At 38.1% G+C, this 1153433-nt stretch overlaps 1 protein-coding gene, 1 long non-coding RNA gene and 1 other non-coding gene across 3 annotated transcripts; 1 reads left to right on the plus strand and 2 right to left on the minus strand.

Annotated features, from left to right (window-relative positions):
• Positions 1-443442: 443442 nt before the first annotated feature.
• On the minus strand, positions 443443-930626 carry GPC5 (glypican 5). Its single transcript, XM_040991547.1, has 7 exons — positions 930456-930626; positions 890347-890508; positions 731192-731886; positions 703333-703466; positions 682609-682734; positions 601948-602068; positions 443443-443646 (listed from the first exon to the last, which is right to left on the minus strand). Exons 1-7 carry the CDS (start codon positions 930616-930618, stop codon positions 443443-443445), a joined length of 1605 nt encoding a protein of 534 aa, XP_040847481.1. The 5' UTR covers positions 930619-930626.
• On the plus strand, positions 918050-918156 carry LOC121163814. Its single transcript, XR_005884965.1, has one exon. It is a non-coding gene; the product is annotated as a U6 spliceosomal RNA (small nuclear RNA).
• Positions 930627-969616: 38990 nt separating the features above from the next.
• LOC121163620 lies at positions 969617-975299 on the minus strand. Its single transcript, XR_005884918.1, has 2 exons — positions 975197-975299; positions 969617-973518 (listed from the first exon to the last, which is right to left on the minus strand). It is a non-coding gene; the product is annotated as an uncharacterized LOC121163620 (long non-coding RNA).
• Positions 975300-1153433: the final 178134 nt, after the last annotated feature.

Here is a 1153433-nt window from a genome sequence, read left to right on the forward strand (position 1 = left end):
ACTTCTCTTAGCTACTTTGAAGTACCAAGTATCTAAATGACTCAGTAAAGTTCACAACATATCCACAGCCATTTTTGTCACAAGGTAATATTTAAATAAAAATTTATCAGGGCTTAATGATGGCAAGAGTCTGTGCTTCTAACAATGGATCAGCATTTTTTTAAGTCCAAAGATGCCTGAGAGAACTTGAAATTCCAGAGTGACTTTTTCATTTCTTCGTTTGATTTGTGAAAAGCACCATTATCTGTTGATCTATTAACTGAAGGAAGGCAAATAAATTTCAGCTTCCCTCCACACAGAGTGGCTAGAAAATTACAACGTGTTGGCATTTGCTGAACGTTTTCAAAGGCAGACCACACAAGAGTACGACATTTACTCTTGTCTTTAATATTGATGGAAAGATTACCGAAGGAATGTCACAGATGAACTGACCTTTTCGATAGCTACTGCTAGTAGACCATACATTAATACTGGGAAAAGGGAAAACTCCGGTGACGTCTGGGATTTTAACAATTAGCCTTACATCTTGGGCAACTTTTATAAGGCTACATTTAAAGTCCTAATGGCAGAATGACTCCACAAACTACAGTCAAATCACTATGTATTAGATTACCATTAACATCTCAAAAGGAGGGCTTACCCAGATATGCAGAGCAGAGCAGATATAGTAACTTAAGGAGATTGCTTTTTAAAGAGATTGCTTTTATGTTCTTAGAATTGTATCTACAGACTACATAAATTGTGTTAAAAATTTATTAAAACTAAGTATTTTAAAATTTTTATTAAATATTGTAAGGCAAATTCCTAATAATTCTTTGCTGGCATTAATAGCTTTCACTTTCCAAGTATCAAATCAGAATTAAAATTTGGCATCATGAAACTACTGTTCAATATCATCATCAGAATAATTACAAATAATATGCACAGAAATTAGTTTTCACACAATTAGCATAGATAATAATAATGTGTGCTCATCATAATGTGAAAGACATTCTGTGCCTTGTTTTGTAATTGATAAAGTGGACAAGGATGAGAGGGAAATTGAATGGAAAACAAGAGGGAAGAGGAAAGGATGGCAATCCAGTTAGCTGTCACCATTTTTCTCCTTACAATTTTGAATTGCATGAACCAGTTTCCTGCTCACTCATTACCTCTATACATTCCTTCCTTCCTGTCTTCCCTCTCATCCTTTCTCCCTTTTATCCTTTAACAAACCCTCATTGAATTGCTTCCTTGAGTCAGGTTATGTACATGCTGATGTATATGGAGCAGTTCACATTCCGATGGACATTGTTTTTTCAGATAAAGGTTTGGTATGCGTGAGGCAACAAGGTCATTGTAGATCATGACAAATTCTAGAAGAATAGGGATGTGGTAGTGAGAACAAGGACATAGCATTAGTGGTGTACCCTCAGGGGGTGGTATCTCTCAGTAGGTGAAATCAAAACTGAATCCGAAACAATGTGAGTGAGGAATTTCTAACAAAAGGGGAGTATCAGTTGGTAGGGAAAACAGGAGATGGCTTAATATAATTATCAGAAAAAAAATATTGAATGAAAATAGGCTTTTCTTCTTTAATTTTTCATAATTATATTTAGGATTCCAATAAAGCTGCTATTATAACTATAGGCTGGTTTATCTCTCCTTAGGGCACCCAAAATGCAAGGTGCCTCTCTGCTTCAGAGTCTCATAGAACTACAAGACACCACAGACATCGCAGTAAGCATGCCTAACATACTTGCTTACTTTTGAATATAAATTCTTTTTCTAGTGACAAATGGAACACTGTTTTAGGAATTAAATTGAAGCCACCATTAAACTATGGTTTTAGCTCATTGTCTTAATGAAGAATACAACACATAAATAGGCAAAGGGTTTACTCAGTGGTAACTCAGTACTGCAGAAGATCTTTATGAAATTAATTATTAAATGTACATGTTTTATTAAGTTCTTTTGAATATGTCATATTTCTGTTTTAAATACAATCTACACAATTTCTGTTCAGCTCTTGTATTTTCAAAGAACTTACGCTGTTGAATAGCGTATTATATATGGCTTTACACACCTTGTCCTATCAACCACAGTTAATATTTTGCAAATATTTGCATATGCCCATGGGGAATTTTTTTATTTCAACAAACATCGTAGCGAAGTTTTGATTAACGCAAGCATTAGCCTGTGTATTTTTCACATAGCTATTGGCATTAATGATAATTTTTAGTGTAATATCAAAACATTGCAACATGAAGAAAAATGCAATTTTAATATTAGCTTTAACAATGAATCACTGAACTACTCTGTTCATATCTTTTTTTTTGTATAAAAACTAGAAAGAGTAATTTGGCAGCAACAACCCTATACTATTTAGATTTATAAATTGTATGAGAAATATTAAAAGTTACATTCATCCAGAATAATGCCCATTATATTATTAAAAATAATAATCAAATAACTGAGTTACTTTACTGTCACAAAATTTGCAGGGTTTTAATGAATGAATTGGAGAGTATTTAAAAAAATATGTCAGATATTCAGAGAAACATTAACCTGTAAATTTGGCACAGTTTATTTTAAATTGATTCTAAAGAAAAAAAATAAAGGATTAGCACACAATTATTATTTCCAGTAGTTTTTTTTTTGAATTTTGGAAATGGAATGTATGCATAACAATATTGAAAATACATTATTCATTTTTCAAACAAAATAATCTCTATAACCATTGGAGAAACACACAAAATTTACAAATTCTATTATGTTTAGATAATCCCCTTATTAGCTTTCAGAATTATAACTAGCCAAAGAAAACTGAAATGAAGTTTTTTTTATGATTTTTTTATGCTATTGTCTAAGTTCCATAGCTGCAATGAGGGATACTTAATTCCAATTTTCATAACCATTCAGTTAAAGAATAACTTCCGGGCCTGATAGAACAGCCTAGTGGCGAAAGTCTTCGTCTTGCTCATTCTGGGATTCCATATGAGCTGCCAGTTCAAGTCCCAGCACCCTACTTCCTATGCAGCTCCTTGCTTGTGACCTGGGAAAGCATTCGTGGACAGCCGAAGCCTTGGGGACCTGCACCTGCCTGGGAGACCTGGAAAAAGTTCCTGACTTTGGATCAGCTCAGCTATGGCCATTGTGGTCACTTGGGGAGTGAATCAGTGGACCAAAGATCTTCCTTTCTGTCTCTTCTCCTCTCTGTATATCTGACTTTCCAATAAAAATAGATATATTTTTTTTTAAAGTAACTTCATCGAGCTGGTGTCCTGGTATACCAAGTGAATCCATCACGTGCGACACAGGAACTCATGGATCTGGTTTGTGTTGCAGCTGTTGTAATTTCTACTCAGTTCCCTGTTAGAAGCTTGGAAAAAGCAAAGGAAGATGGCCCAAATGTTTGTGTGACTGCTCCCCAGGTAAGAGACAAGGATAAGGAACACTTCACTGGCTTCTGCTGGCCCAATACGATCTGATGCAACATCTGGGAAGTGGACCGATGGTTGGAAAATGCCACTGCCATCTCTCCCCCTCGTACTAGCTCTGCTTTTCAAAATGAACCAGTAGGAGAATAATTTCTTTTAGTCAATAGAATTTTTAAGATACAGTTTTTGTGCAAAGTTTACATGTGCATTTGTTATTTTTAATGACTATACATTTTGTAAAGTCAACTTCCAGTTACCTTTATTACATACATTCTCATATTTACATAAGTTGCTTGAGTATGTAGTATGTAAAGAAGGATATACGAATTCATTTCTGCAGTATTTTCTGGTTACAATTATCGTGATGGGTTTCCATTGTTATGTAAATATAATTACAACTAAAAATCTCACAGTATTTTGTGTAAAGAGAGATACTGATGCCCTTGCTAAAATTTCTAATTTGGAGTCTAGAATAGAGTTTAGGTTCAGAATTATGTAATATTTAGAGTAAATATTTACCTTTAACTTAATAAGCATTATCATTGATGTTAAGCTTTAGGAAGTAGCTACAAGCAAATTCTCAGGAATAAACTAGAAACTATCCCCAGAGGAGAGCAAATTGAAAAGATATTGGTAACAGAATGTACCGGTGTTAAGTGAAAAATACGTTTAATGCAGTATAAGATAATCTAGCTATGCAATATGTAAGTTTCTCATCAGTGTTTTGATTGATAAGGACATGGAATGGAATATTTGATGAGTACCCAGAAATAATGTTTCCAAATTGTAAATATATCAAAGGAAACTACTGAAAAAAGGCAAAATAGTATTAGTCCACTTAGTGGACATGCTATTTTGTTAATTACACTACCTTTAGTAGAGAAAAAAAAATTGTATCTTGGGAACATAGAAGACTTCTTAATGACTTCACGTTTAATTGGAAATTTCTGATGTTAAAATATATTAAAATAACTATATTTTCTAACAGAATTAAGTTTAGTGACACTTGTGAGTAATCTAAGAATACTGAAATTAATAGCTCTAAATATAATAAATAAATTAGCTATCTGGTGAATGAATTTATTATTACACATTTAGCCTGTCTCAGTTGTTGAGCTCCGTTATCTACGGGCGAGCTCATAAATCTGGGCCAATTAACCTCGTGTGATGCCTTAGACCCAGGTTCACTCCACACTTCCCTGAGAAGCAGCCATCATTCACAGATCCAGGGATTTGGAAAAAGAAGTGGAATAGTATAACATAAATTGCTATTACTCCATGCAACTATGAATTTTTTTTTAAATTCCTGAAGTATCAGGCTTGTCCAGATAATCTCTACCATATCTCATCCAAGCTTTAAAACTTAATGTTTACACATATATTACATTGCACATATACCTATGTGCGTGCATTATGAGGAGTATGGAATATTACTGAGAGAAGAACATGACAGTCAGCAATTGCATCCAATGGGTGTGTACAGAGCCAAGGAAGTATTGGCAACTCATGTGCTTTGTAAGTGCCATACTGAGTTGGCAAAGACAGAAAAATCACCTCTACTTAACAGGAGTAAGGACCCACATCTAATATCAGGGCTCACCTGGAACAAAGACAAGGTTCAGAAGCAAAATCCAAATGGAAAAAACAAAAGTAAAAAATGCAAAGGAGACCAAAATAATTATTCTCACTGTTTTACTTCTTAATAAGCTGGAATTTAAAACTACTACTTAGGCAATGCTTTTGGAGTGACTTTTACAAGCATTAAGAGAAAAGGCTTATTTTACAAATAAGCATGTGGCAGTCCATAATATAGGTCAGTCATTTTTATTATATAGGTACTCTTAAAAAGACCATAATTGATTTTTAAACATTGCTATTCCAAAATCTTTTTATGTTAATTGGGATCAGATTATACAAAGCTCATATCAGCCTCAGTACTTAAAAAAATAGGACCCTTGTAAGATTTGGTTCCTGTCTAAAAATTCATATTTACAAGTTATGCTATGAGAAATAATGAACAATGAGCTAAGGAATTCTGTGACAGACACTAGTACATCATGAAAGAAATTGTGGAAAAATAGTCAATGAAATTGTCTATTACTAGAAAATAAGGCAGACCCATAAAATCTGGGTAACACATTCATGAAAATATTTTTGTGTTTACACAACATTCATGTTAAGATATGAACAAATATACACTCTTTTTTAGTTATAGGTTTTTTCTTTTTTTTGTTTTGTTGGAAAGTCAAACACACAGAGAGGAGGAGAGTCAGAGGAGGATCTTCCATCTAATGATTTACTCCCCAGGTGACCGCAGCAGCCAGAGCTGAGCCAATCCAAAGCCAGGAACCTTGAGCCTCGTTTGGGTCTCTCATGTGGGTGCAGATCCCAAGGCTTTGGGGCCATCCTCCACTGCTTTCCTAGGCTACAAGCAGGGAGCTGGACGGGAAGCTAGGCAACTGAGATTAGAATTGGAGCCCATATGGGATCCCAGACCATGCAAGATGAGGGCTTTAAACACTAGGCCACTGTGCCAGGCCCAAAATCCACAATTTAAAAATTTTCATTTAGACGTATAGAGGTTGCTCCATTCCCACAGAAGTAAGTTTAGCATCTTAATAAATTTGCCAATGGCACACTAGCAAAAACTTCTTTATTCTGCCAAACGAAATAAATGTGATATAGTAAATCCAAGTTAAATTCCTTAGTCAGTGATGGTACTAAGCAATGTGATAGGTGCCGTAGGTGTATGCTTAGAACATGGCAGAACATATATAACTCCGTAAAGTTCTAGAAGAGGGATCCTGCACTCTAGAGAAAGAAGGAAGGTGTGACACTAAGATGTGCTATGTGTGAAAGAAGCAGCAGCAAAGCTGGGACACCGTAAACACTCGTCAAATGTCGAGGGTGAGTAAAACTCTCCACTTTTCTGTAAGACACAGAGGGTGATTTTTAAAATGGATGAGTCCATGAGGGACCTAGTTAGTCTTCTGCAGTGAATATAGGTAAGTGTTTCAAGAGTGCAAGTTAAGGAATTTAAGATGGGGAGACTGGAAAAGTATCTCAGGGGTGAGATGGCAGTATAGGGTGCAGACAGGCTTAAGCTGATGGAGATTCATTAGCCAGGGTGAAGCACAGAGGGCGCTTTCCAGGAAGTGACAGAGGGCACGCTAATGTCTGAGGGGTATCTGGAGACCATTAGACATGGGGAAGCAGCAGAGGAAAAGGAGTTTTATTGTGGTGACCAGATAACCCAGCAGCAGTCGGCATGTGGTGATCTGAGCTCTACCAGCAGCCAGAGCTCCACCAGCAGGCAGCCAGGTGGGAAAGGGCGCTCAACGGGATCTCAGGAGATGAACACAGGCAAAGAACTGCCTATACTGCAGATTTGTTTGATTCTAGCAGAGAACCCAGCAGCAGCCTCCATGTGCCTGTGCAGGAAAGGGTTGATTTCACAACCCCGACCCCCCACCATTGACATATTGAGCACGATTTTGTGTTGTGGGCCAAAGGCCTGGAACTGGAGGGTGTCGCGCCCACGTTTCTTATCGTCCAGCGATAAGAGGCAGACGCGAGTGAAGTCTTCTGCAGTAGTCTTTATTGCGCGCACCAAGATGAGGAGGGAAAGGCCCCGACCCCGGCAGGCTGTCTGCTCTTATGTGCTGACTGGCCCCGCCTCCGCCGATGATAGGTCGGCGTCATGATTACGCAGGGTCCTGGGCGACTGGATTCGTCAGTCCCAGTGTTCATGCGCCGGCCACGCCTCAGCTCACTGAGCATGCGCTAGGCGTCTGCGCAGTACCATGAAAGCTACGTCACCAGGAACCAAGGTGTGGCTTTTCCGGCCGGCGCCATTTTGGGTACGGCATGTGGCCAGTACATACAGATGCGGCTGGCAACAGGAGGGACAGCGGCAAGCTGCAGGTGTCCATTATATTTGCCACAGGGAACATGCTTGAAGGCCATTTTTTTTTTTGACAAATGAATATTCCACCAAGCACACTAAAAATGACAAATTGCAAACTAAAGGTAGAATGACTCATCGGAATCTTAATTAAAGCTGAAGTCAATCAAAGTTTTTAATGCAGGAATATAGTATGATTCAATTCAGCCTTTGGAACCATACATTTAATGGATGTGAATGAAGTAGATAGGTTGGTAGGAAAACAAACCAGCTGAGAAGTCATCATATGTTTAGGCAAGAAGTCCCAAGCTTGGTTTTACTGAGACAGGAATGAGGGGAAAAAAAGGAGGGAATCCACACTGTGAAACCACAGTTGAAAATGGAGAAACATGCTTGATGGATGACTGGGCTTTATCTGAACAATGGATTTCATCCAGCATAACCTTACATAAGGAATTAAATCACTAGTAGCTCAATTGTCCCAGTATGGCATAGAAAAACAACAAATGAACATGAACCTCTGTATAAAATTTTTTATCATTGGCTTAAGACTGACTGATGTAAAGCAAAAATTAAGCTGCTGAGAGTTGTAACAAGGTGAATTTTCTCAGAATGCAAAAAACTATTTTTTGGTCAATGTTGATATGTACGCCTCTTTTTCTGTTTTTCTATTTCTTCTGTCGCTGAGGAAATTGTGCATTGTGTTTACTTATTCTCTTCCATGAAATGCCCTTATGTCCTGAAATGGATTCGTTTGCACTTCACAGTGAAGCTTATTAAAGAGCTCTGATTGGCATGTTTTACATTCTCTAATACAAAACACAGCAGCTGCAAAAGAAGACTGTCAGTGAATGATACTACTCAGTTCGTAGCCTTCAGATACCATGACTGCTTAGCAATCTGATCGGCAAGTTGTGTGGCATTTCACCACAAACACGTGGAGAGTGCAGGATGCACGTGGCCACGGTTTTATCCTGAAGAAAACTTTCCCAATGTCACCATAAAGAAAAGTTAATTTTGTCGACATTGGTAACATTTCTCTTAGCTGTTTTTGGTACATGTGAAAACTTCACACCAATCAAAAATCTTCTTAAAAAATAAACATTTTCCTCCAAAACAAATTAAACTGCAAGTTGATCAATCTAAAAAGTATTCTCCCATAAAAAGAAGAAAACTATGTGAGTGATGATACTAATATTCCAAATTTTTATTGTGTCTCTTTTTCCTAATTGCAAACCTGCAAACATGTTGGGCTAACACCTCGTCTGCGCTAAGTCAGGTTTGATTCAGCAGTGACTAAGTGTGTGACTGAAAGTGTACAGCTGGATGATGGAATTTAAAATATCATCAGTTTATGGTGATAGATCTGGGGGGTGAATAAGAAAAGTTTTGAGCCTAGAGACCAAAGAGTATATTATTCAGTTACAGCTTATTCACCCCTCAACCACATTAGGACCCTGAAAAGTGTCCCAACACTTCTTAAGGCAGAATGAGCAGGCATTTAAACCAGTTTGAAAACTCTGAGAAAGACCCTGGTTAGCACACACACACACACACACACACACACACACACACACACACACACACACGTGTTGCAAGTGTTCAACACATTGAAGATGTGGGTTGTTGCATAAAACCACAAGTTTGTACCCAGAAATTGAGAGCTGGGATGGCTGAAGAAGTGAGACCAGAGTGGATTCAGACAATGCTTTTCTTTAGGTGTGAGAAATATGGAATCTTTCTTCTTTGCACATTTAAAGGTAATTGGAGTAACTGCTACAGATCATTCAAGACTGAGGGATTGTGCTGCACAGAATAGAAGATGTCTTTGAGAACAATTATACAGTTTGGTTGCAACAAAACTAGTTAGTGGATCATTGTAATTTTCTCTTTAATAAAATAAACAAACATAATAAATACATGTTATTCTATGCATTATGCCTGCAAAGTAATGTCTTTTGATGAATTTTATCATTATGATCATGTACAGATAACCACGGAATCTACCTGAAAATCTTAGTGGAGGCAATCCTTTTTCCAAGTGCCCAATTATTTTCCAAAATTCAACATAGAAAGAGAAAACCCTAACTTCAGAACTAAGCTTCAGTCATTTTCAGCAAGCAGAAATTTACAGAAAGATTGGAATCAATCTGGGAAGAGTACAGGAATACACGTTCCTCAAATTCTCGCAGCTTCTTCAGCATTGCTCCCACCTGGCACTATGCAATCATTAGTTCACCAGGAACTGTAGTGAACGTAAGCAGTAAATTCTGTCATGAAAACATCTAAGCCAATAACAACCGTTACAAACACTGTTTATGTCTGGAGTAACAGATTGCCCTATAGCTGGGAATATATAACATATTCCTATTGTTTTTCTGTAATTAATATTAGAAAGGTACTGCTATGCAGGACCTTGGTTTTTAGCAATTTATTTAACAGAAGGCAGAAATTTCAATGGCTGGAAAGATGCAAATAATATCCGACTCTGAGCACACTAATTTTTCACCGGGACTTTTCACTAATCATTTACTTGTTTTGTTTTGGTACTAATCTGGGCAATGCTTCACTGATGGTGGGGGAAATAAAGTTCACAAAATGAAAGAAATTGATTTTGTCAAATACATATCCTTGAGTTGATCTAACATATCTTTGGCAGGGATGCATTAACCAGAAAAGCAATTTTTTAATTGTGTTCAAAAAAATGTGTTTAAACTCAACTAATGAAAAAAAAAATCAAACCATTTCATTATTATTAACTCTTTTAAGCATTAGGATTATGAAGGTAACACCAAAGACCTTATTTTTCCCCAAAGATTTATTTATTTTTATTGGAAAGGCAGATATACAGAGAGAAAGAGAAACAGAGAAAAATATCTTCCATCTGCTGGTTCACTCTTCAAGTGACCGCCATAGCTAGAACTGAGCTGATCTGAAACCAGGAGCAAGGAGCTTCTTTCAGGACTCCCATGCATATGCAGGGTCCCAAGGCTTTGGGCTGTATCCCACTGCTTTCCCAGAAGACAGCCGGTGATCTGGATGAGAAGCGAAACAATCGGTACACAACTGGTGCTCACATGCAATCCCAGGACATGCAAGGCAAGGACTGACACTGAGCCATCATTTTGGGTCCCGAAAACCCTAAATCAGGAATCGTGGGGAAAAATCCACAAATTTTTGTATAATAAAGTACAATGGGCCTATGAATAAAAGTAAAGCAGAGCAGATGACAAAGAAAATGATCATTGAAGGTCACACTGTGGAGTGTTAGGCCAAATCTCTGCTGTGGTGCCCATTTTTGCCCTGGCTACCTCACTTCTCATCCAGCTCCCTGCTTATCGCCTGGGAAACCAGTGGGAATGGCTCCACTCCTTGGGCCCCTCTACCCACATGGAAGACCTGAAAACAGTTGGCTTTTGGTTCCAGATCAACTTAACTCTGATCTTTGTGGCCATTTGGGAGTGATCTAGCAAATGAAAGACCTTTCTCTGTCTCTCTTTGCTGTTTGTAACTCTGACATTCTAATATATATAAATAAATGAATGAATAAATAAACAAATATAAATCTTAAAGGAAAAAATTATATTCAGAGGGCACCAAAATGGGGTAAATGATCAAGGAAGTACCCTAGCACAGGGTTACATTTGTGCATAACAAAGGGTGCCATTTTGAGCACCTGAACCAAAAACAAGGCTACTGTTGAAGAATTGTCTATATGTATATATAAAAAAATAGCTCAAAAGGTCGTATCATTAGTGGGGACTGGCCTAATTAAAGAGATACAGGGAGGTGAACTTGGTTGAAGCATGTGAGCACAATGGGAACTGGTAGAAGTTGAGCTGGGTTTTACTCTATTACCACGAATAAATCAAGATGATCTCAGAAATTTCTGAGTAGAAAATTATACCTTGGCTTTTACTATAAATAATCTATCAGTATTGTGGCAAATATTCTCTCAGCACAGGGAACAAGTTTAGGAAAGGAAAACCCAGGGTCATGGTGGCAATACAGGTTTGAAATGCTTATTATTTAGAATAGAGATTTGGTAGTGGAAATTTTACAGAAGTTGATGAATATAATCTTCATGTTTCAGTCCATAAAACATTCTGTTAGGTCCCTGCATTATGTAAGAGAAAGGGATGAGGGTTCATTGTTTTAGAAATAAGCATCTGGAAGGATGATCGCTATGTTCTAAGTTAACTAATTAGGATAGAAACTAATTTACTGCATAAGTGAAGTAAAATCAATTTTATTTGACTATCAGATATCAAAATGGAGACACCAGATATACAGTGATTCAGCAGAGTTTGGACTTCAGGAAAGAGGTTACAGCCAGAAGTATAAACTTAGGCACGGAAAGAAACAGCAGGTGCTACAGTATTGGGGTTGAAGAGATCCCCTAAGGAATGAACACAGGTGGAGGAGTAAGGAGACCTGAGTATACGTACTGGGACACTATTTTTATAGGCACCTTTGTGCAAAAAGAAAAACTGAATACAAAAGGAAAACGTTTTGTGGAGGAAAAAGCCAGATGCTATTTCTTGAGAGAACTGTAAAAATCACCACAAGGTCAAGCAGTGTGGATAGACACCTGTAACTTTGCCAAAAGGAAGTTCCAGAAAACTCCCACAAGGTACTTTCGCAGCAGGAGGGAGGAAGGTCAGACATTGATGCCAAGTAGCCTATAGGAGCTTTCAGCTTTGATGTGCCAGGAGATCATGGAGGTGTCGGTGACCGCGCATCCTACCAACGGGATCAGCAATCCGCTTCCTCTCTGTGAGTAGTGTCAAAGAAGCCCCAAGGACATGCAGTGTTTCTGCCACCACCCAGTGGTAATGAGAACACCTTTTATATGCTGGTGCCAGTGGAGGCCTAATGGGGCCTGAAACTCTCGACACCTCCAGAAATAATGAGGAGTGCCTATCTTTTGAGTGTCAACCGAGGCCACCTGGGAGAATCTGGACTTTTATTCACACCTTCCTAGCAGTCATGAAATGGTGATTTTCCTTAAACTAAAGGAACAATGTCTGTACAAGCCAGTTAAAACAGAAGGTTCACATACTATCTAGAGTCTCTTACGCATGATACTCAAAATGTCCAAGTTTCAACTAAAAAATACTCATTAAAACAAAACCCAGGAAAACGTCAGCTTTCATGGAAGCAAAGGCAATGAACAGAGGCCAATACAAGTATTTAAAAATGTTAGTATCTGTTGAAAGTTTTAGTGGAGCCACTGGACAAATGTAGAAAACAGAAAGTCTCTGCAAAGAAATAGATGATGTGAAAAAGTCAGCTTAGGTATGTTGATAGTCATGAGAGAGTTAATTTAAATGGAAATAATGTCACGGATGTGGATCCCCACAGTTATAAAACCAAGTGGTTTTTTGGGTGAATTCAAAGGGGAGAAACTTGGGAGTAAGAAAAGTAATTGCTCTGTAGGGATTCAGTCTGACTACAGCAGAAAGCAGATAACAGAAACACCAAAAGATACGTATTAATTTCGTCAAGAATCAATTATTGTGAATATTTGGTGAAGAGGAATCGGTACAAGGGATTCTAAACTGTGATTCTGCCTTCAAAGACATATGAATCTCCTTAACGCTGGTGGGTATTTGGGCCCGCAGTGCAGATGCTGACGGGGGGCCATGGTCCACATCCCACACCTGGGTTTGAGTCTCAGCTTGTTGTGGACTGTCTTCCTTGTAGTGCATCTGCTTGCGGTCAGCAGGTCACGGCTCAAGTGTTTGGTTCCCAGTTACCCTTCTGATTTAGATTGACTTTCAGTCCTCAGGCTCTGTTTGTCCCAACCCCAGCTGCTGCAGGGACTGAGCTATTCAGTGGAAGCTCTCTCCTCCCCTCAAATGAGTAAAGAAATACATGAATACAATCTACTTGATAAAATAGAACATATTCATGCATATGCAACAGACTATCAGTGAACCCAGTGTGTTTAACGTAAAGACCTGTTATATTTTCAAACAACACATTTTGTTATTTCACTTCCATAATATGTTGCACAAAAATCTGAACATGTTTGTGGCATCTACACACGATTAGATTATATAACTTGTATTGAGTTTATTATTTCTGGCATGACTATCAAGTAACACTGCCTTAAGTTCAGTGAACCAATTAGCAAAAATTAAAAAAAATAATAACAGGTGGACTGAAAAGGTAAACAATGCCTGTGACATCAGGGACAATAGATGGTATTGCAGAAATACCATGCACGAATGTTGGAGTATGCCTTCTATAACTAAAACTGCTGTGAGCATTGTATCATCTCAGAGTTATTTATAGTCCTGCCATAGTCCTGTGTCCGTAAAGTGATGCAATCTCCCAGGACTGTGCCAATGCTTGCCACGGTACAAAAAGTGGTACTTAGTACATAGTAGTTTGGGATTTATTCTTTATTCACCTCTTCATTTGTTTTATAAGTTTTGCTAGGATTAAGAACCATTTATTTGGTTCCATAGCATCAAGCAATCTTTAAGAAAGGTTTTATAAATATACTTTGCTAGTACCTTTCTGTATTATGCTGTATTGACACTAATTTAATTTGACATCTGTGATCTGTGGGATATTTTCACTCTGTAGAGTGGGCCCACAGATTCATGGCATGGGATAAATGTTGATTTAAATTCTTCAGTTGATGACCTGCCTAAAGCCAGCATAGGTTTGGGGTGCATATAACCAATGAATTGCAGCTGGGAATGGTGGACTGGGCAGATGTGCTAGATCATCGGTGCGATCAGGGCTTGGCAATGAGTGTGTGAATTACAAGCCACAGCAGGAAGCCAGAGGAAAGAGAGCTGGACGTGTTCCACTGGCAAGCTTTTGGCAGGATGTTGATAGTGCAGTAACAGAAATGAATAGGTGGTCATAGGGAACTGATGATGGGAAAATATTTTTTGTTCTATTTTGTTTTTTTTTAAACCAGATAAACCATCAGAATGGAATGACAAAACATCGTTTTTGAACTCAACTCAGGGAAAGAAAATGAGCAGAAGCATTCAATATTGAAAGAAATTAAACAAAAACCAAATGGGGGAAAAAAGACTTGAAAGGAGCACAGACTACATTTCAGGAAAAAAAAAAAACCCTGTATGAATGGAAATCCAAACAATACATAACAGCAAGCAGAGGAATGTGAATTAATGGCCCCTGAAAATGAGGCTCATAAGGCATAGGGGTAAGTAGACGAAAAGTATAAATTTGCTGAAAGTTAAGCAATTCATCATCACAGACTCAGGTAAGTTTCTGAGTATACAAGCTATCCATAATCACCAAACACACAAAACTTACAATTCTCTCTCAATTTGTATTTTAAGTTCTAATTCCACATATGAGGAAATAGCAGTTATGCTAGATAATAGCAAAACGGCACCCCGTTCTTTATATTAGGCTAATATATCTTACTAACATTCATTCATCTAATTTTGTGCTTTTAACATTATCCAGGGAGATAAATGACCTGTGGTTATTTACGTTCATATCAATTAAGAACAACCTAGTGTAGAATCAGTTTGAGCAAAAAGTCACATCCCAATGACTAATGATACATGATTCCATAAACTTTAAAAAGAAAAACAACTATAAACTGTAATAATTGAAGAAAGAATCATATTTCCCTGACAAGATAGGAAGTATTACATATATAATTCATCATTTTATATATTATGTGTAATTATAATAGGAAGTATTACCTATTGCAACCTGGGCAATTGGTCCAAGAAGTAAATATAAAAACTAAGTGGCACATACACTTCAGTTGAGTGCGTTGTATGAATTCAAGCATATTGTTCCTCTTCAAAAATTACAAAAAAATTAATAAAGAGAAATATCTTTATGTTAACGAAATTATTTTTAAAGTGGTAAACTTGTCTGCGTGGTCGTACAGTCGGTTCAGACTGCATAGATGTGAAATGTCACCTTTCTGTGGAGAGGATTATTGGCGATTGAAACACAAGTCGAAGTTTTGAAATCTTAGAATTTTTCTACAATATCCAATGCAGGTATCAAAAGGAAAAATTTAGGCATAGATTTACATCCACACAAGAAATGACATTTCAGTGCTGGCCTTCTATCACTGCGGGTTAAGCTGCCACTTGTAACACCTGCATCCCATACCAATGCTGGCTCAGGGCCTGGCTACCTCGCTTCTGACCCAGGTCTTGGACAACGTCCCAGGAAAGGCAGCAAGTGATGGTCCAAGGACGTGGGTTCGTGCTACTCACACAAGAGACTTGGATGGAGTTCCTGGCTCCTGAATTGATTCTGTTCCATCCTTCTCTGGTTGCAGCCATTTGGGAGTGAAGCATTACTGCACAGATTGGTTTCTTCTCTCTCCTTTCTTTCCCTCTCTTCCCTTCCCCTCCATTCTCCTCTCTTCTCCCATCCTCCTTCTCTTTCTCTCTCCCACTTCCCAATAAATATTTAAATAAACAATAGCTCTTTAGAAAACCAAGTGGAATTTTTCTTGATTTGTACTGTGAATAGAAAAGCAATGCATCCTTCTCCCTTCTGCCTTGTTCCACTGACCCCGCCTCGGCCCTAACCAGGACCACAATGATGTGGTGGCCACACTAGGTAGATTCCAAACCAGAGCTGGATGGGGGCGTAGTAATATATTTTTGACAAATTTTGAGGGACAATCTGGACTCCCCTCCTACTTAGTTAGGATAATATCACACAGAGCCACTATAGCGGTGCTGGGACTAGGGCAATGAGAAAAGGAAGCCAATGTGATAGTCAATTGAATAATCATATCCTTGTCAATGTACTAAAATATGTATGCAAAAATCAAACTGTCAATTGAATTAATTTCAAAAGTCAAACTCTGGCAAAAGCAAGACAACTAATTCAACCAACTGAGTCTTTCTACTTCAGAGGGAAACTGAATTAAAAAGATATTTATTTCTAGTCTTCGCACTGGGAAGAGTAAAAGTGATAGTGGATAATATAAAGAAACTGATAACATGAAAGTGGTTGAGACAAGAAATTTCTGCTTATATTTTTGACTTAATGATTTGCACACAGTTTGTGTCTAAAATTTATTTATATCTTAACAACATATACCTTAACAACTAGTAATGAATTCATAAAGAATATTGGTGATATATGATGTTTAAAGTTTATCTACAAAACATTAATATTTTGTTTTACTGTCAAAGAAATCATCTGAGGTATATTAGAACTCATTTTGCATTTCATATACCATTCAGGAAATTTGTTCTCAGTTGTCATGACATAATTCCACATTATATGGGTTTGAGTGGGTTGGTTTCATTGGGTATGCAATAGTTCAGGCCCTTTCACATAACTGGGGACTTCAAAAGCAGTTACTGTACTTTGGCATTGAAGCAGAGAGACATAAAAGTGTAAAAATGGAAAACAAAATCTAAGAGCTCCCCTACATTAGATCAAGCAAAATGATTAGTGGGACAATCCAGCCTGTCATACGATTTCTGTACTTTTTCAGCTAGGAACCATTTTTTAAAACATTTATTTATTTTTATTGTAAAGTCAGATACACAAAGAGGAGGAGAGACAGAGAGGAAGATCTGCTGTTTGATGATTTCACTCCCCAAGTGGCCGCAAGAACTGGAGGCCAGTCCATCCAAAGCCAGGAGCCTGGAGCCTCTTCCGGGTCTCCCATGCAGGTGCAGGGTTCCAGTGTCTTTGGCCGTCTTCAACTCCCTTCCCAGGCCACAAGCAGCAGCTGGATGGTAAGCCAGGCAGCTGAGATTAGAACCAGTGCCCATGAGGGATCCTGGCGTGTGCGAGGCGAGGACTGGAGTCACTAGGCTACCTAGCACCAGGCCCACTAGGAACCATTTTTACTGATGAACATATGTAATCAATCTGATGATAAAGAGCATTAACTTTGAGTTCTAGCTCAGCAAACAGTAACCTCCCCCCAAAAGCTATTAATTCCCCTCTTCATTATTATTATATGTTATGTTAATAAATTTTATTTTCTTACGATTCTATGGTGAGTTACTTTTGGAACGTGTAAAGTCTAAAACATCACTACTTGGCCATTTGGAGAAAAACTCTGAGCCCTGATGTAGCCTGGTTTTTGTAAGCTTTATGGATCAGAGTCAGGTGGGGCTGAGGGGGTGTTCAATAATGGATATTTTGATCCTGAATTTCTGAGTTCACATCCCTTGGCAGTGTCCTGGGCATCTTGATTTCACATCATCTGGTTCCCCAGAGAAGCTGGGGTGGCTGGTGCAACACAGCTAAACATAGAAATGCTCTTGCCCAGATCAGTCCGTGTATTGGATGAAAAAGAAGCCCAGCAAATCATGTCACCTACTCAGGGTCCCACCTGTAATTTGCCAGACCCATATTTGAAATACAGCTTTAAACAGCAGGTTTAGAGGTCTTTTCAGCTAAACGCCACTTCCATTGGCCTAATGAATGCCACACAAGCTTGCAATGAACTAAGAAAGCAAATCCAGACTGAAATCTAGTTGTCTGTAGGAAGATGTCTCAGGGGGCTGACCCTATCATTTTGCAGGCTTAATGATTTTTGAATGCTATTTTCAAGGATACGTTAAGCAGTCATTACACCTGCTCTTACACTCATCAGTCACTGGGCATCACGTGTCTGGCCCAGAGTCAATATGACCATGGGGAGCATACCTATGGAGTGAGGCTATTAATCTAATGAGGCTCTTTCACACTGACGTCAACAGAAATCACTGTCTTGTCTTCTGTGCCTCTTTCTTTGTCATCCACTAAACAAACCCTGTGAAGAAATCTGAAATAATAATAAAAAAAAATTGAAGAAAGAATCAAATAAAGAGCTTGGTAATTTTGTCAGGATCACAGTACTTTTTTTGCAATTACACTCCAAAACTTTCGTAGCCTTGGCTTTATACATTAAATTCAAATTTCCTGTTGGCACTTGCTCAGAAATAAACCGATGAAATTGCTTCCTCTTTTGTCATGATATAAATTTAATGTTGCATCTTTCCCATATAAAATAAACCATTCCTATGTGTTTTCTGAATGGTCGTGTCTTGCAGGTGGGTAGGGGGATCATTATACAATAAACATAATGAGTATAATGAACCTGAAAATTAATAAAATACAGGTGGTATAAGGTCATGTAACTTTCAAATGTTTCCAACACTCAAAGACAATGACCCTATCTGGAGAGCAACTTCGAATCATATTCTGCTCAGCTTACAATATCAGCTAGCTATGAACACATCTGCATTGCACATTGGAGTACATGGATTGATTCCTTATTAGAGTCTGAACATTAGCCTGTTGCCAACTTAGATGCTTGGAGATTTAATAATGGCACAAGTAATTGAGTTCCTGCTGCCCATGTGGAAGACTTAGATTGAATTCCCAGCTCCTGAGTCTGGCCAGGGCATTGCTGGGAGAAAAAAAAAAAAACAGTAGACCAACTCTTTGTATTTCTCTTTTTTTGCCTCTCAAAAAAAAATCTATGTTGCTCATTATAATTTTATCCACACATTTTTTCCCATAGATTATGTATCAGATAATGTTCTGTTTTTTTTTTAAATCTTTATAACTCCATTAGATAAGCGCAATTATTTTCAAGGATGGTAAAAATCAGAAAATGGGCTAATCTTACCATGAAATTGGGGTTCTCACTGGGAAGCAGTGCATGCTTGCTGTCAAGGGCCATTTGTCAATGTCTGAACATACTCCAGGCTGTCACAGCTGAGAGAAAGACAATACGGCTGCCCACTGGTGGGTAGAAGCCAGGGATATGGCAAAACTTGTTCAAATTGAGAGTATTCCCTAATCACAACATGGAGCCATTTGTTTCAAGATGTCAATGGTGCAGAGCATTTGCTTTCAGCAGCTACACCACACAATTGGACCAAGACACCACTGCTGCCTGAAACCTATTTGATGTGCAAATGGAGCTGCTCTTAAGCCAACTCCTCCCTTTCTGCTTTTAACGAGACAATTTTCTACATAATGCTTAGAAGTACATAGTGCAAATGTTCCTCTTCTCTTTAATTTTCACTTTTCACATACACACACAAATTATTTGAAAGTCAGAGTTGCCAAGAAAGAGGGCGTGGCAGGGGATCAAGAGATCTGATCTGCTGCTTGACTTTCCACATGGCCACAATGGCTGTGACTGGATCAGGCCACCCAGGAGAGCGAGGAGCTTCATCCAGCTTCCCCAAGGTGGGTGACAGGTACCCAGACACTTGGGTCATCCGCTGCTGCTTCTCTCAGGATATTATCAGAGAGATGGATGGGAAGGGCAGTGGCCGTGTCACAAGCCTGCACCCATACGGAAGACGGGGAACACAGGTGGGGGCTTTGAACAGTATGTCAAAATGCCAAAACCTCATGCTTGCTTTTTTGTTTTAGATTCCATAATGGAAGAAATTCAGAAGAAAATGAAATCTTATGAGATTGAAGGTTAGCTTATGTCTTCCTATTTGTTTCATTTTATAAAAAACAAACGAAAATTGAGGTTCTGGATCATCAAGGGTTTTATCCAAAGCTCTACTTACTTATACATGTTTTCACAGAAGTCTACACATTGACACGGTCATGACACTGTCCATTTTCCCAGCTTTGTCTTTGGAAACTTTTAATTCACAGTTGAAGGAAAATATCCATATTTTAGGTTGTACTTCTAGTAAAGGATGAATTATGTTATGGTTTAGTAAAAGGGTTGGTATGTATCAATATTTCATGAAGAGTACACTTTGTGCCTCATTATACCTAAAAGGAGTTGCATCCCACTACAAGCATGTCTATTTTAAGCAGCTGGTGAAACAAAAAATACTAGAGCAATGGAAAATATTTTCCGCATTCCCCTTTGTTTCTATAGAAATGCTTTTAGTGTAAGAGTGTTGTGAGCATAGCATTGATGAAGGTCAGAAAACACACATATTATACTTGCCTATAAACAAGACAGATGCTGAGTTAGATAGCAGCTTAAATTTCTCAGAGGGAGTATGCAACATGACACTCCACACAGACCTACAACCCTTGTATTTATTTGAAGTTTGTGCCTAATTCAGAATAAAAGGAATTTAGGACTTATCTCTGGGGTTACAGGTCAAATTCTGAGGACAAGATGTTAATAAGAGTGCAGACAATCATGTAAACAGCAGGAAGGGAGTGTGGAATCTGAATCGGGAGCTCAGAGAAGTGCAGGCAGAACAGAATTCATAGACAATCTCTCTTGGTGCATGGGGCAAGTCCAGAACTGAGTTTAACTTGTCTTCTTTTTTTCCATTCTTTATTGGACTTACTATCCTCTCAGCTTTTGTTTTCTCTGCCCTGCACATTTGTTTGTTTTCCAATTAGGCAACGCCCTTTTCTCCGAAGTTACAGTATTTCAAGGAGATTCAACCTAAGCAAGGCCAACCAAGAACAAAAAGGTTTAAAGGATTTCTAACCTGCTTTCCTTAAATGGTTGAGAAGGAACAGGCTACAGAAAATGCATTTTTCTGTAGAATACACAAGTTGAAGTGTGGGTTCCAGAATCTATCCCCAGCCGTGAATAGAAAGCATCCACATGCCACAATGCAAAAGCTGAGACTGTATTGCTAGCTTGAGCTAGGGTTCAAGTCTCATCCACACAGTGGAGTCTTGAAAATGACCCCTCCCATACATCTCATCCAATTTTATAAGGATCTGGTTATATAACTCTAAATTCCAAGAATAGATGACAACTTCTATGGACACAGGTCAGGTTTATGATTGGTCGATCTTTATTGCCTGTGACCACCTGTTAACCAGGGAACTTCCAGGTCACTTCTGATTCGTCAGCTCTATCTACAGTGGGTGAAAATCCACTTCAGGGAAGTGGTTGCACCAATTCTAGAAAACTGAAATTTAGGCCTAAGCTGTCTCACAACCTGCCATGGCTTTACCTTTGTTCTTTTTTTTTTTTTTAAGATTTTATTTTTATTGGAAAGGCAGATATACAGAGAGACAGAGAGGAAGATCTTCCATCCAATGATTCACTCCCCAAGTGAGCCCAACGGCCCATGCTATGCCGATCCAAAGCCAGGAGCCTCCTCCGGGTCTCCCAAGCAGGTGCAGGGTCCCTTCCCGGACCACAGGCAGGGAGCTGGATGGGAAGTGGGGCTGCCAGGATTAGACCCAGTGCCCATATGGGATCCCGGGCGTGCAAGGCGAGGACCTTAACCACTGCGCTATCGCGCCGGGCCCTACCTTTGTTCTTTATGCAGTCAGCTGAGCCAAAATTACAGAAGCCAAAATCAGCAGTTAGATTTTTAATTCTACTTAAAATGGATTAATGATATTCTAGCCCTACAGAAGTTTTAAATAATTTTCTCATAGTCTATAAGATGATTAACAGAAAAAAAAAAATTCTCCACTACAGTTTCTGGAATTTAGCAATAATATGCCTCCTTTTACTATTTCTCTCCTATAATGCAAGGGGAAAAAAACCACACACACACACACCTAAAATGTTCTAATGTTATTTAAAAACTGAACAGACTATTAGGGAGACACTGATTGAAATGCCCATTAAAATTAATCTGATTCATCCTACCTTTTGTGTCTGCAGGCAGAACTGGAAATTACAAAATCTGACTTCAATGCTTGTGGCAATTGTAAAGCCGCATAGCTCAGGGGACCGCACTTTGGCTGGGAGAGGTGGAGAGGCTCAGATGCTTCCATGATAAAACTGATAATGATTTAAGTGTGCAGAGAATATGGCTCTTCATCTTTTTTTTTACAACTTTTTTTTCACTACATGATCATTAAGAAAATACATCAAATTCTCTGAATAATCTTCCTTCTCTTTATTTAAACATACAAAGTAATAAGTCCATGAACGATGGGTGTCAGCAATTTCTGTATTGTTATACCTTCTTCTCACACACATCTTTCGTTGAACAAATTTATAGGAAGTATGTCAATGAAAAGATATTCTGGAAAAGCATATAAAACAGTTAAAAGAAGCACTTCAACATTCACATGTGTCATATGTATTTGAAAAGCATTAAAAATATTTCTCAGAATTAACTGACTTACGGCAATGGGATACTGCTTGATAGCTGTATCTAAGTTATATCTTCATTTAAAAAACTTGGAAGTCAAAGAGAATATGATCATTATACCTGAGTAATTGACAGATGTTGTAAAACATAAAGGAGCATATATTGTTTTCTTCCTGATTGATACACTTTTGGAGAAATCCACAAAGAAAATTTATCATATGCAATGACATTTAGGTTAAAACATTACCAAATTTCCATTTATATTAGCAATACATAGCACTGCTATAAGAAGTTTATGTTGTTATGATGTCAAATTATGCATTAATTAATTTCTAAAATATGCTTTAAAAAAATGAGCAATGCCCCCTCTGTACAGGCTTTATCTACTTAGTACAAAGAAGCTGTGCTCTTGAGTTTGGTTTCCTAATGACAGTTAGCAATCCTGAAAGCACTACCATATTCATGAGTGTGATAGCATGAGAAGGGCATGCTAAGGATCAAATAAAAAATATCCTTTTAACTGTGATTGGGGCCCGCATTATGCCTTAACAGGTTAAGCTACCACCAACAATGGCAGCATCCCACCTGGGCAATGTTTCCAATCCCAGTTGCTGCACTCATGATCCAGCTCTTTGCTAACGAGGAAAGCATTGAATGATGAGGCAAGAGCTTGAACTCGCACCGCCCACACAGCAGACTGAAGCACCTCCTGACTCCTGGGTTAGCCGTTGTCATTTGGGGAATGAACCTGCGAATGGGAGATCTCCCCCTCTTTATTTCTTTTCTCTTTGTAACTCTGAGTTTCAAATAAACGAATTAAGGAATGGATGAATTTTTAAAAAACAAAATTTCACTAATCCAAAGGCATTTCTTTATGATTCAAATTAAATATAATGTTTATGCATTTTAAGTGTTCTCAGGGCTCAAAAAAGTTACTCAAAATAAAAGCACAGACATAAATGTCTTCAGTTTTTCAGTTCAGAATAATAATTGGCTTGATGTTATTATTTAATGATAATGGTGTATATCGAATTAGACTAGATGTTACTTTCTGTAGTCCATGATTCAAATCCAAGGGGCAGATAACAAAACAATGTCTTCCATTAACCATTTCTAGGCCTATTTCACGTGGTCTTCTGAAGTTGTTCATTAAAGCATATCATATTGAATCTTATTTTTTAAAACAAGAACTCTTACTACGTATTCACATAATTCGTGGACTAGCTGATATGTTCATTTTTCCAGTTTTTCACTGAAACTGAAGTTGCAGCATAGGTGCATATGTTTTCATGGTTTTTTTTTTAAAGATTTATTTTATTTTTATTGGAAAGGCAGATATACAGAGAGGAGAGACAGAAAGGAAGATCTTCCGTCCAATGATTCACTCCCCATGTGACCACAATGGCCCATGCTATGCCGGTCCAAAGCCAGGAGCCTCTTCCGGGTCTCCCACGCGGGTGCAGGGTCCCAAAGCTTTGGGCTGTCCTCAACTGCTTTCCCAGGCCACAGGCAGGGAGCTGGATGGGAAGCAGGGCTGCCGGGATTAGAACCAGTGCCCATATGGGATCCCGGGCGTGCAAGGTGAGGACCTTATCCACTGCGCCACCGCGCCGGGCCCCATATATGTTCTTAATTGTGAGAAACAGTTTGTAGTCCAAGCAATTCTACATGCTATGTGTCCACACTGGCATGTTTTCGGTTGCTCGGCAAGCCTCTAAAAATAATTTATAGCTGAAATTCTTATAACCTTTTAAGTACTACACTGTGAAAAGCAATACAATATGTTGTAGCAGTAAATTCCCGATCAATAGCAACTCATTAAAGTCAGATGTTTCAGTTTAATCAGGGAGCATCTACATGTTTTCAGTGGTTAGTGGGAGGTCTTGTCCATCAATGTCCAGTTCAATTCGTAGGTTGCATCTGGCAAGTCACAATGGGCTTTGTAAAGAGACTTGTGTGCAAGCTAATGTGGAGGCCATTTGTCATCTTAGTATATGATCAATATAATCCATAACCAGTGTTCAGACTCAATTGCTGAAGGAGACTGGAGGCGGTCACAGCATGCTCTGGGGACCAGCTTGCTCTTTTCCCCAGATCTATCTCATGGTCTCACTTCAAAGGAAAAAAGGGACTTCTAATTTTTTTTCCAACATGAAAGTAAATAAAGCAAACCATTGGCTGAAGTAAACTGTTGTAAATTTTTTTTCATTGATTTCTTCGTTTTCTCATTATTGTTCTATTTCAAGGAGTCATCCAAGAGAATACAAACAGGGAGTGAATTAACACAAAATTTTCTGTTCTCTAAAACTATTTCCTCATTGATGGGAAGGGCATAGTAAAAGTTAGCTTGTGCTCACAGAGGGTGACTGTCAGTTACCCAAATGCCAGAGAATGTACAGGTTCATGGCTCATTTTTGTATACATGAAGATGATTCAAGAAGGCAAATCATAGCATTTATCTTTGTGATGATGTATCAATAAATGTAAAAGATAAATTCCTTTATTTTCATAAAATGCTACACTCATTAGTATATTCAGAGCCATGCCTGGTACATTCGTTACAGCCTTCCACAGTGACACATCAACAGCTTAGTGAGTTTAGACTTCCTTATGTTTAAAGCTGGATTTGAAGTTGTTGCTTCAATTGGGGCATTAAGGTTTTCTCATGCAAACAGATGGCAGATGGGGAAGCCTGTAGGAATCCGTTCGCCTTCAGAGCTACCTACAGAAGGTCTACTGACGATACATTCTGCTCATGATTATTTAATGGGAAAATCAGAACAAAATGCAACTAAAAATGAACCAAATGTAGGTGGTTCCAAGGAAAATATTACAGTTCTCTACATTATAAAAACCCAGTTTTTTGCTTTCATAATTTAAAAAACTTATTTGAAATTATAGTGAGGAAGGTACTTTGAAATTAGTGTTATAGAATAATTGGAGTATGAAAGTATTAAGAATTTATTAATTGTTAAGAATAATTAATAGTTCAAATGAAAATCGAGCTGTCCCTGTGAAGTGCCTTTCTTAAGCTGATGTGCTAATATGAGCACCAACTTTCAGCATAATCAAGTGAGATCTATGTGCTGAATATCCAAATATGAGAAAACAATTAGATGGTAGAATAGGGATCCATATTTTATTGAACAAGTGATCCATAAAATGAATATTCCAGAACATAGGACTCTCTAAATCTAAATACATTTCATTGGTTAAATGAGATGAGATATTAAAGACTTAAATGTGTTCATCATTAAGTTCTCATTTTAGAATAATTTGATTCATAAAAGATAAGAAAAATACCCTGTAAGGAAAAAAAAAAAAACCCTCAGAGAACATAGGCATCCTGTTTAAAAGTAAGCTTTATCTTTATCTTGATTTCGTAAAATTTAGTGATCAAGTCTGCACTTGCAAGTTTTAGCCTGAGAATTGTAAAAAGGCTTTCATTCTTTAGGAAAAGCAAGAGTTAACCACTGTATACTCATGATCAATGAAGGAAATCACAGTCGCAAGCTAGACTAGGCAAGGACATATAAATAAATGCTATTTTACCTTCATGACCAGAGGATTCAGCTTGTTGGGAAAGGAAATGCCATCTGGAGGAGCAAGCTGGCTGCAGGGAAAGTTTCAGTATCATGCCAAATCTCTCTATACCATCTGAGTCCAAATTACAAGAAAAAGCAACACACAATTATTTCAGACCTAAGCTTTACCAAGAGACCTTCTGCGTCAGTGATTCCAGAGGAATAGAATTTAAAAAAAAATAGTTTGGATTTGACTGAACATTTTCAAAGGCACCAGGTGTTCTGCAGCAATGCGGCCACTATGTCGATGCTGCTCAAGCATGAAGAGATGTTAAAACATGTGGCAGGAGGGGTTCCGGTTAAGAGCGTCTCAAGGAAGACTGGTGATTTAGAAGACTTCTAAACAGTAAAAATTCATCATGAAGACCTAAACTGTGTTTACACTAATAGTCATGTTTTCCTTTCTTGAGCTTTTCTCATATATATGCAACACCATTCTTTTCATCTTAAAAATTTCTTTGTATATTTACTTGAAAGTCAGAAAGACAGAAAGAATGGAAGAGACACACACAAAGAGATCTTCCATGTGCTGGTTCACTCCCAAATGGCCACAGTGGCCAGGTCTAGCACAGTTTGAAGTCAGGAACTAAGAGCTTCTTCAGGAACTTCTGTGTGAGTACAGGTACAGTCCTTGGGCCATTGTGTACCAATTGCCCAGGTACATTAGCAGGAAGCTGGGAGGAAAGTGGAAAAACAGGGATTTGAACAAGTGCTCCAATGGGAGGCCAGCATCACAGGCAGAAGCTTTGCCTCCTACCACCCAGTGCTAAGCCCAGACATCACACTTCAAGTGTGTGGTGTTGACCAGAGGAATGACAAGATAAATAGCTACATTTTGTTCATAACTAAAGCGTGCTGAGTGTCATTCAATAATAATATCCAGTGCATGACAATTGTGAATAATTATATACACATGTACATATACATGTATGTATATATGTGTATCATATCTAATGCAATACAAGAGTGAATGGACAATGCAAATCTTCTCTAACTTGCAATGAGTAATGAAGTCTAAACAAAATCATAAACATTACAAAAACTTCCTGTGGGATATGTCTATCCCTCAGTGAATCATATATTTCTATCAAATATATCTATATTTACCCCTAGCTCAGAGGTCATCAATGGTGAGAATTGCTCTTATTCTAGATGAACTTTCACTCCCATAACCCACTACTATGGTTCCACTGCCACCTTTTTAATTTTCTCCCTGATGTTACACCATTGCTTTCATTCTCTCAGTGTCTTCACATCTGATTTTGAATGTCACCTCATGAGTCCCAATGCTGTTTGCTGTTCTGTAGCCTTGACAACGCACTCTCAGATAGATCTTGGTCATTCTCACGCACTTGTATTCTTAGGGTTATACCCAATATCACATTTTTCTCTTCTCTCCTAGAATCAGTCTTATCTCCTTCTGTCTGAAATTGCTATTTATATTCCACAGTCCTCAGCCTTGGTCTCTTCCAGGTGTTATAAATTCTTCAAATACTTGCTTAGTGAGCACATACTCTGGGTAGTATTGGATGTCCAAATGTTAACCAGGAGAACTTATTCTTATAGCTGTTTCTGTTCTCTTTTCCATTCCTTTGCTAAATATCTGTATTCATGTGGCTTTACAAATTAGAGGACTGAGCTGTGTTTCCATCTGCTTCATTCTCACAACCAACACACATATTTTATTCATTGAGCATACCTTCCAAGCTCTGTCCACTTCCTTTAGCATCACTGATAGTAAACTGGAGTCAATTACCCTAATCTCCTCCCTGAACTCTGGTATTCTTTCATCACGCTTCTTAATCCTTCCTTTGATCTTCCCACCATTCTTCCACTGCCACCATTTATCTATCTGCTACACTCAAGGCCAAGGACAATTCTAAAATGCTAAGTAAATCATGTTTTCCCCTCTGTTTCAAACTTTTAATACAACATATCCATTAAGGGAACCTTGAGCTCTCACCCTGCTTCATCTCTTCCCAGCCTCACATATCTGTGCAAAATACTGGACATTCTTGTTGACATGCCACATTCTGAATGTGGGGTTTTTGTTTACATCTATGACTTGCAAAAAAAAAAAACCTTTTTTCATAATTTCTGTTCACATTCTCTTGCATTAACAGAAATTTTAAAAGAGGAGAGGCACTTGTATTCTGGTATAATCTTTCATTAAAAACTTACTGCTGAATCCTTACAGATAGTTCCAGGAAAAGAAAGAAAACCGGGCTCGTTGGAGTCCCCAGTGGACTATATGTATAGGTATGCTTAGCTTTTCAGCAATAAATCTCTGTATTATTTTTATTATTTTTCTAGCATCTCTGATTACTAGGCAGAAAGCACCTTAAGAGATAGAAATCAATTTAGCAAGATTACTAGCGTAAAATAATAATAAAAGGCTGGCATGAATTCTTAGTTAATACTAGAGTAATCTTAGAAAAGACTATTGTCATGGTATTATTAAACTGTATACCAAAATAATCAGTTTTTAAATTTTCACTTGAATAAACTCATTAGTTATAGTTTAACCAACATTTTTGCTAATTCTTCATTTACATGCTTTTTTGATCTTTTTCTCTGTATTTAAATGCTTATGGATTTTCACAGACAAATCACATTTTCATTAGTTCATAAGTCAGTCTGTTGGAATATTTTTATCTTCACTGCACTCAATCTATCTCCAACTGAACAATTAGAATAATCCATCACATCTTTCACAGAGAATTCCCTTCAGGTGTATCCGGAGTTTATAAGTTTAGCATTGGAGTTTTCCTTTAGATCCAAACATATTCTATCAGCTATCTTTAAACACCTGGTCTAGGTAGCCACGCTATCTTCTGATCAAGTGTCTGAGCTCTAAGTCACATTGTACCAGTAATATTTATATTTCCTTCTATTTCGTCATGGTACCATACTATTCAAGTTTTGCAGACTGCAAATCTTGTCACAATTAAGCATTATAATGTTCCCTAAGAGGATAAACTTACTCTCAGCAGCCAATACCTGAGCAGCAGCTCTTCTTTTTGTCTCTATCTTCCACATTTATTTGTTCCATTCCAATTGAGATACTTACTACTTCTTAGCTAGTTGGAAATACCCACTGGTTTGCCCCCTACACTGGCTCCCTGTTCTGAAATCTTCCTGCTGTAATAAAACACATACTTTAGATTAATGTCTCGAGAGTGAAAATTGGATTATGTCTTCAACTTCAACCAACCAGCAAAGAGTCCTTATAGTATTTTCTATGTGTGCATTTTAAATTTTAGCTTAGCGGTCTTTTTTTTCTTTTAAGCTTAAAGATTTTTCCTTTTTTTACTGAATTAATTGGGACAAAATATAGATAAGTAACTTTAACTTTACCTTTCCACACTTCACTGTAGAGTAGGGAAAGGAATACAAACACACACACACACAAATTGCTCACAAACATAAAAGCAATTGCTAGAAACATTACTAAAGCTATAAAATCTTTACAATAGATACAGCAAACATAGAAACAGAATACTTGTCTCTAAATTCAAAACAAAATATATTTTTAAGTACTTTTGCAAAAAAAAACAATCAAAAAGTGCAGAAGGCTGGCTGTTTTGGTCATCATTTCCCAATATGTTTTACTTACTTTTCATTTCCATCACCTCTATCTCTTTTTCAGACAAACTAGTCAAGATATCCAATGTTGTTTTAAACCTTGCTTGTTACTTTATTAGGTACTTGAAATACCTTCATGTGTACATATCCTCTCTGTCTCTCAGAAGCCTTCAAAAGTACACCTTTAATGTGAGGCCTTCTTGGTTCTTTGCCATGGAATACCACTACAGAGATCAATATACCCATATCTTACTCGTAATTTAGATCATTAACATGCAACCTGGTGTTTTATACTACAAATCATTGGAAAATTCTCATATTCATGGGCTCAACAAAGATGAAATTAGTACCTAAGAAATGTCAAGCACTGTCCCACAACTGCAGATAAGGTTAAGAACACAATTTGGGACCAAATATTTGCCGTGTGGAATGCACATTACAGGTGTTCAGTAAGTGAAGCAGACAAATGCAAATGAACAGGTTAATATTTAAACTTTATTTTGCTCATTGAATAAGTATTAGTTTGAAATTAAAAACAGCCCAGAATGAAAGAAATGCCAAAGTGCAGTGATCAGGCAGCCTCGTCACTAAGGTGACATTTGATCAAAAGATCTAAAGAAGCTGGGAGAATGAACCCTTTGAATACCTGAGGAAGAAGTCTCTCAGATAAATAATTTTAAAACCCTTAGACAGAACTCTAAGTTAATACAACCCACAGCTTCTAATATATATGTTTTTTTTCTTGTTTTGCTCATGTTCCTCATCATGGTTATAGGTCAATTATTGCATATCTTCACCTAATAAGCTCATTTCTAATTTTAGCTTAAATTGCTAAATCTGCTCTAACATTTTGTTAACTCCACCTGGGATCTCTATTTTTTATTTTATTATTTATTTTTATTGCAAAGTCAGACACACAGGGAGGAGGAGAGACAGAGAGGAAGATCTTCTGTTCGATGATTCACTTCCCAAGTGACCGCAAAGGCTGGTGTTGTGCCAACCCAAAGCCAGGAACTTCCTCCAGTTCTCCCATGCGGGTGCAGGGTCCCAAGGCCTTAGGCCATCCTTGACTGCTTTCCCAGGCCATTAGCAGGGATCTGGATGGGAAGTAGAGCTACCAGGATTACAACCGGCACCCATATGGGATCCTGTTTGCGTTCAAGGCAAGGACTTTAGTTGCTAGGCCACCGCACTGGGCCTGGCATCTCCAAATTTATCTTTGAATGTCATAGAATGAATAGTTGGGAGCTTATTGTAGACCTGAAAAACTGGGCTATTATACACGTGAATTTGCTAAAAATCTAAGGACATAAATTTAAATGTGTGTGTGTGTTTGTATTTAGAAGTCTATCATAATCTGGCACATTAGTATATCAAAAAAATAGGGAGCAAATTGATTCATTAAGAATAAGTGCCTTGGAAATTGACTGTAGCCAGAAAAATCTTGATTCATTCAATATAATCATGATAATTATGAAATGCCAAGGATCACAAAACAATTATGTGACTTTCAGGAGAGATCGGGTTATTGTGGATGAGTAAATTTGAAAAATTGTAGGTGAAAAGAAGAACCTCCCACCTGCACTTCTGAGTGCCTTTAGCTTATTATTTTTTTGCATGCAAATTCTCAAAAGGCAGGTAGGCTATGCATGATTTCCCAAACCTACTGCACATTGTAACCCCTTTCCAATGTGAAGCCCTCCAGTACCTCAGAGGTACAGTTTGAAAACTGGGTAATGTGACGCTTGGTCTGAAAAACAGATTAGCAAACAAAATCCAAAGAACAAACTCTCTTACATCCTAGATGCAACAATTGTTCTAAAAAATCAGAAGTCATTTTAAACAACTTAGTTTCATTCCACTATCATGACCCTTCTAATTTATTCATCTTAGCGTGACTATGGTATAATTATGTCCTAATAGAAATACCCCACACACATCTGTGTGCGCCTTTAATAGAGTTTTTGATTTTTGAAGTAAAGCATTTAAAGTCAGTGAAAAGATTAAAATTTGAATGTGTTCCAAAACATAAATATCTCATTATTTAAAATAACTAGAGTCAGAAAAAAGTCTGTTTTCATTATTTTAAATGGTCTTTATTATAAAAGATGTTCAGGATGACACATATATTTTTAAGAATATCTGTTCAGAAGTTTTACTTCTTTGGAAAAAGGTACAAACAATGTCGGAGATTGTTACGGGTGCGGCCAGTGACAGCCAGCGCCCATTGACCGTGGGCAAATGAAATTTGGCTGTGTTCTCTACCCTCTGTCCTGATGGTGGGTCCTAACAGCAATGGAATGTTAATTCCAACCTCAACCACGTCCCCCACATCCTAAATTAACCAGGATATTGGAAGTCCAATTGGTCCAGGTGTTTTTAGCTACAAGCCCAGTTCCTGTTCCTGCCCATCCCAACAAGCACTAATCAACTCCTTAGCCCACAACACTTAGGTATTCGCTCCTGCCCACCTGTGACTCACCTATCAACCTAGAGGGGATGGTATTGCATTGTTGTGTAACCACTCCCCTCATAAGCCCATTTAAAAGACTGTGAAGCAGGGGCTTGCTCTCTTTCTGGCCAGGTGCTTCTGTTACTCTGGCACCTCAACTCTTGGCTGACCCAGGACAGGTAATCCCCTGAGCATGGTTCCTGTGTACTGCTTAGATTGGACAATGGGTATAGTAATGTTGTTTCGGGGCTGTGTACTATCAGGAGTTCCAGGAGAGGTGAGGCCTAGCAGTAGTGGAATGTGGGCAGAGAAGCCAGGGAAAGGTGACTGTCTGCAGCTTTGTAAGTGTGCCCAGGTTATTCGTTGCATGTCTCTTAGGATAACTTATATTGTTGGGGAAGCTGGGACATAAGTCTTCAGCTTAATGGATGGACTTAAGCATAATGACCATTTGATCCTTTGGGGATTATGATTGGTTGGATTATGATCAAGTGAATTGCTGTATGGATTTGTGATTTGCTATTGTGCACTATTGTCACCAAGCTTGATTAATAAAGACTCCTTAATAAACCTTAGACATGTCTGGTGTGATCTCGCACACTGCAATAGAGATAGAAGATCCATATACCAGAGGATTCTAACAGTTCTCAGAATAATGGGAATAAAAGACAGGCAGAAATTATAAACTATATCTAAAAAGAAAACTTGCATCAAGTGATGGTCACATCCATTTTGCCTTTCTTGAAAAACTGAGGGTTTGAGGAATTTAATCATAGCAATGAAGAAATGCTTACAAATTAAGAGTGGGTTTCTTTAAAGAATTTTTCAAATTTATTATCGATAAGAAGTCAAAAGGTGAATTAGGAGAATAAAAATGCATAATGACATCTGGAAACTTTTCACAGACAAACTTCGTTTCATGAGAGGAAGAAACATTGTAGTTCAGAAGACACAGAGGTGACATTTTCCTGGGTGTTCCTCAGCCGCAGTTTTTGTAAGTTATTTATTTATTAGAAACGCAATGTGATGTCTTCTGTCTTCTGGTTCATCCCACCAATCCTGCAGCAGTCTGTTGTGGGCTAAGGAGATGATTAGCGCTCGTTGGGCTGGGCAGGAACAGGAACTGGACTTGCGCTAAAAACACCTAAATTGGACTCATCTGTATCCAATTTCCTGGCTAAATTAGGATGGGGTGGGAAAAGAGTGTATAAGGAGAGTGAAGGAGCAATAAAGAGAGATTTCACAGACTTCTACCATCACTCGTCTCCAGGCGGCTCTTCCTCCCCAGACCCTCTCCCTGTCCTCTCCCTGTCCACAACGCTGGTCCGAGCAACAGTCAAGTCTACGGCACATCAGGTTAAGATGCTGCTTATGTGGCAGGCATTCTGTATGAGAGCCTGGGCCTTGGTCCCATGCTTCTCCTTCTCTCAGAAGGCAGTGGATGACGACTTCAGTACATCAGCCCCTGCTGTCAATCTGAATGAATCAGATTCTATACCTGGGTCCTGGGTTCAGCCAGGCCCAATTTTGATTTTGCAAAAATAGGGATGTGAAGCAGCAGCGGGGGAAAATCTTTCTCATGTGCTTCCTCTCTTTCCTCAGTATTAATGTGTATCCGTGTCTATCTCTACTCCATCTTCCCGGTTTTCATATAAATAAGTATTTCAAAATAAAGAAAATGTCTGCTTACTGCCGGTATGTTTTTAGTAATTAGTTGGATAGATTAGATACTCCTCAATGAAGGTATGAAATAACAGCCTGCAACGCACCGGGATGGATACAACACAGTTGGCTTGGAATGGAGCAGGAGGTCCCGACTTGTTCTCTGGTCAGTGAATGCTTTATACAGCCTGCATTTGATTGGGTACAGCAAGCCTGGCTCAAATCCAGTGAGTTAATCAGGAGTGATCAACTGTTTAGAGAAAAATACAGCCTACATATTTTTAATTTAATTACTTAGTTAAATCAGACCATTCATCATTAGACATATATTTAGTGAGCATATATTATGTATCAGGCCATTTTTCCAGACTGCCCTGACAGTTCTGACCAAGAAAAGAGACTGTTCACACAAGAATTATTTTTTAGGTGTAGAGAAGGCAGGGCAAGTGCAAAAAAGAAATGCATGGATACATAAATTAACAAGAAAAACCATCGACTTGGAAAACTTCACTGGAAACTCTAAGGAAATGATCGGAAAGTGAGGATTTGGGCAGCAAATCAAGAGCTACGAGAAAGCCAGCTTTTAACAAAACAAAGAAGATGTTGTCCTTGTTGGAGCACCACGATCCCTATTGATGGATAAAACAATTCTTCTGTAAACACACACAATATGAAAAATTACTTAAGCAGAAAAGAAAGTGGAGGGGGAGGGATCAGGAGGAAATGCTTGAAGCAAAGAGAATACCAGGTCAAATAATTCTCAAATGCACCAATATTGCTAAGACTTCATAAAGATAGCTGACCGCAGAGATACAAGAAAGAGCTGAAGTAGGAGATAATTGGGGATGACAGCAAGAAGTTAGTTTAGTTTTTTATTTTGTTTTAATTGCAAGCTATATAGGTATGGGAGAGGTTTTCCATTCAGCTAAGGTAACTGTCCCTCTTAAAGAATCCATGTTGGTAGAAAAGTAAGATGATGAGCTGCACTTCCAGTTTATGAGCAATTATCACTTATAAGGAAAAAGATAACCGTAGAATTACTCAGAGAAGTGGAACAGAAATAAGCAAGTATGAGAATCAAAAATGTTACTTGTTTGTAGATCCAAAGACAATCTTGTCAGATGAGACGTGATAGTAATAACGGGCAAGAGAATACAGCAGTACATGATGCGTTTTTATTTTTGTCTGGTGAACTTGGTAAAGACCATGTCATTCCCTCAGATGGAAAATGCCTAATTAATAGACAGTTCTTGGGTTCTCATATGTTCCAACGTAAAGTTCTTTTGCTGAAAATACCATACTTCTATGTGCAGTAAAGATACTATAATTACACACACCATTTCCCTTTACAACAGAGCTAATGAAACTTCAGGGATATATACTAATACCAAGCACAAAGCTAGGTGATTAACTTAGACTTTTCATTTAATTCTAACAATAAGCCCACAGCAAAGGCAGTGCTTTAACACCTGTGGGCTAGACGAGAAATCAGATTACCAGAGAGCCCACAATTTGTTTGTCTTTATTTGAGAAATCATGGTCAGGAACTGGATTTTAGCAGACATGGATCCAGTTCCGGATGCAGGCTTGAGATGGTATTAGAAAAGTATGACGTGAGAAATGCTTTTCAATTGTCTTCCTGAAGTAACTCTTTGTATAGCAGTCTTTGTGCAGTCTCAAAGATGCATCTCACTTCTAAAGAACAGGAAATACATAATGTGGGATTTAAGGTAATTTGCCAAGGATACTCCATCAATAAGAAAAATCCATATTTAAACAAAGGACATCTATTGCTCTACTCGGTGTTTTAGGCTAAATGGCTGGCCAAGATATGCCTTCAAATTTTATGTGTGTGTATAAAATCATGGTATATATATATATATATATATATATATTCATTGTAATACATATGTCATGATATGTATAAAACAATACACACAATTTAATTAAAGAAATTGAGAAAACATATTAGGGAAAACCAGTGAACCAAACCAGCTATACTTTAAAATATCTTTTGGTGGCAAGTCTTTAGCATGGCTATTAAAACAAGCTTTCCTAGGCGTATTTGCAGGAAGCTGGATCCAAAGCAGTGTGAGTCATGACTTGGACTGTCATTCCTATAAGGGATGCCCGGCTTACAAGAGGCACCTGTCCTGAGCATACGTTTTCAAAGAGTTTGCCCTGGTCATTGCATTCTGTGAATACGGGTATGCACGTATTTTATAGAGAGCAGAGGATACAACAGTGAATGCTTTTAAGAAGGCTGGAGTTTTTACAAGACTCGAATTGTTGTCACTCCTATGGTGTGGAAGACTTTTGGAAAAAGTTGCCAAAACTTCAGCTGCTGCTTCATCATTTATTTATTTTATGCTGAAAAAGAATAAATAAGAAGAAACAAACACACAAATTTCCTAATGTGTGAGTGATGTCACATTTTGTAAACAACAGCATGGTGTTTATAATGACTGTCAGTGAGAACAGGGGGAGAATATCATTTTATATTACTCGAACGGATATGGATTTTTTGGAATATACCTCTACAAATAAATCAAGGGTGTTTCTTTATTTTGTCTAACTGATATTTAGTTACTTGTTTTATCTCAAAATTGTTTTCTCTTAACAAAACCAAACATTATTAACTGAATGTATACCTTTAAGATTTGATATAATGTTTAGTGTTATCACATAGGATATCTTCTAGTAGCCATGAGCTTATCCTTTAGATATATTATCCGGGCATATTTTAATAGTATCTGTATTATGTGATAAATTGCCAACAGATGACAACAAGAAAAATGATAAACATGTAACAGTGGATAAACCAGGAGTGATGAATTAGGAGCCAAAAGGTTTGAAAGCTTAACAATGTTCGAGGTAGGAAATACCTGGCAGATCTTGCCCAAATGTATGCTTGTAGAAGAACAACCTGACAATCAGAGAGGTCAAGCAATTTGTTTTTGGTGAAGTCGTACATGCTGACCACAGGCAATGGCATGAAGAAAAATCTGAGTAGAGATGTAGTGAGAGACACAAAGCGAAAAAAGTAATTTCTTCAGCAAAATTCCCCTGCTGCCTCAGCCACTCTTTAAACAGCATCTCACTTTCAGATTTTAGCAGCTAACATTTTTCCAAAATACTAAACATATTAATATATCAAATATTTCCAAAATATTAAATTATTTCTTGAGTGAATCTACCAACAATTAAAACATCAGTGAACAAGGGCATATTTTTATAGAGATGATGGCCTTAACTGAATGTCATGTAATTGCACTGATTTTACCATTAATAAAGCTTCAAATGCATCACTGATGATAGAAATAGATAAAGCCAAACATACTTTTCTGTTTAAAGAGAAACTGAGATTCAATCATCTCATTTTAGAAGCACAGAGAGGGATGAATTGTGTTGATAGAATTCAATCCTTAGCAAAATAGGTACTGTGATTCTAACAGTACAAGAAATCTTATGTTTGGAACTCTAAAGGCTGTCAGCTTTTGTCACATCCTCTTTTCATTATGTAAATAGTGCTTACGTTTAATGTTCATACAACTTGTTTTAATCAATTCAACTGAACAGGATGAAGGTTACAGCTCAGAGAATGTCTAACCCAAGCAATTTAACAACGACAACATTCACCAAGACATGGATGAATGATTTTGAGTAATGATCATAGTTTCCACTCCCTGCCTATTGGTACCGATGAATCAAAGATACAATATCTGAAAACAAAGTGGATACCCTTACCACAAAAGATTTCAATTTCCTACGAAACACATAGGATAATACAGTCAAATTCTAGTTTAACAAAGCAAGTACTTTGCATATTGGTTTCTAAAAGCAGCACAATAATAGGCTTAACTCAGTTCTTTGTATCTTTATCGTGATTTAAAGTGACTATATACATATATATATATAATTTTCCAAGCATTTTTAATTTCCTCAAATCATAAACTGCATTATGGCCTCTATACTTTCTAGTGTCCAAGTTGCATCAGTTAATTAAGGATGGAAAGCTTATCGATTGAAGCATCCTTTTGATGTTGTCCTGTCTTGGGAGCAAATCTTTTGAAAAAAAGAACACAACATAATTGAATGCTACAGAATCACAGAAAACTTAGTAAAATATGTTCCCAGAAAAGACTGCAGAAAGTTAGGATAAAATAAGAGTTAGAAAAATGAGTGTTTAAGGTAAGAAAGGAGTATGAACCAGATGGTAACTCAAGGAACTACTTAAGGAAGGAAGACAAATTCACAAAATTAAATAATTGAATTAGCAAAACAAGGAAGATCAAAATAGTAGCTGCATGAAATCTGGTTGGAATAAAATATTCTGTTCTAACTTGTGCATCAGGGTTTGAGAAGTTGTGGGGGACCAGTTAGTATACTCCATTCATCCTTTAGGGTGCAAATTATGTTCCAGGTGTTTTCTGGATTTGATATTGCTGTCTATCCCCATATTTCTTTTCTTAAAAGATGTATTTACTTTTATTGTAAAGTCAGATATACAGAGAGGAGAAGAGACACAGAGGAATATTTTCTGTTCACTGATTTACTCTCCAAGCAGCCACAATGGCTGCGGCTGAGCCACTCTGAAGCCAGGAGCTTGGAGCCTCTTCCGGGTCTCCCACATGGGTGCAGGGTCTCAAGACTTTGGGCTGTCCTCAACTGTTTTGATAGTTCTGAGATGCTGTTGGCTTTATTATTCTAGGTTTGAGAAATATTGCTAAGGTCTATTGACTGACTTGGTCTGCTTGAATGTAACCACATAGACATTTGCTGCAGTCAGGCCAGTAGAGTTGTTTAGCCTTTCTTGCTTTCCATTTTCTGATGAGGCACTCAGCATTTCTGCTAAGTTAGAGGGAATAATTGTCATCTCCTTCATGTGTATCTGGGTAGGCTCTCTATTGCATGGGCATCAGCAACTGAGAAGATCCAATCCTGATACATGTCTATAACCTGTTCCAGCTCTCACGTGTGCCAGTCAATGCTGTGACCTAAACATCACATTTTAAATTTTAAAAATTTAATGGAAATGCATGAAGCAATACAAAATTTGAAAATTCCTAGAAAACAAAATTTAGGAAATCTAGATGACCCTAAGTTTGATAACATGTTGGATCCAGCACAAAAGGTATGGTAAAAAAAATAAAAATATATATATATAGCATGATGCCTTAATTCATTTGCACTGTTATAAAAATACCATTGACTTGGAAATAAATAAACAAAAAACATTGCTTATGGTTCTAAAGATCAGATATTCCAAAATCAAAGAAACCAAATTCAGCGTTTGCTTTAAAAATGGTGTCTTAGCATGGTGAAAGAGGCATTGAGCAGCCTTCAGCTTGTTACCAAAGAACATGATTCCATTCAAGAACTAATAGCCTCCTCTAGGCTCAAATTTTAATACTGTTGCATTATTCATTGGATGAATTTGAGATGGCACAAATATTAACGGCATAGCAAGTATTTGCCGTTAAAAATTAAAATGTCTGCTTTGCGAAAGAAATTATAGAAAATAAAATCAAAGGGGGAGAGACTTGGAGAAAACTGTTGCAAATCACCTATCTGATAAAGGGCCCTGTAAAAAGGATTGTTAAAACCCAACCATCATCCAATTAATCACCTACCAAAAACCTGAGCAGATACCTTGGACGGAACAGATACACTGCATATAAACACATGAAAAAATTCTTACTTCACATGTCCTAACATTAGAGTAAATTAAAACCAGAGCGATCATTACAAATCATCAGGACGGCTAATTCCAAAAGACTCACAACATGAAACAGAATGTAAACAGAGTCTCTCGTTCATTGTACATGAAAACACAAAACGGTACGCCCCCTTTGGAAGACAATCGGGCAATCCCATGAACAGCCAAAGCTGTTACCATATGACCTAGCAATCCTGTTCATGTCATTTACACAAATGAGCTGTAAACTTGCATCTAAACAAAAGGTTCTTGTAGAACTTTTTTTATAATTGCCAAAAATCAGATGCACCTAAGCTGCCCTTTAATAAACGGAATAAACAAACTCTTACAATCACACAATGGAACATTAATCTGCAATAAATAAATGATCCTACCAGCCACTGAGGAGGAAGTTTTAATACATGATGCTAAGCAAAAGAAATCAGTCTGCAATTACCTGTACAAAAAAAAAAAAAAAAAGCTCACTAAAATGAGGCAAGTTATATTATTCTGGAAAAGGCTAAATAAACTACAGAGATAGTGAAAAGACCAGTGATTGGCGGAGGTCGGTTTGCAGAAGGGAGATGACCAGGCAGAGTACAGGCGTGTCTTACACTGGGAGACTACGCTACCCTCAGTGTGCATCCACATGGCTACACGCTTGGCAGCACAAGAGTATCCTCAAGCAAGCGATGAATGCTAGTTAATACCAGGTATTACCATTGGCTTGTCAACAGGAAAACTTCCACATTGTAGGATATTAGAAATGGGAAAAATTGAGTGAGTGACGAGAGGCACACAGGAATCCTCTGGCACATTTGTTTTATTTTCCTGTCACCCTAGAAACTTTTGGTTTACAAAAAAAAAGAACCATAGTAAGGGTAGCCTACAATTATTAAAATAATCTAACAACTTCTTTTCAGTATATGTCTTTATCTTCTCCCATAAAGCACCAAGAAAGCAGATAATAAATATTTATCAGCTTCATACGGGGAGACCGTAAGAAAATGAAAGCAGTTAGAATTAATTTATATTTCCATCCCCTCGCCTTTGGACATAATAATTGAAAAACATCTCTTGTATTTTTATTGAACAACACAGATTTCCATTAGGCTGCACATGAAATGAAAACGATTTTGAGTTTTAAGATTTTTTTTTTTAGCTACTAAACATTTTAAGAAAAGCAATTAATAAGATTATCTGCATGCACAACTCAGAAAACAGATAAAATTATTAAAGAATGAAATGTCCTTCCTTCAAAAACTTGTCTCCCATGCCTTACTTTGATACTAGACCATTTCAAACAATGCCTGAAACCGTATCAATCAACACGATGCAGGTAATTTCATTAGCTGATTGCTATGACATTAGGTGTCAGCAACACAAACTGAAAACCTTTGCTCCAGCTAAAGCATTGTTAATAAATGCGTAGTCTATAGCAATGCTAATAGAAAATACTATCAACTGCAAGTTTAATTTTAATTTCCTACTAGCTTAATTTTTAGAAACTTAAAAAGCAACCGATAAGTTAATTTTATAATATATTTACTTTAACACAGTATGCACAAAAAGCACTTTATCCAATAAAGATATACACTCCCATTTTCCCCTAGGAATTTGAAATACTTGCATTATACAGTCACAGCACATCTTAGTTTTCACCTCTTAGTGTGCGGTAAACCCACGGAAGTAGTTGCTACCCTGCTGAATAGCAGAAGCCTAGAAGTAGACTAGATTTGAAATATATATAGTGAAAGCACAGCACGACAGGACAGGTCCCTAGGACAGGTTCCTCTAGCAGGTGTTATCTAAGTAGAAGACACGGAAGACATCAAAGTGGGAGCATGCTCTACACCTGCCCGGGGGGAGGCCCAGGCCCAGAGAGCCGGTCATCCACAGCTCCTACGCACGGGGAGTACTGCTGTGCAGAAGACCAAGTGGAATGGACAGAAAGTTTCCACATAAGTCATAAGCTCAAAACTAGCTAAAACATTGAATCCCAGGTTTTTAATTACAGAAATAGTTTTCAATGGGAAGGTTAATTAACTGATTTTTTTTTTTTTTGTCCTAATATCACTCTTGGAAGTCTTATACATGGTCCGGTTTAAGTCACTTATTGTAGGTATTTAAGCCTATTCTTGGAAAATATGTAAACAGTGACTGAAGTTCTAAAGAACACTCAATGCAATATTTTAAAGTCCCATTATTTAACTTTCTAGAAAAGCCATTTCTAAGGGCATGGACAATGATAAGATTTTCTTTTGTAAAGCAGTATAGATTTTGAAATTTTTTTCTTCAAGATTTATTTATTTTTATTGGAACGTTAGATATACAGAGAGAAGGAGAGACAGAGAGGAAGATCTTCCATCTGCTGATTCACTCCCCAAGTGGCCACAACAGCCAGAACTGAGCCGATCCAAAGCCAGGAGCCTGGAGCCCCTCAGAGTCTCCCACGTGGGTGCAGGTTCCCAAGATCTTGGCCCGTCCTCGACTGCTCTTCCAGGCCACATGCAGGGAGCTGGATGGGAAGCGGGGCTATCAGGATTAGAACCGGCCCCCATATGGGATGTGTACTTTAGCCACTAGGTTACTGCGTCTGGCCCAAATTTTGAAAGTTTAAGTCCACTAACTCAGTGTACATTTTCTTTTTCTCTCTTTTTAAAAATCTGTAACCAGGAACCCAATCTTTTATTTTGTTTTAGCTATTAGAGAAATACAAACAAAAACCATATTAACGTTCTACCTGACACCAGTGAGATTAACCCACATTTGGAAATCTACTAACAACACTTTCTGGAATGGAAATGGAGAGAAAGGTAACTGTTGGTGGGACTGTAGGCTAGCGCAGCCACTATGGACGTCAATACGGAGAGTGCTAAGAGGGCTGACAATGATCTTGTTTATGACACAGTTATTCAATTCCAGATAATGTATCTAAAGGAAGTGAAATCCATGTATGAGAAAGTGACTGCAATCCTACATTTATAACAAAACAATCTATAGTAGCAAAGACGGGGGGAAAAAAAAGAGCAGATACCTGTTGAAAGAGAAGTCGATAAAGAAATTGTTGTACAATTTCTCCATGGAATACTACTCAGACGTTAAAAGAATGAAATCCTACCATTTGCAACAACTAGAGACCATTATACTGAGTGAAATAAGTCAATCCAAAAGGACAGATAACATTTGTTTTTTCTGATCTAAGGTGACTTTTATGCAAAATACAAACCCAGTAGATATATAGGTAAACATGAATAAACATATATTCTCATATATAAACGGTATAATGGAGATTAGCATACCAGGAATTGAAGATATATTGCAGAATGCATCTTTACTCCTAATAAAATGAGAACTTCCAATGAAACTGTTAAATATATCTTGACAATGTGAAAGCAGGCTTTCTACCACTGCCATTCTCTGCAATGCCATGATACACTTGAATAGTCACAGCAAATCTTAGTTGGACTTCTGACTGTTGTTGAATGACTATACTATCATAATAATGGGAGGAAATAGTGGAGGTGAAGAAGAAAGGAGGACGGGGGATCTCTATTCTCACAAAGTATATCATGGAGAAAATAACAGTAATAAGGAAATATCTAACAGAAATGAGTTGTACTTTCATTAATTCCATTCCTGTAAATGTGAATGATACATTGCCATAATCATTGAAAAAATTAAATCTTACTCAATTCCCTTTATTTTTTTTTTTTAAAGATTTATTTTTATTATTTTTTTTTTTTATTGGAAAGGCGGATATACAGAGAGGAGAGACAGAGAGGAAGATCTTCCGTCCGATGATTCACTCCCCAAGTGAGCGCAACGGGCCGATGCTATGCCGATCCGAAGCCAGGAGCCTCTTCCGGGTCTCCCACGCGGGTGCAGGGTCCCAAAGCTTTGGGCTGTCCTCGACTGCTTTCCCGGGCCACAAGCAGGGAGCTGGAAGGGAAGCGGGGCTGCCGGGATTAGAACCGGCGCCCATATGGGATCCCGGGCGGCAAGGCGAGGACCTTTAACCACTTGCGCCACCGCGCCGGGCCCTCAATTCCCTTTATTATGTGCACTGAAGTTCATTTAAATAATAGGAAAACTCCATGGAAATTCGGAAGAAATGAAAAAAGTAGGATCTAATCATTATAAAAATCATCACAGGGCTGCAAATTGTATTAATGAGGACATGCATATAACCATTTTCTAGAGCCTCCTAGGAGAGAGAAAAACAATCTTCAGAATGATTCAGAAACCTTTTTGGTTAAATATATGCCTACAACAAACAGAGCATCGAAAATAAGCTTCATGTCCTAGGAGTTGATGCACTAAAAGTTTATCTTAGGGCCCAGAAGGGTGGCCTAGCAGCTCAAATCCTCCCATGAACATGCCAGAATCCCATATGGGCACTGGTTCTAACCCTGGCAGCCCCACTTCCCATCCAGCTCCTCCTCTTTGTATATCTGACTTTGCAATAAAAAACAAATAAGAAAACCATTAAAAATTATCTTGACACTCTGTTTCTTTCTTAGAACACTCAAGCTGTACTTTCTTAAATTCCAGTGGCCCAAAATGTTAAATGATAGCAGTAAAAAGTCAACCGTCCTCAAACAAACAAAAATGAAACTGTAGAAAATCCAGAAATGCATATTCATTTCATATGAAATGTGGATATAGACAGAATAAGTTAGTTGGGAATGGGAACATGCCTTTAAAGAAGGTGGACATGTGGAGAATTTGTGCTGATTGACGGCCCAGTGGTGTGGTAATGGGAGGCAGAGGATGGGGCAGTGCAGTCCAAGGAGGCTTTGGGATAGGAAAGGCCATCTTTAATGAAGCCTTGAAAAGGAATGAAGAGTCAGCACAATCCATTAAGAGCATGTTTCTTTTCACAAGTTTGAGGGTAAGCAGCAGCATTCTGCACAGCAAATGAAGCTTGAAGCAGTGTCTGCTGAACTGGGAAGCCATGAAGAAGACAGTGGATAATGAAGAGATGAATTCCTAGGGATTTCTGTCAAGAGTGGATGGAGCCAGTTGTAACATTATTATGGAGGCTGTGAGGCAGAGTAGGAATTTAAAAGTAGACACCCACACAGAAACTGGTTGGAAAGGAGGCTGAATTCCTGGGAGGTCTAAGATGAGGCAAAGGACAAGCATTGTGAACAACTGCAACATCTGGACCGAGAAGAGAAATGGAGGAAGCAGAATTATGTTTACATTAAGTGAGCTGTCTCAGCACAGAGACCAACATCTGGCTTTGGTTACATTTATCTGAACATAGTGAAAATGTTTGAATTAACAAAAAAAGATTAGACTAAATTTCATAACAATGTTTACACAGCAGAATAAATGACAAAACAGATACATGGAAAACGTGTCTGTTTATGCACACATTTCAAAGAGCATGGATATACACCCCAAGCTACATTATCTTCACATGGTTGACATAAAACAGGGCTCCACATAAACCCCTATCGATGATCATTACAAATTATGCTAAGGCAAGGTGGTTTAAACATAGATATCCCATGTCTGTCTTTATTACACTGATGAAAAAAAAAGTCTGAATTATTTTCTACCAAAAATACGAGAGAATATGCTTAGGAAATATCAGTTTCAATTTTGTGTATTGCTAAAGACATTTTAGGTGACATGTTTATTCCTGAGATTTGTGATTGTCACAGAAAGGTTGATTCTTTTTATTTATAAATTAGAGTGCTAAACCTTTTGATGTGTTAGCATATTCAAAATAGAGCCGTTATTATCTTATGAGAAGCAACCTTGATTTTCATTTGCCACAGTGATCAAGTGCTTTCAATTCCAGAGATCACAATATGTGCTATATTGCCTGAACTTCAACTTCTATTCTAGTTATTACAGCAGGTGGGTAAACAGGCAGTTAGGGCAGACGACATACAAAGACACTTTTCAAAGTTTGTGGGGAAAAAAAAACAATTGAAAGGTAAGTTTATTTTGGTGCAGAAAAGTTAAATTCATATATGCTTTTTTTAAAAGTAGAGATTTGCAGAGATTTTCTTGAGGTTTTTGAGGAGCACTCATTGTACAGATATCAATACTTGTGCATACCATTTAAAGGTTATCTTTAATTCCATTTTCCATGAACTTTTGAGGTTTCTTTTTGTTGTATATTATGTGAACACATATCAATCAAGTTTATTAAAGTAGAAGCATAAATGTTTAAACTTTGAAGGTTTAATTTCATTATCACATTTTAGAATTTCCAGTCCTGAAAGAGACAAACAGGTTTAAAGGGTAACAAGAGACAAACAGAATCATTGTATTTCAATTACTTACACAGATAATCAATTAAGAAAAAGAAAAGCACAAATACTTTGGTCACAGCTGTGGCAATCAGGATACAGGACAAACAACAAGGCTCTTTGTTTTTGTTAATCTGTAATAATGCACAACAGGCTTGAGGAGACATAGTTGGATTAAATGCAATCTATACTAAATCTAAAATGGGAGAAATAATTCAAGCAAAACCATCATCTTTCTGTCTCTAACATTTAGCTCTCCTGTGAAGCAGCTGAAGTTTATGCTTCCAAAGAATGTGACTCTTAGTGGAGACCAGAAGATCTGGCCCAGGGCAAGAGGGACAATGGCCCATCAGTGATGTGGGTGAAGCCTGGTACTGCCCACTCATTCCTGGAAATTCCTGAAAAGCAGTACATGATGCATCATTACCAGTCAGTGGGCTTCACTTACTCAATATATCATTACTTATGAAATTATGAATTACACTTCCTTTGTTATAGTTCATTTTACTTAAACTCTAAATTTCTCTGGAATTTTTAGTTGCAAAATTCCGGTGAAGAGTTTTATTTTGATCTTTCTCCTTTTTACTTTTAAATAACAGTTATAACAAAATGTAAGAATTTGTACAGTATGGGAGTTATAGTTTCATTTCACTGTCATGCACACTGTACCCAGGATAATCAAGAGTAAACAAAAAGCTAAAATAGGTCTGATCTCACAGATATATAACCCAGATATATAACACAGATTTTATAAAGTCTCAGTAGATACATTGCAATCAGTTTTTAGATTTCCTTAAATACTCACAAATTGATACCAAATTTAAAATTGCCTAATTAAGATACTGATTGCTTTCAAACAAAAAATAATTCCTCCAGGATCATAAACTTTGTTTATCCCTGCTTAAATCTAAACATTAATTGTGTGCTTCTGTGCAGTCTATCATGCCAATGTGAAAAAAGGGAAAGGAATAAACAGATAATTTTCTTTACAAATCACTTGTACAGAGTTTATACGTCATTATACAAGATACGAGTAAGGTTATGGGAAGATGATAAGTCTAGGAATTAAGTAGGCATTTAAACAGCTGCCATAAATCCTTGGAAATCAAAAACATATTACAGAAAGCCGAAGGAGTATATACAGTTAAGAAGATATTAAAATGTTAGATATGTTAAGTAAGTATATATATATATACTTATATCTATAACACACTATATATGTATAGATGTAAGTATATACACACACATATATGAAGATATACAAACGTTAGATACCCTGGGATCATTTATTAAGTGAAATGACTTTACAAAAGTGCCCCCAAGGTTTGACTTGAAACCCACCCAGCAGTCATACATATGAAGCTATGTAAGCAACAATGGCAGATACTTAATCTGACTCATAATACAGCCCAGTGCCCATAGGTCACCAGTCACATACACATTGCTTCTTCCTCTTCCTCCTTCCCTTGCTCCCATCCTTAAAGCTATCATCTTAACAAATCTTTAAGTTGTACAATACACTATTATTAAGTCATTATTGTGCATAACATTTATCTACAATGTCTTCAGCTTGAAATATTTAAAATTATATGCATTAAATAATTCCATATTTTCACATTTACCCAGGCTTTGTCTTTCTTCTCCTAAGTTTGACCATCTTAGATAACACCTATTGGAAGAGTCATACAGTCTTTATTTTTCTATAATTGGTTTATTTCTTTAGTGTAATGTCCTCCAGTTTCACTTATGTTGTTGCAAATGGAAGGATTTCCCTCTTTTGTACAACTGAATAATATTTCATTGTATGCATAGATTTTCTTTATCCAGTCATTGTTAATGGAGATTTGATTTGGAAGGATAGATGATAGAAAGCAATAATGAGATTTTTCAAAATCTAAAAAAAAAAAAAAATGAGCATTGTAATATGCATGGGGAATGCAGTGGTCTAACACAATAATATTAAAAGGCCAATATCTCACTCATTTATTTTCTAAGAAATTTCTGCTAAAATTACGAAAGTGCAATATGTACAAATTATTAGAATATAAGAACATACTATATATGTATAGGTATAAGTATAGGTGTGTATGTGTGTATATATATATACATATATAATAGTATTTCCTATTTCATTGTTAATTTGAAAGACGGAAACACAGTGAGACAAAGGGGAAGTTGAGAGAAGGAGGAAGAGAAGGAAAGAACTTCTATCCACTGATTCAACTTTACACTCGCAGTTCCCAAATCCTTCTGAGTCTCCCACACAGTCTCAGGAACTCACATGCTTGTCACCTGTTACCTTACAGGGTGTGCAGTGGCTGGAAGCTGGAATTGGATGCAGTGCCAGGACTTGAACTCAGGCACCCTGATACTGTATGCTCGAGTCATTGCATTAACATTAAAGGAGTGGATGGAGAGATACATGAAGAAGTAATGAACGGGGGACAGAGAGAGAGAGAAAGAGAGTCTTCCAGGTATAAGTTCGCTACTCAAATGTCTAGAATGATGGGATGACTGGCTCCAAAGCCAGGTGCAAAATCTTACACATGTGTGGCAGGAGCCCAGCTCCTTCAGCCATCACCTGGTGCTTCCCAATGTCTGCACTGACACGAAGCTGGAATTAGGAGACAGAACCAGGCTAACTGCAGGCGAGTGCTCCCATGCAGTATGCATGTAAATTAAATGTATGTATCTTAATCACTAGAATAAAACCCTATTCTCACCATGCAATTTATTTTTGAGAAAAAAGAAATGATTCTTGAGAAGTTATAATCCTAACTTCTGATTGATCTAGCATAGGTATTTTGATTTTCTTTTACAAAATATTATTTGGTCAAGAAGCAGAGGGCCAACAATGAGAAAAGAGACAGAGCAGACTCTTGTCCACTGATTCTTTCTATGTACACAGGGGCAGGGACTGGGTCCAGAGCAGCAGCCCTGATGACGACATTTAAACATGTAATGGGAAAATAACTGAGCACAAATAATCCTATTTGGAGGTTTTAAAACTTTCTGAGCTCCATTACTGAAACACAAAGAAATTTTCTGAGAACGTCCGTCCTACTGGTTAAAATGTTAGCTACATAAAGGGGAATAGGTTACTCCACTGTGGTCTGCTGTGCTTTCATTATCATACTAGAAAACATGCTCACCATATTGTGGATTTGATTTCACTGTTGATGTACACTATTTTGATCCCCCAGGTTGACCTAAAAATTTTCAATTCTGAAGACAATATGCAGTAAAATCATGTGCCGACCCATCGCCTACCACCTTCATGATTAGTAGCATTCTGGTTAAGCAGAAAATAACAACACAAGCTTTGATTAGGGGCTATTTTCCATGACATTAGGTACACATGCTCTGCTATTTCATCCTATCTATAAAAAGTATGAATTATAAGTTTGACCTGGAGAGGGGTGAAATAGGTGAGAAGGTATATGGATTTTCGATGAATTCATAAAAGGAATATGTCTGCATGTGACAAAAATGATGCATGTCCATTGGAAAAATATGTCTGTAATGCTGAGACATTCAAAGCAAAAATCATAATCTTCAGCACCAAAAAAGAAGGGCCTATCTGTAGGGCTGTGATTAGCGTGCAGGCTTTCTATTAGAGAAAGAAAATCAAGAACTCATTTTGCCCGATTCTTTCAAACAAGTGTTATTTAGAGATCTAATACTCGCTGGGCTGGTCAATCAATATATCATTGAGTTTGGTCCTGTGAATGATCCTACTTAGTTCACACAAATATTACCATAATTGTAAAATTATTTCTAATCATGAGTGCCAGGATAAGATCTCTTACGTAACTACTTTACCATAAAGAAAGCTGATTTTCCTAGGCCCTGACAGTCACAGCAGTTAGTGGCAGGGCTGCACATCTGAATCCAGTTCTATTTCAAAACCTGTAGTTATTCCTATTATTTCACATATCTCATAAGTACTTCATTTTTGGCTCACCCCATTTATTTACTTCCAAAGTAAATTCAGAGAGTGGCAAGCAAGTGGCGCAGCAAGTTAAGCCAAAGCAGCACCAGCATCCCAGCTTAGAGTGCTAATCAATCCCCAGGAACTCTGCTTCTTGTTTCTTGTAAATGCGTCTGGAAAAGCTGTGGCTGCTGGCCCAAGTCCTCGGGTCCCTGCCACCCACATGCATGACTCACGTTCAGTCCTTAAAGGTGTAGACCCAGCTCAGGCTCGTGTGACTGTCTACGCAGCACAGCAGTAGAAAGACATACATCTGTGCGTCTCTGTCACCTTGTCACTCTGTCCTGTGAATAAATACATCCTGCACAGTTTTTCTGAGAGAAATATGAGTCTGAGTGGCAATGTTTGTAATTTTTACTGAAACACAACTTTCAAATCGGCAAGCGCTCTGAGCCTTGCATTTTACATGCAAAAGAGCTTCTCTAATTCCACAATTCCTCCCAGACTTTTTTTTTTTTTTGGTATAATTACACCATCATGCTGCAACATACTTCCATCAAAACAAAAAAGTAATTTTGTGGCTGTTACTACAAAAGGGCCTACCCATATCCTGTTTATCTTTTCCCTTCTCTCTTCTTCATAATGTAAAACTTCCCTTGGGATGAATCAAATCAGAAGAAAATAACAGCTTGGGAGCTTGTCTAAGGATTCCTAATTCAAAAGAGGAAACATGGATTTTTTTTTCTCATGTTTGAGAACACTTAAGTGGGATCCAAATTTTTCATTAAGATCTCTGCAAAAGTAGCTCCTATTCTGTGGTTACACGCTAAGTGCATTTTTCTCTCACCAAATCCTTTGGCTTTCCTGGGATTGCCAAGGAGTACATTACTAAAAAGCCGAGTATACACGACTTACAACAGTGGCAGCAGCTTGGTTTTCTTGGCATGATGTCTATATGAAAAAGCAATAGAAATTATCTTAAAGGTTCATGGCACTCTGTCACATGGAGGCAAAGTACTTTCCATTTAGACTACACATAGCATGCATTTTATCATTATCCTCTTTATGCCTTAATTGTTTGAAATCAGCTTACTTTTTTATTAATTTTGGGAAAAAGTCTTTTAAATGCTCTATGGATCAGAGCAGCATTATTCCAAACTAGAAGAAAAGTTGGGATAAACTGTTTTCTATCGTAGTATACAGGCAAAAAGATGGCTTGGAAAGAAAAAAAAAAAAAAAACTCAGGAAGACGCAAGATAACAGGGTTGTAGTTTAAGAGTTTCTCGTCACAGACCTTGCCAGGTATCCATCTGTATTGTCCAAGCGGCCCATTCTCAAACTTACCCTTGAACCAGATAGTTAACGACAGTTTCATAATGGGAATGACCCCTAAATAGGACATACGGGGTTTTTGCTTGCCTCATTAAACCTGGAAGAGGTGACTGTTATGGGCCTCTGCTGTTTTCTTCCATAAGGCAGTGACTTAATAGCATGTGCGAATAAGGCATTTGGTTAATCTATCACAGCTGAATGCTTTTCCCTAGATAACACTAAGCCCAAACTATATACACCCCTTTTATTACAAAAGACTGTGCTCCAACACATAACTAGAGTCAATTCTCTTCTAAACCGAGTAGTTCAAAGTGATATGCAGAAACATTGTTTTCTGAGAGCTTTAACGTAGGTTTCAGAAAATAAAATGAGATCCAGATTTCCTGAGGACGAAAGATCGTCCAGGTCATGACCTTTGGAATTTGAAATCAATAATTATTTCTGTGGGGTGTTTTTTGAAGGGGGAGGTCATCCAATAAGAGTAGTTATGCATTACCTATAGCATCGGCAGGTCTGGAAAAACATCTCACTTTCACCATTTTTGTTTGTTTCGCTTGTTTGACCTGTCCTTAGGAAACGCCCATTCCTCCAACCTGGAAACATGCAAATTCTATTTTTCTTATTGTACTGCATCCTGTTATAGAGTTTAAATTTTTCTTGTTTAACAGGTAGTGATCTACAAGCACTTGATTTTCTGGAAATTATACGGAGCATATAAAGTTAGTTTTTTTTTTCTTTGTCTCTCTGTACCAGGAAAAAAAAATGTTAACATGACACCTGTCTTTTATGCATTCAGTTTCTGTACAAGGAGATTTCAAAAATTTCATGAAATATTGAATAAATGACATGGTTGTCCTTCCTTTGCATGGATTTCAAAAAGTTTTGAAATATATTGAGAACGTTTCAAAAACATATGGAAATCTGTATTATGAAGAAAATGCATATATTTCAAAATTTCTTTGTAGCAAAATAAACTTCATTCTATTTTTCCAGAGTAATCAGTTTGGAAGTTTCATTGTTCAGTGTATAGGATTATTCTTACATATTTCTTTGCACATATTTATCAAAGGCTCCATTAGCAACAGTGATTTGGAAATAGGCTGTGCTTTGGCCAATTCCAATAGTTAGATATACAAACCCAGGCCCACACATTCCCTACAGTTTATGTTAACTCATCTGTGTGATCCTTGGAAAACATAGTTTTGATTTTCCTATAAGACAATTTAATTGTTTGGTGTAGTTTATCAATTTGAGAGACAGATTTACTCCCTTAATATACTCCACCAGTATTTGCAACAGGCAGAGGTTGGCCAGATCAGAGTCAACAGTTAGGAGCTGGGGAGTTAGAACCAGTTTCATTCAGTGGTGGCACAGACTCAACTGCTTGAGCCACTCTGGGGTGTGCATCACCAGGAACCTGGAATAGGGTGCAAAGCTGAGGCTGAACCCTTACACTGTCCCACATCTTAACTGAAGGGCCAAACTCTAGCCCCAAATTTTGCTAGTGAAAAAAAATGCCTCCCAGCACAAGTGCACAGTCCTGTGTGCACAGGAGCCACAATTCACGACACTACGTGTTTCCCAGTTCAGAAATCACCCCCATGTCATCTTTTCCTCCCTTCTGACTCTGACCACATTTATCAGGTAACACTAATAACTAACACATACTTATTTTCTGAAGATTTATTTATTCTGATTTGAAAGGCAGATTTACAGAGAGAGAAATACATACGACGATTATCCATTCACTGGTTCACTCCCCCAATAGCTGCAATGGCCAGAGTGATCTGAGGTCAGGAACTTCAAGTTTCTCACATCTCCAACACAGGCACAGGGACCCAAGATCTCGAGCCATCCATTGCTACTTTCCCAAGCCACATGCGGAGAACTGGATGTGAACTGGCGCAGCCAGAACACAAACTGGCATCCATATAGGATGCCAGCACTGCTGGGTAATGATCAGCCTGTTAAGCCAGTATGCCAGCAACCCTCTGACTACCACATAACTTTTTAACAAACCACAGCCATGCATTTAATTTCAAAAATATAAAGGCTGTAACATACAGGATGCAGAAATTTTCATTATTATGTTCTAAGTATTTAAGAATTAGAGAGATATAAAAATGTTGAGGTTAATTATAACATTATTGTACTTATGACTTATTTTAATATAAATTATTAATCAAAAATTGTACCCATAATGCAATGAAATATGTTCCCATAAAATATTTTAAAGACTTTGTAGTAAAGTCTAATATTGAATTTGTTTTTAGAACATTCCTGAAAGCTACAGTTATGCTGCTTGGGAATGCCTCCTTCAATCATGACATTCTTCTATTTTGTTGAACGCACTGGCTTCTGCCTGCATCTATGATACATAGGGAAGGGCAGGCCCAGGATGGCATCTCAGGGCACTGTGAAAAAGAATGTTTCCTTTACCCTTGGCTTAGGTTAAGTATGCAGCTCAGGTTAGGGGAGATAGTTGTCTGATTGCCTGCCCTATTTTTCTGTGCCAGAGCAGATAGAGTACGCTTTAAAAGCCCTCCAGAGCAACATTAAACCAGGACACCTGTGGAGCCTGTCAGCACAGGTTTTCAGACAGGTCACTGGCTGCAGGGTAACTTCATGGACAGCGTAGCAAGCAGTCTTCTGTATGGGCAACAAGGATCTTCATGTGGCTTGTGAAGAACTATAATATCTACCAGGAGATGAAAAGGGGAAGATACTCATCTTCCTATTATTTCTTACCTTATTATTAATCTATAGTTTTAGATATGAACTCATGTACTACTGTCATTACACTTTATAGGAAATATACTACAAATATGTTAATGGAAGATGTAGGCCTATTGGAGCTCTAATTTTCTGAAACTTACAGGCAGATACATGGCATTGATGTATAGTAAACTGTGTCTAAATTCTACCCTAAGACTTGCTCTGTATAATAAGAGAAATGAGTGATACAGACAAATTTGGGGGAATAACATCTTAATCTTTTGAATTGTTAGGAGTCTAGGGTAGTTAGAATAACTGAAATCCAGGTTTTTGTTGATTTGTTTGTTTTTGCTTACTAAATACTTACGTTTCTGAAAGCTTTCAAAACATTATGAATTTTAACAACGTAGGTTATCACAATCAATTGTGATAAACCTGTGGAGAAAGCCCTTGCCTATGATACTAGCATCCCACACAGGCAAAGCTTCCAATCCTAGCCACTCCCAGTCTGGCTCTCTGCTCATGGTCCAAGGGAAGCAGCAGCAGGTGACCCAAGGGCTTGGGTCCCTGCATCCACATGAGAAACCCTGCTGGAGCTTCTGCCTTGGCCTGGCCCAGCGCTTGTCATTGCCATCATCTGGGGAGTGAACCAACAGATGGAAAATTTCTGTTTCTCCCTCTATTTTTTTGTAACATTGCCTTTCAAATAAGCAAAATAAACAAAATTATTTTCCAGCTAGTAGACTACAGGACAAGATAAATGCTGAAGAAAATAACATTACAAGCAATTATTTACTGCCTTACTCTGGAATAACAGCTGGGAAATTGTAAGACTTGTTTGTTTAATAGCACAATTTTCTTTTTTTTAATGGAACAAAATGCCCTCATTTACTCTGTCATTTGTCAGAGTTAAAAGTAGCTCATTGAGAATCAATTCAGAAGCAGATTGTATGTGAAATTTTATTCCAGTTCACAATGAAATTATCACTTCGGGAGTTGTGTATACCATCTACATACTTTAAATGTATCCTAAGCAATTAAATAATACATTATTTAAATAAAGTAAATCACGTTCATACTTCATAAAAATAAAGAATACCCCTAAGTTAATTGTCACTAACAGTGTTTTCACAAGTTGAAAGAAAAAATGGAAACAATAATTTATAATAGCAAATTATTGCCCAGATGTTTTATTCTGGAATTTGCATTTAATAAAGGTGATAATTGGTGAATAAAATAGCCACCCGTTGAAGTGTGCCAGGACAACTCAAGTTCGCCTGAAGATTTTATAAGCCCTGCATTATACCTGAAACATATTTTTGATACATTTAGAAAAACACGATCATTTATTTACTTACGACCACTTTTACTATTTAAAATACCACACAAAGAAAGCTAAGAATTATATGCATGTTGTACATTCAGAAGAAGAAAACATACTCGACACAATCAATTGTGAAAGTGTGGTACCTGGAAATTCACATCACCAGGACCTCCTGTTGACCTGGAACAAGAGCCATGAATCCTTGGCTGTATCATAGGAAATGACACCTTCCACTGTCTACTAACACATGGCCAACAATGGGTATTTACAGGATTTGAACAACAGAAACCACAAACGAAATCATGTTTTGGAAGAGTAATTACAGACCTATCTAAAACGACACAGCTTGAAAACTTTTATAGTCCAATCCTTGAGAAAACAACCTTGAAATGTTCCAGAACTAGGCTTGACTCTATGCCCTTCTACTTTGTATATCACTGGGGAAAATCAAATTAACTCTCTAAATCCCAATACCACAACTTAGAAAGCAAAGATATGGTTATCCAGTTTGCCTTCTGCTGGGTTACTAGGAGGAATAAATATAATAATGGGAATATATTTATGGTATACAGGTTCTATTTGGCAGTACAGTCTTATCACTACAAGAAACTTGCTGACTGCTCTTGTTGTAGGGTTTCTGACCCCAATAGAGCAGCAACCTCAAGGTGGGGAAAGCACTTTTTAAAGGTTTACTTCAAAGGGGTTTTCCAAAGACAAAAGAAAATTCCTGGTTCCCCTGCTGTCTGGCTTTGAGGCAAAAGGCCAGACAGGTGTCAGACATGCTACTAACTTTTCAATGATAAGGAGACCAGCCTGAGGCCCTCCCACACAACTGCGGAAAATAATGGCTGATACTTCAGGTGCGGAATCGATACGCTAATATTGCCTTTGTCCCTCGGAAGAAATGTGCTCTGGTGAATCTAAGCATGGTGGGGAAAATGCTATGTTATCTTTGAGAAGAAAATGGCTCTGGGACCCTGAATGCTCTAACTGCCTGCCACCTATTCTAACTCCTCACACATTCCACCCCCCAGAAGAAGGGACTCTAACTGCTGTTAGGGGGAAATGAGACCATTAATATGGGTCTTTTTTCCACTTTTCCTCCTGCCACTATGGCAGAGGTCCAGGTTTTTTTTTTTTCAAATTTTCCTCCTGCCACTATGGCAGGGGGTAAGCGTCCTTTCTATCTCAAAGCCCCCTCCCATCACTAGGTCAGGAGTCTCCATTCTCAACTTTTCTAATAAACCTTACTTTAAAATGGAACTGCAAGACAAGAATTGAGGTTGCTGCCGTATTTGGGGTCAAAAACCCTACCACACTATTTGTATCAAAAAAAGATTTGTTTTCAGATCCTGCTCACAACATAAACTAGTCCAAGGCACTCATTGTTCTGAACCACACATTTTTTTTTCCATTTTCTTCTGTCTACTCAGAATTGCCTTGTGGAGATCAGTCAGATAACTAAGTACTCTATAAACTCTACAGTTAAAAACTAAAAGATGCTATTATCCAAATAGAAACTTATCAAAATTATTTTTGCAGGCACACCAGGAATCAACCATGTTGAGTTCATAATTCCTTATACCATATAATTTTCAGTTTACTAGGGAGATAGAAAAACAATTGAGATGAAAAGAGATTGAAGTGAGGGGAACAACAGTACCCTGTAAACTACGTGGGTGAAGATTTTCCCGATGTGGTGTAAATGTGAATATTGAAAACTAAAAGGAAGGTAGAAAGGTAAGCCAAAAAAAAAAAAAAAGGAAACTTAGGGGAATAAAGAAATGAAGAAATTAATCAAGCAGGAGAAATCCAAACAGAATATTCTATACTGTTGGTACATAAATCGAAACTCAGGAAATAGCAAATAATGAAGAAGTTAGTAACAGGAGCCCATATCTTATAAATCTGTTAGAGCTCATTATTTTGATCATTGTTATTCTCATGATTACTGTTATCAGTTCTAGTTTGGATGAGAAAAAGGCCTTAATTGACTTGATGCATTGATTGCATCCATGCAGAGACAAAGTCTTCAGTCTCTGTATCTCACAGCACCTACAATCCATCAACTACAACTGAGGGATACGAAGAAAACGCAACAAATGTGTGGGGCACTTTAGGATAGCAAGTAAGAATACTTGTTGGGAAAAGTCATGTTTTCTCAAATGAGAAAAAAAAATCATTGTTGGGTCACAGGCTTCAAGAAATAGATGAGTAAGTATTCTGAGTGCACACGCATGTGCGCGCACACACAGAGTCCTGCAGACTTCAGTGCAGGGGCTGACCTATCCAACATCCTTGTGTTGTGTCAGATGCTGTGCCTCAGTGTGGCATGTGTTCTCCATAAGCCTTCTTCCTCTGCCTCTGTGCTCCTGTGTGAACTCTAAGGTCAGCCTGGGTTCAGGATGTCTTTGTCTCCGCTGCCTTTTACAGTGGTTAACTCTTGGTATACTAACATTTTACAGTGGCTAATTCTTCGTATGCTATAATAGGACTCAAATGAAATTCTCCAGAGTTGAGAAAGTTATGAGACATAAAATCCCACAGCAACTGTAAACAGCCAGACAAGGGACCTTACGCATAACCATCTACCATTATTATTGATAATAAGTGAGGAGGTCACCATATTTTCTTGTTAGTGGTTAATTCTCTATATTACTTTCTGTCAAGAGACCAGAGACATACTGATTAAATTAGCTTGTAGAGTTACTCATTTGGAATTATTTTTCTTCCTGATGCTCCTTCCAGCTCACTATTGTTTGAATGTGCAGCTCAAGCTGGCAAAGAAAAAATAACAATGAACTCTGATTCATAAAGAGCCTCGTGGAATGAATCACTAAGAGATGTTCAAAACATGAGAGCTTTCCAGTCTCGCAATCTGATAAGTACTTCCAGTGTCACAGCTGAACCACACTGTGCACAGAGCCGCACAGAAAGACAAGCTGTCTTTTATTTTCTAGGAACTTGCCCTGCTAATAGGATTCAACTATTTTGAAAATAATGCTTGATTTTCTTTTACATTACAAGGTGTGTAAACACAAAGTCTGAGCACTCAACCGCTTAACAATTGGATCCATTGTGTTGCCTTATCAAGTGCTTTGTAGGCAAGCGATTGTTGCACCAGTTATGAAAAACTATCCACACTTAAAGTTGTCTACATTGGAGTAACTGTGTATATCACTTCATCTCCCCAAAGCCAATACTCGTCATCTATTAAATAGCATTTATACATATGTAAGAAAGTTTATATGAAGTCACATGGTAATAACAGTAGAAGATCTTTGCCCACTGTGATATTTTAACTACATCTAGGTTGCTGGTTTCATGGGACTGTGGGCAAAAATATTTTTAATTCTGAAAATCAAGGCTACAAAAAAAAAAAAAAAACAAAGAAAAACATCTAAGCCTAGGAGGAAGCTTCCCAGCCTCAGGTTCATGGGTCTCTGGCAATAACCCTGGTGGGGCTGGTGGTGTGGCATGGCTTCTCAAGCCTCTGCCTTTGATGACAGTATTCCATATAACAGTGCAAGATAGACTCCTGCGTCAGCCTCTGATGCAGCTCCCTGTTAATGAGCCTGTTGGACTGCAAGCTCATGGCATCAGCTTGTACCAGCCTGGCCATGTTGTCCACTTGGGGAATAGATCAGCATATGGAAGATCTCTCTCTATCATTATGCCTATCAAATAAACCTCCCTCTTTTTTAAATTTAAAAAATAGCCTTTTCATATTTTAATAGCATCCATTCTTCTGTTTAGACTAAATGTTTTACAAAATATGCTTACATGTCTAATACACAAAGTGGCATATAAAGTGAGTAAATAGCAAAGCTTTGAGGAACAAAAAGCAGGCAAAGAGCATATTTTAACACAATGACCCAGGATTCTCCTGTATTCGAAGACTGATGGGAAACAACATCATAGGCAGCTGAGAAATTGTTTCTTTCCATCCAGAAACTGAGCAGCCCAGAAATCTGCTTCCATGGGCAACTGCAGAAAGAAATCAGTCACAAATGAGAAATGTGCAAATAAGAATAAAACTGGGGAAACAGAGGCCATTGCTTAAATAGGATCAGCTACTCTGAAGAACAAGCAAAGCAATTCTGAATTGCCGGGTGAGCTATGAGGGCAAGAGATGTAAAAGCTGGTTCCACAGGAAATTGTTGAACAGCATACCAAAGTAGATGTATCATTTTATACTATAAGCAACAATCGTGATCCGTTGACTTTATCTCTTCCTCAGTATTTGGTTGCTTTCTCTTGTTTTAGTCATTCTGAAAGATACATAGCATTATTTTTTGTGTTTCAATCTGCATTTTCCTAATAGCTAATTCTACTAATCAGTTTTATTCTTACATTAGTCATCTATCTATCCTTTCAGTGGAATATCTCTTGAGTCATTTGCTCATATCTAATTGAACTGCATTTTTTTTCTCCTGTCAGTTGAGTTTCCCAGACACTTTTTTAAAATAGTGAAATTTGTTTTGTTTTGTTGCTGTTTCGTTATGTTTATGATTTTAACTTATAGTTTTTCCAGGAGAAAGGCATGCTGATTCATTGCCCAGATGTCCGTTATAGCCAGAGTTGAATAAGGTTAAAACCATGATCAGAAACTCATTTTGGGGGGTTCTCCTATGCAAGTGGGAGGGACAACATACCTGAGCTATCCCCTTTGGCTTCCCAGTGTGCATGTAAGCCATACTGGGACCAGGTGTCTTGAACCTATGCACTCTGACATGACATACCAAAAACTCAACCAATAGCTTACCTTTGAGATCAAACTCCTACTCCAAAGTTTGAGATATCTTTACCTAACCATAATACTTCTCCATATATCTGTGAGGTAGGATTTTACAAGGGGTGTTAGAACAATGTGTCACAGACTCAGTGGCTTGGACAACAAACTTATTTTCTCACAATTTCAAAGTTTAGATCAAGGCATCATCAGGAACTTGGTAGAGGTCCTTCTCTCTCTGTGTCTTCACAATATCCCCATTTAGCTTCTGATTCTGGTTTGCTACCACACATCCTGTGTGACAATAGGTTATGGCCCAATTATTTGAATTCCTACCACTCTTATGGGAGAACCAGATGGCATTCCCGGCTCATGGCTTCAGCCTGGCTCAAACCTGGTTGTCCTTAAGTATATCGAAAAAAGAACTAATAGGTGGAAGATTTCTCTTCAACTCAGGCTCTGTAGATCTTCCTTTCAAACAGGCACAAATGATTAAATACAACTTCAAAATATTCCTTTTATTAATAAAAAACATTGTTAGGATTTTAAAAATTGTATTCAGTTTTATAGCAATTCAGAGAGAATGTTTGTTATAGTCTTCTAACCCAAGTACACAGCAGATTCTTTAAATCTCCTGTGATTTTTGTCAGTACTGCTAGTTTTCAGCATACAAATCTGTACCTCTCTTGTTAGACTGAATATGAGATTAAATATTTCAAGTTTAAGTGGTTTTAATAGCATTCTATTTTTTTCTAAATACTAGTAGTATTTATTGCTTTTTGTGTATTTCTCTTGTAAACTTCTGGGTGTGTTTTGCTCTTTTTCTAAATTCTTGACTTGAATCTTCCTCCTTTGTAAGAGCACGTCTTATTTGTATTTGAAAGGCAAAGAGACATACATAAGAAAGATGACAGGCAAAGATACCTTACATTTCCTGGATTCCTTCACAGTTCACCTCAAATGCCAGGACTGGGCCAAATCCAAATCTTCCACTTTGGGGGTAAGAGCCCAATCACTGCACTTGCACCCCAATGCACTTGCTGCTTTTTGAGGTGTTCCCCAGCTGAAGTCTGGACTCAACTCACATTCTCTCAGTGGGATATGGGTGTCCCAAAAGGCATTGTAACTGCGGACCAAAATTCCTTTCCCTTCCTTTTCCAATAGGAAGATTTAATACCAAAAATTTCTCTCTCAAAGATGTCTGCTCAATTTTGTTAACTTTTGTTTATTTCAATGTAATTTTTGAGACTGTTTTAAAGACTTGTAACTCATGGTTAGACATATTTTTGAGTTTTAGATTTCCCTACTGTTCTATTTTGTTGTTGCTGTTGTTATGGATTCCCAACATAACATCACTGCAGTCAGAGAACATGCTTACATGATTTCAAATCTTCTACATTTATTTAGAGTTATGTAATGGCCCAAGGTTTGACTAGGTACAAATATATTCTGTGGATTCTTGGGAAGGATTTGTCTTCTGCTGTTTTGGCTTGGAGTGTCCTGTTGTGCTGATTAATGACTGTTCATTGAGAGAAAGCTTCTTCTACCAGTAGTCATGAAAGAGGTATGAAAGACTGCAAATATAATTATAGAAAAACTTACTGAAAATTGAAATGAAACAAAGGAAATAAAAAATAGGAAATAAAAATGACACTGTAGCATGGGATTGCATTTTTAGATGATAAAAAGTATCTAATATATTTGCAAACAATGATTGATTTTAGCATTCAGTCATGAAGGAGTACCTCATCAAGGCAACGATTCTGATGAAATTTCAAATGTATTCATGGTACCTCGAGTTTTATGGACTATTGCACATGTTGCAAAATGTTATGCATGTGATATGACATTATTAATGAGCCTGTTCTCACTTGCAAATTTTGTGATTTGACATTTTCTTTTTAATGTCAGAACACTGTGGTGTTGTTTAAAAGCCCATCTTATGTAGAATTCAAACACATTAAATAATCAAACATAAAATCATTCTTTAGAAACGACATTGTATGACTATGTACAAACCCAAATGATATTTTTTAGTACATCATGCAATTTTACCGAAAAACAATTAGTAAATTTTATGCTGCAGACTGACTTAGATTTTCAAAACAACAGAATAAAATAAATCTATGCAAATTGGGTCATTATTCAACCTTTATATTTTAAAATATGCATCATTATAAAAAAGACTTATAATTTTGTGTTTAATCTAAATAAATTAAAAGGAGCAATCTTTTGCTTTAATAGTTCACTGATTCTCAGAGCTTGTTTCTCTACTCACTCTTATCAGAATAAAGTGCACATTAAACACCAGACCCACCAAACTTTCTGAATCACTGCCTGAACTAAAAACTGGAAAATTCAAAGGAATAATAGTTTTAAAAGATTTATTTATTTCATTTGAAAGTGTTAGCGTGAGAGTGAGAAACAGAGCAAGAGAGAGATTTTCCTGCCACTGATCCACTCCCCAAAAGGTCATCATGGACAGAGAGGGACGCCAGTCCAAAGCTGGGAACCAGGAGCCTCTTCCGAGTCGCCCATGGAGGCAGCGGCTAAGGGCCAGAGCTATCACCCATTGCGCTCCCAGGCCATTTGCAGGGATCAAGGCTGGGAGGTGAGTAAACAGGACCAGAATTGGTGGCCACAAGTGATGTCAGTAGTTCTGGCAGATGATCAGCTTGCAACACAGCCTCAACCTCCAGAGCAGTTTTAAGTAAGCTCCCCAAGTGGTGTCTGTGCAAGCAAAAACCTGAGAACTTATCCGCAATTGATCAAATTACAATGCTGCTCACAGACTTCAATTTAAAACTGAAATGACAGAACAAAATTTAGAATTGTCTATATCATAATTTTTGTACAGTGTATTTGTCTTTAAAATTACACTCAAATATTGTTCTCCACCTATTTTGCAATTCTGATAACATTGCGTGATTTAATCTTTTTTCCTTTTGTCCTCATTTCATTAGATCATTATTCTTCTTCCACACATAAGTGTGACAAATCATCTGGGTATATTACCTAGGAAATTAGGAAATTCAATATTTATTTTCTGTCTTCTTTTGAATTAATGGCATCAATCTGTTAAATTGTCACTACTTCCTTTCAAATATGTGTAATAGTTTTATTCCTTTACAGAGTTAATTATTATAAATTGATAGCTGCTGTGTACTATAAAATTATGGTATAGTTGTTTATGATGCTGGACTATGGGGGACATCGTTATGATTCTGAAACCTCAGGTGAAAATGGAAGGTTGTTTTCCCCATGGTAATACCTATACCATTAGTTATGAGAGGAAGTCAGTACGAAACTGTGAGCTTTTTGGGGCCAACGCAGTTTCATCCTCTTTAAGCATATTCAGCCTTGAAAATTTCTGGCAATGAAGCATCTTAAGCTAAGGCATTTACTTAAAGAAATAGGAGGTAGGACTGAACTACCATTCCCAATTGTTGGCTGACCTAAGAGAGAAGGATATGATATGCTCACTACTGTTAGCCATGTAACACCTTGCAGTTGATGCATACCTTTTGAACCCATTCTCTTTATTGGCCATGATCCTAATATGGGCCACTAAATGTGGCAACAACTAATATAGTTCCAATTTTGTGCAGCTTCAAGGGACATCCATGCTTCAACTCCAAATAATTTTACCTCCTATCCATGTTTTCTTGCTGCCACGGATGGTCCAAGAATAAGACACCTGTGAAAGGGTAGCACTTTGCACTTATTAGCATGTAGAAGTATGAGTCTGCAGTTGCAGTTCATAAAAATTTAAGGTTGCTACTGCTATGTTAATGATGCATTGATATGACCCACTATCTTGACAGGGGGTTCCCCAGATTACTGAGTCTGCTAATAGGGACATGACTATCACTTCTGATAGCCCTGTAATCTTAGTATATTTTACTGTATGTTAAGGGTATTTATATATATTGAAGCTTCTAGCAATATACTCTTCCCCAGCCTTACCTGAGTTACCACAGTTTTTTTCCCATCTCACTACTGAACTTCCTCAGTTTCTAACTTTTCTTTGTAACACATTTAGCACTACTGACACATTAAAGCTGTCTGTCTCATAAACACTATCAAAGAAAGTCAAACAAGGACTTTTGACCTATGAATTGAAGTATGTCTTTTCCAATTTATGGTGTTACATCTGAAGCAGACTACAACATCACTTCTGTTGCTAAAGATTGCAATCATAAACTATATTTAAGCGCCTGAGTGCACTTGGCACTCCAGTTGAAGCACAAGAAGAACATATGGTTTGGAAGAAACCTATAAAGGGAATAAAATTTTTCTTGTCATTGAAACTTCTAACTTTAACTGTAAATACATGGCCAAGTGAAGAAATATGAACACTGATAAATGTGAGTATCATGGAAAATATTTTACCAACGTGACAAAGCTATGATTCTCAAGCAGTTTATTCTTAGTACATCTAATGGCTACTGAGGAGGAATTTTAATGCTCCTCATCTTTGAAATTAGCTAAAAAATAAAATAGGAATGTGAGGGTGGGTTCTCATGTTGAGTCCATATCTTTTAAATTTATTTATCTTGTTTTTAAAGATTTATTTATTAATTGGAAAGGCAGATATACAGAGAGGAGGAAAGACAGAGGGGAAGATCTTCCATCCGATGGCTCATTCCACAAGTGAGCGCAACGGCTGAAGCTAAGCCAATGCAAAGCCAGGAACCTGGAGAGTCTTCTGGGTCTCCCACATGGGTGCAAGATCCCATCAGTTTGGGCCATCCTCTACTGCTTTCCCAGGCCACAAGAAGGGAACTGGATGGGAAGTGGGGCTGGCGGGATTAGAACTAGTGCCCATATGGGATCCTGGAGTGTTCAAGATGAGGACTGCATATACAAGGCATTATATCTTATGACTTTCTATGAATTCCAAGCACATACGTTAATTATGTTTCTGGAGGATTATGTCCCAAGTTGAGAAGGATTGAAGATGTTTTCATGAATTCTGGCTGGTCCTTTTTGGGATAACAAAGTATGGCTTGTTAGCTTAATAGGTGCTCAGAAGAGCTTGCATTTTAAATACATGGTTTCTCTCACTACCCTTAGATGGAAGCACTGTGTTTCTCAATTAAATTGAGGAGCATGCAGTTTATGCACCACAGCAAAGCAAATACGTCCTATTCAGCTGACCTGTCATTTTACATTTGTAGTGTTGTCTGCCAAACTCATCAGAGGAAGTCAGGAATAAGCTGCTAGGGGGAAGAAGGGTCTTGCTGATCAGCAAACATAGGCTCATGGGTGTGAGTCTTCATCATGTTAAGGGCACAGCTGAAAAGCCAGGATACAGTTCCACCCAGGTAGGAACAGCTTTTATTTCCCATCTCTGAAACACTTCCATTTATGTTCTTGGCTTTTGGTCAATGCAATTTGTAAATATATGTAGCAGGATGGTAGGATGAAATGCAGTACGTTTTAGAGTATTGATGCAGTAGGATAGACTGGGTGGCTTAAACAGCAAAGACATGCTTTCCACACTTCTGGAGCCCAGCAATGTGAGATTCGGGAGCGTGACATGCTCGCTTGCTCCAGTTACGCCTTCATTACGTTATGCTCTTGGTTCGTCTGCATGGAGGAGTGGGGAGAGGGAGAAGGATAGATGGATCTCCCATCTTTTATGAAGGAGATTCATTTTTCTCAGGGGGACTTAATCTCATTACCTAACATAAATCTAATTACTGTGTAAAGGCTTCGCCTTAAAACAACACCATGTTAGGGGAAAGAGTTTAAATGTATGGATTCTGTGTGAGACGTAAGCATTTATTCCATAACAGGGAAACAAATTATCTCAAGTATGCAATTAAACTAAAACACTTCATAATAGGCCATATGTGTGTGTAACGTGTGTGCCCTCTGCAAATAGAGGGCATGTAGTGGCAGCTCCGTTTTCTCTAACAGGCTCAAGAAGTGGTGGTATGAGGATGAAGACTACATAATGGTCCTGTGATGTTTAGGACGATAAGCAGAGACTACCCTGTTTTGGCTTATAGAAATAAGTGATATAACTTTACACACAATTTAGTAAGAGTAAGGCAGTCACTGTATTTTTAGGGATAATACCAATTCTACCCCAACCCATGTTTGCAGACTAAGTATTATTAAGATCCTATGCATAAGAATCTCTAAAGACTAGCAGTATATATCTATGCACACATACAGCCAGTGTTAAATACATAAATGTGTTTGTATATAGAAAAATGTATATATAAAATATATACATACGAGCAGTGGACAGCACATTCAGGTGCACATGGAGGATATGGCAGTCTATTGGAACCAGCAGAGGATATCTGGCACCACAACAGAGGACAGAACAAATCAATCAACTACCCCGGCCATATGTTGGCAGTGAAAAACTGGGCAAATGGAGACTCTAAGACGGATTCTGCAGTGATTTCATCGTGCTTTGCATGGTGAGACTGGCTGCAATTCATAACGGTTGAACTATCAAAACCACTTAAGCAAGATCCTCGGAGCATGCCCCACATCGGGGACCTAGGATGGGTGAGAGGTTGGGTGGGACTTCTCCCTTTATTTCCCCACTTATCCCAGATACAGAAAAAAAGTGATTTGGAAATAATAGTCTTATCCATTTGCCTGTAGCCCTTGAACCTTTGCACCCTAATTAACCATGTAAATATTGTCAAAATAAAGAAAATATATGTAAATAACAATAAAAATATGCATATTTAAATCAGACGCACATGGACATACCCAGACATACAAGTGAGTGGGTATAGAAAAAGCTTTTGGATTAGGTTGACATTGGGGAGCAGTGAGTTAAGCTGCACTTCCAACCCAGCTCTCCGTTAATACATCTAGGAAAGCAGTGGAATAAAAGCCAAGTGCTAGAGCCTGTGTCATCCATGTGGGAGACTGGAAAGAGTTCCAGACTCCTGGCCTTGACCTGGTTCCATCCCAGTCATTGTAGGCATTTGCAGAGTCAAGAAGTGAAGGGAAGATTCTCTGTCTTTCAAAAACTCTGCCTTTCAAGTACACAAAATAAATCATTAAGAATATCAACAATGCTGAAGTAAAAGATTTGAAAGTAATAAAATCTCATTGTATGAGTATACCCAAGCAGCAAAAATGACTTCCTTTTTTTAAAAAAAATGATATATGTATTTTTATTGGGAGGACAGAGAGGAGGAGAGGAATATCTTCTGTCCAATGATTCGCTCCCCAAGTGGCTGCAATAGCCAGAGGTATGCTGTTACAAAAGCAGGAGCCAGGAGAGTTTTCCCAGTCTGCCATGTGATTGCAGGGTCCTAGGGCTTTGGGCTGTCATCTACTGTTTTCCCAGGTCACAAGCAGGAACCTGGATGGGAAGTGGAGCAGCTGGGACAAGAACCAGCGCCCATATGGGATCCTGGCATGTGCAAGTTGAGGACTTTAGCCACTAGGCTACTACGCTGAGTTCCCAAAATTGACGTCTTAAGATGAATAGTGAATGGGAAACATCTTCTGAATAAAGCATTTCTTTTTCTCCCTTTTTAAGCCAAATGGTAATTATTCATGATATTTCACACATGACTAGTTTTGCTTAAAAAAGCAGGCTGTATATAACCTGAGTAATTTTAAAGAACATGCATTCTTAAAATTATTGCCTCTGGTAATTTTTGCAATTATGAAAATAACTTTTTTAAATGTTGGGTAGAAGACTAGAAGCATATTCCCTTTTAATTGCTTTGATTGAAAATTCATAAAATGCAATTCTGCATTACTAGTCAACATATACTCATGGACAGTCTAAGATTGTCCTTCAACCTCAGTGCAAGCAATGGTATAAGCAACAATTCTTCATCCCATCTAACTTTAATATAATTATTGGCTTCTGTTACCTTGGAGATAAAAGGGTTATTTTTAGAACAAGCACTAAAAAGATACTTTGCAAAATGAATTTAGGCATCTTTTTCAGTGTTTACTCCAATAATTCAAATGTAATTGAAATGAAACCTACAAGATCAATGAGAGAAACTAATATATTGACTCATATGGCTCACCTTTATAGTCGTTTCCAGAGGCCTAATTTTTAATATTCAATATACAACTAAGAGAATTGTGAAAATATTATATCATCAAGAACTATGCTCCAAACATCAATTTTGTTTCTTTTATTCAATAGAGTCAAAGTGAAGTATAAACTAAGCATTTCAAAAGTATAAAAACCTATCACACTTTAAATGAATTCCAGGAGTGAATGCCTGGCACCTCAGTTAAGTCCGCAATTCTCTGTTGGGACACCCTCTGCTCACATAAGTGTATCACGTTCTAACCCCATCTGCTCTGTTTCAGATAGAGCTTTCTGTTCATACACACCCTGGTAGGCATCAGTGAGCTGTGCATGTGCTGAGCTCGTGAGTAATCACTGAGCTCAGTGCAATGAAATGGTCTCATAGGATACAATACTGAGTATGTATGGCAGCCTCCGGGTCAAAATAGGTCTGTGTGACCCTCAGACTTAACAGGTCTGGAAAGATTATCACCACCAACAACCTTGATATATGCTGCTGTCTCCCTAATCCTGGAACCTGCTCCAAACAGAAGTGGGATAAGGGTAGTAGAGACAACAGTGCAGCCTCAGCACAGTGTCACGGGAGGTGGAGAGTGGTGAGCCAGGAGCTGGGGCTATGGAGACCATGGTGGAAATCTAACATGAAAACCCAGACCTGGAACTGGCTAGAGGGAATGGCACAATTGGCTGCAAGCAAAGAGCTGTGTACCAACTGCAATAAGTAAAATTGAGCTGTAGACCTGTGGGTGACACAGCTCAGAAACCTGCCCCAAGGAGAAGATTCTGCTACCCAGAAGCACAATGATGGAGAGCAAAAGAAGAGGCAAAGGCAAAATGAATATTACTGAAGACTTCCCTGCAAAGGAGCAAAACCCTTTGCCAACCTCAGAATTCACTGAGCAAGACATCAAGAAAATGGGGGATACAGAATTCAAAACACTTGTTATAAAGTTTCTTATCAACAACAAGAAGCATGTAAAGCAGGCATTCAAGGAAGTTAAGGAATATGTTACTCTGGAAATGAATGAAATGGAAACTGATATATCAGAAATGAAGAACACAGTGTAAAAAATTGAAAGTACAAAGGAGAGTCTCTAAAATAGAGTGAAAGAGGCAGAAGAAAGAATCTCAAAATGGAAGAGATATTTTGTCACCAAGGAGAAGCAAACAAAGAGCTGGAAGCAGAGCTGGATCAGGCTAAAAAAGTATTCAAGAATTGAAAGTCACTATTAAGAGGCCAAATACAAGAGTTATGGGAGTCCCAGAAGGTGCAGAAAGAGAAGCTGAGTTTGCAAATGTATTTAATGAAATAATCAAGGAAAATTTCCCTAATCTGGAGAAAGAACTGGAAAACAACATGCAGGAGGGGCACAAAACTCCCAACAGGTTTGATCAAAAACAATCTTCACCACAACACATGATAATCAAGCTCTCTTCAATTGAACTTAAGGAAAAGATCCCTAACTATGCACGTGAAAAAAATCAATTGACCAATAAAGGAATGCCAATTAAACTACAGGAGACTTATCACAGCAAACTCTAACAGGCAAGAAGAGAAGGAAGCGACATATTCCAGAATCTAAAAGAAAAAAAATGGTTGGCCTAGGAAAACATATCCAGCAAAGCTTTCTTTTGTCTTTGAAAATGAAATAAAATTCTTGCACAGTAAAGAAAAGTTAAAAGAACTTGCCTCTTTCAAATCTGCCCTACAAAGGACACTTAAAGATATTTTCTTGACAGAGAAAATGAATAGTGAATAGCACCCACCAAAACTAAAGGTAAATGTGAAGAACATCCCACTAAAATAACAACAGAGGACTAAATCAATGAACAACCCATTGCTAAAATGACAGGACCAAATGACCACCCATACACATTAACCCTGAATGTAAATGGCTTAAGCTCATTGATCAAACGTCATAGATTAGTAGACAGGATTGAGAAACAAAACCCATCTTTTTTTTATTATTATTATTTTTTATTGGAAAGGCGGATATACAGAGAGGAGAGACAGAGAGGAAGATCTTCCGTCCAATGATTCACTCCCCAAGTGAGCGCAATGGCTGATGCTATGCCGATTCGAAGCCAGGAGTCTCTTCTGGTCTCCCACATGGGTGCAGAGTCCCAAGGCTTTGGGCTGTCCTCGACTGCTTTCCCGGGCCACAGGCAGGGAGCTGGATGGGAAGCAGGGCTGCCGGGATTAGAACCGGCGCCCATATGGGATCCCGGGCGTGCAAGGCGAGGACCTTAACCACTGTGCCACCGCGCCGGGCCCAAAACCCATCTATTTTTTGCCTACAGGAGACACATTCCACCAACAAACATCAGCGGAAACTATATCTCATGGATTTTTAATTTTTTTGTGGTTAATTTGATTTCTTCAAAACACTTTCTACTGATTAAATTCTTCAGTGACTCATATATCATACAGTAGCATCATTTTCTTCAAGAAGGTTGTAGATTTTCTTTTACATCTTCAGTAACACATTAGTCGTTTAATAGCATGTTATTTAACTTCATGGTGTTGTTAATTTCTTTTTTCTTCCTGTTTTTGATTTTGTATTGTAGCTTTTCATGTAAGGGGATGTATAGTAACTGTGAAACTGAGACTAAGATATCCAGATGTGAGTATTCAATGCAGTATGCATCTCTCCTTCCAGACTAAAGATGGACTCCCAATGAAACTGTTTACTATATGACAAGAGGAAAACAAACTCTGTCATTGTCCATGTCCGCAATAAGGGACATATGACTGTGTATGAAGAACTATACTTTAGTAATTATATAAGGTAACTTGGGGGTGGGCAATTGTGGAGGGGATAAGGGAAATTCCAGGGGCCTATGGAATTGTATTATAAAATGATAATGATAATAATAATGATAATAAATAAATAAATAAAAGATTTTTAAAAAGAAGAGAGTTTACCTACAGCTAAACTGGAAGGTACTTATAAGGACTTTAGATTGATGTCATATTTTGCCTCTTCAGTCTCCCCTCTGCCTTTTTATGTACAAACAGCTAAAAACAACGCATACAAATGAAAAGATGTGTGACGGCTACCATATCTCATTGAGGAGATGTACCATGATATAATGTGTCCAAGAATGGACAAGGTCTTTCATGTAAATAACAATATGAATATAGTACATTACTAGATTTAACTATACATAAAAGCAGAAAGAAGGAAGTGGACATATTATAGATAATTTATTTATAACACTCAACTATTGCAGTGACATCCCTATCTACTTTGCTACCTACATAACAAAGCCTCCAGCAGACACAATTTCATCAGTCCTAGAACCACTTTCCTTCTAGCAGTTTTCTGTACTGTTACAGTTTTCTGTACTGACAGTTTTTGAGGGAAAATAATCTTGTGTACCACGTCCAGGTAACTGTTGCTTTGGTCACAGAGAGACCTCTGAAGCTGGAAGCAGGATGGACTCCCAGGATTCTGTTTAACTCACATTCCCAAGGCCAGAAGGTCTGACAGTTCCTGGAGTTGCTATCTTTGTGGTTTCCTCTCCATTTTAGTATTCTCCATTTCTCCTACATTTGTTCTCATTTTTAGCCATTTTTCCTTGTCTGGCCAATTATTATGTTCTGTCTTATCCTGGGAGAAAGAAGAGGCATGAAGAAGAGCTTTATCTTGGATTTTCCTGCTCCTACACGCCTCCTTGGAATACCAATGACCATGTTTCCATTCAGTTTATGTTTAATTTATAATTGACTTTTCTGTTTAGCCTGAATGAATTGAAAACTTGTAAAAATATTCTAAACACTTCGATAGAGTATTATAGGTAAAATGCATGCAATCTGTCTCCAATAACAATCTGACATTTAAACGTAGTCTAGGTTCTTTTTTCATCATACACTAATTCAGTAATACTATTGGAATAAGGTAACTTTTAAAATAGAATTTGTCCTAGCAGACCTTTTCCTGTGTTGTGCTCATGATTTCATTATCTTCTAGAAGAGCACTTCTGTATATTTAATTTAGAAGCTTTACATTAGGAATGGTAAAAGAAATACTTTTATCTATTTTTCTTTTTAAAATAAGATTATAATATGTACTCCAGCACATATAGATCTTCGCAGAATAAAAGCAATTATGAATATTTTATCATAACTATGTCTGATAAAACAGCAAGCTTTGTATTACATGTACTGTAACAAATTAATCTACAAAGTCATAAGAACATACTGCTTTTAAATAGCACTTGGTAAAAGGAGAGAAAGGGAAAGAGTGTAATTTTGCTTGCAAAAGACTATGAATGTTCTACTGCCACTAAAGACATTGTAGAGAGGGATGAAGATTTTGCTGAATGTACATAAAGTATTACACAGAATATGAACTGGACTCTGGTTGAATCAAATATCTGTTTAAAACATTGTATAAGTACCTATAAAGGCATCCATGTTATTTTCTCATCCTTTTTTCAGCAATTGGTTCAGGAAAAATACAAATACACACTATGGAAGACCCTGAGAATGCAAAACTGCTACAACCCTGCACTCCCATTTCTCAAGGCCAACAGTAAAATAGACATATTTGCAACAAATCCCATCCTCTATTACATTGGATATCGATAACTGCTGAATTGGCTATGAGATCACATAATAATACATCATTTATTACAAGCAAGCCAGTGAATAGAACAGTGAATGACAGAGTTGCAAAAGAAGGAGAATTTTCCACACTGACATATAGAATTTCATGCAGGATAGCAGAAACGCTATGTTCAAAGTTAACGATTATATTGATGAAACGATTGTTCCAATATAAGGAAACTTACATGCAAAACACAATATAAAAATGTGTGTATAGGCAAATATGAATTATCTTAGATGAACCATAAAATGGAGACTAGCATACGAGAAAGTGAAGATACATTGCAGTATGAATTTCTACCACCCCCCCAAAAAAGAAGGAAATCCAATGAGATTGTTAAATATACCTTGACAAAGGACACTAGATCGTCTATTGTTGTTTGTACCTATAGTGCCATAATACATGAAATAGCAGAATGTTAGACTTGGGACTACTGTTGAAGGTCTGTACTATTATAATAACATGGGAGAAAGCGGGGTTGGGAGCGAAGGGACAATCCTGTGCCTATGGAACTATATAATGAATAAGATAACAAGAAAGCATATCCGTATCTCCATTAAAAAGGGTTAGATATCTGACAGAGAGATGTGAAAAAACGTGAAAAGATGGACAGATGTTCAATATTAAGTGGCTGTTGGCCATCTGCAGCCAGAGTTGAGATTTTTATCATGAGATAAACATAGCATTGAAATGTTTTCTGAACAGGGCTGAATGGTACTTGTATTTTAGAACCACTGTCCTATTGCTGAGGTGGGGCAAGATCCTTGTTGTGGCTGGAGGGAATGTGGGGGAGTGAGGAAGAAGGCAGGGTGGAAAAGCTTGGGACAGTGGGGTGGATTTCATGAAAGGTGGTAGTGGAAAAGTAATTGGATGGGAGCCTTAGTAGAAAAAAAAAACAGAAAAGAGATGCAGAAATGATATGAATGTATAATAAGCTGAATAACAATGATAATAGCTAACCACCTCTTGATGGTGCACGTAGTATAAGACACATGTTATTTTAAATCTGGCTATAATTAATTTTGTAATATTTATTTTGTTTTCATAAACTGATACTCAAAGGTAGTATTTTATTAGCAGTAACTTAGATTTTAAGTTGCAGGAAAAGCTAAAATTAGATGTCAATGGACACAGAGCTGATGCCCTTCCAAATGCCACGTATTGGCCCCTTAGCTGGATCAGAGCTACTAGCAAGCACAGAAACCACAAGAGCCCACAGTTTTCCTTCTTGGATGCTGTGACTTGTTTGGAAGAAGACAATAAATTAAATGACGATGCCAGAAGCATATCCAAGTGAAAATGATGAACCAAATGGGTTTGAAGATGTCTACTGCTGATACTATTTTGTAGATGCACCAAAGCTGAAATATACTTGCAATTCTATTATTCTGTGTCTTCTTATGCTTATGGACCTGATCAATACATAATTTTCTTTATCCCATTAGAATAAAGTTTATATCGCACATATCCACTAGTACTTCCTGAAGGGTAAAACTCTTCTGTACTAACTTCTCATTGGTCATGTTATTTATAAATACCACCCCCACAAATATGTATTAAGTAAACTTTGGGTGCACTGTGACAAGAACAGTGTGCTATATGGTTCACAGAATGAGTCTCAACTCTCTTAAATCATCTTCCTTCAATAGTTGCCTCTACATATTTTTCTGCTTATTATTCATAGGCCCATGTTATTTTGTTTAGTATTTTGAAAACTTGTTTGGCATGAGAATGACTAAAATTGAAAACGCACAAACACACACGTGCACACGTACATACAAAAACCATAAAATAATGGAGATTACACAAAGTTGATGGAAAAGCAGAAATATGAACCTGTTCATATTTCTGAGGTATCATTTCTGAGTTGATGCAGCAGGACAATTAGGTAGTGAAAATCTTCAAGACACAAAGCAGAAAACACATGAAGAATACACAGAGCATTATTTTTTCAGGCTAACTCTACGAGGATGATTTGTGGTGCTTCCTTCTAATTAATTATTTTCTGTTTAAGCTGAGGAAAATATGAAGCTATCTCAAATTTCTTTAGGGCTGTGTTATAATATTCCATTTTATGATCCCTGTAACAATGTGAATAGATGCTTTTGTTGATAGTGTTATATTCTATGCTTGCGGCTTGTTAGTGCTGCATTATAGTGTCTGCTTAGTTCAGCCAGGTGACCGGAGGTCACTAAAATCCTTTCCTCCTTAAAAAAAAATAGGCTGGGTTGGAGATGCTCTCATTCTTCATGGAGTAATTCATGTTAATGCATGTTGCACTGGCCCTGAGTTCCATTAATTAAATTAATCCAACTTCATAGCATGTGCTCATGAACCATGATGAAAAAAATTGGAAGGAAACACATAGACAAGAGCATATGGCTTTACAAGTGTTGGGCCCTTGAGAATTATTAAACGATGGTTTGACATAATTTAGAACTAATAAAATTCATCTGCTCTCTGAAAGTGCACATTTTCCTAGCACAGATATTTCATGGAAATTAGCTTATATCAGAAAGTGATGCCTGTCGGGCTTCATTGTTCGACAGTCTATAACAGCAGAATCACTAAGCCTTGAGCACATATTTCTGAGAAGTTAAGTGATATAATTTAGGCTCTATTCTGATAAATGGATATTTCTTCGAGAATTAAAAAGTAAAGGAATTTTTAACCTTATTTCTATCTTTCATTTGAGAACAATAAGTCAGTTAATCCATATTTCTTGCAAAATTTACCAAAAATATTTCTATGGCCAACGAAGTAATGTGTTTTGCATGATGTCTGAAACACAGTATGTAGTAACCCTGCTCGATTTCTAGGCTTTACATTCAAAGTCTACTCTGCCAGTTCCCAACCTGAAGCCCTTATGACAACAACTCCATTGAGTAACAGCTGGACTACTGAATCTACCAACAGTTCAGACACTAAGTTCCTTGTTCTAAAAGGATGAATAGCGCCTGGGGTAAGGTTCCAGCCATGAGTCCGCACTAATCTTCGCTCATCAAGACATACTATCCCCTTAAGCCAGGATACAGGCCTGATGCTGGGTCTACGCCCTGATTTGTTTCTTGGTCTGGGATAAAGGTTAAATGCAAAATTTGCTCGTCAATTAGATCTCCAAATCATTTTTTTCTGTTTTAGAACTCATTCATTAAGTGCTTGGCTCAAATGAAAAATGTACTGCTTTGCATAGATACTTGAATTTAGTCCAACTGACTTTCTGCATGATATGGTGCTGTGCTTAGCTCCTACAAATCAAAGTGTACGCTCCATTACAGTTATGTGGGTCTGCTTTCTCAATTTAGTGTGAGGATGACCAAAAATCAGATATGTTTGTCTACTGACCAGTTTACTTCAACTATGTTCAGTTTAACAGCGTTAAACATATAAAGTTTACACCGTGACTTTGAAAAGAACAGTACTGTTTCTATAAAGTCATGGCGCATTTAGAAGAAATAGGAAAAGAGGTTGAATTATATGAGAGGTAAGCAATATGTAAACACCGATTAAATGGTGAAATTTGAGTTTTTAGAATAAAATCATATAAATTTTTGCAATGCTCAAACTACTTTTATAACAAAGATGGCAATTATCACTGAGCCCTCCTGATGGGATTTAAATAAAGAAGAAGCTAGAAGAATGATAGTCATCATTAAAGGGTCTTGCCCTCACACCAAAATCTCAATCAATTTACATTCACATCTTTTTCCCCTCAGGTTTTTAGATTGTCAAACCGCTAGTCTCTATCACCTTTGAATAGAAGGCTTGCTGTTCCCTAAACTCATCATTAAGGTAAACTAGATGTTAAGTAAACTGTAAACTTCATAGAAGAATTTCTAATTTGAGACTGAACGATGGGTTTGTTGTACATACATTGCTTGTAGTTTAAAAAAGAAGGAAACAAATTCAACTTAAGAGCATCAAAACTCTGAATTTGAAGGAAAATAAACTTTTCTTTTTAAAAATTGCAATGATCTCTCTAACGTGGAGTGCCAAAGGCAATGTATTACTTTGGGTTGTAAACATGCCTTTCTTTTTAGGGCCAGCTTCTTTCTTCTATGTACACTGGAAGACTGTGTTCCAAAAAGTCCAGTGAAGGAAATAAAGAGAATAAGAACATCATGACATAAAGGTTTAGAAATTAACAATGTTCTTTGTTAATAGTGCCACATACACGAGCTATTGGACCTGTCATTTGTTTCCCAGCCAAATGCAAGGGGGAGGTTTTGGTCTTTGTTTTACTTCTACCACTGCCTTCATTTTTGCCACAGAAACCTTCATAATTTTACCTGCTTTTAAGTAAAACACTTTTCATGCAAATTCCTCCGAGGGCAACCAGATAACCTCCAACCATGTTTTGAAACACTAAAGATGACTCTGCCAAGTGCCCCAGGGAAAAATTCAAACTATTAAAAAGACATTTCTTTGACCCATAGTTCTAAAGTTGCTGACTGTATAGACTTATTGTAAGCATTACACAAAGCCAGTGAGAGGGATGTGTCAGCAGCTGAATGTGTGGCTCCAGGTTTGAATGTCGATTCTTTATTTTAGGGGTTACTGAGGCCAGTGTGAAAGCCGTTATCCATGAATAAAAAAGCTATATGGCCAATCTAGTGGATGATACACATTTAATAATCCAATCCAAATACCTGTCATATCCTTTGAGGGGGTCTCCACCCCCTCAAGTGGTCTCCACCCTCCAGATGTGAACATGAAAATATTTTAAATAAATGGTTATATTACCATACTTCAATATATCCATGCATACTTAGAAATTGAAAATAGAATGCTGATCTTATGAACAATTTTCTCATTCTCTTATTTACTTAATAACCAATGCTGACGAAAAGTGTTTGAAATGACTAGCTTTCTGCAGTTACTAAAAGGCCCATTTTGTAAGATTTTTCTGCTGCAAAATAATTTCATAAGATATTAGAAATATGTTTTTGAGTTTGTGTTTTAAAGGAAGATGTTATCTTCACATTGCTTTTATGTATTATTTTATCTACTGTCAAATGATAACCACCTCTGTAATACAAAGCATCCAAGCTGTCATTGTATTACAACAGGTATCTTCACTGGTTTAACAAAATTAAATTGTAGAAAAGCATTAAAATAAAGGGAAAAGGAATGATTCAGAGTAATTCCTTAAAACATTAGCTTGCAGAGCAATAGGAATGACTAATAATGGTTCATTCATTCCAAAAGCAACCTTGTTGAAAACTCGGCTAGCTCGCTGTACTCTTGAGAAAAAAAAAAAGTTTAATACATGACTTTCTTTTTTCTAAAAATAGTATTTCCATGTTTGAAAAACAGAGTTGTGGACAGTGGGAGCTAGAGATGCAGCTTCCACACAGAGGTTTACTTTGCAATGGCCAGCACCAGGCCACACCGCAGCAAGAACTGGAACTCCACCTGTGCTCTCACGTGGATGGCAGGGCCCAAGCACTTGGCTCACCTTCTGCTGCTTTCCCAGCTGCACCAGTAGGGATCCGGCTTGAAAGTGGAGCAACCAGAACTTGCAACAGCACTCTGATACACAAAAGCAGCATCACAAGCAGCACCCCGACCCTCTGTAATGCAATGCCAGCCTCAGCTCAGGATTTTCAGAGTTTGCTATAAATGACTTTCCTGGAGTCAGGTGACAGGGATCAACCAAATGAAATTTGGTCATAATGAGCTAAATTAGGACCAAATTAAGTTACCCTGGAAGTCAAAAACTGAAATTCCAGCCCTAAGAACTACTCTAACAATTTTGAGTCTCAAAGGTTATGCAAGGTAACTGCTGGAGTCTCCGGCACCAACAGGGGAGACACGGAGTTCCAGACTCCTGGATTCAGTCTGCTCCACTGCTGGATGCTGCACTGCAGGCAGTTGTACAATGAAGCAATGTGTGGAATATCCGTGTGTGTGTGTGTGTGTATGTTTCTGTCACTGTATCTTTCTTATGAATGAAAATACATAAACATTTAAAAATAAAAAGAATGGGGCCAGCACTGAGTCTTCACAGTTAAAGTCATCACGTATGTTGTCATCACCCAACACTAGCACTGGTTTGAGCCCCAAATTTCCAATTCTGATTCAGATCACTCTTAATTGGGGAAAACAATGGAAGATCCCCAAGTGGTAGGACTTCTAAGCGCATTGGGTATTCAGATGAATATCCTGGCTCCTGGCTCAAGCATTACCCTTGATGGTCATTGGAGAGCTGAGCAGTGTGTGTGTGTAAGTCTTCTGTGTTTTTGTGTGTAGCGTTGATTATAAAAATAAGTAAGCAAGTCTTAAGAACATAAACAGAACTATTCCTGACTATGTTCCCTCAGCTCAATGTGGTTTGTCTGATTTTTCTGTGTTATCTTCATTATTCCTAGAGTTAGTCAAATAGTCTGACAATTGCTTTACAATGGCAATTTCATCATAATTCATTTTCGGTGAATTTATTCTAGCCTCTTACTATTTTAGGACCATTTCAATTTTTTTTTAATTCAAATTTCTCCCATTTAGACTGTCTGCACACATGAGTTTATTATTCTTATATATTACTTTATAGGTTCCCATCACTTATCCCTACATTAAAACCAACCCTTTTAAATGCTGTCCCAAATAACTTGGACGAAAAAAAATTCCTACATTTTATGTCTCATTCGTACTAGGAAATGCTTGTTTCTATCCAAATGTTATCCTTCACAAAGTATCTCATTTGCAATAACCCTTTCCTTCTCTGAACAATTGACCATAATAGTCCCTCCTGCTCAAGAACTTCTGGAACCTTCTAACAGCTTGTAGCAAGTTGCCTATTTGAAATACAACTGAAATCTCAGTTTTTCTGATGGCTGTGTTGTGTGTTGACAGAGTGAAATGAAGCAGATAGACATGAGCAATTCTCCCCAGGCGAATTTCTTTGCAATGGCTTCTGAATTTCTCATTTTGCCTGGGCAAAAGTACTACTCAGGCAGAGATAGAGAGAAAAGGGTTGCATTATGACCGGAAAGAGAGTGCAAAGTGGTTACATATGAAGAACAAAAATAAGAAGTCAGGATGTTTAATACAAATCGCAAAAAATCAAAAGACTTGTAAATTTTGCTATTCTTCAAATTTCCTAGAAATGAAAAGTAAGGACATTTCTTTAGCTACAAATATTTAGTGTTTCACTTTTGCAATGGAAGGCATGAATGAGTAAGAACCCATGAGAGAAAGGTTTCATATACTGGCTCCATCACCTTCAATGGAATACATCAGGCAGGATGGGCGAGGCTGAACACAGGAGCTGGAATTCCATGCAGGTCCTTCGTCAGATGGAAAGGAGGGCAATTAATTGAGACATGCCCATTGCCTCTCAGGATCTGCATTAGTAGGAAGGTGGAATTTGGATCCAGAGCTTGGGGTCAAATCCATGAGTCCCGGTGTGAAAACGAGGCTTCTTAAGCACTAGGTCAATGGCTCACTCTCAGTTATACAAACATTTAGAAGAATTTTAATGATCCATTTTGAGCACTAATTCTGACCTAGGCACTGTCTTAGGTAATAAATGAGCAAGGAAAAAAAGCCTATGTTACAAGGCCTTCCACCTAAAGCTGCTCTTGTTTATTTCAAAGGGAGTTTTATTTTCATGGACAGGAAGGAATGCAGTGACTGGGGAAGATCTGAGGTTTCTGGCAAGTCTACTGAATAAATAATACCTGTACAACCCTTTTTTCTTTACTCCTTTACTGCTTTCATCTAGGATTTACAACACTCTAAAATAGTAGTCAAACCTCAGAACACCCTAGTACTATGCTGATGGGTGTTCCTTCTCTCTGAGATTTAGTAAGGGGCAAAGTGATGGATCAGGGGCTGCCTGGTAAGTTACCTGGAAAGAAATGCAGAACAGAGGATCAGCTCTTTTTCCATAACAGGTAACAATGATACTGCTTCAGCACTGCAAGATAGAATAGATGCCAGTGTGATCACAGAGCTGGAGTTTCACGTCGCCATGCACGACTTGAATAACAGCTTATTTTTGAAGGAATCCGGGGGTCATGGATGGAGGGTAAGGGCTGATGTCTTGGAGCATAGGCTCATATTTTCTTCCTGAATGTCAAAAGGCTTTAACAGACTTTCCTAGTTTGTCATTGCCAGCTGATCCCTGTATATTCCTAATCTCACACTTAGATAGGAGTGACCATTTTTGGGACATTGGTTCTAACTCAGAGATTAATGACGGAAACCATCTAAAGAGAAATGCAGAAGACATGTAGTAAGGTGCAAATGATTGAACAGCATTGAGATGGGACCAATACAGTTCTTTAAATAGTCAAAGCTCACTTTACTCAGGCATATGTCAGGCACTTCTTCCAGGAAGACCTCTTCTGTTAAGTCCCTAAAGAGAAACGCTATTCAGGACAACCAGTCATTCCTAGAACCACCCCGTGGACACGGGTCCTTGTGGACCTTCTAGGTCTGTACCTCCCACTGCTGATCACATCTCTGTCTCAGTTTCCTCTAAGCCTCATCACCTTGACATTGCTCCCAACTGAGCTCTAGTTTTACATGGTAGCAACTCTGGTATGCACCAATTCACATGCTATTCAGGTCCTTGTATATGTGCACAGTATTCATTAATATCTTATTTCTTGATAAAGTCTAAACTTGGTGAGTATAATCATTTGCAATGGACCTAATGGGATGCTAGAACTATGCAATGAACGACATCTGAATTTTTGGAGTTTAGCTGCAAAGTAGAGTGAAATTAAACTCAGAAACTGAATGCACAAAAAAAATATTAGAATAAGTGATGTGTAGGAAAAAAAGCAGTTTATACGACTGCAGATAACAAAACTTGTTACCTAGGATTTCAGAAACATTATCTGAGAGCAAGCGACTTTTACACTAAACTTCACAGATTTTGAACTCAAAGGTACACGGGGCAGAAGGTATAGTAGGAAGAATTCCCAGAGAAACACTAAATGAGAATTTGGAGTCAGTCACTATAGAAAACAGTTAGCAGATTTCTTGAAACACTAGAAATGGAACTACCACATGATGTAGCAATTCTACCACTGGCATATATCCCAAAAGTATAAAATAATTTTATCAAAGAGATAACCTGCTTTACCATGTGTATAATAGCCCAGTCACAATAGCTAAGATATGCAGTCAGGTAAGGTGTTTGATGAATGGAAGACTATTCAACCATAGAGAACTATAAAGTCCTATAATTAGTAGCAAAATGGATTAAACTGAAAGTTCTAAGTAAAATAAGACAGACTAGGAAACACAAATACTGGATGCTCTCTCTCATTTGTTTGGTTTAATTAATCCATTAAATTAAATTGAATCAATTCGAATTAAAAAGAATCTGAACACAAAATGTTAATTACTAAAGACTGGGAAGGGAGGAAGGGAAAAGAGGTATTGGAATAAAAACTCCATAGGAGATGATGAGTGAGGCTAACTGTGACATAGACATTAAATGGTATGAGTTAATTACAGAGAACATTTAGTGATTTTTTTCATAGATAGTGACAAATCTGCTAATATAAAATGCTAAGAATAAGAGAAGCTCAATGTAGGGTATGCAGAAATTCTCTGTAGTAATTCATAATTGTCATTTCGTAAGTTTAAAAGTATTTTACATATTATTTTAATGAAAAAAGATATGTTCTGAGTATGGAATGCAGACTAATACCACATGGGCAGATTAATCATGACGCAAGATGCTTCTGTCCTGTAGCCCAAGAGGATTCAATCCTGGATGGCCAAAGGAAATACTGAGGAAACAGGGATGCATTCACGTGGCATTTAGCACGAGGTGACAACAGGAATGTAGACCTGGAGGGAGCAGGGCGCTTAGCATGACCTGAACGTCATGGTTTCCAGACACGGAAGACATCTTTAGATAGTTTCTATAAAACGCTGTGTAAACGGCTAACAGGTACTCGGACTAATGTGCCAAGAGGAAGGAAAACACGAAGCACCATTTCTCCTGTCACATATCTTGGAAAGAGTTGGCTGAGCTTAGGAGGGCGAGGGGCATGGAAAGCCAGGAAAGTTGACAGGCATGATGTGTGGGTCACTGTTCAGCACGGACAGCGTCAGCGGGGTTCCCAGTGGTCATGCCAAAAACACAGAACTGGGAGGAATCACGAAATCAGTGCTTAAGGAAGGCACGATTTTGAGGAGCAGATTCATTTTGGCTTACAACAGAACAACCCACATAAAAGCATTCTTACGTGTACATATATACACATATGTATACAAATACACACACATATATACAAATATACACATATATTTATGTATACATGAGATATCTTTAGTGTAACTAAAGACGAGATATTAAACTGAGTTAAATATAGAAACATCTGGTATGTTTTTACATGTTCAAATTGTATTGCTGTAATTCTAAGAACTTTTATTATCATGTGTATCTGCATAGTTATATAAAATTGAAATCAAATATGCTACAAATGTTCTAATGATTAATAAATTGATTAACATTATAAGTAGTTATTGGTTTAGAACCCTTGATTTTTTTGTGTGCTTAATCTTATGAACACTTCAAGTAGCATTTGCTTAAAAACCTTTAATTGATTCCAAATTAATCTTAATAATTAAAAGCTTAAGTAATTGTTTCTGTGAGAAAAAATTTCAACAATCCAAACACGGATGGCTAAACTGCTAACAGATAGTATAGACTTACTCAAACACCGCTACTTTATACAAAATTGTGTTTTCCTCCATATAAAACATCAGAGAAATAAGCATTATTTTTAATCAAAAAATGATAAAACTGAAAGAAATTTTGTTGATAGCATGTTTACAATTCAATGTTTTCTATACATCTGATGTAAACGAAAATGAATAAATTTCCAATTCAAAAATTTTTAAGATTTACCTGTTAGAAAATGAGAGTTACAGGGAGAGAAAGAAAACTTTTATCTACTGGTTGAGTCCTCAGATGGTCACTACAGCCAGGACTGCATCAAGGCGGAAGCCAGGAGCCAGCAGCTTCATCTGGGTACCCAATGATCTGGCTGGGGTCCAAGCACTTGGGCCTTCTTGCACTGCCTTTCCCATGGCATTAGCAGGGTATTGGATCAGAAATAGAGCAGCCAAGATATGAACTGTTGTAGATAAGGAATGCTGGTATTGCATGTGGTGGTTTATAACTGGTAAACCACAATGCTGGCCCCAGCTACCAGATTTTTATCCTTAAGTACCTACTGATAACTCAATGCGTGTTATTTCCTCCATGTTTTGATTTGGTAATCTTGAATTCAGTAAATATTTATATAGTTTCCATTAATTAGTTTTAGTATATAATAAAATTCACTGACAAATTGAATGATGTATCCTGAACAAAAATAAAAAAAGTTCATCTTTAATATTTAGCAAGTCACCAAAGAGATCAATCTGTTATTTTGTAATAAATTATCATACTCTAGAAATAGATGAATAAACTCATTAAAGTTTATTATTTTACATCTTAAAATTTATTTAATATTACATAAAAGGACTTTAACATGAATCAAGTTGAAGCACACGATACTCATTTTCTCCATTCCTGATGTGGGGATGCTTGTTCATTATCAGCGGAATGATATGACTTTATGTATTTGGACATTCACAACTAATAGCAGCAAAGTAATCAGGTGATAGGACTTTAGCTAATACATGCTAATGTTTCCCTTCTGCCATGTCTAGGAGTAAAATCACCAAGTCAGTTTATATGTAAACCACCTTCTGAGTCAGAAAACTAACTACTACAAGTACACCCAAGGCTTTGGTACATACTGTCTAATCAAGATTCACAGTGCTAGTATAGTTTATTTTCCTCCAACTCAAACTAACTCTCCTCTTCAATTAGGGACATAAATTGAAATATAAGTGAGGTTAGACTTCCTTCTATATATCTATGTGTTATTAGTATTTTCTTGTGGTTAATCCATAAGTCTTTAGTAAGTAAAATATGTATTATGGTTGTGTCCTTACCACCTACTTTAAACCATGTATGAATAATATGTTGTCAGCATAGAGTATTTGGAAAGTGCATAAAATGCTAGCAGTTCAAATGGGGAGGGAAAGTGATGCTCCAAAATTGAGATAAAAACCACTGCATATAATTTTGGGGTGCAGATCCAAAACCTAAAAGTCTTCTATCTGCATTCTGAGAACTAATCATTTACCAACTACTGCCAACTCTTCCCTATGAGACCTCTGATGAGCCTTTTCGGTTTTTTTCCCGCATTAGCGACTGATGATTCCTAAAGAGTCCTCTAATCGCTTTTCTGAATTCCATCTCCCTGCAACTTTCAAAGCTCCCAGCTTACAGTTCTTCAGGATGCGGCTGGAAAAACAGATCCTACCCTAAAATGATGGCTCCGCCCTGCTGGGTGCTTCATTGTGCTTTCCCGATAATCTACTGCTGTGACAATCAAAACATCTTTCTGGTTTTCTCCCCTCTTAGTATCCTGCCAGAATCTTCCATCACCTGCATCACATACAATCTTTATTAAGAAATTATCTGTGTCAGTTGTCTTTCCTTAAAAATGTAATGTTCCCATACCACTGAATTTTCTGCCAAGCCATTTTTAAAATTAATTTTCTGTTTATTTCTGCCCAAAGATAGTCCTTCTTTGAAGTTCAGCTCAGACATCACCTTCAGGATGAAGACAATAGGATCTGACTTCTCTCACCTCAAGTATGCATCTTTTTTCTTCTCATTTCATCAGACTTTTGTAAATACTGCAGTTATGGAAGATATAATATCAAAATTCAGTTTCTGATTTGCATGTCTAGTTTGCTAGTTGGTGTGACTTCATTTGTGGTAGAGACCCTGCCTTTGGATTTGGATAAAATGTCTTAGTGAGGATCTTCCAGTGGAAGAACCTGACAGGAGTATTCCAGAGCAAGCAATTCAGTGAGGAATGCTCCGGCGGAGGCAGACAGATGAGCAACAAGTGAAGTAGGACCGGGAAGGGGAAGAAGCCAGCCCAAGTTGGGATTTCAGCATAAAACTCTGACAGTCTACACCAGTCTGATTCCAGAGGGAAATTGTGGAGTGTTATTAAGCCTTGGGGTAACCATAATTTAAGCAGTATGGGCTTTGTCTGAGCTCTCCAAGCCTTCCTTAAGCACAAGCTGAATGGCAGTGCTCCAAAGACAAACCTCGTGTAGGTACTCATTATATCTGAATGGCTGGTTGGCTTGATAACAAATTAGGGAACTTGGGGCTGCTTAAAAGACAACAGGGAGACATTGAAAACATTTGATGAAGAGAGCAGTACCTTCAAAGTGATAAATTAAGTAAATTAGTTTAGAAGCAGTGTGCAGAACAGGTTAATGAAAAGAAAATCTAAAAACAGGAATGTATTTAAGAGAAAATTGCCATGGTAATGGAGGTTCGTTTTAGCTTGGGAGCAGAGTAACGGAAGGTAGGATACAATTTGGAATCAGATCACAAATGAAGATTGAATCACACTTTATGACTAACTCCATATGTGGGACAAAGGAAAATAGATTTTTTTTAAAAAAATGAAGAATTTGTACACCAGCACAACATCACTCACTTACAGAAAGGGAAAATTAGGACACAATGGAGTTTGAGTTAGAGTGTGCTAGGATTGGGTTAAAATTAAAACTCAGCTACGAGGGCCTGGTGCTTAGCCTAGCGGCTAAAGTCCTCGCCTTGTATGTGCCAGGATCCCACGTGAGTCCCAGCTGCTCCACTTCCTATCCAGCTCCCTGCTAATGGCCTGAGAGAGCAAGAGAGGATGGCCTGGGACTTTGGGACCCTGCACAAGCTTTGGAGACCTGGAAGAAGATCCTGTCTCCTGGCTTTAGATTGGCTCAGTTCTGGCCTCTTGGGAAATGATCCAGCAGATGGAGGATCTTTCTCTCAGTCTGTCATTCTCTCTTTAAATCTAACTTGCCAATGAAAATAAATAAATCTTTTTAATAAAAAACCTCAGCTATGATAAAGGACAAATAAACAATGAGCATGTCTCTCGGAGAGGCACAGCTTGCTCTTGGTAACCATATGTCTCTGAAATAGACATATCAGGCTTAATACGGGAGAGGGCAAGATATGGGATGGAGAAACTTCAAAACAGAGACTACAAAAGAAAGGTATTAAATAATAAACAGCTATACAAATTACTGCATGTAGAAATAGGAAGGAAGGAAATGATGAAAAGGCAGAGCAAGAGGAAGTAGATGTGATATTCTGTAAGTGTCCAACAGTAATATTTGAAGATTGCTTAGCATTGCTCAATAGAAAACAAAAGAAATGAAGGTCCTAACAATGCCAAACAATCAATAAAGCCCTCACCTCGTATGTGATGCGGCATATAGGATAGTAGGCATAAATGATAGTAGGATTTTTTTTTACCAAATAATATCCTAATCTAGGGACCAATACCCAAAAAAACCAAAACAAATTTTTGTGATATTAATTAAAGTAGGTAGTTTCAGTTTTTTTAAGTGAGGAAAATCATCCATTAAGGAGCATATTTGATTTTTTGAAGTGTGATTTATATCAATATGCATAAATAAACACTTGAGCCATCATACACTCCCTTTCCTCGGGATACGTTTGCAGGACGCTAGATTGGAAGCGCAGAGTGTTGAAGACTTAAACTGTTTCTCTGATTCGGAATGATTTGCTGTACCAAAGTATCTACCCCATTTCCAGTGCTTTGAGGTCAACGCATCATACCTTGGAACCTGTACTTTGACTCTAGGTGCTGACTAAGTACGGCCCCTTCCTGTCCTCCAGCTTCTTGTTGATTTGAGCAGTACACAGAATGTTATTTTTCAGGATCCTTCCATGCTGGAGCAGAGATTGGCACAGGTTCAGCTAATGCCATGAGAGTTAGGTATTCTACAAGTGTCTGTCCTCACCCATGTACTTTCAGAAACATGGAAGGGCTTGAATCACATTGCTTGAAAGGGGTTCTATATATATTCTTAAACTTTCTTCAAATTCTTTTTCTAAGGTTCCCCACCTATTCCTGAAGGAACCTAACAATGCATGAAATTAGAAAGAAAATTAGTCAGCAGCCCATAAATATCCCCCTTGGTTTCCCTCCTCTCAGATATTCTTTCTATATTAATTCTCCCACTTGATGCTGCCTTTCATTGATAACGTTGGGTTGGTTCACAGATGGAATAAATGAAGCCTACTGAGAATTGACCTGGCAGTGACCAGATTTCCAACTTCATGATGGCTTGTTTGAAGTTACTGTGAATCATAACTTACAATACCTTTGGGAGCTCCTTTAAGGCTTAGGACCAACCACAGTGGTATCTGCTTGATAACACATCATTTCTTGACTCCCTACATTTTTTTCTCCCATATTTTTCCATGTCAATATTGATGTTACTCAGTATTATACGTTTGCAACATTGCATTCTTGGGCAAGGGTATGTCCCTGAAAGGTGCTGAGGGGTGACAATATGAACTTATTCATGACTTTTTGGACTCCCTCTGGGCATCACATTCAGAGAGGTCTGAAGCGTTGTGAGAGCAGAAACAAAGACCTTTCAGAGAGACAGGTTATGGACTCTAAATAGATGATGATATCATTAATCTAGGAGAAATGCTGAATTTTTCTTTGCAAATGTACAATGAGATTGCCTTACTGACCAAAAAAAAAAAAAAATCTTCATTTATTTATTTGAAAGAGCAACACCAGAGAGGGAGAAACAGAGAAAGGTCTTCCATTCACTCTATCACTCCCAAATGGCCACAGATGCCAGGACTGAGACTGGTGAAGCCAGGAGCCAGGAACTCCATTCACAGTTCCCACATGGGTTGCAGGGACGCAAGCACACGTAAGCCATGTTTTGCCTTCCTAGGTACATCGGCAGGAAGCTAGATCAGAAGCTGGGTAGGCTGCACTTGAAGCCAAATTCTGATCATGGATGCTAGAGTCACAAACAGGTTACTGTTGTGCCTCAGTGGGAGTTCCAAGATGGTTTCCACTACATAGTAATATTTATTCAATTTATTTAATATTTAACATTATATTAAAAGAGTCCAACACAGACACTGCTCTACTCCTCATTTTAGAAGGGAGATATTGAGATTGGTAGTAAGTAATGGGAAGTATGTCAATGTCCTAATGTGAAGCCCAAGTATGCCCAGAGCTCATGGCATACCTATTACATCACTTCTGCCAGGGACGCTGTCATACCTTAGACTTAGTGGGGAGGTGAAGACAGGAGACATGTGCTAGGAAACTGACAGTAAGAGCAATATACGGAGAAGTAGAAATAATGAGTGGAGACAACTCTTACATGAGTTTGGCAGCGAGGGAAAAAAAATATGGGATAATAGGCATGACATAGACGCTTTATTTTGTTTTCTTAGTTTCCTTGTTAGCCTTGGAGAAACTTCTTGCTGCATGCTTAGCAAGTGGAAGTGTTGCAACAAATATTTGATGTTAACTTAATATGGATCATTTCTCATGTTTGAAGAATTACTATTGATATAAGTAAATCTCATTGTTTATTCTTACTTCCTTAGTTTTTTCCCCTTAATATCATTTTTCTGTTCTAGGTTTGTCATCAAGGATAATCTATCACGCTTAGTTTTTATGTCTCCTTAAGTTCCACCTTGTTCTATCAGCTTTGTGGACCTTCACCATTTTCATGATCTTAATACTCCTGAGGGATGTTGCCTGGATACTGTGTAGAACATTATTAAATTGGGATTTTCCAGATAGTTCTCTTATTATTACACTGAGTTCATATGTTTGGGAGAAGACTACAGAGGAAAAATTCCATTTCCATATCATGACATGAAGGTGATGCTCTCAATGAGGCTAATCAATAATGATATTATTAAATTTGATAATGTGTCTGAAGAGTTTTTGAAGTTTTCAAAATGTATAGATTTTTTTTATTGTACTACTGTGATCTTTGAGGCCAAGATGCTAAGCACAGTACATAATTAAATAGGCAGTATGTTCCATGTCATCTAAGATAATCAACCCACAAATCATTTGTACTTCTTCTGCATGATGTATTTCTCTAATGTTTTCTATTTGCTTATTTATACAGGTGCTTATCAGATCACTATGGATACAGGGAGATTTAATTTGTTTTTTTTAATGTATTTTTTATTAGATTTTGACAATCTTTACATAGTTAATTAGGGTAAAAAGTTCAAGGGCTACAGGAAAGTGGGTAAGACTATTATTTTTTCCATATTGTTTCCTTCATGTTTAAACGGGAGTATTAAGAGAGAAAGCCCACCCTAATTAATCCTGTGATACTGGCAGTTGTTAGAGTTGGTGGTTTTTATCCCTTAGATATATCCTCCTTATTAAACATTCTGGAGTCTTTTTTGTGGATAAAAAAATATTATTTTCTGTAACTACAATATATTGCAAATACATCTTGTATTGGAGCCATTCCATGAATCAGGAAATTCTCTACAGAATTCCTCTCTGTTTTAAATTAGAGAATAATAATAAAAATATAAAACACATGGCTGAATTTTCCTTCTTTTATGTCTCTTCATCTAGAAAACAAGGAATTACATGTGTAGATACTAACCTGTGCACTTACCTATAATTTTTCAGGTATAACCACCCATTTTTACATTTAGGTAAACATTAATATATAGTGATGTCTTCAACTGTAATCCATTTCCAAATGATCATTCTTTTTGGTTATCTGGAACTTCCTGCTCTAGAAGCGAGAAACCTTGTTCCTATAATTTGTCACCCATTTACTTAGTTTCAGAATTCTTAGCTTGTATCCGTGTGTGAAAGCACTTCCTAAAACTATGAACTTAACCTACAGATGGCTGAGAACATCTGACTCCACTTTCAGTCATCTTGTACCCTGTTAAAGGCAGCTGATATTGGTTTATTTCTCATCTCTCTATTTTATTCCACGGGCATTTATACCTATACAACTATGTACTGATTGTGTATGCTGCCTTAAGCTTTGAAACTACATAGCAAATGCCCTCCAACTTTGTTCTTCTTCAGTATTGCTTTAGTTATTTCATATGTTTTACCTCTTCACATAAACTTTAGAATAATTAATTCATATATGCAAATATCATAGTGAGATTTTCATTGGGACTTGTAAAGTATGAATATGAAATGTTGAATCATTTATTTAGCTCTTTGAGTTTTTTCATTTGTGCTCTGAGGTTTTCCTTATACAGATCTTAAATAGAGTTGATTAAATTTATACCTAAGTATGTTACTTTTTTGATGCTGATGTTAAAGTTTTATCATGTTTTAATTAGGATGCCAAAATATATATTTATGACATATAGTTGGCTGTCCATATCAATTAATTGGTTCCTCATTCAGAACCCACCAATATTCATTTTTTTAAAGCAATAAAATATAAAACGATTTTTGTCGCATCCATATCTTTAGGTACTCTCAGCGATGTAGAGAAGATGTAAAGAACATATCAGTTTATGCATGTATGTTTCTGTACTTCTTTGTATCTAATTTCACTCATAACAAGAACCATCAGGTCAAGGAAATAGAACATGTCTGGCATTTTTCAATTATTCAAGGTACTGCCACCAACTCTAAATCATAGTCATACACTTGAAATAATATATTTTCAAGTTCAAATGAGGGGATTTTTGAAAAATAATAAATGTAATTATTCACTTATGAGCAGAACTAATTCAATTGTTTACTGATGAGGAGAGATGCCGCGGAAGGGAAGCACGGTTTAGAAATGTGAAGCCAGGTGGTGGCCTAGCCAGGAGGATAATCGGAATTTCTAGGTTACTATCATGTCTTTTTTCTTTTTATTTCATTTTATGACACAGTTTCATAGGCTCAGGGCTTCACCCAACCCCTCCCCATGCCCTCCTCCCATGGTGGATTCCTCCACATTGTTGCAGTGGTAGAGTTTATATCCAGTCATGTCATATCATTTTGATTATTTCTCTCTACTGATGAGCTTATTTCAAGTACATTTGTTTAATCCACAGAAATTGTACCTTGAACTAAGTCCCTTTAACATAAAAGTAAATTATACTGATCTTGGCTTTAATATGAGTGCTTTAGCATCGATAGTTTACTCAGAATAATTTTAAAGCCTATGCCAGCTTTAAAACGCACTTTTAATATACAACTGAAAATTATGAAGGACTTCATAAGAGATTTACAAATAGAGTTTTGCATTAAGTAAATGAAAGTCAATATGAATAATAAAAGCACCACTTAACATGATAGATAGATTCATTATGGGTAAGGATCAAATTATTGAAGAAAGCTTGTAGGGAAAGATTATAAATGCATGAATTTCATATAAAACAGCAGCCAAAGAAACACTAGTGGAAGAATTTAAATATACATGGACTTCGTATTTACACAAATCCTAAGGTTTTAAGCTATAGGCATGTTTGCTGGTAGCTATTTTCTTATCAATTTAAACATATATTATGTTCAGCATTGGCTTCGTGCACAAATGGGGCACCTTCTTTTGATATTAAAGTAACATCACAGCAGTATTCAGTGGAAAGGCCACTATATCTCATAGACTCAGAACACAGCTCATATTCTATGGCATAGCTGGTGATGATAAACACACGAGCGGACAGACATATGTAAGAATGTCAGAGGAAAGATACACCCATCAAGCAATCTAAGACATTAAGTCAAATGAATTATCAAAAAAAATGTGACACATAGCTAAATTATTTCTATCCATCTAGAAACACTCAATACAAGCTACCATGGTTTTTAACACAACGTTATGTTTTAAGCAATTGGTAAAAACAACCTCCAAATTTTATTCCCATGAATATAGTTAGGGCCACACACAAATTCTGTTTCTAATATAAGTGCCACTTCAATTCTCGGTTGTTCTACTTCTAACCTAGCTCCCTGGAAATGCAACAGAAAATTGCCCAGGAGTGTTCCTCTTTGCTTAAAAAACCCATTGAGGAATGAATATAAATTATTTAATGACTGCTGCAAATCCGGAAATGACAACAAAACTAAAGCTATTAGCTTAGTTTTTATCCCAAGAAAACTGAGTTGAAGGATTGAAAATATCAAAACAGAGCAAAGCACAGAACTAACTGCCAGTATTAAGTTAGAAACATTGATGTAATCATAGAGATGCACAGTAACTACTTGAATAATTGAATCAGCATTAGGAGCAAGTTTTTCCTTGGCTATTCCACCTAAAGCACACTTTATTCTTAGGATTAGAAGCCAGCAATTAGATTTTATATTTTTCCTAACATTTATGAATTCACTTGAAAGGCACAACTTTAGAGAGAGAGAGTGAATGAGAGTGCATGAGAGAGAGAAAAAGACCAAGAGTTACTTCGCATCACTTGGATCACCCCACATGTGCCAGCAACAGTTACAGCGTGGTCAGTCTGCATCCAGGAGCCAGGAACTCCAAGGCAGATTTCCAAAATGGATGGTTGGAAGCCTGGTGCTCAAGCCTCTACTTTTTGCCTCCCAAGGTTATTGGTAGGAAGGTAAATTGGAAACACCCAAAACCAAACCCTGAGATGCCTCTATGAGACACTGGTGTTTCAAGCAGTTTCTTGACTAGGACCCCACAATGCTTTCTAGCCAGGCTTGTTTACCAAGAGATTGTGTAAGAAGTGAAAACTGAAGAATGTGCATTTAACTCCAAAATGCAAGACTCACTAAAAACATTCACTGTGGCACCATTTAACAGACTGAATAATCTTCTGAAATTGCTTATTTTGTTTATATATTCTTATTTGTAAGTATAAGGGCTTGCATATATTTTATTTGTATGACATTTGTACGTTTCAATCAAATAAAAGAGAAAAATGTGCAGACATAAAGCACAGTTACTTAGAACAAGTCATGTTTGTATGTGACCAGAGAACTGCAATAAACTGTAGATGCACTATTCATACACCTGATTGTACACATACATGTAGTCACACACATCTGTATTTGTGTCTACCAGGATACATTCATTCAACATGTACCACGTTACAATAAACACCTTTATTTGTAATAGAACAAATAAAAATGATGAACCCATTCAGAATAAGACATAATCTTCATGTTTCTTTTCAACATATCAAAGCCTGGAAAAATGCCTTACCACTTTTAGATAATTCAATAAATTTCTATTGAAAGAATGAAAGAATATGCTACTTGATCATATCCTCTAATTAGCACAGAAAACATTTTAAAAATTAATTACAGCACAGTCAGAGTAATGTCAGAGCTTGCCTCCATTAATTTAATGTGAAGGCACCATCGAGTCTGTGTGTTAGAACTGTCTCCCCAAAGTATTACAGGAGTGCCTCATCTCTGTGATGAACTCAAAAGCAATTTTTATGTTAACTTCTGAACTTAGGCATTCTGTTTTGCAATGATGCTTTATAGTAGAGACCCCAGCATCCTGTGGATGGCTGGTACTCGCCTGTCATGAGGCCTCTTGGTACCCAGATCACAGAGGCGAATCACAGCCACAGTGTGATACCTGCAGCTGGGGAGCAGGGATTCTCTACTTTCTCAAATGAGAATCCTGCATTTTAATTCTGTTTCTGCTCAGGAAACTTAGCAACAACTCTGACTCAACATGTATACTATCTCCTCTCCTGGTGCTCTGAAAATGGTGATGTGAAAATCGACCCATTTTCACTGCATCAGTAGATGCATACATGTACTGCACACATTTCCACAACATTTGTTAGAAAGATGTCAGCAAATTGGAAAGATAAGGAACTTATTTTTTACAAATCCTGCACTGATTTTTGACACTAACTTGTGAAAGGCTGATGAAGGATTTCTTCAAAGTTCAACAAAAAAGAAAAGGATGTCTGTTCTCACTGTTTCTCTTCGAGATTATGCTGTGGTTTCAGTAAAAGCATTAGGGAAAGAAAAATATATAAAACATATAAAGTAGAAGAAAGAAAAGTATATTCAAGGTAGGTATCCATCCACTTAGAATATTCTCAAAACAAACCTGAAACCTTTAAGGTAACACAATGGCACACTACTAGTCAAATAGATGGGAAAAAAGAGTCTAAAATTAATTCTCGAAGTTAAAAAATGGAAATAAAAACTTCATAGTATCATTTATGTAAAAATACCACATTTATAACTTACCAAAATTCAAGAAACTATTAGGAATATATCTAACAGGTGGCCAGTGTTGTGGCATAGCTTGTTTGACTGCCGTTTGACATGCTGGCACCCATTTTTGAGGGCAGGTTCAAGCCATGGTTGCTGTGCTTCCAATCAACTTTCTGATAATTAACCTGAGAAAGGAGCAGCAAGTGATCTACAAACACAGCTTACAGCTAATCATGTGAAAGACGCAGATGGAGTTCATAGCTGCTGATCTGAACCACCCCAAAAGCTACCCAGACATGGCTATTGTTTCCATTTTAGAAGCAGACCACAGGATGAGACATCTGTCTCCTTTTCTCTCTCTTTGCCTTTCAAATGCATAAATGAACAAAACTCTTAACAAAATGCCTAACAAAATATATGTAAGATTTATGCACCAAAAATTAAAAATCATTGGCAAGAACAATCTATCTAGATGCAAATAGTGTAAGATATATATACAAATTGAAAGAACAAACTTGGCCAAATACTAATTTTCTCCAAAACAGAGCTGCAGAATCAATGCATTACTCATCAAAAGCTCAGTAGGTGTGTTATATAAGAATTCTAAAACTTATAAGAAAATGCAAAAGCCTGAAAACAATGAAAACATTTTTTTAAATAGCAAAAGTAGAAAAGTTGCATTATCTGATTTTTTAAGGTTGATTAAGGAGTCATTATTAACCAAGCTTGGTGGTAACAGGGCCCACTAGACGTAGCACATCACCAGCCCATATGGCAGTCCAATCAATCAGAACCCCACGAGAAAGTCATTCCCCTGAAGTCCATCCGTTAAAGTGAAGACCTAGGTCCCAGCAAAGGTGAGGCTTCGCAGTAATGCAATGTGGGCAGAGAAGCCAAGGAAAGGTATTTCCCTGCATTTCCTGCAGCTCTGGAAATGTATCCAGGTTATTCGCTGTATGTCTCTTAGGATAACTTGTGTTGTTGGGGAAGCAGCCCCCCTGAGGTTCCAGGTGATGATAGGTGAGTATCACAGGTGAGCAGGAGTGGCTTATCTTATAATCAAAGATGATGTAAAGACAAACATGTATCAACGGAATTAAGAACACAGACATCTGCACATACCCACAGTAGGGTCAGTGGATACTGTGCAGTGAATAATCCTCAGTGGTAAAGAAAGATCTCCTCAAAAGCCCCATGCTGCAATAATTGGACATATATGCTAAAGGAATGAGAAAAGGGCAGATAGAATGAAATAAAATTTTTCAGTGATATATATGTTGAGTCTATATAAAAAATTCTTATGAATCAATATTAAAAAGTCCAACCAATTTAGTAATAAAAAAGGTAAACCATTTGGACACTTCTCAGTGATTAATATGACACAAAAATGATGGCCAATGTCAATAATCATTATGAGGATGCAATTTAAGTCTTCATAAAACATAACCATTTACTTACTATACACTTAAAAGTAAAGATAACTAAACCATGTTCTGGAAAAGGTGAAAATCAACTAAAGTCTCATAAATGCCTGATAAGAATATGAATTATTTCAGCCACGTTGGCAAACAAGATTAGCCATCTGTTTTGTGAATTAACACATAAACTATAAGATTCTATTAATAAGTTTTCATTGGCAAAATTAAAATAAATGTCCATATCAAAATCTGTATACAAGTATCTGCAGTAGTTGTTACTGGAACAGCTCCTAACTGAAAACAATTACAATGTTTTTTGTGCCATTTCAACTCAAAAGAACACTACCTAGGCGCCCCCCCCCCGAACACCCCAACCAAATAAATGGAAACCTTAAACAGCAACAAGACAACACAAAAGTGGGAACATTGATATGCATAAAAAAAACACTGAATCTAAAAGTCATTATGCTAATAAAAAGAATAAAGACTTCAAAACAAAAGCAAAAGTGGCATTCATGGTCCCAGCAAGACCTGGGACCGATACAAGTGGATTGGCAAGAATTGGGCAATAGGAATTTCCAGAACATTGCGATTTTTTTTTAAGATCATGCTAATGGTAGTTTCAGTAGCAATTTACCAGTGCATGCTTCAGTTGCACACAGAAAACTAATGGATGCCAACTTGCTAAATTATGCAGCTAAAATACAGAATAACTATAAGATTTCAAACACAGATGTCGAGCACCTAGATGAGCCTAACAACTGCTTTCAAATGTAACAAATCCTCCTTTGGTCATATATCATCTCCTCCCCACATTTTGGAGAGTATTTGTAGACTGCCATGAACATTCCTTTTTTTTTTTTGTAAACTTTCGACCACATTCAAGTTTTATATTCATCAGTATTTTCAATGCATTCAATTAAAAATACTTTGTGCCACCTCATTTTACCATAGCCCCAGAAAAAAATGCTCTATTTTATGTTGTATAAATGTGTTCATTATGAGGGGGCTTTAAAAAGACTGAATGGTGAGAAGCTCCACCATCCTTAGCCATAGATTATCAGAAAAGCAAAGCAGAACTGTTTTCAGGGGAAGTTTTCAGATGAGGCGTGACAGCAGGGCAGTAAAGAAAGAATACAGGCACGCCATGATCTGTTGCACCACCAACTCCTACCGGCTGCATCTACACAGCCAGCTGCATGCTGGAAAACAACACGTTCCCAAGTAGGAACAAGTAGGAACACGTTCCCAAGTCAGAAGACACCGCTGCACTTCTACTAGGACGAACGTCAACAGCGGGAGAAGTTCATGGTGCTGCTGAGGCTTCAGCTCCAGTCTGGAGAACTGACTGGATATGAGCAACCATCTTGCATCAAAAAGGAAGCATCCACTCAATCCTGAGTAACTTAAAAAGATAGAAATCACAGCAGCTTTGTTCTCATAAAACAAAGGGATGAAATCAGAAAAAAAAGAAGAGCAATAGGACGTTTGCAAACACATGGAAATTAACATCCTGGTGTGGATGTAAGGAGAAAGGTACCCTCCTTCACTGCTGGTGGGAGTGCAGGCTAGGGAAGTCAGTATGGAGAGTGCGTAAAGAATTGCAAATAAACCTGTCATATGATCCAGCTATCCTGCTCCTAAGCATACATTCAAAGGAAATGAAATCTACATATAAGAAAGGCATCTGTAATCCTACATTTACAACAGTGCAATATACAATAGCAAAGACAAGGAAACAACCCGGATTCCATTCAAAAAGGAGTGGATAAAGAAACTGTGGTACATCTACTCCATAGAATACTTCTCAGCCATTAAAATGAATGAAATTCTACCCTTTGCAACCAAATGATCCCGACTAGAGACCATTATACTCAGTGCAATAAGTCAATCTCAGAAGGACAAATACCATAAGTTCTCTCTTGATATAAGGCAGCCTTCATGTAAATTTTAAAATCAATAGCTTTTACAGTACTGCTTTTGCTGCAACTCATGGGTTTTGATATTTTTGTTTTTATTTTCATTTCTTCAAAATAGTTGTTTTTCTCTTAATAAATTCTTCACTGACTACACAAAATTCCTGGGCATCTCCAGACAGAAGAGAATGCTATGTCAAGGTAACAGTCCATGCGGTGTGTTTGCCATGTTAAGGCATTCACATATTCACAGGACTTCATTCAGGATTTCACAGAACCTGTGACACAGTGGTCTTTAAAACCTGTTGAGACAGCCATCTGACTCCTTTCATATTTTCCAGTAAGCACAGAACAGGTGGGAAACTGCATAGCTGAAATGCAACCAAAGATGATTTGATACTTTTTGATGCTCTTGAGAATAGAGTCTATTCTTCAATGAATAACATTACGAGAGAGAAAATAAGATTATAATGTAATATAAAGCAATCTACTATTCATCACTGAATTTAATGGGTAAGTTATGACAAGATTATTTCTAATATCAGGATTCTGTGGATGGTATTACTCTCATAATTTTTGAGCTTTTTAACAAAATGTTTTACTGAACACATTTAGGCATATTATATAAAAAATAGAGTGAGTTTTAGTAGAAGATACTATATAGTGCATAGTCCATTTATACTCACATATAAAATTTACATGTTATGGGTAGATTGACACATCTATAATTACTAATACAAGAGTTTAAGAGATCTGTATTGGTATCTGTATCCAAGAAAATATTAGAAAGAAGTATCTCATTTAGGAAAGTGGAATTTCACAAATCTTTTGTATCAAGTAACCACTGAGAATTTTGTTTCTTCCCTGAATGATTTCCCTTCCAACTAGACTAAAAAGTAGTTTGCTTCATGCTCTTTGTTTTCGACATATACTACAAGTGATGATGGTAACTACAAAGAGACAAATATGGTACAAGTATTTTTTACAGAAATTTGAAGCTTCGCAGACAGCAGGTTCATAGGGGGACAACGTATTTGAGATGACAAAAAAGTAGAAGAGATTCTAGAGACCAGGGCAACATGGAGGACCACTGCAAGAAAGAACTGGGAGATGTGTGGCAGGTCCAGGGCTGTGAGAGGACAGCGAGGCACCGTGGATGGGTCACGTTGCTGACTCTGGAATGGTCACCACTTGCTGTCTCTTCCGTTGCCTCTGTTACTAGACCAACTGAGATTTCCCTTTGCTTCATTCATCAAATTTAAGAAAGAAGAAGTTTTGGATTCTCACTGGACTCGGCAGCACTTCATTTACCAAATTTGCAGAAAAACATGTCAACAATCAGTTATATATCATTTTCTGAAGCTTTTTGTCTCCTCTCTCCTGTAATGAAATCGACGAGCCATACATCAGGCCACTTGACGTTATCCCACTGAGGTTCTCCTCATTTGCCTCTTTTTCTTTCCCATTTCGGCGTGTCTCCATTTTGATGGGGTTATGTTCACCATCTTTTCGTTGCACTGACTAACCAACACATTTTTCATCTCAGGCGTTATGATATTTGATAACCTCCAGATGATCATTTACACCAGTGCTATATTACCAAAGTGTGCTCTTTCATGCTTTCTTCTACTTTCTCAAATCCGGATATTTATCATTTTTAATGTGATCATTTATTAATTTCTGATGAAATGTATCATTCTGGGTCTGCTTCCAGTACTTTTTCTTCATCATTTTAGTCTATATCCCCTGCCTCTCTACCTTTCTGATAGTTTTATTCGATGCCAGACATGCTGAGTCTTAACTTAGTCTGTCCTGAATATTTTTGCACCTTCCTAAATGTTCTTATGCTTTATTCTAGGATGTAGTCAAGTTACTTAAGAAAGAAAAAAAAATGCTTTTCAAGGCAACTTTTAAAGTTTATGTGGTGAGACTAGCACATCTGCTAACTGAAGTACAATTTTTTTTTCTACACTAATGACATACTAACCTTTGGAGTATAATAACTAGTTCAACTTTTTTTTCCTACTTCTTCTTGTGGGAACACAAATTATTCATGGTCCTATGTGAATGGCAGGGATTTTTCTAGCTTCTTCTCACTAGCAATTCTTCCTGCACTCTTGGGTAGCTTCCTCACATACATGTGTTGATCAGTATTCAGTGGATGATTCCAGAGAAATCCTGTGCAAATCTCTAATGGTCCATAAACACTTTTTTCTCAATTATTCTGCCACATAATGTTTTTGTTTCCTTACCATTTCTGAATTCTCAGTACTGTCATGGAGAGCTAAATATAATGATCAGCTAAATTTCATGATCAGATTTCTGTATTAGAAAAAGAAAATAAGTAGTAATCTGGAAAATGAATTAGAAAGGACAGAGCAATTAGGAGATGAGGAATCCCAGACTAAGAACTATGAGGACATTAGCCAGAATAGCGCAGTGTGGGTAGAGAGGAGATCGCGTATTCAAGAGTTATTTAGCAGGGAAAAGAAACAAGACTTGGTCTTGAATTCATAACAGATGTGAATGGGAAATAGAAACGCCTGAGCTTCCACCTGAGATGAATGGGTCAAAAATCAAAACCTAGAAGGGACAAGGCAAACAAGGTTGACAGGTTCACTTTTCTGAATACTAAGTTTCTGATGCATATGGTCCAGCCGTGGAAGTCTGCCTGATCAGTGGATGATCCAGGTCAATGAACTAGTCTCTCCCTCAGGGCAGAAAGCTCCTGCCATGGGCGAGGAGGAGGACTCAGACGCCGAGGCTGCAGCAGGTATTGAACCCGAGACATCCAGGCTTCACCTGTAACTTGGGTCTTCAGCAACGTCTTCATCAAGTATCACACCTAAAAATCCTGGACAGCAGTCTAGCTGGACCAGCCAAGAGGACAGGGAAAGAACCATTTCTATCTTTTTTTTTTAATACCCAGGAGATTTCCCGAGATTTGACACGCATTTGCTGCTATAAGCAGGCTAGCTCCGACTTTAGGCCAAACTGATTTTGTGCTTCTCCTCCACAGCAGATGAGAGCACGGAGGGACCTGCTCATGGCAGTTATATTTGCAGCAGTGTGAAGTGATCACTTACAACTTTGCAAGAGGGGCAGGGAAACCAACGCAGCAAGCATAGCTGGGCCTGGTGAACCAGGTCCTACGCATACCAAAAGCTGTGTGTTTATTGCTGTACCAAAACCAAAAGGAAAAAAAAATGTTTACATAAATGCCATTCTGTCATCAAGAATTTTCGTTATACCTGTTTATTTTATGAAACAGCTTTCTGATGCAAAACATTTGATATATTTTTTGACATGATCCCCTACTACTGCTTAATAGACTCCTTGAAACACACAAAAACATTTCTATTCAAAATGCAATTTGGGAATAGTGGTTAGTGGTTCCTAGATTCTAATAGGAAAGTCAAACAATAAGAAAGCACACGAGTTGCCCAAATAGACAGTGAAGCCTCTTGCGAAAAGAACAGTAGATGACGTTAGACTCAATCCGATATATTCTACAACCCGTCTCTAATTGTCTTGGTCATTGTGCACCAGGGCCATGAGGGGAGGAAGAAAAAAGCGATCATGGTCTTTTTTTTTTCAGGTTTACTAAGATCTGCATTTACTTTTCTGAATCTACATTTATTTTTCTGTATCTACATTTATTTTTCTGTATCAATTCTGGCCCTGGAATTCCAAAAAGTTCAAATGCAGGTAGAGAAGGCAGGTGCATGAATAGATGCTATATGTCCAGGGATGTTACGGCAGGAGGAAAGAACTCACCCTAACAAAGCGCGTGTCACTTTCAAATATCTACAGGCGGGTCTTCATTACCAGGTGCTCAGCCAGATATGCTGATCATTCTAACAGAAAGACAATGGACAGAGCAAGAGAAAGCTGTTTCCTTTCCTCTGGGTTAGGCTGGGTCAGTGTGAAGGAACCCTGGTTTCCAGGAATGAGCATGATTTTTTTTTTAAGATTTATTTGTTTTTATTATGAAGTCACATATACAGAGAGGAGGAGAGATAGAGAGGAAGATCTTCTGTCTGATGATTCACTCCCCAAGTGACCGCAACGGCCGGTGTTGCGCCTATCCAAAGCCAGGAGTCAGGAGCTTCTTCCAGGTCTCCCACGTGGGTGCAAGGCTTTGGGCCATCCTCGACTGCTTTCTCAGGCCACAGGCAGGGAGCTGGATGGGAAGTGGAGCTGCTGGGATCTGAACTGGGGCCCACATGGGATCCTGGCGTGTTCAAGGTGAGGACTTTAGCTGCTAGGCCATGAAGCCAGACCCCAAAGAAGCACAGTTTTAAGGAAGCTGAGCCATACCTCTACTTACTAACCTGCTTATTTCCTCTCCTTTCACATTCAAGCATGTCAAGCCTAGCCTTCATTGTTAGTGCAGGTGAGAAACAGAAAAGAATGTATTTTATCTGCGATATTATCTTTCCAATGTTTGGAATCTTAATCCATTGTCTGGAAGAAAATGCTTTTGTGGATCTATTTTAAGTTCTGATATACTATGTGATGCTTAATATGATGTTATATTTACATTTTCTTCAACTAATTTCGTAATAAGCTGAAAAACAAAAGTAGCTCTTAACTTTCTAGAAATGCAAATAAAGGTGAAGTAAGAAGTTACTGCATTAGTTACAGATACATTTTAAAGATTTCACTTAAAATAATGTACTTACTATGATATTTTAGAATAACAAGAGTTGTTCTAAAATTGTTCAAAGGTTGCTTCCCTTTGATAAATCAAAATATATAATATTTTAACATCATCCCAGCATTTTTGTTATTTAATTGTATAATCTTTGGATATAAAGTATTGTTTCATTATACATATTAAGAGGAATGTAAAAAGACCAAATTTCTGAGCATTTCATACATGGTATACATTGCACTTTATTTTTGTTTTATATTTAACAATCCATTATTTCCATTTTTACAAATAATCTTGGATCTGCAATGAGGACTGGTGATGCTAAGTGGCACATTCCTGATTTTAAAAAGAGAGTGAGGCCCGGCGGCGTGGCCTAGCGGCTAAAGTCCTTGCCTTGAACACGCCGGGATCCCATGGGGCGCCAGTTCTAATCCCAGCAGCTCCACTTCACATCCAGCTCCCTGCTTGTGGCCTGCGAAAGCAGTCAAGGACGGCCCAAAGCTTTGGGACCCTGTACCTGTGTGGGAGACCCGGAAGAAGTTCCTGGATCCTGGCTTTGGACCGGCATAGCATCGGCCATTGCGCTCACTTGGGGAGTGAATCATTGGACGGAAAATCTTCCTCTCTGTATATCTGACTTTCCAAAAAATAAATAGAGTGAGCAAGCTCCTTATTACTGCCACGTGGACTTTCTTCGTGAACAAAGAAACATTGAGTCCTGGCATCCCAGTGCAGGATGAACATACCAACTGGTCCAATATCCCTTTTTCACAGTTTGGCTAAGACACACGGTGACACCAAAGGCCAGCCTCTGTACTGCCACTAACTAAGCTATTGGCATTGTTCCTACTTCGATTATTAAAAATTCAGTTATTTTTTATCGTTTCGTTTAGTATAATCAGAAAGTATTTTTATAATTTTGAAAAGCTAGTATTAAATCAGAGTAATAGCAAAAGATTTTTCCCAAGAATAAATTTCAATGAAGTAGAAATATAAAACAGTGAGATATAATTATGTATTGATAAGAAGAGCTATGCAAGAATCACGGCTGGCTTAGGCTCTCTCTGAAAACATAGAGAATACCTGCAACCATGTTTTTTTTTAGTTTTTTGTTATTATGATACCAATCCCTTGTGCTCCGTTTTCTTCACTGGAATCATTGCACAGCTCTTATTTCAAGGTACTTTCAACTGAAATGTGCCACCTACGTATTCAGGATGAGTAGGACAATGCGTTCACACAATTGCTCATTAAAGGTTTAGTATGCTTGCAACACTCATCTCTGGAACTTCATTTTTAAATCATCAATCTTTGTACTTCTGTTCAGGCATGTATGTTATGTCTTGTACTTTACATATCTCAATCACTGCCTTTTTGGTCTTCTTCCTTAAGTGTCAAATAAAAGCGGATTCTCTACTGAGGTCATGCTGTTACAATAATCGCGGCTCTTGCTCTCATTTCTTTCCAACAGACCTGTTCCCCTGCTTCTCTTCGAGGACTCCTTGAGGACCTGTCTTCAAGTATTTGATGATAATCAGGATCATATTAATTACAAAAACTCACTTACCTTTATTTTCTATTGTCAATATTTATCAAAAAGGCACCTAGTGATTATGGGGGGGTCATAATCTGTGCATATTCTAGTGTTGCAGTTCCTTCATACATCATAGCAGTCATTCACCTGTGACGTAGAGATGATGCAGAGAGAACTGTTGTGTACAACTCTTTTTTTTTTAAAAGAATGGTTTGTTTTTATTGGAAAGGGAGATATATACAGACAGGAGGAGAGGCAGAGAAGATCTTCCATCTGATGTTTCACTCCCCAAGCAGCCACAACGGTTAGAGCTGAGCTAATCCAGGAGCCTGGAGCTTCTTCCAGGTCTCCCACGCAGGTGCAGGGTCCCAAGGCTTTGGGCCGTCCTTGACTGCTTTCCCAGGTCACAAGCAGGGATCCGAATGGGAAGTCAGGCCACCGGGATTAGAACCGGTGCCCATATAGAATCCCGGTGCGGCACGTTTAAGATAAGGACTTTTGCTGCTAGGTTACTGTGCCGGCTGTGTTGTGTACATCATCAAGGTGATCCTGAATTATTCAGAATACATTCTACATGTATGCCTTATTACATTCTGAGTGATCCCTCATGATTTTATGTGTTAAAATATTTCTGTATGTTCCTTAACCTACTATTTTAGAAAAACTACCTTCCTAGGCTGCCTTGTTACATGAATTAAAACATTGCCTTTTGGGGCCCGGCGCGGTGGCGCAAGTGGTTAAGTCCTCGCCTTGCACGCCCGGGATCCCATATGGGCGCCGGTTCTAATCCCAGCAGCCCTGCTTCCCTTCCAGCTCCCTGCCTGTGGCCTGGGAAAGCAGTCGAGGACGGCCCAAAGCTTTGGGAACCTGCACCCGCGTGGGAGACCTGGAAGATGCTCCTGGCTCTGGATCGGCATAGTATCGGCCCGCTGCGCTCACTTGGGGAGTGAATCATCAGACAGAAGATCTTCCTCTCTGTCTCTCCTCTCTGTATATCCACCTTTCCAATGAAAAAAATAATAAAAATAAATCTTTAAAAATAAATAAATAAATAAATAAATAAAACATTGCCTTTTGTTTTTCATGTACCAAGTGGATACTAAGTACACAAACTAGGGCCCAGGTCAATACCAAACAACAAAATTGAGGAAATAAGCTGTGTCTTCCAGGCAAATGGGAATTTTGACTTGAATAAAGAATTAGAGTATTGAATGTTTAGAAAGAACCAATTAGAACTCCAGCTTCCCTCGTAAATTGCCCTCCACTATGAAGTGGGCCAACAAAGGATCAGCAACACTGAGGACTCCCTGCCTTCAGTGCAAGCAGCTCTCCCCCGTCTCCCCAAGCATCAACAACGAAGACACTGCCTGTGGAGGGAAAGTCTTGGAGCCAGAACCCTCAAGGACGCTGACATCTGAAGCAAGCCACATGGGAGACAACCTGTTCTTCTATTCTCTCACAGCCCACTGTCTTTCCCCTCATCCACATGGATGCATTCCTTTCAATCTTGAGAAGGTATAAGGACTCAACTGCCTAAATCTACTTTAGCTCATACACAGAGGTTTTGGCTAATGTTGACTCCTGGAGGCAGACATGATGGTTTAAATAACCGGATCCCTGCTGCTCACGTAAGGTGCTTGACTTGAACCAGAGGATGCCCGTTTACCCCTTGGTCTTATCTCTTCATTGGCATTTGTGGAGTGAACCATCAGATGGGGGATCCTTCTGCTAATCTAGCTATAGTTCCACATATCTTTGTCCCTCTCCTAACATATGTGTGTGTGTGCACACATAAACACATTTATGTGAGTGTGCATTTTGTACATATATTGTGTATTAGTATGTATGCATACATATTTTAAACAGCCTCACATTCTTGGATGAGGATTTACTCATTGTGCCCAGTGTGTTTGCTGCTCATACAACGATGTCATGTTAGAAAGCATCAAAAAGAAGCATGCTGGCCACTAAAAATAGATTCCACTGACAAGAATTTATTGGATGAATCTATTACAGAAAGCCTAACCGCTTCAGACAACTTGCAGCAGGAGGGATGCTAAGAAAAAGTAGAAACAGAAAGAGAATAGAGAGAATTTTATGTTCATTTCAGTATAAAAAGTATTTTAAAGCCAAATTGTACTACATCACTCTTAATTACTACTTTGCAATCGTTCCTTGAATTGAGTGTAATTTGTTACAGCTGAAAACAAGAAACAAACCTCTTGTATAATTCAAAACCAACGAATGTATGTTATCATGGGCGGCTCATTGCAGTTTTATTGCTAATGCATATAGAAATTCCATATTTTATAAGTCAGTGTAAATAGGTTGTAGCATAGCAACAGCATGTATTAGCGCAAGGAAGGACTGCCGGCCTTAAATACAGGGCGAGAAAGAGGCTCTTTGCACATACGTGGTTTTTACCTGATCACTGATTACGCCAGGAGAACAGTGGCTAAGGGACAGAATGATGATGGAATGCTGCAGAAAGAGCAAGCAATAAACGAAGCCAAGCTGTAGTGTGGTTCCATAAACTACAGCTGCCATGCTGAGTGAATAATTATGCTATTGCAGAAATGATAAATAAGACCACACTATCTTCACTGCGAAAATGAAGTATTTCTTGCCCCTCAAATTGCTAAAGGTGAAATCTGTTTTCTGGGACCAATCTGTTAGAAGGGAAATAATCTGACAAGATAATTCTTCTCAAAGGTTACATATTTGCTTTTATGGTGTGAAAATATTTACTTTATAAATTTCACCTGCACTCTTAGGGTTTAGGGCGAAGGAAAAGAAAAGCCCAATTGAGAGTCAAAGGGATGATTTTTAATTGAAAGCTCTGAATAGTATCAATTAGTGTGATTCTTCATTCAAGAAGTTGTCAAAGCTACTAGCAAGCATTATTCACTCATTGATACTATTTGTTGGAATAATTCTTACATCTTGATCTCGCCACTGCTTTACTCCACCTAGATGCTCTGAGGCTCATTTAGAACCCCCTCAGTGCACATAGCTACTTTCTTATTGCCTTCTCCAGGGTTGTTCATGCAGCATGGAAGTATCTCACCATCAGCCCAAGTTCTCTGAAGTGAGATTCAGATTCCTCCCTGATTGTTCTCCTGGGAGCCCGAGGAACAACACGCTGCCTTCCATCCTGCCATTTTCAACGAAATCATGAGTTTCTCTTCACATGAGACTACAGTTTTGCATTTTTGCTCTTTAATTTCTTTTTAATTTTTCAGCCATTATTTCAGCATCTTCTAAGTATTACAGTCACAAGAAGGAACTAACAGCGCCATGTAATTTTTAAATTTTGAGCTAGAGATGTGTTTCAGCTGATTGTTTTTGCATGCTGGTGATTTCTGGAGCGTGCATTTTCCTTGAATGAGCCTTGAAGACATTAGCAGAGGTGGGAAGCTTGAGAAGCCTTGATTTCATTTCTATGATTGCAGGTTCCCGTTAGAGTGAGGACATGTAATCAAGACGGATGAGACTCTCCACTCCAAAGCCTAGGGCTTATGTGGTTCTCCAGCCCTGACCGTTTAGTGACAACTCCCATGAGTCTTGGGGACTGATAGGTCCCTTAGACCAACCTTTTAGCCAGGGTGTCCCAAGGCTACACTTAATCCCTTCTGTCATCTCAATCAAATTAGTGAGTATAGGCAACCATGGATAATTGTAAAGGACAGACTTACAAAGAAAGAAGAGATTAGGTTCAGTGGCTAAAATCCTTGTTTTGCATGCATCGGGATCCTGTGTGGTGCCAATTCCTGTACTGGCTGCTCCACTTCTCATCCAGTTCTCTGCTTGGAGCCTGGGAAAGGAGGCCAAAGCCTTGGCACCTTGCACCCACATGGGAGACCTGGAGGAAGCTCCTGACTACTCCCTTTGGATCACCTTGATTCTGGCCATGGGTTCTCTTGCAGAGTGAACCAGCAGACAGATCTTTCTCTCTGTCTCTCATTCTTTCTGTAAATCTGTCATTGCAATATAAATAAATACATCTTTAAAAAAAAAACAGATTCTTTTCTTAAAGCTGAGAACACCAAATGATTTCCACCACTTCCATGTAAGTTCTTGGTTCATGAAGTCAGGGGAATTTGGCAGAAAGTCTAATATTAAACTGTACAAAGTCAAATTTTTTTTCTTTTCCACTGAGTTCTGTGTTGATAGCTCACTGTTTGTTCTTTTGACATCTATAACCTATGCAAACTTCCCTCTTGAAGTTGGAATATTGAATTTATACTTCAGAATAAGATCTGTAACTTGTAGCTATAATCTTAAAGCACTTCTTAATCAATTTCCCATTCAGATGGCAATAATTAAAACAATTGCATAATGGAACTCTGTAGCATTTTTAAGTAGTCAAAAATAGCCATATTCCAAATCACACAAAATTCATTCTGGAAACAAAATGTTATCTGCAATTAAATATGGCTGCTACCACTATCAAATACTTTTGTGCCTTGAAACAGGCAAATTGCATTTTAGATAACAATTTACATATCTAAATTCTTAGTAGACAGCATTATATTAGCGAAGTCACACTGACACAAGGGCTCACAAATGGAAGCTTGGTAACAGAATAGTGAACATTCCTGGACACAACACTACAGCCAGAGAGATCCAACTGCGAGTGAACATAAAAGCAAGAGTTTCATGATGGGGGATATAAATTTTAAAATCATAAAATGTAGCTATGTCCATCGTGAAGACAATTGTCCATGTGTTCCTAACACTTAGGCATGTCTTATCAGCAGGGACTTGTTTTGGACTGTCTCGTTGAAGATGTTCGCGTGGTAAACAACCCTGGAAAACACAGCATATTTCTTCACAACGCAGGTGACATTGGCTGAGAGCCCTGAAGACCGTGGCGGTGTGCGCCTGTGGAACAATGATAGGTGTACATCGTTCTGTTATGAAGATGCGGGTTCTATAACTCAGGGTTTCTTTCATGCATTTCAATCCGGTATGTGTGCATGCTTGATTTGGTCTTTCTGTTGTTGACTCACATGAACTGGAACTTGGATAACAAGTGCGAAAAGGGCTGACGCTTGGGGTACTGCTACTGTTGTGAGAGAACTTTCTACTGCACCCTACATTCCATGGAGCTGAGCGATGAAAGGTGTGAAACTCCCAGAACCGGCACAGTTCTAGACATACATTGTACTGAAAGGTCTGTGAAATGTCATGGCAGAAATAAACTTTCAGAAAAGTTCCCAGGGGAAGGCTAGCCCAATTCCCAAAGTTCTTTCCCAATGGAACTAGTTATTTTTTTCCCCTCTTACTTCAGAGTAAGAGACGGGCCTCCTGATTTTACTTTCCACTGACACTCCTAGCACATAACTGGCTTTATAGAATATTGAGACATCACTCTTACTAACTCGCATTTAACATATTAAAAAATGTGAAATTACATCTTTCAGCATTATCCCATTACTCACTTCCAGGTTTGATAAGTGTGTAAGTTACGATGAAAATTGGAGTGCTACAGAATAATATGAACATGGTGGGATGCTTCAACTCATGTGACCCCTTTCATGGTGCCTGTAGGAAAGAGATAACATATACAAACTATTCATCATCTAATTTACTAAAGAAAAAAATTTTAAAAGTTGTGAAGAAAGTTGAAGGAGAGAGAAAACAGAGCATGAAGCCTATGGTGTAAGCAAAGGGAGGGTGCGCCACAACCAAGCTACAAAGAGGGAAAGGCATACCCTTATCCAGAACTTCTGTTGCACTTCCCGAGGGGCCTCCAGGGAGAGCTAGACGTCCCAGGCAAGACCTGGGCACCGGAGGCAGAAGAAACACCATGCCCCCTGTAACCCCTGCTTCTCAAAGTCCTTGTGACCACACGGGGGGCAAGTTACCCCGGTTACACAGCCCACGTGCTATGCGGGTATAAAAGCAAAGAGTGAGACTAACGGAGAGAAACTTTCTCAAGAAGAGTGAGTTCTATCAGATCTGTCATTGCAGTTCCTGAGGGACTTGTAGGGACTTGGACCTCCTAAAGTCTAAACATCAGATATCCACTCCATCTGGAGAACAAGCATCATTCTAATCCAGTTATATCGGTCAAAGGTAACAACAGGGACTCTTACAGCTCTTCTGGTCTTTGTTACAATGTCACAAGTTAACATAATTTATACAATTTAGCATTGAATACTGCCTTCCTTGGATTATAAACTGTAATACAATTAATATTCCACTAAATCAAGTTGAACATAAATTTGAAAAGCAAATATGTAATTCAGAGTGAATCTGCATAAGACTTTCTTTTATCTCATTACAACCTATATTTTTTTCCTAGGAACAGAAAGTTCTTACTTAAAAAAAAAAAGTTTTCTAATTATCAACCAACTAGTTTTGTACTTTAAATGACTGATTAACTATTTGTCTGTGACCTCTCTACCTTTAATGTTTCTCATTCATTTTTATCTTTAATAGTAATTATTTTAGCTTTCATATTAGAATGTTGTGTGTATAATTTACATTCACTTCTAAATTAAAAATATTTCTGAGGAAGAATCTCATCTCCACTGTCATTGTACTTGTCACAGTTTTTATAGATATGTGTTCCTTAAATTTAAAGGAAGCTGATTTGTTTGATTTTAAATAATTATGAGTATTTGACATCATTGCAGAGAAAGTGCGAATCTAAATATCATCGCTGAGTCATCTGAGAAAGCTTCTTATATAATAAATGTTTATGTTTTAAAATTTGATGAGCTATCTCAAATAATAAATTCATTTTAGCAAATACACGTGTGAAGTAATTCATAATAAAAGTGCAGTTTTCAGGAGCTATGAGGAAATTTAATATGACAGAAATATAAAATACTTCACTTTATAAATAAGCTGTACACTGATAATGATTATTAATTTGTTGAAAGTAAACCTAACATTTCTCAGCATAGTATGTACATATATAAATGATATGTATTCACTGCTATGGGAAAGAATTATTCATACTTTCTTGACAAGAAAATGTTTAAGTATTTTTTTTTAATTTTAAAGTGGTTTAGTTCTGAGAAAGTTAATGATCATTACTCTGTAATTATTTCTGCATTTCCTATCATAAAGTGACAATTGTAATTTAGCAAAAGATTTTTAATAGAGATGTGATTGAATTTATTTTTTAGTTCTGAACATACAGCTAGAGAAAAATGGTAAATTCAGTAAATTAATTTGTCTTGACACAGTATCTTAATACCATTAACAAATAGTGTGACTCATTTCATTAAGTTAAAAAATGGTTAATACTTTGGACAATGACATCCTCATTGCTGAATACTCACATAAATCTCACGTTTCTGTAAGATTTTTATTTTTAATAAAATTAAAATTTAATTAATTTTTAAAAATTTAATAAAATTAGTAATTATTACATGTTTGTGGTTATTTATTTAGTCAGGGTAATTTGTGTTATTAAACACTTATGAAAAACTAGTTTGGAGTTTTTCAATTTTTCAGAATCATCTTTCCTAATCTATTAGTTGAAATCCTCGAAGAGTTATAAAAACCTTAAGGGAAACATGAAGAAGAGTTAAAATCACCTATTTTAGTGATGGGTCTCAAGGCCCATGCGATCCTTCTTGACATCATTAGGGTCAGGAAGTTTGCTAGCTGCTTGGGAGTTTTCTGTGGTTTCTCAAGTCATGAAGAGTGACTCAAAGCAAGTGTTTGGAAGGCAGGTGTCAAACTGGCCTATATGTGTATTGTCTTTTTTCTGTTTCCTTTCAATAATCTAGCCTTTATTTCTGACTGGTTAGATTATCTAAACCATCACTGTGTTATAAAACTGGTTTAGCCTGAAACAGTACATCTGTAAAAAGTTAGAGTATTAATTGTGCATTTGCCTTAAGCTATTTATTCGAGTTGCGAAGTAAGAATCAAGACAAAGGAAAATAAGTATAGAGTGCCCTGCTCGTGGTCCTTTAGTCCACTGGTATGTGATCTGACTGGCAGGTGTTCAATAATCTTACATTGTCCATCCTGTGGGTACAGCAGAGTGATGTACAGGACTGATGCCTTACAGGTTGTTTGCAATGAAGTTATTGCAACAGATACAGAGATGGAGCTTCTTAAATTTAAGTGCATGTGACACCTCAATTTTGAGTGTAAATTTTATAAATCATAAAAATAAAATGGTAGTATTCACAATTATTATATAATTGTCAGCCATTACTGTTTAGAAAGATTCCCTGGAAAAAAAAAAGTAAGATTTTTGGAGTGTTATTAGTTTTAGTATAATTGTGAGAACCTATGGCTGATGCCCAGAAAGGGAAAAACAAAACAAACAAAAACAAACAAGCAACAACAAAAGAAGCAGAGATCTCCCTCAGATGGCTGTTTGGTGATTCTCATTGGAGACCTGAAAGAGGGAGGGGCTTCTCAGTGCGAGAAGGAAAGGGCAAGTGTGACAGCAGCTGCTGGAATGTGGCAGGTGGGCAGGGGCTCCTGGGGCCACAGGCACACACAGTGCAACACGAGTGTTGTGGAGAAAGGGTGGCTTAAAATTGGAAGAGTAAATTGAATTGCTTCAGCTGCTCTTTTCAGTGATGCCGCTGCCTTCAATGTGGATAGTGAATTCTAGAAGGCAGTATTTTATGTAAGAAGATAAGGCGTTTAAATGGCAAAGCAGGCCAGTTGTGGTTGAAGACCAAGAGAACAGATGAGTTTAAGATGAGCTTTGTAATTAAAATCAATTCAATTCAATGTACCTATAATGAAAGCTGGGAAATGGGGAGAAAAGAATGAAATCAATGGCTATTATTATTTTACTGAGTTGAGCAGCCAGGTGAAGAATGGTGCCAAATGTATTATTTTTATTGACTCAGGAAGTGAGGCTGAAACAGATTTTGGTCAATGTGTGATTTAAGGCATAATTGTCTGAAGTTTGATAAGAAGACAAATCAAGTCTCCATTGCTTACTTTAAAAATGTATTTATCAGAGATTGGGAGAAAAGGCAAAGGGCAGAAGGGAACAGACAGGGCTGCTCCCAGGCACTGCTTGACCCCCCGACTATGCACAGTGACTGAGACAAAGCCAGGAGCCAGGAGCCTCCCCTGCATCTCCCATGCGCGTCAATGCTAGATATCAAATCCAGGAACTCCATGTGAGATGACATCACTTTTTTGGTTTTTTTTATAGATCTGTTTATTTGTATCACAGTCAGATATACAGAAACGAGGAGAGACAGAGAGGAAGATCTTCGTCTGATGATTCACTCTCCAAGCGGCCACAGTGGCCTGAGCTGCGCAGATCCAAAGCCAGGAGCCAGGAGCCAGGAGCCTCCCCTGCGTCTCCCACGCGAGTGCACGATACCAAAGCTTTGGGCTGTCCTCCACTGCTTTCCCAGGCCACAAGCAGGGAGCTGGAGGGGGAGCGGGACCGCCCGGATTAGAACCCATATGGGATCCTGGCGTGTTCAAGGAGAGGACTTTAGCCACTAGGCTGGGCGGAGATGAGGTCATCTCAACATAACTTAGTCAAGACGCAAGATCTCTGGTCCAACAGACACTGGTTTCAGCACTTCCACCCCGCACCAGTGGGTACCAAAATCTATATATGCTTAGACTTCTTCCACAAACAGATGTAGTGCTTATATATAACCTATATGCATGGCCGGCATGCTATATACAACGCAGTATAGAGGCTACCTAATTAGTTATACTATATCGCTTAGGGAATCACAGAGAAAAAACAAATTCTCAATGTGTTCAGTACAGAGTAATTTTTAAATAAATGTTCTTTATTTGCTGTTGATTTATGCTGCACATATAGAATTCTTGGGTACAGAACACCGGCTATATTAAAATCTCCCCTATTTTCCTGTCTATATCTATGCTTTCTTTCTCTGCTCTCTATTCACAATTATTTCCACAAGAGTAGATTATTTCATAGTTGTATAACTGAAAGCTTACTGGTGCATTTTTAAAAGAATTATCTCCTGGACTTAATTTGACCAATTTATTAAACTTTATATCTTCTCTCCAGCTGATTTTGTTTTTGTTAATATTTGTAAAATACTTAATATTTCAAATATAGTTTTTTACTTGTATGCAGAAGAGCTTTCTTTAATCCATAAGTATGATGCTAAACAGATTTTCTAATTTTAATAACATTCCAAAAATTGAGCTTTTATTTTCCACTCAATATTTAATATAAAATTTGAAAATCAAATAATTGTAAGAATTTTATGAGTATTTCTTAATGCATTAGCTTCATAACATCATGTATTCTTTGTCACTTTTGAATTTATTGTCCAAATTACTTGTTATAGCATTTGAAATAAAATCATTGCTATTGTAATACATGAGTTATGTACAATAGGCAAAAATATATATTAATGATTTTATTTCTATTTTCCTTATCTTCCCTAATCTTTTGCCTATTTTATCTTTCATGACCATAGAGTTAGAAGTTTTATGTCTGAACCTTACTCCTTTAGTTCTTAATTTTACTGTAGTTACTGTATTATTCCTTTTGAAGCTCTGACATTTAGCACAAATATTTTAAGTGACATTCCTACAGTTCAGTTTTTTGTGTTTCTCCTAAAATATCCATCTTTATAGTTAGTCATTTAGTGATACAATGTCATAGTCCTCTCCATTAATATATCCAATATTTGCAACAATTGATAGATCTAGATTGTGATAATTGAATATGGTGTCCCCAACATCTAATAAAACAGGTCAATGATATCATTAAATACTTTCATTCTTATTTTTATTTAATACATTACCTTCAAATGTATGTTAGGGGCCCCTTCCATCACTGTCTAGTTTAAGCAGTCACACTGGCTTAGCACACTATGCCTGCACCTGTAACAACAGCACCCTCTAGGGGTGATGCTTGGAATACCAGGTGTTCCACTTGAGATCCAGGCTGCTGGTCTGGGAAAGCAGAGAGAACACCTCAAGTCCTTGGTACTTGTTCCCTCAATGAGACCTGGAGCAGCGCTTGGCTCCCGGCTTTGAATCAGCCCAGTTCTGGCCACTGCAGCCATAGGAGAAGTGAGCTAGCAGTGAGGGCTTCTCCTCCTCCCCAAACTCCCTCCAGCTTTTTGCCTCTTCTTATTGTAATTTTTTTCCAATGAAAATAATCTTTTAAAAAATTGCATGATCTTTAACATCCACCAAATACCTCCCACATGCCATCTCTACAATCGAGTGCTTTCCACACATAATTCATTCTCCAGATCAGTCTGAATAAACAAGCACATTTGCCTTCAAGCAATCATCTGATTACTGCAACTAGGCAAAGGATTCAAATGCTGAAAAATCACCTTTTCTGTATTCATATAGTAAACATTTGCTAAATAAAGCAATATGCTCTTAACTATGTACTGTGAAATACATGAGATTGGTTCACCTTAGGTAACTAATTTTTAGGAAAACACTAAGCGCAAACATATATGTTGATTTAAAATACCCTGTCGTGTGTGCATTTAAGCATTAGTTAACATGCTTTTTGAGCTTTTTAAGCTCTCGATTCAATATTAGGGCTAATTCAGGCCCTGAGAAGCAATGTTGACGGCTGAAGCAACGGAGTCCATGCAACTTTTATGGGAGACCCTGATTGATTTTCTAGAAGGGGTCTTCAGGCTGACCAATATTGGTTGCTGTGGGTAGTTGGAAAGTGAACCAGGAGCCAGTAAGGCTTGCTATCTTTTTCTCCCATCCTTTACCTCTTTCTTTTCTTTCTTCTATCATTCTTTCTTTTCTAATTTTTCTTTTCTTCTTTCCTTTCCTTTCCTCCATTCCTTCCCTCCCTCCCTCCCTTTCTCCATTCCTTCCTTTCTTCATTACTTCCTCCCCCGACCCTTCTGTTTGCTTCCTGCCCTGCCTCGCCTTTCTCTCTCTGCAATCTATCAAACCTATCTTTCAGAAGTTTCTTTGTTCAAATAAATTCTGAAAATGCTTTCTCATAGTCTTTAATATCCCTTACTTTAGAAATATAAACATTAGCATACTGAATAGTAATCCATTTTCTACAACATTTGGGAGAAAAAACTTTTGGAAAATTTGTTGTAGCATCCAAGATTGATAAATGTTACTGCAGAATATTTGTTTAAGCAGTTTCAAGGAGCGTTGATCATTTTTTTTCAAGTCAGTGAAAGAATGCTCTTGATTTCAAACTCCGACCTACAGGCCTGTCCCAAGGGCAGCAGCCTTCTGTGGTCACTGTCCAGTCCTGCTGCACCACGTGCTGTCACACACCACGTGCTGTCACACACCACGTGCTGTCACACTGGGGAAATACTGACAGTTTGCATCCTCCACCTTATACCTCAGGGAAGTTTTCTTTGTGTGGCTTCATTGATCAATACATTTGACTTCATGTCTATTTCCCTGGTACAGTTGGAAATAATAGCTCCCTATCATTCATGAAGTTGTCTTCATCTCTAAGCACTGCCTATCAACGTGAAGCAACTGCTTGGTAAACCGAGCAAGAGATTTGAAATCAGAGCAATTGACTCAAGCAACACTGAAACATGGAATATTTACAAAGTCAGCTCCTCTGTTTGTCTACACATGAAAAGGAGGTAATCGTGTGTATAAGACCATTTATTTAAGATTTATTTATTTCTTAGAAAGAATCATTTATTTATTTATTTATTTGGGGAAAGACCGAATTATAAAAAGCGTTAGTTGCTAATATTAACACTTTGTCATTCTGTGGAATTCAATCAATTTTGGAAAAATATTTCTAAGGAATTCTAGCTGAAAAATTAGAACTTATTTTGTGCCGACTGATTAGTTTTATAGAATAAAGACGTAAAAACTTCCAAAGGTGTTTGAAATTACTTTACCTCTCAGTACTTCCTTTGAACTTCTCTTACTGCTGTGGAAATGGAAGACTAGGAAGACCCAAAGACATACAGCAAGTGAGTGACAGACCTGGAAATCGAATCCAGAAGCCCTTCACCTGTCTTTAATCTCCTCTGTCCTATACCTATTCACAGGATAGAAAATAACTTCTCTAACTAAAAAAATAATAATAATCTATTTCATTAAGTGGCCTGAGATCCCAGCATTACAAAATCAAAGCCTTCATTGAATTCAATTCGTCTTTACTAAAATCCAATCGGCTTTGGAGAATACTTTAGTGATTAAGTGTTTAGACAAGATTGCATTCTGGTGGTACTAGATAGTCCAAAAAACAAGATAGGAGCATTGCAGCACAGCAAATAAGCCTCCATCGGCACTGCTGGCATCCCTTATGGGTGCTGGTTCAAATCTTCATCTTGATGCCCCTAGGAAAACAGCAGAAAATGGTTCCAGTGCTCAAGTCCAGCTGCCCACAGGGGAGACCTCAATCATGTGGCAGGTTCCTGCTGGCCTGGCCAAGCCTTTGCTGTTGCAGTCATTCAGGGAGTGAATCAGAGGATTGAAAATCTCTCTGTTTGTGTGTCCCTCTCTCTAATTCTTCTTTTCAAATAAACAATTTATTAAAAGGGACAGAGAACAAGAAAGCAAGAAAGTAGGGTAAACAATGCATTATATTGTCTGACTGAGAGGTGGTAGTGTTAAGATTCATTGCTTTTCTGAAATTTGTGAAAATCCTTGAATAAAATCAAACTTTGTCACTGAACAACCAGAATCCTCCCTAAGGTGATCTTTCTCTGGCCTCATTCTTTTTCTGTTCAATTAAATCTTGCATTTTTAGCGTACTTAAGTTCTAATTTGGTGTTTCCCAGATGTGAAATATTGTCTCACATTTCTGTGACATTTTCACATGCTATGAACAGAGTTTCTGAATAATTATTTTTTCTTATGATAATTTATAATAATTTTTGCTCAATAATGCTAGAAAGTTTTTTCTCATATCTGATCCTTTTCAGATAAAGTCAGCTCTCCTATTTTTTTCTCAACAAGATCTTTGCACTTAACTATTTTGCATCTCCAGTTCTTCTTGGTAAAATTGTAATAATGACAGAACCTACTGAGGGTGAGATGAGACATAGAGAACTGGAAAAGTTCCTGGTAAATAACTCTTGCAATCACTGTTTTTGTTACAGCACATATGAATTGCATGTCTGTTTCCCCCCCCCCCCACTACACTCTGAACAATTTGGGGGCAAGTGGCGTTGAGAGCCATTGTGTGTGGGGCTCAAGACACCATTAATCATAATTATCCGAAGTTGACTTTCCGGAGCAGCAGCTTAAGTCTCCACCTGCAATGGCAACATCCCCGTGCTAGAGCATTGGTTGGAGTCCCAGCTGCTCTGCTTCCAACCCAGCTCTCACTAATAATGTGCCAAGCAAGGCAGGAGACAGCCCAAGTCAATGGGCCCATTTCACCTATGTGGGAATCCAAATGGAGTTCCTGCATCCTGGCTTCAAGCTGACTCAGCTCCAGTCACTGTGGTCATTGTGGATGTAATGCGGGGCTGGAAAATCGATCTCTCTCTGCATCCTTCCTTCCTTCTGTCCTTTTCTCATTCCTCCCTCCCTCCCTCCTTATGATGCTGCTATGTAATTATTTTTATGTATATCCATGCCAATTCCCATGTCTCTCCAGCCTAGAGCATGAGATGATAATGTCATTTCACGGATTCTCAGAGTGAATTCTACTGGAAGAATGAATGCACGTTTTATGAAACAGTCAAGACATGGGAAACCAACACAGGTCATGGGTCAGATTTTGATGTAAGACTTGAAATAAAAAAAAGCACTAAGGATTATTTTCTCAGAAGTAACCATCTTGGTCAATATGCTTTATTGGCTTCACTGAATAAGCCGTTCTCTTATTTATGCAGAATAGAATAGGTAGAGAAGGTTGAATCATTTTCCATATGTATTCTAGGAAGTTAATAATAAATTATTCTAATGATAATTATTGAAACTCAATATTTATGGAAAGTTTACACAAATGTAGATAATAGCATAATTTCTGATTTGCTTTGAAATGGCAGTTTTCAATAAATATTGAAATTAGGTGATAATCATGAGCATTATGTATTATTTATCACATGCAGATTGCTATGAATAGGGACGCCCGTTTACACATTAACCTCCCTTCAAAGAACTTGGAGAAAAGAGCTCATTCCAAATGTGGTATTATTTTTCACACTTTTTCATTCTTCATTATTTATTATAAGATGCATGCATTCACTTGGGGTCATAAGGGAGTTCATTTTTACCAACTCATGTCTAAAATAACTCTGAGCTAAAAATATTCTCCTGCTTCGCAATGCAAATAAGCCAACTATTCTGTTTTCATAGCTGACTCTTGAAACTTTTGTAAAATTTAAAGCTCTAAGATGTGGGCTTTCCTAGTGACATCCTGTGGAATACACCTGCTGAAATATGTGCCAAGAAGCATCATGTCCCCCTGTCTGGAAACAGTTCAATTGCCTGACAGAAATATGAGTCTTTTATTTAACAGGGGTGGTTTGGGAGTGGGAGGGAAGACACAAAATGCCTTTAGCATTTTAATAACAATTGGAATTTCCACTTCAAAACTACAGAAATGTTCAGAATAAATCCTAAAATTAGAATATAGTCCTAAGTTACAATGTCATTTGCTTAGGCTGAGATTGGACTAATAACAAGGCCATTGGATTTGGAGGACTATAAGTGGATTCCAGGTTATGTTTTAAGAAGCTGTAGATTTCGGGGCCTGGCGCGATGGCACAGTGGTTAAGGTCCTCCCCTTGCCAGCCCGAGATCCTATATGGGCGCCAGTTCTAATCCCAGCAGCCTTGTTTCCCATCCAGCTCCCTGCCTGTAGCCCAGGAAAGCAGTCGAGGATGGCCCAAAGCTTTGGGACCCTGCACCCGCGTGGGAGACCCGGAAGAGGCTCCTGGCTTTGGATCGGCATAGTATCGGCCGTTGTGCTCACTTGGGGAGTGAATCATCGGATGGAAAATCTTCCTCTCTGTCTCTCCTCTCTGTATATCCGCCTTTCCAATAAAAATGAAATAAATCTTTAAAAAAAAAAAGAAGCTGTAGATTTCTCAAGGTAGCTTTTTTGACAAGAACATTTTTTACATGTAATTTATCTGATTGCAACTTAAATAGTTCCTTCTCTCAGCTATATATTTCCAAAGGTGTTGGTGGTAAATCAACTATAGTCTCAGCAGTTGTTTTAAAGTAACGAAGAACAAGATTGGTGATCCCTGGCTCTCCCCTAGTGACACAGCATCAGGGTCACAGCCTAACAGATCCTGGGTGAGCCAGTCATGGAGCCACAGCCTACACGTCTCCATGAACCAGGCACTCATGGGGTCCCAGCCTAGCTGTCCACATGTCACTCAGTATTGAGGTCACAATGGATGGTCCAGGGGCCATCCATCCTAGGTGGACGGGACACGGTAAAAGAAATTTTTCTCTCCTATCAGTTTCTGGCACAGCCCTTGCTATAGTGAATTCTATAAGTCAATTAATACGTATTAGCTATAACTATATTTTAAGATAGCTGGTTTTTGTGTGACAACTTAGTGCTTTACAAACTTAGTGCAAAATATGAATGAATTAAGTAGGTATCAAATCAGATTTTCAAACACCTCTTTTATACCTGCACTGCCCAGGAACAGCTGTGGTTATCTTGTAGACCACAGAGAGTATGATAGATGATCTCTCAGAGCAGAGAAATCTGCTTAGAAACAATATTTTAAGGCTAATATTTTCCCTGTGGAAAGGTAAAAGTGAAACATGTGTGAGCTTCTTGACGGTGACACTTTGCTGTAGGAGATGTGTAGCAGAAGCAGCATCTTCAGCCATCCCTTGCCTGTTTGACCTACCTGAAACAGGAAAGCATTTATAGATTGTCATCAAGCTTTCACTGGGGACACTGGGATTATATGATAAGATGAGCACTATGGCTTTCAGGAATGTTCAGAAGCAACGAATGCAGTCTCTAAGAGAAGCAAAGCCGAATGAAACGCCTCTCTGTTTCTCTGCAAAGGAGCTGTTCTTTAAGTGATCCAAAGTCTACAACCACGAAGAGCACTGAGTGTGTTTATTTGGCATTCATTCTAATTTGCTTCAAAGTTCAATACACAGAGTTTTGGACACTTCCTTCAACTGGACCCAAGGAATTAGTAAGGCTGTTTTTACAGTGAACTTCAGTGTTAGTGCAACGGAAGTTTTCACATACTTGAACTAAAGCAAATCCTGTTGTGTCTTGTATTAAAGACATCCATAAAATGCCCTTGAAGGTTGTATGCTTGTGCCTTAGAATGTTTTTTGTGAATGAGAGCTAGACAACAGAGCAGAAGCCTAAACCTTGTTATTGGCATCAGTTCAGGTCCATTACATTAACTGGTCTTGTCACAAAGCACTCTATTTTTTTGCTTACACATTGAATAGTAAATGAAGGCTAGATAAAGTTTTATCTAGTGAAGCAAAATATCAGGCCATTTCCTGTGTCTTGTTTTACTTTTGTTTTGAATCTTAGCACAAATGTGCAGACAGAAATTATTTTCCCAGTGGGAAAATAAAAGACTAGAAAGAAGTGAGGTAATAATTTGTATAAGGTAAGTACTTTCAGAATACAGATCTTCCATAACCATCCATGTCACTTGCTTTTTTTTCTCGTCTTCATTTTCCATCTCTGCCTGATAGACTTAGTAAACATGTACTCCGAGTTATAAATTTTGATTGCTTCCAGGGTTTTGCATATTTGTGATTTTTCTTTGGACTAACATTTCAGAAGGACTCACTAAATAAATAAAAGCAGTTTTACTACAAAAAAATAAGTGAATACTTAACGGTTGGGGTAGAGGAGCATGAGTACACTGAAGCTCCTCTCTGTTACTTACAAAAAGCAGGAACTCCTCAAGGTTGAAAAAGCAACAAGATTGGGAAGGATAGATCATATGTAACAATTTCAGAAGCAAATCTTAGAGGCAAGAGTTAAATCAGACATTTAGAATAGAAAAAAAATGACTCTTGTACAATAGGATAGGAATAAAGGAAAGACTAGGAATGGAAGAGGGTGGGCAGTGTGGACAAAGTTAATTCATGAAGGGCAGGATGAATCTTCACCAGGAAAAATGAAGGTTCACATTGTAATGTTACACTATGTCTTCACAGATGGGGTTTTAGGACCAAACTCAGGTCAAATTCAACACACACACACAGAGGAGACAACTTTCCTATTTATTGCTGAATTTGAATATTATTATTTGGAGAATCTTTTATACTGACTACTACCTCGTACTTTATATTTTAGCCCAATTGATTTTAACATTCATATTTTACTAGTTTGCATTTAATGTATAGCTTCCAAGTACACAGAGAGAATCTACCTGGGATTTTATACCTACGCTGACCAGAAGAATGTCTTTAGAATTTCATTCTATTATTTGACATTGTCTTTTGAGAATACAAGCCAATTCCGGGCAGAAGTATGAATGGAGGAGGAAGTAGTAAATTTCAAGCTGATTTAGAAAAACTACAAGATCAAGTGTATTGGCTAAGCATCACTCCGAATTACTGATATTGCACAAGCATTTGGCATAGTGACCAAGGTGCCACATGGCATAACAGAGAGTCTGGGTTTGAATCTTAGTTTTGCTTTCCATTGCTGCTTCCTGCTAATACACACAATAGCAGATAGCAGGTGGTTCTCAGGTTCCAAATACAAAGATGGAGTGCAAGGACGCTGGGTTCCACTTGGCCCAGTCATAGTTATTACAGACACAAGGGGTTTGAAAAAGAGTAAGAGAGATTCATCTGTGTCTGTGTATCTGTGACTGTCTCTACTTGTCAAATAAATCCCTTTAAGCCTTGTCATCTGCAAAGTGAGCAAGTGAGATTAGAGGATCAAAACTTAGTTAAAAGTCTAAACCGCAGGAGATATTCTAAAAGTCAACTCTACAAATGTAACACTGTCATGGAGCATGATTAAGAGTAATTGTTTAGTCAGCTTTATCTCTATACAACAGTGTTTGACTCCGTGTTTGCTGAATAGAGAATAAGATTTGATGGTAAATTTTAGGTGTCAACTGTCTAAATGAAGCAAACATGGAAAGCATTCTTTTGATTGTGTAAAGATTTTTGTAAAAGTAGCATGTGGGTGACTGAAACATAAAGGGAATACCTGCCACCCATGGGGGCCGGTCCCAACAATTGGTTGGGTGCCAGGAGACAATGAACAGAGAAGGCAAACTGGTGTTTCTAAGAGCTGGGTCCTACTTGCCCATCACCTTGTTTATCAGAACTTCTGCTTTGCTGGACTTACCCTCCTGGAGTAATGCCAGAGAGCCTCTCCCCGCCACTCAGGCTTCTGGTCTCCAGGGGAGAATCCTTCTGTTTGTGTCCCCAAGTCTAAGGCCCTCAGACTTGGATAGGGCCATGCTGCCAGCACCCCATGGTTTCCAGCCCATGGGCAACCTTCAACAGGACCCCTCAGGTGGCGCAACAATGGGAAGGAGAGGCAGCTCTAAGAAGTGCTCTGTCCTATCTGTTTTGCTTCTTTATAGGATCCTGATTAAAACATTGTATAACGTTATAAACCTTAGTTGAAAACAAAAAGTTGCTGACAGAGATCATTCACTTAATATCTTTAAATAAACTAGTGAGAAAGAACCACTTCAACAACCTTGTAACTGAAAAAGGAGAGGTGATTATTTACACTCTGGTCTGATGCTTGTAATAATCCTATTCATAATATATTGTGATTGCCACATTTGTGAATATCTATCTAGCTTCCCATGGTTTTCTAGAAAACTGTATTCTCTAGCTATGTAATTCATTTATAATTGGTACAAAGTAACAGAAGACAAAAAATAAGCAATGACAGAAAAAATATATCTGTATATTACTTGCCAATTTGCTTATATGCAAGTCTTACTGGTATTAGTTGTCTACAGGCCTTGCTCTAACTTGCTTTAAGAAGCCCAGCCAAGAATTACTTAACCCTCCACAGAAATATATCTGTGTTTAACTTCATTACTTGTTATTTAGCAATAGTTCAGATATCAGAAAATTATATTTTAACCTATAGATTTGTGTCTGGCATAAAAGATCATCTTATGAAACATTGACCAATTGCATATCAATTGTTTCTGGTAGTATGAACTTTTATTAACTGCACACTTTTTAATTAATGAATTTATTTCTTTGACAGAGAGGCAGGGAAGGGGGAGCAAAAGAAAAGGTGAGACAGAGACAGAAATTCCCAAATTCTGGGTTATTCCACAAATGCCTACAACCAGTAGGCTAGTGATTCTGTTCTAGTGTCCTAACGTGTGGCAGAAAGCCGCCCATATAATTGTTTATAAACTGCCACTCAGGATATATATCAATAGAAAGCTGAAACGTGGAGTGAGCTGGGATGGAACACCCCCCCACCCCGCTGTGGACTACAGCCCTCCTCCCAGCCTTCACTACTAAAATGTCAATATGGTTTCAGTCTTCAAATGCCCACAATGCCAGGTGCGACAGCCTCCTTGTTCCTCAATAGTGAGTTTAATATATTTGGAGTGTATTTTTTATAATAATATGGAATATCTTTTTTTCATATTTAACACTGATAATCATACTTACTGGGCATTTTTATGTGAACTATCCTAAAGAATACAAATTGAATTTCGCAACTCTGTAATATAGATATTATTACAATCATTTTCTCAGGTAAGAAACCCAAAAGTTTGAAAGGTGAATGAACCATTTTGTATCAGTGGTAATCTATCTTCTTCCTACTTGTTTAGGCAATAGAAAAACAATGGCCAGTTCACATGGAGGCTCTTTTCCTCCTGGTATTACAATCTACCTAGTCAAGAATAAGGAAAAGGTGACAGATCAATGACATATGAACTAAGTAAATGTAATACTTAGTGGAACTTGGATTTGTTTTCCAATATTATAATCACTCTACTGCATCAAATAAAAATGTAATAAAAAGCTAGGTTGCTACAATGATCAATTCTCTCATGCCCTCTTGACAGTTTAAACTACACACATGAGAAATTTTATAGAAGATTATTGCATTTTCCCCAATGTTTTAAATCAAACTACCTAATTATAAATGATACCTATGTATAGTTTTGGTGATTAAAATTTAAGGATAGCTGCACAAACAAGCTGAAGGTTTATATTAGTGGACATGAAATAGGAATCATGTCTCATGACCCATGTCTTCTAATAGAAAGTGAAATATCTGTTCCATAGACATACACACACACACACATATATATAATTACTAATTTTCTATTTTGTTTCCATTCCCATTTTAAACAAAAATCTTATTCTTAGATATGATCATCATGATTTCTCTAAAATAAGGTGGTGTAAATAAACCATTATACGTAGAATTCTAGATATAACGAATGGATAATGTGCGTGAACATGTTGCTCTATGCCAGAGAATAGTCACTACAAATAATATTAATCTTGCAGAAGAGTACATTGGAATAGCAAGTGTTTATGTTTTTCTTAAATGATAATAATATTTTTTAAAAAAGCACATTTTCTACTTTTACAAATTTTTTTCTGGTATGCTTTTGAACTGTCCCCATTCTGGTGACTCTTCCAGAAACCTGCATATGGACTTGAATACATATGGAAGTTTAAGAACATCAAATCTGTCTGTAAAATGTCAACATTTGCTAACTAGTGAGATTTAAACATATTTTCTTAATAATTGATAAACTTCAAAAATTAAACAACTTATTTTTAAAGTATAACCCATTTTGCATGAATCTTTTCCAAAAATATTACTTCGGATGGTGACTCAATAGCTTGTGACATGTTTAGAAAGAAATGAACATTGAATTGTGTTATTACATCTGCAAGTTCTACACAGTCAAGGTGATATTCCTGATAGTCCCATGGCAAAGAAAATCAAAATAAAGCAACAATCCTTACATAAAACAAAGGTCAAAAAAAGCAAATTGGGAAAACGCTACACTAAACCAATGGAAAAGTCAGTGTTAGTTATCTAGGATATGGCTACAGACCACACGAGTCAAAGAGAAGTTTCATGCCCCGTGAAAAATGCTGAAAGGAAGTTGGAGCCATGCGTCTTGCAGGAGAGAGCACCACATTCAATGTTAAATCTACACAACAGTATTGGTTTGAGTTGAGGAATACTCCCAGATGTAATGGCTGAAAGACAGAATTCCTTCTGTAAGAACTTTGTGAAAACTGCAATTAAAAACTGCAACAAATTTGAATGAAAAATCTGTCTTCTCCAATGGGCACATTTATTCTAATCTAAAATAATATTATATTGTCTTCACTTGATTTTCTAGTTCTTTCAATACAGATGAAAAATCTAATGTTCTATTTCTTTTTTCATGCTAGTTTAAAGAAATGCATGCAAATTTTTTTCTCCTTAGAGTTCTAACAACATATTTTTGTAAAACTAGTGAACACAACTGCTCATTTATTTTTCAGCTCTCCCTGATGCAAAAAATGTTTCAAAGGGATAAATTACTGACAAAATCCTAATTTAACTATTTGCAAAGTACTATTTCTTTGCCAAAACTGATTGAACTTCAAAGCCTCCTAAAACATCATACATAATTTATTTGGGGGAAGAAAACAATGAAATTCAGGACAAGGGCCAGAACAATAGGATTTTGAATAAGCTATAGGGACAAGCAAAGCATTTGCTTGGAGATGAATAAACTTTTTTTTCAGTCAAACCACTTTTTAAAAAATGTGTAAATCTGCTAACATTGAAGGATTACTGCTAACAAAAACACTTATCTTAAAATACAGGAGGGAACAAACAAATCTTTGTGTTAGCTTCCACATCTTTTCCTTTTTTAAACCATGTTTCATTGGTTCTTAATCATCTATTTTAACCACAACTTTTCAATTGAGTTTTGACCTACATTCCATTATAAGCTGATGAACAATTCTCTAACCATGGTTGCATAGTGTTCATGTGTGCTCGGTAATTAACTACTCCATATGGGAGATGTAACAGGACCAGAATTCTGGTCATCATTCAGTGACCACTGAAAGAACAAAAATAGTTTAGAGAAAAATTACATTCAAATTCCTTTATGGGAAGTCAGCAAAATTCAACAATACACTTATTGCTGCATGTTTTGTAAAAAAAAGATACTCTTGAATACTGAAAAGAAAAGAGAGCCAATTGTTTTGCCTGGAAAAATCTATATGTAAATATCAGGAAATAAGTACGTAATGGAAAAACTTATTAATGTCTATCTTCTCCATTGTAAACAAGTAAAAACACTGAAGTGAAATCTCTTGGGAAAGTGGATCTTTTAACACATTGTATGAGTGTTCATTAGAAACTATTTTCCTGATTACAATGAAACTTTATTTCCATTAATTCTTCACTGAGGTTTGCAAAATTTGCACAAGAACAAGAAAGTGAAGAGGAAATTAATCTCCAAAAGCATGCAGTTTCAGTATTCTTTGTTTAATCTACCTCACTTAAAGGTTCCCTTTATTTTTTACAGAGCAAATATAACCTTAAAAGTTCTAGGTGCTGTGCAAATGCAAGGTTTGCAAGTTCTGCTTACAAAATAGGTTTTTCATGAGAGTTCATAACCGCTACTTGATTTCATATAGATTTACATTATAATGCATCTACTGAATATTTTTAAAAATCTCCTGCAAAAACGTGCATGTTAAAATAAATGACTCTTTTCTACATAAACAAATTATCCCTACAAGTTCTAAATTGCATTTTAAGGGACTATAGAAATGCTTTCAACCTTTTATCTAAACAAGAATTTTCAAAAAGTTGACTTCAAAGTAAATTTCTATAAAGTATTCCAACTTTAACACTGATTTACCCTAAAAACATATTAACACAGTTTTATAATCTCTCAGTTGACATAGAGTTGTTTTCATTTACAGATAAAAAAGGAGTAGAGGCTGCAGGTGAACTATGAGATTCTAATCATATTTTTGAACATATGGATAGACTTCATATCACTGTGTTGATGGAAATGATATCTGTTCATGTAACTACATTTTCCCAGTTGAGTGTGTCAGAGGCGATACTTCTCAACTGTAGACCTAGAACTTAAGATAGTGGTTTAACACCTTTACTCTCCCTTCTTCCTGTTAGAGACACAGGTTGCATTCGCTTTGGCTATGCCAGTGATGATAATAACATATCAAAGCCCAGTGGGAAAAGAATGTCTTTTTATTGATTTATGCAGAAGATTTACCCATACACATGATTGTTCAAATATGTGTGTAACATGTACAGGAGGGAGAGAGAGAGAGAGAGAAAGAGAGAAATTCTGGTGTAGGTAAATAACTTAGTGTTGCATTTCCTTATTTAAGTGGCCTGGCTTTACCCTTGATGGCACAACCATGCAAGCACTATATCCAGCCCCAACACTATTGAGTACACAGCATATTATGCTGCTCCTCCTAAAACATAGTTTTGTTTCTCTCTTTGATACTTTACTGTAAAATCATCCAATTTTTCTCTATAGAACTAATTTTGAAATTATATAATCCTGGCTAATACATTTCAAGGAAAGTAATGCAAAGACGTATACCTAGACAAAGCAATCCAAAACCCTCATTGTACATGAAAGGAAAGGGGTCCTGGGGATGGGACAAGTAGAATGGTGTCAGGAGCACAGAACTTTTTAGCTCTAGAGTAAGGACGAACTGCAATTCTGGAAAGAGATACAGCAGTCAGGATTCGTTCAAACATAAAGGGGCCTACTTCATGGATGCTTTCTTCAAATACAGCCACGGGAAGTGAAAGCCTGAACCTCTCTGTACCAGCCTGTCTACATGGCATATGCAAATAGCAGGATTCATGCTAAGCAGCTGTCTTCCTTTAGGGGTCAGTATTCACACTGACTGCAGTTGGTTCAGATGAGCTCCGCTAGGAAACAGTATTTTGTACACACAGCAATAATTTGTGGAAGGAATTATGTGTGTCCTCTGTGTTTCCATTGGAAGGTAACTCCTGCAAACTTGTATTTGATTTCCTCCAGACTGTGCTACAATCTTTTTTGTTTACCCTTTACTGAAATTATTTTGTTTTCTCTTGTTTCAAACAACACAAAACAAAGCAAATGCAAAAACAACACTATGACGGTAATGGCTTCTGAATATTGTCCATTTTTCCAGTGAATTTTCAAGGCTGAGTGTGGTCCAACTTCAGTTTTCCTGAGAAATTGTTTTGAATTATTAGATTGGGTCACCAATCCCCTTTTACTCTTTGAATGAGTCGCTGGAACGCTTTGTTCCCAAAGTGCAGTCTGCTTTCCTCAGGGTCTCAAACTAGTGCCCATTATCTTGTCGGAATGCTGGGGTCTGCAAGCAGCTAGACAATGCTTTGGAACCCTTGGAAGCAAGCGATTACACTGCTGTCGGGGACGTAAGCTTCAAAATAAAAGAATCTGACTTATTATGACTGTAGAGGTCATAAAAAAATTGAACAGCTAGTTGATGAAACAATGCAAGTGGCAGGTTTCTGTTTATAATTCCTATGTATCTCCAACCAGCAGAGCTCTAAAGCGAGAAAAGACCCTAAAATTGGAGTGTGAGTCTAAACTTCCATCACCCTCATTGTTTGGTTAATGAATTGTACTTTTGAAGGCACAGATGCCATAAGAGTCTTCCTTAGTAGATCATTTATTTATGTCTGCACATTTACCTGTTTTAATAAATAATAAGTACAATAAATAAAGCAAAATAAATATAACCATTTTCCACATTTCATACTTTGCAGGATATACATACAAAAATATTACCACTCTTACTGGAATAAAACAGAAATGAAATATATACAGAAGTTATTTATGAAGCCAGACTGTGGTGTGACAGGTGAAGCTACCACCGCAATTGCAGCGTCCTATGTGAGTGTTAACTGCTTCCTTTCTAAGTCAACCCCCTGTCAGTGCACCTGGGCAAGCAGGGGAAGATGGTCCTAGTACTTCAGTCCCTGCCAGCCACATGGGAGACATAAGTGGACTTCCTAGCGCCTGGCTTCAGTCCAGCACAGCCATCACCATTGTAGCCGTTTGGTGGTTATGAACCAGTGGATGAACTCTGTGTGTGTGTGTGTGTGTGTGTGTGTGTGTGTGTGTCCCTCCTTCTCTGTGTAACATTGCCTTTCAAACAAAAACATGTAAATCTAATGATACAAAGTGATATGTGACATAGAACTTAATATAATAATTACTAATAGAAAAGCAATGTATTAAATAAAACTAAGTTATGGAAAATGTCATAGAAAAAAAAATTACTGATACCATCTTTTTAAACCTGACAGTTTTTTAGATTCTTGTCCTACACATTTATCTTCTGAAATTAGCTAAATCAACTTTGGTCTGTGTCATATTAACAATCCAGGACAGCAATGCATTATTTCCTTGCTCTCAGTGGTGTGTCCTTCTATTTGTTATCTACCAAAAGCCAGAGTGGCCTGTTTGAGAAGCTCCTGCGCCTTCCCACCGTCCAACCCACCATCATTGGTTCTACTTTACCAACAGATAACGTCAGACTCATGAGCATAGCTTCAGGATCAGCTCCTCATTCTTCACACCCTGTCAGTCTCGGCAGAATCACACTTCCTTCTATCCTGCTCTACATAGATGCTGTCAGATTCAGTGTGTCAAACACACATTAATTTTCTTTCAAATCAAGCATTTCAGACTCATTTATCTGCCATTTCCCCTTCCTTTTCCTACCCTCGATTGAATTTTTCCGCTGACTCTGATTTCCTCTAATTCCTGCTTTAGATTTTAGCAGACATCTCTTCTCCCAGAATCATTCTGCCCCCTCCCCAAACAGCTCTGACCCATATTGATCATATAATTGCACTTAGTACACAGCACCGTAATCCGCAGCCAGCAAGTCTATATTGTAAGGAATAAGGCTATAATGCATCTGTCATATTGAGCATTTAATCTGTGAGTCTAGCTCAGTGTTTAACATCTGTCAAGCAAATTATGGCAGAAGAAAGTTATTTATTACTTTATATAACTCAGTACAAGACCATCTTGGAGAACACAGCAGTAGCTGCATTTAGTACTACATAGAACTAAAGAGATATAGTGCCATAATTCTAAATTGGTCTACACTGGGTATTAAAAGTTGGCATAAAGTTATTCTTGGTGTTTAACAAAAGGCACAAAGCGGAGAAAAATTCTTAATATGATAATTTGTCTGATGTTAATTCACTTTGACATGCAACAGATATAATTAAAAATTTCTGCATGAGGTTTATCATAAACAATAAATTCATGTTAAACTTGTACTCATTTTTATCACTTCACAATTATCTATCCTAGAATAACAAGGGTTAAGTGGTAGGAAATCAGAAAAAAATTATATTTTATAAGTAAACCCCATGGAAAATAAGTTAGAAATATTGTATGAAAATGAAATCAACAAAAAAGAAGAATGGAATTTAAAGAAATTTTTGTGACATTCCAAGTGCATGAAAAATTGGTTGAGAGGAAATTAAAAATTAAAATGACAAAACACATCCTCTGATAGTCCCACCTCCCTAGCTGCAATTTGTATACTTATGCATTTTATATTCCATAGATTGGCTGTGAAATTTAATTAAAAGCAATTATAAACACAGTTCCTCGAGGCTACTGAGAATTGCACAGTTTGAGTCTCTTGAAGCATTTCAATCTCACAAAAAAAAAATGCCTCAGTAATGGTCATGTCATTAGAGTTTAGCTTACATACTGACTCCTTGTTTAGTTTAGACATCTCCTGCTAAGGGAAATTTAGATGGAATGACCTAGGCACATTGTCCTAGAGTTTAGTCAGTCTACCCAGGAGAATAAACTGAAAACGGACCCTACGATTCCAAATTTCATGTTGATGTCCATTCATTTCAGATGAAAGTCAAAGGGGAAGGCAGTATCACAGCTGTCTGTACAAGTGGAATAATTCTAAGAATGTAATGAGATGTAAAAAAAAAAACAAAAAAAAAAAACAAATAAATCCAATAAAAAGGCCAGAGTCCATAGTTAAAAGTATTGTGGACTATCTTACAAGTAATTTGGCGAAGTAAATCTACTTGCAGAAATGCCAATGAATGAAATGGAAGCAGAAAATGAAAACACAAGCTAGTTGGCTTCCAAACACTATCTGGAATATATATACGTGTATAGATTGTGTCTCGCTCTCCTGGACGTTATCCTAGATTTTCCGTGAAGAAGGCAGAAAGCCTGATTCTGATGCCTTCATCCCCCACCCAGACGCACATCTTGGAGATGGCATTGATTTCTTTTTGTTTATTTGATAAACTCAACACTTCAGTCAGGAGGAAGTCAGACTGAAATGCAGTTTTATGGTCTCTCCTAAGGAGCAGTCAGTCCCATTTCGTGTAGATGGCCTGTCTGGCTCCTCACTGTCTTCCGAGTCTGGAAATAAGTGCCCTGGTTAAAGCCCGTTGCTGCAAATGAACATTAGCAACAGTATTTCCTTGTCTCTGCCTCCACGCTGAAAGCATTTTCCCCTGCTATTATGTGCTGAGTTTCAGGAGATGAGGATGAATGTGATTTTGATATGCGTTTGGAAAAGGAGGTAAGAAAAATGTGCATACATATTTTCTGAAACTGTTAAAAACAATCTGAGTTGAGCCTTCTTGTTTTGTTTACCATTCTAAGAAACCCCTAACACAACAGATATTTTTAAAAGCAGTTCTGTAATCCAGAATATGACACCCTCACAACGAAGAGGAGGAACTAAAAGGCAACAGGCAAAGTATCCACATTTTCATGTTGTGACTATAGAGCTGATAGTGGACTTCAGAATTGCAAATCACGCCAAACAAGGTCTAGACTCTGTGTTGAGTAATCCTTAAATGATTGAATTTTAAGGCTGTCACTACACATGAATACAAAGGATTCTTAAGCATTTTTAATTACGCTATTCATCAGGCTTTATGTCAGAATTGCACATATTACATGCTACAACCAAACAACAAACAGTATGTTTATAATGATATATTTTAAGATATTTAAAATATTGCATATGCTTCGTATTTGTCTAATATTTGGTTGGGGTATACTGGTGTGGTATGGAATATTCACATACAGATTCACATTATATTGTGTTTCTGTCTAACTAGCATTTCAGTGCTTTCCAAAGTGCAATTTTTTGAGAAACTATTATGTATCAGAGTAGCAGACCAGCTACCTGACTTTCAGTACACAGAAAACCATCAAGTATAGGCACAGCCTAGGTTATTTAAACTCATTGAGTGAATATATTCTCAATTGAAAAAAAAACTGAAAGTTTAAAACATGTAAGGTAGGCAGGCATATCTATCTGAGTTAGTGAACAAGTGTGTATTCTTAGAGATGAGCACCGGATGAGTATGACGCAGCAGTTGCCACTCCTCAGGTTGCCTCATACAATATCTAAAGGTCTGGTTCAAGTCCAGGCTACCCAGTTTCTGATCTAGCTTACTACTCAAGCACATGAAACCAGCCACCTGCATGCAAGATGTGGCTGGAGTTCTATGCACGTGACTCTGGCTTAGGTCAGACATGGTTGCGATAGACATTCAGGGATGTGAGCTAGCACACAGCTCTCCTTCTTTCTCACGCTCTCCCTCCTTTTTTTTTTCTGTCTTTCAATTAAAAAGTGAAAGCAAAACTTTTAAAGAGAGATTAGTAGGAAATTTTGCATAGAAAGAATAGATATGAACAGTGACCGGTGAACTAGACACTGGAAAGAAGCAACAAAGAATACAGCTTTTGACATTGTCTCCTTTCATTTTTATGACAATTTTGAGGGATCTCAGAGGCCAGATTCCATTTGATATTGAGAGAGAAGGGGGCTCAACAAAGTTGTAGGATTTTATAAAAACGACCAGACATAATTCTGTGCATCAGAAATCACTATCTTCTGACTTAATTGTAGATCTCCTTAATATAGAACTACTTTCAATGAAGTCATTATTTATAATAACAAAAACACGAGCTAAATAACTATGCATCAGTTTTAAATAAAGTAATTGTATGAATAGGGACAGAACATTGGCTGATTTTATTGATGTCTGCACTGAACTAGCACCTAAGCGTTCAGGTTACTTGGTGTTTAGATTGCCATCTAAAACTCTTACAAAGAGGACATAAAACTTTCTGTAACTGAAACCGAAGGTGTCCCATGTTCATCTTCTTAAGAGGCTAATTAGTATGCAAAGTTAATCGCGATGATTAGAAAATGTGGGAAAGCAGCTGGATCTCTGCCTCCTTGAATCTAAGCAATGATTTGGAAAACTGAGACTTTTTAATTTATGATATTACACACCCAGATGCATGTGTTGGAATATTGGAACTTGGCACCTATCACATTGGACCATATGTTTCCACATCAGAAACACCTACTTGGATTCATTATGATAACGGTATTATTTTACTCACATCTAACTCACATCAAGGGACAGAAAATCAGATGTGCTGGACAGTTTCTCCAGAAATCAATGATTAATTACACATGTTTTTCCCTGTGATTGCCTTCTTGGATTTGAAATGATGTAATAGTACATGTAAGACACCAGTGGGGAGATTTCAAGTGATCTCTTCCGTTTCTCTTCTGTACACATGAGAGCGCCCTCGGAGTGAACTTAAAGAAGAGTTTCCGAATAGAGGGAACAGTCTGAGAGGTATTTCATTATTGGCTTCAGAGAAATTGGACGGTGTCAATGATAAAGACATTAACAAGCACATAGAAGAGGAAACCAGATATTATAATAGGATTATAACCCTCCACCCAGTAGGAGGCCCTGGTATAAATCTGGCAGGGACATTTGTGATGCTGAGGCAGAAAAGTAGGCAAGGAGGTAGGTTCTTAGGTCTTCTAACATTCTTTCAGGATTTTACTGCGCACCTGTACCTTCTCAACTTGGTTCTGGCATCTCCATGTCCATTGTCCAGAAAGTCACCTGGCTGCACATAGTTGGGGATTTGGTCTCCTTATTTTAACGTCCATTCACTCCTGTTTTCTGAAGAAATACATTCTGATTATCTGAGCTCTCTGGCATCTAGAAGTAAAGAGATTTATATTTTTCTGGCATTTTTGTCAGACGACAAAAAGCTGTTGATGTTGCTATTTTGCTATCACCTCATCATCTGTACGTTTGTCCTTGTAGTTTATGTCTTCGAAAGATTCATTATGTACATTTTAATGGTGTTTGGGGAGGACATGGAAATATATATGTTTACGTGTAAATTCTCCCCACACTCCTTAATCCTCTGAGTTAGCATGTCATTCCCACAAACTCACTGCAACAGCTTTGTCAAGGTGATGATGTGCACTTATTGGGGACTTTGATGGCTGACATTCTCTTCCTTGAGCTCCTCTTCCCTTGACCTTGTCATGTTTTGTCCATCTCCTTTACCCCAGCTGCCTTCCTAAGAAAATCAAGACACGTCGGGGGTCAATTCTAAGATCTTGTGTTTCCTATTCTATCCTTATTCTGTGACTGTCATCCAACCCACTATTGCCAATTACCATGCCTAGGCTGATGGTTCCCACCTTTCTTTTTCCAGCCCCAATCTTTTTCCTCAGCACCTGATGTTTTATCTAATTGCCTATCAATTTGAGCCATGAAGACATTAAAACAGGTTACCAAAAGATAAAATGGAAGATCTTTTTGTTTCTCTTCCTCCTTCCCTCCCCATCATTCAATAAAGATGAAAATTAAAACTTAAAGAATTTTTGAAAACTAAGCTAATTTAACATTTTTTTCCTATTAATCAGCATCTGGAGCTTATAAAAGAATTCCTAAGAGTTTTACAAGTTCTAGATGTCTATCACGCTGTTAACTTTCATCAAGAGCTACCACACGCAATGCTGCTGCCTTGGTCTGCATTGTAGTGACCCACACGCAATGCTGCTGCCTTGGTCTGCATTGTAGTGACCCACACGCAATGCTGCTGCCTTGGTCTGCATTGTAGTGACCCACACGCAATGCTGCTGCCTTGGTCTGCATTGTAGTGACCCACACGCAATGCTGCTGCCTTGGTCTACGTTGTAGTGACCCACTGGTTTGGTTTAGGGCAGACTGCAGAAAGCACAAAGCAGTGGCACACATCGAAAAGGGAACTGACATCATCATTGCCCAATAAAAATATCCACCATACAACAAGATAATTGCCATCTCATTGGGGAAAGTTATTTGAAAGAATGCATATAACATATAACTCAAAACACGTAATACGTTTAATGAATAAGCTCAATGAGGAATAGAAGAATGGGTTGATGGAGCAGATGACTCCATGCCTGCTAAGAGAGCAGCATACGCTCAGTGTTGAAGGCACAGCAGGAGTAAGGGCTGGAATCCCTAACCCTGAAGGCTCAAGAGTGACAGATCCTAGGTAGCTCATAAACACAAAGAAAAACCAAAGTGCATTCAGAGGGAACGTTTTGGAGGATTTGCACAATATCCTGCCTTCAGCTTTAAGGACAGACAGATTTGACAACCACAAGTCAGGGGATGGGAAACAGCCAGCAAAGGGAGTTACAACACCACATTGAAGATTTGGTTCTAAAAAGCTAATTTTGGAACAGGTAGTCTCCTGGGAGCAGTCTTGTAGAGTGGATTTAGATTCAGAATGCTTCTTTATCAAAAGACAGTTGTTAAACTGTCAGTGTGTGCCTTATGACTGTGTGGGAATATCTTCCATTGGTGCAGACCATGTCTGTACAGCCTTGTAATGCATACATGCACACTTTAATGGCTCTCTCACACACCCAGGGATGTGCACTTCAGGCCCCCAGAGCAGGGACAGAGCCCTTTCCCAAGCACTATGAATTGGATGAGCTATGAGCAATTATGTGATATCGGCTGGGGAGCAAATCTGCTAGCTGTGGGGACTTGACACATTGGAAGGGACTGAATCCTAAGCATGCGTCCTCCGCTATTGTTGTCTGGAAACAATATGACTCTTGTCTAGTGTGCATGTTATCTGTTCACAGTGACACTAAGTCACACACATGGATACCTTTCCTGGTGGAATTATCTAATTTTATCACACAACCTGCCCATCTGGAAGAGTGGGACAGGAATTTTCATTTTTAGCACATACAAAGTCTATAATATCGCTAGTAATAATTTTAATTGATTTCAGGAATACAATTATCATACTTACCATGCTTCACTCACACAGAATAATGAATAATTCAGTATTTCCCTGGTACATGGAATAGTAACTTCTAGCGCTGTAGACTGTCCACTAAACTAATTTTATACACATGAAAAAACTCTATTGGGTCACCACAAACTTAATTACCTTGTAGCATAGTAATTTGTTGTAAGAATGAAATTGGTTATAAGATTTGGCAAGCAACTTTTAGAAAAGTAACTATTTATTTGGCTTGGATAATAGCACAGATGCTGTAACAGCAAAATCCCATGAATTATTTTTCTACTCACTAACAATTTCATGATGGTTAAGAAAAAAATATTTTTCATGCTTTTAATATAGAAGGAACCAAGATCTGATATGTACAGGGGCAAAAGAGCCACAGGAAAGGGATCCAATTTTGTAGAATAGTGGACAAAAATAGCTTTTTGTGAATTAGAGAATATTGCTTCTGGCTTCTGGCTTCAGCGAGGAGTGAAAAAAAAAAAAAACAGAAGCAAATTGTAACATTATGTGTAAATGCGTGGTGCTTTCTTGCTGCACTTAACTAATGACTGGCAAGATTTCACCGAAATCTTTTAGTTTGAAAGGGCATAAGAAAGATATTTTCTTGGCCTCTTCCCAAATCTGGTGCAGATGACCAAGAAGAATCTTTATATGGCTACTTTATGGCTGATTTCACCTTCCCAGTCATATAGCATACTACATAGTTAGCTATCACCTATGTGTGTAAGCTAAGGAAAGCATTTGGTAATGATGTTGAATGGAGGCTTACTGAACTGTCTTGAGGAGCACATCATTTGAGACAGAAACTATGTACATTTCCCCCTTGAGTTATAACTGGGGGAAATCCCGCTGCTTTACATCACTTCAAACCCATCATTACTCCCAACTTCCCATTCCCAGCTTTGGAAGAAATAGAGGGAGTGAGAAGCAGGACTTGATTTTCATTGCACTTTTTTTAATTTTAAATTTTGAATTTTATAGTACAATTCTGTAGAGTCTGGGATTCCCCCCAACCCATTTCCTACCTACCCACCGACTGATTTTCCCAATATTATAATAGTATAGTCCTTCATAAGGAGTTATAATTCCACTGCACTTTGGATACAATGAAACCTTTACATGCAATAACAATACTTGTAAACATTTAATGCAACAACTGCTTTAGGGTTAATACCCTTCCTGTGGCTTAAGGGCTCACCTAAGTGGAATCCATACTCCAATTAGGGGTTAGAGGAGTGATGCTACAAATAGGAAGAGCTTTTTCACACCAGAAAGTTCTAGCCAGTCCTATGTTCCTGATCATAAAGCATACGGCGGCGGCACTGTGGAGGTGTGGGGACAGAGGACGGGCCACTTCCTGAATGCCCAGGAACTTGGGCATTTCAGGGGATCAGTGGCTGACCTGCTGGTGTGAAGACAGGATTGGCACAAGGAACCTTCAGAAAGCTCACGAAAAGTGCACATTATCACCTAAGGCTTTTTCTCACAAATATTTTTAAATGCACCTATATAATTTTTTCTTTCAACAATTTAAACATTAGAATAATTCTATTAAAACAATGTCTTATCTTTCATAGAAATTTTCTTAAGTATTCTCTCCCAAAAGCTCACTCAAAACATACATGAAGAATCACTGCTTTCTTTATTTGGTTGTTTCAATAAAATCCTGTTTATTGGACAATGTAAAGGTATAACGACATTTATCCTTAGTTTGGGGACCATCAGAAAAGTTCAATGTCCTGGTTATGATATTGACTTGTGGACCCTGAGGAGTCACTTAGCTTCATGAGCCCTCATTTCATATTAATAAATACATTAATGGCCATGCAACCTCTCCCAGATATTATAGGACGAAGTGAAATATAAAATGTCATTGCTAATTTCTTTTACAAGCAATTATAACTTTCTCCAGACATTAGTTTTCTCCATATGAAGGAGTGGAAAAGACACACAACCCCAAACTGCCCTTTTGCTCCACAAATGTCTTGGAACTGTGGGAACTCAATTCCATTTTCCCACATGGATGGCAGGGAACCAATTACCTGAGCCATCAGTCTGTTCCCCAGGGTGAAATCACCAGAAAGCTATCACCAGGTATGGTGTTGGAAGTTGGATGCAGACTCTCCAACACGGGATGAGTACAACTTAATGAGCTGGTTTGACAGACTAGGAATCATAGTCTCCATAATGGATAATTATCCCTCAATTTACTTACTTTAACCTTCACAAAAAGCTGGTTTTAATTTTTGCTTGGCCTGAAATTTTTTTTCAAAATGAGTCATTCCATCGAGAGGCTTTGTCATGCCTTAATGTTTAGCTTATCACTTTTCTTTAATTCAAATTTCCTTCATTTTCCCACAGCTTTTCCCCCCTTGAACATAGCTTCCTTAAACAAGCATTGCATGGAGCAGTTCCATTTCAACTTTAAAGCTATCCATAGTAGGCAATGAAAATGTCACATATTTCTTTCACTGTATAATAAAATCTGGCCCTTCACATATGGAAAAAGGTTTTGGATTTTGATGGCTGCTGTACTATTTGAGAATATTCAGTTCTTAAGAAAAATAGTCAGGATAGACAAAACCCATAAGACAGTCAAGTACAGATGGAAAGAATCTTAGTAGCTTACGGAAGAGCTAAACCTTACTAACTTACTTGCTCTACTTTTTCTTAGAGTTGGGGGTCATTCATTTTTCATCCATAATTTTCAGGTTGTGACTTCAAAAGGAGGTCCTTAAGGATGCTTCTGTGGCTTTAACGTGCAGCACCTTGCTCTTCCGCAGTTCTACAGCCCCTCATTTGTAAAACTTTGTGCATGTACAGAGTACTCACTGCAGCAGCAAGGTACGGAAATTCTTTCAATTTCAATTACCTTCACACTGAGAACTAAACTTTCGAACGTCTTAATGAAGAAAAACCCATGTGACCACCCCATCCATTCCTCGGTGATGCCTGCCTTCAAATGTTCGCTTCCCATTTACATATCTAATTCTTCACTGGCAAGAACAGATCACTGCACACATTTTGCTGGAGGAAAGAGCTAGAAGGAGATTTTCCTAAAGCACACGGATGTCTCAGAAGGTTTGAAGTTAAAAATTAATGTTATAAAGGAAAATGATTTTACACATACCCTGACTGAAATTAAAATGAATATCAGGCATTTCTGCAGGGATTTCATGAAACAATGCTGGAAGAAAAATTAAGAACCTAATATATCAACACACATACACACCTTTATGAGTGAAATGGAATGGGAACTAATCAGTGAGTAAACTGTCAAACCCATCAGTCTTAACTGGCTTTCATTTCACATGCTGCTGGTTCCATGCCGTTATACCTGGGGAATGTATCTTTGATGTGCCATGGAACCAAACTTAAATCTCCTTCCTTGTAATTAGATGTTTTCTCTTCAATCTATTTGAAATCTGGCTATGTGGGCAAAACTGAAGATCAACTGGAGTTAAATACTAAATGCTAGCTTAAAATGTTCAGTGCAGGCCCAATGTAGTTAGCTTCTAAAACAAAAAAGGAAAAAAGAAAAAAAGGAGATAAGCTAAATACAGAGCAGTTGTGAATGGTGCGGAGCCAGGGTTCCTCTGAGTGGCTCAGGGATTTTGGAGGACTTCTGAAAGACAGGAAGTTAATGGGATTCTATTTATATTAGCTTCCCAGGGCTGCCATAACAAATTACCACATAGTTGGTGACTTACAACAACTGAAATGTGTTCTCACAGTTCCGGAGGCCAGATGTCCACCATCAAGGTGTTGGCAGGTCCATGTTCCCGGCACAGGCTCCGGAGAGGAATGCTGCCTGGCCTCTGCAGTGTGTGGTGACTGAGGAATTCCTTGGCTGTGGCTGCACAACACCTTCACGGTGTGAGCATTGTTTTTTCTTGTGCATCTGTGCCTCGAATCGAACTTTCCTTTCTTCCTTTCCACTGGAATTATGGCGCCAAATTCAGGACTGGCACTTCTTAAGATACTTCATTAGTTTGGCAAAACTGCTTCAACGAAGGTCATCTTCAGTTACCAGAGGTTAAGACTAGGGCATATCTTTTTGGAGGCCACTGCACAACTAAATACTATCACAAGATTAAAACAAAATAAAGAAATCAATTGTCTAAAACTTGCCAAAGAGGAAATAGGAATAATAACAGAGCATTCTATTTTCATGGGTAAAGAACCTCCACAGGATGCAAGTTTGATGAGAGCAAGTGGGTAAGTCAGAACTTGGAAGTGAAACAGGAGTCAGGGAGATAATTAGAGGTGAGTTACTGAACAGCTGAATTCCTCTTTGCAAATCCCTTTTGCCCCACTCCAAGATCCAACACTGACAGCTGCATCATTCATTTCTGACCATCCTGCTAGAACCAGAGAATAATGTTCTCAGGGGGTAAGCTGTCCACTAGGAATGCACTAGTCCTTGGAGTGTTTACAATTCTGTCTCTTGAGGGATGTTTCACCTGCTATCCTTCTGCCCTCTTCAAAGTTGTGTTGACTTTCCTAACTGCCCAGCGAGTTCAGAGGCCATCTTTCTGTTCAGCAGAAAACAATGCCTCATGCTGGTGAAATCATTTAACACAAAAACAAAATCTCGTACAAGCTGGTCCCTATATTTGGATACAAATCAAGAACCAATGTTCATCAGACACATGTAAAAAAGACAGCACGATGGAAGAGAATGTGAACATTTTTTTTCTGATAATTCTTTTTTTTTAAGATTTTATTTATTTATTGGAAAGTCAAATATACAGAGAGGAGGAGAGGCAGAGAGGAAGATCTTCCGTCCGATGATTCACTCCCCAAGTGAGCACAACGGCCAATGCTATGCCGGTCCAAAGCCGGGAACCAGGAACTTCCTCCAGGTCTCCCACGTGGGTGCAGGGTCCCAAAGCTTTGGGCTGTCCTCGACTGCTTTCCCAGGCCACAAGCAGGGAGCTGGATGGAAAGTGGAGCTGCTGGGATTAGAACCAGTGCCCATGTGGAATCCCGGCGTGTTCAAGGCGAGGACTTTAGCCGCTAGGCCACGCCATTGGGCCCTTTTCTGATAATTCTTACTGATTATAACTCATAATACCTTCACTCATATAGTGATGACTTTGTTCCATACACTTAATAAAACTCTTAAGATTAAAATAAAATGAACTTGGGTCCAGCACAGTAGCATAGTGGCTAAAGTCCTCAGCCTTGAATGCAGTGGGATCCTATATGTGTACCAGTTCTAATCCCAGTGGCCTTGCTTCCCATCCAGCTTCCTGCTTGTGGCCTGGGAAAGCAGTTGAGGATGTCCCAAAGCTTTGCAACTCTGTACCCACGTGGGACACCTAGAGGAGGCTCCTGGCTCCTGGTTCGGATCAGTGCAGCTCCGGCCACTGTCACCACTTGGGGAGTGAATCAACGGATAAAAGAACTTCCTGTCTCTCCTCCTCTTTATATATCCGACTTTGCGATAAAAACAAAATAAATCTTTTATTAAAAAGATACAACAAACTGCAAAAATTCAATTTACTGTCCTCAGTAAGATTTTTGAGAAATTATTGCCCTGACTTTCCCTACCTGTGAATTCGGGTATCAAAGTATTAACTGAGTTAATAAAAGAAGTTTCAGGGAAAGCACCAACCTGAAACATGAAACAACAACAGCAACAAAAACCACTCATTTAGTATTCAGTTAAAAAAGCATTTCATTAGACAAAGATCCTGATATTCTCTGCATCACTCCTGATCAATTCAGGAGACAGGAATCACTGAATATTTTAAAACAGAAGTTCTGTAATGAAGCATTTTGCAACACAGAAGGAAAATGCTCAACAGTGGGCTAGTCCTGAACAGGCATACCAAAGGCGACAAGCCCACAGCTTGGTCCTAGACTTCAGTGGAGGCCAGAGAAGCTGTGGTGGCCGTGCACCGGGGCCAGCACAGATCTGCTTCAGTCTTGAGTAATACCCCCGGAGGCTGAAGGCAATGTAGGTGACGGGCAGTTTCGCAGAAGAGGTTGTAGAACTGGTGATGGTGATGGCAGTGTTTTGTATCTGCGTTAGCATGACTGTGGGAGTGGGGTGACCAGGCTCATTTGGGAGTGTGAGGTCACGCATTCTGGACCCTGGAAGAAGCTATTGTCCTCATACAGATGTAGCTGCCATGGTAATGCTGGCTGACCAGCAGAAGCCCTTTTCCCTGCTCTAATGTCACTCCAACGCCCTCTACCGAGAGATTTTAATATTGTGCTAACTGTCAGAAAAGGTTGAAGGATTTCTGTTCACCAACTCAGAGCATAGCTGATGGACGAATGTGGAGCTAAGGGACAGGAAATCAGCAAGAAAAATTAAGTTATAACAGATGAAAATGATTGTGTAATTGAAAGCCAGCTCCCTTTTTAGCTCTGGGTTATTACAACGTGCTAACCATGAAGTCTTTAGCACCATTCTCCTTTTTACTTTCCCTGACTGGATGAGTGATACAATAGCTTACACTTATCTTAGTGCCAAGGAATCTTAAACCCATGAGTTCCATCAGTATTCTCATCTAAGGAAACTATCACAAATACTTCATGGACCATAAATTTGCAATAGACTAATAACAATAGCCTTGACAGCCACTTTTTAGAGGCAGGGAAGGTGTGGATGAGCAAATGGCATGATCGTTTGGAGAAAACTGGACCTTGATGTGCTTACACGTAGTCTTTCTCAACTTCTACACCGAACAAGGGAACGAGTATTATTAAACTAAACCAGCCATGTCAAACCCAATTAATTATTTCTTATTTAAAACAGTGGAAAATACCTTGAGAGAATTTTTATGCTTTATCACATCCAAAAGTTCACCAAGTAAATTCTTGATACTTCCATCAGAACAATAGACTGTTAATCTTTCTTCATTTATTGCAAACAGTGAAATTATACAATCTCCATAGAATGGTTAAGTGTTTGTTGTTGTTATTGTTGGTTTGTTTATTTTTACTACCATTGCTGTTACTGTGTTGAAAGACCTTCTGCACTTTTGGTTAATCATGAAATACTAAATCATGACAATACACTGGCCTTAGTGGAGTTCTTGTGTCATGTGCTGAAATATTGTATTAAGGAAGAACAACCTGGGGAAAATGTTCATGTAAAAAAATTAGTTTCTTTCTAGGACTGTTCTTCTTAAAGGATTAAGGCAGCTTAATTCCTAGCACTAATCAGAATATTGAAGAATACCTAGAAACTATTCTTTTGTAAGTTACAGAAACCGCTTTTGATGTCTAAATGAACTGAATCACTGAAGGACAGAACTTGGCTCTCTGGCAACCTGTTCCTTTGGTGCTAATAGGCAGGCTCACCTTGCCAATGCCCTTATTCTCTAAGGCGGGAAATATTGATAGAATTCAGCTTACAATGAAGAGGGAAAGTGATGACCACGAGTTGATTTCATCATAACAAAGAAAACAATGCGGGGAAACTCTGAAAGCTTTTTTTTTTCTTTTTGTCATAACATTCTTAGTACTTGAACAAAGACATCATAATTCTATTGGACAAACTTGCCTGCGATACTTTATTCTAGATGAAAATCAAATCTAAACATGTGTTTTCAAACATCTTAATTAGAAAAAAAAAACACTTTTAACCTAGATGAAGTGGCTTACATGTTAAAATGATTGTGCTTCCATCAGATCATTGTTAGATACATATTGCAAGTTATACCAATAGGGATGCCATGAAACAAGGGCTGTTCTAAATTAGATTTTTAACGTATGGATTTAAAATGAAATACAATGCTTAGGTATTGAATTTAGATTTTAGAAATATATATTACTAAGAAGATCATTAAATATGCTGATAACCAAGAGACATATTATTATTACAAACCTGGCCCATTCCCTGGTTCCATTTGATCATCTATAGGTTATAGCGTTCTATTCAAAGCATTTAGCCAGAATTCATGAACCCTCAGTTAGCTCCAACACAAAATGTGCCTAATTGTTGGATCGCCAAACCTCAGGTAATTTGAGGACAGAACTGGAATTGTGTGTGTTACAACAATTTATGAATTGAGAGTCAAAAGTCTGATTGTTTTCCTCAAAATTCCTGCTTCAAGTGCTTATGTGCTCCCCCTCAGCTTTGCAAACAGATTGAGTGGTCCTCGCTCCATCATGGATGAAGCAGCTGAGCATCTGTTTTCCTGAGGAAGTCTTTAGGGCTGAGATGTCTCCCGAAACATGTTCAACATAAGATTTGACAGGGTAGTAAGGCAACTTTGAAAAAGCCTGGGACTTGGAATAGCCTATAGGAGGACCAACAAGTAGCCCCTTAGTCAGCCACTGTGTGGCCCCTGGGAATTTACTGACCGTTCTGAGCTCCAGTTGCCGTATCAGTAAACCAAGACAAAGTCTGAATTCCACACTTTTTATGTCTGTTGTAGGAATCAGCTCCGGCAATGTAGTTGAAATTGTTTTAAAACTATGTAAATATTTGCTATGAAAATACTATTAAGAGGCATAATTGAAACTGATACATTTCTATTCAGATACTCTCCTTCTGAGAATCCTTGGCATGTTCTGCTATGAATGCTTGCACATGGACCTCAGTATCCAGAGGTGGGACAGGCCAGAACCAGAATCCAGAGCTCCATCCCAGGTTCCCACAGGGTGACAGGGACGCGAGCACTTGAGCCATCACTTGCAGCTTTCCTAGATGCTTGAGCAGGAGCTTGAATCGGAAGGGGAGCAAAAAGGACAGGGATCAGACACCTTTATGTGGGATGTTGCTGTTGTCACCACCTCTTAATCCATTGCAAAACCATGTGGATCCCTAGGAAATCATCCTTAACAACTGATTCTGTGAACTGAAAATTAAAAAGTCATCTCAAATTACAATTGGCTTGATGAGAATAATTTTGAACTACTGCATTTCCGTTCATAATGATTAGTGCTATATTCTTTTCAATTTGGTAACTATTCCCAAATACTACCTGACTTTCCATAGAAGCTAAAGCAAATAGTTATAACTTGCAGTAACTCTTAAGGTTTGAAATCTATTTCAATTTTTTTTTTTTTAAAGATTTATTTTTATTATTTTTTCATTGGAAAGGCAGATATACAGAGAGGAGAGACAGAGAGGAAGATCCTCCGTCCGACGATTCACTCCCCAAGTGAGCGCAACGGGCCGATACTATGCCGATCCGAAGCCAGGAGCCTCCTCCGGGTCTCCCACGCGGGTGCAGGTTCCCAAAGCTTTGGGCCGTCCTCGACTGCTTTCCCAGGCCACAGGCAGGGAGCTGGAAGGGAAGCGGGGCTGCCGGGATTAGAACCGGCGCCCATATGGGATCCCGGGCGTGCAAGGCGAGGACCCCTAACCACTTGCGCCACCGCGCCGGGCCCAATCTATTTCAATTTTAACTTTTGGTTTCAATGGTATGGCTTAATCCGGTCTTGTTCTTCTTCTGTAATTTTTAAATATTACCTACATCGAGCTTGTATAAAATATTATCTTTCCTTAAACACATATGGTAGATATCATTCAAACAGATGGCTATACACAGTCACTGCGAATAGAGGATTGAGTGTCAGTAAAACTGTTACTAAAATGCAGTGAAATTTAATAGCTCAAATGAAGACAAGAATTAAATTGGAAATTGCAGGCTGAAATATTCCGCATTTGATCATGAAGAGATTATAGTAACGAAAGAACGCAGTGCATCAGCCAGTGTTTTAAAAGGAGTCAGGCTTCTGATAGTTCTGGGCTTCATCACCTCCTAATCAAAGGAAGCAACATAAATCCATTTTAAAACATTAATATGTTCATATACACACATAGACTTTTATATATGTAAGCTATTGAGGAAAACCCAACCCCTTGCAGATGGCTTTAACATTTTGTTTCCTGACATTGATAACTACGGTGCACTGGGCTTGCCAACGAGGATTAATTTGACTTTACTGGGGGAGAATTACTGCTGTCTTCATTCTCTCGCCCATGCATTCCAGCCATGTGTTCAGTGTTGCTGTCGACCTGCTTTGCTACGCTGAAGCTCCTGTATCTGAGACATTTCCACCCCCCCTCCGCCCCCAAATACAACATTCTAGGATAATGCAAAGTTTAGGATTGTTCATGAACTCCTATTTGTTTTTTTATTACATTGCATCATGAGACACAGTTTTACAGACACTGGGATTCCCCCCTCCCCTCCCCAAAACCTGCTTCCCCCCCCCATGGTGGATTCTTCCATCTTGTTGCATTACCACAGATCAAATTCAGTTGAGATCTTTTTTCCTTGCAAGCATCTACAAAGCATAGAGTCCAGCATCTTATTGTGCAGATAAGTTCAACAGTTTCATGGGGAGACAGTCGCTGGTCTGAAGGTACAGCCGAAAGAGTATCATCCCAATCAATTGAAAGCCCCGACATTACATCAGTAACAATTTATAACATAATGGAATTAGTTGACATGATATTGTGTAACCAGCATATGAACTCCTATTTGAATAGCTAGTTTATGTGTTAGCCACACAGCTGGTGAAATTAGATTGTGGAAACTGATCTAAGACACAAAGTTTCATTTGGTAGCATAAAAATTCTATGGAACACAGTGTTTCTAGAGAAATCACTAACAACAACTGCTGGCATGGGCGTGGGGAGAGAGGCACCCTGCTCCACTGTTGGAGAGAGTATAGTAGTATCAACATACAGAAAGTCAGTATGAAGAGTGCTAAGTCTATTGAAAACTGATCCACCAAATGACACAGCTCACCCTCTCCTGGGAACAGATCCAAAGGAAGTGAAATCTGCATGTAAGAAAATGACTTGTAATCCTGTATTTATAGCAACACAATCTAAACAGCAAAGACATGGAAATAACCCAGAAACCCTTTGAAAGAGGCATGGATAAAGAAACTATGCTACATTACTCAATGGAATACTACTCAGTCATTCAAAACAGGAAAAAAGAAGTTGTACCACTTTTTAACAAAGTGGCCCAGACTAGAGACCATTATGCTCAGTGAAAGAAGTAAATCCCAAAAGGACGAATAGAATAGGTTCCCTCTGATATGAGGCAACCTTTATGTTAAATACAAGATAAAAAGGCAAACATGTATATTATATTTTTTCATAGATGGACTGTATAAAGGGGTATGAGCATATTGGGAAGTGGAGTTACTTTTCATTATGCATCTTTACTCTTGAATAAAAGCAAGACTCCCAGTGAAACTGTTAAATGTATCTTGAAAATAGGATGCTGGGCATTCTATAGTTGTCTATAACTACAATCTCATGATACATTTACCTAGTAGAATGATGAACCTGTGACTGTTCCTGAAACTATACTATAATATGGGGGGAAATAGTAGCAGGGAAAAAGGGGTGGAAATAGAATTCCCTGCACTTATGGAAACATATCATGAGAAATAAAGAAAAAAAATCTCATTTTTAAGTAGTTTATCCCTGCTTTACAAATAAATTAATAACATGAAGGAAGATATTTTGAGAAAGCCAATGAAAAAATACACAGGCAAAATATAGAATATTTCTGACCTAAAAAGCATAGACACAATGGCCTTTCCAGCTCAACACAGTGCTTGCTGTTTGATGTTAGAAAAGTTATTTAACTTTTCAGTGTTTTGAATTCCTTAGTTATCAAACAATTAATAGTACTGTTTCCATAGAGCTAAATTATAATGACTAAACAAACTAATGGCTATAACACACTCAGGAAAAGTAGTACAGAGAACCATTAAGCTTTTGCTAATTAGATAACAGCATTGTGCACATAAATGAATGTTTTCATCATTGTTAGCACTATAATTTTAGTACAGCAAATGCAAAGCGGTTGATCAGATGAAAAATCATCATATTTAAGCATTGATGCACTGGGCTTCCCAGTGCTGCTGCCACCTGTGACACCTCATGTGAGATACCACTCATGTGTCTCAAGTAAGAGCCAGTTCAAGTCCCACCTGCTCCACTTCCCATCCAGGTCCCCGCTAATGTCCTGGCCACTGACATGGGAGAGAAGCCACCTGGACAGTGAATCAACAGATTTATTAACTCAGATATACTCTAACAAACCAAGCTAGAGCAATTTTGACTCTAAAATATTATTCAAAATTAAATACTAATACTACTCATTGGCATTCTGTTTTCAATTAGTTGGTCACAGAACACTATGCTATGCACAGTGTAATAAACTTAAATAAATGACTCACAGATTTCTAGTATTTTAAATGATTCCTAACAAATGGGTCAACAGTTCAGTCATTTTTCTAATTGTTATTTTAACAGTGACAAGCAAGCATTATTTGCATTGTTGATAAATATGTGAAATATTATAAATATTTCTGTTTCAGTTGCTAATTACTTGCCACTAATCATTATCATTCATTTAAAAGAGCAGAGATAAACCATGGAGCCATCGTATTTATTTCATTTTACTATCATAATAAGTTACAACAAATTCACTGGCTTAAACCATTGATATCTTTATTATATTATAGTTCTATGGGTTACAAGCTCATTATAGGCCACAATGGAACAAATGAAATCAAAAGTGCTGCCTTCCTTCTAGAAACTGTAAGGGACAATCCACTTCCTTGCCTCCTCAGTTTCCAGAGGATACCTCCAATTCCTTGTCAGCTACACATCAAAGAGTGCTTTATTTTCACACCACATCACTACTAGATCTTAAAAATAGATCACAATTAATCTTTAAAAATGTTGTCTACTGTGCAGGCGAGGATATACTTCAATGATAAAAGTAACAATAAAAACATGAATGACTTTTATAAAATACAATCCAAATAGACTAAATGCGACAAGTATATCCATCTCTATAATTGTCATAGTTATTGGTAACAGGCTATTTAGAGTTTGCAATTTCACTATTCTGACCGGAGATGGAGGTTGGGGAAAAATGAATCAACAAAACTGAAGGATTAATTCTTTGTAACCCAACGAACTAAAGGGAATTGGAATATTTATGGATTTGTATTTATTCCATTACTGCAAAGACAAAACCATAACACTAGAGCCTGATTATCATGAAAATCAAAGAAAAGTGGAAATGTGTTTGAGAATAGTTCCATTCATTTGCTAACGGCTAGACTGGCTTAAAATGCATTAGCACTTTACAAGGGCCCTGATCAATTCTTTTGAACCTTTCAGTTCTCTTGAATTCCATAAAACCCATGGGCTGTGACAGGATGAATTGGCCATACCAGCTTTATTCGCAATATTCTTTTATTCAATCTCTGCATGTATCTCTAACTCTTTCAGGTTAAAAAAAAGGAGGGGGGGAATTTTAGATACTGGAAGCAACATTCTCTTAAGTCAAGCTCTGTATGCCTCTAAATGTTTTAAGTTTTGCTGAGAAGACAACTGCTTCAGCTTTTTAAGTTGGTATTCACCGATTTCTGAGCATAAGATCCTTTTCCTGCTGAAATATAGTTAAATTCTACTAGAAAATCAGGTTTTCAATTGGGAATAGGACCTTCGCTTACCTGAGGCATGATGAGTACTTATGACTAATAATCTGTCTAGATTAAACCATAGTACATAATGTATTCATGTTGATCCCATTAGTTAACACAGCTATTTTCCAACTGGGTTGTTAAAATAATTTAATTACAGCATTAAAGTGACTCTGAACAGAAATAAAGTTGACTATAAAACTATAGAGAACATCTTGGATATTAAAGGTTGTAAAAATGTAATGTTTTATCAAACTAGAAGTGACACAACTACAGATAAAAGGATACAATCAGCAATTTTCTGTTTCATATGAATCTTTATAAAGTAAAAAAATGGAAATAAATGTTATGTTCATGTAACAAAAATGGAATAAAACTCCAATAATTAAACCTATTTTAAAAATAAAATCAGTCAACTTGGTCTAATAAGTGGCCTAGCTAATGAACACGCATTTCTGTATGTATGATTGAAATAGAATGTGAATGTGGTACGTCTTTATGACTCTGTGTTGCAAACAAGTTACCACATTTTCCCATTATTCAATAAGATTGTGGTTTTTGCGCGACAGGAAAACCAGAATGCTATAATCTTTCTTTTAACCACACTCTTAGGAGCACTGAAGAGTGAGTAAGAGTTCTCTTCAAATAGGTCACAGAAAAATAATTATTAAAGACCTCAAATATTTTCAGGTTAGAACAAATCATTTTAAAGCATTCATTTCTGCATCTGAAAGACTGACAGAAAGATGTAACAAAGAGAGATCGCATCCATCCATCTGCTGGTTCCTTCCTCAGCTGCTCACAACAGCCTGGGTTAAGCCACCCTGACACCACTGCTCTCCCATTGGCTCATCCTCTGCTGGCTGCTTACACATTCATTAGCAGAGAACTTCATTGACAGCAGAAAAACTAGGGTTACATTACCAGATCGAATGTCCTAAGTAGCAGCTCAACTACTATTCTACAACACCGTAATGCCCTCATCTAAACAAATTTACATTTAATCTCCATTCCCTACACATATTTTGAAGACTTCGTCTAAGTTTTTGACCGTATCATGCAAGGGGGAGAATTTACTTCTTGTTAGCTGAGTGCATGAAACCAGTCTGAGATCTTAACAAATTTCCTGGTTGATTATATCAGTTGAACAAACTTTCCTTTTGTCATTGCTAATATAATGATAGAATCTTCTGGGTTTGCAAGCAGTCCTTTTGACAGGTAGACGTCGCAATATAAACACACAGCAAAATTCTGATATTTCATAAATTACAGAATAATGACCCAAGTCCCTGAGGTGTTATCAATGTATTAAAGTAGAAATCTAGAGTCAGAAGAGGAGCTAGGACTTAAACACCAAAATTATGACACAAATGTCTCAGGTGACAATTTAACTACCGTGGCAAATGCCTGCTCCACATTTTAAAATGGGCAAAAATTGGTGTTTTCTCTTAATAACAATTAGTTTGACCTGAATACCTGGTAATAATATACAAAAAGTAAGGTATTTTTTATAACTCGCATATATTTAAATCACTCTAACTTTAATTAAGGAAATAATAAAATATATAGTAATTGAACATGAAAATATATGATGATAAAAACCACACAAAACTTTTCTTCTTGAATGTAAATTTGTAGATCCACAAGGGATGTGTTGAATTAATGGGTGAAAGTGTTTGGGATAGAGCTAGAGTGTAATAACACTAATTTAATCAATCCTGAAATTAAATAATATCAGAGGTAAAGCTATCCTTCTTTATTCATCTCATATTACTGCAATCAATAAAACTCAGCAACATATCAGTCATCATTGTCTTAATAAGTAACTTAATTCCATTTACCACTTCAGATTGAATCGTGTTTTTTTCCTAAAATGTGATTCAAAACATATCTCCCATATTTCTGTGCCCTTGATGATTTTTTAAAAAGATTTACTTATTTTTATTGAAAAGGCAGGTTTACAGAGAGAAGGACAGAGAAAAAGATCTTCCATCTGCTGGCTCACTCCTCAACAACTGCAATGACTGGAGCTGTGTCAATCCAAAGCCAGGAGCTTTTGTCTCCCATGCGGGTACAGGATCCCAAGGTTTTGGGCTTGACATAAGTAGGGAGCTGAATGAATGGGAAGTAGAGCAGCATGGACACAAAACAGTGTCCATTTGGGATCCCAGTGTTTGCAAGGGGAGAATTAGCCATCGTGGCTGACTGGTAAATTCATTTCTCTGCATTCATTATCACAAATTGTATGTCTTAAACCATTGGATTATAACAGTGTGATCTAGCATATATTTATGACTTTGTAACAAAGAGATAATACATTAATCAAGTCCTTTTCAACATAGAACACATTTCACAAAACATAAGCAGAAAATTACATTTAACTGAATGGATTTGGCTAACTCTTTTTTATTCAGTTATTATGTTTATTTCAAAAACCAATTCATAAAATGATTGAATATAAAGACAACACTATTGAAGCATTAGTTTAGGAAGCTCTTTCATAAACAAAGCCCCATTTATTAATATCCTATTCTATTTTACATGAGATACGTTAATGGTCAAATAATTTCAGAAAACTAAAAGCTATTACAGAAATCATAAAGCACAGAAAGAATCCAATCTCTTACGCTTTTTGCTGCTGCATGCTTGGCCGTATACCCTGTCCTAAGGAACTGAACACAAGTAAGGAAAAGTAACATTGAATGATTCCTACCAGTCCCTTGATTGGCACCTGCCAATCAGCAGTTTGGAACTGAAGAATCTGAAACTGAGAGATCTTTTACATTTTTTATGGCTGCTACATAGTATTTTTTTTAAAAGATTTATTTATTTTTATTATAAAGTCAGATATACAGAGGAGGAGAGACAGAGAGGAAGATCTTGTGTCCAATGATTCACTTCCCAAGTGAGCACAACGGCCGATGCTGTGCCGATCCAAAGCCAAGAACCAGGAACTTCCTCCAGGTCTCCCACTCGGGTGCAGGGTCCCAAAGCTTTGGGCTGTCCTCGACTGCTTTCCCAGGCCACAAGCAGGGAGCTGGATGGGAAGTGGAGCTGCCGGGATTAGAACCGGTGCCCAAATGGGATCCCGGAGTGTTCAAGGCGAGGACTTTAGCCACTAGGCCATGCCACTGGGCCCAGGCTGCTACATAGTATTCGTGAGTGTGTCATAATAACCTGGCTTGCACTTTGAGGTTTCCTTTCACAGTATGATTATGTCCCCCAATTAACTGCCCCATCTTCTGTTTTACACAAGAAGGCATTCCTGACATTGTTTGAAACTCATACATCCCGTAAATATTGGAGCTTTTACATGCAGTATGAACTGATTTTAGCAGGGATGAAACCAGCTGTTATGTTTGACCATTTTACCCACTACAATAAAAATGTACTACTTATCAGAAAATGCAGGTCTCAATCTTTAGTGATTGAAACATTATTTTACCAAACTGAGAAACAAAGCAGAAAGAAATAGTGCACTTGGGGTTCCCTTCATTCCAAGTCAGGAGGTTGAAGTTTCCTGACTATGAAAACACAAGCTGAGAATCTTAGAGTTGAAGATGTACTGAGCAATCACAAATAGATACTGACAACTGCCTGTAGGAAAGAAATGATCTGTGTGTGTATAGTCGGAGCGCCCATGCTTTCCCCTTCACTATTTAGACATGAAGTTAGAGAAGCTGCAGGGAGTATTTAAGGTGTAGAAATACCAAAGGGACCAAGGGGAGACCGAGCTCAAAGCAGAACATGAACACCTTGGCCCTTGCTAGCGTATGCTGAGGGGTGGCTGCAGGAATGGCAGCAGGGAGTCCAGGGGAGACAATGCAGGACCAGCAAGGCAAAACTCCTGGCAGAGTGGTGAGACTGGCAGATTCTGAGAGCCAGAGTGCTCATGAGGAGCGGAGAGGAAATGTTAGTAACTCTTGCTGGGTTGTGTGTATCTTATTTTCAATGTTCTTTGAAGTCACAAGTGAAGAATTCAAGTTATTTCTAAATTCCTACCGGAATCTAAAACTACTTTCTTCAACTTTGCATTACACGAAGGAAGAAACTATTAGCGGCTCTTTAATAGTTTACACTCACACGAAACAAACAGCTATCAGGAAAGATATGTGCTGGCCTAGAGGTTGGTCCCTGCGGTTACCATGGAACCCAGTCAGTTGTTCCTACATTCCAACACCTGCCCAAGTTTATCTCCTCTGAGGCTTGTGCTCAGCAAGAGTTGGGCTGATTAAAATGAAAGAAAAAAAGTGCCTCCCACCATGAGAAACCCAAACCTTCTCTTTTCTTCTCAAATTTGCTTTCATAATAAAAGACTTCTGGACAGCACTTCTAATACGAAGACGTACAGAGAGCCAGGAAATGTTTGGCACTAGCAATACTACTGCACTACATGACTTTTAAAGAAATCTAAAGATTTCCCTGCCTTTTACATGCTCACACACATGGAAAGCAATGCAGTTGACATCAGTACAGGGTATACTTTGTATCAGGATTGATTCTATCTGTATCACGCAGATTATCTTTCCCAGTGTCTACCATGTTTGCTGGAGACAGCTTGGATTCATCTCATTTTACTATGATTGAACTTAAGGTATTGAGCATTTAAGACATTTGCCCAAGTGTACATCTCTGCTAAATGGCAGACCTCGGATTCTGATGCCAGATACCATGTGTTCCATTGCTACCTATGTTGTCTCTATTGACTTAAAATAGCAAAATATCTAATTAAAATCCCTGCTTGATGTTCTTCATATTTACATCACCTCGGCAATTAATATAATAACCATATGTAAATAAGTGCTGTGCTGCTTGCTACAAAAAAGAAATTGCTATAGGCAGACCTATTACATAGTGAATACTGCACAATTACTTCTCTGGAGGAGAATTTCATTACAGTGTTGCCATAGACATCTAAGAAAAGGTCAGGTCTAAACAGCAACACTCTTTACACTATTGTGGCTCAAAGACAAAGGATTTAAATGCACCCATGGGACATGTTTTATTTTAAGATTCAGTCTGTGCTTGTGGAAACACACTTCGGTCCTGTGGACGTGAGTCAGTCCTCTAACTATTATGACATGGTTCCTGCATAGGATTTCTCTGCACTTTGTCTACTCCTCCTCTGTTGGTTCTTGTTGAGGAAAGATGACAGTGTCCTTTCCACCTGTCCACTCTATGAACACGCCTGACTTCTGTGCTGGACAGAGGTTTGCCAGCTCCTAGGAAGCATTCCAATTCTGTGTAACTGAGACAGAAGGAAGATTTTCTGTGCTTAACCGGGAGAGAATATTCCTGACCTTGGCTTTCTCACTTTCTGTCTGGCAAGCAGTCTCATCTGTGACTGACACTTTCCTAGTTAGGAGACAAAAATGAAGGGGGCAATTCAAATCTAGATTTCTTCCATTAGTGCATCTCCATCCCCGCTACTTGCACTGCCAGGCTGACAACGTCTCTCAAACCTGATCCATTCCCAGGACTCTCAGCTTGTTAAAAATGGCAGGACCTAAAAATGTGCCAGGGACAGAGGCCACTTTGATTTTTTAGTACTGGTATTAGCAAGAAGCATGACTCTTATTTTGGAATCTATGACCTCGAAGATATCTATAAATAAAATTCTGGAGGTGGGCTGATGACGTTCAAAGGCAACAAAATGCACTTTATTAGCATAAGTATTAGGTGATACTACTTGTTTCAATCTGGTAGGCCACAGGTAAATAACTATTTTTATTACTTGTGATTTTGCAACCAACAAGCTATCTCAAAATATATATACATGTGACTGCTTTATCTTCAAAGTGTATTGGATTTGCTAAAAGATTAGGGCTAATATGGAAAAACAAGCACATGGTATATATTATTTAATTATGTTTTGACAACAATATTTAGTATGAATGCTGTGTATTAGACTTGTTTTTATTTTAGGCATTTGAAGTCATTATGCTAAGGAGAAAATGAAGAGCTTGCAAATTTCTGGTATAAAGTAAGATACAGGGAGAACAGAACAGAAATAAATTTGAGAAAAGCCTTTTTTATGAATACTGGTGTTGATGCTCAACTTCTGGGTGCCTGCACACAGGGACCAAATGAAGAGATTCATGTTCTTGTATGATCTGATGGTCATTCAGAAGTATAAGAGGTGACAGATGGGAGGGTAGGGAGTCAAGTTCACAAGCCACACAGATAGGATACATGGAGCACCAAGTGGGGCACAGAGGAAGGACATTAGCATGCAGAGGAAGCAAAAGCAGGATATCTGTTTGAATTTTCTTAAGGGTTTCGAGACAGAGCACGGTAAACACCATAGGATTGGCTATGTGTCCAAGCACGTGTCCAAGGGTGATTCGGCCCTTGCTGCACACCAGTGTGGGCCCTTGCTGCACACCAGTGTGGGCCAGACAGAGGAGGAAGGCTCCAGACCAGGCAGCTTACACAATGAAGAAGGACTCCACCTAGGTCCTTGACCCTTCTTAGAATTGGGTCACTCAGGGCCCACATTGTGATGTAGCAGTTTTCGCTGCTGCCTTGAAATTCGGCATCCCCTATAGGCAGCATTTTATGTCACTGCTGCTCCACTTCTTCTCCAGTTCCCTGCTAATATGCCTGAGAAAGTAACAGAAGATAGCCTCAGTGAGCCGTCCCCTGCCACTCATATGAGAGATGCGTTAGAAGCTCCTGGCTCAGTGCTTTGCTGTGGCACAGCCTTGGTGGTTCTTGCTGTAAATGGAGCACAGCAGATTGGAGATATCTTTCTCCCTATCTCACTCTGTAATTCTTACAAATAAGAATACATGAATCTTAAAATATAACTGGATGCCTCAAGGATTTTTTTTGAAGGTCAAACTTCATTATGTAAAAGTAACTATAAATGTATGTGTCTATCAGTACACTTAAGGGAGCATCAGGGTAGCTATCCAGGGGATAACGGACTGCTGCTTATTTGCAAAATTTTGATCACCTCTTGTATCATCGCATTGTGTTCTTCTCCCACTAATTTTAAGGCATCTCTCCTTTTAACAAAGGATTCAAGTTGTCCCTTTGATCTTATCAGTGGCCAAGTGAAGTGTGCCCATGTGGTTGTGATGTGAAGTAAGCCAGGCACCAAATAGGGGCTTTGCTCTCTATGTGGCTCAGCTCAAGTTGAAAGAAGTGGCTCATGGTCTTTTGAAGGGAAGGTCCAGTGGACAGGTCCTCTGGTACTACAGAGTGTCGTTTGATGCTGGCTCCCCACTGATGCCTGAAAACACTCTCCAGACTTCATGTCAGAGAGGAACTCCATCACACTGACTTCACAGCGCAGGATCACAAGGAGCCCCGAGACACGGGAGAGTTCAACAAGAGACTGCATGTCACGACAACATATCAATATTTATTCAGGTATTTGCTTTATCTTTCTTTGTTTTATTACTTTTGAACCCTGGACTACATTCTAACAGTTAGCAATGAAATTCTTCATTACATAAATCTGACATGTACTATGAAGTACACAACAGAATCACATGTTAAACCTAAACAAACATATATACATATATATGCATATATATATGAATATGTATATTTCCTAGAATTCTAGATGATATTCTGATTGTATAGATATTGGTAGGTAATCAAAACATTGTGGCTTTTTAAAGCTGCAAAAATAATTCTTGTGGGGATCACTACCTGATTGTGTCCATGAATAATTAAGCCCTTATATTACTTTTTTTATGGTCATGACCATGTAAACTCATATGTATCTATGATTGTATCAGTCACTATTTAATGTAATTTTGTGCACTTTTGCATAATCTGTTTTTTTTGGCGGGGTAGGGGTATTTCACAAAATATCTAATTCCAAGATGGAACACCTAATTTGCCTGTTAATTTCTCATATTAAAAATGTACAAATTAAAAGATGAATAATAGCATCAATCATTGTAGTTTACCTTCTTAAACTACAGTCTATATGAAAGTATAGCTTCTCTGAAGTGCAAGGATTATCACCAGGTTTATGAAAGATCGGTCTGTTTGATCTACTGCAAATCCTAACACAGATATGTCAATAACAGATTTTCAACTATTTCCAATAGTTGATATTAATGTCACCTTGATTTTCATTTTATCTTTTTGTGGAAAATGAAAACAAATGTTCATACAATGTAGTATGCATCTCTACCTCCAGACAAAGATGGACTTACAATGAAACTGTTTATTATATCTTAACAATAGCATGCTGGACTCTCTGCCATTGTCCATGCCTGCAAAGATGGACATAGGACTGTGTATGAAGAACTATACTATAGTAATGTTATAGAGGTACTAGGTTGGGAGGGAGTTGGAGCGGGGATAAGGGAAATCCCAGGAGCCTATGAAACCATATCATAAAGAGATAATAATATTAATAAATTTTAAAAGATTAAAAAAAAGATGGGGGTGGAAAATGGGCCAAGAAAAGCGAGACACACGGTATGCAGGTGAACACTAGCTTCAGTGGTCGGAGCCACATGGTAGGGGTGGTTATTGGGCTTAGCAGCTGCGGATGACGCTGAATTCCCCACATCAAAGCTTCTGATTCCCAACTCCATCTCCTAAAACCAGCTACCCTCCACCAGAGTAATTCTTTCAAATAAACGAACCTTATCAAAGAAAAAAAATGCTTATTTAGTGTCTTGGATTCCCTCTTTTTGATCTGTTAAATCATAACTTTTTATATTTATCAATATCCTTTTAAATCTTAGTGTGGCATGTAATTTTATTTCTGATATATAATCTTCCTGTCCCTACCGATTCAGCATCAAGAAACATTGAAATTCCAGATGCTCTGCAGACTGCAGTTACAGACCACCAATCTTCTCACAGAAAGTGGGTCACTAACAATACTCTTTGATCGTTCCAGAATCTACGTAATTGCTAATTTAGGAGGATTTAGAGAAACCTTGACAAAGAAGTTCTTCAACTGTCCTGAGGTCTTTAATGCAGGCTAGTATTTTCAGAGATACGCACACCCATCTCTACGTCAGCAATAGTTACATATTTGTCTCTTTCGAAAGTAAATCACACTGGATAGAGACATTCAGAAATTGGTTTCAAAATGTTAAGGGATATAAAAATATCTTCTTTCTCACACAAGGTATTTTTATATTTTGTGATAAGACTATGGCATTCTAAGTGACTTATATCAGATTCATTCGGACATCTTATATAAGGTTTGTTCTCACCAGCAGGCCCAATAATGCTTCTCCCAAATTTTTACTGAAATATCTACCTATATTTAAAACAAATATAACATTCATTTACACCAAAAGGAGATGACAAAATCCAATATTTCAGAATCTGAAAAACTTTTTAGTCTCTGATTGATGGAGCTGGGCTGAGATGTGATTGCTACCTAACCATCCGTCTATGACAAAATAAAAAGTCAATGAGAGAGGAGGGCGCAGGAGCAGGATAGCAGGAATATTTCTCAGTTGATATTTTTTTTATAGATCGAAAAAATGTGCTAACAACAAAACATTCAGAGCAGTTATTCTTCTGACAAGTGTTGCAGAGATCAAAATATTCTCTCTTTTCCTTTCTTTCTCTTCTGTAACAAGTACTCCTCTCATTTTGGTTCACGAGGGGAAACACTGCGAACATTACCAGACTACAGAGACATAACTAAGTCCATGGAAGAAACAAGTTGCACAGGTAATATTTCCAATAACGGGATAGTAATTAAAATATTAACACAATTTCAAGTAAACGCAACCATCTAGAACAAAATGTAGTTGTTTATTTAATTGCTCTATGGATGGGCAATGACTTCCGAGAATGCAATCCAAGAAGGAAAGTACACAACATTAAAATAATAATTCTGGATTCTCTTTGCTCCCTAGTAGCTTTTGCTCGCCATCAGGACACTGTTCATCCTCATGTCTGCCTGACCTTGAGCTCTTTAAACTCCTTGCATGGTGCAAGTCCCTGAGGTCTCCGCATAGAGCCTGAAGCATATTGGGCATGAATAAATATGACATCAGTGGTACTTTCTGAAATCTCAAAGAAACCTTCAACAATCACAAAGCTAATCTTTGTAAGAAAACACCAATAGTCTAGCAGAATACCAAATTCCAGGCTATTCAATAACTGAATTAGTAATAAACTATTCCAAGTGCTTGATTTTACTTGAATTAAAAAATAAAATTAAAACTAGATAATGCAAATTGTGCCTATTACATTGACAGCTATACACACTTGTATAGGCTGACTGTAAATTAAGATTCATTACAAACTGCCCAACATATTTGCAAATTTCAAAAGTGCGAAATAAAGAATAAGTATCTGACGTTTATTAAGTGCTTACAGACGTCTTCTCAGATTATTATTTGCTTAGTTCATCTAGTATTTTGATGAGTGCTTCTAAATTTAATCATTAATTGCTTTTGCATAATAAATCTTACTTGATCATCTGTTTTATTATTTCAAGAACACTAATAAAACAGCACTATCTCGAATTTCATACAAACCTTCACTTGATAACACTTGGTGGAGAGTTGTCAGGAGACAGATGCACGATACGTGTATACTTTCTTAGCTGGATTTATTTTACTGTCATGATATGTGCACAGATGCATAAACATACTAGAAACCACTGAATTTTAAACTTCAAACATGTGAATCTTATGACAAACTATATCACTGTATATCACTATACAAAAGGAAAACAATACATGCATCCAATGAATGCATTTAACAGTTTCTTTTGGTTTTTTTTGTTTGTTTGTTTTTGTGCCTAACATCATATCTAATGTAGCTTCAAAAGTCTCATGAAATAAAATTAAAAGGTTATTTTGGGAGTCTGATATTGTAGCACAGTGGCTTAAGCTGCTACCCACAATAACTTCATCACATATGGGTAATGGATTGGTTCCTGTTGCAGCTGCTCCATTTCAATCCAGTTCCTTGCTTGTGTGCTTGGGAAAGCAGTAGAGGACAGCACAATTGTCTGTATCCCTGCACCCACATGGGAGACCCAGATAAAGCTCCTGACTTCAGACCATTCCAGAAACTCAGCAGATGTAATCTCTACCTCTCTCTCTCCTGCATCCCCATATGTGTGTGTGTGTGTGTGTGTGTGTGTGTGTGTGTGTATAGCCTTTCCAATAACAGTAAAAAGTTTACTGTGATACAAAGGAAATTTTAAATCCAAGCATATTAGACACTCTTCAAAATATTTATAGATAATACACATCATTTCAGACTTTAGGAAGATCGCTTGTATGCATGAATTCCAAAATTTTTTTGTACAAATAAACTTACTTCTTCATTTTTTCTGGAAAATCTGGGATACTGCTGTAAAGATCTGTATGTACACACATCTTGGCATATATGCAATGACTGAATATTCTCTCGCCCTCTTTCTCTCTACATACATACACAATCTTCCTGATGAAATTTTGAAATTTTTATAGAAACAGTTCTAGTTTTATATGCTATTTTTATGGCTCATAATTATTTATGCTTTTTCTCATTTCTACATTTCTGTCTTGCTTATGTATTTTTTAAAGGTTTATTATATTTTTATTGCAAAGTCAGATATACAGAGGAGAGACAGAGGAAGATGTTCAATCCTTTGATTCACTCCCCAAGTGCACTGGCTGGAGCTGAGCCAATCCGAAGTCAGGAGCCCGGAGCCTCTTCTGGATCCCCCATGCAGGTGCAGGTGCAGGGTTCAAGGGTTTGAGCCATCCTTGACTGCTTTCCCAGGCCACAAGCAGGGAGCTGGATGGGAAGTGGGGCTGCTGGGATTAGAACCAGTGCCCATATGGGATCCTGGTGCATGCAAGGCGAGAACTTAAGCTGTTGCGCTACCATGTCAGGTCCTTTCTGGCTTATATTTTAAAAATAACTTATTTACCTATTATTTCAAGTGAACTTATTTTTGAGGAGCTGACTTTCTAATTCACCAATTTTCTTCCTAATGTTTTAATCTTTTTAGTTGGTTTATTAGTGATTTTAAATTTTATGGTTAGATTTTCCGTGTTTTTGACTCTATCAGGAATCACCCTGCTCTCCTTTTATAACCCAAAGACGCATTATTTTTTAAAATTCCACTCTAATAAAAACACAGGGGCATAATTTGATGTAGTCATTATAACACCTACTAGGATGCCTTTATTTGATATTGGAGTGCCTGTGTCTTATTCCTAGACCCATCCCCAATTTCAGCTTCCTGCTAATATACATCATGGGGCAAAACACAGAGAGAATAGGCAAAGTGTCATGGAAATCCAGAATGCATTCATGATAAAGAACTTCATTTCCTTACTTCCTTTGGTTTCCTTGGTGCAGTGACTTCTCTATTTTGGACTCACATGTACAGTAGATTTCTCCTGATGATCTGTGTTTCCTTGTAGTGTGGGTCATTACGGGTACACAAAAGTCTTAAAATCCTTGACTTCTGTAATGAATAACATCCTAGCATCACTGGCAAATTTGAACCCTGATCACTAAAGAAATATATATGCCTTTCCATTTGCTAGTCAGGTAAAATAAAATCTATTTTTAAGAATTGTTGCTCTTTAAATATGACTCCAACTTCCCTTCAGCTTTGAGAAGTGAGAAAATGTAATTGCTCTAAGTCTTAGAAAACTTCTTTCTCCCCTTCTCTCCCTCGCTTTCTTCCTTCCACTCTGTCTTCCTGTTATCTTTCTGAAAGCACGTACATGTTTAAGTCCACACTTTATCTCCTCTACGAGGCTCAGAACGCGGCTGACAGCTTTCGTTTCAGTATGGACAGTCTGACGGGAAGATATGGGTGAGGATTATCTCTTCCTGTAATTTTCAAATTGACTTTGTTACTATTTTCAAGAGGCTCTTCTGAAATATAAATTGCACCAAATGCCCAAAGTTTTTTTTTTAAACATTATCATTAGACACACTTGGGTCTTCTTGTATATTATTTCAGTGTTTAGAGTTCCTAATATTTATTAGCTTAGTAAAAAACCCCCCCAAAATATCTAAGTACTTTAATATTTTAAGTGAAAATTTTCTAATGCCTTACAGGACTATTTTTAAAATGACAAACACTGAAGTGGCTAAAAGTCCTTAATCATTTACCCTTCCAGTCTTGAGACTCTTTTTCTCTCCCCTCACCTGGTCCACATTTTGATTAATCTTTTGTTTCCGTGGAGAGTTTCCCAATTCCCGTTTTTTATTTGTTCTTCTCACATTATTGTGGCGCCAGCAGTCCACTCACACCTCCTACCTCCTACTGTTCCTCAAGACCAAATGAGTCCAACAACGCAAGATCCCTTACGCTTCCTCCCGTGAAGCAATTTTCATGCTCTGCCATGTCGAATCTAAATCAAAGATAAAAACCGGCTGCTTCCTTCGCGTCCTTCCTCTTGGCCTTTATCTGAGTTTCTGTAACTCATCAGTTGAAGTTTTGGTCCTGTGGTAAATACTGTTGCAATCCTTCCATTGGTTCTTAGGAACTCAACGCTTCTTTTTATGCAGGATGATCTTTGTTTTTCTGTGGAGGCTTCCATTCAATATGATCACATTTTGAGTTTTGAAGAATTCAGAAAGCCTTTTGAGAATATAATTTAATTATTTCTTTGCTGTTTTGGCTTCCTGTGCTGAATTTATAGTGTCTTGAGTAATCATTATAGGAAAGCCCTAAGAGAACGTAATTTACCATAAACTGGCCAGCACCATATACTTCAATTCACTTTTTGTTTGTTTGTTTCAAAAGGCAAACTATTCTTTTTTGTTTTGTTTCAGTTTGTTTCAGAGTTGACAATCGGTGTTTGGTTTTTCTAAGAGTAGACATGATGGGAATGCCATCCGTACAGATGTTAGGATGGTAATCACTTGAATTTCTTTCGTTGCACTTATAGCAACAACCAGAAAATACCAAACTGGCATGTGTTTCTTTCCTGCCTCACTGATCCAAATATTACCAGGATAATGACTATGTTCTTTATGTTTCTGTTGCTGTTGCTGATAATTGAACATACATATTGAGATTTCTATTCCAATGCCAGCAATCAGTTGTTTTTATATAAACAGCAATGCAGGGCAGGTGTTGTGAGGCAGCTGATTGAGGCTCTGCTGAAACACCCACACTGTTCATCTGCTTCCTGGGCTGCCTGGCATTGCAGCTTCCAGCAGACACGGGGAGGGAGCAGAGGATGCCCTCAGGCTTGTGTCACCCCAGGTGGGAGGTGAGGACTGAGTTCCTGGCTTCTGGTTTTGGTCTGTCCCCTGGCCAGCTATTGCAAGTACTTGGAATGTGAACCAGTGGGCAGATTTATCACTGTCTGCTGTCTCTTTATATCTCTGTCTATGTCTTTTAAATAAATAAAATGAATGAAGATTTAAGAAATAAAGCTAGACACAAATGTACGAATAAATGTTAAATGTGTATTTGTTGAGTTTAACAACAGTTCTTGCAGGTCTTGGCATGATGACATGCTTATAATACGCTACTTAGCACAGTCTACTTTACTTTAATCCACTGGAAACTGATCCATAATAAGAGGCCCGAATTGACAAGTGTAACTTGGTACAACTAATTTATAGTATAGTTTTCATTCAACACATGACATAAACTTCACAGATACTACTGCTGTTTCAAAATAAATTAGCTGCCACCTGTAGTGCAGCCATCCCATACGGACATCAGTTTTAGTTGCTGATGCTCCTAATCAAATTCAAGTTCCTGAAAATGTACTTGGGAAATCAGTAGAAGATGGACCAAGTTCTTGGGGCCCTACACCCACATGGGACACCCGGAAGATGCCCCAGGCTCCCAGGTTTGACCTGGCGCAGTGGGCCACTGCAGCAATTTGGGGTATAAACTAGTAGCTGGAAGATCTCTTTGCCTCTCATTTTTCTCTATAACACTGTCTTCAGAATAAACACACACACACAGAGTAAAATAACAAAGGTACTTTCATAGATTATGTACTGAATAGTGTGCTACTGTGTTTTCCTTAAGTTGCATTTATTTTTATGTGAAAGGCAGATCTACTGAGAGAAGGAGAGATTTAGAGAAGGATCTTCCATTCACTGGTTCACTCCTCACATAGCCGCAATGGCTGGACCTGAGCCAATCTCAAGAAAGGAGCTTCTTCCAGATCTCCCACATGAGTGTAGGATCCCAACGACATAAGCTGTCCTCTGCTGCTTCCCCAGGCCATAAACAGATAACAGAATGGGAAGTGCAGCAGCTGGGACATAAGTCTGTGCTCATATGGGAAGCTGGCACATGTAGGTGGAGGAAGAGCCAGTTGAACCTTCACAGTAGCCCCAGAGCTAACATATTTCTTTGGGACTAAACAATTCAATCCCAGGATTTGCAGTTTACAAGATGCTTATGCCATTGCCTAAGACACACACATACCCGATGAGAACATCTGTGTGTACTGACGTTACTATTGTTGCACACCCTAAAATTAGCAGATAATGGATTTGGTATTTGGATACCTACCTGCTGCCCACTTGGGTAAAGAAATTGTGTCCCATGTTCTTGGCTCCAGTCTGGTCCAGCCCTTGTTGCAGCGCACAATCAATCAATCTCTCTGTCTCTGTCTCTCTCTTTATTTCCCCCTCTGTCTCTCTCTCTTCCTTTCTCTCACACACCTCCCCACCCACCAACACCATGTATGCCCCTGTCTTTCAAGTAAATTTTTAAAATAAGCCAAAATTCAGCCCTACGTAGTCATTTAATGAGTAGTGAAAAGTTATGTAACTGGATTAAAAAGGTATAATTCTCCATACCTAGAATGCATTAAAACATTACCAAAATTCTTATCTGTATTTTTGAAACAACAGTTCTATTATAACAATAAAATAATATATAAATGAACTTAAGGGAATTTAACTAATTGCAAGTTGCGATAAGAAGAATCACAACCTATAGATTTAAAATGTTTAAAACCAAAAAATGCTAATGAAAGATGAAAACACATTTATTGAAATTGACAGTTCTGGCTAAATGATTCCAAGAAACAAACACTACACTTGCATGATGGTTGCGATAGGTATTTTATGTTACAGAGCGAATCTATATCAAACCTTCAGATCCAAATCACTTAAAATTAGACTTAGAAACAGACAAATTGCTGATGAATTAGAACAGGCAAAGAAAGAGACACTAAACGCAGCAATTAAGATGGCCAGATCCCATGTCAGAGTACCTGGGATTAATTCCCAGCTCTGGTGCTTGCCCCCAGCTTCCTGCCAATTCAGACTCAGATTTCCAAATAAAAACATATGTTGACTGCTAAATATATGAGACTATTCCTAATAATTTGGAAACTTTAGCTTTAAAATCCTGATGTGGAGCATTTACACTAAATATTTATTTAGCTAAAAATTATGATGAGTTTGAAACAATATATTCCTTTGATTTGAACCATTTTTATATATTTTGCCTGCATATATTACTTTAGGTTGATCCCATCTAATTTTTATATTTAAGTTGAAGAAAAGTGTAGGTATAATGACAGATATGCTTTGTATTTTGAATTTTAGCTGAAAATTAATTCACTTTACTAACAAAGAGTTGTAAATAGAAAATCAACATGTTCCATTGTATACTCTTTCCACTTTTCTTGAGACACCTTAAGATGCCAAAGTGATATATGGATTATAAAGACAAGATTTCCAAGGTTGGTTGTGTGAGGCTATCCTATAAAGTAAAATTAATTTATCCTATTTGAAATAGATAAGTTCACAGGATTCTTTTAAGACCTTTTTTTCCCCCCAGCTCATTTTCTGTTTCAGCATTAGTGAATTACTATAGGGGAATTCCTCTTTCTGTAGCTCTCTCCGAGAGAAATACAGCTGAGAATCCACAGGTAAGAGTATCTCACTCACCAGCAACAATTCCAGTACTTGGTGAATCACAAAGAATAGGAGCGATGCCATTCATACATGAGCCTATAATGTACTTATTACAAATATCGTGCCCCTTTCACGGATTCCATTTTATGTTCATTGCTGTTTTAACCCAACTTTCTCTTAATTCTCTTTTTGTTAAGAAAGCATAACTTGGGGCTGGTGTGGTGGCTCAACAGATTAATCCTCTGCCTGCTAGCACCAGCATTCCATTTGGGCACTGGTTCTAGTCCCTGCTGCTCTACTTCTAATCCTGCTCCTTGATTGTGGCCTGGGAGAAAAACAGATGATGGCTCAGGTCTTTGGGATACAGCACCCACATAAAAGACCTAGAGGAAGCTCCTGACTCCTGGCTTTAGATGGGCTTATCTCTGGTTGTTGTGGCCATTTGGGGAGTGAGGCAGTACATGGAGGACCTCCTTCTCTCAATAAATCTGGCTCTGAAGTAAAAATAAATCTTAAAAAAAGAGGAAGAAATATACAGCTCACTTTCTAGGTGTTGTCATTTTCCTTTCAATCTAGCTGCCTTCTCAATAAAAGACACCAACACCGATGTGTTCTTACTGAGCGTGAATGCTCCTATCATCAGCACATAGCTGGCTGCAGGCATGAGAACAATCTGAGCTGTGAATTAGAAAACACATTTTGACCTTTTCCCTTTCCACTTACATGAAACAACGTATAGCAAAATGAGCCTAAAAGAGAGGCATTATTTAAACAGTAAGACACTAAATTTCAACACAAAAATAGAGTGGTGTCAGTTCACATATTTCATATAAACTTCCACATACAGTTAATTGAAACGACAAACTGCTTTTTTTTTGTTGAGTACTAACAGTAATAATTTTAACAAAATGTTGGGCCTGCATCAGTAACAACAAAAGGAAGGTCTAAATAGCCATGCATTATTCATCACATGAGCTGGGAAGGCGAACACCTGGATTGTAGAGGTATAAGAGCTGAGAAAAACAAAAAACTAACCAACAGTAGTAAACGCAATAACAATTAAATCCAAATGCTGTTGCAAGATAAAATTGTATCTAATCGTATCTTTGAGCAGCTCCACTTGACAAGACAATAAGCTTCTAAAAATATTTCTTTGAACTCTACTAAGCTTTCTAAGAGACAATCGCCTAATTGAGCGTGTTTACTTGCACATATATATATTTAAAGCGCCCTTGTACTCAGGCAAACACATTTCTAGAGTCCCTGGTGCTCCAGGATGAAGCTATCAAGGCAGTTAGTTCCTGCATTCAGCTGCTTTTTTTTCAAGCCCCTATTGATAGTTTTCTACCACCATTTTGGTAACTTTTTTAAAAATAAATTTATTTCATGATACATTTCTGAAGGCTATGACACTTCCCCTGCCCCTCCCCTAATACTGATTCCTCCCATTTTATTACAATAACATAGTCCTTGAGAAAACAATCATAAGAAGCCTGACATGATAGACTAATGGCTTAAGGCATGCCATGCAACAGCAGGATTCTATATGGGCACCAGTTTGTATCCCAGCTCCTCCATTTCCCAGGGAGTTCCATGCTTGTGGCCTGGGACAGCAGTTGTGTATGACCCAAAGCCATGGGACCCTGGGCTTGGGGAGTGAACAAGTCCATGGATGGTCTTTCTCTTTGTCTCTGCTTCTCTCTGTAAGTCTGATATTCCAATAAAAATAAATAGATAAATCTTAAAAAAAAAAATAAGTCACCATATGTCCACTCTTTTTTTTTTTCTCTTTTTATTGCAAAGTCAGATATGCAGAGAGGAGTAGAGACAGAGAGGAAAATCTTGCATCTGATGATTCACTCCCCAAGTGGCTGTAACAAACAGAGCTGAGCTGATCCGAAGCCAGGAACCAGGAACCTCCACCAGGTCTCCCACACAGGTTTTGGACTGTCCTGGACTGTTTTCCCAGGCCACAAGCAGGGAGCTGGATGGGAAAGGGGGCTGCTGGGACCAGAACCATGGACCATGCAGGATTCAGGCATGTTCAAGGCAAGGACTTTAGTTGCTAGGCCAACGTGCTGGGCCCCGTAAGTCCACTCTTTAGCACAATTCCTAAAAGAAGCAGGAAACGGAGAAGCAAGTGAAGGGAAGCTTCTCCCTATCCAGACTGGATGCAAGGACTGACTCAGTGTGACTAGGTTATTCACACATTTCTATTTGCTCAGAGCATGCTCACAACATGGAAAGCCCCTCTGCTTGGCATTTTGAAACTTAAATTTGGCAATCCAGGTTGTTTTTTAAAAATCAAACAATACAACTTAAAAACATTACAACAATGAGAGGTTTATAAGAAAAATAAGTCTTGCAGCTTAGCTACACAACTTAGCTACAATTTTATGTTCCAACAGATAAATTATAATTTGGGTAAACATTAGCCAAAATTTGAATATAGGTGAAAATCTGAGAAGAGCAAAATTTCTCTGTTTGCTTAAATGAAATACAGAAAAACTTGAAATTCTTTTTAAAGGCTTTTAAAAAATTTTTCTGATAATTGGTTAAAAAGAAAAAAAAAGAAGTAAACCATTAACTGATACTGTGGTGTTCATTGATTTTTTAAAATCCTTTTCCTGGTGGAAGTTTAAAGGAAGTTGTTTGAATTATTACATGGCAGGAATGTGTTAACATGGACCTTTTCAAGCTAACTTGATAATACAGTCATTCCACTTAATACAAAACGCAGACTCTAAAATGCTGTTGTATTTTTTTTTCCATACAATTAATAAGAATAAATTGCTGAACTGGGGCCATAAAATTGAATCTCAGATAAAAAAAATATTCTTTTAAATGCTTTAAAATGATTATATGCACATACACACACATATAATTTCCAAGAAAGCAATAAAATAATTTATAAAAAGCTATTACATTTCCATCATCTTAAATTTATATCTGACTAGTCTGTACTACCTGCCATGATGAAAGTAGTTTGGGAGTTATTATTCCCATACAGAACTTAGGATAAATAAAATGAAGTTCACACAATTATCCAGACGGTTAGTGGGCAAAGAAGGGCTGGCACACTTTCTAATGAAGTTAGCATTCTCTGGCATTTCCTACTTCCCCCCACACACTCTATCATAAAGTTTACCAATGATTTATTAAAGACGCCCCATTCGTGCCAGGAGTAGAGTGCAAAACCGACCATTATGACAGTCCACATTGCAAACATCCAAGTGAAGCAACCACTGACAACTCCAGAGTACAGGTTCTAAGAGTACTGACTTGGTCATCAGGCAGCCCTTGGCTTTGTAAGCTGCATCACCCTAGGGAAGCTGTATAACCTATCCATTCTTAGATTTACACTTAACAACAACATATTAAATGATCAAAGTATTCCCTTTAAAGATTTTGGTGAAAATGAAAATAAATTTTCAAAATGAATGAAGGGACAATATCAGATACATTGTAGACGTTCAATGTTTGTTCTTTTTTGTGACTATGTTTAAAATATTCCTTTATAAGTCAGAGCATCAGACTATAGCAAACATCAGAGTAAAGCAGAAGACAGGAGAGCGGGAGACATAAAAATCTCCCATTCAGTGGGTTACTCCCCAGATTCACAAAGCAAGTCCTGAGCCAACCAAAAACCACGAGTCCGAGTTCCACATTTGTCTTCCACGTGAAAGGCAAGGGTCCAAGCACTTGAACCTTATTTACTGCTTTTTCAGTCATTTTGGCAGGGAGCTGGATCAGTAGCAAAGTAGCTGATGCTGAAACTGGCACTCAGATGCAAGATTGAAAAATCAAATCTGGTGGCTTTATTCCATGATGCCAACCCCTTTGCTCCTGTGGAGTATTGCATGCACATGTAGCCATTTTATTATTTTTGCAAAAATAGAAACGTGTAAAATACAAGGTATATGATATACATTATTGTGAGCTAAGCCACTGCCTGTGATGCCAAAAGTTGAAATGTGTGAAGTTGTAGCCCTGGCTGCCCTGGCACCATCCCAGCTCCTTACTAACATGACAGTCCAAGTGCTTGGGCCACTGGTACTGACGTACAGGACCCATGAAAGGTCCTGGCCTCAGTCTGTCACGCTCTTACGGCCATCAGGGAGATGCAATCTGCCTTCCAAATACATAACTAAATCTCAACCAAAATACTAAGAAACGCCACTGTGGACACTTGGAAAGTGACCCAGTAGGAAGAGAAACATTCTCTCTGTTTCTCCTTCTTTCTGTAAATTTGATTTTCCGGGATAAATAATAAAATAAATCTTCAAAGACATAAAAGTAAACAAAAATTGCATCTTCTTATGAAATAGCAAGCATGAGCCCTGATATCTAATTTGCATAGCAGAACTGAACTCCATAAGGATTACTAGATAAAAACATAAAAAGTAAGAAAAAAATAGAAAGCAACCAAACAAAATATATTTTAGATCCTTAGGATTGTCATGGATGTTCTCCAAAATACTTCGTATAAACTGTGTTTGACAAATTAGAGTTCACTCAAATTGAGGATTTATGTTCCTTTTAAGACTCTATCATGGAAAGAAAAAAGCAAGTTCTAGAGAGAACAAAATATAGTAGCAATGTAACTCATGCAAAATTTTAAAGAAAAAGAAAATTTGAAAATGTTATAAAATATATGACAAACTTAGCACAAAAGTGCACATAAAATACCAAATGTATTATGTTTATATTCGTGAAATAGTTTTATATTAAACTATATCTTTTGCTCCATCTATTTATATTTCGTTGACTGTTTTCTCATAATAAATCTAGTGACATAGGGCCTAGAGTGGTAGCCTAGCGGCTAAAGTCCTCACCTTAAACACAATGATCCCATATGGGCGCCAGTTTGTGTCCCTGCTGCCCTGCTTCCCATCCACATCCCTGTTTGTGGCTTGGGTAAGCAGCCAAGGACAGCCCAAAGCCTTGAGACCCTGCACCTGCGTAGGAGACCCAGAAGAGGCTCCTGGCTCCTGACTTCGGATGGGCAGAGCTTGGCTGTTATGGCCACGTGGGGAGTGAATCTTGGATGTCTCTCCTTCTTCCTGTGTATCTGACTTTCCAATAAAACTAAATTTAAAAAACAAAAATCCAAAAACTAGTGACATAAATATCCAAGATCATCCTTCTAGCCCTACTTTGCCAAACACCATGGCAACTCACATATTTTCATTTCAAAATTGCAGGGGTGTCAGATACAATTTCAACACATATTTGTGGATCTGAAGAGTTTTTTCATATTTTCAATTAACCTTGGGCTAATAAACCATGTGTGTTTATCCTCACTGACGTGACGCAGCACGGAGGTGTCTGGGAGTGTTACTGACCCCGAGTCTTCCTTTCATAACAGCTCTCCTGGTCCACTGATGTCCCGAGGGGGCAGCTGGCTGTAGTGTTCTCTGCCCACTCACTTCCGGAACTCACCCACCTGCTAAGTCTGATCTCTGATCTTCAGTCTTCCCTTTATCTTATTAAGACACTTTCCATCCCAATATGTTGTGAGGATACTGAGAAAAGCTCCCTAAAATGTAAAATAATATGTATAGTTATTTGACCATATTTTCCCCAGCACCTAAAAGCACTTGCCTTGATAATTTTGTGAAGTGCGGATAGGTGTGATTTATTTATTTATTTATTTATTTATTATTTTTGGATAAAACTTTATCTTTTTACCAGGCCTCTGTCCTTCTTTTTCTAATACAAATTGTTTGAAAATGTTCTGGTCATTTAAGAAACAGCCTGATAAAAAATATTGCACTGAAGAACATTACAGCGCTGCAAATGGATCAATTTTTATAGTTTTTGTATTAAGTACCCCTCAAATAAAATTACAAATATTATTAGATAGTTATTTTCAAAAACTTGTACCAGATTATCGAACACTAATATTTCAAGTTATAACACCTTTAAATTCCTATACCAGGAGAAAACATCTGTTTTCAAAATAATCAAGGACATTTTCATTATTTCACACGTCAAGGATATTCAACTATTTTTTCCCTTTCTGACTCTATGACTAACTACTGTGTTTTGAGGATGAATTAAGGAACTTGGAAGAAGCTGAGAACAATGACTGTGCTTTTTACCCTTCCAGACACCAAAGGCTGGGGAAGAAGAAACAAGAAGAAGATAGCAACAAAATATCCTAAATAAGACAAGGGTTGGTATAAAGGCAAGCAACATTGTGTAGATGAGTCAAAAGAGGCTGTACAGGAGGAATCTAAGCTGAGCAAACAAGGTGGAGAGGAAGCAAAGGGACAGAGTGAGGAAATGGAGAAGAAGCCAGAAGCAAAGGAGAGATGAGAATGAGGAGAGGGAGGGAGCAACAAGAGAGCTGGTACACAGAGGGAGGGAAGGGAGCCAGGGAGGTGGACCAGACGGAGGAAAGGAAGGAACGCAGAGCATGAAAAGCAAGAAAATTAAGGAAGGACAAGGAGCAAAAAAGAATAGGCGAGGAGCAGAGAAGGGAGTGAAGGGAAGGGGGGGGAAGGAACATATGTAATGCAATGGTAAAGGTATGAAGTATGGATACTTAGCACTCATTTGGGAAATTCCAAGTTCTATAACCAGTTTTTCTAGTTTAATAGGAACAGCGCTACACTGAAAATCAAAATATAGCATGAAATATGTACCCTGTTTCTCCATAAAGATATCCTAACCTTATTTGCTTTCATTTCTTCTTTACTGATTTTGAGATGTCATAATTTTTCCAAAAATTATTTTTAAGAAATGTATGTAAAATTAGTATATTAGTTACCATAATACAGGTATAGAGGCAAAGGATGTTTCCCTCCCCCTCCACTTTTTCACTCTCTCTAGCTCCTACTATTTTTTTCCCAGGTTATTTGGATTTTCAGCTTTCTTTTCTAAACCTAAAATATTAAATATTTAGGCTAACAATTTTAGGATCCCATCCAGGCTTAAAATCTTATTCTTTCAAAAATTTCCCACCCCACCTAAAGAGTCACATTAATTTAAGAAAATGAAACAAGAAACATCCAAGACAATGAATCTGTTTAGATAAGAGACACTTGGAGTGTCTTCAGAATTGATCGGTTTTTACTTTAAAAGGCCTGCCTTGTACAACTAGTGCAAACTTTGTATGTCAAGGTTTGACTTCAGAGTTCAGAATGAGCTTCTCACTTGATACGTCAGCCTGAGACACAGAGATGGATAATATACTCAGAGGCTGCCATGATTCTGACATTCATTACCAAAGATGTCACTGTTTATGATGTCTGTGGGAGAGCAGTAATGTACTAGTACACCTAGGAGACTGGTTGTAAACTTATATGAGGCAATCAGGGAGATGATGATAAACACAATTTGAAAGAAGCTAGTGACATGAACATATTTCACCTAATACCTGGAATACAAGAATTGAGAGAAGCCGTGCATGTGTTTAGCCCTGGCAGCAGAATTTATACTCTGTGAGTTGATCAGATCACATAAAAATCAAGACTCCTTGAAGAAGTCAGCTGTCTCCTTTTACTGATCACTTGAGCTATATGGGACAGTTAGCGCTGCCTTTGAAATGGAAAGCATTTATTTAAGCCACTGATAAAAAGGTGGTTCATAGGAACCTTTCAGCCACAATTTCAATTATTTTCTGACATGATACATTTTCTTTGACAAATGCTTATGCCAACTACTCTACTGTAAACCCGCACTTGAAAAAAAAATGCCTTAAATTTTAAACTTAGAAATATGCATTCAGCTATTTGCATTTAAAAGATGGCTCACAAGTTGCTGAAACATTATAAATGAATACTTTTTTCTTCATACTGCTCTGGATATGGAATTTGAAATGTGGCAGCAGCTCTTGGGAAACACCTTAATTGAAAGAAAAAAACAAAACCCAGGGTGACCTAAATCTTTCATAGCTAACAACTGTAACACACCTTGTTACATATTTTCTGTGATAAATGTATACAAAGCAGAAGGTTGGGAAAATGCCTAGAGATCAGAACGCTGAGGCTTAATCAGACACACGGATGACGAGGCCCATACAACCAAAGTGCAGTCATTGAAATTTTATGTATTTGAAACTGTTTATGATGAATGTGTACAATAATATGTTCCTATAATCATATATATATATATATACATACATGCACACGGTACTCTTACAACTTTTTTCCCTTTAATTAACTTTATACTAAGTTCTAAGATTATCAACTAGTTTTCATAAACTATATTAATCATGACGCAATATTTTCAAACTGACCTTGTGGAAATAGTGGGTTAAGCCACTACTTGCAGTGTCAGCAGCTTACTGGAATATCAGCCCAGAGGTCAGAAAATAGTTGTTACTATTTGATAATACTTATTTGTTGTTAGGCTAATTGTTTTATTGCTTGCAAACTTAATATTTTAAAAGTAACATTATATGATAATAAATTAAATAACCGGGCCTGGCGTGGTGGCCTAGCAGCTAAAGTCCTCGCCTTGAACACGCCGGGATCCTGTATGAGTGCCGGTTCTAATCCCGGCAGCTCCACTTCCCATCCAGCTCCTTGCTTGTGGCCTGCGAAAGCAGTCGAGGACAGCCCAAAGCCTTGGGACCCTGCACCCACGTGGGAGACCGGGAAGAGGTTTCTGGCTCCTGGCTTTGGATCGGCACAGCACCAGTCAATGCAGTCATTTGCGGAGTGAATCATTGGACGGAAGATCTTCCTCTCTGTCTCTCCTCCACTCTGTATATCTGACTTTCCAATAAAATAAATAAACCTTAAAAAATAAATTAAATAGCCTGCCATGTATTTATCATTTTATGCGAGATAATGTTTGGGTTTATTTGTCTGCTGTGGACAAATGAACATCTTCAATTCATCTTAAGGTGAAAGCTATTTTATTTTTATGGATCCAATTTGTTTAAGACCCAATCCTAATTGCCCTACTGAATCCATGAAAATGATTGATTTGAAATCTCTTGCACTGAGAATTGTAAGCAATTGGGTACAAAGGCAAACTCTCAATTGCTAAAATACCTCAATCCATATTGCATATCTTTTCAATTAACAATCCAATAGTTTGAACTCTTGCTCACTTATGTAGTTTTCCAAAAAGCAGGATTCATTTGCCCTTAAATGTCCGACTTTAAACAGAACATGCAATTATAATTGGCAGAGAATAATTTGGATGACTTTTCCAATGTAAAAAGGATTAACAGTGTGCAGTAATAATTCAATATATTTCACTTTAACTAAAATGTATTTCATTAAATTTTTATGGTTCTTATTGTGAAAGTGGTATGAGTTCTAAGCTTCATGGCCAATAATAAGAGTCTGTTGCATTCAAAAAATTAACCTTGGCCTACGCTGTAAAATTTTACAAAATATTAGTACCCTATAAAGAATTGTTTTAAAGATATATTTAAAACATACTAAAAAATATTAAAGTATCAAAGTATGCCCGCATGACGAGCACTTAGTACCAAACTTACCTTATTAAATTTGAAATTCATGTTCAAGTCCAAAAAGTTTCTTCCCTTGTAATACATACTAAGTACTATTTTAAAAGATGGGTCAATTTAAATGTTTTCTGCCATTTTTATCAAAAAATAAAGATGCTTACATAAATCCTTTACATTTTTAGAGTCTCTGAAATAGTGAAATTCTTATAGTTCCTTTGTTAAAGAGAGACTCTAGAAAGAACTGCAGAGTTTAGCTAGACCTGAAAAGGAAACTATGTGGGGCCCGGTGGCATGGCCTAGTGGCTGAAGTCCTCGCCTTGAACGCCCGGGATCCCATATGGGCACCAGTTCTAATCCTGGCAGCTCCACTTCCCATCCAGCTCCCTGCTTGTGTCCTGCGAAAGCAGTCGAGGACGGCCCAAAGCTTTGGGTTCCTGCACCCGAGTGGGAGACCCGGAAGAGGTTCCTGGTTCCCGGCTTTGGATCGGCATAGCATCGGCCGTTGTGCTCACCTGGGGTGTGAATCATCGGACGGAAGACCTTCCTCTCTGTCTCTCTCTGTCTCTCCTTCTCTCTGTATATCTCACTTTCCAATAAATAAATAAATCTTTTTTTAAAAAAAGGAAACTATGTGATTGGAATTCTGGAATGACTGTCACAATAATGGATTTATTCTAGAGTTCCACAAAATAAAAGGACTCCACAAGCTAGGTCTATGTTTATTGCTATTGGGGATGACTTACAGTAGTCGAGAGAAACACAATGGTCAAAATTCTTACTTCCCAAGTTCATGAAAAGTTAGCCAAACACTAGTAACTACAGCTAAATTGAGAAATTATCAGTAGTAAGAACAAATCAGATATTTAATACAGCATTTCCACATCAGAACATACCGGCAGTTACTGAGAGAGAGGGAGAAACCAAGAGAGAGAGATCTGCCATTCGTTGGTTCATTTCCCAGATGGCTGCAATGACTGGTGCTGGCACCCGTGCCACCCCGTTTCCCATCCAGCTCCCTGCTTGTGGCCTGGAAAAGCAGCTAAGGACAGCCCCAAGCCTTGGGATCCTGCACCAGTGAGAAGATCTGGAAGAAGCTCCAGGCTCCTGGCTTCTGATCAGCTCAGCTCTGGTTGTTACAGCCACTTGGGGAGTGATTCATTTTATCAAAGATCTTCCTCTCTGTCTCTCCTCCTCTGTGTATATCTGACTTTCCAATAAAAATAAATAAATATCCAGTCCAGTGCAATAGCATAGTGGTTAAAGTTCCTGCCTTGCACGTGCTGGGATCCCATATGAGCCCTGGTTCTAATCCCAAAGCCTTGGGAGCCTGCACCTGTGTGGGAGACCTGGAAAAGCTCCTGCTTCGGATTGGCTTAGCTCCAGCCATTCCTCTCTGTCTCTCCTCCTCTGTATATCCGCCTTTCCGACAAAAAAAAAAATCTTAAAAACAATCAATCTTAAAGAGAGTGATGATACTGACATTGTACATATATAATCTAAACTATTCTTGCTCTTTCACAGTAAAATTTCATGAAAGAATGATGAATAATAGCCGTATCCACCCCCTTCTTGCTTCCCACTTTGCTCGAACTCCCAACACCTCAGATATTCCAGCCATTGCTGAAATGATTTTTCTCTTCCTAGGCTCAGCAAGCATCTCCCTTTTTCCAAACGCAAGGACCACTCCTTCAGCCCCAGGTCACTTGTCCTTTCAGCAGCAGCCAACAAGACTGACATTTCGTCTTGTTTAATTAATCTTAGCTCATCTACAACATCATTTTTCCTGTGTTGTGTGTGTGTGTGTTGTTTATTCCTGCTCTGGAATATTTATAAAATTTTTAGTTCTTGAGCTGTGTTCAAAACCATCCTTATATTCTCATATTCTCGTTTGCTATTTTCTATCAACTGAATTCCATATATTCTGCAGAAATTTAAGTTTACATTTTGGTTTTGAATTCATACATGAACTTATTAATTCCACTTAAAAAACAGAATCTCTCTTTCCCTCTTTTAATATAAAAAAACACATAATTTAAAAACCCATCAGAATTATACACGTAGCTGATTTTAATCAAAGTACATCTATTCTTCCTTTGAATTTGTTCTTTATTGTCACAGTCATTTCCAGTTTTTCATACTAAATGTTAAGACTTATATTTATTTATTTTTTCATTATATTTCTCTTTCAGCTCTTGCAGGTGACTTATGAGTTCTTCTTATCAATACTTCTGCATTCCTAAACTTACTGCAGTGGCATACAATCGCTTGTCTTATAAATCTCTAGTCTTCTAGTGGTTCGTACTGCTCCCTCTCTTTGCATGGCATCTCTGTCCACAAACATCCAAAGAAATCAGGTAACTGGACTCTTCTTTCTCATGTCTTCCCTATTGTACATGTATATGCTTATGTCTGCATGACACCTCAGTGGCAGCATGATGGACTCGTGAAAATTCATGATACACACATATTAAAAGACTGGAGGAGAGAACAATGGGGAGTCAAGGAAACTTGGGGAGGGGAAAGGCAGGCCCCAGTGCCTAATTGTGCCATAAAATAATATTTTAAAAAATGAGATAAATGCCCCAAGATTATATGGCATGTTAGCATTAGAAATTCAAAGCCTGACTTATTCTAATATTTATCAGCTAAATTACAATATCACATTGATAGTGCTAAAGTTATTTACTGTCCTAAGCTATCACTTAACATTTATATTCCTCATAAGATTTTGAGACTTAGTTTAAAAATTTATAAGTGGCACACAGAAAGCAAAATCAACAACAACACATTTTATCATCTTTCTTAGATCACTAGTCTCAAAATTCTGTAACAACTGAGCCTATACTACAAAGAGCATGCACTGATTTGTGTTTGACATCACATGTGTTCACACTTTATATGAAATCATAGAAGTTAATGAAGTATGATTCAATGTCTTCAATTAGTTGTTAACATGTAGTATGATTTACAGATACAATTCTAGGAACATAATTATAATTCCTTCCTCCTTCCCTCCCTCCCATTCCCCTTTCTCCCTTTCACACCATCAAAATTTTTTCTTTATTTCTTTTTATATATTTTAAATTGATGTTACAGTAAGAAGACTTAATACTTCACCAAATAAGGACTTTTAATAAGCAAAATTCAAAAAAGATCCTGCTTTAGTGAACAAAGAGCACAGCTATAAATAATTGAATAGAAGGATGACCATTTCAGTTATATAGAAACATTCTGAAGTAATGGAGGATAATTAAAATTACGAAATTCTTAGTCACTGGCTTGACAAATCTATAAATTCAAGTTTTACAAAAGATATATTTGAGTGACACTGGTACACACAACTTTTCTTTCTTTTTCTTTTTTTTTTCTTCTTCTCTTTCTTTCTTTTTAAATTTTAGCTCCCACATGTACTAGAGATCATGCAGTATTTTTCTTTCTGGGTCTGGGTCATTTCACTCAACACAATGCCCGCAAGTGGTGTTTATTTGCTCAAATTGGTAGAACTTCATTCTTTTTGGTAGTTTTATAATATTCCATTGTGTACACTTACCATTTTTTTGACCATTTATTTGTTGATGGTTATTGTAACTGAGGAAATATTGACTATTGTAAACAGTGCTGTTTCTAATATGAAATATTTTTGAGGGACAGAGAGAGCAAGTAGAGCTTCAATCCAGTTTTAACCAGCCTCAAAGTCACAAGCTAGGAATAAATGCAAGTCTCCTACATGGGTTGCAGAAACCCATAACTTATGGGTTCTTTGCCAGAAAGCATCCAGTGAATAGTTGAAAAGAATGGCTTTCACAAAATCTTAGAGTATCACCACAAATGATTGTTGAAAGACTTTTATATTTTGAAGAAAGCAGTTTTTTTTTATTTTTTTTTTTTAAAGATTTATTTTTATTATTTTTTATTGGAAAGGCGGATATACAGAGAGGAGAGACAGAGAGGAAGATCTTCCATCCGATGATTCACTCCCCAAGTGAGCCGCAACGGGCCGATACTATGCCGATCCGAAGCCAGGAGCCTCTTCCGGGTCTCCCACGCGGGTGCAGGGTCCCAAAGCTTTGGGCCGTCCTCATCTGCTTTCCTGGGCCACAGGCAGGGAGCTGGAAGGGAAGCGGGGCTGCCGGGATTAGAACCGGCGCCCATATGGGATCCCGGGCGTGCAAGGCGAGGACTTAACCACTTGCGCCACCGCGCCGGGCCCAGCAGTTTTTTTTTTTTTTTTAAATAATATTAACCGCCCCAATAACAACTGTGACACGGTTTGTATTTGTGGTTTCCACTCTTGTTGAGCTCATTTGCCAAACAATGATGTGGTAGATGAGATCCACTCCTAAACAGCCTTTCTAATTTTCATCAGTGATTTCATTTGCCTTGTTTTCTCATAAAATGACTTTTTTTTTTACCAAAGTTTTTTATTTAAAAATATATATAACTTTTCTGTCATGCTTCGTTTTTTTTTTTTTTTTAATTTTGGCTCCAGACCAAGAAAAAAAAAAGCTATGCATTTACTTCAGTGCATGAAAACAGAAGTTAGCAAACATCTTGAGATGTGCTAGTAACATCTGTTTGTTTACCAGCTTTACAAATCATCTAGCGCACTGAATAATTTGTCCTTAAACGTCTTCATTTAAAATTGTAGAAACAGCTCCTATTGCCTTCCAACAATATATGCTTTTAAATCACATGAGTTTAGCAAGTTACTCTAGTAGAGAATTATTCCGAAATGTTCATTTGTTGACTACAAACTTGCGTTTATATCATAGTATTAAGCCAACACAGAAACTTCAGCTATAAAATGTTTAAAACTGATTAAAGCAACAATAGTGGCAAGTGAATTTAATGTCAATGCTAATTTCTGGATCACAAAGCTATTGATTAGTGTTATGTGTATTATTCATCTTTTTGTAGAGTCCTGTATATTTCCCTGGGAAGTCAGTATAAATTGTTTTAGACTTGAAATTTCTGAGTCTTTGAAGCAAGAAGCAAAATTTTACCTGTGTTTGTTCTTGATAAACAAGATGGTGCTTGCAGGAGACATTTAGTAGTCTCTGAGCAATGCATGCAATTAAATACCAGGCAAGGCAAAAAAGCCTCATATAAGCCAATTATTAAGTCCTCATATGTGCAACAATATTCTGCCAGCTATGTCTTCAGACCCTGGTTGGTCTCCCCAAGAACCTGCTGAATTCAGCTGGGCAATAAGATACTGGACTTTATGCTTGGCACATGCTTGCAATGAAAGAAACAAGACTGGATTTGAACTGTAATACTGCAATAAGGTGGAGCAATCCACAATGGGCGGGGGAAGAGCAAGGGGAGGAGAATGGGGAACATCAGAGCCTATAAAACATTGTTATAAAATGAAATGCAATAAAAAGTCCTCGTATGGAGTTCAAGTTCTATAAAGTTGTGTAATGTAAGTTCTGACTGTGGCATCTTAGAAGAGTCTGAGGTCTCCTTCAGACTATATTACTTGTTTGATTTTTATGTTCACCAGAATGAATTTCAATTGTTGTAATTAATATTTCAAACTTGCATTTTTAATTTTAAGAATGTTTATTTTACCTTTTTATATTTAGAATCACTGAATTCTGATCTTCTGTTTTTGTAAGTAATGTATTAAAACATGACTCTCAATATTTAGCACAACAAAACCTTCATGTTCTTTATGTCAAAAAATGGTGTATGGCAAACACTATCTTACCTTTTTGTGGCTAACACAGTTTTCAAGTTTTGTTAATTATGTTTAGGATCTATACAATTTATTTATTTAAGAGTATGCATTGTGAAGTAATTGGCTAAACAACTTGGGAAGACCACATCCCATATTTTAGAGCTAGTTCAAATCTTGGCTATTCCACTTACGATCCAATTTCCTAATAATGCACATGGGTGGACATCAGTTACTGATTCAAGTGCTGAGGCCCTTGTCACCCACTCTGCAGACCTGGCTTCCAGGTTCCTGACTTTAGTTAGCAAGCCCAGGATGTTGTGGTCAATTGAGGCACGAACCAGCAGAGAGAAGATTGAACATTATCTATCTTAGTCTCCCTCCCTCTCTCTTCCTTTTTCTCTGCCCATCTCATTGTTACTCTGCCTTTAAAATTTAAAATAAGTAACTACACAAATTTCACTAATCTTTCTTTAAAGAAATCACTATCTGATTTGGATTCTCCTTTGGATTTACAAGAGCATGCAATTGTCCTGTTCTTGGAAAGAAAAAAAAATCTAGTCAAACCCAAGGCTATATTCAAAATTTAATATTTATTATTCAATTAATTTGAAAGGCAGAGAAGGAAATAAAGAGATAACAATTGGGGGAATATATCTTTCATCTGCCATCTCACACTCCAGATGCCTGGGGCAGCCCCACTGAAGCTAGGAGCTTATGACTTATTCCAAGTCTTCCACGGGGAAGCAGAGTAGCAGGTGCTTGAGTCAACACCTACTGCCTCCCATTATGCAATAACAGGAAACTGTGTTACAAGTGAAATGGAGCCTCAACCTCAGGTACTGCAAGCAAAGTGGTGATTTAACTGCAGCAACAAATGCTAGCACCCTAGGTTTTATTACCTGCATACGGCTTGAATATAGATAAACAAAATAGCCCTCCATGTGTTTACTTCAATCTCCAACTTCACGTTATATAAGAATCTAGCTTTCTCTGGTCTAAAATTTAAAAATCAAAGGTCTATGTAACTAGATGAGAGGAACCACATTCAGATCTATATTTTTAATATTTATACTGTCTTTCATTACTTCCTTCCTTGGACTCTCAAAAATTTTGGATGCATCTTGGCCTAATGCTAGTTTCTTGCACATAGGTTTTTGATCAGTTCTAAATTTTTGAGGGCAGGTATTATATTTTCACTTATTTATCCTCAGGTTTATGTATACTGTACATTTACTGCTGCCAGAAACAAAGACAGCACTCAAAATTGTTCAGATTTAGTGAGTGAAAATAAATTATCATTAGTTTCTAAAAAGATAGTGTCTCTCAATTCACTTCACTGATTTTTAACATCAGCACTATTTTCAGCTTACGGCATGCCCTTTTGTTCTCAATTATTCATCTTCCTTTAACCTTCGCTATTTCTATTTGCTGATTTTCCAACAAACACATTTATTTTTATTCTGCTATCTCTGTGGAGGCCGGCAGTCATGATGAGTGATGGAGTCACAGTAGTCATTGATAGTGGTTATAATATTTGATTACTTCTTTATGGCTTCATTTCTTAGGTTTTTGTCAGAGTTACGCTTTGTCACAATATTCCCCTAAGTCACGCTCCTACATCCTGGGCCACCCTGTCCTTCAAAGAGCACGTGACATACACCTCTTGGACAATGTACGGCACTGCATCTAAGGTGCAGTGTGTGTGTGAGCAGCGGGGGCCCACAGCCCTGAAAGGTACTTTTAGCTTTGTGATCCAGGACATGTTACCTGATTCCCCTGCCTCTACTCAGACATGAAATGGGGGACATTCTAATACCATGTGCACGGACTGAAGCTCAGATGAGGTGCAATGTACCTTCAGTGCCTTGGGACAAAGATGGAGCAGGTGATACGTCTTCCTATTGTGTTCTTTGTAACAAAATCTGACAAGATTGCTGCTCTGTGTTTGGACATGGAATCTGAAAGAGGAATCTGTAAGTCTGTCTGGACTCATTTTTTTAAGATTTATTTTATTTTTATTGGAAAGGCAGATCAGATTTATAGAGAATAGGCTTGCTTCTGGGCATTTTGGCTAAGATCAAGTGTAGAGAGAAAAGAAGAGACAGAGAAGCCAGGAGCTTTTTCTGGCTGTCCCACGTGGGGTCAGAGTTCCAAGGCTGTGGTCCATCCTCTACTACTTTCCCAGACCACAGGCAGGGAGCTGGATGGCAACTGGAGCAGGCAGGACATGAACTGACATGGATATTTAATCCCAGTGTTTAGAAATTAAGGATTTAGTCACTGCACCATCTTCCTGGCCCATGGGCTTTTTTTGTTTGTAATGTATGTATGTGTGTAACTGATAGTAAGTGAAGAGAAAAAGAGAGAGGAAGAGAGATAGAGAGGGCTGGGGGAGAGAATTTTTTTAAAGTTGGCTCAGTCCCCAAATGCCAACAGCTGCCAGAGTTTGGCCATGTTGAACTTATTCCAGGTGTTCCATGAGGCAAACAGGGAACCAAGTGTTTGTACCAAATGCGCTGTCTCCCAGACACAGCAAGCAGTGGGAATTGGGATGAGAGATAGTTCTCAGACCAAGGCACTCCCAGGTGATATGTGGGTATTCTCAACAGTAGCCTAACAACTGGGCCAAAGGCCAATCCCTCCAGACTCATTTCGTAAATATCCAATATTGTATGGAACAACACCCTAAGTGATTTTGCTGATGGTATGACTGTACTGTATTTCCTACTTCCCAGTGTCTTGTCTGGAAATCATACCCTGAAAACAACACTAACAATGCATTTGAGAGTACTGGATATTAGGTTATTGTGTGCTTATTTTGGAGTAATAGTTGACATGTGACAAATGATCACAATTCTTGAGAAAATAATATTGTTTCTAAAACTTACAAACTTTTTTCATTTCTTTAGCTAATTATAAAAGTAAATTACTACTATACCTAGCTAATCTATACTTGACAGGCATTTCTTTTAATAAAACCATTTACGGAAATGACTGGAATACTGAAAAAGAAATGTTGTATATGTACTAATTTATAAAACTTAAAAACTCTTAGTGATTTAGCCAGATAATTTAAAAATACATGAGAACAATTTAATTTTGTTCAACAAAAATGGCAGTGGTCCACAGAACTTAATTTATGATTCTTTCAATTTTAAATATTGTAAATTCATTTTTGACACAAGCATGACAACACACACAAAAGGACTGTATGTTCTTCCATGTTAATAGACCCTCGAGCACATTGCCATTGTTTCCTAAAAGGTTATTTGTAGCAGGCTTGAATATGAAAAGTGCCATACTGTTGCTGCCTTGCAGCACAGGAAAAGAATGCCTGCTGAGTCCCTTACTTCTTGCCGAACAGCAGGCACATTCAAGTGCAGAGGCTGTTTCTCCCCATTCCCTGAGTCTAAAATGGCCTTCTCCCCAGTGATATTTTCCAAATTTTCTAGCACCAAGGCACACCTGTGACTGCTGCTCAGCTGAGTGGCACATCTGTGTAGAGGACGGTTGTCTGAATGTTGTACTGCGGCTGTTAGCCAGGATAACTATTGCTGCTAGACCAGCCACATGCTGGCCTTGTTCAATTTAGGAAGAACACCAAAGCCCTGAATATCTTAATAAGAAAAATTAGGACTGTAACTCTTCATATTACTAATAATCAGAGCAAAATGAAGCTTGTAGAAAGAGGAGCTCTTGAGCCAACTGGCTCAACTCCACAGAAAACAGATTCTAGACATGCTAACTGAACATAAATTAATGCAGCAATGACTGGTATGAATTAAACAGAAGTGAGTTGAGGGCAGCACTTCCATGCCTAGATTACTCAAACAGAAATATCTTCACTTCTTCAAAGTCTGTGGTGCTCAGCAACTTAAAGACACTACCTTTAGTGAAGTTACTACTAGGATATAATTTGTTGTCTTAATTATAAGATATATTTCTTGACTTTTTTATCGATGAATTTTGAAGTATTTGTTGCTTTATCACACAATGGTGATCCCTATGGTTTTCTTTTCTCCATAGTAATAAATAATGTGTTCGCAGTCATATGGAGGTATTATCTTAGACACACATACACACACACCGAGTATGAAAGATGGAATATTCAAACCAATGTTTAAGTTACTGCCATGGCAGAATATGAGAAAAAAACTATGCTGACTGTAAGGTGAATGGGTTGCACTGGGCATGATCAATGATATCTCATTGATCCATGCTTTGCTATTGAAAACAGGGCAAACTTCCTATTCTGAAGGAAAGAAGGGCAGAACCATTTCTGTGCCTTTCTATTAGGAAGTTGTAGTTCAGACACTCCAGGTGCAAGCCAAGGGGAAATCAGCATACCAGGCTGTCACTACCGGATGCTGGGTCTTGGGACGGCATGAGTCCTTGCAGAATTGGATACTTCTTCAGTCCCCTGTTCAATTCGCTTTCACCATCGATCAAGAATATCCCAGCTACAGGTGAAATGCCCATAGGACATTTCTGCAGTATATGACAGATTCAGGAAAGGCCAAAAGACAAGGAGGTAGCCGATCATGTTTATTTTTTACTCCCTTAGTGAAGTTGTCAAAGAGTTAAGGGTCAGAGGGAGAAGAGTTATAGGAAGAAAAAAAAATGGTTTTTAAGATAATTTGACCTTTTATGGTTAAGGAGAAAAACAAGGAAAAATATACATTTTTGTAGTAATAGAATAGAACAATGAACAAATTATTTTCAGCAATATTATAAAAAATGTCTAATCAAAAATCACACATTTTGATCATGTAACATATATTGTGCAACAAATAAATCATTTAAAATTTTTATATTTCTTATAGAATGAAAGGTGGTTGACTTTTCTGCAATGGAGGTAAAAACCCACCAAGAAAGATCTTCAGATGAACCAATAGCACCAATAGCAATTGAAAATATGATTATTCACAAATATCTGTAAAGGAACACAAAAATGCAAAAGAAAATACACTTACCAGCGGAAAAGAGGACTCTATGATAAACACAATTGTTATTGTAGAGTACACAGCACAGATATTATCCCAGAATGCAGAGGGAGCTAAGAGTCAATGAAATTGATAAAGAGGGATGGGGCAGCAAGGATAGAAATTGATCCTAAAAAGAGCAGGTTAAGAAAACTACAACAATTAGAATATACAACGTATATTAAGAAGTCTCTATTGAGGAATGTAAAGTATCAAATACAACAAAGCAGGCAGAATTCCGCTTTGCCACATTGCTACCCACCTGCTTTAATAGTAATCCTTATGTTCTGGCTCACGGACATCGTAAGGGAGATCACAACAGTACTACTTGATGAGCACTTTTACGTATCTCCAAGTTCATTTGAAATGTACTGTAAACAAGGTCTACATTATCTTTAAGGATGTGGAGAAACATAAAAATGTAGCATAGTCTTTAAAAAAAAATGTAGGAAAATCCAGAAAGAGGGTGGGAATCTCCTTTACTAGAAACAACCTGGAAGCAAAGGCAGTGAATATAAGAAAATATTTTGCTGGAGCAGCATTGTAGCTGAGCAGCTTAAGCCATCACTCGGGCCTCCGCCATCCCACACTGGAGTGTCATTTTCAGTTACTATGGTTCTGCTTCTGATCTAGCTTCCCCGTTACTGCATCCTGGGAAGGTCTCACGGGATGAGTGAAGACCTGCCGCCCACCTGTGAGAGCAGCATGGCATTCCTGACTCCCAGTTTTAACCTGGCCCAACCTCAGTCATTGTGAGCATTCACAGAGTGAAGCAGCAAAAGAGATTTCTTAACATTCTTTCTTTTTCATGAGTAAGTTATTTAAACATTTTGTCATGAAATAATACTGCTATTTATCCCCCCAAATTGTTATTGATTCCTCATTTTAGAAATACTTAGATTAGATTAGAATTCCTCTTTTTCTTCCAAGACAACAGGCTTTCAAAATCACAGATATAGTTTGGAATACTAAAAATACCACATTCGCAATATGTTGGTAGAAAGAGAGGTCTTCAAAAATTTGATAGAAATTTATTTTAGAAATTATTTTGAAATTATTAATGAATTTCAAACATTTGTCACTGAAGCAAATTTATTTTAATTCTATATTCCATGTTTCTAAATGTCCTCACTACAATATTATCAATAAGTGATTGTTTCTATAAAGCTTATTCAATAAAGAGTATACATCTACTAAACATTTATTATACTTGTTAGCTGACTGGGAACCCGCATCTATTCCTAAAGCTCATCTTTCCTATCTCCTACTGTTCCCCTCTTCAATGGGGAAAAATAAATTCATTTTATTTACAACATATGTGGATGAATATACCTTAGTTTCTTTTTCTGTTTGCCTTTCAGTACTTGGCAAGTTGTAAGAATTTAGCAACTTTGAAGTCAGTTATTTTTCACTTCATTCGGTGCCCTATCATCATATCACTAAATTTCATTTCTGAAGGAAGAATTCCAAACATCATTTCAGTCTTGCCTCCTGTTATATGCTTATTCATTTTCTTAGAACATGGACAGAATGTCTAAACTCTGTGAGGCAGTAGGCTGTTATTGAACAAACAAGGAAATGAAAAGGAACAGGGGTCCTCAAGCCCAGGGGTTAGATCTAAGAAAAGGAGGTGATGTTACACAGCAGGTGATGTCAAAGAAAACACTTTGGTCATGCTTCCAGATTCACAGAAGACTAGAAGGTATAGAGACAATGGAATTCCCTTTAGAGCAGCAGGAAAACGTCTAAGAGTTAGAAAATAGTTGGTGAGGAAGGTTGTGGCATAGTGGGTAAAGTTGCTATCTGCATTTCCAGCATCCTGGGCATCAGTTAGAGACCCAGCTGCTCAACCTCTGATCCAGCTTCCTGCTGATGTGCCAATGAAAGCAAGAGAAGATGGCGTAAGTACTTGAATACCTGTGTGCAAGTGGGCAACCAGGATGAAGCTTATGGTTTTGTCTCTGTCTCTCTCTCTTCCTGCTTCCTTCCTTCACCCCCTTCTTCCTTCTGTCTTGAACTTTGCATGTCAAATAAATAGGTCTTGGTAAGAGAGGAAAGTTATAAAATTGTTGGGATATAAAATAGATGATTTCAACGAAATACTTGAATAAGGGACAACTGGAGATACAGCCTGCACCGTAGAATACTTTAAATTTTTGTAATTCTCTTTTTAAAAATACATTTATTTACTTGAAAAAATATATTTACTTATATTTATTTATATTTATTTACTTGCTGAGAGAGCAGACCAACAATTCACTCTCCAAATGGCTGCAGTGACTAGGGATGGCTGAGTCTGAAGCAGGGAGCCAGCAGCTTTTTCTAGGTTACCAACATGGGTCTTGGGGCCCAAGCCCTTGAATCATCCTTCCTTCTTTCCTAGGCCAAGAGCAGGAAGCAGGATTCAAAGTGAAGCAGATAGGACTCGAACCGGTGGCCTTATGGAATGCCTTTACCACAGGTGCAGAATTCGCTTGCTATACCACTGCACTAGCTCTGAACTCTTCTACATGTTAGCTTTCTTTTTCTTCATAGTGTTTGTCACTCTCATAAGTTACATTTCTGCTTATTGTCTGTGATTCCTTCTAGAATGCTATCACACAAAGACATGGTTTTCGCTGTCATGTTTGCTATTGTACTCCCAGTACTGGCAATAGAGACTTACATATGTAGTCCGTTTTTAATTAGGGAATAAGCAAAGAAAGAAATGGAGTGCCATTATCCTGTCAAAGCTTCCACATCCTGACTACAATTACTTTTCCAGCTTCAGTGCAGCCTAAGTAACAACTTCTTCACCATGTCCAAACACCTTCACTTTTTTTTTTCTTCAAAGTATGCTTAATCTTTGAGACCTAACTCAATATTTGGGTTTTAAATAGACTGACCTTTGATCAAGGCTTTTGTTAAAATTCTAATTATCTGCAAAGTTATAAAACTTGAAGTCACAATAAGTTCTGTATAACAAATAGTTTTCAGACTTTGGCACTACAAACATATTCCTTATTTAAAGGATGTCTTTATGTAACTTCCCAACCACCTGGCACATGTGTCCTTCTATGTTAAAAGCTGTGGCCACTTCATCATGTGACTATTGGATTACATCAAGTCTGTGAAACCCTTAGAACAGTATAGAGTGCATATCACAGTCTGATTTTCATTGTGCTGTTAGATATATGTGTGCTACTCCAAAGTCTTTTCTTGGTGTCCAATTTCAGGTCAAGAATGAAGATTTCAAAATCTTTTGGTCTGTGACCAGTGCTGTATAATAGGGAGTAATAGCCGCAGCTTTGGCATCCCATGTGGGTGTCCACTCAGTCCTCGGCTGTTCCACTTTTGGTCCAGCTCCCTCCTGCTGTATCTAGCAAAGCAGCAGAGCCCGGCCCAGGTGTTTGGACCCCTGTGCTCACATGGGAGACCCAGAGGAAGATTCTACTTCCTGGCTTTGGACTAGCCCAACTGTGGCCAGCCAGTGTTCTCTCTATGCTCATATAATATGCTGAATCTTTTTATTTTTTTTTAGCAATATGCTCATTTAGTATATATCACATGGTCTCATTTTAATTATGCAACCATTTAGTATAAATGTTTACAGCAGGGGCAAATGTTTGGCAAAGATATTAGGATGCTGCTTAAGATGCCTGCATCCTGGAATGGTGTGCCTAGTTTGTGCACAATTTCCTCTGCAAAGACAGCTGCCTGCTACAACAAAACTTGGATAGGGAGGAGATAATCACACAAAATCACGGGCCCTTGTCATCCAGGTGAGAGATCTGGATTGGGTTCGAGACTCCTATTGTTGACCTGGCCCAAAACTAGTTCTTTCAGGCATATGGAAATTGAATTAGTACACAAAATATGTCTATCTCTCTGTATCTTTCAAGTAAAATGTGTACATGTAAAACATTTTAAAAAATAATAAACTATTAGATAGATGGATTTCTCTCTCTTGATGGTTCACTGGGATGTGTTACATTTCATTTCTGTGAATCTGCAACACTTTTTCCGTTTAATTCTAAATAAAGGTACCTCAAAATCTTTTTCTTTCAAAATGATGCACCTTTTATAACACATTCAATTCTCAATGGCTTAACGTGTAAATAACTCTACTCTGCTTTTAGAAAGTCTGCTAACATCATAGCAGAAATGTTATATGCTGAGTGGGTGTGAGTTTATTCAGTGTTGTCTAAACTGGTTATGAAAACAATTGCACACTCTTATGTGGGAAGGGATTTCATCTATTCTGCCAGAATTTGTAAATAACACATTCTCAAATACTTCACATATCCAGAAGGAAAAAAAATGGTTTGTAGCTAATATTTTATAATAAAAGAACTGAAGCCAAGTTACGATATATTCATTCATGCATGGATTCATTGGCACATTTATCCATCAAACATTTGTTGGATTTCTGCAGCTACAAATTGATAAGAGAACATTTCCTTTTGGTGCTGTAAGTAGAGAAAATTAAAATAGAGTAGTTCAGTAATAAAATAGAGACAAACAATGTACTGTGAATACAAATGGTTGACAGTGTAGCTTGAAAGGATAGCCAGTTTATCTTGGGAGAAGCAGAGAATGGCTGGGACAGATTTATAAAAGAATGTAGTTTGCAAATAGACACTGCAAGGAAGGGCTGAGTAACCACCCAAGGACATAACCAGCATGAAAGAGCATGTGCAGAGCTTGAAGACACGTGTCCCATCAGTATCCTAACTGTGTGCTAAACACCTGCAACTGTTAATTTGTTTCTGAAATAATCAGAAATTATATCTGTGAAACCACTTAATGCATACTGTGACTTCTGGTTTCAAACCAATTCCATTTTCAAAGTCTTTCTTTTGCTAGTCAGATTATTTTGTGTGTATATCACTTAGTTTTGCGGCTGCAAATACAGCGGTCGTCTTGAAATTCAGTTTTCAATATGTAGTACACCTCAATTGCTGGAATTGACATTCAGTGGTGATTCCAGGAGTTTTTGTTTGTTTTTGGTTCTGTTTTCAAATTATGGGCTATCTCCCCTGGACTCCTCTCTGCCTTTGCTTTTCCCATGGTGCTTTGTTCTGAGGCTACTAGTTAGAGTTGGGAATTTATTCACCTTCCTCTAGTGTTTATTTTTGAAGTCACTGTAGCAAGGCAGGTGTTTGGAGCACAGTGAAACAGGGAAAACAAAGGGAGTCTGCATCTTCTAGATGCCAGACTACAAACCCAGAAAGGAAGGAGACCCCTCATTCAGAGGTTTAGGGGACAGTAAGACTTGATTTGGTTGCTATGGTACTAATAAACCATGTAATTGTTGCTCTCTGTTGCTCTCTATGGCCAAGCTCATATCCACCTCCACGTTTAGGCAGCCTTTAACTGGAGGACAGAGGGAAAAAATGAATCTAAACACAGCACATGTCAGGCAGTTCTTTGATTATGATCGTCTCTAATTATTTTGCCTTTATTTTCTTTTCAGAGCCCTCAGAGATGCACTCTTATAGCCCACTCCATCTTTCACCAAACAAGAACACCTAGATGTACGAATTTCGCCATACTATTTGGTAAAAATCAAGTTAAAGCTGAGGTGACTTTGCTAATAAAAGAATATATCGGTCTGCTGGAATCTCACTGGGCTGTCATGTTTCAAGCACATTCACGTAACCAGTATGCTTCCTTAGAAGTGAGCTAACCTTGGAACTGATATGGTGATGCAGCAAGCTAATCCTCCACCTGTCTCACCGACTTCCCATACAGGTGCCTGTTCTTGTATCCTGCTGCTCCACTTCCAACGCAGCTCTCCACACATGGCTGGGATGTCAGTGGAGCATGTTCCAAGCCCTAGACAGCCTCTGCATCCAGATGGGAGATGTGAAAGAAGTTCCTGGCATCCACCTTCAGATCAACCATTAAATGCTGATTTAAAAATTTACATACATTGCTAATGTTTAAAATCGCTCTCTTCTATTTCATTGCTCTTTTAAATTATTGGTTTTGATCTTAGAGTAGTCCATTATACTGATAGAAATGATGAATAATTTTAATATTTCAAACATGAATTACCAATAATTACATTTGATTTATGATATATATTTATATATAATTTGAAAAGGAACTTGCAGGATTGTGACTCGTACTATGGATGATAAATATTTTGCTAATAATCTATATATTCACAGAAGACATTAAGATGGGAAAACCAAACAAAACATGATAAATCATTGCAGCGATCCACAGAAAACGCCAGCAATTTCAAAGATCAGACACAGTCTTTGGAAAGGTCCAACTGAAGAAAAAGGTCTGACTACAAAAACAAAGCTAGCAGTATTTAGAATGAACAAAACCTAAGGAAATTGAGAAACTAAAGCTTTCACTAACACAGACACAAAGTATTAACCACAGGTATCACAGCTGGAAAGCTGCACACCTGGTCCGAGAGGGAAGGTCTGAACACCCACAGAAGTACACTTTTGAAATATTGTACATTATTACTTTCAGGTCATGTGCAAAAGAATTCGTAAGCATAAATGACTTCTGTGTTTACACTTGGGTTCCATCCCGAGACATCTCATTATGTATAGGCATATATTCTAAAATAGTAAAGAATAAAAAAAGAGTGAGAGAAACATAAAAGACACCCAGACTTAAGAATTTGAGGAGGAGGATTGAACACGTACCAGCAAAAAACAAAAGTAAGATAATTCATGCAGACCACAGCCTGATGCAACATGTGAACATGTCTGTGGTTATAAATCTTTAAGAAGACAATGCCATGTTGGTTAGAAACATAATCTAGGACATGCTTTCACTGGTTACTTTGTTGATCAGAAACATTTGATTTACCCTTATTTACAGCTTGACGGAAAATAAAGGAAGAAGGAGGAAAGGAAGGAAGGACTGAGAGAAAAGAAAAAAACAGAAAATACAAATCTATACTTGAAAATACAAAAGAAACAGTTGTTCAACGTATGGTAAAATTTCTACTGTCCACAAGAATCAATATCACCAAAGTGTTCATACTACAAAGCACTTTCTAGATTCAGTGTTTTTCAAATCAAAACAATGCAGGACATTCTTTTCAGATCTAGCAAAAGAAATCTGTTAAGTTAATCTGGAAATACGAAAGACGCTGGATGGAAAAATAAATATGAAACAACAAAAACAAAGCTGGAAGCATTACAATATTAAACTATGATGGCTGTCTTCCAAAGTTCAAAAATTAATAAATGCTGATAAGAACATAGGGGGAAACAGTGTGCCCTAGTGCACTGCGGGTGGGAATGTGCATTCATACGGAAGGTAGTCTAGGAATACCTCAGGGATCTGAAAAGAGATCTACCATATGATCCAGCCAGCCCCATCTTGGAAATGTATCCAAGAGAAAAGAAATCTGCATATAAAAAGCATAATCTTAACCTCCCCATATTTATTGAAGCTAAATTCACAAAAATGAAGATAGAAATTCAACCCAGACACCCTCAACTGATGGCTGGCTAAAGGAAGTATTTTATATATGCGTGTGTGTGTACTTACATACACACATATATACATATACACATACAAATATGTGTCTATAACAAGTGTATATATGTACAAGTGAATATCTACACAAAAATATACACTGTGCAATACAACTTGGCCATTAAAAGTGAAATCCTGTCTTTTGTAATAAAGTGAAAATGATTGGAAACCATTAAATAGAGTGAAGTAAGTTAGTCCACAAAATAAAAACATAATGTATTTTCTCTGATATGTGGTTGTTAGTGGAGACTATAGAAAAAAATTCTGGTAATGAAACAGGCTTCTAGTGGTTTGGTTATTGTTTTTAGACCTTGTTTATACTGCTAAGGAACTGTGGTCTTTCCATTTTTTTCTTGTGAGACATTCTGGTTAGGGCGCAGTTAACCTGTGATTACAGGGGACTGAAGTTATGTGTTTGTAAAAATTAATGATAAGAAGTGCCCGGCACGATAGCCTAGCATCCAAAGTCCTCGCCTTGCAAGCCTGGGATCCCATATGGGTGTATGGGCACCAGTTCTAATCCCAGCAGCCCTGCTTCCCATCCAGCTCCATGTTTGTGGCCTGGGAAAGCAGTCAAGGACAGCCCAAAGCCTTGGGACCCGGTAGCAGGTCTGTGCCTGGGAGAGCAGCAGCAGATGGCCCCAGTGCTGCAGTGTAGAGTCCCTGATTGCAGCTGCTGTAGTCATGTGGGGAGTAAAACAAGGGATGGGAGATCAATCACAATCTGTCTCCCTCTCTCTGTAAAACTGCCTATCAAATAAGTCAGGCTTTATCAAAAGAGAATTCAGCTATTGTTTACATATAAAATGCTCTTGTGGTTTTGAGACACCAGAGGCATGAATGCATTCCTTGCAGTTTAAAATATTTTACATTTATAATTTTTTATTAACACAGTGTCCTTGAGAAGCAGATTATGTGTATACATTATTCTGCTTTACAGGATGGGAAGTGGAGAGTGGCTGAAGGACAGGACATTTTGAGCAACAATTAATTTAAAAATAAATTAGTAGAGTAGGTATCCCTTGTGTGTAAGAAAATGCTAATTTTATAGAAAAATAATCTTAAGTAGACCCATCATCATTTTATATAAATGGGATATATACATTTCAAAAATAAAATATCATCCAAAGAGAAGAAAAGTTTCCAAGTAGGTTAATAACTTCATTGCATAAATAATTCTGAGTGTCATAGGAATGAATGTTGTTACTTTTCCTTTTAATACTGAAAAGAAATACATTTGAAGCACTTGAGAAGTAGAACATGGCAAAGTTGAAATTAATTCTTTCTGGGATAAAAGTCAATGTTCTGAAAATTCATATTCTATATTATTAAAATTTCATACTTGAATTGAGAATGTATTGCTGAAGATACAAGAGAAAAAATGTACAGTTATATGAACACTTACTGACTACATGGCATGTATCAGACAATGTCCTAGACACATATCATTCATATTATTATTTGAAGCAACAGTATGAATCATTATTTCGGCTTTGCACATGAGAATACCAAAACTAGTTTAGACTAGAATTATACTGCTCAAATGAGTTGAAGTCAAGATTCTGTTCTAGATAATTCTGAATGCAAAATATTTGAGTTCATGAACCATGCATCACATTATCTCAGTGGAGACAGTTATATGGACATGACTAGTCAATACCAAAGTAGTTTGATAGTAACACATCATACTCCATGATGTTCTATTATATTTAATATGCACAAATATATTTATTTTAGAAACAGAAAGGAAAACAATGCCCAAAATCTGACGGTTCATTTCACAAATTTCTAAAATGGCAAGGAATGCCTGGGTCAGGACAAAATCAGAAGCCAGGAGTTGAATCCAAATCTCCTATGTGGAAGTCAGGGACCTCGGGATACGAGCTTTCATCTTTGTGTCAAAGTGTGCACATTTGCACTACGCTGGAATCAGGAGTGCTCCGACCTCACACACACACCTCGACATGCCACCTGGACATCTCTTTTTTTTTTGTTACATTTGATTTTATGACACAGTTTCATAGGCTCTGGGATTCCCCCAACCCCTCCCCATATCCTCCCCCCATGGTGGATTCTTCCACCTTATTGCAGTATTACAGTTCAAATCCAGTCATAATTCTTTCATTGCAAGCATGTACAATGCATAGTCTCCAGCATCTTATTGTCCAGATAAATTCAACAGTTTTTTGGGGAGACCATCTCTGGTCTGAAGGTAGAGCTGGCAGAATATCGTCCTGATCCATTAAAAGCCACAACTAAACATCAACAAGGGTTTACAGCCTTATGGAGTTAACTGACATGGTATTGAGTGACTGATATGTTATATAATGCAAGTTCTTAACCACATCCTGTGATTACTTCATTGACATTTCAATTTTAGTATATACACAACTGGCTGCTATACACCTTAAAATGGCTATAGGGTATGATTCAGCTGTCTCGTGTCCATTTTCATTTTTGTATTTAGCACTTTGTAGTGTTGAAGCATAATTTTTACTGAGCTTGGTGGATTTTGGGATAGTCCAGGCTGGGATAGTTGGCTTGTAACTAGGTATTTGTCAACAGTTGAGGTGCAGAACAGTTTTAGGAGGGGTGTGCAGAGAAATCTTCAATAGCTTAGTGAGGATTAACTTATGTTTGTATCCTACCTAGTAAGGTATATGTGATTCCAGGCTAACTGTTTCCTGTCTGGTGCTGAGCTTTCCTTGTTGTTCTCTGTCTATCTAACTTTTTGGGGTAGATTGGGGGGTGGGGGAAGCGCCTCCGGAGCGACCCTGATGGTCACTGCAAGAAAGGGAGGGGATCTAAAGTTGGAATTAGGTAAGAACCAGAGAAAGTTCCTCTCCTGATTCCTGAAGGAAGTTTACTGTTCTGTTTCTACGGGCTGCTCAGTGTTCCTGGCTGTTGTTCTGTTGGCACTGGCACCTGCGAGGAAGGATTTGGGCTTCTTCCATCCCATATGGGAGATCCAAGTGGGAGTGGATGACCTCAGAGTTCTTGACCTCCAAAGGCACTTCAATTCCACGTGGTCTCCTTGGCAGTTGGGATATAGTCCTTGGTGCCTGTACTGACAGTCCTTGGCGAGGATCTGGGACTCTCCAGGGTTGGGATACAAGCCTACTCCTGAAATTGGACATCTCAAATAGGCATCTTAACCACTTCAAGATCTTTTTACGGAATATGCGAGTGTTCTTTTTTTTCCTTTTCTTTTAAAATCATATGCACCAAATAATGTATCAAACAATTTCCTCAATTATGATTGTCTCTATCAACACATGGTCATTTAAATATAAAGTTGAATCTGTCAATATTTATTGCAGAAAACAGTCTTAATTTTAACATTCAATAGGTGCATTCCAAACATATCTCATAGGAATGAGGATTTGAACAACATGTCTCCCATAGAAATTCTATTGAAAAGTAATGCTGCAAACCCATGGATTTAGTGCTTTTCAAGTACACCTGCTCACTTGGGGCACCAGAGGGTGGTCCACTCAGTGTGAATTCAGAAGCGATCAAGAGGCTGACTGTCATTTACTTATGAGAAGAAAATTCATTTGGTTGACTGAAGTTGGCCTTAGGGTGACACAGCTTTGTTGAGCTAGTATCAGAAAGGATGAATGGTACCCAGCCTGTTAATTAGAAGTCAGCAAGATCTTTGTGGAAATGAATAATGGGCTGCACAACAGAAGAGGGATTACCAGACACTATTCAAGGCAAATTTCCTTTATTTCAGAGAAGGTTAAAATCTTGTTCCAGATTCTTTATGCATGTGACTACTCAAGTATATTACCTGGGTTTCCTTAAGAATTTTATCCTTGTATTGTTTAAGTGCTTTAGTTGCATTTTTTTTTGCTTTAATGCATATGGAACCATTATTTTGACAAATAATTAGCCAGATACATCATAATTTAATGAATTATTTAAGGAAAAGTATTGCGCTACTTTACTAAATTGAAACACATACACACAGCATTGACATTACTGGAGATGTATCGTGCTTATTTATTTATTTGTTGTTTATTATTGTTGATTTATTTAATTTTATGATACAATTCCACAGGCTCTGGGATTTACCATCACCCCTCCCCAAATCCATTCACCCCCCCTCACCAATTTCCCTTGTACCATTATGATAGTGTAGTGGTTCATAAGCAGTCATAAGTCTATCACTCTGCTAGTTAAATGTATCCTGACATTGTGGACATGGACAATGGCAGAAAGACCAACATCCAATTGTCAAGATACACTTAACAGTTTCATTGCAAGTCCATCTTAGATTTGGAAATAGAAATGCATACCATATTGTATCTTCACATCTGGACATGGTAATCTCTTACACAGTTACTATACATCCCCATAGATGAAAAGCCACAAAACAAAATCAACAACAGGAAGAAAGTTTTAAAATTTACAATGCCATGAAGTAAAATAACATGCTACTGATTGACCAATGTGTCGCTGAAGAAGGGAAAAAGAAAAGGAAAAAGAAAGAAACTTCTTGGAGAAAATGATGGTATTGTATGACCTATGTGTCAAAGAAGAACTTAATAAGAGGAAAGAAACTTTGAAGAAAGAAAAATAAAAACAAAAATATCAAAACCCATGAATTGCAACAAAATGTATTGAAAGGGCTATTGATATTATATTTTGCATCAGGGTTGCCTTTTTAATAACATATGTTTGTGTGCAAAATACACAGTGTCTTTTCTCTTTACCTATGGTATAATTGTGCCTGAAGAAAGATCAAATGAAAGGCTTTTAGTCCAGATCACAGCATGTAAGTAACATCAAAGAAATGGGAGTCTGCCTTTTGAGAAAAGACTGAAATGATGTAGACTTACAGACTGCAAAGATAAAAATCTGTGAGGCAGAAGAAGAAGTGATTCTGCATTTACGAAGGATAAGAATATATTTTAACTGTATTGGGTTAAAAAGAACTTCCTTTCAACCGAGAGAATAAAATTGAGGAAAAACGAAAGGAAATATTACTTGCATAGTAGAATACTTCCACGAAGTTTAGATTTTTACATAGAATTGCTATGGGAATTTATGCTAGCCAGAAAAATAATTTTGGAAAACACTGTTTAATTTTAGGTTAACATTCAGAAGACATCAGAGCATTATACAATCTATTTTTTGAATCTCAGTCAAGGCAAAAGGTTGAATTGGATCCCAAAGGCTAAGTACACTAAGTATTTTATTCCATTGTCATGCTATACTGGAATTCTATTTTATAACCAGACTTTCTGATCAAAGGATTGTAAGAGCATGCAGTCTTTTTTCTGGTGAAAAAAATGTTTTTTTCCACTTCAAATTATAGGGACCAAATGAATTTGTACAACATAACAGGAAGTCATTGATGCAAATATGTTTGTAAACTATTCAAATACATGAGAATTACACATTTCTAAATACATACGAGGGGTAGAAATTCAGTCTACCAGTTAAGATGGCTGTGTCTCAAATTAGAGTAGCTAGATTCAATTCCCGGCCATGGCTTGTTTATCCACCTTCCTGGTAAGCAGGCACCAGTATACAGCCAGGATAGCTCCCATAGGTGGGCTCTTGTCACCCACTGAAGAGACATGCATTGTATTCCTGACTCTGAGCTTTAACCCAATTCCATCCAACACATTGCAGTCTTTTGGGCAGTGAACCAGGAGATAGGAGCTCTTTCACTAATCTCATTTTCTGGTTCTTGAATACATGAGTGAATGAATAACCAAATTCATATATTAGATTTACATGTAGATTTAATAGCTTATTTTAATACAAGAATACCAATATTTTCTTTTTTTAAATCAAACTATGTTTTTGTAGACTGGGTGACAGAAAATCACAATTTCTGCAGCAATGTATCATGCAAATTAGAATAGCATTTCACATGTCAAGAATACCTCTGAATCATTTTCAATGTAACATTTTAATTAATATGAATCAGTCAGTATCAGTTCAACACTGAAAGAATCATTACTTGGGAAAAAATTTCCTAAAGAAAACTTAATAAAAATTTCTGATTTGTTCTTAACAGAAACTTAGTTCCATGCACTAAGAAGCCCTTCTGATTCAACACCAGTTTCTGCCAGTATCATTGTTCTACATCATTTGGTACGTTTTCCAAGTGAAGTAGCACAGTGTTTATGCTGCAGTTTTACAGTGCTCTATTCATAACTGCAAAGATTTTCTATGTTTCCAATAGTTTGTTAGGATTTGACTATTTTCACTAGCAGTGGTTCAGTCCAACATAATCGCCAGTGATTTTTAACCCATTCTTTAATATCTTATCTGTAAGATAGCAATTACCCACCATTGCCTTAATTAATGAAACATAGTGGCAGATTTAGTCTTCACTACTTTGATCAGCTTATGTAATACATATGTGTTAGAGTACTGCAGGGTGTTCTATTAAAATGTGTAATAAGTACTGTGCTACAAATACACATACACACACACACACACACACACACACACACACACATAATGGAATACTACATGGCCATAAAAATGAATGAGGTATTGATTTTACAAGAAAATGGATGCAACTGCAAACCATTATGCCTAGTAAAAAATAAACCAGTATCCACAATACATGTATCATGTTTTCTCTATGTGGTAGTTAATATGCAGCGTACTACAAAATAGATGGTATATGAGTGAATTAACATTTTGAATTCCAGATTCTAATACATGATTCAGAAAATGTAAATCAGATCAATAGCCTGATTAAATTTAAAGGGTTTGATTTTGTGTGAGCTGAGTTTAATAGGAAATAAATTCTATGTGGACATTGATAGGAATGTCTGTGAAGCTGAACCTAATTTTGTTTGAGCCTGAAACTGCTCCCTGAAATTAACTTGTTAAAAGTTATTCCTGAAGTTTCATTTGTCATTAGCTTCATTTTTTTTTCAATCATATCGTTGCTATTGCTACGTATGTGAGTTTATTCAAACAGGCATGGGAGATTTTCTAGAGGGAAGTTTCAGAGTAGAATTAATTGTAGTTGATTTCAATTTCTAACTCTCTAACATTATCATGAATCAAGTGACATAATGCTGCAGGATTCCACCACCTATGAAAAAGCATTACTCTGCATTCTGAGCTTTTGCACTCTAAACATTGGATTTTATGTCATTATATTTCCTGTGTGGCTTTGAATGAGTTCTGCCCTACAGGACTATCAGCAAACAACAAAAATGATAGCACTGCACAAGGCATGGGACAACTAACCTTGCTCAGTATGTCTTCCCTTTGGACAAATAAACATGCAAGCAGTTAGGAAGCTGATGGATCAGCATGCATTGCATTGGAGGGATTTTTGCCTGAAGATGCACTTACATCAAATGTTCCTTTCCCCATCACTGCTCGGAATTTATGTAATTTAATTAACTTATGCTTCAGCGGCATTTTGGAAATGAAGTGGTTCTGAAGTAAGCATTGGAGAGCATCTAGTTAGCATTCCATCATGATAGAGTGATGCATAAATCTAAGCCTTTCAATAGAATTCTTCTTTGTTATAAATTGGGTTTAAAAGTTTGGGGATGTATACCAAATTTATCACACTTAAACAATTTAAATAAAGCTGCATTGGGGGAAAACAGGGTTTCCTATGACAGTTGATACTGAATTGAACTTATATACACATAAATATATCTGAGGATATTAAAAAATTACACACCATCATGCACATGAAGAGACCAAAGCTCATTGTCCAGACAAGTCCCTTAATATTACTCTCTAGAAACCAATCTTCAACAGTAAATTAGCTTTTAATTATTTTTGTTTAAAGTCCCTATGTCAAATTATCATTTTCTTTACAGCATAGTATAGATGATTTTTTTTTACAATTCTTGGCGTGGTAATTGGTTTGAGACATCATTATAAAAATTAAGCAAGTTTTGTAATAATTTAGAGAACCTGTCAGAACACAAAAGTATAAAACAACAGGTGTGACTCATTTTCCACCAAATTTCTTCACTCACTTTAAATGACTGATGCATTTATTTTAATAGAATTTTCATTAAAACTACTAAGCAAAGAAAAAAAGAAGATATGGATATAAAAACATTCATGTTTGAAGATGAGAGTCCATGTCTTACTCATCTCTAATGTACTCAAAGGTGGTGGAAGCGAAACGAAAAACTAACCAAATGACAGGAGATGTCACAATATCATTAGTACCATGTCCTAGAAAAGAAAAGGTTGCACTTTTAGATGTACAACAAACTCCTGCATTTTAACATACTCTATTCTGAGTGACTAGTTTATAATTATTTTATTTAGTCATCCTAATAAACCAATGAAGCAGCCAATAATTTTATTATCATTCCAATTGAAAAGATGAGTACAGTATGGCAAAGAGCATATGACTAGCAAACAGTGAATTCAAAATTCAAACCTGACATTTTGATTCTTCAATTCTGAATTGGCAACTGATACTCTTCCTAAACAATATACTAAATACAATGGAGGAAAGGAGAATATGACTGACAATGTCAATATGAACAAAAAATTAAAGAACACATTCAGTGTAAATGTACTCTTCAGATCACTTGGTCATTTGCACTGATTAAATAAATCTTCCTCTTGACTATGCTTTATGTCAGTTAGATGCTGTGGAATGAGTTATGTCCCCTCTGAAACCCTGATGTTGAATTACTTTTTTTTTTCTGGATCCTCCAAGAGGCAATTAAGGTAAAATGAAGTCAAGAGAGGAGAGTCCTCATGGTATGAGTAGTCACTTAGGAAGAAAGAGATGATAGGATGATAGGATGTAACAATGGGAAAAAAAGCCACCTGCACAACAACGAGGAAGGCATCACCAAAAGCCAGCTACGTGAACACCCTGACCATGCACTTCAAGGCTCCCAGGCTTTGAGAAATAACTTCCTGCAGCTTAAACACTCAGTCTATGATATATAATTACAATATCTTGAAGTAGGGCAATGGAAATGATACTGTTTCAAGGGTGCTGTATGGCATTGGAAAACAATCACAAATTATAAAATGATTTTGCAAAATGACAACGATGAAGTTACTAAGAGAGAAAAGGGAATTCATTGTGGGTGGCTTAGCTATCTCTCAGTCTGTTTTCTTTTTTCCAAAAAGAATTTACTTTATCTTATTGGAAGGTCAGATATACAGAGAGGAAGAGAGACAGAAAGGAGTATCTTCTGTCCAGTGATTCACTTCCTAAGCAGCCACAATGGTCGTAGTTGTGTCAATCCGAACCAGGAGCCTGGAGCCTCTACTGGGTCTTCCATGTGGGTACAGGGTCCCAAGGTTTGGGTCTTCCTCGTCTGCTTCCTAGGCCACAGGCAGGGAACTGGATGGGAAGTAGGGCCACTGGGATTAGAACTGGCACCCATATGGGATCCCTGCATGTGCAAAGCGAGGACCTTCACCGCTAGGCTATTGCGCAAAGCCATCTCTGCTTTTGGTGCCAGAACTTTGGACTTGATAACTCCTTAGAATGGCTACCACTATTTCCACTGGCAATTAACATGACATGTGTACCCTATGACGTAATTACATTTATCACAGATTCAGTTGTAATTTATTTCCATTTATTACAGTGATTCCACAAATAACAAAGTAGAATTAACATCAACTATGTGTCACTTATGTAAACAATGTCTGTATAAGCTTTGAGAACATGTTTGAAATTAAAGAGTGGCTTAGAAATTTGAACATAATAATGCAGAAAGTTTTATACTCTTTAATACACTGATGGTTTTTTTACGGAGAAACACAGTTCTGCAACATTACCAACTCTGGGCTAGCATTGGGGAGTGACAACTAAGCTGCTACCTACAACACCAACGTCCCATATGGGCTCCAAGTTCCTGTCCTGGCTGCTTCACTTTGGCTCAAGCTTCCTCCTAATAGATCTTAAGGAAGCAATAAAAAAAAATGTCCCCCAAGTCCTTGGACCGCTGCAGCTAGGTGAGAGACCTGGCAGAAGCTCCTGCCTCTGACTGGCCTGTCCCTGGCTGTTGTGGTCATTTGGGGAGGAAACTGGTGGCTATAAGATCCCTTCCTGTAATTCTGATCTTTAAATAAATCAATCTTTATACAAAATCACCATCTTACAAATAAATGTTTAGCCCTCTGCAAATGTACATGGGAGCAGCATGTCCATTCTTTAAGTATAACAAGGAAATTCAAACACACTGATGATTGGATCATTCAGAACTCCCAAGTGTATCTTACAGCCAGAATGATCCATACTGGCACATGTTAGTAAACATAAGTATATATATATATATATGTGTTTGTGTGTGTATATATATATATATATTAACTATATATGCATATTTAAGAAGCAGGGGAGGCAGAGAGAGAGGAAGGGAGAGTTACTCTGGCAATGGTTACAAGTTGAGGCTGTGCTCAGGGTCAAAGTCAAGAGCTAGGAGACTAAATCCAGGTCACCTACCTAGGTTACAGGTACAAGAGAATAAGCTTGAGTGACCTTATGTTGCCTTGAAAACCTTATTATGTCAGCAAAGTGCATGTTTTTTATGTTTTTCTCTCATAGTTTCCACAGTGCTTATTTTGGACTCAAACTAGTACTCAAAAATATTTATTGAATAGATCTCAAATGGTTATTAGATAATAGGTATGATTACATAAAATTTTAATTTTCTTTTTACCATTAAAACGTCTTTGTCTAAAAAATCCTTATTGCTGAAAACAAAGGAAAATGAAAAACTAAATAATGTAAAATTGTATGGAATTCATGTGCACAGGTTTACTGATTCATACTTCTATCAAATTACTAAAAACCATTTCCCATCTCATCCTTTTCATATCTGTTCATCTCAGATTGTCAATCTAGGCTCTATAAGTCTGACTTAAGTTCCTTGTCAACCTACATGAATTCACTGTTCATTAAAGGTGGATTGCTTCACTCACCACATTCCCATTATCTGCTCCTTTGAAATCCAAGTTCAAGGCAAAATGACTTAGAATGTCCAAGCACTCAAAGTCTCCTGCCCTTCTAAAGAGAAGCTTTTATCATTCCTATTATTGGTATTCACTCTTTCTTTCACACAGAAGTAGGACATTCTTCATAATGAGAGCTGTTATTTGCTCTTGTTTTATTGATTATCATTCAACAGTTATATTTTTAACTGCAACGCAAGAGCAGGTAAAAGTGGATCTAATTTCTTAAACAAAAGTTAGAAAAAAGGCACTAATCACCATCTAAAAAATAGCTAGAGAAATGAGTACACACCTACAAACAGAAAGTAAATTACAGGAAAAAAAGAAAGAAATATTTTTTGGGGGGGGAAGGAAAATTGCAAAACTGGAAAGGCAGAAGCTGTTAAGCAAATGTTTCATTCAATGAGAAATACTGGAAAAGAAATTAGCCCCTTACAAATGTTGATTTTACTTTAAATTTCAATAAGAAAATTTTGGATAGCCAGAAACAAAAGAAAACATAATAAATTTTAAAAGATTATTCTGACTGCCTTTTGTTAAATATAATGAGTGTGAAGCAATAGGAGAAATAGCTGGTTATTTAGAAAACCAAAAGAAACATTTTTGATTAAATTAAAATTGTGGTTATGGACATGAGTGTAGAACAAACTTGAGATATATTTTTGAAAACCAATAGTACTCGATGGGTCAGTATGTTGATGTTGAGGCAAACTGATTCTACACAACATCCAACATTCCACATGCAATGCACATCACATTCCATCGTTTGCTGCATACTTGGCATTGCAATATCAGCTACATGTTCAATATCCATTTCTCCTCCATACCCTTCTTCTCTTTCAATAGAATTTGGCCATTTTTCCTGCTAATTACTGAGGTCAGCAGATTCTATAAAGAGAAATATTATTTATCTCTGTTTCAGGAGCTGTGTTGAGGCTTTCTAATTTAATAATGCTAAGGCAGATTCTTTAGGCTAGTAATTGATGGAGGATGGGCATAGAGTCCAATTCTGAAGGTTTTTGCTTAAAGGATTTGCTGATGGATTTTCCCATTTGCTCATTTATATTAGTGTTACTTTTTGTTGTTACTGTTAACAAATTACCACACAGTTGGTGGCTTAAAGCATTCACATGGGAGTTGGCCTTAGGGTGCAATGGGCTAAGCCATCATCTGCAATGCTGGTATCCCATATTGGAAGCATTATTCAAGATCTGGTGCCTCCACTTTGATTCAGCTCATTGCTGGTGCATCTGGGATAGCAGTACAAGATGGTTCAAATACTTGGGTCCCTGCTACCCATGTGGGAGATCTGCATGGAGTTCCTGGCTGTTACTTTGTATTGGCTCACTCTCAGATTTGTAGTTGTTTGATCCAAAGCCAGGAGCCAGGAGCATCTTCCAGGTGTTCCAGGCAGTCACAGGGTTCTAAAATTTTGAACCATTTTCCACTGTTTTTCCAGGCCATGAGCTGGGAATTGGATCAGAAGTGAATCAGACAGGTCCAGAACCAGCGCCAGTATAGGATGATGGCATTTGTAGGTGGAGGATTAGCCAGTGGAGCTATTGTGCTGACCCCATTGTTAAGAATTTTTGCATCTGTATGTATTAGGGATACTGGCTTATAAATTTATTTATTTGCTGTACACGTTTCTCATTTTGAAATTAAAGTGATTCTCATTTCACGGAAAGAATTTAGAATTGTCACCTTTCCAATTGTTTTGAGTACTTTGAAAAGAATTGGAATTAGTTGACTTGAAAAGTTGTGGAATTCATCATGAAGCCATCCAGCTCTGTGACTTTCTTTGTTGCGTGTTTATTACTATCTCAGTCTCTTTGTGGTGCATTGGCATGGTCACTGCCAGCATTGGTTATAATCCACATGGAATGTTTCAAATCTTAGCTGGCCCACTTCTGATCTAGCTCCTTACTAAGTTACCTGGGAGAGAATCAGAAGGTGGCCCAAGACCTTGGGACTCTGCTTCTAACCTGTGACACCTGGAAGAAGCTGAACCAAGTTGAACATTACAACATATGTTTATCTTCCTTTCTTTAAAACTTCCCCAAAGAAATGATTAATTTTCACATTCTCTCCTTTTCCTCCCTGTCAACCTGTTTCACTGCTAAACTGGTGCAAGTTTACCCATTGCCCAATACAGCTATATTATGCCTTACTGATTTAAAACTACAACTGTGATATTATGCTTTTGTAAAGTTAGGCATGATTTCTTAGGGTATTACAATTTCTGTAGATAGCCATGCCTTAGCTGGCAGGCTCCCTTTAAAATCATCCCATCAAAGAGCTGCTGCTTACTGAGAGTTTGCTGAGATTCAGATCATTTACGCAAATTTATAAAGACTGCAGACTCGGAGATGATTTCCAAAAATACGTATTTAAGAGGCTAGTTTCTTCAATTGAACTGTCTGTATTGACAATACTATTAAGGATCAAAGAGACATTGTAGATTTTGACACAATGTTTGAATGCCCATTTTAATAATTTAAGAATGAATTTTCCATATAACTTTTTTTCTCCAATGAGTCTTCATGCAATGATGTTAATCATCAGGATAAGCAATTCAGAGTGAGATTACAGCTAAAAATTGATATGTTAAACAAATTCTCCAGGATCACAGGAAGGACTCAATTAAAGCAAATTACAGTTAAATGCAGGGCAGCAGAATGGGAAACAGAGAAATAATAATGGAAATTATATGTATCTAAAACAAAGTTCTAAAGCCAAAATATTTAAGAGTAGTACAAAATGGTCTGGCTCAGGAAAATAAAGCAAATGCCAGTAGTTTACTGCTACAATAATCACAAATACCACGTAGTCTGAATACTTAGCATGTTGCATTCCAGTTTACCAGGGAATACCAACTGCACAGATATAGGCTGTGTAGAGAATCACCAGCAGTGCTATTTGCCTCTATAAACATACGTAACCACGATAACTCTGCATGTTCTTTACTTCCCATAGCCCCTAGGGAGCCTCTGTTACAAGGTTTCACTGCATTAATAGGACAGATTTCTGGAACTTCCTAAAGTTTACCGGACATCCGCTGTATAATCACTTTCATGGTTGTTGCTAGATACACTTACAAGGCACAGATTTCAGCTCCAGTTATTTGTTTTTAAATAGGTGGAAATTTCTGGAAAGATACCTAAAAAGCTCTCATTTTACATTATCAGTTAAGAAAGGTATGATCGTCAAGCATAAAATAATTCCCTTCGTAAAGAACAGAGAAGCCAAAAAGCACAAATCTTTACTGAGTCCCCCTAGGATGTATGCCCTAGGTACTTCCAGAAAATTCCTTCACTCAATCTCCTCTGCCAAGTTTGGGACCTTACTTTGGACTTTAAGTCCCAAACTGTTCCCACAGCAAAAACTTCCACTTATTCTCAGATTGAATGTAGGATTCTAAACAATCTCAACTTAAAATGAGCAAGAGATTTGCATTGCAAACTCAAGAACCTTTTCCTGCTCCTTTCTCTCTTAGTCATAGCTTCCCAGATGCCCAAATGTTTTTATCTCTGAGCCTCAATGCTATTAGAAACAAACGTATTCTGTTGTCTTTCATGATTTCACATGATCTTTAGCACCAACTGTTGATTTTCCTAACGCCAAATGTAATCCTATGCTCCTATCCACCATATATTGGGAATATATCATATAGATATCATTTCCTATCTTAAAATGTAGTTGGGAAAAATACTACTGCCCATTTCTAGTACAAAGAAAGACATTGCACTCCTTTCCTTCACACCCAAGAAGAAAATTACTTTCATGATTTTGTGGCAAAGCTTCATCTGAGGACAGAATATCACTTTCCTGTAATCACTGCGTATTAGTCTTTTAACCTCAGCAGAATTTTTCCTGAATATATTTAAATAATTTCCCACACTCTTCTTGTCTGCCTCACTTTGTTAAAACAGATCAAGACCAAGTGTCTTCGGGTTGCCTACCCACGACAACAGGAAATCTTGACATGGGATTAGGTTACTCTGAAATATTTTCTGAAGTAACTCAATTTCACAGGATCAAAGTGCGCTTGTAGTTCATTTGAGAGCTACGGAGAATATGTATTTCTAATTTCCACTTGACAGGTTTTTTTTTTTTTATCACAGCTGAGAATTTTAATTCTTTGTCTGAAAAATTACATTAGACATATTTCCCTCAAAACCATTGGGTGTGAACTGCTGCCCATTAGAAGTAAATGCAACACTTTGAATACATATTGTTCAGCTCACAAGGGGTGGTCTTTCTTGACCAGTCATAATGTGAAGATTTAATACAACAATGATTAACATGACCCCCCGAACCAGGATCTAAAATAAATGAAAGGAGCTGCAGCAGTGCAATTATTTGAAGGTTTCATTTTAAAACCTTTCCACTTAGAAACCACACGTACAGTACAGATTACATAGCCCGGACTGGCTGCCAGACCCCAGGATGGATGGACCTATTACAATCTATCCAAACAGGAAGGCTAGGACACTCATTAAAACGTGGTCAATAAAAGTGGTGAAATGGGTTTTGTCCCAAGGATTGAGGAGTGAATAATTTGACAAAAGACAGAGAGGAATTGTTGAATAAAAAGACAAACAATTGCTATTAATTTAAAAACTGCACATATCCTACAATGGAAGAGTTTATGTTGTTATGTAGGACAATTACCATCCTCAATTAGCTGACATTTCACATAGCTTTGGGGCTGCCGCAAGACAATAAACTTCAGCAACAAATCTCAGCCCTGCCTTTTGTCAATGGTCTGGTACAGCTTCAAAGGCTGTACAAACCCAATACATTGTGAGCAATGAATTTCTTTGTCATAAAGAGCAAGAAGTGCAAAGAGTTCAAGGGAAGTTCAAGTGATACATACACTTAGGCAAAATATCTCGTGTTAGTATCTGTGTAGCCATGTTTTGCTGGCTGCTTTGGGAACACACATGCGACTTTAATTCAACAGAGCAGTAATTTTATTATATCATGGCATTATAAAATATTTAAGGAAATTAGAAATTAAAATATAATTATTTCTATCCTAGCGGTATATGTATATGATTTGTATTATCATTTTAATTTATACTCTAACCAATTATTCATTTCATTTTTAACATAGCATGATTGAAAAATTAAAATAAAATAAATGATTCCTCATAGCTTTTAAGAAATTAGTCATTTCTTAGCTGAAACAATATCTAATTTGTTAAGAGAACATGTAACAATTCTGATGAGAATCATTTGTTCTCACTCATTTGTCCAGCACACGAGATCACTGGCCTAGATACACAGATTTCATCCTAGTCCGCTCCTTGGTGCATGCTGATGTACTCACCCACTCTTCTGCTGAATACAAGACTTAGAGCACACCACTGAACCCGGGAGAAAACAGTCTTAGAGAATGTAAATAAAACATTGGAACCAATCCCTCCTGAAACACAATTCCATCTCTATCTTACTTCTGGTCATTCCCCAGCAGCAACATTTCTATACTCAAAGGCACAAAGCAATACTTGGAAATGCAAACCTCCCAAAACACTGTAACAGACTTATGCAGTCTAGAAAATGGAAAAACAAACAAACAAACAAAAAACCAAAGATGCTTTTGAGAACACAATACAGGGATGTAGATAAAAAAAATATTGCTCCATCCCATGTTGTAATATGTAGAAATTCAGTATTATCTATTTTTTATAGTTATCCTCACTTCGCTGGGTAAATGGTCTTGAATGTTTTAGATCAGTTTTTCCATTTACAAGCAAGCAGACTTGCCTAGGTATAAAAAGTCCATCATCTATTAGATACTGTTCAATTGAATCACTCTGCTCTCAAGGAGGCATAAAATGGCAGTATTATTTTGCATGCTTCTTCAGATTTTAATTTCATAATCTTCAGAGTCATAATTATATTGCCAATTAAATATGCCATGAACAAAATTGGAGAATTTTTCCCACAACACTGTGATATATGCCACAATTAACACCAACATGATGCTGTCTAAAACGCTATGCCTTGTAAAATGTAACTGACTCTAACATTGGGCTGGGTTATCCTGATTAAAATCATCTTATATTTTCATTTGTAAAACAACAATGATTTTCTTTGAAGACAAATAAACATGTTAAGCCTGTTGTATGCTGAATAGTATTAAACAACTGAATCTACTCTTATAGACTTTGAATAAGTTGTACCATTGCAAAACTAGTAAGAATTTTTTGAACCTTCTACAATAAAGTTTCAAATTATTCATTCAAAATGAAATTAAAAGACATTATAAGCTTTCCTTTTATGTTCCTGAGGTCCTCTCACACACAGAATACCTCCAGGAGATTCAGGGGACTTTGTACAAGAAGTAAGGGGTGCTAAATGGTTTCTTACACAATTCATACAACCTTCCTAGTTTGAAATCCCTAACCGACTGGTGTTCATCTAATCTGCTAGTAAGTGCCTGGAAAAAGAAATATGTCTATATCTATCTATATCTATATCTATATAAATAAATAAATATAGATCCAGATACAGATATTTGTGGAATGCTAAGAGAAGGCATGAGAATGGAAAGGTGAAGATGGTACCATTATATTCACTTAAGGATAAAAGGCTGAAATCAATAAAGAACAAGTGTTAATCCTAACTTGATATAGCTTGAAATATGGAACTAGAATTAAAAATTTAAATTTGATCTAAATATCTGAATGTTCTGCACATTATGTTTCCTTTCCATTTTTGAAAACACACCTGTGACTTCACTCCAGACACAACCTGAGAAGGTACTACCACATGGAATGTAAATAAGAAGGAAAAAAGACTGAACACATGTGCTATCCAAGTACCTTTGCACTGCTCTCTTTATACAAGTACAGAACCAGTTACTGCGATTACCATTGGTTTCGCCCCCCTCATCCACCATTAGAGTATTACTATGGAACAAGAAGATGCGAGCCTGAGCTTTTACACTGTGAGCTAAAATTAAGTTTTTATAATTAAGCATTTGTGAATTGGTTTAATTTTCCTGCAAAGCAACTCATTAGCACTTGTAACTCCTTGGAATCCCATAAATAACTCAGTTTCAAAAAAACCACTTGTTTGGTTTTGAATATAGAGTTCTGATATCAAAGGCTTTTAGTGTTTCATCTCCGGATGATGTCACTTTAAATAGGAAACCGAGAAAGGAATCACATGACCTCTATATGTTCCTATGGCACTTCCCTCTCTTTACTGGTAATACCTCCACATCCATCATACCAGGAATCTATTTCATCCATAGACTGGAGCAAAAACACCTCCACTAGTTCTCTGTAGTAAAAGCCCAAGTTTACTAGGATAGAAAAAATGTTATGAATCATTAATGAAAAATAAAAAAGTAGAAGTAATAAGGAAATATAGATACACAAATGGATGAGCTTTGTTTTAAAAGTACATACTTCTTGTCCACTCCCCAGGATTTATTTCTGGAGTTTATTTCTATGGCCTTTTCATATTCTGGCTGCATGAAATGTCCACTTTTATACTAAGGAAACTTGTCTACACTGAGGGCCGGGCTTCGATCCAGCTGCAGAGAGGTGGCTTTCTGTCACGTGATTGTTGGTTTCCACCTCCAACTCTACAGATCCTTTGCCAACCTGTCTGCTTCAATTTTTACCTCTCATGGAACAAACCATCCTCTTCTTCTACCAGATTAGAAAGTCTACAATAGCTGATGAAAATAAATGTTCTCTGTCAAACCGTAAAGGTGCAAAAAACCAATCTATGTCATCCGAAGTCCCTGCCATACAGAGAACCGTGGCATCTTCACACATGCTAATAAAATGTCCTCGCATTAGTGTAAAAAAAAATGATATCATATTAGCTTCCAGCAAGGTCATAATAAAATGGTTTTTATTTCTTTTTGAATGGGCTATAAGAATAAACGGAATGAGAAGGCTACTGGTCAGCCCTCTAGGGAGGCAGATGCTGCTTCCAGAGGTCAGCATGAGGCCAAGCACACTGATTTCCATTTAATGTTCTTTTTATTGTTCATACATTCTTTTTTCCAAGCTTTCACTTGTCTATTCTAGATGTTTTCGTGCTATATCCAATGATATTCAGACAAAAGAAATGAAAGGTTAGAAAAGTCTGTTGAAAGCATTATTTATACATAGTTCAGGAACATTATATAAGGCAACTTTGAATTCCATGCAATATTACATGTAATATAAATGGACTCACTACAGCAATAAAAATAATATGCATATGAATATATAATTGTTTTGCAATAGATCTCTTAATTGAGCAAATTTTATGTACATAGATAAATATATAGGTGGCTGGATAGTCATACAAAGAAACCTGTGTATGTGTGTGCATTCATACCTATTTCTTATAATTAAAAGTAGTCTTTAAAAAGTCACATAATCATAAATATTTTCTAATTCTATACCTTTCATAGTTCTCAATTATGTACTGGACTTTAACTGTGCATTTTCAGTCTTTATATCTGAAAGAGTGTATCCAAGAGCTGCCATCTTTAACATGAAATTTGCAAACAACTGAATTCAACACTTACATGATGTCCACTATTTACAACAGCATCACGTATAAATCACAATTGTACAGAAATGGCGTAAGTTCACATTTTGTACTTTAAGAAGGCAGCACTTACATAATATAGAACAGGCTGACAGAGTCCAAACAAAACAATTAGAACTTGACATTTATTAACTGAATCATAATGCTAACCTCTGAGAGGCCTTGATGCAACAATATAATCTTCCCTTACCTTCAGTTTCACATCAGTAGTGAATGAATTAATTAAGGTCCAAATTTTCTTTCAATTCTCACATAACATACTTCAATGATGTTATTAAACAAGACACAGAAATTTAGAAAAAAAGGAGACTATAGGATAATTTAGATATTTTAAATAATATTAGACTTCCTTGAAGTTACTCATTCACTTAGCATACAAATAGACAATTTCAAGATAGATCAATTTTTATTTTGTACTAAAAAGAGCCCATGTGTATCTTCCTAAAACAGACCATGGTAGGGGAGAAAAAGGTTCTTTGCACGAAAACCCACCCTCCATGAGGATCTGTGAACAAAGCCTGAATGTGGCATTCTGGATTCTGAGAGTTTGAGTGCACCATGCCTGGTAGAGCCGTGTAGGGTTTTGGGAGCAGCTATGAAGGAGAGGAACACGACTACAATGATGAATAAAATGTGATCGTTGCTAGCTATTTTTTCTCTATTCCTCCAATGTTCATTCAAGAAGAAATGGGTCACACTCACACAAGTGTGTGTGTGTGTGTGTGTGAGAGAGAGAGAGAGAGAAAAAGAAAGAAAGAGAGACAGAGAGACTGAGAAACAGAGAGAGGCTCATTAGTCTTATGTCTGTAACAAATAAAGGTGCATTGCAGGTAGCTAAGCACTCATATCTTACAAAAGCATTAAATATATCCTTACTTAAATAAACATGCTTTCAATTTTTTATGTATAATGGTACTTAATGTACTGTTTTTTTTTTTTTTTTCTCTCTCTGTCTCTCTCGTTGGTTTTTGCAGAAGCTGGAAACTCCAGGGCTCATGTCTATTTTCTTTGCTTCAGATCACACATCTTGATTAGCAGCCAGTGTGAATTAGTACAAATTGAATTCAAAAGGCAAATGCTGCTTCTCTCCAAATGTGATCTAGCTGTCCATCTTCCAGACACTGCTCAAGCGACATTGACTTTGCTTGTACCCTCACTTCCCTTTCTGTATCAGTTCATTTCAGAATCCCCCTTGTGTAGTTGTAACATGCTACGGTCATCATTTTTCCTATTGTAATAATCACTTAGTATGTTCAAGCTTGCATCACAGTGACTGCTGTTTGCTGAATCCTTGAATTCACAATAGAATCAAATATCTGATTAGCTAATCCTCCCCAGAGAGCTGAACTTCATACTATCTATATCCTTTCAAAAACACTTGTACCTAAATTGAAAACTCTGGCTTATGAACTTATTTTATTCTTATTATTATTGAATATCCAAATATATCCTATTGGACAACTCATTCAAATTATTGAACAGGTATGCATTTCATTTGGCACCTGCAGGTCTTAAGGCAATTAGACAGCCATTCAAGCTGCATAGACTTAACTCATTGAACAAAAAACATTGTTATGGGTAGGGAATAAAAAGTCCTGAATCTTCCTCAGTATTCTCAAAATTAAGCTGACTTCTAGGCAGTACTGAGAATCAGTATATGTTAGGATGTATAAAGATGTCTTGAGGTCAGAGTTGTGCAAATTCTACAGCCATGTTTTAGGCATTGAGCAAGTTTTTTTTTTAATCTGATATTACATTTCCTCATGAAATGAGGAACACAGAAGATCTTTTATCATGTACTGTTCAGTGCGTCTGTGTGACAGTTAATAACAGATTGCACGAAAATGAACATTGACTTCTATCAAATGTTCAACACATGCAAGGTTTACAACATTGTTTTCTCTACAATCTTCTATTAAAGAATATGTCTATGAAATGGCAAAGGAAATGTCCACCCAAAATTTATCCTAAGCAAAACGTGATAATGAAGTACAACAATCATTTATAATTCCAATTTCATTAGCCTGTAGTCATTCTATATCAGTTTCTGTTCACTATCCTCTCCTTATTTTTAATTTTCCTCAGATGACATTAATAATGTCTGAAAAACTTGGAAAAGGTGAAATCTTCAAGGTTCTATTAGTTCCCCAAGAATTCCTATTATGTTCAAACAACTTCTAAGAGTTTCTTCACAAGCCATTGAGAAAGGCTTTCTCTCATATTGGATCACAAAACATTATTGACAGGTGAAAACTGCAGTGTCTATCTTTCCCTACCACTGGGAAACAGAGGCCTTTGTCATTCAGCTTTTATGAGAAAGAACACCACAACAGTTTGAAGTCTTTTCAACATGGTGGGCACCAGACCTTTAATTAACACCTTATACTTACTACCCTCTTCTCCATTAAATCAAAATATGCACTGCTTCCATTTTAGAAGGATCAATATTCTATTTTCTGAACATAACAGGATTGCTTGATATTTACTCAATGATGTCTACGGCAGCTTGATTTTTTTTTTTTACTATTTTTACCTGATATTTATACACATCAGGAACCACACAATTGTCAGCTGCTAATATTCATGATGAGATTGACCAAGAGCATTATGCTCATCAATTTTTATTACTCTTATTATTGGGTACTGATTGAAAAGAGAAATCTGCTATGTTCTGGAGACAGACTTGCCTATTATTATTTCTGGAGAAAATAAAAATATCCTTATGACTTGATGATGAGATTTCCTGAAACTCAAAGTTAAATTTTTTAGACATGAGACTCATTCACCATGGAAGTTACACTAGTCTAGCTGGTCATCTATCTTTCAATTTCTTTTCAATGTTTTTAAATAGAGAAATGTATATAAATACACGCTTATTTATGGGTTAAAGGGTACAGTGCACTCTTATGACACAGGTGTCCATTGTGGGATGGTCAGATCAGGTTGACATATTGTTCACCTCACAGACCTACATTTTGTTTGTGGTGGGGACATTTAAATTCTCATTTTTAGAAATCTTGAAATATACGTTACTATTAGTCATAGTCAAAATACTATATGATAAAACATGAGAACTTACTCATTCTGAAAACTTGTATCCTTTAACTGATATCTCCCAAATTTCTATCCAACCCTCCACACCTATCCTTCACTAATTATCGTTCTTTTCTGCTTTGCACTTCTGTAAGTCCAAATTTTTAAAGTTCAGTAATAAGCAAGGTAATTTGATCTTGTTTTTCTGTGTCTGGAATATTTCATTTGGTATAATAAGGGAATAAAATGGTTTATAGTAGAACATAATTGAGAATTTTTGCATATATTTAATTCAATAAACAAAAAGCATCATTTGTCAGAAGAATCTAAAGTTCTGAATTTTCCTTGCTGTGAAAACCTGGACTTTTTTTAAAAAAAGATTTATGTATGTTTATTGGAAAGGTAGATTTGCAGACACAAGGAGAGAGAGATGTTGTTCATCTGCTGGTTTACCCCCCACATAACCACAAAGGCCAGAGCTGAGTCAATCCAAAACCATGAGCCAGGGGCTTCTTCAAGCTCTCTGGCAGAGTCCCAAGAACTTGGGTCATTCCTGCTGCCTTCCCAATCCACAAACACGGAGCGTGGATTGTAAGCGGAGCAGCTGGCATATAAATAGACACCCACATGGGATACCAGTGCTTACAGGTGGATGATTAGACAATTGTTTCACCGGGCTCACCCTGAACCCTGAAACTTTTGTGCTGCTCTGATATCAGTGTTGAAACAAAAATGAGGATGGCTAAAACAGATAAACCATGGAACTAGGGTGATTCAGGATATACTGAAACGTTTTGCCCATCAAACATAGTGGAAAATTCCATATATGGGATTCCAAGTTTTAAAACAAGTGTTGAATCTACTAAGAGCTTGTCTTTTTAAAAAGTATACAGAAATTCAAAGTCCATGGAAAATAGGACCAAAAATGAGTTTTAAGTTTTTAAGTTCAGTGTTGTGGCATAGCAAGTTAAGCTATTGTCTGTGACATCAGCATATCATTTCAAGTCCTGTCTTCTCTGCTTCTGATTCAACTGCCTCTTAGTGTATTTGAAAATGTAGCACAAGTGTTTTTTACCCTATACGCATGTGAGTAAGCAATGTGGAGTAGCAAGTTTAACTACTACCTCTAATGTCTGCATCCATTATGGAGTGCTACTGAGAATTCTGACGCCTCTTCTTCCACTCCAGCTCCTGCTAATGCTCCTGGGAAAGCAGCAGAAGATGGTCTACTCATGTGGGATACCAGGATGAACTTCCCTGCTTCTTGGCTTTGGCTTGGACCAGGACTGGTGAGTAAACTAGTCAATGAAAGATCTCATTCTCTGTGTCTCTGTCACTCTGTTCTAAATTTCAAATAAATAAATATTTTAAATAAAGCTTTTCTTGTTAGTAGTAAATAAAATTTGTAGAGTCATAGCCTAAAAACATTAAATGTAAACTTAGGCAAATGTAAATGAAGCTACAAAATATTTGGCGCACCGATGTTACACAAAAGAACTGCGAAGTATCCTGTAACCGAGGAGTACTTTGAAAATTGAAAATAAAGACACTTCCTTCAAGAAGACACCATCAAGCACGCAAATATAGTTTAAGAATCTAAAGGAATAAAATTCTAGTCAACCTGTTCTTACATCAGATGTTAAGAGTTGCCAAGGTAGAATAACATACCTATTAGAGATGGGAGAGGTGTGAGGATCCATGTGCAACTACTTCCCTTTGCTGTAAGGTGAATGAGATTGAAACAGGAAGAAACATCACCCAGGATTACACCAGGTACTGAAGGACAAGTCAGCTGTGTGGAAAGAGCAGACTGGTGGTCAGGGTCCCATGTGGGATATAGTATGGTTGGGTTTCCGTCCTGGCTACATTAACTATTACAATCTCCTTCTAATCTCCTGCGGACTGCAGGAGGCAGCCAATGAAGCATCAAGTGGTTGGGTCTCTGACACTGACATGGGAGAACTCTTACTCTGTCTCCATCATCTCCCTCAAGTCCCCAGTGTGTGTCTGCGTGTTTGCCTGCGCACATGCCTCTTAATTAATCAGGAACCAAAGGAAACTTAGACAGCTGATGAACTTCAAGCATGCCAACAGAATCTGCATTACATCACAGAAAGACCTAACATCTTCCACTGGAAATCCAAAGGGTTAAAATTAATTTGTTATATGAATTTGCATCAGTGGAGCTGGGTAGAGGGCACACATTTGCTGTCAGCCAAGGCAATCACTGATGGTATTGGGCAGGGTTCTTCAGAAAGCGTATGTGTGTATGTGTGTGCACAAACACACATATGTGTAAATTACTGTTGGCCTACACAATTGACAATCTTCACCTGATTCCTCAAATAGGACAAACAGACAGTATGCTGCACAGTGTGATCATGCTCACCACTTTTTGAAGGACACTTTGCACTTTTAAAATTAAAACAAAGACACAAAAATAGATTCTTTGGAAGGTTTTACTTAATTGAGTGACTTAAATATTTTTATGAATAAAAAACTAATAGGCTTATTTATCCAGGTGAGGACTTTTTTTGAACCCCAAGCTCACAGATCCAGCTGTCTACAACATCTCCATATGGATGTTCAATATATACTCTATAAAGCTAACATCTGTAAGAGTGAATTGCTGCGCTGCTCTTTGAGATCTGCTCTTGTGTAGTGTGTCCCACCCGAGTTAACCTCAACACCATACTTCAGTTATTTGATGGAAAGACCAGTCAGGTAGTCCCTGTTTGCATTTCTCACCCATCATCCACCACTAAATTCTCTTATCTTCCACACATACCTCAATCCAACTTTTCACTCCTCCACAATTATCACTTGACAAGCATCTCTCATTTGTTGGAAGACAGAACTTCCTCCTCAATTCTTCTGCTTCTGCCTTGAATCCTGTGGTCTATTCTCAAGAATACAAATCAAGAAATTGTACCTGTATCAGGGGCCCTGGCAATGAATAACAGCTTGAGCTATATCCTGCAACATCAGCAATCCATATTGGTGCTGGTGTCAGTCCCAAATACCTCAATTCCAATCCATCTTTCTGTCAATGAACCTGGAAGACAGTAGAAAACATCCCAAACCTTGGGTCCCTGCATCCACATGGAAAGTCTGGTTGAAGATCTTGCGTCTTTGTGCCTGGTTCTGAGAGATGGCTCAGCCTTGGTTACTGTGGCTATCTGGAGGGTAAACCAGCAGTTGGAAGATCTTTCCATGTATGTGTACATTTACATCACATCACAGGAGTTTTTTTTTTTTTCTTGAACTCCCTCAGTGGTTTCCCATGTCACTGATTAAATCAAATTTTCACCATCATTCTGAAGGACCTGACCTACCTGAATGGGTATAAGGAAACATGTTTTCTGATTGCCCCATGATCTTTCTCAATCCCAATCACACTGGCATCCCAGTTGCCGCTTCAAAATTCTGGGCCTCTGAGCTTTCTGTTTTACTATTTTATTTCGCCATCTTTTTTAATGTGTTTGGCCACAAATCTCTTCCTTAGCCATTCATTCTATATTCAGGTTTCTATAACAAATTGCCTAAAACTAGGTGGGTTAAACAACAAACATTCACTCCCTCAGGATCTGGAGAACAGGACATGCAAATTTAAGGGGCCAGTACACCGAGCATCTGGCATGGGTCTTTTTTCTGGCTTTCACATTGCCATCCAGGCATTGAGTGCTTCATGAGGGAAGACAGCAGAGGAGCTAATCTCATTCTTCAAGGTCACCATCCCAAATAAGACTCAAGGGCACCATTTGTAATAGCATCGATTTGGAGGTAAGTTTCAACAGATGAATGGGGCAGAGGGAGAAGGGGGCAAGACACTACCATTCATACCACCTGGCTGATTGACTGTTGTAGGGTTCTCTAAAGAAGCAGAGCAGTAAAACGTGTGTATGCGTGCACGTGTGTATGAGAAAGAGAGAGAGAGAGAGAGAGACAAAGAGACAGAGAGGAGGGGAGGGAGAAAGAGAAGGGAGTGGGGAAGAGTACAAGTTCATGTCCAAGAAGGAGAAATCCTTTCACGAGGGAGCAGCATCCTTGTCCCATTCTTCTGAAACCTGCAGCCTATCGCTGGTGCCCGATCAGATGGAGGACATGCTGTTTCCCCTGCTCAGTCTGCTGAAGTCCATGCTTCTCCTGAACTCACTCACAGGTACATGCTGCTGTAATAGTTTAGCACTTCCCCACACATTTCTTCATGCAGTGCAATACTAGCCATCCCACTAATCATTTTAAACTTCCTGCTTTCTCTAGTTTCTTTCTGTGTCAGCTTTCTTCCTTGTGTTTCATTGCTATGAACACAGTACAAGCATATTTTTGAAGGGCTTTGTTCTGAACTCTACAAAACCTTTCTATGACAAGCAGGAACTTGGGTCCATTTTATTCCTTTTTGGATCTCTGTTGTTCCAGCAGGGCTTGACTCACAGGAGAAGCTCTGCACATATTTTTTGAATCAAGCAACTTTTTTTTCCTACTCTCCAAACTGTTGTCATCATTTTGCAATTTTCAATCTACACTTTTGTCTTGGCATATTACCTATATTTTTAACTTACAGTTTTTACTTAGTTTCCCTCAAAACACACAAAAGATGTGCTTTTTTGCTTTCCTGGATGCTTTTAATTGATTTCCAGGAAAAAAAAAAGCATGATTTCCTTGGCTATATTCACAAAATTGTACTTATCTGTTGTTGACACAATATTTCTTACCTTGTATCATCTCTAAATTTTACTTATACTGCTGTCTCCCAGTTTTTCCAATTATAACAGTTTTCCTATAATACAACCTGCATCTCCTACTGGAAAAGCAGAGTATTGCTTTTTCACCATAGTATCTCAATTTTCCTGGTGGTTTTAACATTCTTCTACCTAGGATCCAGGATCGCAGAGCTTGATGTTCGCACTTCTGAATCACTTTACGTTTCTCTTTCATGCATGCACTAATGTTTTTCTCCTGTTCCAACGAAGACCGTCAGTCCCCTGACCTTCTCCGTTACTGTAAACGGCACCTCATCCACAAGCACTAAAACAACGTGACCTGGCTTTTTAGTAAATTCCAATGTCCTCTTCCTTACGGCAATAATTGCTCTATTTCTAGTGTGATTCTCATAATTGAACATACAGTTATTTTCTAGAAAAACTTTGTAAACTCCTTGAATATGATATGAGGATTTAGGATTTCGTCTATATTTAATACAGCATATAATCATGGAGGAAATTGATGGTTTTGAAAAGAGAGGAAGCAAAGAGGTGGCAGTGAGCCTAACTTTTACGCTCTATTCATTTTGTTTCACTGGCAGTAAACCTCTAACTTGCAGATAGCCTACTTCTTTTGCTTTAAAAAATATTTTTATTTCAGTGAAGAGAGAAAATTAGACAATGCGTTTAAGGCATTCATAATAAAAATATGAAACAAATTGTACTTTCTAAATGTCCAAAGTGCCATTATTGATATTTTATAAATGTAATTAAAACCTAAGAATTTTACTATAAGATATTATTATTATGACATGTTCAGATAAAGATCATATGAAAACCAAAACTGGTTGCTTATCTTGTTTGCAGAAATATATGTTCCTATACCTCCAGTAAATGCCTGAAACTGCAGATTATAAGGAGAGAGGATTTTATTCCTATGTTCCTATATGGGAATCTATTCCGCTATTCCTATGGATGAATAAATTTATAAATAAGATGAGTAAGTTTATTTCTATATTCCTATATTAGAATACATTCCTATATTCCTATAGATGAATAAGTTAAACCTTTAAACTTATTTTTTGAAGAAGAAGAGACAGAGAAAGAAGAGGAGAGGGGAGAGAAGAAAGATCTTCTATCTGTTGGTTCACTCCCCAAACAGTTGCAGTAGTTGAAGCTGCTTCAGACAGAAGCCACAAACCCAGGACTCAGTTCTGGTCTTCCCTGCAGGGAACAGGGATTCTGGCCATTAGATCATTCTCTGCTGTTTTCCTATGTGCATCAGCAGACAGGTGAAGAGGAAGCAGAGCAGCTGGGACTTGAACTGACACTCTGCAATGTGGGCTTAGGTGGCAGGTGAGTCCACTGTGCTATAATAGCAACTGCAAAGCTTCATTTATAAGTTATGCACAGGACAAGACTAATAATAACCACAAGGTAAAATAATTAGAATCTACTTCAATAAAAATTATGTGACTGTGGTTTTTCTCAAACTACCTTCTATATATTGTAATCACTGTTCTTATGGTAAGATGACATGATTCCTATCTCATGAGATAAAGCCTGGCATCAGTATTGTGATGTAGGATTAAGTTACTATTAATTTTCTTCTCATATCTCTGATAAATTGGGAGGATTATCAATGGGCTCAGATGATGTCAGTTGATTAGATAACTGAAATTATGGAAACGTAAAACAGATATGAAAGGGAATAAGTCCATTGTTAAACAAATAAGGGCTCTAGATTACTATTCAGCTGTCTCATGTCTATTTTAATTTTAGTATTTAGCAGTTCATAGCGTTGAAGCATGATTTTGCAGAACCTGGCTGTTTTTTGGATAGTCTAACTCTATAACTGTTACAAGACATATGTCAACAGTTTAGGTGAACGGATTTAATCATGTTAATATTATTTCTTTGAATTTACCATTTGAAGGTAAATGGGTACTCTTTCAGACTTCCGTAAGAAGACCAGTCTGCTTTTGTCCACCTCTGGGCAGCTGGGATTCTGCCTCGTCTCCAGGATCATGCTTATAAACCCTTGCTGCACCAATTGCTACAAATCCGGGAGGAAAAAATGTTTCAGGATCTTGATTTCAATTGTTTAAATTTACTATTGTAAACTCTGCCCATCTGCTACTGATCTCCATTTTTGGCACTCACAGAGCAGAAAGTGCTATAATTTACTCTTTCAGTCACAATTAACCAATAGGATGCCATTGACATTAGCTATTGATACAGCTGTTAATTGTTGGCTCCTTCATTTAAGAGTTGAACAAGAATATTTTGTCCTTGTAAACTGACACGAATGTCTACCATGATAGGCATTGCTTTCAGTGTTTTCTCTTTCCTTAAAAAACAAGTTGTAGCTTTAGACACTGCAGATGTTTAGGGGGTCACTGTTTCAATACTTTTGTGATACATCACTCACTTCAAAATTCTTGTACCCAAAATTCATGATAAATTTGATGCTTGTTCTTATTTTAACTGTAGCCAAAATTGTGTGGCTCATACAGGGCTCTTTATAAACTAAGCATTTGTCATCCTACTCCATGCCACCAAGTAGATCAAACATGTTAAGATAAGTGAATTTTAGCTTATTTTGGTGTCAACTATTGAAATCATACATGCTACTTTCATACAAGGCATTTTCCATGAACATGTCTAAAACTCTCCTCCTTCTCTGAAGTGCAATTTTAACGATTGTCCTTCATCTATACATTCTACAAGTAAGTTATTGTGCTATGTGGTAATGATGTTTCCGCTTCAAACGTATGCCATTTTTAAAAGTTAAAGTTAGAGCTCACTGCATGCTTTTAAATTACAGAGACGTGAAAAAGAAAAAGCAGAACTTTTTAAAAAATGATAAAACAAATGTGTGACACAAGTCATACATCAAATGCAGTCAAAGCTGAATATATTCCATAGGACTAACAGAGCATAAAGGTAGAAAATTATTAAATAAAGCAAGGAAATATTTGAGAAATAATATATGCATTCAGAAGAATATTTGAGAATGGTAAAATATTTGGCGCATCCAGCCCTTCTATTTCCTGCAACAGATTTCTCATTTGGCCACAGTGAACAATCGCCCAGCTGTCGGAGGAAAATTTGTCATATTTGGACCAACTTCCTCTGTGCCAAGAACAAGGTCAAAAGGAAAGCAAAGGAATGCTCTGTCACTTATTGGATTTGACAGTAAATTACTCTTTGAAGAACAGATGGACTTTGAGGGATTTAAATTCATAATCAAAGTGCAATCATGAGGAACAGTGATTTGGAATTTCTGTCAGCCCATCGCTGAAGGACATTTCTGGAACCATAGTTCCAGCATCCTGTTGGCTCCTTCTTTCACTGAGAGCTTGTCCACTATTACAGAAGAGTGTGTCTGTGCTATCAAAATTATGTGGGCAGTTATGTAGCAATTTGATACAGCATTTTTAATGTGTAGACTGAAAATTATATTTTCAATAAGAAACGTAGACTATGAAAAGCAAAGCTGTTCATTTTTAAGGATCCATTATCTTTTGGGTACATAAGTTTTATTATGTATTTTAGTAAATATATATATATATATGTGTATATATATATATATATTATATGTGTATATATATATACACATTTATATCTGAACACATTGAGTTACAAGCCTTTAAATGGTGATGTTAGGATAAAGAATAAGGTGAGGGCACAGAGAAAACAAATGTTTATGAGTTCTAAGCTACAATTAGAGAACAAAATAAGTTTTGGTGTTCCACTGTACAGGAGGGTCCTGATGTATTTTTACTGCACATTTCAGAAAAGCTAGAAGAAATCACTCAGAATGTTTTCACCACAAAGAAATAATCAATGTGTCAAAAGTACACCTGCCCCATTTACGTACAAGATGATGGAATGGCTGGCTCTGCGGGTATGCATCCTGGACAGCCACACAGGGCTGAACCCAGAAGGACCCACACTGAGATTAATTACTTATTCTCACATTCATAAACTTAGTATTTTTTGCTCAGTAGGTCCACATTCTCATTTTGCTTTGGTTTGTGACTTACACAGCCAATCACAATGTCGAATGTTAGTGTGGAAGAGGATGAATGATAGATATGGGAGTGCCTAAAGAAAGGAAAACTCAGTCAGTAATGGGATAATTCTGTACTACTGTCATTAGCTTCAAGAAACAAGAAGTTCACATTTGGGGAAGAAGATAATGAGGATAGTTGGATACATATTGATTCAGAACCGCATTCGTAGATGCAAGTGAGCTCATGCAGCTTCCTGAAAGCACGGGAAAGTCTAGAACAGGGACTTCTCTAGGCAGCATTCATTAGTGTTAAGATCCAAGTTGTAACAGAGGAAACGGCCTATACACAAGGCAGTAAACATTTGGGACAGTCAATTTTTAGCTCACATCAACACTTCAGTATCACGATACATAGATAATACTTGTATGTTTAGTACAAGTATGTGGTGATTGTGCCATTATGTATAAAGGGTTTTAAACACAAACTTACATAAGAGACAGACTGATACACAGTGAGTTCGACCTATGCATGGTTCACTCCCCAAATGCCAGTAAGGCAGGGTTTGAGCCAGTCTGAAGCCAGGAGTTTGGAATTTAATCCATGTTTTCCTTATGGTGACAGAGCCCCAATCAGTCAAGCCATCACTGTTACATCTCAAGGTGCACAATTAGTAGGATTCTGATATTGACAGAAGACAGGATGTGAACGCTGGCTTCTCAACCAGTCTTTTAACCACTAGAACAAATTCCCACCCAGGGAGAATCTTTTAAATGTATTATTTAGTATATAATATCATCCTTTTTTTTTCTATGTGAGAAGACTTTTTGACAGTAAGTATTGCATGAACTTAGCATTCTGTTTTAATATGAAGACCCAAAAGAAGTTCAGCATCCTTACATGATACAATCTTGGTAAGCTATATCATGCAGCAAATAGGAGCAGTTAGCTGACATACTGATGCTTTATGCATTATTTTTACCTGATAGCTCCTGAGAACTGGTGATAGCATACTCAAAATTTTAGCTTTGATTTTTGGTATCTGCTCTCCGTTAAACACATGTTAAAATACAGTTTCAACCAGAAAAAAGACAATTCGTTTTAAGCAATTTTCTCATAACCCCCAAATTTTGGCAATAATAGCCTTAGTTCATGTGTTTTCTTCCATGCTTATGATTATTCATGTGTTACTATTTCTATCACTTGCTTCATCAAAATCCACTTGCAGTATATTCTTATTCTCACAAAGTCAGTACTTTTCTGTGTCCCTGTGGATATTACTTAAATAGAGATAGTTACAAAACACATCTCCAGATGAGACATTTAAGTTTTAATGTAAATTTTGGGGTTGATACAGAAGAAACAACTCAAGTCTCCACAAAGAACAAGGAAATGTTGCAGGTGAACCTCGATCAGACTGTTTCCATTTTAGGAAAGCAATGTGTCAGTTAGTTGACTTGTAATGACTGTGGAACCCAGAAAAACCTTCCAGGCTTCAGGCTTTTCACATTCAAAACTAAGAAAGAGTAAGATTCTCCTCTCCCACCTGTCACTGAAGTAACAGCTATCTGTTGTTTTAAATTGTACCTGGCAAACAATCAATACCTGTTTGTAGAGGTGAAATGCATACAGCTGTGGGATCTATTTGCACATGCATATTTATCAAAATCACAATGCATTGATTATAAATGATGTAGGGCCCAGTGCGATAGCAGAGTCGTTAAAGTCCTCGCCTTGCATGTGCCTAGATCCCTGATGGGCGCTGGTTCTAATCCTAGCGGCCCCGCTTCCCATCCAGCTCTCTGCTTGTGGCCTAGGAAAGCAGTCGAGGAAGGCCCAAAGCCTTGGCACCCTGCACCCACGCGGGAAATCTGGAAGAGCTCCTGCGACCTGGCTTCGGATTGGCTTAGCTCCAGCTGTCACAGCAGCTTGGGGAGTGAACCATGGGACAGAAGACAGAAGATCTTCCTCTCTGTCTCTCCTCCTCTCTGTATATCCGCCTTTCCAATAAACATAAATAAATAAATTTAAAAAAATAATAGGTAGCCAACAACCATTTTTTTCCATTATAATGATAACGTAAGGGGGAAATACCTTGGAAAAAGGAATTAAAAGTTTTATTTCTTTGAAAAAAATGTTTTGAAACCTATGTGCACAAGGGAATTCCAGAATGTTCATGCAAGTGGTACAATAAGGGCCCGGCGTGATAGCGTAGTGGTAAAGTCCTCACCTTGAATGCACCAGGATCCCATTTGGGCACCAGTTCTAATCCTGGCAGCCCCACTTCCCATCCAGCTCCCCACTTGTGGCCAGGGAAAGCAGTCCAGGAAGACCCAAGGTCATCCTGCGTCCACGTGGGAGACTTGAAAGAACTCCTGGCTCTGGCTCTGGCTTCGGATTGGCTCAGTTCAAGCCTTTGCAGCCACTTGGGGAGTGAACCATCAGACAGAAGATCTTCCTCTCTGTCTCTCCTCCTTGGTATATCTGCCTCTCCAGTAAAAATAAATCTTAAAAAAAAATGTGGTGCAATGATTAGACCGGCAGTTTTGATGCTCCACTTCTAATTCCTCCTTCTAATGAAGTGTCTGGGACGCAGCGCACATGGCTGACATACACGGCTCACTGCAGCCCTCAAAGGGGACTCGGCTGGCCATTCCTGGCCCAGCACAGGGTTCTGAGACAATTTGGCGAAAGCAGCAGTGGATGGAAGTGATTTCTCTCTCTTCCTCCTCTATTTCTCTCCTTCTCTATGAGGCTCTATCATATAAATAAGAAGGGAAAAATAAATACTCCAAAAGTGTTGATAAAATGTGTTGTGAAAAAGAAGTCATGAATTTTTTTAATGTTAGCAGCAAAGCAAATTATCTTTTAACTCCGTCTCTGTATAAACTTTTGGATGTTCACTTACAAATTACCTTTATGAAGGATGCCCTTAAGTCCAGGAATGGACTAAAAACTACTTTTCTGAACTCATATAAATAATCTAGTATCATTCTATCTTAAGGATAAAAACAATTGACTTTGAACAAAACCAAAAGTCTAGAATTAAAAAGAGAAGTAGAGAAGTCTACCAATTACAGACAGGTCCTAAAACGATAGAGCCTCTTCTGTCACATTACAGCTTAGACATAATACCCAAACCACAGGCTTTATGACACCACCATGACATCATCTGAGAAGGACTGCATCATCTTCCTGTTGCTCTCGCCTGTACTGACAGAAAGCCAGTGAATAAACACTCCAAATTATCTTGTTCCTAGTCTGTTAAGTATCATTGTTGTTACAGAGTTGGAAAATGTTTTCATGTCTGAAATTCTCTAGTCACCAAATTCTCTTTGGTTTCACATTCTTTTTAAGGTTTGATGTGGAGATTTTCTGGTCTTCATTTTATTAACTATGATTAATATGTAATAATCATATACTTAAATTTTTTGTTAAAAGGTTCAAATACAGATCTTTGGGTCTTTGGTTTTGTAATTCAGTTGCGATTACCAAATAAAAATACTGAGTATTCATACAAATGTTTTGTAATATTTTTAATGGTATAGTCACAAAAATGTTAATTACTCTTTTATTTAGTAGATATGTATGAAGAATATTTAAAGTATAGCACTAATTCCAAAATTCTATCAATTAGGTAATTACAAATCCTGGCCATTATTCATGAAATAATATAAACTGATGACATTTTGTCCTATGCACTATTTCTTACATAATTCTTATAGTCATTAAATTCTAATGTTCTTTAGCTGATCTAGTCACTGCATTACAAAATGCTTACATAGACAAAACCATGGATTTCAATTTTGATTCTTGCAAATACACATAGCAAAATGACATGAATTCATATGTGGTAACTTGAAAACATTTGCAGAGAAAACTAATTCAAAGACAATTGTCACTTTGAAATAAAATAATGGAACTTTAGGCATAAATATTTTCATAATGTGTGCTTTCCACGGTAATTTTTGATTGCAAAAAAGCAGAAGATACAAGAGTCCTTTCTTTTGTCAATCAGCACAACAGGCCAATTACGATCCAGAAGCTTCCTTCAGCTGGATCCCCATATTGGGGTATGGGCATGATGATTAGCCATCCTTTACTGCTTTCCCAGGCTATAAGCAGGGACCTGGATTGGATCTGGAGCAGCTGTTACACAAGATGGTGCTGATGTGGGATGCTGATATCAGAAGCTTAGTCTACTATGCCGCAGTGCCAGCTCAAAACACACACTTTTAACAACCACTACTGTTGTTTTCATTTCCTGGTTTGATAGGCACATGGCATTTTCATTGTAGGAAGTTTTGAACATAACACTGTTGGGTTATTGATAACTTTGGGGGAAATTTTGTAGTGGAAAACCTGGGCTTCCCTTAAAATGACTATAAGAACAATTCAGAATGCTTCTTTTCTCCCTGAGTTAGTGGAACTATCATGGGTTACAGAGGTCAAGTAAGGTATGCAACACATTATCTGACTTTGCAATTCTTGGTTCATAGAAGCCATAGGATCCCCAGACATGCTTTGCAGTATTTGGTACCATTAGTTTAATTTTCATTTTTGCTGTTGTTGTTGCTATTGTGGCTGGGGTAGGTGTGGACAGGGAAGATAATTGTGCTGGCTCTGGCATTCACAAATGCCTTTGTTTCACAGCATTAAATAGCAGTCTGTCAATGTTTTATAGCCAGGATAAATGGAGTCTCAATATGGATGAAGTCTATATGTTAAATGATCAAATAAAAAAAAAAGCAAAGTCGAAAGTCGTTTCAAATGAGCAATTATTAGAGTGAAATAATGAAATAAGCAAAAATGATAGAACAGCATTTTTCCTTAAACTCACATCAACGATTATGCTGTAGAAAATGCTGTGCCCATCAAGATCATGCCATTATTATTAACTGAAAATTGCTTAATAGGTTTTAAATTATAGACAGTACTACAATCCATCATTTTTAAAACACTTTAAAAATTTACAGGGACTTGTGTTTGGCACAACATATTAAGCCAATACTTGCAACACCGTCTTATCAGGTACATTCTGGTTTGAGTCCCAGCTATTCTGCTTCCAATCCAGAACCGAGCTAATATACCTAAGAAAGCATTGGAAGTTTATTTGTATATGGGCTACTGGTATGACGGAGATCCTGGCTCGCGCCTTTGGCCTGGTCCAGTGCAAGCGTTGAGGCCAATTAAGAAATGAATTAATAGATAAAAGCATGTTTGCTCGCTCTCTCACTCTCTCCAACTCTACCTTTCAAATAAATAAATAAATCTTTTACTATAAAGAGAACGTATATCCAGTTTTTTCTTGATATTATTTTAGATGTCTTTTGTTCAGCACAAGTATCTGCTATGTATCATTTTTGTTAAATATTTTTTATTTATCTGAAAGGCAAAGTTAGAGAGGGAAGAAACAGAGATCTTCTATCTGCTGGTTTACTCTCCCAGTGTCTCAAGGCCAGGAGCCTTCTCCAGCTTTGAACAATGAGTGCAAGGGGCCCAGGACTCGCACCATCCTTTGCTGCTTTCCCAAGCCACGAGCAGGAAGCTATGTGAAAGTGGACATGAAACAGCACCCAAATAGGATGCAGGCACTGCAGGTAAATTAGCTTGTGTGTCACTGCACTGGCCCCGATTTAACTCATTTTTTAAAAAAACATTTACTCAATTACTTAAAGAAAACTACACCCCATTATTATAATTATTACTGTACATTTTTGTACAAGAGTATTTGAACAATATGCATTGAAAATTAAATTAAAATATAAAATCATTTTGTGTGATTTTTTTGAACTCTGCCTATTTTATGACATGCATTTCTATGAAAGTTTTGATGTTCATACGTGTGAATTTCAAACTTTCCTGCACCAAAAATAACATTCCTTTGATTCAATTTTCCAATGAATTTTTGAAATATGCTTACAAGCACTCAATTCTTTTTGGAAAATAATCATAAGGTAATCATTAATTTGCTATACCACAACTTATTCATGTCCTTCCATAAGCCTATCTCCCTATATATAATGAGTATGTGTCCATATGTTTGCACGCACACATAAGTATTATGTTTAAACAGAGATAAAGCCAAATTTGATAAAGGTAACATTGTAGTAAGATTAATCTGTGTTAACCTTTCCACATATATCAGCAGTTCTCATTCACCTTTCATACAGTTATCATTATAGTGAGAAAAATTTCCTAAACTTCTCAAACAATGCTTCCTTTGAACACAACAAAGAAGCTTCTATTTTATAAAATCACTTGCTTTAATTGTTGTTCACTAGAAAGCCATGATGAAAATAAGTTGTGATTTACTCAAAATGAAATTTGTCAACAAATAACAGATTGGTAGAAAAGAATAAATATGAAAAAAGTTGCTACAAAAATTGAAACTGAGTTCGTCTTGGATAAATCATAGATAACTGTAGGTAAGAATCCATCAGCTACCTTAGTTACACAGTTAGGCAGCTAGTGACGATACGTAACAGCACCGTAAATGTATGTTCACTTATCCAAGTTCTAGAAGGTTGTTTTTCTGTTGTTGAAGTCAAAGGCCATTTATTAAATTTCAAGGATCTTTATATTTCATGCTTTCAGATGTGAAGGTAATAATGCATGGAGCTACTTGCCCATGTCAGAAAAAATCAATTACTTTGAAAAGTATATGGTTTCACTGCTTTCAGGACAGTGACATTATAAATCATGTGAATCATTTGAGGTTTTCTGAATATTATATTTGGCTTTAATTATGTAGGGTCTCTTCACTTCTGGTTAGTCAAACTAATTTTTCACTGTATCTTCACCCCTACAGGTGTATCACTGTGGGAAAATTTTCTCTATTCTGCTTTAGTTTCTAGTGTTATGAGCTATAGCTTATTTATATTCATCTGTGCATATCTCATGTAAGTATAATAAGTTTATTTAAGGAAAACAGCTTAATGAAGTTCATGGGGAATGTATATGAGAAAAGCATGCACAGATAAGATTTTTATTCCTTTGCAGAAAACCAAATTTTAGTACTCTTTCTGAGTACAATTCTTTTTCTACTGTGTTTTAAAGAATCACATATATGGCTGGTATCACTAAGAAAAAATATGTTTGATGCATACCTGATAAAAGCAGTGATCCTACTGGATCCTTTAAAATTTTATCTGACTGACACAGCTGGAGTGAGTAAAGGATAAAAAGTGAGAGATTCCATCTTCTGGCTCATTCTCAAAAGTTGTGAGGCAACCAGAAATAGGGAGCTCAAGCCACAGGAACAGTTAACATGAAGTTACTTGAGTTTTCACTGGTGCCTCTTAGGATCCACATTAACAAGGAGCTTCAGACAGAAGGCAGAGGTGTGTACTCTGATTTGGGACCCAGTGTGTCTATTATTATGTTAATGCTCACCCTTTGGTGATTGAACACTAGGGATCCTCGGATGGGTTCATACCTGGCTCTAAATATAAAAATATGCCTTCAAGTGCTATTGGTAACGAGTCTCCAGATTCCACAACATTTAAGGGCTCTTCTGCTGATTCCCACAGGGCATTAGCAAATAGCTGGATCAGAACTAGAATTGTCAAGACTTGAACAGGCACCACTAGATACCGGTTTGCAGACAATGACGTTAATTGCTATGTAACAGTGCAGGCCCCTACACTACGTAAAAATAAAAATATAAATAAATGTTTTACACTTTTGATTTTTTGCTTGCCATGATCCCTGCCTCACCTGCAGGAGACCTGGGTTGCTTTCCGTGCTCCAGTCTTTGTCCTAATCCATCTCCATGGTAATGTGAAGGAATTAATCAGTATGCAGGAGTGCTGGGAGCAACAGACTTATGATCCTTAGACTTGCTGGCCTGCCTTACAGCCTGCTGCATTGCAAACCCTACCTTGGGCAAAAAGGGCCACAGCAAACAGGATATTGCGGCCAGAACATCCCATGCAAAACAAGCGGAGCGAGCTATTACCTCCGTCCTCATTCCTGCTCAGATGTTTATCCAAGATTACGTCTCTGTTTCAATGAAGTAATTGGTTCCTTCCCTGTGTCAGTGTAGATAATTAGTTCCAGGAAACTCCTCACCTTCCCCTCTTCCCCTAGAGAAGAAGGTATATATTATGAGGAGTAAAAATAAAGAGCATTGGTAATCTCATTCACAGAGTACACGTGTCTGTGTTTCTTGAGCTAGCAGCCCGGCATTCCCAGTCCACCCTTAGGGTCTGAGTGTTGTGTCCCGCACGTAGGGATGTGGGAGCACTCCAGATATTTCTTTCAAGTAAAATTAAAGCACATTAATATATATAAATAATTATATAAGTAATAATAGTTCTATATAAATATATATTTATATTATATAAATAACAATTACATAAGTAATAATAATTACTTATTATATTATTATATAGTATATATTACTTATATATAAGTCATTATTATTAAATAGATAATTTTAAAGTTTTTTTTTCTTCCAAAAATGAAGTTTAATCATGTTTTTGCCATGAAACGCTTTCCACAGAATTCCTAAAGTCCTCTTCATAGCACAAAAGTGAGACAACGCCATGGGAAGTGTCGGTCATTATCATATATTTTGGAGGGTCGTTTTGGAATTGTAGTACATAACTAATGCTTCACAGTCACCTTCAGATTCATCCTGATTCCATCATAGCTTTTAGCAACAATTCCTGCCTGCTATTTTTAATTTTCTTTATTTGGCTTGAGAATATTTCACTTCATTTGTTACACTCCTACCAACCAAATGTTCTATTTTGTGAATAAGAATCTTGCAGTTTCTTGCTTGTTATGAGTATAGTAAATAAAGTCACATAGCAGGTATGTGGCCCTTCTGCCCTCATTACCTGAGCACCTGTTCCCAGTTCGTCTCGTCTTCCTGCATCACCTGGTCCACCACCACTAACAGGAGTCCCACACTGCAACCTCTCAAGGCCGGAATGCCAACACCCTTGAGATAACTCAGTCAGATTCTAGTTAGCATCCGTCCTTTACAGAGAGACAATTCTTTCTCATACTGCCACAAGTACGAACTCTTACCATAATCTCTGAGCATTTGAAAACATTGTCTATGGTCTCCATTTGAAAACAACATTTCCTTGTCTTGCATAACAGCTCTTTCCCTAGCTCTTTTTATCTGGATATGAAGCTACTTCATTTTACAATCATTATGCATGTCTCTTTTTGGAGACATATTAAGTGCTAGTTGTCCTGATTAATATGTATCAGATCCATCCTCTCATCTTCCAGTGGTTATCGCCATTTCCTTAGGGGCCACGAATGGGGAATATCTTTCTGCAGGCTCTGGTTCAGACAAGGAGATGTTAGGAACTTAAGATCTCAGGACCCTTCCAAAAACCTTTAGCATCTCTCTCTCCTTCCAAGAGGCACCTCTCCCAAGAGGTACTTTCCCTTCCCTCTTCCACCTACATTTTTGTGGTCATTTTGCAGATGAAACTTTTCGTCTGCAATGGATTTCTGGCTATTTATTTCTCTCCACATACTCATGATTTATTTCTCTTTTCACACATTTGTAACTATCTCTGAAAGGCTTTGTTCCCGAATTTTTACAGCAGGTCAGTACTTTCTGAAATTCTCTAATGAATGCATTTTGATCTTCTAGTCTAGATCAGAAGCAACTTTTCTTTTAGACAAAATGTCATTTTGTAAGGTATTTTTATTTTTTTTGTCTTTACATATCTTTTGAGAAACATCCCATGGAAGTTGCCACTGTAATTTCTTTCAGTTGTCAGAATACATTTATTTTTACATGTTAAATACACTTGCTCCTTTTGTCTTAATAATTGCCTAGGTATTTATTCTAAAAACATCAAAACAAAAATATCAGGAGACAAAATTAATTTATACTAGCTTTTCTTTAAGTTTAGATGAGACAAACTACATCAGCTTAATGGAAATATTGAGAGCTAAAACATGTATCTGGTTGCTTACAATTAATATAACCTCTTTGAAAGATAATGTAAGAGGTCTCTCTCTGTGGATACCCAATTCAGTTCCTGAAAACTATCAACACATTGTGACAATGATTACTGCATTTAATACTTCCAGGAGGCAGTTTTATCATCCCTAAATGACAGACTGGCTTTCCAAAGATAATTCTCTAACTTTAAATTAATCTCAACTGTAAGTATAAATTAGCAGGAAAATGTTTTTCAACCTACACAAAACTACATTGAGATTAAAGAATCATTTTTCCCAATATCTTCTTATACGGAAACAAAATTCATGCTGGATGTAGGTGATATTGCCATTGCTTTCTCATTAATTCTCCAGGGAGAGCCATATTGTTTCAGCCTGCAGAGGTAAGTGGATAGGGCCACCAACGATGGCTATCGCCCTAGAGAATGGAAAGCCCCATTGCAAAGTGGCTTGGAAAATGATTTGCTTATAGCCTTCTCTAATCCGTCTGTTCCGAAAAAATATTCACTTAATAAGTATGGTAATTTATTTTATTTACCTGCACTGTATGTTTATACAGTTGAAATATGCTGCCCAATATAAATAAATGTATTAAAATTTTTCTCCATTAAAAGTAGAACCCTCAGAAGTGCTGCACTGAATGAGAATGAATATTCAATCTTTTAAAACAAAATTTAAAGCCTGTGTACCTGGTCACTAGTTAACAAAATGTTTAAAACACAAAAGAAAATCTTTAATAATATTATTTAATTAAATCTCAAAAGTGAGAGCCAAATGCTACCAATTAACATGAAATTCAATAATGCTTTATGGATTTGAAAATCTAATTTGGTTTACAGGAAAATCTTCATTGTATATTGAAAAAATTCTACCATTTAACACCACACATTTGGATATGAAAAACAATTTAGAATAAGTGTGTCTACATCGCTTTCTTGCATTTGTTGAACATGAAAGGAAATATGATCAAAATCAATAAGAGACCGTTAGTAAAGATCTCATCTGTTTAGTTGCATTGGGAAGCAAGACATGGTGTAACACTGATGTTCCGGTGAAATGGGAATAGAAATCAGAAGACCTGTGCTCTAATCTCATCTTTGCAGCTAAATTATTTTATCTCACTGTTACCTCAATTATTCCCCTTACTAGCACAGTAGTTTTCCTCCTGTGTAATGTAGGTAGGGTTTTTTAAAAACTCAGATGCTGAAGGAACGCTAATCTTTTCTGCTGTGGCAGAATTGAAATGCTACCACAGTCAAATCTGAGGATGCTCCTTTCCCACCATAAAGATGGTGAGCTCCTCACCATGTCCTCACATGGGGGGCGGGGGAGGAAAGAGAGAGAGAGAGAGAAATGCAGTTTGCACCAGCTCTCCAGTTTCTCTTCTTCATATACATGATTTCATCTAAATCACTGCCCAAAGATCCACATCCAAATCCCATAACACGGAGGGTTAGCATTTTATCATGTGAATTTGGAAGGCAGAAGAGAAGGTAAAACCGAGTCCCTGGTGTTGAGTGCGTGCTCTGTGTGTTCCAAGTATCCAATTCAATGCTATGTGGCTTATGGTAGAGTCGTGAAATGAAGTCCCAGACTCACAATAGCTTAAAATTAATTAAGAAAAGAAAATGCAGAAGATGTCTAAATTCTGATTTTTCTGGGTACCCCTTTCACAGTGTCAGTATCAAGACTACTACTTTAGGTGTAGCTGAGGTAACTTCTCTGATGATTTTCTTCTTGTACTACAAAGAAATGCTACTTAGTCTGCGAATTATTATTTTTCTATTTATATACTTTAAAACATCAAGCTGCAGATGGAAAATCTCTCTCATTCTCTCCCTATGTAACCCTGCCTTTCAAATGTGTGTGTGTGTTGGGGGGTGTACAAAACTGGAAAGTACCAAGTGGAAAAAAAAGTCTCAATCTTAGACTATTGGTAACTACAATTAAATTTGAATAGAAATGTATTTAATTTTCCACCATTTTTCTAAGCACATAATACAGGACACTGATTCTGTGAACTCGACTGAAAATATTCCTGGTTTTATAGGGTAATATATTATTTTCTAATTTTTAAAAAGATTTATTGATTTACTTGAAAATTAGATTGGCAAAGAGATATATTCCATCTGTCAAATCATCTCCCCCACAGCTAGGGCTAGGCCAGGAAGAGACAAGGACCAAAGAGTTTCACAGTCTCACACAGGTGGAAGGGACGGAGTACTTGAGCCATCTGCTGCTACTTGCTCTGGCTCCTTGGCCTTCAGCTGAATCAAATGTGAAGCAACAGGGACTTAAGCAGGTGCCCATATGCAGTGCTGTCATTGTATGCATCAGTTTAATCCACTGCATCACAGTATTAGCCATGTTATTTTTAAAGGATAAACATTGATTATTTTCATTGCATGTATGTTGTTTTAAAATATGTGTGCACTGTAGAATGGCTGGAACAAGCCAAAAAGTATTTGAAAGAGCATGGGAAATGTCATGGAAATTGTGTACCACGAATAAAACTATGCATGGCTTGCCCGTGGGACCTGGGGAAGATTTTATCTCCATTTCAATGTTGAAGGCTCATAGTTATGCTTTTCCCTTAAGGGGTGGGCAAAATATCATTCCTGCTCTAAAAGCTCCAAGATTTTGACTGTTGCTATGCTGTTCTTAAAAGTCTTTGGAGATGAAACTATGAGCCTCGACACACTGTCTCCAAAGTCCACTGATGAGGCCCAAGCCTGGCAGTGCAGAATCCCTGAGAGCTGGGGCGAGGTCTCCTTCACATGCCCCATACTGGGATGGTATAGAATAAGCCCCAGAAACACCCACACCAACTCACGAGGACCAAGGGAGTTCTTTTCCATGTCAAGTATTTTTAGCTACTAGCACTGCAAGACCTCAAAATCACACAAGTTTGCATGGTAGGAAAAGGAGATTGTCTCTGCTGCGTCCCACAGAACAGGGACATGGCTGTTGCTATTGAGAGCCTGACTAGAGTTAAAACCCAAGTCTTTGAGGTATAAAAATGCACACTGTGACCAACTCGCATCCACTTCAAGGATATACAAGTCAAACTGTTAATGAGTAAACAACAGAGACATTCATATACACTGCAATGATTCAATTTGAACAAATTATTCATAGCTTACAGTTCTGGCCTTACCTACATTCAAATCAAAGAAAGTGCCAACATGACATCTTACATTCTATCTAAACAATTTTTTTTTTTTTTTTTTTTACCAAAAACTACTCCAGATCTTCCATCCGTTCATTGACCCCACCCCCAGGGGCCACATAGATGGGAGTTGAGACAATCTGAAGCCAGAAGCCAGGAGCTTCTTCCAGGTCTTCCACATGGGTGCTGGGTTCCAAAGCTTTGGACCATCACCTACTCTTTTCTCAGGCCACAGGCAGAAAGTTGGAAGGAACATGTAGCAGCTTGGACATGAACCAACACCCATATGGGATCCTGGCACATTCAGGATTCAGCCACAAGGCTATCACACTGTGCTGCAGTGTCATTATTAATACAATCTCCATCAAATGCAATCTCCATCAAAATACTAATGCCATTCTTTACAAAATTAGACAAAAGGACTAATATTTTGTTTTACTGAATTAAAAAATAAGAAGCAATGATATTGAAGCAGTAATTAAAGTTTCCTAACAAGACCCAGATGGAGTCCTTGATTCCCAGTTTCACCCTATCCCACACAGGGCTGCTGCAGTGTTTAGGGAATGAACCCATGGATGGAAGGATTCTCACGTGAGCATGCATGGTCACTCTTCCTCTGTGTGTGTGGCCACTTCCCTGTCCCTTTGCCTTTCAAAAGTAAAAGGAAAAAACTAATCTTTTTAACTCTCCAGAGTACAAAACATGATGGCCTTGCAAATGAATTCTATGAAATATTTACAGAGAAACTAAATTATTGTGAAACCACAAAAGACCCAGAGCACCCAAAAGCAATCCTCAGCTAAAAAAAAAAAAGTAGACACATACATACGAATACATCAGAATACCTGATTGTGAAGCACAAAGCTATAGTAGCTAAAAAGAGCAGTTATTAAAATCTAACACATGCATCAATGGGATAAAGCACTCATAAGTGGGTACATCCACATCCACTCATTTTTGATAATGATATTCAGAATGAGCACTAAAAAAAGGATTTTTTTCATAAATTATCCTGCCACATATATAAAAAAATGAAATTAGATCTTTCCTTGTCACCATCAACAAAAACCAACTCAACATGGATAGCAGATCTAAATGAAAGAGCTGTTAAAATGAAATCAGTAGGACAAAAAAGGAAATACTTTAAGATGTTGATACAAGCATTTTTTAATAATGCACCAAAAGTTGCAGGCAACAAAAGAAAAATTGCTAGAGAAACGGGATTATATCAAATGCAGATGTTCCTACACAGCAATGGAAGAACATAATAGCTAGCAGAGTTATCTGAAACAATGCAAGAAAACATCTCTAAGCTATTCAATTGACAAAGCGTTAAAGGGAATACATTGAGAACTGAAAAACCCAAGGAACAACATTGAACCAACTCAGATAGAAATGGACAAAGGCTCCCGCTCAGGCAGTTTGCAAAGGAAGGAATGCAAATGGCATGCAGATATATGACAAAAATGTTCAATGCCCCTAGCCATCAGGGAACAGTCAATCAGGACTATGATGAGATATCAATTTACTCTGGTTGGGATGGCCATTCTCAAAAAAACAGAAAGTAATGAACATTGGTTAAGATGTGGAGAAAAGGTTGCTTTATAAGGCAATGATGGATATTACTTTCAAAACTAGAAATAGAATCACCATATAATTCAGCATTCCTATAGTGAGTAAATCAAAAACACCTTGAGTCATTGTATGAAACAGATCCTTATTCCCCAATACTTTTGCAGAGCCATTCACCTAACGTATCAATCGTTAGACTAACTGATAAAGAAAACAAAATGGAGTATTATTTATACCAAACATAATGAAATATTCCTTGCAGGGAAGTTGGTAAAAACGGATATCACCAAATTAAGTAAAGTAACTGAGACACAGAAATACTGCAAGTTTTTTGCACTCAAATGTGGAAGTTACAAAAAGAGACCAATCAACACAGAACGGTAAATACCGCAGCGTGCAGAAAGACAGTGGAATTGAAGAGAAATTAGGTAATGCATTCCAAATTACAGACTGAAGCAATGAGTTCTTACTATTGCACACAGGAAGCATACTGTTACACATACAGCACAGTCAGGAGGTTATTGTTCAAAATATGCTATTATATATCAATAGATATTAGAAAGAAATTTCAAGTCACCAACTATTTGGAAGTAACAATGAAGGGGAAGTAATGATTACCCTCTTTTGATCAGAACACATTGTAAACATGTACTGAAATATCAATAACACAAATAAGTGTGTGTAATTACTGTTAACAAAAAGCTTTATTGTAATGAAAGGAATCACACTCTAAGTTATAAATATTTAAATATTATGAGCATGTTTTAAAAGCATTAAATGTTTATAAATTATAAAAAAGCTATTCCTGAATTTTTAAGCATTACATTGAAATACACATTTTATGACACAATGTTCGTGAACTTTGAAAGTTTCCTCAAATACTTTAGCTTACGTTGGTGCGTTAAGTGCACTTAAACTCCACTCTCACAGTAATTATCAAAGGCACAATATATTATTAATATATTTACTTAAATCACCACATTTATAACAGAAATTTTCTTCTTTCCTATCGGTGCTATACTAATGGAACACAAATTTTGTATGTGTCCTTGAACATTCAGGATTACTAATAGTATACTGGCAAATAATTACTGATCTAATGTCTGAATTTTATTCTGATGATAGCAACTAAAAGTAAAAATATCCATAGCAGCAAATAGGAAACAAATTCAAAGTTAATGGCTTAAAAACAAGAGAGGCTGTCCGTTTCATTTCCTGAAGCACTGGTCTTATAAGTTGCATTTGCCTTTGGAAAGAATCATTTTAATTTCTAAAGCAATCTTTTGATGATTATAAAGCTTACATGTTATGAAAGTCTAATTTACAACGTGGAAAAAGTTTTGACTTCCTTGGACATCACCTCATATTTTTAAATGATTTTAAACATTATATTTAATATTTTATGTACAGCTAACATTTTCTGTATCTGAGCTGTCCTATTGCACGCAAATGATTTGCTACAGAATTATTTAACATAGCTGTTTTGAATCTATTTTTGCGGGAACACTGGGCCAGAATCACTAGGCCTGATGAAAGTGCATACAGAGTTAATCTAAAAGCCAACAGAATGGTTATTAATCCCGAAAATCCTGGGAGCACTCCAAGGTTGCTGACATCATTGTACGCTTCATCAAATAGCCTTTCTGCATATCTTCCACACACCCAATCAGGGTCCCTTGGTGCTCTGTACCTGCCCCAACAAGCCACTGCTCAGATGGCATGAAAGCTGGCTTCAATTCCCTGGCTCTGCATCCAGACAGGCTTTCTCTTCAGTGCAGCCATTCTGCCCAGCTAAAGTCAAGTCTCCTTCCTCTCCTCCTCTGCCTCCATTGCTTCTTTAAACTCTAAAATACTAAAACATAGAGACCTAACACTTCTACCTTACAGAAAAAGAATTTACTGTCTTAAAATATTTTTGATGACTGATAGTATTTTATATGAATAGTCTCTTAATTTTTATGCCATCGATAATATATACAGGAAGTACTTTGATTTATCATCACATCCATAAATATAAATGATCTTTTGTCTTTAATTTTCAAGCTCTGAATTTTAATCTGCATAGTTTTTACTCATAGATATAATATCTAGTATTCGAAGTATTCCATTCCGGGGTGTAGAATAAAGTACATATCAAGTCCTACATTTAGGGCTTTCTATACAAAATGGCAAATCCTTGCACAAGCTTTGTATAAAATGCCATATTAACCGAAGATAACTCTTTGCTATTATTGCCAAACACTTTGATTACATTTTATTAAAATTCAGTTTTGCTGACTCTATATGAAATAATGAAGCTACTCCTCTGAATGAGCCTTTGCAGAAAACAAGCCAGCCAGAGAAATTAATGTCAATGTAATAACCCTGGGAAATATGGATCAGTCAAACAAAAGCTGAAATCAGGAGAATCAAGATTTACAAGCAGAATATACAAACCAAGACAAGGTTGTGGAAAAGGGTGATGATGTGCCATTTACAGCAGCCAGAGTCAGAGAGTGAGAGAGAGAGAGCAAAAAAGAGACAAAATTTTCCATCTGCTAGTTCATTTCCCAAATGCTTACAATGGCCCAGGCTGAACACAGCCAAATTCAGGAGCCTGAGGCTGCTTCAAGATCTCCCACAGTGGCACAGGGCCCCCAAAGACTAGCACTTCCTTCCACTGCTTTCCCAGGTGAATTAGAATGAAATTAGATTGGAAGCGTAGAGCCTACTTTGCCAGCGGCAGCTTAACCTAGTAGTTCACAGTGCTGGCCCTTAAAAATGATGTTTTCAAATTAATGTAATGCAAGAATTTCCACTGTCAACGCAAAAAATACATATATATCTTTGCGTATGTACACATATATATCACCATGCATATATACATAAATACATGCATATACATACATATATACTATATTCACACATCACATTTGTATACACCATGCATACATATACATGTATATGCATATGTGTATAATACACCATGTGTATGTGGTATATTATGTGTGTGCTTATGTGCATATGTAAATGTCGTGATGTATCACCATGTAGTTCAATCATCCAGGACATTATCCAAGACATAGACCCAGGTGATTCTGTCTACATTATCCAGAATTTCATTCAGATGGTGACACGATGGTTACCACATGTAGAATCAATTGTATTTATTGACCATGGTAATAATAGGACCCTGTTACGTTCCTTTTGATTAATATTCAACAAAGTATTTTGTTGGTTATACTCAATGAACTATGAACGGGAAACAAAAATTCATCCAAGCAGTGTATAAACTAGTCAATAATTCCAAATTATTCTGTTTTGGAAGCTAACTTAAATTCTTCCACCCGTGTGTTGTTAGGATAATACAAATAGTTTCTAGCTACCTTTTGGCAAACACTTCCAGTTCTTTCCGTAATGTACCATAAATGCATTTGCTAGCAACCCAGGAGCTGAAGCAAACTGAATTTTTACATCTAACTGAGACCTTTGGATCGATTTTGTATACATTTCTAAAAGCAGTTGAGGTAGGCTTGTATTTCCAGGGTCATCTACTTCAAAGTTGAATTTTGCAAGCTGATTTGGCCCAATGGAATCATTAGGGAAAAAAAATCATCCTACTGAGTGCCTTCTGAGGCTTCCCCAGGCTAGACATACAACTTCGTGCCTTTTGGGGGAAGATGTGGTTTTCCTCTGATTATTATCAAAGGTAACTGAATAACCCAATAGATTTTTTTGATAGTGCAATCAAGCATCTTGTTGACTCTCTTAACTTCTCCGCCAATATGAACCCATTAAAAATTTTTATATCAAGGCTAATTTTGAAGAAATACTTTGCTCTTGATGAGAAATTGTACATTTATTTTACTGGGGGGGGGATCACATAGCAATTATATAATGTGTAATGAGAAAATTATTTTTAGGTTATTTACCAGTCGACTATAATGCATTGGGCATTTAACTTACAAAAAATGTTATTAAAACCTTTAAACGATATTCCATAAGGCAAATAATATATAACCAAGTCCATACTGAAAAATCTCCTTCCTAAGTTCTAGCTTAGAAACCAAGCTACCATGTTCCAATAAAGCAACACAGTGTCTGTTACTTCAGTTGAATAATCATTTTCTGCATATTCAGACTCCACGTTTGATATTCAGAACAGCAAGATGCTCTCATTGCAACAAGTAGTCAGGAACTGAGGGAGTCCAGGAGATGGTCAGAAAAGCAGATGGATCTTTCTAGTTACAAACTCATTACAGGGATTTGTGGCTCAATTTCCTGCTTGATTTAACTAGTTCTCTATTTTCTCCTTGTTTCACAGCACTCTTGTTGTTTAAATTCATCACAGTTAGGCAGAAAGATAAGTCAACCAAACTGTAACTTGTTCACAACTTCTCCGTGTGGCTTCTTGGTCTGTATGTGACATTTAGAGTTTCTGAATTTCTTATTTTTCATTCATGCAATTTTCATTTAAAATGTATTTGGAAGCAGAGACACTAAGAGGGATGGATGGGAGGAAGACCCAAGCCCATATGTGCTCTCCCCAAATAGCCTCAACATCTAAGTCTGGGCCAAGCTTTTCCCTGTTCTCCCACGTTGGTTACACTGGCTGCATTCCTTAAGCCACCTTTTCCTGTCTTCCTGAGCAAACTGGCAGGAAGGTATATGGGGAGCAGAATAGGGCTGAGGAAACAGGATGACATCCCTTGTTGGAATGAAACTGAATAAACTCCTGTGAGAATCGAGACTTCCATGATAGGTTTTCATCCCTGAAAGTCAAGCATTTCAAAGTCTGGAATACCAGGGGCCTTCAGTGCTGACTGCTGCAATATTAGCAACAGAAAAAGTAAAAGCAACCTAATTATCCATCAGGATTAATAAAATGAATGTGTGTATGCTGAATTGAAATATGGAAATTTGGGGCAACCATTAAAAATAATAACACAATGGTAACTGTGTAGCAACAATATTATCATGGGATGGGTACTCCGTCTGGCAGGTAAGATATTGGTAAAAATCCATATCAGAGTGACTTCATTAAAAATTTGGGGGAAGTTCCCTATTGCAAATTCCTAATAAGAACCATTAAAGAAAACAAATCATTGCATCCTTGCCATCTATATGGATGATCCGATTGAGCTTCTGGTCCCCTGGCTTCACGCTGGGACCTGGCATACACAGGTTGAGAAAGGAATGGGGACTGGCTCGCTCTGTCTCAGTTTCTCTACTGATACCACCTTTTCAATACTTTCTCTGTCCTCTCTGTTGCCTCCTCACCCCACTGTTCTTCAGAAAAACATTGAAATGATATTAGTAAATACAGTAATAACTAACAATGTTGAAATTTTAAAATTTGACTTGCTGTTTACCAATGCGAAAAACAATTTAAAAAGAAAAACCTTACCTGTGAGAATGATTTAGATTAATGAATAAAGCATAGAGTATTTTTTAAGATATTCTACTTTTTATGTAAAGCAATTTAAATATGGCAATTTGAGATTATGTAAAATATATTTGTGTTAGTATCACAGATGGTTAAACTAGAATTAAGAAAAATTCCTACTGAGGCCTCCATGGACATTCTAAAGCTGATTTCAAAAACATGTAAAGATTTGTTGTTCACGATTCCATGGATAACTGCAGGAATGAAACTCACAGATAATTTATTCTTTCAATGACTGGAAGAAAGTGAAGGGCATTAAGTCCTGGAATGCGATCTCTTGTTTTGAAGTATGGACAGATAATCCTTAGGAGTATGGGTTATGGGTTCTATCAAGACACTAATCTCTTTCTTGCTAACATATTGGTAAAAATAGAGTATTTGTCAGAGAACTGCTCTAATTTGTGCATAAGAAACGAAAAGTCCTTGGTACTACACTTGACATATAGAAACTAATCAACAAACAATGGACATTTTAGCAAATATTTAGAACTCATCTTTTATAAAGGAGAGGTTTTTCAAATTAAGTGGTCCTGAAAGGAAGCAGCAGAAAATATACTAAAAAGGCAGCTAGGAATGTGGGTTGGGTGAGTTTCACTAAGGGCGTAGTCAATAATGTAACTAAAAGTCCAGAAATTTGGAATATGTGTAAGCAGAAATTAATAGAAGATATCATACTGTGTTTCACACGCCGTTCATGTCGGATATACATTTATTCATCTTTGATTCCTAATGTCTGCCTCCCTTGTAAGAAATATAGTAAAATGTGATACCAGTTGAATTAATGAATGATTTTATAGATGTATGGATGCACACATGACAGGGGAAATGATCAAATGAATACTGATTGAAGTGTCAGCTACATAGATATTACGGTGAGACATCAAAGAATATGAGTAAAGAAAGGAAGAAGAATTAGGAACCTGTACATTTAAAGTGACATAATCAAAAAGGGAGAATGGTGAGAGATGTGAGCATGAGGGTGGGAAAAGACATTGTCATAATCCACAGAAGAAGAGATCTTACAAATTAAGTGTTTTTTGAATGTTTTCTTTTTTTAAGAACATGGGTGAATTTTGCCTCTGGTAACATAAATTATAAAAAGAATCTCTGTGTGCCCAAGACTTTGAATTATAGCATTTCCAGAATAAAGATTAACATTTCTAAAATATTGCCTTAATATTAAAAAGGTAAATTAATAGTCTTTCACATTTGATATTTTCTAAACATCTTTGCTCAAAGGCAATAAAATCTCTTATCTAAAAACAACCTATTCTAAGAGCTAATTATTAGAAATTGAAAAAACACAGAAATTGGAAAGGATAAATAATTAGGTTTTAGTATAACAATTTGATTACTTTTAAGATTCTAAACTTGTTATATTGTATTGCTTTCTGGAGAAGAAAATACCCCAGAGGAATCTCCATCTCACTGAAAGAACTTTAATTCATGCAAACCATGATCATTCTTAGATTATAATAGGAAATAGTCAAAGAACTGTCATAGGACCAGAACAATGAAAACATTTTAGTTTTCATGCTAAAATAGTTGTCTTATGCAAAAATTTTGTCAAAAGTTGTATTTACTTCACAACACTAGATATCAATTTGATAATATTAAGCACACTATACGTAGAAGTGCTGTCTTTAATATTCTCAATTAATGACAGATAAATGTTTATCCTTTTATTGTATCTCTTCTAATCCATTAAATGCATATTGTCTGAGAAGTCTTGCAGCAATCAGTAATAGATCCTCAGAACGTAGCATTATCTTTTCTCTGGCTATGCAATCAAACATTTAATTTCACTAGTAATGATCCTCCTTAGGCTATAAGGATGTGAAACGGGTGTTTTCAAAGTGAAGTTGCTAAGTAACATTAAGAAAATTGCTACAGAAGCAAAGCTAATGATCTCTATTTGTACCATTTAGCTAAGGCGTTTCAACGAACAGCAGCATCCGGCTGGATTTACTGGAACTCGCATTCCAATTTGGTGTTTGCTGGAGAGTCCCTCCTTCTCCAAAGGCCCATAACAGTTAGTCTTCTCATTCCTCCAATTGCTTAATAAAAATAACAAATTAATACACCACAGTATTATGAGATAGTTATTATTCCCACTTCACTATTAGCAAAATAATAAGCAAATGATGTGATTTGTTGGGAAAATGAGAAATTAAATAGAATTGAAACACTGTAATTTGTTGACATTAGCACAACAGCTTTCTTCTGCCTCAAATTATAAACATGTTTACTCTGCATATCTAATTTTCCAGGAATTTAGTATCCCATTTCAATCAGTGTTACAAATGACTATTTATATACCCACTAAGTTGATAACAGCAAATTTTACTCCTTAGGTGGTGACACTGGGAAACGGGGGTCATTGGGAAACAAGTAGTTCATGCACATGGAACCCTTGTGAACTGGACATTTACCATTTTCAAAAGAACCCTAGAGGGCCAAGTGGAGCAGCATGTTAAACTACCCCAGATGCTCAATTACCAAGCATCTTAGTATTTGGGTTCAACTGCTGCTTACTTGAACAAGGACCGAATCAGTAAAATGGCCTTCAGCAAAAACTGAAACTCCAAAGCCCAATCTTCATTATTTTATGAGAAATAAATGTCTGCTGTGTACAGTCTACCAAGTCTATAGTATTTGTTATAGAAAATATAGCATCCCTGGGTACAGGTATTAGACCCAATAGTTTAGATTCCACTCGAGGCCTCTTCATCCCACATTGGTATTGGAATACCTAAGTTTGAGTCCAAATTCTGCTTCTCATACCATCTTCCTATTAATATATATCCTGGGAGACACTGGCTCTGGGTTAACTTCTTTGGTCTGTGTTTCCAAGTGGGAAGCCTGGACTTTATTCTGGGCTTTGACTTAGCTGAAATCCAGCTTTGTTTTAGGCATTTGGGGTTTCGGAAGTGAAGCAGTGGATTAAAGGTACTGGTGTCTTTCTGTTTTTCTATTAAATTAATTAAATAAATTGTTTCTAAAAATACAAAGTCAAGGAAAAAAACAGAATCTTCCAAAGAGAGGGAGTGACCCTTGATAAATTAACTACATTTGCTTATGTGTCTTTATGTAGTTGTTATGTGAGAGATTTAAAACAAGTACGGGTAGGCATTTGGCGTAGTGGCTAACCAACATTTTAGGGCCAACATCCCATAGTGGAGTGTGTAAGATCCAGTCCTGACTTATGTGATGGTTCAAGTAGTTGGATTTCTAGCATCATTGTGGGAGAACCGGAGAACTTAACAAGGTCTTGGCTTCAGTCAGTACAGGCAAGGGTCTTATGGCTATTAGAGGAATCAAACAATGAACAGGTTATCTCAGTCTTTGTCTCTTTCAAGTAGATTGATACAGATTTTTAAATATTTTAATCCAGTGACTTTTTATAATAGGTCCAATAACTTACACATGGAGTATGAAACTTGAAGGTATTTGTATGAGATTGATAGCATTAAGTTCACTTTCTACTACAGGAACTGGAGTTCAATGATGCAACTTGATATTTAACATTGACAATTTCATTCCAGATGTGACCACAAAATTAGATTCAATCTGAAAATGGTATTCAGATTATTCCTTTTTTCCTACATTACAAAATATCTTTGCAATGTGATGCTGTTTAAGAGAGAACTATGTGTCAAGAAAAAAAAAGTCACAATTCCTGACTTCAAGACATACTGCAGAGCAGTGGTTATCAAAACAGTCTGGTACTGGTACAGAAACAGAGAAGAAGATCAATGGAACAGAATAGAAACACCAGAAGGGATCCCACACATACACACTCAACTAATCTTTGACAAGAAAAATGAAAACAATCCAGGCAAAAAGCCTGGTCCATTCAACAAATGCTGTTGAGGCAACTGGATAACAGCTTGCAGAATTATAAAGGAAGACTCACACCTGTCACATTATTCAAAAATCAGCTCTAAATAGATCAAGAACCTAAATCTACTCCCAGAAACCATCAAACTATTAAAGCAAAACATAGGAAACACACTCCAAGATATAGGAACAGGGACAAACTTCTTAGAAAAGACGCCAAAAGCAAAGACAATGAAAGCCAAAATAAACAAATGGACTACATCAAACTAAAAAGTTTCTCTACAGCAAAGGAAACAATTAACAAAGTGAAGAAGCAACCAACAGAATGGGAGAAAGTTTTTGCACACTATAGAAATGATAGCAGACTAATATTTAGGATTTACAAAGAGCTTCAGAAACCCAAGGGCAACAAAAAAATATAAATAAATAAATAAAACAACCCTGTAACAAAATGGTCAACAGCATGGGGTTGCATCCCATGTGTTTTGATGTTTCTTATTTAAGTTTTATTTATTCCAAACTTTATCAATATATGGTAGGTATCAGTGCCTCATCAATTTTGTAGCCAAATAATATTCCCTTGGACAATTATGTCATATTATTTAAATCATTCATCTGCTGAGAGAAATTTTGGTTGTTTCTGTTTGGAACTATTATACTAAGGTGGTTATGAACATCTGTATTCAAGGTTTTGTACAGCAAATAATTACACGTCTGTGGGCACATATCAAGAGGTAGAATTCTTGGGTGATGTGAACACTCAGTGTTGAACCTTTTGAGGAACTGTCTTACTGCTTTCCAGCAAGGCTGCGTCACTTTACTTTGCCACCAGGAGAGTATGGGGACTCCAGTCTTCCCACATTCTCTTAAACAAGTAAGTTGACCCTATCCTTACATGTTTTCTTGAAGCCTTTTTATTCTTCCTCTTCCTTCTTAGATGACGAAGTAGCTTGTCATTTAAACCAATATATTCTGTGATTGAAAAAAAGCATGGCAAATGATTTTGTGATAACACAGATGTAATTCTAAACTTTAATGGAAACTGGAATGACTTTTACTGAATTCCCTGTCAATTACCCTGTACTAAATAAGGCTAAGCCTTGTAACAATGCAGTTTTGCTGATGTCTTCTATCTTTAAATATTCCATTCCTGATTCTACTCTTATCAGTGTCACTACTCTCAAACTCCTTCTCTTCCTACAGTCTCATGTCTTGAAATATTTGTTTGTATTTCCTTTTCCCATACTTTGATCTGGAATTTATACTTAGGATACATAGTTACACTCTTCAGCCTTCCATAAAAGTATCTTCTACAAACTAACTAATAAGCCCATGTTCATAACCAAGAAAATTTTTTAAGTTGTCATCTTACATCAATTCTCATCGCACATAGTTCAAACTTCCTTATTGTCTCTATGTCCCACAATACCCAAGACAAACTCGTACTTGAATTCTGAACATTTTGGCCTTCCTGCAAAGCCCATTACAATGGCCTGGTTGATCAATTTTCATTTTTAGTTTTCAGTTTTTATGGCCAATGTTGGGGCCTTTTGAACATTGGTCTTAAATATAACTGAAGCTTTGATATCATGAATTAAATTTCTCAGACTCATCAAGCTCAATATTTCACCACTCAACCCATTAAAATCCCCACATAATTTAGGTTTTTGCTCAGTGTCTTCTAGGAGTCAGCATAACACTCAATTAGCAAGCCATAGACACTAGAAACATTCTTAAATATTTTTAGTTTCTATAGCCAATCTTATCAATGACAATACACATTCAATTCTATTTTGTAAAGATATCATATACCTATCTTCCTTTTGCTGACAATACCACTGATGTTTTGCTTTATACTGCACTCTAGGAATGCAATTCTAAAAATTATGCCTCTATTTAAAATATTTAATTGAAATTGTTGGTAAGGTAAAGACTGAATCATGTGCATGCTGTCAAAGGATAGAAGATGCTCCACCTTTGCCTAGGTCCTGAACGTCACGCTTTTTTCTGTCCCTGCTTCTCACAATCCTGATCCACACCTGATTTGTCCAATTCTTTGAACAGGTGCCCTCCTCTCCCGGTTTGAAATGTGTTTAAAAATGCTTTCCTTTGCCAAATTCCAGTCTCCTTTAGAGAGAAAACTAAAATTCTTGCTTTGGTCCAAATTCATGTGTTGAAACCTTATCCCTGATATGGCAGTTTTGATGTGTAATTATGCCAAGAGAGTGAACCATTATGAATGGGATAAATTCTCTTATAAAAGAGGCCAGAAAGAGGCCACTGGATAATTTGGCAATGAGTAGAAGCAACTAGAAAATGACATTTAGGAACCAGATAGTAGGCCCTGGTTACAAGTTCCCCACCTAAGTTAGTTTCTTAGAGCAACCTGAGAGGACGAGGAAATTTTACATTTCCTAACCTGAGCATTACATCCTCACAAACCTAATCCTGAGTGGATCAATCACTCTACTTGACTCTGACCGGATCAATTCCCCTTGCAGTTCTCCTTCATAGCATCTTAAACAATTTTAAATAGGTAATAAATATGTAGTAGGCACTTTACCATCTTCCTCTGCAATAAAAAGGAAGCTTGTAGAGGAGAGAGATCATGATGGTTTTTATTTGAGACTAGTCTGACCTGAAAGAAGGAGTCAAGAAATATTTTTGAGTCTGTAAGTGGCTCTCCCATTCACTTCACTTACAATTTGGGTTGCCTTATGAATACTATTTATAGAAGGGTGGAAATTAGAAACTGAGTTAGGAAGATGGCTCCAGAAATAAGTCGAAACCAAAAAATTTTAGCGGTTTACCCTTTCATTCTAAGACTATTCATACAAAAAGAAACACTTAGCGCTTCCTGAAAATGAAGACCCTTAAACAGTCCTCCTATTTAAACTGTCAAACAAAGCTCATCTCATTGCACTTTTTCTGTCTCTTTTTGGTAAAGCCGTATGATGTTTACTTTATTCCACAAGCATTGATGCCCAGCATGCTTGTCTGAGTTGTGTTCTTACCTGAGCCCACAGCTTACCATTTTCTCTCTGTCAACCAATTCTTCAGTCATTAGTAAAGAGATCAGTGCTATCATTTCTACCCTTAATCTTTCTTAGAGCCAATTTTACAGCCTCTTGAATGCTTTTTCATTCTTTCATCATTTTAAATTTTGGCTTACAAAAAACAGTAACAAATATCCTGATTAAGCAAGCCAAAAAAATCACAGATGAGGTTTGTGTTTTGTCAAGTACACACATGTTAATCTGATAACAATAGAGTTGGAATCATTAAGTAAAAATATGCTCATTTACAGCATCTGGCCAATAAAATAATCCTGATTTATTCATTTCATTCTGGACTCAGAGAATAAGCCATATTGCTTCAACTGAGATTGCTGATATTACTTTAACTTGTGCTGCTTGATTGCTAAGCAGTATGAAAGAGCTGTAAAGCCAATACTCCATATAATGTATGACATAATGAGAGCTCAGTGCTAAAAGGCAGCACCAGATTTACAGCCAAGTCACCACAATTTAATCCAGGCTTAACCAGACGTTAGGTATCTTTGATCTTGAACAGGTCGAGTTAAACATCTTTCAACTCAGTTGCCTTTGTCTACAAAATGGGAATAGAAATACATATTTTAGCAGATCGCTTTGAGATTTTAATTTGAATATTTAGCAAAGACTTTGGCACATAATAAGCATTCTATGCTTGTTGAATGAAAATAATGTTTTAAATTCTGCATTTATTTGAGAGAATTATATCTATTAATCCAGACACTTAGGAGACCTGACAAGCTCTCTTTAAGTTTCTTACTAGGTATCACTCCAATGCTTGAATTTCAGTTTGGCAAAGCATGTAGTAATAATAATAATAATAAATATATCAATGAACTAAGATCTCAATATCAATGATTCTATTTATATAAATATTTATAAAGCCTAAATTTTGTGAGTGATTAATATAGCCACAGTCATTTCATGTAAAGGTGGCAAACATTCTTTGTGTTAGGCCTCATGTCTCTGTCTGAACTACCTAACAATCCTGATACAATGTGGGTATATTGCAAAACATCTTTATTGCCACAGGAATTTTAATTTAATAGAATGCCTATTTGTCACAAATTGTATGGAAATTTTCAACTATTTAAAAATGTAGATAACAAAACAAACCAAAAACAATTTAAAAAAAACACAACCTTTTTTCTGCCACATCATGCAAGCACAGGTGGCAGGCCTCAATAACCCACAGGTGGTAGCAAGTCTCCCATTGGACACGCTCTAGCATTTGCTGAATGACAATGTTTATTTTCTACTGATCCTCAACCCTTAATAAAACTTAAGATTTGCATTCAAAGTGTTTTTTGGTTTTATTTAGTGATGTACTCTAGATGACTTGGACAATGACTAGCATAAGGCAGACGATACCATTTGTTACATGAATGAAAGGATGAATGAATGTTGGTCTTTCCACGTTAAAACTCTGCCTGAAAGGTATTTCTAGTACATCTTGACAAACTTTTAAGGTTTTTTTACATGCTTCCAAAAATTAAAAAAAAAAAAAAGAATGTTTCAAAAGGTAAAACATGACATCAAGGATTATTCTTCAAAAATATTTAATGGAGTTAAAAAGTAATTAAGCCAAAGATTAATAATCTCTGCATTTGGATTAAAAGTATCTGGCTTTCATATATGCAGAAAATAAGTTACATAGGTAAATATAACTGTACTTTGATGCCTAAAATTTACAATGCTTATATATGATCTATTCTATTCCTGCTATTGAGTTATATAGATTATATTATAATCAGGATATAGAGGGCAGTGCATTGGTTTAACTGGCTAATCATCCTCCACCTCAAAGAGCCAGCTTTTGTTTTTTTGGAATTAAAAAAAATTTTTTTTACAAGGCAGGAATGGGATGAGATGGTAGGGAGGAGAGAAGGAAAGGGGAGGAAGAGGTGGAGAGAGGCCGGAAGGAGAAGAACAAGAGCCAGCACTGATTTGTGTCCCAGCTTCTCCACTTCCCATCCAACTCTCTGCTTGTGACCTAGGAAGACAGTGAAGAACGGTCCAGTGTCCTAGGATCCTGCACCTGCATCAGACACTGGAAGACACTCCTGGCTTCATTTTGGATTGGTTCAGCCCTGATTGTTGTGGTCATTTGGGGGCTGTGAACCAGTAAATAGAACATTTTTCTTTGGGGGCCCAACACAAAACCATAGTGAATAAATTCTCTCCTTGCATGAACTGGGAACTGATATGGGCACCTGTTCGTGTTCCAGTGCTCCACTTCCTGTTCATCTCCCTGCTTGTGGCCTGAGAAAGTAGCACAGAATGACCAAAGAGCTTGGAATCCAAAACCAGGAGGGAGACCTGGAGGAAGCTCCTGGCTCCTGGCTTTGGATCAATTCACCTCTGACCATTGTGGACACTTGGGAAGTAAACCAGAAGATGTAAGATCTTTCTGTCTCTGTTGCTCTCTGCAAATCTGCCTTTGCAATAAAAATAAATAAATCTTAAAAAAAAACCAGGATGGACATTTGACATGGCAGTTAATAAGTCACTTAGGACTCCTGCATTTAATAGTAATCTGTATGTGTGTAAGCCCTGACTTTTCTCTGATTCCAGACTCCAAGTAATGTGTGTTCTGGGTGAGCACCACACTCGCATGAGAGACCCAGATTGAGAGAGTGAGTTATTGACATTTGTGGAGTAAAATAGCAGGTGGAAAATCTTTATCTGCCTGTTTTTGTTTCTTTCAGTAAACTTTTAAATAAATTATTTTATAATATAAATTAATTCATCGAGTAAAGTAAATGGATATCCAAACAAGACAGATAAATGAAAATGTCATCAATCACAAAGGGAAAACAAGGTCACCTTACAGAAACCAAATGAAAATCTAGAGATTATATGATAATCTTAGGACAATATCAGGTATCTTGTTGAATCTGTGTTTGCGCCACCTTAAAACAGGGTCCAGCTATTCATCATAAGTCATACTTCTCTTTCATGATGGAATGGAAAAGACTGGTTTTGTGCATTATTTACATGGTATAATTTCCCAGAAAATGATAGTAAATTTATTTATTAAAATTAATTTGTTTAATCTTTAAATTTTTACAATAAAGATTATCTGTAATCTAAAGCCACAAATTTATAGTTAAATGCTTGAGGAGACCAGTTTAATCTACTTTTAGAAATGGATATTTTACTTTGTATGTCAAGTGGACATACTTAATTTCATAGAAACTATAATATATTTTCTCAATCACAAATAATTTATTAAGTTTTAACTAATCAAAGATAGAATATATTCAGCTCTCAGAATTAAATTACATCATTATATACCATATACAAGAAAAAAATAGTATCTAAACTTGATATGAGTTATTTCAGTAGTATTATAAAAGTCATAATTTAGAATTGTAAGCATATGGTTATGCTGAATGCTTGAAAACAACAATATATATTTTTAAGCCAAGTAAATGAAAGTATTGTTATACTGCTCAAAACAGTGTTGGCAACAATTTGACTTTTATATCACAACAGTTCTGTCATTGTTTTTAATGTTTCTATTATCAAACCTAGATAGCTTAGAACATTTAGGACTTGGTTCCTTTTCTGATCTCTAAGAAATATTTAAAATTAATGCATTAAAAAAGAAAAATCAAGTTTATACAACAGTCCGAACATTTTTAAATCTAATATGTGTGTCCTTACCAAGAATAAGAATGCTCTCCTAAAAACTGATAAGTACCAATGTCATATCAACCAACACAGTAAATGATATCTGCATGGCAGGGCATTGATGACGTAAAGTAATATGTGCAAATGAATTACTGCTTGTTTCCTGTCCAACTATTATCTCCTCAGTGCCAGTACTTCCTCTCCTGGTATCACAGAGGGTCTTAAGACCCCAAGGTAAATAGGATAATCACACATTACAAAAGACCTTCACATTATTTTTCTCTGTCCTTAATTCATTTGTTTTTCTCTTGGGATGAATAACTACATTGTGAATTTTAAAAATATATGTATTAATAAAAGTGTTAGTTTTGAAAAAAATCATGAAGAGTCGTCACAATATATAGATCATATTGTTGCTTCGTTGTAGCTCATAGCATAATGGCAAGGTCAAGTGCGTTTTTACACTTTTTTGGAAATTTTAAAATGGTCTTATTCTGTAAGTTTCTTTTTTCTATTAATTATGGGTTTATCTGTTATATTGGCACCAATTCTAAATCTTTATGTTTGCTAAATATTATTTGCCTATTTTCCATTTCTATTTTATGGTTATATTCTGTTTACAAAGCCTATTTAATTTATTTATTTTTTTAAAAAGATTTGCTTATTTTAATTAGAAAGGCAGCTTTACAGAGAGGAGCAGAGACAGAAAGATCTTCCCTCCATGGGTTCAGCCTGCAAATGGCCACCACTGTTGGGGTTGAGCCAATCTGATGCCACGAGCCAGGAGGAGCTTCTTCTGGATCTCCCACACATGGTCCCACAGCTTTGAGCTATCCTCTGCTACTTTTCCAAGCCACTTGCAGGGAACTAGATGAGAAATAGAGCAGTCAGGACACAAACAGTTGCCTGTCTGAGATCCTGGTACTTATAAGGGGTAGATAAGCCATCGTCCCAGGCCTTATTTTATTTTTATTTAATGAACTATCAATATATGCAATTGGGAAGTTCTTTCATACCAACTATTACACAATTATTTCCAATTCTCTTTCCATATATATCATCTTTTAAATGTTTGATTTCAGTTGACATTTCATTTGGAATATATGGAATGTCTGCATTGTATAAATGTATTTGTTGTAAGAAAGTTGCTTCAAATTCATTAAGTAATACACTGACAGCGTTCAATGCATTATTCCCTGACTAAGCCTCCTGTGCGAAAATGCACACTCTATTATCACTTACATTTCAAATGGAAGCTGGTTGACAATCACATATACTATAATCTTATGTATTCTATTTATGTATATGCCATAGCATTTCATTACTGTTGGTTCATAAATATTTGGAAATGGAACAAGGGTAAAACATCATTGTCCTTTCATTTGTAAATGTTTTAGTCAATGCTTCATTATTTATTATCCATGTTATTTATGCAGCCATTATGATACATGTCATAAAAAGCATTAATGTGTTGATATCACACTGAACATATATGACACATACTTTCTGCATGGAACTTGGAAGATTCTGCAACATCTTCTCAGATACCAAATGCTGTTTCCAGAATGAGATATCCTCCTAGGATTGCACAAGTGTTGACTGGATACAGAAACAACATTCAAAATAAAATGCTAATATTTTAAACTTGTAACAAAAAGGATAATGGAGTCATGCACCCATGTTAATCTTATTTCTTCTACGTATTATATTGCCTCAATGTAACAAGCTGCAGAGGAAAACACATTATAATTTTTAAAAATTGATTGAGCATGAAACAGGAACAAAGGAAGCCTATAATTTAATTCAAATATTTGATGATATCATATATCCAAATATTCTATGGAAATCCCTAAACCACTTGGGTAGCAGAGATAAACTTGTGACGTTACCCACTGTCATAAATACTCCAAAAATTTTGTTGGCAATGTTTGCCTTTTTCTAAAGTGATTCCATACATCTCTTTCACAGCAGGCGTCCGAAGTGCGGGCATAGGTTTTCTTCACATCCATTTATTTTCATCTGTCAAGAATGTAATAGTCAGGGCCTGGAGCCATAGCCTAGTGGCTAATGTCCTCACCTTGCACGTGCCAGGATCCCATATGGGCACCAGTTCTAATCCTGGCAGCCCTGCTTCCCATCCAGCTCCTTGCTTGTGATGTGGGAAGGCAGTCAAGGACGGCCCAAAGCCATGGGACCCTGCACCGGTGTGGGAGACCCAGAAGAGGCTCCAAACTCCTGGCTCTGGGTTGGCTGAGCTGCAGCTTTTGTGGCTGTCTGGGAAGTGAATCAACAGACAGGAGATCTTCCTCTCTGTCTCTCCTCTTCTCTGTATATCTGACTTTCCAATTAAAAAAAAAAAAGAAAAAGAAATCTTAAAAAAAATAATGTAATAACTGTAGTTGAATCATGATTATCAGCAACTTCACTGATTATACCATGAAGGAACTCAAAGGAAATATGGCTGTCAACAAGAGTAATGCCATCTAGTCCCTAACATCTAAAACACAGGGACATCTCTCACCACGTTATAGCAAATCCAACCAGCCTTGAGGTGGACTTTTCATGCCAAGTTTCTGAATAGAATTTAAATGAGGTCATGTATAACAATACACTTAGTATATTTTTCAGATTTTATGATGGTGTTAAGTCCTCAAAAGGTTTTTCATATGGGAAGTAGTGTGAATGTTCAATACAATAATTAAATTCAACTAATTATGAGCATCCCCAAGTGCTTTGCTAAAATCAATGGCTATTACATTGAGCTCCTGTTTATAGACCAATCTTTCACTTTTAAAAACTAATTGATTGAATTTTTCCATAAACTCCTAGTGCTTTCTAATAAATTACCATCTTTATTTTGTTTATTCATTGATTTTGTTTAAATGTATTAAATAATAAAATCACAATAATCAAACAACAATTACCTACTAGTTTCATGCCTGTTTTGTTATCAGACATCTCCATTTTTTCTAATATCTTGAAAAGAACTATTTTTGAATAATCAACATTTCTCCAAATCAAAATAATGCTAACCTCCAATTTGTGTAGACATTGAAAAAATGAGAAACTGTTTTTGAAAAGCAAAATGAGAAAAAGGGTGACTATAAAGCACATTTGAAGAAGTATCATTAAAGGATTGTTTCAAGAAAATAACATGGCAACATAAACACAGACTGAGTATTAAATACATGAATGAAATCTATATTTGATATAATAGCCTCTTTAGATTAATAGAGCAGCACACACAGCAACTCAAGCATACAAATTCCTTAGAGAAAGAAGAACTGGGGATGAGCTAACGTAGCAAATATGATGCCTGCATCACATATCAGGATTCCTGGGTTCAACTCTGGTCTCAAGATCCAAATTCCAGCTTCCTGTTAATTCAGACACTGGGAGGAAAAAGCAATATCTGTAGCAGCTGGGTCCCTGTCAGTCATATGGGAGACATTCATTGCTTTTTCTGCTCCTGATTTTGATTCTGTTCGTTATTAGTCATTGTAATCACTTAAGGACTGAACCAGGAGAGAGAACATTTGTTTTTCTCTCTCTCGTTCTCTCTCCCTCTCTCTCTTCCTCCTTTTCTCTCTTCTTGCTTCTCTTATATAATTAATTAATTAAGCTTCAAAGATTATATTGCTGGCTTTTATTAGAAGCAAGTATGCTAGGCAAGATGGCAGTATAGGGTGCTAAAAGATTTAAACTTATAAAGAATCATTAGCCAGGGCAAAACAGAGAGGGCAGATTCCAAGAAATAGGAGAGGACAGGTCAACGACAGAGGGCTACTTGAAGACCTGTGTGTAAGCATTGGAGACAAGGGAGTGGTGTTGTAGTGACTAGATACCCCAGCAACAGTCAGCAAGCAGTAATTTGAGTTCCATTGGTGACCAGAGCTCCACCGGTAGCCAGGTGGGAAGGAGAATTCACTGGGAGCTCTGGAGGTGAACTCAGGCAAAGAACTGCCCATCCTGCTATTATGTTTGATCTGATCACAAGCAGAGACAGAGCATCAGAACTCAATCACGGAGTGTAGGAACAGGATGGATCTCATATCCCAGAACCCCACCATTGCCACATTGGGCATCATTTTGTGTTGTGAGACAAAGGCTGTGGCCTGGAAGGACAACATTGAGTTGCACATGCACTAAGCCAGGAGTAAACTCACTTTCAACTAAGTGCATTGCACTGGTTCCATGGGGAAAACAATACAAAAATTGTATCCTACAGATTCCACCAAAAATAGGTCTGAATGACTCCCAGACATAGTGGCCAGCAGAACCAGAACTGTACCAGTGCCATATCAGCTGCCATTTTGTATAATGTGGCAAAGGTTGTGGGATTGGAGGGACAACAGTGAACTATGCATACACTAAGCTGTGAGTGAACTCACTTCTGGCTCAGTAAATTGCATTGGTACCATAGGGAAAACAGAATTGACGTGGCATTCTACAGGTTTCACCCAAAATAGAACTACGTAGTCCCCAAATAGACATCAGAAACAGAACTCTACCAGTGGTATGTCAGGAACCATTTTGTATGGTATAACAAAGACTGTGGGATTGGAAGGACAACAGTGAGCTGCACATGTGCTAAGCTTTTTGGAAACTAATAAGTCAAAATATCCACATGTAAACTGAATATTATGCTACTAAATGAAAAATGGGTTACAGAAGAAATGAAAGAGGAAACTTAAAATTGCTTGAAAAAAACATCAGCAAAATATATCTAAATTTAAAGGACACAACCAAAGCAGTGTTAAGAAGAAAGTTCATATCAATCAATACTTATGTCAAGAAATTAGAAAAGCAATATGCAAATAAGCTAAACTTGAAGGAGGTGGAAAAACAATCGCAAAGCAATTGGAAGATTAACAGGAAAAATGACATAACCAAGATAAAGGAGAAAATAAACCAAATAGAGATCAAAAGAATAATGCATTGGGTCAATAAATCAGAGAGCTGATTCTTTGAGAAAATCAAAATAAATCCCTCTCTAGCCCAACAAATTAATAAAAAAGGAGGAAGAAGATATCAATCAATAGGATCTGGGACGGAAAAAAGAAATATAACAGATACCTTAGACATATATACAATTATTAGGAACTATTATAAGCTACTGTATGCCAACAAATCATAAGACCTACAAGAAATGGATATATTTTTGGACACATACAATCTATCAAAATTGAATCATGAGGCAATTAATAATCCAAATAGACTTAAAACAAGGACTGAGAGTGAATCAGTAATTAAATCTCTCCCAACCAAGAAAAGCCCCAGACGAGATTGCTTCATTGCTTAATTCTACCAAATGTTTTAAGAAGAAATTACCCCAATTCTCCACAAGTTATTTCGAACAACAGAAAGCAAGGAACTCTTTCTAAACTATTTCTATGAAGCCAATATCACCTTAATATTAAAGCCAGATAGACATACATCTGAAAATGAGAAGTACAGACTGATATCCATGATGAATGTAGACACAAAGACCCTCAACAATACCAGCCAGCATGGATCAAACAATACATCAGACAGATCATTCATCTGGACCAGACGGGATTCTTCCCTGGCATACAGGGATGACTTGACATTCACAAACCAATAAATATGATATACCACATCAACAAATTGAAAAATAAAAACCATATGATCATAAATAGATGCAGAGAAAACATTTGACAAAATCCAACACCTCTTAATGCTAAAAACCTTAAGCAAGATGGGCATAAAAGGAACATCTATAACACTATCAAAGCAATATACAAAAAACCAATGTGGAAAGCCTGCAAGCTTTTCCACTTAGATCTAGAACTGGACAAGGATGTCCACTTTCACCACTGCTATTCAACATGGTATTATAAGTTCTTTCCAGAGTTATTATGCAAGAAAAACAAATAAAAGGAATTCAAATTGGAAATGAGGAATTTAAAATATCCTTCTTTGCAGATGACACAATTCTCCACAGAGGAGAACCAAAAGGCTCAATCAAAAGACTATCGGAACACAGATAATTTGACAGGGTAGCGGGATGCAAAATTAATGAATACAAATTGATGGTGCTAGTGTACATAAATAACCCCACGGCTGAGAAAGAAATTGTAAGTAGAGTTCCCTTCAAAATAGTGGAAAAGAATATTAAATACTCGGAATTAATATAACCAAAGATGTGGAAGGCTTCTATGATTAAAACCAAAAAGTATTAAAAAAAAAAGAAATAGAAGAAGATGAAGAAAATTGCCATGTTCCTGGATTGACAGGATCAACGTCACCAAAATTTCCATATTATCAAAAGTAATGTACAGATAAAGACCATTCATAGAGCTAATCATTTCTTGAAAAGGAAAAAATGACACAAAGAAGTATATCAGCAACATTTTCATGGAAAGAAGTCTCCCATTCCTTTTTACAGTTAAAGGGTTTTTGAAATTGTATTATTCAAAGCAAATTAGTTTAACAGTATCATATTACACAGATTTTCCCAAATAAGACTTTGCTATTAGATTGTCTAATATTCATAACGTTATATAAATTGCTTTAAATTTGAAATGTGAGTGATTTCAATAATACGAAGTTGCTAAAAGTGGAATTGAAAACATTTTCAGAAGAGTCAACACTTCCTCTGTTATCCTTCTATTTTAGTTATTTTGCTTATGGATTCACACTGTATCATTTAGTAAAAACGAAAAATGAATAATCAACAAGACAGAAAAGTTTGCAATTTCTCCATTAGCATTTTGCCTTTGCAGCATATCTACATTTTGTTTTCAACTTAGTAAAAAGAAACAAATGTTTCAGAATTATAAATTAATGCTTGTAGAATATTTAACATACTCATAGACTTGAAGCTACTTTTATAATACTGACTACACCCTTGAGAAAAGTTTTCACTTGCTTTAAGCTAATTTATATAGCCATTAAATCCTTGAGCCTATACAATTAATGTTTAGGATGTTCAATATGGATTTTAAGGAATTTTTCCTTAAACTTTAAAAACTTAACATCATAGAAATGTGCCTGGAAAATTAAAAACTATCATGCAAGCACAATAATTCTAGGATGAAAAAGGAAAGTGGAGTTGTTCTACAATTGTCTATTATTGGAAAATGGTGAACTGTAATTTGCCATGAGAAATATTCTGAGACAATCATTAGTGAGCTCAGGGACATGACTAAATTATCCTAAAAAGGCAGCGCTGTGCTGCTGCAATGAGAAAAGAATCTCTAAAGATTTAAAATCTGGGTGGATGAGAAGTCTGGAGAGAGTTCCTATCTGCTCTATGATTTCTCTGTGTCACAGATGTGGAACCTGAAATAAGCACAGTCAGACTGAGTGGTCGAGCCTTTCAGTTGATTTGAAATTCTTGCAGTGTGGTCAGACTTCTGGTTGAATTTCAAGAATGGCTTCTTGGCTTCCTCTTTGACTAAAGAAGCCACAAACCTAGCGAAAAGGAAAGTACAAAACAACCATGCATATACAAAAATGCTATGCTTCAATATTCCTGAAAATTATACTGTCAGTCTCACAGCTGGAAAGGGACCAAGATCATACAAAAAGCAAAATTGTACACTGTGTCACCTTGTAATAAACTAGCAGGGCCCCAAAATAACACAAATTCATAGATGCTACACATGAAGTCTCCTTTGGGAAAATCTGTGTAATACAATAATGTTCAACTAACTTGCTTTGAATAATACAATTTCAAAAGCCCTTTAACTGTAAAAGAAAATGGGAGACTTCTTTCAATAAAAATGTTACTGATATACTTCTTTGTGTCATTTTTTTTTCTTTTTTAAGAAATGATTAGCTCTATGAATGGTCTTTATCTGTACATTAGTTTTGATCATGTATATAGGCTATACATGAAGACTACTTAGACAGAAACTACTCTTCAAGAGGAGTTTTGCACCCTGAGTATCTATTGGTTTTTAACTTTTAGTAAATTACTAAACTCATTTTTATGATATTTAGTGATTTTCTTTATTTCTCCCAACAGGTATTAAGGCAACAGAGTACAAACAGAAATAATCACTTGGATCTAATCCTTTTATGTTTTGGTTACGTGCCCATCTAGATAAGAAATTATGAACACAAATTCCACTCCCACTTAAATGATCAAGGAGCAGGCCAACTATCTGTGGAAGAACAATCAACCACTCTCAATAACGGCTATTCTGATGGGTTAAAGCGATTAACCATGGAAATCTTTTCCTTTTTGCAAATAGGGAACTTTCATAATATTCCAACTGCCAATCTAGGAATCTTGCCACAGGAAACCTAGCAAGACTGTATTTTAAGAAATTTATCTCCTGAAAAAGAAGAACATGCAACTCAACCATTGAAGAAAAGGCTCAATCCTCTTTTATGCATAACAATATCATACACTTCATTGATGGGCCCTCTTTTACGGTTTCTACCAAGTATAAAGGATATCTTGGCATCACCAGTAACATTTATAGTAATAATTATTGCAATGATAATTGCTATATAATTATATATAATAACATAACTATATGCAATCACATATTTTATAATAATTAAATATGTATTACAATAATTTATAAGGTATATTTTATAATAATTATATATTCTATTGTTATTTGATTATTTTATCTTTTAGTTCTTCATTCTTATAAGAATCTCACAGTGAAAAAATTAATGAAATCTTACAAATTTATTATGTATTATATGAAACCTATACTTCCGCATTGTTATCTCATAAACTTTACCTTTTCATTTCTAACTTTATTTTTCAAAAGTTAAACCTTTTCCAAGACACAACATAAAATCCAGGAAATAAATCTAGATGTACAAACATTTCTACTTTTAATTAATTATTCTCAAACCAGTGTTATCTACCAAGTTGAAAATTTGATGTGATTTTCAAATTTCTGGATAATAGTTCATCTTGGTTAAATTTATTTGAAGTAAGTAAATGAAGTATAAGCACGATGCTTTCCAATACAGTAGTACGCCGTCGCTGTGACCAGGGCTTCAGCATTTATTAACATACTTGCACATGAAAAAAATCACAGCCATGAGAAGTTAGGGGGCAAAGGAACATATTTTTTAAATGCTAGCCAAAACATAGAAAAAAAAATAATGGGCACTACGCAAGAAACTGTAAAACTATTAGAAGACAGCAGGCAGAAAACTGAACACTAGCTGAGGCAACATTTTTTTTTAATTTGATTCCTAAAGCAAATAAAACAGAAGTAGAAAACCAATACGATTTTATCAGATATAAGTAAAAGACATGTGCTTTTACATTTCTGTTCTTAGTGTTAACGCGTACTTCTAATGGAAGAGAACGGGTTTTAGAACATGGGTATATCTTGATATAATTTTGCAAAAGCAGGCCTGGATCTGCAGTATGAACAGATATTCACACTTGTCGATGCCTCCAGTTACTTAGAGTTCAGACACTCACTGATAATGCTAGCAAGACTGTTTCCTCAGCAATTCCATTCCATTCTCTTAAAAAATGGATTCTGTAGCAGGAGACAATTCATGAAGAGAAATGCTAAGCCATGACACATCCCACAGGCCAAGGCTGAGTGCAATTCCAATGATTCTTTGTCTAAACTAAACCAATATTTGACCACCAACTAAATTATGAAGGCCTACAGTCAGCCAGCCACAAATAATTTTCCAATGCCAACTAGGGGCAAGCTGCTGTGTTAGATGCTCTTGGAACAATAAACAAGTACGCAATGCAACCAATGTATAGAAATTAGTTTTCCATTTGAAGAGATAAGACATCGGCTTGAAAAGTCACATGGTAACAAAGGAGAAAACATACTTAAGTAAACGTGAGACACAAGTAAGTCTGAAGGAGCAATGGTATGCAAACTGTAGTTCCTAAGTGCTCCATGTTTCCGTGAATAGTCATTTGCTTCCGAGGAAGGTTTTTCCATATGTTAAAATATCTAGGAATTACACATGTTTTTTTGATATTCCCTGCAATCATAAGCATCTGGCTTGGTAATGGTCTCTATCTTTATGTTGACAACAGTCTCTGTGGTGAGGGGAATGTGTGTGTGTGTGTGTGTGTGTGTGTGTGTGTGTGTGTGTGTGTGTGTGTGTGTACACGCCTGCTCAGTGCATAGATGTTACAGAGTAGGCTGGTTGGTTGGAAGTGCTGGGCATATTTGCACGAAGATGCCATTGAGATGTAACTTGGTCAATGGTGAGGAATGAATAGTTCGGGAAAAATTATATCTAAATGTTGGTGGTCTTTCTACGAAGAGGGTCACAGAACATCATCTACATGAGCTTGGAGAGTATCTCAGAGATTGTTGACTAAATAGACTGATGGATTTGCTCTCTGAAATTACAAGCTGGATGTGGATGGATCAGACCGGAGATCTGATCTGATTTGGCAGCTAGAACGTAAAGTCTGTACATCTTTACGTGACCAGGGGCTTGCCTTTGCCAGCATGTCAGTTAGTTAAGCTGAGTTCAGCCCATCTTCTTTCTCTTCTTCCTGGCTCTCACTTCGTGATTTTTTTTCTGCCTGATTCTCTCTGCCAATGCAAGCTTTCACTAGACTCTAACGAGATAATCTGACCCTGAACTACAATTCTCAAACTCTAACTTGATGAAATAAATGCGTCTCTTTTCAGAAAGCTGCCAGGCAGTTACAGCAATGAAACCCTGACTATTCCAGATTTTTTAAATAAGGGCTTACACTGTTCTATTCATCACAGCTTAATACAGTAAAGAGTTTACATTCAATCTCATTAGAATATATGATTTAAACACACATTTACACATTTATTTATTTGACAAAAAGATATGGAGACTAAGAAAGACAGGAAGAAAATGGAAATGGAAAGAAAGAAATCTTCCATCTGCTGTTTCTCTCTGTAAAAGCTCTAGGGAGATGGAACCCACCCACAGTCAAAACCAGGATTCAGAAGCCCCATCTAGGTCTTCCATATGGGTGATAGGAAGCCAACAATATGAGCCATAACCACTACCTCTCAGGGTTTGCATTAGCAAAACTCAGATCAGGAGTCCTGGCAAAGTAATGGACATAAGTTACTCTGCTATGGAAGGCAGACATCTTAAACGCTACTTTAGCTGTTGGTCATGAAAGCACATCCTGTGATGATGGAAATTTTATTTATCTCTGCAGGATTAGCACCCAGTCCTTTGGAGCAACTGAGGGTGCTTCACAGAATTTGCAGAAGTCAGTGGCTCCCGAAGGTGATGACCTCAGAGCTCAGACAATAAAGACTGCTCTTTTGTTTAAAAGATTTGTTTATTTTTACTTCAAAATCAGATATACAGAGAGAAGGAGAGACAGAAAGAAATATCTTCCGTCCGATGATTCACTCCCCACTTGACCACAACAGCCCGTGTTGTGCTGATCAGAAGCCAGGAGATCTTCCAGGTCTCCCACACAGGCACAGGGTCCCAAGGCTTGGGCTGTCCTGGACTTATTTCCCAGGCCACAGGCGGGGGGCTGGATATGAAGTGGAGCTGCCGAGATTAGAACCAGCACTCATGTGGGATCTGGGCGCATTCAAGGCTAGGACTTTAGCTGCTAAGCCACTGTGCTGGCCCTAAAGACTGCTGTTAACATCTTTAAAAAAATTAACAGAGGAAAAATAAAGGCTTAATATAAATGTGGGATGATGACATCTCAGGATTATTACTCAAGTCACTGTGTACCTTTTGGGTGGTGGTCTTTCTACATGTTTTGTACATTTCTTTATTTGGTAGAAAATTATGCCTATTTTATAAAAAGAAGTTAAAATGCCATTGTAAAACTAGAGGGAAAATCAGTGGAAGAGGAAGCACCTTGGAGAAGGCACAGGCAACCCCAGAGCCTATAGAACCCTATCACAAAACAAAATAAAATACTTTTAAATATTTTTTAAAATGCTATTATAAAAGTGAAAAAAAGAAAAAGGAATTGGAGGAGGGAGTACTGGAGAAAAATTTCAGTATAAGAATCATATCTACTACACACAATCTATTCTCTTTATATCAATAAAAAAATATATTCCCCCCCAAAATGGAAACATAATTTGTGTTTCCTACTAAAATTTTTTGAAGTCCTTTACACATATCCAATACATAATCCATGAATATTTGTGAAAGAAACAAGGTATGGAACTACATCATGGATCATACTGAATTGAACAGCAAAGATCTACTCGAGAGATTTCTCAGTGCTGGTGTGGCATGGGCAGAACACAAGGAAAATCAGTCAAATAAAATCATGAAATGTTGGCTGAAAGAGATGAAGAATGGGAGATGCAAACAGCGGCCACTGAAAGGGCACAGGAGAGAAGCAGCGTCTAGGTTAGGATGGAAAGTTTAGAATGAAAAAGAGAACTAAATTTCAACAGTAATATCAGTTGGATTAAGCAAGGATATTGATAATATGGTTGCCTTTGAGTCTGTAGACCTGCAACTACTATAATTAGCAGAAAGGGGAAGAGCGATTTTGAGTAGAAAAAGAATAAATTTTAGCTTGGTTCTTACAGGTCTTAAGAAATATTTGATAGATTTAGATGTGAATGATTATCAGATAGTTGAAATTTACACACTAAAGATATTGAAGCAGAAAACAGCTATAATAATGAAGGAACACTACTCTAAATATTTAGGGAAAAGGAAGGAAGACATTGGGACAAGGCAATCTGAAACAATATTTGTTGAATATATATTTATTCAAAGATTCATTTGTAGTTTAGAGCACAGTAAATGAAATTATTTTAGAAAATAAATTATTGCTAGCTTATAACTCTTCATAATGCTTCATCAGGTCACCCATAAGAGTTCAAGGGACACCTGGGTATTTAAAAATATGATAAAGAACCGAAACTAATTACTGAGGTTCAACCTGCCTCACTCCCTCCTGCACTCATCTTTGTATTCTCCCGTCAACAAGAGGGAGATGGTAGTCACACATAGACAGAAAGGTGTATCTGTGTATTTTAATAGAGTGTGTTGTTTTATCAGGAGATACACATTATAGTGCCTAATACATACTTCTGAGTAATAGATTGATAACTTTCTACAATCTATTAGATACATGCCAGGATAAATATCGTATGTGAGAAATATTAGATGGGTTTATTACAATGAATGGCTTCAGTAGCAATGATGATCTGTCATTCCTGTAATAGGACAATTGGAACAATCAGAGCATCACTGACACTCTGATTCGCAATGTAGTCAAACACTATTTTCTGAGACTAGCAAAACAAGTCCACTTAGGAATTACTTGTAACAGCATAGCGACCAGGCTGGCACTGTGCTTCTGTGAGTAAAGCTGTGTCCTGTGACAAGGATGACCTAGAGGAACACTTCACAGCCCCAGTACTCCGTTTCCAATCCAGCACTGTGCTGGAATGCCTGGACAGCAGAAGATGATCCAAGTATTTGGGTCCCAGACACACATATGGGAGACCTGGCTAGTATTTGGGGCTCGTGACTCTGGCTGACAGGAGTCCCAGCCTGTGTGGCCAACAAAAGAGCAGACTAACAGATGAAATATCTTTTTCCTGATCAAACTTTTCCTTTTTCTCCATTATTCTGCCTTTCAAATGAATATTTTTGAAAAAAATGTCACATCCAGTAAGATAGGATACACCTGTTCTTTCTTTCCCCCGTATGGTTGATACTGAGTTCTCTCCTCTGAAATGAGGTAGGTTATGTATCTTGTGTCTTCCATGGAAGCCTTTTGCATAAAGAAATAAAATTTATCTTATTGAAATATATGTAACCCTTTCCTTGTTTGACATCATTGATGTTGGGATGGGGAGTAGAAGCTGTTACAGCCTGTGACTCCCCAAATCCACCCTTTCCCACCGTCATTATGGAGATTGCTGTGAGATACCTAAAACTTCCTGGAAAAGACCTTGCAGAAAGCAGTAATTGATATTCCTTGGATGCTGGGTTAGTGTCTAACATAACACATTTGCTGGTGGTTTCTTAAGTAAGAGAACCAGAAGAGAGTTAGCCAATTTTAGTAGAGAAACTCTTTACAAAAGGTCATAAAAATGTGGTATTAAGGATTAAGTTTAAAAATGAGGGTATACATTATTCATATAAAGAATAATAGTCCAGAAGATGAATATCAAAGCTTTCATAGCAAATAAATGGTTCTACAGAATAACACCTGACCTACAAAACACAGCATTTGGAATTTTCTGTTGTTCTTGAGGGGATCATAAGAATTCATACAAAGTTTAAAAATATTCACCACGTATGATGCCAGGCAAGGATGAAATATACAAAATTATGTTTAACACAAAAAACATAAATCATTGCAGATTTTAAGAAAATTACTGTGAGAGATTTTATTGTAGCTTTGTATTCAGAATAGTGTAATTTGTGTTCAAGGTTGGGTTATATCATAATAACCAATCATATATCATACCTGGGAAATATTCAAAACTAAATACATTGCTATGCAGCCCTCATACATGCAAAGCTATTATTTACAATTGCAAAAGCAACAACTGAACTAAGTGTTTGAGAATTAATGGTATTGATACAAAATGTTTTTTGGTTTTTATGTTTAAAAATATAGCAAAAATTGCCTTAATGAGATGATCTCTAGATGTGATGTGTGATAAATCTAAGCAATGCAAGAAGGCCAATAATTATACTCTCATAGAGTAAAAAGCTGTGAAACTATAACAAAGATATTAATCCTAATTGTGTGCTTTCACAATGTTTCCCTCACATCTTAAAACGAAAAAAATTTAAGTCCTACTCTTTTAGTAGGATTTATTGGTAATGTGCTACCTTAATAAAAATACTTAGACATCTTTCAGGTTTTTGCTAAAATGAACTTACTAACAACTGACATTCAAAATGAAAATTCCCTTGTTAAACACAAATTCTTGAAAATATAAAAATGCAGGCCCTGTGCAGTGGCCTAGTGGCTAAAGTCCTCACCCTGAACACGCTGGGATCCCATATGGTCTCTGGTTCTAATCCCGGCAGCTCCACTTCCCATCCTGCTCCCTGCTTGTGGCCTGGGAGGGCAGTCAAGGACAGCCCAAAGCCTTGGGACCCTGTACCCATGTGGGAGACCTGGAGGAAGTTCCTGGCTCCTGGCTTCAGATCGGCATAACACCGGCCATTGTGGTCACTTGGGGAGTGATTTATCGGATGGAAGATATTTCTCTTTTCTCTCCTCCTCTCTATATATCTGACTTTCCAATAAACATAAATATTTTTTTAAAAGAAAATATATATATGCAGGTTCTAGAAAGTTAGTTTTATTTCCTCTTGTTGGCCACACACATTCTCACACATACAATAAAGGTTTGCATAAGAAGTCACAGGACCAGAGAAACATACTGATAAACACAAAGAATCACAAACCCAGAAAGGTATCTAAGTCAACATCCTGACAAGGATCATGAACACAAGAGTCTGCAGGACTGCAGTGTAGAGGAGAAGGACTGCCAGGTGCAGGAACTCACCAGACCACCACCCTGTAGAGGGCAGGTGGTCCTTGGTCCCAGCTGATTCTATCGTGCAGCAAGGTAGACACAGAGGCCATCACCTCCCTGCTGGCTCATTGTTTATCTTTGCAGAGATTAGCTTGTTTATTTAAAAAACCAAGTGAACCAACAGTCTACAGACTAAACAAAATATGCCAAGCAGCAGCTTCTTATTTTTTTTTAAGGTTATTATTTACCACTTCCAGACCATACCACTCACTGTCTCATAAAACTCACTTTTTAACACAGATATCCAAGGTTTAATGCAAATCATCATCATTATATACTTTCCTGGCTCAGGACAAGTTATTCCATTAGATTTTTATTTATTTATTTATTTTGGTTTGTATTTAGGTAATTACTTTTCAGCTTTATTCCAGGGCATTTTTTTTTTTCACGGAAGCAAATTCCTTGAATGAAGAAAAAACTCCAACCAAGTTTATCCTGATGTCATTTTAATCTGACAAAATGATGGAGTGATTAAAAGAATTTCCAGATTATAGAATTTTACCAGCTTAGTTACCAATGTCTTATTAACTCGCTCTTTGTAATATACTATCTTAAATGCATTGTGTCCTTAAACTCAATAAGGGTAATATTTTACATTTGTATAAAAATTAAGTCATCATTATGATTACAGAAATATCATGGTTTCATTGTGCTTAAATACTGATGACCCTAGAGTCTGAATATTCAATTTGCATTCAAAGATTCCAAGCTCATTTGACCTTTGAGTTCCTTTGTAGGATTCTTTGTTCCCTTCTCTCTCTGCTAGTATTCAACCAGGTCGTCAAGGTTTAGAAACTTCCTCCCCAAGCTGTTATTTTGCTTTTGGTGCCTAGTTTCTATGTGTTGGGTTGCAGATTCTACTTTTATTGAACAATACTTACAGTAGAACAAGTGTATTTTGGAAGAGAGCTGAAATAGTCCTCATTTTTACCACAGTTAACATGTTTCGAAGAGACTCAACCTTAGTTCTGTGTGAAGAGCGTGTACCAACTGTCTCCCCAGAGTGCTAAATGAAGCATATGAAAGACATGAAGGAAGCAAGCCCTCGTGGAAATGAGATCTAAATTATCTTTTCAAAGTTATTTTAAGATAATTTAGATACAATTCCAGTGCCTGTGACCTTAGGTTAACCAGTCCAGCTTCTAAGACTCAGTGCCCTCAGCTACAAAAAAGGAAAAACATCCTTAGCTTCCAACTGTGTGTTTATATTATGTATATTGGGTATGCTTTAAATTCAGTCTATGTTTGCATCCAGCACAAACATGATGATCAGTTGCTGTCAAGCAAATACTGTTTTCCTCTGCTAATATTTGCCAGTCAGGTATGTTACATACATGAGAGAGCAAGAGTAGAAGCGTGCCTGGCTGCTTTCTCCCACCTAGAGTAAAACAGAGCTGCCACCTGTTGATATAAACCCCCTGACATAACACCAAAGTTAAGTACAGCCACACCATGGCCATGGCAGAGTAAGACAAAATCAATGCCACCTCATAATCCAGTTTGAACTGGACCAACTATAATCATTTCCGAAAATCGGGCCAAATACTTTTCTATCCTGAGAGGATTGCACCAACACCAACATGTTTCCAGTCCCTAATACTTGTAAATATGTACACATGAAAGACCAAAATAATTGGATTCTCATTTTTCACCAGTTCAACGCATTTACAAAACAAGCCACCTTAAATGCCTAAAGAAATTCTAGAAGAAGCTCTAAAACTACATGAAAGCCATATTTTAAATTATAGCTTACAAAGAAAATCGGGAACAGCATTTTGATGCAATGGGTTAACCCACTACATGAAATGCTACACATTATGAGTACTTGCTTAAGTCCTAGCTGCTCCTCTAAGGGAATGGAATGGAAGACGTTTTAAATGGTCCAAGAACTTGGAATAATGCCACCTACAAGGGAGACCTGGATGGAGTTCAAGGTTCCTTCTTTCAGTCCCTGCTGCTGTGGAATAAGAACTCCTAGTTCCTGGTTGGATCAGCCCAGTTCTGGCTGTAGTAGCCGTCTGGGGTGTGAACCAGTGGATGGAAGTTTTTCCCCTCCCCGTCTCTTCTCTCTACAAAAACAAATTAGTCTATTTTTAAAAAGCAAATGGAACAGCAAGAGTTCACTCCAGTATTTCATCAGCCACTCAGGATGCCCACATTCTGTTCTGGAGTGATTGGCTTAAAGCTTATGCTTCACTTATAACAGGTTCCTGATTATGCATAGCTGGAGTGACAGCTGACTATGACAAACATGCTGAGATCCCGGATATCCACGTGGGAGACCCAGATTGGGCTACTGGCTCCTGGCCCTCTCCTGGCAGAACCCAGGATTGAACAAGAGGATGAAAGCTGTCCAGTTCTCTTTCTCTTTCTGCATTTCAAGCAACATAAAGAAAATAAAAACAGATACTAATTTCCACTTAGTGAACAAAACACATTCCTTGACTGTTTATACAGTATAGAGATAAGCATTCATCGAATGTTCTTGAAAGAGCTAAGCATTGTGCTAGACACAGTATCTTAGTGAATCAAAGGATGGAAAATCTTCCTCTCTGTCTCTCCTCCTCTCTGTATGTCTGATTCTCCAATAAAAAATAATTTTAAAAAATGAAAAAAGAACAATTCAACTTTAGAACGTTTTGTAACTTCTGAGGATTCCCAAAGTGAGTTGGAAGTTCACGCATGACTTGTGGAACCCTTCCTTTGTCATAAAAGCCTCTTGGTTTGGTCTCCATCAAGCATCATTCAGAACATATTGGTCAAATACCTCACCTTAAGAGACCAGCAAAAGAGAGTTTATTAAGATCCCCATGCTTTTTTACGTATAGCTAACATGCTTGTTTTATGAAATGGTTTCAAGCAAAATTGTAAGAAATGTCACTCAAGCACAGCAAAAGGAGTTCATATTAGTTCAAATTGTTCATCATGAGCTTAAAAATGTTAGTATTCTACATCTTCTTATATCCTTCCTAGGCTTTAAGACAGACCATGGTTCCTCACATATGTTGAACTAATAATTTAGAAGAAACTGTCTAACTAGTTTTCAAAAGCTTTAAATTGACTGAGTATAATTTGATGGAGTCGGCAAAGATATTTACCCTGACAGATATTCTATGGCCCATTACGTTACGCTCGCTAGAAATAGGATTGCTGCACGGGGCATACCCCTTTTCACTGTAAGGCCAATCACTGTTCTGTCTACCAATGCTTAAGTGAATCATTTGATCCTGATTTTATAGACACCTTAGTTAAGTGGCTTATCTCTTTTTATATATAATTTCATATGTAATAATTTATAATACTATAGTTATAGATGTACATGATGTCATAAATAGTATTATGCTACATAAGGTAAGCAGTACATTGGGTATCTGACACCAAGCTCTAAGGTTACTGTTATTGGCATAGTATTTGAAACATAATAAAATATTTATATAAATGTTTTATTCAGAGGTAACTGGCCAGGAATAGGCTAGCACCAGGATGTTTCAGCACCCTGAAATTAAGACAAATTGTTTTACCCATACTGACAAGTGGAGAATGAAAGACCATATCTAGGGCGAGTTCCATATATTTCATATAGACAAACTCTGTCCTACTCATCCTGCAACACAAGTTATAGTAACTTCTGATCTTCATGTCATTACTTACATTATATTGCAAATCAGAGAAGATTAAAATTTCTCTAAGTTTGCCCTAAGCAAAGGTGATGGTGGGTGCGGGAAGTAAGGGGATGCTGGCATTCCTGACTACAGATCTAGTATTTCATTGGACGTGTTTTATGAACATCATCCAATCACTGACATAATTAGTGCATGACTTTTCCTTAATCTGTGTAAGCGTAGATAAGCTATGTGATATAAGCAAGCAAAGCAATCATCATGGGGATGATACTGCTACCTGGTGCCTGTCACTTTTACTATGCTAATGTTGATTTGTCTGCACTTTTACGCTGATTCTCATCACACATAAGACAGTCTTGCTTTACTCCCATCCGATATTCATGTTTACATACTGGCAATTGTATGCTTATAAGGCCTCTTTTTGGGATTTTTTTTTTAAGGAAGAAACTGCAACTCCTTACTAATTCTATACTTATGTTTCAGGAAAAAATAGAATAAAATGTAAGTTGATTTCATGAATGATGAAATTGCAAATAGATTTCTTTAATTTATACTGCATCTATACTAACGACAACATTGACATTTTTTTTTTATTAATTACATTGCATTATGTGACACAGTGCTATGGGCACTGGGATTCCCCTACCCCTCCCCAAACCCTCTCCCCATGGTGGATTTCTCCACCTTGCTGCATTACCACAGTTCAAATTCAGTTGAGGTTCTTTCATTGGAAGTATTTACCAAGCATGAAGTCCAGGATCTTATTATCCTAGTGAGTTCAACAAATTCTTGGTGAGACCATCTCTGCTCTGAAGGTAAAGCCAGCAAAGTATCATCCCAATCAATTAAAAGCCCCAACATAACATCAAATCTGACAACACTGACATTTAAAAGCAAGTTTTTGTTCAAGATAGCAAGAACAAATAAAACTTAGAATAAATAAGATTGAGAGTTATGACCTTTTGTTGTGGATCTCTGAATTTGAGAATCTTAAAGGAAAGATGGGACCGACTTTAACATGGACAAATGCCATATTTGCACAATCATCCATTTACTGAAACATGGCTGCCATATTTTCTGAGAGATATGGTAAACCCATCAGTGAGTCCTAGTTATTTACCAGTCTAATAGCAATGGAAATACACACACACAGTATCCAAGAAAGACAATCCTTATGCATATTTAATGAAAAATAGTTACTTCTTTAATCTTTCAAATATTATCTTTTAATTTTATACTGAAGAAATGCTAAAAGAAAATGCTTAAGCAACTAAATTGAAGTATAGTAAACTTGATAGTAAACATCTCACTACTACACATCAAATATTCACTCAGTATCCATTTTTTTGCCCCTCTGGAATAGTGTTTACATTCTGAAGGCTATTTCCTTTTTTAAATTTTTATTGAAAGCCAGTTTTACAGAGAGAAGGGGAGACAGAGAAAAAGATTTTCCATTCACTGGTCCATTCCACAAACTGGCCGCAACAGTGGGTTTGTTGATCAAAAGCCAAGAGCCAGGAGATTCTTCTGGGTCTCCCCCATGAGAGTGCAGGGTCCAAGGCTTTGGGCCATCCTCGACTGCTTTCCCAGGCCACAAGCATGGAGCTAGGACATGAACTTGTGCCCAAATGGGATGCTGGCACATGCAAGGTGAGGATTTAGCCACTAGTTCAACACCAGGCCCTGAAGGCCGGTTCTTAATGGCTGCTGGTTTGTTTCTATTTAAAAGTGAAAAAATTAAAATTTTAATACACTACTATTTGTGGTTAGGTTGTGGATTTTCAACTGATATGTATCTCTGATGTATTTATTTGCCAAATTTTGCTGAAACAATTAAAAACAAGAGAATGCGTGATGGCTAGCCGGACAATATTGACTGATCTGCTGATCCAAAGTACTGGCAGTGCTTTGCTTCAGTGTTTCCTCAAATAAACCAGAACTGCTCGCATAGAACCTCTGCCATGTCTGTCTCGGGTGCACCAGGAGGCTGTGTGGTGCACAGTCGGCTCACCCCCTCCGACAAAGGGGCAGACCCACATTCAGTGTCTTTTTTTTTGTAAGATGTTACATAAATCAATATACCTCTGTACTACAGTAAAATAAACATGAGGCAACTGTCTTTGGCTGGTATTTTCTCTTACACAAATGCAAAATCAAATAACATCATTTTGTCTTACAATGTCATACAATTACGTGTAAAAAAAACAGTATGTTAGGCATGACAGAAGTACTAAAAACCTTATTTCCTGCTAATATTAAAAGGCTATTGAGATATTAAGAATATGATTACATGCTCTACTTAGAAAAGTCATCATTTTGTAAGCACACACTCAAGTGTTTCTTAGCCATCAAGTGAATTTCAGTATTCTAATACACTATAGTAATTGCCACATAAGATATTGGTTTAAATATCTTTTACATTTTAAAAAGTAGTAAAACTATCACTTTAATAATTCCTCAGAGAAATCAAATGGCAGATAAAGTGGAAGTGAAAACAATGATGACTATATGTATTAAGATGGGATTTTCTTTTTATGGCCAATGAGTTGATACTCTTGCCTACTGTCTTGCAATTATGAAAGTATTCACTACATAATGTGAGTTATTATAATGCACTTCATAATATATATCTTCCATTAACTGATTTGGTCTAACAGGCACACTTTTCTTTTAACAGAACCTTGCTAACACTTTTGCTTGATATTAAACTTGACCCAGTGTCCATGTGACAACCTCAATTCCATAAAAGTCAAGAAATAGACTTATTTCAACCTATGTAAGAATATGTCCCACTTACTGTCATTAGTAATCCTTATGACACATAAACTAGGTAATCTAACAGATTAAGACAAGCTCTTCCTGGTGCTCATTTACTCACAAGCTTGGGATACTGGAAGTAGCCAGTGCTTGGCGACCCCAGACTTCAGCATTTTGTGACACTTTGCTATAAGGTGTAGGAAAACACAGCCCAGCACAACACACTTAAATCAGGGAACTTATCAATACTTTGACCAATTTCTTACTAGCTCTATGCACATTGGTAATACCATGTGTGCATTCAAATGACCTATTATTTTGACACAAATTGATTTATATGGGCTGTCATCTAAAGAAGTTAACCATGTCCTATAAACAACCAAAAACAATTTTTCCTGAAGTCATGGAGAGCAGCAGGGACCACAGAATCGGAGAGGTCCTCTGCAGAATACTATGCCTGCTAAGATATTATTTGGGGATGGAGAAAGTTGCAATTCTAAAGATTGAGACTTTTTTTAAAAAAAGATTTATTTATTTATTGAAAGTCAGATATACAGAGAGGAGGAGAGACAAAGAGGAAGATCTTCCATCCGATGATTCACTCCCCAAGTGAACGCAACGGCCGATTTTATGCTGCTCCGAAGCCAGGAGCCAGGAACAACTTCTGGGTCTCCCACACGGGTGCAGGGTCTCAAAGCTTTGGGCCGTCCTCGACTGCTTTCCCGGTCCACAGGCAGGGAGCTGGATGGGAAGTGGAACTGCTGGGATTAGAACTAGCACCCATATGGGATCCCGACGCGTTCAAGGCAAGGATTTTAGCTGCTAGGCCACTGCGCCAGGCCCTAAAGGTTGGGACTGTTGTAGAAAAGCTACCCATATCTCATTTGTTCACTGGAACTCTGCTTTTGTGGAGGCATTGCTAACCCTCGCCCTCTACCAAGCTGAGGTGAGGAAATGAAGGATATTTTAAAGTGAAGGTACAGGGTGATTTACCAGAAAAGCAGTCTATGTAGTAATTGTTTGAGATTGGAATGGTGAGTGACTTTTTGTGGGTAATGTGCACACCATTGATGAAAACTAGGAATGTAACATCTGTCAACCAAGAGAGATGCTAACCAGATGAAGACTTCCTGGACTCAGTAGCTGAGAGCCGAAGGAAAAGCAGAGAAATAAGAAAATATCAAGCCAGAGGGACTCTTTTCCATGAATCATGTGTGAACATCAGAGGGACAACATTTGAGCACAAAGGGGAATAGACTAAATACAAGGTCACAGTTAGGAAATATGCATAAGAAAAATGGGACATAAATGTAACGCGTTTCAGTTCCCAAGGTCTCGGTCTACCTAGCATGAGGGAAATGGGAGAGCAGGAGTAATGACATACAATGGACTATGAGTAAAATTCATTGAATTGAACCTAAGTATCAATCTACCTCCTATGATATCAACATATGGGAGAGGAAAGCTTCAGATGAATGTACTCAGTGACTCTATTAAATACTGGGATTTTTCAAATCCCTCACAATTCATAAACATAGGCAAGTTTGTCCAGTCACTTAAGATGTTTTAGGTTCAGTATCTTCACTTTAAGACAACTCAGCATTCTTACTTTATACATTTATTCTGTAACCACCTATAAACCACCTGTTTTATGACTAATGTCCCTCACACCAGAGGCTTCGGCTATACAAAAATAGACTAGCAATTTTAGGTATTATATGGTAATACAGAAAATAAAAAGTTCTGTAGAGTCCACTATCTCAATTTATAAAATACTGAAAAATTCAAAGCGAGGTGAGAGACACCCATTTGTTATATTTCTCATGCACTACATACATACCAGTGTTCCAAGTGAACAAAAATAATGAAGTTATGTCCGAAAAAATGTAATGAAGTACTGACAGCTTTGCTTTCAGATGTCACAGAAACTCTCTTTTACAAAGAGATATTATTATACCCAGGATTGTAGATATTAAAGTTACACCACAGGTCTAAGAAAAGTTACATATATTCTTAAATACAAGCCTTTTTAAAAATTATATGCTTGTGCTACATGAATACAGCATTAATCACAATCTCAAAAATAGCCAAGTGAATCCCATAACCAACTTATCATCTCAAGTTGAGTTTAACTTGGAAATAAACATTGATGAATGTTACTTTGCTTTGTTTCTCAATAATGAGTTAATAAGGAACAAAAAATAGAATAAAATAAAATTGAAGACATTCCAAACATCTTTTTGTGATAACATGATGCAAAGTAATGCTTTATTTAATGAACATTTTATTTTGTTTGTCTAGAATCTTCTTTGTACAATCATCTCATATCATTCTTAATATGATATGTTTGGTTGAATATTAATCCCCACACCATAGTTTCAGGAGCTTCTTCCAGTCTCCCACATGGGTACAGTGGCTCAAGTTTGAAGCCATTCTTTATTGCTTCCCAAGCTATATGCAGGGAGTTGGACGGGAAGTGGAAGAGCCAAACATGACATTGTTTCCAAATGGGATGGCAGCCCTGCAGGTGAGGCTCAATCTGTTCCACTCTGGTGTTGATCTCATGTATATGCACATACATATTATGATAGTGCAAGAATTTCCAGTAAAAATAAATAAATAAATAAATAAATAAATAAATGAATAAATCTTTTTTTTAAGTGAAAAAAACATTCCTCAGTGGGAATATAGACACTGGGTATAAATAATAGCTGAATGGAAAAGTAACCATTTTATCCACACAGCATAAATTGTAATCACGGATCATTAAATATATGAACATAACTTTATTAACCATTGATTTCAGAGAGGTACAAAACAAAGTTTACAAAGCTATGTCTACAAACACTGAAACCTGGTTGACATCTCACTGAGGGGCAGGATGTCTTCCGCCCAAGTTAAGAATATATAGGTTTAATTCGTGGAGTCAACACTTTTGGCTCTAGATTCCTGCTAATGGGTACCCTGCAAGGCATTCGATGACAGCTTAAGTACCTGGATCTCTATCGTACAAGGGGAAAATCTGAAAGCAACACAAAGGAGTACCTGATGCTAACTGGAGGCACTTAAAAAGATGTCATAGAGAAACAGACTCAGGAAGGAGTTTTAAAGGACAAAGAGAAGCTCTTAATAACTGTCTTACAGCTGTTACAGAATTCTTAATTCAGATTCATGTACTTTATTCAGATTTATTAGAGATCCTATTAACAATATCTATTTGGGGTCATAATTTTAAAAAGAACTTGATGCCTGATACGTTAATGCTTTTAGCAGTAAAATAAACTTATTTTAAACTGTATTTCTCTATGAACTTCCTTGGAATGTCCATTACCCAGTGGTCATCTTGAAATGTGTACTACACAGTGTAAAAATTAGACCAGAGGGAACAATTTACTGCACTTCATAATGCTTGTCAATCAGCCAGGTACCTATAAATAAACCACTTTTGACAGCACCTTTGCTGCGACCCTGTTAAAAAGGGGATACTACATTCACCCTTCCCACTGTGAGTTGAGAGTTCCATGTGAAAAAGGTATGATATGAAAGCTAAAACCACAGTAGATTATTATGTCAGACAAACCATTCAACCAGTGCTAAAAATCCTCTGAACTAATCAAAGAGGCCATCATAAATTCTCAAGTTAGACACAGATTCTGGCAAAGAATTGAAAGGAAGACTTTGTCCTTCACTCAAACTGGTCATCAGGACACAGAAGTTTATGTGTACCACGTGATTTCAAAGCGACTTTTCAACATAGAACACACAGACACACAAATTGTGTGCAACCTAATTGACATGAGTGCAAGAGCTTTATAAAGATGTAGGAGAGGATTTTTGATCCAAGTGTCTCCTGGGAAACTATTCTGGAAAAAAACTACAAAGGGGGGTCATGAAAAAGAATGGCTTTTTAATGTACTAACTAACAGGAAGTTGCAAATGGTTCTTATCATGGTTTCTGGGGAGTAACTACCACAAGAGACTCAGCCAAAGCCTCCACTTTACATTCAGACTACTGCAGACTCAGAAAAAGAACTTCACCAAGGGCTTTCAAACAGCAGCTTGCTACAAAAGTAGAAAAAACATCTACATTGGTGTGCAAGAACACTTGCTGACACACTAATGTCAACTTCTTTATTTTTTAAGTTTTATTTTCCATGATACAGTTTTACAAGCTCAGGGATTTCCCCTTACACTCTCCCTAACTCTTCTCCCCACCAATGTTTTCATAAAATTATTACGATAGTATAGCTTTTCAGAAACAGTCACGTAAAATCCGTAATTCTGCTATTCAAATGTGTCGTGACATTTTAGGTATAGACAATAGTAGAAAATAGAGTATCCTATTGTCAAAATATATTTAACAGGCGTTTTGGGAGTCCCTATTTTATTCGGGAGTACAGATGATACTGCACTGCATCTAATGTCAACTTCTTTGACAGTCTCCACTACGCACTGTTAGAGTTGTTTCAACAATGTGTAACTGTTCCTCGATTTATGCCTAAGATCTTCACTTCCTTTTGCATCACTTAAAAATTTACTAAAGTACAGGCTCTCTCAATGCGCTAATCCCATATGGGTGCTGCCATTCCATAAGGGTGATCTTTTTTGTCCCCGGTTGCCCTGATGCTGATCCAGCTCTTTGCCTGTGGCCTGGGAAAACAGTGAAGGATGGCCCAAAGCCTTGGGAACTAGCACCCGAGCGGGAGACTCAGAGGAAGATCCTGGCTTCTGGCTTCATATTAGCCCAGCTCTAATGCACCAGTTTGTTAGTGAAGTAGTGGATGCAAGATCTTCCTCTCTGTGTCTTTTCTCATCTCTGTAAATTTATCTTTCATATAGAAAAAAAGAGTACAGACTCAGTCCCATTCCAATTTGGCAGAAAATGCATTTTCCTGGGTGATTTATTTACACAGTAAATTGTGAGTAACACTAGTCTAAAGAATCCCACAGCGTAAAAGCTACCAGAATTATTGTAAGTTAATCAACATCCCATTTTATATTTTATCCAGGAGGAGGCTACTAAGAGTCAATTGTGCTTGCATCCTGCTAACTAGGAGTTCAGTGTCAACATATCAGTAATTCAAAATCAGTCATTATGAAGGTATGTACAGCACAGGAATCAGACAACATTAGCAGTCATGGCTCATGGTTCATGCCCTCATCTATACTGCTGAACAAACCAAAGGAAAATGAGCCATTTAGTCATTATTCACACACAAGGTGCTGTATATTCAATTAATCAGAAGTCTAAACTAATAGATGTACAATTTTATTTCTGAAGCTGTCTACCAGTATATAGTAACATGACTTTATCTCAAGTTCGAATCTACTTTGGTTTCTGTTACAGAATTTACCAAGTTTAATTTTGTGGTGATGGCAAGGGTTAACACACATTGAACGTAAGGATTTTAATTCATTTGTAGGGAAACTGCAACTGAAGGTCAAAACAGTATGCAACAATATTAACAGAATTAGTGGATAATTCCAAGGAAATATGAATGGCATTTTGGTAACTACATCTAGCAACATCACACCAATCATATTATTATGAATAATTTATCAGGTCTATGAGACTAACCATTCTTTCTTTACTGTGAATCAGATGAAGGGGTGTTATTGTGACCTTGGAAAGTTGTGGTGGGATATGTTCCTTTTAGAGACAGTAAAATGAAACTAGCAAGAGCTGATTATTTCTGTAGATTGAGATTTTCATTAGAATGGACTGATTCTCTGATGTGTGTCACTTCACCTCCATAACCTTCATGCCATGATTTTAAAAATCTTTTTCATGAGACACGACGGAATACTATTGGAATATGAATGTCTGTAAGGTTGTCAGAAAGAGATTTATAACCACAGAGCATGAATACAGCATCTACTGGAAAACAGGATACAAAGAGCAAGCTTCTAAAGAAGTTGTGACTCACAGACACAAGAGTTTGCCCTGGGTTTCTCAGGTGAGGAAAGAATCCATGCACAAATGAGGAGACAGAGACACTTGGAAACTTTCGCTACATTACATGGTCAGTAGCTAGCCTTTCTTTCTATGGAAAGAACAAGATATTAAACTTATGGAGAGGAATTTTTATCAATCAGATGGGAGGGTATGACATATAATATTAAAACACAGCAGCATAACTTTTCATACCACATTAATATAGCAAATCTATTATTTTCTTTTCTTATACTAAATTATTTTACCTTACCAATATTTGTGCTATCTACTATGGGAAAACTAGAATTTTCAGCATATGCACACACTGATCTAGCAGCCTGCACTGTCATCTACACTTGTGCAGCATAAAGAGTGATACTAAGAAATTACACCAAGCATGTTGACTTTGCCAGTGGAAACAACAGCAGCAATAACAGTAACAACACAAAAGCAGCTCTAGATTCAAAACTAATGTTTATTATCTACATTGTCAAAGCTGGTGGCTTAGAAACTATCCCCAAGCCTTATCAGAAGCCCCAGAGTTGCTCTACCACCTTCAGAAGAGAGTAACAAAAGGATCATCAACGTCACCTCGTTCAGAGACCTCTGTTTCATCATAACCAAAGCAAACTTCAGGCCTGATGTTTTCATAACTTGAGAGCATAGAATTTAGACAATACTTATTTTTTGGTTCTCTCTGTACGACTTGTCCTCACAGTAATTTGATCACCCACGCTAAACAAAGAAAGGAATCACATGAAGAGCAAGGCACAGAATTGGCATTCGAGACTCCCAAATATTTTCAAGACGTGCCAATGAGAGGAAAAATTCTGATTTATTGTAAGCTTTTTATGTGTCTCATAGATGCTAAACTGGTATCTCAAAAAATTAAAGGTGACTACTATATTAGTCTTTGGTTGGTGCTAGAATAATCAGAAAGTTAACATTTTTTAAAGATGTATTTATTTTTATTGCAAATTCAGATATACAGAGATGAGGAGAGAAGAGAGAAATATCTTCCATCTGATAATTCACTCCCTAAGTAACCACAATGGCCGGTGCTGCGCCAATCCAAAGTCAGGAGACAGGAACTTATTCCTGGTCTTCCACATGGGTACAGGGTCGCAAGGCTTAGGCCGTCCTCAACTGCTTTCCCAGGCCACAAGCAGGAAGCTGGATGGGAAGTGGAGCTGCCGGGATTAGAACTAGCGCCCATATGGGATCCTGGTGCATTCAAGGTGAGGACTTTAGCCGCTAGGCCATCACGTAGGGCCCAGAAAATTAACATCTTAAAATGAATTTGTTGGGCCTGGCATGATAGCCTAGTGCTTAATTCCTTGCTAGGCATGCACCAGGATCCTATAAGGTCTCTGGTTCATTTCCCGGCTGCTCCACTTCTTGCCCAGCTCTAAAAAACAAAAAAAAACAGACTATAAAATCATTTGTTATCACTTGGTTTCAGCAAACTAAAGGGCTAAAGAAAATATTCTGCTTAGAGTTTCACAAGTCTGAAGTTAAGGTGCTGACTGGGAGGTTTGTATTCTTTTCTAGAGACTTGGGGAAAAATTCATTTCTCACTCATCCAGTCAAGCTCACACTGATGGCAGGACTGAGGGAGCCATTTCTTTGCTGGGTAACACATAAGAGCCATTCTCCATTTCAGATAACACCTGGACCCTTCAGCTGATGCTATCTCCTCCATCAACAAACCAAGCAATGGTAGGCTGCCTTTCTTCTGCTTTGAGATCCCGCCACCATGCCCCATCTTCCACTGCATGTTTCTGATACTCCTATGTTTTATATGGAGTTACAGCACTACTTTCTTCTCCCTCTTTTACAAATCCTTATGATCACAATGGACCTCCAGGATGATAATTTTAATAGTCTTGGAGCTAAATTTGTAGCACAACTGTTTAGGGCACTGCTTGCAACACTGGCATATCAGGGTGCCAGTTAGAGTCCTAGTAATCCACTTTTAGTTAGTCTCCCTAATAATGTACCTGGGAAAATAGCTGAATATGGCCATGTACTTGAGACCCTGCCACCCACACTGGACACCGCGATGAAGTCCCAAAACCTTAACATGGCCAGGCCCAGCCTCAGCTGTTGCAGTCACTCAAAGAGTGAATTAGTAAAAGAAAGATTTCTCCTTCCCGTCCCTTCTGTCACTCTGCTGATCAAACAAACAAAAACAAATATTTTTAAGAGTCTTTCTTATACCAAATACCTTTCCCATGGAATTTTTCATATACAGGAGTAACTTGAGGGAATGCAGAAAAGGAGAACCAAAACTCTTATCTAACATTAATAGTCATAATTATTGACATATATATTATACATATGCATGTATGTGTATGTATCTGTATAAAAGGCAACTAAATAAAGCACATGCTAAATTGCTTTTGTGATGCAAATCAAGGCAAAAGTCAACCGACATAAATTTTGATGAGTGAATTTTTTGTGCTTATTATGACCGTCTCAAGAAAATTTTACAAACTAATCATATAAAACAGTCTGAAAAATTCTTTTGGGAAAATACTGGTTCAACATTCAATAGTTGCCTTCCAAAGAGTAAAAATCAGCTTTTACATAACACCACTTCATAATTAAGTGGAGAAATCTATAATATTGTCTCTTTTTTTTAAAGATTTATTTATTGTTTTTATTGGAAAGACAGATATACAGGGAGGAGGGACAGAGAGGAGGATCTTCCGCCGGATAATTCACTCCCCAAGTGAGCACAACGGCCCATGCTATGCCGCTCCAAAGCCAGGACCCAGGAACTTCTTCCGGGCATCCCACATGGGTGCAGGGTCCCAAAGCTTTGGACCGTCCTTGATTGCTTTCCAAGGCCACAAGCAGGGAGCTGGATGGGAAGTGGAACTGCTGCCAGGATTAGAACCAGCGCCCATATGGGATCCTGGCACATTCAAGGCGAGGACTTTAGCCGCTAGGCCACGCCACCAGGCCCAATCTATAATATTTTCAATCATGTTTGCAGTTACTGAGTTAATTTTAGTTTAAAAAAAGGTTTATTTATTTGAAAGAGAGAGAAAGAGAGAGAGAGGGAGGGAGGGAGAGAGAGGGAGAGAAAGATTCTTCTATAAACCAGTTCACAAAAATGGTGATCAAAGCCCTGGCTGAGGCAAGGTAAAGCCAGGGACTTTATCAAGGTTTGCTGTGCAGGTGCAGAAGTTCATGTAGTTGGCCATCTTGATCTACTTTCCAACATCATTCACAGAGAGCTGGATTATAAATGGAAAATCCAGGGTATGATGCTGCACCCATTTGGGGTGGCAATAGTTTATGTAACATCTCCACCTGGTATGCAGCAATGCTCTCCGCAAAGCACATTCTCCACCCTGTGTTTTCCATCACACAAAATGTTAGAAAATGATGATATGTCAGGGTTTTCCCCCCTGTTTCTTTTCATGTTCAGGTTTTTAAATCAAACCATTAATTCTTAGTTCTTTTGAAAACTAAGTTGGATGAGCTGTGCTTGGGCTTCCTTGGAAAGTCACTGTGAGACGTCAGATGTGGTCCACGTTACCTGCCAGCCTTCCTGGTCTATGTGACCCACAGCCTAGCTGCCAGCTCTGAGTGTTGTACCTGACCTACAATAGCACTGAAGAATCTAGAGACTCATGTTGGGTTGCAGGATCATCTGGTGATGCCGTCCTGCCCTCCCCCCTCTTAGTCTATTTAAGTTTTTGCTTGCCTTACAACAAATGGACATGTTCAAGCATGCCACCTCCAGAGCTTTGCTGCTGCTGAACACTGTCACCTCACCCCATCGTTGTTCACAGGGGCCTGCTGGTCAGGAAACCACCAAGAAAGTTGTCATAAAGGTTATGGAAAGAAAGTTGTAGTGACTTCCCCTAAACAAATGTCCACGGAGTATTTGACTGCAGGCTGTGTCTGCATATGTATTCAATAGTTTTATGTCCATTTTTTGATGAATTTGAATTTGATCACAGACACATGAGTGATGGATGCTGTACACAACGGCATTAGCATATCCACTATGTGTTGAACACACAGACAACATAAGTCTTTAGGCCTTGTTTATTATCTGTTGGTGCCACTGGCATGCATGAGGTTCATCAATGACCTAAACAGTTCTATGTGGTACATGACTAAATTCAAAATACAAGCAGAAGTGGTCGGCAAGAAATCTCAGAAAAATCATCAGGTTACATTTGAAATGTGGTTAAGTGACCCTGAAACAGCGTCTGGGGGAAGGATTTACTAAAGTAACAGGGCTAAATTCACTAAATGATTAAACTTAGCCCAGTACTAAATGTCTTAATAAAGGATCTGAGTATAAATACCTGAAGGACAGCATACATGCAAGCACTATACTATCAGCATTTATAAACAGTCACGATTTTACTTAACAGAATCACAGAACTAAGATGTGAATATATATCACAAGCCTTTTACTTTTTATTTATTTATTCATCTTTAGCATTTACTTTGCTTCTTTGGTGTAATCAGACTGTAAGAAAACTACCATAACGACCATACACAACATGTCAACAATAAGGAAATGTCATGGGCAGTATGCACTAACCTGTCCAGAGCTCTTTGATGGGGGGTACTGAGACGTGGTGTAATTACTTATCTTCATGCCTTTTAATTCAGATTTATTGAGAAAACAACTCAAGATTCACAAAAGAGCTTCCTGGAATAATTCATAGTTACCGTAAGTTTATTAATTTAGGCTTTGCTTCAACAGCATACCCTGTTTAGTATAAAATGCTGGATACTGAAAAAATATGGAAATAATGAATGCATTAAAAGAGTTCTAAAGATACAGTGATTTATATTTGGTGCTTTTAACTATTATTTCACTAACTTTAAATTTTATGACAGTGAAGCTTATATCTTGCTTATTATTATACCACACCATTTGTAGTCCAGTACTTTGTAAATAATAAGCATCCTACCAATATTTCATTGATATATTTGTATTGTGAATTTTAAAATTTCAAATTTGGCCTTACAAAATACCATCAGGAAAATTTACAGGTGTAAAAACATCACACTTGACTGCAACATTTTACTCTCCTTTCTAGAACACCAAAGATATGCCTGATTTTAAATCATGTTTATGAGCTTCAAGTTAATTAACCAGATTCTAATGTTTTTAAGCAACATAAAACCCGCACTGTTTTACAACAGTTTTAACACATATACACACACACAGAAATTAGTACAATTCCTAAAAAGATTTTGAAATGATTGCATACTATATCATTTAGCATTTGAATCTTCAGAGTTATACTTCTGAGGCAAGGAAAAAATATTCTGTTTATTGATGAGAAAAGATCTTGGATTGGGCATCTGGTACAGCAGTCAGAATTTTATCTGAGCTACATTTGGTCCTCACCAGAGTTCCTGAGTGTGGGTCCCAGTTGCACTGCCTCTTCCAGTTCTCTGCTAATGTGCATGCTGGAGCCGGAGGCAGTGACTCAGGCACTGGATTCATGCCATGAACAGGAAGAACACTGGTCAGCCCCTTTGGCTACCACTCCAAACGTGTGGGCCACTGGGCGGAAAAGCTAGCCAATTAAATGTTTCTATTTCACTCTCTTCCTCTGCTTCTCAAATAAACTAAATGAAATTTTATCTACAGATAAAAAAAAAGGTTGGATGACCTAAACATTTTACTATGGATCATTTGCATAAGCATAATTGAAGCACCAACACCTGGAGCAGGAAATCATTGGGACTCCCTTCATATCTACTGTCTCCATTCTCATTACAGAGAAAAATGTAACAGTTCTCCATACTATTTTCCATTTAATTACACTAAGCCCACATAAATATATGTATGTTTCAAAAAAAATTATCTTAATTAGGGAAGAAGGGAGGAAACAAGTGCTTAAATCTTTCAATTTTTCATGCCAAATTAATCGTTCAGCTGATGATATAAATCTATTTTTGGAGATTTTAGGGGCTAAAGTAAAATAATTTTCTAAAAAGAATGATGGCAATGTCACTAAATTTGTTAAACACTGAGTAAAGTATATTTATGAATCTCAGATTTGTACTACTACTACTAATAAAGATAAAATGTAATAAGTTTGATCAGGCTAATGGTAAAACAAAATGATTTAGCTGCTGATGATATAAATACATCTTAGAATTAATTCTTCCTGGAGGTGTTTTGCAGCACACACACAACGTAAAATCGTTTTATATAAATGATCTAATGGACCTCTAGAACATTACCACTTTCAATTTTTATTTTTTTTTTAATTTGAGAGGCAAAATGCGAGGGAGAGGAGGAAGAGCAGAGAGAAAGGAAAGGGAGGGTGAGAGGAAGGGGAGGGAGGAAGAGATTGCCTATCTGCTCATCCACTGTGCAAATGCCCGCAAGAGTGGGGGTGAGCCAGAAATCAGAAACTGAACTCAATCCAGGCATCAACTGTATACAAGAGGCATCTAATTACTGAAGAATCACCACTGCCTTCAAGGGTCCTACTAGCAGAAAGCTGGAATCCAAAGCCAGCATCAAGAATCAAAACCGGAGATGGGCACTGTGGTAAAGCTGGAAAAGCCACTGCCTGAAATGTTAGCATCCCCTTCGGGAAGAGTTTTGTGCTCTAGCTGCTCCACTTCCATCCAGCTCCCTGTCAAAGGACTGGGAAACGCATGAAGGAAAGCCCGAGTCCTTGGGCCCAGGCTACCTTCAAAGAAGACAGAAGAAGCTCTAGCATGCTAGGTTTGGCTTGGCCCAGCCCTATGATGAGTGATCAGGGGAGTGACCAGCAAAGAGAGGATATGTCTCTCCTTTCTAATAAACAAAGTGTCGATCAGGCATCTGGTGTGGGGCATGGATCTCCAAATCTTTAAGCTGAAGATCTGACCCCTAAAGGATGACTTTTAATGAAAATATGATTTTGATTAAAACAAACATGATTCATATCAGATGGATTTCGCTCATGAGAAGTAAATGACTTTTTAAGATTTCTTTGTTGGGAAGGAACAGTTAGAGAGACAGATAAAAGGTATGGGGACAGAGGTCTTCCATCCACTTGGTCCACTTTCCCAATGGTCACAGGATGGGCCAAGTGGAAGCCAAGATCAAGGATCCTCACCCATCTTGTGGGTGGCAGAAGTCCCACCATTTGACTCACCATCTGCTTGTTTTTTTCTAGGGCACATTAGTGGGGAACTGGATTTTAAGAGCGGCAGCCAGGATTCTGACTGGCATATCAATGGGGGGGGGGGCTGCTGTTACATTCACAAATTTAATCCATTGAGCCACAACAGCAACACCAACAGAAAATTTAATAGCACCAACTCTGCTTAGGTATTTATTTCAGTATGATTTTCCTTTTCTCTACTTGGGATTTGGTTTTTATATGTTTGTGTGCCTTACCATTGATGAATTTGACATACAGTAACAAATAAAATGGAGTATTAATATAACTGTCCTGTCTGCAATGAATGTGAAATGATGATTTGATGCACAGAAATTCAAGCTATGTTTTGAAGTAAAGTAAATCTACACAACAATAACATTTAAAATACACCAAGTAAACTGAAAATTAAATATTTCTGTAATATGTCACTGACAAAATCCTCTTCTTTTTGAAATACAACAGTGTATTCATGTCCTGATATGTAAAGTAGTCTTGAAGTGTTAATACCAATGCCTAAATAATAATGCCATCAGAGATTCAATCAAAAACAGAAATTTCCATTGACGCCTAAGTGACATTTTCTTCTTAGCAGTAGAACTGAGTAAACAGGGTAATGAAAGAAAAAAAATCCTGCATCGTTTTTCCTCTTACAAATATTTAATAGAACAGCAATATCTGTAAATGCTGGTGACCTTAACTTTGACTGGAAATGTCAGATAACCACCTCAAATTTGAGTGTATATATATAGACACTACATTACAAAACACACAAAACTGGCATACAAATTCTTGATGATGCATTAATCATAACTATAATTTTCCACACTTTTTCAAATAAAGGTTATACTGAAGCATCTATTCCTATAAGGCAGGGTTGTAAGCAAATTAACACTAAATTAATAAAAAAAAAAATTTAAGGCACAAAATTTATCAGCTCATGACTGAGAGATATAAACAAAGGAAACAGGATGGCCCAAAACAGGTGTACAAAGCCTCTTGTTGCAACACATAATATTATAGGAGTGTAGGTTGAGGGATCCACAGTAACTGAGTAGTGTATGGCCACGGTGACCAGCAGAAATGGGATATGACAAGAACTAAAACACAATCACATTCCTAGGTGTCTGACCAATGGCAATCTTCAGCGATGTGACAAAGATTCCATTGGACAAAAGAAGACAAACACTGCTTGCCCCTACTTTGTTGTACAATACACTCATGTGGTGAGCTACCTTCTTACCAAACCATGGTAGAAATAAGTTCCTTATGTGTTCTGGGCATTAATCTTTTGTCAGATGGCTCACAGATAATTTTTTCCCCAATCCATAAGATGTCTCTTTATGCAGGTTTTCCTTTTTTGTGTAAAAACATTCTGAGCTTTATATAATTCCATTTGTTCAGCTTTGTTTTTGATGCCTGTGACTTGGGGATCTTGTCTAAGAAGCCATCAACTACAGCGATGTCTTGAAGAGTTTCTCCAACAATTTCTTCTACGAAATGCATAGTCTCAGGTTTTACATCTAATCATGTGATACTTTTGAGTATATTTTTGTACTTGGTGAAAAGATGGATCTAATTTTATTTTTCTACATAAATCCATCTTGCTTTGCATGTGACAGTTGTAAAATAGCTTATCTTTGCGCCCAATATATGATCTGAGCACTTTGTCTACAATCAGTTGCCTCTATGTACATACAATATTTCCTGGGCTCTCTGCTTCGGTCCTATGATCTACATGACAGTTTTGGTGGCAATACCAAGTTAGCTAATTAATACAGCTTTTTAGTATGCTTTGAAGTCAAGTGTTGTAATATCCCCAGCTTTATTTTATTGACTCAGGATTATCTATGCTTGTCTGTATCTTTAGTGGTTCCATATGAATTTTAGGAGTTTTTCCTACTTCTGGACATATTGCCATTGTGTTATTGATATTTCAATAGGAGTTGCACTGAATTTTATAGACTGCTTTAGATAGTAAAGACATTTTAATAATGATTCTTCCAATCCATGAACAAGGAATGTCTTCCCATATTTTTGTGTTCTTCATGGCTTATTCTCACAATGCTTGATATTTCATTGTGGAGATATTAGCTTCTTTGTTTAAATTTATCCCTAAAGACTTGATATTTTGTGGTTACTATAAACAGTGTATCTTTCTTCAATTTTCTGACAGTTTGACACATACAGTCTTTATTTATCTGAGGCATGTTTCTTCTATACCTAATCTGTGGAGTTGTTTTTTTTTTTAATCCTGAAGAGTGTTGAATCTTATCAAACACTTTGCATCTTTGAGATGGATGGTATCATTCTTTATTTTGTTGGTGTTATTTATGACATTTATTGATATGCAAATGCTGAATTATCATTGCATTTCTGGGACAGAGTCCACTGGACTGTAATGTAGGATAACATTTTTCTTCTTAGGTTCTCACCAGGGCATTTAAAAAAATAGGTATGGTTTCCTGATGTTTTTTGCTGCTTTTAAGACTGCCAATTTTTGTTCTGGCACATAATTAAGTTACTTAAACTCAGTCTATAACTTGTTCATAAGTTCCATTCAGACAGATAGAAAATAGCTTCAGTATGGAACTAAATTATCTGATTGGAAGGTTACTAATGCTCAGATTATTTTGTGTGCTAATCGCGCATCTCAAGATTTCCACTGTGTTCAGGAACTTTTCCCAGTCTTGTATAAATTGCTCTGTTATGTTCCAATGCCTCCCTCTGCTTTGGGTAGTTATCTGTCATATGCAAATCAATACTGAGACAAAGGTTTGAGGAATCCTCAACTTGGAGTTCCGTGTCACTGTCTAATACCCTCCTCTCTGGGCTTTTGCTTTCTAAGACTGTGTGAATTCCAGTCTCTGCTTCCTCCACACAGTGAGACACAAACTCTGCTATAGTTCTTGCTCCAGTGCCGTGACCTGGAAACTCCAGACAACCAGGTTAGGCACAGGTCTGGGTCACCTTGTACACTTATCTATTTCTCCCACTTCCCATACTCTGACTTCCGCCCAAAGTAATCATTAAGCCATCATTGTTCAACAGTATGCACACAAACACATGCAATTTTCTATTTGCTTAAGACATAAGGGTAAACATGGTCTATCTTACTTCATCCTGGACAGAAGCATCAGCATCCCCCGAATTTAATAAAGAATCTGCATTGATGGCATTTTGGTATTAAGACGAAGGAAATACTCTTATACACCCAGAACACAGAATTTGTTTGTTTTTATATATAAACTTTGCAGAAATGTAAGAATTAAGCAATATGTTCTTAAATCTAAATAAAAAGTTTATTCTGAGTTTTCAGGAACTTTCAGAGCTTGCATTTGGGTTCTTCGTAATGAGAAAAAAATCAAAGAATCCATTTCTCTGTAGGGTAAATTACACACTTGAACTTTCAAAGGCAACAGAAGAATTGTTAGTGACAGTGCTCAAAAAAGAAAGATGTATTGCTCTTTTTTATTACTGAAACAGATGTCTGAAAATTGTCTCGATCTGTTTCTCTCTAATAGAACTATGTTCCCTTGCCCTAGTTTGACAAACATGTTTGCCTCTCTTGGTGGAAACTGAAAGCAGCTAATAATAGCTATGTTCTCCGTAGTCACATGCTATCAAGGTCACAGCATCTTCTAATCTCGAATCACAGATTTCCTTTCTAGCATTTCCACACATTTCTCTTGGCTTCTAACTAATGTAGACCGAGGCCCACTCTGCACTGTCTATGAACTGGCTATGGTTTGAAAGAAGCAATCCATGGAGACTAATAAAAAGAAAACAACACCCCAAAGGAATAATATGCAAACCCAAAAGGATATTTGAAACAGGCTAAAGGCATAAAATGTAAAGCTCACTTTGGGTCAGTGACAGGATGAGACTACTTAATTTTTCTCCATTGTTTTTCCTAAGATAAAAAGTTATACTAGTAGTAATTACTATGTTTTTATAATTATACCAATTACATGTTTGAAAATCTGTCTAGACAAGATTTTTCAAAATGTTCTTAGGCTCTTAGACAAAAAAAAATAAACTGATGTGTTGTAATGACATCACACAAGTTGATGCATGAAAAGCATCAGATGTTTACCATATTAATGAAGTCAGAAATGGAAATATCAAGCAGAACTTTGAAAAATACCACTTTCCCTGTGTCTTTAGATATAATTCTATCATCTGCTGAAATCGTTCTTGAGCCAATCTTTGTTTCTTGTTCATAAAAGATCAACTCTATTCCTTCCCTTCCTTTGAGGCAGAAACCCTTCCTATTCAGATTCTTTGCTGTGGCTTAGTCTCCAGATTTACCCCTGAACACCATCTTCCATTCCCCAATAGACACTGACAGGCCACAAAGCAGATATTTGGAAATAACTTCTGTTCACTCAATTTTATAATCTTTCTAACTTCAAATACCCATAAGCCTGACTCTCCATCGAAATCCAGACTGTCACTCAAGAAAGACAGTGGTAACTCAAGAAAGTTGCTGACTTTAGAATTTAACTGTTGTTTTTTCGTTCCAGAACAAGAACTCAAGACAGAGACTTGAATTATTGATAACAAATAATCCAGTTGTGATACAGTAATTAAAGGGACAGTATCTTAAATGTGTTCCTAAGGCTAACAAAAGGGTTTCTGTCTCCAATTCAGTGTTTCAAGTGTAGCACCAAGATTTTTAAGTGGGAATGGATTGTCTTATCATTCAGTGTATTTATTTTTCATTATTTGAATTAATAAACATTGTTGTTAAAAATTCAAAGTATTTTGCATGAAATAGAAACCCCCTGCTTTGCACCCAGCACAATAGCTTAGTGGCCAAAGTTCTCACCTTGCATGTACCAGTATCCCATATGGGCACCAGTTCTAATCCCAGCAGCCCTGCTTCCCATCCAGCTCCCTGCTTGAGGTCTGGGAACGCAGCCAAGGACGGCCCAAAGCCTTGGGACCCTGCACCCATGTGGGAGATCCAGAAGAGCTCCTGGCTCCTAGCTTCGGATTGGCTCATCCCCAGCCGTTGCAGCAACTTGGGGAGTAAACCATAGGATGAAAGATCTTCCTTTCTGTCTCTCCTCCTCTCGATATATCTGGCTTTCCAATCAAAATAAATAAATCTTAAAAAAAAAGAAAGAAAAAAGAAATCCTCAGCTTCCATGAAATAAACAGTGGGTTCCATGTCAATGATCACATTCCCATATAACATGAACCTCTTCATCTTCACTACTCCTTATTGGTACCCTAGTATTAAGGCTGAGTTAGAACTGTTGTTATTTAATGAGAAGACCACATCACTCACTTACCTAACTAGCCTATCGCACAGATATTAATGCTTAAGATCTTGGCAATAAACAATATTCAGTTGCTCTCTTCAATGCAGCGTTAATAACAATGAATCAGGATTTGTTCTGTTTTGTTTAATTTTTTTTAAATCATTCCACTTTCAGCATTCTCTTTCACAGAAAATGGCATTTCCTCTTTTCGTTTCTCTGACCCTCATAAAGTCACAATGGACCGAGTTTTTCACTCACACCAATATCCAGTCTATCAACTGCATGCATTGTTTCTCATCATTTGACTGTCTGAATAGTCAAAGTTTTATAGCAAATCTTATTTTGTGCAATGACTGCATATTTACTACCTTCTTCTAAACATTCTAGGTGCCCTTTCCTCACTCTAAACATACACATCAATTCACTGAGCTAAAAAGGCAATGATTTTGAGTTTTTGATTATAGTAACACCAATCAGTTTAAGATAAATCAATAACATTTCTTGATATTTTTCTTCCTGTCTACAAACATGCTTCAGTTGGCTTCTCTAAACTTTCCATTATTTTATCTGTACATTTTAATATATTTATTCTTATACACCTGATATTCTCTTAAATGATTTTAAGTATTTTTCTACTGCTACCTTTAAAGAGAACATAAATGAACTTTTCATATTAGCTACATTTTATATACACCCTTATCTACCACCTTGTGAAAACTTTATATTATGTAAAATATTCCCAGGTATCATATGTTTTGGATATGGAAGATATCGATATGGATTCTAGCACACAGCTTGTTCAGGGTCACAATGGTAGAAGTCACACTTTTCCCACCCATGTCATCATGTATGCCCTCCTGTCAGTCAAAAGAAATTTACCTAGCCTTACCAGGGACCAGAGAGGGAAAATGCCACGTAACCATTCCTTTTCAAGCCCTTTAAAACCCAAGCTGAGGAGCGGAACGGTCCCTTGCTCACTGGGGGATGACAGGCTCCCAGACGCACAGGACAGAAGGAAGCAGCCTGTCTCCCCTCATCTTTTCCCTTCCTGGCCCACTCTCCCCGATGACCTGTGTGCGTCTGGATTCCTCACGTTTGGAATTAACTTGATCACTGTCTTAGGCTGCATCAGTGCCTTCACACAGAAAATTCTTTTAAATAAGAGGCAAGAACCTATGATATAAAAATAGGCTCATTCCTAGACTACCACAACATCTTATGGCAAAAATCATCTTATTTCTAAAATTTATCATTCACTAATTATTGTATTTTATTACTAACGACCAAAGACACATGCATAAGTCATATAGCTCTCAGACGTTAACCTGAGACAGTTTCTTCATGGTTTCACTTGTGCGTTGCAAAAGAAGGGTCTTAGATTGTTCCTGACTCCACCCAGCGCATCGTTTTCCAGGCACCTGACTCCACAAAGAAGAAAAGTCCACCGAGTTTTGAAATGCCAGTGAAAAGATGGCTCAGCTTTGGCAGCCCACCCTTAAGCTGCAACAGGCCCAGCTGAGGAAGCACTGGCTTGTTGCCACGTATTCTCTCACTCCACAAGCCCAGAGATGGCCACCCTCTGCAAATGTATTTCTTGTTAATATTAAATCCAGTTCGAGTCTGAATTCTTACCCACTTGCCCCATTTCTTCTCTGTTCTGTGTCCTTTTTTCCAACAATTACTTCGTGAGGTAGGACATTCAAAACCTATTAAAAAGTAATTGTTACTATGCAATTTACTATCTTGTTCCTGATTTTAAATAGTTTACCGGTACTGTTTTCAAATTCAACCCTTTGTTATTTTTAAAATGGATTTTCAGTGTTTCTGCTGAGTCATTTTCTGGAGCTTGTGTTTGTACTTTATTGTATATGTTTTCATCTCTTGCTTGCTCTCAGAATTTTGTCTTTTCCTTCAGTTTTTGATAGGATCATCTGTATCTTACTGAATTCCTGCTTGGTTGCATTGGATTAGATACTTCTATACATCTTATAGGCAGATTTTGATATTTCTTGCAAAGTAAATTTTTTCAGGCATTATTGCTATAAAATAATTTATTATCCTTTTCTTTCTTGTCTACATGCAACTCCAAAAAAAAAAGTTTTGGTCTTTTGGACGGTCCCAGAATTCTGGCAGGCTCTCACAATGTATTTAATTCTTTTGACATTTTCTCTCTTGTGATGGACAATTAAAATTTTTTTGTTCCATCTCACTGGTTCTTTCTTTTATTTAACAAGTCTGCTTCATGGTTTTCTTTTTATCTTTTCACTTTAATCAGTATATTCTTCACTTCTGAGATTTATATTTAGAAACTAAGTTTTCATTTTTTTTTAAAGATTTATTTTTATTATTTTTTCATTGGAAAGGCGGATATACAGAGAGGAGTGACAGAGAGGAAGATCTTCCGTCCGATGATCCACTCCACAAGTGAGCGCAACGGGCCGATACTATGCCGATCCGAAGCCAGGAGCCTCTTCCGGTTCTCCCACGTGAGTGCAGGGTCCCAAAGCTTTGGGCCGTCCTTCTCAGGCCACAGGCAGGGAGCTGGAAGGGAAGCGGGGCTGCCGGGATTAGAACCGGCGCCCATATGGGATCCCGGGCATGCAAGGCGAGGACCTTTAACCACTTGCGCCACCGCGCCGGGCCCAAGTTTTCATTTTTTTGCCAACTTTTCTTGAGTAGTTTTTGTATTGTTTTCACAAATTCTTGTAATGTTTACCCTTCTTCCTGCCCCAGATCTCTGCAAGCTGTTCTAGCAGTTCTCAACATCACCACAGTGAGATAAGGATCCCATCAGGTGAACAGTTGAGTCATGGTGCTCACATGATGATGTTGAGCAGTGCTACAACCATTATAATTTGTGTTTAGGTCCCAGCACAATAGCTCAACCGTCTAATCCACCATTTGATAGCTCATGTTGGCTGCTCTACTTCCCATCCAGTTCCCTGCTTGTGGCCTTGGAGAGCAATATAACATAGTCCAAAGTCTTGGGATCCTGCACTCCTGTGGGAGACCCATAAAAAGCTCCTGGATCCTGTCTTCAGACTGGCTCAGCTCTGACACTGGGGCAACTTGAGGAATGAATGAGCAGATGGAAGATCTTTCTATCTCTCCTTCACTTCTCTCTTTAAAATCTGCCTTTGCCATAAAAATAAATACATCTTAAAAACAAAACAACAACAAAACCTGCGTTTAGTGGATAGCAGACTGCTCAGAGAAGGAGCTGGCACTGTGATATAGTAAACTAAGCCTCCCCGTGTGGTGTGAGCATCCCCTGTGGGTGCCAACTTGAGTCCCGGCTGCTTCCCTTCCAGTTAAGCACCCTGCTAATTCACCTGGGAAGGCAGTGAAACATGGCCCACGTCCTAGGGATCCTGAACCCACAGGGGAGAAACAGAAAAAGCTTCAGGCTTCTGGCTTCAAATCAGCCCTGCTGATTTGGTGAATGAACTAGTAGTTGGAACATTTGTATAATAAAAGAATGCATAGGAAAGAGATTAAGGGGCCCTTGTATATTTAGGGTGTCATACAATATGACTGGCCCTCTTTGCAAGGTTCCCATTAATTCTCTCTTGTTTGGACTTTTATTTTCCAAGAAGCTTAAATAAAATAAGGTTTTTACATAATGCAGACTAATGCATTCATGAAAATAGGTATTTACCACTTCACCTTCTAATAGGAGGACTATTAAAAAAAACACTCTTCCTTGATTAACAACTGCCTCTTCTTGAAGTTTGGATGAAGCTGGAAAAGGAAATACCATGAGAAGTACTCCTCAGCCATCTGTTATCTAGGTTCTCCCAAAGCATGGATTTCTATTTGTCCCAAAGCTACTGAGGTTAGAGTATAAAGTAGAAGTTAAACCCACTGTTTTCTTTTTATCCCCAAATAGATGCATCCCTTTGCACCATACCTCAGGATTAGGTAGCCTCCCCCTAGTTAAAAACAGAGTGCTACAATGAAACATACAGCTTTAAGAAAAAATAAAAAGTAGCATGGCATAAAGTGATTTCTGTTGCACTTCAGAAGGAAGAATAATAATTGTAGTTTAAGCACAAAAATATTAGCACAAACACAAACTAAAAGCATTGTACTCTTTCTCCCTATTATTGGAAAATTGAACTTCAGTTGGTCTTCCAAACCCAATGACTAATTAGCAATTTCCTGCTCTCCTGGGCTCCTGGGAGGAAGGCACAGACATATTGATCTAACTGATTGTGAAGTATCACTTTGCAGTAAGTGTCTAAGTGGTGTTGTAACACCCGGTACTTTCTAATAGCCAGAAAGCCAGACACTATCAAACCTATCATGTTATTAAAAAATAAGACAAAGCTGGGTCCCATGATACATGAGACAGAAAACAAATGGTTGTTATAAAATTCATATCCCATAAAGATACAGTTTCATGTATTATCTAATTAGATATTTGAAATATTAAATATACAAGTAGTGTGGTAGATTACAGATGGAGACAAGATACACTTTACTAAGTAACATTGTAGTAACTGAAAGCAAAGTAAACAAATTTTTGTACAAATGCTATAACTATAAACTACCTAAAGATAAATTTTGAATACCTGGTTGCAGCTAGACATGATGTTATTCTCTGTATTGGCCAAAAATTACAACATTATCTTAAAAACAATGTGAAGAAATGGAAATGTTTTCTACAGGAAATTGACTCCAAAACATTCATACTTTTTAAACATACATTACCATTGCCTTTGTCCATTTGGGCCAAAATGAAAACATAACTAGATGAGTATTTCATAAACAGCAGATATTGCCACCCACCATTCTGAAGGCTGACAAGTCCAGCATCAGGAAAAGGCAGATTTAATGTCTGTGTGTTTCTTAAAGACGGCTGCCACTTTCCATCACATGGTAGAAGAGGTGAGCACACGCTTCCTTGGGGCATCAATCATGGCCATGCAGGTAGAAGCCTAATGGCCTGGCAACTTCTGTGAAACTCAATCCTCCAAACACCACCAGATGGTAACTTGGTTTTCAACATCTGAGTCTTGGAGAAACATCGGAATATACAGATTTCACTATGATGGCCAACAACAGTGGTACGTAGAAACTGGTTAAAAACACACTGCAATTTTTCTAGGCCAAAACACTGTTCTGACAAATAATTAACAAAAACTTATGTTGAATTACATACAGATAGGAAGATTTACATATGTAATATAAAATAGAGTTTATAGTAAAAAAATAATAATAAAATGAGTCATTGATCGATAGAGAATACAAAGCAATGAAGCCAATAGAACAGGTCAAAGTTGAACAAGGGACTACAAAGATGTGAGATGAGCTTAACTTGCTTCTACCAATTGGAAGTGATGAGAGATTTTAGCATGTTTCACTGGCAAATTGGAGGAAACTGTTAGAGTTAGCATCGGGGAATTGGGAAGTTAAAATGTCACACTTAGGCCTAGCACTGTGGTTCAAAGGGTAAATGTATACCTTCACTCTGGGCATCCCAAGTTGGAATACGGGTTGAAGTTCTGGCTACTCCATTTCTGACCTGCAATAGCTTCCTGCTTCTGTGCCTCAGAAAGCAGTGGAAGATGTTCCAGTACTTGGGCCCTTGACATCCACGTGAGAGGACAGGTTGGAGTTCTCAGCTGTTGACTACAGCATGACCCAGGCCCAGCCAGTGTTGGCATTTGAGGGGCAAGCCATAGTGATGAGATCTCTTCTCCCTATTACTCCCTCTCTGTTTTCCTTCCAAATAACAAATATTTTCTGAAAAGTTTCAACATAATCATCAAAGGTTGCAATGGAAATTTTAGAACTCAAATAGGGAATTGTAATTTTGGCTTTCTACTTAACTGTTATGAATAATTTGTCTCAATCTTGCTATGATTTCAGAAACAAAATTTTGGGGCCCGGTGCGGTGGCGCAAGTGGTTAAGTCCTCGCCTTGCACGCCCGGGATCCCATATGGGCGCCGGTTCTAATCCCGGCAGCCCCGCTTCCCTTCCAGCTCCCTGCCTGTGGCCTGGGAAGGCAGTTGAGGACGGCCCAAAGCTTTGGGACCCTGCACCCGCGTGGGAGACCCGGAAGAGGCTCCTGGCTTCGGATCGGCATAGTATCGACCCGTTGCGGCTCACTTGGGGAGTGAATCATCGGATGGAAGATCTTCCTCTCTGTATCTCCTCTCTGTATATCCGCCTTTCCAATAAAAAATAATAAAAATAAATCTTTAAAAAAAAAAAAAAAAAAAAAAAAAAAAAAAAAAAGAAACAAAATTTTGTTACCCTTACATTTTATGTTTTATGTTGGTTGTTATTTTCATTAAAATTGTCAAAAACGCCTGATATACTTTTAATACCCTGTGTTATTCTGTAATGGGTTGGGAGAGCAGAGAAATCTTCCACCTTCATAGAGTGTATGAGGAAGATGTTAAGTATAACCTATCTAGGTTGTAACAGGTAACTTACAGACAGCAGACTCAAATCTGCATTAGACATTATCAAAAACAATAAAGACATACAGTGGGATCCAAGAATGACCATGACAGCGTCTCAACAACAGATCATATGCACAGAGCAGGAGGGGATCTCAGAGTAGAACAGGAGGACAGGAGGAGGCTTGCATTTCAACCCTGGAGCCTCCTGATCCTCACCTAAGACTATCAGTATGGGCACCAAAGATTATATCCCAACTGCCAAGGAGACCACTGGGAATTGGAGTGCCCTCATTAAGTCGAGAACTCTGAGGTCAGCTACTCCCTATTGGATCTCCCACACAGGATGGAAGAAGCCCAGATCCTTCCTCACAGGATCTAATGTCTTCAGAGCAACAGCCAGGAGTCCTGAGCGGTCATCAGAAAGAAAAACAGGACACTTCCTTCGGGACTCTGGAGAGGGGCTTTCTCTGGTCCTTACTTAGTTCCAACTTTGGATCCCCACCCTTTCTTGCAATGACCATCAGGGTCGCTCTGAAGCCCCTCAAAATTAGATCAGATAGACAGAGACCATTAAGGAAAGCTTAGAACAGACAGGAAAAAGACTCCCATATACCTTACTAGGTAGGACACAAAGATCAGTTACTCCTCACTAAGATATTGAAGATTTCTCTGCACACCCCTCCCAAAAATGTTCTGCTCCTCATTCATTAACATATGGTATTTTTGAGTTATAAGCCTGTTTGGACTTTCCTAAAACTCATGAAGTTCAGTAAAAATGCTGCTAGAATACTATAGGCTGCTAAATATAAAAATGAAAATAGACACGAGACAGCTGAATAGTATCCTATAACCATGTTAAGGTTTGTAGCAGCTGGAAATGTACAAACTAAAATTGAAATGCCAATGAAGTAATCACAGGATGTGGTTAATAACTTGCATTTTCTTACATATTGGTCACTCAATACCATGTCAATCAACTTAATGATTTTGTGAATTTCCACGTTTCTTCCTGTTGTCAAAGTTGTGTAGTGGCTTTTCATTGGTGGAGATGATACTCTGCCAGCTCTACTTTCAGACCACTCCCAATAAAACTGTTAAAGCTATCTGTACAACAAGATGTTGTACTCTCTGCATGGTCCTTGCCTGCAATGCAGGAATCATGACTGGATATGAACTGTACTATTATAACAATATGAAGGAATTCAATATGAGGGGAGGGCTTGGGGAGAGATAAGGGGAATCCCAGAACCTACAAAACTGTGTCAAAAATGAAACAATAAAAAAAAAGATGCAATGAAAGAGATAGGACTAATTAAAAACTGTCATTCTCTACGTTTTTGTAGCATTTCTTGATTATATGAAAACACTTATTACTCAATCAGCAATAAACCATTTCACCAATACAGATTTACTTGGGTAGAAATTTTATGCTAGGTATAACAATTGAAATTTTATTAAATGTTTTATTTTATTTGAGATGGCTACTGAGAGAGAGAAAGAGATCCTGATGTGCTAGTTCACCTGCTAGGAAACACAATGGCAAGGCTAGACCAGCCCAAAGCTTCCTTACCATTTCCCATGTGGATGGCAGCGGCCCACACACCTGAACCATCTGCTTTTCAGTCCAATATTAGAGCTGGACTGGAAGTAAAACTGCCAGAAAATGAACCAGTGCCACACGAGACAACAGAATGTCAGACAGTGGCTTCACTAGAAATGTCACATGCCAGCACCAATATTAATCTTTTTAAAATTTGTTGATTTTCATTTGACTGAAATGCAGAAAGAAAGAAGAACAGAGAGGGAGAGAGAAAGAAGGTCTTCCATCTCTTGGTTCACTCCCCAAACATGCACAATCTCCGGCAGAGGCAGGTGAACATCTGGCGTTGGGATCTCCACGGTCAGCCCACAAGGGGGCATGAGCTTAAATAACTGAGCCAGCTTCCTTCTCAGAGTTTGCATTAGCAGTTACACAAACTGGAAGTAAAAGTGAGACACCATCCCAAGTACCTGTACAGGGGCAGCCCAACTTGCTGTACCCCAATGCCTGCCTCAAGGTTTTAGTTTTATACAAATTTATATCAACTGAATCAGCACCTCAATTTTAGTTATGTAATCACACAACTTTTTCAGAAACTGAACAAAATATATTAGCTATAAGACAAATTATTTAAACATTTTGTACCATTACTGTAAAATGATTTATATAGACTCTTCAGTCACATAATTTAATCCATACTGTATCCTATAATATGATTAAAACACTTGTCTTTCTTTTATCTCTTATCAAAATTTTTAAAGCTGGTACTTACCAAAATTGATTCAGCAATGTGCCTTTTGAGATTAGGCTTAGTACAAATGGAAATATAGTCTAAATTTCATCCTCTCATATATGTTGCTAGTAAAAGTTTGTTCTGAAATACTAGAGCTCTTTGAAGACATTTTTATTTGGAGAAAATCTACAGCAAAATAATTGATATTTGAATTTGCTTATTTTTTAATTTCTCAAAGGATTTCTTTGTTGGAGAATACAAACATAATTCTTTTTAACCTAAATTTTCTTAAAACTCAAAAAAAATGAATTTTTATTTTCCAACAAAGGTTCTCAATATGTTTATAATTTTATAATATCAATTTTTAAAAGATTCATTTATTTTTATTGGAAAGTTAGATATACAGAGAAGAGAAGAAACAGAGAGAAAGATCTTCTTCTGCTAATTCACTCTTCAAGTGCCTGCAACAGCTGGAGATGAGCTGATCCAAAGCCAGGAGCCTGGAGCCTCTTCCAGGTCTTCCAGGCAGATGCAGGGTCCCAAGGATTTGGGCTGTCCTCGACTGCTTTCCCAGGCCACAAGCAGGAAGCTGGATGGGAAGCGGGTTGCCAGAGATTAGAAACCGGCACCCATATAGGATCCATAGGCAAGGCAAGAACTTTAGCCGCTAAGCTGACGTGCCAGGCCCCTTATAATACTAATTCTTAAAACTAAGATGGAATAGGTCAAGCAAATGCAATTTTGAAAAGCTCAAGCTCAAAAGAAATCCTTTGTTTTATAGTGTTTTTATGAAACAACAGTGTTTATTACATAGTTGAACAACTACTTTATAATCCAGTTTCCTATTGATAACACTATTATTTATTAGAAAATATAAGCAAATTATTTTCAACTGGGGCTTATCAGGTTAGGCCTACAACGGTGGCATGCAACTAAGGGCAACTATTTCTGTTCTGGATGTTCCACTTCTGATCCAGCTCCTTGTATTACACCTGAGAAAGCAGAAGATGGCCCAAGTGCTTGGAAACCCTGTATGGGAGTCTTGGTTTCTTTGACCAGCTATGACCCTGGTCCTGGTGGCCATTTGGTGAGTAAACAAGCAGAAAGATGGCCACCAGGACCAATGTTATATCAGGTCTTAAATGTGACCTTAACAAGCTAAAGCTGCATTTCATCGAAACACTAAATACTATGGCAGTACTAATTCTTTTCTACTTGTATCAGTTAACTGTATTTTCAAAATATTTTGGTAAAACATAAAACAATATCCCTTATGCCAAAAGTAAACTCTAGCTTAGGTACTCATCCTCTTAAGTTTTTGTTTATAACAACAAATATGATGAATACTTTTGACCTAATATAATGGAAATAAAACATCTTTTAGCATGTTTGCATGTTTGTTTAGCATAATTTCATTCAATTCCTTGTCAAGGCACAGTCATAAAATGAACTATTTAATAATTATATGCTGTTGATTACAAATGCACTTTAGATAAATTTCATTGTTAACTTGCATTTTAATGCTTTCTGAGATGTTCCCTATATACAATTGAAATTATTTTAATAACAGCACAAACATTTGTAGTAGTAGCTGTGGTATTTTCTTTTTTTGAGATTTTATGCATGAGAACAATGATTCTTCGTCATATGTCAAAGTGCACACAGCTACATAACTGGGTAGTTCTAACACCATTTAGATCATTCCTTATGGAAAGTGGGCAGAAATATAGCTCACTATTGCTAAATATTACTAAGAATAATTCTCTGAATATATTTCCCCATTGTGTTGAAATAAGATGGACCTATCATGCCCCAAATAATTCATGGTTCCTTAAGAATGTTGCTGATTACTCAAACACACAAGGGATTCCTATTTGAAATCTATGAAGCAAATATTTCTAAAGGAAAAACAATTCCCTAAACTGAAAACATTCAATGATCATAAATCATTTTGTCCTTTCTTTCTCACTGGCAGAACAAGCATACAGAATCACTGGAGAGATAGGATGTTAAAAAAAATCATGAATTATACACATACGCACACTCTAAATCCTCTTCTTTTAATAGAAAACCATTCGGAGATTGCCTAATTTCTGTCAAGAGAGGACTTAAAGACAGTTTCATTGGGAGTCCATCTTTGTTTTGGAAGTGGGGGATGCATATTGCATTGTATTTTCACACCTGAGAATGATAGTCTCAATTATGCCATCACTATACATTCCTTAAGTGAGAAGCCACGAAACAAAGTCAACAACAGGTTTATGTTAAAACAAACAAGCAAACAAAAAATTTGCACCACCATGAAGTGGAAAAACACACCAATTCATGAATGAAGACAAGGAAACAGAAAAGCCTCTTGGATAAAATGATGAGTGATTCATGATTCAGCAACGTATTCGACAAGAAAATAACTATTTGGAAGAAATGAAAAGAAAAACAAAAACATCAAAACACTTGGGATGCAATAAAAAGAGTGTGGAAAGGGTTATCGACCTTTCGGTTTGCATGGGATTGGCTTCTTTCACTCAACATGATGGTCCTCCAGTTGGGACCATCAAGATGAGAATGGCGTGATTTTAAAAGCATGTTTCTTCCTCTTTGCTGAAATTTAATCAGTTTAAAGATTTTTTTTTCTTAACAGTAGTTTATTGATATGATTTTTCAATATTTCCACCAATAAGTTTCCTATCAGTTGTTGCTGTCATGAATCATGCCTTTGACAACAAATGTGCATGCTCCACAATAACAAAGATCCTCAAGATTTCACCCAAACCCACTCCTTCACTGTCTTTTGGGAGTTCATAGTTTAGTGTCAGGTGTTTTTAGCTAACTTTTCTGAAAGCTGTAGAATGTTTTTTTTTTTCCCTATGAATGGTTAGCTGTTTCAATCCCAATTATTTTTTTAGAGATTAATTTTATTTTTATTGGAAAGCCTGATATACAGAGAGGAGGAGAGACAGGGAGATCTTCAGTCCGTTGATTCATTCCTCAAGTGGCCACAATGGCCAGAGCTGAGCCAATCAGAAGCCAGGAGCCAGGAGCTTTTTCCAGGTCTCCCACATGAGTGCAGGGTCCCAATGCTTTGTGCCATCCTTGACTGCTTTCCCAGGCCACAGGCAGGGAGCTGGATGGGAAGCAGGGTTCTGGGATTAGAACTGGAGCCCATACTAGATTCCACCACATGCAAGGCAAGGACTTTAGCAGATAGGCTACCGAGCCTGGCTCCAAACCCCAATTATTTAAAAATCTGTCTCTGCTCTATTGTCTTGACTGTATGCTTTTATTGAAATCATCTGACTGCCATAATGCAAATCTATGTTGAGGCTGTTTTGTCCTGCTCGTAAATTCATTTCTTCTTTCACTCATAATACACTTTCATGATTATTTTGCTTGACATTTTAAGTCTTAAAGTCTCATATTATCTGTCTCCAAGTATATTCATGAAACTGCTATCCTGCAACATTGTTCTATTCATTGATTATTTCTGGGTTTGTCAGTTCTTTCAGATATTCAACACAGAAGATCATGTTCTTTATGATCAGTCATTTCCTCTTTCCATTTATGTAATATGTATACAAATACATATATATATACACAAACATACATATGCTATACATAGTAATTTATTTTTTACTGTTTCATGAGCATTCTGGTAAAGAAAATATTTCATTTTTATGCTCTCATTTTCATTAATTCTAATTTTAATGGTAATGATAATAATAATTAGTATAAGTTAATATGTTGCTCTATCTTTTGCTGTTATTTTTCACAATAGTCTTGTTTTTTTTCTTTTTTAAGATATCTTTGTGGCCTGGAACAGTAGCCTAACAGCTAAGATTCTTGCTTTCAATGGGCTGAAATCCAATATGGGCACCAGTTCTAATCCCAGCAGCCCTGCTTCCCATCCAGCTCCCTGCCTGTGGCCTGGGAAAGCAGTCGAGGACGGCCCAAAGCCTTGGGACCCTGTACCCACGTGGGAGACTAGAAAGAATCTCCTAGCTCCTGGTTTGGATTGGCTCAGCTCCAGCCATTATGATCTGTTGTGGAGTGAATTATCAGATGGAAGATCTCCCTGTCTGTCTCTCCTCCTTTCTGTATATCTGACATTCCAATAAAATTAAATAAATCTAAAAATAAAACAGATACCTTTCCTGTTGCTCTAGCTTTACAATCAAGAATGTAAAGATTGAGGAAGGATATGAGTTAAGTGGCTCAGGCTACACAGTGAGAGAGCTGGGATGGGGTTCAGGTGCCTGTGAGTGTGAAGCCTATGTAAATTAGCATTATTGCCTGTCAGTCATTTACATGTCATTAACAAAAGCCACTTAACAGGTAAACAACATAGAAGACTGTACAGAAGTTGTAAACTGAAAGCCTTCTGTTTCCTTATTCTAATCTCAACTCGAAATACTGTATTTCTAAATGCTTAAGCAAATTTTAAACATACCCAGGTCACATAAACCATACAATTAAATACTATGTATTCAATTAGAATGTCTGAAATTGTTGATATAAATGTTGAGTTTCCAAACTACAAAGAATTACAAAGAATTTTAAATAAAGAAATTGTTGTATAATTTTTCAAGGTGGTGATCGAAAGGAATAGATTCTGTCACTGATAAACATCTATGGAAACATTTTAAAGATTCTTAGTGCTACGGTGAGAAATGTTTGCACACACACCTACATATAGCTAAAATATATTGCTGCTTTCATATTGTTGAAAGTATAATTACTTCTTACTTGCATAGCAATCAAAATTTGATTTCTTGTTACAACTTCTCTTACTTTTGTTATTTAACTAAAATCATAACAATAACCAAAAAAATAACCGGGAGAACCCTGGTTGGGAGAACAGTGCTTTTGAATGGTGAGCGACATTTGGTTCTGCTGATACAAAGTATGAAATTAAATAAAATGTCCATGCAGCTCAGCACTCAGACAAAAACCTAATATATTCATTTGGTGAATTATTTTATCAGGAGCTGAATATATATTTGCACCTTCACTAATGGCATGGGGAGAGAAGGCAGACAATTTGGAACCCAATCAGTGGCCCACACTGCTGCCATTGTGTTATTATCTCAACCCACTACCTCAGTCACAGCTGTTATGCTTTACAATTAACATTATTGTGAATACAAAACTGGGAATGTGATTTCTTTTTCAATTTAGTTCTCTCTTTCATGAAACTTCAAATTTCACTATGCATCCATTTCTTATGTTTACAAAAAAACATCCCAGACACAAAATGGGGATCCAGATGGGACGCAGCAGTTTAAAGTTGCAGACTATTTGTTGATGAGATAGAAACCGCAAACATTTTGTAATAATTAACATTTTAAAATATATTCCTCTTTTGCCTCGCTGAGCTTTGGTTATACCTGTGCACACTTGAAGATTAGACGAAAGAAGACTAGAGGAAGAATGGATTGCTGATGAAACAATTCATTCAGATCTCACTCAAGAGTGAGTTCAGACAAAACATAGGTAATTAAAGATTCAACACTGATATCTCTACCATTAGAGTGTTACAAAACACCTATTTAGACTTTTCTTATCAAATTGCCTGAGCTGAAGTTAAAATGATGGTGCTATTAAAACAATTATAATTCAAGTGACCTTACAATGCCAAAGAAAATGAACAGTGGTACCTTTTCATTTAGAATCAATCAAGTTAGAAAACAATTATGATTTACTGCTTTGACAGCAAAAAAGCAGCAGCTTTCCCACAGTGACATCTCTCATTTTCCTGGTAGATAATGAGAGCCTTGGCCCGTCCTGCCGCACACCTGAGGTGGACGAGCTACAAGCTGAGGTTCCTAGGAGACACGTCAGTGCCACTGCTTGAAAATTAAACAAGACAATTTAGAAATATAATCATTCTTTTATGACAGTGATTTACAAATGAGTTTTAATTAAATAAAAGCTACTCAGAGGGGATTTAATTAAACAATTCTCTAAGAGTTCTCGAATGTCCCAATCTACCTTTATCAAGCCAGGAACATGTTAAAGAATATTTTTGTATTATTTTTTAAGTTTTCAAATAATGAACCTATGCAAATTACCTTCCTAAAATTTACATACATTTGAGTAAGATTGTATTATACACGTAAACCCCTTGTGGGATGAATCAAAGAAACAGATGAAGGACCAGTCCCTTACATAGTTTTATGTCAGGTGTGTGCCAGGAGAGGGCATTGGTACTATCTCACTGTAAACTGAAGGTCAGGGAATTTGGAAGACTACATGAAGATGATCGCAAATCCCACCACTGGCTGCCTTCCTTAACCAAGAAGAGAGGTAATTGGGGAAAAATCTGCGGCAACTTGCAGTCTCCCTTGGGACCAGACCTTGAGACTTCCCTCGAGAGCAACTCATTGCTAAACACTGTCTTCTCTGGATGGTGGTTCCCATTACGCCTGGGCTGTTAAGTATACAATCAACCTTCCAGCAACTCCAGGCATCCCCCAGCTGGCTAATCAAGAAATATTGGCTGTGCCATGGAAGTGTGAGAAGGAAAAAGCTTTGATGCCATAACTTCATAATCTTATAACCTCTCCTTTTCATACAAAAAGAAAGAGAAAAAGTCACCTCCTTATCAAGAATAGTTACACAGCAGACAATATTTTGAGCTGAAGTGAAGCACCCTCATGCTGAAGTGGATGTCTCCACTCTGCTCCTTTTTTTGATGACTGCTTACCAAACGCATAGACTCTGGCTGCCTTGAGTGGTTCCTTGACCACTGTTCCTGGACTGCCATAGCCATGGATGGTTCCACTGCCTTTGCTCAGTCATTAAATGACCACCTTAACCAAATGGAAACAAACAAATGCAGCAAGAAAAATGACGGTTTTCCTCAGGTGGTATTTGAAACTAGTGACAAGAGGGTACTTGGAAAGCCAATTTCTGTATCTGTCCAGCAGAACTTTAGAGAAAGTATGATTACATCAACATAATTCCCTAAAATGTTCCATATTCTTAAGTTTCAAATGGGACCCTTTAGCACTCACCCTAGTCTGATGAGGGCTGGTCTGCAATGGGTGAATCAGTAGTGGCATGACAGCTGTGCACAGAGATTCAAGCAAAGGGTTTGGAGAGCAGCAGCAAGGAAGGAAACAAACACCACCATATCATTGCTATCTAAGAATGTAGTGCATCTTAAACATTGTCACAGAAGCAAAATAAATGATCAGTTTATAGGAAATTGAAGCAGGACCAGAGGCTTGAAAGAAGAGTTATCTAAATTAACTCCTTGAGTTGCGGAAATGTCATTGCAGTTCTTTATTGAGTAACCCTTTTTCATTTCACAAACAGAGAGAGAGTTCAACAAATTCAACCAGACAAGGAACCCTGGGAGGATGCTGCTCATGTCTACAGTAAGTTCAAGGAGCACTACATCTCTGACACCTTGTTATTTGTGTCATTTGGACCACCTACCCTGCCTCTTTTCTAAGAACAATCCCCACAATAGTTTCACTCTTGTTCCCCTGTGCCCATGTCCTTGATTATCACTTTTGTCAACACTTCAATTTACTTAGGAAGGAAATTTTGATTCCTTTTATTATTCTCTAAGAATCAAGCAAACTATAGAATAACTCTAGATTGTACATCTTCTTCTCTTGATTACTGCATTTTCTTTCCCCTTTTGGGCAATTTTGCATTGTGTTATAAACCTGTGATTCGCTGTCCCCAAGAGTCCTTGTTCAATTTGCCTCTCCAGAAAAGCCAGCAAGTACTTTTTCAGACGTTCAATTATTCCTTCCATCAATATAGATTAAAGATTTATTACAGTGTGTCATGTAAGCACATTTTCCCTTTGATATAAAATAGAAAAAAAAAATCCTACCCTCAAAGAGTACTTATTTTAAGATGGATGATTTTTTTTAAAGATTTATTTTATTTTTACTGGAAAGTCAGATATACAGAGAGGAAGAGAGACAGAGAGGAAGATCTGTCCACTGATTCACTCTCCAAGCAGCCACCATAACTGCGCTGATCTGAAGCCAAGAGCCTGGCGCCTCGTCTGGGTCTCCCTCAACTGTTGCACATTCCCAAGGCTTTGGCCCATCATCAACTGCTTTCTCAGGCCACAAGCAGGGAGCTGCATGGGAAGCAAGTCACTGGGATTAGAACCAGCACCCATATAGGATCCTGGCATGTGCAAGGTGAGGACTTTACTTATTAGGTTGCCGCACCAGGCCCACAAGGATGATTTATTAACCAGTGCAATAACTATAGGGCCGTAGTACCTGAAAGTATATAGGAACACCTGCTTTGTCCCAGAGGTCATACAGATAGGGACCAAGGGTAAATGAACAATGGTGGCTCTGCTGGGTTTTGAATTTGAGCTAAGATTCCACTCAGTGATGACAAAAGCACAACATCTGGAGGCAGGGGAATGCGCTAAGAGTGGTGCAGGAGAAAGGAGGATTGCTGGGTTTGGGAAGTGAGGACAACTTCTGGGGAGAAAGGAAGGATGGGGAATGATGCAACAAGTGTGGTTCAGACACAAAATAAGGGACTTCTCAGTGTCGTATGAAGGGGTTTTAATCTTGTCCTGTAGTAAAAGGAGGACCCACTTACAGCTTGCAAAGTCAGAGATGCCGTGGTTGTATCAGTGCATTCACAAAGGCAGACACTGATGGCGCTTGAAGATGACTGCAGGGGAGAATACTTTCCAGCTCTGCTTACTGGGGGCAGAACATGCCCTCTGTCCTGGTAGGTGCAGCACTTTTCCTGAACTGGTATTCCAGACCAATCCACGAGACATTTCTACTTTTTAAGGCTGAAAAATAACTATCAGGAAAATCTTACCTCTTAATGCGTCTATCAGAATATGCTAATTTTCTGAACCAGATGAAAGTAATTTCCTCTAGTGTGTAAAATGGTAGCACAAACATGGGGAACGCACAGCAGGAGACAGAAAAGAATTGAACCTGTGTTCGAGCAGAAACGGCTTTTGAAGAGACAAATTGGGCTTCCCTGATAACACAGCAGCAAGTTTGAATTAATCAAGAACACTGCAAATTAAACTTGGGCACTTCGTTTTGTGCTATCAGCTGGGAGCAAAAGATAATGATTTGAAGGTGGCAACGGAAAAAAAAATGTATATGTATATATATAGTGAAATGAGTCTTACTTTCTGAAGTAAAATGTCATTAATGGGATGATGCAAATCTCTATTTCTCCCTGCTAGATATCACCAAAGCAGGATAAACATGAATTCTGAGTATGTACTGAGCAAAGGAAACTTTGAAAGAGATGAATTCAAGCAGAGCCTAGGGAAGGTGAGAAAGGAGAAGGGAGTCCTCCCTGGTCACAGGGCTTGCTGAAGCCACTGTGCAACCTGGTGAGTTGAAATCTGTCCTCAAGCAAGAAAACTAGGGAGAAGATCACGAGAAGAAATGTCAGGACAGGTAAAAGTGAATATTCAGAACACTAACTCAGAAGAAAATTGAGCTTCTCTCTGCAGTAGTTGACATCGAAAATGGTTAATCTAAAAAGAATGGAGATCAAACACTGAAGCCATCTCTTAGTAAATAGCTTTTAGCAATATGCTGTCTCTCTTTTCCATTCAATTTTTAATTTGTATTCCTTAAATTACCTTAAGCAGTTACCTGTAAAAAATAGGAAAATGGGATAATAGATTTCACTTGACCCATAGTGAATAAATGTTAAACAAAATGATGCACAAACCTATCCCCACATCCAAAGAGAAGTTACCTATTAGAAACACTGAAATTCATGGTAACAAGCAGAAGGAGAACAGACACACCAAGACTAACGATGAATAAAATTCTATGGGAGCCATGGAAGACAAAAACAGAAAAGGCCTCAGCACAGACTATGGAAGAGAAGGTGAGATCTGTGAGGGGAAAGGTGAAACCCAGAGCCACAAACCATCACCAGAATGAAGGCATTGCTGACCAAGTCTCAAAAGATGACTGCACTTTTGGAAATAGGAAAAGGGAATTCCATGGTGTCATTTTGGGGCCATAGGAAGCATTCTCGTAGCACCAGCTATCTTGAGGAATTATCTAACTTATTATGTAGGTCGTTTTATTTTTGTTGTTGTTCTGTTTATTGTCAGCAAGTGTATTCACCAATCCTCTAACAACTGTGATTAGCATATAGAAAACCAACAGCAGTGTAAATGATTATGTACTGAGAAAAATGAAGATAATTTTTATTTAATAGTGACATAGCATTTCTGTCTAGGAGTAAAGCTGACACCAGATGTTACTACCCATTGCCTTAGAAGACATTAGTCAGGTTCATCTCTATTAGTGTATCCATTTCTCATTCTTTCAACTCATCAGCCTGTCAAGCACTCCTGCATTCTCTTTTGAAATGATCTTTGATTCTTACCGATTCCTTCAATCATTAACTAATGTGGTAAAGAAAAAAAAATCTTTGGCCTATGTTCAAGTTTTATTTCTTGGAGAGTCACATTTTTAACTTTTAAAGAATTATACTTGAGTACACACTTCTTCAAATCCTGACAGTGGATTATCACATGCATTTTTCAACATTGCATTTCATTATGAATATGCCTTGATTAAGTATCTGTGTGTAACTGCCTCCAGATGTTATCAGAATCTTTATAATCAATTCTCCATTTTAAAAATCCTAAACTATTGCTAAAAGAGAATTTTTGAGACTAAGAGAACTTGGCCATAACTCTGAACAGTACCTTGATTGATTGTGCAGAGGGTGTAAACATCAAAGTTCAATCAGCTTACACAGCTGATACTTGATTTGGCTGATGATAAGGCACTGTATCTTCACACGCACACACATGTGCACACACAAACGTGAGTCCTACATCACTACCTTTTGTTTCAATATAAAAAGTAGGGGAGGGGTGGAAGCATGATGGACTTAGGAAAATTCATAATGGACACACATTATGATTCTAGAGAGGAGAACAGAGGAGAGGGAGGGAATTTGGGAAGGGCAATAGTCTTATACCAAACCTGCAGCTCCGGTGGCTTCGTTCTAGAGCCCCCATACCCACCTGTCTCATAATCACTCTCCAGAAACAATGAATAGATCCATGGCCAAATGCAGCACCTTTTCATTGGTAAGGCACATATGCTTTCCCAGGTAGTTAATATTACATTTTTAAACTAACAAATATGAAGTTACGAATATTTTGCACTATGACTTCAAATACACAAACAAAACAACAACAAAAACCAACGAATAACATCACATAAAAATAAAAATCTTCTGTGCAGGGCCCAGTACGGTAACCTAGCAGCTAAATCTTCACCTTGCAATCACCGAGATCTCATATTGGCATCGGTTCATGTCCTCACTACACCACTGCCCATCCAGCTCCATGCTTGTGGCCTGGGAGAGCAGTTGAGGATGTCGCAAAGCTTTGGACGCTGCACCCACGTGGGAGATCTGGAGGATGCTCCTGAATCCTGTCTTTGAATTGACTCAGCTCCAGCTGTTGGGGCCACTTGGGGAGTGGACCAGCAGATGGAAGATCTTCCTCTCTGTCTCTCCTCTCTCTGTAAATCTGCCTTTCCAGTAAAAAATGATTAAGTCTTCAAAAAAATCTTCTGCACAGCAAAGAAAACAGTAAGAGAGATCCTAAAAATGGGTGAAAATATTTGCAAACTATAAATCTGATAAAACATTAATATCCAGACAATATAAACAACTCAAATAACTGAATAACAAATGTGAATGATAATTGTCTAAATAAGACATGCATACAGAACCATTATATGAAAAAAATGCTCAACAGCATTATCAAGTGAATGCAAATAAAATTGTAATGAGAAAACACTTCATTTCAATCAGAATGCCTCCCTTGAAAATGACAGAAATTAATAAATGTCAGTAAGAATGTGAAGAAAAGTAATTTATGTAAGCGCTACTTAAACAGAAATTAATACAGTCATCAAGGAAAATAGTACAGAAATCCTCCTAAAACTGGAAATTATGTAATGCAACCCTGGGTCCAGAAATCCTGCTACTCACATAAATTTAAAGAAAATAAAATCAATATTTCAAATTCATGAGTCATTACTGTAAATTTTGAAACAGCACTGCAGTTGGCGGAGCAGAGGACTGTAGTGGTGAGAGGTTGGAAGCAGCACTGGAGACTGTAGGGTGTCTTTTCAGAGAAGTAGGAGGCATTCCAGAAGCTCAACTTTTTTGAGGAATTGCCCAACGTCCTGATTATGCACACCTTTTTTGTCTTCCATGTTTATTGAAATACTACTCATAATCGTTTTATGTGGAATCAATTCAAATGTCAACCAATGAGCAATGAATAAGCACACACACACTCATACATGAAGCCATCAAGAAATGCCAAGAGAACTCGCCTGAGGCACTGCCTCATTCTAGTCAGAATGGTTACTATCCAGGGAAGGTGTTACGGCTTAGTGGGTAAATCTGCTTGCTCTAGTGGGTAACTGTATTTGAGAGGTATGTATATATTATGTATATATATGTTATGTATATTAATATAGTTATGTATATATTTTGCATATGAAATAAATATGGCAAAATGTTAAAAGTTGCCATTTTTATGATTTTATTTATCCAAAGAAGTAGTTTCAAGTTTCACATATGAAATATCAATATCACTATACTTTTCAGAATATAATGACAAATGTAAAAATGATGAACATAAAACAGGAAAAATAAGCAGTCAACAGATCCAGCGTTGGAGTGAGATAAGAGTAACTCTGGGATCTGTGTCACAGAGGAGCAAGTTGAGCTAATGAGGAGAAATGACAGAAAGTTAAAAGTTATGGTGGGTAGGCTAATTGCCGAAAGGAACCATTATCCAATATATACACACAAAACCATAATCATTATTTACAGATAACTATTCAGTCACTATATTGTAAAAACAATAACAGGTAAAGCATTCTACAAATTTTGTAAAAGGTATAATAGGTACCAGAGCTTTCGCACAGGGCGTTGGGGCTGCTGTTCACAGCATCAGCCACCCTAACTGAGGTACTGACTTCAGCACAGCTGCTTGGCTCACCATCCAGCTTCCTGTGCTTGTGGCTACACACAGTGGAAGATCTGCCAAGCAGCTGGTGCCTGTCACTCCCATGGGGAAGGAGAAGGTGGGTGGGGGTCCTGGCTTCAACCTGGCCCTGACAGGCATTTGGGAAGTGATTTAGTAGAGAGAAAAATATCTCTGCCTCTGCCTCTTTGTTTATTCCTTCCATGTCCCAAGATACCCCTGTGTCTCCCTCTTTAAATAAGGACATAGACATATGCCTTAAAAAAAGAGAAATATAAAGTACAATCCTTATCATGGAAATGTTTATTATAGACAAACAGTGCTATTCGTGGCTCTAAAATGTTTACTATATTTCCAAATGTCCAACTTATAAATTAAAATTACTTAAATCATTTCAAACAAAAATGCTTCTTTCACTTTACTCACTTAAAATTAAACAGAAATAATGCAAATCTGAAAAATCATTTTCTGTACAAATATACCGATTATACAACACTACTGGGGAATAAGAAAGATGGACAATAATTCTACTGTGTTTTACCAGCTTAGAGAAAATATTATTTTTCAGAGTGTAGCTTTTTCCCATAGACATGTAGATGATCTAGCCACATTGCATTCAATATGAGTCCTAATGGAATCTTAGAAAATCAGTAAACTACCAATAGAAAACATGCACACTTTCACTGGATTTCTCATCAATGTTCATTATGGTTAACTTATTATGAGTTATTTGTTGAAATTCTTAAATTTCTAGTACCAGATTATATACATTTAGTCTATAAAAACTGAAACTGTTACTGAAAGGATACAAAAATCTGAAGTCTCACAATCTCTTACTATACAAATATTCCAAATCATTGTTATATTTATATTATCTACTTAGTAGGATGAATTACCCTGGGGCTGGTGCTGTGCTTTAGCATGAAAAGCTGCCACCTACGGTGCTGGCATCTCATATGGGCACTGGTTGATGGCCCAGCTGCTTGGCTTCTCATAGTTCCTTCCTTGCTATCATTTCAGAGAAAGCTGCAGAGAATGATCCAGGTTGTTGGGCCCTATTCCCAAGTGTCATACGTTAAGACCCAGAAGAAGTTTCTGGCTTCTGGATCCTCTCTCTCTCTCTCTCTCTCTTTCTCTGTCTTTGTGTCTCCCCCTGTAGCTGCAACTTGCAAACACATAACTATTTTTTAATAAAAATTGGTGTGACACTTAAACAATGAATAAAAATCTGTTATTTTTCTATAAGTACCTTTAGTCATTATACAGAGTAGAAACACTTATTTAGCACATTAAATGGTTCTGATAATTTTGAAACATCAGTAATTCAATTTTTATCAAAATGGCTGGGAGAAAATTTTTACTTTAAAACATCTGTAAAGAAGAATAAGTTTCACAATAAACTACATACATTTAAATGTACAACTTGATACATAATAAGTCTTTGAAACTATAATTGTGATCAATAAAAAAAGGTATCCATTTTTTCCAAACAGTATTATTGAGTCTGTCTATAACCACAACACCTCTGTTCCATGCCCAATTCAGAGAAAACCACTGGTCTTCTTTCAGTCACTAGCCATGAATTTGTATGTCATATCTTTTATATAAACTGAATTTTATAGTATAAAGTTGGGGCTGATTTCTTTAGCTGAACATGATTATTAAATGAACACTTTTTAAAAATTATTTCATTATTTGTTTATTAATTTGAAAGAGAGAGAGAGAGAAGGAGAGACAGTGAGAGGGAAATCTGTTTGCTGGCTCACTTCCCAAATGGCTACAATGACCAAGTCTTGGCAATACCAAAGGAAGGCACCAAGAGTTTCTTTCAGGTTTCCCACAGGGGTGGCAGGGCTCAGAAAACGGACCATATTCTGCTGTTTTCCCAAGGACATTAGCAAGACAGCTGACCAGCGGTGAAACAAGTGGAACTCCTCTTGATGCTCGTATAGGTTGATGGCACTACAAGCTGCTTCCCCAAAGCAATCAACCACAGAGCTGAACTGCATCCAATCTCCTTGTATTAACTGTTCTCCAGTGCTGTGTTTTCAATTAGAATGTAACGGCACAGTAGCTTGCATAACAGTGCCATGTCGTGACAATCTACATGGAGGTCTATATTAACTTTTTTCCATCTGATTCAAGACATACTATTAAAGAAAAGGCCTTCTTTCACTTGATCTGATATACATATCCTTAACAATTTTTCTAGAACCAGTTAAAGTTGCAGAATTAATACCTTAGAACATGTATAAACATCTAGAAAAGATATATACTTACAAGTGTCTATCTGCACAGAAAAGAATGATTCAAAATATTCATGACAAGAGTAGCCGTTCAGCCTAGCAAAGAGCGTGCTCATTAGAACTGCCTTTCACATCAGAGTATTTAAACCTGACTCCTCTCTCCAACCTCTAACTTTGGCCAAGTCTTGTTTTCTCACAGTTTGCGACCTCCTTGCTCTGTGATCTGTCAACTGTCTCCTAACATCACATACCACGTTCCACACTTGGTGATAAACTGCACAGGCTACTGAGCTTTCCTGGACCTCACTTTTTCCAACTTACATTAGATTAAGCATTTATTATCTTCGTACTCCTAAGAGCAGAAGATACGTCATGCATTAGATATTTATTACAAGAATAAATTTATCTAATTATCATTCAGGTTACGAATTTAAATGGGAAAATGAAAATTAGATTATATACAAAGTGATTGTAACATATCATTATCAGTTATCACTGATATTCTGAATTGTCGATGTCATGGCAACTTTTTGAAATAAAGTAGACAAGCACTAAAAATAGATTTTATTAATCCTCTCTAAATGTTTGAAAGATGGGAAATACATGGAATGATAGCAGTAGCAGTATTTTGAAGTAGCAGTACAACAGAAAATGTGATAAACTTACTGGGCTATTTGCTGCATTATAACTTACAAAGGAATAGGAAAATATAAATCATATTGTATTCAAACATTTGACTCAATGGACCATACTTTGCTCTCATCTTTAACCTTGACCCTTTTCAATATGGGCATTTCAAAAGTTTGATAGTTAACTTATCAAAATGTAAATGCACTAGAATGTATCCTCCTCTGTTAAAAGGTGGGTTGGATAACTCACTCCAAAAATACTCTCTACAACGCAAAAAGGAATAATTCAGCAACAAGTTGGTATCCTCAAGCAAAGTAATTCATACTGAATTACAAATTTAATAATATATCGTGGATTTACTGTAAAGGGTCAAAGGTCAGTAGGTTCACATGTTTTTAGATTATGATTGATTTCTTAAAAATCCAGGTTTAAAACAATCTTTAACACTCATTCATAAACCATGTTGATTTCAAAATTTTTAAAACAACTTCATCTACTTCCAGGCACTTGAGAGCCTTTAAGTAATTTTCTGTCTTAAGGCTTTTCTAGTTGTTAATCAGATTTGGCATTTGTCTAATGTTTTGATGAGAAAGTTACAGCTTTGGTTAGAAAAAGAAATTTTAGACAAAAGTATATTTTCCCTTATCAAAGATCATTAAGAAATAGGGCATCCAGCAAAGGAGAAGCTGGAACTCATTAGTTTGCTTAATAAAACACTTACAAGGCACACCATGTACTAATAGTACATATTTATATAGCCTTTTAAACATACAAAGCAAAGCCAAAAACTACAAGCAAAAATGACATAAAATTAAATTATTGAATGGTAAAAGCTGGACAACTAGAACAAAAACCTGCATGTCATTATGCTGTGTTGTACAAATGTTTTTCTTTAGTAAAGTAGGCCTTTATAAAATTTATTTCATCCGATATCAATTTATTTCACAAAATGATTGATATTGTGGTTTAGATTTTAACTTTCCCTCAAGTGAGGTATTTCAAATGACGCATAATTTAATTTATTTGAGTGTTAAACACAAAAATGCAGGAAATTTAGTTATGCTATCTTAGTTTTGCATTTCTTCATACTCAGGAAGAAAATTTAGAGTTTCAGGAAGAGAAAGTCATACAAAGCGTATCGTTAATTTTTAAATCACAGCTTGCATTTTCTAGTCAACTTTATCAGAGAACTTACTTTGCTTAAAAATAGGCACCTTAAACACTTTGCAGTAGAACTCTTTGTCCATATGTGGCAACTGTTTTTAAACAAGACAATATGGAGGCTGAAGGAGATATGTAGACTATAAGGGTCAATAATTTTTACCATAAATACAAGACAAGGACAAAGAAAATGTCTCGCATACACTGTTTCATGCCTTAGTGAGTTTACTTTCATAGCTTGTTGACTTAAAATTGGAATGGGACTTGGTGTATGAAATTTTTAACTCTGAAAACTGATGAACATAATAATGGTGCTCTGAATATATATTATCTGTGATGTCTAATGTATGGAAATACTTAATATTAGAGTCAATATTAAAAGAGTTCATGATCGGGGATTTGGGGTATGTGATCTTCATTATAAGACATTTGTACCTTAATTTCTACTTTCCAATAAAATTTCTCCTTTTATTTTGTACACATTCTCATGGAATAATACTTTGCCCTTAAATTATTAAAAAGCTTGTTGTTCTGATTCGAAAGGTAGAGTATCTCATGCACTGTAAAATTTAACTCAGCATCAATCCTGAAAGATAATGAAATAACAATCAGATGTAGTAATTGGCAGATGTGAATCCTCGTTTCTTTGAAACACAATGGATTATTTCCTAGTCACCAGCAGTGTTCCTAAAAGTATCTTGATTCTTTATATTGGCTGCCTGAGTTTTCAGACCTTTTCAATCTCAGCCTCTATTCCAATAGTGACAGCTTTGCAAATAACACTACTTTTAAAAGCTATACATCTTGTCCTAATCTCTTAATTAAAAGGCGTATCATTCATTCAATCAATAAATTTAAAAATTCAATGAAAATGTCTTTTATATATACCGAATCAGTTGCTGGGAATATAGAATAACACAATACTGGTTGCAAAACAAAACAAAATTCACAAGAAATCACACTGACATTCCCCTTAAAAGAATGTAGGAATCTGTAGGCATTGCATAAAAATGCATGTAGTATCCTGTGTGAATTTATGCCACAGAAGTATAAATTAGTAAATATACAGGCCAAGGCCAACTTTGTAACAATAAATAACTGATAGGCAAATTGATTGATGCTTTGTCTAGGATCATGTATCATGCATTTAGTTGACTAAATATTGAATTCTTTAAATGAAAGGTATCCACTGGTGTTGTGACAACAGTTGCCAAGGTTTGGGAATATTATTGGAGAAAAATAGACATTTTTAAACATTACATAAACTTCCAAGTAATATTCCATAAAATCACAAGTACTTAAGGTATTCAAAATTCACCAATTCCTACATATAATTACCTGGCCTTTTGAAGTTACTTATGACTAAATGATAGAAATGTTAGAGAACGATTTTATTACATATTACTCCTCTACCGTCTGGAATAGCAAGCTGGAATTTGGGACGATTCATAATACAAACATAACATATGTTGGACAAACTTCAACTCGGACTTCGGGTGTGTGTGAGGGTGTGCACATGGAGATGCACAAAGCAAACCCACTGTTCAGCGTTTGCAGCATTACGGAACAAACGTATTGCAAGACAACGGATTCATAACCATACAATTAGAAACAAGTTAATATGAACAAAAAATAGACTTCAGCTGCTTTCTGTACGTAAAGGTATCCTGGGCATAAAACATGAACAAACAAATCTAACCTATTGCATGTGAAAAGCTTAATAGATAATAATAATTAATTTAATAACAAGATGTTCTAACTTCGGAAATATAATTTATTCCTAAGTTTCACCCACCAGGACTGAAATACATTGTACTGAAACACTTCTAAAATCTTACTCTGGCAAGCTTTTCAAATTACAGCAGTTATAAAAGCAAGGTTGAAATAAAATATTAGCTGATGTCTCTTTCAAATACACAAAGGCTAATCTAAGAACACTTACATGGAAGGCAAATCCTAGGAAGAGCTGATCTCCTTTTCTGTTTTTCCAGCATCCTGAAATTTCCCAAGAATTTCCTCTCTTTGAAGCACCTCCACTTGTCACTATGTTTGGCCCTTGACCCACCTCTTTACCTCTCACCTTTTACCATGACATTTGTGCCTAGGCAATTAACCCCTGTCCTTGCTGTTCACAGCCCCTGGATAACCTGTTCTGGTGTCTCAAGCATGCCAACCGTTGCTAGGATACTCTGATCTCAAAAATCCCGCCATTTGAGCTGCTTCCCCCACATGCCTTTGGAATCTGGGAAAGGCTCTGGCCTATTTAACAGTGTAAACTTAAAAGTCAATAGCCAGGGGAAAAAATAGAATTTACACATAGGTTATCTCCTGTAGTTTGCTTTTAATACTGAATAAACAGGGAAGATTATAACAAAAAGAATCAATTAACTACAGATAGGTAATAGTCTAACATAGTCAGCATTTGGAAATACGAATTATTTTTAGGAACGACTAAGAGAAAAACAACTTACATAGCATCTTAGGAATTTGAGAGGCAACTTCTATCAAAAGATAAAATAACTGAGCAAAGCAAATACGTTCAGCATCAAAACTTGATGAAGACCACTTGTTTATTTCATTGCAAACATTCATTTTAAATCTTCTGTTGATTTATGCAAAAATGTACACGTTTTTCTACAGTAAGTTACCTTTCATAGCTTTACCAAATGCAAGGCTATTTTAGAGAAACAAGTGTGTTTAGTTCCTTAAACACTTCAAATATTACGAGGTCCCTAAACTAGCACCTCAGTGCTTATTTAATTAAATTAATAAGCAGAACACAGCTTATCTTTACTTTTGTTATACTTTTTGGAATATGTTTAAAAGATTCTCTTCTAAAAATCTAATAGTTGATAGTTATCATTTCATGATTTAAAATGTTGCTTATCTGAAAGCCAAATAAAATACACAGTGCACAAAAATATTGTTCTGCTTACTGCTGGAAGAGAGAGGAAATATTTCATTTGTGATAACTAATATATAGGAGCTATACATGACTAAAACTGAAATCCTCAGATTTGACTACTTTTGCTTTCCTTGTATATATTCCCAAGGGACAGTAGTCTTTCTTCTTGCCACTTGCTTGTGATTATAAAGTAATTGAAGATATGTCAATGAGAGATTAAAAAAGAAATAAGAATGGAAAAAAGAATGAAAGTAGGTTTGAAAGTATTCATAAAACAGTATATATGAAATACATGAAATTTGGTCACTGTATAATTTCTAAAATAAAATCATAATATTAACTGCAATACTTCAATATTATTTTCCCTTCTAATTTTTCAGAAGAAAATCAATCAACAATTTTGTATGGTAATTACCCTACGGATGTTTAAAATTAGTCCCAACCATTAACTGAATGGGAAAAATATTTACCCGTACTCACTTTTAAGTTTATATTATCACTATTAATGTTTACATTCTCATTATTTTCAATTAAAATTTCTTCTGATCATTTCACACTCAGTGTCATAAACAAAGACAGAGAAGGGAAATAGGGCTAATAAGAATATTTTATCTATGAACAATTCTTGCCACCTGAAATATAATCAATTAATTGCAAAGCCAGCTAAAGTAGGGAAATACTTACATAATACACATCAACAACTCAGCAACTTTAAGTTTCACTTAACCATGTATGAGTTTTATTTACTATTGTAAAAGATGTATTCACCTTTTAAAAGATTTACTATTTTTATTGCAAAGTCCCATTTACAGAGAGAAGGAGAGACAGAAAGCTCTTCTACCTGCTGGTTTACTCCCCAAGTATCTGCTACGGTCAGTGTTGAGCTGATCCAAAGTCAGGAGCCAGGGGATTGTTCCAGGTCTCCCATGAGGATGCAGGGTCCCAAGGCTTTGGCCCATCCTCTGCTGCTTTTCCCAGTTCACAAGCAGGAAGCTGGAAGGGAGTGGGGGCACCAGGGATATAAACCAGTGCCGTTTGGAATCCCAGTGCATGGAAGGTGAGGACTCGAGCCACTAGGCTACTGCTCTAGACCCTATTTGCTAGTTTTTAAATGTAGGGTCAAGTCATTGTATTCAAGAATACATTTCCTGAATAACTAAGTTGCCTTGTATAAATCGCACTCATGGAAATTATCATTTTCTCCAACTTAACTTCTTAAAACATAGAGTAAAATTAACAATTTTGAAAAATACTCAGAAATGGATCCTTAGATGTTTCAAAATATCTTCCCAATTTTTATCCCAGCCTCATTTTATTCTTTATAATTAACCTGAATTGAATCGTTTCAGATCTTAATTTTTATAGAAAAAAATGGTTGTCTCCTTTTATCATTGATCTTCAAGTTTTGATATTTTTTCCAATTACACACCTGAACTGGGAAGTTAAGAGCTCAATACATAATTGGGGTTCTTCCCTTCCGGATGTCTGCTGACCGTCTGATGGCTGTTTGCCAAGCGGGAATGAGATTTTTAGAACTTCCAAAAGGCTAAAGGAGAAACTTGAGGAAGGTATTGATGCAAGTCCCCACACGCAGGAGTCTGATTCATCACATCCTCATCGCCTAAGCACTACTGTTCCATCAACCCTGTTGGTCTCACTAGCATTGCTGGATTTCAGTGAGCTGCTGTCCTGCTCCCAAATGATCCCAGATCCTCTGAGACAGACAAAAGAGCAAAGGCACAGAGACCCAGACAGAGTTCTCCTATTTGCTGATTCAATTCTCAAATGTCTACAAAAAAAAAAAAAAATGAAGGCTCCATGAGCACAAATCCATGTCTCCCAAAGGACTGGCAGGGACTCAGGTCATGGTCTAGTGCCCTGGGGGACATGTTAGTAAAACCCTACACTGGAAGCCACGGAGCAAAGACCAAACCAGGTGCTGTAATATACAACGTAGCTGTCCCAAGAAAAATATCTTAACGCTTACACCAAATATATACTTCTTCTCTCACTCCGGAATACTTTTCTGCAAGTAACTACAATCACCTAGCTACCTGCACATCCAAAAAAACTAAGGGAGCAACAGGTCTGAAGAAAAAGTGCAAATTATCACAATGCAACATATGAAACTGCTACAATTCTCCATTTGCGTCAAAAATAAAATCTATTAAACTCCAATTTCAGAATTGATTTGCGATATTTTATAGGACAAGCATTTTGAGATAGTTTCATCAAAATGGATGGAAGAATACGTAAGACTGGCCCTAAAGGGGATCAGGAGGTTAACACAAGTACATATAAACTTAGGTTATTATTTCTCTGGACATTGAGAAAATTTTCCCAATTTTATTCGCCTTTTTCTTTTATGTGAGAAAAGTAATTTGCCTCAACAATGGAGCTCAGGAGAGAGAATGTAGGACGCAAAGTCTTGCGATTCTAATCAAGGCATTTTTCTGGACAGAGATCAGACTATCATACAGTCCAGATAAACTCTGTCTACAGTAGGAATGGTCCTTGCTCCCGATTAGCATATATTGACAGGAATGGACAAGGCATTGGCGGTACTTTCCAACCAATAATTTGATGGCAGCATCCTCTCTCTTATCCCCCATGTCCTTTATGTCTCATTACTCAAGCCAAAAAGAAACGCTTTAAATGAAAGTTTCTGGCCAAGGCAAGGGAAAGTGAACTTTGGGTAAATTAGTCAAAGAATCTCAACTTCTGGGAACAGTGGCTTTTACAGTCATCATAGATACTAACTTGTTTTTTTTCTTTTGCTAATTTTTCTTTATTGTTTCAGATATGTTTGTCATAAATTACATGAAAATGTCCTAAGTACAGAAAGTACAAAAATTTAATTACATGAAATTTAGGAACTGGGTGGGTTTGTGGTCTAAAGGGAATCAGGGAGGAAACTTAAGAGAAATAAAAATTCTGCTATTCTTGTCAGATTCTATAAGTATTATTCTGTGCAAGTGGAGAAATGCATGATGATGTCCATGTATGGAAGTATTTGTGCTGAAATTCTTTTTCTTCTACCTATATTGGTCTTTCGGTTGTATCTTTGGAGAATTCCCATTTCAGGGACAAAGAGGTGACAGAGTTTTGTTAATTAGAAAACACACTCTTTATAAGAACGGGTCCACATAATTTATTAAATATTAATAAGACTTCTGTAGTTCTTAAATACAACTCATTTCCTCTAAAAATAGGTACTTTAAAATTATTCCTTAATATTAAAATCTACTATCCACGGGCACTGTAACAGCTAGCAAATTGCTGCACCCATGATTATATTTGAGAAATGCTTCAACCATTTCATTTTGGGAGTAACTTGTGACATTTTCATCAAATGCTAGAAAAACATCTAAAAATATAATTCAACAGACTAAAATCATTAATTCAAAATGTTAATTAAAATGGGTATAAATTGTGCTCATAAACATTTTCCTAAATTTGCATGAAGATTCTCTTTCCATGTTACTTTAAAATTCTATCAAAAAGCAAAATGTGTCATTATTTCTTAAGTAGATAACAAAAAGAATGGAGCTTATGGATATTAATTAACCACTAATGAATATTTTGTGTAAGATGTTGAGCAATTAAATTATGTAAATTTTACAAATTGCAAGCAAAACATTAAGCAGTACAAATAAATGTGAAAAGAAAATAAAAGCCTTTCTCATATTATTGTATATTGATTCCCATCAAGAACCTATCTGTAATTTTTTGGAAACTAGAAAGAGACAAGATACTGAAGAATTTCTAGAAAAAGGAGCAAGAGAAAGCCTTTGCAAGAGGACCACAGTCGTATGAATTACTGGTCCTACAGCACTTAACTTACTCCACATTCCCCATTCTCACTCACCTCCGCTACCTGGACTGTCTAAATTCCATGGCCCTCCATGTTCCTTAATCCCATGGCCACCCACAGGATTTTTACTTTCCTTCATGTATTGCACATGGATGTCAGCATTTACGGTAACATCCCATAGGATAACAGCCTGGAGAGCTCATCCAGAGGCAGGCTCTTCAAGACACAATTCATTTGCACTGAGACAAAAATCATATTTTTTCTTTCTCTCCCCCTTTTTCTATAGAATCTACTCTGATAAACACTGGTTGTCCTACTAATAGGTACACCAAGAGAACAGGGTCCAGACTCCTAACCCCATCACCAGGAAGTAAAGCAGTTCTTATATGCATTAGCTGTTTTACAACTATTTCGAATAATGACCTTTTTTCACTTTTTAAGCTATGCTTCTATTTATAATTTGGGAGTGCCTGGATTGGTGTATTTAAACATGTGTTATCTTTATTTACACAATTGTGGATTTACACTGTTTGTTTTTCAATAAAAATATAGAAGCATTTCCTTTCTACTAGTTGTTCAATTTCCTTTCCCCCCCCCCCCCCAGTATTTTAAATTTCAGCCTACTCTAACATTTGAAGCCTGAATATTAACTACTATCAACACAGGGAATAGCCAATGGATAAGTATATTGTCATTACTGGCAGCAAAGAAACATTTGCAAATTTGACTACAAAAATGTGTACAAGGGCCCGGCGCGGTGGTGCAAGTGGTTGAGGTCCTCGCTTTGCACGCCCGGGATCCCATATGGGCGCCGGTTCTAATCCCAGTAGCCCCGCTTCCCTTCCAGTTCCCTGCCTGTGGCCTGGGAAAGCAGTCGAGGACGGCCCAACGCTTTGGGAACCTGCACCCGCGTGGGAGACCCGGAGGAGGCTCCTGGCTTCGGATCGGCATAGTGTCGGCCCGTTGCGCTCACTTGGGGAGTGAATCATCAGACGGAGGATCTTCCTCTCTGTCTCTCCTCTCTGTATATCCGCCTTTCCAATAAAAATATAATAAAAATAAATCTTAAAAAAATGTGTACAAAATACAGATCAAATGACATTTGTAATGGTTTCATATCTATTAAGAATCCATACTTGGTCCATTTTAGGTCCATATTAGGAATGAACTTAAAATATTGGTGAAAAGCAATAGGATAAAAAATTGTCAGATTTTTAAAAAGAAAATGAGAAAAGATAAATAACCTTATACAGCAAGTAGGAAAATCTACTTTTGTCTCTGGCATGGCCTGCCTTCTGGTAAAGCACAGGTTTAGATCTGCTACTGGTTACCCTCAGGGGACGCTGCAAGAATGGTCAATGCAGCTTACATGAAATGAGACACAATGCATGCAACTATTAAAATCACATTTCTCCTTTCCAAAAAACAGAACTTTCATTCTAGAGAAAACTCTGCTTAACTACTGATGGCTATAAATAAATATCAAACTGAAAAAGATGGTAACAGATTCAGTTCAAAAGTTCAGCAACTTTAATCTCAAGTTCTTCATCTACTAGAGTATAATACACACATTAGGTTTATGGAGTATTAAAAATATTTTCACAACTGCCAAGTTATGGACTCCAACACAATGTTCATTTTTGGAAATTATGTTACTTTTGATAGCAGTGAGAAGCCTACCAAGCATCATCCTGAACAAAATAAAACACATTTAGAGAAATAAAAATTGCATTATTTTTTCTATATGTGGAACCGAAAAAATGAAATTCATGGAGCAAAAGAGTAGAATGGTGACAGAGCAGGTCTAAGTGTGGGAAAGAATAGAGCATTGTTGTTTAAAAGATACAAAGTTTGTCAGTATTAATAAACTTGTTCCAAAGACCCATCATATAATACAACTATTTAATAATTATATTTTATACACTTGATAATTTTTCAGCAAGTAAATCTCAAGTCTCACATGCGATGACATTATCCTACTTGATTTGATTACGGTAAACATTTCACAATATACATATTAAAGCATGTTATATTAGGACACTATAAAACATACAAATTTATTTGTCAACTACATTGCACTAAGAATAAAGCTGTGTTACTAAATTTCTTAAAGGCATGTTTGTGCTTCTTAGTTACTGCTCAACCAGTGAGTTATATGAATATACTAAATCAGATCAGCGGCATGAATGGACAGTAATGACAAATACACAGTGTTAAACAATTTTGTTTACGTACCAACACATTTGAATTGCTTCTCTCTTAAAACAGCATGAGTAAAAAATCCATATTTTTAATTAAGTGTACATATTGGGTCATTTATTATAGTCAGATTTCTCAAATAAGCCCTGTGAGGTCATATAATTATGTTATATTTCAGGATTGAATTAAACCTATACTTTCATATTCTTCATGAAAAAATATATATAAGCCCTCCCCTCAATCAATGCAATAAACTTTAGCTTCTACAATCAGAAAATTGTGCATTTTACCTTCAATTACCTTTCCCTACTATCTAAAGAAAATATACTAATACAATGAACTCAATAGGATTATATTCACTCCATTCAGCTATGGATGATACCTTGATTTTAACAGCCACAATTTTTTTTTAAGTTAGTGTTGTTTTTGTTTTTCATTTCATGAAAGTGCTCAATATTTGCATAATGATTCCTCTCAAAAGATGGAAGAATGAACGAGGAATAAATAAATCGCAGCCTTCCTGCGTAATGACTCTAGCTTTAAAGATGGATCACACATGGCCGTGCTTGAATGCATCCAATATATCAATATTTATTAAGCAGACAGAAAGTCAATTGAACCATAACTTGCTTTGTGCTAAGAAAGAAAAAGCACTGCAAAGAATATGGGAGGACTATTAAAAAGAAAGCTAAAAACCCTTTCCAAAGTCAATACCAGAAGCTTCTATTGAATGTATTTTTTTTTTGTCCCCAAAATTATGGAATTGAATAAGCAATTGACACAGGGAATTTAAAAAGATAACTAACAATGAAATGGCATGCTCTGTCAGAAAACTATATTGAGGTCCTAAAATATCCTATATATTCATTTGTAGAAATGTACTATGATATTCACAAATATTTTTAAGAATTATTTTGCTTACTTAGAAATAGAACCTTTCTGACAGAATGCATTTTTTGAGAACAGGGTCAATTGTCTCATATATTTGAAGGTTTTCAAAATAATGTTTTTAAAATGTGAACTAGTAGATGCTGAAGAACTGACACAGACTACTTGATATGTATCATTGCTATGTAACAAAAACACAAAAACTTCTAGGTACAGCTTGCCATCTTTCTTGACTAAAGTAGTGTTTGTCAAACATTTGATTACCTGTATGGCACAAACTGTTTTCCTGTATTAATTATAAAGCTATGACAATTTCTATTAGTTGGGCTTTATTAATTGCATGATACAGATGAGAAAATGAGGTTTGAAATGTTACCCGATTTTTCCCACAAAATAAAAATCCAGGCATTAAACAAAGGCATACAGCCCATGTTTCAAATATCATACTGCACTTGTTGAATTTCATACAATATTTGTTAGGGCACATAGTGATTATCTTGAAAGACGTCTACAAGACCACATTTCCGTGAAACTGTAATATTTGAGGTTAATTATTATCCATCACTCTCCATGTGATGGTACGAAACACAGTTCCACAAAAGGAAAGTGATGGGCAGACACTGTGTTGTAGCGAGTCAAGGGCATCCATCACTGGAGGCATGCAGAGCACAGATCAGAGTGTTTGGGATCAAGTTCTATCTTGATTCTGATCCAGCCTCCCGTTTATACATCCTGGCAGCAAAGGAAGATGGCCAAGACTTGGAGTCCTGCCACACACAGGATTCCATTGTGAAGTCTCTGGATCTTCTCTTTGACCTGTCTCAGTCCTGAATGTTTTAGGCATTTCGGGAGTAAACCAATGCAAAGGAGATCTTCCCTCTCTTTTTCTTTCACTTTCTCTTTCTCTCTCTTTTTTCTCCCTTTCTCTCTTTACTTCTAAGTGACTCTGCCTTTCAAATACATAAAATTCAAAACAGAAAAAGGAAAGTGAATGTTCCGTGGGATTAATCATACTTGACCCATCACGTAACAAGCATGATTTTTATTCATTGTCATTTTCCTGCATCATATATTGAAAGTGGAAAAAGAATTAGTGGAAAGATGAGTAAGATCCAACTAAATTTGGAGTTTACCTCATTAAAAATGTCAGTATTTGAGTTTTGAAATCGCACTATTATCGTTAAGTTGTTAGTAGTAGGAACAATAGGGTGAGGGCATCCAGATAATGTCTGTACTTACATGTAAAAACATGTTTGTAAGTCTGAAGTTATTCAACAGACAATTTAAATATAATTATACACATATTTTGTACACTTCTGACCATTAAAGATGAATACAAGAAAATCTAACACAATTTAAATATATAATAGCACATATCTCCAGATAGCGACTAAGGGGGCATATGACTAAAGCTTATGTTGCCTTCCTGACTTTCTAGGTATGTATTTTGGAGCTCCCAGTTTAGATTTTCTTGTTGATTTTTTTCTTTCTATGATCTCTGTATTTTTCTGCCTTCATGACAGCACCTGCCTGGCTCAGCTGAGAGTCAAGTAGGACTGAGGAGAGAGAAGCACCTTCAAATCTTTACGGTTTTTGCTTTACACAGGTTTGAGTCCAAAGAAAAGATTTCTTGGGTCAAAACAAAAATGCATAAATCTCAAAGAATAGGAAACATTAAGATGATGTAGATCTCTCTTCCCCCGCTTCTCTCTCTCTGTTTACATTTAATGCAATATTATGTATATGAAGTCTCAGAGAGTCACATATTGTTTTTAAAAGAATAAATTTTTTGGAACTAGTTCTAATTTACAGTATGTAGTCACATCAACCGAGGAAAAAAGAAAGGCAGGAGAAAATATCATTATTGCATAAGATTAAATACATTAAATATATGGAAGCTTCACTTCACATTAATTGATCATTTTTGAGAAAGGCCAATCTAATAGACCTCATAAATTCACCTTCTTATACAATGTAAAAATTTAAAATGAGACAAAATAGTTACTTCTCTGTCTCTTCTTTGATAAACCTCTCACTCTTGTTTTTTTTCGTCCTGAGGTCCTTGTGCCAAGCACCACTACTACCACCACAAAACTTATCTTAATGCAGCTCTGAACAGATACGAGAACCCTGAACCATTGAGCTTGAATGGACAGTTATTGTACTACAGTTCAAGTTGGTCACAGAGACAACAAACTCTCACTCTCTGCCTGACAATGTTGTATTCTTGGTGCAAACAGAAGCCCGCATCTTTCTGGAAGAGCGACTGCATTCGGTCTCTTTCAAAATGAAGCCTTCTCTTTACCAGATGCAAATTGGCCAGGGAGAATCCTTCAAATTATTTTTTCTCTTAATTTAGCAGTTTATCTTTTTTCTTGCCTGTGTGCCTCTAACTCTTTTCATCTTAAATATGTCAAAAGCTTGTCTTTTCTTTGCAGTTTTATTGTACAAATACTGACCTGAGACCTGAAGGAAAGGGAGTTAAAAATTCCATTTCTGAACTGCCACACAAGAAGGTGCCAGTTAATATGCCACATTTCATACTGCACTATATTGTTCAAAGTCTGAACCATGACTTCAGCTTCCTGCTCCTGCAGGCTCTGGGAGACAGCAATGATGTTTGGAATAACTGGCTCCCTGCCAGCCACACAGAAGAGCAGCATTGGTCTATCCCTGATTTTGAGTCAGCCCAACCCCAGCTGTCGATGGGTTTTTTGTTGTGAACAAGTAATCGGGATCTCTCTCTATCTCTCTCCCCCTTCTCTCTGACCGTAACTCAGTCATCATCATCATGCCATTCAACACAATAAAGACTTCGTTTTAAGAAGTACACTTGCTCCTCAATGGAGGGAACAGAGTGGTGATGACTGGCCCAGATCCACATAGAGGATGTAGCAGTCCATTCGAAGACTTCAGAAGACATCTGTTATCATAGCAGAAGAAGAATAGAACAGATTGGACAACTACTGCAGCCCAAATATGACAGCAGATATTATCTGGCTGAATGGAGACTCTAAATTAGACTATGTCAGTCAAAGGATATTAAAAATGTTCCCTCATCATTCGATGGGCAAAGTTGACATTTCAGAAGCGCCAAAACCACCTGGGCAGAACCCTCAGAGTGTATGCCATACAAGACCTTGGGTCGGTACTGGTGGTCATTCCCTATCCCTGGATTCTGGGATGGTTGGGAGGCTGGAGATGGCTTCTCTCCTAGTTTACTCCCTTTCTCTACATACAGGAAAAAGAAATGGAACACTTGGAACAATGATTACACCTATTTTTCCCTGACCCTCGATCCTTCCCACCCTAATCAACTATGTAAGCATTATCTAAAATTTTTTTTAAAAATATACAATTGCACTCATATCTGAGATGCTTTGGGGAGTATTCTCATCTCCTCGTTCTTGCAGCAACCAGCTCTACCCAGGACCCACAAACTTCACGCAGTTCTCCTATGTGGATGACAGGTCCAAAATCACTCAAGCCACCACCTGTTGCTTCCCAGAGCATGTCTTAACAGGAAGCTAGAATTGATTATGAAGGCCAGGATTTGAACTCAGACAGTACAATGTGGTCTGTGGACCTCTGATTTAAATTCTAATTCTAATATCCACTGTTGAACTTTCACTGGGAGAAAAAAAAATCAAAGATTTAAAAGTGTTGGTCTGTTCACACTTCATTTAATTCCTTACTACTCATTTACTTCTGCTTTATAGCATCTTGCAATCTACTTTCCAATTTAACTATCCAATTGAAACAATCTCTTTAAAAGTCACAGCTGGACTTCATGGTTAAGGCCAGCCTGTTTGATCTCAGTCCACAAACTTTCCCATCTCCCTGCTTCACTGGAAACAACTGCCAGTACCCTCCCTTCAGAACAACAGTACTTGGCCATTTCTGAGAACTTTGCGATCCTACTTGGTCCGGCTACCCCAATTCTTCACTAGATCTCATTACCAAGCCATTCTCTCTGATCAAAGCAGTACATTGCAGAGGAAGATGTTGTAGACTCAAAAACATGGAATATGAAACTTAGGGCCAAACTTGTTCATTTCTGAATAATGTGTCAAACCTATTCAACACGTCAGAGCCTTAAATACAGTAGATGTTCAATAACTAAAAATGAAGAAAGGGAAAACATCCTTAACAAAACTATGCACATAAATTTAAAATGAAAGAGAACTCGTAACATCTTTTTCAAGTATTCCTGGAATTTAAATTCACTTATGTTAAAAGTTTTGACACTCTAGTCTTGTAATTCATATTTTCATGATAATATATGAAGGAATGAGTGTTAAAATAACCAGTTGATCCAGTCAAAATAATGTGAAGATAGGTGCTGAGGGATACGTTTTTAAATAGACAGTAAAATATACAAATTTGTAAACAAATGTCTTACCATCATGTTAATTATTTGGTGATGATCCTGAAAGTCTGTATATTTCTACATAGCTTGTTTAAATTAAATGTGTTTGGACAAAAATAACCATTCTTTTGAAGCTAGCATTATGATTCCGATTGATGCTGTATTTAGCTGAATACAATGCCAATTTAGCTGAATACAATGCCAATACAATGCCAATGATTATTTTGGTAAATTTCTAAGTATGAACAATGACATGACAGGAGTAAGGAGCAGTAGTTACTCTGATTATGTTGATTAGTACATGTCTAAAACATGAGTGTAATTCTTATAGCATATATATTCTGAGATAATAATTATTGTTATATTCATTTTACGTCCTTTATCAGGGATTAATGGAAATCTCACCCATAAGAACTGGTATTCTGAGATCACAAACCATATCACACAACGAACTGTGTTTAACTTATTTCAATATAACATCACGGTGATAAGAAAATTAAAATCTAGGAAAAGACAGATTTTGTTAACTATACAAATAATACACATTTATAGTTTTTCTAAAACAGTATTTCAAATGATTATTAATAATCTTGGAAATTATAACCTAGAATATTGTGTTTTATACAGATTTCTGAAAGGGTTTTTAAAGTAATTACCACTAGCCAAACAAAACATTTGTGGGGGTTCATAATCTTCACAATAAACAATAACAGAAATTATCATAAAAATGAACACTTACCTTCTCAAAATGAGACCCCAAGATAAGAAAGTAAATGAGGTTAGGCTAACCTTTTGCATCAAATTCTAGTAGAGCACATAACCCGGAGCAGTGAATCCTGTGAGGTCTGGGATTAACTATGTACAACCACCATGAGAACCAAAATGTTCTCACCTAATTATATATGTATATATTTCAGTATATTTTAAATGTGTTATAAATGTTCACTGTCTAAAACTACCATAATAACCAAAATGGCACACAATGGTACAGAAGCTAACTTAGCCTGCTTAGAACTTTCTGGATTATCATTGTTCATTTGCTGTGAAGTTATTTGTTTATCTGCTTACTCTCCTTTTCTGTGTATGACTTATGCTAGAGAATATATTTTGATAACTATGGCGCTCCCCTTGACACATGCAAGGACAAAGTGAGAGACAGTTCTGTGTCCCTAGTCCCTCACTATGGCCACACTTTCCCATCCAACCCAACCATGTTGTGCTCTGATTGAGTTTACTCAAAGTTGCCATTACTGCACAGTCTCTGTCCAGAACTGATACATCAACCATGTCCATGTGGTGACCAGCAGGTAATTATAAAGAGATTAAAATAAAATTGCAATTTGGACACTCCTCCTCCTGGCATGGACCTGATGCCATGACACTTCAACTTCTTAGAAAGGCATGAAAACAGGAAATACCCAACTCTCCCTAGTCTTGGAAAACCTCACCCCAAACAACACTATGAAGACTGTGTTCCTCTGGTCCAATACACTCTACCATTTAGTGCACACTTTGCCTCTGTTCCTTCCTGACATACATCTATCTCATATCTACTTATATTTCTTGTGTTAATCATAGAAACCTGGACCTAGCCTCCCAGCACCGCCAGGGATTATCACAAAGTCTGCCACAATGGGGACGCTGAGGGTTGTTGAATGATACAGCACATTATCATGACGGGTGTCATGCCAGGATCGTGTGGTTCTTGCTGACTAGCTGCTCTTTGTTTATGTTTGGCAAATACTTCTTGTCAATGCTGACTCCTTGGGCTGGCCTTCAGTACCCTTGACCTAACTCTCAGCCCTAAGCAACTCAGACAGCCTGCCTCCCTCATACTCCTCACTGGCACTGGATCCATTTCTCTTGAACCTTTACTGTTACTTCTAACATCCTTCCAAGTGCTTATTTCTCTGCCTGGAAAAATTAAGTTGAGATAAGTGGAAAGTGATTTTGGATAACAGAATGAAGGCTTTGAAAATGGGGAAAATAGGTAGAAGAATGGATATAGATTAAACTTTCTCTTCACTTCTTTGATCCTACTCTAACAATAATAGGAGGGAAGGTCTCACTGCAAGGTAGAAAATTGGAAGAGATCAGATTAAAATCTTCAAGAGATAATATTTCTGAAAAATTGCTATAATACCTCAGAGCATCTAGATGTTTTATATTACAAAAGAGAAAGAGATATTATTCCAAGTGCTGTATATGGTATAAGGATGCAAGTGGGCCAACTTGCATTACATAAAAAGCTAAGATAATGGAATTGTTAATGTTCCCTCTACACCAAAAAAGTGATATGTTATTTATAATCATAATAAAATCAAATATATTCTCATGTACTAATTTAATGGTGTCTGAATAGAACAATAACTTATTGATTTAAAACTCACAAAGGAGATAAATACAACTACCAATTAAATACAATTCTTTTGATTCTTGTTTTAAATTTTCTTTTTACATTAAATAACTGTAGCCAAAATGAGATTTGCGTTTGGGTTATGTTGAAGAACACTATTTAATTTCACAATTTCTACTATAGAAAATATACAGAAATCATTTAATTCAGGTGCATAGAGTGACTTAGAAAGTTATATCAACAATTGTGGTACTTGATTCTATCCTTAGGGTATTACCGTGCCTATTTGTCTCAACAACATAATGTGGGTGAAGAGTATTCAGCGTAACAGAACTACAGTAATATAAGAAAAGTTAACCTTGTACTTGCAAAGATTTGAATGGAGGATTAGTGGTAAGAATAGTCTGTATTGTTCAGCAGCCCAAGATTCATACTTGGTCATATAATTGATCCTGCTCCACTCCTACACTATATGCATTGAATGAACTTAAACTACGCTTATGCCAATAAACTCTTAGAATCATATAACTACAATTTATATAATCCATTAGGGCTGTCACCATTTTTGATGCATGAGCCTTACAAACAATATAATGGAATAGATAGCTTATTCACTTCTAAATTAAGCATACAGAGCAGGCTTAATACGTTAAGTTACAGGTAGGACAAACTGCCTGTGCTAAAATCAGAAACCCAGTAAAGGAACATCTGTTTTTTCACACCAATCAAAGTTCTCTAACTTACAGACTCTTGTTATGCTGCCAAAATTTAAAATGTTCGGAGTGGGTGCTTGGTACAGTCGTTAACACACCCCGTGGATGCCATATCTCATATTGGAATGCATGCGCTACACTGGAGTCCTAGCCCCACATCCATCCTAGCTGTCTACAATTGTGCACCTTGGGAGACAGCCAGCAGAGGCTCAACTGCGTAGGTCCTGGCTTGGGTCCATATACAGGAAATCCAAACTGAGGTCCTTGCTCTTGACTTTGGGTTATCCTGGCCCAGAGGGCCAGGGCATTAGGCAGAGAAGCCATGGGTCTGAATCTCTTCAGGACTCACTCATTCTCCCTCCTCTCTCTGGCTCTCATTTCCTTGTTCTTTTGCTCTCATGCTCACTCTCAGTCATCCACTTTAAAACAAAAACAAAACAAAATAAAAGTAAAATGCTTTAAAACCTACCCAAATACACAAATAGTATACAAATTCAACTACAAAGAGAAGCCTTAGTATACATCCTGGCATTGATTATGTTCTAATTTCAAACTACAGGAATTACTGAATTTCCATCTCTAAACCTCAAGCCCCCCTCTTTGCCGAGGCCTAGAAATGTGATCATACAACTTAGAGAACCTGGATGTTGTTAGGTTTCAATAAAAATTTAATATCAATAAGAGCAGTTTCTATTTTCTTTGGTGTCAATATTTCCTCTAGATTAAGAATAAAAGGGATGGAGAGTTTATTTATAGAAGTATAAATTTATTCCACTACGTACTATATTATTTAGTGTTTTGTTCAAATGCAATTTGCTACTAGGTTACTCCACTATGTCAATAGAACAGTAAACTTGCTATCCTTATTGCTTTCAAAATTGCCTTGAAAACATTATTCGGTTGGAATCTAGCTATTTAATACTTCCAAGTAGGCCACCAGAATCTTCACAACAGAAACAAAATACATTTATTCCTACTTGAATTAGCAAATCTCATCTGCCAGTAACAAAAAATAACCACATTTTATATTCCAAAGTCTCTTCCGAGACAGGAGCTTTTGTTTTAGGCTAACCCCATATATTTAAAACTTAGAGTAGCTTAGACTGTAATGCTTAAAATGGCTATTCCAAATATGATAAAAATGTTGAATTTAATCATGTTTTATTTCCTGATCACAGTATCTGAAAATAAAAAAAAAAAAGTGACCCAGAAAGCCTTTAATTTGGGCTGGCACTTTCTACTTTTCACAGTTCTCTCCCCACTAACCATAGATTTTATGCTGCTAGGCCTCTTAAATTAACACCCGCTGCCTGGTCCCAAAAAGGATTTGAGTTGAATAATTAAGCTTGTGCTTGAGGTTAGTGTGGTCCCAGAAACCACAAGGTCAGAGTCACTGGAAGCAGAAAATGCTATTGGCAGCCTTGGCAGGTCTACTCCTTGTACCACCAAAGCCCCTCGGTGGTTCTGCTGAGCCACTGCTTTATTTATTATTATTATTATTATTATTATTATTATTATTATTATTATTATTACAATTTTGTATAGGCTGGGATTTCCTCCCCACACCCCAAACTCCCACACTCCCTCATTCTTCCTGTATTGCTACACTGCTTTAATACTCAGGACTGCGGTGAGAAAGAAAAGAGAGAATCTTAACTCCTACAGGAAGTTACAAAACAAAGCCACAGAGATTCTCTGCATGTGCTTCGGGGTACCACACTGTGCTATGATTGTGCATAGCGTCCAAAGTTCTCACACCGATCCACGGTGCTCCTCCCCTCAGCAGGCAGGAAGTGCGCTTCCAGAAAGCCTGTATCCAGGAGAGAAGGCGCTCCGGCTGAATGGGTTTCTAACGAAAATATCAGGGTGGCATTCCTTTGTGAAGACTTAACTATTTTCAGAAAGAGCTCTCTAAACAACCCTCTTGGTCATATCATAATTACATGGTCATGACATAGACCTGATTCCACAGTAGGCAGTCAGAGAGGGTCACTCCTTTTAAAGCCCCGTTTCCACAAGCCTCACTCTGACTAAATAACTTACATATAATAGAAATGAAATAATACTATCATATAATAACTCCCTATGCATGCAACATTTAAGTAAATGTTGATTAAGTAAATGCCAATAACCTGCCTGAAAGCCTCATGAAATTCAATCATGACTATATTTTAGTGCATTAAATGTCCCTGTGATTGAAAATACGAAGGATAAAACACGATGGTCACATCTCTTAAATAGCCACCCTTTCTCTATTTGTGCTGTGGAGACTTACGCTTGTAATTATGAATCTGAAAAACATAAAGCTATGCTACATTTACTAAATTCCATAGTTTTCAATCCCATATACACATATATAATTCTATGTAAGGTAAAGGAATGCATTTTAATTGATAATTCTTATATATTTTAGTATTTTTGTTTAAAAACAGTTCCTAATATTGGAAACTGACAAAAACAAACCTGGTTGTTAAGTAGTCATTATTCATAGTCATTCCTCTTTGCGAAGTCTAGCCCATGACCTAACTGCTTCATCCTTCTCTGAATAAATAGCAAAACATCAACAACTTTCTGCTAAATATATAAGATTCTGTCATCAGTAAGTTAACGCCTGGTTTATTATGTAGCAGTTTGCTTGGTTCTGAAGTATGTCTTTAAAGACACATACTCATAAATACCGTGGTTGCAAGGGTGGGACAGAAATTCTCTAAAGCATTGTAAGAGTTGTAGTGATACACTCAAACAACTCAAAATCTGCATACCATATGACCCAGCAATAGCACTCCTAGGAATATATCCAAAACACCTGTTTTACGACAAACCAACATGCATCCCTATGTTCATTGCAACACAATCAGTAATTGCAAAAACATGGAAGCAACCGAAATGCCCATCAGCAGAAGATTGGATAAGAAAGCTTTGGTTCATCTACTCCATGGAATACTACTCAGCTATTAAAAAAAACAAAATGCAGTTCTTTGTGGCTAAATGGGCCCAACTGGAAACTATAATGCTAAGGGAAATGAGTGAATCCCAAAAGATTAGATACCACATGTTTGCCTTGATTTAACCTGTAATTTTTGTATGGTTGTTTGTTATTTTTTGAACCTGTCATTGATACTGTCTCAACCCAGAGGTTTCGAAGAATGGAACTTGCATTATTTTTAACATATTGTTTACCCAATACTATGTCAATTAATTCCATAATGTTGTATATTGATATTGAGGCCTTGTTGGGGCTTTTAACTGACCGGATCTTTACTCTGTTAGACCTATCTTCAGACCATAGAAGGTCTCCCCAAGAGGCCACTGAACTTATCTGGACAATAAGACGCTGAACTTCATGCTAGGCATGTGTTTGCAAGCAATGAATCTCAACTGAACTTGAACTATGGTTATGCAACAAGGTGGAGGAATCCACCATGGGGGGAGGGGTATGGGAGGGGTGGGGGGAATCCCCAGCGCCTATAAAACTGTACTACATAATACAATGTAAGCAACAATAAAAAAAAAAAGAGTTGTAGTGATACATATTGCATTTTTTTCAAACTTTTAATTCCATTACAACTGCTCTTTACAATTCGCTAAGCTAATTTAACACACTGGAAAACATGTGAAGTTTCCTCTAGCTACAGATTTAATTAAGAGATTTCCAATTTCAAATTCACTGCTTACTTAGTATCTTAAAGATTTGCCAAATGTGCTTTTCATCAGTAAGTATGCACAACAAAGCGATTTCGCACCTTAATTATTCTTTGCATTCATGGAAAAGTGCTGTGAGCAAAGATAATGTAATTATATATATTTCCTCATTAAAAATTAAATTACAATAGAGGTATAGATTCTTCATCAAGAATCTAGTCCCTAAGTTTTATAGCAATAGGAAAATAATCATTTATCAATTACATAGAGACAGTTTCAGATAAATCAAGCAGCTCAATTTATCATCTTTAAGTGTGCAATGTTTTCAAGTGCATCATGATATTTAGCTTTAATTGCCACTTTTATTTAATGATTCTATGCCACATACTGTGTGTAGAGTAATTTTCATAGATAATGCATACCATGTGACCTTCATTCAGTTATTAAAAATTGTATCTTCAACCCATAATGCTTTTTAAACCTCAAATTTCTATTCTTTTGTACAATAAATAAGAGAAAAGAATGCCCAAGCAAACAGAATAAATGGAGCTGGGAGTAGATGGATAAGTAGATTCTACAATTAACACTATGATGTTTTAGCATCTACTGAAGCATTCTCTGAAGTCATTATATATATATATATATATATATTTGTCTATGTCACTTAATTAATGAAGATGGCAAAGCTGGATCACAGGTCATTCTGTGGATTGTTGTTATGATACTATGAAATCTTTAAATATATGATACAGGATTTGGATTTCCTCTCAGATATTTGAACCACTTGGCTTCAGCAATATTTTGTATTTTTATACACAATATCTTATGCTTTCCCACCTAAATTTTCCTACGTAGTTTTAATAGTATGGAGAAATATAACCAACTTTTATGTTTTGATTTATAGCTTACACATTTACTGTGTATATTTACTAGCTTCTATATCTTTATGGATTATTTAAGGTTATAAGGAGTCACATTGCTTTCAAACAGAGATAGTTTTACTTCTTTGCTAATTTGGTTACCTCATTTCTTTAACTAATTAATTTTTCTGAGCAGCACTTCAGTATAGTGTTAAACAGCAGTAGTGGAAATGTGGATTTTTGTCTTTTGTCTTATTCCTAAATGTAGCACCTTTTCTCTCTTCCTTCACTAAGTTCAGTGTTTTTATTAGTTTCACTATTTATGTAAATGACCATGCTACTTTTGATTTTTGTTCTCAAAATATATTGTGTTAATTTTCTATACTGAAATACCTATGTATGCCTGGAATAAATTTCATTCGCTCAAGACATATCATTCTTTTAGTATGTTGATTGATTGGTTCTCTAATTTTTATTGGACCTTTTCATACCTACCTTTATAAGGAATATTGGTCTATAATTTTTCTAGTTATATCTTTGTTCTTGCTATAAAATATGTTAAGAAGTGTTTGTTGGCCTATGGTGCACATCTATTCTCTGCAATTTAAAAATACTACTGAGCGGGCCCGGCGCGGTGGCGCAAGTGGTTAAGTCCTCGCCTTGCACGCCCGGGATCCCATATGGGCGCCGGTTCTAATCCCGGCAGCCCCACTTCCCTTCCAGCTCCCTGCCTGTGGCCTGGGAAAGCAGTTGAGGACGGCCCAAAGCTTTGGGACACTGCGCCCGCGTGGGAGACCCGGAAGAGGCTCCTGGCTTCGGATCGGCATAGTATCGGCCCGTTGCGGCTCACTTGGGGAGTGAATCATCGGACGGAAGATCTTCCCCTCTAACTCTCCTCTCTGTATATCCGCCTTTCCAATGAAAAAATAATAAAAATAAATCTTTTAAAAATACTACTGAGCAAAATAAAATTTCAAAAATTTCTGTTGTAAAAATGCAAGGCTAATGATGATGAAAACAACACCAGAGGAGCCTCTGAAATGGAGGAGCTCATGCAGCAGGAGGAGTTGTGCAGTTCTTCACTCTGCCCGGGGCCTGTGGGCCTCAATGATGCCCAGTGAGAGCACAGGCTCTGAAACGATTAGAATGATCAACAAGACGCACATCACAAGGATGCTTGGATTGTGTTTTATGAACCTGCACCCTATGTATACATTCCTGTGTTTGTCCCATAGTTCCTGTTCTTCAACATTCAATAGCCTATATACACTCCCACGTCTCCTGCCCTTAATGGAAACCCAGTTCAGAGCTTATCTGAACTAGTGTTCCCCAAATGACAATCCGTAAGACTAGAATATAAGGTTCTTTTAATGACACAGTTTCTGAATTGAATTGATCCATAACAATAATATTTGATAACAAAGATAATGAAGAAAGTTTAAAAAAATTAGCATTGAATCAACCATGCAGAATTGGAACTAACCCATATGTTAGGAGCAATACAATATTGCTTTACCATTTCCCATAAAGTTCAAAATACTGGCTAAAATCAATATTTACTCTTCATAGTTTCACAGTATTTAGGTTCAACCATTAATATACATCTAGCCTAAATGAATAAAATTATACATGTGTTCTGACTTGAAAATGTTTTCTTTGAACTTCACATGAAAATTTTATCATTCAATGCTTTTAGTTCCACTAAGGAATATACGTTACGACAATGGTAATAAACATAATTAACTGAGCTGTATCACCACATCTCAGCATATCTTCTCATAACATAAGTCATTAATTTTGATGAAACAATTCAGAGAAAAATGTTTTACTTGCAATGTTTTGAAGTTTTTCCGAGTTTGAAAACATAATAATGAAGATCAAAACATCAAAATGGACTACCTGTTGATTTTTCGAGAAGGTCAGGTTCATCTGATGGTCAATACAGTGCCCTAGCATTTGTGGCTGTGATTTTAAACATACATGATGTTCTTTTTGAGTCCTTCAAAGTAACAATAACAACATGGCCCCAGAGATGAATGTTTTAGCCAAAGTCTATATACATTAATTTTTAGGAAAAGTTTTCAGTGAACTGTGCTGTAGATGGTAGGAACAAAGCAAAACGCAAAATAAAACATTCTGAAAAAGCCAAATAATTAGGTACACTGTGGATCATAGATTATTGTGCCTTAATTTTTAAATGTGTTTAGACATCTGTGAAATTTAAACCCCAGAGCCAGTGATTTGTGTGGCAGTATGTTGCAAAAGGAACAAAGCTTTGACATGCAAATATTGCCTCTGTTTTATCAGCCCAGGTAACCTTGCAAACAACCTTCACACACACTAGAACTGACTGATGCCTCCCATATGGGTCCATTCCTCCTTTCCCCCTCCCAATCAAGTTGACAGCTATTCTCAGTTCATTTTCTAAACAGACTGATAAAAGCAATGCTAGACCTGTACCTGCTATTAACCTCCCTTGCACTATTATTACTCATATTTTTTCCTTTGAGATAAGCAGCTAAATGCAGGAGCTGATCTTCACATATGGTGGGAGATTATCCCTAAAAACAATTGCAAATGTCAGCCTATTATTGGGTCATTAATGGCAGGGCATGATATTTTAGATTTTGATGCTTTTAACCTTTGCAGACATCAATCCATACACCATACACTTTCCAGAAGAGTTTATTTATCCTTCGTAACAGTAGGTCCATGCCCCAGGAACACTGCCTTTAATAGTAGTAGCATACTTTTGACAAGGATCATTAAGTCTATTTATGCAACTGCTTCTTTAGTTTAGTTTTCCCTATCATTAAATATGTTATAATCGAAAGTTATGGATGAGAGAAATGTTCAATATCTTATAGGGAAATATGAGGGAGACAAAATAGTGTTTTTTCTTTAACGCTGAATTACTTACCAATTTGACTTATGCTTTAGATAAAGTTTACAGGGATATTCTATTTCATTTTTTTATTTAGAAAGTAATTTTTCCTGGTATGAAACTCAATGAATTCAATTTCACTGAATGAAGTAGTTCTAGTGTGTAATATTGAAGTCATAATTCAAGAGGCTAATGAAAATCTATGAAGAAATTCAACAGATTTTGCAAACAGCTGTGGCAATGCTCACATTGCCCTTAATACATGAGTTCTCTGTGCTACGGATATCAAAAACTTTGAAGGCATAAAGGACACACACACATTTTATTAATTTTTAAAGACATATTTGCTGGAAAGGCACAGTGAGAGAGAAAGAGCAACCTCACTTGCTGGTTAATTTTTCAAACAGTCCAAGGCCAAGGTTAGACCAGCTTTATTTCAAAATCTGAGAACTTCATCTGGGTACCCCACATAGGTAGAAGGGACCCAATTGGTACAGACTCAGGCAGGCAGCTAGTTCAGAATCAACAGTTGGGAAGCCACATTCCTCCCATCTAAGGAATCCTTTCTTTCCCATTTGAGAGTCACGTGACATCTATGACTGTGAGGGACCTGAGGGGAACAGTGTCATGTAAGCACTTCTCCCTCAGGACCTTTAAGAGCCTGTGCTGAGGCAGGACTCACGCTCTCTCACCCTATGGATGGACTCAGAGGACCAAAGGTAGCAGCCTCTCTGTGGCTCACCCTTTGCCTTCCTGGCCCTTGTGGGTCCCTATTCCTCATTCTGAATAAATCTTACAACTTGCTTAGGGCCCTGTTGGTGCCTGTGATTAAAACGCTTAAATAAGAGGCAAGAACCTAGGAAATAAATATTAGGCCCTAATCTAGAACATAACACAAGCACCCAGCTGTATGCAACTGCTATTTCAGGCCATTAGCTGGGGGCTAGACTGGAAGCAAGGCAAGCGGGAATGGAACTGACATGTGACATTGAAGCCAAAGTCAAAAACAGTTGTTCAACCGGCTGTACCACAATGCCAGCCCCCTTTTTAAATTATCTGAAGTAGAGTTTTGATGGTTTATTTTTATTTTAATAGTTTTGTTTATCATGCATTTTATCTTGTCATGTCTTATAAAGATATGTTGAAAATAAACAAGAAAGGGGAAAAAAATCCAAAGGAAATATGCAAATAAAGTGAGGTGAAGTTAACCTATTACACTATACAGAAAGAATGAAATGTGTTGCACATTTATAAAATTGTGCCATTGTTTCAGTACCAATACTGTTCTGGAACTGTAGAAAACATGGCTGCTGTGGGCATTACTAAGATGGTTTAAATATTCTCTGCTGTGTAATTGCTCCACTTGAATACAGATGGATGCTTCTAACCTACACAAGGGATGAGATGTTACTTCTATGATGATGTCAACGACTGAACCTTCTGTCTTGGTTCCAAGCTTTCCTGCTATCTCCTCAGTCAGAACACTCTTACAAAGCAGGTGTCTATTTTGAGGAATGGTTCACACGCAGTAACAGAGAGAAATTAACATATGTGCACAGTTTTGTGCGGTTGGAGGTAGGTCCTTCAATAAAATCCCAGCCCTAACAGATACCTGATGGCAACATCCAGGACACCCAGAAATGGAAATATCCAGCAAAGCTCAGCCTAGACTCTTACTTTGTAAGTGTCATAGGGAGGTTGAGTGATTTTATTCTGGAGGATGATATTAACATGTGAGAAGGTAAAACAAGGTAAGATCTGTTCCAAAGGGCTGTTAGCAGGAAAGTAATACTAAGAGATAAAGGAATAGTAAGAGATGAAGGTAAAAGTTAAGCTGAGATCAAGATCCAAGGATCCATGCTATGTGAGTTTATGATGGAATTTCATCCTACGCATGGTTTATAAAAGTTATAGGAAGCTATAAGCCTTCACAGATACATCACTTATAAGGAATACATGCTGCAAAAATCTTTATTTTGTTTTCAAAGTATAATTTACATTATTAATAACCTGAGCCTGGTGTGTGGCATAGCAGGTTCAGTCATCAGCTGCAACAACAGTATACCATATGGGCACTGGTTCTTCTCCTGGCTCTTCCACTTCCAATCATGCTCCCTGAAAATAGCTTAGGAAAAGCAGTGGAAGAAGGCTCCAGTGTTTAAACCCTGTCCCTGGGATATGAGAGACCTGGAAGACCTTGGCTCCTGGTTTTGGCTTAGTCTAACACCAACCCTTACATCCACCTGGGGATTGAACCAGCAGATTAAAAAAATATTTTGCCTCTAATTCTCTGAAATAAATAAAACTTTAAAGAATCGTTTACATTGCAGTTACATTTTTAAGTTGTTCTCTAAGTTGCGAAAGACTATTAAAATCAAAAGTACAGACTTTTAGGAGCACATTCAATATCCCAGAAACATGTAACAGAAGTTGCTAGCCTTTCCTCTGCACTATTCCTAGGCACTAGGCTAAACTCTTTATATGCCTTTTCCATGTAAAACCAATGACATACCTAGAAGGCATTATTTTTTTTTCCTGCTTTAATAAAAGAGAAAAGTGTTGTACAAAAGGTTATTTGCTTGAGGCCACATAACCATTAAATGCAGAGATTAGCTGTGGACTCAGGCTAACCAGGTCTGGAGTTACATCACAAAGGTCATTTTGATTAGTGCAAAGCCACTGTGCACTGATTAATTGAATAGATAGTTACTAGCCTACAATATCCAAGCATGGGCAGTGTAATGGGAATGCCGTGTTAAACAAGGTAAGTCTCAGAAGGTAGAAATCTTTGTCAATGCTATTCTAAATTGAAATTCAAACAAACATTGTGACTTAAAAGCAACATAAGCAATCAAAAAGGCTCTGTTTTCAAGTGTGCATCTGCCACCTGATCTAATGGCAAAGCCAACGACATCACCTGCCGTGAGAAAACCACAAGTTAATTAGTGTCTTTCCACAGCATTAGCTTAACTTCATTCACTCATCTTATGTTTTATATTGCTCTATTTTGACCAGTCTGACTTTCTTCTCAATCTGAGCCATTCCACAGCCACTGCAACACATGAAAGACTTCACATTGCTTTCTAAAGTACTCTTCGGGCTCCATAGCAAGCCATTGACACGTGTGTGTATTACCTTTGGGTTTCTCAGATTCGACTCCGCTTTTCTCTTCAATATATATTTTTGAAAGATTTACTTATTATTTTTATTAAAAAGGCAGATTTCCAAAAAGAGCTTCCATCTACCAATTCGCTTCATGAGAAAACCAGAGGTAGCACTTCCGTATGTTTTTTAAGCTCCACGGAGTTGGATCTCATTACCTTGCTCCCCAAGGAGGAGACTGTGCAACCTTAACATCTGCTCTCAACTTGGATCAGATCCCAGGCCTGGGCAAACCGCCTTCCCATGGCACAACAGAGCAGCACTCCCCAACATCATTCCTCCAAGGACGCCTCACATGTGCAAGCATGATACAGCTTCCACCACTCAGTCTTCTCTAAAGAGTCAGTAGAATGGTTACTGACTGGTAGCACAGAGTAATTGTTATTGCAGAAACATCTATTATATTTCAAAGTCAAAATATTGCTAGCTAAATATAAACAGTGATCAAAATATACTGCCAAATGCTTCATGGCTATTGGCTCACTCACTCATCAGTGGACAGTGGGTTGATTTTAGACTTAGTGATTTCAAGTGTGCTGCAGTTCCTCTTCTTTCCTTACTGTGTTCCTATCTGTCTTCTGTTTTTTCCATCTTTGAATTTTTGTATGTATATTTTGACTTAAAAAACAGGAAAGTCATTTTTTTTAAATATCTATTTTTATTGGAAATACGGATATAAAGAGAGGAGGAGAAACAGAGAGGAAGATATTCTGTCTGTTGATTCAGTCCCCAAGTGGCCACAATGGCCAGAGCTGAACTGATTCGAAGCCAGAAGCATCTTCCCGGGTCTCCCACGCAGGTGCAGGGTCACCAAGGCTTTGGGCCATTGTCAGCTGCTTTTCTAGGCTGCAAGCAGGAAGTCGGATGGGAAGTAGGGCCACCAGGAGTAGAACTAGCACCCATATGGGTTGCTAGAACTTGCAAGGAGAGGACATTAGCCACTATGCTACTGCACCTAGCCTAGGAAAGTTGTTTTAAGTTGGTGCCAGTGGTTGGTAGAACTGCTTCCTGAAACAATAGTACAATCCCTGGCTATTCCATTCTAGCTTCCTGCAAATGTGTCTGGAAAAGCAATGGAAGATATTCCAATTGCTTGAGCCTCTACAGCCATGTGCAAAACTTAGATGACATTCCTGGCTTTGGCCTGATCCAGTTCCAGCCATTTCAACTAGGAAGTGAACCGGAGAGTGAAAGATCTGTCCGTGTCATCCTCTTTGTAATTCTGACTTTAAAAGGAATGAAATTAAATCTTTAAAAACTCAAGTATCATTTTAAGTTAGAATGTCCTGGGGTAGAGAGTCGAACAGTGAAGATTGTTGCACTCTGTAACGGATAACAGTGTACCTATGACCTCTATAGAGCTGTGCATCCTGACCCCAGCTTACTGCTAACACAGACCCAGGAAAACAGTCCCAATGGCTGAAGTAATTGGTACAGCTCACCATCCACATATGAAGCTAGATTTAACTTGTGGGTCCCAGTTTCAGCCTGGCCCAGCAGCCTCGGCCTTTGAGGGAATTTGAAAAGCAAACCAGTGAATGGACACTGTCTCTGTTCGCTGTGTCTATAATAACTTAAAAATATATAATGTTCCTAATCTCAAATGTTAACCCTGAGAAACTTTAAAATTTACCAATTAGTCTGTGGCTTCTAGCACCTCCTCTCTGCTTCATTGACTGAGTGTAGCAAATAGAGAAGGCCATCAAAATTAGAGTAAACAGGTTCACCAAGATGTGGAGGCCCTAACATGAAACACTCAGCTGACTGTCTCCTCTGAGACCATTATATTTCAGAGTCAAATCACTGCTTGTTGAATATAGCAAACCATTATATATGGGAGACTGTTAGACCCCATGATGCTCGCTTGAGACTTTATTTGGGCATACTCTTTGCTATCATATTTGTTTAAAATTTATTTTCAGTCCTTATATTGCTACTAAAGAAACACCAGAGACAATATCTATGCTGCAGGCATTGACAAGCTCCTCATACGTACAGATTCAATCAGCCATAGAGGAAAAATACCAAAAATCATTATGTCCACACTCAACATCTACAGGTTTTTATTCTCTTATCTTTATTTCCTAAGCAAAACTGTACAAGAACTATTTGCATAGCATTTGCCTTACATTGGGAAAAACATGGGATATACAGATGATTTAAAGTTGATGGGAGAATTGCAAGCTATCTGCATTTCATACAAAGGAATTGAGCATCTAGAGATTGCTATTCTGTGAGGTTATGGGACCAATCATTGCTGGAAACCAAATGATGACTGTACAATGAAGAAGAAAGCATTACTTCAGTGTTACTTACCGAGTACTGTAGATTGTTTACTGAACTCCCTCTTCCCAGTTTCATTATCTTTAGATCCTCACCCTTTCTGGCTCTGCTCCTGCACTCAGCGTTCTTCAACGCTTCAGCTAGGATTTCTTTATCTCAGAGGAGCATTATTCCATCCTTAATACATTTGGTTTATTATGTAAGGATAACAAGTTAGAATATACTTTACGTAAAAAGTGTTATTTATACCTTGTTACCTGATATAGACATAGCATTGTACTTTTTGCCCATCAGTTTCTCTTTCTTAAAAAAATATTTTAGCAGCTAACTTTATTTATCAAGCTATATACTATGCTGACTTTGATTCACAGAAAGCATGTTCTGAGGGAGTTAACAAGTAAGGTACAAGTCATAAAACGATAGGGTTAGTAACAGATTGTCCATTTATCATGATCTCTGGGAAAATATTTTTGCTTGAAGTGACAAGCTGCTCTCTTTCCAAACTTAGTTTAAATGTGAAGCCAAACATGATTGTTCAGCATGCTTTATATCTCTCCAAAATGTCACCTTAGTCAAGGCACAGTAGCTGAATTGGCCAGGCATTGTTCTGCATGGAAAGTGACTCCGACATTATTCATGGACAAAGCACAGGTCACATATTTCCCTCACCACTTTGGGGCTTCAGGGAGTTGGGCCCTAAACTGTTTCTTTGGGGAACAAGAGTGTGCAGTGTAGCTTAAATGAGAGGTCAACTCTCAAACATCCAGGGTAGAGAGCATGTTTGTCTTTTGAAAGCAAAAATAAATATCTTAAAAGATGATACATTTCAGCAAGAAATAGTGATATACACATGCCACACAAGAGCCGATACTATTAAAAACACTTTCTCCTAATCAATTAGAGAGTATGCCTGTCACTACATAAGCATAATATAGGTCCAGAACTAATTTAGCTTTGCAAAAGCTGATGTTCTGAAAATAAACTCTATTATCAGAATTTCCATCTGAGGATTTTCTATTGAAAAAAAAATAACCCCACAAGAGTATGTATTTTCACATATTTACCTTATGAGTTATCACCTAAGGATGAGTAGTTGGCAAAACCTGCGTTTCCTAAATACATCATGGAATACGCATTATTCTTTATCAGCCATTAAAATACCTTTTATCCTGCATTATACATGTGTCCAACATACTTGTTGTCAATATAGTCAGCTGGTTTCAATTTTCTACTGTTGTTCCTATGTTTGTTTTGATTGTGACATGTGAATGAGGAGATGGAAAAGTGAACCCCAAACCCAGACACCCTCTTCTCTGAACTACAGTCCCCAAGTGGGTTTGTTACAGGATTGGGAAAATACAGATTGCACACAGCATTTGCAGGTATGAGTTCCATGTGTTATGTATAACACTTGTAGAATAATAATTGCATGCAGCTTGGATATAATAATTGATAGATTAAAAAAACTGGAAAAAAAACCAGTACTAAAACCATATATCTTTGCCTAGAGCTCTGCTAGAATGCAAGGAAGCAAGGAATGCAAACAAACAAAAATATACCAGTCCCTACCTTAGTTTTGATAAACTCCTGTGTTCTCAAAAATTAAAAGGCTCAGCAACTCTCTAGAGATTTTTTCAAAAAGATTTATTTATTGCTATTGGAAAGTCAGATATACAGAGAGGAGGAGCGGCAGAGAGGAAGATATTGCATCCACCGATTCATTGCATAGGTGGCTACAATGGCCGGAGCTAAGCCAACTCAAGTCAGAAGCCTGAAGCTTCTTCCAGGTCTCCCACATGGGTATAGGGTCCAAGACTTTGGGCAGTCCTCAACTGCCCTTCCAGGCCACAAGCAGACAGCTGGATGGGAAGCAGGGGTGCTGGGACACAAACTGACACCTAACCAGAGGATTTTAGCCGCTAGGCCACCACACCGAGCTCTACTCTCTAGGGATTGGGAACAAAGTAAACCTGAAGAATCTGTATTATCTACTGCATGTTAGTTTATACTCAGTTTGATACTGATCATTCAAGATGGCCATATAGACTATCACATACATAAAGTCTTGGTTGATCAAAACTAGTACTATTTCTCAGTTTGGCACATTTTGCTTTCTTGAGAAACATTTTCATATTATTTCACTTCACCTTTCTTTTCTCTTACATTCTTACCACACTGACATGGAAGTTATTAAGGATAAACTTTGCCATTTACAGTTTTTTTTTTCAAAAGGTTGTTATCAATTTTCATTGTATTTCAGTGAAAAGAGACAGAGAGACTGGTTGAGTAGTTGTCCATCCACTTCTCCATTCCTAAAATGTCCAACAGCAGCTAGAGCTGGACTACTTTGAAGCCAAGTACATGGAACTCAATGTAGGACTCCAGTGACAGAGGCAAAGAACCAAGACGTGAGTCATCTTTGCTGGATGCCATGCGGCACATCAACAGCAAACGTGGATGAGAAGCAGAGCAGGACTCACATCCAGGCACTCTGATGTGAGATGCAGCCTTCCAGAATAGAAAACAAACTACTGCACCAAATGCCTGCTCCTTATTCTCAGTTCCTCAGACTTTCATCTATTCCTTGTTATGGTCTTGAATATGCTTTTAGAAGAAGTAGCCGACATAGAACAGCAACAGTTTGATAGAACAACAGGATCTCATGTGCAAAATTGGATCATACTTCGGTGACAAAGTTTTGTGTCATTACTATGGTAAGCCTAGAACTGGGTAAGAGCAAATGAGCACTTTTAAGAATTTAAATCTAATAAAGATATATGTCTAATTGTAGAAAGAAACAATGTAAAAGCAGGTGTATAATATTATATTTTATAATTATAACTTGACATTTGAATATGGTTAAAAACTAGAAATTTGCAAGCAAATGAAGTTCAAATGTTGTCAGATATAGATTATTAGGCATATTTTAGTTAAGTAGAACACAGATTAAACTACTAAATGAGAGCATAAAACCTACTATACAACCAAAACAAGCATTCTCCAACTCAGGACAAATATAAAAAAACAAATTCCTAATAAATTAGACCTAAGCCATAAATAAAAATATTAAAATTTTTAAATATTTATTGGGTATGGATTCTTCAAAGCAATCAAATAATGTGGCTTCCACAAAAAAGAATAATTTATATTAAAGTAAGACTAACCATGACTAACATTTAATGATTAAATATAGAATGGGAAAAATGTATTTGAGGAGCATAAAAAGATGAAATAATGGTTAGTTAAGAGTGTATCTACTTAATCTTAACAAATAGAAAAAAATGAAAAAATTGCAATTAACATAAATATATAAGTAAACATTGATCACATGAACTAAAAAGTTGGACATCATTGATAAAAAAACTGTCTACTTAGAAATATTAGATCTTTTTCATTGCTGTCAGGGACTTGTGTTACAGTATTATCAACTACACATTTTATTTTATCCCAACTTCATGCTGATAGAAACTCAATTTAATGGCAAAAGAATATCTTGATAAATGGGGAGTAGGAGGGAATCCAAAGGTTGAGAAGGATTTTAGGGACAATAATCTTCCAAATTCTTAATTTAAGCTAGTTATACCCTAATGGCAGATAATTAATTCTAAATGTGATATAAATCAGAAGTTCAACATACTTTTGTTATAAACAGCAGCAAATGTTCTCTCTCATTATTAAAAAGCATGCAAAGCTTTTTTATATATGTCAGACACACACACAAATGTAGGTTTAGAACATAAATCCGTGATTGCAATGAAAGCTAACATGCAAATCAATGAAACACAAACATAACTTAGTTTTAAAAAGAAAGTAAACCAGATTTGTAGAATGCAGAAAAAAGTTTTTAATGGTACTCACAGTTGAAAGCAATTTATCCAATTATATTTCATAATAGGGGCAATCATTTATTATACAGTCAGGTAATACGTAATGCAAACAAGGTTATTGAAGTAGATCTTGAAAACCTTTTTGTTTTTGTAAGAAAATAAATTTGGCTCACAAGGATTACCCCTAACCTTTATTTCTTAAATTTAACAAAGATCATCCCAGTGAGCCAAAGCAAATATAGCTATTATTTAGTTTCTTTCTATGTGAATGACTTGACAGATCTTTAGTGTTGAAATGGAACTCGAGATTGCATCACTGTAGTAAGAGAAAATTATGACTGCAGAATTTATGAGTTGCTTTTAAACAACCAGGGCACTATGTTCCCATGAACATATTTAGAAAAAAAATATTTAAGCCATAAGAAAAGAGTTAACAAAAATGAATACAGATTTTATTGCTTCAATTATGCATCTGTTAAAATAGACAAGGCATCTACAGAATTATTGTAGCAAAGTATTTGCAATCCAATTCGATAATTAAAAACTCTAACAATTGCAATGTTATGTTGATTTTCCTAGATTTTTCCATGAAGGTTGATGTCTTGTCTGAAAGTGCTCTTTCAGCCAATATTTTTTAGTTATTGTGTCACAAGAACATGCATTTATTATCATCATAATGAACCGTTTTAGTTAGAATAGCCCTGGTTGGCCTATATCAAAAAGATGACAGGGCCATTCTCCATATATTGGATCCTTGATGATGGAAACAAATGCCATAATTTGATATTTACTCCATGAATACTAGAAGAAGTCAAGTAAATGTTGTATGCTTAAAGCTAATTGAATGGTTTCCCTCCGCGAGGCGGCCAGGGATGGCAGTATCCTGGCAGCTCGTGGGCTCTTAGGTTTGTGGGCTTGCAGGGGGCTGGAAGGATGGCACCAGGAGAGGCGTGTGGAAATCTGATGTCTCACGTCCAGGCAGCTGGAGAGAGTCTGGGGATTTTTCCCATGTGCTTGGTCCTAGGAGGGTTAGGGGAATGGAACGTGAGAGTCCTAGGTTACCATGCTGACCTGGCGTGCTGGTGGATTGGGCCTGGGGAAATTTCAATTGGCCTGGATCTTGGGAGTGTGCAGGGGTAGAGTCCCAGGTGGCCAAAAACGCTGGGAGTTTGGGACCCTGGGCAGGAGAACCCATATGCTCTGGGGCGCAGGGACTGTAGATTGATTAGGGAAAGGGGCAGAGCCATGTGTGGGAGAGAGTGTTTCAGGTGAGAAATGATTTCTGAGGGATTTCTATAAAAAGGCTACGGTATGTAAAAGTAAGTAAGGGGACTGAGACCAGGCAGTTTGAGGGGATAGGCTGGAGGACCTTTATGGTTTATTCCAATGCACCAGCCTAAGTGGGAGACCTGAGCTGGACTAGTTAGCATGGAACACCAATGACCATCACTCACTGGCTCACGCTAAAGTTAGGGCAGGGCCTGCTTGGCAGGGCTAGATCATTGTATCCACTAATTAGAGTTGGACAAGGTACCGATAATGTTAGGTTTAGCCATGTCACTAATCAGCAGGTGAGAGAACCAGGTCTGGGGGTAGATTCAGTGGGGGATATGTGGGGTCGCCCCTGCAGAACTGCTATTTCTGCTGGTCAGTTTAACAGCTGGGGGCAACGAATGACCAAGCTAGGCATGACAATGGAACCCTCCAACATCCATGGGTCCTGGGGTTGGGAATAGGATGGGAAGGTCCAGGGAACAGCACCTGAAGTTACACCCAAGAATACGGTGTGAGCAGGCCAGACTGCAACATCCACCAGCTCATTCAAAGGCCTGGACAGACGGGGAAGGCTATGGCACATAAGGGCCTAGTAACCTCTGTCACATGTGAGATCTAAGTCTGAGAATATGCCTGGTAGGGGAAGTTGAGAAACTCCCCTGGTGGGCAGCAGTTCCTGCTGGAGAACGTGCAGTGCAGGATTGGGTGTTGGTCAGGCTGAGCAAAGTAGCTCCATCCATTTTCAAGTGTGTGTGGTGGTGCAGCAGGAGGGCAGATTTGGCAGGACTGGGACTACCTTACCTCACTAGCATGTGCAGGAGCCAGGCTGGATTGCGAGTTATACCAATCCAGGCTGTCACATCTACCAGTTTGTGTGAGGTAGCGATAGAAGCAGATGGCTCAGGACCAGATTCTAGTACCCACCACAAAACAGCTCTGTCTGGGTGCGGACCAGGTGTGGCTGAACTGTGTAGCACCAAACAGTAAGAACTGGAACGGGTGTGGCTTAGCTAGGCAATGCCACTTTTCCTGCCAGGACAAGAGGTGGTCTAAATCAGCTTTGCCAAGAACCAACCAGTGTGCAGAAGATCTGCCACTGGGAGGAGACCTGATGGAGAAGCTTGGAAAGTCCCTCTGTCATGACAGAATTCCTGAAGGTGAATACAGAAACCAAAGCTAGAAGACCAGGTTACAGTATGCACCAGCACACATGTGGATCAGGTCTGAGGGTGGACCAGGTAGCGCAATTCCATAACACCCACTGGCAGATCCAAGACCCAGGATGGGGTACAGGACAGGCCAGGTGCAGCCAGACCACTAATGAGTTCATATTAGGGTGGGGACTGGGGGATGTTTGGGCTGGGCTAGGCTAGACTATAATACCCATTTACATGAGCTGGAACCGAGTACAGACTGAGCTGGGGCAGGCTACAGCACCCCTAGTAAATGCCAAGGTGAGGTAGGCCATGCCAGCCTGAGCCACAACATCCAACAGCACATGTGAGACCTGCGGTGAGGGCAAGCAAGCCTGGTAGGGAGGCTGCGAATTGCTCTCCTGTAGGGCTGATGATCCCACTGGTAAGTGTGAGAGCAGGAATCAGGAACAGACCAGGCCAGGAAAGGATACTTTGCCTGTTGGCCTTAATGTTTACTGGGTTAGAGGGAAGCCAGGCTGGGCTAACTGACTGCATCCACTAGGGCATGTATAAGCTACAGTGGGTGTTGGCTGATTGGGTTTGCTAAGCATTACCTGGCAAGTGTTGTGACTCAGGGCAAATTTTGTCAAGCCAGACTGTAGAACCACCTGGAATATATAAGATCAAGTGCTGGAAATAGTCTCAACAGGGAAACTGTGGGCACCACCTCGATAGGTAGCAACTCTGGTAAGCATGAGAAACAGGACTGGGGACTGCCTGGCTAGACAGGTGCTGGCATCTGTCAGCGTGAGTGTGGGCTGGATGGTGGGGTTGGTTGGGTTGAGCCAGGCTTCAACGCCCATCATGTGTACAAGAGCTGAAAGGGATGTGGGACAAATGGAACAGTCTGCTGCACACGCCAGCAAGCATAGGAACGAAGGCTGGAGATTGGCCTCGTGGGGGCAATGGGAATCCTTCCGATTAAGCTGCAGCTCCCACTGGTGTACGCAAGGGCCAAGTGTGTGGTGGGCAGGGTCCAACTGGGCTGCAGCACACATTGTTTTGCATGGGAGATGACGGTTCAGATGGAATCCGATAGAATCAACCCAGCAATTGCAACTACTAGTGTGTGTGTAGGGTGATGTGGGTGATGGACAGAGCAGGACCCTTTACTGGCAAGCACACATGAGTTGGTCTGGGATCACTTCAGATGAGGTTTCTTTGGGGATCCCCTACCTGAAACACTGGACTCAGAACTCCAATCATGGCAAGAATTGCAGCACCTGTGGTCTGACTGTGGAGTGCATGTGGCAGAGCTGGGCCTCCTCAGTGACTTAGACGGAGCAGTGAACAGAATGCCCAGATGCACTTGGAGGATACTGCAGTCCCTTGGAACTTGCAGAAGATATCCAGTACCAGTGCAAAGGAAGGAGGGCAATACAAATGACAACTAACCCAGCCAAGAATTGGCAGCAAATATCTGGATGAATGAAAATTTTAAAGTAGACTATTTCAGCCAATGGGCCTTGGAAGGATTTCCTTATCTTAAAAGTGACAAGACTGGCAGCATTACAGAACCATCCAAACCACCTAAGCATAACCCTTGGAGTACACTGCACACTATGAACCCTGAGTTGATACTGGGTGGCTGTTCTCCATCCCTGGGTACTGGAGTAGTTGGGAAACTGGGTGGGGCTTCTCCCCTCATTTTCCCACTTTCCCCAGATAAAGGAAGAAGAAAAAAAATGTGGAGACAATTTATGTGTACAAGAGCTAGCCCTTCGACCCTTTCACCCTAATCAACTATATAAATATCATAAATAATACACAAAAAAGAAATGAAGTAAATTAATATACAGATTTTTAAAAACTAATTTAATTTATCGAAACAAAAAGAAAGACAAACTTTTAATTGCTTTCAATTCTCCCAAAATTGATCCATGGTGTCAACCCAACACAAAATATAGCAAGCATTATTTCTGCCTGAATTAATGGGAGATGCCAATGATTTATCCATGACAAAAATCTTGAAAATAATATTAAAAGCAAAAATTTTAAAAAGCACAAAATGTTTATGTATATTACACAGAATTAACTGAAAAATTTAGGTTCTGATAGTTTCTCCACACGCAAACCATTTTCATGAGAGCTTAGCTGCATAGTTATTTTATGTCCCCCAAATTTAACAAACAGAGGTGTTTGAGATTTATTACTTTGCAGTTAAATTTTCCTACGGATTAAAACCAAGATTCAAAGCACATCAGACTTTCTGAGCTTTGGCAGAATACAAGTGAAATGCATCACAATACATGATGCACATACAGGACTGCCTCTGCCAGGCAGGCAATTGTAATCTTTTTTTTTTCTTTTTTGCATAACTCCTCCAAAGGTAGATATAAACCTCTCAGGTAACTTCCTGTATTCAAATGCTAGATTCCAAAAGATATCAATGAAGAGGTTTTTTTAAAAAAGAAGATTTATTTTTATTGTAAAAGCAGATTTGCAGAAAGAAGGTAAGACAGAGAAAGATCTTTTGTCTACTAGTTCACTCCCTAAGTGGCTGCGACTGCTGGGGCTAAGCCTATACAAAGTCAGGAGCCAGGAGCCTCTTCTGGATCTCCCGTTTGGGTGTAGTGTTCCAAGACTTTTACCCATCTTTTATTGCTTTCCCAAGCCATGAGTAGGTAGCTGGATGGGAAGTAGAGCAGCCGGGACATAAACAGGTGCCCATATAGGACACCAGCACATTCAAGATGAGGATTTAGCCACTGAGTGATCACACTACACCCTTAATTATGATTTTAAAATTTAGGGGTACATTTGTTATTTATATTAAGTCTAGTGGTCAATACTTACCATAAGTATACATAATGACATTAAAATCTAAAATACAAACTAAAATGAATTATATTCATGATCCCTTTTTAAGATGTGACTTTAGAACTAGCTTATTAAACTGGGACAGATTATATATAATATACTGTAGGATAATACAATATATGATATAATTAAATAACTAGATTGAAAAGGTAAAGCAGTGAGACTTTTGTTTATTTACCTGCATATATGCCCATTAGCAAAAGCATTGGCTGAATTTAAAAAAAAATGATTAAATAAGCACATACTTTAAGAAAATATTATAGTATCTGACATTATTGTTAGAACAATTGTTCTGATTGCAATTAAGGCTTAAAATGCCCCTTACACTCCCTTCCTCTTTACCTTATTTTTCTAAATGTTGCCTACAAAGAATGGCTGGTTCAGAGCCAGCTAAGTTAAACTTAATGTCCATAATTGCTAGGAAAATAGTACATGGCTTATAAAAATATAGTTCCAGATACATGGACTAAATGCTCTGTTCAGGCAAAATTGCTTCTAAAAACAAAATTATCAATTTTCCAGGACAGCTGACATAATGACTAGTTGGATTTTTGCATTTTGTACTTTTGGGGAGCAGAAGTGTGCTAAGAGAGCATATGGAAATGTTTCGAGGGTAATAAATAATAAAACATAAATAAGCCCAGAAGAGAAAATAGATAATAATTCAATAGAAATGAAGGACAAGTAGATATGGATTTATTGAATTTATGTGTAAATGTTGACACTATATTAAAGGATTATAAAAAGTGTAAAAGGTCATTGAGCGTCATCTATCTTCCGAGGAATTACCAGAGGAAAACACAGATAACAGATTGGTTTACTGCCAAAAAGGAGAGAAAAGTCATGTTTCTGGAACTAGTAGACAAAAAGCATGGGATAGAGAAAACTGAGAACTTCTTCCTACAGATTAGCTGGACATGTGTGTGTGTGTGTGTGTGTGTGAGTGTGTGTGTGTGTGGGTGCATGAGAGAGAAAACTAAGGTAATATACATACAATCAAAATACTCCTTTGCTCTCCACCCCAGCCTCACCAGAAGACACTGGACTTGGAGACAAAAATAAATTGGTAGTAAGGACATGGAAAATGGATAGCCTGGCAATCTCAGACAAATTAATTTAAAAGTACATACAGCTGTGTCCTTATATAAACAGAAAGTGCATTTTTATCAGGAGCAAGTTTGAGAAAAACAGATTTAGAAAAGTTAGTATGAAGAGGCCATATACCATAAACACATAATATGAAGAGATTTCATGGGCACAGTTCTACTGCCCTCCATCCTTCTTTTCCTCTATTCCCATTTTCCCCTTCATCTTTTCTCATTTATTTTCACAAAGACATAACTTTAGTACACTCCATAATCACAATTTTAATTCATCACTATCTATATAACTCAAGTAAAAAAGTAAGACCACTTTCCTACAGGAGCATAAGCAAGGCTAAAAATGGCAATCACATCATAATTCTGTTTCATTCCTAAACAGTTTTGCATTGCTTAACATGTAGTACCTGTACATATTTATGAGGCATCATGTGACATTTTGATTCATGTTTACACAAAGGTAATTAAATTACATATATGCATATGTTTATATGTGTACATACATATATAATATGTACATACAGACATTTGCATGTATGGTTGAACATGCATCCATTAACTCTAGGAACTTTCATTTTTTTGTCCTGAAACATTTCGAATCCATTCTTTAGGCTATTTTAAAGATGCAATGATTTTTTAATTACAAAACACATTCAATTATCAAGCAAAATAACATAAGCGTTACAACTAAAATCAATACATGGATTCTTTTTTATTTCTATAGAGAAAAATTAGTTGCTACTAATTGAATTTTGTTTCTGCTCCCTTTGACATTTTTAACAAATGACTTGGTTGGAAACCCGAGGAGAAAACATACTATTTCCAGATAATCAAAATGCAAATGGATTGACCTAGGTTAAACCTGACCACTATGGTGAGATTTTTGTCTACACTTTCACACAGACACAACGAATAATTTGCCCAATGTTGCACAATGAGCATTGGAAGAACCGAGTCCAAAACTCAGCTTGCTGCTTCTCACTCCTACACAGAAAATGGGAGAAGGAAAGCATATTATCCTTGGAATACAGAATGATTCTTCTGAAAAAGAAAACTGGATAAAATGATGTAACTTAGCATTATGTTGGAGAGGATGAGGAAACACAGCCTGCTGTCCAGGCAGATGTGGATTCCGAGAGCTTAGTGGGAACCGAGCAGTCAGGAACCACCTGCCTGGTGCTGCTGCCACCTGAGCCCACATCCCCACATCACTGAGTCTGCAAAGAACTAGTATTTCTACCTCTGGGTGTAAATACATAAGCATGATCTAAATCCGAACTTTTCCTTTAGAGTTTTAAACAAAAGTTTGATTCCTTCATCCATTTTATGTCTGTAACATTATTTCAGGTTTTAACATTTTTGAGCAAAGAAGAGACTTTGATCTCCTCCACAATAAGTTACAATGACTATTCTCTCTGTTTTAAAATTCAGACTAAGGTCTTTTACATCTTTATGATAGTTTATAAAATATCAAGTCCCCAGTGATAGCTCAAGAGTAAGGAAGAACGATAACAGAATAAGACAAGAATACCTTTATTCAGAGCTTAATACTCAGAGGGATAAACTAATGAAACCGATGATAAAAAATGATGATGGGGATTAATTCTCAATTACTTAACCCACACCTTATCATTTCCTCTAGATTTTCCAGGAAGCATAACTTGTATTATTCTGTTAATTTGTAATCATGTATTTTATGAAATGTGTGAATAAAACAATATGCATTATGAACATTTTTAGATGAAAGGGTAAGTAAATCCAATTCTTTTTCACTAGGCTCTATCTCTCTGAACCCATACCATGTTACTCTCTAAGCCATGTTTTATTGATATCTGACGACCATTCTGTTCAAATGAGCAAATTACATAAGCTCTGAATCCATGAGAGCTAAAATCCCTGGCACTGATGCTAACTAGAAAGAGCCTTTCAGTCTTGGTTGGCCTGCTGGTCCAAACTCCTTCACTCAGAGAGATACAGAATAACACATCCATTTTCTTTATTATATTACATCTTAACCCAACATTAATATCCATTGGATAAAATCAATTTCAAAACTTCCCCAAATATCACATTATTCAAATAGACTGTGTTGTCACAAAATGTACTGTCTATTAAAGCAATAACAGTAAAACACAAATGCCCCATGTTGACATTTTGCTGCAAAGCATCTCCACTAATAAGATTCTGGCTCTAGTTCTAGTTATAATGCGCTTGTGAAATACTAGAAACCAAATATAAATCAGATGTTATGAATCAGCTCCAAGGACCTGCAGAGAAAGAACTACCAGGAGGAAAAAGGCACTAAAATTTTGATTCTTTTCAATCCCTCAAACATAAACATTTTTCTTTTTTAAATGCAACATAATTTTTTTTCAACAAAACTAACAGAAAAAAGAAACGGATAATTATATTAAGAAAAAAACTTACTACAGAAAACTCTTAAACATGTAGGTTTGCTAGGTCCAATTGCATTTAACTGTGCTCCATAGCTGGGCAGAGCCATAGCTAATACGCTGGTATGGATGGTCCGCACGTTTTTTAAGTCTTTGTGGAATCTACCTTATTTGTCTTGAATTTGAAAAAAGACATAATTGAGTGTCTCTACCTAAACTTCATTTTCGTTCATCTTTCGGAGGCAGTCGTGCAAAGAGAACGCTCTTCAGTCTCATAAATCAAATAGTGAACCCACCCTGGATTATAGCACAACAAGCCCACCCCCCTCAGGAATCAAGTGTGTATGGATGCTTGTCATACCATGGCCTGCCAGTACTGGCAGTGCTCGCTCAAGTCCCCATCCAAGTAATCAACACACTTGTGGGCTATCCTGCCAGAGGAGAGCGGAGGGAAAACTACAGTGTCAAGAGCCAGCGAAGAAAAAAGTCATGCACTGATGTGTGCCCAAATCAACTCATGTCTCTTTCATTGCTGATTTTTTTACGTACTTTGATTTAGAATTTAGATTTTAAAAAAGGAAATACATTCTTACATATAGTAAGCCTCAATAGATCTGTTTTGTTTTGTTTTGTTTTCCTTAAGAATACCTACCTCACATTAATTACAACATAAAGAATATCACAGGGAGGGCCCGGCACGGCGGTCTAGTGGCTAAATTCCCTGACTTGAACTCACTGGGATCCCATAAGGGCGCTGGTTCTAACCTTGGTAGACCCACTTCCCATCCAGCTCTCTGCTTGTGGCCTGGGAAAGCAGTCATGGATGGCCCAAAGCTTTGGGACCCTGCACCCGCGTGGGAGACCTGGAAGAGCTCCAGGGTCCTGGCTTCGAATCAGCTCAGCTCCAGCCAGTGCAGTCACTTGGGCAGTGAATCATTGGATAGAAGATCGTCCTCTGTCTCTCCTCCTCTTTCCATATGTATCTGCCTTTCCAATAAAAATAAATAAATCTTATTAAAAAAAACAAAACAGCAACAACCAAAAGAATATCACATGGAAATAACCGTGCTATACTTTTGACATGTGATGATTTTTTAAAATTTACTCTATACAAGTGCAATGATCTACTTTTGGTTATTGTCTATATAGCCTTTGCAAATATTCTGTTGAAGTGGGGTCTTTTAAAATTTTTTCTTGTAGAACTTTAATTCAGTTAAGCATTAAACCTTTAACTATATTGTAAATTATTATCTTAAAAACTAAAAAAAAAGTGAAGAAAGTAGAAAATGGGAAGGAAAAGAAACAACAGATATAACATTTTATTCCATTTCAGCTGATATTTGATTGAATGCTACTTTCCATTTCTATGTAGATTTCAAAAATTTCCCATTTAGTTATTATCCTTCTCCTTTCTAATTTGAATTGGGAATGGGAGTGTACAAAGCAGGTGCTTAGCTATGATCCTTTGATCCTTGCCAACAAGCAAACATGCTTTCCATTTTATTTTAACACTTATTTTTACTTACTTCAAAGGTTGAGTGATAGAGAAGAGACTGAGAAAGAGAAATCTTCCACATACTAATTTATCTTCCCAACTGACCCCAAAGTCATAGGCTGTGCCAAATCAAGCCAGCACATGACTGACACAGGCATGAGTATTTGGGACATTATGGATTTTCTTCTCAGGATCAGTAGGAGAGCAGCCAATACTTGAACTAGTACTTTGACAGGCAATATAGCATGGCAGTTGGCAGCTCAACCCACTGTGCCAAAACTCTGAGCTGTAATTACTTTTAAAATTTATTTTAAAGTACTGGAATTATTTCTTATAAACCCACATAAGTGATTTAAAATTAGCAGTCATTTCCTTATTGTTCTATTAGTTCTCTAACTTAAGCTTTATTCATTCTTTTCCTCAAACTTCAAAATTAATTAAAACAATGCTTTCATTGAATGGTATTCAAGTTTATTTTTCTTGTTTCCAGAACTTGTCTCGGAAGAGAGTAAGAAAAACAGCTTCAAGGCGATGGATGACACCTTGTTCCTAGAAGTCTGCTATATCAGAGAAATTAGAGAATTCTGTCTCAAGACACTATGCAGTCACTCTTGCACATCTTTGAATAAGTGATCTTCCAAACCTTCCTTTTGAATATTACTTTTGCACTGGAAATTACTATCTATTAATATGGACCAACAAATATCCATGGATCCAGTTTTATGTTCATATGTGTAATCACACTAAATGAAACAAATTGTTAAATCTTTAAAAATGTGATAAGTTTTCTAAGGAATGCTAAGGAATCTTTTTCACCTTACTTTGAAACAACTAATTTTACAGTAATTCTAGAAAATGAAATTCTACAATGGGATAAAATTTTAGTGTCCTTTCATTATGCTAACCTTTATTAAAATTTAACAAAGGATATATATTTAAGCATTTTATTATCAAGCTTGGAATATGCCACGGATTATTACATTTTTAATATATAAGTAGTAGTTTTCCCAATGACCTGAACAACATTTTGCTCGCTCGTCTAATTAATAGTAATTAAATATTATCTGTGTTAACCAACTCTATAAAGCTGGTAGGAATCAGTTCTATATCCCTCTCATTTAGGTGAGTAATATATATTCTCAGGGAATTTTTTTACATTATGGTCATCCAGATAGTGTTTTTAATTATAATTATCCATTCATCACATCAATGACCAAATATTGTTAAAAATTAATATATAAAATTAATTTCTTCTTGCAATGTAGAAACATTGGGTGATTCAGATTTCTAAAGCATAATTGAATTGTCAATTGTCTATATAACAAAACATTTTATTATTTTAAATGATTTATCCTAAATCTTATATAAAACTATGCTCTAAAACTGGAGATGAAAAGATTGAACAGAATTCAAAATAACTTTTTTTTAAAAAAAGATAACCAGTGGTATTTTTTCATTTAATTTTATATATTGAATTTATGTCCATCATTTTAAAGATAAAACGTTTAATGAGTTAATTTAGAATAATGAACATACAATATGAATGCAGTACCCTAAAAGTAATTTTGATGCACAAATGTAATTACATTAGAGTTATTAGTTTTGGAAAACTTCTGATGTATAATCCTCAATAACTCATCTTACTTTAACTACTATAATAGCTGAACTTTGAGGTCCTAGGAGTTAATGTTTTTGGGAAGTAGAATTAAGCATGTTTTTCTCATTCAAATTAAATAAAAATGTCTTTACGTAGAGAGCATCTAAACTTGAGAGAACTGGCTGGTTTTCAATTGCTATGTTAATGAAATAAGTAATGAGATAAGAACAATGAGATGTTCTGCAGCTTTTCAAAGGGAAACAGGAAAAATAATCTTAGGAACTGGTGTTAGAGACAGAGACAAAGGACTGAAGCAAAGTTTACAAGATTGGTCCAATCCCCACCACTGACTCCCTCTGGTTGTCTGCAGACCTCTGACCTCTGGCTGGGAAGCTACAAATACGACAAAAGGGACGAGAAAACATCAAAGATCTCAAGCCAGGAGTCATGGCAGTAAAGAACACCTTGCAAAGCAGAGTCTGGAAATTGGCTGGGAGAGGCAGGGCGGTTACAGCATCACCTGGCTGGGAGAGGCAGGGCCGTTACAGCATCACCTGGCTGGGAGAGGCAGGGCCGTTACAGCATCACCTGGCTGGGAGAGGCAGGGCCGTTATAGCATCACCTGGTTGGGAGAGGCAGGGCTGTTACAGCACCACCTGGCTGGGAGAGGCAGGGCTGTTACAGCATCATCTGGCTTTCAGTTGATGAAAGGAATGCCATGGATATTTGAAAGAGTTAGGTAAACCACGTCACAATGTTTCCAGGAAATGACTTAAGCTGTCAAGAAACCTATGCCTATTAGTCCACTGAGATTTGGAAGAACCTCGGTGGAGGAGTTCTGGATGCAGCTGCTCTTGCACATTTGGGTCACTCTCCTCATCCAAGGAGGAGAAAAGTGACAGCTCTCTTGTAGTTAGACCTCAAAAGGTCTTCTAAAGAATCTGACATTAATCTGTACCATGGAGAAAGAAGATTGACTTACATGTTTGAAAATACAGAAGTACATTTGCTTTAATGCATATTAGAAAGAAATGGGTATAGCAAGAGATTTAATTTATTTTCTCAGAGATTGTTAGATCAAGTTGCAAGATTGTCTTCCGTCTATGAGATTCCAGTTCCACACATGAGAATCCAGCCTGCAGATTATACTGGAAATAGGCCACTTCAAGAAGGAATGAAACATGAACATTCAGAAGCAAGGGGCATATTTGTGATCCATGGGGACAAGACAATGATGGAACAAACCAGTCAAGATTCTTTTTTCCAAATCAAGAGAACACTAAGGGAAGATTCAAAACTGATAGCCTGATTAACAACTGCCTCAGAGAAAAATCCAATTCCATGCACCTGCCAGGTCCAGCCGTTTTAGAAAAAGAACCGTAAAACCTTACCTAACTTCATTCTCTCTCTCTCTCTGGTTTCAATCATAGCGACTATAAATGGTTATCAGGTTGAGAAATGACACTCAGTATTACAAAGCGTTTTCAGGATACATCAAACAATACACCACCACTGTGATTTTTGCAACCCCCACAGAGAAACTGAATCATGTGACAAATTTTAGAATTTATTTCTATACAGATTAGAAGATTCCTAAAAGAGCTGAATTAATCAAACTGAAATATGCATGTACTGGTACACTGTAAATCTGTTTGTAAAATAAATTTGCTTTAAAATAACTTCATACTTGAAATTTTGTCTTGAAATTTTCATACTTGAAACTTTGTCTTCTTGCCAAAATGTTACCACAAAAAGAAGCACAGTATCTAGATATTCCCTATCACTTTTTTGCTTTCTGCTAGTATTTCCTTTATGTCATAATTCCTCGGATATTTTCATTTAACAAGGTTTGATAAAAAATGATTACTCAGCAATGTAATCACAATACATTGGCACAATAATAGTCTAAAATATATCAATTTTTACTATACCTTTCAAACAAGATAATCTGAAGATTTGATTATTATTAAAAACAAAGTTCACTTTTTGAAACTCTATCACAAGCATCCCTGTGTTAGTGATTTCTACTACTTCCTTAAGCCCAGCTCCCAGCTCGCAGCTCGCAGCGCCTGGTTCCCAGCTCCCGGCTCCAGGCTCCAGGCTCCAGGCTCCAGGCTCCCGGCTCCCGGCTCCCGGCTCCCGGCTCCAGGCTCCAGGCTCCAGGCTCCAGGCTCCAGGCTCCCGGCTCCCGGCTCCCGGCTCCAGGCTCACAGCTGGCAGCCCGGGGAAAGCAACAGATGGTCAAGTACCAACACTGGATGACATCCATGGCACAGCTTGGCCTAGCCCTGGCCATTGCAACCATTTGGGAAGCAAAGCAGTAGATGGAATATTTGTTTTTCCTTCTCTCTGTATCAGATTTCCCAATTAAACACACACACACACACACACACACACACACACACACACACACACACACCAACTGGTTAATGTGTTAATAGCAAATTTCCTTACAGTTCAAAAATATATACTTGCCATCCATTAAAAAACAAAGCAAAATAAACAAAAAGAAATTGATGTACACTGTACAACTCTGGTAAACTTCAGCAATGAAAGTATATCCCAAAATAAATCTTTTTGTGAGTCACCTGTGATGGTTTTAAAATTATGTATGAGGGCCCAACATGATAGCCTAGTGCCTAAATCCTGGCCTTTCATCTGCCAGAGTCCAATATGAGCACTGGTTCCTATCCTAAATGCTACACTGCACATCCAGCTCCTTGCTTGTGTCCTGGGAAAGTAGTATAGAATGGCCCAAAGCCTTGGGACCCTGTGGCTGCCTGGGAGACCTGGAAGAATTTCCTGGCTCCTGTCATTGGATAGCCTCAGCCCCAGCCGCTTGGGGAGTGAATCAGGGGATGGAAGGTCTTTTTCTCCATATATCTGCCGTTCTAATAAAAACACAAAATTGAAATAAATGTTAATATATATGTATTTTTATGAGTTAAATGGCCATCGTTTATAGCTATTGTTTTTCACTCTTTGTTAAGCTATTTAGTGAATCATTACGTTTTCAACAATAAGTTAAAAACATTCTCTCAAAAATAAAAAATATGAATTACTTTTTTCTGCCTGTGGAATGAATACTTAATTACATCATAATATGAGGAATGACATCATCATCTTACAATCAGAAAGTTACGTTAAAAAACTAGGAACAATAAAAATAACTTCTCTAGCTTAAATCAATGCTGAAAACCATTATTATATTGGTACATTTGTAATAAAATATTGCTGCAATCATAAGAGAAGTTTCTTTCTGATGAGTTTACATATTATTTTGATAATAAATGCCTACAGCTTATCTGAATATCAATTAATCAGAAGCAAATAAAAATCAACAGGATCTTCAAAAAATCCATTTTTCTTATTCCATTTCTATTCCTTTTTTTTTTTAATAATGCAAGCCCTACTATCAGAGTCCAGCACATCACTAATGTTTTCTCAGACTGGCGTGCTATCTTAGTTTGATGTTGCTTAATGTTCCAAGATACTCAAGTTCCACCCTTCTAAGAGAATTTATCTCTTCAGATGAGGCATGCTATTAGAGGATATAATCAGATTGGAGTGGTTATTTTACCTTTTGACTGCATTAACTCAGTTTGAAATAATTACATTTGAGTGTTTGATGTTCATTCTGCTTCTAACTACATTTACTCATGCTCTGCATTATTGGATAAAACCATGCTATAGATGGGAACCAGCTTCCTCTGCATTGTACATTGATTTTAAATGAGTTAAGATACAACCCAGGGAGGCCATGCACGGTTGCTTCAGAAGTTACAATTAACAATATTTTACTACGAACCCCTTACAAAAGAGCTTCATTACAGTTTGGCTTTCCTCTGCCTCTCCCACATCTCTGACAACAGACATTATCACTCGGAGTATTGTGTGTGCTAGGTTCAGTGCTAGGATTTTATACATTTCTTCCCTCTAATTATTTTATAAAGGCGGATTTTAAAAATAATATTCAGAGAAGCTAGCTGCCCTGTGGTAATGTAGAGAGGTAATGGGTAAAATGGGATTCTAAGTTTCAAGTTTTTTCCATACTTTATACTGACAGCGATGACAGCCCTTGTGAAGCCCAGCATCTTCTCAGACACGTACAGAAGTGGGAAGTAAGTAAGCCAATAAGGCTGTGTAACCATTCCCACCAGGAGCCATGTTCACACTACCATGAGCTCACTGAATCATAGACTTCGAAAGAAATATATTCAACTGGATCTAATATAAAGTAGCTCCACCAAATCACTGTATATTCAAAACGAGAAGAATGTACTACTAATAAATCATAGCATTGAAAGAGAACTGTAAACAGGCATGGGGTGACTTCTGTCCAGGTACTCCATGTCAGGCTGACGTGAGATTTTCTCTTCTTGTAAAGTAGCAGTTAGCTTCCAGAGTGAACCATCTCCAGAGTGTGGAATTTGTATTTTATCAGATACCTCCCCCAAGCAATCAAAGAACAAGGAGCTTCATAGAAGACAAGGGAAAGACATTGAACAAGCATAGAGAACTTATCTAGAGAATTTTAAAAAATCTAAGTCTATTGACTTAGGAAATATTTTTATGAGTTATTTCTCTCAAATTTTGGTCTTTAGGATATAAATTCACATCCGCAAATGCACATATTGAATAAATACTTTGTGCATTCCATGAGTAATAATTGGGTATCTTTCATGCATGTGACATGCATTGATTCAGATGCTGGAGATATGCCTGAAGCCAAATCAGATGCAATTTTCTGTCACATTGGCTTATGTTCTGGCAAGAAGACACAGAAGTTAAGCAGTAAACATACTATATAAAAGGGGTTGATCTAATTTATATTATATTGGGTTCTGAAAATGTTTCCAAAAGCCCAAGTTATGATTTTAAAAGTTACAAATGAGAGCATACATTTGCCATATTATAATGCTTTTATTTCCCCCAGCATGTTTTTACAGAGAAATTCTTTTAGTGTTTTTCTCTCACCTACTTGAAAGGTAGAGAGACAGAGAACTGTAGAGACATCTTCAACCATCTGATTCATTTCCAAAATGCCCACAACAGTCAGACTTGGGTCAGAGTAAAATCAGGATCTCCACCCAAAAATTGTACCGGGGTGGCAGAGCACCCGGCACATTAGTAGGAGTTTGGGCAGGAAGCAGAGGAGTTTGGATTAAAACCAGGACTCCAAAATGGGATGTGGTTGGTGCAAATGGCAGCTTTACCTGCTGAGCCACAGCGACTGCCCCACTCTATCACATTTCCCAAGTTGTATCTAGAAGAATGTAAAAGAAATACCAATTCATAATTTCTTGAATCCTTCCTATATGTGGAAGCACTGTTCTAAGACTTAACAAAAAAATTTTTTTTCAATCAGGTAATTTCCTTCACTATAAGAGATTTAAATTCAAATCCAGGAGACAAACATGTCCAAATGAATACTGGAGGTGATTTCACGTTCTAATTTATATACAGTATAGAAATCATGACGAAGTGACTAGATGATGACTGGAGAGGTCAGGTAAGAGTGCCTAAACATGTGTCCTGGAAAATAATATGGCCCAGGGGATCCAGACATGTCAATTATTCGTTCACCATCTACTTTGAATTCCCAGAGGCTTGAACGTCACTTCCTTTATAACCAGCCTAGTCTTAAAAGGACTAGGAACAAAGCATTTCAGGCTAAAGAAACAAGAATACGCAGATGCCTTGAGAGATAAGAATTAGCTGGCTATAGGCCTAAAAAATAAACAGGGATTGTGTATTTCAAAAGAAGAAAAAAAAAGTGATTTTCACTATGAGACTGTTAGAAAGTTATGCAGGAATTGTTATCAATGATCTCGTAGGTATTATTGAAGAGTTTATTCTAATTCTAGAACAAAGAGGTCAGAGAATATTAACTGGAGAAATAATGCAATCTGATTCGTGCTTTTTCAAAAAAGATCATTTCAACTGCCATTGTAGTTTCCTGGCAGATCATGGTGGCCTAGGGTAGGGTATAGAAATGGAAATGAACTGAGTAGATACTGACTACACTTTAGGCAGAATAAGGAGAAGACACACTTAGACCCAACCCATGAGTCCCAGTATCAAAGATAACTTGACTGCTGTGTTAGTGGTTCACTGTCATGATGCACTCTCTCCCTAATTCATCACAATTGTAGCATTTTATCTGACATCTGTCTACCTTCACTAGAAAACACAGCTAGGTCACTGGGAACTTGTCCATCTTGCTTAGAGCTCTCTAGAAAAAAAAAAAAAAGCCTACCTGACATATCAGGTGCAGAAATAAGTGGATTGGTTATTAATTAATGAATACTGAACAGGTACCAACATTTTCTCTTCCCATCGTTCCCTAAACAGTGCAGTGTAATACCTACTTACGTTGGAGAATGAGACCCTAGAATATCCATAGATTTTGGTTCACTGGGTGGGATGTGGTACCAATCCCTTTGGAACACCGAGAAAGATGATCATACATTTAAATGCCTAAATATCCTAGTTTATCTTAAGACTTTGACTTATTGAATGTAAATGTTATGTAGGCTAATGTGTATTTATGCACAGATACATATAAATTAGTAATGATTAAATTATTATATATTCTTACATTAATTATTAATGGTTTCAGTAGCTCACATCTCATATATCATTGTGAAGGTTAAGTAGTTATAATAGTAGATAATAAATAAAGGATAAGAAGTCATTAATCTGTAAATCTTTGGAAACTGAGATAATTTAATTATCATGAAGGACAAGACTTAGAGGTACAGGTCGCTCCTCACCAGCCACATTGCCATTACTTGGTTAAAAAAAAAATCCACTTCCTCTGTATCCATACTGAGCAGTTCATCTTACAGCCTTATGGCCACATAACTTTTAACAATCTGAGTAAATGTAGAACTGGCTTCCTTTTGAAAGAGTGACTTCATAATCACCTCCTCTAAACTTCTACCATGCTTTTACAAGCCATGTGGCTGCAATACTACCTATAGGAGCCCCTATCTGTCTTTGATCATAAACTATCCATAAAGAATAAGTATAAAAATTGAAGGTCTAATAGACCATCATGAGATGCTGTAATGGCTCTGTGTGTGTGTGTGAGAGAGAGAGAGACTTTTTAGTTCTGTATGTCACAGAACATTTGCAGCCCTCTTGCAAGAGTTTTTTGAGGGGTCACCACTGTGGCATAGTGAGTAAAGTCACCCCCTGCAGTGCCAGAATCTTGTTTGGGCACCACTTTATGTCTGCTATACTTCCATTTCAGCTCCCTGCTATTACACCTTAGAAAACAGCCCAGGATGGCCCACGCGGTTGGGCCCCTATACCCACTGAACCAGAAGACGGTCCTCGCTCCTGGTCCTCGCTCCTCAGCACTAGCTATTGTAGGCATTTTGGGAGAGAACCAGCAGGTGGAAGCCTGTGTACTTGCTTGCTCTCACTCTCTCTTACTCTCTCTCTCTCCCTCTCTTCTTTTTAAATAATCAAATAAATCTTTTTAAAAGAATGAATTATATTGGGTTCTTTCGCATGCTAACCAACCTGATCTTAGTTGGTGAGTAATTTGTCAATACCTACTGCTTTAAAAAGTCATTCTTGAGATTTGTAAAAATGACTTTCTTCCTTAGGGCTGTGTGTTATGGCATAGTAGGTTAAGCCACCACCAGTGATGCTGGCATCCCCTGTGAGCACCAGTGTGAGTGCAGGCTGCTTCACTTTCAATCTGCCAGCTAGCTAGTGGGCTTGGACAAAGAGCAGATGACTCATATACCTGGGTCCCCACTCAGGTAGAAGATGGAGATCAATTTCCAGGATCCTGGCTTCAGGCCTAAGCCTGCTTGGTCTGGTTCTATGGGGAGTGAAACACTGAATGAAAGCTTGATCGCTGTCTCCCTATAACTGCATATAACTCTGCCTTTGAAAAAAGTTGCTGTTTAACCGAAAATAATGGAAATTTTATTATGAACAGCTATTAACCAAATTCAATGTCTTGAATATTGATGACAAAATACAATTCTGGACAAATCAGATATACTCAGTACCAGCTCTGCTCTGTTTATTTATTGTAAGATATATATAGATAAAAACTATGGCCAGTTTTTTTCTTTTTAGAAAGCAATTATGAATATTACTATGTCTTTATAAGTGGCAATTATTATATGGAATTTTCAAAGATATTTATAGGGTCCCAATTTTCATAATTATCATATAAATGTTTGTGGTCATTGACATGATTAAGATAATAGCATGCTTTGTTAAAAATAAATGACTATAAGATTTAACCTATTTCAGATTAAAAGCAAAAGGAAAAATACTTAGTTATTTCACACCATAAACTTATGAACTTGGCCTGCTTTAGGCTATAATCTTCCCAGTTGCTTTTGAGTTAACAGAAAACATGATCCAATGAATTCTGCAAGCGTATACTATCTAGATTCCTAATATCTATGGTAATAATACATTTATATATATGCCAATATTTTGTTCTCTGAGAATACCTAATATCTAAAAATTTAAGAGAGCAAACCAAAATCATGTCTATAGTCATGGAGCCACCTGATGTGACTTTCAATGCATAAAAAAGTCACTTACCTCTGCAGAAACGGACAAATATATCATAATATGATATAATTACCCAGTGTGAATACTGTGCAAGGTATTTACAGCAACAGATTTGAAGCAGATGGGAGAGGGGATTTAGATCTGTACTGGTATTAGAGAAAGATGGTGAATACCTCCTTTCTTACAGCATAAGAAGCAATCAATCATCAGGCAGAGAAACAAGAAGTGAGTCAGGAAGAATGCCTGAACATAGTCCTGGACAATCAGCAAGCCACCTGATACTTATGCTTCCCCAGCAGCATGCTTTAGCCTGACCCATTGACAGTACAGTCCTCGGCAGTTCCACTTTAATGCTCATTCGTTCAAATACCTCTCCTGGACAACCACCCTACTGCCTTCAGCACTCTGAAGTTATCAGTTTCACCCTTTACTTCTTCATTTCTGCACGTACCAGGGTTTTCTGGAGTTTTACATGGGATTGAAAAGTTAACTGATATTATGTGGCATTATGAAAACATTGAATATATGACACCGTAAATAGGAAGATAATATAGGACTGTGGAATATAATATCTAGAATTTATACTTTGAAGGCAGCATACGTTATAGATTTAAATTATTTTAACTTGGATTTCAAATCTGCCCATTTTGGGGAACATATTTTATTTTTATACATTCTGTATAAACATTTTTTTTCTAGGAAACAATAAGAATGACCTGCCATATGCCATCATAAAGACTGTCTGCCTTTATTATTATTAGTTTACATTATATCCTCACTTAGTTGGATCTGAGAAAGCCTAAAAATCCAATTACATCCGTCAGCCCAAACTAGCTTTCAGATGCATACTGTAATAGCTTTCACATATTCTAGTTATGGTTATATCTTATAAACAATGACAAATTATGGTTGTTTTATCAATCAAAAGTAACGACACTGAGGCAGAACAGTAGATTTATGGATCAGGCATGATGATTCTTGATAATCTTTTCCAGAGCATGATCTGCAATGAGGAGAAGTTGCACCAGAAGTCCTTAAATAGACAGTCTCCCTATAGACACAGAGAAAGATTAGATGCTTGCGAACTCTGTTCAATTTAAAACACATGGTGCAGAGAGAGCACTGTCCTCATAGGGACCTTAAAACACCACATTTAGGGACAGCTGTCAGCTGTGGCTATAATTAAAGTTTTTATTAGTGGGAGTTTTAGTCAATCCAATCCATTTATTGGAAGGTTAATACTAAAATGGACATATGGCTGATGCTCATAGTTTGAGTAAAACGTCACCTAAATCTATAACTATGAACCGAAACACAGAGAAATGTACATAAACAATCACCTGCTATGCACACAAGCAAATACAGGCAGGGAGACAGGCAGGCATGCTCACGTGTGTCACACACACACACACACATGCCCAAGTGTGTGGCACACACAGACACACACAGGCATGCCCACGTGTGCGCCACACACACACACACACACACACACACACACACACACAGAGTTTTAAATTGTTATCTTTACCCCTTTCATTATTTCTTTGGCTATGCACATCTCAGTGAATTCCTTCAAATTAAGTGTTTAGGAAGCTACACAACAATTTATAATCTGATTACCACTTGTCAGAACAAAATAGAGGATGTATCTATTTAAATGAAAGTACAAGTAGTTATTATCCATTGATCTTAGTTACTGCATATTTGTAAGTTAGTCATTGATCTCAGGTTTAAAGTATGCAATTACATAAAATATAATTTTGCTAACTAAACCATGTTTATCATGTATGACAGCTACCAGGAGATTCATTGTACCAAAACTAAGGAAGATAAATGGGCAGCATTTCTACTATGCAAATTTTCACTATACATGGGTTTCATTCCTATGGTTCTTAGACTGTAACTTGTTGAAGAATAAGATGTCAACAAAATCGAACTAATAACAGATTCCAGAATTTATACCTTTGCTTTCTGCTCATTTCCACATTCTGCTACTACCAGAAATATCTTAAAATATTGCATTTGTCATCTCATTGGCTTTTTGAAACTTAGCATGTCCCCAACTACATTCTCTCATCATATGCTCACTGATATTCCAAGGGGGAAAAAAAAAGAACACCAGGATTAACATGCATAAGAAAATTTTGTCGGCTTTGACATCTGCTTATATTGATCATGCAGAGCCACATTTAAAAAAAATGTAAGGGACAGCTTCTTGTATTTTGAGATAAAGAATGTAAACACACTGTTACACGCATGCATTTGTAACATTGGCTTAAGACAAGCATGCTCACCAAAACTTGATATCATTAAACATTAGGAACCAACTTATCGCTTTGCAATTGATGAAAGGCTGGAACTTGGAGTCTCCTAATGTTTGGGTAAATAAAACCACCTTCAGTGACACTGGTCTGTATCATCCATTCCCTAACTTCTCATCCTATGTTCCACCATTGCTTATGTCTTTGTAGCTCAGAACTCTAAATCTTTCTATACCTATTTAATGACATAGGGAATAGCTAAATTGCATTAAAATTTCCCATCAAACTATTGCTATTGTCTCGTGTAATCCTATCAGAATCTCACATAGATGTAGCATTAACCCAAGTTTAGGGATGAAAAAAGAGAGACAAATGTCTGGTACATGCTTTCTGGAAAGCAGCCCATAAAATTCTAGTGTCCTAAGTTTTTAACTTTGTGCTATATATTCCTACTGTCAAATTTTCTTTGACTTGTCTGAAGTGTCATCTGCCAGTTTTACCCTTTATTTGCTAGTACGCTGTACTACATTCCTGAATATCAGTGCTTGGCTATGCTGACTTTTATCTTCTGTCAACCTATCCCGGCATGCTATTTTACCCACTGACTGATCTCCTTCATATCAGAATCACATCCAGGGACATGCTTAGATTACCCGGAGGATCTGACTGACTGAGGTAACTTGCCTATTATACCTTAGGAGTATCACTTTAAAGAAGCGAAATCAGGCCTGGCGCAGTAGCCTAGTGGCTGATATCCTCGCCTTGAATATACCCGGGATTCCATATGGGCGCTGGTTCTAATCCCAGCAGCTCTACTTCCCATCCAGCTCCCTGCTTGTAGCCTGGGAAAGCAGCTGAGGACGGCCCTAAGCCTTGGGACTCTGCACCTGCATGAGAGACCTGAGGAAGCTCCTGGCTCCTGGCTTTGGATTGGTGCAGCTCCAGCTGTTGCAGTTACCTGGGGAGTGAATCATTGGATGCAAGATCTTCTTCTCTGTCTCTCCTCCTCTATGTATATCTGACTTCCAATAGAAATAACTCTTAAAAAAAAAGAAGCAAAATCAATCCAATAGGAAACCATCTTGGAGCTCGACTTCACTAAGAAACCATTAATGGCTGAAGTCTACTGGAATGCTGGAAAAAACACTGAGTTTTTTAAAGTACAGACATGGGGTGTAGTTCACTGCCTACGTGGACTGATACTTATATAGCATGTCATGTCTCTTTGGCTTATTTCCTAACACATAGCAAATGCCAAATAGTGAGTTGAAATTAGGCAAAACTGAACTGGAAATCAACAATTTCTGCCTTCTGATGTCTGAATGAAACATCGAAAGTTCACAGCTTAAAAACAAAGTACATATTTTGGATGAGCATCTACACAGTTTCTTTCACAAATCCTTAAAAGTAATTCTTATTAATAATTTTGAAGTTATCCTAGTATAGTTGCACAAACAGGAAACCATAAACTTGAACCTAATGGCTAAAGTCCTTGCCTCGGGCTCACCGGAATCCCATTTGTGGGCTCTGGTTCTAATTCCAGCAGCCCTGCTTCCCATCCAGTTCCCTGCCTGTGGCCTGGGAAAGCAGCTGCCCCACACAGGAGGCCTGGAAGAAGCTCCTGGCTCATGGCTGCGGATTGGCTCTGTTCCGACCATTGCAGTTCCTTGGGGAGTGAATTAGTGGATGGAAGTTCGTTGTTTTTTTTTTTTTAATGACTTTCTCGTTCTTCTCTTCATAATCTCTAAGTCATTTTCTGCCTTATTCTCACTATTACTTCAGTTTTCTGTGCTGGAATTGCCTAGGAATCCTGTCAATGCAGATATTGAGGACTGTTCAGTCCTTTGCTTTGTTATTTTATACAAGTCTCTCAAAAACTATCTTCAGCTTGCCCTTTAGTTTCTGTAACACAGCCCTCTTTGTTAATTCTAAACATACACTATATTAAGATGACTACATTCAACTCACTCAAAATGCACTAAAATATATCTTATTTTCACAACATACCAGTTTCCCCAAGTTTAAGTAAATGACTTCACCACCAAGAAGCTTAAAATGAAACTAAAAATCTGGAGCCAATAATGATTTCCTTTAGCTCAATATACGATCTATTCATTTCTCCCCATTTCTATTGACAAAATGCTAGACAAGCCAACCCTACTTTTCCCAAACATTGTTGCAGTTATTACTAATTTGCTCAGTTATTTTCACACTGGCTTTCCTTTAATCCACTTCTTGATACAGAAGGTTTCATATGGATTACTTGTGTGGTCATAGAAAGATTTATTTCTTTCAAAAGTAGATTCACAAATAAGTGTTTGGGAAATGGATCATATGACAAATATTAAGACTTAAAAAGTGTTTCAAACAGAAGGAAATAGAGTTAAATGAGCAGCTTTTCATCAGAACATACGGTCCTGCAGTGCCTGTAAGAACTAGCTTGTGACTTATAACAAAATGCAAGATTAGATTATTTGGAAGAGTGGGTCAGATTAAGTATCAAATAACTTTAAGCTGGTGGAGAGCATAATTTCTAGAATAATTTTTCTTAGCTGTAGTTTTAAGCTTTAAGTTTTCTCATAACTATAAATAGCATTTATTGAGAGAAAATCAACAGGAAAGAATTCTACACTGAGAGCAACTGAAAGAATACTATAGATTTTCAACTTAAATATTTCTATAAATCTTTATTAGAGGATAAAATGTATACGAATTATGTTCAACATAAAATTTGAATGCTTTATTCTCTTAGGAGCTGACAGTGTGTTACGGCAGGCCAAGCGGCTATCTCCAACACCATCCTGGATTTAAGTCCTCGTTGATATGCTTCCAGTCCAGTCCCCTCATCACAAGCCCAGGAGGTCTGTGTACAATGGCTCAAATGCCTTGACCCCTGTCACTCAGGGGGAGACTAGAAGAAGCTCTTGGATCCGAATTTCACTTGGGCCTAACTCAACAACCATTGCACCCATCTGGGAAGTGAATCAGGAAATTTCTTTCTGCATCTCTTCACCTTTGTCTCTTTCATTCTCCCTTTCGAGTGCATGAAATGAATCTTACAGTGTTTTATATTACTGGAAACTTATGAAGACATTAAGGGAGCTGGGCATTTGTAAATACAATAACTTTCTAATAAAATGTTTAGTGTGGAGACTACTCCATGCATCCTAAAGGTTCATGAGGTTTATGTATGCAACCTGGTGTTCTCTCATAGGCAGCAGGTAGTAACAAGTTTTCTAACATTTGACTATACTTCATATAAATCAGTAGCTTATTCAGGATTAAATTTTGATTTTGGTGACTTTTTCCATTATATGAATATGCTCCTTAAAAAAAGCAAAAGGAACAAATACATGTTGTAGGCAGTAAGAAAGAACAATTTAAAAACTGGAGAACCAAACAAGACAATACAAGCCCTTAAATGGGGAATCAAATTCTGATCATTTCCATTCAGAGACAGATGAGTATTAGAAAAGATCAGCAAAGTAAAGTTACTGACCCTGATGCCATGGTCATTTAAAATAACGAGATGTTATCTCCAGACAGCTAGATTTCATATTAGGTGATAGTGAAAGATTTGATGACATGAATAGATATCTGATTTGTCTACTCTTTTTCTTGGCTGTAAGAGTTTCCGCAGTTATAACATTCAAATTTAGAAAAGTATCAGTTGCCAAAATGAATTCCTTTAGAACTCTATACAGGAGCTAATAAAGTATCCTGGAAAAACTGTATACACAAATGTTTTTAAATCAGTTTATCTGGCAAAGGTTTCTTCTTAAGAATTTAAAAAATATGTCTACTTTATATGAAAACAAAAAACATTCAAGGGTATATACATTTTCCATTCAATGTGCAGACACCAAATAAGTAGATCTTTATTGTAAGAATGTAAAACAAAATATTGCAAAGTTTTCACTAAAATCACTGTGGTCAGAGGCAATGTCTGAGAAACAACATCTAATGCAATGATATTCAACATTTCAAATAAATGAAGTATGTCATGTTTACCCATAAAACACTGTAACAGCACATGCTCTTTGATTCTCTGAATTATCAATGCTACAGCTGCTCAAACTCAAAAGTCCATGTCTCTAATTGTCCTGCCCTGTACACATCGTCAAAGGTTTCAAGCAATGGATATTATATCTTAATTTTGTAGAAACTTTGATTTCCTTGAAGAGCTCCATGTTTGTCCATTCTTTCACCCTTCTTATTGATTCATATAAGATAGAAGTCCACAACTTTTATTACATACTTCTTAAGAGACACACACGCACACACACACATACTTTTTTTTGACCCAAAATGCTTTGTTTGGTTTGGTTTTGTTTCTTTTTGGGAGATGTTCTACATCAATTATCTAATCATTCCACAATAAGATCGAATGCTGGAAAATAATTTTTTTAAATAATGGTTTCTCACATTCGTATTATTTTGAATCGGTTCATATTTCTAAAAATATGCATGCCAAAGATGTAGATACAATTTAATGTTTTATATTGAATAAAATTATAAGTATTCCACCACTCTTCACACCCAATTAGTGTCTCCAAAGGATTTTTTCCAAGTCTTTAAAATTTTTCTTGAATTTCAAAATCTTCTAGTGTCTTTAGTTCATTTTTGAGTTTTTTTTTTAAATTGGAAAGTCAGATATACAGAGAGGAGCAGAGACAGAGAGGAAGACCTTCCGTCCGATGATTCACTCCCCAAGTGACTGCAACAGCCGATGCTGCACTGATCTGAAGCCAGGATGCTGGAACTTCTTCTGGGTCTCCTACATTCGAATATTTCATATTTTCTTATTCTGTTATGATACAGTTTCATAGGCTGTATCTCTCTCTCTCTTTCTCTATCTCTATGTCTCTTCCTCTCTGTATATCTGACTTTCTAATAAAAACAAACCTTTGAAAAAATAAAAGAGAATGTCTGGCACCATCTTGGGGTAAAGTTATCATCCAGTCACCCAGTCAACGATGACCAAGTAGGAGATGAATAAAAAGCAGTCCAGGGTCAGCAAGACCCAGAGAGGGTCTGACTCCTGGCTTTGGGTCAGCTCAGCTCTGGCCATTGTAGCAACTGGGGAGTGAACCAGCAGATGAAAGATCTTTCTGTCACTCCTTCTCTCTGTAAATCTGATCTGCATTTGCAATAAAAAAATAAATAGCTTAAAAAATTCTTGACTTCTATGCAGAAAAGAGAATTTAGAGGATCTGGACTCAGCAATAACATGAGTATTAGTAGTACAATAGCATAGTATGTTATGCAAAGCATCTTCTCTTTAATAATGCAGAAGTTTTCATGGAAGGCTTTGATTGCCTTTAAAAAATAGTTCCAAGCTATTATAACATTTCATTTATGCATTTGTTTTGTTTCAGCTATGAAAACATCTTTTTACAACATTGTTAAAAAGGTTTACATAAGAATTTTCAGACGTGTTATGTTTGTGTAGTGGTTGCTTATGTTTTTCAGCATGTCATCAATCATTTTGCTAAGACATTTTGACTTTGCTGGGTTGTTTTCTTTCATACTTTTGGAGTAAGAATTCAACTATAAGTTTCATGCCAAATGCTTTTTAGCAGGAACGCCAAGCTGAAATGAACATGCTTTTACAATTTTGTTTACAAAAGAAGTTTTTGTCATGTTTGCTCCTTCTTTTTCCACAAAGTGTGGACCTTTTTTGTACTGCATGCTTGCTATAATAAAGCTAGTTTTTGTTAAGTAAAAAACAACTGCTTTGCTACAAACTCATCCTTCCAATCCAATTTTTACTACCACCTAGAATCATAACTATATAGACTAAAATATCTAAGGCTTGTGTGTGAAAAAATACCAATGGTATTTCATTTTTTACATTAAATTGTGATAATTTGGAATTTAGGTATTCTATCTTTGTGACCAAATATGTGAAACTTCTGACCACAGAAGCTTTGTCTTCTACAAATTGTAAGTGAAGTAAAATATAAAAAATTATAAAAGCAAATTTATTTTCCAAAACTGCTAGTTAAAAGTTGTCTTACTGATAGGAAGCCCCTGGAGTGTTTTAAGAAGAAAGTTCCCCTATGGCTGCTAAGAGAAAAACTATAAGCGAAAGGTTGACCCTTAATATGACAAATAAAGTTTACTTCATTACCATAATAGAGTTGAAATCAAGTTGTTTAAAACTGTAAGATTATTATGGTGTACCAAACATGATGATTATTTTCAAGTATTGAATACCAGAGGGAAAAAAATCCTTTCAGGTTTGTTTAATGCAACTTTTCTAAGAACTGTGAAAGTCAGGTGTAAACTCTTGTTTGTGGTTTTAATCTTCATTTTAAAATCTACATTTGTGAGCCTGGTGCTAAAGTTTTTGCCTTGCAAGTGCGGGATCTCATATGGATGCTGGTTTGTGTCCTGGCCACCCCACTTCCCATCTAGCTTCCTGCTTGTGGCCTGGGAAAGCAATAGAGCACAGCCCAGAGCCTTAGAACCCTGCACCGGCTAGGGAGACCCAGAGAAAACTCATGACTCCTGGTTTCAGATCAGCTTAGCTCCGGCCTTTGAGGCTTCTTACAGAGTGAATCTTTAGACAGAAGATCTTTTCTTTCTGTCTCTCCTCCACTCTGTATATCTGACTTTCCAATAAAAATAAATAAATCTTTTTAAAAAACTGACACTTCCTTAGGTTCAGCAATAAGCTCTAATTGACATATATTTCCTGTAAATTATCTTTCAAGAATATGGAGAAAATGTGTTGAAAACAATTCAGAATTACAATCCTAAGAAATGTGCAAATATATATAAATATATATATATTTTTCAGTGAGCCCAAACAACTTAACTTTGTATATGAAATATGAGAATATGTTCTGCAGCCCAGGGTTTCCTACATACTGACATTTGGCACCGAATTATGGATTTTGCTGAATATGCTAATTTTCCCATAAATGCCCAATTATAGCATTTGAGTATTAGCTAGCAGTACTACTGGTATTTAAAATTTCACATGAATCAGGGAGTACCGAATATCTTCTCACACTATAAAATATCTTCTGAAGTAAGTAAACAGGGAGTAACTAGGGAAAAAATATTAAAAACAAACATACATGAAATAGTCCTGAAAAATCTGAAAGACATCATTAAAAAAAACCGTGAAAATCCTGGAAGACATTCTTCTGTGTGTGAGCCAGACTCACTCTCACATTCCCCTTCAATCTTCTAATCACTTTTGCATTAGCATTTTCTTCGAGCATCTGTTGTTTCTGCTTCACAGTGTTTTCTCTTAATTTACTGTAATTAAACATCTTCTCTAATTATTTCTATCAAGTTTCAGTTCATGAGCATCTCTGTATTTAATCAACATCAAACGCATGAAATAAATAGCACAGTCACTCAGCTGTTAAAAAGAAACATTTTAAGGCACCATTTATAATTAGTTTCTTTGCTATAGTTGCCTCCCATCTTCCCACCCGAAGCCAGGGAGCTTAGTGAAGAGGATGCTCACCTCTCAGCACCCTGTGGATCCCACAGCAAGATAACCAGTTTGCCACAACACAAGGGCAGTGCTGCTTCACCGCACAGATTAGCTTGGGGAAAACAAAAAGAAGTTCCTACTAGCTAAAGGTCAAGAATCGCACTCATTTGCACCCAACACTCAAATAGCCTGTAATTCATAGCATGCTGCTGCTTAACTGCTATTTAAACGGATGCGGGGCGCGACGGTAAAAAGCCGATTATGCTGTTCAGAATTATAATTTAAATGCTCATGTCACTTTCTTCGTGGAACTTAAGGAGCTGTACCTTATTAGCAGGAGTTGAAGTGTTCCTGAGCCTATCAAGAGATGGGGAGGAGTGCTGTGAGCTGGCTTCTAGCTGAGCTCATTTAAGACAGAAGAAAAGTTTCACTGAGCTTTATTGAAAGGAGCAGGGATAATACATGAATAATGTTTGTACACACCATACAAGAAAAATGAGAATAGATCTAATTCTGGATATCATGTATGTATATAACACGAGGCACTAAACTAGACAGACATTCCTATCAAATGTTTACTCCAAGAGGAAAAAATGGCAGACAGAGGATCATCTCCAATAGCCCTAACTCCACTATCTATGATTCTGCTACATCTCCATGAGGAAATCTACCAAAGCCCAACTGTCATCTCACAGCACTGCGATTTCTGCAAAAGGACAAACACTATTTCATTCATCTTCACAGTAATAACTCTTAAAGTCAATACTTGAAAGTATACCTAATATGATAAAAAATGATAAACGTTGCAAAGGAGAATCATGGCTACGACGACTTGCCAGAATTCTTGCGACAGCCAGCAGAATGAGGCATCAACACTTGAAAAATGATGAAGGACAACTAGAAATCACACAGCAAGAGGGTGGAGGAAGTACTTGGTAGAGTAGTCATGATACTACTTGGCATTCCCACATCCCATACTGGAGTTCTTGGGTTCAAATTCTGACTGCTTCTGATCCAGCTCCCTGCAAATGCAGATCTTGGCTGGAAACAGATGTCTGGGCTCTGCCACCCGAAGGAGAGCAGGACTGAGTCCTGTGCTGCTAGGTTAGACCTGGCCCAATCTGGCTCTTACATGCATTAGGAAAGTGAACAGGTCTCTTAGACGGCTTTAAAAGGATTTTTGAAAAAGGTTTAGTTATTTTTATTGCAAAGTCAGATACACATAGAGGAGCAGAGACAGAGGAAGATCTTCTGTCCAGTGATTCACTCCCCAAGTGACTGCAACAGCCAGTACTGCGCCGATCCAAAGCCAGGAGCCAGGAACTTCCTCCAGGTCTCCCATGCGGGTGCAGGGTCCAAAGGTTTAGGGCCGTCCTTGACTGCTTTCCCAGGCCACAAGCAGGGAGTTGGATGGTAAGCGGGGCTGCTGGGATTAGAACCAACACCCATATGGGATCCCGGACGCATTCAAGGCGAGGACATTAGCCACTAGGCCATGGCTCCAGGCTCTTAAAAGGAAATTTTATGAGAATGATCACTGGAATAGTGTTTGGGATGGGGTTTTGCAGGGGAATGGACAAACCAATTTACCAGGATTTTCACTGAAACCAGGTTTAAGAAAAAAGTGCTGAGGAGCCTCACTGAATTTTGCTTACTCAAAGAAAGAAAGATTGTGGAGTTGAAGTTGTGCTTTCTGCTGAATATACAGCTGACAGTATTTGAGGACGAGCTCATTTGAACCCATGACGGGGAACAGATGAGATGATGTAACCAATCAATCAGCCCCATTGGCATGAGGAGTGTGTGTTAAAGCACAGACCACAGGCTCTGGTTCAGACTGCTCCTCCAAATGCCAGGCGGATGACCTAGTACAGGGCAGATGACATCTCCAAACCTCACTCGTGTCTGTCAATAGCCGTGACAGTTCCCTTAGCCTGACAGAAAATAGTTGAAGTATATCCCAGCTATCATTTTCATAACGTGTTATTTGCAGTATCATGATGATACAATTTTTTCACATAGAAAATTCCTTTCAAATCCATTTCCTTTGTGCTTAACACTAGTGGTTAAGAAGCCCTAATTTGAATATTTGAAATCTAAAATGCATCAAAATAAGAAGCTTACTGAGAGTCAGCATACCGTTGCAACTAGAAAATTACACACCTGGCCTCCAGTGAGGGGCGCTGTCAACACTCAGGCACAGAAATACTATATAAAAGTCCCTAAGTACCTTCAGTCTATATAAAGTTTGTGTTTAAAGTTAGGTCTCATCCCCAAGATGTGCCATTATGTATGAGCAAATATTCCAAAGTTCAAAAAAAATATCCAAACACTGCTTGCTGGTCTACAACACTTTGCATAAAGAATCCTACACCTGTATTCAGGGTCTTAACAGAGCAAAGGAGCTCAGACCAATTACTAGATTTCCACAGACAGACTCTCTCACCAAAGACCCAACCAAGGATGGGCAACTTAAGTGCAGTGCTGTCCTGGCAGACCAGGGTACATAACAAAAAGTGCACCTTAAGAGACAAAAGACCTCAGGGGCAGTGCCACCATTCTCCATGAACAAAAGCTATCCACTGTCCCTGACTGCAGAACCACATGTGAGCCCTAGGATAGCAGCAGAAGAAAAAAGACTGAAGACTTTGGTCTGCTTCCCCAGACTGTCCCCATTTGGTTTGCCATGGGAGAGTGACACTTAAGTGAGTTACACACCCTTGTCATGCCTGATTCACAGTCCTTCTTGCATGTCAGATTGAGAACCCTGCAAATTTACAAAGTAGAAGCTATACAAACTATTTCACTTTCTCCTTGGTTCCTTTATAAAAAGCAAATGCTGATATATTAAGATAGCTTTAATTATTCCATTGAATTGTTGCAGCAATTATATCCTTGCAAATTAATTAAGAGTGTTGAAAACATTTTTTTTAATGGAAATAGACTTGCTGGGGCTGTATAGAGAACACTGATGGGAAAGACTCTTGCTGGAGATAAACACCAATATGATTCAAGGCACATAGTTCTCTCACAAGCCTTTTCTCTCTTAATCTGTGGCCTCCCACCTTCTGTTTGCACCTGGATGTAGTCGTCTCTGGCAAAATGATATTTTATTACTCAGCTAAGCCCACATTTTAGGGATTAAAAATAAAGCTTAAAATAATATGAGTCTCTTACTTGTCAGTTTCAGGCACCAGAAGTCAGAAGTAGGACTCAGGTATGACATGAGCTGGGGATACAGGTGTAGGCATATGGTGATGCTTCCAATAGTCCTGAGAACAGTAATTTCTTTGCATCTTTAAGCTTTTGAACACTTCACTTGCTCCCTGCTCTGTAAGTCCCTTTCCTCCAGTGTCATAGCCAGCAGGAACCAGTCCAGTCTTCCTCACATGGCTGCCTTTGGGTTGTATTTCTCTCCCTCTTTCCTTTAAAGAGCCCTTTGCTGTGCCCCTGGACCCATGTGGACAATCAAGGATCTCCCCCAGGACAACTGACTAGCAATTATTCTTTCCATCTGCAATGTTCCTTTTGAAGTATAAATTATTTCCCAGGTTGGAGGAATTCTGAGGAAATCATTTGTGGAGGGTTATCCTTCTGCCCACTTGGGGCAGCTATGAAAGAATGAAGGCACAGAAATAAGAATCTTCCATTTGGTTCTTTTCTGTAAAGCATTTTGATGTGCCATGATGAATAAGTTCTAAGGGACACTCTTTTCAGTATGATATGCAACAATAGCAGCAACATCTTGGTAAACCATACTTGACCCTGTAAAGAGTTAAGAGGGTCTTACAGATATAAACCCAGGTGAGTTATCAGGTCTCAAGGGTAGTGTTCCTAAGGTTGAAATAGGCATTTCAACAGAAAGAGATTCTTAAATGGGTGCTTCAGCGATGTTTCTAAAGATGACTGAATTAATTGACCTTGGTTTTCTATGGCAATATGCAAAGATATGGAGTCTCGTGTTCTTTTTGACATCAAAGTAATAAACTATCAAAACTGAAATAAGTAAAACAAAAATATGGAATAAGTTCTAAAACCAAAAGCAAGGTAGTAGAGAAATGATTTGTGCTTCAGTGGCCCCTCATTTTCACATCATATGAAGGTGCTGCCATGATACAAAGCAGCTGGCAAAATTCAATAGAGCTTTCAGCTGAAGTTACACTCCTCTAATCATAGATGATTTTTTTATCCTTGATCTTAGCAATACAGAACATACTCTAGACTTTTCTAAAGAAGAGGCTAAATAGCAGATGGCAATCAGAAATATCAGTGAAATGCTTTATACAATGGAAGTAAAATTTTTATGTCTGTCATTGAAAGCTCCAACGATGAATTAGAGAATTCTGTCTATGTTAGAATCTTAGGGTATCTTTTTTAAAATTTATAAATGACTTGCATCTTCTCATTTTAACTTCTGCTTCAAGTGACCTGGACCACTCAGGAGTGAAATTGTCCCATTCTCAAGACCATAAGAGAACTCTGTATAATTGCTATTGAGATAACCACACAACATTTTTGCTATGATTTTAGAATGTCATAGATTATTAACTTTTGCATGGGAGTTATAACACCCTCTTCTTTCTAAATGTTAGTTTACATAATGGCTCTGCTAGATTACAGTCATTTCAGAGGCAAAGGCATAAGTTTTGATTTTTTCAAAAAGAATTACTCACTAAATAATGATTGTTGTCAAGCAAGATAAGGCCTCGTTTTATGACAGATTCTCAGAGGTAAGTGTTCCATAGATGGCAGATATAAAACCTTTCTGTTACCAGACATTCCTTTTCCCCCGTATCCGAATTGTCCTTCCATTCACTGAAAATTATTGTCTGAAATAAAAATCTGTCTTCCAAAGTTTTCCATTAAAAAACTGATTTGTAAGCTCCAGGAAAATGGGGAGTTTGTCATATATATGTTTGATACAAAAGAAAACATATTGAAAATGTGCAATTTATATTTAGCAGTTGTAGGGAACATCAGTTAACTAAAAAACAAGTCTATTATTCAAGGTAACCACCAACATAACTATTTGATCGTATGTCAGAGAAACCTGAGCTTTGAGTTCAAAGAAAATATCTCCCTCTCCTGTGGAGTATTGCAGAAGAGAAAAGAATTGTGGATTTTATCAAATTCATGTCAGTATCATTCCTCTTTATGGTGGTTCAACTACCATTGGGAGAAAACTCACTAGCATTGTGTCCACCACTGATTCATTAGGTGCACTGCCAGGTGATTCTGGTGACTGTGTCTAGGTATGATAGAAAACAAAAATTATAGCAAAATATTTCACAATAAGGCAAGTGAATAGGTCACCCAATTAGATGGACACTGCCATAGCACAGTATACTGAGGCTCCCTTTGGTTCTAGGAAGTCTTGGGGTCAGAACAAGGGCCTAAGGGAAGCATTAAAGTGGTTGGTGGTCCCAGAGGCCATATTTTTCCCCTAAAGGACCAGCTCAGCCTCTATAGCCCTCTCCTCCAAATACCACCCTAATGGATATTAGGTTTCCATATATGATTTGGGAGATAAGAGACACATTCAGTCTATTTGTACTCACTGAGTTGTAGCAGTTGGGGTCATTTTATTATCACATAATTGCAATAAAAGCATTTTCCTTGGGTTATTCAGGACCTCATCCCTTAACCTTAGCTCTCAACCCATAATGTATGTCACATTAATGGGCAGTTTCTTGAATCGTGTATGGCTGGGGCTCCCTCCTCAAGTTCCTGGTACAACATGTCTTAATGGGAGCCAAACAACTTCACTTTGTTACATGTACTCGGGGGCTGTGGGGCTGTGGGGCTGTGGGACCACTCTTGGAAAGGCACTGCCTTAGTCATGATTAGCTTTTCAAAAAAAAATCACAGAGAACATGTGATCATGCTCTCATTTTTAAAAATAGCTCCTGAAACCCAGGCCAACGATGGTTCTCCCATATCTTTTGTCAGAAATTAGGTGAGCAGTATAGCCAAGTCATTTGTGATTTTTTTTGAAACTGTACATGGGGAAAGTGTCAGGAAAGTGGAGTATAATGATAAATTTTGGATAGGAACTGGCTGTCAAATAACTCTGTAATGAAACTGGCCGCTGGGAAATGTATACAATGTCCCTTGATTTTTTTCCTCACCTTTAAGACTTCCTCTGACCTAGAATTTAGTACCTAAACTGAGTGGGTGTTTGCTTAAGTGCTTTCTTACTTTTTGTGTCAAAAAATCAGCACTTTCCCAATATACTATATTTTATATTCATCAGCTTATTTATCCAAGGCCATGTTTATCCATGATACTCAACCCTACCTTGCTGTGTCCCACAGAAAGTAAAATCTGGTGCTAAAGACTGGCCATTTCCAATTTGGCTAATTGTGGGGTGATGAAGTCATTGCCTTTAAAACAAAATAAAACAAAATGAAAGCCTGTGTTACAGGTTAGAATACATTGTAATGTACAGAGAGGCTTGGTGAAGTACGACTTCTGTAACCTGTTGCCCTCTACTCAATGTGATGCCCACGTGGCAGCTACCTTCTGCTCATTTTCATTGCTGACTGGAGAAGCTACCTGTTATAGTCACAGGGAATAATTCAGATTTCTTTCTAATATGACTCAGAACATATGCTGTTGCCATACACTTGTGTTCCATTTAAGAATAAGGATTGTTATGCCCTAAGCATCCATCCCTCGGCATTCTCAAAGGGATGGTCTCAGGATTCCTACAGAGTTTCAAGTCCTTTATACAGAATGACATTAAAGTCCTATGTAACACTTTCATATGCTCTTAACTATATTATCTGTAGATTATTGATACCACCCAAAGCATTGTAAATGCCATGGTAATAGTTATTATGCTGCTATATTGCTCAAGGAAAAGTAACAAAATTTCTCCACATAACACAGAGGCAAAATTTTTCCAAATGTTGTGTTCAAGCTAATGAAACCTTTATATACAAAGAGACAGCTGTACAGTCACATTTTACACTTGACTAAATAGGTAAATAGCAATATAAATACCATTACAGAAGAATTGCATATTTGTGTTCCTAGAATGCAGTGATTTAGTATATTATAGTTCAACTATTAAGTAAGTAACTGCTTAATTCTTAGATTAAGCCTTTCATAGATTTAGGTACTGATTTATTCATAGACTCATATCAAAAACTACTGTTTTGTGAGATCAAACATATCTTCAGGATTTGGCGCAGTAACCTAGTGGCACAAGTCCTCACCTTGCACACCCCAGCATTCCATATGGGTGAGAGTTCATGTCCCAGCTGCCCTGATTTCTATCCAGTTCCCTGCTTGTGGCCTGGGAAGGCGGTAGAGGATGGCCCTGGGCCTTAGGACCCTGCTCCCATGTGGGAAAGCCAGAAGAAGCTCCTGGCTCCTGGTTTCCGATCAGTTCAGCTCCAGCCCATTGCAGACACTTGGCAAGAGCATCAGTGGATGGAAGATCTTCCTCTTTGACTCTCCTCCTCTCTGTATATACGACTTTCCAATAAAAATAAATTAATTTTTTTTAAAATCTTCAATCCTCAAGAGCTGTGGAATTCACAAATTTGAAGGCTGATGATATGCTTTTCTAACAGATTTTATGTCTTAAGTGTCAAAACCAATATATAATAACTCCAAACAATATGGCCTGTATATTCAAAAAATATATTGAGCACTTTTATGATTTATTTTTAGAAACAAGAGATGATCATTGAAAAAAATCTTACAAGGTAGAATCAATTCTTTTGAGGAATTATATGATGTATAAGATGAAAATGAAAGCACAAATGTGATTGGCAAATCATACAAAAAATCACCTAGAGCAATTTAAGAAATGTACATTCTGGATCTTAAAATGTTGTGAGAGAGGCAGTAAGAAATGAGAATGTACTATGAAAAAAGAAACAAAACTTGGCAATTTCCATGATGTACTATATTGCAAATCAAATCTTTATGGCACTGAAAAAAATTTAAGTTTATATTCATCACTACAATATTGATGGCATGTTAATCCCCTAACATATGGTAGATGAGGATTCAGACATCATTTTGTTCGTGTGAGATAATAAGTAGGTATTATTTTTACAGTTAATGCAGTATTCTCAAACACTTTATTTGTACAGATAAACACAGTCTTCTGTGTCAAAAGGTTGTTGGGAGGTATTAAATGGTATTAAGCAATCACAGATTCAGGGTCAAGGTTATTACCAATAATCATTAAACTTCCAGCAGATGTTAGTACCAATTCCTTATATTCTTTTGCAGCCAGCAAGCAACAGCTTTATTAAGACCATTCGATATAAAGGAATGAAGGTTGACATGTTTTACCTCTAAATATAGACCTCCCACATAATTTGGTGGATTGCCCTTCTATCTTATGAACTATTCCCCTTTATTATTATAAAATCTACTTTGATAATATAACCAAAATAGTTTTCTTAAGTTTATGCACATTCTTTTTCTGTCCTTTTTATATTTAATCCTATAGCAGTCATACATAAGTGTTCTAAAGTACAGTGCTAGATAATTTTGAAAGGTCCTTGTTTCAGAGGACATCTAAACTGAAGAATATAAAAATAAGAAATCTGAGATGTAAAACTTCATGTAGTTTGCCCCTGCATTTGTATCTTTATTTATTGACTTTAGAGCAGTGGCCCCAATTTCTGTGTATGGTCAGAGTGGCAATGCAAGAACCAGTCTAGTAGATGGGTGATCACGCCGGTTGTGACCCAGTGGAAATCATTCTGGCATTAAAACATGACATTCCTATGCCATTAGAGGAAGCTGTTCTCGTGTCTGAAGAAGGCTGGAAACCTGACACAGGGTCTTTTTGTGAACTAACTTGAGGTCACCACCTGAACCCTTTCCGGGGTAAACACTCAGTACCTGGATTAATACTGAGGCTGGGTTAATCTAGGTAGATTTTTCTTGCAACAAAACACAAAACTACCAATGCGAAGTATTTCGCCTGTCAACAAGAGAGAATCGACAGGTAGCCAATCAGCAGGTTCCCTAGGAAGGAAACTCAGCACATAGCAGGTAGATTGCACTGATGCCAATAACCCCTGGATGCTGCAATGGCTCCGGCAGGAATGGACAATCTTCTTTGGTCTGGTTTTTACGTACCTGGTAGTAGAAGGAAATGTTCAGAATGTTATAAAAGAACCAGAGTAGAAGATGCTGCCTCGATAGAGTCTGCAGATTCAGCATCCTTCACATGAAAAAAAGTGGAAGCCTATGATACCCTCACAACAACCAGAGAGGCCGGCAGGTAATGGCTTGATACAAACTTACAAGAGAAGGTTGAAATATTTCAATTCTAGATTTTTGTCAATTTTTTACATGTTTTCAAGACTGTGGGCTCACATTCATCATGAGGATAGCCCAAGGAAGTCCCCATTGCATAGACTAATTTACATGTCTGAGAGCAGGCAAAGTACCGATAGAAAATGATGCTGGCATAATTACAGTATCATCTCCATGACAGAAAAAGTGCAGAACATGCTATAACAGTATTTTTTTTCTTTTTACCCATTAAATTTTCTCATTTTTTCCTTGTCAGAATCAGTATTATTGGGACCAGGGCTCCAACAGTGGGTACAGGAAGCATGAATGATTCCTAAGGGAGAAACTGCAATTATATAGTTAAGTATCAATTATCAGAATTCCAAAGGTAAAAACAGAGTTATTTCTGTTCCATGTCATGTAGTAAATCTGAGGCAAATGAAACTGTATCTATTTCCTGATGCTCAACAAAGTCAACCAGCTATCTACCTTTTCCAACATTAATAAGAATCAGAAGAGGAGGAGGTACTTAATAAGCTTTAATCACTGCTTGTTATGTGGACTGACACAAAGGTGGGAAAATGGAAAGATGTTAACAACTGAATGTAAAATAACAAGTAATTGTAACATGAGAGAAATCGAGTATTACGTTAATACCTAAAGAAGGATTCAGAGCAAGAAAAGATACTCTCTTTTAGATCTATTACAGCAGATACCTGCAAGGGTTGGAGAATGGCCCTACTTTTGGAATGTTGCAAAATTGTTTGGATCCCAGAGCCCTGCCCTACACAGTAAGAGCTTTTTATCTTACACTAGGAGAAGTCTGGACTTCCAATACCTGTGAATGAAGCTCAGAAGGATGTGTCTTTTTAAGTAAAATGATGTAAATAATTAATGTTATTGAAGTCAGTTCATTTATAGTCTCTCCCATATTCTTACAACTGCTATTCATTTCTTCCAGAATTTTGATTTGTCTAATTTTTTCCCTGAACAAGCAGTTTTTTTACCATCTCAGTTTATGTTTGTGGAAACAGTTCATTATTGTTTGATGTTAAACAAATATTTTGTTTTGTTTTATTTTATTTTATTTTATTTTATTTTATTTTATTTTATTTTATTTTATTTTAGTCAGATATACACAGAGGAGGAGAGACAGAGAGGAAGATCTTCCATCCAGCGATCCATTCCCCAAGTGGCTGCAATGGCTGGAGCTACACTGATCTGAAGCCAGGAGCTAGGAGCCTCTTCAGGGTCTCCCATACAGATGCACGGTCTCCAGGCTCTGAGCCATCCTCAACTGTCTTCCCAGACCACAAACAAGTGTTTGGAAATTCTTGAACATTATCTTTTCAAATATTCCTTCTGACTTCTTTTTCACTCTTTGTCCAAGAATTCACTTACACGTAGATTAGCCCTCTTTTGTATTTATTTTTTACTCTGTGTAAAGAATGGATTTTAAAGAAATTTCTGAGTTTTGAAAATTTTATTTGAAAGGCACACTGACAACAACACAGACACAGATGCACATGGGTCTCCCCTTCCCTCAACAACTCCCCAAATCCCCCAGCAGCTCGTCCACATGGGTTGAGTTCACGGGCTTGAAGCTCAGTTCCAGCTCACTATGTGGGGGGCAGGACTCTGAGTATCTAAGCCTTACCGAAAAAATTTCTTTTTCTTTCTTTCTGTTTTTTTTTTTTTCTTTAAGACAGAGAGACACAGAAAGTCAGAGGTGTACGTCTCTGTGTTTGTGAGTTTTGGACAACTGTATAATTCCTATAACTTGATTTATCTTCATTAAATATTACTGAGATAAAAAGCATCTCACGTAAGAATCTATTTCTAAAATAAAAAATAATATGGAAAAAAACAATGAAAAAGAAAAAGATTTTGATGTGTAATTGTGTTTTCTGATAAAGTGTAAATAAAGCTTTAACTGTAGAATTTCCACTGCCAATCTACAAATTAGTGCAAATAGCCCATAAACCTGGATGACTTGAAACAGTTTTTCTAGAATCTGAGATATCAGAACTAAAGGATCAGTAGATTAGATAATAAAGGAAAGGCCAGGCTGGGCCTAGAAATGACTTTAGTTCTAAAGTAAGTGAAATATAAGGCAGATACAAAGGAGTCATTGAGAGAAAATTGAAAGGATCTGGGTTCCAAAGTGTCAGTCATCATACATGAGATCATCTCTTTGTAGTTACATTTCTTCGGATCTAAAGCTTAAATTGAATTCTTAAATCATTAGCCTTCTCTGTATTTATAATATTTCATGATCATTTTCACATGAATTAAAAAATGTGGAATACAGATTATCTTTTGATAGTTGGCACTTGAGACTAATTGTTTAAATTCTTTGTACTTCATATAATGCTATAATAGGAAACTTGACATTTACCTCTATATTTGTTTTTCCATAATGTTTCCATAATTTGGGATAATTAAGTTGTGCCACTGTTTGAATTATGCACAGTAAACAAATTTCACGTATTTCATGACACAAATTTAGAAGCATAGTGATGCCTCCTACCCAAGCCTCCTTCCTGCCCACATGCCCCAACCACCTCCTTCTTCCTTATTTCTTTTTCTCCCCTAATTTTTACAATGACATACTTTTATTATTTTATTACACAATCATGGGCTTTACACTCTATTAGGTAAATATATCAACACATAGCAAGTAGAAAACAACAACTTATTATTCCTCAGAAGAACGGAAAAAAAAAAAAGATTATAACTGTCCTCTGTTTTACTTACCTCGAACCAGGCAAATCATGATATTTACCTTTTGGGGACAGATTAATTTCACAAAGCACAATGCTTTGTGTCATTCTTTAAAAATGGACAAAGGATCACATGGCACCCTTGGCTTCATCCAGTTCTTCCATGTGGATGCCGAGGCCCAAGGCCGAGGGCAATCCTGCACTGTTTTCCCAGGTCACTAGCAGGGAGCTGGATTGGAGTGGATCTGCCAGCCTAGAACTAATGCCCATGTGAGATGCCTGCGCTACAGGAGGATACACTGCCTGTGTGCCACCGTGCCGGCCCCTCCATTATTCTTAAGAAAGAATTAATTCATTTTATTTTATTTTTTTTTAAAAAAAATGTATCTATTTTTAATGAAAAGGCAGATGTTCAGAGAGGAGCAGAGACAGAGGAAGATGTTCCATCCATTGATTCACTCCCCAAGCAGCCATAATGGCCAGAACTGAGCTGATCTGAAGCCAGGAGCTTGGAGCCTCTTCTGGGTTTCCCACGTGGGTACAGGGTCTTAAGGCTTTGGCCCGTCCTCCACTGCTTTCTCAGGCCACAGGCAGGGAGCTGGATGGGAAGTGGGGCCGCCGGGATTAGAACCAGCGCCCATATGGGATCCTGACAACTGCAAGGTGAGGATTTTAGCCACTAGGCCACCACGCTGGACCCTGAATGAATTCATTTTCATATTCTTCACACCAGTTAGAATCATGCAGTTTCACATTTGAAACTGAATTATGATATAATTAGAAATAGATATAATTGTTTATTAAATTCCCATGATACACATAATTGGTGACAGACCTAGGATTAAATTCAGGCTATTTGGTTACTTATGTGATAGTCCTGCTAATCTATATTACTGTCAAAGTGATCTCAATGAGTCAAAAATAAATTGCTTTTGTTATGTGATCAAAGCCACCACCAATTGCAAGATTGACTATTTTAATTTTATATATTGTAAAAAAAAAAAAAGAAGAAGAAAAAAAAATTGCTAAGTAAATGAGACAATCAGTGTTAGTTCTACACAATTTGGTCATTCAAGACTATTACATTCTGAAAGTCCTTCATTGCTTTCAAAATTCCAAGCAAATTCTACTAACTTTAGTTGTTAACATGCATCAGTTAGTAACCAAGCAAAGTACAGCTTCATCTAGTTATACAAATCTCCTTAGGTAAGTTTCCCCCAAGCACTTGGTTTTTGATCTGAGGAAATCGGTTTAAGTTCATTTTTAAAGCATAAATAGAATCATTAGCCATTACACTGAGTACACCACAAGTAGTCTAGAAGTTGCTGTATTAGATATTCAAACACACAAATTCAGTTCTGAAACAGAAACACGGACTCTCAAATACTGTCTTAGTTTCCTCAACTAAATAATATTGTTTTATTCTTTTTAGTAGTAGAGACAGTGAAGGGTCATATTCCATAGTTTTAATACTAATCAGGAATGCTGAAGTTTTCTCAATTGTCTTTTGTGTGTCAATGACATCACAATAGGCCCTGACAGCATTGCTGGACTTCTTCCCAAATAATAAACATTATTTTTAAAGAAATAAAACAGACTCCTTACATTTCTCATTAGATATGCCACTTATCACCATCTCAATGATCAGAAAATGCTTCGTTGTATCTTACAAGAATCTTAATGATTAAACCAACAGCCATCCTGACCCAGAAGTTAACCTGTATCAGATCAACATGTGATGTATACCACACACTTCCCTTCCAAGGCTACAAAGTAGATGTTTTCCTCATGACAAAATATTGAAGGAAAAATGCATCTTTCTAAGATTCTAACTTTCTTCACTACCAAAATCCTATGTTTAGTACACATCAAAATTTCATTTCATGATGGAAACAAGAGAAATACATAAGCTCATCAGATGATGGAAATATCTGAACTACCTAGGGGTCGTAGTATGGATGCCATGTGGAAAATGTCATGTGGAAACCATTTCCATCAAGAAGTGTTACTAATTTACTAATCAGGAGCATATCAATGACCTGTCAATGAGTTATCAACCTGTCAACAGAAGAAATTACTGGTTGACATCTCATAGTGATAGATTCATGTTTAGCTTCTGGGAATATAGTGGAATACAGTAGTAACAAGTGTTCTGGGCTACACTTCGTATTTCTTCTTCCCTTATCCTCTCTACGTCGTGTGTGTGTGTGTGTGTGTGTGTGAGAGAGAGAGAGAGAGAGAGAGAGACGGGAGAGGGAGATGAAGAAAGGGAAGGAGAGAGAAAGTGAAGCAGAGAGAGGGAGAAAGAGAGGAGGGAAAGAGAGAGACATTATAGGCAATAAGAGGAAGTTGAAAATAATTCAATATAGACCTATCTAAATATCTACATACCCATGCATCTTCTATCCAACTACCTAGAAGAAAACAGCTGTGTGAAGTTTTACTTTATCGTTTTGTGTCCTTGGGACCTCAGAAGGGGAACTTGCGAGTAAAAAGAAGGTGCTACTGATAGATGCATATGCAGAGACAGGTAGTGGGAGGGTTTCCATAGCTCTTGTCTAAAGATTGGCCATCAAGGCTGCTGTCTCCACCAGTCTTGGGTCCGGCTCACTTCCCTCATCTTCGTGCGAAAAGCCCTTCAGTTACACCATCCATTCTGTTCCCAACAGACACTTTTCAGTCCTGTCACATCTGTCTTGCAGGACCACTCACATAAACATTATTTTAGCTTAGGATCATGGACCTCATGATAGAATATTTCATGTTCTCTGAAAGTAGAGGGGGGAGTAGCCTGTGCTTACCCACTACTCTTTCAGCATGAGAACTCTCTGGTTCTGTCTTTGTGCCTGGTTTAACAGTAAGACGAACTGTTGTTGATTTGAAAGTTCCCCCAGTTACCCTGCATCTGACATGGAGAGGAGAGAAAAGGGCAGACTTGCAGCTTTTGATGTTGGCATGTTAGAAAGCAAAAAACAGAATAGCTTAGCAGCTAGAGAAATGTTGTCTTTGGATCATGAACAGAAGTGCCAAAGCAAAAGTTTTACAAACAAAAAGTGAAATTTCTCCACGACTTCATGACCAAAATCTTTAGTGAGGTCAGTTTTTAATAAAGCTGAGAATAATTTTGTCATAATGCTGCAATTATACTTAGGCCTGATTAAATATAGAACAACAAAAAACTAATCAACTTTTCCAAAGTATTCAACTGAAATTAATACATACTAATATATATATATGTGTGTGTGAGTGTGTGTATTTGTGTGTAAATAGTGGATTTGCACAGAGAAATTTGAACTATTTATTCATGTTTCTGTGTAATCAGAAAATATATGCCTTTAAAGTGAAACCTAATCTCTCTAAGAAAACTTTATAAAGTACCATATTTATGGGATAGGCATAGATGGCTGTAATGTTGACATTACTTTAAAATTTTCAAACAATTTAAAAATAGATACTTAGTACTTTATTAATCACATATCATGTAGCATTAATTTTATTTAGTTAAACACAACTTTCATTTTTTTTAAGCTTGAACATTCCGAAGATTGTAATTTAAAAGATGCTATTAATGAAATCAAGAGCAACTTTTCTTTTTTTACGGTCCCGTGTCTCCCCTGGCTCCCTTATCTCTCCCCGGGTCTCTCCCGGTTCTCAGAAGTTTTCCTGCATAAAGCACTGTACACAGGCTCAGCCCTATTTATCAAAACGTATAAAATCTCCCTACCTCCCCACCCCACAGTTCACATGTACAGAATCCTTCTGAGAGCTGGCCCACAGTAAAAACTTAATGCATAAATGTCTAATGAATTGATCAAATATGGATCAATGAAAAGCTAGGCTAAAGCTGATGATAAAAAACCTAAACAATGAAACACTAAAATTATTTTGTCAAATATATTAGCAATTTATTCTAAAGTTTGATTTATGGATCATTGCTTAGCCTCTGTTCATGGAATCCATTTTGCCCGAGTCTTCCAGTCTTTTCTTAGTTGCACATTATGATTCTCAACTAGCTGCTTATCCTTGTATTCTGTCTTCTGTATCATGCCATTGACACTGAAACAGTGTGAGTATAAATGGTGAGATCATATGGATATAAAAGCATTACATGTCAAACAAATTAGGATTCCTACCCTGGACTGAAGTACTTCTACAAACAAGACTAGAAAGGATTGAAAATTCAAAGCCAGGAGTTCCTTGCACACCTTCTGGTTGGTAGCAAGGCCCAAGTACGTGAGCCATTACCTGCTTCCTCCCAGGGTACACATGCGCAGGAAACTGGGCTGAAAGTGGATGCAGTTTGGTTATTTGGGGCCTCCCCATCCCATCTAAAATATCACAGGTTATTTTAAAGATTACAGTAAATAATGGCTATTAATCTCATGACTCCAAAGTGCTTTGATGGTGCCTGACTTAATTCTAACTTACTCTCATTTTGTAAATTTATAATAGCAGACAGTTTTTAGATTTTGTTTTGTATTGCGATTGTAGACATAACTCATAGGCACCAAAGAATAAAAAATACATTTTATGTTTGTGCCAAGATTATGGATAAGAAATATTTGATTTTACAAGAAAATGCAAAGCTCATTATCAAATTATATTATAATGATGATTTATCTTGAAGATCATTCAAACTTATTGATTTCATTTTCTATGCATTTTCAATTCTTACCGCTATTTTCAATTTGTGCCTTCCTAAATTATACTTAATGCAACACCAGGCTCCACATATCTTTAGCAGTGATCTTTGCGAATGCTTCTCTGATTCAAGGTTTAAAACTCTCAATGATTATTACCATAAAATAACCTTTTTTCTCTGATAATAGAATCTTTTTCAATTGATGTACTTTTAGCTATTCATTCAGCATCCTAAAATCACTTTCCATAACCCTCACTGAGATTACACTGAAATGACCCTAAAGGCCACATTGTTGGAAAAGGATCATCAGAAATGAGAAACTCCAGGAAGGCCAGTGGTAGGTCACAAAGAGTCTGCTCTACGTCTTCCACTAATCCCTTCCACAGTTAAGTTGCTTTTCTAGTCTATCCTCCGATGCATTTTTATATACCTGTAGGCTACAACAGGAGGAAACTGGTCTCAAAAATCAGAGGACATTTATCCAGTTAGGACCATTAGGAAATTCCTGAATGAGGATACTGTCTTTCAATGAGGAAAATATGTAGAAGAATGGCAGGTAATGGTGCCTGGAGTTTCTTTCTGGTGCTCACCCTAGGAAACAGCAGGTGATGGATCAAATACTTGGGTCACTCCCAGCCCTTCCCATGAGAGTCAGAGCTTCCTGGCTCCAGCCTGTCCAGATCCTGGCTTCTAAGGGCACTATGGCAGATCTCCCTCTCTCCCCTTCTCTTTCTTTGCATTTGAAATAACATGAGAATGTAAAACTAAACCATTTCAAACAACATTTTAAGGAAATGTTTAGGAAGTTTGAAGTTTTTGAGAAAAGATATTACATTTTATTGGGAAAACAGTATGACAGAAATAGCGAGCAAAAGAAAGAGTGAGAAAAAAAGTTTGGGAAGAAGCTTGCATTCACTGATTTATTCCTCAATTGCCTGCAAATTTGCAGCTGAGCCAGACTGAAGCCAGGTACCCAACAACTTCATTCCGGTCCTCCACATGGGTCTCAGAAGTTGAAATATTTGGGCCATCCTCCACTGTCTGTTTCTAGGCACATTAGAAGAAATTGCATCAAAAAGGAGAGAGCTGGGACGCAAAATGGCATTGTGATACGGGATGCCAGCATCACTAGTAGCAGCTTGAGCTGTGGCACCACAGCATGGTCCGTACTCCTTGAACTCCGAGTCATGATGTTTGTGTGTATTCAGGAGCTTTGAATGTGCTTGGAGAATTCAACACAAACTGGTTTTAACTATTCGTTTTCCTCATCTGCAATAACAGCCCAAAGCCCTGGGACCCTGCACCCACATGGGAGACAAGGAATAAGCTCCTAGCTCCTGGTTTTAGGTCAGTTCAGCTCCAGTTGCTGTGATCACTTGGGGAGTGACCCAGCAAGCGGAAGATCTTTCTATCCTATACAGAGAGATGTCTCTGCAAATCTGCCTTTCCAAAAAAGAAATATTTAAAAGAATCTGCACCATCTGAATTGTCATGAGAATAAATCATAAAGAAGTCATGGTCCTTAGTCGAACTCAGTCGTCCACAGATCCCCCTAGCTAGTTTGAGAATATGTACTGAAACTGAGCACACTGCCGTTGACGTATTTCCAGACTTAATTAACTCCTGATATTGAAGATTACCCAAGTTTTTAATTAAATTCAGCTAATGATATGCTCTATCTTTATTATAGAAAATATAAACTTTTTAATCTGAAGACCATCTTAACATCATAAATATTAAAATGTCTCACCTATTTCTCATAGCCTAAAACACTATTTATTAGGTAATACTTAATGCGCTACATTACAACTGCATAAAGTAATAGATACTCATTATCCAGAATGTATTATGGTGTGACCCCAGCAAAACACGACCATTCCTATTCCTGCCAAATGTCAATGGGAATAAAGAGGTGAAAAGAAAAAGGGAGAGACAGTGTGGTTATGTTCCTGGGATCACAAAAACAGAAGATGGCAACCAACTACTCCAGTGGGAATAAAAATATATATATATAGTTTATACTTAGAATGAAATGTAAACATTATAGCCCAAACAGTAGGAATTTAATCACAGAACTAACAGAACTGGAATAATTATCATCCTTCCTCATTTCTTTCCTTTTTGTTTTTTTGTTTGTTTGTTTGGTTGGGTGGTTGTTTTATGTTTTTGTTTTTGTTTTTTTTGTGTTTTTATTTTTGCTTGTCTAAGGAAGATATAGTAAATTTGTCTCTGCAATAGACTGGAAATCAAGCTCACTATGGCACTAAATATTGGAGATTTTAAAAGAATATTGTTTCTCTAACTTTAAGATGTATATAGTCTCATAAGAACAAATACTAAAATTATTATAATATATGGTTGCTTATTGCTATAGCTTGAAGGCACCCTCCAAAAGTCATACTGAAATTTAATTTCCACTGTGGTGGTACTAGGTTAGAGCCTAAAGAGATGATTAGGCCATAAGAGCTTTGGCCTCAGAATGGATTAATCTGTTATTGCAGGAGTAGAGCCTTGATAAAAAGCAATGTTTGTGCCCCACCTCATATTGCTCTCTAACAAGCTTGCTTGCCTCTGCCATGTTACGCTGCAGCAAGAAACCCCTTATCAGACTCAGCGTGATTTGCACTTGTCAGTCTCCAAATGGTGGGAAATAAACGTATCGTCTTCAAACATTACCCAGTCTGTGGTAGCAACAGAAGAGGAGCAGGCAGGCCTGTGCAATCTGAAGCTGTAGGGATGTCACGGGAGCACAGGGGATGGAGTGGCTAGTCCCTGCATCCAATAAAAGGCTCTGGAAAGAGAACACGACTATGGACAGCATTCCACACTGCAGGATCTGAAGGACTGAGGAACTTTCCCAGTGGAGGTAAGAGATGACAGCCCTTGGTCCTCTTCTCAAAGAGCGTCACTGGCACATCGGAATGCTAATAAAACGGATACGGCTGCTCGATCAATTTATTTACAAGGATAACAAAACTCTGGATTTAAATTGCAATCATTCCCAAATGGTACTTTCCTTTCATAATCCAAAAGAGCAAACAAGTCCTCTCATCTATTTTTAATATAAAAAATAATGTATAGCTCCATGTTTATCATAAGTTACAAGTAAAGGATAAAATGAATAGTATTTTAGATGTTGAGTCTTAGATTTCTATTGTTTAGTGACATAAATGTAAATATGCTACTTTGATTTCACCTGAATGATAAATCAGAATACCTCACTTTTCAACAGAAAAAGGAAATATTTTAACACACAAAAATATGTAGGTTAGAATTGACTTAATATTCTTTAGACTTCTACGTGAGAATAACATTCAATATTTTTAATAAATTATTAATACATTTAATAGTTTTAGTGTCAGAAAAATTTACTTCAAATTTTAAAAAGTAATAGAAAATATGTTTATTTGTCATGAAAATGTAGGTAGCAGCCATAATTATTATAAATGAAATCTCATATTTAAGTAATCTGAATCCCATGCAAGAATTCAGAAATAAAATTAACCTAAAATGAGAGCTTTTGTTAATTCCCTGTCCAACTGAAATTAATGAATACAGTTCTCTTCCATAGATATCTAATTATATCATTACCAAATATTTCAACTAATTAATACATTTCCTGCATATTTCCAATTAAAAATAAGCTAAACTAATTTCACTAATTTTTTTTTTAATTTTAAGGTAATTAGTAAAAAGGAACATGAGAAGGAACGAACATTTCTATATACAGTGAGGCTTACTAAAACATCTATGAAATGAACCTTGAAAAAGTTCCTTAAACAATGAGCTCCAAATACAGTTTTAATTGAAACATTTTATTTTTGCAGTGGTTAGATGTACACTGTAAACCTGAGCAGGAAATACAGAAAATTCCCACACACTCCTGCCTCACAGGCTCAACTTCCCCTTTCACCTTCCACACAATGGGTATAAGGTGTGTGTCCAGAAGGAGCCTCCACTGACAGTTACTAGCATCCCAAATACACAGGCTACCTAAGGGTAAAGTAACATTCTTTGAAATATATATATATATATATATATATATATATATATACACACACATTGAAAATGTATATTATATTATTTTAATTTAATTACTTGAGAGAGGGAAAAACAGAGCAAATTTTCACCTGTTTGTTTATTCCCCAAATGGATACCACCATCAAATTTGGTCAATTCCAAAACCCCACCCTAATTTTCTCACATTAGTGACAGGGACCCAAGTACTTGGGCCATTATCTGTTCTCATCTTCCTTTAGCAGAGAGCTAGATTGGAAGTGGAGCAGCCAGGACTGAAATGAGTACTCTGCAAGGAGATTCAGGCACTGCTTGCAGTGTCTTACCGTGCTGTGCCATAACGTGACCCCTGGTGAAGTAACACAGTTCTATACATTTAATGGGTTTTGAGAAATGTCTAATGCTATGTATAGCAAGTGTAGTGTCCTAAGTAGGATTTCACTATACTAAATATTCCCTGTGCTGCCCTATTCAGTCCTCCCAACCCACTAAAGCAAAGCAACTTAATACTGTTGCCATAATTTTGCCTTTCCCATGATATATAGTTGAAATGTATGGCAGTATGTGACCCATGTTTAATATATGAAACACTCAAAACATATGATCTTTTTATGCTCTTCTCCCATTTGCATGCCATAATGTTGAGGTGTCTGTTAATTATTGCTCCATATATTTTGCTACACTGTCATTAATTTTATACAAATGTATATGCTTCAACTAAGAATCCATTCATCTTTATGCGCTGTTCATTTTTACTCCTGGTAACTTTCTTTGCTCTGAAGTTTGCTGTGTCTGAAATTGATACAGATACCCTTTCTTCCGGTTGTTTGGTGTTAGTATGAGATATTTTCTCCATCTCTTTGCTTTTGATGTGCATGTGTTCTAGTATCTTAGATATTTTTCTTATGGACAACATATAAATGAGCCTTTTTTAACATAAATTCTGAGAAATTCTTTTAATGATTTATTGTGAGATTTGGTGGTTATGATTATTAGTAGCAGTTTGACAAAGCTCTGTCATATTTGCATTAATTCTCTGTTTTCTTGTTCTTTCTGTGCTCCTATATTGTCTTCTATATTTTAATGCTTATGTGGTTTCAATTGGACATCTTTATATGACCTATTTCTCTTCTAAGCACATCAATTATGCTTTGGGGCTTCTTAGGATTATCATTTTGGTATTTGAAGTAATGAGTGCTCTAGGATGTATAATATAGATTTATAACCATCCCAAGTCCATACTCTTATTTTTAATTTACTTCTTTCTTACGTATTTGAGAGGCTGAGAGACTGAGACAGAGACAGTAAGAGCCTTCACCTGCTGTTTCACTCTTAAATGCCTACAACAGCTGATGCAGGCTCGGACCAACACCAGCGGTCTGCAACTCAGCCTGGATCTCTCAAATGGCCAGCAGCCACTCAGACACTGGGATCATTACCTGCCTCTCCCCAGGTTTGTGTGATTAGGGAGATGGAATTCAAAGTGGAGCTGGAACTTGAACCAGGCATTGCCATATGGGATTCAGGTGGTCTCAACAAGGGACTTAATTCTATGTCAAATGTCTGGCCCCAGATTCACTTTCAAGTAGCATGATATCATATTATAGAAAGTAGAAGTACATTTTAAAAACCTGTTCCTGGGGTCCACTTGCTGCATACCAGATAAATCCGTTATTTGTGACTCTGGCATCCCATACGGGCAACAGGCTTGCGTCTCAGCTACTCCACTTCCACTCCAGCTGCCTGCTAATGGTCCAGCAAAAAGCGGTGGAAGATCATCCAAATGTTTGTGCCCCTGCCAGGAGGGATGTCTCTGACACTGCGAGGACCTGGACACGCTCCAGGAGGAGATACTAAGCGCATGACGAGGTGCCTTGAGCCTCTGGCAGCAAAGACTTCCACATCAGTGTGTTCTAACTCAGAACTGGACCCCTGTAGCCTTCTGCCCCAGCAACGCTAGGGTCTCTGTGTCTGCCTGTCTCTTAATTCCCTAAGGCAGTTTGTCCCGCAGCCTCGCTTCTCTCAAGGGTCTGAAACAGATGATCCGACATGAGCATCATGTTGCTTCTTTTTAGGATGGAGGAGTTACTTTAAAAGTTTCTTACACACTAGACTCAACACCAGAAGTCCTAATAATCAACACTCTTCTTTCCACATTATAATAGAAAAGGAACTAAGTGTATGTTGTGGCTTCTGCTTGAAAAGGAAAATTTGGAAAACATTTGGCCACTATTATTATGCAATGTTAAGTCAAATTAACAAAATGTGGACCAGCTGTTTTAAATAATGAATTCTATGCATTATATTTCCTTTTTTTAAAATCATCATTTATTGTCTGGTACTTACACAAAATGAATAAAGCTGGGCCTGGCGCAGTGGTCTAGCAGTCAGGATCCTATATGGGCGCCGGTTCTAATCCCAGCAGCCTCGCTTCCCATCCAGCTCCCTGCTTGTGGCCTGGGAAAGAGCAGTCCAGGACGGCCCAAAGCCTTGCGACCCTGCACCCACATGGAAAACCCGGAAGAAGCTCCAGGCTCCTAGCTTCTGATCGATGTGGCACCGGCCGTTGTGGTCACTTTGGGGAGTGAATCATCGGACGGAAAATCTTCCTTTCTGTTTCTCCTCCTCTCTGTATATCTGACTTTCCAGTAAAAATAAATAACTTTTTTAAATAAAGAAAACAAATAGAGCAACATAGCAAAAAATCACAAGTACAGAATGCATGCATATGTATCCTCCAGCGCTTTCCCACGCAGTGTCCTCACTTTTCAGGTATCACATTAAACCTGACGATTAATTGAAAGCCTGTGCAAACCTCTGCTCTTAGTGAAGTGATTTCTTCTACTGCGTTCCTTTGAATATAATCAATTTGAGGCCCTTTTTGCCTGTCAATAAGTCTCTTACAGTCTCCTTTCTTTCCTCTCGCCATCAGTAAATCACACACTTAGTGCCACATGACTCTAAGTTCTCTTGGAATGAAACACAAGAATCAGCTTTTTGATATTAAATATTGTAATTTTAAACATCTGTGTTCTCTCCAAGCAGAGACCCCAGTAGCAAGGACTGACAGACGTATCTATTTCCACAAGGCAGGTAAGGAGAAAAGAGAACAAGCATGCAAAAACATCAACTGTGATAGTGTCATGAAAAATTAAGCTTATGAAAAAAAAATTGCCCTATGTGATTGCTATGTGAAAATCAATAAAAGAAAAAACGTTAAAAGGAAGTTGGGCCAGCACCATGGCTGAGCTGGCTAATCCTCTCTCTTCGAGTGCTGAGATGCCAAATGGGCGCCAGCTGGTGTCCCAGCTACTCCACTTCCCTTCCAGTTCCCTGCTTCTGGCCTTGGAAATCAGTGGCGGATGGAACCTTGGGACCCTGCATCCATGTGGAAGACCAGTTAGAGGCTCCAGGCTCCTGGTATTAGATCGTCTCACCTCTGGCCATTGCAGCCATTTGGAGAGTGAGCCAGTGGATGGAAAATCTTTCTGTCTCTCCTCACTGTAAATCTACCTTTCCAATGAAAATAAACACATTTTTTTAAAGTTAAAAGGAAATTATATAATTTGTGATTAGAAGAAGAAAAAAAATCTTGAAGGGAGTAAAGGACAATTTATTTCACATTCAGTCATAATGTTCTTTACATGAGTAATTAAGTCTGAGGATATTGTACCGAACAATGATGATAGAAATTAATAGATTCTAAATGAAGCATTTTTCCTTTTATTCTCAACAGCTGTTCATTCATACTTAGTGTGCACATCTTTCCCAGAATGACAAAAGTAAAATTATTCTTTAGGAAATTAATCACATGTGTCTCATTATTTTAAATAAAATATTTAAAAACCCAGCTTCTTTTCAGGTAGAGAATAAGAGCAAGGCACCTGCCATCATCGGGGAGTGCAGTGCCACCTTCTGGTACAGATGGGTACTAATTTTTTCTTACCCAGACAACATGGGAATTCATTTGTAAGGTGTTCCTAAGCAAATACTTTATTCACTCTAGCAGATGGCATAAAGTGATGAAATATAACCTACTGATATACAATGTGCCATAACATTAAGCTGTATCTTTTATTTCATTGAGGAGTTAGCACTGAAGAAAACTCAACAACTGCAAATATTAAAATGATGAAGTTGAAAGAAAACTGTGCTCACTTAACAACTATATTTGATAGGAAAAAAGTACTTTGTTGTAAGAAAAAGACAAACGAATATCAACAGTCTCCACTTACAGAGCAGAACACCTGAGGGACATAGGAGTTGGCATTCACTGACTCTTGGAAACCCTACAAGGTTGAGTAATATTATGCAACAGAAATATAATGCAAACTACTAGAAAGAAATAACATTTTCTAGTATCCAAATTAAAAATAAAAATAAAACAAATTAAATCATACGTAAAGTTAACTATACAAATGTATTTCACTTAACCATAATGAATCAAAAATATTATTTCAGGGCCTGGCGGCGTGGCCTAGCAGATAGAGTCCTCACCTTGAACGCGCCAGGATCCCATATGGGCACCAATCCTGGCTGCTCCACTTCCCATCCAGCTCTCTGCTTGTAGCCTGGGAAAGCAATCGAGGATGGCTCAAAGCTTTGGCACCCTGCACCTGTATGGGAGACCCGGAAGAAGTTCCTGAATCCTGGCTTCGGATTAGCATAGCATTGGCCGTTGCGCTCACTTGGGGAGTGAATCATCGGATGGAAGATCTTCCTTTCTGTCTCTCCACCTCTCTGTATATCTGACTTTGCAATAAATAAATCTTTAAAAAGTAATAATATTATTTCAGAATACAATGAGAACTAATTTTACTTTCATGTATCCCATTTACACAATCAACATGTGTTTCAACTCTTGTATAATATCCCAAGTTAGCCTAGCCATACTGGAAGTTCACAATAGTTCCACACAGCCAATGGCTACAACCTTGAACAACACAGAACTGTATTACACAGGGGACCCTCATCCTGCCTGAAGGACAAACTGGGTTGTCCAGTAAATGCACTGTAAGAACACTAAGCAAAAATACATCTTTTTCCCAAATTAGATGTGAACCATGCAGAAGAAATGGTTGGGGATCTTCCTAACCCATGTGGAAGGCTTCAGGAGCTTTGCACCGCCCTTATGAAAGTTCAGCTCACAGGGGCTGCACATTTATACAGAGGGCAAAATTATCTCAGAGGCAGTTCTGTTGTCCAGAACTCATACCCAAGCAGCTGTCTCACTTTCCTGGGGCTCTGAGCTTTACTGAGAAGAGAACAGAAGATCCGGTCAAAGAGGCTAAGGCCAGAATGCCCAAACAGACCTTCAAATGATTTCCCAACGCCTGCATTCCTGATCAGGGTCAGGCCCATGGTGGAGATACTCCTTTCTCTGACAATTTGGCTTTGTCTCGTGGCCAGATATTTTTGATTAGCAGGTAAGGATAAAATTTCAACAGCAAAAAAATATTAGTTCTTTATTACATAAACGAGTCTAGAAAAGTACATTTGGAAAACAATATATACTAAGTTACTTTACAAGGGAGTAATAAAAAAGCACTGTTCTCTTCTTATGCTCTATCAGCTCCCTTCTATTAAACAAATTCTACTGATGGTAAAACTGCAGGAGAAAAAAAATGTATACATATCATTACAAACACAAATGTTAAAAGGTCCATTATTTTTAATTATCCAAAAGGTCAGAATTTCCTTACTAATATGAAACTCCCCAAACACAGATTTTTTTAAGTAAATAAATGAATAAATAAAACACACTTTGGCATTATTCTTTAGCTTAAAATTTTATGGTTACGGGCCCGGAGGCGTGGCTTAGCAGCTAAAGTCCTCGCCTTGAACATGCCTGGATCCTATATGAGCGCTTGTTCTAATCCCGGCAGCTCCACTTCCCATCCAGCTCCCTGCTTGTGGCCCAGGAAAGCAGTCCAGGACGGCCCAAAGCCCTGGGACCCTGCACCCGCATGGGAGACCCAGAAGAGTTTCCTGGTTCCTGGCTTCAGATTGGCACAGCACCAGCCGTTGCACTCACTTGGGGAGTGAATCATAGGATGGAAGATCTTCCTCTCTGTCTCTCCTCTCTGTTTATCTGACTTTGTAATAAAAATAAATAAATCTTTAAAAAAAATTTATGGTTACTTAAACTAACTCCTTGCTATATAAAGTCATCTCATTGGATGACTTTATATAGCAAGGAACTTCTGAGTAAAATGTAGGTGTTGATACTTAAAATTTACTCCAGTAAAAAGACACCATCTTGGGAAAATAATGTTTTGTACCCTTAGCAAGTTATAGAGCAATGATTCACGTGTTGAAAGCACTAATCATTGTGCACACCAAGACGAAAACTTATTTTTCGTCCGCTTCATTGAATTCATTCATTACCCAGAAATTCCCCAAACATAAAATGCCTTCTAGAATAAATTAAAAGTGTTTTGTGGTACCTGATATCAATTATTTAGTAACAAGAAAGCATGCACTGTTTTATTATGAATGTTTTTACAGGTCTATCTCAGTGGTATCAAATGATATCAAAAATCAAATTTCATTTTGTTTTCCTTATGTCCAAGACTGACATAAGAAAACTGCAAAGATGAGCTGCTGTTGTGTGAATATTGTTCAGCCTTAACTCATGCAGTAGTTAAAACCCCAGAATCGTTCATTCTTTGTGACAGGAGAAAAGAAGCTTAATTCAGTCATGGTCATCAGATGTGGGACCCTTGGAAGTGACTAAACTGCATTTGGTCATTAGGAGGGAGCCCTCATGAGTAATGCTGATGGCTGTATGTGAAGACAAGAAGAGACTTCATAGTTAAAACCAGTCGGGCTTCCTGTCTGGGGATGCGTGATGCCATGGGACACCATGGAACTTTGCTAGAGCCCAGCTCAGTAAGCTGATCCTCTCCCTTCAAATCCTGGGATCCCAAAAGAGTGCCAGTGGTGTCACAGCTGCTCCAGATCCCATGCAGCTCCTTACTTATGGCCCAGGGAGGCGGTACAGCATGGACCAAAACCTCTTGGGACCCTGCACCCAAATGGGAGACCCAAAAGAAGCTCCTGGCTTTGGATGGGCTCAGGTCCAGCCATTGCAGCCACTTGAGGAATGAACCAGCTGTTGAACATCTTTCTCTCTGTCTCTCCATCCCTCTGAAAATTGGCCTTTCCAATCAAAGTGGATACATCATAAAACAAACAAAAGAAAGTATCAGCCACAGACTTATATATTTGGATCTCTAAAGCAATCATTCAAAATAAATCAATCTCTCTCTCTCTCTCTCTGTCTCTCTGCCATCTCCACCCTCCCATCCATGTCTCTTGCTCTCTTTTATTGTCTTAAGTTTCGTCTTATGTTAGGTATTTTCCTTCAGTAACAAAAAACAAACACATACACTGACCATTGTGAACTGTTAGGAAAAAATGAAAGTTCACATTCAGATTCCCCATGGGCAAGTGGGGAAGAGCAGATTCTCCTTTAGGGGTGGGGATGGGAACTGAGAGGGAACTGAGGTTCTGAATAGTCATGAGCTAAAGACAATTCAGATATTGTTGTAGTTGCTGAAGGATTTCATTATTTTACACTCACCTTTTCCTTCATTATAAGGAATGGGCTGGTAAACAGCTAGACAGCAGTGATAAGACAAAATAACCTGTTGCCACAGGGTTTAAAGATAAGCACTTTCAGCATGTGGATTCCTTATTTTCTCTTTATTTCCACAAGTACACGAACATTAGCAGCAGGGAAATCGGACTTAAATTATTGTTGTAATATAAAATCTTCACTAACCGTATTTTTAAACTAAATATTATTCTATTAAAATATAACTGCAAAAGGTAACATATTTCTGTATTAAAACACAAGATTTAGGATAAGACAAAAAAGTCATTTTTAGCTTATAGGAAAGGAAGTTGGCCTTGATGCATAAAATACGCAAAGTGTGCAGCCTTCTGGACCAAACCTGTTGTTTATATGCACAAGCAGAGGCTCCTGAACTACCACACAGAAAAAAGCCAAGGGAGATTGGCTCTGGACACTGGAAAAGAAGCCTCTAATTTATTTGCAATACGATATACATTTGAGAATATTTGCAGCAGCCATTTAGTCCACCTCACTGGGAGAACTGTGGATGACTAAGAGCTTAGCTCAGGATTCAGACTCAGATCCATTTTTCACATGATCTATGGTAAATATGCAACCCAACTGACAGCACTCTGTTCACATTAAGGCCGATCTTTGTTTATCTAAGGTATAACATATTCACCTGTATGTTTGGCCAATCTTTCTTTATGTAAGGTACAACTAATTCGCCTACATGTTAGTTCTGTTTTTTTTAAAACATGCATTTTTTTTTTATTTGAAATGGAGAATTACTGGAAGGGAAGGGAAGGGAAGGGAAGGGAAGGGAAGGGAAGGGAAGGGAAGGGAAGGGAAGGGAAGGGAAGGGAAGGGAAGGGAAGGGAAGGGAAGGGAAGGGAAGAGAAGAGCTCGTTCACTGCCTACACATTAGTGAAGTCCTAAGTTGGGCTGGAGTCAGGCATAGCCATGACATAGCAGGTGCCTTACGGGGTGCCAGCACCAAAGGCTGAGACTTTACCTGTTATACCATGGTGCCATCCCCCACCTGCTCTCAATACGATTTCACCTTCTAACACTTCTTAGTAAAATTTGAACAATTTGCTGTGAAAAAGTAAATCTTGCCATGAACTAGATAAGCACAGTGGTCACATAAACCATCAGGATCAATGTTATTCCAAGCATGTTAAAATGACTCACACCAGGCTCTATCATGTCTGTGCTTTCCATATTCATGAGTCTATTGGTTATTGGAATAGTGGCATGATTCAGGTACCAGTGAACATTCCACAAAAATAGAATCAAACACTATATGTATTGATAGAAGAGCATGATAAAGGTTGGTAAAAGATCTGTGAAGATCAGGTGATGAGCTCAATTACAGTAACGATGCTATTCTGGGAAACGTGAGCGTAGATATACAAGGAGGGCCAGCAATCAGCCAGAATCCAACTGCTGAATTCTGACATGAGGACACAATCCGTGCATGAGCTCCAACTATCTAAGAAACCTGAGAATGCAAAGACATGAGGAAATCTGTCCATTTAAACATCAACATTTAGGTCTCTCAACAAAAACAAACAAAAACGGAGGATGAGCCAAGCTTATTTGAAAACAGGTCCAGTTCTACAGCGTTGCAAAGCACTGAGGCATTATGTTTTTCTGTTAATTTTTTAAGTGAAAATACTTAATTCATGAGGAAAATATTAAAATTTGTTTCTTCCCCACAGTTCATTTACTATTCTTGTTGCAAAACTACTAAATAAGTGTTCATTTAACCATGAAACTACCATGTTGCTCATATGCAAACAGAAAAAGATGTTAATGAGGACGTGCAAGTGGTCCACCAAAATATAATTTAAGGTATTATATAAAACTCTAAATGTGATAAAATGCTTTTTTAAAGAAGGGAAAAATCTAGGCTATTTCTAAACAAAACAAAAGGTTAAAATTCTCATACTAGAAACCCTGGATATTTAAAAGTACAAGGTAACACACAGCAATGTCAACTGCAGATTATAGCAAAGACCATATAGACAGATACATATGCCATATAATAGTAATAGTATATTAATATCTACTAATTATAGGTAAACATTAGTTCCTTTCACAAACTGTCACTGCTAAATTATTGTAGTATATGTCTTAAATTAGATATATATGTATCATATGATTCTATCTCTGTAGTATTTATAGACAGAAATTGAATGCAGTAATAGAGAAATTAAAATGGCAAATATCACTGATATTATTTTCACTCTCAATGGAATGTCATGAATGGCTTTTTTTACTTATACTTCCTTCTTTATTATTATTCTCATTTTATGACACAGTTCCATTGGCCCTGGGAGTTCCCCTATGTTATTACTATATTATCGTTCTTCATAAAGAGTCACATGTGGGCATGGACAATGACAGAAAGTGCAGTATCTTATTGTCAAGATATAGTTAATAATTCCACTGGGAGTCCATATTTAGCCTGGAAGTAGAGATGCATACTGTATTGCAGCCTCATATCTATATGATAATCTCCATTACACATTACTAAAAATCTCCATATATTAAAAACCACAATACAAAATCAACAATAGGAAGAGAAATAGAAATTTACAATACTATGAAGTTAAATAACAAGCTACCGGATTTGAAAGTCTCCATTACAGTTATTGTACATTCACTTAAATGAAAAACCAACAACACAGGATCAACAACAGGAAGGAAATAAGAAATTAAAAATGCAATGAAATTAAATAATCTGCTACTGAAAGATTAATGTGTTGCTGAAGAAATGGAAAAGAAAATCAAGAACCATCTTGAAGAAAATGATGCTACTGTATGATCTATGAGTCAGTGAAGAATTTAATAAGAAAGAAAATGTTTTGAATACATAAAACTAGAAGAAAATAAGATCCATGATATATAGTTCCTGCTGATCTTTGTTAGTGAGATACGTCTCCTGTAGGCAACAAATAGATGGGTTTTGTTTTTTTAATCTAGTCTATTAATCTATGACGTATGATTGATGAGTTTAAGCCACTTATATTCAGGGTTAATATAAATACGTGGTAATTTGGTCCCGTCGTTTTAGCAATTGATTGTTAATTTATTTAGTCTTCCATTGTTATTTTACTGGGATGCTCTTCATATTTGCCTTTGGTTTTGATGGGTGCTATTCCTCTTCTCTGTCAAGAGAACATCTTTAAGTATAATTTGGAACAGGCATATTGTTTTAACTTTTCTTTACTGGGGAAGAATTTTATTTCATTTTCAAAGACAAAAGAAAGCTTTGCTGGGTACGTTATCCTCAGCCAACATTTTTTTTTGCTTTTAGAATCTGAAATATGCCTTTCCATTCTCTTTTGACCTGTAGAGCTTCCTGTGAGAGGTCTCCTGTGAATTTAATTGGCATTCCTTTACATGTCAGTTGATTATTTTAAACATTCATGTTTAGGGATCTTTTCCTTATGTTTGAGAGCTTCATTATCGTACCGTGGTGAAGATCACTTTTGGTCAAGCCTGTTGGGAATTCTGTGCCCCTCCTGAATGCTGTCTCCCAATTCTTCCGCTAGATTAAGGAAAATTTCCCTTATTATTTCATTAAATATATCTGTAAACCCAGCTTCTGTTTCTGCACCTTCTGGGACTCCCATAACTCTTACATTTGGCCTTTTAATTGTGTCTTTAAATTCTTAAATACTGTTTTTGGCCTGGTCCAGCTCTGCTTCCAGCTTTTTGGTTGTTTGCTTCAAACTCTGAGATTATTTCTTCTGCATCATCCACTCTATTTTGGAGACTCTCCACTGCACTTTTAATTTACTCCACTGTATTCTTAATTTCTGACATATCAACTTTCATTTGATTTGTTTCCTGTGTGACATATTACTTAAATTTGTTGAATTCCAGCTTTATATGTCTCTCGTTGTTTATAAGAAGTTTCATAACAAGTATTTTGAATTCTGTATCCCCCATTTTCTTGCTGTATTTGTGAGGCAGACATAGACCTACTTTGACCTGTATATTTCCATAGTTGGTATGTTTTCCCGTGGGACCAGTGCAAGGCACTGAGCTCAGAGCTCAGTGAGTTCTTGCCAAGCTCAGTGCATGCACAGCTCACTGTTGTCCCTACAGTCTTAAAACCTTTGCCACACTGTACACAATGGCACCTGATATGCCACTATTAGAGTTCTTGATGTGTTGGCCATCAGCTCTGAGACTACCCAGAACCATCTTGGGCCAAACCTGTAGGATGGCACTTTGCGGCAGTTCACTGAGCCAGAAAAGTGTTCACTCCTAGCTCAGTGCATGCGTAGTTTTGTCCCATAGCCTTTGCCTGCCTATACAAAATGGCACCTGATTCAACTCTAGGGGGAAGACCAGGCTGTGACATCCACCCTGTTCCTGCACCGTGATTCTGGGACCTGCCACTCTGACTCTGCTCCTGGTCAAATCAAACAGACCAACAAGTTCTTTATCTGGGTTCACCTCCTGAGCTCCTTCCCACCTTGCTGGCAGAGTTTGTGCTGCTGGTGCAATTCAGATTGCCACTCCTTGAATGCCTCTGGTGTATTGGTCACTGCGACATCACACCACCCTGTCCGCTGCTTTCTTATGTCTGTCAGTTTCCAAGTGCCCCTCTCTGCTGTCCTTCTGTCCTCTCCTATTTCCTGGAATGTGTCCTCTCTGCTTTACACTGGCTAATGTTTCTCTTCATCAACTGTTGGCTCACAAGGAAAACAGGGCTGGAAACAGAACAGACCCAGCAATAGCAATAGCAATGACTAGCATGTGCAAAAGCTGACTGGCGTGACGGATGGTGCTGGACCCTGTACTAGCAAGCTCATGAAAGAATTAGGTCTGGGATCATCTCAGATGAAGTTTGGAGATCCCTGCAACTGAACTGCTGCTCTCAGAACCCCAACCATGAAGAGACTGTCAGCCAGTGGACTCTGAATAAGTTTCATTACAATCGGAACAATGAGACTGGCAGCAATCCAGAACTGTTGAACTATGAAAACTGCTTGAGCAGGACCCACGGAGCATGCCTCACATTGGGGATCTGGGATGCGTTGGAGGCTGGGTGGGGCGTTTCCCTTTGTTTCTCCCCTGACCTCAGAAATAGGGGGAAAATGATAATATTAGTGTAGAAATAATGGTATCACCCACTTTCACCCTGTAGCCCTTGACCCTTTGTACCCTAATCAACTAAGTAGGATTGTTTAAAAAAAAAAAGAGAGAAAAAAAGAAATGTGTCCTTACCCTATTCCAACATCTTGATTCTCTCGTGAATGATTTTTTTTAAGCAAGCAAGCAAACAAAAACACCTCAATTCCACAACTGCTTATGTGCTTTTTAGGATTTTTGTTTGACTATTGCCAGTTTGAGTCCCTAGACTGGAGTCAATGCAAAGCCATCTGTTCTGGCATGGCTGCTGCAATAGAACCAGGCTCACTGAAGCAGTTGTACTCAGGAGACACTTCTCTCTGTAGCCCCCCATGTGAATAAATCAAGTCTAAATTGTTTCACAAATATAATTAGGTGATGCGCATGGCAAAAATTATATGGTCCCTAAGAGTTTAATCATGTCAGTTCCAAATCTCCAAAAATATTCACTGCTGTCCTTAACACCTCTTTTCAAATGTTATTAGGTTTTTTGTTTGTTGGTTGGTTTGTTTTTTGCATTATATACTACTGGAGTATCTTTATTTGCAGGCGATGCTTAAGCAGGGAAAATAAGGGGAAACTGTGGTATTTTTGCTGACCATCATTGAAATTTCCTTAACATAAATAGCAATGTTTACAACACTTTGTGATTATCCTTTTTAATCTAGCAAGGTTTGCAATGGTAGATTGAATTTAGGCACATCTAAGGTTGTCATTAAAAAGCATAAAACGATGCCAGAGAGACAGAGCCAAGTAAATATCTTTTGTTGGTATAAAATGGAAGCCTCTTGGTCACAAGAAATTATGTGGATCAAAAATCACACATGTCTGGTCTAAATTATCCAAGGTAAGACAAGGGATTAATGGTGAAGAATGAAACAACGTGATAGTGATCACCTATTACTGTAAGCTATATTATAATAGCATAGAAGATAAAAACGTCTTAACAAGCCTGTGTCCTTTAACATGTACATAAATTTTGAAATTGCAAACACGTTAAGAATACAGGAAGCTACGATCAGCATCCTATGTCAGAGCACAGATTCTAGCCCTGGTTGATTCACTTCTGATGGTGTTTTCAGCTAAGGTGAATGGGAAAGGATGGGGGCTGGCCCAAGTACTTTTGTTCCTGATATCCACAGAGAACCTAAATTTCCAGGCCCCTGGCATTAGTGTGGGTCAGCCACAGCACTGCAGCCATTTTGGGACTGATTCAGCAATGCTGCGTCTCACCTCCTCCATGACTTTCTTTCTCTGTCTTCTAACAGACAAATGAACAAACCTTTAAAATGGTACCTGTAAACAAAATTAAATCTTTGGAAAATGAATTTTCCATAATGAATGATCAAATGAGATGGGAAGTGCTAACACACCACTGAAGATGCAGGTCACACAATTTAAGCCTTTTCATTATCTTAACAATGAGATGCAGCAGTGCAGCAGGGATGCAGAGAATCAATGAGAAGGAAGATGCTCAGGTTGCCAGAGAGAAGGCTGGCATAAAGATGGAGAAGACAGAAAATCCAGGTAGTTGATGGTTTCCAAGAGGGCCTGTTATTCAAAAAGTTGATCAAAAGGGCAAACAACACACTGGTAAGAAGTATGGGGGTCTCAAAAGATGTACTTCCCGACCTAGCCCAAGCACCTGGACAGGGCAGTGCCCGCCATGTCACTGTGGTTAGGAATTGATGAAAGAATTATCCATTATCCAGGTGCAGCAGCAGCACGAGCTCAGGAACACCCAGGTAGTTCCTTAGGTAAAGTTTAAGTTTGCTGGAAATCAGTAAAGCAGGTGCTGAAAAGCAAATGAATGAGAAAGTGAGGAGAGGGAGATTAAAAACAAAGCGTTGGTGAATCGAGACTGAGCAAGGTGAGAGCCAAGATGGAGACACATGGAAAGTGACAACTCGGAAGTCCAAAGCTCAATGAGCCTAAGTGCTCAGCAGCCATGGGGAAATCATGATGCAAAGCTTTGATGACTTGAGCCAAATATATTTGATTTTTCTTTTAAAAGAGACAGGTGGGCTTGCACTTCTTTTTCTGTTAATGCAGATGAACCTCCCTAAGGTAGAATGCTTGCTGCACAGTAGATAGTGCAAGTTCAAACTGTCCCTCAGGTCTGAACCTTGCGAGGCTAAACGTTGAAGTACACCATGTAAGTGTCTCGATGCAAGAGGCCTGATCATGGGTGACCGTGTTTATCCACAGAATACAGCACACATTCCAGTCCAGTCAATCTGCAGCTTCCACAGCACCTGGGTATGTGCCAATGCATAGCCCACACCAGACTCACTGAATCAGACATGCTGAGGTGTGGCTAATCATTGAATTTTTAAAAACCTACCAGATCATGCTGATGCATGTCAAAGTTAGAGTATCACTGTGTTAGGGCAATACCAACCAAAGCAATAAGTAAGTAGAAAACTTGATGAGTAAGTCCAAGAGAATCTCTAGACCTCAAAAGAAGGAATTATAGCCTCCAAGGATCTGCATTTGAGAGTATGTTATATGATGAGACAGTTTCAAAAACAACCATTAGCTTGCTAATGGGATCACGCATTTAGCCTCTAAAGAGATAAATGTGCCTGAATGCAAATAGATTTTTTTGCTTTTGCTTTGAGGAATGTCATGTTTGCAAGTGCAATAGTTATGTTGCACATTTGCTAATGTAAAAAAAAAAGTCTCTAATGAGAATTGCTCACAGTGTTACAGTTAATAAAGAATGGGACAGGGTACAGAGAAGTGTTTCTGAGTTTTAAAAAACTAAAAGAAAGTGTATTTTGCTAAACCATAAAGTTCCAAGCACACAAGCCCCATCTAGTGGTGCTTGCACATGAGTTAAAGGGTACCAGCCAGTGCCAGAGATGCTGAAAAACCTAAACAATGCAGCATGTAGATGTCTGAACAACAACATAAGGGCACCACAGTAATGTCACCTCAAGTTCCAGTACCTCATCATAACTAACTCCAACATTTTAGGATAATCTGAAATCAGAAAACAAAATGGTATTATTAAGTCCAATTATATGTCAGGCTATGAGTTCCAGGCTTTTATATCTTTACAGATAAATGGTATGGACAAATATAGATATAATGATTCACACCCATAAAATAAGTAGACAATAATTTACAATGCGACCATTCAGTCTGTAAAAAAAAAAAAGGAATAGTTCACTAATATTCCAACATTATGCATCTTTCCAGAACATGGCAGTGGAAAGGTGGGGGAGACGGGTTGGCTTGCCACTACGTACCGCAGACTTGTTCAGTCTTCTCCACATCTCGTTTAGTTCTTGTACAAGTAAATAGACATTGAAGCCTAGTTCAACCCAACCAACCCTACTATCTAGCCCACACACATACTGGAGGGTGCCTTTCTGTAAGGTCACCCCTGCCCCTGTCCTGGTTTTCATGCTCTCCAGTGGGAGTGGTAATCCAAGAGGGAGGTGCACATTCTTTCCCTACTAGGCCACTCTCTCTCCCTGATTATGCACTCTCCAGGTGGTTCTGGAGTTTAACTTGATAGATTTAGCCCCGACTGCCAGCCTCTTCCAGCTGGTGCTGTGGCAAAGCTCAACCAATCCTCATCGATTCTGATTTATGCTTGCACCAGTAGGAACAGCCATCCCAGCCTGGCTTTTCCCTGGTCCAGCTCATGAAGCCCACACGTGTCACAGCCCTGCCTAGTCTGGTCTGCCCCATTTCAAAAGGGATTTTTTTGCTTGGACTGGCCTTCGAAATCAGTTCCATCTATAACCAAGGATTAGAATCAATAAAATAAGCCTTAATGGGGATGCAGTTGGTATGTAATTAGAAACAAATTATGTTGCTTTGCCTACTGGCATCTTTCAAATATTACTACCGGGCATAGTCAAATTAATTTGCTTATGTTTTTCTTCTTAAAAAATGAAACATGAGGGCCCGGTGTGGTAGTCTAGCAGCTAAACTACTCACCTTGTACATGCCAGAATCTCATATGGGCAGCAGATCTAATCCTGGTACCCTACTTCCCATCCAGCTCCCTGGCAGCGGCTTGGGAAAGCAGTCAAGAACAGCCCAAAGTCTTAGAACCCTGTACCCACATGGGGCCGGAAGAGGCTCCAGGCTCCTGGCTTCAGATCAGCTCAACTCCGGCCATTGTGGCCACTTGGGCAAGTACAAGATGTTCCTCTCTGTCACTCCTCCTCTCTGTATATCCAATTTCCAATAAAAGTTAATCTTTAAAAAAACAAAACATGTATCTATCAGATTGGGTTTAAAGAGTAAGTATTAAAGGGGCAGGAATGAATCTGAATTGCTTCAATATAATTTAATAATTTTGTATTAAACTTAACATTGGAAAAGGCAGTTACATATACAATGTTGCCAACCTCAGCTATCAACAGAAATAAAATAACATCAAATGTTTTCAAAGAACATACAGGATAGCATGTCTTTTAAGTAATAAGAAGAGCCATCTTTTTATAAAAGGCTCTTTCTCAGAAAATATTTTCAAGGTGACATGTCAGTTAAATGAAAAGAACATTAGATGAACAAGGGAGACATAAAATTTATTATGACTATAAAGCACATGAAAAATTTCACATACACTCGGAGACAGCCTCCCTTCATTTTCACCACCTTATTTTACCCCTTAGTACTCTTTCAAATTGATTCTAGTTCCCAAATCTCTCACGCAAATTTAAAGTCTCACCCAAGAGTCAAAGCAAAAGGTTAGATTTTATTTGCTTTTTTCAATACCCTGAGCTATCCTAGGGTTTTACAAGTGCTTTTATTTTTTTTTAATTTTGAACTCTATCACTAATGATTTTATATGGGGCTGTGATTTCTATGCTCTTTTGGATCATGTTCTAGGGACTCACAGTGATAACTTGCTCCATCTTGGTCCCAGTACGCCAACCAGGAAATGGAGCTTTTCTGAATCCACACCCAACTTGAAAAATGCTCCAGAAGTCTCCTTCTTATCTACCTACCTGTTTATGCACATGAATACATATTCATCTATCCTTATACACCATTCTTCCAATCTTTCAGGAGTGTTTTCAAGTACTCTCACATGTCACAGAGCAAGCACTGCCACTCTAACTAAAAGCACCCAGAAGTGCAAACAAGTGAACCATTTATGGAAGGAGATTCTAGAAGTCCATATGGAAGGGGATTCTAGAAGTCCATATGATTCACATGACAGCAGAATGGTTTCCTGAAGGTTTTCTGTCTGGAGGCAAGTCTGTGACTGTAATAATTTGTCGGGCATTTAATTTAGTCTTTAACTTACCAAAGCTACAATCTAAAGGTATTTCTGTATGTCAGAGCCTTTGCTTTAAGGTTTATTGATTTGTATTTGGAAAGGCAGATTTACACAGATGAGAGAGAAATATACAGAGAGAGAGGTCGAAACCCTCCATCTGCTGGCTCACTCCCTCAAATAATTGCAGAAGCTGAAGTTGAGCCAGTCCCTTCCTCCACGTCTCCTTCCTGGATGCAGGCGCCCAAAGACTGGAGCCATCCTCTGCTCTTTTCCCTAGGCATAAGCAGGGAATTACACCAGGAGTCAAACAGCTGGGACACAAACTAATGCCCTTTGGTGGCACTGCAGGCAGAGGATGAACTTACAATTCCATCATATCGACATTGCAAGGTCACAACACAACTTTTGTTTTTGTGGTCTTCATCCTCAATTATTGTTACAGACACTAAAATAACTCACATAAAGGAGAAATATAAATTATTATTTATTTATTCATAGATCTGTTTTATTTTCTGGATATTTCCTCCAGTTTACTCCTTTTTTTCTTTTACTGTTTTATCAGAGGCTTTTATTTTCTGCATTCAATGACACTGTAGTTCATTTGAAATATATAAATAATATCTTGCAGTTGAGTACTTCTGGGAATTTCAAAATCAGTGAGCCACATTTATATTTTATGTTTGAGGATTTGCTTTTTTAAAATGTAGTATTCTTAAAAAAATAAGAACTTACGACATACACATAAATATTAGATATACATGTACGAAGTTCACCTAACTAAATTCATTTGTGAAGGAACAGGTAAGAAGTTATAATTGGATTAAAATGGAATTGCATTATTATACATATGCATAAGCAATCAGGGACATTCAAGCCTGTTAACCTGACAAAACAATGGTTAACCATCAGAGACCCTCCGCAGTCGCCAGTCATCCATCACCTGCATTTCTGAGGGTTTCCTACCATTGACAGAGTTGATTAATAGCTGAAACTCAACAAAAGATAGCAGCCCCACAAAATAGTGTGCTAAGCAGGAATGGAATGCACACTCCTTCTTCTCCATTTTGACATGGTTCACAAGTTTTGTGTGACAAGTCATAGCTAAATTCCAGAACCTGAATAAATTCACAAAATGGCTTCATGACAAAAAAAGCAATGTCTGCTGAAGTATTCCTAGAGTGTATTGTAGCTCTTGGTAGTACCAAGTAAACATTCTGAAATCAAATTCTACTTCCATTTCAAAAATATAGAACAGCAATAACTTTAAAGTAGTTCCATTTCCAGTCTATGTCTTATGACTTCAATCACTTTCATTGCTTTTTAGATTTATATACCAATTACAATTTATGTGTCATTTACAATTTGACCCTTTGTCTTCCCAACATTACAAAACTTACAGGGGCTAGCTTTGTGGCATGGCAGGTGAAGGTGCCCACCCTGCTGACACAATCATCCCTCATAGGCAGCAGTTTCTGTCCTGGAGCTTCCAGATCTGAACCAACTCTTTGCTAACGTCCTAAGAATTCAACAGAAAGCGGATCAGCATAGAGCTCATGGATCCTGGCTTCCATCTGGTCCACCCTTGGACACTGTGACCATTTGGGGAGTGAACCAGCAGACGGAAGATATCTCTTTCTCTTTCCCAGGCTCTGTAATCCTACACTCAAACTGACTAAATAGATATTTTAAAACTATACGTAAAATTTAAAAAGCCTCATAGAATTTCTTATTAGAAAAAACACTTCTCTCTACTTCAATACCCATGCACTATTGAACATTTAAGTAATAAAAATACTCTCATAGTCTACTGGATTACAATGAGTTGTTAACATACCTCCATGTGGCAACTACAATTAACTTTTCCATTTTCTGACAAAATAATCAATATTGTAATGTCTTAGAGATAATATGTTTTCATATAAAGCAAATCACATCCTTAGATATTGGAAACAAACTTTTTTAAAAACACCTTATAAACACTGGTTTTCATGTTAGTATTTCTGTTCCTAATTACAGAAGAACTTCTTCTATTTAGCCCAGCAGGTGTATGTGTTTTTATTCAGCTATGCACCACTCTGAACAAAATGAAAACTAGCAGGACATGGCCAAGACCATATGATAATCTTGCTTTTAGTCCCATAATTACCTACTATTCTTTGAGCCGTCTTACCTTCTAAACGGATTGTCATGATTAAACAACCATGACTTGCCCCCTGTAACAGCACGCAGAACTGACACATTTCCTATTTAAGTTGATCATAAGAGTTAGAGAACATCGGCGCAGACCTACACACAGCCCATCAAACACTCTTAAGTCACATCACAGTTCTTTCTAATGTTGTTTCTATGGTTCTTTCCCAGTCAGATTTTATAGTAAGCATGGATTTCAGCACAAGCAATAATATCCAACGCCTTTTCTAAATAACAACTGAAAAATATGTTCTTCAACACATAATAATTGAGAGAGAAAACAGACATGATAATCACCTCTTGATTGCATGGGATTGGCAAATGTGATGAAATAAACTTGCCCCACGTCCCTAAATCCTGGTAACAGAGCCACAATTAGAAGCCATGTTTATCTGCAAATTGTCCAGCGTACTTCCTCTATCCAGCACTTCACATTATTGTAATGTGACACAGATTGTACCCTCAAAACATTAGCAAGTAAATTCTTGCGGTATATGAAACACATAAGTAACATTATTTTTAAAAAATTTGCTCACATATCACAACTAACATCTAGCAGTGTACTTCCAAGTAGATTTTAAAATATGGCAACAAGCTTCTTATGCATGATCTGTTGCAACATTCCAGTGTTATTTTTCAGTGAAATACTGTTTCCTGATGTTGAATGTTGGCTCTGCAGGATTGTAACTTAGACCACAGTAACACAGGCCAAAATGTGTGTTTGTGTCCAAATAGTCACTAGCATTCAGAAATCTGTTAGGGCGAGATAAATTTATACATGCTTGTCGACCCCACACAGAACTATGCAAGAAAACCATATACAACTCAATGAATATTATCTAGTTTCTGGAACATCTAATAGCTTTTCATATTATTTAAAAGTTCAGCTTTTATATTTCACATTTGAATTTTATCAGCAAACTTTTCCTTTGAAATAATTATGGGGTTAAAAACAAAGAAATCATTAGTGGCTCATGTTTAATTTCAACCTCAAAGTTTGCATTATATTAGTACTTATACAAAATTCGTTCCAAAATTTTTGGTATAGGTTTTACAGGAGGAAAAGGTGATTCTATAGAATATTTTTATAAACTAAAATAAAGTTTACTAAACTTTGTTAAGCATTAGAATACAAAAATCTATCTGATCTGGGAACACCTCAAAGTTTCTTTGGGGATCCACTCAATCGAAACAGCAGACTCAGAACCTTAACCAAGAAAAGACGGAAGATAGAACAGGTCAATCAACCACCATTACTGTAAGCTATATGTTGGCAGGAAAACACTGGACAAAGGGAGACTCTATGAGGGGCATCGCCGTTGAATTGACACACACCTTCAAAACAATTGAGGAAGACCAAGCACAAAGCCAAACTGAGACCGACTTAGTGGTTCCAGGGCTGAGACCCCAGAGCACTGCCTACCCAAAAGACAACTATTTCCCCTTATTATCTGTACAATACTTTCAAGCATGGATGCCTTATTTCATCTAATTTTCCAGTTGATCATTTTCTTCTAGAATTGTAAAGAAAATGGCAAAACAGTTGTTCACCTTCAAAGTAGAGAGCATATTTTACAGAAAATTCTAATAATTGTATCCTATTGAAAGCTAGAAGGGATCTCTTATTGGTTTCCAGGTAAATAATTGTGGTTTGGTTCTAAATATATAATATTAACACCAGTTGTATCACATAGGGGTTCAGTCACAGAAACAAAACCACTTTAGAACTAATTCAACACAGGAATTGGTACACACACATTGAAACATAAGCATACTACAAAGAAGATATTGGCGAACATGAATATTAATAACTACATTGAGTAGCTTCCACTCCTAAATATGAAGGAACAAACAAGAAAGAAGAAATAAATGCTAGGGATATAAGGAGAAGCACACAGGATGGACAACAGGAATGCAGCCCTATCTGGATGATGTTCAGACCTTAGTGGGGCACCCCACTTCAGGTATCACATCAATAGCAGAGACGAAGTATGTTCAAACAGGTGTCTTAGAGGTACAACTGTCTGTTAATCTAAGAGATGAAAGTTTTTGGATGCAGAATGATCCCCTGCTCTGAATGTAATTCTCTGAAGAAATGAAAAATGGAAGGCAGATCTCTTTTTTTTTTCTTAATCCTTTGGGAGTCTACCATTAGTAGAAAAATAATCAACAGAATTGTTATTAACAGCCTCTGGACAATATAACATACAGACCTCATGCAGTTTTAATATTTTGTTAAGAGTTCAGGGAATGTGGTTTTAGGATCACAGATGAATTAAAGAAGGACAGACTTGGAACTGCAACAAACCAAGCAGATAATCGGCACAAAAAAAGTATAACTATCTTTGAAATTTAATGTATGTGTCTTAAGAAGAGCAAGAACATTGGGGTATTCTACTCATTTCCATGACACAACAAAATGGCTTTTTTTCTTCTTAACTTAGTGCTCACATGAATTTTATTAGCCCATACCTAATATTTAAAGATAATCAAAAGCTCATATTCATATATCACAAGATTAAATTACTAACAGAGTAGGTTAATTTGGTCAAAAGCATATTCATGTCTTTGGAAAAACTGAAATGGTTGTCTGAACTGTTTAGTAACTAAGTACTATTGGTCTGCAACTTTTCTTAAGATTTCCATAATGAATTGACCTCCATTCCCCAGAGGACCAATTCTCTGCTTAATAACATTATATACTGGCTTAGTATTATACACCTCAGCAAAGAAGCTCAACACATCCTAAAAATCATATTATAGCAGAAGCATACAGATGGGCAGTGTAGACGAAAAAGATGGCATGACAATATCAGAACAACTCAGGCAGGATTACTGAAAAACTAAACTAGTAAAGCAAAAGACAGAGAATACATACATTTTACAAGATTTGTTTATTTATTTATTCAAAAGAATAAATGACATGAAGAGAGAGGGAGAAGGGAGAGAGAAAGAGAAATAGAGAGGGCAAGCTGTCTTCCGCCCATTGGTTCACTCTCTAGATAGCTGCAATGGATGGAGCTGGGCCAGCGTGAAGCCAGGGGCCTAGAGCTTTCCCAGGTGCCCCTCGCAGATGACAGCAGTCCAAGCCTATAGGCCATCTCCTGCTGCTTTTCTCATTGCCATGGAGCTGGATCAACAGGAGGGGCACGGATTGGAACCAGATGAGATGCAGATATATCAGGCAGAAGCACTAGCCAGCAATACTAAGAGGCCAGTACAAGATAATATTTTTAACAGATATTTGCCAATAAAGGTGTTGGCTCTTATGTAAAGAATGAGGAAAAAGAACATCAGTGATAACTCCAGAGTTTTCCTACATTCAGAATTGGGGTGGAGAACAATATTGACTAAAAGGAAAAAGCAAATGCAAAACAAACTATTTGCAAGGGAAGCTGTTGCCTGAGATGCTAAAATACCATGTGGGTGCTGATTCAAGTCCTGCCTGCTCCACTCCCCATCCAGCTTCCTGCTCATGGTCTGGGAAAACAGTAGAGGACAGCCTGAAGCTTTGGGACCCTTCATCCAAGTGGGAGACCATAAGAAGCTGCTGGTCCCTGGCTTTGCATTTACTGAGTGCTGGCCGTTGCGACCACTTAGGGAGTGAAACACCATATGGAAGGTGTTTCTATCTGTCTCTCCTCCTCTCTGTAAATCTGACTTTCCAATAAAAATAAATAATTCTTAAAAATAAAGAAACAAAGACCCAGAAGCAGCTCCTGACTTTGGCCTAGTCTAGTACTGGTCACTGAAGTTGTAAGGAGTAAAATGGGCTAATAAGTAGTTACGGTCTCCAGCCCCTGGTGAAGTTACTTTTAAAAATACAAAATTTTGCTTCTCCCCTACATTTTTGCCCTTCCAAGGGCATGTACATAATGACAATAACCTCCATCTCTGTGTCATGACCAAAGCAAACAGATGGTGCCAGACATGGCTAAGACAAATTTGGCATTAACCAGCCCAGAATGCCTGCCAGCTATTAGCTGTTTTTCTTCCATAAATATAATTTTTGTCTAAGTATAATGCAACTTAGGCAGTTGCCTACAGCTTGGTAGGGGGTTAAATTTTTTTTAACCCACATATTAACTCATATTAAGATATTTGTTATAACTCACACACCAAAGTTGATAAAGTTTGAAAAATCTGGAAATTAATATCTGAAATGTCAGAAGAGCCAGTCATTTTAAGGACAATTTTTGCAAGCTGAAGTAACACAATCATAAACAATATTATAACATTGCTTATTTCTGCTCAATTTGGAAACAATAGATAATGCAGAGTATTTTATTTACAAATCAATTATAGCAATAAGTCAGATCCATTTCCTCAGAACAATGGTGATGGTTGATTATTAAAATAGTAATGCTTAACATTAGCCTCCACCTAAATGTGGGTAAGAGGGACCATCAGCTATTACAGTCAAGAACTGGAAAAGCAGCATCATCTATTATGGTGATACTCTGTTTCCTTCAAAAAATTAAAACAATCTGGAAGACTCAGGTAAGAGAGCAGTGGTGGTTATAGCAAAACTTTTGGGCATTCTTAAATCTGTACATGAAGCAAGAATAATTTGATAGCAAAACCAAATTCACACGGCAACCACTTAAAACAAAGCTCAGCGGGGAGTTTTTATCCCTCGAACCTAAAAACAGAAACGAGCTAGGCACACAAACTACATGCTACCAGCAAGTGCAAGAAAAAAACAGCAGGAAGCAACAAAGCAAGTGAAGGAATCAAGAATAACAGATTCCAACATAACCAACAGGCATTCCTGGGAGCAAAATCAATTCAGAAACAGCACAGAACTATGAAAAGTTTTGCCCACAATAACAGCAGATGAATGCAAAAGCCCTGATACAAAGGTTTCTAAAAGGACTAGAATCTTCGAAATACACTGAAGACTTATACCATCTGCCAAGTCTTCCTGTCCATTTGGAGCAGGGGTCCTCTCTCTAAAGAAACTCTTGGAAGCAGAATATAAATGAATAAGTTAAATAAATCAATAGTATGATGTAGATAATCCAGAATTAGGAAATAAAAAATAGGTATATGGAATGGAGAGAGACACAGAGCCAGGAAATTTCTGATCCACTCCACATTTTTTTCTAATACTCTATGAAACAAACAAACAAACAAAATAAAAAACTAAATAAATCTAGAATACTTACCTGAATTAATTTTTCCAAAAAAGAATTAAGCATCTAAAGTAATACAAAACTAAGCAACAGAAAAGCGTTGCAATCAAATTCTACAGGACTTTATCACAAGGAAAGTATGGTATTCTGCATGACTCTCTCAAAAGCAAAACAAAAATGTAAGCTACCATTCAAAATTGGCCAAGAGATGTAAGGTAAAAATACAAGACATCAAACAATGTAAAACAGAATGAAAAGAATTCAGAAAAGGAGCTACATATTTGAAAAAGTAAAAATCCCTTGAAAAATAATACAGTGGTGGTCCGTCCTTGTGGTAGCTGAGCTGACACCTGGAATTACTGCATCACAGACTGGTACACCTGAGTATGAAAGCAGAGCATAAAGACCCCAGTTGGAGTTGGCATCTCCTGCACTCAGGATATTGAGAGCACCTCCCACCAGGGTCTCTTACACTGCATTTCAAAATATCAGTCTAACCTGTTCCCCACTCTAGTCTCTGCATTTCCTTGTCCCCAGGGAGTAAGATCTTCCAAAGTGGAAATGTCAGAAAAACTTGTTCTGGCCCCACCCACTCCTGCATTTTCTTAGAATGTCTCCATCCCTAGGAACACTCCACAACCCCAAACTATAAAGTCTAGCCTGCTCAAGGACTGAGCCTCTGACACAGGGTCACTCCTTCTGCATCGAGGCAGAATGCCGGCCACCTTGTTTGAATCCATCTCTCATATGTTCAATGTGACTGTGAGCTGACTCCTCACTTCTTCTTTCTGTATCCACATCTCTTTCCCAGCATTGGTGCTCTGCTTTCTGCACCACTTGCTAACAATGAACCCCAGCTCTGCTACTGATTCCAGCTTCCAATTGGTGTGGATTCTGAGGCAGTGTTGCCAAGTAACATCCCAAACTGGTTGGAGGCACTGTTGTGGAACCCCCAAGTAGATGCAAAGAAAGCCAACAATGACATGGGGTGCTGGAAGAAAGTAGGTGTTTATTACAATGCCCAGTGGAAGCAGTGTGGTAGCTATTGTTTAATACCCTGGCTCCCAAAGTAGTCAGGGGTGAAGATTTTATAGACAGAAAATTGAAGCTGAGAGATGTGTATGTGCAAGGTTCCTGACAGGTCAGCGATGTTGTGATTCTTAGGGAAGTTAGAATGTTGTGGTAGGCCCTAGCCTGTGACGAGGGTTGGTAGTGGGGCTACTTGAATGCAGTTACAGGATGTCCTTCCAGACAACATTGGTCATTAAGATTCTTGCCTATTGAAGATGCAGATGACTTTTGAGGATCACTCTTTTAAGTCCATGAATTCCTTTTGATAAAGAACAGGCAATGGCACGTTGTGCTACGGGACACAAAGAAGCCTGGAGCTAGGGGAAAGGGCATGGGTCTGGGCCATGCCTTTATACTACAGGGTTCCATTTCAGTAGCAGAGAACGGCTGCAGTGGTAGCAACTGGATCCCTATTATGCATGTGGAAGACACAACTGACTTCTTGGTTTCTGGAAGCCTGGCTTAGCTCTGGCTGCTACAAGCACCTGGGCAATGAGCCAATACACTCTTTTTCTCTCCCTGTCCCTCCCTCTGAAGCTAATAACTGAAAATTAATAATAAACTCAAACTAAAAGAGTTATGAAAGTCAAGCGAAATACCAATAATATTTAAAGGGAAAGATAATTTATATTGTGATGTATAAATGTAAAAACAGTCAGGAGATGAATGTTAACAACCACAGAGAATTTGAGAAGCATGTAAAATCTATTCGAGGAAATACTGCAGGTAAGCAAGAAAAATCCAACAACCACTATGTGTTAGGAAAAATAAAGAAAAGGGAAAGGAACAAGTAATTTCAAGTTGTAAGTCAACAAAACCCACCTAGAATGAGATCTGAAATTAATATGCTGGAAAATTAATATATTGGAAAAAAATGTTCTGTGCAAGTGGGAAGACCTCAGAAATACCAACACAAAGACACTCCTCAAAGCCTTTGAGCAGTGAGGAAGGAAAAAGCATGACTTATAAAAAGACATTAGGGTACAATCATCCTTTTTGCTAGCAATACTATCTGCCTGAATAAAATGCAGAGCTTATTAAAGTAATGTTTGGGAAGAAAATGTGAGCCAAAACATTTTTTATCAATCGGGCATAATTAGATTTTAACTGAGAGGGGTGCGTACTGATTGTTATGAACAAATATGCCAAACACACTGCCTATGATGCATCTCAGGAATGTACCAGAGACGGGATCTCACACTGCAGTCATAACAACCAGTACTGAGTATTAAATATTTAATTCCTGGAAAATATAAGGGTTAAGTGGCATGAGTTGCAGATGACCTGATGATGTCTTCAATTCTGAATCTTGCTGATTTCCAGTCCATTTAATTTCAGTAATCATAATAGGTAGTGGGCATTTTACATCATTATTCTAATAATTAGGTATATATATTATATGCAATTAAATAAATGAGTCACGAGATCATCCAAGCCAACAAAAATGCTATGCCTGGTCCAGGAGCAAGGCTTCTGAGGTTCTTCTCTCGGGGCCACCAATTCACTTGTGTTTGCAGGTACCATGAGTACTGGCAAACATGATAGAATTTAAATCCTTAGAATACTAACACCTCGGGGAGAAGGGATACTTGTCAGGGGAAATCACACCTTCAAGAGGGACCACCAAGGGGGGTTGTCTTCCGCACAGGTTCCCACCCATCCAGGAAAGTATCCCAGAATGCCTCCATACCCAGAAGGCTTACTAAACCCTAAGTTTTCCTTGCTTTCTCCTTTCAAGAAGCACCTCGACTCCCAGCTCTCTCCCAGAACGTGCTTTTCTTTCCTTCTTTTCACGTTCACTTGGCCACTTTGCAAATAAAACTTCTATGACTGTGACCGATTGTCAGCTTTTTATACCTATGTTAAGCTAAGGAAAGAACCCTCAGGGACTTGCCAGTAACAAGTGATAATAAAATGTTTTATTACCTAAAGCTTTGGGAATTATGCCCAATGTCCACAAGAAGATCATCAAATAATGATTCCTGCAGCAAATCAAGGCTCATGCAAAAACACCTGATTTCAAATCAGTGGCAGATAATGTTTAGGTTGAGCATGACACATCCTGGTACATGAGACAGCAAAGAATCTGAGATTGAAAAGCCAAATGGAAGAGGTCCCGATGGCAAAACGTGACAGAGCTCTTATTTATATCTGGACAACAGAAACTGGCAAAATCGTTTTGAGAATCAGTTTAACATTACCAAGTAATATAATATTGGGGATCACATGCCCTCTGCTATGGCACTGCCAGACTATGCCAAGGACACTACAAAACGTTGTGCACTTGTGGTTCAAGAGGTACGTCCAAGATGGCTCACAACAGCACTGCTCTTAATTCCCAAAACTAATATCAACACCAATAATCACTCATCTCACGACAGATAACAAAGCAGATTACATATTCAGAAATTCAAATATTATATTTCTGTTAAAAATAAAGAATAGGGTCCAGTGCAATAGTGTAGTGTTTAAAGTCCTTGCCTTGAATGTGCCAGAATCCCATGTGGGCACCAGTTCTAATCCCGCCGGCCCCACTTCCCACCCCGCTCAGCACTGGCCATTGTGGCTGCTTGGGGAGTGAACCACTGGATGGAAGATCTTTCTCTCTGTCCTGCTCCTATCTGTATATCCACCTTCCCAACAAAAATAAGAAAATGTTTAAGAAACAAATAAAGAATAAATACTGACAAATCTAGCAGCATACTGAAATCCAAAACAACATATTACATAGCTAAAGGGGTATATCACATAATGACATTGAGTATAGGATTTGATTTATGTGAAGTTCAAAAACTGCCAAAACCAAGTAACCTGTTGTCTAGTGTGATGCAAATATTGGCAGCTGAAGCATGATTTTCACAAATTCTGTGATTGTGTAAAGCTTTCTGGGATTTGAGGTGTGCTCCACAAGAGAGAACAGGGATATCTCCATTTTGAATTATCTCAATTCTATCTTGGCTTCTATAGTCTTTATGTTCATATATTATCATTATAACACCACCTCATTTTCTCCAACACTTAGGTAAGACTGTCAATAAGAGATTCTATGACAAGCTTTTTAAACCTGTGTGACCCTACAGCTTTCTCCCTGCGGCTGTTTGCAGGTTAAATGGGCAGTCCTGCAATGCTGTATATGAAGTCATTTAGTTCTCAAAGAAGTGCTATTTGGACTGTTCTGTTGTTGTCCAGGTCACTGAAGAGTGACCCAGACTTAGTACAATTACTTGTGCAAAGTAGGTAGTAAGCTGCTTGTACACTTACATTAATAATACACATTTGCTGTACTAAACAGTTCATATTTACATGAATATAATGATTAGCATTGCTGCTAAAACTAATCGCACATCCAAACAAAAAGAAAAATATTAATATCGCCTTTTGTCCACCAAATTAAAACAGATTTCTCATTCTTATATTCAAAGGACTCTGCAACATTTTAAATGAGATTTTTAGCCTTCTAATAATTTTCAAGGGTTTTTAAATAATTCTGACTCTGTAAAGACATTCTACAAATTGAGCCTGATGCTACTTATTCCCAAGGCCCCATCCCCTCCCTACTTTGAAAGCAAATCCTAAATCCTCCCTTTCATATGTCACTTTCTCATAAATATTGCAGTCAAATGTTTGTTTTCTCAGATTGCCCTTTCTATCTGCTCCACAATGGAGTTTATGATTTCCCCATTTCGACAGTATCTTTCTTCTTTGTCTGACTGCACATAAAACTGTGATTTATCTCTGCTGGCATTTAAGGTGATAGAGTGGATTGTGCAAGATATTTCTTCACTGTTCATCACCAAGCAGAGGAGTTCACAGGTGAAACACTTCTGTTGTGATGTCACAGCTACTGTTTTACAGTGGAAATCTCTTTAAAGCAAATAGACCTGATTTTTTTTTCAGAAGCTGAAGAAAAATGGAAGCAGATTTTTAGTGTTAGGAAGTAAACCAACATTTCAAAAACTATCTCTCTGAGACTGATACCAAAATTCATACAGAACAAGCTACGATCACTTAGTTGCTATGATTTCTAGTGTTCTTGCTTATGGGAAACTTTATAATGCAAAAATCATCTAAGAAAATCATAGTAATGACCAAGACACACAGATTGATGGATAGTTGACAGAGGCTTGTAAAAGTTGCTTGAACAGAGACTTACTGAGGAGATATAATAAAGGATTGCAATAAACAACGGGGCACATTTCTTCCTCATAGTGAGGTGCTTCACCCATCAGCAGGAATATCAACCAGAAGCAGGAGGTGACCCAGCCCTGACAAATCATGAAGCAATCTGTATATATGAAACACTGAGAATCTTCCGAAGTGAGATCATATTCTCTATTATTTCCTTTAATTATTTATGCTTACACTCAATTTCTGCTCAGTGACTAATGTGAAAATAACTCCTTTCATATAGTTGTAAGTACAGAAGTCATTAAGGAGACAAGAATATACCTAACTTGTTTCTAACTGATGTACTTTATCAGTCCATCCTATCTGAGCGGAAATAGTGTAATTTCAATGACCCTCTTTTTTCTGAAACAGAACAGTATAGAACATGGCTTTCCCAATGCTTTTTCTGACAGCTAACTATCCTTCGTCAATTCATGAAAAAATTCAGCAGACTGCGTTTGCTGAAATTTTAATTTTACTTCCCCAATTGACTGCTTATTCACACTAATATTATGCGGTTAAAAAAGGCTTTACTTCCTGATTTTACATCCTCTGCTCAGCCATAGATTTAGTTAGACACTCGTGTGTACCTGACTGATCTCAGATGCAGCTAGAAGATTCTATTAAGCTTTATTAGTAAGCTTCCCCTTTTCATCTCAGTGATTTAACATCAGTCTAAGCAAATGTAATCAAAATCATCACTTAGGCATTCAAGTGCAGACTCTTATTTCAATTATACTATTTATACCCATGAATGCAGTATATAAATTTCCAAGAGAATAAAAAATGATTTTATATGATTCATTAGGTATCCATATTCTATTGCACATAATCTTGTTAACTACATATAAAACAGCTAGTATGTGACAATTATTTAGAAATCAAGACGGGGATGTATAACAAGAATAATATTCATAATAATGACCTGTCAATTAAAATACATTTATATTAGATACATATTTCAGTCCTATAGTATAATTTCCATCATTTTTATTGTAAAAATTGAATTACATAGTAATTTCAAAATATTACAGTTTTGCACACTGTGCATAATCAGGAAGCCTTTCTTTACAAATTTTTCTATGGGTTCACCATGCAAGGCTCTATCTGATCCTTCAATCACATACGTATAAAGTATAAATTAAAGTGAATAGTCATTCAAGACTCCCTTTATGTATCACAAAAGTTTTAATGTCACTATCCCTACAAAATAATTTTTAGTATAAGATAAAATGAACAAATAATAAACTATTTGGTTGTCAATACTTTTTTATCTTTGGAAAGACTTATTAATCATCTATTTTCAAAAACGCAAAGTAATCTGAATACCTTTATCCTATTTGGTGAAATTTTAATTTTAGAAAGAATACATACACTTATAATACACATTTATGAATTTAGAATTAATCTTAAGTGATATTCAAAACTTTAGCACAACAAATTCTTACTTGTAAGCCAGACTATCTAAAGTTATGTGAAATAATTTTTACAATTGGAATAAATATATCAGTGGCTCCACAAAGAAAAATAAAACACTATCTTCTGAACTCCCTTAACACTCATGGCTAGCTGAGAATCTGAAGTGAAGATAATTCATGGTGCAAATACGCAAGAAATGTCAAGAATCTTCATTCATTCTGCAGTCCTGCAATAAATAAATCAACATCCTTTATTTTTCAGTGGCTAACAAAGAGCCGTTTTCTTTGTGCTGTGCACACAGAATTCACCACTGTCTTTCGAGGTCATTCTCAGTACCACAAGGTGGATGTATGAAAGGCTGATAGAAGGTTCCCAAGTGGGAAGTTCAATGCGGACTATAAACCCAAGCTCATGCTATTTCAGACTAGGGAATACTCAACCAATCTTCTGAAAATGAGCAACCTGATACAGTCATGTGATATTCTATGCTCTCTAAATTAACCTTATTTAAATCAAGCTCTTTCTGTATAAACAAGTGTAATACCTAGGACGTCATCTCGGAAAATGCATTATCAACTAAAAGAATGGGAACTTTATTACTGTTACTATGACTCAGCAGGAAGCATGTGCAACAAGAAACAGTTGTGAACAAAGATGAATCCGTTTTGAGAATTAGGATGTGCACTCTTCAAACATTTGGAATTTGGACTCATGAGAAATCTTATTGGGAGGAAAAGAACACCCCAGAAGGTAAGAATAACACAAAGTCACACAGTGTTCTTGTAAAGGAAGACTGGAGGATGAGGAGACCATGTAAGCAGGCCAGGAAAGCAGAAGGCTGAAACCCAGGGTCTGTACGAACCTGTGACTGCTACGCTCTGCAAAGACTCACGCCAGCATTAGGAGGAAAGCATTAGTTGATTACACAACAGTCTTCTATGCCACTGAAGGGTTTCGCAAGGAAAATGTAATTATTTAAAACCTACGCGTTATGCTACACAATTTGTACAAACACAGTGAATTCAACCACAAAGATTCAGTCACAACAAATTCAACGACTTAGCATCACTGTAGTTTGAATGGATGTTCTGAATCCACTAATGATAAAATTCCTTTTGCCTTAAATTACTACTGTATCACACCTAATCAAAACAAATTTGTTCAAACTTATATATTCCTTAATTTATAAATGTGAAGTAATTGTAGCTCAAATCAAAACACCACATAAGAATTGTAGCCAGGGTTAGTAGAAATTCTCAGAATCACACACACACACACACACACACACACACACACACACACACACACACACTACTTTTGCTACAAACTTTCAGGTTTGCATTTCAGCGTCTGAAGTTAGTAAAATTTGGAGACACTAGAAACATAGCCAAATCGTTGAGGAGTTATTCATTTTAGGAATGTCATATTTTTCTGCAAGACTGAAATAAGATAACATATTTTCCACTAACACTTAAAATCTGCACCAGATACTGTGAAAGTATGGCAGGTGTCAGAAAAGGTAAGAGACAAAATGTAAATTCAAAACCATTCCAATCTTGCAATTGTAGGTTACAAGTGAAATATCTACAGCTGCTTAAGCGAGCCAAATTAAGTGCAATCAACTTGTAGAAAAATGCTCTATTTTAAATCTTAAAACTTAAACAGTAAAGTGTTTTCAGTTTCATAAAAATGAAAATTGCAAAATAGAGAGGCATTACTTCTATAAGAAATGCATAATTTAACATTTAATAATAGTCTACAGGTAAGATTACAAATAGAAAAAGTTTAAAAGCTAAAACAAAATTGTAAGTTGACTACATCTGGGATGAAAACAAAATGACATTTAAGAGGTACAGAAATATTTAAGTGGTATATTTTGCACACTGAAGTATGAGAGCCTCTTTTGCTACTAAAAATAACCATGGACAGGGATAGAGCCAGAAAAACAACTCATGTGATAATTATCAAGCAGAATCATTAAACTTATAGCCACAATGCTGGCATTATTCCTTGTAAGTATTTATAAGTATTACTATGCATAAGACTTCATTTTAATCTGACTCCCTGGGGGGAAAGAATAAACTTTTTTCTACTTTTGTTATATTTTATGATGAACGAGCATGAAGTGTAATGAAAAAAATATGCTATATTCCAAGTTCTTAACACAATACGCTTGAAAGCTTTCTTTAGAACACAGATTTTTTTTTTCAAACATTAAGACCACCAAAAACTCTGTCACAGCCTGGTTTACCAACATGTCAAACTCACCACAGACTTAATATGATAGCATTTCATAAAAATAGAAATATGACTGACTCTTTCTTCTTTCCATGCCCCTTTTTGTTTCATCATGCTATCAACAGAAGTTTCTTAACCACTTATTAAAAATTGAAAAGTAACAGCTATGCACTCTAGAAACATAGGGCAACTCACTTAGAGAAGATGTGGATGGTTTTTTTTTTTTAATGTTTGCCTGGAGTTGCTGAACCCATCTGTATCTTAATCTTCCCAATTTTGATGGATATTTACTCGTACCCTATCTGTCCATTTCCACAATAATTGAAACGGAAGTTTTGAAGTATAAAAATAATTCTTGACAACTTGACAAGTATAGCTTGGAGAAGACTGTAAGTAGTTGAATATCCTTCACTGTCTCTACTTCTTGTGAAACAAGTCAAAAAGAGTTTCCTGTTGAGCTTATGAGGAAATATTGGAAGAAAAAACCTATACAAAAATACCAATTTTACAGACACAGATATATAGATGGAGATTTCAGACTATGGTCTTTTATTGTAGTAGTTTTCATATCTTAGAATTGCGAAATTCAAGTATCAATGAAATTATAACACAAATGGATACTAGATCAGATGCAAATGAAAAACTAATTAATATAATCATAATAGATAAACACAACTTCTAAAATATACAAGGGTATGTAAAACTCATAGTAAAAATAGTATTCCAGTAAAAAAAAAAAAACATTTCTTTTTCATTTGAATTCTTTACTCTTCCCAAAGTGATAAAAATAATTCACACGATATGAATACTAATAATGAGTATACACATTCTTATCTCTACCATAACAGAACAAGGTATTTAGCTTGTTCTAGGAACCTTGTGATGCTTTGTTTAATTACTTCTCAAGTATATTAGCTCCCATCCACTTACCTTCTGTGTTAAATATTTTACTGCATTGTGAATGTAACCGTAAAACATTTAAATCTGAATTGTCTTTTTAATGTTGTACCACATTTTGCTTCCATTTTACTCCTCAAAACAATTGGCTTCAAAAGGCTATCTTGCAACAAACAGAAAATTTACACTTGAGACATTTGTAATGTTCTAAAATCACTACAATTAAACTGAAAAATGAACACATTTTCCCACCAATTGCATCTCTACCATGTCCAAAGCAGCCTGGTGTGATTTAGATGGCAGCTATCAAACCACCCTCCACATGGGCCCAATGGGTCTACCTTCACCTAGATGCAGCCACATGCACTGGGTACATGAGCCTTCACATTTCTTTCTCATCTGATCACTTTTTTTCCTGTGTATCTGAGCAAATGTAGGCAGCTAACAGTGAACCACAAAGGACGTACATCCTCCAATTTGTATGTGAAGACCAAGCAAAGGATTTGTAAGTGGTATTTTGTTCTTCGGAAGCTTTAGTTGTTGTAGTACTTAGCAGTCCTGCAGAAGCAGGAAATGCTTCAAATCCTTACATTCAAAGTAAATTGAATATTTTGCAAATTTTGAGATGATTAAATTTGTGTTAGACACAAGTTGTTTATCATCATAATTAACTTTATGCTAAGCAATTTCTTTGCAACTGAACGGTTATGAAAATGGAGTTCAAATTCTTACATAACACCATAATACAATACACATAATTTGATTACTTAGCATACTTACACTTCTAATTTCACATTATTTGTGTGTATATATGTTTAATATCCATTATGTGCACTAAGAAATGCCCAACATTAAAATCTGTATAATTCTAACAATGCTAGCCATTCCTTAGTTTTCACAGAAAACAATAATTTCCATTAAAAACCACTAGTTGAAAATAAAGACAAGAACAAGAATGCATTACTAAATAATCAAAAATGGATTTACTTACATGCTCAAGTCAACTTGCGTGCTTCTGAATTCAAGCCTTGTTTCTTACATTCATAATAACTATTATTCTTAATATTTCAAAATAAACTCTCAGGTAGAATTGGAATGATACACTCACAGTTTGTGATTTTTAAGGTCCTCTTGACTTCCCCGCTTCCTGATCCCGCACAGACATCCTCATCGTCACAGTCCCCACTCACTTGTTCAGGTGTGCCGCCTCCGCCGCTGCCAGGCTGCAGAAGCTCCCACTTGCTGGGCTTGGCTGATCTGCCCTGCAGCAACTAAACATGGAAATTAAAATTATGTATTGATCGTAAGTTCAAATAATCCAAGAACTCACTTCTGAAACATGCTCAGGAATTAAAATTATTATCTTGTGCACATTCACTGTTGTGGTTGATGTGCTTTATCATATCGACATCCAACAACAAGACCAACAGAAATTATGAATAATGGGGAAGTCTGAGATCAATAAAGAAGCAAGTCTGAGTGTTATCTTTGAGAAAATGTTCTGGACCATCCTTCTGGAAGCTAATGCCCATCAGGTCATCTTGATTATGGAGAGCTTGGCTGGAGAGTCCTCTGCTTCTGAATATCCAGCTCTCAAGCAGGGTAAATCAAAAGCAACACACCTGCTGTTTCATATGCTGGCTGATAATACTGTGCTGTTTTGTAACCCAACACTGCAAAATCCTCCAAATGAAGACTACTCTTCCAGCAAAAATCAGAAATTCTATCAAAAAGATTAACAGTTTTGGGCATTCACATTTATAACTTTAACTTTTTTTCAGCTCTAATTCATGCTCCATTGGACAGAACTGAACTTCCAACCACAGAGTTAGATGCAGCATTCATTTCTATAGATCACTTAAGAAGTATTAGCAACCATTGGTTTCTTTACTCTCAAATAGTGAATTTACTTCTAGGAGAAAAATAGAAGAAGCAATTTCCTGCATACTACAGAAGTATCTTTGGATAGTATCTTTGAATAATATTGGAAATGTCTCAACTTCCTTTCAACAAGATGATAGAATGAATAATAGACTGTTTCAATCAACACAAAGGCAGTAAGGACTCCATCTCTCTTCATGGAAAATTCAGAGAACACCTGTCGGGACCTGATCACCAAATGATACTGCCCTCTTAGAAATGAGATCTATTCCTGCTGTCCACTCAGCAGGCATCTAGGGTCTTACAGAGTTTTCTGAAAGGCCTGGAGTTATTAGTTCCTTAGCCATGCAAAAATTTTGTCAGCCCACAACAAATATACAACCCATGAGTATCATTCCATATTGAACATAAAGTAACGTGGCCTCATTTATACCCAAGACAAAAATATTTACCATAAAGTACCCTTTTATTCAGATACTGAACTCTGAAATCCATAAGCATTTAAAATTCAAACTAAAATTTAGCTCTCCCATTTGGATATTGTATTTCTTTAAAATATATTCATCCTTAACAAAAAGATATAATGGGCCCGGCGGCATGGTCTAGTGGCTAAAGTCCTCGCCTTGAACGCACCCCGCATCCACGTGGGAGACCTGGAAAGAAGTTCCTGGTACCCGGCTTCAGACTGGCATAGCACCGGCCGTTGTGCTCAGTTGGGGAATGAATCATCGGACGAAAATCTTCCTCTCTGTCTCTCCTCCTCTCTGTATATCTGACTTTGTAATAAAAATAAATAAATCTTTAAAAAAACAAAAAGAGATGTGAAACAATAATAATTTGCAATTTTTTGCTTGCCAGCATAAATTCAAAGGAAAATTTACCTCAAGGTCAACTGCAATTAGGAAATGCTATGCCTAACAATACTTCTCCATTGTGTTTACTATAGTGATATATTTGCCAATTTCTTCAAAAAGAGAAAAGTTATGGCAACGAGGAAACAAAGACAAATAACCAACCACACAGAAATTAAAATTTCAAAAGGAACCTAAAGTTATGCTAATCCATATAATTTATCAATTGCTATAATAAAATATACCATCTATCATTTATATAGCATAACTTTGAAGGCTTGAATTTAGAGACCTCCCACTAACAGATGTAAATCCTGATTCTGCAATGTACTTAATCTTGACAAAGTAATGATCATGCTAAGGTAATGAAAACTTAATTATATCATAGTCAATAGGAACATTGATACATTTATGCCATTGTGAGAAAAACATACGAAATATTTTCTTATGCTTTGTTTTAGTACATCCAATATTACATTTTATTATTATATACTTTATTACACATAGTTACAATACTGTTTAAATACCTATAAGTTGTTAATCATTTGACAAAGAATGTAACTGAACAACTTATTTCCAAGCATTACATGACGAGTACAAACAAAGCCAAGCTCTGATGATGCATTAATTCCTTTTCATTCTGTCATGCTTTTCCAATAACCTCCCATGTCAGCTTACTTCCCTTTATTCCCTAAGAATTCTCCCATTGTTTTACAGGAATCTTGGCCAGAAAATGGATATCTCATGACAACACCAACAATGCATAGATCACAATGACCCAACCCAATGAATTTAAACTTAAAAAATACAAACACAAAGATGATCCACGTGAAAACAAAACTTGCCATTTTAAAATAATTATTTTGGGTGAAAGTAATTAAACATATTATCAGAAAATTATCCATTTTTAAGTGACAAAAATAAAAGTAGACATTTAAAACAAAGCATTTTAATGGTTTTTTACACGTTTCTTCCCAGTCACATCAACGACACTCTAGAAAATATCTAATACTTATGAATTGAAATACAAAAGTAGATTTTAATTGATGATGAGTAGGATCATAAAATTGACATCATTATTTCCCAACTGTGAATGTGACTTCACTTCCATGCCCAGAATTCACTTTTCTGAAAGAATTGCGCCAATGTAACTAATGTCATTAATCAGCTGATTTTACCTTTACCAAAAAAGGGAGATAATCTGGGGGCAAGCCATGCAATAAAATGAATTGTAAAAAGCAGAAGGATTTGTCTGGCTATCACCATAAGTGAGGTTCAAGCAAGGGGAGTAGGGGCGACTGGTTGAGATCATGCTGTAGACCCAACAGGTAAAAGCTACAAGGCAATGAGGGAACGTGTGAAAGAGCCTGCAGCACAGGACTGGACTACCTACGGCCTCTAGAGCTCAGACCTTGACATTCCCACCTGCAAAGAACTGAGGCCTCCTCTCAGCCCAAAACTGAGCTGGATGAGGGCGGGGGCTTCCTCCTGAAAGCCTCTTACCTGAGTCAAGCTTGGCCAACATCTTGATTTCGGGCTTCTGTGACATTCACAGTGAGCACATGAAGATATCTGACTTGAGGAACTGCAAGCTAATAATTTGATTTTCAGAGATTCCACGGTTTTTGTGATGCAAGAAATGATAAACAATGCACTAAGTGACCCCCAACTGGACCACACTTACTTCCTGACAATCATCCTGGATTGTTTGGTCTTCTAACTTATTACTCAGACTACGCGGTTGGTATTTCCATTAGATACTACCTTGCTAAGAAGGTGGAATCTTTGGGAGCAGGCTATGGGTTTTACATTTTCTTCAGTCTCCCATTTCTCTGCTTTAAAAATCCTTTCTTTTCCCCAGTTCCAGAACAAGAGATCCACATGCTGCTTCCTATGAACTGATCCTAATACATCCATGATCTCATCCCATTCAGGAGTTCAGGTCTCCAATAATTCCTTCTCACAGAATCAAAATCTCCCCCTCCTTCACAGGAGGGAGATGTCTCACAGTGTTCATGTTATAAATTATCATCACATGTCCATAAATGCTCACTCTCATTCTCATAAAGGTCATATAAACTTAATTTGCAAATATATCTGATACATTTTTAATCAATAGAACAATAGGATCTTTGTTCAAATGTCATCTTCTTTTGAATTAAAATGACTTGATTTCTTCCTAGGCTACTCCTATTTTGCCCTGTCCTCAAAATAAACATAAAATAGCATAAATTCTCTTTAATTTTAGTGTCTTTTGTTAAATGTATCTTAAGAAATTATGCCCTTTCCCACATAAACGTTATGCTCTAGTGTTTATCTGCAGGTCTTTCAGATAATGTAAGTTCATGCAAGCGGTAAACACAGGTTCAGGTGAAATCTACAACTCTGTATCTTAGAACAGAACCATTCATCTCCACTCTTACATCAACACAACCATTTCCCTGGCTTCCTCAATGTAGGGGTTTGTTGTATCTCCTAACTCCCTCCATCTATTTTTTTCAAATAAAGATTTTCAACTTGGTATTTTTTTACCTTAATTATCTGTGACTCTAAACTCCTCCAAACCATGGCTTTTCCCACACATACTGAGAAGGAATACGAGTTCACATACATGGGTCACAGAAAGAGGGAACACATGCTTAGAAAATACACAGTGCGGTCCATTCTTGATCTCCTAAATTAAAGACTCAAGGGAAATTCTACAGGGAACAATCTTGTCTAGTTAGAATTCATCCTGCATTTTCAAATAAGCAAATTACCCCTTGGCCCTCACTCAGCACACATGGATGTAATCTTGAAAATGAGGTCTAAAAAAAAAAAATCAAAGGTCAAGGTCCCATATAATGCGCTATTTTGTTCCTCTAAAATCTTTATACCTAAACATGGTTCCACAGCATCTAATTCTGCCACTGAAAGCCAATATGGTCTTTGCACACTGGTTGTGAAACTTGACACTCCCACAGCTGCATTATGCCACTTTTATATGCGCCTTGCTTTCAATGTGGGATTTTTTTTCTGCTTACAATATACTCTTTCCTCTTCAGTTCATCTTTGATATCTAAGTTTTGAGTTCAAACTCAAACTCCTTTTTACTACTAAGCAAAAATACAATGAATATTTAGAATGATAATGAAAACAGTTTTATTACAACTGCCTGGAAAATAGTCAGAATAGAATAAATACACTCATACCACATACTAAACAAGTGTTCTCTCATTTTCACTATATAAGCAAGTATTTGTTACACCTATGCATAAAATAGAGAATATTTTACTCTGAAAATTTAGAATGCCAAATAAAAGTAATCTCATGTCTGCATCTATATTCTTTTCCCCCATTAATGGGAATAACACTATTGGAAAATGTTTGAAAATTATTCAGGTTTCTGTTCTGTAAGGTGCTAACACACAGCAAGTCCTCAGCAGTGAGCAGTTAACCTTATCGGTGTTTACTACAAACAGTAACAACAGTAGTATGTGATTCTTCTAGAATAGTCCTGTCTTTGAAGGAGGAAACCTTTTACAAGAGTAAAAATGACTATTACAGCCCCATCCTGCCTGAGGTATTGCATCTGAGCCTGCTCAAATGTAAAAATAATGGTGGTTTAAAATTTAAACCTGTTCCCTGTCATGCAAGATAGAAAGTCAATCAATACATACATATTTATAGAACAATTAGAACAGAGGGAAGGACATGATTTTGAGTTCCAGCCACACATTAATTGTGTGCCTTTAGGCAAATCACTTAAGCCTATTAAAACTCATCTTTCTCGACTGAATAATAATGCACAGGGAAGCACTTTCTACACGATAAAGTACCACGCACGTTGACAGTGTTCTGTGCATGACACCGCATTCATAAAATGGAAAAGCCAACAAAGTGAGGACAGAGTGGTGGGAATAATGCATGCTTTCAGAGTGCTCTTCTTTCTCAAGGCCATCGTTCGTGAAAGCAGCCAATGAGCTGAAGACAGTCCGTTTCAATGACTGATGCTTCCTGCTTCTGTTTAATTGGTTTAGGAAGCTCATTAGTGATGCTGACTTAGTGGATGAATTTGGTGGGTAGCATATCTGATGACTCTACGGCAAATGCGCTTGTTTCAGCTGGCGAATTAATCTCTCAACAGACTCCATTTGCTTCTTACCAACTGTCTGGCACCATCCCATGGTTGCAATGGCCTTTCACGCACTTGCAATAAAATGTGGCTGTAGATTGCTCACATACACATGTATGCAGTGAAAGAGAAACATTCATTATATTCAAAAAGCTCCAAACACAATGGTAGTTGACTGTGCTTTAAATATTAGACGTAACGTTACGCCTCCCCTTCCTTTAACAATTATTTACACAGACATGAGAAGTAAATATATGTTCAGAAAATACGGATTATAATATATGCTCTACTCATGTACTCAAATATAAACAGAGTAAAATCTGTACTTTTATGATTATACACTACTGGTGAGAATATGGAGGTGAGAATTAACATGTTGACAGCTTTTTTTAAACCAAAACAATGAATGTATAGAAAAGACTGCACATTCCTTCTTATCATTACTGAAACACTATAAAGGCACACTCAAAACTTAAAACTCTCATTATGAATCTGTTATGTGCAAATAGACTCACATATGTGAATTTAATTTTGCTATAAATGTAACTGGTATTTGTACTTTCATAGTTAGATTATAACCCACAAAGAAATGTATACGAAATAGGAAAAACGGAAGCACATAGCATTTTATAATTGGAAATCTGGTGCAGAATTCCACATGATCTACTTTTAAATTTATAACATATTTCACATGAGCCATAACTGTCTCTTTATATAGCATGATCTCATTATTTTGTTTGCAACTCAACTTTCTTTTCTTCCAGTCCTCCAGCATGCTCCCATGTACACCTCATCCCACTCCACTCAGCTTCCGTCCCTTCCATTAACCTTATTATGATCATCTGCACAATTTTTTATACCAAATTTTCTCCTCTATTTCTTTGAATTTAGAAAATATCTTATTCATAAATGCAAGCCTTCTCCTCTCTGGATATTTCAAAAGGACTAAACCTCTTCTATACTGTTGTATGTAAAAAGTCATGTTCATCATACAGTATGTCATGTTATGGTAAGTTGACCCGACACAGGAATCAGGTCTGTATGATTTTTTGGTCAGTGTTTGCTTTAAGAGTCAGCTTTCTGATCTCTCGACTTCTGTTAGTGCCAGTCATTTGAAAGGTCACTGCTCTGTTGGCATTTGGTTTATACAATGCAGTGTGGTAATTTATAAAAGTGCTGTGATTTTATAAATAGAATACCAAAGTAAGGTAAAATTTGCTAAATTCATTCTCTGTGCTCTAACAATGCATTCAAATGACCTGTTCTTTTTCCCATAAGAAAATTCCACATGTTTCTCTACCACCAGGCCAGATCCTTCCCTCCAACTGAAAACAAGACCAGCTTCGTCTTGTAAGCCTTTGGTTTCCCTTGAATCTGCACACCAATCCATACTCTACATCAGCCCTCTCAGTGCAGTAAAACAAAAAATACAGATATGGAAGCAGAGCATCAATGTCTAAGCAGAAGTAGAAAAATCATGTGACCAAATAAAGAAGTGTGTATGCCAAATTTCATTAGTTTCTCAAATCTTCTGAAACATCTTTATCACAAAAATGTCAGGATCTGAAAGAACTGGTAAAACAGAAACCTCTTGGAAGGCACACCAGAAACAACACCAGAATCTTCCATTAAAACATTCAGGCCAAGTTGGCAGAGAATGGACCGAATTTTAGAAGTAGAAAAAAACAGAGGCATTTTGTGAGTAGGCATGAGTAATGACTAACTCTGATGGGGAAAAGCAGAGAATGAAAACCAGGGATGATAATTCAATTAAGTATCTGTAAAATATTGAACATATTCAATGAAGTAGATTTGTAATGGGAATCTCTTCAAGGTCAAACATGTAATACAGGGCATGATATACAAATATAAAATACAGGGTAAGCTTAGTTGATACTATTTTCTCAAATAATCTAAATTTCTACATAATTATTACATAGCCACACACACAATGCAATCATTTACTCCTTGAAATATAGTTATGTGTGTTCTGAACTGGTTCACAAAGCTGCCCCTGCCTGTTGTGGATGATATGATCATTTTTTAAAAGATTAATTTTCTTTTTACTGGAAAGTCAGAGAGAAGAGGAGAAGAGGGGTAAACACAGAGGAAAAGATCTTCCAACTGTTGATTCACTCCTCAAGCAACCACAATGGCCGGAGCTGAGTCAATCCAAAGCCAGGAGCCAGAAGCCTCCTCCAAATCTCCCATGTGGGTGTAGAGCCTCTTCTGGGTCTCCCACGTGGATGCAGGGTGTCAAGGCTTTGGGCCTTTCTCAACTCTTTTTGCCAGGCCACAAGGGATTAGAACTGGTGCCCAGATGGAATCCCAGTGAACGCAAGGCAAAGACTTTAGCCACTAGGCTACTGTATCATGCTCCATATGGTCTTTTTTTTTTTTTTTAAGAAAATGTGTAGCCCTGTTGCATGTTGTCCCTTACTGTCATCCTGACATTCTAGAGCAATATCAGCTCATTTCTACAGTCTAGGATTGAACAAAGCTAAACCTATTGGTCTCAATGCAAACAAGTGAAGCTATTCTAAAACATGGATATGTCAATGGAAGAGGAATTCCAGAAATATGAATCATCTATCAGTCTCTTATTAACCATACTAAAATGTAAAGCAGAACCTCCAATATTGAGAGCTTTATTATTTTTACGTGCATGTTTTCTGATAACAATGTAGATATTGTTTGTTTTTATAGATCATAGTTTTCTCTCCTCAATATGCCAAAGTTTGCCTCACTTGGCTCATAATATGGAAAAAATCACTAAGATAAGCTTTTTACTTACCTGCACTGAATGAAATATCAAAAGTTTCTACATAAAATACTAGAGTTATCTTTTTTGTTTGTTTTTTGTTTGCTAATGGGGTTCTCCATGGCCTATTTTGAATTACACAATGAATTACAGGGACTCCTAGACTAGAATCCACCATATGTGTTGTGTGCTGGGCACAAATTTACCTCCAAGAGCCTGAAGACATTGAAAGACAGAAGTGAAATAATTAATTAATTAAATGATGGTAGGAGGGGAGGAAGGAATGAAGATTTTCATAAAGATGCCTAATAGCTACCTGTTACAATGTCATTAACTCCCCACCATTACCCATGTGCATTTTAGAGAGCTGTAAAACATTGTAATTTCACTTAAAACCTGGTTTTGGCAATTAATCCAGATCCTTTTCATTGGCCAGCTACATGTTCCTTCTCAAATCCTGCTTTAAGAACAAAAGATTTCCCTAAAATTTCCCAGTCTAAGAAAGGTATACTTCCAAAAGGAGCTCATTCTGATCCCGTTTAGCATGATATGGCTGTGTGTGCCAGATGGTAATAATCACAGCTTTACAAACATCATTCTGGTTTTCACCTTTACTAATCAATGGCCTTAATCTGTCTGTCTATATACATTATAACAGTGTGAGCAAAGGTACAACAAATTATGAAAATACTTTCCTAGATATATTCTGGAAGGACCCAGGTGATGATTCAGTGGCTAAATGCTTGCCTTCCATGAGCTGGGATCTCATATGGGTGCCAATTCCTGTCCTGTCCTGTCCTGTCCAGCGCCCCTTTCCATCCAACTCCTTGCTTGTGGTTCTGGGAAAGCCATAGAGGAGTGTCTAAAGTTTTGGAACCCTGAGCAGGCGTGGGAGACCCAGAAGTAGCCCCTGGCTCCTGGCTTCAGATTGGCTCTACTCTGCTTTTCGTGGCCACTTGGGGAGTGAAGCAGTGGATGGAAAATCTTTGTCTCTTTTTCTGTAAATCTGACTTTCCAATAAAAATAAATTAAACTAAAAAAAATTGTAAAAATAATGTGAAAAAAGTGGGTGACAATTAAGAGCTTAGTTATTTGGGGGATGCATATGACAAACATTTGACAGACATTTGGGTAAGATTCAAGGCCATGTTTACACATAAGCTATTTAAACAGTTTAAACAAACCATTTAATCTAAAAGTTTTATCTGGAAAAAAATGAGAAGATTGAAATTTTCCAAATCTGCCTTACAACTATAAACTTTTTAGTTCAAGTATGATTCAAGCTGTTCTAACATTTGGTGTAAAACAACTATTATAGGGCCCTGTTCAGTGGCATAGCGGCTAAAGTCCTCGCCTTGAATGCGCTGGAATCCCATATGGGCACCTGTTCTAATCCCAGCAGCTCCACTTCCCATCCAGCTCCCTGCTTGTGGCCTGGGAAAGCAGTTGAGGACAGCCCAAAGCCTTGGGACCTTGCACACACGTGGGAGAGCCAGAAGAACTCCTGGCTCCCGGCTTCAGATCGGTGCAGCACCAGCCATTGCGGTCACTTGGGGAGTCAGTCATTGGACGAAAATCTTCCTCTCTGTCTCTCCTCCTCTCTGTATATCTGACTTTGCAATAAAAATAACTAACTCTTTAAAAAAATAGTCATTATATCATCCAGGCTTACTGTGGACTGCTGTGATATTCATTATCATTCTTTTGCTTTTTCTGCTAGAGCTAACTTCAGGAGATATTTTCTAGTTAATAAATATTAGTTACTATTTGAATTGGTTTGTTCCAAAACAAATGCTGGAATCTTAACCTTCAGTATGTAAGAATGTGACATAATTTGAAAACCTGGTCTTTACAGAGAAAATCAAGTCAAAATGACAATTATTAGGGTGGGACTTAATTCCATGTAACTAACGTCCTTATGAAAAAAAAATAGAGAAGTTCATTCCTTCCAGATGCTATATAATCCACTGTATCAATGATACATTGTTTAATCCTGCTGTTGTGGCTAACTGTACTATTTTGAGTGTTTAGTTATAAAAAAAGTGTTGCTCTGAACCTCTTGTGGACTGCTTTTGGTGTGAATATTTAAAGGTAATGCTGGTGTAAGATGGGTCTTACCTACTCCTTCCACTTTTGGAAGAAATCACCAGACAGTCCACCTGTGCTTAGAATTTCGTGTGTGTGGGAAATGTGTTAACTGTACATACAGTCCACACTTTGTAAAACTTCTTGTGCCAATGTTCTCAGGCTGATACTCTAATGCACTTCTTCACTTCCTACAGCTTCACACTTCCAACTGGGGTATTTATTCCTTAGTCTGAAGATCTTTCCTTAGCATAATCTGCAATTCATCTCCTCAGCAAGCTTTCACTTAATAATTACTTTTTTTTCACTGCACATATTTATTATGGATGTTTTGATTGTCTATGAAATTTTAGATTAATTTCTGACTAAGCATCTAAAAAATACCGTACTGTCCTTAGTTTCTGTCAAGTACTTGCTTTGTCCTTTTCTTGTTTATTGTGTTTTTTAAGCTTATTTACAAATTTCCCAGGTCTTTTTGTGACACACTTTTATTCAGCTTTATCCAATTCCACCAGACGAATATAATTCTATAGATTAGGTTTGAACATTCTATGACTCTCTCGAAGGACTTCGAGTAGTACTGTCTCCATTTTTTTCTCCTGCTCTTCACCCTCAAGCCCCTGTGACTCGCGCACACATGAAGATCATCCTTGTGGACATCGAGTCAGACTGCAGAATGCAAATGGCATCCTTCCGCTTCCCCGTGTTCCACACTGTGGCTGTTTTCTGATCTCTGCCTCTCTTCTCATCCTCACCTGGGCTTATCAATGTGTTGTCCATGACGTCCCTATACAATTTCTCCTTTTCACAATGTCATTTTCTGAATTTCTATGCAATTTCAAGCAAGAAGGGACTTTCTAAACTGTTTTACCACTGTGAATTCCAGCACAGTGCTGACTCTGCTCACACCACTTGTAACATTTAGCCTTTTTTTTTTCAGTTACTTTCCCTTTTTTTCCCCCTTAATTACAGCTCAAAGAATACTTCTTGAATATAGAGAATTTTCTTTTCTATCTTATCTGGAATTGCAAGGGAAGGCTAATAACTCAGATTATTTTAAGAATGTTGAAGTGTCAAGACATTAGCATTTTCTCTATGCTTATGTGTGTTATCTGTTTACATGTACCTTTTGTATTTCATTATTTTCAAATAGATACTTATTACTTATTAAGCTTCAATGAGAAGAAACATAAATCTTGAAGATCTCCAATTATCACTATATGCTATTTATCATTGACAATAATGACTTGAGAGATCTTCAGTGAAGAAATATGATATTCCAAAAACTGCATACATATAAAAGATTTATTTAAGTTAAATCAAAGAAAGAATAGTAGGTGGCTCAAACTTTAATTTTAAGGATATCTTTTTTTACACATGTCTAAAAGGTAAATGTGTCCATTTAAATTGTTTTTATTCATAAGTATAAAGTTCTGTAAATTTAATCACGAAACTTTGTTGACCTTTCTACACTCAGTTTTTCCCTTGTTTATAATCTTACTGAACCATAAAAGTATAATTATTAGCCAATCAAACTGAACTCTGAAAGGTCAATACATCATATTATATAGTTGCTTTTCCAAAAGTTTGCAGCTCATTCAAACTCTGGCACATTTTTGTAATTTTAAACTTGTAAAATAAATCTTTGGTGACATAAATGAGCCCCTGGCTCCTGGTAAAAGCTTGCAACAAACATGAGAGGAAAGTCCAAAACACTAACTTTACTGTTTTATTTTCATATTTTAAAGTCAGTCATCTACATTCTAGGAAGTGTTCCTGTTCTTTAATGCCTTGAATTGTAACAACCTTGTAGATGGTGTACAGCCTGTCAATTTCAAATGAAGAACTCCCTTCATATGTACAAATTAGTGCATGTACTGGTCTTAGAGATATTTCTGGGTGCTAGTATTTCTATTATGGCTACTGTCCATTCCACTGACTTGGTATTTACAAATAAGTGATCATTAAAAGATAAGGCTCTTGTAAATTACATAATTTATAAATTCCAATTACATAATAAAATAATCCAATTACATAATAAAAACTTAGATTCATAAGTTATATTATTGAATCAAAAGATAAATATCAAAGCATAAATATTTCCTTCTGAATGATGAACTATCAGAACATATATACTAAGTTTCCATATTTTTCTAGTTTTCAGTGTGTAAATCCAAATACGAAAACAATATTTGTTTCAAAGCATTTCAGGTAGTTTTCCATGTAGCTAATGTTATTTCAATCATTCTGAATGAAAACAGATTTAGATGCTTTAAAGACAAATATAAGTAATAAAAATATATTTATCAAAAACAGAACAACAATGTACACAGCACTCCTCTGATAAGGGATTAGGCTGGACAGGAGGAAAGCCTGCCTGAACATTAGAGACATCAGGCAACTCAGCCAGTGGCGTCATTTCTATTCTGGATGAAGGTGAGGTCACAGTGAGAGAACTGCCTATACAGTTTCATTTACAGAGAAATTTTGAGAACTTGGGGAGGAAAAAAGTATAAGAAAATGAGTGTGTGATAGTGCTGGAATTCAACCATATGCAGCAAGCATGTTGGAAGGTGTTAGGATAAGTGTCTAATTAAGCGCCCCATGCGAGCAAGAGGAGGCAAAATTGGAACTCTCTTTCCACACTTCTCTGCAGTGAGAATGTGCTGGAAGTGATATCTCCCTGAAGCTGTGGGCTGCTGGGCCTCTCTGAGGTCAAAAGTCTGTGGCTGCTGAAAGCCGGAGGGATGGCAGCAGTGTGGTCCTGAACTCCCAGAAAATCTCACCAGGAACCCAAGCTAAATTGTCACCCTAAACCAAAGGTCACCTCACAATGCTGAAGCTTCCTGTTCCTCAAGTAAGACTTCCGTTCAGAAGTCCTGTGCAAAGGAGTAATTAGAGCTCTGTCTGCATTTATGAAACTATTTTAATAGTTATATTTCTTTCCATGAACCTATGCTCCTTATTGCTATTGCCAGAGCAGTATCAGTCTCCAGGCTTATGGTTGATTGCACACCACTAACAAAGAATGAAGTGCAGTGTATTCATTCTCTTGCCTTGATTTCATTGGTAAATGAGATGATAAAAAGCACATATCATTATTCCCTTTCATTTATATATTTTTTCTATTTTACATAATTTCATAAGCAAGTAGATGTTCTCTTTCCTTCAAATTTCAGCAATCTTTCCGGAATGCCCTACTTATTGCTTGGCCATAGTTTCACTGAAAAAACAGCCATAATTATCTGATGACTGTTAGAAAAGGAGATCAGGCCCAAGAACATGTGGTGATGCTCTGGAACTCTGAAGGTGGATAGAATAATCACCATCTTCTCCCTGGCTGCAAGGGAAAAGAGGCCCACAAGCTCCAAATACAGGGGATGTCAGGAGAGAAACAGCCTTTCCATATACAGTCCATTGAATGACACAAAAGGGAGAATGAGCAGAACTCAAGACGATCTAAGAGTTTCCTGTTGGAATAAAGTTCAGGGTCAACATTTCACTTGCTTTTCCCATCCCCACTCTTGGTTATTCTCTTTATACAAGCACAGGATTAAGCCACAGAAATACTCAGAGGTTCACACTTTATCCTAGAGAAGCGATGATTCAAGGCTGATGGACAGCTAGAGGAGAGCTTGAGCTTGTCTAATCAAAGATCGGAGGAGAGTAAGTGATGGAGAAGAGACATGGACAATGTGATTACACCCATTAGCTTGGGAGCAGCCTCTTAGAAAATCAAAATCATAATCAACCAAAATAAACAGAAAAACGGACACCTGTTAGAGTGGAACAGAGGTCACAACAGAGGTTTAGTCAATAGCATGGAAGACTGTTCTACTTATATTTTTATAAAGAAGAAATATTGGTTTTATATGGACTTACGAAGTTGAAGTAGAAAGAGGGTGTTTTATCCCTCATTCATAAGGATATTCTAAGAAGCTCAACACAAGAGCTAGTGAGGCTTTTCAGAAATGACATTGATGGGGTTAAAATGTTTCCCAGTGAGCAGGGAATTTATGCTTTACAGAAAGAGGAGTTAGAGAGAGCAAGATCTCCCACCCATGGGTGCACTCCCCAAGTGGCCACAATAAAAAGAGCTGAGTGAATCCAAAACCAGGAGCAAGAAACTTCTTCCAGGTCTCCCTCACGGGCACAAAGTCCCAAGGCTTTGTGTCATCCTTAACTGTTTTCCCAGACCACAAGCAGGGAGCTGGATGGGAAGTAAAGCAGCAGGGACATGACTGGGTGCTAACATGGTAACCTGGTACACACAAGGCAAGGATTCTGCCACTGAACCATCACACTAGGCCCTATGCTTAATCTTGCCACAACAATTTCTAGATAATTGGAAAACTTAAATATTAAAATTTCCATTATCCCCAGCTACAGGTAACTGTCTATGATGTCTTGTACCTAGACAAGAGTTACACTGTTGGGAGAAAAATATCCAATATCTGGCTGACATTTTGGGTCTGGTCAATGCTAAATTTGTTGTTAAATATACCAGTGTGCTTATTTAATTTCTTTCTTTCCTCTCTCTCCTTCCTTCTTTCTTTTTCTTTCTTTTCTTTTCTTTTTTTTTATGTGTGGTAGCCAGGCGGCATCATATTGGGACACACCATCCTGGAAGCCAAGGAGGGGGCTGCACACTGTTCGTAGGAGGGAATCTGGGACTATATTAGAGTGGGAGCAGCTGAGAGCACAGCCGATATAGGAGGAATGACTTCTGTGGTTTTCCATGGACCAGGCCACTGCACTTACGAGCAGGCAAGGGAGATAAAATAGAGCTTTTTAGAAGGTGGAAACCAGAGGGCATGTCTGGGTCAGGAAAAGCCAAATGTCCATGTGGGAGACCTGGGCTGGGTTAAATAGCATCACTGCCATTCCCCCGACATACACAGGGATGTGGGTGGGGAACATGCCTAGCTGGGCAAGTCAGCTGTAACTGCCCAAAAGACTCAGAGCAGGGGTGGACCACATTAGACTGGGCTGCAGCACCCACCAGAATGCAAGAGTAACAGATTTGGGAGGCAGATACTGTGGGAGACTTACGAGCTCACCTCTTCTGCACTGCAGAACCCACTGGTTTGCACAGAGTGTTGCAGGTGGTGATGGACTGAGCCAGGCTTGACCATGGAACTTACCAACACCCACAGGAACTGTACTGAGATGGGGCCGAGCTTGCCCAGGTTGCAGCACCTGCCAGCACAAAGGCCAACACTTTGGCCAGGACTCAGAGCAGACCAGGCCAAGCAGGGTCACAGCACCCACCAGCATACATGAGATCTGGGGGCTGGAACTCCCCTACTAGGCCATAGAACAAATGGGGAGCAAAACAGCAGGGTCTAGAGGCAGGGAAGGCAAGGAAAGGCTGCAGCACTCATCAATCTTTGTATGGCATGTGTCCTGGAACAGGCCAGAACAGGCCAGACCGATCAGCCATGGATAGGCACAAGAGCCAGATGGGATGTAAGATGGACCAGGCTAAGCCCCAGCACATACTGGCACACATAAAATAATGGGGCTGGTGCAGGCACACTGGGGGTTATAGGGTTGCCCCAACTAGGCTGAAGCACCCACTGGTATGTGTGAAGACCAGTCCCACGGCAGGCTGGGCTAGGCTAGGCTAGGCTGCAACACTCATCCATAGATGTGAGAGATGGGGCTGGAGGTAGAACTGATAGGGCAGCTGCATCCACTACTATGTGGGTTGACTGATCCAACTGATGTACTGAGCCTGAACCTGCACTGGCTGATGAACACAGAGTCAACTGAGTCTGAGGTCACCCCAGGTGAGATTTCCTCGGGCATTGTCCAACTATATTAATGGACTGAAACCCTGGCCACAGCAAAAATCATAATAAATGTGGTCTAGCCTTGGAGAACATGTGTTGGGACCATGCCTGCTCAGTTGCTAATCCCTGTGCAGTGGACAACAGGCCCAGATGCACATAAGGGACACGACAGCCAACTCATCCAGGCCAACAGAGGATGTGGAATGCCTCATCAGAGGATGGAAAGCAGAACAGGCTAAACTGCTTCCCCGGCCTAGTTTTGCAACTTGTTCCTGGGCCTGTGGATGCACCATGGCGGACATTTCCAGCTAAGAGACCTTGCAGAGTTTTTAACAATCCTATAGAAGCAAAGACAGAGATGTCTCAGAACTCTCAAAGTCACTCAGGAAACATCCTTGGAATACCGCTCCCCACATCAGGGTCTTTCTTGTTATACAGGCACTGATGGGAGCACAGTTCATCAGTTGTCCAAAGAATCATTTCCAGAATCCATTCTTAAAAGAAAATAAACAAAAAATCGTTTTGGCTTGCCCCAGTCCCAGTGTAGCCATGCAGATAGTGAATTGGCAGATGTAAGATCTCTCTCTCTTTCTCCTCTCTGTAATTCTCCTTTCCAAAAGCAAGCAAATCTTTTTCAAATAGAAATAAAGCTAGATATATTTAGAAATAAGAGCTTCACCACCAAATAGTATATTTCAGGATGTAAAGCTTGATCCACACTCACAATTCCATAAAAGTAACTAAGCAATAGATGAATAAAGATCAAACACCATATTAACACTTAAGCAGATGCATCAAAAGTACTTCAGAAACATCTGTTCTTTATTCAAAATTATCAGCAAACTAGGAATAGAAGGAACTTCATTATCAAAAACATCAAGTATGAAACAATAGCAGCCACCTACCAATAAGTTATTTCATTGTGAATATGGCTCTTGCTATATAGGATAAATAGGGACATTAGCTTTTTGCTAACTATATGTAAGTTAAGATATGAAAAGTCTTATCAAACCCAGTAATGCAGAAAAGCAATCAATGGCACTCAAACTTGGAAAACAAAAATACAAGTGCTTCCATTTGCATGCAACAAAATACTTCATATTAAATATACAGCATATAAAGTAAATATACATAAGGAGCTAAATTTCTATTTATTAAGAAAGAATATTTGAAAGTATTAACATCACTTACAATGCCACAAAAATGAAATGCTTGTTTATAAATTTACCAAAATATGTAAATATTTTAACATTTACAAAATACTTTTTAAAAATCAAGTTATCTTTCCTGAGGAAAAAAAATGATGCTCAATTGGAAAATTCAGTACTCTTGAGATTTCATTTTTTTTCCTCCATATACTCCAAGAACCAATTAAATACCAGTATATAAAAATTGCAGAAGCTTTTTTGCAAGTATCTACAAAATGATTTAAAAGGTGAAGGTAAGATAAGCAGCAGAGTTGAAGGAAACACACTTCTTGATAATAAGGTTATTCTACACTATCCTAATCAAAACCCTTGAATTGAACAAGGATAGACACAGAATCCAATGGAACAGAATGGAAAGCCCAGAAATAGAATCAGACAAAGATGGTTAACTCATTTTTAAAAGAGGGGCATTGGCAATTCGATGAATAAATATAGTCTTCTCAACAAATGGCAGTGGAAATATAAAACAGCCATATGCCAAGAAATGAATCTTACTTTATACTTTATATATCACACAAAACTCCCCTCAAAGAGAATTACAAACTTTTAGAAAGAAACACAGATTTAAAAAAAAAATAGTGGTCTTAGGTTGAAGCAAAGAATTCTTAGATGCAGAAGCAGAGAATACCTTATAAACATTACAATACAGTTTTAATCCAAATTTACAACTTGCGCTCTGTGAAAGATGTTTAGAGAATAAGCAGAAAGCCACGGTGTATGAAAAAATATTTCTTATCTCTATAGATTCTGGATATGAATACTCCATCAGTTGCACAGTTTGGAAATATCTGACCCCATTCCTTATTTGGCCTCTTTGCTGTGCTGATGGCTGGCTTTGTAGTTTCCTGTAATCTCATTTGTACATTTTCGCTTTCATTCGCTGTTTTGAAGGTGTCTTCCAAGAAGTTTTAGCCTACTCCTATGTCTTGTAGCATTTATCTCACATTTTCTTCTTGTAATTTGGTGGTATCAGGTCATAGATTAATAAAATAAAAAATAAAATAAGCATCTTAAAGATTATTTTTTATTAGAAAGTCAGATATACAGAAAGGAGGAGAGATAAAGAGGAAGATGTTCCATGTGATGATTCACTCCCCAAGCAACCACAGTGGATGAAGCTGAGCCAGTCCGAAGCCAGGAACCCCGAGCCTCTTTTGGCTCTCCCACACGGGTGTAGGGTCCCAAGGCTTTAGGCCATCCTCAACTGCTTTCCCTGGCCACAATCAGGGAGCTGGATGGGAAAGGGCCTGCTGAGATTAGAACCATTAGAACCAGTGCAGGTACGTTAAAGGCATGGACTTTGGCCACAAGGCTACGGCTGCAGGCCCAATACTTTATTTATTTTGAGTTATTTCTGTGTAAGATGTGAGTTAGGGGTCTTGTTCACACCATTGCACAGATATGTGTTGAGAAGACTGTCCTTTATTTAATGACTGATTTCAGGTCATTTGATAAAGATCAGTTGGCTAAGGATGTGAAGAGTGATTCCTGGATCTATTCAGTCCCATTGCTTTACTTGTCTATTTTTGTGCTAATACTATGCTGTTTTGATTATAACTACCCTGTTGTACAATGGTATTGTTATGATTCCAGCTTTGGTTTTGTTGTTTAAAACTGTTTCAGCTCTTGAGGTTTTCTTCTGTTCTCACATTAATTTAAGCATTTTTTTCTAGATCTGATAAGAATTTAATTGGTACTTTCATCAACACCACAATAAATGTATAAATTTCTTTCATATATTGGGTCTTCTGATTATATCAATTATTCCAATCCAAAAACTGAATGGAAGATTTTTTTCATTCTAGGTATTTTCTATTTTTTTCAGAGATGTTTTTTAATTCTCATTGTAGATACGTTTCAACTCCATTAATTTATTCAACGGTATTTAACTTTTTAGTAGCCACAGTGAATGAGACTGGTTTTATGTTTCCTCTCAGCCAAGTTATTTTCTATATACACAAAAGCTAACAATTTTATATCCTTCAACTCATGCTACCTACTAAAAAGGATAACTTGAACTTCTTTCCATTTTGTATCCCTTTGATTTATCTTTGTTGCCCAATGGACCTGGTTAAAACTTCCAGAAACATATAGAATACCAAAGGCGAAAGTGAAATCCTTATCTGGTTCTGGATCTTACAGTAAATTACTTCGATTATTTCCCATTCATTATGATGCTGGCTGTGATTATATCCTATGTTGACTCAATTGTGTTCAAGTATTTTGTTTCTACACCCAATTTGATAAAGTTTTTAAAAACAAACAAAAGAAAACAAAATGGTTTCTTCAAAACTACTGAGACAGTGTTATTGCTCTGATCCCTAAATTTGTTAATGTGACACATCACATTTCTTTCTTTTTTTTTTAAGGGTTCACTTCTGGGTCTCCCACGCAGATGCAGGGTCCCAAGGCTTTGGGCCTTCCTCCACTACTTTCCCAGGCCATAGGCAGGGAGTTGGATGGGAAGTGGATGGGAAGTGGAGCAACTGGGATTAGAACCAATGCCCAAATGGGAACAGGCATGTGCAAGGCAAGAACTTAAGCCACTAGGTTACCATTCAGGTCCCATCACATGGCCTATTAATGAAAAGCACTGATTTTCTTAAATTTATGGATCATGGTGTATCATAAGATACTGTCCCCAAAAATACACATGAGTAAATAAATATCATTTATTTTTGATATTTCCCAGCTCTGTTTTGGCAGAAATAACAACAAAAAGAGAAAGTTATGATCACTGTCATGAGTTCGTCAATTTTTGATCTTAATACCATTGTTTTCAAGAAAAAAATAGTACATATGTGTATGTTACGATGTCTACATTTGAAGTGAATGCAGCCAAAACAGTTTTTAGATAAACCAAAAGGAAACATCATGCTGGGACTCACTTTTACAGAGAAAACACTGAGTCTGCATTGAGTTCTGGAACATAACCTAAACAGAGCTGAACAGATGTTAGAACATTATCCCAGGGACCCACCTCCACTTCACTTTAATTTCTGGAACTGTCACTTAGCATAAAAACTTAAATAAAAATATTTTGATCATAAAAGTGAGAAGAGTTTGATGATGTGTCATCACAGTCTGCATTAGCAATTTCACAAGAAGAAAAATGCATCCAGTGGACAATGTAAATATATTAGTGGGTAATGACACTTCAGAGGTAAAGTTAACACAGACTGCAGCACAAGATTTAAGGGGAAGCTTCCAGAGAGTGAGTCGGGAACAATCCTTGCAACAAGAGTCACTGACAGCTTTGTCTTACGAAGAACCTCGAGGAGCACACAGACCTTGGGTTCAGACTGGAGCCAGAGCAGGGGGTTGGGACTTCCACAGATTTTCATGGGGAACAGCACACTTCTTCCACCCAATCCCACAGAGAAGTGCCCAGACCAGCAAGGAGATAGAACCATTTTAGGTGAGAAAAGGTTGCTGTAACCATAGTGTGCACCTGTGTCCCCAGTGTAAACACAACTACGTAGCTTTATCAGAGGGATGAATCCACAAAACACACTGACTCTGAGTCCAAGCTAGTCACTTGGCAAGGGAATATTTACCCACTCATGACTTTGAGGCAAACCCATCCCTCAACCCGACTACAAGTTGCAAGGCACAAAATGCCCAACTGGAATAGTCATAGGTCCATGGCATTGTGCCCATATCTGCTCCTACTGTGTATGGGGCAGGCCCACAATGCTGAACGGATGCCAGCCCTCTGTGACTGTAGGAGTCCTGTGCAAAAAGACTGGGAATTCTGTGACTGTTAAATAAGGCAAGGCATGTAGCTGGGTCTCTGGGCATCCAATGTATCTAGAGGCTAGGAGATCTCAAAGATCACCTAAGGTTGATCATTACAGGATTCTGTGCTCGTATGGTAGAACGCAAAGACTCTTTGTGTGACTCATATGCTGGCCAGGGTTGTAGCTATAGCCACTGGGGCCTAACAGCATCATTCAGTTTGACAGACAGGAGATGAGGCTGTAATTACATTAGCAAGCATGATCATATCCAACCCCAGCCAGCAAAGCAGGAGATCCGCCATGTACAACATGGATGCCAACACAGACTGTCACTTCACAATGGAGCACAATCACAGTACACTGGACCCCTAAGGATATCCACTGAAGGAGCGGTCATCCCAACAATTCAGTGACATAGCTCAAAACAACAGCAGAGGAGCAAACCAACATGTATTCCCCAAAGTGAGCAAAACAAATGCGATACAAGAAACAAAAACAAGGAATATATTATGAATTCCTAAAAGAAACATATTAGATAGGAAGAGGATTAAAACAGAATATTGGAATATTAGGATAGGAAGAGGAAGAGATGGATGAAATGCATAAAAATCAATGGCAAAACTTCACTAATTTGGAGAAAGACAGGGGCATACAAATATAGAAAGGACACAGAACTCCTAACACATATAATCAGAAAAGATCTTCACTACGACACATCAAAATCAAATTTTCAAAAATAAAACAGAAAGGTAAGACATGTGCATGACAGAATGCCAAGATTACCTACAGAGGATCCCCAATTAGCTGTAACAGCCAATTTCCCATCAGAAACCCTAGACCAGGAAAGCAGGGACAGATATTGTCTCTAAAATATAGAAACTGCCAACACAGAATACAGCAAAGTTCTTGTTTATAATGAAGGTGAAATAAAGACCTTGCAAAAGAAACAGAAATTGAAATTATTTACCACCATCTATCCAGCTTTACAAATGATGCTTACGAATATTAACACACAGAAACATAAATGAGGCTCACTGTAACAAAAGAACGTAAAGGTAAATAGTCTCCCGGTGAACAGAACAAACAACTCAAAGCAAACAGCAGGAATCCTTATGGAACAACGGCAGGAACAGCTTGGTACTTTAATAACTTGAATGTATACGGTATAAACTCTCCAAAGATACAGACTGTGATTGGATTAAGAAACAAGATCCCTTCTATTTGCAGTTTACATTTCACCAGCAAATGTACACAAAGACAGGAAGTGAAAAGCTGGAAAAAAATTTTATGCCAAGGAAAGGGAAAATAAGCAAGTCTAGTCTAGCTATCTTAATATCAGCCACACGGCTCTTAAGAAGGCGTTTAAAAAGGTGGAAGGAGGGACTACAGAATGATCCAGGATCAATTCAACAAAAGTTTCAACTACAGTAACTGTATTTCTTTTTAAGATTCATTTATTTTTATTGCCAAGTCAGGTATACAGAAAGGAGGAGAGACAGAGAGGAAGATCTTCTGTCCAATGATTCACTTGCCAAGAGGCCTCAACTGCTGGAGCTTTGCTGATCCAAAGCCAGGAGCCTGGAGCTTCATCCAGGTCTCCCACATAGGTACAGGAAAACAAGACTTTGGGCCTTCCTCAGCTGCTTTCCCAAGCCACAAGCAGGGAGCTGGATGGAAAGCAGGGCCATCAAGATTAGAACCGGCACCCACATGCGATCCCAGCACATACAAGGATAGGACTTTAGCCACGAGGCTATCATACTGGACCCAGTAACTATATTTTTACCAATGGCAGGGAGTCTGACTATTTCAAATGTTAATGGATTTAAAGGGAGACAAAACCTCCAAGACAATAACAGGGATTTTCAACAACCCATTTCATCAACAGACAAATCAACTGTAACTTGGGGGAATATTTAAAACTTTCTCCATGTACAAATTTTTCTTAATTATTTGTTGTGAGTGAAAATTCTAACTTTGAAGGTTTATACATAAATAATGCTAAAATCTATTTGCTGTGCAATAATATAAAAGTACATTTTCCTATGTGTAGATTAAATTCCATTTCCTTTTCTAAAAACTTACAATAATCTTTGATTTCCTAACACTTGAAAATATTTTATGAAAGTACATGTAAATATTTTGTTGTTTTTAAATTAGGCAGTTGCATTTTTTAAATGCTAAAATTATTCATAAATTTGAATTTAAGGCCTTAAATTTATAAAACCATTTGGAAACCAGTTCCTATCATCCACTAAAATTTTAAACACATGTGACACTTTTGCCCAATAATTTCCACATCAACACTTGCACTAGTGATACATCATATTTATCAGGATAATGAAGGCTCATGACCGTTCATAAAGTAACAGGGATTGATAGAGAAAAATGCACATGAAATAAATCAGAAGAGAAAAAGTAAAAGTTCTATGCTTCTTTTTCTATGAGAGTAAGGCACCAGCCCACACGCTGTCTGTTCATATCCTAGCTGCCCTACTTCCAATCCTCCTCCCTGAGAATGGCCTAAGAAAGCAGCAGAAGGCGGTCAGAGCGTTTAGACCTTGGCCACCCACATGGGAGCCCAGGCTACAGCTCCTTGCTTCTGGATTTACATCTGTCTCACCCAGTCTCAGTGACTCAGACTCTAAAATAAATAAAACAAAGCATTTTTTTTTAATAATGGCCAAATATCAAGCGATAGCATTAAAGTTAAATCAACACATTCATTTCTTTTCAACAGTTAATTTGCAATGCTCTATTATTTTGTTTAATAAACACTTTAATGCTAGAAATAAGCATGTTTCTTTATCCAAGTTATGTTTACCCTAGAGCATTTAAATAAATATCATTGATTACTTGCAAATTACACATTGCAGATACGGAGCTCAAAACTAAAGCTCTAAGGATATAATTCAATTAAAACGATCCATAATTGTGAATTCCTCTCACCAGTGCCTCTAAGAGAAGCTCTGTTTTTTTTTTCATATCAAAGTGAATTATTTTAATCATCATGACATGCATACAAAGAATCTATTAAAAGAGTCAGAACATCACAACCCCTTTCCAAGTAAACAGAAAACAAAACATCATTCAAATACCTCTCTATATCTTAAATCTTATGAGTTCTACAACAATATGAACATAAAACAATAGGTCAGGTCAAAGACAGAACTAATTCAGTGTTTTCTGACAGGCCATATTTTATAAGTGGTGAGGCTGTCACCTACAATGTCACTGCAAAGACTTGACAGGGTTCAAAATACGGTAAGAGACACATACTGCATATGACACCCACCACAATTTACCAGACCCTTTGGATTAAAATTCTCAGCAAAGACTGTCATGAGCAGATGCTCAGATATCTGATATCTCAAGATTCTGATATCTGGTAGAGAAAATATATGACATAGATTCTCAGAATTCCCTTGAAAATATGATTTTGGAAATGCATGTCAGGTGCCCTAAATGCTAGAATGCTAAAAAGAAAATTCTCAAAATCCACCTATTCATTAAATCAATTACTATACTGGGGAAATTGTCAACAATCAACATTTTTAAGATTTTGGAAATAAGTAAAAAATACTGCAACTAGAAGAGTGTTTTGTCAAGGAAACTTACGAATGATGGTAAAATTTGAGACATTTCTTGGTCTACTCTCAACCTCTTCATTCCAGTACTACGAAGTCTTCTAAACAAACTTTACTGAGGTTGGCATTTGGCACAATGTTTCAGAAGACATATAACATGCACATTTCCCATAGCAGAATGCCTGGTTCAAATTCCAACTCTTCCTCCAACACAGATTCCGAACAAGGCACACCTGGCAGCAGGTTATGGCTCTAGTAATCAGGGCCCTGCCATGACATGGGAAACCAGCCAGGGCTAAGGCAGGATCTGCAAAATGAAACCGCGAGTGGAATCTCTCCCCCTGTTTATAGGTCTTTTTGATTAACGAAAAGAAAATACATTTAAAAAATCAATAGTCTAGGGCCACCATTGTGGTATAGCATGAAAAGCCACTGGCTACAATGCAAGCATCCCTTATGGGCACCATTTTTGGTACCAGTCGCTCCACTTCTAATACTGCACCCTGCCAATATCCTAGGAAAAGTAATGGTAGATGCCCCAAGTGTGTGGGCCCCTGTATCTGCATGGGTGACCAGGTGCTCAGCCCTGGCCACTGCAGCCATCTGTGAAGTGAATCAGTAGATGCAATACCTCTCTAAACAAATCATTTTTCTGTTTAAGATTTCTGCTTAGATTTCTGTTTTAAACCTGTTTCTAAAAGAGTAGTTTTTCATGATGAAAATCAACAATTTAGCTCAATTCTCCAGAAGCACCATCCTCCACTTGTAGAGTTATATTGCACAGGAAGGTCACTATTAATCATGTTTATGTATGTCTGTGTATGTCTCTTTTTTAAAAAAAAACTAAAATACAGGATTTTGAATGCTTTGTCATTAGAAAATATTTAATTCTTGGGGAGATAAATAGATTAACCCTAGGGGAGGGGAGGAAAGAACAATGGACAAGACAAGTGAAGCAAAACCAAGAACTCCCCAAATGTGTGCACCTGAGTACCCTAACCGGTGGCTTACCCTTGATGTCAAAGGCCTGGTCCTGGAGATTTTTGTTTGTTTGTTAAGTAAACTTCATCCATGTCCTACATTTATGCTGTTTACATTGTTACAGAACGTCCACTTATTTGCATGGTGTCAATGACCAAATACAGATTCTTATGAATACCAAATTTGTAAATTGTGCCTTCTCAGTGTCCCATAGGTATAACAAAATCACTGGCTTCTGGCAGTATCCAGAGAGCTCATCCATAGCTCTGTTTAGTATTGGAATATTATCATGAATACTTTAAAGGTGTTAATTTAGGTTTATTTTTCCTGCTAAAATCATATACTATTAACTTCAACACATGCCAAGGGCAAAACCAAAGCTATCCAAGATTTGCTCCAACATGTGTTATTAAATCTTGAAAGCAAAACTATTAAACAACGGGTTGACTTTTCAGAACACATCACTTTATTCTCCAGGAGTAAGGGCATAATCTGAAGCTGTAATTATTGATTTTGAATATTCCTGCTACAAATGGCTTGAGGTAGTGCACATAAATAAATTTAATGTTATACACTATGTCATCCATGTTTAAGCATTTTCATTCTAATTGCAGAGAAATTCAAATTTAAATTCATTTCTTCCAGTTTGTTTGCATTCTAATTAAATGATAGCCAGAGAGAGCTCAGGAAACACTGAATATATGCTGGAAAACACATTGAGAATCCACTGTGGACATAGCCAGTCCATGGTAACCAACACAGTCTGATTATAAACTCAATAGGGTACATGTAAACAAGCTAGCTAATTATATCCCTAGGGAGTGCATCGCTAAGCCCTGTATTACTCACCTTTCATTGAGAAGTAAAAAAAAGTGTCATTTTAAAGTGAGCAATTTGTTGGTAACAGAGCATATTAATTGGTAAAAAAATTAATTCTCCAGCCCCCTACGCCCACATTTAGTACCTATCTTCCCATCTCTATTTATTAAAATGTGAGCAAATAAATAAAAATAAAAATTAATGTGTTAACATTTATATGAGCTTTCAGAATTCATTAACTGGTTACTCATATGTTCCTCATTTGATGTCTTAATATCTCCTTGTCCCTCCACAGAATAGATGCAGGTTAAATACTGTATGTGCTGTAAAGCATAACATTACTGTTAGTTTGATGTTCACAGAAATCTTAACTTGTGGGCTGAATACAAGAAATACGTTGTGGAACTTCTAACTAGGGATAGATACACATCTAGTGATTTGTTTATTGTACTAATGTATTTAAACATATAATCCAACAGGTCGACACGGTAAACATGACTCAGCCAAACGATCCTCTATTTATGTCTCTGATGCTGTTCATGTTACAGTATTAAAAATTCTCTAGGGACAACATGGCCATTGCTTATGCTTCTTGTTGTGGTGTTTTCGTTTTTGCTTGAGGATGAGCTTTAATAGCATGAAATCTGAATTTTAATCACAGTTTTAAGAGTCTGGGTCTTGATGGCTCTAGTCTTCCCAATGATTTTTTTTTCTAAAATGATGTATTTCTATTTTTAACATTTTACTATTTCAATAACATCTTAATTTATATTGTAGTCAACCACTTATTTGCTCTACTAAATGAATTTAATAACTTAAAAAGTAAAAAAAAATACTATTCCAGTAAGAAGATAAGCAAAAACTATACACAAGATGTTAAATTCACTCATAGAAGGTTAATTTTTAAAAAAAACAGATGCATTTATAATTTGAAAGGCAAGTTTTGGAGGAGTGGGGAAATGAGATAAATTTCTCATCAGCAGGTTCACTCCCCAAATGGCTACATCCACCAGGGTTGGGAAGACCAAAGCTAGGATCCAGGAGTTTTACCTTGCTGTGTCATATGCATATCAGAGCCCCACGTATTTGGGGGCATCTTCCACTCTTTCGCAAGTGGATAAAGATGAATCAAAAATGCAGCAGACAGAACTCAAATGAAATTCCAGCCTAACAGGTAGCAGCTTAACCTGCTGTGCACAATTCTTGTGCCCTACAGTAAATTGTAAAGCTGTTGTGAAAGCACTAAAATTATATAAGCATCTAATTCCTAACAATTTTTTTGACAAACATTTAAAGCAAAGTTTGAAAAACCACTGAATTTGCAGCAAAACTAATCTACTTAGGCATTTGTTTCTTGCCAGAGAATAAATGGGCAAAGGCATGAATAGACAGTGCTTAAAGAAAAAAGTACATGAATAAAGTTCAATAGCGCTAGCCATCAGGGAAATCAATGAGATATCATCTGACTCTTGTGAGAATGGCTATCCAAAATACAGAGAACAGCAAAATGCTGACAAGCATGTTGAGAAAGGAGAACTCTATTATACTGTTGGTGAGAGTGTAAATTAGTATACTGATTGTGGAAAACATATGAAAATTTCCTTTTGTTTCTTTGCTTTAGTTTTTAGTGATTTTTTTAAAGCAGATAACTAACTTTCATTTTACCTTAAATTCAAAGGCTTAGTGCTTCGGAAAACAGAGCTCATTAACCAAAAAAGCCACTGGCTACAGTTTAATAGGAACACAGGAATTAGTCATAAGCAGTGATCAAATGAAAATATGTCAACTTATCCACATGCAATAAACTCCAAGATAATGAAGGTCACACACAGTGAGTGAGGGCAGCTCTGGGGCTTAAACCCAGAATTCTCTCAGGTGTAGGACTCAGCTGATCACTTCTGCACACTACAAACATCCCTCCTTCTGGTGCTGGACTCTAGGCTCTCTGCTCAAGAAGAACAGTTTTCAGCCAGGACACCACCACACAGCTGGGAGGGAGGCAGTCTGGCCTTCTCTCCTTGCGTAGAGCTGTGGTTCCATTAGCTCCACCTCAGTAGGGGACCATCAAATACTCACAATCAAAGCCCTTAGTGATAGGGAGTTACGACCAGGCATAGCACCAATTTCTTCCTGTCACTTTCAGAAAAATGATACCACATTCTCCTGTACACATGGGGTTTATTTTTTTGCTTGTTTGTTTCAGTGAACTTCAAACATAAATGTCACATGAAATACCACTGTGTATTTTCAAAAATTTACATAAGCAAGGATTTGGAGATAGGAACAATCAATTCACAGAAAATTAAATGCAAGTGGACAATAATCATGAAAAATCCTTAAACTTGCTGAGTATTTTTTTTAAGATTTATTTTTTTATTGGAAAGGCAGAATTATGGATAGGAGTAACAGAAAGATCTCCCATCTGCTGGAAGGTAAGCTGATCCAAAACCAGGAGTGAGAAGCTTATTCTGGTTCTCCCACATGGGTACAGGGTCCCAAGGCTTTAGGTCTCCTTGCACTACTTTCCCAGGACGCAAGCAGGGATCTGGAAGGGAAGTGGAGTACCCGAGGTTCCCAGGATGCAAGCAGGGAGCGGGAAGGGAAGTGGAGTATTCCAACTGCCCACACCTCATGCTGTTCCTGTATATGAAAGTTGGTAAAAATATAAACCTTAAAATCTATTACAATAAATTCTCACAGTTCTTGTGAAGGGTTGGGTGCAATATTTAACTGGTTGTTTTGGGGGGAAGGGGCGGCTATATCTCATTTAAATTTAAAATGTTATCCTTTTATATTAGTTGATAATGATGAAAGTCTTCAGATGTCTGAATCAGAAAAGGAGTAGCATGAACGGAAGGATAAATGGGACAAATCTATCAGTTAGCTACCCTAGGACAAACCACCACCAACAACAACTATCGCACATTCCTGAATACTGATGGAAACGTTGAATCAGATTGAATCAGAACCACAAGCGGAAGATCCTATAGGCCCCACAGCAACATGGTTACAATCAAAGCAGCAAGCACTTCTCCTAAGGAATCCCTCCATTATCCACAGACTGTGTGGCTCCTCTCCAAAGCCAGTCTAGTCTCAGTAGAAAACATTTAGCCTCGCTGGCTCTTAGCAATAAGTCCAGTAGACACACTCCCAGATTCTATCCAGTCCTTCTGCAGGCACCTGTGGGAACTTGTTTTGCTTAAGGCTCCCCACATGGAAGAAACATTTCAACTTGAGTGTCTCTCCTGGGAATTTACTCTGGGAAAAATGCTTTATTTCTGTCAAATTATAGAAACAGAAGTACTCACTGGACTAAATATGATCTCATGATTCCATTTGTGGTTTGACTAATACATAATATTATTCAGTCAGACAACACTGCATTTTATTACATCATGCATCATATAGATTAATGAAATGTCATGAGTTTAGTTACATAAAATTTTTCTTGGTAAAATAAAGGAGATTCAATTTAAACAACTGTCACTTGTCCTGCGTTTGGCTTGTGAGCTGTGTAAAAAAGTTCTATTCTGGAATAATTTTATACTTAAAGGACTGCATAAAACATACACAACTACACACATGTACATAAATACTGCCTTCCCAGGCCCCTAGCAGGGAGCTGGATGAGAAGTGGAGCATCCTGGACATGAACAAGAGCCCATCGAGGATCACAGCACATACGACGTGAGGACTTTAGCCACTAAGCTACTGCGCCTTACTTAACTCTTTAATGTCCCAACTTTTCCAAAACTCTTTTAATTGCCAGATAGAATTGTGTTCCTTTGATGTGCTTTTTTCTTTTATTGCATATATCTTTAACAAGATGCTTAATTTTAAAATATGATTATGTATTTGTAGATTAGTAAATATTATTGCGTGGTGCACAGTAATGAATAATATTATTTATTTAAAATGATTTACATGCTCTCCCACCACTGCACTGAGACTGAGTTGACATGTACCATGAGCCTTTTCAATTCTTTGTATAACTGACTCTCCTTGAGTTCAGGCAGAATCTGTGAATTGTTCCTAGGTAAGACATGAATGTGAAGAGATGTTTCAGGTGCAATTAAGCATCCCATTCAGTTTATTTGAAGTTAGTTGAAGGGAGATCAACCTGGACAACCTGACTTAATCAAATGAAGCCTTTGGAGCAGGCAGGGGCTCTCCTTGGAGTGAGGCATGCTCATGCTGACCTTACAGGAAAGCAACGGGCCATACTAGACTGTACTGAAAACTACGTCGTAGGTAATTCTGGCAGCCTTTAACACTGGATGGAGACTCCAAATGACAATGAGAATTCAGGTCTCCCATTCATTTGGCTAGCAATGAGACAATTCAGAAGTGGATCCACCCATATCAGAACTCCAAACATCTTGATTGCTGCCATGAAGGGCCTAGGGTAGAGGATCTAGCTCCTTCATGTCAGAATTCGGAACTGTAGCCAATGTAAGTAAATTATGTTGCTTTAAAACACATGGTTTGTGGAAAATTTGTTATGCAGCAATAGAACTGATAAGTAAACCTAAGGGTGGGAATTTGATATAGCAAAGGACTGCATAGGGTGAAGACACTGCTTGGGGTGCCAGCGTCCAGTACTGAAGCTCCTAGGTTCAGGTCCTTGCTTTGTTTCTCACTCAGCTTCTTTGGAATGTGACTTAGAGCCTGCATGCCTTGGCTGAAATACTTGGGTTGTTTCCACCCTTGCAGGAGACCAAGACACAGGTCCTGGATCACAGCTTTGTCCTGCCCAGGCACAGCTTCCATGAGCATCTGAGCAGGTGACAGATCTTATTGTGTCTCTGTGTCTTCTAAATAAATGAAAGACACTTTAAAAAAATAAGGGAACTTTTTTTTTACTTTTTGAATATTATTGTTAGTGACAAATTAACCCAATGAAGGTAGAATGTTTTAAAATTATGACTGCAAATACTGTTGAGGAGAACAAAAGGGAGAAGAATGGGGGACGCAGTGGCAAAAGATTCACAGTCATTTTCTTGCACTGTATAAATGTAATGCATAAAAATCTGTGCTATTTATATCAATACCATTTTTAAACGTTAAAGAACTGTAGTTTCCGTAGATTTTATAAATAGTAAAATGAAAAAGACAATGTGGGAACCCAGTTAACAAACTGAACAACTGATCAGGTACAGAGACTGGGAAGGCAAATAAAAATGATGTCTAGCATCTTAAGGAACAGGTGAATAGCAATAAGACCCAGACACAGTTTAGGAGAAAATGGATGTGATCTGTTTAGGAAAATCTGAATAATACTTGTGGAAAGACTTCCAAATGGAAAATTCCAAGCTGGCCAAAAAAGTCTGGATATCTGGCAAGAATATCTGCAGATGGCTAGCCAAAGAAAATGTGGTACGTTTACACTAAGGGATACTAGTCAGTCCTAAAAAGAATGAGATCCTGTTTTATTGTAACGCAATGGACGCATCCAGAAACCATTATGCTTTGTGAAATAAACCACTTCTCCAAATACAAATATCATGTTTTCTGCCGTGCAGCGGTTAATATATAAAAAAAAGTAGAGGAACAAATTGAAATCTTGTGAATTGATGTGATTTTCAGCCATTGCTTTTACTTGCTGGATATTATGGCTGGTGATTCATTAAGGCTATCCCTATAGAGTGAGATGAAATTATGTCTTTGTGAAAGTGACACAAAAAAGAAAACAATTTTACCAATGAGATACACAAAATCTGTTGTTGTTATGGCAATAGAAGATTTTAAAATGTCAATTAAAAAAATAAAAACAAACTGAATAACTCATTTGTAATACTGACATCGCCACCTAGACACCTGTGACTTTCAGAAAATCCTATCATTTCTCAATAATATAATACAACATTCCACATCAGAAGCATGCCTATGCATATCATAGAGACTGGTCTGAGAGCTACTTCATACAGTGTGTTACACATCTTTGCGATTACCAATGATATCTGCTCCCTTACAACACAATAGATTCAAGGAAATTATTAGAGTGAAAAAATATGTAGACGTAACAAGAACGTTATGATGAGCTGGATGAGAACGGCGAATTGGAACACTGACATGACACGTTTATGTTAGTATGCCGACTTACGTTGATCCTTGGGAATTCCTACTGCGTGAATATATATATATACTTACATACTTTTGCCTCCATTTTAGTCCATTTCTTCTTCCCATTGCTAATGAGTAGCAGATTGTAACAATTCTATCCTCAACTAATAATACATGGATCTGATTCCCAACTCAGAGAAATCTCATTTTCAAGAAATATTTGAACCTGGTCTTTGATCATATTCAGAGTACTCTGCCTCAAAAGTCTTGCCTTTGCGTAAACAAGAAAAGCATCACAGAAAACTACATGTGCAAATGGGAATACAGAATAAAGAGAGCTAGTGGGAGGTTAGAAAACCAAACATTAAAAAAGAAATGGAAACATTCTTGCCTGTGATATATTCACATTCTTCAATATACAAGAATTCTAACAAAAATAGCAATATGTGAACGGAGGAATTTGGGTACAATATCAGAATTTGAAATTAAAGAATCTGGTTAAAACTTATTGGGATAAATTGAAATAAGTATGAAATCAATTTTTATAATATTAAAATATACATGCAACATGCATCCCTGCTTCCAGACAAAACATGGATTCCCAATGAAACTGTTGGGTAAGTGAACACAATGGGATGCTGGGCTGCCTGACTTTGTACCAGCAATGTTGGGGTACACTTAAATAAGAGACTGGTGGAATTGTAATTCCTTATGAAGGGTTATATCACTGTAGTAAAATGGGGAAAATCTGTCGGGGGTGGGAGTTTCAGGGGAAATCTCACTCTATACAAAATTACAACACATAATTCAAAAACTCAAAATAAAAACATGTATATTATAATATAATATATATATTCATATATACAGATAAAAGAAAATGCCATTGTAAAAGGTATATGGGAGTGCAAGCTATGTAGAGCTTATTTATAGCCTTTTTTTTTACTAACACATTTATATTTTATTTTTTAAATATTTATATTTTAAAGTATTAACTTACCAGAAGTTTTGAAAATACTGACACCTTAAAATAATAAACATAAGATGATTATTTGTAAATGATTCCTGGGTGTCAAAGAAATCTCAGGGTTTTTTTTTTAAGATTTATTTTATTTTTATTGGAAAGGCGGATATACAGAGAGGAGAGAGAGGAAGATCTTCCTTCCGATGATTCACTCCCCAAGTGAGCACAATGGCCGATGCTATGCCGATCCAAAGCCAGGAGCCTCTTCTGGGTCTCCCACGCAGGTGCAGGGTCCCAAAGCCTTGGGCCGTCCTCGACTGCTCTCCCGGGCCACAGGCAGGGAGCTGGATGGGAAGCGGGGCTGCTGGCATTAGAACCTGGCACCCATATGGGATCCCGGGCGTGCAAGGCGAGGACCTTAACCACTTGCGCCACCGCGCTGGGCCCAAAATCTCAGTTTTAAATTGGAACTTATTTAAAATATATGATTTTATAAATTTTGATCATTGAAGAATGCCTAATAGCAGCCAGCATTGTAGTGATTGCAATATTAATCAAAATTCAAATACCAGAAGTATAAATTCAAGACTGAGTTCAATAATATATGATTCAACCAATAGTTGAATCATTCCCTATTATTCATTATTCATTATTTTTTCTAAGCCATTGTTAGCCAATACCTGAAACTAAATTCAAACCATATATTGTTATTTTTAATGAAGATTTTAGTTCCTGGAAATTACCTTGAGCAACTTGGCAGTCTTGCTTTCTGGTCTTGAGAAAATGCCAATTCAACATCAAATGATACATGTTTTTACAAGATTTATTAATTTTCATTAGAAAGTCAAATATAGAGAGAGGAGGAGAGACAGAGAGGAAGACTATCCGTCTATTGCTTCACTCCCTGAGTGGCCACAATGGCAGGAGCTGAGCCAATCCAAAGCCAAGAGACAGGAGCTTCTTCTAGGTCTTCCACATGCATGCAGGACTCCAAGGCTTTGGACCGTCCTCTACTGCTTTCCCAGGCCACAGGTAGGGAGCTGGATGGGAAGCAGGGCCGCTGGAATTAGAACCAGCACCCATATAGGATCCTGGCATATGCAAGATGAGCACTTTAGCTGCTAGGCAACCACATCGGATCCTATGTGATTATTTTTAAAAATTACTTTTTGGAGCAGGCGCAATGGCTAAAATTCGTAATCCTCAATATTAGCACCGGTGCGTGTACTGGTCACTTCATTGCCCATCTAACTGCCTGTCTGTGTCCTGGGAAGCAATAGTGCATGACCAAATCCTTGGGACTCTGCATCCACGTGGGAAAGGCTCTGGCCTTTGCCTCTGTTTGGGGAGTGAACCAACAGGTGGATGATCCTCCTCGCCATCTCTGCTTCTCTCTGTATATCTATCTTATAAATAAAAATAGAATAAAAAATAAGGAATTACAAAAATTACACTTTAATTTTAACTGCTTCAATAAGATTCATAGAGAAAACTCTAAGAACATAATATTTCCTTCCCCCATCCTTATTTCCTCTTCCTCAACTCTCTTTTTTCTCATATTCTTTCTTTTTTCAAAGCTTTTAAGAGGATGTAGCTAAACATGCACAGCAGTGAAAAAATTTAATACTTCACCAAATAAAAGGTTTAACAACTAAAATACACATACACCTTAGTTTAGTGAAAATAACAGAGGCTATAAAAATAATGGAAAAATGACCATTTCACTGAAATACTGCAAGTTTTAAAATAATAAACAGATCATTAAAACGTTAGCACTATAACATATGTAACCATTGGTTTGACAAAGTAAACAACAAAGTTTTAGAAAATGATTTTTGCAGCAACACTGATTTATACGGATAATTCTTTGTTTTTCTTTTTGTTTATTTCTTTCAACTTTAGCATCAACATATACAGGAAAGCATGCAGTATTTGCCTTTCTGAATTTTTATTAACTTGACTCAATATCATGTAATGCAGTTGTGTCCATTCTGCTGAAACGGATACGGTTTTATTTTTTTTTAAGGCTGAATCATATTTCATTGTACATATATATCACATCATTTACTCCATTTCTCTGGTGATCTACACTTCGGTTGACACCCGAGGACAGATACTGTGAATTGTGCTGCTGTAATATGGCGGTGTAGATATCTCTTTGATACTTTTTATTCAATGTTTTGCGAGTAAATGCAATGATGGGCTTGGTTGATCACACGGCAAGTCTATTTCTAGTTTTCTTTAAAAAAAATAAATCTCCACAATATTTGGAACAATGGCGGCACTAATTTACATTCCCGCAAAGTTATGTATTTACCCATAAAGAGGATAATGAGATTTATAAACAAAATTCGTCAGCATGATTTTACATTAATAGTAAAGAAAATTCCTTACCAAATGTATCCGGAACACAAGTCATGATTTATTTGGTCGGAAGATTCAATCATTATGAAATGAAATACACAAAAATGAAAACTTAGGTGCCTAAGTGTTATGTGTAATATGCTCTGATTCACATTTGCTTTTAAAGAAAGAAATGTGGCAAACTGATAGCACTTAAAATACAAATAACAATAAATTTGGCAAATTGTCAAAGAAGATAAAAAACTAAAGTATACGAAACATAATTTTCTCTGGTTATGTATGTGTGTGTTTATATAAAATTGTATTAAGAAGTTTGAGAAAAAATACAGTTATTTTGGCAAAAAATTGAAATGCATGTACATGTTTTTCATGCTATTAATTTCATTATCTTTTAGAAGGTCCCTGCTTTGTACAAATTTGAATTTTTTTGCAGCAAAATATCATTATGTTTTAATTTCATTTTCTTAATCTTTCAAGCACATGATATACAAACAAATACATACTTCAAACACTCACACATTTAGGTCAATTTAATCAAAAATTTTATTATCTGTAATGCAAGCAAAAAAAAAAACAAATTAGTTGGCATTTTAAAGAAGATAATTAACGGATATTCCTCTGCATATATTGCGATTGAGAAGATTATAAATATTTTTGCATTGGACAGGGTGGGACTGGATTTATGAGTTACAAAGACTGGAAGCTGATTGCCTTCACAATGTTTATTCCACTAAAGGAGGTGGAATGTTTGACTGATGCGTGAGCCACAAACCTTTGAATTAATCACAGAAACTGACAAAACACAGCAGGATTCCCTACATAACACTGCAAATACTTTGTGTTATTCATGATATATTTATCATATTGGACTATCTGTTAGGACTCTTACTCTGCTGCTTCTCAACATCTAAAAAACTCTTCAGTACTTCAGGCCAGCAGGGACTGATACGTGACAAGATGTTTAACCCAAGCAGTTGTACAAGTCAGTGGAAGCAAAAATCTACAAACTTTACCACCCTTCACTACTACGAGCATGAATACTCTGATCAGCAAATGTTTTACATGTGCAGTTTGTAGTATTAAACTCTATACAAATACTTTATATTTTAATTTAAATGTATACTAGCTACCTGTTTCATCCACATTTTAGTATGATACAAAAATGCAGGGTTTTTTTTTATACAATACGTTTCTAAAATAATATTAAGGTCTGAAAATTAATATCTTACTGTGTATTTTATTACTTATTTCATTTTCCATAATAATGCTTATAGAAACAAATTACAAAAGTGACATTTCCATCACTTAACCTTCAATGAAAACTGTCTATTACTAAATGAAGAAAACACAGATTTGAACCAGTAATCGAGAAACATTTATAAATGCATTATTAGAAAAATAATAAAAAATAAATTATTATTATGGCAGTTTGGTTGACCTTTCAAACATTATCGTTATTTATTTGCAAGGTAGAGGGACAGGAAGAGATAGAACAGAGATAAGATAAATATCCTATATGTTCTGGTCACTCCTAAATTCAGCAGTAACTAGGACTGGTCCAGCCTAAAATGAGGAGCCTGGATCACAGCCCTGGTTTCCCAAAGGGGAGACAGAAACTCAGCCCCTTGGGCATTATCCAGCACCACCAACAGCGCATATGAAAAGGAAGATGAACTGGAAGCAGAACAGACATTCAGGTACACGCTCCACCTATCCCCAGCTCTGTGCCAAAAGCCTGCTCCTGAGAGATCCCTTTATCAATAGGAAGGACTTCATGGACAAACCCTGACATTCAGCCTGTGACACATCTAGCTCCCTAAAGTGTGGCTTTAAATGACAATAGATTCTATATTTCCAGATGAAATCTTCAATAAATAACTGCACTTATGGTAATATAACAATAACACAGTGAATTTTTGGAGAATACATTATTTCAAAATATTTCAGGATTCAGATGGGGAAGTCACAGACTAATTTGAGATTTTAGGAAATACATCTTTAATTGACACACAATAATACATATGGGGACCCAGTCAGCTTTTCCCTCCACATCAGATTTGCAATATGGGTAGTTATAGCATACTGTATATGTATCATCAACAGTTATTTTCTATGATATGAAACAATTCATTGAAAAAATAAACTGACAAATCAGCGCAAAACATTGAGGAAACATACCATGACATAAATTGCAGTTTCTAAGAAAAAGAAGTTGACAGCCTCTCCTACAATATGATTAAATTTACTTCCAAAATCTAGTAATTTTAAAACCTTATCCAATGATACTTAAAAAATTGCTTAATGTAATCCATGTATAGCACTTGTGAAATCAACTCCTAACTCTTTTTTTAAAATGCTATATATGTTTATGCTACTATAGAATCATAGCAGTATGCTATAAAGTATTCTTCATTTTATACCTCAAGTCCACACATCTGTATTTTTTCTCCTTCCTGAATCTCAAGAGTCATTTTTCAAGCCTAAAAACTATGATAAAAAATACACGGAGACTGTCATGCCAGTACTGTGGCATATTGGGTTAAATTGCCACCTGTCACACTGGCAGTCCATACATAATAACTTCTCCACTTATGATTAAGCTCCTGCTAATGGCATTAGAAAGCAACCAAAGATGGCTCAAGTTCTTGCCACACACAAGGAGGACCTGGAAGAAGCTCCTGATTTCCAAAGGCTCAACATTGGCCCACTGTGACCACCTGGGAAGCAAAGCAGCAGATAAAAGCTCGCTCGCTCTCTCTCTCTCTCTCTGTCTGTCTTTCAATCTTTTACCCTGGGTTTCAAATAAACAAATCTCTAAAAATACATAGGAAGACTAAAGATGAAAAGCAGAAAACAAAGGAAAATTACAAGGTGCAATTTGGCTGGGCAGCAAGTTGCCACTTGGGAGGCTAGCACCCCAAACAGAGTGTCTGGCTGTAGAGCCAGCATCCTCTTATTCAGATTCCCACTAAGACACATCTTGGGAAGCAGCAGGTGTTAGCTCAAGTGCTTGTGCCATCCCTGATATTCAGCTTTCCAGTTCCTTGCTAAGGCCTGGTCCAGCACTGGCTGCTCCCAGCATTTGAAGAGTCAGCACTGATGGAAGGCCACTTTCCCTTTTTCAATAAAATGAAACCACATAAAAATAATATTTTAAAAGTAAAGTTACAAAACCTCCAGTATTATGATACAACCAATGAAGTCCCAATGAAAGACAGTTTTCAATTCTGTCAATAATGTGAAATACCCACTTCAAAGTGAACCTACGTAGCATATTTATTGCTCAATTCCAGTCTTTACGTATGGGAAGACGGGGAGACAATGCGCTACTGCAGGCAACAGACACAGATACGCTACGTTGATCTTGCCCTAGCACAGCTTGTCATCCAGCCGCTCAGAGCTCTGCTCATGGCTACAGGCAGCATCAGAAATCAACTCGGCAGAGAGTCGCTCTGCCCAGACTTACAGCCTTCTCACACATGTATCACATGCAATGACAGACTGAAGTAAGAAAATGAGGCAGCTAAAAGGCATGTGCAGTGCTTTGAGAGGATTAAAGACCCAGCCATGTCATTCCAACATGGGACAAGTCATTTTATCTCCAGAGCTCCCTGTGAACTAGACTAAAGCTGGGATCCAGCACTTTCTTCCAGCCAGCTTCTCCTGCATTCCCTAGTCCTGATTCCTTCTCACTTCCCCTGGGAGTGGTCCAAGGTGTTCCCTAATTAATATGTTGGCAAAATAAACTCCATCTCAAAATCTGCTCAAGAACACAGGGAATACTGGATTGCAGGAAACATCAATACTCTGGAAGAATAATTGTAATAGAGTTGTTAGGAAACAAGCTACTGTGACTAGTGCTGGAAAAAGGGTTTAGGAAAGCAAAGCAATAACTCTCCAAAGTAGAATCTTAGAAAAGGGATAGCAAGTAGTAGTTGGAAGCCAGAAAATGCAAAGGCAATAGAGCACATTCAAGAGAGGAAAGACTCAATCACATCTCTAAGGTAAAAACATCGGAGGAATGGGAAAAGCTGAAGGCAAGGTATGAGATGCAATATTCAAGGGTGAAAAGATACTAGACAAAATAAAAGGTAAGGACAGGTCAGAACTTCAGGTGAAACACCTGTTACAATAACAAAAAGGCTCACTGATTCTCCACTTACAGGAAAGTGAATGGACTGGTGGTATAAAATATTGCTAATCATAAGCCCGGCGTGATAACCTAGGGACGAAATCCTCACCTTGTATGCACCAGGATCCCATATGGTGCTGGTTCCTATCCTGGCTGCCCCACTTCCCATCCAGTTCCCTGTCTGTGACCTAGGAAAGCAGTACAAGATGGCTCAAAGTCTTGGGTTGCTGCACCCAAAGAATCTGGCTCCTGGCCTCAAATCAGCTTAGCTCAGGCCTTTGCAACCACTTGGAGAATGAACCAGTGGACAGAGGATCTTTCTGTTTCTCCTTGTCTCTGTGAAATCTGCCTTCCCAATAAAAATAGATAACTAAATGTTTAAAAAAAATGCTAGTGATGCCTTGTGTTCTTACTTTTAAGAAAAATATCATTTTCTGAAAAATAATTGTATTTTGAGAATTATCAAAGTTATCACTTATTTGAATACTGTATTTATTACAGGGAATGCACTGCTGAAAATACCATACTCCATCTGAACCTCTCTGTTATATATTTTAGTTCACCCCTTTTGACCTCAACTTAAAAAAAACCAAGACATGATTCAATACTGAGAAATAAGCTGTGTCTGAACGCATAATTCTTGGGATGGCCTCGTGGCACCGCACATTTAAGATGTCAGCATGTTAAGATGCAAGTACTGGTTCAAGTTCCTACTGCCCCACTTCTAGAAGGTGACCCTCATCCTCGCACCACTGACATTCATGTGGGAGCCCCACGGGGTGTTCCTGATCTTTTTGGTTACTTGGGGAAAAAAACAGTGGATGTGACATCAGTCTATGTTTTTCCCCCTCTCTCTGTAATCTGCCTTTCAATTAAACAAAATAAACCTTTTTAAAAAAAAGGAAATCAGAATTTTAAATGGTCATATTTATGTGAGCCTCTTTTTAATGCTTTGTGGTATGTAACGACATGAATGGTGGATCATGGATTTAGCTTGGAAATAATATGTTTCTGATTGGATTCTGGAAATCTAAGTGGAAAAATGCTTATCAAAAACTAGGAAAATAACTGAGGTCAAGAAAGAATTAATAATTTTATAGAAAGTCTAAATAGATAAGCCACACACCTCTGCATAAGATAAGAAATTATATGAACATAGAAAAGTTTCAGGAAACTTGAGGAATAAGAAATAAAAGTCAGTCTAGAGGACCAATGGGATTTTAAAATACAATGTGAATATCACTGAAAGATGTCATGATTCCTGATAAGGCTATGAGGGTGGCTAATATAAAGCTATCTCAGAATGGAACTTGCTTTTGAACAGAAGGGAACCACTAAGGTATAAATACAGGGTATTGAATGCTGCTTTTCACAAATGCACTAATGTTATCCTTAGTGATAGCAGGAGAGGAGAATATAATAGCCAGAATGTACCTTCTGGAATGCAGATGTACTGTTGTGGAGGCAGACTGTTTTACGTGTGCAGGAATTTAGAGCCTCCTGCCATGAGGTGGTGGTGTGCAGATTTGAAATCAGCCATGCATTGTTAGGAAAATGTCAGCCACATCTGGCACAGAGGCACTAAACTCTAGATAATTCACACATACTCTTTCTTTGGGGAAGGTGACACAGTATGAATTCCTGGGAGACATTTTACCTTTTAAATCCAGATGTTGGAATGCAATAATCCACTTACTTTAAAGACTTAGTGGACATTAGCTATTTCTCTTACTTACTTACAGTATTTGTTCTTCCACTCATGGTCCATAAAGATTAAAGTGTTTCAAATATGTCAAGCCATGAAAATGCTTTTGTAAACTTACGTTCTCAAAATTGCACATAATACATAATATTATATTTTACTTGCTGCTATTCCCTATACATTTGTAAATATAATACTTACAAAAATATTTCTAAAGCTATAGTGACCTTATGCTACCCTGAATATCTATTAACTAAATATATATCAACATCATTTACAGCAAATGAAAATATAGTGACTTATTATCAATATAATTTACATATCTTCATCCTCCCAAAATTCATACTCTGAAACTTAGCAATTGCATTCGGGGTAGAGCCTTTGGTGGGTGAGGTTCTGCCAACACAAATCTGATTGATAAAAAGAGGCCTCAGAAGACACCAGTGATCCTTTTACAAGTGGAAATAGAGAAAAGGCATTCTTTGCAAAGGGGAGAAAAAGTTTCATTGTTTATTAAAGATGCAGTGTAAGGGACTTGTTATGTGACAGCCCAGACAGTAGAAGATGGTGACAGTAAGGCTGGGTCTTTTGAAACATCCCTGGACATGACCGTGTGACCTGACCTGTGCCATAACCTTGGTTCTTGGAACGTCCCAAAAGTGGAAGTAAAAGAGCCTATCCAAAAGGAAATGTCTCACGTTGGTATGTGGCTCATACTGATTGGACATTTTAGGCTGCATGATGTTTAAACTGATCGGGTATCCATGTTCTGTGGAGCTATAGTTGATAGAATAATTTGTATTTTACACTGATGTTCGCTCAGCTGATCAAATGACACCTATGATATATCAATGTTCTCTTAGTTGATTGGATGACTGGTACTTAAAAGCTCCTGAACATGGCTGATTAGGGCTGCTCTCCTCTTCCAAATGTATGGGACAGTCCACTGGCTGATGAATAAAGACATCTGAGCTTCTAAGAAACTGCCTCTGACTCATTTCTGGGATGGATTGGGTCAACTCACAACACTTACAGCAGTGTGACCAAAATAAGTCAGAAATGCTGCAATAATTTCATATAAAAATTCTGTATTTTATAAAAATTATTTCATCCCAAATGTATTAAGAATATTATGGTATACACTTCTGAGGCAATCCAAGCCTGCTGAAATCTCGGTCTCACCATCAAGCAAATGGTTGGCACCAGAACTGCCCACCCATTTCCTAACTGGTTAAGAGACCACCAATGGAGAACCTTTTACCTGTGCGTTCCCAACCAACAATGAGGGGTCAGGGAAGGCTTGAAAGCCCACGAACCTTCCTCAAACCTTTGGTGTCTCTCCCTATCTCCTTTCAACAGGCACCCACCTCCCAGCTTCCCCTAAGGAGGTGCTTCCCCTTCCTTCTCCCCATTCACCTGGTCACCCACAGAACTTTTCTGATAACTCACCCACCGAACATTTCTGATAATACTTCAAATCATTTATACTAGTTAATACTAACTATAATGGGAAGATAGGTACTATTTCTGTATTTTTTAAGATTTCATTTAATCAAGGACATTTTATAGTTCTCACTGGCAAAAAGGGGATTCACACTCTTGCAAGCTGACCCTCAGAGCTCTCCTTTTAGCTACCGGTTATACTGTGAACATAAGAAGTTCAGAAATTATCTATAAACATAGAGGTAATTAAGGCCACAGCCCAGACCTGACTCCCAGCCAAAACTGACCTTTCCACAAACTCTCCCGTATAAGCTAGAGCCAACTCAGTTAAAATATTTTGTCTTGAACCACAGTAGTAGAAAACACACTCCAACAGATATCCCTTATAAGATGAAACTGTCTTTGAAAAAGGAAAAGAAAGAAACGTTGAAACCTAGTTTTGAAATACCTCAAGGTGAAGACAAACCCCTATATTCAAGCATGGCCCAGACCAACGTCCTTGCTCCTGACCCCAGGTGGCCTTATCTGTCTCCCTTAGTACACAGTGTCCTTGCCTGCCTTTTACCAAAAGCAGTTCACTGATTCAAGGGAGTGATTTACACGAGTCATTTGCTTCTCCTATAGATAAGAAGCTTAACAGTCAGTACTGTCTGGAAGGAAATCCTGTAACTACAGTAAAGCAACCTCTCCCAGGATGAGCTAGAGCACACCAGGTTATCCTAAATTCCCAGAAGATACCGGCACCCCTGACCAATTAAGAACCTTGTATGGACACACCTCTCAGCCCCAACTGTCTATCTTTGGAAACCTTCACCCCTAATTAAGGGGGAGCTTGAAAACTAAGCAAGAGTTTCCCAATCCCTTGGTTTGCAGCAAATGCCTACTTTCCTTCAACATTCTAATATCAGTGATTGGCTTTCTGTGCCTTTTGGAGTAATCCCAAATGCAAGGTGGGGCTTCTATAAAATGCCTCCAACCAGTTTGGAGTATTATTTTACAGTTTTTAAAAACTTAAATAAAAGCAAGCATCTGAATACTTAGGACCTTTATCTGTTTTGCTCCTTTTATTCCTCTGGTTAACTTCCTAACTATCCTAAATAGCTACAATGTCCTTTCCCTCTGAGCCCCTCCTCCCTGAAACCCTTACCCCCAACCATTTCTAGAAGAAAGCTCCCCCACAGCTAACTCAATGGATATTTTGGGTCCCCTTTCTGATTTTCTTCTATTGTTGTGTTGATATGAGAACCTAAGTGAACTAACCAACCACTAGCCATATTTCTTCAGAGAGCAGTAATGGGAAAACACTGAGGGAGCAGAGTCAAGAATCCCTATTAGCAAGCAGACAAAGGGAGCTCCCTGAAACCACACACATTCATAATTTTTACCTCCCTAAGGGAAATTCTGTACAAAATAAATTGTATTACATGTATACAGAGCAGTACTTTAAATGTAACTCCAGCTAAATTATTATAAACATATCCAGGATCCGAACCTCAGGGAATAAACTTTATGAATCCATATTTATAAGCACTGTTCACTTATTTCTTATAGTTCTCACCACTGATTTTAGAATGCTACAAGATAAAAATTTTCTCCTTAATACTTTATTTCATGATACTACTGTAAGACCCATCCCTGTTAGCTTTCAGTAAGTTCATAGAAGCTAAATAATTGATGATACACAGTTTGGATTCTTACAAGTTTACCTTCAACTTATAATGATATTATATCCACACACTTAAAGTTACTAGTATCTAATATAAAGAAGAGATGTGGCAGGTATGGCTTCATTTTGTGACAGTTAGATATACTACTAAGTAGCCAGAGCACCACTGTTGGAATAACAGAAGGGAAGTCAAATGGTTTACAGGTTTGCTTCTGCTGGCTGGCTGATTGATCCTGAGCAGACTAGACAGGAACATATCCGTGACCCTCTGATGGGTTTTGTTCTTGCTCTCTTACTGAATGGTAGCCAATGAGCCTCTCATAGAAATTGCACTTAAAAAACACCATTTTCTTGGTTCTTTCCTGACTTGAAGCCTCCCTCCTGATACTACACAGGTTTATTTACTAACATTAATAAAACATATTTATTAACATCTTTAATAAATTTTGCTATGCACACTATAAAAATTTTTCTTTCATGTGAAAAAAGAATTAGGATTGCCTTTATTTTTGCTGCAGAATTTCCTAAAATAGTTCGTCTTTCTCATAGCAAACAATGGCTAATTATAAAATCTTTACAGGAAGAAATTAACTCATGATTATCAAACCAATAGTCAAGGACCAGCAATACCTCTTCCATGTTAATGTTAATATTTAATTAGTGACATTTGATATTATAATTATATTTATTGTATGAAAACTAGTTCTACATTTGTTAGGTTTTTTGCCACAAGCCCAAGACATCAGACACCAGTGAGTCATGCAGGAGCTATTTACGCCAGCACCTAAGGTAGCCACAGGGAAGGGAGAGAAAGCAAGAGCAGAAACAGAGAGTGAGAGAGAGAGCTAGATAGATAGACAGACAGATACAGAGGTGGGGGGACAGAGAGAGAGCAGAGAGAAGAGCATGCCTGTGTAAAACAAGTCGAATAGAACCTCCACCCTTGTTCCTGTTCAGATGATTAGTTCCTTCCCTGCTTCAATGAAGATAATTACTTCCAGGAAACCCCTCCCCTTCCCTCCTCCCCTAGAGAAGAAGGTATATATACGTGGAGTAAAATAAAGAGCAGGAGGCACTCTTTTCCACCAAATGCGTGTGTCCGTGTGTTTCTTGAGCCAGCAGCCTGGCATTCCCAGTCCACCCAGGTCAGGACAGCTGCACCCGTTCAAATTCATAGTGTAACACTGTCACTTCTCTCTTAACGTCTTTGTCTTCCCCGGCCATTGTGTGCACAGTGCAGCTTGCTCAACTTCGTGGTACTGAAGTCATCTTTACCTGCAGTAATCCGACTTCTGCTTCCACTGATCACACACCTTGTCAGTTTAATTCACTGGGTATGACATGAGGCTTTAAGAAACGCCATGACTTAAAAGTATAAACAATATATAGTACTTGATAAACATAGTAAAGTAATAAACACGGCTTCTACCAGGTTATTGGGAGAAGGAAAAAGAATGTTACAGGAATGTACCCAATACAACTGAACAGGACACTTAAAAATGGCCGAGATGATACTATTTATGCCTTATTTACTTTTGTACTATTAAAGTTGTTTTAATAAAAATAAAATAATTTTAAAAGCTTCCAAAGCCCTAACTTCAGAGGGATCTACATACTTACTCATCTGATTTCTGGATTTTACAAACAAATTATAAAAAATATACTAATTACAGCAAACTATACATGTTGCTTGGACTAGTTGCTTCCAACAGCACATAAATGACAGCTGTTTATCTGAATACATTTAGTCAGTAATTGTATATATATTTTAATATTGAAATCTCCTCTTCCTATATCACTTATCCTGGAAACATATATCATGCTTCCTTAAGCCTGGGATGTGCACACTTACTAGAATGAAACAATTATATTAAATATCTAGCTTGCATTCTTTTTTTCTTAAAGATTTATTTATTTTTATTGGAAAGTCAGATATGTATACAGAGAGGAGGAGAGATAGAGAGAAATATCTTCCATCATTGATTCACTCCCCAAGTGGCCAATGCTATGGCTGGTGCTGCGCTGATCTGAAGCCAGGAACCAGGAGCTCTTCTAAGTCTCCCACACGGGTGCAGGGTCCAAAGGTTGTAGGCCATCCTCAACTGCTTTCCCAGGCCACAAGCAGGGAGCTGGATGGAAAGTGGGGCTGCCAGGATTAGAACCGATGACCATATGGGATCCTGGCACATTGAAGGCAAGGATGTTAGCCATTAGGCCATGGCACTGGGCCCTCTAGCTTGCATTCTTAAGCAATCCTTGTAAATATGACTTTGTTTATTTACAATGCCTCTGTTCCATTAAGTTTCAATGATAGACTCTCAGGAATTTAAAGCATAATGCTACCTCACTTAAATAGATAATTTCCCACTCAAAAACATGTGCAACTTAGAGTGACAGGATGGGAATGGAGCAAACAGTTCCAAATATCTCAAGTAGCAGATAACTTGAGTGTAATCACACTATTTATGATGCTTTAATAGGATGCTTAAAATCGCAGGAAGATTTGGCTGTCACGATTTTCATAAGAGTAGATACAAATGCACCTCTTTTTTCTTCATAATTTGAATGGTTTATTTCATTTCACACATCCTTTACTTGCTGAGGGAACTTTAACATGGTAACACAGAAAGCTTACCTAGCTCTGTGCTTCTAAATGCCAACTCGCAAAAAGATATCTGGAAGCCTACAACATTCACCTTTCTAATATTTGCTTAAAGCCAACTGGAATTAATGTTCTCTTCCCTCTTCTTCTACCTCCAAAAACAAATCTGTATACAGAACCTGCCACAAAATATATTGAATAAAGCCAGCATTGAACCCTACTACTCAAGCAGGAATTACATGCAGTAGTAAAATAGGACAAAATACCTTGACAGCATTTTATGTATTTGCTATTAAGCCACCCTTTGACATTAGCAAAATTTTGCAGGAAAACCCAAATTGCTCACTTTGGATTAGGAGCAAACTATTGAATATCTACTAGGATCCATTTGCCTGCTATGGAAGCATTAGCCCCACAATTTATAGAACATTTCCTTCAAATCAGGTATGCTTAATTTAATTTTATGGATAGATAACATTTCTAAAAAATTATCAACCTGCTCACCAAACAACATTGAATTTTCTGCTCTGGCCTCTGGGTAGTTAATTAGAAAAACAGGTTCCTCCCCCATTCTGTAATACATAAATATCCTCTAACCAACTTATTCAGAGACAGCAGAAATAGGACTCACAAAAATAAGTCTCTTGTCATGTGACATGCATAGATCTCTGACTACCCAGTCACAGACAAGAAAAGGCCCCCTTCCACCTGTACAAATGCCTAACTCAACCAAACAGAATCCAAGAATGAGCTACCTGGGGTGACAATTCTGAGCAAAAACACCATTTTGAGTATGTCATGAGTAATGAGAACAGCAGTACTTGCCATTTTGAGTATGTCATGTGTAACGAGAACAGCAGTACTTGGTTGCATTCTGGGGTGCTGTGTATCAAGGAAGTGGCTCTCTACCTCCCTACCTCATAAAAACCCTTACCCTATTTCCATAACAAGTCCGTTGACGGAACCTGTTGCTACAACACTGTCATATGCTGTAGCTTAAACTCCCAACAAAAATTGTCTAGGCTGTATATTGGTCTTTTAGTAATATTTTATATTTTATATAATATGTCAGAAACCAATCTAATTAATTAAAAGTACAATACAGATAAAATAACAAGTCAATTAATCCAAGATAAAATTCAGCAAACATAAATGTAATCTGGTAAGTGACTTTTCAAAAAGCAACCCACTAATATAAGCTACTTTCAGAAAAATAAAACCAATTTTCAGTACTTTAAGCCAATGCATGTATTTGAGATACAAAATAAGGGGGAAAAATGAGATTTTAGCTAAACTAATTATGGTATTCTCTCTTGGTTTGTAATGTTCATTTATACAATAAAATTCATCTTTAGGAATTCAGGGACTCATTAACTTTGCTAAACAAGGAATTTAGTTTTTTAAAGCTAATTATTTCTTTACTATTTTTATATCCAAGTATATGCAGCATAATTCACAAAGGAGAGATATTCAGCAGTCCCTGGGCCCTGTCATCAGGGAGATGTCATTTAAGCATCTCTTGGAAACAAGAATCTGCATTCACTACCAATACTGAAGGAAACTTTTTGTGGCCTCATTTTTTTTTATAGCTTAGAGAATTCATGCAAAATGTTTTAATGCCAGAGTTCATTCTATAACATGTACATACATATTTCTTCTAAATAAAGCAAAAGCCAGCCAACAGTTTCAACAATATAATTGAAGTGAACTGAGCTAAACTGAACTTCAAGTGTTCTTATATTTTTTAATGTATTTATCGGGCCATATGCAAGTGCTGGTATCCCATATGGGCACCAGTTAATTTCCTGGTTACTGCACTTCCCATCCAATTTCTTGCCTAACATTTAAGGAAATATATATATAATAATATGTAAATATATAAATAATATATAAATAATCTTTATTAATATTTATATAAGTATATAAATATTTTTCTAAAATAAAAAATTATTAAAATAAAAATTTGAATGTTTATATTAAAATACATAAATAATATATGATAAAATATATAAATAATATAAACATATAATATATAATGTTTTATATAGACATATGATGTAAACATATAAATATATACAAACTTAATAATATATATATAACAAGTTATATCATGTATTGCATAAAATATATATTAAATTTACGTATTTTTTTGAAAGGCAGAAGAAGACACACACTGAGATCTTCCAAATGCCGAGTCAGTCCCCAATCACTGCTGGGACAGGCCAATGTCAGAAGCAGTGTATTGATTCCAAGCCACTGGGCCCTGAATTGCATGAAAGTTTGAAATTTCCTTTTTATGTGAACCTTGTTTTCCACACCAATTCTTAGTGTGGCAGGAAGACCAAGGCTACTAGGTCCTGTAGGAAGTCTTTCTTGACCTGCTTCCCTACACAGATGCCATTTTTTGCTATCTTCTTTCCCAAGCATACTTGTCTTAAGGAATTCTTAACACTTCATAATAAATCATCGTTTCTAACAACATTACTCCCTATTTTAAGCTGTTTTTATCTGACTCATAACAGTACTGAGAAAGTTTTAGAACGTGATCACAATAAAATCACAAACTATTAGAATTTGATACTTGACCATTTCATCACAAAAGATTAATACACAATTTGATAATGCCTACTGTTGATTACACTCCAAGTTTTATTTCACTATTTTTCTTCTTTTTTGTTGAAGATTTATTTATTTTAATTGAAAAAGCAGAGTTAATAGAGAGACAAGGAGGGACAAAGTGATCTTCCCATTTGGTTCATTCCCTAAATGGCTGAAATGTCTGAAATGGCCAGATATGAGCATCTCTGAAGCCAAGACCAAGTGGCTTCTTGCAATATCTCAAGTAGAAGCAGGTGCCCAAGAACTTGGGCCATTCCCTGCTCCGAAGTATAAGCAAGGAACTGGCTTGAAGGTGGAGTAGCTGGGATCCAAACCAATGCCCACACGGAATGCCAGTGCTACAGGCAGAGGCTTAGCTCATTACACCACTGTACCAGCCTTTTATTATAATATTTTAAAGAAAGAAATTTATCCACAAATTTAATACCAGAATGGATACTCAAATAATCCATAGATACACACCTCAAATAGCTAAAAAATGGTAGTAGTCCCACTGAAATGAAATCAGAACCTTATATAATAACCAACGTGGGTTATTAGTTATTCTACTAAAAAATAAAATGACAGAATTCCTTTACAGGCAAACTTTGTAGGAAAGAAGCTGGTTGGTTTACTGTCAGAAGCATTTGGAAAAACGAATATGTAAGTTATATATAATACATATATATTCATTCAAATAAATGAATGTGGCAGAAGCTGATGCAAATATATTCAGACATAATTTCTTAGCTGGCAAGTTAAACAAATTCTACAAAATATAAGATATATTTCTTACAAATGAAAATCTTCCACTGTCTTAAGTTAAATAGTTAAAAATTACAAGCATTATGAAATAACACAAGGGGTGGGAGCATAAACTCTCACCAAAAGGAATCAAAACAATACAAAAGTAAGAATTGTTCTTCACTAATGATCCTTGACGTTGTTATCTGATCATTATGAACAGGAAAACCTGGAAAGGCTGTATTAAACGAAAAACAAGACAAATCATAAAAATAGGGGCCTGAATGGTGCAATGAGGGTTGGTCCTCCACCTGTGGCCCCAGAATCTCATTTGAGTGCTGATTTGTGTCCTAGCTGCTCCATTTCCAGACCAGCTACCAGCCTGGGAGAGAGCAGAGAGGATGGGTCAAGTCCTTGGCTACCAACTCCCACATGAAAGACCCAGAAGAAACTCCTTGCTTCTGGGTTCACCTTGGCTCAGCCCTAGCAGTGGTGGCCATTTGGGAAGTGAAACAGCAGATGGAGGACCTCATTATATTTCTCCATCTCTCTGGAAAAAAAAAATGCCTTGCAAATAAAATTAAATATTTTTAAAGCATGCAAAAAACAAAGTATGTAGCTAATACTTAAAAGGCCTACGTGCCACATCCACATACCACATTCAATATTTGCTTCTAACTCATGATTCCAACTTTCTGTTAATTTGGTTCTGAAAGGTAATAGTGATGGCTTTAGCAACTGGTTTCCTGCCATCGAAGTAGAATTCATCTGGAGTTTGAACCAGCACATTGGAGTTCACTCATTTTTTCTCTCGTTTTCCTTCTCTCTCTACATCCCAAATAAATATTCAAATATTTTAAAAAGACACAAATAATGTGAAAATTGAGGTGTGGTCATATTGATATTTAATTCACATTCAAAAACAGGAAAACACATCAGTTAAGATACAGAGCGGTGAGTTATTGCTATTCTTAAAACGGAATGTCAGAGACGACAAAGCTCTTGCAGTCTAGAATTCTGTTTGTTTTCTGAAGAATATGTTTCCTTAAGAACATATTAAGCAATAAATGTATACAGGAAAATAAATAAAAAGGAACAGAAATGAGTTAATGCCCACAGCCTTACGTACCAATTCTTTCATTGTAGCAATGGGTGTTATGGATAACTGGAGAAAAATGTAATGCCAAAAATATGCTACTCTCAAAGCAAAAACATCCCATTGCACAGGAGAACAAGACTACTCCTTGATGATAGAGTTAATTTACAGCTGACCAGATTTATCACACCTAAATTGTGTTAATACAAAATTTCTAGATTATATTAAAAGCATGATCCTCCAAAGGACTGATTAATAATTTTTAAGGCTGTTTAATAAACTGACGTAGTTTCCATAAATTGAAATAGGACTGTGTTGCACTGCAGTTCCAATTTTTCCTTTTCTGTCAGTGCACTAGGTTGTTGCATATGTAAATGCACTATACCTCTTAGCATTCCTGATGTGCTCTGCAAATGAAAGTGTCTAAAATAAATTCTATAACTCAATTTCAGGCTTTGTTGTAAAGCACATACTAGTTAATAGCTTAGCACACCTGATTTGACTTGGCATTTTTAAAAATTGATTTATTGCACTCTGCAAAACCGATTAGCTCTAATCTTGCAAATGCAATGGGCTCCTCTTGCCATGATTATGATTATGCAGCCTATAGGTATGTTATGTCTTCTCTTTCTGTTTATTTAATTGTGATTTATCATCCATTTCCAAGAGAAATCATATCCCCAAAGCAACAGGCTCTCCCATCCTCTGTGAACCAGAGGGCTGAGCGTTGTCTGAACAGCAGCCTCCTAAGAAAGGGCGACTACAGAGAACACACTACTCTAAACCCAGCAATAATTCTAGGGAGAAAATTCCATGTCTTTTACATTTTGTAGGAGGAATGTCCAGTGTCGTAAAATATAAACACAATTAACCTAGACTTTGTGGAGGTATTTTTCCACTGCTAATGAGTAAGTGCAAAAACAGGCTAAACATGATGGACTTCTTAAATATTTAAAAAATACACTGAATAATTAAATAAGGTTGTTGACTCCTGTGGCTACATTGGGATACTGACATTTTTCTGGTTTCTTCAACAATTTCCATTCTCAAATTATAATTAGTTCTATAATACCAATAATGGAAAGTTGACAAGCACTGTGTATGATAAATTGTAATTTTATCTAATATGCAAAGACTTCTGCTCATTTCACATACAATTGCATAACACTATCATGTGCGTCAGGCATGTCTTAACCAGTAATGCAAACTGTTTATAAAAATGTATATTTGGTTTCTGTGTCAACACTAATAACAAATATATTTTAATAATTTCTATGGTTTTATTTTTATTGATGTCAACAAAAATCATTTTATGCTTAATGAGGTTCGGGAAGAATAGGAACAGTTTTTTTTTCCTTGAGTTTCATTAAATTATCAAATGACAAAAAGGCAAACAAAAAGACCAAGTTAAAGAAACTCATCATTTTTATACTGAATATATCAAAGAAATACAGATTTTAAAATTAATAAAATTGTCAGTATTTACATTTTCAATGAAATAATTCAACATAAAGGTATTTACTTTGGCTACAGCTCCATCTCAATCATGTTTAAATGTATATATTCACATTTACCTAAATTATATGAATTTGTTCTTGTTTTGCTGTCATACGCTTCTGTGTATAGTGCTTTGAAACTTTCTAAACAACAATGACAAAAATGTAAAACATAAATTAGCCCTTAACAAAAACACATAGAAATCCTTTGACTCAATCATCCCTCTATTCATGTAGGATGCATTTATACTATTAGAAAACTAATAAAATTTAGTATAAATGCAACACACTACTTTGTGTAAAATATTTAACATATAAATTTTACTTGAAAAATCTGACTTCACTTTTTTTGCTAAAATAGACTAACAGAGGACTATATTTTACAAATGCTGTAGATAAATACTAAGCTCAAAAGACACTCATATAAATATTAAATAATGAACATACACAATATTTTTAAAGGCAATTTTGGCTAAATAAATGTAGGTATACCCTTAAAAAGTAAACATATGTTATTACAAATATTATTTTACATACTAACACGGAAAGACGTCAATAATACACGATTGAGTGACTAGAAAAGGCTGTAGTAAACATATATGAGGTATATTCTCTTCCACATGAAATCACAGCAATATAGAAAGAGATCTACGTAAATGCCTTAACTGTATCAATATGGCTGCATTTGTGCAGGTAGATTGCATGAATACTAACTGAATTTTTTAGGCAAATTATTAATAGCATTAATGGTCTTTTGACTATCACACTGAGTCATTTGGTTACTATTTGTATATGCCTCATTTTTTAGATCATTTGAGGTTTTCTGGTTTGTGGCTTAAGAAAATATATAACATAAATTTGAACACATTCTCAAAAGTTACAGACAAAAAAAGGGAGTCTTTGTGATGAATCCTTAACTCTAGACAGAAATGCAGTTGATATCAAACACAAACATTAAAGGGCAAATGTTTAATTAGAAGGAAAGAAAGCAATTCCATTTCTAATAACAAAAATGAAATGAAGAAAGATAATAAGAAAAACATGTTAGAGTTCCAAAAATTGCCAAGATGCAGACAATGGTTTTCCAACTGGGACAATGTTGATATCTCTGTAGTTAGGAAGCACAGCCAAAATATGAAGGGTTTGGATGACAATTATGTCACGGTAGCTTCACCAGTTAACAAAGGCACCACTCTAGTGTGAGACACGGAGAGTGGCACAGCTTGTCAATGTGTGAAGATGGGCAATATAGGAACTCTCAGTACTGCCCACTCCATTTTGATTTGAAATTAAAACTACTCTAAAAGATAAAAACTTGCAATTAGAAAGCATCCTAAGATGCTGCTTGGTTACAGAGGAAGAGAATTACAGTTCTCCAACCTTGACTAAAATCTCTCCCTTACCTGCCCTTTCTTTCTCTTCCTTTTCCTCTCTTTCTCTCATCTACAAATTGTAAGGGGGCCTCAGGAAAGAGAAGAGGCAGGAATCATTATTTTTAATTCAAAAATTGCTTGACGTCTTGTGAAAATAAGTAGTCGATTGTGTTGCGCTATATATAATAATAGTTAAAATATTTTAAATTGTGATATTTCTAAGACTTTTGAGTTTAGAGAAAATCCAACAAATCATAAATACTCATGTCATAAAATCTCACAATATATAGTTCTTGCATTTTTGTCTGCATGCATTAATCTGGAGATAAAGTTTACATGATAAATTTTGCTAGCAATTTTTAAATTATAAATTATGAAACAAAATTTTGAGAGTGTAAGTCCCCAAATAATCAATTACCACATCCAATTAGTTCATAATCATGCATACACACATTTGGGACCAGAACTCATTTCAAATCTCAAAATACAAAAATGCTTAATTCAAAACTCCATCTGTGCCTCTGTCTCAGGAGTCAAGCAGATAGATTCCCAAACGTTTTTCAAGTTTTCATGAAAACAAGACACAAGTATAGAATCTATGTTAACATTACTTGTAATAGAGAGAGAGATCTATGCTACATCTGGTTTATATTTCTCTAATGAAAGTTTGTAATTGTTCTGCGTCAAAAGGGCTTAAATGTTCCCTAGAAATAGTGCTATTATCTAGAAAACAACAGAGGAATGGAAACCCCACATCATATGGTTCCTATTCATAAATTCAATATTGGCATTTTTTTGTCTATGCACTCTTGAGATGGAAAATTAACTTTATCTCCACATAAAGAATGATCATAAGAAAAAGTTAAATTTTCATTTGCCCAATATAATTAGAAATAAAAGCAAAGCGCACTTTTTAATCTTAGGAATTCTATGTAGCTCAATAAAATCTCCTAGAAGATAGTAAATTTCACTTATTGTAAATAACTGGAAAAGGAAGAATTACAGTATAATTTCATTAATAGCATTTTGAATAAAGAGAAAATATCCAGAAATTTATATTTCATTGATACAACCAAATGTATTTCTTGTGGCATCAAATGTGTACATATTACTTCTGCCATGTGGTTTACTGTACACTTCTGCTGAGTAGTTCCCTGAATTCAGAGTCTGTTTTCACTTTTCACTGAGAGGGTATTTCAGTTTCTGAAAAAATGCAATGAAAGCCTACATTTAATTTGGTGCATGATATTACAGGAAATCACGTTGTTTTCTCACAACATACATCTTCCATGTATTTTCTAAAGATCCCTCATAATTGATCTGAACCATGACGAGCTTTATTAATATTAAATGCAATCTAATGTACTCATTCATTAGCAGCAGGCAAGAGATCTAATAAAATAATATACATGAATTGTTTAGCATAATTGTTAACTCACAGTAAATGATTACTAAACAATTTCAATGACTATGACTAACATCAGAAGGAATGCTATTACAGTTAACAAAGAGGGAAAGGTTACAGCAGACCACAGTACCCTAGCTGTTGGTCAGGCTCTCAGGAAAGCAAGCATGTCACTTGGTAAAAAAAGTCAAAAGTCTATCATTGACCTAGCTTTCTGTGTGTGTATTCTTAACAAGTCAACTCCAAATTTATTCATTGCAGGGTTTATTAATATATGTAGGTACTTTCATATTTGTAGGATTTTCTGAAAAAAAAAAAACATGGACTTGTGTGAATAACTGACAATGAATCAGAGGCAGATTTATTAATATAAAAAATAAGAGTTTGGAGGAGGAATCAAATAAAAGGATTTTCTGCATGGAAATCAGTTTTCCATTGAAAGAGGACCTGAATGTAAATGAGAACATCTACTTTGCTTTAGCTGAGTAATTCCAGCTTGATCATTGAGAGCCCTGCATGTCTTTTACGTATCCACATCCAATGTAAGGACCCCAGATTGCAGAGTTTACTTGTGGAATGTGACAACAGAGTCCCTAAGAAAAGTAAAATATGCCTTTTTATTTGCAGAAGCAATTCCCCAGGAATTTCACTGGTTCTTCAGGCCTCCCAGCATCATGGCTAGTTTTGAGACGTCATGTGCCAAGGCAGCTTTTGACACTACACCTATCACCCACAAAGATGCTTGCTCTTGCGACAGTACCTTTCCACCCAGTATGTCATTATTTTGAGAACCTCAGCACAGGAGCGTGTTTTGCAACCACATTAATTGATACAGGATATATTTTATCGTTTTTTTTTTTTTTTTGCAAGAGACTTTTTTATTGGAAAGGCATATTTTACAGAAAGAAGGAGAGACAGACAGAGATCCTCCATCTGCTGATTCACTCCCAAAATGGCCACAACAGCCGGAGCTGAGCAGATCTACTGGGTCTCCCATACAGATGTAGGATTCCAAGGTTTTGGGTCGTCTGCTGCTGCTTTTCTAGACCCGGATCGGAAGAGGAGCAGATGCCAGTGTTTGGAGGTGGAGGATTAGTCAACTGAGCCCAGGTACCAGCCTTTATTTCACCTTTTTAAAAAGATGTCTTGGGCCCAGCGTGGTGGCGCAAGTGGTTAAAGGTCCTCGCCTTGCACGCCCGGGATCCCATATGGGTGCCAGTTTCTAATCTTGGCAGCCCCGCTTCCCAACCAGCTCCCTGCCTGTGGCCCGGGAAAGCAGTCGAGGACAGTCCAAAGCTTTGGGACCCTGCACCTGCGTGGGAGACCCAGAAGAGGCTCCTGGCTTCGGATCAGCATAGTATCGGCCGTTGCGCTCACTTGAGGAGTGAATCATCGGATGGAAGATCTTCCTCTCTGTCTCTCCTCTCTGTACATCCGCCTTTGCAATAAAAATAAAATAAATCTTTAAAAAACTTTGTATGAATTTCAAACTTTTCCTCACCAAAGTAAACAGCTTTAACATTCACAAAATATTTGAAGTCCCTACAAACATCATATCTGCCCCCTAAAACTCGTATCTATAGTTGCCAAATTGTTCAACATCACAGATCTACCTCTGCTATTTGCTCCAAGGTCAAACTCCAACTTTGTCATGACCAATTGGCTGCAACATAACAAGCGTGCTTATGTGAACTATATAATCACTTTGTATACTTGCAATATCTATGTGGCTAGGAAGACCGCGAGTTCATGGACACGGTCACCTCTGTTCCTCACGCATTCTGATGCTCCAAAGCTACTGTCCTCGTGCATTTATGCCTTCTCAATTCCACGCTTGGTTACAATCACTCCCGTCGGCTCTGTTAGCCCGTCATGCCTTCCTGCTTACTTGGCACACTCACTCATCTTGCTCAGTGTGGCTTTCCCTGCTAATAGCAACCACAGAAGCTAATGTGGCTGGAGTGACACTCCACCAGACGGTCCCATCCCACTTGAAACAGAATCTCACGGGCTCCTCAAACTGACTATTTCATACGTCCCTCTGTCCGAAACTATTTTTTTTATTTGTATTTTCCTCTTCTGGTGTTCTCATTATGTGTATATTGACATACTTTTCTCACAAATTTTTTTAACTTGGCTCCTAACTGTTTCATATTTTTTTTTCCTTGTCTTTACTCTTCAAACAGAACAAACTCTTAAGTTTTATTTTAAAGATTTTTTTTTTCAGGTGCAAAATTTTATTTTGGTTTGTTGCATTTTATAATTCCAGTATTGGTAATGAATTCTTTATAATTCTTTATAATGCCAGTTTGTAGTCCAAATTTCCTGGATGCCTGGGACTGAGCCATACTGAACTTCAGGAGCTTTGAAAGTAGCCAGATTTCCCACACAGGTGGCAGGAAACCAGCTAGAGGAGCCAGTACCTGAGGCACACCAGCGTGTTGCCTAGCAGGAGTTGAGAATCAAGCCATAGGTGCAGCTGTTTCCACAGGCGCCCGACGCAGGCTGCGGGGTGCACGGAGCAGCCTCGCTGCCAGCGCAAACCCTCACTCAGACATGACAGACACTGCCATCATCCGTTTCTTCACCACCTTCTGCATGACTCTTCTGGATTGTTAGGAATCGTTGAAAATACTCATGCTTTTTACCTTTGTTTGCTGAGCCCTTTAAGTGAGTATTTTCAATACAAGTTTCTACCACCTGCATTTTCTGCGGAGGATGAGCCTCGCTCCGTTTTATCATGTATTATATGTTCTTCAAACTGGATGTTAAAAGAATCTAAGGTAACAACTCTGGCCTCTCTCCCCCTCATTACAGGTTTTCTTCTATCGCCTCTTTGTTTGACCATATATTTACCTCATTGATGAACTAATTCTGTGCAGTTCCTCTTGCCTGAAGTATAAGATCCCTCGGGTATCCTTGTACTTAGATTATTTTTCACTTTTTCCTTTCAGCCAGGCTACAGGGGTCACCCCTGAACTATCTCAGCTCACTTCATGGTGAAAGTTTAGGCGAGAGACTCCAAAGCCCTACCTTCAGTCGAAGTCCAGTAGCTGGGAGCTTGCTCAAGGATTCCCTTTAAGGATGCCAAGTAGACTAACTACTGTACAGTGAAACATGTAATCCTGACATGTCTGTTCTAGGCAATTAAAAGGATTTACCACACAAGTCTAGAGGGGAAGCTGCTGTCCCTTAAACCAAAGCAGGTGCAGGAGTTCAGCTCAGTCTCCAAGGCAAGCTGGACTCCAGAACCCCTGAGCCGTCACGCTCCCAAGTAGATGTGCATTCCTAGCCCAGGTGCCTCTTCAGGATGTTTCCCCCATGTGCCTCTGTAAGGAGAGCAGAAAACCTGGAAGATGCTTTCTCTGCTCGGACACAGTCCTCAGTGCTCTTCCACTGCTACCGTCTCCTTCTCCAACTCCTTGGATTCTTCAAAATGCAGATGTTCACATGATGTGCCTTCTGCAGTGAGTTGATTCCATCCAACTCCGCTGTTAGATCTGACTGTGGTAAAGTGCAGCTCCATGGGGGCAAAATGAAACCCCAAAAGGGGTGGCATCTCCTATCTGTTCTCTTGAAACAGTATTGCAGGAAATGAGCAAGACTTAAGTACTTATTTTGTTTGGACTTAAAATCTTTACTTCTCTAGCACCTGTTGGCTCCCCTCACAACAATTTTTGAGTGGACACAATTCTAGGCATAGCAACTGCCAGGAATGATAGTGACTTTTCCTGGACAGTCAATATCCATGGAGTCATTACTGGGTCAGAGTAGCTTCCTGTTCCACCATTCTCTCCTGAGAAGTTGTCTTAAAGCCCTGCGTGCCAGGGAGAATACTTCCCTGTGTTAATTATCTGCGTGAGGCTACAAAATACTTCATTTCAGGCTGTCATGACTCATGACCTTCTGTGGACAACTGCTGCCCACATGCTTCCCAGACCCTAGGGATAACCATGATCCCTACAGCACTCTGCTGCCTTTATGTAATGCCACTTAGATGGCACCAAGATGCTCACACTCTTCGCTCTACAGTAACATCTTCAATGCTTCTGACAGAACATGTAAAAATAAAATATTGCCATGCTCTTTCCCAACACTTTAGTTGCATGGCAGAGCAGTGATGTGGGCTATGACTGAAAGGAAACTGATGAGTCGAATTCTGTCTTCACTAACAAATTTCTGTTTTGATGTCCTAATCCCAAAGACTATGACCATATTTATAATATCCTATACTTAGATGATGCCTTAAAAGGCACATGTGAAAGGAAAAATCATGTGCACGAGGTTTAAGCAACATATGGATGCTATCCCTACCAAAAAAATGGAAGTTTTGAGCATAAAGTATGTACATACAAAGGAAAGACCAGGTGAGGTGGCACAGAGATAACTGTTGCAAGCCAAGGAGAAAGGCGTAAGAAGTCAAGACCCCCTAGACTCCGACTGCTGACTTTTCAGCTCAGAACTGTGTGAAATAAATTTACATCACTTAAGCTGCCCTTTCTATAAGGTTGGCTGATAACAGCACCAGCAAGTTAACGGTCACTGACAATGGCCGCACTCACCTAAGTACAGCAGATTTTCTTGAATTATTGTTTACGACTGTGGACTGATTCATGCAGACTGGTTTTCTATAGTTACGATATAATTTTGAAGAGTTACACTATACACTGAGTAAAGTTAACTGTACATTTTTCTATAATTTCCAAAGTCCTTTTGCTTGAACTTCTCTATTCCATCACTTGTATTCTTGACTGACAGTCAAAGGACATATAAATACACTGCTGCTTTACCTATCTTATGAAGCCAGGCAACAAATAAAAACAAATATCACAACACAAGTTTCATGCCACTTCTTTTTTCATTTCCTTTCACTTTTTTTGTTAAAAAAAATACTGTTGCATTTGAGAAATTCAATAGACATTTCTCAAAAACAGAAACGCAAATGGCTTAGAGATGTATGGAAAAGATGCTCAGTATCACTAACCATCAGGAAAATGTAAATTCATATTTTAATGAGCTATCAACATACACTTCTCAGAATGGCTGAAATCCAAAACAATGGGTTGCAAATGCTGATGGGGATTGAGAAAAAGAGGGCTACCTACACTGCTGTTAGGAATGTAAATTTGTGAAACAATTACAAAAAAAGATGGAAATATTTAAAACAATATAAAACTAGAAATAGACTTGCCACATGATCAAGACTTGAACACAATGAATCAAAGAAATAACTGCATCACTATACGTATAGCGGCACAGTGAATAGTAATCTGGAATTTAATCAAGGTGCTTACCATCAAATGAATACATAATGAAATTCCGTGTGTATGTTTACCACAGAAATCTATCCTACTATTTAACAAATGAAACGTTACCATTCATAGCAAGATGGATACAAGTGGCAGACATTATACTGAATGAAATAAACCAGACCCCAAAAGACAAATATGACATGCTCTCACTGATTAAATGGGAGCTAAAATTTAAAGAACAAGAAGAGAGAAATGTCTATATGTATTAGGATTACTACAAACACAGTTTTGCAACCCTTTGCTTTATATCTCTACTGAACCAATGGGAAGAATATTACAGTACTACAGTTTTAATGCTACGTAATTACTTTAAAACTTACTGTATATGGGTGAAATGTTCATTTTTTCAATCAGTAATGTTTCACAGTTTTTGCCTGTATTCCTCTAAACAAGAGTCTTTTTGCTTATTACTTGTTAAACTTCTTATTTGGTGAAGTAGGAAGCCTTTTATTGTAACGTAAATTTAAAGTGTATCAGCTCAAAAACTAATTGAACAGGAAGAAAGGGAGTAGAACAGAATGTGGAAGGAGAGGGAGGAATGGGGAAAGGGGATACCACGAGGTTTTTAAGATTACATCTATAAATCACATTCAAGCTGTTAAAAACCAACCTGAAAAAATTCTGAATTTTCATTGAACTTGCAGCTTCTAATTCCTGTCTTGCCTGTGTCTCCTGAACCACACTCATACAGTTCACATCACAGCTCCTAAGCTGTTCTGATAAATCACCAATTATTTTTTATTGCTCTATTAAATAGGAAATGCAAAATATCTCCTTTTATAAAATACTAACAAGATTCCACAGAGCTCGGAACTCTTTCCTGTTACATGCTTTTTATCTGACTTCAAGGGAATTGGACTCACTTGTTTTTTGGTTACCTCGTTAGTTGCTTCTTCTCAGTTTCATGTACTTGCCTGTTTACTTTTCATCTACTTTTTAGTGTTGCTGCTTCCCAGTGCCCTAGGTTTGCACTTTAACTCATTCTTTCCGCAATTCACTCTTCATTGTATTGAACAGAACATGTGACAAAAACACATAAACGCCAATATAAATATTGGGATCACTACCGTCCATTCAGCACATTCAGGCACCATCACGTCTTGCCATCTGTATCCCTCGCATACAGTGTCACCTGACACTATCTTTCACCCCTTAACTATCAAGCAGCCATTTAAGTGGATTTCCCTGGTATCACCCTTGCCACTGCCCTCTTTACACTACAGCCAGCAGCCAGCACAATTACATTAAGACAAAGAGTGTATCTTTCTTCCAAAAGGCCTCAAAGCCTTCCAGTGGTTTCCTGTGTCACTAAGGATAAAAATAAATCTTTCAAATGTCCATAATGCCACACAGAATGCTTTTTATATCACAAATGCACCTTGGATTTTGACCTCTCTCTTCCTCACCTAATATGCTTCAGGCTTGTACTATTATTCTACTTTGTTCAACACTCAGGAGACTTCCCAGCCTCAATACTTGCTACAGGTGCTCCATATGCCTGGGCTATTCTATTGCTCCAACATGGTCAATCCATTCACTTGTTTCATTCTGACGAATCACCAGCTCTACAACTATTCTGTTCACCTCACTGATTATTGCACTTGCCAGAATTTCCATTTTTGACACTCTCAATAATGACTTTAACATTTTAAAATTCATGATACACATTACATACAACAAAGTTAAATATTTTATTTAGCGTATCGCCAGAGAATGTAAACTCCTAGAAAACAGATATCTTTTATTTAATAAGCTCTGACAAATTCTATTAAAGAAAAAAAACTCTTCCATTTACTCTATTAGTCCATTCTGGCATGTTTCTAATATCAGAATTACTGGGATCAATGACAGAAACAGGACATACTCTATAGCATCTTCCACATGCTATATTCAACTCAGAATCATTGTCATCATGCTGATAAGCACAAATTTTGACCAACGTAGTATTATATACTTTTTCACATTTCCTCAGAGCCTGGAAGCTGTTGGCAAGGATAACCAACTTCACTCTGTTTGTGTGACCATGAGACTGCTTGTACCCCAGGATATAGTCCTCTCTTCATCATTAGTTGCAACACAGAGCTGATAAATTTCAGCAATTTTTCATTTTCTTTGTGGCCACTATGTGTAAGCCTTAGGGGTAGGATCAGCTCCAACAAAATGTAGCCATAAAGATGATCAGGGAGCAAGAGCAGGTGTATCTTGGCTTGTTTTATTAACTGATGTATCCCCAAGCACCTAGGAAGTGTCTTCTTCCATGTAAGGACTCAAGAAATACAGGCTAAATAAAGGAAAATAGGGAAAAAATTCTATATTTTAAGACTGGGAAGCTGGATATAATTTAGGGCGACCCAGCTTCAGTTCTTATTTAGAAAACAAGTACACTGACCCTGATATATTACAAGTAAACATCCACAACACAATCTATTTTATAGTTTGAATCTTTGTGGCTATCTCACCATCTATAAGGAGAATAGAAGTGGATCATTTTCGTAACTTTAAATTACAAAGAATATTTTTATGGCATTGAATATATTTTTATGTCTAAAGAGTGGGGTTTCTAAACAAAAGTGAATGGTTTGCACCCAGCAAACCAGTGCAACTTCAAGTCTGGATGTCATGGAGAAGTGATCTGTGCCTCCCAGGATTACAACTTTCTATACTGGACAGCTCAGCAAATACTCTTGCAAATGTGTCATCAGGAATGATCAACTCAATTATTATTTTGACTTATGCATTTTAATTTACACAGTTCTACTTTTCAATCCTGATAAATCTATATATTTCACCAATAAGCAACTTGTCACCTGTGTAGCTTTAATCAAAGTCTCATCTACTTCAACCAGAAAACATCAAAGTGTTCAAACATCCTCTCAGCTCCACAAGCACATGATTTGGGGCAATGCACTCTTTGTACTTTTAGAAAAACTGTTGATTAGTGCTGTTTATAGCACAAGAGGAGTACAAATGTATACAGCTTAATGTATCACTGACTAGAATAATTTTATATTAAGTTTTATCTTGGCATGAATTTAATACTTAGGTAAATGTTAAAATAATTACATAGTTATTTGAAAATCATCGTGAAAACCTATTTTTTTCCTTACAAATGGAAAGACCTTAACAATTTCATGGAAAATGTGTTTATGAAAAACTGTATAATTTTCCTTTTCCTTCTATTTCCATGAACTGTAATAGTTAAGCAAAAATTTCCTGATAGAATCTCATTATGAAATATAGAAATATAGGGATAGAAATATAGAAAATACAACACAATTCAGTATTTCCTCAGGTTGGATACTTTGTATCACACCTACAAATTCACAAGAGAATCTACAGAAAAGTTTGCAGTGTCATTGTGTTAAAGTTTATGTTACCCAGAATCCACACTCTGGGAGGGTGTTAGTGTGCATCTGGTTTCTCAGGGCATATATGCTAGGAGGTCATCAATTGGAGAGGCAGGTGCAGAAGCAGAGAGAGATGCTGAGTTGGAATGCATTCCCAACAGAGGCTGCAATTATCCTGAGACAGCAGGTGATCCTGAAGTAGATATCTCCTATCAGAGTTATCCCAAGTTGTACTACTTTGTACATCAGTCATTCTTGGAGGACACATGGGGAAGCAATCTTTGGTAAGGCTAGTATCTTTACTGAGCCAGAGCAATTATACAGGGAGTGCCTGGTGCAGTTACTGTAACCTAGTCTACAGTGCCCTGTATTGCTAAGCATGCTGGTCAGTAAATAAAGGACCTTGCCACAAAGGGTGATAGGCTTCAGCATCCCAGATGATGTGTATTTGGCATATCCATCACTAGGCTATGTCAACCTGCTCAGGCTATTTTTCAACACAAAACAATGAGTGAATGACTTTAACAACAGCATCCCATTTCTCACAGGTTTAAAGTCTGCAATTACAGGCCCTGGGTGTCTGCCAGGTCAGTTTCTGATGAGGGCTCCCTACCTGGCTTTGAAATAGTAGCTTTCCTGATGTGTACATCTGTGATTCAAAGATCTCATTTTTCTTCCATTCCTAATTAGGGTATCAGAAATATGGGCTTAAGACCCCCACTCTCACTATCCTTAACTTTAATCTCTTCCTCACAGAACCTAGGTCCATCGCCAGTATGAACTTTAGTGTAGGATTCCAACAAGGATATATTTCATTCTGTATCCAGTGCCCTACTTCACAAGTCCATCTCATCATTTCTATGACTGACTAAATTTAATAGACTCAAGAATCTGAGACCAGAGAGCATGCAGAAGGAGTGGAGGAGGAGAAGCTGATCACCCTTTGGGACAGTAGTGTTTCCCTTGGAACTGAAATTCAGGCTCATGGACCAAGTACCTGACAAGAGAACAAGGACTGAACAGATGCTAGAAAGCCTAGCATAAACTAAAGACCGGTTCCCGTTCCTCAACTGCCTGATATTCATACTTTCCAAAAACTGATTTAGCTAAGGATGTGTGTTTTTCTTTTTAATTCTCTTCCCCTCCCCAATTCTTCCATTAAAATTTTCCTTTCCTCTCATCATTTCTCTGCAAAACTTCAGCAGGTGACACCCAGGGGAGTTAATCATTATGAAAAAAAAAAAAAGAATCAAGTATAACAGTTGCTGCAATCAGCAGAGCTAGTAACATGGACACGGAGAGGGTCTAGGGATGAAGCACCAACAGGAGACCAGTGATGGTAGAAGTCTCTGCAAAGTCTCTCTGGCTTTATTGCTCCTTCAGCTCTCCTTATATGACCCCCTCGCATCCCCCCCCACACACACACACACATCCTTATTTAGCAGGAAATTGGATACAGATGATTCCAATTAGTCTAGTTATTTTAGCCACAAGCCCAGATCCTGTTCCCGTCCATCCCAACAAGCACTAATCAATTCCTTAGCCCACAACAGTTCCCCCTTTTTTGGTTTAAAGCACACTTGAATGCGCCTGTCTTAGGTTGTGGACTCTCGGTTCATCAGCCTTACCCATCACTGTGAATCTCCATAGCATGAGGGAGCCCCTGTCTTAGGTTGGTCACTGCCCGGTCCATCTTGCCCATCACTGGCTGCCATTCAATGTGTTGCCTGCTGCAACTGCACAAACCGTATTTGGGGAGGCTGGTAACCCTGTTCCAAGGCTAGGAGAATCTTTAGCTCAGTAGCATTGAGCAGACAGCAGTTCCTGGGCTTCAGAAACATTTTGCACTTGCACAGGTGTTACATACATAAAGACAGGATGATGGGGAACAAGAGGCCCTGACCATATCCCACAGCATGTGCTACTCCTCTGCCAACAAACCAACCTACCTTTATAACATAAGCATGCCCACCCGCATGTGTTCATCTATACAGGTCTATTGTTCCATAGCTCAGGCAGTCAGTTCTGCAAGCTTGTTCATGGTCTCCATGATAGCTGTAGGCTGTCCTTGGGTCACTGCTGCTGCAGTGGTGACTGCCGACGCCAGGGCAATGCTGGCCACGATGGTCCCTATTATGCCAAAGTCTCTTCTATGCTGTACCAGGCCAACAGAGGCCTCTCCATTAGCCCTGACAGGCACAGGCAGGATTCCAGGCAGCTGCATGACAACAGCAGTATCACCATTACTATTCCAACATGCTGTTAGGGTGCAGCTGACCTTGGTGCAGTTCACTTCAGAGACGATTTCTGTATGTAAGAGAGAAACATGGGGATAACGCAGGCAGACATGGGCTTAAAATTCAAGGAGCTAAGGTTCATCCATGTGAGCGAGTCCTCAAATCCAGAGGAATGATTGAACCAATAATTTCCATAGGATTAACTGCCTTCTTTAACAAGGGAAAGGGGGGGCATGCAGTGCGTGCCCATAGCCAACAAAGCTGCCACTTAGAAAAGGTGGGAAATATCGGGACCTTGGTGCTCATACAATGGAAAAATGAAGGGTACTTAACAATATACTAATATACTTATATAATATATAAAGGTCTAATGAACTTACTAGTCCTGTCAATATTCCGACTCAAATGCCATCACCATGGCCAGTACCCGAGCTTTCACAAGACTTAGCAGCAGGAGCTTGCCGGACAAGCCTCTCAGGAATCCACCATGGGCCATTTTAGTTTTCTGGGAAAACTCAAATAGATCCTTGTCCCATATGAGGACGGGATCTGGGCCTTGCCACTGACCAATCAAGGGATCCTCCCACATCATTTAACCCCTCTGCTTCTGAAATGGATTCCAGTGACGATCTGCAACAGACTGTCCTTCAGCATCCAATATTAGAAAATTTAAGATACATAATACAAGGTTCAAATGATCTCGGGGAGTGCTATACTCCCCCTTTTTTGTTTTAATAAGGTAATCCTTAATAGTATGGTTGGTGCTTTCCACAATACCTTGTCCTTCAGGATTATAAGGAATGCCTGTAATTAATTGTGTATGGTGGGAGGAAGCAAAGTCACAAAACTTACTGTTGATACAGGGGCCATTATTGGTTTTAATAATTTTGTGAGTACCCAATATGGAAAAACATGTATTGCAATGGGCTAGAGCACGCCTGACTTGTTCCCCTGTCTGAGGAGTAGCTTGAATAAATCCAGAGCAAATATCGACAGCAACATGCACATACGTTTTTGTCCCAAACTCTGGGATGTGTGTCACGTCCATTTGGCAATAATCTTAATGTAATTCAGTCAACCTGATTAACAGTCCGCACAAATCAGGAGATAAATCTTTTGGCTTTCTTGAGGCCTCATAGGAACACCAAGGGAAGCCCTAGAATTTGAAACTTGAATTCTTGGCTGCCTTTTAAAAGATGGTTAAAAACACCTGAAACAAGATTGTTTTGTTGTTGCAGTTAGCATAACCCACTATAGATTAGACTCAGTCACTGACATGCCATCACTCAAATACCTTTAAAACAAATACAAAACCTTTACCAATTTAAAGCAGTGAGATAGTAGATAACCAGCTGAAAAGACCAGAATCACGTTAACATACAAAAATGCTTTGTATACAATGATTACCACATTAATTTAACTTATACATTAAAATAATTTAATAGTGCAGTAGAGTTTAATTCTATGCCAAGTTATTTGTAATAAAATTTCACATTTTTGAAAATATCACAAATGAAACCTTAAGAGTTACAAGAGACAAAAATTTTCTTGGTGCAGTTTCTCCAGACTTTGTCTAGCCAGGAGTTTCATCTCCTTATTTACCCTGGTTTTGGGTTCTTGTGACTCCCTGCCCCTTCTTATGGATAGTTTTTTTAGAAAGGGTTTCATCTCTGTTTGAGAGGATGGCAAAGCATTTTTACCAAGCGCCAGAGGTTAAGAAAAGTGGCTACAAGGAGAGCAAACCATGGGGATATGTCGCAGACAGTTTCAACGAACTTCTGTGAGGCCTTAATCTTAATGTTGGTGCCTTGTGACTAGAGCATATCTCTGATTCCCTTAATCACCAGCATTTTACCAAGTCCTTGCCCCATGATAAATTTTACTTATGCCCCTGCAAAGGTTTCAAACTTGCCTCCGAATTTCCAGGGTCCCTCAGATTGTCCCTCGTGCCCCAGGACGGGGAGAAGGTGTGGGGCTGAAATCACTTATGCTTCTGCAAAATTTTTAAATTCTAAACTTACCTTTGTAGGTCCAGGGGTCCCTCAGACTGTCCCTCTTGCCGTGCCCTACGTTAGGCACTATTTGCTGCAACCAGCAGAGCCAGTAAAGCAGACACGGAGAGGGTCTAGGGATGAAGCACTGACAGGCGACCAGTGATGGTAGAAGTCTCTGCGAAATCTCTCTGGCTTTATTGCTTCTTCACCTCTTCTTATATACTCTCCCCGACCCCACCACCACATCCTCATTAGCAGGAAATTGGATACAGATGATTCCAATTAGTCTAGGTGTTTTTAGCCACAAACCCAGTTCCTGCCCAGCCGAAGGAGCACTAATCAACTCCTTAACCCACAACAGTGTTGTGAACTCTTTATTTAGACTTAGAATTCAGAACACCTGGTTTTGAATACAAATTGGTGGGGCTGTGCTGTGACACAGCAAGCTAATCTTCCACCTGTCACACTGGGATCCCATAAGAGCGATGGTCCCTGTTCTAGCTGCTTGTTCAGGTCCTGCTCCTTGCTTAAGACCTGGGAAAGTATCAGAGGATGACCCAAAGCCTTGGGACCTTGCACTCACATGGGAAACCTGGAAGAAACCCCTGGCTCCTGGCTTCATATGGTGTTAGATCCAGCTGCAATAGCTGCTTAGGGGGTGAACCAGGAGATGAAGTGCCTTTCTCTCTGTCTCTCCTTCTGTCTGTAAAAAGTCTGTCTTCAAAATAAAATAAAACAAGAAAAAAAATCTGACCTTTCCTAAATTGTAGACACCCTAAACAAAATAATCTAAAGCATACACAAAATGAATAGATGACAGCTCTAACATTTCACTTATTTATGTCGTGTTTGCTATTTCTAATTCCTCACCAATTACTAAAACTTAAGATGTAAAATTCACTGTTATCTCCTTCCCACTGCCAGGCACACATCCTTTCAATCACATACTGAGTACTTGTTATCACCTGTCTGACCATGTAGCTGGTGAAGGCTCCCATTATCTCTCTCTTTTGAGATGCTCGCTCTAACATCTTCCTCCATCATCCCTGACATCAAGCTCTCCTGGAAGCAAAGTACCTAAAACATTCTACTGGCACTCTCATGGCTTTTAAATAATATTTTCTTAATATGTAAAGAACAGATTTAATGTATGTATGAATACAATGCTAAGAAGACAATCTATTCCCCTCCCCCAATGTAAAGTGACGTATTTTTAGGTCTTGTTTATACTGCTTGTGGATCTGTGTTCTTTCTACGCTTTACTTACTGAATATTATGGTTAGTGACAAATTAAGCATGTGCTTATACAGTGGATTAAAATTACGTCTTTCTAAAATTAAAGAAAAAAGTAACTAATATTTAAACACTTTATACTTCTCCATAATATGTAACAGAAAAGTTTTTTTAAACTGCATGTAATATATAAAAAATTTGGAATATATATCCCTAATACATGCATATATATATACCTAATACAAGAGATACCAACCAAATGGAAATTCAGATATTAAAAAATGAACAGAATTTCTAATATTTTCTACTTATATCCCAATCTAATATCCTAAGCACTGCTTCACACACACACACACACACACACACACACACACACACACACACACCACTGAGAGAGAGAAAGAGAGAATGATGTAAAGTTAATACTAATTCTCACAGACTCTTCTCAGAAGTCAATACATCACTGACACACCTGTTTCTAGCCACACCTTCCAGGCTGACATCTCTGTCTTCCAAGGTAAAGTTTAAGTTTCAATATAATCTCCAGGGTTCTCCACTTTCTGATATTCACTATGTTTTCAGTGATACTGAACTCATTACTGTTTTCTATTGAAACATTTTGTTGTTTTTAGTATGAATGCATTCATTTATGAAAGGAGTGGCATCTAACTTATTGTGTCTGCAGAGGCTGAGACACGGTAGGTTTCAAATCAACATTGTTGGATAAATGTCAAATATTTGTCTCATATTTCTCTTATTCTAATTATGCTGTTAAACAGCCTAATGATTAATTAAATTATTAATTAAGGGATTTCCTGTCATATGGCTTTTGACTGTGTGAATCCCATTATTTCATTAAAGTGATAATGGAAAGAAATGAATGTGTGCTTTAGAAATATATCCATATGACAATACTTTGGAACAACAAGATGGTAATTCTGAAACTAATAAAACTTCCAGCAATAAATATAGAAAGAAAAAGCAAATTTAGATCATGAATTCTTTGGATGAGTTACCACAACCTATTTTCTGATTATTTTTTATCTCGTCATATGGTAAACTTTATGCATTCTGGAGTCTCAAAGCATACAATTAGTCTGTTTTTATCACTAATACTGGGTAAACCCAATTGCTTAAGTATGAATGCCTTTACTTTGTCACACAAAAATGTAATAAGCCTAGTGGCTGCTTACAGACTTACTAAGAGATATAAATGGAAATATATTGGTGAATTATGTACAGTAGTCTAACATAAAATCATACCAAGTATTCACAATAGTGCTAGAAATGCTGTGTTCCGTATGTGTCAGCTATTATTACTCCTACAATTAAGGCAGATAAAAGGTTTAATTAAAAACAATTTCTCTCTTGAAAAATAAAATTCAAGATTGCAGACACCTGGGATGAAGGAAGTGCGGGTGCAGCTACTCAGCAGCAGTAAGTGAGGTTTTAAAGTCCCTAACAAGAGGGATTGATACCTTCCATTTAAATTTAACGCACAGTCATGGCTTACACAGTGGTCCTTCTACTAATCGCTTCATTGATTCTAGAAACATGTCATCATGGACTGAACACAGCTGATCTTCTGTATCCATGTGTCCACATGCAAGGATTCAAGTACGTTTCAAAACATTCAGGGAAAACACAAACTAAATTTACTGAACATGCACACACCTCTTAGTCATTATCTTCTAAAACACACTCTCTGGCAACTATTTGCAGAGTGTGTATATTGTTGTTTGTATAATAAGCAACTTGAAGATTATTTATTCTGTGTAAAGAGAATCTGCGGTCTGTGCAGACTGTGCCATTTCATATAAAAGAGCAGAGTATCTGCAGATTGGCTTACCTAAAGGATGCCCTGGAACCAATGGCCCAGGGACACCAAGGGACAACTGTACATATTCACTAAGGAATCTGTCACTTAGGAGTCAGACACTGTTCTGAGTTTTAGTAATTCAGGGAACATTGTATGTCATACGCCTTAAAGAGCGTTAATACTCTATGCTGAAGGTGTAAAACAAGCAAAAGTTAAACTGTCAGTAAAGGATACATTCCAATATATTCCATGAAGAAAATAAGGCGGTGTTAATAATGGAAGAAATAAGGGTTATGTTGAAACAGGTAATAATGTATTCAGGAAAACCTGCTTAGAGAAATGACGTTCAAGTGGGTATCTGAATTCAGTGAGACAGTAATTTTAGAGGGGAAAATAGCAATTACAAAGACCATGGGCTACAAGTAGAGCAGATATTTTCAAGAAAAGTAAGAAATTCAGCAAAATGGCAAATAAGTAAGCAAGAGTTGTTGTGGAGGCATATGGTCAGATTCATTCATCACGAAGGAATTCTACACAAGTTCCAGGAGTTAGGTAATAGTGTGACTATAAAAGCTCTTATGGATAGAGGTCATTTAGTTATATGTTAAGCATAATGGGAAATCATTGGAAGATTCAGAATGGAGAATTATATGGTCTGAATCACTTTTTTGGGGGAAATATATTTTAAATGGCATTTTGGGTGCCAGAGTTGTACAGCAGTAGATTCAGTGCTTATCTACCATGAGTGCCAGTCTGAATTTTTCCTGATCCACTTTCAAACAAATCCCTGCTGGTGCGCTTGGGAAATCAACAGACAATGGCTCAAGCTCCGTCGCAGTTAAGAGACGCTAGATAGAGTTCTTGGCTTTAGGCTTCAGGCTTGGCTGTTAAGGCCTTATGGAGCATGAACCCTGCAGAGGGAAGAGCTATCTCTGATTGTATACCTCTGTAACCACTTCTAAAAAAAAAAGCAACTAAATAATATATTTTAAATAAATTAAAAATACAAATATATTTGATTACTTCTCCAAAATTTTGTTCAAAAACATAAAAAAGGAAACAGGGAAGTACTTGGGGAACTAAGGTAGCACTCTTGGTGATCAATAACGAGAAACATTATCACGTGAGAGTCGGCGATAACCGTTATAGGCTGGATACACACAACCTTTGAGTGTGTGAATAATACACAGAGAAGAAGCTAACAGAACCTTGTCTAACACATCTTTTGGTCCAAGAAACAGTGTCACGGCTGATGCAGTATTCAGAGGTGTTTAAAGCTGGAGGAGGAACAAACACAGGGGAATGCAGAGTTACACTAAGGTGTGTTAAATTTCAGTTAGCACTTGACTTCCAAGCTGGATAGACTCTCAGCTGGAAGGTTGTTAAATATTACATGTGGAAGACAGAATGAATCTGAAAGCAAAATCTATTTCACAGGAAGACTAAATCTTACCTGAATTTTATACTCATGCCTTGATTCAAGCATCATGAATTCAATTTATATTTTAATAATGGGGGCTTGTAATGGACACAGAAGAAAAACCACCAAAACTCTTTAAGAATTGTTAATTTTATAACATTTGCTAAAACTTGCTCAAGAATATTGTTTTTATTTGACATAATGACTAGATATAAAAGTATTTTTTAAAAAAATCCCCATGTGATATATCCCATTAGGTATGGTCTTTATTCAGCTTTCCCATTTATTCTGTGTCAAATTTTACCAGGACTGTGAAGCAAAAACATAGCAATGCCATCAAACCATTAATACATCAAATCCATAGTAAGAAACTGTTTGATGTATGATCAGGCAGAGATGAGAAAATCCTGTTTGATCAAAACTTCCTGTTGATCAAGGCTAACAGAGAATAGGGTTATAATCTGATAGAAAGGCAGCCTCCCTGAACTGGCACATAGAGTTTACATATGGCTGAAGTGATACAACTATCAAGCTAAAAACGACCCCTGCACTCAGTTTGAATATGTATTATAATTTTTAATCAGCCACATTTTGGATTTAACCTACATTGCAACTGTCAATGGACAAATGGGCTTTGATAGAAAAGATGCCAAAAATCAACAAATTGATAACTTGAAAAATCATGGAATAGAATAAATATTGCAAGATTAAAACCTGAATGGAACTTCAGCTCCAATATCTATTAAGAATACAAAAGCGCACTAAATTAGGTAGCCTTGGATAAAATGATATTTATTCATAAAGGAGTATTTTTGATAAGGATATCTTTTCGTAAGGGTATAGAAGACTGATCTTTAAAAGGTTGAAATTTTTGCTAATCTTATTTTCTACTATAAATTGGAAAATTTAAAAAGTGGAAAATGAACATTTTTGGTTAAAAAGGAGATTACTTCATCTCCTGGATGAGATCACTCATTTAAAGTGTAAGATTAAATGGTTTTACTAGTGGTAAAATAATAATAATGCTAACACATTTAGCAAAATTAGTACAAATGGCAATTTAGGCTGGTAACCTAAGTAACAGGGACATTTGGGATAAGGTAGATAATACATAATCACAATACTGTGAGATTTGATTGTTGCTTATAATCCTTGTCTTTGCTCATAAAGAACAGTGGTTTTATAATTTATTTATTTGTTGAATTCTTTAGCGACTGAAATGTTAGGCTTCCAATTATAAAGGAAATTGAAAATATGTCATTGTTAAAATTCAAGGGAAATTAGGAGCAAGGAAGGAAGAGAGGAAGCAAAGAACAGAAGGAGGGTAGAGTAGAAAGTGTCACTAAGCAATCAAAATTATATACATAGGGCCCAGTGCAGTAGCCTAGTGGCCAAAGTCCTTGTCTTGTATGCACCAGGATCCCACATGGGTGCCGGTTTGTGTCCCGGTGGCCCCACTCCCTATCCAGCTCCCTGATTGTGACCTGGGAAATCAGTCAAGGATGGCCCAAACACTGGAGCCCTGTACCCATGTGGGAGACCCACAAGAGGCTCTGTGCTCCTGGCTTCAGATCAACTCAGCTGCAGCCATTGTGGCCCCTTGGAGAATGGATCATCAGATGGAAGATCTTCCTCTCTGTCTCTCCTCCTCTATATACATCTGACTTTCCAATAAAAATTAATAAGTATTTTTTAATTACAAATGAAATGCATCACATTTTTCCTTTAAAAACTTTAAAAACCACAGTATATGTACAAAAACTAAACAAAAACCAAACAGAATCGAGAAGATCAAGTATCAATCCTGACACTCTGTCAGGGAGGGACATGGACTTCAGAGTTCAATACAAACCCGCACCCTTGTGCAGAGGGAGCAGGTTCGCATCATCTGGGGACAGGTCCATGTCCAGTCACCCCTGAAAGATTTAATATGAAAGTTAATTTGATAAGAAAGCTTTGGTTCATCTACTCCATGGAATACTACTCAGCTGTTAAAAAAAACAAAATGCAGTTCTTTGTGGCTAAATGGGCACAACTGGAAACTATAATGCTAAGGGAAATGAGTGAATCCCAAAAGATTAGATACCACATGTTCGCCTTGATTTAACCTGTAATTTATTGTTTGGTTGTTTGTTATTTTTTGAACGTGTCATTGATGCTGTCTCAACCCAGATGTTTCGAAGAATGGAACTTGCATTATTTTTAACATATTGTTTACCCAATACTATGTCAATTAATTCCATAATGTTGTATATTGATACTGAGGCCTTGTTGGGGCTTTTAACCGACCGGATCTTTACTCTGTTAGACCTATCTTCAGACCATAGAAGGTCTCCCCAGGAGGCCACTGAACTTATCTGGACAATAAGACGCTGAACTTTATGCTAGGCATGTGTTTGCAAGCAATGAATCTCAACTGAACTTGAACTATGGTTATGCAGCAAGGTGGAGGAATCCACCATGGGGGGAGGGGTATGGGGAGGGGTGGGGGGAATCCCCAGCGCCTATAAAACTGTACTACACAATACAGTGTAAGCAACAATAAAAAAAAAAAAAAAAAAGAAAGTTAATTTGAGGTGTTTTCTTCCATTCAATTTATCAATTTTTGTTATTCTGGAAAATTTTAAGGTATTTTTTAATTTTTATTTATTTATTTTTATTAATTGCACTGCATTACGTGACACAGTGTTATGGGCACTGGGATTCCCCCCACCCCTCCCCGAACCCTCTCCCCATGGTGGATTTCTCCACTTTGCTGCGCTACCACAGTTCAAATTCAGTTGAGGTTTTAGCCATTGAGTAAGGATTTAGCCATTGAGCCATCACTCTGTGCCCATTAGCTGATCTTAAAAGTGGACTGGCTACCTACCTGTGAGCTTTGGTGTCATGTTGTGTGAAACTGTATGAATGGAAGAAGTAATAACTGGATTGTGTGCAGCTTTGAGGTACGATGTCAGTTTTCTAAAGTTTGTGACATTGATCTGCAAGTTGAAAGTCTGATTAGAAGTTCAATGCTTAGCAAAGACACTGGGATGGCAACAATGCCTAAGATTCCTCATGGTGCATAAAGCAAAAGGTTTTAACATTAAGCCTTGAGGAAGAAAATCATAAAACAGTCACATATATTTCAAGAGCATGCAAAGTCAGTCAGTCTGTGAACTAACAAGGCAGGCAATGATGATCATCACAAAAGACCAAAGAAGAAAATATTCCAGAAATGAGAAAGATCAAGAGCTGTTGAGATGACACAAAAAAGCAAATGGCTGAATGCAGTTACTAATGTTTGAGACTTTCAGAGCATCACAAATCACAGCTGGTAAGAACAGGTTGTGGAGAAAGTAACGAGAGAAAACGAAGAAAATCCTTCCCGAAAACATTTGCCGAAATTTGGGAAGCAATGAGATGTCCATAACTGAAATTAGGTGCTGTGAAAGGGGGAATTTTATGTTCAACTCAGATGGAATTCAAGGCTATCACAAATGGAAGAGAAAATGCAAAAGTAGAGAAGCCTCGGGGAGGAGGGATTTATATCAACTCATGTAACAGATGGAAGAAGGAAAAGATGGTGGAGAGCCCAACTATTGCAATAGGGATCTGCAAAGTTTTCAAACAAGGACTTTGTTCTCTCTTACTCAATGAGGAGAAGTTAACAAAGTTAGAAAAGGTTTTGTTTTAGTCCCTATCTTGCAAAGTATCTTTAATTAATGCACGCTCTTGCCTTCTGTTCGATATCCCTACTCTTATCTTCACATTTAACTAGCAAAATTATATTGCATCCTCGCCATATGACATTTAAATTGGATGGATTTCTAGTTTCAGAGAAAATTCTCAAGAGGTCTCATACATTTTCTGTTCTCAAGTATGGCCTATAATCTTTATGGCTCCAACCAATTTCCCTAGTACTTTTTGTTTCGGTCTCTTTGAATAAGCAAGGGAGTCACAGTTAATTTCCCGTAGAGTATATAAGGGTTTCTCAAATTGTCACATTTAATATTTAAAATGAGGCCGACTCGCATACCTCATCTGCTTTACTGCATCCCCGTGGAAATATCAAATTGATGTTTGAGATTGTATCAACTGGGCCCATCTAGGAAAACAGTAACTGCTCTAAATGTTTGAAGCCCAGGGAGTTGGTTAAACAGGCAAAAGAAAAGTAAAAAAAAAAAAAAAAATCTTAACCACGTACAGTGAGACAACCATCAACTTAAGAGCAAATTAAACTGCTCTGCTCAAAACTGGAGAAAGCAAAGAACGGGGTATGAGGATTCAGCAGCAAAAGCCATCCATCAAAAACGGAAATTGTGAAGCCTTCCCCAAAGAAGGATCTCTGCTTGTGATTAGCTGCTGCTGCACATAAAGCAGCTAGCAACGGCTGAGGAATAAAAGTCCAGTTGGATTGGAAAATGTGACTACCATTCACCGCCAACACCTAGAGCAAAGTGCAGAAAAGAATCGGACTTCACAAGCTGAATATCACTGTGCAACACTGCACTTACCACCAATTATGAAGACTACATGAACTCCTGTGGTTATGTTACTTGCCTAAGGCATGCCATTAGAGACTAGAGGCTCAAGCAGTGGTACCCTCCTCTTCTTTTCCCCTCCTCACGATTATTTACGTTAGTCACCACCCACTCTTGTCATATATGATCATTTCCAATGGTGGATGTGGCACTGACCAAGTACAACCTCCTCAGGGAACTAGAAAACAATATACAATCCCTATACATGAGTGAGTGTTAGAGTTGAGGTTTAGAAGTTTGATTATAAAGTAAAACCAAAAATGAAAGAGATTCTGGTGAAGTTATTACTAAATATATGTTGTAGAAATTCAATCATAAAGCAACACCTTCTTCCAACATTATACGTATAATGTTGACTTCTTGGTTTGTCAGTAGCTTGCTCATATCTTAAATGTCGAATAATCATGATCCAGCTCTTATTAGAGGGACCGCGCTTTTTATTGTAACAATTTGAAAAACAACTCATTTTGCATTATTTTCCCTTTCTCTTTCTCTTAGCATAACTATTCACATCCTGGTTATTAAAAAATAACAACAATTAAAGCATGTAGCAATAGTCAGGCTAAAATTCAAAAAAGAACACAATAAATAATACAGTGAAATTTTCCAAAATAAATATATTTTTAAATTTTACTACACAGGAAACCCACTGGATTGAACAATCAGAAATTACTTTGGGAGATAGGAACTTGAAGTTTAAAAGAATATTATTCAACTCAGTAGCAATTCAAGAACAATTTTGTCCTTCCCTACAGAAGTATAGCACCCAACACATGTGTAAATGATTTAACAGTTAGCTTTAAAGTCCAATTACCAGACCCCATATGCTATATGATATTTAAACAGCTGGACCTGCTCTATCTACATTAAACTATTCCTTTTTAACAGGTTTATGATTTATAGTAATGCTACCAATTTAATGAGTCATAAGAAGTTCATTTTTTTCTAATGAGATTATTCTCTCTCCAATGCAAGCACGTACAGGCAAAACTTTAAAAAAATATATTCATCATTTACATTTGCTTTGAAATGTACCTTAAAACAGAAAGTTGGTTAAATGACTCCCGTTATTAAGAAACTCACAACAGTGAGATTTTTATCCCAACATATTGACATTCTGACATGTATTACTTTTTATTAACATCTTTATTTTAAACTGATTTGGATCAGTAGTTCAATTCTACTTTCATTGGTTATTAGTTTTGCCCATTCTGATGAATACTTTATATATTACTGTTCATTTTAGGTGATAGGGGATAAAGAATATAGGTATTTTACGTAGTTCCTTTAACCTATCTCCCGTGTTGGACGTCTACTTCTTCCTTACTGCTTATCTCACAGAGAACCACACTACTTGTACTCACTCTTGGGTTGCTTAGCAAACAGGTGAGTTCAGTGCCATTATCATAAGAAATCGTGCAAATTCTTTTGGGAAGAACTTGGGCAACTGGGGTAGATCTAATAATAAACTATAAGTATTGAAATTAATTCATTTCATTGTTAACTAGCTACCATTATCCCTAGTTCAGCATTCCTGAGACATTTTGGGAGTGAAATATTACATAACATGACTAAATACTTGGGAATATTTTCAACTGAACGTCATACAGTATCTGACACTAATACCTTTATTTATAGAAGGACTAACAGACAGTTTACGTTCCATCTAAAAAAAAGGCATAATGGTAAGGAAAAATACCCCAAATTTCTTTACATTTATACCTCTGTAGTTCCTTTATTGCATTTTCCTCCAGAAATTGTGATCTTATTAGCATTGGAGATGGAATGCAAGATACGTCTCATTTTCACTTGAATCACTTGTGATTTCATCAAATACCTAGTCTGTAATTTAAATCACTTCTGCTCAAGTTATTTCACTACTGATTCTGACAGGCTATGACATCAATCCTTCAAGTACCTGTTGGAAATAATTTAAATTTTTTACAAAAGTTCTGTCAAAGTTACTACATAATTGAAATCAAAACAAATCACTTAACCCGGAGGCATGGGAACATTTCAGTGACACAGTTCTGAAATATGCTAATAAAGGAAACTTTTAATAGAGACACAGAGAAGGTTGTGCTTATTCTAATCCAAAAAAAGATAGTAAATTATAAATATAGCATTACTGAGTTGCTGCTTTCATCATTTATCACCACAAAATTCTTTCTACGTTGGACAATGCATTTTTTTGAGAAATTACATCCTGATAAAAGCATAGAATTCTTTCAGTTTCTCACTCTGATGTGAGAAGACCCTCCTCATATATAAGAGAATACCTGGATTTGCTAGGAAGATGGTTGGACCCAGAAAACACATGGGTGTCAAATTCTACATTACTCTCATCCTTTATACTAGCCATTACTTCCACCTGACTATTGCTCAGTTGCATATCTGATAATAAACAAACAGCTATACGCTCAAAAAGAGCAAACAACACTTATAATGATATATTCCAATTAGATATTAAGTTAAACTCAGAGCAGACAGTATTATGTAAAATAAAGTCTCCCTGTAAGTAAAGTGTGCAATACTATTGAAATTTCATTGCATGGCTCTACACCAGCTCAATACCATGTAATATTTTCTTACAAGATCAAGGAAGAGAAAAACTTTAAGAAGAAAGACAGGTGCAGGGGAAGAACAGTTTCAACTCTTAGTATCTGCCGTTTCTCCGGAAAATGAAAAATACAAGGGGTCTTTCAAAATGTGTATCATTTAAAAAACCTATGAAGAGATCAAAACAGTTTTTGCACCCAAGTAAGCATATGATTCAATTTCGCATGTGTTGAACTTTATAAAAGTACCATTGTGTCTTCTATTGCCTCACCCTCTAATCAGAAGTACTGTGGAAACACTGTTGATGATCTAAAATAGTCTAACCTGCCCAAGAACCAGAGTCATTGCAGCCGGGTTTTTTTTTTTTCTAATTATGATGACACAGATTTTCACTCAAGTAACTTAAGAATCAGTAAATTTACATTGACCTTGGTGCAGTATTGCTATCCAGGCTGCGTGTACAGATGTGTGTTCGTGCATATTCACACACAGTCTATCTGTATAGTCAGCTTGCAAACTGCAACAGGTAGGTTTTGCTTTGTTTAAAGGATGAATTAACTACATGCTAGCTGAAATATCAAGTCTCAAGTTACAATGTGCATTCACATATTATATTAAAAATGAAAGTGTCTCATATAGTGTACATAAAGTTGGCATGGGTGGACACCACTGATATAATATTGTGTGGTCCTGATTTCCATATCGTAAGTTAGATTGCATTACCTACAGCAAGCCAGCCCTTCCTTGACATTGCAAATGTGGAACTCTAGGGTAAAATTCAATCTTTTGATTCTAGGTTCAATTTTGAGGTGACTGAATCTCTTCCATTAGCTGGGCATGAATAAAGTGAAGGAAACACTGAAGAGCATTAGTTAATGCATCCCTCATTTTCAAATTTATAATTTATCTTCATATCCACACAAGTCCTAGAAAGGTCGGGTAATGAAGAGAGAGAGAGGACATTTTGCAAAAAGATACTTTTAGCAGCTTTCTCTTTTGTTCTTGGTGCCTGTGCGGTCGTGGGAATACTGTCAAAAATAAATTAGGAGTCTTAATTGAAATGTATTCTAAAAACCATACGTACCACAGGAAAAATAATAAATAAATAATAGAGTACAGCAGTTATATATTGGTCCCAAAGGTATTTATACTGAAAAAATGTGAGGACAATATTACAGAAGAGCCTCAAAATGAATTCATAACTATGTCTGCCACTGAATGTTTCAACACCAAAGAGATCTAATATTCACTCAAGATGTTATAAAAGCCCCAAGCATAAAATCCCTGTATTGGGTGAATAACTCCAAATTTATACAGAAATGCATACAACTGTTATTGGTTGAAAATATGATCAAGTCCATTTAGTGACTGCTCTGTATTTCACACCCTTGCATGCAAAGCTGTGCACTAATTTTTCTTATAAACTCTCTGAAGGGACAATATTATTTTCTCTTTATACATGGAAAAATATACATAGAATATTAAAAGTTCACTTAGGAAAATATTTATTTTCAGTTTGAGTTGGGGATTATTCTCATCGGTCAAGAAAGACTTTGATTTAAATCAACATTGGAACACCAGCCTGGATTCAAACAAGTATTCTCAATGACAGAGTGCACATTGAAAAAGGGATGTGACTATAAGAACATGACCATCTGTCGCCAGATGTTCAGGCACATGAAAATTTTTAGAAAATTAGACACCTGTCATATAATTGTTCATTTAAAAACCTTTCTGGCATACTATTGATTATCAAATACTGTGATAGAAACTGGGGGAATTTAAAGACAGAAATATAAGTACCTACATTTACTGTAACTAAAATTATGAATACACAGAAGAACATCTTATGGAAATTATATCTATATAATCTTCAAAAAGAACTAGAGTAAATATTAATAGATACAAAGAGATAATTCCTTTTGATTCATTAAATAATGAAAAAATATTGAAGCACTTACTATTATAATTATTTTTAATAGCTTTATTTATGCCAAGCATCTCAATTTACAACTTTCTGTGAGAACAAACTAACAAATTATTATCTTTCACACACAGAGATGCATTTCCTTTTTCTTTTTTTTAAAGATTTATTTATTTTTATTGCAAAGTCAGATACACAGAGAGGAGGAGAGACAGAGAGAAATATCATCCGTCCACTGATTCACTCCCCAAGTTTCCGCAGTGGCCAGTGAGCACTGATATGAAGCCAGGGGACAGCAGCTCTTCCAGGTCTCCCATGTGGGTGCAGGGTTCCAAGGCTTTGGGCCATCCTCGACTGCTTTCCCAGGCCAAAAGCAGAGAGCGGGATCGGAAGCAGGGCTGCTGGGATTAGAACCTGGCACATTCAAGGCAAGGATTCAACCTGCTAGGCCATGGCACTGGGCCTGCATTTGCTTTTTCAAATTTGTTTCATGTTAGGGATTTTTCCAGTTTGGGAAGTTTTGAGTTTCAATTTCTTTAGATGTAGAAATTAAAAGATGGACTAACCACTTTTTTTTTACTGTATGTGCTGCCTAAGAGAGCACTAACTCCTTTATTTGTGGGGCCACAGAGGTATCAACATTCTAGTAGTTATGCATTTTTAAATTAAATATCATCATGTACTTTCAATAGTAAGCATAAAAGTTTATTTTTCAGGGGTGAATAACATAGTTTTTATCTTTGAGGTACAACGAAAGCAAGCAAACAATGCTTTAAATGTCCCCTTCTCTTAAACTACATGCAGTTCATTCATACGTTGTTTTATTTTGAATATGCAAAGTCTATGCTCTAAACTCCATTTCATATAATTCCATGACCACTGTTACACCATACAAGATGTCAGAAATAAGTCAACACTGCTTATCATAGAACTCCATGATAAGATAATTCATGGAGAATTTGACTTAAATTTTAAAATGCCTGGAAACTACCAATCTGCATCTTTACTCCATCCCACTTCTTTAGATCTCTCCTATAAGTAGGAACATGCAGCATTTGTCTTTCTATGGCTGATTTAGTTTAGTTTATATTAACTTCATTCAATTTCCTCAAGTTTTATGCATTCTGTCACCCAACAAATTGTTCATATTTTTAGCATCGTACAGAGGAGGTCTGATAGCTGGGTATCTTTAGGATCTTGCTTTCAATCCTCCTGGATTAATACCAACATATAGAGTTGATGAATTACATGATGGTTTTACATGACTTGTAAACAAATGGCATTGAAAGATAGTTATTAGGGGCAAGCACTGTGGTATAGAAGGTTAAACTGCTTTCCTCAGCGCCAGCTTCTTTCACAGGGGCTGATTTGAGTCTGAGTTGCTCCCTCTCTGATACAGCTCCCTGTTAATATGCCTGGGGAAGTAGTGGAAGATGGACCAAGTACTTGGGTCCCTGCATGCATGGAAAAGAAGCTCCTGGTTCCTGGCTCCTAGCTCGGCCTGGCCCAGGTGGGGTCACTGCAAGCTGTGGAGATGGAAAGTGAACCAGTGGAGGAAAAATCTCTCTCAAATCTCTCTCTCTCACTCTTTTCCCTCCCTCTCTGTCTCACTTTGTAACTCTGCTTTTTTAAATACATAAATCATAAATAGAAGCTAGATACCAAATCTACCCTTATTATGTCATACACAAAGATCCACTGAAAATGGGCTAAAATCTTGAAAGCAAGACCTAGAACTATAAACCTCCAAAAAAGAAAACCCTTTTGGAAGAAAATCTAACACACAGAAGCCAACTTGACATTGTGAGTTGTAATGTTTTTCTCTGGTCTCTATCTCATAAATAAACAAAAATAGTAAACATGAAATACTTATGCATAATTCAGACATTCCGTTTCTAACAGGGAATATGCATGGGACAGCATAAAGGAACAACACACAAGAAAACTCCTACAGCATTTGACTGCACTGACTGTACATGTACATTTAAGGGAAAAAATGCAAATATCTTAACACCTTCCTTAAATGGAAACAAAAGTAAACATCTGCTGGTTTTAATATACAGACATTATTACATTTGATTGCCTAAACACTAATATTTGGCCAATATTTACAAAAATAATACAGAAAGCAATAGCATGATTTCACCAAAATAAATCATTTTAAGCCACATTCAACATCTAAGACTGCACTATTTTCCTTGGCTTTTGTATCAAGTTTTAAACTAGAAATCACTTTAACAAATTCAGTTTGCTATTGAAGATTCTTACATATTAATTGGTATATGCTGTTTAAAAATGTTATTTTTAATCCTGCAGGATTAGTTTTATTATAATTAATCATTAAAATGTCAATCAGATCATAAAGTACACTCTAAATATGTTGAAGAGACTGAAAATTCTGATTTCTAGTTATGTATATTTAATGAAATCTTTTGAGATCTCCAGGATCAGAACTTTTTTCTTAAACTCTCCAGAAATGCAGAATGACATAAACTGCCTCTCTTTTTAGCTCAAGAATTATCAGAATGATAAATTGCTTGAATTTGGTTATTCTGGTTTATATTTCTCTATTCAGATAAACATTAATTGATGCACCAATGTAGATTGTATGTTCAATAAAAACTATTTGTCCTCAGTTCAAGAATCAGAATTCTAAAATTCATTTATATGATCAGTTTTATTCCATTCTGGTGGGCAGAGTAATATTCTATTCCATAATTTTCCCCATTGCTTTAATATTCTTTTTCTTTCCCAAAGGCAGAGTGAAGGAGCAAGAGGAAGATAGCAAGCTGCCACTCAATAATTCATTCCCCAAGTGTCTGCAGTGGCCAGGAACTCCACGCATGTCCCACATGTGGGGCAGAGCCTAACTCACTTAAGTGTTCACTTGTTTCATCTAAGTAGTCACATCAGCAAGTACCTGGAGTCAAGAGTTAGTCCCAGATACCCAACTTGGGTACTCCCATGTGCACCAAAGGCATTTTAATCACTGGGTCTGCCCCTATTTTGTGTCATGCAACTCTGAAAAGTTCTATTGTTACCCACATAAATTCATTAAGTCAAACTGTTAGATGGAACTTCCTTTTGAAAATATTCCTATATAATCTATCCACAGGCATTGGAATCACCCTAGGAGCTGCGGAGTTTCCTGGGACGATGTCACCATTGCTGAAGAATTTAGTTGCAAACTGGGTTCAGCAAGAAGATTATTCAAAATACTCTACTGAAGGTTATAAACAAGCCTTGAAAAAAACGGTGATCTCAAAGTAATTTAACTGCTTGCTCAAAGGAAGCTTATTCCATTATTGTATTTGCTTTATTTGTTTACTTATTTGAAGGACACAGAGACAAGCAAAAAGAGATCTCCCACGTGCTGCTTCGTACTCTGAATGCAACAAGAACTGGGCCAAGCCAGGTGAAATCCGAAAGCCAGGAATCCCACAAACATCTCCAGTACAGGAGGCAGAGCATAACCGATTGCCCCCTGCACACGTGATAGAAATTCAGTCGCTAGGATATGAGCCCAGGGGCTTCAATTCAGTACATGAGGTCCCTAAAAGTGTTTTTGCCCAGTACACCCAATGCCTGTCCCAGGTCATTTCTAAAAATATCTTAAAAAATTTTTTCCACACTCAACAACATCAAAAACAATAACCAGTACAAATTATTAAAAATACATAATATATCAAGACTAGAAAAAGTTACTCTTTTAAAAAAGATATTTTTAGTTTAAAGTCAGAGTTTAGAAAGTGAGGGAGAGACAGAAAGAGAAACAGCAGACACACGGGACACTCCGTAGACACCATATATCGAGGCTAAGCTGGGCTGAACCTGGGATCAAGTGGATTTTCTGGTCTCTCATGTAGGTAACAGAACTTGGGCCATCTTCCACTGATCCCCTAGCCACATTTAGGGAGCTGGATTGAAGAGGAGCATCAGGGAGAGAACTGTTAAATGTGACTATTAATCTGTGTGTGTGTGTATGTCTACGTACATATACATATATATATACACACACATATATCAGAATAAGAAAGAAGAATGATACTGAAATACTGTTATATCATTAGAAGCCAAGATACCTGTTATAAAGGTAATGAAAATTATGGAAATAATTATATAAGATACAGAGTATATAAAATAGCTGCCAGCCTAAAGCTTCTGAAGGTAAGAGTAAAATCTATTAAATGAGTAATTCATGAGATGGAACTAAAAGCAAAACAGATTGGTCAACCTGAAAGCAGATGAGTAGAACCTTCCTAAACTGAAACTCAGAAGGGAACTAAAATACTTCAGGATAAAGACATGTACAAGTGATCAAAGGGAGAAAGAGAAACAGAGAAAAGTATTTGAAAAGTATCAAAATCGTTTTCAAACATGATGACAACTATAAAATTGAGTATTAAAGAAATCCACTGAACCACAACCACAGGTAAGGACTGTGTCATATTTCTCTCTTAGAAATAATTCAGGCTGAAAGAAAAAGGAATTTTGCTGTCAAACAGAATTTTATATAAAAAATGTTTAACCTGAAATCCAGTCAAAAATATGACTGTTCTCAAACTAAACCTGAGACAACTGATTAGCCAAAAATAAACATTAAATTAACTATCAGGAGATGTCTTCTTATTCAGCAGGAAAATAACGCTGGAAGCTTTGAACTTCACAAAGAGATGAAATGTCCAATCAATAGGTAAGTGTAAACATTTTTTTTTCTTTTAAGCATACCTCTTTAAAAGACAATTTATCCATAAAGCAAATTTAATACATTTTGGACTATAAGATTCATTATACAAGTAGAAAGAGATGATATGACAAATAATATAAAGGACATAAATGGAAAACAGAAATGCACAGTTATAGTTTTATTTGAGAAGAGTGACTTATAGGAAATGAAAGTGGAAAAGTTTAAACAGGCTTATTTAATCCAAAGTAACTGTTTTTATAGTTACACAGCAATACCATATGTGCTATCTGATATAAGGCAGCCTACTTGCAAAATACAAGATCAAAAGCCTTTTCAGCACTGTTTTTCCTGCATCTCATGCATTTTTGATATTTTTATTTTCACTCCTTCAAAACTGTCTTTTTTCTCTTATTAAATTCTTCACTGATCCATAGGTCATACAGTAACATAATTTTCTTCAAGAAGGTTCTTGATTTTCATTTCTTTAGCAACACATTAATTATTCAGTAGCATGTTATTTAACTTTGTGGCATTGTAAATTTCTATTTTTCCTCTTATTATTGATTTTGCTTTACAGCTATTCATTTAAGGGGAAGTATAATAGCTGTGTGATAGAGACTATCATATCCAGATGTGAAAATACAATGCAGTGTGCATCTCTACTTCCAAATTAAAGATGGAATTCCAATGAAACTGTTAAATATATCTTGACAATAGGATGCTAGACTCTGTGCCTTTGTCCCTGCCCACATCAGAATACACTTAAATAGCAGAATGATGGACTTAAGAATATTTATGAAGGACTATACTATTGTAATAATATAGGGGAAATGGCAGGGGGGGAGAGAATTAGCGAGGGCGAAAGAGAAATCCCAGAGCCTACGGAACTGTATCATAAAATAAAAATTTTTTAAGATTTTATTTATTTATTGGAAAGTCAGATATACAGAGAGAAGAGACAGAGAGGAAGATCTTCTGTCCGATGATTCACTCCCCAAGTGAGCACAATGGCTGATGCTATGCCGATCCGAAGCCAGGATCCAGGAACTTCTTCCGGGTCTCCCACATGGGTGCAGTGTGCCAAAGCTTTGGGCCGTCCTCGACTGCTTTCCCAGGCCACAAGCAGGGAGCTGGATGGGAAGTGGAGCTGCTGGGATTAGAACTGGCACCCATATGGGATCCCAGCGCGTTCAAGGCGAGGATTTTAGCTGCTAGGCCACGCAGCTGGACCCATAAAATAACTCTTTAAAAAGGGGGGAAAAAGTTACATAGAAAGAGCAAATCATGATAATAAAATGACAATTAGGAAAACAGCAAGTGAAGACAGAAACGAAAAAGAGTAACCGGTGTCTAGCACTGTGGCATGAAGAGTAAAGCTACACTTGAGGCATCACCATTCCATATAAGTGCCAGTTCAAGTCCCAACTGCTCCACTTCTATCCGGCTTCCTAATACAGGGCCTGAGAAAGCAGTGGAGGAAGACCCAAGTCCCTGGAATGCTACACCCTCGGGGGAGACCCTGAAGGAACACGTGGCCCCTGGCCCTGGACTGGTCTAGCTGAATGGTCATTTGGGGAGTGAAACAGTGGATGAAACATCTCTCTCTCACTTTTTCTCTCTTCGTGCAATTCTTTTTTTTTTTTTGATACAATTTAGTTGGTGGTGGGCTCTCCTCTCCCCCTCCCCCAAATCCCCTCCCCTTCCCTCTGTTCTTCCCTCTAGATTCAGAATGTGTGTCCATCGTGAATTTTTCCATGTCCATCATTCTTCCACTCGAGGACTACCAGTCACACAGGAGAGTAACTGCTTTTCAAATAAATAAACAGATGTTTTAAAAAATGAATTCAAATGGCAGTACAGTTTTAAAAATGGCTCTCAATGATTATATGAAATCTAAAAGAGTCACAGCTTTCAAAAGCAAAGATGGCCAGATTGCACTTTAAAATAATAAATCATAGAGTGCAAGAAGAAAACAATATGAAATTATGAAGACATGATAAATATATTATGTGCATTCATGACATTCATGAAACAGTGGTGACAAATTAATCATAAGAAAGTTGGATCAAGTGTACAACCGAGTCTGCATATCTGCAGGTTCTTCTCCCATGGAGTCAGTGACTAATAAAGCATTGCAGGTGTACTTGCACATCCATTGGCTTTGCCCCTCATCATTACGTTTATTTAAGCAGCAGCTACATGACCACAGTACAAAAAGTAACCTAGAAATGATTTAATGTATTTCGGAGGATATCCATAAGCTATATACAATATTGCATTACTTTATATTAAAGACATAAGTAGCCAGAATTTTTATATAAGTAAATGGAAATTCTACCATATCTTCATTTAGGCAGGTTATAATAACCCCTAAGGAGATTTTTTTTCTGCAATGAAATGGATACATGTTGCAGAATAAATGTTTTTTATTTAAAACTGGATGATAGCATAAACACAAATGTATTAGACCATATAAATGCCATAAGAGTGCTTAATAATAAAACTAATTTGCTAATACCTGGCCAACAAATATTTTAAAATACATTTTCTTAGATGTAATTGGAGCTGGTGTTGTTATATAGAGTGTTCAAATGTCACCTGCAATGGTGGCATCCCATGCAGGTACTGGTTCAAATAGTGGCTTTTGATCCAGCTCCTAGCTAATGTGCCTGGTAAGGTAGTGTAAGATGGCCCAATTGTCCAGGGCTCTGCAACTCATGTGGGAGACCTGGATGGAATTCCAAGCTCCAGGAATATAAGATCTCCCTTTCTCTCTCCCATCTTCTCTTCATTACTAAGCCTTTTAAATCAATAAGCTTATAAAAATATAACTTATGTAATCCAAAATGATGTCTATTACAATACTATTAAAATACATTCTTTAATGAAAATTTTGAAATTAGCAGATCATGACAAACCGGCCAGCTAAATCATTCTCCAAAATTTTCTCACTGCTGCGGTGTAAGTGCAATATGCACTTCACTTTAAATGTTGAAATAATAATAGTTCTCTGAAAAATCCAAGACATCTATGATAGGAAATATTGGAGTTTCAAGGACATTCTTTTCAGAATTAATTTAAAAGAAATAGGTGTCTATTATATGCTACATACAAGCATTGGTTTACTCAGAGATGCATCTGCCCTAAGAGAAACATGATAGCCTGGTAGGCAAAAGTCTTAGACACTTAGGAGCTAGATAAGGTTCAAACACTCTTTAAGACAAATGGAACTCTATACTTAACATATATACTTCCATTACTTCTAAATATTGAGCTATCATTTACCCACTTAGCATATATCAATATATCTTCTTTTTACTTCTGATGACCGCCTTAAATTATGCCATCATTGTGAGCACAGAGTAGAAATTCCCTGTTTGTACTGTGTGAGCATTTGTTAAGGTATAAACATTACAGGAGGAACAATTTGCTGAGCCCAGAGTTTTCCTTTTCAGGGTATAATTATACTAGTTATTTTTCCCAGTGACAAAATCAGAGAGGAAAATGCCTTTTCTTCCAGGGCTTATAAAGGTTCTCGTTATGGGCTGTTGAGGGTCCTCCACAGTTATGAAAATGTTTATCTGAGTTCTTCTAGCTTCTCTGAGAATACACTAGTGAATTCATCATTTGACAGTAACTTTCTCTCCTCCACATTAGTAACTCATTTAGAAGCTTTTAGAATTTTTTTTCTTCCCCAAGAGGCAGGTAAACTCAGGAAATATGCCAATAACATTAGTTCATTCATGTAACAAACACTGATGGATCAGTAATTATAGACTAACAATGTGTCAGGTAACAAAGACACAACATTCAACAATGTAAACACATGTTTTCTTTCCTAAAGTTTATATTATAGTAAGGAGATAAAATGAAAAATCACATATATGTTATACATACATATATGAGGCATATAGGATATTCTCTCAACATCTGAGGGAAATCTCATTTAAATAGCATAAATTTTCCATATAATCAACACATCCCCCTATGCACATTTGCATCATATCCAACTTACAATATTTACTATAATGTAAACACCATGTACATAGTTTGTTATTGCTTAGGAAATAATGACAAGAAAATGTATCTACTTGTTCATATGTGATAGATTTTTTGTCAGTATTTTCAATCTGCAGTTGGTTGACTGCATAAATATATGCAAATGCTTAACTACACAGGGAAAATAAAGGCAAACACTGTCTAAAGTGAGGTCACGTGAAACATCACTGATAAGGGGGCATTGGTGCAAAGACTTGAAGGAGTGAGAGACTAAGCAGAGGGAACCTTAAATCAAGAGAAATGTCAGGAAAAGAAACAGAATGGAGAAACCACTATAAATAGCATGGTGGGAGAAGGCTGGGCAAGTGTGTATTCTCTGAGCAGGAGTGAACAAAGAGGCCTCTCATGTTTTCACATAGTAGAGGACAAATTTAATTGAGACTGTTACTATTTTGTCACCTGAGGATCCCCTTGAAAACTCAAGTTTAATAGTTAGTCTCATGTTGCCAAGTTTGAAGATGTGGGACAGGTGGCACATCTAAGTGATTAGGTTATTACAGCCCTGATTAGGGCACCAATGGGCTAGCTGAGCAGTGAGCTTGTTATAAAGGTGAGTTTGTCTCAGTATAGTCTATGTAACCGTCTCGTTATGTGCTGTGCTGAGACTGCTCTGGATTCTGCAGAGTCCTTACCCGCCTGAACCACCTAATGAACCTGCTCCTTCACCTTGACCAGCCCAAACTCCAGTATGGAATAAGATGCACTTTGATGAGTGAGTCAGACTGTGATGCTTAGCCACAGCGAAACCAAACCAGCTGAAATAGTAGATAAGTGCTCGTACTTGTAGGACAAGCTATACCGTCATCACTATGTGAAAAAAAAAATCAAATATTTTAGCAAAATAAAGTCAAAATCGCTTTGATACTAATGGAATTCTAAGAAGCTTATGCTTTACAGGAAAGCTGAATCCAGCTATATTATCCTATCAATTTGTTCTTCAAAATCTTAGCATTTCTCATGACAAATATTCATAAATCTCCTACAAATGTATGGGAAAGCCTTTTATGTTTTTAATCCATTCCTGGCAGCAATGAGAAATTATAAGGGGCTTGGTTTGAATCTCACAAATCAGGGCGAGTGATTTTCATCTTCTCTCATTCTGTGGCTTACTCGTCTATATTTTGAACTTGTCACATTTCCCAAAAAGGGATTAAGACTATTCATGACTTGGGGATTCACTGTTCACTTTCAGTTGAAAAAAAAAAGCTGTATTGCTTTATTTTTATGCTTACTTAATGATGAAGGAAAGGAGGGGATTGGATGACTGTAAGAACAAACTACAGATTTGATGTACGTTATTTAAATCAAGAATTAACTACTTAAACTGAAAGCATCTTATGCTTCCTTCTCATGTGCAAATTAGCCTACTCAACTTGAAATTTGACAGCCTCTAATTTGCCAAATATAATGCAGGAATCCAAACCTCTGCATATAGATTTTAGCTGATTTATTTCAATGGAAACAAATGTCCTCACACACACACACACACACACACACACACACACACACACACACACACACACACACAGGACTTGGATGAAATTGCAAATTTCTGTTTCCCTCAGTGCCAACTAGGTGCTCATGCACAGCATCAGACTTACTTTTCTGCCACTTTTACATTGTGTTAAACACCTAGGTTCTACTGGTGCTCGGTTCCAGGAATCATAACTGCTTCCTTTTTGTCTGGGAATAACAAAGCAGACAACCAGGACTGCGGAGTAGCATCCTCCCACCCACCCTGCAGACTCCCAGTGTTCAAGCAAGAGAGTGCAGGAGGAGCAGCAGTTCTCAGCTCACATTAACTAAACAGGGAAAACATCTGATGCTGTTTTTGTAGAAACAAAAGAACAGGGGCCAACGGAAATGGTCTTAGCTTTGGTCCTTTTTAGGAACTTACGATTCTCTGCTCTTTTCCGTTCTCTTTTGTTTTCCTATCTTGTTTCTTCTTTACATTAAATGGAGCATCACCTATTTGAATTGCATTTTTTCTAATTTTTTACATTCATTTTCAGTTTTTTGTATTCCTTTTTAGATTTATCTCTATGTTTTAAGTTTTTGCAACAAGATGCTATGAGGAATAATTTTCCCTCCAAAACTTCCAACATAATGTTGGCTACATCTACTTTGTCCTACATTCCAAATGGCATCAAAATATGAAACGTCTGTGAAACTAAAAACTAGGAAGGCGGATATGATTCAGATAAAGTTGATGAATGCTATAAATAATACCTGATACATTTTTTTCATAATCTGACCATCAGTTCAACCACACAGATTCAAGATTATTTTGACCTCCTGTGAATGGTTAAGTCATATGTCCCTAAGATTCCTTTGGTACAGAAGTAGTTGTTATCAGAACTCAATAAATTACTTTCAACTATTTATTATTGCAACAGAAGAAAACTGGCTGTTTCAAAACACAATATTTTACAGAAACAGTTGTATTATAGGCAAAATGTGGCCAGCATCATGTTGCAGCAAGTTAAACTGTCTCCCTGTAATGCAGGCATTCAAGTCACTTCAGCTCCTTTCCTTCACATAAAGCTTTCTGTTGATGAGTCTTGGATGGTAGGCCAGGGAGAATGGCACAAGTAGTCACGCTCCTGCCACACCTGCAGGACCCAGAGAGCAGTTCCTGGCTGCTGGCTTCTGCCAAACCAGGACAGGCATCTATGTCCTCTGGAGGAAGGAACCAGTGAATGGAAGATTCTCTTTCTCTTTCTTTCCCTTTTTCACCTCTCACTCTCCCTGAATAGACCTCATTTTATGTTGCTCTGTCTTTCAAATAATTACACACAGATTAAAAAAAAATAACAAAATCCAGGGATTGACTTTGTGGCATCGTAGGATATGCCACCTGCAACACTGACATACGACATGGGCACCAGCCGGCTGCTCCACTTCTGATCTAAATCCATGCCAGTGTCCTTGGAAAAGCAGTAGAACATGGCTAGAGATACTCAGGCCCCAGCCAATGATAAAGCTCCGGGCTTACAGCCGTCTGGAGAATGAGACAGCAGATGGAAGATATTTCTCTTTCCTTCTCTATTTGTAACTCTGTATTTCAAAATAAGTCCTAAAACAATTAAGAAATAAAATCCAGAATAAATTATTTTACAATATTTTAAAATAAAAATTCATTTTCTCAATATTTTCATTTCAGATTACAACACTGCTGTTTTTCTCTAAAACTTTTGTATGATTTGTTGAAAATTCTGACTAATATAAATATATGTTCTTACTTTATATTATCTAGTCAAATCAAATATCTTATAAAAATGTAAAGAAGAATTTGAGGAAAATTAAAGGGTAATGATATTAAGGAAAACTGCTTAATCTGTAATAGAATTATGATATGAGAACTTCAATCTCCTAACAAATGTTTACCACTGACATTCAAGAACTCTTTTTACATGATAGATAAAAGCAAAGCCTCATAATGACCTTCCCAGTATTAAAAACAAAATCTCTTACAGTATATAAACAGTTTAGAAGTTTGTTTTTCCAAGATCAATTTATTTTCAAAGTAACTTACATGTGCATATTCAATGAACACTTTCACTGATACTCAGAGTTTAACCTTCACTGACTTTCTATAAAGTGACTGAACTATACATTGCCTTTAATTCTGCATTATAATTGGGTACAAGTCATATGTCAGAATCCAAGGAAGGCAAGCTTGTTAAGTGCAGTGTGTAGCCACTCTGTGCGGAGTTTGGTTCACGCGTACACACTTGACACACACTACTTGACATCGCGTGGCTCTGTTTATTCCTCACATCCAACTTTGCAGAGACCTGAACAGGTTATGGATAGCCAAGAGTTTTCAAAAATGTCATAGCTTAGGTAATGTGGATTACTCAAGTTCAATTTGACTGATTCATGAGGTATCCACCAAAGTCCTACTGCTTAGGAAGTTGGTTTGTTGCTAGTGTTTAAGGATGTGCCAATCTCCTGTGCAGCCCCCTGGATCCGGAAGGACTCTGGGCACCTTACAGGGCACTGAGGCAACAACACATTCCATTAGGGAAATGATAAAATACCTAATACATTTTATGCCCTGAGAAAAATAACACTAACAAAAACACAGAAAATTCTTACAACTTTTTGTAAATTGATTATAATATTAGAGAAAATATCTAATATACTTCAATAAGGCAGTTGGAATGAAAACCAGAAAAATGTACTTTTCAATAAAGATTTCTTTATTCTTAAAGACATGTGCATATATTGTGAACAATATTTGAATCTCTGATATAAGGCAAGCAGACATAACTTTTCATTCCTATTTTTCTCAATCCAAATATATACCTTACTTTTAAAACCTCATATAGGCATACCAATGGCTGTCTTCAACCTTTCAAAAAACACACCTTTCCTATAAGCACAAGCTGTTAAAAACTTTCCTTTAGGGAGCATAGGAAATAGACTGCACAGGGATAGGTAGGAACCTTGGTCAGAACTTTACAGAAGCAGATGGTTATTTTTACAGACTTCAATGTTTTTATTCACGGTCTACATTCTAGAAATATAAGGTCTGATTTCCTCTTCAAGAAAGTAAGCTCTTTAGAATTAAACCTGTTTCACAAAATGCACTGGTCAAATTTCAGGTTCATAAAAATAACTTACATCTACATACATAATTTTTCAATTCATGATAAATATTCACGAGTCTTGTTTTTTTATTTCAAAATAAATTCTTGAATTTCAGATTTGCAGATGTAAAAAGTGAAAATCAGATCGTTTTTCAAATGTTGTGAGAATATAATATATAAAAACGCCTTTATATACATCATTGGTTCTAGGATAATGACATCGCACTTATGAATAAACATATATACGGTATAAATAAAATGTTTTAAGTGAGCTGTTATAAACATGGTGAAATTGTTAATTTAGAGACAAGTGTTAAAATTAACTGGTAAAGAAACTGACATGAATTCTCAAAGGAAAACCATTAAAAATGGACTGTAGTATTTGTTAGTTTGCCATTTTGTGAATGTTTGAGTCTTGAACTGAAATGGAAAAACATTACACATCTCCCAGCAAAAATTATCATTGATCATAAAGGAAGCAGGGAATGGGGGAGATGGCCCCTGAATCTCGGGTTAACTCATGTGGCAGGGCACAGGCATACGGCACACCATGTCCCCAAAGGAACCCCTTATGGGAGTCTTGGCTAACTGAGACCCCAACATGGCCTGTTCACTGAGCATACAGCAAGATCAATGGGCTGCACCCCAGTTTCTCTTCTCTGCCTCTTTAGCAAACTGTTGTAGGACTTCCTTGGTAAACAAGTCTAGCAAGTCAAGTGTTACATTCATCCTGCCTTTCAGCAGGTAACGAGTTTGCCCCAACACACAGCTTGCTGTGCTTCCTGACCTTTAACTTCACTGGAGCATCCAGAGAAACAGACATATCTAGTAGCCAGTCACAGTATCACTGTTGGGAGGGAGGAGTGACAGGACCGCCCTTCTTCCTGCCCCCTTTTCCCACCCTATATGAGCTTGTGACATATTTCAAATAAATGCATATTTCCTCACCAGTTTTGTCTCCAATGGTTTTTCTTCAAAAGAATACTGTAACCTCACCCCTCAGTAGTATAAGGGCCTATCGGAGAGAAGACTCTTGACAGGGGAAGCTATAAGCAAGTCAACTAAAGAAAATATAATGAAGTGGGTTTTAAGGAAAATACACAAAATTTACATGAAATGATAGTATATTTCTATTCTTACATTTAAAAAAATGTTTTATTTATTTGAAAAGCAGTTGCTGTTAAATATCTTCCACCTACCTATTAATTCCCCAAATGCGCAAAACAATCAGAACTGTGCCAGGCCAAAATCAATCACAAGTTCCCTATGGGTCTCCCATGTGGGTGAATGGGGGCCATGAGTTTAAGTCATCTGCTGAATTCCCAGGCAGATCGTCAGGAAGCAGGATTGGATGGAGAAGCCAAGTCATGAACTGGAGCCCACAAGAGATGATTTAACTGCAACTAGTGGCTTACCATGCAGTGACACATCAACAACCCCTTTCTTGCCTCCTGTGGTATCAAGTTGATAATGTGCAACTAAATTAACTTTTCAATTGTCTTTCAATGGCATATTTTTATTTTCTCATGTTCTTAATTCAAATATGCTTAGAGGTAATAAAATAATAGGCATCATAAAATGCAATGGTAACTTCTTTAATTAAAATTGTAAACTATTTGCTGGCATTGAATAAATATTAACGACAACAAAAAAATTCTCAGGGACCTGGTGTGTAAGCCTAGCAGCTAAAGTCCTCTCCTTTAACGTGCCCAAATCCCACATGAGTGCCAATTCTAATCCTAGTACCCTGCTTCCCGTTCAGCTCCCTGCTTGTGGCCTGGGAATGCAGTCAAGAACAGTTCAAAATCTTGGGACTCTGCACCCACATGGGAGAGCCAGAAGAGTCTCCACGCTCCAGGGTTCAGACTGGCTCAGCTCTGGCCATTGCAGCAGATTGGGGAGTAAATCACAGGACAGAAGATCTTCCTCTCTGTCTCTTTTCCTCCCTGTATATGTGACTTTGAAATTAAAAAAAATAAATCTTTAAAAAGAAATGTTCTCTTGGTGCAACTGAAATTGGTGAGACTGTTTAAACAGGTTGGGTTTTTTTTTTGTTTTGTTTTGTTTTTTAATGAAACAGGTAAGTGGATCTCATTGCACAACTGTGAGTACAGTTCACCATAAGAGGCACACACTAAAAAGCTCAGGTTTAGAGGAAGGATGTAAATATTTTTAAATTTAAAAATTTCAGAAAAACACATTTGTTTAGAATCAAAACAACAAATAGGGCAAGGACACATTTAACAGATGGAGAAACATGATCCCAGGTGAAGCAAAGAGGACACATTTCACGGACAGACTAATGGCAAAGGGCACCTGAAAACTGAGGGACATGGGAAAGCAGCAGAGACAACAGGGTGGCATTGCAGTGACCAGAGAACCCAGCGCCATTCAGCGAGTAGCCATCCAACTCCACCTATGGCAAAAACTCCACCAACATCCAGGTGGGAAGGGGGATTTACAGGGAGCTCAGGAGGTTAACCGAAATAACTTCCGGTCCTGCTTGCTAGTTTGATTTGACAAGGAGCAGAGACAGAGCAGCAGATCCATAGTGTGTGGGCCAATAACAGCATGGATTTCACAGCCCAAACACTGAGTAGAGCCAAATATGATGCCATTTTGTATAAGGACACAAAGGCTAAGAAACAAGACTGTGCATGCACTAAGCTAGGAGCAAGCTCACTTCTGGCTGAATGAATGGCAATGCTGTGGCAACCTACAGGTTCCATCCAAAATAGGTCCAGGTAGCCCCTAAACCTATTAGCCAGCAGCTCCAGAAATCCACAAGTGGCACATCAGGCACCGTTTTGTACAGTGTGGCAAAGGCTTTAAAACTGGAGGGAAAACAGTGAGCTGAACTTACACTCAGCCAGAAACAAACATACAGAGCTCAGTGCATTGCACTTGTACCACATGAAAAATAATTTTGACTTTAGCATCTTATGGGAGCAAATAAGTCCGTGTGACCCTCAGATTCCAGCCAGGGGGTTCCAGCAAGATCAGCACCATCAACTACCTAGCTGTTTAGGACACCTGGTGTCTCCCTAATCCTGGGAACTATCAGGAGTAGGAGAAAGGTTGAACAGACAACGATGCAACAGGATAGGATCACAGGAAACAGAATGCTAAGCCAGGAGCTGGGCTATGGATACCACGGTAGAAGTCTAATGCAAGAGCCCAGGCCTGGGATTTGCTGGACGGAGTAGCATAAGTGACTGCAAATTGTAGACCTGTGGGTGACAGAGCTTAGAAACCTGAACCGAGAAGAAGCTGAAACTAGAAATACAATGACCAAGAGCAAAAGAGGAGACAAAGGCACAATGAATAGGAGCAAAAGCCTTTGCCAATCTCAGAGTTAACTGAGGAAGACACTGAAAAAATGGGGGATACAGAATTTAAAACACTTGCTATAAAGCTTTTTATCAACACTGAGAAGCACATGTAGGAATGTAAGCAATGTGTTACACAGGAAATAGCATAAGATACTACAACATAAGAAAATAAAACAAGATCAAGCTAAATTATTGCAAAAGAAGGTTGTAACAGAGCAAATTAAAAATTAAGTAGAAAGTCTCAAAAACAGAATAAAGGATGCAGAAGAAAGAATCGCAGAATTAGAAGAAAAAACTTAGGGAAGTCATCACTGACCCAATCATTACTATCGTCCAAGGACCCTTAAAATGGCCATGTCTGCTCTGTGCTCCTATTTGTGATGCTTAAAATGGTGGTGTGACTTTCCTCATGCAAAAAGTAGCACTAAAGTAATATGTTATCATTACAAACTGTATGCTTAGCAATTGTCAAAATATTATTGTTTCACAATTTTTCAACTTCAAAACTAATCCTCTGTAGATGTGAAATTACATAAAGGGCAGTCTAACTACATCATTATATTCAGAACTTTTAGAAGCAAGGTGCACTTAAAGCATATTGATCTCAAAATTCAGGTTAACCCTACCTTCCTTTATCTGTTGTTCATATAACATGAATTAACTAAATTTAATATATAATTTCCAAGACCCCTAAATCTGATAATCCACTACCAGCTAATGCTGGTAATTGCTCTGCTTAGAAAATACAGCCTTTGATTCAGTAAATGTAATAGAATATTTGAGATGAAAAAGACATAATGATTCATTCCAGATAGTAATACATTTAGAGGTTAATCAGTTGAGTTTAGCAACAAGTAAACCCAGAAGTCACACTCCAAAGCTGCATTGTGCACCACACAACTCAATATCTCTCATAAAAAAACTCCTTTGTATGACTCACTACTGAGTAAACTGTGTGATTTGCATAGAAAGTTAAATATAGAAATATAAAACATTGACACAGCACAGTGTAAACTAATTGATCAACTTTATAAATGAGAAATGTAACATGAATCAAATATGATAATTCCAACCAAAAGTGTATTTTTTTCAGTTATTTTTAAGACATTCGTCTAATGAAAATAATGTAAATATTATCTAATATTTTTAATGGTTACTACCTCTGGGTATTATGCTGAGCTTCTTGCAATAGTCTACATATTTAAATTTCACAATGATTCTGTGAACGAAGTCCTGGTATCTTCTGTTTTACTGACAAGAAAACAAAAACACCGCAACTTTAATCAACCAGAGTGAGTATCATGGTGTTTATAAGGCACAGGGACTCATCCACTTGAAAGGCAACAACCAAACCTCTTTTCCAAAATGTTTGGGCTAAAATTATCCTTTGATTTTAACACATTTTCAGACAACAGATTAATTTGAAATAAAAATTTATTAAAAATTACATATGCCATTCAAGGTATTAGTCTTCTAAAAAAAAAAAAGACCAGTTTTCAGGCCAAAACATAGCTAAATAATCAAATAAGCCATGAATATCTGCCCAAACATCAAGATGTAATGAAGCAAATTTAACAAGACAAGAGAGACTTAATATGAAAAAAGAGTGCTCAAACAAAGATCAGTGTTGACTGCAGACAAAACTCTGGAACAGATTGTCAAACAGATGACTTTTATGTAATTAAAAAGGTAACCAGTGAGCTGTAGTATGCTAAGCATGCAGGGCTGCAGCTCTGGTAATCTCTGTGAAACCTCACTCCGTCTCAGTGAAGCAAGACCATGCCTGAGCATGTTAGCAAAGCAAGGCTCCTAAATGATACACTTTGGGATACATGAGGCAATGTGGGCTTGCTGTCAGAGCAACAGCTGGATTTATGTGATTGATAAAGAATATCTGTACTTCAATTAGGAATCTGAACAACTGATAGTCCCTAAAACTGTATGATTTCTTTTCTGTTTTATTTCAGTATATAGGACACATTCAGTAAAGATTAACCGGATTTTGAATGACTATGAGAATATCTACAATGGCCTAACGCAGGCTCTTGTGATTCTCTGATTGTCATATTTATTTGCAGCTTAGCTGATGCACTAGCACCAACTTAGCAATATCCAATGGCACATGAAACGGGGTAGTTACAAAATGGATGTCATAATAAAGATTGGACTTTATTGTCCTAGGTCATTTGGTGAATGAATTTTTTTTCACTTCTTTGAATATAAATCCATTTCCAAGATCAGTTTTCTATTTAAAACACATTGACCTTTTCCTACCAGTGTGTTTTTTGCCTTTGAACCATAACCTATGGGCAATATCTTGGCAACAGAATCAAAGTGGCACATACAGTTGAGAAACACATTCTCAACTTGCAAGTATTTCCTTGGTTTCCTTGTACAAAAAGCACGCTGGCCATAAAATTGCTTCAGAGATTTATGTCATCACTTTTCCTTGTCCCCTTTCATTACATTGGCTTGCTTTTTCTCTATTTCTGACTGCTCTTTGACTTCAGGTTGTATCAGTCTCTCACTTCATATCTTATACTTACAGACAATCTGGCTGTTTTCTCATTTCTAGCTGAGAAGGAAGGTGACTGGATCTTTCAAACTGATGCTCTCAAGTATCATAGGACATATGAAATCATATACAAACTACTTTTACATATTGGTTTTTATTTAATCAGGTGTTTGCTGACACGGTACCACAGTGAGTTAATCCCCACCTGCAGCACCAGCATCTTCTATGGACATCAGTTTGAGGCCCTACTCCTCTTTTATCCAGCTCCCTGGTAAAGCAGCGGAGGATAGCCTCAAGGCTTTGTGCTAATGCACTCATGTGGGAAACCCAGAAGCAATACCTGGATCCTGGCCTCCAATTAGTCCAGCTCTGGCCACCGTGGCCATTTGGGTAGTGAATCAGTGGATGAAAACTCTCTCTGTGTCTCCTTCGCTTTGTAACTCTTTCAGTGAAAATCAATAAATCTTAAAAAAAAATTTAAATGATAGAAATATTCAATGTGGGAATTGGGATACAACCTAAAGCACCATTCACACACACACACACACACCTCACATAAAGCCACATAAGTGTACCTTGGAAATCACCAAAATAACAAGAAAGGAAATTTGATATTATGATAAGGAGGTATGAACTTCTCTATCAATTCATGTGATCCCATGAAAGGATTGTATTACATGCTCCCTTTGAATTCAAAATTCTTCAGCATGAGAAGGAAATCAGGAGAGCACAATTCAGATGGCCAGTTTGTGGTGGTGGAGAGAAACTGCGGTTTGAGGTTTTAATTACGGTGACACACAGCACATATGACACGTATAAGATGATACATAGCAGGGAGAGAATTAGGGGGAAGTTTGAAAGAAAGATTAGAGTCAAGCGAATGTTGAACAAGAAGGCTGAGGGGGAATTAGACACGGCAATCAAAGTACCCAGCAGAGTTATACACTCCAGAAAAAGTTCATAAATGTTTTTCTTCACAGACATGTAAGCCATATGTGCTTGTCTGAGAAAAGCGGGGAAAAAAATGCAAAGTTGTCCTATAGAAAAGTAAAAAGCCCCAAATAATGTAGGTATATTTCTAATGGCCTAAAGATTCATTTAAAAAATAACACTGGCAAATTAACTATAGTAATAAAAGGCTGAAAGTTTTCAGAGGTAAAAGTAATTAACATTAACTGGTCACGATCTCTTCTGCAGTTAAGGTTGCTTCATGACACAAGCTTTTAGACGGCAAATATGTAAACTTGGTTCTGTGTCACAGCTGCATCTTTATCCTTAATGCAAACATTATTTACTTCCTCAATAACTGCTAAGAATCCCATCTCCCTAGAATTACAGCCCATAGGCTTCTGCTTTGAAAATGTTACTGTAATTACCAAGAACATCAGTGAACACACACTGACATGCACATGAATCATTTGCACTGCACTTTATCAGCAAATAATTGCATTGTAAAAATTTTCAGTGGCTAAACTTCTTAAGCCATTTTTTGATATAGCAACCTTGATTTTTTAGTCAGCCTTTAAAGTTGTTTTCTAAAGTACAGCTTCATTAATGCAATGATAAACATGTCTTGATAACAGCATACTAGATCTTCTACCACTGTCTATACCTACAATGCCATGATACAGTCATCACTAGATAGCAATTGTTGGACTTGTGACCATTGCTGAAGGGCTATACTGCTATAATAATATGGGGGAAAAAGAGGTGGTGGAGGGGTATTGGGTACAAAAGAGAATCTCTGTGCCCTTGGAACCATATTATGAAAAATCTTAAGAATTAAAAAATCATAGCCTTCACCATCATACCACGTAGCAAAAACTATATGCAGGTGCTTTATGAATACAGTAACTACATGTATAAACCAACACTTAAGTTTTTATCAGAAAGTTAAAATTCTATTTCCTAGCCACACATCAATGTGTATAGATTGGTGAGGTCTCCAAATTTAAGACAGTGGGAGGTTACTAGCATGCATTTTAATGCAAACATAAAGGACACAAAAAGTAAAGTTCAGAAGCCAGTTCTAATCAAGAAGAATGCTATCTCAAAACCACCAAAAAGCATGGGGAAAAAGCATTTACATTTATTGCAAGAGGCAGATGGACACCAAATTATCTATCTTCTTCACACAAAATGGCAGATTATCAATTGTCCTTCTGTTTATTGTTACCTCTTCTTTGGGTATCTATTGTCACAACAATTTAATACATACTAAATTCTAATACAGTTAAAGTATAGTAAAACTTTAACAATTCTGCTAATTGCATGACAATGTGTCACTAATTATTACACACATTTATATTAATGGCTGTATAATGATAAAATGGTATTTTAAGTGATACTTATATGTTGTAACATATAAGTGATAATCATTAATAGTGCTCAGTTATTTAACCAAGGAACTCTGAATTAAAGCTCTAAGAGAGTAGATGACGTGTCTTTTATAAGCATCTTACCACTCAGAGTACTCAGGAGAGAAGAGGTACCCAAAGGTACACAATTTGCAAATACTCTTTGAATACAAGATTTTACACAAAAAAATGATAATAATACACCCATTAAAACCACATCTTAGTGCTTCAGCTATGCAATTTCAAGTCACCACGTTCAAGCAGGAGATTATGTACCGTAAAATTGGTATTGTCCTTCTGTGGAAGCATCAGCTCAAGTCCGCCTTCTGATTAGACCATTGCAGTATGAAATCAAAGCATCAATTTTCACTTTACTTCTAGAATAGACTCTAACCTGAACTGTGTCTTTCTCTTTTTTATATTACCCTGTTGATGCAAGGGACGGAATAATAGTTTTTATGACTCTCTTCCCAGATCATGGCAGATCTCAAAGGAGGTAATGCCCATGAGAATACTGCATGTCCTTTTAAGACAGGGAGGAAGCCATCATTTGAACATCACTGGAATATCGCACAGAGCAGATTCCAGGTGATAAAGCATAAACCTGGATAAAAGGTGTCTCTAAATTAAACTACAATATATTGATCCAACTTTTTTTTTCTTTTTCTGAATTACTAAACATATGTTTAAGCTTAATTAGGATTTCCAGTCAGCTGTAGTGCTATTCAACAACCTGCACTGACAGTCCACTTCTGATCGACTGCTGCCGATCTGACAGCCTGAGGAATCAGATAAACCCGGATCTTTGGAGTCCTGGGTCATCAGTAGATCCCAAATGTCTGAAAGCCTTTCTGAAAAACTAAAACGTGTCTTAGGGACAAGGACGCACGGCTAACAGGCTTCCTAATTTCCACCGGCAGAAATCTTGGGAAAAAGACACAATTCCAACCAAGAATAAAAACTGTCTACAAACTGTGAGTTTTCATTCCCAGTCTCCTTGACAATTCTGGATTTCACTTTTCAAGAGCATCTGCTTATCATACATATCAGGAAACCTGATGCCTTTCTACTGTTGAGTATGTTAGAAGAAAAATGACATTCTGTAATGGGTTGAAATGTAAAGACTGCTGCCTCTCTGACAAATGCTGCAAATACCAACACAGCCAAAGGATTTAAAATGAATACCTAGGAACTTTTTAGACTTGGTTTGTACTTTTACAGAGGAAAAAAAAAAAAAAAGGGAAAACGGACAAGTGATTCCAAATGGTTACTAAAACGAAGCAGTAAGTGTACTTGAAATTCAGTCAACAATAGTTGGTAAATTATATTCAATCTTCTATCATGTCATTTGTCCTAAACGTTAGTTACTCGTAGGTTATATATTTTTTTTAAAAAGCAAAGTAAGCTAAATACAAGTAAAAAAGACAATACATCTCCAAGCAGTACCTTGAAAAGGAGCCTGTTTGACACTGAAACCTTCCTTGCAGACACACAAATGTTGTTCAGTCTGCCTGAGTTTTCCAGCAACGGTGAAATTCATAAAGGTCACCCTGACACAGAATAAACAGCATTCTTCTCACAGTCCTTGCTGTTACAGTAGCAGTCAAGCAGCATATTCATTTTCATTTTAATTATGTTTGTAAATAGTAGGAGAGGCAGGTATAAGGCATGTTGCATCTCCCACTGAGCCCCTGAGGGTGTCTACAGATTGTAACAATCACCCTTGCAGGTTTCATTATTTTTCAGCAGAATTTTATGGACCAGGAGTAATACCTTATTAAAATTCAGTTAGTTACAAAAGTTGTTTAAGGAAACACATTCCTTTGCTATTATGTCTTCCCACCTGATTATCAGTTCATTTATGCCTTTCCAACTAACATTTATTCTTAAGATAGTATAATTTTTGTGTAACCTTGATTGCCACCTAATTTGCTTACTAACTGACAATTAATCCCTGATATATTGCCCCTGGCACCCAACCCCCATTGCTTAATGAAGCATTCAGATACAGTCACCTTGTGTCTACACATGAACCCACTGGCAAAGCAGACTTGAAATTTAGCTTGGGCTGAAAAATGCTACTGTATTATCAACAGCTTTTATTCATGCATACAGTTCAGTTCTGTGCTTTCATTCTAGGAAGGCATTGTCACAGATGATACTGAAAATATAAAATGAAAACATATTTGAAAACTGACATCAAGGAAAAAAAGATCTAATAAAAAAGTTTATAAACATATCTAAGTAACTATTTTGCCATCTACTAATTGGGAAAATAACACACAGAAGATATTGCCAAATTTCAAACAAGTTAGATGTCAACCACATGAGTGAGATAAAGCTTGGCGAAGGACAGAACAAGATTTGGAATGCTAAGTAAATATACGGTTAACCTCGTGACATATAGGGGCGTGAACTGGAAATAGCCAAAAGCAAAAGCAGAAAAAGCAGACTAATCCATTCTGCCTAAACAATCATACTTGAACGGCACTAAAATGGTTGTATGTTTGTAAAAAATGAACTTGAAAATGAGTAGGGTGTTTGTTTTCTTTAAGCATTTATTCTATTAAAAGCCAAAATGATAGAAAAAAACAGAGAGACTGTGTGTCTGTGTGTTCATCTTGCTACTTCACTCCTCAAATGGTCACCTGGAACTGCATCCAGGTCTCCCACATAGGTGTTAGGGACCTGAGAACTTGGGAGCATCTGTTGCTTTCCCACACACATTATCAGGGAGCAAGATCAAAAATAGAACAGACTGAATTAGACACAAGCATCCTAAAACAGCAGGCCAGCACCGTAATCTAAGGTCTATCCTGATACATCAAACAGCTGATCAAATCAGGCTCTATGCTAAGAATCAATTAACACCATACCTTTTAAAGCGTCTTGAACAATATAAAAATTCATCATTTCAACTGGGAAGTTCTCACGGAATCTTTTTATGCCTATGACTACACTGAAGATTGACACTGCACAGTTTTGCTTAAACCTTATTGAGTATGTCTCCTAGGAATGTGCAGGATACAGCCTTACTAAGTTATCTTTATAGAGTTATATTATGTGGGTTTTTTTAGTCATTGCAAGCTGTGCTTTTTCTGAAGGGTTTATAACATATGTGAATTAAAATATACGACAAAATAGCACAACAGGCTGGAGGGCTAGGAAAGAAAAGTTAAATAGCAGAAAGTTTCTTGGATTCTTTGAGAACTGAAAGTACTAGTTTAAAATAGACTATAATAAATCAATGCTGTGTGTTGAAAACAAAGCTTAATTACAAAAATAATAACAATGTGCCAGCCAGTTGTAAAAACCAAAATGAATTATTAAAATAACTAATTAAATAGAAGTCAAGAAATGAAAAATAAAGAATAAAAGAGCAAGAGGAACAAATAGAAAACAAATGGCAAGATGACAGATTTTAAACCCAGACAAAAGAGTACTTTCTAAATGGAAATGAGCTGGTGACTTAACAGAGATTTTGAGCCTGGAAAAAATATGCTGCATATTTTATACAGTCAAACATTGCATATATTATACAGTCAAACATTGTATATATTATACAGTCAAACATTGCATACAGTTAAATCGAGATACTAAATTGGCCTCTGACTGATGACAAAAGTGTGAATCTGATAAAAACATAAAACTATCCTAAGTGTTCTTATACTTTAGTCCACTTTTAGTTATTATCATGAAATAGCTGAAGCTGAGTACAACTTTTTAAGAGCAATTCGCTAAGCTCATGGTTAGCAAGGTTCAAAAGCTCTCATCTAATGATTCCCTTCCTGGTGGCAGAGTTAGGAGGCAGCTTAGGGCCTCACAGGGGAAGGCATGCGTGTGTCCACCTGCTAGACCATCAATATCCAACCATGGATGTCCCACATTGATGACATTACCTAACGTTAACCACTTGCCAGAGACTCCAACTCGAAGCATCACTGTCATGATAGAAAAGAGTTACAGAATGCAAACTGGTTCAATTTGATTTCATTTGTGAGATTAAAAACAGTGCAAATAAGAGCATAATACATATTGTTTAAAGTATACATCTGAACATTTACTAAGGTAGATTAAATTGTGCAACACACAGTCAATCTCAAACTTTTAGATATTCAAAATTTTGAGAATATGGTCTCTGTGCCCAGAATAATTAAGATTGAAACCAATACTGCAAAGACATATTGAAATGGTCAAATATCAAATAATTAAAAGGAATCATTAAAAAAATAGTTCAAAAACATTAAACTGGCCCTATATAAATAGGATATTCAAATAACCAAAATTCATGTCAGTTACCAAAACAATAGACACAAATACATATAACAAAAATGGCCAAAATTAAGATATCCGCCTTGAAAAAAAGCACAAAATAAATAAAAATCCAAAAAGTGTTACATAAGCAGATGTTCACGGGAATGTACAGTATGGCCAAGAGTATCATCTGAAGTTTAGGCTAAAAGTACCACCTCAAACCGAATCTAATTCCATTGGCTGTGATCTAACACAACCTGGATAAATATAGCACCTTATGAGTTGCTCATGTTCATAACATATCCTTTTATTACTGAACCACACTTAACTAGGAATAAGGAAATAGACACAACTCTTAAATAACCAACTCAGTCCCACATGCTTATAAATACATGTCTGTATCAAGTAATTAAAACACAGTGTATATCTGTATTTAGGTATGTATGCAAATAGCAGGTACAACCATGATATCTCCACCACAGCTTCAAAGCAATATTTAATTAACTCCTCAAAGATAAAGGGAATGTAAGCAAGGACTCCGAATGGACTTAATACATACTAATTTTTTTTTAATGTTAACTCAGGTAGAGGAAAAATAGATACATATGAACTGGGGTATTGGCTTTCACTTGGGACGTTATTTAGCACTATGTTATTTACTCACAGAGAACCGCAAATGGCTATGAATGACACTATTGAATCCCTGTGGAACTCATAGCTGATAATGAAGAGTAGAGGGCCTGGCTCATTCTCAAGCATGAAGGAGACTCATGTTTAGGTGGGAATACATTGATCTCAGGCTGCATTTACGAAAACAGGAATAATTTCTTCTTTCCCTATTAAAGATGTGAATGGCAGCCCACTGAGAATGCGTGATGCCTTAGGCAGAAGGTTATAATAGGAACTTAAGGCTGAATGTGCCACCAATATCGTGACCATAGCATCAACGTTTTTATCCATGAAAGGAGTAGGGTGTGTGGCAACAAGGGAAGGAGGGACGACAGTGTGGGAAGTATCATTGCATTCCCCAAATTGTACATATTGCAGATATAAAATTCATTCCTGTCATATCATTTTTAAATTTTTAAAATTACGATTAAATAACAAATAATGAAAAAGCGAGTTCTGACATACACAAACACTTAGGAAAATGCTACAGTATTACATCAGATTGAAGCTCTGGTAAAGCTGAGTTAATGAGCTTTCAAAGAATTACGGTGCAGACTAGAAGAGACAGCTCTGCATTTCCTGGAGCTTTAGTCCTCCTCTTTAGGAAGTTAGCAAAGGACTGGCTTAGTAAATCTAAGTTACTTCACGGAAGGAAATGAGCTGATTTCTGCCTTGAAAGCGTCAGTGTCTCCTTCGCACTACATAGTTGCTAGCTGTGAACTGCTATGTATTTCCTCCGTTAGATCTCTCCTGTGACATGTTGTCAATCCAACTGCATTAACTCAGGCAAATCTATTTACCAGATAATAAGAGTGGAGGGGATCGCTGCCCTTTACTTAAAAATTTATGTTAATCACTCATTTTATATTCATACGGTACAAGTGGTGGATGCATCCATAAACAAAGAGTACACTAATCCAGAAGCTAATGTATTCTTCAAGTTGCAAGAACAAATGACAATCTAAGAACCCTATGACCCTTATTTATCTGTATAATTATCAAGTGTATTATCTCAAAGCTACAAATGACTTCTTTTGTGTCTTCTCTGATCATCCTTGTTGGTTTTTACTATTAATAAAAATATTTAAATTAATTTATTTAATTATACATACACCCTCATATTACTTTGCATTCCATTAATATGAATAGTTCATCATTAATTAGCCATTAACATAACATCAAAAAACAACTTCAATAGTCATTTCCTATTTCAAAAAATATTGAAACTCCTCATGCATTTGAATATATTTGTAGGATCATTCTCTAAAGGCAAAAGTAATGTGAATTTTCTGTTGTTTGAGAGAATGTAAATTTTCCATTTTTACCAATAGAATTTCACTGATCTCCAAACAGATGACATGGTCAGTAATCCCTTAGGTCAATTTGCTATATAAACTCTGCCTCTAATCATGGTTTCTCCAATCCAGTATTCACAATGACTACAATGTGGTGCTTGTTTTTATAAAGATTTATTTATTTTTAATGTAAATGCAGATCAGATTTACAAAGAGAAGGAGATACAGAGATAGATCCATCCTCTGGTTCACTCTCCAGATGGCCTCAGCAGTGAAGCTGAGCCATCCTGAACCCAGGAGCCAGGAGCCTCTTCTGGGTCTCCCATGTGAGTGCAGGGTCCAGAGGCTTTCCAGCCCACAAGCAGGGATCGGGATGAGATGTAGAACAGCTGAGACAGGAATGGGTATCCTTAAGGAATCACTTGCAAGGTGAGGATTAGCCACTGAGCCATCGCACTGGGCCCGCCACTGTGATTATTTAACACACAGGTCCAACCAAGCATTTTCCCTTCTTGTTTCTTCAGTGAATGATGAGCTTTGGGATTAAGTATTCACTTGTTGCAAAGCCACAGAGGGTTATCAGTAAACAGCCTCAAGCCTCTGTTTTCAGCTTCACATCTTGCCCACTTGCTTTTACACTCGCTTCTTCTATTCTAGCTTGTCATCATTCTGTTTACAGTGATCTAACTCATAAGCTTTCCAATCCGCCATCATCTCCCTTTACATTTTCAGCACATGCAATATGGCTTTCTCATTGACATAAACCTTATCGAAATGGCAGAATAGGCCTGTCACATGCATGCATTTTTACTTCAAAACTATTTATAGCAAGCCTGCTATACTTTTAAATGAGTCCCTATTACTTCCTATTTCATGGTGTTGTATTCTAGAGATTATCTCTACTGCATGTTAGAAGTTTTGTTATTTTCTGGTCACAGCGCTGCTCTCTAGTAAACATGAGGTCCAGGTCACCTATTATATTCCTGTTTGCTTTTAGTTTTATCACTTATAATATGGAATCTGTTCCATTTACCTCACTGCTTCACTGTGACGGTTAAAATAAAAAATGCAGGTGCCTCCAGAAGGTGACAACGAAATGTGTGATATATGATTATCATGATTAACGTATAGGCACTAACCAGATATTTCTGGTCACATGGAGCAGTGTCTGGGCTCTACGGAACCAAGAGACGCTGACCATTGCTGTTGTCATCTTGCGATATTTACGTTTACAGGAATCAGTTTGTACATCATGGTCATTTGATAGAGTGATTTCAGAGGCTTTAGGTTCATATATACTGTAAACATGTATGAGATACAGAAATGCATGCATGACTGAATTTCCTGAAGAGTAAGAAATGTGAGAACTTTACAGATTTGGTGGGATGAGGGTGTTTATCACTCATTATCCAGAACCAGAACAACATTAATTTGTTCTTATCTGCAGAAATGAGTAATCATTGAAAGTGATTTAATTACGTGAGAGGTTAACATTTATCACTTTGAATAAGCCACACGCACAGAAGAATAACATAATTTCAAGATACTTGGTGTAGGTAAAGACACATTACCAGCAGGACATTCAGAAAGGAGGGGGAAAAAAACATTCTATAAGGCAAATATTTAATACAAGTTTAAAGAACAAAATGTTTCCCCAATGTGTTAGGCTTTTATTCTAAAGTCTGTTAAGCTACTGCTTCTACTACGAGATCTGTTCAGAACATGTGTGTGAATACACTCTTACTGGTGACGGCAGCGGCTTTTAAAAAACACTGCTAGTTGTATGTTACTGCTATTCGTCTGTGATTCCAACTTTCCTTTGAGTCAAACAGCAGCTAACTACTTACCATTTGTGCTTGAGTTATTACTTGGCATTTCATACCCAAATCAGAAGAGTTCATTTCTACCCTATCTCCTCCTGTAAGTAAAACGACCAAGCCATTCACACAATTGCTCAAGCAAAACATTTGCAATTCCAATTCACCTATTTCTTTCATTATCTGCAATCACTTGTCAACCTGTTCTGTCTATATGTTCTTCAAAATAGATCATACATCCTCCAACTCCTCTTCATCTCCACCCACTATCATATCTCACTTAGACATGTATATTAATGAATTGATCACCCTGATCTCCTATATTATTCATTTTCCACAAAACTGCTGTATGAATTTTTCCCCAGATAATGTTTTCCCTTCTCTTAAACCTCTGCAATGATGTCTTAATGCAAAATAAAACCATAATCCCATCGCCGCAGGCTTTGGTTGATCAGTATCCATCACCCAAGGCTCTGTCTCCTCACAAAGCAACTATGAAAGGAAGAATTTCTCCTTCATTAGCTTATCTATAATAACTTCCATAACTCTCTCACAGGTTGTCTTTATTCTTTATAGCATGGTGTTTACCACAACCACTAGGGATCTTATGTATGCATTCTGGTTGATTTATCACCATTCCCTCAATCCTGCACGATGAAAGTGGGGACTTTACCATTAACTCCTTACTATGAACTTAGGCTACCATATTCTTGCCACGGTGTTCTTCTAGTGTCACATCTGCCCTACCACCAAAATATTGTTAAGACCAATGTAAAAAATTTCTCATGTATGTTTTGCTCTGAGTCCAAGAATTTTACTGTTTGGGGTATTACTTTAATCCACGTAAGGTTAATTTTTATATCCTTACTCTATGAAGATGTAATTGTGGAGGTGCTTAGTAAATTAGGAACTATTAACAGGAGCTGGCATTGGGGGCACAGCAGGTCGAGCCACTGCTTCGGACTTTGGCATGCAATATTGGCACATCAGTTCAAGGCCCCACTAGTCTGCTTCCCATTCAGCTTTTTGAAAATGTACCTGGGGAAGACCGAACAAGTCCCAAATAATTGGACGCCTTGCCACCCACGTGAGGAGTCAGGATCCAGTTACTGTCTGTTGGTTTTGACCTCACAGCCCCAGAAGATACAAACATTTCTATCAAGAAGCAATGGATGTAAAATTTCTACAAACACTCACATTCATGCCTCCTCTCAGTCACTCTCTCTTTCAAATAACTACACCAATACTTTTTAAATACTATTAAATATGAACTAAAAATTTAAATTATGTCCTGAAGAAGAAAGTAGTAAGAGGAATGAAAAGGGAGGTACAAGCAGACGAGAGGAGAGAAGCAAAGGATGAAGAAAGGGTAAAGTAGAATAGGAAAAGAAACAGATGGAGGAAGTAGGGGAGAATGGGGATGGCAGGTGTACAGAAAGAGGGCAGTGAGTAAGGAAAGAACACGGTCATTACGACAACAGAAACTGGTTCAGCAACACACTAACATGTCGAAAGACCATGGGAAAACACATTGAAGAGGTAGTGTGATCATAACATTATATATCACGTACAGTTCAAATCAGTGAGCCAAAATTAATACACAGGTAATATAAAAAAAAAACTAGGGGGAAACACAAAGGTATTTATCTCACACCACATTGCTCAATACAATATGAAAAAAATCATTGTATTAAATGTACTATATGAAGCATGTGAAGTAGGAAAAATACATATGAAAATGAACATAATTCTACTTTGAGAATGAGAAAAAGTTCTCTAATTATGCAAAAAATCAAAACTAACCCAAACAATTTGCTATAAAGAATTAAACAGAAAAATGTCTAGAGGTAAAAATATTGCTAAAGTAAAAGCCAATCAAGGATTCATTTAAAGTAATTAGTAGAAAGTATAATAATTCCAACAAGTTCACAGTTAGATAAGAGGAAATTTATAAAAGGATACATTCAATAGAAATATAAAAATCTCTAAGAGAGAATTTTGCAAGTTTGTAACAAAAAAGGAATTCTCTAATATGGGTAAGAGAGTTGTAAATTAATGAACTTCAGATGAAACAATGTTCTAATAAATATGAAAAAACCTAAATTGAGTTCTTCATTCCAGAAATGTCCATTGGAAATTTTGTATGTAAAAACAGGCATAAAATTAATCATGACTTGCAAATGTGGCTTATAAACAGTTAAAATATGAACAAGTGACCATTAGCATCCAAAGGAGCTATGGGATTAATATATCTGAAACAAGTTACTAAGAAGTCACATCACACATATGTAACTGGAAAAGACATGAGTTACATAATATCAATCTAATAACTTTAAAAATAAGGACGAAATTGTGAAAATGACTGACTATAAAATTATAATCAAGCGTTAAAATTGTGACTCATTTAATATTTTTTTTTCACAATTTTATGTTAAAAATTTTAGAAGAATTTGACTACATTTTACTTGAATAGTAAATATGATATCTTTGAAGAAAAATCAAGGTAAAACTGAAAAAGCAAATGTGACTTTAACAAACAGGAAATGCTTTTCAAATCTTTAAACTTTCACAATACATGCGTTCATCTTGCACGCACAGACTACAATCTCTTCATCACTCAGTAGGAAAGAGCACACTGCTGCACATGCTTTATTCATTGGCTTTCTCCATTCTTAAAATATCAGTTTTTAAAAGACTCATTATATTTTCAGCTGCAAAATACTTGAACTAATAGCCAATGACTGAATACACTTCATCATTTGAGAAATATCTTCTTCAGATAACACAAATTTTGTTGCCGCAAATCAGAAAGACATTAGACACATGATGATATTTGATTAAGAATAGACTATCGGGCATGGCGTGTTGGCCTAGTGGCTAAAGTCCTCATCTTGAACGCGCCAGAATCCAATATGGGTGCCAGTTCTAATCCTGGCAGCCCTGCTTCCCATCCAGCTCCCTGCTTGTAGCCGGGGAATGCAGTCAAGGATGGCCCAAAGCTCTGGGATCCTGCACCTGCATTGGGAGACCCAGAGGAAGCTCCAGGCTACTGGCTTCGGATTGGCTCAGCCCCAGCCACTGCAGCTGATTACACAATGAAGATAAATACGTGTTACGATAACTATCTCTATATATGTTACAATAGCTATCTGTATATATACATATTAATTTGTATATATATATATGTATATATACACGTACATATATATACACATATATTTAATTTTCAGGATGGAAGATCCCACGAAGAAAACATATTTCCTCTTAATTTTGTTGAATTGAAACAAAATACTTCCATGCCTTCTGAAACATAAACAAAAGCATATCTTACGAAAAGTGACAATGAGTTTCTTTTCTGACCATTTAGTATTTCCATTCTGTGACTTCAGTTATACACTAGAAGTTCTTGGTCCTTTTCTTTGCTTTCTCTATATAGGGGGAAACATTAAAATAAGTTGTTCTTTATTAATATTTTAGTGAATTTTTTTTTACAATTTACTGATGTTAATGTGCTGAGCACAACCACTGCCTTTCACACTCACACATGACAAATGCACCTTTGTCTGATTATTTCTTCTTGCAAGTTCAGGAAGTTGCAATGAAAGTTTCTATTTTTTAGTAAGTACACCCAATTCTACCACGTGCCCATAAATAGTAAAAATAGCATTCCTCGCATATGGAAACCTACTTTACAAATTAAATGTATTTAATATTTAAGTCAAATATGCTAAGAGTTACAACTCTATGGATGTTTCCAGCTTAACTTTGCATTCTGGTAGATAATAATTACATCAGGGAAAAAAAAAACAGATCAATTTAACAAGGATGAAAATGCACACAATACCAGCAGATGAAGCAGGGACGTATCGAGTGCAACTCCATAATGACAAGGGGATAATGTTGACACGCTCAGCTGTTTAATATCATGCCTGACTGCTCCTATCTGGTCAATGATTTTCCTCTGTAAGATATGACAGGCCTAAATGAATGTGAACCCTTGTGAATTAAAACTTTCTCATTCACTTACTTTGACCAGAATCCCTCATTCTCTGAACAAATGTTCCTTCTTATTTTGGGAACCGTCTGAAGGTATATGCAATTACATGTAAAGATATGAGATCCTTACAAACATAGAGAGAGAAGAACACATGAATGAGGACATGAGATGGGAGTGAGATAAAACGAAATCACTACTTTGGGAACAAAATAAAGCAGATAAACGAGCAATTTAAAGGGTGCAACATTTTTTCCAGATGTGACTCGTTTTCAAACTGGCTTTACAATTCAAACATCTTTAGACACAGGATTCAGCAATTACTGAAGTTATTTTCCAGGGGCTATTCAAATAGCACTTCAAAATGCTTTTAAAAGTATCACTTTGTTGAATCCTCAGAAAATCTTTTCATGAGGAAGGTATTACATAACCTGCATTCTGTTTAATTTCATGTTTTGACTTATTCAGAAGTTTCATGATTTCATATTACCCATCAAATTACAGCCTACTGATACCCTTCTTCCTTGCCTTGTTTACTTACTGCTGTTCTTATTTTACTACTGATATTACTTTAGTCTTCCCCAACTTAGAATTAGTGATTTTAATTTAAGTTTTATCCATAATGTTGTTTGCTCCAGTGCTTGAAAATTACTAATATTTGTTTTAGTTTTTATTCAAATAAATGATAAAAGGTCTCTGACTTCTGCCGGTGTTACTGTGTGCAACTTATTGCCTAACTGCTACAAGCTAATTCACTTTGCCAACAGCCCAGTAACAGACTTTCAGAATGTCTGCTATTTCCTGTAACCAATAACTCCCCTCAAAATATGTACCAATGTTCATTCCTGTTGTAATAAACATTTCAACAAATGCTCTATCATACATTGCCACAAATCTATTTAAAAATTTCCTTAAGTAATGTAGACCCAAGACCATGAGAGTGGGATCCAAGCATGTGCATTTTACAACCTAATTACCTTCTATCATGCTGGTTTCTAGATACCTGTGTAGGTTTCATATTCCAAGACAGATCTGAGACCAGAGGCTGGTTTGGATATTGGATTGCTGCACAAACTTGGGTACAATGTTTGACATCATCGGTCATCCAGTTTTGTGGGTTTTTCCCCCTCTTTGTAATGATAATGGTGTTAAATTAAGCTTTTATAAATAGGAAAATAAATCTGTATAACTTCACCATCATAGTATCTGCAATTCATAATGTGTACATACTGATCAGTGCTTACTAAGAACATCAATAAATAAGTAAACAATAAGTAAGAGTAAGAGAACAAGATTGATTTTGAATTGATAGTATCTTGTAGAGTATGTGCTGTACAGTAGACATTCAAAGGCATTTGTTATTTTCAGCATGTAATCCCTATGCTATATATCAAGTAATTCAAATGAAATAATTCCTTTGATGACTTTCAATAATGAGAAACTCTTCTTTGAGAGTTCTCCTTCTTCACTTTCAAGCACTCAGTACTTCACCAATATTTTTACATACAAATCAGTCTTGTTGGAAGTAACAACTGTGTTACATAGATATCTAGTTATATAAATAAAATCTTGATTCAACATGACAATTCTCTGGGATACATTTCTTTGATCAAAACAATTTTTTTTTTACTCTCCCAACTAATCTTAATATTTTATCCTCTCCTACTATAGATGCATACTTCTAATTTTGTCCCAACTGTTCTACTGTGCTCAACTATTTAGGCTGCATGTTAAAAATAATCTTAATGTTTATAAAAAATGTGGTTATTTGGCAGAAAATTAATACTTGGGAAAACCCTTTGCTTTTCTGTCGGGAATGCTTTTAAAATGTCACCAGAAATCCATTTATGAATCCAGTAGCTTGTTTCCCACGACATAACTTTCAGACAGGCTGAAATTAAGTCAACTGGCTAAACGAAAGGGGATAAAACTACTCATACACCTCAAACAGCTATCTGCTTGCAATGAAGAATTTACAATCAAGATACTGAGCAAACGAATCTCCATGTGTGCCTCTCTCTGGACCCACACATTAACAAAAATACCCAGAACATATGAAACCTTGGCCAATTTTCACATGAAATGTATATATCAATATAATACAAAACATATGATATATGGCGCAGTAAGACATCACTTGGGACGCAGGATCAAATACCAAGTCCCACCTCCTCTGTTTCTGTCTCTGCTTCCTGCCAAAGTGTAAATCTGAGACATTAGGAGTCAGCTCTCCTCTCCCACAAGGGAGACCCGCATTAGCTCGCTGGTCTGGCTTCTTCCTGACCCAGCCATGCCTGGTGCAGGATTCAGAGGGAAATCAGCAGAGAGATGAGATCTTCTCATCTCTCTCTGTGTCTATGTCTCTCTCTTCTTTCCCCCATTCTAATAAGTGAAAAGGAAATAAAACTTTATATGTCTGAAAGAGTAAAATAGTATACAGTTGTCAAAGTAAGCTTGCGAGTCATTTATAATTTCTAAAATTTGGCATGCTTAGTGAAGCTTGTTAATTCATTCTATGGTAAACAGTTATTAGTTTTTAGTGTGACCTAGACATGTTTCATAAAGAAAAGAGACAAATAAGAGACCCTTAAGAAGAGCTTAAAATATCTGAGGGCCAGTATTTATAATTAATAAAGTATGTAGTTTTTAAAAATTTTACTTATTTTTCTTGGAAAAATAAAGCATTTACAGAGAGCAGGAGAGACAGAGATCTTTCCTCTCCTAGTTCACTATCCAAATGGCTACAACAGCTGGAGCTGAAACAATGAGAAGCCAGGAGCTTCTTCCAAGTCTCCCCCATGGATGCAGGGTCCCAAGGCTTTGGCCATCTTCTACTGTTTTTCCAGGCCATTAGCAGGGAGCTGATGGGAAGTGGAGGAGTCAGGACTGGAACCAGCACCTATATGGGTGAAAGGTGAGTATTTACCCATTGAGCCCTTGTGGCATACTGAAAGTCTAAGACAGTGTACAAGTGGTTCTGCTAGTGGGGAGCAGGGGCAGTGTTGGAAGTGGTGGCCATGGAGGACAACAGAGGCACTGTGGACTGGGCCTGTGGAACCACACCCTTGAGTGGCTGCTTGCTGTTCCTTACTAGTAGGCAGCCTTGGGTGCGCCTTTATGATTTTGAACAAGTGCAGTAGTCCACTTTGAACAATGGTAACAGTTACATTAAGTATCAAAAGAGTTGTTACATGTCAAGGTTATTTAGAAGAATATGTGACACACAATGAGTCCTAAAAGTTCATACTAACATTTATGTATAGACAGGAAGGCAGGGTACATCCCATATGGCAGATACTGACATCTTCTTGTGTTAGAAACATTATTTCACCCTCAAAGAACTCCTTGTCATGAGGGAGTCTGGGATAGGAAGTATGGCGTCACTCGGAGTGCCAGCATTTCCTATTACAGCTCCTGCTATGAGTTCCCAGCCCCACTTCAGATGATGTTTTCCCACTGTGGGAGGCAACTGTCCCTGCAACCAACCTGGAAGTCCCGAATGGTTTTAGCTCCTGGCTTTAGCTTGGCCCATTGCTTAGGGATGTAGGCATTTGTGCAATAGATGGAAGCTCCATGAATCTCTCTCAAACAATTCCATAAAATGTTTTAAATCATTTAAAAATCTAGGGAGGATACTAAAGTTCAAAAATATTCATGTTTTGTCCAAGTTATACGATAAGCAATATGTAGTACTAGAATTCAGGCTGTTCTCGTGGCTCATGGATCAGATCACACAGACGTTTCTGTGGAATTTGGACATTAGTTACTGGAGGTGGGTCAACTGCTTAGGAAACTGAAAGACCAGTACACATCAAGCTTTGGAGAAAGGCGGGTAAGTTCATTCCAAACTGAAGGACAGTAACTGATATAAAAAGAGGGCTCAGACAAATGACCTCTGATTTATTGTTTCTGAACCAGCAATGATCCTAAGGCATTTGACCTCCGCATTTTCACACACCTAACCTAGCAACTGAGATAGCCATGCTCAGCAATTCACATGTTTCCTATTATTCTTTGGCTACCTAGTACTGATTTCATTTCTGTTAACTTTACTTATGACACACTCTGAAAAGTGACTATACTGAGCATCTATTAAATTGCTTGCCGAGATGAAGATAGAACAAAGTCATAAAACATCTCAGTTTTATGTTTTTTTTCATTCACAATTCATTCATTGAGCTTCCTTTTAAGTAACGTTTTGAAGCAGATGTATTTAGATAGCTGTTTTCCTTTTAAACACTTTACTATTCACATTGGGATTATGGATTTGCCTTTATAGCAACAGTAAGTTATTTAAAATACTCATGCTTTGATTGAGCATGGACACATTGAATGAGAGCTGTAAGTTAAAGCAGGAAGTTTCATCGGGTTTTGTTTAGCTTTTTCTTTTGAATTCTGGAAATGTGTAGAAAACTGGTCTTCCCTTTTACCTTGGAAAGGTTATTTACAGCTAAATGTTAGTGGGGACATTAACTGTGCACTCAATTGATTTGCAGCAACATACTCCAGAATTCCAAATATGTGCATGCGTAATATAAGTTATATATGAATTAAAAAGATACGACAGCAGCAACCATCTAGTAATCATCTTTGATACAATAGAGCTAAATACCACCTGGTGCACTTTCTCCTTGAACACCTCAATACACTACGTCACTGACTCACCATATGGCTTTGCTCAGTGGTAATAACAGTATAAAAAGAAAATCCAAAACACAGCTAACATGTCTGCTACCAAGGCATACTAAAATTACACATATGATTTATGTAATTGAGTACATAGTTTATGCTGGCCCTGTTGCTTGGTGTTAAAGTCAGCCTGAACTCCAGTATGGATTTAGCGTAATTCCTAACGCAAAGTCGAATTGACAAAAAGAAACTGAATAATTAAACGGCTATTTTATTATAATTCCATGTATTTGTCTTCTATCAAATATTTTAAGAATTGATTGGGCATTGTTCTATATTATTTGTTGACTTATTTTTATACGCTCAAAAAAAAAACAGAATCAAAATTACAATGGTCCTCACCAAATGCGCTCCCAAATAAGGCTACAAGATCTACATGAAAGTGACTCACTGATGTATCCCAACCAAACACATTGTCAATAATTTAGTAGTTATGTAATTACTATTTTTAAAATTAATGAATAAATAACATCTACCTTGGCCTTTCAGTTAATCAATACCCACCTTTTATATGTTAATCAATACCCATGCCTTTTTGACTCTCACTTATTATACAACAAAGCTCCAAAAATGTCATGTAAAAAGACAATGAAAAGATAAGTTCATCTCTTTATAAAAAAAACCTTTGAAATTCTTACAGTTCTTACTAGGACACATTCACTCACAAACTGAAGCTCTTCATACTTGCTTGAAATCAGTAATGTCAGAGATAAACAGTGTATTTTTTCAAATCAATTCAATATTTCTTTCATCAAGTCAACAGCTTCTGTCTACTCGGGTCCAAGCACTGGTCTCAGTTTGTACTCTTAACACCACTGCCAAGTAGCAAATGAAAATGCAAAACTAGAGCCAAAATCATAACAGAAGTCTCTTCAAGAATCTTAGCTGAAATGTTACAAACACAGAATGTTCTAGGTGACTTTTTCTTGGCCTTTCAACAGCTGTATTGACTCACATTATGCAGCAAGAATTACATGCAGTCCTCAGTTAAGCATTGATGAATTACGGTTAAAATGCGTTCTCTGAAGACACTGTGTAATCAAATTTAAAATAGCTTAATGGAATAAATTGGAAGTAAAACACTAGAAACCAATTTTATTATTTACTAGCAGCATACTAATTGCACATCACCATTAACTTGGAAGATTTACGGACTCAGGAAGTAAGAAACTACCTAAAAAGTTAGCAGGGCAGCAGAAAGAGGTGAAACATCAGAAAACACTCAGGAAATGCTATTGTTTTTTCATTATTAACTGCAGTGAATGCTATCCAATTGAAGTAACTGGATTTAAATCCTCATTGTGAATGAACACGAATATAATAGCCCCAGAAATATGTTACACTTCATAGTAAAAGTTATTACAGGGTGAATTTTAGGAGGTGCATTTCCCAAAATAATGTACTGTGACCTTGCTCAATTCTACATTTTAAGGCTTAATGGCTCTTCTGTGTGCAACGGTTACCAAAGTCACGTTCACTATAAAAGCACTGCGTGAACAGATGTAGTGCTGCTGAAATTAAAGCCCTAGGTACATACTGGAAAAAATGGGAAACAAAACCGCGAAGTAACACTCGAGAAACCAGACTTCTAATATCACTTTCAACCATGCAGTGTAAACTCTGGAAAAACACACGCTTTAATTTCAAATGAGAAGTTCACTTAATTGCAAAACTGGCTTACCTGTCATGCCCTAAGGTACCAGACCATGCTACGAAACTAACTGAGGGTTTTGAGTTTAATTTAAAAGCTTTGGGGGGAGTTTTTGTTTTGTTTTGTTTTTTTCTTCACTCTTTATCAGTAAACGCCAGGACTTGGACCCCGGAAAGGCACCTTCAGATCCTAGTGGGTGGGATGTGCACAATGGCTCATTCCATCCAACAGCGACATCTGCTGTCCAATCACTGGATTTACAGAGGCTGCTCTGCAACAAACAGTTCAAAGGACAGGCGGAATACCCAGATGGGTGACTTGGTCAGGTTTATAGCTCGAAAAAATATTTCTAAATATGAAACTAAAAAAAAAGCTTCTGAGGATGATGGGTGTCAGAATTCCCCTGAGAAAAGATCAGCTTCTTGGTTTTTTTTCTGTTGCATTTTATAGATAACTACGTTAAAGGATAAAACCTAAAAGAAAGAACAAATTACATTTTCTGAAAGCAGTGGATGGAGAAACATATGGACACATCGCACGTTTACAATTTCAACTCACAAGATTTGTTTAGCTCCATGTTCACACTTTAGTTCTGAATCATTGTTCCCCCAGAAGCCAGAAAGGAAGGAAGCAAACAACAAAAACGGCACCAGAATCACGTAAGACTTTACATTTTATATTCAGAAAAGTCATGAGACAAGAAAAGCTCTTAAACTCCACATTACATAACACACTGGTCACAAACGGTACTGAACTGAGCACTGAGCAGCCGAAGAAAGCAAGGCCTCCAGGACCAAGAGCAGCGTCAGGTGCCCGGCTTGGACCGCCCAGCCTGCTGCTGCAGCCAGCGGGTGAGGGATGCAATGGATGCAGGAGCCGTCTCCTTCTTGCCTCTAACTCTCATTTCAAATAAATAAATAATTAACAAAAGCAACCAAAAGATCAACATAAACAAATTATCTGGCTACTTGTATGTCAACTTGTTCTAGCTTCTGTTTTCTAATTTTGGTATTTATAAATACAAAAATTAAATATGTTTAAATATGTCTAAAGACACTTTACTTTTCTGACACTTGTACCTTCCATTACCAGCTTTAACTGTTATTGTTTGTGCTGTTTCTATTATAGTTTCCTTTCTTAATGGCTTTGTTTTTATTTGTTGTTGTTGTTTGGTTCAGTTTGAAGGATGAGCTTTATGGAACTTACCCTGCCTTAAACGACCAGAAATTCATTGTATAGACTGAAAACTCATCTTGTTTTCTTTTAAAATATTATTTCCTACTCGTATTTTGCAGGAAGTAATGCCGACTTAGAGACATATGTCTTCCAGGACATGAGAAAGCAATCAAAGAAGGGCAGGCACTACTTCATTTAATATGGAGGAGACATGGTTGACGGTAAAAGACTCAAGCGCAGAGGAATCAAATTGTCAAAGCTATCCTCTTCCCGAGAGGGGCGAAATTCCTAGCAGTGAAACTTCAGACAGGTGTCACTTCCACCTCAGTTAATCCGCAAAAATGGAGTCAGCAACATCTTGTGATCCACCACATCAGAAAAGCTGATAGATGAAATGCCATTAACAGAATGAGCGGTTATCCATCACTCAGTAAAAATCCATCCATCACTCATATACCAAACTCAGTCCTACCTTACACTAAGCACATACACTACATCAAAAACTGTCAACATCCAACAGTCTAGAATTCTCTTCCATGAGCACGTGATCACACATAAAGAAGGAAAGTTCATGGATGGCAATAAGGAATGTTCCAATGAAACAGCAAGCATGTCCTAAAAATGCCATGTTAATAACATACATAATATTCATTTTATGGCTATTACTTGATACATAGCATTCTCTTAAACAATTATCTTATATACTTACAGATGTATATTCTCTTAAGTAAACAAACACCTTGCTTTAAATATATTTGACCTCCGGTGGGGCCCTGATCAACTGGCTCGGGTCCTTGGCCCACCTGCAAGAACTGGTATTCCTCGGCAGAAAAGACAGAGTAGTGGACAGCTGGCCCCAATACGCATGGAGAATATGGCTGCCCATTCAGTCCTGCAGGAGACCATCCCAGAGAAAGGAGGACAGAACAGATAACTACCCTAGCCAAATCATGATAACAAATATCAGGGCGAATGAATGGTGACTCTAAGGTCAACCCATGTCCATTTGGGTTCCCGCATCCTTGGATCATTCAGATCAACAACATTTCAGAACTATGGAAACCACTTGGACAGAACCCTCGGAGTGTGTGCCACATTGGGACCCTGGGTTGATGCTGGGTGGCCATTCCCCATCTCAGGGTACTGGGCCTATTGGGAGGCTCGGTATGGTTTCTCCTCTCACCCTCCTACCCCTCCAAAACAGGAGGAGAAGTAGAAAATTTGGAAATGATGATCACATTCACTTTTACCTAACCCTTGATCCATCCCACTCTGATCAATTATGCTAACATCATCTGAAAGAAAGAAATTAATACCTTTGACCTTTTATACTAGTTTTGTATTTTTTCAAAGAAAACCAAAAGCACAAGGAATCTTATTTGCAAGTTAACCATTATATACAGCTCAGTATTGCAAACATGTATAATAATGGCAGAAACACAGATGAAGGGCGACTGGCGCACAGGAGAAGACAGAGTTCTGAATTTAGATGTACAAGCCGATTCATCATTCTCAACCAGAAAACACTTCTTTCGCCTACTCCCTATTTATGACTGATTGCTTCTTCATTATGCTGCTAGATCTCTTCCATGTCCTCAGGAGTAACTTAGACATCATTTGGGTTAGGGACATGTTTGGATGCAGAAGGCAATTTCAAGTCAAAATGAACTGTTGGGGTGAGTATTTTATAAAAAAGATGCTAATTTCTTCAATTAATTCAGATGCCTGATTTTTTTTAAAGATTTATTTATTTTTATTGCAAAGTCAGATATACAGAGAGGAGGAGAGATAAAGATCTTTCATCAGTTGATTCACTCCCCAAGTGACCACACTGGCCGATGCTATGCTGAACAGAAACCAGGAGCCAGGAACTTCTTCCAGGTGTCGCACACAGGTGCAGAGTCCCAAGGCTTTGGTCTGTCCTCGACTGCCTTTCCAGGCCACAAGCAGGGAGCTGGATGGAAAGTGGAGCTGCCGGGATTAGAACCAGCACCCATATGGGATCCTGGTGCATTCAAGGCAAGGACTTTAGCCGCTAGGCCACGCCACTAGGCCCCAGATGCCTGATTTGAACAATGATTTACCATAGAGCAAAAATTCAATATTTTGTTTCACATATATATGTGTGTGTGTGTGTATACATATATATCCTAAAACAACACAAATGTTACTCAAATGAAAATGTTGAGCATGCAATTATATACACACACATATGTACACATGCGTGTTTGTGTATGTACATATCTCCGTGACACTAGTACCCCAACTAGCACATGTTTTTCATAAATTTCTACCTGAAATGGGAATTTTCATTTTTGTAATATATTGCATATTAAAAATGAACTATTCTTATTGATTTTGAAAGCAACACTTCCAAGTATGAAAGTAATAGCTTTTTGATTGATTCAGTCAGGATGAGTTAGACTTGGAGAACAGAGGGAGAATTAATCAGAAAGGGTTGATATAAGACCTGTACATAGTATAGATTTCCATTTTTTGTGTCACTGTTCTCTTGTTATTGACCTGATGGACTGTTTTCACCATGTTGAATGATAAAATGACTGTAGGCTAGAAAGGCAGCAAGTGGAAATATATGACCGAGTCTATTCTAAAATTAAAAGCAGAGACCAAACTTTATCTCACAAAATTCTAACTGGAAACTGCTATCCTTTGGCAGGTAAGCACTTAATGCTTATAGAAAAGACTAAACCAAATCACACACGAAAGTCAGGTGGGTATGGGCTCTCACACAGTGGTTATGTAACGACTCGAGTCACCCACATCCCATTCCGGAGTGTCCGGTTTGAGTCCTGGCCACTTTCCATTCAGCTCTCTGCAAATGCTCAGGTTCAGAAGGGGCAGGCTATGACTCAACTGTTCAAATCTTCGCCACCTCCATGAGACACCCTGACTGAGCTTCAGGTCACGTCCTGTTCCAGACCCTTGCGGAATGAAACAGCAACTGGAAGATGTCTTTGTCTCTCTGCATTTCAAATAAAAGCAACAACAACAAAGAAAGAATATAAGTGATCTGAGAACTAATGTATAATGTGGTGACTACACAGAGCCATACTGTACTGCAAAACTAAAATTCACGTAGAAGGATGTGATTTCTAAGCTCTTAGTGAAAAAACAGTGAAAATCATGGTCCCTGGCGAGATTTTCTTTTGACAATATAGAATCTTGGTTCTCCTTTACTACCCTTGGGAAAGACAAACACCTCCTGCATCTGGGTTTTATCATCAGGATTAAAACCAACCAGCCAGCCAGATGTGGCCCTATCAGAATGCGAATCCTTCTTGCTTTCATTTTAAGGTTTGTCCCAAAACAGCAAAATGGTCAGGAAATCTTTTCTAGAGAATGTAAAGGGTCTGCCCCCTCAAAACCAGCTTTGACCAAATCAAAGTATCTCCCCCCCGCCCCCATCTGTTGGAGTTTTTGTCATGAGGAGGGAAAAGTTAGTGCCCGATATTTCAGTAATCATGAGAATGCAAAGAAGAGGGTACTGGTCCCGCCCTTCCGAAGGCCTTTGTGCTCTGAGCAAGTTAGATTTCCAAGGGCCTGTGATCCTTAACTACAGTTCTAGTGTTTTTCTTTTGTTTTCTCTCAAAGTTATGTTTAAAAGACAGCACTTGTGCCATTTTCTGGAGTCTATCTTGAAAACCCCCTCCTGGTACTGGGTAGGAGGTTTCCATCATTAATATCTTAAATAAATCTTTCCTTGCACACGGATTGTCAGCACGGAAATTCTTCTTTCATGTGAGCAAGAACCAAGGTTTTTTTTTTTCTTTTTATATGAAATTTCCCACAACACTGCCATAACAAAAAAAGAAAATGGTATGAGAACCAATGGATATGTTAGTTATGTAAGGGTGGCAATCATTTCCCAATGTATTCTTTTGTCACAACATTCAGAGGCACATACTAACCACACACACTTTCTGTTGATTATACCCTAATAAAGCGGGGAGACAAGAAAAATATATAACTTTGTCTTGCTTTGCCAATAAGTTATTCTAGCAAACACTTGTAAATCATTTATTGTCAATCAAGATACAAGTAAATACTAACCTTTAACTAAGGCATTAAACTTGTATTCTTCATTTATGTGATTTGGGAAACATGTTTAAAAACGCCTTCTTGGCACCAGATGCTAGAACTAAGCCTGGATAAAACAGGATCCCTCTCTAAACACTGAACACCGAGCCAATACTATAATTCCACAGTGGTAACACATGAGGTATGTGGAGATGTTAAAGCTTCCAGTCCAGCTAAGAGGCCACAAAAAGGGGAATGGTGTCCATCCTGAGAGATGCTAGCATAACCATGGAGATTAAATAGCTTGGCTGGGAGGGCAGCATAGACAGCGATGAACGCAGGGAGATAAGCGAAAAAAGATGGGATTGAAGATACAGGTGTGTGAGTAGCGGTTTAAATATCTTTCCGAAGATGTGTAAGAGCCTGCCAGCTTTAGACCCAACATCACTTTCTCCTTCTCATAGCTCAAGAAATTCCTGTCGTTCTAGTCGTCCACTAAAGAGGTGTAACCTCATGGTGTCTTAGCTGAGAACTTGGCCAATCAATCTCTCCCAGCCCCTCCCCCTAACCCCTGTCCATCTACCAATCACCTGTGGTTCAGATCACCTCAATCACCACCCCTTGGCGCCCTCCTGCAGCTCCTCCCAACCAAATCCCCACCCCGCACACTCTTTCCGGGCTCACCTGGGTTGTATGAGACCCCGTGTGCCCCCTTTCCCTTCCCCTGGCTCTCCCCTATCCTCCTCCATCTTGCCTGCTTCCCCTGCTCTGGCAGCTCCCCACTCTGCCTCCATGGCAGCAAACATTTCCCTTCTTGTTCTCTCCCCCTCCACTCCCACTCCCATCCCTACCCTGCTGGAATAAAGGACATTCTAAGCACCTCCCTGCCTCTGGTATTTTGGCTTGCGGTAAACATTCAAAAAAAAAAAAAAAAAAAAAGGACTTGGCTGCGGGAATCTAGCTGTATGTAGGAACTTAGCTGCATTTAAAAACTAACAAGGCAGATGTTAACACGCCAAAAAGACCAAATATGTGCAAAATTTTGAGAAGAAAAGGCAGTAATTATAAGGCAAGGTCCACATGAAGGTGAGTGAATTGCCTCCACAAAAAAAAGAGTTAATTCAGAGGAACACGTCATACAAGCATTTTTCATACACGCCTGGCATTATTTCATCTCCAGGTTTGGGTGAAAAGCTGAATAGCTGTAGTAACCCAGAAATATTTCTCTAGATGGAACTAAGCAGGACAAAGAAGAATTTTTCAGGAACTGCTTTAGGACAGAAAATGCCATCCAGGTAGGAGGGTTAAAACATGATAAAATACAACCGTGCTTGGTATGGCAAGATTGGCTAGAGAGCATGGAGGAGAGAACATAGTTCACAAACAAACAAACAAAAAACCTAGAATATATTTCAGCAGCAAATAGATGGAAGAAGCTCAGCTGGATGAGTATACATTATACACATGTACTGAAATGCCAAACAATTATTAAAACTTGCAAATTTTTTTAGACCAAAAAAAACTCTATACGGGCGGTAGCCTGGCACCTAAAGTCCTTGCCTTGCACATGCCAGGATCCCATATGGGAGCCAGTTCACATCCCTGCAATCCCACTTCCTATCGAGCTCCCTGCTTGTAGCCTGGGAAAGAGTCAAGGACAGCAAAGCCTAGGGACCCTGCACCCGTGTGAGAGACCCAGAAGAAGCTCATGGCTCCTGGATTTGGATTGGCTCAGCTCTTGTCATCGTGGCTGCTTGAAGAATGAATCAGCAGACAGAAGATCCTCCTCTCTGTCTCTATTCCTCTCTGTATATCTGCCTTTGTAATAAAAACAAATAAATCTTTAAAAAAAATCTGCATGGATTTCAGTTTATCATGCATCAAAAGAATATTTGTACTAAGCTTACATAAAACTCATTCAATTCCACATTTCCATATACCTTTTGAGGTACCCTTATATCATCTGAATAGACAAAATGTACTATGGAATTATACATTGCCTTCTTCAGAATAATGAGGAGAGCATCTCATTTGCTTTCCACATATGTACCAGTTGGGTACCACATACCCTGTAACAGCGCATGCAGTACCAATGTGCCTGCTCTCTTCTGTAAACTGATGCCATATCACTGGGACTCTTAGCTAGAAGGAAATAATCTTAGCATATAGGTCCCTTAGCTCCGGCCTGTTGCAAATCTCTAATGATTTCCACTGCATTTTAAAGTGGTCCAAGAGTTCTTAGTTCAGAGGGTAGGCTGCAAATATGCAGGATGTACATGGATTTTAACTATCTGCTGGTACAGTTCCTTCTCTCAGATCCAGGAAGCATGACAGTGCTGACAAGTGGGGTTGCCCAGGCAAGACAAGGCCCTGGGTCCCCTGAGTCATAATTATTTCCCTCTCTTGGGTGTTTCTTTCTAGCTTCCACTCACATTTACTTGCTTTGTTCACTATAATTAAAAATATATAAAATATATGAATGAAGTCAACAATTGAGCCTTCTGTTTTTTCTCACTTCTTAGAAAATATATTTCCTCCATACTAATGTATCTTTCAAGACAAATCCAGCTATATTTTTACAAAACTGTGTGGAGATAAATACAATCTCGAAAACCTATCTGTAACTTTCATCTCTGGCCACATGCATCAACAGATCTTCATGACAGCTCTTGGAAAAGATCAATATTGAGGCATTTACCTGCGAAGATTTCACCATCATGCCATAGATTTTTAACTTGATGGCCCAGTTTCCGATCTTTAGAACTTGCTGTTTCGAAGAAACATGGCTAAAACTAACCATAAACTTCATATAAAAATAGATATTTTTGTTCAAAAATGATGTTTAACATTCTGAAAATATATCTGTCTATTTTTCCCATCACCAAATGAAATGTGTTTGTGTTAGTCAAATGAAGGATCTTTGATATCAATTTAGAAGAAGGAGGAACTAGCAACAATAAGACATGCGAACTTGATGTTGTTACATTATAGTTAACGCAACTATCCATATTTATCTAGGATAGCACTCATAGGAAAACTGCAGGAAAAAACTCTGCCATTTAGGTTAGGGAGGACAAGATACACTGTTATTCTGCTGTGGGTACATCTGGATAAAAACTTGAGCAATGAAAAAGCCAGAATGCATTTACATCTGCTTAATGGAACACTGTGTGGTGCAGCTTTCCACCACTGTGCTGGTAAGTTGTCAGCAGTATAGAAATAGTTCGCCTGTAGTGGTTAGATTTGCATAATTTTGAGAGCCCTGGTGGTAGATAGAGGAAAATGGACTGCTGGATTGGAAAATGTCAAAGTTGCAATGGAATTCATCTGGCGGTTTTCTATAAGGCTCCCACAGCCCCATCAGGAGAGCAGGCAGACTGTCACGTAAATTGATTCCCGTCCTCAAATTTGTTCCCTTCTGTCTATTTTCTACAAAACTTGAGTCAATTTCAGAAGAAGACATCAATGGCATTATTGAGGATCCTGAAGCAAAGAAACTCCTACAGTAATGAGGTGAATATGTGTTTTCTATTTTCTTTAGAAAGTGGAACCTGCTGTGTAAATCTCTGGTGTGGTAGACTGAATACTGTAGTAACACATCTACAAACTTCAAGAGCATAAAAACGAATGATGTCACTTAGATTACAAGTTTCTTTATCTAATTTATATTTCTATGACTAAAATCATGCTCTCTGGTCATCAAAATATGTTTTCCTTTTTCCAATAGACATCCAGAGAGGATGTCTATACTTTTCTGAGCTCATCTTGCTCATGGGCGGTCGTCATGAACTTTTGTCATTGGCCAATGGCCACAAATGGCAGATTATTGCAGAGTCAATCCCATCAGAATCTACTGGGTGACTCAATTTCCCCATTTCTTACTTACCACTTAAATGAGGAGAATTCCATTCAGAGAGGAGGGAGGATCAACATTATGGACAGAGCCTGGATCCCTGAATGATTTCCAGGCAAAAATTACTATTTTGAGACATGAATGTATCACAGTAAAACACAGATATTTGAGTAACATTTTTATGTTATTTCTTATCCTATTTAGTACAATCACCATTTCGCAAATATGAATCTTTATAACTAAAACAGATTGGCAGTGGTAAGAGGGACAGGAGTAGGGACCTGGAATAGTGTTACTTCAGAATTCACTGAGACATAAATGTGATAAACTTAAGGAAGTGCCAGGAACTTTACAACCACAATGTAAATTTTGTTTGCTCATGGTTTAAAAGTTTTATTGATTTTTATTGGAAAGTAGATCAGATTTACGGAGAGAAGGACAGAAAGATTTTCCATCCTCTAGTTCACTCCCCAAATGGCTGCAACATCTGGAAATCAGCAGATCCCAAGCCAGGAGCCTGGGGCTTCGTCCAGGTCTCCCCCTGGGTGCAGGGTCCCATCCTCTACTGTTTCTCAGGCCATAACCAGGGAACTGGATGAGAAGTAGAACCGTCAAAACAGGAACCAGTTCCCATATGGGGTCCCTGTGCTTGCAAGGTGAAGATTTAGGCACTAAGCCATCAAGCCAGACCCTAAGTACTTCTTTAGATAGGCACATAAACACATGTTGACATGAGATTCTTTTTGCTTTTGGGAAATGGAACACTTCAATGTACCTGATGCTTGGCTGTTCTGCTTTTCTTCAGAGCCTTGCCTGTCTCCATGTATTAATACTTGATAGGTTGGATTTCTTCCTCAACTCTCCTTTGTTCTGTTGTTTCATGTTGTGTACCTAGGCCATTTCATCCACACTTAATGGGCATTAACTTCTTTATGGGCTCATGATACTTTAGTATATTTTTCAATTCTGACTTTTCCTTTGAGGCCCAAACCAGCAAAATCCATTTGATGCTTGAAATTAACTCTCAAAAACATTCCAAAGTTAATGTATGTAAGAATAACCTAGTGCCCTCCCATACATTAGTTCCACTTCTGAGATTTCTACCTCGAGAAATTTTATTACCCCAAACTTAAGAGCTATTCATGACCTTTCATATTTTAGTTTTTTCAAGTTATTATGAAAAAAATGAAACAAATGTAGTGGTTTATTATATTTTTTTTCTCACAGTTCTTTAATACGTAAAGTCCTAGGTAAAAAAAACTAGAAGATTAGGTGTTTGGGGCACGAGAACACTTGCTTCAGAGCCAGCACTTTTCTACTCTGTAGTCACATACTCAGAAGGCACCAGCTATGTTGTGTTTCACACCCATTACGGCCACTCAACTGTGCTCCAAGATGGAAAGTAACTATGTCTACGACTCATAATTTTGATTTTCCAATAATATTCGTCTAAAAAGAGATCCATATATATTTGATAAAGAGGGACATATGTTTGCTTGGTAGGTATTGGGATTTTTCTCTCCCTTTGATGAAAAACACATCAAAGAGACTTTAAGATACAGAAGAACAAAGAATTATCTAATTCGGAAAAGTTTTCACAGTGACATGATAGGGCTCTGCATTTAATGATAGGAAAGGTGATAGGGCCAAAGTTGTGTGCCAAGTAAGGCTGCTGACAGCTGACTGGCAACGCATTGGGTACCATTTTGAGTGCAGGCTGATCCACCTCCATTCCAGCTCTCTGCTAATGGGCTGGGAAAGGCAGCTGAGTATGGTCCCCATACTTAGGTCCCTGCCACTACATGGGAAACTCAGATGAATTTCCTGACTCCTGGCTTTGGTTTGGTTCAACTCATCATTGTGGCCATCTGGGGGATGAACCAGGGGAGGGAAGCTGTCTTTCTCTGTCTTTCCCGCTGTAATTCAGCCTTTCAAAATAAATAAATATATCATTTCATTTTTTAAAAAGTTACTATATTATTTTAGTACTTAACATTTATTTTATTTTTTTAAAGATTTATTTTTATTATTTTTTTTATTGGAAAGGTGGATATACAGAGAGGAGAGACAGAGAGGAAGATCTTCCTTCCGATGATTCACTCCCCAAGTGAGCGCAACGGCCCATGCTATGCCGATCCAGAGCCAGAAGCCTCTTCCGGGTCTCCCACGTGGGTGCAGGGTCCCAAGGTCCTCCACTGCTTTCCCAGGCCACAGGCAGGGAGCTGGTTGGGAAGCGGGGCTGCTGGGATAGAACCGGTGCCCATATGGCATCCCGGGCGTACAAGGCAAGGACCTTAACCACTGCGCCACCGCGCCGGGCCCTTAACATTTATTTTAGAAAACAATGGCCATGTTTGAAAGCAATGCTCTCATTTTTTTCAGAATTGGAACTAGAAGTGCTGGTGTATCTAAAGCATAGGAAAGAAGTTAGAATTATCATATCCTGGTATTACATCTTATTTAATCCATTAATAGAAAGGCCTGAGTTTTCATGTGAGACAAAGCCAGGAAGGCAAAGCAGCATTATTTTGGGGAAAATCTGAATTAAGATGGCAAAAGATGCAATGTGAAGTATTCTGAAAGATTATTGTGAGAGATCAAGAGTAACAAGAACAGATTTTCATTCAGTGAGATATTTCTCAGGATGCTACTGTTGGGCTGAACTCTGACCCCTAAGCTTGATAGAGTTGAGAATATACCATTTACCTTTGAAAGGAAGATGGGGACCCTAAACTATCAATATTCATTTTTCCTGCTAAGTATAAAGAATCAGACTCATCATTCAATTCACTAAAATATTCTTGGACATTTTTGGTATTTATGGAATAAACTGGAGCAGTGTTTGTCTAGGAGGCAGTGTAAATTCTTCAGCTGCCATCTAGTCATCCCCAAGTTTAACCTTGAACTATACCCATTTTATAAGAATCTCCTTTGTCTTGATTCGCAGGCATCCAGCACATGACACACAACGCATTCCATTTAAATGTGTTTTAGCATATATGTTGCTCTCTATATGAACATTTGGAGAGAGATTTGCAGTGTGTTACCTTGTATGGCATATGTGATCCCTTTTCAATGCCCAAACCTCTTCTAACTTCAGCTCCTGAAGCAAGGCATCTACAAAAATGCTTTCAGTTCACAACAATTGTACTTTCTGATCATTGTGGATCTCTACGTGTCAATGATTATTTTCCCCTGCTTTGCCATAGACATAGAGCACTTTTTTTTGTACACTGACATAATTGAAGAACTCTTACTATCACTTTTTAAAGTACATGTTTTAATAGTCTTTACATCTTAAATCTGATCCCGGAGCAATGATCTTAATAGGATTTAACATGAATTTGTAGGAGATAAAATGTAGTGCATCATGTATGAGGAGAAGCTAATAAAACATTGCAAGAGTAACTGATAAAAACAGAATTGATCTAATTCATATTAATGCATACTCAGACATGCAAATTACTCTGATATTTATACATTTAATAAGATACAGTATTGTCTTCAACAAGAATGACCTCTAACTACAAATCACTATGCAACACAGTAGATTGATTAAGGGTTATAGAAGAAACAAAACCAAAGTGGTGCTTAATAAAGAACAGAAAGAAATATTTGGAAGCAGATCTATCTATCTGGATTCTAATCTGAGCTTTCCTAGCTAATAGCAAAAAAATTTGTACACATGGCATTAACTACTTTGTCTCAGCACTTTTTAACCCAGATAGCTGGCATATTAACACATGTGTGTTGGTTTGAAGGGTTGATTACACATAATTGTAATTTTCAAAGGTAAAAAGCCCTTTGGTAACTATTCCACCTTTCTGCAGAGACACTGAATGGACTTGTGACTGGACGCATCAAGAAAAGGAAAATATAAAGCAAATCTCAAAAGAAAATGAGGAAGGTCTATTCAAGGTACATGCTTGGGCTTTTCAACAGAAGAAAATCTATAAAACGAATTTCTAGTATTTCACATAATGACAATAAAAAGACATGCCTGGAGTGGAAGATATAGAGAAGTACAAAATGACCTGGTTAAAAGATACAGTGAAGAAACAGCAGAAAGCCCACCTAGAAATCTCTACTAAGCCTGCTATCAGTCTTCATCACAATGTTAATATATTCAGATCTGATTCCACATTTAATGAGAAACTCCCCACAGTCTGATTCATAGCTACCTAAGAAAAATATGTTTTTGAGAGATTATAGAAATACTGTACTTGTTATATCTTTTTTAGAAATATTTAATTCACAGTAGCCTAGTAGCAACAAATATTAAATCTTATTCTGCTTTATTTAACCTCTACTTCACAAATTTATTTACTAAGCAATCTTTTCATCTCTATTCCCCTGCATGTAACACATAAAAAAAAAAACTCCTGTTTGGGGTTTCTTTAAAACATCTTTAGAGAAAAGGAGTGTAAGTTTTGTTTTAAGAACAAAATTATTCCTGAAAATATCAACTGGAGAAAAGAGAAAGCATTATCATAGTTTAACCTCTGATTTGTGCATGATTTAGGCTGGTGAAAACAAAATGGAGAGAAAGCCATGAACTGAATGCAATAGTCCCCAGATGATGAATGCCTACAAAGAATGAATATAAAAGGGTCAGTCCAGACTCTAAAATGTTGAATCCAAATGATTAGCTTGGCAGGTGGCAAGTGTAATAAATTTGGGAACTCTGAGAGGAGAACAGGATTCTGAAGAAAGGAACTGATTTGGGATGTGTTGCATTTAAGGGCTACTTTGGAACTGTCTATTTAGCAGGCAGCTGAAAATTTTACTTCACATCAACCAAGACTAATTTAAAACTCAGCTAGTACCAAGTTCAGAGCAAAATGTGATAGACTGAAAGATGTGGAAAACACGACCTTTGCTCTTGAGCTCTTAAATTTTCTACCAGTCTACTCATTAGAGTAAATCCATAAACCATTTGGAAGTGAAACTTTGACATGCCCATGTGTTTGCTGCACTTATTTATTTTGTCTGATGTCCTTGAGACGCTACACTTTCAGAAAACATGTCATCTCTTTCTTACCCTAGGTAGTTTGCCAATACTCTGTTCTTAGCTCGACAGACAAAACTTTGCTAAACTGGTCTCTTTCAAAGAGTAGAATCTTGGATTCCTTGGATTTTATCAAAGGTTTGATACTGGAAAATAATATTTCATGTATCATTAACATGTATTGAAATACAAAGCATAAAGAGAGTCGAGAAGAACCACTGGAAGCAAAAGGGAGTTGTGATCCACATCGAATACTCAGCAAGTATTCAGACACTTCCAGATAGTTTGGAGACTTTCAGCTATATTGGGCTCATTGATTCTGAGATACAGTGCCCTGGGTCACTCTGAAAATGAGGAAGTAAAAAGGGCCTCCCACTTCCAAGCTGTTTCAAAGGGTATAATGTGTAATGTGTGCCACAGGTAAAGATAAGGGAGGGTAGCACAACTGACACCGAACTTCATGTGAACAAGTAAATTGTGGTGGAGTGCAGCCACTAAGAAGTCTTCATATTTTATTGTTGCTATCATTCACCAAAATATATCCCAAGTGGAAAGAACAGCTCCTGGTGAATAAGAGTTTTCTCATTTTGAGTTTTTGCACAAACGTGCTGATGGAAAATGTTCATCACTTGTTAAGTTTTAGAAATTCAGTTCTCGGGCCCGGCGCGGTGGCGCAAGTGGTTAAGTCCTCGCCTTGCACGCCCGGGATCCCATATGGGCGCCGGTTCTAATCCCGGCAGCCCGGCTTCCCTTCCAGCTCCCTGCCTGTGGCCTGGGAAAGCAGTCGAGGACGGCCCAAAGCTTTGGGACCCTGCACCCGCGTGAGAGACCCAGAAGAGGCTCCTGGCTTCGGATCGGCATAGTATCGACCCGTTGCGGCTCACTTGGGGAGTGAATCATCGGATGGAAGATCTTCCTCTCTGTCTCTCCTCTCTGTATATCCGCCTTTCCAATAAAAAATAATAAAAATAAATCTTTAAAAAAAAAAAAAAGAAATTCAGTTCTCTAACTGCATCAAAATACTATTTCTGACTTAATCCAGACCCTTATAAAATTATAATTTTCATCTATACTGTCTTTAATACATTCAAAATAAGATAAAAATCTTTACTGGATTGCTTTTTACGTTCTGTATGTCTTAAAGAACACACACCTATATCCACATACCAAAGCGATAGGCCTTATCCCCCACTAAGTCAGACAGAATGCTGGGCTCCATTAGAATCACTTCTCAGAGCTCAGAAGTGGAAACAGCTATGATCCTCCAGAGAAAGGATTACAGTTTTAACAGTGCACTGATAGAAAATAATAGGTTATAAAATACTGTAGAGCGGTAAGGGGGTAAAGCATCCTTGTAGGGATTATTTGCTGACATTAAAGCTAGAAATAATTTTTTAGGTTACACATATAGATTGCACAGACTAATGCTGGCAGACAAATTGGTTAGAAGCTCTTAAGGAAAAAAGATCAAAGTCAGCATTTACACTGGTTTAAGTCATTGGAATTCGTAAACAAGATTCACTATCAGCCAATTAGACAACAATTTTTTTTTCCCATTGAAAAACGTCAAATGGTGAGAGAGAGAGATTAATAGATAAAATTGTCTCAGCCACTCAACTGACATAGTGAAGGATCTGGAAGATTTTTCCCATATGAACAGTGCATGCAGAGTCAAGGGATAATTCATTCTGGGAAAGAAACTCCACTGGGATTTTTAGAAAGAATATATGGATGTGTTCAGACTTTAAGTGCAGGCTGCATGGCTCCTATCATCATATATTTAATAGCCTGGTATGTGTTAGGCAGAAACACATGAAACTGTCATTTTTGCAGGACGAAAGACTTAATTTTGACAATTTCATATAGTTTCACCTCATAGAACAGAGTTACTCTGAATTGTTTATGTAGTGTATAACTTGTGATAGGAGCTAGAATTTATAGAAGTTAGATTTCTATGTGAACCAAGGCAGAAATGACACCTGGAGTTGTTCAAAAGTGGAAATAAAACTGAAATAGGAACTCCCATCATGGTTCTAGTCTAAGAATTTCACACATTAAATATGAGGTTGAATATAAGCTTTTTCTTTATCTGTCTCAGTTCTTTAGCTCTAATATTCTAAACATTTCAAAATACTCTGTAAAGCTGTTAAGTGATCTTTCCCATTAGCTTTTAAACCTAAAAGTAAAATTTAGAGAACACACACACATACAGAGTATGGGAGTTCACATGGATATAAGAGTCCTGTACTTGACATTCTGTGGCCATCTGGAAATTCCTTATGATTTCTGACATGGACCTAACATGTTCAGTTTTTACTGAGTTATGAAAATTATGTACCCAAGCCTGCCTCCACAATCTTCATAAATTTGCATGAATTTTAAGGTGATAATTCTACCTGAGCATTAGGCCATCAAACACAAGTTTATCACTTTTAAAATCCATTCAATAAGTGTCCTTGCATAACGAAATTTATTCCTCCAAATATCATTCTGGGATCTCTACTAAAGAACATATGTCAATGTACATTTGGGAAACATTTAAAAATGTTGAAAGAGCCCCAAGGGTTTATGTACTGATTAATCACCAAAAAGTTCCAAAGGCATAAAGAACAACAACTATAGAAGAGGATAAAGTTTTACAGAAAGAATTTCAACTGAAATCTGGATGGGGTTTGAGAAACTGCTTAATCAAATGTAGGACAAAGCTAACAGGAAGAGGCAGGCTGAGGAACCAGAGAACTTCTTGACCAGGTTCACTGACCATTCTGATGCAGGCGCAGATCAGTTAGAAAACATCACCAAGGATGACAAGTGACCAAACCCTTCACAGTGCTGACATGGAGATGATGGGGAGGAAGGGGAGGATGTGGAAGCAGCCAGAGAAGGGGAAATTGAAAGCACGGGAAGCACACAGGGTGGAGAAGGAAATAAGGCCTGGAAGGCCTTGATGAAAGAAGGGTTGAGGGTGAAGGGGAGCAAGATGAACATGATAATAACGGGGAAGGAGGAGAGCAGGGAGAAGGAGATGACTACCAGAAAACACTAATGGATCGCAACATTTTTCTTTTTTTTTTCCTTTAATTTTCTCCCATAAATGAGAGAAACTTCTGATTTTTGCATTGTTCTCTCTTGGGTTCAGGCTACTAGTTGTACAGGTGTCTTTTTCCTGCACTGTAGTTCTCACCCCATTTTGGGGAAAAATACTTTAAGCAGCATACAACAGGAAAAGAATCTCTACCACTTTCTGCTATAAATTTATTTTTATCTTTTCTTGTTTCAACAAAAACCATATTAGATCAACACCACTCTACCCTCAGGGGGAAACAAAAATTTGCTCCCTTTACTCTGCTGGAAGCTGGAGGTTGCCAGACCCTTAGATACTAGCACAAAAAATTCTAGCATTTTCCCTCACTTCCTTTTATACTGGGCTCAAATATTACACTTGTGTCGATGGGAATACAGACATTTAGAATTTACCAACTTGTATGTCTATGTTTTCTTGTTTAAAAGGAAGGAAAAAAAACCTTTAAAGAAAATGGGGTTATAGAAGGTCAGCAGTGGGTGGATTAAGCAGCATTTTAAAACCTGGCTTCCCCTTTGCCGTGCTTAATTGTGATGCTTACATGCTTGGGCCAATCAAGACACTGTGTAGGATCTTTAGAATTGGCATTTTTCTCTTGTAATTTTCTCCATTTATTTTTAATTTTTTTTTGTTTTATTTCACTGGAAAGGAAAGATGATGTTCAATTTTAAACATTGAAAGTGTATTAAGTTTCGCTGTTACAATCAAGCTAAATATATACAGAAAGGGAAAAAAGGAACCCCTCAGAGAGCAGCTTACACACATTCAGTATTTGAAACTGAGCAAAAAGCTAAGCTATGATAAGATACCAACTTGTTTTGTTAAAAAAAATAGATATACATGAAACAAAGAATAAAGGAACAGCAGGAAAATACACCACTATTTTAGTTACAGCTTCTAGGCACACCATCAAAATGACAACTACACACACAGGTAGTAACAGATGTTTCCACAACGAAAAAAAAAAGTTAAACTAAATCATTTGAAAAATCTTCAAACGAAGCAACTGTTCAGTGAAAAGGAAAAAGAATAAAAATCACATCTGCTTATGTGGCGAGGAAATTAAAGATTCTGTTAAAAGTTTACGCTGAAAATTAAGATAAAGCAATCTATGTACACTCATCCAATTAAAAAATTGGCAAATGAAAGAATTAATCTCTAATTCCTTAAAAAGAAAAAAAAAGTTAAGATCATGATTTCTAGATACTCTACAGAAGAAAAACCAGCTACAACTTTAAACACACAAAGCATACTCAATTTAAAAACAAATGCATATTTCTTCTTCTTAAAACAACAAATGAGTATAATGGTGGGCACTTTTTTCCCCTAATTTGCATACCATTTGATTTGAAATCCCTAAGTTCCTAGAAGTATGTATGTTAATGAGACGCCTGTATCCCAGGTGGAAGTGCTGGATTCCAGCTTCTTGCTAACCACACTCTGGGAGGCAGTGGAGTTGGCTCAGGCAACTGGGTCCCTAAAACCCACCTTGGCTACTAACACGGAGTTCCGAGCTGCCTCTTCTATCTGCCCAACACTAGCTGCCACAAGCTTTTAAGGAATAAACCAGTGGACATAAGGTGTCTCTCTCTCTCTCTCTCCTTACAATAAAAAATGTAAAAGTTTATGCAACGACTCCATTTGCTTAAGAATAATATGTCATATTTTTTTTTTACTATGTAAGCATTATTAAAACAATGCAGTTCACTAATAACAACAAATCTGAGAAGATTATGGCATACTAAGGACAGATGAAACTAGATCTAAATAAAGACTTACAGAGCAACCAGAAACAAGTAGCCAGAAACGTGTGCAACAGAAGACTTTTGGACCCACCAGAACAGGCGGGAGAAGGTGGTGGTGGCAGCAGCTGAAGTTAGCTGCCCTATACTTGACTTCACAATGAAGAACAAAGATCAAGGGCCAGAATTCAAAAAATATTCTTGAGATTAAAGTTGAGATGGCCGTCTGTGTAATACTGTTATTTCTCTAAAATCAAATTTTTTAAAAAAAGAAAAGTTGGTAACACTATGTCCCTTTCCTTTTATGTCTTACATTTTTCTCTTTGCTCCTCAGCTCTTGCTGATGATGTGGCTACAAGTCCTTTAAGCTATCTTATGTGCTATGTCTTCAATATTTACTTTGGATGTTATCATCCTGAATTGTGCTTTTCTGAAGATTTTTACTTATCGGAAAGGTAGGGTTACAGGGAGAGAAGGAAGGGGAGAGAAGCAAAGAAAGAAAGAGGTCTGCCATCTAGTGGCTCGCTTCTCACATGGCTCTAACAGCCAGGGCTGGGAGCTGTATTTAAGCTTTCCAAAGAGGTGGTTGGGACCCAGCACTCTGGCCGTCTTGCACTGATTTTCCAGGCACATCAAGTGGGCTGTTGGATGAGAAGAGCCGCAGCTGGAACTCCAACCAGAGATCAAACAGAATGGAATGCCTGTGTTGCAGGCAGTACCTTAGCTCCCAGGGTCACAGTGATAGCTCCATAACCTGGGCTGTCACACAGGAGAATGTGTTCTTTATTTCTGAAAGCCCAGGCTTGTAGAATCAGACAAGAGACTTCTAGATCCTCCTGCAAACTTGCTTCCAGTGGTGTTGTTCTGACTTCATTTACAGCCCCGCACACAGGTAAGCAACTCCTAACTCATATTTGTATCACAATGAAACACATTTCTAATGCTGAAATATGCAATGAGAATCATTGTTGGCTGGCAAAAGGAACTAGCAAACAAATCAGAAAAATGCTTCTAGGAACTGTCACTCTTGCCACCTACACTGCAAAGTACTCTTCAGGATCTTGGTTAATGGGGGATTACTATCAAATTGATCACATTCTAAACACATTTTTCTAGTTTATACAGACTTACACAGAGATATTCCATGTAATTCTTCTGTTACCACTACATTATAATTGAATTAGGCTAAAAAAGAGAGTGAGTGTTTATGAAAGGCATTTGCAACAGGAACAGCCAGTGTCTGAAATAGACCAGAGGGCAAGAGAAAGATTACTGCACAGTAGAAATCATGTGAGATGAGTGTGTGTATGTGTGTGTGTATGTGTGTGTGTGTGTGTGTGTGTGTGTGTAATTGTTCTTGTTAACACAGTTATCAGTTTTAACAAGTTGAAAAATTTAGTTTAGCCTAACAGTTCAGTAACTAGAAGAACACATATGGAAAACATGAAAATGTGTGAGTATACAATCATATGCCAAATCAGTTTCTCTAAAGTTTATGTCCCTTACAAGAATCCATTTGTTGATTTTGTTAGGCTGACATTTCAAGATATTACTTGAAACTCTTGCTATTCTCACCTATTGAGAAATTTTCTTATAGAAAGAAAAATAATGACGAGCAAAGTATCCACATTTTCAATGGTTTCTTTTCCATCTCTTGATTAAAGTGAACAATTTCACATACTAAAAGCAGCTTCTACATCTTATTCAATTTTCATTGCTTGTTAGATTGAATGTGGAGTATAATAATCTAAAAAATGCATTACATTTGTTATACTGATATTCTCTTTACAAAATCTCAGGGTATGAGTGGTTCTATCTAGAATGAAATTGAAACAGGCTCATTTCAAAACAATCTTTAACATTCTAAAGACAAAAAAGTCTTGCTACCAATAATTGAAAGAGATTGCAAATGCTCTAATTATCCTATATTTCTATCTTGTTGCAAGATATTTACTTTGTAAATAAGTGACATGCATCAATATCAGGATAACATAGTATCACTAAATGTTAATTAATGTGAAATTCTAAATATTGTAGCATTCCTCCAAAAGCAAAATGCTAATAATATGTAGTAGTTACTGACAAATCACATCTACTATCAGAAATTGAGAAATCTAGGTTATTAATACCCCAAGAAATTCTTATCTGAATGATTCAATATACATGTTTTTCTACTGATGTTATAATTATGCTTTAATAAACCATCCCACACAAAATGATTAAATGAAACCCAATGTCATTAGTAGCTCATATTAATATTTCATATGCAATTTTTCTGTTAATAATTGAGTGTGAGTTCATATTTCCTTAAATAAATCAATATGAGACTTTGAAATAGCTTTTACGATTTCATTTTTCTAAATATTAAAAATGTAAAAAGACTTGAAATGCTTTGATAGAAAACTCTTACCTGAGGATTTAAGTAGATGTGTCTTTCACAATTTAACAAAGTACAAAGTTTCAAATTTTTCTCACAAAGACAACTCATCCAAAGGTACTCAAGAGAGAAAACATGCAACTATTTTAATAATGTATAGGATACAATCAAACAGCTGCTTTGCTTTACATCACATCCATGCAAAGTCATAGTCAAACCACAAAAACAACGCTGACTTCAGGTTAAAGTTGAAGACTGCCAACCAGATCGTTTTGACAACTGTTCATTAGCTGCATATTCTCTATGTGACCGGGCTTGCTCCAAGAGGTAGCTACAAGAAACTAAAGTAGAACAACTTGGCAGGGGTTGCGAAGGTGGGTGTACACTCCTGACTCACCCACACCACGACATGCATCTGATGCTGGGATCTGAAAAGGGTCTCACATGTGTACAGGAGAACGCGATGCAAGCTGCAGCATCAGGCCAATGACAAACCCAGTCAAGGCTAGTTCAACTGCTACTCACCGCTAGTGTTTGAGCACTCAAAAATTGCTTAATAATATATTTCGCTAGGTTTTGCAAAGGTTTCTTTTCTTATGCAGAATCATCCAGGTAATACGAAACACCTACAAATATGTTCTTCCTAAAATTTTGTTTTTCAGTCATTGCATGTACTACATGAAACTCATGATATTTTTCATCAAGTTTTTAAATGTTTTAAATTAAATTATTAATATTTAATTGTCATTAAATTATTAAATTATTTTTACATTTCCTTTATGTATTATGTACTGATAAACACACAAATAACAGATGGAACTCATAGTTAAAGATACCACATTACACGAAAAGAATCATGCAAAATGGGAAAATTACAATTTTCCATGTTACTAATTCAATAGGTTGAGATCAAATGTTTTATAATGTCAGACAGAGATGTCTTTTTAAATTATGTTCTGCATTTTCATTTTACAAGAGAGGCAAAAAAGCAGACACTTTTGTCTCCTTGTTCACTGCCCAAATGCCCACAACATGGATCCCTGGAACAGGACCAAAACCAAGATCTTGGAACTCAGTTCTGGTCTTTCACATCCTGGTAGGGACCTAAGTAAATTAGCTATCACTTGATGCTTCCAGAAATGTGCATTAGCAGGATGTTGAATAAAAAATGCAGGAGCTGAAGCTTCAGTAAATACTCTAACATGAGAAGCTGGCATGCTGAGCAGTAACTTAACTGCTATGCCAGCCAAGTCACTGTCCCAAAAAGTCTTTAAAAAGATGCAGAACTTTATTTTAATAGAAGGAGAATAGGGGAAAGAGTGGAAGATTACAAAAGAATGTATACAATGAGAAGTTACTATAATAGTTAATTTAGCAACTATCTTGATTTTATATATGTGTGTGTCTATGCATGTATATAATGTGTGTGTGTGTGTGTGTATGTGTGTGTATACTGAGAGAGCAGGACAGAGTACAAATTTAAATTAGACTTTCATAATTAAAAGCCAAAAAGCACATTTGGTTTTATAAGATTATAAGAAAAGCAGTATTAAAGAAAGTTAAGTGATTTTGCCATTTGTTTAATAAGCTTCAGGCCAAGTTTAATAATGTATTTCGAGAAAAAATTTCAAAATGATTATGTTCAGAGACAATAGCAATCTGTCTTTTGGAAAGGTATATGGATGTCGACTTAAAATCTGTATTATAAAACTCATGATTTTACTTCTAATGAAGCTGATTAAGTTCCCATTACATCAACGTGGAACACAATACATGCAATACTTACATTCATAAAACCTTAGGTAGCCTATTATATATGGATTTTAGTTTTATTCTAGAGCATTTACTTTTATTTTTAGTGAGATATATGCACATATATTTACTTATATGCATATATTTATTTCATTCTTCAGTATTATATGCCTTAAATACTGCCCCACTAACCTCAAGAGATTATATTCCTCTCGTAAGTGAGTCAGCCTATTTTCAAGGTGCATTAACTGCTTCAAAACGATGGGGGGCCATCTGGTTAAGTTCTGTTGAACTGCAAGAAATATATCCAGGAGCTGCTCTTCTCTGACAAATTAAATCTTCACAGCACATTCATAAAATGACAGTCAAGTGATTACTGAGTACATTTATTGAGTCTGCAAAGCATTATGGACTCATAATATATCTCTAGCAAGCCGAGAATATGCATCAGCCTGTAATAAACCATGTATAGCAAAGGAGTGCCAGAGAAAATCATTAGGGGAATTCAAACCTGGAGGGAACTGGAGTCAAGCGTGCAAACTGCACAGAGAACTGCATCTGGATCACAAGACTACAGGGAACGAGGACAGGAACCGAGTTTGTTGAACTAAGGAGTCTAATCAACTATCATGGATTTCAGTGGAGCACAGCAATGGTGTGAATTTCATTTAAAACTCAGTAAAAGTCAGAGCAGGAGTTTCTCCAGTATTGCGCTCAAGTAACAAGATCAGCCTAGTAAAGACCAAAAATGACCTAGATCCTGGAATATAGAAAGGACTGGGACAATGGGCAGTGTTTGTGCGAGGAGACAAATGTGAGTATTGTCAAAAGTGCACAGAAATGCAAATATAAACTTTTTGGGAGGCCAGTGTGGTAGTCTAGTGGCTAAAGTCCTCACCTTGCATGCATTGGGATCCCATATGGGAGCCAGTTCATGTCCCAGCTGCTCTACTTCCCATCCAGCTCCCTGCTTGTGGCCAGGGAAAGCAGCCAAGGACAGCCCAAAGCTGAAAGCAGTCAAGGACAGCCCATAGCAGTCAAGGACAGACCAAAGTCTTGGGGCCCTGAACCCATGTGGGAGACCCAGAAGAAGCTCCTGGCTTTGGATCGGCTCAACTCTGGCCGTTGTGGCCACTTGGGGAGTGAAAGAGTGGATGGAAGACCTTTCTGTCTCTCCTTTCTTTACAAATTTGTCTTTTCAATAAAAATAAGTGAAGATTTCTCAAAATTTCCATTTAAATTTACCATAATAGCAGGTAAGAAAAGCTAGAAGTTCATTTTTTGTTGTTGTTGTTTTAAAAAGCATTCCCAGGTCCAAGAATTCAGTACAGCGCATTTCCTACCCAGAGGCTGTCATAGGCAATCTGATCATTGTTCTGGCATCAAGCCATATGTTCAATAAACACATTTTTCAAGATTTACTTATTTATTTGAAAAGCAGTTATATAGAAAGAGGAATACACACACACACACACACACACACACACACACACACACACCATCCCCACCACCACCACCGCACCACACACACACACACACGCACACACAATTTTCCATCCACTTTTTATACTAAATGGCCTTCACAGCCAAGATTGGACCAGGACAAAACCAAGAACCTAGATTTACACCCAGGCCTCCCACAAGGACAGCACAAGAGTGATGCTGTACTACTTTCTCAGCAGCGTTACTAAAGAGCTGGACCAGAAGCAGAGTACCAGGCACTTTGCTGCAAGTCCTGAAACACTACACTAAAATGCTGACCCCCCCGTCATCTACTCAGTGCAGAGGTAGACTTGAGGATCATGAGAAACATGAGGGGAAAAACCCGATGGCTAACACACAGGTCGTTAGAGAGACAAAGAGAAAACCAAACAAGAAATGAGGGGTGGTGAGATCCTAGAAGAACCAAGCTTTTCAAGTAACTAAATAAAGCAATAAAGCTCTTGGAAATCAGGATAATGAGAGTAAAAAGGAAGCGTAAGTAGCACAGATGAGCATTATGAAATGATCAACTGAGATAAGAACTGACAAATGCCCTTGGATTCTAAATGTGGGAAAAATGATAGAGAGTAAGCTTAGCAAGGGAATTGCAGTAAAATGATGGAAGGTGCAGTTACAGTGTGCTACAGATTTAACACTAGATTAGGGATTAGAGAGTCAGATTGAAAAGATTTTGAAAACAGTTGAGCATCAAGAATATTATTATTATAATTATCCTACCTATCATGGTGTTTGCAATATTGCCCAAGTCAGATAAGAAAAGTCTTAGCAAACTAAAATTAATTTTTGTGAGCCTAAGTAAATGTTTGGAATATAAATGAAAATTGATGTCCTAATAAGATAGCAACATTTTTATCAATATTTATCACGTAAGTGCAATCATGCAATGGGCTTATTTTGATATGGCTTCTTTCAAATTTCAGCTATGTTTCACTATTTCAACTGTTCACTGTTGGATATTATTTCATTGTGTGGATGGATTTGTAACAATGAAAAGATACACATATCTCCATCAGTTGGTCATTTTGTATATTATGAATAATACTGTTTTAAATATTCATGTGTAAGTTTTGACATGGACCTGATTTTTCATTTTTGAGGGAGAATATTCACCCAGGAAAAGAACCTCTGAATTTTATGATAAATTCATTTTAATCTTTGAGTAGCTATCAAACTGTTTTCCAAATTTCAGTTTCCAGCAGCTTAAATATAAGAAAGTTGACTAGAGACATATAGTTAGTGATCACAAAGGCAGAACTGCAGCCACATGTCAAATTAAATCCTCAGCATAATGTTGTGCTGTAGCTAGCACACTGTATCAAGACTGAAGGGAAGGCTGTTTCAGGATTTTTGGTTTGGCTTTTATTTCTTTAAATGTAGTAAGTGAACAGCTACGTTGCACAGCTGTCAACAGCATCGCTCATCCTCTGTGTTATAGTTATTATAGGCATAATGCTGCACCATTATCTTCTCGATTTAATAAGTCCTGAACAAATTTAAGCCCTAGTGGTTTCAATTTTAAAACATAAATCTGAATTTAGTGAGAGCTGGTTAAAATTTTATGAAACAAATCAAAACTAGCATTTAACAACAAGATTATAAAGGTTTCACCCTAAAAGTGGTCACAGGTTTTTCTAAATAACGAAATGAAATATATAAAAGGTTTTGCTTTCAAAGTACCTTTAATATTTTATAAACAGAACAACTAGCAGATAAGCGCTGCATGTCCTGCCAAGTAATGTAACATGTATCATCGACAATACCTGAGTGAACATAAAGTCAACCTTTTACACAACATGAAGCAATTGCATACTCTTTAAACAATAAAAAAATTACCAATGACATTACTTGCAAAAGTTTCTAAACTTTAATTTCCAGTTGATTGTATGCTAATTGAAATGATTGTTTTTTTGCTGATAATTGATTTTTTTTAATAAAACAGCCAATAGTGAAGTCCATCCACTATACTGTGCATTCCAGACGGCAGCTTTCCATTGAATTTACTCAAGGGAACAGGTAAATTAGATGAGTAATCAAAATTACTGAGTGCACTTCAAATACTTTCTTCGTAAGCAAAAAGTAACTAAATAAATTTGGTCACTGCTTCATTGCTAGGTTAAAAATCAAGAAGAGTCTTTCTGGGCCATGTCTATGGTTTGCACCAAAATTGAGAGAAAAGAATTCAGGGCATGGTGATCATTGCCTGGGCAACGAAAGGAGTTAGGCAAAGTGAAGGCAACAGAATTTTAAGACATTGTATGATAAGAGAATTTGCAATTTACAAGTGACCAATGAATGATGACTAATCTGGTTCCATGCCATTAGTAGAAGCTATTTATGACAGAGAAAGGGGTCAGTTAAGCCTTACACATAAGACACCTGTAACTCACAGCAGAGTGTCTGGATTCAGTTCCCAGCTCCACTTCCTCATCACTTACCCCCTAATACAGCCTCTGAGAGATAACAGGTACCTCCATCACCTGCCTCCTCTTACAAAGAGATGGTAGGTTTCGGCATCACCTGCATCCTATTACAGCCACTGAGAGAGACAGCAGGTGTTGATGCCTCCTATTACAGCCACTGAGAAAGATGGCAGGTATCTGCATCACCTGCATCCTATTACAGCCACTGAGAGAGGGCAGGTGCCTGCATCACCTGCCTCCTCTTACAAAGAGATGGAAGGTACCTGCATCACCTGCCTCCTATTACAAAGAGATGGAAGGTGCCTGCATCACCTGCCTCCTATTACAGCCACTGAGAGAGATGGACGGTATCTGGCATTCCAGCCTCACAGGACTGAACTCCCTGATTCTTACGAGGGATGTCAGCAAAACCCCGAAGAAAGGTACTCTCTCACAGGACACACCTGCCTCCCAATTAAAGAAGCAAAATGGAACAAATGACCATGGGGAAAATTATCTAGAAAACGTTGCAAAGGAAACAAACAAACAAACAAAAAAGCTTGAATTAATTTCCAGAATTCAGATACTTTGAGATACTATTATCTTTAAAAGCTTCTGTTCTCTTTGCTGGATGTAAGGACAACACTATTAAAATAATTTTTTAAATTTATAATAGAATTTCTTTCCAGTCTCATGATTCTCAGGTTACTGTTTATCATCCTGGTATCCTAGAAATGAGATGAAAAAGGGTAAAGTGCCTATTTAAAACAGCACCTCCCTATATGATACAAGAGTCCTTTACATCTGCTTGTATACAGTACCTTGTGATATTTGAAAACATAATATACAAACCTGGCAATGTATAAACTATCCACACTTCTGCAGGTTTTAGGTAATGACCATGATCATTCAGTTTTTACGTGAAAAAATCTTTGTAAAATAAGTCTCATTCTTAGAGTATTTAACAGTGTGTTGTTTAAAAAAAAACATGCTTTTATATTTTGAACTGTTAGTTCGCACAAATCAAATATGGGTTAAACCTACTTCTTTAAACCACATACTGATTTTTTACTGATTTTGCACTAAAGGAATTGGGGAAATTGCTGACATTACTTTCTAATTTTTCTGCTGAAAATTTAAGTAAATTAATTTGTAAGCATAATCACTGGTAACCAACAGTGCTCTACTCTGAGGACTGTTAACTGCTGACATCATTTTCTTCGAAATGTTGGTTATGGCATTTATTATTTAAAGATATACTACTACATAAGTGAGTTTCATATTGAAAACTCTGCCTTCAACAAACATAGTCAATAAGAACCAGAAGATTCAAAATAACTTTCATGAGGAAAAATCTGATTTTTGTAGATTAAGCCTAATAGAGCAAGAGGAACACATCATTATTTCTATCTACATAGTCAAAGTAAACTTCAGTGAGAACCAGACATCTAACAAAGTTACTCTCAACAGCACCGGCTACAGTCAACACCACGTTTATCACAGGGGACCTTCACCTCAGGGACCATCTTTGGAAGGTACTGGAAAGTACCTTACAGAGTTTACACGGTAGCTCGAAAAAGAGAATTCTCAGAAGCACAAGTTGTCAAGGACCCTGCATAAATCCACTTTGCTCCAGGGATTCTATTCTCAATTCTGAAAGAAATGCAGAATTAGTGACAGAATGCTGAAGTGCCTGAGATGGTGCTGGAAGACCAAGTTATAAAGCGCAGGGCTCTAATTTACATCAGATTGTCTCAGCATTTCCTCTTCTCCCTGGACAAACAAACAAAATTAGGGCTGTTTATGCTACAAATTCTCTCTAGGAAGCCTTGAAGCTTTTTATGAAGTTCTTTCTAACTAAAACATTATTTCTGCTCAACCCTGAAACACCCCAGGTGATGTCAAGCCCAGATTTGTACTGCAGAAGGAAGGCTTCTTTGGTCTCAAGAACCTTGTGATGTATCTTGGTCACTGCCAATGTCTAACTCTTCTTTCTAACCCACAGGGAAAGCTGTACTCATGTTGTCTGCATTTCATGGGTAACTAGCTTTAATTTCACTAGAGAAAATCTGGACAACATTTATCAAAATAAGTTATTTTGGCGAACTTTCATACTTACAACATCTAAAGTATCAGGAAGAAAAAATAAAGCAGAATAACTCTGTTAGTGGAATTCCTACTAACAGCCTTTATGATAAAGAAAAATAATTGAAACAGGGCCAGCTGAAGTCACCATCAGTGATGCCAGCATCGTATATTGGAGCACTGGTTTGAGTCCATGCTGCACCACTTCTGATCCAGATCCCTGAAATGTTACCTGAGAAAGCAGCAGAATACGTCCCAAGGCCAAAGTACTTAGACCCCTGCTGCCCTTGTTGGAGACTTTGATGGACTCGAGGTTCCTGGCTTTAGTCTGGCCCAAACTTAGCCATTCTGGCAATTTGGAGAGCAAACCTGGGGAAGGGAGATTTTTGTCTCTCCATGTCTACATTCCAAATAAATATGTTAAAAATTATAACAATCTCAATGGTCAACTTAAGTGATTGAGGTAAGTAAAGCATAATCTTCCCTGATGAATAAACTAACAACTATAGCAGAATATCAATGGACATGAAAATGTGGTTGTTATGTCTTCTTTTTTTTTTTAAGATTTATTTACTTACAAAGTCAGATATACAGAGAGGAGGAGAGACAGAGAGGAAGATCTTTCGTCTGATGACTCACTCCCCAAGTGAGCACAATAGCCGGTGCTGTGCCGATCCAAAGCTGGGATCCAGGAACCTCTTCCGGGTCTCCCGCACGGGTGCAGGGTCCCAAAGCTTTGGGCCGTCCTCGACTGCTTTCCCAGGCCACAAGCAGGGAGCTGGATGGGAAGTGGGGCCTCTGGGATTAGAACTGGCGCCCATATGGGATCCTGGTGCATTCAAGGTGAGGACTTTGGCTGCTAGGCCACGTCGCCGGGCCCATTATGTCTTCTTACATGAGAACTACTAGTTGCAAAATCAAATGTATCCTGAGTTCAATTTTGTTTTATAGCTAAAGGAAATAAGATTTGCATATGGGAAAGTGACCTGTAATCCTAGACTTACAGCAGTACAACCTAAAGTAATAAACATTTTGAAACAAATCAGCTGCCCATTGAAAGAGGAATGGATAAAGAAACTGTGGTACATCCATTCTATGAAATATTATTTCATTAAAAAGAATGAAATTCTACCATTTGCAACAAAATCATCATAGCTAGAGATTATTGTGCCAAGTGAAATAAGGCAATCCCAAAAAGGACAAATGATACAAGGCAACGTCCAGGTAGGAAAGATTCAGCAGATATACAGTAAAAGTGTATGCATATTCATGCAGAGGAACTGTATAAGGAAGATTAGCACACAGAGAAGTGAAGATACACTGCAGTATGCATCTTCTACACTAAAGGGATTCACAATGAAACTGTCAAACATTTTGACAATAGGATGCTGGACTTGCGCCATTGTTTAAACCTAGCAAGGCAAAAAATGCTTAAATATCAGAATGATGGACTTGTGATTTGCTGAAGGACTGTAGTATTGTAATAATATAGGGGGAAACAATGTGAGGAAAGAGACTGAAGAAGGGCAGAAGGGGGAAATCCCAGCTCCTTTGGAACTGTATCATGAAAAATAAAAACAAGCATTGGAAGTATGGATCTATTTACATATCTACTTTGGTATACAGTAAGCAGCCTGGAAGGTTTATTGTACCAGGTTTTTATTTTGGTTTGCAAATTTTATAAATATTTATTTTCTACTTTTACTGCCAATTTCCTATAATGCACACTGATTTTTTCTTCCAGTAAGAGTAAGATAATTCTACCAGGTACCATTTCTGTGTTAGAAACAACTCTGTAGATTATCTACACATTACATAACACTTTTAATTAAATCTGTGCATTGGTCATTGATTTTTGCCATATGTACTTTTCATAAATTTCTATTTTTGATGGTGTTTTTATTGTTGATCAGGATGGGAAGGATCGAGGGTTAGGGAAAAGTGAGTGTAATTATTGCTCCCAATTTTTCCATTTCTTCTTCCTGTATCTGGAGGAAGGGAGGACATAAGGGGAGAAGCCAAACTCAGCCTCCCACCTGCCTCAGTACTCGGGGATGGGAACAGCCTCCTGATATCAATCCAGGGCCCTATGTGGCGCATACTCCGAGGATTCTGCCCAAGTTTTTTCAATAGTTCTGAAATGCTATTAATCTCGTTGATCAAGGATGAGGGTACACTTCCAATATCCATGGGCTGCCACAGGCAGAGTCTCCACTCACCCAGACTTTTGCCATCATCATTTGACTGGGATAATTGTTTAATTTGCTCTGTTCTTCCTCCGCTATGATACCAGACGTGTCCTCTGTAGGCCCCAATGGACTGCTACTTCCTTCATATATATCCTTACATTCCATCCACTGCAAAACCTTTTCCACTGAGGAGGATGAGTTTTCACAAGTGGGCCCAAGAGCACAGGTCAGGTGACCTGGGTCCTGATGGACCCCCTTTCCCCAGGGCTCACAGACCTGGCACCCTTTGCGCTCAAACTAGTATAGTTTGCCTCATCTTGGCATTCAGCAGCAGGTTCTTCAACCTGGCTCTATCCAGCCTGTCCCCAGTTCCAGCTCCTGTTGGTCGGTGTTACAACCCAGTCCAGTCCAACCAAACTCCAGTCCCGGCCTTAAGGTGGACTGCTGGTATAGCAGCCCAATTCAGCCTGTCCTGCACCTCGCAATTCTCAGATCTGCCAGTGGATGTTATGTACTGACTCATCCTGGCCTACCCTCAGACTTGACCCACATGTATGCTGCCAGGTAATGCAACCTGGCACAGTCTGGGCTGTTCTTTCACTTGGTTCTTGCATGCACTTGCAGGGACTGCATCCTGACAATGGAGTTTCCCAAGCTCCTCTATCAGATCTACTTCCAGTGTCAGATCTTGCACATACCAGTGAGTCCTTAACCCAGGCTGACTTTGTCTACTTCTTTTTCTGGCAAAAACTGTATCCTTATCCAACTGGCCCACACCCTTCCTGGTTCTTAATGTAGGGTGTTACAGCCCAGCCACACCTGGTCCATCCCCAGACATAGCTCTCACATGGTTCAGCATGAGCCGAGACCCAGCCCAGTCTGTTCTATATCCATCCTGGCTCTCATGAGGACCAGTGGGTGCTGGACTCTAGCAGAGTCTGGCACTCCCCAGACCCAGTCCATACTGGCACTCCCCAGACCCATGCTGAAGAGTAGCATACTATGATTTCAATAAATAGTTGCTGAGCATGTTTAATAAGTGATAATTAGGACACATAAGAATTAAAATCCTTCCTCATTTGTTCAATAAATCTAACTGCAGAGGCCACACATCAGAAAATGAGGTCAGATCAGCACCAGAACCTGAAGAGAAAGATTCCACCACTCAAAAGCTGTGTTGATATTTTCATCAATAAATAAAAATGGATAGTTAATCTTCTAGTGGTTATTATGCAAAATCAGGAAAAAGAAAAATTAGCCCTGTGATAAGTGATGATTTGTTTCACAGTACACAGTTAAGAAGTACTTTTGTAGCCACTGCAATAAAAAGCTTAAATTTTATCCATATACTGGTAAGAGATCATCAAAAGCTACACATTTAATATCTAAAATACCCTCTTAAATCTACTTCCTCCTTTTGTCTGCCCACACCGAAATGAATAAGCTCTCACCACAGAAGAGAATTCCTGAAGCATTTTATAGCTTCCCCTTGATGCTGCACACAGCCGATACCCCTGCCAGGACACACTCACACGCTGTCAGCATGTAAGAAATCTGGCAAACGAAAACTATCTCTTCTTTTCCAGGAGAGACAGTTTATAAAAGACAGCGTTCTATGACTTTGAAGGTGAATATTCTAGTGACACCTGGATGAGAAATCACTTTTTGCTATTCTCTATAAAAAAGTCTCAATTTCAATCATATCAGCCCAGTAGACTTTAAAAGGACAAACCTCAAAGTGCGCATTGTGTTTGATATTCTCTCGTAGTCTTATAATGAAACTTAAGCATGAATAATTGGAGATCTACACATTAATATAAAGATGAAGGAAAGGACTCAATGCAGAAGCAAAAAAACCAGTAGGACTGCTTCCTCCGGCAACCTTGAAGAGCATGTAGCTTTGACAGCTATGAAGCAACCAGGGGAGATGTTATGCAAATCAACGAACCCTCCTCTTAATATATTTTATATCTTGGAGATGTATGTATTCTTTCATGAATTTTTCTCACACTTCTATATCCCTTTCTATATAATAGCTCTATCCACCTCAAGTATATCAGGGATTTTGTACATCCAACAATGACACATACATTTAAAAAAATGCATATCCATTTGATATGCAATTTACATATTTAGAAACTGTGAACATGTGTTATTGTAATAATATACTGCATATTTTACATATATGACTACAATAAAATTAAAGAATGAAAATAAATACACTGAAGCTGTACTTTCTTTTCTTCACTCAGGAGATAATCTTATGAACTGGCTCCGTAATGCTTAAGCCGTTCTGGAATATACTAGAAATTGTTATACCACAAGTGGAGCTGATTAATACTACAGTGTGCAAGTGTACACTAGATTTCAAATACTGGGCACATGCATATGATATTATAATAGATATTAAGAGATGCTGCTATACGAACACAATCACTCCTCAAGCTTAAAGTAGTAGCACTGGAAGTTACTAACTTAAAACTGAATTAATGTCACTGCACCCCTACCCTTGCAGAAGTCGACCAGTGCTGCATCAGTTAAAGGGAATGCTCCTGATCTCATCTCAAGATAATCTTAAAAGGACCCACCTGGCCCCAGAGTTCCTGCTGGGCTCACTGAGGGTTCTGATAAACCTCAATACAGTTCTGCTTCTATTGCATAACGCTACTCAATCATTGTTTCCTGATGGCAAGGCACTTAGCCACATAACTTCTGCACACAAATCTCTGCCTCAAAGTTCCGTTCCTGCGGAACTGCAACTAAAACATTTAGCAAGGACTAGAAATCAAGTTTACTTGTATATCTGTTTCCAAAAGATTATTTATTGACATACTGGAACAACTGAAGTTATATCCTATGTTGTGCTCAATTTCTAGTAAGTTTCTACTGAATCTGGTTCTATCTTATGCAGAACTATTCTTTGTTTTCCTTATTATACACATACAGAACTCCAACTAAAAGAAAACTTGGAGAAGAATGAGTCCCCTTCCTGTGAACACAGGCAGACTTAATGCCATGGCTTCCAGCATGTCAGGCGTGGCCCACAATGCTCGTTGTTCTGTCCCAGTCTCCACAGCTCACTTCTGACCCACCCTGCTATTATCACTTCAGCTGATCACAAGACCATGCAGTTGTAAGAATTTTCCTCAGCACTTGGACCACAGGATATGACATAAGAAACTTACTGAGGGAATGTGCCATTGAGATTTCTCTTTAAATAATTTAACTCAGTAGAGGTTGTGACAGCACTTCTTACACTTTTCTCAGAACTTATTTTAAATTCTGCTACAATAATAGAACTGTTTTCCTAATAACAGAATAAAGAGAACGACCATAATCACCTCTGACTAGAAAGAAATCTAGGGTTTTGGACAGTAGTCTCCAAGTTCTTCTTAGATACCACTCTCTTAATACACAAGGGAAATTATGTTGCAATGGAATCCTAAGAATAAACGGCATAAACTTAAACTGCATAGAACAGTTATGACAGATGTAACACTGACTATGGAACACAAAGACAAGCACAACACCATTACTACCAGATTTGAAACTTGTTTGCAGCTTTTGTCCATAATCTTCAGGAACAGTGATTTTTTTTTTTTGCTTCTTATTTGTTGAATTTGTTGCCTAATAGATCACAAGGCCTACATTTGTGAGTGAACTGACAGAATATCGTGATTTTTTTTTTAATTAAGCAGGGGGAGGTTTGGTAGGACCTGGGGCAGGAGGGAGGACAGAGTGAAGTGGAGAACGATGCACCTAAAGCTACAGTGTGAAATACATGATATGTTCACATAATATAAATTTTAAAAAATAGAAATAATAAGAAATCAACATGTTTAATTATTGCTCATGACACACATGAATATTAAAATTCAAATACCATAAATTTTTTTCTTAGAAAACATTGAAAATATAGACAGATAAAGTGCTATAGATGAATAATATTAAAATGGCCCTTCTAACCCCAAATCCAACAGACACAAAATTGAAGGCAACATTTACAACTTGTAGCGTAATATTTGGTCCCAATTAATAAAGCATTTCAACGAAGTATTATTTAATAGGTAATTTCTTAGTTCATTGATCATGTATTAAGAAGGTTAGTATCTACCTGTTATATTAATTACTCATAAAAAGTTAAGCAGAAATATTTCATAAACAAACATTAGATAAATGATATAATAATGTTCAAATTGATTAAATAAATATTAGAATGTGTGTTACTCATTTGTGACTTGGAAACGCAGGAAAAATTTTCATAGCAAAGTTCCAATACCATGTGGATGATAATTTTTGCATATTCTATATATTACCGATAGGTCACAAGTAGTTCCCAAGTACAAAGTTTATGCACTGCGAACAAAATATAAGCAAAAATTCTCCATTACTGAAATACTAAAGTGGTGGTTTGCTCTTCACAGGTAGATTGCTCACCCCTTAAAATGATAGTTTGTATCAACTATAGGAAAATCACCTAACATTTCCAAAACCCCAGGATCCATAATTTACTCCAACATCCAGTCTTAGATAGGACTGTCATGTAGGATTAACACCAGGTACCAGAATGATAGTAGAAAGGAACTTCCCACACCGGGAAGGGTGGGAATTGCACTTACCTGAATAATATGCTTCAGTTTATCAATAATCTGATGTATCACAGGATCAGTTCCCTTGACTCTGACTTCAGGGTTTCCAGCCTGGGCTCTGATTCCATTTCCAACCACACGCTGAGTGTAGCTAACAAAATATAAAATGAGAGAGATGACTTAGTCCCCTGGTCAGAACCTTATGTGTCACAACTACCCGAGCAGATTTCAGCTTAGCATGTCTTCCTGTAAGATCACACACTAACTGTGTCTGCTTGGCTCATACACTGACAGATACGTAATGATTTTCAGCCAATAATACTATGTCGCATTTTCTTTCAGAAGGCTCAACCAAAATTTCTTCATTTTTAATACAATTTACCAGTGACCACAAAAAAAATGAAACATATCTCACGTTGTTCCCAATTTTAACTAACTGCACAAATGCTTTAAAGCATTCTGGGTAAATTACTTCATTTCATGCAATACAAGTACACAGATGAGTCCCAGTAATATTTTTCAAATATGAGCTTTATGTTTATGTGTATAAAAACTGTACATTCAACTTAATATACAATCACCTTAATAGGTCAACATTATAAACAATATTAAAAACTATGCAACTCAAAAGCACTAACTTTATAAACATCTAACATCTGCAAAATCTTAGAAAAACATGAAATTCACTGAAATTCACCAAAACAATGATCTAGTAAATTATGCTATTTATTGAGTTCTTTCACTGAAAATGAAAAGCATTTAAAGTATGCAATATACCCCAAGTGAAAATCATATAATGCCAATACACTATTCTGTAAATAATTAAACTTAAAAATCAGAAAGATTTTATATTAAAAGTCACACACTAGATGACTAGAATTATGAGAAGACATAAGACTCAATTCTCCTTTAAAAAGCTTTATTTATTTTTATTGGAATCACAGATTTACAGAGAGAAGGAGAGAAAGAGATTTTCCATCCACTGGTTCACTCCCCAAGTGGCCACCACTGCTGGAACTGAGCCAATCCAAAACCAGCAGCCAGGAGTTCCCTCTGCATCTCCCACATGGGTTCAGGATCCTAAGGAATTTGGCTGTTCTCGACTGCCTTCCCAGGCCACGAGCAGAAAGCTGGAAGGAAGTGGAATAGCCAGGGCATGAACCAGCACGCATATGGGATCCGACAAAGACTCTAGCCACTAGGCTACCATGCCAGACCTAAGACTCAATTCTTATCTTTAAATTTCATTTCTATATGGACATAAGTCAAGCAATTCAGGGTAAAAGACCACATCTCAGGAGGGGAAATGGCAAAGGCTATACAGGGAAGAACAACTATCTCATTCCTTAACCACCAGGACTTGCCCAAAGACCAAGAACATAATCCGGGTCTCCTACAAGCAACACAAACTCAAGTATGTGACTTACCTGCTGTCTGTTAGGGTTCTTATTAGCAAGAAGCTGGAATAAGGATCTAGAACCAGAAACCAAACTCAGACACTGATGTGGGACAAAGCCAGGTGACAACATTTAAGCTAAATGCTCACCTAGATAAGCCCCTATTTGCAAGGCAGATAGTGCAAGTGAGAGGAAGTAAGAGATAGGTCTATTGGAAAGACTCCATTCTCTAGACTTGATATTTTCCACTGAGCAATTCCTTATTAAAGATAAACAATATAAATAGAACTGTTAAATACTGAATGTTCTCAGAGATATTTTAGCAAGAATATTAACAAAATGAGCATTTACATCTTACAGTAATATTCTGGGAGGATCCCTTAACTCCTCTATTGCACAGTTACGTTATTCTTTATCAATACTATTACTAGATTATAGAGTTGGTTCCTTTATTAGTTTGTTGAGGTTGAAATGATGAATAATATGGATACATGAATAAATGCACAACCCTGAGACTGTTTTTGTTCACCTTTCTTGAAGTTTGTCAAATCATCCTCAAGATAACCATTCATGAACATAAGTATGAATCAAATCGACCACAAAACACAAAGCTTAACTGACTAAAATCACTTGCTGCTTCACATGAAAATCTCTTTCGGCATCTGCATCCACGTTCAGTGATGGTGTAGCAAGTTTGCTAAAGAAGGCCAATTGTCGGGGAATATAAGCCTTTTCCAATGGCCAACTCTGATTCAAGATTCCCTGAAGCTTTCATTTAATCCTCTTTGAGAAGCACATTGCATTTGAAAGCGTCCACAGGACCTTCTTCTCTCCTTTCCTCTTGATGAGACTTCCTCACAGCCAAGAAACCTTCCAGCCTTATTCAGCCTTCACTCCATATTTCTGTCAAAGTTTCCTTTATTACAATTTTCTTGCAAAATCTCCCTAGGAAGAAAACCTCAGACCCAAGTATGCTAATTTTTTTATAATTCTATGCATTAGAAATCATGGAATAGAATAGGTCAAATAACATTAAAGTGTCAATACTATTCAACGCATAGAAAAGAATTGAATACAAGGAATCAGTACTGCAAAACACAACCACTCAAGGACTATTCACAGAAATGCAGGAAACAACCGATATAAATCAGGATGCAATTGATTCAGTATAGCGTTGTTTTCTGTTCTAATTACTTTTTAAGGACTTTACTGTTGATTTTTTTAAAAAATGTATGATTTGCTGAAGAAAATGTTCTCAGCAAACCATCAAATGTCATCACCCACACAATAAAAAACAGGTGTTGGCAAAGTAAGAGATAATTCACAGCTGCCCTGTGGTTTTCCTATGTTTTCCTAGAAAAGCAAACATACTACAGACAATGGAAACCAAAACTTGGGTCTTCATTTAAATTAATCTATTAATTGGCTCACATTCTGGCTTACTTCGGGACCAGGAAACGTACTTCTAAGGTGGAAAGTCATTCTTTCATGTTATTCTAAGGCACTGCTTACATCTTTGTTGGTTCTTAACCAGCAGAATTAAGAACATAGTTAAATGATTATATATACTTGGACAAAATGACCATCAAACACAAATCTGCTTCCCAGCTATCCTCTCACTGAGCATTTCAAAATCATTATTTTATGTGTTATTTAAATAAGGAAAAATGCCCCCAAATTATAGCATTTAAAATAATTCAGATGGAACATAACTTGATAATTCAATTACTCTTCTCTATTTCTGTAAGGTTAAGAAGAGCCACAATGCAACTGCATTACATGCACACAGGAACTGTCTAAAGAAAAAGATACTTGATATCAAGTGTTTACAAGTATGTGGAGCAAATACTGGAACTCTCTCCAACTGTCAATGAAAGGATAAAGCATCATAAATCTCAGAGAATCACTATTCCAAATAACGCCATAGGTGCACTCAAGTGTCTGCATACAGGAGCAGGGGAAAACACATAGGAGTATATTTATAAAATTAAATATATATATAACAATAAAATGAGTGAATTCCAAGAATGTGCAAAAAACGATGAGCAAGTTTTACAAATCAGATATCAAAGGAAAGAAGCAAGATACATAAATACTTTATGATGCCATTTGTCAAAAATTAATCCTATTCCAGTTCTCTGTTAGTGCTATCCTAGCACATAAATAAGATGTGAGACATTATGTTTCTAGCCTGGTGCCCTGGTTTCACGGTAGTACTCATTTTATTTGAAGAAAAATAATTAAAGGAAGTTGGGCAGCAAGCTAAACTCCCGTTTTGGATGTCTGTATTTAACAATGGAATGTCTGTTAACTAAGGTGCTTCCAACACAGCTTCTTGTTAATGCATCCTTCAACACAACAGATGATGATGCATCAAGTGCTTGGGTCCCACCACCACAGTGGGACACAAAGATGGAGTCCAAGGAATTCGAATTTAGCCCATCCTTGCATTGGCTGTTGTGGTTATATGAAGTATGAATCAACAGAAGGCAAAACCTCTCTTTCTCTCTTACTCTCTTTCTCCTTCTCTCTCTCTGTCTCTTTCACTCTCTTCCTTTTGTTCATAATAAAAGTTAACATCCTTTAATTTAAAAGAGGTTACACAGATAACTTTGATTTTAATGTGTGCATTTTCAACATAAAACATTTACATTAAACTCCCTTAGTATTTTTATCAATGTCTAGACCAAATAGATTTTTAAAAAAATCATGTATAAATAAAGGAGCCATATAGCTATTTTAACATGGACCAAATGGTTGTGTCATCTCTCTAAGTAAGTTTGCCTCTTGGTTTGAAATACCACCCCCCCAATAGATTTCAATTTGCATGCAAACAACATGCTTTGTAAATTACATAATTTATTTCTAACAAAGAGTTTTTACTTGCTTTTCTCTCATTATTAAAATTGAGCAGAGGGTTAGTTATTCTTTCCCACCCCTCAAAAAGCACAAGCAATGGGTAAAAGCATTTCAAGAATCCCTATAGAGGGCTGTTGACTGGAAAAATTATTCACACTTCAGACTAAAGCACACACAAAAAAAGAGATTTCTGCTCTTGTTGCTGTTAGACAACAGACCAACCATCACCGCATATTTGATATAAGCAGGTTGTAACAGATGTAACAATTGAGTAGAAATATTTATTCCTCAAGCATGACTTATTTACGAACAACAAAAAAAGGAAAGCACAAAGGTACTGATATTCTACAAGAAAAAACGTTTCAGGGCCAGTATCATGATGTAGAAAGTTAAGCCACCACCTGAAATGTTGGCCTCTCACATGGACACATGTTTGTTGATCTAGCTCCTTACTGATGTTCCTGACAAAGCAGAGGAAGATGGTCCAAGTCCATGGAACCCTGCACCCATACAGAAGACTGGGATGAAGCTTCCAGCTCTTCAGCTCTCCCTGGCCCAGCGCAGCCACTTGGTCTTCTGATGGATGAACCAGTGGATGGAAGACCTGGCTCCTTCCCTCTCCCACTGTCAGTGGGACTCCACCTTTCAAACAAAAACTGAATTTTTAAAAGAAATCTCCAACAAAATTTCAGTTCAGGACCAGCACACCACTGCAGAAGGCTAATCCTCTGCTGCTCCACTTTCAATTCAGCTCCCTGCTAATGGTCTGGGAAAGCAGAAGGCCCAAATTCTCAGGACCCTGCATGCATGTAGGACCAAGAAGTTCTTGGCTCTCAGCTTTGGTCTGGCCCAGCTCTAGCCATTTGGGGAGTGAACCAGAGGATGGTTGATCTCTCTCTTTCTCTAATTCTTTCAAGTAAATAAATCTTTAAAATTATGTCAGTTCTTTGTTAAATATATAAAATAGTAACATAAAGTGCTAATAAATCTGTATAGTACATGTCTGGAAAGTCATTTCTCATGTCTCTGCCATTATCTTCTCTTAAATTAATGTGTCTACTAGTAGATTAATTTTACAAAATTTACACTGCAACATAATTTTGATCTACTTTACACTGGAACAAAAGTATAATATATTTATGTATATTTATAGAATTTTTTTAAAGATTTATTTTTTATTTTTATTGGAAAGGCGGATATACAGAGAGGAGAGACAGAGAGGAAGATCTTCCGTCCAATGATTCATTCCCCAAGTGAGCACAACGGGCCGATGCTATGCTAATCTGAAGCCAGGAGCCTCCTCTGGGTCTCCCACATGGGTTCAGGGTCCCAAAGCTTTGGGCCGTCCTCACGTGCTTTCCCGGGCCACAGACAAATGGTGTTAAAACATTTGGATTTCTACATATAAAAATATGAAATGAGACTGCTACCTTCCATCCTATCTTCAGGATTGCCAGCCATTAGGGAAATGAAAATGAAAACTGCAGTGCAATTTTACCTCACTCAATAGAATGGCTACCACCCAAAAGCTAAATAAATTAATAAATATATATACATATAATAAATTTATATTTTATTATATTTGAATATTATATATATATGGGGGAAGGATATGTGGAAAAGCATATTGTACACTGTTGATGAGAATGTAAACTGGTACAACTATTATGGACAGTACAGAGTGTCCTCAGAGATGTCCCATACGACCCAGGCATTGCACTCCCAGGAACTGACCAAAAGGAAATGAAAACAGCAAAGGAAAGTATTATCTGTACCAATATGTCTATAGAAACTGTACTCAAAAGAGCAAAGGCAGGAAATCAACTCAGAAGTCCATCAACTGATGATTGGATAAAAAAAATTACAGCATACATGCACAAAGGGGTATTAGCCAAAAAAAAAAAAGTACATAAAAGAAATCCTGTCTTTTACAAGAAAATAGACTAAATCGCAAACCACATGCCTGGTGACATAAGTCAACTCCCAAAAGACAAATATATTTTCCAGGATTTTATCATAACTGATACATGAGTGAAGAGTAACGTATACGAGCAAATTACATTTTGAGATGTCATTGTTGCTTACAGTGCTTGTGTATCCACCTGGGGGACTGTGCTCTTTTCCTACTTTCTATTGGTTTAATATTTTCTTTGGTGAATTATTAAAATGTGATTATAAAATAAGCTTAAAGTTTGTTATCATAAAAAGGAAAAGAAAAATACTAGGACCTGGCTCAATTGGCTTATCTTTCTTTTGCTAGTGCTGTGATTCCAGATAGGCACTGGTGCATGTACCAGATGCGCTACTTCTATCCAGTTTTCTGCTTGTACCCTGAGAAAAGAGGGTGTGAAGGATGGCCCAAAGCCTTGGGACCCTGCACCCATGTGGGAGACCAGGAGGGGGTTACCAGGACTTAACTTTTTTTTATTTAAATGAGAATATTTATTCTCAACTTTCAAATGAACTGTGTAACAAAATATTATCACATCTGCTTCCATTTTATGATTACTTTAAATCAGGCAGTAACATCCATACTCGTGTATCATGTCAGTCCTATGGAGAACCCATGCGCTCACCAACCAGTTATTCTGTTTCTATTATCTTGGTTTCTGAATGAAGATAATGAAAGGAAGTTCACTCAGTTAGTGGGACCATATTCTCTCGATTTCTAACTGGTTTTATGCTAGCCTTTATTTTGAAGTGGATATGCATTATTAACAATTCACTGTGACTTTTAAAATTCTTAAATTAAATCTTTATTTCCAACTTCTAGCTTCTGTAACCAGCTATTGTGGGGAGCGGGGTGCTGAAGCCGCTCCTGGGATTGGGAAGGGCCATTGTCAGATGGCAGCTGGCCGGGGGCCAGGAGGCGGAGTTGCTCTCACCAGCAGGTAAACAAGAAGTCACAGGGATAGGCTAATGCCCTCGCTGTGATTATTGGCCTATCACATAGTGCCAAGTGGACCCACGGGTAGAAGTGATTGGTGGAGAACAATATAAAAGTAGCCAGTAAAAGCTAGTTGGGGATGACAGACGACGGACAGAACAGACACACAGACGGTCGGACTAGGACAGAGGACGGACAGACAGTCAGACGGATGACAGAGGTCAGGGACGACGAGGAGAAAGACTGGGGGGGCGACGAGGAGAAAGACTGGGAAAAGAACGACAGACAGAACGGGAAGAATGGAGCAGCAGAGAGGGGAAGAAGCTAAGGTGTACAAGAATGGACAAAAGTGGCAAAGAAGGATACAAAACGGTATAGAAGCAGTAAGAGCAGTACGGAGAGACGGGGACAAGAACGGAGAAATGCAGCAGAAAGTATGGGAAGAAATATGGGAAGAAGGGTGGCGGAAAGAGGGCTGGAGAAGCGGAGAGGAAAGCTTAGACCAACGCGGACAGGCGCAGCGGAGAAAAGGATTTAAACGCAGCTGCTTTTGGCAGTGAGGGATCCGGTGGCGGTTCCGGCTTTTCCCAGACCCTCAAGAGTGTGCCTCGTCATTTTAGTGTCACTGCTGGACGGTGACAAGCTATCATTTTTAACTTTATAAATTTACATATTTTCCCCACCATTAGCATGGTAAGATTTTCACACTTTTTACAGTGAGTGGGTTGGTATGTGATTCTGCCAGTATAGATGCCCTTTCCTTCTAAAAATAAACATGTCATTTTAATCAAATCATCCATTAGCTTGAATATAAAAAAGTATAGCAATAAATTATACAACTTTGACTAACATTTTGAATCACTGACCTCAATTTCAACTTTGAAAAAAAAATTAATGTTTCTTGCGGCCACTTGGAGAGTTAACCTGCAGATGCAAAATTTTTCTCTCTGTCTCTCCTTCTCTCCATAAATCTGAATTTCCAATAAAAATAATTTTAAAAAGAAAAATTGTAAAAAAAAAAAAAGGAAGTTTGGAGAGAGAGCAAGCAACTGAGTAAAGGTGTGCTGGAAATGATCACTTTCCTTTCAAAACTGTCTATACAAAATGCATGAAATGTTTTCCCTTATGTAAATAATTTTTCAAAGGTTTTCTCTGTTATAAAAACTACAAGCTTCATCAAAACATACTTTTAAGTGAATTATAAGGTACAATGTACAAGGAAATAAAAATATTGCCTTCCAATATATAACGCAGTAAACTCACAGAGAAAGAACTTCAGAATTACAGAGTATACTTGCCTCTGATGGCAACATAACAAACAGCTAGGAACCTGGCAGGTTAAGAAAAAAAGACATCTTTTCTCATAACCCTGATTCCAAGATACCAGGAATCAAGTGTTGGTGGGCCCACATTCCCTCTGTAGACTCCAAGAAAGAATTATCTTTGTATCTTCATTGCTTTTAATGGATCTCAAAGGTTCTTGGCACTCTTGGACTTCCTGTAGCATTATTGCCAATTCTGCCTGGTCATTTTCATCTCTGTTTACTATTAAAGTCATATGAATGCAGGATGAGTTCACCTTCATCTTTACCTTCTTTAAATTTGCAGACACTATTTCCAAGTCAAGACACATGCTGAAGTTGTTGTTGGATGTGTTTCTTGGGCATGCTCAGAGCACCGTGAAGACTACAATCAGGAAGCTGCCTGAATGAGGACAAATCATTTCTAAATCTATTCTTCCTCAAGAAAAGATTATATTGACTTAAACCGTACATCTGTTTCACATGTAAACAGTTTAGAGTTTAGCAAGTTTTTAAATATTTACGTTTTTATTTAAAGTTATTTCTCTGGTTCTGTTTTTATATTAGAGTTTCAAACAGCAAGTGACAACACATATTTGCTATGCTTTCTAATAACCCTCATTCTACTCTAAGTCATTGTCCAAATTTATCAGTTCTAATTACTGTTGATCACACATACTGCTATTTGAGGTTCTGAAATGTTATAATATCTTCAATTTTCCTAACATATACTTCCCATTTATTGGCCTTAAAAGCAATATTTAGCCAGTTTAGGGAGTTATCAGTCCATGATCCATAGCATTTTTAAGAATTTTTTCAATGTTTCCTACCACCTAACAAAAAGAAGCTGCACTACAGATAATTCTCCATTCCAAACTCACCCAAAAGAGAAATGTAAACGATTTGTTCTCCTCTGAAGTATCAGGACAACCACCTGCTCCAAACAGGGAAGTTTCCCGAGAGCACGGGAAAGTTAGTTTATTACGAAGGTGCTGGCAGTTGATGCTTTTGGGGCTCATGTAGGCACACAAAATAAATTTTGATCACACTTAATGATAGTGTGAAAGCAAGACTGTGACAATATTCCAAGAGGCTAATTTCATTAAATTAGCTACATTCATTAGTCTCAATTTAGTTGTCTAAATACATTTTTAAACATTTCCAAAGCAGTAATTGGGCTCTCCTGTTGTCTATTTCCAATTTTTAGTGATGCTTAGTAGAGGAAGATATTTTGACTGAGATTTTTTTTTTTTAAGCAATCACTGCTGTCATTTTATCACAAGACTGCAAGGGTCGTCAGTAGGCTGCTGAACCGAACACTCCATCTTCAAGAAATACACCTATAACAGGCAAATAGGACTTGGCATTCCTTTCTTGGCCTTCAGTCTAAAAGATTATTTTTGTCTGTCTTCAGTGACAACAACATAAATTTAAAGCTGGGAAGGCCCTTTAAGGTCATCTTGTTCAGCCCAAGCATCTTTTAAAACACAATGAAGTATATTTATTTCATCATTCTATGCATATTCACTGTTTATTTTCAGAAAAGCCTCTGAGACAGCTTGTGATAAAAGGCACAGACGCTATAAAAAAAAAAAAAGGGCAAAATGACAAGATAATGAAGGGTAGACGGAGGCAATTATGTTAAGGGAATCTCGAGAAGGAGACTCTACCCTTCAGTCTAACACTTGACCTTCAGCCTCTTGTTAGTGAGGGGCACAATGAAAATCACAATTCAAATATGACCTGTCAGTTAATGCAAAGAGTACTAGTTCACAAAACCTATTACAAATTTTATGAATAACTGAAAGGCTGTGAACACAGAGCATTGACAAGAAGATGAAATGTTAATATGTTAGTATGACCAAGACAAATTACATCCACAGATTGAAATAGTACAAAGGATCCGAGTTACAGGTACAATTATTATTAGTCAATAAATAGTGATTTTTTTTCAGTACACAGAATTGTTAAACATCTTGATCATCATGCCCTTCATATTTATACTAAGATATCAAATTGACAAATTGTCTATTCTGAGACCAGGTGGGACATTCCTGGTATTCAGGGAAGGTTCAACATAAGCAAATCAATAAAAGTGATATATCACATTAACAAATTGAAAAATAAAAAGCACCTGATTATCCATATAGACGCAGAGAATACATTTAATACAATGCAGCATCCAGGCATAATAAAAAATGAATAGAGATATTACAGCCTGTTCACAACAAATTCCAGATCTAAATCAACGACTTGAAAGCACAAATTTACTGGAGAAAAAAGTAAGGAAAAACTGTAAGGTACAGGTGTAACCAAAGGGCTCCCACAAAGATCACAGAAAACAAGAGAAAAAACCCAAAAAGAGACCAAATGGGAATATAGCATAAGAAACCAGGGTCTGCACTACAAAGGAAACACTCTAGAAAGTAAACAAGCAACTGACAGAATGGGAGAAAATATTTACAAACTATGCAACTGATTGAAGATTAATACCCAGGATCTATAAAGAGTTCAATAAACTCAACAACCAAGCAAACAATCCAGTTAAGAAACAGGCAAATACCATGATGAGGCATTTCTAAAAGACAAAATATAAACAGCTAACAAGCACATAAAAAAATGCTCAGGTTAACCTGCCATCAGGTAAATGCAAATAAAATCCATAATGAGGATTCACCTCACCCAGTTTAGAATAGCTATCACACAAAAGTAACAAAACAAATGTTGAGGAGAGGAGAATGTGGGGGGAGGGAATTACCCTCAGACAGTGTATGTAAACTAGCACAGTCATTATTAAAAAACAGCATAATTTGCTCAGGCATTTGAAAATCGATTTCTAATATAACCTTAGTCTTTGGCTCCTGGGAATTTAACCTACGTAAAATGAATTCAGCATGTGAAGAAGTCATCTAGCTCCCACATTTATGGCAGCTTAATTCAGAATAGCAGGCATGGCATCAACCCAAATGTCCATCAACTGATAACCGCATAAAGCAGATAATAATAATAACAATAATAATAATAATAGAGCCAAAAGAGACAAAAACCCCACTAATCCTTAAGAAAGTTATCTGTAGTCCCATGTATGTAAGCTGTTCAATTCAGAATAGCAAATATATGGAATCTACCCAGATGCTCACCAATGGATGACCAGGTAAGAAAATGTGATATATATACACTCTGAAATACTTTTCAGCCATATACGAACATTTTTTTTCACAATACAAAGTATGAAGTAAGACACCAGCAGTATGGCACAGTGGATTAAGCTGCTACTTGGCCACCTCGGCATTTCATATCTAAATGCTGGTTCCATCCTGGCCCTTCTGCTTTCTCTTCAGCTTTCTGCTGGCATACCTCCAAAAGCAGGTGAAGATTTCCCAAGAATATACCTTATCATAACTATGCCTATCCTACATTCCATATGGTGAATAGGAGGATGTGTTTTCCTGATCCCTGGGTGCCCAGTACTGCCAGTCGTGGACATTTGGGAAACGAAAAATCGAAGGGAAGATTCTCCTCCCCATCCCTTCCCCCACACACATCCTCCTCTTCAATGTATCTTTTTCTATCTATAGCACCGCCATTCAAGTAAACAAAAATAATTCTTAAAAAAAAACATAGTCCAGAAAAGAGGAAACAAAAATGTTATTTATATAGAAAACACTGACAAATTCACTGAAGTCAAAACAAGAAACAAAATATCATTAACAGACTGAAGTTATCAAAACAACAAAACAAAAATGTAACCAGAAGAATTAACTTGAAATTTTCTGAAAGTGTAGAAACTATGCCTGCAATTTTAATTAACTGCCAAATTACAACTCAAAAAATTACAAGTGACAATATTGATTTGAGATAAAGAAGAATTTGAGGTAAGATATTTCACATGATATATTATTATATTTCTTTGCACAAGGTAAATTTTTCAGGAATATGGAACAGTGCTTATTATTTTATATGAGTCACCTACTACCAACACTCACAAGTATTAAGTAAAATATATTACAATTCATTAAAGCTAAGGAGACATTTATTTGTGACAGGATTAGTAGGACTCTTGGTTATGACTAACTGGACAATAGTTAATGGACATAATTTGAGTATTATTATGCAAATTATTTCTTAATGGCACATATACAACAATCTGTGAAACAAAATATTTCTTTTTAATCTCCATTGAGAATGAAAAGCATGGATAATATCTAAGACTATAAACGTAATGTATTTTTAACAAGGGATATCACATGGGTTCTAATATCTCTGTCAAGGTCAATAAAATTAGAAATTAAGGGAAAGTTAACATATAACTCCCACCACTACCATTGTATCCTGCAGTCTATTAATAAGAAAAAAATAGGTTTAGAAATGATGCCACAAATGTATATAAGTATTTATGAGGCATATTAACTAAATATTAATCAAAAGTCAATGAATTGACTTATTTCACTAAGCATAATGGTCTCTAGTTGGGACTATTTAGTTGCAAATGGTAGAATTTCATTATATTCAGTGAAATAAGTCAATCCCCAAATAACAAATATTAAATGTTTTCTCTGATATAAGGCAACCTTCATGCAAAACACAAGATCGAAAACCCTTTCAGTGCTATTTTTACTGCAGCTAATGGGTTTTGATATTTTTGGGTTTGTTTTCATTTCTTCAATTTTTTTTTTTTTTTTTTTTACTGAATTCCTCACTGACTCATGGGTCCTGTAGTAGAATCATTTTCTATAGGAAAGCTTTTTGTTTTCTTTTTTATTCCTTCATCAACACATTGGTCATTCAGTAACACGCTGTTTAACTACATGGTGCTGTGGGTTTTTTTTAACTTTATTCCTGTTGTTAATTCTGTTCTGCATCTTTTCATTTGAGGGAGTGTGTAGTGTGTGTGTAATACAAACGGTCATATCCAGATGTGATGATGCAGTGTGCATCTCTGCTTCCAGGTCAAGGATGGACTCCCAATAACATTGTTGGATGTATCTTGAAAATAGGATGCTAGACTGTCTGCCATTATTCATACCTGCAATGTCACGATACATTTAAATAGCAGAATCATGAACTTATGACTGCTAATGAAGGACTATACTATTGTAATAATACAGAGGAAATCAGTGGCGGTGGAGGGAATTTGTGGAGAGGGTTAGGGAAGTCCAAGAGCCGATGATATTGTATCATAAATTAAAAAATAAAATTTTAAAAGTCAATAAATCAAAAACAAAAAAAAGCCAAAATGTACAAATACATACAGTTGTTCTTATTTCAGGAACAACCCAAATACACAAACATACCATGAAAACTGAAAAGATTGAACATTTAAAGTGGAAAGACCCACATTCTCTTAAGAAAGAGAATATTATTCTAGAAAATTAATTATTTTCATTAAAATGAGCATGTACTGAGTAAGTGAAGATAAAAATAACTTCAGAAGTGGGAAATGGGGCAACACATCAATTTTTGCCAAAACCATAAAACATTATTTTTTACATCTCTACTAAAGGCTTCAAAGTCATATTTCAAAGTGAGTTTCTTTATGGCAGAAAATCTGAAAAAAAAATGGCATCCAAGATATATATACAAATCTGTGCATATAGAGACAGATATAATTTCCTCTCTAGCTCATTTTACAAATAAATGCAACACTCAGTGCTCTTTTTTTTTTTTTATCAACTATCCATTGTATGACATTCTGTTTTATCAGTGCAACCTAAGATATTTCGTTTAAAACTTTCAAGTGAATTACTGATAAAATTTAGTGAATACATTTTATCACAATCAGAATAGCTATCTTAAACCAACAGATCCTTTTATTAGCATTTCATATAGCCAAAGTCATAAGAGGAAAAACATTGATTAAAGGTATTTATATTTAAAAAGAGAGAAGAGATGATTGATAATAGTTCCTAAAACCTTATGCTGTTATATGACATGAAAAGAAAAATCTTACAATCTGAAACGACATAAAAAGCAAAAGGAAGTGGGCAGCTCTACTCAAAAAATAAATTCTATGTGAAGCAGAATGAATGTACAGAAAAATCATAGCCTGTTAGTTACACAGATGGCCCTTACACCACATCTGAGGACAATTCAGTCTTACCCACAAACTGGACACAAGGATTCACTGTGCCAAAATGAACCTTCATTAAAGTCTGAACACCAATGGGTTCTAATTTTCAGGGTATGAGGTCAACCAATGCTTGTCAATTGGAAGACATTTTAACTAATTTTAGTAACTACTATAGAAAAAAAGTATTCATACTATCATAGTTCATTTTTGCTAAACTCGTAAATATGACGGAACTATAAAAAGCTAACAAAAATATTGAGACTAATACTTCTGAAATATCTGTTACTTTCTACATGAGACTTAACTCTGAATGGCTAATATTATCACCCAGTCTGCTTCAAGATAATCTACATAATTGGTACCGTTGCATGTATTATGCTAACATTCGTTTTTGTACTGATAATAAAGTACAATGATACAACATTAACTCATTAAGCAAGCTGGTTGATAGATATGCAGTGTTTCTCTCTATTTTGCTTGCAGTTTCCAATGAATGTTTATTTGTTTCAATACAAAACTCTAATATAATTAACCCAAATTCAGATTCTAGACAATATAATTGAAGAAAAAAGAAGTTGCATGAGACGTTAAAGAAGAAAATCCTCAGGAAACATAGTTCATTCTTCAAAATCGAGGCAGAAAAACCCCAAACATTATCTGAATAAAAATAATTTTAAGCATGATTTTAAATTAAACAATTTTTACTATGAAATTTTTAAATTCAAAAATAGAAACTAGACATCATAAATTACAACCTGGGTTTTTCTGAACTCTCTTGTCTTTTTAATTTTTCTTGATTAAAGCAAAATGTTGTGAATGGTACCTCTTATTACTGCTACTATGAAGTATTAATTACCATGAATAAGTACCTCACAGTATGCAAAGGACAACTACAAAAACAAAGGTTACTGTCATGGGGAAAGGCTAACAAAGAGAAGATACGGAATTGTCAAGTCTAATTAGAATGGAGCAGAAGCGCACAGTTTCCAAACAGACGGAATCTTCCTGCTTTATTCAGTGAAAGGGCATCCCATAAAAGCACATATGAGCCATTTCTCTGGAGACCACACCTTGGAGACACCACTCTGACAGTTCCTATTTCCTTTCAAACAACACAGAAAATCTCTGAGAACCCATGGCGGCAGCTTGGGACAGTTGAGATTACCTGATAATTTCAGGACTGATGTTTGACACGACACTGACATGCTGAATATTTTCCCTTTGCCACAAGAGATCTCCAGCTCCAGAAATTGTAAGTTGAAGGGGCAGACACTCAATTCCTTCTTTAGTATTGAATGGTTTGCATTAGATAATTTATGGAAAAATACCACAAAAGGACAGCTAGGATATGATGTAGGAATACCAAGCAGATGAGAAACTTGAATATCATTAGCAATACAAGATAAAAAGGGCATTCAGAAAATAAAGGTCAAATGAGAGATTCAAAAGCAAGCTTCGACGTAATGACAACTTCAAAATGCAGCTGCAGCAAAAGTCTCGGCACAAGGAGTTTCAAAGTTGGTCGTTTTTTCTACTTGAAAGGCTCCATGGCCAAAGATAGTCACCACTATTAAGATTCTAACAAATGTTCATTACTCTTTATTTAATCATATGTATTTCCATTAGAAATAATTCAGTGGAGGACAATCCAAACACACGGACAATAATGTTGATTGTAGCATTATTTCGGAAAAGAAAAGTTAAAAGAAAAACAAAAAGCATTTACATGGTCAATTAGGAATATTCCTCCCTGGAATTCATACACAAACTATTGTTTTTAAAAACTGATGTGGGAAAGTTCTTATCACACATTAAAATGTTGAAATCAAGACTTGTCTGCCTGTTCATATTTGTATAGTGTTAGGGCAAACATAACATAATCAAGCAAACAGAAAGTGTCTATATGCCTGGAAAATCAATAATAAAATGTCAAATACATGATTACTATACATTTTTGGAACTATTAAGAGTGAAATAATTTTCACTTATACAAGATCTAGGAAAACAGACTATTCCAGGATAGTCTTGTAGGCAGAAGATGTGGATTACCTAGCTTTATTGGACATTCTATGTTCAAAACACTTATCTTTTTTAAAGTATTTTGTATAACTGATTAAATCCATAAGGCAAGTCAGGGATATGGAAAATATTCTAATTTACATTTTATATGTGCAGTAATGGAGACAAGGAGTAGAAATTGAGGTGAATGTTCTTTGCTAACGTAGTACATTTTGTTAGTCAGAATTTAAGGTCAATCTGATTTAATGGAAAAGTAGGGGTGGGAGTTTGGGGGAAGACCTTCCATCTGCTAATTCACTTCCCAAATGCATGAAACAGCTGTAGTTGGGCTGGGACAGAGCCTGCAGCCAGAACGCAGTCTCCTTCACCCAAATGGGTGGCAACGACCCACATACTTGAGCAATAAGCAGTTCTGTCCCAAGTTGCACGTTAGTGGGAAAAAAGAGTCAGATGTCAGCACTAAATTTCTTTTTTAACATTCTATCATTCTCATTGCAGAGCTCTTTCACACCCTTGTTTAAATTTATCTCAACGTATTTAACTTTTTAAATAGCTATTGTAAATGGAATTGGTTCACAAGTTGTTTCTCAATCATCACATTGACCGTGTACACAAACATTGAGTGTTGATTCTTACATCTGGAAATTTTGTCAAACACTCTTATGAGCTCAAAGAATCTCCTAGTGGAATCTTTCTGTTCCCCATTGTACAAGACCACATCAGCAGCAAACAGGAATACTTTTACTTCCTCCTTCCAATCTGTATCGTTTCTTACATACTGGCTCTGGATATAACTTGCAGAACTGTATCAAGTATACAACAGTGAACCATCACATTGAAGATTCCCTCCCATTTTCTTTTTCTTTCTTCTTCCCTCCCTTTTTTCTTTCTTTCCTCCCTCCCTCCTTTTCTTCCTTCCCTCCCTTCCTTTCTTCTTTTTTTGGAATTCATTGATTTTATGATACAGTTTCAAAGGCTCTTGGATTTCCCCTATGTTACTGCGACATAGTCCTCCAACACTCATAAGTCTCTCACTCTGCTCTTTAAGCACATCCTGACATTGTAGGTACGGAGAAGTGGCAGGATGCAGCATCACATTCCCAACAATATTTATTAGTTTCATTGCGAGTCCATATGTGATTTGGAAAAATTAATTCCTTCATTTTCTTTTAATTTTTAACTCATCTATTGCTGTGATTTCATTCCCATTAAATAAACACGTCAGTTACTACACTTTTCTAAATTTTCCTAGTGGGTAGGGATGATTTTTTTCCTCGTCTCTCTCCATCTCTCTCTCTCCCTTTCTATTTCAAATAAATTAGATGAATATTTGTTTAGAAAACAAATAGCAAGCCAATTTCTATATGTCTAGATGAACAAAACATCAGGATCTGTATGTACATCATGGGGACGCCTGGGCTTCAGTCAGTTAGGCAAACCTTAGTCTGAACAACTACACGTTGATACTTTTCTTAGGAAAGGAAATCATTATAAGAATAGAACTCTGTAGTAAATACACAGATTCAAATGTAGACATTTGCTCAACAAATACACTAGATTCTTCTACTAGATATCATATGTTATAGGTGTAATGAATAGTAAAAAAAAGAAACATTTGAAACTCTTACTCCTTTTAAGAAAAGCAACACAAAAAAGAGCAGACTAAATTACAGATTTCTGAAATGTAGAGTGACTTGAAAAAGTTTGTGGAAGTAATTAAAAGATTTGTTTGTCACAAAAACATTTGAAATCTATACATTTGTCCAGAATATGCAGCTTTTGTGAACTTTCTGAAGACCCTCAGACACTACCTTGAAGAACTTATTAAAGTACACTTCATCAGCACTGGCACCCTCACAACCACGCATTTCTGAGAGAAATCAAGCAATTCGCTGAATTAGAACACTCGGCATTGTTTATAAACCAATTCTACTCAACCTGCTATTAAATTCAACCTCAGAAATATTTCGCTTTTCTTCTAAAGATTTTTTTTTTTATTGGAAAGGCAGATCAGATTCACATCCATCTACTGGTTTACTACCAAGATGGCTGCAATGGCCAGAGTTAAGCTGATCCAAAGCCAGGAGCCAGGAACCAGAAGCTTCTTCCGGATCTCCCATGTGGGTGCAGGGTCCCAAGGCCTTCAGCTATCCTCTACTGCATTCACAGCCCAAAAGCAGGGGCCAGATGCAAAGTGGAGCATTCTGGACACAACCTGGTGGCCATATGGTGAGGATTTAGCTATTGAGCTATTGTGTCAGACCCTCAAAATATTTTGGATATATTAATTAGTGAAATTTAAAATCTATGCTAAATTTTACACATTTTAGCATTATTCATAATGCTAAATTTAAAATTTAAAAGGACTGCACAACTAGAAAAGTGAACACAGTGGGAAAATTTAACATTCAAGGCCTGCTGTAATTACCATGGACAAGTTAGTGTGATATAGTTGTAAGGAAAACCCAAGATCGACTGTGTAGAATGTAAACCTATAGTACATATTTGATCACTTGCTTTTCAACAAAGGCATCAAGGAACTCACATAAGAAAGGAAAATCTTTCCAGTGAATGGTGTGATAGTTCCACAAATGTACAGAGAAAAATAGCTGAAGCCCTTCATCACAGTACATGAAATAATTTCAAGGATATAATAGAGTCACATGTAAGCAGTAAATCTATTAACATTCTTAAAAACATACAGAATAATATTCCCTCTCTCAGAGGGGGAAAATGATTTCTTAAATGGAACAGACAGCAACAAATAAGAAAGAGAGAAAACTAATAGGATTTCTTCAAATATAAAAAAAATATCATCTAGCGGCACTAAAAAAATCAGAGTAGGTAGGTATATGGCACAGTAGCTAAAGTCGCTGTGTGGGACAGCTGAATCCCATATCAGTGTGTTTGGTCCCAGTCTGGATTCTTCTAGTTCTGACGCAGCTTCTTCGAATGCACACCCTGGATGCTAACACAAGTGCTAGGACACCTGCCTTCTGAAAGGAAGACGCACAGGGAGTCCCTGACATTTGTTTGCACCTGCTCAGCCTTGGCTAGTGCACGCATCTGGAAGTGAAGCCACAAATGCATGATCAACATCAGTCTCCCTCTCTCTGTCCCCCCTTTTCTCTCCCTCTGCTTTCTTTGCCTTTCAAGTAAAATGAATCTTTGACTCAAATTTAAACAAAAAAAAAACTTCTAACTAAAAAGTAACAAAATACACTAGACATACATATACCTGTAGATTGGCATGCACCCTGAGTATGTAAAACAATTCTACTTGTAAATAATAACAACTTTAAATATGTAAAGTTATTTGAATGGATTCTTCAGAAATTATGATATACAAAGACCTGTAGTGTTCAAATAAATGAACCCAGCACCTTTGATCATGTCAAGCTATAAATTAAAATCACACAGAAACACTCACTCACAGAGTGGAAATGAAAAACGCCATTAAATGTTGATGAATATAACCATCCCACTCAAACTCTTATAATACACTGGTAGAAGACTAACTGTAGCAGACATTGAAAAAGACCTATTGCACATTCTTACAAGATTAAACATACAAGATTCCATCATTATCCAATTCCACACTACAGCATTTGCACGACATAAATGGAAATATCTTAACATGATGTCTTCTGTGAAAACGCTACTGCAGCATAACGGAGTATGTGAAACTTGAAAAATAGAAGCAAATGCTCATCCAATGGAGAACCGAGACCTCTTTTGTTTAGGATGTCTGCAGAGTGGGATAGTACTCAACATTAAAAATAATGAACTACCAACACACAGAATGAAACAATTAAATCCCAAAAATAAATGAAACCAAAACAGTACAAAATGTTTGAAGTCCAGAAGGAGATAAAACTCACATTGGAGACAGAGCCAGCAAAGATAAAGCCTATAGAACTTGTGATTGAGTGGAAGGGGCAGAGAAAGCAACTTAGAGTGTGGGAATATTCTGATTTTGATATTTGGCTATTCAGATGAACATATTTATATTCATCAAATCAAACTGAATTACACGTTTCATATCTATGCATGTCAGTGTATGCAAAGTTCTTTCAATGTATTTAAAATAATCAAATAGTGATAAAAAGCTAAACAAACAATCTGGCACTTAAACTACAATATTAAAACTGAAATCAGAATTCACAGATGCACTGAAGTTCCAAAATAACAATTCAGCTTCTCTCTGGATTTAGGGTGTTTTTGGAGTACTTTTAAAACCGAGATTAATACCAAGAAAAACAATCATGATTGTGCTTTCAAACCTTTATGTTATAGCTATAACTGCTTTTGTTGTATTAATCAATAAGTCTAGATGTTAACTGTAAATCATCGGGAAATGTTTAAATTTTTTATTATCAATAAATGCAGTTTAGAATGCTATTGCTTTTCATAGTTGGAAATTACAGTGATTTGTACAAGATAAGCACTCTTTATTCCATTCTGACTAATTTTCCATAGCAATACTATAATCGAAGTGACTGAGTTTATGTTCATGTTTGAATATAGATCACATAGGTAGTAATGGCTCTTGATAAAGTACACATTTTAAAAGCAGTTTAAAGGAAGATTAAGCAAGATTTCATTGCTTAAATGTCAAACTACACTGATAAAAGCTAAAAATTCAATGAAGTTTGAAATTGTACCTTTTTCCTGACCTTCTTTTTGGTTATTGAAAGCCAGTTAGGAAAGCACGTTAAAATTCTCCTATTCGGAATGTAAACTTTATTAACATTTACAATCAGTGTTCCTAATTTTTAATGTCATACTTTACAAAGCTCAGACTATAAAATCTGAAAGCAGGACTGAAATAAAGAATTCAAATTAATGTCTCTTAAAATTCTTAAAATTTAGCGCAGCAGTTTAGACACCACTGGAGGCAAATTCATCACTACTGGCGATGGATTTGAGTTCCAGCGTCTTATGACAATTCAACATCCAGGTTGTGCACCTCCTTGGTGGGAGATAATGGCTCAAGCTTTTGACACCCTTGTGCAGATCCAAATTGAGTTCTGGGCTCCTGGCCTTCCCACAGTTCCCATTCCCGTTTTTGGTGGCATTTGAGGAAGGAACAACAAATGAAGATTTTCTCTTTCTTTGTATCTTTCGATGTTTTTCTTAATTTAAGGTATTCATATAAAACATTCCATGTAATTATTCTGTAAATTTTTATATGTGGTGAAATTTCTAATACATTTCTCGCAACAACACTAAATAGTTAATTCATTTAAAAAAAAATGGAGTGATCTAGTACATCCTAAATTCCTATATTGATAGCTCTATGATAAGTTTAGAAACCAATCACAAATTTTCAAAATGTATATAGAGAATGTAAATATGAGTTATACTAAACATGTTTTTAAATGTGCAAGTCAACTATAATAATCCCATTTTTGTTGTTATGTTTCTAATCCTGATATAATTTGATGTGAGGATGGCTTGTTCTTTTCTTTTTTCTTCTTAGAATTTTTCAATTTCTTTATTTGTTCTTTATTCTTAGAACAATGCAACTGGTCATAGTATCATATTTTCCCTGTATGTGCACATACAAATCTGGTACCTGTGCTTAGCGCACACCAAGAACACTCTTGAAAGCAACATTATAAGTACATAAATAAACCTCCTAACAGCAGAAAATTCAGCAAAAAAAAATGATAGTGAAATTGGAAGACGCAAGGAAAGCTATTTATGCTTCTCTGAGGAATACAAATCAATAAAAGTTCATGGCTGAAAGATTCTCATTGATTGGAACATACTAGTAGCATAGTAATTTCAAAACCCAATGTAGGCTTTGCCAACCACACCACCTTTTCTGATTGTATCCAAAAAAATACTATGACCTAGACACAGTCATCTCCGGTGTATGTTTCTTGAATTGCTTTATTCTTTATTCTAACATGACTAAGCTAAGATTATAATACTTTAAAATCATTGTAAGCATTCCAAAGTTGACTGCCAAATGCTGCCAATGAAATGTACATATAAAATCTGACATGCTGCAAGAAACAATACATGCAATCACCTCATACCTTTCTAGAAATTTCTTACATTTTCAAGAAATATATTTTTTAACATGCTACCAAAAAATCTGCTAAATCTCTTTGCCATATCTAACATAATGGAGTCCACAGTAAACCTCTCCATGTCACAATAACAAGTCGGGGTTCCCATACTTATTGCAAAGACAGGATAATCAATTTTCTATGAGGCATCTTTATTTTCCAAGCTGGCTTAAAAACACTCTTCTGTAAGTTCCACCAATGGATTTAGCTGCCAAAGCAATGGTGATATTTAGCTGAAAATAAAAGCAATAAGATCTAGCCAATGGGAGAATAATTTCCCTCTCCAAGAACTGCATTTCTAGAATGAGAATGAGGGAAAAGTAAAAATTGAGGAAGTAGGAATCAAATACTACAAATCTTTGAATATTGTTGTATCTTGATTTGACAGCAAGTTTTTATGAATTTTTTTTATATTGTTAACTTAAAACTCACTACTCTGCTGCCTTTTAATGTAACATTTGTATTGGATTTCCTATTTCATTCACAATGCTAAAGGAAAATAATTTAAACAGATTAATAATATTAATAACCCACCACATGGAAATTTCCATGAAGACAAGAACGTCAGTTGCTTCATTCAGTGTTATTCTTCTAATGCCTGGGACAGCAGGCTTCCTGGGTCATGAAAACTCCTAGTTGTGACAATCAACAATGTTTACAAACATTAGAAATGTTACCTGAGGAGCAAATTATCCCAGTTGTTCCATCAATTTAAAGAAGGTTTAGGAAAAAAAGCATAGATGATGAACATATTTTGAAGGTTTTTAAGTTAGTATGATGATATTATATGCTTTTATCGCTAATTAAAGTTCTTATCATTGGATGCCAAAGTTCAGGTCCCGTTCAACTCTGAAGGTAAGAAACATTACAGAAAATGAGTGTGTTGACTTTCCAGTGTTGACCTAAAAATCTCTGCTGCAAGACAGATCTAAGTAACCACCAGTCGTGAGGAGAGAGAAGGCCAGTTTGACATAATAGAAGAGAGAATAGAGAGAACGTAAATGCCTGGCTCATGTCTACCCTAAAGGTGCAGATTACTTCTTAATTCCATGCACATCAACACTCAATCATCCCATGACATCATGTAGTGCTTCTTCTGAGTCATCTAAATAAATAACCACTCTGATCCTCATAAATGTATCCTAATGCTACACCTGGTACAATCTCTAGAATTTTACATATTTGTGAATTTTGCAACTTACTCCCCAAACATATTATTTTCAGTGGAAGGTATCTGAAATTCTACTATTGGAAACTGATTATTTCCTGGTTTAAGACACTAATTTCCTAACTGTTCTTTGAAGGTACACAACTGTATGCATTAAAGAATGCGTATTAAGATAATTTTTGCAGAAACTCTCTAATATATTCATACAGAATACAGAAGACTCAATAATTGTATCCATTAAGTTCAATAATCACATGCATATATCCATGCATATTTATATTTTTGTTAAGTCTTATTATTTCCAATAATCTCACAGAAGATTTTCATATGATTTGGAGTATATCCTTACATTCCTCCTCACTGTATTCTGTTGAAACATCTGCTCAATCTTCATACCCTTTACAACATTTTTTCCTGCTAAAACTTACCTCACACGAGACATTAAAATCAGGTAAATGTAAAACTCCCAAATATATGCATCATCTTCTCATGCCCCAAATAGAATTGTTTAGCAAACCAGATCAGCTTCTTGCCTTACTCACGCATTGAAGGCATCACTGTTGCTGAAGCCACTAAGGCTTGAAATCTTGGAGTTTCATTTCTCTTAAATGCTTCATACTCTCCTTTATCTTAAATGCAACTTAGCGACCCAGACATGGAAGTAGGAATTGTGCCTCCCTTTGCAACTAATCCTTTCACTCATCAGCTCTGCTTCCCTCCTTCCTTTGTATTCTCTTCTCCTTTCTTCTTATGTTCCATTTACTTGGTTTTCTAAAGCATTCCAAATTACTAGTACAAGACTAATGCATTTTCAGCTATTTCTGCAAAAAGTAAATATCATCAGTATTTTTCATTGGCCACCTTGTTAAGGCTGAATGCTTCTATGATTAAATTTCTAACTATAATCTTTAAGTGGGGCAAAATAATTGAGAAGCTAAAAACAGCATTTAGCATAGTATATTATTTTGAAATATGGATGAATGTCTTATGTAAAAGGCTACTGAAGCATTCACTTAAATGTAACCATTCAGTTCTGTACTGAGAGCCCAGAAGCTCTCCTCACCGGCATAAGGTATTTTTCTTTATCTAGCATGCCCTTTCTCACTCCATATTCGGCAAGACATGCTCAGATTCTCTTCCCCTTCAATTTATGACATGATTCATTGAATGCTATAGCCTACTTGAAGATTTTTTTTATATTTTCTAGCCCTGCGGTAGAAATCCATTTTTCTGATAAGAAATGTAGTGATGACCCTGTCAGCTGAGTATCCTAATTCATCTGTCTATGTGAAAAAGCTCATCCCTCTGGCTCCTTCAAAATCCATAGATAGATTGTTCAGTGCATGTTATCATCTGCAGAGCAACCAGCTTTCACACTTCTTCAAAAAACATGTATACACAAATATCCATGTAGGTATTGTACACAAATACACACTTGACAATTCTACAAGTAGTAGATAATAATCAATTTAAACGTTTATGATCATGTTTTTCCATCTCTGAGAGATAGATATCAAGTTATGAGATGAAAGAATTGCCAAAATGTAAGATAGTACCAGACCAGTAAAAGGAAGAGAAATTATTCCAGATTTAAACTGTGATCTTAGCAGCAGACAATTTTGTAACAATACAATATTGTATCCTGGAATATATTCTAAGTGTTTAAAAGGGACACTTGTATATTAGTCAATATTTCTAGGTACCTAAATATGTTTTCCAAATACAATCTATAAACACACGATCATTAGGAACTGTTAAAATTAAACTCGCAGTTTCAAATCTGGAAGGATTTTGTAAAAAATGAAGTGTGAATACAAAACCACAATGATTCTAACAGTCAACTCTCAGGAGCGAAGAACAATCAAGGCCAGTTTCATCTTTCATTTGTGGATTCCCTTGGCCTGTTTCATCCTCAGCGGTTTTAGGAAAGGACATTCTGACTGATTGTAAGCTTCATTATATCCTGAAGTCCTTAACAGAGTTTTCCCAGGATTTATAACCAGCAATGGGCATTGACACTTGCACCTTCCCTAACCTGATTTAGCCAGCCCACTCCATCATCCGCACATACTCTCAGTCATTCAACGGTTACTGGGTATCTCCTAGGCGCAAGGCATTGAGTGAGGTGTCAAACAATACAAATGGCTGCTGAATCCAAAGGAGAGTAAGACAAAAATCCTTATTTTAAAAACTCCTGAAATCTGGAAAGAGACAAGAATGTGTGTGGCCATGGTGATAATAAAAACAGTATCAAATTGAGAAATGTTTGCAAACAATTCAAGAAAGTGATCGCTTAAATATGGCTTTTCATGCAGCAATGGGGAAGAGGAATTTTAATTCAGTGAAATGGATTGAATTATGATAGGAAGAAATACACAGTATGGCAGCTCAAAGGGATCATGAGTAATTCTCTAATGCTAACATACAGGAATGAGGAATTTTGAAGCACAGTTTTCTAAAAAACACAGATATAGATTATGGTAGCAGGCCATAGTTGCCATCATCTCTTAGACTTTATTCACATCATCAAACTGTGTATGATGCAGAGCATACATTCTGAGACCTTCCCAATGATCCTCAATGCACACTATTTCAAAAGAGTCCTTTGTTGTTTGTCTTCATCATAATTTCCAAATCATTATCTGGACACTTTTTCAAAGCTCTCAGTAGTCAAATATGTACACACGGCTTTCTACACAGGAACATCAGTTTATTTTCTCTATTGTCAGGAAACGTCATGGACCAATCATTTGATAATATTTAGGAGATTTTCATTATGTATGATCACATGTAAAGAAAAACAGAGTAAAAGGACCACCTTTCTTTCCCCACCCCAAAGCAGCCGAAAGGTAATACTGTCCAATGCTGATGTGGATAAACAGAAATATACTTGTATGGATTACCAGTGGAGTGTGATTTTCTAGAAATCTTGGCAAATATCTACTAAAATGCTGGAATCCTAAGCATATTAAGAGAGAGTGACTAAATTGACATGGGAAAATAAATAATAATAAATACTACATAATTACTGCAAAATGAGTTAGACTATAGAATCGATTACATGTAGATGAGAAAAAAAATTTAATGTATTGCATAAGAACCAATCACAATATTGTAATCTCTAGCAGGAAGAAAAACTATGTTCTTTCAACATGCTTTTAAAAATGCAAAACGATCAAACATGTAATAGCATTTTAAACTTAGTTTAAAATGTATTCAATGGCAGAATGGCTCTAGAAAGAAAAGCTGCTTTGTGTTAGAAAATATTTGCCCCTTCCCCTGAGGTCACTGACCCACTACCACTCCTATTATAATAGTGACAGGGTTTCCTAATCTATAGAAACACATACAAAAACTTTGACTGGGAAAGCAAGCATCTTCCTCCCCACCAATGTGTACAAAATTGTCATGTTAATTATTGGCTTTTCCATCCACCTCAAAGGAATGATTTCCTCTCGACCCATTTAGTCCACATTTGCACTCTAAATTCAACTCTAACATTCCTTTCTTCCATTACACGAATGTGCAAAGTCCTGACTTACAGAATTAGTAAAGAATCAGTACAGCAACACTTAGACAAAAGTGTGAGTCCGATCTCAGGCCTCCAATAAACTGACAGCTGGATGTTAGGAGGAGCACAGGTAGTTCCAATTGTAAAGACATCTGGGAAGTTTCAAGCACTAACCATCAACCACATTTTCTATTTCTTTTAAACCCCAAATTCTGAAAGTTAAAATTTAGAATGTTAACAATGAGGACAGGTGATCCACTGTGTACTACGTCAGCCTAACCCTTCATCCTGTCTATTACTCTCAAAATGAACTCCTTTATGGACCTGGCAATGTAGTGTAGCAGCAGAAATCCTTGCCTTGCATGCACTGGGATCCCTACGGTCACTGGTTCATGTCCTGCCTGCTCCACTTCCCCTCCAGCTCTCTGCCTGTGACCTTGGAAAGCATTGGAGGACAGTGCAAAGCCTTGGGACCCAGCACCCAATGGGAGAACCCAAAGAAGCTCCTACCTTCTGGATTCAGATTGGCTCAGCAGCAGCCTTTGAGGCCACTTAGGGAATGAACCACAGGATGGAAGATCTTTCTCTGTCTCTCAAACTGCTGTATGTCTGCTATTCTAATATAAATGAATTTTTAAAAAAATGAGCTACTTACATAAAATCCATAAATTATGACTACACTGATTTGTTGAGCTCCTGTTTATTCCTCAACTGTGGCTTCTCAGTTTAAACCAGTCTACCACTACCAGGCTTTTCTTGAAGTTTCTAGGAACCTAATCACAGAAACTGAAATAATCTCCTCAATTCATCTGCTCTGTGGTCTCTGCTGCATCTGTCCTGCATCCTTACAGGTTCTGTGTGTGATTCTCCATAGATTCATCCCAGGCATTCCTTCCGCTCTGTGTTGCTAAGTCAAAGGTCTTCTCTTCCTCTTGTTGGGCATCTTCTCAATCACCCTGGGTGATTTCATCTATGCTATATTTTAGCCAATCACCTTGACATGCAAATTCATGGCTTTGCTCCTCATTTCTCTCTTGAGAGTTAGACTCTTATTCCCTGACTACTTCCTCTGCCTTATTAGAACCAGACTCCACTTCTAGAATAGATGATTCAAGTTCAGAGTGAGATGAGCATGACAGTAATTGTCTAGCATCAAAAAGTTATTGCTGGGGAACATGTAAAAGATTTAGACTAGTAGAGAATTTAAACAAAAGTAGCAGTTAAGGCAAATATTGCGAAGACAGTTTTCTATAGTGTTTCAAATCCAAGGAATAGAGAACCAACAGACAAGCGTATTTTTGGAGATTACTGATTTGTGATTTTGTTTCTTTTTTTGTTTGCTTGCTCCTTTTGTTAATGTAAAGTTTCCCCGGTGGCCTAGAAGGCTAATGAAGCTTCAAAATTCCTGCAGTGGTCCCAGACTGTAACTTACACAAAAGAAGTTGGGTCATTAAGCTAAAGGTGTCTGGTGAGCATCGTCTCTAACAAGCAGAAAGGTGATCTTGACCCATATTGTCATTCAGGGAATAACTTTCTTGATTTCCAATAATAGAACCACAATTGAGTTTCACACATGATAAGCAATCTGAACAAAAAGATTTAGGTTAATTTTGCAATGGGATGATGGCAAGTTCCATGTGAAATAGGGATTTCTAAGAGAAAAAATTAGCTATTTCTGGTAAGTGGTAATAAAGACATTCACTTGATTTCTCAGGAAATTATTGACATGAGAAAAATTTTAAAATAGCTGAATTTACATCAAGAGTAATGGAAATAAATATATTTTTAATTGTTAAATTATATATATTCATTTTAATTTCAGATTTAAAAAACTTTGAATATTTAAAATGTCTAAACCAAAATATCTAAACAATTTGTCAATTTTTTCTGAAAACTAAATAATGACAAGTTATTCAGTATAATATACATTTCCTAATATTTAATTATTAAAGTAGCAATTTTTTCCATCTGGAAATTTTTCCCAATTATTAACAAATAGTTTTCTTAAGGACATGAATATAAATTGATGGCAAATATGGACCAGCTGTTTTCTGAACACAAAGAGCATTATTGGTGATATTCAAAACCACCAAAATTTTTCATACTATTAAAGTAGCATTCATGTTACAAAATAATAGAATTTAAAAACTGAACATTATAAATACAATTGCCATCTGAAGTAGTTCTAATTTGCAAGTCATTCAGTAAATTATAATCTGATAACTGAAGCATGAAGGGCAACAGAACAGGTATTTTTGTCTGTATGGTTCTGATACTCTGGCACTAAATCTGAATGTGTGCTCCTGTCTCAGAAAGAGAGCAAGAAAACGTGCCACACACTCCATCAACTGAAACACTAGGGAGTAACATGTGGACACTTTAAATGTAAGGTCAATAGCAGTAAAGCAGTGGCTTCCAGAGAAACAGTTCCACGGATATTGATCTTCACAAAAATATCAATATCACTATTCAATGTTTGCTAATTATCACATTTGGGAGTATTTGTTGTCAATATTTTTTCCTGTTATGGCATAATAACATTCAATAATGAAACACTTCCTTAGTGATTAGAAGTAATTTTCCTGTGGCTTCCCTACAGGACACTCCACTCCACTTCAACACATCTCTGTTAATCTTGAAAGAAACTACGAGGAAATCCAACGACACCAGGGATGAGAGAAAATGGTACACCTGAAACAGGGTGAGGTGTCACATCTAAAACACTGGCAATCAGTTATTCTTTTCCTATGCCATAATGGATTTAGAAATCTATACTAACTAACGTATGCTTTGATTTCCTTTTACCAACATAGGGTAAATACTTCTGTGTCACTCAGTTTGCTTTGTCATTTTCATCCTCTTATCTTCTAATCAGAGATATGATCTTTTTAACCACACATCATCAATCATCACTATCAGGAAATGGAGCATTAGCATAATCCTATCCCAATGAGTGCACAGTCTCTCCCTCCTTAGTCCCGCGCTCATTCTGGGCTCCATCCAGGCTTCCACACTGAGGTGACACCCTGCCCTACTGTCCAGTCCTCTTTCATCTAGAAACAAGTAACCCCTCACTTTCAGTGCTCATTTTTGGGGTAGTGAGGGTCATTCTGTCATTAAACCAGAAGGGCAGAGCCCATTTCCTTCTTGATGTTCTTTCTCAGAAACAGAGCAGGTTTCTGGGCCTTTGAAAATCACTGATTCACTTTTCTCCTGTTAGGTTCACTGCTACTGATTGGACATGAAATGTACTTTTCCTGAAATTTTACCAACAATCTTGTTACGATCTTCCTACTAAAAGTTTCATTTTAGGTATTTAGTTTTCTATTCTATAATTTCCATTTATATTGATATTCTGCAACAGTCCTCACCCCCCTCAAAAAAACCCCTAAGTGTTCAAACATATTTAGCATATCCATCTAAGTGCAACAAGTGTATATCTCACATTTATGATACTACTGTCTTTTACTGAGTCTTATTTCTTATATGCATATATTACATATACATGTTTTAAATTTAAAACTGAAATTGGTAGTCCATAATGATGTTGGGATTTTGTTATCTTCCTCTGAAGAATGTTGTTTTTAGTCCTGGCTGCTGACTGGCTGCACTGACTCCATATCGATGAGATTGTTTCTCCTCCAAGCCACGAGATTACTTTTGGATGTTTGGAGGCGCTCTTTACCAGGCATGTTGAAAAGTGAATCAATTATCTGAGAAGAGTTCTTACGCAGATAGGGGTTTCTTCTCCCTGCAGTGTAGTTTTCATTGAATCCCCCTCTGACTTTCAAATCACAAACACCCCATTAGAATCTGACTCCTAGAGCCAAAAGTCAATGGCGTTGGCCTTGACTTCCAACCATCCAATATAACACGTATGAGGAGCTCTCTGACAAAAATTCTGACAACTTAGAATCTTACCCAGTCCAGGGGCTAATTTGTTCCAGTCACAGCTTCCATTCTGCTATGCTTCACTGGCCTGCTTTTTATATTTTCCCCAGAGTTTATAATTTTCAGTTTCAATTTAGCTGCTATTGCAGGCAATGGAATCAAACGGTTCACTTTTTATTTTAGTCATCATGAAGCATTATGATTCAAATATTTTCAATCTATAAAAACTGGCAGCTCATTTTCTTACTCAGCCAAGAAGAGTGTTATGCTATATCCCATACATACACACATGTGTTTAGACATCACATATACACATATGATTTTGGTAATTCTAAAAATAACATTGTAGATGAGCATATTTATCCAACTTTATATAGCAAAAGTAAGACTGAGAGGCATTACAATTTGGCCAAGTTCAAAATTTAGAAGGCGCACAGAAACCAATCACAGTCATGTCATGTTCTATTACATTTTCTCTTTCTCTAGAAAATAATCTCATTTTAAATGTGTAATCAGTAAATGTGAACAGTAGTGTTGAGTAATAACTAGGCAGTATAACTTAACGGATTAAGCCATGGCCTTCAATGATACAAAGTTGCCTTCCAGCCACTGCTCATCACTTATTTACTGCATGCAATGACTAAGTCTACAAAAAAAGATGACAGTCATAACTTGCCAAAATTAAAAGGTGATAGCTTATGCGTAATATGTGATGTGCCAAGGAGTACTCTCAAAAAGATGTCAGCTTTTCAAATAACTATGAACTAAGCTTTTATTCCAAGACAATAAAGATTTAATCTCATGGACAAAAAAGAAAACCATTTTAGGACATGTATGCCAAAGTTAAATAATCACAATTGCATATTCAATGTAAATCACACGAAAAGAGAACAAATACTAATGCATATTTATATGTAGCAAGTATTGAGTTAAATATTCATAAATATGCAATTTGTTTTTAAAAATTATTACTGAATTTTAAAAACTCACAGACATTTATAGAGAGAGCTCCCATCCACTGACCCACTAGCCCTAAACTCACAAAAACTGGGTTGGCTCAGGCTAAAGCTGAGGACCAAAAATTCAATTCCTGACTTAGGTGGCAAGGATGCAATTACTCATCAACTGCTGCCTCCCAAAGGGGAGTTAGTAGAAAGCTAAGGTTTGGAGTGGAGACACTACTGTAATCTAGGCACTCTGATACCGTGTGGAGGTGTCTCTACTGGGTCTTATCTACTAGGCCAAACAGGGAATCTTACAAGCATGCTTTATATTGAACATACTCTAATGTAAATACGTCTTCATTTTTACAAATGAAGAGAACTGAAAAAATCTTAGTTTATCCATCATCATAAATCATTAAATATCTCACTCAGTATGAGGACTTTAACTTAATACTACCCATGTTAAAAAAATCAAAATTCTATGAAGTTTTAGCGAGCAATGAATCATTTATGACTCCTATTGCTAAAAGCCTTGGATTTTAATGCTGTCCAGAATTTCTTTCCTTGGTCTTCTCTTGCTCATCTTAGTGCTCCAATTATCTTCTTTCAAAATATTATGCCACAAGATCCAATTCTATCTTCATCTTTACAGAATTTGTTTCAAAATTTAGTTGTATAAATATTTCAAATAGCAAATAATCACATGATACTGTCTCAAACACTGATAAAAGTGAATTAGATTTCTGTAGTCCTATCCCCTTATGTTAAAGCTTTCACTGCATTGTTTTTATTAAATCACATATGACCTCTTACAGTCTTACCAAATGAATGCATTCCATGTAGTTATAAAGAACAGCCTGGATTAGAACATTCTACAGAATGTACAACAAAAACCACACTGATATTGCAAAGTAGTTCGGTGATGGAGAGAACTGAGTTAGAAATATGGTCATAATAAATCATGAAGAATACTATTTCCTAGGTTCTCCCGGGATCAACTCTCTATCGTTGTTCAGCGGTCATCTGGCCTTGGCAAGTTCCTTTAACGTTTCCATCCCTCAGATTCTTTACCTTAAAAGTGTGACAATATACTGCCAACCGTAAGGGTTTCTTCAAGGATTACATGAGATCATGCATACAAAGGCTGGGATAGAGTTTCCACAAAAACAGACACTTCATATGATACTTTCTTGGTCCAGTGGGGCTGCTGTAACAAAAACAGCATTAACCTGGAGAGCTGTGATAAATCAGATATATTCCTCAAACTCCAGTTTGGAGTATAAGCTCTAAGAGACGGTAAAGTTAGTATCGGGTGAGGGCACATCCCTACCGGTGCTGCATTCTTACTGGATTCTTACAGGGTGGATAAAAGATTTTCAAGGCCCTCTTTTATAACAGCATTAATGCATTCTTGAGGGCACCACTCTCATAATATGAGCTTGTCCAGGAAGCTCCATTTAATACATTTAATACCATTGACTTCATGGTTAAGATTGCAGCCCAAAGAAATCTGTGGACACAAAACCATGAGAAACATAATAGTCACCTGTAGGTATACACTTTCTTTAAAGATTTAAAACATTTTAAATGAGGATAAAAATGAAAATATTATTATAAACCCCATCTCTACTTTCCTCTTGTATCTATCCTCTTGTATCTGTACTTCTCATGAAAATCCAAGTCTTAATTCAAGTCATACCAATGACAGCAAAATATTTCACTTTTTCAAAAACATCTCTTCTTCATTGAATGAAAGAGAGAGAGAGAGATGAAGATAAGGAATTGCTTTATATAAATGGCTCACTTCCCAAATATTTGTGAGGGTCATGGTTGGGTCAAGCAGAAGCCAGGAGCCAGAAACTCCATCCATTTCTCACACATGGGTGACAAGGGCTCAGATATCTGAGCCATCTGCTGTGAGTTCCCATTCTCATTTGCAGGAAGCTGGACCAGAAGCCAAGCAGCCAGAACTCATAGCAGTGTCTGTTAGGGAATGCATGTGTTGCTGGCATCAGCTTAACCACTGAGCAAGCATCTACTCCTTATTTCACATGTCTGAACTTTTAAAATGCCTGTCAGTGGGGCAGCATTGAACGTATTTGGTAAAGCTGCTACAGTTGACAGTCCAGCCCTGGCCATGACGACCATCCCCTTCTCTCTGTAGATCTGAATTTAAAATACATAAATGTTTCTATCCACTACATTATATATGCTGAAAGAAGATTAGATGCTGTGTTAGAAAATGTCTATATGCAGCATTAGCTTCTTCAATAAATTTTTTCATATTTTTAAAGAAAATCCTGCACCTTATTGTTTTGTACTTTTACAGTATCTGAGGAAAATTAATTATCTGCCAGAACTCTGTTTTCATTGCAGAGTTCAGGTATAACTAAATTGCGGTGACACAGATGAAGGGAAGAAACTTAAATGAAAATAAATGAAATTTAAACACTGATTCATTTCCACTCAGCTTATTATTTTTTTGTTGTTTTTGAGGATGAGATACAATTTTCTCACATTTATCTGAAGCTAGATATACAGAAAAGAGACAAGTTCTGAAATATTAAGCAGTAATGGGCACACTTTTTCAGTACTGTCAATGAAGAAAGTTATCTATTTTTTAGAATTCTAAATAATTCTAAAATATCCTGTAAAGATTTATTTACCAGGTATATTAGAAAATGCAGAGTTTGACAAAGTTATTGATATAAAATTGGCTTCCCAAATAAATTGTTTCTATTCATAGCAATGATGAAAAAAAGTGCTAGATGAATTACATCCATTAATGTCAATTTGTATTATATTTTAGGAATAACTATATGATTATTAAATGATTAAGATTATTAAATGATAAAGTTATAAAATTATGGTAAGAAACATTAAAGAGGATTAAGTAATGTAAATAGATACCAAGCTTTTATTTGAAGATGAAATATTTCAGACAGTAACGTAATATGTTCCCATACAAAATTACCAAAAATTTGGTAGAATGTGGCAAGTTGCTTTTTAAATGTACATGGGTGCATAAGCTTGAAAGTCAAGTATATATACTTAATCACATCTACTTGACATTATGTCTACTAAGAGTCTACTTATTAAACTGAAGTTTTGCCCAAAGGCAGATCTACATCTATATCTGTATCCTTGTGCATATCTATGCCTAAGGCACCGGATAAGAAGTTCAGAGTAAGTCCACAGACACTTGATGTGTCAGATGTTCAGCAGTGACAAACAGCACAGAAAGACAGACTTTCTGGAAAACGGTGCCGGGCCAACCAGAAGGCCATGCAGATAGAAAATAAAGTAAGTGGGATTTGGAAGACACGCTGTAGAGTTGTCCATAATAAATACAAAGATGAAAATTGATTTTTTATTTGTCTCCCCAAGATTTAATAGAAGTGGACTTTGTTCAGGAGCTGTGCTATATTGGCCACCAGACACTCTGGTAAACAACAATGAACAAGCCAAATTTGTCAGGAGGATCCAACATGACATTCTAAATCTCTGAGCCCCCAGTCACTTGAAATCGGAAATAAACCACTGTACTAGATCATGCATTTCCCCAGATTCTAACTTCTAGGCCAAAATTACATAATTTGTTTCCATGATTAATTTCAATAATCAAGTTTTACCTATGCCCTTTAAGAGGAATTCACCTTAATGGTCCACATAGCACTAAAAATATTAGTAACAGACCCAAGAGTGTTACATAAGCCTAATCATAGATATTTTGAAAATGAAAAAAAGTAAACATTTAAACCAGAGATAAAACTAACCATTAAAAAATGGAAAAAAATTTCTTAATTTATAAAATACTCTGTATAACATAAGGTATTTTGAAGGGTAGTGGAAAGGATACAATTTCACTTTATATTTGCTTAGGATTCACATGGCTTGTGCTAAAACTAATTACTTGTGATCCCTATAATTTATAACTTTTCATCATCCTCTTTTCCAACTTTTCTCTCCTCAAAATACTTTGTTTTGAATTGAAAAAAAAATTATCAGAGAGCCCAGCAGGTTGTATTCACTGTTTATTAAAATACAACTGACTTCTCACAGCTCACTTCCCAGTTCCCAAGCCAGGATCACAAGGCATCAGCAGACCCTAGACAAGAAACTGGACCAGAGTTCTGGGAAAGATCCCAGGGAATGAATTATCAGGCTTTCCCATCTGGTACAAGGGTGCCACCTACAGACCTGATTGCACATTTCCACAAGCTCACCTGAGAGGACTCAAAAGTAAAAGCAAGGGGGGGATTCTGCAGATGCACTTTGTTCCCTGATTCTTTCAATCTTGTTGCATTTCCTCCCTTTGGACTGTAATAAATCATGGAGACAATTCATTCCAGTTATGTGCTATAAAAATGCTCAGGGCGATGTATTCATTTATAATCCAAGGGAGTCCAACCCCTGTGCCTAAAGATAGAGCAATACAACGAAAGCAGACAATATGCTTGATGTTTGGGAGAAAATGTTAACAGCCCTCCCACAAAGCACTTAAAATTTCAAAATTAACTCAGGCAAAATGATTGAAATTGAATTAACCCTAAACTTCATGGTAAACTTCCAGAACAAAAATTATTTCTGCTGGAGAAATGGGGGTGGGGGGGGGGGAAGATATGTTTTGAGCAAAAACCCCTGACAGATTTCTGCCTTCTAATTTTTACACCTCCCTGTGCTGTGAGCCACACTGGTGAAGTAAATGACTAAGAACACACTGTTAACACAAGACGAGGGGGAAGACTCTCAAACCTATGATCTCTGACCACAGGCTAATCCACTTTATATTCCACCAATATCATAAACCCCAGGCCAAGTCCTATGAAGCTTTGAAAAATGGGGTAGGCATTTAGTACTCTCCCTTTTCTAGGGTAACTGAGAGAAAATGTCTTCCATGGAGCTTTAAAATATGTGTCAAAACACACCAAGTACCAAGCATGGTGGATCCAGAGTATTTTTCCCCTACAAAGGCACAGTATAAATAAAACTTTAGGAAAACATGGGCAATAGCTGGCTGCTAGGATGAACAGACACAAATGATGAAGTAGTTAATTATCAATCCTTTGATATCAATGGGCTAATTCAGCCTTTCTTAAACTAGATAGATTAGGATTCAACAATGGATTGACATCAGTTGAGTGCATATCTTCCCTCTGAAACTAGAGTCATCTTATCCTTCATATGACATTCACTTATCAGTAGATCAAGGATAGATAAGGTGTTGCACAAGCACAGCTCAACTCTCACCCACAAACAGCATACACTACTAGAATGTCGTAGGCTTGGAGGTCATGAAATCAATAGACCAATAAATTACACAACAGGAGTCAACATTAACTATTTATAAGATGAAGGCTTTGTTTTCTTTTGATTTTCTGGATAACTCATCCATGCTCTCCCCTCCTAACTGTCTGTAGGAGTTCAGGACTTGTGACATTGCTTTGTTAGGTAAAAGTTTACCAGCAAACGGTAATGTGAGCTACTGCTTTGCTCACCTGATTGACATAATTAAGTATCCTGCAAGCATTTCATGACATGGATGTAGAGAAAATGGAAGCAGGCTTGGGATATCAGAATGAACAAGAGGTACAGCAAAAGAAATACTGAAGATAGAAGGAACTCTCACTTTCACTATTAACTTGTAAATAAATAAAACCTTTGAAACTCACGAAAAAGTCAATTCCAACAGAAACTGAACTGGAATGGCGGAAAAACACAGATCCAGGTGGAGGCACCGTATGCATCTTAAGAATTCATGTTTGAAGTAAGGTGTGCAGGCACTGCTGGAGCCAGAGCTGAGGCTGCCTGCCTCAAAATGCCTCGATTTTCACTCTCAGGTCTCATAATCAGCCTGGCTGAGAGGCAACCATGCTGCCTCTGACACAATCTACATGAACTCTGCTGATGTAATGACATCAAAAATACAAATATTGGAAGAATTCAAGGAAAGAACATGAAATAGGAAAATTAAAATCAAACTGACTTTGTCTTGCTAATTCCGAAATCCACAGCATTGTCTGTCCTGGGCTCCAGTGGCCTCCTGTACTGAAGACAGCAGCTTTGTCAGTCATCCGACTGCATGCTTCTTTGTACCACTGCTTTGTAGGTGAGAACTAAAAGCAACTAATTTGCACACTCAGCCTTATTCACCTATTTTAACACATGGGATATCTACACAATATTAATATTACAGTTTTCTCTTCTTTTGTTCCATGTATGGTGTCAGAACAATTTAGAAAGCCTGGAAAATGGGAGCCAGATATGGACATTTGTTTAAATATACACAGAGAGAAGCAGAAAGATACATATAAACATATGAAATAAAATATGTATCCCTGAAAGCCATGTAATGACTTCAACTTTTAGTCAGGGTAATCTAAAAACACAATGAAATTATTTTTTAAAAGATATATAAATATCACATATATATGAGTAAAATTTAACTTTTGAGCAACAGGGTGAAAAACTTCAAAAAATGAATTACCTAAACCTTAGATAAGTTCTACGAGAGAGGGATCTTCCATCCACTACCTCGCTCACCAATGTTCACATTAATTGGAGCTTGGCCACGCTGCAGCCTGGAGCCAGAAACTCCAGTAGTTTCCCAAGTGGCTGTGAGGACACAAGTACCTGAGTCACCATCACGTGCTGCCTCCCCAAGTAGGCATTATTAGCACAAAGCTGGATGAGAAGCAGAATGGGAACTTCATGGTGTGCAGGATGCTGACACCCCAAGCAAAAGCCTAAGGTCAGTGTGTCCTGGACTCTTCTTAAATACCCTTCACTTCATGCAAGACTCTTCTCAATACACCGTTCTCCAATCTGAAGACCAGGCATGTTTCAGAGACTTTACTAGTGTGTGCTTTGCTCAGGAATAAAGGAAACTCAAGAAAGACGGTTCTGTTTCCCAAATGCCCTTTCATGAGTTTGAAGGCTTCTGCTGTCTTGCTAAATAAGAGTTTGAGACTTGGCAAGCCAATGTTAAGGCCACCTCTGTACGGCACCACAACACTCTCTTGGCAGACAATCAGAAGCTAATGAAAATTTCAAAGGTACAAAGCTTCTCTCAGAATTCAGAGGAAGCAAGAGAGCTTTCAGCAGCATCCTAACAGGTGCATTAAAGTACTCCAAAGGAAAAAAGAAAACAAGTTTCTTGGGCATAGTATGGCAGATGTGTATGTGTGTGTGTGTGTGTGTGTGTGTCTACCAACTTTGCACAACATGTGTCAAAACACATTCTTCAATACTCAGCAAGTGACTGTAGAAGGAGCAAAACAGATCTGCATTAACTCTGAATGGTTATAAGAATTTTTTCAATTTATGGAAAAAGTAAATGAGGGCACTTCAAAATGTTTGTGGAAACATGAATGATGAAAAATGATGCCTGGCTTTCAAGCTTATCAAATCGACTTATCTTTTAATCCCATTCTCCATCAACACTTGGAAGGGCCCTTATGTGTATCTGCAGACTGAAATGTCTCCCTTTAGATTTTCTGCCTCAAGTCAATGTCCATCACACATGATTCTCAACAATACAAAATATATTTTTAACAGGAAAAAATAAGTAAGAAACAATGAGTATAGATTGTATTTTGTGTCTATGCTTCTTGACACCAACCCATAAAGGTCATTTTTTTTTTTATTAATGCACGCTTAGAAACTGGGACAGAAAGAATAAGAAGGTCTGCTTGTCTTTTCAACTGCTGTCTCTTTCTGCTGTTGAGGCTGATGCTAACCCAACATTTAAGCTTTTGACAGTATAGTCCCAAAAGAAATTGAGAAATCCGACCTCTCTACCTGCTGGAGAATAACAAATCTGCTGCAACAGAAGAAATGGGTACCAAATAGGAAATCACACAGCACAGCAAATTGTGCAATACTGGACCATAAACCAAACAATAACAGATATATTGGGAAAGAAACAAGACTGAGACTAAAAGAGGATAAATTGAACCACTGTTTCAATTCCACTATGAGATTTAAATTTATATTAGTAATTTTAAGCTTTCTGAGTCTCCATTTCTCCATTTGGGAATCATGAATAAAATCATATATTATGATAATTTTTCAAGTATGTTACACAGTACAAATTAGCTAGTGTGCTAAAGTGCCTATAAATATTTTTTCTTCTACATTAAATATTAGGTTTATTTTTCATTTTCCCACCAGTATCTCTTTGTTTTTAGCTTTGTATCAATAAACATTCATGTTAAAGAAAATGAACATCGTGACTATAGAAAGAAACAATTCTACAATCCTAAGGAATAAAATAAAATTCATACAGTTAAAACAAAGAGATTCTTATACCATCATCTAAATTTCTACAGGTGTTAGTCTGAATCTGGGCTAAGTTTCCTCTTCAGCCCAAAGCAAGTTTCCAGGCACAGTCTTTCTACTTTATACAGCATCTGTCTTTATGTCACTACCTCAGCAAACCCTGAGAGCATTGGATATGACTCATCTGTACTGCAGCTCCACATCATGGTGATACTCAAAGAATGTTCTGAGAGATGAAGAAGTTCAGCATTTACGGATCTGTGCCGTGACGGAATAGCATCATAGATAGATAGATAGACAGAATAGATGCTATCAATGTTTAGCTTTCTTTAAGTATAGATATGAACTAGGGATCAACATTTGGGGGGTTCTTATTTATAAGACAATTATTCACTCTTCAGTAAATATTAACAAAGTGTGTTTTATCAATTGTCGTCTTTCACTCTAGGTGGGCTGGACCACAAAAATAAAAGTCGTTATATTTCTGAAAACGAGATCTCCAAAGGTAAGCTATAGCTGCTTTATGTTTAAGATATTAAAGTTAGCAATGAACACAAAATTTAAGGTTTTTTTACAACTCAGTATTATAATATACTCTGTATTAATTAAAAATATATGCAACCAAAAGAGCTTGACCCATGTGTCTAAATTTTTCTAAATGCTACTCTAACACGAGGATATGGAAAGTCTCCTCTGCATTATACAACATCTGGAAAACAAAGTACAGCACTAAAGAGGCATAAAATAATAAAATAATGCTAACACTAGCTCAGTAGCAGTTTACTGCTCCTGACCATATCCCTACAAATATGCAAAATGCTATTTTCCCTTTTGTAGAATGATCTAAACGTCCCAGTGTACTTTCTCTGTTTCTGAGTCATGAACGATAGCCTCCATGGTGAAGAGCTGTCATGAGGTGGAAGATTTCCAATAAGCAGAAAACAGCCCTATCCAGGGAAGTGTCCAGGAACTAGACCCCATACACTCCAAGAAACAGAGATCTGGATTCTTAACAGGTGGGAAGAATCCAAAAGCCCCAAGTCAAAAAGTTGTGATCAATAACTAATAACTAAGCTCCGTCTTCTGTCTTGCACTGTTATCTGTGCCTCACAGCTTTTTACATCTTGTTTGAAGTCCTAAGAAGGCATTACTCAGCCTTTGGGAGACAGGATGGTGAAAGGGTTGTAAAACTTTCAAAATGTGACACGTAACAGTTCCTTTTTCTCTAGAAGGACGAATCTTAAATAGGCTAAATACAATATATTATTTGGCCATTCGCATTCTATAATCTTTATAAAAACATTTATTTAATTTTATTGGAAAGACAGATTTACAGAAAGAAAGATAAGATCTACCACCTGCTGTGGCTATAGCCACAAGTGGCTATAACCCCAAGTGGCTATAGCAGCTGAAGCTGAGCCAATCTGAAGCCAGGAATGAGGAGCCTCTTCTGAGTTTACCATGCAAGTGCAGGATCCCAAGGTTTTGGGCCATTTCTACTGCTTTCCCAGGCCACAAACAGGAAGCTGGGTGGGAACTAGGGCACAAACCAGCATCCACATGGGATCCCAGTGCTTGCGAGATGAGGATTTAGCCACTGAGCCATTGCTCCTGGGCCCAGTATTCTATAATCTTGAAGTAAGACTTTCTCCATTTCCTCCCCAACCAGGCTAATCCCACACACATCTCTCCAAAAGGTTTTATTACCAAATATATTCAGAAAACAGTGAATTACACAATTACCAACAAGGTTGTCATTACACATTAGCCTATTATATGCCATACTTAACATATATATTATGTATATATATATATGTTAATAAACAAAAATATACTTAGCATTTTCAAAATATACCACCTCTAAAACTCACTTTTTGTTCCTCTGCTAGTCACTACTGTCTTAGAGTTGCAAAGTGTGACTGGCTTGCATCAGAGTGTTTTAAAATAGTCAATTCGTCTTCTCTTCATCAAATACAAGCCTCCTTCTAAAATAGATTTTAATTGCATTCCTAATTTCCACTAATTAATACATTTATAGTTCTTTATCTAAAATTGAATTTAATTCTCTTGTACTCAGGTAGAAATCAGAAATTTTAAAAATTATCAACAATCTCATAGTTAATTTTAGGGAACTTATTCACCCTGTCTGAAATTTAGGATTTGTTCTGTAAAAATCAAAAAAATACTCACAGGGCAATGTTGTTGATCAAATAAAAGAATGGATGTGAAAATTGTTTTAAAAAATGAACGTATGTTGAAAGATACGCAGCATTAACCTCTGGTGATCATCCTGTCGTGGCAAGCACTCATTTGAATCCTGTTATTCAAGAATTACTTTCATTGTAAAAGAGATGAAATTAAAATAAAATGAAATAAATGTTAAATTAAAACAAATAACATTAGCAAACTTTCATTTCTGAATTTTTATGGAAAATAAGTTCACTAGTTGTAAACTAAATGCACTTGTACAAGATGCACTGAAAATGCAATGTGCACCTTAAAGTTAAGCTTAAAAAATTTTTTTAGCAGAAAGAGTAAAAGTTTGTGTCTGGTACAATGTCTCACTTGGCTAATCCTCCACTTGCAAGCGCCAGGATAACAAATGAGTACTAGTTCATGTCCCACCTGTTTCTCACCCTGCTCTCTGCTTGTGGACTTGGAGGGCAAGCGTGGATGGCCCAATTCTGTCACCTTGCACCTGTGTAGACGTGGAAGAGGCTCCTGGCTTCTGGCTTCAGATTGGCACAGCCTTTAGGACCATTTCAGGACTCACACAGAAGATCCAAGTTCTTTCTGTCTGTCTTTCCTTTGCCCAGTAAATCGGCCTTTCTAATAAAAATAAATAAATATTTAAATCAATAAATAAAACTTTAAAAATTAAAAAGAATTGGTTTTTTCACACTTTGTTATGTTAAACCAAGCAATAATATGTGCTCCAGAGGGATTTTTATTGATACCTTAAATTCTTAGAACTACAGTAAATATGTGATAATTATCATAACATGGAAGTCATTTTTATGTTAGTATGATAGTCATAAAAAAGAACAGATTCATTGTAGTTCATAGACACAATTCTAAGTATATTATATTCTTGGAAACTTCTGCCACCTAGTGTACAAAAGTCATCTCAGGAAATTCAGATGATTCAGTAATTGCCTTACAAGGTTCATTTGGTCTTCAAAAAATTATCTGAGGATGAGTAGTTCAGATATGAGTTACAATTTGAAGTAGAAATAATACACACATACCGCATTCTTTAAAAAGCCTCTGGCTTGAGAATCAATATAACATTTCATTTCCATTTTAGCAGCACTTTAAATTAAAATCCCATTTATAAATATTTTAATATAGCAACAACAGACCCCTGGGTCTGCTTTAGTCTTTTATTAATATACACCTCTGTGTATCATAGGATACATGTAACTAAATTAAGTCCTTTGTCCATTTAAGTGCTAATTAATGACCCCATAAAGCAAAGCTTGGGGTATTTTATTGGCAACAAATCTTTAATTTGGAAAATAAGACATTATATTTCCCTTTCAATATCTCTGAACCATGTGTATAACGTAAGTACAACATAAGTATCAAGAGATTAAAAGAAATAGCATAGCTTGTTTAGCCACATTTTTATAAGCAAAATCTCTCCCAATTCCCTGCTAGCTTTAGATTTAGTTTCTTTCAGCTCAGTTTTACACAGAAGGTATAATTTGGAGGTTGACAGTGATTTATAAATCCATACCATTCAAGTATGTTTCACAGTAAAAAGCCAACCATACAACTCCCTGTCTCTTGGCCCATTGTGTTTTTGTGGGTTTTTGTTTGTTTGTTTGTTTGTCTTCTGTTTTTGTGAGTAATTCATTCCTATGCTGTAATTGCCAAAGGCAGAAGAGTGGTGCCATAGCTCACCACTCTCTGAAACAATCCACAAAGAAAGAGAACTCAGCCACATGTACCCACTCACTTCTCATTCTACTTTCCAAGGTCTGAGAGGAGACCCGGTGGCCCTCCTATCAGCCTGGCCTACCAGCCATGGCACTCACATATCTTTCCTCTGGCTCTCTGAGCCCTAGTGAAAGCTCATTCACAGTGTCTCCAGCAAACTCACATTCCTGCATTTTTGCCATCAGGCCTGCCTATCTTAGGCATTCAAGATGACAGGATGTCTTGTTAACACACTAGGGAACAATTGATCAGTTCAAATGAGATGATTTAATCAAATCAAACCCATTAAATTAGCATAAAGTTAAGGGGAAAGAGAAAATAGGAAAAAAGATCATTCAAGTGCCTATTTATTTCCTAACTCACCAAGTGGCCGTTTAATACCTAATAGCAACTGGTAGCAAAAAGTACAAATTGTTTAAATAAAAGATGCCATGTTCTTCTATATCTCATGTTTTGACAGCAGGTTGGTACCTGCTAGCATCAAAACCAACGGCATAACTCCAAAAGATGCAGTGGCATTGTAGAACAGCAGTGGGAGTACAGGGTTCAAAGTGCGATGTTTAAGCACAATGTCTTAAAAGGAGCACAGTGTCTCAAGCTGTAGCATCAGATATGCACATCACATATCAAGTGCTAATTTTAGTCCTCGTCTCTCCATTTCCTATCCTCTTTCTTGTTGATGCACCTGGGAAGGTATTAAATGATGATCCACGTACCTGGACCTCCGTCACTCATGTGCACAGTCTAGATGGACTATCTGGCTCCTGGATCCTTATTGCTGCCTAATACATTTGGGGACTGAACCAGCAGAGGGAAGCTCATTCTCTCTTGGTCATTCTATTAGTCTCTCTTTCTGTCTCTCTCATTCTGCATTTTATTTAATAATAATAATAATAACAACCTTAGGGAAAAATGTTACTGTGTCTCTCTGAACAAAATAAGCAAAAACCAGTTTAGAGATTAATTTCTCTGTTTAATTCTACCAAATGTTTAAGAAAGAACAAATTCCAATGTTTAAACTTTTCATGACAACTGAAAATGGAACAGATCCTCCCAACTTCCTGCTATGAGGCCAGCATCACCTTAATTCTAAAACAAAACAAAATAAAACAAAAACATACAACAAAGAAAGGGAACTGCAGACTGATATGGCTGGTGAAGGAAGATGCAAAAACTCCTCAAAAAAATACTAGCTAACAGAATCAAACACAGCACCAGAAGATGATTCACCCAGAGCAAGTAGCTCTACATAAGCAGATCAATAAATGCGATATGTCACATTAACAAATTCCCATGTCCCTGCATTGAAAGAATTAATAGTAAACTGCCTATAGTATCCAAAGTAATTTACAAATTCAATTAAAATACCACGGATGTTATCAGTTCTAGAGAAAACAATGCTGAAATGCATACAGTAGCAGAAGAGATCCACAATATTTAAAACAATCTTAGATAAAAAGAAATCTAGAAGCATCACAATATCAAATTCCAAGACTTGGTACAGAAAAGTTATAATCAAAACATCCTGGTATTGGTAAAAGGACAATGGAACAGAATAGAAAACCCCAGAAATTAACCTATGCATTTACAACTGATTAATCCTTAACAAATGGGTTAAAATCAACCCTTGGAACAAGAACAGCCTCTTGAACAAATGGTGCTGGGAAAATCAGATTTATGTGTGCAGTAGTATGGAATGAGATCCCTTCCTTAACACCTCAAACAAAAGTCAACTCACAATGGATCAAGAATCAAACTCCTCTTCCTGACGATATCCATGTGCTAGAGGAAAAAATTAATGAAAATGGCAAGACTTTGGACACAAGCAAAGTCATCTTGTATCAGATCTCAGATGCAAAGGTAATAAAAGCACAAACAGACAAAGGGGATTCTGTCAGCCTAAGAAGCCACAGCACTGCAAAGGAAATTATCAACAAAGAGAAGAGTCAACTGACAGAGACAATATTTGCAAATTATGCAACTGATAGAACTGGATTAATATCCAGGAAACTGAACAAGACTACTCAACAGCTGGGGTGTGTGTGTGTGGAACCAGATTAAAAATATTCACACAATACTTCACTTTATTCTGAGTTATATGTCATTTATTCTATCCTCAATTTTTACATTATAAAATGAAGATGGTCCTAACTTGGTATTAATTTGAAAAAAAATCATTTATTCTACCTTCATTTTGAAAAATTTAAGATCATGATAAAAAGTTTGAACTAATTTCTCAGAGTTTAATACTAGATTTTTGAACAATAATTCTTTGAACATGTTTTTTTAAAAAAAAAACTAATGATGCTTTTGATTCAACTTCATTTATAAAATTAAACGTCCTTATTCCAAATATTCTGGCTTTTTGGATATTTGTAACAATTATTTTGTACTATTATAAAACCATCTACTTGGTTAAGAATTCTATTTTTTATATAATTATACCTTCTTGTATTAATTCATTTGCTTAATTTCCATAAAAAACCTAGTCAAAAAAGGTACAAATTCCAATTTTTTATGAATGAGGAGCCCACCTCAGTTATGCATGGATAACCGGTATAAGCCATTTATTTATCAAGATGAAGAGATAAATTGAGTCCTTGCCTTCTGATTCCATATTGAAGACTCATTCTTTAGCATCATTCTAATACTCACTGCCACCTTCTATGTCTTCTGCTAACATAAATATAGCTCTGTAAGAGCTGACATCTAAATGCACAGATATATATCATTGTGTTTCAGGGTTTGCATTTTTAGTGTGTAGCGTCATCTACTTCATCTACAACTAAAGAGCTAAGGCATCAAACCCAGGCAGGGAATCTTCCTTTAAGAACGTGGTATAATGAACTGCCCACCCCTGAGTTCCCCCACTCCCTTGAGGTATCAGAGCACACAGGAACGTGAAATGCAGGCACTAGATGGGACTGCTGGATTCAAACCTAGGCTTGTGACTCTGGACACATCAACTCTGCAACGTGCACGGCATGACTATAATGCAAGGCCCTCCCACAAAATGCTACGATACTGTCTAGTGCATAGGAATCACTCTATAATGATGTCTTAATAAGAACATCTCTACTATTGTTAAAGATGTGCCAATAGAATTGGTAGCGATTGATTCTTCATCTCTGTTTCAAGTGTCTGTGGACCGTCCATCAGATTTTTGTCATCTGCTACAACACGACATAACCTATAATTTTAAAGACATACTTTTTTAGAGAATTTGTTCAGAGTGAAACAGATAAAAAGAAGACAAGGAGGGATTATTTAGAACAAATTAATGAATATTGTGCACAGCTTGATCTGACTGAAGTCAATAAACAATTATATCAGATAACTGAGATCTCAAAACCAAAATCAAAGAGACAAACAAAACATTCTTATTTCTGAAGAACACACATGCACAGATTAGTCCTGCTCAACATCTGGTTTGTGTTTAGATGAAACTTAAAAGAGTGGTGATGAGATTAAACAACTGCTTTCTTCCTATTAATCACTGTCACTTTTTTTAATGCAATGACAGGATTTCCAAAAATCTTCGCTTCATTATCTTAAGAGAACTACAAAAGTAAGAGACAACTATTAAAAATTATTCCTTCACTAAAATCTAACAGGTATTTAGTCTGTCATAGGTTGGAATGTTAAATACAAAACAATTCAGAAAGTACATAACAAAATATGTAACAAAAACAGAAGAGAAATATACCATCATAGGAAAGAAACCAAGACGGAGCAGCACTACTTTATTTTACAAAGACAAACAAGGAAGTAACAACTTTGAAAGGTTTTAAATGTATATTTAAATATATTTGTAAAAATAAAGCTCTAGAATTACATGCCTAAAAACTTGCCTCACCACACACAAAACATTAGAAAAACAGCAGAATTACAGCCTATTTTTAAAATTGCTCAAGCAGAAGAAATTTCATAATCTACTTTTCAACCTGAACTGCACAAAAAATTCTCTCGCCAGAATGTTTGCCATTTATCCTTCTGTTCAAAAACAGTTGGGAGGGGTGTGTGTGTGTGTGTGTGTGTGTGTGTGTGTTTGTGTCTGTGTATGTGTCTAGGAACAAAAGAGAACTAGGATAATCTAAAATTGCACAGAAAACGGGCTCCCTGGTGCTGAACAGGGAACAGCATCATTGAAGATGTAGGAGGAAACTGGATTGCCATGAGCTAATGAGAAAGTTTTAGTGATGATCTAGAAGGTCCCTGCAAATTCTTCAGTGTTAATGGTGTGCCATGAATTTGAATGTGGGTTTACTATTTTAAATTTCAGACCTTTACAATTTGAGGGCTTATTCCCTTTCATGGAATGAATACGTGCAAGTCCCATGTGACATTCCAACAGCTATTTAAACGAGCCATTCTCTCTTGTAAATCCAAAACAAGTGTCAATTAATTTCAGGTTCATAACCTATAAAGTGTGATACAATTATTTGACTACGAGTAAAATGAAAGTACAAATATCTGAAATTTTCTTATCGAGTCAGTTTCCTTCAAACCACCAGATTACTAAAATTATCTGCAAAATGACTCAAAATGTAATCACCTTGTACTTCAGATATCACTCTTCCATACGATGAATTAAGCTAAACATTAAGAGGTCCTCTTTGTAGGGGAGATCGGTTGGTGGGGGAAGAGGCAGGGAATCCATGATCCTATGGAACTGTATCATAAAATAAATAATTTTTTAAAAAAGAGATTGTCTTGATCATGTAAATTTTTAGAGAAATAAAAAACCTAGGGCTGATGCTTCCATCTTATAGTCAGTGGAGAACATGCCTCAGGAAGCTGTGATCCCAATATTAACATCTTCCAATATTTTCTTTGAAATATTAAAAAATACACATATCAAAAATATTCCAACCTTACAGGCAGCAATATAGTTCATTCAATTAAAAAACTATCTAGAATATAGAAATATCTAGAATACAGAAAAAAGTTTTTAATGAAAATCTTTTGTCATTTTGTGAAAAAGCCTATTCTATACAATAAACAAATTCAAAAATATTTTTTGAAAAAATTTAATACACTAGATTACATGCTCAGTTGCACATACATTGAACATGTAAATTTTGTATTTCGACAAAATCCATGAAATGTATTTACCCAAATTCTTACAGATCCAGCAGCAAAATATTGCATAATATTACGTGCATGGGATAAGGTTGGGCAGAGATCCATTGAGAGGATGCATGTGGAAAACGTTCAATTAAACTCACATGTAAAGTCAAATGTAAAGATTCTGAACATTATATTTATTAAATATATTACACTTCAGTTCATTAACAAATGTGCCTCAGACATATTCTATACCTTTGAAATCTCTCTATAAAAGCCTTTGCTGATTACTTGAAAAGGCAGGATTATCTCTGTCACATGTACCTTCCCATTGACTCTGCCCCTACCAAGCGCTTTCATCCTCCTCCTTGATGCCTCACACAAATATTTACAGGATCTGCAGTTATGTGTCAACCAATCTGTCAACCTGGTGAATCTCATGGCTGCTCTTTTGATGTCAGCCTAACCAGATAACAGGAATATGGGGCCAGGCAAGGGATCACATCAGCTCAGCTCTCAGTGTGCCACTTGCTTTGCATCGTGGTCACAGGTTTCCTTATGTTTTCTGATGCTCACTAGACAGAAAAAAACACTACTTCTTCATCAAAGAGGATAAAACCCTCCAGCTGTTGATACTACTCAACAGGACTGCTCCAGAACTCTTAATTTGCCCTGCAAGAATCAGTTTTCTAATGTATTATGTGGATATTAAATACCCTTTTCTCCAAACACCTTAGCCAAATCATCATGTTTCTCAGCTGAGAAATTCCTAGACAGCACAGATTCACTGAAATGACTTTTGAGAAATCACATGGAAACTTGACATACAATCTGGATAGAAATGCTGGACTTTGGCATCTATATAGCGAAAACTGGCAGGGAGGCACACAATCTCCTCTTACATGGTGAAATAAAGCATTCTCAATTGCACAAGGCAGAAGTACCTGGGGCCTGGTACAACAGTTCAACTGGCTAATCTTCCTCCTCCAAGCACAGGATCGCATATGGGTGATGGCTTGTGTCACGGCTACTCCATTTCTGATCCCTGCTTGTGGCCTGAGAAAGCAGTAGATGATGGCCCAAAGCCCTGGGACCCTGCACTCACATGGGAGACCTAGAAGAAACTCCTGGCTCCTTGGTTGCATTTCCTACTATTGAAGTCCTTTCCACATACTTCTTTTGACCTCCACCTAACTTCCTCAGAAGTTAACTTCTCCACCGTTAACTTCCTCAGAAAGGGTGCCTAGACTCCATTCACTACCTCTTCCTCATGCTCCTACAGTACTAATAAGACACAGAAATCCAAGTAGGAAGAAAATTTGACTCTACAAATGACCTTTATTCAGGGCCTCAAATCAGTCAAGAGATTATCTTATGTTGGATACTGTGAGAATAAAAAACAATAGTCTGGCTTCTGTTTAAAGGCTGGTTGAAGAATTTTAACCCACTCCTAAAATATACTGAAGACACTTGCATTTACACACAGTTTATTGATAGACCATGTAGGCACAAAAAAAAAAATGGAGAAAAACATAGGTTGAGGAATAAGTATTTTAGATAATGCTGTCTCAAATTATTTTGTCAATGCATAGCCATTCGTTGCAAAAATTATGCAAAAAAGAAATGCATAGCTATTTAGAATACATTAACATATGTCCATATTGTAAGAATCCCAAACTGTTGTCTGTTAGAGGTTATTCTAGTGTATCTATGATACTTGCTAATACGTCCTAGAATTTAGCATGAGGAGAGGAAAAGTTCTGCTTTTCAGCAGATCATTTAAGAAAATATTAAATGTTACGAGCATATCAGAGAAAGATTTTATCCTCTTCTTTTAATCAATGTATAATATCCAAAAGTACCATTTAAAATAATATAGCACACAGTCTCTTCCTCTTGAAGTCTTAGATTTTGCAGCATAGAAATTATGACTGTTATTTGTATCATTATTGACATGAATTAAAATGAGACTGGCAGCTTTGTTTTGCCGTATCTTCAACCAAAAGAGGATGTCATACCAGAAACACAAATAGATGTGTAGAAATGGGTGCTTGAATCCAAGTGCTCACAATTAGAAAATGAATAGCTTAATACACCAGAGAAACTTGCATCTAAAAGACACTTCTAAGACAAAGTATTAGAAGTCTATGCCAAGACCTGAACAATCACTCTCAAAAGACATATAAATGACCAACATGTTGGTATGAATAAGCTCAATACCATTGACCATCAGGGAACTATAAATCAAATGCAAGGTGAAATATTGCCTAAATCCAGTTAGAATTGTCATTATTCCAAAGACAAAAGGTAGGTGTAAACTAGCATGTAAAGACAAGGAAACCCTTTCATCCACTGTGAGAATAAAAATTATTAGAGATTATGGAGAGCAATACAGAGGTTCTTTAAAAGAAACAAAAATAAAGCAACCATATGATCTGTCAACCCCAGTACTAGATATATATCCAAATATTATTAAATCAGCTATGCCATGAATCTAAGTACACATCAACAGGCAAATGAATAGAAAGAACTGACATTCAACCATAACGGAACACAATTTAGCCTTTAGAAAGGAGAGCCAGGAGTCGGAGGCCAGGATAGCTGAACAGGACAGACGTGTTGGCTTTTATTGGGGAAGGCTAGAGAAAAGGGCAGTGTTGGAGAGAATCTGGTGGTGGAGAATTCTGTAAAAGGTGGACAGACACTGGGGAGCAGTGCAGACCACATGTACAAAAAGCAATGGGCAGAAACATGTTAGCAATTGGAGGAAATGGCAGATAATGAGAAGCAAGAATAACTGCAGTGTTTAGGATCACTAGTGACCTGTCAAATGTAGAATGTCATGAACCATAATGACACTGGATTCAAACTTGAGCTAGGGAGGACAGAAACTGTTAAAAGACATAAAGAACAGCAATGCATAATGACTAAGTTATCAACTCAACAAGAAGATGTGACTAAAGTAAGTGTATATGTATCCAAATGCAAGGGTGTTTGGTTATTTAAGTCACTTGTTAATGGACTTAGAGGGAGTTGTAGTCTCCAATCAATCATAGTGGGAGGCTTCCACTTCTCCCTTTCATCAACTACAAAGATGGGTGTAGGCAAAGACTTCTTGGAGAACGTACCAGAAGTGCAGGCAATTAGATCAAAGAATAATCAAATCAAGCACAGAAGCTTCCATATTGTGAAGGAAACCATCAACAAAGTAAAGAGGCAACCAACCAAATGGGAGAAAATGCTTGAAAATAATGCCAATTGATAGAGAACTGATACAGTTTCAATAAAGTACTCAAAAAACTCAAACCACACAATCCAGTTAACAAATGGGCACAGGGTATAATCAGGCAATTTGCAAAAGATGAAATACAAATGTCCAACAGACACACAAAAACATTCTCAGGACCATTAGCCATTAGGGAAATGCAATAAAAACCACAATGAAATTTCACCTCACCCCAGTTAGTATAGTGATCCAAAATGAAAAGAAAAAAAAACACTGCTGAAGATTGACCAAAACGTTACATAAGACACTTTTGGTGAGAATGACAACCAGTTCAATTATACAGAACAATATAGATTCCTCTGAGATCTGAAAATAGTTCTACCAGGTGACTCTACCATCTTACTCCTAGCAATTTACTCAAATAAAATGATTCAGCATGTAAAAGAGTTACTTGTACACCCAGTTTCACTGAAGCTCAATTCACAATATTTAAGATACAGAATCAACCCTAATGTTCATTAATGGATGAGTAGATAATGAAACTGATACACACACACACACACACACACACACACACACACATTGTAGAATAAAAGAGTGATAAAAGCGAATAAAATCTTGTCTTGCAGCAGAATGTTTGAAAATAGAAATTAAGCTTAGTGAAATAAGACTGTTCTAAAAAAGACAAATATCCATAAGCTTTCCCTTGAACACCTGGAATTGTGCAAGCTAATGCAATTTGGTGAGTCTATAAAAAGGACAGGTCCAGGGCAATCCCCAAAAACCTCCACAAAACAACCCAGCCCCATTTGTTTTTTTACAGACAGCATGTACTATAGCCTAGCCTGGTCCATCCCACATCCCATCTGGCTCTCATGCACACCCATGGGTGCTGAATCTTCGCCCAGCCCGACCCCCACCCCAGACACAGTATATACATGCCTACAGGTGCTGCCACCTTGCCAAGCTTAGTCTGCCACCCATCCTGGCTCTTGTGTGCTCACTAGGCCTTGGCATTAACTGGTATGCATGAGGACTGGACGTGGGCTGGGCTGGGTGAAGCCTCAGCACCCATCTGTTCATGTGAGAGATGGGACCCAGGTCAGAGCTGAGGAGGCAGCTGCATCCAATGGCATATGCACTGAGTGGTGAATATAACAAACAAAATCTGACTCTGACTGGCTGGTGCACATCAGTACACCAGGTGGGGTGTTTTGGGAAACTCCCCCACTAGATTTCTGGACTCAAACTTAGCCACAGGAAAAATCACAAGATATGTGGTCCAAGCTTGGAGTGCATATGTCGGGATCAGGCCTCCTCAGTAGCTGATGTCTGTGCAGTGGACAACATGCCCAGATGCACACAGAGGGCACAACATTTGGCTCATTTAGTTCAGTAGAACAGGTCAAGTTTCTTCTAAGAGAATGGAAGGCAGAACAGATTGGACCACAGTACTAGCCAAGTTTTTGCAACCTGTTCCTGTGTCTGTGGATGGAATTTATCCACAGACCTTGTCAAGGTGGAATTTACGAACCAACAGACCTTAAAAATTTTTCCCAACCTTAGTGTGACAAAGGCAATGTCTCAGTATCAAGGCCACTCAACTGGCACTCTCGGGATGTTCTTTCTCACATCTGGATCTCACTTCCAGGTGCTGATATAGTTTGACAGTAAGGAGTGATTGATTTATAAAATTTCACAATAGGAGGAATTAATGTTAAATTGGAGCATATTTTAATTCCAATTTGCTCAAGGAAGTACTTTCATTTTCTGCTTTACCTTGATGCACTATAAATATATATTATTAGACATAGCAAGTCAGATCTGTATTATTTTTATGACATTATCAAAGATCATTCTGAATAAGTGTGTTGCTTTACATTCATAAACATGATAACCTCATAGCACTCCCAAACATACAATTCCTTACCTTTTATTCATTTTTCCATAAGTAGAGTTAAATAAAATGTCAATCGGAGATTATAACAGGGCTACATAGGGAAAGGATGTGCTGATTGTGACCATAGGAAGATAATAAAAGAAAAAGTTGAGGGAGCACACTCCCAAGGGAGAAATGGAGAGACGTTATCAGTGGAAAATCTACAGAATGAACAAAAAAACCTAGGGCAGCTGAAAAAGAGAGGAGGGAAAAAACACGAAAACAAACAAATAAAACACAAAAATCAGTGAAATAAAAAGACTTTTTGAAAAAGATAAGCAAAACTGATACACCATTGGCCCAAATAAGAAAGAAAGTGGCTGAGAAGACCCAAATGAAATCAGGCATCAAAGAGATGCTGCAATGCACACCATCGAAATAAAAATAACAATCAGAAATTACTACAAACAAATCAGAAAATGAAGATTTCTAGATACATAAATTTACCACAACTGAGTCATAAACACATAGAAAACTTTAGTATACCAATAAACAAAGCAGAAACTGATTCAGTAATTAAAACCCTCCAAACACACAAATGCCCAAGACTGTATGCCTTCCCTGCTGAATTCCACCCAAATTTTGAGAAGCTCAAATTCTTTTCAAACTATTAAAATCAATCAAAAGGAAGGGAATCAACCCAAACAATGTCTATGAGGTCAATAACGCCTAAACTTCAAAGCCAGAAAAAGGCACAACAAAGAAATTTATAGATAAATATCCCTTTTGAACAGAGATGGAAAAATCATCAACAAAATACTAGGTAATCAAATTCAAACACCCATCAGAAAGATAATTCACCAGGCCAAAATGGATGCAACCTTGATATGCAGGGATAGTTCCACGTATGCAAAAATTAATGCGATGCATCGCATTACCAAACTGAAGAATTAAACCACATCATTATCTCAATGCCTGAAAAGAAAAAAAAAATTGTTAAAGCATATCATTTTATGAAAAACTTTAAGCAAACTGAGTTCAGAGGAAATATACCTCAGCAAGATCAAGATGATGTATGATAAATTCACTGTAAACATCATAGTAAATCAGGAAGAATTGGAAGCATTTTCACTAAGTTCCAGAACCAGATAGGAAAAGCAGTCTCACCACAAATGTTCAACAGAGTCCTAAGAGCTTTAGCCAATTTAGCCAGAGCCACTAAACAGGTCAAATCAATGCTGATGGGAAAGGAAACTGGTAGTCAAAATATTCCTATTTGCAGATGATATGATCCTATATTTAGGAGACCCAAAAATTTCACTGATATTAGTAAATAAAAAGGAGAGTTGGTAAAGCTACAGCATATAAAATAAACACACAAACATCAATAGCCTTTGTATACACGATTCCATAGCTATTAAAGGACTTGTAAAATCAGTCCCATATACAATAGCTCCAAAATTTTCAAATCCCTTGAAATATATCACATCAAGTATGGAAAAAGTCTTTACAAAGGAAATTACAGGGGACTGGTGCATTAGCCTAGTAGCTAAAGTCCTCGCCTTGCACCTGCCAGGATCCCACATGGGCAGGGTTTGTAACCCAGCTGTTCCACTTCATTTCCAGTATCCTGCCTTTGGCCCGGGAAAGCAGTAGAGGAAGGCATAATGCCACACCAACACGGGAGACCCAGAAAAAGCTCCTGGTTCCTGTGTTTAGATAGGCTCAGTTCCAGCCATGGCAGCTACTTCAGCAGTGAACCAGCAGGTAGAAGATCTTTCCCTCTGTCTCTCCTTCTCTCTCTCTCTCTCTCTCTCTCTCTCTCTCTCTCTCTCTCTCTCTCTCTCTCTGTGTGTGTGTGTGTGTGTGTGTGTGTGTGTGTATCTCCAGGATATATAAGGAACTCAAGAATCTCAATAACCAAAAACCAGGCAACCCAATTAAAAAGCTGGCAAAGCATATAAATTAGCCATCAGGGAGACTCCAATAAAACTACACTGTGCTTTCACCTCACCCCACTTAGAATGACGAATACCTGAGAAAACAATGCCGGAGATCATGTGGGGAAAATGTACCTGACGCCACTGTTGGTGCAAACCCAGACAACCATGTGGAAGACAGTGTGGATATAGCTCAAAAATCTGAAAAATCGATCTCACACACAGTCTGCACACTCTACTTCTGGAAATTGACCTAAAGAGATGAATCAATTTATAAAAAGAGTTATGTAACACCATATTTATTGCAGATCAATTAACAGTAATGGAAATCAACCAGATGTCCACCCACTGATGACTCGATAAAGAAACTGATACACACACACAAACACACACAGCACACATAACACACACACCACACACACACACGGTGAAACAGTGAAATAACGTTTTTTTCTCAACAAAATGGATAGAATTGGAACACCACTATGTTTACTGAAATGACGCAGTCCCAAAAAGGCAAATATCATAGGTTTTACCTAATATAACTAATATGCAGAGTGCAAAAAATGCAATATATGTGAGCAAAACTGATATTTTGAGATCTGACAGCTGTATACAGCCCTTGTCTATACCCCTAGGAACATTCTTTTCCTACTTAACACTTGCTGGATTCTTTATTTAGCAAAGGGCAATGCCTGTGATTATAACCTAAACTGAAGGTATGTCATTGTAAAAATGAAAAGAAAAGTAATATATGACAGAGAATGGAGACTGGGTAGGCACAAGGAGCATAGGAACGTAGGTGGTAATTGTCAGTTATTGCTTAAGTTTGTATATATGAAATACACCAAATCTGCCCCTTTCTACAACCCAGGAAAATTTTAACTAAAAAGAGAGGTAGACAGCCTGATATGGTAGTATATCAAGCTAATGCTCTGCCTTCCAGCCAGTACTGGCATCTCATATGGGCACCGGTTTGTGTCCTGGCTGCTCCTCTTTTGATCCAACTCTCTATCAATGTCCTAGCAAAGCAGCAGAATATGGTCCTTCTCAATCTGCACTCACAAGAGAGGCAGCAAAGACGCTACCGGCACCCAACTTCAGATCAGATCAGCTCCAGCCGTTGCGGCCATGTGAGATGTGAACCAGCAGATGGAAAACCTCTCTCTGTCTCTCCTTCGTTCTCTGTAAAATCTGCATTTCAAATAAAATAAATAAATCCTTAAAAGAGAGAGAGAGAGGAGCTCAGTCTTGTCTCTATTCTGACATACAAGGAGTTCAGGAAGCTGCCATTAGGCCACAGCCAGGATTTAACTAGGAGAGAGGTCTCTCAAGTGTTAGCCACAACACCCAATGCCATTTGCTTGACTCCTTTCCTAACCTAATCAGTGTGAGTTTTAGATTCAGCTCAGTATCATATAATTGTAACAGAGTAAGTCAACTTTTGGTCCCTTTCATGGATTGGGAGACTTCTGTGCTGAGGGCCATTCGAGTTATCCTAATATAAGTCACAGGCCATAAAACCTTTGCCTTGGCAGAATCAGACCAAAAAGTATTCATAGGACACAGCTTGAAATAGTCAAATAAACCATTTTGAGCAGGTCATTTTCCTGTGTCTATCACATCTCCAAACTACAACATGGTAAATTTAATCCATCTGATTGGTGAGAATAACAACATACCTTGTTAGAAACACATAATGCTTTACTGAAATGAAAAGTATGCTCATGCAATCATACTGGGATGAATGTGTTATCTTCGAAATGAAAGAAGCAATGCAATATAAGCAAAACAATCTACAGTTTGAACATGAGCGTTGTGTTCATTTTATTTCCTTACTTCCAGTGGTCTAAATGAAATTATTTACTTTATGATAGGGTAGGTTCCTCATCTCTGATCAGGAACAAGAGCTTCTAACATGTCTTTGTAAACTGTTACTTTCAAGCACTTCCAGTTAAGTATCTACATATCTACTTTCGCATTAATCAGATACCATACTTGAGAAAACATACAGGAGCCAGCATTTGTTTTTAATTACATTAAATCCTGTTCAATAGATTTGGAAATCCTTGGCACTGGCAGTGACATTAGCAAAAAGTATTTGTTCCTAATGATTTTCAAACTGGAGGAAATGTTAATTATACATTTACTGAGAAAAATAATGAAACGATTTTTCCTTAACTAGAACTAGCTGTTTTATTGATTTTAAATTGTTTTAGTCAATCTCTAGTTGACATTTTTTATCATTTTTGGGCTCTAGCGGACATGCCTAAAATGTTTATAAATTAGTTACAAAAACTTCACATCCACATATCTGCTTGTAAAGTAGAGGGTATTCCTCCTGTGTTGCACAACTGAAGTGCATGACTGCCACCACTGGATGGCAACCAAATATACAGAAACTCTAGCACGGCTCAGAGAAACAGCTTAAGGAGTCCTGGCATTTCAAAGGGAATTCAAAAAGAAAGAAGTAAACTCATCCTGATTGTAAAAAAAAAAAAAAGTACTTAAGAGTACATGAATGAAATGGCAATTGTTTAATGAAAACACAATATTTCTCAGTAAATCACAGTTTAATATATTTTGAGAAATAATATAGTAATAGCCTCATTCTGATTCATCAGAACCCACTCAGAGTAGTAAATTTTTAAAAGTTCAGATTCCAAGGTACTTCTTTGATGCAATCTTTATTTGAAGAAAAGATGGGGAGGAATAGTAAAAGGATGTTGTTTACTGGTAGATTTTAATGTAAGCTGTAGCTTAAAACCCTTAACCCTTGGAAACAGTACAAACCAGTTTCATCCCACAGTCGCTGAACTTTTTATTCATATGAGCTGCTGTGCATGCTTTACTGATCTGAGATGTGGTTTCCTCATATGTAATTGAGGACAATGTACCAATTACATGGAGTAGGTAAAAAGAGAAAAGGAACTAATTTTTAAAAAGACATCAACTGTTGTGCCAAGCATATGAAATATACAAATAAAATCATCATTACTACTTTTCCAGTAACAAAAATGGATATTTTATTTATGTTTGACGCCTTCGAAAGCAATCTTAACCATGTGCTTTTTATGATGTTACGATTTCCTAAGGAACTCCAAACATATAAAAGTTTAGTGTTGTTTACTGTCTTACGCCAAAGAATTACACTATTTTCTGTTACATGCAAAGACAGTGACCCATCTGCATCACGTACGTCCCAAGTTTAGCACGTGCTTTGTGGTAGTGATTTTACATACATCATATTTCTCACTACAGACCTTTATAGGGAAGAAAAAAACAAGAAATCAGAGATATATTCCTTTCCTTTTTTCCTCATAATAATTATTTATATGTGACATAGACTTTGACAAATAAATAATGCTGAACTATAAGCGAAATAAAATTGGAAGATAAAGCTCAATAATGAAAGTATATATGGGGCCCGGCGCGGTGGCGCAAGTGGTTAAAGGTCCTCGCCTTGCACGCCCGGGATCCCAAATGGGCGCCGGTTCTAATCCCGGCAGCCCCGCTTCCCTTCCAGCTCCCTGCCTGTGGCCTGGGAAAGCAGTCGAGGACGGCCCAAAGCTTTGGGAACCTGCACCCGTGTGGGAGACCCGGAAGAGGCTCCTGGCTTCGGATCGGCATGGTATCGGCCCGTTGCGCTCACTTGGGGAGTGAATCATCGGACGGAAGATCTTCCTCTCTGTCTCTCCTCTCTGTATATCCGCCTTTCCAATGAAAAATAATAAAAATAAATCTTTAAAAAAAAAAAAAAAAAGAAAGTATATATGATTTGTCAAATAAAAACATTTTATAGAAAAAGTAACAGTTTGATAATGTCACTGTTGTTTACCCCCAGAGTTGAAATTTACTTTAAAAATCCCTAAATAACAAATGTGAAACATTAGCAAATCCCAACAACATAAACTGTTGAACTGCAAGTTTTGATACCATTGTCACGAAAACAATGCTGTGGGGTTTCTGCAAGAAAAACTTAAAGCTTAAATTTACAAAAGGGTAACAGTGAGAGAAATGTAAAAGAGAAAAACAAACTGTTTAATACAATAAAAAGTCAAAATGGAAGAACATAAGGTACAGAATTAATGAATTGGGAGACTTACAAGATTCTCTAAGAAATACATTTCTAAAGCAGATAACTGAAGTGAAAGCAGAATATATTTAAGCCAGACACACAGGAAAAGGATGTGCTTGACAGAAGTAAGAAGAAGCTCAAAATCACAGCGCATGACATCAAAAAGCATACACAATAATACAACTAGTTTTGAACTGATTGAGCATAACACCACTCAGTAGATGAAAACAACAAAAAGGACAGCGAGTGACATTTAAAAGTGCACAGGTGGATTGAGATTATGGCCAATTCTGAATGTCAAGCAAAGGAGGTTGAAATTGATCTGGCACTCCATGGCAAACACTGGAAAACTTTAAATAGACTTGTTTAATGATTATATTTTCGGAAAACTGCCATGTACAGTAGTCAGGACAGGACATGGAAACACGTGGCTAGTGAGGAGTCCGTACAGCAGAGATCCTAGTCAAATGCAAAAGGAAAAAAGATTGGGAAACATGGCAAAGATCGGGAGATCCATAAGGTGATGCAGCTTTCAACTGTATGCATGAAGCAAAGAAACTGACCCAATGCCAGGGTTTGATTAAGTACTCAGTTTAACAGCAGACTGATATTTTATAATCTATCATTGCCATATAATATGGATTCACATATTCATGTCACCTAACTATGCCCATTTTATCCACATTTGAGGAAGGAAAAGTTAACTCCATTTTGCTTCAGATCGCAACACTCCCCAAAACTATCAACGTAATCCAGCACATACGAGGTTAAGCAAATTTCTTTCTCATCAAATGAATAGTAGTTCAAAAAAGAGAAATCAACAGAGGACACAAGGAAAAATACAAAGAACAATTTTGTTTTAGGTAACAAACTCCACTTTCATTAAATGGTAACAAGGAATAGGAAACATACCTTTTAAATGAAAAATGACAGATACTAACAGAAGTATTACCCAGTAAAAGAAGCAATGCTGATGGGGGAGAAGGAAGAAAGGAAATCTCCCAAAAATGAAAAAGAAAAGGCCTACATTGTTTATGGAGTAATAAATTATGCACAGATCTCAGGGTTAAAGGTTAGCCGGAAGGGCCTTAAAAGCACTTTTATTGGGCACTTCCACATTATGATGTTAAAGTAGGTGTGTGCTGGCAGACACTAAAAATGGCTTTTGAAGGATTAAGGAAAGAGAGACCTAATTATTTTCTGATTGCAAGTTGCTGGCACTGGGTTGGAATTTGAACAAGTAAATCAGCCTTCATCATTGTCTTTGTACTCACGTGAGTTTTGTTTCCAGTCTTAAGAAACGTTCACACATAGAGTGTACACAACTACCATACTGTGTCTGGAATGGAAACACTCAGCCACTCATTCAACTGTTCCTCACAGACAAGGGACTGACACAACGGAAAGCAAAACAATAGAAGTAACATGAGTTCTGGCAGCAGATTTTCACTTCCAGATGTACTCCTTGTTACTGAAAGGATCTTTAGATGGAGACATAACTGGCCCAAATCCTTGTGCATTCCTGGGGCTTAGGACCCAGGACAAGCAGATTCAAAATCTGAAAAGTCAGAGAACGAATGGTGGTGGTACAAAATGCATAAAGAGCCACGTGGTATGAAAGTGGTGGGAGGAGACGAACCTGCCTCTGTGAGACCCACACACAGAGACCTCCTCAATGAGCCACATTCATACATTTAGAGGAAGTGCCAAGTATGGGGAGACAGGTGTCCAGACAGCAGAGAAGCTGGACTAACGCAATAGAGAAAAAAGATTGAAGCAGACAAAACTCCCCACTTGCCTCTATGAATTTACAGGTAAAGTGGTTAGAGCCAAGTCATTATATATCAGACTTGGCAGCAAGCTAGAAAGGTGGACATGTCAGATACCCATAATACATTTACCAAAAGGGGCACAGAGATGTTGAATGAAAAGTCATGGGAACCTCATAAATTCACCTTGCCAAATTCATCTCAACACCTTACTTTTTGGAAAACAGAGACTGTAACAAACATTCTAAATAGGGCCACAGTAAGAACATACAAAATATTTGATTGAATAGGCATCAGTGAGTTTTGCTCTGTATGCTAAGACCCCACATGGTTGTAAAAACATTATTCAATCATTAAAAAAAAAAAAAACACTGCCATCTACAGGAAAATGGTCTCAATTGGAAGATGTCATATTGAATGAAATAAGCCAGAAACAGAAGGACATATATCACAAATTCTGCCCTGTGTATGGGAGCTTAAATTTAATAAACCAAAAAAGAAGAAGGAGGAGGAGAAGGAAGAGGAGGAGGAGAAGAAGAAGAAGAAGAAGAAGAAGAAGAAGAAGAAAGTAATGTCTGTCTGAATCGGTATAGCTAAAACACAGATTTTATAAAACTTTAATACCTTTTTCAAAGCAATGGTTCAGAATACTTTGCTAGTGCCCATCGCGGTAGCACAGCAGCTGAAGTCCTCACCTTGCATGTGCCTCAATCCTATATGAGCGCTAGTTCTAATCCAAGTGGCCCCATTCCCCACCCGGCTCCCTGACTGAGGCCTGGGAAAGCAGTCGAGGATGGTTCAGAGCCTAGGGAACCTGCGCCTGTGTGGGAGACCTGGAAGAAGCTCCTGGCCATTGCGGCCATTTGGGGAGTGAATCAACAGATGGAAGATCTTCCTCTCTGTCTGTGCTCCTCTCTGTATATCTGATTGGTAATTAAAATTAATAAATCTTAAAAAAGAATGCTATATGAGTATAGATATAATGGCCTCTAATTACTTTGTAATTTGCAACATATTATAAAATGCTCATTTCTGTTCACTTATTGTATAGAGGCACTGCGAATATTTCCACTAAAGTAACATCTCTTTTTGCTTTTTACCTATTAAACTGCTTAGTCAGTGAAATATTAAGCCTTTTACTATGGTGTAAATCTGAAATAAATTATGCAAAAAGTGAAAAAAAGAGAGAAAAGAGGAAGGAAGGAGTGTCAGAGGGAGGACTGAGAGGAGTGTCACTGCGGTCTGAGATTACACCCACCGACCCCATCGGATCTGGTAAACAGTCATTAAAATGTTTGAATAAGAAACCAAGTCACATTCCCTTAAGTCATAGCTGTGTGTGCCTCTTCCTTCTTCAACCTTAATGATGCTGGACTCAGTTGGGGTCTGGTGATTATGGTCCCATTTTCACTGTGCCTATCACAGCTGATTCTCACAAGACCCCTGGTACTCTCATTTATGGAATAAGCTACCAAAAATACATCTCAGGTAAATGCTTTCAAAGAGAAACATTTCAAAGTAAGGGATCCCAGAGAAACGGCCAGATGAATAAGCTTTAGAAGGAGGTTACATTTACTCTTCATTCTAAAGGAATGCGAAAAGAAAACCAGACCAACACAGAAATGCTTGCCTCCTAAAACACAGACATATGAAAAGCATTTGGAATGTCTGGATTAGAAATACACATGGAAAAAAATAGAGGAGCACCTTAACGGGTGCAGAAAAATTCACACTGTGAAAAAACTTATAAGCTAAGAATTATATTGTTGAAACTGTACATAATCACATATAAAGAGAATTAATTTGTGATGGAGGGGGCAGGTAGAAAGAATATAAATTACAAAGACAGATTCTACAGTGCTACATGTATAAATATAAAATGTTACATATATTATTCATTTATTTATTTGTATGTGTGTATGTCTCTCAATACTCACAGGTTATTGCTTCTAGGACCTTCCCTGACACCATGGATACTAAAACACACAGATATCCAAGTCCCTTACATAAAAGATACATGCATACCTTTCTGTATATTGCAAATAAATTTAAAACACCTAATACAATGTAAAAATACATAAACAGTAGTTAGAGGAATCACCTTAACAGCAGCATACCAAAACAGACAGGCTTAAGATTTATGATGAAATAATATATATTAAGAGAAATATACCAAGTACATGTCTTTCCATACTCTTGCTAAAAATTATGCACCACAGTCTAACTCAATGCTTTAACAGTATTCATTTTGGAGAACTGTCTTTGGGTCAGAGAATAAGAGTGAACTCAGCAGGCTGGCAACCCTTCTTACTGTCAGGCTTGCTTTGCCTTTAGAGTTTAGGCTTAGGATCAACAAGGTTGAACAGAGAAAGCAGTTTGAGAAAAAAGGCCACAGTAGCAGCCACTCTTTCCTGTGGAATATGCTAAGGCATTCATTTCAAGAGACCATTTTGAGAGACCTCTAACATATCATGCTTCCACGTGTCACCTGTTTTATGTAGACTAAAACACAGGTGATGCTTTGGAGGTTTTACATTTTTTTCTCATCAAGTGAAGAAAACCTGATTTGAAATGATTCAACCTCTTTGGTTTCGTATCAATTAAGACTCATTTGCTCCATCTCTTCCCAACCCTCAATCACTGTTCCACACGCATGTCACTTTCTTTAACCATCATTCTTGTCCGCTACATGTTGGCTGTCCTCACAGTATTGAACAGTCTCTTATCCCTTGTTTCTTTTCTTCAGCTGGTTCTTACTTACATTGTATATGTCTGTGAATAGCCCTCTGTGAAATCAGGTTCAACGAAGTACATGCTTCTTCAAGAATCACTCTCAAGTGAGGTGGAGTATGGGATACTGGAACATGAGATGAATGCTTTGCAAAATAGCGCTCTCAGCTGGGGTCTTGCTTCCTCTGGCACTACTAAGTCACAATGGAGCACAAATGCCACCACTGAGCTAATGCCACTACAAGGCAAGGCCTGTTCTGGTGGATCTGACTCATTATCAAGGCCTGCGAAGGGGTTCTGGAGAGCACTGTATGGACACTAGCTGTGGCAAGCGAGTGGATAAGGCATCAGCCATGAGTTGTAAAATTCCAGTAACAGGGGAATGAAAGCAACAGCTTCCACTCCTATTACTGAACAACACTGCCTTCCAAGTGCTTCTGTAGCATCTTCTGTTGGCTCCCTGCCTTGCACCATCACATCACTCACAGGCTCTCACAAGTGGGGTAATTCCTAGGCAATAAGGACCAGCCACATCTAGAGAGAACACTGCAACCCACAATCTCACACACAGTAGATAGTCAATAAATTCTGGATAATAATCAGCAGAAAGAAGCCTAAAATCCTGTAACAGAAATTCTTCAAAGAAATTTCTTTAAAGCAGTTAACATGCTTCAAGAATTCAAGTTACTTTCGGGGCCCGGCGCGGTGGCGCAAGTGGCTAAGTCCTCGCCTTGCACGCCCGGGATCCCATATGGGCGCCGGTTCTAATCCCGGCAGCCCCGCTTCCCTTCCAGCTCCCTGCCTGTGGCCTGGGAAGGCAGTCGAGGACGGCCCAAGGCTTTGGGAACCTGCACCCACGTGGGAGACCCAGAGGAGGCTCCTGGCTTCGGATCGGCATAGTATCGGCCCGTTGCGGCTCACTTGGGGAGTGAATCATCGGACGGAAGATCTTCCTCTCTGTCTCTCCTCTCTGTATATCCGCCTTTCCAATAAAAAAATAATAAAAATAAAATCTTAAAAAAAAAAAGAATTCAAGTTACTTTCATTCATTTGTAGGCAGTAAAATATCATCTGCTTCATGTAGATGGGCAAGAGACAGATCCTTGATGTTCACATCTTTTATTAAGTACCCACTGGACTAGTGCAGTTTCATATTGTACCACCTGTAAGCTATTCATCAATTTCTACTGACTTAAAAACTAAACCTTTTTTTCAGTCGGTGAAATTCTCATGAAGATGAACAATTTGTCATCTGAGCTGTTGCAAAACTTCTAAACAGGAAAGCAACACATTTGCAAGTAAAATGGATAAAAAACTGGTAATTATGAATCAGAAAAATATAAAGTATTAGTCCCAGAGCGGAGGCCTAGCAGCTAAAGTCCTGCCCTTAATTGTGTCAGGTTCCCATATGAGTGCTGGGTCTAATCCCAGCAGCCCCGCTTCTCATCCAGCAACCTGTTTGTGGCCTGGGAAATCGGTTGAGAACAGGCCAAAGCCTTGGGACCCTGCACCTGTGTGGGAAACCCAGAAGAGGCTCCTGGCTCCTGGCTTTGGATTGGCTCAGCTCCAGCAATTGAGGCCATTTGGGGAGTGAATCAATGGACAGAAGATCTTCCTCTCTGTGTCTCTTCCTCTCTATGCATCTTTCTAATAAAAATAAAATACATCTTTTTAAAAAATACAATGTGTTTCCCAAGAGCAGCATTAAAATTTTTCTCAATAATAAAAATATTACTAAAGATTTTTGGTGACTGGTTCCCAAAAGACAAACTGGAGAGAGCCTGATAATTTATGTTAATACATGCACTAACCAATCAACTTGGTGTGTGTGCATCCTAAACCTTTTGGTGTTGACTTGGATAGAGTCCCAAAGCAAAGCGGACTTGCATGTCTGCATGAACAAAACTCTAATTAACTGCCCAGCCCCGAAACTTCTGCACGCTTTCAACAGTTTCATCTGTCGGTCCAGACGAGGTATGTAGTTTTGGCCAAAGGCTATTTTAAAATCAGATCATTTGAAGACATCATCTTCAAAAAGAGTCCTTTATCTAAAACACATATCCGCATTAAAAAGTATATGTTAACATTTAGCTTCCTGTTGACAGTCATTTCAGTGTAATTTATTTCTATTAAATGGAATAAAAATGTCATAAATAAGGCATAATTTTGTTTTCCAGGTTGTTTTTTCTAAAGATGCTATGCTAGCTACAGGCAGCACCAATCCTTACCTTATATTTATTTGCTGTTACTGAACCATCTATTATGATCACGATTTAGAAATCCCCAAACAGCAATTATTATGCAAAGCGCTACAAACTCCATTCTATATGTTTGTAAGAAAGAACCGAGATTTTAAAATGCATTACTTCCTGTGTACTCTTACCAGCATCAATGTTGTTTAAATAATTAATTTCCATTGGTGATACTAAATATCTTAGGAGGAATAGATCGATGCCTTCATTCCAGAAATATGAGATACAATTCTGTCTTTTCCAAAGGGTTCATGTGTTTGAGATGCACAATTCATTTTCTAGAAGGTGATCTGTATATCAAATGGAAGCCTATTACATATCAAATCTGCTTTGAAATCTTCATTGTTTCTACAGTAAGATATGCCATATCACGAAATACAAACTTTCCTGTAATACAGACTTCCCTATTTCTTTAATAAGTCTCAATTCTTAGAAAAAGAGCTAATTACTTTAAAAAGTATTTGTGGTGTCCTAAAGTAGTGGTTCTCACTTTTGAGTACCTATTAGAATTATCTATAGAGTTTCTGAAAATGCAAAATTAAGGACCATATTCTCACGGTCTCTGATTCACTGAGTTCTTGGACCTGAAAATTCAGGAACCACACTTCAGAAGCCACTACGCTTAACAAAAATAAAGTGTCACTAAGAGTCACAAATTCTGCAAGTTCTTCTACTTAAGATCTTTTATAAAACTTGACTGATATTGCTAAGGCAGCCAGATGGACATGAGCCTCTATATGTAAGAGGGGCTAAAGTAAATGGAAATTTTTTTAAATAAAATGGGAGTATTTAATAAAAACAGGGGAATGTTTGTGGGATGGGGAAGCAATCCTTGAAAGCAAGATTGGCAATTTCTTCTATAAAATAATTGTACTTGTTTAATAATCGCATTAGAATGGTTGCAGCCTCTCTCACTGGGGGCAGTATAAAAGCAACCTTCCCGCCTGCACCAAGGGTTCCTAGGTCTAATAACACTGTATGATAATCCTAGGAGGACTTCCGGGAATTCCATAGAACAATTTCCAAAAGAAGGAGGAGGAGAAGAGAAATTGGGCCACCCATAGTCATATCCATAAAAACCGCAGCCCCAAAATGGACTAGGAATTCCATTCTTTACAGAGATACCTGCCTGGCCAATCAGGTATATTTCTGTTCATTAAATCCAGCTACTTTTGGGCCTGGCGCGGTGGCGCAAGTGGTTAAAGGTCCTCACCTTGCATGCCCGGGATCCCATATGGGCGCCGGTTCTAATCCCGGCAGCCCCGCTTCCCTTCCAGCTCCCTGCCTGTGGCCCGGGAAAGCAGTTGAGGACGGCCCAAAGCTTTGGGAACCTGCACCCGCGTGGGAGACCCGGAAGAGGCTCCTGGCTTCGGATTGGCATAGTATCGGCCCGTTGCGCTCACTTGGGGAGTGAATCATCGGATGGAAGATCTTCCTCTCTGTCTCTCCTCTCTGTATTTCCGCCTTTCCAATGAAAAATAATAAAAATAAATCTTTAAAAAAAATCCAGCTACTTCCTATCTTATGTTTGAATTCTTCTTTGTCTGATGACAAGAACCTCTAAGCAGCCATCTCCCGTAGAAGTACTTCTACTAAACATCTGTTTTAATCAATACATTAGGTGGAATGAAAACAAAAATACATTATTGTCTAACTAAATGAATTTTTTAAAATCAGAGGAAAGTAGAATGCTTAAATATATGTAAAATAAAGCAAATGCATAAATTTCAGGAAATGAAAGTAAATGCATAATCAACCACGTGCTGGCCAAAACCATTCCAGAATACAAGGTTTTGTATTAAAAAGAACGAAATTGATTTCTATTCAATTTCATATGCCATTCCATGTCTTTTCAACTTTTAAGACTAATGTAGCTCTATAGCAAAGTACCCCATGCTCTCTAAAAACTCCATCATCAAAGAGTTTCAAAATTCATGCTACATTTTACTGTAAAACAAATCACCCAGTAATAAATTTATGTGTGCTCTAATGGAACTACAGAAATCATATTAATCAGTTAAGAAAAGTTATAACCTTCAATGGACTTTTCCTACAGTGATCTTCTTTCCAATGATGTGAAGAGTGGCAGCCAGGACAGCTGCTCAGTTCTCACAAGTCATCCTTTTACTAACTCTTTACTACTGGTCTACATTCAGAGCAGAAACTGTCCATGTGCTTTTTTATGACACAATTTTTTGCTCAATGAACTTTAATTCAGACATTATAAAAGTATGTAACAGATTTTCATTTACCTTTATTTTACTGAAAAACTACCTTGTATTTTATTTGAACTACCTAGGTCTTTCAATATATTGTTCCTAAGCAAGATATCTTTCTGTATTTGGTAAAGATGCATGATGATTTTCTGTAACACTTACTTGAGTAAGCTTAGCTGTGTCTTGAAAAGCATATCACTGTGTTATTGTTGTGCTGCAGAAGGTAGCATTGCCAGCCTGTTTCAGAGTGACAGGTAACCCACCAGCCACTCTGTTTCTGATCCAGTTTCCCTCCAACACACTGAAACAGGCAGAGATGATGAACTGAGTCTTGGGTTCATGTAGACAACAAGGATGGTGATCCCAGCTCCTGGTTTAGGTCTGTCCCAGCCCTGGCTACTACAGCTATCAGGGGAAATAAGCCAGTGCATTGAAGATATGTCTGTCTGCGTGAGTCTGTCAGTTTTAGAGTAATTAAACCATTTTTTAAAGAAACATACCATAGCATTTAATTATCGATGGAAATTTCAGTCGTTCCTACTTTATGCTAGTAGAAACCACATGTTATGCTCTTGCTTCCATACAGGCATATTTCACAAAGGTTGTAGAAGACAGAATTAAAAGATAATGTTATTTTAGTACAAAAAAAACATTGGAATCCATACACAGCAGGGACTTTGAAAGGTTTTATTTCTACTCTGATGGTTAACTGATCAACTGTAAGCCTAGTCAGTGACTATTTCCAAATCCCTGCTTAGGCACTTTCTCTCTTCTTTTTCTTCTATTTCTATATTTCTTGATTATTTTTGTATTCACATTTTAACTGTTAGCTCCCTTTTGAGAAGGCCTATATGTTTTATGGGTACAAGATACAGTATCTTTCTCTTCAATTGGACTATTTAAAGAATAATCTATTGAAATATAAGCATACTAATTCTACTTCCAAATGAAATAATCATTTAAGGTATTACTAAGAAAACAACTTCCACTTCTAAACCAAAACACCTTGCATTAATTTATAGTCACTTATTTACTTCACATGTTTGGTTTCCCAAGTGGAAGTGATCAGATCCAAGAGAAAATTCACTCAATTAGAACAGAAATTCAACACAATGAACACATCTCATTTAATAATAACAAAACTAAGGAGCTACTGAATGTTTACCGTGTGCTAGTTAGTGTCCTCTATGGTTTATGTGATTAACCCAGCTAATTTTCCAATAGTTGTAAGACATTAATTCCAGCCACCCTGTGAAGACAGAAGCTGACACGCTTAAAGGTTAATGAATGTGTATGCACATAAGACCATAATGGGGCCTCATCTTTATAGAGAAGGAGGGAAACCTGGATCTTAAACGTATGTTTGTAAGCAGTGTCACTAGCTTTCTGGATGAATATTTGCTCAATAATGATGACAGAGAGTTTAGTATTAAGTAGTCAAAACCTATGAAGCTGAAATGAAAGAAGGATAAAGACGAGAAAACACATCCTAACAGAGTGTATACAAATGTAAATAATCCAAAGCAAAGGACACTGATTTCAGACCATTTCATCCAAGAAGGCATTTGTTTCTGCTCTTTTAGTTTTCTGTTTCCAAATCTGTTGACTAAAACATCATCCAACTTTTAAAGGTTTTGTAGTAACTCTTGAAATTATTATTCCGTGCTCATCTGCTCTGTTTCCTAAGCTACATGAGGGATAGGCCCAGTGCAACTACAATGTATTCCCAATGTCTACACTAACATGTCAGATAGAATAGAACCAAAGCCGTTTGTCTCACTCTTATTGTTGTATTATATAATTTTAAATACAAATAAGTAGAGAAGAGTGCAACAGCCACCTATACCCATTATATAACTTCAATAATTCCCTCATGCTTCAAATGGACTAAAACTCCCTAATCCAAAATGTGGGGAATCACAAATGCTATGAAGACTTCAGGTTTTATTTAGATTCTGAAGTATATTTAAACACAGAATGATATATCTTGAAGTTGGTAAACACTTAAATATGAAATTTCTTTACATTTTATATGAATCTTATATGTAGATGTATCCTAAACATAAACTTTATATGATATTTTGGGTGCTCCAAAAACTTAACAATTTGGAATATTTAGGGTGTCAGATATTCCAGTTGAAGAATCCTCATCATACTGATAGTATATTCCTCTTGCTCCCAATTACTTAAATATTTCAGAGAAGCTACTTCAAATGGGTGAATGGACTCATCAAGTAATGAAATGGCACGTCGTTCAATTTGAAAGCCTATGGAGCTCTGTGCCTCCCTTATGCCAATGTCTGCTTTGATGGGCATGCACTGTGAATGAGTGTTCTACCTAATCTTAGATTACAAGTCTGATGGCGCCTGGAACAATGCCCTAGATGCCTTTTTATGCTCTTAAAGATACACTGCAGCATCTTAAACACACAATCTGAGTGTCTGGCTCTCACTTGCTTCCAAATGCCATTAAAGTACACAAAAATAATCATCTTTCTGCTCCAATTTCATCTGAATAAAAGAGAAAACACAGTATACCCCTCACAGATTCTGCAGTCATGTTATACACATTAAAACAAAAAAAAAACTGAAAATTGATTTTGAGTCTTTCAGGCTGACATTTACCTAAGTATGAAAAAGAAATGTGGTTGAAACAGCCAAAAGAAAGAATGTAACTGAATGCTCATAGGACAAGCAGGATACGCCTTAACTCATTCAACGTCAACGAGAGAGACTTTGGAGGGCTCTTGCGCTAGAAGTGATTATAACAAGCAGCAGGTGAAACTTGTCTAAGAAAATGAAAGGCAACCAAATCCTGTAGCAAAAGCTGCTTAGCAGGAGAATGAGGACATGAGGCTTCATTTGAGCCCAGGTTGTAGTTCATCAAAAAAGGAGACACAGGATGCAAACAAAACAAACAAACAAAAAACATAGGGGTCAGAAGGAAAAGCCACCAAAAGGTCTCAGCAGCAAGGCAGCTGAATGTTCCCACGTGCTCCTTGTAGAAGGATGGGAGTGCGTGCTCTGACTTACCCCACAGGGATCTAGAGCACCAGCTCTGAATACGTGCCAAACCAGGAACATTCCGTTCAAGCAGAGTAAATCAGCTGTCTACTTTAGAAGCTTCGTTTCCTTTACTGCGTCTTTCTCATTTTGTGTTCCTTATCTCTGTAGCACCAACCTTTCCACTCTAAGAATAAGGGTGTCAGAAACACAGGTTGGAGGATAAGAAAGCACAAAATTGGCAAAGGACCTGAAACTATTCATCAGTGCATCCTAGATAGGCTCCAAGAATGAGGTAAAATAAACCAGAGGTAAAAATCAGGGACATAAAGCAAATTTCAGCCTTTGGGTGTTTAAATGGGATTGGACATTTTCATTGAATGTCACAGTTTAGGGAAATAATCAGTCCTCCTTGAACCAACTAACAGGGAGCAGTGACACCAACAGGGGACAACAGCATCCTGACAGCCAACCTGACAGCCAACCATGACTTCCTCCTAGTGACAGCGCAGAAACTCCCTGAGCAGTTCACTGAAACAATGGCCGCTCTCAAGGCCAGTTCTCTAAACACGATGAAAAGTTTAGCAAGATACAACTGATTATTAGGGCAGTCAAGTGGAAAAGAAAGTATGAAAAAGATGTCTCCATTTGGAAGATATGCAATTGTAGTCACATTGATGGCACATTTTTAGAACACATAATTTGAATAATAACCTGAGAGGGATGGATATGCTAGACTTTAAGAACAGATGGCAATGTCAGGGCTTGGAGCACAGTTGATGGGAACCCCCGGTCCTGAAGTCTTACCTATTAACAACCCATAACAAGAGATCAGGGATAAGTATCTGCCAAAACAGTGTGATAGGGTAGACAGGAGTGGGCTGTGCAGTGGGACAGCACAGAGCCAAGAACCTTGCAAATGTATTTGATGTTCATTCTGAACACCTCATTCACCCAGTCTTACACTTGCCTAGAAGAATGGGGAATCTGTTGTGCAACAAATCCTACAATCCCTTATAATATGTATAAAGTGGCACTTTCTTTTTTCTCCTGATTGAAAGTCGTAATTCAGGCTTTTTTGTGCATGGCCAGGTTGTTCCTCCCTTTATTCACCTGTGTGACTAACATGATTCTAATCTGAAACACTTAGGGTTTGAGTTCTTTAGACTGCAGCTCACAAACAAGTCTCTCAAAGAGCATACTACGAACTACATATCTTCTTAAAGTCAAGGGGGAAAAGTTGACATAGGTAGAACCATGCTTTATCAAGTTTTCCTTTCAGACACTGAAGTTCACTGTGGAGTCACACATCACCTACCAAATGGGGATCACTGAGTAACATCCCCAAAGTTGTCATGCACACGAATTTTACCCTCAGAGTTATGTAATTTTAAAAAAATATGGATATTTTGTCACGATAAGCATTTTTAGACTTTCAGGTAACTCAGGAGCTTTTCTGTATAAGGGATTATAGTATAGGTCAAGAAATAATATGCATCACATGTAAATAATATGTAAATGCACAACGTACTGTAGCAGTCATAATGCTTTCAGAAATTTAACATAGAACACACAGGAGAGGATGTATTCCTCTGCCAGCTACTCTGCTTCTGACCCAACTTCCTGCTAGCATGCAGGAGAATCCTGGATGATAACTGCAGTGTATGACTTCCTGCCCTCTTGTGGGACATCAGCACAGAACTGCGGCTCTTTGGCTTCAGCCTTGACTGCCGTATTTCAGGAAGAAGCCAAGAACTGTAAGATCTCTCTCATTCTGTGTGTGTGTGTGTTTTAACAATGAATCAATCTCTTTAAAAGTAAATTTGGGGACTGGCACAATGGCATAGCAAGCTAGTAATCCTCCCAGGGCACAGTCTGTCATTTGGGCGCCAGTTCGTGTCTGCATGTCCCACTCCTGATCCAGCTCCCCACTCATGGCCTCAGAAGCAGCAGAAGCTGGCTTACGTCCTTGGACTTCTGAACCCAAGTGGGAGACCAGAAGAAGCTCCTGGCTTCAGAGGGGCTTACCACCACTTGTTGTAGCCATTTGGGGAATGACCCAATAAATAGAAGATCTCTTCTTTTTTTCCTGTAAACCTTTCAAATAAAAAATAAATAAATCTTATAATAAATTTCCTGGAAAACTGTTTTGGTAATATTAGAAATTTCAAGTTTTTTATTAAACAGCTGAGGTGGAGAAGTCTCTATACCAAGTTTTTTAAGCAATGTTCAATTTTAAACTAAGCAAGTCAGGAAATTTTTATGATAGAAGTGATTACCATTTGCCTAAGGCTGTGGTAGCACAGATTATGCCACAACCCGCAAAGGCAGATTCCATGCTGGAGTGACAGTTTGAGTCCTTGCCGCTCACTTTCTAATCCAGATACTGCTAACACTTGGAAAACACCACCAGAGCTCTGGGCCCCTGCAACTCAGGGGCAAGACCCAAATGAAACCAGTGGCCCCTAGCTTTGGCCTAGTCCAGCCCCAACCATCTCAATCTCTCTCTCTCTCTCTCTCTCTCCCCGACCCACCCACCCACCCAACTTCTGCCTTTCAAATAAATAAAACAAACTGTGAACACTGATGACTATTGGGAAGCTACAGTTAAGCCATATCATAAACCTTGTTGGATAGGCAGAATTTGAAATGAAAAAAATGCAGACTTGTGTTTACATCATGAAGAACATGCTACATTTGCACAAGAGACCTAGGACAAACAACCACGTGCTACCTTAGTAAAATTCAGAACAGTTCTGAAACTTGATTCCTTTTAAAATCACTTCATAACACTTGGGAACAAACTCATTTTTTCAACAGAAAAATACAATAGAATGGTGTTGGGCATAATGAGCCAACTTGTCAGATAGACAATGGAGTAAAAGCCAACTGAAATGAAAAAGAGGGTAAAAAACTAAAGCCTGAGAAATTGTCATCGCTTGGATGGAAAGGAACACCGACACTAGGGTCAGGATCAAATTTCAAATTTCCAGGGTCTTCTATTATTAATCTTATTTTTAAAATCCCATTACAATCAGCTGGAGAAAAAGGGCAACCTCATCAATGTAACTGGAAAAGAAATTTGATGCCAAAAGCAACATTCAGGAACAGTGACTGAAAGAAAGTGAAATAGAAATACTGTGGCGTGCCCATTTTAACAGCTTTCTGCTAGTTCTTATTGCAGTTGTAAATTCCCATAATGAGGTACTGGATTGTCTGTTAATCATAAAAGCAAAGGAAGCCCCGGTAATTGTGGAATTGCCACCTGAACTTGAATATCCAGAAAGGCAGGCACAAATCATCACTCACTTTGCAGTTACAGAAAACTGAAAGCAGGATTAGGACAGAACAGTCTGTTTCATGATGAAGGAGAGGCAGATAAGGGAGGCGGAGTTCATGGCTTTCAGTAACACATATTCATTTCAGATTGGGAATTTATTGACTTGTTGAACCCTAAACTACATTAGAATAGATAGTGTTAATGTATCTTCTCAAATAATTTTAATTTAGATTTGTTTTAAAAATCCAGCTCTTTGACAGGTATCTGAGACATTTTCATTGACAATCACAGAGGAATTCCACCTCTTGTGAAGAGTACAGGAGAGATTCCACCCTATGGAACTGTCATGACATTGAAGCAGTCTTTGTGCTGCTCCTATTCTGCGAGGCAGCCTGTCTAAGCACATGTATGATCTTATCAATCACTTCCTAACATGTGCCTGCAGGAGAAGAAATCTTGCCAAAAAAAATCACTCGGCTCTCATCATAAATGATGGACTCAATCCTGGCCACAACGCACCCTAGTGAAGTGTTTGGCATAATTTCCCCAGAATGAACTTGATGAGTATTATAAACCATCATAAAATAGAAAAATAATCTATCATCCCCAAACGCGATATGCATTCACTCAGTATCCACTTTCTGAAAATTGAATGGCACTGTTTACCACAACAAATTGCAGGTCTCTGAAATGAGAATCTGATAAGAGGAAGGCTTAGCGTATTTCATTACAATCACTGCTGCCCTGCATTCTTTCCCAAGGAGAAAGTGATTAATAATTTAATATTGTTATAGTCCTTAGGACTTGGCTTTACAGAGAAACCCTCTTAGATATATTCAGTTTTTAATATTGAAACATAGTCACTAGTGCTTTAACTAAGTTACATAACTGACTAAGAATTAGTAGAAAGCAAATGATAAAATACCATATTTGACAAAACACATTTTTATGATTTTAAGCAAACAAAACATTAATAGCATATAATCCTAGCAGTATATTGGTTTTCATTAATAAATATATGTGGATATTGCACATCTAAAAGTAAAAGCCCAAGCAAGTGTTGTGGCATAGCAAGCCAAACCACCACCTCACTGGAATCACACAGGGGTTCCAGTTCACACACCAGCATTTCCACTCCCAATCCAGCTCCCTGTTAATAGCTTGAGAAAAACAGGAGAAGACAGGCCAAGTGCTTGGGGCCCTCATTCCATGGAAAAGATCCGCATGAAGCTGCTTGCTTCCAAATTGTTTTTAATTAAACTCCCCTCCTGCAGTACACTGTCCTAAACTTAGGCACTTAACAATTTTCTCATAACTTTTCACAACTACTGAATGTGCAATCAACATTATTATATATTCATAGTTTATTCAAATCTGTTTGTGAAATATGTACTATCGTATTTCTAACTATTTTAATTTAATGCTTGTTTGAAATAATTCCACTGAAATAGATTTAAATATGATTAAGTCAGAAGGTATATAGCATCTCATGATGAATATACCACAGCCAATCAATCAATCATATTTAATGGATATTCTGATTTTAGCAGAGTATAGACTTTTCAAAAATTCCATTATAATTTATATCAATAACTGAGTCATAAATAAAAAGAAAATGTAAGGCTTTTTCTTAAGAAACCAAACTACACATGAGATTTTCAATATCAAATAGAAGAAAAAAAAGCCCAAATGATTTACTTCAGCAAAAAGAGGTGTGGGGGGGGGCAGTATTGTGGAACGTTAGCTTTGTCCACTGCTTGCAAAGAGTATATCCTACATCCAAATGCTGGCCATTCCACTTCTGTCCTGGCTGTTCCACTTCTGATTCAGCTTCCTGCTAAAGGGCCTTGGAAAGCAGCAGGTTGATGGACTCAGTAATTGGATCCCTGCCACCCCCAGTGGGAGTCAGAAATGGAGTTCCTGGCTCCTGGTTTCAGCCTGGCCAACCCTGGCTGCTCCAGTCATTTGGGAAACGAACTAGCAGACAGAGGGACTCTTCTCTCTGACGTTACCGAGCCCCCGGTCTCACTAACTTTTAATTAAATGAACAAAACTTTACTTTTTAATTTTACACTTCAGAACCATAAAGTCTTGGTTGAACCGAGTGACATGATATCTATAAACACCTTAGTGTACTGTCACTAGTATCCTCACTTGGGCAATAGGCAACAGATGGTAGTAAGAAGCCAAAAAATGTGAGACTGGCCGGCTGACCCTGCAGACAGACTACAGGGAGCTGGGATTGGTTGGCAACTCATCAGATCACGGATGAAACAGCAAAATACTCCCCAAGAAGGGAAAACGTCTGTTTAAGATGATGAGCACAAAATTATTTTAGGAAAGGTCAAGTAAGTACTGACTGTTTGCAGAGGAGTGGCGTTTCTCTGTACCTGGCAGTGGCAACTGGCGGCCAGGGCGGCACATGTAAGTGAAGGCTAGAGCTGGAAGCACCTGAGACTGCTAAAATGGGCTGTTGATCCCAAGAGTGGGCACTTTCCACAGAGAATTCTTGCTATAAAAGCTTTATTATAAGCAAAACATTACATGTGAGAAAATACATTCTTTGAGTTGAAATGCTATTTCTCTAAAAGGTTTCCCCAAGTCTTTGATTTCTCTAATGGTATTTTCCACAATACCAACCTCAGATCAAATAGTCAAGAGCATGATGAAAAAAAATAATAAAAGATTCTTGTGACAGTATATTAAGATGATATAAAGTAACAATGTAAAATATTACATAGATGAATGTCATAAGAAAAGACTTCATCAATTTTCCTGGGATAGCATCAGATCATGCAGAAATATAATTATACAAAGAAAGTTAATATTTTGTTTGAACAACCTAAAGACACACATTTCACATGGAAATGCAATTTTCAGATTTAAAATGCAAAAGTCTTATGAATGTGAAAACTCTAGGAATTCAAAATGTTACATGCTATGAATGCTTTCAATAAAAGATACCTATATATTTAGGAAATTCTCACTCCCTAACATCCCAAACAAGCCATGATAGTTAAATATTTTGTTTGGTTTAATATTAACCTTAGATCTTTTTCTGCTTATTTTAAAAATTTGATATACTTAGATAGCAATATAAAATAACTTACGCTATGAATAAAAATAATCGTATGAAATCAGTTAAAATTAAATTAAATGACTTAATAAATGATATAATTCTTACTTAAGGCAATTCAGGACTTCAAACACAGAAGATGAATTCTGAGTCCATCAGTTCTCAAATTATTTAACCTGCCTTGTTCTCAAAGGTAAGAAAAAGATGATAACATCTAGGCATCCGAAGGAATGACCCCTGTGAAATTCTAAGCTATTGGATGTTCAGCATTAGGTATTACTATTATAATGAAACTGTAATAAAAGCTACAAAATTGAAAAATGCTTTGGAATCTTTTAATTCTTCTTATCTTAAGAACTAACATTACTGTGGTAAAGAAAATTCCATGCACTGAGTCAGGGCAGAAGTGTGGCATGGCAGTTCCCGTGCTCTTATATCTGCACATCTCGGGCTCTAGTCCTGATTCTAATTTACAATCCAGTCCATGTTTCCGTGGGCCGTGGCAGGGGGCAGGGGATGCTTCAATTACTTGGATTCCTGCCACCCACAGTGGACTGAGTTTTTGGCTCCTGACCTTCAGCCTCATCCTGCCCAGGTTACTGCAGGCTTTGGAGGAGTGAACCAACAGAAGGGGACTCACTCTTTATCTCTCTCTCAAAAAACAAATACACGCATAAGCAAATAAATGTAAAACATGCAAATCTCTAATAAGGTGGACAAGAAACTATTACAGGCGACATATGTGGGAACAGTAAATGGGCAGACGGGACATAAAGACAGAGGGAGAATTTCCATAGGCTTTCCATAATGTGTAGCTTTTAAAATTTGTAGCATGTAAGCATATTACAACATTTTTTAAACAATTAAAATTTAAAAAACATTTTTCAAAAATTTAATTTGTATTTCAGGAATGTGTAATGAATACGGAGCATGATCATCCAGAAATATGTAAACAGCTTTTATAACATAAACTGATATTAAAAGTTAATCACATTACATTTCATATAGTAAACTTGCTTGCCAAATAATGTTTGAAATGAACATTACTTTTATGATCACTTTTGTGACAACTAAATTTATCTGCGTATGGAACTATAAATAAGAAACGTTTGAGCACTAGCCTTGATTTTACAGATGGCTCTAATGCAAAAAATAAAGCATATAATTTAAAAGAATACTTTATATCTTAATGATCAAATTCAAACACAAAGCTTCATTATTCCACATTCTGTGATAATCGCTGGCATAGAAAAATCAGAGTTGTACTGAATCCAGAGAGACAATTTAAAACTTTCTCAAACTCAGCAGGTGACCAAGAGTACAACCAAGTTCAGAAGCAATAAGTGATCAGAGAAATTCTAGACAGGAAGAAATGCAAAAGTGAGGTTTTACTCGTAAACCTGTGAACAACTCGCAACATACATGTACATGTCTCAAATAGATCCATGGAAGTAACTTCTCACGTGAGCACATACGTATACACACAGCTGCCCACCGCTCTCCTATTCCTCTGTCGCTGCAGAGATAAAGAGCCAAATCTCAATGGATCTTGCATAGACAGTCAAAATTCATGGCATTTCCTCACTTTGTAAGATTCATGAAATTAAGCAGAAAGAACATTCAAGATGTGATAAAAAGACATGAGAAATAATATCACAGGTGAAAAAGAGATTTGACAACGTCACAGAATGATCAAATTATTTTAACAAACATAGAAGGAATTGGTCTAAACTCTGACCTGTGAGACAAAGTAACTCAGCCAAGATGTAGGAAAAGAAAGTGATGGTGAACGCAGCCACTGAGGCAGAAGACTCAACACACAGTACCTGTTAACCACGTCTTCTCCATTCCAGCAGGGAAGCCCCTCAGCCGCAGCTAATTCCTTAACACAAAGCTGATCAGCCAGCACTCCATAGAAGGACCTGTATAGCCTCAAGCTGTTGATGAATTCTCTGCAGGGAAGAAAAAATACATAATTAAAACTAAAACCTCACAATAAATGTGAAGATAAAACGCCCGTGCTATTTGGCATGACGTTCAGAATACAACTTTTAATCTTCTCTACTTTCACTTATTTAAAAAACTTCTAACATAACCCAGACACACTTTTTTTTTTAAAAGAAATAAGAAATGTCAACATGTGAATCTATTCTTTAAACAAAAGTTTTCCAGGCGTATGGATTTCGGTCTGAGAGCTTGTGACCACTGTAGATGGATGCAGAACACTCACTGAGGGCTATCATTTTAATTCTCCTCCTGAGATCCTTACCAGTAGCTGCCACATAAATCTCAGTATTAGTTCCTTTTCCATCTTAAAAAAAAAAAGTCAGAAACGTGCAGCTTGCTGATTGCTTATGAATGAAAACTTCAGAAGACTCACGTTACATATTCGCATTCTTTGTTATCAAATCATAGAAATTGGCATCACCACTAAAGATGGCTCTAAATCCACATACATAAGATATTGTTGAAGCAGGAAAATAAAAGTTGCTGTAGGAAATATTTTGAATATTCAAAAGACGCTTTGCTTGCCACAATACTTCCGACTTCCTGTCAATGATGAGAAGCAAAATAAAACAAAAATGCACTTTTCTTTTTATTTTAAATGTAGCATCAAAAACTTCTAGCTGTAAAATCAAGGCTTTAAAGTATTAAGAACTTGAATTTAACATTTCAAAACATCAAGTCCCAAAGATTTTGTTTCTGACAATTTTGATATAAACAAATGTTTTGAAAATGAAATGAAAATTTAAAATCTGACATAGAAGACATGCAAACACACTAAAAAGTGGGAAAAATCATGCTTAGTGAAATAAGCCACACCCCAAAAGACAAATAGCATACACTCCCTCTGATTTGTGTTAGCTGAGCTACAGTGGGGAAAAAGGACATGTAGGAGTTAAGTTGACATCTTGGGACTTGGTTTTCATTTATAACAGTTATTTATACACATGTGGAATAATGGGTTTTCTATTTTCTACTTGTTGGATTTTTTATTCAGTGGAGGATTAAGCTTGTGGTGACCAAATTGGAGCATGTTATTAAAAAAAAATAAAAGGAACAAAAGTAAGAAAGGAGGAGTTTAAGAAGGGTAGATGAGAAGTAGGATGAAGTTCCTAAAAGTGTATATATGAAGTGCATGAGAGCTGCTCCCTTTATACAAATAAAAAAATGGCAAAATGAAGAAATTCTTGAAGTGAGCAGCAGGAATGTAGTTATTGCAAGATCATGCTACCCCCAGTGAAATTTAAAACATAACCCCTTTTAAACTGAGATTTTTAAAAGCAGTCACTGAAAAAATATAGCTAAAGCAACCATAACTTTTAAAAACTAAATCTGTGGGCCTGGCACAGTAGCCTAGCGGCTACAGTCCTTACCTTACATGTGCCGGGATCCTTCATGGGTGCCAGTTCTAATCCCAGAGGCCCCACTTCCCATCCATTTCCCTGCTTGTGGCCTAAGAAAGCAGTCGAGGATGGCCCAAAGCCTTGGGACCGTGCATCCTCATGAGAGAGTCAGAAGTGGCTCTGGGCTCCTGGCTTCAGGTCGGAGCAGCTCCAGCCATGGCAGCCACTTGCGGAGTGAATCAACAGACAGAAGATCTTCTTCTCTGTCTCTACTCCTCCTCTCTGTATATCTGACTTCTTAATAAAATAAAAATTAAATAATTAAATCTGATGGGTTGGAGCTTTAGCAAAGCACGTTAAGCCTCCACCTGCAATGGCTACATCCTGTATGAGTCCAGGTTGGGGTTCCAGGTGCTCTGCTTCTGTTCCAGGTTCCTTCTAATGTAACTGGCAAGGTAGCAGGAGAGGCTGAAGTGTTTGGGCCCCGACACCTACACTGCCTTTCTGATAAATGAAATAAACCTATAAAAATTATGATATTTTTGATAGCACTATGATTCAACAGAATTATTTTTATACTTCTGCTATTAGTTCTTTTGCAGTTATTTGCAGAAATTGATACTGCTGATCTAAAGCAAGAATATATATTATTTTTGAACATTAGAATCACAGAAATAATAAAGTTGCCATGCTTAGTATTTTCTATTTAGCCAACACTTAATAAATCCTGGCCAAACAAGGATACCAATGAATAAAAAAAAAAGAAGAAGAAAAGTGGTTGTAAGAAACATTGAGTGTGACTCAGTTCATAACACACACTTAATTCAAAAAGCTTTATTTTCCTGCAGTTCTACTACAAATGGATGCACCACTTGAGTAGACTGCCTCCATGGTGGAGACATCTTACTCACAAAACTGCCCAGCTCTTATTCGGCAGCTGCTAAAACAGAAATGAGCAAGACTGTCATTTCTGCAAAGATAAGCTTCAATGAAGGAAAAGTCGTGTCTCCCATCCTGAATTTTCTCTATAAGTGTACACATTTAGATCTGTAGTCAACTGGCAACAAAGAGATCAGGTGCAAATGGCTACCATGCTGAGAGTTCCAGATTGATCTCATAAAAACGAAGGAATATTTCGTGGATCTCAGACTGCCTACAGCAGTTTCTGTGTCGGGAGCCCTAGTTTCCTTTCCCCTTACTGATCAATAGATCCTTAAAAGGAAAGGTTTCCGACTGCTCTGTCCCAGTTTCTTCTCTCAGTGCCTTGCTTAGCCCGTCTCATCATCCTCCGTTTGCATGACTATGTCTCTCTCTGTACACTCAGGGAGTGTGTTCCTTGGAGGGGTCTTGAAGTAGCCAGGCTCAAGAGAAAATTCTTCAGGGGGAAGCTTTATCTACTTGGGACAAGGGAAGGAAGCAACAGGGAGGCAGAGTTTCCTAAAGAAACTGTCTCTGTAGAAGCAGTTTAGCAGGGCGCTTACAGGAAGTGTCCAGGATGCACAAAGTGGGCAGCAGAAGGGCACTTCCTGGCCAAGTGATACACATCTTCACCAAAGATGAGTTACAAAACCCTGATTCCAACTGGGGAGTTTTGGGGTGTGTCAGCAGTATGAGTATAAATGTGTATTGTAGGTTTTCCTGGAACATCTTCTGAAGGTGAAACTCTAACAGGTTAACTCTGAGAATCTCTGTCATTACTCCTGCACCTTGCCGGTGTTAGCGAGGGCAGTGAGCCATTGGGCTAACGGAATGTCCAGCACTGCACAAACACAGTCGTTTCTTGCAGTCAACTTGCCCTTTCCCCGAACTTAAGGGCCCACAATCAGCCAGACCTACTATTGCTGCTTCAGCAACAATCAGAAAACTTCCAACTTCATTTTAACCCAGCTTCCGAGCTAGCAATCCCACCCCTGCCGTGAATGGCTTCCGTATTCTAGTGATGCTATCTTCCAGAAAGCCTGCAGCCTGCTGCCTCTGACTCCTCTGTCCCCAACAAGTTGACCCTTGAATTGAGAGCACAGCTCCTGCTTCTCATGTTCTCCATCCCTTGAATAAACACCTTTGCTCGTTTACCTAACTTTCAGTATTCACTCTGTGACACTTAACCAGAAAATCACCAAATCCCCCTTAGAAGGTAATTGAAATTGGTGGTGGTGGCGTGGCACTTCCAATAAACAGTTAGCAAATTAACCAGTGAGTGAAAGCTAAGAAAGCAGCAGGTCTACTCATAACACGTGTGGTGGGAACGTTCTTTGAAAATCACACAGAAGACCACTCCCTCGGTTGAATACAACCAGGGATCTTGACCAAATTCAGATTCAGATTTAGTAGTCCTGGGATGGGAGACCAGGTTCAACACTGCAAAGGAGCAATTAGCTGGGGCTGATAATGTTGGCACAAGAGCCACATGAATCAAATGTGCTTGCTGTTAAATATGTGACCCTGGATCCTAGTGGACTAGATACATCACTGGAACTCATCATTCACAGACAGACCAACTGAAGCCAGGGGCATGGATAAAATCTCTCCAAAATGCATTCAAAAAATGTGGAAAGAGTAAAGAAAGACAATTTTCAAAATTGAAGCAGTACAAGAACTAGAGAATGGGGCATTCTGAAGTTAGGTGTTCCACAGTGCAAAAGACCATCATAAAACATTAACTAACAGAGTCAATCACAGTTTACCCTGTCACATGAATTGTACCTCTATTCCAGCGCAACACTTAGACTACTATATTCAGGACTTCATTTTCAACCTTACAAAAAATTCTCAATAATAGCATATTACAATCTCAGGTTTACTATATATTTAAGATGTTAGGAAAATAACTATGTGTGTGAGAGTATTTTACAATCACCAGAATAACACCAGTTAGAATTATGAACATAATAAATGCAGCTCATTAGCCTTCAGGGATGGTAGTACATATGTTGGTTGCTCATCTTGGCTTTAACACATCTGTAGAACAGAGGAACCAGATAAATTTAAGAGTAAGTATGAAAATCTGCAATGGAAAATAGGCAAGTGCTCTTGTGTGAATATGTTGGGCCATATAAACACTGGTTAATTTCTTACATGAGCTTGTGAAAGTCTTATATATGTCACCCTCTCCCCTTGCCTCCAGATTTGCAGCCCCACCTTAGCTACACCACATTCCCCATCCTGTACACAAAAGCTGCATTCTAAGTTAGCTATACAGTAAAAGTAGCTTAAATGATTCCATTTTCCTTAATCAAAGCTAGCTGCTGACTTTGCAACTAATCACACTTATGCTTAACAGATAAATATTGCTTGCTCAAGAATTCCACAACTGCACGTGAGAAAGCCAGCTGAAGTTGCAGTTATCTGGCCTACCCCAGGTAGCATGACCACAGGGCCAGATTTAGAACTGTATGTTCAAATTAACCACAATGACTCCAACCAAGCCCTCACTATCTGGCCAGAAGTCATCAAACTACTGGTCCCATCCTTTCTCCCCTTCTTGTCTTTGCCAGTGGTTTTCCTTTTTGCTGCTTCAAAAGCTCTCTTCCTAACCTGAAAATGTATGATCATTTGCTAACAATCACCCCTTCCCTCTCCAAAAATTCTTGCCTTTCAAGGAAACCTGATTTCACCAACTTCTATCACTCAAATCTGAGCCTTCAAATGAGTAACAATCTTACCTTGTTTTCAGTAACAATGCCATGCCCTTGCTTTTGAAGATCCAGCCGTTTAGATAAATATATCTTAACCAGGGCTCACAACTTCATCCTGGACACCCTGTCTCATCCCTTGCCAGTCTCTTTCCACTCTCCTCAAACACTTTAGCCAAAAATCACACACATTTATACACACTTCGCATAAAATACCTCTGTATTTACAGGATACGTGTCCAAGCTCAGAACACAACCATCTTGCTTTCCTACTTTATTCAACTCCTTCTACCATTCTTCAAAATCTTTTTTAAACTCAACCTCTTCTGTAAGTCTCTCTTGACCAATGTGTGCAGACTTCATTCTGTGTGCTGATTTGTGCTTGTTTCTTATCTAGCTTTTGTCCATGTCTGTTCACAGCCCTAGTTGTCTGTTATAGTGTAATTCCTGTTTGCAAACATAACACCTCAAGTTCTCAAAAGGCAAGAACTGTGTCTCCTCATAGCATCACATTGGAATGATAGCCAGGAGTATCAACAGGTGTAGCCAGGAGTGTAGGGGTTAGCCAAGAGGAGGACACTGGAGAATGGGCAGAGATTCCAAAAATGTAACCCTGTTCTTAGCTTGTTTTTCAGGGGGCATTCCAAGTAGAAGAGGTATCTTGAAACCAGGTACTCAGAGGGTCCCAGACCTTCACAAACAAGGAAAGCAGTATCCACTGTGGCTCACATGCTTTAAATCAGAATATAAGAAGAGGCATACTGCAAGCAGGGAGAGGAGCCCCCACCCCTTTCTATAACCTGGATACTATTCTAACTCTTGCTTAAAAAGGCCTACAAAATTGCATCTCAGGGAGGCAATTTCTTTAGGGAAATATGCATTCCCATGGTCTTCTTTGCTTGTTACAAATAAACAGGATATCCTCCAAGCAAGTCAGACTGAAAGCTGATTACTTGGCAACACCCCAGGCAAGTAGACCCCTTGCGTCCACTAACATAGGACCCAGCAATTCTTGTCGAATTAGTCCCTGATGCAATACTACTTATTATCAGTTCTAGAATTGAAAGCTCCTGAAAGAAATACATTTCAAATATGTCATGATAACTGCAGTTCTCAAAGCACCATGGGACACAGGCAGTTTGGGAAACTTCAGGGAATGTGCTCCCACAGTATGAGGAAACATAAGAAAGAGACTTTCCTGGTTTGTTGCAAGAAAAGATGGAAGAAATCTAAAGGGCAGGACTGCAAGCTGTGCGCGACTCCACCCATCAGTGTGGCTCTGGTTTATAAGCGATGTTCAAACTAAATTGTAGTGACATATTAATATTTAGCCACACTGCTGTGTAAGATAGCTATCATAATTAATGCATCACAGATATGTGGTCTCAGGAAGACAGTGCCTTAAAAATCAACTACTCCAACAGCTTTTAGTTACTCTAAGAAAACATGTTAAAATGTACATCTTGTTTTCTCCCTCAAACACTCAGATTTCTTGCTCTTGAGTGGTGCTGGCAGTTGAGTTCTCTGAAAACTTCCAACAGGACACTAAAGTGCAGCCAGGTGATCGATGATTTTATCCAATCTGACTTGAGGAAAGTGAAAACCAGAGGGGTGGAAAGACTTGTGAAAGGTAACTAAATTCCCATTTATTTAGGCACTTAATCAGTGCAGATGTGGCCATCATGTTCACTTAAGTAATTAAAACAAATTTAAATCCTAAAATGTTTGGCTAGTAGATCAAGGTCTATTGAATCAGTAAGCAGAAGAGTATGTCTGACTTTAAACACTTACAGAAATCATCGCCTTTTAAAAACAACACACCGACAGTTTCTCATATTAGAATACGGACATACAACTTCTTCCAAAATCATGCGATATGTTCACACAGGAGTTATCTAAATATTTTGACTAATCTAAATGTTTGGTGCGGGAAGCAGGGTAAGGTAAAAATCTGATCACTAATGACCAGCTTTGTGCACCAAGCTAGCACAGCAAAGCGGAAGGCAGCTGAAGTACAATTGCTCATTCATTGCCTGCAGCTTTGTTTGCCTCCAGCTTCCTGAAGGCAAGGGAGAAGCGTGGACTAGCATAGTTATTGCTTCATTGCTTCCCAGGCCCCTGAGGTCAACTGTGTGACAAAGGTCTCCTGAGATCCAGTGATAAAAAAAAAAAAAATAGAAAATGAAATGTAACCCACACGGAGGCTATCATTCCTTGGTCTGTTGACATAGGAATGCTTGACTGTTACCATAAAATTAAGCTGTCCCATCATAATTGATTTCAAGTTTTTTTAAAATTTTGAAAGTAACATGTTTTTACTAAGCATAATTACAAGACATAGGAAATCGGGGAAGAATCTGTTCCTCTCCATTAGGTAGAGTTTGTAACCTTCCCTCTGATATCCTAGTGTTTAGCATTCCTTTGCTTTCTCCATGTGTAAGCTAACAAGCAACCAGGCAAAAGGACACATAACACGAGAAACACACAGGGAGATGGTCTGATCTGTCAAAACCGGAGCCAAAGTACTCACACGTACTCACTACGTTCTCTACTTGACAGTGTATGCCATGAGACATAGATCTTCATTATTTTAAAATACTTGCATAATATTTTAGAAAGTGATTATAACAAAACATCATGGTCTATCAAATGTTTTGTAAAGCTCATTTAATAATTTACTTCCTAAGGCTCACATGTTCCTTCTATCACCTGGCCTGAAGAGTAACCACCATGCAACTTTCAAACTTGTCCAATCTTCTAGGGTCCATATACCTTAAGCATAAGACCTGAATGACATCTGATTTGACATTTAATTAAGTATTGCTGGAAATACAGCCATATTCAAGACGCACCCTTCAGGTGCCATGTGTCTTCAGCAGGGGCAATTTGTTTCATGTAAAACATTTGTAAATTACCGTGTATCGCATGTCCTCTCATTTTTTCCGGTGAGTAAAACATACCAGAGACTATCACTGACCTTGACCAAAGCTAATTATCTGGAAAAGTATTGGAGAAAAATCTTATTTTCAAATTGGGTCATTCTCTGCGGAATGTTTTAAGACCACACGTTTCTTTATTTAATGACATATATTGATTTCCTTCACCACTCCAGTCAGTCCACACATAGTACAGAATCCAAATTAAAAGCAGGGCCTAGCACGCTGTTTGAAAATATCTGCGGAACAAAGGTCAAACGAGTGGTTTGCTAGTTAATGGCCTGAGGCAAAGCTAAGGTTAATGTGGCACTAATGAGCATGCCCAACCCTGGAGAGCCGTTTGACCACAGCTGTCAAAAGGTAGACATTTCAAATGTCAGTCTCCAGCTCAGCAGAGGAAACATATAATTACATCTTCCTAGATAAGATCTACTTTCTCTTGCTGTTCTGAGCCTATATTTAATCATTCTACTTTACTCTCACTTAAGTCATACTATGTGGCAAAACATTTTTAGAAATCTTTAAACTATAAAAGTATCTAGATGTCTATGCTATAGTGATCATAGTTCTTAATCAAATGCTTAAAATAATTATATTTATATGGTTAAATAAGCCATAGCAACAGCTGAACTCTAGTCTCCTGGGCTTGGAGAGGTGGGAGAGAAGAGAACGCACATGGAGAAGCAAAGCCAAATACGGCATCAGGCACAGTTGCCCAAACATAAGTGCGTTCAAGCACACTAAATTCATATTTTATTAAAATAAAAAAATAGATTTTTTTTTCTAAAAGATAGCTCCAAAATGTGCTCCCTGAACCCCACATGAACTCACTGCGCATTATGCAAACTGTGACCTGAAGATCCATACCAATCTCAGCACTTTTTTCCCTTAAGTGATTCCAGGTTTTCCTCTCCTCCTGGGAAGTCTTGTTCACAGGACATGATTCACTTTCATTAGGAGATGGGCTTCTCCACAAAGCTAACAGTGTTCAGATGGGGAGCAGGCTGGGGAGCAACAGACACAGCAACGGGAAGGAGAAATGAAGTCACACGGAAACTTCACTGACATCCACGCAGACCCCTTTGCAGAGGGCGACTCGCAGAGAGGCGTAGCAAGACTGGCTGTCTCTTGCAAGTCTTACTGGCCATGAGCTGCCAGTTCCACCGCCATCTCTTTGCAGGAAGACTACAATCCTCTCCTTGGCTTTCAGTGGTTTTCTAAATCCAGCCCATGACCAGTTAACACCTCATTAACAAGCACCTTTTCCTAGGTTATTCTCAACTAAAAAGAACTATATAAACCTGTTGTTGAAACAAGCTTCCCAAATAAGTTCTGCGTTCCGTTTTCTATGTTGAAAAGCATTGACTGTTATCTATTAAAACTGACTTTAAATAAAGAGTTTAGGTTATTTATGAGAATAAACACTATACCCATTTTCCAAGATAAAAGAGGGTCTGGCACAGTAGCCTAGTAGCTAAAGTCCTCACCTTGCACACACCAGGATCACATATGGGTGCCGGTTCTAATCCCAGCAGCCCTGCTTCCCATCCAGCTCCCTTCTTCTGGTCTAGGAACGCAAATGAGAATGGCCCAAACCTTGGGATCCTGAACCAGCGTGGGAGACACAGAAGAGGTTCCTGGCTCCTGACTTCGGATTGGTGCAGTTCTGGCCACTGTGGCCGCTTGGGGAGTGAATCATCAGTTGGAAGATCTACCGTTCTTTCTCTCCTTCTCTCTGTATATATGACTTTGCAATAACAATAAATAAATCTTAAAAAAAAAGATTTAAAGCAAACTTTGAACATCCATTTGTAAGGAATTATGAAATAACTTCTCTACTTTAAAATTTGCTTCAATTAAAATAAAAATGGTCCATTTCTATTTGTTTAAAGAAGCACAATATTCATTATTTAGAGAAACAAATGCTTATTTATTGGCATAATTGCACTAAAAGCAACATCAAGGTTAGCAAACCAAATGAAGTATGCACCAATCTAATGATTCGAATTCACAAGTATGTCATTTTGACAAAATTTATTATTGAATGACCATATTTTTAGATTCAGTGCTTTATCTGAGATGTTGAATATTTATTTTTATGTGTTGTCAGGTATTTTCTGTTTGCCAATATTTTAAAATTGATCTTAAAATCAAGAGCTAAAGTGTTTTGAAAAATAATTTCCCTTTCCAGTTTTAGAATTTTAATTAAGTACTTTCTAACAGCCTACCAATAAATATGCTTCTTCATCCTTTCTTTTTCATTTTCTTCATTTTCCTCTTGTAATTAGATACTGACTTATGTCCACCCACAAATTTGTATGATTGATGGATAAAATACTCTCAGTATAAAGTGTTCAGACTCACATTTCCAGACATTCTGTACTGCTCAGTCCGAATATGTGTTTCCTTGGGTTCTGGTATAAAGATAAGAATTAGAGTGTGGTAAGGCACAATTAAACAGAATTCAGAGAAAATAAGCTATCTTAGCCCACAATTTTATTACTATTATTCTGCAATCTTTATTTTGAGAAATGCTGCTCTTTGTTCTTATCTTACTTACAACATTTTTTACAATAAAATAAAACATCATTGCTCAGTGTTAATTGCTATGTTTATTACCATATTTCACAAATTGTCCAATTGGTAATAACTACAAAAATAAACCCATTTTGATTAATTGTGAATGTTTTATATAGCTTAGATTGCATTTGAAAACATAAATAAGCCAAATAAAATGATGATTATAAATTCTATTTAAGGTCCCAAAATTGTCGTTCTCCGTCACTCACAAGATTCCTGCTGATGGAAGGTGAAGAAAATTCTGACCTACTGGTTTCAAAAATCATTAAATAAACTGCAAAAATACTTTTCAGAGAGATGTTTGATCTGAAAGTCTGGAATGACAGAAATACGGGCCTAAAATAAATACTGATATTGAAACTTTCTTCAAATTCTTATCTGTTGCACTTTCAAGCCAAATCAACCACTCATGATCCTTAGAGCACCAAAAGCCTTGTGCACTAGAAACCACTGATCGGATTCAAGCTTGCAGAGAAGCGGAGGGGGAAAATAAAGCAATGTCAATATCAAATTACATAATCCCTTTAGCTACATCCCCTTTTTCTAAAAATAGTTTATCTATTTGCAAGACAGAGTTACACAAAGAGAGAGGGAGAGAGAGGATAGAGAAGCAGAGGGAGTCCAGTCCTTCCACCTCCTGGCTCATTCCTCAGATGGATACAACAGCCAGTTTTAAGCCAGGACAAATCCAGGAGCCAGTAACTTCCTTTGAGGCTCTCCTGCGGGTGGCAGGTGTCCAATCACGTGGGACATTTCTTTTGGTGCTTTCCGAGGAACGTTAGCAGAGAACTGGATCAGAGGAGGAACAGCCAGGACCCAAAGCAGCACCCATATGTGAAGTGAGCATAGCACAAAGCAGCTTTTACCACTGCACTACAACACAAGACACTGGATGCTTTTCTTAACACAAATTTGAGATAAAATGTGGGGAAATTGGCAGCTTCGAAACTGCCATTTAACATACAACTGGAAGGAACTGCTGTTATCTCTTGATGCTGCTGTTCCCTGGCGAAGACAGGACAAAATACATCAACTGTGCATAGTGAATAACTAAAGGCAAAATTGCTTAAGAGACTGTAACTGCACAACAGGAACCTGGCCGGTCTTTCTGTATGTACCAGTCACACAGGCACCAGGGGAGGGACGTCCTTCAGACACAAAGGCCAGAAAATGGCCCTGATCCCTAGAGATTGACAATTAGTCAAGTACTTGTTCAATTAAAACCTGTCTTCCACTAACTTCTACATTCTTCCCTCTTATATCTCTTCATAATATCCTAATGTACTAACCTGGTCTAGAAATCTGTTTTGTCAATCCTTTACAAGTTTATCACTCTTTTATCTATAATATATAATGAAAGCATCACGGTTCATCATTTTTTTGCATTTCACTCTCATAAAACTGGCAAATACACACACATTAAATTAAACTGTTACACTCTTCAGGTCTTATCATCTATTATATTCACTGTGATCCAAGATTCAGCCAGTAGGCCCCCACAAGAAGCACTGAAGATGAAGAATCTCTCTCTTCCTTATATCTCCATGTTATCTTAGGATATATGCGCATACTTTAGAAATTTCGTTCAAATGACACTGATAGATTTAAATTGGTGAAAATCTTCTTTGCCATGCAAAGCAAAATAGAGATAGTAGTTGACAGTCTTCTTGCTCGTCAAAAGCCCCACATTGCTTCTAAATGTCATGGATTTTGCTACTCTGCTAAAGGGAGGGCATTTCACTCATTACAATACACAGACTCTACCAAAAAATTTGAAGTAATTTTTATACAATCTTATTAAAAAAAAATGACCAGGTTCAACACAGACTTTGAAACCTCTGCCTCTCCTCTTAAAAAAAAATCAACGGGAGAAAAACAAAATGGGAGCTGGATTTGATATTCTTCATGATTGTGTAGTCAGTTCTTTCTGACTTTCCACATAGAGAAGAATCAAAGGCCCATGTTTATGATGAATGGGGAAAGAGGAAAAAAAAGGAAAGAAAATATATGCTTAAGTATATTTCTTGGGGAACATTTCATTCACAGTTTAGTATCTTTGGTGGGTGGGCTGCTTTGAGCCATAGTTGGGATAACCCTGCTGACCACCCGTAGACCTTAAACTCAACTAGACTCAACACTGGCTGTTGAGATCATGTAGGAAGCAAAACAATGCATGAAGTCAGTCGCTCTTTCTCCACCATCTCACCTCTCTGTGTGAAACTCTGCTTTTCAAATAAGTAAACCTTTACAAAATAAAATAAAATAAAATTTTACTTAGTTATTTGAGAATAACAGGCATGGACTGGGGTGGGGAGGGATGGCAAAAAGCAAACGACAGTGATTGGTATCCCGAAATGCTGATTAAGGCAGGATGCAGGTTGTACAGGACATCTTACTGGGGATGCTAATTCAGGTCTCCTAAGCCTGTGGCAGGAACCCAACCACCACTGCCTCCCACAGTCTGCCTTTGCAGGCTGGCAAGCTCAGAAGCCATCCACTGGCATGGAAAACAGGCCTTTCCAAGTGTGATACATGTATCTAAGCCTACCCATTAATTCCCAGGCTAAATTCAAGCCTTGGGAGATTTATTTTCTGTTAATATCATTCTAGCATTGACAGGCTCAGTACTATAGACTTCACAAATTAGCCCAAGAATGAAAATGTTGTGGATAGAACCTGATGAATGTAGGATAAATCTCATATTCTCTAAAATAAGCTGATTTTCACCTCAGAAAATAAGCTATCAGAAATCTTTATGCAGCCAGTGATAGGCAGGTAAATTTCCTAAAATCTTCAGTAATTCAACTTAAAAAAAGAGTACCTGTTGCATGTCAAACACCAGTACATGCAGCCAAATCTAAGACCAATCAGAACCTCAACTTCTATTTCATATCAAATTATTGAAGTTCTCACACTTTTCGGCGCAAGAAGTGTTTAACATTAGATTTATTTCCATGTTGGGATTTAGTTTAAGACCCTTCGTTAAACTGCCATAAATTTTTGGCCGATCCAGAAAGTAAGAACTAACTTGATTTTTAAAGAAGGCTTTACTTTCAATGTCATTTTCAGGTGGAGCAAATTGCTCTCAAAGCAACAAAACTCAGCATGTATTTATTTACCAGTTTTTTTTTTTCTTTCTGGGAATGCTTTATCAGATTCTCAGTGGGATGCATGAACCCCAAAGGTTAAGAACCACCAGCCCACACTCTTGCCATATGTCCTCTCCGCCTTCTGGCACTTCTTCTTCCTGTGTGCCTGGTTTCTGACCCCCTGAAGATTCCAATCTTCATCATTCACATATGTCTTGACCCTGGTCAGCCTGGGCGCTCAGGTCTCCTCTGCGGCCTCTCCGGTTCACCTCTTGCCCCCTGTGCAAAGCTTTGTCACTGCCTTCACTGCCCTGGAAGCACTTACTACCATCACTTAGTAAGCACTGATTCAAGTTAAACAGAAATTTTCACATTGAAAGGGAACATGACCTTTATTTTAGCAAATTAAGCTTACAGGTAATAAATAATAATGGCACCTCAAAGAAGCACTAACTTCCTTTTAGGAAACAGATTGTAAATTGTCTTCTCAAGTACCATAGAGGATACTGACTTTTTCTGATCTGTGAATACTTTCATTCACTGAACACATACAATTCAGCATGAAGGCCAATATAACTCATAATGATATGCCACACAATCAGGTACCCCTGTTGCATTGTACTTCTTTAAAATTAATGTTGGGTTTATTAATAAAGTATGGTGATATATAATATTTAACTAAAAATTCACATACTTTACAGTTTCTGGCCCTGTTTTTTATAAACCAGTTTCACTTATTTTGCTAATAATTCTAAGATTTGATTCTTAAATGTTTTACTTATTTATTTAAAAAGAAGACAGTCAGAGAGACCTCCCTTCCACCAGCTGACTTCCCAGCTATATGTAACAATTGAGGCCAAGCAAGGCTGAGGCCAGCTGGGAGGAATTCACTGTGCCGCCCCTGTTGTGAGCATGCACCCAAGTGCACGAGCCATCGCTTGCTGCTTCCCTGGACACACATCAGCAAGCAGTTGGAACCAGAATGGGAAGTGGGCTATAACGCAGCACTTTGATACATGCATATGTGGAGAACTCAACAGAAGGCTTAAATGTTTGGTCAAACCCTCCCTATATGTTGCATCGAAGGACTCTGTGCATGTTTCACTAAATCAACCAACTCAACAATTTTGCTGTGTTTTTGTGATATACAAGATATTAACGGTCTTTAGTTGACAGTGGCATTTTGAATCAGAATTCATCTCTGCTTCATTCTTCTTCTTATACTGCTACAATTTCACATATCCTATTTAGCACCTGTTTTCAAGAAATAAGATTAATCATCCAGGTAGTAAATGATCTAACAAATCACGATTTAATAAACACCTTAGAATAGATGGAAGTGACTGACACAAGGCTCCAATTAAGTTTGAAAGAAAAAAATGGAAGCAAACCTAGACAACAATTTAAAATTTATTTCAAAGATTTAAAACCCACTATTTTTACATTTCTCACTTTCGCAGCTTGATATCAAAATTCTGTCTGACACTCAAAGTCTTATTTTTACTAAGCACCAGGGATGGTCTCAGTCACCCTAACACATATCTACACACACAAGCAATCCCTGAATCGTGCATTCTTGAGCAAGACTTGGCTAATTGGAATGCATAGTGGAGAACAGATGGGGTGCTAGTGTGCAGACTCTGTCTTAATTTATTGTCCTGGGGTTTTCCTAATTACCCACTTAATTGGCACAGCCACACCACTTTGAAATAATAATGTACAGCTAATTATCACCAATTTAAGCAGGCTAATAGCTTATTCTTACCAGCTAACTTCAAGAAATCAAGCCGAGAGCAGGAATTGCCACAGGGAAATCACTGTGCCTGGGCTGCTTTAGACATCTACAGGAGTGCCATGGCCTTTACAGCTGTGCTGATTTGATTTCTGTCCAAAAAAGCAAAATCGAGATGCTTTGGTTGTTGTCAAAGGGAGCAGTTCTTGCTTGCCACTCAGTGTTGAATACCTCTGCATTCACTCTGTATATCAACCACTCAAAGTCTTTCAGAAGCTCATTACTCTAAATATATATATAGGAAAAAAATGAGTAAGCTGAAGTAGTACAGTGATATCTCCAAAATAGTATCAAAGGAATTCAACTCTAGGGCTTAGCTCCTTTCTCCTCAAACTAAAAGAAGACTTGCCAAGACTGTGAATGAGGTTAGCACAATTCTCATGCAGATACACCTGCTAATGAATAAACTGCCCCTCTTGAAATACTAGAAATAGGTGAGGAGTTTGTTCGTATTAAGAGAAATACCACACTTAGAATAGAATACTGCAATTGTACCTTACACTCATTCTGTCTTTATTTTAGATCCTTCACATTTAGGTATTCTAAGTCAGTTTCACTGTAAGAAAATTCGTTAGACAGAAATTGGAGTGAAGAGCTTTCAGGAAGGGATAGGTCTTAAGAGGACGGAAGTAAGAGAAGGAAAATAGAATGGGAAGAAAGGAATCACGAGGGGCTGTGATCTCAGTCAGTTATATTGCATAGAATGTGCCCTGCCCAAGCACAAATACACCACATATTTGGTCCCCAAAACTTGAAGCAAGGTGCAAAACACTTATACCCCATGTTGGTTGCTGTCCATGAGTTGCCACCATGTGAGTGAGGCAGATGGAAATCTAACCCATGCCCGGGGGGGGGGGGAACAGACTTGGCATCTGTTCTCTCAGTGACCTCCACCAGCCTTCTCATTCATGTCTTTCTCTATCATCTCAGAAGAGAGGTGACCCATGTAACTTAAGGCATCATTGTGCAAATGTGTATGGCTCTTTTGAGATATTATTTAACACAAACAACTGCAGCCTCTGTCTTGCTCTCTGCTGGACTCTTCCTGGAGGGAAAGCAGCCACCACGATATGGAGACACAGGTAACTTTATGGAGAATTCTTCAGGACAGGAACATAAAGAAGCCTGCTACCAACAGCCAGGTAAGGAGGTCTGCTTAGGGAAGGACATGCACATCACATTTCACCTTTATTTCAGGACTGATTTTATTTATTTCAAACGCAGAGTGAAACAATACGACAGAAATGTCTTCAACCCCCAGAAGCAGACCAAGGCAAAACCAAAAGCCAGGCTCTCCAACCTGATCTCCCACTTGGGTACAGCCTCAGCACTTGGACCATTCTGCTGCTTTTCCAGGCACAAAAGCAAGGAGCCGCACCACCAGCACAGCCACCAAGCTTCCAACAGGTACTCCATTATGGCATGTGACCATTAGAAGCAGCAGGTGCTTAACCATTTGGCCCACAATGCCAGTCCCTAACTTAAGCCTTTTTCAACCCTTCTTTCTTCCAAGGGACAGCTGGCTATTTAAAACTTATTTTGGGGACCACATAAAATTTTCAACTCAAAAATTAGTTTGCTGTAGATGTATTGACTTTAGAGTCCTCCCTGTGGCTGTTTTGGTAGACTCAGATCATATGATCTTGCTAGCCTTATAATACCACTGGGAAACATTTCCCAACCCTGTGATGTTTACAGCCCCAGCTGACATCCTCACAGCAATCTCTCTTAGAGACTCTGAGCCAAATACCCTAGGTCATCAGTTCCCAAAACTCCGACTCACAATAAATTGAATAATAATTGCTTACTATTGCTTTGAGCCATTAAGTTTCTATCCTCCATCACATGGAGAGGATTATGAGTTAGCAGCAGCCAGGACAGTGACACCAGCAGGCAGATGAAACTGCCTGGTAGAGGGGATATAAGCAGGGCAAAAGCATCACCAACCACCTGGTATCTCTCAGATTTGTTTAGCTAACCTGCCACACTACTTAAGTATAGGTGATGTTTCAAGAGGTTGGGTCTCTGTCAACCATGTAACACACCTCAACTGATTTCTCATGTCTTGAAATGGTCCTGTGTCGGAACACAGTCCATAGGACAGCTGGGGGCCAAGGCCTGTGGGACCCTGTTGAAAAGAGGCTCCAGGAACGATAAGGTGGAGGGCCTCTCACGCACAGTGTGCTCCTGCCTGCAGTGAGTCCTCGGATGTGCTTTCATGTTCTCCTTGAAGATAGGAGACACCTGTGCTCTGTCTAGTCCATCAAGGATGGACAGTACTTTGATCTATTCCCTGTCTTCATAACTTCCCTGTCTTCTGACTAAGCCGTCTTGTTAGCTTCTTCGTAGTCTGTTCTTCGACATGACCTAACTGTGAGTTATACTTGAACCATTGTTTCACAAAATGTATAAAAACTGAAACTCTGGAAATAAACTTATTCACTTGCCAAAAGAGAGCACTGTCTCCCATTTCTTCAGGTCGCATCTCCTCTGCAGGAACCCGCAAGATATACTTGTAATCCTGAGACAGCCCAGGCCAATCCCTATGCAGACATTCGGGCGAATACGTGGATAGATGGACTGTCAGCCTGTGTTTCTGCCTTTCAAATAAATTGTATGTCTGTGTGTGTGTATATATATACCATAACAAGGTAGATTTTTTTTAGTAACAAGGCAGTATTGTAAAACTAGTGAAAATATGTTTTTAAGATTTATTTTAATTTTTATTGGAAAATCAGATATACAGAGGAGGAGAGAGGAGCCAGAGAGGAAGATCTTCCATCTGCTGATTCACTACCCAAGTGGCAGCAATAACTAGAACTGCTCCAATCCAAAGCCAGGAGCTCTGAGCCACTTCCAGGTCTCACACATGGGTCAGGGTCCCAAAGCTCTGGACCATCCTTGTCCACCTTCCCATGCCAAAAGCAGGGAACTGGATGGGAAGTCGGACCTCCTGCGATTAGAACTAGCACCTGTATGAGATCCCAGCGATTGCAAGGCAAGGACTTTAGCCGCTAGGCTATGGCACCAGGCCAGAAAATATTCTTTATAAATGAAGTTGTGAATGGACAATATCTTGAAGAACTCCTCACTACTAATAATCACTGTAAGATACACTTAGGCTAAAACAAAAACAATTCCAAATGAACACATGAAATGGCAAAGGGGGGAAAAAGCATAAAATGTAAGAAAATTAGAAACAACTATTGAATTTTTTATTTATTCATTGTACTTATTGGAAAAGACAGAAAGAGAGAAACAAAGGGAACCCTCCTCCACTGGGTTATTCCCCAAGTAGCAACATCAGTTAGGGCTGGGCCAGGGGTCCAGAATGCAATCTGATCCCGCCATGGAGAGATCCAGTCACTTCAACCCACACTACTGACTCCTGGGGTGCATATCAGAAGAAAGTTGCAGTCAGGATCAGAGCTCTGAATCGAGCCCAAGCACACCAATCTGAGAGCTGAACACCACAAGCAGTGTCAAACCACTCAGACAACCTCCTTCACAGTTCAGAGTAACGATGCCTAGTGGCTTGTCAAAATGTCAAAAAGCCCAAAAGGTGGGAAGAGAGTTAAGCAGTTAGCTTATGTCGTTCAATTACATTGCATAAGTGCAATGTAAATAGACAGTAAAAATTAAAAATGCATATTATGATATCTATGATTCTCCTAAGGGTAATAGGAAATGCAAGTCTAAAAATCTATCAGATGGTAGAAAGCAATTAAATGCTAAAGAACACAGGAAAAGTAGAATGGTGAAAGAGAAAAATGGCAGTTTGATGCCTAACTACTCCAGGATTTCATATCATTAGATTATTATAAGAAGTATGGATCAGGCTTTTCTCTTCAAAACTAAATATTAATTAATAAACATTCATTAATAAAAATTACTAGCTGGCAAAGGCATTAGGTCAAGCTATTTATGTCAACAGTGGTCATGTTCAGTCTCAGCACACGGTATCCCAAAATACCGACCACAGGAGCTCATAAATGTCACATCAAAATGTATCCTTTAATATATTGATTGCTTCCAGCTGCTCATTGTGAGAAAGCACAAACTTGGTAGCTCTGAAGAGCTGCTCTTCTATTAAATAAATTTCAATTATTAAGGAAATATGCATTAGGTAAAATGGAAAACCTGATTCATGGTATCCTGATTCATTTTGGTCTCTGATCATTTATCTCACTACCCTAGAAGACTCTGTTTCTTTCTGTACAGCAGGAGGCTGTACTTTAAGCGGCTGCTCTTCTCACAGTCTCCTATGTTCCAGAGACTCTCATCCCTGCAACAACTGATTATCTGTTTCTTCTGCCTGCCTGTTAATTTGCCTTTTGTCAATTTAATTCCCACCCTTACCAAATAAAACTATTACTGTTTTCTCTCTGTAATACTTGCAATGACATAGTCAAATGAATTGCTTCAATTTATAAATATAACTTTATAAAGACTTCATAAATGTAACTTTTCCTAGTGCCACACAACCTGAAACTAATTTTATAACCTAGCGTGCAATACCTTGAACATAATTTTAAACAAATTCCTACAGCACACAAAATCTCGTCATCACAGGATGTTTTTTCATCAAAATGGTTTTTTTTAGTCTCACTTATTTACATGTGAAATGCTAAATTTTCCACAAACAGAGGTGGACTTTACATTGATGAAACTACTCATACATTCTGGAATTTCTGTTTTCAGCTACTACAGAAAACACATCAAACTATGCAAAACACTAAATTATTTTGTTCCATTCCATGGCTTTTCTTTAATAGTTTTCACTTGGCTTAAATTATTAGAAGTTGTTTTTGGTAGTGATATTCTTTTAGGAACTTCCGCAAGTTAAAAAAAGCACATATAAGAAAAAATATTACAAAATGGATTTAATAAATTAACTCAGTGGAGCCAACAAGTTTTTTTAAGTTATTCAACGCTGATGTGGTTTATTCCATGCTATGTAATGCTACTTCAAATGGTTTATGAAATAAAACTAACTGAAGCTGATTTTGCACAGAAAAATTTAACATCCACATATAATTTTATAACACATATTTTTTATGAACTTTTTTAAGATGTCCAATATTTGGTTCTACTTAATTGAATATACTCTATTCTGTGGTAAAATTAATGGCTTACTTTCTTTTCTCTTTCTGGTTGTAAAACAAATGTCTTACTTTCTTCTGTTGGCCAGCGTCTCTTCACCATTCCTCGCAGAGATCTTCATCCCATGCTTCTCTTTGCTCTCATCAAAAGAACAACGAGGACTTCGAGTAGGAGATCTTACTGGGCGGCCACAAATCCTATTTATCTTTCAGATTAGAAAACAAAAATACAGTTAGAAATCATCCTCTAGCCCTTCTGAGAATATAAAATTTCAAAGGCCTAAGGAACAATCACTTATTTTTTTATACATAAATATCCATCAAAATATGCTTGCCAATGTTTTACAGGGAACCAAATTTTTATATACAGTGACCATAAAAATATCCATGTGATATGGATTTATACAGCTTGAAGTATACATGTACAAACTATGCAGAATTAGATACATAAATTAATTAACGGACTACTTTTATAAATAAAACTAAACCAAATATTATTTCTGGTTTACATTTATGATACATCACACTCTTGAACAATTTCTTAAGTGGACTGGCAGTATATGCTGCCCTTTTCTAAATGAGTGCTAGGCACAAGAGCAAATGCCTTTATAATTTTCTTAAGATCCTTTAAAATGATAATGTCTTTAATATAAAGATGTCACTTCACAGTAGCTGTATCTTTTCTGATGTGATTTCCAGGATGTCATCACAGTTTTTAAACAGGAAAACTAAAGGATTTTCTAAAAAGATTTATATTGATATTAATTTGTATACACTGTATTTTGAAAGACAGAAAGAGAAGAGAGAGATGAACAGGCACAGAGAGATATCCCATCTTGTGGTTCACATCCCAAATGCCCATAACAGTCAGGATTGGTCCAGGCTGAAGCCAAGAGTGAGCAACTGCATTTAGTCCTTTGGTACTGGAGTCAGGAACCCAAACACTTAGGCTATCACGTGCTGACTTTCAGGATGCAGGTTCGCAAGAATTTGGATCTGAACCAGGAGAGTAAGGAGTCAAGTAATGCTATGATATGGATGCTGGAATCCCATGCAGGTTGATAGCCTACTGCAGATAGTACCTCTAAATCTTTAAAAAGTTTGCCTCAGAATCATCAGTTTGGGTTATTCTAATTTCTCCTTTTTAGTGCTATGACCCTAGAAATCTGGCAGAATCCTTTCTAACCTGACTTCTTGATATACAGGGCAAAGAGGTTAGAAAAAACTATCCCAAAATTATTTTAAGACTCTTAACTTCTCTGACTTTTCCATGTAGTATTCATTCAAAAAGTTAGACATCCATTCACTCATTCTGATCCATATTTATGTGGCAACCAGGATTTGCAAAGCACATGCATCAACTACTGTAACAGACAGCAGATGTTATCTAAAATTCTAATTAAATTCTGCTCTAGCAAAGCTTACATGCCCGGAAGAAAAAACATTACCAATTATCAACATGCAATATAACATGAATATCAGAAAAAGGTGGATCCCTTTCAGCTGTGATAAGGAGTGAAAAAGAGCAGGAGAAAATATTCCATTTAGGATGAGACTGTGCATCTGTTGGCTATGTAAAAATTTCTTTCAATGCAACCAAATTATGAATAAATATTTACCATATCCCACTATGTTAGATATTAGGTATACAAATATCAAACAGCATAACCCCATGCACACATCAGAGATTAAAAAAAAAAAAAACCTTTGTAAAATGATAATTACCGTATTACATGGAAAGAGAAACCCCAAAATTGGATGGAAAGCAATAACATAATAGCACTCACATAGAAAATAGGCAGTATAGTTGCATAAGACAGTACAATACCAAAGAAGTGCACATCTACATAACAAAAACTGTATATACATAATGGGTGATGCCTAATATGGGAAAGTGGCCTAGCAAGAAGTATGGCTGGTATGAAGAGTGTCACAATGCTATGCATGACTTGGCTTCGAAGATACAGAACAAATGGAGTACAGGCAAAAAATAAATAAATAAATAAATAAATAAATAAATAAAAATTCAAGCAGGGATACCGTACCTTAAGATTTCCACAAGAAACAGCTGAGTTGGGGGAGGACAGGACCACAAGATACTCTTCCAGGAGACAGAGGGTAAACATTGATGCTGAGAGTCGAGTGGCCAAAACAAAAAGAAGGGGGCAGCAGATGGTAGATGAGCAGGGGAGAGAGCCATTTCATTTGCAGATTCAATGCATATAATCTTGTCTCAAGAAAGAATAACAGTGAAATTTAGAAAAAGGCCTGAGAAATGCAGGTGTAAGCCATAAGAGACTGACAGGAGAAATCTGACTTTCCTGGAAAGAGGGTGTCATAAAAGTTCATAGTAAAAGGAAAGTATGACTGAAGTTTAGACTGTACACAGATCTTGGAAGACTTTAAATGCAACACTAGGAAGCTTTTTTTTTTTTACTATACAAGGGCTCCTGGTGGTGGCTGAATGGAAAGTAAAATACCAGAGCTGATACTTAGCAAATGCTTCTGACTGTTGAGAGTAGAGAGACAAAAGTACCAAGGCAAGTAAACTGCTAATGGACTCTGCCAGGGGACCAGGGGGAAGAAATTTTAATTCCGAACTACAGCAGTGAAGTGTTCATGAATTAAAGACAGTAAAGTAAAATCCAAAGAGCCTGGAAGTGAGAGAAAGTGAGAAATACACATGTCATAGGCCAGAGCTAAAGGACTTAAGGTGAATTTCCAATTCCAGATGCTAAAAAATGGTCACGCGGGCATCCAAATTCATTACTAAAATATCCAAAAGTACAGCAAATATCTTAATTGTCAATAACTCCTAGGATAGGCAACTTAAGAAAAATGCTCTCAGTTGATGCTGGGATCTCAAGGCGAACACTGTTTAAAGGTGCAATGTACCATTTTCAAATAAAGGAGCAGAGAGAATGGGGAAAAGAATCTGCAATAGAGATCCAATATAGCGAACGACAGGGCCTGAGGCAAGTTTGAAACCACTGTGAACCTCACTTTACTCAGTCCCGAAATGAGAAAATGCTGATATGAGTTTAGTGAAATCTCATCTCATCCTGTGGTCCTAAAAGCATATCTGCTATTGAACATGTTCAGGAGGATGGAAAGCTTTAAAAAAAAAAAAAAAGCACCATCCTTACAACATCTCTGTTTCCACTCTCATCTTGGCAATACTTTTACAACCACAGGAGAAAATACATTAGACATTTTGATTGTATCCAAAGAACAAACACTCTCAAAGCAGATTCCAATAAACACAAGTAAATTCTAAAGTGCTTACATCTGTAGATTTGCTAGCCACTTCACGCTTTACTGAAAGGGAAAGGAAAGCCGTCTGTTACCAGGACATTAACCTGTCACCTTAGCTCCCCTGAGGTGAGCCAATTTCGGTGGCACGTTTCAATACTGTAGCATCTAGCTACTGAAAAAAAAATCTTCACATGGGTGTTGAAATTTTTCATCTGTGACTTACACTGTAATTTCCTCCTTCTTCTCCTCCCTGGTCTCTACCATCCTCCCCTGCAATCAGCCTGAAATGTCTCCAAAAAGAAAAAAAATTGCCTTGCTCCCTAATGCTTGGCTACTCCTGCTTTGAGTCCCACCGCTGGCTGCCCACTGCTTTTCAAGTACCATCTCACCTTGAAATGACTCGTATCACTTCCACTCCGGTCAAGTATTTGTTTCAACAACTCCTCATCGCTAAGTCACCACCCCCAGCTCTCACTATGATCTTGACACTGAGAAATACAGACCTGTTTTAGCACCTCCCTGTCTCTGCTCACTCAGTCCTCCTATTCACATCTTCAAAGCTTCCAAGTTTTTAACTGATAATTCCATAAAGTTCTATAAGTTTATTCCATAAAGTTCTATAACTTAGACTTCTGTCTTAGTTTGGTTTCCATAAAATAGAGGTCTCCTTTTCTTTTGCAATGGTACTTTTGAAGTGTTGATTAAAGATAATGATAATACAAGTTGAACAGCAAAACCACGTAGAATGGTACAATCAGAAAATTCAAGAATGCAGAGGTACTATGAATAATTATTAAGCAATCTGCCTTAGAAAATGAGACTCTGGAAACCATCTAGCACCTGTTCCCATAGGCAAAGGTGACTTCTTGCTTGTCCTCGGGATATGTCTAGGGTTCATGGTATTAACAGAGAAGTGAGTAAAAGAAATTATATGAACAATGACTCTGCTAGTATGTTTAAAATGATAACAACATAAAAAAAACAAAGTAATTATCAAAACTGATATTTATACTGCCAGTAGGAAACATTATTATTGGTAATCCACAAAACTGAGCTTATTCTCTCATGTTTAGCTTCATTGTTTCTCAGAAGTAATTTTGAAAAGAGGTAACTTGTTAGGGGTAGAACTTGTTAAAACTATTCAGAACAAACTTTTCTATAAAGAAAGGAAACACATATTAGTTTTATTCCAAGAAGAACAAACACAGGAAAGACGTTGAGAGAGCAGCACCTGCCACACTGGCTTCCTGCATGGATGCTGATTTGAGTCCAAGTTGCTCCACCTCCCCAGCGATGGCCTTGGAAATACCACAGGATGGCTCCAGTCCTCGGGCCACTGCACCCATGGACCTGCAACAAGCCCTGGCTCCCAGCTTCAGACCAGCCCAGCTCAGGCCATTATGGTCATTAGGTGAGTGAACCAGCAAATGGAAAATACCTCTTTCTTTCTCTTTCTCTGACTTTCAAGTAAAATAAACCAATCTTTAGAAAAAAGTTGTTCAGACAGAACACAGAAGTAGGGAGTAGGAGGAAGCTAAATTACCAACTCTGACATCTTTCCTCAAACCATGATATTGTATTAATGGATAAAGAGTAAAGGTACAGTTATCAAAACCTTGCTTTAGAAAGATCTGACAGTGTCACTATAATCAACAGGACTACCCGATCAGTAAGCTGAGAGATTAATGTAAACTAAGTAAGGAGTGAATCAGTAAAGAAGAGAATGCTGTTTGTAGAGCAGAATGAACCTGATTTGTCTGCTGATTGGTTTCTTACATGAATTGTAAGTGTCTTTTCAATTTGGTATACAGGATAAATATAGAACTAGTAACTGACTTGTGCATGTTCGAAGACAAAAAAAATGTTATGCTTTGGAGCTATCTATTCCTTGATGTAGGCAATTAATTCTCTTTTAAATCTGCTTTGTTGTAATTCCTGAAAGGCAATTCTCAATGATAGAAAACAGAGAAAAGCAGGTAAATGGACAGAGTCACCTGCATTGAGCCAATATTTACAGACATTGAAACAACGGAAGTTACAAAATGTGCATAAGAGAAGTTAAGAAAAATTTTTTCACAGGTAAAAGGAGACAGTGAGCTCAGTTAATACCGCATCCCCAATGTAACAGAGGGAGAAGATACAAGAGATTTTGGCAAGTTTGGTTAAATGGAGTGAAAAAAAATAGAAATAAGTAGTAACGGAATATCATGCCTTGAAATAACAGAACCATCACCATTTATTAATGCACGTGCAGCTTAGAAGTTCAAGGTGTAAATAATTTTAGGAGTTAAGTAAGGAAAAGACATAAAAGTCATAAAACCGCTTTTAATACTCCAGCACATTCCAGCACTTCAACAGAGAATATTTATAGGAAATTATACATTATTGAGGCTCCATAAAGCACTGCTTTCTCATGTATGTTATCTAAAAGGACTATTCTAAGTTGGCACAAGAAGCCCATCTCTTGGGAACAAGCAAATAAAGCAATGTTACAGTCGAAAGCAGAAGCACTTGCTATTGCTGTTCTGCCAGAGCTATTGCCCTGGCGTCAGCAAATTGAAGAAAAAGCTTTTGTGAAAGTGTTGTCTTAGGAGCATAGAAGATCAAGTCTTAAGTAGCAGGGTTCTCTGTGTTCTGCTCCATGTCCTTTTAATTTTGCAGAAGCTTACCCTCCATCTAGATTTTTTCCTGTAACTCTTATAAAGGTATCCACTCTAACTCATATAATATTTCAAGTAAATAAGGAAAAAAGGGAGAAAGACAGTGACAAGTAAAAGACTTCAGTAATCTATCATTAGGCCCACTTTGAACAGGATCTAATTTTGCACTGCTATGTCTGGTCATCCAGAAAGTAAACCACCAGAGGGAGCTTCTACTTTTATAGCCTATTCATAAGCAAGTACTAAGATTCAATGTGTCCAGTGAAAACCAGGTTGTTCAGGTCTCAACCAAAAGTTCAAAATGTAGGCCTAAGTGACACATGTGTAGATGTACAAAATGTTCATTAAAAATTCAGTCTTCTAGATTAATGCCACAGTGCAAAAACCGATCAGAGAAAAAATGATAAACCAACGCATAACTGGCATAGTTTGTTATAATTACCCTGTCACACAATCAGAAAGAGACTCAACATTGACAAGGGAGTTCAGTCTTTCTCTCATTCCCTTTTTCTGTGCTTTCCTTCTTCCTTCTTCAGTTAGATTTTTGATCAACAGATTAAAAACCTGTAATTTCTCAAGCATTAGTTAGTTCTAACAGATGGTAACCCATCTAAATTAACGAATCTACTTTTCTTCCAAGCAGAAAAACACTTAGTCAAACTATCTCAAATCAAAATAAAACCAAAACCAAACAAGATAATTTCTCAATATGCCTTTTCTAAACTCTGCCCCAGAAAATGTATTTTGCTTAGGAAACACCATGAATAATTGTGTATTTTTCATAGTATTCACGTGGTCATTTAGCTCCGTGTTTTGCAAATCCACTGATTGGTACGGTTTCTGCCGTGCTCTGGTCTCTACCAACACTTACTTCTGTAATATTTTGCTTCTCATTAGACTCAGTGATTTCAATTTTTAATCTTCTTTGACATAATGTTTTTTCTTAAACATTTTATCTATATTTTGACATGACACACCACTCTGGGTTTCCTTTAACTTGTACAAAAGCATCTTCTCAGAAACTTTTCCGTGTTCTTTGATTCCATATGCGCAACCTGGGGTGTGCAACGTGGAGATGTGAGCACTCTCTCGGGTCTGCCCTCATTGTTGTAACACCCAAGTGGCAATCACATTGTTTTTATTCAACTTGGCCCTTCCTGAGAGTTTTCAACTCATCTAGTTAACAGCCAACTGAGCAGCAAATCTTGGATGAATAATACACAGAAAGCAAACATGGCCAAGAGAGACTTCTGTTTGTCCCCAAACCCATTGCTCCCTTAGACTTCTCTATCTCATAAAATTACACTTCCATTTTCTCAGTTGCTTTGAAAACAGGCTAGAAGTCACTCTGGAATGCATTTCTTTCACTCAGTATATTTCTACCATCCGCAAGCCTGCCTGTAAGGCTGCTGTCCGCAGTCCTCTCGCAGGATCCCAAGATGAGGCAAGAGAGGCCCCACAGAAAAGCACTGGAGAAAGGAGGCGACAAGAAGTCAGCCAACCACTCTCTTTACTGAAGCTAACATTGAAGCTTATCTAGGCCCAGAGCACCAGTAACAGCAACTTAATTGGTCCTCCAAATCCTCACAGCTATCAATCAAGTTAAGGTACAATATTGGTGAGAACAATCTATAAGCCTGACCACACTGCAGCAGCCCCTAATTGGTTCCCTCATTTCCCCACTGCAAGGTGGGGACATTCTAAGAAGAGAAAAAAAAGGATATTTATGATGGGTCCTGGACCCCTTGCCAGCCATCAACTCAAAGTGGGGTCTCAGCTTGCCAAACCCTTTGTCAGTTTCCCCGGGTGGTGCAGTGTGCTGTGCTCTCATGAACTCCTGCATACACCAGGAGGCCCCGATCCACGGATGACTACCACATGGCTGTCTCCACTTTCCAAATCCACTGGTCTTCTAGCTGTCTTTCGTTCCTTTTACACCACCATTAGGTAAGCAGGATCATCTTCTCCCTGGCATGTGCCAAAAATTCTCATTCTGGATTTACTGTCTCTGTTTTGTATATAACTGTATTTTGCCTTTCCCAGACTTCTCTCCAAACAGCAAACCATGTGATATCCTTTAAACCAAAAAGAGATGATTCTAATGTGCTCGATGTTCTTTAGTGACTTCAAAGCCCAATCTGAATGCAAAATTTTTCCTTGGTAAAGAATACTGGAAACAAGATGACCTAGGCAGACCATCTTTGAACTCATCCTCTTATATTCCCCAGCTCTGTGTGGCATGCTGAGCAGAGTGCTGTGTGATCCTCTTTGCAGAGTTATGTTAATTATTGTCTTCTTTGTGTATAAAGTTCTCCCCTGTGATCTACTTGTGGTTGTGTCTTAAATTTCTTTATAACATGATTGAAATACAAGTACTACTTCCCAAAGATACATTTCTTGACTACCTATTTAAATCAACACACACATACGCCACTCCATTTTAACTGAGTAACTTCGATCAAGACATAAAGAAATATCTTCAATGTTATGATCTCAGTTTCCTTGACTCTAAAGGAAGTTACTTCAAATAGGTTCAGGGCCCAGCATGATGGCCCAGTGGCTAAAGCCTTGCCTTGCAAATACAGAAACCCCACACAAGCACCAGTTTGAATCTCAGATGCTCCATTTCTGATCCAGCTCCCTGCTTGTGCCCTGGGAAAGCAGCTGAGGATGGCCCAAAGCCTCAGAATCTTGTACCCATGTGGGAGACCTAGAAGAAGCTCCTGGCTTCAGCTTGGCTTAGCTCCGGCTAATGTGACCACTTGGGGAGTGAACTAGTGGATGAAAGATCTTTCCCTCTGTATCTCCTTGTCTCTGTAAATTTGCCTTTCCAAAAATAAATAAATAAATCTTAAAAAATAAAAAAAAAATTGGAAATTTAAGATCACAGAATGTAGACTGAATACAGGGGGAAATAAGTGTCCAAAAAACACATAGCAGGGAGAGTATGTTAAATATTTCCAAAGCAATAAATGATATTTGGGCTATAAATATAAGAGTAAGTCAGTTAGAATGTCAAAAATAACTCAGGTATTGGTCACAGTTTGAGAAAGTAGGAAAGGCTGGAATAGACTCAGACTGCCAGATGTAGGTTAGAATAATGATTTCAGTTAAGTCACTAGTCTTGGACTGGCAATGCCCAACTAATGGAAACAAGAAAGCAAAACATAATGGGGTTATCTCCAGTAATCAGAGCATACGTATTTAAAGATTTATGTGCATTCGGACAGTGGGGAGGTTATGGCAGGTGGCAGCAGCTGGGAAGTTGGCCCAGGACTGGGTGGAGGTACAAGATGCTGAATATGCAGAATCACTGGCAACTGGAGATTTCAGAACAAAATGTATGATAGGGCCTGGCATCGTGGCGTCATGGCCTAGTGGCAAAAGTCCTCGCCTTGAATGTGCTGGGATCTCATATGGGCACTGATTCTAATCCCAGAAGCTCCACGTCCCATCCAGCTCCCTGCTTGTAGCCTGGGAAAGCAGTTGAGGATGGACCAAAACCTCGGGACCATGCACCCATGTGGGAGACCTGGAGGAAGTTCCTGGCTCCTGGCACCACCCGTTGCAGTCACTTGGGGAGTGAATCATCGGACAGAAGATCTTCCTCTCTGTCTCTCCTCCTCTCTGTATATCTCTAACTTTGCAATAAAAGTAAATAAATCTTTTTTTTTAGAAAAGGAAAATGTATGATGACTCTTAGAAAACTCATTTACCAACTCTTGTCCTTCTGTGTACATGTGTAAAATGCTTAATTAACAGTGGTGCTGTGGGAATTTCAGACAAACATTTCTAAATGTTGGGATGCTATTTTTCTCTTGGCTGATGGCTCATCAACAAAGTCAATAAAAACTAAATATGAATGTATCTACACCTTATCGGTAGAATTTCTAATCAATCTGGGTAGTAAGATTTCAAAGTATGAAACACTGATAAAGAATTGGGATGAAGTTCAATACATTATAAATGTGTTAGTGCTGTTGGGATTAGGCATAAGACAACTGTGTAAGTCACAAGTTATAAAGGTAACAGAGAAAATTACTGTAAAACAGAAAGTTTTAGAGAAACTACGAACTATCATGAAAAGGAAACAAAAAGAAATACTATCCTGAGGATATGGAATGTTCAATGGTCTGTATTACTCTGGTTACACCAAAGAAAGCTCAATTCAATACATTTTTAAATATGTTCTTTTTAAAAAAATCTAAAGATATTTTCCCCCTGTTATAATCATTGGGCTTTGTGATATTTAACTCCCCTGTGTTACCATGGATTCCTCATACAAGGTATTGCCACAAATAGATCAGCCTAAATCCTGAGGCTTTGAGACACACGGAGGAGGAAGAGAAAAGCAGTGGGGAACCAAGTTGAAGAGTATGGGACATAGAAAGGCTAACTGTTCTTCCTGGGCACATCAAAATGTGATCATTTCATTTATCAGAGGAAGAAGCCCACACTGGAAAAGCACTTCTTAAAATGATAATTAAGTGGAGAAAGACAGAGGAGAATAAATCAATATGATCATATGCCTTTCACATTTTGAAAGGTTGGAACTGTATGAAAATGCTTTAGAAACAGCATCAGGCAGAGGCATAGATGTTCAAAGGCTGGCCTGCTTTCATCAGGTGGCCTGCCTCTCCCCTCTCCTCCACTGTGCTGGCATTTCCATCACTGAAGAGTGAGGTTTCACTGGTTCCTTGGACAGATGCAAGAGCTTCCTTGCTGATTTTCCTTCTGACAGTCTCCTAGCTCTAATCCTTCCCTATAGATTTCCAGGTTAATCCTCCTGAAACACAGTTTTGCTCATGCTGCTTTTCTGATCCAAAATTTTCACTACCTCCTTCCAATTCCTAATGAGAATACACCAAAGCATTTCATGTGAACTGATATTTCCCAGCACTCTATTTCAGCTAAACCATGTTACCTGGAAGCCGTGAGACTTACCCTGTACTTTTAAGCCTCCTACTTCTATTCTTTCTCTGCTTGCCTAAATGCTACCGTATTCCAAAGTTCAGTTAAAATATCACATATGAAATTAAAGTGCCCTCAATCTCTCAACTTGACATTATTTATCAACTTTGCAAGCATGTGATTTGCACCTGCCTGCTGGAAGCTGTGCTGCAGCGGTCGGAAGCAGAGCAGAGCCACGTGCTTCCTATGGTTCCATTTTCAGTTGCTCCCAATAGCTATCAACACCTCTCGCTACCATCTGAACAAAGCTAATACACATTTTAAAAAAATGAATTGATATATTTGCTGGGAAACGATGTTACAGCAATTCAGGGAGCAATTTAAATACTTCCTTTTACGGACATTTGGCCACACTCTATATTAGTGTCTGGGTTTGAATCACAGCTGTTACTAACTCCAGCTGCCTGAGCACCCTCTCTCTTAAAGGAAACAGGTGATGGCTCAAGGACTTGAGTCCATGTCAGGCAAGTGGGAGATCTGGGCCCCTGCCTTTGGTCTGTATCAACACCACTGTTGCTGGCATCTGGGAACTGAAACAGCTGGGGAAGATATCAATCTGTCTCACTTTCTTTGCCCTTTAATACATGAAAAGGTAATTAACTATTCTGTCCAATAGAGCACTCAAAGCCAAATGTTATGTCCACTTGCCATGCTCAAGATTCTTAAATTTTGTCTTTCTGCCTTTTGTTTACTGACAGACCTGCAACTAATCCCAATAGCACTCATGTGTAAGAATGTTGCCAAGTTAGAAGGGTAGCTGAGAGAGATACATCTAACGGGAAAATGGTTTCTACATATTTAAAACAGAAAAGCTTATTACACAGAAAATAACAGAAATCTAACAGGATAACAAGCTCCTCAATTGGGAAAATAGACAAGGAATATGAAAGTAAGACAGGAAAAGCATAGTAAATCTGAGCAAGCACACTATAATTTTTCGGGTGGGAGTTTGAGCTAGAAATTAAGGTACTGTTTGTAAGTCCCTTCTCAGAGCGCTGGTGTTCTCAGCTGGTTCTGCTCTCCATGTCAGCTTCCTGCTAAGGTGCATCCTGTCTGAATGCAAGTGATGGCTGGAGCACTTGGGATTCTGCTACCCACATGGCAGACCCAGACTGAGTTTCTGACTGCTAGCTTTTGCCTGGGCCACCTTCAACTGCTGCACACTGTGGGAGTAAACTAGGAAGAAGCTCTCTTACTGTCACATGTGCTAAGGAAAAAACAACAAACTTTTACTTGTTTTATTTATTTGAAATAAACTATCTGCTGATTCATTCCCCCCAATAGCCCTAATAGCCAAACCCAGGCACACCAACTGCACAACTCAGGAATATAATCTTGGTCTCCTGCAACAATAGAGGGAACCCAATTACTTGAGCCATTACATGCACCCCACAGAGATTACAGGAAGCTGGAATGGAAAAGAGAGCTGGGACTGGAACTTGAGCATTTCAACATTGCATGTGGCCATCCTCAGTAGTGACTTAACCACAAGCTTCCCAATACACATATGTTGTTTAACTTTAGCATAATATGTGTTGCTCAGAGACAGGCTTTTTTTTAATACCAATGAATGCCTCAAATCACAATCTGATCATACCTAACAATTTAGAATAATTTTGTTTTAGTGTAAAAAATGAAATTCATGGTTTTCACAAAACACATTTTACACAACAAATTGTTTGAAAAAGCAGTCATATATGCTTCTAGTCACTTAAATTTCTTAATCTCATAAGTGTACATAAAACCATTTCCTATCAATCATGGTTCTTGAGTTCACTCTCTGAGATGGCTACATCATCTCTGATAGTGTGGTTGTATCCTAATGCATCCAACAGCATGGTACTGTTGAGCATTTACTTGTTTCTAATGTAGTCAGGACGGTGCTTATAAAAACCTTTGTATTTCTTCTGTGCATACTACTCATGGCTTAACTTTATTATGAGAGAGCTCCCGGAATCTAACTGTTGCATACAGAGCTTCAGGGACGCCTAGAAGAAAGGAAGTAGAATTGTTGGTGGAAGAATAAAGAACTACAGAGAAGTGAGACAGGATCTTTGCCGTCATGCCGAAAGCATTTATCAAATCTCCCAAAGAACTTCTTCCCTAGGAACTAGGAACTAGGCAAATAATCGACTTCCATAAAGATGAAATTATAACAGGTATAGTCTGGCCAAGTCTATGCAGACATTAAAGAAAGTGATTTAAGCAGTGAGAAGGGCATTCTCATTGCAGATTTGTCATGAATTGTAACTACATTTTAGTTTTTTATTTTAAAAAGCACTCTCTCACTTGTAGATTAATACAAACTCATGCTTTATTTGTATTTGCATTATTTTTATCTTAATCTGCTTTTATCATCCATCTTGACATTTCTAGGGTGCTAGATACAAGGTTAGTAAATTTCAAAGTAGCTGCTCTAACATGCCTCAGGCTAGCTTCAAAATCTTTAGGGAATGGTCAATTTATAGTATGTTTATTTTGCTGCAAAAAAAAAAACCTTTTTGATATTCTGCTATATTTTTCCACAATTGGCATTTTCTATAAACTTGTGAAGACCCTGTATATCAGGGAATACCTGATACCCATTTTCTAGGATTAGTCAACTGATTGTCAGAAAGGCATAAAACTCAAGCCAAAGTGCCAGGAAGCAGACCGAGGCCTGGAGAGCTTCTCTGTTTCATGGTCTCTCTCGAGTCACAGAATCTGAATGACTGAGACGCGGACCTTACCTGCCAAGAGGTAGGTAACACCTTCTGTGTTCGTGATGCTCTCATCAAACAATGAAATTATCACTCTAATTTGCATTACATATCATTTTTTCTAACATATTTGTCCAGAGTTTTTATGCATTTATTCAAGTTAGCAAAGAACAGCAATCAGTCAAATACATTATATATATAGATATATACATATGAATATAATTTATACATCATATATATATATATATCTTCACATGGACATTTCAAATTGATTTTGGCATATGCTCTAATCTAGAGAATTCATCCCAGTGGACATTATTATATGTAAAACTAATGGAACAAAAATGGTAGTGAAGTTAGAAAAAAACAATGCACACAAGGATACTGGTTTCAAATATGTTTGTTCTTATCTTGTTATGTTGATTTTCCTATTTTTACAATGTTTTACCCAGAAAAAATATAATCAACCAAATGTTATGTGGATTTTACAAAACACGTCAGCTTCTGTCCTGTGTTCACAGAGGCATGGTAACTCTTCAGGTGACTGATCCTCCATCAGGGAGTCAACCCAGTAGTTTAAATAACTTGGAGTTACTTGGCTGGGTACCAGACTACACTGCCTTCAAGTTCTACAGAAAATATTTTTTGCAGCTGAAGTCTAAAGTAAAGCCCAGTAATTAAGTTATTTCTTCAGGAAATCATGAAACACAGCCCCAAATTGCACTTTTCCAAGTGTTTTTAGCAGAAAATCTATAAGGTTTCCAGGCAAAATAAAACAAAACAAAAAATACACTCTGAGTCTCTTGGTTAAATACAAAATGTTTTACTTAATATGGTTAGAGGGCTCTTAAAATAGGACTTATTAAAGCTCTTGACATATAATCTGAATGGAATCAGCCTGCAATACTCTCAAGGAGATCAATACTGCCTGCAGGTTTTCCCCAAAACCTAAGATCACACAACACTTTTCACAAAATAATACCCACTGAGATCTAAAAGAATATTAATGAAGGGGAAAAAAGAAGTTTTCAAAAATTCCTCATATGTTCCCTGAGGATGCGGTAAATGAGAAACAGGCTAGCCAAATCTAAACGTGGACAGTGCAGCTTCTGGCTGCTCTGATCGCCCCAGAACCCAACGAGCATGTGAAATGGAGAATCCCAGACGCCCAATATTTACCTTCCACGAACAGAAAAGAACCATGGTCTAGGAGCATTCTCCACCTGACTTAAAGTAGACTGAAATGCTTTTCTAGAAACATTTGTTTTTAATGTGTATTATTTCTCATTTGTCCTTATTTCCTGTAACTTAACCTGATAAATGGGATTTTTGACTGCATATAAGATAAAGGCAGATACAATATTAATAGTGCCAAAGTGTTTATCTGCACAAGGGTTTAAATGGAAATATTCTGTGCACTCATTAAAGAATCATAGGTTATTCACAGTTGTCTGGCTGTGCCCTCCTGAGAGACATAAAATGTGAGTAAATCAGGACTCAATGAAAAACACTAAGTGCCTGAAATTAAAATAAAATCCAGTGCATTAAGAAGTTGCTTACTGTTGAGTTTGAGGTCAGTTTAGCTCAACAAATATGTCCAGATGCTTTAATAGGCACTGGGAATAGACAGATGAAAAAAAATTCCTGTGAATCTTGAACAACCTTCCAGTTTTACTGTTCACATGGATATAGAAGAACATTCAGTACCCCATGGAGGGAAATAGAATGAGCAAAGCATTACATGCATTTTAATAGGTCTGGAACATGCATGCAAGGAAAGGCAAGTCACTTTGGGGGAGACTCATAGGAGAAGGGGTGGTAATACTACAGATAGAACATCAATAACATTCTAAGAGTTTATTTTGTTTTTGTTATACATACAGAAAAAGTGCCAAGAGTGACACCAAGAGCTGTCTGGAAGCAATTCCCATATCAGACAATATAAAATTGAGGTCAGGTCTATTCAGTTGCTTAACAGGTACTTATAGAGGAATTCATATGTCAAGACTTAGATTGTTTGAAATGTCGATTATTAGACGCCAGGAGGGATGGGAGAAATAAAAGATTTGGGGGGACTGAAAATAGGGGAATTTGGGTATGGTTCAGTAATGGTGACAAAGATACTAACAGAAGCTGTTAACAAGTGAAACAGGGTAAGTGGTATTCAATTTTTGTTTTATAATTGTAAAACTTATCTGAAATGCAGTGGCAAGGAAAAGAGAGACACAGTTGTGATCACAACTCAGTTTTTCCTCCTGGTACCTGGAATTCAGCATAAAATACAAAAGCATAATAAACACATGCATATACACAAAATGGGTAAAGGGAAAGTTACAATCTCTGGCAAATATTACCAAGTTACCTGGCCATCTTCACAGAAATCAAGGAAACGCCTATATTGGAATCATGCGTTTAGGTCTTATTCTTAGATCAGCATGAAGATATTAAATGATTTAGGCACATTTTATCTTGGGTTCTGGGAAAATCACTTTTCCATGAATAAACTGAAAGTGCTAAAGTTTGTCTATTTTAACCTGTTTGTCCAGTTGTGTATAAGCAATAGCTCGCCATGCATCACAAAATCCAAGAATTCAACATAAATTAGTTGAATGTTTGGGTGAATGAATGATATTACCCTTCTATTTATTTCTATCTGACCCCTAAAACAGCTACCAAAAAAAGTAGTTTTTCAAGGTCTAAAAGTATAACATCTGAGAGGGAAAACAAAACTTTTAATAAATGGAAAGAATTTTTCTCTGAAGGACCTTGTAGCAATAAAGATAAAATGTTTCCAAAAGCATATTTAATGTGTCATTGTGGATGACAAATGAAAAGACCTACCATTCCTCTGAGTTCCCCAAGCCTCAAGAAAATATGTCAACAAAGATGAACAAACTTACATTTAGAAATTATTCACTGGAATTCACTGGCAGTTCATTTACATGAGTCGATTTTCAAAATTATATATTATGACTTTTGATAATAGGCTGATTGTGAAATAATTCATGTTATAAGATTCACGTTTCTGAAATGTGCTATTCAGTTCCTTATTGTATCTGCATTTCTAAAATCAACACCACCATCTTATTCATATTTTTATCATATACACACACACAAAGAAAAAAACCCACACATTTTTTCCCTTTCCCATCTCCTGGTAACAGGAACCTACTTTCTGTCTCAAAGGATTTGCTATCCTGGGCATTTCATGCAGACAAAGTCATGTAAGGTACATGTGTCTGGCACTGATCTCTCCCCCTGCCATGCTTTCTCAACTTTCAGGGGAGCCATTAGATCTTAAGTGAGCAAATCAAAAAGTAACTTAAATTGTTGTTTCCTGGGGAAAATAAACATAATCTTACTTAGAAGAAATGATCAACTAATGACTAACTGGAACTTGAACTTGCTTCTCCACGTTAGCTAGGTATTTTTTTTTTTTTTTGGATAGTTTTAGTAAAACCAGCATCAACATGTCCTTGAACACTTCAATGCAATCCTGGCTAGAACTGCCCAATCATCAATGCATCAATGCTGCCCTCTCAAATAAACTCTTTAAGGCTTTACAGTGCCTCAGTTTATCTTTTAACGTAAGTTTCAATGATATTATAGCATGTGTCAGTATGTCATTCCTTCTGTTTGCCAGAAATATTCCACACAACTGTGACGGATGTCATGCTTTTAAAGCAAACACTTCTACTGATTATATTTTGCTCTGAACAACATATATAGGACTTCTAATATGTTTTCATTATCACATTATATTTTTGTCATTTTTGCATCTTTTCTGTGATGTTTCTACCTTAATTTATAAGTATGTATGTGTTGATTTTGTTTGGCACATTCCTAAATTAAGTAAATAATTCCTTTTTAACAATTATCCAGCAAGCTATTTGAAAGGCACGAGAGAGAGAGAGCTTCAGCAGCTCATTTGGGTCTTTACCAGGAGAACATTGCTTCCTTTCCTAGCGCTTCAGTAGCAAACCAGAGCAGGCAGATCCTGGACCAGCACTCTGATGAGATACCGTCACACACATACATATACTGTTCCAGAAGTGGGAATGAAGCAGAGCAATAGATCTCTCATCTGCAGGCTCACTCCACAAATGACTGCAAAATCTGGAGCTAGGCCAGGTCAAAACCAGGAGCCAGGAGCGTAATTTACATTTCCACTGAGAAAGGGAAGAGACTTCCAAACCCCTGAATCATATTCTGCTGTTTTTTCAAGGTAGTGAGCTGGACTGGAAGTGATGCAACCAGGATATGAACCAGTGTCTTTATGAGATGCTGACATCACAGAAAATAGCTTCACATGGCTTGCCATAATGCCAGCTGCAACGACTGTCACTGGATCCTTAAAAGTCAACCAATCCCGTGCATGGCCTCACCATAGGGATAAAACTTAGAAGGAACAGTTAAAATATCAGTAGGTGCTTCAGAGGAAAGAAAATCTCTAAAGTGTGAGCAATGGCCAAAAGTACCAGAATTTATTTTGTAAATAGAAAATTAAAATAAGCAAGCCTTTTAAGTAAATAACTAGGGTCACACATATTGTCTAAATGTTTTATGTTTAATCAGATAAAAGTTTTATAAACTTATTAAACTAGCTGACCATATAAAGCGTACCTTTGAGCCATCTTTTGTGTAGAAAACTTACCATGTAGGACATCCTGTAAAACAATATGCTCTCTCATAAGCTAACTTGCTTCAAATCTAGAAAAAAGTCTCTAGCCCTTCTTTAATTTAAAATTGTGTTTTAGTATGTGTGTATAGATTTATGTTTATTCCTGTGAATGCTATAATTATAACATAGGTGATATTAAATTCTATCCACATTAAAAGGGCACTCTAATATTTAACTATGAAACAGATTAATTACCAGATGTTCCTTCCTGGATTAACTTTATGTTTTTTTTACATTTTTTGCACTTTTCCAAGCATTTCTGTGAACTAGTTTATCATTGGTGGGATGAAAGTTATAAGGATTCTCATTCTCTGGGGCCAATGTTGTGGGACAAGGTATAAACTGCTTCCTATAATGCCAGAATCCCAGATGATCATCCGCCAGGTTCCACATGTTCTGTTTAGGATTCAGTTTCCTGTTAAAGGACCCAGGAAATAGTGCTAGATAGAGTAAATATTTGGGCTCCTACCACCTATGTGAATTACCCAGATGGAGTTCCATGCTCCTAGCTTCAGCATGGTTCTGCCATGACTATACGGAAAGATAGCAAGCAAATAGATGATGTGTACGCGCGTGTGTGTCTGTGTGTGTTTGTCTCTTTATCATTTCTCCCCTCATCTATTTCTTCTATCACTCATTCTTTCAAAGAAATAGTTTAATTTAAATATTTTTTATTTATATGACAATTTACTTAGAAGAGAGTTAGGGAACCATTAACTAACTTAACCAGGGCTAAGCTGATCTGAAGCTGGGAGCCTGGAGCTTCTGGGTCTCCCATGTGCATGCAGGGTCACGGGGACTTGGGCTATTCTTTTTTTTTTAAAGATTTATTTATTTTTATTGGAAAGGAAGATATATAGAGAGAAAAATCCTCTGCCCCCTGCTTCACATTCGAACTGACCACGGCGGCCAGAGCCGAGCCGACGTGATCCGTGCACAGTTACGATCTAGCCACTAGGCCAAGGTGTCAAGCCCGACGTGGGCTATTCTTTGCTGCTTTCTCAAGCCATAAGCATGGAGCTCGATTGGAAGTGGAGCAGTGGGGACATGAAACAACGTCCATATGGACTGCTGGCACCACAGGGCGCAGGATTAACATGCAGCACTAACATGCTGGCACAAGATTTATCATTTTATACATGCGGAAACTAAAAGAACAAAAGTATGTGACTAAGTTTAAATAACCTTTACATCATAAAAAATCAGGTAATGACAGCATTGTGTAATGTTGGAGGACCCTCTTCTGGTCAGCAACATGAAAAGCAAGTCAGTGGTACTGAGATTCTCCTATTACCAATGTTGACTATCCAGCCAATAGTCAGTGAATTAGTATTTACATAGCACATACGCAATGGACACAAAAGCAATGACATGGAAGAACTTACAAAGCAGTCAACCTTTGTCCCAGTAAGAACCCAATGTAAATGCATCATTAAAGTTAGACCTGAAAATTTGCCATGATACTGAAAGATGCTTCCTATTCCTTGTCCACATCATCCTGTACTGAGCCAAGCACAGCATATCCCTTAAGCACATACTCAAAATCTTGTCTTCTCGTTTTAACTCAGGACAAATATATCATCCTAGTAATCACAGAAGCCAGCTTCCAGCCCAGACATGCTCACACTACACTTTGCTATTAGCCTCAGCCTATATCTCCTACTCTGTTTTAAATAGGAAAGGTCATCAGTTATCATATATTCTGACATCAAGTGATGTCAGACAAAATAAACTTGCACATAAAAGTTTAAGAATGTAAGCTTCTGTCTTCCCAAAAATAACAGAACCTTCATCCATTACATACAACGCATTTTCTAGGGACATCTTTGCCACTGTGTTTTGTCTAGGAATCATTTTTTTAAAAGATAAAAATATGGGCCTAAAACATATATGTGAGACTTAGGAATCATTATATTTCTATGGGAGGGAATGAAAGGTATCTTTGGAAAGTAAACACCAGAGATTTCTCAATCCAGACAAAAGTCTCATGGTGAGATATAAAAAGGGAACTGAGAAATACAACACACATTAGTGTTTTCATAGGTTGGTAGCTGCAGGAAGGTTAAGGGAACAATTAGTCAAAAGGTACAAAGTTTCAGTTAAGAAAGAAAGAAAAAGTTCTGAGGCCTTGTGTGGTAACCTAGCGGCTAAACTCCTCGCCTTGCATGCACCAGAACCCATATGGACACCGGTTCTAATCATGTCTACTCCACTTCCATTGCAGTTCCCTGCCTGTGGCCCGGGAAAGCAGTAGAGGATGGTCAAAGCACTGGGACCCTGCACTCGCTTGGAAGACCCAGAAGAAATTTCTGGCTCCTGGCTTCGGATCGACTCAGCTCTAGCCCTCTCACCACTGCGGCCATGAGGAGTGTAAAACAGTGGGTGGAAGACCATGCTCTCTGTCTTTCCTCTCTGTAAATCTGCCTTTCCAATAAAAATAAATAAAGCTTTAAAAATAGGAAAGAAAAATATCTGGAGACCAAACTGTATATCATTGGAACTCTAGTTTACGTATCATCCACTTAAAACTACTTTAAAAATTTCAGATGCACTTAGGATAAAAAGCAGTAAAAAAAAAAAATGAGACTTTTGTGTGATTTAATTATTATACATTTAACTACGTATATTTATCAAAACATCACATTGTAAACCATAAGTAAACATAATTTCTTCAGCCAAGATACATTCATTAAAAATAAGCTCAGAAGTTTAAATGCGGTATCCAATAAGAGGTAATTAACTCACACAGTGAGTTATACTACATATACAAAGCAGCTTAAAACATCAGTGATATAAGCGCAGTGCTCAACACTCATAAACCCAAGTGGAAATTATCCAAGGGTAAATGGCCAATGGCTAGTGTCCACGTTCACAGTGTTATACTCCAGTTCTCCACACATGACAAGTAAGAACTGTATAGATGAGCAGACTTCAAAAAGATAAAGTCAGGGCCCGGCGCGGTGGCCCAGTGGTTAAAGGTCCTCACCTTGCAAGCCCGGGATCCCATATGGGCGCCGGTTCTAATCCCCGCAGCCCCGCTTCCCTTCCAGCTCCCTGCCTGTGGCCCGGGAAAGCAGTCAAGGACGGCCCAAAGCTTTGGGACCCTGCACCCGCGTGGGAGACCCGGAAGAGGCTCCTGGCTTTGGATCGGCGCTCACTTGGGGAGTGAATCATCGCATGGAAGATCTTCCTCTCTGTCTCTCCTCTCTGTACATCCGCCTTTCCAATAACAAAATAATAAAAATAAATCTTTAAAAAAAAAAAGATAAAGGCAGAATGGAAATAAAAGATTAATGTATTTTTGGCCAAAACAATTTTTTAAACAGCATGTATGCATGTACATATATAGAGACATATATATATGTCATTTATGATTTTTTTTATAAATTTCATTGAGCAAAATGTTATTTGGTTCTCCATAAGGAGGAGCTTTCAAATAAACCTGAGCTATTTACAAAGATGGCAAGCTGTACTACCATCTACCCACTCTATGGTAAACCAGGTACCTGCTGGTGTGCCTTAGAAGGCAGCACCAGGTAGCCCAAGTACCAGGATCTAAATTCCAACTTCCTGACGTCAGCTATTACAACTCTTTGAGAATGAAGCAACAGATGAAAGACATGTCCTTCCCTGTCTCACCGCCCCACCCAAGGCTCTCACTCAGCTATTCAAGCAAATAAACAAAGCTTTAATAAATTTGCTTCAGAAATAAAGCCTTCTCAACACTTTTATAGTTTGTGCAACATGGAACATTCCTATAATTCTAGTTAATTCAGTCCATTCCAATTTCTTATGCATCTAAACTATACCTTTGACCAGTTCATTGGTCACCAGGATTCTCTAAATAGCCAATCTTTACATCAAAATAATTAAAGCATGCTGAAATCTTCTTCCCAGGAGAAGTCACCATCTTCCCACACTGGCATCTGATGTGGTTTCCAGTTCATATCCTAGATGTTCTCATTGTTGTCCAGCTCCCTGCTAATGACCAGGGAAAGCAGTAAAAGATAGTCCACGCGCCTTGGCCCTGGATACCATATGGGAGATCCAGATGAAGCTCCTGGCTCCTGACCTTGTCCTGGACCAGCCCTAGCCTTCATAGCCATTTGAAGAGTGAATCACCAATAGAATAATTTCTTTTCTTTTCTTCTTTGTTCTTTTCATTCATATTCTCTCCCTCCCTCTCTCCCTCCCTCGTCCCTCCTACCTTTCCTCCTTCAAGCACCATATGCACTGCAGAATGCCTGACACTTCAGATAACTGAATTTGAACTACTAAAAATGCAGCGGAATCATAATTTAATCAGGTTGCTTTGGGTTTACTGTTTCGACCATTTTGCCCAGCCACTATTTTCCAAGTTTCTATATACACAAACCCTCATACGTGATTTTAGGAAAATACTTTCATACTGTAGAAGAGATGGGGGATATAAGTTGTGCTTTTCCCTAATCAATCTAGGCTACTGGTTTAAATTATTTATTTTCAGTTTATTATTTTAAACGTATAATTGAAGCCCCTAAAATTGTGCAATAAATCTATCATGCTTACTTTCCGCAGATTCCCATAAATGCCAATGTATGCAGAGGAAGTAATGAGTTATTCATTTCTTGCCAGTTAATTAAAGTGCATTACTGTGCACAATTTACCTTAAATTCAACTTTCATGGGAATTACAATTCCAAAGCAAATTATATAGTAATTCTAAACTGATCTGGATGCAACCAACAAATCAATATCAACACTACATAGTAAAAAAAAAAAGTGAAAAACATTATCTATAAGAAAAATACATCTGGATGTTTCTTACTGAAATTAGATTTCTGATCTCATTACAGAGTTTAGAAAAGCTTTTTGTTTCTGACTTTATAAACAATCAACATTCATCTAGGCTTCCAATAACATCTGTTCTTGTCCCTGCATTCTTATGCCTATATTCTTGTGCCTGTCATAAGTTCACATGATAAATGCTGACAATAATACAGTAATGCAATTAATAGCAAATGGATTTTAGAAGGTATCATTTTATTTATAAAATAAGCAAATGATTTACTGACAAGAAAATAATATCTCTCTCTATACACACCAAGGTAAATATACACACATACCACTACAAAGTTGCTCCAAAAAGTTCAAAGGAAATGGAGCTACAACGCAGGTTAATTTGGCATAAAACTCTTTAAATCCATTTGCAATTTTCATAATATATAATTACCAAGAACTTCTTTAAAAGATGTTCAACATTTTTATTGAAGATAAATCTATAGTTTATTAGGGACTCAGCAAGACTTGTCTTTCAAAATTAGTGCGAGATATGTGAACTATGACATCTTAATATTAATGGTGATACATTAAATTTGGAGACATTAATTAATTGAGGTAAATAACAGGTGGAGCCAGAGAGTGGTTCTTAATCTACTGTTTGCATGTCCTCAGAGGGTGAATCTCATGAAAGAATATACATTTATTTGAGTTTAAGTTTCGCCCATTTATTCATTTTTTCTTTCACCGTGCAATCCTGTTTATGTATACCATGATCAGCATCCACAGATATGGCACTAGGGAACCAAACCCTGAACTGTAACCTCCAACCTGCAAGCTGAAATCAATCTGTTCCTTCCCATGAAGCTGCCTGGCGGTATTTTACTTAAAGCACAATAAGAAGACCTATGCATAATTAGTTGTATTAAATGATCACTTCTATTTCTGGAATTTTATAACACAAATACTTTCCTGAAATCTATACTCCAGAGAAATGAGCAGTGACTTGGGTAGCATTTAATATGGCAAAGCAATCAATGAGGTATTTCCAGATGATATAAAAATAACTAGTAGGATTTAAGCATTTGCCTTGTAAGAGATATTAATCTAAATGCAGAATTCCATTTAATTCTCAGAAAGTATATGATATAGGCATTGTTACTGCCACTTCAACTGAACATGTGAATGCTGCAATGAGACATTAATCAGGTGCTCAGATTCACAGCTAATCAGTGTCTCTGTGAGATGATGAGAACCAATCCAAAGCCAGTGTCTAGGCTTTTCATCCCTGCTCCTCTCTGGCTTGCCACTTTAGCTTTATCAAACAAGATTTGGTCTTAATCCATGGAATAATTATAAAACTTTCTAAAAATCAGTTTCATAAACTAACTTTTGATTTTTTGTTTTAATGGTTTACTGGTTTAATTATAAGGCACTTCTGATTGGGCCCAGTGGCGTGGCCTAGCGGCTAAAGTCCTCACCTTGAATGCACCAGGATCCCATATAGGCGCCGGTTCTAATCCCGGCAGCTCCACTTCCCATCCAGCTCCCTGCTTGTGGCCTGGGAAAGCAGTCGAGGACGGCCCAAAGCCTTGGGACCCTGCACCCGCGCAAGAGACCCGGAAGAGGTTCCCGGATCCTGGCTTCAGATCGGCATACCATTGGCCGTTGCACTCACTTGGGGAGTGAACCACCAGATGGAAGATCTTCCTGTCTCTCCTCCTCTCTATATATCTGACTTTCCAATAAATAAATAAATCTTTAAAAAAAAAAAAGACACCTCTGATTTTCTCAGGAAAATGGGTATTATTTGGTGTTTCCAGTTGAAATTTGTTCAATCGAAGTGTGGTATCCCAGAAACCTCTATGGGTTTCTTACAATAGAAATACAGGCTTACTAAGGACCTCTTTTGGAAATACTAGATGTCACGATTGCTTTAGGAATGAGACAAAGTCATTATTTGCTGGTTCTCCAGTAATTTACTTTGAATTTGTTAAATTCATTGATGTGTGAACTGCTTATCAAAGCTTGATAAATAGCTTATAAATCACTTTGAAGTTGGCAGAAATAAATATTAATGAGACCATTTGCAAGGAATTTAAAACAAGTTTATTCTCCTTTCCCATAAGTTAAAAGGAGAATCTGTCGTTTTATTTAGAAAAGTATCTACAGTTTATTAGTAAGAATGGACTTTTTTAAGAGTTTAGTATTTGTTATTGAAAAAATCAGACTATTTTCTGAAAAAAGGGAGTGCTCTTGGAAAATCCACCAAAGAATTCCATTTGACAATAATTTTGTGTAAGACTGTGTTTGAAAAATCAAACCTGTTGCATGAATGATGACATAATAAAGTATATTGTGTACCATGATCTGCTCCTAACAGGCCATAGAAAAGGAAAGAGCAAAGCGAGTTCCTCAGGTGCCATGTTTCCACTGATGCCAACGCCTTAGCAATGCTGCCCACACACACACCACCACTGCTGTCCTTTGAACAGACGACAAACGAAAGCAAAGCTTTTCAGTATCTTGCCTATGTTGCCTATGTCACACAGACTGGAAACCATGGCAACATATTACACACCTGTATGACTATAGTATGCGAAATAGATAAGACGGATACGTTTCTATTACATGTTAAGGACAAAACAGTCTTAGGTTTCTGCAAACACATAACAAACAGTAGCATAAACATCTCCTTAGGAGAGCTTTTGACCTCACAGGGAAGGTACCTGTGTCAGAGAACATGAATTTGAGATTCAGTTCTGGCCCCACACTCTAGATTCTTTCTAAAGCAGATTCTGAAAAGCACTGGTGATGGCTCAATTAAGTGGGTTCCTGAATCCCACGAAGGAGGTCTAGATATTGTCCCTGGATCTCTGCTTCAACTCAGCAGGGTTCTGGCAATTACAAGCATTTGGAGGAAGTGAACCAGCAGATGGAAGCACTGTCATTCTTTCAAAGAAATAATTGAAAAAAAAAAAAACACTACTCATTTTCAAATATTAGAAAGACCAGGTTCTGAGATTTTTTAAACTGTGGATATCAAACTAATGATCAAATGTGGACTTGATTTCCGATTTCTGTCCCTGTCTTTCCTTCTAGAGATTTTAAATAGCATAATATGGTGCCTTATTTCCTGTTTCCTAACTATGAAATATTAGAAACCTTGCCCATCGTGTGTACCCTCGCTTGAGTTGGTTTCCTATATCCCTTGCAATGGTTCTGGCCCACGTTTAATTTTCCTAAAAGGACAAGAAATAACAAAAAACATCAGGATCATGTCCTCATTCCATTTCTCATTTTCTGTTTCTGTAACTCTGTTTTTCAAATACATGCAGCAATAGATCATAAATCAAACAAATCAAACAAATGGGCAGCATTGTGGCATAGAGGGCTGTCACCTATGATGCCAGAATCCTATATAAGCACCTGTTCAAGTCCCACCTACTCCACTTCAACCCAGCTCCTTGTTAATGTATGTAGGAAAGCAGGTGAACATGGTCCAAGTGCTGTGTCCCTGACACCTTCATGGAAGACCAAAGCAAACTCCTGGTTCCTGGTGTCAGCCTTGTTCAGTCCTAGCCAATGCAGCCATTTGGAGAATGAAAGAATGAATGGGAAATATTCACCCACACATCCTGTCACTGTTTAACTCTCTAACTCTTCCCTTTTGAATAAATAAATAATCTTTAAAAAGCAATAGGATGATTATGTCAGCTCGTGGATTTTATTCAATTTGGCACATGAGCTGAATGGAACAGTGAGCAGGCATCAAAAGCCACTTCACACTTTACCCATGAAGTGCCACAGTGGTGCACTTGCCTAACATGGGTAACATTTTGACTTTTCATGAAGCAGCATGTGGGTACCATACAGGCCCACACTGGCCTTGAAAATATAAAAATGTCAGCAAGAGAAAGTGGACATATTTTCAGACATGAAGATTTTCATAAACAATTTCTATCAGGAATGCACTAAAGGGTTTGGCATTTGGAGCTAATGATGAGAATGACCGTTTATCAATTAAGCCAGCGCTGTGGTAGAAGACGCATCTTGTTGGCACCAGGGAACAACAATTTTTCTCAGAAGACTCAGAATGACAATCAGCAGCATGTCCTGCTTCACTGTAGATGATTGAGCACTGTTACCAAGAACACCCATGAATGGTTAAGAAAATGGCCCTACAGAGAAGTGACAGAAATAGGGAAATCTAACATTCTTCAACTTGATAATTTTGTTTCAAAAATGTGTTAGTCTCCTAGAAATAAAACACTAGAACAGCATGCATGCCACATTTAAAAAAAAAATCATCACACCATCACAGTGAAAGATTCTGAAGTCTCAGATGAAACACTCTCCAGGACCAAGTTATCAAGTCTAAACTTCATGTATACACAACTAACATTTGCTATTTCCCAGCTAAATAGCTCTAAACATCTAACAGTAACTACCCATGTTTTGAGTGTTTGGTACTTCACAGGATGGTTTGCATACATAATACTATCAATCCAAATATAACACTTCAAAAGATGCATGTTACTATTTCTTTATCAGTGAGAATGTTGAAGCTCAAAATGGCTAAAGACTTGTGTGACATCTTGTATTTGATCAATGCTAGTTATAGATTCAAATCTCTCATTTCCTAATTTAAATCTGAGATCTTACCTCACTAGAATAGAATAGGACAGAAACGGAACTGAGCCAAAATTTTGCTGTAAGATATAATCATTTTCATCAAATATATCAATTCCTTTTCAAACTTTTTCCCAAGGTAAAAATTTATCATACTGCCACACTTTCAACATACATAACAATGTGCTAATGATCAACAAAGCTGTTACACTATAAATGGTGGCTAATCTTCTGAGTTCTAAGAAATCAGCTGGTAAATGTAGAGAAGCTGCTTACCTGTTCCAGTAACTGTGGTCCATTGAGATGAGCCTGCAAAATGGCATCATTCACAAGCAGGTGGAAGTTCAGCAGCACATGCTCAATGTCATAAGTCCCACGCATGGCATCTGACAGCTCTTCCAAGGACCGGATATAAGCATGCCAGTGTGGGTTAAGTTCTGCCATGTTAGCGAGGCAGCCTCTCACAACATTAAGGCAATACCCCATGCAGGGCTTACTGAGAGTCAAGCCCTGGCAGTGGGGGCAGTACTGCATCTTCAGGAGGGCTCTGCCACACTCTTTGGAGAAGCGTAGGTGGTCTGTGGTGTTGATGACTTCAATGCCTAGATTGAGTGCCTGCAGGAAGGTGCGGCTGGGCAGCAGCGACCTCCCCATCTGTCCCATTACTCTTCTTGGAATATTTCCAAATGGACTAACCTCTCGACAAGCCATGCGAACGCATTCTGAATATTCCAGGGAACTGTCAGTCACGTCGGGGTTAATGAGGTGATTGTAGACCAGAGGAAAAAGACTATCAAAAAATCGGTTCACAAATTCTTCGAGATTAACATCCACACCAAATACATAGAGCCCCACATCCGTGAAGAATTCCTGAACTGAAGCAGCGGCCTCCAACGCCATGTTCCTGTAGGTGTTGCAGAAGAGGATGCTGGTGTAATTTTCTGCTTGCTTGATGAGAGTTTCAAGAGTTTCTGTAATCAAGCAAAGAAAAAGGAGGAAATGATTTGGTATTCATGCTAAAGCAGCTCTGGAGAATTCACGATTTTAATGCATCGAGCTAACCTAAAGAGCTAAGGCGACTACACAAAATCTAGCTTTCCAAGGATGATGGTTTGCAACAATGGCCACTGTAAATAACATGCAAGTTTTATAGAGATAGAGTTCCTAGAGTCAAAGTCTGCTGAACATACATTAATCAAAAATAAGTTAACATTCATGGTGGTTTCTTTTTTTATTCTATAGTTATTCATATCCCAGTAATGATAAAAAATGTTGTCACTGAGAAATGTATTTCACAGCCTGAGTTCATTATTTATAAGCAGCAATGACATTCAATGCTTGCTTCACCCCTGCTGCAATTTTGTAGTTTTGTCCTTTTTTATCCAGAATGAAAGTTAGATAACAAATCAGTTACTTCAGAGAGGCTAATTTCCCAAAGAAACATGTAACAATTCTCAAACTTCTTTATTTTTTATTTTTTTTTTATTTTTTATTTTTATTATTATTTTTTTTTATTGGAAAGGCGGATATACAGAGAGGAGATACAGAGAGGAAGATCTTCCGTCCGATGATTCACTCCCCAAGTGAGCCGCAACGGGCCGATACTATGCCGATCCGAAGCCAGGAGCCTCTTCCGGGTCTCCCACGCGGGTGCAGGGTCCCAAAGCTTTGGGCCGTCCTCGACTGCTTTCCGGGGCCACAGGCAGGGAGCTGGAAGGGAAGCGGGGCTGCCGGGATTAGAACCGGCGCCCATATGGGATCCCGGGCGTGCAAGGCGAGGACTTAACCACTTGCGCCACCGCGCCGGGCCCAAACTTCTTTATTTTTTAGCATTTTCAAAATCAAAATAAATAATATTTGACTACCAAACAACCAGTAAATTATTACACCATGCTGATCACTGGAAAATAAATGATATAATTTGATGAAACTATTGTGATAAGCCTTCGATTATAACCCACTGTTCCGATCATCTTATGTTCCAAGTTTTACTCTGCAATATACTGCATTTACTATGTAACAGAAGTCAATTTCCTCTTAAAGTTCCAAGAACAGGGGTGAATGTTTGGCACAGTAATCAAAGTACAGCTCGGAATGGGCACATTCCTTTACTGGAGGTTTGGCATCACGTCTGTTTGCTTGCAAATAACGCCCCCCTGCGGGGAAGCAGGTTTTAGTCCTGACACAGGCTCAGCTATGGTGGACATTTAGATGGTGAAGCAGTGGATGAGAGACCCACTAGTTCTCTCTTTTCTCCCCAAACCTGCTTACCAATACAATAAAATTTTAAAATGAAGAGGCAAGAATAATTTATTTATGCAATGAGAGAAAATCAAGAAATGTGACAGAATAATCAGCAAATGATATTTCAAAATGGTGACAGTGATGAACCACTCTGGACACCCCAACAGTTATGTTTTACAACTGGCCTAAGTAAGATATAATTAATCATAAAATATAGTCAATAACGTTATTTCCCATAGCTCCAACCTTACAGTCATTTTTAATTAGGTTGCTAATGATCAGACAGTAATCCAGTAATCAAATCATTGTCTGAGTTTATAATTTTTAAAAATATGGAAAAATATAAAGCTGAAGTTCAGAATTACTCATGAGGTAAAACTATGTCATAACTACACCTGTAATTTAACAAAAGACATTGAACACATTGTCATAAAGAGTACAAATGACTTAATGTTGTACATTATGTTTTATTATTTATTTCTTGTAATGCTTATTACATAACTAAGGGAGTCACAGATCCATTCAGTCCTCTAATTAAGATGGAGAGGGACAGGGTAGAGGAGCAGGGAGTGAAGAAAAAGCCCCTGGCCTCTTTTCTTGGACCACAGGTGGTTGGTTCACTGTTTACAAACACAGGTAACAAGGAAGAGTAGCCTTCCATGGGTGACTCCTTTCCCAAAAGCCTGTAACTGCCAGTGCTACATGTCAGGGCAAAATCTGCAGCAAGGAACTCTGAGCCTCTCATGTTCAGCACCAGGGACACAAGTATTTGCACCATCAACCACTGCTTCCTGACCAGTTCAGAACAAAGCTGGATTAGAAGGATGGAGTAGCCAGGACTGGGACTAAGCAGTGGAGGCAGGCAGCTCATGCAGTGCCTCAATTCACTGAGCCACAAAATCGGCCCAATGTCACATATTCTGACTTCAGTCTGATGTTAATTCACACTGGGTTCAAGACTTTCACATGATGTATGAAGTTTCATCCATCTTCTAATCAACAATAACAGGTTTTAAAGACTTTTGTAATACAGAGCTCTGTCAGCCAAGAGGATAACTAGTCAGGATCCCTGTACTCTGTGCATTTCTGGTGCCCTCTAGAGTATACACTACTTACTGCCTAATGACAGGAAAAACTGAACATGGGATAGTCAAAAAGGCACCAATTGAGGCTATTAGCTCGGCCCAGTAAGATAATTTGTTTTGCCCCTACCCCACTTCAACACCCCATCCCAGATCACCTTGGCTGCATGGACAAAGTTCAGATTACCAAGCCTCTGAAAAATGAATTTCCAACCCAGCAGGTCTATGTTGGTCCAAGAATGTGAAAACATTGCAATTGCATTTAAGCATAAAATGCTCTAGGGTGGTTCAGCAAGCTCTGGCCCTTAACACTCTGACACCTCAGCCGCAGTCTCAGCCACATAAGATTTTGGTTTCACAGACACCCAACAGAGAGTGTGAAAACAGAACGGGACCTTTGTTGCTTGAACTACAATAAAACTGCTAAGTTACACATTTTGTCATACGTAGATTCCTGGTTTTCAATATCCCATGTGTAGTTATTTATGGAGGAGAGTAGATAAAAATTCTTTTGTTTAGCAATAATGGTTGAAAATAATATTGGAAAATTATTTAAGATAAAGTAACAGGCATTGACATGTGCTTTCCAAAGGGTTTGTTCTTTTTCTTTCTCCAATTTTAAATAAAATTGACAATTCCTCTTAGCTTTATGAGAAAATAAATTTATCTACTCAAGAAAATTCCTTATATATAGTGTCTCCTCAAACAGGGAAGTCAGGATGTGCAATGTTTGCAACTGTGCTCATTTTGAACACCAATATTTTATTTAATTTAAGAAGACACCTAAGACAAGAGCTCTACTTCAGCCATTTGTTAGCTAGTATTCCCTTTAGAGACATTTTACGCCACACAGAAGTGATTACTGACATTTCAATCAGGAGCTAAATTTATATAAAACTGGGAGAGATAAAATCAGATGATATTGATTTTAAATTAAATCAGAATTTATTTGAAGATGCCTTTTGTAAAAGCAGAAGCTTAATATTTACAGCACTTTTATTGGTTGAAAGATAAAATTGATTTCAAAGGGCAATGATCATGAAATAACTGCTGTAATAACGTCTACAGCACAATAGGAATAAACATCTCATGATCTTATTTTTATTATTTCTGATATGTGAACATTTAAAAATATGAAATTGATGGTTTATAATTTAAGGCCACATATATACTCAAATATAGCAATGACATAGATGAAATAGATTAAGTCATATAAGTCATGGAAAATCGGAGGATTTTACAGTGTGTATCTGTGTTGGTACAGACATTTCAATGTGGATTCTTCACTGTTACAGTTCTCAAGTTGCAGCTGATGTTACTGTAACATATGAGTCTTTACTACTTTGCACATTTGCAGACACTTGTGTCTGAAACTGTATAATTTTACATTAACTAATGAACAGATGAAAACAAAAGTACATAATTTTAGAGCGATTTCACTATCAGTTTTTACCACATACATATTTTAGTGAATGCTGATTCCATCTCTTCTTGGGGAGAAAAATACCTTCCAATAATATCAAGATTATCACACTTACTAATTCCTTTAATTCTTAGAGGATAATCGTAGCCACTATAGGCACTATAGACACTACAGACACTATATATTAAAATTTGTATTTATTTATCTACTTTGAGAGGCAGATCCAGAACCAAGTAGATAGAACTCCTGTCTCATTCATCACTCAAATGTCCACATTGGCAGGGCTGGGCCCGGGTGACGGCACAAGCCAGGATCCCAACCTGGAGACTTAAGAACTGCAGCCATTACCAGCTGCCTCCCAGGGTGTGCACTCACAGGAAAGCCAAACCAAGGGCAGACCTGGGACTGGGGTCCTCCAGACACGGGACACAGGCATCCCAAATGACAGCTCAACAACTCTATCAAGTATCAGTCCCAAGGAGCTAGCACATTCAAATAAAAGAGCCCATTCTCTACTTCTTTATCCTATAAGTCGTTCTATGGAATTTTCACTTATATTGACATGTTTCTTTAATTTTTTTCCAGAATGAAAATATTGAGTGACATATTTTTAATATCATTCAGTATGATTTATACCATAATTCTTGAAAATCACTCATCTATATGAATAAATAGCAAGAGGAATATCAATCTGTATCACCAAGAATTTGACAGAAATCAATCCAGGAAAACGCTTTTTAGACATTGCAACCTCTTCATTTCCCTCCTCAGTAATTCAGCGATTACTGTTACCCCTAATTTACAATCACTTACATTCTGAAATCAATAAATGAATTAAGCACATATGTACCAGATAAAATCACCATTAAGCCACTAACTGTGGAAGACATCATATAACATTCTGGGGCAAAGATTTTAAATCAAATTTTCTTAAAGCCTTCTAATAAACTCAGAAATTCACTCTTAGAAATATAAACATCCATAGAATAGTCATTTATTGATTTATATAAACTATTTTAAATAGAACAAACAGATCAATACCCTTTACTGATAGTTCTTGCTTTCTCATGTGAACTTATCATTTTGGTAACTTCACACCCTAAGACATTTGCCTAAATAAATAAGAACTTTTACTATAACCACCTCACAGTCCCTGCCCTAATTTGCAGTTTTTGTCATCAAAAGAAAACGAGAAGTTCTACATTCTTGTTTGTTACAGCACATTATCCACTATTTGTTCAATGTATTCAAATCTAGTTCTGTGTAATGCTCACTTTTCATTAATCAATTCAATTAATGCTTATTACTTTGATAGTTGAACAGGCCAATAAGTTTCTTTTCTCATAATACTTATTCTGTCCACACACAAACACATAGATATATAGTATACATCTATACATCTATACATACATTTATAGAGTATTCTACATACACTATACAATATATGTTGATACGTGTGAGAAATACGGCTGCTTCCACCAGTATACAATGAGTTTAAATGAATGAGATCTAAAATTAAAAGCAAAAGCTTTAGATTGGAATCGGAAGGTCATGAGCATGGAGAGTGATGTCATGCCACTGGATGAAATAACTTAAGGAGACAGCAGCTAAAAATCAAGAGATTCAGAAACAAACAACCGAAAATCCAAAAATAGTTCATAGGAAACCACGTAAGGAAAATCAGGAAAACAGAGTGCCTGAGAAATTAAGAAAAGGAGATTAGGTAAGGATAAGACAGCAATCTATTATGTGGAATGCTCTTAGGAGATCAGTTGAAACGGGGAGCAACAAATGACCATGAGGACAAGAAAGTGGTTTTTTTTTTTTATAACTTTTGTAAACACAAAAGAAGCAGGACTGAGACAGTAAACAGACAACATTTATAAATCTTTGCTATTATGGAAGCAGAGAATCAAAGCAGGTACTAGATGGGGATATAGGTTTGCAAGACTTGATTTGAAGGGAGAATTCATTGAATTTTCCCACATACATATAAACAATTGGTGATGAAGCTGGAGGGACTGGGAGCTTCAGAATGAAGATAATAAGCAAAATGACGCATTCTAGGGCAATCACATTACCAAAGAAAAGTCCAAAAAAGCAGGGATATCTAAAAGATTTTTCAGATCATTGCTATCATTTGTCTTTGTTATTAAACCAAATTATAGCAGGTTGATTTTTGGTGTTAACTGCAAGGCAGAATCTAATAACCTATCAATGAACTTTTCATACTCTGCTAATTAACTAAAATCCACCGGTCATTCTTTCACTCTAAATGGTTCCCTTACTAATGCAAGATTTTTTCATACATATATTGATTTTCAGAATACGTTAATCCAAAGGTTATGCAGATTTTCCCAGTATTGAAATACTTCAAATTTTCAGGTATTCAGAACTTGGCAAGCTCAGTTTGATGGACATAAGTTTTCCAAATGGACAACTTTTCAAATTACCAATGTTTTCACTGGCAAGAAATATAGTAAGCTATTTCCTTAAAGCTGCAGGCTCACTTTATGAAAATGTCTCTCAGTTATTCAAGTCTGAATATTCACATCTTGCCCGTTAATTTTTTGGACTTTACTTGAAAGACAAGAAAAGAAGAGAGATAGCCAAAATGAGGAACATCTCATTTGCAGGTTTGCTCTCCAAATGTCTGTCGCAAAGTCAGTCTGAAATCTGGAGTCTATGGCACAATCTTGGATCCTCACACAGTTGAGTGGGACCAAACTACTTGGGCCATCTCTGTAGCCTTCCTTGGAATGCAGTGACATATAACTACATTCAGAATTGGAGCCAAGGTCAAAACCAAACACTAGGATGGAACACAGAAAGCTTCTGCTCAATGGAAAAAAAAAAAGTGTGATAAGGGGGAAAAGAGTAACTAGTTCAGACAACCACAAAAGTGATTTTCATGGAGATAGTCATTATGTTTTGGCGTACAAAAGATGGTTTTTTTCATTCTGTCACACAGAAAATGAAAAACACATAAAATTGAGGGTTTATATTTAGCAAAGTCAATAATGTATAATGTTTCATCTGGGCATTCACAACAAAACTAGAATTTTAGAAAATGCAGCTATTAAAGCAAAATATAAAATGATTCCTAGACTAATTTTGGTCCAGTAACATAAACAGCCCAGCAGTTTACTGACCATTGCTTTTGCACTATTAATGCAAATGACAGAGAAAGCAGAAAACTCTGACTTAAGAGTTTTATGAAACCAGTTTTGACCCAATGGATACTACAGAAAGGTCTCTCGAACCACAGATCATACTTTGAGGACAAATGCTGAAATGAATATTTCCTCCTAATCTCTAGCTGTTTTCTATTACACCACAGATAACCCTGGATTCTTTTAAGCAATTTTATTAAGTAGCATATGACATTGTAATCAAAGTGAAATGCTTGGAAATTTCATTCCTGTACCGACATAATGATAACTCACCTCAATATTTTCTTCAATATCAAATATATATAATTCCCTAATGTGCAAAAGGAAGTGATATACAGCTAAGACTGATTATCAGGAGCTGACAATATGGCACAGCATATTAAATGCAACCTGCAATGCCGGCATCCTACATTAGTGCCAGTCTGCATCTTGGCTGCTTTGCTTCTGATCCAGCTCTCTGCTAATACACCTGAAAATGTAATAGAACATGATTCAAGTACTCAGGTACCTGCCACCTACCTGATAGATTCAGATGAAATTTCTGGATCTTGACTTAGGCTTAGCCCAGCCCTGGATGTTGCAACCTTTTAGAGAGTGAAGCAGAAACTGGAAGAAAAATCTCCTCTCTCCTTAGCTCTGTAACTCTGCCTTTCCAACAACAACAACAAAAAAACTCCCTAACATCATTTAAAAAGCAATGTTCATTAACTCTTTTTTTTTTAGTTATATTTTTTCATTATATCAAATCATTGCAAGTCATTTGACATATTTATTGTTCTAAGAATTGTCACTAATTTCCATGCTCATTTTGGTGCATTGTTTCCTAATAATATATTAATGTTCAGCAAGCACAGCATTGTACATATTCCTTACAAGTCTTGGAGCACTTGAATACCTCCTAAAATTAAAAGTATTTGTTTCTACTCCTCTTAATAAAAATGCTAAAGGAATTCCACCAGAGTATTGTCTAAATGATCACACAAATTCATACTAAAGTATAGTGTTGGTGAGTTCTAACCACCAGACGCTGTATAAAAACATCTTTTAATAAAAGGTTTTCATTTCATTTGGAACTTCCTGATTATATGAGCATCCTGATTCCTATTCTATAGACCTGCTGTATTGTGGTCCCAGATATCGTGTTTGAGTGCTGCCATAGTCACAGGTCAGCAAACAGAAAGAAATGAATTGAAAGTATCCACTCCAAAGTCACAATTAAATAAACACTCGATTTCAAACTTGACAAGAGAAAAATTTCTTCAGATGGTACACAATTTTAGACCATCCCATGCTGTCCAAATAGTAAGCAGAAAAATTGCAATACTTCCTGATAACTGAAACGGGCTATAAACACAGAATCAATCCGACCAAGAGGAGTCTGTTGTACTATAACATTCATTCTTGCTCTCATGGCTGTCATCAGAAAATACACTACAGTAACATAACTAAAAGTAGAAAGAATAGACTATGGCAATTACGTGAAGGTTGTTAGAAAATCTGTCTAAATGTTCTAAAGATTTGAATTTAAATGCAAGACTACCTTCAAAGTTAATGACTCCCCAGAATCTAAATCTTAAGTAACTGAGTCCAAACATGACTCCATAAGTAACAGGTTTTGCTGATTAACATCAACCAATTCAAAAACGTTGCTGCCCTTATTCAAGACCCTTGAAAATAAAATGAAATAACCTTATTTGTTGTGATTCTACAGAGCAAAGGCAAAATTTTTTTGCAATATCAGCATATTAGGAAGAGCAATGAACTTGAAAGATGAAATAATTTTTCTTCCAAATACCCACATAATCAACTCAATGACAAGATCTCTTTTATTAAAAAGAAAAATACAAACAAAACCTTCAGAACCTTTCAAAAACGCTCTAAGTGTTTCACTATCATATTGAATACAATCAAAACGTAGTCAACTTATGGCTATTGTACTTAATTTTGCAAAACTAGAGCTAACAATCCATTTCCTTCCTTCTTAAAATTTTCTTTTTTGCAAATTTACATTAGGTAGCAAGGATTGTAGTTATACATTTGACAATCATGAAAAAGCAGAAAGCATCACTTAGGAAGGTAATAATCAATTCTGAGCTTTAATGAAATGACTGAGTTATAATTCCTTTGCATTGCTCTCTTGATTGTGATAACCATTTTCTTTCATTTCAAAAGAATTATCCATGATATTGCTTAAGACATTTTAATGTTACAATGCACTCAAACGCAGTCATTAGCAGTACTTATTTCACATTTTTCCTTCACTTAGCACCAATTATTATCCACACCTATTATTACTGCCCTCCCTTGGATATTCCCATTTCCAGTTTTATCCAGACTGTGCTCTTGACCCCAACAGCAGCAAAGAGCACTGGTCCCTATATCAACTCCTCGTAGTCCTCACAATGATAAAGGCTGACCCACTTACCACACTCACAATGCACAGATTCTTTTATAATCTTCCTTGTTATGAAATGGAATGCTAACTTGACAGTTTTAGGTAAAGATGTAAATCCTTCACTGTGGGAGATTGCTCCTGGATCCCTGCCTGCTTGGCCTATGTGGAAGGTCACAGACACGCCGCACACCGTGTCCCTGGGGAAACTCCCTGACAAGGTTCAGATAACTGAGACCTCAACCTAGTCGGTTCACTGGGCTTGCAGCAAGAGCAATAGGTTGCACCCCAGTCTTTCTTTTCTGTCCTTGGATGAGCTGTGCTGGGACTTCCTTAATAAGCAGCTCTGAGAAGTCAGGTGCGGCCCAACTCATTTGCCAGCCTGCATGGTATCTGTGACCCACAGCCTACCTGTCAGCTGTGACTGTTGTACGTGACCTATGAAATTATTAGAGGGTCTAGGAAGATAGACGTGCCTTCTTGCCAATTATAGTGCCACTGCTAAATGGGAGGACCATCAGAATATGCCCCACCGCCTTCCCTTTAGTCTATAAAGGCTTGTGCATGCTTTACAATAAACAGATATGCTTGATCAGACTCTCTCTCCAGTGATTCTTGCAGCTGCAAAACACGATTGCCTCACCCCTTGGGCCGTCTTGGGGGCCTGCTGGTCAGAAAACCCCTGAGACTTGTCTGAAAATTCATTGGACTGTTTTCAGAAACCTCAGTATAGTCTTAAGAAAATATTTAGTTATACTCAAAGCATGAATCAAGCTTGTTTCAGTGTTCCAGGATGATTAAGTAGTTCAGACACGATGTATTGTACTTGAGGGAGGGTGTAAAAGAAAAAAGTATGCTATAAAGTTTTGCCAATAGTATGTTACCAGACATTTTATGTATTTTTATTTAGTTAAACTTCTCTAAGTTGCTATCTAGGGTGCCTTATACCTTCCTGACCTATTAAATACTAACATTTTTCATAGTGTTTCTAAGTACATTCACAACATACATTTAAGCATGCTGGTTTTTAGGGACAAACAGAATTAAACAACAATAAAAGTGTCACATCCTCCTACTGTCAACAACAAGATCTCTGAGACCAAAGACATGTGAGTTATGTCAGGCTTTTGATTCATATCAACACTCAGATTCAGTAGGTCAGGGATGAGGCCCTAAGTTTTCCATGCTAATCAGACATTAGAAATTCGGACCACGTACTTTCTGGGGTGAGCACTGACCTGTTTCCACGTTCATCTTCTCTGTCCTTGCCCCTTCCTTGTGCCCTCTGCTTCCACCACACACACACACAGTTTCTTTTCTAAACACAGAAATATGGTGCTTCTTGGCTCTTCCAAATTCTCAGATTCCCTTTCTCCCCTTCCCTTTTATACGTGGAACACTTAAATCCATTCTCAAGAGCAAGTGGCACCTTATGCTTGAGGTCTCCCCAGGCAGTTCACACCGCCACTCCCAACTGAAGATAGAAATACCCAGGGAAAATAAGACTGTGTTGGTCCTAAAGATATACAGACTTCTCCCCTGTTCGTCATTCCCTAAAAAAACAATAAAACAAGTAGGATATGTCATTAAGGTTCTAACATAAGTAATGCAGACATTCTAAGTAATGCAGAAAAGATGTTAAAGTATACAAAACAATGTGTATAGGTGAAAGATAAATACAATGCCATTTTATACAAGAAACTTGAACATTCATCAGACTTTCTTATTCACAGGGTGTTCTGGATTCAGAAACCAGTAGATATGCAGGAATAATTATATTAGTAATTTTACTATTTCAGGTCACAAATACATATCATTTCATACCTGACACTTATAGTGGCATTCCATCTTTATTTATTAATGTTTATATATCTGCCCTACAGCCATTTTTTGGTAGGACAAGATATCATTCTTTATTCACCATATACTTACCTTCATAAGCACCAGGTCTCAAACATAAGTATGCAATAATTGCCTATGGGCAAAAAGTTACTGTAATTATAGAAGTTCTTTTCAAACATACTTAACCACTTTGGGCTCTTAGTAGGTATTAGTACATATTTGTGGTCAGATAGCTTAAGTCAGAATTACAGATAATTATGAGTTTTATCTGTCAAAATATATATAGGATATCTGTTAAATTATTGGACTTATGAAAAATTTAGTAGTATTTAAATTACTTTAAAAAATATCTTGTCCTTTATGGCATGTATGCTTACTAGGTAATTTTATCCTTTTGGATTAAATTCATTTTGATTTTTTTTTTAATCTGAGGCAGAAAAATGGAGAATGGAAGACAAGCAGAGATGTCACAAGGACTGAATCACATACCAGTGCCTTTCAATGGCCAGGGCTGGGCTACACTGAAGTCAGGACCTCCAATGCAATCCAGGTTCTGAATGTGGGGAGTCAGTCATCCCCTTGCTGACCCCGCATTGCCTGCTGCCTCCCATGACACGCATTAGAAGGAAACTGGAGCAGAAACAAGACTCAAGTCTCTTTGTTCCAGTATGGGATGCAGGGATCATCACTGAACTCCTAGTCAATAGGTCAAATATCAAATCCTTGCTCTTTTTTAATGTAGTGGTATATAATTCTGCAGAAAGGGGATAATAATAAAGGATTATGTTATTTACTTTTCAGATATAAACAGGTTTTGGTTTTAATAAAGTTACAGCTTTTTATTACTGTATACAGCAAGGTATCTTGGACCAGTCTAGATGGCAAAAGGCAAGAATACAGATTATAAAATGTTGGAACCAGCCTCGTGGTATAGCAGGTAAAGTTGCCACTGCAATGCTGGCATCAAATATGGGTACTGCTTCATGTCACAGCTGTTCAACTTCGAATACAGCTCTAGGGGGAGATAGCACAAGAGTTTGGACCCTTTCCATCAACATGGGACATAGGTGAGACCCAAAGGCCCCTGGCTTCAGCGTGGATCAGTTCCAGCCATCGCAGCCACCTAGTGAGTGAACTATCCAATACTTTGTCTGTCGTCTCTCCCTCTCTCTTCTGGTAGTTATTTGATGTTTTTAGATATCTTAGCAAATATCAGGCAAAAAATAACAGCCATGCAATAACTTATTTTGAAAAGATGTTACAGATAATTTGGAGGGGGGGAAGAAGGAAATCATACATGATTCCCTTTGATCAAACACGCTGCAGTGCTAAACACGCATTGCTCAAATCTCAGACTGTTTCCTCTTTCTGGAGTAATGTTAAAATGTTAGTGAAGATGATTGTGAACACACAGGTACAAAGCTAACAGACATGAAAAATAAACTTAGAAAATCTTTAGCTTTATGTTAAATTCATCCAGAAAGGCAAATATTGTACATGTTAGTCAATTTAAGTACAGTTATCTTGTACTCAATGCACTAATTATGAGTAGCTATCAATAGCAAAGCTCAGAGATGATTAAATCTGATTATTCTATGTGACAAATTCCTGAATTACTGTCTACCAGTGTTAAATATATAAAGCATAATACCAAATGACATGAATGCTAGCTGTCTTTAGACATGTTTTTGTGATGGCATGTTAAGAGGTTCATATTATTTATATATATATATATTCATTATATATAATATCTTTTAATCTATCACTGTCATTACAAAAGGAAACATTTTGGCAACTCCATGTCAAGCTATCTGTTTCTCAGAACTGCCTACAGGTTAGCATGGGTTTACAAGCTAGCACTAGTCTCAGGGACTAAAGAAGAGCCCGAGGAATGATCTCATACAACAATGTGTGAAGAAGCCTCAAGCACAAATTGGCATCACTGGAGAAACTCACAAAAATTGGGTTTCTGAGCACTCAATATTATTGACCAAAGGCCAGAAGAGGACACACAATGATTGGGAACAGATAATCAGATGATTTCTAGACAAAAACCATTACTTTAAAACAAAAAGAGTTCATTATATTTTTACTTGAAGAAATTTTTGTTTAGCATTTATGATCCAAATTAGGTCCCTTTCTGATTTTTTTCCAACCCCATCCACCAAATCCCCCACTAACATTTAAGCTAGCTTTAATTATTTCTATTTGGACCATTATGCCAAAATATATAACCTTGCACATTGTGGTCACCACTCTGGACTAAATATACATGTTGCTGATGACTGAATGGACTCATGACTCCTAATTCTAATCCAAATAGAACTCTTAGATACCCATAATCTTCCTACATAGTTTAGATATATACCACAGAGCATTTAACATGTCTCTGCTGTCAGAGAATAAACCAACCTCAGATCATGGCCCTTGATGCTTTGTATCCAAGAATGCTGGGCTTTCATGCAAATGCTGCAATGTTGCTTAGGGTGTTCAAACCCATATTGGAGTGGCAAAGTTCAGCACCCAGCTCCATTTCTGAATCCAGCAACCTGCTAATGACACCCAGGAAGGCAGTGAACAGCGGTCAAGTACTCAGATTCTGCTATTCCTATGGGAGACCCAAACAGTACTCCCATCTCCTGGCTCAATATGGCCCAGTGGGGGCAGGCGTTTAGAGAAGCAGCAGATGGGATATTAAGCTATATGTTTCACTGTCTCTCTGCCTTTCAAATAAAGAAAAGTTTTTTAAAATACAGATTTTTTATCTAGGCCCCCTATCATATGGCTCACCATCTGCCATCATGTAATCTTGCTTCTGTGAATAATCTCTCTTCAAATCCCTTTCAAACACAAGCTCTGAGCCAGATTCTCCTTATAAACCAATGTTACCATACCATGATTCTGCCTCAACTCCATCACTCATTGACCAATAAAGCAACCGACTTCTGTGATATTTTCAGATTTTAGCACAGCAGGCTTAAGATAAATTACTGATAAAATTGAAATTCAGATTTTGCAAAGATGTATTCATTACCAAAGTATCATTATGGGCTTAAAACTGTCTATGTGAAATACACAAAATATGTTCTCTTTGTACAGATCTTTTTTCAATGGACAATTTTCAAGTTAGGAAAAAAAAATACATTCAAGACTGTCACCTTCAAAGACAAGCAAGAACATCTCTTCCTAGCCCATACACTCAGGTTCACGGCAGAATCAGCAGGCTCAGCGGATGGCCTTGAAAGGAAATTTTAGATGTGCTTTTTATGGAAATGCCACCTCTATAAACACTTAGTCCAGCACACAAGATAAAGAAAAATTCCCTTTTCTGACTTAAGAATTTTAAAATCATGCTTTTGATGACCATGTCTTGCTAGTCACTCCACAGTTACCACTGTTAGCATCTCAAGAAAGCACTCTTATTTTCTCCATAATGTTTCATAGAGTGGACATAATGAATTTTCCCTTAAAAGTTTGGCAAACGATACACTGCCTAATAAACAAGGGATGCAGAAATTTTTTTTTCTGTTTGAAATTACCATGTTAATAAGTTTCTGTTTACTGTCACTTGTTCATACCTGTTCTTTTACAGAGTGGGTTTTAAATTTCTGTACAAATTGAAACTATTTCATATTATCCTGGAAATTACTGCTAATTCACTAAAAACTGTGTTGTTCGGCCTAGAGCAATGGCTCATGTCTAAATGCTCACCTTGCAAGCACTAGGATCCCATATGAGTGCCAGACTGTGTCTCAGCTGCTCCGCTTCCCTGTCCAGCTCCCTGCTTGTGGCCTGGGAAAGCAGTGGAGGACGGCCCAAAGCCTTGGGACACGGCACCCATGTTGGAGACTCAGAAGAGGCTACTGGTTCCTGCCTCTGGACATTGTGGTAACTTGGGAGTGAACCAGCAGATGAAAGATGTTTTTCTCTGCCTCTCCTTGTCTCTGTAAATCTGATCTGCCTTTCCAATAAAAACAAAACAAAATAAAGAACTGCACTATTTTCTGAAACCATCATATTTTTTGTTACTTTCGTTTGCAAGGTTGTAATACACATTTTCTCCATCACTGAAATATGACTACTGGCCAATATTGGTGGATGCAGTTACAATTCTCAGGCCTTTATTTTATACAAGCATATAGTAACAATGGAATTGGAACCATATTTCATGATTTTTCCTGGTCTGCCTTGCAAGCACAGCTATTAAGTTTCCTAATGCATTTGTAATTACTACGCAGAATTGCGTAACACAATTTTTATTGAAGAACTATCATTCGAAAGTATTCCTCTGTTAGGCCATATAAACCAATGGCGTATTAAGCACTTAATCAATATGTGGTATTTTACCCTGATGCCTATTTTCATGTTATAAAAATGGATTGGCTGAATCTTTCTTGTTAGAAAATGCCACCACATTCACTGCAGTCATTTACAAAGATAAAGAACAATGATGAAATTATATTTATGGAACTATTCCTTCTTTATTGTCTATATTAGGACTGGGAGAACATTGAAGCATTTTCCATAAACAACAATATAATTATTAACAAAGACTCACTCGATTTTTACAGTGCAACTATTATCTGCAATTATTTTCATTTTAGACAAGAGAAATTCATTCCTGACATTCCAGTATCATTCTTTCTTAGGGAGTGTTTATCAAAATAAGTAGGAAAAACATAGAAAACACTTGAATATTTTCTAAGATTCTTCTAAAATGTGAATAACAATAAAACACTGTCACTACAAGAAAAATATATTAAAATAATGTAAAACATTCCAGAAACTACACTATGTGTACTTGAGAGTTTGCAGTAAGGAGTAGGTGGTTACAAAAAAAATCAGTTTGCATAAAGAAATAGCCACAGTGACATGAACTGGCTTGGGTGATTTCATTGCGCTTCACTGCTGTGGGCTGCTAGCTGACACTTCAGCATTTCTGTGGAACAGATAAAGGTACAAGCTGATCTAAACACATCAGTGCCACATACTTGAAGAGCAAAGCCTCAGGCGGAGGAAGCTTCCATTCTCCTCTTCCTAGGATGCTCAAAGTATACTGCTGTCCACGCTGGTCTACATGAACTCATCAGCAGTAGAGCTGAGATTCAGACAAGAGGTTACACAGGAAAGAAAAAGCAAGGAACCAGATGCTGTAGAATCCACATAATTCTTCTAAAATCTGAATACCGGCTCTTCCTATTCTCGGCTAACTTAAAAAAGTCATCAGCCCATTTCATAAAGCTAACACATAGTAATAACATTAGCTGACAAAACAACATGCCAAAAGAGAAAGTAAGGAAGCAAAAATGAAAAAACATACTAGTGTTAACAAACAGTTGCCCCACCACAGCTGCAGCAGCCAACAGGATGGCAGAAGCCATGCTCTATTTGAAGAGTTGAGACTTCCAATCAAGCAGGTGCATGACAGTGATTCTGTGAAGCAAGTTAGAACCACACCAGGGTCAGATCAGTCCCACACAGGCAGGTCTTTGAGCACACAACCACAATGTTATATTGCACATGGGTTCTCTCCTATGAGCTGAACACAGGAAGCTGAGAAGAAAGTTAGTGAACTGCTCAATCTACACTAAACCCTAAAAAAGGGAGCCTTGACTAAGGATCAGGAAGGTCTGTGAGACTTCAGCCATCAATTCCCAGTGGAAACAAGGGTCAATGCCACATTCTCTCCTATGTCCAAGGTGGCAAGTGGTACCTAAAAATATCAATGGTTTGACAATTGTAGTTCTATGTCAACAACAATTTCAAAACCCTGGTCTAAATCAACCAAAGGGTCCCATGCATCTGTTCAACTCATGTTTGCCCTCCAACAAAACTACTACAGATATATTTTTAATGGATAAGGATAATTCAAGAAGAAATACGAACTGCAATAAAAAGTACAGTTACACAAATACATTTCCCCTGTTGATGGAGTCACATCTTGATAAGCACAGCTCAATAATTATTAGACATTGAAAAATGGGAAGTGCAAAACAAATCTTATGAACAACAGCTAAAAGCTGCTGGACTGTTAGGAAGAAACTATTAAATGATATAGAGCTTATTTTTATAAACCATAATCAGTGAATTTTGGAAAATAGTACCTAAACAAAAGGAATCTATTTAATCAAATCTTTAGTGTTGTAAAAATATAAATCATGGCCAAATATACAAATTAAATGCAATTATAAATTTGCTTTGTTTCATTCTGCTAAATATGTAAAAACAAACTCACAAAAATGAAATGCAAACACTGAAAGGGGCCTTTCTAAAACACAATACAAAGTACAATCTGTGGACATAAGACTAGATCAATAAACATGAGGGAGAACTAAACCAGCAGAAATAGAATCTGCATTTAAGACACTAGGAAGGTAATGCCCTGGAGCTTTTGAGTGCTCCTCTTCTAGTCCCACTTTGTTCTTCCTACAACTTGTACTACGTGCATTTATTCCAACATAATCTAGCAGATGGTGGTGTCATACTTTCATTAAGGTTCTCACAGCATTACATACATGCCACTCTTATATGCAGACATGGCCAATAATTCAATCACATTTCCACAGGAGATGGATTCAAAGATAGTTCTAGATGTCCAAACAAACTATGAAAACAGTAAGAAAGCACATCTCAGTTTAATGAACCTCAGATAATGAAATGTGCTTCCCTGAAAAAGTTGTGGTACTCTTTTTTTAAACAGGAAGAAACATCGAAATTAACAACATCATGAAGTCAATTAACATGGTATTCAGTGACCAATATGACAGAAAACACAAGTTCTTAACCACATCCTGTAACTACTTCCTTGACATCTCAATTTTAGTATATACACAAGCGGCTGCTACAAATCTTTTTTTTGTTTGTTTTGTTTTTCTCTCCCAAGCCAACATATTCTGAACAACTGATGTGAGCTGGTGCAGAGATGAAAACATGCAGCAATGTCTAAAATCTCTTGCAATGTTATGATCCATCATCAAGTTTCATGCTTTTTCAATGACATAAATTAACCCTATTATGTTCAACTTTGGGGTGAGAGTAGGAACTGTGCAATAAATGAGCTGAAATGGTTGTTTCTCCCTCGTTTCACTTCCACGAGTTATGTATCTCACCATGTAGTAATAGTTCAAGCTAGTATTTCACGCTGTGAGGAGAATCCAACACAGAAAGACTTTCCCACTCTATACATGGGCTTGAACTAATTCCACGTAGAATATTTGTAGCCTTTGAGGGACCATAACCTCCATTTAATATTCATAATGTGACACTTTTTACAAAATACTAAAGGGGGGAAAAATGACCCAATTGGAGAACTGTGAGGCAGAGATAAGTTAAAGTGAAGAAAAAATATTGAGAAACCTTGAAAGCATTTTGTGGCCTGAAGCCACTTAATTCACCCCAAATGTTATGCTACAGTAAGCTATATGATTCTGCCAGATGCTTCTCTTTAGAAAAATTTTATTATACCAAAGAGAGCAATTTCTTTTAATGAGAATATTTTTGAATATATTTGTTCTTGAAACCACTGCTTTCTTTGTTTCATATCTAATGAGAATAATTTCCTCTGATTCATGGATATTTTTATTCTTGCACTGGTTCAATCAAAATAGCAATTAACTGCATGCATAATATGACGACGAAGTGGGGACCTTCCAGTTTCAGAAACTGTGCACGCATCACAGCAGGCATTTGATCTGCATCATGGCAGAGCCACAGGTTAAGGATTATATGCAAAGCCTATGGTTCATGCTCCAGCTCAAGATGAGCTCCGTGTAGCCAGCTAATGTAAAATTTGAACCATAAAAAAAGTGAAAAACACCAAGAAGTCTATGCTCCAGTCATCAAAAACTATAAGCAATATAACTAAGATTAATCTCGTTACAGAATATAGACAATTAGGTTTTGGTTTTCACAAAAATGCATGTTAATGTTTAATGACACAGGCCAAGCATACATAAATTAAATGCAGAAAAGCATACAAATTTAGAAAAATAATGGTATTTAAAATTTAAAAACAGAAAAACAGTATTACGCCTCTCAGAGAGGAGAGCCAATCAAAACCTCCTCCAAACAGATAGCATTGGAGGTTATTTGTGGAGCACAAGGTGCAGGTTCACTACCAGGGAATAAATAAATGCTTTAAATAGTGTAATCCTGCATACAAGGACACTTCTACAGAGCTGGGCCATGTGAGAGCTTTTATTTATGGGATCTTTTCATTCTGACTGAAACAGGAGCAGAGCAATCAGTATTTGATGAGGAACAAACGATCTTCCTTAGTGTCATTAACCTGCCTCAAGTGCACTACAATCTTTAAAAATGACACCAGACGCTCTAACCAAAAATGCCTTTTTGTCATTCGTACTATCATATGCAATGGTGTTCTATAAAATGACCTTAAATTGCTTCTGACGTGAAGACAGGAAAAAATAAAATTCTGTGGAAATGAAGTTTCTTTCTCCTCAAACTGCAGCAATTATATAATCAAAAATCCTTCATAATTTGTACGCAAACATCCATCTGGACACAGTAACAGTTAAAGCTATTACTGCAACAGTAATACCCTGGCATCAACACACTTAATTACCTGATTTTTAAAAAACAAAATCTAGTTTCACAATCATGGTATGCAAAAAAATTTCTAATTGGTTGAAACATTTACCCAATGAAAGCAGTGCTAAGCACGTGAATGTAAAGTGAAACATGCTATGTGGTAAAGATTTTTTAAAAGACAGAAAGAGGAGGGTGGGTGGAAATGCAGGCACACTAGCAGGGTAGGGAGCAACACTATGTAGAGAAAAACAGATGAACTTGTAATACGAAAGGGAAATCCTGACATGCTTATGAAATGAGACAAACAATACCATCTACTACTTGATCTGAAATCCTTACACTTTTAGTATTTTTAAGGCTCCATTTTAAAGCTTTTTAAAATTTATTCTCATTCATATTTAAAAGACAAAGAAGCCAAGGCAGACACAGAGCTATCTTCCATCTGTTAGTTCACTCTTCAAGTATCTTCAGTAGCCAAGCCTAGGCCACGCTGAAGCCAGGATCTCAATCCAGATCTCAGTTCAGGTGGCAGCGAGCCATGTGCTTGAGCTGTAACCTGACATCTTCCAGCACTAGCCAGACCAGAAGAGAAGGAACTAGGACCTGTACCAGGTACTCTGACATGCAGGAACCCCAAGTGATATCTGAACTACTAATCCAAATGCACAACCCCAAAACTTTCTATTTTCTAATTAAAACATAAACTCGAGAGTTAAATTTGGAAATACAGCAATTTTATGTTACCTAAAATCCTTAATATCTGTATCCCCAAATCCAAGCCATTGCATATAATGAGGATAAAATGCACTGGGAGAGAATGTCTAAGAGTTTTAATATTCTTAACTACAAAAGCAAGCCTTTGGCCTCTGGAGAACCCTAACCGGGACTGAGGGGCTCTAAGACAGTTTAGACACTGTAACTGTTAGACCAGAAGCCCCAGCTTGTAGGACAGCCCTCCACTGCAACAGTGTGTGATGGAGAGCAGTGGCAGGTACTTAAATAGTTACTGGAAGCAGCAAGATGCTACAGGAAATGACAACAAGATGGCATGGTAGTAATGAACATAGATGCTAGGGTAACTGTCCATGTGATAGATAATACAGGATCAAAGAAAATTGTTTGGGTGTAACAACAGTAGGAGATGAAGGAAAATAGCATTAACATACAAGAGCGGCTATACAAAACATAATACCCAAATGCCTCTGTGGATTGAGATTCGTTACTGAGACCAAAGGGGACAAGGACATCCTTATATTTCTGCTACCAGCTACTTCAATTCTCTACAACCTTTGTATCAAAATCACTCAAGATTCATACATTCTAAGTCTTTTCCAATTGTCTGTAAACTCACTATTATAGAATTTTCTCCCTCCAATACTCTTCAAACTAATCCTGTGAATGTCACCAGAGACCCTCATTTAATTGCAATACTCCTTAGTGAATTTCAGTCCTCACCTGGGTGACACCTGGAAATATCTCACAAATGCTCACTCCTTCTTCCTCGGTAGTTTGTCTACTTCATTTACATTAAGTTCTGCTGCCTTCCGTCCACCTACGTCACTGATCATTCCTGACTACAGCCGGTGGTTGTTTCACTCCAGCCTCCTAACCTCAGAGGGTCTGGGCTTTCTGTTTTAGTCTTCTGTTCTCTGTCTAGAATCACTTTGGGATGATATCATCCAACTTCGTGGATTTAGGCACTGCAGGTAAACCAAAGAATCTCAAGAGCATATGTATAGCCTAGATATTTTTCTGCACTCTCATCATTTCCATATTATTTAAAAATGATGGTACAGTGGAAATCTAAGACATAAGACCACATAATCTCAAGATCTGACAGATCCATACTTCTGAGAAAGCTAAAGGAAAAATCCCTAAAAATTCCCCTTGGGCCTAAAAGATCTGACTCCACATCACTTCATTCACTTTTCATCCTTTTACTTTCCCCTCCTCTCACTGCACTCCATGCATACTCTTTACCATTCTTCCAAAAACACGAAGTATAGTTTGATTTAGAGACTTCCCGTTAAGTCTCATGAAATCTTTCCCCAGATGAACACACAGCTGACCTCTACTTTAAAATATCTGCACAGATGTCACTTTCTTAATGAACAGAAGACTTATTTAAAGAGAAGAGTTATGTAAAATATAATCTACTCTATTTTCCAAGCCCTTTAGCACTACATATTGGGCTCTGCATTTATCATATCCTTTTTGGCATAAACAATTCCTTAATTATGACAATAATATAAACAAAAATTGAGTCTAGCAACTTTAATATTTTATCCTATTGGCATGAAGTGAACAAATTTCATATATTCCACAGTACAGATTTAAGAGCTTAGTGATCCTTTCCACTTAACCATTCTTCCTATCATTTTTACAACTTCATACTATCAGTTCACTTTGAAATCTCTGGCATAGCACTCTACGTGAGGTAAATAATTCACCTAACAAGTAGGGGGGAAAAGCCTACTGTTCTCAAGGTTATAGCCTACTGTTCTCAAGGTTGTAGTTTTGTAAACAGTGATCAAATTTGAACCTTGTTCATGTAAGGAGTCCAGTAACTCTTGAGGAAGGCCTGTGGAGTCCTCTACTCCTCACTAGAAGCATAGTACCTGAACTTAGGCCCCACAGACAACCATGAGTCCAATACATTCTCCCCGTGGAAGGAGGACCCGGCCATCTCCAAGGTTCCTAGGTGCTAGACAACTGCATTCACAGAAAATAACCATAAACTCCTTCCCTAACATTCTGGGTGTTCAAAAAATTTCTCATATAACCAATACAGTGGTGCACATGCCCTCAAAATAAGAAAAAACAGAAACAGAAGCTGACATCTCTACCCTGGAACACAGACATACTGCATGCTCAGCAGCACCCCATGCCAGACTATGGGAGAACTGGGGGATCCACACCTCCCTTGGTAACTTTGGTCTATGGTGTGTATCAGCAATGCTTATTTTTGATGACAAATCCTCCAAGAGTGTAGGATCTTCCTTTACCCCATGAACAAGAATTATGTGCATGGTTTACCTGGTCTGTTTTTTTTTTTTTTTCATTCCAAATGCCTAAAGCTACTATATAATAATTATTTAGTTAAATAATTCAAGAAGACTCAAGACTTTTTCTTTTGTCTTCAAAGCTAAGCAGATGATGTGTTTTAAAAAAAATAGGCAATAGAGGGAAGCAATTGTCTGTGCTCCTCAGACAAAACTATTTGAAGATTCTGAGCTAAGTTTCTTGGTGGTCTGATAGACAAAATACCATATCCTTGCTGTGTTCATTAGTTAATCAGTGCTGCATAACAGATTGATTTTGGAGTAACACTGTCTTGGACTGACAACAATAAACCGTATCACACATATTCTATTAGTCAAGAATCATATATCAGCTAAAGAGTTTTAACTGAATATGCTACATAAGGCAGCAATAAGGGCACTTACCAGGGCCACAGACATCACCAAGTTCCATGGCTTGAGGGTCTACCAAGCCGAATCGTGTAGCCACCGGCAGACCCCAGAATTTTACTTCCAGGCTCCTTTATCTGGGCCTTTCCAAGGTTTTGTCTCACAAGAAACTGAATATAAAAGTGGACAATGACCAGACCATATACAAAGCAGACATGTGACCTAGGAACTGCCACAACCTGTGCAGGAAGCCAACCAACAACTTCTGTAGGAATCGGCCCCAAATGACCAAACTCAATCCATAACTGAAAAATCATTTTTCCAATCTCTGCTTCCAGTGTAGTACTAAAACGGGTATGCTTCATAGCTTCTCCTATGTAACTACTTAGGAGGCCTCCTTTCTAGTTAGCCTATCAGAGGCCAACAGGTCTTGAATAGGGTATACCAGCAGCCCTTCCTGCTTTCCCTCAATAAAGTTTCCCTATGTCTCGTCTGTTTTTGGTCTTTGCTAAATGCTGACTGACTACCTTGCTTGTTTTCATTAAGGTAGCTTCCATTTATTAGCATCCTCATACCATGGGAGCTGGCTTCCCACAAAAGTGAGTCTACAATATACTCAAGGGAAAGCACTGGTGAAAACTTCAAGAAGCAGGAATCCTGGAGGGCTAATTAGAGACAGATACCACACTGTCCAACTTAACTTTGAAAAATATTTCTTGACTACAGGACCCAAGTTGGCTATGAATCTTTTAGATAAACATCTTCATAGATTCCTCTATATACAAACAGAGACTTGCTCTATTTTGAAATGCACTGAAACTTAACATTTGGTACATTTAGAAAAGAGCATAATCAAATGATTATTATTGAATATTCATAGGCACATTTGGGCCTTTGACTTGGTGAAATTTAAGCAGAGATGTGCTGTGTGACCATAACTCATAATCAACCATCTGCTTGACATTAGTGTCTTGTGGCTGCCACCAATCCCAGGTTCCAAACACACACATTAGGCCCATGGGCTTGAGATAGCTCTTTACTAGCCTCTAGACTTACAAGTATTGAATCTAAACGTGAAGAGCATGTGCTGTGCACTGTAACACCACACTAAATTTTCACCAATCCCCCTACTGGTTTACACTTGAAGTTACACTGAGTTGTTTCCTTTTGGTTTGTGCATGAATTTATATTTTGAATCACTATACAGTAGAATGCCTTTGTGACGCCTTATGTATGAAGTATTGCCGATTAAGAAGCTATATTTAACTTTGTGGATGAGCCAATCATTCATTTGTTTGTATTCATTCCTTTATTTAAGTGATGCTTATGATTATGCAATGCTGCCCAGAGCTCAAGCATAAAATCTACTAAAGATTAGAAACAAGAAGAATAGCAATGTGTTACCTAATGGGAAATTTCACAACAGGACAAACTGAAGCAGGAATAAGTAAGGGGAGGCATTTCACATCACTTTGGGCCCCTGTATCCCCGACCAGTGTGTGTAGTCCTGTGCTGGCAATTCCAGTCCCCTAAGAACACACACCTGCAAGACAGCAGGTGACGGTTCAGGTGCTTGGGACCTTGGCATCCATGTTGGAAACCAGGACTGAGGCTGGCTTCCGCCTGGGGATTACAAGGAGTGAGAAAGCCCCATTTGTCTATTTTTCTGCCTTTAAAATAAACATATGAATAAACAACTATGTTTTTAAAACAGTAGTGTAATCATAAAATATTCCAGCAAAGCAGAGAAACTTTTCCAAATCTAGTGTCAGGAGCCAAGATCTAAAGGTCAGAGTGAAAGGAAGAGATCCAGTGAAAATAAAGAAGCTCTGTTCAATAATGGAAACAGGAGAAAGCTTTGGGGAGCACATGGTCCAGAAGAGGGATGGATGGACGAAGAGAGATGATCCTGGAGATCCAGGCTGAAGAGACTCCACAGATCTTGCGGAGCTTAGCTGATATAATAACGGTAACACCAGAGTATAGTAATTAAACATGGGAACTCATTAAGCATAACTCAGATACAATAATTACCCACAGTCAGTGTAATTAAGCATAAGTTTAGTATAGCAATTCAAGCACTATGACAAAGAAAGGTCAATTTAGATGAATAATTGGATCAAAAAATATTATGGAATCAATTATCCGAATTGGTCTTATTAATTAAATCTTCAAAACGAATGGATTTTTGAAAACACATATAAGTTCTTCCACAAAAATCCCCCAAGTATTCACATAAAACAAATTATGGTAAGAATAAGAAATTTACTAAGTGTAATGTCAATACACCAATTTTACACTTCTATTTAGCACTATAACTACCTATATTGCCTAATGCATAAGCTGTTCACCTTTTAGAAAGGTTTGTTTATTTGTTTAAAAGGCAGAGTTGCAGAGAGGAAAGCATAGAGAAACAGAAGCAGGAGCAGAAGCTGAAGAAGCAGCAGAAGATCAGAAGAAGGGCCGAGGTTGGACAGCACAGGGTTTTTATGCATCTTATGCCAATTCCACACAATTCCACAGTCATGACTGGTCAGTTTAAATGTTAACTTTTAAAAAGAGCAGGTTGGTTGAACTTATCTGGACAATAAGATGCTGGACTCTATGCTTTGTAGACGCTTGCAATGAAAGAATCTCAACTGACTTTGAACTGTGGTAATGCAACAAGGTTGAAGAATCCACTATGTGGGGGGAGGGTTTGGGGAGAGGAGGGAGGAATCCCAGTGCCTATAAAACTGTGTCACATAATGCAAAGTAACCAATTAAAAAAAAAAAAGAACAGGTTGGCAGGCTTCTATTGTTGGGTTTGAAGCAACCAACTTTGAAATAGTACAAACCGGTGGGCTATGGGGTAGTGAGCAAGTCTTATCTTAAAAAGCACACCAGAGGCCTCCTTCCTGAGGAGTGCTCTGCCTACATGACCTGCCAGGTGTCACATAGACCGTCAGGCCTGCAGTTCACAGAGCTCCCCAGCCAAGCAAGAAAGACAGAAATCACAGAAGCAGAAAGCATTGAGGTTTCTCAGCACCTGCAGTGGTCATATTCACAGAGACAGAATGCAGGAGTAGCTACCAGGGGCTGAGGAGGGCACCGGGAGGAGCTGCTGCTTTGTGGATGCAGACTCACAGAGTGGGAGAAGCAGTAGTTCTGATGATGGCTTCATAATGCTGTCAACGTACTCAATGAGCAGCACTGTACACTAAAAATGGTCAAAATCATGCCCTGCAGGCTCTGTATATTAAAAAAAGAATATATTTAAATAAACATGACATCAGTGAAAGAAAATACAAGGTGGTATGTGCTTGTGATAGGTGGAATGCCAACCAAATTCTGCTTCTTTGATCCGTCTCAACTTGTTTTCCCTATTTCAGTCCATCACCAACTTAAATACATATCAAAAGTTTAAGCTACTAAAGTATTTAATCAAAAGAGAAAGATTTTAAAGAAAAGTAAATGCATGCTATATACTGTCTTCCAGGACATGAAAACACAGCCCAGTTTTCAGTTTGATGAAATAATTAAATAACATTTGAAAATCTCCAAAGTAGGCCTATCCCATATTGTTATTCCTTTTGTACATATAGTATTATACATTTATTAAAATGAACCGTACTTTCAATATAAGCATAAATCACATATTTTGTGTTGTTAACTGCCTTTGACTGAAGGCTACCATCAATCGTCCAGGTCTATCACACAGCTCTACCACTTGATATGTGAAAAATTTGTAACTTTAGCCAAATTATCACCATACGTAACAGGAACCTCCAATTCAAATTTCCAAACCGTGAGTCAGTGCAGTGGTGTATCGTGATAATGGTGTATCATACTAATCATCCCAGTTGAGCAACAGTTCAAGTCCTGGCTGCTCCACTTCATACCCAGCTCCCTGCTTGTGACCTGGGAAAGCAATGAAGGGCAGCCCACAGCCTTAGGCCCCTGCACCCGCATGAGAATCTCCGAAGAAACTACCGGCTCCAGCTTATGCCTGGTGCAGCTCTGACCATTGCAGTCACTTTGGCAGTGATCCAATGAGCAAAGAATCCCTCTCTTTCTCTCTTTGTTGCTCTTACAAGTCAACTAAATCTTTTTTAAAAATTAAAAAATAAATTTCCAAACATGAATTTATCTTTTTCTCATCTCTCACTGGAAACACCTAAGTTTGATTCTTCTTTTTCTAGTGGGCAGCTTCTCCAATTTGGTATTTTGGATAGGATAGTCCTTCACTATGGGGGTTCTGTGGGCTCTGTAGGATGCTGACCAATATCCAGGACTTCCACTCCTGATATTAACACAATCTCCAATCCACTCTGAGTTGTGACCATTAAAATTATTTCCACATGTTGACAAATGCTCTGTGGATGATGAAGTTTTCCCCAGCTGAGAGACACTGACCTGACCCCTTTCTTTCATATCTACTAGTCTCTACAGTAATCCAACTGCTTAATGCCTTAGATTTATCCCTTTCGCTTTCTCTTACCATTCCACTTCAGTGAGGTGTTCCTCACGCCAGCTGTTTTCCCAAGTCTGTAAAATCTCTTGCTAATCAAACACATCAACTAACTAGTCTCCCTAATTCCAACAGCACCCTTTAATCTATTTCTATGTCAGGTGATACGATATTTTACAAACACAGACCTATTAATAATACGATGTCACCTAAAATACTCTGAATTCTGTATTGGAAGACCACTTTACCAGCTCTCCTGATCCAGCCTCATACCACCAGCTCATAGCACAGCTTCTGGAGTACTGAGCTACTCAGCAAATTTTTGTTGAAGAAATAAGTAAATAGGCACAAAACGATAAAAATTATAAACAGTTATGATAGGATAAATATTATGTAATAATCTAAAATTATCAATATTAAAACTACAAAGAAGTCATTCATTTTACACACAGGGATGTTTTTACAAGGATGTAGAGGTTTCTTATACCCATTATTTCTGAAAAAATTTATAGCCTATAATCTTTTTTTTTGCGCATTTAAATTTTATCAAAGTAGCTAAGTAGATAAATATTTTTATACACGCATGATTTTTCAACTTTGAAAGTTCTCTTATCTTGAATCTCCAAATTCCCATTCATTATTTTTTTATTTTTTTATTTCTTTTTATGACACAGTTTCTTAGGCTCTGGGATTCCCCCAACTCCTCCCAATGCCCTCCCCCCATGGTGAATTCCTCCACATCGTTGCAGTAGTACAGTTCATATCCAGTCCTGATTGCTTCATTGCGAGCATGGACGATGCATAGAGTCCAGCCTCTTATTGTCCAGATAGTTTCAACAGTTTCCTTGGGAGACCATCCCTGGTCTGAAAGTAGAGCTGCATGATCCTATAATCTTTGTGTTCATTCCCATGACTAGTAGACTATTTACTATCTTCTTCTCTTATTGCTATTCAAACTATGATATACTGATTCATGATGCCAATTAGATTATTCCAAAAAATTGTATCTACAGAAAACATGCTTCTATGTAGACAATAGGACATGTAGTTCAGCTATTCACTTAATTACTGCCTACTTCTGTAATTTTGTTATTTCAGGAAAAATACAAAAGACCTTGCAGCCTTTCAAAGCACGCACATACAGAGGTAAGAAAAAAAGCATGGTGTCAGGCCCAGCACCGTAGCCTAGCAGCTGAAGTCCTTGTCTTGCCTGTGCCAGGATCCCACATCTGGGCATCACTTCTAATCCCAGCGGCCCCACTTTCTTTCCAGATTCCTGCTTGTGGCCCAGGAAAGCAGTAGAAGATAAACCAAAGCCATGGGACCCTGCACCCACGTGGAGAGACCTGGAAGAAGTTCCTGGCTCCTGGCTTCGCACCAGCTCAGCTCTGGCCATTGTGGCTACTTGGGTAGTGAACCAGTGGACAGAAGATGTTTCTCTCTGTCTCTCCTCTTCTCTATATAAAATATGCAGAATGAATATCTCAACAGGTACAACACTCTGAAAGGATCTTCAGATAGTTTGTCTCAGTTGTGCCTTCCATTTACTCAGGACACTAGTCAGGAATATTCTACTGCTAACAAACTTCATAAATATTCTAACCTCATAAACCAAATTCCTCAGATTTGAATGTAAAAAAAATGCCTGATAAACTAGCAGGTATCTCACTTAAGCAACTGAGGCTACAAATTTTTTGTGTGTTTTCAGCAAACATATTTGTAAAAATGTATTTTCCCAAAGTAACATATATCACATGGTTATTAATATTTGAGAACTCATTCTTGGTGGTAGACCTAACAATCTTATATATTCTGCCAAGTGCTAATTGATCAAAAGCAATGAATACTTTGTATAATGGTGAGTACAGAACACATTATAAAACTTCCCAGGCATTTGTTTTGATTTTCATCCATATTTTAAATGTCCTTAGGGATATGTGACTTTCATTATATGGTTCTTCAACTATTTTTTTAAAAAATGGAAATGCTAAATTGAAAAATACTTGTCAACTATATATTAAAGAGGTTTTATATATATAAATATATATTCTATTTAATATATATTTATAATATTTATATATATTATGGTTTCATTGACCCTGGCTTATAGTTACCTATATATATTTTCGAACTGCTCTAAATTAAAGTGTTAAGAATGTTCATAAATTTGTGTATGTAGGTGTGTGTGAAAGAGAGAGAGAAAGAAAAAGAAAGAGAGAGAGAGGAGGGTGGGGGAGATTTCTAAGGACTGGCTGAGAATAAGCAGTTATTGTATAACAAATTATGTTTCAAATTCTCAGAACTACCTGAATACTGATGTGACTCTAAGATAAATGAAAAATGAAGGTAATCTCCAACATAAAAAAATCTCAATAATCAAATGTTCTTGTAAGATTGTCATTTAACTGATTGTATTCTTAACTGTGCTTGACAGGGGAAATAAAAGCCAGTCTCTCAAAAATTACTTATCAATACCCTGAAGCAAGAAAAAAATTACAGACATGTTTTGTGCCTATTAACTGAGTTTCATTTCTACCACAGGAGAGAATGCTATGACACAGACCCAACTCTGCAACCAGAAGCACTGCTTTGTGAACATATGAAGTAATGGTTAGGTCTATGTAGATACATGTGAGCAGAAGTAACAGAAACACAGGCTAAGCCTCGGTTGAGTATAAACCTTGATACTCATGTAAAAGCATGCAAACACAATTTTTCAGAAGAAAGAAAAAGAAAATGTTTAAAAAACAGACCACGGATAACATATTCCATGAACTATAATTTGCAATAAGATTTTGCTTCCAGAGAAGCACTTCACTGTAGAAAAAGTACAAAATAATGAGGGGTTTTCAGTAAGTTCACAGAAATAGCAGCTAACACAAAAACTATGCCTGTATTTCAAAACATCATTTACTTAAACGGAACAGTGTTGACTTCACACACACACACACACACACACACACACACACAACCACAATCCCCAGTCAGAGGGCCTAGGCTTCATTCCCATCTCTGCCTCCTGATTTCAACTTTCAGTCAGTGCACAGCCCAGAGGCGGCCAGTGGTGGCTCCAGGGACTAGGGCTTGTCTCCACCACTGCACAGGAGCTCTGCATCACACTCCCAGCTCAGGCTTTTGCCCTCATCCAGTCATGGACCCACCATGGTCATATGGGACGTGAACTAACGAATGGTAGCTAGCTTCTTTTTTCTCTTTCTCTCTCAAATGCATTTTTAAAATTTAAATTACATCCTTTGTGATATTTTGTGGGTGCATGTAAATATTTAATTATATTTTAACATTTCATTTTATAGATAGCTAGATAGATATACTTTACCCAGTGATTGACTTTCATAAGTAAATAAGTATATTCCTTAAAATAAGGGAGAGTATGATAGCCTAGTGGCTAAATCCTCTTCATGTATGCATCCGGGATCCAATATGGGCGCCAGTTCATGTCCCAGCTGCTGCACTTCCCTTCCCATCCAGCTCCCTGATTGTGGCCTGGGAGATCCGTCAAGGATGGCCGAAAGCATTGGAACCCTACACCTGCATGTGAGACCCAGAAGAAGCCCTTGGCTCCTGGCTTCGGAATTATCAGCTCCGGCCACTCTAGCCACTTGGGAGTGAACCAGCAGATGAAAGATCTTTCTCTGTCTCTCCTTCTCTCTCTGCCTTTCCAATAATAAATAAATAATTTTTTAAATAGATCTATTTACATATTTACTTGCATGACAGGTTTGATGGGACAGCAGACAACCTCAATGCTTTGGTTCTCCCTGTTGGAATGGCTGAGATGGCCAGGGTCAGAAAAAAGCCAGGAGCTTCTTCTGTGTCTCCCATGTGGGCAGCAGAAACCCAGGGAAATGGGCCATCTTCCACTGCTCACCCAGGATATCAGCAGGGACTTGGACTGCAAGCAGAGCAGGAGGAAATAAACTGGAACCTATATGGAGGTGTTGGTGTCACAGGTAGCAAATTTATCTGCTAGTCCACAATGACGGCACTGGTATATTTCTAAAACAACAATAATTTAAAAATATTGATAACTAAAAAGAATTTCATTACACAGGTTCTTCACTATTTACTTAACCAATCCATTATTGAAGAATATTAATAAATTTTCCAAGTATACATTTAAAATATGCATAGCTAACAATATGACACTTATACCTTAAAGCCAACTGTTAGCTCAGTGAAATAAGCCAATGCCAAAAACACAAATATCATATGTTCTTTGGTATAAGGCAGCTTCCGTGCAAAATATAAAATAAGTAGATATATAGGTAAGCATTCTCATAGATGAACTATGAAATGGAGGCTAGCGTACCAGGAAATAAAGATACACTGCAATATGCATTTTTACTCCAAATAAAAAGAGGACTTTCAATTAAACTGTTAAATATACCTTGACTACCATTGCCCATATCTACAACACCAAATGACAGAATATTGAACTTGTGACTGTTGCTGAAAGACTATAATAACGTAGGAGAAAAGATTTGCAATTGTGGGAGTAGAGAATAGGGAGGAAGGAAAGGAAAATGGAGGGAAGGATCCCTGCACCCACAAGATAATAGAAAATAATGGAAATAATAATTAAAACAGAAAATGTATACTGATACATAATATAGGTTAATTAGTTATAATCTGTCTATGTTTTAACTAAATAACTAATAAGAATTACTATTTTAAAAAACTGTGAAAAGAAATGGAGAGCAAAAAGAAAGAAAAAGGTTTTCCACATCGAGCTGTGAAAAAAAATATTAAATGTGGCTAGTCCCATGAATAAAGGCCTTTGATGTGACCAATAGGACTACACCTACTGATGGAGATTGCATCCATCTGCCCAGGCACAGGAGCAACATTCACACGTGCCCATTAATAACACATACCAGAGGACAGCTCTCCTAAATCACTGTGAAGGAACTCAGGAAGATTCCTTAGAAAAGCCCTCAACAATCACCCACAGGAAAATTCTAGGAAAACACTGGGAAGACATTGGCCTATGCAGAGTCTTATTGGCTAAGGCCACATTAGCACAGACAACAAGAGCAAAACTGAACAAATAGGATTATATCAAGCAAATAAGCTCCTATTCATCACAGGAAACAACAGACAGTAAAGGGGCATGGAACAAAATGGGAGAAAACATGTCAAAACATCAGAATATCTAAAGAGTTCAAGATACTCAAGAATAATAAAATAAACAATCTAGTTAGGAAAAGGGCAAGATGCAACAGACATGTGTAAAAAATGCTCAGCATCACCAGCCATCACTGAAATGCAAGTGAAACCACAAAGAGCTATCACCTCACCCCAGTTAGAATAGCTCTGATCAAAAAATCAAAAAGCAACAAAAACCTGTAAGCTGTGGAGAAAAAGGTACCTAATACAGTGTCAACAGAAACAAAACTGGTACAACTATTATGGAAACATTCTTCGGATTTCTTAGGAAACCAAAAACAAATCTCATAAACCCATAAGACACAGCTATCCAACTCCTGGGAATATATCCAAAGGAAATAAAAAGAATATGTGAAAGAATTACCTGCTTTCAGATACAAACGTCATACAATACAGCAGCTCAATTCACAATAGCTAAGGTAAGAAACCAAGTCAGACAATCTAAGAAAAAAGTACAATAGTTGTACCCAATGGAAATACACTTTGCCTTAAAAAAATTACGAAATCGTGAACATTTTCAGCACAATGGATACAACTGGATATCACTAGAGTGAATGAAATGAGACAAACTGAAAAAATAAATACCATATGTATTTGTCATACAGAGAGTTAAAAAGTGTTTATGCCATAACTTTTGGTATTTTATATAGTTATAAGTCTCTTCACCAAATCATAAAATGTAAGTGACAATATACTCTTTCTTCCAATTTCAGAGGTAGGAGGTAAAAGGGAAGAACAGCATGGTCTCTCAGAGTACTAGTAATGCCTGTTCTGATATGGGTGCTGGTTATGACTGTGAACAGATGATTTTAAAAAACTCATTCATCTGCACACTTATGCGCATTCCTTGGTATATATATTGTATTTCAACAGAAAATTTACAACATACACACACATGCACATTCTCTCTCTCTCTCTCTCTTCCTTTCTCTGGCTGCTTTTCTTTGACCAGCGAACAACCTTCTTTCCTTTGATCTAGCCTCCTGAGAAGGCCACGTGTCATCTGCCAGCAGGAGAGCATACCATGGGAAAACACATGTTTAGAAACTCATAATTCATATAGCACATTTATTTTGCAGATCAATTTCCATTAATCCTGGCACCCAAGTGATTGATTCTGGAAAAATTAATGAAGTTCTCTGCTCAAAACCTACAAACTGAAAAATTACATTTTACAAAGTCAAATTCCCAAATTTAATCATGTTCTGAGATGCTGCCATCACCATTTGAATAAATATCTACACTGACAGTCTTCTATACGAAAAACTAAAAAAAAAAAAAATGATAAATGGTGTGGTAAGTCAAAATGTCCAAACCACATATGTAGTTAAACTTATCCTGACAGAGATAACAGAAGTAGACTGCATTGAAAATTTAAGAAAAAGAAGTAGAAGGCTACAAAATGACGCTGTTGACAATCCAGGGAAATGGCATGACTAGGATATGATTAGAACAGCCCTCAGGTTGGTCTGCATTCAGAATTTGAGAAGACTAAAATGTGTCATCTGATGAGGATTGCAAAAAGCATCCACGATTTGAAAAGCTGAATAACTCATTGACCACTTCTGCAGCAGCTGCAAAACCACATGCATTCCTTTGGGTATTTATATTTACCTGGCGGTGTGCTAAAATTCATAACTCCTGAATAAAATTCTTTTTTATAACCTTTATATATTAAAGGAGTCAGGAAAATAATAATGCACTCCCATAAAAATCTTGCCAATGTAAATCACTACTGAGAACTCAGCCAGACATCTGAATTACTTGAATTTATACCAATGAATTACTGAATATTCAGTAACATTCGAAATATACTCGGTGAGTTTCAAAGCAATTCTGCTTAAAACTGCTAGATAGTAGGCACCAATGTAAACGATTTTTTTTCTCTTTTCATCATGAATGCTATGATTTCATTAAAATTAAGAAAATATTTTTCTAACAAACAAAACAATTTTCAGTCTTCATTATTTAAAAGTTCATGGGAATTTTCTGCTATATGAATTCAGTTACTCTTTTACTGGTTTCCCCTGAAGCTCAACATGGAGTAATCAGAGATAAAAGGGACCAAGTACTGATTTTCACTTTCATATAGTCTTGAAATGATTTTTATTGGTAGCAATTTAGTGAAGGTTGTAACCAACCACCTCCACTGCATTTTGTATTTTCCTGGAAATTTTGGTTTCCCTTTCACCATTTGCTCATCTTCCATCTTACTGTTTTGTTGCACTCTATTTCATTTCCTTAAATTAAAGGCAGAAGTAAACAAATGAGAAAAACAAATTTAAAGGAAATATGTTCATGAAAAATAGTTAAGAGAAAATACAGACAGATTGAAAAAGTCTGTTCTGTGTGTTTAAAAAACAGCTCTAAAAGTGTACATAGTATATGATTCCATTTATTTAGCACTGGCTTAACAATTTATTTACTTAATGCAAAGCAGAGTAGCAGAGAGAGGAAACGCAGAAAGACTCTTCATATGGCCAGCACAGTCAGGTATAGACTAGGCTGAGCCAGGACTAGGAAATCCATCCTAATTTCCCCTATTGCAGGTGGGGGGCTAAAGCAGTGAGACCATCTTCCATTTTGTTCTCAGGAGGATTAGTAGAAGACAGATTGAAAATGGAATAGCCAGGACTAGAAAATGGCACTAAAATTTGAAATCCAGGCATCTTAACTGGTGGCCTTGACTGCCACACCACAATGCCAGCTCCTGCTCAACAGCCTTGAAATGACAACTCCATGATGATGGATCACTGGCCACAGGAACAAAATGTGAAGATTTGAGGGCATTTATAAACGATAGCATAGTAAATCTCATGGGGTAATACAACAGAACTGAATCTTGACTGTGACTGTGGGTTTACAAATATAAGCACATGATCAAATTGCAAATTACAAGCACCACCTACACACATGTTGCATGCACACATGAGCACTGAGTTAGAACTGTAGCCCAGATTACAGTGATATGTCATTGTCAATGTTCTGACTTCGTCACTGAACTAAACATAGATCAAACTTCATCAAATAGAAGAAGTTGAGTAGAGTTCTATATACCATGCTTATAACTTCTTATGATTCTACAATTACTTCAAAATAAAAAATGTTTAAGTTTGTGTAATTTGCAAAATCTTTTTATTTTACTTTCTTAAAAGCTTCCCCCCTATTTAGCTGAAATATTTCGGATGATCAGAATAGAGGGCACATGAAATATGCCAAAACTCCTTAGAGAAAGATGGACACGCAGGCACGTGAGAGTTATGCACACACGGTACACAGAAGAGCCTTCTCACAAAGGAAAGCCTCCTCCCCAACCCGGGACAGCTGCTCGCGAAGGGTAGTAGGTATACCCTCAGTGAGGAATATGTTCTGGAAGGCATATCATGCTCTGACTGTAAGTGCACTGTCCACTGTCCTTAATTCAGAGTACAGGGACTGACAAGTGCTTAATTCATGGTGGTTAGAGATTTTCAAGTTGTTTCAAAATGAAACAGCTGTTGCAAGGTTGTAACAGCAATGGCTCAGCGCTTCCTACAGTCTGGACCCTGAGAGTAGGAGCTTGCTGCTTATTTGCTAGAAAAACTTGAAGCAGTTACTCTTTCTCCATACACTTTAAAAATGGGGAACCAGTCTTGGTGTATAAAGCGGCATCTGCAGGGTTAGATGTCAGAACAAGAAAGAGATGTCACTACAGATTTTTTGCATTTAATACTGCCTCGTATTGACCCTCAGATTCTAAGACGGTAGGGATGATGTTTCTCCTTCGCTGTCTCCATGATCTTCACATACAATGCCTAGCATTGACAAGATGCTCTGGAAATACATGGGGTTATGAATGATGGTAATATACCTGTGTGGATGCATCTGTTTACATAAAGATAACAGAAAGAAAATATCTTTCTGATAGTCTAAATTGTCTACTTTTTCAAACAAATGTTATATTCTTAGAATAATAAGCGACCTAAAATTTAAGAAGTCTTATAAATCACTGCATACTTTCAAAAAACCAACCAACCACATTCATCAATATCCCTGCTTAGTATTAGGAGAAGGAAAAATCTGTATTTTACTTTAGTGTTACAATGTCACACAGTTAACTCTCTCCCTGAACCCTTTAATACACAATATGTGTCAGAGAATATTCGTTCGTTTTTTAAAGAAAAATAAGACTGTGCCATGCCTATAATAAATCTTTATGCCCAACACATAGTACATTTGCTCCAATGTCTAGGCTCATAACTGACATAAAATCAATTTGGAATAAATGTTTGATAAATAAATAAAAAGGCTCAGGGGAGACATCCTGATATCAGCAGCCCACTGTATACTAAGGCAGGTCTCCACACAGTAAATAACTGCTGAGGAGTTCAAAAGAAAGAATCACTACTAAGTAAATAAAAATTTCAGGAATGCCCCACAAAGGAGAGGGCTTGAGCTGAACAATCCCAGCAGCAGTGACCGACCTCTGGCTTTTCAAGATTGACACTACTCTTAGAGAACAGGACTCTCGTTAGTGGCTCAGCTTTGTTTAAGTGCACATGCCTCCCTGATAGCCAGCTGTACACGGCTGACACAGTACATCAGAGAGCAGATGCTAACACGGGACTGGTGGACATGCCAGGATCTTATTAGGAGAACATGGTAGGGAGAGTAAATTAAGTGCGGCCAAGCAGGTGCTGCACGGGCTTTCAGATCTTGATGCAAGTTGGATTAAGAACACAGGAGCGAGGCAGATGAGGTTAGGGGACGTGTTCTAGATGGCTACGGGAGCACCATCCAGGAGCCGAGCTACCAATCACTGCAGGAGATGTCTATGTGAAGCAGGACTAACTTGGGCTTCTTGTGGACAGGTAACAACCCAAGGCAGTAACTAATGTCAGAGCTCACTGCTTCCTCCAGTTGGAAAGTAAGGCCATTACCTTTGCTGCTGCAACAGAATGCAACAGTGAAAGAATCACTTAAAGATCCCCTTTGGCTTTACATAATATCATGAAATGCTAATTTTATTAAAAGTTTGAATGTTATATCCTACCTGCTGCCAATGATGCTGCTAACCTAGAGAGGCATACTTTCTCCTTAAGGCAATCAACCTCTTTCAAGGCTAATATACATAATACCACGTGATCCTTGACATGCTTGCCAAATGCATACTCTCCACAAAGCATGCAGTAAGCACTCAAATATCATTTCAACCAATTTCATTAGCACATAATATGTACCATATCATATAATATTTTAATATTTTTTTCTTACTACTTATGGTGTTATTAGGGTATAAAATAATCATCAGAAAATATCATAACATTCCAGACCAAACTACAATGCCAAGCAAGAAACACAGAGGTCAAATGCAAAGAGTAGAATTTGGGATAGTAACAGAAAAATATAGTTGAGGTTACAGAACAAGATAAAAATAACCAAAGTCTAGTTGATTCATCAGAAACATAATACTGAATTAATTTTATCCTCAATTTGTCTTGAATCTCAAAAGTGAAAAAGTCAGGGAGAAAAGATAACATTTCTTCAATTCCTTCACTTTCACTTTTGAATCATTTTTTTAACTTATAAATTTGTATAATTTTAGAAGTATGAGTCCTCTATAAATGTGATATTTTACTAAATTTATTTACATTCATAATTGTTCAACAAATTTGGATTATCTTTGGATATCTTTGGATAAATGTAGATATCTTTCTTATTTTGTATGACAAGGCTTTAGATTTTTATTCATTGTGATGAGCACCATATCTGAATTTTTTTCATTTTTATTGCTATGACATTTAAAGGACTATCATTAAATTGACACAAAAAAGGGAAATCCCAGACTCTACAGAAATGTACCATAAAATTCAAAATTTGAAATAAAAATTTTAAAAAAAGAAAAGGGAAAAAATAAACTGACACAAAAATAAACAGTGTTGTAAAGCATTCTGTATGGGAAATGCATTCTGGTGTAGTGTGTTACATCCTCATCTGCAATGCCAGCATCCCATATAGGATCATCCACTTTAATCATACTCCCTGCCAATGGCCTGGTAAAAGCCACAAAACACGGCCCAAGTGTTTGGGCTCACTTCATCCAAATGGGAGACATGGATGAAGCTCCCAGTTCCTGGTTTTAACCTGACTAGTGCTAGCTTTTGCAGCCATTTAGAGTGAAACAGAAGAAAAAGATGACTGCCTCTCCCTCTGTAACTCTTTCAAACTAAAATAAATAAATCTTAAAAAATAAAGTATGTCTTGCATTACTTTCCCTAAGAGCATTTTACAAACACCAAAATTTTACATCCTGACACTAGCCAAGAAAGATTTTAAAATGATGTACACAAAACATGCATAGCTCTGCTGTAAAAAAGACATATAATAAAAATTACATTGGATAACAAGAAGTACTTAATAGTGATCAGTAAACGATGTTCGAGGTAAAAACCTAAGCTTATCAAGTCAAAGTGAAATCGAGATGTAACAAAAGGAAAATTGAATGGTGAGATAACAGAGATGTATCCAGAGCCAACTCAAATAATGAAAGAATATATTTCTAAATTTCTAAGACTGACAAAATACACTAACTTCTTTATAAATAAGAACTGCCGGATAGCAGATTAGAGTATAGATTCTATATCCACGGCACTTGCCTTCAAAACGTACCATTCACTATTTACACAATCTTAAACACTGTCACATCCTGACAGAATGGCAAACAAACTGAATATGGCTGTGATTACATGTCTTTCAACAGTGTATATGCATACTCAATGCTCAGTTACTGCTAGTTATTATAAAAGGAGCAATCTACTATAAAATAATAATGTGAGTCACATAATTTTAGCATTCCTAGTAGTCACAATAAAATAGTAGAAGAAATTTGTGCATTTATTGTTACTATTATACGAGCAACAAGAGCTGATTGATCTTGGGTTTCTAGCCCACAGAATTATAAAACCATAAATTCCTGCCTGAAGCCACTCATTGTGCGGCACATTATTTGGTACCTCTGGCAAATGGATACAGCCCAACAACCCAAAAATTCATAACTGTAGCACATTATCAATATAAAAAGTAACAATGAAATATTTTGGCACTGGCATTATGGCATAGCATGCAAAGCCACTGTGTACAATAGCAACACATGTCCCAGCTATTCCACTTCTTATCGAGCTCCCTGCTACTGTCCTTGGAAAAGCAACAGAAGATAGTCCAAGCATTCAGGTTCCTACCACAAGTACAGGAGACCTAGATGAATTCCTGGCTTCTAGGTTTAAACCAGCCTTGCCCTGGTTATTGCAGCTATCCAAGGGGTTAGGATTGGTGGATGAAAAAGCAAACATAAAATCTCTCTCTCACTCTCTGGCTCTGATTTTCAAATGCATAAAATATTTTTAAATGACATTTTTCACAATACTTTTATCCTATAACATCAATAGCAGCTAAGTGCTTTTGATCTCGCAACATCTCACTTTGCACCAGTTATACTTCAGGATCTTAACAGCCACTTATCACCAGTGGCTGTTGAACAGAAAGTCCTCAAATTATGCCACTGTGAAACCCTTAATTCTACTAACTGAAGAGAATGTCTATCAATGTGGGCTCTGTCAAACTGACAATGAAAATACTAATTGATGCTGGTGCTATTATTTTTCTGATTACCAATGTCCAATTCTGATTGCCCACCTTGCCTTACCCTTTACCTCTGTATAGCCAATTATATACAACTCTCTCATCCCTTGCTTTTCCACCACACCTATCTTAAAAATCCTATCACTAGGTCAACCCAATCATTGGTCTTTTCTATTCCCATACTCAGATTTTAGTAAATTTTTCACCTATAGAAAGACAAAAAAAAAAGATCAAACGCCATGTTCTTTCTTTAGCTCAAGGCAGCATTCATTATCAAGGATTCAATGTACTTTTGCGACAATCACAGTCTTGAACCACAGCCCTGATTGCATCCCTCACTGACTCTGAGAACTCCTATCTTTGTTCCAGACTGCACCTGAACCCTTCTCATGTTCCCAGGAGCTGCAAATCAGCAATCATACACCCAGGTTTAATCACTAACAGTTCCCTTTTGAGAGTTCTGTATCTTTAAAATACAAAAAGACCAAACTCCCTTCATTAAAAACAAACAAACAAACAAACAAAAAGCATCAGAAGGCATTTGCCCTAAGGGCAAAGAGCGAGCCCAGTTAATATGTCCATATTCCCACATCAAAATTCTTAGTATCAAGTTCCCTCTAAAGGACTGTATCTGCCTAAAGAAGCACATCCTTGGGGGTAGCAGTTGATGGCTTAGATACCTGCCGCCCATATGGGACCCCAGACCCGACCTGGCCACTGTAGTCATTTGTAGTGTGACCTAGCAGATGGGAACTTTCTACATATAGCTACCTATCCACATTCCTGTCCCTTTGGCCATGAAATAAACTTAAACCAACGCTGCCTGTTAAACCCAACTCTCCTCCTTTTCCCTCCCCTCCCTCATGTCCACTTCATTCAGATTTTCACTGTCAAAATTCTCCTCTCTAGTGTCACCAATGACCTCTGAATCAAGTAGCACAGATGTTTCTACAGTAACTGACAGCACTGCTCATACACCCTTCCAGGAGCTCTCCATCCTAATTGCAGCATCATGCCTCTGCAGTTCTCTCCTCTCAAGCCGTTCCTCCTCAGTCTCTTCATATGTTCATTTTCTTCACTGGTTCTCTAAATCTAGTGTGTGATATTATTATTATTATTATTATTATTATTATTATTATTATTATTCGGGTACTGGTCTTCTCTCTGTATGCAATATACCCTTCCACCTTAATGCCAGTTGGAGCAAGAACGTCTTTCCTGCTCCTAGCCTGAAGCTCTGTCTCCTATTCTGATTCCACTGTATTGTCTTTTTCAGGAGTTCTCAGAGAGTACTCAAATGCTGAGCACAACTGGAGTCTAAAAATCATATAACAGATATTGTAGATGCAAACGCAGTTCCTAGATACCAACCAACGCACTAAGAGCAAGAAAGAAACATCACTGGTACCAACACCAAACTTCATTGTATGGATCTCCAGAAATTACATGTCAGTAACATTTCTTCACAAAACTATTATTTCAAGCACTAGTCTATATAGACTTCAGGTTATAAACACAAAACTGTGAACTGTTTCTTTGACACATTTGAGGAAGCATGGTGCACTGAATCCAATTTAGCGACCAAATATAAACTTACTCAAAATCAAAATTGTTTTTCCCACCAAAGCACCAAAGGAATTCCTGAGTTCTTTGGGCCAGTACTTTCTTTTGCTGCTTTCTTGCTTTTTAATCTAAACAGCAGATTCTTTAGTCAGGCAATGTCAATATTCTTCTAAAATCATCAGATGGACTATGTCTATCATTGTTCCCTAGTCTCAGCTGTTTCCAAAGCTGTTCTCAATTTTTAACTGAGTTACTACCTCCTCCTCCGACAATTATCACTGGACACCTACCTTTTCCATCCTGAACTGCTACAGACACCATATCCACACATATGATGTCAAACAAAACATCCACTGTCCACTGAAAAGCTTATTCTTTTATAAAATACTAATATGTAAAGTCACTGATTAAGTCATAAATCTATAATTTCTAGCATACTTTTATCCCCTAATCTCTTTTTTTTAAGATCTATTTTATTTTTTATTGCAAAGTCAGATATACAGAGAGGAGAGACACAGAGGAAGATCTTCCATCCATTGATTCACTCCCCAAGTTGCAGCAACAGCAAGAGCTGAGCCAATCTGAAGCTAGGAGCCAGGAGCTCTTCCGGGTCTCCCACACGGGTGCAGGGTCCCAAGGCTTTGGGCCATCCTCGACTGCTTTCCCAGGCCACAGGAAGGAACCTCGATGGGAAGTCCGGCTGCTAGGATTAGAACCAGAGCCCATATGGGATCCTGGCATGTGCAAGGTGAGAACTTCAGTTGCTAGGCTATCACGCCAGGCTGTATCCCCCAATCCCTTAAGAGATAAGACATTTGCACCTGAATGCCAATAGCAACGTACATACATTTCAGGAGAAATAAATTTATTACCCCAAAATTAATGTACAGCAAACTTTTATTAAATTCTGATTTTGAGGGGGGGGATAGGTAAGAGAGTTTCCTATACAAAACCTGTGCTCAACCCAACATCCTTGCAAGACCTCATCTCCACAACATATTTGAGAGGTGATTTATAACATATAATAAAAAGACCAGCTTACTTGACTAATTTACTCTATTAACTTTAATTAATGAGTGAGCTACTGATAAAGGCCACATTCATTAATTAACATAAGCAATCTATCAGTTACAACTTTAGCATCAAAACATGCCATTGGGAGACATAGGGAATAGAGTAGGAAATATTATTTTACCATCAGTCATAAATTTTACTTAGGAACATCATACCCATAATTGTAAATACTAGAAACATAAATACACTGTTTTCACAAAACAAACAAAAAGTTATCTCATGGCAATTAGAAAGCCAATATCATGGCATAGTAGTTTGAACTACTGCTTGCAATACTGACATTTTGCACCAGGAGCAGCTGGGACTCAGCTCCTTGTGAATGTGCTCAGTAAATAAGTCCTATGAATTACATAAACTATAATGAAGAAAACTATAAAAATATTGGAGATAAGAGAAAATTCACCTAACCATCTTCTTGAAAAGAAAGACTGTGTTGTAAAGATGTCAGTTCCTTCCTAAATGAAGTACATAAATTCAATGAAATTCTAATCCAATTCACAAGTTTATCTGCATGTGCAACCCTCTGAATACCTGGCATCAGTGAATCAGTGGGTAAAAGATACAGGCAACTCAGGAAGTAATACTCAAGTGGAAACTCTTCTCTCAAATCCTTCCCCTCAATAAAGATGCTCTTACTTTAGAGTCCAGTGTAAAACAGTTTAATAATATATCAAAGTAAATATTACTAGTAATTTGTCAGGAATCCCATATAACATACAGGATAAGGTAATTGTGAAAACATGTAGAGTAACAGATGGATATTTATACATAATACAATGTATCTGAAAAACGTACTGTCGATATAGTCAATTACTGATGTTATGCAAAGGCTAATAAACGTCACTTCTGAATTCTGAAATTAAATCCACGTACACCTGCATTTTCATACTTTTCTCTATTGCCACAACTTTTTTAGGGTCTGTATTGAACTTTTTCACAAAATACAAAATATATAAAACTGTTATTGCCTAAAAAACATAAGAAAGAGAATTAAAATGGTTGGCGGAAATGGAAATAAAATATATACTGATTCAGGAGTAAATATTTAGAAATTCATGCATATAAAAGAATCTTCAGAACGCTCATGGAATTTCATGACTTGACAATAGTGTGAAAGTTACAAAAAATTGTTTTAAACAAGTAAATATCATTTAATTGTGCTTTTCCACAAACTTTTTAAATCAGTTTCATATCCTTCAAATTTCTAAACAGAACATTAAAATGAGTTAAGAGTTTGGAACCCTAGTATGTATTCTTCCATTAATGGTGAGGCAACTCTTGCTGAATCAATTTCCTCTGTCTCTACACACTCATTGCACACGCCTCTCCAAAGTCTCATGTTAATCTAAATTTAATTTCAGAGTATATCATATGCACAATAAGAGCGCTATGTGTTTTGTGTGTGTGTGTGTGTGTGTGTGTGTGTGTGTGTGTGTGTGTGTGTTATCTCTAAGGGTTCAGGTGTTGGAGATTTGGCAGTCAGCATGTTGGCGTTTCGGCAGTATTTAGACAGTGGGACATTTAAGAGATGAACCGAGTAGAAGGTTTTTTGCGCACTGACCAGGGTGGTCCTTGTAAGACTCCTAAGGTAGTCTAAAAGCACCAGCCTCATCTCTGCAGCTTCCTTCCTGGCCCTGTGCTCTCCTGTTCCCACAGCCGGCCCCATCATGACACCATCTGCTTTGTGCCCCTCATCAAAACCAAGATAATGCTGACACCATGGCTCTGAAGCCATAGAACTGCAAGATACAGAAATTTCTTTTATTTGTAAAGTTAATCAACCTCAATTATTTCATTACAGTAACAGAAAACCCACTAATAAAAGTGAATAATATACAATCTACAGCAAAGACAGGGTGATGGGTTGAGGGAAGATGCTAGTGAGGGGGAAATGGGTTCTTGGCAGCATTGACAACCCCAGAATGAGAGACAGGCAGGAATGCTCTAGTGATTAAATTCCACTTCATCTTTCCAGCTTAATTGCATGTGCCTATTAAATGGCATACTCTTCTTAACAATGCAATCTACTTTTATGCTACTCTTCACCATTAGTTAAGCCCTATAGCCATCATGATGCTCACAGCATTGGTAACACTGGTAGATAACACTGTATTAATTTCAGGCTCCAGTAGAAACATACAAAGGCATCAGTATTTATCAAATAAACTAAAGAAGGTAGAGAAAAAATATTGCTCTCAAAAGTGTAAAGAAGGAGCCATAAACAACGGAGTGCACTTGACTGGAAGAGTGAACTAAATTAGGTGATTTGTTTTAAAAGCAGTCCCTGAATTTATGGGAATTTGGTAATCACATATTTTCATTCTAATTCAACTACAAGTATAAACCTGACTTGTGTCAAGGTTATAGGATGAAAAAAAAGAGAGAAAATTGTTCTTGAACAAATCAACCAAATCAACCATGTGGCCCAAGCTACTATCTTCTTCTTTCTCATTGTCTCAACTTTTTGAAGAAAAGAGAGAGAGAGACCGGATTAGGATATAAAAAATGAACAAATTCAATGACCTCTTACCAACTGAAACTCTTACTTTATGTGCTATTTTTTTTTACCTAAAGTTCTTGTAAATGAAAGGATTCTCAATCTTAGTATAGAAGTGGTTACAAGTATAACATGAAGCATCAGTGCTGCTGTAATTCAAAAAGCCATGGGATATCACAACAAAGGCAACCACCACACTTGTTTTTCTTGAGACTGCCCATGGGCAGCATACATTTTGGTTCTGAAAATAGAAGAAATGATTAACATACAGATACACTAAATATTTAGTGTCTGCTGGCACCACACTGAGGACTCTGACTCTTTGAGGGGACTGAAACATTAAGATCCCTCAAACTCAATATAACCTCTAGTGTCAAATCTAATGGAGAGAAATGTCCCAAGTTTAAATTCAAAGCAATTCTGTTTTGCTTTTTAAAAGTTATTGTCATTGGGCCTGGTACAGCAGCCTCACAACTAAAGTCCTTGCCTTTTAGGTGCAGAGATCCCATACGAACACCAGTTTGTATCCCAGCTGCCCAGCTTCATATCCAGCTCCCTGCGTATGGCCTGAGAAAGCAGTCAAGGACGGCCCAAAGCCTTGGGACTCTGTAGCTACATAGGAGACCTGGAAGGGGCTCCTGGCTTCGGATTAGCTCAGCTCCAAACATTGCAACCACTTGAGGAGTGAATCATCGAATGGAAGATCTTCCTCTACTTCTCTCTGTACATCTGCTTTTGTAATAAAAATAAATAAATCTTTTTTTTTAATTACCGACATTTACAAGGCAAAGCAATGGGGGAGGAGAGAGGTGTCAGGAGACGAAGGGATAGAAGGAGGAAGAGAAGGGGGAGGAGAGGAAAAGGAAGGAGGAGGAAAAATCTCCCCTATCCTCAAGTTCACTTCGTAAATGACTTCAAAATCCTGAGATGCGCCTGGCCAGGCCTGGATGTACTAACTCCAAACAGGCCTCCCATATGGGTGACAGCTTGGGCCATACTCTGCTGCTTGAACAGGTGCATTAACCGGGAGCTGGACCAGAAACACAGCACCTGAGACTCAAACTAGCACTGTCTCTATAGGATGCTGAGTGTCGCAAGCAGTCGCTTAATACACTACACTACACCACTAGCCTCTAAGTTTGTCTAATGTATCGATGCTGGAATCCCACACTTAGGATAAACTGGAAAGCCAACTGTCATTTAAAGTGCTATGATTTCTTATTGTTAGTCTCAGCCAGAAAAGCACTTGATGCCAGAGATGAATCACTTTGGGAACAAAAGCCCTAACCTGAGCTATTAACCATAGGAAAGATCTGAATTTTTCACTAGGTTCAACACCAAAATCACCCATGTATCATGCCAATTGCCATGTATGAGAGCCAAGGGGGATGTGAGACAAACTGGACTGGTCTGCTACACATACTAGCAAACCGGGGACTTTTAACATATGCCTAGTTAGAGTTATAAGCCAGATAGGACAACCCTAAAATTTGTCAAGTTCAGTATAAATTATGCTTGAATACTATAAACAGCTAAATATAAAAATGAAAATAGACTCAAGACAGCCCTATAACCATTTGAAGGTGTATAGCAGCCAGTTGTGTAAAAATTAGAATTGAAATGTCAATGAAGTAGTTACAAGATGGGGTTAAGAACTTGTATTTTCTAACATATTGGTCACTCAATACCATGTAAATTAACTCCATAATGTTGTAAATTGTTGTTGTTGCTATGTTGTGACTTTTCATTGGACGGGATGATACTCTGCCAGCTCTACTTTCAGACCAGAGATGGTCTCCCAAGGAAACTGCTGAATTTATTCGGACAGTAAGATGCTGGACTCTATGCATGGTACATGCTTGCAATGAAAGAACCATGACTGGATATGAACTGTACTACTGCAACAATGTGGAGGAATCCACCATGGGAGGAGGGCATGGGAAGGGGAGGGGGGAATCCCAGAGCCTATGAAACTACGTCATAAAATGAAGTCAAATAAATTGTCTATTGATTAAAAAAAAAAAACAGTATTTTAGGATGTTGTTTCAAGAAACGTTTGCCACCAGACAGGGCAGGACTTCAGAAAAACACAGAGGTACAATTAGAAGATCCTCATGAGTATAATTTCTTGTGTAGAAGTTCATATAAAGTCATTACTTGATCTTCTCAGCTAACCCTCTCAATATGTAGACCAAGATGATACTGTTGTGTAAATGAAGACAGAGAAATTCAGTTCCATGACCTAGATCCCTCAGTCAGCGAATGCCTGAGCAAGGACCAAGTCAGATCTTCTGTGTTTCTCATAATGCACAGTGCCCCTATTTTGGAAGCAGATTATTGACTTTATATGTCAAACTGATATACGATGTTGGTTGTGTTCATTTTAACAAAGTCTGTCTGTACTAGCAACCTTGAAATATAATTGGAAGGATGCCCACCACAAAACAAATTAGTTTTCTATCACAATATTTTAGGTGAAAACAAAGAAAATAGAACCTCATAATCTTGTATTAGGAAACCAGATACTACTCCACAGGAAAAAGCTTGGTTTTATATGTGTAAAGTCTTAAGTAATTAATGAGGCCATTACCACCTCAAAAACATGGCATAAGTAAATTTGAAAGACTACATACTGTTTAAATTGGGATAACAAAACATACGCATAGCAAGTAACACACACGCACAATACCAGACATTTAGTTAATATGAAAACAATGTATTTGTTTTCGATGATAGCTTTATATATTTTGTGTAAGTGATAAGACTCTCCAATTCATTCTTCCCAAGAATGTAGCTAAAGGAGTAGAATTAAGTTCTAAACACTTAACACCTGAAGGTTTTCCACACTGGGCTTGTTTTATTTAAATTAGGGCAATGCTCTGGTGTGATTCAATGTATTTACTACATTGTATATGCATATATAAACATATGTACAATGTATACATATATACAATGTATATATGGATTATATATTTCCTTTTACAATCTCTTATATACAGAGAGAGATTATATAGAAAGATCTTTTCTGACTCCAACTATAATTTTTTGCTGTAAACCTGTATTTCACAATTCAAATAAGTCCATTTTTTCACTAATGTCTTCTGAGTTTCCTGTCTCAGTTCATGAGATCTTCCTGACACATGTAGTCTATACTTACATAGTAGGCTAAATTTTTTACATTTATGGAACATATTTTATATTCATTTCTTTTAAAGATTTATTTATTTATTGGAAAGTCAGATATACAGAGAGGAGGAGAGACAGGAATATCTTCCGTCCAATGATTCATTCCCCAAGTGACCACAATGGCCGGTGCTGCAATGACCCGAAGCTGGGAACCAGGAACCTCTTCCGGGTATCCCACACGGGTGCAGGGTCCCAAGACCTTGGGACGTCCTCGACTGCTTTCCCAGGCCACAAGCAGTCAGCTGGATGGGAAGTGGAGCTGCCGGAATTAGAACTGGTGCCCATATGGGATCCTGGCGCGTTCAAGGAGAGGACTTCAGCTGCTAGGCCACACCGCTGGGCCCCATATTTTTATACTGTTACAGTATTTCCCTGTGTCAGTAATTTCTCAAGCCTGTAATTTTTGTGACTCTTCCAGTTTCTAAACACGCACACTGCTGTTCCCTTTTGTCTTAACTTTAACAGAGTCTTTCTGATTTTTCCCAAATGCTCAAAAACAGTAGTTTAGCTTTATTTTCTGTACTTCAAGATTTAGGATGTTATTTATCTATACCTACTTATTTATTTTTTGTTACTTTTCTTCTAATTTTGAAAAACAAAACACAAAATTCCCTTTTGAAGTTATCAGCTGGGATTGCTCTTCAGAATTTTTGCTGAACTTACTCAGTTTTATAAAAAATCTCCCTTATGAGTTCTAAAAACAGATTACAACTTTGATTTGTTTTGATCCTAATTAATGGGCTGGTTCTTTATCTCAAAAGTTGAGGCAGCTGGGCATCTTCATTCATTACTATATTTTATTACAATCAAAAGCTACAAACGAGACTTTAAAACTTCTACCATTTTTTACTAGTTTCTCTTTTAGGTAAATATATGTTTGATCATTTCATACGTAGATTAAATAATATTTTCTATTTAAAACTACATATTTCCATGCATACATTTTCTATACTTAATGATATATTAACGAGATATATATATATAGAGAGAGAGAGAGAGATTTAACATATTTCTGTCTCACACTAAAACTGCATTTTCCTTCAGGATCCTCCTGGAGTTTTAATATTTTTTTTTCAGTGCACACTTAGTAGGTGTGCCATTTTGTATGTTCAATTGTGACAAGTTCATTTTGGTCAAAAAGTAGACATTTGTTATCATTAACACCAGAATGGTAAGTGCTTTTGAGCATTTGTTCGATTTTATTCCACAACGCTTATGATTTCCATAACCAACAAACAACAGGGTCAGATTAAGAACAGCTTAGCTTGTTCAGATTCAGTGCAACAATAACTATGACTCTGCTTATTTACTGTCTTAGATTTCCTTTACACATTACTTTTATTGTTTTCCAATATTTTGCTGATCCAATCCGACTGCTGATCATTCTCTCTTGCTCATTTGGTCCTTATTGATTTGCAGGTTTCACTCCACTTTTCCATTCCAGTAGCTCAACTGCTCTTCTCTTTCACTTTTTTTTTCTTTTTATTTTTTTAATTTATTTTTTTAATAACATTGTATTATGTGACACAGTTTTATAGGTACTGGGATTCCCACCACCCCTCCCATAATCCCCCCCATGGTGGATTCCTCCACCTTGTTGCGTGACCACAGTCAAGTTCAGTTGAGATTCCTTCATTGCAAGCACGTTTCTCAATTAAAACACAACTCTTCTTAGCCATTAGAAAAACTACACAAACCTACTTCAGAATTTTCTGAGAAGAATGGATTTCAAAAATAATTTTAACGTAAAAAAGAATCTGAAATCTATGTATGTATTTTCTAATAGACATTTGTCATGAGATTGTGGAAGACCACTGATATTCCCCTGCAGCTTTCTCCAAGCTACCCTCATAAGATAAAACATTCGTAAAGCTCACTTCCCATTGCCCCTGGTCAGACATCTAGAACAGCCGCTCCCTGTTAGCAATCTGCTGTGTAAATGAGCCAAAGCTGGTCCTTGCACGTTGGTCCTATGCTGCTTATTTTCACAAAGCAGCCTGGTACTGTTTACTGAAAAGCCTGCCAATGCAAAATTCATATTGTTATATGTGAAATTGCCCAAATACGCAGATTTTTAGCCATTTAGAGACTACCTAGTATAGGTACCCCAGGAATTGCACACAGCCTCTACTTGCCATAGATACCAAAACGCTGAGGTTATAAGGATCCTTGTGGCTTCCCTTGGAGTTCTCTGAGTCTCCCGTGCTTTGTTGCTGAGCGACACTGCCTAGAACTTCTCTCCCTGGAATTCCCCTACCCTTTTATCTTCCTGAGTGATGCTCATAACCCTTAAAGTTCTCAGGCTGTGAGCGACAAATCCTGGCAAGTAAGCCTGTCAAGATGTAACAAAGAAAACTGGCTGTATTTTACTACCATATCATGGGTCATCCCTGAACCCACTACGCAGCTCTCATCCTGCTGACACGAAGTTCCAGTTTAGGAATACCTTCTCTTCTTCACACACATACCCATGCATATACACACACAAAACACATGTGTACACACATGTATACAGTCACACATGCATCTTACCATGTTGCTATCCAATTAGGTTTGAATAGGGACCAGATGACAGATCTAGATAAGACATACAGAGTCTTATTAATTAATAACTGTTCATCACTGTTCACCCTTCTATCCTCTCCTGTCTTAAGGACCTCGATTTGACACATTATTGTTGGAATTTGCTATCAACAACTATATCACTAGATCCAGAGATCTATATGTCATTAACATAAGACATAAATTATATCTTAGCTGAGTACTGGACTGTTGAAGTACAATGGTTTCTCCCCACAGTCAATACCTCTGTTTCCTTTGTTTCCAAATGTCTGTGCCATAGATCAAAATCACAATCTCATTGGTTTGCATTTTATAAGTGTATTCATTACACTTTTAGCTTATGTGACTTATCATAAATTTCAAGTATTTTAACAGGATTAACAAATGTAAATGTCTGTTTTCAACTGTACCTAGAATCATGTTGATTTTCATTAAACCAGTATCAATAGCTCAGTTCAAGGAAGTTCTTATTTTTATGCTTTTTTTAATTAGTTCACTTCCATCTATAACTTTGTCATTTCACAAATATTGATATTCACACACATCTTTTGAATCTTCCTTCCAGGTTTCTTTTCTTTTCAAAATTATTGACATGTTATATTTGTGTCCACTGTTGGATATTTTACAAAGTTTGCTAATTATTATTCTGGTTTCAAATTGACCATCTTTCATTCATCTACTGAAAGTGTTAATTCATTTTTTTAACTCTGAAAAATATCTTCCTTTTTCCTCCTCTCTTCTCCAATCCCCATGATTTTAGTTACTTCCAGTCAAATATGGTCTTAAAACATTAAATGGAAAATACCAGAAATGATTCATAAATGTGAAATTGTGTGACATTCTGAGCAGTGTAATGTTGTATGATTCTGCCTCAATGCTTCCTGCCCCATCTCACCTGGGACATGACTCATTCCTTTGTCCAGCATGTCCATGCTCTATTTAATACCCACTTATTTGCCACTTGATCTGACCTCACTTACCAGATCTATTGTTGTGTTGCTAGAGATCAGGTAGTCCTTATTTTACTGAACATGGCCCTAAAATGCACATGAGTAACTATGCAAGGTAGGCGCCAGAACGTGCAGCATGGAAGGACATATTAACTCTGGCAACACATGGCAACACAGCAGCGCACATCAGGAAAAAAATACTATGAGTAAACTACGTTCAAGACATTGAGACACTGTATATATAGAAATGAATACACTGGGCCCGGCGCAATGGCACAGTGGTTAAGGTCCTCTCCTTGATCGCCCGGGATCCCATATGGACACCGGTTCTAATTCCGGCAGCCCTGCATCCCTTCCAGCTCCCTGCCTCTGGCCTGGGAAAGCAGTCAAGGACGGCCCAAAGCTTTGGGATCATGCACCCGCATGGGAGACCCGGAAGAGGCTCCTGGCTTCGGATCGGCATAGCATTGGCCATTGCGCTCACTTGGGGAGTGAATCATCGGACGGAAGATCTTCCTCTCTGTCTCTCCTCTCTGTATATCCACCTTCCCAATGAAAATAAAAATAAATCTTAAAAAAAAAAAGAAATGAATACACCAAGAAGGCTCTGAACTAAACGTATTTCCATTGTACTTATGTCTTCAAAATTTTTTTTAGCAAGAATGATCATTCAGTAGATAATTTGATTATTTTTTAAGTGAAAAATGTTCAAAGAAATATGTATCTACCTCTGTGTTTGGTACAATGAAACAACATAGGTATCTTTTAAATTAACTAAATGTGTGAAGAAAGTAATTCCTAATAATGGACATATCCAAAGTTAATAGACTTTCTTTAATGAAATATAGAAGTGATTGTTTAAAACATTTTGCAATAACAGGCATAAATTTCATGATAAATGGAGAGAAAACAACACAATTTGAGACTTATTTTAGGTGTAGCGTATTTAGCTGAAAAGTACATTATTATTCATTCTGAATTAAATGTAGCCATCTTCAAAGCAACTTGTGTTTTTCCATCTTTGCAAGATAATATGCAATTAGCCCAATGATTAGAATGTAGGAGATAATTCGTAATGATGGATGTAATAATGGAATTTAATTAACTTCAAATAAATATTTTAGTGAGAATTCATTTGTACGCACAGATATTTATTTATACAATAATAGCTTCTGTCTATTTTTTCCTTAACACTGCACCAAACACCATAGAGCCAAATCCTTAGCAAGTGTAAAGCCATGATCTCAAAGTCATTTGTTTTTTGTAACATGATCAGTATGCATATCACAATACACCATTAAGTTGATGTGGTTGATGGTATTACTTTCCAGTTCCTAAACACATTGCCCTGCTTCTTTCCAATAGATTTGCATGACATTGGATATTTCTTAATTGATCTTATGTCATTTATGAAGATATTCAGGAAATATTGCAATTATTGAATAGTTCATATTTCTTCATGCACAATTTGAACTAAAGTAGTCAAGAGGATATTGAGATATTCTTGGAATAGAAGTTGAGCCCATTTCTTCAAATATGTTGGTATTTTACTTCTTTTTGATAAGTTACTGCTACAGTATAGTTTCAAAAATATGTTGATTTGATCTAGTAGGCAGGTAACAAAAACAAAAAACTTCTAAGAATTCTAGAAAAGGTGAAACTAAACATGACTGAGGAGCCTATCAAGGGCAGTTAACCTGTGTGCCAAAACACAGTCCTAAATAAGGACAGAGCAAATCACTCCTGTGTGAGCTGTCCTTCACTCAGACCACTTGCAGGGATGAAAGCATAAGTGTAAATGTAAACATGCAAAAAGTTCTCTTCCAAGTGTTGTAATGCCCTTAATCCAAGAAAGGACTACCGAGCTTCTGTAGCAGAGAAAGGAGATACTTCATTGGAGGCCTGGCCAACTTGCCAAATCAGGGTGGAAAACAGAGTAGTAGCTCAGAATTGCACATATTTGTACCATGGTTTTAATGGTCACGGGCCATGAAAATGCTGTCCTCTTATATAGCAGTTTAGGCCCATGTCTTGTCCTGAGTGCTTTCAGAACTCTTAGCAGGACCCGCAGTGAGAGAGTGACTCACAGGCCATCTTTGGCCATCTCCTAAGGCCAGAAAGATTCATACCTCATTGCTAAACTTACTGAAGTTTGGTTGTAAAGGTTTCTGTAATTGAGCTACTAGATACAACCTGGCTACATATATAATTCGAATTTTGATTTATGACTGTGAAGGACATATTTTTTGCAATGGGAATTTGAGATCAAGTGTAAAATCATTTTACTTGATTATTTGCCTCGTTAATAAAGCAAAACAACCATCGTGCTATTATGATAAATGAATAAATATACATATGTGGGTAAAATGTCTTATATTTTTATCACATAGAGTAGGATTATTTTAATACATAGTATCTTTAGAAAGAGGCTCTTCTGTTTTCTGCATTCTTTTAGAGTTAAAAAGGTAGTGGCACTAAAAATATTATACTGATTGCAATTAAATATTTATATGAAATATCTTTTTCTTCCTGTGCAGTTTTATGACAGAAATATGGATATCTTACCAGTGAATATCATTTCAAACTATAGACGCTTTAATATTTGTGTGTTCATTCTATTTCTGCATAAGAAATCAATCAAATTTAACAGATTCAAAGAACACATTAATCGTTACAGAATTCTTTTTAGGATTGGATTCAGGACTTATCACCTCAATGAATCTTCACCTCAGACTCTATCAAAGCTGCGATGCAAGTGTTGGCTCAGTTACGGCTGTGGAGGCTTGATTGTGGACAAAGCCACTTCTGTCCTCCTGTAGGTTGTTGGCAGAACTCAGTTGGAGTCGCAACTCATTTCCGCAGGCTATTCTCAGATCCCAGAGGCTGTGCACACCCTCCTGGAGTGCTGGTGTCGCTGCTACAGACACCCCTACTTCTTTGCTATCTGTGTTTCTCCCTTACAACCCCTTATCCATTGGGTCAGCAATTAGGCTTTAGAGGCAGTGAAGTAGGAAGACAGAAACATGCAACAATCTCAGAAGTCAGCTCTTCATATTCTTTACATGAGGAGCAAGTTGGGTCCTCTCTACACTCAAGGATGGGAGAGAACGTGCATCGCGTGGATGCTAGCGGGCAAGGACCATGGGAGCCTCTCAATGAGTGGCATCACAACAATTTTAATGATTTATACAGAATACATTTCTATTAGAAAATATGAATTAAAATAGCTAAGCTTAGAAAATATTTTAGAAAGCATTAGTTTAAAAGGATTAATTAAGTAGTTTTCATTTTCTGACAGTCTGACATCTCTTGCCAGTTCGCTAGATTTTGCTTTGTATAATGATTAATACTTATCCTAAAGAAACGACTTTACACTGTATGGATTTTATTATTTACTTTTACTAATCTGCCATAACCTCAGGAATTAAAACAATTTTCCTTTTACAGAAAAGATTAATTGATTGATACAAAAGCAAGAGCTACAGAAAAAGGGAGGGACAGACAGAAAGGCCTTCCATCTCTTGTTTCACTCTACAAATTCCTGCAATGGCCAGAGGTTTGGCCAGAATAAGGAACCAAGAACTTCATCCTGTTTTTTCCATGGGTTACTTTCTTAGGGAATTCAGTGACAAGTGGGCTAAGAAGCAGAGTGTCCAGGACTCAAACACATTCTCCCATACTTGATGCTGGCATTGCAAGTGGCTTAACTGTGCCACAATGCTGGACTCCTGAGACTCTCCTTGACTGAATCTCAATGATTATCTAACTCATTTACTCTATTTCACACTAAACCTGAGCCAATACTTGAAATCGTAAACGGGTAGCAAATTCAGAACTCCATTTTTCCATATCAGAAACGATGCCAAATATACAGACCTGAAAATCATGGTCAGACCTTGGAGTTCTGACAGATGTTGGCTCTGTGCATTCCATCAACCCACCCTCACTGAGGCTGGCAGATGCCTTCCTGTGCTAGCATTCTCACAGATTTTCAGAACTTCTTGGACATAACTTTTTTTCCTCAAGCGCTCTGAATAGCTAACCTTGGCCCAATATGCTTTATACATGCAGGAAAAAAATATCTTCTACCTGCCAAATGTGCTTTCCCTGCCAAATGAGGAAGGTTGCAAACTAAATGAGAGCACCTCCCTTTTGAGCATCTAGAGGGATTCCCATCTAATGAACTGATTAGCTTACTATCTCAAAAACAATCCTTTTGTCCGAGGAGTCAATAAAATAAATATATTTTATTTCTGTCTGATATCTAGATTTAAACAAAGATTTTAGTAGAAGCTAGCATAGTTACATAAAGGTTTCATTTCTTGGCTTGTTCCAGGATGTAGTTCTTAGCTGATATAAACATTGATTAGTATTCATGACCACCCTCATAGCCAGTGGAAAGTTTTCCCCCAAAGACAATCACTTGGAGAAAATCTACAGTTCACAATTTCTAACATCTGTACGCTAAAAACATGTAATAAATTAAGGGTTGTGCTTTTAACTTATTCCTGGTTGGATAAAGTAGTGAGGGAACAAGAGAGTAGGGTTGGAAACTGCATTTGAAATTGCTTTACCATCTTTCTGGGTTTTGAGGAATGTCTTTTAAAATTCTTTTGAATAAGGCTATTTTCAATTTAAAAATTTTTTATTCCTAAATAGTATATCTATTATTGTGCTGGTATATAGGATTTTGATTCTAATTTCATTAAGAAAATTAAGTTATTTTATACGAGATGAGTTTTTAAATTATTTTCCTCCCCAAAATGAGTCACTCAGGACAATGCATTCTGATGACTCAGTTACAGCAGCTGGGAATCATGTGCTCAGCTGTTATTTTTTAGGTGGCTCAAGGGCTTCTTCCACATTCACGTGGCATCGATTCTGTTCTCAGAAGTGCCAGAGCTGGAATTCAATAGTGAATGAGAGCAGAACTGGTTTCTATTAAAACAGAACAGTAAAAATATTTCTACAGCATTTAAAATCTGTATAAATTTGTTATGACTTTGGACTACCATGTGATGTGTAGCATATATATGGGCCATTGTGTTCAGTCGCACAGTTATTTATCCCTTGTGGGTGTTTACAACTGCAGCTGTAACAGTTAGGAATGTTATATCATGCTTAGACCTGATTTCAGAGGGAATGCATGTATACTCAAAGCAGTTCTTAACATCTAAAACGCCAACACTCATGTAGGGCTGTTCAAGGAGATTCAAGTGGTGATCCAGGAAAAAAAAATGCTCTTGAACATATGCGGGGAGAAAGAAAACCATTACTTGCTAACTTCAGTCATATTTAATTTGTCCTGATAAAATTTAGAAGAGCCAAATTGGGATGGTCCGAGTTGTCTTCAGTGACATGTAGTGTTAGTGATTCAACATTAGTCTTGGGTGTCTGCCTTCCTCTTTGAGCACAGATATGGAAGCAGAGTGTTACATTAACTGATTCAACATTCGTGTCCATGAGAATATTTAAGAGGATTTACTAAGATTGTTAATAAAGAGTCAAATACGAGGTGGCAATTTTGCAAGTTAAGTCCATCCAGAAATAAAATTTAGATTTGACCACTAGTCTTTAATAAAAAGGGTTGGTGATAGTGGTTTTTTGTTTGTTTATTTGTTTGTTTTTTTCAAGGAAAAAAAGATCTTTAGGGCATTTTAAGTAAAGTAAATATTTAGATGAAGAGATTATCATACTGTGATGCTAGTTAACAGATCTCTGTAATTAACTGGCCATGTAACACTATTCTGATATTATGCAAATACTGTATTGTATTCAGTGCACGTGGCTAAAGCTGTGACACTAGAAACTGATAGAATGTTAACAAGATCAATTAGCTTCTTTTTTTTATAGCATCTTGGAAAAAACATGAGTGCAAACAGTATATAATTCTGAGACAGTCAAATACAAAACTAAAGACAGAGATGGAAAATAATTCATTTGCAATGAGCTTGGATTATTCCTAATGTATTGCTTCTTGCTTATTCTGGACTTTCACATGTTGAGTTGGCTCATGCAGTCCATATATGTGCAGGAATAACCAGCATCTAGTCCTTTCCATGTTATTATCATGTAGCAGTAATGTTTTTTTTTCCTGATCATTTATCAAGACTTTAGCACTTTGTACATTGGGTATTGTGTTAGTTTATGAGAGTGTAATTTAACACATGTTATAGATGAATTGTAAGACTGAAAGGTTCTGGAGCTGGCAAAAGGCCATTCTTACAACCAGATGAGTTACCTCAATCTTTTTCTAATCCAGTGTTGGCTTTCTCTTCTTTACAGGACAAAGCCACCTAAGTTTGTAGACTACATCATGGCTATGTCCATGTGATCTTTTGTCAAAAATTTCTATATGTTGCTTTGGACACTCCTTAGGCGAATTTTAACTCGTAATCAAGATGACAGTTAATCTACATTCTATCAACTAGCACACATGAACTTGACTCTAAGTATGCATTTCTACTCTCAAATAAAAGGAGAACTCCCACTGAAATTGGTAAATATACCTTGACAATTTGATACTAGATACCTCTACCTTTGTCTTTACCTACAATGTCAAGATACAAATAAAAAGTAGAATGTTCAAATTGTAACTATTTTAAGGGACTATACTACTATTATAATATGGAGGAGGAATGAGGAATCCCTACCCCTATTTAACTCTATAATGCAAAAAAATAATAATAAAGATTAAATGAAAAATTTCTATCTCCATCTGAAAAATAATTTTTATGTTGTAAGTGTTGAAGATTCAATGAACAAACACAATGAATGATGGTAACCCAGAGGTTAATAAATGAAACAGTTGGTTGCAGTTGTTCAAGTTTTATTTCAACTGAATGTGAGTGAAGCAACTCTAACCCCCTTAAATGCATTAGGAATGCACTGGATCACAGTGCAAGCAGCTAAGGATTTGGTATTGGTAAAAAAGGTACAGGAGCAAGGGGCTGAGAACTTATTTACTCGAGACACACTAATTATTTTCTCCTCTCTTCCCACCATTTCCTATTTTCATTCATTTTCTCATTCTTCCTTTTTTTTCTCAGTCTCAATGTTATGTCCCAGAAAAAAGGACTCTCCCGATGTCAGAGAGGATGCCAGCTCTATGTTCCTCTTGCTGCAGCTAATCCAGATAATTGTTACTGCTAAAGTACAATATGTGCATATCTTTATAAAAGCTTTAGTTGATTTGAAAAGCAGATGAGAGAGAGAGACACATTCCATTTGGTGGTTCATTCCCCAAAGGGCCGCAGGGCACAAGGTTAGAGCTGAGATGATCTGCATGGAGGGTGCAGGGGCCTAAAGCCTTGAGCTGCTGTCCTTGACCAAAAGCAGAGAGCTGGATTGGAAGTGGAGAAATTGGGACACGAACTGGCGCCCATGTAAGATGCCAGTGCTTTCAGGCAGGGGACTAGTGTGCACCGACCCCAGTTCATATCTTAATATACTCTGGAAGTTTTGCACATAGTTCGAATTTGTGTTGGAAAAGCAGTGATACTCTCTGGATCCATCAGTCATGAATCAGATGCCTTAAGGTGCAGAGGTGAGAACTAAGGAAAAGGGTTTCCTGAATGAAGAGATGAAGATCAGGAAAAAAAAAAGGAAATTATTGCCACCAGAAACATAAGGACAACCTGATTTATAGTATTGAAAAATAGCATATCTCTTTTTGCAAAGTTGTATAAATAAATAACAGTGATGATGTTAAATTAGACATATTTCTCCACCATCTTCCAGGTCTACTCACTTCTCTTAACTTCAAATGAATACTAGAGTTGTGCATGTCCCTCAAACAAAGTTTGCACGTTAGTAACTACAACTTTGATATAAATACAGTTGTATTTTCCACATCTTCTTTTCTCTTGCTAGAACATTTTTATTTATATAATGAGACCAGATTTTTATGCATTTCACACAAACAATTTTAAGAATATAATGAAACTTTCCCAGTATCCTCTTTCCCACCTGGCATCCAGCTGTTCTGTTTTTTGTTTTAATTTATGCCTGATATATTTTCAATTCACTTGAATCAAAGGCTTATTCTTCTAGTGAATAAACAATTTAGCAAGTAGAAAGATGAGGGTTCTGTAGGAGCAAACACAAGCGCTATCAACAATAAAATCTCAACAAATATTTTTTTCAAGTTATTTTTTTTTATTATTAATTACATTGCATTATGTGACACAGTTTTATAGGTACTGGGATTTCCCCCTCCCAAATCTTTCCCCCCCATGGTGGATTCCTCCACCTTGTAAGCAAATATTTTTTTAAAAAGAATGAGATACAGTAAACATACCAAGAAATGCATATAAGTTCATGAATGGGATTTTTTCCCTGAGTACACTGATAATCAGTATTCAGATTAATAACAAAACATTAGTGCTACCACATGAGACCTCACACTCACCTCCATAACTCCATTTACTTTTTTTTTTAACATGGGAAATAATGTATTGTCATTTGCATGATATTATATATTTAAGCAATACCTGTAATTATATACAAGAAGGATAGGGCATTTATTTTTATTTTTTAAAAGATTTTTTTATTGGAAAAGCAGATTTACAGAGAGGGACAGAAAGATGTTCCATCCAGTAGTTTACTCCCCAGTTTGACCATATTGGCCGGATCTGATCTGATCTGAAGCCAGGAGCCTTTTCTGGGTCTCCCATGTGAGTTCAGGGTCCCAAGGCCTTGTTCTGTCTTTGACTGCTTTCCCAGGCCACAAGCAGGGAGCTGGAAAGGAAGCAGAGCAGCAGGGATACAAGCCAGTGCTCATATGGGATCCTGGTGCATGCTGATGACTTTAGCCATTAGGCTACCGCGCTGGGCCCTGAATTGGCATTTGTACAATTTTATACTCTCCATGTATATTGGCTATCATGAATAAGAGAAAACGTGATATTTGTCTTTTTGAGTCTGATTTATTTAACTAACTTTAATTATCTTTACTCGCATCCATTTCCTTTCTCTTAGATTTGTCATGTCATACTGATGTCATACTGATGGTTTACTTCAAATCCATAAGCTAAGCCTTAATTAAATTTTAATGGTTATGGGAAAATTGTATCTCTTTCTCACTTGTTTGTATTTTTCTGAATGGTTTCACTCAGGATTTGGGATCTAAGTAAATATATATATCTGAAAGTACTGAGAAAGTAATGTTTGCAAAGCTACTAAAGGGTAAACCCTTTAACTTGCAGCCTGCTTATCATGGCCTGTTCTCTTTGAATCTATCCACTAGGGACCTTCAGTACTAAATCTGATCTGACAAGTATTCTGAAATTCTTTTTTTTTTTTCAGGCAGGTAATAAATTTTATTTTTTCATCACGGCAATACATTTATTGAGTTATTTCAGACGCATGGCTGAAATAAAATGTAAAAGGAATCATGATATTTCCCAGAATGTCAAACTTCTTTTTTATATACAATATATTTAATTTTAAAAATGTCTAGTGCAGAGGTGAGGGGATTGAACATCCATGTGGGCTGTGATGAGGGTCAGAGATGGATGGGCTGAGAGGAATGTGGGAGACAAAAAAGTCTGTGTCTCTCCTTCTGAGTGCACAGGGGGAAGCTTGGGGTGGGAGATCCTGCGCCACTCTGCTGCCTGAGTCAGTGCCAGGAAAAGCAGATGGTCTCATGCTGTCTCCTTAGGGACCCTGATGGGGGCAAGAATGTCTGTGGCTGCTGCTTGGGGGATCTTTAGTGTTCTGAGATGCTTTTGATTTTTTTTGCACCAGAGATGAGAAATGACTTCTAAAGCCGTGCTCTCTGTGCAACAAACTTACACACTTACTGTAGATCTTCAAGTATTGCTCAGCCTGCTTTTCCTTCTCCCCTGTGATGAGGTACTTGAAGTCAGAGGAGTCTGCTGTCTTGTCTTCTGTGGGCATCTCAATATGTTATTCTTGCAGGGGAGTCAGCCATGGAGCTGTCCCAGTCTTGCAACATGCGCTTCAAGGCCAGATCACATGTTTCCATAATGTTCACAGAGCTCAGAATTAGGTGTGGTGGTCTAGGCGGGGAGGCCTCTGAAGACCCCTTCCTGGCCTGTCCTCAGACCTTATTCACATGTGTGCTGTTGGGTATGAGGCCCTGGCCTGGTCCACTGCCTGCCCCAACCCTGCACACACTGGCATGTGTAACTGCCATGGTGCAGCTTGTTCCCAACTCTGTTTTATGCTGGTATTGGCAGGTATAGCATCTTAATGGAGGAGACCTCTGAAAACCTCTACCAGTCTGATCCCCCATACCCAGCTTCTGTGTATGCCAGCAGGTATGGTGGTCTGACCCAGCCCCAGCTCCATGCATCATGCTTATTGGGGGAGTGTGCCGCCTGTTCAAGGAGATCCCATAAGAACCCTTACCACGCCTGCCTCCAGACCTGGTTCTTGTGTGCCCCAGCTGATACTTGGTCTGACCCAGTCCATCCTCAGCCCTACTCCACATGCTTTCATACTGCTGATTTTCTTTCTGTGCTGTGGATTTTCTTTCTCTGTTTCTGTGCTGTGGAGCTTCCTTTAGTGTAATTTACAAGGCTGGCTGGGTGGTGACAAATTCATTTATTGTTTATTTTGGGGAGTCTTTATCTTCATTTATGTTTGAAAATTGTATTGGGCAAAAATGCTATCCTGATTTTTTCTTTTTAAAAAAAAGATTAGTATAGGGACTGGCACGATTATGTAGTGGTTAAGGTCCTCACCTTGCATGCGCCAGGATCCCATATGGTCGCAGGTTCTAATTCCAGTGCTCCCACTTCCCATCCAGCTCCCTGCTGCGGCCTGGGAAAATAGTCAAGGACAGCCCAACGCCTTGGGACCCTGTATCCACGTGGGAGATCCGGAAGAGCTCCTGGCTCCCGGCTTCGGATCGGCACAGTACCAGCCGTTGCAGTCACCTGGGGAGTGAACCATCGGACAGAAGATCTTTCTCTTTATCTCTTCTCTCTGTATATCTGCCTTTCCAATAAAAATAAGTCTTTTTAAAAAGATTTGTACAGTTTTTATTTGAAAGGCAGATTTTACAGAGTGAGAACTTCCATCCCCAAAAGGCCACCACAGCTGGTGCTGAGCTGATTTTCCATGCTGTAAGCAGGAAGCTGGATTGGAAGTGGAACAGATGGGACTAGAACTGAAGGTCACATGGGATGCGGGTGCTTGCAAGTGGAGGATTGGCTGGTTGAGCTGCCACAGAGCTCCCTCTGCTGGCAGTTTTTGTGTGTGAGCTTTGTTTCCTTTCCTTTGAGAACCTAGACGGTATCTATTCTTTTGGCCTGTAGAGTTTCTGTTGAATATATTATCAGTCTGGCAGGAGATTCTTTAAAAATGACCTCACTTTTTCTTTTTGAAAATTTTGGGAAATTATCTTTAAGTTTTATCTTTGAAAGGTGGACTATGATATGTCATTTTGCAGGTCTTTGTTCCATCATGCCAGTCACGCTTCTTGTGTTGTCTGAATGTTAGTTTGGCTGTTATCATCTCTTCATCTTTGGAAAATTTTCTGCTATTAAACCATCTTTTATCTCTCCAGGAACTTCAAAAACTCAAATATATATATAGATAGATACATAGATAGATAGATAGATAGATAGATAGATAGATAGATAGATAGATATATAGATTCATTTTAATAGTATACCACAGATACCAAATACTTTTTATATTTCTTTCATTTCAATTATTTTCTTTTGTCCTATTACCGTATTTAGAAAGACCTGTGTTATACATTAGGCATTCATTCTTCTGCTTTACCAAGTCTGTGTAAGACTCTTCGATATATTTTATTTGTCTTAGCAAATTTTTACTTTCCAATATTTCTCTTTGATTCCTTTTCAGTATTTTCTCTGTTGTAATTCTTCTCCATTTCATGTGTTAATTTCCTTACTTTATTTAACCACCTCTCTATTTTTAACAACCTGGCAATCATAGTTCGGATTCTGTTCCAGGTAATCCGTGAGTTTTTTATTTTGGTCTTACAGAGCTCCTGCAGTTTTAGCGTGTGAAAGGTGTTCTGACTGTGGTGGAAGTGGCTCCTAGGGGGACTTAGGCGATTAAGGGGAGTAAGGGGAAGTTATGGAGTCAGCCTCATTTTCTGCAACAAAGTGGCTGCTGAGACCCCTGTGTCTTGAAGTCACTGGGGACTATGGAATTCTCCATTCAGTTGGGTAAGTTGTGGGAGCTGTGACACTTTCGTCCATCTTCTGTAGACAATGGTAGATCCCAACCAGGAGCATGACCTACAGGTAAAGGAGGGTCCTGGAAGCATAGCCAGAAGCAGCAGCCCCTCACTGCTTACCATGGCATCACTGCTGTCACTTCTTTGTTGAAATCTGCACTCATACAGTCACCTGGGAATGTGTTGCAGCATCTTTTCCTGGCTAAGGTCAGTGTGGCTTCTCAATGTTCAGCCATTTGGATGTCCCCTAGGTGACTACACATGATCAAATATTTATTGTAAAGGCACTATTTGACATAAGCATTCAAGTTTTTATGTTGTACTCAACTCCTAATAACAATGGATACATCCTCATTGTGTCAGAACAATAGGACAGATTACATATTACCAAGTATAAATTTTATCTCCTTTTGCACAAATATAAATGTTATCACACGTCTCTCATTCTGGAAAACAGAAAGCAAAAGAATTCTCTGTTTTTGTTTTGCGCCCTGTATACACCATGCCTTATTGCTAAATACATTTCTTCCAGATTTCATTTTAATTACATTCCTCAAATGTCAGGTTCATTTTATCCTTATTACTTTCAATTTGAGTACTGGCAGCAAAGGATGATAGGCTGTTAAGAAAAATGCATCATCCTTAAATGTGAGAGAGCTCTCATGGCTATGCCAGCATCCCACTGAGTGTTCATCAGGGAGTACAGTCAGACCTGAAATTCTCATCTTCTGACTGCCTTCCTTCTCCAAGTCATCTTGCTTTACATTTAGTTTTACTGTTTTGCTCACCTAACATCACTTTCTAAGGAATTTATTCATCTGTGAATTATAAACAAAATCTGTCATTACTGTACGGCCTCCCGCAAGCAGAATGGATAATGAATGCTGAATGACTAAGTTAACAACATAATGACAGTCTGGATAGTTCCACCTTTTCTGGCCAATGGTCCAAAAAGCGGGGTGGGGTTGTTCTGTTATGTGGTTTTCCAGTAGAATCTAGGGAGACCATTTCAATGTCTAGCCATCCAGGGTTCGCATCCAGTTAGCGTAGATCCCATAAGGAATGTGCTCTTGATTCCGTTTCCAACAAATGAATTTCTAAAATGACAATGTTGGTAGCTTTTTTTTTTCACTATCAGCATGTGGGTTAGAAATTACAATTGAGTCTGAATCTCACTAGGTGGTTATGAAAAATTTTTCGGATTAGCTGGAATGTTCAGTAATATAATGACATTAGTTAACTAAATTACTTTCTTAATGAGGGCATATGACACTTGGTTTTTAAATGATTGCCTAAAGATTTTAGAGATATGTAGATTAGGAGATTTAGCAAATGAAAACTGATAAAAAGAATGTAATTTTTTTTTTTTTGCTAAGCAATTATGAAAACTCTTTGTTTTATAAAACTTTATCACAACTCTGTGTGGTCAAGATTATTAGGCTTCCATGACAAGACTGTTCTTTGCCCTAGGCCATGATTTAAAGTGACAAAATGTAGAGTTTTGTTTCTATCAGATGCCAAATTCCCTCAGCTCTACATCTGAGTGCATTTCCAGTATTCTTGACTTAGCCTTATTTCAGATTCTGGGCCCAGTCTTTTCTTCACCTTTGGTTATTAGTTCATTCTACACCCAGATACCAACAAACTATTACAGGAAAGCATAGGAAGCACTCTTCAAGAAATGGGAATGGGGAAAGATTTCTTAGAAAAGACGCAAGAAGCAGAGGCAGTCAAAGACAAAATAAACAAATAGGACTACATCAAACTAAAGGGCTTCTGTACAGCAAAGGAAGCAATTAACAAAAGGAAGAAGCAACCAACAGAGAATCTTTGCACACTACACAAGTGATAGGGGACTAATATCCAGGATTTACAAAGAGCTTCATAACCCAGGGACAGTAAAAAAAAAAAAAAAAAAAAAAAAAAAAGAACAGAAACCTCGTGAAGCAATGGGGCAAAGGAAATGAATAGACATCTTGCAAAAGAACAAATTCAAATGGCTAACAGACATATGAAAAGATGCTCGGGCTTCGTAGCTATCAGGCAAATAAAAATGAAAACCACATTGAGGTAACACCTAACTCCAGTGAGGCTAGCCTACATTCAGAATTCTACTAACAATACCTTCTGGCGTAGATGTGGGCAGAAAGGCACCACCCTTCACTGCTAGTGGGAGTGTAGGCTAGTACAACCACTATGGAAATCAGTGTGGAGAGTGCTTGGAGAATTGCAAATAAACCTGTTACATGACCCAGCTATCCCACACCAAGAAATATTCCCAAAGCAAATTAAATCTGCATGAGAATGGGAGCTGTAATCCTATATTTACAGCAGCACAATCTGCAATAGCAAAGACGTGGAAATAATCCAGATGCCCATCAAAAGAGGAGCAGTTAAAGAAACTGTGCTGCATCTACTCCATCAAAAAGAACGAAATTATACCATTGACAATTGGATGGTCCCAACTAGACATATTAATGTCAGGGTTGTGTACTATGATTAATTTTGTAGCATCTTCTTGGTGCTAACAATTATGCTAAGGAGTCCAGTACCTGAATGTAATATACTAATCTATTGACTCAATACAGCTGTGTATTGGAGATATTTAGAGGAAGCAGTTTATTCTGTGGACTAGGAAACATCAGGAAGATGCTGTTGGACTATTTTAAAGATTTATTTATTTATTTGAAAGAGTTACAGAGAAATATGGGCAGGGGGAGTAGAGCGAGAGGTTTTTCATCCACTGGTTCACTCCCTAAATGTCCATAATGATCAGGGCTGGAAAAGTCCAAAGCCAAGAGCCTTGTGGGACACTAGCTGGGTGTCCCACACGGGTTCAGGGACCCACGTACTTGGACATGGTGCTGCTGGTTTCTCAGGTCATTAGCATGGAGCTGGACAGGAACAGCTCAGACCATTTCTCCCTGTTTCCTCCCTTTCTCCCTTCACCCCTCTCTATATATATTTGAATGGCCCATTCTAGGTGCGAGCAGGAATGAATAACACAGGGAAAAATCGAATTAGCATGGAGCTTGTTTTGTAGAAGTGGAACTTACAATTCAAATGAACAGACTCTACATTGTTTTCACCAATGAAGAGTTAATGTTTTAGGGCTTTACAAACCATATAATATATGTTGCCACTACTCCACATTATTCTTGCAGTGAACAGCTACAGACAATACATAAGCAAATAAGTCTGTTTTCCATAAAACTTTTCTGCTAAATTTGGATTTCACATATCCTAAAATATTGTTATTTTTTTAAATATTTATTTATTTTTATTGGAAAGACAGATTTACAGAGAGAAGGAGAGACAAGGGCCTTCCATCTGCTAGTTTACTCCTCAAGTTGCTGCAACAGCCGAAGCTGAGCCAATCCAAAACCAGGAGCCAGGAGCCTCTGCTGGGTCTTCCACGTGGGTGCAGGGTCCCAAGGCTTTGGGCTATCCTCTACTGCTTTCCCAGTCCATAAGGTGGGAGCTGGAGGGGAAGTGGAACAGCCAGGATATGGAGTGGTGCCCATGTGGGATTCTGGCATGTGTTAGGTAAAGAGTTAGCCTCTGAGCCATTGTGCTATGCACTAAAACATTATATTTTAAAAGCTCCAATTATTTCAATGTATATAAATTATTTTTAGCTCAAAAGCCATACACACACACACACACACACACACACACACACACATTTGGATTTGACACACAGGCTGTGATATATCCAGTGATGTTTTAGAGGTTCAGATTAAGGCAGATGTTAACAACATTTTATGGATGAATTAAAACCAGCTTACATGCTTAATAGTTTTTAAGTAGTCCATGCAAAAGATTTTAAAGCAGAAACTCCCCAGTCCTGTGGAAGTCTTGCAGACGCACACTATTGGGCCATGGATAGCGTTGGCAGTCAGTGTGCTGATCCACGAAGGTCACATCAGATTTTATGCAAAAGCTCAGCTGCTTCTGCGAGGTCCAGTCTTATACTGATTTGGTGTGTGTGTGTTTGGGTTCATTTAATTCTATCCTGGGATCCAGATCCAGATCCTTGAGATCAGTGCTGGTTTCAGTCAGTATTCACCTCTGGTTTCAGGCTCTACGTGGGCACAGCCCCCTGAGGATGAGTACCGCTCACCTCGCTCAGCCTTCTCACCATAACACAGCTTGTCCCACTGCTTTCCTCGGGCAAGGACTGCTGAGTTAGCATGAGGATGTTTCTGGGAACTAGAAACGGAGTCCTTGCCAACACATTTTAATAACATACTTTACATCAATTTACCATGCTTTTTGTGCTTTTTATAGAGGTTTTGATGTCTTTGTCACCTAGGATTGGAAGCTAGATGCCAGCTGTGTGACATTACATAAATTGTTCAGTTTCAGCCTTAGATGACTCCTTTTTAAATGGCAGTAATGCTCCAATCTAACATACACAGTTATCATTTTAAATGAAATTAAATCCCAAATCCTCACAAGGCATACAGTAAAGCAGATGATGTAACAGCTAACTATTGTAACTACTGTTACTGTCACTGTTACCATGAAAAATTCTTTGTTTCATAGAGTTTTAGTCACTTTTTTAATAATATATTATTCAGGAGCCTGACACAATGGCTCAGTGGCTAAAATTGCCTTAAATGTGCTAGGATCCCATATGGGCACTGGTTCTAATCCTGGCAGCTCCACTTCGCATCCAGCTCCCTGCTTATGGCCTGGGAAAGCAGTTGAGGACAGCCCAAAGCCTTGGGACCCTGAATCCACCCATGTGGGAGACCCAGCAGAGGCTCCTGGCTCCTGGTTTTGGATTGGCTCAGCTCTGGCCATTGTGGCTACAGGGGAGTGAATCAGCAGATGGAAGCCTTTCTTTCTGTATCTTCTTTTCTCTATAAATCTGCCTTGCAAATAAAAATAAATAACTCTTTAAAATTTTTTTGTTTTAACTTTTAGATTAGTATGTAACACCTGTGTATTTTTATAGGCTACAGTGCAATGTTTCTTTATCTTCCAGTTTGTAGCAACTAGCTCCTCTCCCACCTTTTTTTTAAACAGTATACATTATGTGAACTGTTATCACCCCACTGTTATTCTGGGGAACAAAACTACCTTTATAACATTTGATTAGTTTTAGAAAGAGGGCAGAATTAACTTACTTATAAAAAGACACTTAAAACCCCAGGGATTTTACAAATAACATGAAAGGAAATTAAATACAAGTGATACCATTTTAAAATACACTGTTAAAGATTTCAAAAATTTAATTTAGGAAAGGTTAATTATGCTTATCCTGTCAAGTACATTCTATAAAGCAGGATTGTGAATTCTTCTGAAACATGTCTAAGACACACTCAGTGATTAATGTAATTCTCTGTGTAGTGGCTCCTCTACTCTCACACAAGGTAAAAACACAGCTTGACTGCAGTATGCTCTTTTCAACTTTCCTCTTGTTATGTTAGGATTTCTTGGTATGCCAGAATTAAGAAGCCTTCTATTTACTTTCTGGGGCTGGGAAGGAGTTTAATTTGTTCTGTGGCTCGTATACAAGTATCATTTTATTTCTTCACAAATGATTCGGACCTTTGAAAAGTTGTGTTGTAATTGAACTAGAGCAAAATACACACGTGTGGATGTCACACAGACACACACATGCAATCTGAACACTAGAGGGAATGATGTGCTGATCTTCATAAGAATGTGTGAAATGCTGCTGATTCATCTGCACAGATTTTATGCTGTGGAGGCCTCCTTCACAGAGACAGAAAAATACACCTGTTCTTGTGTGTTTCCCTTCCCAATCTTCTCAGTGCCGAGTGGTGCGTGCCTACTCGTACACATTTCCATAATTACATCTGCATGTGTTTAATGCATTCTTTTTTACTCAAATTATATTGATGTCTATGTGGTTAACAATTCCAACACCAGTACTTGAATCAGTTATTTCTTTCCACCTCCATTTTTTTCATCAGTGAGATAATGATAATATTGGGAAAGTGGTTCTTAGAAAAACTGAAAAACCAAAAGGAAAAAAATTAGCCAGTTTTATGGACAGGCCAGGAGATAGTTAAGCTTCTTGATTTTTTTCCTTCTATACGTCCTATGCTGCTACTTCTGGCTTCTGGCTAAAATCATATTTTTCTCACAATTAGGTTTCTTCTTTCATTTGTAAAATTATCAGGTAATTTATTTCCTCTTTGCGTTTCATACAGATACTAAAATATTATAGTACTCAGATTTTCAAGTTATTAAATTATAAATATGAACATCTGCCTTAAAGATAGTTGCAAAAGATGAGCAGAATATTCTGATTATGATGGGAACATAGCTCCATGAGCCTTTATCATGTTCCTATTTGAAGAAGATAGTGTTGGGGGCTGCTGTTGCAGCATAGCACCATAGGCTTTCCCCCACAGCACCAGTATCCCATATGGAAGTTGGTTCACGTCCTGGCTGGTTCTCTTCCAATCCAACTCCCTGCTTATGGCCTGGCAAAGCAGCAGAGGACAGCACATGGCCTTGGACCCCTGCACTCACATGTGGAAACCCAGTTTAGACTCCTGACTCCAGGAGGCTTTGAATTAGCTCAGGTCCAGCCATTGCAACAGTTTTGGGAGTGAATCAGTGGATGAAAGATTTCTCCATCTCTCTGAAGATCGGATTTTCAAATAAAAAAGGAAAGAATTGTGTAGGTGTCGTGTCAGTCGATAAATGAGAGTTTTTATAAAATGGGAGCAGGCTCTCAGTATTTCCTCATTGAGCCCATGAAAAACGGGCTACAAGTTTTATATCTATATAGAGTCTTCTTTTCTGTACCTTTTTCCTCTGAGTTTTCAGAATATTTTCCCACACTGATATCTCCCATGAATTTCCTGGTAGCTGTTACATGCCCTCTGCCTTGTCAGAATATGCATTCTTATTGCTATCCGACAATGCTGAAATGGTACCGTTGTGAGTTCTTCCTTATCCTGTAGGCCTTTTTGCAAGTGATGATACTGTTGTAGCCTTTAATGTTTATAATTACTGATCACTTATGCTGATGAAATTGGTAAAGAGATTAGCAAGAGCCTCCTGTGTTTATTGATATTGGGCATGGCTATTGCTCTGCAAAGTTTAGTTTGCTCTGAGGTTTTTGCTTTATAGGAGATATGAAATTCGGTCCTGTTGAGTGGTAGTGAATAGACTATGTATGCTTGAAATTTTGTAGTAATGAAATTTTATAATGGACATATTTGGAGAATCCCCAGATGGACACGAGGTTTGGCATAAAGGATTAAAGCAGCAGAAACAGTCAGACAGAGTAACACATGCCTGCTGTTGCAGCAGCTCCAACGGCATCTTCTGTTACGATGTCTGGTGAAGCCATAGAGATGCCTCTGTTTGATTCAGTTGTGTCTCACCAACTAACGTATTGTGAGAGAAGGTTTCATTGAAGACATGCAAACATGAAGCTTAGTTTGTCAAAAACAAGTTCTTTTTCAGACTGAATATAAGCTTTCTTTGGTCTATTTTTGTCAAAACGCAAAAAATCACCGTAGTGTTGCAAGTAGGATGTAAGTATGGATCATGTGCTATCAAAGGTGTAGTACTAGACTGTGGTTCTGTTATGTGAATTACTACCTGACCTACATCCATGTCCCTTTCATCTGATAACGGACATTCCTCCTTCACCTCTTTGCTCAACCCATGTTGCTTAAGTTAGGTTAACCTAGATACTAGTTGCTATGTGCGTGCGCTGCATTCTGGTCAAACCTATGCTTCTCTGATTCAGTTATGTGGAGATGGGTTGTAGTTAATGAGAAATTCCAACGCTTCTTTTCAAGAATTGTTGTACTAGTAAATCTCTGTTTCCACGTTATTTTTCCCAGTATAATAGAGTGAAAGACTGAACTGGCAGATGACCATATCACCTTCAGTTTTGGGAGGGCCTATTTGAGAAGGGAATGTTACTGAGTTGTGGTTTCTTCCATGCATGATATTTTAATATTTTCACAGCTAATTATATGTTCTGTGTGATGTCCATTTTGGTAGGAGAAATTGCATCTTGCCATAATGATATGTTATTATTTTTAAATACTACGCTTTCGTTAGTATTTTGTCTAGTGAGCAACAGTGTGTGGATGGTACATCTGTAAATTACAGATGTATTGCTTATTCAAAAACACAGAGGCTTTTAAGGCTTTTTATTATTAGACAACACACTGAATCTGCTATTTTGTGTGATGTCACCATTTATTATGTTGATTCTCCATCTCGGGGTTAAGTATTCATAAACTGTTACAAGAATGTTTCATTGTGGCTTGAATGAATGACTTAAAATAGAAACTGTGTCTGAGCTGTGCTGAAATTCTCAGGAATGTGCTCTACAACAGCACATGGGTAATGGGATTTTCCAACATCTGTGTCAGCATGAACTGTTTTTGTGTTTTTAGAAAGAGTTTAATGCTCCTATTGGGATATGAGTTTTATGCCCCCTGGAATGCGGAGAATGAAGGGAGTTGAGTAGCCATGCCTGACTTGTCCCCTTTGCTGACTACATCCTCGGTGGTACTGAACCTTGGATATACTCATAGCCTTTGCTTAAAATGATGAGCTGCTAAACTCCTCAAGACAGAAATAGATGAATGGATACAAGGCAACCAGCAGTGCCTTCCTGTTTGGCAGAGAAAAAACACTGGAAACAAGGTCAAGCACAGAATGCCCATACTAAAGATCCCTTTGCTTTCAGATATTCTGATCAGTCATTTCTCCATATTCCCTCTGAATGAGCCTCAGTGGAATAGTTCGATGTGTAATATGTTGACAAGCATCCTTTTAGGGTGATTTCAAAGTAATTTTCCCAGATGATAAATCTCTGTCGCACACTAAAGCAAAGGGCACTGTCACTGATGCTTTGCAAGCTAGTTTTTTCCTTTTCTCAGTTATGCTCAAAATTTTTGAAAGATGGACTAGGAAGTAGCCTCAGCAAAAATCTTTACTTGTCTTTCTTAAAATAAGCTTTGTATTTTCTAAAATTTTTAAACATGATTTCTGCCAAGACACACACAAAAGCTACAGAAAATAATAAGGAAATGTAAAATGACAGAGTTTTGATGCATGTAGGATCAGAGGCATTGAATCACCATATGATATCGCCCATTAGCCTTCACTCTCTGCACTTACATGATATGAGCAAAACAGTAGATTAAACATAAAGCGAAACCCTCCTTTGTTGTTTAAACAAAAGGACGAAATTAGTAAGAGAGATTCCATATTTGAAAATTCCAAGTTGCAAAAAAAAAAAATCTCAAGGAAGCAGACAAAGGGGAGAAAATAGGAACAGCAATCAATTGCCCACAGAAAAAATGGAGTAGAATCGGGGGCCACGCCATCAGCCATGCCTGACTTGGATACCCAGAGCAGCAACAGGTACTCCATACAAAGTCACACATCTGCAAAAATAACATCTGTAGACAGTATCCATCCTCGTCTTCCTAAAAAGATAAGTTATTTCCAGTGACCAGGGTATAGGTACAACCTCAGTGAGTCTTATGGTAAATAGGTTTATATTTCATGTTGGAGGAGGAAGGGAAGTAATAGTGTGAAAATATCTGCACAAAAAAAAATTAGCACTGTTGAAGTCAACAATGCAAAATGGCAAAATATGTGAATCAATTATTTTAAAGATGCTAACTGCCAAGTGATGAAAGATAGTGATGCTTCAGAACTGTGGAGAAAAAACAAGGTGAATCCAACAATTACCCCACTTTCCTACTTTGAGTAAGTTTCCAGACGTTGCCCTGAAAAAGTAAGAATGCAGAATCTGGGGGGGGAAAATGCTGAGTTAAGGAGACACTGCTAAGAGTTGAAATCAAAGTGCAGGGGTGTGTAGAACAGATTCAGCAAGCAGAGGGCTGCATGGAGAACTCAACAAACAGAGGATCTCCTTAAAGGATTCATCAGAATACTGATCAGTCTGTGTATGTAAGATTACTGCCACAGGCAAGGGAAACAGTCTCACAAAAGAATTTAAGCAAATCCCTACCCAGAATTCACATAGGGATAGTGTGTGCCCTCCCAACAGCACAGGCAAATCTTAAGGCTCTGTGTAGAATACACAGAGGGGTCATATCTTACAGGGAATAAATAACCTTAAGTTACAAATGCCCCTGGTCCCAACCACAAATCTTGAGCAAACAAACAAAAAAGACTCTAAATGTCACACTTAACTGCATCAGAAATTATGAAGCAACACAGCAGGCATTTGGCCTAGCACCTAAGACACCAACATCCTATATGAGAATACTGCAGTTCAATGACTTCCTTTGGTTCCAGACTCCAGCTTCTTGCTAACTTCAACCCTGCTAGGCAGCAGTGATAGCTTGAGTCCATGTCACCCACGATACAGACCAAACTCCTTCATCGTTATAAACCAGCTGCAGGTTGTAGGCATTTGGGGATTGAACACACAGACTGTAATTGTCTGGGAGTTAAGAGCAGAAACAATTTCACTCTCTCCCTACCTCCCCACCCCTAGTCAGAAACAAATAAATAAATTTATCAGGCATGCAAACACACAGGAACATACAAGCCATAATCAAGATCAAAACCACTAAATCAAAATCAGTGAAGAACTAAAAAACATAATTAGTAGGAAAAACATTAAGACTAACAGTAGATATCAACCTAATCATGTTTAATCGTATAAGATGAAAATGATGTAAACATACTGATTTAAAGTCACAAACCAACAGACTGGATGAAAATAAGACTCAACTACATGCTTCATAGAAGAGAAATTAGTTCAAAGCAGAAGGGAAACGTAGCCAGTGCAATGGCCTAGAAAGCTAATCTTCCACCTGCTTGCACCCATATGGGCACTGGTTCATATTTCCAGCTGCTCCACTCCTGATGCAGCTCCCTGCTTATGAGGTGGGAAAGCAGCAGAGGATGACTCAAGTGTTTGGGCTCCTGCAGGCATGTGGGAGGCCAAGAAAGAAGCTCCAGAATCTTGGCTTCTGATTAGCTCACAACTCTGGCCATTATGACCATTTGAGAACTGAATCAGCAAGTGGAAGATCTCTCTCTCTGTCTCCTTTTCTGTCTGCCAATCTGCCTTTCAAATGCAAGTAAATTAATACATATTTTTAAAGTAGCAATGAAAATAAATAAAAAGGAAGATACTACAAAAGAAGAGCTATATTAACATCAAAGATATACAGAACAAAATATAAAGAAAGTCATTCCATAATTCTAGCAGAGTTGGTTCAGAAAAATGATGGAGCAATCACTAATACTTGGGAACACAATAATATCATTCAAAATGTTTAAAGCAAAAAGTGATGGAACTGCAAAGAGAAGAAAATGAAAACACACAGTCAATATCACAGAAATGCTGCTTTTACTAATTAGCTTAAAAATGGGCAGTTAGTCCACCATCAGATGTGGAAGCACAGAGGTCACTAAAGCAATTGTAAGACAAAGATGGTAATAAAGTTTGACCAAAATGGGTGGAGAGGAAAAGATAAGGTGACAAAGTGAGACCAGCTCTAATAACTCCTTCCAAAATGACAGCAAATATAAATGGTAATGCAGGGGGTCCACTGCGGTAGCCCTAGTGGTTAAATCCTTGCACGCGCTGGGGTCCCATACAGTTGACGGTCCTTATCCTGCCTGCTGCACTTCCAATTCAGCTCCATAATTGGAGCCTGGGAGAGCGGCCAAGGATGACTCAAAGCCTTGGAACCCTGCACCAGTGTGGGAGACCTGCCTCCTTGCTTCAGACTGGCTTGGTTTCAGACACTTGGGAAGTGAACCAGCAGATAGAAGATCTTTATATTTCTCCTTCTCTCTGCGAATCTCACTTTTCAATAAACAAATCTTTTCTAAAAAGATTGATTATGCAGTATCCATTTCTTCAGAGCTCTTTGTTTTGGCTGTTGTTGAGTTTCAAAGCTCTTTGTAAATCCCAGATATTAGTCCCCTATTGGTTGTATAGTGCCAAAGATTTTCTCTCACTTTGTTGGTTGCTTCTTCATTTTGCGAATCATTTTCTTTACTGCACATGAAGTTTCTTACTATGATGTAGCCTCATTTTCTTCTTTTGTCTTTGACTGCCTAAGCTTGGGTGACTTTGCTAAGAAGTCTTTAGCAATGCCTGTATTTTGCAAAGTGCTTCCTTTGTTCTCCTCTAATAGTTTTTTGGCAGAAAACTAGGTCCTTGATCCATTTACACCTGAGTTTTTCAGTTCCTATGTACAGAATCATGTCATCTGTGAATGTTCTGAATTCCTTTAATTTGTTTCTCTTGACTAATAACTCCAGTGAAGACTTCTAAAACTGCGTTGAACAACAGTGGTCAAAGTGGACTTCCTTGTCCAGTTCTAGATCTTAGTAGCAAAGTGTTAGGTTTCTGGTATGTGTTTATTGAGATGTTATCCACACATGCCTTTGAATTTAGTATGTGTTACTCTTTTTTCTGCAGCACATCCCTAAGCAATATTTGTAGAGCTGGTCTTCTAGATACAAACTCTTTGAGCTTTTGTTTGCTTTAGAAGTATGTTATTTCATTTCCAAAGAAAAAAGAAAGTTTTCCTGCCTATTTTATTCTGGGCTGACCATTTTTTCTTTTTAAGATGCAGAACATGTCACTTTGTTCTCATCTGGCCTGTAGGGTTTTCTCTGAGAGGTCATCTGTGTGTTTGATTGGGCTTATAATATAAGTTAATTGACTTTTCTAGTGTGCATATTTACATATCTTTTCTTGGGTATGATATGTGCTGAGCGGGATCACTTTTGATCTGCTCTATTCTTTGTTCTGTGTCACTCCTGGATTTTGTTTCCCAATTCTTTCTGCATGTTAGGGAAGCTCTCAATTATTATTTCACTGAATGGATCTTTTACACCAAGTTCTATTTCTGTGCCTTTAGGAACTACCCTGACTCTATGCTCAGCCTTTTTTAATATTCCTTAATTCTTGGATGCTTTTCTTAGCTGTACTCAGTTCCTCTTTCAGCTTTGTGACTGTCTCATCGCTATTGCAAGAAGTCTCTTCCCATTCTGTGATTCTTTCTTCTGCCTAATTTTATTATTCATGAGACTTTCCTCTGAAGTTTTAATTTGCTGTATTGTATTCTTTGTAATAATTTGGCTTGATTTTGTTTCAATATTGCTAATCCCTGTAAAATATTTTCCTTAAATTCTTTGAACTTTTATATGTTCTTCTCATTGTTTTTAAGCAGCTTTATAACATTTCTAAAAAATTCTTAATCATGCAGATTCCCCTATGTCTTCCTGTGTTAAGTCTGAGGTTGACACAGTCATTTGCTCCTTTGTGGGGGAAGTGTCTCATTCTTTGTGCCTCTGCCTCCTTTTTTTGTCCTTCCTCACTACAACTCTGTTTGGCAGATTCTTCTTGGGACCAGTGTCATCCATAGGTCTATAGGTCAACTTTACTGATCTGGATCAGTGCCACTTCTCCATTGGCCATGACACACCCATTCCCTCCAGCAAGTTTCAGTTCCAGGTTCCTGTGCTATGCTTTTGCCATGGCCTCTGCAATCATGGTTCCTGTGTGGCCATTCTCTGCCCCCCGTGATCCTGTGATGTGGCCACTCTGTTGTCTGCTCAGCCCCTTTTCCACCATCTGTTTCAGCAGTTCCCAGAATGAGGGAGAGAACAGCTGTGACTTTAATCTAGATGCTTGGGTTGTCAGTGCTGCCTGTTGCATGGGTTTTTTTCCCTTTCTTCTCTTTGCCAGAACCTGCAGGCAATTAGGTCTGGGGGCACCCTAGACCTATTAGGGATGGAATTTATGGAATGCCAAGTCAGTATTGTTTTCCTGGTGGGTCCACTAAAATGCACTGTATAAGAAGTAAGTTCATCCCGGGCTCCTTGCACATCTCACTAACATTCCCCAACCAAAGCCTTTACCACCAAACTCAAAACAGCAGGCAAGAAATCCACCCTGTTCCCACCCCTGGACTCTGGGACTCTGCCACTCTGTTTCAGCTCATGATCATCATCATCATCATCACAATAGTAAATAGGCAGAACCCGCAGTTCTCTGATTGGATTCCCTGCCTCAGTTCCCGCTGATCTCCCCTTCCCACTTGGCAGCTGATGGAGTTTAGATCACTGCTGGGGTCTTTGTTTACAGCACCCACTGCTCCACTGTCTCTGCTGTTTCTCCACATCCATGGGTCTCCAGTGTCACACTCTGCTTCTCCAAGGCTAATCCTTCCCCATCTGTTGTAGCCTGTCTTCACCTTATTCCACCGTCTTACATCTGGGATCCTGAACTTTGGACGAAGAGTTTGATTGTCTCCACATGAATGTCTCCCCAACGCCACAGAGCAGAGAACACAATGAGGAGCAGACGGGTGTCCCCTTGAGAAGTAAGTGACCCGCGAGAGGTTCTTGTCTATCTTCCTTCTGGGAGATCCAGAAATGTCCCAGCATAAAAGTAGGCCATCTGTCACACCAGAGCCCTGGCCACAGAGCAGTTTGTGCTGGGGTAATCAGTGCAGAAAGGACACCTGGGATAGCAACTAGGACCCTCCTTCACACAGTTGAAAACCAGAGTTTTTTAATTTTGGGGTTTTTTTTTTTTTTGGTTGTTTGGGTTTTTTGGGTGGGTTTTTTTTTCCTGTTTGTTTGTTTTGGGAATTTTTTTTTTTTTTTTTTTTTGCTGGCTTGTCCTGAACCTGCTCAATCGGACTGCAGAGGATCAGAGCTCCTGTATGCTGAGGATGGTTTTCAGAGAGAATGGAGTCAGTGTCCTGGATGTGCACACTTCTGGACAGCTTCAATACACAAGCACCAAAAGCTCACTCTCAAACTTGTTAGCTTGTTCACCTTCACAGAGGGAAAAACACACAAGTCAGCTCCAACTTCTGCCCCCATCCCCTCTAACTGGTTAGAGGTACTCAGAGAGACCCACATTCGGTGCCACCACTGCTCCACCCATAAACAGGAATATGATCTCCCTGGCCTCACACTGTACACGTCTGGTGCTCAGGCACTTGCAGCCAATTCTACCTGGCCCAGCAACACCTCACCATCGAGGACTCCTAACCGGGCTCTTTGTGCTGATCTGAAACAATGTACTACTGCAGCTTCTTTGCTCCTCTAGCCTTGAGAATTCACATTTGGCCCAAACAGGAAAACTGTCAGAATTTGAGTACAGTTTGCTCATTCAATGCTCAAAACTGCACCAAACCAAAACCAGTAATTATTACACAGAGTGTGGCCCCTGAAGCCTTTTCCTGCTGGTACAGAGCCAAAGCCACTCTTCCATATCTGACCACTCTTTCAGTCAACATTAGTCTCCTCCATCCAACACTAGTGCAAACCTTTGGGCTTGGGGATCTAGATATTGATTAGGAACTCTGTAATCCACTCAGCGCCTGGAACCAGGACTGCCTTAACATGTTCACTCCTGAGTTGGGTACTGGCTGTGAAGCTAATACCAAGAACGCTCACAGCACCAAGACCTGTTTCCAACACCTGAGAATAAATATCATCACACCAGTCTATCACTTAAGACACAGCCGCACACCTGTGTAACAGAGTTCAGTGACCACACTGCGACACACAGGCAGCCAAGGCCTCAGATCCCTGACAGTGCTACAATCAATTACAACACAAGAAAGACATGGGGAAACATACAACAATATCAAACATGAACGAAAAGGTGGGGATTATCTTATAAGGAATAAAGCCTAATGTCAACAAAAATCACACTCCTTCCTCAAAGGAAAATAAGGCTTCCCCCAGATGCATAAAAATCAATGCAAGGACACAGAACATACAAAATGAAGAAGAAGGGCAATATATTCACACAACATTACACTGATACTGGGCTATGAAGAAGGGAGACTGATTGACAAAACGCCTGAAAATGACTTTAGAAAGAGTGAGCCTAAGGTTTCCTTGAAGCACACAAGCAGCAGTGAAATGAGATTAGGAAATCAGTAGAAGACATGGATGAGAAATTCAACAAAACATATTTCAAATTTATATGAGTATTTCAAAACATATTAGAAATGAAATATTCAATAAACCGAATAAAAACCACAGGGGAAAGTCTTAACAACATACCACATGCGCTAAAACACTAATCAGACATTAAAAACCTATAAATATCACTATAATAAATATTATAGAGTTTTTAATTTCAATAATTTGGGCTTTAGAGTTAACTACTAACTTTCTGGACAACACCAGCTCTCATTTCACTTACGAGTTGAAGTGGTGCTCTCCCATTCCTTCCTGTGAGGATCCATCCACATTATGAGTGCTGAACCAGAAATCTCATTACTATAACAGCAACGGAGCAAGGATAATATACAGTGCAGTCAGAACGTTGTCAACAATCTTCTTCCGAAAACATCAGACTTTGCTCATAAAAACTTTAAGCTTTAACCAAATATCCTTATTTGATCAAGACATCTTAAGTACATTTTGTGTGTGTGTGTGTGTGTGTGTGTGTGTGTGTGTGTTCCCTGAGATATGGGAGAAAAAGGAAAGGCAGTTACTGGCCTCAGAAATCTATCATTCCATTAAGAAAGCATGTATAAAATAGCAAAAAAAAAAAAGTTAAATCTAACAAAACTACATTCTGAAAAAATAAATCTAATTATAATAAATGTTAAAAAAAAAAACCTCCGGAGATTACCATAAAATTTTACTAAATATCTCACCAAAAAAAAGCAACACAAAGAAGATCTTGTGAAACATGTGTAAAGACTGAACCGAGAAAGGATAAGCAAGGTAACTGGAGGCTTCACTGAAGAAGAGTTCACTAGCCAAACTATGAACATTTTGATTATTTTCCTAAATGTGGTACCTTAGACAAGGACTACAGTAAAATGCACCTGATTTTAAGAATAAACATACTCTTAAAAAATAACTAACTTTTTTATCAGGTACTGAAAACCATACTACTAATAAGGCAGCATTTCAAAAAATCATAATCTTCCATTTAGTTTTATGATGATATTCTGTATATTAAATTACCTTGAACCAAGATCTGTAAATAACTGAATTGTACTTCAAATTACACTTTAACAGCTTAAGATATACATTTTCAAAACTTTCTGTCATTATCACACCAGTGTACCATCCATAAAAAGGAAAATAAGAAGTTTAAATGAGATGTTCAGGAAATAATGGCCTACCAGTAAGCAGTCATTATTATAGCAGCTTAAAACTCAATTTTCTTGTGTAAATTATACTGAAACACATTCAAAGTTTCCAATGATCTCTCTGTGACTTCAGGATATCGCTTAAAATTTTGACTTTTAGTGATACATAACAAATGTTTCTCCCTACACATGTGCATTATCTAGTTGTTACCCCAAATTCATTTTAAGTATATATGTAAATTCATTTTCATTCTTTTATTTGCACATTTACAAACAATTCTGTTTAAAAACAAAGTTAATTAAAAAACTTTCTGAAGGCCATGCAGGGAATATTGGGCTGGTGCAACAAACATCTCAGAACAATCCAGACCACACAAACAGCACCCTCAGAACATTCGTCCCCAAACCGGGCTAACATGACATTAAATCAAATAATCATCTCCACTCCCAGGTACTGTAATAATACTGGGGAAAATGTTGGGAGAGAAAAATTTGGATGGAAGAAGGGAGGTAGAAAGGAGAAATCACTGTACCCACAAAACTGTGTCACAGAAAACAGTAACAGCAAAAAAGAAAAAAAGACTTTGCCTGGGCTGGCACACTCCATATATTTCAGGATTTTTTTTGCCGTTTTAATTATCATTTATATTGTAACGTTAAGCCCAAAGCATCCTAACTGATTAGAGCAATAATCAGAATGTTTAACTAATATAAATCCTAATTTTTAGTTAAGTAAGAATATTTGAAACTCCAAAGTGATCAAGACCTAACAGATACTAACCTTTAATTTATAATCAATTACTTCATTTAGTCACAAAAGTTGAACATGATGAGCAATTCCACAGTATAATTTGGAGCCAATATCTTGGAAAGACTAGTAGTAAATCACTTTAAGAGTAAACAAAACACCAATGGTATGCCTCGTAATTTTCAGAACAACACATCTATATTTGGTATGGAAAGAAATTCAACTAGATATCATTTATCTTCATTACACCCTTATCTCCGGGATACATAGAAGCAAACGTGCTATTCCATTAAGACGGCAGAGATCAAAAGAGTCAACAGATGATTTACTGTCACGTGCTCCTCTGAGATACATGGATATGAGATTGCTTTGCAAATACGTTAAAATTCATTAATGTCTTCAATTACTTCCTTAGAATGCTAAATCTACCCACATCATTTACATCTGCCTATATCCCAGGGATGCTCCTTTGAAATGGTAGAAATTTGAAGCCTAAAAGTACAGCACCGTCTCAGGCATTGTGGGATAGCAGCTTAAGCCACCTGTGATGTGGACATCTCACAGGAGCATCAATTTGTGTCCTGCCTGCCTCACTTCTGACAGAGCTCCCTATTAATGGCCTGAGAAAAACTATGTAAAATGGTCCCTGCCATCCATGTGGGAGACCTGTAAGAAGGTCCTGGCTCCTGGCTTTGACCTGGCCCAACACTGGTCATTGCAGCAGATGGAAGATCTCACTGGCTCTCCATCCCTCTAACTCTGACTTTCAAATAAATAAATAAATCTTTTTAAATGGAATATAGTATCAACCATTCATACAGAATTAAAGAGACAAGGCTCTTTTATGCCCAGATGAGAACAGTCTGGCACATATTCCCCCCAGGATTGAATGGATCCATATGTTAGAATACCTGCTCTACCACTGCATGACACACCAGTGGGTCATGATAAGCTGGTCAAGAAGTCAGATCACATTTTGTGTTTTACTTATACAGTATACTGCTACTCAAAGATGGAATATTCTAACAGTGGAAGTCTCATCAGCTCATGTTAAGCAAGAAGAAGAGGCAGCATTCATTTAAAGGGAAAAACCAACAGAACCATGTCTTCTGTTTTAGGTTCCCAGTTTGGCACTAGCAAGAAATACATTTGAACAAGATGCTGTGTATTTCCATTCAAATAGTTTCTTAACCTCTGCCTGTATTTGTTTTCTGGTGCTGAGGCTCAAACGAGGAACTGTCTGGATGAGGATGGGGCAGCACCTTCCACTCTTTTCAAACTCAGGTAACAGACTCATCAAGCATTCAGTGTGAAGACAGAGACCAGATGAAACTCTATCAAAGCTGAAATCCTTAAAAAGAAGCAAGCAGCAAGGCTGGAAGGAAAGTCAGAGGGAAGAGAACAGCATACAAATCCGGGAGGCAAGCATTTTGGCCGGTACTGTCAGCAGAAATAACGACTGCAGCTTCTGATGCTACACTATTAACCTATTACCTGAGAGTACGGGATATTCCTCATTATATCCATTTTCTATAATTATTTCTGTGTCGTGAATGAAGAAATATATAGCAATTAAGCCATTCCATTTATGAGTTAGAGTACTGCTTGAAATCTGCAAAGGTGTTAATAGTTTCATTTAATTAAATATGCAATTTTGATTATATGCATCAACATTGAAAAATGTCTAAAACATTGAATATATGTCAGAATCAAAAATATTTATGTAAGTTTAAAACCATTTTCATTTTCCCATGCACATTAGTATCTGCTGCAGAATGCCTTTCTTAAACTGCTATTACAGATAATGGCTAATCATAATTCCTGATATTTCTTCTTAAATGTGCAGACATTAAGAAGTAGACTTTTTATACCAATGCATGTGCTTATGTTATGAATAAATCTGTATATTCAGTGCCCAATTAGGAATTTCTTTAAAAAAAACTTTCAGGAAGAAATAATAGATAGTATCTTAGAAGTTTATGTAGTCTGAATTTTGTTACCTGCAACTATTAGCTCAGAGTAAAGTTAAAAAATAAGAGTTTAACAAAAATTTGACAAACCATTGGTTCCACATAATTATGTCAATGAACAACAATCCTAAATATAATGCATGACATATAACAAGCAAAAACATAGCTAAAAATGTAGCACGCAGGAGCTAGCATTGTGGCAAAGCAAGTTAATCTACCACGTGTGAAACCAGCAGGCCAGATAGGAAGCTGTCTGCCCCACTTTGAATCCAGCTCTTTGCTAATGTGCCTGGGAAAGCAGTTGCCACTCACATGGCACACTCAAATGAAACTTCAGTCTCCTTGCCTGTGATTGGCCCAGCCCTAGCACTTGCAACCACTTACAGGATGAACCAGCAAACTGAAGATTCTCTTTGTCTTGCTCTTACCCTCAACCTCGCTCTCTCTCTCTTGCTCTAGAATTATTTCAAATAAAGTAAACCTTTTAAAATGTGACATACAAAATTAGTGCAATTGGAAATTTAAAATATTTCCAAGTACAGAATTATTTAAATTGAAAAATAAGAAATTATTTAATGCATAATATATTTATTTGACCTTTATTTTTAAAATAAATGTACCTAGTATGTTTTAAAGGTGAGTCTGAAGAGTTACCTCAAACACACACGTTCCTATCCACAAAAGTCTTTGTTTCTGGGTTATTTCCAGGAACAAACTTCCTTTGCTTTCCAGTAAACATATTCACATAAGAAATAGTAAGAAATATAAAAAGTTGACAATCACAATGTCTGAATGTTGACAATCTGAACTGATTTCAAGTATAGAAAGAGAGAAAAACAGAGAGAGAGAGATTGCCAGGAGACTGCTTGACATTTTCAGTGAGAGCAGACAGAAGAGTCCATGGGACAACAAGAAGGGCAGACTCACACTAGGTCGCCCGCACATGCTGCCAATGGCAAGCAGCTGGGCATCACAATTTTAACCAGGGTAAGCAAAAAGGAGGCTGCCGCAGACCCCCCAGCTGCTAGCTACAAGAGACACTTCCACTGGCTCCAGGTTGAGGCAGACCCTGAGAAATTGGTAAGGGGTCTGAGACATTACATTGTTCCTAGAAGAATAACCATGCTGCTTCCATCCTGCCACCCAATTCCACAACAGCATTAAAGTGCCATTACAGCACTCAACATAAGGAGGTTTCAAAGGAGTCCTTTCCTCTCTGAGATTATCTTAAGAAACACCACTATGGCTGGAGGCTGCTGGGGATTGGGTGGCTTGCAGAGCACACTGTAACTGGGAGAATTCTGAGCACAGGAACAGAGCTGAGGCAGTCATTGGTTGCAGCTGGGTTCATGTGCATTCCCCTTAGTCTGGTTATAGAAATATGGTGCTCTCTGCATGGTGGACACAGACACCATGGACGAGTTGGGGGATGAACTGTACAATGGATTGTGTAATGCCTCAGGATACAGATGTGTGAAGATGTCCTCCCATGGTGAGTTCACTCCAGGCTGCAAAGCAGCTACTTCATCTACTTCATACTGTGTATAGAGAAATACTAACAGGCTCCAACATCCTCTCCCACCACTGACAATAGCCAGAAGTGTTATACCATGTCCAAGCATCTCTCTGGACCCTTGGCCCAAAAGCTAACATTGGCCAGAGCTCTGTGGCCCCTCCACCACTACATTATAACTCACTATAAACACTGAGCACTCCATTGAGCTACAGAAATACGTTTCTAAGAATGAAACACTAAGTACAGAGAGAGAAAGACGGAGTGAGAATCCCATCTTATACAAAATAGCAAGATTCTCCCCGGTTGTACACAAATCAAGGTAGAAAACAAACAAACAATACAGAAAGCAATGTGACCAACCCCCGAAAAACAACAACAATACACTAACATTGAACTATAAAGAAGGGAAGGGAAGACTGACAAAATGTCTGAAAACAAATTCAAAAGGATTGTAAGGTTACTCAAAGATACAGAGAAACAAACAAATAAAATTAGAAAATCAGTACATAATAAGGGTGATATATTCTACAGCTATATTAATAAGGCAAAAATATTACAAACGAATTGGTCAATTAGTCAAACAAAAATAACATAGGAAGCTAACAACAGACTTGGTAAGACAGAAGCAAGAATTTCTGATTGAACAGACAAGTCTTTTGAAATGCCTCAAACAGTTCAACCACACAATCAACAAACAGAACTAATCTACCCGAGAGACTAAATAAACCTACAAGATATTTACAGAATACCATATTCTTCTCTTCATTCCAAGCAACATTCTCTAGGATAGACAACACACAAGACTATAAAATAAGCCTAAACAAATTCAAAACAACTGAAATCATATCTTCCTGAAAACAGAATAAAGTTACAAATAAATGACCACAGAAGCTCTAAAATACACAAACATGCATTTAATGACCAGTGAATCAGAGAAGAAATTAAAGGGAATTTTAAAAAATCCTTTAAACGAATGAAAAAAATGCAACACATCAAGATTAGTTGACATATAAAAGCAGTGGTAAGAGGAAAGTTTATAACCTTAAGAGTTTACATCAAAATTGGAAAGACACTAAATAAATACTCTGTCAATGTATCATATGTATAGACAAAGCACAAACCAACCCCAAAATTAAGAAGAAATAATGAGATTTTAAAAAGTAAACAAAATGTAAAAAACTATGTGAAAGATCCATGCAATACAGGTTTTAAAAAAAAAGAATAGAGGCCCAGCACGGGAGCCTAGCAGCTAAAGTCCTCATCTTTCACGTGTCAGGTTCCCATATGGGCTCTGGTTCAGAACCCAGCTACACCACTTTCCATCCAGCTCCCAGCTTATGGACTGGGAAAGGAGTAGATGATGGACGGCCCAAAGCCTTGGACCCTGCACCAAAGTGGGAAGACCTGGAAGAAGCTTCTGGCTCCTGGCTTCAGTTTGGCTCAGCTCAGCTCCAGCTATTGCGGCCACTTTGGGAGTGAACCAGTGGAGGAAAGATCATTCTCTCTGTCTTTCCTTTTCCCTTTCTAATCTCCGACTTTCCAATAAAAAAATTAAAAATCTTAAAAACAAGAAATTGATAAACCATTTGTCAGACTAACAAAAAAGTAGGAAAGACACAAGGAAACAAACTTAGACACAAAAAAAGAAATATTACAACTGATACTCAAAACTACAAAGCATTACTGAGAATAACTACAAGTAGCTGCAAGCCAACAAATTATGAAATTTGGGAGAATTATTTCTAAAGACAAATAACTTTGCAAAATTCAGGTGCAAAGATATACGTACAGAATAAACCTAAAAACAAGACTGAGATTAAAGCAAAAGTCTCCCAAGAAGGAAAAGTCTAGATTTGGATGACATTACTGCTGAATTCTAACAAACCTTCAACAACAACAAAAAATGATAATTATTTTTAAACTACTCAAAACAATTGAAAGGCAGGAGATCCTGAAAAACTCTATGAAGCCTGTATGACCTGAATTCTAAAACCAAATAAAGATACAATACAAAAAGAGAACCAGACTCAAAAATCATTAATGAACATAAGTGCAAAAATCCTCAAGCCAAAACTACCAAATTAATCTAAAAACATATCAAAAAGGTCATACGTTCTAATCAAGTATTATGATATATCCCAAGGATTTAATAAGCATGACACATCAACAAAGTGAAAAATAAGAACATCATCATTAGCTGGCGCGACAGCGCAGTGGTTAAAGTTCTTGCCTTGCACATGCCAGGATCCCATATGGGCACCGGTTCTAATCTCAGCGGCCCTGCTTCCCATCCAGCTCCCTGCTTGGGACAGCCCAAAGCCATGGGGACCTGCACCCGCATCGGAGACCCAGAAGAAGGCTCCTGGCTTCAGACTGGCTCAGCTCCAGCCATTGCAGCTGCTTGGGGAGTGAACCATTGGATGGAAGATCTTCCTCTCTGTCTCTCCTCCTCTGTATATCCTCCTTCCCAAGAAAAATAAATTAAAAAAAAAAAGAAACATAGTTCTGGAAGTTATAGCCAAGGTCATTAGGCAAGAAAAAGAAGTCAACAGAATACAAACAGGAAAGACACCTTGTCAATGTCTTCAGATAACAAGATCCTCTAAATAGGGATACCAAAGACTTCACTAAGAGACTATTAAAACTCACAAGTAAATTCAAAAAAGTACAGGATATAAAATCGATACTGAAAAATCAATATAATTCATATTCACCAAAAATATGCTAGTGAGAAAGAACTTATAAGATCAGCACCACTGACAAAAGTTTTAAAAAAAGCAAATACCTCTTATAACAAAAGTTGTGAAAAATCTCAGTGATCAAAGATTTTTAAAAAGTAGAAAAAGCTAATTTATGAACGCATAAAATCAATATCATCAAAAGGTCCATGTAAATTAGAGCAATTTATAACTCCAATGTGAGCCCAATTAAAATGTGAAAAACATTCTTCACAGAACTAGACAAGCAATCCTAAAATTCTAAGGAAGCACAAAATCAAATCTACCTTAAACAATAAAAGCAAAGTTGGAAGCATTACAATATCAGATTTGAAGACATACAAAGAGGCTATTATAATCAAAACAGCTTAGTATCAGCTTTAAAATTTACATGTAGACCAACTGATAGGATAGGAACAACAGAAATAAATCCACACATCTATAATAAAGTAATTGAAAAATGAGCTAAAATCTTTCCCTAGATAAAGGGCAATCCCTTCAACAGATGAGAAAATCAGATTTCCAAATTCATAAATTTAAAACAAGACCCCAACTTATACCCTGTACAAAAATCAATTGAAAATGTATGAAAGACACAAACTTAAGATCCAAAACCATCAAATTATGAAAGGAAAACATAAAACACAAGGTAAACATCACAAGACACTGGCAGAGACAAAGATGTGTTCTTAAAAACAGCACAAGCAAGCGTCATCAGCAAAGTAGAGGCCATGGACACATGAGAAATACATTAAAAAACTAATCATCTGATAAAGAATTAATACTCAGAATATAACTGGAGCCCAATAAACTCAAGAGTGACAAAACAAAACACAAATAATCAACAGACACATGAAAAAATGCTCAGATCATTAGCCACCAGAAAAATGCAAATGAAAACCACAAAGAGGCTTCACTTCAACTCAGTTTGAATGGCTGCTATTCAAAAAAATGCAGAAAATAACAAAAGCTGATGAGAAGTAAACTGTGTCACATAATGCAATGTAATTAATAAAAAAATTTAATTTAATTTAAAAAAACATTAAAAAAAAAGCTGATGAGGACACAGAGAGAAAGGAATCTGGAAACATTATTAATAGGACTGCAAACTAGTACACACCCGTGGAAACCAGTAGAGGAGATTCCTTAGAAAATTAAAAATGTGTGGGCCCGGCGCGGTGGCACAAGTGGTTAAAGGTCCTCGCCTTGCACGCCCGGGATCCCATATGGGCGCCGGTTCTAATCCCGGCAGCCCCGCTTCCATTCCAGCTCCCTGCCTGTGGCCTGGGAAAGCAGTCGAGGACGGCCCAAAGCCTTGGGAACCTGCACCCGAGTGGGAGACCCGGAAGAGGCTCCTGGCTTCGGATCGGCATAGTATCGGCCCGTTGCGGCTCACTTGGGGAGTGAATCATCGGACGGAAGATCTTCCTCTCTGTCTCTCCTCTCTGTATATCCGCCTTTCCAATGAAAAAATAATAAAAATAAATCTTTAAAAAAAAAAAGAAAGAAAATTAAAAATTTTCTAGGCAATACCACATCTAAAAATAAACCTGAAGAAAAAAACAAATAAGCACATGAAATGATTACCTGTGTTCCCCAGCAACTCCTGACATAATAACTAAGATAAGGCATCACTCTATATGTGATTCATAAACAAATGAATCAATAAAGAAATTGTGGCACATATACATGATTGAATATTACTCAGCCACAAAAAGAATGAAATCCTAACATTTCAATGAAGCAGATGCAACAGATCATTAAGCTAAGTGAAATAAACCAGACGCAAAAGGACAGATACCTAATCTTCTCTTATTTGTGGTAGTTAAAACATTGAGTATCGGGTAGGTCTAGCATGCTAGCCTAGTGGCTAATGTCCTCACCTTACATACAGCGGGATCTCAAATGGATGGCAGTTTGTGTCCCAGCTGCACCATTTCCCTTCCAGCTCCCTGCTTGTTGCCTGGAAAAGCAGTCAAGGACGGCCCAAAACCTTGGGACCGTGCACCTGTATAGGAGACCCAGAAGCTCCTGGTTCCTGGGTTCCGATCGGCTCAGCTCTGGTCATTACGACCACTTGGGAGTGAACTGGCAGATGGAAGATCCTTCTCTTTGCTTCTCTTTCTCTCTGTAAATCTGACTTTTCAGTCAATCAATCTTTTTTTTTAAATTATCAGGTTATTAATATTATTTTATATGTTGATTTTAAATGTTGATCTTTTTAATGTTAATTTCCTTGTATTCTGCCAAGTAAAAGGCAGTACACCTTTACAACATAATCTCACAATATACTGTTATGCTCTTAAAGAATACAATGGGTACAAAGTGGATAGCATTGAATATTCAACCTATAAACATTACTGGAAGTAACTTTCAAATTAGTATGTATGAACTGTCATCAACCAAGGCTAGTAGCTTTATAACAGTAGCCAAAGAATGTTGTTTTTCCTAGTAGTAATACTATACACAGAAAAGCTGTCAAAATTGAAGTAGCTACTGAGGAAATTTACTAGAGTATATAGCATCATATACAGGCCAAAGGGTGAATGAGAACATAATTTGCAATGAATGCATTGTTAGTAAATATTATCAACTCCCCAAATCCATTATTATACTTGACTTCCCACAATGGAAAACAACGGAAACTCCTGTGCCATATATGTAACTCTTCTTATCACAAAAACCTCCCCCCTCCCGCCCCAAGTCAATATAGCAATGTGGTTATGTTGTAATTTGGCAGAATGGTTTATATATACAGAAGCAGTCAGTAAGAGTAGAAAATGCACAGGCTGCACCCATGCTCCTGCCGGGTCCATGGTGAGTCAGAATTGAGCTAAGATTTCATCTCCTAACAGCTACAAACATCTACTTGGACTGCAAAGAATCAGAGGTAATTCAGGGAGACTGTCTAGTAAACCAGACGACCTGGATACTCATTATTCTTCATCACATAGTCACTCTAGTGAATGGACACAAGGTTTGGAGGAAGATTGGCAGGTGCCTGTAGTGAGGATACAAAGTCCTTCCTCAAGGGTACACAGGCTAGAAGTTCTGTGTCTTAACTAACTTAGCTTTAGAACTGAAAGGAAAATCATTCCTCTCCACTTTGGTGACCCAAGTCAACTGTTCAATCAATTGCCAAAGTGGTTTCCCACTCTTTTAAATCAAGCAATATTGCTGTGAACTGCCTGTTTGTTTTCATGGATACTGTGATCAATTAGAAATTTGCAAAAAGTCTTTTGCTTACCAGCACACTTCTACTTTCTTCTACTGCATGCATCCACTCAGTCTCTGGCAGTTAAATACTGCGACCTGGTCTTTATTATGCTGAGATTCCCATCATCATCAATGAAATTAGGAAACATTCCACTAGTGTTCCTTAAGGTCTGAGGGACAAATGGTTAGAGGTTTGTCCCAAGGGTATTGATACTAACCTCACCAATGTATTTCCCAATGCCTTAGTAAAGACAAGGTCTTCAAAGCCATCTTACACAACACAGCAGGGATATGAATGTAGGCACTGCAAGAAAGACATACTCAAAATACCCAACATCCCTCCTCCGATTCATGCCAGACAAGCTGTAGCAATCTAGGTCATTATAAAAGGCCAATACTGAGTACAAATTTCAGTCAACCAAGTAAGGTACTAGAAGCATTAAGCTGGCCAATATAACCCTTTAAATCTAATCTAGACTCTCTTCAGCGGCAAGGAACCCTCTTTGTCAAGGGCCATTTGGATATCTACAACATCACTTGTAAGCCTTACAAATCACCAATTTAACAATTAGCCTGCTATGGCTCTTTTATTATGATTAAATTTTATGTCCTACTTGTGGTAACCTTGGCAGAACAATACCAAATGACTTCACAAGTCTTAAGCCGTCCACAGGCTTGACATTCCCCACCACTGTTCCAGGGAACAGTCTCATCAATGAATTCAACCTTATTTGCTATAATTTCTTATTTTTGCCTAACACTCCAGATCCATTTTTTGTGCACAGACTCTTGTTATATAGTGCACCTGTTGCCTGAAACATGCTGAGATGTCTCACTTGCAATGAGTCTAAAAGTAACCAGAGTTGGTTATAGATAGCCTCAGGAAAACAGGGCATTCACCTCGAAGCATTTGCCCCAAATGAAATAATCACAACGTTTTTAAGCAAAGATACAGTGTCATCCCCCACCATCAAAAGGCAAATTAGTTTCAGCAATAAGGAAGTCTCAGAATGAGTTAGGCGATCAATATAACTGATTTTTGTAGGTCCATCTATGCATCACCATTCCCAGTTCAGCACTCTATCCATTTCCAAACAATGTCCTAACTTTCAGATGAGAAACCTGGCAAGACTATGAACTAATTTGCATTAAAATTTAACAACCCAAACAATTCAATCTTGTGCTTAATTTTAGCAATATCACCCTGTAATGACAATAAATATCATTTAGGGCTATCATTAAAGCTCTCTGGTTCTCAGGCTGTGACTTTAGGTGAGATTTAAAGACCCTGAACTCATTATTTTCTTTCTATAAGCATCCCAGTGTGCTCAGGGGAAACCATTCCATTCTACGGCTCTTACAGCCATCATTAGTGCCATAATTTTCAAATGAAGCAGCCGTAAGGGTTTCCAGGCACCTGCTTCAGTTGGCTCTCATCACAATCAACACAGGTTATAAATCGTGATTGCACTGCATGTGTCAGATAACTGGTCTTGCCCTTCGCACTGACAGAGAGCTCAGGACTGTTCAGATCCTAGGTAACTACCAAATATCAGTTTCCATAGGTGCATATTTCTATTGATTTATGCCACTTGGAAGATAATTCATGTTAGTAAAGTGGCCAAAATAAAGAATGACTAAAACAAAACTATGAAGTGGTAAACATAAATCCGAAGAATACGGGGATGGAACATATGGGGAGCAAACATAGGGCTATGACACAATTCTCACTAAATAAACAATGTGACGGGGAAAATAGAAACTACGCCTGCCACAACAACCACCCACATGTCACCAGAGGGAACAGCCAGGGCCTTCCATATGAGGCAAAGCCTTCCAAAGGGCTACAAGTTCGAATTAACAAGTCAAAAACCAACTTTGGAAAAACAGGACTGAGTGAAGTCTTTAAGACCCCACCCAGTCCTATCTAAGAAGGAGTCCTCCAGCATGTCGCCTAAACTCCTTGCAATGGTGTTACCAACAAAGCTCGCTGGCAACTAATGACACTGGATACCCTACAAGCCTCCCCAGCGGCAAGGAGGAAACACAGAATCACACTGCAACAAGCACAGATATCACTTCATCCTGCAGCGTTCTTCCAGCACCTCATATTGACAAAGCTTAATGCCACGGCATCTGCAAAGGCGAAATGTTCATGTCATGTGCTGCAAGAGCACAAGCCAAAAATTGATGAGTGGATCTGCAACAGAGAGACAACAGATTTGTAATGTTCACAGGTACCGTTTACTTATTCTGCATGCTTATATTAGTGAGAAGTGAAAACAACCTAACTCCCATTCCCTGTGACAACAGTAATGGGAACAACTAAAGTTTCCTCTCTCTCTAAGCTAACCAAATGCTAAGACCAAGAAAAAATAACCTAGTTACATGCCCCAGAAATTTCCTGCTCCTGGATAATAAACTGTAGTTACTTATCAGAATAACAGCTGGTTCGTTTAGACTTGTTTCCACAGTCACATCTCTTGGTACCCAACAACCTCCAAGTTACAGCTATTAAGTAAAATCTCTATCCATTCTAAATGGTACCCTACTCTGTAAATTCCCCCTTGAAATCATCCTCAGAATAGTTCTTATCATAAGGAAAACAATAAATATTTGGCATGATGAAGAAAACATCCTGAGCTGACCAATACATGATGTGTACTTGTACTTAAACACCACATTTCATTCTGTAAGGATTTGTAAGTATATATCTGTCAATAACATGTTTACACATGCTTATTTAATAAGTTTGCGGCACAGCTCTGTGACCTAGTGGCTAAAATCCTCACCATGAATGTGCCAAGATCCCATATGGTGCTGGCTCTAATTCCAGCAGCTGCGCTTCCCATTAAGCTACCTGCTTGTGGCCTGAGAAAGCAGCTGAAGATGGCCCAAAGCCTTGGGACCCTGCACCCACATGGGAGACGTGGAGGAGTTCCTGACTAGTGGCTTCATATTGGCGCAGCTCCAGCCATTCTGCGGTCACTAGGAGAGTAAATCCTCAGACAGATGACCTTCTGTTCCTTCTCTCCTCCCCTCTCTATATATCTAAATTTGCAATAAAAATAAAATAAACCTTTAAAAAAAGTTTGTACACAGGATTACACAGGATTTTAAATGTTTCCAACACAAGTAATACATTTGAGGTGATGGCTATATACCAAAGCACACATCAAAAACACATGATAAAACACTGTACCCCATTAAAATGTACAGTTATGTTGTATCAACTAAAGCTTATAGGTGACAGCATTGTGCTATGGGGAGTTAAGCAACTGCCTGCCATGCAATCATCCAATACATGCACTGATTGAAGTCCCAACTGTTCCACTTCTGATCCAGTTCTGAGATAATATGCCTAGGAGAACAGTGGAGAACAGCCCAAGTGCTTGGGTCCTGCACTCATGTGGAGGGTCCAGAGGAAACTCCTGGCTCCTAACCTTGTCCTTGCTCATCCATGGCCACAATGGTCAACTTGGAAACAAGCCAACCAACAGGAGATTCCCTCTCTCTCTCTCTTCCTCTCTCTCCGCAGCTCTTTCCTTCTCTCTCTGTAACTCTGCCTTTCCAATAAATCTTTAAAAATACAAATGAGATTTTTATAAATTCAGTCCAAGACCTAAGACACTAACAATATGCTCCCTTGGCATCCTGCTTCTAACATTCTAATAAATGTTCACAAAGCACAGTACTCTCTCTTGCTGTGGTAAGCCTAAAACACTCTTGCAATCCACGTCTTTGTGGTGGTCTTCGGGGGTTTTCAGAGTCAGCAACAGAACCCATAATCAAAACAGAACATATGCAACCTCTGCTTGAAAGCACTGAAAGTAATATATCAGGCAACTGAGGAAAAGCAAAAGAAAAATGACTCTACACATCATGCTGGACTTCCAGGAGCATCTTTTTCTTGAAACGTATTCATTCCTGAATTACTGCCATCTACTCACTCAAGGAGATCTGGGGAGCAAAGGAACCACCATTTAAATGAGAGGATTCTGAGATACTAGACATCTGATGTACCTCCTCAGGACCTCAATGCAGAATGCACTTGGGTTGTGAAATCAGGAAAATTCTGTACTCCCTGGCTAGAATCCAGCTGTGTGCTTCCACCTCCACAGCTAAGGCCAACAGAATAACAAGCCACGAGTGTGGACCTTCACCCTACCATGGTGGGAATCCACTCTCACCAGAAAGGAAATCTTATAAAGCTTCTCACATTCAGAATTACAAACAGAAGAGAGAATAACTAGAAGAGGTAAACTAATTCATATGAAGAAATATACACATAAAAAAGTGACTTTACATCACAGCCATAAAATAAATGCAAATGAAAACTACAATAACAGAACACACACAACAAAATAACTAAAGTGAAAAACTGTATCAATATGAAATGCTGGCAAGGATGCAGAGAAACAGAGTCAATCACCATTTGCTGGTATAAATGTAAAAGAACATCGTCACTCCAAAAGACACAATATACTGTGAAACCAGAGAATTGAGAACTATGTCACCCAAAAGCCTGTACACACACGTTCATAGCAGCTTTATTTGTAACAGAAATAATCTAGTAACAACCCAGATGTTTTTAGCCACCAAAGGAACTAACCAGACTGTGGTACACCCACACCATGCAATGCTACACAATAACAGAAGCAAATAAACTAGATAAATGCGACAACATGGATGCATCTCATGGGATTTATGGAGGGAAGAGGACGAAAGTGGCTGGGAGCAGAATATGAACCCCTAATGGGTAATGCTTTGTGACTCCATTGATATCACATTCTAGAAATGGCAAAATTATGAGAATGAAGAATAAACTAGTGGATCCCAGAGGTTGGGGATGGTAGAGGAAAGTTAAATGCAACTGTAGACGAGAACCTAGTGGTGATGAAAATGTTCCATGTCAACCTGCTGGCTGTGGCACTACAGCTTTGTAAAACATCAGCATGGGAGGACACTACAGAAAGACAACACTAGGTCCATCTGTATTACACATCACAACCACAACAGAAAAAAGGATCAAGGCAAGAAAACACTAGAAGAAAAGCTGAACTCCTTCCTTGGTCATTTCATATCTCACATTTAAAAAAAAAAAAGAGCTAGTATAGGTTGAGATTTTTATTTCCTGTTTGGAGACATAGCAAGGGACAAGAGGCTTACAAAACATACATGAGAAGGCCTTGAAAGGTTTGTGCCTGTGTCTAAGGTCTCCATCTCTTTGGAGATCACCGTAACGGCCTCTTTTTGAAAACTTTTAGAATTGAATGTGAGTTTGTTTGAAATGCAACGCCACGGAAAGGTTATATAAACCCAGCATATTGTGGTTCACCACAATAGATTCCGAGAAGCCGAAGATATGGAAGGAACTAGAATTTGAAATGACTAATATACCAGGCCCTCATTATACCTAAACGAAGAATCTTTCTTAGCGAAAGAGCAATAGCTTTTTCTAACCATTTAAATATATGTATACCTGAAAACAAACTTTTAAATCCTTAATTAGGATATCTACTATAAACTCTGCTTTTTTAAAATCTCTGAACTCTGCCACTTCAGTAAATTATGTAGTTGATTCCTTCACCAGTATTTCTGTTGTATACACTAATGAACATATTTCCTTGCCTAGCAAAAAAAAAAAAAAAAAACTTAGAAATTTTTAAGAAAATTAAAGCTCCTGTCATTTTAAACATCTGTCAAGTCTGAGGATTCCAACGAGATAGCACAACTTTATTATTGCTAAATATTTATTTTCTAGACAAAAAGTAGTGTTGTAAAGGAGCGAAAATTAACACAAAAAAATGAGTTATATTAAAGCTGAAAGTACAAGGAAATTTAATTAATATTTAAGAAATCTCAAGTTCCATACTCCATTTTATTTTGAAGTCTTAAAACAATAATGCTCTGTTATAATAAATGACAACACTGCTATCCCTGATTGCTTCATATTTCATTCATTTCTTAATCTCTCTGGCTGTATTAAATAAACACTGTTTAATTTCACTCTTAAAAGTCAAACTGGTCCCAGCTGCACATTATTAAGAAGCTTTTTATTCCTTTCAGTCTCCATAAGAGCTGTTTTCCTTTTAATGAGACTACATAATTATGACTAAACAGTATCATTAGAAATACATAACTTTTACTCAATAAGAGAATATGTAAAAATTATCCCACAATGGATCCTCTAAAATGATCTAAAAGTTTAATATAAAATAATGTTTTCCAAAACAGAGTTTAAAATACAAAAATTAACCCATCAAGTTCATGAACAAACTAAAACCATATCAAAAAGCTTGGAATTTCTGACAGCAACTTGCCTCATATATAAGTTGAACTGAATCATGGAAGGCTCATTGTAATTCCTACGTGCATGCTGCAATGCATTTAGCTCAGGCTGCAACTAAGCACTGTGTTAAAAAAATATAACAATAAAGAGTGCAAATTTTATACAGTTCTTCCAGCTTGCAAAGAGTTTACACATTATTTAAACTGGTACAACCGCCCAAGTAGTATGCTATTTATGATTCCCCAAAACTCAAGACAAATGTCTGTTTTCATTTTCCTTATAGAAATGAGACAGACAGGTAAGGATGGCTGAACTGAACTAGAACTCGAATATACCTCGTAAGAGTGAATGGAGCAGGCCCAGCACGGTGGCGGAGTGGTTAAGGTCCTTATGGGCGCCGGTTCTAATCCTGGCGGCCCAGCTTCCCATCCAGCTCCCTGCCTGTGGCCCGGGAAAGCAGTCGAGGACGGCCCAAAGCTTTGGGAGATCAAGAAGAGGCTCCTGGCTTCGGATTGGCATGGCATCAGCCTTGTGGCCTCCTGGGGAGTGAATCCCGGGACGGAAGATCTTCCTCTTTGTCTCTCCTCTCTGTATATCCGCCTTTCCAATAAAAAAATAAATCTTTAAAAAAAAAAGAGTGAAGGGAGCGATCTAAGAAAAATGTTACCTACTTTGTACACTCAGATTAATTCAAATTATTATATTCCTCTTTTTATAATCATCCAAATCAATCACATCTACTCTGAAAGACAACTATGGTATGCATATTTCCTGGAATCTAAGATACCATCAACAATAATATTCATCATTATTTTATTCTATTTATAAAGGGAAGGTGCTATCAATTAAACTGATGTACCATTGAATTGAATGCTTCATTTTAATGTATATTTTAACAGATGGCACATATTTTAAGCAAAATTTGTGAGTAAGAATCCAATAAAATCCAGTAGTCTTTTACATGTCAGAGCTGTGTTCAGCACCCACACAAATCTGCCACAACTGCTAGTTTCTCAAAGAATAGTTAGAGGACAAGAACAAAGGATCAAGATATGGAATAAATCCTCGTCATACCACTGGAGCAATGAAAAACCTCCTTGAAACTCCTCTCACCTCTCAATGGAAATACCGATGGTTAGAAATAATAGAAAAGGAATACAACCTCACAGAAGTTTAACTAACACGTAGTAACAAAATTAGGCTGCTAAATTGACTTCATTTCCTACAACTGCTTTTTGTTAATATGCCTTAATCTCTTCAGCTTAATTGTTCACTTAACCTTTCTCAGCATGCAAAACAAACATTTCATATCCATTCATGAATGTTGGAATTTAAACTACTTTATGTTTAACAGCATGACTTCTGTACAAAGATATTTCCTACCCAAAAATACATGTACATAATCAAAGAAAAAAAAAACACCAAACCTTAACCATGAGATTATTAGGAATGAAGAGCTTGTTTTTGCCATGAATTTTCTTAAAAGCTATTTTTAGGGATAGTACTTGATCTAGCAGTGAAATCACCAGTTAGGACTCCAAATTCTTGTATCAGAGTAGTTGGATTAACTCCTGACTGACTTCTGATTCTGCCTTCCGAAGGCTCTGTGTGAATATGTAATAAAATTCAAATCCAACAGTCTGCTTTGTTCCTGTTTTCTGGGCAAACAGAAAAAGAAATGAACATCAGCTCTCAACCTACCATACATAAATCTAGAACTCTCAGGCACTTTCTCCACCATCCTCCCTTTATTACATACTTGTCCTTAATCTCTTAAACAGTTTAAAGATCAGTGATTTTCTGCCTGTCTCTTTAATAATATATGCTATCGAACTCTTGCCATTCTGTCTTGTGGAAATTTTGCTTTGTCTTGCCTCCATTACATGGAAGGCATCAAACTGTAATTGATACAGTGTCTATTTTTTGCAATTGTTATACAATATAATAAATGATTAGCTAATAAATATATTTTAAGGATGATAATAATCCTTTCTCTCTGAGCAGTTTTCCAGTTTGCTCTGACTCCCAAACCAGATTTTATTCTCTACTGTCTATTTTGCAATGAAAAGCAGTTCAAGATTAACCGCCTTATTTTGTAGATGATTCTCACTCACCAAGAATCACTGCTAGCACATACCATGCACCTATGACATGTCCTGGTTCAGGTACTTCCTTCTGTCCTCACAAGGACTCAGCATGTAGTGACTACTGGCCCATTTCACGAATGAGAAAACAAGTTCTTTGAAATTTGTCCAAAGCCGTCCTACTTCCTAAGGGCAGAACTACAATTGATGTGCTTGTTTACATTTCACTATTCTTCTTACCCAGAATAGCATTAGCACACAGAGCAAAGAATCTCGGTCTGTGGCCCATTCTAAGCTTTGTGACTGTAGGGTCTGTATCTAAACTCCTTTCTTCCATGTGCATATTCAGATGTCCTGTAATCAAACACTGAAAACGGGGTGTGTTTTTTTTTGCTCCATTATATTAATGTATGTTTAATCCTAGTCACCATACATTTTAAAGACTGTATTTTTATCACTTCTAAGCATAATAGAAAGATGAATGAAACTATAGAGTGAACCAATATACCCTGGCCCCACATGTGCAATTTCTGCACATTCACATTTCCACCCACACCAGAGGGTTACATTTATTAAAGCTGGTGAGCCTACATCAACACATGATAATAACCTAAATCATACAACCTACACCGCAGTTCACTGTTGACAATGTGCGTTCTGTGGAAATAAACAACAGTATAATAACATGCATCCATCATTACAATGTCCTGCAGAGTGCTCACTTACTCATGTCAGACACCTGCAACTGTCACAATCCCTGGAAATCACTGATGCTTTGGATGCCTCCACAGTTTGCCTTTGCCAAACAGATAAATAATCATAATAGAGTACATAATGCTTCTAGATTGTTTCCTTTCATTCGACCATGGTATTTAGGGTTCTTCTATTTCTGATTTGAGAGCTTGTTTAATTTTAGCGTTAAGATTTCATTCTTAATACAATAACAATGAATCTAACACCTGAAGAGAACTTGGGTTTTCCCATCTGTGAGCAATTATGAAAAACAACCATCCAAAAAATAGTTATCTGCAAGTTTTGTGTGGATGAAAGTATTCAGCTTCTTGAGTACACATAAAGGAGCAGGACTTCCAACTCACTTGCTTAGAGCGAGTTTAGCTCTGTAAACAGCTGTCGAGCTGCCTTCCAGGGTAGAGGCACCCTTATGCACTCCAACAGCCAATAGTGAGACGTCCTCCCGCTCCACCAGCCGTCTGTCTGGTCACTGGTGTGAACTTTACTCATTTTTACCAGTATGTAGGGCATCTTCTTTCAATTTTCATTCTCTGGACATATCTTCTTTGGTGAAGTATCTATTGAGGTATTTAGTCCATTTTTAATCAGCTTAAACATTTCACTGTGGAATTTTAAGTTTTTTTTCAATAACAGTCTTTGATGAGATGTGTCACAAATATTTTCTGCCAGTCTATGTAGAAATCTCCAATTATAAATGAGTAACTGTAAAAGCAGTCATTCCAGCTGAGCAGCCTAGAAAGAACATGGACTAAGGCGCCTGCACTGTGATGCAGAGGATTCATTTAAGCTGCTGCTTGTGAAGCCAACCTCCAATCAACACTGCAGCCCCAGTGGGAGTCCTGACTGCTCTACTTTTCATTCAGCTCCATGGGAATGTGCGTTTTCCCACGTACTTCATCCATGGTACCTCCATGGCAGATCAAGACCGAGTTCCTGCTTGAACCTGACCCATTTCCGGTTATAGTGGGCATCCGGGGAATAAATCAGCAGATACAAGACATCTTCCTTTATCTTTCTCTGTCTCTTCTCTCTGCTTTTCCAAATAATTAATTTTTTTACAAAGAAAGAAAAAGGAACTGTGGGCTATGTTAGGTTGTGTGTATGTATACACGTCTATATACACATTTACAAACATTTTAAGATCCTAATATATAGTTCACACACAATAAAGTCCACCTTTTTAAGGCATATAACCATAAGAATCATAATCCATTCTTTTCTCCCCAGAAAGTGACTTCTATAAAAAACTATCATAAAGGGGTGGGGGGAATCCCAGTGCCTATAAAACTGTATCACATACTACAATGTTAATAACAATTTTTAAAAAAGTAATTAAAAAAAACTATCATAAAATCTGGTCCCAGTGCACCAGCTTAATAACTAAAGTCCTCGCCTTGCATGCGATAGCATCCCATTTGGGTGCCAGTTCATTCATTCGTTTCTTAAATTCCCATCCAGCTCCCTGCCTGTGGCCTGGGAAAGCAGTTGAGGATGGTCCAAAGCCTTGCGGCTCTGCACCCATGTGGGAGACCTGGAAGAAGTTCCTGGCTTCGGATCGGCTTAGCTCTGGACATTGCAGCATTTGAGGGGTGAAACAGTAGATGGAAGATCTTTCTCTCTGTGTCTGCTTCTCTCTATATATCTGCCTTTCCAATAAAAATAAATAAATCTTTTGAAACATTATAAATTCTGAATAAATTGGTTTATTATTATTTTCTACCTATAATGTAATTGTATTTTTTATTTTTTATATCTATGTATTCATGTCTTAATATGCACTATTAATAATGTAAATTATTATATACATATATCAGAAATTCTGACCATATTGCTTTGTCCTATATATTGGATCACAAAGAAACTACCTATTTTATTCATCCCTATGTCCAAGGGATTTAGGATAATATCAGAAATGGAATAAGCATAAATGAATGAAAACAATACAAACCCACATCTTTTGGTTTTTGTTTTTAATTTTTGCTAAAATTTCCAATTCTATCTTTTTGTATGGACTATTTTTAATTTATAACCAATTTATTGAGCTATAACTGACATGTCTATAATTCACCCAGTAAAATTGTATAACCCAAAAATTTTTAGTATATTAACAGGGTTATTTAACCACACCCAAAGCCACTGACATTTCTTATAACCCTCCCCTCCAAACCTCCACACAGAGGAAAATCATCTCCCGTTTCCTTCCAACTCCACTGGATCTGTTAAGATATTAAACTGAAGTTAATGCAGATCATTCAAGGCAGAGAAGTATTTGAGAATGTGTTGAAGTTATTGGGCTTGGTAAACCTGGCTGTAAGAAGATCTTGAACGGAGTATTGAAAGACAAGCTGTCAGTGTTGATAAGCATACATAGCTGTTCCATATTTGTTCTAGGAATAAGTATTTCCAGGCACACGCAGCAAAATTCCTTTTGTGTAATACCAGTAATGTTGAACAAAATACAAAGAATTATATTGGTTTCAGTTATACCACCTCATGTCACTTAGCTCAAGTAAGAAACACACTTTACTTTAAATAGCTGTTGTTCATTGTATTAATTACTGCCTTCATGTAAATATGAACTAGGAGCATGTAATACATAAAAAAATGACCAACTTCTTATTTAAGAAAATAAACTGCTAATCCTTCCCCATTATTTTATAGAACTGCATAGTGATTTTTAATTTATATTCTATTATGTTTTATTATTCTGAATATACAAGTGTATTAGTTTTACTGATTGGTCACAATTCATAATTGCATTGCAATTATTTAATTGACCATAAATATCCAATTGTTGGAGCATACTAGATATTGTTATTTAAACAAATATGCCAGAGAGCCATAATATTTATATATTTGAAACAATTAGATATTCACAGAAGAGAACATTGTATCTATTCTTATAAAATATACACCGTCATTATTAAAAGTTTTTTCAACTTTGTGTAGCTACGAGTATTCCCCTGCAAGAATACCCCATCTGATTCTTAGTCCACACATTAATTCTGCTGACTTCACATGCAACTCCAGAGAGCGACATGAGCCAAGCATGATCAGTGAAATGTTATCGGGGGACAAAAGGCCCAATGGCAGAACAGAAGCAAGAGCACAGGAGATCTTGACCAAAGTGAAACAGAGCCAGTTTTCTGTTGTGATTGTGCCAGCAGATGATAAATAAGCCTACAACTGCTGCAATACCTAGATGTCACTAAGAGTCAAGGAACTTGAGCAAAAATCCAATTAAACTAAAACTCCATTGAGAGGTTTAAAAAAACATTCCTGAAGAACTCCATCACAAAATCCTCAACAGGGTAAATGAGGAACTGAAGTATTCCAGATCTTCAGCTTCCATAAAAGAAGGTGTGGAAAATTTACAGTGATTGAGCCTACCAATTTTCCCTGCTCTTGAGAGTTAATTGAATCAGATTTGAGTTTCAGTCCTCCCCCAAATTTCCAATGACATTGCTTTAAAAATTTACAAGATATGCAGGATAAAAGTATAATTTTATAAAAGATAAAACATATGACCCTAACACCAGTACCTAACAAGTGGTTGTAATAATTATGTTTAATTATTTAGTGAGGCTACAGAAGTATGTTAAAGATTCATAAAGAAAAGATGCAACAGGCTAGCCTAACAGTAACAAAATGAAAATTGGAGTGATATCTTGATGATTAATCTAACCTGTTATTAATATTTTGGGGGAAATAAAAAACCCTACAGATTCACTTTGTAACCAGAGCAAAAACTAATTAAATTCTACAGAACAAAAATTTTTTGCAACGTACCAATTCTTCTGGAGTCTGAAATATAACTAGATTTTGGTATGGTCTTTAAAACAGTGGGATGAGATCACTTTTTCATTTAAAAAAGCTACATTTACCTGGGAAGGCTCAGATAACATCCTGCTAATTGCAACATCAAAATGATATGGCATGTTGCTATATTTTGATGACTTGGATTTCTTTCCTAATAGTTATTGTTCAAGTACCTCACATAGAAGAGGAGATGTGTATCATTTTGCAATACAGGTAGAATATTTTAGAGTCCCCCCAGTTACTTGAGGAGAGTTTGCTATTGCTGGAAAACCAGGAAGCCAAAGTAAAAAGCACTGCTGCTTGCTCAAGTGATGTGGATTAGGGCAATGCGGAAAGGAGTATTTCCAAGAACCTAAGATATTATGTTACCTAAGCAAAATTCATTGGTTAGAGATGGATGATTAGAGTGTAGGAAGAACTGAGGATCGCAGAATCCTCCCGGGTCCCACTCGCACAGGATCTTCAGTGAGTAAACTTCCAAACCCCTCAATCATTCTCTCTAACACTCTGTCATTCTTATCTTCATTAAGAATGGTTTTAAAACAATGAGTGGTTAATGTTGGCAATATGATTTTTTATTTGAAAGAGTAACAAACAGTGACACAGTATGTGTATGAGAGACATAAAGAGAATCATCTGAACACTGATTCACCACAAAAATAGCGCCCAACAGCCAGATCTTGGACGGGCTGAAACCAGGACCCTGGAATTCCTCCTGGGTCTCCCAGGCGCCAGACAGAGGTCCAGCCACTGAGGTCATCTTCTGCTACTTTTCTAGGTGCATTAGCAGGGAACTGGACCAGAAGTTGTGCAGCTGGAACTGAAAACATCACTCCAATATGTGGTTGGTTGGTTCTCTGCCGTGCTACAAATCTAGTTCAGCAACGTCATTTGAACAAAATCAACTTATAAAAAGTGCTACAATTGCATCAGCTAATGTTTAATAACTAAATGACAGTCTCCATTTTACAGATGTGAAAGCTGAGCTACATGGAGTTTAATGAATGAATCCCTGATTTGCATTAGTGCAGAGCATCATATTGTAAAGCCATATGAAAAGCAATGTACAGAGATCAGCAGTTACTTTGTGAACACATTGTTACTATATATGCATGTATGTGTATATACATAGATTTTCAATTAATGATAAATGGGCTGAATGAGTTTTTCAATTTTAACAACACAAGAGCATTTTCTACTCTACAACAGTTTAGCCACAATAATTATCTCTAATGATGGAACATCACAACTTTGCATGAGCAATAACTAATATGTAATAATCTTTCTAGCTAATACATTTTCTCAGCAGGGCAGACTCCTGTTGCTCACACACATACACAAAATGCATTGTTGTGCTTCAGTGCACATTCTCAGAGGGAAGTAGCTGAAAAGAAACACTGCTTTTTATTTCATTAGAATAAAAAACAGATAATATTTCACCTGAAATGCCCCACCCCCATTTTCATTAACTGCCCTATGCTAGATGCCTAGATAGCTATTAATAAGAATTCCAATCCTTCAACTAATTTTCTCAGGCAAAATGATACCAATGCTTCTTGGAAAATCACTGAGAATGAGCCGAAAATTAAAAGAAACAAACAAAACAGGAAGGCCTTAGGAAGCGCAGCATCTTTGAACAACCATAGCCTGGTTTCTCCCAACTCCTAGACACCTGCACCCAGCTCACCTCTGCAGTCTCCGGCTGCTCAGCTCTTCCCTTTAAAGTCACTAACGGCACTTCTTGTACTGCCTCCCAAGCCTTGCTTTACAGTTCAGAAAGTACTCATCTTTCCAATGCATTCACTGACAATACACTTAATGTTGGATTCTTGACATTTTACGCCTTTCAGAATACATGAGTAATTCTAACCAAGACCATCCTCTCTACCAATGGGTTTTAAGTACTGTATGTTTTCTGCTCTTTTCCATTACATCATGTGTCTTCTAACAAATGATGTCATTTTTCACTATCAATTTCACTCATGTCTAGAACAGTTCATCACATATACCAAAAACAACTATTATGAACAGATGAAAATGAGCCTGGCACAGTAGCCTAATGACTAAAAGTCTTCGCTTTGCATTGCAATAGGATCTCATATGGATGCAAGTTTATGTCCCAGCCACTCCACTTTCCATCCAGCATCACTGGTAGTCTGAGAAAGCAGTAGAGGACAGCAAAGCCTTGGGACCCTGTACCCACAAGGGAGACCCAGAAGAGGCTCCAAGCTCCTGGATCCCAGCTTTGGAGCAGCTCAGCTCCAGCCACTGTGGACACCTAGGGAGTGAACTAGAGGACAGAAGATCTTTCTGTCTCTCCTTCTCTCTGCAGATCTGACTTTCCAATAAAAACAAATAATTTTTATTTTAAAATTTCAGATGAAAATGCTTCTATCAAACTTCATGTGAACCAAAGACTTTTTAAAAAGCTCATAATTAGAAACTTCATTGAAAACAAAGGCATGTTATGAATGAATTAGATTAAGGCTTCAACCAGCAGCACAGTTCATTTGTTTTAGAATTTATCATTCTTCAGTAGTTGTCTCTATTTAGAATCACTTGGCTGACTGATCTTGGAGCCACTACACACGTCGATAATGCCATTGCTGAACTCTTTCTCTCTCAAGGCCATTTGCAATTTAATCAGTTCTGACCAGAGCTTTAATAATGAAATGTCATAAGCAAATATTCAGGACTTTTTGTCAAAATCATATTAAACTCTTCACTCAAGTGTCAATTTCCTTAATTTACTATTTTTCTTTTTAGTAAGGAGTTAATTGAGTTTCTTACAATCATTTGTCTAATTCCCATGCCAAATCATGAAATGTTCAAAAACTTCTTGAACAGCCTTGAAAGCCTTGGTTAGCTTAACCCACACCAGGAAAAAAAAAATTTTGTGACAAAATCCAGTCACTGTTTGTAACACATTTAGTCTAATTGCTAAAAGGCCTTTCTAGAAGACCCATTGGAAAAATGAGACAGAGCGTTTCAGCCACCATTCCAAATCTGAAACTACAGGAGAACATCAAGTTGAATAGGAAAGTAGAGTGAAATTACACAAAAAAATTAGAAATCAGATTCATTCATACCCCCTTACGAAAGTGATCCCTCCTGTCACTGGGGCCGGTTATTTTTTTACAGTAAGCTGCCTAGTGTTTCTCTCAGCTACTACTTCTGTAGAATCGACAGGCAAGCATGAAACACCAACAAACAAAGCTGTCCTCTGAGGCAAAGAACAACTGGCCATGTTACAAGTGTACCTGATAGCTAGCAAGGAGACACATTCCCTTCTGCTCCTTTCCACAAAACTGAGAGACGAGTTCCTTCCAAAAGAAGCTTGTGTTACATTCTGCAATACTTACATTAACAAATATTTTGCTTTTGTGTATTTTAAGAGAACTACGATCTTCTTCAATAGCCACTTATTTCCCTAGTAATTCAGAGAATGTCACGAATTTCATTAAACACACACACACACACACACACACACACACACACACCCTCCCCTGGACTGCTGTATTCGCAATGGCTACTGTCAAGTCATTTCAGGGTTCACAATGTGCTGGATCCCTGTAGCTTTTTGATAAGTACCCAACTACCTCAGAATAAAGCAATGGATCTTTATTTGTAAATCATTTCTGTGCAAACTTCTGTACCAAAAATTAGACTTTAAAGGCAGGGAGCTACAATTACATGTAAGCTGTAAATCAAATTATTACTCAAAGGTAATATGAGGTGTACCTCAGGTTTGGAGCTAACAGTCACAGAAGAATGCTTTAAAATCCCTCCTCAAACTGGAATAATTTGAAATAACTAAGTATGGCAGTAAGGCAGACGGAGTACAATAAGCAGAAACGGTAACTTCTGAAAGCTGTATCTACTCCATTGTACCAAAGAACTACTGCTTAACACAGTTCTCAAAACTAGATGCTGTGCTAAGAATTTAAAATACATTGGCAGTTAAATTCGTTAAACTTTTAAAATAATAATATAAAGTGAACAGCTATTCGTGGCAAAAGTTTTCTTTTACTGGCAAGTAAAGCTATCTCAGCATTCTTACCCCTTGCTTCCTTGGTTACTTGCACCTTATTTGAGCTATTACCATTATACCCTGCTTAGGTCTGTATTGTAAAACCAACTGGCTATTACAAATGCCAACAAACACCATTATTCAAGATGGTGCTGTTTGCCAGGGGAGTGTCTGGTAAAGCTAAAGGCAGAGTCAATTCAGAGGGAAAAATTAGAAGTTTTATAGAATTAGTCATTTTTTAAAGGCAGGAGGCACATTTCCCAATGACTCTGTCCCGGACCTCAACATGAGAACAGTGGTGTCAGAGGTCCTTACCACAAAATGATTTCGAGTGAGGGAAGAAAGTCCCACTTAGGAGTCCTCTGCGATCGAAGCACTCAGGTGGATTCTGTGCAGGTGCCCTGTGAGGAGAGGCCACACACAAGGCTCTCCAGCAAAGAGAGCCGATGTCCCATTCTTTCCTACACAGCAGGTCTTGAAGAGCCATTCATCCGCCTTTTTCTTGCAGCACTAGATGTGTATTTCCCAAGTCAGTTCCTAGAACTGCCAGTCACTCTGATGTTACTCCCTTATGACATGAAGAGAGATGTGTTTTGAAGTATGTGACTTGTGGAGGTGAGGCAGTGAATTCCAAATCGTTCTTCCAGCGCCTGAGGGTTGTGTAGACAATGTTACAGGTATACAATTTATCAAGTATAGATGTAAACTGAGTCACAGAAGAGATACTAAAGGTAAGCATAGCTGCCTAAGTGGACAGCAACAATGATCTGATTCTTATGTTTTTCACATAGCATCAAAGAATTAAAAAAAAAAAGATTTTTTACATGTTCCAGCAATTGAGATCAGATTTGGACAGCTCAGCAAAATGGTGCTACCACTCTGCAACTCCTGAAATGCTTTCCTGTGACACAGAAACAGCCACCACTCAGTGAAATGCTGCTAGGAGCTTTGGGCTACCAGGGGGCATGCATCCTGTGATGAACAAAGATCAGTCCTAACTAGCGTGGGGAAAAGGCAGTCAGCTCTCACATGTGCAGCTTCCAGTGCAGGCCTACCTGAGACTCAGCAGCATGAGGGCACAGCAGAAGACAATGCAAGTGACAGAATCGGGATGTTGTTCCACAGCCAACGTCTCCCAGAGGAAAATCTCCAGGCTCTTTTTAGGGTAACCTAGCCACTAGTATATTCACTATAGGGAGAAAATCTGAAGAGAGCATTTTTTCTCTCCATCTCTCCTCCCATTTCCTCCCTCTGTGCTTCTTCCTCTCACTAACTTTACTGTATAAACAAACTGTTTTCTGTATAATTTCTTTTCAATTGATGCAATGGAAAACTCTACATTACTTCCCCTTTAACAACCCTATTACAATATAAGGTACAGACTCAGAGTCTTCCATCTTACAAATTAAAAAAACACTGAGCTGTAGAGAGGTATATTTTATCAAAACACACAGACATAAAATAACACCACTGAAGATTAAATTTGGATACCATATCAGAACTAGTACTTGTAATTATTTTCCTTTCTCTTATTTTTGCCTCGACATAAGTTTAAAATAATATACAAATGATGTATACATCTATAAATGTTACTGTTTAAATCATCTAAGTAACTATAATAAAGACACTTTTAACTAATATGAAACATTCCATTTTTAAGACGACAAGATAGACATGAATACAGTAAAACATATTCAAAGAGCTAAGCAGTCTGAAAGGTTAAACACTACTAAGAAAAACAGAATATCACATTCTGTAACTAAAATGTAGCTTCACTTTAGGAATGCTAATTATATTGACACTTTGCACCTAAGGGTAGCAATAAAATAAGCTTTTATTCATTATTCTCAAAACCCCAAGCTTAAGCAAAGAAAAATGACTCTGAAAATGACAAGTGTCACGGTCCCTGACAGAGAGACTTGTATTCATTTGACAAGTTCTGCTGTCCCCTTTCAAGAGGAGAACTTCTGTCAATCATGTAAGGCTGAGATAAATGCAAAATTCTGTTTCCAGCTCCACATCTTCTACCTTAATTATCATTAAGTAGTTTTTGAGACAATATTATACTTCTTGAATACTGTTTCTCTTCAACAGTCCAGTATTCACAGTGTAATAACAGTTATATGGGGCTGTGAGTAAATCTTTTCTCACTTCTCCCCCAATTCCTGAAAATGGCAAAAACTTTGTAAGGGGAATGAAACTCCTTGTTCTCTTTCTGGTATGCAGCACAATACGTTCCATGAAAATTAATAAGTGTTAGAAAAACAAATGATTGTTTCAGAAAGAATTATGTATGATACAGCTGTGCATCCCTCCTGTGCAAATATCCCTTCCATGCTAACTTCTAAGCACAATATTATAACTACCCACTATCTCAATGCAGTGAAAAACAGACACCTCTGTTGCTAAATCATAAACAATGCATGCATTGCAAAAAAAATGTTTTAGGTAACTGAAAAATTAAATTTTCAGGCACACAACATGTCAAGGCTTCTTTCCCTTTTACCTATGTCAGTAGCGTTATTTATTCTGCATCACATCTCTATAAAATGCCACAGATAAGAGAGACAGTGTATAGGAACTAAGTGATACAGGCCAGCACTGCACACCAGCTGGTGCATTCACCATCTACAACGCCAGCATCCTATCCAGGCACCACATTGAGTGCCTGTTGCTCCACTTCTCATCGAGTTTCTGCTTAACATGCTCAGGGGCCGTTGATAGGTCCAGAGCCCCTGCAACCAAAAGGAGACTTGGATGAGAGTTCCAGACTTTTGGCTTTTGCCTGGCCAAGCCCCAGCCACTGCAGCCACCAGGGGAGTAAACCAACCAAAGGAAAAACTGTTCTAACACTAACCCTAAGCCTAACCCTGACTCTTTCAGATAGCAAGAAAGGATGATGAGCCAAGGAATTCAATGAGCTACACATAAATTAACAAGTATTACCTAACCCCATGTCCAACATAAAACTAGTATATGAATCTATTTTTTAAAATCGTGACTAATTTTTAGTATTCCCATGTAATTAAAAATGGCTTTGAGTAGAAGTTTTACTTTTGAAAAGACAGTAAAAAAATGAGTAGTAACAATCTCATAAAATTTTTCTGAGCATTTAGTGCTATATTAATGTTAATCTTCTATAACACGAAAAACACGAGAAAAACAAGGTCTCAAAATGAAATATTGCATTCCCAGCATTCTAAAATGAGGTTATTAATCACATCTACTTTTCATGAATATAGATTACAGCACAACTTTTTGAACTAGTAATTTCCATAAGAATGCCCATGTAAATATGAGCATTAAACTATTTAGTTTGTAAAGTATTAACATGCTTTTATTGAGCATTTTTGAAGACATAAGCTATACTGAGACATCACTGTGAACCCAAATTTGCTGTTAGATCTAATCACACAGTACCGTCACTTGATACGGATGTCTTACCAGCTCCAAGAATTGCAAATGTTGTGGTTTCATTTTGATAATGAAATACTGAAGAAGTGTTCACTATTACACATTTGTTTATTGAAGCATTAAAACAGTCTCCTACTTCCTGAAAGAAAGTCCTCAAAATAACTGCTTGGTTGGTCCCCCAGGCTCCGTCTCAACCTTTGATGCTCAGAAGGCTCTTCCAGCATTTTCAGGAAACTTATGATACCTCTGTGTTTTATCACCTTCTCACATATGTGGGAATAAAAGCATGTGCTTTGAAGTAAGAGCAGAATTAACTTTATTTTCTTACTTACTGATATCTTTTCTTGGGCAAATTACTTAAATCTTCAACTGCTTTGTGTTAAAAAAAAAGTCTTCCACTTCCATTTCCTTGTGGTGCACACCCTGCGATGCGGCAGGTGAGAGCGTGAGGGATGGTGTCCCTGCCACCACCTGGGAGATCTGGATGGAGCTCCATGGTGCACACCCTGGGATGTGGCAGGTGAGAGCGTGAGGGATGGTGTCCCTGCCACCACCTAGGAGATCTGGATGGAGTTCCACGGTGCACACCCTGGGATGCGGCAGGTGAGAGCATGAGGGATGGTATCCTGGGAGATCTGGATCCCAGTTCTGGCCTGACTTTGACCACTGCAGGAATTTAGGAACCAAGGCACAGAAGCTACTTCTGTCTGCCTCTTTCTCTTAAACAATAACGGGGGGGGGGGGGGGAACAGATTTAATTTACAGAATACCTATCACTTAAACTGTATGTTGACAGAAATATTCACATTTTAACACTCAATATTTTACATTTTTACATGTCTTTGAAAGAGGTGAAAGACTGAGTTAAACACACACCTTTAGCTACTTGTATGAAGTATACTTGTCATTGGATCCATCATTTGTAAAGACACTTGAAACCTCATCTTGATCAAATCTGCATGCCTCGTCCCTTATGCTGTCTGTCATAACTTATGCACCCATTAAACAGAATCCTTTTCCTTCTTCTATGCAATTAAAATCTGCTTAATTATAAATACCATTTCCCCTATTCTGCCTGTCACCATACCAACAAATTTGTTCCAAGAACACCTCTACTTCTTTAGTCTTTTTTCACAGGACATAGTTTTCTACCAAACGCCATCATGGCTCCCCTCCTTTTCATAAACCGTAATCATCACTCCTCACCCAGCAAATATAACTCCCTGCTGTCAAAAAAATCAATCAACAAATGCTGCTATCATTCTTTAACTTTATCTGTGTCTCTGCTTTGAATCCATTTCTCATGCTAAGACAAGAATTCATAAAAATTCAATTGTGTACATCCACCTCAAAGCAAAATCTACAGAAAGAACAGACCAAGATTAATAGCTTTAAACATTAAGTAGATGAAAATAACAGTATGAAGCAAGCTTTACTATGCTGTATCTTTCATTTTCCTCTCATATTTAAGTATATCTGTTTTGTTCAGTTTTACGTTTACAAAACTTTATTTCAATTAATAAAATACCTATTCATCTTTAAAGAGTTACAAGTGTACTCCTAACAGACAATACAACGTAATAAAAGAGCCTAGACTGGGAATGAGAAGACCTTGACTAAAACACACTACTTCTTTAGTCACTGACCTCAGAGAAATAATTAGCTTCCTTCACCCTAGATTTTCTCCCCTGGGGTTGCTGTGAATTTTAAAATAAGAGAAACTATGGAAAGATTATATCACAAAAAGAAACACAAAATAGAATTTTCTGCATTATCTCATAATAAATCCCATTCAAAAAATATTAGTGCATTTAAATGATTACATGTTGATATTAATACTGAGATTTAATAAAACGACTGAATTTGCAAAGATGAGAATATCTGAAAACACATTATAGTATTTGCTATTAAGAAGCTACAGGATAGAGGTTTCAGGTAAAAATTATATTTTTCATTATAAACATTCATGGGTATTCCCTCTCAAAACTATTCTCCTTCACCTTCCAACCACAGAGAAAGGGGAAAGTAAAAGCAGTTTTTGAGTGAACTGCCCTGGTCACTGAAAGCATCCTAAAAAGGAGAACATTGAGTTTGGATAGCATCATCAAGCAAGGGTTATGGAGTATGAGTCTAACCACCAGCATCAATCAGAACTGCATTAATTCCTTTTAAGCCAAAAGAGTTCTCTGAATGAGAAACTTTAGAAAAAGATCCAAGTTGGACATGATGTCTCCCATACTGGCAGAACTGTAAAGTAGGAACGCTTGTCTCATAAGAACTGTTCTAAGAGACACGTTCAAAGGAACCCCTCTGGTTCTCCAAGAATACTGAATAGAGATTCCCACTGTCTGTCTCCTCAACAATGGATAAGAACCAAAACAAGAAGCAAAACACTGTATTTCAAGGTAAGTGCTCAAGGGAGAACACTGAAATGTTGGAATGGAGTCAGAGCAACCCAGAGGACACAAAGTCTCAAAGGAAGAAATTAAGGACAACAGTAACTCAACCTGAATCCATGTTTAAAGACATCATCACTACAGACCAAAAGGTGAATGGAAGACTCTCCAGAGACTCCCCCTCCAAGGACACTGGACCTTCAAGCAACTATGATAACAGGCTTGAAACCAGGCAGGGGAAATACCTAACACACAACTGGTGACTTGCTTCAGACAAGAAATTTGTGTTTTCTGAGCTTCAAGTGCACAGTCTATGGCAGTGTGACATCTTCTTGAAAAAAAGAGTTGATGTCAAAATTGATACTCCTGCTACAGAAACTCATGGATATAGATATAGAGATAGAGATAGATAGAGATAGAGATAGAGATAGAGATAGAGAGATAGAGAGATGTAGAGGTATAGAGATATATATCTCCCCACTCCTAGGGCCTCACCAACATTCCATCACATGAGCAAAAGGAATTGCAGCTTCACAAACCATGCTAGGCACAACATCAGTGGTGACCTCATCCCCTTTGCCCAAGTGATGTCCTGCATCACATGGCACAGGTGGTTCAGCACAAGAGGGTGAGTCCTGCTGCAGGACCTCAGAAGCAGGGGAACATGTCATTGCAAATTTGGTGACATCTCCCTATATTACTTCTTTTCTCCCAGAATATACCCCTCATTAAACTACAGTCCAGCTCAACTGGACTGTTGGGAACCAACTCTAGCCTCAGTTGGCATTCACAGCCCTGCACATCCACTGCAGAACCGGGGCCGGCCTTTACATGACTCAACTGACAAGGCAACCCAGCAATGGTGAGTATGGATAATTTTCCTCAGACTTAGCCATAACCATAGACAAGATGATTATTATGATTCATATGTCCCTAAGATTTCACATTATGCCAGTGTAACTACAGGTTATAGTGCAGGTTGTTGCACTATGTTCCAAAGTACTCTATATTTACCCATACCTGAAAAAGTCTTTACTACATGAAAAAGTCTTTACATGAAAGATTCATCTTTCAGGTGCTCAAATATCAACAGAGGGAGATAAATATGAAAAACCAAGGCATTAAAATGTCCTAAAGAGGACATACTCATCCTTTAATACCAAAGTTCAAAGAAATACTAACAAAATGTTGACCATATATGTTAAGAGGATGATTATAAAGATCTTCAAAGATATACCTGAGATTAAGTATAATCAGGTAAACAAAATTAAGAAATTCAGCAAAAGGAGAGCCTAACAAAGGACTACAGACCTTAGAAATAAAGAACTCAAAATGTTCTTTAAAATACAGTCTAAAGCCTCAACAGCAGACTCAAGCAGAAGAAAGATATCTGAACTTTTAAAAATAATCCCATCCAACCAAAAAGAAAAGAAAACTGGAGACATACTCCAAAATCTTTGGAAAATCATTAAATGAGTCAATACTCTACTTTTGGATGTCCCAGAGGGAGGAGAGAAAAGTAAAGGCAAAAAAAAAAAGAAAAGAAAAGAAAACCCTTTGCAATGAAATGATCCATGAAAATATGAAAATTTCCCCAGTGTAGAGAAACACATGCCCCAAACCCCACAGAGAGACAATCAGAAAAGCTCTTCACCACACCCTATTGCAGTCAAATGTCCCCAAAATTATAGCTCATGGGAGAAGTCCAAAATCTGCAAGTGAAAAGCACTAAGCCATATTTGAAGGAATCCCTATTACACTAGTAGATATTTCCACAGAAATTTATAGGCGGGACCTATAAATTTAAAGGAGAGAATGAATTATCAGTCCAAGTTCTGAAAGTAAATATGGGAAACCAAAAATACTTCACCCAAAAAAGGTATCTTTCATAAGTGAAGAAATAAAGACTTTCCAAGAAGAGAAAAAAACTGACAGAATTTATCACCACCAAACTGACTGACAAAAGATGCTTAAAGGAGCCCTGCATGTGGAAACAAAGATAACCACCATCACAAAAACACAATAACGTTAAAACCCATGGAATCCCAGCTATATCTTGGCAGCGAAATACGGGGCAAACAGAGACTCTATGATGGACTATGTCAATCAGTGGATTCTTCAACGACCTCACCGTGCTTGGAGTGGCAAGACTGGCAGCGATTCATAACTGGTGAACTATCAAAACCACTTGAGCAAGAACCTCAGAGCATACCCTACATGTAGGACCTGGGGAGGGTGGGAAATTGGGTGGGCCTTCTCCCTTAATACCCCCCTTTAAACATGAAGGAAACAATTTGGAAAAAATAATAGTCTTACCCACTTTCCTGTAGCCCTTGACCCTTTTTACCCTAATTAACTACGTAAAGATTGTCAAAATATATATAAAAAAAGAATAAATATTTTTAAATAAGAGATTGCAGTTGATCAATGATCATCTTAAATTAGCTTCCACAATTAAAGGATATAGATAGGATACATAGAGCTGGGGGAAAAAGAACCAATGGTATGGTTTATAGAAGTGTCTTCAGCAACAGTCACAAGTCCATCAGTCTGCAATTTAAGTGTATCATGACATGTAGGTTAGACAATAGCTGAGAATCCAGTATCCTATTATCAAGATATACTTGTTTCATTTTTTATTTTTTATTTGCACTGCATCTTCACTTCCCACTCAGTATTCTAGTTTTCATTATATAGCTCCTCTAGATGAGAAAAAAATTACACAGACATGCAAACACATGTTTACCTGTATATCTATTGAACTTGTATTTTGCATCAAAGTTGCCTTATATCAAAAAGAGCAAATGATATTTTCCCTTTGGGATTGGCTTATTTCACTGAGCACAACTGTTTCTGCCTAATACCAGTTTGTTGCAAATGGTAGCATTTCATTCTTTTTAATGGATGAATAGTATTCCATAGAATAGATATATCATAGTTTCTTTATCCATTCATCTTTTGATGTGCCAAAATACCATATTGTTATTCTACTGTAATAATATAGGAAAAATGGTGATGTAAGATGCAATGAGGGAAGGTGGATAAAAAAAATCATATGATCCAATAGATGCATAAAAAGCATTTGATAAAACAGAACATGCATTCTTGATTTTGAAATCCTTTGAGAAACTAGATAAAGAAGAAACATTACTTTAAAGCCTACAAATGACAAACCTACAGCTAACATATGATCGAATATGGAAAAGATGAAAACATTTCTTCCTGGATCTAGAACTAGGTCAGAATGAACACTCACATTGCTCTTATTCATTACAGTACCACAAGATATTACCAGAGATTGGACAAAACAATGAAAGAAAAGGTTCACAAACAAGAAAAGAAGGAGTCAAAACATCCCAGTTAGAGATACATTGTTCAATTTATAGGAGAACCAAAACAATACCCAGGAGACTATCAGAATGGATAAATTTAGTAGTGTTTCAGTAAATATTCAACAATCTCTTGTCTATAAAAACAACAAACTCATAAATATCATTAACAATTACCACAAAATGAAGTAATGCCTCAGAACAAATTTAATCAAGTATGTGAAAGACCTCTATAATCAACATAACCAAACTTCAACAACAACAACAAAAAAAAACCTCAAATAAGACAGACAAAAATGGAAATAGTGCCCATGTTCATGGATTGGAATAAACAACATTTAAAATGTTCGCATTACCCAAAAAATATTCAAACATAATCTCTACAAAATACCAATGATACTCTTCTTAGCGGTAGAAGAAAAAAATCTAAAACTTGTAAGGAAACAAGATCAGAAAAAGCCAAAACATTTGTGACGAAAATTAATTGTAGAAGCATAACAATTCCTGACGTAATGACATAACAAAGAACAAATAACTGAAGTCATTATGGTAATGGCCGAAAGAACCAGACACAACGGAACAGGCAAGAGAAATGAATTCGTACATCTATAGCTAACTGATTTGCAATAAAGGTGCCAAAAATGTTCACGGCAGAAAGGAAAGTCTCTCCAGTAACTGTGGCTAGAAATATCGAACATCCAGGAGATGAAGACTGAAACCCAAGCCCTACCTCTCACTCTAAACAAAAAGGAACTCAAACTGAATCAAAGACACACTTACATCTTCTAAATCACTAGAAGAAAACAGGAAAAAATACTTCAATTGGAACTGGAAGTCAGTAGGCCCAACAAACTAAGCCAAATACCGTATTCTCTCTCACATGTGAAAGCTAAAACATTTTCTATCTAAATGTAGAATTGTGATTTATAAAATACTGGAAACGTATAAGGAAACAGAGCAAACTGAGAGTTGATAACAAAGCAAAATGAGATGCAATATATTTTTATGTTCCATAATATACACAGAACAACCCTGATAAAAGTGATGACCAAATAAGATGATGGAAAAACTATCTAGTATAACCGACATATTTATGCTAGCTGTCACTGACTGGGCAAAGGGGAAGCCACTGGAGCGTCACTCATGAGTACAGCAGAGTTTTCACTGAATCCATTCCTAAATAGGTGAAACTGCAACTTTGAGCTTCTATTCTGGTTTGACCACCCTCACTTTCTAGGTTGGACAGGTTAACTTCCTGATGCCAAGCTTAAGGTAGCAGAAGAAAAGGGTACTCATTAGGACAAACCACGGCCTGCTTCCTCTTGTTCTGCCTCCCTTGTTAAACAAAGGGAGAAAGCCAAGAATGAAAATATACTGACCAGTAACTAAAATTACTAATTGCCTCAAGACAAGTAATCCTAACTAAAGATAAGCGATGGAGCCCTTGTGTTAAATGACAAATGTTGTAAGTGTACATTACATTACAGATCAAAATTTACCGCTGTATTTATTAGTAGACAATACTGAGCAGCAATAACAACATTAGAAGTCCACTAAGGTTTTGAAAAAACAAAAAACGAACTGACAGCTAGATAGACCCAGGGGCTGGGGTACGGCGGACTTGAATGAACATGACTACAATCAACAGATCTTCCTACCTGAGCAACAATCCATAACTGCTCAGCTTCAAAAACCATCTCCAACAGCAAGCAGTGTAACAGAGCTACACAGTATATGCAAGCCCAAATTATTTGCTACATATCTGTTTGTCTGAAATTCCTATTTAGCTAAGCATTCTCTAATTTTCTTTGCATGAAAATCTTCCCTAATCACCTATCACAGGAGAATTCACTAGCAGGAAAAAAAAACAGATGACCACATAACTTTCTGACAAACATCACGATTCTAGTGTGTTAAGAGACCATTTCTCTATCCCTACATATTCTGCCATTTACTCATCATACATGAATTGAGTAAATGCTACATGGCAAGAACCTTTCAATTTCTAAGGTCAGAGCAGTGAAAAACAGAAACTTCCCTCCTCATGGATTTGCATTCTAATGGTGAGAGAAAGACAATAAAGAAAATACCAAAGCTGCCAATGAAATTATGGGTAGAATTTGGTAAGAGTTCATTTGGTATAGGACACACAGAAAAAAAATGTCTAAAACGCAAAATACTACAGGGAAACAAGAAACTGACCCAACAAGATCACCAAGGTAAAATTTTCCTGAAAGAGAAAACATTAAACACATAACAAACATGAAACAAAGACTCCAGAATCAAGTTCCAATTTATAACTGCTTCATGGAGCTCACAGTCTACAGAATTACACAATAAATAAACACAACCACATGTAACACGTAAAACAATGATAATTTTATATAGAAAATTAATGTAGGTTGATGTAACAAAAGTAACTTCATGAGGTTCTAAAAATTGAGGAGTTCGGAATGACCACCCACCGTCTGAGTGTCTGGCTGCCCCAGATAGGGCTGCTTCTAAAAGATGCAAGAAGATTAAGGGGACCAGGCAAGCCTGCTGGAAGGAGGAGAGCAGAGAGGGCTAGACTGCAGAACAAACACACTCACGTCCTGTCATTTACACGGCTCAGCAGAACTGAAGCCAGAGTTACTTGAAAAAGTTAAAGCTACTGTGAACCTTACATAATAATAAGTGACAGAGAAACTGCTGAACCCAAAATGCTAAGGAAACTTAATTTGCAAGATATACGGAATAAAGAAGATAAAGGAAGAACTGACGAGAAAGAGATTTACAGAGCAGGAACGACGAAACAGAGAATTTCTCCTCGCCTTATCTAAGTTTCACCCTCGACTTTCTTCTTTAGCTTTTCTCAGGCTGTTTTATTTCAATACTTACTTCCTTGCTCAGTTCTCAGAGTTTGTTTTTCCTCCCAAGATCCAAACACATTATTTATTAAACACAGTAACACACTGGCCTGTCAAATTCAACTAGATCAAACCACAACTCATTATAACTGTCTTCCCATTCCTGGAAGAAAGAAGTAGCCAGTTGCCATGGTACAATCCCAAAGCTATGTTTCACTGTTTCCCTTCCTACAGACTGTAACGTAAGAGTCTCTATAGACACCCAACCCTACCACCAAAACATGGTCCCTAATTCCATTTCTTTTAACTTCCTAACACTCTGACTTCCACCCTGCGCTATAAATCACCTGAATTATTACAGCAGCAACCTAAATGGCTTCCTTTCTTCATCTCACTTGTCCTCTACACTCCTAAGAACTGCCATTACGTAAGGATCTGTGAAAATGCAGTATTTAAACAAGACACCAAAAATGAGAAGTAAACAGCACAAAACTGATGTAGGAGAGCTCAAAACCAAACAAACATGAGATGGGAGAACAAATAAACCAGGAGGCCACAGCAAGGAGTTTGTTTTAGCATATGTGCAGTTAGTAACCATAGAAAAATCTACAGACAGAGAATCAAAATAATTCGAAAATTTAAAAAATGGCAAAACTAATTCATTTTCATTTGCAGCTTAATTGGTTGCATTTCTCTGTATAAATCCTATCACTGATATCACCAGCTATGACTACAAAGGTGTTGGTCTGCCTTTCCAATTTTCCATGACTCTACTCTTGTATGCTGTGCTGGGATATGAGGTTAGTAGCAAACTGAGAAATAAAAATTGTATGGTTATTACAATAGATACTCAGAAAGCATTTGATAAAATACAATGCCCCTGCATGATAAAATCCTTAAGAAAATTGGGTATAGAACAAACATTCTGCAACACAATATATGACAAACTAACAGCTAGTATCAAACATAAGATGGGTAAATACTGGAAGCATTTCCATGAAAATGCAGAATCAAAGATGCTCACTCTTATCACTATTATTCAATACAATTCTGGACATTTCAGCCACAGCCACAGGAAAGAAGAAAGCAAGCCAAAGGGAAAGAAAGGGTTACAAACTGGAAAAGAGGAGACTGAACTGTAGCTCTCTGCACATAACCTGACTGCACATATCGGTAAACCAAAGACTCCACAAAAAGACCCCAGGAACTCATGAGACTTACATGAAGTTGCAGGATATACAATGAACTCACAAAAATCAGTAGACTGTATATACACAAAGATATGGGCAGAGACAGGGATTTGAGAAGGACAAAATGGACCTGTATCATGGAATTGTAAAATAAATAATTTTTTAAATGGGCAAAGGACATAAATAGACAATTTTCAAATGATGAAATATAAATGGTCCATAGATACATGAAAAGATGATCAATATCATCAGCCATTGGGAAACATAAATAAGAACCACAATCAGGAGTCACCTCACTTGAGCCATGATGACAATTATCCAAATATCAAAAAATGAATAAATGCCAGTAAAAAAAATGGGGAAAAAGGTTTCCCAAAACATGGCTGGTGGAATGCACACTAGTACAATTATTGTAGAAAACACTACGGAGATTCCTCAGAAACCTGAAAGCAAATCTAACACCTGACCTGACCACCCTACGCCTGTGGATTTACTGAAATGAAATGAAATCAGCCTATGAAAGAATTATTTGTACTCCCAAGTTTATTCTAGTTCATTTCACAACAGTAAGATATAACATCAAATCAGATATCCATGAACTGATGACTGGAAAAAGAAAGTGTGGTAAATACACACCATGGATTACTACTCAGCAAGAAAGAATAAAATCCTGTCCTTTACAACAAAACAGGTATAATTTTAGATCAATGCAATTGATGAAATAAGCCATCACAAAGAAACAGATGTATGTTTTCTTTTTAAACATAGTAGTTAATAGAATATAGAAAAAATATGTAGGAATAAAACAAACATCTTGTGATTTGATTGTGGTTTTTAGCACTTGTTTTTCATGAACTGTTGAAGTATCCCTGAATTCATGACATGGTACTACAAAATACAGATTGCAGTAAGGAAATTCTAATGATGGATAACCACTTACCAACAATTACCCAGAAAAAAAAATAATGATAGCTTAATCAAAAGTAGTGATCACAAGTTGAAAAAAGGATCATTCTTGGCTATAATTAAGAGAAGTGCAAACTAAACATACAAGCTTCTATCCTGAATAAAGCAAAACAGGTTTGGGTGAAGGCAGAAGAAAACTTTGGTCTTAAAATTTGAAGTGTCTGTGGGAAATGATCAGAAAAGAAAGAGTGAAAACAGAAGTTTCCTAGAAAAGAGGAAAATTCACATCTGAGTTAATCAAAAGGTGACGAGCTGAAGTGAATAAACTATAAGTCTGAGAATTTTCAAAGTGAAGATGAATAAGCCAGAAGATGAAGCAAACACAAAGATATTTGGACTATTTTCCTTGAGTGATGCAGTTTGCACACTTAGGCATTTTTCTCCGGGCTGCACCTGGATATATTGTAAAATAAATTTATAGACATCTTTTCTTCAAATTACTAAATTTACTCCTATTGCGCTAAGGAATGGAAGCCCTTATTTAAAATGCAAATTGGATACCAACACCATAGGTCTCTTACATATAATTAATTTACCACTGTGTTTAATAATACCTTCTCAGGCTAAGTAATTGAACCTTAGGGCTAAAAAATACGGAGAGAAATCAGAAACTAAATTTAAAAAATTAATAAAACTCTGCGGAATGCTACCTAAATATTCTAGTCCACATCTGTCTATTTCAGTACAAAAACACATAATCAATACATTTCCCCTAAAACAAACTAAAATTTCTTATTTGGAAGTGTCAAGTTCATTTACTTGGTGTCAAAGCCACCAAGTAAACCAAATTACACAATGAACCCTTCTGATATAAGGAACCCATTAGATAGTATTTTAAGCCATCATCTCAGTTAGAGATATTATTATCAATCTCCCTAATTCCAAAGTGTGCCCATTTTAATTATCCATCATTATTCAAAAATTAAACGTATTGACACATACCATCCATTATGATAATATCACTCCTTACCAAGCAATTAGTACATTTCATTCATTTGACACTTAAGAAAATATTGGGTATACTGGGATATAAAAAATGCCACACTACTGCCAATGCAAGTGACTTCTCCCATTTTTCTCATAATAATTCCCATATGCATGTAATATAAATTTCTAAAGATACTAAAGAGAAAACTTTGCAAACCAAGTGTACACATTTATGTTCCTAATTTTCCTGCTCCAAACTCAGAAATAATTAAATACGTAACAGTAACAGTAGATACCTTTGTATCTATGATTACTTTTCTCTTTTTCCAGACAATCAGGTTTTGATATAACGTTCCTAACACATTTCTCTTATAGAAAAGAAAGAGCTGGAAAGTGGTTCCTTCAAATGTAATATAGCACATTACAGCAATCAAAACCATTCCAAATGTGTTTGTTTGAAATAAAGAAAATCGGGTCATCATGTGAAAACTATTAAATGCCTTTATGAACATTCATTGCTCAAACTTAACTAACTAAAAAGAATTTTTTTTTGGCCTAACACAATGTTAATTCACTCCCGCATCCAATTACTCCTCTAACTTTTCTCACACTCTGCTATTCTGATTATCTGTCTTTTATGGCCTAACTTAAGCTGTTCAATCACTTCTGAGGAAATCAATTCATTCTTTCGGTAAATCAACACAAATGACACTTTTGAGCATCACGAGGAAGAGCCTTGCAAGAGAATTGGTGTACAACATGAAAATCAAGCTCAGGGCCTGGCAGCGTGGCCTAGTGGCTAAAGTCCTCGCCTTGAACGCGCCGGGATACCATATGGACGGTGGTTCTAATCCCGGCAGCTCCATTTCCCATCCAGCTCCCTGCTTGTGGCCTGGGAAAGCAGTCAAGGACGGCCCAAGGCTTTGGGACCCTGCAGCCGTGTGGGAGACCTGGAAAGAAATTCCTGGTACCCGGCTTCGGATCGGCGCAGCAACGGCCATTGCGCTCACTTGGGGAGCGAATCATCAGATGGAAGATCTTCCTCTCTGCCTCTCCTCCTCTCTGTATATCTGACTTTGTAATAAAAATAAATAAATCTTAAAAAAAAAAGAAAGAAACTCAAGCTCAGTACAGTCTGAGCAATGCTAGTGTTATCCTCAAAACAATATTAGTCCAAAACATGGCACTCTGACTTCAAGTTGAGAAAGAACAGGAAAGAGCTTTGCTCTGAAGTTTCCATACCCAAGTAATTGTCTTCCATCCCCTTCCTATTATTTCATCGTTGGTTTATATTTTACCAACTGAAATTACTGGACTTCCAGGGGATAGAAATTTCTACACGCCACATATACACACATCAATCTTCTTAGTTCATGCATAATACAAGAATCTCAATTCTACATAAAGTCAGCCTACAGAGACTTTATTCTTAGAAAACCATCATGATCACAGTGACAAGCTACATAATGATGCTTTCGTGACCCCATTGGAGTACAAAGGGGCTGAAAAAATCCTGTCACTAGTGACATCATAGCCAGGATGACACTGTAGCTTAAGGCAACTCTCACGTGTTTGTGATGACACTTGTGTAAGCAAACATGAGTCACCAGCTGTCTAAAAGTACAGCACAGGCAGTTCAGTATAAGACAAAAAATAAAGAGAATTGGGGAGTGAACTAGCGGATTGAAACAGCTTCTCCCTGTTGCTGCATGTGTGTCTCTCCCCTGCTCATTAAAAATGAATAATTGACTTTTTCTATGAAACAATAATAAATTAAGATATCAAGCCTTAATGAAAGTTCAAATGGAATGTTTCATTTGTCCGATATATCCTATACAACCTTTATAGTTTAGGAATACAGTTTTAACACAGAAAACCACTCCAGACATCAAGAAAGCTGTTATGATAAAGCTGTTAGTCAATCCAGCCCAACTGTCAACAGTTCTCTGTTCAGTCCTTTGAACAGAATCATCTTCTCTTCAGAATCAACGTTTTGGGATCAAGAGTTGGTGTCACATTCCAATTTGGTCTTCTTATAGTAACAATTAAGTAACAGGAATTCTCCCGGTTCTTGTCAAAAGCTCATTTTAAATCCACCATAATAGGATATTACTTACCTTTGTTTTGTTGATTTTTGTTTTTACTTTCCTCAATTTTAGCTTTCATTGTGTAGGGTTCAACATGTCTTTTTGTTGTTGCTGTTAAATATTTATTCTGAATTTTAATTGTATGCTACAATTTCATAGAGACTGGGTTCCTCTCCCCCCCACAAAATCTCACCCCCCAAAAACACGTCTTTTTCTTATCTTGGCCCAAAAGATACCAAGCTAGCAGGTCTTAGAAATATTCTCATTACTTCTTGGCATTGTCACCTCCCTATATCCAGCAAACAGGTATCAGAATGAATCTTTGAAATAACCAATATTGCAAAAGACTATTAGAATTATTTGAGAGTCTCTGGAAAGGCTCCTAAATTGAACTCAATGGGTTCACTCAACCTAGTTAAACCTATTTTGCTACATTAAGTTTTATTCAAATATATTCAAAACGTTCACTGAAGGGGAAAAAGAGGCCAATGTCTTTGTAAGAAGCAGTTTAGTTTGAATAGAGAGGCAAATTGTAAATTGCAGGGTTACGTTAAAGGAAAAAAAACTGATTCATTGGTAAAGACCAATTCATCATGGAGGAGCAGGACTTGAATCGAGAGAAGGAAAGAGGGAGGGAATTGGATCGAGTTCAGTGGTTGGTTAACGAGAAAGGAAAACAGGAATTAGTAAAGCCTTGGTTAACCAGGTAACTACATACAGATAAGAAACTGAACGCTACAGGATCTTACTGTGTGGAAAAACAAAGAGTAATATTAGAGTGCTTTGTGCCTACTTTTTTTAATCTTGTGTTTTGACATGAGAATATAAGTTGAAAATTAATACATAAAATGGAAGAGGGAAGGAGCTTGAGGCTGTACAGAAACAAGCATAATAAATTACTAAGAACATTCTCAAAGTAGAACTGAAAATCATGTACGTGATCTAGAGCAGTGCTTCCCCAGCTTTGGTGTGTGTCCTCAGGTGATCTTGTTAAAATCACTCAGCAAGCCTCATGTAGGCCCTGAGATTCTGTGTTGCTAAAAAGCTCCCAGGTAGGACCCTGTGTTGCTAATCTGTACTTTGTTTTTTGAATAGTAAGCAAATGTTAGAGAAACATTCACTGATCATAGCAATAGTCACTGAACAGGATAGTACACACTATGTCATGACAACCACAAAACACCTGGTTTGAAGCAAACAGCCAGTCAACACTCGTGATTGTTTTTGGATGTGATTTGTTCACCAAGGCCCATGTGTTGGGAACTTGGTACCCACATGATGATACCGAGAACTTTCAAGTGGGGATTATTGGGAATTCAAAGGAGATTTTCCCTTCCAGAGCAATGTAATTCTAGTGTGAACCTTTGATACACTTACTTGAAAACATTTATTCATTTACTTGAAAGCAAGAGTTACACAAGGGGAGTGTGATGGTGAGACAGACAGGTCTTCCACCTGCCAACTGATTGCAGTGGTCAGAGCTAAGCCAGCCCAAAGCCCAGAGTCAGGATCTCCTATTGGTTCTCCCACAAAAGCCCTCTTGTGCTGCTTTCGAAGGTGCATTAGCAGAAAGCTGGATTGGAGTGAAGTAGCCAGGACTCAAATCAGAACCCATATGGTATGCCAGTATCACAGGTAGCAGCTTTACCACAACACTGTCCACCCTTAACCCTTAACAGTTCCCATGACAGAGTTAACACTAAAGCTTGAGGAGGGCTCCCCTCAGCTCTCTGACTTCCTCTATGGATAAGCAGTTGCTCATTCCCATATGTGTCCCTCCCACTGTACCCACCAAAATGTGAAATATACACTAGTTGGGGCCAGTAATGTGACACAATAGACTAATCCTCTACCTGTAGTGGCAACATCGCATTATGGGTACTGGTTTGAGTCCCAAGGTCTCCACTGATGACCCAAGGTCTTGGGCCCCTACACCCACATGAAAGACCCAGAAGAAGCTCCCGGTTACCAGATTTAGACTGGCCAACCTCTGGACATTGTGGCCATTTGGCAAGTGATCAGCAGATGGAAGCTCTCTCTCTCCTTTCTCTCTCTCTCTGTCTCTTTCTCCCTCTTAAAAGTAAAATAAGTAAATCCTCTTTAACAATCATATTAGAATATATAATAACAATTCCTTTTGAAATTGATTTATTTTACTGCGCATAATGGTCTCTAGTTGGGACCATTTGATTGCAAATGACAGAATTTTATTCCTTTTGGCTGAGTAGTATCCCAGGGAGTCTACAGACCACAGTTTCTTTATCCACTCCTTTTCTGATAAGCATCTGGGTTGTTTTCATTTGCTTGTTATTGTATGTAATATGTATTATTGTAAATATGCAATATCTACAATATTGCTGCTTTGCTGCTATAAATATTTCAAATGCCTTTTTCATGTACAGATTTCATTTCCTTTCAATATATTCCCAGAAGTGGGATAGTTGGGTCATACGGCAGATCAATTTTGCAGTTCTCTCAGCACTCTCCATACTAACGTTGCTAGTGGTTGTACTAGCCTACACTCCCACCAGCAGTGAAGGAGGGTATCTTTCTCCCCACATTCCCACCAGCAGGTGTCATTTGTAGAGTTCTGAATGTAGGCCAGCCTTACTGGAGTTAGGGGGAATCTCAATGTGATTTTCATTTGTATCTCCCTGACAGCTAGAGTGCTTGAGCATTTTTTCATATGTCTATTATCCATTTGAATTTATTCTTTTGAAAAATGTCTGTTTGTTTCTTTCACCTATTTCTTCACAGGATTGTTAGTTTTGAAGTTTATGAAGCTCTTTGTAAATCCTGGACATTAGTTTCCTATCTGCTGTATAGCATGCAAAGATTTTCTCCAAGACATTCTGTTGGTTGTGTCTTCATTTTGTTGATCATTTTATTTGCTCTAAAGAAGTTGTCTAGTTTGATGTAGTCCCATCTGTTTATTTTAGCTTTGACTGCTGGGTTTTGGGTGGATTTTCTAAGAAGTCTCTTTGATTTCTTTACTTGGGCAGTGCTTCCTACGTATTCCTGTATTCGTTTGATGGTGTCTGAGTGCAGATTTAGGTCCCTGCTCCATTTAGAACTAATTTTTGTATGAGGTGACGGGGGGTGGGGGGGAGGCGGGTCTTGCTTCTCACCCCAAAGGCTGCTATCCAATCGTTCCAGCAACATTTGTTGTAGAGACCAGACTTTTTCAGTTTTCTTGTCCAAGATTAGTTGTTTATGCAGGTACAGGCTCTCTTCTAGGGTTTCTATTCTGTTCCACCAATTTTCTGTGCCAGTACCAGATTGTTTTGCTTATCACTACAATGCAGTATGCAAACCAAAAGATCAATAGCCTTGGGCCCGGCGCGGTGGCGCAAGTGGTTAAGGTCCTTGCCTTGCATACCCGGGATCCCATATGGGCGCCGGTTCTAATCCCGGCAGCCCCGCTTCCCTTCCAGCTCCCTGCTTGTGGCCCTGGAAGGCAGTCGAGGGTGGCCCAGGGCTTTGGGAACCTGCACCCGCATGGGAGACCCAGAAGAGGCTCCTGGCTTCGGATCGGCATAGCATCAGCCGTTGCGCTCACTTGGGGAGTGAATCATGGGACGGAAGATCTTCCTCTCTGTCTCTCCTCTCTGTATATCCACCTTTCCAATAAAAATAAAATAAATGTTTTAAAAAAAAGATCAATAGCCTTTAAATACTATTTTTCTTATATCTCAGGGAGTTTGATAGTTTTTTTCATTTCCTCAAAAAAAAATTTTTATTAATTTCCTCACTGACCATAGAGTAGCACTGTTTGCTTCACGAAGGTTGTTTTTCATTTCTTCAGCGATATATTGGTCATTCAGTAGCATGTTATTTAACTTCATGTTACTGTAAATTTCCTATTTTTCCTCCTGTTGTTGATTTTGTTTTGTGGCATTTCATTTAATGAGATCTACAGCTTAACTGTGTAATAGGCACTACCGTACTCAGATGTTTTGAATATACAATGCAGTATGAATCTCTACCTCCAAATCAAAGATGGACTCCCAGTGAAACTATTAAATATATCCTGATAATAGAATGCTGAACTCTGTCATTGTCCATACCTACAATCTCAGCATACACTTAAATCGCAGGTTGATGAACTTATGACTGAGGACCTGCTGAGCCATGAGAATCCATCCAATCAGGAGCCTTGTTCCTGACTCTCACGACTGTCCTTCTCTCTCATACCACTCTCCACTACAGCACAGTGCACAGTTCAGTACACCAGAAGCTACTTCAGATACAAATGATCTATGCTAGACACCCAGAAATACTTAAGTGAAAAGAGTATCAGGGACCAACGTTGTGAAACATCAAGTTAGGCTTTCCCTTGCAATACCAGCATCACGTGTCTGTGTGCCAACTGAAGTCCCAGCTGCTCCACTTTCGATCCAGCTCCCTGCCGTAGTGCCTAGGAAAGCAGTGGAGGACAGCTCAGTTATCTATGCCCCTGCCACCCACATGGGAGCCCAGGATGGAATTCCTGTCTCCTGGCTTTGATTTGGCAGAGGTTAGGCCAAGGCAGCCACTTAGGGAACTGCATGAGCAGACAGACAGTATGTATCTCTCACATGCTTGCTCACTCTGTCTCTCTTTCTGCCTTTGAAACAAATGAATTCATATGAAAAGAAAAAGAATAACTCCCACCTAAAGGAAAGTGCAAGTTACAAGAGTAACTTATTATTTTAGAAAGTAAACTCTCACTTCTTAAACATTTTGCTCGAATTTAACAATGCTTCCTATAGAAATAACTATGGAGATACTGTTTATTATAAATAATAATATCTGGGAAGATATTCCATATGCATTATAAGTGTACATGCATAATAATATTAATCTACAGTATGGTCCACTAACTCATGAAATTAGCCTAGTTTCTTATTGAATTTCCAAATCAATTGATCCAAGTCTCTTACATGAAGAGAATGGCATTGATAAAGGACCAGCTATATTCTTATCAGACCATGTTATAAGTTCTCTTCCACTGCTTCTTATCAAGGCAGGGGTGGAGACAAATCCTAGAAAACAAGAAGATACCCTTTCCATTGCTCCTCCTATTGCAATGTACATGACATCACCCTGAGGATGCTACTGAAATGCAGACTCTAATGCAGCAATTTGCAATGGTATCTGAAACTCTCATTTCTAACAAACTCCTAAATAAGATGTTGGTAGTTTTTGGATCGCCCTGTGAGAAGCCCAGCTTTCCCCTCCAAAATGCTATCAGACCAAGGAGACCAAATACAATTGAGCCCTGGGGTTTGGGATTGTTTGCTTAACCCTTTCTACTGTGTCTCAAAAGACTCTCAGGTTTGAGTCAGGTCAGATTCAAAGCCAAAGTATCTACAGCTTCCTCAGATTCTAGTAAAAATGAGAATGTCACTTAAGCACAGATAATATTCGAAACTTATGCCAACCTCTCATAGAAGAATCTACAAGAGGGTATTGGGATTTAGGGTTAAGGGTGTATGTTCCTCAGCAGGTATAATATTTTCACTTGTTATTTGGCTCAAAAGTTGAGTGAAATACTAGGGGCCCATTCCACCCAGGTTGCCATCATAAACCAGGTGTTTTTAGATTAATTTAGCTACCAATTCTGAATTACTCACCAATCTTCCATAACGAAGCAGAGGTGAGTTAGGCAATTAGGCCTGAAACATGCCCAGATCAGAGTGACTGCTCGTATCACCAAGAACATGGCATCAGCCGTCACTGGGCCTGCCTCAACTCAGAACCATGAATAAAACAGGATTTCCTGATACAAACTGGATGCACAGATGTGCAATACATTGACATAAGCCAAACTGTATTATTTAATATAATAGTACATCCTGTGAACAATACTAAATACTAAGAATCATTACAGTAATTTCTGTGTGTAAAATGTTAAGCAGTCATTTAAGATCTTGCACTTTATCAATGCAGATCAATGGATTAAAGTCAGGATTTATACAAGATACCTGTTTAATGGCTCATGTATTAACTGTCAATTTCTTGGTGGAAATACAGTCAGAAACACTGCATGGAGATTTGGGGACCACAATTTTTAAAATAATCATGTCATATGTCCCATATGAATGCTTAACCACAGGACATATTCTACAAATAAGGGCTAGAAGTGACCGTGTTAGGATAATGTATTCTACAGATATTCCTCAAATGGCAAAGAGAGCCAGATGTTTGTTTAATGAGCTGATGAGAGAGAAGCCATTCTGGTCAGGCACAGACATGTACTATCATTTATCAAGAACCATTTGTCCTAGTATAAGTAATTCTACAACTGAGGGTTCTATTAAAGGTTTCACATAAAAAGTAACTACAACAGAATACAAAAACATAACTGTTTCAACTGAGGTTGCCACCTGCCCATTTGGGATTCTCATTCACTAAGACACAAGAGAAAAGAGGAAATAACAGAGCTAGCAGTCCTATCCATCAAGAACAAAGTTGCCTGGACACACTAAGAGCCAGAAGAAAAAAGTTTTCAGCCATGTGATCCCTCCTTATGTTACTTCCACTCCACACAGATGATCAGGGCACAGGTGCTTTAGGAACAATGTTAGGGGGGCAGTGCCATGGTGTAGGAGGTTAAGTTTCCACTTTGGCACCAGCATCCCGTATGGGTGCTGATTCGAGCCCCAGCTGTTCCACTTCCCATTCAGCTCCCTGCTTGCAGCCTGGTAAGCAATGGAAGACTGCCCAACACCTTGGGACCCTGCAACCTGGTGGGAGACCAGAGGAGGCTACTGGCTTCCGGCCTCAGATTGGCACATCTACAGACACTGCAGCCAATTTGAGAACTGGAATAGCTGATAGAAGTTATCCCTCACCCTTCCTCCAAAATTTTAAATGTCTTAAAAAAAAATCCCTCTCCCACAATTAATGAATTTATCAGCCAAATGCAGGAAATCCTCAAAATTGTCCTCAGTGAAAACCAATCACTATCTATGACAGCACCCTTACAAACTCAAGAATTAGAGCTCTATCGATTTCGTGCTTCTTGTTTCAATATCAACATTTCTCACTCATCCTTTTGCTTTAAGTGTATGTGTGCACTGTGTATGTTCACATACATAGCATTGACGTGCTATCAGAGTATACAGATATCCACACACACTTCTGATTTTTGCATCTTTTTCTCAGTTGTTTATTCCATATGTCTAAACCTTTAAAACAAGATTATAATTCCACTAGTAAAAAAAAAAAAAAAAACACAAGTCACCAAGACATCCTGAACTGATAGAACAGTAGTCCCATGACAATGACCCACAAAGAACTAGCTTACGGCTGTGAGTTGTCTCTGAAACAAGGTGTGTTGTAACACATGAGCCTTCCACAGCCAAGAGTGCCTATAACACAATGTATATGACTGTGCAAACCGTCTGGAGGTCATGGGCATAATGTGCCCTTAACAGTGAGCTAAGTGGATTTATTTAGAGGAACAGATACCTAATCTGAACTGGGACAATAGAATTGTCTTCCAACACAAGAAATAGCAATGGTTGGTGCTGTCATATTTGAAACAAAGTTACAGTGAAAAATACCACGACCATGAGCAATTGACTTACTTAAAGTTGTTTTGTTCATGTTTTTTTTTTAAGATTTATTTTATTTTCATTAGGAAGCCAGTTATACATAGAGGAGAGACAGAGAGGATCTTCTGTCCCATGATTCACTCTCACTACAGCTGCAGCTATGCCAATCCAAAGCCAGGAGCCACGAGCCTCTTCCAGGTCTCCCATGCGGGTGCAGGGTCCCAAGGCTGTGGGCCGTCCTCGACTGCTTTCCCAGGCCACAAGCAGGGAGCTGGATGGGAAGCGGGGCTGCGGGGATTAGACCCGGTGCCAGTATGGGACCCTGGCACATGCAAGGCTGGGACTTAGGTGCTAGGCCCCATGTTTTTTTTAATGTCTTCATGTTCAGTTGTTCAGTATTTTCTCCTGAACTTGGAGGAAAAGGAAATTTAGCCCTTTTGCACTATGTATGCAAGATAGAACTACAGTTGCTTATAAGCAATACAAACAATAATCTGAAAGTTTTGTAATATACAAATCCACCCAAAATTTACTAATACGGAAAGCCATCTGATGCACACAAAGATTTCATTTGTTTCTCATTTCTGAGACATGTTTCACCTTCCTCAGCTAGTTTTTTCAACAAAAATCCTGACAAAAATTCTACCTTGCAGATATCAACAAAATCTAGCTGCAACATTTACTGAGGTTCCTGTGAATATTTGGAAAGTTTCACAAAAGGGCCCATCTGTATTAAGCAATGGATAATCATTCTGGATTTGGCAATGAATTTCAGAAAATGGCCGTCTTATGTATTCAAGTAATAGAAGCTCCACCACCTCTTACCACTCATCACTCTGCACAAAGAAATATACATGATGTGGTGAAAGACTTTAACAAAGAATAAAGCCCCCGGAGAGGACATTCGGAGAATTAACATGGTAATGTTGCACTCTCCCAGTACTAAATGGTAAGCATCTATTTTAGGATAAAATCCCTGTCCATAGTACAGATCGCTGTGGTCCCAAAAGTGAAAATGTATTTATATTTGATTCCACATATTTTTCACAATGGGAGTCCCAAACAATTCAAATATTGGAAATTTATTAAACTGAACTGAATAAAGTCCTTTTTTCAAGATTTATTTTACTGAAAAGGCAGATATACAAAGAGGAGACACAAAGAGAAAAGATTTTCCATCCACCGCTTTACTTCTCAAGGAGTTCAGCAAATCCAAAGCGAGGAGCCAGGAGCATGTTCCATGGGTGCAGGGTCCCATGGGTGCAGGGTCCCAAGGCTTTGGGCCGACCTCCACTGCTTTCTCAGGCCACAAGCAGGGAGCTGGATATGAAATGGAGCAGCCAGACCTGAACCTACATCCATTGGGATCCTGGTGGATGCAAGATGAGGATTTAGCCACTAGGCTATGCTACTGGGCCCTAAAGTTCTCTTATTAATCACGAAAACTCTTATGATTACACTCATAACATCTTTAGCTCTGATACATACACATGCAACAAATACAGACTCTAGTCTCTAAAGTAATGCCTTTGGGCTTCAGCCTCATATAAATATCAGTTAACACAAATATATATACAGTAAATTTATATGTTCCAAAGAACATAATTTCATAAGGTCCTACCTTTACATTTTATCCCCCACTAAAATCTAAGTACCACTGTAAACTGACCTGCTTTTCCGCTTTAACCGTACAATGTAAGTCTCAGTTACATGATTTTAATAAAATCTGCACATGTAAATGCATCCTTAATGGCTTCAAGATCGAATATAAGGAACTGAAAAGCAACACATATGATAAATTAGTTAATAAAATAACTAAAATACAGAATAATAGGAACTATGTAAAATACCCTAATCTATAAATATGACAATAATTTCATTTAGATATATATTAGCATCCAAATAATTTAAAATGTAAGAAAAAAAGTGACTCTAAGCAGTCAAAGGAATTTATAATTTTTTATGAACTTTGAATATAAACTCCTGAATGAATCAGTCAAAAGGTTGATCTTTAAAATGATTCCTTTCTATTGTTATGGCAGATTGATTCCTTTCTTCAATTCAAAGCATCTTGCCAAGTATCAAGTGCAGATATTCAGCTTATTTCAAATTTTATCACTAAGGACCACATGGCGTACTTCAGCCTTCTTCCTTTCCAAACAAGTACTTTTTTCTTACACAATCTCACAGATCGCTGTCTTCTTTCTATTCCCAAATCTGTGTCTCCACTCAAACATCCTGTAAACACAAAACTTGTCCTTGCTATCTATCCCCAAGAACTTTCTCCCCATTGCTTTTTAATCAGATAAACAAAGAGGAAGATCTTCCATCCAATGATTCACTCCTCAAGCAGCCACAATAGCAGGGCTGAGCCAATCTGAAGCCAGGAGACAAGGGCCTCCTCCTGCTCTCCCACATGGGTGCAGGGTCCCAAGGTTTTAGGCCATCCTTGACTGCTTTCCCAGGACACAAGCATGGAGAAGGACAGGAAGTGGTGCAGCCAGGATATGAATCAGTGCCCATATGGGATCCCAGTGCATGCAGGGGGAGGACTTTAGTAGCTAGGCTATCGCACCAGGCCCTCTTCTCATCTTCTTAATCCTCTTTTCCAGGATGGTTAAAACCAGGAACTCAAGTATCTTCCCCATTTCCAGGGCAGTATCCCCAAGAGAGATTCCAGAGTCCTTGCTCTTTCACTTCTATGACTGCAATGCGGCAGGACATTAACATTTCCTGCCTGAACTGCCACAATGTCTTACCTGTACCAAATGTGCGCCTTATAGAGGAATGTATGTATGTATGTATATATACATGTGTATATATGTGTGTGTGTGTGTGCGTGTTACCACAGAAAAATTCAAAATACTGCAAAAATAAAACTAGTACTATAATCTTTTTATCATCTGTAACCAACCCCAACCTCCATATGAGGATGTTACAAATTTCAAGTATAACAATGTTACAAAATTCAAATCCTCACCTTGAACCTGCTGGGATCCCATATGGGCGCCAGTTCTAATACCGGCAACTCCACTTGCCATCCAGCTCCCTGCTTGTGGCCTGGGAAAGCAGTGGAGGACGGCCCAAAGCCTTGGGTCCCTGCACCTGCATCAGAGACCCGGAAGAAGTTCCCGGATCCTGGCTTTGGATCAGCATAGCACCGGCCGTTGCACTCACTTGGGAAGTGAATCATCGGATGGAAGATCTTCCTCTCTGTCTCTCCTCCTCTCTGTATATCTGACTTTCCAACAAATAAATAAAATCTTTGAAAAAAAATCAAATCAAACTCTGTGATTCCTGCTGAAATTTCCTGTGTGAAGGTCCAACACTGCTCTCAGGATTACAGCTCACAATCCATCTCGTGCCGTGAACCATTGCAGGTTCTATCTCTGCCTTTACATCCAGCCCTTTAGTTCCCTTTACACCATTTTCTCTGCTTCAATCATTGCTATACTCTTGCAATTCTTTTTTTTTTTCACTCCTTATCTACTACTGCTACTGCTTAGTGCCACCCTCCTGTCTTCCTTCAGCTAGTTAATCAGCAATTGTCTCTCAGTAGCTCATCTAATCCTATAGCTGTTCGCCTCAGCATGAGCAGGGTAATTCTCTCTTCTCGCCATTGTCTCAAAATTCCCTGAGCAAACCTCTCATATATCTTACTGTTTGCATATGGTAATTGCCTTCTCTGTTCCATGATTGAAGGAAAAGCTAATTCAAAAGCATCTTCTTTATAATCCCTAAGCAATATGGTTGAATGCAGGTATTTGAGAATTAAGATATCAGAATTCTAATCCAAATCTGCTATTTGTCTTACTGTAACCCTCAGTCAATTGGACTTTCTTGAATTCAGCTTCTCCATGCTTAAAGTGAAACGGTTAGACAGGCAGTTATGTTAGTGGTTAAGACACTGCGTGATGCCCCAAACCACTTTGCAGCACCTAGCTTCAGTATCCAATTATGGCTCCTGACTCCAGATCCCACTAATGCACATCTTGAAAACAAGCGGCCAAGGCTCAAATAACTTGGCTCCTGACACCATAAAGAAGACATGGACAGAGTACTCGACAATAATCTCTCTCTCCAAACAGATAAATAAAAATGTTTTAATGCTGTAGAGAATAGAAAAAAAACATGTTTCTTCCAAGAAAATTCTCCCTTATTTCAAAGACTGTAGATACATGCCATTACTCCACTCAGAATATGTTTAAGTTACAGCTAAACTCTTCATATTTAAAATCAATTTGGCCTGTATTCTATTTATTTTGCTGTTAATTTTTTTCTTGCTTATTTATTATGAATTATTACCGCTGAAATGGATTATTATCTTTCTTACAGCTTTACATACTATATCAGTAATCTCCCTTATAATAAATACTCAATATTTTATTAATAAAAGCATTCCTTTATACTGCCTTTAAGAACCTACTATTGTTGGAATGGGCATTGTGGCACAGAAGATTAAGCTACCATTTGTGATGCCCAATCACACATCAGAGAACCAATTCCAACCCTGACTACTTGGATTCTCATCCAGTTTATGTCAACATGCAAAGGATGACCTGAGTATTTGGGTCCTCAAATTCACATGGGAAAATTAATGGAGTTCCCAAACTCCTGGCTTTGGCCTGGAACAACCTTAGCTATTACAACCATTGGAGAAATAAGCTAGCACATTAAATGTCAATCTGTGTGTGTGTGTTTTCTTCTCTGTCATTTATCCTTTCAATGAATAAAATACATCTTTAAAACAGTTTATTTAATTTAACAAATTCTGCATCAGCTATATCTCTAGCATCCTCTGAAAACTAGCCCCACTAATCACTCTTCTTTTTTAGCACGAACAAAAGACTAGAACTACTAGAAATGCTCATTAGGTTATTTGTATTGTTTTTGTAAATGAAATCATATATATAAGATGCCCAAAAAAAAGGCACAGAGAAAGCCCAGATACCTAACACAATACATCAACCACTGGAAAAGAATCATGCATATAATTGCCTGGGCAAATCTTTCTCTTCCAGCTTTACCTCAGGAAAACCCAAGACACATGTTACTGTTTCAGGGTTTCATATTGATATTGATTAACCAAGCTAATAAGTTAGTCAATATCCTGCAAAGACAAGGAACCACTTGGTATTCGGGGACTTTCTCCCAAGACTTTCTACAACAATAAGTCAAATAAAAGTATACAACAAGCAACCACACTTTCAAAAAAAATTACCCCTATAATGCAAGATAAGCAAAATTCCTCCATCAAAATAATGACAACATTTTTTTTTTTTGCTGAAAAACAATCACAACAACACAGTTCTAAACAAGCAACACTTTCAGCATATTTGATGTCTCCACAGCCCACTCAGAACAATTTAACATCCAGCTTCCTCCAATACATTTCAAAGTTAGTACCATTTCTAGAGTGAGAAAGAACTTGCAACATCCTTTCATGCAGAGTGAAAACCCAGTTAATGAGCAAAAATTATTCACAACAGCTTATTTCAAATCATATTCTTGTATGGAATTATGCAAAGTCTGTAAAATTGATAGTTTAGAAGATTCTGGAAAAAAAGTAACAAAAGTATTTTCTCATGGGTTCTTTGCTCAACTAACACTGTTGAAAGATGATGTAGCTTACCCTAAACCTAGAGAAACAGCTGTAATAAACATATTTTTGCTCTTCCGGGAAAATAAATTAAATTTTGAGCTGCCTGTTTAAGCTCCTTTTCTTTGCTAGTAATTTTTTGTTTTGAAGATTTGTTGACATTTGTCAAACTCTAAACATCACCTGTGAAGGAGATAAAACTGAGTTTTACACTAAGGTATATGACAGTCATGACTAAGAAAATTGGGTACAACAGTTTTACAGAAACCAGAAAAAAATATTCCTGCTTAAACTCAAGAGTGGAAATAAAAGGAAATATACAAGCCAAATGACAAATTTTAATAAATTTTAATAGAGGGAACCATGTTATACTCCTACTAGGTAGGAAGCACTTACAACCAACTATATCTGTTTCTCTTCAAATTAATTCGTTTTCCCATTGACAAAACCATTCTATGGTCACTCAGGCTTTTCCTTACTAAAATACAAGAGGCAAGGAGAAAGTATTTTCTACTTACAATATTTTCAACACCTAAAAGAATCCTTGGTCCAGGGAAAAAAGATACTCAAAATGTTAGCTCAACAGTGAAATTACACTCCTCATTCACCACACTCTTCACTTCCGTGGGATCCACTTCCAAGGTGTATACCCAACCTTCAGGAAACTTCCAGTGCTTACATTTTTAAAAAGAGACAACTGTCTCAAAGACATAATGATGCATTCTAAAAACTTGGCAAAATAAGAACCAAATCCTAAGGTGCAGGAAATTTAAAAGTTCAGAATAGAAATCAGTAAAATTTAAACCTAAAAAAAAAAATCGACAAAACAAAAAGTTGGTTTTATGAGAAGATATATCTCCAGCCAGAGTAACTAAGAAGAAAAGAGGGGGAAATTTCAAATAAATAAAATTAGAGATGAAAAATGAGACATTACAATCAACACCACTGAAATACAAAGGATCAAAACAAATAACCATGAAGAACTATACACTAATAAACTTAAAAACCCTGAGGAAATAAATAAATTCTTGGGTTTACATATCCAATCAAGATAAATCAAGAAGATAAAACAGATCATAATAAGCAATGAGACTGACATAATAATCTAAAGTCTTCCACCAAGGAAAAGGCCAAGGTCTGATGACCCTATTATGAGAAGTCTACAAAACATTCAATGAAGCAATAACTTCAGTACTCTTCAGACTATTCCATCACACTGAGCAGAATGGAACTCTTCCAAACTCATTATGAGTCCAGCATCACTTTGCTACCCAAATGAAACAAACACACACAAACAGAACACTACAGAATTATATCCCTAATGAACATAGACACAAAGACTTCCAATAGGACCCTAGGAAATTAAATCCAAAACCATACCAAAATAATACTTCCCAGTCAAGAGAAAGGAAGGAGAAAAAGAGAGAAAAAAAGGAACAAAACTACAGGAACTGTTACAGTAGTGTAGCAAGCTACTCCTTTCCCTAAGGCCCAGGCACCTAACATCAGCACCAGTCCCAGCGCTCCACTTCCAATCCAACTCCCCTTTAATGCCAAGGCCACGGAGCCTTGCACCGACCTGGGACACTTGTAAAAAGCTCCCGGCTCCTGGCTTCGGATCAGCTCTGGTTGTCGTAACAAATGGACAACAAACCAGCAGGTGGAAGACCTATCCTGTCTCTCCACCTCTCTTTGTAAAAAAAAATTTGTACTTCAATTAAAAATACATATTAAAAGAACTGCAAATGGTCAACAAATACATTCAAAAATGCTCAACTACAAATGGTCAACAAACACATTCAAAAATGCCCCCAGGGAAATGCTAATCAAGGTCATAATGAGATGTCACCTCATCATCACTGCCATAATGGTTAAGTTAATCCAGCAATCCCACTGCTGAGAATAAACCCAAAGACCTGAACACAAAGAATCAGAAATATCCGCACCACCACATTCTTAGCAGCACTGGTCACAACAGCCTAAACTTGGAATTAACCAAAATGCCCATCCTCAAATGATGGATAAAGAAAATATCATAGGCATACATAATGTAATATTATTCAGCTGTATAAACTAACAAAATCCTACATTGTCTGCGGCAAAATGAACTCAATTGGAAGATATTATATTGAATAAAATAAGACAAATGCAGAAAAAGAAATGCCACATTTTTTTCCTTAAGTGTAAAAGCTAAAATTTAAAGAAACGATGGGGGGAGAAAAGCAAAAAAATAGGAAACGTCTATATCAGTATCACTGCAAATATAACTTTGTAAAACTTCAAAGCCTTCATCAAATCATTGGCTGGGGATATTATACTTCCACACTGTAAGTGATGTGTGATTACATGATAATTAACTGGACACACGTGAAATAGTCATTTTTTCATACTATTTATAGTCACTGTCTGTATCTCCACTATACTAAGGATTCATTTGACTTGCTAAACTTCCTATTCACTGACATATTAAGCCTTGTAACTCTGGTTTAAATCTAAAATGTGTTATCTGAACACTTAAAAGAAACAGAGAAGGGTGGAACAGAAACAAGAAAGGAAAAAGGACAGGAATGTCATTGTAGTGTCAACATCCTGTCTACCACCATGTTCAAAAGTTAAAAAAATTGTGCATGCATAAATACCCTTATCATATATATAACCCATATATTGTCCATGATGAGGAATAAAAAAAAAAAACTAGAGTTTTCCAGCTGAAATTTGTCTCCCTACATGATTTCCTAAGCTCCTGGAAATGTCCTTAGCAACATCAATCTAGACAAATAAGCTATATACACAAAACCTTGTAAATAACTGACTTATCAGCATTTACCATGTCACTCTTTTTTATTCTAATGCAGCCTTTTAAAGTTAGTATAGTTAGTACAGCTATCACCTCCCTTTTGTGGATCAGGAAGCTAAAACCAGGGACAATGCACAAACTGTGAGTATGTATAACAAAACAAACAGTTGCCACTGATCCTGGATGATTCATTGCAGAGACCACACCCCTAAGTCTAAATGCAGAACACCAGTCAGCATTTCACACATCTAAGACACCCCTGGCTAACAATAAGAATAAGTCCATGAGCCCGGCGGCGTGGCCTAGCAGCTGAAGTCCTCGCCTTGAACATTCCGGGATCCCATATAGGCGCCGGTTCTAATCCCAGCAGCTCCTCTTCCCTTCCAGCTCCTTGCTTGTAGCCTGGGAAAGCAGTCGAGGATGGCCCAAAGCTTTGGGACCCTGCTCCCATGTGGGAGACCTGGTGGAAGTTCCTGGTTCCCAGCTTCGGATCGCCACAGCATTGGCCATTGTAGTCACTTGGGGAGTGAATCATCGGATGGAAGATCTTCCTCTCCATCTCCCCTCCTCTCTGTATATCTGACTTTGTAATAAAAATAAATAAATCTTTAAAAAAAATAAATAAGATGTTAACATTTGTTTCATAAAAGTAGCAACACAGAATGAGCAGAAAATTCTAGAAACAGAAGAAAGGAGCAAAATGAATAAGAAATAATTTTGAATAAATATGTTTAATAGGTTGTCACAGACATATACAATTATGAATATTAGCATTCAGGGCAGCAAGAAAGTAAAAGGTAGTGAAAATTTTTAAACTGGAGAATGACATGCGATTAGAATTGACAATCTTAATTTGTTATATTACTTGGCAGCAGGCAAAAACTGGTGGCGTTAGTCCAATCAAGAGACTGTTGAAGTGACCAAATGTCAAGAGGGAAGGAGAGGAAAGAATAAGTTGTATATGAAACATGAAATTATTTTAAAATACTGGAAGAGAAAAGATGAAGAGAGGTAATGCAAAATGACAGTAAGGATGCAATGTCAAAACAAGGTACTAGACACAGCATGACGGCGAGACACCTTTGAAAATGAGGAAGAAAGAGAACATCAAGCTGCAAATGGAATGAGTAACTACTATTTATTTTTCCCTTAGAGTGCTCTTCATCACACTGTTGGGCAGCAAGTGAAAATGAAATGCCAAGCTACTTCCATCTGACACCTCTCTAACTTCTAGACCTGTCTTTAAAAAAAATACACCCCACTAAGACTGCAACATGGTTAAATAAACCAGGGAGAACAAAATTAATGTTCCCAACTGTATACCAAGGGTCCATTAATCTGTGTCACAGTAAGAAGTAAATCCATTAAATGCAGGAAAGGACTATATTTAAAGCTGAAATTATAATAAAGACTCAACGGCATGAGCAAACCAAAAAAGAGAAAAAAAAATTAGTAGGTAGTTCACAATTACCAGGAAAAGTGGCAACTCAAACTAGTATTAAATAGAAAGCAGGAGAGTTAGACACAAATTAGGTCCTGCTGTTAAGGACCTAAGTGAAGAGCCAACTGAAGATGCATAAAGTCATTGCTGAAACCTTGAAACAAAAGGCAATCTGCTAAACATCACGGTATCCTGCTCATTTTTGCTTGGTTTTGCTTTGAATGTAACATCTTAGTTACCAATGTCTCACGGAAGTGATCAAAATCAGATCTGCGGTTTCCTACAGTAGGGTGACAATCACAGTATAAAACCAGAATGAGAAAAGGAAATTGTCTGAAAGGCCCATTGAGCCAGGTAATAGATTCAGTCTAATATATCCACACAGCAGGAACCAAATTAAAATGTAGATGGAATTCTAACAGAGTCCAACGCGAACGGCCTGCTCTAGTTCCTTACAGATTGCTCACTGTTTACAAACAGCTAATCTTAAAGACACAAAATTGGTTATATTAATTACTCCATACACTTTTACATGTAAAGCAGCATCAAAGTCACAGTACTGATGTTGAAAAGGGCAGATACAAAAAAAGCCAGAACTACCCTCCTACCTGAATGAAGATCAAGTAATAAAGTAACACTTGCTTGCTCAGGATGATGGAGACAACTGCAGTGGGTCACAAATCAGGCACTTACAAAATACGTCTTCTATGGACATCTACATATGGCTCTGACAACAAACAAGTCTGCAATCTATTCCTTTCCATCTTCCCTCACTTATCCAGTTCTTTGACCAAAAATTTTCCTAGCAGAATCGCGATACTGCCTTCAGTCTCATCCACATTTGTCAAAAAGGGAAGGAGATTTTTTTTTTGGTAATTCTCAGAACTTTTTTCTAACTTCTCAGGGGCTATCTGACAGAGAAGTAAGAAACTCATAGAGAAGTCTCATATAGCACTTTCTGAAGGAACTGGTGTTCAACTTTAAAGGGAAAAGGGGAAATTAAAAGAGAAAGAAGAATTGAAGAAAAAAGTCAGTATGACAAAAGCATTGCAGTACACTTGCAGGCACTCCAGGTACTAGAATTGAAAAGGGCATGTGTTTAGCGTGCTCTGATCCAGCTTCCTGCTAATGCATCGTGGGAGGCGGCAGACTGCAGCAAAAGCATTTGAGCCCGTGCCAGCCGCATGGGAGAACCAGACGAAGCTCCTGGATCCTGGCTTCAGCCTATTCAGGCCCCAGGAGCTGGGGACTTAAAGGGAGCAAAACAGTACATGAAATAGCTTTCTCTGTCATTCCACTTTTCAAGTGAATAAAAACATTTATAAAAAATAAGTTTAAAAATAATTACATACAGGTATACTTCAGAGTCTATTATTTATTATAGGGGAATATGAGCATGAATTTTTATATAACTAGATTTAAACACTTTTGAGTGAACTAAATCAGAATACCGTAAGACTGATATATAAACTTCAAAATAGAGAAACACTGATTATCTATGACATGTCAGCTGCTGCTGGCGTCAGGGTTTTTGAAGGTGTTCCGCATGAAGCAGATCGTCTGTCTACATGTTAATTCCTCTCCAGATCCAAATTCCCTTCCCCAACAGACATCTTTGGGGTACAGGAAGCACAATTTCACCCATCTCAACGGTCTTCAGGGATCCGATTTCCATTCTAGGTATGTTCTGCCTTCCCTGAGGGAATGTTCGAGAGCACCATTCCGTGACAGCAGTTCTAACCACAGGACTTTCTCCTGTGGACTGAAACATGAGTAGAGTTGGTGTACCTTGTGTCCAAGCAGAAACACCTGCAGCCAAAACAGCCATCCTTCCCATTGCCCCTAGAGCAGGAACATCGTAGCCCAGGCAGGAAGACCTGTGAGCTGACCACCAAGCACTTGTCACCTCTTTATGTGAGTGAAGCGCTGACATTCATTATATCTGCAGCAAAACTCAGTTGATCCTAACCAAAAACTGCTTAGATAAACTCAAAAATAAAATCAGGGTTGAAATTTTAGGCTATCTGAAACAAAGCGAAACACTTTACAGTACTTTTATGACATAATAAAGATGCAATCCAAATAAAATATATCATTAACATATGTTCATTACTGAGGGCAAAAACCATAGTGTAGTAAACTCAACCTCTGCTTAAAGTGCTGGCACCCCATATAGGGGCCAATTCCGGTCCCAGCAAATCTGCTTCTGATCCAGCTCCCTGTTGGTGGCCTAGGAAGGCAGCAGAGTAGCCCCTATTCCTTGGGACCCTGCACCCACATGGCAAACGCAGAGAAAACCCCTTGCTCCTGGATCCTGGCCTCAGACCAGAACAACTCCAGCTGTTACATCCATGTGGGGAGTGAACCAACAGATGAAGATATCTCTCTAGCTTTTCCTCCTCTCTCTATAACCCAAATAAAAATAGAGAAATAAATAAATTTTTCAAGTGAATATAAATAACTCTTAAAAATACTTTCATTACCAATAAAATTTAGTATTTCAGAAAATTACCAATCAGCTTAATAAATCATAAACATGAGAAAAAAGTTAAGTAGCACTTTTAAAGGTTTCTCTAATGCATTTTTAAAAGATAAAAACAGATCTCACTACAGCAAGAAAAGATAAACTAAACCTAAGAGTGTTCCAGAAAAGTTGCATCCATCCAGACAAAACAAATGACAGAAGTGTTGAGACAGAGAGAGAAACAGCAAGAACGATGTAACAACATAAGAAGGCAAAGAAAGCATAAAAAAGAGCAAAACTAGAAATGAGAAAGGACAAAGGTAGAAAATTGGAAGAAATACACAAGTTCGCATATCTTGGACTCACGTCCCCTGATCTGCCACCTGTCACATTTAGCCTGGCTAACTAAAGAATCCATGGGCCACTCAGCTCGCCACAATATCTTCTCTGAGTCAGAAAGAATCACTTTATCACTCACTTTTCTTTGCCAATGTCACAATTTTAAGATTTTTTTCCCTAAACTCCTTCGCCAGCAAACCATATCAGATGTCTTCTATGGGACATGTTGCATAGCAATCATTTCCACAACGGATTTTAAGTGTCTTATAAATAGTCATGGTTTTCAGCCTATCTCTAATTGAAACTGAGTCAAGTTCAATAAAAATATGTAAAGAAAAAACTTGGCCCTGATACGCATGCACTTCAATTAACATAAAACTGTTCAAAGGACTGTCTGAATACAGTTCAATGTCCATAGGCTAACATATATTAAATAAACACTGGGGAAGGAAGAAATGATTGCAATGCTATAGCACAATCACAAACCTGAGAATTAAATGCAATTTTACAAAGTACTGTATGCAAATTAGAACAGAAATAAAGTAAGGTTACTTAGTCATTCTTCAGACAGAAGAAATCATTAGGGATTTTAAATCAAACTATAAGGACTGATGTTGCAGCATGGGACTTAAAGCTGCCACAGGCTGCTCTGGCATCCTGTGTGAGCATAAACTGAGTACCTGCTGCTCCACTTTAAAATCAGCTTCCTGGGGGAATCCCAGTACCTATAAACTGTGTCACATAATGCAATGTAATTAATAAAAAAAAAAAAAGAAAAACATCAGCTTGCTGTTAATGTGTGTGAGAAATCAGCAGAATGGGATCTAAGTGCTTGTGGTTCTGCACCCATGTGGGAAACCTGGAAGAAGTTCCTGGCTTTGACTTTGCCACATCCTTGCTGTTGCAGCATTTGGGGAGGGAACCAGCAGAAGGAAGATCTCTGTTGCTCTCTATCACCTTCTCTCTGTCCATAAAGTGAATAAAATACTTAGGAAAAAATATTTAACATAGATAATACCAAAAAACTTAGTTTTTAAAACTGTAAATGTGTTTCAATTATTGGGAATATTTCAAACAAAAAGACTGAAATTTATCTCAGGTATAAGGGAGAAATTAAATAGTAAGAGCTCAAAAAGAGTTCATAATTTAACTTTCCTTTTCATTAATTCAAAATGTAGAAGAACCTTTTATGTAGCTTTTCTTTTTATTTGAATACATTTCTACTTTGCACTATAATGAACTGGCTATAACAAGATCTATCATTTGTAGCTTTAGATTCGGTAAAATATTCAAAAGAATCCTGACTGGTTTAATACATTTTGCCTTAGAGAAAAAAATATGTTTAACGAAGACAGAAATAAACAGTACATGTAGAACTGCTTGAAGTAAAATATTTAGACATTTCACTAGAAACTTTTCTCCAATCAAAATGTAAAATTGACCCTCAGCTTTTAAGGTATAGCCACTACAGAAAGATTCCTCCTTTTTTTTCCACAAAGATTTCTTTCACAAAGTACGTTATGGTACATGGAGATAAATCAGTTGAAGGTGTCAACAATTTCAAATATATTCATTATAAAACTCAAGAAAAGAATATGATGCCTCTAACTTAAGATAAACAGGCACACTTAATGGAAGAAGGCAGACACAGAAGGCCACTTAATGAATAATTTCATTTACATAACATTCTGGAAAAGTGAAAATTAAAGATCTCAGATAACTATTTGGGGTGGGAAAAATATTCCTTGTTTTGATGTTGGTAGTTATTGCATGATTAAAAGCAATTGTACAACTCAGAACATTCAGCTAAAAAGTGTGAACTTTGCTGTATGATAATTTCACAATAGATGTTAAAAGGGAGTATGAGTATACAAAACAGCAAGAAAAAGACAAAGTATAAACAATTAACAAATAAGACCATGTTGAAAAATATACTCTTAAGAACAACGCCAGTAATTTCAAAATTAAGGTGGGTGTTCCTAAGATAGTGATTATGGGAGTATATTTATTTGACTTTTTGCTTTGATGAGATCAGAGATTCAGATGAAGTTGCAAAGAAAAATCAATGCACAGAAAAATCTCCTGCACATTTTATACAACCTCCCGATCAACATCTTACAATAGTAAAACTAAGATGCTGACATTGGTTCAACTCATACAACTTATTCAGACTTCATGCCCTAATGTGTGTCTGAGAGTAATTCTACACATTTCCTTCGTATGTAGCTTTGTACAAACACCACCACTATCAACAGACCTGTTCCAGTATCTCAAATTTACCTCCCCAAGCCCATGAGACACACATGGGTCAGTCTGCATCTCGTCCCTGAACATGGGCTACCTATTTATCTTTAACCATATGTATGATTTTGTGATTTCAAAAAAGGTTGCATAAATGTCTTCATACCTCCTGCAACTTTCAGAAGTTATCCTTTTCAACTATCAAATACACTAAATATATTGAATAGGAGTTGCCAAATACATGGATAATTTAATTCTTATATACTTCAAAAGTTTATAATAAAAAGAGATTATGCAGCTGGCCTGGATCATTCCAAAGTATTGCTCTTCAACTACATAAAGAACATGGCACACAGACTTCATAAATCTGTACACCAGTTATTATTCCTTCTTAAATCAACAGATACTCTCCCCACCCTTCTATATGTGATTTGAGAAGGATCTGAGGATTCCCAAATCCTATTTTTTCAGAGACTGTAAGATCCTATATCTTTGCACATCATTTTTACTCAAATAGAATAGAGAGATAGATATAATGCTTTCTATGTTTTACATTCAACAGGTAGGAAATGCAATGAGAGTAACATAAATTCATGAACAATGTTCAATAATACCACACCAAAATAAAAAAAATTGTCTTGAATATTGGCCCCCCAAAATACAGTGGGATCATGGGTTACATTTTGTGCCACATTCCATCAAATACAAAATGTTTCACAATGCTGAGGTCAGGTCTATGCATTTATTTAGAAAATTATTAATTTGAAATTGGTAACTCTAATCTGTCAAAAAAAAACGCAGAATAATCTAAAGTGATGAAACTGTTAAAATAAGCCTAGATAAACTACAAATATCCCTGAATGTCATCGAAATGAGTCAGTGCTAGCAAACACTGAAAGCTCCTTATTTGTGAAGATATCATTTACAGGACACTCACCCTGGCTGGCATTTATTAATCCAATCATTAAAGAATTCTTGGACTCTGTCCCATTGAATCACTCTGTTAGTCAACATCAAATTTTGGTGCTAATGCTAATTTTGATCAGAGTGAGCATTAAAACATTATAATATCATTTGACTATCAGCAAAGCAGCTGAAAATCCTACTTTAGAATGACACAGCAGGTTAAATGGCTGCTCACAGCACCAGTATGCCATATCAGAGCAGCAGCTTGTGTCCTGGCTCCTCCACTTCCAAGCCAACTTTCTGCAGGTTCACCTGGGAAGGCAGCCAGGTGCTGCACCAAGTATTTGGGCCTCTGCCACCCATCTGGGTGACCAGGATAGAGTTCTCGGCTTCTTGCTTTGTTCTGTCTGGCCCAGTACTGACTGTGACAACACCTGGAGAGTAAACAAATGGATTAAAACTCTCTCTTTCAGAATCTGAGTCCCTCCTTCTGACCCTCTTGTGTTCTGCCTTTTAAATAAATAAATCTTAAGAATTTAAATGTGCCAATTATTGATATTCATAAACTTTCTCAATGGCTTACTTTCACCAATTCAGACAGCATGCCTGCGCATCACCCCAACCACTGGCAGTGTCATTCTTGGCAATTTCATTGGGCATGGGGATCCAGAAAGGGTGGAAGATTTTCGATCACTAAGACTCTTCTAGTTAGCCATTCAGCACTTCTGAAAACATGATGACCAACTACATACAATTCTCCAGAGCCCACTTAGAAAAGCTGTTGGGAAATGTCTGCACTGAAATGCTTCACTGCCTATCAAACATTAGGAAGCCGTGGCGGCAATACACTCTGTAAATTAAACAAAAAGGGATGAGGAGGAGATGAAAGAGCAGCAAGGAGCAGAGGAAGAGAAGGAAAGGAACTAGGAGTGAAAGGGGAAGGAGGGTCTCCCATGGATGCTGAGTGCGTGCCAGGTACAAGCTCTACCACTAGGACATTTACAGGCATTTTCTCATTTAACTCTCATTAACTGAAGCCTACAAAAAGGTACTGTTATCCCATGACTCAGCAAAAGAAATCCAGGTTCAATAAGCCAATCTAAAAACAGGATTCAAACCGAGATCTCTTTAACACTAGAGCCCTTGTTTTTAAGCTCTTAAGCATACTGCTTCTCCAACCACAACATTTTCCCATAGCAAAGATCAATGTTCATTCTAGTATGTCATATGTTCAATATATTCTTACTTATAAATGTTCAATGTATTTACTAAGTCAATATTCAAGTTGTTTATATCCTGAAGGAATAAAATCAGATAAATAGCACAAGACAGCCATATTCTCAATATTCAAAAGTTCAACTATCTTTATACAAAAGTCACTCCACTAAGAGAATTATCCTAGAATTTTGAAAACACAGCATAGTAGCAGGCTTTGCAGTGCAGCATATTTAGGCACACTTGAAACACTCATATCACATATTGGCGCGCCATGCCCAAATCTTTGGCTTCAGATCTAGATTCCTGTTAAATGCCTGAGAGGCGGCCAATGATGGTTCAAGTACTTCTGCCCTTGCTACTCATGTGGGAAATCCAGATACAGTTCCCGGCTCGTGGTTTCAGCATAACCCACCACGGACTGCTGAAGGCAGAGATGTCATTGTCTCTGAAAGGCCTGTGTCTGCCACTCTCCCATCCTCCCACCCTTTATCTGTTCCCCTACTGAGACTTCCTTGTATGTATGCGTGTGATATGTCCTTCAAATAAATTAAATATTTTAAAAAGAACAGCCTAACCAACAATTACCCTTTATTCATTATTACAACTTCCCAGATGTTGAAATACTAGTTCAAGCCCTTTACCTTTTGCAAAAATATATATATATATGGTAACTGCATTCTGTGTGCTACTCAATATATTTTATGCAAAAAGCATAGAGACATACATGGATGATTCTTTGTCATGAATAGCCACATTGGGGAATGCTTGTAAGATTTAGTTGTCTAGTTAAGATAAGACAGATATCTTACTTTCAATCATATCTTATTACTTAACCAACTAAATATTATGGATGATAACACCGTATTTTCACCTTAGCTTGTCCTTCCCCCATGACTACTGAGAAACAACCATTAAGAACATTTCCATATTTTACTAAACTGGATTTTATAATTTACTATGGATGATTATTTCATTTAAAATTGATTTGACAGTAATACAAATTGCATAAATTACAAATATTTCTAGACAAAATATTTCTAGACAAATGTTCTGTAAATATGTTAGCTCATTTTTTAGTTTATATAAAAATGACAAACATCTTCTTGTTATAAGTTACCACCAACACTTAAGACAGAGTCCCAAGGGATTTCAGTTCATTGCTGAACATTACTTGCTAAGTGAGTTACTAATGAAATATTTCAGCTTTCTTGAAACAGTCTCTATTATAATCAAAGTTTTAAGATAATCAATAGAATTCACTATTTTTATTTTTATTCCCACTACTCAAATTCAAAGTGGATTCTTCATCCACAAATCCCAACCTAGTTGAATCTCTAGGTGTGTTAGATTTTTGCATATAATGCCTTTCAACTTTCACACTAAGATTCATACTGATAATTCATTTTATATGAATTAATTATATTCTTATACATAAATAGACAACATCACAGACAACACTTCTTTTACTTGCCAGACACTACAGATGTACTAGAAATCTCCTTGCTCTTCCAAACCATTCATCCTGCACCCCATGTCAAAGATTGGCCTCCACTGGAGAGTCTGACAACGGTCCTGGTGTACTAACCAACACTGAGAACTCTGAAGACACAGATTAGCTGTCTCATTTCAACTCCACCAACACAGAGATATTTTCAGTCCATTGGAAATTCCCCATAAAGTCTGGACTTCTTTAACACCACTGGAATTCTGGCACCCACCTGCACAGAAGCAACCTGGAAATATTTCACCAGATTAAGACACCATTTGCTTCAGTGCCTATCTCAAATCCAGGGACCAGAGAAGAGTCTAATCTAACAGCATCTGACCACTCCTCATTCCTTTGTCGATTTCTTCATCAATCATCATGATGGCCCTTCTGGATTCTTCTCTTTTAATTAATTAATTTATTTATTTTATGATACAATCCCAATGGCTCTGGGATTTCCTCTTGCCAGATGCCCTCCCCTCACTGATTTCCCCTGTTGTAATACACTAGTACAGTCCTTCAGAAACAGTCATAAATATATCATTCTGCTATTTAAATATGTCTGACATTGTAGGTACAGAAAATGGCAGAGTCCAGCATCCTACTGTGAAGTCCCACTGGTTAGCTCAAAAGTTGGGGTGGTGATGGACTGAGCTAGGTGTGACCATGGAACCAACCACCACTCACAGGTAAAGGAACCGGCAACAGTCTGGGCAGGTCAAGGCAGCAGAACCTGAATGTGCATCCTAAAACAGGATGTGGGGTGGGCCGAGCTGCAACTGGAAGGGGGCAGACCAGGCAGGGGCAAGTGAACCTTAACTTATTAGGAAGAACAGAAATCGGGCTGGAGCACAGGTAATGCCGAGCTAGGCTCTTACACCAATTGGTCTGCATGAACCAGGGATACTAGGCCACAACATCAAAGGCAAAGGCTGAGACAGGTGAGGGACTAAGCCTACTGGGTCAGAGCATCAACTGGCACACATGTAATCTAAGGCTAGGAATAGGCTAGGAATTGGGGAGCTGTGAGAGTACAAACTTGCTGGGTTGGGGTTCCCACTGGTTAGTGCGGGGGCTGGAGTAGGGGCTGCATTCTGATCTGGATATAGCTGCAGTATTCCTTGGCACAATTGTGAACTGGGGCTCTTTGCACCTAGCTGGGCTAGCCTCCAGCACCATCTAGTGCTCTGGAGCACCAGGGTAGATGTAGGACAGACTAGGCAAGATCTCTGCCCCTACTGAGCCATGTGTGAGCAGTGTCTGGGTATGGACAAGCCTTGGCTGGGCTGAAACATCCAACAGTAACAGCTGGAATGGGTTAAATCCCGTTGGACCCATAACTAGGCTTCTTAAGGTCCATCTAGCCCCTCTATAAGTTGGTATAACTACATAAGTTTTAAAGTCTGGTCATACTTCTGGTTAAACAGTTCTACTTCATGTCAAAAACTGAGAACACTTTTGTCATTGTACACTCTTCCAATCACTTCTCTGTCCCACGTCAACCTGCCACGCTCTAGCCCTACAGATGCTGCTCTCCTTCCTGCTTTCCCCTGCTAACTTCTATTTCCACTTCTACTGAAGCCTATTTGCTCTTCCTACTGTCTCTCCAAGATAAACACAATCCTGTGTTTATCTTATCTCCAACTATTACATGTAAAATTGCAACCCTCCAGTATTTCAGATTTGCTACACCTTTTTCATTGTACAGACAGACAGATAGATACTAACTGCAAAAATAAGTAGGACATTACTGAACTATCCACCAGTAAGAAATGAATAAGTGCTGCACATCAATATATTAAAAAAAAAACTTAGAGCAAATTAAATAGATGACTGGAACAGAGGGATGGATGGATGGATGGATGGATGGATGGATGGATGGATGGATGGACACACAGAGGATTTTAAAAAGCAAGGTAGCCATAAACTCCCAGAGGTCCTATCCTCAATACATCAGAAACTTTCAGAGGCACCCCTCTGATCCCCCACGAAAAAGCAGTATTAAAGCAAACTATAGACAAAATTACAAACAATCTAAGGAAATGACAACTCACCTTCTAAGAAACAAATCTACAGTTCTCAGTGTAGTTGAAAATACAACTAAAATGTCCTATGTAAAAACTGAGAAATAATTCTGTGGCTGAGTATGAGCAAGTTACTGTGCTTGTTTGTAGATACCTTCTATCAGAATAAAACACTAAAATTTACTCTTTAAAGTTTAGAAATTTATCTGATTTGAAGCCTTCAGCTAATTTCTCCCATGTTTCATGCAAAGCAAGTTTATTTCCAGCTGAAAAGCAATTTATGCTCTCGCTCCTTTTATCTAGAATATGAGAAAATTACCCCTTTTCATAATTAATAGCTACCTGCTAACACAGAATCAATAGAAACAATTTTTAACATTTTAGAGATAAAGGGCAGTTGGATAAAGCCCAATAGTGTTGAAAGCTGGTGAATGAGATAACAGAATAAAGCAGGCATTGCCCAAACCTAAATGGAAAAAAAGTACAAACACATTTGAAACTCCACTGGCATAAAAACTATTATGTGCCCTGTCTAGTTTACAAATGAATAAAATAAGAATCATGTTGGCATATTACAAATATGAAGGTGCCAAATATTCTGTTATTATCTAAGAACTTGCTGTAATGGCACCCAGTAGGGGCTCAACGGGTTTCCTAAATGTACCAAGAGAGGAATAAAAAAGAGAGAAGGATATAGGGAGGCAGGGAATGTCTCTGTATTTCAGAATCAGCTTCTTGCTACGTGCCACTCATCCATTCATTCACACGGTTCATTCAGTTACTATTTGCTGAGTGCCTGCTCTAAGTACAGAGCAATAGACCTCCAAGAACTGCCAGCTTAACGTACTCTGTTCTCCAATCTGTCTGCTTTTGAACAGAAATATTACACCTTCACCTCTCCACATACTGATATTTCAAGGAATAACTTTAAATATTATCCAGCTTTGTAAAGCGCAGAACTGAAATAGGAGGCCAGATAGAAAAATGCAAATGTTATAATATTAAGCATGAAGCACCTTATGTGTTAATGCCTTATGTGTTAATATATTTAAAGATTAACTAAATTAATTTTTAAGATTTGATGTGATGGGCTCAGCGCAATAGCATAGTGGTTAAAGTCCTCTCCTTGAACACACTGGGATCCCATATGGGCACCAGTTCTAACCCCAGCAGCCCCACTTCCCATCCAGCTCCCTGCTTGTAGCCTGGGAAAGCAGTCGAGGATGGCCCAAAGGCTTGGGACCCTGCACCCACATGGGAGACCTGGAAGAGCTCCTGGCTCCTGGCTTCAGATTGGCTCAGCTCCAGCCACTGCTGCCACTTGGGGAGTGAACCATCAGATGGAAGATCTTCCTCTCTGTCTCTCCTCCTCTGCATATCCGTCTTTCCAATAAAAATAAATCCTTTTTTAAAAAAGATTTGATGTGATATATTTACATTTTTTCTCTTTTTTTTTTTTTACTATTATTATCATTTTATGAATCAGGTCCATAGGCTCCTGGGATTTCCCTTAACCCCTCCCCAGTTCTTCACCCCACCTAGTTCCTCTATATCATTACTAAGGTATAGCTCTTCATACAGTCATATGTCCATATTTTGGCAGAAACTAGACAAAGCACATTTCACTCACCTGTTTAAACAGCCTTCATTGGTTATGACACAGCAAATGTGATCTCTCAGACTACATTCAGCAGACATTTTTAAACAATTTATGCAAATAAGCCTAACTCTACTTGCTGAAGTCTTTATGTAAAAACAGGGATTCTTTTAAGATAATTTGTTCCTATAAAGTTAGAGTGTAAGCAAATTTCTGTTTTTAAAGATGCATTTACTTATAGATTATTTAGTTAGAAATTACTGACAAAAAAAATAAATACAGAGTTAAAGAGACAATGGGGGAAAAGACAGAGAGATCTTTCATCCTCCGGTTCCTCCCCAAATAGCCACAACAGTCAGACTGGGCCAGGCCAAAACCAGGAGCCAGGATCTTGACCCCAGTCTTGCCTGCAGTGTGCCAGACGCCCAAGCACCTGGGCCACCTCCTGCTTCCTTCCCAGGTGCATTAGCAGGGAGCTGCTAAGAAGAGCAGCCGTCAGAATGTGAACCAGTGCTCATATGACACATTGGTGTTGCAGGCACCAGCTTAAACCACTGCACCACAACATAGCCACCAGCTGGATTTCTTTTCCATTTTTCTTGTCACAATTCTTAAATGAAACTTGCCATTCCACACAGGAAGAAAATGACAATTTATTACAAATGTCACATTGGGAATATCTCCAGGGGCTGGCACCATGTATAGTAACCTAAGCCTCTGCCTGTGATGTTGACACACCACATGCCTGCTGGTTCATGTCCCAGGTCCTCCAATTCCAATCCAGCTCCCCTCTTCAGGCTCAGGATAGCTGCAGAAGATGGTTCAAGTTCACCCTGCACCCATAGGGAAGACTCGGGAGGCTCCTGGCTTCTGGCCTCAGATTGGTACAGCTCCAACCATTGCAGCCACTTGCAAAATCAACCAACAGATGGAAGATTCACTTTCTGTCTTTCCTTCTTACTATGACTTGGCTTTTCAATTAAAAAATCTTTTTTTTAAAGGAAGACCTCTAGCCTTTTTTTCATAATTTGTTTTTAAACAAACTGAACTTATTGAGTTCCACAGGTTTAATTTAACACAGAAAAAAAACAAAATATAAAATTTTCAGACTGTGTGACAGATAGAAATAATCCCATGTTCTATTATTTAAATGGTTATCACCAAATTTAGCAATATCAACAAGTTAGTAGCATTAACATACTGAACTTTATCCCCAGTTTCTCAACCTTTTAATTGTGTTCTGTCTTGAAATAGGTAAACACTGTGACCGTATCCCTGAAGACAGAGGCATTCACATTGAGGACCGATGGTGTTAGCAATGTAGGCACTTTGTCTTCGCTGTAAGTATCTTAGATACAACGCCATGATCTTAAGTCATCTATTCCTACACTCAGAGATTGAGTTTCTATACTGAAATGACAAAAAAAATCATAAGGAAGTTTTCTGTCCAAGTGTCCTCATTCTTTCAAAGGCAGACTGAGGTGGAGGTGGGGAGTGGGAGAGGAGGGAGCGTGTGTTAGAGAGAGAGCTCTCTGCTTTAGCTGCTACACTGTTGAAGCCAAGAGCCAGGATCTCAGCTGCTCCCGCACAGCTCACAGGAATCCAAGGACTTGGGCTGCCATCTGTGCTTCCTAGGGCACATGTTAGCAGGCAGTAGAATCAGGAGAGTCACTACTTCGACCAAGCACTCTAAATTGGGATACATACGTCCAAAGGAGCATCTTACTCTTTTTGTAAAATTTTATTTTCAAAAACCTTTAATGGGGGTCAAACTCAAATCATCTTCAGTGTGGGTTCAGTCCACCTTTTCAAGCAGATGACCAACAACCACAAACCCCCTATTCCATCCATACTAGTGTATTAGCTGTCTTCTTCTGAAATGTATTTCCTTATTTGTACATATTACCAATTATTTGAGAAATAATCATCACATCCTGAGTGATTAAAGACTTCTGATTCATCAGTACAAATCACAATTCTTTAAATTACATATTAATGCATTTCTCTCGAACAATTTCACGTCAATAAATCCATAGCAACAAAAAGTTGTTTTCTAAGGCATCTAAAATATCAGTAAATGGATAACCTTTCACAGTTGCTACAACAGACTTTCAATTCATCATGAAGTACATTTTAACTCAACTTATATTGTATTTTGATTTATTGTACTTACTTAATAAGAACAGTGTTAAAATTTAATCAGCTTTGTGATTTAGTGATGTATGTAAACAAAACAAATTTTTCATAGATGACATTATATTATGAAAAAAGAAACCTAACAGAAATTATATTCTTCATTGCACAAAGACAATAAATTTATTTGAAAAGTGGCATAATCTAGAGTTTCATTCTCATCATGAAAGCTAATGCTTTATTAAAGGAAAATAAATAAAATACTGTGGCAATAAAAAATTTGTAGAAATGACAAAGAGGTGGTCATTTTCAGTACATCTTTTAATCTTATTTTATATCTGAACACACTGCTCAATTCAAGCTTGACTTCTGGGCTTTGCTGACCCTTTAAACATGAAATTAATATTTCTTCTTATATTATTTATCAGGTTCACTTGAAAAGGTTTTCTGATAAAAATCAAATGAGGTCACAGAGGGATAATTTAGACAAAATTTTCTTCAAAATATTTCTAAATAAATCTCTAACAAGAAATGTTAGAGAATGTTTCCATTAAATCAAATAATTGCATCTATTTACAATGAAGTAAAACCATGGGTTATCGTAAAACCAGAAGAAACCTTCAGAAGCATACATTTCCAAGGGCAATTTCTCTCATGTAATAGTTTCCCCAGTCCAACTCAATGTATATTCCCAGAAAAATCTCAGAAAGATGTTACAGGTTAGAGAATGTTTATATTGTATTGCAGACAATACATAAACACAAGGAAAGAAAGCCAATCAACTTCACCGTAGTAGCAAACATGGGCAGCCACACACCATTGCTAGTCTTTAGTTTCCGACCTGAGAACACACTTACCCTGAAAAGCTGCCGCATTCCGAGATATCAGCAACTTCAACGTGGAGCTGGATGCTTGAAGCACCTGTTGCATATCTTGGCGAGCAGCAATTTGATATCTCTCCTCCATCTTCCTGGTACAACATGTCGATTTTCTGGATATGCAAACCTGAAGATCAGATCCTAGAACACAGGTAAATATTTTCCAGAATGATTATATGTCCATTTAACAAACATCACCATGTTACATGTCAGGCATTATAAAGAGCACTGTACATAAGGGGATGATGTCCTAAGTAAAGAGTTAGCTTACTAGATCTTTGAAAGAACATTAACACAACCAGGAACAAAAGAAACATTAACTCTTGATTCAAATAAGTTTGTTACCTTTTTGGTCAAACATTAAATATACTGCCTGAAGCCCCAGTGGTTAAGACACACTTACCGTGGTTCCCGGGTTCAAGGCCTGGCTTCTCTCGAGAGCCTAACTGCCTGCTAAGCTGGGTCTTGGGAGGCCATGGTTGATGGCAAAGTGATTGGATATCTATTCTCGGTAAGGAAGATCTGGCTTGAAATTCTGACATCAGTTTGGACATCCAAGCCAGGATGTCCAGGCATTTGGAGAGTAAATCAGTAGATAAGAGTCCATTTTTCTTTCTGTGTGTCTCTGTCTGTATCTCTCCACATGATATGTATTCATAAATACACAAGGCATATGCACAAGAGAAATAACTATTATATAACAGTAACTCATGAAGAAGGGGGTTTTTTTTGTTTGTTTACATTCCTATTTCAGGGAAAATTATTTGAGCCAAATATGTTAGAGAATTACACAGAAAAACAATTGTTTTTTCCTGAGGAAATGGAATTGAAACTTCGTATCAACTAAAGGTCAAAAGAGTTTACCTCATTTCTTTCTCTCCATCATATCTGTGCTTCTTGTGGGCTATGGTATTATCTGCAATAATGCCTTGACGGAGGATCAAGGCCTCCACAGGATCAACCCAACTTCTACCTAGAACACAGCTGGCAAGAGACCATCCCCAACAATGCGAGCACTTCTTACTTGCACGGTCAAATTTTGTTTAAATCCAATGAAACTCACATAAAATGAAATTATTCCTATGTGAAAATTTCATATTTTTCAGAGAAATTACTAGTATGATTAGCAATACTCATTCAGAGTATTGACTCAGAGTCAGCAGATCTATATGTAATAAAAGAGGGAAAGATGTGCAGCTAGGCCTGAAGCAGAAATCCCAACCAGAGTACGATGTGAGGCCAGAGGCAAGCCAGGGTTACCCAGATTTTACACAGCGCTTCTGACCACTTGATGGACATGGCCTGACACAGTTATTCCACTATTCTAGAATGTACAGAAAAGCGCTGACTCTTAATGTCTGGGGAACTTCCTGGCTCCTAAATTAGTCCTTCATGGAACAATATTAGCTCAACATAAGCAAAATATGCACGTGCATGCACACATAGAGAAACACACAAAAATGCATACAAATAACAACTTCTTTTCAAATTCCTTCTATGCTTTTATATAGTGTCAGCATCAAGACATTTGAATCACTCTGAACATCCTGTCAACAGAAGATACTGCCGTTTATGTTTTGGCTTTGGTTTCTTAAGATTAGACAACAAATGACAGCATCTGAGCATTTTACAAAAGCTAATAGCCATAAAATATGTATGTGTCACAGTGGGTAACACGTTGGCAATGGCTTTTCATTTATCTTTCCTGCAGCTACACATAAGCAAATTCGACTTCAAGCAAAGAAAGAAAACATAGCTAACTTCACAACTTCATTTCAAAATAGGAGTGAGGGATTACCATTCAGAGAAAAAGCAACAATACAGATGAGAAAAAAAAGAACCAATGGGTAAGTGTGACAGTTTACATCCTCACATAATACAGGAATAACTAACGGAGGAATCAAAACTAACAGATCATTGCAAATAGCTCCCCAGAACTAAAATGTCTAACCCTTGTTCACTTGACTACATTCCGAAGCATGGCCTGCATCTAAGCTTGGCCCCTTCCTTCCTCCTGCTTCTCTGGACTCACCTCCTTGAAACTGCTAATGAACTCTTCATTTCAACTCTGGGCTTAGTTGAGATCCTCAGATTCATCAAGCTTCCTTTGTCACAGAGCCATCCTTCCCTCTGTCTGGGACCCTCTGGTGCTATGAATCCACACAAGCAGCAAACACACTATCACCTATTTCATCCCCAATTATTTGTCCTTCAACTTTCATCTAAGGAAAATATCCTTAACTTTGTTGGTAGCTCATATCAGAGTAAGCACTCAGAAAGCCACATATTTCTCTACTATACTTATCATGGGTTCAATTTTATACCCTGAGGTGGCTATGAATTGATCAGTTCCCTCACCTATATTGTAAAGCTTCCAGTGGGAGAATTTTTTGCTCCCTCTAGCACAAGTCTCAAACATATCACCTAATTAATGTTTGTAAACAATTTCATTAATTAACAAAAGAGTGGAGATTCTACCCCACATATGGCTCAGTCAGCCTATGATATGTCTTTTATTATCACTACATTTTACATATAAGGAAATGAAGGCCAATTGAAAACTGCCAGTGTCACAAACCACATACTGCGACTTATTGGAGCTGATGTTTGGAGACAAGCAGGTTGGTCCTCATTCTCTTTGTCATCATGCTACTGAGAGGAAGCAATAATCTTAAAGTTATAAATGGTTGTTAAAAATATATGCCATTCTCTTTTTCTGTTTTGAAAGCAAGCATTTGTTTGGTAGCTTGCAAGAAAATAATATCCAAAGAGTTTTAATCCAAATAAAATGGGATAAAATATAAAGTTATCACTTGCCAAATTTTAAACAGTGGTAAGTACACTTAGAAAAGCATGTATCATCCTAAACACAATGTAGGCGGGAAATCATCAAGTCTCAGTTAACTGTGAGTAATTTAGACAATTTAGTACAAATACATTCTTCAAATTGATGAGAGCCCGGGTTGATTGAATCAGACTTTCAATTACAATCTCAGAAGTTTGTAAAAACCACATAAAATTAAATTCCCAAACAAATCAGGATAATAATTCAAAGACCAACTTCTCTCTAAATGACACATTTTCAACAGCGTCACCTACAAGGCATTCTGAAGTAGCTCACAAAGTCACAGCAGAAGGGGAAAAAACAACAACAAAAAGTTCCCTTGCCTATTATCTCGGGCTGAAAGACAAGAATGAGCGAAGTCCTCATGGAAAGCACCATGTCTACATTTTACTCACAGGATAAAAGAACAAAGAACATACTAAGATGCTTGTTGATAGAAAGCCCACACTGCAGTTCAATTGTTGTAAACAGACACAAAAAAGTAAAGCTAGAGTGAATTTAGATAGACACTTCATGGTAACAAAAGGTATTTTAAAAAGATTTCAAAGCCTGGTTTCAAGAAGTACATGCTCTCAGAATGATAGGAAAGAACAAGAACACACAACCCAGGCTGTCAGCAACAACCATGTCTCTAAACAGAAAATTAAACTCCACCTGAAATAAAACACTAAAAACAAAACAAAATTTAAAATAAGATAGTAGGGGGCCTGTGTCATGCATGGTATGCCGAACCCCTGCCAGCAGTGCCAGAATTCCATATAGGCGCAGACTCAGGTTCTGCTGGTTCCACTTCTGACTCAGCTCCCTGCTTATGGCCTGAAAAGTAGCAAAGATGGCTCAAGGCCTTGCCCTCGCATCTGAATGGGAAATCCAGAAGCTCCTGGAAGCTGACTGTGGCCAGCTGGGGAGTACATCAGAAGACGTAAGTAGGTAGGTCGGTAGGTAGGTAGGTAGGTAGGTAAGAAAGCAGGTAGTTAAGTGGATTGGTAGGTAGGTTGGTAGGTCGGTAGGCTGGTAGGTAAGTAAGAAAGCAGGTAGGTAAGTAGGTAAGTGGGTAGGTAGGTAGGTAAGTAGGCAGGTAGGTAGGTAAGAAGTAGGAAGGTAGGTAAGTAAGAAAGCAGGTAAGTAGATAAGTAAGTAAGCAGGTAGGTAGGTAGGTAGCTGGGAACACAGACACACAAATTGATCAATTGATCTGTCTTTCAAATAAATACACTTTGTACCAGAAATGTGAGTATTTTTTTCTTGATTTTCCACCAAAAATCAGCAGTATTGGTTAACAGTTCTTCCTTTCTGCTCTCGAGGCTAAGAAAACAGACATCTATCTGTGTAACCTTTCAATAGGTTATGACAGGTGCACCTGCACGCATTCTGGAAAAACAGAAGCTACAGTAGCATACGTTACATTGTCTCCAAACATGCATGTAAAATCTGACAGCACTAGTAAAAAAAAAAAAAAACTATCCCCAAAATGATGTGAGCAGATATTCTCACAGATTTCAAAATATGCAAAAGGATAACACAAACCAGGAACAGCCGAAAGATCTTCAGCATAACAGAAACTGGGAAGGAATGAGAAGCAGGCAGAGGAAGCGCAGTCAGAGAACCAGGGGAGAAGCACAGCAATGTCAACAGAAAGGGAGCAGACAAGCTAAATCGAAGGTATCAGTTGAAACTGAGAGTAATTTACCCTCTCCAGGATTTAAAGTGTGCATCAGACCCCAACAAAAAGGGATGTGTAAGAGCGAGCTGCCCCAACCCCTACAAACTCTCCAAAAGAACTATCAGTGCTCCATTCCAGCACAGAATCCCACACAGAGGAGAACCTTCTGGAAGTGTGATTCAATCCCACACAGAGGAGAACCTTCTCGAAGCGGGGTTCAATCCCACACAGGAGACAACCTTCTGGAAGTGGGATTCAACCCCACACAGGAGAGAACCTTTTCGAAGTGGGATGCAAGCTCAGCAGAATACAGATCCAAGAGACACAGGAAGAGGAGATCTAGACCAGAGGAAGATCTCTAATGTACAGGTTATTCTTCAACTTCTCTCAATCTGAATGTTAGGAAAATTAATTCAGATTTTAAAAATGCATTATGCTATTACAAAACAAGCTTAAAAAATCATGACACAAGAGAGAAAAGCATGAATACAAATTGGAAAAAAAATAAATAAGGATAACAGTACTCAAAAAACAAACGTGAAAGAGAAAATTCAAAATGAAGTCTCAATTAGAGGAAACACAAAAATCAGCCACATAAAAATAATGTCTTGAAAAAATAAAAGACGTGAGGGGGCTGGCACTGCGGAACCAAGTGCAGGCAGCATCCCTGCTGCTCCACTTCCTGGCCACCTCTCTGCTGATGCACCTGGGAAAGCAGCAGGTGGTCTTGAGCTCCTGCGTCTGTGGGGAAGACCTGGAAGAAACTGCAAAGCTCCAGCTCCTGGCTATGGCCTGGCCCCTACTGCAGCCATTTGAAGAGTGAAACAATGAGTGGGTGTCTCTTTATTTCCCTCCCCCCTCTGTAACTCTGCCTTTCAAATAAAATAAATCTTTAAAAAATAAGAGTTCTGAAAAATCATGAAGCTCCTGCTTCCAATCAGCTCAGCTCCAGCCATTGTGGCCACTTGGGGGTGAATCAGTGAATGGAAGATATTTTTCTTTGTGTCTACTCCCTGTATATCTGACTTTCCGATAAAAATAAATAAATCTTTGGGGATAAAAAAGTAAGGAAACTCAGAATGTACAAAGAAAAAGGCCGATGATTGGTGCAGATTCTCTCAAGCCATGGCTAGGAAGGATTTTAATACAATGTTGGCAGGAACTTAATCACAATCATACTAGTGATTTCTTTCCTTAAAATTCACTCCAATGACTATCTTGAGAAGCGTTCTTTTTTTAAAAGTTTATTTTTTAAAGATTTATTTATTTTTATTGGAAAGGCAGATATACAGATAGGAGAGACAGAGAGGAAGATCTTTCGTCCGATGATTCACTCCCCAAGTGAGCGCAATGGCCAGTGCTGTGCCAATCCAAAGCCAGGAGCCAGGAACTTCTTTCCAGGTCTCCCACGTGGGTGCAGGGTCCTAAGGCTTTGGGCCGTCCTCAACTGCTTTCCCAGGCCACAAGCAGGGAGCTGAATGGGAAGAGGAGCTGCTGAGATTAGAACAGGCGCCCGTATGGGATCTTGGCACATTCAAGGCGAGGACCTTAACTGCTATGCTATTGCGCCAGGCCTGGGAAACATTCTTGTAAATCATAATTAGGGCTAGGCTGAAACTATTGCAAAGTAGTTAGAGAAAATACACATATTTACTATTAATTTTATATTCAATGCAATTTAGAAGGTAACTGAAAGAAAGAAAAATCTAGGATGATATTCAACTTTTAGCCCAATAAATTAGATGACTGTTTCCATTAACAGAGAACGGAAACACATAAGTGGCAGGTTGGCAAATAGACATTGATTCAACTTTGGAAATGAGTGTATCCATCAGAGATGTGGAAATAATAACTGAATATGAGAAACTGGTGTCTAGAAAGAAAATCCAGATTAAAAACAAATTTATGTATTTGAAACAAAAGAAGGTATTGGGGTCTCCTGTCCCGCTGAAGAAATCACCCAACACCGGAGAGCGTCTCAGAGGCGCTTTATTCAGACCTTCTGTTATGTCCGTTAATTCCGTTACGCAGAAGCTCCTCCCCCCGCCAAGCCCCTGGCTTATATGTCAATCCTATCCAATCAGCTTAAAGCTCACCAAAGCATACCAATCAGGGCAAAGGGCCAATCACAGGGCAGGAAATTGTCAGTGCCCCAACAAGAAGGTACTAAACAGTGAGGGTTTTCTCTCTGTTTCTCCTCTCTACTCAATCTTTCAAATAAAAATAAAATAAATCCTAAAACAAAATTAAAAAGTGGGGTGGTATAGGGTAAACCTCTATGTGCAGCACATGCATCTTACACTGTCTCCAGTTATTGATCCAGCTGATTCACTTCCAATCCAGCTCCTGGCTTATTCCTTGGGAAAGCAGTAAAGGATGGTTAAGTTCCCTTGGGTCCTGTACCCATTTTGAAGACCAGAAGGAGCTCCCTGGCCCCTCTCTTTCTTTCATTTTTTTCCCTTAGCTCTGCCTTTGAAGTGAAAATAAATCTTGAAAAAAATAATAATACAGGTTTTAGAAAATTCTCTAAGCACTTAACTTCAGGTTTCTCAATTCAAAATACATCTGAAACAAAATAAATAGGTTTGTATTCAAGAGCTATAGCCAATAGGACCAATAGGATGCTTAGCAGCATCTTGAAACTCTTCAAATAGATGCAAAACGTTCCACTGGGTATAGTCCCTGCTGGATGAGAAACCCTGACCAAAACAAAGCCTCAAGCCCGGACTCACCCTGCCAGAGTCTGAGAAGGATCTGTGCTTCATGACAAAGGGAAAGGAGGTGAGAAGGAGACAAAGTGTCACTTCCCACACTGCTTTAAGAAGAGGGAAACTGATCCAGCTCCCTGTTGTGCAATGGGAAAGCAGCAGCAGATGGTCAAAAGCCTTGGGATCCTGAACCTGCATGAAAGACCAAGTGGGCTCCTGGCTCCCAGCTTCAGATCAGCTCAGCTCTGGCTATTATGGTCACCTGGGGAATGAACCAGCGGATGAAAGACCTTTCTCTCTCTCTCCTTCTCCCTGTAGATCTGCCTCTCCATTAAAAATAAATGAAAATTTTAAATAAAGGAAGAGAGAAATATGCTACACTTGCATTCAAGTACACTATGCATTTGAAAAAATATAAGCATTCAGACTATCATTCTGATCATCCCATAACTTTTAATGATTTTATTTATACAAGGTGAACATGTTTTATATATTTCACATATGAAGATTTTGTGTTACTTCCGCCTTATCCTCCCTCTGACCCTTGCTCCCAATGTCCCTTCTGGGGTTTTTTTTTCCCCACAATAACATTCTTTGCTGGTTTAAAAATCACAGGTTTATCCCTCTACTACGTGAAGAATTCAGGAGAATCAAGATGGCAGAATAGGGCAAGAACATGATTAAAAAGATGGAGAAACATTAGCCAGTGTGAAGCAGAGAGGGAACATTCCAGGAAATAAAGGAGGACAGAATGAAAGCACAGGGGCACCTGAAGACAGATACCCCAGCGGCATGCAGTGAGCAGCAACAATCTGAATTGCACTGGCAGCCAGGACTCCACCAGCAGCCAGGATTCCACGAACAACAACACGGGAAGGGATGTTTATCAGGAGTTCCAGAGGTGAACCCAGACAAAGAACTGCTTGTCCTGCTGATCTGCTGGATTTGACAAGGAGCAGAGATAGATCAGCAGGTCCCAACCAGGCGGTGTGGGAACAGGGTGAATTTCACAGCCTAGTCCACCCGTTAGAGCCTAATGAGGCACCATTTTTTGCAGGGAGTCAAAGGCTGTAGAACAGGACTGTGCTTGCACTGAGCTGGGCGTAAACTCATTTCTGGCTCAGCAAATTGCAACAACATGGCGTCCTACAGGTTCCACCAAAAATAGGTCTGTGAAACCTCAGAACTGGTAGCCAGGAGGTCAAAAACTCTAGTAGTGGCACATCAGATGCCATTTTGTACAGTATGGAAAAACTTTAAGACTGCAGGCACAACAGTTAGCTGTGCATGAGCCGAGCTCAGCGAGAACTCACTGAGCTCACGGCATTGCACTGGTCCCACAGGAAAATAATACCAACTATGGCACTGTAGGAGTCAAAATAGGTCCATATGGCCCTCAGACCTAACTGCCAACAGAGCTGATCTTCCAGCAAAATCAGGACCACCAACAACCTAGATGTAAATAACTCCTGGTGTCTACTTAATCCTGGGACCTACTCCAACTGGAAATGGGAGAAAGATTGTACAGATAATGATGCAGCCTCAGCACAGTATCACTGGAGGTAGAAAATGGTAGCTGGGGCAACAGAGACCATGGTGGAAGTCTAACATAAGAACCTGGACCTGGAACTCACTGGAGGGAGAGGCACAAGTGACTGCAAACAAAGAGATGTGTACCAACCGAAATAAGTAAAACCAAATTGTAGCTCTGTGGATGACACTGCTTAAAAACCTGCCCTAAGGAGAAGAATCTAAGCGAAGTACAATGACCAAGAGCAAAAGAAGAGACAAAAGCACAATGAACATTACTGAAGACTCCCCTGAAAAAGAACAAAAGCCTTTGCCAACCTCAGAGTTCACTAAGGAAGACATCAAGAAAATGGGCGATACAGGTTTCAAAACACTTGTTATAAAGCTTCTTATCAACTATGAAAAGCATGTAAAGCAAGCATTCAAAGAATTTAAGGAATATGTCATACTGCAAATCAAATGAAAGTGGGTATATATCAGAAATTAAGAATACAGTGCAACAAATAAAAAGTAGAGTGGAGAGTTTCTAAAATTGAATGAATGAAGCAAAAGAAAGAACCTCACAATTGGAAGATATTTCCTGCCACCAGCAGGAAACAAACAGCTGGAAGCAGAGCTGAGTCAAGCTTTAAAAAGTATTCAAGAATTGGCCCGGCGCGGTGGCGCAAGTGGTTAAGTCCTCGCCTTGCACGCCCGGGATCCCATATGGGCGCCGGTTCTAATCCCGGCAGCCCCGCTTCCCTTCCAGCTCCCTGCCTGTGGCCTGGGAAAGCAGTTGAGGACGGCCCAAAGCTTTGGGACCCTGCACCCGCGTGGGAGACCCGGAAGAGGCTCCTGGCTTCGGATCGGCATAGTATCGGCCCGTTGCGGCTCACTTGGGGAGTGAATCATCGGATGGAAGATCTTCCTCTCTGTCTCTCCTCTCTGTATATCCGCCTTTCCAATAAAAAATAATAAAAATAAATCTTTAAAAAAAAAAAAAAAGTATTCAAGAATTGAAAGACACTATTAAAAGGCCAAATAAAAGAGTTATGGGAGTCCCAGAGGGTGCAGAAAGAGAAGCTGGATTTAAAATGTATTTAACAAAATTAAAAGAAAGTTTTCCTAATCCAGAGAAAGAATTGGGAAACAAAATCCAGGAGGAGCACAGAACTCCCAACAGGGTTACAGGGTTGATCAAACACGATATTCATCAAGATGCATGATAATCAAGCTCTCTTCAATCGAACACAAGGAAAAGATCCTTAAATGTCACCTAAAAAAAAATCAATTCACATGTAAAGGAATGCCAGTTAAGTTCACAGGAGACCTCACACAGGAAACTCTACAAGCCACAAGAGAATGGAGCGACATATTCCAGATTCTAACAGCAAAACATTGTCAGACCAGGATAATGTACACAGCAAAGCTTCCCTTTGTCTTTGAAAATGAAATAAAATTCTTCCACAGTAAAGAAAAGTTAAAAGAATATGCCTCTTCTAAACCTGCCATACCAAGGGTACTTAGAGATGTTCTCTTGACAAAGAAGCAGAATAGCACCCACCAAAACCAAAGGTAAATGGGAAGAACATCCCAGTATAATAACAACAGAAGGCTAAATGACAGGACCAATATACCACCCATTCATATTAACCCTGACTACAAATGGCTTAAGCCCATCAATCAAATGTCATAGATTAGCAGACTGGCTTCTTTAAAACGCCATCTATTTGTTGCCTAAAGGAGACAAATATCATCAAAGAAAGATCAGCGGAAAGTGATCTTATGGATTTTGATGTTTGAGGGTTTAGTTTCATCTCTTCAAAACTCTTTCTCATTAACTTTTTCAATGACTCACAGATCATACAGTAGCATCATTTTCTTCAAGAAGGTTCTTGATTTCTTTTTCATTTCCGCAGCAGCACATTAGTCATTCAATAGCATGTTGCTTAACTTTATATGGCATTTTTAATTTCTTTTTTCTTCTTGTTGTTAATTTTATTTTGTGGCTTTTCATTTCACAGGGTGTACAGTAACTATGTAATGGAGACTATCATATCCAGATGTGAGGACACAATGCAGTATGCATCTCTACTTCCATATCAATAATGGACTTCCAATGAATCTGTTAACTATATCTTGACAATAGCATGCTAGACTCTCTGCCACTGTCCATGCTCACAATGACAGATATATGACTGTTTATGAAAAACTATATTATCACAATAATATAGAGGAACTCAGTGAAGGGGGCATACTCTTGGGGAGGGGGTTAGGGAAATCCCAGGGCTGAGGGAACTGTATCAAAATGATAATGATAATAATAATAAAAGTAAATATTTTTTAAGAAAAGGAGAATTCAACAGATACTAGGTAGAAAAAACAAACTGTTGTCCCATAACACTTAGAACCAATTCATGAGCAATCACATTGCAATGGCAATTCTGTTAACCATTTCATATTGCTCAGCCTTGAACTAAAAGATGCTTAATAACTTAAGTGCTTATTCCCTTTAACTTCTGCCTCTTCTGACCAGAAGGGCAGCCCAGGGGATTCCTAATGGCATTCTGCAGTCTCTGCCTTCTCGAGTATTTGCTTACCCAAGCTTAACTGATCTTATTTCTCTCCCAAGGCTAAAAATTCCATTAGGATGAAGATCACTATGGCTTCTTTCCAAATATACTGAAACCAGCACAGTGCCAGGCACAAAATATCCTCAATATGGGGCTGGTGCAGTGGCTCGGCATGCTAATCCTCCACCTGCAAGGATCTGCAGCCCATAGTGGCACCAGATCCTGTCCTGAATGCTCTACTTCGAATCCAACTCTGTGTTTATGACCTGGGAAAGCAACGGAAGTCACAAAGAAGCTCCTGGCTCTCAGCTTCAGATCACCTCAGCTCTGGCAGCTGTGACCATTTAGGGAGAGAACCAGCGATGGAGGACCACTCTGTCTGTCGCTCCTTCTACCTCTGTAAAAATCCTTCAAATAAAAATAAATAAAACTTTTTTAAAAAAAAAAAGGCTTCAGTAAAGACTAATATGCCTTCCCCTTTTCCTTACTGGGACATAGAATATTCTGTGAGAAATCCAAGATGATACTGTCTTTGCTCAAAATTAATGCTACATTTAAATATATATCCAGGAAGAGCTGTTGCTAAAAGCATCAACAACTGGTTCAGTAAGCTATTTGAAAGAGTGCTTGTGTTCACCCCATTTAAAATTTTTCAAATTCTCTTCATAATAATGTATCACTGTATTTTATAACCACTTTATTGTATGGAATACTGGCATTGTCCCAAACAGTATATGACAATATTACTCATTAAAATGAAAAAAAGTTTTTCAAAGAATAATAATTGTTGCAGCTTTTTTTTTTATAATTGGGGATGATTCAAAACAAGTAACTTTAAGAATCGACCAGTTTAGAAAAATGAGGCCAACACAACATTCATAAAGAGAACAGCAATGCTGTATTTCATCTATACAAATGGCACCATCGATCTTTGAGCAAATAATGTGCTCAGAGCTATTTTTCCAGCCATGCTCAATTAATGTTCACAAAATCACACACTTAAATCTTTATTTTCATAGCCAATAACAAGCATTTCTAATATGGAAGAGTCTTGTCTGTGTCCATGAAACAGAATAAAGTTCTGCTAAACAGAATTCTTTCCCAGACTTAGAATCATCAATTTAGTGACATTGGTTAACACTCTGCTACTATCAACCAGCACAGGAGACAAGCTACTTAGCATGTTTCCCAGGCGATCCATATTTTCACAAATGACTAAGATCGCCTTCTCTTTTTCTCCCATTATGTGGGTGACATACTTTCTTTATCCATTCATCCACTAATAAACATTTAGTATTAGGAACTGGCATATGCAGTCACAGAGGCTAAACCCAAACGCCTTAAAATCAAGAGAGTGTTAGTGATGTAACTTCAAGTCCAAGGACCATATTAGACTGATGTTCCAGGTCAGGCAGACAGAGGAAATTCAACTCTTTTTTTGCTGTTTCTTCTATTTGGCCTTCAACAGCCTGAGTAATGCCCATTCATCCCCCCAAATCAAGTGTTTATGTCTTCTGGAAACATCCTTGCAAACACTTTCAGAAAATTAATCATCAACCTCTGGCAGCTTCTGTATTCATTGGGTTACTGCCTTTTGCTCCTTTATTTTCAAATTCTACAAGCCACTTATTTCCCAGCTATGCTTTTTATGGACTACTGCCTTTGGATACAAGGAAAATGTGATCCTGCCCCAAGCTTCCAATTCACCCCTCCTAATGGGAGTGAAACCTCAGCAGGATCCACCTAACGCCAGTCATAGTGACCCTAAAATCCTCCACCAAGGTGGCACGACACTCATGTTCAAAGCTGACCAAGCTTCAGTTCTCATCTTTCCACCCTATGGCACACTTGGCTAGCCCTGCATCTGAGTTATGACCTTGCGACTACAGTAAGGTTACAGATATGTAAACTTTGAAGTAAATCCTTTAAAACAATTAGGCTAGACTTCCTCACAGTTTAGCCATACCTGTTCTTTCCACTGGCTTTCTAACAGCAACCCCAAGAGCAGACTTAAGATCCCCATATCCACTGAAATGAAACCACCCTTGCAGCCTGGAATATTCAACTCCTGAAAGTCATACAGAAAAATAAAAGCTTGAAGTTACACTATATTGAAGTTACACTATATTCTACTATCAGTTGCAGCATTTTAGCCTGCTCCCTAAATAACATTGTTTCTCTAGTCTTACATTCTTCCACATCATCCTGCTGCCAGGATAAAGAATTTAACAGAACAATATCACCATATTGTGCTAGCTTAAACTTCTTTCATGTATTCTTCAAACAGTGTTGGCCATTAAAAAAATAATAATAAAGTTGGGGTGTGGAAGAAGGTTCTTGCACCAAGATAATCACAGAGAGATAAGACAAACTACTTCATTAAAATAAAGATCCCAACATTATTGAATCGTTTCTAAAGGTCACTTCCAGGTCTTCTCTCGTGTGCTAAAATGTAAGATTCTTGCTTCGCCTGCCAGTTGGATTCACCTCATACCATCTACACCAATTTCATTAAACAGTTTGCAATCCTCTGAACACAGAGTGCTATTCCATTTTTTCCATGACTTCCTGCTATTTCTCTTTCAAGTAAGCTTGGCTTTTGACCTCTCTTTTCAACTTTTTCTTAGAAACATTCTCTCATTCTGTATTCAGTTTATTCTTTTCTGAGGGCCCCTGTCAATATTAACCAATCCCTACTTGGTTTCCCTGTTTAATTCTATTCAGAGATCACTTTCACAGCACATAAAATGTTTTGCAGTTGTATCCTATTTATCCCTTCTTATTCTAAACTTTCAGCTTTTTTAAGGATAAAAATCATATGTCTCTTTTTTTACCCAGTAATGAATTAATCTGGATATTCTCAGTCTGAACTGTTCTGAAGATGAGCTAACTTGTTTTATGAAAACAGATGTGCCTCACTGGTGAGAGCTGGAATGGATGCAAGCCAGTCAGGTAGAGCCAAAGTACCCACCAGCGAACGCTGGAATTAGAGGTAAGTCGTGCAGGATGGGACCAAGCACCCAGCACTGCAACCAAGATCCAGGTCTGGGAGGTTATCTTATATGAAAACCTGGGGACCTCTCCTGTTAAGCAGCAGCTCCCACTGGTGAGCATGAGGGCTGAGGCCAGGGACAGCTTAGACCAGGCTGTACTGCAGTATCTGTCCGTATTTATGGGCCAGGTCAGGGTCAGTCCACAGCATCCATCCAAGAACCATAATGGGTGCAAACTGGATCACATTGGGCTGTAAAACCTACCAGTTTACATGCAAGACAGAAGCTGGCCAGCTGGACCTAGGCTGCAGCACCTTCCAGAGAATGCCAAGGTGGGGCAGGTCATACCAGACTGGGCTCCACCAGCACACACAAGACCTGGAGCTGGGGGTGAGCCTAGTAAGTAAACCTCAGAGACTCCTATGCTAGGTCCCTGTTCAACCTTGTGAGCATGAGAGCTGGGCCAGGGTTGGATCAAGCTGGGCAAAGATGCAGCACCCATCGGTCTGAATGTTAGCTGCATTTAGGGAAGGGCCGGGCATATGCAAGAGCCATAATAAACAATGGACTGGCTCAGCTTTACCACAGAATTCACCAGCAAGTGCTGAGACTGGGTGTAAGTCACGACAAGTTGGGTCACAATGTCTCTTGCAAGCACAAGACCCAGGGATGGGAGTGTGTCTAATAGCTAAACTGTGAGCACTCTTCTGTGGACTGCAGCTTCTGCTAGTAAGCATGAGAGCCAGGGCTTAGAGCAGGCTGGGCTGTACAAGGTGATAGCATCCACCAGCATACATGTGGGCTGGATCTGAAGGTAGGTCATGCTGAGCTAAGCCACAACACCCAAGGTTTTATACAAGAGCCAGATGGGATGCTGGATGGGCCAGATTAGACTGCTGCATACATCAGCACTCACAGGAACCAGGATTGGGCGTGAACCTGGTGGATCACCCCAATTGTACTGGTGTGTGCAACAGCTGGATTTTTGGCAGGCTGGGTTGAATTAGGCTGCATTACCCTTTGGTTTGCATGGGAGATGGGTTTGCAGGTGGAACTAAACAAGCAATTGCTTTCACTGGTATGTGCATACGCTGTTACAGGTGACAGATTGAACTAGACCCCACACTAGCTTGTGCATACAAGAATCAGGTCTGAGGGCACCCCAAATGACTTTTCTTGAGGGACTCACCAACTAGACCACTGGGCTCAAACTCTCACCACAGGGAAAAATCACAAGAAGTGTGGTCCGACCTTACAGTGCACCTTTCAGGAGTGGGACTCAGCTGCTGATGCCTGCACTGTGGAAAGCATGGCCAGAGGCACACAAGAGACATGATGGCCAGATCATCTAGAACAGCAGGGGATGTCAAGTGTCTCATCAAAGGATGGAAAGCTAAACAGGTTGGACATCTCTCCTCATCAAACTTTGGTAGCAAGGGTCTGGGTGTGTGGATGCACCATGGTGGACTCGGTCACCCACAGACCTTGAAAAGATTGTCTTATCCTGGTGCAGTGAAGCCGACAATATTTCAGAACTATCAAAATCACTCAAGTAACACCCTCAGAACATTTTCCGCCAGATCAGGGGTTTCTAAGATGACATCAACTGACTATCCCTCATCCCTGAGTGCTGATGTAGTTTGACAGCAAGGAATGGTTCCCTTCTTCCTCTCAACCCCACCATTCTGTCATATACAGAAGAAAAAAATCGGAAACATTTGTCCCACCCTCTTTCTTCCATATCCTGATAGTCAGTGGCCAGCATGGGCATACATCCTTCTCCACTATATAAACAACATTAAAAACAAAATATTTTAGAAGATGCCCATAAACCAGACAGATATTTTTAAATATTAGTTTAAAATGTGTCCAGGACTCGATGCAGTAGCCTAGTGGGTGAAGTCCTCGCCTTGCAGGTGCCAGGATCCCGTGTGGGTGCTGATTCAGTTCATGTCTCAGCTGTCCCACTTCCCTTCTGGCTCCCTGCTTGGGGGCTGAGAAGGCAGTGGAGGATGCCCCAAAACCTTCTGACCCTGAACCCACATTGGAGGCCTGGAGGAAGCTTCTGCCTCCTAGCTTTGATTTGATGCAGTTCCAGCTGCGGTGGCCACTTGGGGAGCGAACCAGTAGATGGAAGATCTCTCTGTATCTCCTTCTCTCTGCAAACCTGTCTTTCTGATAAAGATAAACAGAATCCTTATAAAAACATTTTTCCAAACTAAATCAAAATACTGACATATACAAAAATGTTGCTTTAAAAGATCTTATGCGGGATTAAATATTTGTTCTTTCTGAAGCATATAAAACAAATCAAAATTCTATATTCTTTGAAGTTAGACAAAAGGAAAAACAGGTGCACTCATGCTTACTTAGTGATTAAATAGCACAGTAAGCATACAAATCCCTTTCACTCGGGAAACAGGTTAAGGTATGAAGTAGATTCACCTCTCAAAGAGAGCTAATCCAAATACTGAAATCCAGGAAAAAGAAACAAGCCAAACAACACTTTGAAAGCAACTAAAGCACTGCTACTTTGCTTAAATGTAAATGAAAGAAACATTTAAAATACGAGTGTCTGACATACCGTTGACTGACAATAAATGTATGTGCCTTTCTCCCCCCACATACTTACATGTAACTATCCCATCTAAACAATAAGTAAATGCCTTATTTAAAAATTAACAATCTATCTAGATGCAGTCTCTTAACTAAACTGAGGCACCCTATTCATACTTGTCAGTTTTACCCCAGAGTTCATTATTAACTGAATACTGGTCAAGTATTCAATTAAGTCTCCACATCAACTCTGCATTGTTGTTTAACCTCTTTAGTACCTTTGCTTCTCCTGACTTATTCTCACACTGGAATTCCTTGAAACAGATGGCATTCCAATCATGGGATCATCTTCTCCCTTTTCCAAATCATATCCCTCGGTTCTCTCGTTTTGCCCAGTATTTTCCAAGCACTTGGAAGTACTTGCTCAGTCCGCGTCTTTAGAAAGCCCTGCTTCCTCCAGTTTCCATTGTCATGCTTCACTTTCTGCCTGCTTCCAAGCCTCCAAAAGCACTTTTTCTCATGCCAAGGAGGTCCTGCCCTGCAATGCCATGATGAAATAGATGTGCCTGCCACTGAAAGCCCCAAAGCCCCTGTAAATCCTTGGAAATCTATTCATCATGAGCCCATGATGAGCTCCCATCAAGATCTACTGCAGCTAAGACTTTAGCTTTGTCCTCTACGACTTTAGTGACATGCTTAGGATTTACAATCATTCAAAAGCTAGACACACAACTGACATCAGGAATCTTCTAAATTTCCCTAAATAGCTAGCAATGGTTTGGCATCTTTTTAGTCATTCATCATTTTATTCCACGTATTTATGAGGGATGAGGAAATAGTTTGTAGTTATTTCTAAGTTGGTATAGAAACTTTTAAATTTACAAAGTGGAGCTGGAGGCACAGATCAAAATTAACCCTATGTGCATCTGCGCATGTCAGCTAGATTACAAGTATTTCCCTCCCAACGTTTGTATCTATTAGTTCTCAGTGTTAAGAAGCACAACATGCCTCGTTATCTCAATCTTTTTTCTTATGACCATGAGAAAATCATTTTAATTTTATAAATCCAGAATTTTACCAGTATAACATTTCACTAATAAAATATAGCCACAAAATAATAATTAAAACATCTAAAAATCAATCTAGGACTTGAACTGAAAGCTTTGCATTTAACCATTGTATTATCCACTTCAACTCTGACTCAACACTGATTTTTCTACTGTTTCTGACTTAGTCTCTATCTTTCACAGCCATCAATGAAACCTCTAGTTAACCATTACTGTTATCTTCACTAAGTCTTTCCTGCTGCACTGACTCCCCAAAAAAAAATTTACACAAAACCCATTGTTTTCATATTTTATATGCACTACACAGAAGTTACTGTTCAATGAAGTACTTGGAGTTCATATTGGCTTGGCCAGAATCTATGTTTCTCTTCTTGACTTTTAGGATCTAAAAGTAATGTTGAGTTTCTTCTGGAATACTTTCTTAGGTACTGAGACATGATTCAGGACTCCCTGAATTAGGAAAGGATCATGAAGAAGATACAGTAGAGCAGATTTCCAAGATTCTGTCCAGTTTTGTTAATGTGCTCCTACGGTCCCCAGAGTGAAGCTTCCTTCCCATCTGGGCACTCTTATCTTCATTAAGGACATCATGAGCAGTACCTTTGCTTTGCTTAGCATTCCAGCCTTGTTAAGGTGTGTGACCTGATGAATTCCAACATGTGCATCACTATAAAAAATGCCAATGCAATCAATACTTTCCACATCCACTGTCTCAAGGCCCATTCTCCCCAAGGGACTCTGTCCTAGAAGCCAATGACAGTGAACCCATACTGAGCAAATGACTGTTTCATTAGCTGCAGAAAACTGAATGCTCATTGCTCCTTCTGCCATTCTTATCTTCAATGGAATTCATCATGCAGAAAATGTGTTAAATATTTTTGTCACTTGGATAATACTCCACCGTAGTTTTAAGCAAACAATCTATTTTTCAATTTTATGCTTACATTTACTTTTATGTTTTGAGAGATGGAGATTAAGAAAAGGAGTTCTATCTTTGAATAAATAGCAACAAGGTAAAACTTTCAAAAGCAATTAATTTCTTACAAAATGCCTCTGCTTTTACTATTCTGCTTTTAACTACATTAAAATTCACAAAATGTTTACTAAAAATCCTAGCAGGGCTCAGAGTATAAAAAGCTGTCAATAATATTATATTTTTCCTCTTCACAATATACTATTTTGTAATTGCAAACAGAAAGTATCTAGAGAGACATACCACACAACTTACAATTGTTAAAGGGAACAACACATGGTAAAAAAATAAAATAAAATAATAAAAACTTGGCCTGGTGGCGTGGCCTAGTGGCTAAAGTTCTTGCCTTGAATGCACTGGGATGCCTGTTCTAATCCCAGCAGCTCCACTTCCCATCCAGCTCCCTGCTTGTGGCCTGGGAAAGCAGTCAAGGATGGCCCAAAGCCTTGGGACCCTACACCCACATGGGATGCCTGGAAGAGGTTCTTGGTTTTTTTAAAAAAAATTATAAAAAAAATAAAAACTGTGAGGAGTACTTTACGATCAATAAAGAGAAGTTTCTAGACCAAAAACACTTACGGAAATTAGCTAGCAGATACTTTGAATGGAGCTTAAGAGGAAAAGGTAGATGATTCTGAAATACTTGGAAGCACTACTTCTTTACTAATTTTACCCCCAATGACCGTAAAAGGTAATGCTAAGTTGTAATGAATGGTAGAAATATGTTCCTGATACTATAATTCTGTGTGACTGAAGAAGATCATGCATTGCTTTCCAAGATCCGTACTTGCCTATTCTCCATTCTGAGACACCAAAAGATGCACCATAAATTTATTCAAGCATTATTATTATGAAGAGGAGAAAAAAATCCATTAAATGTGAACATTACCCTGGTCCACGAAAAATTCAAAGGCAAATAGAAAAACAAAGTCACAGAAAGCAATAAATGATATTGGATATGCTGATAGCCCAAGGGGTAACAAATATTAGGAAAAAATAATCAGCTTAAAACTGACTTCATATTATTCTCACTACTCTTAGTATTTTTATCCTTGGGTTCACATTCTTTTCCTATGATAATAATTTTCAAACCATAAGAACCCCTACACACTTACATAGACTTACAGTAAAAGAGCTAAAATACAAATATGTGCACAGAATATATAACTAACTGAAAACCATTAAAACACTAAATCGATTGATTTCTTCTGGCTCAAATCATTAGCTCTTCATGAAGTCTTATAATCCACCAAATAATCGAGGGCCAAAAGCATAAGAGCATATTAACTGTACAATCACAAGGAATGACATAGGAATAGCCATATACAACATGCAAAAACCAAAATTATTCAAGCTATCAAGAATCCCAGGTCATTGTGTCCTTGTTCTCTTTCACAATTGGTTTAACTGAGATTTACAAATTAATAGATACCTGGCAAATACCTGGACCATTCTCTGTTATAAGCAGAAAAGATCACAACCTTAGTGACTGCCTCACTTTTCTACCTACACCCACACAATACCAAGAAAAGAAGCTTACTTTTTAAAAAAAAGATTCAGTTATTTTTATTAGAAAAGTAGATTTACAGAGAGAAGGAGACACAGTGAGATCTTCCATCCACTGGTTAACTCCCCAATGGCCACTAACTGAGCCAAATCAAAGCCAAAGCTGAGCCAATCAAAGCCAGGAGCCAGGAGCTCTTCCCACGTCTTTCAGGTGCAGGGTCCCAAGACCTTGGGCCATCCTCGATTGCTTTCCCAGGCCACAAGCAGGGAGGAGGATGGGAAATGGAGCAGCCAGAACAGTAATCAGTGTCCATATGGGATCCTGACACATCATTAGGGAAAGATTAGCCAATTGAACCATGGCACTAGTTCCAAGGAAAGCCTAAACAATTTCCCACTTGCCAAATTAGTAAATGTGTCTTAAAATTCTAATCTTATCATGGCATTTATGATAAAAGACCGGCCTTACTATTTCTCTTGAGATAAAGCCCAAAATCCTTAACTCACTCAGAAGCTTGATATGACTGACTACTCCTTCTCCTTCACCTCTTAACAATCCTCATTACTCTTCACTATGCCGAGCTGGGTCAGAGCACCACTGGCACACCCAAGACCTGTGGCTGGGAGCTAAGGGGATACCCTGGCTGGGTTGTGGTTTCCACTGGTGAGTGTGAGAGCCAGAATGGAGGCAGCAATCTGGGCTGGACATGACAGCAGTGTCCCTCCGCATGAGTATAGACTGGGCTTGGGTTGTGCCAGACTGGGCTATACTCCTGCACTCACTGGTGCTCGTGAGAGCCAGGGTGGATGTAGAATGGGCTGGGCTAGGTCTCAGCATCCAATAAACCATGCAAGAACTGTGAGAGTGGACAAACTATGGCTAGGCTATAGCACCCAACAATAAGAACTGGAATGGGTATGGGATGGTTTGGTGAGGCCACTGTTCCGGCCAGGACAGGAGGTGGACTAAGCTAGTATGAGCAAGATCTGCCACTGGGAGGAGACATGATAGAGGAACTGGGGGAACTCCTCTGTCAGGACACAGTCCCTACATATGTGCAAGAACCAAGGCTGGCAGTAGTCCAAGCCAGGCTATGGTACTCACAAGCACACATGGGGGTCAGTTCTGGGGGTGGGCCAGGCTGGGCCAATTCCTAACACTCACTGACAGATCTGGGAACCAGGACAGGGTACAGGACAAACCAGGTTGGGCCACTTTACCAGCCAATTCACAAAAGGGCCAGGACTTGGGGCTGGCTGGACTAGACTGAGCTGCGCAGTAAGATGCACACCTCTAGGCAAATGCTGAAGTGAGATGGGCCATGCCAGACTTAGCTGCAGCATCTACCAGCACACATGAGACCCTGAAGGTTTGGAGAGGAAGAGGACTGTGATCCCAGTAGGGGTTTGTGAGGGGCTCCCCTGTTGGGCCACTGCCCCTGCTGGTAAGCGTGAGAGCTTGGACTGGGGTCGACCAGGTTCTACAGGGCTACAACATTTGTTGGCCTGCGTGTGAACTGGGCAATGGGGAGAGCCAGGCTGGACTAACCAACTGTATCTGCTGGTACATGAATGAGCCAGAGTTAAACACAGGCTGGTTTGGCTTTGACACAGAATCAGTTGTCAAGTGCTGGGACTGGGGACAAATCCTGTCAAGCTAGACTGCAGAAACACCTGGAAAGTGCAAGATCCAAGACTGGGAGTGGGCCCAGTAGGAAACTGTGGGCACCTCTCTGATGGGTTGCAACTCCCACTGTTGAGCACAAGAACTAGGGCTGGGGAGGGCCTGGATAGACAGGCAGTGGCACCCACTGGCATGGGTATAGGCTGGATAGTGGAGTTGGTTGTGTTGAACTAGGCTTCAACATCCACTGATGTGTATGAGAGCCAAATGGGATGAGGGACAGACTGGCCAAGTCTGCTGTACCCACTGGTAAGCACAGGAACCAGGGCTAGGGGTGGGCTGGTGGAGGTTATTAGGGGTTACTACAACTAAACTACAGTTCTCACTGGTGTACATGAGGGCTGAGAGTGTAGTAGGTAGGCCAGGTTGGGTTGGGTCACCCACATCCATTCGTTTATGAAATACACAGGGTGGGAAACAGAACCAATCCAGCAACTACAACTACCAGTGGGTGCATAGGTTGATGTGGGTGACAGACAGAGCTGGACCCCATACTGGCAAGCACACAAAGGAAATAGGAGTCAGGTCTGGGATCACTTCAGAAGAGGTTTCTTTGGAGATTCCCTCCAACTGAACTACCGTATTCAGAACTCCAACCATGGGAAGAATCGCAGGATCTGTGGTCTAACCGTGGAATACATGCTGTCAGAGCTGGGCCTCCTCAGTGCCTTAGATGGATCAGTGGACAGCATGCCCAGACGTACATGGAGGATATGGTAGTCCATCGGTGTCTGAAGAGGACATCTGGTACCACAGTGAAGGAAAACAAACTGGTCAACTACCCAGCCAAGTGCTGACAGCAAATACTTGTGCGAATGGAGACTCCTAAGGTGGACTGTATCAGCCAATGGACTTTAAAAGATTTCCTCATCCTTGGATTGGTGAGATCAACGGCATTCCAGGACTATCGAAACCATTTCAGCAAAACCCTCGGAGTTTGTCCCACATCAGGGATCCTTGGATGATACTGCGTGGCTGGTCCCCATCCCCAGGTACTAAGGCAGTTGTGAAGCACAGTATGGCTTCTCCTGTATCTCCCCATCCTCAATCCCCCAAATACAGGAAGAAGAAAAAAGCAGAACTTGGAAACAATGGTCTCACCCACTTTCTCCTAATCCTTAACCATTCTGACCCTAATCAACTATGTAAACTTTATCAAAAATAATTTTTTTAAATCAATATATATAACTAGGATACTCTAATTACAGAAAATCACAGTGCTCAAAATAAACAACATTCTCACTTTAGGAGACAGAGAGATAACTAGGGATCTTGTTAATTCTTTCCATTGGCCTTGACAGTTCTAACAGTTCTGCTCTAAACATATACTTATGTCCCTTTCCCTTTTTTAAGATCACTTTGTCAGCTTATAAAAAATACCTCAGGTTAATTACAACAGGTGAACTCAGTCAAAAAAAAACTCCGTAGGTTTTCATAATCAAGCATTTTTCTCTCAAGGACCGTAATTCCCACAGCTTTAACCTACCAATACATGCCAACACTGTAAAAACTTGCTTGCATTTCTCCCAAGCAAAAGAAGTGTTTTCCTAAAACTAAAACACAGCTCACAAAAAGCAAAGCACAGATCACAGTTTGGGTTTTGCTAATTACTCTGTTTTCTGAGATCAACTTAACTAGGGTTCTTAAAAGTCACATGTCGAGACTAATACATTTGCATGTTTCTAAATTGAGGGTGGAAGTGGGCAGCTCTTGACTTTTTAGGAGATTCTGTGTCTTCCTGTCACCTGTGCTAAATTGCAGGGTAATTTTCTGTCATTTTGATTAATAAATCAAATGAGTTCATCAAATATTGATTAAGCACCTGTTCTGTACAAGACACTGTACTGATCGTTATTAGAGATATTATGCAGATAAAATAGATTTTCCCTCTAGGGCTCAGACTACAGCAAAATGCATTAGCAAAAACACAAAATATGATAAAATGCTATGAAAGATGTGCCATGTTTCCCTCTTCTTGGATAAACAAGAGAAGATGCCAGGATGTTGAGAATCTTATTGTTTCTTTAAATATATGCTTTATATTCTCCTTATCACATTTAGAAACTAGAAAACATTCCCATTTTATAAAAGAGAGGTTTTAATGGATAAATGTTTAAATTCACAAAGCTGATTAACAACCAAATAAATTTGGATTCTGACTTGTCAAGCAAGAAAAAGAGGAGAAAATGAGAACAACTTTCTTGAGGAGGCTGGTTCACTGGGGAGTTAAAAGCACTACAGTAAGGCTGAAGAGGAGAGTCAGTTTCTGGTCAAGCAGAAGCTGTAGGAGATGGGAAAGAAGGAAGGGTATTCCTACTTGGCGTTTCACAGGCACTGGCAGAACACAGGAGAGTCACAGCAAGGCAAGCAACAGGACAGCCTTGCTAGACAGCTGCTCATTTGATCTCTGCCCATGTAATAGGCTGGTTTATAGCAAAGAACATAAAATTTGTTGGGGACTCACTGTTTTTACAGCAAGCCTAAGCAACCTTACTCTCCATTCCAGGGAATCCATCCCTCATACAAACACAACAGAGAGATGGCCCAAGGAGAAGCCTTGTATTGTTGCCATAGCCAGTAAAACCAGGCAGGAATACTCAAGGATCACCAGAGATTACCTCCTACAACAAGGAAGTGGGAGAGGAAACAGCTTATGAACCACAGGAGACAACACAGGAAAAGCCAGCAGGCATTCTACATTACCTAGAAATTGAAACACAACACACAGGAGTCTGAACTTCCACCAAGAGCACTGGGGTTCTTCTGGTGCATATCAAGTCCCTCTGCATTTGTACATTTTATTGGCACAGCCTCTCTAGAGCCTCTTCCTCTCTCAATCTATTATATAAGATGACCCATCCTTCAAATTGTGTAATTTGCAGGTAAGAGTTGAATCAGTTGCTCCCTTTTAGCAAAAGTTTTACTGCAATCATGTAGTCTATACGAACAGGGCTGATCTGAAGTAGGAAAAGCAATCCCAAAGCCATAAGGAATAGAAGATTTGTAAACAGGCCGATTCTCATTTCTTCCAGTCATCTTCATCTTTCCCCATCTTTATCTCCACTGTCCCTTGAGATACCTCAACCCACTCCCAATGCATTCCTCTTTTAAGACAGCTTTAGTTGGGTTATGCCCCATGGATTTGAAAGCATGAACTAGTTTAGAGGACCAATGGCTTCAGTTTTACCATTTTGGAAACATTACCATAATTGGAGAGTATGGAAAGCGGATTCCAATGTAACAAACTGCAAAAATAAAGCCTAATAAATATAATGAGAGAAATGACGTTCTTCATCTCCAAAGATATTCCCTTAACAATACAGGCAGAATTCAGTTATATGAATACCCAGAGATGACTTTAGAAAAAATTACTAGAACTTGGGACCAGCGCAATAGCATAGCAGTTAAGGTCCTTGCCTTGAACGCACCTGGATCCCATATGGGTGCTGGTTCTAATCCCAGCAGCTCCACTTTTCCCATCCAACTCCCTGCTTGTGGCCTGGGAAAATAGTCAAGGATGGTCCAAAGCCTTGGGACCCTGCACCCACGTGGGAGACCTGGAAAGAAGTTCCTGGCTCCTGGCTTCAGATTGGCACAGCACTGGCCGTTGTGCTCACTTGGGGAGTGAATCATTGGATGGAAGATCTTCCTCTCTATGTCTCCTCCTCTCTGTACATCTGCCTTTGCAATAAAAATATATAAATCTTAAGAAACAAACAACTACTGGATCTGCAGTTAGAGGACCTCGGTAGTTCCACAGATAATGAGCGAGGAGCTTAGAATCAAAAATCGACCTCCTCTAGATGTGAAGAAAGACAGCAGGTGAAGTGAGAGGAGAAGGCAGTCACATCTTGAAGGGTCTGACAAACTGCATCAAAGAAAAGTTCTTAAAGGGCAAGGGATTGACCTCTGTCTTTGATGCCACTGGTCAGAGTTGCAGCACCATCAAGACTCATTACACGGAAGTCCTGGGATGTCTTAGCTTTCTCCCAATGCTCATGCGAGTGTGAATTAGGAACACTTTATCATTTCACTTACCACAATGTAAATCTAAACATGTGACTACCTAGAAGACTGTCTTTTTCAATAATTACAGAATAGATTCATGAAGTATAAAACATTTACTTTTCACCTTGCTTATTCTGTTGCTACTTCTAGTCCTCAGTTTTGTGCTACTAATGCCGTATTTTACATTATTTGGGTTATTCATTGTGTTATTCATTATTTGGATTATATATGTTATTCACACATAAACTGATAAGTATCAGTTTACTTTTTTAAGATTTATTTTATTTTCATTGAAAGACAGATTCACAGAGAAAAGGATAGACAGGCAAAAAGATCTTCTGTCCACTTATTCACTTCCCAAGTTCCACAATGGCCAGAGCCAGGAGCCAGGAGCTTTTTCCAAGTCTCCCAAGTGGGTGCAGGGTCCCAAAGTTTGGGGTCATTTCATACTGCTTTCCTAAGCCACAAGCAGGGAGTTGGATGGGAAGCAGAGCAGCCTAAGCCATTGCCTACAAGGGACCATGGCATATGCAAGGTGAGGATTTAGCCACTGAGCCATCATCTTGGTCCCCACAAGTACCTGTTTAAAAGCAAGATCATACTTTGCTTTTTCATTTCAGTAATGTTAAGTCACTTGTTCTACTTCAGTTATATACCACTTCCTCTCTAGGTCTAATTTCCACATGATTATCCAAAATTGATCATTAAGCAGACATTTATAGTCACTGAAAATTTTCTGCAACAAAGATATTCTTATACATAAAATTGCTTAAATTTTGTAGTTGCTTTGTTTTGCAATGTTTTCCTGTGGAATGGAATTGCTGGGACACACGGTAAAAAGATCTAACTTTAGAGTCGTAGGCGCAGAACTTAAGAGTGCAGAAAGTCTTCAACTGCCTTTTTTTCCAGTATTTGTGAATGAGAGTACTGTATTTCCTACAGTCACAGAAAAATTAATATCAGTGTTTCTAACCTTTAGCAATGTGACATTCCTGAGAAATTATTTTTCCCTCTGTTAATTTCAACTTAGTCATCTTCACATATCTGCAGCATTTATCCTTTGAATTTCCTCTTTAGGTTCTCCTTCATTTCCTTCAGATTATTAAATGCCTTTGTTATCAATTTGAGTTCAATTATGATTAAGGGCACTAACCTTGTGATTGCCATACACTGCATGTGAAATGCTCTGAGGATCCCCTCCCCTTTATTTCATCATGCTCCTTCCTTTTATTATACAGAAGTTATATATTAAAACACAAGCATATTCTTTTTTTAAAAGAATAGCAAGGATAAATCACTGAGGGGCGTGACACAAGATTTAAAAAGTTATGATCTGAATTTTATTAGGAACTCACTGAGAAATAGGTGGACAAGGAGTAAAACCAGACGCTGGCTGGCTGAGTACTCGGCTAGGAAGGCAGCCAGCAATGGAGGTTGGCAGAGAAATTAGAAACCCATTTGTAAAACAGGATCTATGATCATTTGGAAGAAGAGGTAGGGATTGCACTACTGATTTAATCACGTTTTCAGCTGAAACCCAAAGGGTGAACTGGCACTCTCGCTCATCAAAAGAGGGCAAGTCAAAAGGGAAGGAACCATGCTCGCTTCGGCAGCACATATACTAAAATTGGAACGATACAGAGAAGATTAGCATGGCCCCTACACAAGGATGACACACAAATTCGTGAAGCGTTCCATATTTTTGGGCCTTTAATCATTTGGGATGAAGCTTAGCTGGACTTACCTTCAGACCAGAGATGGTCTCACCAAGAAATCATTGAACCCACTAGGATAATAAGACACTGGACTTTATGCTTGGTAAATATTTCCAATGAAAGAACCACAACTGAATTTGAACTGTAGTAATGCAACAAGGTGGAGAAATCCACCATGGGGAGAGGGCTTGGGGAGGGGTGGGGGGAATTCCAGTGCCCATAACACTGTGTCACATAATGCAATACAATTACTTAAAAAAGCCAATCTCAAAAAGACAAATATCCGATATTTTCTCTAATCTGTAGTAACAATATGTGGATTATATACGAGTATGATTTTAGTAAATGAAAGTGACATTTTGAGATTTGAAAAAAAAAAAAGGGAAGGAACAAAAGTTACTAGCATGAGGCACCTGCTCATAAGTAATCATCTTTGATTCAAACTGCTGGACAGTTTATTAAGTAACTCTGGAACATATTTGTGCTTCTGCATTTTTTTTATTGACATCGTTTCTTATATTTGAAAGGCAGAGACAGATCAATCTTTCAACTGCTGATCCACCCCTCAAATGCCCACAAGAGCCACTGGGCTGGGCAGGTGACAGGAGCTCAGAGCTCCATCTGGTTCTCCCAAGGACTGGCAGAAACTCCAGCCAACGAGCCAGCACCTGCCTCTAGCGGTGCATAAGAAAACTAAAACGGATTGTGTAGCATCTCTAGCTGATACCTGTGCAAGACCAGCTTACAGCAAATGTGGCTTTAGGTAAATGGACACAAGTAATGTGATGAGACCTGGGATCTGTCTCGCTCTGCATCCCTATTCAGTGTCATCTCTGGTCATTTCCTCCACTGACTTGGTCCAGGAACGCTGAGTAAGGTGGAGATGCCAACTGAAGAGACAAACAGAAACTTGTCAGCACAGCTGATACTCATATCATATCACCAGTACAGGGAACACACAAAGGTGAATCCCTCCTGGAAGTTAAAATCTGATTGAAAACAAACAGAATTGAACCTGGTGCAGTAGCCCGGCAGCTGGAGTCCTCACCTTGAATACACCAAGATCCCATATGGGTGCTGGTTCTAATCCCAGCAGCCCCACTTCCCATCCAGCTTCCTGCTTGTGACCTGGAAAAGCAGTCGAGGACAGCCCAAAGCCTTGGGATCCTGCACCCACGTGGGAGACCCGGAAGAAGCTCTTGGCTCAGCTCCAGCCATTGCAGCCACTTTGGAGTGAACCAACAGATGGAAGATCTTTTTCTCTGTCGCCCCTTCTCTCTGTACCTCTGACTTTCCAATAAAATAAATAAAATGTTTTTAAAAAGAAAAGAAATGAAGGACATAACAAAGCAAATTTAAAACAGTGGAAAGGCAAGAATCACAAAATTGGAAGACACGTCTTGCCACAATGGGAAAACAATCAAAAAGCTAGAAGCAGAGCTGGGTCAAGCTGAAAAAAAAAAGTAATCAAGTAATAAAAAACACTATTTAAACAAAAATATAAGAATTATGGGAGTTCCAGAAGGCACAATAAGAGAAGCTGGGTTTAAAGATGTACAATGAAATAATAAACAAAAACTGCCCTAATATGGAGAAAGAATTGGAAACAACATCCAGGAGGGGCACAGAACTCCCATCAGGACTGACCAAAAGCAATGCTCACCACAACACACGATAATCAAGCTCTCGTCAATCAAACATAAGAAAAACATCCTTAAATGCGAATGTAAAAAAAAAAATCAACTGACATAGACGAACCCCAAACTCACAGCTGACCTCTCAGTAACACTTTTACAAGTCTGAGGAGAATGGAGCAACATATTCCATAATCTATAAGGAAAAATTGTCAGTCCAGGATAATGTACCCAGCAAAGCTTTCTTTTGTCTTTGAAAACAAAATAAAATTAATCCACACTAAAGAAAACTTCAAAGAAAATGTCTTTTCCAAACCTTCCCTACAAATGATACTTAAAGATATTCTCTTGGCAGAAAAAAAGTAACAGTACCCACCAACACCAAAGACAAATGTGAGGAACATCCCAGTAAAAGAAAAACAGAGGAATCAATCAATGAACCATGCATTGCTAAAATGAGAGGACCAAATTACCACCTATCCATAGTAACCCTGAATGTAAATGGCTTAAACTCCTCAACTAAATGTCATACATTTAGTGGACTGGATCAAAGAGTAAAACCCATTTGTTGCTTTACTTGAGACACATCTTCATTTTCTTCTTCATTTCTTCAGCGACACATTAGTCATTCAGTAGCCTGTTATTTAACTTCTTGGCATTGTGAACTTCTATTTTTCTTCCTGTTGTTGATTTTGGCTTTGTGTCTTTTCACTTGCAGGGAATTATAGTGACTGTGTAGTGGACTGTCACGTCCAGATGTGAGGATTCAGTGCAGTACGCATCTCTACTTTCAGACTGAGGATGGACTCCCAGTGAAACTGTTGGATATATCTTGACAATGGGATGCTGGACTCTCTGCCATTGTCCATGCCCATAATGTCAGGATATACTTAAATACAGAATAATGTATTCACGATGGTTTATAAAGAACAATACTATTGTAGTAATGGAAGGGAAATCAGTCCAAGTGTGGAAGGGGTTTTGGGAGGGGGGTCAGGAAAATCCCAGAGCCTACAGAACTGTATGGTAAAATAATAAAAAAAAAAAAGAAAAATGATAAATTGAAGGTTATACACTAAAATACCTGGCTACAATATGCAAAAAGTACATGTCAACACGTCTGTTCTCCCATCTGCTTATCTCATAACATTACAGCACTTTGCCACATCCACTGCTTTTTCTTGTTATGTACGTAAGACATTGTCAAACTAAATATCAAATATTTAACAACTTGGAGGCTTTGTACCAATGAATTTATAAAATCTAGTTTTGCTTTTGTACCTAAGCTCCTACTGTACAAACTTGGATCCTTGTAACTTTACAGGAAAATGGCACCCTAAAGGATTCATTGATTTTTCAGCTTTTTGAGTCTCACCACATTACTTTTATTTCCTTTACCTTTTAAGTTGATCAAAAACTCTGAAAAAAAATGACTTTTTTAACCCACAGTAAAATGTGTTCCAAGCCTGCTGAGAACGGACTGTTAATCTCTTCATTTTATTGACCTACTTCAGTTTCAGCTCATTAACCACAGACATCTCAATGATCAAAAGAAAATGAACCAAGCGTAACTTGGTATAACCTTACTGAATAAGAGAGTTGTTCAAAAAAGCAAGTAAATCTCAACAGGTAATTTAATATTGACAGTCTTCCATTTAAGAAATATGTATGTTGTGAGCAATGATACTGTGGAATAACTTTTACATTATTGATCAATAAAGACACACTCTGTTTGCTATTCATCCAACTCACTTCCCATATTTTACGCTCTTCCAAAGCAAATACAGAAAAAGCCATTGACTAAATTCCCTCGAAGTTATAAAACAAGAAAAAACAAAGGACTATGAGCTCTAAAAAGGTAACTACAAAGATTATTTAATTACACTGCCCATACAGAACTATAAAAACTAGATAAATTTATTGATCATAGCACAGAAGAAAGCTAGCAATCCAAAATCACTATCCTAGGAGAGTAATACACAAATTATGGAACAACACATTTTAAACATCTTTTAAATATAGCTACTTGAAATCTATTTAATAGCTGAAATAAATCAGATATGCATGTTCTAACAGATGTGAAAATCCTACCTATGCAAAATATTCTAACATTTTTATATACTTTTTATATAATGTTTCATATAAGAAAAGGTGATAATTTTGTAACATAACATTGAAAAGAGTAGTTCAAGTCCAGATAAATCTGGATGTCTATTAATTAATGAATGATCTGTACATGACATACCAGTGGAGGAAATCCTCCATTTGTGATGACAGATGAACCTGAATCTCGTGGGTACAATGTTAACTGAAATAAGCCAGAGATGCAAAGCTAAATATTGCATGATCTCACAAATGAAATCTAACAAAGCCGAATGCAACCAAGCAGAGAGTAGGCAAGTGATTATCCGAGTTTAGGCCAGCTGGCAAAATTGTGGGCAAGATATGACAAGGATATCAACAGACAGGAGTTCAAGTAAACAGTTACGTGGTACAGTGACTACAATTAATGATGTACTGTATTCTCCAAAAATGATAAGAGTAAATATTAAATGTTCTCACCACAAAAAATGATAAATGTGTGAGGATAAATAATTTAATTACCCCTGTTAACAATTCAACATTTATATACTTCAAATGTTGTATATTGTACACACTAATTTTGTCTGTCACTTTAAAATGAATGTGCGGGTGGACACAGCAAGATTATCCCTCTATCATATGTCATGTTTTGTGGTTTGGTAATGATTATTCCTTTGTTTTATTCCGAAACGTGTCCTACACCTAGCCAGAACTCTGCATCAGTGTCTTCCTAAGTCAGGAACAGCGCCACCTAGAGGTTACATGTGCTTCACTCCCACAATGGAATTAACAAGGGTGGGAAACAGGGAATATTCCAGCCACTTTCTAGTTCATTACTATTAAGTTGCCTCATGCAAAGATACACTCTGCAGGAAACATAATCAAGTACAATACAAACCAAACCAGAGTCAAAATCACGTTCCACCTGCTCACCTGTATTTTCTCCATTCTTCCAATAATGGATCAATACAGATCTAAGGCACAGCAGTCACACTGGCTACTTGATGATGACAGAGGTGCAAATAAAGACCATGAATGTTAAATACATTTCCTTTCCTTATAGGACATTTGAGGATTCACTTCTCTCAAAAAAAAAAATAGTTATGTGCTTAGAAGAGGGCTGATAAGAGTGCTAAAGAGGCAAAAGAAAGCAGTTTTGATATTTATTTTGCTTTCTTTGTACTTTTCAGGATTATCAACTTTCAGAACACACATTGTTACAGAAAAACAAAACTTCACTTCAATTATATCAAAGTGCCCCACATAGCCAGTTTACAAGGTAGCCATATGTGAACCTGACAGTTGATCAAAAGAGGTACTAGTTATGATTCACAGATGGATAAATAATCATTTTAGGATGATTTCAGCAATAGCATTAGTGAAATCTAGAAAGTTAATAAAGATGAAAAAAGTGAGAGAATTGACAGAATAGTTGGTTCTGTCTTCTAGCTGAAAGTCAAGCTTTCACTTAAAAAAAAGAGAGATGAAAATACTATTCTGTGTTAACAATTGTCTTGTTACCTAACTGAATAGATCGTGCTCAGAGAATTACCAACAAGGCACGTGTTTGAAGTCTCCTATGACTCCATTTTAACAAAATAGTGTTGTGGTTGCTGGTGAAGAGTCATCAAGAGTCCACTTACTTATAATGAATGTCTATTTAAGACACCATGTCTGAATAAAAGAGGCACCAAGTTAGAATACTAATCTTGGTCTCAATAGTCAAGGATGAAAGAGATGACCTGAACTTGGAAAGTGTTTTAATTAAACGTAAGAACCTTGTGGAAAATAGATTATATATGGCTACATACAAATACAACAGAAACCTACAATTCACCAAGAAGATAAAGACAACAAAATACAACATAGACGTGTCAGGAAATAGATGTCAAAATACTATTCTTGAGGTCACAAAACCCTACCTCCCCTAAAACCAATCATACAAGATGTTGGACACTTGTCAAAACAGGAAACTTAAACATGGGATGCAAGGAGGGCAGCCTCAAACTTACCATTAATTTAGAGATGCAGCACATTTAGACTTGACACAGCATTTACAGTTGATCCTATGAGGGATTTAGGTGTGACAATACAATTCAGGTCCCTGAAGGCAGTCACCATCTATAGCCCTAAAGTAAGAAACCATACCCACTTTCCCATCAATAAGCTTCTCTAAAAGTCAATATAAAAAAGGAAATGTATGATTCTCTGAGATACTAAAGCACACATGGGTTTGCTGTGGAAGAGACAAACTGCACTAGCCCTAGAACTGGTCGTGGGTATTCACAATCCAAAGTAACATGCACAGAATAAGAAAATGATAATAAGAAAAACACACTGGGGATCTCTGGAGCAAGGGGACAGGGACATTATGAAACCATAAAAATGACAAAAATTAGAGCTTCTTCCTGGTGTGAGTGGCACACATGGGGCAGGCTCTGCTCTCCATGCAGAATCGACATCAGAGATGACAAAATAGTCCCGTTTTTTGGTCAACACTAGTTACTACTGCTTCTCTAACAATAACCCCACATTAATCTTCCTAACACGGAGATAAAATTTGTCAAAATAACCATTCCTGAACTGCCCCCTCTTCATTAAATCTTTCATAAAATCACCTAATCCTAAATCCTATAAGAAACACAAATGTCTATTACTAACACACCCATAGTTCCTGCGGCTGCAAACTTTGCTGCAACAAATGAAATGCACCTCATCCATCTGTGTACTGGCTTCTTTCTGGCAATTTTGGCTGACTTCAAAACTGGGATATCCTGATAGTAACAATAATTTTTTTTTAATTTTATTGTTGTTTATATTGTATTATGTGGTGCAGTTTTATAGGCACTGAGTAACAATAATTAATAATCTGCATCAAGGTCATAATTTTGGATTTGGAAAATTGAGCACTATAATTACTGCCAAAGCAGCTAAATAACTAAGTTTAAAAGAGACTCCACAGGGCCATCACGATGACATCACAAGCTAATGCTTTGCTTACTAGTGCTGGGATCCCATTTGGGCACCAACTCACACCCCAGGTCCACTACTTCCCACCCATCTTACTGCTAAAGACCTGAGAAAAAAGCAGCAGACGGCTCAAGGTCTTGGGACCCTCAACCTTTGCAGACCTAGAATAAGCTCCTCGCTCCTGGCTTTGGGTTGGGTCAGCTCCCACCGCTGTGGCCATTTAGGGAGTGAACCAGGAGATGGGGAAGATCTCTCTGTCTCTCTCCTTCTCTCTGTAAATGTGTTTTTCAGGGGCATAGTGCAATGGAGGCTCAGCTGGTTAATCCTCTGCTGACAAATGCCAGCATCACATATGGGCACTTGTCTGTGTCCCAACATCTCTGCTTCCCATCCAGCCTTCTGCGTATTCCCTGGGAAGCCAGCAGAGGATGTCCCAAGTCCTTGGGACCCTGTGTCTATGTGGGGAACCCAGAAGAGGTTCTTGGCTTCAGACTGATCCAAAACAGGCTGTTGGGGGCATTTGGGGAATGAACCAGCAGATGTAAGATCTTTCTCTCTGTCTCTCATTTTCTTTATGAATATGACTAACAAAAAAATCTTTTTAAATCTGCCTTTCAAAGAAAAGTAAAACTTAAAAAAAAAAACTCCTCAATTGAGATAACTATCCTTGAGTGACTATTACTAGCAGCCATCTAATTTTGTGACTTCCTTAAATTACCACATACATAATGTTTTACCTGAAGGGAGAGACAAAATCCGATGGTGGTGCTGAGTGTCTGACACACTGTTCAGGATGCTAGCTGGCTTGCCCACATCTTGAGTTCAAGACCTGGGCTTGCTCCCAGTTCCAGCTTTCTGCAAGCCCACATGATGGGAGGCAGGTGATGAACCTAGAGGTAGAGTCCCTGAAATTTGGTGGCTTCCTGGCATGCACGTGTGAGATCTAATGGTTTTCTGCCTCTTTATTTTGGCTGCACCAGTTCTGGCCATTTCCGCTCTGTGGAATTAAACCAGTAAGTGAGAGATCTCTGTCTCTATTCCTCTTTGTCACTTACAAAAAAAATAATAAAATTTTTTTAAAATGTGGTGGGAAACAGTGAATGTGGTGATATATGGGTGTTGAAACTGTGCAAATAGAACACAGTTCTGTTTTGTCATAAAATCGTAGTAGTTCCCAGAAAGAAATATTACCAAATAATTGGATAAAGATAACTTCAGACAAATATATTTTCCAACTTTAGAAATAAACACTCAGGACTAAGAAAAACTCAACTCTTGATTACAAAAAAAAAAAAAAAAAAAAAGATACATAAAACTTCATCCTTAAAATCAAGTGAAAACCTAGAACAGGTTTGTCCCTTAAGATCCATGATGCTGGGCCTGACATGGTAGCCTAGTGGCTATAAGTTCTCGCTTTACATGTGCTCGGATCCCATATGGGTGCTGGTTCTAATCCTGGCAGCCCCACATCCCATCCAGCTCCCTGCTTGTGGCCTGGGAAAGCAGTCGAGGATGGCCCAAAACCTTGGGATTCTGCACCCACATGGGAGACACGGAAAGACTTCAGATTGGCTCAGCTCCAGCCACCGCAGCCACTTGGAGAGTGAATCAATGGAGGGAAGATCTTCCTCTCTGTATATCTGACTTTCCAATACAGATATAAAAAAAAAAAAAAAAAAAAAACAAGCCATGACGTTTAAGTTCTAGACCCTCCAAGGATACCAAATTCCAAAGAGCTTATTCAACATGCATAATATTTGCATTAATCTACAAACATATTTTTTGAAGAGTATATCTTAAAACATCTCAATAGTGCATATCACTAATAGTGCATAATATAATGTAAATGTCACATAACTGTTGTACTGTATTGTTTGGTGAATTAAAAAATGGTGTGCAGGTGTTCAGTACAGACACAATTTCTGAGTATTTTCAGTCCTCAGTTGGCTGAGTCTACAGATGCACAGTCTGTAACTACAGAGGGCAGACCAGACAACGACAGCAGGAACATATTCGTCAGCACTCGGTATGTGCCAGGATTGGTGCTATTTTTTATATACTGTTTCATTTCAGAAAACTTCCAGTTTAGATGGGGAAGTAAAAGTTGAAGACAGTAACTGATGAGCCTAGGATACAAACCCACAGTGGCAGACTCAAGCTTTGAAACCCATTGCCTCTATAATTGCAAACACCACTGTTTCAAGGTAGATTGTTTCTCTTGGGTGTGACAATAAAACAGCACTGTGTTTAAAGTGACTACAAGATTCAACTATATGAAAGCAGATTTGAAGGAAAAAACTATACTACGGTACTTACAAATGTCTTAAAGAATTCTGGGCCCAGTGGCATGGCTTAGTGGCTAAAGTCCTAGCCTTGAACGCGCTGGGATTCCATATGGGCACCGGTTCGAATCCCAGCAGCTCCACTTCCCATCCAGCTCCCTGCCTGTGGCCTGGGAAAGCAGTCGAGGACAGCCCAAGGCTTTGGGACCCTGCAACCGCGTGGGAGACCTGGAAGAAGCTCCTGGCTTCAGATCAGCTCAGCATTGGCCGTTACAGTCACTTGGGGAGTGAATCATAGGATGGAAGATCTTCCTCTCTATCTGACTTCGTAACAAAAATAAATAAATCTTAAAAAAAAAAAAAGAATTAAGATTCCAATTTGCACATCAATAACAGACCTATCTTATTCCATGTGTAGTCAAAATCTAGCAGTTATCTTTCACTAACTCGATGTAGAGTTGTAGCAGCAAATTCTCTACCAATGTACAACCACGTCTTTAAAAAAAGGAAAACAAATTGGTACATCAGTTCTGAATGTCGTCTTGGCGTTTTTACAAACTTCTTCTTTCCAAATGTCCTCTCCAAGAAGGGATGCAAGTGCGAACAATGCCCATGTGAAGAGAATTTCAATGGGAAAGCATTTTCCCCTCCCCGAGAAATAAAAATATGTTTCACTAACAGTTCTTTTCTGAGTAAAAACAAATAAGAGCAAACACATCCTGACTACTACTTAGATAATCAGACCAAAATACAGGGAAATCAGTCATTCCAACCACGTGGCACCATCGCTCCTGTTTCACGTTTCTCATCCGAGTATACTTAAGAGCTCAACTGACTTAAAAGAATTGGGGCAGAGTGAGAGCAAAGATTAAGGAGTCTGAGAAACAGTTCTCATGGCTGTTCTCATGTTCATAATTTCCTATTGGTTAGAGTTTCCAGAAGATGTTTATGTAACAAGTAAGGGGGAAAAATGTGAAAAGTTTTCTACCTTAAAACAACACGCTGGTTAGACATCTCAGCAACTAACTGACATGGCAAGAAATTCAAGAAGACACACATGAAAAAGCTTTCAATGAAAACAGTTATCAAGCTGAATGTACTGGTGTTAGCCAAGTAAATGCATTCGCTGAAAAGAATGGCAAAATTTGTATTTTCATGTTCAAACAACTATATATTAACTATGCAGTATACTGAATCACATTGAGGGAAAAAAGATCACATTTAAATACAAAAACAAGGAAGAATACTGATGAAGCATCTGGTCTATTCCACTTGAGAATGAGATTTCTTAATGGGAAGACAGTCATCTACTGATTATGAGTTTAATATTTTTTATTATGAGTTTAATACTTTGATCAACTATTCACATGAAAGAGTGACCAACAAGACAGGAAGAAAGGAAAACAGACCTTTATTAAATGCATAGATGAAAGCCTTTTATTGGGTGAATCTAAGTCAGAATAATTCTTTCGTGTGACTTCTTCATGGCAACGTCAACTTAATGGAAACGTCAAAGGAACTTGGCATTGCCCCCTCTGCCTGAGGACTCAGTGCAGCGACAGCACAGTCCTTAGCTGGGGCGGCCGCGGGTCCTGAACCACCGTGAGCCACAAACCACACAGAAGGGCAGAGAAAAGCAGAGACTGACCCCACACACACACACACACACACACACACACACACACACACACACACACGAGACACCTTTCCTTGTGCTGAATGAATTATACATGCAGGTAATGATAGCCATTTCTTGTCTCCAGGACAGAGCTTCTACTTTCCCTGAATAACCGGGGAAGCATTATCTCCGGGAAGTTCCTCCTCCAAAGACTGAACACACAAAGTTCTAGAAATGTTTCAGCTACAAGTCAAGATGCTGCACTCAGCAAAAAATACTGAGCAGGCCCCACTGTAAAGCCACCAACACGCGTGGAACATCTCAAACTTAAAGGACTCTGAAGGCAAGGATCTAACAACTAAGGTGAGGCCTCCCCCCGTGCCAACACACACCTACACAACACACGCGCATGCACACACTGATTTTCCCAACAACTGATAAGCAAGGTGTCTGTCTGAATAACGCACTGTAATAAAAAAATATACAGACTTTAAAAATATTATTTTGCCTGACAACAGAAAAGTGGCCAAAATTGAGAGCATGGGCTATGCTGTTTCAAGAAGTGTGGATAAGGCACCTGGCACTCACTGTGCCTTCCAACACGTGTGCGTTGAAAAATGGGCAAATGGCTTCAGTCTCTCCAAATACCCAGATTTTCCTCTCAGGGCAAGAACTGAGTTCACAACCAGCCAACATTCAAGCACAGCTGCTCGAGCTCGGGAATGCCCAGGGCAAGCCTCCCCATCCTGGAAACTCGGGTTGGAAACAGATTCTGGACTCAAACATCCTCCAGGAACCCTTTTGTTCAATCAACCTCACAACGTAATGTATGCATGCTGGCTCCACAGCCGCAGCTAAAGCGGCACATTGCTCCAGCCAGACCTTTGCGCTCCAGACACCTGCTACTGTGGTTGACAAGACTCGTGCGCACGCTGACGGGAGGCACACGGGACTCCCCTCGGCGGTGGAGCCTGCCAGGGGGTGAAGGCGCGGGCAGAGGCGCGGGCAGGACGCACGGTCTCTTCCAGCCAAGCCAAGCGCAGGCGTTCCTTTGCAGGGTCCTGTCCATGTCATGCTGTAACGCGGTCCCCAACACACTCAGTGCGGTCGCCTGTTGCCCTAAGCTCACGGTTCTCACTTGAAACTGCCAAGCTGTCTGAGAGACACCTGGCTGGGCTCCTGCACTGGGGCGAGGGTGGGCACCAGGGAGTGGAGCAGACCCTCCCCAGAGCAGTGTCCCTTGGCGGAGGCACAAGGGCCCGAACCCTCTTTTCGGAGCACCAGGTTGCAAAGGAACATCGGACAGGGTTGTGTGTTTAGTACCAAACTTGGGGGGACCAAGAGAACTCCCGCTTCGTGAGAGGCAGCAATCCCAAGCACTCCCAAGCGGGACACACAGCTAAGTCGGAAATTCAGCCTCCGTCCTCCCCGCTCGCTGGCGCCTTTCTGCGCCTTCTCCGAGCCTGAGAGGAGGCGAGCGGGAAGCGGGCGCCCCGGGCTCGGCTCGGCCGCAGGCGCAGTTACGGAGCTCCCCCACCTTCCAGTCCGCCTCCCGAGCCAACCAGACCCGCAGAGCAGCCACACCCGCATCCACGGCGGCGGCTGCAGAGTCCGCTCGGACTCCCCAGCCCGGGGTCAGCGCGGGGCCGGCGCTCGGCCGCCCCGCACCGCGCCTCGCCGCACCCGGGGCGCCGCGCCTCACCTGCCCGCGGCGAATCCTGCAGCCCCTTGGCCGCACCCGCCAGCCGCCACTGGAAAAGTTTCCGAACTTCTTCGCACGTCTGTTCGCCTTGGCTGCGGGCGGACCCAGCCAGAACCAAGAGGAGGAGACAGCGGAAGCCCACGCGCCAGGTGCGCGCTCCCATCGTCGGTGTCCGGGCCACCTCGTCCGGCGGAGGACCCCGCTCCTCCTCAGGCGCCCTGTGCGGCGTGCGCTGGGAAGGCACGGCGGGTGCCCCTCAGGACCTTGCTGTGAAACCGCTTCACCTGCGAGCAAGTGGGTCTCTCCTCTGGAGCCCCGCAGCTAAGACGCCGGAGTGCCAGGGGCGGGACGCGGCGGGGTCTCCCCTCCTCCGGCTGAGGCGAGCCGACGCTGCGCGGGCGGAGAACAAGCGCCGGAGCCGCAGGACGCTCGCCAGCATCCGCGGCGGGCTCGCTCGCAGCGCCAACCTGCGCCGTGCCCACCCGCGCCACGGGAAGCCCCGCCCCGCGGACAGGCCCGCCCCCGCGCGCTGCCCCGCGCCGCACCGCCAGCCGTGGTCCAGGCCGGCCCCCAGCTGGAGAGACCGCAGAAAGGCAGTGGACCGGCCCAAAGCCGCGCAGCAGAGACCTGGAGCGCCCTGCCCGGCCTGAGGACGGAGGAGGAGGCGCAGAGGGAAGAGGGACCAAGTGCAAGGAGGATGGAACGTCATGGAACGTTTCTAGAAATCAAGGCATCTACGTGGGGATGTGTGTGTAAACTGTGCAGTGGGATCTGGGCCCGACACAAAACAAGAAACCCAACGGAGAGTCTGAGGAGCACTTCACAGGGAAGCGTCTAAGAATGTACATGAGAAGATACAATTTCTGTTTTTTATATACTGCTGCAGAGCATTCATTCTAGGAACCACACAGTTTTCCGAACGGAATTTTTAACACCTGAGAGCTGCACGTTCTTGCTATTGCGGGAAGTTCCGTGGCTTCCCTCGTCACCTGAGCATATTTTCCCTCAGTACGTCGTATCTGTAGGGGTCCTTCCGAGCGCTACCTCGTGTGGAATTTCCCTTGAACATTTATCAGAGAACAACTGAAGTAGAGTGCTCAGGGGAGACCCTCTCCAGGAAGATCAAGAAAGGAACGCTTCAAAATGAATTCAAAGGAGTGTTGTCCATTGGCACTTTACCAAAGGAACGCGTTGGACACCCTCATCCAAAGGGCTGGGAGCGCTTGGTGAAGCTAACTCCCTCACCAGCTGAAGGATCACCGCCACCTGAGCAGAGTGCTCAGCCAGGAAACACCACAGCCGGGGCTGCGGGAAGATGGATGCCTCAACAGCTTTTGAGAAATTTCATCTCGAATTTGAACCCTTGCCAAGAGATAGTGATTTAAAAAAAAAAAAAATAGGTCTTAGAGAAGTGTCATGAGTTTTTTTTTAATGACCGCTTGATATGAAAGGCAGAACTTTTCACCCAGCAGGTTATTTGCATTAGTCATTCCAGAGCAATGGCCTTGGAGAACAATCGGGAACACTTGGCTGTGAGCATAAATTCCCTGAATTCCTACGTATGTGTACATGCATACATATACCTATGTATACCTATAATGGTGCTTACAAAGATGTGAGCAAGCTCTCAGTGAGGTTTTAATTTATTTAAACAAAACTAACAGGAGAATCGTGATAGAAATTAGTTAAGACCTAACGAGAAAGTAACTGTGCTTCGTCTGTGTGAGGCCCCACTGAGGCTGGCGTTTGGCGTGGATGTGACATTTTCCTAGTCACGGTGCCTGCTCGCTTGCTCGCCTGCCCCCTTCCTGCCTTTCACTGGTGCAGATCCCGGGAGCAGCGGATGACAGCTCCAGCAGTTCAATCTCGCTGCTCCGTGGAAGGTCTGGCTTTCACAGTTTCCCCTCTTCTCTCTCCTCCTCCGCATCTGTATCTATCTTTTGCTCACTTCCCCTTTGTATTTCTTCGCCTGCCAAATAAATGAACAGAAAACAGTCCACAGCCAACAACATATGCATTTTCCTTTTTCCTCCTATCCCCTACTACTACCAAGGAGTGGCTTGGAAAAGTGTCTTCCTCTGGGAATCTTCATGCCAGCCACCCAAATTAAAAGTGTGCATCTTTGCCATGAAACTTTGCGACGAGTTTGCATCTCACAATGAGAATACAACGCGCAGGGCCTTTCACACAAACATCCTAGAGCAATCTCTATGCATTGCACCATAATTAATCATTTGTTCAATGTACTTGCAAATATTACAAATGAAGCTAGAGAAGAATTTCCATAATATGATTGTTATAATGCCTCATTTTTCAAAAATTGTTCAATAAACATTTATTGAATGTCTTTTATGTCACAAGGCTTTGTGCTCGCTTTCAAAATGTCAATATCTTTAGATGGGAGACTATTCAAAATGGTCATTATTTAAAATACGCTTTAGTAATCTCAATGCAGGTTTCCATGGTACTTGGCGGTAACCGGCTACAGTTTACCAGCTTAGGACCTTGTAAGAGAAAAAATCTTCAGTATGATTTGGGTGATCTTGATGCCTGCCGTCACAGTCCGCAACTCTGATTTGTCCTAGCTGACTAACAACTGCTTAGGCCACCTTCAAAAATTGCTTAGGGAACTTCTGTACCCAAGCATTATTTATAGGCAGTATCTAAAAGCACCTACAGGAATTAGGCCATTTAACACTTCAACCATCCCGTGAGACAGTTATAGACTATTACAGTGCTGATAAGAAAACAGAAGTATGAAGACATTAAATAAGCTTCCAGAAGCCACAGATCCGGTAAGAATCCAATCTTAAGGCAGGCGTGAAAGCTTCTGCCCTTCCTTACTCAAGCATTCTGCTGGGTCTGATGAGCCCAACGCCAGTTTGTAGCCCTTGGAACTTCACCTGTCACGTATGGATGGTATCCATGGTACTCATCACCTTTCCTTGTAGACAGGTAAGCCTTTTCTTCATGACACAGGGTTGCACTGGCTCCAACTACAGCCTGATCCTACCTTGCGGCCTTGCAGCTGCCCAATGGACCACATGCGTCCACTCAGCTCCTCCACCAAACTTCTAATCCAAACAGCTGTTTTATAAAGACAAAAATTCTACATGCTTCCTTGACATTCTTGAGCTTCCCAAGATCCTAATAAGCTAGCTCTGAGTGGTGAGTTCTCTTGTTTTTGCCAAGTATAACACCCACTGAAAAGCAAAGGCACCCTACCCACCTCACCCCACCCCGTCCACTGAACTCTTTTCAACCTATCCTGTCTTCAGTCTAATGAATTCTGCCACTGTGCCAGAGAAATGTTAGACAAGACCTTCACATCCCCTCATAGGAACCCAAGATCACCCTGCACCTCTTGTGTCAGCAAGGCCTGCTTCCTGCAGCCTGTTCTCTCTGCTGCCAGTGCACCCTCATGTCTGCCTGGCTACTATGCTCCCCTGTTGAGTGTGTCATTCATTCAGTGTCCACTCTCTCCTCTGTCCAGGGCTGTGTGTTTGTTCCTCTCACACTGGTTAGAAAGTATCCTTCCTCAATGGAGTGACTAGGAGGTGGTCAGACCAAGAACAACCTGAATACATATTTCCACTTAGCTCTTTCCACAGAAATGCTGATTTTTGTCTTGTCCTCTTCTATCATTCCCAGGTGCAGTCTGTGTGCCCTGCGCTCCAGTAATAAAAGGAGCCAATTGAAGGTCAGCCCCAGCTGACTCCAGTAACAAATTTCTGTATCCAAGCAACCAGAAGGAAATTGAGGGATCCACCCCTGAAGTCTCTCAGGTCGAGATAGTACTAGTTTGTGAAAAGGCTGTCTAAGGGAGAGATCATAAGGCAAATAAAACATTCCATGAAAATTCCCAATACCAGACACCGAATTGAATTAACATGGCAATCAGTGGGGAACTTTGATCAGCAAATACTTTCACAAGGCTGTGCTCTAAATATATACACTCATAGACATTGCTAATCTATATTTCCAGATTGAAAATCCTCATTTTCTAATCAACAATTCATGCATGTCAGTTTAAAATATTTTAAATGTATGTATGCCACTGTCTCATAGTAATTATGCTTCCAAGACAATGTAATCATTTCACACACACAAAAAAAAATATTAAGACAAACTATTCCAGTATGGAAAAATTTTAAGTTATTTTAAATTATCCTCAATTTTACAGGTTTTATATTTGCGATTTCTAGGCAAAGACATTTTATTTCTTCCAGAGAACGTACCATGAAGTTAAAATATTAGCTGCTTCTAAAATAGGATGGAAAGTGTTAGAAAAGACATTGGGAAAAGAAATCGGCAACACTCGTTGAGTTTATGAAACTCAATTTTTTCTAGTCTATAATCTGAGAACATGAAAAGTGTGTTTGAAAATTGCAATATACATTACATGTGTCAATTGCAATGTGTTATGGTGGAAATAAATACAGCAGAAATATCTCCTATTTCCCACATGTTAATTTTCCAACAACTAATATGACCCCCACAACTTACAGTGACCAAGCAGAAAAAATTTCACATCCAAAATCAATTCTAGCACCAATAACACCAATATTTTTCAAAAAAAAAATTGCATTAGCAAATAAATGTAGTTGTTTTCTACATAGAGTACGTAATATTCCTCTGTAAATCACTGTTTCACAAAAAATTAAATGATTTTTTTTAATTCTGTAACATCTTAATGTGTTTGCTGCTGTTGTATAATGTGAGAACCGAGGGGCCGCCCCAGTTCTCTGCCTCAGAGCTTTGTGAGTTGGATGAGCTTGCTATAACTACCCACTCTGAGTAGTGGGATGTGGGTATCCCAAGCCTGCACAGTGTGAGATTAGTACCTGGAAAACCAATACTGTCATGTGTCCTATACGATCTTTATCAGGAGTCTTTGATTTACTTTTAAGCATTTAATATCAATTCAACTTCTTTTTAAAATTTTTTAAGACTTTGAGATTTGATTTGCATCATTTCATTTACCTTTTTTGATAAAATGTGAGGTAGATATCTTAAAGTTTTAATTACTATTTAATTATTGAACCAATTTATAGGAATTATTTTTATAATATTTTCTTATAACTTCTGACATCATATCTTAAATATTCATGTATTCAGATAAAAGTAATTTTAATGCTAATATCAAATATTCTTCAGAACAAGTATTCACTCTTTCACTTCGTGTTTTTTAGACCACTCTGAAACTCCCTGTTCTTACATAAAATGAATGGAAAGTGCAACGTCTATGTTATAGGTTAACTGAGATAATACATGTGACCTGCTTTATATAATTCTTGATTCATATGATCACTCAATAAGTCCAGATCAATTGGACATACTTAAAGCTATAAATATTCTCCTTTAAATTCAGTAACTCTTCAAAAGTAAAGTCTTGCACCCACCTCATGTACATAATAGGGTAGTTTGCGGAGTTTTTTGTTGGTGGTGATGGTGGTAGTGGTGGTTTTTTGTTTGTTTGTTTTTGCATTATTTGGCATTTTTGTACCTACCAGGATTTTTTTTCCAAGTAGCAGAAAAAAATGACCATTATTATATCTCAACTCAGTGTGAGTACAGGAGACTAAGTTGTTCAAGGTCATGAGCTAATAGTTCCTTGTAAAAGAAAGAGTCACTTCTCTCTGAACATAATGAGCACTTAGAGCAAGATCTGGAGTAATTATCATCAGCTTTTTAAGATGCAAAATGTAGACACTACTAATGATTAGGCCTTATAATTAATAATTATTTTTGATTAACAAGGAGGAAGTTCTACTGGAGTTTTCCAAGGCCATGTACCATTGTCATAATTGATCTTTAATTGTCCCCTATAAAGACGCTTTTTATCATGTGTTTAATCTTCCCTATTTATAAATAAGTTCCACATAGAGAGCTTATTAACTATCCTAGAAGAGATATTACTTTACCAATGTCTTTGCAATTTAATTAACATTCAGCCTAATTCTGTATATTTGCATATGAAAAGGTACAAGCAGTTCATCCTCCCAAGTGAAATCCCTGGCTCTGACCACTTTTGAATTCTCTTCTTAATCCAAATTTTGGAACACCAAACAACAGTGATCCCTCCGGATGTGCCAGAGGAGACTACTTAATTGCCCACTTGGCTCCTGGAGGAGAGCTGCATTCTGGCCTGAACTATGCTGGAAAAGCAAGATCTTCATCTCATCTCGGTTCTGTTTCCCATATAGCACCGCACCGTAGTTTTCCGCACTTTCCTGCTCATATTTTCAAATGATCTTTAAGTGCTTTCCTGATGTCCATCAGCCATGTTAACCCAAAGCCCACTGGCCCCTTGTTCATACATCTGAAGACTCTGATTTACTGCTAGGCAAATTCTTCCATAAAGTTGTTCCTTCTCCAGTTTGCCTGGCAGTGCACTTAGTTCTCCTAACTCCCTAACATTTCTTTCTCCGTTCCCTTTTCTCTGCTCCTCTCTTTCTCACGCCTCCAAAAATTTCTAAGGCACAGGCACTGGGACTGGCTCTTCTTCTTCTACAGGTTATTCTTAGGAGGATGTGTTAGATCCAATAGTTTGCCTCAATATTCATATTCAATCCTGAACTTTGATCCTCAGAGTTGATTTTAGTTGGAAATAGGCTCTTTGCAGTGGTCTTCATTTAGGGTGAGCTCTGTATCTAATAAGCAGTATCCTCATAAGAAGAGATAAAAGAGACAACACGAACTGAAAAGGATCCTTGCAAAGATTAATGGACGCAGAAATTGAAGTGATTGAGCTACCACCTACAAGAAGTCAGGGATTATATCCAGATGTGGGGACACAATGCAATATGCATCCCTGCTTCCAAATCAAAGATGGACTCCCAACGAAACTGTTGGAAATGTGTAGACAATGGGATGCCGGACTGTCTGACATTGCCTGTGCCAGCAATGTCGGGCACACTTAAATAACAGACTGATGGAATCATGACTCCTTATGAAGGACTATACTATTGTAGCAATGTGGGGAAAACCTGTTGAGGGGTGGGAGTGTGGAGGCGGGGAGGAAATCCCAGTCTCTATGAAATTGTACCATAAAATTGAAAAATTAAAAAAAAAAATTCAACAAGAAAAAAAGAAGAGGCCAGGGATTGTGGACAGATCCTTCAGTGGGAACCAACAAGGCTGGCACTGGATTTTGTAGCTCTGCCCTTGAGCTCTGCGAAGACAGCATGTTGTGTTAGCCCACCAAGTAGTGTTTATGTCCCATGAACACTGAGGGCTTGTTGGTTGGAACTCAGTAAGTGTGTGCTGGCCTCTAACAACTGGACTGCATATCACAGACAGACCCTCCTCCTTTACCCTCTGCATGCTCTGTACTCTCCAAATACTCTGTGTTACCAAAATCAAAACATCCCATTTCGTCTATCGATGAATGTATTAATTTAACAAGCACAAGAGATGGAAGCCTATTGTTTTGGGTAATTACAATCATCTTTGTTGAGCCAGAATGTCTTATGCCACGTGCCTTCTAATATCACTATGTAGTATAAATTATAGGACGTGGTAATTGATGTGCCTATCTCCTGTATTCATCACTTTCATTCCAACGTCCTCACCCTTTGTTAATGCCTAGATGATAGCATTACTGCCTAGAAAGGGCTCGTCATCTCAGTCTTGGTCTGATATGCGTCATTCTCCATCCTAAACCACAGTTGGTTTGAAGCAGTTCTTCACTTTATCCCAAATGAAAGCAAAAACAAAAACAAGAAGGAGGCAGGCGTTTGGCGCAGAAGTTAGGTCGCTAATTAGCATGCCTGCATCCTGTATTGGAATGCCTGGCTCAAGTCTCGGCTGCTCTGGTTTCTCTTCAGCTTCCTGTTCATGTGAACCCAGGAAGTGAGCTGGTGACGAGGCATGTGCTTCTGTCCCTGTTTCCCATTGGACAACCTAGCTCCTCTGACTTCCTGGCTCCTGAGTTTTGCCTGTCCTCGTCCTAGGCCAGCACATTTGGAGAATGGTCATCTGGAAAGAGAACAGTAGCCAGGAGATCTTTCTTTTTCTTGCCAACTCTTTATCTTTCGGATAAAAATGCAAAAAAAAAAAAAAAAAAAAAAAAACGGTTTTAATTATTGATTTTTTTTTTTGGCAAGCCATGTTGTAGCACATTCCCTGGGTGTCTCTTCAAATATAGGGCTGGGAACGCAGCATCATATGCATCCACATTATTACATCTCAGAATTCTGGACGTCAGGAAGAACTGAATTCTGTATTTCGGATCCAGGGAATTCTCAAAACACCCTTGGGTGAGCTCAGTATTTACATGAGTTCCCTTTGCTCTGCATCCACTCTTCTTTCAAACAGAACCCCCTGCTTCCTCCAGAGGCAGAAAACGCTGCTATTTACCTTCCCTGAAACAGTGTGTGCTCATTTACACATCAGATAAGCTTGGAGTTACTTCTTGCCTATCCTCCACCTTTTGTTCTTTAAAATTTGCATTCAAGAGCCTATTCATTCTGAGAACACTTCAGGCCGTGAAACTCACATATTTTCTTTTGTCTCTAGGTTTCTCCAGCATGTTAGTGTGGCATTTGTATGTACTGATTAATTTCATATCATTATTTAGGTTATCATATAATTAAGCTTTGTGTCCTTAAGAAAAGCTTAGGCTGCCCCAGATTTCTACCGGCTCCAGCCCAAAGTAGGAACTCAGTCAATGTGTAAAGAGTAACATCCTGAAAGGCTTACCAATTACAAGAGGCTCAAATGTCCACCACCTCTTCCTAAAGCAACTTTGCAGGGATGCAGCCTGTCTTCCTACTCATTCCACAGAAGTGCAAATGTAAAGACTGGTGATTATAAGGCTGATAAAAAGATAGTTTTAAAACTAAAACTTACCAGTATACTTACTTGCTTTTAAACATAAATCATTGCTTTCACTCTGGCATTACCTTGTACCTGTATATCAAAAGACAGAATGTCAGGTCTGTGGCCTGTGAATGACAGGAACTAAGCAGGAAATAATATCTACATCCCTTTATAAAAAGGAAAGGTAAGTAACTTTACCATTACAGACGCTCTCTGCTTGCTTTATCTTTTAAATCCAAATAAATCTAAGTAAAAATAATTGACACTTTTTAAAAAAACGTTCTCTACAATCATGAAATAACATGTTTTTAAACTGTGCCTTGACGTCCACTAATTAGTTTATTCCTCTCTCAGAGGAAAAACAAAAAAGTTCAGTTAGAAACTTCAGAATTCAAAGCACATCTCCCACATTCTCTCTTCTGTATTGCACTGATCAGATGAGACACAGAGAAAACTGGAAAAGCAATCATACTAGATTAATACTGGATCTAGAATATCACCCCACCCACATGTTTAAGACAGTGAAATTTTCCTCATAGTCCAAAAAACATTACCTAAATTGTTCATTCAGATGAAACCCCACTGACTTATCAACTCTCAGTATGCCCTGAATCATTTCATTGATTGATTCAAACATCAAAGCACCTACACACCAGGCTAAATTCCAAGTGCGGAACCAGGAATGCAGAGCTGAATCAAATGCAGTGCTTGCCCTCAAATGATTTACGATTCAGACATCCTCATAAACAAATAAGGACCATAAAGGCCTGTGGGTGCACCTGTCTGAGTGCCGGCCAAAGACTGCAAGGACATCACAAATCAACGTACCTTCCAAGCAAGCTGCTTCTCTCGTGCGATTGTTCGACATACATCCTTCTTATACTTCCAAAACACAACTTCATTAAAAATTTTGAATGTAACATTAATTTTTCCTTCTAATGTAATGACTAATTAAAGATGAAGGTTGGATATCACAGTTTGGAAAGTATGGACCCAATGATCTTCTCACTCACTCACAGAACTTACACAAACAGTCCACATACCACATCATCAATACAACGGAAAGGAATGCAGCCAATGAAAGTTTTGTTGTAAAAGTTCTTAAAAGCTTGAGAAATGCTGGACATGAAAACTAACATTAGGAAAGTATGTAGAATATGACAGAAGTTGAACTAAAAAGTTCACAGTAAAAGGATAAGAATACACAAACAGGTTCTTTCTGGTTTATTGCTTTCTTTACATAGTTTCAAGTATTTTCCATATTTACAGCCTTTTCTTTTTAAATATTTATTTTTATTTTAAAGGAAGGATTACAGAAACAAGACAAAGATCTTCTATCCACTGAGTCACTCCTCAAATGATCACAACCAGAACTGAGCCGATCCAATCCAGGAGGCAGGAGTTTCTTCCAGGTTGCCCACGTGGGTACAGGAGTTTCTTCCAGGTTGCCCATGTGGGTGCAGGGTCTCAAGGCTTTGGGCCATTCTCTGCTGCTTTCTAGGACCATAAACAAGGAGCTAGATGGGCAGTGAGCAGCCAGAATGCAAACTGGTGCTCATAGGGGATCCAGCACTTGCAGGGGAAGGATTACCCAATTAAGCCATTGTGCCACACCCCCAAATTTAGTATGTATCTGTAAATAATATTATGTACAAGAAATCCCATACTCTCCTTAAGAATATTTCACTTTCCTTCTCCCGCTCTTCCTGCACTATTTTAGAGGAATGAAAAGCAGCATACAAAAGATGAATGGACTGAGAGAACAGTAAAGGGCCAGCAGACACTCGCCCGACATCCCAGCACAAGGAGCTCAGGATGCCCACTCTGCAGCTCAGGAAAGTGTTCTTACGAATCCTTATATCCAAGTTAATGAAGGTGCCTTCATGCAATTCAGAAGCCTCAGTGAATGGGCCAGGGGACACATGGCAACACACTAGGCTCTTAGATTATTGAAAGTGTGGTCACCTCCGCATCCACCCTCTCTGCCTGTGCTTCCGCTTGGTCTTCATGTCCCCTGCTCCTATCCACGGGGCCTCTGTATCCTGCCCCCTCCAGGAACTGGGATGACAAGAACAAAATCAAGTCATACTGAACCTGCACTGGTATAAAGTGCTCTCTCTCTCTCTCTTTTTTTTTTTTTTAAAGATGTATTTATTTTTATTGGAAAGGAAGATTTACACAGAGAAGAAACTGAGGAAGCTCTTCCATTCATTGGTTCATTCCCCAAGTAGCCCCAACAGTCAAAGCTAAGCAGATCCAAAACCAGGAGCCATTAGCTTCTCCTGGGTCTTCCATGTGGATGCAGAGTCCCAGGGCTTTAGGCCATCCTCAACTGCTTTCCCAGTCCACAAGCAGGCAGCTGGATAGGAAGTAGAGCAGCTGGGATATGAATCGACACCCAAATGGGATCCTGGTTCATGCAAGGTGAGGACCTTTAGCCACTAGGCTACCGCACCAGGTCCAAAGGGCTCTTTTTTAATATTAAAGGCTTTAGTACAAGAAGAAATTTAGTTGGTCCCGAATTTTTGTTCTCAGAAATTCAGAAACTATACTTGATCTTAGCCAAAGAGATGATCTGAAAGCTTTGAAACAGTTGCTTCATTCTAAGGCTCAGTGACATGTAATGAAAACTGGAGCTCGCGCTTGAAGAAATAATTTATGAGAAAGCACACATATATAAGTAAATCTACATAAATGCATATATACTTACACAGCACTCTTCCCCACCAGACACAAAGAGCAAATGCTGAAATACAAAACTGTGAGACTATGTTTGAGTGTTTGATTAGTCTTTCATTAAAATATGAGGAAAGAATGAACAATATCCACCGAACACTTTATTTTACATCTCTGATTAGCACTGCAATTATTAATAACTTAGATAAAATATATCTAAGAATTTAAACAGATCATCAAAGAACAATCATCTTAGCATTTCTACTGTCACTTACTTTTCTGATTAACCTGTGAGGCTGAAGGTGAAGACTGTAACATCTTCTGTCTCGTAAAATCCTACGTACATGAGTTGTGAAAGTTAAATCATTTTTTTGTTATTGTGAGATTTTAAGTAGGTGTAAAAAGTAAGATCAAATAAACTCTGGATGTGTTCACAGAATTTAACTTCCCAGGCCATGGAGTCTATTGTGGGAAATACCATAGCTAAGAAGTTACGGCTCAGAAGGAAGAAAAAAAAGTCTCTTGTCAGTCTCACAGCACTGCTGCTGCTTCAGTATGTCTGCCCCTCTGACTGCGTGCGTGCTGGTCCCACGTTTTAAGTATCTTCTTCAGGAACTGAAGCCATCAGCCGTCCACCCTCCAAGTAACTATGCCCTCAGCACCAGGAAAAAGAAAAATGTCTTATCCATTTATGGATATCATTTCAGTAAGAATAACCATCATCTCATTTTATATATTTATATCTATTGATAACATTTCTACTCGATCATATCCAAGTCTCTGGTTTTCTGTCTCAGAGTTTCGATGATCCCCCAATCACAATTTCAAAATATTAAATAGTAAATTATAGATATTAAGAATTCATAAATTTTTCATCTCCTGTTATTTTGAGTAGTGTGATTTAATTTCCAGAGACAGCATTGTGGCGTAGGAGGAAGAGCCGCCAATTAGATGCCTGTTCAGGGCCGGGATGCCTCACTCCCCATCCAGCTTCCTGCTAACAGCCTGGGAAAAGCAGCAGAAGGCAACCCAAGTGCTTGGGCTCCTCACCCATGTCAGAGATCCTGAGCAATTCCTGGTTCCTGGCTTCCGTGTGGCCCAGCACTAATGAAGACCATCACAGGAGTCAGTCAACAGACGGAGGATCTTCATGTCTCCTCCTCCCGCCCCCCTTCCTCCTCCTCTTCTCTCTCTTTAAAATTCTGACTTATAAATAGGAAAACCTTAAAAAAAAAAAAAGGAACTGTCATGCTGTGTCACGAAATGTATGAGTTATCTCTTAGTCCAAGGCACATATTACCACTGCTCTTTAGTTGCAATCTCTAGCAATCTCTGTTACCAGATCCACTATTGGTGTGGTAGTACTTGTGTTTAAGTAACATTTATTTTACATAATCATGACTCCAAAAGTCAAGAGTAATGATGCTGGCGGCTGAGTTATCCCAAAAAGAAGTTATAGAATGTTTCCTTTAACTAAAAAAGGTGAAAGCTTTCAACTTCATAAGGAAAATAAAATTTCTGTGCTGAGGTCACTAAGCTCTATGATAAGAATGAACCTTCTGGTGCCGGCGCGATAGGGTAGTGGCTAAAGTCCTTCCCTTGAACGTGTCAAGATCCCATGTGGGCACTGGTTCTAATCTCAGCTGCCCTATTTCCCATCCAGCTCCCTGCTGGTGGCCTGGGAAAGCAATTGAGGACGGTCCAAAGTCTTGGGACCCTGCACCCATGTGGGAGACCCTGAAGAAGCTCCTGACTCCTGGCTTCGGATTGGCTCAGCTCCAGTGTTGCAGCCACTTGGGGAGTAAATCATAGCAGGGAAGATCTTCCTCTCTGTCTCTTCTCCTCTCTGAATATCTGACTTTCCAATAACAATAATAAATAAATCTTAAAAAAAAAAAAGAATGGACCTTTTACCCATCAAATCATGAAGAAGCAAAAAGAAATTCATGCTAATTTTGCTGTTATCCCTTAAACAGCCTAAGTTACGACCACAGCAGATTGATGAGTGCCTAGTTAAGATGAAAAAGACATTAAATTGTAGGCTTTGGGACCATCTGTGCTTTAGTTATTCTCTGAGGATTTTAAATAAGGGGGAGGAGGGCCTGCTCTTCAACCGTTCTTCCTTCAGAAATTTTTTAGGATTTGTACTTCCTTGTTCTTGCTGCCTGCAGCCTAATCCCAGCTTTAACTTCGCACGACACATCTATTCAGTACAGACCTCAATGAGGTAAACCTGAAACTTGTCCTTTCAACAGACATGATGGTTAAACATGGGAGAAATCCAAATGTGTGATACAGAAGAACTTAAGATCTCAGCTGCCTACATATTGTTGAGTAGACAGCTGTGCACTTGACACTACTTTAGTGGAATAGAAACATGAAGACAGCAAGTTATTATCATATGATTTTGCCTTACATTTTTCTATATGATACCCTTTGTTATACTTTCATAGTTTCTGACTTAATCTAGAGTTTTACAAAATAGATTTAACAGCCATGACCAGAGAGTAAATACTTATCAAGTGAAAAAGCCGGAACACTAATGATTGCACAAATATTTTTCTAGTAGTTATTTTTGGAATTGTTTCCAATTTATTGATTATTTCTTTTTCCTCCTTAGAGCCTTATTCCCGAATTCAACTGAAACAGATGGTACAGACTATTTGTTTTTCCAGATTTCCTAGATATTTTTACTGAAGAAGTTGGTTTACAGTTGAAAAAGTAATAAGCATTTTAACCAAGTTCAACAACATGCTTAATTTGGGAAATTTTGTAGCAAGTTTTTGAGTTTGCTCACCAAGATCCAGAACTGATTTGTTGTGCTCAACTTTTAAAATGCTTCATTTGCCATCATTCCAGTAGAGTCTGCAGCACACTGTAATCCTCCAGTAAATATGCTATGTAGATAATACAGCCCCATATGCCCCAAAAAAAGTTGAATTTTTGCCTCCCTTGGCAACAGCATAGTTCCCATATAATAAGGAATAAATAGCACAGGAGAGTGAGAAAGTCTTGCATTAATTGGAAACCATAATTCCAAAACTGAAGTTCAGACATGAATCTATGCTTATTTCCACACTTTCACTGTGAAATATTCGCAGAATCCTGTCCTCTACTTGCCCAATAAAATACTGCAACCTACAATTTTAAAAAGATCAAATGTTGAGTAATTTGCTTTTCTCAAATATTATAGAATTGATGAGAGGACATTCAGGTATTTTATAGAACCCATACCATGCTCTAAGGTGTGAAGGTTAGTGCTATTGAATTTCTTGTGAGGAAATATCTAGCATTAACACACCTTCTCTAATCTTCATGAGTCAGATGCCATAATTTTCTTCATTTTTTAGATGTCAAAGATGCACAAGAACGGCACAGCTGGTTTGTGTTGTGGAGCTAACCTACATGATCTAATGACGACATCAGCATTAAAGGTGATATGAACACCAAACAGTAGTGTTTGTGCATGCCAAATAGTAGAATACATAAATTAACTTCTAGAATTGATGAGAGTCAAGAAACGAAAGCCAAACATGGTAGAAATTGTACAACCTGTATAATATAACAAGGGGCCAATGAGTAGAAAAATCGAAAAGCCCTCTGATAATGCACAGCTCTTGAAATGCCATCATAATATGAACATGTTGCTTGCTAAGGCTTGTGTTTCGTTCCTGTCTCATGTTTGTGAACCAGGTTTCCTGAAGGATTTTTAGGTTCAGGGGTGCCAGGATAATTCCAACTTCATGGCCAGAACTACAGATTTTTATTTACAAAAATTACTTCCAAATAAATATTCCCAGGATGCCTCTAATCAGAATGGAGAGTCGCTCTTCTTCACTTTTGCTCTGAGTCCACTAGCACAGCAGCCACTCAACACATGTAATTATGGAGCACTTAAAATCTTACTACTCCCAGTGTAGCTATGCTTTAAGCATAAACACCACACTACATATTTAACATTTAGTACCCAAGGGGCTGGTGATGGCACATCCCACATGGGTGCCCATTCATGCCCTGGCTGCTCCAGTTCTGAGCCTGGTCCCTGTGTGCCGGCCTGGGAAAGGAGCAGAGGATGGCTCAAAGCCTCACGACCCTGCTCGTGTGTAGGAGACATGGAACAAGCTCCAGGATTCCAGCTTTGGACTGACTTACCTTTTGCTGTTCTGAGCCTTTGGGGAGTGAACTAGCAGATGAAAGACCTTTTCTGTCTCTTCCTCTCTCTCTGTAAGATCTGCCTTTCAAATAAAATTAAATTAGTCTACAGAAAAAAGAAAAAAGATTTAGTGCCCAAAAATGAACACGTTAAATATCCCTCTAGGGATTTGTTATATTGTATATTGATATTATATATATATATTTATATGATTCACATTATATTTCTTTTGGAACAGTTCAGCTTCTCTAAGTAAACTTAATAGATGCCTTAATACATATTCACAATATGTGACAGGCTGAAGCATATATGATATAGAAGCCTTTATTCTAAAATCATGTCTAATAAAAACTTTATTTTTTTATAAGATACACTATATTTACTCAAATAAATTTTTATTTTCAGATTCTGCAATGAACAGTTAAAAGAGCTGTCTCCTTTTGGTACCACAGTTACAAGACAGCTGCAAAGCATTGGAGCCACCAACTGTCCAAAAGTGGAAATACCCACAACTTTGAATCTTACACAAAAGACATATAGATCCATAGCAAGCTCAATTCTATGAAGAAAAAAATACTGAAAATAACATATAGATAATCCGTATGATTTGGATTTTTAACTTGATGTTCTTTTTCCATTCTGGAAAAATATAGTGGCTCACATTTCAGTAACTTATATTTGGAAAATAGATGAAAATGTTTTCTGATAGAAAAAGAATGGGATAGGGCCCGGCGCGATGGCGCAGTGGTTAAGGTCCTTGCCTTGCATGCCCGGGATCCCATATGGGTGCCAGTTCTAATCCCAGTGGCTCCACTTCTCATCCAGCTCCCTGCCTGTGGCCTGGGAAAGCAGTCGAGGACGGCCCAAAGCCTTGGGACCCTGCACCTATGTGGGAGACCCAGAAGAGGCTCCTGGCTTCGGATCGGCATAGCATCGGCTGTTGCGCTCACTTGGGGAGTGAATCATCGGACGAAGGATCTTCCTCTCTGTCTCTCCTCTCTGTATATCTGACTTTCCGATAAATAAATAAATCTTAAAAAATAATAACGGAATATTTCTAACAAACATTGAGTCACATAGAATTATGATATTGGAGCATTTTGATGAATTGAAATTAGGATTTAGCAGCCATTAGTAACAAGCAATAAAGTAGATAACACATATTTTTAAAGAAACACTTATATTTTAAAACCTAGAGAACTTTTTCTATTTTAAAAAATGTATTCATGTCTATGGTGATGGCTCTCTGGAGACCTTTTCACGCTCATGTCATCAGTTCCTCCAGATGCCGGTGGGCGTTGCACACAGGAGCAGGCAGCTGAGGTCTCACGGGCTCGCGGGGTTCTCGCCGAGACTCGGCTCCCTGAACGGTCGCTGGAACACTGTCACGCTTGTTTGACCTGAAGATTAGGAAGCATGTGAATCTTCTGTGTAAGGCTGAAAAACAGGTAAAACAGCAAACCTAGCAAACTTAAACTTCCAAATGTTCCGTTTTATGGCATAGTTGCAACAATACAACCTGATGTGTCTCGCTTGTCCTTTACGGTGTTAGAACGTTCTTGTAGCTCTGGGAAATCTCCACAGAAGGGCAAGCCGCTGCTCATATCACTGAAGAAATCAGAAACTCGTCAAGATCACTAATCCCCTTTGCGTTACCAAAGGAGTTAGAGATTGAGCAACATCTGAAAATACCCAACTGCTGGGCTTTGGGAACACCACAACGAAACATGGCATATTTGCACAAGGGATGGCATTGGGGGAGATCGCAATGAGACAGTCTGGTTTCATAACTCCTTCCAACAAAAGAGGTAAACTCGCTGGCAAATTTAAGCAGTGTTTATTTTGAGGCACACATGTGTCTAGGCAGACTAAATAACTTTTTTGAAGATTTGCTTATTTGAAAGGCAGATTTACAGAGAGAAGGAGATACAGAGCTCTTCCATCTGCTGTTTCACTCCCCAAATGCTTTGCAATGGTCAAAGCTGAGCTGATCCAAAGCTGAAAGTGTGGAGTTTCTTCTGAGTCTCCTACAGGAATGCAAGGGCCTAAGGACTTCAGCTGTCTTGCACTGGTTTTTTAGTCCTTCAGCAGAGATCTAGGTCAGAAAGATCAGCCAAACATGAACCTGCATCTATATGAGATGCCAGCACCACAGACAGGATTAGCTTGCTGTGCAATCATGACCAGCAAACAATCATGAAACAGCTATGAGATTTTTGCACTTTAAATACTGTGCAATATTTCCCGTTCTTTTACATGCTTAGAGCAACTTTTTAAAAATGTAACATTTCAAGTTTCCTAATTATGCTTTGAAATCTTCCTCAAGTTTTGTTAGAACTATCAGTTTATCGATAAAGATCTATATCCAAATATAGTTGATATGTTTAAAACTAAAAACCACATCAAAATCTTGTTATACTTTAATGTGTTTATATATATATGTATGTACATACACACATATATATAAGATTTAATTTATTTTGTTTGAAAGGCATAGTTACACAAAGAGGAAGAGAAGACAGAGAGAGGGAGAGAGGGAGATCTTCCATCCACTGATTCACTCCCCACATGGCTGCAAGGGCCAGAGCTGAGCTGATCTGAAGCCAGAAGCCAGGAACCTCCTCCAGGTCTCCCTCATGGGTGCTGAGGGCCAAGAACTTGAATTGTCTTCTGCTGTTTTCTCAGGTCATTAGCAGGGAGCTGGATCAGAAGTGAAGTAGCCAGTACAGAAACCAGTGTCAAGATGAGATGCTGAGACCACCGAGTGGAAAATTAGCCTGCTAGGCCTCAGTGCTAGCCCCTCTAAATGTTTTGTTTCATAATTTTATAACAATTATTCTTCAGGGCAGACTTGAGGCTAAGACAACAGTGTCCAACAGCAGAGTTCTTGAGTTGGTTGCCCCACTTAGGCCTTGAGTCTTGATTCCTACTGCTTGCTAATATAGACTCTAAGAAACAGCAGTGATGGCTCATGAGATTGGGTTCCTGCCACACACACACACACACATATATGTATATATATATATAACATGTAGACTGGGTTGTGGGTTCCTGACTTGAGCCACTCCATTCCTAGCCTTTGGAATCACTTAAAGATTAAAAGCAACAGGCCCAGTGCAGTGGGCTAGCAGCTAAAGTTCTTGTCTTGCACACATTGGGGAACCATGTGGGCACCGGTTCTAATCTCAGGCAGCCCTACTTCCCATCCAGCTCCCTGCTTGAGGTGTGGGGAGGCAGTCGAGGATGGCCCAAGCTCTTGGGATCCTGCACCCACGTGGGAGACCCAGAAGAAGCTCATGGCTCTTGACTTCAGATTGGCTCAGCTCTGGCTATTGTGGCCACTTGGGGAATGAGTCAACAGACAGAAGATCATCCTCTCTGTCTCATCTCTGTATATCTGACTTTCCAATAAATTAAAATAAACATTCATTTAAAATGATTATTCATATAAAAATAACACTAGCTTATGGATAACTAATATATGTACAAGTTTTGCAATTACAGGTTATCATCAATCAGTTTCAATGACAAAACAAGGAAGTATTGTAGTACACCTCACGGATAACATTGAGAACCTAGGCTATTCTGTGCTACATGGAACAGTTAGTGATGTGATTTTCACACTAGTGGAAAGCACAGACTGGTGTTGGGGGCAAGCTACACAGATAAGGCATGGGGAGGTGAACATCAGACTGACTTTAGGTTTCAAGCTGCACAATGAGCGCCAGAAAGTTCAAAGAACCCATGAGGGAGCAGAAAAGTTTATCACTAAAGAGAAGGGACTGTGAAAACTTTGAAGAGCAAAAAGGAAAATCATTCCAAAATTTCAGAGACTAATTAAAAAATAAATCCATCTTTGTGCAAAAATTGTTTAAGGTTCATATAGGTTTTTTTTCCTAGTATGTTTTCTATGAACTTCTCAAAGTCCTCACTTATAAACTGCGTGAAAGAGAGGAAGAGAAAGACATTCAAGAAAACAAAAGGAAAATAAAATGAGAAAGGCAGAGAAAACACATTTGATTTGTTTGCAAGGCAATGGGGACAAGCATTTGCCTAGAGTGGAATGTGATATGGAGAAATAACATTACCATCATTACCACATTAAGGAAATCAGCTTTAAATAGTCAGCCTCTGAGAAAAGCAACCTGGCCTCGGAGTCTGTGCGATTCCTGCCATATTAAATATAACAAATAGGTTGCACAAATCCAAATAGAAAATCAGTAACCTAAAAGCAAGAGGAAGGTCACTCATTTATGTACCAGGAAAGCTCGAGTGAAAACATACACTTCCTGTCCTGCAGGAACGCAGAGCCCTGCCGCCAGGGGCGAGCAAGAAGCACGCACCTTTCCATTCGCAGAGAAAGGCTGCCACTTCCTCTCTTATTATTGTTCTCCTTTTTTTCTCTCTTCTTCCTTCCACCCGTCCTCTCTTTTCCTTTGTTTCCCTTATCGCTCCCTTCCTTTCTTGCTTTTATCATCATACATATCTCAAGTATTACATTAAGTTGCAAGAAAGATGGTATATTAACAAAATATCCTGTTCATATAGTAACCTGATTCAAATTTGAGAAGATGACATTTAAGTTAAAATTAGATTCTGTAGGGACATCCACTAATATAAGAATAATAAATGTGGTCCCAGAAGTTTGTTGTATGTTACTACTTATGCCAGTCCTCAGTATAGCAATCACTGATGCTTCTAGGATAACGTCACTTTTCTGAAATATGTGTGTATGCAGGTAACATGAATAAGGCTAACTTGATAATTAAAGAGAAGTTAAAGGTATTTATTCTTCTGGGGCCAATATTCTGGAGTCAATAGTAAAGTTATTTACTATTTGATGGATAACTATTCAATACTCATAGTTACAAATAAGAAACACGGATCATATTCAAGAAGAGTATTTGTTCTGCAAAGTTGACAATTTAATGTTAGGCCTAGTTAAATTAGAAATTCTTACATGATCATAGGGTATGTTTGCCAATTAAATATCACAGAAATATATGCCTTGTATCTTAAATGAATTGAATATTCTTTGTTTTTATAAATATGGAAAAAAGTCCTGATAATGAAAACTGTAAGGAGGAAATTATTATACTGTTTCTCCAAGTGCATGATTTAAAGCTGTTTTCATTATATGAACAGTTATTGTCATTAAAAGCAGCTTAGTTGAATTCAGGTATACTTTGCATGATTTTTCCGCTAATTTATTATTGTTGTTATTATTATCATTTTATGATACAGTTCCATAGGCCCTGCAACTTCCCTTACCCCTTCCCCACAACCCCCGCCGCCCAAGTTCTCCCATTTCAACACAACAGTACAATTGTTCATAAACAGTCATATGTCCATCAATGCTGGTATAAACAATGGCAGAGTCCAGCATCTCATTGTCAAGACACGTCCAACAGTTTCACGGGGAGTCTTATCCTGCATCTGGGAGCAGATGAGCACACTGCACTGTATCCTCACATCTGGACATGACAGTCTCCTCCACACGGTCACCATATATCCCCCCCTAAAAAATGAAAAGCCACAAAGCAAAGTCAACAACAGGAAAAAAAGTAGAAATTTACAATGTCATGCAGTTAAATAACACGCCACTACACAGTCACTACACATCCCCTCAAACAAAGAGCCACAAAACAAAACCAACAACAGGAAGAAAAAATAAATGAACAAAGCCATGAAGTTAAACATGCCACTAAATGGCCAACGTGCCGCTGAAGAAATGGGAAAGAAAAGCAAGAACCACCTTTAATTATTCATGTTCTTGATAAATATCTTTCATTTTACTTTGCTAAGACATAGCTTTGGCTCAGAATTAACTACATACACAAATCCAACTAATATTCACACAAAGAGTAGGAAATAAGGAATTTCAGGATAGGTGGACCTAAAGAAATCACCAATAATTAAATTTTCACTAATTGCATGCTAATATAAAAGAACCCAGAAAATAAGTTTAACTAGTAAAAAGACTATTACACAATAAAAAGATCAGCGTGGCCTAGTGGCTAAAAAGTCCTCGCCTTGAACGCACCGGGATCCCATATGGGAGCCGGTTCTAATCCTGGCCAGCTCCACTTCCCATCCAGCTCCCTGCTTGTGGCCTGGGAAAGCAGTCGAGGACGGCTCCCTGCACCCACGTGGGAGACCCAGAAGAGGTTCCTGGATCCTGGCTTCGGATTGGCATAGTACCGGCCGTTGTGCTCACTTGGGGAGTGAAGCATCGGACGGAAGATCTTCCTCTCTGTCTCTCCACCTCTCTGTATATCTGACTTTCCAATAAGTAAATAAATCTTTAAAAAAAAAAAAGAAAATAATCATATTAAATGCATGTAATATCCTCACTGTCACAACCAGATTCTCAGCTCCTCTGGTGTAACACAACGCTTCAACATAGAGATGGTCCCGCAGAAACTTCTGGTAGCACTGGGATCTTATTATCATCTTTAACCATGTTTGGGTGTTTCAAAAACACATATCTTAGCATGAATAATTACACCTAGACTAATATTACGACAAATTTTTTCTGATTTTCTTTGGGTGCAGAATATCGGGTTACAGGGGCTTGAGTGTGAATATAGAAGTCTAGAAATCTAAAAACATCAAAGGGAAAATACCAAAGGTTTTTCGGGTAAGCCTAAGAAATCCCCTCATATTCTCTATGTCTGAAGTACACACCCATCATAATCCTCAGGACTGTGAACTTGATGTCATGTTACAAGGCACATTTAACCTTGACATGGGAGAGCCACTGGTCTGGGAGCTTAGAACTGTTTCCAGATGAGAACCAGCAAGCGTGAAATAGAGACATTCCTTCCCATCATTAGGAAATGACTACACCATCAAAGATGCCTGGAACACATCCCAGGAGGAATGCTCAGGATGATGGAATACACAGAGGCTTTCGCACACTGACACACTGGGAATCGCCACTGCACTTTGACCGTCTCATCTGGATGTGTGGAGTATCAAGGAATCACCACTCAGCGTTAGTCCAGCAGAAGGTATAGTGTTCCAGACCACCATGCATATTTAATCTCGGCAGAACCCAATTTTGAGGCTCAATTCTAACCAATATAACAATATTTATAGGTAGATGGTATTCCAGGAAAATGGATGATAGGGAAAAAAACCCTATCATCAGCGTTTTATCTTCAAATCATTTTCCTAATATGTGCTGTAGGCAGTGAAAATGACGGACTGTTTTTTGTAGAACAGTTTGGCTCTCATGTGGTTTTATTTATTCCCCAATAAACACATTTGAATTTCCATGAGTTATTGTTTGCAAATTTACAACTTAACAAAGATCTAAAAATGCACAAATATTATAACAAATGCCAAATTGTTAAATGCCATAGACATTATTTTCTTACAGTAAATATAATGAAGTATATTATAAAATTGTGTTGAACAAATGAAATATGCCTACAAAATTTAGCTATGAAGTATATTGACTAACATAATTGTTCCTAAATATATTACATTTTAGGGATGCAGTTCATTGATAACCCTTGCTTTTTGCATTTCTCTCAACCTGTGTTACATGTGAAGTCTGACCCACTTGTTTAGGAAGTGAAGTGACCATCTCTGGCAGCAGAATACTGCCCTGAGTCATGTCTGAATACAGAGCGCTCTGAGATTTGCTGTCTGCACCAGGGGTTTGGCAGCCGGAAATGATGGAAGAGAGACATACCAGTTACCACTATTCATTACTGATGGGAAGAAGGGGTAAACAACTGGAATAAGGAAATTGTAAGTATAGCAGATTCTTTTTTTTTAAAGATTTACTTATTTATTGGAAAGGCGGATATACAGAGAGGAGGAGAGACAGAGAGGAAGATCTTCCATCCGATGATTTACTCCCCAAGTGAGCACAACGGCCAGTGCTACACCAATCCGAAGCCAGGATCCAGGAACTTCTTTCGGGTATCCCACACGGGTGCAGGGTCCCAAGGCTTTGGGTCGTCCTCGACTGCTTTCCCAGGCCACAAGCAGGGAGCTGGATGGGAAGTGGAGCTGGCCGGGATTAGAACCGGCGCCCATATGGGATCCTGGCATGTTCAGGTGAGGACTTTAGCCACTAGGCCACACCGCCAGGCCCACTACAACAGATTCTTTAAGACTTTATACACTGCATTGCTATATCAACTATTATTCAAAGTGTAGTATGCGGGCCATGGGAAAAACCTTTATAGATACAACTAAGAATGTTTTTAACTTAAGTAGTTGGTTATTTAATTTTCATGAGTATTAATGTCTGTTCTTGCCTACAGAAAATAACATGTATTGAGTATAATATTTATGGCAAGTAAAATCATCATATTGATTTTTAAAAATAACAAATATTAATATAAAATGAGGTTAAATGTAATAAGTGATTTTGTAAATAACATTTTAGATGAGTACATGGCAAAAATTGTGAAATTGGCTTTTAAGTTACTAAAATTTGGGGAACAATTTGGGTTTATTTATTTATTTTTAAAGATTTATTTTATTTTTATTGGAAAGGCGGATATACAGAGAGGAGGAGAGACAGAGAGGAAGATCTTCCGTCCAATGATTCACTCCCCAAGTGAGAGCAACGGCCAATGCTATGTCGATCCGAAGCCAGGAGCTTCTTCTGGGTCTCCCACACGGGTGCAGGGTCCGAAAGCTGTGGGTCGTCTGCACTGGGCCCCTTGGGTTTATTTTTAAATGTTAAGATCTATTTAATTCACAATTATAGCATTACTGGCATTCTTTTACTTTTCTAACACTTACTTTGACAAGTCACTGCTAAGATCAAAAATTAAATTAATAAAAATTAAAATGAGGCCCGGCACGATGGCGCAGTGGTTAAGGTCCTCACCTTGCATGCCCGGGATCCCATATGCGCGTGGCTCTAATCCTGGCAGCCCCGCTTCCCATCCAGCTCCCTGCCTGTGGCCCGGGAAAGCAGTCGAGGATGGCCCAAGGCTTTGGGACCCTGCACCCACATGGGATACCCAGAAGAGGCTCCTGGCTTCGGACTGGCATAGCATTGGCCATTGCGCTCACTTGGGGAGTGAATCATTGGATGGAAGATGTTCCTCTCTGTCTCTCCTTCTTTCTGTATATCTGTCTTTCCAATAAAAATAAAATTTTAAAAATTAAAAATGAAATTCATTTACATAAGAGTTCATTTATCTTTCAGTACCTGAATGTCCTTACTAAGTGATTCAGACTTTCTCCTATACAGTCTTACTTTCCTGAATCTTCTGACAGGTGTCTGAAGAGTCAATCAGAAAAGAAAAAAAATCTTCCACCTTTATTTCAAATATAAGTCTGAGCTTTAAAGCAAGTATATTTTAACTTAGCCATGAAAATAATCTGTGAAGAACATTTAATCACATTTACATTTCTGTATGTCTTAAAAATTCTCCTATAAACTTGTGTATACTCACCGGCTGAATGACACTAAAGCAAGCTCAGGTGAGAGAAGCACTCTTACTTAGGTGCACCCTGGAATGCACTATTAATACATATTCACTTATAACTCACTGGGTGGGACACAAACATTAGTTACTCCTCACTAGGGTATTGAAGATTTCTCTGCACTCCCCTCCTAAAACTGTTCACCTAAACTGCTGACATATGTCTTGTTAGAGTTATAGAGTTAGACTACCCGAAAAACAGCCAGGTTCAGCAAAATCATGCTTCAAAGCTATAAACTGCGAAATGCTAAAACTAAAATAGACATGAGACAGCTGAATAGTAATCTGTAGCCAGTTTAAGGTATATAGTAACCAGCTGTATATAAACTAAAATTGAAATGTCACTGTAGAAGTCACAGGATGTGGTTAAGAACTTGCATTCTTTTTTTTTTTTTCTCTTTTAACATATTGGCTACTCAATACCATGTCAGCTAATTCCATAACGTTATAAATAGTTACTGATATAATGTCGGGGCTTTTAATTGATCAGGATGATACTTTGCCGGCTCTACCTTCAGACCAGAGAAGGTCTCCCCAAGAAACCGTTGAACTTTTCTGAACAATGAGATGCTGGACTCTATGCTTGGTAGATGCTTGCAATGAAAGAATCTCAACTGATCTTGAACTGTGGTAATGCAACAAGGTTGAGGAATCCACCATGGGGGTGGGGGTGGGGAATTCCAGTTCCTATAAAACTGTGTCACATAATGCAATGTAATCAATAAAAAATAAATAAATAAATACATTGAAAAACATTTTGCAGATGTAAAAAAAAAATACATATTCAGGGGAACTTATGCTGAATGCAATCATACTTACGGGTTTTGCCTGCAAGCAAAGTTAGCAAAGAGTAATAGGATGAATCCAAAGGTTTCTGCAGTTTTTTTTCCCTACCAAAAAAAAAAAAAAGAGTGAGAGAGAGAGAGAGAGAAGTGGTGTGGGTGGGGAAAGAAGGCTCAGAGAAAATAAATACTGTAAAAGTTGCATTCAGAATGAAAATGGCGCACTTAAATTTTTAAAAGTGATTGTTTATTATTATTATTATTTTTAAAATTAATTACATTGCATTATGTGTCCCAGTTTTATAGGCACTGGGACTCCTCTCCACCCCTCCCCTCACCGTCTCCCCATGGTGGATTCCTCCACCTTGTTGCATTACCACAGCTCAAGATCAGTTGAGACTCTTATTGCAAGCATATACCAAGCATAGAGTCCAGCATCTAATTGTCCAGATAAGTTCAACGGTTTCTTGGGGAGACCTTCTCTGGTCTGAAAGCAGAGCTGGCAGAGCATCACTCCTATCAATTAATAGCCCTTACATAACATCAGCAACAATTTATAACGTTATGGAATTAATTGACATAATATTGAGTAGCCAACATGCTAAAAAAAGGCAAAAAAAAATGCAAGTTCTTAACCACATCCTGTGACTCCTTCATTGACATTTCAATTTTAGTTTATACACGACCGGGTTCTTTACACCTTAAAATGGTTATACATTACTTTTCAACTATCTCGTGTCTATATTATAGTATTTAGGATTTTATAGTGTTAAAGCATAATTTTGCTGGACTTGGCTTTTTTTTTTTTTTTCGGGTAGCCTAGACTGGCTTATAACTCTAACAGGACATATGTCAACAATTGAGGTGCAGAACATTTTTTAGGAGGGGAGTGCAGAGAAATCTTCAATACCCTAGTGAGGAGTAACTAATTTTTGTGTCCCACCCAGTAAGGTATAAGTGTATCCATGCTGACCGTTTCCTGATTCCAAGCTTTCCTCGTTGTTCTCTATTCTAAAGTTTTGTTTGTTTGTTTTGAGGGGTTTCTGGAGCAATCCTGATGGTCACTGCTAGAGAGGGTGGGGACCCAAAGTTGGAACCAAGCAAGGACCCGAGAAATCTCCCCTCCCTAGTCCCGAAGGAAGTTTACTGTTCTGCTGTTTCTGCAGAGCTCCTAGCTATTGTTGTGATGCCCTGGGATCCTGCGAGGAAGGATTTGGATTTCTTTCATCCCACGTGGTGGATCTAAGCAGGAGTGGATGACCTCAGAGTTCTTGGCCTCCAAAGGCACTCCAGTTCCCCGTGATCTCCTTGGTGGCTGAGATGTAATCCTTGGTGCTCATACTGATGGTTTTTGGTGACAATCCGTGAGTCTCCAGGGTTGGGATACAAGCCTCCTCCTTTCCCCCTGCTCCACTTGATACACTTAAAGGGATGTAAGAACATGTTAGTTAGGAAGCAATGACTATGGTGATGTAACAAAAAGACCAAGAATATGGTAGCTAGTCTATGGCCATAGCACCCTGAACGCGTGCGATCCTGTCTGATCTGGGAAGCTAAGCAGGGTCAGGCCTGGTTAGTACTTGGAAAGGAGAACACACCAACTCAAAAAGAATAAAAAGAAACGTATTGTCTTTCCACACATCAGTGCAGGGTAGACAGCTAACCCAGTGCAAGTAGGAGACTGCTTTCCATGAGAACACATTAGGAACCCAGGTATTCTGTGCCAGACCCTTCGACAAAACCCTGGAGAGCTACACCTGGACATGTTCACCAACTCTGCATCCTTAAAACCAAGGCCAAAAGAGAAGAGAGTGGTAACATTCACCTAATTGTGTGAAAGCAAGCCTAAGATAGCACGTGTCACTTTCCCTCATCACATTATAAAGAACTTATCTACAAAGGAAACCAGAAAATATGTAGTCTCTGGCCAGGCAGACACTCAGCAGAAACTCAAGTAGTTTTGCTTTATTGTTAAAATTAGAAGTCTCTTCTAATTTTCTAATTAAAAGTCTCTTCCTTTGGTCTTTGGCCCTCCCAATATCCTCATGCACCAATCTCCCTCCACCAATAACACACCTCTGTCTACAAGGTGTGCAATTAAACCTCATCTGCTGTTCTCAAATTGGAGTTCTGGGATTTAGTCCTCTCCACCTAATCTATAAATGGCTTTTCAAGGACTCAATATTTATCACCTAATAACAGGTTACTTGCAATCTTGTACCCCTCAATGTAAAATAATGGATTAGGAGAAAGACCTGCTATCAAAACTAGCATTCTGAACATAAGAAATGGGAAACATCCCCCTTGAACACTTTGCCTGGCTGGAATTCAGAAGGCTTTTTTGGAGGCATTGAAGTCATTAGCTTGGTTAGGTTCTGCTGTTGCTCTGTGGAAGAAGACTCTGTCGTGCCAACTGTCCCCAGAGATATTTAGATCCCTCAGGAGGGTCATGATTTTTCCATTATCCAGTGTTTAATACATTATGTGAGTGTAGGTCCAATCAGGAAAGGAATGCTGTAGTATCTGGATAGCAAAGAGTCGCATATCTGTGATGTCTTCAACAATCCCCACGTCCGCTTGTGTGTATTCACACTTCTGGGGAAGCAGCCTAAATCCCTTTAGTTTAATCAGGTTAGGACGTGTCTGTTCTAAAGCCTTTAAGGATCTAGTTTACGTTGTGTTCAGTCTACACACTTTCCCTTAACTGAGTAGTAGCTATCTTGAAACAAACCAAAGAAAACTAGCTTAAAGGAACTGGAAGTTCCTGAAGTATTGTTGTAGGGCTGGCTTCCCCTTCTGTCTGAGAAAGTTAGCTGTGCTTAATCTGTGTGTACGTAAATACTATCAAATTGTCCAATTCTAAGTTAAGATACAGCTTAATCTACCTTAACGACTATGATTTGGACAGCAGGTAGGTTTGAATTTCTCTCACATAATGCTAGATGTAGTAGGCCAGTCAACTATGGCAGATGTGCCAGTCTGTTCTCACATTCCAGGACTAGGCCAACCATGAGAAGATTCACTCCAAAGTTAAGTCTGAAGGAGGTCACAACTGTCCTTCCTGACAATGACATCTCCAAACATGGTCCACTGTGTCTGACAACAGTTTCTCTTCCACCAGGACAGAGCAGCTAATTCAGCATACGATTTCACCTATCACTCAGCCAAGGGACCCACTGTCAGGCGAGTAACTTGTTGTCACAAGCTTCTCCATGCTCTTAAATACTGCACCTTAGCCAAACACCTAGTAATTGTACTGATAATAACAGAACAATGATAAATTGAATCGTCTGTTCAAGTCTTAGATAAACAAGAGCTCAGGAACAATTTCTTCTGCTTGAGGTAATTCAGCCTAAATTTGTTCACAAACCAATAGCCAATATACAAAAGATGCTGTGTCTTCAACACCTATAATACAAGTTATTCAGAATATAAAGTCAAAGTAGTATTCAATTGTCAAACACTAGCTTCTGTGGCCATTTGCAAATTTGTTTCTTGACTTTGAAATTTTGCATCTGCCATACTTAAGGTTCTGGTCTGGAACAAAGTGGTGGGGTGAGAATTGCTTTCATTGGAAAGACATGGGAGTAACACTGAACTTGATGCTAAAATTGCCATCTTGTAACTTTGAAGACAACAGAATTGCAGAAAAAAGTTTCTTACTGCATGCACCCTTTTAAATCTCCATCACTTGATCACTTCTTTTACTCTACCCCCTTCTGCACAAGTTCTGCACTGAGGATGGACATTCACAAGTCCTGGATTAAGGATTGAAAGCTGAATTAATATCAAAATTAATCAGCTGATACAATATGATATAAGTTATAATTGCTCAGCGTGTCAGGGCACATTGCTAATTCTTCCTTTGCTTCTGCTAAGGGAAAAAGACGGGCAGCGGTGGTTCTCAGAGACTATGTCCTCGGGTACAAAGGTCAGGGGAACAGAGGCACACTGCCTTGTCTTATTTGTCTAGAAGTATTCATTGTTTTCCTCCATGGGGATAGGCCATGGTCTCTTCTGATTTTACTGTGGGCTCAGAAGGTAATCTTGATGTTAGCCACAGACTGCCTCTTTAAGAAAAAAGTCATTTATCTGAAATAGGGGGGTGCGAGAGACAGTCTCCATGTGCTGGTTTACTGCCCACATGGCCACAGTGGGTAGCACTGGGACAGGCCAAAGCCAGGAGCTTCAACTGGGTCTCCCACATGGGTAACACACCATCTTCTGTTTTTCTTAGGCCACCATCAGGAAGCTGGACTGGAGTGAAAAGTTGGGACACCAACAAGCACCCTTATAGGAGGCCCGTGTCAAAGGTGCAGGCCCATTCCCTCCTATAATTTCCATTTCCTCCCTCCTAACCTAGTCACTAAATGAGTCCAGAACAAGCTGTTACAATGCTTTATTATCCTGTTTCTAATCTATTCTATGCACATAGCTAGCATGTCAACACGTAAATTCAGGCAAGCAGCAAAGGGGCTTTTTCCATGCTGAGTGTTTGCATATCAGGTCGTCAGTGTCACCACACTGTCTTTAGTTCAGACTGAAGCCCTTGTAAGCACGAGTCTAAGAGGGACCCTTCTGCAAGCTCGTCCATTTACTCTTGCACACGTATCTTCTCATTCTTCTGAAGCATAAACCTGAAATCCAAAAGCCAAAAATTTAAACCTTGTTTTTCCTCTTAACAAGAATGAATAGGAGCTGACAAGACTGAAGAAAGAACATTAGGTATGGACAACTACAAGAAAAATTTTAATATTTTAAAATACATCACTCCCCACATCTTCATCATCTGTTTCTTGGGCATGGGACTTATGAGATCAAAACGTCTTTGCAAGGCCTTAAGTTGCCTTCAAGATGGAATAAACATGCAAATTCCAAGCATTTTGCAGCTTAGTGACTACGAAATGAGACACTGTTGTGATTGTCTAGTTGAGTCCAAAAATAGTAAATTGATTGTTAGAAAAATTTGACTTTCATCATGTTTTAAAATCTACCATTATTTGTAAATGTTACCTCTAGCTTTCCGTATCAATGTACAATATCCAACTTAAACTAAAAAATGTGCTGTGATTACCTTGTTTGGTACAAAAACATTCAAATTTTTGTAACAGGATTAACAACAATTACTAAATAAAATATCTGATTATGTGCACAGCAGGTGGAGACAGAGGGAAGAGAGCGGGAAGGCTGAAGGGATAGAGCGCAAGGAAGAAAAAGAAGGGAAAGCAAGTAAGCCTGCAGGATTACTCGAATTCCAAAAACCCTTCAAATAAACAAACAGTCCTAAAGACCTAGGAAGAAAAAAGGTCGGCCAAGTAAATTTTCTAAAAATCACTTTATTCATTTTATCCTTCCTGGTCAACTACAATGATTAAATTTGCTAGACAATTGCCCAACTCCATCCAGTTTACCCTTGTAAACAAAGTCCTTGAGTCAATATAAAACAGTCAAACAGTTTCAAAAGGGGAAAATTTTGAAAGCATTTGTTTGCTAATACAAATATACCTTATGGTTAACTATTTAGTAGAGATTGATTTCCTCAAAGTTGGCCCACTTATTCGAGTTTAAGACAGAACAGCGTCAGCAGCACTTAGGCTCTTAGAACATGGTTAATGTGTAAACAAGCAATCAATCTCCAAATTGTCTCCAGCATCTTGGAAGCATGGCCTCTGCTTGCTAGCATTTTTATTTTTATTGGAAAAGCAGACATACAGAGAGGAGGAGAGACAGAAAGACCTTTTGTCCACTGGATCACTCCCCAAGTGGCCACAACGGCTGGAGCTGAGCTGATCTGGAGCCAGGAGCTCCTTCTGGGTCTACCATGTGGTGCAGGGTCCTCCGCCCATCCCCTGCTGCTTTTGCAGGCCAAACAAGGAGCTGGAAGGGAAGTGGAGCAGCTGGGACCTGAACTGGGGCCCATACGAGATCCTAGCAAGTGCAAGGAAAGTATTTAGTCACTAGGCTATAGGGCTGGGTACACATTGTGTTTCAAAAATGAGTAAAGGTCATAGTTAAGTCACTTTTGTTTGAAATAATGGCGTTATATAACATGCTTCTTTAATTGCAGCAATGTAACCTTACTGCATTATCAAACCATGACTTTTAACATTTTCCTGGTAGATTTTTCTGTAAAGGTTCATCAGTGCTTCCTTATTCTAGGTCCTATGATTACCCACAAGTGGATATGTGAAAAAACCCATAATTTAGTTGAATTACATGACTGCTAGATGTATTGCTGTCCCTTAATTTTTTTATAAACTGAATGAATACATGGTAATAACCCTATACAAAAATGAAAATTACTTTTGAATGCATCCTTTTAGAGCCAGAACTATAATTAAATCATTACTGTGATGGTTAAACATCAGGAGTAAGCAAATGTGTGTTCATATCATCTTGGACATTCCACCTAGAGGACAGAGATGTCTGAACACTGTAGAGAGGAGAGCCATGGATCTCCCCTACAGTAATATCAATGGACTATGAGGAAAGGTTTCTGCCTACTCCATGTCCAGCTGGAAAAATAAAACTAAATATTAAATTCCTAATATAAATCAAAGATCAACGTATGGCCAAATATTTTTTTAAAAAGCCATAATTACTGCATTTATGAGCGCCTTAGCGTAACAAGTCCGCCTAATTACCTGTGCTGTAATGTAATGTGCACCAAACGCACGCGGTCCTTACTGTTATTCCTCTCCCTCCTCTGAACTCCAGTAGCAACTTTTTTCTCCAAGCCTTTCACTTGGTGTCAGTTACCACTTCATTTTGCTAATTCTAATTTTACACACGCACAATTTGTCTCAGAATTACCTGCAATCTGTTTGACGACACTATGATCTGAAACAGCCAAAAAGTTAAAAACAAAAACAGTGATCCTCAGGCATGGACCAATTTCCCATCCCCTGACTTGAAAAGAACATCTCATTGTTCCCCATATGTGTGCGTTTTAAAATTTATTTTCATTGTAAAAGTAGATTTATAGAAAGGAGGAGCCGGAGACCATCCACTGGTTCACTCCCCAAGTGGCTATCACATCCAGAGCTTAGCTGATCCAAAGGAGCCTTGAATTTCTTCTACATAGGCCCAGGGTCCCAACACTTTGGGCCATCCTCTACTGCTTTCCCAGGTCACAGGCAGGCAGCCAGATGCAAAGTCGAGCGCATGGGGCACCAATGAGTGCCATATGGGATCCTGGCACTTCCGGCTGGTGGACTAGCCAACTGAGCAATTGCGCTAGCCCATTACTTGGTCTTAAGATCTGTTTTGAACCCACTCAACATACTATAACTAGACTTCCCATGTCCCCACCCCATTCTGCATAGACAGTCTATGCAACCCTTGCACCTAACATGCAGATGCTTGTCTTTTGTATGCATTGTCCTCCCCAGCTACTGCCATACACTTTTTCCATCATCTCAATTTTCGGTCTCTACCTCTAGACAAAATTTAGCATATTAAAACTTTCCAATGGAAAGAAGGTATCTATCGCAGTAAATCAAACAATGCACTGATTAGAAACATTTCAAACTCAATAACAGGTGTTTATTGTTTGCCTACTTTGCTCTCACTTGGGGAAACAGAGTAAGATCTGGTCCCTGTTTTCAAGGAACTGAAGGTTAATTTCAGACCTTATTACAGGAGCACAGAGCACCAGTGTGAGGGCCAGGACATACCTTTGACCACTGCTGAACCACCAGTTGCCTACATTTCCAATGGCTAAAAATAAGAGGTTTGCATATTATGAAACAAATGTAACTGAGTTAAAATACAAACTCCTTAAAATGTTTTCTGTGCTTAACGTCATTAAAAAGGTTCTTCTGTTCGCTCTCTTCTGTCTTGTGTTTGTGGCAATATTCTTTTCAACATTTTCCAAGTATTTTATTCTGCTAGTGGTGGCTTTGAAAACATTCAGACCATTTCTGTGCTCTAACAAAGAAAAAAATTACTTCTTACCTAAGAAATATTCCCTACTCTGGCTTTTTTTAAAAAGATTTATTTATTTATTGGAAAGTCAGACATAGAGGAGGAGAGAGAGAGGAAGATCTTCCATCCGATGATTCACTCCCCAAGTAAGCGCAATGGCCGGTGCTATGCCGATCCAAAGCCAGGAGCCAGGAACCTCTTCTGGGTATCCCATGTGGGTGCAGGGTCCCAAGGACTACTGAGTGCTGAGCTGATCAAAGGCTTTGGGCCGTCCTCGACTGCTTTCCCAGGCCACAAGCAGGGAGCTGGATGGGAAGTGGAGCTGGCCGGGATTAGAACTGGCACCCATATGAGATCCCGGCACGTTCAAGGTGAGGACATAAGCCACTAGGCCACGCCACCGGGCCAAACCCTGGCTTAATTCTAAGGATTCAAACATGGGTGATTTAGTTCTATATCTTTACTTCTATAAGCAAGTCTTTAATATTTCCATTAACATATATCTAAAGCCAGTATTCTGGTGTGGTGGGTTAAGTACCAGCCACAATGTCAGAATCCACTGGCTGATTCACTTGTGACCCAGCTCTCTGCTAATGCGCCTGGGAAAGCAGCCTTAAGACAGCCCAAAAAATTGGACCCCTGCCTTCATGTGGGAGACTCAGATGAAGCTTCCTGGCTTCCTCCTGGTCCAGCCCTGGCCGCTGTGACCATTTGGACAATGAGCCAGCTAACAGGGCTTCTTCCCCCGGCCTCTACTAATTGTGGCTTTCAAATAAATTCACTTTTAAAAAGATTTCAGGGCCTGGCGCGGTGGCCCAAGTGGTTAAGGTCCTCGCCTTGCATGTCTGGGATTCCATATGGGTGCCGGTTCTAATCCCGGCAGCCCCGCTTCCCTTCCAGCTCCCTGCCTGTGGCCCGGGAAAGCAGTCGAGGATGGCCCAAAGCTTTCGGACCCTGCACCCGTGTGGGAGACCCAGAAGAGGCTCCTGGCTTCAGATTGGCATAGCATCGGCCGTTGCGGCTCACTTGGGGAGTGAATCATTGGACGGAAGATCTTCCTCTGTCTCTCCTCCTCTCTGTATATCTGCCTTTCCAATAAAAAATAATAAAAATAAATCTTTAAAAAAAAAATAAAAAAAGATTTCAGGGATGATTTGTCTATCCTGAAAATCTTCAAAATCTATTTATTTGAAAATTAAAGTTACAGAGGTCTGCCATCCGCTAGTAGAATCCCCGGATGGCCATGTGGCCAGAGCTGGGCAAGGCCAAAATTAGCCATCAGGACACTTCATGAATCTCTTACATGGGGGCAGGTGTCCTTATAATTAAATTCTCTTCTACTGCTTTGCCCAGGTATCAACAGTGGGCTCTCAGAACCGCAAGAACACGGACCGGCACAGCTTTTGGACCCCGGCACTGCAGGTAGTCACTGAAGCCCCTATACTGACACATGATCCCCAATCCTGGATGTCTTCTTCAGTCTGTCATTTCACTGATAAAATGCAAACAAGAAAAAAAAATCTCCTTGAATGAGCTTGTGAAAAGTACAAGGGATCAATGCTTCAATGGGAAGCCTACTGCTTTTAAAAAACAAAGCTACCATTCCTGGTTTTCAAAGCTGCCTGTACCAAAATAAACTTAATTTTTATAAATTGCTTTTTCTTTAAACCTCTATCAACTGTCCAATACTGGAGAATTCGTACATTAATGGTGACTGGCTCTAGAGCCTTGGGGAGGCAATTAGGGTGATGAGACCCACAAGCAGGGATCAGTGCTTTAAAAAAAAAAAAAAAAAAAAAAAAGCAAGATAGGCAGGCCTGGGACTATAAACCTGTCAGTCAACAGAATTCCATGAAGACTAGGAGAAATGCCATGGGAAAAAATGCCTTAAAAATCCAAAGTCCCATTCTCCAGAATTTGCCCAAGAGCTCTATGATGAAGTGACATGACAGTGGCAGTTGACCCACATGGGCTGACTACATCACAAGAGTCCTGGGAAGGGGAAGAGCAATAGGATGGAAGAAAATGACCCGCCTGGTGCCGGCTTTGACGACCCAGGGAGTGAACCAAGAAATGCAAGCTTCATCAGCTGGACAGGTTAACCTGTATGCAAAGAGCTTCCAGAAACACAGTGCTACTGGTATCTTTGATGGGTGAAACGTTACGTTAACACTTAGAACTGTTAAGACAATACATTTATGTTGTTTTACATCATTAGGTTGTGGCAAAACTTGTTACAACAGCAAGACAGGAAAAAAACGTAAGTTGCAGTAAATGCTTTGAATGAAACAAATGGCAATTTATTAACTAGGGCAAGGATAAGCAACGTTTGAACCAAGAATTGCAAGGGACTTCTGCAACAGCCCTGCAGTGCAGGGGAAGCACACACAGCCTAGTAAGCCAGGTTTGCTTCTTGGATGTGCCTGCCCCGTCCGCTTACCTGGAAATTCTCCCTCCCCTGCTCACTGTACTCACTTTTGCCGTTTGGGTTATACCCTCACCAATCCTCAGAATGTAGCAACCCACACCACCACCATGCCTAGTCCTGTGTGCTTGGGAACGGCGGGTGGAGCAGGGTTAGACACTGACTCTGTCATGCTAGCAGAGGAAACTCGGGCCCGTCTCTTGCCTAGCTCAGGCGAGTCCCAACCCCAAGTTGTTTCTGGCAAATTAGAACTGAGACTTCAATTTTAAGATGCTATGTGAGCTTAAATTTTAAGGTGAACTGCACTCAACTTGCCTAAACTCCTAATAGGGGCAACCCTGGTCCTTGAACCCAGAACTTTTCTAAATATTAACCACTAAGACTTTTAGCCTGTCAAGCTTCTCACTTAGCCAAAATTAGCCTAACTCAAAAGAGCAACCTTCAGCTCACAAGCTAGGAGGGCCCACAAAACAAACCAATTATATAAACCAGGTATTGTGTGTTGTTACTGCAGTGTCCTGAATGCCTGGCAAAGTCAGAAACTAGAAAGCTGCAGTGTTGGAAAGCACTGATAGCCTAAATGCTAAGCTAACTTCAAAACACACACAAGCCACAATATTACCTCATCAGGCAACAGAACCATGCTGTGAGCTGTTCACCTGCCACTAAGCAGAATGTCTCAGCCCTTAGTGGGGAGACTGTCACTCTGCTGTCAGTGGCTTCCCTTAAGGAAAATTAGCAGCCCAGCTCCAAAATCTTATTTCCTACAGATCCCTTTTCACACAAACATCAGAACGGGATCTGGGGAAGTCCTTTTGCTGGATTAATACATACTGCAGTTCAGTGAAGTCTTGCCCAACAATACCTAGATATTTGCCAATAATACAACTCAGTGGTTACCTTTTTTTTTTTTTTTTTTTTAAAGATTTATTTTTATTATTTTTTCATTGGAAAGGCGGATATACAGAGAGGAGAGACAGAGAGGAAGATCTTCCGTCCGATGATTCACTCCCCAAGTGAGCGCAACGGGCCGATACTATGCCGATCCGAAGCCAGGAGCCTCTTCCGGGTCTCCCACACGGGTGCAGGTTCCCAAAGCTTTGGGCCGTCCTCGACTGCCTTCCCAGGCCACAAGCAGGGAGCTGGAAGGGAAGCGGGGCTGCCGGGATTAGAACCGGTGCCCATATGGGATCCCGGGGGTGCAAGGCGAGGACCTTTAACCACTTGCGCCACCGCGCCGGGCCCCAGTGGTTACCTTTTAAAGTCCCACACATATTACAGCCATAGCTCATTCCTGCACCCATTGAACCAGTCTCGTTATAGCAATAATATTCTTCACCCATTGACACATACCTGCAAGATTTGGTTTCCTCTGTAGGCCCTCTAACTTGTAAGCTGAAAATTACTCTTCTGAATTAAGTCTAGATTTTAGTAAGTGAAAAGCTTCACAAGGCTGGAAGTCTAGTTCTGGGTGCAAGCACCACTGAATGCCTTCCAATGTCTCAGGTCCTGAAACACCAACATGCCACACACCTTCGCCTTACATGTCTAAGAGGGTCTTTTGGGGGGTGAAGACTGGAGGATATGAAAATAAGCATGCTAGTCCCAGTTTGAGAGAAAAGCCTCAGAAGCTGCATTTCTGGTTTCTAGTTTCCAGTTGAGAGGTGGACTTGCCCCATATTCAAGGACTGGAAGCAAATGGGATTAAATCACGAGCACTTAACTTGGGGCCGGCAGACACGTGGTTTTAACAGGCCTGATTCCTATTTATGCTGCTTTCTTAGTTTTGTATCTTACACAAGCATCTTAAGGTCCAACAAGAAAGCTTTAAAGGAAAATCCTAATATTGAATTAATGCTTACATCATGTTGCAATGCACCAACCAACCCTTGAGGAAACCCACATATTACACACCTGCTCCTTTGGGGGAGGGGTAAAGGGATTACTACCTTAATTGGATGACATGCTGTGAATTTAACACAATTGAGGCTAAAGCTGCTCTCGTGCAAAATTTGTCAGGTGCAAAAAAGTGAGCAACTAATGCACATACAATATTCTTGTACCTCCACTACTAACTGTAAGGAATAAGGGCCTCCAGCATCCATCTCAGCAATTTGGGACAATTTAAGCAACACTTTTCAGCTCTAATATCCATGAATCAAGCCCAAATCTGTTTCATAAAATTACCACGCCCAACTATGGCTAAGAACTACCTTGGTAAATGCCTAGTCCATCCAATTCCAAGCAGCTTTCACAGAGTTTAACACCCACCTAAAGCTATCTTACAGGACGCCTATTAAAACATCCAATCTGCTGGAGAGCAGTATTCCATCCATCATCTGGCCCCAGTTCAGAACGGCATCAACCACCCATTGAGTAACAGGAACTGTCAACCTTCACCTGCCACCACTGAGGAGGCAAGTCAGCACCAAGTTGGCTTGAAATAGAGTAGTGATACCCAGGAACTGATGCTGGATCCTGAACGGGCATATGTGCTACACAGCGAGTTCCTGGCTCCTGCAGGCCCCCAGGGTTACTTGAAGGAATAAAAATCCCAGAAATAGGAACACACTCCTATCATCACTGGTCTTCAACCTTATCTTTTACTTTTATACCATGTTAAACATTCACCTCCAAACCTGCATTCACGCATTTACCATTTTTCAACATTTGGGAATTACCGAGGAGTTTCTCGGAAGACACCATCAGATTCAGCGCCGTCATCACACACCCATTCAACCCAGTCCTAAACATAGTTAACCAGCTATTCAAACCAGGAACTGAAGACATTTATAATAGGTCTCCCTGTAACACTGGCTCAGTAACTATGGTACTTGCCTCCAATTCTCCACTTAAGCAGAAACTTATGGGCTATTTGTTCTAACAAAACAAAATGAAAACACCACAAACACTGCTAAAATAAGAATCTTTATTTTAACATTCATTCTGGGCAGTTTGGAAATGCAGTACTTAACATCAAATCCACTAAAGCCATTCAACAGCCTGGCCAAACTGTCATTACGAGTACAGACTTTCAGAAAAGGAATATTAAATGTCTTCAGGTCAACCATTTTTCTTGCTATGGTCTTAAGATTCAGACAACACGTCTTTTCTTAATGATGCTTAAAACTCAAATTCATGACACGCCGAAAGGAAAAACCACATTAACTCAGGCTTTGAGCAGAATGTAAACCAAACCAGAGGATAACTTAAAAAGGCTCAAGTAGACACGTTACTTTCAGTCAGACACAAACTGGCCTAGCACTGTGCCCTCCTCGCCTCATCGTGCTGCGTGACTGGCTTGGGGCTCTTCACTCCAGTGCCGGACAGCCGACACAGGGCTGTCAATCATCAACAGGACTACTTCATTAACACACAGCAAACTTTAGCATGACAAACTGTCGTCCGGGCAGCTTGCAGGTTGCCCTTGTCAGGAATCGCTGCAGGATTCTCCCACCTACGGACAGTCAGGCTTGCTGCACTTACTCACAGGCTTGCCTATAAAAATTAAGACCTCAAAACTTCAGTAAAGTCAGATACCACTCAAACGCTTTACAAATTAAAGTGCTTTTCTTCTAAATAAGCCTAAAAACAGAATACATGTATAACATGCTTTTAAAAAAAAATCCATTCCAACCAGCATAGTTTTAAGGCTATCCATTAAACCTAAGTCTCAAGCAACTTCATGGTTAGTGCAATTTAAAGCTGTTTTTCTTTCAAACAGAAATGTAGTGAGTTAACTGAGCATAAAAAAAAAACTTAACACCAGCTTTCATGTTTTCATGCTTATGTCTGAGAAAATCTTAGAAGCACAAACAAAATTTCCCATTTTAAAGCCAGAGGAATTCCTAACCCACACAACTTCAGCTCAATAACCAACCCTGCTAACATACAATTCCATTAGATTTGAGTCTCGGTTCAGATCCAATGACATTTTGAACACACCTGAACACCACACAGGGTAAGTACTTCAAGCTTTTGTTACTAAGACTCAGTGTGTACTTAAGAAGTCATCTGGCTGGGCACAAATCACAATTTCACTTTTAAAGCATTTTAAAAAACATTTTATTATTTCGTTACAAGTACAGAATATTCTTTTACAGGCAACTATAAACTATGATGTTTCAGAACTTCTAACATCCATTTATCTTAAAGCAATGTTCTTCAATTCAAAAAAGTTGAAGAACTTGGCTATATAAATTTCTTACTAATGCCTAATTATTTCCTCATCCTGAAAATTTTCCAGTTAATCACCTCCAGAACTGTCAAAAATCTTACCTTTCTATTCCGGACTCCAAGATTAAGTTCCCAGGAATTGACACATAACAGGTGAAAGCTTATTCAAGTCTTCAAGGTCCACACTAAAAGTTTCTTAATCTGTCAAGCAATTTAACTGCTGAAGCCTTGGAAGTCAGATTAACTCTGCCTTTTCCCTCCAAAATACAATGAAAATGGTGGATCTGTAACAACTTTTAATTTTTCACACATGAAAGAAAAGATGGATAAAAACATTGTAACCACCTTTAAGTTCTATCCAGTGCCATCAATAGCACCAGCCCAGAAGTGACTAGCAGTGTACAGAATTTCAGGTTGAGTGAGGCAAGGAACGTAAATCCACCTCCAGCTTTCGAGAAAAATGAATTCAAATGTGTAGCCCACTCTTATCTCCCCTTTTAATTTTAAATGCTAACAGTCTAAGCACCATGAAAATTTACACATGAGCACTCACGCACCACTAACAAAGAAAACACTAATATACAGACAGCAGCCATTATACATCAAGAACTCATTGTTAAGATACTATTCACTGAACAGCCTCTTCATCTTAAATTCAATGCTTTAAGAAAAACTCTTTACACATTGCTGTATACAAAACAGAACTCAAAATACTTGAATATATTAAATGACCCGTTTCATCAACTTTCACATTTGGTGAACTAGATCTGAAGGCAAAACGGCATATCCAAAATGCAGAAGGCCATCATCTTGCATGTAATCAGTTTACAATTACAAAACGCCGAATGGTCTTAAACTCAAAAGTTACACTCACATTTTCTCAAAATGCAGACTCAGAATTGTTTCAGCACCAAAAGAGGGCAAAATTTGGTTTCAAGAAGCAGAATATAACCAGCAAGTTTTCACAGGGCCAAAACTAAAGTTACAAGTTCTTTTTTCCTAAAGTTTCACAGCTCTTGAATGTTTAACAGCAGAAGTCGTAATCTTCCGAATTTTTAGTTTGCAAAATCTTCCGGTCACTATCCCCACCAAACTCAACAGGCCGGGACAAGTGCAATACCACACGGACACACAGCATTGCGACCGGTCCCAGCCTGTGCAGAAAGGGGTTGGATGCTCCCTTCCTCGTCTACAGACTTTTCACTACCACAGTCAGTTTTGCATGGATTTGCACAGCAGACTATCACACAGCTGGATGCAAACCTGCAAAACTAACCATAGAACAGTGCTCGACAGGACCCTTGGGCTGGCGACAGGCCGACGCTGGAGTTCTGCAGCTAGCAGTACTTGAAGTGCTCAGAATGCAGTAGATCACCAAACACTACCTGCACTATAAGCACTTTAGTGCTACAGGAGCTGTCACATCGCATGCACCAGGCGGATTCTACATCGACACAACAAAAGTACAGACAATTAGTACAAGCCACTTGAAGGAAATAGCAGGCCACCATCAGTTTTGCATAGATTTGCACAACTACATTCTTCTTGTAGTGCAACTATGCAAAACTAACAGAAGACTGCAAATAAACACTATGAACACACCTAGATACTTGCTTGACTTGAATTATTGGATGAAAGCATCACTTCTTATGCCAGAAGGAGCACTTAGGGCAGTAGATGCTAATCTACTTCACTATCTGCACTAGATGCACCTTAGAACAAAAAGCACTGAGCAGCGGCAGGCCTGCGCGTGACGCCCCGTGGCTCCCGAGGCAGCTGTCACCATAATGCTACAAGTGCCTTCACTGCAGTAGATGCGCATATCACTACCTGCACTGTAAGCACTTTGACATTATTCTGACTGGTCACCGTCTTCAGGCTGACAAGGCGATGCCGGACTCCTGCCAAACCTGAAACCAACAATTACAACACCTTCCAGTCTTCAACAGGCACAAAGCATGCAAAGTTCCACATCATCCCTAGCAGGGAAGAAAAAATTAGTTTTTAATTATCCCAAAGCCATGGTTCCCACTTAAGACACTTTGAAAGTTTCAACAAGTACTCTTTACAAATAAAACCGACCACCATTCTACAATAGTAAGAGAAATAGAAAAAACAGCAGCTTTTCACCTAGTCCTTCATTAGAAACAGCTGCAACCAGAGCGCCTCTACCAACCCTCCTGGTACCTGTTAAGAGAACAACTCTCCACGCCCTCACATCCCAGGGGCAACTTGATGAAATGATTAATTACTGCTTGGACCACGTTTTTTAGCTTTACAAATTAATCTGGAACTTAAAATTTACCATCCAACTTACAAAGCAGCTTCTAAGAATGTTATCAGTACAGCTTGAAAGCTGCACATAGCATTGGCACTGCGCTCTCAGGACGTTCAAGATAGCTGGCCCAAACCCGACCTCATCAGGCAGACCCGGAACAGTGGACAAAATACAAAAAGCTCCTATCTCCCGTGCAGGATCCCCACCACATCGGATTCATTCAGCTGAAGGGTAAAAGTCAACAGAATTCCGTTTTTATGAAAACTTGGAAGTAAATTATAAGTACTTACCCACTCAGGAAAACTTCCTCCTCAGCAAGTATCCTTAGACAGCTCTGGGGCCGTGTTAGGTCCACGTGGGTAGCTGGGGTGGGGGCAGGGAGAACAAGCGACAAAAAAAAAAAAAAAAAATCGATGAACAGTTGCTCAAAATGATCACCTATTCAGAACCTCTCCATATAATTCCAATGAATTCCACGTGCAAAAACTAAGGGTAGCAGAGCGAGGCCGTAACAGCAACAATTAAAAAAAAAAAAAAACCAACTACGTGTGGGTGAAAAAGTGGAATAAAGTTGGAAAATCTCTAGTTATCAGACGCAAGGTCTCCCACTCCCAAAACACTCGCCCTTAACCAGCACCAATCACGACCGCCCGCGTGCAGCTCCGACGAGCAAGGGGCACTATTCTTCCCCACCCCTCCCCCACCAGGACCTCGTGGCTGCACGCCGGGGATAAAGAGTTGTTTCCTCAACTGCTGCGTTCCCGGCGGCACGCCGCTCGTTCCTCTCCTCCGGCGACCTGGCAGCGGCGAGCCCGCCTTCTCTCCAGTTCCTCTCCCTTCTGCCCCGGCTCCGGAACACAAAACGGGGAAGCCAGCCCCGCCGCCCGCGAAGCGCCCGCCACGCTCATGGAGCCCGGGCACATGTCGCACAAGGGGCGCGCGGCCCTGCGCTTCCCCGCGCCGCCGCCAGGGGGGGACGGGTCCGAGCCGGGCCCAGCCGGACGCGGCGACCTCCCCCCTCCGCCCCGCTCGCGGCGGCGCCCAGGCCCGAGCGCGGCGTGGACGCGGGCGCGCCGCCCCTCCTTTGTGTCCCCCCGCCGGGCCGCCCGCCCGCCCGGCCGGCCCCGAGGGGCGGGGGCGCGGCGGCCGCGGGGCCCGGCGCACGCGGCCCGAGGCCTAAGCCGGGAACAATCGGCGGCGGCGCGCAGTCGCCGCCATGTCCCCCGCCCTCGGCCCCGCGCAGCCCGCCCCGTAGGAACATGGCGGCGGGGACGGCGCTGCCGCCGCGCCGGGCCCGTCCCTCCCGCGCCGCGCGCCGCAGCCCGGGCGAGCTCCCACGCCGCCGCCGCCGGGGGGCCACGGGCGGGGAAGTTGCGAGGCCGGCCCCGGGGCGGGTGGGTCTGCGCGCGGAAGACTGCCCACGCGGGCTTAACAAAAGCCCACGCGGGGCGGCGGGCAGCCGGCACCCAGGCCGCGCGGCCCCGGGCTCCCGCGCCTCCCGCGCCCCTTCCACGCGCCCTCCGTCGGGCGCACAAAGTTTGGGGGCCCGCGGGCTCCCGCCCACGCCACGCCGGCCGCCGGCGCGCAGGTACCTCGTGGGCGCGCCCCCTCCCGGCCCGCGGCCTGCCCCATGTGCCGCCGCCGCCGCTTTGTTCTGGAGGCGCTTTAACTCTCGCCCCCGGGACAAACTTTGCCCGCCCGGCGGCCGAGGGCCCGGAGAGACCCCCCGCGCCCCGCCGCGCCGGGCCCCCGGCCGCCCCTCGCACGTCCTCTGCCCCCCGAGGGGCCATTGTGTGCGCCCCGCGCCCACCCGCCCTCCGGGGCCGGCCGAGCCACGGTCCGCGCGCGGGTCCCGGGCGCGGCCACCGCGCGCACGCCGCCCCCTCGGCTCCCACCGGCCCGGCCCGGCCCCGCGTGTCCGGCCGGCGAGGAGGGACGGGCCGCCCCAACGGCCCCGGGCCCCCCGGCCCCACACACACACACGCGCGCGCGCGCACACAACAGGTTTCTCTCCGTCGGCGGAGGGGTGGCCAGCACTCACCGGGAGGAGTAGCCGCCACCATCTTCGCCCAGCCCCGCCGCGGGCTCTCGCTCCCGCCTTCCCCGAGCCGCCTCCGCTTTACTACGAGCGGGCGGAGGCCCCAGGCCGGGGGCGGCGGGGGTGCGGCCGGCCCGGCTCGGCCCCGGGGGCGCTCGGCCGAGGGCGGCCCCGCCGAGGGGCGCGGGCCGGGGCGGCGCGGCGGGGGGCGCACCCCGCACCCCCGGCCTGGCGCGAGGGGCGCCGAGTGGCGCGAAGGCGCGGGGCGGGCGGGCGGCGGCGGCGGCACCTCGAAGGACCATGTGGGTGAATGAAGGGCGGCGGCTCCCGCCTCAACGTAAATACGGACAAGCCCCACTCCCTCATTAGCATAAAAAACAAAGTACTTCCGACCTCCCCGCCCGCCCGCCAATCACCGCGCGCCCCGCCCACGGCGGCTCCTGCTCGGCGGCCCCGGAGAGCGGGAGTCGGGAGCCGCCGGCGCCGCGCGCCCCCCGGCCCGGCCCGCGCCAGCCCCGCGTCCCGCCCCCCGGCGCCCGCCTCGCCCGGCGCCCGGCCCGGCCGGCTCGCGCCACGCCTCCGGCACGCCCTCCGCTCGCGGGCCGCACGCGGTCCCGGAGGCGCACGCCGCCCGCCGCTTCCTGGGCGCCGTCGGCGGGACTGGCCACGCGCGCGCGGTGCCCGGCCCGGCGGGGTGCGGTCGGGGGGCGTCCCGGGGGTCCCGCTTGCTGGCCCCCTTCCGGCCCGTGGGCCACAGAGAAGTCGGACGCAGTGGCTCGCTCTGCACCCACGCCCGTCTCCCCGACCCGGGAGCTCCCGGTACAAAGGTCGGGTTAGACCCGGGAATCAACGTGGTGGGGAAGGCGCGGAGTTGAGACGCGCCGCGCTGAGCTGGCCGTGCGGGAAGCCGGACGCCGGCCCGAGCCCGGCTCTCAGAGCTGCAGTACCTGCTTCTCCTGCCATGCCCGGCTGCCTTTACGGAGAACTCCTGCCGCCCCACTAGAGATAGTGTGGCTCGGAAAGAACCCGAGGCGCAGCCACAGACCTGAGACGTGGAGCCCACTCAGGAGCACGTCCCTCCCGCCGCACGCTGTGGTTCAGGAAATTCCAGAATTCTCAGAAAACAACGACTGTTACAAGAAGCGAGGATTCATAGCATTGAATACACATCCAGTTATTTCAAACGGGTTTCAGGTACTCCAGTACGTGGTTACTGGAAAGCACATCCCACTCGTGGTGATTTTACCAGTCAGGTGTACAAACCGTCGCTGAAAATGCCTGTGCAGTCAAGATCTTGGAGTTCCTGGCAGTGTTGCCATTTTACCATCTTTCTCACTCATTTTAGCACGCTTTGTTTACCTTCAAATGTCAGACTAGTGATAGGAAAAGCAATAACGTCTTGTGGCTGCCTCACTGTTCCACACAGGACCTGTTTTCTAGACGTTTCTTGCTTTGCAAATCAAAATAAGATGGCTAAATCTGAAAAGTTAGAATACTTTGCCTCCCGGACACAGTCACTTGTGGATCTTGTCAAGGGGAAGACTGCCTACTTGCTGTAATAAAAGTCTAATTTGCATTGCTTTTTGGTCGGCGTTGACCAATATATCAATTCCTTTTTCTTTAAAACGTTATGTTCTGTGTTAAATTAGAATGGTGGAGTTGAGAGTGCTGTGAGTAAGAGCGAGCCTTACACTGAATCATGGGGAATCCCACCTATGCACAGGTTTCTTAGCAGGAGAGAGTTGTTTATCTCATAGTTTCCTTCCAATTAAAATAAACGTGGAAATACCTCTGGTTTGAAAAAGGTGTGTGTGCAACTCCAGCCACATCTCGGTGTGAGTCTTACATAAAAGACACTTTCTGTGATTACAGAACCCGAGATTTACTTCTCAATGTGTGTGTATTAATATTAACATATATATATATACCGTAATCATATATGTTACCGTAATCAGAATTTTGGAAGATGTAAATTCACTTAGACCTACTGAGTTGGAAATCCCAGAAAAAGTTTCAGAATTAGTTGGTTACTTTTTATTTTTTGAGGGGTTCAAGCAGCCTTCTTTCAGAGTTAATACATTTTCTTAAGTATAATTAGAGTTGTTGAAAACGCTTCAATCCCCATGCACTTGAAATTTCGCCTTCAAATGTGTGTGTATAAATGTATTGCGAGAGTCACAAGTTCTTAGCAGCTCACATACACGGGCCACGGTTAGCTATATTTTGTACTCAAAGGAAAAGTTGGTATTTTTTTTTCCTATAGCTTTGAAGATTACAACAGCACGTGAAGTGCTAACCAATGCTTTCTGCAACCAAAGAATGCAAAAACACAGCTATCTGACATGCCTAAAGTGAAGCAACAAACCTTATGAAGCCAGCTAAAACAGTACACACATCCAGAACATTCTAGATGAAGTGAAACGCACAGCACATCAGAACAGTCCCATGTAGCTATTAACATTTTACATAACAACAAGCAGATAAATACCTGTGTTGTTCACATATCGCCTATGAGCTGGTGTGTCTTGAGTCACAAATGTTATGGACTGAAAACTTCGAGAAAGTTCTTGACCTTCTAAACACTGTTAATAGCATATCATGTTCTACCTTTTACTGTTTGAATATTATAGTTTCAGTTGAGTTGAGTTTTTGAAGAAAATTTTCAAAACAAATTTAGTTAAAATTTTTTAAGACAAATTGTCTTCTTTAGGATGAATTGTTTTAGGATTGAAAATTAAGAAATGAATACAGTGAGTCGCATTCATTTTATAGATATGAAAAGAAGGATATAAGAATCTAAATGACTTATTTTAACTATAATAAAACTGCTAAATCAGAAGTACTCTAAATGTTCTGTATACTTATATGTGTTTCATATTTGGACAAATTAATATTTTAACATAGATTCCTGTGTGTTCTCACAGCAATTGTGTTTTACTGAAAAATAAAAAGAAAGAAATTTAACACCACTCTGAATTTATAAAATTAAGTGATAATAAATCAAGAACACTTTAGATTCTTTAAAATGGAGAAGACAGAATAATAATACAATAATAATTTCTGTTTCAGCCCATGTGTTTGTGAATATCTAAGACTGTAGAGTCTTGTCACTTTCCAAGGCTTGCAGTGCAGGTGGACAGTCATGCATTAGGCGCTGTCTGGTCTTCAAGCACAGAGGAAGGTACAAGAGCCCACACTGCCAAAGGTTCCGAAACAGCACAAGATGACTGGCTGCCTCTAAATTTTTTCACAATGAAGCTCCAAACTCTGTTTTCAAACTAATATTTGTTCCTGAGTTCTGATCAAATCATTTTTGTAATGGCAAGCTGTTTTGCTTCTTTAGTTAAAAGTTAATTGAAAAGAATTAAAATAAAAAACTTTGAAGTTAACAATGTTGTGTGTTATGTGACAGCCAAGCATAATGTGAATCTGTGAGTTCTTTGCAGCAAATGGCGTTCTCAGGTGTTATTAATGACCATAAATTTATACTGCATCAACAAGAAAGACCATTGTGACTTAATCTTATACTCCTAAATCTGGCTTTAGAATTGAGAAATTAGAGACTTGAGGTAAGATTGATAGTAATGTGGTTTGAAAAAAAGAAGCAGTTTGAAGAAACTGCAGGATTTTTTTTTCCCATGTTCAGAGTTGTCACTGCGGAACTTTATAGAACCCAGTGAGAGTAACTGATGTTTATTTAATTAGGGAAATCAGTCATCTTAGATTCAGTTTATCACAATGAACAGATAATCTCCACTCTTAACTTTGGTATATAAAAAACTGATGTTTATTGTTGAAATTGTATGGCTTTTACAAATCTTACAGTTTTTACTTTCATGCAAAGTGTTGCTATAGTAAAGTCTTTCACTAGGTTTTGTTTTCATTAGACAAATAACATACAAACTAAAGATAGTTTACTTGTAATTTCTTCCTCTGAATTCAGGAGTTCTTCATGTGGCTGTACTTCGTAATCTCCTAGGGAGACTTTTAAACATGCAAATACCTAACTCTTCCTTGCAGATATTCTAATTTCGTGTATCACAAGTTGGACCCAAACTGGTTTTTACAAAATTCCCAGGCCTTGTTTATGTGAAATCAAGACTGCCAACCTCTGGTGCTTAGTTCTTACATTCCACAGATAAAAACATTTGCCTAACCATCGCCATTAACCAGCTCATCCTGATAGGAGCTTGTGCCTGTATTAGTCCACGTTGCCTAACACACAGGGAGAAGCAGTAAGAAACCAATTTAGGGTATTCCAAACCCTTCATCAAGGAGAAAGGGACAGACGTGTTAAGAAAAAAGTAATTTAAAAAAATGAAACAAGCCCTGCAAAATAATTTTTAAAAAGATGTAGCAATCTTGGTTTATAATTCACATTGAAATTTTCTGAGTGTTGTACTCTTCTGTTCTTTCAGAAATCGACTGGAAACTCATTCCTTCTATGAGCTTGTTGCATGTAAAAAAAATTTTTTCCCTAGTGCACTCAATATAGTAATAATAATTTAGCTATGAGAAAGAAAAATGTAGTAAGTAGCCAGGTCATTTTTAAAATATTTTAAAATGCAGAGTAAAAAGGGAGAGGATAAGAAAGGCAATATTTTAATTCATTTAATTTCCTAAAAACATCTTAGTTTTTCTATATTTTCTTGCTTTCAAATATAGAATTTATCCTCAACTTATTTCAGCAGAAGCAAGTTGATTCAGCCTATCCACATTAATTTTATCTTTAGGAGTCAAAAGCACACATGTCAGAGTTGTAATGTACTTTGCAAAACTGCACTTCACTGTCAAGCCTAATGCTGTCGATGTATACCAAGGCAATAAAAAATCATATTTTAAGTGATTGTTTTAATTTGCCTTTTTTCAGTGACTTTTTAAAAAGTTAGATAATTGTCCACATTGTAGATTTGTGATAGTTCCATTTCGAAAAACAGGTGATGAATACAGAAAAAAAAAACAAGTATAAAAATTCATAAGTGCTGATTAAGTGAGACTTCCAAGAAAGGGGATATATTTTTGATAAATTTTGCAAACTAATGCATGCTAGTTCTCTTACGAGCTAGTTAATTAAACATTTTCCTTAGACACACAGGACACCTTTGGTATGTTTGAAATAAGTGAGTGTGTTAAAAACATTTGACCATGTAAAACAAAACTGAATTGGAACAACTGATGACACTCGTGCATCTGTAATGATCAGCGTGCAAAGACTAATGAACACCACAGAGACGGAGTCGGGGCTGGAAATACAATTCTTCAGGCAGAAATCAACACCTATTTCAGCCTCAGAAGTTATGCTTGGGAATGGAAATGATTTTCTTCATTGTCTTGGTAGAGCTATGTGTAACATATTCCTTGATCTGATTTTTCCAAAATTATATGGGAATAAATAAGCAAATGATGTTATGGATAACCCGCCATATTTTAGTGTGCCCAGTGTTAAAATTTGCTTGCAAAATATTTAGAGCAAATTTGTTCTCTTCTCTGGAGTTCTTGCTAGCTGTTTTTAGGACCTGCAGGTGAAATTAATGCGAGAGTGCTTAAAGCCAAGATGAAAGCCATGGAAAAGGATGAGGACAACTAAGCTTGCGTCACGAATGCCTAAGCAGGTGTTGGAACAAGGAGGATGCTGGGTGGGAATGGGGTACAGCAAATAACCTGGAAACTTGGGTGTTTTGATCTAAATATACAACAGAAAAGTCACCATCACACACTCAAGAGCAACATGTGTAATGCCTTTTACCTAGGTAAATTATCAGCTTCAAAACAATTGAACAGCATTAACACAAGGAGGAGGAAATCTGTGTAATACCGCAAGACAAAAGGACAAATGGAGCTCTTACAACATTCAGGTGTGGTTGAATACCTACCTGTTGCCTTTTGCTGGCTTTTGTGTGTCGTCTAAAGGATTAACTGCGTTACAGATTCTGGGACAGGATAGAAAAATCAGTCACAAGCAATATTTAAGGAACTACGCATGCCTATTCAATCTGATGAGCTGGCTTGTATGCTATCAAATCTTCAAGGAAAGACTAATCTCTCTCAGGTTAGCCAAGAGAAGTTTCTAGTTCTATATTAAATGTTTAAGCCATGAGTAATATCCATTATCCAGCTTACCTGGCTACTTACTAAGCATTGTTTAGAGCCTACCTGAGCATTAGCTGGTACAACTACTTTTTTCAACACCCAGTATTCAAGAAAGTTAAGTACCTAATCTTTGCAGAAAAAACTAAAAAGCTGTTTTGAAATCTAATGAATGTGTGTTCACCCAAAATAATTGCCCAAAGTATATATTCAACAATTATTTTCTTAACAACATGATTGTATCTACAGATACATGAATGCAATCTTTATTTGGTGAATGTATCCGTAGAAGCATATTTAATAAGTCTTATAATGCACATTATAAAGGGAAACCGGTTGGATAATTTTGCGGGGGGAGAGGAACATATTGTTTATACTCAAACAACATGACTTACTCAAAGCCTTGCTAGGAACGACAGAGGCTGGAGACTGGCAGACACCAGGAGGACGGGATGGCAGACACTGATGCCAGAATCTGTTAAAATTAGGTATCTATTGAGCTATGAGCCAGAAGTGAGGGAGAAACCAAGAAATGACATTTGTAAAAAAAAAAAAAAAAAGCATCTATTTATTTTTTGAAAAGCAGAGTGAGAGACACAGAGAGCCTCCCATTGGCTCGTTCACCTTGTAAATGATCACAACAGCCATGGCTGGATGAACTACGGCCAGGAGACAGGAAACAAAAAAGGACATGACCCACTGCTTTTTTCCTGGTGTGTTAACAGAGAAGTGGGTCAGAAGCGGTGGCCAAGACTCAAACCCAAGCTCTGATACAAGAGGCTGGCATTGTTAGCCACAGCTCAGTCCTCGGCACCGCAATGGCAGCCCTGAAAGATGAAACACTGCTACAGCTATGCACAGCATATAACCCAAACAGCAGAGAGAACAAAAATGAAGCTTCTGTTAGTTAACCAGCTGACTCCAAGTTAGAGAAACAAATGGGAGAAGTGTTGAGTCAGCTGCTGCTATCATTCCACGTTTCATACTCCCAAAGTATCCTGGCTTGCAGGTGAGTTTTTTGGTTGGTTGTTCTGTGTTTGTGTAAGGAGCATTGGCCATGGTGGTCCTCCATTCCTGGTGAGTTGCTTGAGTCTTTCCTGTGTTGAGTTACTTTTTCAAAAGTGAGGAAGCAGGGGAATGCAGGCATGGATTAGAGATGTAGGCTGGTTCATTGAGTTTCTGGGGAACTCTATTAAGTATCACAGATACCTGATGTAAAACCAAAGCAGACATGGGGTACAAGTGGATGTTGCTAGAACAGACTTGCTAACAAAACTTCGGAAAAGCTTTAAGAGATCATAGCACTATACTATGACAATTAGCTAACTGAATATGAATGTAACCATCCGTTTACATCTATGTGGGGGTTTTTTTTAGAGATTTATTTATTTTTATTGGAAAGCCATCTGGAGAAGAGGAGAGACAGAGGGAGACCTTCCCTCTGATGATTCACTCCCCAAGTGGCCGCAACAGCCAAAGCTACGCCAATCTGAAGCCAGGAGCTTCCTCGGGGTCTCCCACACGGGTGCAGGGTCCCAAGGCTTTGGGCCATCCTCCACTGCTTTCCCAGGCCACAAGCAGAGAGCTGGATGAGAAGTGGAAGCCGCCTGAATACAAACTGGTGCCCATATGGGATCCTGGCACATACAAGATGAGGACTTTAGCTGCTAGGCTGCCGTGTCGGCCCTACATGTATGTGTTTATGAAACTGAGTGAGCACTATCTCAAATTTAGGAAGCTGATAAAATGGATAGTGGTAACTACATACGATTTTTTTGCATGGGAAGTGTCAGTTGGTCAGTATTCATTAACTGTGGATGTAATATCTAGCACATCAAATTGGAATTATGGGGATACAAAGCAGATGTTAGCATTAGACCAGCTCTTCCCACCTGCTATCTGCAAAAGCCCATTGTCCTCTGTGAAACAGCAAAAAACAGGTGTGAATTACAGTAAGAAACCAAAGGCAATGTAAGCCATCAAGAATGGTGTTCCTGTAAGGATCCAACTGATAAGGAGTCAACACGTGGCCTCAACTCGGAGTTTCATGCAGATTTCCCTCTCCCTGGGTGTCATACCCACTGGCAGTGCTGAGACTCAATGAGAGTCAATGCTGAGACTGAAAGACTGACAAGAGGCAAGGATTGGGCAGACCTAAGAAAACCTATCAAGCCCCAGCCTTTTCTGATTGTTCCCCTGTTTTTACTGCCCCTTCTCTGATTGTAGTGACAGGATCATCTGTAGGAGCTGAAGAGGACCATTTTTCTGACTGTTAAGAGAAGAAATAAAAGACAAGAATCTCAATTTTTTTTTCTGGATGACCTATAAATTATCTGGCATTTCTAACCCCGCTTAAAGTAAAAACTGTGGAGTTTGGAATCAAGGAGGCTGGTAGGAGTCCCTTCTTTTTCATATACTGCTCTGTAACTAGGGACAGGTTTCTACCTCTGGATTTTCTCATCTTTAAAATAAGAACATTGATAGCACTTACTTCAGCAGGTTATTTTAGAATGACGTGAGATGTTTTAATGGTTGAGGATAACGAATGGTACAAAGGACTTAATAAACAGCAGAAATTCTTACTGATAATAATATAGCATTAAATGTATTATTAAAAAGGTTATTTGTTAACTTCTAGGCAAAACATGAAATTATATGGTTGTAAATACTAACCCAGGGTTTCTAAATATTTCATTTTCTGCAAGTAACTTGTTATTGAAGAGAGTGCAGACATGTTACCATCGTCCTAGTGCTTGTTTTATTAATCTAAATATTTCTCTTCATCATTTCGTGGACATAGGGTCACATGTGCATGCACAGGCAGCAGGAGCATGCCTTAAGATTCTGTTTTCATTAAGAACGATAAGTAACACATTTGAATCCACTTACACATTTAGTACAAAGGGGAAGGGAGACTTATTTTCCTCCATTCTTTTCTCTCTGGCGTAAGATCTATGGGATGGAAGATTAAACTGTACAAACGCCTCTCAACTGATACATTTATTTTAAATCTAATTTGGTGCTGTCTTCCTTCAGAGTATGATGGAATAAATTATTTTGCTTTTGTTTCTCTTTAGTCAAATCTGGTAATTAATAGCAAATGCACCAAAATGAATGAGTGAATGAATTCATTCAGTCAACAGATAAGCCTTGAGGACGACGTAGAAATGCCCAACACAGACAGCTTGTGTTCAAGGAGAAGTAACCATAGAATGGACATGTGCGCGAGTATTGTATGGGCAAACAGGCCACAATGCCAGGCAGTGACAAGATGCCGCACACAGGGCTTCTTTGTATGTGTCTATACGTTTTAAAGATAAATATACAGAACATGGGTGTTTACTCCTCTGTCTGTATCACTTCAGTACCGATTTTGCAGAAAAATGAGATGAAGAGAGTTGTCAGTGTTTGCCCACGGAGAAGGGAGAGCACGAGGAGAGTGGTGAATACTGATTTTTTTCCTTCTTGATTTAAGGACACAGTCTCATCTAGCAGTCTCTTAAGGCTCTTTGACCGGGACTGCCCCACTCCCCGCTGGCATCCCCACAACTGGAGCCAAAGGCTATTTGCCCTTGTCCTTTGCAACATTCGTTTTAAACTGCAAATTTCCTTAAACTTTTCAAGGCTCTACTTTTTAAAAAAAGTAATTATCTTAAAATATTTCATTGACTTCCCTGTGTTATTATGTCTGTATTTTATGCCTCTCTGCTTCCGCATAAGTTTTACAAGGGAATCAGTCCTCAAGAAATTACATACTCTGCCTCTTTGTTTAAATCTCACACAACATAAACGCTCTGCTTCTTTGATCCATCTTTTTCATGATGTCACTTTGGTCTTCTTCATAGTCCTTTCAACCCCAATCACTCCTCACACCACATACAGCAGCCCAACCTCTCTGCCAGATATGAACACAGGGAGAAAAAGCAACAAACCACACAGCATTGAAGCATCATTTAATTCTTTCCAAAGTTAGTTAATGTGTAGCGGTGTGTTGGTGAGTGGAAAAAAAAGAAAGGAAAAGTTACAGTATCTAAGATTCTAACAGCTTCCTGGAGATGTTGCTTCCTTGGCACTTGCAGTTAAGTACAGAAAAAAAGGTAAAATCCCCCGAGTTAATCATTGCGATTTTACACCGGTGTTCCTGTTAGCCACGAGGCTCTGATTTTCAAGGCTTGCTTTCTTTGTCATGTAACAATCAAAGGCAAGAACAACCCTTACAGGATGCAGCAATTCGATTCAACTGTGCTTTACGCCCATTTGTATTGGTGGTAGCCCTAATTACCTATTTTTAGAAATATGCCACTTGTACCAGACAGAGCCTTTAAAAGTCTTCTAAAATTAACTGTGTGTATAATCAACTATCTTTGCAAATTTCTCATAGAAACAGTTAGTAGGCCATCAAACCCAAAGTCAATACGTTTTAAAAGAGGCCTTAGAAAACGTTCATTTTACAAATTGCCTTAGTGGTTTCCCCTGAATAAGATCTTTCTCTAAGTCATCACAACTGTAGAAAGTAAGACAGTTCAGGAGCAAACTTTGGCAGGTGCCCAGCTATTAGGACTGGCTTTTAATTACTTGTACAGAAACATACCATGAAGTTATTGCTACCAAAGGAACTGAGAGGATTCAGGAGTCTTATTTAAAATTAGAAACATAAGCTCATTATTTTATTTTTATAAGATATTTGTTTATGCCAGAGGCAGAGAGAGAAACAGACAGCTCCTATTTTCAGTTCACTCCCCAAACACCCGTAATGACCGTTGCAGGCCGAGCCAGGAGCTGAGGCCAGGAGGGTGAACTCAGTTCATGTCTCTCACGTGGTTGACAGAGATCCGACTAGTCAAACCATTCCTGCCTGCCTCCTAGGGTCTACACTCGCAGGAGTCTGTACAAAGAACTGGGGTTTGGAATCAAACTCAGGCACTCTGACATGGGACATAAAGATCTCAAATAGCATCCTAACTACTATGCACAATATTCCCTTTTCCTTTTGCTTTGATCCAGAAGTGTTCTGTTTTGAAGTGCATGTGTGTGTTTGTGCTTGTGTATAGAAGTGCACGTAGTTTTTTTTGGTGTGCTTGTTAAGTTATATTTCCAATAAGCAAAAACAAATGAAAATGACAGGTATTTCCAAAAGGAAACCACGTTCACAAAGGTTCACCAAGACTAATTTAACAATTTGTAAAGATTTGGCCTCTCAAGCCCAGTGAGTGGCCTAATGGCTGAAGTCCTTGCCTTGAACGCTCCGGGATCCCATTTGGACAGCGGTTCTAATCCCAGCAGCTCCACTTCCCATCCAGCTCCCTGTTTGTGGCCTGGGAAAGCAGTTGAGGACGGCCCAAAGCCTTGAGACCCTGCACCCGCGTGGGAGACCTGGAGGAAGTTCCTGGCTCCTGGCTTCGGATCAACTCAGCACTGGCCATTGTGGTCACTTGGGGAGTGAATCATTGGACGGAAGATCTTCCTCTCTTTCTCCTCCTCTCTGTATATCTGACTTTGCAATAAAAATAATAATCATAAAAAAGATTTTGCCTCTAGCTTTTAATTTTGTTTCTTTATTTGACAGGCAAAGAGAGAAAGCAAGAGAGAGAGAGATCGTGTATGCTGGCTCAGTATCTAAATTCCAGGGCAGGGAAAGATGGAGCAGGGAAGACCTAGGAGCCCGGGACCCAGTGCTGGCGTTCCTCGAGGCCAGTGCAGACCCGAGAACTTGTTCATCATTTGTTGCTTCTCAGGATGCCCACGGGTAAGGAAGCTGTGATCAGAAGCAAAGCCAGCACTTCAAGCCAGGTATGTGGGCATCCCGAGAGACGTCTAAAGTGCTGTGACAGACGCCTAAAAACTGAGCACTTGTAAAGAACATTTGAAAATAATCCGTTTTTGCAAAGGCAATGATGATATGCTTGTAAAAGTAACATTGCCTCCGGATTTTTTTTTCCCTTATATATGAAGAATGCAGTTTACCTAACTTGAAACCTAAGGAATTAAATAGAAACTTCAGAAATACTTGAGACTTGTTGAACAGAACTGGTGAGATGCATTCTGCTTTCCTTAACCTAGGCTGCACTTGTAACACAACAAAGGTTTTACTGTACTGGCTATGCACAAGATGGAAGGCTGCAGGGTCATACTTCTGACCTATCGAGTTTGGGGGAGCAGTAAGGGAAAGCAAGGACTTCAAGCAAACTGTGACCATCGGGGGAAGGCAGTGACAGTGGTTTGAGGGTTACTGCTGTCTAGTGCCTGTTTACAAAGGAGTAATGCCAGCTGTTCTAGTAAGAATAACTTCTTTGGAATGACCAAATGTCAGATCAGTACTCCCTCAGTGATTAAGTATAAAATGCTGCTTTTCCATTGGAAATCAGGTATGAAGCATGCCAGAGTTAAACTACACGTGGATGTAGGTACACACACATGCTCACACGTGCACAGACATACCAGGAAACTTCAAAATGGTCACAAAAAATCCACATTATGGAAAAATATACTTAGATTTAAAATGTTTACATGAAAATAGCTTATATTTTACTTCTGTATTCCCAGGAACTTTTTGAAAAATCCTTGCACATGCCTCCAACACACAGATACACACACACACACAAATCAAGTTTATAAAACAAAGCTAAAGTTTTTTCTCATTTTAAATGCAGCTTATTTTTTAAATTAAAGATATTTTTATTTATTTATTTGTGCACAGAATTACAAATCAGTCTTAATGAGTGAGTGAGTAAGTAACTTCCACGGTATTATTATTTCTTTTAAGATTATTATTTTTTTAAGTTGGAAATTCAGATGTACAGAGAGGAGAGACAGAGAGGAAGATCTTTCATCCATGATTCACTCCCCAAGTGGCCAAAATGGCCAGTGCTGAGCTGATCTGAAGCCAGGAGCCAGGAACCTCTTCTGGGTCGCCCACATGGGTGCAGGATCCCAAGGCTTTTCAGCCATTCTTGACTGCTTTCTCAGACCACAAGCAGGGAGCTGGATGGGAAGTGAAGCTGCCGGGATTAGAACTGGTGTCCATATGGGATCCCAGCACATGCAAGGTGAGGATTTTAGTTGCTAGGCTACCGTGCTGAGCTCCACAGTATTATTTTTTAATAAGGGCTAACATTTTCTCCAAATTCATAAGACTTCTATAGCACCTGCTAAAACCCTGATCACCAATAACACTTTTTTGGAGAGAGATTAAATCCGTAAGATACTGACTAGTGTTCATTTGTTAGTATAACTAAAAAGCATGTATTACATATTCACACTAATAACTATGTAGTGTGCTACATTACGGTAGCTACTTTTTAGCTACATTAACCTAGCAAAAACAGAAACTGAAAGACTGACATAGGGAATGGACAAATTTTGATGTAAGAGAGCTTTGAGAGAGAATATAGATCAACAGTTTAGAGGAGGGTTGGCGTTTTGGATCAATTAACTAGTTCTCCACCTCCAAGCTCCACTAGCTCGTGTGGATGCCAATTTGTGTCCTGGCTACTTTGCTTCTGACTCAGCTCTTTGTCTGTGGCCTGGAAAAGCAGCAGAGGACGGCCCAAAGCCTTGGGACCCTGCACTCTCATGGGAGACCTGGAAGAAGCACCCAGATTTGAATCGGCTCAACTCTAGCCATTGGTGACGTTTGGGGAATAAACAAGTGGATGGAAGATCTTTCCTTCTCTGTAAATCTACCTTTCCAAGAAAAGCACATTTTTAAAAAGTTTTTTTTTTTAAGGTTTATTTATTTTTTGGAAAGGATGATTTATAGAGAGGAGGAGAGACATAAAGATCTTTCATCCCCAAGCAGCCACAATGGCCAGAGCTGAGCCATTCCAAAGCCAGGAGCCAGGAGCTTTATCCAGGTCTCCCAGGTGGGTACAGGGTCCCAAGGCTTTGGGCCATCTTTGACTGCTTTTCCAGGCCGCAATCATGGAGCTGGATGGGAAGTGGAGCAGCTGGGACATAGAAGTGCCCATATAAAGTCCCATCTGCTGTGAGGTGAGGGCCTCACCCAAAAATAAATAAATCTTAAAAATAAAATTTAGGGGACATGGAGATGTCCATTGTGGTGTAGTGGGTAAAACCACAGCCTGTAGTGCCAGCATTCCATATGGGCATTGGCTGGCATGACAGCTGCTGTAGCTGCCTACTGATGGCCTGGGCAAGGCAGCAGGAGCTGGTCCAAGTGGTTGAGCATCTGCTCTCATGGGGAATACCTGGATGAAGCTCCTTCCTGGTTCCCACCTGCGGCTTGGCACCGCTCTTCCTCTGAAGCCATCTGGGGAGTAAACCAGTGGTGGGACAATCTCTTCTTTCTCTCTCTCTCTCTTTCTGCTTACTCCTTCATAGCTCTGATTTTCAAATAAATAAATAAGTAAATAATTATTTTATACAAAAGAAGTTACAGGCATTTGTTCATCTAGGAAGCAGTTTAAAATATTTATTGTGGGATTGAAAGAAATTGTAAGAGAAAAGGATGATACCAGAATGAATTATAGAGAGCAAACTGAGGCAATAAACTTTGTATATGATTGTACTGCAAATTTCAGTAAGAAACAAGTTAGATTCAGGGTTATCTTTTCTGAAACCAAGTATTCCAGGTGAAACTATTTTTTTCAAGAATGTGATTTAGAAAATATTCATTTTTGTTCTTGAGAATGATGGAGGGAGGGAGAGACAGGGAAACTCCTAACCACTGGTTCACTCCGCACACGCCTCCGGTGAAAGGACAACGACACACCCGAAGCAGAGGTTGGAACTCAGTCCATGTCTCCCATGTACTGACAGGGCTGGAAATACTTGAGCCGCCACCTGTTATTTCCAAGGGTGAACATTTCAGCCGGAAGTTGGTCCTGGCTTTCCCCCAAGTGCTGTCGTTTGTAAAGAATATCATTATTAAAACCTTCTCTGTATCATAATAATGACAATCAAGGGGCTGGTGTTGTGGCACCTGTGGCTAAGACTCGCTTATGACCTGGACGTTCCCTGGCGGAACGTTGAGTCCCAGGTGCTTCCTGTTAACATGGCTGGGAAAGCAGCAGAAGTCAGTGCAGGTGGTTGGGCCCCTGCTCTCCATGCCAGAGACCAGAGAGTTCTTCATGAGGGCTCTACCACAATGACCTTATCAAAACCTAATTACCCACCTAAGGCAGCACCCCTGAACACCAGAGGTGGATCAAATTTCTGCTCTTAAAACTTCAAAAACAGTGGTTATATTTGAAAACATGAACCGTGGAGAAGAGTTAGAAACCATACCATAGCAGCTAGTACCATGTTCAGGATTACATTTTTTTTTGTTGTTGTTTTTTTAGTTGTTAATGACACTATGTTTTAAAAAATGAGTATCCACTAATAGATCAATCAAAGTTCTATCCTTTTTCTGCAAATACTACTGGATCAAAACAGAGAGTATTTTCTAGAACAAATAAGCTAGTTTTCATTAGGCGCTAGGATTCTGCTACTATCAGCAGAGTTGGGTTCTGGCCAAATGTCAATTGTGTTTGTTTCTGAAATGGTTTATTCTAGTTGTTATTGTAATTATGTAATTGTATTAAGGGTTACATAAACCAGTGAAATAAGAGTTGGAAGGAAAAGCAAAACTAAGCTGAATATCTCAGAAAGGCTCCCTACCAAAAAAATGTATTTTTTAAAAAAGATGATTTATTTGAAAGGCAAAGTTACAGAAACAGAGGATGGACAGAGAGAAAATTTCTACTTGCTTATTCACTCCTAAAATGACCCAAATTGCCAAAATGGGACCAGGCAGAAGCCAGGAGCTTCTTCTGTTCCTTCCAAAGATTCAAGGATTCAGGCCATCTTGCACTAACACACAGGTCATTAGCAGGGAGTTGGATCCTAAATGGAGGAGCCAGGAATCCAACTGGGACCAAATGAGATGTTGAGTTGCATACGGGATACAGCTTAATCTGATACACCACAACACTGGTTCCAAAAAATACAGTTTTTAAAAGGTGTAGTTGAGTTGGATATATGCAAAAAACTAGAAGTTCATGAAGAAAACAAACAACAACAAAACAACAAAAAAAATTTAAAGATTTTCATATTGTTTGACAATGTTTTATGTCCTTTTTTTTCTTTTTGGATTTATTGATTTATTTTCTTTAGAAGGCAGATTTACAGAAAGGAAGAGAGCCAGAGGGAGATCTTCCCTTCACTGGCTCACTCCCCAAGTGGCTGCAATGATCGGAACTAAGCCAATCCAAAGCCAGGAGCTTCTTACATGTCTCCCACACATGTGCAGCATCCCAGCTCCATTCTCTGCTGCTTCCTCAGGCCATGAGCAGGGTGTTGGAGTGAAAGTGATTCATTCCCTAAATGTCTGGGCCAAGCAAAGCCAGGAGCCAGTGTCGTTCCCGAGGTCTCCCATGTGGGTGCTGGATCTCTCCAGTGGCTCTGCGGCCCAAAGATTTGAGCTGTCTTCTGCTGCTTTTCTCAGAGCATTAACCAGAAGCTGAATCAGAAATGGAGCATCTGGGACTTGAACTGACGTCCATATGGGATGTTGACACTGCACATGGTAGCTTAACTTGCTGCACCTTGGCGCTGGCCCCATTACCAACAATCTTATCAGTGTAATTATGCTTAAAGAATAAGCCTTGATCCTATGTCAGAGAGATCATGAATTACATTGTTAGCAAAGATATTTCATGTTAATATATTTAAAGTACATTATGTTATCACAATTACAACACAAGTTAGCCATTTTGTATTCGGAAATTATTATGCACTGCTTGCATTTAATTTAATTTACATGTCACACAATTTATGAGGCACAATTCCAAGCATACAACAGAGTACTGATTACCATGACTTTTGGCAAGTCTGATGATAATATTCCAGTGGTGTCCAGGGAGTTTAAATAAGTTCAATCTGTGAAACAATATACTTGATTCCTTAAATCAGTCCCAGTAGATTTGGTCAGATAGGAGACCTGCTACACCTCCAATAGAAGGGATGGGAATGTTTAAGAGGGTGGGACGCTCCATGTCTCCACTGAACTGTGGGAGTGCTCGTCCTTCACACAGATCTCTGAAGAGTTGTTGCAAGGTTTGCTAACCCATAATGCAGAAAGGAAAATACGGGCAATGTAATCAGGTGACGTTTTCCTTTTTATTTTCTTCTGATTGATATTTATATCTGTTAAGATTAAAGAGAAGGGTAGAGGATCTATCACACTTGCTTGAGATTGTACATGCCTTTTGTCTATCTTTTTATACTGAATTCTATGAGAAAAATGGGGATGTAAGTTCATGGGGATCATTCAGACAGAAGAACTGCTTCATTTACATCTTGGCCAAGTTTGACTAACCATTGTTCTGTAGCCCACCAAAATAGAAATGGGAAGGGAGTTTGCTCAGCTCTGGTTGTTTATAGAGGAAGGGGATGATCAGGCTTGTCTTTTAGTTACTATCAATAGATAGTTACGTCTTTAATTCATCCCCAACTCTGTTTGCCAAGGTGTAAGAGAGAAGATTAAGCCATGATTGTGTGTTCAGCAGGTGCTTTAAGGAGAGGAAGCAGCTCTCCGGATAAGGATTATGTTTGCTATTCATTTGTAAGGTAAGTATGCAGAAACATGGCAACATCGATGTTTTTGACTCTGCAACAGCAATCTTGAAGGAAATCTATGGAAAATGGAACTGGTTTAAACGTAAGCAACTGATGAGGCTTTCTTGTGGTTCAGTAGGTACTGAAGATTGTTCATCATTCTCACAGGAATAAAAGAGAACCAGTGTTAATATCCAAATGAAGCAACAATACCAAAAATTATCTTGGTAGAGTTGCATGAGATACTTAAGCATTTCATTTGCTGTTACATAGGCTTCTTAGAAAAATAGTTTTTTAAGAATCATTAACTGATATTCATATGGCGCTTATGGTCTCTTGTTTAAATTTTTTACTGGAAAGGCAGATTTACAAAGAGATGGAGAGAAGGAAAGATCTTCCATCCACTGGTTCACTCCCCAAGTGGCCACAACAGCCGGAGCTGAGCCATTCCAAAGCCAGGAGCCAGGAGCTTCTTCCAGATCTCCCACGTGTGTGTGTAGGGCCCCAAGCCTTGACTGCTTTCCCAGGCCACAAGCAGGGAGCTGGATGGGAAGTGGAGCTGCCGGGATTAGAACTTGCGACCATATGAGATGCTTTTGTTCTCAGGTGGGATATTAGTTTGCTATACCATTGCACTAGCTCCTCCTGAAAAGAGTTGTATGAAGTGGATCCTACTATGGTCTCATTTTACAGCAGAGGAAACTGAGGCAGAGAAAGGTCAGCTGATTTCTCTGACGTCACACAGTTGTGATGATTGGAGCCAAGGTGCGCGCCCAGGCAACTCTGGAGTCTCCACTGCTGCCTTGTAGTCTACTGAAGGATGTGGTTGCAATGCGTTCTCATTGATATCACCTCCACTGTTAGCTCATTAGAGTCATAGAGTGCTCAGAGAGCAAATCTGTCTGACAGGTGTGAAGGCTGGTGCTTTCCAAGAGCTGCTTTCCGGTGATCACCTCATTGCTGAGTTACCAGAGGAACCTAGGGAAACCCCATCTGGTTACACTCCCTGGAGCTTCACTGTAATGTGAAAGGGACAATGACTAACCTTCCTTCCTTTTCTCCTTAATACCTAAAGGGAAGTCAGAAACTCCGTTCACTTTTAAGATCTGAAGATCCACACACTTCCCTCCAGGGGGAGAGTTCCTCTCCTGGCTGGTAACTGTTGATGACCTCATGCTGAAGGAAACTGTGACACTCCTTGCTAGAGCTGGGATGAGAAGTGCTGAGACTTCTGCACATCCACAATGTGGAGGATGATGCTATGCACAGGTCATGAGTGTGTTGCTTCATTCTTCCTGCTGCTTATAGTTCGTTCCCATGCTCAAATCATTTCACACAGATAGAGGTATCTTTTAAAATTCATGATTGTCAAGAAAATATCTTTACCTAATACTTCATAGTTCTAATTTGCATGAAGACTTACTTAAAAAAAAAGATTTATTTATTTTTGTTGGAGAAACAGATTTACAGAGAGAAAAGTCTTCCATACACTGATTCAATCCCCAGGCAGTTGCAATGGCCAGAGCTGAGTCAATCCGAAGCCAGGAGCCAGGAGCTTCCTCAGGGTCTCTCAAGGGTGCAGGGTCCCAAGGCTTTGGGCCGTCCTTGACTGCTTTCCCAGGCCACAAGCAGGGAGCTGGATGGGAAGTGGAGCAGCCTGGACACGAACAAGTGCCCATATGGGATTCTGGCACATGCAAGGTGAGGAGTTAGCCACTAGGCTAACACATTGGGCTCCAAGAAAACTTATTAAAATAGGGATTTCTATCATTGCTTTTCAGGAGCCTAGAGAAATATCCCAGCATGATTAAGTGCCTTAGCTAGAAGTTAAATCCAGACTCATCTGATGCTATTTCCTGAAATCAGTATGTATGAAAAGGTGTGAAAACAGAGATTGTCTTGATGTTTTCCTGCTGTGGAGGTAGGCCACTGCCTGAACAGCTCTCCTCAGCTTTCTCCCTGCACCTGCGGAGTGCTGTTGAAATGTCTAGGAGGTAGGCCATTCCTGTCCCTCTGCATGTGGGTTCTGCTGTTCCTCGGTCCACAATCCTGTGCCCCTTGTGGAGAGTGGCATAATGACAGTGCCCTGCTGGTGATTTCCCTTTAACATGATTTGCCTTGCAACAATAATCTTCTACAAGCTGAATCCATTGTTCCCTTCATGAGTTCCATAACGGCCTATTTCAATTGGCACTAATTCATGACGGTTCGAGGTACAGCTTGAAAAAAAAAAATCTATGATAGCACAGAAGTGATACGTGTTCAGCAGGAACCATTCCTTAAGTTTGAATTTCAGTCTTTTCCTGAAATAATGATGTGCAGTCCAATTCTCCGTCACAAACTGCTAAGCCAGCCACGAGGCTAACGACCAAGATGTGTGGTTCGTTGTGGAACTAAACTAGGACCTTTAGGAGGTCACGTGTGGTAGCTGCAGTTTCTTTTCTTTCTTTCTTTCTTTCTTTCTTTCTTTCTTTCTTTCTTTCTTTCTTTCTTTCTTTCTTTCTTTCTTTCTTTCTTTTTTTTAAGTATTTATTTAGACACACACACACACACACACACACACACACACACACACACACACACACCCTCTTCTCCATTAAATCATTCCCCCAAGAATTAGTCATGGCTTTGGCTAGGTGCAGCTGGAGCTGGGAGTCAGCAACTCAGTTCAGATCTCCCCCGTGGGTGTCAGGGTCGCCATGCCCCTGGCCCCTCCAGGGTCTGTGTTTTCAGGGATCTGGCATCAGGTGCAGAGCTGGGAAGTGACTCTAGGTTTTCTCATACTGTGCGCAGGGAGCCTAGGCGTGTCTTAACTGCTTGGCTAAATGCCTGTGCCTTGCTTGGGACATTGCAAACTGAAGATAAGTTTATCTCCACGTGACCCTGTTGTTAAGTCAAGGAACATCTGTATTTGCAAGGAAAAGATGGCAGCTTTCCTTGGGCTCTGGTGATGTCAGCCTGCGTCCGGAGCGCTCTGGCGTTCCGGTTGTCTGTCAAAGTGATTTAGAGTGACGCGGCCCGCAGGAACCCGCTGCCACCCCAGGGCCATTCCATGCCCAACGTCACCCTGGTCAGGGCAAAAACAGGAACAGTTTCTTAATGAGCTTTTAGCTAAGGTTTAAATTTGACCTAGTGTCTTACATTTTATTGAGAAACAATGATCTTTTTTCACTGTGGGATTAACATATTTACTGAAAAAAAAATGGTGATGTTTTAGGAGTGGCATTTGGTTTTATTTAACAAATACATTTAAACATGTAAAACCTAAATCAAAGACTTGAGTGGTGAAATCCAAAAAAACTATATAGTGCCTCCCATGGCTTTCACATCTTGATTCACGCAGTTGTCCAATCAAAATTTCACAAAATGAAAAAAAAAAAATTCATAAAACGCATGTCTCAGGGCCCGGCGCGGTGGCGCAGTGGTTAAGGTCCTCACCTTGCACGCCCCGGGATCCCATATGGGCGCCGGTTCTAATCCCGGCAGCCCCACTTCCCATCCAGCTCCCTGCCTGTGGCCCAGGAAAGCAGTCAAGGACGGCCCAAAGCTTTGGGACCCTGCACCCGCGTGGGAGACCCAGAAGAGGCTCCTGGCTTCGGATCGGCATAGCATGGGTCGTTGCGCTCCCTTGGGGAGTGAATCATCGGACGGAAGATCTTCCTCTCTGTCTCTCCTCTCTGTATATCCGCCTTTCCAATAAAAAAATGAGAAAAAATAAATCTAAAAAAAACACGCATGTCTCCAGTTCTTTCAGGGAATCTGTGAAATTCTGCAAACTGTATTATTTAATTAAATTTTTTCTTCAGACTTGCACGTAATTTCAACACTTTGAAAAGTTCATTGGGCAAGCAAGGGTATCGTGTTGCGCATGTCTGAGGGCAGGCTCATAATGAAGTTTCCGTTTTAAATGAAGTGCGCAACCGGCTCAAGCAGCCTGTGTTCTCGACTCCACGGGAGGACGCGTCCTCCAGGCCCAAGTAACCCTCCTCGCCTCCTGTCCACGGGAGCACTCTCGTGGTGGCGGGGAGTAAAGCTACACTGAGCTTTGGAAGAATTTGGGCGAGGGTCCTCCGAGTTGAAGTATGAATTCCTGGGGCGCACACAAGTGGCCGACAACAGCCGGAAGGGGAGGACTGGTCACAGGAAGAGCTTCCATATTGTTTCCAGTGCGTCAGGAAACGAAGACTGCTCCCGCAACCATGGCAGGTGGTGCCAAAAGGTGCAGTGGGGTGAGTGGGTTTGGGGTCCCCAGGGGCCGCAGGGCTAAACGGGGGCCGAGGTGGGAGGGGACAGCTTGAAGTCCGTGTTCTGGGTGTGCGTGGACGGTGTTGAGCCCGGCTACCTGCAAGGACAAATGCAGCGTTCCGCAGCTTGGAAGAAGTGGGCGAATTCTGCGTTTGCGAATTCTGAGGCGAAGCTCGCAGGCCTGTACTGGTTCAAGTCTCCCGTTTGCAAAAATGGGCAACTCGAGTGCTGCTTAGAGCCAAAGGCTGCTGTGCAGCTCTGCGCTTGTGCCCAAGGGCCTTCAAGACCCATAGACACCGACTTCGTTATTAAAGATTTAGTTATTTAAGGCCACTCGCAGTAGCCTAATAGGCCTTGCATGCCTGAGGAGCCCATATGGTGCTGGTTCTAATCCCAGCTACTTCACTTCCCATTCAGCTCCCTGCCTGTGGCCTGGGAAAGCTGTAGAGGATGGCCTAAAGCCTTGGGAGCCTGCACTGGCTAGGGAAACCCGGAGGAGGCTCCTGGCTCCTGGCTTCGGATTGGCTCAACTCTGGCCATTGCGGCTGCTTGGGAAGTGAACCAGTGGACGGAAGATCTTTGTCCCTCCTTCTCTCTGTGTATGTGCCTTTCTGATAAAAAAAAGAAATCTTTAAAAAGAGAGAAAGAGATTTAGTTACTTTACAGAATGACATGGAGAGGAAGCAACGGGGTCGCAGGTGGGTAGGAATATTCCTTCTGCTGGTTCCTTTGCCGGATGGCTGCAGTAAACAGCCAGGTCTGGGCCAGGCGGAAGCTGGAAACCTGGAATTTCACTGGGTCTCCCAGGTGAACTGCAAGGGCCCAAGCGTTTGTATCATCTCTGCTGTCCCAGCTGGTAGTCAGGGAGCAGCTAGGACTCAGACCATCACGCTGATAGGAATTTCTGGCATTGCAAGCAGCAACTTGCCTCAACAGCAGTGCCAGCTCTAGGTGGCTTTATTTTATAATTTATCATAATGTATTCTTTTTTTTTTTTTTTGCTATTTTTGCCTTTTATGTTTTAGCATTTTAAATAATATTTTCAAAGAGGTTTATTTCAGAGAAATCACAGAATTGGAGTGTGCTGGTGCCTGGCTTCTGTTTCCTAGGGGAGGATGGTCCCAAAGCTGGGGCACCGCACTCTCTTGCTCTCTGGCTTCCTCCGAGCCCACGGACCCTGTTTTTGGATGGGTTCTCCCTGGTTGGTGCCATGGAGCTACCCTTGGGTTAAGTCTCCCTTTACCTGATCGAGGGTGCTAGGTGGGCATAAACGACCTTCACAAGTGCAGGCTCTGCTTGGGAAGCCCCTGATAACTTTTGGCTGTTGTTTTGGTTTTCAGATCATGGTCAAGGCAAGTGTGGCTTTGTATTCATATGTAAAATTTTTGTCGGTGAAATTCTGGGTTTTATTACCAGTTTTCTTTCAGTAGCTAATTTAAGCCATTTTCTCCTTTTGGAGGACCTGGAGGTGGAGGACCCTTAGATTCAATTCAAATTCAATTCAATTGTTGCCTGTAGAGTTTTACATTGTATGTGGTAGCTACAAGTTAGGAATGTTGTGGAGGCATTTGCATATGGTAAAGTGACTCGGACTGAAAACTCCTAGGCTTTGGACAAAACTTAAATCCCCAGGGACCTGGTTCCACCCAGTTGTCCTGATCTAACTTCCTGCTCATGTACTTTTGGAAGCGAACAGATGTCTGGCACCCACATGGGAGACATGGATAGATGCTGGCTGCAGCCTGGTCCAGCCCTGGCTGTGGCAGGCCTTTGGAGAGTGAGCCAGCTGATGGAAAAAGTTCTCTCCCTCCCTGCCTTCCCCCATCAGTCTTTGAAAGAATGCAAATCTCCCCAAAGCACATACCTTAGCCTTAGATGCTAATATTTTCCACACAGGAATTAGCTTTCTGTGGTTATCACCAGAATACAGTCCCTGGTTCACAACCCTTGGTGGTGGTGGTTTTTATAATAGTATTAGTTCTCACAACCTTAGCTACTGCATTAATAGAATTTTTCCATTTGTTTCCTAAAAGAAGCGTACTGTTCACTGATTGCTTAAGGCAGGGAATCCTTGCTACTAGGCGAGTTCTCTGAGTGTTGGTCAGTATCCCAATACCCCAGAAAGTGTCAGTTCCCAAGCCTGGATATTTCAGTTGCACTGGCTGTCTTAATGGCATAGTTTAATTGAAATGTACATGGACAGAAATAAGTTTGAAAGCATTACTTATTTCTAGGCAGACAGGTTTTTTAAGAATGTGCCGTGGAAGTCAATTGACAACATTAATTGTGTGAGTTGTTGGAGACTGAGGCGAGAGGGAAAAGAAATTCTGGTAAGTCTGCTCTCTTCAAGAGCTTTAGTTATGACTTTTAGTTTGCCTTAAGTCTTTGTTCCAGTCAGTTTGAAACAACCTAAGCACGCAGTTGTACAGAATGCATTTGATGCTGGGCTCGAGAGAAAGATGTAGAATTCTTAACAGTCGGTTCACACTCAAAGAAAAGGATGTGACTATCAAAAAACTGGAGAGTGAAATGTGGGCATCTCTGTTATTTGTAAACATGAAGTTTAAACTCAGTGTGTAAACGCTGACTTTAAAATACATAAACGCAGTTTTTTGCTGACAAAGGAATGGTGCTTATCCTATAGATTAGTGATTTTCTACTTGACAGGGGTATTTTTGAGTGGTAGGTTGTCATTTGTTTTTTTCCACTGCCTTATTTGTGAAGATGCCTAACACGTGGTGGGCTCTCAGGAAATTGTAGCTGAAGAGGTGTCAATCAATGTGATGACTGGGTTCTTTGATTGGAAAAGAAAAACAAAAGGTCAGTGTGTAAATGTTTAAGGTTATCCTGTGGACTAATTTAAGACGTGAGAGTTGGTTTATTTACTGTTTATTTGTTTGGTGGAGGTGAATGTGAAGGAGGACAAGATCATGCTTTTAAAATGGTGTAGTACGACTGTGGGGCAGCTTCTTTAAGCCTCGCCCTGGCCCATAGCCCCTGCCATCTGACACACACCTCTCCACTTCTTCATTGTTTGGCTGAGATCCGCTGCAGTTTTGTTTCAAACTACTGCCCTACACTCTCGTATGTGGGACAGTTTGTCCCTGAGTAATTACACTTAAGTCCTTGTACCTTGGAATTCGTCGCTCTTCGTTTATTTTCATCTGTGGCACACACTCTTTGCATGTTTGATTGTTGGTTGGGAGGAAACAGAAAGTCACTAGGCAATTTTAAAACAATCAGAAAGTTTCCAGCAGTTTCCTAATCTTTTATATATCTAAATTCAGTCTCTTTAATTTCTTTCTTCGTAATATTGTGAAATATGATACATGTGTAAATGGAGAAAGAGTACAATTATGAAAAACACGAAATCACACAACTTTTGTATGCTCACCGAGCAGCCCTTTTGAGAAACAAAATCCTGCAGGCATCCTTGAGGTCACCTGTGTGACGGCCTGTGGCTTTACCACCTTCCTCTCCTACGCTGAAGTTGGCTCTCTGCTGAGATTGCCTTGCTAGTCTTTTAATTCTGCTACATTTGAGTGTATTCCTAAACAGTGTGCTGTTTAGGAAATTGAGATTAATAGAATCATAAATCATATTGTATTTCTCGATATTTAGTTTTTCATGTATTACTTATTTTTCTTATATTCCTCCATTTTGAGGTCCATAACTGTAGTTCATTGATTTTTTTCATCCCATAAAATGATGCAGCGTATAGATATACAACAGTTTGTTTGTGCACTGACGTTGCATTTTTGAATCATATACAGTTTTTTTAAACTATTGTGAACAGTATTTATTTCTGTGTGGTTGGAAATGCTTCCCAATGCACAGGTGCAGGAATTTATCCGGTAGTATATACAGGGATGGTCATTCAGCATGCATATATTAAACTTTTCTGAGTAAAGTCAAATTATTTTTTCTACATTGGTTTTAGCAGTTTATACTCCCACCAGCTGTGTATGGATGTTTAAGTTCAGCTTTTCCAAACAACACAGACGTGTAGATTTATCTATATCCTGAATAGGCGCTGTTGGGAGGCAGCAGCGGTTTGGTGCTCATTTCCTTTAAACCATACGTTCCCCGTAGGAAAAGGAAGGCCAGAGAATGTGTGCCGCTCTGTTTATGCTACGCTGAGAGATCTTAGTTAAATAAGGCAAAATTAAGTGGTAAGACTTGAAAAAGGACAGAAAATATTTAATTCCTTTATGTGAAGGGTGAATTGCTAGAATAGATGCTGCATCACACGTGTGATAACACAACCCAAGATTTTTGTTCTTATTTTGTAAGAACTGCAAGGAACAGTTGGAACTGATGATACAAATCATTTTGAAAATCTTTTAATTAATTCGATTATTTTTATTTCATGTTTTAAGACTGCTTAACACTTTCTAACATTTTTGATGTTTTGTGCTTGAGGGAAGTATATGACATTTTTACATTTTAAATAATAAATGGCTTTTATGTCTCATAGTTCCAAAAACGATAGCAGTGTTCTTGTTTTTTAAAAAAGTATATTAATGTGTTTAGGACACAGTGATGTACTTGTCACATGTAAAAAAAAGGCACTCTATTTGCATCTGGTTTTAATTGTCTTGTCAAATTATTTTAATTTCAAATTTTCAGTATGTTTTTTGAATATTGCATTTGTTTGAAAATTTCAAACTAACAAAAAGTAAGTGATTCAGAGAAATGTAGAACTTACAAGAAATTAAAAATATTTTATGGGACTAAATAGAAACCACCAAAATATATCTTTATTATTTATTTTTGGTATATGTTCTTAAATGCTTCTATTTCGAGTGAAATAGCCCTCAAAAAAGTAGTTGCAATTTTAATTCGAAAAAAGTTACTAATTATCTATGTGAACATTTGACCAGTTTGTCTTTCCCAGAATATAATTTTTAGCTAAAATTCAAAAAATATTTGTTCTTTGTCTTAGAATTTCTGATAGAATGATGCTAACAAAGCAAAACTTTTTATGACTTTATGCGTAATAAATCAATGCATTTTAGCTATTTCATTATTTACCAATATTTTAATAATATTAAAAATATGGTCATGTTTGAGGAATATTTGGAGCTTGCGGTTTCTTCATAGGATTCAGGCTCACATTGTCCCAGTGAATCAAGACATATGATCCTATTTAACAATTGTCCTTTAAAAAGAAACAATGGGTTTGCTACCAGTTTTCTTTTACTTGTTCTTTCTGTTCTTAGCCACAGTATGCACAGCTTGACTATTTTAAGTAAATTGAACAGCTGCTAATTAGTGGCTGTAATAGTGAGGAAAAGGGTGAAGCACGTTGTGCATATAAATTCAGCCTAAATATTTTCTTCTGCTTAGGACTGTACAAGAAAAAAGTCTTTAAAACTCGCATTTCTCTTTATGAGTCAAAGCATAATGTTTAACCATATATATACCACCACGTGCTTCCTAGTTTCATAGTGATCCACAACAGGCATACTTTTGCATAATTATTTTGAACTTACAGACTTTAAAACAGTCAGTAACAGGCACATAGCAATGGTAGTAAGAGCCATTTAAATGTTGCTGGAAAAGCAGTTTTTTCCAAGACTTTCTATCTCTATGCATAAAAAAGTAAAATACCAATCATTTTTGTACTAAAAATCTCTTCCAAAATTCCTCACGTAATAACGAAGACAGATGATAACTGAAATGTTTGTTTCATCTGATATATGCAGAGTTAACAATTTCCAAAATTTAGAGAGCTTCAATGATTGGCAAAAGGCATTTTATTTCTTAAATGTGGTTTGCATCAGTCATATAGGAAATTGTACTAAATATGAGTACATCAGCATTGAAATTTTAGGCATTTCTTTAAAAACAAATTTTTGACAAAATGTGTTGAGTCTTGTAATTTTGTATTGTCAATTATTTTATCTAAGAACCAAGAAAAAAACCTCTTATAAAAAAAAACCTGTAGATTTGATTGTGATGTGTGAATATTAACTGAATGAAATAAAAAATTTTGCAATGGCAAAAATTTTGCGTAATTTAAACAGAGGAAGCATCTAACAGTAACAGGTACAGTGGGACCTGTCCTGAGCTGGAGGTAAGACTGGGACAGAGTCCTTTCAGGTTAGGATGTGTTTGAAAAGCATCCACAGAACCCACACTTGAGAATGCCTTCTCTCTTAAAAGGTCTGCCTGAATCCTTAGATTACAGCTGCCAAATTTCTCTGATCAAAGATCTTGTTTTAGTGTGAACAGTAGTTTTTCCTTTTCTGTTCAGTGATCAGAACTTTGTTCTATGACATATATATATATATATGTATATATATATGTATATGTATATATGTATGTATATATGTATGTTCTATGACATATATATATATATGTATATATTTTAGATTTAACATTCTGTGACAGAGCCACAAATGCCCCTAATGCAGCATTTGTGCCTTTACAGTGACATCCCAGGAAATCATTCTCCAATTGTCAAACATAAAACAAAGCAAAATAAATGCATATTTAAAAAATCCTTTCAAGAGAATCTCGTATTTATTCTTTCCATATTTAGATTCCCAGACTTTTGAAAAATTAATTTGTTGACATAATTTTGCAACCTGTGTCTGCTTTTAGGAAATGTTGTTGTTATTATAAATTACTTCCAGTTTAAAAATTATCATTAATGCGTTTTTGGATGAAAAGTGGTTTTGGGGGTTGAAAAAAGTGAGTTACAGGAAAAAAGCTTTTCGGTCCTTCCTCTTTAACATCAGCATGTATAAACGGGGAGTTTGAAAACCAAAAAGTTGTGTGTTTCTGCTGTTATCCACCTGAGCATCAGAGACTTGAATTGTAATGAGTCATCCCAGCTCCTTTCTCAAATTGCTGCCATAGGCACTGTTGAGGAGTAATTATTGCTGTTATGATCCCCCCTTATTCTGTCCACCCTCTGGTGGTGGCAGTTAGTAACTGTTGAAACCCCAACTGGGGAATGGATACCTGACAATTGTAACTTAGCTGCACCGCAAAGATGCTCCCTGCTCTGCCCCCACCCAAAGATTTTTAAAAAAAGCAGCAACTCTGCTGTTGATGATAGTTTCTTTAGAAAATATCTAAAGTGACTTGGAAGGCAGAAGAAATGATCTGTTGTTTAAACACAATGGTGTATGCCTTTTAATTACATGGATGTTTTAGCAGAAACACCCTTTGGCTTTGACTTGCTTTCCTTTTTTCTGTTTCTTTTCTTTCTTTCTTTCCTTTTTTTTTGTGTGGTTGTAATTTTCTTATGTTCAGTCCTCAAGCGCAATTTAAGTACTTCAGAGCCAAGAGCCGTGTGTAGTGAGCAGAACTAAGGACTTAAGGTTGAAAAGTTGCATGGACTGAGTCTAAGATTAATTACCTGACATGAAAAATCTTTTAAACAAGGAAAGAAGTCAGCGGGTATGAATACAGAGCAAATCTAGTTGTCATTTGTCAAATTTTACCTTTGTGTACTCTGTGCATTAAAAACTGGGAAAAAAGGTAAATTGAAAAAACTTATTCACAGTTTGGGCTTCACTGTATGTGCTTAGATCTAGCACATTTCCATGCCAGGGACCATTTTTGTACCCTTGGGGTATGTGTGTAGGCGGTGGAAGGGATGCAGTACTGAGAGAAGATGGGAATTCTCTAGAACAATTGGGGGGGACAGAGCAGCTGTCAACTTCTGTCTCAGTGAACTACAAAGATGTCTAAGCTTGGGGGATACGCTCATGTTTGTGGATAGGTTTGTTTGCAACGTGTATTTAGATAATGGGATCCCAAGTCACCTCACTTCCCATCTGATTTCATGATCAATGTCAGGTTAAGCCTCCATAGTGTTACTCATGCATTTCCAAGAATTTAAAATTAAATCTGATATAACTGGAGTTTGGATTCTGGGTCAGTCTGTTAATATCCCTAGGCCAGACTTTTCTCAATTATAAAGTGTTAGTACTAATAACTCAACCAGTCTCATAGGATGCTAGTGAGACTTTAAATGAAATAATGCAGCCATTTCAGAAAATTTGTAAATATTGTACAAGTGAAATGTGTTTCTTATCGACTCTCTTGGCCCTGCTTTCCTGTGTGTATTCTCCATGAATAGAATTTATTTACATGTATTCTCTTCTTTCCTTCCCCCTTCTCCTGCAACACCACGAAGCTTCCCAGTGGTAGTGTTTTTTCCTGCTATCTGATCCAGGGCTTCCTTCATGTTGGCGTTAAGAGCTGTTTTTGATTGTTTATTGGGCCAACATCTCTTCTGTGAGATGCCACTGAATTCAAAATGAGTTTTATTTTCATGAGCGTGGTGTAAATGTAGTGTAAGGAAGAGACCCAGCAGAGGAAGAAGAGGTGACCTCTTTGTTCCTGGGTATTTGCTTCTTTGCTTGCTCCTGACACAGACTGGTTGGTGGTATGGGTGTGTAATGTGCAGTGCTCTTCTCTTTGGCTGTGCAGTGAGAACATAAAGTTCCTGGAAAACCATGAGCCCCTGGTCTGTGCTGGTGGCCATCTTCTTGAGGCCCTTCTAATGTTCCCACTATACACTATTTGCTCCAGGCTTCTCACCCACATCACATTCCTGCGCACGGTGACTTTCTTGCTTTTCCAGCTCCTTACACCACCTCCAATTGCACAGTGCTGTGCCGTTCTCTGTCATCTAGCAGATTATAATAATAGCTCCATTGTCCAGACAGTTCTGGACCTCAGCCTTGAGAAGTGGACTCGTTCTAAATCTGTCCTTCCTTGGAAATGTAGACCCCCTGAGCGTTAGCATTTGAACTCGTTCAAATCTTCAGAATTCTCCTTATGCATTTGTAGCTAATCTATGAGCACAACTTAGAATTTTTTGTCTTAAATATTGTTTAAATTACAGTATTGTTTAAACTTCCTGCTTATGGCCTGGGAGAGTAGCAGAGAATGTTCATGTCACAGGGCCTGTGCACCCAAGTGGGAGACCGGGCAGAAGCTCCTGACTTCCAGCTTTGGACTGGCCCAGCTGTGGCTGCTGTCACCATTTGAGGAGTTAACCAACAGATAGAAGATTTATTTTCTCTCTCTCTCTCTAATTCTGACTTCACAAGTAAAATAAATAAATCTTTAGAAACAAACAAAACAAAGCACTGTTACTATCAGTTATTGAGCCCTTACACATTGGAAAATAGATTTAAAATACATTTCAAGCTATATGTTTCATGCACTGCATGGTGTTACAGAGCTAGGCATTTTTTGGTGTATTACAAATAGTACTTTTACTTTTTCTGGGTCAAAGTAGCATTGAATTCTGTTGTACTGGTCAAATTTCTTCCCTTTGAAAGATAACAAGTACTTCATAAGGAAGTCATATGGTAGATCATTGTATGGATAACGGGAACATGCTGTTCGTCTTCATATGGTTCAACAAAAATTGTGGGGGGCCATTGTTTTTGACTGAGCTCCCGCAAGTTCAGACCAAAATAGTCACTCATGCTAAATACCACGTAATGAGACTGAAACTTTAAGGAAGCTAATAAATCCCCCACGGTCCAGTTTTTCCTGAAGACAGGAGATTCCAGTCCATCTGAGTCAGCATTATAAAATAGCTCCTTTTGTTTGAACCCTTACAAAAAATAATCTGAAGTGACTTGATGTTGATCATCCATTTTTTTCCTATTGTTTTCCTGTGCTCACAGTGCACACACTGTGCTCTTGTCCAATGGGAGTTTTTCTTTTGTTTTGCGAGATTGGAACCTGCCCTACTGATGAATTTTGAATCAGCCAGCTAGGTCTCTAGCTAACTTTGTAGTAATTTTGTCTTTGATAATATTTAAGACACCATTGGTTGTAAAAAAAAACACAGTTATTCAATTTTGAAGAAGACAAAAAATATTGAAGGTAGTTGCTGTATGCCATAAAATGTAAACAATATTCTGATTTGGAGAAAATAAAATGTGAGAAGAATATGTTTCTTAGTATTTTTGAACTGTGGTAGAAGTCTGGATAGTGCTTACAAAGAAGAAGCTTAGTTTTGCTACTCTGCCATAATTGTTACCATGCAGCTGAAAGAAAACTATTTTGAGAGAATTTGCAACAATATAACTGAAATTCAAAAAATCATGAAAAATACAATTAAAAGATCAACTTATTTGTGTGTAAGGCAATTTTGAAATCAATTCAGGTTTTTATGATATGCATTTGACATGAACTGCTTCAATATACCCCATTTGAATGGATAACAAAAGAGACTTTATATGGCATTTTTATTGTTAAGGTTTATTCTTATTATTCTGTCCAATTAATGTATATGTTTTGGATCTTCATTTCATATCTTCCGTTCTAATATCCTCTTTAAAATCCTTTTGGCATTTATTTCTCTTTAACTGTTTTACACAATTTTATCTTTATCATATTCTATTTCTTCCAAAGCATAATCTTTTATATTTCATCTGAGTTAATATTTATCACAAAATTTAAATAATTTTAAGATTTATTTTTATTTGTTTGAGCACTGACAGTGAGTGAGTGAGGAAGGGAGCTTGGGAGGACAGGAAAAAGAAAGGGAGAGACGTTCGTTGAGTGAAATCTTCCATTTGCTGATTGATATCTCAGATGCCCACTGCAGCTAAGACTGTGCCAGGCTGAAGGCGAGGGCATGGAGTTCAGTGGGCCTCAGAAGTGTACATGAACGGGAAGCTGGAATTGGAGCCGCACTGGCACCCTAATCCACATACTGTGACATGGGTGTGGCATCCCGAGTGAAATCCCAACTGCTAGGTTAGATGCATGCTCATATCAAAAATGTTTATAATCTTTTCACAGATTGTTTTTGCAAATCATTCTTTTCTTTCTTGTAAAAAATGTTTTTCTTTTGTTTATTTGAGAATCAGAGAGAGAGAGTGAGCATGTCCTATCTGCTTGTTCAAGCCCCAAATACTCACTGTGGCTGGAGCTGGAAGGGGAGGGTCTGAACTCAGTCCAGGTGTGTGCTGTGGGGGCAGGAACTGGCCTCGGGCCCATCAGCGCCATCTCTCAGCGTCTGCACTGGCCACGGGCCCATCAGCGCCATCTCTCAGCGTCTGCACTGGCGGGAGGCTGGAGAAAGCATTCAGAGCCAGAAACCACCCAGGCGCTCAGATGCAAGTTTCCTAACTCTTTGGTCATCTCCCCACACTCAGGCGCTCGGATGCAAGCATTCCATTTAATTCATAATCTTTCCAGATCTCCTTCAACTTTTTTTTTCATTCTTTTTTAATCTTCATACCCTATTCACCTCATTTACAAGCTCTCATATTCATGTAAAAATAATTTATTTTATGTTTTATTATAGCATTTGATTTAAAATTTTTTTTGGTGTCTTTCTGGTAGGTTTTTCTGGACAGTAGGGACATAATTATGTCTTGTGTTCTCTTTTTTCTTGTAACCAATTTGGGTTGAGTTAGAGCACCTTTATTTTCCCTGTTGTATGTATGAATAAAACTTCTGTACTCCCAAGGAATCAGTGTGAGTCAAAGTGATGTTTCAGTTCCTTGGCTCTAGAACTCTGTCTTTATTGGACAGTAACAGGGACTGTACTTCGTGCTTCTTGGGGAGACTTTTATTCCTCCTTGGAACCCTCTTGCTTTAGCTGTTCTTGTCTGTCTCCCTGTTCAATTGAATTGTGCTCCCAGTAGTTTTTTTCACAGCAAGTGGCTTGTGTTTGAAGGTAGTTTGATAGTCTGTTGGCTTCAGAGTGCTTGGGCACCATTACACCACGTTACACTCTAACACCCTGCCTTTATTCATGAATTGGGTCTTGCAGAAACCCCACTTGGGTTTATATTCTTTTCACTGTTGACCTGCTGCAGTTTCCAGTGAGTATGCTGTGGCGGTTTGGGTGCTTGTTATGCAGAGGTTGTCAAGTAGGGACGTTTCCCGCTGTTCCTATCAACTCTGTGATGTTTTCCTCCCAAAACCTGACATTACAGGTTTGTGAAGTTTTGTTGTATATGGTATCCAAAGGTATTGGATATTGCTATTCCTATTTGTGTGTCTGAGTTTATGGACAAGTGGAAGGACATCTAACATGTATTACTAATGCCAGAACCTTGAGAGGATTTGTTTTGTTTTGCTTTGTACACTGGGTATCCCAGCACATTAAAACAGTTCCTTGAGTTTCTTATGGGTGAGACCTGCAGCTGGAAAAACATCTTTCCATACAATTCATGGTTGTGTATCAGGTTCCTTATAGAAATACAGAACGTGTGTGCAAAATACTACACTTCTGTACCTTTTTCCTTGGAGATGTTGTTTTCACTCCCTCCTCAATTCTCCTGAGTATCTGGTTTCTAACCAAATGAGAAAAACTCTTCTGAAATGTATCCATAGGTCAAATAAGACCAACAGAAATTTATATGTGGATTATATTGTTTTATAAACTCATTAATCTCTTTAATGGAGCATCTTTTTGTTTTAAAAAAAATTGGACAACCACGATTTTACATTGAGGCATGTTGAAAGAAACAGCTGTGTTTACACTAAGGATGGTCTTAAAAAAATGCTTTTTATGTTTCTATGTCCTCCAAACAAGTTTCCATAGGAAATCGTTTTCCCTCTTGATATCAGTGATTGCAGTTGCTTTTATTCTGATTTGAATGATACAGAATCAAATAACAGGTAATCCATGGGTATTTTTAGTGTATGAAAAATTACATGAAATACATGGCTTAAGTTCCCACCATCCTATTTGGTTAAAGGTGGAATTATTTTAATGCGGTGGTGTTTTTCATGGATAGTGTTATAAATCTGGATGCTTAGATAACACCGTCCTCTTCATTCTTAATGTATTCCTTCTTCTTTTTCTGGTCACTTGGCAGACTCTTCTGTCTCCTGTTGATAATAAGAATCTTTAAAATTGGAAATGTCAGAATATCATTATTTTATTTTCTGAAATATCCTTTGAAAACACATACCTTTAAGAAGAAAACATTTCATTAGGAGTTTGATGATTAAAATCCGAATAATCTGTAGGCTGTTCTTGTTTTATAATGTACCATCAAGTCAGAAAGTACAAGATCTCCAGGAAGCAAAATGAATGTTAAAGTTAATGTTATAGTGTTTTGTACCACAATAATCCAGATTTTCCTAAGCCCTCTGAGAAGCAGTATTAATCAAAGTACAGTAAGGACCTAGACTGTGCCTTAGGGAAACCGTGCAGGAAAGGATTCCGGATGCCAGGACAGGACTCAGACCTTGAAAGGATTCCAGACCAGGATAGAAAAGCATTTGTGAATAAGCCCTGACCTGGGGACTGTTTTGACACTGGACTGTCACCCTACCAGTGAGGCTCAGCCAGTGTGCCCGGGTGAGTTCCTGATCCATTGGTGCAAGCAACATGGGCCTTCAGAATCCGCATCTGACAAGTAATCTAGAGGTAGGTATTGAAGGAAGCCAATTATGGGAAAAAGGATATGCAAGTTAGGAAATTCCCAGTTAAATAATTAGAGCAGTTGAAGTAGTGTGCCATCATTACATTTCTATACAATGAATTATTAAAATTATTATAGAAAATACAGATAGCATTAAAAATAATCAGATTCTAAGAGAACAAATAGGTTCTAAGAGAAAAAATAGGTTTTTTTTTTTTCATTTTTTTCCTTCAAAAACTTGTCCGTTTTTCTTTTAAGGGACCTCCATAACTTTTGACACCTTAACTTTGGTGCCAAGAGTTGGCCTAACAACATTTGCTTTGCTTTGTTCCTGAGAGGAGAGCGAAAATCCTTCCTCATAAAATTTGAATCCTTAAACCTTAGGGTGGTGCTTAGTGTTATTTTGTGACATCCTGCACTTGACAGACTTAGCTGATTTCCTGGACCAATAAACCTCAAATCTGGAATTAAGGATAACACAAGATTATTCACGGAAGTCAAGTGAATTTGTTGTAAGATATAGTGTGAGAGCAAATCTAAACTACTTTCATGAAGTTTGATAAAAGAAAAAAATATGTTCACAGTTCTGCACTTACAGTATTCCTGTTCACAGCATTTTAAGGGGAACTGAACAAATCCTCCGATGGTAGCATTTTGTCACTCAGAAGACAGTACTTAATGACAATGAGAATATAGGGGATGACTAGTGCAATTTACTTAAAGATTAAGTGTACATTTATATTCATGAAAATACGGTTAAGCTCATCAGGCTAGCTATCTCTGAGTGTCACTGGGGCATCCTCAAATACCAGGTGTTTATGAGAACAATGGACCAAATGGGTTAATCTTTCTCTTGCAAAAGAATTGAAGGTTAGCTCACTGGTCTCTTGTGGTTCAAATGGAGCCATAGAACAACCCAAAGTACTTTCTTTCTCTCAGAAAATGATGGGTAAGAATTAGGCCCCTCGGGACACAGAGACAGTGTACCACCTTGACTTTGTAGGCTCAGCAGCGCACAGCTTCACATGTTGTTGCTGTTGACATTCACTGCTATGTTGCATTTTAAATTTGCTTTCCTTAATGTGCTTTTGGAAACTCTAGCATTAAATGCCTTTTTTTCCCCCTTTGTGGTTGTTGTTTTGGTGACTGGAATGTTAGTCCTATGAAGGCAGGGACCTGCTTTCTTCTGTTCACTGCTGCACCTTCTTCCAGTCTGCCATGTTTGGAAGACTGCATGACCTGTTCTAAATGAAAGAACAAATGAATGACAGACTGTGATCTTTTAAAAAGATTTATTTAATTAATTCAGTTATTTTTGTTGGAAAGGCAGATCTACAGAGAGAAGGAGACACAGAGAGAGATCTTTTTGTCTACTGGCCTACTCCCCAAGTAGCTGCAATAGCGATTGCAATTGCTGGAGCTGAGCTGATCTGAAGTCAGGAGCCTGGAACTTCTTCTGGGCTTCCCATGTGAGGGCAGGGTCCCAAGGCTTTGGATCATCCACTTCTGCTTTCCCAGGCTACAGGCAAGGAGCTGGATGAGAAGTGGAACAGCCGGGACAGGAACTCAGATCCCAGAGGTTGCATAGCGAGGATCCAGCCACTAGGATATCGCGCTGGGCACAAATGATGAGCTCTCTTAAGGGAGTGATTTGGATATTTGTTTTCCACAATTTCAAGAGGGAAAATATATCATTCAGAACAGTGACAAGGGCTTAAGAAATTGATAATTTTTATTTTATACAGAAGGTTAGCCATGCACTCTGCAGTAGGAAATAGAATTCCAATCATTTCATGCTTCTGTCTTCTGTCTTTGGTTCACAAGTGGTTTATATTTCCCAATGTAGAAGTTGTTATGGGTGATATTAGAAATTAATGTGTTTAAATTGGAAGGGGGTATTAGTGTGACTGGCTCTAGGTAGAAATATGCATTTTATTCAGTATGCAAGCTTTTCCTAGTTCTTACAAAATCACAACAGAAAATTCACCACATATGGTTGAGTTTCTTCTATGAGCAGGGAATAATAAATGCTAAGACTAATAGAAACTTGATTATATCATGGCCTTTTCCATTTTCTTTTTTTAAAAGATTGCTTTCCTTCTGCTGGTTCATTCCCTAAATTGCTGTAACTGTCAGAGCTTGGTCCACTTGAAGCCAGGGGCCTGAAATACAGCCCAGGTCTCTTGTATGTGTGACAGACCCAAGTGCTTGAGCTGTCAGCTGGTGCCAGCCATGGATGCACATCAGCAGGAAGCCGGATCAAAGGTAGAGGAACTGGGATTCAAGGGTGGCACTCTGGTATGAGACATTGCCATCCTGAGTGGGGACTTGACTACTGTAGCGAACGACTACCCCTTACTTTCTATTAGTGGCTTAGGTTATTTCATTAGTAAATTGAACAATTTAGACTTTTTTTTGAATGTACAGATGTAACAGTATATGATGTATACTTATGGATACATATTTATTTGCTTATTTTTATTATTTGAGAGGCATAGTAACAAAGAAAGCATCTCCATCTCCTGCCTCGTCCAGATTTTCGTGTCACTGGCAAGGATCTGAACACTGGAGCCATACTTTGTTCACTCCTAGGGTCTGCACTTGCAGGACTCTGGAATCAGGAGCCTGGGCTGGGCTTTAAACACAGGCATTCCCATATAGTCTGTGGGCTTCTCAACTGCCGTGCGAATGCTCACCTCATGGTAATATTTTAAATATTGATATACTTACTATGGGTAATGTTGAAAACCAGTGGAGTTTCTACACTGAATCTGTGCTTTGCGCACAGTAAACAACATTTAAGTCTTAGCCACAATCTTATTATTTTGAAGCTAATTTATACTTGCTCAAGTATTCAATAAAAAATGAAAAACACACAATATCCAGAATATGACCCTTTGCATGACCTGAGTGAAAATCCTAATAGTAAAATTATATGATGTGAGCTCTCTAGGTATCTATAATCTACATTATCATTTGAGAATATTTCAATATCAAGTTTAAATCAAGTTTAAATCTCATTCTGTCCTTACTAAAATTTTATAGTAATTTAAATTTTTAAAAATTATTTTTATTATTTTTTTAATAGAAAAGGCAGATATACAGAGAGGAGGAGAGACAGAGAGGAAGATCTTCCATCCAATGATTCACTCCCCAAGTGGCCACATGGCCCATGCTTCGCTGATCCAAAGCCATGAGCCAGGAACTTTTTTCCGAGTTTCCCACATGGGTGCAGGCTCTGTCCCAAGGCTTTTGGCCATCCTTGACTGCTTTCCCAGGCCACAAACAGGAAGCTGGATGGGAAGTGGAGCTGCCAGGATTAGAACTGGTGATCATATAGGATCCCAGTTCGTTCCTGGTGAGGACCTTAACCATTACACTATCACTCCAGGCCCCTTACTAACTTTTTTTTTTTTTTAAAGATTTATTTTTATTATTTTGTTATTGGAAAGGCGGATGTACAGAGAGGAGAGACAGAGAGGAAGATCTTCCATCCGATGATTCACTCCCCAAGTGAGCGCAACGGGTCGATACTATGCCGATCCGAAGCCAGGAGCCTCTTCCGGGTCTCCCACGCGGGTGCAGGTTCCCAAAGCTTTGGGCTGTCCTCGACTGCTTTCCCAGGCCACAAGCAGGGAGCTGGAAGGGAAGCGGGGCTGCCGGGATTAGAACCGGCGCCCATATGGGATCCTGGGCGTGCAAGGTGAGGACCTTAACCACTTGCGCCACAGCACCGGGCCCTATTTATTTATTTTAAAGATGTATTTATTTTTATTGGAAAGACAGACTTATAGAGAGCAGGAGAAACAGCAAGAAGACATTCCATGCACTTGTTCGCTCCCCAAGTGGCCACAGCAGCCCAAGCTGAACTGTTGCGAACAAGGAGGTCTTCTGAGTCTTCCATGTGGTTTCATTGTCCCAAGCCCCTGGGCCAACCTCCACTACCTACCCATGCCACAAGCAGGGAGCTGGATGCATAGTGGAGCAGCTGGGACATGAGAATGGCCCAGAGCCTTGGTAGCCTGTACACAGGTGGGAGACCAAGAGGACGCTGTTTGTTCCTGGCTTCAAATCAGCTTAGCTCCAGTCATTGTGGCCATATGACCCGCTAAACTGCCCTTGAAATATATTTAAATCAAGTGAAATCTGCATATGAGAAAGTGACCCGCAATCCTATGTTTGTAGCAGCACAATCTACAATAGCAAAGATGTGGAAACATGACAGATGCCTGTCAAGAGAAGAATGAATATAGAAACCATGGTACACTGACTCCGCTGGAGTAGAACACGGTTGGAATACTGTTCAGCCATTAAAAATAATGAAATTCTGCCATTTGCAACAAAATGGTCCCAGCTGTAGACCATCATGTTCAGTAAAATAATCCAATCCCAAAAGAACAAATATATATTCTTTCTGATAGAAGGTAACATTCATTAAAAATAATAGATAAATAGATTAAAGATAGCATTTCAAGGTATGTGTAACAAGTTTCTTTGGGAATTCTCCTTTCATTTGGGAGTAGAGATCCATACTACTATATATCCTCACTTCCTGGTATGCTAGTCTCCATGATCTGGTTTATCTGTGAGAATACACTCACAGACACACATAGAACACAGATGTATTTACCTATGTATCCGTTCTACTTGTTTCTCAAAAGTAAAGGGAAGAGAAGGAGGTGGAATGAGGAATGGAGAGAAGGAGAGAGTGACAGAGTGCTCCCATTGTTTCCCAGAGGCCCACAGTGGCTGGGCACGAGGCCATGGAGAAGCTGGAAGCTGGCAATTCAGTCTTTCTCCACATGAATGATATGTAAGCAACTGCTTAAACTGTATATGTTTCCTCCCAGAATCTGCATTAGCAGGAATCTACAAGTGGGTGCCGAGGCCAAGGCTCAAGGCCAGCAGGTTCAGTCAGGGATGTGGGCATCTTAATGACCTCTTAACACCCATCCAAATGGCAACATCTAAAACTATCTTTTTAACTTCACATTTTGTTTTATTTCACATTTTCTAATATGTTTAAGTGGAAGTACTGGCACTGTGGCATAGTAGAGTAAGGTTCTATCTACAACGCCAATACTCCATATGGGCACCAGTTCCAGTCCTGGCTGCTCTACTTCTAATACAGTTCTCAGATTCTGACCTGGGAGAGCAGCAGAGGATGGCCTAGGGCCTTGGATCCCTGTTCCCCAGTGGGAGACCTTTGATGAAGCTCCTGGCTCCTAGATTTGGATCAGCTCAGCTCTGGCGGTTGCGTCTGTTTGGGATGCAAACCAGCAGATGGAAGAGCTCTGACTGCCTCTCCTTTTCTTCTTGTAGCTCTGCTATTCAAATAAATCAATACATCTTTTATTAAAGAATTAAAGTGTTTAAGTTGGTGACTGTATAATTCATCAGAGGACTAAATGTCAGCCTAATATGATATGAAAATTACTTTTGGGGGATTTTCATACTTTTGTTCTAATATTACCATAAAATTATGTTTTTATTTTTGTTTTAGAAATAGAAAGAGTAAAGTGACATTGGTGGGGAGAAAAAGAGCCAAACAGAAGAGAAAGGTGATTCCAAAATGAAACTTTCTCAGGCTTGTGTCTAACATGTTAATGTCATCAACAAAGTATTTTTTTTTTTGATTTATTCTACTTGACCAGGTCAGTTGGGACCTTTCCCTGAATAAATATTATTTAACTGCTAAAGTGATTACAACTGAAAAAAGTCACTAAAGTAACAAGTAACCTCAGGGCTTTAAACCAGTTTGGTTAATGTGACAAGGAAAAGAATGCAACATGTAATGCTGTTCTCAAAGCTGTTATTACTTTGGCCAAGGCTGTGCTGAGTCTTTCAAAGTGCGCAAAGGCAAGCCATGAAAATGCAATGGAAGGCCAACTATTAGTTAACTTAAAGACGTCTGGCTTGGCTGCACTAACTTCTGGCAAAGTAAATGGTCACTTGATCCCTCCCAAGAAAGATAAGGAACTGATTCCATTAGTCATCTGAGGGAGGGCTAATATGGGGGTATGTCCTGTCATCATCATGACTAGTGGTGGTGCAACCAAGAATAGTTGTCCTGCTAGAGGTATGTACAGTGCCAGTTCAACAGCTAAGTGATGGTGCTTGGTGGCCTGAGTGGAAATACTGCCAGTTAACTCCTCCTCCTAAAGGCTACGGGAGCATGTATGATAGCACTGCGTCTCACTGCTGACGGGAACAAAGGCCTTTGCTCCTGCTGGTTGCTAGTCCCACTGTGAAGAGTACGTTAGTATCTTTGGATATGTAAAGCTATTTTTAAAACTGAAATCTGCCAAAATTATTTTGGCAAAATGAAAGTCATAGTAAAAAATGAAGATTCCTGTATTAAATAATTCAAAATTTGGAACGAACATGTAGCATTCTGTATATGAAACTTAGTTTTAATGCTTTTTGAATGCTATTTTTAGATTCCTTGAGCACTCCAATTATGTGTCATATGTGTGTTTTACATATTATTTGAAAAACATTATTGAAAGATCAACTAATATATATTTTTCAGAAATGTGTGACAGTTATTTCTCCTGAAAAAATGGTAATAAGATGATACTTTTAGAAACAGCTTTATAAAGTATTAGTTGGAGAGAGAGGGGTGGGGAGAAAGAGTGTATGTGTATGCGTGCGCGCGCGCGCGTGTGTGTGTGTGTGTGTGTGTGTGTGTGTGTGTGTGTGAGATGCAGCAGGTAAGGCTCTGCTTCAGAAATGTTGCATCAGCTTTGGAATAACTGTGGCAAGTCCTGGCTTCCTGGTAACTTACACCTTAGCAGGCAGCAGGTGTTGCTGTCTGTGCCTGGATCCTTGCCATCTGTATGGGAGACCTGGGTGAAGTTCCCACCCCTGGCGTCTGCCTGGCCAAGCCCTGAAAAAAGATCCAACAGCTCTGCCCTTCAAACATGATGAATGTTATAATAAAAAAATACACTAAAGTCATTAAAATCTGTAGCAATTTCCATGTATTTCACTGTACCTCGCTTATATTTGTTTAGTGCTTGGAAAACTTTAGGGTTTTTTTTTTTTTTTAAGAAAATCTAGAGGCAGAGAGAGATCAAGTGAACCGGAATGAGTTTCTTTCTGCTGGTTCCCTTCCCAAATGCCTGCAATATCTAGGGCTGGGCTAGGCTGAAGCCAGGAACCAGAAACTGCAATCCGGGTCTGCCGTAGGGTAGGCAGGAACCCAGCTATGTGAGCTATTTCCTGCTACCTTCCAGGGGTAATCCAATGTGGAGTGCAGCTAACCTAAGTGAGTTAGCCTCTACATCAAATTACTGCTCTGTCACTTGGGTTTAGCTTTTCACTGTCCCACATATTTTTTCTTAAAGATTGAATTATTTTATTTGAAAGAGTCACACACACAGAGAAGCAGGAGAGACTGAGGCAGAAAGAAAAAGCTAGACAGAGGTTGATCTTCCATCTGCTGGTTTGCTAGTCGGATGATCATAAACCAGAGCTGGGCAGGTCCAAAGCCAAGAACCAGGAGCTTCCTCCAGGTCTCCCATGTGGGTGCAAGGGCCAGGGACTTGTGCCATCCTGTGCTGCTTTCCCAGTCCATGAACGAGGAGCTGGATAATAAGTGGAACAGCTAGGACTGAACTGCTGTCTGAATGGGATGCCAGTGCCCCAGGTGGAGGATTAGCTTGCTATGTTATTGCACTGATCCTATGTTCCACTTCTTAATATTATTTTTATTGCTTCTGATGAATATAGTTTATATAGCAGTTCTTAGTCAAACATAGTACAGATGGTTGCAAAGATAGTGAAACATAACACTTTTCTGTCATAAACGTAACATCCCCATTAGTTGTAACAAATAAACTCTCTGTGCATTGATGTTGAGTTAATAAATGAATGATTTTCCCACAATTTACACAAAAAGGTTTTAGTTAACCTGAATAAATGAATTTAATGATGAAGGTCTTGATGTTGCCACTGCTTGAAGAATATGAAAACTTCTAGGCAATTTTGAAGAGCTTTCAAAGGAGATCTTGCTACTGATATTTCTTAAATAATACATAGCAACAGAGCATAGGCTCTTTGAATTCTTAGACATCCCACATCTTAAAATAATATTTTCAGCAACAGCCATTTGCCAACAAAATTTGTTTATGAAAAAACAGGCCTAAAGTGTTGTTATTTATTTTCAGTTGTCATCATGTCATAATCTTTGAGCAAATCTAGTAGTGTGTATTTGTAATAACTAAAACATAATTTAATTTTGAAATTATAAAGCGATTGTACATATGCACAGTTGGTTTTGTGCAAAAATGCTGATTAAATTCAATATGATTAACATACAGAAATTAATACCGGTTGAAGTTGCTTAGAAACTAATTCTTTGAAAATATTTGAAATCAAGTTTGCTTTATGGAGTTAAAATTTGAAGCTATTTCCATGTAATTCATATGATCAGATAATTTAGTAAATATATTAAAATATGTTAAATATATATCGAGTATGTTATATATATATTCAGCATATTCAGCATATTAGCTGCATGTTCATAAACTAATTAGTATTAATAAATATCCAGATAGTTGGCAGCTATTTTCATTTCAGTCTTAATTTTGAATTTGTATGTAGACTATCTATAGTCTAAATTAAAGGCAAAGATTAGCAATGCTTTGTATAGATAACAAGCAATCCTAGGGCATTTGTGATGTGTTTTGCCACACTATCCCTGTGTATTGTGACATATATTAACTCACTTTTGATTACTTCTTTTGAGTTTTGGTATGTTCTCTCCCTAATAATTCTTTATTTTGTAGAAATTAAAATTCTTATAAACTTTCTTAGGATTCAGGACAATTAATCACTATTACAAATTCCAAATTTCCTTGTAGGAAAAGACGTACTGTTTCATTAAGGTAGCCAGAATTTTCAGAACTGCAGAAATGTACTGCAATCTGTAAGATTAGTTTTTCAGCTAATAAAATTTCATTCTGTGGTTAATCATAAAGTTAAACAGAAAAGAGAATTAGAAGGTAAATCACATATTGAATCAGTGGATTTCCAAACTTTAAATGTTTTTAGAAAATGAATTTTTTCCTTCAAACGCAAGGCTTGTGTTTCATCTTAATGCATTTTTGCATTTTAATGTGTTTGCAATTGAAAAGCATTCATTTTATTGACTTGCTTATCTGAGAGGCAGAGTTGGTCAGACAGAGAGTGAGAGAGATCTGGATCTCCCATTGCAGGTTTACTTCTCAAATGGCTGCAGCATCAGGGCCAGGCTGAAGCCATGAGGCAGGGACTGTGTCCAGCTCTGCTGTGTGGGCAGTGGGCACCAAGAGCCTGTGCACTCATCTTCTGCCTCCAGTTACTTCAGCGGGAAGCTCGTTAGAGGTAGAGTTGGGATTCAGTCCTAGGCACTCTGATCTGGAAAGCCAGTGTCCTGAATGGCAGTTTCACCCACTGCGCTGCAATGCCATTCCCTCAAACTTTTTTGACTGCAATTCAGTAGAAATATTTTGGCAACATATAAGCATATATGCACATAGGAAACGGAAGTCAAAGTTTCATAAAATGGTTCCTTTCTTAGTTACTTTCACCTCTAAAGTTTTGTTTCCTCTTTCTTAAAACAATACCATCAACAATAACAACAAAGCCCCTAACACTGGTTGCAGTCTACTGAACTGGGGTGGCTGTTTAACCTGAAATCAGAGTACTGGTTGGTGAAGCACCGGAGTTCCATGCTTACCACTAGCTCCTGATTCTAGGTTCTTGAGGGGAAGTGGTGATGGTTCAAGTGTTTAGAACCCTGCAGCCCATGTGGTTGATCTGGATTGAGTTCCGGGGTCCTGGCTTTACTCTGGCCCAGTCTGGCTGCTGCAGACATTTGGGTAGTGAATCAATAGATGGGATACTATGTTCATCTTTTCCTTAAATCTGGTATGTTCTTTAGGAATTAATTAAAAGTCACTACTCCTAAATGATTTTAACTGCCTTTGTATACCATTTCAGTGGTAAAGGTATAAATTGGATCTGATTCCTGTAATTGGACATGTGCTAAAAGTTCCAATGACAGATTAATTGATTTATTAAAGAATTATTATTTATCAGTAAAGTGCTGATGGATGTGTGTGTATTGAATTCATACATTGATTCAATGAATAATGATTAAGCTCCTACCATGTGCCCATCTTGGTTGTAAAACATAATTAAGAGCCAAATTGGAGGGAAAAGTAAACTGGTAAATTTACAGAGCTTCTTTATGGAAGCAAAGTGCCTAAGCATCAAACTTTATCAACACATTTTACAGTTGATGTTTATATCTTGTACTTGAGATTATGTGAACCTCATTTCTGAGGGACAATTTTTTTTCTTGCAAGATTTGTTTGCGATGAAGAGTAATGGGTGGGAGCGGAGATTTCCCAATAGCTGGTTTATTTTCCAAATGGCTGTAAGAGCCAGGACTGGGCCAGGCTGAAGCCAGGAGTGTGGAAATCATGCCCGGTGTCCTACGTGGCTGACAGGGGTACAAGCACTTGAGCCATCACCTGTTGTTTTTCAGGGTGTACATCAGCAGGAAGTTGTGTTAGAATTGAGGCAGGATTGAATTCTGAGCATGTTCTGGGGTGAGGGCATTCCAAGGGGCAGTGTAGCCACTGTGCCACAAAACCTGCCCATCCAGGGGATAGCTATTATGGTTGAAGGTGGGGGATGGGGAGGATACTATTGTTGTCAGTGGGAGTTGAACATGGGTCAACGGAAACTGGCAACCTCTTGAAGAACCATTTGCATTGTTTTGCCTAATACCTTTGTCCCAACTTTGCTCTAATATTTTGGAAGTTTTTGTTGCAAATACTTTGTTTTCACATTTTGGAAATAGAGTCATCAGAGCATCAAATTTAAGAAAAAATAAGAAAGAATGTGAATTTTTTCCATGGTTATCTATCCATTACTGGAACATTTCAGTCTCTTCAACTTATTTAATTATAGAGAATATTAAGATTCACAGAAAATTGAGTTTTATTCATTCATTTATTCATTCTAGTGTTCAAAAAGTGAAATAATTTCAATAAGAATAACAAATCAGCTTCCTTGCCAGTTTGTTCTTCGTACATGTTTTCCTATTTTAAGTTTTGTTTATGGAAAAAAGTCTTTTTGAACTCCTCCTATGTACGACTTATAGTATTGGACACAAAGAGGAATGAATAAAATCCTTGTGTATAACAGACTCTTATCTGTGGATACAGAATCCTGGATCAGGTTGTGTGAGAACACGGTTAGTATACTATATGGTTCTTTTAAAGTTGGCAATCCACACTCCTCTTAATAAGTTAATGATGATGTCATGTAAGCAAAGTTGTTGTATGGATGTAAATTTATGTGACATACAGTAATAGTCTAACTTAGCAGATCACCAGTTTCAGAGTTCCTCGGAAGGCTAGTTAAAACATAGATTGTACCTCATGCCCAGAGTTGCTAATTTGCGCATTCGGGATAGGGTCTCTGAATTAATTTCTAACACATTCCTGAGTGATGCTGGTGTTGCTGATCTCAGAAACACACTTCAATATAAATCAAGGCGCTACCAACTAAATGCCATGGGACAAATACAGCCACTACTTCTTTTGTAAATAAAATTTAATTGAAACACAGTCACATCCGTTTCAATAGTTTGTGTTTGTGCTACTGTGACAGAATTAAATAGTGATAGAAGAGACCTCATGAACTATGATACCTAAAATGTATACTACCTGGCCATTTGCAGAAAAAAATTGCCAATGTCTGTTTTAAATGACCGTTGTATTATCAACAACATTCTGATTAGAAATGATTTCTATGAATTTTAGTTAAATATTGTCTTGACCCAAAGTTAGGAGTTGGTTGCTTAATGCTTTTGTGATACATAGATGATAGTTGCATACAGGTACCGGAAAATATTGACTAGAAAACATAATTAAAATTCATTTATCTCCTCCAGAGTATGATCTGGCAGTTAGAAAAAGCACATACAAAAAATGAATTAGTTTGATGATTTGTACTAATTACTTGACATTTTATTAGAAAATCTGGATAAAAGGGAATAACAGTATCAGAGGTTATTTGAACATTATTAAGAAACAGGGGGCAAGGAATTAGGCCTGGGAGTTAAGATGCCAGTCAAATCTCCATGTCTTGTGTCAGTATTTGGGTTCAGTGTAGCGACTCCAGCTTCCTGCTCTACAGAGTCTGGGAGGCAAGAGGGATGGCTCAGGTAGTTTGATTCCTGTCCCTCTGTGGGAGACCCAAGTTGCTTTCCTGACCTGTGGCTGATTAGGATATTGAAGGATGGTTTTCCATTTTCCAATACAACAGTGTTGATGCATCCTACACTTTATATAAAAACTATTGTTTCTTCAAGTCGTTATTCCTTTTTTGAAGAACAGTTTCTAGTCTGCTGTTGATCATGTTTGTTTGTTTGTTTTGCTTGAACATCTATGGTGATTTGACACTCTTCCATTGAGAAATGACGCCTGTGTCCCTTTCACTTCTGTCTGGGCAAATGAGACTCTGGCCACCCCGTGAGAGCTCTAGATTCTACCAGGCTGCCATGCAACATCAAATGTGGAAGCTACACAAGGCAGATTTCCTGTCTCCAGCTGCAATCTGGTAATCAAACTATCTCAGCCTAGGCACCAAAAGTGTGAACAAGAAGAACTCCAGATAATTCACAGCTATTTGTCTAATCCCTCATCTTTCACATATTTCCAGTTGAGAACACAAACATTATGGAAAGAAAAAACATCTCCCAAACTCTGCATTCTTTGAATTCTTGAATCACATATATATGGATATTTTGAGGGAATATACAAAATAAAACTGGAACAAAATCTAATACTACGATTGGATTCTACTAAAGCGAAGCTTAAATCATTGATATGAAGACAGAGTTGTGAATGTAGTATGTCAAGAATCAAGGGACCTGCCAATGTTTTAAAAAAAGTGTTGAAAATGCTACAGAAAGTTGAATGAAAGGGGGCCCTTGTTATGTGGTCACAGTTGGCTGTGCTGCTTACCTACAGCATTGTGTAAAATTGCTGATCAAGTGAAGGAGATTTCCAGGCAGTATGGAAGGTACCACTTGGCTTTTATTGTGTGCCACTTATAAAATACAAGAAAATAGAAAAGTGAAGAATACATTGTAATTTTCAAGTAATATTTAGAAGAAAAATAGAGAGCTCAAGATGGTCTTTCTAACCAGCAAAGGATAATTTGATAAACAACTTCAGGGAGAAAAAAGAAACCCAGGACGTTTTCATTTAGAAATCAGTGACAGAATAAAGATGAAGGAAACGTGGCAGCAGCAGACACAACAATGTCTAGTAGGACAGACAGGAAGGAGCCTGTGCTTATTTTAACAACAACATGCCTTGCCCTTATGACTATCACCACTTTAAAAATTTCTTATTTTTTGTGTTTTTAAAATTATTTATGTTATTTTCCTTGATGCAGTTTTATATGTACAGGGATCCCTTCCCCCCCCCCCCAACTTCCTTTTCCAGCCTCCCCATTCTCCCTCAACTATCTTCCCCCATATTATTACAATTGCATATAGCCATTCAACAATAGTCCCAAGTCCAACATCCTGCTGTTGAAGTGTATCGTGGCATTGTAGCTGTAGGCTTTAGCATACAGTATAGGATCTCACTGAAACAGCAGAATGTTGAACTTGTGGCTATTACTGAAGGACAATGCTGCTGTAGGAATATAGGGGAAAAGAGAGAGGCTGAGATCGAAAGGGGTGGAAGGGAGAATCCTTGTGCCTGTGGAACTGTATCATGAAAAATGAAAAAATGTGATTAAAACAGAAAGTCTAGTGTTTTATTTCAATGTATATTTAATAGTTTCATTGAAAGTCCCTCTTTTTATTCAAAATTAGAGATGCGTACTGTAACATATCTTCATTTCCAGAATGCTAGTCTTCATTATACAGTTCATCTATCAGAATATATGTATGTGCATGTTTGCCTATATATTTATTTTGGGGTGGGGGGAGAATGTTGCCTTATATCAGAGAGAATACATGATAGTTGTTCCTTGGGGATTGGCTTTTTTCACTGAGCATAATGGTCATAGTGGGGCTACTTTATTGCAAATGGTGGAATTTCATTATTTTTAGTGGCTGAGTAGTATTTCAATAGCATTCTATTCCACTGGAATAGATGCATCATGATTCCTTTGTCCCTTCCTCTTTTGACAGACATCTGTGATGTTTCCATGCTTTTGGTATTGTAGATTGTGCTGCTATTAATATATGTTGCTCATCACTTTCTCATATGTAGATTTCACTAGATTTGAATATATTTCCAGGAGTGGGATAGCTGGGTTATATGGTGGATCAATAAGACATTAAAAGATGAAGAAATTTCCGCACTTCTGGATCAGTAGAATCAACATCATCAAAATATCCATATTATCAAAGGTAATATACAGAGTCAAGGCAATCCAGAAAGAGAAAAGACAATACGGTTAAAGAATTCATGTGCAGACAAAATGGCTGCATGGATACATGTCTGGAGTTTCTATTGTTTTGTTGATCTATGTGATATCTTTAATGCTATGCCACCCAATTTCGGTTATAATAATTCCAAACAACTTGAAATCTGGTTCTGATGCTAACACCTTTGTTCCTCTTGTTCAAGATTGCTTTGGTCTCTGGGTCTTCTGTCAGAATATTAGTCTGATTTTCTTTGGTTTTGTGAAGAATGCCATTAGTATTTTGATGGGGATTGCCTTGGATCTATATATCACGTTGGGAATTATGGACTTTGGAATAATGTCAATTATGTCTTACAATCCCTGAACATGAGAGGTTTTTTTTTTTTTGAATGCATCTTCTTTAATTTCTTTCCTTAATGATTTATAAATTTTTATCATAAAGATCTTCCACATATTTGCTTAAATTTATCCCAAAGTGTTTACTTTTTCTGTGGATATTGTGAATAGAGTTGTTCTTACAACATTTCAGCAAGATCGTTTTAGAAAAAAGCCACTGATATTTTTTGTGGTGTTTTTGTATCTTGTAATTTGGCTGAATTCACATTATCAGTTCTACTGTTCTCTTGGTGTAGTCTTGTAGTTTATAAAATGTCATTGACAAACGTGCAATTCGATCATCTCCTTTCTCGTTTGTATATCCTGTGTTTATTTTTCTTCTCTAATTGCTCTGTGTAAGACCTCCAGCGTTGTTTTGAATAAGAGCAGTGTTTGGTTCTAGATCCTGGAGGAAATGCTTTTAGCTTTTCCCTGCTCAGTAAGTAGTGGCAGTAGGTTTGTGATGACTGTGTTAGGTAATGTTTTTCCTCTAATTTGTTAGTTTTTCTTTTTAAATCGTTAGTGGATGAGTGCTTTTTCTGTATTCATTGAGATGATTACATTAGTATTATCCTTAACTCTATGTCATATATTATGTTTATCAATTTGTTTATATTGAAACTGGGATAAATCCAGTTTGGCCAGGGTGAATGAAACTTTTGATGTGTTGCTGGATTCATTTTATTTATATTTTGTTTACAATCCTTGCATCTATGTTCACTACAGATATTTGTGGTTTTCTCTCTTTTTTGTTGCGTTCTTTGTGGTTTTGAAATTAATGCTATTCTGGTCCTTTTTTTAAAAAAATTCATTTGAGAATAAGTGATGTTAGTTCTTCCTTAAAAAGTAGTAAAATTCAGCAGAGTTGTCTTCCACTTCTGGACTTTTCTTTCTTGAAAGACTTGTTATTGATAATTCATTTATTGCTGTTTGTCTACTGAGTGTTTCTATATCGTTAGGATGCAGTTTATATGATTATAAGCATTCAAATGTTTGTCCAGTGATTCTAGGTTTTCTGGTTTGTTGGCATATGGCTTATTCAATACTCCTTCTCCTTCCTGTGTTATCAATTGCAATATTTTTTTTATCTGAGTTTATTTGATTCTTTTCTTAGTTTAGCTAAAGCTTTACTAATTTTCATGTGTTTGGATATTTGTATTTTCTGTTTTAAATTTTCTTTCACTGAGTTTTGCACTAACTTTTATCATTGATTTCTGCTTACAAACTTTGGGTTTGGTTTGTGCTTGTGGTTTCAGATCCTTAAGAGCCTTGGTCGGTTAATTTTTCCTTTGGATATACTTTTTGTGTGGGCGCTTACACTATAGACTTGCTTCTGTGTACTACATATGTCCCTTTTGATAGACTGAGTTTCCATTTTCATTTGTTTTGGGAATTTCTAAAGTTCTCTTTTGACCCTTTGGGGACTCATGGTTTGTTAAGATGCTTAGTGCTCACTCTCTATGTGTTTCCATGATTGTTTTTGCTGTTGATTTATTTTACTGCATTGTGATAAGAAAAGGTACATAAGATGGCTTCAGGTTTTTTTAGTCCATTGAGACGTGTGTTTCTTACAGTCTCTGTCCTAGAGAATGTTCCATGTGCTAATGGAAAGAATGCACGTTCAGCAGCTGTTGGGTGGAATGTCCTATAAATGTCTGTTAGGCCCATTTGGTTTCTATTTGTAGTGTAACTCTGATGATTCTAAATTCTGATTGCATATATATATATATATGTGTGTTTTTTAATCCACTCAATTTTTATCTTTTATTTGGAGAAGTTAGCTCATTTGGATTTAAACTTATTTACTCATTTTACCTGAAAGCACAGTGAGAGACCGAGATGTCTTTCATCTGATGGTTTACTTTCCAAATGCCTGCAAAACGATAGCAGCAACAACAAAAAAACAACCAGGGCTGGGCCAGGCTGAAGCCAGGCACCAGGCATTTCATCCAGTCTGCTCATGTGAGTGACAAGGTCCAAGTGTTGGAGCCATCCCTGCTGCCTTCCAGAATGTGTTAACAGGAAACAGGATTGGAAGCAGAGGGACTGGGATGCAGGTGGTCCCACGCGACACCTTCACCTGCTGTGCTGCAATGCCTAGCCCTACATTCAAGGTTATCAATAATAAACAATGACTTAGTAATGTGATTTTTTTCTCCTTTCAGTTCCTTTGATTCATTTTGAATATATTGTGTTTTTTTTTTTCTGGTGGGTTTTATAATTTCATATTTTTCACGGTTGTGATTGCCTTTCTTTGTTTCTGTGTGTTTTCTGCAGGATTGGTCCACTGGTGATGAATTTATTCAGTTTTTGTTCATCTTGGGAAGTATTTATCCTTACTTTAAGAAGGATTATCTCATTTTTCTTTTAGAACTTGAACTATGTGATTTGATTCTTTCCTTGCCTGTAAGATTTCTGTGGAAAACCTGTTAGTTTAATGAGGGTTCCCTTAAAGTGACATGAAACTTTTCTATTGCAAATATCATTCTACTTTATTTTTTTTTAAGAATAAGCTTGTATTTTTTTGAAAAAAAAAAAAGATTTACTTATTTTTATTTGGAAGACTGAGTGAGTAAGAGAGAGAGAGAGCTTTTTCTTTCAGTTTTATTTTTATGGTACAATTGAGTAGGCTCTGGGATTTCCCTTACTCCCTTCCCAAATTCCTTGTCTCCAACTGATTTTCCCCATATTATTACAATAGTATAGTCCTTTATAAGCAGCCATAAGTCCATCATTCTGCTGTCTAAGTGTATCCTGACATTGCAGGTACAGACAATGGCAGACAGTCTAGCATCCTCTTGTCAAGATATATCCAACAGTCTCATTGGGAGTCCATCTTTGACTTGGAAGTAAAGATGCATACTGCAGTGTATCTGTGCATCTGAATAAGATAGTCTCCATTACACAGTTACTATACATTTCCTAAAATGAAAAGCCATAAAACAAAATCAACAACAGGAATAAAGTTTTAAAAATTTACAACACTGTGGAGTTAAATAACATGCTTCTGAATAACCAATGTGTTGATGAAATGAAGAAGAAAACAAAAAATCTTTTTGGATAAAATGGAGAGAGATATTTCATCTATTACTCCCAGACACGCCCATCACTCCTCAAAAGGCTGCAGTGACTAGAGCTGGGCTGCTCTAAAGCCCAGGAGCCAGCGGCTTCATCCATGTTTCCCATATGTGTGCCTCGGCCCAAGGATATGGGCGATCTGTTACTATTTTCTCTAGGCACATTTCTGTGGAGCTGGATTGGAAGTGGAAACTGGGACCTGAATCAGTGCCCAAATTGGGTGCTGGCACCAGAGGCAGATGCTCAACCTACAATGCCACATCACTGGCCTCATAAACTTGTATCTCAATGAAATGTTTTTCACAAACTTAAAATAAAATTAACTTATTTGAGAGGCAGAGGGAAGAGCCAGCAAGTAAGAGTTCTCATATACTGGTTTGTTTCAAATACTTGTTATGGCCAGAAGGTCTGAAGCCAGGACCTGGGAACTCAGCTCAGGTCTCCCATGCGTGTGGCAAGAACCCAACTTCCCGAGCCATTGCCACAGCCTCCCAGCATCTGCCCTAACAGTCAGCAGTTAGAGCTGGGCTAGGAGTGAAACCCAAGTAAAGTGTGGTGTGGCATCCCAACCAGTGCCTTAATTACTGTTCCAAAAGCCTGACTTACTTGTTTGTAAGATATCGTTTCTGGTTGTAGCTGTTTGGAATCCTAGGGACTCCTGCTCTTGTGTGTCCATATATTCCTCTAGGTGAGAGAGTTTTTTCTTAAGAGTTATGTATTTGAAAGTCAGAGTTAAAAAATAGGAAGGGGGGAGAGAGAGAAAGAGAGAGAGAGAGAGATATTCCAGCCACTAATTTTCTCCCAGAATGACCACAGTGGTCAGGACTGGGCCAGGCTGAAGCCAGGCATTTGATCTGGATCTTTTTTGTGGTGGCAGGGTCCCAAACACTTGGACCGAGCTCATTAGCAGGGAACCAAAACAGATGCCCATATGCAATACTGATGTCACAGACAGCGTTTTATCTATTACACCACAACATCAGCCCTAGATTGGGGAGGTTTTAAGTTATTATTTTACCAGACCTTCTTTAAACATATTTATTGTTATTTATTTGAAAGCTAGAGAGATCTTCCATTTGCTGGTTCATTCCCCCAAATGGCTACAACAAGTGAGATAGGCCCAGGGTAAAGCCAGGAGCTGGGAACCTCTCCTGGATCTTGTATGATGGGTGCAGGGGCCAAGCCATTTGGAGTGCTGAGTCACTGTTGCTTAGTTGGGTCTGGTTAGATTCCTAGGGTGAAGTCCCAGGTGAAGGGGTATTTCTGTCTGCTAGGAGGTATGGATTCGGACAGGGCCTGTTTTTTCCACGTAGTATAGCATTTGTGCAGCTTGTGCTCTGGTGACTGGGTTGTGTCATTTGAATTCCTTCTCTGAATCAAATCTGGGAGGTATTCAGGTTGTTTTCAGTATGGGGCTCCTGGCCTGTGGTGCCTGGATTCCTCCCATACCTAGGAATGCTCTGTTAGATAGCCACGCAGATTGGCCCTCTGACTTAGCCTTTTCACTGTCACAAGAATTCCCTTGAAGCATGGGACAGGACCTCAGTGGCTGGTTTTCTTTGTTCTTTTTTCTTTGTGCTACCTACATCTCTCTGTTCTACCAGATTCCTGTTATTTTTCTTACTGCACTTCCTTGAGCACTTACCTAGGAATTCAAGTAGTAATGCTTTCTTTCTTTCTTCTTCTTCTTCTTTTTTTTTTTTTTGATTCTTCTCTGTGCATCTCTATTTTGCCATCTTTGGTCACAATACTCAAATCATTTACCGAAGCCCATAGAGTTCAGTAAAATCTTTAATATGTGTTCACTTTTATTCTGTAGAAGACTTATGATTTTATCTGGAAAATTCTTTAAAAGGTGAGAGTTTTCAGGGGCCAGTGCCATCGCTTAGTAGGCTGAGGTTCCACTCGTGGCATTGGCATCCCCTACGGGATTTGGTTGGTGTACCAGCTGTTCACTTCTGATCTAGCTCTTTGCTGATGGCTTAGGGAAGCAGTGGATAATGGCTCAATTCCTTGGGCTGCTGGGAAACCCAGAAGAAGCTCCTACCTGTTGGCTTTGGGTTGACTCAGCTCTGGGCCTTGAAGCTATTTGCTGAATGAACCAGCAGATGGAACATCTCTCTCTGTATCCCTTTCCCTCTTTCTGTGACTCTACCTTTCCAATAAAAATAAAATAAATTTTTTAATAGGTAAGAGTTTTCAACTTTGTGATTTTAATGTTATTTCTTCTGTGTTTTTAAAACAAAAGTATTTCAAAATGTATTTTCTGTTGGGAACATGAATCATATACAGATGTGAAGATAATACAATTACAAAAGGTAGTTAAAAGACAGTAGAACAATATGGTTTTTAAAGGACTTATTTATTTACTTATTTGAAAGACAGAGCAACAGAGAAGGCATAGAGACTGCATGTGTTTGTGTTACTGCTTCCATTCACTCGTCTACTCCTCACATGTCCACAATGGCTAGTGCTGGGCCTGGCTGAAGCCAGGGGACAGAAACTCCCTGCAGGGCTCCCACATGATTGATAGGGAACTAATTGCCTGAGTCATCATCTGTTGCCTTCCCAGGTGCACCAGTAGGAAGCTGGGTCAGATGCGCAGCAGCTGGGATTCAGAATGGGCATCCTCTGTCGGATGCTGGTGTCATGGGCCAAGGTGTGTCTCACTGCCCCACAAAAGAGCATCAACTGATAAAAGAAGCCAAATGCCATCTCTGCCATTCTCCCTAGAGAATGTGATCATAAGGAAAACCATGAAATCTGTAGGGAAGAACTTCTGCACTGTTAATGGACACAACCTTCCCATGCCTTTTTACATGTAACTCTTACTATTTGAGATGTAAATGATGCTGACTTTATTTTCCCTTGTGTAAAAATATCTTAGCAGTAGCCTGATTTGACTGTCATACTTGCAACTGTATTTGAAAATAAATGATGAATATTTTAAAGGAACGGTATTCTTTATATAAAGTACACACACAACGCACTCACCTACACACACGGACTAGGAGTAGAAGTAGACAAACAAGTAAATAAACAGGATGACTAAGGGCTCTTCATATCCTGAAGATGGGGATTTAGTAGGAACACAGATACATAAAGAAACCATGTAAAAATATGGGATAATGTGTTATTTCCTGATGTTGTCAAACATTGCTGATTTCTATGAACTTAGCAACATAGGAGATTTTAAAGATGCATACACACATAAATGGAAAATAAGGCATATCAGAAACCCAATGTGTAGCTAGCTGGGTTACAATACAGGGATTGAATGGGCTGCATTCTTTACTGGAGCATTTGGGGAAGAATGTGTTTTTCAGCTATTCAGGGGGTTACAATTTCTGTTTGAGGTGGCTGTTGATCCAGATTCTTGTCCCTTGCTTGCTAGAACTGGGGGCATTCTCAGCTTCAGAGAGTACCTGCATTTTTTTTTGTCTTTGTTGACAATAACAAAGGCAGTTCAGATTTTTCCCATACTTTGATTCTATCTGTCCTCTCCTTCAACCTCCATGCGTTTGGCCTCTTCTATCTTCCTCCTTGATGTTTAAAATCTCATGTGACTTCTCTGGGCCCACTCTACCTTAAAGTCCACTGATATTAATCTTAGTTCCATTGAATCCCTTCACAGAAGTGTCTTACTGGTGTGGTATGACCTGGTGTTGGGAATCTTGGGAGAAGAGACATGAGACTTAGGAGAGCCGTTGGTAGTGTCCATGGTGTTTTAGGTATAGAGGGTATTCAGAGCTCTGCACCTAATTGACTGGTGGATGCATTTGAGGGCACTGAGTCATTGTCACAATGTCTATATTTTTGTATCAATCTTTATGCCAACCCTGCAGCTGTTGCCTTCAGCACCATTACTCCCAGCACAGATAATGTTATGAGTTCTGATACTAGGAGTTTTATACTTATTAGGAAGAGTAGTTCTGAAGATTGCCTTATAGCTTTACCGATTCCTTTTGTAGTCTCCTTGTCTGCGAACTCAGGCAGCAAAGCTCAGTTGTTTAGCCAGAGAGCAAATAGAAAAACTCGGTGTGCAGTAGTTTCTCTCTGACAAATCCATCATCCTTGAAATATCTTCTACATAGCTATATTTCCCTTCAGGAATGAATTCTTTTCTAGAAGGTTTCTTGGACTCTCATATATAAATGGACTCATACTATTTCTAGCTTCTCAGACCTGTAGTCTTTTTGGAATGTGCCCAAGTCTTAGAATAGGCCAGCTATTAGAATGGATCCAGCTTAAATTGAAATCCTTGCTGCATGATGCTGCAAAGGTGTCTCGTGGAACCTCCATTTCCCTTGAATTCTTTGTAGAAATGGTCTGAACTCTCTAGTTCATGGTCTCTAAGAATTGAAAGTCCTTCCCATGACAAGGAGAGGGAACATGGGGAAGCAGAGAGGTGACCCTAGTGCCTATTAAATTGTGTCATAAAAACAAAGCAAAACAAGACAAGAAACAAAGCCCTCCCCATGATTTATTCATCTTTCTGCCTAGCTTTGTTCTTCATCATCCTGTAACCTCTCCTCAGTTTGCAAATATTTATCAGTTAACACTTGCGTTTCGGAGCATGCAACAAAATGCAGTGGCAATGAGTGAGTCACATAAAGGATTATTTTCTCCATTCTAGGTTTACAGTCTCAGTGCTGTAATCCCAGTCCCATTTTATCCTTCTAGTCCTCCAGCCTCAGTGCACTGCTTTTGTGCCCCAGGTTTAAGATGACTGTTTCTCCTTTATTCTCATGGTCACACAGTAATGGGAGGAAAGTAAAGGAGGATTTGCAGAGGCACCTTCCATTAGGTAAACAGAACCATCACTTGAGTCTCACTGGGCAGAACTGTGAACCTGGGTGCATTCGAGAGTGTGAGGTCCTACAAATAAGGAATAAAGGGGAGAATAGGGACTGGTCAGGTGTTAGTAGTGCCTGCCGCAATGTGTATCTTGTCAGTTTTAATGCAAACCCGTTGGAGCAAGCAGATCTGCCATTCACAAGTTCCATAAAGATCACTCCATACCTACTATTTTGAGTTTAGTTACTGAAGAACTCTGATGTCATCAGATAACATTCTTTTTTTTTTTTTAAAGATTTATTTTTATTATTTTTTATTGGAAAGGCGGATATACAGAGAGGAGAGAGAGAGAGGAAGATCTTCCATCCGATGATTCACTCCCCAAGTGAGCCGCAACGGGCCGATACTATGCCGATCCAAAGCCAGGAGCCTCTTCCGGGTCTCCCACGCGGGTGCAGGGTCCGAAAGCTTTGGGCCGTCCTCAACTGCTTTCCCAGGCCACAGGCAGGGAGCTGGAAGGGAAGCGGGGCTGCCGGGATTAGAACCGGCGCCCATATGGGATCCCGGGCGTGCAAGGCGAGGACTTAACCACTTGCGCCACCGCGCCGGGCCCCAGATAACATTCTTTTATGTCTTCTAGCTGTACTTGCTACTCCAACTTAGTCCTCAGTCCACATAAATGGAACCACCCCATTCAATATAGAATTCTTTTTTAAAGATTTATTTTTATTTTTATCGCAAAGGCAGATATACAGAGAGGAGGAGAGACAGAGAGGAAGATCTTCCATCCACTGATTCATTCCCCAAGTGACCGCAATGATCGATGCTGTGTTGATCCAAAGCCAGGAGGTAGAAATTTCCTCCAGGTCTCCTACACGGGTGCAGTGTCCTAAGGCTTTGGGTCATCCTTGACTGATCTCCCAGGCCACAAGCAGGGAGCTGGATGGGAAGTGAGGCTGCCGGGATTAGAAACAGTGCCCACATGGGATCCTGGCGCTTTCAAGGCAAGGACTTCAGCTGCTAGGCCACTGTGCTGGGATCTCAATACAGAATTCTTAAGGTGAATGCCTGTGCGAGCCATTAATATAGTAATGTCTCACTGTGTTACATGCATGATGCTTTAGTATAAAAATGTCTCAGCAAGAAAGTCTTCATGTTCTACATGTTTGTTTTCAAAACCATTATCTTCTATACTCAAATAGTTGCAGTCTCCAGGAACCAAGACTGTAGTCCAAATTGTGAGAAGCTTTTGTCATGATGTGAGGAAGCAATGCTTGAAAAACTGTCTTTACAGAGTTTTTGGATCTTAATAGTTGAAGCTATTACAGTAGAAATTTGTACACTAGATCCTGGATTGTGCTCCAACACTCATGGTGATCCCTTTAAGACATTAGGAGAGCTGTGCCTGTTCGTATCTTTATGGTGCTCTTCTATAAGGGCGGGGAGGTCAGGGTGATCTTTAAATGAAAAAAAAAAACCTTTCAGTTATGAGGAAAACTGTTTAATGTGCTGCTTCAATAGTGAAGAGCAGTATAAGCAAAGACGATGATGATTTAGAGCAGAGTGTGATCAAGTAAGAGAGACAGGGAAACAGAAGGGGAGGGCAGGACAGACTGAATAGGAAATCCTAGCTTATTTCTCCAATGATAACCGCCTAGGGGATAGGACCAGAGGGAACATGTAGCTGCTGCAGGCTCAGGTTTTGGCTGTGGGTCAGCAGTTGTTGCTTTGTTGTCTTGTTTCCCTGGGAGACATGAATGCTCTCACTGCCAGTTGCACGCCTCTACACACGCGTTCACGTCAGGGTGCCTGGTTAACATACTGATGCAGGGAAGTGTTCAAAGCCATGTGCACTCCCCAAATTCATACCCATTTTGAACTATTGTGCTTATCATCTCTGCTCTTGTAGGTTTTAAAATTTTTTTCTTTGTTTTGATGTCTCATTGTCTATGGGCATGATTACTTATTAGTTTGTAAATCTGTAGATCAAGTGAATTTATGGAGTAGATCTGATAAAGGTGAGCAGTGTATTAAAATAGTGTTGCTCTCACGGACTGAATAGTTTAGCAGGGAAAATAAAGAGAAAGATAGATGCTACACGACCATTGTGCACATAGTTCTATGGGAGCAATGGGGAGAGGTATGAAAGTAAAGGTAGGCGTTGCAGGGAAGACTTCTAAGTTCAGTATTGAAGGATGCTGATGATGTAGCAAAGAGGAAATGCTACCAGCCATGCCAAGCAGAGAATGTAACATAGGCAAAACCTGAGAGAGCTGTCAGGCCAGAACTGGGATTCTGAGATGCCATTGCTGCAGGTGAAGACTTCCCTGTTGGTGATGAACCAGCGACTTTCATGCCAGGTCCCTTTTTACAAAGTCCAAACTTGTCCTAAAAGCTGTGGAATCCCTGGTGGAGTTTAATTAGGAATGAAAAAGGATCATTCTTGCTTGTGTGCTGCAAATGTGCTTTTATTTTTTTTTAAGTGTTGGTTTTGTAGAGGAGTTATTTGTAAGAGCTACAGAGAGATTGGGAGAGAGAAAGGGAAAGAGAGAAACTAAAACATTAACTTCTCAAGCCTGAAGCTGTAGTGGCTGCGGCTTGATGCTATCTGACTGCCTACTTTTCCAAGTAAGGTGCATTTGTGTGGTCTGTAGAAATGATGAATTTCGGAAAGTGACAGATATGAATTATTGAAAGGCACGTTTTTCTTTTTTTTAAAAAAAGATTTATTTTTTATTGGAAAGGCGGATATACAGAAAGGAGAGACAGAGAGGAAGATCTTCTGTCTGATGATTCACTCCCCAAGTGAGTGCCAACAGCCGATGCTATGCTGATTCTAAGCCAGGAGCCTCTTCCGGGTCTCCCACGCGGGTGCAGGGTCCCAAAGCCTTGGGCCGTCCTCAACTGCTTTCCCCGGGCCACAGGCAGGGAGCTGGAAGGGAAGCAGGGCTGCTGGGATAGAACCGGCGCCCATATGGGATCCCGGGCATGCAAGGCGAGGACCTTAACCACTGCACCATCGTGCCGGGCCTGGCACATTTTTCTTAATGCTAAGTGCAAATAACAAGTAAACTTTTTTATATCAGTAAATGGTAATAATAGCAACATTTAATTGAGAAAAAATGATCTTAGGTTAGGTCAGGTACATTTTTAAGATAAGTATCAATACTTACCTTTCATATGACTTGTAGATTGCAGGTTCTTACATCAGCAGCACAGCACAACCTGTGCTGTTTTTAAAACATATTTTGTTTTATGGTATAGTTCTGTAGGTTCTGGGGTTGCCTGTGCCCTTCCCCAAGGTCCCTCTCCCCCCCCGACAACATTGATTTCCCTTCTGGTTTTACAATGGATGTCCTGCATGAAGAGTCCCAAGTCCATCGTGTTGCTGCATGGACATTGTCAGGGAGTCCGTCATCTTACTGTTAGGAGAGTTTCAGTTCTTTCGCTGGGAGTCCATCTCTGGTTTGCCTGCATAGAGACGTACAGCACTTTGTCTTCATATCTGAACTTATCAGTCTCCACTACACTTCCTTTATATAGCCCCTAAATTACAGAATCAGTGACCATTGCATTTTTATTTTAGTAGTACGGCTGTTGACTTCACATTGATGAAAATCTGTGGTGTTTTAGAGTGGTATACAGGAGTCTGTAGTAACCCAAGTCCGCATTCTAAATTTCAACCATATCCCAGGCAGGGTGAATGCGTGCCGAACTAGTCAGTGGGAAATTGCTATCGTCTCTCTAAATTAGCTGTGTCAGTGGGAAGGCTAGTTATTAGAGGCCATGAAACTCTAAATAAGATCTAGGTACATATTTGGTGTCACAGAACATTAAACTGTAGGCATGATTTTTAGTGAATTAATAGTTGCAAGGTAAGTTGTCTTGCAAGCTTACACCTGTGAAATACTACATATTTTATACATGGTTTTCATCTTTATTACAAAGACTGCGAATACTTTTTGGACAGATTAATCCAATCAGCTCTATTTGGGAGATGGCAGGTATTGTCTTTATCTTACACAGTGGATAATGGAGTCCTCTGCAACCTGCTGCTTTGTGTTCAGTTAGCAAGATTGGCATGTGAAAGGGAAAAGGCAGCTCACATTTGCTCTCGCTGGGCTTGGAGCTGCAGTTGCTCAAGCGTGGCAGCCATATAGATGGGAAGTTGTGAAGTCAATTCCCTCCTGAGAGGTATTCTAGGTAGATGCTTTCTGTGTCTTTGGGCGATCTCGATGCATATCCTGCCTGTGGAAGAAATAGTCTTTCTCCTCCTGGCATTCACTGTAGGGGAATTTGGAAATGTTGGTTAACAAAAAATATTTGCTGTCTCATTATTTTAAACCGCTAAATGAATACATCTTTCATAACATGTTTGTTTTCAGAACTCAACATTAATGTTCCAAGTTGATGGTTTTTGATTTTAAAATGTCATCTACTTTGAGATACAGAGTAAATCCATTAGGTATTCATGTGAAAATATAAATATGCTAAATAGGGTAACTTTAAAAAGTTCACCGAAAATTGAACAAAAATTGTATTTTAAGTGACTTTTTGTAATCTGTGTGTAGTTTTTTCACACTATGCATTTTCCACAAAAATTTTTTTAAAGATTTATCTATCTTTATTTCAAAGTCAGATATACAGAGAGGAGGAGAGACAGAGAGGAAGATGTTCCATCCGATGATTCACTCTCCAAGTGACCACAATGGCTGGAACTGCGCTGATCCGAAGCCAGGAGCCCAGAAATTCCTCCAGGTCTCCCACACAGGTGCTGGATCCCAAGACATTGTGCTGTTCTCAACTGCTTTCCCAGGCCACGAGCAGGGGGTGCTGGATGGGAAGTGGAACTGGATGGGAAGTGGGATTAGAACTGGCACCCATACGTGATCCCGGCACATGAAGGCGAGGACTTTAGCTGCTAGGATACCGTGCCGAGCCCCTTCCACAAATTTTTAAATACTTTTTATATATGTAGCTTTCAAATAACTCTTATGGTGTAAAAAGCAAACCGAAAAGAAAAATCAACAGCAAAATACTCGCTGCCCAGCTTCAGAATATGTTACCAGGAACAGGGAAGCTCTCTTTACTCACTGCCCTGGGTAACCACTGAATGATGTGTTTGGCATCTTCTTAATTTCTTTGTACTCTTATCGCATGTGAAAAAATTCCTTTAAAAAAGTGACATTAGTGAGTTTCATCTGTTTTAAACTCTATATAAATGGGATCATAAACTATACTTATTTTTCTTTGATTTGCTTCTTACATATTTTAGCTGTATTACTTAATATATATCATGCTTCATTTTCCATTTATGTGTTGATTGATGTTGAGATTTTTCTCCTTCTCTCCCCTCTCTCTTCTTGTCTCCCTCTTTTCTTATTTCACAATCACAAACAGTGCTGCTATAGGAATGTGTGCCTTAGGCTGGATTCTCACAGAGGCAGGGCTTGATCTACCTGTACAGGTAGGTTATTTAGACAGTAGGAGCAAGGAACCAGGAAAGTGGAACAAAGGAGCCAAATAGAGGATGTGGTTGAGATATGAACACTTGTGTCCCCCCGCCCCAATCCATATGTCCAAAACCTAACCCTCAGTGTGACTGTATTTAGACACAGACCTTGAAGGAAGTAGTTAGGGTTGAATGAGGTACATGGTGGAGCTTTGCTCCGATAGGTTTAGAGACTTTATAAGAAGAAATATCACAGAAGTCTCTCTCCCACACTGCCTTTTTCCATTTTCTTTTTCTGCCTCTCTACCCTGTGTGGATAATTTGCATGCCAAGAAGAGAGCCCCCACCAGAGACCAAATCAATGGGCACATTGATCTATTTCTAGCCTCCAGGTGGCAGAGATGAATTTTTGTCGTTGATGCCACGGTCTGTAGTCTATTTTCATGGCAACCTGATTAGCTAAGGCAGTGGATGGAGATGTTGTTAATATGTATGGTTTTATGTTGCTTTAGTATCCATTTTGGGTCCAGACCTAACTGTACAACAGAAGTAGGGCTTGGTCACCCTTGACAAGGTTTCCATCTGTCTGCTTGCTTCGAGTTCTTCAACAAGGCCCCTCGGAAACACCTGCTGAGCCACTCTGGTGCCCGGGTCTCACAGAAGTTGTACACTCAAGTCACAGTGGCCACTTCTGAATCACAGCTTTGTCTTAAAAGGACTTGGATTTGTTAACTTCAAAGTTATCTGTTAGAACTTCCCATGGGAAATCTGCTTGGGGAATACCGTGAAGCCTTGGAGCAGCCTCAGCCCACAGCTTCATCTCTTGCTGGATTCCTACCTGCTGACCGAACATGGTGCCGCCCGGACAGAGGCCCTGGGCAGCAGCCTTCATCTCTTTGGAACCCATAGATAATCCACTACTTACGTTGTTTTCAAAATTTTTTTTACTACTTTTGTTATTTTGTGTGTTTTGTGGTGCGATCTCCTGTGTGCTTCACACTCAAATCTAATATTTCTTCCAGATAAGGTTCTTGAGGACGGAGTGAGCTTGGCATGAATCTGAAACCCAGATCAACCTAGAGTCCTATTGGTATCTTCCAGTCCTTCTGGGACAATGACTCTAGGGTCACTGGTTAGGACATGTAGGAACTAGGCCATCTGTCAGGATAATTAACAGTCTCATGAACGGCACACTTTAAACATCTGTTCCAAACCTACCGGAAGCCTATCAGGGCAGGGCTAGACAATAGGGCCAGCCCCAGGAGAGGGACTTCAAGACCAACTGAATGATCCTTTACGTTGTGTTGCTACTGCCGTTTTGGAGACTTTCTTTTGACAGTTTTATCATGATATGTCTAGTTGTGGATCTCTGAGCTTGTCCGGTTTTGAGTTTGTTGAGGTTTTTTATTTATAGATTATTGGCTATCATCAACTAAGGGAGGTTTCCACTGATTCAAAAAAAATTTTTCCTCATTTCTATGTCTCCACTTTGCTTCTGGAATGCTCCTGAACCTTTTGGTATGTTTGATGGTATCTACCATTCTCTAAGGATCTTTCATTTTTTAAATTTATTTATCACCTGACTGGATAATCCTAATTGATATTAATCTTCTGTCTGTTTAAGTCTGCAGTTGAGACCCTCTAGGAAAATTATTTCTGATATTTTTATGTACTTATTTACTTTAATGCATTTTTTCTTATTTTCTGTATAAGAATTTGAGCTATTTAGAGCAGGGACCAGCTCTATCATTTTCTCATCTCTAGTGTTAAACACCTAGGACATGTGAGTGCCCTATGTACAGACTCAAAGTAATTAAAATGTGAAAAGGTTAATATCCCAGTGCTAACACAGCTAAACTTAGTAGATTCTGTGAAGGATTTTTGCAATTTTGGTTAACTAATATTTACCACTTAATGCAATATGTTCTAGAATAAATGGAAATATCAGAGTTCTTAATTTATTCCATATGACAGCATCGCATACTTATTAGAATGCTGGCTTGTGAATTAAACAGACTTCATTTAAGTTATTTCCCTACCATTTACTGATTGTGTGGGACAAGTGGCCACCTGTAGGCTTGAATTTCATCTCCTATAAAATAAGAAGGGATTTCTGTAAGCATGAAATGGGATACAGATGGTACAAAATAATTGGCATAGTTGTATAAGCATAGAACACGTTAAATCACAGTCGCTCCTCAACTATGTTGGGGTTGCACATCAATAAACATTTTAAGTAGAAAATGTTTTCATTCAGAATTCATTTACTAGATGTCACCTACTTCACATTGTGGTTTAATAACACAGCACACTGTAGAATATTTGTAGTTTTGTCTTGTGATCTGTTCGCTAGGAGCTGCAGCTCTGATGCTGCTCAGTATCATGAGAGTATGTTGTGGCATATATCCCTAGTCCAGGAAAAGAGCAAAAGTCACAATTTGAAATGCCATTTGTATTGAATGAGTATCAATTTTATATCATTGTAAAATTTTCAAAAACAATTTGAAGTCAAAACATTGTAACCTGAGAATTTCCTCTATGTTAATTAATGAAGTGAATAGATTTCCACCACAAATAACACCATCGATAAACCTTATCATTATATAGACATACAATTTTCAAATAAAATTGTATTTCCTGAGAATATGAGTGAAAAATTGTTCCTGATAAGCAGATAAAATTTTTCCAGAACTCAAGTATGTTGCAATATATGAAATTCTAATCATATCATGAATTTCTTTACCTCTAATAATCTCCCTGAATTCTCTTTTTTTTAAATAAATTATTCAAGGACTTCCACTGTGGTGCGGTGGGTATAGCCACTGTTCTCGATGGTGGCATCCTCTATGGGCACTGGTTCGAGTCCTGGCTGCTCACTTCTCATCTATCTCCCTGTGGATGGCCTAAGAATGCTTGGGCCCCTGCTCCTAAGTGGGAGACCTGTAAGAAGTTCCTAGCTCCTGGCTCCTGGCCCTGGACTCACCCTTCTCCTGCCATTGCAGTCATCTGAGGAGGGCATCAGGAGCTGAAAGATTTTGTACTCTCTCTCTCTATAATTCTGCTTTTCAAATAACTAAAAACTCTTTTACAAAATTATGTGTTCAAGAGGGATGGAAGGAAGAACGAAAGGCTGGGGACAGAGATGTGTAGATAGAGAGGTAAAGAAATAGGTTGATATTGAGATCTCCCACGTAGCATGGCCATGGGCATCTTTGGAAGCCAGCTTAAGGAAAGCTTAGTGTTGTGCATGTTTAATTTGGATGTAGTAGATATGTATTTGTGGTTCATTGTCATTTCTGTGTGCAGTTCAGTTAATTATTTCATGTTGGGAAATCTGTTCCACTTCCTGCCCGCTGATAACTGACATGGGGTCATTAGATGATATGAAAAGTTGGGGCTGGACATTGTAAAATGACATGAATTTGTTCTGTGGCACTTGCCCCAGACCTATGTGGAGAGCGTCGTCCATTTGTGAGACATCTAAGATTATAAGCAGGAAGTTGGTTCTCATCAAGTCAAAAATAGAGATTCTCCCCAACAGGAATACTTGATAATGTGACAATTACCGTTTCCAGTTTTTTGGTATGTATTTTTCTTCTTTTTGTTGGTAACCATTCAGTAGAGGGTTGATGAGAATGTTCTTATAGACAACAAACACAGTTACTAAGAAGCGTACATCTGTTTGAGGCACCATGATTTTGTGTATCTTACTCTTTTAAAAATATTTCATTTATTTGAAAGAGTTATATAGAAGACAGAGAGAGAGAGAGAGAGAGAGAGAGAGAGATCTTCCATCCCCTAGTTCACTCCTAAAATAGTGGCAAGGGCTGGAGCTGGGCTGGTCCCAATGCAGGAGGCAGGATTTTCTTCTTACACATGGGTCACTTTGCACTGCTTTCCCAGACACACTATCAGGGATCTGGATGGGGGCAGACAGGACACCGAACAGCACCCTCCTGGGATACTGCAGGTGTGGTTTTACCCACTACACCACAGCACCGGCCCCAACATTTCTCAACTGGAAAAAAGATTCAATTGACTATTTAACTCAAAAGATTGAATTACTTTTTCATTCTTTATAAATTGTATAGGAACGCTATAAAAAGGGTGAGGAAAATATAGGAAATGTAAAGCATGCTAGAAAATTTAAAAAATGTTTCAAAAAATTTTTATAATTTATATCTCTATTTTTAAAAATGCAAATGAAAGCCCAATCTTTCATATAATGCTGATGTAAAAATGCATAATAAAGGAATAAAATAGCACAACTAAATGGAGTTTACTCTGGAACTGCAAGAAATATTAGAGCTACATATTAGAAAATATATTAATAAAATTAACAGCTTAAACATATTAAAAAATGTATTGTCCTTTTTTTATTAGACTGTAAATTACCACAGCCAATGAGAAATATAGTTTGGTAATATCTAACAAAATAAAAAATATGTACATTTTGAAACAAGAATTGCATTTTTGTTCCATTTGTTTAAAAAAAGAATTAATGCAGAGATTTTCAGGGTCACAGCAAATGTAGACTAATTACTATAACAACTCTCATATTAATGTAGTGGTAATAGAGAAAAGATTTAGTTTTTATATATAATTCTAAGAATATGGTACTTCCCTTTTTTTTTCTTCCTCCCTCCCTCTTTTGTGGTAGCTAAAATTAAAAAGAAAATTTAAAAACAAGAAAAGAAATGGCTGTGTGTAACAGTAGTACTAAAGATTTACTCTTGTCAAATTCACAGCTTTTTCTATGGTGAAGAATGGTATATTACAGTTTTAACCTATGATTATTTAAATATGTTCTCTGTAATGATGAAATGATTATTTTTCATTTGATTATTGTTTATAGCTCTTATATTCCTGTTAGATTATTTTTTTTTCAAATTTTGCTTGTTAAACCCTTAGTAGAACATTAAGAATTTGAGTCTTTGCTTGTTATATCCATCAGGCTTTTTTAAGGTTCACAGTTTTGTAATCTATTTTTTTCCGTTTAAAAATATATATTTTTTAAACTTTAAATAGCACTATACTTGATATTTAAAATTGTCTCAAATAGTTACAGTACTAGGCTTAGCAAAACAACAGCTTTTCTTTTTGTATTATCAATAAGTATTTAGAAAATTTGAAAGCAGGAAACAGTTTTTTTTAACTGCGATGGGAAAATGTATGTTTTTAATAACTCAAGTTTTTTTTTTCTTTTCCTTGAAAATGACCCCCAAATTATGTAAGTTTAAGGTGAGGACACTTGCATTTGTCATCCTATACTAGATAATGAGAATTAAAAATTGTAGATAATTTAGTTTAAAAAAAATCGGGGAAGACATGCATGTTTTAAAAGGCAGTGTAGAAGCAATACATAGAATATTCTAGGATATCTGTTTATTCTGTTTTTATTTCTATGTTACATTGTGGATAGCATTGCTGTGTCAGATAACCGACAGAGCTTTGTGTGCAGAAGCGCCCTGTATCTAGGCTGCATGATGCACTAGCTGCTAGCCTGACTGGAGTTGGTAAGACTGAAGAATGGGATTATCACTTCAGTTTCTGTTGGTGGAGCCAAACATGGCTAGTGGCTACCAGGTCGGATAACACAGTTTGTATCTTCCCCATCTCTGGGAGTAATCCTTCATGTTTTACCCACGTCACTCACTGGTCACTGAGTGGGAAATCCTGTCTCTACGCACTAAGATAATACGTACTAGGAGAAGGTTGCTTTATTTTTCAGTGATTCCTTCAGTCAACGGTTCTTGTATTCTGATTATATTATGGATATAATATAATCAGATATACAGACAGGTACCTCCTTGCTTTCTTTAGTTTTGGCAGATGGTGGTGAGCATAATTGGTTTTGTAGAAATTTAGTTTTGCACCACGTCTTTCCAATGCGTAAATCAAAGAATATTTTATTTTTGGCCGAAACACACAGAATCAAGTTGTAGATGTCATTCTTCCTGCTCGGAATCTGTGCTTACTAAAATGAGCATGACAAGAGTTTGACACATTCAACAAATGGAGGTTTTGTGTTGTATCAGCATTGACTGAATAGCTCTTGGTCAGATATTTCGTGTGCTGTCCTGGCTTGGAGTGATAGACAAGGCAGATGCAGCCACGACCTGCCCCCCCTGGAAGATGACTGTTCACACCCAGAGCAATTCCTGGAATGTAACAGGAAGCCGCACGTGACCGTGTAGCTAAGCTGGATATTTCTTCAGGCTTCCTGTTAGAGAAATGACTGTTTTTCATTCCCCTTCAGGCACAGAAGACAATCGCTCTGAAAAACCACACAGAAAGAAAATACACATTTAAAACAAATGTGGTTTTCCCCAGATATGGGATTCTTTATAGATTATTCTCAAGATAACTACCGCAGAAACAGGAGTTGGAAACCTAAACTTCAGAAAAATCAAGAGCAGTTTAGACACTGAAGTTCAGTACACTGAAGGATTACACTGAAATTCAATAGTAATGCTGAACAACCTTCCACAAAAAAATGCGCAGAAGTGTGCAAATTAGTCAGAACATTCTTATTGTCACTTCTCTGCTTTTTTTATGATACATTTATGCTTTAGTCTAGTTTTTGATGCCAGTAGATTGAAAGGATACAATCATTTTTCAATGAAATATAGTGTTCCTTGTGTACCAAATGCTAGAAAAAGTAATGAAACAGAAATGGTTGTGCAGCCACAGAGGTACCTTCGGTTTTGCTCATTGTGTCCTTAATACATGAAGGTGATCATGTCATGTTTTCTATGTCATTTAGAATGAACTTTAGTGACAAATGTAACAAATTGGATTGACATAAAAAATGAAAAATGATAAATAAAATTTCTAAATAATCATAGTTTTTCCGGGAGCCCAATTTAATGTAATATTTTGTTGTGCTATTTGATGCTTAAATTCTCAAGGTGTACTTGACAGTTTTTTTGGTAGCATTTTCTGTTTTTGAAACAATATGCTTATTTTCGTTAGACTTATATATCAACTATTACTTAATGGATTTAGATATCTTTTTAAAGAATATAGACACCTTTCTCTGACTTAATGAAGTAGACATTTTGGAAGAATTGATATTTATCAAATTAAAGGCAGTGAAATAATAGTTTTATCAGAGGTCAAGGGTTCAGAGAATTGATGAGGGCTTGTGATTGACTAGTCTAAAAAAATTCAAGTGAAAAAAAAAAAAAGACCAAGAGGAAATACTGTCAGGAAAATCTAGGAAGGAGTTTTTATAACCACCTTTTATGTGAGATATTATATCAAAAAAGGAGTAAGGAGATCGTATGGATGCATTTATGGTAATGAGCTCAGTAAAGCAGATAAAATACACAAATTTCTTGCAAGGCAGAAATTACCAAAACTCATTAAGTAACTTTATGACTCAGGGAGTCATGTTTATACTGAAAACTGTTGGTTCCCCCCCGCCCCACAAAGAGAGCCAGGCCCACAGCAGCTTCATAGCAGATTCTTTACAACATTTAAGGAAGAAATTTAAGTAACACAAACTGTCTCAGAAAAATGGAGGGAATGAAATTATATTCAACTCAATACATGAGGTCAGTATTACCCTGATATCAAAACCATAGAGAGGCATTACAAGAAAAGCATACTACAAATGGACATAACATGTTTCTCAATAAATATAAGCAAAAATTGCAAATAAAATTTACCAAATTGAATGTAATACATGATTACCAAGTGGGATTTACTTATAGAGTGCAAAATTGGTTTAATATCTAAAATTTGCACCTTGTAATCAAGAGTACTAAGACACTTAAAATGAAAAAACTATTCTGACCATCTGAACATAGAAACATTTGACAATATTTAACACTGATTTCTGACAAAAGCAGCAAATTATGAATATATGGAAACTTCATCATCAAGCCAAAAACTTACAACATTTGCCATTTCTAATGAGGAGTGATTGCAGCTTCTCCCTCTACTATCATGTATTAAAAATTGTTCTGAAGGGTCTAGCTCATGGAATTAAGAAAAGGAAGTGAAGTGAATTCATATAATAAAAGTTTTATGTAATAGAAGTGAAAGAAAGAATAAAAGAAGAAGAAAGTCTGTAAAATGCCCGAATATTGAAGATGAGGTTTTCTGTGTGATTGTGATGATAACATGTCATTAAAATATTTAGATTTCAATCAATTTGAAACAATGACTTAATTAACTGTTCTGCTTTAAAATGTCATGCCTAACAGTATGCTGAAAAAAAGCATATTTGTTGCAATAACTTGACTGCATGATGAAAATTATAGATGGTTTAAAAATAATAAAAACAATACATAGGGTTTTTTCCAGACTTTTTTTTTGATATTTTGTGAGCAAAAGCTTGTTCCTATAGCATTGGAGCTTGTAACGACTTGTGTTCTAAGGTGAATTTGTGTTTACACACAATTGAAAAAGTCTTCACTGGAAGGAAATTATTACAGAGTGTTTAATTTTGAAAAGTGTTCATTAGGGATATAGGTCTTTAGTTTTCATGTCATGTCATGCCATGTATCTGATTGGTTTTGTTATCAGAATAATGCTGGTCCCTTAAAAATAGTTTGGAAGAGTTTTATGCTGTTCAGTAATTTGAAATAGAGTTACTTCCTCTTTTAATGTTTTGTAAAATTCAGTAGTGATGTCATCGGTTCGAGATTTTTTTTCTTGCTGAAAGGTTTTGGTGTCATCTTCAGTCTCATTGGTTACTACTGGTTTGCTTGGGTTGTCTATGTCTTCTTGATTTAATCTTGGCAGAAATTTATTCAGGTGTGGATTTCCCATATTTTAACATATAGTTCTTCATAATAGTTTCTTACCATTTTTTGTATTTCAGTAGTATCAATTTTAATGCGTCCTTTTTCTTCTCTAGAGTTATTTATTTGGGGTCTTTTTTTTCTCAGACTGGCTAGACATTTAGCTATTTTGTTAAAAAATCAACTTTTTGTTTTGTTTTGTTGATGTTTTATTATTATTATTTTTAAATTTTAATTACATTTATTAGAACTCTGCTCAGTTCATTAATCGCCTTCTGCTGATTTTCATTTGGTTTGTTACTTTTCTAAGTCTCCAAGATGAATTATTAGATCTTTCTTTAAAACATTTCAGTTTTTTTAATGTAAGAACCTAATTTTTTTAAGATTTATTATTTGCTTGTTTATTTATTTATTATTGGAAAGGCAGATTTACACAGAGAAGAAGATACAGATAGAAAGATATTCCACCTGCTGATTCACTCCCCAAGTGGCCACCACAGCCGGAGCTGAACTAATCCAAAGCCAGGAGCCAGGAGCTTCTTCCAGGTCTCCCATGTGGGTGCAAGGTCCAAAGGCTTTGGGTCATCCTCTACTTCTTTTCCAGGCCACAAGTAGGGAGCTAGATGGGAAAGAGTGTAGCTGGGACGCAAACCACCACCCATATGGGACCCTGCCACATGCAAGGTGAGGACTTTAGCCACTAGGTTACTGCACGTATTGCCTTGGGATCCTGCACCTGCATGGGAGACATGGAGAAGGGTCCTGGCTTCTGACTTCAAATTGGCTCAGCTTCAGCTATTGGGGGCCACCTGGGGAGTGAATCAGTGGCTGGAAGGTGTTTCTCTCTGTCTTTCCTTTCCTTTGAATATATGACTTTCCAGTAAATAAATAAATCTTTAAATAAATAAATAAAAAGAAAATAAACTTTAAAAAAGAGAACAAGAAGACATAATAATCATAAATATATATGCATCAAACACAAGAAAACCCAGATACATATATCAAATGCTATTATACCTATTAGCACATATGAATATCTTTGCTTTCAGGCTAAATACCACCATTGACTCCATTCTATCCATCTAGCCTCACTAATATGCTTAAGTATATGTTTTTAAGGTTAATTGTGGGCCAGCAACTGTACTGGAACTTGATACATACAGATAAGTAAGGTACAGTAGTTGGCCTTGAGAAGCTTGCAGTGCTGAAAAGCAAGGAGGACATCGCAGGCTGATCTCACCCCAGTACCCCCTCCTCAATTTCAGGGGCTAGATTTTCATTTGATGACGAGTTCTTTTCTCATATCCCCCCCATGAACTGTTTTTAACTATCCCAGCCCATTTTGTTTTAGGAAGTGTATCTCATGACATTTGTTTACAGTAATTTAAAGACATGGTTCTTAACAAGAAGTAATCTTGATTCACAGGGAACATGTGGCCATGTTTTGAACCATGTTTAGGATCGTGTCTGAGAGGGAGATTCTGTTGGTAAGAAAAGTAGGCAGAGGCCAGGGACTTTGCTGAACATTCTGAAATTCATAGAATAAGCCCTCGCGAGAATTACCTGTCACCAAATGTCACTAATGACAACCTGAGAAATACTGATGCAGCTAGTTTCTGCATGTAAGGTATATTAAAAAAAAGTTGTTCTGTGAATTTACTAAAGTCAGAAGCATTTACTTCTTCATATGTTTTCCTGCTTCTGTGAAATCATAGCGTCATGGCTTGAATGATGCTCCTTTAACAGACACGTGAACTTTATTTGGGAGAAGTGGCTTTGCAAAAGTAATTCATGTGAAGTAAGGTGTGGAATGAAGGTATCTTGGATCACGCAGGTGGGATTACTTACAAGACACCAGAGCACAGAGAGGGATGAAACTGGGATGATGGGACTACAGCCAGAAACACGGAGAAGGTAACGCAAGAAGATAGAGGAAGAGGAAGAAATGATATGGAGGACAGGGTGCTAGAGCAACCAGAAGCTGCAAGAGACAAGAAAAGATTATCTGATGCAGTTTCCAGGCAGGGAGACCAGCAGTGCGTAGATTGCAGTTTTTAGACCTTCTGAACTGTGTGAGAGTAAATGTCAGTGATGCTTAGCCACTGGATTTAGCATAATTTGTTATGACACCTTCAGGAAACAAATAGAATCAGTTTAAGCCTTACCCTTCTGTGGTGGCCTAGTGGCTCAAGTCCTCCATTTGAACCCACCAGGACCCCATATGGGCACCGGTCTTAATCCGAGCAGCCCTGCTTCCCATCCAGCTTCCTGCTTTTGGCCTAGGAAAGCAGTCGAGGATGGCCCAAGACCTTGGGACCCTGCACCTGCTCCTTACTTTGGATCGGCTCAGCTCTGGCCGTTGTGGTCACTCGGGGAGTGAATCATTGGACAGAAGACCTTCCTCTTTGTCTCTGCTCCTTTCTGTATATCTGACTTTACAATAAAAATAAATACATATTAAAAAAGAATAGGTGCTTAATAAACATTTCAGGTTTATCATGATAAGTTTTGTGCTTCTTGATAGATGTACCACTGTGCCTCCCTACCAAAACTTGACCAAACTGCTGCTTATACACTTCCTTGTAACTTCTGTCAGTGCCAGTTTAGTGTCTGGCACTAAATTTTTACCTAAACTGTTAATGCAATGTTTGAATAGTAGAATATTACTTTCATACATGAGAAGACACAGAATGGAGATACAGATGTCAGTGTATAAGATGTCAATTCAACCATGTAAGTAGTCATTAATTTATTTAAGATGCACCTAATATGTATATGGATCTTAATGAAAACTCATAACTCAGAAGATAATATGGCTTGTAGCTACTGTAGCTTGTAGCAACATCAGCTTAAATCTCTAGATGGCACTATATTATAAGGAATCAACCTAAGTTTTAATATTACAGTTGTATAATTTCTGGAAATGGAGAACATGTTCGTGCTAAAATCATCTATGGAATTATAAACAGTTATAATGGAAGCTCTATAGTACTAAATATTGACGAGCTTCTAATTTTTACTTCCTGTGGGATGAAACAGAGAGAAGCTGTGTCCCTAAAACAATAAAGAATATATCAGAAAAGCTAACTTTTATGTATTTTTGTTTGATTTATATGCATTTTGTTGAAAATATAAAAACAACAAATGAGAAACCTGTAGGGTTCTTAAAAAAGAATGCTCCTGTCTATGGAGATTTTATTTTTGATGACCATAGGTGAAGAGTAATAGCTTGCTCTTCACGTTAGCTTAACATATAAGCACCTTCATGCATTTCTTCTTCATCTTCGTTGTTGAAATTGTACCTTCAGTCTAAGTAGGAAAGAGGGAGACTACGCATCTTCTTTCTCTTTGTTTTCTTTTCACATTTTGACCTCTTTTGCAGGGTGTCTTATGCCCAGAGTCTCCAGTGACTTCTAGGGATTTAAAAAAATTCCTTTAAACTTCTAAAGACTTTACAAATGAGATTTTTATGTTCGCATATGTAATATATGGTAATCTTAGCTAATTGAAAATCTTTGTTTTCTGACTTCTCCACTGTTGCAGCATTTTGAATCATCTATAAAGTACATTTTCAGTAATTTTTTATACTAATTAATTTATATATAGGTCCTCTGTACAAAACTATACACTGCTTGGGTTCAGGGAAGGCAGCCTGCCTTATTTACCTTAATGTGTATAGTGTGTGTTTGCTTGCTTTTTAACTAGAATGAATTTAATAGTGATCTGATTCAAACAAAAAAATCAGCTAATTTGTGAGTTGTGTTTTACTTTTTTATTAATTAAAAACAAATGCAAGACATCTGTGTGTCTTTCATTTGAAAGACAAATGAAGTGTTGGAGTAAAAATGTGTATTTTTTTCAAGTAATGGTTTTAGGATTAAGCACTAAATAGGATTTAAGTATTAGGAACCAGTTTATGTGATTTTTTTCTGTATTTTTTGTAAAATTGAAAAAACAATCTCCTGTCACCCCTTTTAATTTAGCTCCTTCATTTTTATTCGTCCTTCAGATCTCAGTTTATCTGCCAACACTTAGAACAATTCTTTGATCTTCAGAGAGTTGCTACCTTTTTGTGTTCCTAAATCATGCTGCACACATCCTGTGACATAGCACACACGCTGAACTTCCTTTGCTTCTTTTTTGTTCTTGGTTCGTAATCATATTTAAGTTTTAGAAGGTTAAGACACTCATATCTTTTTGCTGTCACATACCGAGAGCCTAGCACAAGTGTGTGAAGTCACACTGTGTCGCAGTCACACTGTTACATACCTAGAACCTAGCACAAGCCTGCTGAATTGTAGTCATATTGTTAACACATGTCAATTAGAAAGGAAGAGATGGATAAAAGAAAAACATTTGCTTGACATATATGTTGGAATCTTTATTAGCTGCCAAGCTCTTTGCCAGACACGAGCAATACAGCAGAGAACATTACAGGTAAGTGGTCCTGCCACTGGCATTGCCATGCTACTTACTGGGTAAAGGCAAGACAACAAATATGTATGTGAGTTAACAGGTGAATGAGAACTAAAGGTGTATGGAAAATAGCTACAAACGAGAGTAAACAAGCAGAGGTAGCAATGTGACACAGCTGTGTGCAATGTTGACATCCCATATTGCAGTTCTAGTTTGAGTACCGACTGCTCTGCTTCAGGTCCAGTTCCCTGCCAGTGCACATGGGACAGCAGCAGAGATGATGGTCCCATACAGGGATTGCTGCCACCCGTATTGGAGACCCAGGTGGAGTTTCTGGCTTCTGGCATCGGCATTGCCAAGCCCTGGCTGCTGTGGCCATTTAAGGAAGAAGTGTAATGGGATGAAGGTACAGGTGCAGAAAGATTGGTAGCTTTGAACCTGGAATATGGGGAAGCTGTCTTTTGACTGCTTCTGTGTAAATCAGTTTATCAGTTAGCATAAAATATTTGGGAGCTGTTACAGAGGGCTGAAAAGGTACCTGGAGTAGCTATTAACTTGCTGGCATGTATGTAAGTTCTGACTTAGCTAAGGCAGATGAAGACTGGAGGCCATATTCTACAAACCACACTTAGTAGCTGTGAGTCTGAGAAACTTACTTAAATCTCTTAATCTCTTTTGGAAAAAGAAAAAGATAGCAGTTTATGAAGTAGGCATTTGTGCTAGGATCTTACACTAAAATATTTCAATTAATCACTATGATTTGTATGTAAACCAATTGCTATTCATCCCCATATCTTGCTGACAAAGAAACTGAATTTGGAAGGGCTGTAAAGATTTTTCTTGAGGTCACATTACCAAATCAGTGACAAAGGCAAAGCTCTAACAGAATAGGCAGAACTCACAACTCATTATCTTTTTCCAAGATACAATGTGGAATTATTTCACTTTGTATGAAACACCAAAAAAACTACTATGATTCCTGTGGATGTCATCTAATACCTGTAATATTCCAAATGTTAAGACAACCTTCGGTTTGATCCTTGTATTCTGGTAATGCAATCTGTAATCCTGGAGATTGTGAATATTTCAATTTTGTGATTGGATTAATCACAGGGTGTAGCTTTTTTTTTTAAAGGATTATTTACTTTTATTTATTATTTATACAGAGAGGAGGAGAGACAGTGAGAAAGCTCTTCCATCCGATGATTCACCCCCCCAAGTGAGCACAATAGCCGATAATATGCCAATCTGAAGCCGGGAACCAGGAACTTCCTCCAGGTCTCCCTCGCAGATGCAGGGTCCCAAGGCTTTGGGCCATCCTTGACTGCTTTCCCAGGCCACAAGCAGGGAGCTGGATGGCCACAAGCAGGAAGTGGAGCTGCCGGCATTAGAACCGGCTCCCGTATGGGATCCCGGCACGTTCAAGGTGAGGACTTTAGCTGCTAGGCCATGGCGCCGGGCCTGGGTGTAGCTTATTTTAAAAATAGATTATCCAGGTGAGCCTAAACCAATCACAGGAAACCTTTGTGTCAGAGTGAGAAGTCAGAGGGATTAGAAGAATGAGAGGAGTTGAAGTGAGAAAGATTCCCCATGTCTGTCTTTGAAGATGGATGAAGTCCTGTAGACAAGAGTATGTATGGCTTGTAGAAGCTAAGAATAACCCTTGAATGGACATCAGAAAGGAACTATGCACCCTAGTCCCACAGCTACAGTAATGGAACTCTTCCATAATATGTTGAATGGCTTGGACATGATTTTTTTTTCCTCCAAACATTCCAGATGTGAAATCAATTGGGCCAACATCCTGGTTTCAGCTTTCTGGCACTCTGAGAACTCAGTATATATTGCCCAGGCTACTGACCCATGGAACCGTGAATAATTGGCTCCTGTTTTAAGCTACCTCAATTATGATAACAGAGAGAAGTGTCACATTGGCAAGAGAAAGCTACCGCAATACCTCAAAGATTGTGATGATGATCAGCTATGGCTAGTCCATTATTGTACCATGGTGATTTCTTTTGCCAAGAATTTCCAATCAAGTTTTTAAACTTGAGAAAGGAGGACTGGAATAAAAAAAAAGCCCCCAAAGAGCACTTGGTTTTGAGAAGCTGAATTGTCTGGAAGATTCTGATGCCGGGAACACAAAAGGAGGTTAGGTATGTGGTAACCCACAAAAGAGCCAGGAGTAATAGAAATGGATACCGAGGGATCTTCCTGAATTTCAACTGCAGGGATTCTGTTGTGGAACCTAAGGCTGGAACTAAGGAGCAATTATTAGATTGCAGGGAAGGTATTTAAGGTTCACAGAGCCAGAGCAAAATTTTACTCGGTAATTTTCCATGCTGACTTTGCTATTAATATAGTGTTTACTTACTAGACTCTAATATCTAGTCACCTAAAAGTTTAAAGCACTAACGTGTTTCAGGTGATGCTTGACAAACCTTCATGACTGATAGAAATACTTGCAAATATTCCACATATTTCCATTTCCTTGCTGGTTCCTTGCTCCAGCACTTCATCCTTGGGTAATTGGCTTCGTCCTGCAAACTTCCCTGCTTGGCCATCTATGCCCACTTCTGTGTGTTGCCATGAGAATTTTTCATGTTGCTTCTTGTTGCTCTCTTGAAGTTCCCTACTCAGGATTCTGTTTTTCAAGGTCTTTTACCTGGTGCAATTTTTTGGTCTAGGTTTCTCCATGCATGAGAAGCATGAAGCTAGAACTCTCATCTCTTTACATATTGCCAGAGTAGATGTAGCAAAAGAAGGCCTAGAACAAGACCTTGTAATGTAGTTTAGCTTTTTTTCATGACATTGTTTCTACTGCCCACACAGCTTCAGGGCTTTTTACCTTCATGGCCAACCTCACCCTCCCACCCTTACTTCTAACCCCACTCTTGGGACTCATGATGAATCACACACTCTGGACAGACCTGTTTCCTATACTGTGCATGTGTCTGGTGCCCCTTCTTCCAAGCAGATGCCCTTTCTTTCTCCCTCTGTCTTGCATAATTGGAGTGTTTGGGCTTACTAGTCATTCTGCCTACACAGATTCCTTCTTTCTCTGAACTCTCCGAATTCATTCATCAAAGCATAGCTTTGCCAACAACCTTATTTGGTTGTATATGTTGCATGGATGCTTTTCTTATCTTCCCAGATGATTGTCTATTGTCAGACGATAGTTGTGGTTTCTCTTTTATTTGTACCCAACTCTGGGCTTGTACAGCATAAACAATACATTGAATTAAACTAATGTTCTTCTGTACTGTTTACATGTTGAATAAGCTAACATTTATTAGGAGTCAATTAGAAAGGGGATATAAAGTGAGTTAGGCTAAATCTCTGTTCTCAAAAGTGTCTCACACTTTAATGAAGGACTGGAGTAATGGATTTCTCTGAAGTAATATTATAAATATGACGTATGTTGTACAGGGAGTATGGACATCACACTACTACCATTGCCACTTGCACAATTAGAGGAGGAAGAGTTTGCTGGTTGGTCTTGATTGTGGCATGGCTTTTCTCCAGGAGAGACTGTTGGTTCTTGCAGAGGATTGATCTGTGCTGTATGACATATCAGTTGCTTACTCCAGCCAAACAATTACAATACACTGCAGCAAGATCACATTTTAAATAACTTTGGTATACATGGATTCAATTATTCTGGATAAATAGTCTATTCAATTAGATGCCCCATTGTATTCTCATTTGAAAAGTGCTCTGATCCACAGCTGGTTAATTAAAAGTCTATTTTCAACCTGGTGTTTTCAGTTCAAACAAATGTGTCCTTACCCTATTGAGAACAATTTTTTTTAGGATTATTGTCCTTCCAAAAACATGTTATAACTTAATTATATATATCCTGTTGTTTTAACAATAGGTACAAATCGAAACAGATCCTTCCCATGTAATACCATCTAAAAAGGTGAAAAGAGAAAGGATGAAAAATCCAGTTGACATATTATAATCAAACTGCACTAAGGGACTTTAGTACCTCATTCAACATTGCTGAAATGTAAAAGAGCTTTTTTACGATTTAAAAATTGAGGACTTGGATTCCTACCCAGTTACAACAACACAGAGTAGCATTGTTAGCTCTGATTCAAATGCAGCTGATCAAAAGGTTATTGAATATTCCTTGTCTCTCTGCCAATTCCTCGTATCCTCTCCCTGACTAGACTATTTGAATTCTGTTGTTGTTCATTAATGCTTATCTCACATTCCATTCACAATCATTATCTACCTTTCTTGGTAATTAGGTAATTATATTTCAAGATAATTAACGTTATGAAAGTGTGGGAAGGATGCAGCAAGAATCTAAGTGATATTGCCTTGACCTCTGTGTGTAGGCTAAGTAAAACAACAATAATAACACAACACATAAGCACAAATAAATAAAAAGCACAAACAAAAAATAAAAACACCTACAACATTATATAGGTTTAAAGAATACTGTGTGCTTTATTGAACTATCTCAAATAAGCTCTGTTAACCCTTTGGATTATATGTTCCTTGGGAATATATTTGGAATATGTAATAATTATTAAAAGCTTATTGGCCAGATTTTTAGGTCTTATAGCTGTAATACTTTTTCTGTTTGCTTGCATGTGGATTTCTTAATAAAATAAAAAAGTATGGAGAAATTTGGGGACATGAAAATGATACTAGGTGAGTAAAGTATAAATTGGGGAATTGGATAGCTATACTTATAGTATCTCTCCATTTTAAGAAAAGAGAGTTCACTAAGTTGAACCTAAAGCTATGTGCTTATATATTATATGGTGATGCATATTTATGGACTCACATGTATGCATATACATATGTCTGAATATGATACTTCTCTAATTGTGGTGGAAGAAAAAAATCATATTGGATGTACTTTCAGATTTAGTGACTGAGCATGGCTGAGATATTAAGGCAGGCCCCTTCCTAGGAGACACAGGACTGCTAGGATGACCAGCTCTGGCCCAAGGACTTTGTGTGAGAATTGCTGTCCTTCATGGCTGTGTGACCATCTGCAATGCCTGCACCCTGCCTTCCTGCCCTCCTTCCTTTGAATTCACAGTTGGCTTTACTGTGTCCGTTTTCCTGGCCTCTCCTCGGTCCCTGTTTTTTCTCTCAGGCATTTCCTCTAATAAAGTCTCAGCTTGTTGCATCTCATCTTGACATCTCATTCTTGGAAGACCTAGAGTAAAATACTAGATGATAAAATTAAACATACGTGGGAAAAATTAAAGACAACCTCAAGGAAGTGTAAAATCTTAGGAAACAATAGAATTGAAGAGGTTGTAAAAATGGACTGAAAATTCTTGACTCAGATGGGTAAACAGAGGGACAATAAATCACGTAAAAATATTCCAAGTTCACTCACCATTGTGAGTGGAATACAGGAGAGTTTGAAGAGTGAAAAGTTAATTGGAATCAGACTAAACAGGGCCTTGAATATGGTGCTGAAGAATTTGGCTTGGATTTTTCAGCATAGCTTCTGAAAATGTGGTAGCAGAGAAGAAGTTTCAAAGATTTGAGATAGCTGGTTCTTTATCTCCCAGGTTTTAGTATGGAGGCATGATTGAAATTTAGAGTAGCTTGGCAGCCCCAGGGGAAAACTGTGAAAAGGAACTTTCATACCAGACTGGGATCTGGAATCCTAAACACTTTCTAGTCTCTTGAGGAGTGAACGTATACCACATGAGCAAACAGCAAAGGCTGCGTCTGAAACTTGGGTCTCAACTCTCCACCCAGAATATGGGTTATTGGGTCTATTTTCCTTGTTCCTTTGGAAATTGTGTTATCACTAGCAGTGTATGAGAAGTTCAACAGTTTCATTTGGCAGCCCAGCATGCTTTTAGTGTAGAAATGACAGTGCTGAAGAGAAAAATTGACAATACAAATTTATGCTGGTTCATGAATAGTCAGTTTAAATGTTTACTATTTGAGAGACAGAGTGAGAGATAGGCGGATAGAGTGGTTGATAGTTTTCTAGTTCTCCCCAAGTGCACAGAACAGTCAGACATGGGCCAGGCAGACACCCGTAGCCAGGAACTCAATCCGGTCTCCCAGGTGGGTGGCAGCGACCCTAGCTGAGCTGCATCTGCCACCTCCCCAGGTGCGCATTGGTGGGAAGCAGGGCTCAGTCCCAGATACTGCCCTGTGTGGTGCTGGGCTCCCACGAGGAGGTTTCACCTGCTGTGGTACAGTGTCTGCCCCCACAGAGTCAGTTTCTTTGATTATAATTTTATTTCTGTAGTGATACAAAGCTGGGGTGAAGTAGCAATTACTCTGTTGGAGCAGAGCATGGATTTTATGTACCCCAAGCCTGTCTGTCCTACAGTCTAACATGTTCCGTGCTGTTGATTTACAGTCTGGTCTGCTGTTCACAGCCTTCTCAGTGTGTGACCCCAATCTAAACCTATACTTACTCCTTAGCTTTTTAGATCTTTCCTCATTGGTGTTGAAAATTTATTCCAGCTTATGCACATGGGGCATTGGGGCAATTGCTTTGTGTGTATGAAGGAAAACAGTTGAAATTCACTGGATTCCAGAAGACTTTGCTAGCAGTGCCTTGTTTGGTCATTATGTAGAAAATATACTATATTTATTTCTATTATTATTTATTCCATTATTTAGAATTTATTTCTATTTTTATTTTTAAACATTTGTTTATTTTAGAAATGTTTCATTCACTGATTAGCTCCACAAATATCTGCAAATCCAGGGCTGGATGAAACAAAAGCTAGGAAGCTGGACCTCAACCTGGGTCTCCCTTGTGAGTGGCAGAGTCCTAAGTACTTGAGCCATCTCCCACTATCTCCCATGGCGCACATCAGCAGAAAGCTTGAAATGGACTGGGAATGTGAATCCTGGCACCCCAATTTGGGATACTGGCATCCTGTGGGACATTTTAATTGTTACCACAAACACCTGCCTAATTATATTATTTACTACCAAGCTGTGAGGGGATTAAGTTGGCAGTAGTGTCACCTAAGCTTCCGTGGAATTAGCATTGAGACTAATGATGTTGGGTTTCCCTTTAAGAAATAACCTGAATGTCATGTTTCCCTACAGATTATGGAAAGGTCAGGGATTATTTGAAAACATGTATAGTGGGATAAGTTATAGAATACACATGTACCATCGTATCACATGAAGCTTAGTCTGTGCTACAAGATAACTTGCACTATCTTCCCTCAAGGTTCCAAGGATTCTTTATTGAAAGGACATGGTAACCACCTACTGGGTCCTCAACTTACCCTCAAATGGGTAAGATTCATATTTGATATCTCTAATCCATTCTTCTATCTTTATAACTGCTAGTCAGTGTGATGGTTGTAGCAGCCATAGACATTATGTAAATGAAGGAATATAGTTGTGTTCCATTAAAGCTTTATTTACAAAAAACAGGCAGTAGGTAGGACTTGGCCTGCAAATGTAGCTTGCTGCTACTGCCAGGGAACATAAGGAAGAAGATTCACTTCACAGCCTTCCAAACTATAGCTGAATTCTCCAAGAATTTAGAGAAGTGTTCGAGTTCCAACTGCCACTCTACATATTCCAGGTTTCCTCCCCCTCTACTCTAGACGTAAGCCTTTCCAAATGTCTACTGTCTGCTTTCCAGAAAACTCAGCTTTTCCATACTAATTTGCTCATGAACTCTCCACCAACTTTGTCCTTCCTGAGCCTACCTGGTTTTATGTCCCTAGCAAAAGTGTGTTCTCTCCTTGAGTTTCCTTGTACAGCTAGAGCATGCTTCATGTGCTTCGTATCCAAACTCCAGTTTTACTTCCATCTTTGAATGTGGTCATTCCTTTAGCCTCTGACATGTCTGTGCCTATTATTTGCAAGTTTTTATCTGCAGTTCTGATAAGAATTTCAATTATATATTTTTACTCTGCTGTATAACTGATATCCCCTTATAGACATAACAAACACTTCAAGCATTAATAATGCTAGAAAAAGAATTCATTATTTCTGCCCCCAAATCTATTTTTTCACTATCTTCTCTCCTAAAAAAAAATGATGCTTCTTGATTCCTTCTGTCCCAAGCTTGTATCCTCTTTTTATTATTTCCTCTATACAGGCATTTAAACATATTCTTACTTTCACCATTTCATTGTCATCTGTCAGACAGTTCCACTTCATCTGTTCTCTGAATCACATTCCTACAACCTTACTCATGGCCTACAGTGATAACCAGAAAACTTCTTCAAGCATACAATTCTTCCAGTTTAATCTTCTGACAAGGGAAGCATCAAATGCCTTCCTTGTCCCATTAAGTTGTACAGAGTATGGCCCATGTCATGTTTCTTTTGTTCTCATCTTTCTTTTCCATGTTCACCATGGTATTAGGACCTTTTTTCTATTACAACCTCATTCCCAACTTACAGATTCCTTACTTGCTTTGTTCTCTTTCCCAGTCATTTCCCTTCAAGTTTCAGACTTTCTTATTTCCACTTGTATAGTGTCTCCTCAAGGTTGGGTGTTGCATGCAGAACTTAAGAGGCCTTTTGGGCTGTCCACGACTTTTACTGGTTCATGTCTCTGCTCTTCTACTTCTTATGTAGTTTCCTGCTTCTGTACACCTTTAGAGACAGCAGGTGGTAGCTCAGGTTCTTGGGTCTGTGCCCCCACATCGGAGGCCCAGATGGAGTTCTGAGACTCTGGATTTAGCAATATCTAGCCCTGGCTGCAGGAGGCATTTGGAGGGTGAATCTGTGGATAGAAAATCTGTCTTACTGACTTCCAAGTAAAAGGAAAATAAATAATGTCTTCTCAAAGCCATTCATTGTAAAGTAACCACCCTGACACTGTACCATGTCACTGAATTTTAATTTCCTTCATGGTAGTTATTACTATCTCCACTATTTTGCTCCTTCTGTGGGTTCTCTGGTAGTGTGTGAGCTTTAAGAGAACAAAAATTGTCTGTCTGTTTGGCTGCATTAGTCGACTGAGCCAACAGCTCTTTCTCTTTTTTCCTCTTTGGTTTTGAATTGTTATGATGCTCATTTTGGCAACTTTCTTGCCAATTGTTCTGTCCTCTTCTCATTTCATTGCCCCATTCTGTCAAGTCAACCTCCCTGTGGATGTAACACCTACTTTTTCTGTGTCCTTATTCTGCCTGACAAGACTTGCTGGAAAAGTTACATAACCAGAAAGATTGGTACCGTTTATAATTTACAGTCATCACCTCACCTGGGCTCTAGCATTGCTTTATAATCTTAATGTTTCCCAATTGGCTTCTGCCCCTGTGCTCCACAACAATTATTTGAAATATCCACCCCCTCATTCTTAGCACATGACTTCACCCCTGTTCCATTCCAGGAGAGGTATTCCGCTCTCAGCCTTCCACCGCCAGACCTGAGTCTTCCTTTTATCCTGATCCTTGTAGTGCTGGGAGAAGTGTTCATTTCCTGGAAGAGGCCAGCCCTCTACTTTTGCTTTCCATATTATTCTTCCCCCTTCCCAGGATTTTGCACTGTTATTTTTTGTTTTTTTCTTCTGACTCTGTCCCTGACACGTCTCTTTTCTTATCAGCTGTCCTTCACGTACTGTTCTTTTTTAGGTTCCTGGAATCAGGCAAATTCCTGCCCTATGGCTAGCCCCTTTTTGGTATTTCCAGTCAGTTCCTCTGCCTTACATGTGGCATTCATATCTCGTGGTTAATTCCTGTTGCCTGTATGTTTTAGCTTTGATGTCTACACTGCAAAGTGGCTTGTTTGGTTGGTAGGGGCAGGGCAGGCTATAATTAGGTCTTCTACACCTCACGTGACCATGTTCTGATATTCTTTTCGTAATCCCATCTTCATTATTAATAGTTTTGTATCAATTTTCTTTTTTAAAAAACATTTATTTCTTTGAAAGGGAGAGCTAGAGAGAGAGGGAGAGGCAGAGATATCTGCTTTCTGTCGGCTCGTTCATTCCCCAAGTGGCCACAACAGCCAGATCTAGCAGTCTGAAGCCAAGAGCCAGGAATTTCCTCTGGATCTCCCACCTGGGTACAGCAGTCCAAGTACGTGGGCCATTCTCTGCTGATTACCAAGACACATCTGAAGGGAGCTGGCTGATAGTGGAGCAGCCAGGAGCTGAACCAGGCATATATGGGATGGCTGCACTGCAGCATTAAGTTTACTTGCTATGCCACAGTACCTCATTTCTCTTATTTGATGGAAAGATCCATAACAGAAGGGACCAGTAGAAACTTGTTCATTTTCCTCTATTTGTACTCGATATAACACTGGCATTCACTCAGTAGATGTTTTTTGAATAAAGAAATGAATGACTAGAAGAAGGAAGTGGGAAAACATAAATGATATTGGATATAGAGTGAGAGGAGTAAGGGTATCCTCAACGAGAAGGACACCCTGAGTCCCAGAGCGGATGCGGCCAGGGCATCTGTTCTCTACCGCCTTCCTTAGGGGTGCCCCGTGGCTCCCAACAAGGTGGAGGCCCTCCCTGCCTACGTATTGCTTCCAACTCACTCGCTGCATTGTCTGGATGGGTGAGAAGATTGATGAGACACAGCAAACGGGTGACTCGACCCTGGTTCCAGTCCTCTAGTCTTGATGTAGTTAATCCAGTGTCTCGTGGTATTGCTGTCTAATGAGTCTGATGCTAACTCACAGCTCCCTGAAGGAGGATTTGGCTAGAGAAGAGGAAGACAGTATCTTGCTCCTCCTAAGGATCTCCACTTACAAGGAAGTTCTAGATTGAATATGACTTGATATTGCAGTAGATTAAGAACAAAATTGTAAGGCTCTAATAATGGCTAGTAAGAACTCATTTATCATCTGTGTCCCATTAAAGATTAAAATACAGCTGAAAAATCACTAAGCATGAAGTACTAATTCAAACTGGCATGTTACTATGCGTTTACACCCAATGCCACACTGAGAAATTAATGAAATAAAAAAAAACTGATTGGCACCCATTAGTTTGGATTAGGGAATACAAGAACATTGTTTTAAATAAATGTGAGCATGTGATAATATCATTTTTCTGTTTGAATTAAAAACTAGAATTAGAAAAAAGAGAAAAAAAATCCATTAAGATTTCAATTATAGAACTTTTAGATAAATGCTGTGCAAATTCGGTTTTCCTTTTATAATCCTTACAATGTCACATAAAGAGTAGCAGATGACATAAACAGATGGACTTGTGTGATCTGCTACTGCTTAAAGCTTTCACTAACATTTTTTTGAACATACTCATAAACACAGGGTATGGTAGAACTAACTTTCATCTGTTTAAAATCCTTGCTGACTTATGTTAAAAATTATTTTAGTAAATCATAGTATGGCAAGGCTCGTTAAATCATGGACAATATTCTATTCAGGTTAGAAATAAATTCTCAGGTATATTCCAATATGTCTAGCTAACCATAAGGTTTGAAAAATAAAATATGCTTTTAGCCACGCTTTCCCATATTGGTAAGTATTCCTAAAATAGCATTATCTCCTCTCCTAAAGGACATTTAATGAGTATGTGGAAAGAGTCTTGTTCTAGTTCATTTTATGACTTTTTGCAATTTCCAAGGCATTTTACTGTTATCAAAATTATTCTCTGTGTTTTGCTATTTTGCTGTGTAGTGCATTTTTTCCATTGTAGAAGAAGCAAATGATTCTCCATTGGCTTTCTTAACTTTATTTGAGAAAAGAATGTAAGTTATCAGCCTTTAGTTAATAAGAGTTGCCTGATGATAGTCAAAGTAGCTGTGAGGATCCAGGACACGCCTTACAGGGTTTTGAGAATTTTTAAATACTTAACTACAGAATAGAACTGTCCAGCATTTGCATAGTTAATGTGTCAAGAAAAAACACATGAATAATTTTATGTGTATTTCAGCTGTTTCTATAAAAAAGCATATGTTATGATGGACATTTAATAAGAGTATCTAGTTGCATGACAAAAGGAAAGTAAAAAATTGCTCTCTGAAATAAATTAGAAGTTTGTAGTTCTGCTTCCTTGCTGATGACTTTATTATTTTAGAATAAACCCGAAGGCCTTTTTTTTTAGGATTTTTATTATTATTTATTTTTTTTATTGTTAATAACATTGTATTATGTGATACAGTTTCATAGGCACTGGGATTCCCCCCAACCCTCCCCAAACCCTCCCCCCATGGTGGATTCCTCCACATTGCTGCATGACCACAATTCAAGTTCAGTTGAGATTCCTTCATTGCAAGCACACACCCAGCATTGAGTCCAGCATCTATTTGTCCAGATAAGTTCAATGGCTTCTTGGGGAGACCTTCTCTGGTCTAAAGGTAGAGCTAACAGAGTAGAATCCTGGTCAGTTAAAAGCCCCAACAAAACATCAGCAACAATATACAATGTTATAGAATTAATTGACATAGTATTGAGTAAACAATATATTAAAAATAATGCAAGTTCAATTTTTGAAAACACATGAGTTGAGACAGTATCAATGACAGGTTTAAAAAAACACTATTACAGGTTAAATTAAAGCAAACTTGTGATATCTAATCTTTTAGGTTTCACTCATTTCCCTTAACATTATAGTTTCTAGTTGGGCCCATTTAGCCACAAAGAACTGCATTTTTTTTTTTAGCTGAATAGTATTCCATGAAGTAGATGAACCAAAGCTTTCTTATCCAATCTTCTGCTGATGGGCATTTCGGTTGCCGAAGGCCCTTTTATTACTTTAAAAATCAAATTTAAAAGCTAGAACCTCCAGGCCTCAAAGATATTCCATGTTAGAAAGTTACATACACAAAGGTTGTTGGTGAAGGATCCATCCATTTTTCAGGCAGGTGTACTGAAAAGACTAATGTCAATAGTGGATCACAGCGAAAGAAAAACTCCCTCAGTCACATCTCTGTCCTGAGACGATCGGGTTGGGTCCATGATTTCAGACTTGTAGAGTGGGGGAGCCTCATCCATGTCTCTGAGAGCCACTAAGGGGGTAAGAAGGAGGTTCAAGTGGTTGAACTAAGATGTCTTCTTCTTTTGCATTGCTGGAAAGGGGAAGTGGATGCAGCTCTTAGTTAAGCCCCTTGATCTGATCTTGAGGGGATCCAATTCGTATTCTCAGTTCATGCTGTGTTGCTAAGCTGGGATGCTTGCCAAGTTAATTGTTTCACATACTTTTTTTTTTTTTTTTTGACTCACCATATCGTTAATGAGCTTCACAGGAAGGAAATCCATTGTTAAGTTGAGGAGCATCTGTGTTTAATTTGTAGTTTTTCTTAAACATTTTTCTTTGTTTTTTTGGACTATAAAAAGTACTTTATGAAAAACAATTAATGACCACTCTGTAAAAGCAAACAAAAGGACCATTTCCTAATGAAGGATGTTGAAATGATGTCATACCCAATCGCAATCAGGTGGACCTGCTACTGTTTTCTGAGCGTTTGGGCAGTTATTTCTATTTGAATTAGCGAAATATCACAGTATAACCCCAATATTTTGTGTAGGTTTTTTTTTGTAACATTGGAGTTAGAATAGTTATAATTTAGTTGTCTTTCTCTTTTAAAAATATGGATTCACTAGAACGATAGCTATCTCATTCACTTTCGCTTCTGAAGTGCTGGGACCAAATCTGGCAGCTGGAAGCTCCATCTGAATCTCTTGGATCCGTGGCAGGAATCCAATTACTTGTGTCACCACTGCTGCCTCAGCATGCGTGGTAGCAGGAAGCTGGAGTCAGAAGCTAGAGCTTGTGTGTCACAGAATTTGTTGATCTGTGGACTTAAGACAGTAAAAAGTAGTGGCTCAATACACGTAAATGTAAAAATGTTAAGTGAATCTTACACAACTGGGAAACAACACCTGTGATCTTAATAATTAGCAAACATGGAATCTGATGTTCAATCCTGTTATGCTGTTACATGAATCAGCAGCTACCGATGCTCAGACTTGGGTCCGAGAAAAGAAAATTCAAATTGGTGAGGCAAATGAAAAATAATAAGAGAAGTCAGGATTTCCCAATCCAAACAGAAAAGAAAATTGATAAATGCAATATTGTATTGGCATGTGTCCTGAATATTGTTGGTTTCTAGTGCCTGAGGTGAGAAGATGAGGATGCTCACAGATATAGCTGCTTGTATTCCATACCACTGTGTACTTTCAGTTCTCAATGATGAGACTGATGCCCTGCAATTTAATAGTGCTAGTGGATGCATGATGTCACCTAAGGAATGCATTAAGGCCAACCTCTATTTCTCTGCAGAGAAATGTTTTCATTCTGAATTCCTCCAAAATACTTTTGTCTTTATGGGTGCACAGCTCTGAAATACATCGTTCACAATGGAAAAAGAAAAACTTCTGTACTACTCTTTTTTTCAGGACACAGAGAAATACAGCTGAATCTTTCTTGAGCTTGTGATAGGTGACCTTTATAGTCTGGCAGGAAAATGAAAAGCCACCCCTTTTTATATTTGGCTTAATAAGGTACTTGAGGTAACAGTGTTCAATAGCCAAAACCGACTGGTGATTTCCATTCTAGATGACCCATTAAAATTGGCTGAAGATAATGAATTCATCCATCACTTATGACTAAGTGTATTGTCCCCTGCATGCACTCAGGATAATAGCATTTTAGAATGAAGGGTATTAACATCATTAGATAAATCTAACATTCCTGAGGAAAGTCATTTCACAGCGATGGTTCCAGAGGGCATCGCATGCCCATGCACAGCACATTTCAGCTGGTCTAGGCCCAGAGCTGAAGGACAGAGTTGGACAAGAAATCATTTCATGAAAGTGACCGTCAGGATTCTAGCTGCTATGTTGTTTGCCCTTTGAGAGAGAGAGATTGAAATTGAGATTGGAGTATTTCTCAGTTTAGGTTAAGTGGAAATATTGCCTTTACCAAGTTGTATTTTTATAGAATGTGTTAATATCAAGCTGTGTGAAGGCTTAATATCCACACAAAATGGGAGTGAAATGTGTTGAAGAGCTGACAGTTCTGCCATCACTCCAGTAGAAGCTATCTAGCATAACAGCCAGGGCTACCTCAGTGTCAGTCTGTCTCCATCACTGACTGCCTGGACAAACTGTAAACAGGGCATTGAGCCTTTCCATGGACGAGCTGTAAACAGAGCATTGAGCCTTTCCATGCCCATTTTCTTAAACATACATGTTGATAATGAGGAGATTTTAAGGTTAAAACTAACCAAAGATATATAGTAACTTTTATCATATTGCCCAGCACATAGTAATTTTTTTCACAAAAGTTATTCATGATCATTATTGACATTATTTTTCTTTCTGTTCTTGGTATGTATCTGCAGAAAGCCAGTTATTGCATAAATGTGTCTTCTGTGGTGATGTTCCTTCATTTGCTTTGTTTTAAAGTTCATTACTTTACGGTAACCTCTTAGGCAAGCTTGCTTTTTGTTCTTGTAAGTTGGTTTTTATGACTCTCTTGATCAGAAATTACTCTTGTTTAATTCAATGTAAATAGACATATTAGGAAATATATGTGCTTCAGAACAGAGCAGTGGGTGTTGCTTTTGATGGGAGGTGGAAAGAGCGGCATCAAGGAATCTGAAACGGAAGGAAATCTATGGAATGTGAACAGCCTGACTCACTGTGCTTAAGCAGCACAGGTAGCATCACTCAACTGAAGCTGACTGTCCACTGTTTAAGGGATGGCTGTTGGTCTGATAAAGAAATGTGGTGAAGTCAAGTAAATGTTGAAGAAAACTCTGTGATTAGTTTATAGAACTATCTGAAGAAGGATTTCCGTAGAGTACTTGTTGGCATCTTTGGCTAAAGAATACTAGCCAGCCAAGGGAAGCGATCTTGACGGAGTCTTGAGAACCATCACTAAAATCCCTAAAACTGGCCCAGTTCTCTTCATTTGTATTCTCTTATTACCATGGAGCTGAAGTAGGAGCATGCTTCTTGAAATGCCTATAAGAAATATTTTTAATTGTTTCATTTTCATCCAGTTTAGAGACAATAACTGAAGTACTGTGGATGTGGTAAACTCAAATCTTGAAATATTTATCTAGTCCTAACTAAGTATATGTTTAGACTCTGGGACTACAAATATAAGTAAGAAATATTACGTCCTGGGGGGAATCAAGAGCGATCCTGACAACCTCCTAATAGGAGGTCATATTCACAGAGCAGGGGGGATCCCAGAGTAGAGCGGGCAGACAGGAGGAGGCTTCCCAACTGTTAAGACTCCCAGATCCTCACCAGAGACTACCAGTATGGGCACCAAGGACTACATCCCAACTGCCAAGGAGACCACGGGGAATTGGAGTGCCTTCGGAGGCCGAGAACTCTGAGGTCACCCACCCCCATCTGAATCTACCACATGGGATGGAAAAAGTCCAAAACCTTCCTTGTAGGATCCAAGGACATCGAAACTGCAGCCGGGAGCCCTGAGTGGTCTGCAGAAACAGATTAGTAAAGTTCCTTTGGGACTAGAGAGGGGAACTTTCTCTGGTCCTCGCTTGGTTCCAACTTTGGGTCCCCACCCTCTCTCGCAATGGCCATCAGGATCTCTCCAGAAACCCCTCAAAACAAACAAATAAAAAAAATCTAGAATGGATAGACAGAGAACAACAAGGAAAGCTTAGAATCAGACAGGAAACAGCATGGATTCACTTATACCTTACCAGGTGGAACACAAAGATTAGTTACTCCTCACTAGGGTACTAAAGATTTCCCTGCACACCCCTCCTAAAACTGTTCCGTACCTGAACTGTTGACATATGTCCTATTAGAGTTATAAGCCAGTCTAGACTACCTGAAAAAGAGCCACGTTCAGCAAAAGTATGCTACAATGCTAAAAAATACTAAATACTGTAATGTAAATAGACACGAGACAGCTGAATAATAATCTATAACCTTTTTAAGGTGTATAGAACCCGGTTGTATATAAACTAAAATTGAAATGTCAATGAAGAAGGCACAGGATGTAGTTAAGAACTTGCATTTTTTTTTCTTTTCTTTCTTTCTTCTTTTAACATATTGGTTACTCAATACCATGTCAATCAACTCCATAATGTTATAAATTGTTGCTGATGTTATGTTGGGGCTTTTAATTGATTGAAATGATACTCTGCCGGCTCTACCTTCAGACCAGAGATGGTCTCCCCAAGAAGCTATTGAACTTATCTGGACAATAAGATGCTGGACTCTATGCTTGGTATATGCTTGCAATAAGAGTCTCAACTGAACTTGAACTGCGGTAATGCAACAAGGTGGAGAAATCCACCATGGGGGGAGGGTTTGGGAAAGGTTGGGGGGAATCCCAGTGCCTATAAAACTGTGTCACATAATGTAATGTAATAAATAATAATAATAAAAAAGAAACATTACTTCCTTCAGTTACCTCCTAGTATAATCAGGGAAGAAAAGCCTATGCTATAATCATGGTAATTAGCCATGTAAGCACAAAAAAATTGTTGTAGAAATGAAGAAGACAAAGGTAGTTGACCAAGTAATCAGTTGCTACTGACAAATTGTTATGGTCTCAGCATAGATTCATTCGTTTAAATGAAACTCACCCAAAGAGGCAGATGGTGTCAAGAATTACAATATTCCTGGACGGCTTCTCTGAGTTAACATTGAAAGAATTGAATTAAAAAGGGGCTTCTTTAGGCTTTAATGGTTTGTATATAGTAGCTGAAGGAGGCAATCCTGATTCAGCAAGGGCTTCGTCCTTCCAGGCATGCTTGATCTCTATGTTTGCATTTTGATTCTATTAATATTTATAGAACAGCCACAGGGTTCTCTGCTCCATCACCAGTTCTATAATTTCATTGAATTTTGCTCTTAAAAAGCTATGTTAGAGCATCCAGCAGGGATAAATATTTATTAGTGGAACCATATATCAGAAAAATAATTTAAATTCATTACTCACTATGCCTCTGAGCTATAATAATATTGTATAGAAGGCAAAACTAAGAATTAACCCCCACATGCCATGACTTAGGTTTAGAATTTGAGGAAAATCATGTCCTTGGGTGAATTCTGCATGCTGTAAGTTTTGGGAACGATGTCTATAAAACATATTGGAATGTTTTTAAATATAGTAAAAGTTTAATTGCAAAGTAACGTATAAAGGTCTATTCATCACCCAATCATATGGGTATATTAATATGTTTATACATAATATTCATCTTAAATATTCCCACTTCCCCATTTGTCAGTTTTGTTGTGCCATGCCATCCTTGAAATGGATTTAATATTTCTAATTTGGAAATTTGAAAGTAATTGTCTTAGTTCTCTGTTTAATATTTAACAAATATTGTTATGTGAAAAGATACAAAAAAATTTTTTATGGTCACCCATGGTAACGATTTTGAGATGTGCAATTTAGTGTCATTTAGAATATTCATAGCATTGTACAAACCTCATGCATGTTCAGACTTGGAAAGTTTTCGTCACCTCAAATAAAACTTTCCTTGTATCAAGCAGTCTTTCCCTGCTCCCTCTTTTTCCCAGACTCTGGCAACCTCTGCTATGCTTTCTGTTTTTATATGGGCATCTATTTTAGCTAATGACTGGTCACGCACAAAAGCTAGTGCTGACCTGGAGACAAAGTTTCTTTTGGTGGCTCGTTTCTTTTTTTTTTAATTATATTTTTTGACAATCTTTACATAGTTAATTAGGGTAAAAAGGTTCCAGGGCTATAGGGAAGTGGGTAAGACTATTATTTCCATATTGTTTCCTTCATGTATCTGAGGTAAAGGGGGATATTGAGGTACCTAGGATGTTGATCTCATTCTTATTTTGAGAAATGACTCTAAAATTTCATCACTTTTCAAGTCTGGTGTGTATATTCCAACACTTACCATTGTTTATCCTGCTGTAGGGTACTAAAGTTGTGAATTTTAATACTGTTATACATCTAAATTCAAATTTCATTTATCTTGGATGCCCCACTTGTTAGAGATGCCTAATGTCTGAGCTATATATGGAGGAAGGGAAAGGGCAAAACACAGAATTAATTCACGAGGAAAGAGGTACTGCTTGAGGATTATTCCTCATCATCATTCTGAAACTCAACAGCTTTTTGTTAAATACTTACAAAGAGTAAAATTTTAGGGTAAAATTTCTTGGGGTTCAGTGGTAGATGCACAATACTCAGGCTCTCCAGTGGTCAAGACGAAGCCCAGTCTCTTCAGGCCTCAAGACGGAAGGAGCCCAGAACTGTATTGAATGTTTTGAGTATTAGGGAGGTCATATGTCTCAATGAGCATTCTACATATTCCTTTATATCAGCGAATCTGTCAATTAGCAGAATCTCAGTAGTACTAGAATCAATGCCATCTTCAGAAACTATCCAAAAAACTTTGATTAATGACAATCCATGTGGGTGATTATTTTACCTACTGGACTCTCTGGCAAAGGGCGTCCATTTTGAACCGTTTATGTGGATATCCACAGAAAGGGTTTGTTTTCCAACAAAACTGACTGCAGTCACATTCCTGGGTGAGCCTGTACCAATTGAGTAAGTTGATTCTCGTCACATCATTGTGGTCCTTAAAACTAATCGGTGTCACTTTCAGTTAACCACGGTGGTGAACTCTTTCTAAAATAATCCCTCTGCAAGGGAGCATATGGCAGGATGTTTGATAGACCTTCTGTATGTGATAGCATCCAGAACTATCTGGCATTTTGGTCAATTGAGTGATCTATTAAAATGGGACTCAAACACCTTTTTATTTACTAACTCACTGTATTTTGTTCCATATAACTTAGTAAAGCACTATACTCTCTTCAGGAAGGAATTATATTCTCAAAGCTACTTCTGACTTTTCACAGAAAAAAAGTATTTTGAAAAATATCAACACTTATTTTGAAAAATACCAATACCTATGTTGAAAAATTTAGGCTTTTTTTGGGACCATCCTTGTGTAGGATGCTTTGTTCTTTTGTCTGGTTCACATACCCTTTGGATAGCATATCCTAGGAGATTTGTAACCATATTTTAGCCATTGGATTATCTTGGTTGTCTCAGATGGATGTCAAAGGATTATGCAAATAGCATCCATTTGATGAGTACATTAGTCAGCAAGATGCAAAAATGGCCAAGTTAGGTAGAGATAGGCACTACAATGTACCTCTGAATGAGTTGTAAAAATGTCCTTATCATGCTGTGTCTGACCTTCTTGTTGAAAAGTCTAGGAGAGTGGAGGAGATATTTGGAGGAAAAAGTGGAGTAATGGCTACTAGAGTAGAATACACCATGTTGGGAGCTATGTTGGTGGTGAAGAAAGAGTGACCCAGAGAAGGAATATTTTAGGATGTTAATGGAGTGATAGTAATGGAAGACATTAATGATCTTTCAAAAACGGGTGCTTCTCAAAAGTAGAAAGTCCCTATTGCAGCACTTCCAAATTGTTTTGAGCATCTTAAGATGAACTGCATGCTGGTCTGACATCCCTTGCCATGTGGTTCTGAATGTGTTGGCATCTCCACTCCCCAACAGCCTACCTGGGGTCTTTTGGAAACATCAGCAGAAGTCTGAACTTCTGCACCTCGTGTGAGAAATACTTGTCAGTACTTCAGGATATCTTTTCAAATATGCTTTCCTGTAGCCATTGTTGTGGGATGGGGAAATTGGCATGCTGGGCTAACTATTTTTAGGCAGAATCTCCAAAATAACAGACATAGATTATTATTATTTGGACAGAAGTGGGACTCCTAACATCTACCAACCACCTAAAAGGGTATGCTGAAAGCAATGTCAATGTATACCTCAAATGATATCTATGTCCTACTTGGAGCTCTGAGAGTTGATTTGGTCCCAGACATTGTTAGTATGATGAACCGTTGTGCTGATGAAGCAGTGCATTCAAGAGAACATTTTCCTTGAGACAAGAACTTATAGAAATGAAGAGTAGGGCCCAGCGCAGTAGCCTAGCGGCTAAGGTCTTCTGTGTGCCAGGATCCCATATGGGTGCCAGTTCTAATCCCAGCAGTTCCACTTCCCATCCAGCTCCCTGCTTGTGGCCCAGGAAAGAAGTTGAGGACAGCCCAAAGCCTTGGGACCCTGCATGGGAGTCCCAGAGGAGTGTTTGGGCTCCTGCCTTCGGATCGGCTCAGCTCCAATCCAAAGGTATTCACTTGGGGAGTGAATCATTGGATGGAAGATCTTCCTCTCTGTCTCTCCTCCTCTCTGTGTGTCCGACTTTCAATAAAAATAAAACAAATCTTAAAAAAAAAAGAAGAGTAAAGGGAGCTAGTTCTCCATGGGTCTCTTACTTTTCTGTGCATCTTGTAATAGAAGGCTTGACTGCAGATTTTCTGAGTTATCTTTTAAAGAAAGGTTATAAAGCAAACAGCCTTGGATGCTGGAGCTATTGCCTCTCTAGAGGGAAAGACAGATTGGCTTGCTGACCATTGTAAAATATCTGGCTTCATATGCTTCAGGTGACTGTGCAGTACTGCACTTCCCTCGATGTAAAGGCTTTGCTTCCATTTGCATGTTGTCCTGTAGGAATGGGGATTCAGAGAAGGGGAGGGAGTGTGGGGAATTGTCAGTGTTGTGATGTAGCTGATAAAAATGCTGCTTGCAATGGCAGCATTCTGTGAGTACTGGTTCATGTCCCATCTTCTCCACTTCTGATCCAGCTTTTTGCTAATGGCCTGGGAGAAGCAACCGATTATGGGCTCCTGTGTTTGTGCTCCTGCCATCCACTTGGTAGACCTGGGTGAATCTCCAGGCTTCAGCCTCGCTTGGGCTTGGCTGTTATGGTCATTATAAAAATGAACCAGTGGATGGAAGATCTGTCTGTCTGTCTCTCTGTTGCCCCTTCTATCAGTAATCATGTGTTTAAAATAAATAAATGAATACTTCTAAACAAGAGAGTTGGAATTTTGAAACCATCACAGGAAAATTGTCACTCCAGCTTATATTTCTTCTGTAATAAATTGTGTTATGTCTCTGACCTAGGACTCTTTTGCCCTTTACCAGCACCCATGAAATTGGCAGATTTTCTTGTTAACTTGAAAGTAGGTTAAAATTTGAGACTCTTTATAATAAGCCCTTGGGAAGCCTCATTTAGTGGAGGGCCTAATATATTTTGTGGATAGTAAAATGAATCATGAAATAAAAATTGCCCAAGGACTGTAGCCAGGTTTACAAACAAGAATTACTAAGGGAAATATAGATTATACCAATATGTTTTAGAAAATTGGATACATGAACTATGGTTAGCTGACTGGCTTTATGGAAAAGCTGTGAATTTTGATTTGAGAACCAAATGGCATTTGTTCTGTTTAGGCCGACTGGATCAATAAACCCATGGTTGTTCCATTTCTTAATTGAAGAGTCTATATGCTATAGTTTTCATACTTATAGGAACAAAACTATAGCATCTGTTTATATATCAATTTGAAGCAAGAACTGGAGCAGAATTATAATAATAGAAACCAAGATAGAAACACAATTTTAGGAACAAGGATACAGTTTTGAAATAAAAGTAAGATCAAATCTTTCATATTTCAGATAATTGGAATCATTGTGGTAGTGGAAAGTAAAGAAAAGCTCAATGAATATATGCCTCTTCCAGGCTTGCCCTACAAATGATACTTCAAGATGTTCTCTTAACAGAGAACATGAATAGCAGCTACCAAAACCAAAGGCAAATGTGAAGAATATCCCAGTAAAATGACAACAGAAGACTAAATCAAACAATGAATAACCAATTGCTAAAGTGACAGGACCAAATTACCACCTATCCATATTAACCCTTAATGTACATGGCTTAAACCATCAAACAAACATCATAGATTAGTGGACTAGATAAAAAAGGAAAACCCATCTAACGATTGCCTCCAGGAGATGTCACAACAAAGATCAGCAGAAAATATATCTCATGGATTCTGATGTTTTTGTTTTTATTTTCATTTCTTCAAAGCAGATTTTTTTTGTCAAATTCTTCACTGACTCATAGATCATACTGTAGTATCATTTTGTAGTATCATTTTGTTCAAGAAGCTTCTTGATTTTCCTTTTTATTTCTTCAGCGACACAGTAGTCATTCAGTTACGTGTTATTTAACTTCATTATGTTGTAAATTTCTGTTTTTATTCCTGTTGCTGATTTTGTTTTGTGGCTTTTCATTTAAGGGGATGCACAGTAACTGTGTAATAGAGACTATCATATCCAAATTTGAAGATGTAATGCAGTATGCATCTGTATTTTCAGATCAAAGATAGATTCCCAATGAAGCTGTTCAATATATCTTGACAATAGGATGCTGGGCTCTGCTGTTGTCCATGCTCGCAATGTCAGGATATACTTAAATAACATTATGATGGACTTATGGCTGTTCATGAATAATTATACTATTGTAATAATAGAGAGGAACTCAGTGTTGGGTAAGACTGGAATTGTGGAGGGTTCGGGGAAATCCCAGAACCTATGGAACTGTATCATAAAATAATAATATGGTGAAAATAAAGAATGTGTTCTATATTGCTCAATTTGAAAATGTGGGAGATGGTGTGCCATCTGCATTCATTGGGTGCCTGGAGGCACAGAGAAAGGGGAAAGGATAGGCAGGGCACTGCTGCTGCTTTAGAATTTGCGGTCTATGAAAATAGTCTACATCCAAAAATTTGAGGGAGTGGGAGGGGACAGGCTGTATATTAAGACCCAGGAAAGAGTACTGAAAGGAGGAATAATACAGTGGCATGAGCATGCTTCATTTGACTTCATAATTGTTCTCATAGCCTTTTAGCGCATATAATTAGAGGACTCATCTCTATATGCAAGAGGCACAACACTTGTTATTGTTAATGCTGTTGTTTCTGCATGAATATTTATTTCCTTCTAAAATATGCCTTTGAACTAGAGATTAATGAAATGCTCTCATTTTATTGCTTCTTCGAGTTGAAATTGACATAAATTCATTTGTTTCTATTTAACTCTGAAGAATCCGTTTGGATGCTGTCTCTCAGTGGCAACAGTACTTACAGTAATATTCTTTCAAAAGATGAGAGATGAGGTAATTTTGGAAACATGTGTTTGACTTGGAGTCTACAAGACATACTTCATTGTGAAAGCATGAATGTACCCAAGCCATACTTATAACTTTTAATTTCCTAAGTTATATCACTTTTGGTAGGGGAAAGGAAGATAAAGTGTGGGCAGCATTCACACTTGTGTCCCTGAGTTCAAATGTGGAACTTTTTTGATTGTGTTTGTTTGGGGGGATTCTAACATTTATAACTGTCTATCCTTTTTTTGAGGTGGAGAAAATTGCAGATTATTTAGGAATGTGTAAATGATACTGACTCACACTCAAACTGAAAGTTAGTTAAGTAGAGAGCTGGAATTTCAGAATGAGAGCCAAACTAAGGCTCTTTCTTACCTGCATTTCTCTGTGTCACAGATCTTGTGTCAGTTATAATTCTAGTAACACATTGTATGTGCAGTGTGACATGCCACAAATAAAGTATCTTCTCTTTGCGTTTTCAAGCCAAATGACTGAATCATTCTCAGAATCACTTCCTTCCCTCTTTTGGGGGTCTTCCTACTATAATAATGCGACAACACGAAGACACTTATTCAGCGAATATAAATCAGTTCTGAGAAAATGAGAACAGTCTTGCTCTTCCAAAGTGAGAGATAATTCTTTTCTTCCAGATGTCACTTAATTTGGATGCCACTGCATTAGATGTGACAAAGATTCTTTGGCCAAATTTGAGTTTGTCTTCTGAAGCTGCTTTTAGATTGATTTGTGTATTTTTGCACAAAACCTGGATTTAACAGAGAAATGTAGCAACATCCCTCCATCTTCTAAACCTTGTCATTCTCGGTGATCTGGTTTCTTCTCCTCCCCCATGGCCCAGGGGTGATAGCTGATCACATGGTTCGGCCTCAGCAAGAATCCGGCTGGATTGGTTTAGCTGGAATCCCCCCTTACCTCTGATCATTGCTTGGAGCAGTTTTCCATCTTCTGACCCTTGACCATTTATTTCCACTTAGTCATGCTGTTTGGATTTAGTAGTGCAAGATGTTTTTGCTGTGGTCCCTGGACCTGTCACAGTGGTCTTTGATTGAGACTCCTTACCATACTTTACCAAGTGTCATTTGAATAGACATTTTCTTTAAAAATGGTATCACATTCAATGAAATATTTTAGTGTGGCAGTGCCCTGAAAACAGTGTGGCTGTATTGAACAGGGCAGGCAAACACCACAGGAGGCAGAATTGGTGACCTGAAGCCAGTGAGAATATTAAGAGTAGAATCTTCTTGTTCAATTCAGTCCAATAGCATCCTTTTTTTTTTTTTCTTAAACATGCTTTTGAGTTAGCAGGTATAAACTTTGTTTAGAATGTGTGTGTGATTTTTAAAAAAGATTTATTTATTTATTGGAAAGGCAGATATACAGAGATGAGGAAAAACAGACAGAAAGATCATGCATTGATTCACTCCCCAAGTGGCCACAGTGGTCTGAGCTGAGCCTATCAGAAGCCAGGAGCCAGCAGCCTCTTCCGGGTCTCCCACACTGATGCAGGGTCTCAAGGCTTTGGGCCATTTTCCATTGCTTTCCCAAGCCACAAGCAGGGAGCTGGATGGGAAGTGGAGCTGGCCGGGATTAAAACTGGTTCTTATATGGATCCCGGTACGTGCAAAGCAAGGACTTTAGCCACTAGGCTAACTGTGCCATGACCCTAGAATATGTGCTTTTAGAAATCATGTGCTTACTTAGGAGGCAGAAAATCAGAGTGGGGAGTGAGTGTGTGGGTGAATCCGTGAGTATGTGTGTGAATGAGTGAGAGCGCAAGAGTAAGAGTGAGCACATAAAAAGTATCCCCTTCACTGGCTTCATGCTCCAAATGCCTGGAAAGACACTTGCCTGGGGCAGAAACCAGATTGTCAGGGAAGTGGATCCTGGAGCTAGCAGTGGTAATTGACTGTTTTACTGCTGTGGAATAAGGTATCCTAACTGCCAAGCCCAACACTGCCCTCCACAGCATGTTTGCAGGTTAGAAAAGGACCACACGTTTGAAAGAGTTTCCTTTCCTTGGATTTGGAGCACTAATTTTAAGAACCCCTAAGTAGAAATCTACCTTGAGGATGATATTTGACATTAGGAATGCAATAACAATCCCAACTCTGGCGCTCTCTTCAAGGAGCTAAGGAAAATCATTCCCATGGCAAAGAGCGATAAATTTTACCCCAACACACTTCTTATTTTATTCTCTGGAGCGAAATCACTTGTAATTCTTTAGTAATTATTATTAACACACAGTTTAACCTGATGTATTAGGAGAACAAGTATAATAATCAAAGGTGAAATACAGGAGCTTCAAACACAAACTTCAGTCTACTTTTCAGTTTTGTCCAGGGTTGGGACAGATCTAAAACCTGGACAGGATCTTGGGTCCTTCCCGTCTCAGATCCTCCAAGATCCACATTTCATGCCTGCTTAATGCAGCTGCAAAGATTTACCCCAGAAAGGATGCAGTGTTCCCTAAGTCCCTTACAGAGCTTATTTTTATCAGGTCAACATTTTTATGCTTTCCTTGAAAAAAATTAGTCCTTTTAGGTAGCACCTGAATATTTCCTTTTTTTTCTAAATCCTTGCTTTCAAGTGGAGAACCATTTTGTGGTCTGCAGAGAATCTCAGTAGTGAGCATGACTGGGAGAACGTTCACCCACTGCTCTCCCCTTCACACTGGGGCAGCTGTCTGCTTGCTTCACTTTTTGAAACATTTTTTTAAATTCAAAATTTCAAAAATGTGCAAAGTAGTTGAAAAGCTCAGTGTTAAACAAGAAACGTCCACCCCAAAGTTGTTGTGCTGTGATTATAAAGTAAGAGGAAAGACTAATCACTGTTATCATATAAACCACGAGATACACACTGTCAAATAAGATTAGACAACAGGAAACTTTATTCTTATCCTAAAGGTGGTATCATTTGCTAAAGTGTCTCAGAAACAAATTTCTATAGCTGCCTTCAAATTAAATTAAAACTAAATTAAGAATTTCTTTCACTTATGTCGACATTTTTTTTTTCTTGCCTTTTCCCAAGACTTTGAGCCATGTGTCTCTTGGATGGTTTCAAAAGTAAAATTTATTATAGATTTAATGTATCATATTTATAGTTTCTAAGACATTTTAGGTTTGGAAGAGATTCATGCTTTAGGTTATAGTAGCAACAGTGAAAAAAATTCAAGATTTTCCAATGGAACTAGAATTATGAATGGGAAATACTCATTTAGAATTTGACATGTGGCAGTGCTTTTTTTTAAAAAAAATAAAATTTTATTTATTTGAAAGTCTAAGAGATAGAGGAAGAAAGATGGGGGGGGGGAGAGATCATCTGTCTCCTGACTTATTCCTCAAGTATCCATGATATATGCAGTCACGCAGCCAGAAGCTGGAAGTGCAAAGCTCAGTCCACATCTGCCGATGAGCTGCAGCGACCCCAGTCTTTCAGCCATCATCTGCTACCTCCTAGAGGTACCCCCGGTGTATGCTGGTGGGATGCTCTGTGCAAGCGGAGCTGCAGCTGTGTCTCAATGCTCAACCATCCCAGATGGCCTGCCTCTTCACTGCTCTGTCAAGGTCCACCCTAGAGATTTTTTGAAAAAGTCATTTTATTAAACGTCACATCCTATATATTTATCTGGTTTCAAAACCAATCAATATAAATTAGGACATCAGAACTTCTAGTCTGCATTTTGTTCATCTATTTCTGGTTATGAAATGGCTTATTGCCTACACAGAATCAGTTTTTATTCTTCTGTAAAAATGTCAATGCTGGAAACAGAAAAAAAGCAGCAGTTGTTGAAAGGTTCTTTTCTGAAATGAATTACATTTGTTCTCCTCTACCTACCATTTATGCTGTGATTTTGAATATGAATTTCTAGGTCATTTTTGTAAATGGAAAGTATGCAACTCACATCATAGTGGTTAAATACTTTATATCTACAGTTAAGAAACTCTTGGAAGATTTGAAATCAAAGCCACAGGTAGATTCCTTTAATAAAAATCGTATTCAATATATAATGAAAATAGCTTACTGAAGAAATAATGAAGTAAAAGGAATTCTATTAAGCTAATTTATTTCAAGAGGGTATTTGCAAATACTTTAATAAAAGTATTGTTATACTAGTATTTAAATCCCATCATGATAGAGTTTCTGAATTCAGTGATTTTAGATGTCATTTTTGGAATAAATGCCATCAGAAATACCAGGGGGAGTTTTAAAAATTTGGTTTGCTCTAGTCCCTGGGCTTTAAATGAGTTTAAATCTATTGAGTCAACCTTACAGAGACCAAGGAACCTTTAATTTAAAAAATATTCTGGTGATTCTGCTCCAGTTTAGCTAGGGGCTGCATTCATAATCTTTTTTCATGCAGAAATGAATATCCTAAGCAATTGTTCTAGAGAAACTGCAAAGTAAACTTTGCCAATCAGAGGTGCCCACACGTGACTTTTGCTATTCATATAGCACTAGATTGGGTTTGCGGCTTGGCAAGAATGAATGCAGATACGGGGCACAAGAGAGGAATCCTCTTTGAGCAATTCTGGATGATCCAACTGGACTTGCAGAAGTGTTATAGCTTGAGCTGAGCATTGTAGGATGTGAAATTAAACAGGTGAGGAGGGATGGAGGAGAAACTCAGCTTGCAAAGGTCTGTAGGAGAGCCGGTCAGGACCCTAATCTCATTCCCTGGGCCTCTCTCCTTAGAGTCCTTTCTCCCTCCAGGGGATCTTTGGCAGATGTGCTTTGAGCTCAGAGCAGAAGGGCAAAGGGCACGACCCTTGTCCTCTGGCCTGGTCCCTGTATTCTCTGCTGCAGCTGGTGGAGATGCTTATCAGCCTTCAAAGGCTTCCTGCTGGGAATCCCTGCTGGGTGCCTACAGGCACGGAGAAATCTGCCTTCTTTAAGGAGAATCTCCTGCCAGAAGCCAATCTAACCAACATGTGTTCCATCCAGGACAATGTACAAAACCCCTTTGTACCCATTGGTTCATCTGATCTTCACAGCAATGCTGAAACAGGTATTATTTCTCAATCTGTTTTAGAGGTTTAAATCTTTGCCTAAGAACACAAGCAGCTAGAAAAGCACTACAGCCAGAACTCGAACTTATGAGTTCAGAAATATTATCTTTTCTAGATCTCAAAATCATGCTTCCATTCACCTAACGAATAGAAGGTAATGCATTAAAATAATTACCAATGTAAAGAGCAACACATTAATTTATATTGAAATAAATGAATGCTATAATACTGACACAAAATGGGAAAATACAATATATTGGACATTAAAAGGGTTTGTGTAGAACAGGGAACAAACTTACAGTAGTGAAGTGAGAAAATGTTTTTATCCACACCTGTTCTTTTATACCTTTTAAAAGTGAAATATATGAATCTATTTTGCACATTATGCTTCCAGGCAAATCGGGCTCTTCGTTTCCTGCCATCTGCTACCAGCCTATCAGCTACTTTCCTTATTGTACTAATGGGCATAGAAATAAAATATCAGACTACATCTGTTTAAATTGAGAGAGCAAAGTCTTTCAAGTTTTTTTTTTTTTTTTAATCTAAACCTCATTCTTCAGGGCAACTCATGGAAGCCCAGAAAGTGGCACACACAGCAGAGCTGGTGTCTTGGAAGTGGAGGCAAAAGAGCAAATCCTGTTTTCTCACATTCGTTGGGACAACCCTTCCCTCTAGGATGTGAAGCAATTGGATACCTCTTGCTTTGTCCTCTGTAACACAAACAAGAAAATCTAGGCTGTATTCTATGTGTGTTTCACCGTAGAGCAAAGCTAGGGGGCAGCTAGAGCTCTGGGTGGCACATGAAATCTTGGTAAAATGGTAGATGAAAGAAACCAACTTGATTCAAGTAGCATTTCTCTGTGTTTTTCTTTGAAATTTTTCACAGTGAACATAATTCCATGAAGAATAAATGTTCTGTCATTTTCAGAATTTATAGAATGAGATGAGTAACTTTTAAAATATGAAAAGTCAGATTGTATTGTTTTGATTTGTAGCTTAGCTCTGCCATCCATCATCATGCGAGGAGGGGGAAGTGACCCTTGATCATCCGTCTACCACAAGTGCTGCTCAGTGCTTGTGTCCTCCGATAAACACAACCTTTTTCTATTATTTATTTTTCTGAAAAGCCTTGAATAAATTGAAATACAGAGGCTTTAAAAATACATGCAGTCTTTTGTAGAATTGAGTGCTTTGTGGCAACTCTTAGTGTGTACAGTTTATCCAACTGGACATGAAGGAAATAAATTCTTATACATTTTATAATATGTAATACTTGAGACAGCTTGCTTTCTACTGGGCAAGAAGAGATTGGATCCTTTCATGCTTCTAAAAATCACAGTGTGAGATACTTATGAGGCTTTTGTGGTTAATATAATTTTCAAAGTGCTGTATTAAGAATTCTTTTTTCACTGAGTAGTCAAGTGTTTTTTTTTTTAACTGAATAATGCTTGCTATGCAGCTTTCTTGTCTGTTTGTAATAACTGGTAATCTTGAAAAGAGTTTTAACTGAACTTGAGCTTACCATTGTGATGAATTTCTCACCTGCAAATAGATTTTTGATTTCTCTTGTGTGGACATAATTTCTTTTTATATTACATCACATTCATCATCTTATGGCATTTTCCACCATCTAAATTTTCCAGAATTTGGATTAAATTAAACATCTATTAGATTATTCACTGATATACACCAAGTATTACTGCACCCTAATGAAAATTAGGAGACGCTCATCTTATTATATGTCTGTAATTGTCAGTAGAAGCACTCTAAATTTATTTCTCTTCTGTACTGACTTAATAATCTTTACATGCACAAGAAAATGTGGAGATGTAAGCATATTCTGTAAAATATATTGCTTTTGAGTTTTTTGTTTTGTGAGGACAACTTGTTTAGAAAGTATATAGGCAGGCAGATGTTGTGGTGTAGCAGGTTAAGCCACAATTTGAGAAATTCTGATTCTGTAGTGTGAAGCATTAGGATTGTTTTTCCATCTAGGTTCCTGCTACTGTGTGATGACGGCTTAAGTACTGAAGTCCTGGCCTGGTGTGATAACCTAGTGGCTAAGTCCTTGCCTTGCATTCCTAGGATTCCGTATGGGTGCCAGTTCATGTCCTAGTTGCTCTGCTTCTCACCAAGCTCCCTTCTTGTGGCCTGCGAAAGCAGATGGCCCAAAGCCTCGGGACCCTTTACCCAAGTGGAAGACCCAGAAGAGGCTCCTGGTTCTTGGCTTCAGATTAGTTAGGCTCCGGCCATTAGGGCCCCTTGGAGAGTGAACCAGTGGATGGAAGATCTTTCTGCCTCTCTTTCTGTTTGTATATTTGCCTTTCAAAAAGGAAGGAAGGAAGGAAAGGAGGGAGGGAGAAAGGGAGGGAGGGAGGGAGGGAGAGAGAGAGAGAAAGGAAAGAAAGAAAGAAAGAAAGAAAGAAAGAAAGAAAGAAAGAAAGAAAGAAAGAAAGAAAGAAAGAAAGAAAGAAAGAAAGAAAGAAAGAAAGAAAGAAAGAAAGAAAGAAAGAAAGAAAGAAAGAAAGAAAGAAAGAAAGAAAGAAAGAAAGAAAGAAAGAAAGAAAGAAAAGAAAAGAAAAGAAAAGAAAAAAAGAAAGAACTGGAGTCCATATTACCCATGTGGAAGAGCTGCATTGAGTCTTGATTGCAAACTGCACAGCCCCAGCTTGTATGGCGGTTGGAAAGTGAACCAACAGATGGATGATTCATCTGTTTTTCTTTCTTTTGTCCTACTGAAAATTTTAAGAAAGAGGAGATCTGTTTACTGGTGAATACTAAAGAATGTAACACAGACTCAGAAGAGATCAATTGCTGTGGACCAGATCACTTTTTAAGAGACCTTCTGATTCAGAAATTACATAAAATGTTCAGTGGGCTATAGAAGAAGGAGCCACCATGCCTTTATACATGTGGAGTCAATATTAATTTGAGTGAAACTCCAGTTTGGTTTTTATGATGGAGATGGTAGTTCTTAAGATGTTTCTATGAAGGTGGTATTATGAAAATAAATTTTAAAGTGGCGTGAAAGTTGGGCTCAGTGTGGTGGCTCAGTTGGCTAAATCTTCCCTTTGTAAGGGATCTCGTATGGGCACTGGTTCATATCCTTGCTGCTCCACTTCCTACCCAGTTTGCTGCTTGTTGACTTGGAAAGAAGTAGAGAATGGTTAAAAGCCTTGGGACCCTGCACTGCGTGTGAGACCCAGAAAAAATTCCTGGCTTCGATGAGCTCAGCTCCGGCCATTGCAGCAACTTGGGGAGTGAATTAGCAGATGGAAGATCTTTCTCTCTCTCTCCTCTTCCCTGTAAGTCCAGCTTTTCAATAATAAATTAATCTTTCTAAAAAAGTTGTATGAAGTTAAATTTGAATGTAGATAATGAGACTTTTTCTGTTAGAATGAAGGAATTGCTGCTATTCTATTTCCAAATTATTTATGAAAATATAAACAGCATACACAATCTGAAGATGCTCAGTCAAAAATTCAAATTTTCTGAGTGTTTCAAGAGTTTTGGCTTTTAGGAGAAGATTCAGTATCATTTAACGAAGTAGTAACTCAAGCTGGAACTCAGGAATTCTATTTTCAGTTGAGGAAATCTTGTTGCTTAATCATGGCTCTATTCACAAGCCAGACAGAATTTTGCAACCTCTATTCTACAACAGATTGTATAAGTAGATAATTATATGTGACTCCATGATGCCTCTGTTTTGCATGCACTCAAATGGGTTATGGGTTTTTATGCAAGGATTTCTGTTTGAAGCTAACTTTTTTTTCTTCTCAATGACTTTTTTCCTCCTCACTGACTTTTTATTGTCATTTAAAATGTACATTTCTTGTTATTTTTAATGTGGCATCAGTACTTAACATATAGAAATCTAACTTACATTATCAAGATATGGCAGCATTTTCAGAGATTTGTTTTGCAGTTTAATTACCCAAAGGAACACAAGTTCTCAGATTTCCTTCACTGGAAGGTCTGTGTTTAGCTGACTCCATCCCAAGAAGGGATGTTGAGAAGCTGTTCCTCCTTCCAAGAAATGAACCAGTGGCCCTCAGCTTTTAGAAACCTCAGTGGCATTGTGGTTTGTGTATTTTTAGCCCTTCATTGCTCTAATATACATTTCCTTTTTTCTTTTTTCTCCATTTAAAAATTCTTCTTATTATTTTATGATACAGTTCCATAAGCTCTGGGATTTTCCTTACCCACCTCCTGAAACTCCCTCTCCCCCATTGATTTTTCCCATATTATTACAATAGTAAAGTTCTTCATAAACAGCCATAAGTCCATCATTGCAGGCATGGACAAGAGTAGAGAGTTCAGCATCCTATTGTCAAGATATATTGAACAGCTTCATTGGGAGTCTATCTTTGATCTGTAAGTAGAGGTGCACACTGCATTGTATCTTCATATCTGGATGTGATAGTCTCTATTACACATCCCCTTAAATGAAAAGCCACAAAACAAAATGAACAGCAGGAAGAATAGGAAATTACAATGCCATGATGTTAAATAACATGCTGTTAGATGTGATAGTCTCCATTACAGTTGCTATACATCCCCTTAAATGAAAAGCCACAAAACAAAACAAACAGCAGGAAGAAAAAAAATTAAAACCTCATGAGGTTAAATAACATGTAACTGAATGGCTAATGTGTTGCTGAAGAAATGAAAATCAAGAAGCTTCTTGAAGAAAATGATACTAAGTATGATCTATGAGTCAGTGAAGAATTTGAGAAAAAAAATCTGCTTTGAAGAAATGAAAATAAAAACAAAAACATCAGAATCCATGAAATAGAGTTGTAGGCAAAATGTGTCTCCTGGAGGCAACAGGTAGATAGGTTTTGTTTTTTGTTGCAGTCTACTAATCTATAGTGTTTGATGAACTTAAGCCATTCCATTCAGGTTTAATATGGATAGGTGGTAATTTGGTCCTGTCACTTTAGCAATTGGTTATTCATTGTTTGATTTAGTCTTCTGTTGTCATTTTACTGGGATGTTCTTCACATTTGTCTTTGATTTTGGTAGCTGCTATTCATGTTCTCTGTTAAGAGAACATCTTGAAGTATCATTTGTAGGGCAAGCCTGGAAGAAGCATATATTCTTTGAGCTTTTCTTTGTTGTGAAAGAATTTTATTTCATTTTCAAAGACAAATGAAAGCATTGCTGCATCTATTTTCCTGGGCTGACATTTTTTCTTTTAGAATCTGGAATGTTCTCTTCTGGCCTGCAGAGCTTTCTGTGAGAGGTCAGCTGTGAGTCTGATAGCCATTCCTCTAAATATGAATTGATTTTTTTTCGCATGCATGCCTCAGGATCTTTTCCATATATGAGACTGAAGAGACCTTGATTATCATGTGTGATGGCAATGACTGCTTTTGGTCAATCCTATTGGGAGTTCTGTGTCCCTCCTGTAGTCTATTCTTCCTGTTTCTCAATTCTTTCTCCTAATTAGGGAAGTTTTCATTTAATATTTCATTGAATACTTTTTAAACCCAGCTTCTCTTTCTATGTCTTCTGGAACTCCCATAACTCTTATCTTTTGTCTTTTAATTGTGTCTTCAAATTCTTGAATACTTTTTTTTTTTGGCTTGAGTCAGATCTGTTTCCAGCTTGTTAATGGTTTCATTATTGTGGCAAGAAATGGCTTCCAATTCTGAGATTCTTTCTTCTGCTGCATTCATTCAATTGTTGAGGCTTTCCGTGTGTCCCCATGGAAAGCTTTCAACTTTGCCCCACTGTGTCCTTCTTTTCTTTTCTTCTTCTTCTTCTTCTTTTTTTTTAAGAGTTTACTTAGTTTTATTGGAAATGCAGATACACAAGAGGAGAAGAGACAGAAAGGAAGATCTTCCATTGGATGGTTCACTTTGCAAGCAGTCAAAGAGCTGGAGTTGAGCCAATCCGAAGCCAGGAACCCAGAGATTCTTCTGGGTCTCCCACACTGGTGCAGGGCTCCAAGGTTTTGGGCGATCCTCGATTGCTTTCCCAGGAGGGCACAGGCAGGGAGCTGGATGGGAAGCAGGGCTGCTGGGATTAGAACTGGCACCCGTATGGGATCCCAGCATGTTCAAGGTGAGGACTTTAGCTGCTAGGCTATCATGCTGGGCCCATGTCATTTATTTCTAATAACTCGGCTTGATTTTATTTCAGTGTTATTATATCCTGTGTTACATATTCCTTAAATTCCTTGAACTTCTGCATGTGTTTCTCATTGCTGGTAAGCTTCATAACAAAGGTTTTTAATTCTTTATCCCCCATTTCCCAGATGTCTTGCTCAGTTAATTCTGATTGTAGCAGAGGCTTTTGCTCCTGTACAGGGGAGTCTTCAGCAATATTTATTGTGTCTCGGTCTCTTCTTTTGCTGTTGGTCATTGTACTTCCGGTTAGCAGATTAGCATATTTTTGTCCTTAGGTAGATTTTTTTTTTCTTTTTAAAGGGTTATTTTCATTGCAAAGGCAGATTACAGAGAGGAAGAGAGACAAAGAGGAAGATCTTCTGTCCACTAATTCACTACCCAAGTGGCTGCTATGGCTGGAGCTGTGCCAATCTGAAGCCAGGAGCCAGAAGACTCTTCTGGGTCTCCCACACTGGTGCAGGGTTCCAAAGCCTTGGACTGTCCTCTGCTGCTTTCCCAGGCACAAGCAGGGAGCTGGGTGGGAAGCAGGGCTGCTGGGATTAGAACTGGCACCCATATGGGATCCCAGCACATGGAAGGCAAGGACCTTAGCCACTAGGCCACTTTGTCAGGCCCTAGGGCTGGTTTCTAAGCTGTGTCACCCACAGGTCTCCAATTCAGTTTTACTGATTATGGTTGGTACCCAGTTCTTTGTAGTCACTTGTGCCACTCCCCCCAGTGAATTCCAGGCATGGATTCTTGTGTTAGACTTCCACGCTGGTCACCAAATCCCCAGCTCCTGGCTTACCACTCTCCATCTCCTGCTGGCTGTTAAGTCTGGGGGCTACTCACACCTATTTTTGGTGTAATTTGTAGTTTGTTAGGTCAGTGCAATGCACTGAGCCAGAAATGAGTGTGCTTCCAGCTTAGTGCATGCACAGCTCTGTCCACACAGCCTTGCCTCCCTACAAAAAATGGTGCTCAATGTCACACTGGCAAGAGTCTGGGATGTGAAATCCACCCTGTTCTGCACTGCCTGTTTAGGGTATCCTGTTCTGTCTCTGCTCCTGGTTGAATCAAACAAACCTGCATGTTGGGCAGTTCTTTGCTTTGATTTATCTCTAAGCTCCTGGTGAACTGCCTTTTCCACCTGGCTGCTGGTGCAGCTCAGTTTACTAATTGCCGACTGCCACTGGTATATATGCTTACTGCAACACTGCACAGTTATCTCTGCTACTTTCCTGTGTCTGTCAGTCTCCAGGTGCCCTGCTGCAATTGGCCTGTCCCCTCCTATTTCCTGGGATGTGGTTTCTCTGCTTCACACTGGCCCATGTTTCTCTGTTTAAATGTGTTCTTACTCTCTTCTGCCATCTTATTTCTCTTTAATACTCATTTTCGTAATTGGGTTTCAAAGCAAGCCTTGAAGCCACTCTTTGTATTTCAATTATCACATATAACTCCTTTGCAAATATCTATTTTAGTTGCTTATGATTCTTTAAATTGAGATTTTATAGGACTGTAACTGCTTTCTCTAAATTTTTTTCATCTACTAGAAAGGCAGAGCAAGAGAAAGCAAGAATATGAGAGAAGAAAGGAGAGTGAGAATGAGATTGAGAGTCAGAGAGAGCTGGAACCTCAGAGAGAGAAAGAAAGAAAGGGAGGGTGTGGAAGGGGAGAGAGAGAGAAAGAGAGAGAGAGAGGGAGGGTGTGGAAGGAGAGAGAGAAAGAGAGAGAGAGAGGGAGAGAGAGAACTTCTATTCCCCATCTGGAACACCTAGGGTGGGGTCAGACACAAATCAGAGCAGAACTCCATCCTGGTCTCCTACATGAATTCCTGGGACCTATCAGCGCTTTCTTCCCATGTGTTCTGGAGGGAGCTGGTTTGGAAGTCTCCATTCTGTTCTCCTGCATGTGTGGCTGGGGCCCATGTGTGCTGTCCTGTCAAGTGCACTGGAGGGAGCTGATTTGGAAGCGAAGCAGGTAGAACTGGAACCAGCACTCTGACATGGGATGCAGGTGTTTACAGAGACAGCTAAATCTGTATCACAATGTCCTCCCACTGCCAGCTCTTACTAGGCTACTATCTCAGGTGCCATCTATGCATTTTATTACACTTCATTTTTAGAACAGCTTTAGAATCACAGATACACTGAAGGGAATGTACAAAGAAGCTATGTATTCCTTTCATGCACACATACACACCTCCTGCTCTATCAGGGACCCTCACTATAGTGATATGTTTATTACAATTGATGAGCTTACATTTCTTCAATACTGAAAGTCCTTACTCTACATTCGGGGTCACTTTTAATATTGTGCTTTGGAGGGATTTTGTCATGTATGTAGTGACACACATTGGTCATTATAGTAATATATCTTCTGTATTCCACCTGCTTATCCCTCCTTCCCTTTCCCCAGGCTCCCCAAATCACAGATCTTTTTACCATATTCACAGTTTGCCTTTCCAGAATGTCACATCATTGGAATCACACACTAAGCTTATGATAACTATGCTTTTTGATTTTCAAAATCTTGCTTGTCTGAAGGGAATTATTAGAGAGAGGGACAGAGAGAAGACTTTGCATTTGCTGGTTCACTTCTCAAATACCTGCAATGACCAGAGCTGTGACAGACCAAAGCCAGGAGCCAGGAGCTTCTTCCAGGACTTCCTTGCAGGTGTCAGGGTCCAAAAACTTGTGCCCGTTTCTACTTCAATCCCAGATGCATTTGCAAGGAGCTGGTAGCATTTATATTCATATATTATATTTTCTTCCAGACCTATGCAAACTGTTTTGCTTGCATGCTGGTAGCATTTGATTTCAGTGCTTTTTTTCAGATCTTGTAAGAGGAAAACTATTGTCTTAATTCTGTATACATAATTTCCCTGTTTCCTGTTTCTGTATTTTTGGATAAGCTACCTGCTGAGAAAAAAAGACAAGTAAAACTAAAGTACTTGAAAAAGTAAGATGTGCCCTTTCACTTTGAGATTAATTTTTCCCCTCTACTCATCTACGTCTCTGTCAAAAAAGGAAACACTGAGTTCTACTAGGCATATAACTTGTTAATATGTTTCCTGCCTGAATGAGATTTGGAAAGTTTTAGATTTTCAAAATGGGTTGCTCCAGGCTGAAGTGTTAATTGCTTATTTTAGGTAAGCCTTCTACTTCTTCCAAAGTAAATCTTGAATGGTTGGTGGTTATTATTGTGCTGGCTGATATGGAATAAGATGACAGGCAGGTCTTGTTTTGTTTTATGAGACATAAATACTGTAGGCTTGTCATATCATGGTATTTTCTCTCCAGCTGCATGAATGGTGTTAAAATCTTGAAATGTGAAGTTTTGAACTTTCAGGTAAGCAATGTTTCTTGTTACTGCAGCCATGTTTCCATGTCACAATTTGTAAACATTTATTATTGTGAAAATGGAGAGGTTTCAGAGAACTGTGGAAAGAAACGGTTATATGTGTGAGTTTTTGCTACCTGTTAGTTCTCAGGTGCTAAGTGTGGCAGCCTGAAGCAAGACAGTGAAAATATTTACAGAGAGAAATACTGGAGGAACAATAGCATTGATTTTTAGTATCCCTTTTTAGTGTCTGTCCAGTTTCATAGAAATCAAAGTGCTTTAAATTTTGTTTTATGTATTTGTGCTGAAGCTTTTAAGTTTTGATTTAAAAGTTGGGAGTTTTTTTCTTGAGTGAGAAGATATTTAATTTTGACAATTTTCAGGATTATATGAGATAAGAAAATCACATAGCCAAGGGACTCATTGCCTACAGAGGAAGTGGGTTCCTTCCTAAAGAGGGAAATTACAACTACAGAGCTCCTATGACCATGGCTTCTGCTCCCTATTAGCCATTGTCTGGGTAATGGCAGGTGGTGGTTCCCAGACTGGATCTGCTCTGGAGAATTGCTTGCAGATGGGATGGTGAGATGTGCCCATACTGTATGCTTATTTATTGATTGATTATTTTTCTTATTTTCAGTGATACAGATTTGTAGATATAGGGATTTCCCCCTTGGTCTCTGCTTTCTCTCAAGCATGTTCCACTCCCATATTTCCCACATTCCCCTTCCCTTATTATTACAGAAGTATAGCCCTTTAGTAACAGTTATAAGTTTAACATCCTGGTATTTAAGTTCATCATGGCATTGGTAGGTATATACAAAGGTAGAAAAATCTGGTATCATATTGTTGAGCTATATTTAACTGTTTCATTGGGAGTCCTCCTTTTATTCAAAAATAAGATGCCACTGCAATTTAACTTCTCTCCATTATGCACGTCATCCGTGAGAATATATGTATACACTAGTTCGCCCGTATTTGTTTTGTATTTTGCACGAATGTTGTCTTACATCACAGAAAATATATGATGATTGTCCCTTTAATAGTGGCTTATTTCACTGAGTATTATGGTCTCCAGTTTGGACCATTGTGTTGCAAACGGTGGCATTTCATTCTGTTTAATGGCTGAGTAACATTCTATGAAGTAAATGTCTTTGGTTAGATTTATTACAAGATATTTAAGGTTCTTCTTTGCTATTTTAAAAGGGATCTTTCTTACGATTCTTTTCAGTCGTGGAGTTATTTGTGTTTATTAGAGTCATTGACTTATGTTCATTGACTTTTTTTTAACCCTGCCATTTTGCCAAACTGTCTTATGAGTTCCAATAGTGTCTTTATTGATTTTTTTTTTAGTTCTTCTATATATAGAATTACATCGTCTGTGAACAGGGATAATTTTAATTCCTCATTTCTAATTTGAATTTCTTAACTTTCTCTTTCTTGCCCAATGGCTCTAGCTAGGAATTGCAATAATATGTTAACTAGAAGTGCTAAAGTAGACATCCTTGTCTAGTTCTAGATATTAGTGAAAAGTTTCTAGTCTTTCTCCATGCAGTTTGAAGCTGGCATTGGATTTCCCATGGATTGCATTGATTTGTTGTAGACCATTCCTTCTGTGCGTGTCTTGCTTAGGTACTGAGAGCAGTGAACTTTCCTTTCAGCCCTGCCTTAACTATGTCCTACAAGCTTTGTTGTGTTTGTGGTGGGGCCTTCATTCATTTCAAGAAATTTTTTATTTCCCTTTTGATTTCTTCTATAACCCATTGCACATTCAGTAGCATGTTGTCCAGATTCCAAGTATTTGCATAATTCCCGAGATATTTTGACTTGCTGGTCTTCATTTTCACTCCATGATTGTCTGAGAAAAATGCATGGTATTATTTTGATTTTTAAAAAATTGCTGAGTCTTGTTTTGTGGCCTACAATGTGATCAATCCTGGAGGGGATTCCATGTATGGATAAAAAAAAGAGTGTATTCTTTGTAGTATAAAAGCTTCTGTAGATATCAGCTAAGTCCATTTGCTCTGTTGTCTGGGTGAGTTCTGTTGTTTCCTTGCTGAGTTTCTGTCTTGTTGATTTGTTCATTGAAGTTGGTGGAGTGTTAAGGTTCTCCACTATTACTATACTGGGGTCTTTCTCTTCCTTTAAATCCATTAATGTTTGCTTCACATAGTCAGGTGTCCTGACATTTAGTGCATATACATTTATTATTGTTATTTTCTCTTGCTATCGTTATATGGTGCTCTTTATCTCTTAATGCTTTTCATGTTTCATTATTTGTTATTAGAATTGCAATACCAGCTAATTTTCCTTTCCATTAGCCTAGAATATGCGTTTCCATTCTTCTACTTTCACTTTCTACAAGTCTTTGGTGATGAGATGTGTTTCGTGTAAGTAACAAGTAACAAATAGATGGCTTCTGTTTTATGATCCAATCCACTAATTTATGTATTTTGATTGATGCATTTAGGCCATTTGCATTGGGAGTTAATATTGGCAAGGTAGTGTTTAGATCCTGGTACTTTAGCATTGGATTTCTCATTGTTTAATTTAGATTTCTTTCATGATTTTATTGAGATGTTCCCCACTTTTGTCTTCTTTGGATTTGGTAAACATCTTTTTTTCTCTCTCTTAGCACATCACTAGCAGCATGTATAGGACTGGTTTGGTTGAAATGAAGTCTTCCAGTTTTTGTTTGCTTTGCATGCCTTCTATTTTATTTTGAAATATGAATGAAGGCTTTGCTGGCTATGATATTCTGGGCTGATAGCTATTTTCATTTAGGATAATTCTATCCTGTTGTATTTTCTCTGAAAAATAAGCTGTGAGTCTGTTTGGTGTTCCTCTATATGTTATCTGATGTTTTTTTTTTTGCATGTATATCTAAGTACTTTTTCTTTATGTTCAACTGAAGAAGTCTTGATTATGATGTGCTGTGGTGAGGATAGCTTATAGTTGAGTCTGTTTGGGGTTCTCTGCCCTTCTTTTATTTGGCTTTCTCTTCCTTTCCCCATGTGGGGGAAGTACTGGTTTAGTATTATACTGAGTACATATTTCACTCCAGCTTTTCTTTCAAAGCATCCAGGAATTACTATCACCCTTGCGTTTGGCCTTTTGTTGGTGTTAATTCTTGGATGATATTCTTAACTTTATTCAAATTCTCTTTCAGATTTATGATGCTTGGGCATTTTCTTTTTCTTTTCTTTTTTAAAGATTTATTCATTTTATTATTACAAAGTCAGATGTGCAGAGAGGAGGAGAGACAGAGAGGAAGATCTTCTGTCTGATGATCTACTCCCCAAGTGACCACAATGGCTAGTGCTGCACCGATCCAAAGCTGGGAACCAGGAGCCTCTTCTGAATCTCCCACGCGGGTGCAGGGTCGCAAAGTTTTGGGCCGTCCTCAACTGCTTTCCCAGGCCACAAGCAAGGAGCTGGATGGGAAGTGGAGCTGCCAGGACTAGAACCGGCGCCCATATGGGATCCTGGCACGTTCAAGGCGAGGACTTTAGTTGCTAGGCCACGCCGCCGGGCCCAGATTATTTAAATTCTTAATTTGGTGGCTCCTTGATGTCTTTGTCAGCTAATTCTGAGATTGAAATCATCTTTTGTTCCTTTGTTGAGGAGCCATCCGTATCCTTACTCTTTTTACCTCTGTGTTTTTTGCCTTTGGTCATTGCAGTTCAAGTTAGTGGATTCTTTCCCTCAGAGCTGTTTTTATCTTTAAGTTTGTTGTGCATAGGCCGACAGATACACTACTGGACCTGTTCAGTGCCAAGTTCTCCATGTGTGTCGGTTGTGGCACTCCTTCTGGTGAGTTTCATCCTGGACTTCTTGCTGCACTGCTGCCATGGCCTCTGCTGGGCACTTGCCATGCCTCTGCTGCTAGGGCCATATAGGTCTTCTATTTCAGCCTCGTTGTGATCTCATGTCATGGCCACACCATTGTTGACTCAGCTTTTCTCTCGCTTATGGTGTCATCAAGAATTAGGGAGACACCAGCTGTGTCTTTTTGTGTGTGTGTGTGTGTAAGATTTTTTTTTGTATTAATTACATTGCATTATGTGACACAGTTTTTTAGGCACTGGGATTCCTCCCACCCCTTCATAAACCCCTCCCCCCATGGTGGATTCCTCCACCTTGTTGCATTACCACAGTTCAAATTCAGTTGAGATACTTTCATTGAAAGTATTTACCAAGCGTAAAGTCCAGCATCTAATTGTCCAGATAAGTTCAATGGTTTCTTGGGGAGACCATCTCTGGTCTGAAGGTAGAGCCGGCAGAGTATCATCCCAACAATTAAAAGCCCCAATATAACATCAGCAACAATTTGCAACGTTATGGAATTAACTGACATGATACTGAGTAGCCAGTATACCAGCTGTGTCTTTAAACTGGGTAACAGGCCTGTCAGCAAGCGCATCCTTGTTGTGGTTCTGCTCTGCACTCATTGTGTGTGGTGTATGAAATTATTTTTTTCTTGCCAGAACCTGCTAGCAGCTAGGTGTGGAGGCAACCCGGATCTGATTTTGGATGGGACCCATGGGATACCAAGTTGGTATCATTTTCCTGGTGGGATCAGAGAAATATGTTCCTGTATCAGATTATGCGGGAGATCCTCGGAAAGCCAGATGTGGGTTCTTCCTAGAATTAATGCATGGACAGCTCATTGTTATCCCCCAGGGGCTTTGCTGTTGACCTCAAAACAGCTCCCAATGTAGGTGCAGCTCTCTTGGTGCTGGTGGGGGCTGGGTTGCTAACTCTACCTCAAACCTACACCTGCCAAAGGGGCCCCGCCACTGTGTTTCAGCTGGTGATGGGATTAAAATACCACCAGTCTAACAACTCTATGGCTTGATTCACTCCTGTCTTCCCAGTGATCTCCCCTTCCCACCTGTCCAGTGGTGGAGCTCTGTTGCTCTCGGGGTATCTGTTCACTGCTGTGCCACTCAGCTGCCTCTGCTGCTTCCCATGTCATGGGTCCCTAGGTGTGTCTCCATTGTCGGCCTCCCTATTCCTGTTACCTGAAACCATTCCCTCTCTGCTCTGCTAATCCTTCTCCATCTGTTTTAACATGTCCTCACCCTATTCTAACATCTTGCTTTGCCCATACATACCCTGTGTTTTAGTTAAAAACACATATCAGAACTGGCTCTGTGGTGGAGCAAGCCAAGCCTCTGCCTATGGCACTAGCATTCTACGTTGGCCCCAGTTCGAATCTTGGCAGCTGCACATCCAGTCCAGCTCCAAACCAATGACTGGAATAGCAACAGAGTATAGCCCAAGTCCTTCAGCCTCTGCATCCATGTGGGAGAACCAGAAGAACCTCCTGGTTCCTGGCTTTAGGCCTGCTCGTTTCTGCTCGTTCTGGTCAACTGTGGAATAAGCCAATAGTTGGAAAGATTTCTGTCTCTCCTTCTCTTTCTGTAACTTTTTCAAATAAATAAATAAATAAATAAATAAATAAATAAATAAATCTCATACATCTCTTCCATACATACAGACTAATGCCTTATGTTTCAATTAAAAATAACCTTAAAATTATTTGTAAAATGTCATAATAATCACTTGATCCTGGAGTGCAGATGTTTTTCAGTGGAAGAAAAATCTACTTTATAAAGTTATCATTAAAATAAGTACTTTTAAATTTATTACAATGGAAAATATAGTTCCAATAAGGAATTTCAATTTTATGATACCATTCATTATGAGGGAAGAGATAGAACATTAACACACAAAAATATTTGTAACATAATCAAATGTTAGGTTGTAGATGTGTAGTGCACTAAAGCTTGCCTTTTGTAACAGTTTCTAATGGCTTAGAGATGGTCTTAAACATCTTACGGTATACAGTATCTTTATAGGGATGATTATTTAGTCCAAGCTCAACCTCTTGTCTTGTTTCTTTGCATTACCACAGGACAAAAATATGGTTTTTCTACCTAATACATTTCTTCATTAATGTTGAAGTGGGAACAGAGGAAGGGAGAGGCAGAGAGAATTTAAATCTACTAGCTCATTTATCAGATGGCCACAATGGCCAGCACAGGGCAAGGATGAAGAGAGGAGTGAGGAGCTTTCTCCGTGTTTCCTACATGGATGTAGGGATCCCATCCTGTTGGCCATCTTCACTACTTTCCTTAGGTCAACTGCACAGAGCTGGATCAGAAGTATGGCAGCCGAGACATGGATGGTACCTACATAGGATGGTGGCATTACAGGTAGCCATTTCACCTGCTGTACCACAATGTTAGTCCTAACCTCATTTATTATTAAATTAAAAAAATAGTGATATTAAATTTATCATCTTTAATGCTTGAATGTACAGGTCAATGGTAATAACACACAAAGACATGGCCACATAAAAATATATTGTGCAACAGATTTCTAGAACGCCTTACACAAAGAAGAAACTCCTACTCTTTTCTATAATCATTTGAAAAGATGTGCTCTTGGCAGCTGGATCAAGAATTCCTTTCAGAGAAATACTGTTTTTGTTTATGCAGCATTCACTGGGAAAGGTGAGCCCCTACATGTAGGGGTATTGGTGAGGCTGAATTGAAACAAGTCATCATTGGGTTTCTGTGAGGCAGGTGGAGAAAAGAAAGGAGGAGCAGAAGGTAGTATGAGTTTAGTGACCTCCCTTTCCATTGTTTTGAATATTTTGAGAAGAATTGGAGTTAGGTCTTGTTGAAAGGATTGAAATAATTCAGCAGTGAAGAAATCTGGTCCCGGGCTTTTCTTTGTTGGGAGTCTTAAATATTGATTCAGTCTTCATCTTAGTGTTTGGTACATTTAGATTTTCTGTGTCTTCCTGAATCAACTTTGGTAGAATATACATGTCTAAAAATCTATCCATTTCTTCTTTATTTTCCAATGTATTTGCATATGGCTGTTTGTAGTAGTAGCTCCTGATGATTCTTTGTGTATCTGTGGTGTTGGTAGTTATATTTTCTTTTTAATCTCTGATTGTATTGTATGTTCTTCCTCATTTCTTTTGTTTGGTTATTTGGGCCAATGGTGTATCAAGGTGCAGTTTTTGTTTTTAACTTTTTCAAAAACCTGGCTCTGCATGTCATTGATCTTTTGCATATTTTAAAATTTTGGTCTGTATATTTTTTGATGATGATGATGATTATCATTTTATGATGCAGTTCCACAGGCCCCTACGATTTCCCTTATTGTCTCCTCAATATCCTCCCCTCCCCCAATGAATTCCCCTATATCATTACTAAAGCACAGTTCTTCATACACAGTCATATGTCCATCATTGCGCACTTGGACAATGGCAGAGAGTCCAGCATCCTATTGTGAAATAGTAAACAGTTTCATTGGGAGTCCATCTTTAGATTGGAAGTAGAGATGAATACTGCATTGTATCTTTACATCTGGATATGTTAGTCTCCATTTCACAGTTACTGTACATCCTTTTAAATGAAAAGCCACAATACAAAATCAGCAATAGGAAGAAAAATAGAAATTTACAATGTCACTAAGTTAAATAACATGTTACTAGATATGACAGTCTCCATTACACAGCCACTACACATCCCCTTAAATGAAAAGCCACAAAACAAAATCAACAACAGAAAGAAAAAAGAAATTAACAACGTCGTGAAGCTAATATATGCTATTGAATGACTAATGTGTCACAGAAGAAATGAAAAAGAAAATCAAGAACCTTCTTGAAGAAAATGATGCCACTGTAATATCTATGAGTCAGTGAAGAATTTAATCAGAACAAAGTATCTTGAAGAGATGAAACCAAAAAAAAGTATCAAAATCCATGAGGTATAGTTTCCACTGATTTTTGTTTTTGAAATGAGTCTCCTGTAGGCAACAAACAGATGTGTTTTGTTTTTAATCCAGTCTACTAATCTGTGATGTTTGATTGAGCTTATGGCATTTACAATCAGGGTTATTATGTATGGGTGGTAATTTGGTCCTGTCAGGTTAGGAATGGCTTGTTCATTGATTTAGTCTTCTGTTGTCATTTTACTGGGATGTTCTTCACTTTTGCCTTTGCTTGTGCCACTCCCTCCAGTGAATTCCAGGTCTGGATTCTTGTGTTAAACTTCCACATGGTCTGCATAACCCCAGCTCCTGGCTATCAACTCTCCATCTCCTATTTTCATGTGCTATGGTTGCACAGCTGTGTGTGCTAACCTTTCTCCCACTTCCAGTTCAATCAATTCCCAGCATTGGGGAGACATCAGGTGTCGTAAATATCTGGGATTTTGGTGGTGCTGATATTGCTGGAACCTGCTGGCTGTTAGGTGTGAGGGCCACCTGGTCCTGTTTTGACCTTAGAATGCCAGTGTTGGAATTATTTTCCCTGAGGGACCAGTGCAGTGCACTAAATTGCAAGTGAATTTTTTCCTAGTCATTGCATGCATAGTTCCCTATTGTCCCTCCAGTTTCAAAGCTTTTGCCACACTGTATAAAATGGCGCCTGATGTGGCACACCGTTGGAGTTCTGGATCTGCTAGCTCTTAGGTCTGTGGGCTACTCAGACCTATTTTTGGTATACGTTGTAGTTTGCCAGAAATGAGTTTGCTCCCAGGTTAGTGCATACACAGTCTTCTCCACACAACCTTGCCTCCCTACAAAAAATGACACCTGTTGTGGCCCTGATGGAGCTCTGGGCTGTGTGATCCACCCTGTTTCTATACTGCCTGTTTGGGATCTGCTGTTCTGTCTCTGCTCTTGGTCAAGTCAAACAAATCAGCAGGATGGACAGTTCTGGAGTTCTCCTGCATTGTCAGTGAACTACCCTTTCCACCTGGCTGCTAGTGGAGCTCAATTTACTACTTGCGAATGCTGTTAGGTCATCTGGTTACTGCAACATTTCATCTTTGTCTTCATTAGTTTCTTGTGTCCATCGGTCTTTAGGTGCTCTTCTGCCATTGGTCTGTCTTCTCCTGTTTTCTGGAATGCACCATCTCTGTGTCACCCTGGCTAATGATTCTCTTATCTATTTAAATGTGATCTTACCCTACTCTGCCATCTTCATTCTCCAACTGCCTGTCTCTTACTTATGGTGAACTCAGACAACTGCTTTAATCTGGCTGTGTCTTACTTGTAATGAAGAGATATAAAACCTTGTAAGGTTTTAGGGAGAGCTGAGTGAGTTAGTTGAAGTAGATGCTGAGAGCAGTGCTGTCCCTATTCACCATTCAGTAAATAGGAGCTATCATTACTGTTCTTTGTTCCTTACGTAGACACTGATTGGAAGACATAGGGCTGAATGCTGAGATTCAGTGGGTTGGACTGTTGTTTTGTTTGATTCCCAGCACTTGTTCCATCTAGCTTTCTGTCAGAGTGTCCTGCTGGGCACCTGTCTTGCACCATAGAGATTCATATGTAGTTCCGGGTCTTCTGTGTCCTGAGGCCATTGAACATCCCTGCCTCTTTCTCTTTTCCTACCTCTGTTTCTCTCTCTCTCTGACTTGTCCTACAGACTTCTCTCTCTGCTTCTCTCTCTCCCTCTCTCTGCCTTTCAAATAGATGAAAATAAAGAAGTGAGTATCTTAAAGAAGAAAAGAATGTGAACACAGAAGCCTATGAACATGTTGCTCAATCTGCTGAACACAACATTGTTTCCCAATGCCTCAGCTTCTTTCTCTGGCATCAGAACTTCACACACAGTGATTGTATTCAATCAGTCATCTTGATTTCTGCTCAGAATTTTCTGCTGCATTCACATTTTCAAGTGGGTAACTTGGCAAGTTTTTCCCTCCATATACTCACTGACTTGTTTCTGTGACTTCATGTAACCTTGTTCTTTTAAAACCCAGTATCAGTCATTTAATAATTCAGTGTTTAAGGTAGTTTATGAAATGAAAGTATTCATACTGTGAGGATAGCTGTCACACCATTTCATGTGGGTATAATACTGCTGCTGTACTTGTCAGAAAACAAATCTTTGGCTGCCTTTCAATTCTTCTAATAGCCCGAAGGAGTTTTTCCTCATGATTTGGGCTGCTTAAATTTGTTTGTAGTTCTAAATAAAGATGTGTACCTATCCCGGATTTTAATGCCATTCTTTGTAGAAAGTTATTTGTTTATTTACTTTGATAAGCTTCAAAGAAAAATGATAAATGCAGATATCAATGTAGTTTATGAAGAAAATACTAGGAAGGTTTGTAACATTGCCTACTTTCATTTTAAAAGCTATTCTGATTTTATTTAAAAAGCAGAGAAACTGAGAAACCTTCCAGGAACTGTTTCATTGCCCAGACGCCCACACAGCCAGGGTTGGGCTGGCCAAAACTGGGAGACAGGAGTTGAGTCTCGCATACAGGTGACAGAGATTGAAGCACTGGGACTTGAACCAGCATTCTGATGGAGGATGTGTGTCCCAAATGACATCTTAATTTCGGCACCAAATGCAAACCCCTCTTAGTTTCATAACATGTGAATTTTATTCAACATGGAGTATCTATTGGAACATAGTTCAATAGAAGGGAATTCAGGTTATCTCCACATTCAGTTTGTATTCCGCTGACCTGTGCTCATTGAAACGGTTGACTCTTGTGTGAGAGAGTCCAGGTATCTTGTAAAGGTGAGCAGGATGTTTAAAATACTTATAGGTGGATTGGAAACATTTGGCAGTTAAATTTTCTCAGTTGTTAGATTTGGAAGAAATGTGAAGAGCTGTAACTGTATTTGCAATGTGAAAAATTATAGTGGATATGGAAAGTAATCTAACTGATCAAGGCAGAACTCATCAACAGGAAACTATTTTCTTTTAAGCACCCCTTGCTCATTGGAGCTTAGCCACTCCTTCGAATTAAGTGTCCATCAGGAGGCACAGCCTCTTCGGATATTCCCTTGTTTATACTGTCCATCCACTTCCTGGACTTTCCTCCCAGAATTTTCAGCAAATTGGAATGAAATGTTATCTTTTGGCATCAAACTCTCAATATTTTTATAGTAAAATATTTGTAATTGGCTCTTTGTTTTCACTTTTTCGTGAATACAGTATACAGTCTAACAGCACAGACTAGTCATATCTTTTTGATGAGTTAAGAAAGGTGTGGATTCACTTGTGCTCATGTTATAAATGAGGCATGATCAGATTTTTTTCCAGTCAAGTATAATTATACCACAAACATCTTAGTGATGTCTGGAATTGTCTTCTGCTGTTCTTACCCGTGTAATCTTTTAAGATCAAACTCACAGTACTATTTGTCTGCAGGAGAGATTTTGATCAACTTGTAGCTTTTGTTTATTTTGAATCCTATTGGACTGGAAAGAATACGCATCATTCTTGAAGTCAGCATCTCAAAAGATGAGTTTGAAATTAATGAAACGTACGGCTGAAAGGAACATTGTTTTGCATTTTTATTCACTGTTTTGCTTTTGGAAAGACTGTGGGTAGAGTAATGTACTAAAATAGGTTATACCCTGTTGTAAAAATTATATGGAATAAATAAATGTAGCAAACAGCTCACTTCTCCAGTGGCAGATGTAGCTATTTGCCATTAGAGAAGTACAGAAATACAAGCTAATGGTGTGTTTTCTTCTAGCATCTGAAGGTAATATCCTCTTTCATTGTTATAAAATTTGCTATCAGCCTAATTGTTGATCTCTTAATAATTAGCATGTCTTGTTCTCTGGTTGCTTCGTGTGTTGTATCTACTGTTTGAACGTGGTTTATCTGTCTAGCTAGTTGTTAGTATTAGTTATTATCTACAAAACCATCTGTTACTCCTGACATGTTCTTTTGTGTTTTGTTTTATGGATGAGAGCTGATTATTTTATCAAGTTCAGGAACGTCCTGAACCTGTCTTTTTAACATTTTTTTTTTTTAATATTCCTTCTGTTATCATGATTGGGAAGTCTATTTAGCTGGATGTTAGATCTTTCCAGTCTTCTTTGGCTCTTAAATTGTCTTTTGTTTTTCTTCTGATATATATGAGATACTTGCAATAACTTTCCCAGATCCACCCTATATTTCTTTTGTTAATTTTGTTTTATATTTTGTTTTGCTTACTGTTAGTTTCCTATTAGAATTTAACTTCGCGATTATGTATTTTAAAGTTTTAATGGTTTCCTTTTTTTAACAAATGACATGCAGTGTATTTTAGTCACACTCATTTTAGATGTTATATTTAAGAATATGGCCACACAGAATCGCACTGAAGTTGTCCTTTCTTCTGGAAGACTGTAATTTTTATCTAATAGCCCTGCAATGAGTCCATTACCACAATGCTTATTGTTTCCATCTCTACAATCCTGTTTTCTTTTTTAAATAACATTTTTATTTATATGAAGTGAACAAATTTCACGTAATTGACAATAAAATTTCAGTGGCGTAGTGATCCTGCCCACCCTCCTCTCCTCCTGCCTGCTTTGCTCGCCAAGACTCTTTCTATAGCTTTTTATTTTCAAATGGCATACTTTCACTTCACTTTGCAATTACAGGCTTAACACTCCATTAGGTGAAAAAACATCAGCACATAACAAGTAGAATAACAACAACAAAAATCCTATATTCCTCAAGAGCATTGACAAAGGCTGTAAAAACTAAACATGTTTCAAATGTCTAGCTTTCCTGCATCCTTTGCCTTGTTTGTACTCTATGCACCATACTACAGATCAGGGAAAACATCTTTTGGGTGCTGGCTTGTTTCGCTGAGTGTAAAGGTTTGCAGTTGCATCCAATTTGTGGCAAAAGATAAGGTATCATTCTTTTTTTAAATGCCTGACCTAATACTCTTTAGTATATACGTACTACATTTCTTTCTTTTTTTTTTAAGATTTATTTATTTTTATTTGAAAGTCAGATTTTACAGAGAGAACTCTTCCATATACTGCTTTACTCCTCAAGTGGCTGCCTTGGCAAGATGAAGGCTGATCAAAGCCAGGAGCCTCTTCAGGGTCTCCAGTGTGGGGAACCTAAGAACTTGGGCTATCTTCTTGCTGTTTGTCCAGGCCATTAGCAGAGGGCTGGATTGGATGGGGGAGCAGCCAGAACATGAACTAGCATCCATATGAGTGCTGGTGCTGAAGGAAGAGGGTTAGCATCCGTGCTAATGTGCCTGCCCCATAGCACATTTTCCTTATCTAGGCATCAGTTGATCCGCATTTGAGTTGATTCCGTATCTTAAGTGTTGTGAATCAAGCTGCTATAAACATGGGAGTACAGATAACTCTCCTATGCCAATTTCATTTCACTTGGATACATTGCCAGTGGTGGAATGGCTGGATTATATGGTTGATCTCTTCAGATTTCTGAGGAATCTCTGTACTGCTTTCCATAGCAGTTTTACTAATTTACATTTTTACCATCTGTGGATTAGAGATCTGGTTTTGCCACATCTTAACCAGTGTTTATTGTTTTCTGATTTCTGTATAAATGCTACTCTGATTAGGGTGAAGTGAAACCTCGTTGTGGTTTTTATTTGCATTTATTTGCACTTCATAGCTAGTAATCATAAGCATTTTTTCATTAGTCTGTTGTCCATTTGTATTTCATCTTGTGAAAATTGCCTTTTCATGTCCTTTATCTATTTCCTAACTAGGTTGTTCATTGTTTTTTTAAATCCATTATCAGCTGCATACTTTGCAAATATTTTCTCCCATCTTGTTGGATTCCTCTTCAATTTGTTCATGGTTTTCTACTCAATCGAGACGTTCTTAGCTCAATGTAATTCCAGCTGTCTATTTTTGTTTAATTTCCTGTGATTATTTTTTCCCCCAAGAAGTCTTTGCCTATACTTATGTATGTTTTTGTTCTAAGATTTGTTTTATTTTATTTATTTTTATTGGAATATGAGATATACAGAGAGGAGGATAGACAGAGAGGAAGATCTTCCGTTTGTTGATTCACAGCCCAAGCAGCTGCAATGACTGGCGCTGAACCGTTCTGAAGCCAGGAGCCCAGAGTTTCTTTTTGGTCTCCCACATGGGTGCAGGGTCCCAAGGTTTTAGGCCATCCTATAATGCTTTCTCAGGCCACGAGCAGGGAGGTGGATGGGAAGCAGGGCTGCCGGGATTAGAACCAGTGCCCATATGTGGTCCTGGGCATGCAAGGCGAGGACTTTAGCCACTAAGCTACGCCGCCAGGCCCTATACCTGTGTTTTACAGCTTTTCTGTTGTTTTCCTCTAGTAATTTGATGATACTAGTTTACTTATATAGATACTTGTTCTATTTAGAGGTGATTTTTTGTATAAAATATAAGGAAGGAGAATTGTTTCATGTTTCTGTATGCACAGATCCAATTTTTTCATCACCAGTTGTTGAAGAGCCCTTGCTTTCTCCCCAAGTTGCTTTCAATGTGCTTGGCAAATGTTACTGGCCATAGATGACACTTTCTGAGATTTTTATTCTCTTCCCCTTATTTTTTGTGCTAGCATCCAGCTATTTGCTTATAACAAGCACATAGTTCATCTTGAAGTCTAGTATTGTTATGCCTACACCTTTGTTTTTGTTGTTTAAGATTACTTTAGTTATTTGGGATCTCTTGTGTTTTCATATGAATTTTGGCATCTTTCTTTTTCTAGGTCTGGGAATAATGTTGGTATTTTGATTGGGATCAAGTTAAGTTTGTAAATTGCTTTTAGTAGTATGGACAATTGATAATGCTAGTTCTTACCAGTCTAACAACATGGAAAAATTTTCCATTTTTGGTGTCTTATTCTATTTTTTCTTTCTTTTGTAATTTCCTGAGTAGAGTCCCTTACCTCCTTGTTTAAATTTATTCCAAGCTATTTAATCTTTTGCAGCTATTGTGAATGAGACTGACTTTGTTGATCTGCGTGGATTTCATATCCTGTTACTGTATCAAACTCTATGAGTCCCACTGCTCTCTTAGAGGAGTCTCTTGGTTCCTTTGTGTACAAAATCATGTTATCTGCAAACAGGTACAGCTTGATTTTTTGCTTTATGATTTGTGTCCCCTTTCTTTCTTTCTTTTTTTTTTTTTCTTGCCAAATGGCTCTCTGTAAAACTCCCAGGACTGTACAGAATAGCAGTGGTGGCAGTGGTTGTCCTAGTCTGGCTCTGGATCTTAGCAGGAATGCCTCTCACTTCTGCCCAGTCAATAGAATTCTGGTTCTGGGTTGTTGCTGTTTTACCTCGATTGTGTTGAGGAATGTTCCTTCACTATCCAGTCTGCTTAATAGATTTTTTTCTTTTAAATCATGGAAGAATGTTGTATTTAATCAAACGTTTTCTTTCTATCTATTGAAATAATAATGATTATTTCCTTCAGCTTGTTAATGTGAGGTATCACATTTATTGGTCTGGGTATGTTGTACCGTCCATGCTTTCAGGGGTATATTTCACTTGTTCTGGGTAGTGATCTTTCTGATGTATTGTTGGATTCAATCAGCTCATATTTTGTTGAGGATTTTTGCATGTATTTTCATTAGAGATATAGGTGTATAATTCTCTGCCATTGTTGTATCTTTCTCTAGGTTTTGGAGTGAAGGTGATATTGGCCTCATAGAACGAATTTGGGAGGCAGGCCTCCTTTTCAATTTTTTTTTTTTTGTTAAACTTTTATTTTGAATTTTTAAATTTTATGGTACAGTTTCTTAGACACTGGGATTCCCTCACCCCCAAACTCCTACCCCCTGGCAGATTTTGCCCACATTGCTACAATAGTTTGTTCCTTCATAAGGAGTCATGATTCCATCATTCTGTTATTCAAGTGTGCCCTGGCATTGCTGGTACAGGCAAGGAATTTGAGTTAGTTCTCAAAAGGTTCGGCAGAATTCAGCAGTGAAACCATCTAGTCCTGGGCTTTTCTTTGTTGGGAGAGCCTTTAGCTGACTCAGAATCCATTTTGGTTATTGACTTCTTTAGATTTTATATGTCATAATGACTTAATGTGGGTAGATCACAAGTGTATGGAAATCCATCCACTTCTTTCGGAGTTTTCCATTTGTTGGTATATAACTGTTTGTCATAATTCTGGATGATCCTTTGTGTATATGTGGCATCTTGTTTTATCTTCCTTTTCACCCCTTACTTTTATTGATTTGAATCTCCTCTTTCTTTCTTTCTTTCTTTCTTTCTTTCTTTCTTTCTTTCTTTCTTTCTTTCTTTCTTTCTTTCTTTCTTTCTTTCCTTCCTTCCTTCCTTCCTTCCTTCCTTCCTTCCTTCCTTCCTTCCTTCCTTCCTTCCTTCCTTCCTTCCTTCCTTCCTTCCTTCCTTCCTTCCTTCCTTCCTTCCTTCCTTCCTTCCTTCCTTCCTTCCTTCCTTCCTTCCTTCCTTCCTTCCTTCCTTCCTTCCTTCCTTCCTTCCTTCCTTCCTTCCTTCCTTCCTTCCTTCCTTCCTTCCTTCCTTCCTTCCTTCCTTCCTTCCTTCCTTCCTTCCTTCCTTCCTTCCTTCCTTCCTTCCTTCCTTATTAGTTGGGCCAATGAAGTGCCAATTGTTTATTTTCTTTAAAAAACTCAATTCCTTTGTCAGAATGCAGTCCCTGCAGGTGAGTATAACAACCAAGACTGGGAGCAGCCCAGACCATGCTGTGTTATAGTACCTGCTGGCATGCATATGGGTCAGCTCTGGGGCGGGCAGGCAGGGCCAGTTCATAACATCCACTGGCAGATCTGAGAACTGGGACAGGGTGCAGGACAGACCAGGTCAGGCCACAACACCAGCCAGTCCACATTCAGGTCTAGAACTGGGTTCTGGCTAGACTGGACTAGGTTGCAGCACCCACCAGGAGCTGAAACTGGGGGCAGGCTGGACAGAGCCAGGCTGATGCACCCACTGGTGTCTGCCAAGGTGATGCAAGCCATGCCAGTCTGGTGATGGTGCCGGGTCTGTGAGCATGGGAGTGAGGGTCTTGCAGGGCTCTGGTTGCCTGGTGTGGGTCCTTGGGCCCACTTGCATGGTGGATGGTTTGTCAGTAAGCCCCAGGGGCAGGGGGTTCCAGTGGAGCTTGGGTCACCTAGTCCATGTCCTTGTACTTTCCTGTGCAATCAGTACCAGTTTCTTTGGCCCTGGGGGTAGAGGGTTCTGGTGGGGATTGGGTCACCTGGTCTGGGTCCTTGGGTCCACCTGTAAAAACTCACCCTCTTCAGTGGAAAGGATGGATCAGTGGACTACAGGTCCTGATGCACAGGGGGAGGATATGGCAGTCCATTGGAACCTGGCACTGGCATCACAGCAGGGGAAAGAGAACAGAACAAATTGGATAATTACCCCAGCCAAATGATGACAGCAAAAACGGGGGGCAAATGGAGACTCTGAGATTGACTGTGTCAGCCAATGGGCATTGTAACGTTTTCCTCATCCATGGATCGGCAAGACTGAGAGCATTTCAGGACTACCAAAACCCCTTGGGCAGAGCCCTCGAATTGTGTACCACATCAGGACCCTGGGTTGATATCGGGTGGCCATTAACCATCTCTGGGTACTAGGGCAGTTGGGAGGCTGGGTATGGCTTCTCCCCTTTATCTTTCCTTCCTCCAGATACAGGAAGAACAAATAGCAAATTTGGAAACAATGATAACACCTACTCTCCCCTAAACCTCGATCCTTCCCACTCTGATCAACTATGTAGACATCATAAAAAATTTAAAAATGTATACAAATCCATCATGTATATTTATTTCTAATGGTAATTCATTGAATACTTTGTAATTAATTAATCTCATTCCCTTACTCCTTTCCCTGACACTGAGAGAATGAATATGTAGCACTGTCACATTTTAGCTGCAGGTGGGGTACCTCAGTTGACATGTCCAGGAGAAGATTTACAGAAAGAGAGTGTTATGGGTTCCATCTTCTCAATCACAGTATATTCCTTGGGAACCAGAAACTGAGTTTCTGTCTTATTAAATTCTGATACACAAGTGCTTTCTGCTTAGCTTCCTTCCATGGATTTCAAGAACACTCAGCGTGCCTGAAATTTAGCCCTTTTTGCATTGTGTGACTCAGGTATTATCAAATTGTATTACAGCTTTCTGGGTAGTTTTTATTGTTCTCACTGGATTGTAAATTTCTCAATGGCAAGGATAGCTGTTTTGATTATTACTGAAAGTGGATCTGGTGCTAAGTACAAATTGAGGAATGAATTAGGCACTTGCTTACTATATTTCTAACATAATATCATATTACGAAAGCAAATAAGATAAGGAAAAAGCCAGGTAAGTATTCCAGAGAAATGGGTAGTAAGAAATAAGGTTGTTTTCTATTGACGGGGGAGAGGAAGAGTGCCATGTGTTAGCCTCATGAAATATGCTTATTTGGAATTTCTTACAGTTTAACCAAGGAGTAAACTGGAATAAGCTCACTTATTTCTGCTGTTATTACACCTTGGTGTTGTACATACTCCAGTTCTTTACTCATCTTTCACAAGGTTAACAGGGCGATTTGCAATGGTACAGAATGTTCTTCCAGTGCTATGAGAAGAATGTGTGTTGGTAACTCCCATTAGCATTTATCAAAGTTTATATGTACTTAAGTCTATGTAAACAAAATGCTTCAAATTCATGTTTCTTACAAACCTTGTTTATCATTAATCATTGCACTATGTAAATTATACAAAATATACATGCAGTAAAACTGTATTTGCTGTTTAGAAATGTCAACAAAGGTTAAGTTTATATAATCTGCTACCTGCTTAATACCTACAAAGGCAATGCTGCTGGGGATACCGAGATGTCTTCCATTATATTAGAATTGTATGAATAAAAACCCAAATCTTTTAAATCATAAGCTTCATAATGTGTTGGTTGGCCTAGAATAGGATAAATTCAGACAAATAATGATGGTGCCAAGAGTTGTGTACATAAATATTCTTCCTTGAAAATGTTTCCAATGTACTGTTAAACTGCCAAGGTGAAATAATTTAACAGGTAAAGCAGTGAATAAAGGGCCAAGGGTCACTGAATTTAAATTCTTTCTCCATTCTCACTTTAATAAATGATCCTGAACCGTTTGGGCCCTTCCAAAGTCAAATTCCTACTTTGTGAAATGGGGAACAAACAACTGTGTATTTGATGGGCTTTATGATCAAGGTTTATGGTTCTAAAATTATGAAAATTTGGAGTTGGTATTAAGATGTAGAGGTTTGTAACATTTTTGACTTTGTCAGTTTGGGCTGCTGTAACAAAATACCACAAACTACGTGAGTTTATATAGAAAAATCTAACAGGGTTACAGAGAGGAAGAGTCAGAGGAATCTTTGATTTGCTAGTTCACTCTCCACACAGCCAAAATAGCCAGAACTATAACAGACCATAATAAGGGCCCAGAATGCCATCTGGATCTCCCGCCCAGATGAAAGGGCCTCAAGTGCTTGGACCATCATCTGCTGCCGTCCCAGACACCTTAGTAAGGGGCTGGACTGTGAGTGTAGTAGCTGGGACTCAAACTGATGCTCACATGGCCTGCTGATAGTGCAGGTAAGTTAGCCTGCTATGCCAAGTAGCCAGACCCTCTGTGTAACTTTTAGATGAGAGATAACAGAAGTTTATTTCTTGCAATCTGGAGGCTATAAGTGTAAGATTAAAAGCCTGTCAGTTCAGTGTCTGATGAGAGTCCACATTCTGGTGCATAGAAGGTTGGTCTCTGGCCAAGTTCACTCATGCTGTAAGGTACAGTAGTCTCCCTTGGGCCTATTCTATAAGGACACAAATCTCAATCAAAAGGCCCCATCTTCATGGCCTAATCACGTCTCAAAGACCCCCATCTCTTAGCGCCAGCACCTTGGTGGGGGGGTGAGGATTTCAATGCCAAAGTTTATTTGAGAAGAGATAAACATAAGAGCAAAACAAGAACCGATTACAAGGAAATTGGTTTACATTTATTATAAACTTTTACACCATATGTGTTAATTCATTTGTCATAATATTTCTTACTATTCCTTGACTGCTTGCTGTTATGACAATGCCGTAATTGCTATAGTTCCATGTTTATGCCTTGTAATAGATCTTTGAAGCAGGTGTTATTGTTCTCATTTTAATGAGAATGGTGTTAAAACAAGAGGTGTGAGGAAGAGAGCCCAGCTTGAAAGATGGCAGACCCAGGGTCCAAGTGTGTGTGACTGTAAAGCCAGAAGCTTGGGCTCTGACACTCTGTTCCATGCTGTCTGTATGCTTTGCCGGTGAGAATGTAGTTGGCTGAAGCAATATGTGGGACTGCAATGAGAGCCTTGGTGTGTTTAATGAGCAAGCCTGAGCAGTAGCTATTACTTATTCGCTGTTAATATGAAGATTCTTTATAGTTTTTGTGGCATTGTTCTCTTGGGTTAGTGGCATAATTGAAGTTAATATTTGCTGTATTCCCCACATTCTTGAATACCAGAAACACAATTTTGCAAATAGATTCTACTTTATGGGATGTGCAGGTAGATTATGTGTCAAAGGTGAAACCAGTTGCATTTACATTTCTTAGAGTTTTATTCATTATTGCTTAAATGAAGTTAGGATAGCAGGGTTTCTATATTATCATCTTTGTTTTCTTTCATTTTTTTTCTTACTACAGTAACTGATATATTTTGTCCATGCAGGATCTAGGGGCAAATTTTAGTTTTTGGAATTTTGTAAATATCCCACAAATATTTTTGAATGTTGACGAAGACTCAGTAAATACTTTGATTTTACAACTGAATTGTTCTACTCTGTTGCATTACTATTAAACTGGCAGATATACAAGAAAAAAATTAAACGTAGTGACCAACATGCTTTCCTTGATTGGATCATCACATTTTGTTCATTAGGGAGAAAATACAAAATGTTGGTAGGAACAAATTTGGTAGCTCCACGCACTCAGAACTTCAGTTAGTTTAGTTGGTGAAACTGCTCAAACAAGTCACGCCAACGTCCAGAGAAATGTCATGCATGGCATTCACAGAGAACAAGAGATGGCCAAGCAGTCAAGCCGTGAGGTAGACTGACTCGCAGTAAGAAGATGGTTTCAGGGAGTGAAGGATTTCAGGGGGAATGGATTTACTTTGCATTCTGCCTTCACTTACGTGCTGCTCTCTTAAGGTAGCTATAGAGTGCTAGGATGGTTTATCACTTCAGCTGCTCTGTGATTTCTTGTGGCTAAGGAAGGACTGAGCAGGTTCCTTTGGGGTTGATTTTAGCTGCAGCAGCAGCAGTTACATCCACTCTCTTGCCTCCAGTCACACATTATGGGAACCTTCTGGTTGGTTCCGATGTGTCTTTACCCATCCAGAAGCAAAGTTTTCAAAACCTATCACTGAATGTTGTGTTTTTGGCCTCTAAATGCTGGTAGAAGTAACTCAACATATTTTTTTTCTTTAGAACCTAAGTAAAAGAATGTATTGTCTATTTCAAAAAGTTATTTCTTTTTGTTTGAAAGGCAGATTTACAAAGAGGGAGCGACATAGAGATCTCCCAGCATGCTGGTTCGCTCCCCAGGGAGCCACAATGCCTGGGACTAGGCTGATCTGAAGCCAGGAGTCCGGTGCTTGCTACAAGCAGAGCTTGAGGCTTTGGATTGTCTTCCACTGCCTTCCATGGCCACTAACAAGGAGTTGCATTGAAAGTGGAGCAAACCAGACAAACTGATACTCCTAGGAGATGCCAGCATTGCAGTTGGAGGCTTAATTTGCTGCACCTGCCCATTTTTTGGTTTTAACCTAGTGAACCCTGTATTTAAGTCCTGATTTGTAGAATTGTAATATAATTAATTTGTATCATGTAAAGTGAGTAAATTTGTAGAAATTTTTTCTGCAATAATAGGGAAACACTTATGATATGTTAGGGACCATGCAATGTGTGTTTGTGTGGAATGTCACACAACAACTACACACACACAAATTTGCATTATTGCTTCTATTATGCAGATGAGAAAAACCAAAGGTTGAGGAGTTTAAGTAACTTAGATAAATCATCTATCTAGTAAATGATACTGTAGCTGAAATTCATATTGGGTCTATACACCATGCATCTACAAAGTGTTGGGATTGCTTTACCACCTCATAACAAGGAATTTAAAAGCAGTGAACTTCAGATGAAACAAACTTTGTCATGTTCTTTAATTTCTGCTGAAATTAATTCATTTTTCCTGTTATAGTGTTATATATATTATAGGCAACAACATATGGTAATTGGATGAATGAATAATAGTTGGAAAAATGAGTAGGACATAGGTTTCTCTCAATAAATTTATGATTATGTATATTGCATTGTTATAAATGTGTATACGTAAGTACCAGCATTTTTGAATTATAAAAACAATGTTAGTGTCACAAAAATTATAAATTCCAATAGGATTGATTGTTGCATTTATGACATTTGAAGTTATAATTATAAGGTATTTTGGGGGGGTGTATTAAGGAGTCTTTATGAACAAATCTTGTTGATAACAGGGCCACTAGAAATTATCAAATCAAAAGTTTATCTGGCATTCCAGTGTGAATGGAAACCCTGAGAGGAACAAATGGTCATTCCCTGAAGTCCATCCGCTAAACCGAAGACCTGTGTCCCAGCTTCCCCAGCAATGTCAGTTATCCTAAGAGACATGCAGCAGACAACCTGGATGTATGTACAGCGCTGCAACATTCAGCTTTTTCTAGGTTCTCTGTTAACATTCTATTACTGCTAAGCCTCACCTATCTTGGAACTCTTGAAAGTACACAAATTAAAAATACAAAGCATCTTAGCATTAACATCTTCACTGACTCTCCCAAGCAGTGGATGGAGGGTGAGGAATACAGACATAGAGGGGTCATGCTCAGGGGCCACCTGTCCTTGGAGTCTGTCTGCAGGAATCCAAAGAACAATTTGGTACTCAGGGGGCCAAGAGTCAGAGTGCCAGAGTGAGGGACGCATGGGACCAAGAGAGCAATCCCCTCCCTTACATGGGTATTTTTGGGTGCTTTCATGGGGCTCCCTTTCTTTCTTAGGTTCCAGGTGATTATTATAGGTGAGCATCACAGGTGGGCAAAAGGGAACACCTAGGTGGTGGGAGGAGTCACTTCCAAGCTCATGACCCTGAACTAGCTGCCTACTCCACAGCAGTCTCCACTCAGAGACTTCCTACCCTTAATCTTAACAGTTGCTGAGAGATGCAGAATTATATCTTCTGTAGCTGCTTCCGGCTGATTATGGACACAGGTACCGCCTTTCTTGGGTTTGAAGGTCTCTTCCTACCTCATCTAGTGGATTCACCTCCCAAGCTGGATAATTTTCAGTCAATGCTAATGGCTGTGCCCGGCCACAGGGTCTGCATTGTCCTGAGTAATTGCTGGATTCTGATATCGACAGTTTTAATTAGTATGAACAAAATTGGAACAAAACAAATAAATGCTCTAAGGCCTGTCAGTTATCCATAATTGTTTTACAGAGTGTCCACAGATTTGAATGTTTGCTATAAAAATGGCTTTTTTTTGGGCCCGGCGGCGTAGCTTAGCAGCTAAAGTCCTCACCTTGAACGCCCAGGATCCCATATGGGCACCGGTTCTAATCCCAGCAGCTCCACTTCCCATCCAGCTCCCTGCTTGTGGCCTGGGAAAGCAGTGGAGGACGGCCCAAAGCCTTGAGACTCTGCACCCGCGTGGGAGACCAGGAAGACATTCCTGGTTCCCAGGCTTCGGGTCGGCGCAGCACCAGCCATTGCGCTCACCTGGGGAGTGAATCATCGGATGGAAGATCTTCCTCTCTGTCTCTCCTCCTCTGTATATCCGACTTTGTAATAAAAATAAATAAGTCTTTTTAAAAAATGGCTTTTTTTTTTTTTTCCAATTGCAGGGCTTCAGTTAAAGGAATTAAGTTCAGCCTGAGCTACTGTTAATTGGGTGAAGTCCGCAGTGGCATAAACCTGTCTTTCTGACTCCCTCTTTTATGTAGCTACCGACAGCAATAAACCGATCAACATTTGGATTCTCTAGAGGGTCATCCTGTAGCTGTGGTGCTTAAACCTCCTGTGGCTGACGTCAAGGCAGCTTTGTCGCTTTCTCCACCAGGATTGCTGTAGCAGCAACTGCTCCTAGGCGCACAGGCCACCTATAGCCACTGTGTTTAGCCAGTTAGAAAAACAGACCACTGGTTGTGCAAGTGTACCAAACTTCTGAGTCAGTAATCTTAGGGTCCATGTTCTGAAAACATAACAATCGACTTAGACTTACAGGAAATCAACTTTAGGGAATTATGAAAGGTAACAAACCTTCAAAGCAAAGGAGCTAAATATTCAAACAGTGTTTAAGTGTATTAAGAGTTATTTTAGTAGTTCTGGTTATGTCTGAAGTTACAATTAAATGTTATTTTTAAGAAGTGATTCATAGGTCATGTGTGCTTTGTTTTTATACTTAATGTCTAATAAGTATATTCAGTAATATTAGAGAGATTAAAGTGTAGGGAATATGTATAAATTTAGATATTCATGTTGTTCATTAACATACTAAAAATTTCAACATTAAAAAGGAAATTAAAGGAACTGTTTTTTCAGACAAGATTTTCATTTTATTTTTTAAAATTGCCAATAGAATAGAGAATGATGAAAGTGTCTAATTAAACCACATTTGTTTCATTTGTAATTTCTCTAATATTTGGTACAAATTTATAGATAAATGATAATAAATATCCAATCATTTTTCTTAGGTAGTCTTTTTTACATATGAGTCTACTTTACATGACTACTGGATGCCCTAAGGAGTGACAAATATGCTACTGAAAATTCAGTTTCATCAGATGTCAGTTGCCATTGAATTGGAATGAGGACCTGTAAATAAGCTCTTTATGTAACCAAAATAACGCTATTGTGCATTTCCTCCCAAATATTTTGTTCACATTTAAGTAAGAACTCCAAAGTAAAAATAGACAATTGTATTAACTGAAAAAGCAGTGCCTGCCTTCTAATTAAGATGAGAAAAAGCCAATATTTAGCAATAAAATAACCAAAGCAAATGGAGACTGTCATTGTGCATTTAGCAGAAATTTGAGGAGTTAAAAACAAACAACTCAAACTTTACAATAATTTATGAAATATTTTAATATAACATATAGATTTATTTCTGATCCCTAAAATTGTTAATGTATTCTTGCATACTTATCTTTTTGTGTGATACTCATATAATAATACGATTGATCATGCTTATTTAAATGTAATATATTGTGGTTTAAGTTATAAGAAATGTAAGCAAAGATAGCGTTACAGAATCAAAGGACCATGTAATTGTTTAATATATCAAATATCTTGATTAATGTATTCAAACATTGACTAGTGACTAAATAGTCCAGCCGTCAGAGTGGGGATGCCAGTGGGAGGAGAGTGTCAGAGTTGCATTAGGTGGAGATTTCCATGGCAGTTAGGGGAATCCATTTCCAAGTCTATCATGGGGCATTGGGGGGGCGTGTGTTGAACCACAGATTAAACTGCTAAATACTTAGAACACTTTCATCCCATGTCATAGTGTGAGTTGGAGTCCTGACTGCTCCACTTCTGATGAAGCATCCTGCAGTTACACTCTGGGAGGCGTCAGTCTGTCCTAAGTGCTTGGATCCCTGCCACCCACGTGGAGGATCCAGTTGGAGTTCCAGCCTCCTGGTTTCTGTCTGGTCCAATTGGAGCTCTTGTGGATGACTGGGGGGAAAATCACTGGGTGTAAAATTTCTCTGTTTGTATCTCTCCTTTTCTACCTTTCTCTGGCTCTCTACCTCCAAAATAAGATAAGCAAACATTCAAATATGAGAAGCCAATCATTGAACCAGATAGATTCCTGGAGGATCAGTACCCAGAGGGTGAACATGGGATATGCAGTTCAGAGAGAAATCTTCACACTGGTGGCCAGGATGAAGGAAGTGGTTTAGAACCAAAGAACAGTGGATGTGGAGCCCATTAAAACAACAACAACAACAACAAAAACCCCCCAAAAACAAAAAAACCAGTCTATTGGCACTGAATGGTGAATGAGCCTGCACTTTGAGCAGAGTCCCCTTCTGCATAACCTCACCGCTCCCACCTCCCCCAGGAGATTGCTTCTCAGTATTTCATCTTTCTCCTGACTCTTGAGAGTGAGTAAGCCCATCAATGGACACACTACCCTCAAGTTTGCTAAATTTGGAATACGTTGATTTCTCTTTCAATCCTGTATATTTTTCCTTTCCTGCAAATATTCACATATATTGAATGGAAATAATCTGTTGGTTTGAACAGAAATAGACTGCTGGTTTGCCTAAACTCTAAAAGGAAGAAATGTAAATGTTAATTGTAGTTAGTAAATTATGTATAGTCTCAGCGAAGGAAAGTATGACTATTTTTAGCTTATAATCTTAAAATAACTAATTTTGAAGTGGCGTAAAACCTTAATGAATACCCAAATGCATGTAAATTATTTAAGCTATAATTTCCTAAACAGCTCTTAGATTAACATACATCCTTAGATCTCTCCCCAGCTGTACCAAATTAGCTTTTTGGCATAGTTTTATTTTATGATTTGGAGCAATGCAAAAAGTATTGCTTTTCTAAGTTATATTTTAATGTTACAAAGAGCAATTTGATTTAAAAATATCATTTAAGATGTTTCCTTCATTTAATATTCATGTAATAAAAACTCAAGTTTTTTTTTCTAAGTATTACTGAATATTATAACATTGTTCGATCCACTCATTTACAGATAAGAAAACTGAGAAACAGAAGATTTGGATGAATTACTCGGTTTTTTTAAAAAAAAATCTTTATTCTGACATACTTGTCCACCTTTCTTCTTATCAAGAGATCAAGGTGTAACAAAATAATTTTAGCTCGATTAATTATCACTAAGAAAAAGTCAAGTAACTGAAATCATGAAAATGTAATATGGTAACTCACTGTGTGAAATAAGGAAGGTTTAAGAATCTGTGACTTGTGATGAATGTTGGTCAGAGAACCTCCCGTTTCCTATCTTTTTTTCTGTGAGTTTTTCAATGGATGCCAGACATTACAAAGTGGGACAAACACCTTCCCTTGTTCCAACGAATGCGTTTTCTTCTCTCGTATTTCCCGTTCTAGCTGTTAGCGTCAAATTGTCTATCTTCCTTATAGCTCTTAGATTCCTTTCAAATGCTGTTCGCAGTTATCAGTGTTTCTTTCCAGGAGCTCCGGTATTTCTCCTCTTGAAAGGGAAACCCTATTGCTGTCCTTACTTTTTCATTAGTCTTCCTCCATCTCTCTCCTCAGCCAGCCACCCAGTTCCCAGCTTGCAGAGTGTCTGCTGATGCCAATATCACTATTTTTCTTTTAAAAAAAATTCAAAATACTCAGACTGCTGTTTGAATATTAATGATGGTAGGTAAGTTTATAAGTTGAAGTTCAGCTGGTAATTTAAATGTAATCTATGTACCTGAATTCATTAATTGTCTACATTTTTACATGATGTCACGGACCCATTTGTCTTCCAGTGATTAAAGGAACACAGGAAGAAAAGATTAATGGTCTCTAAAAACATAATGCTAGGCCAGTGTCCCGATGAAAAGGTGTTTATGAGCAATATTATATATATTATATTATATATGTAATTATATATATATATATTTCACCATTTGGTAAAATGATATTAAGAGGAATAAAATTACGAGGATTTCAACTTTACTCCAAAAAGGATATACTTTCAGTACCCCTTTCCCTCCTGGCACCCAAGACTGAGACTGCATTTGGAGGTAGTCAGTCACATTCATCTTGCTCCCTTCTAGCCTGAGTTCACTTCCCACCTTATAACTTACTCTCTTTTCTGACAACTTACATTTCAATTTTTCGTCCCAAGGAGCATCCTGATTATGACATACTAAGATACATTGTAGACATTGCCTTAGTTATGCTCCTGTGCAGGTGATGCACTGCTGGAATGCAGAAAGGAGAGGCAGGAGGCAGGACGAGGAGGAAAGACAGCTAAGCTGGCAGCACCAGCTAGCTGCTATGGCAGCAGGCTCAATGCCCAGGAGCAGCCTGGGGAGCCTGTGGGCCCTCGTCAAGGTGGGGACTTGACTTGTCGCACCTTCCTGTGCCTCCTTCATTCTGGACAACCCTGGGGACAGAGCATGACCCCCTAAGACAGGTCCCTTGTGGCCCCTCGACATGCTCCTCAGGGCTGGGGAGTGGGCTCATGTTCCTGGCCAGGAGAGTTGGAACGGTGTCCCGTTTAGCCTTAGTGGTGTAACAAACAGTACAGAAGTGCATGGTTTGGGTTTTTTCATTCTGCATATCTGGGTGGGCCATTTGATTAAGCTAGGGCTGGATGGTCCTTGAGGTCTCAGTGAGGTTCTGCTGTAGCTAGGTCGTGTGGCCTTAGCTGGATGTGTGTGACGTCTCTTCATATAACTTCACATCATGTTCTGCACAGGGACCTGCAAACAGGTCCACTGCAGAAGAATCCGATTTGCTGCTTGTTTTGGTAAAGAAAGTTTTACTGGTTGCATTTGACTGTTCTCTATGTCTGCCTTAACAATGTATCTTTATTTATAAGATGATAAATTTGAACAGTTCTAGAAGAGGCTATAAACTCCTGAAGCCCAAAAATATTTGCCCCCTGACTCTTTGAGGAAGACATTTGCTGATCCCTGAATTATGGGAGTTAGGGAGGATGATTTTCATGGTGGGAGAGTTTCCAGACAAGAGTAGAAGCTGTAATACACGGTGGAGCATAAACTTGGGACCTGTGCGGAGTGATTGCTGCCTCATTGTATTGGTCAAAGAAAGTCACAAGCCAGTCCACATTCAAGGAATGGAAAAAACAAATGGCGTTTCTGGGGATGGGAGAAGCTAAACCAAAAACCCGTGGCCTTCTTTAAACATTTAACTCAACGGGGAGCACCTATAGCATTTCATGCAGATTTTTAGCCCTGTTGTTGTATTCTGTGTATTAGGAAATGGAGACACACACAAAATACATTAAATACCATACAGTTTGTTGGGGAAAGAATCCAATGTGGAATCTAGGTCCCTTGATCAATATTCTGATACTATTTCAACTTTATTATAGTTCTTGTTCTAGACTGTTTCCTGCTGGAAGCTGCTTTTATTTTGCTGGATATTGGATAGTACTTGTTTACAAAGTACTTCCCAATTTCCTGAATCAACACTCAGCTAATCTTTGTTTCATGTTACTCCTAAAGATAGCTGTCCTCATTGAAAGACGTTAGGGAAACATTAATGGTGTAATTTGTTAACTTGTAAATGATCAAACTCTTAGGTCCCTCAAAGTTCATCACAAACCTAGAAATATTCAGTAGTTAAATTTTTGATGTTAAAATGATCTTCTGAATGTAGGCATAGGAATCATTTGTCCTGGGCATAAGTTAAGTAAAATTCTATAGTTAAGATATTGATAGGAGTGAAAAAGAGGAAAGCATGATCAGTAAAAGGGAATTTGAAAAGGCTTCAGAGAAATTTTTAAGTGACTAGCATAAAATAAGTGAGAAGCGAACAGGTGATGATGGTGTATGAGGAAAATTGTATCATATCATAAACGATTGCTTTTCAAGGAGTTAGGGTAGAAAGAACCAGATCGAGAGTCAGGTTTGAGGGGAGGAATGGGAGATGGGGACAGACTGAGAGGGGGAGGTTCAGATGTGGGAGAAAATAATGGGATCTTTTTTTACTGACTTTCATTATGGTGCAAGCTGCCTTTTCAACCAGTCTATTCTCCTTTCTTTTTCTTAGTCGTCTCCTTTCTTTTCTCCACCCATACATTTTAAACATTTGGGTTTTTGCCTTTCAAGAGCTAAGCCTTGAAAACTGAAGTCTAAATAAAACATCCTGAGAGTGTAAAAATATCTATTTAAGATTTTAGTACAAGGCAACAAGTTAAATACTGAAGATAATATATTCTGTGAATGTGGAAAAGGTAGTTCTAATTTTGTCCAAGGGAATTTAGGAAATCGTCCAGTGAGATTTACATTTGAGTTGTATCTAAAATGCTGAGTAAGATCTCAAGATGAAAAGTACTGATGGGAAAGAGAACTTTCCAATTAAAGCAAAGAACATACGTGCAAGCTACCACCAGGCAGAACATAAATATGACATAGTGGGTTGAAGGTCATTGTATGAAATTGCATTCATTCAAATCAGAGAGTACATTTATTCTGTGCTCTCTATGTGCCAGGATTCTTTCATTTAAAAATATCTTGCAGACATTATTCTTTGGAATAGTCAAAACTGTGATATAGGGTTCCACGTGAGGACACTGATACTAAAAGCTTGATTACCATCATGGAGGTTGTGAATGGTAGTGAAGGATCTGAAAGCGCTCAGGGTCAGGATGCATTTGCTTCAACATCTAGGGGATAAACTGTGCATCATCAGAGGACCTGGAGCATCCAAACCTGGATTGAGAACTGTTTGTTATCATGCTTTCATGAATTACCACACTGTTAAACCAATGCAGACATCTTTGCGCACATTCTGCAACATGAAGAACTGAGAGAAAAAGTATGCAGAGTTTTCTAAGGAGCACATGAGATTCCAAAAGGTACGTGAACCGACGACAAACACTGCTAGAACTGCGAACCATGTACAAGATAGTGAACTTTAAATATTGGATAGTATTTCTGAGTTTTAGGACAGCTGGTTAAAAGACAATTTTCTAAACATGGGTAGTCGTCACTTATACAAAGCCCAAGTGTGTGTTTCGGTTTGTGGTAAGTCACTCTGGGGACATTGCCTGTTCTTCACTTTGCCTTTCTTGGACTCTAGACAGTGACTGACTCTTTTCTGTCCTTGGTGGCCAATGAAACTTGCTAAACCTGAACAGGCAGAAAAACCTGTGTACCTTTATGATTCTGTATATTTGTGGTTTTTAATTGTTAGAAAAAATTTACTGAAATTATTTTTTTTTAGTGAAGCCAACAGTTTTCGTCTTTCTTCTTTTGATCCTCATTTCCCCATATGATTTTTAACCAGTAGTGAGAAATGCAATACTGATATTTTATTCTTTGTATTTTCAATATTCTAACTACAGAATAGAGAGCCTCAAATACTAAAAACATTAGCTCACGAGATTTTTCTTGCACTCTATACCTTAATCCTGTGATAAAAGGCACATTTGAGGGCTGTGTTCAGTTCCTAAAGTGAATGTTTTAAATCTAATGATACAATCAAAATCATTTTTCCCTTGTAACTACTATTGTGCTCATTTGAATGGATGCCAGTAGAGCTGCATTTCCTTCAGCGTTGTGCTTTGTGTATAAATAGAAGTGAGGTGGTTTAGTTCAAGTATAACAAGTATCCAGCTAATACAGTCATTTTCTTTACCCGTTATTTACCCCTGTCAGGATGAATGTCTGCCTTTTTCTTGTCCTTGGGTCATAGCCATTATTATAATAGTGTTAGTCCTGCATTTTAAGAATTCCACATGGAGTTGCTGGAAATTGCTTAGAAGTATTCCGTACCAGAAGGTTAAATTGCCAAGAATTTTTGTCTTGCATCTAGTAAGCTAAATTGCTTCTAGCAACATCATATTAACGCCAGGTCAAGCTCTGCTCTTTTCTTTGTGCTCAGTTCCAAATACCCCAGCAAGAGATTTTGGCTGTGCTAATCACAAATCAGTTTGAATAGTAGAGATTAAATGAACTCAAACCTCTTACTGTTCTGAAAATAGCTAGTTAGTTACAAATGTGACAGCATTTGATCAGTTTTCACAGTCATTTAACAATAAAGTAACTCTTTTAAGAAAACTCCCTAGAAAGTTCTTTGGCATCCTCTTCTGTTCTCTTTAGATACTTGTGTAGCTGTCATAGGGTGGAATTGGCTTGTACCTGGGGGCAGGCTTCATCTTCTGTGGTTTTCTGCACTTTGAGGGCACTTTGAGAATAGTGACCATACTTTTTTTTGGTAAGTTTAAGGATAATTAGGAAATCCCAGCTGCAGGCAAGAGGGAAGGATGGATGCCATGTGCAAGCACAGTAGCAAGCTCACCTCCCACCTCTGGATCCTCTGTTACTGCACTGCTCTGTGCACTGCTTCAGGTCTCTTTCCAAATCCTATATGGGTTTTATGTAGAGCCGTATCTTGAGTCCAGTTATAGCCTAAGAAATGTTCTTGTGAAATTAATTAACTGATGAATTACTTGTGGTTTTGTTATGCTAACTGAAGAAGTCTTATTTTGAGGAAGTTGACGGATCAAATGAGCTTTAGGCAATGAATTGAATTCTTTGGGTATAAAGTATGTGTGGTATTGTAGCAGCAGTTATCTCAGAATCTCTCAACCATGTTGACAAGAGTGAGGGTGTAATTTTTGCAAGTCATTATGAGAATACTATTACATGCTGAGCATCCTTAATCTGAAAAAAAAAAATCCAAGCTACTAAAAATTTTGAACTTGTTGAGCAAAATAATATCCACAGCAGAAAATTCCACACAATAAAACTTATTTTTTATGCACAAAATATTAAAAATATGGTATAAAGTTTTGACATTGTGGTGCATTAGATTACACCACCACATGGATCATTAGCATTCCTTATTGCAGAAATGCTGCACTTGTGATTCAACTCCTTGTTAATGTGCCTGCAAAGACAACAGATGATAACTAAAGGACTTGATCCTTTGCCATCCCTCAGAGAACCAGGCGGAGTTCCTAGCTTTGGCCTTTGGCCTGACCTAGCACTGCTTTTGCATTCAGTTGGGGAGTAGTGAGCTAGCAGATGGAAAATCTCTTTTCTTTCTGGATTTCTGTCCCTTCAAACAAACAAAAATTTTGTGTAGTGTTTGGACTATATGATATAGGCTTATGAAACATAAACTAATTTTGTATGGAGGTTTGGGGCTCAGCCCTGTGGTATGTTATTCTATATATGCAATATTCCAAAATCAAAAGAAACCGAATTTCAAAATACTTTTACTTCCAAGAATTTCAGATAAGAAATACTTTGTCTACAGTTAACACTTAGATTTTAAAATGTAGTAATATGTGAAATCTCTTAAAATTAAAAAAATAAACATTATAACAACTTCAGACTTTTTTTTAGGAAGAATTAACGTTTAATTTACAATGTTTACAGTGTTGTTTAAATTACAATGAGTAATTTTTCCTTTTTATCTTTCATATAGCAGCTAAAACTTACTAATTCAGGATTTCCCATTTTATGTATGTCAAAAATAATTTTTAAGCAAGCATTGGAAAGCCCTTCAGGAGAATTAAAGGTTCAGACATTTGCTCTGCTCACATTAAAATATGTATGTGAAATGAAAACTAAAAACATTCATACATTTTATTCCTGGTCTTCGCACTATTGGCTCGATTTAGTTTCTCAATTTTTTTTTGTTAATTTTTTTTTAAGATTTACTTTTATTTAATTGGAGGGCAGAGTAACAGAAAAAGGAAAACAGAGCGAGAGTGAAAGAGTAGATGAATATTTTATCTGCTGCTTCACTCCCCCAATGTCCACTGTGGGATTAGGCTGAAACCTGCAGCCTGGCCGTTTTTCCAGGTCTCTCCCCATGTGTGCAGGTGCCCAAGTTTTGGGCTGTATTCCCCTAGTTTCACGAACTCTTTACCAGGGAGCTGAATCAGAAGTGGAGCACCCAGGGCTTGAACCATTGTTCGTATGGGACACTGGCACTTCAGTTAGAGGTTTAACCTGATGTGCCACAAAGGCCCCTGTTTTGGCATATTTCTAAAGTCCAGTGTACTTTCAAGAAGAGGCAAGGGAGGAAAACAATGTGGAAAACTTAGATTTAAATAGAAACCACATTAAGTGATGGTTATATGTATAGTATTTTACTGTTGCTGCTGGGTGATGTATATCTTATACATTGCGGGAGGTTTTGATGAAAGCAGTTTTTTTTTTTTTTTTTTTTAATCATGAACAGCTCCCATGCTCTCCAAGTAGAGATTGTAATGTTACAGAGCCAAGGTCTCTCATTGCTTTTCACAATTTATCTCAAGATGATTGATGCAGGTTGAGAGTCTTGGTAGGCAAGACAATTTGTGCTGCAATTTCTGTTGGTAATTTTGGAGGACAGTACTAGGACATATTGAAAGTCTAAGGTAAATCTGAATTTCTCCATTGGGCATTAGATGGCAGTATTAATCAAGATATTCAGAGCTGACTTAGGTTGCAGTGATTTCTGAAGGTATGCATAATTCTCCTGAGAACATTTCATGAAATAGTGATTTATCCTGCGTTCTCTGCCTCTGAAATGGGAGGCAGAAAAATGTACTGCGTATCTGGTTTTGTACTTTTTTGCTCTTTGTTTTTTCTTGTCTTAGGAACGCTACTCTAAGAGTGATGTTATTTGCAGCTTGTTATTGCAAATGTTGTATTCAAATCATTTCTTTTGTAATGCTTTAGTGTTTCTCCTTCTTAGGAATGTGAATGTCTGAAGGTCCATGATAATAATTGCAACATTATAGAGTGGGAAATATTAAATAGTAGTTATAAGATTGTATAAATATGCACTTACGGTACCATTTCAGATGCAGAGAGCAAGGATTTCTACATAGCCACTTAGCTATGTTCACAGGCAATCCATGTAGCCCTTCTCTGCCCAAGACTCTTCATCTGCAAGGTACACATCCTTCCATTTTCTATAACAGTCTTGCTGTTGAGGTCTGAGTTATTATTTATCACTGCTGTTTAAGGTAGAAGAGGTAAGAAGTTGATGCCACTGTTTTTGTATTAATAAACCTTATAAAGCATGGCTCTACTTTGCAATATCTAAAATATCAGGAATGGAATTTATAAAAAGTGAGGTCCTTTGTTTTCACCACTTTGTTAGATGCTCCATGGAGCTAAACAGGTGACAGCATGGCTGACTTGCCACACAATGAGGGAGTTTTTCCACAGTGACCAAACACAGTGGTGACTTTTCTGGCCAGAAATGATATGGAATCATATTCCCTGCATCCCTGCAGCTGAGCTGTGCTCAGGAAACATGGATCTGGCAACAGCAGGGGCTGCCCAGTTCATTACCAGCAAAGAGGAGCCAGATGCTGCAGGATGCCTCCCGAGAGAAAGAGAGAGAGAGAGATAGAGGGAGAGTGAGAGAGAGAAGCGCTTTTCAGGCACAGGGGTTCATTCTTGGCAGGCACTCAGAAGCACACTTTGGAGGAATGTTGGAGGATCATTTACCACAGGAGACATAGACTCAGAATCTGAAACGTTAACTTTGAAGATATGCAGGCAATACTGGAGAATTCACAGCGCTGCTGCTAGGAGCCATCTGACCCCAGCAGCGTGGGACTTAGAAAATGGTAAGCAGAACCTCAAGATCTAGACAGCTGTCACCTGGAACTTCAGCAACACACAGGGATAATGATTTTCATTATTGCCTTAAGAAGAGACATTTCTATAATATAGAGTTTTTAAAAAGATGTATATATGTATGAATGTAGCTATGTGTGTATTTGAGAGAAAGAGAGAGAGATTGTTTTCATCGACTGATTCACTCCTCAAATGGCTGCAATAGCTTAGGCTGTTTCAGGTCAAAACCAGGAGACAGGAACTAGATTTAGTTTACTGCATTAGTTGCAGTACTTGGCCATGTACTTGTGCCATTTTCTGCTGCCTTCCTAAGAACATGGCAGGAAGCTGGATCAGAAGTAGAGCAGCCGGTTCCTAAGCACTGCGATATGGGATGCCAACGTCACAATCTGCACTTAACCTGCTGTGCCACAATGCTCTTCCCATAAGTGATGTCAGCTAACCTTCATGTTACATAACTGAGTTAAATAATTCAATGTCAATGTATAAGATAACTAATTGGTAAAATTGAGTGGAAGATCCTTACAATGTCAGTTCAGTGATTCTCAATTAAGTTGTCAGGAGTTTCAGAAAATTCTAACTAATGTTACAGCTACTATTATATCAACGATATAATAGAACTGAGGGATTTTATTTCATGATCTTATGAAAGGCATAGATTCCAAGGTAAGCAAACACAAGTAGTGCATATTCTGTTTTGTTTTCACATAATGCTGCCTTATTAGGACTTCACTCTGGTCCAACAGAGATACGTGTATATATTTCTATATGTGTATGTCCATGTGTAAATGATTATTTCACAGAGATGGATTTTGTTGTTTTTGTATTATGATAATTAAATATGGGGTAATATTCATTATCCAAAGGCTGGAACTTAAGGAGCTCCAAACATGACTTAAGGAACCTGTATTTTTAATTTCTCAAGATGTAACTTTTTGGTGTTTGAATTTGATCTTGTCTACGCTTGTTATTCTCACCCATTGATAGTATCAAAAAGAACATTAGATTCTAAATGTTAATGTACATTAATGGAATTCAGATTTTTCATTGAAATGTGTCTAGTTAAGTGGCTCATTTTAAAAACTTCTTTTTAACTTTAAGTGAGCTGAATGAATGTAACATTTAAATCTCTTGGACATCCCTTTCCCATTTGTTTTCCATAAAATTTATTGTTAGCCTTCAGGAAAGCTGCCAGTGATGTTTTTCCCCTGTGCTTGCATCAGGCACTAAGGAAAAAGAAATGTGACTCATATGCCACAGTAGCTGGATATAATGTCTGAAGCCACTGCTTACAAGGTCCATTAGTGTTCACAGCCTTGACACTTTCCTTCATGGTCTGTGAGGCATTTTCGTTCAGACTGAGCTATTCTTTCATAGCAACCAATTTTTTGTAGTGTGGATATCTGTTCAATGTAGAAAACTCCAAAGGGAGTTCTGGCAGCGTCCGCGTGAAGGCCGGGTGATACAGTGGTATTGCATTACAGCAGGACTTTGCGCACGGTGGTTGGTTTGTGGTGCAAGGGGAATTGTGCGGCTGCAACTCCAAAATCGAAACGCTGACAGAGGTGATGCGGTTCAGTTTCTACTAAATAGTTCAAAAACATATCCTGTCTACTCTTCTGGGCAATTCTGTTTTTTTCTTTCCCAATTCCTGTTGGTGTGATCGCTTCAGCTTCTCTATATCCACAAAAATTTCATATGTATATCTTGTAAAATGTGATTTCGTTGAAGACAGATCTCAGGATAACAGCATTATCTACACAATGAATAAAGTAATACCAAAAACCAAGTGTCAAGCAAGCAGAGGACTAGAGTGGGGTGAAAGTGGTGCCTGCAGGATGCTGACAATGAATGCCTCTCACCATCTGATGTCCTTAGCACGTCTCTTACCTGACCCAATGCTCCATCCCTAGTGAATGAAGGCTCTACCATGTTATCCTGCCTGCAATCTGACAGGTTAGTCTGCTGAAGTTTCTTGGATGCTGGCAGAAGACTGAAAACTTCTGTGTCAGACTGAGGAATGCAGACCAATCAAGTAGCCAGTGCTTTTGTTTGTGTTGGTTCTGCCTGGCACCCAGGTCTGCTCTGCGATGGTGAACAGCCCAGACAGACATTGTGTGGACTGCGTGGGTCTGCAACACAGCTCAAATTGAAGGGATCTGCATCTTTATAATGGTGTGCAAACACACATGCCCGATCTTTGTTCCAGAGTAAGATGTTATCTTTATTATGCTGGTAGGTAAAACAAACAAATAAGAGCCAGTCAGACAAACAGAAACTCACCTCTGCTCTGGAAGGAAACAACATGTCAATCTTTCAAGGATGCCTGCTATACACAGAAACTCAGCAACAAAAGCTGGAAGTTACACTGCTTGAAAAATTTGCATAATCATGAGACCTGTGGGGAATTGCTTTTCAAAAAATTATTTTGATCATTTTCCATGATATAGTTTTGTAGGTATAGCGATTCCTCACTCTTCCTCCCCTCTCTCCTCCCACCATCTCCTCCCATATTATTACAGTAGTTTAGTCCTTTAGTAACAGTTATAATGTTATATTTAAGTGCATCTTGGCATTGTAGGTATAGAGAAAGGTTTAGTATTGTATTATCAAGGTATTTTTAACAGTGCCTTTTATTCGGGAGTACAAATGCCCACTGCAATGTATCTTCACTAACAGAAAATTTGACAAGATCAAATGAAGTCATGTTTATAAAGCACCTGGTCCACACTGGGGAATGTCATGGGAGCTGAGTGCACGCTCACTGTTTATTCTCTTCTCACTACTCTCAAGCGTGCTACCATTTAATCACTGCCTCATAGCAGAAGGATAGCTGAGGGTAGGAACCACATTTTGTTGCTTCTACCATGAGAATATGTTTTCAGATGTCTTCTGACTGTATCTGCTTATGATTTTGATAAAAGCCAAGTGATTGATGTCTTCTATTGAGTATATATGAGCTGTTGATATTCTCCAATTTAGGTCTAGTCTGAAGCCATCCTTTTCAAAACAATACATATTTCAATAATCTTGGCCTACCAGGTTTACTGATTCAGATCTAGAAATCTATCAGTGACTGATAGATGACTATCCAATCTGTTTGCTCTTTGAGCTGTTCCTTCTCCTTTCCACTGCTGCTTGTAGCTTAGTGTTGATTTCTGCCACCTGCATTTCCCAATACCTTTGCCAGTGAACTTCCAGTAAATGGGAGACAGAGTCAGGAGACAGGGAAACAGAAGAGGAGAAGCCATGGAATACATCCTCCCTTGACGCTCCTACGGTCAGTGGATTTCTGACTCTAGCTGCATCCTTTGGTGCTTCCTTCATTCCTGGGTAGCAGCTTCCTCTATGATTTAGCATCCTGATGGAAAAACTAGATCTCATCTTCTGTTAACTCTGTTTCCTCTTTCTGGTTCTTCAAGCTTACAGGAGGTAGTATCTCCCCAACTCCCCACATGCCCTTTTTCATCCTATGGATCTGTCTGGCTTAGCGTCATGTTTTTTGACTTTTCCCTAATTGATATACCCGGGCACCCATACTTGTTCTCAACCTCTTTCAAATGGCCCAGTAAATTCACCATTATTTAATGTAGAATTCTTCATTCCTTTGCAATTTTTTTGTCTGTGAATATCTGTAAGAAAGATTTATTTGCATTAGCCAAAGTATTGGACATAACTCAAGTATCTTTTAGTGCCTTTGCAATTTTTTAAATGTGATTTTAAGTAAAGGGGAATATGTTGTCATGTTATTGAGGATGATCTCCCCAAATAAAGGGTGGAAAATAACCTCTCTTGTTTGCTGTGAGAGCTGAGTTTTTTGAAAAGTGAGTGGATTCAATCTGGTCCTTTCTGACAGATTTTGAGCAAGAAGGACAAACAAGGCCATTTTCTAACCTTGGAGTTCAGTTTTGCTACTGTTCAGGTGAGCTGTAAGAAGATGCCAATGTATGAACTGGGTGGATATTTAATGGGTCATTAAGAGGCAGTGCATGAAGGCCCAGCCTGCTAAGAAGACTTAATAAGAGTAGTTGGTTGTATGTTTCTCTAGAAGACTCTTGTCTTGGGAATATGTACCCGATGACAGCTACCATGGTCGTGTTCTTGAGACACTTTCATCAAGCTGATCTATATAGGAGTGTTAGTGTGACGGTTGTGGCTACAGGTGCATTAGCCTGTGACTGGAAAGAGCTTTAAATAGAGGCCTGAATCTATGTTGACCCTGGGGCATATTATGCATTTTTTCTTAGATATGTCGTTCCCCTCCAGCCAAATATCACTTTTGTAGGTGACCTCTTTCTTGCAAAAATAGGATGGAAAAACATGTATAAAAGCTGCATGATTAGGAAAGGTAAAAATATTTAATCAAAGTTTGAAATAATTTTATATGGTGTTTGTTTTGTGACTTTAATAAATCTGTGCTCTTTATAAATGATCTTTATTGTTTGTGAGTATTATAAATGTGTTTTAGCATAAGCCTGTCAATCTCCTAGGTCATTGCAAATATAATTTTATGCTCATGTCATTTTCATGAAGGGATTTCAGTTTTTGGAATTTTTAGAATCTCTTCATAGTTGTTAAGACAAAGTTCATAATGACTAGTCCTAATCTCCTAAAATGACTATATTTGAGAGCAGGCATAAGCGACATCATAAGGGCAGAGTTCTAACCCGGTTGGATTAGTAATGTAATAAGAGACAAGAAAATGGAATCCTTTTTTTTTTTTCTTTGCCATGGAAGGAGGTGGCCTTCTGCATGCTGGGAAAAGAAACTAACCAGAACCCCGATACCTTGGCATCTGATCTTAGCTTTCAGTCCCCAGAACTATGGGCAAATGCATTTTGCTATTTTTCAGTCTCTAGCCTATAGTTACGGCAGCCAAAGCCAGCACAAGCATTCACTGCAGTAGATTTTGTGGTTGTTCCCAGATCCTTTTTAAGTAACCACCCACAAGGTATCTCGATGCCAGGAAATAGCCTTAAACATGATGGCTACTTCTTGGGGTACTACATTTGAGGAAACACATTTGTTTGTAAATCTTGCTTTTCTGTTCATTCTTCAGAAAAATATTATCCAGATCCAAAATGATTGCCTTTCCCCTAGATTATATTTTTGGCAAAATAATTCCGTTTATTAAATCACAAAAACTGTGCTGAAATGCAGTAATTTTGCATGGATTCTAGATTAAAAAGAGTCACATATTTTAAAGCAGATTGAATGCTAAATGGAGAGCAACTTGTGAACATATCTGTTACTTCAGACTTTTTTCTCTTAATAGAATTCATTTAGCTTCCCCACAGCCAAGTGGTATTAGTAATGGCTGTCATCCAGGGTCTGGAAATAGCATCATTCAATTGAAATGGATGTTACAATTTTAGTCTTCAAAGATTCAAATCTGTGTGTGCACATTTAGTTTGCTAACCTTTTGAAGAATGAGGAGCAGGGAGGTGACCCATGTTAGGTAAAGAAGTAACACTGATGTTAACCATAGGCTATTTGAACTCAGTGTTTGAATGATTTAGAATTTACTTATTTTTATGAAGGAACATCAGATTATCATGAGCAGACATTATTTTAACGCTCAATGAAACATTCACTATTTTGGATACCAAAGAACTTTTATTATTTATTAGCCCCCTCCCTGTGTAATAGCTACTATTTCTCTAAATATGTAGCCAGCATATATGCAGACTTGGCACAAAAAATTAGTGAACTGCATATAGTCATTTTTAGACAAGTATGTATTGGAATGCACACAGCTAGAGTCCTACTGGGTGCCTATCATTTCTGCTTCAGGCCAAGGCTACTACAAAAATTAGTAAGGTTTATTTTCTGTCCTGAGAAAATCAAACCTGCACAGAACAAGCTTGGGTGGAGATATGGCTGCTGGCGTAGGCTGAACGTGACACGAAGCTGCCTAGCATGTTGCTTGCAAGGTTGGTGTGGCTCCCACAGGCCGTGTTAAAGACTTGTCCCTGTAATGGTTTGCTTGACACGAATCGCGCACATCCACGAAAAAGGAGGATACTCTTCCTTTGGCCTCCAATGACTTTGGACAACTCTGAAGTTAATTGAGATTTGTTTCACTTGAATGAGAAAGAAATATTATTCCCCCTCTCTAGTTTCGACACTTTTATATCCTCCCCTCCCTTGCTTGCACTAGTCGTTAACAATCTCAGAAAACCATCTTAGTACGGAACCCTCATGCTGCCATTATCTGGTAGAATGAGAGCCTCCACCAATGGGGGGGGGTTTCTTGAAAGTGATTGTATACACATACATAATCTATCTAGTGCCGTGCTCGGTTCGAACCTATATACTATGGGGGAATCATAGTGCGAGCATAGGACACACTTGGCTTAGTTGCTTTCTTACAAACTGCGGGAGAGGGGGGAGGATGAAATTGGTGATATGGGGTGGGTGGGGGGGCGGGGCGGGTGGGGGGGAGTTTGCAATGTATATAGATATAAGAGTGCAATCTAATTGTGACAGTGGAGTAGACAAGTTGGGAACAATTTAGTATATTAGGGGGGGTGGTGTGAGGGGGGGGGGGGGGGGGGGGGGGGGGGGGGGGGGGGGGGGGGGGGGGAGGGAGGGGGGGGGGGGGGGGGGGGGGGGTAAGTTGAGAAAAAATAAATCAGTTGAGGGTGGGGGGTTTTAGATTGATGTAGGGGGATATTCTAGATATATCATCAGAGGTGAGTTGTGAGAGAAGGTAGAGTGGTATAGGTGGGGAGGGTGGATGAGAGTGTTTTTATAGTAAGAATAGAATGATGGGAGGGTGATGGTTGGGTTAGGGTTGGGGTGTTTTATTTGTAAAATATAATTCTTATTGAAGGAGAGTATTGATTATAATAATTTCTGAGTAAGTAGAGGCATGTATTTAGTGTATAAGAATATTATAAGTCTGTAGTTGGGGGATTGGGGGGGTGTGTGGGTGGGTGAGAGAGGGTGTGGGTGAGAGTGATTGATCTTGTGGTGTTGGGTATGGTGGTTTGTGGGTGGACATCATTGGAGTGAAATGATTGAGAAGATATATAATAAATGTATAAAAGGAGGGGATGGAGAGGGGTTGTTGTTGATGGAGTGTGGGAGGGGGGTTGAGAGATGGAATGATGTATGTTGGAATGGGGATTAAGGAGAATAATGGTTAACAATTGAGACTATATCGCGCCAGAGAAATTACCCAACTGGTAAGCTAAGAACATGCAAGCGTTACTGGAGTGGGGTAATGGGGGGTCACTTTTAGCTTCCATTACTCCAGACTCTCTCATCCCTGGGCACACACAGGTGCCCCCTGCGAGCAAGACTGCAAGATCATAAAGAGTCCTTGAGAGGAATAATGGGATTACTAAGGTATGTTTTGTGGGTATTACAAGGTAGTGAGACTTTAGTAAAAGTGAATCTTTTGTATAAAATAAGTACATTCAGCAATAAGTTAGAGATGGACTTTCGCTTGTTGCAGAGAGATTCCTTGAGTGCCCAGTGCCTGTAGAAACTTGCTGGGAAGAAGAGAGAAAAAGCAAGCTCTGGCCCAGGGCCAAGAGAGGAAACTAGGTTTAGGCCCAATGCAAGTGGAGCCTACGTATTGCAGACACCTGGCAGATTCTGGCAGAATGAAGCAAGGCATGGAGAAAGGTATGGACAGCTTTGCCCAGGCTGGGAGATTTGCTTGCCAGATTTACACATGTGAGTGTGAACAGAGGGTTCGTGAAATGATCTGCAGGTTTTCTTCCAGCAGCTCGAGTATTTGCTGGGCAGCTGCTCCCTCCTGCTGACTTCCCTGAGATGGATACAGACTGGGTAGGAAGCTGGAGAAAGGTCAAGAAGAGGGGGCCAGAGCAAGAGAAATGGCAGGAGGGTGTGGCAAGAAAGGAAGGGCAGGGAAGCCCAGGATGCCTGCAGCTGCCCTGTTCCCTGACACCTGCGGGGTGGCTTCTGGCTAAGCAGGGATCACCCCATGCCTCCTACCTTGCTGTCATTCCTGGGCCCTGGAAGACGCTCCCGGCTTTAGGCCAGGATCCACATGTGAACAGCACTCTGGGTCCCTGGCAACAGCGGCCTTATGCAGCTTCTTTTCATCGGAAACTGCGCTGTCAGCTGCCTTTTCTGTCTCTGGTCCCTTTTTTGAGTTGGTCCTTGTCAGGACTTCTCTGCCAGAAAAGGGATGAGGTGTGTGCAGATGTGTGTGTGTGTGTGTGTGTGAGAGAGAGAGAGAGAGAGAGAGAGAGAGAGACTGAACGACTTGCTCGATGCCCTGCTGTTTGGGGAATGATTCCTCGAGTCTACATTCTTTACTCCCTGACATTTGACTGGTCAAGCTCTTAGCAAAGGGCTATGGGTGACTAGAACTGATGGGTGATTTAAGAGCCGAAGAAAATGTCAGTTGTCCTTCGATTTCTTGCTTGCTCTTGGCATTGCTGTTTAGTAGGGGGAGCAGATCTTATGTCAGAGCATGAAAGGCAAGCGGGTATTTGGTACGAAGGTCACTAGTGTGTGGTCTTTGATAGCTCACCTGCCAATGTGTTCTCGTAGTTCAAGGTCACTGTCTTAGGGCCCAGTGATTGAGAGGTTCTGAAAGGGCTGTGTGGGGAGCCTGCCTACTTAGAATAGTTTCTTCCTCAACAGTGAAAGGAATTTACCACACCAGGGTAGGGTTGTTTTTTTTGAAGACTCATTTCATCTTCGCAGTGCCAGGGACCTTGCCACCCATGTGAGGGGCCCAGCTGGAGTTCCAGGCACGTGGGTTTGGCCTAAATCAGCTCCAGTCATTGTGGTCTATTGCGGAATAAAACAACAGATGGAATCCCTGCACTACCTCTCTCCTCTCTGTCACTCCTTTCAAATGAATAAAACAAGGTCAGGGCCAGGGCCTGATGAATAATGAATAAAACAGAATCTAAAAACACTGATTTGGATGATAGATCCACTTCTTCGGCACAGCAGTCAATTCAGATTTCACTTGATATCTCCTTAGAGATCACTTTGATTTGCTTATCCTAGGAAAATAGCCACTGGGACAGTTGTACTTTTTTTTTTTTAAGATTTATTTATTTCTATTGTAAAGTCAGATATACACAGAAGAGCAGAGACAGAGAGGAAGATCTTCCATCCACTGATTCACTCCCCAAGTGAGCGCAACGCCTGGAGCTGAGCCAATCCGAAGCCAGGAGTTTCTTTTGGGTCTCCCACACAGGTGCAGGGCTTCAAGGCTTTGGGCTGTCTTCCAGTGCTTTCCAGGCCACAAGCAGGGAGCTGGAGGGGAAGCGAGGCTGCTGGAATTAGAACCAGTGCCCATATGTGATCCCAGCATATGCAGGATGAGGACTTTAGCCTCTAGGGTACCGCCCTGGACCCCAGTAGGTGTATTCTTATCCAGAGGAGGTAACCTGAAAACAAGGAGGGTCTCTCTGGCAGAAAGATGATCAAAGGAGAAGATAAAGCAGTGAGAGGGACATTCAGGTGAAGGCAATCTAATTACAGTCCTGTCCTCACATGGACATGAGATTTAACGCACCTACACCTCCAGTTTTTAAACCTTTTTTCTCTAATAAGAGAAGAAACCTTGTTTTTAAAATTGTGATTCAGTTTTAGCAAGAAAGAAGTCATTGGTGATGGGTGATACTTGTCCGATATTGCTTGATGTGATTATGTTTAAGCTATTAGTATCTTTGCTCAAACCAATTTTAATTCATTAGTCTATGGTTAATTATTCAATCTTTGTTTATTTTTCTAATAATATTTTCCCTTGGTAATGTCAAGAATTTTTAAGGACTTTGATATCTTTTCTATAGGTTTTCCCAATTTCTGTCATGTTCCCTTGTATAAAGATAGTTCTTTTTTAAAAGAAAGTTGATATTGAAACTTCAAATTTGTACATAATTAATCTGGGTTTTTTTTTGCATTCCCGAATGGTGATGTCTAGATACTCTTTTCCATCTCATAATTAGATGATAAATGCTTTTTTAAATTTTTCATGTAAACTTTGTTTTTTGATCCAGATGTAATTTTGCTGTAGATTGGTATTTTTTTTGTAATGTTTTAAAATAAGGAGCTAGTTGTCATAAGCCAGTATTTTTACTAATAACTAAAATTTTCTTTTATCACCTTAAATTGCAAATATATCCATATATTGTTCCCTGTCCAGTGTTTCTCCTTTAAAAACTGTTGTAGTTTTTTAGAGAGCGTTCAAATGTTTCAGAGAACAAATTTCTTCTTATTTTTAAAATAAGTCTAGCTCATCTGTTCCTTCAAATAAGAAGAAAAATTGCTTTGTTGTATGTTCTCTCTCCTCTAAAAAAAATCCAGAACAAGTTATTATGCCGATAACCGCTGAGCTGACTTGCCGCAGCTGGTCAAGGATGTCCCGGAGGCGGAGAAGCCGCGTGGAGGTCTGCCTGGGAAACGTATCTCTCATCTGAGGAATTTGCTTCCATTTGGCCAGAATGGTAAGGCACTAAATATTTAAAGTCAAAACTACTTTTTGATTAATAACTTGGTTTAAAGTTAACTAACTGATAAATGTGGCCTAATAGGCTAGATGGGGCACATATATTGGGATAAAGCTAAATTCCGAGAAACTTTGAAAATATGGCCGAAGGTTGATTTCTGAGATATTTGCAGATCGGTCGAGCGCCTTTCGTCTTCAAGTTATTTGTTACTTGGGTGTTTCACTTTGATTCTTGTTGTGACAAAATACCAGAAGAAGGATAATTTGTGTTGAGAAGAAGTCTATTTTGGCTTATAATTTTGGCACAACTTGGTAGGGGCATCATGCTGTGTCGCAGTTGCTGTCCCAGGATGGGAGGTTGTGCGGAAGACCCCAGGCAAAGGCATGGCCTGGCTAAAGCAAGTCATTCTCACAGGAAGAAGTAAAGAGTTGAGAACAGAGGTTGTCATGGCTTGGGTACATTTTCTGTTCCTGTGATGCTAAAAGACTTCCGTTACCTCTGTTTAGATTCTTTTCCAAAAGCATGTACATGTGACCACAACTAATTGTAAGTGCAGTTGGGTAATGCAGTCCCTGACTACGAGGAACTCCTCCAGGATGGCTGAGTATCCTGTGGGAGAGAAAAATCAGATCTGTTGGTCAGTTTGCTTCTGCAGTTGAGAGAGCAAGAGAGAGAGCACACCAACGTGGCAGCACTAGAAGAAGTCCATGAGGATAGCATGGTGTAGTCTAATCATCTAAATGCCTTGGTTGCTGTGATCCTCAGGAATATTGCCGTCCCTTCCATTGCCAATTCATAGCTGTCTGCGATGCCTCTTTCTTACAGAAGCAGTTATTGGAGTGATTCTTTCATGTGTGATCAACTGAGACTGGGAAAAGCAAACCCATATGGTCTTGAGTTAAGCAAGAAGTTATAAACGGAGATATAGGATTAATATGTTAGCAGCCAAGCCAATGCTGATTACAGATTTAAGCTTCATTTTTATTCATTAGAAGCACTGCCATCTATTGTTTCTACAAAGATTTATAGCTGTTTAGGTATACGTTGTTTTCATGCAGCTTTAGTGAAATTATGTTTGCTACTGTGTGAAATCCTTCCCAGTATCTTAAAATTAAAGCCAACCTTTCGCAATTTTTGCATTAAGCCTGCTCCTAAGAGTCAACCTAATATGTGTTTCTGTCATTTAATGAAGCCATTTGCACTCTAGGATAGATTTATTCTAATTACCCTGGGTGTCATAGATTCCTTACCGAGGGAGACATTTACTCTGAGAATAGGAAAATAATATTTGATGTCTATACATTTTGCCATGTTGGTGGCTGTGAAGCACAGCAAACGGTTTCATAGAAAGAACTTTCCCTTCTTGCACACTATCTTATGTCCTGCAGGCAAAACAAACAAACAGAAAACCAAACAAGCAAAAGACTGAACTTTCAATCACACGGATTTCTGGGCACAGATGGAAATCTTTGTGGTATACCTTGCTTTTTGATAATGGTTAAATCCAAACCCAGGTTAAGTGTGATGATGAGATTAAAGATCCTGGAAAGGCCACATTGAGGCTATTTGACACCAAGTAAGAGGAAAATGTAAGAATTTCTTACTTTATTCTTTTCTTCAAAGTATTTGCTGTCATATTCAAGTACCATTTTCCTTGAAGGTTTAGCATGGACAACCCAGGTTGTCAAGGAAGCTAGTAGTGTGTGTGTGTGTGTGTGTGTGTGTGTGTGTGGTGTGTGTGTGTGTACACACTGGTCTGCTATCAAAGTTTTTGGAGACATTGCTTCTGTATTATTACTTTTTTGAACACCTCTTTTATTGTCTCTTTCTCTATCTCTTGAAATATTAGAGCAATTTCTTATGAATTATTCTCTTTCTGTCATTTAGGGTGACCAGAATTTTTAAAAATTATTCCTAATCCTTTTTCTAATATCTTCCTACCAAACTCACTGTTTGATATTTTCATGGCATTTTTAATGAACTTTTGGAAGTCCTTGCATATGAGGTTTACTTGTCTACTGAGTAAACAAAGTGAATTCTTACGAGCTTTGCTCAGGCTGATTCCTGGGAAACCTGAAATGAAAAGACTTTCACACTCTTTTTCTGTTTAGCTTCTGGTCCCACAGTGCCCATCTTTCATCCTGTTCCCTCAGGCAGCCTTTGTTGATAACCATCAGCTCCTCCCCTTCCTGGAAAGTTGTTCGTCCAGGAGGTATCTAGTCTATATGCTGAAACTTCATTTATGTTTAACTTAGCACTATATTGTATGGTTTCTTACATTATTGGACTTTATGTTTCACAGCAAGTTGTAATTATGTAAGAGATTTCTGAATGTTGAAACTCTGCTCTGTTTTTTTTTTTTTTATATCCTTAAAAGAACTTAGAACACACTAAGCAAGTGCACAATACGCCCTGAAAATAAATACTTGGAGAATTGAGATAAATGTAACATCTGTTTGAATGTCCTCAGTTTGCACTGTCATTACGGCTCAGTGCAGTACCTGCCTGTCTAAACTGCTAACATGAAACCAGTGATTCACATTTTGTGCACACACATTTAGGTACATCTATGCCACATCTACATCTACATCTAGTGGAGGATTAATTTCAGCTGACTAGTAAGCCTATGTGAAAGAAAAGAAGGACTTCATTGAGATGTCTCCGTATCCTTCTCAGTGGTGAGATACCGCCCCAAACTGTTACAACTGCCCTTACTCCCTCAGACCCAGAGCAAGGGTCTGAGGCTTAAAAAGTTGTTCTGTTTAATGGCTGCTCTGTCACTTAGGAACTGTGTAACATCAGGAAAATTATGGAGCTTCCCTAGTCCTTATTTCCTCCTTGTGAAGTGAGGATAATCATGGCACCCTTTGAAGGCCACTAGTCATTAACGGTAATGACTAGTGCAGTCGTCATTTACTGAGGTAACTGTGGCAGTAAGCTCTGCACATAAAGGTTCTCCTTTCGCTAATACAGCATTGTTGGCATATGCTAGATGCTCTGTAACAGTGGTTATTGTATTTCACAGCTTGGTTTCAATGTTAACTGAGTCAAGAAAGAGATGGGCAAGGACTTGATTTTCGTTTCCCAGGTTTGGCAGAGTTGTTCAATAGGGTCAGGCTGGCATCAGAGGCCTGTTGCTGTGATTGGGGCCAATGTGCTAGGTCCTGCCATGCCATCTGCAAAGCAGTCCTGGGAACGTGGAAGCTTGTGCTCACAGCACATCTGGCTTAGCAGACTGGGAGGATGCTGCACCAAGGGCCTTGGGTATTGATTCACTGTCTAGTAAAATGGAGGCTTGGTTTCCTGAAGCACAAAAGAAACTCACCTTATGTGAGACCTCAAGCACAGAGAGAAGTAAAATCTGAGTGCTGTGAGCAGATCTGGTGTCTGAGCCAAATAAGCTCTGAACTGGAATAATCGGATTTATCTTTTAAAAGAAGGGGTTTAGATTAAATCCTACTAGGAATTTCTTGATGGTAAAGGTTTTGAACCATCACACATATGATCAACAAAACTAACAAGAATTTGGAGTTCTTGTATTTTCTGAACATATTTGAGAGTACTTTCAGGAAGCAGAAAATGACTTAGGTGACCTCAGCGGTAAATTGGTCTGGATAATGGTTCATTCCTCTCTACCTTCCTTAAAAGTATTATTTATTTATGTGAACGGCAGAGTTACAAAGAGAGACAGAGGGTTAGACACAAAGAGAGATTTTCCATCCACTGATTCAGTCTCTAAATGACTACAATGGCCAGGATTAGACTGGACCAAAGGTAAGATCCAGGAGCTTCATCCAGGTTGTCCAAATGGGTGGATCCCAAGTACCTGAGCCATCTTCCACTGCTTTCTCAGGCATATTGGCAGGAAGTTAGATTGAAAGTGGAGCTGCTAGAACTTGAATCAGCACCCACCTGGGATGCTAGTATTACAAGCAGTGGACCCTCAACCTTCCTTTGAATAGCATAAGTATGTTTTAAATCATGTTTATTTCTATGATACAATTACACATTAGATTTCTGGTGGTAAAACTTGTTGCTGGGCATTTTTGAGAAATGACTTTAAAGTCTTCCATGCGTAGGCAGGCTGGAGAGCTCCTCTTTGGATAGAACACTCACTGGAAATGGAAACAGACTGGTCTATAATGCTGTGGTAGGATTGACAGTGCTACATCCCTTTTCTACCTAGTACCATTTCTTATAATATCCGTGATCAGACCCTTTTCTAGTACAGTATCCCTGCTTCTGCCTGCTCATACTAAATGTACCTATTGGGATAATGATAAAAGATGTTATCATAGTCATAAACTTCCTCTTTATGTAGTTGAGGCTACTGAGACACAGAGAGGTTCAGAAATTTCTCTGAGGTTATAGACCTTGTGAATGGTAGAATTTGATTCAAACAGAGGTGTGATTGTCCAGTTTGCTCTAGCCACTGAAGTGCCAGAGATTAGTAGCAACATGACTGACAAGATAGAGGCAGCTCAAAGTTCAACATACAAGGAATGGCAAGACAAAGATCTGGAAAGGCAGTCAAAGGTACTGGACACAGAATTGTCTCAGGCTGAGGAGGCAGAGGAATGACAAGATGCAGAACTTGTTCATGGTGTATGCTCTTGGGGTGTGTGTGTTGACAAAGGGGAGTCACATAGCATGCCTGGGTAATGGTTGTTGATTTTTATGAGTATGTTCCTGTGCTGTCGCAGACAACCTAGTAAGCAGTTTTGTGCATTTTTCCTTTTATTCCATGAATAATTCTGTGGGGATAGCACATGTCATATTCATTTCCACTTTTGCTTTCACTAATATGAAGCCGCAAAAGATTTATCTAAGCCCTAAGATAACAAATGTAATAATTGGGATTTAGACTTTCAACTTGTAGCCAGTCTCACTTTCCCCACCCTCAGCACCCTTTTGTCACCATTTTGCTAGTGGAAAATCTTTCAGGAAAGTACAATTCTAACTTTTTCTTTGTCTCAACTCAACTGAAATGAACTGACAGCACTGCCAGTCAATCAATATTTATGGAGGCCATTGGGTAAGTCTTATTCAGTGGGGAGGTAGAAAAAGGGCTTCTGATACCACTTTCGTCCCAATACATACATAATTCCTGCATTTCTGGGACCCCACACACAGCTATTTTGCTGACCTCTTTTTCTGTGAACTGTGGTATGTAGATGTGTAAATTCACTTTCTGAAGAAGGGGTCATGTTGCACGGGTTCAACCAAGAAGATGTCCTTGTCTGGGACTCTGAACTCTGAATCTTGGGAGGAAAGTGTTTGATGGGTGGTGGTGGAAACATCTGTAGAGCTCAATTTTAAGTGCCTACTGGGGCACTGTTCATAGAAGGTTATCCTAATTGGGTGGCTCACTCGTGAGACTTTTGAGTTAGCTCTCCCCACTTGGGTGTTGCCCATTTCTGTAACTCATCCCTCAGTCTTTCCTACCACTTAGTTAGAGTTTCAGATGTCAGTTATCCTTTAGAAACGTTGCCTTGTTTATATTTCGTTTGCTTTTTTTTTAACTACCAAGATGCTAAATCATTTGATTGCTACATTTTAGAATAATTTATCAGTGAACTGACTATGTAAAGGAAGCATACAAACTCTTGATTCTGTTGTACTGCTGTAGAAAAATTTTATAAGGAAAGGTTTTAACTTTGATTTCATTTGCATTTACTTCCCTCCTAAAAGTTCTCTCATAGTTACTTTTCTGATGCATTGATTTGCCGCATCTCCAGATTTCTTTTCCTGCCAGGTGGGCCCCATATGGAGCCATTTCTGTCAGCATTCCCTTTAGGTGTGCTGCACCTTAGATTTCTAATCATAGCCATGATTGCCTTGTGCTTAAACAAGGCACTTGCTTATTTGATTTATTGAATGTACAACTAATGTCTCAGTTGCAATCTGCCTAATGTTCTTGCACCTCTCCAACTTGGACATTGTAAATGATATGTGTTATCTTTTTAAAATCTCTGAGTTGGTTTATATTGAAAACAAAAAATGAGAGTTTTAATTCTTTCATTACTGTTGCTGTCTCCTATGACCCTGAGTTGGGTTGATGCAAATTATTTCTCTTGCAAAACACCTTTAAAGATTGAAGGTATTTGTGGAGTTCTTGGTTGTTCCGACCCTGGCAAAAGCAGACTACATTATCTTCTGCTGAGTAAAATAAAATAGCAGGGACAAAAAAATCCCTCAAATGTACAGATAGCAGCTTCTTTTGCCCTTAAAGCAATGGCGTAATATTTCTCTGTAGTATCTTCTTTTAAAAAAATTAATAGTCTGACCTTGGGAGCTAATACTTACAGGATTTGGAAGGAGACAGCAAAACAGAAGATTTATAAATTGACTTCAACTAAAATGAAAGGAAATTGGATGCAGGGTGCTGGACAGAAGTGAGAGAGTAAAGGAGACCTCACCATGTGGCAGGAGGTTGCTCAACTGTTAGGGACGCAAATGGTTCAGGGACATCTGAGCACGGAATGTTTTGTTAAGTGGTTTATTCCAATTCTCTTGTAAAGAATAGCACAGAGACCCTTGATGTGATAAGTTTCTGGCGTGTGAATGGGTGGGCGTAATTGGCAGGCAAAGGAGTAAGAAGGGACAAGGAAGCAGGTGCAGTACAGAAATGACTCAGTAGTGGACATGAAACAGAGTCACTTTCCCCAAATAGACCAGAGGAAGGAGTACCAAGGAGGAAGAGGAGGAGGAGGTGGTGCTGGGTGGACTGGATGTATTTTGGTTGCTATTCTTAGTACGGCCAGGGTTTTGGGGAAAGAAACTGGCTGACTGCGGAAACAGGAAAGGAGTTGCAAGAAGAGTTATAGCAAAGAAGAATCAGCATGAGGAGCAAAAACAGAAAGAAGAATTGGATTTGCTCTTCCTTTCCTGTCTCTCCTGCAAAACTGAAATGTGACAGGATGCGTTGCACTGCAGGAAGTGTAGCTCTTAAGTGTATACCCAAGCGATGTTACCACTAAAAGAAGAGGAGCACAGTCAAAGCGTTTTCCTCCGACACCATTCGTTAAAAACAAAGCTTAAAGAAATATCTGAACATCTAGTAGAACTGTAACTAAGAATTTATAGAATGTAAATTTGTTGGTGGGGAATGTTTGCATATGGAAATCATTTCTTTACAAATGACAGCAGAAGGGTCTTTATCTGTTGTTTTACATTTATGTTTATGATTCATACTGTATGATGTATGCTTATAGCCATAAATTCTTCTCTTTCTTCTTTTTTTTTTTAATTTGAAAGATGGATTTTTACAGAGAGAGAGAGGGAGGGAGATATTCCATTTGCTGGTTTTCTCTCGCTGAATGGCCACAATAGGGGGCCAGGGGTTTCTCCTGCCTCCTCTGTGGGTAAAGGATCTCAAGGACTTGAGTCATGTCTGTTGCTCTCTGAGGCCATAAGCAGGTGACTGCATGAGAACTGGAGCAGCTGGGACCTGAACCTGTACTCATGGGGAATGCTGATGCTAGCAGGTGGAGGACTAGCCTGTCTGGCTCCAGTCATAAATTTTTTTTAAAGATTTATTTTATTTTTATTAGAAAGTCAGATATGCAGAGAGGAGGAGAAACAGAGGGGAAGATTTTACTCCTGTTGATTCACTTCCCAAGTGGCCACAACGGCTGGAGCTGAGCCAATCTGAAGCTAGGAGATAGGAGCCTCTTCTGGGCTTCCCACATGTGTGTAGGGTTCCAAGGCCTTGAGCCTTTCTCAACTGCTTTCCGAGGCCACAAGCAGGGAGCTGCATGGGAAGTAGGGCTTCCGGGATTAGAACTGGTGTGCATATGGGATCCCAGCACGTGCATTGCAAGGACTTTTGTTGCTAGGCTACCTTGCTGGGCCCCGATCATAAATTGTTAATATGACAGGTCTTTTTATGACTAAGAACAGCTTTAAAATAAAAATTGTATTTAAATTCCGTGGAACTATAAATTCTAAACTGGGAGTTCTAATATTCAGAGAGTTAAGAGAGACATACTTGTGAGGGAAGAAACTGTGCACAGTGAGTCAGAACACTAGTCCTCTGCCTACAGCACCAACATACCCAGGTGCTGGTTCAGGCTCTGGCTGCTCCACTTGCATTCCAGCTTCCTGCCTACAGCCTGGGAAGATAGCTCCTGGTTTCAGAGGGGCCCAGCTCATGGCCTTTGTGACCATTTGAGGAGTGGATTCATGGACTGAAGATTCTTCTCTCTCTTTCTCTCTCTCTAAACTGGTCTCTCAAATAAAAATTTGAAAAACAGTAAATCTGAACAAAAGAAAAGTTGGAAATATGTATCTTTGGAAATATGTTCTTTCAACTTTGATCATGGAAGGGACAAGTTCTCACTTTGGGGAGGTACAAGAAACAGTGAACCCATTGCGTATGTGGCAGCTGATCAATCATCACAAAATTTCACATGAAAATAATGGCTCACATTCATTGTCACTGAAAGCCAACATGTGGCTTGCAGTAGTTTTAAAAGAATGGCTTTGCTTTAATGCACTTAGCTTTGGATAGCAGAAGTTTGTAAGAAGACTCTAAATACTTGAAGCATTTCTTGCTTAGGTGAGGCTTCACACTTTAGTATGTAAATTTTGTTATTGTTTCAAGAACCTGTCTATTGTTGAAGAGTACTAGCAGCCACTTAAGTCTGAATCAACCCACACCTGCTCAGAATAACTGTACATAAGCAGGAGAGTGAGTAAGGCTTGCATACCCATGTGTGGAGTACAGTGAAGGTAGAGTGGGTTCTGTCAGCTTAAATTATAAATTAGGAAAGAAAGAAATAGATACTCATGCACAGTAATACAGTTCTCTAGCCCATAGTAGAATGGGGAGCTAACTGCAGGCTAAGTGGGAAAGCTATCAGAAACCTGGTTCAGACCGAATCTCTCTCAGAAACAGAGTTTCTTGAATGTCTTTCTAAAAGAGTTGAGAATCTAGATATCTTCAAAGTAGCATTATCGTCTTAATAGAGATTGCTGTGCTGAGTGGGGACTTAGTGAAAGAGGAAAACAACTTTCAGGCAGAAAATTATTCGTCTTTGTAAACTAAAAGCTGTGCATCAGACTCAGCATGTCATTTTGCTTCCCACTCCTCACTCTAAAGTAAAAAATAATAGGGGAAAAAAAAATAAATAGGCAAAAGCATTCCTCATTACTTTACACTCCCTGAATCCCTATGTTGGGGTTGGGCTAGGCTGAAGCCAGGGACCACAACTCACTCTGGGCCTCTTATCAAAATGTCAGAGACTGAACTGCATGAGCTATCACCTCCTGCCTCCCAGTGTCTGTGTTAGCATGAAGCTGACATTAGGAGCAGAACCGAAATTTATTTATTTAAGATTTATTTATTTTTATTCAAAAGGCGGATATACAGAGAGGAAGAGAGACAGAGAGAAAGATCTTTTATTGGATGATTCACGACCCAAGTGAGCTCAATGGCCGGTATTGTGCCCATCCAAAGCCAGGAACCATGAGCTCTTCTGGAACTCTCACGCACAGGTGCAGGGTCCCAAAGCTTTGGGCCGTTCTTGACTGCTTTTCCAGGCCACAAGCAGGGAGCTGGATGGGAAGTGGGGCCGCCGGGATTAGAACCTGTGCCAATATGGGATCCTGGTGCATGCAAGGCGAGGACTTTAACCACTACGCTATCACGCCAGGCCCAAGAACCAAAATTTAAACACAGGTGCTATGAAATGGAATATAAACTTTCTAAGACAGGTCTTCACCACTGCAGTAAACACTTGCTCCAGGGAAGATGTTTTTATGTCCCAGTTGCAGATGATGGCTGCAAAAACTCAGTTGTCTAATGTCTAGCATCCCTTGGAGAGCTCAAAGGAAAGCTGCTGTAATGGGTGACATTCCAATTAATGTAAATATAACTCCTCTTACCTGCTGGACAAAACCCGCCTAGTAGCTTTCAGTTAAAAAGCAGTGGTTTTCTTTCCCGTTGGTAGCAGACTTCCGTTTGATTCAATGTTCCTGTTCTTACTTCTCAGGTACTAGAAAATTACCCTTGATTTTTCCTCTGCTCCACTTAGGTTAATTGCATCTTACCTTCAGTCTTAGTTGTGACACCTTTTGAAGAAGACTTCCAAGAGCCTGTCCTTGTCTTCTCACCCCACTTCAACTCCCCACCCCCCAAATTTACACCTCATTTTCCCAAATCATCCAGGTACTGTGTGACTAGGCCTGCCTTCATCTTTTTTTTTTTTATATTTTGACAATCTTTACATAGTTAATTAGGGTAAAAAGGTTCAAGGGCTACAGGAAAGTGGGTAAGACTATGATTTTTTCCATACTGTTTCCTTCATGTTTAAAGGGGGGTATTAAGGGAGAAGGCCCGACCTGCCTTCTTCTTCATCTGTTGTTCCCATGATCACCTCCTGTTTACAAGTTCAACTTGTTCATCTTTATGAACTTGGGGTCTTTCATTATGCCTACAAGTAGTCAGTGCTGAATAAACCTTCACCAGGGGAGTACCTGTGTTTGCTACAGACAAGAAATTGAATACGCATGGTTGAAACTGTCAGAGAAGTATACTGAACTAGGATTAGTATCATGGATGCTTTTTCATATGCCATGGCACATGAGTGAATGGAATAATGAGAGCTCTAATGCATTTTTTGGTTAACATAGGGAATAGTATTCAAGTATATGGAAAACTAGCTAAAAAAATTCTGTGAAACATACTCCCACTGTGGATGGAGTAGATGGATTGGTTTGATTCTACTCTGCTACTTTTTTAATATCTGACCTCTGAGCTGGCCTTTGTAAGAGTGTTGTAGACAATAGAACAGTTTGTACCTTTATAGACTCTTGCAGAGCTACTTCCAAACTTATAAACAGATAGTTTAGCTCTCTGTCATTTCATCCAGTCTCTACCACACACTACCACCTTACCCCAGCATCACGATGATTGTGTCACTGTTCTAACCAAGAACTTACATTGAATAACTCTTGTTGCTCATCTTACTGGCAATGAATAAAAAATATTCAACTTACATTTCTATTTTTTATCTTGCCCTACTTTATTTTTTCCTCAAAATGAACTTGACATAACTTATCTAAATATAACCAATAGCTGAGATCAAAATATACTACAAAGCTATCATAATTAATACAGAGTGTTACTGGAATAAAACCTGTGTAGATCAAAGAAGCATAATCAAGAGCCTAGAAATTAATACATTCTGCCAACTAACTTTTGACAAAATTGCCTAGATCATAAAGTGAAATAAGCATAATGTGTTCAAAGAATGGTGCTAGCAAAACTGGAAGTATATATGAGTGAAGTTACACCCATGATTGTCACCATATGTGAAAATCAACTCAATACAAATCAAAGACCTGAACTTATCACTTGACACTATATAAAGATGCTGGAAGAAAATGTAGGGGAGACATTTGAAAATATTGGTGCAGGGGAAGACTTCATGGGTAAAACAGCCTAAGAACAGGCAACAAAACCAAAATTAAACAAGCAGGACTATAACGAACCCAGAAGCTTTTGCACTGCAAAGGAAATGATCTATACAGTGAAGAGACAGCCAAGAGATTGGGAAAGAATATTTGCAAACCACTTATTTGACAAGGGATTAATATTCTTACTCTATCAGCAACTTTAAAGACTCAACAACAACAAAAAACATTCAATCCAGTTGAGGAATGTGCAAAGGATTTCACTAGATAGTTATCAAAAGAAGAATTACAAGTGGCCAACAAATATGTGAAAAAAAAATGCTTAGCATCACTAGCCATCAGAGAAACACAAGTCAGAACCACAACGAGATGTCACTTTATCCTCATCGGATGGCTAAATTCCAAAACAGAATAACAAATGCTGGTGTGCATGTGGACAAAAGGAATGCTTACACTCTGTTGGTGGGAGTATAGATCACTGTGGTCACAGTGGAATAGACTGTGGAGATTTCTTTTAAAAAAAATCCTGGAAATAGACCTGCCACATAATCTAGCAATCTCACTATTGGTGGTGTATCCACAAGACTTGGATACAACGAGCCAAAGAGTTACCTGTACTGCTGTGTTTATTGCAGCTTTGTTCACAATTGCCAAAATTTGGAATCAATCAAGGTGCCCATTACCTAATGAAGGGATAAAGGAAATGTGAGATATATACATAATGGAATTTATTGCAGCTATTAAAAAATAAAATTCTACACTTTTCAGCAAAATGTACTCAACTACTGCACATCATGTTTAGTGAAATTAGCTGGATCCAGATAGAGAAACGCCATATGTTCTGTGTTATATTGTGGGGGCAAAAATTTGAAGCACAAACAAAAACTATGTGTGTGCATCAGTATTGCTGAAAATACAGTTATGTAAAACTTTGTCTAATACATTTGCAAACTTATGGTTAAGAATGTTATAATTTTAATGATCTGTGATCCTTTAGAATTTATTGTATGTGGGTGAAATACTAATTTTTCTTTTTTCAAAATTAAAAGATTAATTTAGTGCAAAAATTTTAAATGCAGTCACAATTACCAGACACTGTGCATTCTTCATAGATGTTTTTTGAACATAGTCCATATTCCCTGAGCTCTGGGAGTGCTTATACCTGAGAACTCACTCCTGACCTTCACTGAAAGCCGTTCCATCCCAGGATTCTGCAGCTGGGGTTGGCACACCTAGTTCCAGGTAGAGGCGGGGTCACAAAGCTGACAGCCCTGCCTCAACAGGGCATCAATCTGAAGACCCCACCAGGCTCCAGAGCTCCCTGTGGAATTGGCTAAGGGCTTCGGTTGAGTTGGCTTGTCCTTTTAGCCAGTTCTATTTCTTTTCTTTATGTTTCGTTTTTAGTTTTATCTCCTATAATTTCTTTATTGTTGCATTTTTAAAAATTTTATTATGATGATGATATGACACAGTTCCATAGGCTTTGGAATTTCCCTTATACCCTTCTCAAATCCCCTCTCGCCCACACTGATTTTTCCTTATGTTATTACATTAGTATAGTTCTTCATACACCGTCATTATATCCATTATTGCAGGCATGGACAATGGCAGAGAGCCCAGCATCCTATAGTCAAGGTATATTTAACAGTTTCTATTAAATTGTTGATAGCCATTGTCTGTACTTACTCTAAACTAAGGGCTTTTTGTTTTTGACTTATTAAGTGTCTAATTCAGGGAAATATTAAGTCTTTGCTGTAATATAAATATAAATTATGTTATTTTGAAAGTTAAATAAGGGAGGAGAGAGGGAGGAAAGGAATATTATTATATTAGAAGTATATATTTACAAATCACTTTGAATCTGTTAAAAACTAATTTAAGAGTAAAACAAGTAAATAAAAATGAACAATTCAGTCACGTTTGTACATTGACAAAATTGTCCAACTACTACCTCTCTCTGGTGTCAAAATATTTCCAAAAGCAAACAAGGACACTCCATAGCTTTAAGTGTTTGTCCTCTTTTTAACGCCCTCTTCTCAGCCAATATTTTTGTGTCTAAGTGGCTTTCTGTTCTAGACATTGCATTTACATGGAATTATGTACATACCATATATGAGCCTTCATGTCTGGATTCCCCTTGGCTTAATGGGTCATGAGAATTGTAGCATGTGGTTCATCAGTTTTCAAGGCCAAACAGTAGTCCACTTGGTGGATGGGCTACATTTTGTTTAACTTTGTATCTGTTGATAGGCAGTTATGTTGTTCCTGCCTTTTGGTGACCCTGCACAGAACATCCATGGATATGTGTGTGTATTCATGTACTTGCTTGAACACCTGTTTTCGCATATTTTGCATGTATAAGGGAACTGGAATTGCTGGTTATGTGGCAGTTCTCTAACTTTTTTTTTTTTGAGAAATCATCAAAATATTTTCCAACACGCCAGAACTATTTTACACTCTCACCAGTAGTAAACCATTTCTCTATCTCCTTTCCATTTTCATTAAAACTGTCTCAGTGGGTATGTTGTTGGATCTCATGTGTGTGTGGGGGGGATGAGGGTTGTTGTTGTTTTGTTTTGTTTTTAAGATTTATCTATATATTTGAAAGGTAGAGTTACCCAGAGAAAGGGAAAGACAGACAAGGAGTTAGATCTTCCATCTGTTGGCTCAGTCCCCAAATGGTCCCAATGAATGGGGCTCTACTAGGAGCTTTTCCAGGTCTCCCTCATGGGTGCAGGGGTCCAAGAGCTTAGGCCATCTTTCTCTGCTTTCTCAAGTATGTAGAAATGGGCTAAAGCAGAAGTGAGGCATCAGATTTCAAACTTGTGCCTATATGGAATTGTTAGTGACACAGACTACGACTTAATGTGCTATGCCACAGCACCAGCCTCCTGGTTTTCGTTTTGATTTGTATTTCCTTAAGGGCTAATGACTTGGAGCATTCTTTCATGTGCCTTGGAGAGGTGTTTGCTTAATTCCTTTGTCCTTTACTGTAATTTTTTAAAGAAGCATTTTATTTTGAAAAGGTGAGAGAGAGAAAGCTTTCCCAGTCACTGATTCATGAGTCCAAAATGGCTACAAGTGGCTGATACTGGGGCCAGGCCAGGGGCCAGGAATTGCATCTCAGTTCCCCCATGGGGAGATGCCTCTACCTATTTTAGTATTTGGATTTTTGTTCTTTTTGTCTGTGAGCTCTGAGAGTTCTTTGTATATCTTATTTACAAACATTTCCTATTCTAACTTTGTCTTTTCACTTTTCTTGGTATTGTCCTTCAATGCATAGGAGCTATTAATTTTGAGCCCAAGCTTTTTCTAGTTCATGTTTTTGATATTTTATTATTGTATGTAGAAATCTACTGCTGGATCCAAAGTTATGAAATTGTACTCCCTTTGTTGTTTTTTCTGAGTGTTTTGTGATCTTAGCTCTTATATGAAGTCATTGATGTATTTTGAGTTAAGTTTTGTGTGTGGCAGAAGTTTCCCCCTTTTATCTCACCTATCATCCTGGCAAACAAGAAATTCATCCAAAATGAATTCCTGTCCTGTCTTTAAGCTTTTGCAGCTTCTGCTGTTTCTACAGTGACCCTCCCTGTTCTTGTCCTTACCTGGGCTGGTTTTACCAGTCATTCACAGTACCACGCCAGCACTGCTTCCTCTCTGTATTCTTTCTTAAGCTCCTGTGTCGTCTTTCCCATGTGATGGTTTCATGCAGTTTGAGCATGTTCTCCCGAGTTTCATGTTTTGGAGGTTTGGTCCTTCATGTGGTGACACTGACAAGGCTCAAACCTTGGGGAGTTGGGGTGCAGTGTAAGTTGATTAGAACACTGGAGTCATCACTTGGAAGGGATTAAGTAGTTATAACCCATTAAGTAGTTAATTCCCATTAGGAGGAGGGTTGTTACAAAAGTTGAGGAATGGTCCCTCCACAGCCTGTGGCTTCCTGTCTCACCATGTGGTCTCTTCCTCTCGCATTCTCTCCACTTGGAGATACCATCTGCTGTATGTAGAGCCAGGGGAGCATTTGTCAGGCCATGTTCTTCAGCCGCCAAGGCTGTGAGCTAAATAAACCTCCTTTCTGTACAAATTACCCAGCCCCAGGTATTTTGTGACAGCAGTGGAAAATGACTTGCGTGTCAACAAAAGTAATTGGTGTTTTTCTGAAATCCCATTATTTCTGTTATAACACCAACTCACAAACGAATTCGTTCATTTATGCAGTCATTCAAATATTTAAAGAAAATTATTGGGCCTGTGTCCTGATTAGTACTGTTTCCTGTTCAAATTCTGTTAGATATAAAGTCTTTGTGAAAATTTCTTCTTTCTCCAACTGGTGTGAAAGCCTTAAAACCCAAGAATATCATCTCATTGATCTCTCCATCTGTCATGTCTCAGCTTAGCGAACTTGATAAATTAATGCATGCATGAGTGCAAGAATCTTTGAAACATTCTGTTGCTTGCATTGTTGGCAACAGCCTCCAACTCTGACCCTCATGTTTGTTGGGTAACGTGAGGCACTAATTCCATCGGATGCTGGGGAAGTTTCTAGCTGGACACTTCCTGAACTCCTCAGACTGACTGGAGCATATTGACTTTGCATCATATTTTCTTCAGAAGCGAGATTTTCAGTTTCCCCACAGTGTGAATTGTTGTTGCAAGATAACCATCATCTGTTTGCTAAAAGAGAAGCCAAAAGAATTTAGGACAACTTCAGTTTACTTGATTATAGATTTTATATAACAATGGTGTCAGACTCATTTGAAGTTTTAGGAAAGTTGTTTAGCAAAATGCCAATAGAAAGAAATGATTCATGAATCTTTAAGTCCTTCTTTCTGATTATTCCTAGTGTGGACTAGATTAAATTATGACAGTTTATTATTGTGTGTGTTTACACTCGTGTGTGTGTGGTTGTGTGGTGTGTTTCTTTTACCTGACCTATGGGAGAGTTTTTCAAATTTTTTTCTAAGTACTCTTGAAGCAATAAAAGTGGACATTTTAAATGCAGGATTAATAGTTTCCAACACAGCATTAGGCATTTCAATCACAATCCACATTGAATGAAGGAACATGCAGGTTTTGTTTATCCTTTTTTTCCTAGCCAAAAAATTGTGCTTAGTTAGAAAATTTCTGAATTTCAGTATTACCTGGTACAGCAAAGCACTGGCAAAAATAAGAACAAAAACTATCCTTTGAAAAATAGGAAAGAGGTGGCAGGTTTAAAGCAAATCAATTCTGTTGATGTGCTGAAAAAATAATGTATGAGAACCAAGATTTATTTAAATATTGTATTCAATTTAAAGAACAGTTCTGATAAGAGGATTTGCAGTGCGATGGCGGTTTTACGTCCAAGCATGATGTCCAACATACCTGCTGATTTGAAGCAGTGCATTAGATGGCACTGTTCACATGCTTTGGAATGGCTCCCAGCGCAGGCGTGTTGATGGCATGCATCCGGCAGACACCTTCATTCTGGACTTTGCACGGCTCCAGCTCTGTCTCTAAAACTGAACATTCTCTGGTTTCCTTTTATGCCTCTCTGCAACAAGGAAGAGAACGAACATGTACAAGAATGTTAAAGCGTGCTCTGAGTCATTGGAGTCTCTTATCTACTTAGGCAGTAAAGAGCCAGGGCTGGTCATGGCTGTTGCTTATTCATGACTTTCTCAAGTTCACAGAAACCAGCACTGCTATTGTTTGCAGATACAATGATCAGGTTTGAATCACATCCTTTATTAAAAATTGTTCCTAATTTTAAACTTTGATTAGATTTTTTTCTTGTTCCTTTCTGTTTGCCTTTTTATTGACGTTGACCCTTTGGCTTTTAAAAGAAAACCTCTATTCTAACCCTCCTTATGCTTCTATTTATTTTTATCCTCAAATCCAATAAGGCTAATTGTCCAGGTCCTCAGCTAACCTAACCCCTCAGAGCAGTCCGTTTGGCATATGGACCAGATGCCAATAATTCAATATGTCTTAGATGCCATCAGGGAAATATTTGAAAAGCCTAAACCAGGATGCCATTTAGCATTAAGACATAGCTTTCTTTTAGAAATTTAGCTTAAAAAAAAAAGTCCTCGGTTCACTGTTTTTGTCCAAATAGCTGAATGGTTTCCCTCTCCAGTTTCTACCACCCAGAAAAGTCTGTTTTCCAGTTTTCCAGAAACGCTGGGACCTCTTGACCCTAGAAGGTAGGATGCCATATGTTAAATCCACTTAGACTAAATTTAGAAGCATCCTTTCCTCCACCCCAAGTGAGATGAAGCGGTC

This window comes from Ochotona curzoniae, unplaced genomic scaffold, assembly GCF_017591425.1.
Source record: "Ochotona curzoniae isolate NIBS_2020 unplaced genomic scaffold, NIBS_Ocur_1.0 contig_64, whole genome shotgun sequence".
Classification (NCBI taxonomy): domain Eukaryota; kingdom Metazoa; phylum Chordata; class Mammalia; order Lagomorpha; family Ochotonidae; genus Ochotona; species Ochotona curzoniae.

Bases quoted from the DNA above. Each gene is read 5' to 3' on its own strand.
- GPC5 (XM_040991547.1), bottom strand. From the start codon at position 930,618: ATGGGAGCGCGCACCTGGCGCGTGGGCTTCCGCTGTCTCCTCCTCTTG. The intron at 703,467-731,191 runs GTAAGCAGCTTC...CTAATCTGAAAG, and splicing joins GACCACAGTTACTGGAACAG to ATAAATAGGATTTGTGGCCG. The intron at 443,647-601,947 runs GTAAGTGCAATT...TTCCATGTTTAG, and splicing joins AACTGAAGCATATTATTCAG to TTGCTGCAGGGCAGATCAGC.